The 1,075,366-nt window shown below is 39.8% G+C and overlaps 2 protein-coding genes across 2 annotated transcripts; both read left to right on the top strand.

The window, feature by feature from the left end:
• The first annotated feature begins 14,733 nt into the window (after positions 1 to 14,733).
• NCAPG2 (non-SMC condensin II complex subunit G2) lies at positions 14,734 to 41,600 on the top strand. The gene is made up of 27 exons (XM_063450804.1): positions 14,734 to 14,820; positions 15,200 to 15,388; positions 16,117 to 16,231; positions 16,963 to 17,117; positions 17,773 to 17,907; positions 20,091 to 20,185; positions 20,951 to 21,020; positions 21,687 to 21,773; positions 22,309 to 22,401; positions 22,967 to 23,092; positions 23,876 to 24,055; positions 26,036 to 26,188; positions 26,344 to 26,566; positions 26,665 to 26,777; positions 28,068 to 28,241; positions 28,705 to 28,775; positions 30,920 to 31,073; positions 31,169 to 31,342; positions 31,855 to 31,971; positions 34,401 to 34,538; positions 34,715 to 34,814; positions 36,103 to 36,293; positions 37,034 to 37,177; positions 37,728 to 37,831; positions 38,378 to 38,478; positions 39,522 to 39,624; positions 41,398 to 41,600. Exons 1-27 carry the CDS (start codon positions 14,743 to 14,745, stop codon positions 41,447 to 41,449), a joined length of 3,435 nt encoding a protein of 1,144 aa, XP_063306874.1. The 5' UTR covers positions 14,734 to 14,742; the 3' UTR covers positions 41,450 to 41,600.
• A 58,398-nt stretch (positions 41,601 to 99,998) lies between these two features.
• PTPRN2 (protein tyrosine phosphatase receptor type N2) lies at positions 99,999 to 908,681 on the top strand. The gene is made up of 23 exons (XM_063452665.1): positions 99,999 to 100,436; positions 212,818 to 212,868; positions 308,122 to 308,235; positions 352,699 to 352,816; positions 360,842 to 361,004; positions 369,868 to 370,339; positions 372,126 to 372,371; positions 376,329 to 376,369; positions 377,902 to 378,290; positions 401,275 to 401,361; positions 438,970 to 439,049; positions 643,915 to 643,979; positions 819,501 to 819,713; positions 851,938 to 852,132; positions 861,615 to 861,762; positions 863,060 to 863,133; positions 870,460 to 870,537; positions 871,612 to 871,731; positions 873,655 to 873,821; positions 891,188 to 891,241; positions 892,761 to 892,825; positions 898,219 to 898,292; positions 906,919 to 908,681. Exons 1-23 carry the CDS (start codon positions 100,352 to 100,354, stop codon positions 906,988 to 906,990), a joined length of 3,171 nt encoding a protein of 1,056 aa, XP_063308735.1. The 5' UTR covers positions 99,999 to 100,351; the 3' UTR covers positions 906,991 to 908,681.
• The last annotated feature ends 166,685 nt before the right edge of the window (positions 908,682 to 1,075,366 follow it).

Consider the following 1,075,366-nt stretch of genomic DNA (forward strand, 5'->3'; position numbering starts at 1 on the left):
CGGTTGGTTGCACGTGGCAAGATACGATCAGTAGTGTACGGAGCATGTGCGAGAATACAGGATGTAGTAATCCCCTCCTCCATTATGCTGGACAAGCCATGCGGTCGAACAGGAAGTTAATTCTTATTTGTTTTGATTGGTTAAGAGAATGTGCGGGTGGAGCTTAATATGGGAGGAGTTATGTGCCTATATAAGGAGCCTGCACTATTGTCCGGGGCTCAGAACTTGTTGTATTTTGGTGACATTAGTCCCTCTGAGTCCCGATTGGTGAACCGAATAAAGAATCTCTTCCTTCCTGAAGAAACCTGTGTCCATCTCTCTGTGCTTGGCTTCCGTCAGTTTCTCCGGTATCATTTGGTGCATTGGCCGGGAAGCTCATCGTTCAATGGTAGCTGAGAAGCAGAGGCGTGAGACGGTCTATCTTTGCCCACGTTCTCTACGGCTGCACCCCTGAACTTCTGCGTGGACCTCCCTTCGTCTCGGCGCCACTGGTCTGTTGTCCAGGAGATCATCGGCCTCTACGTAGTAAGTGCTGGGGTGTCCCCGTCGATGAGTGTGAACTCAGGTTCAGGAACGAGGAGGTAAGACGACCGCTGTTTTAGACGGCGGACCCACTAGGGGTATACCGATTGTGCAGTAGGCCCATAAGGGGTTAATCTGAGTATGGAATCTGCCCCCTCTGTCGGAGGGAAGGAGCGAAGGCGCACCGCTCAATCGAACGCTCTTTAGTAAGACCGTTTGATTTGGTTTGGAGTCAGGCGGGGTTCTGTGTAAATAGCCCTAGCCGGACACCGGTGTCTTGTCTAGACTAGCGTTCTAGGGTGTACAATTTGTTCGCTAGGTCGGAGGGACCGGGAGACTAAGCGGCGTCTGTGTAAATTCGGTCCGCTAGCTCTCAACCTATCTTGGCTAAGTGGGAAGGCGTGTAAATTTGGAACCCACTAGACTATTGATAGAGTAGAAAGACTAAAAGGGTTCTGTTGTAAATTACGCCCTCTAGTTCGCTATATGTGGTGCTTGGGCAGTGTGGCTAACCGAAACGGATGTAGATAGTTTTAGGTAGTCCATCAAGGTACTGGCCAATAGATTAGTTGGGATTGTATATGTGATAAAGATTGTTTAGTAACGTGTATATCTTGTTAGATAGCGTGAGCTCTGCCGTCTAGCAAGAGTGTTAATAGTGTGTTGCTGTATTATAGTGCACGGTACCATAACCCTGTATATTTACTGATACTGTATATAAGTACTAATAATTGTCGTCTATTGCATGTCTAACACCATAACCACTAATAATTGTATTGTGACCTTAAATTGTACTTTGACCTATGCTAACCGTACTGTAACTGCTGTTTGTAAAAGACGATGTTACTGGGGTGTGTTATAGACGGGTAATTCATATATAGAGAATTATAGCGTGGGTGACGGTATAGTTTCGCCAAAGGGCATAATTTCGATTACTTAGTGACTGGTGTAACAGCTGTGTGTGTAGGGAATTCCCTGAGTGTTTTTATTGTGTTACTGTGTACGTTTCACTTGGTAACTGTACCACGTGGTGCTGTTGCCGAAGGAACGGGTGTGACTGTTGCATAGTGTGTGTATAGCATTCGTTGTCAACGACGCTCCATTGATAAGTATGGGCGCGTCGGAGTCGACGATTTTCGATCCCTTAGGATGTATGGTAAAGAATTTTAAAAAGGGATTCACAGTATGTGATTTTGGGGTTAAAATGTCTCCTGCCCGTTAGATCACTTTGTGCACTAGGGAATGGCCTACTTTGGTTACGGCATGGTATCAGGTAGGCCTGAACTTTACGGACAGTTTCCATACATTGATTGTTGGAGGCAGGCCGTAAACGACTTGCCAAGATGGGTCCGAATATGCCACGAGGAGCAATGTCGCCTCATGGTGGCAAGGACTTGTTTGTCCACTAGGACCACGGTTAAGCCCATTTTGGACACGCCCCCTGAGTCCGAGATCCCTATGCCGCCCCCTTATTTCCCTGTAGGGGAGGTGATACAAGTACAGGAAGTTCTACACCCCCTCACCCGCTGTCCCCATCCACTTCCACTTCCTCCTCTAGTTCAGAATCCACCCCACGCCATAATAAACCTCCCCTTCCGACACCAGCCCCCGTTAAGTCCATCTATTCCGATTTGGCGCCATTTCAAGCTTCCGTTCAGGCTTCTTCTAGCCCGGCCCGGAATATTTTATTCACTGGCCTTCCCCATGATAAAGCTTCCCTATCCGCACGCCCCTCCACGAAGCCCTATACTAACCCGACAACTGACTGGAACCCAAAAACCTAAACATTACCAGATGCCTCTTCGTTTGAATCCTGGGTCAGCCTATCTTAATGATTTAGGTCAAATGGTGTATGATGACCCAGTCTTCGTATATGTCCCGTTCACGACTACCGATCTCTTGAATTGGAAGACCCACAATTCCTCGTATACTGAAAAGCCACAAGCCATGACCGACCTGTTCACCTCAATAGTCTAGACGCATAATCCAACTTGGGCTGATTGCCAGCAATTATTAATGACATTGTTTAACAACGAGGAGAGGACTAGGATAAATCAAGCGGCTATTAAAGCACTGGAGGAAGAAGCCCGCACTTTAAACCAAGCAAATCCAGGCATGGGCCGCAACTCATTATCCTAATGCTGATCCCGAATGGGATGTTAATGGCGCAGATATGGTTCAACTAAAAGCCTATAGAGACGCTATAATTGCTGGCATGAAAGCCGGAGGGAAGAAAGCCATAAATATGTCGAAGACGGTTGAGGTGATTCAGAAAAGTGATGAAGCGCCTAGTGTCTTTTATGACCGATTATTGGAGGCATACCGTTTGTATACCCCCTTTAATCCGGAAGACACTGAGAATTCCCGAATGGTAAACTCTGCCTTTGTCAGCCAAGCTTACGGAGATATCAAGCGCAAGCTACAGAAGTTAGAAGGGTTTGCAGGAATGTCCATCACCCAACTAATGGAGGTAGCAAATAAGGTGTATATGAATAGGGAATCAGAAAGTAAGAAAGAGGAAGAGCGCAAGATGCGTAAAAAGGCGGATATGCTAGCGGTAGCGATCGCAGGCGTAGATAGACGGGGCCCAGATAGAGGCGATAGTAGGTGGAATAGGGAACCCCTGAGTAGGAATCAGTGTGCATACTGCAGAGAAGAAGGGCATTGGAGAAGCGAGTGTCCAAAAAGAGAGCAATACGAGAGAGACCCACCCAGGGCAGGTTATGGAAACTTTAGAGGCAGAGCGAGAGGTAGAGGAGGTCCCGGAGGGAGTAATAGTGGTAACAGAGGAAGTGTAAGAGAAGATAGATACTATCCCGCAGCGCAAAGGTCCCGCGATAGAGAAGATAGGGACTTTGTAGGATTGGCTGACACGGTCATGGAGAGCTATTGATACCGACCGGGCTCCATCCCCCTTGGTCGAGCGGAGCCTATGGTCGATGTATCAATAGGGGGAAAAAGGAGTGCATTCATGATCGACACTGGTGCTGAACATTCGGTGGTGACTGATCTGGTTGCTCCTCCATCTGGAAGAACTATTACCGTAATAGGAGCAACTGGAAGGAGTGCTGCAAAACCGGTTCTTAAAAGTCGACTCTGTACATTGGGAGGCCATGTAGTAAAACATCAATTCCTTTACATGCCTGAATGTCCAGTCCAATTGCTGGGACGTGATATGCTATCCAAATTACAAGCGCAGATTACGTTCCTACCAAACAGAACAACATCTTTAAAGTTTAATGGACCTTCAGGCATTATGACATTATCCGTACCAAAGGAAGAAGAGTGGCGACTTTATACAGCGTTGACTAGCCAAAACCCTAAGAGTGATGAATCCTTATTCAACATACCAGGAGTTTGGGCAGAGAACAACCCACCAGGACTGGCCCGCAATATTCCACCCATTCGAATCGAAATAAAGCTTGGGGTTTATCCAGTGAGCCTACGGCAATATCACATCCCGCAGAAGGCTAAGAAAAATATTCAATCTTATCTGGATAAGTTCATACGGTATGGTATCCTAAAATTCTGTACTTCCTCCTGGAACACCCCATTGCTGCCTGTTCAAAAGCCCGGTACAGATGAGTATCGTCCTGTGCAGGACTTGAGAGCAGTCAATGATGCGGTTGTTAGTATACACCCAGTTGTGCCCAATCCGTATAACCTGCTTGCTTTAATTCCGGGCGGGGCTACCTATTTTACAGTCTTAGACCTCAAAGATGCCTTCTTTTGCCTTCGAATTGCCGCAGAAAGACAATGTATCTTCGCTTTCCAATGGGAAAATGCTGTAACGGGCCCGAAACGCCAGATGACTTGGACAAGACTACCCCAAGGGTTTAAAAACTCACCGACCCTATTTGATTCAGCTCTGAGTCAAGATCTACTGGATTTCAAGTCCATCCCAGGAGAGTGTGTATTATTACAATATGTAGACGACTTGTTGATAGCAGCAGTTACAAGAGAAGTATGTCAGCAAGCAACACACAATCTACTACACATTCTCTGGAAGGCAGGATACAAGGTGTCTAGGAAGAAGGCTCAGTTGTGTCTGCCAACTGTCAAATATCTGGGATTCCATATCTCTGAAGGTCAAAGAATAATGGGGCCAGAGAGAAAAGAAGCTGTGTGCCAAATACCAACACCCAAGAATAGAAGACAAGTGCGAGAGTTCTTGGGGGCAGCAGGCTTCTGTAGGATATGGATTCCCAGTTATGCGATATTGGCAAAACCTCTGTATACAGCTATCAAGGGTACAGAACACGACCCCTTCCTATGGACTCAAGAACAGAAAACGGCATTTGAAGATGTGAAGAGGGCTTTGATGAGTGCCCCAGCATTAGGTCTACCTGATCACACACGACCATTCTACCTGTATGTACACGAGCAAAGAAGAATGGCTGTGGGAGTATTGACACAGTACTTGGGATCATGGCAAAGACCTGTTGCCTACATGTCTAAGCAACTGGACGCAGTGGCCAGCGGTCTTCCACCTTGTCTAAGAGCCGTAGCTGCAGCTGCCCTGCTGGTAGCTGAAGCCGATAAACTCACTCTGGGTCAAGAACTTTATGTACGAGTTCCACATGCAGTACAGACGTTGTTGGATTACAAAGGAAATCATTGGTTTAGTAACAGCCGTATGACCAAGTATCAAGCAATGTTGTGTGAAAACCCAAGAGTGCATTTAGAGACTGTAAATACCTTAAATCCAGCTACCCTTCTGCCGTAACCTACTGAAAGTCAACACGATTGTTTGGAAGTGATGGATGAAGTATTTTCAAGTAGACCAGATCTTCGTGATTTTCCCATCCAGAACCCCGATGTCCAATATTATACAGACGGCAGTAGTTATGTGAAAGAAGGGATTCGCTATGCAGGATATGCAGTAACAACGATAGATAAGGTGATAGAAGCTCGGCCACTGTCAAAAGGAACATCAGCACAAAAGGCAGAATTGATAGCACTAACACGAGCGTTACAATTGGCTGAAGGTTTAAGAGTGAACATCTACACGGACTCCAAGTATGCGTTTTTAACCACTCATGCCCACGGAGCTTTGTATAAAGAAAGAGGACTATTGAATTCAGAGGGCAAAGAAATCAAGTACGCAGCTGAAATACTACAACTATTGGAAGCAGTATGGGAACCGAAAGAAGTCGGTATTATACATTGTCGAGCGCATCTGAGAGGAGATGGTGATGTAACCAAAGGAAATCGGATGGCAGATAGTGCAGCTAAGCGTGCCGCTGAATCAGGAAGACAGGAATATGTGGAACATATAGCTGCTCTTATTCCAACTCCACTGTCTCAATGGACTCAATGGACAGTTTATACAGCTCAAGAAGAGGAGTGGTTAAAGACTGAACCTGGAAAGTATTTGGAGAACAAATGGTATCAGTTAGAAGATGGGAGAATAGTCATTCCAGCATCACTAGCGGTAGAAATCGTCCAAAACTATCATAACGGGACGCATTCTGGAAGAGAGAGTACAGAAGAATCTCTCAGAAAACATTTCTACATACCAAGATTGTCCAACTTAACTCAAGCCATTGTACGATGTAACGTGTGCTAGAAATAATGCAAGGCAAGGACCAGTAAAGCCACCAGGAGTTCAGTATATGGGGGGACTCCCTATGTCCGATCTACAAATTGACTAAACAGTAATGCCTAAATCTGGTGGACATCGCTACCTACCAGTAGTTGTGTGCACCTATTCAGGCTTGGTAGAAGCATGTCCTACTCGTACAGCGAAAGCAGGAGAAGTTGTGAGATTCCTGCTACGAGAAATAATACCCCGATATGGACTACCCTGCTCTATAGGATCGGACAATGGTCCAGCTTTTGTTCATCAGTGCCTACAACAACTGACTCATATGCTTGGTATAAAGTGGAGACTTCATACGGCATATAGACCTCAGAGTTCTGGTAAAGTAGAGAGAATGAATAGAACTATTAAGAATCAGTTGGCAAAGATGTGTCAGGAAACCCAACTTAAGTGGAACGTCCTTTTGCCTATAGCTCTGTTGCGAATTCGCAGTACACCTACCAGAAGGATGGGTCTCTCTCCTTTTGAAATCATGTATGGGCGTCCACCTCCCGTACTTGGTAACTTAAGGGGGGATTTGAGTCAGTTGGGAGAAGGAATTACCCGGCAGCAGGTTGTAGAGTTGGGTAAGACTATGGAGGAGGTACAGAAATGGGTACAAGATAGATTACCTGTGAATATGTATCCCCCTGTTCATAGTTACCACCCAGGAGACCAAGTGTGGATTAAAGAGTGGAATAATGTACCGTTAGGGCCCAAGTGGAGAGGTCCTTATGTTGTTCTTTTGTCTACCCCTACAGCGATAAAAGTGGCTGAAGTGACTCCGTGGATTCATCACTCCAGGGTTAAACCAGCAGCGGTAGATTCTTGGCAAGCTACATCAGATCCAGAGAATCCCTGCAAGATCCGGTTAAAGCGCACGACTCAGTCGGAGTGACGAGGAAACTTGTGGATTACAAATTTTATTGTTTCAGAGATTGGTAAGTGAGTATTTAGACGGCCATAATAAAGCCTGTCTGCTCACCAACGTGTAATTAAAAAGCCAGGAAAGTCTCGAAGGGACCCCTGTGAAGATGAGCAGAACTCCATTCCCTGCAGCCCTTACATCCTGGAAGCTGAGGTGCCATCGCACGGACGAAGACTGAGGATGCAGCCGACGAAAGATGTATTTGTGATAATGTTTATTTATATGTATTTTTATATTCAGGAAGGTAGAGGTACCGACACTCCTAGCTGTGAGGTATGCATTAAGACTACAAGAACAGGTAACCATATCTCCCAGACCCTAATTTGGCATTCGCAATATGAATGTAAAGGTGATGTGTCCAGGTGTAGATACTTAAATGTAGAGTATAGTGAATGCCATTTAGGGATAGGAGAACCTAAGTGCTTAAATCCAGAGTATCAACCCCGTACAATTTGGTTGACTCTCAGGAATGGAGATCCTCAGGGGACCCTAATAAATAAAACAGTGTTAGAATCCGTACATTCTTCGGGTGTTATGCTATTTGATGCATGTAAAGCAATATCAAGTGGTAGAAAGCCGTGGAATGTATGTGGGGATCTTAGATGGGAGAGAACGTATGGGTCTAATGATAAATATATATGTCCCAGTAGTAAAAATAAGTATGTGAGTCCTAGATGCCCAAATAGGGATTATAATTTTTGCCCATATTGGTCTTGTGTGGGGTGGGCAACTTGGGGACAGACAGCAGACAAGGACATGATTGGGACTAAGTTGCCTACCAATCCATACTGTAAGTCTATGGAATGCAATCCAGTCCATATTCTTATAAACAATCCTGACCAATTCTTAGATAGATATGGTAACTTATTTGGGTTTCAAATATACGGGATGGGTTTAGACCCTGGGACAGTATTGTTTATAGGGATAGAGACCGATACGGTAACCTCCCAAACTCATCAGGTATTCCATTCGTTTTATGAAGAGATGAGTATAGATAATAAGATCCCCCATAACGCTAAAAACCTGTTCATAGATTTAGCTGAAAGTATTGCCGGTAGTCTTAATGTAACCAACTGCTATGTGTGTGGAGGTACTAACATGGGAGACCAATGGCCTTGGGAAGCAAAGGAGGTAATGTCCGGTTCTGAGGCAGTTGAACAATTAATATCCTCACAAGCCGATAATCAGATGAGTGTTTGAGGTAAATCTGAGTGGAGATTAAAGACCTCCATCATAGGTTATGTTTGCATAGCAAGGAAAGGAATGATGTTTAATACTTCTGTAGGAGAGTTAACTTGTCTAGGGCAAAAAGCTTATGATGATGATACAAAGAATACAACTTGGTGGTCGGCTTCAAATGTTTCAGAACCATCTAACCCGTTTGCAAGATATGCCAATTTAAAGGACGTATGGTTTGATTTATCTATCACATCTAGTTGGAAAGCCCCAGCAAATTTGTACTGGATCTGTGGTAAGAAGGCCTATTCGGAGTTGCCACAGGACTGGGAAGGGGCATGTGTGTTGGGTATGCTCAAACCATCCTTCTTCTTGTTACCTATTGAAACAGGTGAGACTTTGGGTGTTAAAGTGTATGATGTGAATCATAGGAAGAAAAGGGGACCCATAGAGATAGGCGTCTGGGAAGATGATGAATGGCCTCCCCAGCGTATTATAGATTATTATGGGCCAGCCACGTGGGCAGAGGATGGTACTTTCGGGTATAGGACCCCAATTTATATGCTCAACCGCATTATAAGATTACAGGCGGTGGTTGGGATAATTACTAATGAGACCTCACAAGCGCTCAATCTTCTAGCGAAACATAATACCAGGATGAGGACAGCAGTGTACCAAAATAGATTAGCCTTGGATTACCTATTGGCAGTAGAGGGAGGTGTATGTGGGAAGTTTAACCTGAGCAATTGCTGTCTTCAAATAGATGACGAAGGGTATGCAATAGCTGAGCTTACTAGCCATATGGTTAAACTAGCGCATGTGCCTACTCAGGTATGGAAAGGGTACAATCCAAGTAGTTGGTTTGGTAACTGGTATGAGCAGTTTGGAGGGCTTAAGGCATTGGTAGGCGGAGTCATACTGATTTTAATGTTGTGTCTGCTCCTGCCTTGTCTTATTCCCTTAGTAGTTAGGTCTGTGCAGAGCCTGATAGAAAATATAGCAGAAAGGAAGGCTGCAGCACAGATAATGGCTATATATAAATATGAGGCTCTAGATGAGGGAGAACCAATGCAGGAAGAGGAATGTTGAGGGATTCACATCATAGAAAAGTCTGGTCTGGTTCATGGTAACCTGAGGTGTATGCAAACCAAGGTTAAGTGATGCCTCAAGTAATTGTGAAATATCAAGAGGCATCAAAGGGGGGAATGTGGTGGAATCTCGGTAAAAATAAATTTAGTAGGCCGAGATTACCACGTGGCATGTGTACGTGCATATGCTGACATATCGGTCGGTTGGTTGCACGTGGCAAGATACGATCAGTAGTGTACGGAGCATGTGCGAGAATACAGGATGTAGTATTCCCCTCCTCCATTATGCTGGACAAGCCATGCGGTCGAACAGGAAGTTAATTCTTATTTGTTTTGATTGGTTAAGAGAATGTGCGGGTGGAGCTTAATATGGGAGGAGTTATGTGCCTATATAAGGAGCCTGCACTATTGTCCGGGGCTCAGAACTTGTTGTATTTTGGTGACATTAGTCCCTCTGAGTCCCGATTGGTGAACCGAATAAAGAATCTCTTCCTTCCTGAAGAAACCTGTGTCCATCTCTCTGTGCTTGGCTTCCGTCAGTTTCTCCGGTATCAACTTTAAATACCATGACTACTTCAGTGAGTTGAAGTGGTCATGGTGCCTGGAGTCTGTGTGCGCCGTATTACAGTTTGAAACGCGGCTCATACAGAGTTTAACCCCCTTTACTGCCTGAGATGTACCTCCACCTCCAGCATCATTGGGAAAGCATTAGCCAGCTTGGAATAAGCGTTCTGGGAGACTAATATCAGTTCTGCGCATATTGGACAGCATTGCAGGGTTAATCCAGACTCTACTGGGTGTCTTCCTGACAGCCGTTAGAGGCGCTTCTGTGAAGCTGGATGCGAAAATGCTTTCCTATGGACTGTTTGAATGCACGCGCGGCTCTTGCCGTGCATGCGCATTCCGCTCCACTCGGGAGCTGATGTTGGCGGGGGAGGAGAGGTCACCAGCGCCGAGGGAGCCCGGTGCTGGATTAAGTGGCTGATGGGGTTTTAACCCTTTAAATATCTTAAACAAGAATATTACTTTACTTTTTCCAGCACTGAGACTCCCTCCATGCTGCTGACCTGATGTCACTGTTCTAAAATACTGTATGTATTTTTAAGCCATTTCAAAGCCAGAATGTGGACAGTGACACTCTAAACATATTAATATCTCTCTATTTGAATATATAAAAATACAGAATTCCACACACAATCCCATGCACAGAGATCCCACTCACACTCCTTGTCTTGGTGGGCAGGTGAGCTTACACTTTAGTGGCCATTGTGATACAAAATAGTGCACAGGTAACTTGTATTGTTTATTTTGTGAGCCTCCTTGGAGGATATCAGACAGTTACTAATTATTAAGTTTTAGCTGATGGGTATGCGCCTTTCTGGGGTCTGCAGACAGTATTCAGAATGTATAGCATTTCTGAGCCTCTCCCCAGCTCCCACACAGCAGGAAGGCTGAGAGCACCGAGCTCTAAACACACGAGACTCAATACAGCCAGCCCGAGTGTGTCGCCCTCTCCTCCCCGCAGCCAGCGCGCGCTCTTAGGGGCTGGTTTAGAACACTCTGCTGGAGCCTGGCTTCCGGTCCGGTGACGCACTTCCTGTGTTGTCGATGGCGGGTTGACCTGGGATTTGAATTGGGGATCAGGCGGGAAGTGGGTTCCTGTTGTTTTGTGGAGTAAGAGGAATTTATCAGCCGGCAGGAAACGGTGAGTCCCTGGTGGGCACGTGTCGGCGCTACTGCTCAGTACCCATCACCATGGACTACCTCTCTAACAATGCTCAGCCTGCCGGGTTACTGTTACCTATTGCTATACATGGCTGAGCTTGGTGGGAGTGGCAGTCCACAGGAGGGGCACACTGTCTCCTATTGCTATACATGGCTGAGCTTGGTGGGAGTGGCAGTCCACAGGAGGGGCACACTGTCACCTATTGCTATACATGGCTGAGCTTGGTGGGAGTGGCAGTCCACAGGAGGGGCACACTGTCTCCTATTGCTATACATGGCTGAGCTTGGTGGGAGTGGCAGTCCACAGGAGGGGCACACTGTCTCCTATTGCTATACATGGCTGAGCTTGGTGGGAGTGGCAGTCCACAGGAGGGGCACACTGTCACTTATTGCTATACATGGCTGAGCTTGGTGGGAGTGGCAGTCCACAGGAGGGGCACACTGTCTCCTATTGCTATACATGGCTGAGCTTGGTGGGAGTGGCAGTCCACAGGAGGGGCACACAGTTACCTATTGCTATACATGGCTGAGCTTAGTGGGAGTCCACAGCAGTTGGAGCTTCACTAATGGAAAACATAAACCATCCCATCACTGCCAGAAGCTATCCAACACCGAGCTGTGGATATAGCTAACTGGCTGAGCACACTGGGAGTGGCAGTCCATACCAGCTGTGCCCAACAATAACCGGTTACTGTAGATGAGAATTAAAATGGAACTGTCATTGCTGAGAAGTCAGCTGTAGGGTGTAAAAATCCTAGTAGCTGTAACACATTTTGGATGGCATGGTATTCAAATGACGGTGTGCCCTGCAGTATGCAATATGAATAAAATGTTGAAACAGCTTTTATAACTCGAATTATCATTTTTTATTTTATTTATTTTTACAAATTTTTTACAAGTGATGCTAAATTCTTTTAACCGTGTATGAAAGGTTTATCATTTGATCTCACTACCTAGTTTGGACCTGGTACAGTCAAGACCCACCCTGGACAGGGCACCATTGATAGGCTGAAAGTGTCAACTAAACCAATATAAACATTTTAACCCCTTAACCCCTTCAGGACGGAGTCAATAGTGCACGTTCTGATCAAAACAAAACTGGAATTTGCGCTATATGTCTGTTCAACCGTAATTCACCTCTTTCATATTAAATGCGCCCACACTTATTATATATCATTTTGTTCAGGAGAAACAGGGCTTTCATTTCATATAAAATATTTATATATGAAACAATTTATTATGAATAAAATAAAAAAAACTGTGAGAAATTTGTTTTTTTTTTTTAAATTTGTAGTTCCGCCTCACATTTTAGCTGTAAATGTCATAATACTGTCATGTTTTACTGCAACAAAATGCACATATTTGTAATCAGTGATGTCTCATGGGTACAACAGTACCCCCCATTAACAGGTTTTATGGTGTTTTGGAAAGTTACAGGGTCAAATATAGAAAGTTCCATTTTCAAATTGAAATTTGCCAGATTAGTAATGTTACCTTTGAGACGGTGTGGTAGCCCAGGAATGAGAATTACCCCCATAATGGCATACCATTTGAAAAAGTAGACAACCCAAAGTATTGAACGTGGGGTATGTTTAGTCTTTTTTAGTAGCCACTTAGTCACAAACACTGGCCAAAGTTAGCGTTCATATTTGTTTTTGTGTGAAAAAAGCAAAAAACTAATATTTGGCCAGTGTTTGTGACTAAGTGGCTACTAAAAATGACTGGACATACCCCATTTGCAATACCTTGGGTTGTCTACTTTTGCAAATGGTATGCCATCATGGGGGTAATTCTTATTCCTGGGCTACCATACGGTCTCAAAGGCAACATAACTAATCTGGCAAATTTCAGTGTCCAAAAAATGAAATGCAAGCCTTATATGTGACTCTCTAACTTTCCAAAACACCATAAAACCTGTACATGGGGGGTACTGTTATTCTCGGGAGATTTCACTAAACACAAATATTAGTGTTTTAAAACAGTAAAACATATTACAACAATAATATAGTCCATAAAAGTGCCGTTTGTTTGTAAAAAATGCAAAAAACTTCACTTTTACTTAAACTATCATTGTTGTAATACAATTTACCAGTTTGAAACACTAATATTTGAGTTCAGCGAAGTCTCACGAGTAAAACAGTACCCCCTATATTACAGGTTTTATGGTGTCTTGGAGAGTTACAGGGTCAAATATAGTGCTTGCAAATTAAATTCTCTGCACTTTCTCCCTGTGTTATCAGGCATGTCAATCAAATTTTAATTAATCAAATGACATAATTATGTTAAAAAATTACTTAAATATACACGTAGAATTTTAATATATATGCATTTATAGGTATTTAAATTCTACGTGTATACTAATGTAATCTTTTATGTAATTATATGTATTTATCTATATATATATATATATATATATTTATTTGCGGTTATTTGTATTTTATATATAGATAGATATATATAGAATGTCATTCTAAGTGTATTCTGTTTCCAATATATATATATTAATAACAAAATACAGTTAGAATGAAATTACATATGAATATATAATTTATTTTAAATTTTGTTTCAATATTTTATTTATTTAATTATTTATCTTATTTATTTATTATTTTAATTATACGTATATATATTATATATATATGTAGATCTATTATATATATAATATATATACATATTATATATATGTAACGTCATTCCAAGTGTATTTTAATACTAATATATATATTAATATTAAAATACACTTTGTATGACGTTACATATATATAATATGTATATATATTATATATATAATATATACACATATATTATATATATATATAAATACTTGTATTTTATTTTAACATGTGTATTTATTTATTTTTTTATACTTTCCTACCAGCAGGGGGACTGTCTAATATTTTAGACACCCCCCTGCTGGCAGATCCATAGCCAGCTATAGGGGGCCATGTGATCGCTCTTTGAGAGCGATCACATGGCCCCCGGGGGCCTCATTTGCCGGAGGGGGGCTGCCTGGGCTCTCAGGCAGCCCCCCAGAAGAGGATCGCGGCGGAGGTGAGTACACAGTACCTCCTGGGGGCTTCAGCCGTTACGGCGTTCTATGCCGCCGCAACGGCTTTAAAGCCCTTTAAAGCCGCGACGGCATAGAACGCCGTAACGGCGTTAAGGGGTTAAAGAAAAACAGTGCCCAGGACCTACAGACCTACAGGCACCACAACAGTTTCATTGAGATGAGGTTGTTATGATGTCCGGAGTGTTTCTTATGGGGTATCTAAACAATAGTATATAAAAAAAAATAACTATGGTAGTGAAGGTTAGCCCCTAAAAAGGACACTATAGGCACCCAGATCACTTCAGCGCATTGAAGTGGTCTGTGTGCACTGTCTCAGGTCCCTTAACCATCAAAATTTAATTACTGCAGTTTTTAAGAAACTGCAATATATACCTTTCAGGGCTAACTCCACCTCTTTTTGGTACCATCTCTGTAGCTATCATTGATTAATATTCTGTGCACATCTTGCTAGTAGTCATTTTATTGTTGCACCTTGATGCCCCATATTTCGCTGTGATGTAAATACAATTCTGTCCAACTTCATAATCAATTAAAAGAGCAGTCTCTCCGTTTAGACAGTACTTTAAAATATTGTTTTAGTTACAGCCAAAGCTCAAATATGGTTCATACATTGTTGTTTTCTGTTTTTTCATTATTAGGATTGATTGTGGAAATGTCAAAACGGGTGGCATTTTTGCAAGCCACATCCAGGGAATCAGTGGAAACCTTCCTCAATTTCATTAATCTTCATGTAAGTATTGCAAATTTAAGATAGACATAAAGGCCGTCTGGCTAGTTTGTGGATATTTGCAACACTTCATTCACTGGTCATGGTCATGCTACAAAGCTTTATTATGAAAATATAATCTAAGCATCTCTTGTTCCTATTAGTGTATTGTGGTAAAATGTGCTGCATGCATAATATCTTAAAACATTGGTCTGGTTGTTGGATAATGTTAAAACATCTCTAACATTGTAAATGAATATATTTATAATATTAGTGTTCCCTTGCTTATTTAGATTGTTTTGCCCCTTTAAAAAATTAAAGAAGTAAAACTCACATTTTATCCACCTCTATCCTTGTCAGTCCAGCCAGTCCTTTTCATTAATGTATTTGCTTTGTATTACAGAAAAGTCCCTCTGATCCTTTTAATTTGGACGAACTACTTCAGGAGTTGCCAAGGAAACAGAAGGAGGAACTATGGGAGAAGCTCAAGATTCTGTTGACAGAGACCCTAGTGGCCCACCCGTTGGAAGAATGGCAAAAGTTAGATGCTGACAGTGATGATGACATGGAAGTGGAGTGTCCATCAGATCTGGTAACGTAACTCTACCATCTGCACTGCAACTATTTGAGCTCTACTTTATCTGTATCACAGTGTTCATTGTTGCTTCCTATAATGTTAATGTATCATACTTGCCATATAAACAAACAATCATGAATATAAAAACAAAAGAAATAAAAGGGGAAAAGGGTGTTGCTGGAAGCAAGCATTCAAACTTCGCAATGATATAATATAAAGTTTTGCATAAAGCAGGCTAATGCTTGACATTGCAAAATCTGTAATTGATACTGTTTTCCAAACACGTTTTATATGAAGTTTTAATTTTACAGTTTATTTGAAGTTCGAGGTGGACGAGACCAAAAATTGAAATAGCCACAATATTTTTCTCTTCTGTATTTTAAAATCTTACGAACCTTATAGATTTGATGGTGTTGACTAGTCTACCCTGCACTCTACCAATCAGACAGATAGAGACGCTCCATTTTTAAATGCCTTTTTTTTTAAAGGGAAGGGTCTTGTTTAAAAATGCATAATAAACTAAAAAACAATTCTATTTTTTCAAAAATTTCATAATTCCCTAAAATACTACTTCCAACACTGGGCTATTTATGTGCAAACTTATATTCTGCACATGCAGACTCCAAGCACCATGGCCACTTTAAATCACTAAAGTAGTTTTGGTGTTAAGACTGATCCTTTTGATTTTTTTTTTCCATGTAAAAATAAACAATACTGTTAATATACTGTGTTTTTCTTTGTAGAAACACACCCTATCTATCCTTTACGGTGTGACAGTTGTTGCAACAAAGTCTGTATCTGTTGTAGATGAAGATGTAAGCTATGGGGCGCTTCTGGAATGTGCAGCTATTCTGAATGGTATGATTTAAGGTTTTACTTTTATAGATGTGTTGATATGTTTAGTTTATGCCTCCTATACGGCAATTGTATTAAGGAGAAACTGTCATAACATTTTATTAATATTTAAAGATTAATTGTGTTTATAACTTTGTTATGAATACAGGTAAGTACATTCCCCCCTTTGGTACTTACTCTTATTGTTTCTCAATGTAATGGACCCTCAACATTTATACTAGAATAGACATGCTTCTCACTACCGCCCAATCCTCCTGTGAAATCCACAAACTGGATGACTTTTATCAAGTCAAATGTATGCTAAATTAAATTATTGAATCATCTCTTTGCCGGAAGAAAGGCGTGGGGATTGCAGTGCTTATTAATCGCAAGACTACAGGACCAGACCCTATGCCCCAAAATCACATATTTCACAAAATTATTTGTTGTCCTGGGTTTCGTTTGATTAGTGTGATCTGCATACAGAGCTCTTGCAAATCTTGAGTAGATCTTTTTATGTAACCCAAGGGATCCTCACAAGCTTGTTTTCCTGTCTCATAAACCTATATCTATCTGTTAAAAAAAAAAAAAAAAAAAAAAAAATATTTTAAAAACATTTAGAGAATCTTGGAAAATATTTCTGGTTCAGCTTCTTCCTCTTTGAATATTATTGCAAATGTGCAGGAACGTTATTTGAGGTTTTATAGTAAGCTTAGAAAATTGGGCGATTATATTGATATTTTGTTTTGGTGTAGGTATAATACATGCTGTCCCCCAATCTGAAAATGTGTGCCTTGCTATTCAACATCTTTGCGAAGCTTGGTGGCAGAAAGGGTTAGAGGGTAAAGAAGAATTTGGGAAAACAGCTTTTATTTTTCATCTGAGTAAATCACTTGAAGAAAAGGGCTTGGTAAGTGTTTTGTTGCATTTTTTTTATTATAAACCCAAACTCATTGTGCTTATCCAGTGATTAATTTACTGTTGGTAAAGGTGCTTCAAGATCAGCTTTTTAAAATGTATTTATTTTCTCTAGAATATTGTTTGAGATATATACTGGCAAATCGTGCATCAATGACTACATTTTGCAAAAGTCATGGCTTGTTTAAATGTGTCCGATTGAAAAGGTCTCTCAAAGCACCATATCCACTACATTTCATTGTAGTGATTATGGTGCTAATAGTCTGGACACTGTTTCCTGATTTTCTCTCAAACTGTTCAGAATTGGTTTCACGAAAACCTGAACTCTGTAAACTGCATTAAAGGGACACTATAGTCACCAGAATGACCACAGCTTAAAGGAACACTATAGTCACCTAAACAACTTTAGCTTACAAACTTTAATTACAGTGATTTTCGTATTGTAAGTAAATTCTTTCTTTTTTTTTTTTTTTTTTGGCTGTGTGTGTGTGTGTGTGTGTGTATATATTGCTTTTTTTAAATTTTTTATTAATATTAGCTTTACAGATTGCACATGTTTATTATGCTCCTGTGCCAGTTAGTTTTGCTTGATTTATGGTAGGTGTTTGTCATTTTGTAATTTTTTTTTTCAATATCTTGTTTACAAGGTTGCCAATATTGTTCGTTTGTGGAACCTACACCCCTGTCTTCTCAGTTTTGATTACAACTCTGCGGAGAGCAATGAAGTGAAGGAATTACTACTGCTATGTGCCAGAAGCGTAAAGTTCATTAAAAATGAAGAGGTAATGTATTTTCTGGGCTGCAGGTACCTCTCAGAGCCCAAATGGGAGCAATTCTTAAATGTGAAGCAAAAATTGCTCTCTAATACTTCTAGATAGGAAACCATTCATTTTAGCTGCTTAGTTCTTTACCACACAGTGAATAGTGATCGCGTGAGATCTGCATCCTGCATGGTCAGACACATAGTTCTGTTGCTTATTGGAAAATGTCTCATGCACACAGGAAAAATGTTTTCTTCCTCCATTTAAATGTGTTAGGTTGTCCTTTGTGTAGACATGACGGTGCAAGTGTGCGTTTTTATCCAAATTTCAGAAAGGAGCAAGGCTTTATATGCAGTTTTTCCTTTTGTTGGAATGTTTAGTAATGCCTTAAAAGTGTAGAAGACTTAATCATTCCTACAGTTGTTTGCTTTTGATTACTCCATGGCAGTCTGTTGCTGTCATTAAAGGAACACTATAGGGTCAGGAACACACATGTATTCCTGACACTATAGTATTAAAACCACCATCTGCCCCCTCTCCTCCCTAAATATAGTAAACCCTTACTTGTATTGAAGTGTGAAACTTCTGCCTGTGAACTGCCTCTGACGTCATCGGAAGTGGTGGTCTGAGCCAATCACAATGCCTTCCCATAGGATTGGCTGAGACTGTCAAGGAGATTAGGGGCAGAGCCAGCACAAGTTAAACACAGCCCTGGCCAATCAGCATCTCCTTATAGAGATGAATTGAATCAATGAATCTCTATGAGGAAAGTTCAGTGTCTGCATGCAGAGGGAGGAGATACTGAATGTTTAGATGCATTTTAGGCAGCCATGACCCAGGAAGGATATGTAACAGCTATCTGAGGAGTAGCCAGTGAAGTTATCACTAGGCTGTAATGTAAACACTGCAATTTCTCTGAAAAGACCGTGTTTACTGCAAAAAGCCTGAAGGTAGTGATTCTACTCACCAGAACAAATTCAATAAGCTGTAGTTGTTTTGGTGACTATAGTGTCCCTTTAACCCCTTAAGGACCAAACGTCTGGAATAAAAGGGAATCATGACATGTCACACATGTCATGTGTCCTTAAGGGGTTAAAGGCAACGTGCAATGCACCTGGATGTAAATGATTTTGCCTACCTTGCACAGTAATTATCTTAATGTGATCTTGTGTGGTTGAGTTAACATTCAGGTAAATATACATTCATTGTGTACTGTATGCTGGCAAAATCACCTGCAACCATGTATTAAAATCTGTTCTTACCTGACCCAATATGACATCTGTAAAGGCATGGTGCGTCCCAGTCGCAAAATGAAGGGCGGCTTCCGATTTAACATTTTTAGAATGTGTTTGCAGCTGCTCTAAAACTTTACTTTTATAGTCTTTCATTGCTCTGACAACAGTATAGCTGTAAAGCCCAAGAATGTCAGAATATAAATTTGAATATGTACATTAATAGTAATTTGGCTAGCATACTGGGGGTTAATCACTGAACTGATTCGAAAGCCAAATTACTAGTTTCTGTTGGAGTACGTTTCTGGATTGGATGTTTTTTTTTTGTTTTTATACATTTTGTGACTCTTGCTTTCATTTCAATTAAAATCATTGTTTAGTTCATAAGCCTGTACACATTTATTTTATTTTTACATGGAATCGTATTAATCCTTGCAGGTGTAATTAAAAAGGTGCTGTCACTTCTGAGATTTTACTACCACCAAATCACTGACTAAGTTTGCTATTGGATGTTACTCGTTTTTGACCAGATTTCTTTTTATGTTAATTTAAATTCTGTGCACACCAGGTAATACATGCAAATTTGTTAAACCGTGCAGTGCCATATGCACATTGCATGCACTTGTTCAGAATTTCTACATGGTTGACTGTGCTTAAGGCATCATACTGCAGTTTTGTCCAAGTGACAATTCTTCTTTAGTTATTCTCCAAAAGGACCATAAGGTTAAATTGCTGCATACCCAATAATTGCTTGAAAAGGGACATATTATAAAAAAAGAACCACAGAACAGGCAGGAATAGTATTACTTTATAAAGAGGAAAAAAATTACTCCCCTGGTTTAATGACAAAAAATTATATATATATATATATATATATATATATATATATATATATATATATATATATATATATATATTGTATATCTCTATCTATATATCTTTTTATTTGTAATTTGTTTTGTCTTTAAATAGGGCAGGAGATTTATAACCTTTCTGTTTAGCTGGGATGCCAAATTCGTCAAAGTGATCCATGCACGTATTAAAGGTTTTCTGCAATTTCTCCAAAAGTGAGTTATTACTAATTATCTTCCTGAAATAAAGGTTAATTGTGTGTGTGTGTTCATTCATTATAGGACAAACTGCAGCCTTGGAGAATTTCTTTCTGATTTTAGTCAACTAAATATGAGAAACCCAGTGCGATTGAACAGTTGTGTGGCCAATTCTGTGTACTTATGTTTCTCCTTTTAGATTAGAGGCAGTGCACTACAGCTGGGATATTCTCTAATCTGGAGGGAAGGCAGGCAGACACCTACAAAATAAAAACATTATAGGGTCCTCCCTCTAGCTCCTCCTCCAGCTGGTATAACAAGTCACACGATCCTGAGATTCCCAGTTCCTTGCCTGCCTTTGGCAGGTAAGGTGGCAGCACTTTTTGGAGGCATGGTGAGGCGGCCGCGGAGGGCTCTGCCTCGGGTATCTGTTTGTGGAGAGATTCAGTAAGACTGTTGCCTCTTCCCCTTGTTTTTTTATTGGTGGCACGCATGCCGGGGGTGCCTGTACCCTTCATATGCCGCCTTTCTTCTCAACCTGTGACGTTTCTGAGAGTCCGTGTTCCAACATTGAAATTGGACCTTTTATTTAAATTAAATGTCTGATATGCCCTGTTATAGTGTCCTTTTTAGCTTGAAAAGTTTTCTCATCTTGTTTCTGCACATAAAACACATCTATTAAATTACTCCAAAACAAAATGAATAAAAATGGACAACTAGTGAATAGTACACATTTGTGTCAAGCAACAGCTGTACTGATGATCTGTCTGCATTTTATTATAGATCCTTAATGAAGAACATTGCAGAAATATATTTCCGAGCTTGGAAGAAAGCATCTGGGGATTTCTTAAAGGTACATGCATGTCAATTTTACCTGAGCTTGCATTAATATAAAACCTACTAAATTTCTAAAGATAAGTTGCTAGTTTTTGAGATTTAAAAGTGATCTTAAAAGTCCAAGTGTAAGCTTTTTTTATTTTTAAATATAAATGCTATTTTCTCCTATTGCTACTGATACATTGGCTGCCTGCCCATCTGTCTAGCGGTGTCTGAGATGACCTTGCTGCAGTGCCCATTTTGATTTATAATTCTATATGTTTGTGTGTAATAAAACATTTTGTGTTTGTACACGCTGGCTTGCAGTGGTGAGTAACATTTCAGGACATAGTACTATCGGACTTTTAAGCTGTGAAAACTGGCACTTTGCCTTCAACTTTTAATACCTTGGTGCTTTCCAGCATTGGAAAATGACGTAAAGAATTGGCACACACTCACGATTTTGTGATCCTGGTCAGAAATGTAAATTTCACTTTTTGACACTAAAGAATGATAAACCTTGATACAAAGTCCTTTGAGTGCGCCAAGTCATGTTTTATATAAATGTGTGTGTTTTTTTTGTTTTTGTTTTAACAATCCCATCCCCTATGCAGCAAACATTAAGTACCAAATTGGATAGCAGCAATACATTCAAAGTATTTTATTTGGTTTTTTGACTCAACCTTTTTCTCTCATTTTTCAGACTATAGAAAATGACTGTATTCAGGATTTCATGCATCACGGTGTTCACCTGCCAAAGAGATCTCCTGTTTATTGCAGAGTGCGCGAGGTGTGTTCAAATCTTATACTGCTTTGTTTTCCTTTAATTTTTATAATCTACAATTTGCATGTAAAACTTATGTCTTTATGGGACTCCTACACTCAAAACATCATATCTTTTGTTTGAAAGTTTTGTTTTGTTTTACGGGACAAAGATTATTCCATTGAATTAAACAGATGAGTTATAAAGCACTTCTGCTGCAAATCTCAGGGTTTGGGTCCCCTTGAACCACGTGGACAGGTGTGTCCCAGCTTCTGTATAGCTCGATTGAAGACCTAGTGGCTGGTCACTAAATGACTTTTAAATAAAGGCATGACAAATTAAAAAGTAGTTGTTTTTAGTGGTTAAAAGGGTTGTCCTGTTTTGTTTTATGTTTATCCCTGTATACCTATATATATATTTCATATCCTATGAAAGTCCATGTTAATCTGCTTATTTGTGTGCGCTCGATAGTAAACATATGGGCCCTTCATAAAATAATGAGAAGATTGCTTTTGTGCAGGGTCCTATCTATTCTATACCATTTTGTTTTGCTTCTGTCTAGGTGCTCGCCTACTTTCACCAGAATAAATTGCGGCAAGGAGTAGATGAAATGCTCTGCAGACTTTACCAGCCAATTCTATGGAGAGGTATAAAGGTAATGTTTATGTGTATGTTGAGCTTCCAAACATAAATCCATTTTAGTTTTAGAGGTGTTGCTATCATTCTAATGGTGTTACATTTTATTTATTTATTTTTTTTTTATCCACAATTGAGTTAAAACAAAAATGAAATAAATCTGTTCTATGTATTCAATTTACTAAACCCAGTTTGTCACCAGCTGGAATCTTGCTATAATCTCTCTTGCGTTACGGATATATCACTTTAGTCGTTTTGTTCTTTTTAAGTCGTTATAAACATAGATCTGACCAATGCTAAAAATACATTCAATTCCATCTATACATTGTGCTAACGAATTGCCAGCATATAGATTGGAAAAAAAGTTTAACCATAATTCCTTCCTCCTCCAGGTAACCAGTTCTATGTTATAAGTAAGAAGAAGTGAGCGCCTTAAATCCTAATGAATGATTACGTTGTTTTTTTTGTTGTGTGTTTTTTGTTTTTGTTTTACTGAAACGTTGCTTTTATTAGCAGCGTTAAAGTGAAATGCGATCTCTTTAGTGGCAACGCAGGTAATGTGTTTTTCTGTTTCTTTCTAATAGGCCATAAATTCAGAAGTCAGGGCAAATTCTGCAGTGTTGTTCGTAGAAGTATTTCCATTTCGTTATCCCGGCCTAAATCACGAGGATATGGACAATGAAATACAGAAACAGTTTGATGAACTTTTTGTGAGTAATAACACATGCCTGCCAACATTGAGGGTAGGGGGGTGTAAAAGGATGAAACCACACAAAAAAAAGGGGGGATTGTAGGCTTGACTTGTGTACCTTGGTCGGCCCCACTTAAGACTGCACATGTGCAAAGCGTACTTGTATGGATTCTACTTTACGCAGCTTGAAAATGTCTAATGCTGTCCCACACTGCTCTCTGGTGCCCTTGATGCAGAATATCAGAAAGCAGTGTGGGACATGACCCAGAAATTCGAATAATCCAACGGAATCTGGGACTGTTGTTCAGAATGGTCATGTAATATTTTTTAGGGAAAAAACCCTTCTGTTTGCCTCCGTATCAATGTAACTGACCATTAATTGGAAGCTTTTAACTTCTCTATTCTTATCCTATAAACTCCAGTTTTATAGTCTATATCCACACACACACACACACACGACAGTTCTAAGCCACTCTCAAGGTGAAATGTGGGTACAGACCTTGTTATGGTGGACTTTTTAACAGGATATTCTCTCTTAATCAAAAACTGTATCTTACACATAACTACTCGCCTTCAATGTCTTTTTTTTTTTCTTTTTCTTTTTCTTTTTTTTCTTGAACACAAAAATACCAAAATGCCACAGTACAAATCCAATAAAGTGCTAATCTGGTAGAACAAAAAAATCAACACATGGTGCAAATACTGTTTCAAGTGGCACACTTGTACGGTATGTGTTTGTTACATGTAGTGCCCCTTCTATCCACAGTATTACATTTTGAAGTTGTCTAACTATATATTTTAGAGCCTTCTAGAGGACCCTCATCCAATTGTACGTTCTGCTGGAGTCTTGGGTGTCTGTAAAATATCAGCAAAGTATTGGGAGATGATGCCTGTAGCAATCCTGACTGATCTCTTGAAAAAAATACTTTGTGATTTGGCCTGTGATACAAGTTCAGCTGATGTCCGCTGCTCTGTGTTTAAGGTAAGGAGTGTACATAAAGTATTAAATCAAGAATGTTAAAGGACCACTATAGGCACCCAGACCACTTCAGCTCAATAAAGTGGTATAGGTGCCAGGTCCCGCTAGTTTTCAGAGAAACTGCAATGTTTACACTGCAGCACTAGAGGCCGCTTTTCCTCGATTCTCAGTGAGTAAATCGCAGTTATCTGACACTGGACGGCCTCGCGGAGTCAAGTGTCAAAAAGATCCCCATAGGAAAGCATTGAGTAATGCTTTCCTATGGGCAGGTTTGAATGCGAGCGCGCGCCCCTCTGGCTGCCCATTCGCCTCCACTCGGGAACTGACGTCGATGGAGGAGAGGTCACCAGTGCCGAGGGAGCCCGGCGCTGGATTAAGGTAAGCAAATAAATGGTTAACCATTTATTTGCCGCGGATCGGGGCCCTAGTCACCTAAATGGTGACTAGGGCTCTAGCGTTAGGAATACAAATATGTATTCCTAACGCTATAGTGTTCCTTTAAGAATATCTACTCTTTAAATGCTTGGAAGACATCAAAATACTAATGATTGTGGGGAACACATGAGCCCCTATTCCCTCAGCAGTAAATAATTATGCATCTTTTTTTTTTTTCGTTTCGTTTTGTCTTTTTTTATATATATATATATATATATATATATATTTATATAATAGAATTCTTAACCAAAATCTAGCTATATGTTTAAAGGGACTCTCCATTGCCAGGAAAACAATCAGGTTTCCTGGCACTGCAGGTCCCCTCTCCCTCCCACCATCCATCCCTGGTTGCTGAAGGGGCGAGAACCCCTTCAGTGACTTACCTGAGACCCTCGGCAGTGGTTTTCGGGTCGCCGCTGCTCCTCCCCTTCATCACATCAGCCGGCGGGGGAGGCTGATCCCGCCTGCCGGCTGAGGAGACCTAATGCTTTTCAGTGCTTTGCTATGGGGAATTGAGTGACGCTGGAGGTCCTCACGCAGCGTAAGAATGCTCTAGCACAGAAAACCTGTGCTATGAAGCAGGAAGTGCCCTCTAGTGGCTGTCTAGTAGACAACCAATAGAATTCTATTATATAAATATATATAAAAAAAGACAAAACAAAACAAGATTTCATATCCTATGCACATGCTCCAGATGCATAATTATTTGCTGCTGAGGAAATAGGGGCTATCTAGTAGACCGCCACTAGAGGAGGAGTTAACCCTGCAAGGTAATTATTGCAGTTTATGAAAACTGAAATAATTACAATTGCAGGGTTAAAGGGTAGTGGGAGTTGGCACCCAGACCACTCCAATGGGCAGAAGTGGTCTGGGTGCCTACAGTGTCCCTTTAATGTTTTCCAAATAGTAATTTATTAAACCGTACTTTGTGGATATTTGATAAAAGAATTGCAAATTCTTGCCCAAGCAGGAAATGTAAATGTATCACAGCACCTTTAAATTTTTTCCAAGTTAGGGAAAACAAAATCCTGATTTTTCTTGTCAATTTTCCTCAATTTTGCCAAAGTAAGTTTAAATGTGTATTGTTTAATGAATCTGTCCAGCCAACAGTAAACTTACACACAGGCTGACAAAAAGCAAAGGAGGCTTCTTTAATGGAAGGTTATTTTACTTTAGCTTGGAAGAGACCATTAGAGGTTATGGCCCCTTATAGAAAACATAACAGATCACTTCGTAGTGGAATATAAAGTTGTTTGTGTAGTTTCTAGCAATTCAATTAGCACCATTCATGTGAAAGCTGTATAAAAGTGCTACCTTGTCATGCTTGCTCCAGATTTTAATACCAGTGACCACTCCATATCTTCAGAGTTGTATTTTAATGTATTTATTCCTGTGTTTTATATAGATAATACATTTCTGCACTTATGAAGCACCGTGTTCAGATAACATGCACTGGTTGCTATGGCACGTAATAATCCTTTAATTCTGCACTGGCTGTTAATAGGTACTGCTTATATAATGTTAATATCTTCATTTTAATATGAACAGTGTTTGCCGATAATATTAGAAAACTCTTTAAGTCACCCATTACTGGAGAAGTTGTTGCCGGCTGTGAGGTTGAGTCTTCATGATAATTCGGAGAAAGTCCGCGTGGCCTTTGTGAACATGCTGTTGAAAATCAAAGCTGTTCGAGCTGCTAAGGTATAGTGATGTCAATTTATTATTACATTTCATTTACTAAAGCCTGGACTCGAGCATGTTTTGTATACAATGTCCCTCTGTTCTTTCTTATTTCTCGCCATGTCTGTTGAAATCTCAGAATATATGCAAAATGTCTATTATGATTTCCTTTTTAGTTCTGGAACATTTGCCCCATGGACCACCTTTTGGCTCGCCTCGAAGTAGATTCACGGCCTGTTTCCCGACGGATTGTAAATCTTCTGTTTAACTCCTTTTTTCCGGTCAATCAAGATGAAGAGCTTTGGTGTGAGCGATGTGTCTCCCTGGTACAAATGAACCCAGCGGCATCACGGAAATTCTATCAGTACGCCCATGAACACACCGCAGCTACCAATATTGGTAAGCCGTGAAAGCACTATTTTCAAACAAAACAGCAAAAATATAAGAACATTTAATATACAAGCCTATAACTGGTCATTGATTCTTTCTCTTTCCAGCAAAATTAATGTTTACCATACGGCGGTGTTTAAATGGATGTATTCAGCGTGCTGACCAAGATGAAGATGATGAAGACTGTGGCGAACAAGAGAGTGAAAAGGAGAATAAGAGTGTATGTATTCCCAGCTTGCTAACTTCCTGCTTGCTACATTTTGAGGTGGAAGAGCAAATGGTTGAATCGGCACTTAAATAGAATTGCAACAAATGGTAAAACAACAAATATTATTGGTTGCCACGGAAACAAGTGCAAGAAACTGCTCAGTGTGCACAAATTAGAGAAACATAACCAAAAATGCTTATTCACAGTCACTGTAATGATTGTGTTTACACTTTACTCCAGCATTTGGAATTATGTAGCAAACAATATAAACCAGTGCCATTTTACTATACAAAAGTTTTCTGTTGTCTCGGCTACCACGAAATCCACACAGATGCTTCCAACTGGATAATTGGGGTGGCAATTCCAACTTCTGGATGCAATGACACCATGGTAGTAAAGAATGCTTTAACGTCAAATTGTCTACTTTAATGCTCCCTCCTTAATCTTGATAGGAGTGCAGCATTGGGAGGAGAGGGAGAATTCAATTAACTTTTTTTTTTGTATAAAACTGGTGTTGTGTGTTAATGATTGTCTGAGAAAGTGTTGTGAGGTATATGTATTTTTAGTGTAAGTCTGAATGGCTAATTAGGTCTTTGTGAATGAGTAGGTGTGTGTGTGTGTGTGTCTTATGGGTGTACAATGAGATTATGAATAGAATGCTATGTGCATGAGAGTGTGGCTTGTTAGCGATGATTGTGAGCACATTTGTGTGAAATTTGTCAAGCTAACTGGGTACGCGAATTTCATCAGTCACACAATAAATATTAAACCTCATATTTTACATATGTGTCACATCAATTAGGTACTCGCATCCATCACCCCAAGCACATAGACATGCACATCTAGCAACCACAGACACATGGCCCAAAGAAACCAATATGCCTAAGATGTCTAAAGAATACAACTTTGAATAAAAAAGAATAACCAAATAGAAATTTGGTTAAGCCGTATCCTATTACGGAAGAGTGCTTGGTTGCATTGTTGTCTAAAGTGGAAAATACTGGGATCTATCTGCATCATATCATTTGTGTGAAGACCACGAGAAGATGATGACCTGCAAAGCGGCCAGAAAGGACATGGTTTAACAGGCAGGTGGCCTGTATTCTTTGCACTCTGTGTCCTGCATTAGTTTGTGCTGCCCATTTCGGTAACATGGACAATACAGGATTGCGCAATGTTCAATCGAGTGCCACTTTTTAACATAATCAATGGAGTTTGTAGCAAAGGACCATTTCACAAAAATGGTTTATATCGAATATACACGGTTTTCAAAACTTCTGATCATTATCATTGTGTTTTCAGGTATTGGACAATGTTTTATCCACAGAGGACTCTTCGTCTGTTGCCAGCTTGTTGGAAATTATTGTAATTCTGTGGAGGAGCATTCGAAAAACACTTGACGATAATAAAGAAGCTAAAGAATATACCATTACTAAATTTGCTAAGGTGCTACCTCAATATTTTCGGACTTTTAAGGTAAACTTATGTAGCAGTAAAAAGGCTTTAAACAAAACTCAACCTTTCAGTCTAAATGGGGAAAAAAAAGTTGGCAATGAAATACTAGCATGCCCTTAGGAGAGTGATGGTTGCCAAGCTTCAGCTGATAAACTGATATATAAACGAACATAAAAGTAAATGTTATAACAATATACATTGTACACATACTAACCAGCAGGCTAACAAACAACTCGGAGGTAAAAGGTTCTGCGTTAACATCCCTTCCCCTGGGTTTAACTACATTTGTCTTTTTATTTATTTAATATGGTTTCCATTTGACTTTGGATCCCTTATGGTGTCTTGGGTGGGTGGGTGTGTGTGTCGGGACAAACATGATGGTCAAATCATTTGCTGATCTCTCTGTCTCCTAAATTCAACCCCACCTGCAGACTTTGTATCTGTTTTATACATGCTATTGATGCTGACTTTCTTTTGATTTTAGGATGAGCGATGTGTTGCTCCATTGGTTATAATGGCTTCCTTTATGCCTGCAGAAGCTGTCCCAACATTCAGGTATCTACCTTTTTAATTTTTTTCCCCTCTCTCTTCTGGATTAGAGAAGCAAATCGTATTCCTATTCACTTGGCCTTTCTAGCTTTTTAGCTCAAAGTTTCACATAGATATTTATGATATTTTATCTTCTCCCCATTCATTCAGAAAAAGCAGTCTGTCAAAGTTCCATGAATCCTTAAAAATGTACATTGAAATAGTCCTTTAATTCCTCTTTCGTTATTTTTAAACATCACATTGTGTGTCACATCATGGTTTATGACTTAATGCTTGCATAAAATAGGGTAATATTTATCCAAGTGGAAGACCATTTGTATCAACACCTGAGCTACTTGTATTCAGGGTTCTGGATAAAGTTTGCTGCTTTGGACAAAGTTGCCTATCCCTATATTAGGGATCGACGATTATCGGTTTTACCGATATAATCGGCCGATATTCGGTATTTTCGGCAATATCGGTATCGGCCAATAGGGATACCGATATTGCCGATAATACCTCCCAGGACCGCCAGGCTCATTACAAGCCCGGCGGTCCTGGGGGGGGCGGGCAGCAAGCATTTACTCACCTTCCAGCTCCCCAGTGTAAATCTCGCGAGACCTGCGGCCAGCTCTGACGGCCACGGTTCTCGCGAGATTTACACTGGGGAGCTGGAGGAGCTGCTGGGAGGTGAGTAAACGCTTGCTGCCCACCCCACCCCCCCCCCCCCTCTCCCCTCCCGCTCCCCTCCCCCAGCTAAGCCAATGCCACTGGACCACCAGGGATTAACATATCCCCCCTCCCTGGCAAGGCAACAAGCAGGGAGGGGGGACAACAAAAAATAAATAATAATAATTAAATATATATATATATATATATATATATATATATATATATATAAAAAATAAAAAAAAGTTTTTTAATAAAAATGCCCCCTCACACATACACTATTATTATACACATACACAAACACACTGTGTATATAATGCAGTGTGTTTGTATAGCGTGTGTGTATATATAATGCAGTGTGTTTGTATAGTGTGTATATAATGCACACTACACAAACACACTGTATTATATACACACACACACACTATACAAACACACACTGCATTATATACACACACTATACAACCACACACACTCTGCATTATATAAACACACTACATTCACTATACACACAACACAAATACACACACTCTGCATTCCTTATATGCACACACTACACAAACACACACACTTTGCATTTAGTATATACAGCATTCACTTTACACACACTGCATTCACTTTACGCACATTACCCACACACTACACAAACACGCTGCTTTCATTATATACACACTAGACAAATACACACTGCATCCACTACACAAACACACACTGCATCCACACCACTCACACTACACAAACACACACTGCATCCACTACACGTGGCATGTATATTTTGTGCATTTACCTTTAGAAATTGTTTTTTATTTTCCAAAATGGTAAATGTACAGAATATCGGCAAATTATATCGGCTATCGGCCTGAAAGTTCACAGAATATCGGTATCGGCTCTAAAAAATCAATATCGGTCGATCCCTACCCTATATATGATGGACTGCTGTAATGCAATCCTTTCAGCCCGACTGTGTTGAAAAGTAACAGGGTTCTCTAAGCCTGTGAATGCAATAGTTACTCGAAAGATAAACTGTGCTAAAATAAACGTTTTAATGTTTTAGGTTAATACATTACTTTCCAAAGTTGTAATAGCCATAGCCCCCTTAGTACATAACATATCGTGGGGGAGTTGTTGTCCTGGTTAATTGTCCTTCTTTGCTAGTGAGCTGCTTTATTTTTTTGAGTATTCTACTGACCACAATTGGTCATTCTATGTGGAACAATGACAGTAGCCTGATACGCACTGCTTCAGTTCATTAGAGACCAGATGAAGAGGGAATAAACTCAAAATATAGTTAGACTTACTCATGGCTAATCTTGCAAAGTAGCAAATAGTGATATATGCTACTTTATATCTTAGGTTATGTTTTCCTCATGTTTCACTTTAACATTTCTATATGTGTAATCATACTTTAAATCTTGAGTTTAGGGGAGTTGTTTTTTTGTTTGTTTTTTAACTACGCTACTAGACTTTTCAACTGTATTAAAACAAAGTTTCTCCGCTTTTAGCCATTCTGTTTTGTCAAAATTGAGAAAGCTGGAGTGTGGTGTGGATGAAAAGAGATTTTCCTCTCTTATTGACTGCCTGTGCCGCTGGAACAGAGTTTGGGATGTACTGGAACTGATAACTGAATGGCTTTCGGAGTCATTACCAGAAAAAAAGGTGACCCTTCTACTTCCACCCCATTATTATCATGGTCCCATTAAAATGTCCTACAAATAATTAGTACCATTACTCTTTTGTTTGTTCCTCTTCAGAGTAGAAAGCATTCTGGACGTCAAGTGCGTATCCTAGAAACCAGCGAGCCTAAGCCGACACTGGCCCTTGATTATCTTGAGTATATTGTGAAGAACTCAGTGAATCGTGAATACCTCTTATCTCTTCAAAAAACTAAACTGAGTCAGCTTTTAAAAGTCTTGGGACTTGTCAAAGTACGTTTTTCTGAAGCAGAATCTATTTTCATTACTAGTTACAGACTTGTAGCCTGTTGCTCTCTGATTTTATTTTTATTAATAAATAGTTTTATTTTATTTTTTTATGAATCCCATCTTGACTTTACGATTTTATTTAAAACGTGGCAGAATGATTGGCTGTTGATGCACTACTTAATCTTTTCTGCACTTTATATTATACTCCTTTGCTGACATGGGAGGTTATGAAACCTGTAGATGAGATGTCTAAACACTCAAATTCTCTACATTCTCAATTGGCCAAACCATACCCCTATGCTGTTGTACCTTTGTCCACAGGGTTCAGTGCAGTGCGCTGAAGAACATTTAAGGGCACTGAAATTAATAGGTTTGCATATCCGTTTCTAAGAGGTCCTCTTATGCTGGGATGAAATGAAGTTCTGAAACATATGTACACTACCCCCAGTTTCATGTATATCAAATGAGCTAAAAAGATGCGTTCTCTTTACTCACTCTTATTCTATATCTTTTAGGAAGTGCTATGTTCATTTGTGAAGCCATCTCAAACAGTAACACACAAAATCGATGAAGCTGCAGCTCTGAGGATCTTCAGCCTATACTGTAGACTTAGTGTTCATCTCCAACACAAGGTAAACCAATAGAATTGTGTACTATGTTCCTTTAGTATGTTTTATATAACATTCCAGATAGACCTCTTAAAAAATATAGTCACTAGAATAATGTGACTTTATGGTTAAACCTGCTGCTTTGATGCCCCACGCAAATTCAACAAAATGTTCTAAAAACTTTGTTCCCAAAATCAGATTTTATTTTATTTATTTTTTAAATTCTTTATTTTTATTGTGCAAGTAGGTACATAATGTTGTCAATGTTGTCAAACAGCGTCAATATGGATACGTACAGATTTAACATTAGCATGACTGTTTGCACATTTTGTAGATTTAACATTAACAAGTAAAATTAAATACAGGCTTTACACACCTGACAAGTTACTGCTTTGTACTTTAGGTCGTTTTTGTTGCAAAATCAATGCTTTTTATTTTTCTATTTTGTGCTCGCTTAGACTAGCTGAAACATAAGGCTATGCTTAGTCTGGCCATAGCATATATGTTAAGCGTGAGGTGGCAGACATAGACCAGAGAATGCATATAATTAGGCAAAACATTAGAGAATAAAGCCAGAACAACATATTACTTAGCCCCCCCAAGCCTGCCCGTCTCCAGTGCCTGATTAGTTAAAGGGCAGTTGATAATTAGATGGCATTGTCACCCCTGCTGATGTAGTAATAGTAAGTGCAGTTGATCTGGACGTGAAATAAAAGTCTCTAGTACCAAGACAAGTACTCGGCAGGTGTTTGAGTCAGAGGTGATAGTCAGGCACCATGCTAGAGACAAAGTCCCGTTCTCCCTTCATCTGATGCCATGCATGGGCAGAGCAAGGTTTCCGGGTTGGTGGACTCCTCGTTAGGCTGGCAGGGTACCTTGGTTCCATGGGTGTTGCAGCTGGAGCCCCTCTGGATCTTCCCGGACCAACCCTCCTCGCTTGTTGTGAGCCTGAGCTGCGATGTAGCTGCGAGGACTGCATGCAATGTTTCCATGCTGTACCCGGCATGTCTCGCCGGACTTGCTTTGCGGGCTGTCGTCGAGGTGGATGGCGTTGATGGTGCATAGCTTGCCATTGCTGCCATCTAGTAAGGTAGGCCTTGGGGGTCTCGTGCCGCCTATTCTCCACTCTCTTGAGCTTTCCGCGGGGGGGGGGAGGGCTGCGATGACCCGTCCCACGGGGGAGGGGGGAGGGGGGGGAAACCGGCAAGCCTCTCAAAAAGCTGGTGTGTGGTAGTTGGGGAGGGAGGCAGGGCGGCGGCCGTCCACCCCGCTCTCCTCCCTAGTAGGCCGCAGCTCCCGAAGCCCTGTGCCTCCCCCCCCCCCCCTCAGGGGACCCAAAGCTCCCGATCTCGGGGTCCACCGCCTCTTCCACCACCGTGTGGATATCTTGTGGGCTCATGTCGAGTACCAGGGCTGCGAAGTTTGGCTTAACAGGCCAGATTTCTCCAGAGCCTTTCCTGCATGCGACCGGTCAGCATGGCGGTCCGGCCCCACCCCCCAAAATTTTATTTTATGGTACAGTTTATGTAAAAATAAGTTTCTTGATTATTTAATATTCATATGTTGGATTACATATAGAAATGTCCATAAGTTCAGCCATATTGGTCATTGGTCTCATGCTTGAAATGTCTATGCAGCTCCCTTAGAAAGCTGCATAGACCCTATGGTTGTCAAAGGGAACCTATAGTCCTGAAAATAACAATACTTTTTATGGGACTATGGGTTCTCTATCGATATGTGCACTGTCCATTACCCTTTTGTTAGTACAAATGTAAAGTTCACTGACCTTGTTCGCAGCCTTGAGGCTACTCTGATTCCAAAGATGTCCGCCTGCCTGCGGACATCTTCTTTCATCTTGACCAGCCCAATGCTTCTCCTAGAGAGAAGCATTGGATTGGAGATACGTATGCGTGGCCAATCTCCACACTCGTCCAATAAAATGCTGCTATGATCAGTATTTGATTGCAGGACCAAGTTTAACTCTATTCTAGAGAAGGAATCGCCTGTAGTGACTGTCTTCCACAAAACTGCACCCAGACCAATTAATTTGCTTTTATGTGGCCTGGGTGACTTAGTGGCCTGTAAATGTTTGGAACTGGAGATGACACAGATTTTACCCCCAGATGGTTCAGAGCTGTGTTACTGAGCAAGACATACCCTTTAAACCAATTGTCCCTTAAACTACATATAAAATTCTTTACCCTGTTCATTTTGCTGGATGTTTGCATGAAAGCAGAGCATTTGGTTACTGATGGTCTTGATTTGTCATGTCTTCATTTTCAGCTCCTTGAGTAGTTTTCCCCAATAATGTTCTCTATCTTCTCTATAATGGAAAATAAATTCATACCTACACTCTCTCTTTTAGTATTTTCAAAACTGATGCATCTAGTCTGATATGATATTGGCCTATGACAAGATATTGTGTTTTTCCTGATTAGTCTGTTTACCAGCAGTTTAACTCCGAAGGAAGCACATATCTGTCTGTCCTGGAAGATACCGGAGAATGGATCCACACCAATATTCTCACAAACCTTGAAAGTAATCCGAATGCTTCAGAGGAGGAAATCCGTATTTCCCAGGAAGTACTTAAGGTTCGAAATTATAGTAAAAGTGTAAATAATTACATTTTTCACCATGTTCTAGTGATTTTTTTTTTTCTTACGTTTGTTTTTTTTTTTTTTGCTTTGTGTACTCTGACTTTTTTAGTGCTATAGACATAAGGTTAAATAGTGATACTTAATACATATGTTTTATTTCCTGACATTAGGTTTATCTGACTGTTTGTAAAGATGTACTAATGGTCGGCCTTGGTGATTCAGAGTTTAAGGCACAACTTCTAGAAATAATAATGTTAATGCTACAAACAGGTATGTATTCATCCTTTCATAATACATCAAAACTGCACCGTACTCTGTCCTTAATAGTATACATAAATAAACTTATTTTTAGAACTAAATTTCTTACATTCCCCGCTTTCAAAGGATCCTCCGAATTAAGCACTCAAACCCTGCCATACTGCCTAGCATCACAGCTAATAACTTCGAGATGTGGTAAAGTTAGTGTCACTCTAATGACTGACTTCTCTTCCAAAAGCCCCAATTATACCTTAGATCTAACTTTAATTGACGATAATGATGTTTTCCCTTTGAAAAATCACTTTTGCATGTGGTCTAGAACAGTGTTCCCCAACCCAGTCCTCGTGGACCACCAACCGTGCAGGATTTATGTATTTCCCTGTTTTATTCCAATGGAGATACTGACAACCTGTACTGTTGCTGGTCCATGAGGACTGAGTTGGGGAACACTGGTCTAGATCAATGTGTGTCAGAGCTCTTGTTTGATGTTCTGGATTGGGGTGAGAGGTTGCAGCTGAAGACTTTGCAAAATTGCTATTGTTTGTTCATCCAAATCAAATTCCTTTTAATCCACACCGAATGTGTTATTTGTGCTGGATTTACCTGTGGCGTCTTATTCAATGAACGATTAATTTGGCTGTGGATTAAAAGGAATGTGATGTGGATAACTGACTGAAGCTAATTTATGCCCAAGTCTCGTACATACTACACTTGCCAAATAGTGGGAACTGTGGAAAGAGGAAGCAAGAAAAGTTAGTAAACGGAGGAGGATTCACATCTTTTATTTAAAAACTTAGTTTTTACACCTATAAATACTTGACTGCAGTGTTTTTAAAGGACCACTCCTGTCACTGCATTGCAATAAATGTATGGTGTGAGGTGGTCCAAAGCTCCATCTCCATCCAAGACCGCACGTAATCACTCTGCCCCTTCACTTCCTCTAAAGGTTTGAGGAAATTAGGAAGCCTTGGAACATGTGCCTCTTATAGGCTGAGTGCATCAGCCGATACTCTCAGCCTATCAGGAGCTCCCCGTTTAGAGAAGTGGGTGGAAAGAGTGCCTGTATGTGAATGTGGAGCTGCTGATAGGCTGAGAGCAATCGCTAGGTAATGTGGTACGGTACTCTACATAGGCATGCCAGTACATATTTTTGTTTTGGGAAAATGTGTGATTAGACCTAAAATTTACACCGTGGTTGTCTCTGGTGTGTAATCTAACGCCAGCTAGGTTTATTATGCTAAAGAAATTGGAATTAAACTTGGTGTAGCTATAGTAATATAATGGTTTATTTTTATTTTAGACAAGTTCCCTGATTGCGTGCCGATGCAGCTCTCCTTGATCAAAGAAACTACTGAAGTGTGTCTGGCTCACATTATGAGCGAGAAGAATGAGAACATTAACCAAATCCTGGACGCAGTGCAGAATGTGTTCCATAAAGTGTTGGAGACTATAGCTCGCAGACTTAAGAAACAACAAGAGGAAATTCTCCAGGTAGCCAAGTACTAAGGATAAGACACACTCAGTGGTCACATTTATAGATACTCCTGTCTAGTATTGGCTTTTGCACTAGACTTATTTATAGGCACTAGCTGCTGTAAGCATTTGCAGACACATGGAGTAATCTGAAATCACTGTCTGAGATGGGGCCTGCTTTGAGATATGGCACGTTAAATGGCAATTTAAGGTTTGTTTGTTTTTTGTAAACCTGAGGGTAAGGAGAAATAACAATGCTAGATACACTTTGGCATTCTAATAATACTTTTATGTCAAAGGAATACTTTAGACAAGTGGTTTCCAAACCAGTCCTAAAGGCACCCCCACCAGTCCAGGATTTAGGGATCACACAGTTGTGTCTAAGGTGCTTTTAGAAAGAAAAGAAAAAACACCTTACACACAACTTGGTAATACCTAAATCCTGACTGGTCGGGGTGCCTTGAGGACTGGTCTGGGAACCACTGCTTTAGACATCTTCACTACGCTCATCATAAACAATTTCATTTATTAACCTCTTAAAGACACAGCTTCAGTGTGTGTCCCCTCAAACTTACCTTTCTGCTATTGTTTCCTCTCTCAGATTCTGTTTGTTTGTTCATTTCTGATCTATTTCTCTTTACAATATAAGTCAAAGTAGGGGACTATTGGTGTATTTTTCCTACACTTGCCAATCTTGACAAAGGGTGAAGCTTAAGATTAATCTAATTTTTCTCTCTGTTGACCTTTTTCATTTGTAGCTGATTCGGTCTATTCAAGCTCCTCTTGGTGAATTCATAAACTGTGTTCAGTGCTGGCACATGGCTTGTCCAGAGCTTCATCGTGGGATCCTCTCCACCATAATGGCTGCAGTTGTTGTTGAAATAAGTCATCGTTTGCGCAAGGTAAGTTGCTTTTGTCCCTCCTCCACAATCTGTAGTTTAATGGCTAGAGCTGGTCACAGTTATTAACTTAAACCGTTATTAGTTTTAAACTAGAAAAATGTTAATGTATGCATCTGGATGTTCCCACAGTGTGCTGTGATTTTGCTAATCCAATATGTGGCTTATTGCTATTACTGACCTGGGGAAGACCTTCAGGAACAGGTTTCTGGATGGACAAGCACCCTTAAAGGGACACACTAAACACCTAAAGCATTTTAACTTGCTGTGAAGAATGTGTCTTTTTGTAAAAGGGGGAGTGGGAGGGCTTAACTCAATGGCAGCAATTGCTCACAGCACGTGTCTGTGATTAGACAATCAAACATTCTGGACTGGGTTAGAAGGGGGAGGGCTAGGCTGCAGCACTGCACCGCAGCTTTTTCCAGCTGTTTTTAGATCTACCCCCAATAAAAAAAGGCAGCAATGAATGCATTCATTGGGGATATATCTATTAAAATGCAAAAAATATACCAATTGGCGTGTTCTATTTTAATAAGATTGCTTCTTGTTTCAGGTCACAGATCTAAGTGAGCTTACTGCACCCGATACCATTTCAGACCTTCCTCCTCTGTCAAGGTGTTTAATGTCTGTTATGGTTAAATCCCACAGACTTTTAAAGTAAGTCTTCCATTTACCAGGTATAACCATATTTAGATATACCATACTAATGATTTGTCTGCCATATGAATCCCATATTAATCTGGCTGAATCGGGCAGATCCTCCACCATTTAAATCGTCACACAAATGTGTATGTGTCCTTGTTTATTGGATACAGATGTTCTCACAATATATTTACTAAAGTGAGGATTTTAGGGAATTCTAAATAATTTCTATTCTTAGACCAAAATAGGCAAACGGGAAGTCATTATGGCCTTAAATCTGGAATTCCTGGCAATTTCCACTTTAGTAAATAACCCTCAATGTTAATATGTAGAGAAACGCCATGTAATAAATAGGAGCTAAATTTGGTGTATGTTGAAGTCGGCTTCTCTATTAACTTTTGTTTTCAGAAGAATTTGCCAAAATAATGCAATCTCCTGTTGAACTAGACATAATTTTGAATGGTTTAGGATTACAGTAATTAAAGTTTACCTACTGATGGTGAGGCACGTATTCGCTTGCTCTTTTTACATATACCATTTTAATTTTTTTCTTTTCTCTAGTTCATTTTTAGGATCATTAACAGATTGCGTTGTATCAGAGGAAGTTGAAGGAGTTTTAGGCTTGTCTGCCTCATTATACATTGCTTTTGTAAGCCGAAAAGGTAATATGATTAGTTTCTGTTTATATCATTGTGTTTTGGTTGGTAGTGTAGTCTTTAATCATGTGTGTAGAGAAATTATGCAATAGTATGGTTGGAAATTAGAAACAATCTTACAAAGGTCAGGAATGGACTGTACAAGGAGTGGAATATAGAAATCTATATAAAGGTGTCTGGATGGTGGATTAAAATAAAATTGATGCTTTGTCTAAAACGATGCACATGCTGCTGGTATCTGGAATCCAGCTGTCCTGTGATAACTGCTGCTAACCATTCCAGATGCTTGTGAACTAAATTTGTCAGGAAGCACAGCTAGCATCATGAAGACTGATTGACCATCAAGAATAACATTTAATTCACAAACCTCTGGTTTTCCTAGGTGTGACCCTCATTGTACCATGAGACTATTCACCTTTTGGGCATTGGTCTTCTTGAATTCTCCATTAATTTCTCCATGTGAACACTGTAAAACACGTTTGCATTTAAGTGAATATATGTGATAGCCTTGCTCATTTATGCCAATATATAATCAGTAAAGCAAAACCTGCATGTGGAAATGTTGATGGTTTTTACCAGGCACACACGTTCCCTCTGATAATCCAGTCACTGCCTTGTTTGCTTCCATATTCCCATTTTACAATTTAATACTGATGATTTGACTAATAAAAAACAAAAAAAAGCTTACAGTGCTTTAGTTAAACAAACTGCTTCCAGATTAAGTTTCCTGTGTCTATACATTATATTTATTTACATTATATAACTTATGTTCATAATAAATACTTTAAGGGGACAGTCTATAAATGTAAACCCAATGTAATAATATTATAATTCTAGTATTCTAGATAATGCATTTTAAAATGGTTTGCTTGGAGGCTCTCCCTTCTCTCCAACTCTGCCCCGATCTATTCGTCAAGTGTCTGATTTATGTATGCGTTGTATGCTGTTCATTTTTACATGTATGATGTCACACGTGCACACACCCTCCCTGCCTGGAGTGATATGTTTAAATGAAAGCTATGATAACAGTTCTATTTGTGTTCAAATAGGTAATAGAATACCACCGGCAGTTAAAGATCTAGCTTCGGCAATCTATAGAAAACTGAAAAACTTTGGTGAAGTCACAATGGACGATGCTGAAAGCAAAGAAAGGTAAAAGGATCAGTGATTAGCAGTTTGCTGTTTAAAGTGTTCCTATCATGATACACACCACTTACGTGTGTTTTAAAACATATTTTGTTTTTCTTATTTCTTTATCCCTACCTTTTAACATAATTCAGGATCCATCAGCCATATACATACACCTTGGGTAGACAGTGTTTGAAAACTAGCAGTCTGATTCACTATAGAGAATGTTGGTTTTCCAACACTTTCTGACCTAAGCTTCATGTATGTAATATTTTCTTTCGAAACTTGATGAAAGGATTATTATACTAAAAATAATACTTTTAAGGTTTCAGTTGTCCTTTAAGTGTTTTTACAATTCATCTATGCATTGTGCTAGCTGAAATTTTTTATTTAAAGCTCTTTAAAGTCTTGGTACTTCTCCTACCTGTCAATCAATCCACACCACTGGATCTGTATTTAGAGGGCGAAATTGGTAGTTGTTTGGAGAAGCTTTCTTGCAAGTTTTGGACAAGCCTGGTCTCCTTTTAAGAAGAAATTTCCATTGAGTTCCCATTTGGGAAGCAGAGCCAGCTGCCATTAAGGGGAAGCATGCTATTGGCCCCTTTATTCAGCGTCCATCATTGACTCATAGCATCAGGGGTGGCATTACAGTGCCCGCATAGAGCATAGATGCTCCTGGTCTTTGCCAAATGTAAATATATGATTTTTGTCTACCCCCAAATTCACAAATAGCCCTAAGTAGGAGTTGGGCAACTATAGGCCAGTAAGCCTTACTTCAGTAGTGGGGAAAGTAATGGAAACCATGTTAAAGGATTGAACATCTAAAATCACATGGATTTTAAGATCAGAGACCACATGGGTTTACTTCAGGGAGATCATGCCAAACTAATCATATGTTTTTTTTTGATTGGGTAACTAAAATAATCAGGGTGGTGCATTGCTTACCTAGATTTAAGTAAGGCTTTGACACTTGCACATAGAAGGCTCATCAATAAACTGCAATCTTTGAGTTTGGATTCCAATATTGTTGAATGGGTAAGGCAGTGGCTGAGTGACAGGCAACAGTCACTGAAGTATATTTGAAGCATGGGCTTGTTACCAGTGGGGTACCTCATGCATCTGTACTTGGACCCATTCTCTTTAATATGTTTGTTAGTGATATTTTAGAAGGTCTTGATGGTAAGGTGTCTTTTTGCTGATGATACTAAGATATGTAACAGGGTTGATGTTCCAGGAGGGATAAGCCAACTGGCAAATGAATTAGGTAAACTAGAACAATGGTCAGAGCTGTGGCAGCTGACATTCAATGTGGATAAGTGCAAGATAATGCATCTTGGTCATAAAATCCCAAGGGCAGAGTAAAGCACATATCCACCATCTTCTTTAAAGTGCTCCGTCACTCTGCAGCTAAATCTTGAAACACTCAGGCTGTGGCTAGTTGAAAAGTTGTGAAGTTTCACACTGCAGGACTGCAGCTCTGACTCTGAGGACTGATTTTATTCTGATGTCCGTTTAAGTTGCTATGGAGATGGGAGTGCTCCTTTAACCTAATGTGGCCCACCTATACGTTGTTTCTAACTTTGTATTTTGGTCTCCAAATCGATTTTCTGAATCATCGCAATAGAAATATATTGTATATCAGACTTTGGTCTTTGATATGCTATTGAATTATTAGCTATTTGCAAGTCGAAAGGCAGATTGTATGCCAAGTAGGATTTGAAGCCCATTGTTAAGATTGCATGTGTAATGTCCCTCTGTTCTGTTCTATTTGTAATCCTTTTTTCCATGTCATTACAGAGCCGTGTATGAATTGTCAATGAAGATTTTAGATGAATTACAGATCCAGTAAACTCAAGGCACTGGCTTCCGACTTTTTTTTTTTTTTTTTTAATGTATATATTTATTGAGTTATTAAATATAAGCTACTTGCATTTAATATTTTTACATTACTATCGAGAAAAGACTGCTAAAAAACAAAATAATAATGCATTTTCAATCTATTTCCCATTCATATAAATATTTTTATACATTTTTTTTTTTTTTTTGCTACATGTGTAAACCAGTTTCTACTAATTTGGCTAACTGTGCAAACGTTACACATTTTTTGTAATTGTATTTTATATATAGGTATAATATGTTTTTTGCTTTCTTTAAATAAAAAAGAAAAGGGAAACTTTTTCTCTTCTTTAAACAGAATTATTTTTTTTTTTTTTAACGTATGTAAAATCATAGGGTCTGTTTTGCTCTTTTCTGTAAATACTTTATTTTATTTTATTTTTTTTAATATTACACCTCTCTTCTTTGTGTCCAAATGCATCATTACATTTCCATTTTGAGGTCATCAGAGCTTTTGAACTATATCTCCTCTTCCAGCAGTAGGAGGGATAATTTAATGGGCAGACATAATCAGACCAAAATGATTGTTTTTCTGTAAACAAAATGTTTGACAAAATTATTTAAACATTGCTTTGTTACATGGCAGCACGTCCCGAACAGACTTATTAAACACATTAAAATTCATTAAGTGGATGCACCCTTTTCCAGTTTTTTTTCATTTTGTATGAAGCTGATGCAGCGTGTGAAACGGCATTAAAAAAAAAAGTGTAGCTAGGGTCTTCAGCTTGTATCCCATTGACTTGTATTGTTTGTTTCCCAGGGGCTGTAACCCACAGTCCTAACACAGCATGCACGGCTTCCTATTCCCTCTCTACACGGTATTTCTGCCCTCTCACAGCTATATGAAACATTCCTACTGGCAGCTATGTCTATGTTAAAATGGCAGAAATGGAGTGATGTTGTGTGTGCGAATTCAAACAATGTACCAGCTTCAAGGCAAAGTCCTACACTAACAAGGCACCTTGTTGCTTTCAACCAAAACGTTAATTCTCTGAGGGGAAAATAAGGAGCCTTTTTTGTTTTTATAAATCCCTACACACAAATTAACAAAGTACTGGTGATGTAGATTAATTTAGAAATAAACAAATATGTTTTAAATGTCTATCTGTTCCTGTCCAAATCTGAGATGATCTTTTTGGGCAGTTAGTGATGTCAGACTCGTGGTCAGATTCAGGGTCCTTTTTATGAATAGAACATTTCATCTGGGCAGCTTTCTCATGGCCTTGGCTATACTTTGTTGCATGTTACAGGAGCTCAATAATTCCGGTTTGTTAGTCATGTCTTTCTAGAAAATACATTCTCTATTCAGTATTCTAAATGCTGTTAGGAAATCTTGTCATGTAATGAAGTTAAAATGGAGAATCTGTCATGAAATGTAGTTAAAATGGAGTTAGTACAACAATTCAATACAGGTTTAATAAAGGTTTTTAATAATTCTACATCAGTCCCCCCTATGAAATGTTAGATTCTAAAAAAAGCTAAACTTTATTGGTTAGTTCCAGAAGACATGTTAGCCCAAAGGCACAAAACCCTATGAAGTAACGGTTCTTAAAGTCTTCTTAGTTCTTCAGAGGGACATCATAAAATAGACAAGCTTACATTACCATATGGACCTGTGTTATCTGGAGTATAGGCACAACAAGTCATGGTGACAGGTAAACGTTGTTGGTTGCAATAGATATAATAAATGCAAATCAAAATATTATTATTATTAGCAGTGACGTTGGGAAAATGGACTCAAACTTTCCTTTAACTGTGAAATCATCTGGTACCCCCCCTTGGCACACCTATGGCATCAATATATATATATATATATATATATATATGTGTCAAACTTCCCTTTAGAGGGGTGCTCCTCTTTGTGTTCTGAAGCATGAATGTGGTGGGTCAAGAGTACCTTGTCATGTATTATGTGTATGGACATAATAACCTTGGCTAGGGCACATTTGCTTATTCATCATAGTATTAAACCTGTCCCACGCTACATCAGTGTAGGTGGACTCGGATCATTTAGTCAATATTAATATCACCACAAACTCAGGATGGGCAAATAATGCTGAGGAAGCTTTTGGCGTTTGGATCTCTTTTTAGCTTCACAAGGTCTCCTTTTGGGGTCCTCGGCTTTCCATCGATGGCAGGTGGTCAGGCATTATTATGGCCATCAAACACCTACTTGTTGGTATCTTTTAGTTTTTTTTTAACAAGTCATTTTTTCCTTTAGAGTCAAAAGTTTGTCAAAATCAACAAATGTTACTTCCCATGTTGCAGAGAGAGTCTTGGATCTGGAACAGTGAATCCACTGAGTGATCTCTGCAACTTTCACAATGCACTATTGGGTATATGGTCTTGGTTGTCACATTGATGACCGGCTAGGCTTCTGGCCATCCTGACAAAATGTCTATTATAACTAGTGCATATTTGACCCAGCAGCTCTTTGGCACCTGGATATAGTCACTTGGATTCTTGAAAGGGATAGTGAGAGTTGTGTGTTTTAGCTAGGTGCTTAGGATTCTCCTTATCTTCTGCCTGAGCTGTCCTTGGCACGAATGACACAGGATCGGCAGTAACTGATGATTAGAGGAGTAATTCTAGGTGGTAATACATGGGCCCACTGTCCAGTACATGTTTTTGGGTAAACAGAACTTGAGAGTGTTGGAGTACAGCCCGTCTTCAAGGGTTGCCCCTTTCTGTTTTTCAGTCCTGTATTTCTTCAGGGTCAGCAGCTGCTTGTCATTCTTTCAGAAGCTTGAGATCTGTGGATAGGATCTACATGGTGAGTATAGAAGTTTCTTCAGCGGACACCCTTCTGTCCACTTCCCTTGGTGCACTTGTGGCTTGGTTGGCAGCTTGGTCAGCTGAGTGGTGCTTCTTATCTTCCAGATTGATCCAAAATAATGTGCCGCACCCAGGGCATATCTTGAGTCAGTGTAGGTATTGGCATGTCTTCCTTCAGGCATTTTCCATGCCACTGAGAAGGCTGTCAATTCAGCGTCTTGAGCAGATGTGGGTGAGGAAAGTGAAGATGCTTGACGTACCTGATCTGTAGCAACAGCAAATCCAGTATGGTACCTTTCCTCTTTTATCTGCAAACAGAGTGGAGTCAGGATCTGGTAAAGCTACTGCATGCCTTGTTGAGAGGTGTCCTGTTTCTTCTTTCATCTGTTCAAAGCAACCATGAGGAGCAGTAGAAGAGGTTTCCTCACCTATTTCTGTGTGAGATTGGGGGTATTTGTCTTTCTATTTACAGTTCTCTTGCTGACCCCCCTCTGTAGAGAGCTGATATTGATCTTTAGTGTTTCATGTTTTTGTTCTAATGAGTCAGGTTCCTTTCATGAGATTTTTTTGGGGACTTAGTGAAGAAAACATGAGGGACAGCCACCTCCCAGTGATGATACAGGTGTCTTACTTCCATGGGAATCTGGGTCAGGACCGCACTATTTCCTTGAGAGTGCCCAAAACAGGTCTTTCATGATGAAGTGCACCTCCACCAGTCTGAATAATTTTTCGTTAGTGTGGTATTCCCCCCTGGGAAGTGGTGGAAGAGTGGCCAGAGCAACTTTTCTTCAAAATATAATGTTGTCAGGTAGAGGCAGAGTTGTCTATGGGCGGAGGAAATTGGTAAGGAATAAGAAGGGAGGAAGCATATAAAGGATTTAGATATGGTGGTGGGGAGATGGAGGAATGAGTAGTGGATAGAGCGAGAGGGGAAGAAGGTGGAGTAGGAAGGACAGGGGAAGTAGGAAGAGGAGGAGGTGGAGTAGAGGGAGGAGTAGGAAGAGGGGTAGAGGACAAGGTGGAGTAGAGAGAGGAGGAGGAGGAAGGAGGAGAAGGTGGAGTAGGAGGAGGAGTAGAGGAGAGAGGAGAAGGTGGAGTAGAGGGAGGAGTAGGAGGAGAAAGTGGAGTAGAAAGAGGAGGGAGGAGTAAGAGCAGGAAGAAGGAGTAGGAGAAGGTGGAGTAGAGGGAGGAGTAGGAGGAGAAAGTGGAGTAGAGGGAGGAGTAGAAAGAGGAGGGAGGAGTAAGAGCAGGAAGAAGGAGTAGGAGGAGGAGAAGGTGGAGTAGAGGGAGGAGGAGGAGGAGGGAGGAGTAAGAGCAGGAGGAAGGAGTAGGAGGAGGAGTAGAGGAGAAGTAGGAGGAGAGAAGAGAAGGTGGAGTAGAGGGAGGAGTAGGAGGAGAAGGTGGAGTAGAGGGAGGAGTAGAAAGAGGAGGGAGGAGTAAGAGCAGGAAGAAGGAGTAGGAGGAGGAGTAGAGGAGAAGTAGGAGGAGAGAGGAGAAGGTGGAGTAGAGGGAGGAGTAGGAGGAGAAAGTGGAGTAGAGGGAGGAGTAGAAAGAGGAGGGAGGAGTAAGAGCAGGAAGAAGGAGTAGGAAGAGGAGAAGGTGGAGTAGTAGGAGGAGTAGAGGAGAAGTAGGAGGAGAGAGGAGAAGGTGGAGTAGAGGGAGGAGTAGGAGGAGAAAGTGGGGGACTGTAGATGAAGGGGAGGGATCGGTGGAAGGAGTAAGCGGGGGTGGGCAGGTAAGGGAGCAGACAGGTGATGTAGCAATGGAGGATACATCAGAAATCAAGACTAGGTAGAAATGCAATGGAGACACAAAAAGAAATGAGATACGGCTGTGCATAATCTAGAACAGGAACAGAAAAAGAAACATAGTGTGATACAGCAAAGTGAGAGATAATGCGCTGATACAATATTGCACTCACGAGATCAAAATGAATAAATCGCCAGAATAAGAGCCGGCCCGAATTGATTTGGGTGGCTGTACGTCTCCACTCTCCACTGGAACTCCAAGCGGACCAAAGATGGAATGAGACTTCGATAGAGGTAGGTATGATAAATATGCAGATTTATTGTAATAAAAAGGCTATAAAATTGTAGCCGTTCTTTGAATGAAAATAAAAGCAAAAGCGAGGTCCTACGCGTTTCGTTCCTATGCAAAGGAACTTCCTCAGGGACCAAAATACAATTCAATAAAATCAATCAATACAAAAAATGCATACAACATTACCCCCCCAAATAAGTCTCTATAAATAGGCATAAGCCTTCAGTTCATTGGTGGATCCAGTGGGAGTTACCCTTGATTGATGACCCAGTTCAGATGTGGAATATCCATCAGATTAGTCCTGGTGTGGAGGAGATGTTCCGACGAGTAATTCTGGCGCCAACCGATGAAACCGGAAACCGGAAGTGACACTCCGTTTGTACTTCCGCGTTCCATTACCCTGTGCGTTCCAACTCATAAATGAAAAGCAATTAGACAGGTTGCCATCTAGAGGTCGCCCAGGATATAACAATCTTGATATTAGTAAACGGTGAAACATGTTTATAACAGGCAAACTCCTTTTGACAAGAGGTGATTACGATCAAAATGGTTAGATTTAAAGAGTACAGAACTTATAAATCAGATTGGAATCAGTATAATACCCTCCCATTACAATACAATGCTAGGAAATCTCAGTTTATCTTTTATCAATAAAGTATATTAGAAAAATAATCTGATTCCGTTTATATTGTCAATATTATGAAACTCTCTGATATATTATTAATATAAGACTAAATTAGTCCACCAAGTGAATAATCTTACAGTTTAATTATCAATAGCATGTAAGAAAAAATAATAATAATATTTAGTGACGTCGTGTTAATAAACGACTGGCAATTTAATAAGTGCTGTTCATAATTCATATTTCGCTAAACAAAAAAAATGAAAAATATATATTTACAAGGTATATACATCTGTGGAAACATCTTAATGTAAACGATATCATCAAATACAATTTAGGTGTCAACCCATATTGTGCGAATTTATTTAGTACTGTATATCTATATATTTAGTGTATTGGAGAAGTTTAAATCATAGTCTCCATAATACAAAGTGCTCCCTATGGTATATCCTGAAAATTCGGTAATAACCTTCTATTAGATAACTTCAGTGAACCTGTTCCTTAAATTGTGATAATGTGAGTTTGTCTCACGAGATACAAATTTCTTAGCCCCTATATGAAGGAAGGTAAGAAAATTGAAGACAAAAAGAAAAAGAAGAAGAAAAGGGGGGAAATAAGGGGGAAAAAAGAAGAGGAAGAGAATCCTTCCCATCAAGGCACCGCTGTGGGGTGATCCAAGAGTAAAAACTAGGTTTAATCAAGGAAACATATGAGATCTATGTCATGATTTAGTCCTTTAGGGTGAAGAGTCTGTAGTTTATGTATCCAGAAGGTTTCACGTTGTGATAGTTTCTTTAGTCTATCTCCTCCCCTCCAGTAAGGTAATACTCTCTCAATTCCCACACACTTAAAGTTGGAAAAAGAAAAGTGGGGACAAGCATTACAGTGGGTAGGCACCGAGTGAGTCTCAAGCTTCTTTTTAATATTATTAAGATGTTCCATGAACCTTATCTTGAGAACCCTCTTTGTACGGCCTACATACTGCTTGCCACACGGACACTGCAGTAAATAAACGACAAAGTCCGTGTGGCAACCAATATTACTTTTGATGTTAAACTCTTCTCCCGTACTGTAACTACAGAAAAGGTTGGTTCTGGATACAAGGCTGGTGGTACAAGCTTTACACGTGTTACATCCCCTAAAGGATCCCGATGTCTCAGAGGCCTTTTGATTTCTTAGTTTAAGGGCATAGCTGGGAGCTAACATGTTTTTAAAATTCCTATTCTTTTTATAGATGACTGTGGGTAATTGTGGTAAAGTAGTCCCCAACACTGGATCCTGTAACAAGATCGGCCAATGTTGTTGTAGACATCTTTTAATTTTATTATGATCAGTATTAAATTGAGTTAAAAAAGCTAAAGAAAATTTTCTCTCATCCTTAGACATATCAATCCGAGGTTTGTCCCCCAGTAGTTTGTTTCTATTAACCTGTTTTGCTATGCGAATCTCTCTCTCTAGAGTGTTCTTTTTGTAGCCTTTCTCTATTAATTTATTTTTAACGTGTGAAGATTGAATGTTAAAATCCTGGCTGTCGGAGCAGTTGCGCCTTAAGCGTGTAAATTGGCTTTTTGCAATGCCCCTAAGCCAGGGTTTATGATGGCAGCTACGCCGATGAACGAACCCGTTCCCGTCAGTGGGTTTGAAAAAGCACTTGGTTTTAATCTCTCCATTATCAAGGAACAAGGTGAGGTCCAAAAAATGGATCACATCTTTATTCCAGATAGGGGACAATACCAGGTTATAAGTATTAGAATTAAGAAAATTAACAAAATCCTGAAATGAAGAGGAACCTCGCCAAATAATAATAACGTCATCTATATACCGCCGCCAGAGCACCAGGTTCTCCCTCCAGTCATGACCAGACCATACGTATAGATCTTCCCAACGTCTCATGTAGGTATTGGCATAACTGGGGGCGAACCTGGTGCCCATGGCAGTCCCCGTGGTTTGTAAATAAAATTCACCATTAAAATAAAAATAATTGTGCTTCAAAATAAAATTCACCGCACTCAAAAGGAATTGCTGGAGATTCGCTGCTAAATTGGTGTCCTGTGTCATGAAGTGATTTAATGCCTCCACTCCCAGTTCATGGTTGATCACTGTGTAGAGAGAGGTCACGTCCAGCGTGGCCCAACTGTACTCAGCATGCCACTCAATGGACTCCAATTCTTGCAAAAAGGATTTAGTGTCCTTAATATAGGACAATGCTCCTTGAGCATATTTTTGCAAGAAGGAGTCCGCAAAAGCTGACAGATTTGCCGTGAGTGAGTTCACACCGCTGATTATTGGGCGTCCTGGAGGGTTAGGTAATCTTTTGTGTGTCTTGGGAAGAAAATAAAAAATAGGAATAACTGGATTTTTTCTAAACAAAAAATCAAAATTCTTTTGTGATATGATATCATTATTCTTGGCTTCCTCCAGAAAATTCTTTAGCTTTTGATTGAAAAGTAAGGTGGGATCATTATTGAGGATAACATATGTTTCTTTATCTCCCAAAATATTGGAGGCTTCCTCCAAATAGTAGGCAGTGGTCATAAGGACAATCCCCCCCCCCCCCTTTATCCGCCTCTTTTATGACAATGTCATCTCTTTCCATTATGTTTTTTAAAACACTATTTTCCCTATGTGTAAGGTTATAGTCACGTGGTTTCTGTTTGGTTGTAAGAGTATGGAACTTCTTTTCCACCATATGTTCAAATGTCTCCAAGTAGGGTCCTTTACTGGGAACTGGGAAGAAGTGTGATTTAGGTTTGAATTTATGGTGGATAGTACTCCTATCGTTTGTACCCACTTCGGTGCCTGGATGGGAAGGATTTAACAAAAAATGCCTTTTGACCGTCAAAGAACGTATGTATTTCTTGAGGTCAATGTATAAATTAAAATCATTAGCAGCCTGATTGGGAGCAAATTTCATTCGCCTGATTGGGAGCAAATTTCATTCCCTTCGAGAGTAAATTAATTTCCTCGTCGGACAGTGGTATATCCGTCAGATTAAAAATACCCTTTTCTTTTTCCCTGTCCCTTTGTCTGAGGTTATGGGATTTTTGGGAGATCTCACTTAGTCCTCCGTTCGTACCCTTTTTGAAGGAGTCTCTAGTTGGAGAGCGGAGAACCTGTTGGGATGTTCCCAAGAATTTGCTCTGGGTTGGAAGTAATTCATAATGGTTTTTTCTTTGGGACCTTTTAAACGTCCCTGACAATTTTGTTCCCTTTCATTGGGCTGTGAATGATTACCCCAATGGTTAGTGTAATTTCTAGTATTCTGTGTACAAGGTTTGACAATATCATTTCTTTCAGGAGATGTTCTCCCAGAGAGTTGTCGTGAGGATTTTTCCCTAGGGGGTGTTCTAAACCTTCTATTAGTGTTTCCCTGATGTGGGGGGTTAGGGTCTTTAGAGCCAATGTGTGCTCCTGTTGGTGTTCTAGACCTTCCCCTATTATAGGGGGCTCTGGGTCTAATACCTCTATTTAAGGTAGAACGTGTTTGTTTCCGAGATAATCGATTTAAAGTGGAAAACATGCCAGATTTCTTATCCTCCTTATCCCTCATATATTTTTTATTCTTAGTATCGGTTATACGTTCATCCAGCTTTTTTACATTGTTTTGTAAAGACTCCTCCCTTTCTTTATACTCTCTGCTTTCGGGGTCTATAGAGGGATTGGTTTCAAGGAGAATTAATTCATTTTCCAATTTTTGTTGGGATTCTCTGGAATGTTTAATGATTAATTGGATAAGTTGGAATGAGCAGTTAGTGAGAATCTCATCCCACTCTTGTAAAAATAGGGGATCATCCAATCCAAAGGCAGGTGTCTTGTCTAGTCTAAGGCCACGTGGTATTAGACCTTCCTTTAAATAATTATCTAAAAAGGCGACCTCCCACCATTTTTTTGTTTCCATACTCAATAATTTTTCTTTTTTTCTAAAGTACTCGTCTAGCCCTTTAAAGGGCTGGGTTTTTTCCCACTCTTGGAATAATGCTTCAAACTTTTTTTTCCTATTTTGATGTAAGTTTGATAGAAAATTAACATTGGTGGCCATCTCACAGGGAATATCCCTGTGCTAAAACTGGGCAAAATGCAAAAAAATACAAACAGTATATATGTATATGATACCTCCAAATAAGTAACAATAGTATCTGAATATACTTATACTTATCTCATATAGTTAAAACAGCCTCTCAAGGTCGTGGCCCAGTTCCCGACCTTTTACAGCATATATATAGAGACACAAAAAGAAATGAGATACGGCTGTGCATAATCTAGAACAGGAACAGAAAAAGAAACATAGTGTGATACAGCAAAGTGAGAGATAATGTGCTGATACAATATTGCACTCACGAGATCAAAATGAATAAATCACCAGAATAAGAGCCTGCCCGAATTGATTTGGGTGGCTGTACGTCTCCACTCTCCACTGGAACTCCAAGCGGACCAGGAGTAAGCGGGGGTGGGCAGGTAAGGGAGCAGACAGGTGATGTAGCAATGGAGGATACATCAGAAATCAAGACTAGGTAGAAATGCAATGGAGGCTGCAAATAGCCCATGTACAACAACTATTAACTGGCCCTATGCTTTCCCTAGAGAAAAATAATAAAAGGCTAACATGCTCATCTTGTCTGCACAGGCCTCGAACGCTTCACTCCGTGGGTGCCCCGCAGTGGCTAGCCCACTATTTCTCCCACACCAGACTTGTGCCCGTGGAGACAGACGCTATCCCTGACTCTCGTTCTTTATTTTATTTTATTTATATCTAACCTCTCAAAATGTAATTCCTACTTATATCACAAATATACATTATCACAATTTTATGTCTTGCAAATGGGATAAAATTTATTCTACTCTTCACTGATAATGTATTTTTAAAACATACAAAATAGACAAATAACATTGTCTTCTGCGAAATAAATGAAAAAGATATTGGAGATTTTGTTAGGCTTATAAATAGCTATACATTAATTCACATTTCTTGTTTTCCAGTTTCTGGCTGTTAATGACAATGTACAATGTAATAGAGCAGCAGGAAATGCTAGCAGAGTGCTTGGTTGTATAGGGAGAGGTATTAGCAGTAGGAAGAGGGAAATGCTCATGCCATTGTACAGAACACTGGTGAGACCTCACTTAGAGTACTGTATACAGTACTGGAGACCATATCTTGAGAAGGATATTGATACCTTAGAGAGAGTTCAAAGAAGGGCTACTAAACTGGTTCATGGATTGTAGGATAAAACTTACCAGGAAAGGTTAAAGGATCTTAACATGTATAGCTTGGTGGAAAGACGAGACAGGGGAAATATGATAAAAGCATTTTAAATACATAAAGGGAATCAACACAGTAAAAGTGGAGACTATATTTAAAAGAAGGAAAACTACCACAACAAGAGGACCTAGTCTTAAAAATAGAGGGACAAAGGTTTAAAAATAATATCAGGAAGTATTACATTACTGAGAGGGTAGTGGATGCATGGAATAGGCTTCCTACTGAAGCGGTAGAGGTTAACACAGTTAAAGAGTTTAAGCATGCGTGGGATAGGCATAAGGCTATCCTAACTATAAGATAATGCCAGGGACTAATGAAAGCATTTATAAAACGGGGCGGACTAGATGGGCCGAATGGTTCTCATCTGCCGTCACATTCCATGTTTCTATGTAAAGCACTTGCTGCTAGTAACAGATCTAGAATCAATACACTATAATGCCCAAAGTCTCAACTTCTATGCATATGCAATAATAAAATATCTGGGCTTACAACAAAAATTATGTTAGTCAGTCTTTAATCTTGGAGGCAATCATTATCCAATAAAGACAGATTGGAGCACACTCCCCCCTTATCCATTTGTTAATAGTTATGCTTATAATGTTTACTGGTTCTTTTTTCAATTAGATCAAAACATTTTGAGACCAATCCTTAATTGTATCACCATTTGTTCAAGAAATCTTTGTTTATTAGAAATTTCTTTTAGTAAATATTCTTAAAGATAACCCTTCTTCCAGCATGTTATCAATTTTTGTACACAAAGTTAAAACACATTTGTTACTTACACGTGAATCGATATATATATATATATTCTATCTACATATTAACCATCACCTGTCACAGACACTTTTCTGATATAGGGAAACTAATAGCAGGATTATTATAGTAATTGTAACTTTCTTGTTCATAATATGCGGGAATTTAAGGAAAACAGCATGTCTTAAGATAGGATGAGCATGACACGATATATGGGCGGATATGACCTCACTGATATGGTAAGGGCAGAGTGAGGGCAGGAGCCAGGACTGACATGTCACTTAAGGACAACCTTCTTTTGTTCTAGGGGCCATTTTCTTTTAGGGCATTTCAGCTTTACACTAAATTATAGCTTAATAAAATAAATCAGAGAAGCAACATTCTGTTCAGCAAAAATGAAATACCAAACTATGGACAGACTTGACGGATTAAATAAGACAAATTCCATTGCTAACACTGGAAAGACAAAAACTGAACCGCAAGAATGCCACCCCCCTCACCCCTCCCCCGAACCCCCGCACGGAAACCAGAAGCGAGAGAGAGAGAGAGCAAGCATGCCCGCCCCCCTCCCTCCCTCCCCCCCCGGCCAGAAGCCAGAGAGAGAGAGAGAGAGAAGGAGGGGGGAAAAGGGGAAGAGCGAGACAGGCAAGAGAATTTACAGGCATAAGATTTAACCATGTCACTGCTGGAAGGACAGTAACAAAACAGAAGGATAGATACATTACAATTATTGCAAAAGCAAAGAGACACAAAAACACAACATTTAGTAATACTCTCAGTGAAACTGGGCTTTTACCATCTAATGGCTAACACAAAATACAAAAACCCCACAGCATTTAAGATTGGGGACCAGGGATGGTGACCGTCATTACTGACGGGATGATGGGAGTGGTCACCTCCTGGACGCCATGACAGGGCTCTGGCTGGGAGAGCTTCCCAGTAACACAATTATTATGATATACATACATTCTTAACCCTTTGTGATCTAGTTCTTCCTCAACCCAACCTTCCTGCTGAATAGCTCTTGCTACTCTGTACCAGTAAAGCATTATCTGTAAGCTTGCTTTCTTCTCTGTCAGTAATCTACCACATGAAGGCACAGCAATTTTACACACTTTAGCAATCTTTTCAACTCCCTTAACCATCTCTTCACCCTCTCTGTCTTCAACTAGATCACACGCTAGCCAGCCCTTACCGGGCTTTCCCAATCCCTGTCCCATACCCCCTATAAAAGGCGTCCCAGATATAGGGGAAAGAAGATGAAACAGAGTGTCTACAATGGTCGACTGCCACTCAGAAGGGTGGGTCCCCCCAAGTGCGTCTTCCCAAAACGTAGACTAGTCACTAATTCCGTCTAGGAGCGAGGTGAGAAGTGTGTGACCAATCACTTCTATCACAAGAGAAATAGGAGTGGATAGTGTAAATAACACAGGAAGTAGAGTAAAAAGTAAAGTGAAAGTAGAGACAGACACAGGAGTTTGAATGACTCCTAATAAGAACAACAATTCAATTGAAATACAGTGCATGCATCACAGTTCAAATAAATTCAACAGTAATCCCTTTCCTTTACTCATGTGGCCAAAGCCACCTCCCTCAACCTCGTAGTGTCCCCGCTCGGAGAATGACTTCCTCAAGTCTCACTACCAGCGGCCAAGGATAACAGCTAACACCGGCCCGAAATCCATATGCCTCCCTCGTTACAGCGGTCCGATACTCGTGACCACCACTATCCTCACCCTCGTAGCGCCCCTATGAACCCACTCATAAGTCTCACTACCCCGTGGTGATGGAGACAGCAATGCCTGCCCGAATCCACGCACCACAAATAAAAATTGGAATGCCACCAGCCTCAGCGCTCGAAGCTGGAGGGTACCACCTCTCTGCAAGCAGAGCTATGTGCACAATGAGGCTAGCTAGGCTATCAAAGTGACACCATGGGGAATCCCCAGGAAGCAATGAGTCTACACCCCTCCACAGATTCCCCCAACCTCTTTTTCCTTACTGCTGCAGCTACCCAGCACCTAAAAGAGGTAAACAGGCAAAGAAGACCCAGGAAAACTTCCACAGGTCCACCCCCCTTTTTCCCTACAGCCACAGCCACGTGGCTCCTAAAAGGAGTAAACAGGCAACAGAGGACCCCCAGGCAAACACCCACAGGTCCACCCCCCTTTATCCCAAAAGGGGTAAACAGACAAACAGAGGACCCCCAGGCAAACTACCACAGGTCCACCCCCCCTTTATCCCAAAAGGGGTACACAGATAAACAATCTACCCGGGCACTTAAGCTAAAGACAGACCAATACAAACACACCCAGGCAACAGATAGACTAAATGCAGGTAAACAAGTGAGTAACAAGACACCGGGCAAGATATTACCTGTCTTTGATGTCCTCCCGGTAGCAGTCACAGACACCTGGACGGGTCAATCAAAGGGGCTGGAACATACCGGCTAGGCTCTGCAGAAGTCTCTACCGTGTACAGGGAGGTGATCAGTCTCCTTTCCTTCCCCCAGGATTCCCCCGTCCAACAGCATCTTCCTTAGGACGGCTTACCGGCCAGAGGCCATAGCCCGGTGCCCCACGTTCTGGGCGCCAAATTGATGTAGATTAATTTAGAAATAAACAAATATGTTTTAAATGTCTATCTGTTCCTGTCCAAATCTGAGATGATTAAATTGCGTATACGCAGAAGTAAGTTCACACTGACACACGGAGTTCAGGTTAAAAGCACTTCGAGAAAATTGAATGGCATCTGGTAAAAAACAGGCTTGCAAGCCCTTATAAGAGCAAAATTACATCATCATTGAATATCAAGATTACAGTAAATAAACATCATTAATTGGATTAAGTGTTAAGTGGTTAGTTAAATGCCCTCCCATCTGTATTAGTAATTGGCTTAGGGATTTGTGTGACTAGTGGGGCATCCTCCCATCATGGGATGTCGTAATTTCTGACCAGGATTCAGTCGCCATTGCTCTTTAGCACGAGGCTCTTCTCGATGGGAGGGGGAATCTGGCAGCTAGCCATTTTGAGTACTTGGCACCGTTTTTGGGCAGTTAGTGATGTCAGACTCGTGGTCAGATTCAGGGTCCTTTTTATGAATAGAACATTTCATCTGGGCAGCTTTCTCATGGCCTTGGCTATACTTTGTTGCATGTTACAGGAGCTCAATAATTCCGGTTTGTTAGTCATGTCTTTCTAGAAAATACATTCTCTATTCAGTATTCTAAATGCTGTTAGGAAATCTTGTCATGTAATGAAGTTAAAATGGAGAATCTGTCATGAAATGTAGTTAAAATGGAGTTAGTACAACAATTCAATACAGGTTTAATAAAGGTTTTTAATAATTCTACATCACTGGAGAACTGACAAGGCAACTGTGAAATGTTGGTAAAATTAATCCAATTTTGAAAAACCTGTGTTTTCGGCTTCTTTGTTCCAATATGTACAATTCTGTGGCAAATTCCCAATAATGCAGTTGGTGAATAACTCTGATTGCAGGTTAGAGAACTTATTAAGATTTCTCTGGTTATTCACTAAATTGTCAACTGTCGTCAGACACCAAGATTGTTCACTTGCTTTTGGAGGCTCGTTGAATGTTTGCCAGGATATTTCACTTTTCAGTCATTTTTCGACATTAAGAGAGGAGCATGCCTGTGCATTTTTGGTGCACACATCTCGCTAGAATAAGCCTTCCATATGGTGTGCTAACGAAATGCAAATAGTCCTAGGTAGTCAGCCATCTGATTACCTTGGAATATTCAGATACTGCTTAGAAAACAGGATGCTTTCATCACACACATTGCTCTAGAATTTCATGGTTTGAACAAATTGTGTTTCATTTATAGTTTCTGTCTTTCCTGCTTCCCCCTGAACACATGTTCAGTTGGAAAAACGCATTTAAAAGATGCGGACATCTGATTACATTTACTTAATTCAGCACTAGGTTAACTCTTCAAATGCAAAGCACATTGCCATATATTTCATGGGTCTTATCTTAAATAACTGCACAGACAGGGTTATTTACTTAACTGTGAATTGTCCGTAACCAACTGAAATGTTTTAGAATTCTGACTCTTCTCTCAAATAACTGTTAATATGGTCTTAAATGAATATAACCTGTAGAACAGGGGTGCCCAAAAGGTAGATCTCCAGATGTTGTAGAACTACAACTCCCTTGATGCTTTGCATGCCTTTAGCGTGACAAAGCATCATGGAAGCTGTAGTTTTACAACATCTGGAGGATCTATTTTTTGGGCACACATCCTATAGAAGAATCTGTGTTAATCATACAGGACGCAATTCAGGCCAATGTATGTATTCAGATTAGAATATCAATCAGCTCTGCAAGTTTGACATGACTGGCAACCCATGGCATTGTGATCATTCTCTCCGCCTTTACAAATTTACACTATCGGGTTTATTAACAGAAGTGCTACATTTTGGGAATTCAAAGTGAATATATTAAGGTCAAAGTAGCAGAACGGCCTAAATTGTCCTAGTCTGCTATGCTTCTAGTTACTCTGACCTTAAATTTGAAAATTACTTTGAATTTCCAGATATTCTCATTGTAAACAGCTTTGTTCTCAAAATCTTTGTTTGCAAATGCCACATTGCCTCTGAGCAAATTCAGTGCAATTTCCACACAATACTTTGTGGACAAACCTATCCAGAGACTTCTCATGGTAAAATCACGGACATGCGTGCATAAAATGCAAAGCTCATGAAAATCGCATGTACGTTACGAATCTAAATTAACACATATCTAAACCGCATAAACCTTCATCATCGGCACAGTATTTAAAACAAAAACACACATAACGCCTTTTCTGATCAATTCTAAATCCAGCCAGGAATTATCCGAAATGCATAAATACACTGATCGTTCAATCTATAATGTTCTATTGTATCTCAGTCACTGCTAAATAAAATGAATATAAACCAGCTGTAGTTAGATATCTCTCATAAACCGTATGAATTCTCCTTCAAAAGACAACATTGGTAAAAAAAATAACATACAGATCTCCAGCTTATTGCAGTTTCTGGTTGTACATGGAACACAAAAAGGGTATATTTATAAAAATATTGGGGAGATACAATAGAAAGACAGGTAATTATAAGGAACTAAATGTTTTATTCCCAAAGCATAGGCTTATTGAGCCATCAGTCTATTTAAAGAAGGTCCAGTACATTATTTGACATACTAAAAGCAGGTGGTTGTTGACTTTGATTTATTTTGATCCCCCTTGGAAGGTCTGTTTGTGATCGTACTGAGGGAGTGGATTGGAAAGCATCAAACAATGTCTGCATGATAACTCCCTGCTCTGCGTAATGATCACTCAATGCTCTGTGGAACAGTTTAGCACTTTGATACATTGCAAACGGCAGTCCTTTTTTTGTGTCTCTGGATGTAACTTTCTGCTGTGGTGCTTTTGTTAGATCTGATAATTTTTAACGTACAAGAAAAAAATTACACCTCATCATCTATTCATCTGTCCATTCAAACCATCATCTACACAGTTCCTTTGTAGAGGGCCTTTCATCCTCACTAATGATTTATCTGGTATGACTAGAGTGAGTTTAACATATTGTTGTCACGATAGAACACTTTAACCCTGTATGTTCCTCGAGCTTCCACAATCTTAATCCCATCGACTTGTCCATGTGCACAGCTTTGATGAGTGATAAACAAATTGTTTGCATCCTGCTTTCCACCTTGAGCTCCTCTAAACATGAAAGGCAACTGCAAGTGGGTTATTGCTAGTGAATAACTAAACTAAATAAAACCGAGAGATTCATTAAAGTGAGTGTGTCGGCAAGTAAAAATGAATTTTACATTTAAAGCCAATGTAGCTAAAACTGGAGTCATAGCCGATTTGGGGCGGTTGCTATTATTATTTATTTTTAAGATTCTTTATTGTTGCATTTTTAAGACACAATACTGAGAGGTAAACAGGTTTCAAAACTGAAGTATAACCAACAGTGACATAGTAAGAGTAGGTAACATTCGTGTCTTAAGGCACAATTAACTTGGAACAGAGTCAGCGTCTTGTACAGTCCTATTAATAGGGGTGTTGCTTTGCCCACTAGTCAGGGCTCAATCAAGGGGCATGATGCCTGGCCCTGACTTTGGGCTATTGTCGGTTTAAGGAAGAGTAGGGACTTCTAGGCACTGTGGCGCAGGGTCATATCGCTGTAAGCATAGTGGTAGAGGGTCTTTAAATGGAGGGTCCATATTCATAAAGCTGTTCCTATCAGGCTACTCATCTGGCTGATCCTGTAGCTACAGGTCACCTGTATGGGGGAAATATGTGGTGTTTTTAAACTATTTGTAAACCGGAGACATGTAAAGCATGACAAAGATGGAAAGGGAAGAGCGAGAAGAGGCAGAGGTTGTCCTGCAGCACCATGATTTGGGTTATTTTGTTCTTAAATTAGAAATTCACTTTGAATTACCAACAATTTCACTTTAGTAAATAACTCTGAGTGTTTTGGGTCCCAAAGACCACATAAAAATGAATGCTGTTCTATCATCAGACAGTGTAATAATGAATGGTTAAATAAAATAGAAATTGGAATTTGCAGTCAATAAGGTAGAGTCAGATTCCATACGGGGTGGTCTCCCAGACTGGTTGGGTGATAGTTTGGTTTGTACATACCCCCACCCACACTTCCTTTACTCTGGGAGCCCTTTGAATACACAGGTGTAATGTGTTATGTTCCACCACTCGATCTCCTGGTGATGAAGGATGACGAATGTTATAACGATGTATCAACAAGTTCTCGTGGTCCATAAAATGTTTCCTTAGAACAAATACAAAGACTTGAAGGTTGTTCAATAGTAAAAAAAAAAATTATTTAAAAAAACTCTTTATCTGTGTCCCAATACAACTCCATTTTAACAGAACAGAAACCCTTCAACTCAGCTATTACAAATAACTCGTAAATAATCCCAGTAAAACGAAGAAGTGCATAGGTTTTTGTTCAAATTGTTGAAATTCAATACATTTCCCATGTTAGTACATTCACTCTCTGGATTACAAGGGGAACCTATCAGTTTTAAGGTAATAAGGTGAAATGTCCTTGGCTTTTGACTGATTTATTGGAAGATCCTGAAACTTTCACTCGTTGTGTTTATAATTTACTCTTGAACTAAATGGGAAGGGAGATTCTTTCCATTGATATCAAAGGGAGAAAGGCTGTTCAGTTCTGAGAGACAACGTTATCTCTTGCTTGACGTGAATCCATAATCCAATGTGCATAAACAGATAAAGTGTGTACTCATTATCATTGAAAATATAGATAATTCTTATTCTGCACTTGTAAACGGCATATCAACACCTTTTCCCCTTTTTCGCCTCCGTTGATATAGAACCTTAAAACTCTTCTCTTCTTAGTAAATTAATACTGATATGTTGTACGAAGTTTCAGTGAGCCTGGGCAGATGTTATAACGATCTCTTTTCACCTGAACGTGATTGAAATCTTTCCTGGCAGATGGTAACAGCAGATTCACCGAATAATTCATCATTTAGGAGACACTTGGTCATAAAACATGTTTTTAAAAGCCTCCCTTGTATAAAAAGGCCCTGAGCAAACCTTTGCCATGATAATTGAACTGGGTTGTTGACGATTTATAATAAATGTATTTTGAATAGCCACTGGTTGAAAGACTACAAATCCCCAGACATCTAATAAAAGCTGTCATTCTAAACCGGGTGGTGATACATGTCAGTTGGTCATAGTTTGGGAAGTTAAGTCCAATACCTTTTTTTATTTATTTTTTTCATCTAGAACCTAATATATATATTTTTTATATGCCTATATCTCACATCGTCAAGAGAGAAGTACATGCCTCTGTCTCTTCTCCTGTGAACTTTTAACAGTTGTCACTCACACAGTTTACAATTTTCACTTTGACAATTTCATATACTTTTTCTTTCAACTTGATTGTCAAATATCAAATAGTGCCTTTCATCTCTCCCTAGATCATAGAGGGGCTAAAACCTCAGAAATAAATCTTCTGAGTTTCCTGACTAACCAAGGCAGCATATACAAATGGCTTAGCTCCTCTTCGAACGGCAGATGTGATAAGTAAAGGACACATGTCCATATAAAGGCTCCCTATTTATATGACCTCAGACCAAGTTTGAACTTTATGCTCACCAGGCCATTCTTGAAAAAGCCCAGCTGGGGAAGTTCAACCTTCCTGTTTCTGAAGACCCATTACTACAGCCCTTTTCATGGGTCTGACCTGGGTGTAATGTCAGGGATTCTGACCCACTCTTAGCTAAGGGAGTTGACAATGGTGATTGCAGCATACCTTCTCTGTCCCTACGTGTTAGGAAACGTACCTCTACTGACTCATCTGCATCAATCCAGCTCTGGTCAGAGGCTTCTGATCACAACTCTAGCACGTCTACATCAATTTCACCACAGCTCCAGTGTCTTCAGTCCAATGTAGACGCAGCCGCGTTAATTCATCAACTGCTCCAGGGTATTTCGTCCAGTGTAGATGGAGCCGCATTAATTCCTCCACGGACCCAGTGTCTTCAGTCCAAAGTAGCCGCATCCATGTCAATTCCAAAACAACGCCTACGTAGATTCGAACGCAGCATCATTAACTCAAAACTGATGCAAGGACCTAGGCCTTGTGGTCCAGTGTACTTCTATGGCCCTTAAGTGCAATTGACACTTTTCCTGACTCCTGTTTGTGATCTAGCTACGTATTGTAAATATGATTTGTTTCAGTCCTGTTTTCAGTTTTCCCTGTTATTGACCATGTATATTCCTGTGCTGTCCTTGTGTACCAAACCCAGCTACGTCACTGACCATGAGTTAGTCCTGTCTCCAGTACCAGACCATGCCCTGTCCTTGACTTTGGTTTTGCCAATTGCATTCTATTTATTTACTCATTCTGGTCTGAATTGGTATATAGGTCTAGTGCTGATTTTTCCCATTTCCATCTAGTGTTAAGTCCGGCCACTCAAAGTTCTGGTAATATGTCTGTCTAGCCTTTAACTCTGTTCCTTGGTAACATTGCCGACATATATCTTTCTGAGGATCTCGTATACCCTGGCATTAAGTTTGATATGCTGTTTGCTTGTTTAAAGCCTCAAAGTTCTGCAGACTGGGCATATATTTAGCAGATCGATCTCAGACCTGCAAAGCATACAATAGATATTTATTGTCCTATTCTTCTTATTGTGTCAAGTTTTAAGTTTGAGTAATTATGGTTTATTTTAGTATAAATGTGAAAGGCTTCTGTTACTTCAGTAGCCCTCTTGTTTATTAGGGATACTTCCATATAAAGGACACATTGTGGAGAATGTTGCAGAAAATTAAGGTAAATATTAAATGCCCTATGATGGAGTTTTATACATGAGTGTATACTAATACTTTACCCATGTGATGCCAGTAGCCCATAGCTTTGCCCTCTATGGCATTGACTGTCTACACTGGGATACCTGTAGACTATAGTGCAGTTATGACCTGGTGCGTCTTGTGATGGCACAATGTTTTCTGAATGGAGATATCTGTAGAGTTTAGTGTAAAGTTAAAGGCTATTGTCTGTCTACAAGAGAAGACGTATACTTCGATTCATACCATGTTCTCCTTCTCACCAATCTGGGTCATCTAACTGTTACTTTTCTGTTGTAGATTATTTGGTGTTCTCTGTTATCAAGAGAGGCCTCCCACATGAAAAAACCTTCCTAAATAATATGAAACTTAATTGGAAGCCACTGCCGAGCGAAGCTCCCAGAGACAGTCTCCACTTTGCTTCTGACATCAATCCTTCTCTTGCGTGGGCCAATCAAATGCTTTCTGAATTATTTGATTGGACTGTTTCACTTGCTCAGAGTACATGTGCGCTCTCTGAACCAGGGGGAGGTGGAAAGGAGAGAACAAAGCCGACCCCCCGACTAATTCAGCTAATAGAGGGAAATGGGGAGGCCTGTGAGGGAGGGGAGATTTCATCATCTCCCTTGCAAGCACGCTCCCAGTGCTACCTGCAACGCTAGAAACTCATCACATCTTTTGCTAGCGTGCAGTGCGCTCTAACGACAGACATAATTTTTGCTCAAAATTGACACTAGGCAGTCCAGACCAGAGTTAGAGTTGCCTAAGTCACACGTGCCAGGGGTATAACTAGCTCCTGGCACAAAGGTGAAGATATTTCTTTATGTGTAGGGTTAGACACATTAAAAATAGCCGGTCATGTTACTTCCTCGATGTTTTGATCAATGGAGCTAAACTCAAGATGCAGAGATTTCTCATTGAGCTGCATTTGGGAAGTCTGTGATTGGACAACAGAAAGCATAGGCGTGTTTCAAAGGGGAGGTCATGCAAAGGCTTCAGACAAGAAATCTGCAGCTTTTGCAGCTGCTTTTAGATATACCCACAATTAAAAAAAATGCATAATTAAATGCGTGCATTTTTCTATTGAGGTATATCTACTAATCAGTAATTCGATTTTTACAGTTTTTTGCAATTTGGCAACTGGGCGCATTTTAGAAAAAAAAAACTTATAACATCATCTACAGACAGATTTTGATCAATAATTTATTTACACAAAATTAACTATTTCACAACATGACGAGGTGAGCTTTGCATTTCATGGGTTCTTTGTTGCATTTAATTAGTTTAACCCCTTAAGGACACATGACATGTGTGACAGGTCTTGATTCCCTTTTATTCCAGAAGTTTGGTACTTAAGGGGTTAAATCTCCTTTATCCTGATTCCCCCCCCCCCAAATATTATGAAAACTTTCAAACTTTAAAGCATACTTTGTTTTTATGTCTGTTTTTATAAGTGCATTAACACATTTTTTGTTTCCATACGCCCACTCTGTCAATTTCCAGTGTATTAAAGTAGAATATCACAGTACCCATGTATTACTCATAAATGCAGACATAGAATTGTTCTCTAGCAAATCGTGCAGATTTTTCCCCTTAGAAAAATAAGCATATTCTGTCTTTACAATTGACAATAATTATTAATTACACTTACTCTTATCTTTATATTAAATGTTTGACAAATAGAGATGTCGCGAACATAAAATTTTCCGTTCGCGAATGGCGAACACGAACGTCCGCAAATGTTAGCGAACGGGCGAACCGGGCGAACCGCCATAGACTTCAATAGGCAGGCGAATTTTAAAACCCACAGGGACTCTTTCTGGCCACAATAGTGATGGAAAAGTTGTTTCAAGGGGACTAACACCTGGACTGTGGCATGCCGGACGGGGATCCATGGCAAAACTCCCATGGAAAATTACATAGTTGATGCAGAGTCTGGTTTTAATCCATAAAGGGCATAAATCACCTAACATTCCTAAATTGTTTGGAATAACGTGCTTTAAAACATTAGGTATGATGTTGTATCGATCAGGTAGTGTAAGGGTTACGCCCGCTTCACAGTGACAGACCAAACTCCCCGTTTAACGTTTAACGCACCGCAAACAACCGCAAACAGTCTTGTCTTCTATAAAGGTGCCTGTTTGTATAAAACTGCATGTTCACCTGGAATTGGTAGTATAATTCAGTTGGCAAAGGTGGTTCTTTTTAGTGAGGCCTTAAAGGGACACTAAAGTCACTAGAACTACTACAGCTTAATGAAGTTGTCCTCGTGAGTATAGCATGTCCCTGCAGGCTTTTTAATGTAGACACTGCCTTTTCAATCAGACGGACACTAGAGGTGCTTCCTGGGTCAGTGCTGCACACTGCGCAGCACAAGCAGTCGGCGTCTCCACGCACTGTATGGAGGCGCTGAACGTTCCTCATAGAGATGCATTGATTCAGTGCATCTCTATGAGGAGATGCTGATTGGTGCAGGGTGGAATTTTCATGTGAGAAAGCATTTGAAAGGATTGTCTGAGATCATCAAGTTTGATGAACTCAGACATGGAGGTGAAGGCTAAGGCTGAGGACCTATATAGTTAAACACCAGAGTGTCAGGAACACATTTTTATTCCTGACCCTATAGTCTTCTTTCATAGACACATTACTGGGAGAATTATTGCTGTGGAGCTCTATTAGACACATTACTATGAGTATTATTGCAATGGAGCTCTGCTATACACTCAGACACATTACTGGGAGTATTATTGCTGTGGAGCTCTGTTATACACTCAGACACATTACTGGGAGTATTATTGCTGTGGAGCTCTGTTATACACTCAGACACATTACTGGGAGTATTATTGATGTGCAGCTCTCTTATGCACTCAGATACATTACTGGGAGTATGATTGCTGTGGAGCTCTGTTATACACTCAGACACATTACTGGGAGTATGATTGCTGTGGAGCTCTGTTATACACTCAGACACATTACTGGGGGTATTATTACGGTGGAGCTCTGTTATACACTTGGACACATTACTGGGAGTATTATTGCTGTGTGAGCTCTGTTATACACTCAGACACATTACTGGGAGTATGATTGCTGTGGAGCTCTGTTATACACTCAGACACATTACTGGTAGTATTATTGCTGTGGAGCTCTGTTATACACTCATACACATTACTGGGAGTATTATTGCCGTGGAGCTCTGTTATACACTCAGACACATTACTGGGAGTATGATTGCTGTGGAGCTCTGTTATACACTCAGACACATTACTGGGGGTATATTACTGTGGAGCTCTGTTATACACTCATACACATTACTGGGAGTATTATTGCTGTGGAGCTCTGTTATACACTCAGACACATTACTGAGAGTATTATTGCTGTGGAGCTCAGTTATACACTCAGACACATTACTGGAAGTATTATTGCTGTGGAGCTCTGTTATACACTCAGACACATTACTGGGAGTATTATTGCTGTGAAGCTCTGTTATACATTCAGACACATTACTGGGAGTATTATTGCTGTGGAGCTCTGCTATGCATTCAGACACATTACTGGGAGTATTATTAGTGTGGAGCTCTGTTATACACTCAGACATACACTCAGACACATTACTGGGAGTATGATTGCTGTGGAGCTCTGTTATACACTCAGACACATTACTGGGAGTAGTATTGCTGTGGAGCTCTGTTATACACTCAGACACATTACTGGGAGTATTATTGCTGTGGAGCTCTGTTATACGCTCAGACACATTACTGGGAGTATTATTTGTGGCGAAACCGACCTCGCCACGTGTCCTTGGAGGGGGCTGCTTGCCTGCCTCTTGCCTTTGGACTATGGACCAGACTTTATGGGAATGTGATACCCCAGATAGCTATACCATGGAGCCTATTCATATAATGAAAGACTATGGGAAAGACTTTAGCTCCATGGCAATTGTACTGTGTGAGTAGGATCTGCGCGCTGTTCGGTAGTTTTGTGCGTGCAGATCCCAGCTATCTGGGGATGGGTGAAATGTCTGTGTGTTATGTGTAAATGTGACTTTATGTATTTTAAAGTGTTTTATGTTGTTTTGCAACCATGTGGTTAATGGAGTCTGCCTTTAGTCCTGGGTAATTTGATTACTTCTCCAATTAACTCCAGGGCAGAAGGGAGGAAACCAGGGTGCATTGTGGGGATGTTTTTCTGCCAGCCAGAAAGGAACAAAAGATACTTTTAGTAACTTTTGAACCCCTGGTCGGATTCATGCCATTTTTTAATATGTTGTTCCCCTGAATGGATTGATTGTGGATATGTATTTTTATGTGAATGTGATGTATGGTTTTAAAGTTATGAAAGTTGTGTAAAAGTATATTTTACACTGTATGCATAATGGGATTATGTGTCACACTAAGGGGAGGGGATGTGTGGGAGGTAACATCTATGTCATTGGTTCTTTTATGCCTCCCCCTGGGTGTGGCCTGTATGTGTGAGTTGGAAATAAAAGCCAGGCTGGATGAGCCAGTCCAGAGTTCCTGTTTAACCCTCAAAATGAAGTGTCGTCTCGTTCTTGGGGGGAATTGGATTGTAAGCTGACTGCCAGGAGTGTAAGCGGATTGTATGCTTTTCTTGTTCAGCTGTTCCAGTTCGGAGTGTTATCTTGTATCCAGTTCGGGAGTTTGGTGTTCTGCAGTAGCTGTGCCTGTCTCTCAAAAAGGGGATTATCGCCTAAACGGATTTTTCCCCTTTCATGCTGAAACGGTCCGTTACAATTGGTGGCAAGCGGCGGGATCGTTCCTACAGCCAGAAGGACAGCTACAGGAAACACCATTTCCGTGGATTACAAATTGAGGGCAACGCTAGTACCCGTACAGCGACCCTATCTACAAAAGAATCAACTTCAGCAGAGCAGGCATGGCATATGACTACACTCAGGAGGAGTTGGACAGAGAGGTCAATGAGGTGCTGTCTGGCTATGGACCCAACCCCCCGGAGAGAGCCGTGCAGCTCGCCAGGAAACTAGTAGGAGAGTACCTGCAATCCCTAGTAGCGGCAGTGTGTACCCCAGGGAGCTGATGGTGTCGTCCGTCCTCCCCAGCGGCAGTGTGTGTCCCAGGGAGCAGAAGGTATCGTCCTTCCTCCCCAGCGGCAGTGTGTACCCCAGGAAGCTGATGGTGTCGTCCGTCCTCCCCAGCGGCAGTGTGTACCCCAGGGAGCTGATGGTGTCGTCCGTCCTCCCCAGCAGCAGTGTGTGTCCCAGGGAGCAGAAGGTGCAGTCCTTCCTCCCCAGCGGCAGTGTGTACCCCAGGGAGCTGATGGTGTCGTCCGTCCTCCCCAGCGGCAGTGTGTGTCCCAGGGAGCAGAAGGTGCAGTCCTTCCTCCCCAGCGGCAGTGTGTACCCCAGGGAGCAGAAGGTGTAGTCCTTCCTCCCCAGCGGCAGTGTGTACCCCAGGGAGCAGAAGGTGTAGTCCTTCCTCCCCAGCGGCAGTGTGTACCCCAGGGAGCAGAAGGTGTAGTCCTTCCTCCCCAGCGGCAGTGTGCACCCCAGGGAGCAGAAGGTGTAGTCCTTCCTCCCCAGCGGCAGTGTGTACCCCAGGGAGCTGATGGTGTCGTCCGTCCTCCCCAGCGGCAGTGTGTGTCCCAGGGAGCAGAAGGTGCAGTCCTTCCTCCCCAGTGGCAGTGTGTACCCCAGGGAGCAGAAGGTGTAGTCCTTCCTCCCCAGCGGCAGTGTGTACCCCAGGGAGCAGAAGGTGTAGTCCTTCCTCCCCAGCGGCAGTGTGTACCCCAGGGAGCAGAAGGTGTAGTCCTTCCTCCCCAGCGGCAGTGTGTACCCCAGGGAGCAGAAGGTGTAGTCCTTCCTCCCCAGTGGCAGTGTGTACCCCAGGGAGCTGATGGTGTCGTCCGTCCTCCCCAGCGGCAGTGTGTGTCCCAGGGAGCAGAAGGTGCAGTCCTTCCTCCCCAGCGGCAGTGTGTAACCCAGGGAGCTGATGGTGTCGTCCGTCCTCCCCAGCGGCAGTGTGTAACCCAGGGAGCCGAAGGTGTCGTCCTTCCTCCCCAGCGGCAGTGTGTGTCCCAGGGAGCAGAAGGTGCAGTCCTTCCTCCCCAGCGGCAGTGTGTAACCCAGGGAGCAGAAGGTGCCGTCCTTCCTCCCAAGCGGCAGTGTGTACCCCAGGGAGCTGATGGTGTTGTCCATCCTCCCCAGCGGCAGTGTGTCCTGCAGGGAGCAGAGACAGTCAGTCTCGCACCCCAGCAGCAGGACAAGAGAATGAAAGGGGAGACAGCTGGTCTCCCTTTCCACCAGCAGAGAGAGTGGCAGGGAGAGGAGCCTGCTAACCCCTCTCCCCAGCGTCAGTTCACCGTCCAGAGAGAGGAGCTTGTTACACCCTCTCTCCAACGGCAGCCTAACCCACCAAGGGGAGATGTTAAGCCCCACAACTGTGCAGATGGGACCGTAGTCTCTGCACTTACAGCACAAGGGGTAGGGACGGTCGGTCCTGTCCCCCAGCCACAGAGCGGTGTATCCAAAGGGGAGACAGTCGGTCTCTCCCTCCGGCAGCCGAGCTATGCACCTAAAGGGGAGACAGTCAGTCTCCAGCAACCAGGCTCCAACCAGACTACTCCCGTGGTAGTGCGGGCACCAGGACAGAGTACCGCTGGTCTCTGCCCCCTCAGCAACCCACCAAGGCAGCCTACCAGTCCCCCACACAGCCGTGGTAAGGCACCTGGACATGGACCAGATTCTCCCTTACCCAGGTGTAGTAACCGTTTATTGTGGGTGGGCTGTACTGCTGTTTCTGTTTTGTGGGTGGGCTGCTGGACTAACCAGGGCACTGACCGGCAGGAGGTCAGATACCCTGTTGGTCTATTTGGAAAAGGGGAGAAGTGTGGCGAAACCGACCTCGCCACGTGTCCTTGGAGGGGGCTGCTTGCCTGCCTCTTGCCTTTGGACTATGGACCAGACTTTATGGGAATGTGATACCCCAGATAGCTATACCATGGAGCCTATTCATATAATGAAAGACTATGGGAAAGACTTTAGCTCCATGGCAATTGTACTGTGTGAGTAGGATCTGCGCGCTGTTCGGTAGTTTTGTGCGTGCAGATCCCAGCTATCTGGGGATGGGTGAAATGTCTGTGTGTTATGTGTAAATGTGACTTTATGTATTTTAAAGTGTTTTATGTTGTTTTGCAACCATGTGGTTAATGGAGTCTGCCTTTAGTCCTGGGTAATTTGATTACTTCTCCAATTAACTCCAGGGCAGAAGGGAGGAAACCAGGGTGCATTGTGGGGATGTTTTTCTGCCAGCCAGAAAGGAACAAAAGATACTTTTAGTAACTTTTGAACCCCTGGTCGGATTCATGCCATTTTTTAATATGTTGTTCCCCTGAATGGATTGATTGTGGATATGTATTTTTATGTGAATGTGATGTATGGTTTTAAAGTTATGAAAGTTGTGTAAAAGTATATTTTACACTGTATGCATAATGGGATTATGTGTCACACTAAGGGGAGGGGATGTGTGGGAGGTAACATCTATGTCATTGGTTCTTTTATGCCTCCCCCTGGGTGTGGCCTGTATGTGTGAGTTGGAAATAAAAGCCAGGCTGGATGAGCCAGTCCAGAGTTCCTGTTTAACCCTCAAAATGAAGTGTCGTCTCGTTCTTGGGGGGAATTGGATTGTAAGCTGACTGCCAGGAGTGTAAGCGGATTGTATGCTTTTCTTGTTCAGCTGTTCCAGTTCGGAGTGTTATCTTGTATCCAGTTCGGGAGTTTGGTGTTCTGCAGTAGCTGTGCCTGTCTCTCAAAAAGGGGATTATCGCCTAAACGGATTTTTCCCCTTTCATGCTGAAACGGTCCGTTACAATTGGTGGCAAGCGGCGGGATCGTTCCTACAGCCAGAAGGACAGCTACAGGAAACACCATTTCCGTGGATTACAAATTGAGGGCAACGCTAGTACCCGTACAGCGACCCTATCTACAAAAGAATCAACTTCAGCAGAGCAGGCATGGCATATGACTACACTCAGGAGGAGTTGGACAGAGAGGTCAATGAGGTGCTGTCTGGCTATGGACCCAACCCCCCGGAGAGAGCCGTGCAGCTCGCCAGGAAACTAGTAGGAGAGTACCTGCAATCCCTAGTAGCGGCAGTGTGTACCCCAGGGAGCTGATGGTGTCGTCCGTCCTCCCCAGCAGCAGTGTGTGTCCCAGGGAGCAGAAGGTATCGTCCTTCCTCCCCAGCGGCAGTGTGTACCCCAGGAAGCTGATGGTGTCGTCCGTCCTCCCCAGCGGCAGTGTGTACCCCAGGGAGCTGATGGTGTCGTCCGTCCTCCCCAGCAGCAGTGTGTGTCCCAGGGAGCAGAAGGTGCAGTCCTTCCTCCCCAGCGGCAGTGTGTACCCCAGGGAGCTGATGGTGTCGTCCGTCCTCCCCAGCGGCAGTGTGTGTCCCAGGGAGCAGAAGGTGCAGTCCTTCCTCCCCAGCGGCAGTGTGTACCCCAGGGAGCAGAAGGTGTAGTCCTTCCTCCCCAGCGGCAGTGTGTACCCCAGGGAGCAGAAGGTGTAGTCCTTCCTCCCCAGCGGCAGTGTGTACCCCAGGGAGCAGAAGGTGTAGTCCTTCCTCCCCAGCGGCAGTGTGCACCCCAGGGAGCAGAAGGTGTAGTCCTTCCTCCCCAGCGGCAGTGTGTACCCCAGGGAGCTGATGGTGTCGTCCGTCCTCCCCAGCGGCAGTGTGTGTCCCAGGGAGCAGAAGGTGCAGTCCTTCCTCCCCAGCGGCAGTGTGTACCCCAGGGAGCAGAAGGTGTAGTCCTTCCTCCCCAGCGGCAGTGTGTACCCCAGGGAGCAGAAGGTGTAGTCCTTCCTCCCCAGCGGCAGTGTGTACCCCAGGGAGCAGAAGGTGTAGTCCTTCCTCCCCAGCGGCAGTGTGTACCCCAGGGAGCAGAAGGTGTAGTCCTTCCTCCCCAGTGGCAGTGTGTACCCCAGGGAGCTGATGGTGTCGTCCGTCCTCCCCAGCGGCAGTGTGTGTCCCAGGGAGCAGAAGGTGCAGTCCTTCCTCCCCAGCGGCAGTGTGTAACCCAGGGAGCTGATGGTGTCGTCCGTCCTCCCCAGCGGCAGTGTGTAACCCAGGGAGCCGAAGGTGTCGTCCTTCCTCCCCAGCGGCAGTGTGTGTCCCAGGGAGCAGAAGGTGCAGTCCTTCCTCCCCAGCGGCAGTGTGTAACCCAGGGAGCAGAAGGTGCCGTCCTTCCTCCCAAGCGGCAGTGTGTACCCCAGGGAGCTGATGGTGTTGTCCATCCTCCCCAGCGGCAGTGTGTCCTGCAGGGAGCAGAGACAGTCAGTCTCGCACCCCAGCAGCAGGACAAGAGAATGAAAGGGGAGACAGCTGGTCTCCCTTTCCACCAGCAGAGAGAGTGGCAGGGAGAGGAGCCTGCTAACCCCTCTCCCCAGCGTCAGTTCACCGTCCAGAGAGAGGAGCTTGTTACACCCTCTCTCCAACGGCAGCCTAACCCACCAAGGGGAGATGTTAAGCCCCACAACTGTGCAGATGGGACCGTAGTCTCTGCACTTACAGCACAAGGGGTAGGGACGGTCGGTCCTGTCCCCCAGCCACAGAGCGGTGTATCCAAAGGGGAGACAGTCGGTCTCTCCCTCCGGCAGCCGAGCTATGCACCTAAAGGGGAGACAGTCAGTCTCCAGCAACCAGGCTCCAACCAGACTACTCCCGTGGTAGTGCGGGCACCAGGACAGAGTACCGCTGGTCTCTGCCCCCTCAGCAACCCACCAAGGCAGCCTACCAGTCCCCCACACAGCCGTGGTAAGGCACCTGGACATGGACCAGATTCTCCCTTACCCAGGTGTAGTAACCGTTTATTGTGGGTGGGCTGTACTGCTGTTTCTGTTTTGTGGGTGGGCTGCTGGACTAACCAGGGCACTGACCGGCAGGAGGTCAGATACCCTGTTGGTCTATTTGGAAAAGGGGAGAAGTGTGGCGAAACCGACCTCGCCACGTGTCCTTGGAGGGGGCTGCTTGCCTGCCTCTTGCCTTTGGACTATGGACCAGACTTTATGGGAATGTGATACCCCAGATAGCTATACCATGGAGCCTATTCATATAATGAAAGACTATGGGAAAGACTTTAGCTCCATGGCAATTGTACTGTGTGAGTAGGATCTGCGCGCTATTCGGTAGTTTTGTGCGTGCAGATCCCAGCTATCTGGGGATGGGTGAAATGTCTGTGTGTTATGTGTAAATGTGACTTTATGTATTTTAAAGTGTTTTATGTTGTTTTGCAACCATGTGGTTAATGGAGTCTGCCTTTAGTCCTGGGTAATTGGATTACTTCTCCAATTAACTCCAGGGCAGAAGGGAGGAAACCAGGGTGCATTGTGGGGATGTTTTTCTGCCAGCCAGAAAGGAACAAAAGATACTTTTAGTAACTTTTGAACCCCTGGTCGGATTCATGCCATTTTTTAATATGTTGTTCCCCTGAATGGATTGATTGTGGATATGTATTTTTATGTGAATGTGATGTATGGTTTTAAAGTTATGAAAGTTGTGTAAAAGTATATTTTACACTGTATGCATAATGGGATTATGTGTCACACTAAGGGGAGGGGATGTGTGGGAGGTAACATCTATGTCATTGGTTCTTTTATGCCTCCCCCTGGGTGTGGCCTGTATGTGTGAGTTGGAAATAAAAGCCAGGCTGGATGAGCCAGTCCAGAGTTCCTGTTTAACCCTCAAAATGAAGTGTCGTCTCGTTCTTGGGGGGATTGTAAGCTGACTGCCAGGAGTGTAAGCGGATTGTATGCTTTTCTTGTTCAGCTGTTCCAGTTCGGAGTGTTATCTTGTATCCAGTTCGGGAGTTTGGTGTTCTGCAGTAGCTGTGCCTGTCTCTCAAAAAGGGGATTATCGCCTAAACGGATTTTTCCCCTTTCATGCTGAAACGGTCCGTTACAATTGGTGGCAAGCGGCGGGATCGTTCCTACAGCCAGAAGGACAGCTACAGGAAACACCATTTCCGTGGATTACAAATTGAGGGCAACGCTAGTACCCGTACAGCGACCCTATCTACAAAAGAATCAACTTCAGCAGAGCAGGCATGGCATATGACTACACTCAGGAGGAGTTGGACAGAGAGGTCAATGAGGTGCTGTCTGGCTATGGACCCAACCCCCCGGAGAGAGCCGTGCAGCTCGCCAGGAAACTAGTAGGAGAGTACCTGCAATCCCTAGTAGCGGCAGTGTGTACCCCAGGGAGCTGATGGTGTCGTCCGTCCTCCCCAGCGGCAGTGTGTGTCCCAGGGAGCAGAAGGTATCGTCCTTCCTCCCCAGCGGCAGTGTGTACCCCAGGAAGCTGATGGTGTCGTCCGTCCTCCCCAGCGGCAGTGTGTACCCCAGGGAGCTGATGGTGTCGTCCGTCCTCCCCAGCAGCAGTGTGTGTCCCAGGGAGCAGAAGGTGCAGTCCTTCCTCCCCAGCGGCAGTGTGTACCCCAGGGAGCTGATGGTGTCGTCCGTCCTCCCCAGCGGCAGTGTGTGTCCCAGGGAGCAGAAGGTGCAGTCCTTCCTCCCCAGCGGCAGTGTGTACCCCAGGGAGCAGAAGGTGTAGTCCTTCCTCCCCAGCGGCAGTGTGTACCCCAGGGAGCAGAAGGTGTAGTCCTTCCTCCCCAGCGGCAGTGTGTACCCCAGGGAGCAGAAGGTGTAGTCCTTCCTCCCCAGCGGCAGTGTGTACCCCAGGGAGCAGAAGGTGTAGTCCTTCCTCCCCAGCGGCAGTGTGTACCCCAGGGAGCAGAAGGTGTAGTCCTTCCTCCCCAGTGGCAGTGTGTACCCCAGGGAGCTGATGGTGTCGTCCGTCCTCCCCAGCGGCAGTGTGTGTCCCAGGGAGCAGAAGGTGCAGTCCTTCCTCCCCAGCGGCAGTGTGTAACCCAGGGAGCTGATGGTGTCGTCCGTCCTCCCCAGCGGCAGTGTGTAACCCAGGGAGCCGAAGGTGTCGTCCTTCCTCCCCAGCGGCAGTGTGTGTCCCAGGGAGCAGAAGGTGCAGTCCTTCCTCCCCAGCGGCAGTGTGTAGCCCAGGGAGCAGAAGGTGCCGTCCTTCCTCCCAAGCGGCAGTGTCTACCCCAGGGAGCTGATGGTGTTGTCCATCCTCCCCAGCGGCAGTGTGTCCTGCAGGGAGCAGAGACAGTCAGTCTCGCACCCCAGCAGCAGGACAAGAGAATGAAAGGGGAGACAGCTGGTCTCCCTTTCCACCAGCAGAGAGAGTGGCAGGGAGAGGAGCCTGCTAACCCCTCTCCCCAGCGTCAGTTCACCGTCCAGAGAGAGGAGCTTGTTACACCCTCTCTCCAACGGCAGCCTAACCCACCAAGGGGAGATGTTAAGCCCCACAACTGTGCAGATGGGACCGTAGTCTCTGCACTTACAGCACAAGGGGTAGGGACGGTCGGTCCTGTCCCCCAGCCACAGAGCGGTGTATCCAAAGGGGAGACAGTCGGTCTCTCCCTCCGGCAGCCGAGCTATGCACCTAAAGGGGAGACAGTCAGTCTCCAGCAACCAGGCTCCAACCAGACTACTCCCGTGGTAGTGCGGGCACCAGGACAGAGTACCGCTGGTCTCTGCCCCCTCAGCAACCCACCAAGGCAGCCTACCAGTCCCCCACACAGCCGTGGTAAGGCACCTGGACATGGACCAGATTCTCCCTTACCCAGGTGTAGTAACCGTTTATTGTGGGTGGGCTGTACTGCTGTTTCTGTTTTGTGGGTGGGCTGCTGGACTAACCAGGGCACTGACCGGCAGGAGGTCAGATACCCTGTTGGTCTATTTGGAAAAGGGGAGAAGTGTGGCGAAACCGACCTCGCCACGTGTCCTTGGAGGGGGCTGCTTGCCTGCCTCTTGCCTTTGGACTATGGACCAGACTTTATGGGAATGTGATACCCCAGATAGCTATACCATGGAGCCTATTCATATAATGAAAGACTATGGGAAAGACTTTAGCTCCATGGCAATTGTACTGTGTGAGTAGGATCTGCGCGCTATTCGGTAGTTTTGTGCGTGCAGATCCCAGCTATCTGGGGATGGGTGAAATGTCTGTGTGTTATGTGTAAATGTGACTTTATGTATTTTAAAGTGTTTTATGTTGTTTTGCAACCATGTGGTTAATGGAGTCTGCCTTTAGTCCTGGGTAATTGGATTACTTCTCCAATTAACTCCAGGGCAGAAGGGAGGAAACCAGGGTGCATTGTGGGGATGTTTTTCTGCCAGCCAGAAAGGAACAAAAGATACTTTTAGTAACTTTTGAACCCCTGGTCGGATTCATGCCATTTTTAAATATGTTGTTCCCCTGAATGGATTGATTGAGGATATGTATTTTTATGTGAATGTGATGTATGGTTTTAAAGTTATGAAAGTTGTGTAAAAGTATATTTTACACTGTATGCATAATGGGATTATGTGTCACACTAAGGGGAGGGGATGTGTGGGAGGTAACATCTATGTCATTGGTTCTTTTATGCCTCCCCCTGGGTGTGGCCTGTATGTGTGAGTTGGAAATAAAAGCCAGGCTGGATGAGCCAGTCCAGAGTTCCTGTTTAACCCTCAAAATGAAGTGTCGTCTCGTTCTTGGGGGGAATTGGATTGTAAGCTGACTGCCAGGAGTGTAAGCGGATTGTATGCTTTTCTTGTTCAGCTGTTCCAGTTCGGAGTGTTATCTTGTATCCAGTTCGGGAGTTTGGTGTTCTGCAGTAGCTGTGCCTGTCTCTCAAAAAGGGGATTATCGCCTAAACGGATTTTTCCCCTTTCATGCTGAAACGGTCCGTTACATTATTGCTGTGGAGCTCTGCTATGCATTCAGACACATTACTGGGAGTATTATTAGTGTGGAGCTCTGTTATACACTCAGACATACACTCAGACACATTACTGGGAGTATGATTGCTGTGGAGCTCTGTTATACACTCAGACACATTACTAACTGGGAGTATTATTGCTGTGGAGCTTGGTTATACACTCAGACACATTACTGGGAGTATGATTGCTGTGGAGCTCTGTTATACACTCAGACACATTACTGGGAGTATGAATGCTGTGGAGCTCTGTTATACACTCAGACACATTACTGGGAGTATTATTGCTGTGGAGCTCTGTTATACACTCAGACACATTACTGGGAGTATGAATGCTGTGGAGCTCTGTTATACACTCAGACACATTACTGGGAGTATTATTGCTGTGGAGCTCTGTTATACACTCAGACACATTACTGGGAGTATTATTACTGTGGAGCTCTGTTATACAGTCAGACACATTACTGGGAGTATTATTGATGTGCAGCTCTCTTATACACTCAGATACATTACTGGGAGTATTATTAATGTGGAGCTCTGTTATACAGTCAGACACATTACTGGGAGTATTATTGCTGTGGAGCTCTGTTATACACTCAGACACATTACTGGGAGTATTATTGCTGTGGAGCTCGGTTACACACATAGACACATTACTGGGAGTATGATTGCTGTGGAGCTCTGTTATACACTCAGACACATTACTGGGAGTATGATTGCTGTGGAGCTCTGTTATACACTCAGACACATTACTGGGAGTATGATTGCTGTGGAGCTCTGTTATACACTCAGACACATTACTGGGGGTATTATTACTGTGGAGCTCTGTTATACACTCGGACACATTACTGGGAGTATTATTGCTGTGTGAGCTCTGTTATACACTCAGACACATTACTGGGAGTATGATTGCTGTGGAGCTCTGTTATACACTCAGACACATTACTGGTAGTATTATTGCTGTGGAGCTCTGTTATACACTCATACACATTACTGGGAGTATTATTGCCGTGAAGCTCTGTTATACACTCAGACACATTACTGGGAGTATGATTGCTGTGGAGCTCTGTTATACACTCAGACACATTACTGGGGGTATATTACTGTGGAGCTCTGTTATACACTCGGACACATTACTGGGAGTATTATTGATGTGTGAGCTCTGTTATACACTCAGACACATTACTGGGAGTATGATTGCTGTGGAGCTCTGTTATACACTCAGACACATTACTGGTAGTATTATTGCTGTGGAGCTCTGTTATACACTCATACACATTACTGGGAGTATTATTGCTGTGGAGCTCTGTTATACACTAAGACACATTACTGAGAGTATTATTGCTGTGGAGCTCAGTTATACACTCAGACACATTACTGGGAGTATTATTGCTGTGGAGCTCTGTTATACACTCAGACACATTACTGGGAGTATTATTGCTGTGAAGCTCTGTTATACATTCAGACACATTACTGGGAGTATTATTGCTGTGCAGATTTGTTATACACTCCGACACATTACTGGGAGTAGTATTGCTGTGGAGCTCTGTTATACACTCAGACACATTACTGGGAGTATTATTGCTGTGGAGCTCTGTTATACGCTCAGACACATTACTGGGAGTATTATTGCTGTGGAGCTCTGCTATGCATTCAGACACATTACTGGGAGTATTATTAGTGTGGAGCTCTGTTATACACTCAGACATACACTCAGACACATTACTGGGAGTATGATTGCTGTGGAGCTCTGTTATACACTCAGACACATTACTGGGAGTATTATTGCGGTGGAGCTCTGTTATACACGCATCCACATTACTAACTGGGAGTATTATTGCTGTGGAGCTTGGTTATACACTCAGACACATTACTGGGAGTATGATTGCTGTGGAGCTCTGTTATACACTCAGACACATTATTGGGAGTATGAATGCTGTGGAGCTCTGTTATACACTCAGACACATTACTGGGAGTATTATTGCTGTGGAGCTCTGTTATACACTTAGACACATTACTGGGAGTATTATTGCTGTGGAGCTCTGTTATACACTTAGACACATTACTGGGAGTATGATTGCTGTGGAGCTCTGTTATACACTCAGACACATTACTGGGAGAATGATTGCTGCGGAGCTCTGTTATACACTCAGACACATTACTGGGAGTATGATTGCTGTGGAGCTCTGTTATACACTCAGACACATTACTGGGAGTATGATTGCTGCGGAGCTCTGTTATACACTCAGACACATTACTGGGAGTATTATTGCTGTGGAGCTCTGTAATACACTCAGACACATTACTGGGAGTATTATTGCTTTGGAGCTCTGTTATACACTCGGACACATTACTGGTAGTATTATTGCTGTGGAGCTCTGTTATACACTCATACACATTACTGGGAGTATTATTGCTGTGGAGCTCTGTAATACACTCAGACACATTACTGCGAGTATTATTGCTGTGGAGCTCTTATATACGCTCAGACACATTACTGGGAGTATTATTGCTGTGGAGCTCTGTTATACGCTCAGACACATTACTGGGAGTATTATTGCTGTGGAGCTCTGCTATGCATTCAGACACATTACTGGGAGTATTATTAGTGTGGAGCTCTGTTATACACTCAGACATACACTCAGACACATTACTGGGAGTATGATTGCCGTGGAGCTCTGTTATACACTCAGACACATTACTGGGAGTATTATTGCTGTGGAGCTCTGTTATACACGCAGCCACATTACTAACTGGGAGTATTATTGCTGTGGAGCTTGGTTATACACTCAGACACATTACTGGGAGTATGATTGCTGTGGATCTCTGTTATACACTCAGACACATTACTGGGAGTATGAATGCTGTGGAGCTCTGTTATACACTCAGACACATTACTGGGAGTATTATTGCTGTGGAGCTCTGTTATACACTCAGACACATTACTGGGAGTATTATTGCTGTGGAGCTCTGTTATACACTTAGACACATTACTGGGAGTATTATTGCTGTGGAGCTCTGTTATACACTTAGACACATTACTAGGAGTATGATTGCTGTGGAGCTCTGTTATACACTCAGACACATTACTGGGAGTATGATTGCTGCGGAGCTCTGTTATACACTCAGACACATTACTGGGAGTATGATTGCTGTGGAGCTCTGTTATACACTCAGACACATTACTGGGAGTATGATTGCTGCGGGGCTCTGTTATACACTCAGACACATTACTGGGAGTATTATTGCTGTGGAGCTCTGTAATACACTCAGACACATTACTGGGAGTATTATTGCTGTGGAGCTCTGTTATACACTCAGACACATTACTGGTAGTATTATTGCTGTGGAGCTCTGTTATACACTCATACACATTACTGGGAGTATTATTGCTGTGGAGCTCTGTTATACACTCAGACACATTACTGGGAGTATTATTGCTGTGGAGCTGTTATATACGCTCAGACACATTACTGGGAGTATTATTGCTGTGGAGCTCTGTTATACGCTCAGACACATTACTGGGAGTATTATTGCTGTGGAGCTCTGCTATGCATTCAGACACATTACTGGGAGTATTATTAGTGTGGAGCTCTGTTATACACTCAGACATACACTCAGACACATTACTGGGAGTATGATTGCTGTGGAGCTCTGTTATACACTCAGACACATTACTGGGAGTATTATTGCTGTGGAGCTCTGTTATACACGCAGCCACATTACTAACGGGGAGTATTATTGCTGTGGAGCTTGGTTATACACTCAGACACATTACTGGGAGTATGATATCTGTGGATCTCTGTTATACGCTCAGACACATTATTGGGAGTATGAATGCTGTGGAGCTCTGTTATACACTCAGACACATTACTGGGAGTATTATTGCTGTGGAGCTCTGTTATACACTCAGACACATTACTGGGAGTATTATTGCTGTGGAGCTCTGTTATACACTTAGACACATTACTGGGAGTATTATTGCTGTGGAGCTCTGTTATACACTTAGACACATTACTGGGAGTATGATTGCTGTGGAGCTCTGTTATACACTCAGACACATTACTGGGAGTATGATTGCTGCGGAGCTCTGTTATACACTCAGACACATTACTGGGAGTATGATTGCTGTGGAGCTCTGTTATACACTCAGACACATTACTGGGAGTATGATTGCTGCGGAGCTCTGTTATACACTCAGACACATTACTGGGAGTATTATTGCTGTGGAGCTCTGTAATACACTCAGACACATTACTGGGAGTATTATTGCTGTGGAGCTCTGTTATGCACTCAGACACATTACTGGGAGTATTATTGCTGTGGAGCTCTGTTATACACTCAGACACATTACTGGGAGTATTATTGCTGTGGAGCTCTGTTATACACTCATACACATTACTGGGAGTATTATTGCTGTGGAGCTCTGTTATACACTCAGACACATTACTGCGAGTATTATTGCTGTGGAGCTCTTATATACGCTCAGACACATTACTGGGAGTATTATTGCTGTGGAGCTCTGTTATGCACTCAGACACATTACTGGGAGTATTATTGCTGTGGAGCTCTGTTATACACTCAGACACATTACTGGGAGTATTATTGCTGTGGAGCTCTGTTATACACTCAGACACATTACTGGGAGTATTATTGCTGTGGAGCTCTGTTATACACTCAGACACATTACTGGGAGTTTTATTGCTGTGGAGCTCTGTTATACACTCAGACACATTACTGGGAGTATTATTGCTGTGGAGCTCTGCTATGCATTCAGACACACCAACAATATGGAGCTCATAGGAAAGAGGGACATTATCCCCAAAATTGGGAGAAATTGGAGTTACGGTTTAGTAGTATCCATCATTACATGAGCTGGTCCCTACTGAACTGATACTGACTTTCCTTACCGCAACACCCCAGATACCCAGGAATAAACCAGGTGACATGTTTCCATAACAAGTCTCTTCTACTTGATTTCTTCCTGTATTACGTAATCTATAAATATAGGTTGAGGTATAGTTTGCTAATACAGCTAGCATTCACCTCTAGTAGTTCAATCGCGGAAGGACAGCAACTAAGTTTTCACTTTGAATTCACTCCTTGCCTTGTATTGAAGGTTATGATGTCACTCCCTGCCCTGCAGTGCAGCTTTTGATGTCACTCCTTGCCTTGCAGTATAAGTTATGTTGTCACTCATTGCCTTGCAGTGTAGGGTTATGATGTCACTCCTTGCCTTCCATTGTAGATTGTGATGTCACTCCTTGCCTTGCATTGAAGGTTATGATGTCACTCCTTGCATTGCAGTGTAGATCGTGATGTCACTCCTTGCCTTGCATTGAAGGTTATGATGTCACTCCTTGCTTTGCAGTGTAGATCGTGATGTCACTCCTTGCATTGAAGGTTATGATGTCACTCCTTGCTTTGCAGTGTAGATCGTGATGTCACTCCTTGCCTTGCATTGAAGGTTATGATGTCAATCCTTGCTTTGCAGTGTAGATTGTGATGTCACTCCTTGCCTTGCATTGAAGATTATGATGTCATGCCTTGCTTTGCAGTGTAGATCGTGATGTCACTCCTTGCCTTGCAGTGTAAATTATGATGTCACTCCTTTCTTTGCAGTGTAGGCTATGATGTCACTCCTTGATTTGCAGTGTAGATTGTGATGTCACTGCTTGCCTTGCAGTGTAGGTTATGATGTCACTCCTTGCCATGCAGTGTAGGTTATGATGTCACTCCTTAATTTGCAGTGTAGATTGTGATGTCACTCCTTGCTTTGCAGTGTAGATTGTGATGTCACTGCTTGCCTTGCAGTGTAGGTTATGATGTCACTCCTTGCCATGCAGTGTAGGTTCTGATGTCACTCCTTGCTTTGCAGTGTAGATTGTGATGTCACTCCTTGCCTTTCATTGAAGGTTATGGTGTCACTCCTTGCTTTGCAGTGTAGGTTGTGATGTTACTCCTTGCCTTGCATTGAAGGTTAAGATGTCACTCCTTAGTGTAGGTTATGTTGTCACTCCTTGCCTTGCAGTGTAGATTGTGATGTCACTCCTTGCCTTGCAGTGTAGGTTATGATGTCACTCCTTGCCTTGCATTGAAGGTTATGATGTCACTCCTTAGTGTAGGTTATGTTGTCACTCCTTGCCTTGCAGTGTAGATTGTGATGTCACTCCTTGCCTTGCAGTGTAGGTTATGATGTCACTCTTTGCGTTGCAGTGAAGGCTATGATGTCACTCCTTGCTTTGCATTGTAGGTTATGATGTCACTACTTGCATTGCATTAAAGGTTATGATATCACTCCTTGCCTTACAGTGTGGGTTATGATGTCACTCCTTGCCATGCAGTGTAGGTTATGATGTCACTCCTTGCCATGCAGTGTATGTTATGATATCCCTCCTTGCCTTGCAGTGTAGGTTATGATTTCACTCCTTGCCAGGCAGTGTAGATTGTGATGTCACTCCTTGCTTTGCAGTGTAGATTGTGATGTCACTCCTTGCCTTGCAGTGTAGGTTATGATGTCAGTCCTTGCCATGCAGTGTAGATTGTTATGTCACTCCTTGCCATGCAGTGTAGGTTATGACGTTACTCCTTGCCATGCAGTGTAGGTTATGATGTCACTCATTGCCATGCAGTGTAGGTTATGATGTCACTCCTTGCCTTGCAGTGTAGATTGTGATGTCATGCCTTGCCAGGCAGTGTAGGTTATGATGTCACTCCTTGCCATGCAGTGTAGATTGTGATGTCACTCCTTGCCATGCAGTGTAGGTTATGATGTCACTCCTTGCCATGCAGTGTAGATTGTGATGCCACTCCTTGCCATGCAGTGTAGGTTATGATGTCACTCCTTGATTTGCAGTGTAGATTGTGATTTCACTCATTGCCAGGCAGTGTAGGTTATGATGTCACTCCTTGCCATGCAGTGTAGATTGTGATGTCACTCCTTGCCATGCAGTGTAGATTGTGATGCCACTCCTTGCCATGCAGTGTAGGTTATGATGTCACTCCTTGCTTTGCAGTGTAGATTGTGATTTCACTCATTGCCAGGCAGTGTAGGTTATGATGTCACTCCTTGCCATGCAGTGTAGATTGTGATGTCACTCCTTGCATTGAAGGTTATGATGTCCCTCCTTGCCTTGCATTGAAGGTTATGATGTTAATCCTTGCTTTGCAGTGTAGATTGTGATGTCCCTCCTTGCCTTGCAGTGTAGGTTATGATGTCATGCCTTGCTTTGCAGTGTAGATCGTGATGTCACTCCTTGCCTTGCATTGAAGGTTATGATGTCAATCCTTGCTTTGCAGTGTAGATTGTGATATCACTCCTTGCCTTGCATTGAAGGTTATGATGTCAATCCTTGCTTTGCAGTGTAGATCGTGATGTCACTCCTTGCCTTGCAGTGTAAATTATGATGTCACTCCTTTCTTTGCAGTGTAGGTTATGATGTCACTCCTTGCCATGCAGTGTATGTTATGATATCCCTCCTTGCCTTGCAGTGTAGGTTATGATTTCACTCCTTGCCAGGGTGTGTAGATTGTGATGTCACTCCTTGCTTTGCAGTGTAGATTGTGATGTCACTCCTTGCCTTGCAGTGTAGGTTATGATGTCAGTCCTTGCCATGCAGTGTAGATTGTTATGTCACTCCTTGCCATGCAGTGTAGGTTATGACGTTACTCCTTGCCATGCAGTGTAGGTTATGATGTCACTCATTGCCATGCAGTGTAGGTTATGATGTCACTCCTTGCCTTGCAGTGTAGATTGTGATGTCATGCCTTGCCAGGCAGTGTAGGTTATGATGTCACTCCTTGCCATGCAGTGTAGATTGTGATGTCACTCCTTGCCATGCAGTGTAGGTTATGATGTCACTCCTTGCCATGCAGTGTAGATTGTGATGCCACTCCTTGCCATGCAGTGTAGGTTATGATGTCACTCCTTGATTTGCAGTGTAGATTGTGATTTCACTCATTGCCAGGCAGTGTAGGTTATGATGTCACTCCTTGCCATGCAGTGTAGATTGTGATGTCACTCCTTGCCATGCAGTGTAGATTGTGATGCCACTCCTTGCCATGCAGTGTAGGTTATGATGTCACTCCTTGCTTTGCAGTGTAGATTGTGATTTCACTCATTGCCGTGCAGTGTAGGTTATTATGTCACTCCTTGCCTTGCAGTGTAGATTGTGATGTCACTCCTTGCCAGGCAGTGTTGATTATGATGTCACTCCTTGCCATGCAGTGTAGATTGTGATGTCACTCCTTGCATTGAAGGTTATGATGTCCCTCCTTGCCTTGCATTGAAGGTTATGATGTTAATCCTTGCTTTGCAGTGTAGATTGTGATGTCCCTCCTTGCCTTGCAGTGTAGGTTATGATGTCATGCCTTGCTTTGCAGTGTAGATCGTGATGTCACTCCTTGCCTTGCATTTGAAGGTTATGATGTCAATCCTTGCTCTGCAGTGTAGATTGTGATATCACTCCTTGCCTTGCATTGAAGGTTATGATGTCAATCCTTGCTTTGCAGTGTAGATCGTGATGTCACTCCTTGCCTTGCAGTGTAAATTATGATGTCACTCCTTTCTTTGCAGTGTAGGCTATGATGTCACTCCTTGCTTTGCAGTGTAGATTGTGATGTCACTGCTTGCCTTGCAGTGTAGGTTATGATGTCACTCCTTGCCATGCAGTGTAGGTTATGATGTCACTCCTTACTTTGCAGTGTAGATTGTGATGTCACTCCTTGCTTTGCAGTGTAGATTGTGATGTCACTGCTTGCCTTGCAGTGTAGGTTATGATGTCACTCCTTGCCATGCAGTGTAGGTTATGATGTCACTCCTTGCTTTGCAGTGTAGATTGTGATGTCACTCCTTGCCTTTCATTGAAGGTTATGGTGTCACTCCTTGCTTTTCAGTGTAGGTTGTGATGTTACTCCTTGCCTTGCATTGAAGGTTATGATGTCACTCCTTGCTTTGCAGTGTAGATCGTGATGTCACTCCTTGCCTTGCATTGAAGATTAAGATGTCACTCCTTAGTGTAGGTTATGTTGTCACTCCTTGCCTTTCAGTGTAGATTGTGATGTCACTCCTTGCCTTGCAGTGTAGGTTATGATGTCACTCCTTGCCTTGCATTGAAGGTTATGATGTCACTCCTTAGTGTAGGTTATGTTGTCACTCCTTGCCTTGCAGTGTAGATTGTGATGTCACTCCTTGCCTTGCAGTGTAGGTTATGATGTCACTCATTGCCTTGCAGTGAAGGCTATGATGTCACTCCTTGCTTTGCATTGTAGGTTATGATGTCACTACTTGCCTTGCATTAAAGGTTATGATATCACTCATTGCCTTGCAGTGTGGGTTATGATGTCACTCCTTGCCATGCAGTGTAGGTTATGATGTCACTCTTTGCCATGCAGTGTATGTTATGATATCTCTCCGTGCCTTGCAGTGTAGGTTATGATTTCACTCCTTGCCAGGCAGTGTAGATTGTGATGTCACTCCTTGCCATGCAGTGTAGATTGTTATGTCACTCCTTGCCATGCAGTGTAGGTTATGATGTCACTCCTTGCCATGCAGTGTAGGTTATGATGTCACTCATTGCCGTGCAGTGTAGGTTATTATGTCACTCCTTGCCTTGCAGTGTAGATTGTGATGTCACTCCTTGCCAGGCAGTGTTGATTATGATGTCACTCCTTGCCATGCAGTGTAGATTGTGATGTCACTCCTTGCCATGCAGTGTAGGTTATGATGCCACTCCTTGTCATGCAGTGTAGGTTATGATGTCACTCCTTGCTTTGCAGTGTAGATTGTGATTTCACTCATTGCCAGGCAGTGTAGGTTATGATGTCACTCCTTGCCATGCAGTGTAGATTGTGATGCCACTCCTTGCCATGCAGTGTAGATTGTGATGCCACTGCTTGCCATGCAGTGTAGGTTATGATGTCACTCCTTGCTTTGCAGTGTAGATTGTGATTTCACTCATTGCCAGGCAGTGTAGGTTATGATGTCACTCCTTGCCATGCAGTGTAGATTGTGATGTCACTCCTTGCCATGCAGTGTAGGTTATGATGTCACTCCTTGCCAGGCAGTGTAGGTTATGATGTCACTCCTTGCTTTGCAGTGTAGATTGTGATGTCACTCCTTGCCAGGCAGTGTAGGTTATGATGTCACTCCTTGCCATGCAGTGTAGGTTATGCTGTCACTCCTTGCCTTGCAGTGTAGATTGTGATGTCACTCCTTGCCAGGCAGTGTAGGTTATGATGTCACTCCTTGCCATGCAGTGTAGGTTATGTTGTCACTCCTTGCCATGCAGTGTAGGTTATGATGTCACTCCTTGCCTTGCAGTGTAGATTGTCATGTCACTCCTTGCCATGCAGTGTAGGTTATGATGTCACTCCTTGCCAGGCAGTGTAGGTTATGATGTCACTCCTTGCCATGCAGTGTAGATTGTGATGTCACTCCTTGCCAGGCAGTGTAGGTTATGATGTCACTCCTTGCCATGCAGTGTAGGTTATGATGACACTCCTTGCCTTGCAGGGTAGATTGTGATGTCACTCCTTGTCAGGCAGTGTAGGTTATGATGTCACTCCTTGCCATGCAGTGTAGATTGTGTTGTCACTCCTTGCCATGCAGTGTAGGTTATGATGTCACTCCTTGCCAGGCAGTGTAGGTTATGATGGCACTCCTTGCCATGCGGTGTAGGTTATGATGTCACTCCTTGCCATGCAGTGTAGATTATGTTGTCACTCCTTGCCATGCAGTGTAGGTTATGATGTCACTCCTTGCCTTGCAGTGTAGATTGTGATGTCACTCCTTGCCATGCAGTGTAGGTTATGATGTCACTCCTTCCCATGCAGTGTAGATTGTGATGTCACTCCTTGCCATGCAGTGTAGGTTATGATGTCACTCCTTGCCATGCAGTGTAAATTATGTTGTCACTCTTTGCCATGCAGTGTAGGTTATGATGTCACTCCTTGCCATGCAGTGTAGGTTATGATGTCACTCCTTGCTTTGCAGTGTAGATTGTGATGTCACTCCTTGCCAGGCAGTGTAGGTTATGATGTCACTCCTTGCCATGCAGTGTAGGTTATGATGTCACTCCATGCCATGCAGTGTAGATTGTGATGTCACTCCTTGCCATGCAGTGTAGGTTATGATGTCACTCCCTGCCATGCAGTGTAGATTATGTTGTCACTTATTGTCATGCAGTGTAGGTTATGATGTCACTCCTTGCCATGCAGTGTAGGTTATGATGTCACTCCTTGCTTTGCAGTGTAGATTGTGATGTCACTCCTTGCCATGCAGTGTAGGTTATGATGTCACTCCTTGCTTTGCAGTGTAGATTGTGATGTCACTCCTTGCCTTGCAGTGTAGGTTGTTATGTCACTCCTTGCCAGGCAGTTTAGGTTACGATGTCACTCCTTGCCATGCAGTGTAGGATATGATGTCACTCCTTGCCATGCAGTGTAGATTGTGATGTCACTCCTTGCCAGGCAGTGTAGGTTATGATGTCACTCATTGCCACGCAGTGTAGGTTATGATGTCACTCCTTGCCTTGCAGTGTAGGTTGTTATGTCACTCCTTGCCAGGCAGTGTAGGTTATGATGTCACTCCTTGCCTTGCAGTGTAGGTTGTTATGTCACTCCTTGCCAGGCAGTGTAGGTTATGATGTCACTCCTTGCCATGCAGTGTAGGTTATGATGTCACTCCTTGCCATGCAGTGTAGATTGTGATGTCACTCCTTGCCAGGCAGTGTAGGTTATGATGTCACTCCTTGCCATGCAGTGTAGGTTATGATGTCACTCTTTGCCTTGCAGTGTAGGTTATGCTGTCACTCATTGCCTCGCATTGTAGGACATTTTCTCCTGATCTATGATTGAATGTTACATTGAATGTTTCCTCCTGCTCTGCAATTATCTGATATTAGCAATACAAATTAATTCTCAGTTCTGTATGAATGGCCAATGAAGGCCTTTTGGGCCACTCTGCTGTCCCGCATCTTTAACTCTGACAATGGTTTGCATCCCTGCATCCAGGATGAGTATTTAGACTGTAACTCTGTGTAGTTTGACTTCATGGAAAAACAAAATGCACTTAATTCAGACCCCTATGATGTCATATAACACTTGCTAATCTGTATAATCTATTCTCCAATCCAAATTCCAGCAGAGAAAATAGAAGTAAAAGCCTATATTGACTTTGATTAAGAGCAGAAAAAAAGATATTTGACAGGTAGAACTTTTAAAAGTTTCCCATGTTACTATATAACTCGTTATCATCAATTTATGCTTAAAATGCACGTGTTATGCAGAAAAGGTCAAAGTCAGCCTCAGGGAGGAAGACAAACCTAATGTGTACAGTGTGCTTGTGAAATTGTACATAAATCTATAGAATTAAAGGGAACCAAAGATTGTTCTGTCTTTCCTGGAATGGAGCCGTACGGGGTGTGAACAGATGAGGACATATCTCCACATGATAAAATGGGTTTCAACACAAGCTTGGTGAAGATTCAAGCTGGCTTACATAACATTTCCACTTTCTCCTCCCTTGTCCTAGCAGGGAGAAGAAATGTCACATCTTGTGTCCTCTGTGTCAGTGACTGAGGGTGCAAAGATTCAACAGAGCCCTAGACTGAGTTCTTAATTAGTTTGCAAGAAAACAAGGGTGTAATGCACACATTAAGACTTGAGACTTGATAAAGGCTCAGAGAGGAGCCGAAACGTTGTCTCCACTTTGTTGATCCTAATAAAAGACTGCCTTTTAGAATAAATTTCAGGTGTGCCTGGATATTTATCTTTTCTTCCATTAGACTTCTTAATTAGGACACACTACGTGCATGGAATTAATTCAAAACAAGAAGCATTCAATAGGATAAAATCAGGGCCCCTGTACATTATTTAGGCATATGGGAACTACTTATATTGCCATATTCTTTGTAATGAATAGTTCTAATTACCCTTAAAAACAAGGACATCATTAAAACTGCATCTCCTGGGACAATTCTTTTCTAATCCCAATATCATAAATACCTCTAACACAGATACTCAATTTTTCTCTCTTTATTCCAAATGTTTGGGGAGATTAGCTAAACTTCTTTTACTTTATTTCCCATTGTAATTGATCCACGCCTTTGCTTAGCCAGAATATTTATTCTCAATGTTTTATTCCGCCTCCTTAGTTGGTTTTCTGTTTGTACAGGTAAGTACACGTTGGCGTCTAGCCCCTAATTACATATTTGGTTTCGCAGATGTAGGCAACCTTTTGGCACTCCCAACATTTAGACTACATCTCTCAGTATTATGGCTGTTATATCATTTTGGGAGAAGTAGCCCACAACATCTGGAGTACCAAAACTTGCCTACCCCTGCGTGACGATACTATCTGTTTTTTTTTCTTTTTACTATCTTGAACATGAACAACCCCTCTGTATGATAGCAATGACATTCTCAGGGGTGACCTGGGGGGTATAATTGTGTCAAATCTCTGATACTTGAACACATTTTGTGTTTTTGTTTTATATTACAGATTCATAATAAATGCCTATTGACAGTGTTCAGAGAGGGCCAGGCTATTTAGATTTACAGTACCATTGTGCAGATATTGTACAGATGGCTCGGTTCATGCACAGGGGAGAGAACAAAAATGTATATCTTAATGGAGAATGATAATTGCGTTACAAAATAAAATAATTCAATTCTGCAGAAGCTGCATGTCTTTACCGGGAAGCAACCACAATTATCTGCCCGGTTTAATATACTGCAACCCTGTGCTGGTACGTAGAAATGATAGGCTATTACTATGACTCCAAAGGGCAAATAAAATACCTTTAGAAAGTCAGTAATCCCGATCTGGAGCTGACCCATGCTTTTCTATGTATTATTAAAAAAAAAAAAGGGCAAAAACGATTAATTAAATATAGTAAAAATAAATAATCTCATCTACACGAAATGCTGGCAGATGCCCACAAAGCCGAAATCTTTGCCACTGTGTTACCGTACCCTGCTGAACACTCTCATAGAGAAACCTTTCACCTTTGAGGAGCAATGGCAAACAGAATATACCCACACCCCCATGGGGTTTGATTGGCTGCATTCGATCAATGCACTTACAGGTATCACTAACTGCTACTCACACATAGAAGCACACAGGAAACCGGTGTACCGGTGGTACCTAACCCCTAGCAAACTCCACAAAATCTACCCTAATATACCGGCATTCTGATGGAGGTGTGGGAGGACAGAGGGCACGATGATACACATATGGTGGGACTGCTCCATCATTAAACCCTTGTGGGATGATGTGAGAGATGTTCTCAGCACCCTGAATGTCACATGTATGCAGCTTAATCCAACCACTTGTCTATGACTCCTGCTCCCTCACACCCTCACTAAAACCCACAGACAACTGGCAGCGCTAACCGTGCTTGCTACTAGAAATGTAATAGTGGCCAACTGGAGGCAGGCATCATGTCCTAACAAACTACCATTGCTGGACAAACTCCATCTATATTTCACATACGAACAAATGTCTCGGCTCTCACATGCCCAGATACAAATGTTTCAACCAACATGGGAAATGTGGTCTGCCTACTACTTACAACCAACCATCCCCACAACTTTGGGACAACCCGATCCACACTCCCCAAGACCCTCCCTGATGCCTAGCATGACACGAAGGCTGGACATCAGACAGCTGGCCCACACACACAGGTGTTTCTTTACACAGCAGGTATGAGATTGGCGAGTAAAGTAGTGAATGCAGAGTCTTGCGGATACTTCCACTTTGTATAAATAAAACAATATGAACAACGCATAGTACAAGGTTTAAGGTTTATGTTTCCCCCTCCCCTCCAATTTTCCTTTCTGTACCCCCCTTCCACACCTACGTACGTAATACTTGGAATGTATTGAGGTGCCCATTTTATATTGATATTACTGATCTACCTTATAATCCTCTAGCCATATTGCACAGAATGCTAAGTACAGGATCACCCTCCTTTGCAGGTTGATTCAAATTAACTAGGATGACCTACAAAGCCCAGTTCCTCAGTTCTGTCCCCATAAAGGTTTCAGGTGGACAGAATCGCTGCTACAAATGTCATGCAAATTGTGTCTGCTGCAAAAAATGTCATGCAAATTGTGTGTCGCCATCCTAAAGTTGAAATAATGAAAATGCTGTACATTTAGGGTGGAGACATGAAAATGTACGAATGTAAAACTTGATTTATTTGCTTCCCCCTCCCAATCCTCCCATCTCTTATTTTTGTACCCCACACCCTTGTTTTATAAAACAATAAAATATTAATTCTAAAAAAGTACTCTCACTTGCAGTTCATGCATTTGCTCTAAATCCCATTATTTTGGAGCTAAGACCGAGAATTCACCCGGTTTAACCCCTTAAGGACACATGCCATGTGTGACATATCATGATTCCCTTTTATTCCAGAAGTTTGATCCTTAAGGGGTTAATCATGATGCACTTTTACATTTCTGTAGCAGTGATGAACCTCTCCAACAATTCTCTGCAGCAAGGAGCCCATAAAGGGCACCACAAGGGGTAGTATCCTGTGCGTATTATTGGAGTAAACACAGCATGTTGTAAGGGATAAGCAGAAATGGCACTTCTGGGGCAGCACTATTGGTTCTAAAATAATAAAGAAGATCCAAGGGACACTCCAGAACCCTAAAGCTTGTCAGTTTGCTGAAGTGCTCTACGTGTGAAGATTGTGATCTATTTTTTTCATTTTACTAAAAGTGCAGATTTCATTAGAAATTGACACTTTTATAAAATAGCCTTATTACACCCCCTGACTGTCAATCAGACAACCGGTCCTGTTACTTCCTGGTTTGGTTAGCTCAGTGGAACTAAACTCAATAGGCAGCAATTGCCCAGAGCATCTGCCTTGTCATTGAGCTGCATTGGGAAGCCTGTGATTGGACAACCACAGAAGGTCTGGGCGGGGTTAGAAGGGGAGGACTTGAAAAGGCAGCAGACAAGAGATCTGCAGGTTTTACACGATGCTTTTAGATACACACCCAATGAAAATGCATAATTAAAGACATGTATGTTTTCATTGGGTGTATATCTACTAAACAGAGATTTTATTTTCTGTAAGCAGTGGAGTGTCCCTTTAATAAGAAAACCTATCCAACATAATTGTAACCTAATTTACAACAACTTGTAATTTTCTACAACTTCTCGTGAGTGTACCCAATAAAAGCGCAAGATTTCTTTGTGCATACTGTATCACACTATATTTTCTGTATGTTCTCTCTGTAGATTTCACAGCCGTATCCTGATTCTGTTTGTGGTTTTCTATAATCGTAACCTAATCTGCACAATCTGCCTGAAGAACCTGGTTAATGAAGATGTTTATTGTACAGAATCTGTCATTAACAAAATCACAGCAAACACTTTACGGAAGTAATTTCAGAAAATACCGGAAACATGCACAACCGTGGCTCCAATATGACAAACACACAATTTGTGATAGAATCCTAGCCATGTTTAGTGGTTATAAACACATCATATATTACATAGTGTATGACTGACTTAGCAGCTAACAAATTGTGATTTCTGCAAAAGACACAATATAACATTTAAATGTTACTGGAAACATTTTAGAACATGGTATGTTTTTATATAATATATATATATTTTTTTAATTCCTATAAAGTTTATTACTCATAATCCATAAAATCTTGGACACAATTTGGACCCATGGTATTTCAGATTCAGTTACATATTGAGTCAGGGTGGATATAAACATAAAAAATAAACTACTAGAGAAATAGAAGAAATGTCATAGCACATAGAGAGTATATTTCATTTACCTAATGGAAGCAATGATCATGTTGTTTAACATCAGGTTCTCATGGTTAATCCATTAATCTCAGTGTGATTCTGGCCTGTCTACCTGTCTGTATGTAGAGTCGTAGAGGGAATAGAGGGATGGCAATCAAAAAACGAGGACAGAACGCTGAAAGAGCAAGCCATCGTAAGGGGAAAGCATTACCCTTGTCATATCTCTGACATTGGGCAGAGTCTCACAAAACTGTGGTACACCAGACTAGTTGTACACTATAAAAATGAACTGTCCATTTCTTTGGGCAAGGATGCTACAGTAATATGTCTATGATGGGCACCATGTACATCAGTAATCAGTAATACAGTAATATGTCTATGATGTACCATGTACATCCGACTCACTGGCAAAGGCTTAGTGACCCAATGTTGGGTTATACTCCAGGGGTGAATGAAAAGTTATATCTGATCTGTCAACTACAGACATAGGAAAAGGCAAATGTTGGACTGCACTGCTCTACAATTGCAGCATGGCAGGGGGAGGGGGGTTTATCATACTATCTCCTTCCCCGGTTTTACCTAAGCCACATTGATGCCTATGGTTAGTCTTGGTGGGATTTGCAATCCAATCGCAATATAAAATGTCTTCGTGGGGAAAAGTCACTAACCAATTAGCCATGACCTGCACTGTATCTTTTCCCCAAAACCGATGTAACTCAGTAAAATATGACCTTTCTTTGTTCTGAGGTTATGCATGTAGTTCAATATGGGAGATGTGGATAATTACCTGTCTATGCTCTGTTAACACAACCGGGCTACTAAATCTGTCTGTAGCTTGAGGGGATCCGATAATTTACTGTTCCCAGCTAGCTATGAATATATAACAATTTAACAGTTTCATATAATATAACAGCTGTCCACCAAGCGGCTTGACTTGGGGAGGGAGGGGGGTCTGCATTAAATCCTCAGATAAACACATCTCATTATCAAATATAGGGAATAATGTGAATGTTCTGGGGAATGTGTAAATAGGACTTTAACCTCTTAAGGACCAAACTCCTGGAATAAAAGGGAATCATGCCATGTCACACATGTCATGTGTCCTTAAGGGGTTAAAATGGTGGCAGATATATGGAGAACCCTTGCAGTAAAATTTAAAATAACCAACACTGAAAACTATTGTATTGATTTTATCGATTAATAAATCAACTGTCAAAGCTGAACAATGGGGCAACAAGTAAAGTTTAAAGATATTGGGTTGCATCCCCTCCTGATTTGTTGGGCTTTGCCCACTTAACCCCATGAGATGTCATGCCTTATATATTTGTTTCTAACACACACTTATCTGTAGTCTTGACATTGGCAATCAGTTTTATTTATTTATTGGCAACAAAAACGGATGTACCTCCACTGGGGCAACAGAACTTTCAACTATTTAGTGAAAAAACAAGTTTGCCTATTCAGGAACAAAAAGGTGACTACAGTCTAAAGATGATGACAATAATGCATACAGTTGTATTAAACAGGTGAAGGTCCATTTGGGTATTATCAGCCATTGCATTATATTGGTTCTGTGTAGAGAGAAACAACGGGAAAAAGTAGAGAGGAGTCACATTGATAATGTTCCTCGTTTACAACATTCCTCCAAAATTGTTATTTGAACACAACTCGTTATCTATCTATACAGTATGGATGTAAGGGCGGATAATTGACCTTGTACTGCAGAGAGCCCCAGGTGGATTTTTTTCCCCAAGTAAGTGGGTTAATCTCATAAGAGCAGACATTAGGTTGTTAGAGTAGGACCTGCCAAAGATGGGGTACATTGAAGTTGTTGCAGACTTATGCAATGTATCATCATATAATGTAACTAAACCCCCATTATTTTTGCCTAGATTAGGTGTTTTTAAAAAAACTAATAAAATCTGTCAACATTGAAGTTGCTGTTTAGTGGATAGGTGAGTGCGCTGGATCTTGTGTATTGCATAACTTGGCCCCCAGCAGCACCCCATTTATGCATGTTCAGGTGAGTGCAGCCCACTGGTTTCATGTATATATATATATTTGGGAGTCTAACCAACTCCTTGGTTTTGCACCCCTCCCTGTTACAGGTGCCTCATCCCACGGCCCTATTTAGCCTTGTACTGCAGAGCCCCAGATGGATTTTCCCCCTCCAAGTAAGTGGGTTAATCTCATAAGAGCAGACATTAGACTGTTAGTGTAGGACCTGCCAAAGACGGGGTACATTGACGTTGTGTCAGGCTTATGCAATGTATGATCATATACTGTAACTAAACCCCCATTATTATTTTGCCTAGATTAGGTGTTTTAAAAAAAAAAAAAACGAATAAAATCCGTCAACATTGAAGTTGCTGTTTAGTGGATAAGTGAGTGCGCTGGATCTGGTGCATTACGTAATTGACCTGGGCACATTTTTGCCTAGACTGGTACTGACCAACCAGCCCCCAAAAGTCCCTTATCTTTGTTGGCGCTGTTTCCTCCACTAGCCTCTGTGGCTACATGTTGGCTACAATGTGAAGGAGTCCTATACTGCTTCCTGTATTGACCTTTAAAATTCCTCCATCATAACCAAGGTGTGGCAACAGGGGAAAATGGAGGAAACTTGGACAGAGAGCTCTACATAACACGTGGCCATCAGATTGTACTTGTCTGAGTCACGTTCTCTTTTGGAAAAATTGCCTGTTCTCCCTGATTAGCCCTACACCCATGACCCCTGCATTGCACCAGACATTTGCCAGCTTGCCCAGTATAAATATATCCCCAACACAGGTGTCGGTGGATTAGACAAACTCAAACTCACCTATTCTTCGTTTCACCTTCATTGCTTGTTTAGAGTGATAGACCAGAATATTTCTTCAGTTGATGCCAAATATAATGTTGATCATTATATGGGTTTGGGCTGATTATTGTTCGGAGACTGTAGTGTTCCGATGAGATAAAGGCTTCCATTGGTATAGAATACATCAATAGGATTTGATGCCATGAAGGCACAGTGGTACTAAAACAAACTCTCAATGATGCCACTACAATGCCAAGCTTGAGAAAGTACATAACACGTTTTCTCCAGCAATCACACATTGCTTCTATTTTAAACTATGTGTTCTCTCTCTCTTCTTTTTCATTGTAGGAAAAAAACAAAACAGAAATTCAGGCCCCGGTTTTATTTTTGATCTAAAACAGCTATTATCGGACTACATTTCTCAAACATACCGTATATACTCGAGTATAAGACGAGTTTTTCGGCACATTTTTTGTGCTGAAAAACCCCCACTCATCTTATACTCGAGTCAATGTCTGTATTATGGCAACTTACATTGCCCGGCGGTCCTGTTGGGGGATGGCAGAGAGCTGTAACTTACCTTTCCTGCAGCTCCTGTCAGCTCCCTTCTCTCTCCTCCGGTCCGGTCAGCTCCCCTGTCAGCTCCACTGCAAGTTTCGCAAGAGCCGCGGGTTCAGAGCGTTGCCACGGGTAACCGTGGCAACGCTCCGCCCGGCACTCACACCGTGAGACTTACAGTGGAGCTGACAGGGGAGATGACCGGAACGGAGGAGAGAGAAGGGAGCTGACAGGAGCTGCAGGAAAGGTAAGTTACAGCTCTCTGCCAGCCCCCCTCCTACACAGCCCATCCACTGGACTACCAGGGAATGAGAGCCCCCCTCCCTGGCCAGTTAACAAGCAGGGAGGGGGTACAAAAAAATATAAATAAAAAATTAAATAATATTAAAATAAAAAAATATTAATAATATAAAAAAAGAAAAATATTAAAATAATAATTACAAAATAATAATAAAAATTCCCACCCCCCACCAAGGCTCTGCATCACACACACAAACACACCTTGCACTCATACACACACACACACACTGCATTCATACACACACACACACACACACACACACTGTATTCATACACATTCATACACACACTGTATTCATACACATTCATACACACTGTATTCATACACACACACACTGCATTCATACACACACACATTGCATTCATACACACACACACTGCAATCATACACATTCATACACATACTGCATTCATACACACACACACTGCATTCATACACATTCATACACACACTGCATTCATATACACACACACTGCACTCATACACACACACACACACACTGCATTCATACACACACACACACACACACACACACACACACACACTGCATTCATACACACACACTGCATTCATACACACACTGCATTCATTATATACACACACTGTAAATAAATATTCAATTAATATAATTTTGGGGGATATAATTTTATTTAGAAATTTACCAGTAGCTGCTGCATTACCCACCCTAGTCTTATACTCGAGTCAATAAGTTTTCCCAATTTTTTTGGGTAAAATTAGGGGTCTCTACTTATATTCGGGTCGACTTATACTCGAGTATATACGGTACTTTTGAGACTGTAGGCAAGAGAGAGCTGAAATGTCAAAGGTTGGACACCCCAGATTTGAAATGTTTTTGACTACCTAAATGTGTGTTATTTTCTTATTTGGAATGAAAGGAAAAACTCGAAAATGTTCTAGATCAAGAATGTCAAACTCGTGGCACGTGAGCCACATGGGGCCCACAACGGACATCTTCGCAGCCCGGCGAGCCGCTAGTACATGCTGGTGTTATAGCAGAGTAGGCACTTGCTTTCCCCACATTGCAGGTGCCTACTCTATTAAAACTTACCTGGCCGGGGAGGAGGGCCAGCGAGGGAGCTCAGTGTTCCTGCTCCCTTGCGCACCATCTGTAGTGAAGCCGTGTGCCGGAATATGACGTCATATTCCGGAACCCGGCATCACTAAACCACGCGAGTGAGCAGTGAGGAGCAGATAGAAGGACCCCAGGGAGATGCCCCACATCAGCTCCAAAAGGTTAGGAGCAATAAAGTAAAGGATGTGTGTGCAAGAATGTGTAAGTGTGTGTGTGTGCGTGTGTGTCTGTCAGTGAGTGTGTGTGTATGTCAGTGAGTGTCTGTCTTTCTGTGAGTGTGTCTGTCTGTGAGTGAGTGTCTGTCAGTGAGTGTCTGTTTGTCAGTGAGTGTGTCCGTTTGTCAGTGAGTGTGTCTGTCTGTCTGTCTGTGAGTGTGTCTATCTGTCTGTGAATGTCTGTATGTCTGTCTGTGAGTGTCTGTATGTCTGTCTGTGAGTGTGTGTGTGTGAATGTGTGTGTGTATGTCAGTGTGTGTGTGTGTGTGTGTGTCAGTGAGTGTGTGTGTGGGGGTCAGAGTTCCTGAACTGAATTGTATTGGCCAGCAGCATCAGAGGGGCCCTGCCTGGTGGTAGTAAATTGTAGGGGCAGGGGGTATTTTTTGCTGGTTAATGTGGAGGGAATAGATTGGGAATCTGTGTTTGTAAGTGTCCGTGTGTATCTCTGGCTGTATTTCAGTTTAACAGTTTCTATGTATCTATTGTGCGTGAGTGTGTATATTTGTCTGTGTGTCTGTTTGACAGTGAGTCAGTATGTTTCTATTGTGTATGAATTTGTATGTCTGGCTGTGTGTATTATTGACAGTGTATGTGTTTATCTATTGTGTGGGACTGTGTATGTCTAGTTGTGTGTTTCTATTGTATGTGAGTGTGTATGTCTGCCGTGTATCACACTGACACATGTGTATTTATTGTGTGTCAGTGTGTATGTCTGGCTGTGCATCTGTTTGAGAAAGTGTGTGTGAGTCTCTGACTGTGTGTCTGACAATGTTTGAGAGTGTGTTTGACTGTGTGTACATGTCCATCTGTGTGTTTGATGCTGTGTATGCGCGTCTGTGTGTGTCATGTGTGTATGACAGAGGGAATCTGTCTGTGTTTCCAACGTTGTGTACCTGTGTATGTGACTCTGTGTGTGCATGACATGGTTTATTTGTGTCTGGCAATGTGTATGTGTGTTTTCCAAAAGAGTGTGTTTGTATGACACTTTATGTGTGTATCTTGTGTGTGTTACAAATATTTTTTGTAAGTGGCCCAGAGATTTCTGATGGCAGACCTGCCATCTACCCATGTCAATGGGTCACCTGGCAAAATAGCTAATTTCTCAACCAGAACTGTTAAGTGTGTCTGTCTTGTACTAAGGTCAGTCTGTTTGTATAGTACTAAGTGACTGGAAATGTCTACCCGCTCCCTATCAGATCTACTGTACAAGAGTTGATATGGCTCAAAATACATTGGCTGTATGTTTCAATAAGGGAGGGGGATAGGGGCTCTACTCACACAATCTGGACTTCGGAACGAATGGCCATCTGGTTTTAGCCAAGTAATTCTACATTTTGTATGTAAACATTATGTTCACATATAATCATTTAAACAACTAATTACATTTTGTAATGTGAATATTCCCGGCATGTTACTAAACTGTGAATTTATCAATCTGTATCTATGTTTGTCACACTTACTATATGTCACAAAAAAAAAAAAAGAATCATTGTGTGTCTATGCAAATGTTTCCAAATCTAAAATGTTTAATCCCCATTATCTCTGAAACAAAAAATAAACCTGCAGTTTTTAAATATATACATTTTTATTTTTAAGTATCTCTGAACTACAATCTTTATACAAATTTACTGTTTTGTTAAACAGAGCATTTCAAGAAAATGTTATACCATCATGTTAAAAGAAAACAAAACAAAACACAACAAGAACAACACAAAAACAACAACAACAACAATCTGTAGCAGTGAAAGGGGGTTAAGATATGGACTGTTTGTTTATAAATTCAGACATTATATTTCATGGATTACATAACAAGGATATTAACCCAAAACTTTGTTAAGCACAGAATCCTTGCTATGTTTTAACATGCGGATTAAATGGAGTTCCCAGATTACTGGAGATTAGACAGTGTATCTTTTTTTTATTTTATTTTTTATCTGTTTCCTATCATTTTATCCCATGCTGCCCAGAGCTCAGCATCAGTTGGTATTACAGCACCAAACAGAAATGGCACAGATTCATCTTTCTAACAGGCTCCCCCCATGTCAGTGATAAAAATAAACCAGGATTAACCCTTCTGCTGCTGCACCACTGACTGGCAGTCCTTTTGTTTAACAGGAATGCAAATCAGAGACAGGGAAAGGGCTCTCCAGATCCTCAGAGAGCGCTGAGCAGCCTGTAATGATCACACAGCCCCATTCATCTCTTGCAGAGGCTGAGCTCCAGCACATGTGACCAGGCAAGGAGAGGATGTGGCCTATGGGTGGGAGGGCCACTGATGGTTTCTGTCCTTGGTCCTGGAGCTGTTCAGGGAGGCTCTTAGAGCTTTAGGGAGATTGGGGACTGAGTACCTGGGCTGTGTGCTTTCATTCTCTCCCTCCACCCTCCTGCTCTCCCTTTTTGTTTTGCACTCTCTATTCTTTGCATGCATAGTTCTGTAAGCTTCCTCCCCCCCCCAATGGACTATTAAAAAGAAAAGGCTGAATAAACTGATGGATTAGACATGATGGGATCAATCACCATTGCTCTCCTTCTGCTATCTGCCTGTTATCATCATCATTTTGCTGCAAGTCTTGAAGCCAGATTCGGTGAGTGATTTGTTTGGTGGTTATGGTGGTTACAGTGTATTTAAAGGGGTGCTGGTACTAGGCACCCATTGCTTGGGTTCTCCCTCTCCAGATTGGGTCAGGACAGGAGGAGTGGCTACTGGGAGGCTGGGGGTAGTTCAGGGGTCAGGGGTAAAGGTGGGTGTAGCTGTTGGAGGCTACAGGTACAATGAGCTTGCCAAAGGCTACCAAGTTTGCTGGCAGATACACGTTGGATGTGACTGGCCAGTTTGGGCATCAGAGTAAATCCTGGAAAGATATTAGTGAAATATTCACATGCTGCTTTGGAGCTGTTTTCTAGACACAGTTATTATTATTATTATTATTATTATTATTATTAATTATTATTATTATTATTGCCCCAGTTAAAGGACCTGCAGATGGCAAACGATACATTGTATCTAAACCCACTAGTTCCATATAACCTCCTGGGATGTGGCTCTATGGACTGTTAAATGGAACCTTTCAGAGTGTTCGTTTAACCCTTTGAGGGTAAGTCCCCATTAGGGCACATTATATAACTCCCACCAAGTCATCTCAAGGGTTAATACACATTTCTGCTTTTTAGGACTCGAAGATTATCGTTTTAGATAAAAATCCCATCACAGTCTCAGCTACATCTGCCCATTAGAGTCTGGTCTGTGCTGCAAGCTACTGCAAATGCATTTTATCTTTAGAGGTTTTATATGATTTAACCCATGTCAGAGGTCACAATTTCCATACTTTAATGGGACAAGATGCAGACATGAAGAAGGGGGGACTATCCAGTTGAAATTACTTTTTGGGGGGCAATAGGAGCTGAGCATGGGGCGAGTGACTGTGAAAGGCCCAATGAGGAGACCTTGAGAAGGACCTTACAGTATGGTTTGCAGTACATATAGGGGATGAACAGCACAGGGTTCTACTGCACATGGCTGTGTGAGTGTCAATCAACACCCAATAAACACAGCTGCCTCTCACTGGACTCATTGATGAAGTCGTTTTACATAACTGACTGCAGATTATACATTAACATATTATCACTAAAGTCTACAAAGTAAAAGAGGGATTGTCTATAGAAAGAGGATCTGTCCTAAATTTGGGATGAGGGATGGCATAACATAAACTGGGGGGGGGGGGGGGGGGAGGGGGTAACATCAGAAAATACATATCTCACAGAAAGTGTTGTAGTAGCATGGAACAGTAATCCAGCAAAGGTGGTAGAGACCAATGTAATCGTGGTGTTAAAAGCAGCATGGGACACACTGTGTGAGCTGTAAACAATTACAAAAATAAAGTCAATTCATTTATGATAAGAAATGGGCACATCTGATTTATATGATTTACTTGCTATCAAAACAGAGAGAATAATTACATTTCTATTAGCAGAATACACTACAGAATTGGACTTTCTAGCACATCCATAGCCTCCTGTGGTCAGCATATTCAAATGGAATTTTAAAATATAAATGAAGCAATTTTTATTCTTGACGCACATGTTTGTCCATATCCCTTGAGTGCAGCACCAATCACATACAGAATCACATAGCCAGACCCATTCTATGATAATCTCATCCCACAAACAGGATCTAAACCTATGTTTTAAGAATGAAAGAAGGGATTAACTGCCTGTGATATTATGATGCTACGATTGCTCGTTTTCCTTATTATCCCACTGTTGTATTGATTGAAAGAAAGTTACTGTTGAGAAGAATTGTTTATGCTGATAACGTATTAATTACCAGGATCCTGAGTGTTAATTAGTAACTTCAGCCATGCCATGCATCCAGTGCTAATTATCATTAATATTCAATTCCACTAAATTGTTAATTCCACAGGTAGTTGTGGTGGCCGTTTTAGTGCAATTTCTTGAAGCAGTATGGAGTCCCATTCGATTATATAGACTTCCAATGAGTGAACCACATCGGGGCTTATTTACTAAGCAGTGAAATGACACCCGAATTGAAAACGTAGGCCAAAGTTATCAAGATGGAAAAGTAGCGTAGTCGAAAAAAATGATCCAACTTGACTTTTATGTATTTAAATCAGTCCACAACAATTCCCATTTTACTGAATGCACCTCTGTAGAATTTCAGTATTGTGCTATGTATGTGCTACGTATGTGCTATGTATGTGCTATGTATGTGCTACGTATGTGCTATGTATGTGCTATGTATTGTGCTATGTATGTGCTATGTATGGTCTATGCATTGTGCTATGTATGTGCTTTGTATGTGCTATGTATTGTGCTATGTATGTGCTATGTATTGTGCTATGTATGGTCTATGCATTGTGCTATGTATTGTGCTATGTATGTGCTATGTATTGTGCTATGTATGTGCTATGTATGTGCTATGTATGTGCTATGTATGTGCTATGTATTGTGCTATGTATTGTGCTATGTATGTGCTATGTATGTGCTATGTATGGTCTATGTATTGTGCTATGTATGTGCTATGTATGTGCTATGTATGGTCTATGTATTGTGCTATGTATGTGCTATGTATGTGCTATGTATGGTCTATGCATTGTGCTATGTATTGTGCTATGTATGTGCTATGTATGTGCTATGTATGGTCTATGCATTGTGCTATGTATGTGCTATGTATGTGCTATGTATGGTCTATGTATTGTGCTATGTATGTGCTATGTATTGTGCTATGTATGTGCTATGTATTGTGCTATGTATGTGCTATGTATGGTCTATGTATTGTGCTATGTATGTGCTATGTATTGTGCTATGTATGTGCTATGTATTGTGCTATGTATGTGCTATGTATGTGCTATGTATGTGCTATGTATGGTCTATGCATTGTGCTATGTATGTGCTATGTATGTGCTATGTATGCGCTATGTATGTGCTATGTATGACATGTTAGCTGTATTTGTTTTTTTGGCTTTCACTTGCTACTGTTATTTGTAATCATACGATGGGTTCTGTGTTCGTGGAATATGGGGTGCTCGATTTCTAATGAGACAGAATTATGTAATAGGTTCTGGCCAGCTTCTCTGTAACAGATGGCAAATATTATCTGCTCTAATTCAGTAAATGAGTGTCTGTGTGTTGTTACTATATAGAAGGATAACATTTAGAAATTCTCTATTTCAAATACAGAACAAGAGAAACTAAACTCAACCACTACCAGAGCTATTCTCTAAAAAATCAATTGGTCCACAAATTTCAAATTAGCTGAAAATAACTGATCTGGAAACATAGCTGCTGTGAATATTTTCTCCATTTTAACTATAGTGGCCTAAAACTTGGTATACACTTGGAATTCACTTAGATATGCATCCAATCCACTCTTTAGTAAATATCCCTGCGTTGCCATTTAGATGATAATTCATTAATGTGTAACTTTCTGCGTGTGCAATGAATTGATCAGTGATGCGTTGTACAGTCGTTCACTTGATTCTTGTTTTTTTATGATTGACTAGAATTACGACAGAACTTTTAAACACTGATGCTTTTTCAGTTTATTTTCTTAACCTTGCAATAATTCTGAATGTTACAACATATACGACCTCGACCTGTATCCATTCATTTCCCGTATGGCCCAGTTTATATTTTTGAAAATGTTTTTTTGAACGAATGATGGCTATTCTTGGCACCCCAGATGTTTGTTAGCTTCATTTCACAGAATGTTCACAGAATGTTGAGGCAGCTTGAAGTAGCGAGGTTGCTCAAAGCCTCATGCGCACAGTTTGTTCAAAGTTGGCTTTGGTTTATTGAGCGAATTGGTTCAAATAGAATTCAAGGTTGCTGAAAAAACTATTGTTGCAATACAGGCTGCTTAATCAGAGATAGTTATAAAACATGTATCTGTCAAAGAAGATAGAAAAATGAACAGTTCTAATAGCAGAACACACCATAGAACGGGGCTTTCCAGTAGATCCATGGCCTCTCTTGGTCAGCATGTTGAAATGTATTTTAGATCATCACTATAACAGAATAAATAACATCCTTAAAATAAACTACATGAGAAATAATGTCTTCATTTAACATATAAATTAAATACATTATTATCTTGATGAAAATGTTTGCCGGGGTTACAATCATTACGATTTAGGCCTACCATATACACCTACCATAAGCATACCTAGAGAAATGTCATATATGCTCACTCTATATATATACCACCGCTTGTTTTATTACTTCGCCCATTCTGAGATTTATAAACATTTTCCAAATTTGTATTCCAGCAATATCAAATCTAAAATTCTAAAGCAGTGGTTTCCAAACCAGTCCTCAAGCCATGTCTACCAGTCCAGGATTTAGAGATTACCCAGTTGTGTCAAGGCGTTTTATTTTTGTTTTTGTTTTTCCCTAAAACCCCTTAGACATAAATGGGTAATACCTCAATCCTGGACTGGTAGCATGCCTTGAGGACTGGTTTGAAAACCACTGTTCTAAGGGCTGGTATCCTAAATTTGAGGAATTCCAAAGCCTGGCCTCACCTAACATACGAGCTCCCATAACCATGGGGCAGTCCAGCCAGATAAACTGTCTACTTGCTTGTGTATGGGTAGAAAATCAAAGGATGTAGTGGGGAAAAAACTCGGGAAAAACTTAAGCCCTGTTCTGGGGACATCATTCAGTCCCAACATGATGCTCCATAACAAGCTACCTGATAAGTGGAAACTTGTTTACTATAAGGGATCCAAACTTGATTTTCACAAGGTTCTGTAAGGATAAACACTTAGGATAATGTCTGATTTTGTTACAATTGTTCAAGCAGGGAGTTACGACTCAAAAGTAGGAAAAGCACTAACTAGGATCAATACTCATATCGAAGTACAGGGGAAACAAAAATATATACTTTTACAGGGAAGAATAAACCTCACATTTTTTGTATGCTATTTTCCTCAAATTAGCAAAATCATAAAATACTTAAATGATGATGATGGCAAAATGACTGGTTTAAACAGGTACCACAGTTGGCACATTAACCAACCAAGCTACCAGTGTCTATATCTGAATAACACATAAAGCGTTTACGGGTTGGAAGATACCAAGAAGATGGCATAGTCTATATGAATGAATTATGAGTCGTGATATAAAATCATTTTTTTATTGAGATGGTACGTGAGTTTTTGTACAATTGGCAGATGAGTTTTGACACCGATGACCTAAGCTTCGCAGACTCACACACTGAGAGAGATATTAGCAAATGATTACTTCTATAAACGGCAATAAATGTCTTTCTATGATTTGATGATGTTAAGGCATCTACATTACATTCGACAGGGATAAAATGTATTGGTTTTTAAGAGTCTTCATCGTGGGAGAAAATACTGCAGATATTTGAAAATGTTTGAGAATGTTATTCCTCTTGCAGCTTGCAAAAAACATGTTCTAGAAACTGTCTCTAAATATAGAACAAATGATAAGCAGCGACTGCAACAAAAGGTGGCCTTATCTATTCTCCCAGAAGTTTGTCATGTGTTCTAGAGAGTAAGCAGTCAAGTCTGTAGCTGATAAACCTGGGATTCTAACTTCTAACTTCATCAAGTGGACCTATCCATGTTAAAGTATAATGAAATGTAAAGTGCTCTTTGAATTCTATGCTATTACATAGCAGGACATAATATTAATCATCTGTTCCATAGCAGGTCTTATAATTAGGTAAATACAGCCCATGGCTTCTCCATTTTGGTTTTATTTTCCATAAATAAATGATGACACGGTGTAATTTGTCATGTGTTGTTGTCCATCTGAGGTTGTATTTACCAGTACCTAATTTTAAGACTTGCTAAGGAACATATGATCAGGGGCGTACCTAGAGCTTTTGGCACCCGGGGCGGATCCTGTGTTTGGCACCCCCTTAACCCACCTTTTTAAAATTTAAAAAACGCTCACAAATTTTTAAAAATGTTTTCAAGAATATTTATTTCACAAATTTTTAAATTGTATATCAACTTGAAAACATTAGAACTATGAAAAATAAATGATTAACTTAGAAAAAGAACATTATCCTCCCCCATTATACAAAACCCCTGTCCTGCCCCCATTATACAAAACCCCTACCCTGACCCATTATATAAAAACCCTGTCCTTCCCCCTCATACGAAACCCCTGCACCCCTGTCCACAAATCCTCTGCTCCCCTTCTTCTTAAATAAAAAACACTTCCCCATCATACAAAACCCATGCCCTTCCCCATTCTACAAAAATCCTGTCCTGCCCCTTTATACAAAACTCCTGAACCTCTCCTTCACAAAAACCCTGCACCCCTTCCATAAAATTAATGCACCCACCCTTCACATAAAATCCATACACCTCCTTTCACATAGAAACACTGCACCCCTTCTATAAAATCCATACACCCCCTTCCATAAAATCCTTCACATAAAGTTAATCAAACCCCCCTCCTTCACAGAAAATGAATACACCCCTGACCTCCTTCACATAAATATCCTCTACTCACGATTGAGGATGACTTGCTCCGGCCTAAGGAAAAGCCCACTACTGCCGCTGCGGTGCCGCCCTCAAGTCAGCTCGCTGCTGTAGATCCGTGAAGTTGGACAGGCAGACAGGCTGCGGCGCACGGCGGCATCACGTTGCGCACCTCCGCACATCTCAACATTCCTCCTCCCCCTGCTCCTCCACATTACTGCAGTATAGTATGGGCCGACGGCCACGGCTCGCACTATAAGAATGTATGGGGGGGGGGGACTCGTGACACTGACAGTCATGGCCCCCCTCAAGTGAGTGGCACCCGGGGTGGACCATCCCCCCACCGCCTGCAGTACACCACTGCAGATGATTGTTATTATGTCCTGATATGTAAAATCATAGAATTCAAAGAGGGTGTACTTTCTTTTCCCATGACTGTAGTATATGAAACAATGTTGTTTGTAAAGTAGGACAGAACATTTTCTTTTCATAAGAATTGATGTGAGAGAAAGAAAAACCTAAAGGGGGATGGTAACACTTTCCTCCAGACTATTAAGGATAATAAGCTTTATTAACTGTGAGCTTTATTTAAAATCCAGAATCCATGGGTATCCAGGTTTTCAGAGGCCATAAGGACATTAGCCAGTCCAATAGCCAGTATAACGCATGTGTTGGCTTTTATACGGAATTACATTTTGTAGAATTGGATTCATGCTATGAGCAAAAGTTGAATAGATTTTATATCTATTGAACAATTTAAAAACCACAAAATAAAAACTAATTTCTCATTTGAATAGTAGACACCAGTGATTGCGGATGTTTGTGCATGTTTTGTTCTGCAGCGGATGAATTCGATAATCTGATGGAGGGCAATTGATGCGCAGTCCTCCAGCCTCAACAGTCCCGCAAAAACATTACAAAATGTAATTTAATAATTAAAAGAGAACTGATCCCTCAAAAGATTCCTGTTATCCATAAATAGATGCCTGGCACATTCCGTCCATGTAAGTCAGTGACGAATAACCTTGACATCCTTGATGTAGGTGATTCTTAGACAGATTGTAGGCTTTAGGCTGTTGAACATCATGGGGCATGTGGTTTCACAAAGTTTCAGCCAGATGGGTATAGGTAATACGATTTCTTCTGTATGTTGTTATTCTGTATGGTATTAAACATCAGTGTACATTCCTTTCTTGAAGTGCTACATGTGCACTTCTAGATATAACAACAGTGCGAACGGAAGTTCTTTCAATTTTTTGTAAGCATGATCTTCCAGCCTCACAAATCTAAAGTACCTTCAGGCTAGCACACGCTAATTACATACTGGCAGAAATCATGCTTGAAATCTATTTTGGCTGGGCAGCCTACTACACTGTCCTGGTTTCATCTGCACGTTCATGCCTTGGATCAATTCCTCTTTGCCCCATGTACATTTGTAATTTCTGGCACTTATAATGCAATTACAGCTGGGAGGCAAGTGATCTATGACCCAGGAGTAAGAGTGTTTGTTCCTAATCCCACGGTAACAAAATCTCATTATTATAATAGAAATTCCATACAATATTCATTTGTGTCTTTTCCTACCTCTAATAAAAATATAAGTGAAAAAGGTAAATATTAGATCATCATTGCCTGAAAATCAATTTTGAACGAGGCATATAGGGAAGAAAAAAATAATGCAATCAACAAACAACATTTTAATCTCAAAATGTAACAAATAATTAGGGCTATTTGTTGCCTTAATAAAATCTTCATTCTTCCTTTAAGCCCTGTCATACAAGTCCCGAGCTGAATGTAGTGAGATATTAAAACATTCTTCAAGAAAAAAAACCTTCCATGGCCCTTAGGGGAGAGAAATGAAAATATACTTCTCGTTTTTTTTAGTTTTTATTGTTATGTTGCACTACAATGACCTGAGAGGCCATGGAAGATGTTTCACTTTATCACAGTGTTCAAGAAACCATGAGTTTGTTTAGCATGATGAATGTAATCATTATCATTGTGGAATGGGGTCCATCTTGAAGGTTCAAGGTTAGCACCATATGGTTCTCCTGGTTCTTTAGAATGGCAAAATAGTGTTTGGCATTTATTCAACCAAGGCAGGGCCTTCCGACGTAAAAACCGCCACAAATACCTGCCCACAATTCATTCTCCACCCCATTTACAGACATTGTGATTTAACCCCTTAAGGACCAAACTTCTGGAATAAAAGGGAATCATGACATGTCACACATGTCATGTGTCCTTAAGGGGTTAAAGAAATCATGTGACTTTCTGTAGATGTAAATCTAAGTGTGAAAAATAGATGAAGGATGACTTATTAGACCAGATTTTGTCCAAACCGGTAACCAGTAAGGAGTCTTTGCAACCTTGTGAGCAGGTCACGGATCTTGTATGCATGTTTCCATATGCTGTGCCTGACAGAAATTCCAAGTTTGCGAAATTCACAAGGTTTTCTTGAGGGTGGGTCACAGAAATGCCAATTTGAGTCTGTTAATTAATAGGCTGTACTTTTTAATTATTTAATTTAGGCGTTTAAATTAGACCCATTGCCACAGCTGTGAAAATTCAAGCGCCTCAAATGTCAAATGGCATTAATATCAGCACAAAACTTTGCATTGGGACCTTCACGGAATGGGTTTCAATGGCTGAGCAGCTGCATACAAGCCTCACATCTCCAAGTACAATGCCAGACAACGAATCGAGTGAGGTAAAGCAAGCCACCACTGGACTCTGGAGCAGGTTCTCAGCATACCATGACATTTTGGACAATGCTATGCTTCCAACTTTATGGGAACAGTTTAGGGAAGGCCCTTTTCTACTCCACCATGACTGTGCCCCAGTGCACAAAGCAAGGTCCATAAACACATGGTTGGATGAGTTTGGGGTGGAAGAACCTGATTGACCCACATAGAGTCCTGACCTCAACCCCATCCACCTTTGGGATAAACTGGAACAGAGATTGCGAGCCAAGCCTTCTCGTTCAACATCTGTGTCTGACCTCAAATACTCTGCTGGATGAATGGGCAAAATTTCCCACAGAAACGTAAACATTTGTAGAAAGCCGTCCCAGAAGCGTGTAAGCAGGCTGCAAAAGGGGACCAACTTACATATTAATGTCTATGTATTTAGAATGTGACGTCAGAAAAGTCCGTGTTGGTGAAATGTTATCCCATATAGTGTATCCAGGGGTGTATCCTGGTTTTGTGCTGCCCTAGGCAGGACAAAACTCAGGCGCCCCCCTCACCCCCACCCCCCCCCCGCCACCCCCACCCAACCCTTCCCCCGCCTTCTAAATACACACACACTGACAGATACGCATCCATTAGCTAACTGTTAGCTAATGGATGCGTATCTGTCAGTGTGTGTGTGTGTGTGTGTGAGTGTGTCTGTTAGTGAGTGTGAGTGTGTCTGTTAGTGAGTGTGTCTGTTAGTGAGTGTGTCTGTTAGTGAGTGTGTCTGTTAGTGTGTGTGTCTGTTAGTGTGTGTGAGTGTGTCTGTTAGTGTGTGTCTGTTAGTGAGTGTGAGTGTGTCTGTTTGTCTGTTAGAGTGTGTGTGTGTGAGAGTGTGTCAGAGTGTGTGTGTGTCTGACTGTGTGTGTCTGTTAGTGTGTGTATGTCAGTGTTTGTGAGTGTCTGTTAGTGAGTGTGTGACTGTGTCTGTTAGCTGCTAACAGACACACTCACACACTCACTAACAGACACACTCACACACACTGACATACACACACTAACAGACACACACAGTCAGACACACACACACACACACTCTGACACACTCTCACACACACACACACACTCTAACAGACAAACAGACACACTCACACTCACTAACAGACACACACTAACAGACACACTCACACACACTAACAGACACACTCACACACACTAACAGACACACACAGTCAGACACACTCACACACACTCTCACACTCACTAACAGACACACACACACACACACTAACAGACACACTCACACACACTAACAGACACACACAGTCAAACACACTAACACACACTAACAGACACACACACACACTAACAGACACACACACTCACTAACAGACACACTCACTCACATTAACTCATTTTTTTTTTAATTTACCCCCCCAGCCTCCTTACCTTTGGGAATGCTGGGGGGGTTCTCCCTCTCCCTGGGGTCTAGTGGGGCTGCCGGTCGGGCTGCTGGGCTGGTTGCTGGGTGGGCGGCTGGCGAGGGAGCACTTCCTCTGAGCTGTCTGCTCAGCTCCCTCGCGTGCCGCAGAGTGAGGCTGGGAGGCGGAGCCGGAATATGACATCATATTCCGGCTCCCAGCCTCACTCTGCGGCGCACGAGGGAGCTGAGCAGACAGCTCAGAGGAAGTGCTCCCTCGCCAGCCGCCCGCCCAGCAACCAGCCCAGCAGCCACCAGCCCAGGATGTCTGTTAGCCGCAAGGCTAACAAGGCATTTGCCCTGGGCGTTTGGGGGCGGCTTTTTTTGCCGCCCCCTGGAAAATGCCGCCCAAGGCAAATGCCTTGTTTGCCTCGCGGCAAATACGCCCCTGAGTGTATGTATGTCCATTGCTAAGGGTATCTGCAATGCAGTATGAAGCCTGAATCACAATGTCAGTCTATGCTAATTTGCAAGTCTAGCTGGGAACTCTGGGATAGTTTTGGAAGCAAGATTTCTGTAGTATGAGGTATGCAGATGATGCTTGACAGTCACTTTTTTGTATATATTTATAGATAGATATAGATATGTGCACATTCTCATATGGTCACTGTATTTAATGGGTTAAACCTGAGTTTCCATGATTCCTGGGTTTACAAGTTAGTGACCATCTGTGCTGAGAGTAATATGTCCAAATCGTGACCTCTATATAATCAGGAAGGTTGAGATTAATAATCTGTTCTCTTCTGAAGGATTCTCCACTTGTTATCAGGAAGCAAGTGTAACATGCTAGAGAGCTTTTACAAAGTTTGAAGATTTTCAGCTATCCATTCCTGTTTAAATATCACACAGTGTGTATTGTAAATACCAAGGGTCACTCTGTAGGACAAAATGTCCCTAATGCTGTCCTTGGTGTCTCTTGGTTTGATTCACTGTTATACGATTTGTTTTAATAGAGAATCATATCTAGCTAAATTGAGTGCATGCAATTTATTGGTAAGCTTTAAAGGAACACTATAGTCACCAGAACAACTACGACTTATTGCATTTGTTCTGGTGAGTAGAATCCTTCCCTTCAGGTATTTTTGCAGTAAACACTGACTTTTCAGAAAATATGCAGTGTTTACATTACAGCCTAGTGATAACTCCACTGGCCACTCCTCAGATGACTACTAGAGGTGATTCCTGGGGCAGTGTTGCACAGTGAGCAGCACTGCCATTCAGTGTGTCAACCCTCTGCATGCAGACACTGAACTTTCCTCATAGAGATGCAGTGATCCAATGCATCCCCATGAGGAGATGCTGATTGGCCAGGGCTGTGTTTGAATCATGCTGGCTCTGCCCCTGATCTGTCTCCTTGACAATCTCAGCCAACCCTATTGGGAAGCATTGTGATTGGCTCAGATCTCCACTTCTGATTATATCAGTAGACAGCAGGCTGATCAGAGACAGACAGAGGAAGGCAGGCAGCTGCAGACTTGAATACAAGTAAGATTTTACTATATTTAGGGAGGCAAGAGTTGGCCAGGGGGGCTAGATAGTGGTTTTAACACTATAGGGTCAGTAATACATGTTTGTGTTCCTGACCCTATAGTGTTCCTTTAACTTTTACTCCCTAGCCAACCTTATTCTAAAATATTTCCTCTCCTAACCCCAGCATAACCTTCACCGGCGCTGCCTTATACCTTACCGTAACGCCAGTCTGTAATTATAACTCTCATTACCTCTAGCTAACTGTAACCCTACTTCCTGAATCCCATTTCCTAAACCCAATCTCTAGCCCTGATTTTCCTTACCCCTAGCCAATCCCCCTAATTTGTGAGAGATATGAAAACTTTGGGTTTAATATAACTCACATTTTGTGGTCTGCAAACAGTGTAAATCTTGGTCTGGGTGAGAATGATGTTAATTGCAGTCCATGGCTTTAAGTCTTGCAATTAAAAAATTGCTCAGATAAAGAGATTGCGGTGTGCTAAGCTGAAAGGAATGCAGTTCTATGTGAAAGTTGACATTTGAATCTGACACTCCAGTTATAGGCACTCAAAAAAAATTTTGTTTAACAATTCTTTATTTAAAGGAAGGAACTCTAATAAGAATATAGCGGTACTCGGCGGTTCTCAGAAGGCAAGTGCCTGCATTTAGAAGTAAATTAGAAAAACCGGGTCGAAACTACTCACAATATGTAACAATAAGGGAAAAGCTCCCAGCATCAAAAATGTATCTATGGTTACAAGTAACTTGCAGTAATATTACAGCAGATAGACAGCAGCATAAGGCAAAAGGTATGTCAGCGGAGTCTCTAGCAATAACATAGGTTCATGGCACCACTAATTGTAAGCCTCTTCCTGCTAGGAAACAATCCACGAAGGTCAAAACAAAGAAATGAGTGACAAAAGGAAACGTAAACAGACTTTTGACTCATATGAATGTGTTACAGTTCGGCTTTTTTTATCTTAAATTTTAAATTTAATTTGAATTAGCCTTACATTTTCACTTTGGTGAATAAGCCTGTATTGTAATGTGTGTGTTGTGTGTGGTTTTGCAATAAAATTCACAATAGCATGCAATTGCAAAATGCATTAGTATATCAAAGAATTCCATCAAAATAAACCTTGTACTAATGTGTAGTGTGTAATAGTGTATCCGAATGACCAGCAATAAAAGTCGCACTCACATATGTATGAGAGTATCACAGAGCTCCACAACCTGAAAACTCAAAGTAGTGTGAGCTCAAATAAGAGTAAATTATTCTGTAAATCAATGTAGAGAACACATGCACCAATACTCGCCAATCTCCTCAAATAAGCAAGTGCTCTATTTGTAATAACTAGGTTTAATAATGAACTCCTTCGTGAAATGCTGTAACGAGATTATACCCCAACACGCAGGATCCAGCTTAAACAGAAGACAACACAGAGGGAAGATACGTCTACCGGTCCTTAGAGTGGCCGGACTCGACGTATATAGGAGAAGTACAGAGTCAGGAACGATCCGAGGTCAAGGGCACTAAGAGACAGCGTAAACTAGGACTAGCCGGGGTCTGGTACACAGTAAACAGCAAGCCGGCAAACAGAACAGATAAGGATAAAGAGTAAACAAAGTCAGAATACAAAGCCAAGGACAAAACGAAGAAACACAACTGAACACCACAAGCGCTAAAGGGAGCTGTAGCAGAAACCACGATAGGGCAAGGAACAAAGGGAAAGAGGTAAGTATAAATAGCCAAACATCTATTATGATTGGTCCCTGTCATATCCACACCCCCAAAAGGTAACTGTATGGGGAGTGTGGCATGGCAGGGACCAATGGGAGACCTTTTCTAATTAGGCTCCCACTGTCCCTTTAAGAGCGCGCCCGAGACTCGCGGCGTGCTCTTAGTGTCAGGCGGGACATGTGACCGCTTCTCGCGGTCGCTGCCCGCCCTCCATTTCCAGCCGTCGGATGAGCCGCGCGGCTCGTGCAGCAGCTGAGCCGTGCGCGGCTTGAATAGAGGACCCCGGCCGGCACCCGGAAGGGTAAGTACCGTTACAAATGCGTGCTCCTTCGCCTCATTGGTTAAACTGAACCGTGCTCTTTGCTTTTTTTCCATAAGCGTCTCTTAATAAACAGGAGATATGGCAAGTCTATCTCAAACCTCTTTGCCAAGAACAGAGAAACAATTATTTAATCATTCTAAGAGGCACTTAACAGCTGTCCTTGTGTTATATAGATCTACTGGCCGGATGGTGCCAACACATTAGAAAACATTGACGTGCAAAGGGTTTGTTCACTATCATTGAGCTGTTTTGGCATAATAACACATTAACCCATTTGTTACAAAATAAGATTACAGTTTTAAGATTAAATAGAAATAAAACAATCCTATATAAAGGTAAAGATACATTCTAACTTTTCGAATTTGATTTTAAAGGGGAGTTGTCACTTCCCAATATTTTAATATTATGTTTATTTATCCTCGATATAGAACAAACATGTATTTGTAAGGCATGAAAAATAAATGAAATGTATAAATCCACACCTCTAAATTCTGCCAATAACTGGGTGCCTGTCAGTCATTGTTATTAAGCTTTGACCTTTTCACCTGGCAGTCAGCATAGAGAGAGAATACGGAGAAGAGGAGACATTAATCAATGGGGAGATTTATCAAAGTGTCGCCTGCAATTTTACATGAAATGTTTGGGGTAATTCATCATATCTATTGATTTTTTTCCATCAGTTGCTTCTTTTTGTGCCCTGTAATTTGTTTTATATTCAAAATTTGTTTTGGCTTTGCAATGTATTCATCAATCTTTCTGTCACTTTTCTCCCCAAAAAGTGTTTTGCGTCACGTCCCTTTTTTTTCCGCAGCTCAAAATTTGGAAGTTTTTGTAATGGAAATTTCTGTTAAAACTGGCGTAAAATAAGAAGAAAATTATCACTTTTTAGATACTTATAGAACACTGAATTGCATATAATTACAATTCTGATGTAATTTAACTGTCACTTTTCAGAACATTCAGATACATACAATGTTTCTGTTAACCCTCATTTGCATTACGTGCCCTGGTTGTGCCAGGACTGAACTAGATTTTGATTCCATTTGCTAAATATTTTGTGTTCATTTAAAACAAAATTGAGTATCGCATGGGATGAGGTTAATGTGAGTTATTGGTGATTTTCAGTGTTTGATTCTGTCACATAGTTTCCAGTGAAGTGACATTGCCCTTTCACTTTCCAGTGGGAAGAAATAGTGTAGAAAAGACTGCAGGGACGAGAAATGCTGAAAATGGCAATGCAAATGTCAACTTTTTGAAGAAAAAATAAAATGAATGCTCAGCTTTTTTTTTTTTTCTTGACAGTCCGGATTGGGCAGGACGACTAGTGTTTGAAATGAGGATGGTTTGCTTGAAATAGATGTAACTGGTGATATAATGCTATTCTGGTAGAACGTCTTAAAATATTTCTCTTATGTGATATATGACGTTCAGTGTATTCTAAAACATCAGAGTGGTTTTTGCAGTAAAATGCTTCCATCTTGTTAAAAGTGTGGGATGTGTTTACTGGCATTTTCACCTATCTAGGGAATTCTTAACATATTCTAATTTGAGGAAATTGTTGGCAAGTTGGCATGTGTGAACTAAAGTGCTTTAAAATCTATCATTATATCCACATATTTTAATAAAATAGTTTATTTTTACTTGTATGACCGTAGAGTGTAAACTTGCTAATGACACAAATTCACCAAAACAGGATTTTTTAACTCAGATTTTACACAGTTTTGCAGTTTACTTTCTACTAGATTTTATGTTTGATTTTTGCTCTGCGGCATTCGTTTGAAAGGCATACAATGATTAATAATTAATCTCCAGCAAGACTTCTTCCTCAATAGGATTTTATTAGAAAGGAAGGTCATATTAACATTGGCTATTTTTGACACAAACCAATGTACTCTATTTAGAGTTCTAAGTCAATAAAATAAGTTTCACTCTTTTGTCTCTATGTAACTTAAAGGTGGCGTTTTGTGGAGAACACGTTTAACATTACTTCTTGTGATTTAACCCTTTTGGTTAAAATAAAGAACAGATATACAGGTTTTATCAATGTTCCTTTTTTTCAATAAAAAAAAAAAATAGCTTTCTTCCAAATACAACAAAACCATTCATTCAACAACAATACGAAATTGTACGTACTTTTAGCGTGCATAAAAAGCATTATTTTTAATTTTGAATAGGCAAAAATTGCGCAACAGAATATTGTGTGCATAATTTGATTCACTGAAATAAAATATAAAATATGTGATGATACGATCTTGGCGTCTCTGGCCCTGAAGGTGGACCAGTTCAGGCCTACTATCGCCCGTAGGATTCTTTGCATTAGCCTGTACTTTTTCCGCTAGTGACCGCAACGTCTTTCCTCGCTGGAAATTTAGTTGGAAGAAATACGGTCCTGGAGTCTCTGTTACCGAAGGCGGAACAGTTCAGACCTTGTTTCGCTAATCCCCCGGCAAAGCAGGACACACTGCAGAGTTGCTCCGGCTATTAAAGGATATTCTATCTGACTAGAAACCACTAGCGGTTCCCCTATGAGCGATCGCACTATAGCAGTCCGTAGATAGTTACAACAAATATAGAGACAAGCAAGCTTCTTCTTGGTGTAAAAGCGAACTCTAATGAACTGATTTATTGTATGAGAACACAGTTTTTGTACTTTTACAGGCATGGTACACTTGTTTGCATACTAAAGGGAGGAGTATACAGGTACAGTAATTACAGTGGGGAAATGGCCAGAGCCAGCTCTTGTTATACCATGGGTTTCCTCGACCATCTTACTTTAAGCATACAATGGGCAGGATGTGACACTGTTGATATAGTCCCACCTGTCACTGTGATGACAAAACATCTTACAATGGCTTGTTGGGTACATTTCCTAATCCCATCAGACATCCTGGCAGCCAACTAAGTCTATCTGAGACCAAGAATAACTGAACACAGTACACATGCACTATTATTATTATTGGTAATTTTACTTCGCCAACTTATTACGCATTGCTTTACAATAACTAGCATAGCTGCTCCATATCCCTCTTGTAATCCTATATGTTACAATAAGGTAGAACACAGATATACAATGTAACACTGTCCTAAGATCATCATAAGTCTGCCCTGGTTCTGGGAGCCAGGATAGTGGTACACTCTAGTTATTTTCCTGCTTGCATTCCATCGCTAGCGATAGTAGCAAAATGGCGCTGTGTATTCTCAAATGGAGATAGGGAAATAGGGCATATGGGCCATTCATCACACGCCACGAGATTTCCACGAATAATCAATCACTGCCAAAATAATGAAATTGTAGATTTAACATTCATCGTCACTATTATTAGAACCAATATTTCAAATGCCTAAAACTTGTCTACCCTGTTGAAATTCTGCATACTGCCCTGTTGTCAATAACGTCTAAAAATGCTTCACTGGTTATCGAGGTGTGCCCTTAACCCCTTAAGGACCAAACATCTGGAATAAAAGGGAATCATGACATGTCACACATGCCATGTGTCCTCAAGGGGTTAAGGCAGCAATGTCAACCTCACCACACCTGCAAAGTTAGTTTTTCATAGAGATATAATCTTTATAAAATACCCATATTGACTAAAAATTTAATTCACATAAATTCCAACTCAGTCAAAACATATACTGAGAAAATGTAGGGACTTCCACTGCACTGATGTGATATACTATGCAGAACTAAGAATTCACTCAATATTCTTCACGTTGTGAGGCCATCAGGTCCAGCCTACTGAGCCCATAATTGTTGTATCGGCTGCTGTTGAGGTTGACCTATTAGTGCATCCCCTCTATTTCCTTTCTCTGTATTTTTCTTTGATAAATATGTTATAAAGTTCCGTCATTGACAGAGGGCGAGTGAGATAGAGGTCTTGTTGGAGGGAGAATCACTTTAAAATGCGCACAGGTGCCGGGGAGAGCCGAAGTGAGAGTGGGAGACTGAATTTGTGATTGTGTTGACACTTATGTACAAGATTACAGAAATGATATAAGATCCGTGACACAGCTTGCATTGCAGTTATTATCCTCCTTTTGTATTTTTAATGACTAATGCCAAGAAAACGAAATTGGTCTGCTAGAAACGACTTGCATCGTGATATAAACTGCACCCTTACCCACAAGCTGTTGTGGGACTTTATCTCCCTTATGTCTCTGCAGGTAATTTATTGGCAGAGGATACAATGAATTGTAGATTAACAAAAGCTGAGAAAGGGGTTGCACATTGACATGTTTGTGTAGTTATTTTTGAAAATGTTTGAAACATTTTTTTTTAAATTTTTTTACATTTATTTTATCCTCTGAAGTACCAATGATGAATTATGCCAATGTTTATTTTGATGATTTACTGAACTGTTGTGTTCCCTGCGTATTCTACAGACAGCAGTTGGTTCAATGGCTCTTACCTGAGATACACGGCTTGAATGATGAGCCCTGATAGTAATGTCAATAAGGGAATTAAACAAAAATAACTTTTTTTTTTTTTTAAACTAAAGGACTATGGTCATTACACCTTCACATAACATCACTTATATACCCTTCAACATAAACAAAAGAAAACATGAGTATATATATATCAGTGGAGTGTGATGAGATGTCCATCAGATAACTACCAATGGCCAAAGGCCTGTAACTGTGTGAGGGGATAAGCATCACATATAATCCCTTTTGTCCCTCTTACCTGGACCATGCCATGCTGGTCATCCCACCCACTTCACTACTTTTTAAAAGTTTTTACCCTGGTGGGCCCTCTTTTATTTACAGACCTATCGGAACGTATATTGCTCACTTAATCTGTGAAGATTATTATTATTATAATTGTATTATTTATATAGCGCCATCAGATTCCGTAGCGCTGTACAATGGGTGGACTCACAGACGTGTAATTGTTATCCGAAAACTGGACGTAGAGGAACAGAGAGGTGGAGGGCCCTTCTCAATGAGCTTACATTCTGGAGGGAGTGGGATGTCTCATAGCCATCAATCATCACTTTTCTTGGTGCCATGAGCAGAAATCAGAATATTGTCCCCCCTCCAATTTGCAATTGCATTTCGGCCAGAAAAAAGATATTTTCTTACCTTTCACATACACTATTAACTTTAAATGGTCGAATTTAATTCAAGAAAATCATTATGAGATCACCATTGAAGTGAGTATCTATCAACCAAATCTAGGCTTGAAGATACCCTGTCTTTCTACCCATTCCTTATTTTGTTATATTATTTTACATTGCCCTGTGCATTGTGACTATATGTGCATTCCATTTACCTGGCATCAAGCACACTTTTATATTTATTGTGAATTTATTGTGTGATACTTCTGGAGACTGTATCACAGCTTTGCCTTTATATTTATTTATATATATATATATATATATATATATATATATATATATATATATATATATATATATATATATATATATAATGTTTTTTTAAATAAATTTGTGTTTTATTTGTATTTGCACACAAAGTAGACACAGGGGCGTATTAGCCGCGAGGCAAACAAGGCATTTGCCTTGGGCGGCATTTTCCAGGGGGCGGCAAAAAACGCCGCCCCCAAATGCCCAAGGCAAATGTCTTGTTAGCCTTGTGGCTAACAGACATGCTGGGCTGGTTGCTGGGCGGCCGGCGAGGGAGCTCTTCCCCTGAGCTCTCTGCTCAGCTCCCTCGCGCGCCGCCCGCAGAGTGAGACTGGGAGCCGGAATATGACGTCATATTCCGGCTCCGCCTCCCAGCCTCACTCTGCGGGCGGCGCGCGAGGGAGCTGAGCAGAGAGCTCAGGGGAAGAGCTCCCTCGCCGGCCGCCCAGCCTGCCCGCCAGTGCCGTCCTGCAGCCACTGGACCACCAGGGAATGGGAGAACCCCCCCACCCCCAGCATTCCCAAAGGTAGGGAGGCGGGGGGGAGTAAATAAAAAAAAAATGTGTTAATGTGAGTGTGTGTGTGTGTCTCTGACTGTGTGTGTCTGATAGTGTGTGTGTGTGTGTGTTAGTGTGTGTGTGTGTCTGTTAGTGTGTGTGTGTGTGTCTGTTAGTGTGTGTGTCTGACTGTGTGTGTCTGACTGTGTGTCTGTTAGTGTGTGTGTGTCCGACTGTGTGTGTTTGTTAGTGTGTGTGTCTCACTGTGTGTGTCTGTTAGTGTGTGTGTCCGACTGTGTGTGTTTGTTAGTGTGTGTGTCTGACTGTGTGTGTTTGTTAGTGTGTGTGTGTGTCCGACTGTGTGTGTTTGTTAGTGTGTGTGTCCGACTGTGTGTGTTTGTTAGTGTGTGTGTCTCACTGTGTGTGTCTGTTAGTGTGTGTGTGTCCGACTGTGTGTGTTTGTTAGTGTGTGTGTCCGACTGTGTGTGTTTGTTAGTGTGTGTGTGTGTCCGACTGTGTGTGTCTGACTGTGTGTGTCTGTTAGCTAGTGTATGCGTATCTGTCAGTGAATGTGTGTGTATTTAGAAGGCGGGGCAGGGGGGAAGGGTTGGGTGGGGTTGGGTTGACGCGCGCGCGCGCGCGGGGGGGGGGTGTCTGAGTTTTGTCCTGCCTAGGGCAGCACAAAACCAAGATACACCACTGAGTAGACAACATGACCATTAAATGTTCAAGAGAAATTGAAAGTATCAACTGGTACTGAGCATGGAATACGCATTAGACAGTGTATGAAATAATAAGAAAAATATAAAGAAAGAAAGGGTAAATGAACTTCAACAATGATATTCGTATCTATCTCTACAAAATATAGTCACTGAAGAAAAATCAGGTATATTTTCTGACATGGTTTTTGAACTCTCTGTGCTCTGTCTGATAGGTGAACCTTGGACTCCAAAGTTTCAGCGGGGAAGGGATCCGGGACTCGGTAGTCCCAAGTCTAGATCACCACCGTGATGCTGCACATTCCAATGTCGACGGTGTCGGCTTGTCAGTCTCTTTGGGGTTACCTTTCTTTCCGGTTGAGGAAAGTGCATTCACTTGTGATTCAGCTAATAGGCTCAATCTCTGTAGAAAAGGTTCAGGATCTTCGGACAAAGTGAGAGCTATGGGTCCGGCTCCGGACGTTGCCAAGAGAGAACCATCGATTCCTCAGAGGTATTTCACTGAGCTGTCTCTCAACTTAATTATGGATAAAATAGCCAAGCTTTGACTATGGCATACCTGCCAAGTGCCCTTATTTGGGAAGAACAGTCCCTATTTTGGGCACAGATCCCTCTAGGAGCTCCATTTTGTTGGTGTTTCTGAGTGTATAACAAGACCTTGCTATTGGTGCAAGCTTCCTCCTTTCCACCAGTGCTGCAAATGGAAGATCACTGTATAGTGCCAGTGTGTTGCCTTCAAATTGTATGGTCTCCATTGTCCTTGATCAAGCCATGATCGCGGTTCTTACTGTGATGTCTCTCGTGAGTGCAGATTTTTTTTTACTCTGAATACTGAAGTTATTTGTGGGGGGTCTGCACAACCCTTAACTCCCATAGAGCCAATCGGGTTTCTTGTGAACCTCAGCAGCTGCTCACTCTATAGACTCTGGGTTGCCCTGGATGCATGCATTCCGGTGTCTATGCCGCGTCTATAATGTTGTCATTGCTACGTGCAGCTGTTGAACCTGTGCGGTGAGTCATGGCTTCTGGCTTCTTGTATTTGGCTATCTCTTGTAGTTTCTCTTGCCTCTACCTCCTTAACCTTTTGGTGTATGACACCCATTTCGCATCCAGCAGATCCCCTTTTCAGACCTTCCTTAGGTTTGTTAGTAGCCTCTTAATGTCCCCTTTAGTGGATAGGGACGAGTCTTCATCCGACTCAGAGGTTTGGAAAAGCATCTCCAGGTGCAGGTGAGGGAATAGATTCTTCTCCCTCCTGGGAGTCATCGGAGGTCTCTGGGTCATCGCGAGCCTCAGGCACCATCTTAGGCTGCGGCCGCGGTGCAAGCTTCTCAAAGGAAAGCCTGATAATCTTGGATACGGGGTATTTTGGACGCTGGATCTTTCTTTTTTTGAACGCCATCTTGTCATTTGTGTGTGTGTGGGGGGGGGTAATACTAGGATCAAGGGCTCTGATTTTCACAGTGTTTGGCTCTGGTTTGTGGGGCTCTAACGGAGCTCCACAGAAAGATGACTGGTGCACATCCTCTACTCATATATTTTTAAAGTACCACATACTGCCCTTATTCTCGAAACAAAACTATACTCCCTAATCACATGTTGAGGTGAATTGAAAACTTTGGCTAAAATTATTTGGCATGAACAGTCCCTATTTTGGGCACAGATCCTAGGAGCTCCATTTTGTTGGTGTTTCTGAGTGTATAACAGAGCTCCACACCAATAATACTCACATTAATGTGTCTTTAATCTACAATACATGTGTTTAGAACTCTGTCTGTGTAAATAAGATACATTGTTCTTGTTTTAAATCACATTTCAGTTCCATGAATTGTTATTAGTAAGTCACAGTCACCTAAAATTGACTCCAAATTTGGCTCACTCCAAATCACACCCCTAAAATTAAAGTGGCCCTCTTTGTCCTTTTAAAATCTTGGGAGGTATATAGAGGAGTTGGAGAATTATCCAAATCAGTTATCTTGGTATCATTTTTCAGTTCACAATTCACTGTTTAATGAATAAATCTGCTCCATTAAGAAATGCTTCCTGATTCTGATTGTATTGGGTGACATACACAAAACAACAAATACATTGGTCTAACTTGTGGCAGTATAATTTGATGTATACTCAGATATGTTAGCTTGAAACACTTTAATTGTGTAGTACCACAAAAAAGAGAGGCTGTAAATTTCAGAGCCAAATGCCATGTGCATACCAACTCTACCTCGGCCAAACACACATTGGTTATGACTAACGTTCCGCACTTCTATATAGCTTTTATATTGCCACAAACAGTAAAACAGAGTGAAATTATGTGTCTTTTCGTAACGCCAGTCAGCCACTTGACCCCACACGGATATATGGACCACCCTGTCTATAGTTAGCATGATTTTAGTTTACAATTGTGCAATTACTTCATACACTATATATATCTAACAAGCATTTACCCTACTTTATGTTCTGACATTAATCGGCCTGTAAAATGCCTAATAATTTTGCTTATTTTCATTTTCAGTTTCCTTTTAAAAATGTGCACAGCTATCTCCATGCCATGTTGAATACTGTTATCCAATGGTTTCCTACAGCTGTTGTGGTGTAGCAAGCCAAACTGTTATTTCATGCACTAACAAAAATAAAGAATTAAAAAATATCTAAAAAAAAAATCTAATGTTAGCGAGTTTACCCAAAACGTGCTTGTTTTCCAGATATACATTTTCACCTTAACTGTGCTAACATCTTGTGATGCAAGCAATGCATGAAAAAAATTAATAAATAATGTAGTATGCAGTGCAATGAATTGGATCAGACAAGATATAGGCCATAAGCCTTGTAGAATTAAGTTAACATTAGAAAAAAAACAAGAAAATGTCAAGCTCGGTAAGAGAGAACAAAAAGCTGTCATAGCTGTTTTAGATCCCAGTTACACCTAAACAATGACCCTTGAATGGCACGTAGTGTTAAATAGATAACCGTACTCATCAGACAGAGCTGCTGGTCTAATACGCTGAAGGGGCATCACTAAGAATCAATGTATCAGAACTTGCAAATGTAAAGTTCCACTAGGTTTCGGACAGTATGCTCAGAAACAGGTACATTTTAGTTTTTTTTCCAAAATTGGCCCTCGGTACATTCATTATTGGCTCTATATAATAGATGACCGCTGTGCAAAAAATAAATAAAAATGAAAGGTGTGCGTTATCCCGTTCTCGCTATATCCAGTTTGGTAGTATGTAATCTATGATAATCAGAAAAAGTTGTTAAAAAGTTTCAGGCATACCAGAATGTGATAATCTTTGTTTTTGGTTTCTAGTAACTCTGCTATGTCGTTGAAAGTGTAAAGAGCAGTGTATATATAGTATAGTAAATTCAGTGAGGCAACATGACGGTTATGAAAATAGGAAATCGAGAGTGCTATAATGTGAGCTGTTGTTGGGGAAACATATTTTGCAGATCTCTTGAGAGATAACCTTATGGAAAAATAGGAAAAGGTGCAGGGTAAACATCTGAGAATTCAAATAAAAATTATTTCTAAAATGAGTGCTGGTGCATCCCAGGAGCATGCGATAAGACAGAATAGTCCATTTCCCATCTGTGTTGGGATTTTTTTTAGTTTAAAAAGAGTTCTGAATAAAGTTAAGAATATGAAATAATGCTGGCTAATTAGTGCCTTCCCTCTGAGAAAGTAGCTTATATAAACAGAGTTTAGTTCCCATGAGGAATTCCCTGGCATGAGGCAAAAGGCCTCGAAGGAGCCTCGCAACCTTGCTGTGAGACTAAGAAAGTCAGGAGTCTGTTCTATTGTTGTCAAGACAAGAGGACATTGAGGAACACAATAGACTTCATAGAGAGAAAGGGGAGAGATATATTGTTGGTAGAAGACAGAAAGCCATGTAACTCCCATGTGACCAGTGGACCTCACGCTGCTGCGTTAATATGTTTTATATACCTGACAAAATGAATGTGTAAATGAAGTCATTGATTTTGGTTCAGAACATTCAGCACTCAGTGTTTGTTCATTCTGTTACATCAAACATTAAATGAAATACAGCAAATAACATGACGCCAACTGTCAAAGTTATGTCAAGTGCAAAACTGGGTTCTCAAATTGACTTTTTAAAGGATCACTCTGGTCACCATAAACAACTTCAACTATATTAAGTTGTTATGGTGCAAGGAGTCCCCGCGTGCTCTCTTAACTTATGGTGTTAATCGGTTCTCATGCATTTTAACCCCAAAGGCTATGTAGAGCTCTGGATCTCCAAGAACCGCCCGGCGGCATCCAGCTTCTGAAGCTGAGTTACAGGGAGCGTGGAGTGCTGACGGGCAGGGATGCCGCTTATTGGTTAGAGCGGTCAGCTGATACTGATGCTCTTTATGCCTATCAGAATCTTCCCATTTATAAAAAAAAGGTATATACATTTTAGATAATGTTGTCATGGTGACCAGAGTGTTTATTTAAAGGTGATTTTAACACTGCACCTGTTTGATGTTATCAAACATTCTCTTTAGTCGAGACGTTCTATGCATTGCAATGATATGTTTGTGCTAGGATGCTAGCCCAGCTAGGAGACCAGTGATTTTAAGCTATATTTACTCTCTCTGTAAACAAATTCTACAAAGATTGTTTTATTACATACAAAGCATCTTGGGTAACTGATCGATCTACATTAACCACAATATAATGCTGAAATGAGATTTTATATAAATTAGCGGTGCTTTTAAAAAGGTCTCTTTAACCCCTTAAGGACCAAACTTCTGGAATAAAATGGAATAATGACGTGTCACGCACGTCATGTGTCCTTAAGGGGTTAAAGCATTTTTCAAACTTTAAGTGAGAATTGAATCCACGAAAGGCTTATTATTTAGCAATATTCTTTTTTTTTTATCCAGTCAGCACTGTGAAAAATATTACTGGAAAGGTCAGTAATAAATTATACAATTACATCTTACCCCTGCTCGTCTGCACACTGTACACTTCCATCTTACAAATCAGGCAATTTGTATTCATATACAGTTTATCCAAGAAATCCCATCAGTTTCCAACGTACCTAAGCTACAGAATCAAAATTAGATGATTACTTGATTTTTAGCAAAAATACAAAATAGAAAAGCACTGGCATCATAAATACGTGAGTACGGTTAATACATTTAAATTGATATGCCCCTTGTGGTTGGAGTGAAACTAACTTGAGACACACAGAGAGATGGAAAACAAGATGAAAACGATTAAGGGGTCTAGCCAATTTCTATGACCTCTATAAAATACATTATTTTTACTTTTTTCATCTTTATATATTCTGACAATAGTCACCCACTGGGCCAAAACTATTAATATTATATAACAGTGTATAAAGTATAATAGAAGCATTTGATTTTATGCTTAATATTCTCTACTTTCACTTAATAAGATGGCAAAAGGACACTTAAACTTCAAGAATGTTAATTTCTACTGCTCATAGAATGGTACGCAAGTCCAGGTGCAGACTGACCTGTTGATCACTTGGTCACAGACAATCCACACAGACTAGCCAGAGGGAGGTAGCCTCTGGTCTGCATCTCCATTGAGTACAGACCAGGAGTGGCTTTCTCCAGATCTCTGGCCAATCAGATAATTCCTACAGGTGTCAGAGCTTGCAAGATATTAACTCATGGACTAGATACCAAGGCCACAGGACCACTAGGAACCACTGATCTTCAGCATTGCTGTACATACACATTTACACTGTGTGCATTGCACAACAATAGTTAAATAATTTACATACTTACTACCATGTCTTGGCCAACTACGCATGTAAGAGAAAATATAAGTAAAAAAAAGTAATATCTACTTTGCACTTCTGTGTTGTGGAGTTTCCACTGTCACATGATGCCTTGAGTGCGCATGTCGTTTGCCTGAGGAAGAGATGGCATCAGAATGTACTATGGGAAGAAGGCAGGCCAGCGGAGGCAGTGTTAAGCTCTGGGCAATGTTCTTCTGGGAAACTTTGGTCATTGCATTCATGTGGATGTTACTTTCACACATACTATCTACCTAGAGATTGTTGCAGACCATGTACATCCCTTCTTGGCAATGGTGTTCCCTGATGACAGTGGCCTCTTTCAGCAGATTAATGCACCCTGCCACACTGACAAAAATTGTTAAGGAATGGCTTGATGAACATGACAAAGCATTCAAGGTGTTGCCTTCGCCTCTAAAGTCCCAGATCTCAATCCATTAGAGCAGTGGTTCCCAACCCAGTCCTCAAGTACCCCCTACCAGTCCAGGATTTAGGGATTACCAAGTTCTGTCTACGGTGCTTTAAAAACACTGGGTTGGGAACCACTGCGCTAGAGCATCAGTTATATGTACTGGAACCACAAATCAAATCCATGGAGGCCCCACCTCGCAACTTGCAGGACTTAAAGAATTTGCTATTTATGTATTGTGCTCGATAACACAGGACAGGAGGTCTTGTGGAGTCCATGCCTCAACTCATCGGAACTGTTTTGGCAGCACGAGTGGTACCTACACGATATTAGGCAGCTGGTATTAATGTTGTGGCTTATCAGTGTATTTGAGAAAAAAATATAAGGAAAGAAACTTTATAATAAAACAATATTAGCACAACCGACAGCTACATTTTATCCAGTCAAATTCTATGATTTGCAGAGTAGTTCCCAGCATTAAACAGGAATTGGTTCTTGAAACTCTATATAATGCTCTGTGCCCAACATACTCACGGGTAGCTTTTATATGTTTATTGTTTTTCTAAATAGAAAAATTAAAACAGTTGAAAATGGTCAAAACTAGATTTAGACAGTTTTTCAAATGATCTATGGTAGCTCATTATCTGTCTCCAAATATATAATCACTTTAACCCCTTAATGACCAAACTTCTGGAATAAAAGGGAATCATGACGTGTCACACACGTCATGTGTCCTTAAGGGGTTAAATAAATACAGGAACTTTTCCCTGTCCGATTTATGAACATTAGTGTCTTTTATGTTTGAATGGGGGGCTGACATTTTAATCTGAGGCCTGTCGAGTCCACGTTTATTATGTAGCAACACCGGGATGCTATGCATATCAGTCTAAATCTATAGGTTAGATTATTTTGTCCGTTTAATTCAGTATATCATCGATTATCTGCCATTCATGTGGGCACATAGCCCTTTAGGCAGGGTATCTGGTAAAAAAAAAAAAAGATTGGTTGATGCATTGATGAGAGTTACAAATAGATCACAGAGAAATATAATATACACAGTGAATTGATATGTGTGATAGCGTAACCGCTACAAGCCACCTGAGTGGGAACTCCTTATACCACTCTAAAGAATTAACATAAAAAATACATACAATAGGTGGATCACACGTCTGATGTCTCTAAAATAAGACAAAATAATATGGTACAGTATTGCCAGTATAAACAATGCATAGGTGTATAGGGTATGAAGTACTCACAAGCCTGGAGCCAAATATAACCATATGGCTCTCATGGGTAGCGCAGAGGGACTCTTAATAGGATGTCCCCACCCTTCTTTCAGTTGTTCTCGGATGATCTTTCGAACTTTGGAGTAAAGGCAAATTGGACTTCTCAATTTCCAAAAAAAGACACTTTATTATATGGAGTAAAATCAATGAAGTGCAGCGGGTCGCGCAGCCTGTGCTAATAGGGCGCATGGTTGGCGTCACTGGAACACATGATGTATGACGCGTGCGTTTCACTGTGGGAATTTTGGTATCTCTGCTAAAGTTGCTGTTAACATTTGCAATACAATAGTATATATAATCAAAGATTATAGATCACACACTGGGAAAGAATGGAGTGTGTGTTGCTTTACACATTGAAGAATATTCCCCAATTCTTCCCAAACAAATACTTGCAATAAAAAAGTGTCAGCGCTTAGCCAATAATCCCCCATAGTCAATGCATAGGGGTAGTCTTAGTGGTATTAAATTCTTATAGTGCAGAGTTAAAAAATATGCTATCCACCTCCACAAAGGTGGATTTATGGGGTATCAGGTAATATATGTTCGTTCTGTGCTGTATTCAATTTGTGAGATACTTTCTATCCAGTAGACTTTTCAATGTTCCATGTACCCTGAAAGATACAAAGAGGCAAAATATAGTGTAACACAGTTTATTAACGAACGGAAAATCCTCAACCCCTTATTAAAAACTCTTACACAGTAGGGAAAGGTTTTTTTCGTTTCCAATAACCACTAAAAACGCATATGTCCAGTGATGTACAGACAAGCAGAATGTTCACGGGAATATTTTACCGCTCCATTGGAGCAGCTGAATCCATCGATATCCTAGATGTCAAACCGCAATGTCTGGATTCCAAACAGGAGGGACACTGTAATGCAACACTGCTGAAGTAGTCTGTGCTCACTGATGTGCATGCAGGCCAGTCTCCAATCTATGCGTTTTGCCCCTCAATCCTTGAAAATGCCTGCTGGGTTCGGGCGAAATGCGTAGATTAGAGACTGGCCTGCACGCACATCACTGAGCACAGTCTACTTCAGTGGTGTTGCATTACAGCGTCCCTCCTGTTTGGAATCCAGACATTGTGGTTTGACATCTAGGATATCGACGGATTCAGCTGTTCCAATGGAGCGGTAAAATATTCCCGTCAGTGAGCACAGACTACTTCAGCAGTGTTGCATTACGGCGTCCCTCCAGTTCAGCATCCACACATTGCGGCTTGACATCTACGATATCGATGTATCCAACTGCTCTGACGGAGCGGTAAAATATAAGTGAGCATTCTGCTTGTCTGTACATCACTGAACATATAAATTTTAATGGTTATTGGAAACTAAAGCAATATATGAATTTAATACCACTAAGACTACCCCTATGCATTGACTTTGGGGGATTATTGGCTAAGCGCTGACACTTTTTTATTGCGATTACTTGAAAAATATTTTGAAGGTAAGATTTGACTACAATTTTTTATTAATTCACAGAAAACAAGGTTACGGACAATGAATTAATAAAGAGAGAGGCAGTCACAACGGCATTGTCTTAGGAAATGTGGGCTGTCACATTGAAGAATTGTAACATTTATGTAAGGATCTAATTATGTTACATATATTCATGGGTCTCCGTAGGGATCATTTCATTCTATGCATTACAGAATGCATTAATCATGGGTTTCAAAGCCAGATATATTTAGAAGCTATAAAAAACAAGCTTTTATAGAAAGACAAAGAGACAGAAAGAAAGACAGATAGATAGATAGATCGATCGATCCAATGGTTAAATACAAATGTGGTCCAGGCACTCAAGGGTCACTTGTGTAGCAAATTTATCGAAAAAAAATAAATTAGAAAGTGCACTGAATGGAACCAGTTAAAGGTTGTATGCCAGAAAATGAACCAGGAAACAAGAAGAAAATGTTGTCTGTGATCACTAGGCTGCTTGCAACGACTGTCAGGACTTTGAGGGCAGTCTGTGTAGGCTATGGGAGGTTTGTGCACGGCACCAGTGGTCCTTCTCAGTGTGCAGGTCTCTGTGCCTAAGCTTTTGTCTTTATCTCTCCTTCTCTCAGTATTGGCGAGGCCCCAGTCAAACATCTATCTGACCTAACACTGAAGCCATCTCTGGCAATTGATTGTGTTCAGGGGTCAAGTCCTGGGTAAAAAAGTGCAGGAACTCACCCAAGATCCACTCCCCGCCCCCTCCCGCCCCTCCCCCCCCCCAAAAAAAAAATGATACGCTTGTATGCAGGGGCTGAGTAAGGGCACGGGGCTGAGGAAGAGGGACAGGGGCTGAGGAAGAGGGACAGGGGCTGAGGAAGAGGGACAGGGGCTGAGTAAGAGCACTGGGGCTGAGTAAGGTGGACAGGGGCTAAGTAAGTTGACAGTGCTGTGGAAAAGGGACAGGAGCTTAGGAGGGGGGGGGGGCATGGGCTGAGGAAGGGGGCATGGGCTGAGGAAGGGAGCAGGGGCTGAGGAAGGGAGCAGGGGCTGAGGAAGGGAGCAGGGGCTGAGGAAGGGAGCAGGGGCTGAGGAAGGGAGCAGGGGCTGAGGAAGGGAGCAGGGGCTGAGGAAGGGAGCAGGGGCTGAGTAAGGGAGCAGGGGCTGAGTAAGGGAGCAGGGGCTGAGTAAGGGAGCAGGGGCTGAGTAAGGGGACAGGACTTGAGGAGGGGGGCAGGGCTTGAGGAGGGGGGCAGGGCTTGAGGAGGGGGGCAGGGACTGGGTAAAGGGACTAAGGAGGGGGACAGGAACTGAGGAGGGGGACAGGGCCTTAAATAGGGGGACAGGGACTGAGGAGGGGGACAGGGACTGAGGAGGGGGACAGGGACTGAGGAGGGGGACAGGGACTGAGGAGGGGGACAGGGACTGAGGAGGGGGACAGGGACTGAGGAGGGGGACAGGGACTGAGGAGGGGGACAGGGACTGAGGAGGGGGACAGGGACTGAGGAGGGGGACAGGGCTTGAGGAGGGGGGCAGGGCTTGAGGAGGGGGGCAGGGACTGGGTAAAGGGACTAAGGAGGGGGACAGGAACTGAGGAGGGGGACAGGGCCTTAAATAGGGGGACAGGGACTGAGGAGGGGGACAGGGACTGAGGAGGGGGACAGGGACTGAGGAGGGGGACAGGGACTGAGGAGGGGGACAGGGACTCAGGAAAGGGATTAAAAACAAACAAAAAAAACTAAAGTGCCTTCCCCCCCTCCCTGAGGCTTACCTTGGGCCAGGAGGGGTGGGACAGGATCTGGAACCTGCAGCCTGCAGTCAGTGGAGTAAGCCAGCCTCTCCTGATGATGTCAGGAGGAGGGGGCGTGACTTCCTCTGCTCCCCAGCGGTCCTGTGAGAAGAGCAGAGAAAGTCACGCCCCCTCCTACTGACATCATCAGGAGAGGCCGGACGACTCCACTGACTGCAGGGGGAGAGGTGAGTTTAAAAATCCGAGTCCCCAGTCAGAGGCAGGGGATTCGGAGTTGTGCTCCCCCTGCTCTGGCAGCCGCTTGTGCCAGCCCTGGGTCCTGCAGGACTAGTAATGGGAACGGCGTTCCTGCTGTGGAAAAAGTGCAGGAACGCCGTTCCCACGCGTTCCTGCAGGACTCGAGCCCTGATTGTGTTATTGTGTAACTAAAGTGCCCTTTTTATGAGATAACTACCTTCTATGGGATATCTATCCTGTGTCACTCTTTGCAATCTAAGCCACCTCCTGTTACAACCAAAAAGGTGAACATGTTGAAGCAGAATTAACATTATTACGGTTACAGAAGGGAACATTGCTCACTCATCTGACACTCTAAGAGTTAACGCACTAATACTGTTTGACTTTTACTCTTCTCCATTTAAGGAGGATCTTTTACCACCTTCAAAGTCCTGTAGGGTTCTGCAAGTTAAGCTTTTTCTTTACATGGCAACTTCTGTATTTTATTTTACAGATATCCATTGAATTCACTAGCTTAGAGAACAAGAAATTTGAAGTCACAGAAAACCTGCCGAGATATGTGCTCACCTAGAAACAGCAGTGAAGATAAAATGAAATTTCCTTAAAGTGTTATCTTCTGAAGTGCATCAGCCAGATTACACCATACGAGACAAATCGTATTGCCTTGGGAGAGTAAACAAACAAAAAATTGCATTTGCATTATCTCAGGCAACGCGCTCAGCAAAGAAATTCTAGAACTCTAAAAGAAATAGGTTACAATGATGAAATATATCAAAACATTGTTACTTTCTTTTGAACACAAGCTTATTTTCTTCCTATTTTTTTTAGAAGTGAAATGGTTTCAGAGAGACATGTTATGCCATGTTGCAAATGACTGTCAAGTCGTAAACCCAGCATATAAACTATTACTTTTTGAAGACCACTTTATAGATAAAGGAGTACATGATTGAAAAGTAGACATGTGCAATTCATTTCGGGCTGAATATGAATTCGGACGAATTTCGGGAAATTCGGACATTCGGGTACTTCCGAATGTCCGAAGTGTCGAATTACCAAGATCCCGAAGTTCTGAAATGACCAAATTTCCAAAGTGTCGAAGTTCCGAAGTGTCGAAGTTCCGAAGTGCCGAAGTTCCGAAGTGCCAAATTGCCGAAGTTCCGAAGCACACTATTGCCTAAGTACTAATATACTTACCCAGTGGAAGAAGAAGAATGTTACACTGTATACTATTTTAAATAAAAAGTATACAAACATAGCCAGGATTCAGCTGTAAGCGTTTGCAACACTTACAACAATCAAGTAACATACATTCATATAAAATGTAAGTTACTTGGACAGTCAATGTAATGACAGGAATTAATAAGTAGATAACTCCCTTATTCCCACGGTATTAGGGAGCTATCTACTAAAAGGCTGAAAGACCTTTTAGTAGATAGCCAAATTTACTAATACTAAGTAAAGATTACTTAGTATTAGTAAATTATGCCCCTACTCGCTATTCCGCGAGTAGGGGCATGTCTATTAAACCTGTGGCTGCTCACCGTAAAAAAAACCCCCAAAAAACACGTCCCCCTTCCCCCTCCTAACCTGAAGGGGGGACCTATTGCCCACCCCTGAGCAGGGGGTGGGGGCCCTAAATTAGATTGAGGGGGACCTAATGTCCTCTCCGCTGGCCCCCACCCCTGAGCAGTGGGTGGGGGCCCTAAATACTAATTAGGGGGGGGACCTAATGTCCTCCCCCCTGGCCCCCACCCCTGAGCGGTGGGTGGGGGCCCTAAATACCAATTAGGGGGGGACATCCCCTCTGCCCCCCCACCCCTGAGCAGGGGGTGGGGGCCCTAAATTAGATTGAGGGGGACCTAATGTCCTCCCCGCTGGCCCCCACCCCTGAGCAGTGGGTGGGGGCCCTAAATACTAATTAGGGGGGGACCTAATGTCCTCCCCCCTGGCCCCCACCCCTGAGCGGTGGGTGGGGGCCCTAAATACTAATTAGGGGGGACCTAATGTCCTCCCCCCTGGCCCCCACCCCTGTGCGGTGGGTGGGGGACCTAAACACTAATTGGGGGGGACCTATTGTCCTCCCCCCTTGCCCCCACCCCTGAATGGTGGGTGAGGGACCTAAATACTAATTGGGGGGACCTAATGTCATCCCCCCTAGCCCCCACCCCTGAGCGGTGGGTGGGGGCCCTAAATACTAATTAGGGGGGGGACCTAATGTCCTCCCCCCTGGTGTTACGCTACTAGGGGTGATTTGGGTTGGAACTCAACTGCAGCTTGTAAACTCCCTAATTACAATAGTAAAGAAATGGAGAATCCTTAAGTATCAATACTGTAGCTTTAAGAAAAGAGAGAATCACTGGTAACTTGATTCAACCAAAGTTTTAATAAGTGTTAAACTTAAATGAATTGCATTTAGGCAATAATCCAATAATAAGAATTGCAAGTAATTCAACAACACAAAGTTCAGTATTAAGTATTTCTTCAGAGATGCATTAAGTAACATTAGTTCATGAGAATAATCTTCAATAGGAACAATAATCAATTAGCTGAGAATAGTTGCAAAGCAAGAACAGTTCATAGTGAATAATCATGATGGGAGTTGTCCTTCATGAGATTAGTAACTTGTAGCAATGAATATATTTGCAGAGCAAGAAACAGTTCATAGTGAATAATCATGATGGGAGTTGTCCTTCATGAGATTAGTAACTTGTAGCAATGAATATATTTGCAGAGCAAGAAACAGTTCATAGTGAATAAGCATGATAGGAGTTGTCCTTCATGAGATTAGTAACTTGTAGCAATGAATATATTTGCAGAGCAAGAAACAGTTCATAGAATAAATGATTTTGTAATCAATTAGCTGAAAGATATACTTAAGGTTTATATGGGTAGGCCTCCAATAGTCCAGACATATTGTCCACTTGTAAAGTAGCAACGTTTCCTTTCTCCAGTAATCCTTTATGGCTTGCAGCAATCCTTGCATTTGCTCAAAGGCTGGAAGGGTTTGTCTGGTGCCAGTTTCCCAGTAGCTGAACCTATGGAGCTCCAGCAGGCAGCTCACATGTTAGCTCAAACAATCAATCACCAAGCACCCTCCCTCTGGCCCAGTCTCCCTAAATACTGTCAGAGCTGTGTCAGAGGGGGGTGGAGTCAGGCTCCTCACTGCTGAGAACTTAACCCTGAAGTGTTACTCCATGATATCTGGCCACCGTGAGCGGTGGGTGAGGGCCCTAAATTAGAATGAGGGGGGAGTGCAAAAAAAAAATCCATCTTCACCAGGCGAGGGCTCCGCGCAGACTGAGCTCTGCAGGGCGGGGGAAGGCTTATAAAGCCTTGCCCCGCCCTGCAATTAGGCTTAGAGCACTCTGATTGGTGGATTTAAGCCAACCAATCAGAGTGATCTGACAGGTAAATGAAGAGACTGACAGGTAAGTCTCTACATTTACCTGTCACAGGGGTAAAATTTTGGAATTTTCCCACGCTGTGTAATTTGACTCATAACTCTCTGATTGGTTACTTAATCCACCAGAGAGTTATGAGTCAAATTACACAGCGTGGGAAAATTCCAAAGAACTTTCCCACGCTGTGTAAAATGACACAGAGTACTCTGATTGGTGGATTTCAAACCAACCAATCAGAGTGCTGTGACAGGTAAATGTAGAGACTTACCTGTCAGTCTCTTCATTTACCTGTCAGAGCACTCTGATTGGATGGCTTAAACCCACCAATCAGAGTGCTCTGAGCCTAATTGCAGGGCGGGTCAAGGCTTTATAATCCTTCCCCCGCCTTGCAGAGCTCAGTCTGTGCGGAGCCCACCATGGGTGAAGATGGTTTTTTTTTTTGGCGCTCAGATTTTTGTTTTTTTTTGCGTCGGTTATTATGGCTTTTTATTTGGCCTTTTTTGGGGCTGAAAAAAATAAGGTTTTAGAAGAAAGAAAACATCAAATGGTAATTTTTTTTTGTTTTTCAGGTACTTAGTTATATGGTCCCCCCTCATTATTTTTAGGGTGAGGGGGGTAGGTAGGGGATATTTTTTTTGGAGGAGGGGGTGATAGGGGTTTTGGGACCCCTAGTCACCCAGGGAAGGGGGGGTTAATTTTTTTATTTAGGTCCCTTCCCCGCCAGATTAGGTTCCCCCCAATTAGTATTTATGGCCCCCACCCACCGCTCAGGGGTGGGGGCCAGGGGGAGGACATTAGGTCCCCCCCATTCTAATTTAGGGCCCCCACCAGCCGCTCAGGGGTTGGGACCGGGGGGTGGGGGCCCTAAAGTAAAATAATGAGGGGGACCTATTGTCGTACCCCAGGCCCCTACCCCTGAGCGGTGGGTGGGGGCCCTAACTTAGAATGAGGGGGGAGGACCTAATGTCCTCCCCCTGGCCCCCACCCCTGAGCGGTGGGTGGGGGCCCTAAATACTAGATGGGGGGGACCTAATGTCCCCCCCCGGCTCCCACCTCTGAGGCTGCTCACATTTTAAAAGACATGCCCCTACTCGCGGTATAGCGAGTAGGGGCATAATTTACTAATACTAAGTCATCTTTACTGTGGGAAATAGGGAGTTATCTACCAAGCGGCTGCAAGAGAAGTTCCGAAATTCCAAAGTTCCGAAGTGTCAACGTGCCGAAGTTGCCGAAGTTCCGAAGTGTCGAAGTGTCAAAGTGTCAAAGTGTCAAAGTGTCAAAGTGTCAAAGTGTCAAAGTGTCAAAGTGTCAAAGTGTCAAAGTGTCAAAGTGTCAAAGTGCCGAAGTGCCGAAGTTCCGAAGTGTCGAAGTGCCGAAGTGCCGAAGTGCCGAAGTTACCGAAGTTACCGAAATTCCGAAGTGGTGAAGTTCCGAAGTGCCAAAGTTGCCGAAGATCCGAAGTGCCAAATTGCCGAAGTCCCGAATTTCGGAATTTTTCCCATGCACATGCCTATTAAAAAGACCTGTCAATTAATTTATTTAGGAAGAAATAACCCTGAACTGATTACAGTGCTAGTAAAGATAGTAAAGACCACATTATATTTAGGGTGAAGGGTAGTTAGTCAGCCCTAAACTCTGTACACATCAACCTAACCCTAACTTTCTAGTCCCTTTGCAATAAAACCTATAACTCAGAACCCTAACAATATCCATTTTGCCTTAAAAGATTTGCCCCTTTACTGCCCTAAACCCGTGATTCATAACCCTGAAAAGTAACGCCTATTTGGTTACACTCTACCCATGACTCTATTATTATCCCTTTACCCTGGTCTATGTTCCCAAATCAGTTACTGGTTCTTGCTAGACTTGTGCACAATGAGCAGGTTAGCTGAACCATTTTTAACTGAAAACAGAAAGTTGACCAATGTTGCCCTGTTTTGGCAGAATTTCGAAACACAAAAACTTAGTTGGAAACTGTATCAGACAAACCAAAAGGGTGTCAAAATAGACCAACCAGTGTTCTGCAGAGAATTAACTTTATATAACATTATGTATATGTTTTACAGTACACTGATGGGAACATTTTCTCACCATTTAGTTTACAAAACAAGTGGGAAAAGTAACCAATAAAGGGAAAAATAATCTATAAAGGGGGAAAAAAAACCCAATATTTATACATTATATATTTATTAAGCATGAATATATATTGTACTAATATATAAAGATAGATTTCTCACTTGATCTGTGAATAAAGACATTTAGTGACTGTCTCCTAACCATAAATCATCTTCTTTTTTTTTTTGCACCACCGACATTGTTCATAATTACGAACTGAAACAAATATGCTTTGCACGTTTCAGTTGGTTCGCAATTAGGTACTTTTGGCTCGGAGTTCAGGAATTTAACCTGTCACCTAATCAGCACAAATTTGTCCGAATTGCAGTTCAGACCGAAACTAATCGCAGGACTACTTATTGTGCATTAGCTTTGGAAGTGTATAAATACACAAAAACAAGTAATCCGCTCTTTCCCAAATCCCTATGCATATTGAAAAAAATGGAGGCTATTTAGTTACTCCAATGGCCATTGGAGGGAATGCCCACCTGCCACGTCAAAGCAAACCTCTCAGGTGGGTCCTACACTGACCATTCCCCTTGTTTCCTAGAGCTTCTGGCAAAGATATCTCTAATGAGACAGAGAGCGGTATTTTTTATATACACCCCTACATACTTATTAACCCCTAATAAGGAACACATGGGATGGGTGGCAGCATTGTAACATAGCTGTGTGATACAAAAGTGTATAAAATATACACAAAAACAAGTCCTGCCCTCAAACTCCAACTACTCTTGGGTGGAAGCAATGACCACAGTACACATCAGCCCCAATACATACAGTAAAAACTAAAGAAAAAAGTTACCTGCGCTCTTCCAAAATCCCTATGTGTATTTAAACAAATGGAGGTTATTAAGTAACTCCAATGGCCATGAGAGGGTAAGCCCACCTACCACGTCAAGGCAAACCTCTCAGGTGGGTCCTACACTGACTATTTACCTTGCTTCCTTGGGCTTCAGGCAAAGATATCTCTAATGAGACAGAGAGGGGAGTATGTCCATACTATTTTCTATTATACCAAGTCCAGTACAGAGTTTGTGATTGAGGGTTAAACGTGCAGTGCATTTAATTCACAATATCGGCACAAATAATTAAAACCGCTGACATATGAAATTGGGTAACTGCTGTGAATTTAATATGCTAAATACAAAGTTTGCAAGTTTGTTTGTCTTTTACAGGATAATGGAAGAAAGTTTAATTCTATTTCTGGAATAATGATGTTGTTTTATTTTTTATTTATTTTGGGGTGGGTGGCTTCAATTTATTTTAATTAAACAAAAACAAAATCAAATTAGATGAATCAGTAGGCACCAATTTATTTCTCCTGTTTCTTGGCTAATTCTATGAAGCTTGACCAGTAAATACTTTGAAAAAATATTTAACTGTGAGCCTCGTTTTAGGTTGACGCTATGATATATTGCGCAGTGGTTCAGTTGCTCGCAGACTGACAATTGTAAAATTGATTTCCTGCCTCGTTCTTAAAATATACTGCAACTAATTTAAAATGCATGAAGCACTGTGTTAATTGTGGCCAGATGGACAGGGGAACTGTAAATACTTATTAATGTTCTAGTAATTACTATAAGACTTTAGGGCTCCGGCTAACTTTCATTTATTACTGTACTCTTAAAGGGATAAAGGCCTACGCAGGTTAAGTGCAATATATTGGTCAGATTACCGTTCGTTATTAAGTGAGTGCTTTCTGAAATGTTTTTTTTCTACTATACTTTTTTGAGTAACACTTAACCTTTTAATTTGCGGTATGACCTTATGGCTTTATTGATACAGTTATACTGTGTTATCACTTTTAGATGGATTAACCTGAGCACAATACAATAACTAAAAGTCCTATAAACCTTCTATGGTAATGTGCTCGACACACACACAAAATTGTTAGAACTTAAATATAAAGGGAAATTTATTTTTTTCGTATATTGTTTTGATATTGGAGAATAGTCAATGATAGTATGAAATAACTGTCTTATTATTTGCTCTGAGTCATGATTATATGATTAAAAAAACGATTACAAGACTGCATGATTCTTCCAATTAACACACCACACACATATGAAAAGCACGCTGTTATAACAAGCACAAACGTATTTAAAACAAACTAATAACACTTACAGGTTAAATTCAATCATTGTAACTTGAAAAGAAAAAGTCAACAACAATAGCGCAATATGTCTTACGTATATTTTGTTATTATGATATGATGTTTATTCACTGAACTCTGAATTATAGCACTTTGAAACGAAAATGGAAAAATTTAGGCAACATTAACCTATCTTGAAAAATTCTCACAGTTTGGCTATTTTAAAATAAGCTATTAAAGGACCACTCTAGGCACCCAGACCACTTCAGCTTAATGAAATGGTCTGGGTACCAGGTCCAGCTAGGGTTAACCCATTTTTTTATAAACATAGCAGTTTCAGAGAAACTACTATGTTTATAAATGGGTTAAGCCTTCCCCCTAATCCTCTAGTGGCTGTCTCACTGACAGCCGCTAGAGGCGCTTGCGTGATTCTCACTGTGAAAATCACAGTGAGAGCACGCACGCGTCCATAGGAAAGCATTGTAAATGCTTTCCTATGCGACCGGCTGAATGCGCGCGCAGCTCTTGCCACGCGTGTGCATTCAGCCGACGGGGTGGAACGGAGGAGGATCGGAGGCAGAGATCTCCCCGCCCAGCGCTGGAAAAAGGTAAGTTTGACCCCTTTTCCCCTTTCCAGAGCCGGGCGGGAGGGGGACCCTGAGGGTGGGGGCACCCTCAGGGCACTATAGTGCCAGGAAAACGAGTATGTTTTCCTGGCACTAGAGTGGTCCTTTAACTATGTACTATTTTAGCCCGCATTTTGCATTTCAGATTGTAATTCTCTATTATTTAGAATAATGCCTAATTTGAATGGATACCTTGTATTCTAGAGCAGGGTTAGACAACCTTTGGCACTCCAGATTTTGCAGACTACACCCCCCATAATGCTCTTACAGCCATAACGACAGCAAAGCATCATGGCAGATTTAGTTCACAACATCTGGAGTGCCGAAGATTGACTAATAGCTCTGTAGATGTAATGATCTTAAATCTGTTCTAGAGCTTTAATTCATGTCTGTAGGTGCCTTCATGTCTATGTGGGGGATACCTTGCATATAGAGACAAAAGGGAGACACTGATAATTATTGGAGTGGCTGAGCAATTATGTGCTGAAGACAGATAAAAAGTAAATGCATAACATGCAGATGCTTGTATTTTGCTTTATGTTTTAATTATATTGTTCTTGTGTGCATGAATGCATCGTTTGCTTAATGCATCAATAAAACAGTGGGTCTATTCTAGCCTGGAGTGTCCCTTTAAGGTTTGGTAAAGGACATTTTACAACCTAAACTAACATAATTAGTAAGCAGATCTTGCCTTAAACGGGAATTATCACTTGTGAGATCTTTGAATTATTTACAAAGACTCCCAAAGGTGTGTTGTCTGCGTGTATGGTAGCATCTTAGCCACCCAATCACTGTGACAATGTATTTTCCATATCAAGTCCAGCCAAAGCAGGATTAACCATAAACTGACCTTAGCTGGCCATCTAGGGCCCACGGTTTAGACAAGGGCCTCAGAACCATGAAACAAAAGTTTAAAATCACTCTTTAGTAAACCCCAATGAAAACATGTGTTCATTAAAGTATGAATGGCAGCAAACAAGATCTTTTGCAAGCCCTCCCCTTCTAACCCCGCCCAGACTTTCTGTGGCTGTCCAATCACAGACTTCCCAATACAGCTCAATGAGAAGACTGTGCAAGGCAGGTGTTCTGAGCAATTGCTGTCTTTTGAATTTAGCTCCACTGAGCTAACCAAACCACTAAGTAATAGTATCTGTTGTTTTATTGTGGTTGTCAGGAGCGATCCCAAGCACCACCTTTTCCAGATTTTTCTATAAATCAGCTCTTTCGCAAGACAAAGTAGTCCTTTGATTGTGTTTGAATTTTATTGACAATACCAAAGAGTTTTTCATAGGGATTCCATCCTTGCAATGCCAAATGTTTTGCTAGTGAACAGGTTAAAACGAGATATTAAACCAGATCTTTCTTTTCTCAGTTTACTCTTTGTATCTTTGTTTGACATAATGTAGCAAAATTATTACCAAGCATGAAACTTGGGGAAACTCCCAGACAGAAGAAAACACAAGATAGTTATAGTCCTGCTAATTACACATAATGTAAATATTATTAAAAGTAAATCTGTGAGAAGAGAGTTAAAAAAAATCATCCTTATTTTTTTTTGTCTTTGCGCATGCTGTCAGGTGCATAGTTTCGAAAAAAAGAACAAAACCTCTTGCACTATATCGTCACCCGCTCTTATCTTGTTTTCAACATTTGATGTTGCATACCTTCCAACTGTCTCATAACTGGTGTGACAGTCCTGATTCCAAACCCATATTTTGCCACTTAGGATTAAATGCCAATGTTCTACTTCACGGGGACATAAGACAAAAAAGACTAAAATTGTGGGGGTGGAGGGAATCTCCAACACAAAATTAGCAAGGGTTTTATACCAGAGGCAACTTTCAGCTGCAATTAAAATGTAGCTCTCATTACTCTCAGCCATCACATTGTCAAGCAAACACAGGCAGGAGAGATACAGTTGAACAACTGGAGAGCACCAGTTAGGTGCCTGTTAATAGTCTGTTACTTGTCTGACAGTTTGACAATTTGTAACAGCTGTTAACAATGAACACAGTTTAGAAAAAAAAATAACAGAATATTCTAAACGTTAAATCTCATATGAAGGAGTAGAGAGACAATAGTACAATTGAAAGATACAAACGCGAAGAGAAATGTGAGGATATCTCCCAAATGTTTCCCAAAGCAGAGAGATGGGAGCTGAATTTCAAAATACTAATTAACGTTTATTAGTGATCATTAGTTTGGCTTTATGTTTCAACATGTGCCTGTCTGCCTTATTCCATCTGTTACCATTACGTTTATACACAGCACACATCCAGTCCCCCGGCGCATCAAGTAAAAAATAAAATATTTATGCTTAAAATTGCACTCTTGAAGATACTTTAATATCTGCTTTCTCACTTTTAATTTTATATCATATAGAAATAATCACTGTGGCGAATCACAGAAAAAGTTAGCAATGCATACCTGGAGCAAATGTGGGGACAATATGCTAAATACTAAATATCAAGAAATAGACAGAAACCTTATATTGGCTTCCATTGTGACCAGCCCAATTATCCTGTTTTTTTTTTTTTTATTTGTAATTTTTGTTCACATCGCACATGTACATAGTTTAGATTGCATTACAGTACCATTAGCAGTTGGAACAGATTTGAAGCAGGTTACAGATTACAGCAACAATCTTTAATGCGTAGCCACCTCACATTCAGGTTGGTATATGCGACATGAGGTTTTTTTAGGTGAAAAAGTTATGAGCTTGAGAACTGTCAACTTGAAAAAAAGAAGAGTTAAAAATAACTGTAAATGATGACACTACATCCTCTGCGTTTACTGCGCTATATGTTGTCGGGTTGCATCATGAGGATCTATGTTGCGCTATGCGTGCGCCAAAGCGCTTAAACCAAGGCTGAAATAAGCGTAGCATATGTGGCATTGCAATTTCACTGTTTTGACCTAGAATTACAACAGTTGTGTCTCAAACATATGGAAATACAATTGGTTGGAACACTGACGCCCTTGGCAAATCTTGTTTGTATTTGTTTTGTGCAGATATTATACAATTACCGTATATGTAAATACCATGATCCTGTGTAAATCCAGTTTGCTAACATATACCATGGCTACGATCGCATGGGATCACCTGACTATAAACTCAGTAGACTTGCATTCCTTGAAATGGTCAATTGGAAATTTTTAAACATTAGATTTACTCTGTTACATAGATACATACTTAGACCAGTGATGACAAACTATGGGTGGTGAGGAATAACAGAACTTATATGGGAACAGGACAAGGAGGATTCTTACATGAAACGTAGAGCCTAATGAATTTTGTTGCTAGTTAGAACTGGGAGATTTAGAGAATGGGTTAACATTAAAGGCCCAACCCTATAGGTTGGACTATAGGTTCCCTTCTGTTCAGCCCCCTTCATCCACCAAACTTTGGCTTAAAAAAACTAATTAAAATAAAGATTACTCACCTCATTTCCTGCGCCAGGACTCCGCAGCAGTTCTGCCTTTGAGAATGTCAGCAATGCCTACAAATGTTTTCTCGATCACTCCAATCTATTGATTCTTGAGAAACAATGGATTGAGGATATGCATGTACACTGCACTCATCCAATCAGATGTTGCTATCAGCAGTATTCGATTCCCACACCACATTTTACTCAGTCCGGAGGAGGAAGAAAGCCTCTCGAGGTGGATTTTACACTGAAATGTAAACATTGCCATTTTTGTGAAACTCCAATGTTTTACATTACAGAGTTAAATTTAAAGGAATACTGCACTCAGGCCACTTCATTGATGTAAAGGTGGAGCTGGTATGAAAATTGGAGACAGAGGAAGATGTGGGATAAAATGCGTGGGGACAGGGGGGTGGAGAAAGGTCTAGTCTGAAATGCAGAGGATGAGATAATATGGAGAGGGGAAAGTAGAAACAAAGGAGCCTTAAAGGGGCCTGACGAGGTGAAGAGTTCACACCAATTGGGAGACAAACTCAAACAAAAAGAGAATGTTAACAAATAACAAAAAGTTAAAACAGGGATGAGATAAGTAATGGTGGAATGAACGTAGAGTCCGGACACTCTCAGAGCTGTTTTCTGAACAAGATACATTTCTGAAGAAGATTGGGCACAGGGCCTTAAAATGTTTACCCTCACTGGCTCAGACCAGCAAACAAAAGCGGAAAATTGTTTTCTAAATACTATAGCTAACCGGAGCCTTAGTTTTTAAAAGCAAGGCAGTAGAATGTGATCCGTAAATATAAAAATGCTATATTTTCAAATTATACATTTTATTTAAACTCTTTCAGCAAATCACTAACCCTGTGTCTGCTCTATTGGCAGATAATTGACATTGTTGGTTATCTTTGCATTTTTACAATAATTCTGCATATTATATTGTATTTCCTCACAAATTCTTTGTCATAAAACTGTTAAAAAAAAATATAAACAAATGTTTACACGGTATTGAAACACCGTGTCTTAATAATTGTTGAATCACATGTTAATGTTTCTTTAAACAGTCTGATATTATTTCTTGAACACATGTTGGACGCTGTATATTTTTACTGCACAGACAGAAAACTAATGTGAGATCGTACCCATGTCGTGAATTAATAATGAATTGTTCAGTTCTACTGTTATATCAGATAAGGATACCGGTTTTAATGTATTATGCATTAGGGACACCGATCACAGTTTAATGCATAATGCATACGCGTTTATTTGTATTGGGTATGGGACATGCTCTGTACAACACCACCGATCCATGCTTGCAATTTATATTCTTGACTTCTACAATTAATGAACGCACCCAGAGTATTGATTGAACACAACATGATGTGTTTGGTTGAATCAGGTCGTGCGTAGTTTGTAAATTCAGGAAAGTTGCCTATGCCACGCACAAATGTTGTTCAGATATATATATATTTTTAAGTTAGAATTTCTTTTTCCTAAAAGATCTAGTAATTGGATGCGAGGGATGACTTGCTGTGCCTTATTTTACAAACACACAATTACAGAGAAGTGCGATCCCTAAATCTACATGTCAATACAATGTAGCACAGGCTGTAACTGCTGTAAATCAGGGTCAGTGTTAATCAGTTATCCAGTGATGGTCTATGACATCATAACAACTGATTATTAATGATCTTTTTTTAAGAATGGTAAGTATTATTCATCGAATCCCCTAAGAGCTGTATACAAGCCCGAGCTAAAGTTTGGAGAAAAGCTGAAAATCACTAAAGTAGAGGACTCACAATAGAGGAGCTCAGGGATATCTCTTGGTCCCAATCTCCTCAAGGGTAAAATTAAAAGAGAAAGAAAAACAATATAGTGCTCACTGAAATAAAACAATGGACATAGGATATGTAGAGGTAAAGTAATAAAATATGATGATATGTAATATATATATTTTTTTATTATATATCAAATTATATTAATATTTTCCCTCTATAATCTACCGGTATATATTAAGTCTCTCATGTGGTTTATTTTATATCGTTGAGTTCTTTTTCACTATCACCATTGTTATATTGTTTTAAATCTTTTTTTCCCTTAGAGAGCCCTCAAAAAAAGTGGCCCACATGAGTCGACTTGTGGCCTACTATCCAATCACGGCCCTTCTAATAAGTCGGACTTTTATTATGTTGTTTTGTACATTATTTTTTGTATTACTAAACTTGAGCCATTATAGGCTCTTGTTTTTATATGGTTTTATTATACCTTGTGCTTGTACCCTCTTTTTCCCATTACCTGCCCTTACTTAATATGGCCGATATTGGTCGACCTACTAATTCAATGCTGACTATTGATATCTAAAGGGGCTCTAATATTGTATTTTATCTTTAGAACTTCTGCTTTGGTAGCCTGAGTCTTTACAGACTCTTAACAATAATAGTACCCCTCTCACAATACTGAGATCTTATGTAAGACCTAGTCACGTGACGCACGGACTCGATCTGAGTCACGTGACCATCCAATCTAGTTATATTGCTGCTAGAACTTCATTCATTTAGTTTACATATATTTGTGCCTTTTATTCAATGTCCTCATGTAACAATGGATCTTTTGGATCATTTTGACACAGATTTCTAATTTGTCTTCCCCTATAAATTACTGTTTTCCAGGATACTTTTATTGTCATTATTATATTTTTGCAATCTAGACATCTATTGTTGTGGATTACCACCTACGCTAGAAGTACTGATCAATCTAACTGCTCAAAGAAGACTATACCCTCCCTATGTCCATTGTTTTATTTCCATGAAGCACTATATTGTTTTTATTTAGCTTTTAATTTCACCTTTCCCTTTGAGGATATTGAGATCAAGAGATACCCTTGAGCTTATGATGATAGGTTCTCTCTTCCATTTTTATTTATTACCACTCATTTCATTTTGGCAATATTACACTATTGGATTTCTCGTTTCTGTTATTGCATATCCATTGCAGAAAATGTCATACAACACCTGTATTCATTGTTGGGGAATATACTACTACATGCTTTAGTGACTGGAGCGTGTTTGAAACTCCGTACTATCTAAGTGGGTATCTTTCATCTACGTGTCGTGTGTCTTCCCCTACACAGAAATACTACATCATATGCATTTTTTTTGTTTACATGTACCCATTGATAAAGAATTAAAAGCCAAAGGTTTTTACCTTAAATCTTGGTCCCTTTGACTCTTTTATACTTAATAATATAATACAAAATAATATATATATATTTCTAGCATTAGGTGCAGCCTATTTTTTCTTGTTGTATTTTGGTTTCTACGCTTCAAGGGATTGAGGGAATACCTTGTGTTCGGTGTTTTATACCTTAAGTAATCTGCAGGTTTATTTATTAGAGCTTGTCCATCTTTGAGTATAACATGGTTAAGCTGCTAGCCATACATGTGTGCATTGTTAGCACAGCTTCTCTTTATATGCACAAGTTGGACAGATTTGGGTGGCCAAGAAGGAAGTAAAAAAACTCTTCCTATGACATAATTGACTAAAGTACCATTCTTGTAGTTTTTGTGTTTTTTGTAAGTTGCTGCAGTTCTAAGTCACTGTGTGACAGGTGACCTCATTGGACCATAACCGATGTAAAGAGTATTGCCCATTATGGTGCTTAGAGCCCATTTAAAGGGGAATTACACCCCTAAAATGGCACGGTTTGTGTAATGGATGACCATAGTCTCTCAACCCACTTTACCAATGAGCAATTGTCCTATCGCAATACCTCTAACGTTCATCTGGTGTATTAGGTCAATTAACTAGAAGACTTCTTAGATGGACAAGTCAGACTTTTGATTGAAATATCTTAGCCCTCTAAAAAATCTTGAGTTTAACAACAGGCAACTGGTTTGCTGCCTCAGGACCTGAGTGGTTTGTCATCATCGATACACAGTATTCTGCAGTGTATAAGAAGATTCTAGAGGATAACATAAAGATAACATGAAGTCACTTGTGATCTTAATTTGAATTGAGACTGGGTGAGGTAACAAGACAGTGATCTTAACCATACAGACAGATCTATGGCAGACTGACTACTAAAGAAGATACAGTTTTGCGTTTGAAATGTTCTAATCAGTGTCTAGACTTAAATTCCATCAAAATGCTTTAGCAGGATCTGAAGGTATCTGTCCATAAAGGGAGGCAATCCAATGACTCCCAGAGGTCGTCAGTCGTCACACATATTCTTACAGCAAGAAAAATAACACATGTTTATCTCCCCATAAGTTCATAAGTTGCCATCCTATCCCATGCTAATCAGTCCTCAGCGTGTCTCTATAAGGCTTAGTTACTAATGTGAGAATTGTCAGGAATTCACAATGAGTTCAAAGTGAATTTCACCTTTAAGGCCAATATAGCTGAACTGTTAATTTGGTCTAAAATGTAAAATTCACTTTGAACTCACATTGAATTACCAACAAATGCCACCTTAATGAATAACTGTCTCAGGTAAATGCATGCCAAACCTATAGAATGATTGGTCCAGTCATAGGGGGCAGTGCCACCTATACAATTATGGCCATTTAGACATCTCCAAAGAGATGCCAAATTATTATGTATTTTAATTACCTATACATACACAGAGCTCAGTAATTTTTTATTAGATACAAGATTGGACAGATTCTACATTATGTGAATGTTGCAGCAGACAAGAGGCCAGGCTATGGGTATGGGAGAGCTGGCAAGGTGGGCAGGAGGGCAATTGCTACTCAGGCCACTAGCATGGTAGGGCAGTCCATATGTTTTTGGATGCTTGTAAATAATAAGATAATAGAAGGTATATTGGAAAGTCTGTTTGCATAGTTCTGCAAGAGTGAGGCAGCAGACAGGGATTGTGCAGGGCTTTTGCTAGGCTGGCACTAGGTGGGTTTGCACATGGGCTGGTAACCTGTGCTTTCAATACTTTTCAGGCCTGGACTGGCCACTGGGATATTTCCTGGTGGTCTGCATTATCTGAGGCGGACCATGAATATGCGTGATGTGCCTGGAGGTCTTCATCCGTGACTTGAATTTAGTTTTTGGAGTTCACCTTACTGACAGGACCATGCGAAGAGCCCTCTCTACATGGTCTTAGTACGTGGTGCACAGCACAAGCATGCTTTTGCTACCCAGGGATTGTTCCCTGTGTCCCCAGAAGCAGACAGTTGCCTGGAGTCCCAGGATATGGACAGTTCCCTGGTGTCCCAGATGTGGGACACCAGAAAGCTAAAGTGGGACAGCAGGACAGGGACCAGAAACCGGGACTTTCCCATCCAAAAGCAGGACTGTTGGGAGGCATGTGACAAATCTTTCAACTCTAGTTGCCTCCATCTGTCAAATGTATTCATACTGCATACTCCACATTACAAGTTTTGACCATCCACCAGAGATCTGTGTGTTTCACTCACCAAAAAGTTCATACATTCACACTTGTCCCCCGGACAAAGGCAGCCAGCCTTCCCTGGGCTATGGGTAACTGAGATAATCCTGATTGTTGGCTAATTGCTTACACACAGTTTGCAGTTTCTGCAAAGAACACCAAAGGATACATGTCTTCTTGTATGGTGGTGGCCGGGGGGCAGTAGGTAGGGAGACATACTTACCTAAAGTTCTCCCTCCTTAGCCAGTCTTTTTTCTTGGGGGGGGAGGGGGGGAATGGAGGGGAGGTAGGGGGTTGGTAGCTTTTGGTGGTTTTTACATGAAAGGAGTCTCATCAATGGTCTACTCTTGATTTTCCGCTGATATACTAGTGCTTGTGGCATTGGCATTTATCCAAATTTCACAAGATGATGCCTATTTTCACAGCAATTGTGACTGACAGAAGGAAATGGCAGGATCTTGTAGAGATAGCTCAAAACACTGCCACATTTTGCAGTCTTACTGGAGACATCATCCCTGCTTCATGGCAAGGGTTTAGAATTTTCAATAAATTTCATTACACAGTCAAAAAGAGCTTAAGTGATCCTAGTCCAAAAACACGTCATGTACGTCCTAAAGTATAGTAGATAAAGTTACTTAAAAAAATAAAAAAATGCATATTTTCGTTGCAGTCGCAGTAGTAATATTCTGAAATACTGGATTCAGAAAGGGGTCCCAAAAGAATCCGAGAAAATACTACCCCAATATACATCATATAATGTGCCATTGATATAAAGAGAGATCTAGGGATTACTAGAAGTTTTCTTACAATACTAGATGACTGCACTTAGTTTAGTTTTATCTCTGAATTGGTACTGGAATTTCGAAGACTCCGAAGAAGCTTCTCAAGATTTTAAACATGGCAGGATAATTGTAATCACCCGCTAGTGCTAGATTTCTACTAGTCTCTGTAAGGCTTTTTCAGCCCCTTTATTTGTAAAAGTCTATCTTCACATGGCTATACATAACCCTGAGATGGCAATCCCCCCCGTATTACAGACTTCACCATTATGTAACTTTCTTATTGCATGATATATTGGATCATTGTTCCCCTTTAAAACCTTTGAAGCAGGTAACCTTATATAGGGTTACCATATCCACCACGTTTTCAGGGACACATATCACATTTACTTATTTAGGCAGCACATGAAAAGGGTTGCCTTGTAAGATGTAGAATTTAGGTGTAGAAGATTAAGTAACCAGGCAATGAAGACATATACATGATGCAGGGCAACTCTTCTCATGCATTTTCATAAACATGCCATTATATGTGTCCCTGAAAACATTGTGGATCTGGAAACCTTGCTCTTAATATTATGTGAAACAACACAGTACTAAAGGGAGCACTCCTCACTGAGATACATGCTCTTCGCCACACACAGATATGTACACACATAAACTGTCACACAAACACTCTTTCAGAATAAATACATACACATTGTCAGACACAAATACACAATGTCATGCACACACATGGTCACATACACAGGTACAACGTTTTAGAAACACAACACAGATTCCCGCTGTCAGGCACATGCCACACACACACAGTGTCAAACAGACACACAGTCAGATATCTACACACAGTCAAACACACTTACACACACAGCCAGAGACTCATGCACACCCTATCATACAGACACACAGCCGGATAAACACATTCACACACAATAGATGATACACAGACACTGTCAAACTGACAAACAGCCAGACACTTACAAACAAGGATCCCTAACCTCTTCCTTCCACAGTAACCAACATTAAGTGCTCCCTGCCTCTACCGTTTACTCCTGCAAGGCAGTCCTACCAGGCCGTGTATTACAACTTCCAATCCTGTGTAGCAGTGTAGTGTGAGAGAGACGGATGGCAGTGATATAACATGCCAGCCCCCACTCCCCTCTGCACAATGTCCCTTGTCTGAGCCTCTGTTAGAGCAGCACTATGGTAAAGCTGGGAGGAAGGGATGTCTATGATATTACTTAATTCAGTGCTTCCCCTGTAAGGTAGCTTTGCATGTTTCTATTTAACAAAGGGCCCAGCACAGTCTGGTTTAGAGAGATATAGTTTCTCAACCGGACCAATGAGTGCTACAGGGTCCCATGCGGATCCCTTATCTGGACCAGGTCCTTTTCATGGGTAGCGCCTGTACGCCCCTAATGGTGGCCCAGAGTGTGCTTTATACTTAGCTGTGCAGTACGCTTTTCACTTGCATTTACTCGTGTGGTTGAACAAGGAGCTGGAACTTCCAAAAAGTAGCATCACAGCTTTAAGCAAATCATCTATTTTGGGCACAGGTACATGGTCAATAGTTCATTCATAACTGTCAGGACTGTTAGTGTTCTGCTTTTTGTAACAGGGCTTTTTTTTTTAGAAACACCACCTACGTAGAATTGACTTGTATGAGTCATTCCCAAAATTGAATCTTTAAAACAATTCAGTGTAAGTCTGACTCATCCACAACAAAACGTACTCGACACTTCCTAATTAGCATGATTGTTTTTTATTGTATGTAATTGATGTATAATAACGCATAATATTTATGTATTTTGTTGTAAACTGCTAGGACTTGTTAATGATGGTTTTTCAAAATGGAGCTAATAATACACCCCCTCAAATAAAACACATAATATATATTTGTTACTTCAAAAAGCAAAAAAAAAATTTGCTTCAAGAACTGGCCAGGAGGCTTGTTTAGATTGCTTGAAATACATGGTCCTTTCTTCCCACTCCCTTTGCTCAACGGGAAATATTAAATGAGAATTAGATTTGTGCATTTGGTTTTAAATGAATCACGATCCATCCAAAGTAGGTGTATTCAGCGATACGTCTGAATCCCGCAACTCCAAGTCCTCATATTGCTGAATTACTAAACAAATTAAATGGAAAATAGGTAAGCCGTTTACATTGTTTCGTAAATCAGAGTTCCGTTTGTGGTGCCAGAGAAAGGAAGAGGGAATGTAGAAGAAGCTGATTTTTTTTTTTAAGTACAAGCCATTTTAGTTTGTCCAAATTGTATTCTTGAAACAATTTATGGGTAAAATTCATCCGATTTGAAACGCCAGATGGTCAAAATCCAGTTCAACTGAACAAAACATTTTTTTTACACGAATCGATATGGATGAACCAGTTTATTCTTCCATGCACAGATACCATAGGATATGTTAAGAGGTCTTGTGGAGTCCATGCCTAGACACATGAGAGCTGTTTTGGCAGCACACGTGGGGACCTACATGATATTAGGCAGGTGGTTTTAAAATGTTGTGACTGATCAGTGTAAGAGAAGTTAAGCATAAATGGTGAGCAATGTGGATAAGTGTGAGAAATTAAAAGTGATAAGGTTTGAGGGTTTAAAAGATAATATGAGGAATGATTTGGCCAACCAGTTATGTTATGGATTGGTATGCGTTGGAATCATACATGGCATTGATATCTTTAGAGGGGCAAATGTTTAAAAATAATATCAGGAAGTATTACTTTACTGAGAGGGTAGTGGATGCATGGAATAGTCTTCCAGCTGATGTGGTAGAGGTTAACACAGAGGGAGTTTAAGCATGCGTGCGATAGGCATAAGGCTATCCTAACTATCAGATAAGGTGATGGACTAATAAAAGTGTTTAGAAAATTGGGCAGACTAGATGGGCCGAATGGTTCTTATCTGCCGTCACATTCTATGTTTCTATAACTGAATAAACGAGCCCTGTGAAATGGCGGCCATTTTGTCTCCCGAACGCTGACAACGGTTCTTGGTCATCGACTCCGTGGAACTAATTTTGGCCACTTGACCACGCGGTTCCCGGGGAAATTGTCATGTTGTTTTTCCCCCCTTACAGACATGCCATGTGTGCACTAATTGGAGGGAAAGTACTATGGACTGTGGGGAGCCAGGGGGAGCATCCATTTAAACCCCTGTCTTTCCTGGCACTATTTTGGGCATCACCCACGTGTGTGGCCGGTCAGAACTCTATCCGATGGCGATTCCCCTATGCTGCATGGAGCTGAGCGCTATTTGGACAACTTGGGCGCTCAGATCAGGGCTGTTCGGGGTTCCTGTAATATTTGAATGTGTTTTGGGGTACTTTCTTTTTTTATTCTTTATTTTTGTTGTGCATGGTCGGTACATGACTGCATTGCATACCGTTAAGCGACATAAACAATTGTAAACATGTAGCTGGAAAACAAAACAGTAGAGCTTATTCTGCACATTTTATAATAATTATTTAGGCTAGAGAGACACAGTGCTAATGCTGGATCTTAGAAGGGTAACTGGTAAGAATTTGAGGCATAGGCACTGGTTGCATAAATTTAACTAGGTTGAGGGCGCTATGCCCATGAGTAGTATTAGGTTGATTCTAAAAGAAGAGTAATAAAACAAGATTAGCACAGTGCAACAAGGTACAAACATAAGAAAAAAACAATGATGCCTAACAATTGCACTGGACTTTTGGTCTGGAGTGGGTCTGGAGGAGGGGGATGAAAAAAACATCTAGGCGATTCCCATCAGAGGCAGTGTACAGTCCCAGTCAGTAGCAGAGGGCAAAGGAAGCACCAGCCCGTATCCAGTGCAGCATCCGGTTAGAAAGGAGTAGTAGGGGTGGTGTGTTTGCCGCTGTGACAACTGCTGGAGCTGCAAGGATCCGTTCGCTCTTATTGATCTCGGGTAGCTGTATGTCAGGGTCTTACCTGAGTTGGGAGTCTGTAGCGCAGATATGTTGCTCACCCTTGCAGATAGCCACAGGCCAAGGTGGTCAGGTAAGAATTCACCCGGCCTGTGGGTCTGTGCACGGGGGCTGTGCAGGATGCAGTACCAAATACGCAGGACAGGCAAGGACTGAACCAGCAGGAATGTCGAGGGATAGCCGAGGTCAAAGGACGCCAGAGGTCAGGAACAACGAGGAGTAGCCAAAGTCAAGGGATGCCAGAGGTCAGAATAAACGAGTCAGAAGCAAGGGTCAATAACACGAAGCAGATGAAACAGGAACACTGGTACGAAACAGGATCACAGGATCAAAGACTTGACACTGAGCACAGGGCGAGGCTGGGTTTAAATACCCTGCTGATGACCGATCAGAGTCAGGTGAGACACAGCCAAGTCAAGTCAAGGTGCAGCCCCCGGTGTAGTAGCCATGCCAGGATGAACAGGACCGGAATCAGTAGTCACTCTATAAAGCTGCTGTGGCTCAGAGGCAGAAAGCAGGACTAGGACTGAGAAGTTCCCTGGTTCAAGTCCCCTGTTGGGAACTCCAGGAGCGACCACGCCTGGCCGTCTGTCTATCTGGTGAGAACCGTGACACTGTAATGGCATGGTTCAGTTTTTGCCATTGCTTGAGGCAGCAAGTTGCGCGGCTTCCTGGACCTCTTACTGGAAGGCCTCCTGACATGCTTAGAGTGAGTCTCCACCTCCTGTGGTGTAGTAGAGGTAGGCTCTTGCCACAGAGTGGGGTGAGAGTTAGCCGCCGCCGGCGGCAGATCTTAGCCCAGAAGTTAGCAAATATCCGATCTAGCCCGGTCAGGGCTTGGGACGGTAGGCCGCGACTCTGTCCGTGCAAAACTGCCTTGAGCGGGATAAGTTACAGCTCCCACAGTTGATGTGAGTGCTGTAGATGCTGGGTAGACGATATTAGTCGCTGAAAGTATGAGAATAGGTTCAGTTTTCCCTGAGCTCTATCGAGATGCGTCCGGATAGCTCGGCAGTTAGGCTCCACCCCTTGGGTACTTTTTATATTTTTATGTTTGGTCCTCTGTATGTGGGAGATAATTAATTTATCGGTCTTTGACCTAATTATATCCCAGACACAAAGACGCCTGGGCGGGGATTGTATGTTACTGTATGGAGATCCCATGCTGGGGTTCTGGCTGTGAAATAACTTGTCCCTAAATAAAAAGTTGTACTCTTAGAAGTATGTGTTGTCCAGTTACTGGGAGGGGAGAGAGCTATTCACTTTTCAGTGCCTTGTTGCAGTTCGGGAAGGTTTCAGCAAAGAAAGTCCTTGTAAGGACTAGAGCTCCGCTACACAGTCTCTCTGTACATACACTGTTTTTCATTAGTCCTCCTGGTGGTCTGACAGACTGTCTCTTTCACCAATTGTTGGGAGGACTGAGGGGAGGTAATACAGTGCTCAGCAGTGATAAAGAGAGTTGCTTAAGCTTCTTCCTGGTCTAATTAGAGTTAAATAAGGAAAATACAAAGTTTGGGGATTTTTAGCAAATGTAGAACTTTAAATATGAATATTTTTTAAATTCCTCTAATTCTTAATTTGTTTTTGTAAGTGTATTCTCCCTCAGCCTAATCTTTCTTTACTGATATCACTCTCTCTCCCCGGAGGGGGAAGGAAGTCAGGGAGGACGGACCAAGGGGTGGCATGCAGGCGACGCAAAGAATTGATATTAGTGAGCTGTCTAATGAAGCCCAGAGATACTGCGGGAGGAGTTACACCCCCAGCAGCATAATGAAATGAACACTATAGTCACAATAGTTTTTGTGTATAGATCATGGCTCTGCAGTCTCACTACTCAATTCTCTGCTATTTAGAAGTTAAATCACGTTTGTTTCTGTTTATGCAGCCCTAACCACACCTCCCCTGACTGTGACTGACACAGCCTGCATAAACCAAAATAGCGTACTTTTCAGTCAGATGTTAACTTACTTTAGAAGTTGTTATCTCCTGCTCTGTAAATTGAACTTTAATTACATACATTATGCACCTGCAGGGTCTAGCAGGCTATTAACAAAGCAGGAGATAAGGAATTCTAAATGAAACCGAATTTGCACAAAAAAAGGAAGTGTAAACATTAGATTACTCTTTACAGGACGTGTTTAGGAAGGCTGAGTAAGCCACATGCAGGGAGGTGTGACTAGGGCTGTATAAACAAAGTGATTTGATTCCTAAATGACAGAGAATTGAGCAGTGAGACTTCAGGGGCATGATCTATACACCAACACTGCTTCATTAAGCTAAAGTTGTTTTGGAGACATATAGTGTCCCTTTAACATATATACTACACACATCATAACCACTTCATGTCACCCTTTAATATTAGTGCTAAGCATCATTAATGCACTTATATAATCACAGTTAAAAAATGCTAAGTTTACAGAAATAGTGGATAGGGGCATGGCCTGGCTACTGACTAAGATTACCACCTTGTGACTAAGCTCTGCTCACATCTGGGCAATAACTAAAAAAAAAGCTGACTTTTATACCATAATTTAAAAGAAACCTGCCTCATCTCATTATTATAACATGAAGCCATCCAGAAAACCTACCAAAAGGGTGAGTTTCCTTTCTCCTGGTCCTTCTGTAGTCCCTCATCGTGGCGCAAAAGTGGCGGCCGTGTGGCCTGTAAATCAGTCCCCAGCTCGTTCCCCTTCCTTCGATATGTGTTTTAACAAAATGGATTGGATGCCCGAGGCTGTTATGGATGAAGCACAACCTAATGCCCCCCCCCCCCACCCCCTACCCTGGGACTCCCTGTCAGCTGATGGCGGCAGTTTCGGGGGAACAAGTGAAAGTATTAATTGTGACCGCGATTGAAGGAGGCCCCTGAAGGTCCAAGACCCCGAGCTGGACGGTTGTAGGCAGAACAAGGTTGCTGATGCTAGCAATGGAGAAGCATTTGTTAATGCGAACGAACGCGGCACCGATTGGTTTGCGTCGCGTTCAAGCATACAGGATAATATGTCAGGTTTGCATGAAAGCGTTCATGTGGTCCCTGACCGTTTGGGCACATAAATACATGTGAACGCAAGTGATTTGGGAGTTTTCATTTCGGGACAGGAGGGCATTCAGGAAATACATATGCTGAAGCAGCTAATGATTCGGTTTGGCGAATGGAGACTGTTCCAAGCAATTTGGAGCAGCTAATGAACTGTTTCAAGACACAAGTTTTTATTTAAAAAGTAATTAAATTTGTAAAAGAGTTTTTGCATTCCGATTTATTACGTGAGATGGCATCTATTCGTAGGGAAGCTTCTTCCTTGGAAATTTGTATCTCTTAACTAGAGAAAATTAAGATGGAACAAGAGAAACAAACCAGTGAGTTGCAAAAGCAGGTGAAGTCTTTTGGTCCACAACTGCAGGCCCTTACGGATAAAAATACGGAATTAGAAGATCGCAGCAGAATGAAAAATGTTCATATAAGAGGAATCCCGGAGAAGATTTTGCCGCTTTCTCTTCCCATGTTGTCAATCTTGTCCAAACGGTTTTGCTGAGTATCTCTCAGACCGGGTTATTATTTGAAAAATGCCACAGAGTTCATAAACCGGTGTTGGTACCCTCAGATGCTCCCAGAGATGTCTTGGTAAGGTTCCACTATTCACATTTTAAACATCAGTTCCTGTCTCAAGTCAGAAAGAAAGCCGATCTACCTGCGGAATTTAACAATTTACAACTCTTTCAAGATTTGTCATCTACTACTTTGCTTTCAAGAAAAAGGTGTACTTCAGTCACGGCAGAATTGCGTTCTAAAAATGTGAGATACCGTCGGGGGTTTCCTGCAAAACATCAACTTCGATAGGAGGGGAAATACATTGTGCTGCATAATCCGATGGAAGGTCAGGACTTTATTAAGACATGGACTGTTTCGGGGTCCACATACTCAACAGATGCGGGGAAGCGGAGGAAGATTACTTGATTTTCTTATTTATCTTGTAATTTTAGTGTACGTGCTTCTAGAAATATGTACTGCTGGTAATCCAGCCATCATGATATTTTTCTGAATTGCTGCTGGTTGTGGCTTTCTTCCTTTTTTTCCTCTATTTTGTCGGCTGATTTTGTTAGATAGTGGCAGGACAATCTGACTGCTTCGGAAAGCTTGTTTTTCCATCAATTTTTTTTTGTTCTTTATTTTTTACATATACATCTTATGCCTAGATGTGATGACATTTTAATATTTTTATATATCGGCCTTTTTTGGAGAGAGGGGCATTAAGATTTTTAGATTTTGTCCTTTCTTCCTATGGCCAATTTTTTTTCTTGTTTTAAGACACCTCTTTACCAGTTGTTTTTCTTTTTAAATGGCAATAATGTGCGAAGATCGAGAGACGGAAATGTTATTTTTTGGTTTGTAGCTACTGGATGTCATGCGTATTATGCTTTTCATTATAATAGTTATTGAGTATGTTGCCATGTTATGCCTATATCTGTATGTCATTAGTTCTTTATGCATATCTGGAAGGGGTGTCTGTTTACCCCTGTTTTTTTTTTTTTTTTAACCATTATTGTCTTTTTGCCTATTCCCATGTTTTATCCTTATTGTAAAATGCAAAAACTTTTCAATAAAATATATTTGAAAAGAATTACTGTAGTGGATAAATAAATACAATAATATCTATCTCTAAATGACTCATCCACTTCCGTATAACAATGTAAATACGCGCATCCTGCTGTCCTGGGAGTTGTTTGCTACCTGTACAGAATTACAGATCACACAGTTTGTTACGTAAAACCCTTGCAATAAAAACAACACAATCTTTTTTTTCCTTCTCATTTAAATTGCAAATGTAAAAATAACAGCTCAGCAGCATAGTATCAATAGGCCTGTTTAAAGTGATTAAGCTCTTCAGATACCACTTCCTCCTTAGTGCATCTGCTAAGCATTTGAAAATAATTTGCTGTGAATTAATAATACAATATCTTCGGGGAATATATGTACTTTTTTCAAACTGCAGAATTTATGCGATCGGTAGTGTGGGGAAGGAGAGCCAGAGAGGCCAGTCATTCCAGGTATTTTAGAACCCTAATCAGATTATTTTTTATGATGAACATTGCAATGTAAAATTAGCTTTCTCAAACCACTTATTTTGCTCTATATTGTACAGGCACACTATATAGATTCAGATTTTCATCAGTGTGAGGGGATTCTTTCAGATATATATATGAAAACATTTTCATTCTTAAAATTTCCCGAGGTTCATTATTGAGCTTATACGGATATGTTTAAATAGCACGTTTTTCATTCAGCACTACAATGGGGATTGCAGAGAATTGACAAGGATAGAGTATTCCTAAAGCCGAAATAGACATTTCAAAAAATAAATAAAAAATCACATTCTTTTATTTTTCCAGACTAGTCACATTTTTCAAAAAATTGTAATCCCCTCGCCATTTCTCCACAGTCTCCATTGTAGTGAACGTACCTTACAGTCTCAGTGCAGAGTCCTGCTCAATAGTACATGCTGCGTCAATCAAACTATGTCAGTGATGTAAGTGATGATCTTGATGATGTAATACTCTGCCGACATTCTCTTCTCATTACACTGGAGAGACTCTGCAGAGCGGATATTTTTATTCTGTTCCCGTGTTACCGAGATATTGCATAAAAACAAACAAACAAAAAAACAACATAAAAATAAATATCTTGACTATAGATGTCTCACTTTTGAATGGTATTCCCAAAACATCCACAGACTGCATGAAGGTGTGAAGCCATTAGGACATGGCCAAGCTGTTATAGCTAATATTTGGTTTCCAATTCAAACTTGAAGGAAAACTATGCCAGATTCACGTTTGTTATTTTTTTGGGGTTAAAGAACTTAATAGGATTCTTCACACTGTCCGTTGTAGACGCTGCCATCCTGAAGATTCTATTTTTATGAAATACTTATTTTGGAGGAGTGGGTGACAGGGGCATTTTAACATTTTAAAGCCCTTAGCTCATGGTGTTGTTTTTGGTGTTTGTGGGTGGTGGTAGGGGAAGTAACATATATGGTGATCTTATTTACTGATCTCTCCGGCCGACTGTGTTCTGTCCTCGTCTCCTGCTTGTGGGTTTCTGACATAGTACCTGAAAGTACATGGTAACCTGATGCTTTGCCATCTGTAGGGCACAGGTTTCCATAAAGAATCAATTCAGATTCCCAAGGCCATTCCTACTGTCGAACCCTGCAGGACCTGATACATCTGCAGTAGATTTTCATATTACCATGCCAGCATCTAGTGCAGAGAGCAGGCAACCTTCGACACTACAGATTTTGTGGACTACATCTGCCTTGATGCTTTGTCAGCATTCTGGCTTTCAGCGAATCATGGGAGATGTAGTCCACAACATCTGGAGTGCCGAAGGTTGCCTAAACCTTGTCTCATGATAGCACCACTTCATTCATTGTATACCTTTTTAGATTGTTCACAGAACTTTTAGACATGCCGGGCATGTTAAACCAGAGTTTACATCTCCATTATTGAACAAATAATATTAAAAAAAAATTGATCGATTGTAGTGTCTGATTAATGAATCACAAAAATAGCTGTGAGAATTAAAAACAAAATAAGGTAAAAATAAAACAATAATGAAAGAACAATGTAAATGTACCAAATCAAGTAATGGCTATAAAGTTTCAAAACGATCATTAGAAATCATAAAATACATGAAAATAAGGCGACTCCTTTCAAAGACAAGACGAGTTGAGTTTGCCGCAAACAAAATGACTGTTAAAAAATGACTTTTCTCGTCCTACCAAAAAACATACATTATGTTTAATTCATAAATGTTTCAGTTTTAATTCCCAAGCAGGCTGTGACATTACAATGTATCTACATATTTATGTTTTTAATTTCCCTACAATCAGAATATTTGCATTAGTAACTGACAGTTTTTGCATCAGTTTTTTGTGCAGTTTTTCGTTACTAAAAGGAAATGATAATTTATAATTTGTAGTTTATTAGATTTTGTACACATAGCATACAACTGTGCCATTATATATTATAAAGGAATAAACAGGTCAAGATTATTTCAAGACTTCAAGCAATGCAACAATTTCAACTCAAATCAAATAATATCAGAAAAAACATAGTATAAGTACAATGAAATCTCAAGGGATATTTGCAATTTAAGCTTTAGCCCATAGCGCACTTCGAATGGTCGGCTGACTAATTCTCTCACAAGTGATAGTACAAAAAGCGCAGTCCCTTTAGCAAAATTAAAAACCAATTAAAAATGAAATAATAAAAAAAATATGATAACGATTCTGGTGTCTGAGATTGATTAGGGTCGGGAGGAACTCTGCTGAGTCGATTTGCATCATGGGTTTCTTCGGGCTGTTCCCATTTCAGTGAGGCCAATTCTTAAGCCCAATGTATGGAGTAACGTCTTTGGGTTATCGGAAGAGGACAGGGTAAGTGTCTCGGAGCCCTGAGTAACAGCCAGCGATCCCTCTGCATTCCAACGGTACTTAATGGAATGATCTCTAAGCTTTCTGGCGATTGGTGCCAACTGCCTGCGTTCTGCAAGAGCGGAGAAGGGGATGTCACTGTAGATAGACACATTGTAGCTCTCCTTCCCCAAGCTCACCTTCCCCAAGGATCTAGACTTGGCTATAATAGAGGCAATGCCTCTTGTAGTTGCAATAACGTCTCTGGGTGCTCCTGCCATGCAGCAGCTGATTTACATACTCTGAAAGTGGACAGAATAACTGGGACATCTGTTCCACATTGTATTCCCATAAATGTGACCAATCGTTGGACAAATGGCAAGACTGCACCTCTGTTGATCTCTTCGGGAACACATGGTAGGTGTATGTTCCGACGGCAGTAGCGGGATTCCAGGGAGGTCACCATCTTATGCAGCTGTTTGACCTGTACGCTAAGGCCCTCCATTTGATGTTTTGTGCCCTGTAGCTCACTATCTCACTGTCAGGATCGGGACAGGGATCCAACACGCAAAGTACAAACAGGAGGTAGGTACGTATACCGGACCTTAGAATGGCCTGACTAACGTAAGGAGTAAGCAAAGAATGGTCTAGAGACAAGCCGAGGTCGAGGGAACGAGAGAGCAGATAAGCGAGAGACAAGCCGAGTCAAAGGGTAATAAAGGTAAGCAGGGTAGAACAAACAAGCCGGGTCAAAACCAAAGAGACAAATAGATAACAAGACAAGCCAGAACCACGACAGGGCAATGAACAAATGCAGAAAGCCCTACTTTATACCCTGGTTCTAGATAGGTAATCACGCCCCCGACGAGTCCTGATTCGTGCTCGGGACTTGATTGACAGGTCGGAACGGATTGTCGTCATGACGTCGGCTACTGAGCGCCGCGTCATAAAAGGAAGCGGGTACCTCGCGGTCGGCGTGTAAACGACCGAGAGAACTGCGAGGAACGAGTGAGTCAGCCCCTCTGAGAGGATGAACGTCTAAGTGTCTCACCTCCTCTGAGGTAGAGACAACAGGTACCCTGACAGTACCCCCCCTCTCAGAAACGCCCACCGGGCGGAAGGAACCGGGGCGAGATGGAAAACGAGAGTGAAAAGCCCTGCGGAGGCGAGGAGCATGCACACCCTCCTGAGGTACCCAAGTCCTCTCCTCAGGACCATATCCCTTCCAGTCAACAAGATATTGTAACCTCCCCCGAGAGACTCGAGAATCGAGGATGGAGTTGATCTCATACTCCTCCTGACCCTCAACCTGAACAGCGCGAGGAGAGGATACAGTGGAGGAAAACTTGTTACATACTAGAGGCAGGGCCGGATTAAGAGCCCAGTGGGCCTGGTGCTGATAATTATGATGGGCCTAATTACAAAATCTTATTGACCAAAAACACTAAAACAGTCCTACCTCCTAAGCGTCATGTATCTGATGGAGATGATGCTGTAGGGAAACGCATAGGATGCAACTATGAGAAAACACATACCCTTTGCTAATCTCATGCTTTCATCTTTCAAGTAAACCCATACCCCCTAACAGCAGTGTCCAGTAAAGCAGGAAGTCTATGGATGCGGTAAAATGGTGGGCTACTGACACAAATCACCTAACCAGAACGGCTGAAAGGGCGAACATACACAAAAGGGGGAATGTCTGTGTCCCTATGTCTCCCAGTCCCTTAGTGTTTGTGTCCTCATGTCTCCCAGTGTCCCTATGTCACTAGGGAACATTGAGAGACATTGGGACACTGGGAGACATGGGGGCACAGATACTAGGGAACACTGGGAGACCTGGGAAATCTGAGACTCTTGGGGACACTGGGTGACAGACACGAGGGGACACGGGGAGACATGGGGCACTGAGCCACTGTGATATATAGGGGACACTGGAGACTTGATAAAAACCTGGGTACAGGTCAAAATGTTGCGGTGTCCAATAAACCTGCTTAAAGCTATCACAGTGAGTGCCTGAGATTTTTTTCTTTTATACTAGGGGACACAGACACTACGGGCACAGAGACACTACAGGCACAGAGACACTATGGGCACAGAGACACTACGGGCACAGAGACACTACGGGCACATAGAGACATGGGGCACTGAGACACTGACATAGGGGACACTGATACATAGGGGACATTGGAGACTTGATAAAGACCTGGGTACAGGTCGAAACGTTGCGGTGTCCAATAAACCTGCCTAAATCTATCACAGTGAGTGCCTGAGATTTTTTCTTTTATACTAGGGGACACTGAGACACTAGGAGACATGGGGACACAGAGACATTGGGAGACTAGGGGACTTTGGGAGTCTAGGGAACACTGAGACACTAGGGACACTGGCACACTACAGACACTGAGAGACACCAGGGACACATGGGGATACTGAGATACTAGGGACACTGGCTGGGAGACATGGGGACACTGCCATGTCTCCTATGTCTCAAAGTCGCCCAGTGTCCCCATGTCTCCCTGTGTCTCCATGCCTTTCAGTGTCCCCATGTCACCCAGTGTCCCCTAGTGTTTGTATCCCCATGTCTCCCAGTGTCCCTTAGAGTCTGTGTCCTCATGTTTCCCAGTGTCCTGATGTCACTAGGACACTAGGGGACACTTAGAGACATGGGGACACTGGGAGACATGGGGCCACTGAGCCACTAGGGACAGTGGCTGGGAGACATGGGGACACAGACTAGGGGCCACTGGGAGACATGGGGCCACTGTGTCCCTAGTGTCTCAGGGTCATGGGCGTCCGAATGGGGGGGGTAAAGGGGGGTACTTGCCCCCCCCCCCCGGATTTTTCAGCTTGTGCTGCTATTTTTCATTTTAGTGTGAGAATACAGTGCAATACCAGCGCTGGCCAGTAGGTGGCGCTGTGAATTGAGAAAGGCAGAAAGCTACAGCTAATCCCTGCCTCTCTCTCATGACTGAAACCGCAGGGGAGCAGCACAAAGGCAGCCTACAGAGCAGGTAAGTGAGGGATGGGGGGGTGGGGGAGACCGCATAGAGGAAGGTAAAGTAGAAGGAGCAGAAAGGTTCTGCAAGGGGCAGGAGGGGTCAGCAAGGAATAGAAAGGGGCAGCAAGAAGCAATAAGGGGTCGAAAGGTTTTCATGGAGCAGGAGGGTAAAGTAGAAGGAGCAGCAAGGAGCAGGAGGGGTCAGCAAGGAGCAGGAGGGGTCAGCAAGGAGTAGAAAGGGTCTGCAAGAGGCAGGAGTGGTCAGCAAGGAATAGGAAGGGGATGCAGGAAGGGGTAGGGACGGTCTGCAAGGAGCAGGAGGGGTCACCAAGGAGTAGGAAGAGGCAGCAAGGAGTAGGAAGAGGCAGCAAGGAGTAGGAAGAGGCAGCATGGAGCAGGAAGGGGCAGCAAGGAGCAGGAAGGGGCAGCAAGGAGTAGGAAGAGGCAGCAAGGAGTAGGAAGAGGGAACAGGAAACAATATCAGTGTTAATGTGTTCACTTTTATTTACTGAGTGTCAGGAAACACAGAGGGCCGCTGGGCAGGGGTGCCGCTGATTGGCTAAAACATTGTTGGCTAAAACATTTTTATGAATCGGGAACTAGCGATTGGCTTAGAGTGTCAGCTGACCACTCTAGCCAATCAGCGGCACCCATGCCCAACGTCAATCTGCACTTCCTGACACTCTGTTTCAGAAGTCGAATACCACTGAGCGGCCTGGAGATCTGGAGCTGAAGGAAGCCTTTGGGCGTAAACCATTTGAGAGCAGTTTCACCCCTTCAAAGAAAGAGCACGCAGGGGCCTCTTTGCATCACAGCATTTTCATTTAGATAAAGTTGTTATGGTGACCAGAATGTTCCTGTAATTTGATGAAAGGAACACTCTAGTGTCAGGAATACAAACATATATTTCTGACACCATAGTTGCGAAAACGCTATTCATCCTTGCTTTATGTGAAAATGACTATGCTCCTTCCCTTTCATGACACTGTCAAAAAGGGGCCAAGCATGGATGTCATTACAATTATGCCCCCCCCCCCCACGGAAATATTCCTGCGGACATCCATGCTCAGGGTCCCCATGTTCCCCAGTGTCCCAATGTATCAGCGTCCCCATGTCTCGGAGCTGCTGTCTGGACACTCTGTGCAGAGCTGCTCCCCCGCGGATCAGTGAGTAGAGAGAGGCAGGGAGGGAGATGCCGTAACTTCTTATCACTGCCTCTCCCCACACAAACAGCGACCCCTAATGGCCGGCGCTGGTATTGCAGAATAATCTATGTTTATACTGAGGCAGACATTTGTGTTGCCGGTATTACTGCAATACTGGCACCAGCTAGGCAGCCTCAAATACCTGAGAAATACTTCTGAGAAATACCTGGAAACCCTAAGAAATACATGAGAAATATCTGGCAACCCTAAGAGTAGTGTGTAAAAAAAAAAAAAAAAAAAATTTAAAAAAAAAAATTTTTTTTTTTTTTTTTTAAAACCAATGGGCCTTTTCCATGGGCCTGGGCCTGGAGCTGCAGCTCCATCAGCCCCTATGTTAATCCGGCCCTGACTAGAGGCTTCAACAAGGAAACATGAAAGGAGTTAGGAATGCGTAAGGCAGATGGAAGGGCCAGACGATACGCAACTGGGTTAATTCGAGTCAGAACCCTGTAAGGACCAATGTAACGAGGGGCGAATTTCATAGAAGGAACCTTCAAGCGAATGTTTCTGGTACTCAGCCATACCCTATCACCTGGAACAAAAACCGGAGCCGCCCTTCTACGCTTATCAGCGTGTTTCTTGAACAACGCGGAATTATGCAGGAGAATTAGTCGAGTTTGATCCCACAACTTCCTCAAATTGGCAACATGAACATCAACCGACGGTACCCCTTGGGAAGGAGAAACCGAGGGAAGAATGGAAGGATGAAAGCCATAATTCATGAAAAAGGGGCTAGAACGAGCAGAATCACAAACGAGATTGTTGTGTGCAAACTCCGCCCAAGGAATCAGACCGACCCAATCGTCCTGGTGTTCGGAAACAAAACAACGCAAATATTGTTCAATCTTTTGGTTGGTGCGTTCAGCAGCTCCGTTAGACTGGGGAGAGAAAGAGAAATTCAATTTGATGCCCAGTTGAGAACAGAAGGATTTCCAAAAACGGGAAACAAATTGGGAACCTCTATCAGAAACAATTTCAGAGGGTATCCCATGTAAACGAAAAATCTCTCTCGCGAATATTTCAGCCAATTCGGGAGAAGATGGAAGTTTAGGTAAGGGCACGAAATGAGCCATCTTAGTAAACCTGTCAACCACCGTGAGAATAACAGTCTGTTTTTTAGAAACAGGCAAATCGACAATGAAGTCCATAGCCAGACAGGACCACGGTCTCTCGGGAATCTCCAAGGGATGCAAAAACCCACATGGAAGCGTATGAGGTTGTTTAGTCTTCATACAGACCTCACATGCTCCGACGAAATATCCTTACGTAGTGAAGGCCACCAGAAATCTTTAGAAATCAAGGCACACGTCTTGCGAATGCCAGGATGCCCAGCCACCTTACTGTTGTGAAAGCACTGTAACAGTTCCAGTTGGAGTTCAGGAGGAACGAAATACCGTGCCCCAGGACCCTGTCTAGGAGCCAGATGCTGTAACTTCATGATCTTGGCAAGCAACGGAGAATGAATCCTGAGACTCGTGTTGGCGATAATATTGCACTTGGGAACTATAGAAGACAAAACCGCCTCAGATATAGTAGAAGGTTCATGTTGGCGAGACAAAGCATCGGCTTTAGAGTTCTTAGAACCAGGTCTATAAGTGAGCACGTAATTGAAATGAGTGAGGAACAAGGACCAACGAGCTTGCCTGGCGGACAAGCGCTTGGCCTCCCCAATATAGGACAAGTTCTTGTGATCCGTCAAAACAGTAACAGGATGCAAGGTCCCTTCCAATAAATGTCTCCACTCCTTTAAAGCCATGATAACCGCTAGTAGTTCCCTGTCACCAATGTCATATCTGCTTTCAGGCCCAGATAATTTCTTGGAAAAAAAAACACATGGATGTAACGGTTTATCCACACCTAACCTTTGAGACAAGATAGCGCCTATACCTGTCTCTGAGGCGTCTACCTCGAGTAGAAAAGGCAAAGTCGTATCAGGGTGAACTAAAATCGGTGCAGAAGCAAAAAGTTCCTTGAGTGTCTTGAAAGCAACGAGAGCTTCAGTAGACCAAGTCTTAGTGTCAGCCCCCTGTCTGGTCATATTGGTAATAGGAGCAATAATAGAAGAGTATCCTTTAATGAAACGCCTATAATAATTGGAGAATCCAATAAACCTCTGAATGGCCTTGAGACCCCTGGGTATGGCCAATCTAAAATAGACTGGAGTTTATCCGGATCCATTTTAAACCCGTCCCCAGAAATCACGTAACCAAGAAAGTTTATCTGAGATTGGTCAAAACCCTTCGCAATACCCTTCTGACTTGTCTGTGGTGGGTCTCAATTTCTCTAGAGTGTATTAGTATATCATCCAAATATACAATAACGCAATCATGTTGAAATTCCCTAAGAACTTCATTGATCAGGTCCTGAAATACTGCCGGTGCATTACAGAGCCCAAAAGGCATTACCGTGTACTCATAGTGCCCATAACGGGTATTGAACGCTGTTTTCCACTCGTCTCCCTGCTGAATTCTCACCAAGTTATATGCCCCTCTGAGATCTAACTTGGTGAAAATCTTGGAGCCTTTTAGACGATCAAAGAGCTCAGTAATCAAAGGAATCGGGTAGGCATTTCTAATAGTTATTTTATTCAAGCCTCGATAATCAATGCAAGGCCTTAACGTACCATCCTTCTTATTCACAAAAAAAAAACAGGCCCCGGCAGGAGAGGAGGATCTCCTAATGAATCCTTTGTCTAGGTTCTCACGAATATACTCCTCTAAGACTAAGTTCTCCTTAGTGGATAAAGGGTATACCGTACCCCTCGGAGGCATGGTCCCAGGCAGGAGTCTGATCTTGCAGTCAAAGGGCCTGTGTGAAGGTAAAGTGTCAGCATTCTTTTTGTCAAAGACTGCCTTTAAATCCAGGTACAGAGGCGGTATTTGTACGTCTGTAGACTGGGTAGAATTAGCCGGTGCGTTAACTACGCAAACCGGTGAGACTTTCTGTAAGCACCTGCTCTGGCAACCCTGGCCCCATGAGACTATCTCCCCTAGTTCCCAATCAATAATAGGGTTATGTTTAACCACGGATACCCCAGGACTAAGCATAAGAGATATACCTTCCTCGTGTAGGATACCAACAGTTAAGTTAACAGGTATGGTCTCACGAAAAATAACAGGTTCAGATAATGGTCTACCATCTATGGCCTCAACGGCCAAGGGTGTATCCCTTAGCTGGGATGGAATAGAGTGTTTAGTAACAAAAACTTGGTCAATAAAGCTCTCAGCAGCTCCGGAATCTACCAACGCCATAGTTTTTAGTACTCCCTTCTCCCAAGCTAAAGAAACAGGTAGCAGAAGCCTGTGATCTTTATAATTGTGTATAGAGGACAAAATAGAAACACCCAAGGCCTGTCCTCTAGAGAAACTTAGGTGCGAGCGTTTCCCGGGCGATTAGGACAATTTAGGCGTAGGTGCCCTCTCACTCCACAATACATACACAACCCCTCCCTTCTCCTGTACTGTCTCTCTTCTCCTGAGAGGCGAGTATTGCCTATCTGCATAGGTTCTGGAAAGGCTGAGGTTGTGGATTCAGGACTTTGAAATGAAGGAGCTAGTTTAAAGGAAGGTCTACGGGTTCTATCTCGAGTGTTCTGCCTCTCTCTTAAACGTTCATCAATACGAGAAATAAAAGAAATTAAATCCTCCAAATTTTCAGGAAGCTCTCTTGTAGCAACCTCGTCTAGAATTTCATCTGATAATCCGTTTAAAAATACGTCTATATAAGCCTGTTCATTCCACTTAACTTCTGCCGCCAAGGACCTGAACTCTAGTGCATAATCCACAAGGGTTCGGTTATCTTGTCTAAGGCGCAACAGTAATCTAGCTGCATTGACCTTTCAACCTGGAGGGTCAAAAGTTCTTCTAAAAGCAGCGACAAAGGCATTATAATTATAGACTAACGGGTTATCATTCTCCCACAATGGATTGGCCCATCTCAGAGCTTTATCAATGAGTAGTGTGATAATGAATCCAACCTTCGCCCTATCTGTAGGGTAGGAGCGGGGTTGTAATTCGAAATGAATACCTATCTGGTTTAAAAAACCACGACACTTATCCGGAGAGCCACCATAACGTACAGGGGGAGTAATACGGGAAGAAGCACCTACTGTGGCTACCTCTAGACCTGAACTTACAGGGGAGATGGATGTAGTACGCATCTCTTCTGGTTGATTACTAGAACGAGATAATAAAGCCTGCAGCGCTAGAGCCATCTGATCCATTCTATGATCCATGGCCTCAAATCTAGAGTCGGAAGAACCAACCTGAGTGTTTGTACCTGCAGGATCCATTGGCCCTGTCGTAATGTCAGGATCGGGACAGGGATCCAACACGCAAAGTACAAACAGGAGGTAGGTACGTATACCGGACCTTAGAATGGCTAACGTAAGGAGTAAGCAAAGAATGGTCTAGAGAAAAGCCGAGGTCGAGGGAACGAGAGAGCAGATAAGCGAGAGACAAGCCGAGTCAAAGGGTAATAGAGGTAAGCAGGGTAGAACAAACAAGCCGGGTCAAAACCAAAGAGACAAATAGATAACAAGAGCACTGAGTGACTAGACAAGCTAGAACCACGACAGGGCAATGAACAAATGCAGAAAGCCCTACTTTATACCCTGGTTCTAGATAGGTAATCACGCCCCCGACGAGTCCTGATTCGTGCTCGGGACTTGATTGACAGGTCGGAACGGATTGTCGTCATGACGTCGGCTACTGAGCGCCGCGTCATAAAAGGAAGCGGGTACCTGGCGGCCGGCGTGTAAACGACCGAGAGAACTGCGAGGAACGAGTGAGTCAGCCCCTCTGAGAGGATGAACGTCTAAGTGTCTCACCTCCTCTGAGGTAGAGACAACAGGTACCCTGACACTCACGTCCTCTTCCTCTCCTCCACAGCAGACATCTTCTTGTGTAATATGCCTATTTCAGCTTGAGTCTCTTGCAGGTCTGCCTTCCAGACCTGTCTAAGATCCACAAGCAGTCTCTTGTCCCCTTTTGTCGAGGATGAGGGATCATCTGAGTCATCTGAGACCCCATGCTTACTCTGGGGCACAGACACCCCTCTGTGAGGTAACTGCTGGGCTGGTCGTTCAAAGGACAGCCTGATATCTGGGAGTGCTGGCCTCTCTATGTGGTAAGGCTTCTTGTGCTTGCGTCCCATTGTAGCTTCTGGGGGATAGCAGGAGTATCGTGATTACCCTCACCTGTAAGGAGTGTGTGTGTGGGGGGTGGGGGAGGTTGGAGAAACTCTGGTGGTCTCCTGAGAGAGTCTAAGAGCAGCTAGATTGGCCGACTCCCTTCTGCCTGTGCGTAGTAGGCCTCAGTTCCGACCGTGACTAGGAGTGACGAGTGCCGGTATTTGTGCCCCAAGTCGATGGGTATAACAGCAGCCCGTGGTTCTCTGATTTATGGGGAGCGATCTGGGTTGTAAGCTCTAGGTTTTAGTGGCAAATTCCCCTATTATTATTAGGTATCTCCCAGAACTCTTAGTGCTTCTGGTCGGCTCAGCGGTTAAGCTCCGCCCCCAGGAAGTGATAATTTAAAGAGCTCTAGATCCCATTACAAAAATATGTAAAAAAAAGATTATTTTAAAACACTCATCATTCCCAATAGATCTTTCAATAAGGATTTTTTTGTACACATTTCTGTATATACCGTTAGTGAAAACATGCTATTATAAGATAGATTTCAACTAGAACATGATTTGGTTACAGGGGAACTGACACTTCTCTGGAACGAGCAAGTGTTTCTCCTCCTCCACACACTATGTTCAGACAGTTAAAGAAAAGGACAGAGCTTATAACAATGATTGACAGGTGTCAGAATCAGGTCCTGGATAGAAGTAAATACATTGGATTGTACATGTGATTTTTTTTAAACAGAACTCAGAAACACATTTCTTAAATAAAATGGACGACTAAACATAAGTCAAAAAGCCTGTGAAGTAATCGTTTACATTTAATTTGGAAAATTAACCAACTGCCCAGCTACTAGAGTTGTTAAAGGAACACAGTAATATAGTGAACACAAAGCACCAAGGATGTGCCACTACTGGTAGTCTGAGTGACAGCCATTAGAGGTGGCCCTAGGAACAAATGTAAATGTTGTCTTTTTTTCCTCATTTTTTTTATAAAAAAAATCTCTTTACACCAGAACAACTATATTAAGCTGAAGTGGTTTTGGTGCTTACAGTTTCCCTTTAAGCTTTGATGAGTATCGTTAGATTAAAAAATTAGGAATGGTTGGGATTATTCACTTTTTACTAAAGGCAAATGAGTTTGACATTCAGTTAATTCAGGTAGACAAGCACATCGTATTTAGTACAATCCACTGTCTGGTTTGCAATTAGTAATTCTCAGATTTTAATGTAATAAAAAGTGTAGGATTTACATAATTTGCCAAAATTATCATTTGCCAAATTAATTATTTGCAAAATAAATCTACCTACTTTATGCAGGTAAATTTGTTAAAATCCAGACTAATTTATAGTTAAAAAACATTGGCAGTGAGAGGTGATGTGATGTGGTGGCTAGCCTGCTCCCCCCTGCCAGTCATCACAGTAAAAAGTAAAAAAGGATATGACGGCGGAATTTGACAGCGATCTATAAATATCATAATAATAATAATAATAATAATAATAATAATATGAGGCTCCATATTCCACCCCGCCCCCCACCCCCATATAACTATTGGGAGGATAAAGTCTTCCCTTAATCCCCACCCAACAATGACTAGGGGGATGCCTGCTCAACCTAATCTTCAAATAGCTGGATGGGGTGTAAAGTGATGAGAATAAGAGGGGACAGGTCTCTTAGTTGGGAATTGGAAACCTATTGGAATTATAATTTATATATATATATATATATATTTATAATATATAATTTGAAGGTTATCGAAGACATCCCTCTACACCCTTATGGTTATTGGCACTAAGGGGAGAGTGGAATTTTCAGGTCAACTGGATAAAATTACATTATATTATTTATATTGTTTTATCTTGGATGAGATGATCATGGAAGGAATTGACATTGTCAGATATCAAATGTGAAACCTTAAGGCTTCAACAGGAGTGTGGCAGACCACCATATTATTGCCAGGGATTCCCTTTCCCGTAGCGTAAAAGCTCCTTCCAGACAAAGTAGTGATTATAGCTGGTGAAGCTTTTCCCCTATACATTGGTAGAGACGTAATGTTGGGAGTAGATCTGGTTTATTTAGGCAAGGCACACAGAATTTATACACAGACCCTCTGCATGGGGTCTCCATACAAAACAGCAAAAACTCCTACCAGGCGTCCCTGTGAATGGGAGTTAATTGAGATCAGTAGTTAAATTATCTCTCAGTTACATGGAACCATACAGAAAATATGCAAAACACATTCAAATACACAGGACCTCACATGTATTACAGTATATTACTGAATAGCCCGGATGTGAGCGCCCAAGTTGTCCAAATAGCGCTCAGATATGTTCGATGTAAGGGAATTGCCATCGGGGTAAAGTTCTGACCGGCCGACCATGACGTTGTAGCCCAAAATAGTTCCAGGGAGAAATAGGCAGCGGACGGTAAACTTTTGGGATTTCCTGTGCGAACACCACCGAATGCTCCCCCTGGCTCTTAGTGAGCGAATGCTCCCCCCAGTCGGGAGTGTCTTTCTCCTAAAGAGCGCTTTCCTTACTTGTCTGGGAGTGGAGCAGGGAGTGGTACCTTTTTCCTGGGGTTCGAGAGGTAGCATATCCGAAATGAGTTCCAGGCGTTCGACAACCAGGTACCTCTGCCTACGTTCGTAAGACAAAATTGCCGCTATTCACTAGAGCAGGTGGATTCAGTTATACGAATGGTGGCCATCCAGGGAAAACACGAGTTAATTAGTTCCTTTAAAGTTAACGAGCCAGGGGGTGGTCGGCGTTCGGTTGATATAAAAAGTGGAAACATGGTTACGTTCGGGAACCGAACAAGGTTGGTACGGGCCAGATAATTCTCAAACGGTGTAAGGTCCATCCTCTGCATGTTGAAACATAAATTAGTTCATAATATACACTTTGTCACAAGGAGTATTAACCAACTGAAGTATCCCATTAGTTGCAATATTACTTTGCGTATTACAAATAAATCAAATGACTGCAGACGTTTTACTAAATACTAACAAATAAATTAAGGCCTTTAGGATTTCTTCCACGAGCTCCTGGGGTTTTGTTTGATTAATACATAATTCATTTCACATCACATAAATGTGATTACACAAATAAAAACGCATACATGGGTAATATACGGATTAAGTACAATTGTTACAATACTATTATGTTATAGATATTGGGGTTCTATGCTCCAATAATAGAGAATCGTTGTTTGAACTGTAATGACATTCTGTCTTGAACAAACACAACTTAATTATTCTCATATTTGAAATTCACTGTGAATTTACTTTGAATTCTATCTTTAGGAGATAACCTTGAGAGTCTGTAAACTTTCGGTTACTTCATTACAAGCAGAAGTTGTCTGAAGCTGATGATAATGGCGGACAGCGAAAAAGCAGCTAAAATGTAACGCTTTATGTTTTGTTACCGTCTGCGTGAGCGATGCTTGTTCTTTGCAGATCAGTGGACTCTCTTTTTGCTAGAGTAGAACCTTTGCTTTTATCTAATTAATTTAATTTGCTATAACAAGTTATTATTATTAATAAACATCTGATGGATTTGAGGTTGCTTCTGCTTGCATAATCACAATATTATATCATCCTTATACATCACACAATAACATAAAGACTGAGCTGCAAACCATACTTTGGGGGTTATTCTCTGAACAGTAAATTGTACTGATTTGAAAACACCCGTGGAAAACTCAGGACAAAATTGCTGAGCTGGGGGAATTCTACAACTTATCTCTAGTCATAGATTGATTATTTTAGTCTGATTTTTAAAAACATTTTTTATTTTAAAGTCACGTTAACTCACAGGAAATTCACAGGAAGATCTCAACAATCCCACCTGTTCTGCAAGTGTTGTTGCTAAGTTGATCCACCCCTTGTTTGTCCAGTGATAACTGCCCTATTCGTGGTAAGCAGTATCTAACCACATACTGCTCACAGAGAAGCATTGGGGGTACAGTTAACTCATTTGGAAGCGATAGGAAAACATGATGAAACCGATATAAGCAAAGGTCAGGATATAACATTAATAATTAAATATGTGATCTTTTACAAATTATAGACATTAAATAAGATGTATAAAATGTATAAAATAAAATACTCACACTGTGCTGGAATAGGTCCAATAATGTGCTTCCCTGTGTTAAGGTATAAATGCGGACAAGATGGGGTAATGGTTGACAAGGGGTGTGATTATGTGATCCTGTGTGGAACTGCTTAAAAAGGGTGCTCCTACCCTGTAAATGGGGCTGTCAGTCGATCATGTATGCCGGTTGTTTCCAAAGAAAAAAATACAACAACAAAAAGTAATTCTCCTAATAAACATAACACTGAAAATGTAACTTTTAGTTGCACAATAACGTGAAGTCTAGGACAGCGGCATTGGCCCGCTCTATTTTTGGCTGCCCATGTGGATAGTGGTATAGAAACATTATTTTCTCATATGGATTCAGTTCGATGAGTTTACTTTGCACAAAATAAGCAAATCATATGATGTTATAGTGCTGTGCTTATTGGGGGAAAATTCTCTGTTAAACGACCAAAGGTGGCGGCCCAGGAGCCCCAAATCAGGACTTTCCCTGTAATAATGGTGGATCTGGCATTACTACGTAACACGGATGATGCTTGCATTAGTGTAATTTCCCAGAGGTGATGTGCATACCTTTTCCCCCAAAAACACAGATTTATTAGAACAAGGTGTTTAATGTTAAGCATATTGCAGGATTATATATAGTTTGTAGTTTGCTGTTTCCAGGCGTTTGTGGTCATTTTAGAACCAAAGAAAGCAGTGTTCAATCCCCATTTCAGGAGTAACAATATATTAGAAATACAGTATCTCTATAGCTAGGGTTACCAGATCCTTCAAGTTTTCAGGGACACGTATAATTTTGTCATAGCTATGAAAATGCATGAAAAGGGGTGCCTTGCAGTATGTATAATGCATATTCTGCAGGATTCTTCATTGCCCAATTACTTAACATTATACACCTTCTTCTAAATTCTACATACTACAGGGCAAAAGAGAAGAAGTAATTCAGCGCTTGTAGATACTGGCACAGTTCCCAGGGGCAGACTAACACCCAAATCTGGTGTTCCTCTTATCTTTTAGAGTCAAAGTCAGATATAGCAAAGGGGCTGGTGGAGCTTCTCTGTAATTCTTCGGGTATACATGCAATGGCCATTGGAGCAACTAGGTGACCTCCGTTTGTCTAAATATACATAGGGATTAAGGAGAAAGCGCAGGTAACATTTTTCTTTTCTTTGGTTTTTACTATATATTGAGGCTGATGTGTATTGTAGTCCTTGCTGCTTAAGCGCAGGACTTTTCTTTTTGTATTTGTATTTACTTTGTATCACACAGCCTGGTTACAATGCTGCTGCCCATCCCATGTGTTCCCTATTAAGGGTTAATAAGTATAGGGGTGTATATAAAAAATACCCCTTTCTGTCTCATTGGAGATGTCTTTGCCAGAAGCTCAAGGAGGCAGGCTGAAGGGTCAGTGTTAGGACCCGCTTAGGGGGGTCTGCCTTGACGTTGGCAGGCGGGCATTCCCTCCAATGGCCATTGGAGCAACTAGGTGACCTCCGTTTGTCTAAATATACATAGGGATTAAGGAGAAAGCGCAGGTAACATTTTTCTTTTCTTTGTTTTTTACTATATATTGGGGCTGATGTGAATTGTAGTCCTTGCTGCTTAAGCGCAGGACTTCTCTTTTTTGTATTTGTATTTACTTTGTATCACACAGCCTGGTTACAATGCTGCTGCCCATCCCATGTGTTCCCTATTAAGGGTTAATAAGTATAGGGGTGTATATAAAAAATACCCCTTTCTGTCTCATTGGAGATGTCTTTGCCAGAAGCTCAAGGAGGCAGGCTGAAGGGTCAGTGTTAGGACCCGCTTAGGGGGGTCTGCCTTGACGTTGGCAGGCGGGCATTCCCTCCAATGACCATTGGAGCAACTAGGTGACCTCCGTTTGTCTAAATATACATAGGGATTAAGGAGAAAGCGCAGGTAACATTTTTCTTTTCTTTGGTTTTTACTATATATTGGGGCTGATTTGTATTGTAGTCCTTGCTGCTTAAGCACAGGACTTCTCTTTTTGTATTTATATATGCAATAGAAGACAGACAAAAAAAACTAGTTACAGGAGATAGAGCAAATAACGGTTTGCTCAATCCTGAGGGCGTAGGTGGTATGTATACCCACCAAGGATATTTAAAGCAGGAATCAAGCAGCAGCAGGGTGTAGAGGTCCAATAAAAATTACTTTATTTATATAACTGTAGAAGAAAGCACAGTGCTAAGAAAATACAGCAAAAAGGTGAAGTCCCAGTTCTAGCGCCCTCAAAGCATTGTTCAGTGTGGACACTCCCTTTTCATGTGTTGTCCATCTATATGTATACGTGATATGTGTCCCTGAAAACCTGGTGGAGATGGCTGCCCTATCTCTAATGTATTAATGTCTAATGCTTGAAGCTAGTTGTTGCTTACATTGACAGCAAGTATTTGCTCCATGTGAGCTGTGCCTGCGTGTGCCTATAGTGACATCTTGTGGTAATATATCAAATGACAGGTGGTTCCAACTCATTTACGTTAATGTCCAGATTACTGGGTGGTCTGGGTTTCAGAGCTGTTCACTCACATTTATTTATAAAATGCAGACAAGACATAGCTTGGATATTTATTTTCTTTCAAAATTATGCGTAATTTAGGAATGCGACAATAAGTACATATGTTTTTTGGTTTTTATTTTTTTTTTATTTTACAGTTATGTTTTTTTATATTACCGTGTTTTTAATTTGACATTTTTTTCTGTAGCAGAAAATATAAGTTTGGTGTTATTTCTGTTTTAAAACCTCAGGTTCCATATCCTGCTTTTTATGATCTTAAAACCTCTGAACGAGGATCAGCATCCAATAAGCAGTTCCATTCACTCTGTTTTTCATCGTGGTCTCTTCAATTTCCATAAATGTTCCCACTGCAGACTTAGCATCAGTTTTCTGTGCATTCACCTAGACAGTGATGGACTAGTGGCCATGGGATGGCTTGACCATTCTTGGTGCCAGCACAGCTTGTAGTGAAGTCCAAGTGCAGAGGACTTTTTTAATTCTTTATTTGTAGCATTTTGTCAATTGGGGGTACAGAAGAGAAGAAAAGGGGGTAAGGAGGTATCATTCAAGTCAATGTTTCACAAGTTTGGTGCAAGTATTTATACAGAGGCAGTAAGGATGCACATCTCGTTGTCATAAGCATTTCTGTATATAGGACCTTTAAGTTGTCGAGTCGGTTTGGTCTTCGGGTGAGGGTGGTGTGGTCGTTTTGGTGGGGGTCAGGTCTAGGCCGTGCCTGCTGGCATATTTTTGTACCGCTCCTATCTTGTGCTGGGGTCCCAGTCTCCAATTGGCCTGTTGGTGTGCTGTCCGCGGTTGGTTTCACTCTGGGTTGTGCGAGTCGCTAGGTGCTGGCCTCGGTTCATTGTTGCTTTGGGACTTGTGGTTTGAATTGTCATTGTGACCAGGGGCTGGGGTGCCTAGGTCTGTTGTGACATGGTTTCAGTAGGGGCGGGTTGTAGGTATGGGCCCGATGTGGGGTAGTGGTGGGTAGTTGGGGCGTCTTTCAGTAGTCTGACTGGGGTAGGCCCAAGGGTGGGGGTCTTGTCAGGAGCGATGTCGGTAGTAAGGGGGAAGCCTCTGATCGCTGGGCCCTGGGCCCCTCCAAGGTTGTGGGGGAGGGGGAGGGGAGAAGGAGGGAGAGTGGGGTGGGAATGGGAGGGGAAAGGGTGCAGGAGAGTGGTGTGGGTATGGTGTGGGGAAGGGGAAGGGGGGTGAGCAGGTCAGCTTCTGTGGCCACGGTTTGAGTTGTCATGTCAATGGCCTGTGTTGTTTGGGTGGGTGTATATTACCAAGGGAGCGAAGTGTCGCCCATGAGCCATGGGTCCCAGACTTTGTGAAATGCTTTGGGGGTCTCGTGGATTTGGGCTGTTAGCCTGTCCATGTCAATGTGTTCTTGTATGTTCCTGAGTACTACCTGTGGTCCGGGTATTGTTAGGGAGGACCATACCTCTCCTATGGCTCTGCGGGTAGCTAGGGCGACCCGGGCCATGAGTTTATTTTCGACTCTGGTGAACGTTTCTAATGGTTTGGATAAGAGGAGAGCCCACGGGTAAGTGCAGAGTACTTTAATAGCAGCACGTGTTTGAATTCCTTTCCAGCCACATGTCAGATGTATGACATCATGGTTGCATCTCTGTGATCACTGGGGATATGCCTAGTTAGTTTAAATTACAGACTTACCTCTTCCTGGAAAGTTCCTTAAAACTTTTACCAACAGCCTGGCCTACAGTTATCAAGTAGGTCCATTGGTCCATTGGTCCCGAGCGCTACTTGAAGGTGGGGTGGCAATTTGCTACCCTCGCCCCCCTGAGTATTACAAGCTGCTCCTCCATGTTGCGTAGCCATACTGTATCAATTAGTCCCCTTTTTGTGGTGGGATAATGGGGTTCTACACTATGTGCCTGCTCTGGATAAATAGGGGAGCTTTTAAGGACAAAGGCAATTAACCAAGTTCTGAAACAAAACAAAACCTAGAAATTAAGAAATGTTATTTGCCAAGTTCTTCGTGGCATTTTAACTGTGACTATCATCATAATGTTAGCTTTTACTGCAATAAAATATACATATTTGTATGCTGTTATGTCTCATGAGTACAACGATGCTCCCATGTACATGGTTTCATGGTGTTTTGGAAAGTTACAGGGTCAAATAAAGAGCTTGTCAATTTCAGTTTAAACACTTTAAGTTTGAATTTTGACAGATTATGGATTATGTTGCTCTTGAGACCGTATGGTAGCCCAGGAATGAAAATGACCACCATCCGCAAAAGTAGACAACCCAGGGTATTCAAAATGGGCTATATCCAGTCTTTTTTAATAGCCACTTACAGTCACAAACGATGGTTAAAATTAGTGTTCATATTTTTTTTAGTATTTTTCACACAAAAACTGCACTTTCACTGATGATATCATTTTCACTATGTGTTTTACTGCTATAAAACACTAATATTTGTGTTCAGCGAAGTCTCACAAGTATAACAATACCCCCATGTACAGGTTTTATGGAGTTTTCGAAAGTTACGTGGTCAAAAATAGGGATATCATATTAAATGATGTTGGAACATTTTTGCCTAGATTGTCAGGCAGATCCCCCCAAAATATAGTTAGGGTGAGGGCGGGGCCTAACCGCCGAGCAGACTGGTCGCACCTAACCAGAGCTCCAGGCAAGCACCGGTAAATAAGCGACTCACCCTTAACAGATCACGCCTAAATTGCTGAACTAACGCGGCACAATAGCAGTGTGACCCCGGGGCTCCTTTAGCTGGTACAACGGACCCCGAGAAGCAATCTGAAGCGGAGATAGGGTTGCGGCCTACCAGCGAGTACAGGCGCGGGAAAGGCGGCCGACCTCCACGCCAGCGGCTCTGCTGGAAAACGCTGCCACACCCAAGACCCCGTTTACTCCCCCTGGCCGGTGAAGGATATCCCGGCACAACCAGGCGACTAATACCAGCGAAACGCACCTGATTCAAGCACAATACACCGCAACACAGTCATGGTCAAAATGGCAGTCATGGTCACTATGAACAGCGGCTGGACGCATTATTTGAAGAGCTCTGGCAGAAACTGTGGAGCAGAAGGCCACACGCTGAGGGGGTGACCGACAAGAAGCAGCACTCACCTCCCGACGGCGGGAAACGCAGAACAGGTAAACTACGGAAAACCCGACAAGCCCCTACACCTCGGAAGCAGGAGAAGCAGAGAGACAGCCAGAAGGCTACAACCCACTCAGTGCTGTCCACTGCTCACCGCGGCCCTCCAAGAACGAGACAACGTCCCACGGGAGGTTTGCGCCCAAAGGAACCGACCAAAGCCGTCAAGCGACTGCAACCCAAGCGCAGGCGACTGCAACCCAAGAGCCGCGGAGACCTCGGGGCACCTTACAGCTCGGAGAACCCAGCCAAGCCACCCTGGGGGCCTAAACAGACTGTTCAAGGGCCCCAGCCGTTTACAGACTGACCGACTCTCACCCAGCGACACAAAAGCAAAAATGATAGCAAGTTAAAAAAGTTTAAACTATTATGTTATTAATCCCACTTAAGATTAGCTGAGTCTTCTCCACTCCACACGTAATGCATAATAGTTTAGTCTTAATTAATACTATGTCAGAGACATCCCAGCTGCATGCATGTTAGTCCACATTATGAACACTAGACAGCACTAGGGCATGCTGTGAGCTACTAAACAGTGAATTAAAAAACAGTGTTATTTCTTTCCCGCCTGCCCTGCTGTGGTGGCGCCACAAGCGTATTTGTTTAACTTAACTACTCACAATTTATGCTTACCATGTCTTGCCTATCTAGTTAGACACATACGCAGTACCGTCACTCGACACCTGATTTAGCTCCCTTACTAATCAGACAGAACGACTAAGCTTGATCATTTAACCCCAGTAACTTTGTCCCTCTCTGTCATTTAACTACCAGGGATCATCATAACCCGTTACTGACAATACAGATTGCACAGTATGTGACCTAGTATTGGTAACCTGATGGATAGCAGAGACTAGCATGAAAAAGCCTGTCTGTTAACCAATGTTTTATTAATCTAGCTAATATAACCAAACACAATGAACATGATTACTATACCAAAAATGTGCAGTTTAATCTTATGCCATGACATTGTGTTGATTTAACATGCCTGCAGAGGCCTGATTTTGCTGTTGTGGCATTACAGGTCGGTTTGTACTCTCTTATATGCACCAAAAATAAAGAATTCAATACAAAATATAGTTAGTAAAATAATATAATTATTTATAATATAGAAAATACATTTAGAAGAAATTTAATTATAAATGTATTTATGTATTATTTATATTTAACGTGCTTATTTTATTTATTATAAATTGGGGGAGGGGGGGGGGGGTAACATCAGGAAAGGGTAAAGGACACTGTGTAATAGATACAGTACTGCCTTATAAGATAATGTATATGTGTGTAATAATTCTAGCATCTAGAATCCAGGACTTGCTTGAAAACTTATGAAAAGTCGTATGTACCTTTCCTGTCTATATACTTTGTTATGATTAATAATTACAATGTATATAATACTTACGGTTAATAAAAACATCCCTAACATGGATCATATAAAACTTTTAAGATAATGGTCGGAGGTGTAGTCCGTGCCAACTATGAGAGGGACACTGCTGTATCTCACTAATGATGCCAATAAGAGGTTAAAACGTATGTCAGCGTTTGTGTTTTTCTTACACAGAAGAACTTGCCTGGAATTTTCTTTGCCTGAATTGCCCCAACGGGTGGGATTAGTCTGCATGCAAAGTTAATTTCCCCCTTTCCAATGATAAAGATGAAAAATAAGCCAGAAAAACCTGAGAGTTGCTCCTTAGTGAGTATTTTGCCGTAAGACAAGTCATTAGCTGTGCCACTAACAGCTGTGCCTCACAGACAGTCTAGGAGAGACAGAAACATGTGTGTGATCGCTGTGTTTCCCACGCCGAGCAGTTTTCCTTCTGTTTTCTTTTAGTTTTTAACTTTATTTATGGCACATGTCCAGAAAAATGTGAAGCTTGTTCCAGAATAATTATATTTCACACCATTATTGTTATATATTTTATTCCAGTGTCAATAACCAATTGATAACATGTTCTGAATTTCGGTCAAAACCACTCAATTTTTAGAGCAAACAATACTTTAAAATGGGCATTTCGGGTATTGTGCTTATGTCCAATTGTTATGCTATTGCTTTTGTAATATAAAATTGTAGTTACAGATCTTTATTTGTTCTTCAGTTGATATAATTGGTTAACGATGAATTAACCTTGCTCGGACAGTTTATCGTCTCAGTGGAGATCTCTTTGGTTTTCATTCTGCTCAGTGCTAACACTCAGAAATATTGGTACAAAAATGTTTTGAAAAAATGTCCAACGGCCCTGTTAGGGTGCTAATAACGCTTCCTTGGTTGGATTGTGATCACTACCTGAGTTTGATAATCTTCTTGAGTGGGTTTAAGAGTACACTCTCACCCCCCAGATGCTCTCACATATCTACGCTAACTTGACTCCCAAGTGTTGGAGATGTGGGGACGAGTTAGGATCGATTAGTTTTGGTATTGCAAAACACTGCATCTTTCCTGGGCACAAGTCAAAGATATGATCCTCACTATGACAGGACAAGATCTACCACTACACATTGAATCCTACATCTTACATACAGGGAGTGCAGAATTATTAGGCAAGTTGTATTTTTGAGGATTAATTTTATTATTGAACAACAACCATGTTCTCAATGAACCCAAAAAACTCATTAATATCAAAGCTGAATATTTTTGGAAGTAGTTTTTAGTTTGTTTTTAGTTATAGCTATTTTAGGGGGATATCTGTGTGTGCAGGTGACTATGACTGTGCATAATTATTAGGCAACTTAACAAAAAACAAATATATACCCATTTCAATTATTTATTTTTACCAGTGAAACCAATATAACATCTCAACATTCACAAATATACATTTCTGACATTCAAAAACAAAACAAAAACAAATCAGTGACCAATATAGCCACCTTTCTTTGCAAGGACACTCAAAAGCCTGCCATCCATGGATTCTGTCAGTGTTTTGATCTGTTCACCATCAACATTGCGTGCAGCAGCAACCACAGCCTCCCAGACACTGTTCAAAGAGGTGTACTGTTTTCCCTCCTTGTAAATCTCACATTTGATGATGGACCACAGGTTCTCAATGGGGTTCAGATCAGGTGAACAAGGAGGCCATGTCATTAGATTTTCTTCTTTTATACCCTTTCTTGCCAGCCACGCTGTGGAGTACTTGGACGCGTGTGATGGAGCATTGTCCTGCATGAAAATCATGTTTTTCTTGAAGGATGCAGACTTCTTCCTGTACCACTGCTTGAAGAAGGTGTCTTCCAGAAACTGGGAGTTGAGCTTGACTCCATCCTCAACCCGAAAAGGTCCCACAAGCTCATCTTTGATGATACCAGCCCAAACCAGTACTCCACCTCCACCTTGCTGGTGTCTGAGTCGGACTGGAGCTCTCTGCCCTTTACCAATCCATCCATCTGGCCCATCAAGACTCACTCTCATTTCATCAGTCCATAAAACCTTAGAAAAATCAGTCTTGAGATATTTCTTGGCCCAGTCTAGACGTTTCAGCTTGTGTGTCTTGTTCAGTGGTGGTCGTCTTTCAGCCTTTCTTACCTTGGCCATGTCTCTGAGTATTGCACACCTTGTGCTTTCGGGCACTCCAGTGATGTTACAGCTCTGAAATATGGCCAAACTGGTGGCAAGTGGCATCTTGGCAGCTGCACGCTTGACTTTTCTCCGTTCATGGGCAGTTATTTTGCGCCTTGGTTTCTCCACACGCTTCTTGCGACCCTGTTGACTATTTTGAATGAAACGCTTGATTGTTCGATGATCACGCTTCAGAAGCTTTGCAATTTTAAGAGTGCTGCATCCCTCTGCAAGATATCTCACTATTTTTGACTTTTCTGAGCCTGTCAAGTCCTTCTTTTGACCCATTTTGCCAAAGGAAAGGAAGTTGCCTAATAATTATGCACACCTGATATAGGGTGTTGATGTCATTAGACCACACCCCTTCTCATTACAGAGATGCACATCACCTAATATGCTTAATTGGTAGTAGGCTTTCGAGCCTATACAGCTTGGAGTAAGACAACTTGCATAAAGAGGATGATGTGGTCAAAATACTCATTTGCCTAATAATTCTGCACACAGTGTATATTACCGAAAGTAGTACACAAAGCAGAAAGATCAGCAATCATACGTATAATGATAGCCACAAAAAGCAGCATTGCATTATTTTGGAAAATTAAGCATGCTCCACCAATGGCCTTGGTCCTGGAAAAAACTCAATAAGACTAGGATATATGAGGAAATGGCCCATAGACTGAATAACACAAACCATGTCTTATGGGCAAAGTGGAAATCAGTCATGGTAAATTATGGGGAAGCGGAGGGTGATGCATAATACCCACAAGTACAATATACGAGTACAATATACCTGGCTCAGATACCAACACTGAGAGCCAGAGCACACAAGGGGTAGCTCAGGGGGATGGACAGGTTTACCACATATACAAATGGTAGTGGGGAAAGTAGGGCAGCTCAGGGACAGTACATACAAGGGCAAAATACATCCTTTTGTTCAGTGCAATCATTGTTAATGGACACTTGATAGTTGTAATATTCTCTTTTACTTTAATGTTTAGTTTGTTTAGCTGTTAATGTCACTATATAACAGTCATGAGTTTCTCACTAAGATCAATGCACAGCATATGACTCTGTAAATTTGACATATAGACCCGTCAAGACCAATGGAGGCTTGGTTCATGAACAGTATGGAAACGATGAAGCGGCACATACTGTGTAACATCGCAATGCATGTTTTATTGCCACATTATTGTAACCCTTAATACATTCTGTACACTATCTCTGCTGTATTGTGAGCTATCAAAATATTGCTGTCAATATGTTTCTGTCAAACTTCTCGTCTCCATGTAAAGCGATTTTAAAAGCCAATAAAAACGATACAAAGAAAAAAAAAAGTACACTCTCATATTCCCGGTGGCTGGGGAGAGAAAGACACAAAGAGGTTCATAGAAATGGGAAAAAGAGACAGACAGAGGGGCTAAGGGGGGGAGAAAGAGACAAGATGCTGGGAAAAAAGAGACCCAGATTGGGCTGGGGGAGAATGAGACAAAGTGTTGGAGGGAACTCAGAAAGGGGCATAGAAAGGAGAAAAAGACATACACAATGGGGCTGAGAAGAGAAAAAGAAACAAAGGGACGGTGGGGAAAGAAACACACAGAGAGGCTGATCGTGAGAAAGACAAGGTGCTGGGGGGAAGAGAAAGACAATGGACTGGAGGCAGGGCCGGATTAAGAGCCCAGTGGGCCTGGTGCTGACAATTATGAGGGGCCTAATTACAGAATCTTATCGACCAAAAACACTAAAACAGTCATACCTCCCAGGCGTCATGTATCTGATGGAGATGGTGCTGGAGGGAAACTCAAAGGATGCAGCTGTATGAAAACACATACTTTATGCTAATCTCTCTAATTTATGCTTTCATCTTTCAAGTAAATCCATACCTCCTAACAGCAGTGTCCAGTGAAGCAGGAAGTCAATGTGCAGGGTAAAAAGGTGTGCCACTGGTGCGAATCACGTGATTAGACCTGCCAAAAGGGGAGAACATGCCCAAAATGGGGCATGTCTGTTCAAAGAATTTGAAGGACAGCCTGGCATGAATGCATGTCAGGCTGCCTGCCAATCATGCAGGCTGTCCAACTAAGGGGATACTATGCAGACAGCAGCCTGAGCTTGACATGAATGCGTCTAATGATGCGCTCACTCCATGCTTTCTAAGGACTGTCCCCTAGCACTCGCTGGTCCACTTGTCTCCTTACCTTCTTACTAGCAGGCAGAAGTTCGGGGTATATAGTCTGAGACAGAGAAAAGGTGTATGTAGTGAGTGTAGAAGAAAGGGGACATGCCACAGTGTTAGAGACCAACGTCTGCATTACCTAAACTAATTTTATTGTCAGCCAGTCCAAACAAGTTTTGTTCCCATACATGCCTCTTAAGCTTCCAAACTTAAAGGGACACTATAGTCACCAGAACAACTACAGCTTATTGTATTTGTTCTGGTAAGTAGAATCATTCAATTCAGGCCTTTTGCAGTAAACACTGTCTTTTCAGAGAAAATAACTCCACTGGCCACACCTTAGATGACTGCTAGAGGTGCTTCCTGGGGCAGTACTACCTAGTGTGCAGCACTGCCATTCAGTGTCTCCACCCTCGGCATGCAGACACTGAACTTTCCTCATAGAGATGCATTGATTCAATTTATCTTTATGAGGAGATGCTGATTGGCCAGGGCTATGACTTGTGCTGGCTCTGCCCCTGATCTGCCTAGTTGACAGTCTCAGCCAATCCTATGAGGAAGTATTGTAATTTGCTCAGACCACCACTTCTGATGATGCCAGCAGACAGTCAGTTCAGAGGCAGAGCCAGCAGTTGCAGACTTGAATACAAGTTATATTTTACTATACTTAGGGAGGCAAGAAGGGGCCAGGGTGGTGGTTTTAACATAATAGGGTCAGAAATACATGATTGTGTTCCTGACCCTATAGTGATACTTTAAGCAAGAGTATGTGAAGAGTAGTTAGGGTTGCCACCTCTCTTGGAAACAAATACCAGCCTTAATCATTTGTATAATCAAAAGGAGTGACATCAGAGAAAATTCAGTAAAATCACCAAAAAACTAATCACAGTTTGATTCTGCTGTATAGATGGATTGCTCCCAGTGTCTCAGTCTCGCAAGTCACCCAGTGTCTCAGTGTCCCTATGTATCACAGTGTCACTGTCCCCATGTCGCCCAGTCCCCTAGTCTCCCAGTGTCTCAGTGTCCCCATTTCTCCCAGTGTCTCATTGTGTCCCCATGTCACTAGGATACTGGGGACACTGAGAGACATGGGGACACTGAGACATGGGGACACTGAGACCCGGGGACACTGAGACATGGGGACACTGAGAGACCCGGGGACACTGGGAGACATGGGGACACTGAAACATTTGGGGACACTATGACACTAGGGACACAGAGACATGGGAACACAGACACTGGGAGACTAGGGGACAATGGCTGGGAGACAGACACTTGGGGACACTGGGAGACATGGGGACAGTTGTGGACATAGACATGGGGACACCGGGCCATATAGGGACACTGGGACACATGGGGACACTGGGACACATGGGGACACTAGGCACACTGAGAGACATGGGACACAGACACTGGGAGACTTGGGGACACTGAGACACTAGCGACACTGGATGAGGACATGGGGATACTGGGAGAAACAGCATCCCCATGTGTCTCAGTGTCCCCAAGTGTCTCAGTGTTCCTAGGTCTCCCAGTGTCTGTGTCCCCATGTGTCCTAGTGTCTTAGTGTCCCCTAGTGTCTGTGTCCCCATGTGTCCCCTAGTGTCTCAGTGTCCCCATATGCTCCCTAGTGTCTCAGTGTTCCCTAGTGTCTCAGTGTCCCCATGTGTCCCTGCTGCCTTTCCCCCTATTCCTCACTTACTTGAGCTGTAGAGCTGCTGTCTGGACTCTGTGCTGTGTTGCTGCTCCCCATGGATCAGTTAGTAGTAGAGAGAGGCAGGGATATGCATAGAAATATAATACCTAGACGCTGCATTGACCGCTACTTCCTATTGGCGCTGATGAGCCGCGGGGCCGCCATCTTGGATCGGTCACAGTGTGATCTCCAGCATAGACATTTATAGAATATATATGTCTATGATCTGCAGAGCAAGGTCCTCAAAGTAAACATGGTTAGTCTTAAAATCCACCTGGAGGGTGTATAGATCCAGTAGCATGATGTTTAATCCTGGGATATTTAATCAAATGAACTGACATTTGCTGCTTTAAGACCTCTGTGGTTATTTACGTTTTTGACTAAGTTTACTCAATACATTGAAATTATTTGAATTTCCAGATTGAAACTATGCGTTGCATTTGGATTTAGGTTTGCTAAAATTAAAAGTTTAGTGAACTAACACCACAATCTATCTTAATATACCTGTTTTAAACTGGGACTGGATCTTGTAATGTATTTACTTTTCAACTATTTTTAACTAATATGGATTTTGGAACTGTGCAAAGTAAAATGTAGATATCTACAACTCTTTATTATTGTGAGCTCTGTCTTTTGCACTTTGAAGTCCGCATGGAGATAGCATAAAGAGAATAGGAGAACTCAAACAATCACATCACTATTTACTAAAGTGAGATTTGTCACTAAGTCAAGTCCTAATATATAGACATATAATATCCTACCGGGTGACCGGCCCAAAATGGCGCCCGCATTTCATGGCCCCCCCGAGGTCAATACGGCATCTAGGTATTATATGTCTATGAGGGGTTTGCTGTAACTTCCTATCCCTTCCTCTCTCCACACACAGTGATCCCTACTGGCCGGTGCTGGTATTGCAGAGTAATCTCCACTTATTCTGAGAAAAATACCTGCATTTGTAATGCCGGTATTACTGCAATACCGGCACGGCCAGGCAGCCTCAAATACCGGCTGTGCCAGTAAAATACCAGTCAGGTGGCAAACCTAAGAACCTAAGCTGCAGCTCCATCAGCCCCTATGTTAATCCGGCCCTGACTGGAGGAAGTAATAGACACAATATTCACTAAAGGGACTGTAAGACTCAAAAGGGGATAAGAAAATGTAAAAGAAGAATTAAGAGACGCACAAATTGGGGTTGGCAAAATGCATCTTTGCCTGTGTAGCCAAAAATCCTTGCAGCAGCTATGATTGGGCTTCTACTGTCAGCACACATAGCATGCCGGTTGACAGATTACGAATAGTGGCAAGACCTTCCCCTCACCAGGCTCATCAGACCTGGCCTTAGTATTGGATGTAAGGATTTCTTGGTCATTTTATTATCTTTTTAGTGGGGGCAGGGTGGGAGGGGAAGCGGGTGAGGAGAGACTACATACCATTAAAACGTTGGTTTTGTAGAAGTTATCCTTTAAATCTATACAAGTTATATGTCTCTGTGGTCTACAGTTAAATATTTGGCATCCCCCTCCTTTTCTCCCCAGTTCTGTATTTTCCTCTCTGAAGTGAAATTATTTGAGCACCAAGTATTGCTGGCTGGAAAGAAACCCTGTTGGCAAACTCTTCACAAATTACTTAAATAAATAAAATAAAAACATAGGACAAAACAAATATTATCCCTTTTCACTGCATAGACTCAAGTAATGTTAAACAAGAGGGCAGTTTTCTTTTTATTATAGTTTCGCTAACCCTTTTTATATATTTTGGCTGTATAGGTTTTTATAGTAGTTAATTCCTGAGAGATCTCTGAAGTTTGTTTTCATGAAACTTTTCATGAACACATCGAACGTGCTTAGATAGCAGTTTTGTTTTCTGTACATTCCCAGTCGGAGTAGAAGAAGAAAAAAAGAAAAGATTCTCAAATGTAAACTCATGTATAGTTTTGCATTTATATTATTATGTTTATACAACAAAATAATGAACCCCCTCACTATTGAGTGTTCTTTTAAATAAAGAAAACATTTACCTTTTCTTTTCCTCTTTTCCCTTTATCCCCATATGTTTTTTTTGTCCCCTCAGGTTGGAGATAAAAGGTATTTTACTTTCCTTTTTTCCCTCGCCATTCCAGTCTCGCTGTTGCTGACCCCGCCTCCATGGTTGAGATCATCAACATTGATGATCTCAGCCAATCCAATGCTTTCCCATAGGAAAAAACTGGGAGGTTATTGCACGTTTGGCAAAATGCAGCGCTGCACTAATCAGGATCTCCTCAAAAAGATGCACTGAATCTTTGAATACTATGTAAATAAAGGCTCTTCAATTTGTGAGTAAGATATTTCAGCTGTTTACATATACATACATTTTTGTTACTGTACCATTGGCTTTTGTACTTTTATTTTTTCTATATACATTGGGAGTTTGCACCACCATCTATCCATATCTACAAATATGATATTCAAAACCAAGAATTGTACCGTCCATGCTTTTCACCCACATAGCTCGTTATAGCTCTGTATAATGTGAGTGAGCTTTTGGCTTATTAATTACTTCATTTTTAATATACATATACTACCCTATGATTTGTCTCTCTCTTTTCTACTTGTACATTTTATGTTACATTTTATGTTATGAGAACCTCAATTTCATAAAAGAATCTGTATGTATACATATTGACCACCCAGGTGTTGTTTTCGCACCTAACGCAGTTTTCACGTATTTTGTTTTTATTTTTGTTTGTGTGCTACGAGGTGTTGGGAATTCCTTGTTTTGAGCCTGCTGTTTTTGTCACCATCTACATAGTTTTCTGTGTGTAACACCAATTTTGTGTATAGGTTGCTGTCCAGGTACACCTAAAAATACATTTAGGCAATTTGACACAATTTTATGTATTTTTATTTTTATTTATGCATTTCTCCTTTTCAGAATTTTCAGGGGTAAAAAGAATTATACATTATACTATACCATGTGTCTTGCTATACCTCGGGGTAGTTATGATACATTTTCATAGAAACAAATAGAATATACGTTTTGTAAATGTGATATAATAGAAACCACGACAAAAACAAGATACATAAAAACGTAAAAGAAGTTAACATTACCTTGATTATGGGTATTTGTATGGAATCTAAGTAGATTGAGTATTTAGAGAAAGTAAAGTTGCCTGGGTAAAACCAAGCATATAGAACTCAATCTGCACATATCACTTTCTGTTTGCTAGAAAGTAATCCTGTACTTCTTACCAATAAAAGACAACATTTACAATCAATCTGGATCTTGTGGAGAAACAGAATGGAAACCTGGAAAAACACGTAGTTTCTCCACTGAGTGAAGATCAACTTTGGAGCATAGATGGACTGTAAGGGTGCACACAGGAATGAAAAAGAATGGGATCAAGTGACATTTTGATTTTTATTAAAACTAAGGGTTTTAGAAAAATGTAAAATAAATAAGAATGACTGATATTTTTTTTCTTTTGCTCTTATATACTATGTTCCTGTTGACAATATAGTAGGAAGTTATTTAGTGCACGTGGAGCATTGCATATTAAGTTATGTGGTCACAATTCTAGGAAAATCTGTTCGCTAAATTGCTCAAAGCTCAACAGAATTTAGTCTGGTAGCAAATCATTTAATTACAGAAAGACTGCAGTGTACAGCTCAACTGGAAATGCAAGTCCAATTTAATTTGAGCTAATTCTTGTGTAAAGGTAACATTTAAACTACGACAGTCCAGATTATCAGAAGATTTATGGCTTTGACCTCAAACTAGACAACTGTAATTGTGTGCCGACTAACAAATACAGCCAGAACATCAAAGACAGAGATACTAATCCTGCTAATACAGGGCTGGTAGTGTATGGTCTGCCCCATATCTGGATGGGCCCACCTCATCCTTTAGTAGGAGAATCCCATCTCTCGACTCGCAGGTCCACCACCTGTATAGTGCTCTGTGCAGCCTGCCCTATTCTCTGCCCACCTCCGTCCTGGCACTTAGTCCATATAATACATGCAAACATTGATGTAAAGTTGGGAACTGGTTTCTGGGATGAGGTCAGAGCCCACAGACCACAATGAAAGTAAACATTTTATTGCAACATAAACAATCAAAGTAAGTAGACCACAGGCCACTAATGGCAAAGAGGAAGCTGAGAACACTTAGCTTTGTTAAAACTTTGATTATACTAGGGACTCTGTAAAGTGTAATTGCAGAAGATCTAGTTAGTTGAAATGATACAAATTTGGTAAGATCCCATTGATGGGATTTGGATTTCTCATGCTCACTCCTAGTTGTTGCAAAAGGTTTTCGGTCTTTGTGGCCTTGACTCTGTATGTGACTACAAGCAGAGCTGGTTGAGGTTACTCAGGGCCTTAGACAGGGTGCCATATTGGTGCCCCCTCAGAGAGTCCTGGACGACTGTATTTGTGAGAGTATGTGTAGTGGCAGAGTGCTATGTGTGTTGAAGAGGATGAGAGCTGTATATAGAGGCGAGGCTGAGTGTGCCTGTTTGTATGTGGCTGAGTTTTGTGTGTGTGTGTAGTGTCTGAATGTGTGTTTTCTCCCCTCCTTCTTACTGTTCCCTGGTGGTTCAGTGCAGAGCCTCCACTGGTGGTCCGGTGGGGGAGCATTGTGGTCTATAAGATTATCGGCTCTCTTGTGTTTCTGGCACTCTGTCAATTGCTCAGCATGCCGGCTGTGTCTCTCTGAGCCATTGAGAGGTGCTAGGAAATAGTGAGGGAGCTTAAAACAACACTCCATAAAAAACAAAACAAAAAAAAAACAGGGGCCAGCTATGGCTAGAAGCAAACAACAAAGTGTTACTTTAATTAGTGTCAAATAATAGATATGGAAAACTGCAAGTACCTATATCATGTGTCAGGCAATTCCTCGCTTGTGGAAAATATATTGTACCAAGAAGAATACTATATCAGCTATCCTTGAGCATATTTTGTGTAAAGTTATCTAATAAAAAGTATTTTTCAGAAGAAAACAGACGTATAAATCATTCATATTGCTGCTCTCAGTAGGCTAGCACTTTGTAATCCATTACCAACATTCTAACATTTATACAGTATTGTCGCCTGGGAAAGGTCAGGAGCAAGGTAAATATGGAGATGATCTTATGTTTTCAATCCTTGGACACATTTAAATATCGTGGGGAAAAAGCGTTGATTGAAGGTCAAGTTGTCTTTCAGAATATCACTATTTATCTTGATTCTTCACGTTTTCTCTATTACATTATTGCTGCATATTTTAAATGTGGAATAAATGCATTTATTTAAAGAGCAACTGTCACCTTAAAACAATTTTAATTATAATAATCATTTTTTCAAGTTTTGAAAATAAATATATATATATATATCTATATTTTTTTTTAAATTAAGTATATGCAAAAAAAAAATAGACAAATGATTCTCTACCTTTAGTATATGATAGGACCCTTCAGCCATGTACATATACCTTGGGGCACACAGTGTTTAAAAGCTAGCAATTAGTCTCTATCATCCCCCTGTGTCTGTGCAGGGAGTTAAACAGGGAAGACCACAGGGACTGTTGGCTTTCTGGCATGGACTGCGGACGCTGTAAGCTATCAGTAACTCCACATTCATAATGCCAGATTGAAAAAAGGTTTGTAAATCCTATCATATGCTACTGGACTCTTATACTATTACCAACAACACGTTGGTGTCACTTCTTAAAGGAACTCTATAGTGTTAGGAATACAAAACTGTATTCCTAACATGATAGTGTCCATCTGATCTGATGGCCTCCAACCCGCTGGCAAATAAAGAATGAAAAGCCCTTTAATCACTTACCTGATACAAATGTCCTTCAGTACTGGATTGGCCTCCTCCTCCTCCTCCTCCAAGGTAACGACAATCTGGAAACCTAATGATCATTCGCACCGAGCACCACATGTGCATTAGGCCGTCTCCATAGAAAAGCATCAATGCTTTCCTATGGGATTTTTTAAGACAATGGGCACGAGGATGTCTAGAGTCAATTCACGGATTTAAACAACGTGAAACTGCAGGAAGTGCTTTTAGTGGCTGTCTGGGAGGCAGCCACTAGAGCAGGGTTCCTCAAACTCCGGCCCCCCAGATGTTGCTAAACTACATCTCCCATGATTCTTTGAATTACATAGATGGCCAGAGAATCATGGGAGTTGTAGTTCAGCAACATCTGGGGGGCCGGAGTTTGAGGACCCCTGCACTAGAGGCAGTCTTAACCCTGCAATGTAAACGTTACAGTTTCTGTAAATCTGCAGTGTTTTACATTGCAAGGTTAAGTGGTCAGGGACAGGGCACACAGACTCTTCGATGAGATGAGGTGGTCTGGCTGCCTATAGTGCCTATAGTGCCCCTTAAGGACAGACGACGGATATATTCCGTCATGATTCCCTTTTATTCCAGAAGTTGTGTCATTAAGGGGTTAAACCTGGACATACCCCATAAAAAAATAACAGGGTTTGTCACTTCACTGAAGTGAATTTAAAATGTAAGGCCAAAATAGTCAAACTGAAAACATAGATGACTTCTAATTTGACTATTTTGTCCTTAAATTTGAAATTTGCTTTAAATTCACTTTGAATTCTCCCTGTAAATAGTAATGTACCTGGTTGGTACAAAAATATTGACATTTTTCATTCATTGCTTTCAAACTTGATAGAATAAAATATGCAAAATAATGAATGTGGTTTATTTTTCCAAACAGGAAACTGATTAGTATAAGTAAGCGAGTCTTCACGAGGTCTCATTCTGTTGTCATGGAAGCAGCCAGCCTTTAAATCTTTCATAGCTAAATATTTCTTTATTGTACTGTATCTGTCAGAAGGTGTTAAACTCCAGGGTTCAAGTAAACATTCCGAGGTTCCTGGAACCATCACAAACGGCTGCTCCTGACTGCACACCACACGTACACTGTAATAACACCCGATTGTTTATTTACTAAACAGTTGTGGTGAGCTGATGGCCAACATGCAACATTTATAGCACGATAACAGAGCCGGCCAGATAGCGTTAAATCACATGAGTGCAGCCTGGCCTGGATTTTTCATGGAACGTTCTCTTCTTTCAAATTGCACCCACTGTAACCTGAATGAAATCACAATGATTTCTTAACAATCAGGGTTTTTACTAAAGTGAGAATTTCAAAGTAAATTCAGGTCCAAATAACGGATCTGAAAAAATTATCTAAGTCAGTCATGCATTCAGTTCAACCAGGGCCAGACTGGGACAAAAATTCAGCCCGGGCATTAAAGGCAGAGCAGCCCTAAGATGGCCACAGCCCGAGAGGGTGCATGTTGTATCATCACCAATGACATGATTGCCTCTCTAAAGTGGGCATATCTGTTTAATGCCCACTACATGTAGTGTGGGGGGAATAGGGGATGTGTGTGGGAGAGAGAATAGGGAATGTTATGTTAGGGGGATAGGAGCTCTAGAATGTGAGAGGGGAACATGGGGCTGCAGGGTGTAAGAAGGGGACATGGGTCTGCAGGGTGTGACAGGGGGACATGAGACCACAGGGTGTGACAGGGGGACATGGGGCTGCAGGGTGTGACAGGGGGACATGGGGCTGCAGAGTGTAAGAAGGGGACATGGGTCTGCAGGGTGACATGAGACCACAGGGTGTGACAGGGGGACATGGGGCTGCAGGGTCCCCCTGTCACATACATTTCTGACATTCAAAAACAAAACAAAAACAAATCAGTGACCAATATAGCCACCTTTCTTTGCAAGGACACTCAAAAGCCTGCCATCCATGGATTCTGTCAGTGTTTTGATCTGTTCACCATCAACATTGCGTGCAGCAGCAACCACAGCCTCCCAGACATGAGACCACAGGGTGTGACAGGGGGACATGGGGCTGCAGGGTGTAAGAAGGGGACATGGGTCTGCAGGGTGTGACAGGGGGACATGAGACCACAGGTTGTGACAGGGGGACATGGGGCTGCAGGGTGTGACAGGGAGACGTGGGGCTGCAGGGTGTGACAGGTGGACATGGGTCTGCAGGGTGTGACAGGGGGACATGAAACCACAGGGTGTGACAGGGGGACATGGGGCTGCAGGGTGTGACAGGGGGACGTGGGGCTGCTGGGTGTGAAAGGGAATGTGTGGCTGCTGGGTGTGAGAGGGGACGTGGGGCTGCACAGTGTGAGAGGGAACGTGGGGCTGCAGGGTGTGAGAGGGACGTGGGGCTGCAGGATGTGAGAGGGACGTGGGGCTGCATGGTGTGAAAAGGGGACTTGGGTCTGCAGGGTGTGAGAGGGGACGTGGGGCTGCAGGGTGTGAGAGGGACGTGAGGCTGCTGGCTGAGTGTGACATGGGGCTGCTGAGTGAAAGGGGACATGAAGCTGCTGGCTGTGTGAGAGGGGGCAGGGGGCTGCTGGCTGAGAGTAGCAGGGGGCTTCTGGCTGAGAGGGGGGGCAAAGGGCTGCTGGCTGAGTGGGGGGTCAGGGGACCACTGGCTGAGAGACTGGCTGAGACCACTGGCTTGGTCACAGCTGTATCAACAGAGTGATGAGTGCAGAATCCAGATTGAAGTGGGTCAAGCAGAGAGGTGGATTCCAGGAAGACTGTCAATCTCGCGTACACAGCTCTCTCAAGGATCTTGTAGGCAAACGGCAGTAGCGAGATAGGGCAGTAAATTAGGGTTAAGGTTGGGCTTTTTCAGAATCGGTGTTACGGTTGCATGTTTGAAGGGTAGAGGAAATATGCCAGAGGAGAGGGAGAGATTGAAAAATGTTTGTGAGAGGCAGAGCAAGAGAAGGAGACAAAGTGCGGATAAGAAATGAGAGAATAGGATTGAGGGAACAGGTGGTGGGGTGGGAGGAACGGAGCAGAGCAGAAACCTCTTCTGCTGTAGCGGGTGCAAATGAGCATAGGACAGCTGAGGGAGTATGGTTAGGGGAAAAGTTTTTAGGTGATGGAGAGAGATGAGAGATATCTTCCCTGATTGTAGAGATCTTCGCAGTGAAGTGAGTTGATAACACTTATGCACTTTTTCTAATGCCATAATATCATTCTTTATAACATGTGCCCAAAATTGCATAGCATGCTCAAGGTGTGAATCTTTTACATTATAGATTACACACCTGGCAATATCTCTTCCCTTCAGGTTCCACTTCACGTGATGGTTATAAAGAGGTTCCTATACCTCACTTCATCTAGGATCAGTAACCTCACTGGAGCATGCCCCATTGCATCTCTTGTTTCTCTTCCCTTAAACTGATTTGCTATATACAATTCACCTGATTATATATATATATATATATATATATATACAGGGAGTGCAGAATTATTAGGCAAGTTGTATTTTTGAGGATTAATTTTATTATTGAACAACAACCATGTTCTCAATGAACCCAAAAAACTCATTAATATCAAAGCTGAATATTTTTGGAAGTAGTTTTTAGTTTGTTTTTAGTTTTAGCTATTTTAGGGGGATATCTGTGTGTGCAGGTAACTATTACTGTGCATAATTATTAGGCAACTTAACAAAAAACAAATATATACCCATTTCAATTATTTATTTTTACCAGTGAAACCAATATAACATCTCAACATTCACAAATATACATTTCTGACATTCAAAAACAAAACAAAAACAAATCAGTGACCAATATAGCCACCTTTCTTTGCAAGGACACTCAAAAGCCTGCCATCCATGGATTCTGTCAGTGTTTTGATCTGTTCACCATCAACATTGCGTGCAGCAGCAACCACAGCCTCCCAGACACTGTTCAGAGAGGTGTACTGTTTTCCCTCCTTGTAAATCTCACATTTGATGATGGACCACAGGTTCTCAATTGGGTTCAGATCAGGTGAACAAGGAGGCCATGTCATTAGATTTTCTTCTTTTATACCCTTTCTTGCCAGCCACGCTGTGGAGTACTTGGACGCGTGTGATGGAGCATTGTCCTGCATGAAAATCATGTTTTTCTTGAAGGATGCAGACTTCTTCCTGTACCACTGCTTGAAGAAGGTGTCTTCCAGAAACTGGCAGTAGGACTGGGAGTTGAGCTTGACTCCATCCTCAACCCGAAAAGGCCCCACAAGCTCATCTTTGATGATACCAGCCCAAACCAGTACTCCACCTCCACCTTGCTGGCGTCTGAGTCGGACTGGAGCTCTCTGCCCTTTACCAATCCAGCCACGGGTCCATCCATCTGGCCCATCAAGACTCACTCTCATTTCATCAGTCCATAAAACCTTAGAAAAATCAGTCTTGAGATATTTCTTGGCCCAGTCTTGACATTTCAGCTTGTGTGTCTTGTTCAGTGGTGGTCGTCTTTCAGCCTTTCTTACCTTGGCCATGTCTCTGAGTATTGCACACCTTGTGCTTTTGGGCACTCCAGTGATGTTGCAGCTCTGAAATATGGCCAAACTGGTGGCAAGTGGCATCTTGGCAGCTGCACGCTTGACTTTTCTCAGTTCATGGGCAGTTATTTTGCGCCTTGGTTTTTCCACACGCTTCTTGCGACCCTGTTGACTATTTTGAATGAAACGCTTGATTGTTCAATGATCACGCTTCAGAAGCTTTGCCATTTTAAGAGTGCTGCATCCCTCTGCAAGATATCTAACTATTTTTGACTTTTCTGAGCCTGTCAAGTCCTTCTTTTGACCCATTTTGCCAAAGGAAAGGAAGTTGCCTAATAATTATGCACACCTGATATAGGGTGTTGATGTCATTAGACCACACCCCTTCTCATTACAGAGATGCACATCACCTAATATGCTTAATTGGTAGTAGGCTTTCGAGCCTATACAGCTTGGAGTAAGACAACATGCATAAAGAGGATGATGTGGTCAAAATACTAATTTGCCTAATAATTCTGCACTCCCTGTATACACATAGCCAAGAGCTGCAGAATTAGTTGCCATTCTATACATAACAACAATAATAATTTAATATCTGGAGGATTATAGCTTAATACATATTATTATTTATTTATTTTTATTGTTTTGAAAATTATCTTTATTTGATTTATCAAAGACTTAACATACATGAAAGGGAGTATGACAATCCTCCCAAAAACATACAATTACTAAACAGAAATATATCTTTTACTTTTGTAGAAAAATCTGCATAAACCTTCCAGATACTTTTGACAACACAGATAAGAAATAAACAAACAAGACAAGACAAACAGTATTGGTCATTCTCTATCACATCATAATACTAGGTCAGAGAGCTCGCCACTTACTACCAAAAAAAAAACCAAAGATACAAAAGCTTAATACATATTAAATGAACTCCACCAGACAGCTGTTTAACCCCTTAAGACCGCAGGACGTACTATGCCGTCCTTATTTTGGTGGCTCTAAACGCCGCAGGACGGCATAGTACGTCCTGGGCGGTCTTCAGCCCCACGTGGCCGGCGGAACATGGCCGCTGCAGATCGCGGTCGGGGGGCATGCCTGGCCCCCCAGGCAGCCCCCCTGTGCCTGGGGACCGCGGTCTGCAGCTTCCGATCGCAGTGACAGGCTGTCACTGCGATCGGTATTTACCATGTGTCAGCCGATTTTAAAATCGGCTGACACATGGAGCCGGCGGAATTCTCTGCAGCAGATCGCGGTCGGGGGACATGCCTGGCCCCCCAGGCAGTCCCCCTGCGGTCAGTGACCGCGATCTGCAGAGTATGATCGCAGGGAGAGGCTGTCTCTGCGATCTGAATGCAGAGACAGCCTCTCCCTGCGATCTGATCGCAGTGACAGCCTGTCACTGCGATCAGAGGTTACTATGTGTCAGCCTATTGGCTGACACATAGTAACTGCAGGCAGGATCCCCCTGCAGATCGCGGTGGGGGGCATGCCTGGCCACCCAGGCACTCCCCCTGTGGCCAATTACCGCGATCTGCAGGAGGTGATCACAGTGACAGCCTGTCACTGTGATCACTGATCCTGTGTGTCAGCCAGTGATGTAAAATCACTGGCTGACACTGTCTCTGCCCCTCTCCTCCCCTATTAACCCCTTAATGTAAAAAAATAAATAAATTAGAGTTAAAAATAAAATACACTTACATCATTTATATATATATTATATATATGATCTATATATAATATATATATATACGCACACATTTACACATACACTAAGTGTATTTTAATATTTATATATATAATTATATATATATATATATATATATATTAATATCAAAATACACGTAGAAGGATATTGATTAAATATATACATAATTATATATATATATATTATAATAAAAAAATATGTAAATACGTAAAAAAATTAAAATAAAAAAATAAATAATTAAAAATATATGTGTGTAATTTCGTTCTAACTGTATTTTGATAATATATATATATATATCTATCTATATATATATATATATATATAGATAGATAGATAGATAGATAGATATATATATATATATATATATATATATATATATATATAGATATCAAAATACACGTAGAACGAAATAATATACCCAAGTATATACGTATACATCACTATATGTATACCTATATATAAATAAAAATAATAGTAAAAAAATTATATACATATATATACATATATATATACACACACGTGTATATATAATAATTTTACATATATATTTATGTAATAATTTTACATAATTAGGTATCCTAATTAATTACAATTAGCGGGACCTGCCTAACAACCCAGGCCGAAAGTATAGGGAATTTAATTTGCTAGCACTATATTTAACCCTATAACTTTCCAAGACACTATAAAACCTGTACATGGGGGGTACTGTTTTACTCGGGAGACATCGCTGAATACAAATATTTGTGTTTCAAAACCGTAAAATTTATTACAACAATGATATCGTCAGGGAAAGTGAAATTTATTGCCTTTTTCGCACACAAACGGCACTTACACTGACGATATTTTTGCTGTCATACTTTTTACTGTTTTGAAACACAAATATTTGTGTTCAGCAAAGTCTCCTGAGTATAACAGTACCCCTCATGTACAGGTTTTATGGTGTTTTCAAAAGTTACAGAGTCAAATATAAGGCTTGCGTTTCAGTTTTTTCACAATGAAATTCGCCAGATTGGTTACGTTGGCTTTGAGACCGTATAGTAGCCCAGAAATAAGAATTACCTCCATAATGGCATACCATTTGCAAAAGTAGACAACCCAAGGTATTGCAAATGGGGTATGTTCAGTCTTTTTTAGTAGCCACTTAGTCACAAACACTGGCCAAAATTGGCTTTCAAATTAGTTTTTTGCATTTTTCACACACAAACAAATATTAACGTTAACTTTGGCTAGTGTTTGTGACCAAGTGGCTACTAAAAAAGACTGGACATACCCCATTTGCAATACCTTGGGTTGTCTACTTTTGCAAATGGTATGCCATCATGGGGGTAATTTTCATTCCTGGGCTACCATACAGTCTCAAAGGCAACATAACCAAACTGGCAAATTTCAATGTGAAAAAACTGAAAAGTGTAACATGCTATATTTGACCCTGTAACTTCCCAAAACACCATAAAACCTGTACATAGGGGGTACTGTTTTACACGTGAGACATCGCTGAATACAAATATGTGTATTTTATTGCAGTAAAAGCAAACAGTATTATGACATTCACAGTTAGAATGTCACATAGAACTAAGAAAATTTAAAAAAAATCATATTTTCTCTCATTTTTTTATATTTTATTCATATTACGTTATGTTCCATACCTAAATATTGGATGTTAAATGAAAGCCCTGTTTCCCCTGAACAAAATGATATATAATAAGTGTGGGTGCATTTAATATGAAAGAGGTAAATTATTGTTGAACAGACATATAGTCAAAATCTGTGGTTTGTTTACATTTTTTTTGGTTCACAACTTGTACATTTGGCTGCGGTCTTAAGGGGTTAACATGAATGAAGGCATTGGTTCCATGTTTACAAATAAACCTAACTACCCTCATCATTATAATAAGTTTATTCATTGTTGCAGGACCTGCCTTGATTGTGTTGTACAACCCTGCCTGACTAAATAGTTCACTCATTTGTTGATGATATTGATACATTGTTAATTTACATTAGTTATTCATTTAGATTGTTAATTTGCAAATGTTCAACATGTTAAAAAGTACAATAAAATAATCCACGTGATTAGTGATGTCCCGAACAGTTCGCCGGGAACCGTTCGCTGGCGAACATGCCGCGAACACGCGCGATGTTCGGTCAGCCCCCTATTCGTCATGGAGGTGGGAGAGTCTGGGAGGGAGGGTCTGCTGCTGATTGGCTGGAATGTGTCTGCTGACTGTGAGGTACAGGCTCAAAGTTTACTCAATGATGACGAATAGGGAGCGGACCGAACATCGCGCGTGTTCGCGACTGCGAACACGCTATGTTCGCCAGTGAACGGTTCCCGGCGAACTGTTCGGGACATCACTACACGTGATCCATGTACAGGATTACTTGTTGTATATAAGGAATTAAAAGTTTAATGTACTCATGACCTTTAACCCTTTGAGTGCCAAAGGTATGCCCAGCTATGCACACCACTAGTTCTTAAAGGGTTAAATAAAGGAAAAGCCACTGGTTTTGTGTTTACAAATGTCATATTATTCAGACAATAAATGAACATATTTGATGCGAGCATTAGACTTTGCTTTAGTCTGGAGCTGCATGAACAAATTTACAAGGAAAACACATTTTATGTTTATAAAATTTACATTTGTTATTGTGAGAATATGTCTTGAAAGTGTTATTTAGGAGAACTGCTATCGGTAATATGCAAAAATATCTGAATATATCAAAAGAATCTGCAAGAGCAACACGATAAAAAGCATTGACTAAAACATGATGCGTTCTCGCTAGGGATTAGGAATTGTGACAATACATATGCTATAAATAAGTCACATATAATAAACCTGACACAAAATTAAGTCGTAATGGTATATCTGTCTAAAAAAACAAAACTGAATAACAGTCTGCGCTGTACTGTAGATCAGAGGACTTTACAACTTAGAATCACTTCTTTCACAAGATACAAAATGAACCTTTCCTGATTACAGTATATTATGACTTGGTCATAGAAAACAAACAGAAATATGAAACATAAGCATAAATGTAAAAAACTGCATTGTACAGCGTATTGAAGTTAAACTAACAGTACGGCACTCTATGTCATATACAGTAAAGTGTAGGCAGGTGTCAGAGCGTACGCTGGAGTGGTTAACGGAAGGCATGATGCAACATGGGTGTAAGAAAAAACATAAGAATAATACAAATAGAGCAAAAGTGATAAGAAAAAACCTTTTTCAACATTAAATATATGCATCGTCAGTACTCCTTAAGTTAGCACAGTGAGTGTATAGCCTAGATAGGCATTACAATGACTTTTACTGCTATTGTACACTCATATACACCACACAGAAAGGTGAATTTATTTCTGAGGAGCTCTGTTATATAATTATACACACTTTGCAGAGGAGCTCTGTTATGCACTCATACATACATGAAAATAAAAAATATATTTATAAAAAAGTCTTACAAATGCAGGAAGCATGCGAACTAAGTAAAATATTCAAGGGAAAACTGAAAAAAACACTTTATATCACTGATATATGGGAAGGCGGAGCCTGGAGTTGTGGGAGGGGTTGCAACCGGCCTATATAAACCCACTACTTACCTCCATACCTTGCTGACAGCGCTTGGTTACTTCCGGTTCCGATCCAGACAGCGGGAATCACTAAATCAAACTCCAGTCCAGCCAGGTTATTCATCCTCCATGCCAGCAGGATCTCCAACCGTTAAACAGGCCTGCACAGACGGCGGTAGTCGGTAGCCATCGTTCGCGGCGGGCACGCAGATTTCCCATGGCACCACAGCTTCCGGAGCGGCGGGTCACACTTCCGGGTTCAACATACCGGTAATCATGAGTACGGGCATACGAACGACCTAAACACACGAATCGACGGCAAAACACAATACGCAAGAAAGGGGGGGAATACCAATTACAAGTATCGTACAGTCAGACGCATGAACAACTAGGTGAACGGGAATTATGCACGAAACACATAACAACCGAATGACGCAGACGGTGGGAGCACATATGGACAGTCTTAATCCACGAACACTTTATTTCGGTACTAACCCACACGGATCTAACAAGTCAAACTCACGAACACGGCATTAAACACACGAATCGCAGTACAGTTAAACCATTCATAAAAATTTAAAAAATGCAATACTGCCACCTATGGACGCATTCAACATATGACACGCTATGTATGGAACTGTTTATATTTTAGAGTGGTAGTTATCTGTAACATGTATTAGGGGAATTATATAATATGTTGTATATAGATCGGGTAACTTTGCCACTGGTACATATTAAAATGTTACGTCACAGGTTATAATTACTTAAGGGGCTATCCACAATATATATATATTTCTTTATGCATATCGGTTAAGAGATTCATATAAAATGTAGAGCATATAAATTTAAATTAATAAGGTGTGCGGATACATTAATTGCAGTCTGTTTACAACTGTTGGTAATTAAATAGATATAATCACGTATAGTCTCGGTGGAAGCAGCAGTTAAAGGGGGGCAGGTAAAGGGTATCGTAATATCAGCATACGGCATACGGGAAAAAGAAGGGATACGGGTAAACGAGGTAAGTTAAATTTGTATTGTCATGTCCTTGCAGGTGGGTTTATTCTCAATTGCAACACACGAGCATCCCAGCACAAGGGAGTGCCTGTAATATTACGGTACGTTCATGATGGATAACTTAAGTGGCACTTATACTCAAAGATGCCTTGAGGTAGAAACATCGTATTATCATCGTACATAGTGCAAACTGGTAAAGTGCATATTGTTACATCTTACCCTCGTAGGTCACAGATTCATCAAGACCAACGCTGGTCATAACAATTTGACAGAGACATAGACCGCACCTTACATCTTGTCAATAATAGGAATTAAATAGAATCAAACGCTTAGTTGCGGTACAGGTAAATAAAAAAAATTAAAAAATAATAATTTTTTGTTTAGGGGAAGGGGTACGCCTATTCCACATCTAGATCAGGTAATGCAGATCGCAACACTGACAAGGGAGCAGCCCTGGACCAGGTAGTAGAAGGGTTGATCTTTTTAAACAAAACATCCTAAGACTTAATAGTGACTTTGGTAGTCGGAAATATGTTCACCACCCGCGGAACGGAGGCAACCATAGCCCTTCTTTTATTAAATTAGGAAGACTTTTTGTAGCTTCCATCTCAAGCCACAGGGGGTGTCCATGATCACGATTACATTTAAGAGCATTGGCCGCATTAGTCTCAAAATTATAATGAATAAAGTTTGGCAAACCCATGCCTCCACTAACTCTGAGCTTTCGTAAGATGGCCAATTGAATTCTGCAAGGCTTCCCATTCCATATACATGTCAGAAGGGCAGAATGAACCTTCCTAAAAAAGGATAATGGTGTAGTGAGAGTAATCGCTCTAAGGAAATATAACATTTTGGGAAGCAGAGTCATTTTAACCAAATTAAATCTACTTAGCCATGAAATTTCAAGACCACACCACCTCTCAATGTCCTCCCTAAATGCGGTATTTCTATGCACAGAATATCATTCAGTTGATGAAAGTTTTTAGCTAATACTCTCAGACAATGAATGGCTGATTGGATCAGTACCCTCCTTCTACTGCTCTTTAGGAGCCTAATGCCATTCACCCAGCAGGAGAGGAGATCAGACACCCACTGGGACGCAGGTTAGAAAGAAAACCATTTTAAAACACTTGGCCCCATTATTAGGGACTGCCGTTAAGATACTCCTGTCACAATGACCACTACTGCAGGCTGTAGTATGATGCTTGGAGTAAAGATTAAGGTGTGCATACTGCAGGGCAGGATTGATGTAAATACAGCCCTACGGTACACATTTTCTGCAAAGACCTAGTGGGCACATTTGTAAACATTAACAATTTTAATGTGTCACTGACCCTCTGCTATTCAAGGGGTTAAAATGTTTACTGTACAACTTGCGACAATGTATTCCAGTTGATTAGCACTAGGTAGGAGGACTATTTATAAAGCACTTGCCTGGAGCATTCTCAGCACATTATAAACCCATTACACACCCACCTTTTTTGAATTTCGTTATGAGTGCAGCTCATTAAGGTAATTAGGGTTATGAAGACTGCACTATGTGTGCGCTGGTGTAATAAAAGCTAAATGTAAAGTGTGAACCCAGCAGGATCTAATAAATGAACATTTTAAAACTGAACAAAATATTCCTCTGAGCAGGCCGTGGGTGTACTGGGAAAGAAACATTGTATATTTTAGGATAAAGTTCTCACCATAGAATATATATATAATATATATATATATTTTTTATATTTTTTATTTTTGTTGTGCACAAAGAATGACAAACAGCCTTGAATCGCCACAACAGTGGTATTTGCTAGTCAGGCACATTTTAAATTTTGTGGTAGCTAACATTCAACTGATCATACATATAAAACTGCTGTGCCACCCTAGTGGGTAAGCGCTAGATTATTTGGGATCTATCCAACATTTGGTTGACATTTCGCTTAGATGATTAACGGCATGGTAGGTAGATTAACTAATTATCAATCAAGCAGAAGTTACATTAGCTGGTTGGTTAGATGCATGCCTACTGAGTATGTTAGGGGATTCAAATGATATTCAGACGATATGCTATGCCTAAGGGTTCAGTACAGTAACATGCTTGGGCTAAACATTTTTCAACATATAGAGTGATGAGAGATATGCAGTCTTGTGAAGCAACCTCGAATCTGAGCTAACAATGCACAGGTTAAGTTAAGCATCATAGTTTTAAATATGCTAACCCATTGCTTTGCTTGATGTGTATCTATGGCTCAATGCAGAACTGACTATATAATATAACAAATAGAGAGAAGAAATAAACAATGCTCAGGCTATGCAAGTGATTTTAACTGTGTCAGTTAGTACAGATTGTCATTGCTTGTCAGATAGGCTAGTATGGTGTAGCTTTTCACTGGTAGTCTTCCAGAACTAACCAAGCAAAGAAGAGCGATTGACCATGCATGCAAACAAGAGTCCCTACAGGCATAGTCACATATGCTGGAACCTCAGTAGTAAGCACCGCTGTTTTCCACTGGCTGTGGAGTGCTGTTTGATGATCAAAGGAGCGGGTCAGGAAGTCTGCTGGTTCGTGGCGGTGGGTTTTGCTTATGACTGGCTGCGGTACATCAGTCCTGAACTTGGGTTGGAACGTTCACCCCACTCCGGTAATTGGGAAAGGGTAGGTGTATGCCTGAGGGGATGCTGGACCAGCCTGCTTCATGGCGGCCTTCCCGCCCCAGGGCTTGTGAGGGGCCCGCTGTAAATGGCCACAGACTCGGGGGCTCTTGTCTGAGTCCCGGTCTTTTCCGTGTAGGGTGCGCCAGAGGCCCCCCGATGTGCTTGTGTCTCTTGTGGCGGGGGGCTTTCTAACGTGGTAGCTGGAGCGTGGGGTTTTTCCCCCTGTTGGCCCTCAGCCCGGGTGGGCCCTGTCTGTTGGTGGTCGTGACTCGTGGGTGTTGAGTGCCCAGAGGGCGTACCTGTGCCTGTTTGGTTCGGGCCTCAAGCTTTGCCCAGAAGCGGAGGAAAAGCTTGTTAAGTCGTTGTTCTAAGCTTGCTTGTGGGACTTGGATGCTTGGTGGCTCAGGCATGTTCAGTCCTGTGTGTCCGTCCGCCATTTTGTAGGAGCACATGGCGGTTCCAGGTCGCATCGCTGCTACCGCTCGCAGGAGTCGAGGGCAGGTGAGGCAGCCAGTGGGGACCGGGATAACCCCCACCGGTCCATGGTGGCGGGGGGAAGATGTCTGTACCCGTAGCAGCCCGTGGCAGTGAGGCAGGGCAGCGGCCGTCCACCCCGTCCTCCGCTCAGGTGGGCCGCCATCCACAGGGTGTCGCTGGATCGACCCGAGCTTCAGCTTGTCGGTTGTGGGGTCAGGCAGCCTCCTCTCCAGAGTGCTTTTACCCGTTTTTATTCTACTTGTTGAGTGGTTAGCGTTTGTTTTGTCCATTTCAGGCCTCAGGATTCAGGAGCCCAGTTAACTTGCGACTGATCAGCTCGGCGACTTAGCCCCGCCCCCATAGAATATATATTAACAATAAATAATATCCTTTCTTTGGCATGGATCTGGTAGCACTTAAGGTTTGCTGTTTTACACAAACGGTGAGGTTCTCTTGGGAATTAATAAACCAGTAGTGATGGAAATGTGTTGATGAATTTAATTCTCTGATAACTCTGAGGACTTATCAAAACCTATTAATGTTATTCAATTACTTGCAGATAATAAACAGTCAAATGCAAAGTCGTGTGATATGGAACCCTTAGAGGACTGGGACATTGACTTTGAAATGTGGAATCAATTTCTGATTATTAATTAGCATTATTTATCCAGTTTAATAATGTTAGGTGTTTATAGGTGGTTTATTCATCCAGCTAGTGTACATTCTGTAAGAAAACCACATGGTTTGCTTAGATAAACTACTGATATCACTTTAAGTTTCGAAGTATCAGTGCAGAATTGGCCCTTATTAGTTTACTTGCTTCAGACTTGCCATAAGGTGGTGTGTATGTGTATGTCGTTTCTACCTGATTTTAAAGAAGTTCTTGTGACAATTTGGTTTATTTGTGCTAACCTGTGGTATTGACAGGTTTCATTAACTCATTCTAGTTAGAGAGGAAGTTTAATAAAAATAACTTTTCATCAACCACTTATCGATCAATCTTTATTATAGATGTCCAGCTTGGAAGCTGTCATCAGAGCACAAAAAACACGATTAAAGGACCACTATAGGCACCCAGACCACTTCAGCTCAATGAAGTGGTCTAGGTGCCAGGTTCCTCTAGTGCTAGTGTTATCCCTGCACCTGAATACAAAGCAGTTTCATAGAAACTGCTATGTTCACATTGAGGGTTAATCCAGCCTCTAGTGGCTGTCTCCCTAGAGGCGCTTCCGCAATGCTCACTGTGAAAATCACAGTGAGAAGACGCTGGACGTCCATAGGAAAGCATTGAGTAATGCTTTCATATGGGCTGTTTGAATGCACGCACGGCTCTTGCCACGCAAGCTCATTCGGATCTGATGTCAGCAGGAGGAGGAGAGGTCACCAGCACAGAGGGAGCCCGGCGCTGGATAAAGGTAAGTGGCTGAAGGGGCTTTAACCCCTTCAGCCCAGCGGGATGGGGGCGGGACCTAATGACCCTATAGTGCCAGGAAAACAAGTTTGTTTTCCTGGCACTATAATGCTCCTTTAAGCCACTACAACTAGTTCAGGAAATGTGTTTTACAATAAAATGGTAAGAAGAAGAAGGAGAAAGAAAGTTTGAGTCCATCTTGCATGTCTCTCTGGACATATTTAGACGTGGGGTTCTAACATATTTGCAACAAGCAATAATATGCTGAAACCTAAGACTGCAAGCTGAGAATGCTGTCGCAAAATGTATACATTGTTTGTATACAGAAGTTGGTCAAGCTTTGTTGATAAAATTGAACTCAAGGAGGTTCTGTCACACTTTTAGAATAAAGTCAGGACCTATTCATGTTTGGAATGCGCTTGAACCAGTTAAGAGGCAAGCATGTGACACAATCTGGTAGACAGCTAGGTCAATTCAGCTTTAAAAGGACCCCTGGTCTGTGTGTTATTAGCAATTTGTGGAATGTCTGTGTTCTCAATGAATCCCATTTTTATAATCACAGTGGCCCCTTTAATGATACAAAAAAGCAAAGAACCTGGCACTCCCATTGCAGGAAGGTGAAACCAATGCTGTAATTAAAGGGACATACATCACTTTAAGACAACTGTCTCATTCAAAAGCTCTAACGTTCAAGGAAATATCAAATAAGCACTTTTTGTTACTATGAGGGAATTATATTAACAGCTTATATTATAAACTGCCTTACAAAAAAATACTACGTATTCCTGCTGGGAAGATTTATTTTCATTATTACCATCAATTTCTTGCAAACGAGGCCCAACGTGATCATTGTAATGTGAAAAGTCTTAGAATATAAAATATCATTCTTCTAAACAAACAATTAAAAAGTCATGTTTTTTCCTTCAGTTTTTTCTGAAAATATGCCTGTGAGAAATTTAAATAGACGGACAAATCAAACGTTGCACTAGTTTGAGCAATTTGTTAAAGATAGATTTTTTTTATGGCACTTGCAGAATAAAATAAATTCATTTACCTAATAAGCATCTTCTATAATATTTACTTCTTTTATAACACTGTCATTTTTTGGTACCAAGGGTCTTTTTGCTAACGGTCAGGTTTTGCCAAGTGCCATGCCCTCCCATGGAAGATATATAGCAGTTGTGAGTTTATGTCACTAGTAGGTGGTCACAAAAACCCCCATGACTGGCACGCACCTCTGCCTCTGCTCTGGTAATGGCAGGACAATAGAGAATTAGTGGATCAGCAAGTGGACTCTAATTCTTTCCTAAACTCAGCGACTGAAGGCACTTGGAAGTGAAATTATAACTTAAAGGGAAACTATAGTGCCAGGAAAAAAAACTTGTTTTCCTGGCATTATAGCTTCCCCCTCCCTCACAGCCCCCATTGAGGTGCAGAAGGGGTTAAAAAAAACTACTGTCACTTACCTGGGTCCAACCCTGATGTCCCTCAGCGCTAGCTCTGGTCCGCCTTTGCTCCTCCTCAGCCGGCATCCGGCAGAACAGACCTAACGTGAAGACGTCCAGCGTCAGGCAACCAAAAGTCGCCTTAAAGCCCAGAAGTCCGTCTAGTGGCTGTCAGGGGTCTGTTCGGGATGGGGTGCTGACCAGTACAGCAAACTCTATAGGGTGGAACCCAGAATGCAAAGAAACCAATATACACACAAATCAACATTTGACAAGAAACAAAAAGGATAAATGGCCATGTGTCCTTTTTGTTTCAGTGTGTTCCTGCTAGCAGTGGTCTCATTCCTCTGCTCCTTTCCTTGCAGATAACCAGAGGCATTCTATATGGTCCTCCTTGTTATAAGTATATTAGAGTGTGGGGTGGTGTTTCCTATTGCGCACCTTGTACTCTGTCCTTTTTGTTTTGCACTTTATGTAGTGTCTTTTGAGTGATTACAGACACTAAGGTTGCTGCATTATCATATTTTAACGAGCGCCAATCCACCCATATGCAATAGTTTTTTACTTTGGTTATTTGCAAAAAATTGATAGTTAAGGAAGACAGTTAAATAAAATACAAACACAGATAACTGAATGTAGCAGAAGGGAGACTGGGTACAGGAAAAGCAGGAAAGGCCTCTGGATACAGGGAACGCGGCCTTTGGACACAAGGAACGCAAGAAAGGCCTCTTGATACAAGGAACTCAGGTTGGGCCTCTGGATACAGGGAAGCAGTCAGCTCAGGAACACATGGAGACAGCCAGCTAGGGTTAGGCAGAACCAGACCAACAACATTAACATTAATGAACTGGCAAACAAGAAGGGGTGAGGCTCAACTAAATAGGGAGATGATAATCACAAAGTAAGGCCAGCTGGGAATTGAGAGAGATCTCAGTCTGGGTCTAGCAGGCTGGAATGGCGCCACAGACAGGTAGTGGCACTGTGAGGTACTGCACCAGACTGAGAATAAACCAAATTGTGACATTGGCTGTCTGGTAGAAACGCTGGTAGATGCTGACAGCCACTCGAGGTGGAGTTAACCCAGACAGGTAATTATTGCAGTTTATTAAAAACTGCAATAATTACCATTGGGTTACGGGACCTGGGACACTGCACTCAGACCACTTTAATAAGCTGATGTGGTCTGGGTGCCTATAGTGTCCCTTTAATTACCAACAAAGCCATGAGAGATCAGAAGAAGCTGGAGCTAATGGTTTGCACATCTCATATAGCAGTTTGCGGATACGTGACCATGTACAAACAATAGTGCAAATACATTGCCTTTTGGATCCATCCCAGACTCTTTGCAGCTTTGATGCTTGTAGTCTACATGAGATCACAAGGCACCAGACATCACAAGGCACTTTGTTTCCTAACATCAGGATCTATGGTCCAAAAAAGACCCCATGTTACTCTGGCCAACACGAATGATGTCATGCTGTTTTTAATTTTTTTTTCAAGGTTTTGAAGAATGAATATGCACTAAATATCCTAAATTGCTTGAATTCAGGGTACATTGTCATACAGTGTGTGTGTGTGTGACAGAGAGAGACGGAGAGAGAAAGAGAGAGAGGGACAGGGGTTTGTGCATTTATAAAGGTATAGGGAACAGAAGAGGGGCAAGTGTACTTTGTTATGATTTGTTTTTTTTCCCTTTTTTACGAGAGCTGTTTATTTAGGACCTTCCCCATGTGTGCAGCATGCTGTAAGATGTATACAGACACGGTACCAACTGTCCCAGAAAATGCTAAATTTTTACATAAACATAGGCTGAGATATTTTTAGACACATCAAACACTAATTTGCTGCCAAATGTTTCACTAGGTTTTACCCTGCAAACAGAATAATTCGTTTAGTTACTGCAATTTCAGCCATGAATCAATGCGTATCTGCGTACATCGATCATATGTGCTTTTCAAGCTGTAATAATTGCAGTGCCTTAAGCAAGCCAATTGGAAGAATAACAGAGCCTACATCTGTAGTAATCCCATTAAACTAATGGATACTAATTTATAACCCGTCCTTGCTTTCATCATTTCGCACAATATTCTTGTATTACGCTTAATAGAAGCAGCCTTTTTACAGGACATTATAATAGGGTTAGAGATTTGCGTAAATTCTCTCTTTCAAACAAATAGGTTAAAAAAACATAAGTTTTCCCTCTTCAGAGACATTCCTAAAATGAAACATAACACAAGTGCATACAAGATTACACAGGTGCAGCTCGTATCATGACATGCAATTTTTACAAATCCGTTGAAAATCTTTTTAGACAGCTAAGAAACGAAAAATGTAATTTTGTTTTCCCTGTACGGAGTCACATGTTGAAAGGAATATCTGTCTTCTCTCTTGTCAGGAGCTTTGTTGCTACAAGAACATTTTATAACCTCTTTATGTTTCAAGTCATTCCTGAGATACCACGGTGCATTAAAAATGTTAACAAAACAACATGTTTTTCAAAATTTTTCTAAAAGATAACAATTTTACTGTATTTTCTTGTTTTTGTAGGCTGCTTGTTTGAAGATGATCTCTGCAAACCATTTGAAATGTGCTTAAACGGTAAGAAATAATTCATATATATTTTGTTTATATATTTGCCTATTTCATATCATCTTTAATCACTTAACAGTAAACTGCATTACATTGAAAACTGAACTGCTTAACAGCCAAACTGTAAAAAAAAAAAAAAAAAAAAAAAAAAAGGTGAATTGGAGAAAAATCTGTTCATTTGGCATACATTTTTAATTTGCTTTATCATTTGCCTCTGTATATGGCATAAGCCCTATATGACTGTAACGTGAAGTCTGATTTTAAAGGAATGTGGTTAACGGTTTCTGCTGATACAATCCAATTACTGTCATTGAAAATTTCACAAGGCCGCTGATATACCTGTTTTTCTTCCCTTATGGATTGAACCTGTTAAAGGAACACTCCAAACACCATAACCAACGCAGTGTGCTGTAGTGGTTGTAGTGTCAGGAGGACCCCTCCCCCCAGTGCAGATAGAATCATTGTCTGCTAATGAGTTGATTTCTTACCTAGGGTGTGCTAAACGCTGCTCTCTGTTTAAGGCAGACACTAGAGGAGTTTCCCGTACAACGATTAAAGGGACACTGTAGGCGCCCAGACCACTTCAGCTCACTGAAATAGTCTGGGTACAGTGTCCATTTTGCACTTAGTGCGGCAATGTAAAACATTGCAGCTCTAAGTCTGCTCCCTGTGGCTGTCTACCAGACAGCCACTAGAAGGCTTCCAGAATCGAAACGGATCTTTGGTCCATTATCTGACGCTGGACATCCTCACGCTCTGCATGAGGACTTACAGCATTAGATTTTTCCCCATGGGGAAATCCTAATGCGAGCGCGGCCATTGGCTGACGTCGGCGTGGGAGGAAAGTGGGAGGAGTCTGATCCAGCACCGAGGGACATCGGTGCTCGATTCAGGTAAGTGCCACAGGAGAGGGAGTGCGAAAGAGTGCGAGGGAGTGCGAGGGAGGGGGGCACCTTAGAAACCTATAGTGCCAGGAAAATGGCTTTGTTTTCCTGGCACTATAAGATCCCTTTAAGACTCCATGTGATGCCGCAGAATTCAAATCTTTCTGCATATGAGAAGCATTGGATGCATGTGCGGCTCTTGCAGAGCATGTGCATCAGATCCCCAGTCACCTTTGTGAGGAGCATTGGATCAGACCATCACTGGAGGAGACCATGCCTCTTCGATGACATTGTGTGAGGCGTAGCAGAGAGCAGCGCAAAGGGAGCCTCAATGCTGTAAAAAATGTTTTCTTAATTTTTATTACACAAGGGGCTCTATAGTATTAAGAATGCAGGTGTGTATTCTGAAAGCTATAGTGTTTCTTTAAATTTAATTTAACAGAAATTGGTTGTATTGGATACAGAGATTTAACATTTGAAGTGCCTGACTGGCTTAAAAATGCTTAGGTTAGACTTGGGAACCTTTAACTTCCCAATTTTTTTTTGCAAAACCTGCTTTACTCAATCAGATTCAAGCAATGAGAGCATAAAAAAACAAAAACCTTCAAAGGTGCTAATTACTTTTAACTGAATTTGAAAGCAGTCATTATAGAGCTAATTAAGATACATTTGTGTGTAGCCTGGCAGGAGAGAAAACTGGACTGAATTTAAAGCATATGTCAGTCATCCTTCATTTTCATGAATATGGACCTGTAATTGGATAAAAGTAACATAAAAACACGTGAATTGTGGGTAAATCTTTATTCACTAGCTTGCAGTTGAGGAGTTAGAAAAAGTTGGAAAAATTACAATGTGGGTGTTTTACTTTAAGATGTGCAGTTCCAAATGTAAATTCTCCACAATCCATAATTGAATTAACAGAACGCATTTTTTTCCGGCAGTAGTGAATCTTTAACTTGTGGCTTATACATTAAACATTAAATTGTCGAAAACTTTAGATGTTGGTGATTTGGAAAATGCATCCATCTCTGCTTTACTCAAAGCTTGACTTTTATATCCTGCATATTGCAATTCAGTTTTCAAGCCTTGATATTCAGGGTTATTCTCTAAAGTGAGAATTCAAAGTGAGTTTCAATTTTAAGGTAAAAGTCAAAAAGGAAACAACTCTTTAAGCGAGCTATGCTGCCCCCACCCTGAACAATTTCCATGAGATTCCAACCCAGTCAAGAGATATACTTAGTCAAAGTAGGGACTACTTTGTCTCTATATATTTCCTATGCCTGACACATCTTGACACTGGGCGGAGCTACTGCTCTCTGGAAGTTTCAATCTCTCTAGCCATCACCAGTGAAAGCTGCAGGAAATTGGATGGTCTTTTGGGATCTTCCACACATCTCAATGCTGCACTCTCATGCCTGAGCTGACCAGATGACACACCAGAAAAAGATGGTGGCCCCCACGAGGGACAAGTTAAGGTAAGTATAACCTTTCCCTACCCCCGACCACCAGTGTCAATGTCACCGTTGGGGGTCTTGCAAATTCTGCAACGTCTCCAGCCGGTGACAAGGCCGCTTTTAAATTTTACATTCACTTTGAATTTGCTTTGAATTGTCACTTTATTGAATAAGCCTGTTGGTGTGCATCTGAGGTCTTGCCTGTGTTTAATTGACTTATACACACACTGCAAATGTGTTGCAAAATACTATTAGCTTGTAGCTCAGAAACTATTTGCAAATATTGCTGTTTGTATCCACAGTTTGTATGCATATTAATGAGTATTGCATTCCAAAAGTGGCAACAAGCCAAGTAAGATGTACTTAACACGCATTTGCATTTTTAGTATATTTTAGCAGTTCAAGGTTACACTTTTAACAGTTTATAGAAAAATTTGTTTCCACGTTAATGAGACCTGAAAAGATAAATGTTGCCAAATTGCTTTCTTAAGCTGTGTATATACAGGTTATGGCTTTGATTTAATAAGCTTTCCAAAGGATTCAGTACTGTTAGAAAAAAATCTCCAATTGATTTATCTACAAAAATTACCCATGGATTTTCTAACAGCATTGAATCATTTGGATGTCTTATTAAACGGAGACCTATATGCTGCACATAAGTAAATGAGGTGGAATTCATGTGATACACATTGGGTTATAGAGACACAAGGAGCGATCATCAAATGTGGTTAAAGTGACGCGTGTTTTGTAATCGTCATTGTTAGCATATTTATAACATGGTAAGACAACTGTGCTAGTCGTGGTAGAAAAGCATTAGTCTTGAAAAAGATGATTCAAAAAGCTGGTGCATAGCACAATAACGAGAGCAACATAATTAAATGTCATAATTATCCTCCACAATAACAAGGTCAGAAACGCTCTGCACTAGGAATTTTAAGACAATGTCTTCATTTTCTGTGTTGCAGTCTACAATCTCCAACAAAGATTATAAACGATTTTAGAATAGGTGTAGGCAGTAGTGTATTTTAAGGGTTATCTATTTAGTTTACAGAGGCTCTTAGACATGAAAACATACCTACATTTTGAAAAAAAAACAATAATAATAATAATACAAAAATAAATATATAAAATGTTTTTTGTTTTCTATCTTTTGTTTTAGCACGTTGTTTTGTTTTTTAATGAGCACTTTTGTCTCATGTAGGATATTTTATAGCATTGTGATAGGCGTCCTAGATGTTCCCAAGCCAAAACAAATTCACTGAAAATCAGTCTTCCGTGCATAAATTACTTTCAGCCCCATTTGTGGAGTGTACCACCGCTACTAGAAAAAAAAGACTTCAAATGAAAAATAACACCTCAATCCATTTAGACTGTAAAAGCACATGAATTATACCTTTATTTTTGTACATGGTATTGTTTGGACACAGGGGACGGGGGAGGCACTAAAACTACTTGCTAACATGTTTTGTACCTTAATGGCACTTCACCAGAGACTCAGAGAAAGTTCTGTTAAGGTATCAAACACCTTACATGGTATATTTAGTGCTCCCTCCTACTCCGAGTATCCAACCCATGGCATGTACACAAAAAAAAGTATGATTCATGTGCCCTGTATAGTTCAAATAGATTGAGGTGCTGTTTTTCATAGGAAGTCTATTTTTTCTTTCATTATGTTCTCAAAAAATGCTAATTTGTTACATGCAAACCAGACAGGCACACGTTTTCTCATTCTGATAGTTTTCTGGAATGCCACATGGAAATGCGTTGGGATGCATTAAGAAGTTGCAGTAATGTACATACGTGCCGTGTCTTTCTGTGGCAGAGGGCCAGATACTGTTATCAGTAAGAGAAGCTCTGTGCAATTCCCATAAACCACCACTGGAGTATGTTTACCCAAGCACTTTCCATTCTTTTTATTTCTCGCACCTTCTCTGCGAGCCAACAGAGGTTTTGGTGTGTACCATTAAACATAACCCTGATTGTTTTATAAAAAAAAAAAAAAGACTTTACAGTTCATTCACGACCGCAAAGCACCCCAGGACATACGCACCCCATTGTGCTATAGAATATCCAATACTACATGTCTATAAATGTGGCACAGTAGCAGTTATAAAACCTTATAAAAACCTTTTTAACTATACAGTCTTTAAAAATAATACTTTTATACACTCGTATGTTCCCACAGTTGACAGTGGAGGAGTGTGAGTAGGGATATAACACAAAGGTGGAGTTTAAAAAGGAAAAAACATGCAAAAGTCCCCATGATCTTGTACTGAACATGTTGCTTATATTCTAGGAATATTGTCACTTCAGCTGCAGCCTCCTCGTGCTCCCTCCTTGTGGTCTTCCATTTTAAGTGATGCTTCGGTAATAGTTAGGTTATCTCACTTCCCACCAACCTGTTCACATTGCAGTGACCTTGAGAGAAGGACGTAATGTTAGCGCTTTAGAAGCTATGGTATCAGAGAGTTAACTGACCCAGCTTCTAGTGCGTGTGTGCCATCACAAAGTGAACACACTGCCAGGCAGAGCACTGTGATCTTTGGTCGGGTAAGCGCTGCTACTGACCAAGGATCACGTATAATGATGGTGCTCAGGGAAGGACATTATGAGGTTGCCACTGAAGTGTCAGTATTCCATTAACTGAAAACCCAATTATTAATTCTAATAACAATTCATATGGCAGAAATAAAAATACGCGAAAATGTATGTCTTTGAAGTTACCTCCCTGTAAAATACCATGGTACCAATTTAGAAATGCCATTTGTGAACACTGTAAGTGCCGATAAGGCAGTAGGATAACATTTTCTGTAAGCTACAATGTATAGGAATCAGATACATTATACCACACGGTGTTAAAAGAAACGAATCTCACAGCTCTGTGATACCCTGGAAAGTGGACGTTTCCTTTACACCGAGACACATTCATCACAAAATAATTTGGCTCTGGGGATTTATTTCCACTCCCGTGAAGAATTATGAGAGCATGAGATTAATGTCTACATTTTGTTAACATAGTAAAATATGATGAAATAGAGTCGTTCATGACTCCAAGGTCATGTAGGTATAAAAACAATAAGGAAAATCGCGCTTTGTTCTCTCAATAAATAAATAAAGAGATAAATCATTTGTATACCATTCATTAAAATTATAATACCTTATACAATATAGCCAGATTCAATAAACAGGATGTAGAGGAAAATAACAACAGAGCCTTAGTTGTGCATATACTCATGTATATACAGTACACAAGCAACATATTGTTTGTAACATCACTCCATGACATCACATTTTGCCCTCTGACACTCCAGCGCAGAGACTGGACCACTATCAGGGTGCGACAGCCATGATGGTTGTCAAGGGCCTGGTGGGCCTTATATCTTCAGGGACCCGGTCAGCGCTGCGGCCGTGTAATAGTGCGGCCGGGCCCCTTTCAAAATGTCAGCCACCACGCAAGTAGTGCTGGGAGGAAGTGACGTCCTTGGGCTATTAGGCACCCTGTGAGAAAAGTCTTCATGGCGCCCCCCCAAGTGGTCACTTCCTCCCAGCTCACTCCGCGCGGGAAGAGCGCGCGCCTGTGAAGAGGGAGCCACGCCGACTCCCATCATCCCCAGCCACCCTCCTGCAAAGAAAAGGTAAGAGACAGGAGGGTGGCTGGAAAATGAGCTGTGTGTGTGCATGTATGTATGTCTGTCTGTGTATGTATGCATGTATGTGTATGTCTGTCTGTATGTCTGTCTGTCTGTCTTTATGCATGTATGTCTATGTATGTGTGTCTGTCTGTATGCGTGTGTCTGTCTGTCTGTGTATGTATGTTTGTCTCTATGTCTATGTCTGTCTGTCTGGATGCATGCATGTCTGTCTGTATGTCTGTGTGTATGTCTGTCTGTATGCATGTATGTGTATGTCTGTCTGTATGTCTATGTCTGTCTGTCTGCATGTATGTGTATGTCTGTCTGTGTATGTATCTATGTATGTCTGTGTGTCTGTATGCATGTATATGCATGTATGTGTATGTATGTCTGTCTGTGTATGTATGTATGTCTGTCCGTATGTCTATGTATGTATGTCTGTCCGTATGTCTATGTATGTATGAATGTCTGTCTGTATGTCTATGTCTGTCTGTATGCATGTATGTGTATGTCTGTCTGTGTATGTATCTATGTATGTCTGTGTGTCTGTATGCATGTATGTGTATGTATGTCTGTCTGTGTATGTATATATGTCTGTCTGTGTGTCTGTATGCATGTATGTGTATGTATGTCTGTCTGTGTATGTATGTATGTCTGTCCGTATGTCTATGTATGTATGTATGTATATGTCTGTATGTATGTATGTATGTATGTATGTCTGTCTGGATGCATGCATGTCTGTGTGTATGTCTGTATGTATGTCTGTGTGTATGTCTGTCTGTCTGACTGCATGCATGTATGTCTATGTATGTATGTCTGTCTATGTATGTTTGTGTATGTCTGGATGCAAACATGTCTGTCTGTATGTATGTCGATGTATGTATATATGTATGTCATTATATATGTATATATGTATGTCTGTATGTCAGTATGAATGTATGTCTGCATATCATTATGAACGTAGGTCTGTGTGTATGTGTGTATGGATGTCTGTATGCATGTATGTCTGTCAGTATGTCTGTATATATGCATGTATGTCAGTCTGTATGTATGTCTGTGTATGTCTGTATGCCATTATGAATGTATGTGTGTATGGAAGTCAGTGTCTGTATGTCTGTATGTATGAATGTGTGTGTGTGTGTGTGTGTATGTATGTATGTCGGTGTCTGTATGTATGTATGTATGTGTCTTTATGTCCTCATGCATGTGTGTCTGTATGTATGTTAGTATGTGTCTGTCTGTCACTATGTATGCCTGTGTGTATGTCTCAGTATGTGTGTCAGTATGTATGCCTGTATGCGTGTATGTCTGTTTCAGTATGTGTGTCTGTTAATATGTACCTGTGTCCTTCTGTATCTGTGTTTGTGTCTGTGTGTGGACCAAGTGGGCGGTATTTGGAGGCGGGCCCCAGAGGGCCCAGACCCTGAGCTGAGTTAGGGGCCCCAACATTTCTGGTGGCGGCCCTGTGTGTGTGTTAAAGTATGTGTGTATTTTTGTGTGTGTGTATCTGTGTCCTTTTGTATCAGTGCATGTGTTTGTGTCTGTGTGTTCATATGGGTGTGTATCTGTGTCAGTGTGTATACATGTGTGTCTGTGTATTTGCATGTGTGTATGTGTATGTGTCTGAGTATCAGTGTATGCGTAAATGTATACACTTCACACAAATGCACATCTGCATTCAAACACCAACATTCACACACTTATTCCTTACTATGCACACATTGCATCCACTACAAATGCACTAACTGCAACCAATACACAAACACACAATGCATCCACAAAACACACACCCTGTATCCACTCTACAAACACTTCTTCCTTGTGGGCAGATTTAGAGGCAGCTCCTGCGGGAGGGATTTGGAGGTGAGCCCTGTCGGTGGGTTTGGAGGCAGACCTTGAGCTGTGTTAGTGGCCCCAAAATCTCTTATGGCGACTAGTTAATGGGACATCCTGATAATCCTTAGTGATGCCTATAGAAAAAAAAAATACTTAGGGGCCGGATTATTTAAAAATACAAAACAAAAAAAAAACAGTCATGAAGTATATGTTTTTATCGGCTTCCCTAAATAAAATAATGACCTGTAAACTCACTGAGGTTTGTATCCGTGTGAGCATTTTGTAACAGATTATGCTTTGTAACTGAGAAGAGAAACACATTGGGTTTATTCTCCAAACACTGATTTGTAGTGAATTAAAAATAAATTTGCAAAATTTAGGCAACATTGGCTAATTTGTTAAAAATCTCCAATACAGCTAGTTACAGCTTCATCATTATTTGGATCTAAAATGTGCTGTTCTTTTTTCAGTGCACTTAGAGTTTAGATATTTATTGAATAAACCCCGTCAATGTCCAATAATGCTTGTGATCAAAACAAAGCTACAAAATGTGAAGAATATTCTACTCTGCAAAGTTGATCTATTTATTTAGCAATTTAAGACTATAATAGTGGCCTATTTTATCAGTGTTATTGGCACTCACACTGATATATCTGATTATCAGCACATGTATGGGTTCTTATAAAGATATTGTTATGAGAATTTACTATCTTATTTATGCTGTTTTTATGGGTATGTCATCCTGTTAGCTCTGTCAGAATGTTAATAGGCTACCCTGCTAGTAAACGTGATGGACAGCTAAGATCATCTTGATGCCAACAAACCGTTAAATTATCTGCCATCATTTGCAGAAAAATAGGAAAGGAATTAAACACAAGAAGCTAATTAATATTTTTTGACGACGCTTTTGCAATTACTTCTTCACCTTAACAGTAATTTTAAAACATGACACTTTTTTTAACATTCTTTTTTAAGTTTGTAGAGAAAGTATTACAATCAAAACCGTAGCAAAAAACAGAGATGAGGACTATTGCAAATAGAACATTTAGAAGAATACAGTGTATGGACCTTGTGGTGAAACATACCTGTGCGTTTCGCAATAATTATTCATTTGTTCCAATACCATTAGCAGTAGTATCAACAAAGAGGTGGTGTCCACATATTAATTTATCCATCAAATAATTTTTTTTGGAGAAACCGGTTATGTTAATCGTCAAGGGAATCTTTATTGCATTAAGAGTATTGTTTACGAATATACATAATAGCAAACGTCTTCGGTAAATACCTGATAGGATCTGGTGTGATCCCCTCGATGACCACCAACATGAAGAGTGAAGGGCCTCGTCAGAAAAATAAAGGTTACAAAAATGACACTTTTTAAGCACTAACAAATCTAACAACACACACTAGCCAAATACTCATAATAAATATGTTTTATAAAAATATTAGCATGACAAAGACATGGCTTAATGTTATTTTGCAACATCCATTTTGAGTGCAAATGTCAGACATGTTCTGACATTTCTTGTCATTTAATTTTTTTATACCTTTGGTTTTGTCAACGGAAAAGCCAATGACAGAACACGAACGACAGAAGTGAGAACTATGCTGACAAATACAGTTGCCATTCTTGTAAGGGGTGAATAAGGCAACAGTATCTCTTTCTATCTGTCAGTAGCCGCGAATGATACATTACCCGGCTCAGCAGAGAGAACAATTAAATCAACACAAGAGATCTGCTCCCTCCATGAGCTCTGCTCTGAGACTGTCATTAAAATGCACCGCAGTACATAGGTCTGTCAGATAATGCTGATATTACTACTTGTGACATCATAGTTGCATGTTCTTCACTCGGCCAAGTGACAGCAGTTACATTTCGCATTTAGAGCTCTGTACCACTAGACCCTGCTGGTAGAAATTACAGTATGCAAAGCAGTAAAAATTCATTACTGAATACTAAACTGTGTTAAATGGCTGTAAATATCCCAGGTTATTAATAATGTCTCCAGAATACAATGCTTGACAATATCTTATTATTAAAGCAGAACTGTCATGCATATAACAAGTTATGTTCTTTTTGAAGAGTATACAATTAAAACTATACATTGTGCTAACAGATTTGTCGTGAGATTTGACGTGAGATATCAGAGTGAATTCAAAGTGAATTTCAAATTTAAGGTAAAAATAGTCACAATGGAAATATTGGCCTTAAATTTTAAATTACTCTAACGATTAACCCTGTAAAGCTTGAATTGTTGGGAATTCCTAGTGACTTGAAAGTAAATTTAATATTCAAGCCAAACTAAAAATGTAATTAATTTAGAGATTTTTTCCAATAGGACTGTTTTAGCTCAAAAATTTAAATTCAATTTGAATTACTGACAATTTCCACTTTAGTGAAAACCCCATAAGAAATACATTTCTGAAGCCCTTTTTGGAGACACTGCCAAGGTTACCTCGTGGTGGCTACCATGTAGGCTTGGTAATTTGACATTGGTTCTGAAACGTATGTCTTGTTATCAGGAGGTGGCGGTCTTTCCCAACCGGAAAATAATGTCTTCACATATTTAGCTACAAGATCTTTGTATACACAACTGTGCTGGTACATCTGATCAACCAGAATACACTATTAGAAGAATTCCCGAGGTTCTGAGCCAAAATATACCAAAGTTCCATTAATGTACTAGTAATCCAGCCTGCCCTGGCATAAATGAATGTGCTTATCAACCATACTATAATAGAAACACAGAAACATAGAATGTGACGGCAGATAAGAACCATTCGGCCCATCTAGTCTGCCCAATTTTCTAAATACTTTCATTAGTCCCTGGCCTTATCTTATAGTTAGGATAGCCTTATGCCTATCCCACGCATGCTTAAACTCCTTCACTGTGTTAACCTCTACAACTTCAGCAGGAAGGCTATTCCATGCATCCACTACCCTCTCAGTAATGTAATACTTCCTGATATTATTTTTAAACCTTTGTCCCTCTAATTTAAGACTATGTCCTCTTGTTGTGGTAGTTTATCTTCTTTTAAATATAGTCTCATCCTTTACTGTGTTGATTCCCTTTATGTATTTAAATGTTTCTATCATATCCCCCCGTCTCATCTTTCCTCCAATCTATACGTGTTAAGTTCCTTTAACCTTTCCTGGTAAGTTTTATCCTGCAATCCATGAACCAGTTTAGCAGCCCTTCTCTGAACTCCCTCTAAGGTAACAATATCCTTCTGAAGATACGGTCTCCAGTACTGTGTACAATACTCCAAGTGAGGTCTCACCAGTGTTCTGTACAATGGCATGAGCACTTCCTTCTTTCTACTGCTAATACCTCTCCCTGTACAACGAAGCATTGTGCTAGCATTTCCTGCTGCTCTATTACATTGTCTGCCAACGTTTAAGTCGACTGAAATAATCACCCCTAAATCCCTTTCCTCAGATGCTGAGGTTAGGACTCTATCAAATATTCTGTACTCTGCCCTTGGGTTTTTATGTCCAAGATGCATTATCTTGCACTTATCCACATTAAATGTCAGCTGCCACAGTTCTGACCATTTTTATAGTTTACCTAAATCATTTGCCATTTGGCTTATCCCTCCTGGAACATCAACCCTGTTACATATCTTAGTATCATCAGCAATAAAACATACCTTACCTTCAAGCCCTTCTGCAATAGCACTAAAAAAAATATTAAAGAGAATGGGTCCAAGTACAGATCCCTGAGGTACCCCACTGGTGACAAGTTTAAGCTTCAAATATACTCCATTGACTACAACCCTCTGTTGCCTGTCACTCAGCCACTGCCTTACCCATTTAACAATATTGGAATCCAAACTTAAAGATTGCAGTTTATTGATAAGCCTTCTATGTGCAACAGTGTCAAAAGCCGTACTGAAATCTAGGTAAGCAATGTCTACTGCACCACCCTGATCTATAATTTTAGTTACCCAATCAAAAAAATCAATAAGATTAGTTTGGCATGACCTCCCTGAAGTAAACCCATGTTGTCTCTGATCTTGAAATCCATGTGATTTTAGATGTTCAACAATCCGATCCTTTAACATGGTTTCCATTACTTTCCCCACTATTGAAGTAAGGCTTACTGGCCTATAATTTCCTGATAATATTGAATCAATAAATGCTACCTGTAGGCAACTGCTGATGATCCAAATTGTTAACAGATAAAGCATGACCTTTGATTGTTCTTAGTTTGCTATACAATTCCAAGGTTTTTAGCTCTAGCAATACCCTGTGCCCAAACTAGAATGAAAATATATGTATTAGCAAGCCCTATATTTCCCAACATTTTTAACTGTAGCTTAGTGTATATAAACCCGCTCTTGGCAACAATTCTCCTCATCAGAAAAGATGAATGAAACAGCTTCCCCGGTTGCTAGTAGCTGTACCATTCACACAGTTGTAAAATGTAGCTGTACATGCCAGTGAATGACCAGACATGAGTGATGCTCGGGCACCTGCTCCATCACAATAATCAGAGAAAGGTCCTTTTACAGGAGTTTAGGAATTGTATAGTTTGTGCATACAGTACAAGTAGTTGTATGGGCAGAGAGAAGCATGCACTTCCTCCTGTGATGTCAGTGAGTACAGGGGCGGGGCATAGCTACATTTATAGACACTGTATGAAAATACAAATATCATAACTAAGGTGCTTAGATTGTCTCTTTAGACAGAATACTTGATCAATTAGTTCAACTAGTATAGAAGAGTGTACTAATAAATCATATTTAGACTAGTTAGCTGTCTATACACTACTACTATTAACTACTATGCACAATACTATCAAGCAACCTAAACTGTACTGGTAACCTAGACTGTGCTATTAAATTGGTTCCTACTGGTTTATCATGAAAAACTAGTAACTAGACCTGGCATAGGCAACCTTTGACAATCCAGATGTTTTGGACTACACCTCCCATGATGCTTTGCCAGTATTATGGGTATAAGAGCATTATGGGGGATGTAGTCCACAACGTCTGGAGTGACGAAGTTTGCCTATCCCTGAACTAGACTATAGCACTAATCTGGTCAATGCTATTTAAACCAAGTATACTAACCTATAACACACGCAATATGTATACTACTTGTGTGTCAGACAGCGCCACAATACCAGACTGCAAAAATACAAAGCGAAAAATAAAGAATAAAATAGCACCATTAATAATAGCACATTTAAATTCATGTATCTGGTGGGTTCTTCTTTTTCCAGTTTCAGAACTGTAATATAAATTATTTAAAAAAAAAAAAAAAGAAAAAAGTCCTACTCACGCCTGCAGGTAGGAAAGTAATTGTGTTAGAAATAACGTTGACAGATAGAGCAGCAATTTATGTTTTTCTAATAATACATAAAGCAAGGCAACACTTACTGCCAGACACCTGCTAAATCCTAACTGTGAATATATTTCCGCTGTGTAGAATGGCATCTCTGTTTGATACCGGCAAGTTAGAACAACAAGGTACGTGGAATTGTTCTTTGCAGTGTTATAGACTGCGGATAGATTTTCTGCCCTGATAATACCGGTGGCGAGAAAGTAAAATTACAGAGAATAGGCAGTAAAAGGATGAATTCAATGACAGATTTCACATTTTGTTTACGGGGGACGCAGGTAATTATTTCTGATGCTTGTGAATCAACCTTTGCTAGAGCAGAAAAGTAGAATTGTTTATCTCGTAAAATGTCGGACAGACTACCTCTTTCTTCTGGTTATGGTATGTATTCCCAACATATAGCGTTCTTTCTACAAACTACTATTTAGGTGTCTGCCCCCTCCCCCTTCCCGGTTTGCAATGAAATTATTTTTACTCACCTTGTAGCCAAAACTGTGCCGGCCTCCGCAATGCCAATCCCTCCTCCTTCAATCATCAGGAACTCAGCCAATCCAATGCTTTGCCAAAAGTAAAGTAAATATATCGGTACGCTTTCACATAAATGGTGGCGCTATGCAAAATTGTAGCTGTTTTGGGAATATATTCACCACTTAAACAAATAGATCATTTGTTACATTCTCTCCAGAGGTGGGTTTATTCAAAAATTCTGCTAAGACATGCAGTAAATTAGATAAAATCCTAGTAGGCCACATTCTTATTGCGGCCACATCGATTATATACCTTGTCATGGACGTCTATTACTTTACCATCAATTAAAGTAAAGTATAAGGTAAACTATTGATTTTAGTGCTCAATAACAAAAGGTATGAACCCTCACCTCAGTTTATTTCAGACGCTTAGGAAAGTGATAAGTAAAGAGTTTTTTCTGTAGGCAATTCAACGCCCCTGTTACATATTGATATACAATATATTTAGACATACAATTGGTTATATTACTCTCTGTATTATATTTTGACAGGGACAAATTCTCTATTTTGTAATTATACATTTGGATAGTAACCATCCCTTCCCTTTTATTTATTTATTTATTTTCTTTTTTACCTTCCATTCTTATTTCCCCTTATCTCTCTATTGTTAAATGTTGCTTTATTTATGTAGCAAAATAATGTGATTTTTTTTTTAAATACTGTTCAATTAAAATAGTTTGAAAAGGGAGCATTGGAAGGCTGGTGCGCATGCGTGCAAAACATCGGGCTGCGCCAATCTGATGGTTGCTATGGCACCATCTGAAAGGAATAGGAGTGTTGTACTGTGCAAATGCTTTCTAAATGTTCTCTAAGGAGCAGCCGAAGGCCCAAATCCACCCGTGGTCAGTTAGCATCTTGCCTTTGACTGCTCATGCTTTAATTCAGTCTGGACAGCATGTTTTGGGGACTTTAGAAACAACTTGGAAAACTAAAGGTGCCCTCCAAACACATCAAGCACACAAACTTGCTGAATTGCTTTATGCATGAAGAATGTGTCATTTTTCAATAGAAATGGTCACTTTTATAAATTAACCTTGTTACAATGAGACAACCGGTCCTTTTACTTCCTGGTTTGGTTAGCTCTGTGGAGGCAGCAATTGCCCAGAGCACCTGCCTTGCAAAGACTTCTTATTGAGTTGCATTGGGAAGTCTGTGATTGGACAGCCACAGAAAGTCTCGGCGGGGTTAGGAGGGGAGGGCTTGCAAAGGCTGCAGATGCTAGAGCTGCATCTTTTGCGATCCAATATTTAATATACCACCAAATAAGACAAATTACATGCATATTTACTTTAGGGGTATATCTACTTGTGAAGAAAATAGACTTATTTGGGATTTATTGGTTCGGTAGATTAAACTACCGAACACAAACCACCCTCCTGGCTCATGACCTTCAAAGGGAACCGTCTATCAAGCGCTCTCTGGGCGGCCGCTGTTCGTATATGCGAATGCCACGTGGAAGAGAAAATGACGGCCATCTTGTTTGCACGAAAGGAGGCAGCGGGACTTGGTCGTTGAGTGTCTGGAACTAAAATCGGACACTCGACTTCCCGAACCACCGCTGAAACATACGAACGCCTGCTTCCTTTTGTTGCCGAACAGCTAGGAGAGCGCCATTCGGTAGTTTGGTTCATGCGAACCCGGGGAACAATCGCTCCTATGAGCCAGGAGGCTCCATTCATGCTTTTATTCATTTTTATGCTTTTCCCTGAATTGACGAACCGCACACACTGAATTCGCGGAACTGTTTTGGGCAGGAGCCTCGTGTGCGGTCGGTGAACTAAGACTTCCATACTTTTTGTAAACCCCTGAACCGATCTGGGTGAAATTTGAATATGCTGGTCTCCCAGATCGGGGCTATCAGAGGACATTGTGGGGATACCTTGTGTGTAAACGGGTGTTCCAAGTTTTGGAGAAATTGTGTGTCCTCTGCCTGGAGATAACAGGGTTATTCCTTAACTTATCTCAGAATCTCCCAGGCAGAGGAGGGTCTTACTGTAAAACTGTATTATGATTGGTTGTTCCTTTTGTTTACTGTGGGAGGTCCTCTTGCAGTAGGATTTCCATAAAAGCCAGTGTGGCGTCAATAAAGATCATTCCTGTTGTACCCTTCATGAAGTCTAGGCTCATGCTTGGGGAATATTCTATTTGCTGGGGAGAATCATCTTGGAAGCTGCATTCATCTACACTATTCCTCTATGCCCTAACGGCAGTTATAATCACTTATGCTCAGCTATTGGGAAATGAATAGAAGACCTCAGTACCATAACCACTGAAGGTCATAACACTACTAAATGGTTATTTGAACGCTTTTAAAGATTATGGAGAGGGCTGAACCCATTGGTTGGTGTGTTATTTACTGCTGATAGACATCTATTTGGACAGCTCGAACCCATATTACTGAAACGTTAGCCGTGCATGGCTGACTATTCATATTATACTGTTTATAACATTTTACCCATAGATAAATAGCTTTTTTTTTTTTAATTAATCTTGTAAAATGGTCATTTACATGCCATCTGTAATCCATTATGTTTTGTTGGCAACCAGACAAGGTAGAAAACATATCCTTCCATTCTCTATATAATTTCTTTTCTTGGAACAGATGAGAACAAACGCATATTTATTTTTTTTGCAAAATAAGCAATTGGTGACAATCTATAATGACCGAATATTTCCCCGTTCCAAAGACTCTCAAATACTTAACACAATGCTGCTGTTGTTTAGTGTTTTTTTTTTTTTAATCTAATTAAATTCTCCCTGGAAAAAAATTAGACAAGCTTAACGAGAATTAAATTGCACCTTTTGCAATATTTCTACGGTATTAGTTATTAAATAGATACATTTAACACTGCAACATCTTCTGCTTAAAGGGGCACTATAATCACTAGAACTACTACAACTTAATATAGTGATTCTGGTATCTACATCATGTCCCTGCAGATATTTCCATGTAAACGCTGAAAAGGCAGTGTTTACATTGCTGCCCACTCAGACGGCCACTAAAGTTTTTTCCTAGTAGAGTGCTGCACTGCGTGAACAATTCCCGTAGAGATTCACTGATTCAGTGCATCCCTATGAGGAGATGCTGATTGGTGCTGCCGATGTACAATAGTCGCCCAATGCTTTCTCATGGCAGAGCATTTGATTGGTTGAGATTAACACAATTGATGATCTCAGCCATGGAGTCAGGGCCAGCCGCAGCGGAACCAGTGCGGCAATGGAGAAAAGGTAAGTAAAACTACCTTTAAACTCCATTCTGAAGGGGGCCGGTCACCTGCTCTTTGTCCTAAAGGCATTATAACGGCTGCACATGCTGACAATCCCCAAAGTCTTTTAACTTTACAGATGGAAGTCAATGAGTAAATGACTCTCTCAAAGACTTAAGAAGAAGTCCAGAAGCTCTCCAGTCGAAACAGACATATACAAAATAAAGAAGGAAAAAGGTTTCTGAGTCTTTAAAAAGAATATACTGACATTTTTAAAATCAATAATAGTACAGAATAAAAATATACAGTTTTTAAACTTGATAAAAAAAATGTTCTCTATACCGATAAATAGCTTCCCAGTGGTTAAAAAAGTAAATCGTGCAAAACTTTGCAGACCTTATTCAGTGCTTTGGCATCCCGATAGCTCTGGAGTAGGAAGTGAGAGTACTTCTAGGTAGTCCCTTGCTTTCGTGAACTTCTTAACACTGTAATATTCTATCCACTCATAGTATAATATCTTATAGGGATTTTTCTTGAATCATATGAAACAGTTCACAACCGGTGGGACAGGCTTAATGTTGCTAGCGGGCCACCTGAAACCGCCCCCCCACTTGCTCCACCACTGATACAGCATAACAATCTAGCCTTATGGCAATTAAAAAGTTAAAATGTAGCCCTGCAGAAATTATTTGAACAGAACAACCGTGTGTGCAGATGGCAGGTTATTTATTAACTTATGAAAAGCAAAGCTTGCCTGTTGTAGACCTTCACACCAATGATAAATAGGAGAACCACTTACTATTCTTCCATTAGGATTAGCCATGCACAGTGCACTGACTTTAAACAGGTGTTATGTGGTTATTAAGCAAACAACGTGAAGTTCTGAAACAACGTAATGCTGGATTCTATCCTCGCGTGCAGTTGTTTAGACACCTGTCCGAAGGCTGGCTAATATTGATCGTGTGGCATGGTGTTCAGTTCTGCCATCTGTATATGTGAAGGGCGTTATGGCAGTGATTGAGAAATACGTTGGGAGAGCTGCAGACTGGCACACATTATAACGGAGAGATCTGCATAATTAGTTATTGAGGTTTAATTTGTCTTTAGAAGTTAGAATGTGATGTATCCCACTCACATCCGAGAGAATATTCTCTGAAAGTGATTAACTTGGCCAGAGTCAGTGCTGAGGACTAGTTGATGCTCTGGGCCATGAATGTGGCTCCCTCTTATTACTGCTTAACCCTTAGACATTCCCGGAACAATCAAAGTAATTAAGAAACAGAAAAAACTTTAGCCAAATATTACCTTCTGAAATGAACTAGCGTAAAAATGCATTGTGGGCATACCACATGTGGACTACCCTTTCTTTCAACTTTATGTTCCTCAAAATGTTCCCCTGTTAATTATCAGTGCCACGTGTTCACCTATATAATACTTTGTGTTACTAAAGTCTATTCCACAAGAAAAAAATTATTAAATTTATCTACAAAAGTCAGTCCCTCATTTTTGTCTGTCTTTCCTACCTTTTGTCTCTCTTTTCTATGAGCTCAAAGTACATGGTGTGTATAAGTAGATAACCGAAATTCACAGTGATGAAAACTTCCAGTAATTTGTAGTGTAGAACCCACCTTAGAGGTTTGCCTTGACGTGACAGGTGGGCTAATGTCTCACATGGACATTGGAGAAACTAAATAACCTCCATTTGTTTAAATATGCATAGGGATGTGTGAAGAGCGCAGGTAACTTTTTTCTTTGGTTTTTACAATTTGTAGTATGTATCTCTGAATCTCGGAATTCCCCAGCAATAAGACTCCTAGTAATGTGCAAGTCACAGGGCTCGACAATCACATGTGTTTATAAAATGCATTGTGATAGTGTATCATCATGACAATTCTCTGCAAAACTTGCAACCATTCTTTAATAAATCAACAGAGACCCTAAGTACCTTTTTTAAAGTTATTCATATAATATTACCAGCTGTGGTTTCCAAAATGATCAAGTCACAGTCTACTAAAGCTGAAAGAATTCTATATAACCTATGTATGTCTCATTGTTCCCGCATCGCACATTATTGCGGAAGTTGAGATGAACAGAGTCCTGCTTGCCTAATCTCATTTTTTGGGGGGGTAAATTATATCTGCCCTTACACAGACCAATTCTTTGCATGTACAAGTTGATTAAAGGGACACTATAGTCACCTGAACAACTTTAGCTTAATGAAGCCGTTTTGGTGTATAGAACATGCCCCTGCAGCCTCACTGTTCAACCCTCTGCCATTTAGGAGTTAAATCCCTTTGTTTATGAACCCTAGTCACACCTCCCTGCATGTGACTTGCACAGCCTTCCATAAACACTTCCTGTAAAGAGAGCCCTATTTAGGCTTTCTTTATTGCAAGTTCTGTTTAATTAAGATTTTCTTATCCCCTGCTATGTTAAAAGCTTGCTAGACCCTGCGAGAGCCTCCTGTATGTGATTAAAGTTACATTTAGAGATTGAGATACAATTATTTAAGGTAAATTACATCTGTTTGAAAGTGAAACCAGTTTTATTTCCCATGCAGGCTGTGTCAATCATAGCCATAGGAGGTGTGGCTAGGGCTGCATAAACAGAAACAAAGTGGTTTAACTCCTAAATGACAGTGAATTAAGCAGTGCAATTGCAGGGGAATTATCTATACACTAAAACTGCTTTATTTAGCAAAAGTAATTTAGGTGACTATAGTGTTCCTTTTATACACAAGTATGTTCCGTCTAGGCCCCTACGCTCTGCTGAAGACCTGCTCGCCTTCAAGATTTCTCTAGAGCTGCACCGTTCCTGTGGAACTCCCTTCCCTTCTCCGTTAGATGCTCACCCAGTTTCTATTCCTTCAAAAAATCATTAAAAAATCATCTTTTCACAAAAGCATATCAATTAAACTGTTAATGGCTCCAAAAAAAACCCCACACTAAGTCTTTATTGAGTACTAGTCTACCAATCTACTTTCCTAATACTTTACTTTTTGTGTCACTTTACCCCACTCCCTCTAGCATGTAAGCTCACTGAGCAGGGCCCTCAACCCCTCTGTTCCTGTACGTCAAACTTGTCTGGTTGCAATTGCATGTTTGTTAGTCCACCCATTGTAAAGCATTACAGAATTTGTTGGTGCTATGTAAATATAATAATAATAATAATAATAATAATAATAATAATAATAATAATTAAGCAACCCAATGTGCAGTACAGCTGCTGCCTCAGTGACTCAGAACTGTTATAAGAGCTATGAAACTTGTACACAGGTGATCTACCATGTGATGAACACCTATTCCATATTTGGACTCACACTCATCCCAGGGTCAAGTCCTTGTGTCACCTTTTATCCAGTTAGTTCAGAAAGCTTTTCGTTATTGTATGTATGTCAGGGCACAAACTTTCTATTCCTACTATACTTGACAGGCCACTGCAAGTCCGGAGGGTCCTCGGCCCACTCATCATGGGTACATTTCTGTTTGAAGGCCTGAATTTTTAGTCACTAACAGCGAGAGGGCGAGTGGACATTTTGAGCTCTGCATAAATTATGTACTAATTGAATTTGTTCAAAAATGGAATCCAATAATTTTGCTATTTTGAGGTAGACGATTTTGTTGACTTTTTACTGCACAGTTACAGTGTTGTCAAGCAAGAATCTATGACTTTTATTTTTGATTCAATGCAAAATAACCTACACAGCTCACAGATGCTTACCCTGCATTTAATACCAACTGGTTCGAACACTTGAAACCTCATCACTAATTGCTTTAATTATTTGCAGCTTTTCAATGCTAAATGCACATAAACAAAATCCTACACTGTGGCACAGCACGCTCACATTACGAATATAGGAATGGCAAACGGAACTGGCGTTGATTTGCATGACCGAAGAGCTGGAATAACTCTGGAAGGAGAGTTTTACTAAAGAAAATAAAGAAAAGTTAAAGGACAGGAATTCATCCAAAAAACTAGAAAATAACTGCATTTACACAAATGATCGCCCTTCTTGTGGAATGATATTGTTTTATTTTATAATCACTGCAATGGCATGTAATGGTTATGTAGTTATGTTGTAGTTATGGTGCACAAACGGCTTCTTTAAGTCTAAACCACCCCTTTTCCGCTTCAGCCAGAAAACATATTGGGTTTGATCTATTTGCCAAGAATGCTGTATGGGCATTACGTTAGAGGACCAGCCAGCCCATTGGTTCTGCTCGAAGGTTTTAGGCTTTTATTAGCGGTCGAACATTTATTAAACATTATCCTTGAAATTACCAGAATAATTTCACTACTGTTTCAAGTCAAAGTACTTTAAATATATATTTTTTCACTCACTAAGAGAACGTGCAAGACATTTTCATCAGAAGTTTCATCTAATCATGGCAATAAATGTGTCCTGCGATAGGACAGAATGTTTGACTTGGGAACAATTATGTGCTTATACTGAGAGATCACTAAAAGAAAGTCTGCTTCTGTAATAACTTCCAAACCCTTATCCTGAGATATAATGTGCCAATATAATGTGCAATCTTTTGTGATTCGTGGCTGAACTGCACAATACAAAATAATGAACGGTTTTATACTTTCAGTAAAGCTGGAGTTCCGAGTGCTCTATAATGTCACGATAAAGAATATTCTTACACTGTTTGAAGTATTGTGTAAGATTGTCAGTAAATCATACGTGTTAATCTAGAACAGCTCGCTTGAGCCGAATTTTCATGCCTGCAAAACTTTTTTTTAGCAGTTTACTATAATTTGCTTAGATCAAATTAATACTTTTTGCAACAATTTTCAACTGATGTAGCTATAATTATTTCTTGTAATTAACATGCTTTTCATATGGAGCGCCAATACAATTGTTAAGTAGTGATATCGACATAAAGGCTGCTGTGAGAATGCGATACCAGCAACCTATCAGAATATGGAATCCCGGGGGCGGGTCCTGACAGACAAATTTTGAGAGCCCCTGCAGGCCCCGTGATTGTTTTATTTTTTTTTTAAAAATAAACCATTCACAGTGCATTTTACTCAAATCTCACTCTCACGAGACTTGCCTAGGAATGTCATTGGTTGGCAAACCAACCAATCACAGAGCACATGGTTCAAAGATGGCTGATGAAGAACTGTCGCAGTTGTAAGAAAATATTTTGTTACATAGCTATCCAGTGGAACCCAACAAAAGCTGACACAATACAGTTTCACTAAAGCTTGTGGTGTGCAAAGTTATATTTGTATATCCTTACAGTCTACTAGCAACCACACAACTGGAATGGGCAAATAGATTACCTGTAAAGCCAGCATACATTTGTAACCAACAATATAAGTGGGCTGGCCATTTGTTCTCTCTTTGCCTCGCTCATTTTTCTCCACCAGAAAGACGTGTCTGCAAATGGTCCTATTTTAAAGAATGTAACTTGTATTTGCAGAGCCTTCAGCTGACGACTCTGAAGCCGCTGTGTTTCTGTTGAGTCTAAACGCTATCCTTCTTTCATTTATTTATTTATTTGTGCAAGTCCCAATTTATCTGTAGCTTGGTGGTTGAGCTGGCTGTATAATGATTTCCCGAGGACAGACAAATTGGCAATTTATCCAAGGGATTAGACTGAGAAAGACTACATGGACAGCAGTGTTGCGGTATTAGAGTATTGATAAATAGTGAAAATAAAAAGAATAAGAATAGCATAAACATTGCTTAATTCTCTGCACTGTAAACTATAAAGAAATATTGTAAATAGCAACCAATAAAGAAAAAAGGTGCCCATCACGCAAATGTATGATGCTAAATAGTTCATGTCTGCAAGTATATTTCCTATATAATACCGGAGGAGAACTTAAACCTTGTAATTTGCTTCTGGGTAGAAACTATGTGTAGGACAATTTATTTGGGTGTTGTTTTTTCCTTGTATCTCTTATACCATGCTTTTTTTTCTGATTAGTGTCATATTGTTAGGTTGTCTAAATCTAAAGTATAATCGGATATAGATACCTATCTCATAGTATGTTGAGGTGTACAGCCATACATCACTGATGAGGCCCCAGGAAGTCTTAACAGAACAGTCTAACCTTAACCCCTTCAGGACGGAGTCAATAGTGCACGTTCTGATCAAAACAAAACGTAAACAAAAACTGGAATTTGCGCTACATGTCTGTTCACCCGTAGTTCCCCTCTTTCATATTATATGCACCCATACTTATTATATATCATTTTGTTCAGGAGAAACAGGGCTTTAATCTATCATTAACTATTCATATATGGCACATAATTTATTATGAATAAAATTAAAAAAATGTGAGAAAATAAGATTTTTTTTTAAATTTGCATTTCCGTCTGACATTTTAACTGTGAATGTCATAACACTGTTAGGTTTTACTGCAAAAAAATGCACATATTTGTAATCAGCGATGTCTCATGAGTACAACAGTACCCCCCATTAACAGGTTTTATGTTGTTTTGGAAAGTTACAGGGTCAAATATAGAAACAGGGTCAAATATAGAACATTCCATTTTCAAATTTAAATTTTCCAGATTAGTAATGTTACCTTTGAGACGGTGTGGTAGCCCAGGAATGAGAATTACCCCCATAATGGCATACCATTTGAAAAAGTAGACAAGCCAAGGTATTGAAAGTGGGGTATGTTAAGTCTTTTTTAGTAGCCACTTAGTCACAAACACTGGCCAAAGTAAGCGTTCATATTTGTTTTTGTGTGAAAAAAGCAAAAAACGAATATTTGGCCAGTGTTTGTGACTAAGTGGCTACTAAGAAAGACTGCACATACCCCACTTGCAATACCTCGGGTTGTCTACTTTTGCAAATGGTATGCCATCATGGGGGTAATTCTCATTCCTGGGCTACCATACGCTCTTAAAGGCAACATAACCAATCTGGCAAATTGAAATGCAAGCCTTATATGTGACTCTCTAACTTTCCAAAACACCATAAAACCTGTACATGGGTGGTACTGTTATTCTCGGGAGACTTCACTAAACACAAATATTAGTGTTTTAAAACAGTAAAACATATTACAGCAATAATATAGACCATAAAAGTGCAGTTCGCTTGTAAAAAAATGCGAAAAACGTCACTTTTACTTAAAATATCATCGTTGTAATACAATTTACCAGTTTGAAACACTAATATTTGAGTTCAGCGAAGTCTCCCGAGTAAAACAGTACCCCCTATGTACAGGTTTTATGGTGTCTTGGAGAGTTACAGGGTCAAATATAGTGCTTGCAAATTAAATTCTCTGCACTTTCTCCCTGTGTTGTCAGGCATGTCAATCAAATTTTAATTAATCAAATCACATAATTACGTTAAAAGATTATTTATATATACGTAAAATTTTAATATATATGCATTTATAGGTATTTAAATTCTCCGTGTATACTAATGTAATCTTTTATGTAATTATATGTATTTATCTATATATATATATATTTATTATTTGTATTTTATATATAGATAGATATATATAGAATGTCATTCTAAGTGTATTTTGTTACCGATATATATATATTAATAACAAAATAGAGTTAGAATGAAATTATATATTCATATATAATTTATATTAAATTTTGTTTCAATATTTTATTTATTTATTTTATTATTTTATTTATTTATTATTTTAATTATACGTATTTATATATAATATATATATGTACATCTATTATATATATAATATATATACATTTTATATATATGTAACGTCATTCTAAGTGTATTTTAATATTAATATATATACTTATATTAATATTAAAATACACTTTGTATGACGTTACATATATATAATATGTATATATATTATATATATAATATATATACATATTATATATATATATATATATATATATAAAAAAATATTTAATTTATTTTTACACATGTCTAATATATTTTTTTTATACTTCCCACCAGCAGGGGGACTGTCTGATATTCCAAACAGTTCCCCTGCTGGCAGATCCACAGCCAGCTATAGGGGGCCATGTGATCGCTCTTTCAGAGCGATCACATGGCCCCCGGGGGCCTCATTTGCTGGAAGGGGGCTGCCTGGACTGTCAGGCAGCCCCCCAGAAGAGGATCGCGGCGGAGGTGAGTACACCTCTCCTCCTGGGGCTGCAAGCCGTTACGGCGTTCCATGCCGTCGCAACGGCTTTAAAGCCCATTTAAAGCGCGACGGCATGGAACGTCGTAACGGCGTTAAGGGGTTAAAAATAAATATTTTTGCTAGTGTTTCTGTTACCACAATGTATAGATAAAATGTGCTGCTCTTTAAAAGAACACTATAGTCACCAAAACAACTTTAGATTAATGAAGTCATTTTTGTGTACAGATCATGCCTCTGTGGTCTCACTGCCATTTTGAAGTTAAATCACTTTTGTTTCTGTTCATGCAGCCCTAACCACAACTCCCTTGGCTGTGACTCGCTGTTTATTTTTTTTTATCAGATGTTAACTTGCTTTAGAAGTTTTTAGCTCCCGCTCTTTAAATATAAATGAAATCACACACGGGAAGCTACTGCAAAGTCCAGCAAGCTTTTAACAGAACAGGAGATAATTCATTCGAAATTAAACATAATTTGCGATAAAGGAAGTGTAAGCATTAGATGACTCTTTACAGGAAGTGTTTAGGAAGGCTGTGCAAGTCACATACAGGGAGGTGTGACTGTATAAACAAGACTGCAGGGACATGATCTATACACCAAAACCGGTTCATTAAGGTAAAGTTGTTTTGGATTTCAATAGCATCCCTTTAATTTAATTTGTGCTAAGAATGACATGTGTACCCTAATCTGTACCCAATTCTATTCATTTTTCTTGCTCATATACATGCATGGTTTATTGTAAAATCTAAAGAATCCATGAAAATAATACAAACTAATCAATAGAAAGAATACAGACTGTGCGCATTATATAGTCTAATATCTGCTTTTACATTAAGCCATATTAAGCAATTGCCTGGGTTTAGCCCACTTAGTGGCAAGGTTTTGTTTATAGAAAGTTGAAGTAACATTTAGTTGAAACATGGTATAAATTGCTAATGCATAAATGTAGGAAAGCCTTAGCTTTTTCAAAGGATACCAAAACATATAATTATGTAAATGATATGGTATCGTAATAAAGACATTTTTACAGAGAAGCAACCATGCAATTTCTGTCTTATACAATAGGTGTGAAAATATAGATCACTAAACATGATAATATACCTTGCTTATAGCTTATAAGGAACTTGTTAGCTTTTTGGGGGGAGTACACCTTCCTAAAATGTCTGCAGAATCAAAAAAAGAATGTCTGTATGTGGACCTAGTGCTCTTATTGATATTTAAAGGTACACCAAGTGCATTTACTGCACAAGGCACTGGTGACTTCCATTACTGAAAATAATTGATTTGCTTTAATCCCTCTCGCCCTTCCTTCCTCCCCCGGCCTCCCCCGGCTCCTAGAATACACTCGTGACATAGATGAAGGAAAAAAAGATGGAACACTTTACTATATTCCCCCCCTCCAAAAAATAGATTAAAAGGTCAGTCTAAGCTCTCAATCCATTTTGCATTGCTGCACGGTGAATGGTACTTAGAACACGATGAATGGTACTTAGAACACACTGAACACACTTAATTTGTGAGAGAGGCTTACTGGTTAAAATTCATGCCATTATAAGAGAGCCCACCAACACTGTCCGAATAGATACCTGAGATTTTTTTTATACTGTACCCCACAATGCTGAAGCAATTTTAGGAATTCTCACATATCATCAAATGGCTATAACATAGAAAAATATTATAACCAGGAAAAAATACAGCTCCCTTGAAATCCATTCTATCTAATTTATTCTTTGCTGCACTAACAAAGGGACAGGTGTCTAGTTACATCAAGCAATTTAATGAGCTGCAGATGTGCACATTGTGTCTTGCCGGGAGAACATACAAAAAACACAACATGATTTCATGTGTACACTCACTTTTCAATGAAAATATTTAATGTTGTTTCCCAAGTAATATATACAACACAGATCAGCAGGAAGGACAACATAATAATATTAAAAAAATGACTTGCAGCAGAATTAACAATAGGCAGTGTAACTATAGAAACAGCTATAACCTAAACAGGCACGAGAAGGCAATTAATGTTTATTGGATAGATATGTCAAAGAGAGAAAGCTGTTCTCTGATTTCTCAGGAGCCAGTAGCAATGCCTCGGAGCAGGCCAACTAAATAAAAAAATCTCTTTCCTACCTGTGAATGGTTTCCAGGTGTGAGGAGTGTATTTCTAAATGTTTTCTGGTGTGAAAATGTAAAACAAATAAAATAATAGTGTTATATTTAAAAGAAAAATCGAAATACAGTCGTGGGAAAAGAAAGCACATCCTCTTAGAATTCTATGGTCTTACATATCAGGAGATAATTATTATTATTATTGCCATTTCTATAGGTCCAACAGATTTCGTAGCGCTTTGCAATATTAGAAGAGGGGGGATTTAACTATAAATAGGACAATTACAAGGAAACTTACAGGAACGATAGGTTGGAGAGGACCCTGCTCAAATGAGCTTACAGTCTATAGTAAAAATCATCTCTTCCTTAGCAGGTCTTAAAATTAGATAAATACAACCTCATATGAACAACAACAACACATGACCTATTACACGTGTCATAATTTATTTAACTAAAATACTTGTGTGAAAAACTAAGTACACCGTTACTGCTTCCATAGGAATTAAGAGGCTAAGTAGCAGACAGGTGCTGCTATTCAAATGCCCTTGATTAATTGATCGTCAACAAGTGTGACCGCCTCTATAAAAACCAAAGTTTTCACAGTTTTTGCGTGCTTTCGCATGACACGGTGTAATTTGTCATGTGTAGTTGTTCATCGTTAATTTAAGACATGCTAAGGAAAATGTGATTGTTGTTATGTCCTGATATGTAAAACCGTAGAATAAAAATAAGGTGTACTTTATTATTCCCCTGACTGTATATATACCAACATTTTCAAGATTAAAGGACCACTCTAGTGCCAGGAAAACATACTCGTTTTCCTGGCACTAGAGTGCCCTGAGGGTGCCCCCACCCTCAGGGACCCACTCCCGCCGGGCTCTGGAAAGGGGAAAGTGTTTAAAACTTACCTTTTTCCAGCAGTGGGCAGAGAGCTCTCCTCCTCCGATCCTCCTCTTCTCCTCCCCGTCGGCTGAATGCGCACGCGCGGCACGAGCTGCGCGCGCATTCAGCCGGTCACATAGGAAAGCATTCATAATGCTTTCCTATGGACGCTTGCGTGCTCTCACTGTGAAAATCACAGTGAGAATCACGCAAGCGCCTCTAGCGGCTGTCAGTGAGACAGCCACTAGAGGAAATAGGGGAAGGCTTAACCCATTCAAAAACATAGCAGTTTCTCTGAAACTGCTATGTTTATGAAAAAATGGGTTAACCCTAGAAGGACCTGGCACCCAGACCACTTCATTAAGCTGAAGTGGTCTGGGTGCCTAGAGTGGTCCTTTAAAACTTTTTGTAACTTTGCTGTCAATTTATCACAACTCACACATTTAACAAATGCGTTTTGCCATGACTGTGGACAAGACTTGTCTCTACGTTTCTCTATACAAAATCAAATTTTGTATGCTTTTTCCTTTTCCACATCAGCATTTTTACTTGTTTATGTTTCACTGTATTCTGTGTTTGTTTTAATGATGGTACTATTTTTGTACTTCTTTTCGCTTCTGCGCCTAATCCTCTGCAGAGATTTTTCCTGTATTTATTTATGGCATTTTTACCAAAATCCGATCTTATTTAGAACCTTCTGTATCGACTTGGTTCTGTTATCTGATAACACGTTAACTGTTGTGAGAAAACTATTAGAGTCGCTACAATGCTGCCAATACGTGAGTCGGGTAACAACGCTTGAAGCTGCTGAGAAACATAATCTTAATAACAAAGATGTTGATTTTATGTGAACCTGCTCGGCTGAAATAACACTTTATTTATAGATGCAGGTATATTGAAAAAATGATGGCTCAAAATTCACAAATTCTTTCCTTCTGCTACAAACAAAACAAACAAATTGGCTATTTACTTTCAGAGTATTAGAGGAGAACCGTTACACTAGATGTATTTTTTCTTTCTTCATCATCTTGTTTAAGCTCCTATCTCCTGATTTTTGAGTTGATTTAACCAGATAGATATATAGGGCTGTTATAAGGAAAGGTCACGTTAATTTGGCTCTTGAAGAGATGAAACTCGGTAAAGGAGTAAAGTGCTAAATAATTTCACTGAAACTGTCTATTGACTTTTTATTCTTGGTAAAATACCTAATTATACCTTTTGCATGCATGACTGATCCCTGACTGGATCATTTGATGAAACGGGGATTGCAACCTCTCAACTGTGGGAGACAAATTAGAACAAGTCATTCCCTTAAAGAAAAAAAAGGCAACATAATTTCTCTTTTTTTCTTCGTATCCCTACTTACTTATTAATTTGCTTAAAATGGTTCAGATCCTAAAGACCAGTTGAATCTTTGAGCTGTAAACAAACCAGAATAGCATCTATTCTTGTCCATTATAACAGTATTTATGTCTAATGGCGGACTCAGTTCTAAATTTCGATTATCACTTGGCATTTTAAATTCTCTATGAATTCAAAAGTGGAAGAAAGAAAATTATATATATTTTTTTCTGACTAATTTATTACTTTGTTTAAGAAAAGTTGCTGCCAGTTATTGCACAAGACCTAGACAAAGAATAATGTTTCACTATTTTTTTTTTACTTGTTGGGAAGTGTGAATGCTGGACAGGAAAGTAGTGGAGGGCAAAGAGACGTGGCTACTCCTGTGTGCTCCTGAAGGTTGTTGCATGAGCAGAACATCCCTGATTTAGTTTTTGGATGTTCTTCTACTTTGCTTTGTGTGGTTTTTGCTTCTGGTATCCCTGGTAGAAGGACATGAAAGAAAACAAAAAACCTGGGATTGTAGGAAAGGAACCTAAAATTGTAATTAAGGACAATTGGGAGGCTTCGTTAGATGCCTAGATGAGTCATTTGGTGCACACTATTGGTCTTTACTTTACTCTCCATCGACTAATCAATGCTAAATGTTGGCTACATCTAATGTGGAATTATATTTTACCATTATATGACCCCAATGAAAATGTACAAAACATAAATCTTTTCACTCAGTAACCAAACTTGCAACAGAACAAGTGTAAATAGTATGAATCTAAGCATATGACACATATATTTCTGTTGAGGTATAACCAAATGGGAAGAATAAACAGCATGTAGTTCTCTTGTCAAAAAGGGATTGGAGTGTCAAAACTCCAATCTCTTTCAACATTTGTAAAAGAAAAGGCTGGAAGGTAAGGAAGTGGATAAAGTGGAGTCAGGTGAAATGAGGAGAAAGTATGCAAAAAGTGCTATATTTTAATGTCCAGTTGTAAAGGTGCCAAATCAGAAAGGTTAATTACTTAGGGGAATAAAAGGGATTTTTGATCATACAAGCTAGAAAAACTAATAACAGGCAGGGCTGGATTAAGAGCACAGTGGACCTGGTGCTGACAATTATGATGGGCCTAATTACGGAATCTTATCGACCAAAAACACAAAAACAGTCATACCTCCCAAACGTCATGTATCTGATGGAGATCGTGTTGGAGGGAAACTCATAGGATTCAGCTATAAGAAAACACATACTCCTATGCTAATCTCTTTATCTAATTTATGCTTTCATCTTTCAAGTAAATCCATAGCCCCTAACAGCTGTGTCCAGTGAAGCAGGAAGTCAATGGGTGGGGTAAAAGGGTGGGCCACTGGTGCGAATCACGTAACCAGACCTGCCAAAAGGGGAGAACAAGCCCAAAAAGGGGGCATGTCTGTCCAATGAATTTGAAGGACAGCCTGCCATGAATGCATGTCAGGCTGCCCGCCAATCATGCAGGCTGTCCAACTAAGGGCATACTATGCAGGCAGCACCCTGAGCTTGACATAAATGTGTCTAATGATGCACTCACTCCATGCTTTCTAAGGACTGTCCCCTAGCACTCGCTGGTCCACTTGTCTCCTTACCTTCTTACTAGCAGGCAGAAATTCCTGAGACAGAGAAAAGGTGTATGTAGTGAGTGTAGAAGAAAGGGACATGCCACAGTGTTAGAGAGACCAACGTCTGCATTACCTAAACTAATTTTATTGTCAGCCAGTCCACACAAGTTTTGTTCCCATACATCCCTCTTAAGCTTCCAAACTTAAAGGGACACTATAGTCACCAGAACAACTACAGCTTATTGTATTTTTTTTCTGCTAAGTAGAATAATTCCATTCAGGCCTTTTGCAGTAAACACTGTCTTTTCAGAGAAAATAACTCCACTGGTCACTCCTTAGATGGCTGCTAGAGGTGCTTCCGGGGGCAGTACTGCCTATTGTGCAGCACTGCCATTCAGTGTCTCCACCCTCTGCATGCAGACACTGAACTTTCCTCATAGAGATGCATTGATTCAATTTATCTTTATGAGGAGATGCTGATTGGCCAGGGCTATGTTGGACTTGTGCTGGCTCTGCCCCTGATCTGCCTAGTTGACAGTCTCAGCCAATCCTATGGGCAAGTATTGTAATTTGCTCAGACCACCACTTCTGATGATGTCAGCAGACAGTCAGTTCAGAGGCAGAGCCAGCAGCTGCAGACTTGACTACAAGTTATATTTTACTATACTTAGGGAGGCAAGAAGGGGCCAGGGTGGTGGTTTTAACATAATAGGGTCAGAAATACAGGATTATGTTCCTGACCCTATAGTGCTCCTTTAAGCAAGAGTATGTGAAGAGTAGTAGGGTTGCCACCTTTCTTGGGAAAAAATACCAGCCTTAATCATTTGTATAATCACAAGGAGTGACATCAGAGAAAATTCTGTAAAATCACCAACAAACTACTCACAGTTTGATTCTGCTGTATAGATGGATTGCTCCCAATGTCTCCCTGTCTCCCAGTGTCTCAGTCTCGCAAGTCACCCAGTGTCTCAGTATCCCTATGTATCACAGTGTTAGTGTCCCCATGTTGCCCAGTCCCCTAGTCTCCCAGTGTCTCAGTGTCCCCATTTCTCCCAATGTCTCAGTGTCCCTCCATGTCACTAGGATACTGGGGACACAGTGAGACCCGGGGACACTGAGAGACATGGGGACACTGGGAGACATGGGGACACTGAGAGACATGGGGACACTGAGAGACATGGGGACACTGAGAGACATGGGGACACTGAGAGACCCGGGAAGACACAGACATGGGGATACTGGGAGACATGGGGACACAGACATTTAGGGAAACTGGGAGAAATGGGGACACAGACACATGGGAACATTGAAACATTTGGGGACACTAAGACACTAGGGACACAGAGACATGGGAACACAGACCCTGGGAGACTAGGGGACACTGGGAGACTAGGGGACACTGGGAGACAGACACTTGGGGACACTAGGAGACATGGGGACAGTTGTGGACATAGATATGGGGACACTGGGACATATAGGGACACTGGGAGACATGGGGACACTAGGCACACTGAGACACTAGGGGACACTAAGATACTAGGGACACAGAGACATGGGAACACAGACACTGGGAGACTAGGGGACACTGGGAGACTAGGGGACACTGGCTGGGAGACAGACACTTGGGAACACTGGAAGACATGGACATAGACATGGGGACACTGGGACATATAGGGACACTGGGAGACATGGGGACACTAGGCACACTGAGACACTAGGAACACAAACACTGGGACACAGAAACATTTGGGGACACTAAGACACTAGGGACACAGAGACATGGGAACACAGACACTGGGAGACTAGGGGACACTGGGAGACATGGGGCAGTTGTGGACATAGACATGGGGACACTGGGACATATAGGGACACATGGGGACACTAGGCACACGGAGAGACATGGGACACAGACACTGGGAGACTTGGGGACATAGTGTCTCAGTGTCCCAATGTCTCAGTGTCTCCCAATGTGCCTATGTCTCACAGCGTCCCCACGTGTCTCAGCATCCTCATGTGTCCCAGTGTCCCTATGTTTTCCAGTGTCCCCAAGTGTCTCAGTGTTCCTATGTGTCCTAGTGTCTGTGTCCCCATGTGCCCTAGTGTCTGTGTCCCCTAGTGTCTCAGTGTCCCCATATGTCCCTTAGTGTCCCCTAGTGCCTCAGTTTCCCCATGTGTCCCCTAGTGTCTCCATGTGTCCCTGCTGCCTTTCCCCCATCCCTCACTTACTGTAGAGCTGCTGTCTGGACTCTGCTGTGTAGCTGCACCCCCACGGATCAGTGAGTAGTAGAGAGAGGCAGGGATATGCTGTAACTTCCTAACCCTGCCTCTCTCCACACACAGTGACCCCTACCGGCCGGTGCTGGTATTGCAGAGTAATCTCCATTTATTCTGAGAAAAATACCTGCATTTGTATTGCCGGTATTACTGCAATACCGGCACGGTCAGGCAGCCACAAATACCGGCTGTGCCAGTAAAATACCAGTCAGGTGGCAAACCTAAGAGCAGTGTGTAAAAAAAAAAAAAAAAAATTTTTTTTTTTTTTTTTAAATCAATGGGCCTATTCCATGGGCCTGGGCCTGGAGCTGCAGCTCCATCAGCCCCTATGTTAATCCGGCCCTGATAACAGGTTTACTTAGTATGGAGTCGAACTATTTGTCATGGTGCACATACAGATGTTACCTGTTTGCCCTCACTAGAGGAATTTGTATCCAAATTCCCATCCAGGTAGAAACATGCATTGTAAGAGGACTGACGAGAGTAACCACATTCGCATGACTTTTTCAGTGTTCTATCAACTTTATAACCAAAGGAGAACTAAAGACACATATTAAAAAGAAAACAAAACAAATATATTTACAAAACAGACAAATAATTTTGCAATTCTGTCTACTGCACCATTTATAGAATAGTAATACAATGATGAATGCCTAAATTTCGGGATTATCGTATGGCAGGCAATCCTCAGGGGGATTGCTAATTTCTCAACAGTCTACACTGTGGTAATAGGATAAAACAATCAGGCTTGTGGCTTGGAATCGCTTGTGGGCAGCAGTATGAGTTAACAAGAATTAGATTTTTGGTTGCTCTTGAGCACCCCGCTACCTTCTTCCAATGTTATAGGTATTATGTTCATTGAATTTAAGTTTAATTGGGGTATCCAATATTTGGGGTACATTGGTATGCTCGATATATGATAACATTATTAATAAATTGTAACTATTATGATTTTGCTCCATAATACGTGTTTGAAGATGTTGAGCTTTTTTTTTAAATGTTTTTTAAAGCTTACGACTTGATAGAGAGTTTTTCTTTACAGCCGCTGCAGGCGTTTTTTGGGGAAATGTTTCCAACAAATATAGTTTATTGTTTTAAATCTGGTATTCTAGAATCTAAAGAAACATAGCGGGAAAGTGCGTATTGATTAATACTCTGTGCACGTACTGTATCTCTAAGGAATGTGGGGGAGAATCTTAAACGGAGAGCAGCAGTGAGTGCCCTGAATGTTGCTGGCATGAAGTGTTAGTCTGCAGGGATTCGAAAAAAAGTATTCCGATCTTCTAGCAAGTTTTGTTTCTAACTAAAAAACACTACTTTTCTATAAAAGGCATTAGAATTCTTCTTTTTAGACTGCCACAACAAAATACTTAGTTACCATACCTCTTTCTCGATACTTTTTATTGCAACATTCTGCGCTACATTTAGAAGACAAAAAAGAAAACCATAAGAGTTTTGTAAGAAACTCACCTCCAAATTATCATACATTAAATATATAAATAAAAATATAAATGAAGTATCCATGCCGTTTCCTGTACTGTGGCAGGGCCATCATCTTCTTGGACTTGGTAGGTTTCCCCAAAATAAACGTTCCGTAGTCATGTCCAGTCTCGTGTTTAGCTTTCATTTATGTAACTTTCAGCGTGAACATGTTTAGACATTATGCTCTTAATCTAGAGCAAGAAAAACGGTCCAGGCACCCCAAAGCTCAGCAAGGCAAATTTATTGGAACCAAGTACTCACCAACGTTTTGACCCTACAATGGCTCTTTGCCAAAGCTAACATTGCAAATGAAAAGGCACGTATTTATAAGCAGTGTAATAAAACTATACTAGTTATACAGCAATCAAGCAATCAGTCAGAATATAATAATAGGATAATGATGTACCTACTCCAATGAGACTTTGTGCATGTGTGCCCTTGAGAAGACTGCAAGTCACCGGAATAAAACAGCAAAGGGAGATATTACCAACTCCCACCTCATGTCCAGAGTTTACTGGAAAGCCGTCTCTGGTTTGGTTGCACCCAATTCTTGCTCATTTGAATGAGTGCAGTTCCTTATTTTTTGTTGGTTTAATCTAGAGCAGGCTTCCCCAAACTCCGGCCCTCCAGATGTTGCTGAACTACAACTCCCATGATTCTATGAATGAAATAGATAGGCTGAGAATCATGGGAGTTGTAGTTCAGCAACATCTGGAGGGCCGGAGTTTGGGGAAGCCTGCTCTAGAGAAAGGGTATGCGTGACAATGATTGTTACTTGTTGGTATGCTATAGTGCGCTGGTGAACAGTTTTTGTTTGCTTGGTCCTAATGGTTGGGAAAATCATATTTAAAAATACTGAAAAATCCTGCATGCATTTGTAGGTAGATCATAAAAAAAATCTGCAGTTTTGATCTATACTATATTTATATTATATATTTCCCATATAATACATGTAAAATGGTTGATTTGACATATATCTTTATTGGAGTTGTGACATCATTTTGTATGTTTACTATTCAAACCATCACCTTGCTTTGTCAGTACACTACAGTGAGAAACAATGGAGAGATTTATTAAACGTATATATTACAGTTTTGGTGAAATGGATTTATTCTGTCGGATTGTTTCATCCGTTGCTCTTTTTGCGCCCTAACCGTCTTTTTTAATTTTGTTTTGCTGACGCAACTGCTTCATGAATATTTCTGCCTCTTTTTCCAACTGAAAAGTGGTTGTTGAACTCTTCCACCATTATACATTTGGCGGCCTTCTGGAATGGAAATGTCTTCTAAAACTAGTGGAATTCAATGTACTGTGAAGAAAATCCTCACTCTTTAGATCTCTTTAATAAATATTATTATAATAATGGCAGGATTTAATTAACTGCCACGTTTCAGAATAATATTATAGTTACATAGTTATATAGTTACATAGGCTGAAAAGAGACACGTGTCCATTAAGTTCAGCCTTCCTCACATCTGTTTTTTGCTGTTGATCCAAAAGAAGTAAAAAAAAAAACAGTTTGAAGTGCTTCCAATTTTGCAACAAACTAGGAAAAACATTCCTTCTTGACCCCAGAATGACAGGCCGATTTATCCTCGGATCAAGAAGCTATTTGAAAAATTATATCCTTGAATATTCTGTTTTTGCAAGTATGCATCTAGTTACTGTTTAAATATTTATACAGACTCTGATAAAACTACTTCTTCAGGCAGAGAATTCCACATCCTTATTGTCCTTACGGAAAAAAAAACGTTTCCTTTGCGTTGGACTAAATCTTCTTTCTTCCAGTCTAAACTGTGACTATGTGTCTTATGTATAGTCCTGTTTGTGAATAGATTTCTACACAACAGTTTGTAGTGGCCCCGGATATATTTGTATATCATATCATCTCTGAGGTGACGTTTTTCTAAACTTAAGAGGCTTAAATTTGTTGTAAATATTCCCCATGGTATGCATACACATGTGCAAACAGACACACAAACACGGACATCCACAAACACAGACACACATTTTATGGGTTCTGCATGGTAGAAAAAGAGAGATCTTGCGACCCCCTGGAATTCTTCTATTAGTATTTGATTGAACCCTTCATTGTTTTGTAATTAGCAAACATTTAGAAATTATGAGTGAACTGGCAGCATGGAGGAAACATAACATTTAGCGGATGTACATTTAGCCGATGTTTCGGATGGAAATACTACCTTGTACTTATCTCCTTGAGTACATCTTTGCCTCTGGAAAAAATTATAAAGACACCATGGTTCAAAATAAATGAAGGTTGTGTTTTGGCTACTATCCTGACAATTTGTCTCATTGTATAATGCCTATATATTTGCTTTGGGAAGCCACATTTATTTGTAGCTGCCAACGTTTCAACAAGGACTGGCAGCTCCATCCTCCAACTATAAAACTTTCTTGTTTTGTTTCACTATAGTGAATAATTTTCTGCGACATTCTCTAGCCAAGTATAAAGTCCAGTACATTGTAATTCCTTGTAGTTTGATCATCAAACAGCAAATGTATTTTTCTAAACTAGTTCGGTTGATAGCTTAATGTGTTTTGAATTACAAAGGCAATTTTAAAGACTTCACTGCAATGTTCCTTTAATCTCCTATTTCATCTCACAGAAGAAGAATTGGGGATGATATCTGAGGGCTATAATCCGGTAAAAAAACAACAAAAAAACGATGCAGTTAAATTTTCCAGAGAAGTTACCTATGTAGTGCAGCAAGTGTTACATTTTAGAATTGGATTTTAGTATTGCTGCTATGAAGTATGAATATTAATAAAACAATTGTAGAATAAATAAGAGCTGAGAGGTGGAGCCTAGCAGCCACGCGGATTCTCCCGCTCTCACTCGACGTTTTGGCCTCTTATACTGCTTTTTAGAGGGGCAGCATCAATGGGCAAAAGGGTGAAACGCAAATCAGGGGTATACACAGCCTTTCAGCCAGCCGGATTGGCGCTTCTAGCCACTGGTGTGTCCGTGGAAACATTGACCCTCTCACAGATTTCTTACAATTTCCCACGCATGAGACCCAGAGAAATATGTCAGTTTGTCCCCCAAAGTGGAGTGAGATGGGAGACAATAACCTGAACCGCCTCTGAGCTATGGCCATCACCTAATGTTATTTTGCTTTTAACCCCTTAAGGACACATGACATGTGTGACATGTCATGATTCCCTTTTATTCCAGAAGTTTGGTCCTTAAGGGGTTAAAGTGTACTCTTCTGTTGTATTCTCATGTTTTTATACATATTTAGTGCCTTATCTCTTATCAGTGAATAGGAGGACCTTGTAATGAGTTTCTGCTTGCTTGTGGGCTTTTTTCCCAGCCATGAGAGAGATATGTGCTCTGGTTTATTTCACTAACTGCCTCCCATACCCTATGACTCCCTTGGTAAGGGATCGTAACTTGACTAAAATTTTGCACACAAGTTCTTCCATACACACTCTCGACTTATAATGTAGCAGAGGAATGGGATATTTGTATAATGTACCTACCTGCCCGTCATTTTCCACAGTCTTGGCACAAATAGTCTAATTAACATGGAGTGCTCCTGGCACCTACTAGGCTTCCCAAGCCCATATCTCCCTTCACAACTTTGTGGTCATTGTGATTGAAGTAACCCTTTCACTGAATGTCAATTGTCTAAAATTCCAAGACATTTTCATATTGCAGGTAACAATAGAAAAACTGTTAAATGAACATGACACGGGCTTGCAGAACAATAGAATAGGTTTACACCCAGACAAGTCCATTCTTTGCTTTCAGACTAACAAAACATTCACGCACTATTACTTTGACCTTGATCTTATTACTGATTTGTCCTTTTGACCTGATTGTACATAGTTCAATAAACAAAAATCGGAGAAAACCAAAATGACAGTGTTTATAGGCAACGGGCTATACCTTCGTAAATATATTTTAATAATGCAACATTATTTCGCAAATTATTACGACAATGGGGCTGCTTCAGAAATTCCTTTTTTAAAATAAGTGTGCCATTCGTGCACTTGGAAATGACCTAATGATATTAAACTACTCAGCAGTGGCTAGATAACCTTGTTTAAGATTTACTACATTTATTTTTATTTGACAATGTTTTCTTTCTGTCAGCAGTAGGGATACGGCAGCTGCTTGCGGTGGGCAGATAATGCCATTAAGCACAAAACATGTTACTTCATTTAATTCAGATGACGGATAGGATCAGATAAGATCGTTTCCACACAGAATAAATGTCAACATCAAACCTATGTTTGTCCCTTCTATAAAATATCCGGGTGATGTCACAAACTTCTATCAATTTTTTTTTGTCAAACGTTTTTGGAATGGTCTCAAAAACCCAGAGACTCAGCTGCATTGTGAAATTAAGATTTCTGCAGTATCTACACTACAGTAATATAAACCTCGTCAAACAAACGTGATGGTAGAGATTGCTTGAGAGTGCTGATGACTTCCGTTGCAGGGCAGTTACTGGGTTTGTCAAACCATAACTAGCTGGTTTGAATTCAGACTCTAAGTGACATCATACCAAAACTGTAGTGGTTTTGTTGCTTAAAGTGTTGTTTCTGAGAGGGTCCCTGCTCTGGCCTTATATGGGTGCCCTTTACTCCCCCAATTCTTTTTGCCCTCAGGTTATTGGGTTAAATTGTAGCATGATGCTCCAAGTTGCTTTATGTCGTATTTTTTAATATTTCAATAGTCCTCTTATGCTCCATGAGAGCAGTAGTTTAAAAGTCATACAATCTTCATTGCTTCTGAGCTACACTAAGCTACTATCTCTCTCCTGTTTTATTTGTTTTATTTCCATTTAAGTTTTCACAGATTTAGTGCCGTGGCTTATGCGTATACTCGGCCAGCCTACTGGTTATTATCCCTCCAGATGACCGTATGATACCCAGCTATTTCGTGTCATGATAGGGCCCTACAGATATATTAAAAAATCCTTGTCCCAGTTCCTATGTAAAATGCTGTACGGCAACTGTATACAGTGGTGTATTTTGAATTTGTGCTGCCCTAGGCATGAAAAAACTCAGGCATCCCACGTAATTTAAAATGTCCCCACCCCTTCCTGTCAAGGCCGCATGCACTTTGACTAACAGACACTCCCTCACTCATGCATGCACTAACATACACACTGTTTACCCAACACACACTTTCACTGACAGACAATGACATACACACACACACTCACTGATTTGACACACTCTGACAGATGCACACTATTATGCAGACACACACACACACATACACACTCACTGGCAAACACACACTGACAGTCACACACTCATTGACAGACGCACATACTCACTGACAGACACACACACTCCCTGACGGACACACACTCCCTGACGGACACACACTCATTGACAGACACACACACTCACTGACAGACACACTCACACACACACACTGACAGACACACACTCACTGACAGACACACACTCACACACCACTCACTGACAGACACACATACACACACTGACAGACACACACTCTCACTGACAAACACTTAGTGACTGACAGACACACACACACACTCACAGAAACACAGTGACTGACAGACACACACACTCTCACAGACACACACACACTGAAAGACACACACACTCTTACAGACATACACACTGACATACATACACAAACACATTAACTGACAGACACATACTCAAACACATTTCCCCAAACACTCACAAATTATTATGTTTTTTAATTTTAATTTGAATCCACCCAGCCTTCCTCGGAGATCTGGAGTGGATTCCTCCCCTCGGGTCCAGTGGGGCTGCAGGGACACCTTGCAGATGAGCGTGCAGACAGGGGGCGAACTAGCAGAGTACTGTTCTGGTGATCTTTCTCTTTATGTCTGGTGAATGCCTTGAATAAAAATTAAAAACATAAGATCACATATCTTCTTCCCCTCCACTTCCTGTTGAGTAAGCTAAGGAGTTACATACCCCCCCCTCCCCCCCACCCAAGAAACGCCTATGTCGTGGAGTATTTTACCACTTTTTCTATGGATATACAATAGTTAAAAAATCTAATGCTAATTAAATGCCTCCTCTCCATTATACCTCTATGTATCTTGTGTGAGAATGATGTGATTTCCTGAAAATTACTTTGATCAAATATTCTAAAAGAACGTTCGTGGAATGGTGATTATTACCAAGTACCAAGTAAATGAAATCATAGTTTAAATAAAAAGAGTGTTTCTGTGTGTCCGATGTTTGTTTGAAATTCTTTGTGAACTCATTTAATTATACTCATCTTATACTTTTATGAAATGCTGAATTCAGCAGAAAATGCCACCAGATGGCAGTGTTACTGAGAGTCTGTGTTTGCTATTACACTGGAGTCCTGCACAAAACACGTTTTTGATCTCCAGTGTCACGTAAAGCAGAATATTCTGTCTCAGCCTGGATAGAGCTATGTTTCATAATTAAACCTCTGCAGCATCTGATTGTGTCATGAATGATGTTTACTCAAATCAGCTTAAAAGTCTTTGTTTACTGACAGATCCTTGGTATTCAAAATTCAGCATGGATAAATCCTTTTACTGAAAGGAGGTGGTTAGCACATTTTAAGGCTTCAAATTCTCAGTTACCGAAATAGATTGTTAAAGGAACATTCTAAGAACCATAACCACCACAGCCCACAGTAGTGGTAATGGTGTCGAGAGTGCCCTTGCTCCTTCCCTTGTCAAGATGTCAAGCTGTTTTTAGTATGGTTTGACAACTTACCTGGGTCCTTAAAGGATTACTATAGGGTCAGGAACACAAACATGTATCTAGTCCCCCTGGGCCCCTCATGCCTCCATAAATATAGTAAAATATTCCTGTATTCAAGCCTGAAGCTGTAACTCTGCATGCTGTTAGACTCAGAAAGACAAGCAGTCTGCTGACATCATCAGAAGTGGCAGCCTGATCCAATCACAATTCAGAGGCAGATCAGGGGCAGAGCCAGCATGATTCAAACACAACCCTGGCCAATCAGCATCTCCTCATAGAGATACATTGAATCAATGAATCTCTATTAGGAAAGTTCAGTGTCTGCATGCAGACGGAGGAGATACTGAATGTTTGGATGCATTTTAGGCAGTCATGACCCAGGAAGGATCTCTAACAACCATCTGAGGAGTGGCCAGTGAAGTTATCACTAGGGTGTAAAGTAAACACTGCATTTTCTCTGAAAAGACAGTGTTTACAGCAAAAAGCCTGAAGGTAATGATTCTACTGACCAGAACAAATTCATTAAGCTGTAGTTGTTCTGGTGACTATAGTGTCCCTTTAACTTTGTGCAAAATGACCAAATTAGAAATATTCTATTCTGTGTTTAGTTTGGCTAATTTGACCTAACATCTGAAATTTACTTAGAATTCACTTTGAATTTCCACCAATTTTCCCTTTAGTGAACAACCCCGCTATTTTTTTTTCCTCCAAGTTTAAGAACTCTAACTTTTGTAGTTAGAATTAAAATAGTTTCAGGTGTGCTGAATGAAAATGACAACCCGAGAACAAGTTGTTACGGATCATTTCTATGATCTAAGCAACCTTATAGCGAAAAACCCGGAAAAAAACGACCAGCTCTTTATGTGAAAATTCGGTGAGCTATTACAGATACTCAGGGCAAAATGGTGAACATGAAAGCTCTCTGACTTCAGTTCAAACAAAGAAAAGATATTTACGTGGCACAGCAGAGTAGTCTATTGATTATTACAGAAATGCATTATGGCTTTCTATCTGTGATACATGATGGGGAAATACAGTTTAACTAGCTCTATATTCAACTTTTCGTACAATGTATTTTAGTAACAAAAAATAAAAAAGTACAAAAGGAATGATTACCGTGTAAACAAACCAGGTCAGTGATATTAATATGTTTTATTGCGTGAGATTGGACAGGTAAATGAAGAACAACGGAAAACGTGTTGATAACATTTGCGTTGCATTCAGTAAACCAACAATTGAAAAAGGAATAAAAAATGTCGAGCCATAAACAGATGAAATGGAAATTCACTAACTCACCTATTTTTACAGTTTGCCTATTTTCACCTAATATTTGCAACTCTTTTATGAAAGGTAGGACATTGAACGTCATGTATAACTTTTTCTTGAGATGCTGTGTTTTCTCTTAAAGTGTTATTAAAGATTTAGGAAATGCCCACCTAGCTTTTCTGAGAACCATTTACCTGGACATTCTGAATTCCATTTGGGTATAGGATGCTTCACAATCAAAGTACTCTCTTGCTTCCTCTCTCTTGACTCCCATATTATGTAATTGGAACGTTTTTCCCGGTATGAGACTTTAGAGGAATTGAAAACATGATGTTGTTATACGATAACCAATGCATTTTTAGTTTCATGGGAACTACAGACTAAAACTAACCTCTCAGTGACAGTGAATGATGACTTCTGTTTGTGTTTGCAAATCAGAACTTCTGCAGCTCACTATGGCGTCTATACAGCAACAGCTACCCATCCTGCCCCATTTGAGAGACTCTGCATAGTAGAAACTCCACAGAAGAGTTCCAATAAACTATAATCACTTTAAAAAGTGTGGGGCAGGCTTATGTATACTTATCAATGGGAAGTTGACCTAGAAGAGACATTTGGAAAGCAGGTTCTAAAACCTATCTATGAGTTACCCTCCAAGAGCAATTATACAAGACACTATTCTAGGGTAGACAACACCTGTTAATGTTTGCCGCATACGTAGATCCACCACTGATTTCCTTCACTTACTCTGTCTGACTTTGTTATTTACTGCTACGATTGTTTAACAGCAATGGTAGTGTTGAGTTGCATGCCACATGTGACTTTTATTCACTGCGTTTGGGGGCAGCTTTTTCTGCTGTTCCCAGGAAAGTGCCGCCAGGGCACACATTGCACATGAGGAGGAGAAATGAAAACATTGTTTAATTCTCCTCTTATCTGTATGCTTTTTTGCTATGCTGACTGCCAGGTATGAATAGAAATAACATACATGGATCTAAGATGGAGGAGCCCGGTTGTAAGGATTAAAGGGACACTGTAGGCACCCAGACCACTTCAGCTTGGTACTGTGACCCTATTGCACTTAGTGCTGCAATGTTAAACATTGCAGTTCCAGAGAACTGCAATATTTACATTGCAGCTCTATGTCTGCCCTCAGTTGCTGTCTACCAGACAGCCACTGGGGGGTGCTTCCGGAATCGTAACGGTCTTTTGGCCTATTATCTGGACGTCCTCATGCTCTGCTTTTCATATGGGGAGGTCTAACGTGCATTCGCATTAGGTCTCCCCCGCCGGCTGATGTCGGCGAGGAGGAGCGTGGGCAGAGCCTGACCCAACGTGGAGGGACATCGGCGCTGGATTCAGGTAAGTGGCTGAAAGGGTTTTAATTCCATGGGGGGGGGGGGGGGAGGGGTGCGAGGGAAGGGGGTCCTTTAATAACCTATAGTGCCAGGAAAACAGTTTCCCTGGCACTATAGGATCCCTTTAAGAAATGTGGATTCTAATCTAATTTTATTTTTTCACACATCACACATTTTGGAAGTAGCATAGCCCAGGATCAGGCAACTTTTGGTACTCTAAATATTGTTGACTACATCTCCCATAATGCTCTTTCAGCCATTATGCTGGGGAATAATTTGAGTAATGTAGTCCACAACACCTGGTGTGCTGATGGTTGTCTAACCCTGGAATAGCTAGTTAACTCTATAATTGCAAGTAAGGGTCAAACATTTGTTACAAAAGTCATAATAACGAGATACTAGATCAGGCAGACAATGAAGACTTTCCAGCTGAAACAAATATATAAATGTAGCACTGAAATGATTAAATTAACAGATGGATACATTGGACTGTGGGGAAGTTTTCTTTGTTGAAATTTGATGCATCATAATTATGCATCATTCAGAAAACATTTTAGAGAAATGGTAAAAACTATTTTGCAGGATTAAATCATAATTTATTTTAGTATGTAACTAGAAAATCACTGGAGCGAGACGTTATTTTGTTTTTATTTTACTATTCAACTCAAATATAGGCTGCATTTTTTTTTGTTGTAGTTGCTGCCATCTTGTGGCAACTTTAAAATATAGCACAACAGTTACAGATGACCTACCTGACACATTTATTTTTACTCGTGGGATATAAATATAACATTTTTAGGGTGTGGGTGCATTTTGCCTTTACAAAAAGAGAGTAAAACTGTAATGCAAGATCCTCCTTACTAATATAAATCGCACATTTCTTTTAATATGTAATTTTGTAATCATTTCTTGATATATTATGCTAATTTATGTAAATATTGGAGTTGTCTTCTACCTATACTTACTAATTATGCTTACTTTAGTAAGTATGTTTTTATGACAAATGACTAATGGCAAGCACTGCCAGTTAATGATCATTAAGGGTAATAATACATTATCCTCTACATTTGACATAATTAAAATGTTCTCCAGAGTGTTTATCTGCATTAATCTATGCTTGTTTAATATATGATCATAGATTGTCTATGGGAAAGTTTAGATCCTGCAAACCTTTCTAATGCCATGCTAAGCACTTCAACAAAGTTTTTCAAGAAACTAGTGAATATTAAAACCATCAATTTTATTTAAATTATTTATTCTGTTAAATCGGAAGGATAGAATAAGAAATAATATTTTAACCTATTTTGTATATGTCAGACAGAAAAAGAAAAGAAACCGCACCCCAAATAATAATTACAAAATAGTATATGTACACAAAAACTTTTTAAATGATTTGCATTTAACCTCAAAGATAAAAACAGAGAGGGAATACAATAGTGCAATATGATTTGATATTGCACTATTGTATTCCCTCTCTTTTTTTATCTTTGAGGTTAAATGCAAATCATTTAAAAAGTTTTTGTGAACATATACTATTTTGTAATTATTATTTGGGGTGCGGTTTCTTTTCTTTTTATGTCTGACTCTCCTCTCACAAGGCTGGGAACCCTTGTACCAGTTACCGCTGCCTATCAATACTTTGCATTTAATATTGGAGTGAGCACCTATTACATCATTTTCTAGATTTTGTATATGTGTCTATTACCTGCTTACAGTTAGCAAGTTAACTTGGAACAAATGTTTGTTGAAATCAATGTAAGTGGGTTTTTAGTGTGTGTGGGGGTGGGGGAATTGACCTCAAGTCATGTGTTCTTAGGTGTAGAACCTATAGAATTAAACAGAATGGACATGGTTAGTTACTTTTGTAGAGACGTGGAAAATGAATAATGCCACAGTGGCAAAGGATAATGTTGCTGCAGGAGAGGAGTGGACACCTATGGCTAGGTGGGGGGGGGGGGGGGCAGAGGGGGGGGGGGGGGTTACAATATCTACAGATGTCATCAAGGATGTTCTAAGTCATGCAGATTATGCAAAATTTCGAGTTTACAGATAGAGGATGCTGGAATTGCAAGGTTTGGCATAGCATAGAATGAGTATCCACCAAGATCTGAGAATGCCTATTAAATGCAGACCATGTTTCCTTCTACTCCAGCAATGGCTAATGCCAATCGGCATGTGTCGTACATGCCATGATCACCGTCTCATTGCCTAGAGTGATGTCATTCATACCCATCATAGTCTTGTTGCCTGGCTAGCCCCAGAAAATCCCAGGACCTGGGGAACATTGAGCATCTGCTTCCTCACTCCTACCATGTTCTGGCCAAGGACATCCTAACATTCTCCAGCTATTTTATTTCAAACTAATAGTATGAGGCTGCGGCCCACCACCCCTGAATGATAGTGTCCTGGGGAAATTGCCCCTCTACCCTTGCAGGCCCTATTATGGATGTTTAGTATAGAATAGGAGGTTTTACATATATCACATGCAGACTGTATACATTTCTTGGACCATTCATTCTTCTGAAACAAAATATAACAGTACAGTTAGGTTTAATAAAATCTAGAACCCAGGCTTAACCCATGGAAGCTAATGATGCCTTTCTTTTAATATTTCTATTGAATGCACACTATATAACAATTCTCAGCTCCCCTTACAGACACGTTCAGACTTTACTGGACAGGAGCCGGGGCTGCAGTGGTAACACCTTGATCTGACATTTTCCTTTTACAAAGCAGTGAATGAATTTGTCAGTAAACTTGATTGCTGAATAACAAAATAGAAGGAAAGTCGAGGCACTCCAAGGTACAAATCAGGCAATTTTATTGAACCCACTCCATCGCAACGTTTCGACCTACACGGTCTTTGTCAAGCTACTAAGTGCATGTATACATTCATTTTTATAGGAATACAAGTGATTAACAATTAACAAGATCCCATCAAACAATAAGTTAAAATTACATCCATATAAAACCCCCAGAATGGCCACATTGATAGTAAAGGCTAACAGCTGTGTCACGAGTGTCAATTAACTCAATTGGAAGCTTTCTCAATCAGTACCATCCCCGGGATATGGAGACAAAATTAAAAAAAAATAAAATGTAAATATCACAGTAATAAACAATAAAATGAATCAAAGCCAGATCGAGTCCAATTTCTCTTCAAGCATTACTATTAATAACTTTAGTATGATAATATTTGATTCTCTGACATACATAATATAGAATATAGGTATATACACACCCTAATAATTTAATAAAAGCACAATATAAAGCTTTAATAATATTTCAACTAAAGCAGGATTTGGTCTTAAAACCAGCTGACAGGGGTGGTGTTATAGTGATGCTGGACAGGATTGATTACATCATAGAGTTAAACAGTCAATTAATGGGGACACACATAAGGCTATTATTCAGAGAAGCTCACTGGAAATAAGGGAATTTAAAACCCTGACTTCAATCGGCCCTAATTATTATGATCTCAATCCGTTATTATAGACATTGTCATATTGGTTTTAATTTTTGGATTTTTTTGTTTTTGCAGATTATTCTTAGTCTGTGATACTGGTGCTGGGGACATATCTACTAAATGCACATAAATGAATTCTGGACCAGTCAGGTCTTTATCTCTTAAAATGGAATGACTTTGATTACTTAATATAGATCTCTGATAGATTTATTGAATAAATTCTTTAATATGATCGTTTTTCACTTTATGCACTTTATCTTAGAATAATGGGTTTTACACCTGCTTTTTATATTTGGTTATATAGTTACTTTTTATTGTGATATTTCATATAATACACTTCAACACTTAAAATATAATTATGAATTAGAACTACTCACAGCTTTGGAATCTGTCTATTAACATGTACACTGTCTATCCAAATTCTGTAGACCTTTCTTATATACAACACGTCTCTTTATGTGTGTACATATAACTTTTGGAACACATATACTGATTGTTTATCTTTATCACTTTTATATATGTTCTTTTCTTTTTTTACATACGTATATATTCTATATTATATATGTCAGAGAATCAAATATTATCATACTAAAGTTATTAATAGTAATGCTTGAAGAGAAATTGGACTCGATCTGGCTTTGATTCATTTTATTGTTTATTACTGTGATATTTACATTTTAATTTTTTTTAATTTTGTCTCCATATCCCAGGGATGGTACTGATTGAGAAAGCTTCCAATTGAGTTAATTTGCACTCGTGACACAGCTGTTAGCCTTTACTATCAATGTGGCCATACTGGGGGTTGTATATGGATGTAATTTTAACTTATTGTTTGATGGGATCTTGTTAATTGTTAATCACTTGTATTCCTATAAAAATTAATGTATACATGCACTTAGTAGCTTGACAAAGACCGTGTAGGTCGAAACGTTGCGATGGAGTGGGTTCAATAAAATTGCCTGATTTGTACCTTGGAGTGCCTCGACTTTCCTTCTATTTTGTTATTCAGCATTTTGGTCTCTGGTACTGAGACTGTCTGAGTTGCACCCAGCTACATACTGCTTAAAGGGATAGAGTGCAGTTCCACACCCTACCATAAGTAAACTTGATTGCAGCTAAAGTGCAGCTTCGCTCAGCTTAGGCATCAGTTCCATTCAGCCTGTACGATAAATGGAATTGCTGCTTAGCGTTAAATAACATTACACAAACCTTTGTTACTCAGGGTTTTATGGAAAATATTTTGTCTCGATTCTGATTGGCTGAGTCCATTGTTAGTCTAGACTAGGGGTAGGAAGCCTTTCAGCAGTAATGTGCCAAAACAAGATCTTGCAATCCGTAAATTGAGGATTGTCCCTCACCACCTACAATCACTGCTCGGTTTGCACTAGCAAATAACTGAATCCCCACTGGGACACTTAATAGGCCATTGCCTATTTGGCTTTGGCAGCCTAGAGTGTTGTGCAAAGGTACCTCGAGTGCCATAATTTGCAGACCCTGGTCTAGACAGAGACTACCGCAAAAGCTGGAACCTTAGCAAGTGCAGAAACTGTAAAGGTATTATTCAAATTAGTTTCATATCTTTATGCATATTTTATTTCAACGTGTAATGACTTCAAACAGGGTTACTTTCGGCCTGGAATGTCCCTTTCACCTATTTCGGTGTATGCCAGTTCATATTGCCAGTTATGTATCATTTAGTCAGAGCATCACACTTAGATTTTACTTGGGTGTCAAACACTGACAACTCTCCCTGTAGGCAGATTGTTAAGTAGAACTTGCTATGAATCATTTAAATGATTTCTGCTGATATATTAATTGCAATATGTTTGGGGAACAGGAGATCAAAAGCATCTTAGAATTTCAAAGGTTATTGTCATGAAACGACAAGGGCAAACAGATTGAGAACAAGGAGGCAGGCTGAAGCTGCTTTCATGTTTTCAAAATTACTGTCATCCCTCTGCGCTATATCAGATTTTGGTGAGAAAAAAAATCCATTGTCGACTATTTTTCAAAAAAGAACTAGTGGCGCTTTATAGAGGATAAAAAGTCATATTTATAAAATGTGTAACCAAACAGATAGAACATGCATTGAAGGCATTTCATTCCCAAATTAATGTCTTCCTCTTTATTACCTTTTTAGCTTGTAAAACCCTACAAATATTATGAGCTGCTGAACAGGTAGTCATCATGGCCAAAAGACATTGCAAGGCACATAATACATAACGTGAAGTGGAACAATTATGAGATTTGTTGACTAAACTGAACTGGAGCTTAGGAGAATTAAAGGGATAATGTAGGCACTGTAACCACTTCATCTCATTTAATTTTTTATAGTGCATGGAGAAACCGGACATTGAACGCGTGTTCAATTTTAATACATTTTCAGTCAGTTTAACACTGAAAAATGGTCCCTGGTAACCGACAGACCTGCCCCCACTGGAGGAGTGGCTAAGGCAGAGATTACACACTTCCTTCTAGCCATATTAATTCATACCAGTAATTTGCATTGTGATAGGCTGTAAGTGGTCAGCTGACACTCTGAACCAATCACAGCTGCCCTTGCTGTTCATGCTAATACTTCCTCATTAGCTCAATAAGCACAGAGGGGATGGGTTGCTGGGCATTTTCATTTAGAATTCAAACATTAAAAATGGTTTAATACTAAATTGAAGGAAGGTGCCAGGGGACTCCAGGCACTACAAACACTGTAGTTAGGTGAAGCAGTTACCTTGCCTACTGTGTCCTTTTAACAAAGGGATTTCAATTTTAGACTAAAATATTTGAGCTGTAAAAATAGTTGTTTTTGATAAGTTTTCAAAGTTGGCTATTTTGGCGGATTTTGGCAGTCCCCTTCGTCTCAATGAAGTGGTTTGGGTGCCATGTACATGTAGTTTTATCCCTACAAGAAACAACATTGCTGGGTTTAAATGCCTCTAGTTGCAGGGGTTAGGAACCTATGGCACTCCAGCTTTTTTGGACTACATTTCCCATAATCCTCTTTCAGCCGCAACTCTGGCAAAGCATCGGGGGGGAGATGAAGTTCAGAACATCTGAAGTGCCGAACGTTGCCTACACCTGTTTCCAAAGAAAATGCAGTGTAACAGTCACTTATTTCTATCACATGATTTCACCGAGTTTTTCCGTAACAAAGCAGCCATTTCCAGTATTCTACAAGATTCCCAGTATCAAGAGAACACGAAATCCTATGTGCTTTATGAAACAGATTTGGGATTCAAAATCGACACAGACCACTAGGAGATGATTTTAGTGGCTTGAATAGTGGAGAAAGGAGAAGGGAGAATTGTTTTACAGGAACACCTCACACATATAAAGCACTTCAGCTTGATCATTATCTTGCCAGTGTACACAAGTGACAATTTCAATAGAAAGTGGCATATATATAATTGGGGGGAGAAACACCCCCTCGACTGTCACTCAGATAGCCAGGGAAGTGGCACAGAAGCGGCAGTTGTGCTAAGCTAGAATGCACCTGCACAACATTTTTGAGAAGATTTTACTTTTTTTTTTTTTTACCAGAAAACAGTATGCTGTTGAAATCCATTAAGTATAAAAACAGTGTGGTGAATACAATGCAGACTTGATGCTGCTGCTTTGTATACTAAGCTTGTAAAATGAATTAAATGAATTACATTAATAAAACGATGTGTGGTTATTTTTTTTATTTTTATTTTTATTTTGAAGGACATTCACTGTGAAATATTGGTCAGGAAGGCAATACTGTGTAACTTGACAATAATATATGGACTTTTATAATAAGCTTCCGTAGAAGCTTTGGTCAATTATTGAGTCCGCTGGACGCCCATCATAAGCCAACACAAAAAGATAAAAGCTTTTGAGTGCCTGTGCCAGTGAGTAGCTTGGTATTAAGCTTTGCAAATAATAGAAAGTAACAGCAACATTTTATTTTTTTTAAAGTTCTTAAAAGATGTAAAATTCACTCCTCGGTTTAGCTGAAACTCTTGTATGCTCCCATCGACACTCTCTTTTGGCTGTTTAGATTAAAGTTGCTTAAAGTTGAATACTGCAAGACAGTATTCAGGGGCATTCAGGGGACTGACACAATGGTTTGTGGGGATCTGGGAGAAACAAATGTTTTGTTATAAAACCCCTCAATCACAGGGCTGGATTAGACAATTTATAGGCCTATAATATTATGATGGCTCTAATTAAAGGAACAGTCCAAACACAAAAAACAAAACAGCGTGAGGTAGTTATTATGGTGCAAGAGTGCCCTGGCACCCCCAACAGTGTAAATAGTCAAACCATTTTAGAATGCTTTGACCACTTACCGAAGGTCAGCTGTGCCATAATCCCTGCCTCCTCCACTGAAAACCGCTATCTGTGAGAGAGCAATTACATGACATTAGCTAAGAGAGCAATCAACTGACACTCTCCACCAATGAGCTATCCCTACGGTCCCAAGCCAATAAGCTCATCTGGTAGATCCTATGTAGGAATCTACATAAAATGGTTACAAGTGGGTGGACGGGCAAGGCTATTTCTAGCACAGGAATAGTGTGCTGTAACATATTAATTAGATCAGATTATAATCCACAATAACAAAAACTAAACCTTACTTAGAATTGTTTTTCTTTTGCAAAGAATTCTCAGACTCTCTTCTTTACCCAAGGCGTCACTAACGCCAGGAACAGACTGAGATCTTCTGGCAAAGCCCATGTGAGACTTGTACGAGTAGATGGCAGCTGGGCCTTATTTATTTCAGTAAGTGGACATCATCTCCTGTACTTGACTTGGTTTCTCGATTTCTTTGATGACTCAAATTAAGGATTCATTGCAATCTAAATATATTTGGGTACATGCAGTGTTTTACTAGATCAGTCAAAATACTAGAGTGGTCCCTCCATCCATTTTGTAACTTTTTACTACATTTTTACAGTACTGCTCTTTAACTCCCACCAACTGATAACCCACTCATTAAATGAAGAACATGTTGGCTCTTTATTAAAGTTATTTTGTTTATTAAAGTAATAGTAGTAATAATAATAATAATGATAACAATATTGATTTGCTTTTTACCCTGGTAACTTTTTGGAGTTGGTTGACACGCAGTACTGGCATTTTACCAACAGAGGGATTCATTTGACCTATTCAGCAACTCTGAAACTAATTCCATGATCCGTTAGTCTGGATGGCTACATTTCCTCCTTAAAGGGAGGCACATATTAAAAGTTTGCTCTCCTTACTGGTTTTGATACAGCACTGTATACATATTTCATAGTCACCTCCCTTTTGAAGGAGTTCCTTTCTTCGTGGCTACTATAGGATTTGGAAACTTAATTTCCCTTTTCAAGCTAGACCTTTGAATTTCTGAATGGGTGGAGAATGCATTGGGAGATGGGTTACCAAGGGTTACAAAGATAACTTGACATTTATCTTGAAATACATGTTTTTTTACACGTCTAAACTGTTGTAGATACTGTCAGTGTATGGTAAAATATTCTGCTAGCAGGTGGGAATGGATGGCATCATCAGTCGAAAGGCAAAAAGTGTCCATGTGTCTGATGCTATCAAGGAAGATGACAGCTGATTTCTCCTGTGATTTACAGGGTTTTTTCTTCTTTTACTGATCTAGCCGCGCAGACCTAATGATAATCTGCGTGTCATCTTTCTCTCCTATTAAAGAGGAAAGCTCGCTGCTAGACTACTTAAATGGCATTGTTCCACCACGGAACAGTAATGTATGAGATCTTAACAAGACCTCCAGGTCCATTTTATTTTTATACTTGATTTTATTGAGTATTTATAGATAACAAGAAAGGAAAGGGTAGAGAAAGTCCTCTTTAATCGCAAGCACAGCTAACTGACCAAAAACCATTCAAGAATCCCGACAACCCACACCTTCAACCCATGCGTGGTCTTAGCAGATAAATCTTACTCTTGACCAAAGAGGGCTATCTCCAAGGAATAAGGGGAAGCCAGAAGATGTATGAGAGTTGTTAACTATTCATTACAAAATAATAATTAAAAAGCTCATAAAGATCACATTCAATATGTTATATTCAGTAATGAGAAAAAACAATGACAGTTTGCCTTTAATCAAAAGACATAACTTTTCAAGCTAAGTTCCTTAGGGAACATAGGTTTTTCCACCTGGGTTTCCACTTTGTGATTTTTAACTGCTCGGGAAATCTCTTAAAAAAAAACTTCCTAAATATCAAAATCTTACTTATTCTACCCTATTAAAATATCTGATACTTACTGTTTGTTTATGTGTCATGGGTTTATCTCGACTCCTCAGTTGATAAGCGTTAATCGTTTTGTCAATATTAAATGTTGCTTTATGGCCTGTCTTGTGTAAGTGTTTAAATAAAGTCTTTAGCAATCAGGCATGGTTTGAAAGCCATTAATGTAATGTAACAAATCCCCAGTTCTGAGCTATCCTGTCAGGTTGCCGTTACTTATAATTTGTAACTGTTGAATTAGAACAGTTAGAACACTCCTCTTTATTTGTGTTTTCTGAAAGGCAGCACAAGAGGCCTAAAACAACTTAAGATTTTTGTTTGTTGTTTTTTTTCCTAAGCAGTTAACTGAGGTAATGTGAAAACCAAGATGTAAAATTCTGACTAAAATATGGTGTGACCAATATCATTTTTAAAATCAGCTATTTTAGCCTCCGTTTTGAAATTTGATTTTAAATTCACTGTTGTATGAAAAAATCTTGATGTAAGTTCCATTCTCCTTCAGCATGATTTTAAACAGTTTCTTCCCTCCTGAAAAAGTTTACTGTAAGGTCTATTCACTAGCGAGGTTATTCAATAAGAAAATGTATTTTGGGAATTCAAATGCAAATATTTCAAATTCAAGTAATTCAGCTCTGCTTGACTTTTCTTGACACAGTGTCAATCCCTACATCCGTCACTGATGAATTGACTTTGTGTATGAAGGATCCTATGATCTCACAGGATCCTCCATATTCCTCAATGCTGTACTCTTGTGCTTATGCTAGAGTACAGCAGTAATTTCAGTGCCCAGGGGTATCACACCAGACCAAGGTGGCAGTGCTCGCAAAAAGCAAGTGAACTCACCTTTACCTGCCCCCCTCTCCCACTGGACCCCCTGCGGCAATGTCACCATCAGGGGACTTTGCAAATTCGTCAAAGTCCCCAAACGATGACAGTGCCGCTTTAAGTAGTTTCACTTTGAATTTTTTTTTTGGGGGGGAAACATAAACTGAGACTTAGAAGCTAATAAGAGATATAATTTCAGATCCTCTTAATTTATCATTCACAAAGCTGTACAAATTCACCTTGAAATCTCTCAAACGTCCCTGAATTTAAACCTCTCCAGAATGAATTACTTGGGAGTGAAGTTAAATTAAGCACATTTCAAGAACAAGACCATAAATAAATATAAATAAGTAGTCAAAGAATTAATACAAATGTAAATGAATTTTCCAATGACTAGATAGATATTATAAGAGAACTGGCCAGACCATTTGGTAGATTCCTGGTCTCTGGAACCTATAGTCTCAAAAGATAACAATCGTTATTTCAGGATTATAGATTCCCTTCTGTCCACCCCCCTTTGCATTAAAAAAGGTAAGTAAAATAAAGACTACTCACCTTGTTTCCAGGTTTGGGTCTCCTCTGCTGCAGCCGCCCACTTCATTCCATTGAATGTTAGCATGCCTGCTGACGTCTTTGCGATCTTCTCCAATCCATTGCTTCTCGTAGGGAAGCAATGAATTGAAGGTATGCATGTGCAGATAAATGCCACGCTCCTATCAGCAGCATTTGATTTTGTAGACCGAGTTTAGAGAAGGACACATCTCTAGTGACTGTCAGGAAGACAACCTGTATTGGATAGTTTCTAAAAATTTGCAATAATTTACTTCCAAGGTTAAAATGACACAACCACTGCACCCAGATCACTTCATTGAGCTGACATAGTCTGGCTGATTATTGTATTCCTTTACATTTTTTAAATAGTCTAATAAATGACTGTTTAGAAGATGCACATTAACTAGACTGAGTGTTACGAAAGGACCTTTCACAACTTCCTGGTGACCATTAGTGGGTACACCTGAATATCTGTGCCCAGTGGTACCTATTGGTCACCTGGGAGATACTAAACTAAAATAGTGCATCATGTAAGTTGCCTTTATAGAGAGGACAATCTATCTAATTTTTCTGTAGCATAACTAACAACACGCAAAATGATTAGAGAAAACAATGAGACTGATGAGTAATTACACAATGATATTGATAAGTTCTTGGACTGTCGACTTATCTAGCATTTTATCATGTTGTTACATTGTTGACTAGGTAAATATTAGGCATACAACACATGTTTTTAAGATTTCTTGACATCATTTCTCCTTGCATGGTAAACTTTCTTCATTTGAAAAATGAAAATTAAATCGATATAATGAATCTGACGGCTAGAGCACATATTGCCAGGGAGGTTATGCATCTAACGATTAATTTTTTTCCTTTTTTAATATACCAAAAATTAAATGCAAATCCGTATTCTATCTCCAGGCAGCTCACAAAGGTTTTTAAATATCCTGTTCAGGGAGCTAATGGACTTGCAGTAATTTAGCAGTGGGTTCTGCGCATCTCATTTTATATTGTGTTTCCACTTTCATCTGATTTCTGTGAGAATGTAGTTATCAGCTAGGATTTCATTAATGAGATACACTGTTCATCATCCGATCCAAATTATAATCCGTCACATAACCTTGATTTTTTTTCTGGGAGGCATTATGAATTTTACTTTATTTTTTTTTTTTACTAACTTTTGATGGTTTTTTTTGGAATGCTTATTGTTTGTTTGTTTGTTTGTTTTTTGCTTGTTATAAAACTAGATATTTTCAACGCTTCCAGTACTGAAATAAAGTTTATTGCAATGCCTTGCAAATACAGAATTGAGCAGTGATTTAAAGAACTGTGCTGTGCTGTTGAATAAATAGGTTATGACCCTCGTTTTGGCCCATATAAATGGAATAATCAAATGACATTGATAAATCATTACATTTATATGTAGTTGCTATAATTATGGACCCTTGTTTCAACATTTCAACAAACGTGTTGCTAATTAATAGGAATTCTTGTACTGAAGTAGAAAATGACTGGAATCCTTACTAGCTAGACTAGTCTGGTAGACATTCTCAGTCCCTCCCTCTGTAGGGTAGCTCTTTTCATTTAAAAAAAGAAAAAGATCCCATGAAGACCTGAGGAACTCCCTCCACTATGTAAGGTGTTCTGTACTTACCTTGGCGGACCGCTGATCAGCTCTTTCTCTGATTGGGTGGACCGCCTTCTTCCAATCAGGGCCGGTGCAAGGATTTTTGCCACCCTAGGCAAAAGAAAGATTTGCCAACCCCCCACCCCCCCAGTGACATCGCAATGCCCCATCCATATGATTTTCCATATGAACTAATACCAGTGCTGCACACAGTGTGTGTTTACATTTAAAAGCCTGCAGGAACAAACTATAGACACCAGAACCACTTTATTAAGCTGCAGTGGTTCTGGGGAATACAGTGTCCCTTTAATGTGAGGTAAATTAGAGATTAGTGTCACTAATAATATACTAGATTGCCTACTTACAATAAGATGAGGATAGTCATGGGCTCTGGCTGCAGTCTGGCTCCACTGGTCTGGTGTAGAACAGGATCTCTGGAGGCTGTTTGTAACTGTGGTCACAAAATTCAATGTTCTGGAAGAACGGGAAGCAGCTCCATTTTTTGGGGCCCTTTGCACAGCTCAAAGTCTGGGCCCCAGGGCCTGACGGTGAGTATGCCCATAAGGCCCACCCATAAGTCCACCTACATGTTCCACCCATGAGTTCGCTCACAGGGAGTGGAGTGTGTAGGGGATGTGTTATGTGTTATTGTAGAGGATCTAATATGTGTGCTTATGGTATGTAGTGTATAGGGATACCAGTTTGATGCAGTGATGCAGTGTGTTTGTTTGTAGTGGAAGCAGTGTGTTTTTGTGTAAGGGATAGAAAAAGGGATAGAAAGGTATGTTTGTGTACAAGGGATGTATTGTGTGTTTCTTGTTGTGTGTAAGGGACGCATTGTGTGAATCTGTGTTTGTATGCATAAGGGATGCAAAGTGTGTTTCTGTGCATGTAAGGGATGCGTTGAGTGTGTGTAAGAGATGCATTGTGTTTCTGTGTGTGTGTAAGAGAAGCAGTGTGTGTTTGCATGTGTGTGTAAGGGATGCATTGTGTGTTTATGTGTATATGTTCAAAGGATGCATTGTCTTTATGTGTAAGGGTTGCAATGTGTGTGTGTGTGTGTGTGTGTAATGGATGCATTGTGTGTTTCTCTGTGTGCAAGGGAAGCATGTTGTGTTTCTGTGTGTATAGGGATGTATTGTGTGTGTGCGTAGTGTGAAAGAGCTCCCTGCCCTGTCCCCTGTCCTATAGAGCTCTCCCTTCCATCCCTTAGAGATCTCCCCTGCCCCTTAGTGGTCTCTCCTCTCCCACCCACCTCCCTTAATGGTCTCCTTTTCTCCCCGATTTTCCATTAGTGGTCTCTCGTCTCCCCCTTAGTGGTCTCTGCTCTCCTCTGCCCCCCCTTTCCATTAGTGGTCTCTGCTCTCCTCTGACCCCCCTTTCCATTAGTGGTCTCTCCTCTCCCCCCTCCCTTAGTGGTCTCTCCTCACCCCCCTCCCCTAGTGGTCTCTCCACCACCCCCTCCCTCCTTTAGTGGTCTGTCCCTCCCCCACGTTCTCCTCAACCCCCCCTTCCCTGTGTTCTCATCTCCCCCGTGTTCTCCTCTTCTTCTTCCCATCCCTGTAATCTTCTCTTCTTCTCCCCCGTCCCTGTTATCTTCTCCTCTCCCCCCTGTAATTTTCTCTTTTCCCCCCTTCCCTCCCTGTAATCTTCTCTTCTCCCCCCCTCCAGGTAATAATCTCTTCTTCTCACACCCCCTGTAATCTTCTCCACTCCTCCCCTCCCTCCCTGTAATCTCCTCTTCTTCTCCCCCCTCCCTCCAATCTTCTCCACTCCCCCTCCCTCTCTGTTATCTTCTCCCCCCTCCCTCACTGTAATCTTCTCCCCCCTCACTGTAATCTTCTCTCCCCCTTCCTCCAATATTCTCCCCCCTCCCTCACTGTAATCTTCTCCCCCTCCCTCCAATCTTCACTCCCCCTCCCTTACTGTAATCTTCTACCCCCCTCCCTCACAGTAATCTTCTCCCCCTCCCTCCAATCTTCTCCCCCCTCCCTCACTGTAATCTTCTCCCCCCTCCCTCCAATCTTCACTCCCCCTCCCTCACTGTAATCTTCTACCCCCCTCCCTCACAGTAATCTTATCCCCCTCCCTCCAATCTTCTTCCCCCCTCCCTCACTGTAATCGTCTCCCTCCTCACTGTTATCTTCTCTCCCCCTTCCTCCAATCTTCTCCCCCCTCCCTCACTGTAATCTTCTCCCCCCTCCCTCCAATCTTCCCTCCCCCTCCCTCACTGTAATCTTCTACCCCCCTCCCTCACAGTAATCTTCTCCCCCTCCCTCCAATCTGCTTCCCCCCTCCCTCACTGTAATCTTCTCCCCCCTCACTGTTATCTTCTCCCCCCTCCCTCCAATCTTCTCTCCCTCCTCCCTCACTGTAATATTCTCCCCCCCTCCCTCCAACCCTCACTCCCCCTCCCTAACTGTAATCTTCCCCCATCCCTCACTGTAATCTTCTCCCCCCACTGTAATCTTCTCCCCCCTCCCTCCAATTTTCTCTCCCCCTCCCTTCCTGTAATCTTCTCCCCCCTCCAATCTTCTCCCCCCTCTCTCCCTGTAATCTTCTCTCCCCCCCCTCCCTCCCTGTAATCTTCTCTCCCCCCTCCCTCCCTGTAATAATAATGTCATTTTCTGGACTTTGGCTTAGAGTTGCAATATCATTCATCATAAACTGTGTAGTTAGTGTATTTGTAGAAGTAGGTGGTGCTGTAGCAACTATACATATAGTAATATAATAAAGTACAGTTTTTCCCCGTTTTCCTATTATTCTGTGAGTAAATGACTTTGTTGAGGTGAGAATACCCATTTATTTAAAGGGACACGATAGGCACTGTAACTTATTCATCTCACTGAAGTGGCTAAAGTGTCCACTGCACTGGTGCCATTCTTCCATTCAGTGTTAAATGTTTTAATTTTGAGTTTTTAATGTTTTAATTTGAGTTCCCGGGAGCCCACATCCCCTCTGCGCTGCTTGGGCTACCGAGGAAGCATTAATATGAGCAGCAATGGGCAGTTGTGATTTGCTGAGAGTATCAGCTGACTGGATTTAGCCTATCACAGCAGGCATTGCTGGTATGAATTAGTATGACTTGCAGGAAGTGTGTAATTTATGTCTTAGCCATACCTCCGGGGGGAGGGCTGTGCGTGACCTGGGATCCTTATTAAGTGTTAAATTGCATGAAAAGTGTCTCATACTGAATGGATACTGAGGGACTCCAGGTAATATAACCAATTCAGTGTCCATTTAGGGAAATTATGTTTTTTTATGGCTTAACTATGTTCAGATAAATTGTATGTATTTATTTCCATAGTGTCTTGGAATATTATTATTTTTTTCTGGACAATGCCCTGTAGTGAATTATTTAATAATGAAATGAATAAAATTGTCTGTAAAAATGTTCTTAGACACTGTGCCTCAGACCTATACTATGAGCTGAAATCTGTCTCGACCAGTATGCCCAGAAAGTCCCTGAATAAAACGAACACAACGTTTAACAAGAATCATTGAGAAAATAATTATCTGTCCCTTCCTAGAATCCCTACATGCAGCTTAAGTATTGTGAGCACTGAGGACATATGTACGAACCCAGGTCACCGACTCGTCCGCCAGATACAGTTGCACCTACCGAGGCTAACGTTATAGCGACAGTGATTTATTAATGTAAACAATTTAAACATGCAGGTAGTAACAATATCATCAGCTTCATTTGTACCCTTGTTTATGTGTCATTGTAGAACAGAATGACATTCACCCCTATAGACGGAACCGCCATTATCACCATAGCAACCTTCACTGCAGGCTCTTAATCGTTCTAGAAAGAGGTTTTCCATCGTACGAAATGGAAAAATCACCGGCATTATAGTCTTGAAATACAGATTAGGCAGCACATTAAAAACTAAACACAATGCTCTATTTGTCTGTCCATTTTAATGTATAATGGCTTTATACGTGTGATGGAAATGTAAAAGGTCCAACAGTATACGTGAAATCCGTTATTTCATTTTTTCATACCAAATAATAGTGTTATCATTTGTGTCATTTCACTATGGAGTCTGCGATACATGTATCTCCGCTAAGTGACAGATTTTATTCACATTGTCACCAACCCCCAAATGAAATAGCCTGGAATTATTATTAATACGGAATGCATTTTACAATAAATGTTTACATGCGGTAACCAACGGATACAATGGAGCGTATTGTGGCCTCGCAGCTGTAACTATGTCCCAGGAAGGCTGTATGGATAAATGCCCTGATTCTCTCCAGCTGTTATTACTGTCATGCACATTCATAATGTAGCAAACGTGGCTACTGTGACAAAAACGCCATGGGTAACCGTGCAGCATGGGAGGGTTTTACTAGAAAGAAAGGAAGAGGTAATATTTTAGCATTACTATACCTAAAGCAACAATGCCAATGATATATATATATATATTATTATTATTATTATTATTATTTATTTTTGCAAAATACTCCTAGGTGACACAACCACTTGCATTGTGTCATTTAGGAGATACATGCCTAAAGATTGGCCTTTTCTATTAAAAGTTCCCTTTCAGTAAAAGGTCGGTCATAGTTTTTTTTCATGAAACTTCTAGTTTTAGAGGAAGATTGTGCCAAATTGCAGTGTTAAGTTTGGAAAAATTCCTTTTAAATTTTACTTTTGAAGTTAATAAATAAATAAATCTTATACCTTTCTTTCTTTCTTTCTTTCTTTCTCTCTCTATCTCTCTCTTTCTTTCTCTCTCTCTCTCTTTCTTTCTCTCTCTCTTTCTCTCTCTTTCACTCTCTCTCTGTCTCTCTCTTTCTCTCTCTGTCTCTCTCTCTCTTTGTCTCTCTTTCTCTCTCTCTCTCTCTCTCTCTTTGTCTCTCTTTCTCTCTCTCTTTCTCTCTCTCTTTGTCTCTCTTTCTCTCTCTTTCTCTCTCTCTTTCTCTTTCTTTCTCTCTTTCGCTCTCTCTCTCTTTCTCTCTCTCTCTCTCTCTCTTTCGCTCTCATTTTCTCTTTCTTATCAAAGTTATGATCTTGCTAAGTTATAGAGAAAACATTTCAACTGAATTATTTGTCACCAGTATGTTTAACTATATCCCTCCAGAAAAAAAAATCCAAACACAAATAATTTTGGTAATATCTTTACCAAAAATGTGTTATTGTTTTTATTATTAGTTCTTAATAAGGATACATTGAGTTTTCTCTCATTTTCAAGTACTTTAGAATTAGAATCTGTTTAAAGATATAGTAATGATATATTACAATTAGGCAAAACATGATCTTAACCATAATTGAATTTCAGAGATAAAGATATTGATGTAACATGTAGATATTGTGTTATATACATAAAGTAAAAGTTAGGTAAGCTAGGTGTAAAAAAACATGTAATGGCCCACCATATATCAATCTAACCAATACTCGGACAGGTGGATGGCCTAATGTGGCTCACTCACCATTCCCACCTGCCAAAAAAATAATATTAAGTACTCCCAGCCACCGATCACTAAGCAGTAATGTCACCATCGAAGGTCTTTGCAAAATATATAAAGACCCCATAAGATGAAAGATCCACTTTAACTGTGCAGTATACTACAACACAGAATAAAAACAGAGGGGTTCTGAATATATGATATTCTGCGGCATAGTGAATGTTCAAAATGTAAAGAAAATGAATAAAATTTTAGTAATCAATTGCTAATAAAACAAAGTGTATACAAAGTACTCAAGTACTGGATTTCAGGGAAATATTTAATGCATTTATCTATTCTGTCATTAGAACTGTTTTGTCAGCCTTCACCTCTAAACAGACACACGTAAAAAATTACTATGCTGAAGGGCTGCTTTCAAATCTCGGATGCTTTGCGTGTAGACAATAGACTTACGCACAGTGGGAGTTTGGTCATTTTTTCCCAAAACTTAAATTTCCTTTGGTATGTCCAATGCTTGCTTCTGTGACCGAACGGTTTGGTCGAATATCGACACACAATCCAAAAAGGGTATTAAGAGGGAATAATCAGCCTTACTTCAAAATATATACAGAAGATACATATTATATATTTATATTGCAGTACATTGAATGGTGCGTTTTCTCACTATTTGGGTCACAGATCAAGAAAAATAACGAATAGAGCAAAAAACAAGAGAGGGGAGAAAGAAAGAGACAAATAGGGGGAGTAAGAGACACAAAAGAGGGTTAAATAATAGACACAAAAAGAGGGCTAAGAAAGAGATTCGAAAAGGTGGAGAGGACACAAGATTTAGAAGGTTCTCTGCCAAGTATTAAAGTTTCTTCTGGAAGTTATTGAAATAATACAGAATATATATTACAGAAATGAATTTCCACTTACTGATGAATGTTCTAGGAAACCGACTCTCTGTTTACATTTGCAATGCTAAGATTTTTGGCCAGGGCTCTGTTTTGCCCTCGTTTTTAACACCGGATAAAAGAAGTAGTTTTCTCTTACATATAAAAATCTTTTTTTGACAATGCAAGTAAAACCCGTCCCTTCTTTCCGGATAAATCTGCAGTGTGCCGTAGAATGTTGATGGCTAATTTTAGCTTCCTGGGCACTATGGATTATACACAAACATGTGCAATGCCAGGACTGACCATCACTGCTTTTTTAAATATGAATAAATACAGAAAAACACATTCCATGTTTCACTCTTACTTAACAGTTGTTTTGACACATCTATAAAGTACATTCTGTGCCTGGTCTGAAATGCACAAAAATGAATGGATTTGTATGCAGACGGTACAACCATGGCTTTAAACTCTTAGGAAATGTAATGAAAATTTACAGAACCATTTTCATGTCTGAATTCATCATCTTGCTAAACAGGCGAGGCCTTAAGTTCAAGCCGTCAATTTGCTTTTCCAATTATTAACACAATTTGTGGCCTCCCATTATGCTTACTTTCTTTTTTTTTTTTTAACAAATGGGTAATGCATTTTTTTTAAATACAAATAAACAGGCTGTAATTATTTTTCAGTAGATGTTTTGATACATAAAGTTGTTGTTTAGTGAATATCTATATATATATATATATATATATATATATATATATATATATATTTTTATTCATTAACCATAATTGAAATCAGCAAAGTGTCTTGTAACATTGGAAACATTGCAGTTTGCTGTGAAAAAGCAAAAATATTCTAAACGAGGGTGTCTATTCAATATCTCCATTAGAATTTGTACGATGAAGCTATGATTATATGGTCTTGATGAGACTCTATTTTTGTTTCCTTTCTCATGGAGGATATAAAGATTCATCAAGGATAACACTTCAGGGAGAATAAATCAAATAAATAATGATTTGATACACTTACAGGCGAGAACACGTGAATTGGAAATAAAATACATGTAGGCCACATAAAGCTAAAGGAAAAACATAAAATGAATGGCTACCAATAACACGAGCAGATGAACAATGTTATACAACAAAGTAATACGAGCCAATATTTCACAGGAAGGAGAAGGCACTGGTAATTAATTCTGCTAGGGCCTTTGTAATTATATCCAGCATTTGTTCTTAACAGGATTAATGAGTCCACATTGTCCAATGTGTGAACCGAAATTCAGTATTATTCCAATTTACTGACAGCTGAAAAGATTTGTAGCATTCTATAGGATAAACCCGCCCCCTTAGCCATGCCTCTGCTTTTCATAAAAAGGTCTTCCTGATTGGTCTGAACGTCATAGACGGCGCAGCCAATGACAGCTCAGTGTGAGTTCAGTAGTTGACATGGCTCAGCCCCACAGCCAATCACTGTCCGTTCATTATCTGTATATTATTTCAAAGCTTTTTCAAATGGGAACTAGGAAAATACAGAGATGTGAATGTGACCAAAAATATTATGTGAATATAAAGCATTTATCTATCAAATGCACTTATGTTTTGCTGGTATCAGAGTGTGTCCTGAGTGTCCCTTTAAGGACAGAACTTCTGGGATAAAAGGGAATCATGACGGAATATTTCCGTCATGTGTCCTTAAGGGGTTAAGTCAATTCTTATCAGCGAGAGTCCGTTACAATAACATCATAATATAAAGAGAATCTTTAAGAGCACACAAGAGATACACTAATGAACAATAACCCTGAAACTGACAATTTAGACCTTTGAGTGCAGGAAAGAGCATCCGTTTTTATCAAACTGCTCCAAAATAGTTGGGAAAATTGGCAGAACCCAAAGACCCATGGCACCTTATCCACTATGATGAGTTATAGTGACTATGTTACTTAGAGTAACGAGGACAGGGAAATTATAAGAGAGGAAAGAGCAAAAGAGGGTGAAAAAAAAGAGCTACACTACATCTAAAAAAAGGGGAAGAGAGATTTGTTCACAGTATGTTTTGCACATAGCACACATTGCGTTTGGATATACGTATACATAAATCACACATTTATCTTTTATTTTAGATTTTTTTAAATCTGTTAATGAAAAGCACTATCTTTAAAATCACTAGCGAGTCAAGTGAGTGCGAGATTGTGGGGGGAGTCAAGTGAGTGCGAGGGTGTAAAAGTGCTAAAATCAAATTACTCTGCAAATGTTTGTCGGAAACAACAAATTTTACAACTTATTGTTTTAATAAATTACTACAAGTGCTAAGAGTAAAAAAGTAACGATTGTTGTAGGACTTGCGGACCAGCCTGTACTTGTGCTCTTTTATTTTGTGTATCTTTGTTTTAATTTATTTTACCTGTCTTTACGTTTCTCATATACAAGCCAGTTGATAAGGCTGTAGTCTTAATGTGAAGACACATCCACATGCTCTACGATTTACATTTATTTAACAATTAAACTGACTTTGAAAATGCTAAATAAACATTTTTTTTTTTGACAATCAATTTTTATTGAAGGTTTTCTTTTTGTTATGTCAGCGTTTGGTTGGATACAAAAATATAAGAGGGGTAGGGTGCATAATACGGTACATGAGACAACATATGTCATGAAAAGACAATTTGGTGAAAAGAGTAATAAACAACAACCATACATTGACATTTTGACATGAGGGTAATATAGCTTAGGGAGAGCAGCGGCATAGTCCGTATCTACGGTTTTGTGAGTAAGGATCAAATGAGTGGTTCAGCTGCCTTCTAAATGTACCCCTAACCTACGGGGCAGCGGGGGGGAGAGCGGGGGATTTTTTAGTGTGGGAGTGCACTCCACCATATGGGTGGGCACTCTAGCTTCAGGGAGCCGGAGCTTCTCACTATGGGTGGGAGGGTGTTTAGGCACCTTTAAGCGTTCTGGACTGGGGTGGGCAATGGAGCTATTTCTGGTCAAACTATAGTCCAATAAAACTTGCTAGTAAAACATGGGAGACATACTGTGTGCGCTGTGGCACTAATCACAAAGAGTTCAGACTACATCATCGTGATTGACATTGTCCACTATATTCAAGTCCCCGATGAGGGGGTCTGAGGCCTCCTTGAGGTGGAGGGGTCGGTGTTCTGTGGGTCCCGTGCTTGAATGATTGATTGTTGAGCAGGAGTCGTCTTCGGGGCCGTTAAGCCCAGTTTCCGCAGGAATTGTGGTGCTTCTGCCAGAGTAGATATTTTATGTACCGTCCCTTCGTGAGATACCACCAGGAACCTAGGTGATCTCCAGTGATATTCCATCCCGGCTGTTCGCAGCTGGCTGGTAACAGGATTCAGAGATCTTCTCCACTGCAGAGTCGACCTGGTAAGGTCTTGATAAAAGGAGAGTGTGGCGCCTTCGAATGCTAGCGGTGTCTTTCCTCGTAGTGCTGTCAGCAGGCATTGCTTATCTTGCGCGGTTGAACAGCGGACTATGACATCCCTTGTCCCAGGCACGCGTGCGTTGCTCGGTAATGGCAGGCGATATGTTCCGTCAAGGGAAAACTTCTTTGCTTGGCTTGGTGGGAGCACCGAGGCTACCAGCCTCCGGAGATAATGTGGGAGTTCGTCGGGCGTGATTGGGTCGGGTATGCCCCGAATTTTAAGATGATTGCGCCTTGACCTATCATCTAATGCTGTGAAATGGAGTGCCAGGGCTTGTTGAGTCGCGTGCATGTTGGAAACCGTGTCCGATAGGGCCGACAGATCCCTACGGAGGTCGGTGATGTCGCCCTCTGACACTGCCACCCTGTCATTTACCGCTTGTAGGTCTTTCTTTATTCCTGCCACATCGGCTGCTAATAGGCCTTTTATCTCTGCGACCAAGTTACGGAAGTCGCGTTGTGTGACCGCGGCTGATCCCTCTGTGTCCCCTGCTGGGTGAAGTACCTGGTCAGGGGCCGGGTCGGCCTGTATCCCATCCGTTACAGCCTGCTCGACTTCAGGCTCCCTTGCTGCCATTTTTGTCAGTGGTTGCCGTTGGAGCATGGACCCAATGTCTCTGGACCCCATGGGTGCCTCTGGATTCTGCTTCTGCGTCCGACGCCCCATAGTCGGTGTCCGGGTAGGTGGCGGGGTGGGCAGGTAAGCTTCAGAGTCTGAGTCGGCCAGGGGTTCAAGGCCTTGGAGCAGCGCCGACAGGTCTAGGCCTGCGTGCGGTCTGTAGGCCCCAGATCTCCGCTTCTGGCGTTTCGGTTTGGCGGCTTGTAGAAATGGCATAGGTCGCCTCTTGGTGGGCTCCCCTGGTAGAGCCGGCGTTTCTATGCTCCAGTGTGGGGTGATTCCCCCGAGAATCGGCAGTTTTTCCGTGTCGGGAACGGAGCGTTGGGAGATGGCGACCGCTCCGGCTCGAGGTTAGGCTCCTCCCCCTAAATAAACTTTTATTATAAAAGTTAATATATATTTTTTTGTTTTTTTATTAGTTACTTGTTGTCTTTTTCTTATCGTGACGATATGTTCATACTGAACGTTTTAAGTTTATTATTGTCTCTCTTACAACAATAAACAAAAGCAATTGCGCATTCTGTATTTATACTTTTTACTTTACACCGCTTTCAAAGTTCAATGACATATTGTCTGTTTTGTGCCCTTGAATAGAGATGAAGTTGTTTTGGAATGGGTGTGTTCCTGTAATAATTAGGAATTTTCCAATTTTATGTGTGTTTATCAAAAAAATGATCATGTTGTTTTTAAGTTTCATGGTCATTGCAGAAGCTTTTGTGTCTCAATAAAACGTAATTGAAACCACATCAAATAAAATCTGTTTCTGAACTCTGTGAACTAAAGTTATTCATTTCTATAACAGATCCCTATGGAAATAACGTTGTTTGCAAGCACACTGTGTCTTTTTCATCATTGTAATACTTTAAGTGCCATAATAAAACAATTTGGAGGTAATAACTTGAAATGAAATGAGATTTTGAGCTTTATAAAAAAAACAAAATCTCTACCTCACAGTACATGCAATATTTACAGCACAATCATTATTATCCCTGCTTATATAATAGTGTTTCATTAAAGCTGAAACTAACATTTCTTTTTTGAGGTGTAATTAAATAGAGAATACAAGTGTTTTCAAACTATATATTTAAACGAGTATAATGTGCCTGTACAAAGACACAAAATAATGAATAAATATGATTAAACAATAATTGTGTTTTAAAATTGACGATCACAGATATAGGAAAAGCATTACAATGTAATTAAGTTGACTTTTTTTACATGGTCAGGTTTATGTTTTTATGTTTTTTATGTGTTGTTTTGATATCTTCTGAGTATTCTAGAATTGGCTCTGGAAATGTCCCTTAGAGGCTTAGAGGGTATATAATTTAGGGTTGTGATAGAGCAAATATTGTTCATTCCAAACATATTCTTTTTTTTAAATGGACAGTCCTAACGAAACTTTAAAAATAAACAATTTAAGAAAGTTTTACATTTTTACGACTGTCACCCAATTTTATGGAAGCTAGAAAGTGATTTTTTTTGTAACCTTTGCTTTTTGTTTTAACCTTTACTTCAAGCCAAGCCATTAGACATTTTACATGGCTCCTTCTTAGAAAAGTGTTTTTTATCCACATAAACACAATTTATGTAATAAATACACTTGTAGACATAATACTCATAATATAAAGCTGAAGACCAAATTCTTGACATAAAAATACATTGTCACAGTCTGATGAGGTATTCCAGGACTTGATTCTCGATGCCATGATTTTCACCTGTGACTTCTCTAACTTAATGGGTCAATCCCTTGTGTTAGGTGGCAGAGTCACCAAGAACTGCCAAGATTGGGAAACTATTGGAGTTTTCTAATTGGATACTCATCACGGCGTCATAGGTAATATGGAGGCCATGAAAATACAACAGTTTAGATGCAGAAAACAGGAAAGCAATTTGCAACAAATAACACATCCATCATGAGCCTTCAAGGCCTCACATTACACTCTACCAGAAACTTAGGTATCCAGAAAACGGAATGCACTCCACGGTCTTTGTAAAATAAAATATAACTTTTAATTCATATTCAAAATTAAAATAAAATTAACATCAACGTTTCGGCTCACATCTGGAGCCTTCTTCAGGATGGCAAATACCAGAAACTTAAATAGGGGAACTAAAACAGTGTCCTGTAGAAGGTGATACAAATATCACATATTGACCCTCATGCTCCATAAACTTGCCACTCAACTTTACCTTTGCAACCCATTCAGCAGTCTTTAAACAATACTGAATGCAGTATTTGTAGCTAAGAGGGTATTAGACATTATATATAGAGATATATTACACTTTCCAGGACTGCGTATAATTGGCTGATTTATTTTATTAGTAATTTTCACTGAATGAAAATTGTGTTGCATTTTCAAGATGGCAAATTATGAAGTATAAGAGTACCACCTTGATGAAAATCAGGAATCAGTCGTGGACAGTATATAAAAATGTCTCAATGACAAACGTCTATGCATCCATTATTTTATATATTACGTAAATCAACAAAACGTAATTAATGGTTGTATTTTTACATTTAATTTTATGTCGGACAATGCTTTTTTAGAAATCGGGCCTACCGAAAATTGCTATTTTATTTCTATGTATTAACCACAAAAGCCAAAACAGTAATGTGAATCGAAAAGCGATGTTGGCGTAGCTATCATTGACTCTCCAGGCAGAGATGAGGTTAATAAATACTGACATACTCCTTGGTTCATTTTAACATTCACTCTAGCCTGTTAATAGCACCGGTTAAACAAATGACTTTGTGCATTTACGAGCCTGGCTTGCCACAGCTCAGAAGGTTTGCTATCCCATCAGTTGTTTACCTACCAGGTGCAATAGCATTTTCAAATGGCATTATATATCAAGGTTTGAAAGATACAGCTCATTCTTTGTTGTCCGTCTGATGCTCTGATGATCGATTTACACAGTGCAATTTAAAGATACATCAAATGGCATCAAGCCAATTATAGATGAGGTCTATCTCCTTGTTAGGTGGCCGGGTCAGTCACAAATGAGCAGCCTTCCACAATTTGTCAGTGAATCATCCACTAATTTGATAGTTAATGCATGTCTCGTGATCATGCAAATGGATTTTCCAAGCCTTCATTCTTTGGTGTCCATTGTCTCTTTGTTTAATGGTGAAAGCCATTATTACAGCGTATTTAAAGAGAAACGCTTATTTTTCCTAGTTATTAAATGATTATTCTGGGAAACAGTCTTATAGGCTCGTCAAATGTGTGGATTCAGTTCTTTGCAGTAAGGAATTATAAGCACAAATTAGAATTCAAAGGAATATGTTGTGGGAACAGGACCAGTCTCTCTTTATTACTACTTACAAAGAATTACCATATTGCTAGGTATCCTAAAAACATTAACTATATAAGTTCCAGTGCGAGTAAAACAAATAATCGGAAATTCATATGGTTTCTTATTTCAGGGCAACTTCCTGGGTTAAATTAATACTCCATGCACCATAACCACTACAGTAGGATGTAGTGGTTATGGTGCCAGGATTGCTCCTGCCCCCCTATTGTAAGTAGTTTTAGAACCATCAGATGTACAGTATAAAAATACCCATCTCTGTGAGAAGCTATGGACTGAAAACTTGTCCTCAATGCACATCTCTAAAATACATTGGATTGGACAATTCCCAGCACTAACAAGGAAATCAGTGCTTGGTAAAAAGGGGAGGATCTTCATTAGCTATGGAGGTCAGGTCCATGACTAGGGAAAGGCAGAGTTTCAGGGCTTACAAAATATTTGTTAAAATGTTAGTAAATGCTGTTTTTTTTCTGGCAACTAATTATATACATTTAAAATATATGCAAATTTGGAGACAAAGTTTCCCTTTAAAGGGACACTCTAGTCACCTAGACCACTTCAGCTCAATGAAGTGGTCTGAGTGCCAGGTCCCTCAGGTGTTAACCCTTCAGATGTAAACATAGCAGTTTCAGAGAAACTGCTATGTTTACATTTGGGGTTAAGCCAGCCTCTAGAGGCTGTCTTCTGGACAGCCATTAGAGGCGCATCTGCGACGCTGGAGGCATATGATGCCTCCATCGCGCAGAGCGTCCATAGGAAAGCATTGAGAAATGCTTTCCTATTGACACTTTGAATGTGCGCCCGTGTGCATTCGGCTCCGCTGATGTCGGACGGGGGAGCTGACGTCGGCAGGGGAGGAGAGGTCACCAGCGCAGAGGGAGCCCGGCGCTGAAATAAGGTAAGCTTCTGAAGGTGTTCAGTGCCACGGGAGGTGGACCCTGAGGGTGAGGGCACCCTCAGAGCACTATAGTGTCAGGAAAACCACTTTGTTTTTCTGACACTATAGTGATCCTTTAAAGCCCGTTTTAATAACATATAAGAAAGGTTGGCGAATCTCACTGTCATTAGATTGTACGTTCTGCTCAGAAAGAAAAGCCTTTTTTTTTTTAAAGGTGATAGAGACATTGTAAATATTAGCACAAATATCCCTCGACGAATGAACTAATTTATGCACAATACACACTATTCGTTAAACTGGATTGCAGGGCATTTAAATTGAATTCAAAGTGAATTCAACTTTTAGGCTGAACTAGTCATATTGGAAACAATTCTCTTAGTCCGTTATGTTTTAATTTGGATATTTAGGCTAGAAATTTGAAATCCACTTTAAAATCATTTGAAATTGCAGACAATTCCCAATTTAGAGGATAACACTGAAAGTTAATTCTTATACAATATATCATAATTCATGGAAAGTACACACATTTCTAGAGATGTTCATGTACAGATTTTTGAATTATGTATAATTATCGCCATGTTTATCATCGGAGTAATTGTAGATGTTTGTGAAAATTTAAATGATGACAGTATAAAATATTTGGTCCTTATGTTATTTAATTACTGAAGACTTCATGGGAGAATCACTAGAAAGACAGCAGGCAGCATTTCCGTTCAAACAGCTGACACAGCGCACAGAATGAACTTTGGCATTGATATGACATACCCATTGGCAGAACTGTATCCATGAACCAACAAATGGCACCACTCAGCCAAGATATGCAGCTGCCAAAACAAGGATATCAGACATATTAGCTTTTTTCCGTCCTACTGCCGATCACTCATGGGGAGAAGCTGAAAGGAAGTGCAGAACATTCTGTTTTTGATAAGAGAGCAGGTGAAATAATTTAACCCTTTCCACACAGGGAGATTGCACTAATCACCGTTCTGCTGTTCAAAACAAAACAATAAGTGAGATGCGCATGCATAGGTGGTGCACACACACACACACATATATCCATATATAAACAATTTGTGTCTGTCCTTTTAGATTGTAAGCTTGTTTGTGCCTACTCTACCTGTATGTCAAAGGTGTTTTGTTAGAATTTACATTTTGTCTTGTTATAGTTATTGCGTCTGTCTGTCTGTCTGTCTGTCTTTCTCTTTATCTCTCTCTCTGTTTGTGTGTGCAAGACGTTTTATATTTAGTCCTGGGACAACTTTAAATCTTTCTTTAAAACAGAAACACATGACACCAAGGATTAGCACCCATGGTATCATCAAGTCAATACACAAAGTATATCGTTAAAATTGGCACCCACTCATGGGCCTGTGCATCCTATTTTACTCTCTACAGAACCTCTTATCAGGTCCTCTGTGACCGAAATGCTCATCACCCTGGCGACCATTTTGTCTCTTTTCTTTAATTTGTTGGAAACCAATAAAATATAATTCACAAAAAAAATGTCACTCTATACCTCATTATTGTGGTAATCGTGCAAAGATTGCAGATAGCACAATGTATCGATCACATGTACAGATTACAGGGTTAACAAAAGGTAAACTTGTTGTCCAGACATTTTGTGTATAATAGATAGCCTTTAAAGGATCACAATAGGGTCAAAACATGTATTCATGAACCTATAATGTTAAAACCACCATCTAGCCCTCCTGGGCCCTTCATAAAATAGAGTAAAAAATAGAGTAAAAATCTTACTTGTATTCAAACCTGAAGCTGTAACTCTGCATGCTGTTTGCCTATAAAAAAACAAGCAGTCTGCTGACATCATCTGAAGTTGTAGCCTGATCCAATCACAATGCATCTCCAGGATTGGCTGAGACTGACAGAGGCAGATCAGGGGCAGAGCCAGCATGATTCAAACACAGACCTGGCCAATCAGCATCTCCTCATAGAGATGAATTGAATCAATAAATCTCTATGAGGAAAGTTCAGTGTCTGCATGCAGAGGGAGGAGATACTGAGTGTTGGATGCATTTTAGGCAGCCATGACCCAGGAAGGATCTCTAACAGCTATCTGAGGAGTGGCCAGTGAAGTTATCACTAGGCTGTAATGTAAACACTGCATTTTCTCTGAAAAGACAGTGTTTACAGCAAAAAGCCTGAAGGTAATGATTCTACTCACCAGAACAAATTCAATAAGCTGTAGTTGTTCTGGTGACTATAGTGTCCCTTTAATAATGGTTAAATATGCAGTATTTGCAATTTCAAAATATACATTATCTGAGTGCGCTTAGTTTAAAATCAAAACATAATTTACTAAACATAGATGTAAAATTCATCAATAAAAAATATCTGTAAAAATAAGAAATAAAGGCTCATGGTATTGCAATCATGCAGGTAAGCAAACAGAGCACAATATGTAGGAAAAGCTAATATGTGCAAATAAGTACATCAACCAAACATGCAGATTCAGACCTGTTCCAATACAAACAGGACACTAGCTATAACAGCAATAATCCAATACATTTATTTCTTTATTTAGAAAAATATTTAACCAGGAAGGTTACATTGAGATCAGGGCCGCCACCAGAAATTTTGGGGCCCCTAACTGAGCTCAGGGTCTGGGGCCCCGCCTCCAAAACCGCCCACAGAGACCGCCTCCAAATCCCGCCCACAGGAATACACACACAGACACAAACACATTCACTGATACAAAAGGACACAGATACACACACACACACACACTGATACATACTAACAGACACACATACTGATACGCATATAGGCATACATACTGACACACACACTGAGACATACACACATATACAGACACACAGGCGTACATAGTGACAGACACATACTAACATACATACAGACACACATGCATAAGGACATACAGACACAGACACATTCATAATGACAGACAGACAGACATTCATACTGACATACACACATTCATACTGACATGCAGACATACATACACTGACATTCATACACACATAATGACATGCATACAGATAGACATACATGCATGCATACAGACATACATGCATACATACATGCATACAGACATACATACAGACATACATTCATACAGACACTGACATCCATACATACACACATTCATAATGACATACAGACATACATTCATACACACATTCATAATGACATACAGACATACATACACTGACATTCATACACACATAATGACATGCATACAGATAGACATACATGCATACAGACATACATTCATACACACATTCATAATGACATGCAGACATACATACACTGACATTCATACACACATAATGACATGCAGACATACACACAGACAGATATACATACATACATACATACACATACATACATACACACAGACATACACACAGACAGACAGACATACACACAGACAGACATACACACAGACAGACATACACACAGACAGACATACATACAGACATACACACACAGACAGACATACACACACACAGACAGACATACACACAGACAGACATACAGACACACAGACAGATAGACAAACATACATACATACAGACAGACATACACACAGACATACAGACATACATACATACACACAGCTCATTTTCCAGCCACCCTCCTGTTTCTTACCTTGTCTTTGCAGGAGGGTGGCTGGCTGGGCCGGATGGGACTGGCAGTCGGCTGGCTCTCCCTTTTCATGTCGGGCGCACGCTCCTCCCGCGCGGAGTGAGCTGGGAGGAAGTGACCACTTCCTCCCAGCAGCACTTGCGCTGCGGCGGCATTTTTTTTTTAAAGGGGCCCGGTCGCGCTATACCACGGCCGCAGCGCTGACCGGGCCCCTGAAGATATGTGGCCCATCGGGTGGCCCTGAGTGCATGGGCCATCCGATGGGCCCCATCAGCGTGCGGGCGCCGGTGCAACTGCACCGGCGGCAGTTCCGCCGCTACACGTGGGGCCCAGGCGGCCGGGCCCCCCAGGGCCGCCGGGCCCGTGACAACCGTTATGGTTGTCACCCCCTGATGGCGGCCCTGATTGAGATTGCTCTCATTTTCAAGTATGTCCTGGGCCCACAACTAACTTCACAGAAAATAATTTTAAACACAAGGCTGGAAAGATGGAGAATGCATCTGGATCCAGCGATAGCCAGTTTAGCTCTTTTATCATGTCACATGGTGGGTGCTGTAATTACATTGTAGCACAAATCAGCAGAATTAGTTTTACAATGTAGTAAGTTTATTAAGGTGGGTTTGCGGTGCGGGTGCATACACTACATCCCATGTTCAATGACTGGCATTAACATTTGTTGCACTATATGTTTCCTTACTGTAGGGCTGAAGCAGGATTTGTTTCTGTACAGGGCACCTAATTTTGGATAAAGTTTTGATGAGAGTTTTTCTGTTTGGAGGTCAGAAGATAGATTGGGGTCTAGCAACATACCTAGACATTTGAAGGAATGGACTTCGGACAATGCGTTATTTGTTTTTTTTCTGATGCATAAATGGGAATTTTGTCCTTTATGTACTCTTACGAAGATGATTGTGACAGTTTTGTCTGTGTTTTGGAAAAGTTTGTTTTTTTGCGATGCACTTTTCTATCTCTGTGAACTGGAGCACTGCTTCAAGCTGCGGTAGATTTGGTTTGCTAGCGTAGATTACCGTGTCGTCTGCGTACATGTGTACATTTGAGGATTTGCAGACATTAGGCAGGTTATTTATAAATAATTTGAATAGTAGGGGGTCGAGAATGGAACCTTGTGGAACACCACACGTGACTGGGAGAGGGAGGGAGTCGCTGTGAGAAATGGACACGTATTGTGATCGATCCTATACATATGATTGAAACCTGGTGAGCGGACGATCATCAATACTTGAGTTTTTAAGTTTGTGCAATAGAATGCCATGGTCTACTGTGTCAAAGGCCTTTGCAAAATCAAGTATATAGATTCAGTTAGGTCTCCTTGTTCTATGCCAGTTTGCATGGCTGGATTAAGAGCACACTGGGCCTGGTGCTGACAATTATGATGGGCCTAATTACGGAATCTTATTGACCAAAAACACTAAAACAGTCATACCTCCCAAAGGGTGCATGTCTGTCCAAAGAATTTGAAGGGCAGCCTGGCATGAATGCATATCAGGCTGCCAGCCAATACTGCAGGCTGTCCAACTAAGGGCATACTATGCAGGCAGCACTCTGAGCTTGACATAAATGCGTCCTAAAATGCACTCACTCCATGCTTTCTAAGGACTGTCCCCTAGCACTCACATGTCCACTTGTCTCCTTACCTTCTTACTAGCAGGCAGAAGTTCCTGGTATATAGTCTGAGACAGAGAAAAGGTGTATGTAGTGAGTGTAGAAGAAAGGGGACATGCCACAGTGTTAGAGAGACCAGTGTCTGCATTACCTAAACTAATTTTATTGTCAGCCAGTCCACACAAGTTTTGTTCCCATACATCCCTCTTAAGCTTCCAAACTTAAAGGGACACTATAGTCACCATAACAACTACAGCTTATTGTATTTGTTCTGGTAAGTAGAATCATTCCATTCAGGCCTTTTGCAGTAAACACTGTCTTTTCAGAGAAAATAACTCCACTGGCCACTCCTTAGATGGCTTCTAGAGGTGCTTCCTGGGGCAGTACTGCCTAGTGTGCAGCACTGCCATTCAGTGTCTCAACCCTCGGCATGCAGACACTGAACTTTCCTCATACAGATGCACTGATTCAATTTATCTTTATGAGGAGATGCTGATTGGACAGGGCTATGTTGGACTTGTGCTGGCTCTGTCCCTGATCTGCATAGTTGACAGTCTCAGCCAATCCTATGGGGAAGTATTGTAATTTGCTCAGACCACCACTTCTGATGATGTCAGCAGACAGTCAGTTCAGAGGCAGAGCCAGCAGCTGCAGACTTGAATACAAGTTATATTTTACTATACTTAAGGAGGCAAGAAGGGGCCAGGGTGGTAGTTTTAACATAATAGGGTCAGAAATACATGATTGTGTTCCTGACCCTATAGTGCTCCTTTAAACGAGAATATGTGAAGAGTAGTTAGGGTTGCCACCTTTCTTGGAAAAAAATACCAGCCTTAATCATTTGTATAATCACAAGGAGTAACATCAGTGAAAATTCTGTAAAATCACCAACAGACTACTCACAGTTTGATTCTGCTGTATAGATGGATTGCTCCCAGTGTCTCAGTCTCGCAAGTCACCAAGTGTCTCAGTGTCCCTATGTATCACAGTGTCAGTGTCCCCATATCGCCCAGTCCCCTAGTCTCTCAGTGTCCCAGTGTCCCCATTTCTCCCAGTGTCCCAATGTCTCAGTGTGTCCCCATGTCACTAGGATACTGGGGACACAGTGAGACACGGGGACACTGAGAGACCCGGGGACACTGAGAGACCGGGGGACACAGAGACATGGAGACACTGGGAGACATGGGGACATTGAGATATTTAGGGAAACTGGGAGAAATGGGGGCACTAAGACACTAGGGAGACATGGGGACACTGAAACATTTGTGGACACTTAGACACTAGGGACACAGAGACATGGGAACACAGACACTGGGAGACTAGGGGAAACTGGGAGACTAGGGGACACTGGGGACACTGGTTGGGAGACAGTGTCTCCCAATGTCCCTATGTTTCACAGCATCCCCATGTGTCTCAGCATCCCCATGTGTCCCAGTGTCCTCTAGTGTCTCAGTGTCCCCATGTTTTCCAGTGTTCCCAAGTGTCTCAGTGTTTCCAGGTCTCCCAGTGTCTGTGTCCCCATGTGTCCTAGTGTCTCAGTGTCCCCTTGTGTCTGTGTCCCAATTTGTCCCCTAGTGTCTGTTTCCCCTAGTGTCTCAGTGTCCCCATATGTCCCCTAGTATCTCAGTGTCCCCTAGTGTCTCAGTGTCCCCATGTGTCCCTGCTGCCTTTCCCCCCATCCCTCTCTTACCTGAGCTGTAGAGCTGCTGTCTGGACTCTGTGCTGTATTGCTGCTCCCCCATGGATCAGTAAGTAGTAGAGAGAGGCAGGGAAATGCTGTAACGTATCCATGCCTCTCTCCACACACAGTGACCCCCTACTGGCCGGTGCTGGTATTGCAGAGTAATCTCCATTTATTCTGAGAAAAATACCTGCATTTGTATTGCCGGTATTACTGCAATACTGGCACGGCCAGGCAGCCTCAAATACCAGTCAGGTGGCAAACCAGTAAAATACCAGTCAGATGGCAAACCTAAGAGTAATGTGTAAAAAAAAATAAAACATTTTTTTTTCTTTTTAAATGGGCCTATTCCATGGGCCTGGAGCTGCAGCTCCATCAGCCCCTATGTTAATCCGGCCCTGCCAATTTGGATATTATTGCAAACTTTTAAGAGGGCAGTTGTAGTTGAAACATGTGGACAAAAGCCTAATTGATCAGGGGTTAAATATTTTGAATGTTGATTATACTCACATAGTTGTGTGTACACATTTTTCTAAGATTTTTGACAAAACGGCAATATCAGACGATAGTTGGATACCAAAACATCGTCACCACTTTAAAGGATAGGTACTGCTCTTGCAGTCTTCCAAAGTTTGGGTATGTATCCAGACACTAAGGATTCAATGATTAGGATTGGCAATTGCTGGCGCGCTGATCAAAGTAAGGAAAGTCCTTCAGAAAACTGAAGCACAGGATAACAGTCTGGTTCTTGTCATAGTCACAATGGAAAATGCTTTGCCAAGCAAGAAGTTAAATTTAGAATGTTCTGATTTTTTTGATTTTTCGGTTCTGAAGAATTTCGGTCGAAAATGTTTTGGTTCGATTCTAAATTTCAGTTTGAATTGAAATGCTTCAAATTGATCTGAAAATTGCCGGGGAAGTCCTAAAATGAATGAGAAAAAAAAAGTGCCCATAGAGTCCCTTTAACAAAAAGAAAATTAAAGTTGATGTTAAAGGACCACTATAGGCACCCAGACCACTTCAGCTTAATGAAGTAGTATGGGTGCCAGGTCCATCTAGGATTAACCCTGCCTGCTGTAAACATAGCAGTTTCAGAGAAACTGCTATGTTTGCCTATGGGTTAATCCAGCCTCTAGTAGCTGTCTCATTGACAGCCGCTAGAGGCGCTTCTGCGCTTCTCACTGTGATTTTCACAGTGAGAAGATGCCAGCATCCATAGGAAAGCATTGAGAGTGCTTTCCTATGGACTGGCTGAATGTGCGCGTGGCTCCTGCCGTGCATGCGCATTCAGCCGAAGAGGGAGGAGAGTCCCCAGCGCCGAGGGAGCCCGGCGCTGGAGAAAGGTAAGGGATTAACCCCTTCCTCCACCTAGAGCCCGGCGGGAGGGGGGCCATGAGGGTGGGGGTACCCTCAGGGCACCATAGTGCCAGGAAAACAGGTTTGTTTTCCTGGCACTATAGTGGTCCTTTAAGTGAGAGAGGCTAAAATACTTGTGTGTGTCAAACATTTTTTTGTCCTTCTGAATTGATATCGGTTTGATTTCCAAAGTTTTATAGTTGTGAAGGGCTTCGGTTGAAGTTTGATTTGAAATTCTTAGATTAAAAACGACAACGAATCAGTCAACAATGTACTAATTTTTTTTGATTCTGATAGATCCACATCTCCAAGTCTACTGATACAGGATGAAAGATGGGTATTTTGTGGCTGCAAGACGCAACTGGGTAGCATCCAACAAACTCCATGGTTCTAAATGTGACTGCGTGAGCCTGGAGTGAAATGGGGAACTGTAGGTCTTACTCACACATTTGCATGAAATGCAACTTTGAAAGAATACAGTCTAATTCACTGATATCAAATTAATGGAAAATCCAATGGGACACATAAAAGGTTATTCACTAAATTTAGAACTGCTGGGAATTCAAAGTAGATTCATAGTGAATATCAAAATGTTGGCCAAAGTGGTCAAACTGGATACATTCTCAGGAACACTCTGCTATAGTATGCAGAAACCAGGAGCTAACCTATGATTTTGGCTGAGTATGGTAAACGGTACAAGTATAGAGATTGCAGGTTTATAAATGTGTACTGTGCCTTTAGGATATAAGAAATGTGTGCTGTGCCTTTAAAACTCACATAATATGCGTGGCAGGTCTATTAGCAAGAAATAAAATAAAATAAAGAGAACAAAGGAAAAATCCAATAAGTCACAGAAAAAAAACACAGAGAAAGAGAGATTGAAGAATAAAAATAGAAATAAAGATGAAAATGAAATAAAATAAAATGAAAATGAAAATAAGTAGATAAAAATAGGTAAATAGTGGATAACGCAGCCGATGATATGTGCAGTGCAGATATCTCTATCCCTGATATAGCATAGGGTAGTTGATATCTGCTCCAAATATTATACTTTGTATATTTCAAAGATGTGGTTCAAATGTTTAGAAGTATAATAGCAATACAGTATGAGGAACTGGATGCTAGGGTGGTACAAGAAATGTATCACTAGATATAGAAAGCAATGGTACAAACTGGATGTAAATAACATAAACCAGTTTATTGGTAAAATATAAAAATATAATTCAGGAACAGTTCATGCAGTGGTTACCAGTCTAATGAGGCTCAGAAAAGTGCAGAAACCCTTGGATTTGGCTGGGATTGATGTGGATTGACTTCGGCCGATGAGCTTCAGAAATCCTGCTGCCGGTGGGGACGGCGGGCTGTTCTGTGTGCGTCCCGATAAGGATCTCTCTCCAGGGGACGTGCTCTGTAAACGGCTCCACTCGGCAAATACACAAAAGGTCCTGTGCGAATGCTGTTCTCTGCTGGTAAACGCTCTGTATGCTGGAACTCAGTCCTGATGGATTACTGTGTCTTGTCTAACGCGTTTCGTAGGAGGGTGCCCTACTTCTTCAGAGACGGGATCTGAACACACACACACAGGCAGACAGTCATACACACACACACACACACACACACACAGAGTCAGACGGCCATACACACACACACAGGAAGATATCCACACACACACACACACACAGGCAGACAGTCATACACACACACACACACACACACACACACAGACACACAAAGGCAGACAGTCTCACACACACACACAGACACACACAGGCAGACAGTCAGTCATACACACAGACACAGACAGTAATACACACAGACACACACAGAGGCAGACAGTAATACACACAGACACACACAGTCATATACACAGACACACACAGAGGCAGACAGTCATACACACAGACACACACAGTCATACACACAGACACACACAGAGGCAGACAGTCATACACACAGACACACACAGTCATACACACAGACACACACAGAGGCAGACAGTCATACACACAGACAAACACGCAGACAGCCATACACACAGAGGCAGACAGCCATACACACAGAGGCAGTCATACACACAGAAGCAGTCATACACACAAACACACACACAGAGGCAGACAGTAATCACACAGACACACAGTGGCAGACAGTCATATGCACACACACACACACACACACAGGCAGACAGTCTCACACACACAGACACACACAGGCAGACAGTCAGTCATACACACAGACACAGACAGTAATACACACAGACACACACAGAGGCAGACAGTAATACACACAGACACACACACAGAGGCAGACAGTCATACACACACACACAGGCAGACAGTCATACACACACAGACAGTAATACACTCACCTGACAATCCCACAGTTACCTGTGGAGTTCATTGTGGAGGCAGTGCAGCTCCTGGTGACTGTTTGGTGGGGAAGCAGGGACTCCTTCCTGCTTCCCCTGCAGCAGTTTTCCGGCGCTTTTAGCTCCGCCCCCGCCGCACGGTAAGCTCCGCCCCCGCTGCAAATTTGAAAAAAAATAAAAACATTTTTTTTTTAAATCCCAGCCGGCTGTGCGGCCGCACGGCGCCCCCTGCTACATGGCGCCCTGTGCGGCCGCACAGCTCGCACACCCCTAAGGCCGGCCCTGGCAGTAGATAAGGAATTTGAAATTAGACACATCTGGCAATAAAGAAAGTTTAAACCTGTAAATCACAGCCAGAGGAGGTGTCACTAGGGCTGCGTAAACAAAGTGATTTAAGTCCTAGATGGCAGAGAATTGAGCAATGTGACTACAGGGGCATGATATATACACCAAAACTGCTTTATTCACTTAAATCTACTTTATAAACATATTGTTATAACAGAATTGAGAGCCATTGATCATTAAGGGGTTCAAGATATACAAGTAGGTAAAAACACTTATTTCTACTTATGTTTCCAATTTTACATAGCTAACACAAATATGACACCTCCTCTGTCTGTGATTTACAGGTTTAAACTTTCTTTATTGCAAGATGTGTCTAATTTAAAATTCCTTATCTACTGCTCTGTTAATATTCTGATAGAGGTTAACGTTCAATTAACGGAGCAGGCGATAACAGCTTCTGGAATAAACTTACTATGCTGTAAGATATGATTTCAAATGAAATCATTTTTTTTCCATGTTGGCTGTGTGAGTCACGGCCAGTAGAGGTGTGCCTAGGGCTACATAAACAGAAACAAAAGTAGATTAACGTCTAAATGGCAGTGAATTGAGCAGTGAGAATGCATGGGGCACGATCTATTAACCGAACCTGCTTCATTAGGATAAAGTTGTTTTGGTGTGTAGAGTGTCCCTTTAAAGGTAAACTGTCATTTTTCTGGAAACTTACTATAACCATAGGTATAAATCCTTTGTTATAATTACAGTCGGACTGTGTTAAGATGCCTCTATCAGCCTATTCATCAGCACTTGCCAAAGGTTAGAAAACAGCCTTTAAACTGTTCACTCCCCCACTCACATCGCTAACATTAAAGTGTCCCTCTTTGTCCATTAGAAATGTTGAGTCTTCTTATAAAATGCCCACGTTCATATATGCACCTTATATACAGCCCCCACTATCACACACACAAGGGCACATATACAAATCGCATGCCGTCACACACATTTGTAAGAAAAAAATGCCCCCTAAGGAAGTGTGTTCCATCAGAATCTACATTGGAAGTGTGTTCCATCAACATCTACATTGGTATGGTTAATCTCATAGATAGTAAGCTTATTTGAGTACTATGTTTCCTATAATACCCATTATTGAGAATAGGTTGCTGACTGTATAGAAATGGAGAAGAATGAGATGTGGTAAAATCTGAGCAATTTAGCTATATCCATACACAGTAGTGAAAATTCCTATACCCAGGGGGTCCATGACTCTTGGCTCAGCCCTGCAGTACAATATAGGGAGGGACTTTCCTGCAAGAGGTTTTTTTTGATAGTGAGTCGATCAATGTACCCTTTTCTCAGTCCTGAAAATAGCATTGTATTAGAATAGAAGGTCAATTCTCTTATCATTGACAATATTTTAATTGAGTTGTTAAGGTGGCATCCCTTTTAAAAGTCTCAGTATAGTGAATGTATATGGTATGCTAGAATTGGCACGGTGATGACTAATTTCACTTTACCGGAATCTGGATTTGGACATATCCCGACATTGCGTTCCACTTTTAGATTTCTCCAAGGGTCGGGAGCCGCTAGGAATACTTACGCTGCCTTTTAGTTTAGATACGTTATATTAAAACCCGTCAAACAAAGGAAACCAATTTCATAAGGTTTCCAAATTAATGAGAGTCTGGTTGCATGTTGGTCGCTCTCTTTATGCATCTGGACCTCGGTATAGCTTGCCATTCTTAATCAAAATTTAATTTTCAAATAAATTGCTTTCATTATCCCTTCATGTACAATACCATGTGTGCATTATTGCTCATTAATGTTTGTCATCCACTTTGCTGAAGCCAGTTTTGAACTAGATGCTGTTTAAAAGATGTGTTTAAAATTGATGAATATTATTTTTTAATTTTTTTTTTTAATTTTGCATATTAAAATCATACTAAAAAAGAATAGCTAATTTACATTGCTATGCCTGAGCCTAGCTACTTTACCACATAAGGGTGTACCTGTCCTAAATATACTCCAATCAATCTTTTAGCTCAAACCTGTACCGATAACCGTTATTGCTTTAATCTGTTATTAATGTACCTTGTTGTTATTCAGCGGTTCTTGAGATATAATTTGTTCCAGTATACATAAATATAAAATTGTGCAAGTTTCATCATGTACCTATGTGTTACAATTCACTGAAATGCATTGAAGGAATGCCGTTGGGGTACCTTCATATGTGAATGTTATATGTGCATGCACTGCAAAAATAAAGAATTAAAAAAAAAAAAAAATTACATTGCTATGAGCCTCTGTATAAATAACAAGTAAGTAAAGGACCTCAATCTAACAAGTCTACAAGTAAAAATAATAAATAATAAATGTTACTTTTAGGCATGTGTGTAAAGAGAAATAAAAGACCGACAGACCAACAGACAGACAGACAGACAGACAGATAGATGATAGTGAGGGATAGAGAGAAAGAGAGAGAGAGAGAGAGAGAGAGATAGATAGATAGATAGATAGATAGAAGGATAGATAGACAGACAGATAGATAGATAGATAGATAGAAGGATAGAGAGGGGGAGATAGATAGATAGATAGATAGAGAGGGATACATAGATAGATACATAGATAGATACATAGATAGATACATAGATAGATACATAAATAGATACATAGATACATAGACAGACAGACAGACAGACAGACAGATGATAGAGAGGGAGAGACAGATAGATAGACAGACAGACAGACAGATAGACAGATAGATAGACGGATAGACAGATAGATAGATAGAGAGATAGATAGATACTGGATAGATAGACAGATAGATAGACAGACAGATAGATAGATAGATAGATAGATAGACAGATAGATAGACAGATAGACAGATAGATAGACAGATAGACAGATAGACAGATAGATAGACAGATAGACAGATAGATAGATAGAGAGATAGACAGATAGATAGATAGACAGATAGATGATAGAGAGGGAGAGACAGATAGACAGATAGATAGATACTGGATAGATAGACAGATAGATAGATAGACAGATAGATAGATAGATAGATAGATAGATAGATAGATAGATAGATAGACAGACAGATAGACAGATAGACAGACAGATAGACAGATAGACAGATAGACAGATAGAGAGATAGATAGACAGATAGACAGATAGAGAGATAGATAGATAGATAGGTAGATAGGTAGATAAAAAGATAGATAGATAGACAGACAGATGATAGAGAGGGAGAGACAGATAGACAGATAGATAGATAGATAGATACTGGATAGATAGACAGATATATAGATAGATAGACAGATAGATAGACAGATATATAGATAGATAGACAGATAGATAGACAGATATATAGATAGATAGACAGATAGATAGACAGATAGATAGACAGATATATAGATAGATAGACAGATATATAGATAGATAGACAGACAGACAGACAGACAGATAGATAAATGATAGAGAGGGAGAGAGATAGATAGACAGACAGACAGATAGCTTGTGTTATCCTAACAATATATTCTAAAGAGAAAGGCCTACTCCATTAATGACTGTAGGACTGACTGCTTAAGAAGGGAATTTTCCATTCTCTGAAAATTACATCATTTGACAAAACATTGAAAATCACTTTTACTTGTGCTAACCTTTTCTGCCTGTGATGCTTTGTTGCTTTTAAATGTAGCTGAAAGATTTATCAAATTGCATCACTAACCAGATCAGTCGAGGCACAGCCAAGGCACACATTGCAAATGAGGAGGAGAAATGGAAACAGTGTGTCTTTTCCTCCTTTTCTCTGTCTGTTTTTTCCTGAACTGACTACTTGGGTGCAAAGGACAGAGCTAATAATAATGACTGACAGGGAGTACTCAGTTGAAGGACAAAGAGGTTTGGATTTCTACATTTAATGTTATTTTTACACCTCAGGAATACATATTCAGTATATATAGATACGTAGTATAATATTGAACATCTTTTAAAGTGATAGCTCCCCTTCTATAAGCAGGGCACTCTTATTTGGCTCTTAGGGGCTTAAAACATATTCTGTTATTATGTGTGGATGATAGTGTTCAGCCTTTTCAGGTCCACATTTAGCATCGACAATCTTGTGATCTGGAAGATGACACATGCAACCAATTTTTTTTTTTTTTCTATGATATCGGAAAAATATGATGAAACATGAAAACCTCTGAAAATCTTTGTACATGAAAGGCAACGCACAAACAAAACACACAATATCAAACGTTACATTTATACAATTGTGAACCCATTAACCCAGACGCTCTATCCACAGGGTCTATACCTCATCTGTATTGCCTAATGGAACCATGATGAACCATGATGTGGTTGATCCAAGTGCCCGGACCATTTCTGTGTTTTGAAGTGATCATGGTGGCCCGAGTCTGTATGTGCAGTGTTTCGCTGTGAATTTAACACTTTGGCTGTGGGAGGTGTAACTCCACCTATGTCAGCAACATGTAGCGTCAATGTCAATTCTGTGCAATTCATTGACGCTCTCAGCCAATAGCTTATAATCAGCTAGAGAGGAGAGTAGAAGCCCGACGGGGACCCTGGTAAGGAAGTGAACCGTTATTAACCAGTTTGATACTTGAAGTAAACCTTTGAGCTATTCAAAAGGGTATATCTTATAGATTGTATAGTAATTGATGTACTGTTCCTTTAAAAGAAATATATCTATATATTAAAAATAAACGTATAGTCTCTCTCTCCATATATATATATATATATATATATATATATATATATACACGCACAGCATTTCCTGCCTATAGAATATAAATAGCACTCTATAGATTGCTGCTGTAACAGATATATAAATATATGTATCAGAAGGTGGGCACAGTATGTTTCATTGTGTGATGTGACTTGCGGTAAATGTTCTTTCTGTAATGATAGAGGCATGTCATTTGAAAGTGATTTGAAAGTGTGTTGGGAACTTGGAATTGACGATGTTAAATTGAAGAAAATTACAGCTCTCTGAGACTAAAGAAAAAGGTAGATGCACAGGGTAAAATCATAAGGATTTCTGAATTGTTAGAACCATAAATGTGGTGTTTAAAAACCATGCGCAGGGGGGAATTGCTATGAAAAAATAAGATTCTTATATTATACTCTTCCTTTTTCTAAATTGCTATATTTTCTACTACACTTACTTATTTAATAATGTAGGTTTGTACAACCCACTAACACCTTAATTTGATATATTTGGACACGCTTTTAAAGTGGTTTAATATTTTTGACTACGCTTTTCAAATTAATATTTATTTTTGGATACATTTTTTAAATAATTTTTTCAAAATCCTAAAAAAATTAAATAAAAAAAAATCATATATAAAAAAAAATATCAATATATCAAAAATATCAAAATATTAAAATATTTTTCAAAATTATTAAATCATTTTGAAAGTATAAAAAATAAAATAAAAACATTAAAAAGCTCGTGCAAAATTATCAGATCGAGGCTTTAATCCAGGCTTCCCCAAACTCTGGCCTGCAGATGTTGCTGAACTAAAACTCCCATGATTCTATGAATGAAATAGGCTTAGAATCATGGGAGTAGTAGTTCGGCAACATCTGGAGGGCCGGAGTTTGGGGAAGCCTGCTTTAATCACTTAGAGCCACTTATAGAATTACTATGACTTTAATTATTCACCATGCAAGAATTTTAAACAACTGACAAGAGAAAAGCAAATTTTAAATTTTAGACCACCAGAGCTGAATTATTAAAACACCTTTAAATGATCTATATTCTTAGCCTTAAATTCACAGATAAACTTGGTTTACTAAATGAATCCCACAGTATTGGAATCTCAGGATATGTATTGATGGTTGTAAACTTGCTCAGCTTGGTAAAAATATTTTATTTCCCGTTAAAAACCTGTCTCTAGATCTTTGACTTAAATGACTGTCATTTATCAAAATATTTGCACTGTGAATGCAGAATATAAAAAATATTGTACGAACTGATGCATTCCAACTGCTATCAACTGTATAGATCTGACTATGGCAACATCAAACGTCTTCCCAGCTGTTACAAAACGTCGGCTGAATGAAAATTCTGTAACATTCTTTGCAGTCTTTGTCAGATTCTGGCAAAAAAAAAAAATCAAAGAAACTGTATTTCCAAAATATGGATAATATAGTCTATTTTGGAGTAGACTTCTCATCAAACCAGGAAAGTTTATCTAAAAATCCCATGGTTTTAGAGGGCAAAAAAGATGAGTCAATTAATTCTATTTTATCTGCCATAAGAATTGTCTATTTATGTCAAGTTATTTGTATAGGCATGCAGCTACTTTCTTCCCTTAGCCCAAGATAAGCTACCTATGCTTACTTCTGCCGCACTGTGGCGTTTAGGATTACATTTTCATCCCATAATGCTCCAGGTATGCTCATCTGTGCGCATCTGTCAGAAACTAATGTAATCTAAGTGCATGCTTGCACAGGCATCTAAGTCACTGCGTGGGTAAATGTAATTAACATGCCATACTTGGACAATCAGGCATTGCTTGTACATTAAAGGTGAAAACTACTGAGAATTTTACTTAATATTGTTACATACCAGGTTACTGTAGTGATAGTGCTCTGTTGTCATTTAGGTTATAGGCATTGATTAAAGGATTGGTAAAGGCAAACATTGTTAATACTTTAGAAAAAGTAAACAAAACGTGCTCACTGGCCAGTAATTCCAGGTCTACGGGAGCATCTTGTGTACAAATACGTGTTCACTTTATACTCCTTCCTGCGACATCACTGGTCCGGTAAGTGTGGTGACCTGTATTATACAAACCCTATAATGGCACAGCACTGAAACCAGGCGGGCCCACTTCAAAGGCACGTGGATGCCTTTCCCTTTAGACTGGCTATGGCATCAACTTTATAGCAGGAGGTAGAAACATCACATTTTATGGTGTACATGTCAGATGCTTTATACTGCAATAAAAATAATAGGTGTGAATAAAAAATATATATATTTTTATTCAATTATCAGTGATAAAAAAAAAAAAAAACCTTGGCATGAGTGTACGTTCAATTGACAGTTTCTTTAATGGACTAATAGGACTTTCAATAAGGAAGTTGAAAGACTGAATTCACTGTCCATTTTAATAAATCATGAATAAGTCATATTACCTCCCTGTCACTGTCACAGTTACATTGTTACAGTACGTCCCCCGTTCTTCTCCCCTAAAGGTTTAACTCTATTTCTAAATCCTTTTTAGACCTTCTTCATTGATTCATTCTTCTGCCATGACAAGCTGTCAGCTTTTGTACACCATATCATCATTAGGTAACTTTGTACGTGAATGAAAATGGTTTTATCTTATCATGAATTGGTAGTGCGAGCGAACGAGGAAACATAAATTAACATATATTGGGTGGACAAATAAATGTCCAGTCAGGGGCAAAATGGTTACTTGCTGCTTTGTAACTAATGTGTCATTTTAATTTAATTCTGCTCCAAACCCCATCCCTGTGCTTTTGCTGTTCTTGTCTGAATAGTCAATGAAACATTAAGGAGCCAATCATAGTAGCTGAACTCTGTTACTTGGCAACGGCTGCTGAGGAAAGTCGAGAGATGCTGATTGAAGAGATTAGCTGCCAAAGATAAACCTTTTAATTCTGCCCCGCCGCTTATCTTTCCACCCATAACAAGCTGCAATAAATATGACAGAAGTTACTGGTTTGGTTAGAAAAAGAACCTTGCACTAAATGAAGAATAACCGAAAAAGAATGAAAAGTGTATGAAATGACAGACTGATCTAATATTGATGTGTATTATTATCCCCCCTCCCTACTCATCCCTCTATGCATTTGATAAAAAATTTATATTTTAGGAAATGGTTACAAAATTCTGAACTTTACCTTTTTTTTTTCTCTATTTTTAAAATCTAACAAATGTGAGATGCGCAAAGATCGGTCAGCGTGCTTATTGTGGTCAAGAAGTCCCTGTCTCGAATTTACAGTGCCTCCTTCAGATATTTATTAATTTAACAGCCTAAGGATTTATTTCAGAAAGTCGTTTTAGAAAGTCAGTTTTGTCCAGGCCTCCTACCCCGCAGAACATTTTATAAGGAGTTTCCCTTTTCACACATTCAGGCATCAGAAGTTAAAGTCCCATAGACAACAAGGTAGGATGTATCTAGCATAATATTCAGGGATATAATATTTAATATGTAGTTTAACAGCTACTTAATCCAAGGAGAGATCTGACGACCATCCTTACGTTGAGAAGTAATTTACTTCCTAGTTAGCTACAAAATTAGAGGGTTTTTGCTTTCTTTTGAATCAACACCAGAATCAGCTGTGAAAATGGCTTAACTTGAATCTTTTTTTCAGCCTGTGTAACTATGTAATGTCACATATAGAACTTAGCATATGTATGGATAACTCATGGGGTGGCAATGCCCAAAACTGCAGTGTAGATTTTTTTTAAATACCATCAGTACCTCGACAATAAAAATGAACGTGCATTCGGCATACTTAGGATAGAGAAACGAGCTGCTATTTTCTATGTTTAATACTAATGCCTTTGAATTCACACATTGCTAAATCATTATTCAATTTTTTAGATGGTTTATTGTTTCATGCAATTTGTACTAAAATGGGTGCTAATATTTGTCCAACGGAACTAATGCATTTCGAGTTTATGGAATTTATTGTTATGGCTGATTAACACACATATGATGGGAGATAGCTACTCTTCACATACAATCAGAAATCAGAAAAGAAAAAATATATATAAACCAGTTGGGATAGACTGATAGTAAAACGTATTGACTATGTTTAGTCCAAAATGATAAAAAGGGAAATAATGAAACTAGTCTTTGCTTAAAAAATGGAAACATACTAATTGTATGAATTGGCCTATAGAGAATTACAGTGGAACCTCGGAACTCGATTGGTCCCGTTCTCGAACAATTTGGAAGTCGAACAAAAAAGTTGAGTTAAAAATGTCTCGTTACGCGAATGATATTCGGTACCCGAACATACAACAAAGAGCCATGTCTCATTTTCAAGTCAGAAAAGGGTGCATTTGCAAGTTTCATCTCTTTTTGTACTACTAATAGACCACTAATAGTGTCACAGGTCTGGAGTACGGTAGGGAGTTACCAGGGGTCAATTATAAACGGCAATATGTAAAGTAAATATAAAAATGTGGCTATCCGTAAAAAACGTAAAGAAAAGTATATCCCACGCTGTGGCTTTATGACTCCATAACATACATTGCTAAAATAATAATTTATTACTTTTATATCTTGAAATTGGAACTGCAACACTGTTGAATGCTGTATTCCATGTCTGCCCACATAAAATGCTGTAATTCTTTGAGGGTCTGGAATAATCAATTTTACATTAATTCCTGTGGGAAATGTTGATTCGGTTCTCGAACAAATTGGAACTCGAACAGCCTTCTGGAACGGATTAAGTTCGAGTTCCGAGGTTCCACTGTATGTGTAACACGAACCACAGATCAATAAGCTGCCACATAATGAACTTTAGCCAGTAAACCAGATTTGTAACTGTGGTTTTTTTTTTTTATAAGAAAATGTCTGATTAATACAGCGATGTTAAATTGGAAAGTCAAAAGAAAATATTAATTTATATTGTGGCAAGACATCATTCATTTGTAAACTTACCTTGACGAAGCATTACAATTAATTTTAACACCCTGTAACTGTTCTAATTGCAGATCTCAAGGTCCTTGATCAGTTTGTATTTAATTTCCTGCTTTGTGAAGCTTTGTCTGCATATATTACTTGATAACATTAATCCACTACTGTAGATACAACATTGATAATTGTATCAGTAGAGCTGCAGTGTAGAATATTGTTGAAGAGGGAAGATCTGATATCGCTAATAATCATTCCAATGCTAGAGTATCATACATGCACCATGACTTTTCATAACCATGGCTTTTCATGGCGTTAAGATACTTATATTCACCCTATTAATGGCAGCTAATACAGATTTACTCTCACCATCACAGTTTTAACCAGTTGAATACCAAGAGCATTGCAAAAAATAAATAAATGTGTGTTTATGAGAGTGACTGTGTATGTATAATGGTTACTGTGTGTGGTGTGACTAGGTGTATATGAGAGTGACTGTGTGTGAGTGGGGTGACTGTTTATATATGAGGGTAATTGTGTTTGGGTAGGTGACTGTGTGTATGTAGGGTGACTTTGTGTGTGTGTGTGTGTGTATGTGGATGGCTGATAGAGTGTGGCATGACTGTATATGTATGAGGGTAATTGTGTTTGGGGAGGTGACTGTGTTTGTAGGGTGTCTGTATGCGTGTGGGTGGCTGATACCACCTGGCAAAGGCGCACACCTGTAGCTCTTTTACTGTTGCATAAGGGCAGAGAGCTTGTAGGAGACCTTTAGGTCCCCTTACTGCCTGAACAGAGCTACTGCTCTAACAGTAGTGTCGAATTTGTCTATCGCAGGGGCTGCTTGCCCAATGTACTATGAAGACCAATTGCAAACAACATTGTTTTTCAAAAAAATAATTTCACTAGCAATTGGTAAAATTGTGCATACATGATTCTATGGTACGGAAACATACATATCGTATATATACACGAGGTGGACATCCATTGTGAATTATTATACATTTTATGCACAAGACACATAGTGGCAAATGTATGATATTTGCACTTAGAATCACAGTACCAACACATTTAAAATTGCATCCAGCCTTTAGGCCAAACTTATAACAAATATGCACAATGTGTATAACTGTGAGTATATGCACAAGAATCGTTGGAGCTGGAAGAAAAGATATTGGATGTTATCACCCAGTTTGTGCATTTGTGCTTTTATTTTTACATTTATTTTTAAATTTACTATGAAAAGGATTAAAGAACAGTTATAGGTAGAGTATTTCATACATATGTATTTGTGAAATCGTTTTATTTGCTAAGTGAAAATCCCAGTGGAAAACAACTAACACCACAAATTTAAAGACTCTAATAGCATAACTAGAAATGCCAAGATAATCTTTACATAAAGCATTCTAGCTGTGATAAAGCCAAGGTGTTTTTTTTTTGTCACCAAAGCCCTTTATCATTTATAAGAATGGAGGGGAAGTTTTAAAAAAGGGACTAAATCTTTTATTAAAGGTTGCGTCTATGCTGTTCTGACTTGGATATATGTAATGAAGGTTTCTAGAAAAGTCAGAAAATCTATTCAGAGTGAAAAAACAAAACATTCTAACAGATATTTCAGAAGCTGTTGCATTCCAAAATTATTTATTTTCATTAATTGCACAGAAACGTGTGTTCTGGAGTTTGAAAGGTCAACAGAAAGTTAAATGCCAGTTATTGCAACTTGACTTTTCAGTTTATCTTCTACTCATAACAAAAACTGTAGCAGACATTTTACATTATCTATGGATAGCGTACTAAGAATATATTATACATAGCTGAGTGCCGAGTTTTGTTTTCGTACGTTGCCTGACTCTACTGATTGGTGGAGGACGGATACATTTTTATTGTGTCAACTTCCTGCTGACCACTTCTGGGTTTTGAGGATGCTTCATATGATGTACTAAGCTTCCTTAACAGTGAGGTAATGTCACGTATCCTATCCATGTGGCAAAAACAGAGATAATAACCTTCCGAAGATCGAGGAGAGTGCCGCTCGGCGGTCTTCTACCATGATGCTTGGCTTGTGCGGCATGTCAGCTGCTGCGGACCCACGCAATTATATAGCCCCACGTCCGTCCATGGTAAAGACGACGTTAACGTGCGGGTGACGTCACGCAAAAGACGCACACGCATGTTTCGGGTTCAAGGGCTAAGTGCAGCCAATCGGATCAGCAAGAGGGTTATTTAAACTCACTTATTCCTTAGCTCATTGCCCTGTCATGGTTTCCCTAAGATGGTTATATGAGAGTGTGTTCCTGATCATGCTTTTCTGGTTTTTGACTTTGGCTTAGTTTTGACTTCCCTGATTTCTGGTACCCTTGACTTTTGACTTTTCCTTATCGCTGTGTCTCTTTCTGTATCCATGACCTCGGCTAGTTTTCTGACTATTCTCGGGTACGTTAAGTCCAGCCATTCTAAGGTCCGGTAAGACGTTACCCTTAGTCCTAGGTGTGATACTATTCTGTGTACTATGATGTATGTTAATATCTGCTTAAGAGAAAGAGTAAAGACAGTAAATACAAATTCCCAAAAATTACGCAAACCAGGGAGAAATATTTAATATAAGGAAACATTTCCAGGATACCTGAAATTATTGAAGCAACGTCTAAGGCTACTTCTCCACCTAGCACTCCGTACACCAAGGCCCCACAGGAAATACTTTTTTCCTCATATCAACTTAATGGGTTTATATATATATATATATATATATATATATATATATATATATATATATATATATATATATATAAAAAAATATATATAGCCAAGATCCAATATAGGTATATTGTTCAGGGCATTCTGTGAAACATCCTGCTGAAGACTTCAGAGCATATTATGAGGATAATACCACCTATGCTAAAAAACACTGAGCGGTTTAGCTGCTCTCACAAATGTGAGTCAAGGTCTTAAAACAGACTGGTGATCAAGTGCACACAATGTATATTAAATAAAAGAAACAATAAATCACATTTTATATAAATCAGTCTTTTCTTTGCAACACCGTATCTAAATGGAAAAAGTGATTTTTTTGTGATGAGTTTTCTTAATATAAAGTAAGCAGTAAAATCGAATTCTGGTGAGATTAGTATTAAAAGAAATAAAATAAAAAAATAAATTAACAATGCATACTACACACAGTGCTATAATACCAGACACCTCATCCTAATATAAAGAGTTAAATGGACTTAGAACATCATTATTCTTTTTTTTTGTATTATTTCAACTGAAATATGCTTCAATCATATTTTCAGGAGGCATTTGTTTGTGACTTGCATGTTTGATTACAAAACATCAACAGGTGTTTGGAAATACAGTCTGATAAATATGCAAACACAATAACAATCACTGTTATTTTATCTTTGAAATAGATGGAATATTTGGGAGGTGCCAGCGGCTTCCGGTGATAGACGTATTCAAGTACGAAGTTTCACCGCCCGTCGTACAGCGCCTAAGGGCCGTCCTTCAGAAACTGTCTCAAAGAGGTAACTCATTAAATGTTAATGTTCACGTTTGTAAGAATTCATTTTTTTTTTACATCCTATTGAAAAGGACTCAAATTACACTAGGTTTTCTTTTAAATTATTTAGGGATACAACGTCTGAATATTTTATAAATTAGAATGTTCTATATATTGCACTTTTTATTAACAGAACACGGCACGTGAGCGTATCAGTCTTGGTATAACTTGATGCAGAAATGTTATCTTTGAGAGTGTCGCCATTATGGAGACACTGACTGTGATGTTGTTATACATATGCAATACCTCATCAATAAGACAATAGAGCAAAGGGAAGGAGTCATAAATCTGTCTGCTGGTTCCACTGATTTCCACTGTGATTACCCCAGGCCCAGTGCAAGGATTTTTGGTTACACAAGAGAAGATGCATTTTGCTGCACCTCCTTCCCCCCAAAAATGCATCTTCACCTCTGTGTCCCTTAATCACCCTCTCAAATTTCTTATCCCTTTTGTGTTTCTTATCCCCTTTTTGTCTTACACTCCCCTTTAATATATATTTTTCCTTTGTGTCTCTTACACCTTTCTTTGTGTGTTGTTTTCTTCCCTCCAGCCCCTTTGTGTGTCTCTTACTCCCCTCCAGCCAGGGCTGCCATCAGAAATTTCAGGGCCTCTGACACAGTTCAAAGTGTGGGCCCCCTGGGCCCGCCCCCGAGGGCCTATTCTGAGTCCACCCACAAGGATGGCCTGTGTGGTGTGTAAAATGGATACAGATTGCACATTTGTATAATGAATGTAGTTTTGTGTGTTTTAGATAAAGTGTGTGTTTGTGTAGTGAATGCAGAGTGTTTGTGTTGTGGTTTTAGTGTGTGTATGGTGAATGCTGTGTGTGTTTGTGTTGTGGTTTTAGTGTGTGTATGGTGAATGCTGTGTGTGTTTGTGTTGTGGTTTAAGTGTATGTATGGTGAATGCAGTGTGTGTTTGTGTTGTGGTTTAAGTGTATGTATGGTGAATGCAGTGTGTGTTTGTGTTGTGGTTTTAGTGTGTGTATGGTGAATGCAGTGTTTGTTTTTGTTGTGGCCTTAGTGTGTGTAAAGTGAATGCAGTGTGTCTGTGTTGTGGCTTTAGTGTGCATATGGTGAATGCAGAGTGTGTGCTGTGGTTTTAGTGTGTGTATAGTGAATGCAGTGTATGTTTGTATTGTAGTTTTAGTGTGTGTATGGTGAACGCAGTGCGTGTTTGTGTTGTGGTTTTAGTGTGTGTATGGTGAACGCAGCGCATGTTTGTGTTGTGGTTTTAGTGTGTGTATGATGAACGCAGTGTGTGTTTGTGTTGTGGTTTTAGTGTGTGTATGGTGAATGCAGTGCGTGTTTGTGTTGTGGTTTTAGTGTGTGTATGGTGAATGCAGTGCGTGTTTGTGTTGTGGTTTTAGTGTGTGTATGGTGAATGCAGTGTGTGTTTGTGTTGTGGTTTTAGTGTGTGTATTGTGGTTTTAGTGTGTGTATGCAGTGGATGTTTGTGTTGTGGTTTTAGTGTGTGTATGCAGTGTTTGTGTTGTGGTTTTAGAGTGTGTATGCAGTGTGTGTTTGTGTTGTGGTTTTAGTGTGTGTATGTAGTGTGTGTGTTGTGGTTTTAGTGTGTGTATGCAGTGTGTGTGTTGTGGTTTTTAGTGTGTGTATGCAGTGTGTGTGTTGTGGTTTTAGGACCGCCGGGCCCATGACAACCATTATGGTTGTCATGCCCTGATGGCGGCCCTGCCTCCAGCCCATTTGTGTGTTTCTTTCTCCCTCAGCCACTTTATGTGTTTCTTTCTACCCCAGCCCCTGTGTGTGCCTCTTTCTACCCCAGCCCCTGTATGTGCCTCTTTCTACCCCAGCCCCTGTGTGTTTCTCTGTCTTCCTCCAGTCCCTTTGTGTGTCTTGTATTTCTCCCTTTCCCAATCCCTCTTTTCCCCTAGCACCTTGTCTCTTTCTCCCCAGAACCTGTCTGTCTCTTTTGCCCCTTCCTCAGAGCCTCTGTGTCTTTTTTGTGTCCCTCCAGTCCAGGGCTGGCCCGTCCAAATGCAAACAAATGTGCTTTGCAGGGTCCGGCCGCCTATCTGCATATATATATATATATATATATATATATATATCAAAGTTCCTTGCACTACATGCTTCAAAGGTGTGTATAGCTTAGATGCTGGGTGCTGGATCCAGGTCACAGATATCCAGAGAATTCAAAAGATGGTCCGCACTCCAGGCTCCGTTTAAAAAATAACTTTTATTCTTACATCAAAGTAAACGATTATGTGCCAAAAGGTTAACGTTTCAGTCCCAGTTCAGGACTTCCAATGCTGTCCTGATGAAAGTCCCGACCTGGGACTGAAACGTTGACCTTTTGGCACATAATCTTTTACTTTGATGTAAGAATAAAAGTTATTTTTTAACTGGAGCCTGGAGTGCGGATCATCTTTTGAATTCTCTCTCTCTCTCTCTCTCTCTCTATCTCTATCTCTATATATATGTATGTATGTATGTATGTATAAATATTACCACTATAGATATATATGCGATACTGGGTCCCCTGCTAGCTTACACAGTGAAGTGACAGTCAGGCAGTGTAAGCTCCCCCTCGAGCAGCAGATACTCCTCGAGGTGCGAGAGCGCGTCTATGGGTTGCCATGTCAACGCTCCGGCATGCAGTGCATGCAACCTGTACCCATTCTCTGCGGCTCCTGAGAGGACAGAGGAGTACCTGCTGCTGGAGGGTAACCTTACACTGCTGGACCTTCACTAATAGATGATTCACTAAAAACATGATTTGCCACCGGACCACCAGATAATCCATTGTCTTCCCTCCCTGACTACCGGTAAGAGGCAGGAAGAGGGGAATAAACAATTATACATATAAAAAACAAACATTCACTACATAAACACACACTACATAAAGACAGACGCTGCACCCACCACACACTACATGCACCACAAAGACACTGCACCCACCACACACTACATGCACTACACAGACACTGCACACACCATAAATACACTACGCAGACACTGCACCTACCACACACACACTACATGCACTACACAGACACTGCATCCGGTACAAAGACACTGCACCCACTGCACGCACTACTCAAAAACTGCACCCGCACACACACTACACGCACTACACACACTACTCAAAAACTGCATGCACAACAAACACCTTAGGCACTGCACACACTGTACCCACCACAAAGACACTGCACCCACTACACAGGCACTACACCCCTACATGCACTACACAGACACTGTGCCCACTACACGCACTACACAGAAACTGTGTCCACTACACGCACTACAAAGAAACTGCGCCCACTGCATGCACTACACAGACATTGCGCCCACTACACGCACTACACTGTCCACTGCACACATTGCTTCAACAGCACAAACACAGACACTATACACACTCAGGGTCAGCTACACCATAAGATGGCATAGAGGGCCACCTTAGGGTGCATCAGTCAGGGCTACAATAACCGGGCTCTGGGTGCCTGACAGGAGAAGAGCACACAGCGCTCCACCTCCTGCCGATCACTTCATGTAGTGTGACCGAGCGGACCCTTGTGGCCGTGGTTTTGGTGGTGCAGGGGCAGCATTTCATTCTTGGACCCAGGCAGCACAAAGCCAGTCCCTCTGGCTGTCTCTCCCCCAAGCCTGTGTCTGTCTGTTATGTCCCTTCCACAGCTCCTCTGTGACTCTTAGCCACCCCCCCCCCCCCCCACACACACACACACCAGAGGAAGGAGGGAAAAATTGGCCTGGGTACTGGATTGACGGTACGTTTTTGTTTTAAGTCTTTATTTAAATTTTTTGGTGGGAGCAAGAAAATGCACCAGCAGGGGTTATTCTCAGCAGAGGTTTACTAAAACACTGTATATTAGTTGGAGTAATCATATGAACTGTAATCAATGTAATTTTATTAAATCAATTATTTGAATAGTTCGAGAATTTGATGCAGCACTGAAATCATTATTTACGTTTGTGCAAATACATTAAGTCAGATGTGTTTTAGATCTGCAGATTTTTACGTTCCCTTTCATTATCCAGTTTGTGATTTATTCATTTCAGTTGTAGAACATTGGGCATATGATACTTTGTTACAGAGGAATGTGAATTAGAAGCAAATAAAATGGAGACGTTCATACAATATCTGAGGATGAGAATGAAACCCACACAGTATGCTAGCATGCCGATTCGCTTTTGTACCTTTGTAATAAAAGACACACGCTGCTAATTCTGTGATCCTCGCTGAGCTTTGCTTGTAACATTTTGTACATTTGCTTTCCTGTACTAACAATGAACATTGTTTTGTTACACAATGCTCTATTTAGAGTTTATTATTAGGGGGTTTGCATTAATATGTTAATTGGGTTCACACCCACATTGTATATCTCCTAATGGAACATTTCGACTAATAAACTAAATTGGACGTAATTATTTGAAGAAACTATAACGGGCTTTCTTTTAACAGTCTTTGTTTGATGTTTGCAGGAGTAATTAACATAAATACATACAAAATATCAGTAAAATTGGATATGTAAAAGCAGCCATTTTGTTTTTGTGCTTAACTGGATGGTTTTCATTTGCAATTTTTTTAGATGAATTCTGCATTTTGTTGGTCGGGGTTTGAAAGTGCTGCCCAGCAGTAGACATAATTCCAGTGTGAATTGAGATTCTTAGCCATGGTTGGAGAATGGGGTTCATGGACCCTTTTCAGAGAGAAGGCTTGATACAGACTTGTATAGGAAGAGAATAAATGTTTTTTTTTTTTTTTTTTAACATTACTTTGTTTTTCTCAGTTTAACTTTATAAAACAGGGCTTGTTTTCTTTCTAGATTTACTGGACAATGTCCGCCTTTTCGGTGTTTTATAGAAGCAAATTTAAACCAGTGGAGACAATTAAAAGTAAACAAGCACATACAGAACCCTGCACTTTGTAAAAAAAAACAAAAACAAAAAAAAAAACGGATAATAACCACAATATTGCTTGCTTTTTCATTAAGTTTTTATTAATTAAAAAATAAAAAAGGAGGAAGGGGCAGGTACAAGTGTGCACATTCTCAGTGGTAAAAAAAACATAAATTTATCTTTAAAACATAAGACAAAATATGGACTTCTTTGTCCTATGTGTTGTTCCTATACGACAATCTTGACAAAGGGTCAAAATAGTGAATCTTGCCTTAAGCTGAACCCTTTATCAGGATTGCCAGGTGTAGGAAAAATACGTAAGATAAAGTAGTCCATTGTCTTATGTTTTAAAGAGAACTAGATCAGAAATGAACGGAAGAACAGATTCTGAAAGAGGAAGAGGAGATTAAACAAGAGGAGATTAAACCATGTTTATGGTGACAGAGCCATGTTAAGTCCGGTATTTAGAGACAAAACGAAGATTGAAAGCACCTTACATAATATTTTCCTTTACATGTTTATTCAGTGCTTTTAATATGTCAAATACTATACTGTTTTAATTAGGAAATCAATCTGCTGATATCATTGCTGATATTAATAGCGAATTCCTTAGGGTTAGGGGTAAAATATAGGGTTACTTTTTTCTGTGACATCCCCCCGTGATTTTTTTTCCTGGATTCACAAGTCTCTCATTAAAAGGACTAGACCAGTGCAAAGCAACCTTAGGCACTCCAGATGTTGTGGACTATATATCCCCTGACACTTTGCCAGCATAATGACTGTAAGAGCATTATAGGAGATAAAGTCGGCAACAACTGGAATGCCGAAGGTTGCCTACCCCATGACTAGACCACGCACCTGACTTGTCTCTGTCTTTGTTTCCAAATGTCCCTCATTTTCCATTTATTTGTTACAAAGGTTTATATATACATAACACAGTTCAGGAGCTTCTTACTACCATAAGGAACTTTGTATCTCATCTTCAAACTCCTCAGCTGCTCCCCTGTCTCCTTGGATACTTTTTGCTTTAGTGCTGGTTAGCTAGTTCCACAATTGTTTGAGTAACTGTGTGCAGTTGGTTAGATGACCACTGCCATCTAAGTTTACCGGTACTCAGGTAACATGCACTGTCTGACAGAGTGAGCCATTTGTAATTGCACTTGCAAAGAATAGTCCATATCTGGCGAGCCACTGGCTTGCATCTCTCTATCCCCATGGTGGCCCTGAGTGATGATCCTTATATTTTTGTATGTTATTTGCCTTCATTTTAAAAAATATTAAAGCTCCAGTAGGATTATGTTTTGCAATATATGAAGTTATCCTGTGTTACTACTTTGCAGTGTTAATTAACTCACGGTATGGCATGAAATAAAATGTGTATAACAGTAGCAAAGTACAAGTAATGTTTTCCAGTGGATATCTTTTTCTGTCTTTGACGCTAAAAGAAACGTGATACCAAGTTTGTGTTTCCTCAATGGGACACATACAGAAAAATGTAGTTACCATGACGTGAACATGGTCAAAGATTAGTCTCATACACCATGGGAAATCAATAGATAGTCCATTGCATTAATGATGGCTGTTCTGTTTACCTTTTATGAGGCATATAAATTCCAGGCATGTGTTAGTACAATGATTTATAATACAATAAAACCCTCTTACAGTTCTTAAACAAGATAGTGGTAATAAAAAAGCCCCCAAGGGCCACATAGGGCATTCTCGCCTCCAATTCTGAGCGCGCTAAATTAGAAAAAAAATCTTTTAACCAATGGTTTTAGTGTTTTACAAAAATGGAATAATTGAAGAACTATATTAAAAGTGTATCTTTACAAAAAAAAGCCTGAAATAATAAATATAATAATTGATATAGAAGTTGATATTTGATGATCTGCTTGTTATTTCACTGGTCAGATCACATTTTCAAAACACTTATTGCATGGCGGTATTGCCTGCCTGAGATTGACAAGCGTTACACCACTGGCCTGTAGCTTTTGTTAGCCACCCTTTATGCCAGAGAGAGATTTGAGCTGAGAGAAACTAATAATAAACAGTGAATTGTCAGGAGTTCAATGTAGATGAGAACATTTAAAGGCAAACTAACTGGGTAGACATTGATATTGGAGGGATATCATTAGTCCACAGTTTGTTTGAGTAACTGAGTGAGAATTCACTTGAGTGAGAATTCAAAGTGAATGTCAAATTTAAGGCCAAAATACTAGATTTTCTAAGTCAGCTGTGCTGTCAGTGTGGCTACTCTGGCCTTGATTTTGAAATTCACCTTAAAAGTCTCACGTTAGTAAATGATTAATTGTGTGCTTGAGCAGGCCATACCATGCATCTTTCTCTAGGAATTTGGAGTAATATGAAATTATACACGTGGTTCACGTATATTTGTAACCAATATTTATTTATTTGCCATTGGGATTGAAGTACTTATTAAGCTAACAGGCCTTTGCACTTTTGTGCCATTTACTTTAAAGGGACAATATAGTCACCAGAACCACTACATCTTAATGTAGTTGTTCTGGTGTCTACAGTAATTCCCTGCTGGCTTTTCAATGTAAACACTGCCATTTCAGCTAAAAGGCAGTGTTTACATTTGCTGCCTATTAACACCTCTAGTAGCTGTCACTCAGATGGCCACTAGAGGTGCTCTGCATGGAGACGCTGAATGAACAACCATTGATTTTTTTTCTGCCACGCTTGCACAATAGCCTTCCAGTGCTTTCCTTTGGGAAAGCATTGGAATGGCTGAGATTATCAAAATTGATGATCTCTGCCATGGAGGCGGAGCAAGACCAGTGTGATGAGGGAGAAAAGGTAAGTAAACTCACCTTTTAAATCCACAGAGGGGGACAGGACACCTGAAAAGTTAGTGTTAGGAGTACGCATTTGTATTCCTGATACTATAGTGTTCCTTTAATTGGAATGCTTCACTTCAACCAATCAGAATAATTTTTTTTTCCTGCATAAACCTTTGCATTGCATATAATGATTGCTCAGCTACACTGCCCATTAAGTGATCCTAGGTCGTGAGTACACACTTACACCACCCAGTTGATCAGATGATGTCAGCAGTCATCAGCAGGTCTTTGGTTGGATGAGTACATGCTCCCACCTGAGGACCATGCTAAGGGGGCACTCCAGACCTCTACAGCACATTAGTTTGCTGAATAGATTTATTTATGATGAGTCCTATTTTTTCCAATAACATTTCAATAGAAATTTGCACTTTTCTAAATTAACCTTGTTACACCCCCCTGGCTGTCAATCAGACTACCGGTCTTATTACTTCCTGGTTGTTTAGGTCAGTGGAACTAAATTCAAGAGGCAGCAATTGCTCTGAGCACCTGCCTTGCAAAGACTTCCCATTGAGTTGCATTGGGACGTCTGTGATTGGACAGCAACAGAAAGTCTGGGCGGGGTTAAAAGGCTAGGGATTGCAAAGGCTGCAGACAAATTATCTGCAGTTTTTGCAAGCTGTTTTTAGATACCACTCTGATTATATAATTAAATTATTATCCACGCATAATGAAATGACTGCAAGGTTTCATTGGGAATATATCTACTAAATAGTGCGTTTTATTTAGTTTTGTATTTGGACAGTTAAATGTAACTTTAAATGGCAACTAACAGGAAGTGAAGACCAGAGGGATCTGCTATTGTGTCTCTAAACGGTTCATGCACATATACTTGTTATCAAAAATGATCAGAAGCTGTATAGTTACTCTGATATGTCACTAAACTGGCTATTATTTTAACTTTTAAAGATTCAGAGGGAAGGGGCTAACTAAGGGCTGCAGAGGTACTAGTAGATATATATATATATGCGTTATCGCAATTTTTGTGACAAATTTAGACCAACCTGCCACAAGTTTGACTTTTATTATTCCATAATCAACTCCTGCATTAATGCTTACTAGCTTCACTTCACCTCCCACTTTGACGAGCGTAACCTTTTACAGCAAAAACAACATCAAACACACTCGATAGCTGAGGGAATAATCAAAGAGCAAAAGTGGAGTAAGTGGATGTTTGTGGATGTTTGACAGCAGATGGTGAAGTATTCTGTAGAATTAGCCCGTGATAATATAGTTCATCAAATTTATCAAAGGAATACTGTGATACAGAACCATCAAGGATGTTAGAGCATTGCCATTTATAAGAATCATATCTAATGCACACAAGCAAATTATACTGCATTGGTTCACATGTGCTCAAAATGGAACTCTCTTTTTTTTTATAGTGATTGTCCCTTTTTCTCTTACAATATTTAATGCCATTAAAGGGTTTACTTTGGTGTGGGATGCAGTGAAGGTAAGTATAGAACAAACCTATCACTGCTGCAAATGACTCATTTCAGGCCTTGATTAATGAACGTCCACTGCCATGAATTTAACATTTATTTATTTTTATTTCATTCTAAATCCAATGGTTGGACACAAAAAAATATCAATAATATCTCACAATATGATCTCTGTTGTTATACCACTTACCCTCAGGATGACGGGCTCTAGTTAGTCTTTATTAACCACATATGATGCCCAACCAACATCTGTCCCCTTATGGATTAGGTCCTACATCTGTCCATTGTGGATATGGCGCAATAGACATCAGAGTGTATCGTACACGTTACACCTTAATATCTAAAGATATGCATGCTATTGTAGTTACTATAAGATCTCAATGATGTAAAGTCAATCTGAAAGTGTATGTATTGTTTAAGAACCGATTCAGTTAGCAACACAATTACACTTTGCCAGTCAAGACAGTATATTTTAATATTCTTTGAGGGTTTCGGTGAACTCAAAGCTCATTTGAATTTATGTAAATTATAATGCTTATATCTGTAGTAACCTTCCCTATAAGTATCCTGCTTTTCCCATACCCGTGTTACATTTCTGTTACATTTGGTTACATGTTCCCCTGCTATGCCATCTGTGAAGTCTCCATCTCGCCTGTGAATGCTATAACTGATGTATCCCTGTGTGTTAGCCTTCTATACGTTAATATACAGTACTAAAGGCTTCAATTATATTAAGAAGCAGTTTCAATGTATTCTAGAATAAACTTGTAAAGTACAAAGCAACCCCTAGACAGAGAATTTGTGGTAAATCGGCACCTGAAAAACCATCATTCTACCATCATTAACATTCCAAGTCCCTAACCTACCTGTAGAGGAAAACATACGCAAGATTCTTAACTCCAACAGTTCACTCAGGGATCTGCAAGACCTAACCCAAAAAATCTAAAGTTATAGAACTGCATTGCTTTCATGCACACTCGTACAAGACGACAAAGACCATTATCCAGCAGCATTGCCGGGTCCCGGTAGCTTTTATTTAACCGTCCAAAACACATTTTTGCAAAAGGCTACTCACTAAGTCACTTGTCACTCTTCACTTCTGGATCCATGGTACCCTGTCAACATAAGAAAGTGTTTTTATTTCCTGCCCTTGGGGGCTTTCAATTTTTTTTAAGACTTATGACCTTGAACATGTGTAGGCAACCTTCGACACTCCAGATGTTGTGGACTGCATCTCCCATAAAACTCTTACAACCATAATGCTGGAAAAGCATCAGGAGAGATGTAGTCCAAAACATCTGGAGTGCCAAAGGTTACTGACCTTTGTACTAGAAGACAACCGGGCATTTCAAAACTAGTTCGTGCAGACTTTCAATCAGCAGCACAAGCCTATGCTATTATCCATTATCACTCACAGAACAGAAATCAGATGGAAGATCTGTGACATTTCCTATCACATGTTGCTAGCACAAATTTACCTTGACAGCCAATCTATTTTCCTAGTACAATCGATGTGCAACCTCTGGACTAAAAGGCATACACAGGCAAGGCTGGGTTTACACGTCAGGTGCATGTAGGCACAGAATTCTATGGCACCATTGCCCCCCCTCAACCTCACAACCAACAAAAGAGCAGATCAAGTGAGTTTAAGGAATTTACTAAATTGATATTGCAGGCATAAAAAAAGTCTAAAAGAACACATTGAAATTTGACAACATCATAAGTATAGCTGTATTTATGTGCATATTTCTACTTGTAATATATTGTTGTTTAATTTATAAGGGTAAACCCAGGATTAAGTTGAAGAGTCCTGTTCCAGGTTTACACTTTGAGTGCCTACATTTGGGACTGGGGGAATTGTTTTTTTTTTTTAAATTGAGGGTTAGCTTAGGGGATGTTTAGGGTACAGGCATGTGGAGTTTAAAGGGTAAACGATTGATAGTAGACACTGGAGGAACACGTTACACATTATGTGACTGTCCCTACAGCTTTGCTATCAAGTATAGGAGGCTAACTGGACACAGAGGACACTGGCCAAAGCTCCTGGTCTTTATCTCTCCTCACTAGCCCACCTAAGCTGCAAAAGGCTCAATATAAGCACTGAAACAGGCACTCCCTACATGACAGATACCTGTACACAGATACCCACTCTATCTAATGATAGGTCTGACCCTCTGAGTGTGTGATTAAAGCTGGAAGCCACCCATCGTAGCTGTTTGCAGCTATGTCTGTGTAAAACGTGTTAAAACAATACACGGACATGCTGTTGCGTTAACCCTTTCTTTGGTAGAGAGCATTTGCTCACTCAAAGTGCAATCAATGCGTACTGAAGTCTGTCAGGTCCCAGCTATCAATCAGAGACAATATAGGAATAACGTGTTAATGTAGGAAAAGATATGGAAATCCAGACTTGCCTGTATGTAAAAGAAAGACAAAATGCTCTAATACACCCGTTTATTCACTCCTCAACATACACTAATATCGAGAAACAATAATAAATTATAAAAGAAAAGTTGTGCATGAATAAATGTCAAATGTACCTTTCCAATCAAAATATTTAAATATTATGAGCTTTAAAAAAAAAAAAAAAAAATAGAGAGAGACAATCAATTCACATTGAAGGAGACACATTGTCTCTCGCTTTTAAAATCATTATTAAAACAAACAAAATAGATGTGGTCAGGTGTTTTGCAGGGATTAACTCTGTAGGCTCCTTTAAAGAAGATCTAGCATTGCCCTTAAATTGCCACCCATTGAACATTTTCTTGTGGGTTTAAACTGTCCCACGTGGGTACTATTTCTGGCTTTACTAGGCGTAACAATTAATCTGAAAATGGGATATTCTTAATCTTGGGAAACTACAACACCAATTAGTAAATCGCCAAAGGAATCATGATTTCTGTTTCCCATTAAAAATGTAAATGCAGAACACGTTACTAACTGGACACAAATTAAAATAAGGGGCCGGCTTGATGTGAATATGCATAGTAACATTGTTATTGACAATGAAAGATAATGTTGCTTTAATAATAACATTTCAGGGTAACAGAGCTTAGTCATATTTAGTTACCTTGACTCATATAACATTTTCTATAACTCAATGTGAAACAAATGTATTTAACTTGAGTCTGTTTGGTTCAAACTAATGCAATTGTACACTTGATTCTTTTATATAAATGCACTCTATTCATTGTTTTCATACATTTTTTTATTATAACAAAAATACATTTTTTTGAAGCTAATACAATGTTAAATACCTAACTTTACAAAATCTTTCTTTGTTTAGCGTAGAAAAAGATGCATTTATGTAAGTCTCACTTGGCTACATATTTTCTTGTTCAGTGGTTTACAAACATTTTTGTCAAACACCCAAGTGCTGAACATGACATTAGGTTATTCCTTAGCCATGCATTCTTCAATTAAAAAATGTACTTGGCAAACTATCCTTCATTTGTAATACAATACACACCAAATTCTATTACAGGGGTAGTTAAGCTTCGGCACTCCAGATGTTGTGAACTACATCTCCCATAGTGCTCTTAAGCAATAGTGCTGGCAAAGTAACAAAAACATCTACAATAAAAATATCACAAATAGTGTAATACAATTAAAACACCATATGTACCCAAATGGACTATTGCACTCACAAATGTAAGTTGTTTGTAGGCAGAACAGATAATCACTGCATCAAGAATTCTACTGTAATCCAACTCCCAATGCTATCAGTTATATGTAAAAGAGAATAAAAGAGAAAATATAGTGTAACATTGTGAGGTATACAGCTAAAAAACGTTAATCCTTTTACACTCACAAATGTCGGTAGGTTACAAGGCACATCAAAAACACACCGGATCTACTGGTAACAGCATCGCCTTATTTCATAAAAGTATGCCAATTTGACAGAAGAAACTCAATAATATAACAAAACAAATTAAAACAATTACAATAACCCTACGCATTTCGTCCTCCGATGTGCGGACTTCCTCAGGAGCATCCAAGTCAGTCACTAGCAGATAACCACTTTCTTTTACACGTAACTGTGAGTATTGGGAGTTGGAGTACAGAATAATTCTTGATACAGTGATTATCTGCATACACACAACTTACTTTTGTGAGTGCAGTAGTCCATTTGGGTATATATGATGTTTTCATTGTATTACACTATTTGAGACATTTTTATTGTTGATTTTTTCCAACAAAATATCTAAGACCACAACAGAAATCCATAGAGGTAGGGGACATTAAGTCAAGGTAGAGTCTCACAGACTGGCTCCTGAGATGTAGGGATGATTGGTGGCAGCACTTGTCTCCAGTGGCTAGTCCTGGACCATGGGACTGAGGAAGTCCAGCTAGTGCTATAGTATGGCTGGAGATGACAATGTAAGTGTGTAGCAGAGAAATATAGATTACAGAAAATATAGAACACAACGTCGCAGCTTTCTATCCCTGGCAAAAAAGTATGCCCTAGAGCTCAGCCCCCAAATGAGCAGTGTTTATAGCTAGACTGTAACTTGTGCCCCCCAGACTCAGAGTGCTACAGCATTGAACTAGGGGTTCTCACCTGTTTGTGGCAAAGAGTCCATGTCACCTAATAACCCACACTCAGTGAGTAACACTTTGCCCCACAGTGGTCCTGTGGTCCAACCGAACTCTCTCTCTTGTTCAGGAGAACTGTATTGAAATGTTGACTATATTCCTAAAGAATTCCTTTCTCCAGAGCATGGTTGACCCCAAGGGATTAGTCCTGTCTTCTCTGGTCTGTATTTCCCCTATGTCATAATAATAGCACTGCAAAACTACAAATATCATCTAATTTTGAAGGGGAGAGGGATTGTGAAGAAGTTAAAAGAGGGAATGACGTAAATGTACACAATTTTCATATTTTCTTTATTTGTCCAATGTTTCCAAAATTATTGTGGAGATATAAAGGGTTGGAGATTACATGACAAACCTTTAATTTTTGCTACCTTCAGGTGGGCATAAATAAATGTAAAGAAAAATTAAACAATTACAAAATTTGAAGCTGATTAATCTGAATTATGATTAGAGAGAAACTTCCTAAAAATGCCTCCAAAATGTAAATGCAATGGATGTTCTTGGGTGTAATACCCACTTACAATAAGTACAATTGCAACATCATCTCCATGATGTGGGGCATTACACTGTGACATAGAGAAGTTTTAATGTGATGAACTTGAGTAAATTTGAGGCAAAATAAGGCTGTTACTATGCAACGTATATAACTACGGTCAACATATCCAAAACTTGGAGAAACACACCACTAAGGAAATTAGCCTTGAACGAGCAATAAATTCGAGTAGCAGCAATCAGTAAACTAAGCATATACTTTATCCTGATAATACTATGACTATTCCAGAATTCGAGAATTGCAGTATTAGTATTGTAGACTTGAAACCATATCTTCTAATGCAATTTTATTTTCAAGGGCAAAAGATAGCTCACAACATGATTATGGAAAAGATAGGACTTGTGAAATATAATGCATAACCAGATGTAACGACATAGAGCTCCAAGGACACCGGAGATAAATTACTCTGAATGTTGTTAGGCTTTGTATTGGTCTACAAATCCTCTATTCTGATGTAGGAAATGAATCCCAGGTGGTTACATTGGAATAAAACAGTCTGACAAGATAACAAGTGCCGTTACCGAGATTTGATATTTCTGGGAATTACAGTAGGGGTTACATGCCGTAATTTAACATACAATACAGAGACCTAGTTAGACTACAGGTCCTATTTATCTGTGACAAAAGGTCACGGTAATATCTACACTTAGTGGTAGGTGGTAGATATTCTATGATGCTCTGTGCAAATAGAAATATAGTGTTTCAGTAAAACCATGTTCCCCTCCCCCAAGGTCACCATCCCTCCCTTAGCCACTAACCCAACTATCACTATCTCTCACCTGCACCTCATGCCATTGTCACAATCTCCCCAAACCCTAGTGTACATGATTTAGATATGTATGGATACCCCCCCAAGTGTCCTTATTGAAGGAAGGACAGTCTCTATTTTGGCCCAAATCCCTCTGTCCTTCTTTACTCTCCTAATACTATCCTAATATCCTAATATTTCTCTTTTTCTGGGAGCTCCTTATTGTTGGTGTGTCTGAGCGTATAACAGAGCTCCACAGCAATAATACTCCCAGTAATGTGTCTGAGTGTATAACAGAGCTCCACAGCAATAATACTCCCAGTAATGTGTCTGCGTGTATAACAGAGCTCCACAGCAATAATACTCCCATTGACGTGTCTTTAAACTACAATAAATGTGTTTAGAAACTAGTCTGTGTAAATAAGATACATTGTTCTTATTCTAAATTACATTTTGGTTGCATACGTTGTAACTAGTAAGTCACCAAATATTTCACATGACAACCGCACCCCTGGCCACACATCTATTCGCACCCATAAAACTAAAGTGCTCCTCTTTGTCCATTTAGAATGTTGGGAAGTGTGTCTGTATATACTGTAGGTTAGATGTATGTAATCATGCCACATTTTTGACTATAACCACTGTAAAGTTATCTGGGAGTTGTAGCGAAAATCGTTTTGCATGCTGATGCCCCAGCGTTAAAGCAACAACATCAGAAAAGAAATACGTAACGTCAGGCATATACAAAAATACATAAATAAATTAAAGAGGTCTATTTATGGTCAAGCAGACTAATTGAGTAATTCGTCATATAATAATCACTGCACTGGACTAAAAAAATTGTTTAAAAAAATGACATTTCCAGTGGAATGAGTTTGCTCTTATCATGGTAAAGCAATATTTTATCAAACCAAATATTTTTAATTATATATTAGTCCTTGATACGGGGCAGCTTAGTGCTGAATATTCTAGGGCATAATGGTTACTGTTACAGGTGATTCACAGTCACTTTGTAAGGAGAAAATTGTTTAAATATTTTCTGCCTTAATTTTAGTTACTTAGTTTCCATCAGCATTGGGGTAACACCAAGAACAATACATTTGAGTAGCAAAATAACATGTTTTGTGATTATTTAAAAATCGTATTTACATTTATTTAAACAGTGAATATATTACAGGTTACACGGACAGATATTACTCCTCTTAAACATTTATTTTTTGTTCTTGCACTAAATGTTACTTCACATATAAGAAATATACTATAGCCAACAGGACTATTTACTCAAGTTTAAATATAGGAAGAAAAAATGTATTGAATGGAGCCAAACCATCCAGTTGCGCACAGGGCCAGATATTGTTCACACTCCTTAGGGGTTTACTCCAAGTACCATAGCCACTTCAGTATGCATGTGCAGCATTTCACTATGACAGGTTCCATGTACAAAGAAAATGCACTTTGCTGCTGGAAGTGTAACTCGGCATCGTCATTAGCCAGCAAGGAATGAGAGTCCAGGCCCATTCGTTGGCTTCTCAGCATTTAGTAGACATGCCCCATCTGCATCAAGTGGGTGGGGGCATATGGATGGTGTTAGACCTCCATATTGCAATAGGAAGGCCATATTAGTTAGTCAGTTTGTCACCGCTGAACTACTGAGCACAATAATAAGAACAGTAATGTATTTTATGAAAATCAATAATTACGGTTACATAAAAAAATCTGGGGGGATGTTTTTTCCTATATATAGGGGTACACATTGCTCTGCAACTCAGTTCACCAGAAAAATATACAGAGAACAGTATATTAACCACAGTGACATCTACTGGAAATATATCAAACTGCAGATTGCTGAAAACCGAAAGACTCCTAAAATACGCTGGGATCAATTATCTGGATTTGGAAAATGGTCCCCAGTAACATTATTATTATTATTATTATTATGATTATTATCATTATTGCCATAAATAGGACAATTACAAGAAAACTTACAGGAACAATAGGTTGAAGAGGACCCTGCTCAAACGAGCTTACAGTCTATAGGAGGTGGGGTATAAAACACATTAGGACAGGAAATATCAATCAAATAAGGTGGGAGTGAAGCAGAGCTGGAGGAGAGAGTAAAGTGCTGCCCTTTAGGAGAGAGCAAGAGACAGGTATGTAAGGTAGAGGTTACTCTGGGAGGCCATAAGCGGGGAGACCGAGAAGGGGCATACCTATCTATCTGTGAAGAGATATAAGAGGGGCTAGAATTGTGCAGTGCTTTATAGGTATGGGTTAGAACTTTAAATTGACTCCCATAGGATACATGTAAGGACTGACAGAGGGGTGAGGTATGAGAGGACCGACTAGAGAGGAAAATCAGTCTGGTGGCAGCATTCATTACAGACTGTAGCAGTGCAATACAGCTTTTGGGAAGACCAATTAGGAGAGGGTTACAATAATCCATGCGGGAAATTACTAGAGCATGGACAAGCTCCATGGTAGTATCTGGTGCAAAAAAGGTGGATGTGGGCTATGTTTTTAAGATGGAATCTGCAGGATTTGGCAACATACTGGATGTGAGACTCAAAGGTGAGGCCAGAATCAAGTATGATACCAAGACAGCGCGCTTGCAAGGGTGGACTTATGTGGGAGAGCGAAAGAGGAGGATCAGTATTAGAAGGAGGAAAGACAAGGAGCTCAGTTTTAGAGAGATTGAGTTTCAGAAAGAGGGATGACATCCAGTCAGAGATGGAAGAAAGGCAATTAGTGACACGTTGCAGGACGGCAGCAGAGAGGTCCGGGGAGGAGAGATCTATCTGGGTGTCATCAGCGTACAGGTGATATTGGAATCCAAATAGGGTAATAAGTTTACTAAAAGAGGCAATATAAAGAGAAAATAGAAGGGGACCAAGGACAGAGCCTTGGGGGACTCCAACCGAGACAGGAAGAGGGGAGGAGGTATCATTAGAAAAGGAGACACTGAATGAGTATTGGGAGAGATAAGAGAAAAACCATGAGAGGACAGAGTCACAGAGACCGAGTGATTGAAGAGTTTGAAGAAGGAGAGCATGATTAATGGTGTCAAAGGCGGCAGAGAGGTCAAGTAGAATTAGTATGGAGTAGTGGCCTTTGGATTTAGCTGCAATTAGGTCATTCGTAACTTTGATAAGAGCAGTCTCAGTAGAGTGGAGGGTGCGGAAGCCAGATTGAAGAGGGTCAAGGAGAGAGATGGAATTGAGGAAGTGAGACATACGGGTAAAGACAAGTCTTTCCAGAAAAGGAAAACAAGGAAAAAGGGAGCAGAGATATGGGTCGATAGTTAGAGGGGGAGGAACGGTCAAGAGCTGTTTTTTTTTAGGATAGGTACTACAGTGGTATGTTTAGTAACATGTTCTTTTCATGATAACAGATTTTCAGATACTAAAATTTTTAATCATACACAACAAAGATATTTCTTTTAGGGAACAGCCTCTGTTTGAGACCCAAATCCGTATTTTATTTCTACCTTGATGTCCAAATGTAAAGGGATCTTAAAATGTTGAATATTATAAGTATATCAGAAAGCACCACGGCATTAAATCACAAAATAATGTGTTGTATCACAAAGCCAAACATCAATTAAATTCACATTAATTTTGAGTAAATTACAGCTGTCACCAGCAATAGATCTGACAGTATTGTGCAATATGTTTCAGTGTATCAAAGATTTCCCCAAAAATAAAAGTAATAAAATTACAGCAAAGTGTGACATAAGTACCTTCCAACAGTTTGGTGGGACTGTCTCGGTTTGGGGTACTGTTCCCCTTAGAGTTAAGCAGAACTATTTCCTCTTTAATGTGCATGAAATATGTTTGTGTATTAGGAGTTTAATAATTAAATAGTGAAATGTAGAGAACTGACAACCAGATTGTAGCATTTAAGGCCAGATAGTTGAAATGGAATAAATCTTTAACTCAACCATAGTCAAGCTTGACTATTCTAGCCTGAATTTTGCATTTCCTGTTTTGAATTCGCTACAATTCGTTAATAAGTGAATAACATGAATGGCATCTAATTGCAATTTCACATTGGCTTGGTGTCTCTGCCAATTTATCTGACTTCAAAATGTTCAGTATCATTTTCTTTCATTTTCTTTCACGACTGACCGCATTATTTAAGTATTTAGCTATTGATCTAGGACCTCAGAGAAACAGGTCTGATTCCTGTGTGTCTGTTAAATGAATTTCTAGGTGAAATTATTATGCAAGATAACTGGGTGATATTATTATACAGAAGAATTTTGATGGTTGGATAGTTTAGTATCATTATCATTAGTTTAACCCCTTAAGCTCAGAAGATTTGCTTGCCACGCTCTTCCTATTTCCAACACCATTGGAGAGAGCTTCTTTGTTGGTATTGTGAGTTTTTAAGTGTGAATCTGTGTATCATGACACTGACAAAACCAGGAAGAGCAAGGAATCATTTAAACGGACAACTAACGTCACCCAGGGTAGATAAAGGACCACTAACGTCACCCAGGGTAGATAAAGGACCACTAACGTCACCCGGGGTACAGAAAGTACCACTAACGTCACCCAGGCGACAGAAAGGACCACTAACGTTCCCCATGGTACATCACCTCAATGAAGTGGTCTGGGTGCCATGGCCCTGTTCTTTTAAGCCTACAATGTAAAACAATGCAGTTTTTTTAGAAACAACAATGTTTGCATTGGGGGGTTAATTCCACTTCTAGTAGCTGTCTCCCTGACAGCCACTAGAGGCTCTTCTGCAGCATTGACTGAGTAAAACCCGGTCACGTGATGCGGAAGCCTCCATAGGAAAACTTTGATTCAATGATTTCATACGGGGAAACTTCCATTAGTATGTGACACTCACCACACATGCATATTAGGTCCCCAATTCCCCTCTATGAAGAGCATTTGATTGGAGGCATGATGTCACAGAAGGCCATGTCTCTTTAAACATTCAGACTATTGTGATCACATGGTTTAGAGACCAAACGAAGCCCATGTGTGAAATGACTACCTTTTCTCTCAAATGGGGTTTAGAAATAACAATTAAAAACAGTATTGTTTTGTTCTAAAAATTCACAGAAATTGGAAGAGAAACAATGGGCAGCACTATCATGGTTATTTACTAGAGTGAGAATTTAGAGTGACATTAAAGAGAATTTCATATTTAAGGTCAGAGCAACCAAACTACAAGTATAGCTGACTAGGATCATTTTGCCAACATAGAAACATAGAATGTGACGGCAGATAAGAACCATTTGGCCCATCTAGTCTGCCCAATATTTTGAAATACTTTTAATTAGTCCCTGACCTTATCTTATAGTTAGGATAGCCTTATGCCTATCCCACGCATGCTTAAACTCCTTCAATGTGTTAACCTCTACCACTCCAGCTGGAAGGCTATTCCATGCATCCACTACCCTCTCAGTAAAGTAATACTTCCTGATATTATTTTTATACCTTTGCCCCTCTTATTTAAGACTATGTCCTCTTGCTGTTTTATCTTCATCTCACATGTCACTGCTATGAAGAACAGCAATATGTAGCAATGCAGCAGAGAATAAATATACAATGATTAATAGAACAAACATCAATTAAGGATAGTTAATATGTTTTACAATGGTAGTAAACTGTATTAAGAACTGAATTACCCCATTATTCTCTCTACCAGATTTTATTAAGGTTTTCAAAAAAATTCACTGTATTTTAATAAAGATACAGATCCAACATTTTTATAGAAAATTCTGTAAATCAGTACCCAGCCTGTTCACCTATACAAATATAGAACCGTATTAATTAACAGTGTTCCTTTAAATTTGTATTTGAATTTCTACCCATAAGACCTTCACATTATCTCCATTAATACTCACATATCCATTGTCTTGTGCTATTATCTCTGCCCCTCCAAAAAGCCAATAATTGTTTAAATTACCCGCACGCCATGTTTCCCCTCCACCATGTTTCATTCGTGCCAATTACTGCTCATCATATGCCAATAACGCCAGCTCTCTTATTTGCTTGTCAAAAGGCTGGCATTTGCAAGCAGACATTTTAGGTTCCATCCAATCGTTCGATTTTCACACATGATTAAACAAATTGTATCACGTTTTTATTTTAGCTGTTTTTCTGACTGATGTGACTCAGTACTGTGGAGTTTTTGAGCATATTCACTGAGCCCTGTTTATTTGCTATTGCCCACAGGCAGATGACCAGGGCTTACACACACTTACAGAGATAGACATTTAAGTATGAAGTGTCAGGAATTAAAATTTAGGCCACTACAGCCGAATTGAAAATATTCTGCACGTTAACAATGCTTCTGTTCAGCTATTTCTGTCTAGAATGTAAATTTCACTTTGAAATCTTGACAATTCCTACTTTTGAGAATAACTGTTGGGCTTTTCTATAGGTTTCATATCGCCTCACAGTACTAATGACCTAAGAGAAGGTTGGTGCATTTTCAGATGTGCTGAGATTCACAGCATCTTTTTTATTTTTAACAAATATATATATAGATTTTTTTTTATTTGACTTAAAAATTCCCGCACAACATGAAAACATATTTACATTTTCGACGAACTTATTAGTCGCATTTCATTGCATCACAGTATCTTATGTTGATGAGATGGTAATTTGTTTTTGGAAAATATGCAGATACCCCACAAGGTTACTGTATATAAATATGGCTGTTCCTTCCACATGGGGCTGTAATTTGGATGTCTTCTTCAATGAAACTCCCTTGCCAAAACTTGGATTTGTTCCTCTGTTTTACCTGAGACAGGTGTCTTCCTTAGTCTCTCCTTAACTCAGTGGTATTTACAGAGATGACAATTTACCTTTTTTATAGGGGAACTGTAGGCACACAGACTGAGCGCATGTCCCTGTCATTTTAACCTTGCAACGTGAAACATTGTTGTTCTGCAGGAATGGAAATGTTTTCACAGCCTCTAGTGGCAGTCACTCAAACATCCTAATGACAGGAAGACACCTAGCACCTATTGAATGCCTATGCAATCACATACAGAAATAGTTGAGTGAAACTTGACTATATCTATCCGATGGTCATATAAAGACCATCTGATTGGTGCAGCACGGCATTTTGACACTTATGTGTACTGTGCTCCCAATCCTTTCCTTTGGGAAAGCATTGGATTGTCTGAGACGATCAAAGGATGCAAGATGGTAGCGTTGAGAACAGCACTGCAAGGGGAAAATATAAGTAAAATACCTTTTTTACTATGTACATGTGGGGGTCAGGGATTTAAATGACTATCAGGGCAATATAGTATTAGGCAAATACACTTGTATTCCTAATGCTATATGATTTCTTTACGTGTTCATCCCATTTTAGCAGTACAGCAAGTATTGGAGCATTGTCATGTACAATCCCTCCAACGGGGAGGATTCCTATCCTAATATACCCGCCGACCATATTTCAGTCTGGAAGCCAATCTTTGGTACCCAGAGGTTCAAGAGCTCCTAATTCCGATAGAATGTTTTGCATATATCTTTGCTATATCTCACATTTCATCCTCAGCCACACAAGATTCTGCAAAAAATCCCCAAACTTCAGTGTGTGTGAATATTACTATTAAGATCTCTTTTATGCAATTGCTAACGTCTGATGAAGGCACCACCAGCAGAGAAAATGTATCTGGAAAAACCGCATTAAAAACAATGTATCAATGTCACCTTACACATTCCATATTTCTCTCTCGCAAATTGATTTATTTCTTATATATGTAATGATGATCTTCATTGACGGAATGTGGAGGTTTAAATAATGTCTATAATTATAGTTGTGGGTCGATCATGTATATTCAAATCAGCATATCACTATACTAGTTTTTAAATTTGTGTCTTTGGTTCAATTATTATTTGACAAGTAAAGTAAACATAATTACTGCTTGCTTTGGTCATATCTGTTAACCCGTTGACGTGGGATGACTGGATGCTTGCTAAAAATATCACTGGTTAAATTCAAGTTAGTGGTTGGTTGACTTGTCATTTGATGGTTGTCATGGAATGAACAGTAAGGTGGCTAGTATTTATAATGTCACTTTATCAAATTTTTTTTTTTTTACCAGATACACAGTCATGCTAAATGCTTCAGGACTAGGATAATTTCTATATGTGAGCTTAACTGAGCCCAATTAAGGATGCCTAGTGCCTAAGGCTGGGTGCCAGATTGGGGCTGCCTCCTAGAGTGGCCATGGTGTTCTTCTGGGAGTAGTGTCTGAGTATTGTATGTGTGGAGGAGGCTGAGAGCTGTATGAGGGGGCTGAGTGTTTCTAACATTATGTACCTGTGTATGTGCCTGAGAGAGTGTTTGTGTGCACTTCTGACTTAGTGTGTCGGTGTTTCTGGTATTGTGTACTTGTGTATGTGCCTGAGCATCCCTGTGTGTGAACGTGTGTATCTGTCTCTGGAAGCATTTGTCTGTGAGGTAGTTGCTTGCATTGTGTTGGGTATAAGAGACTCTGCTAGTTGCCTTAGTGCGTGTTGTGTTTATGGAGAAACAAAAAATGATACCACTAAAAAACACTTCCTAAAAAAAATGTACCAGCACAGACACTTAAAATACAGTAAAGAAAAGAAAGGGGAGAAGAAAGTGTAAAAACTGCAAATAAAACACCCAAGTTATATAAAAATACATACTATTTATATTATTTGTATGTTGATGGTGAAGCTGTGAGAGTTGACTGTGGATCTCGATAACTATCTTCAGGGGGAAACTATAATAGGGTGAGTAGGGGGGTGACTGTGACAGGGTGAGGAGGTGAGTGTAACAGGGTTTGGTGTGTAGGTGTGACAGGCTGAGGAGGGGTGAGTGTGAAAAGATGAGCGGTGTGATAGGATGTGTGGCAGGTTGAGAGTTGTGTGTTACAGAATTAGTGTGGCAGGGTGGTGAGTGTGGCAGGTTTTGCGGGTTGAGTGTGAGAGAGTGTGATTGATTGTGGCAGGGTGAGTGAAGAGACCCAGAACCCCGAGTGAGTGAGGCTGCGCCATGAATCACCATGAGTTTCAAAGCAATCTTTTGATATCCCTTCTGGCTTATTTGGCTGGGGGCCCTATCAAAGCCACGGCTTCAGGCTCAGACAGGGACCCTCTAGACCCCAAGCTGAGCAGAGCCAGATTACCCTTAAGGAAGCTGTATTGGTCACCTTATGGGTAATCTAGCTCTGAAGCTAAATATGTGACAAAAATACTCAAACATTCTGCTTATATTTGAAATATTTTGAAGTATTTTGTCAGCCCTAAAGCCCACAGCCAGGTATCTGCATTTCTACAGGCACTGTAGACTGCTGCAATGGTCATGTTTTGTTACGAGTGATCGTGCCCTCTAATTCCCTTTGTAATTACTTTTATTTCTTGTAATCAACTGTTTTGTTGAGAATGATGTGTTCTACACAGTACAGTGGATGCTAGGGGCAATATGCATGTCTTAAACAGTGCACAAAGACACTGTGAGTGCTTTTTAAGACTTGTACGCAATGATCTGCAGAGGCTCCAATTGGGAGAAATGGGATGGGCATGGACTGCGTGGAATGGCGGTGAAAATATAGCTGTTCTACCAGTTGAGGACCACCATGGGATCAGAATAGAAACTTTGAGTGAAAATGCATACACCTTAAAGGGGTTAGCAGACTGCATCATTAAAAAGCACAATCAAGGGATGGTTAGTTAAAACCTAGAATTCTCATCATCTTTTTAACATAAACATGAGAATAACTGTCTTCGTTATTCTTGTTTACACATTGTAGAGGTCTTTTTAGGGGACTGAAAACCCCGTAAACTTGAAAGGAATAGAATGATGTCCTTGGCACATCAGTGTTTTTCTCGGGAGTGAAGGGAAACCACAACAGCTTCACCTTTGTTTTATATGCTTGATTGTCCTACAGCACATCTCATTAAAAGGCTTGGTGTAATGATAATAAACACAAAACACTGCTCATTAATTCTCCTAATCATATTAGTTTAAAGTAATTAATTATATCCATGGTGTAGAAAAATATTACTGTTCCTTGCTTTGTTTTAAAAATCTTTTATTATTTTTCATGATTCATGCTGAAAGAAAGAACTCATTAAAGCAATAACTCTGTAGCTGGATTTAATGATTTAATATTAATTTTAACTTCTACAGGAAAGATCTAAACTTACGTTTGTCATTTTTTTACAAGCTGTCCTAGACAAATTAAAAAATAAATGATTTATGGCTTCAAACAACATTGTCCCATTTTAAAGTTGTTGTTTTTTTTTTCTATTTTGTATGGGGAATGAAAACGACAGAACAAAAATGTTTACTTGTAATTATAGATATCATAAGCCTAATGCCAATATTGTCTTTATAAAAATCATTCTATAAACTATATCCTGATTATAATTGTTTCAGTTTCAGTGGCTCATGAATGTAAGACTGTATAGAGCTATAGTTACATTAATTAATGGAAATTTAATCATTCCGGGGTGTTGACTATACAGGGCAATGGTTTGTAACTAGTGATGTCCCGAACAGTTCGCCGGCGAACATAGCATGTTCGCGGTTGCGAACACGTGCGATGTTCGGTCCACCCCCTATTCGTCATGGAGGTGGGAGGGTCTGGGAGGGAGGGTCTGCTGCTGATTGGCTGGAATGTGTCTGCTGACTGTGAGGTACAGGGTCAAAGTTTACTCAATGATGACGAATAGGGGGCGGACCGAACATCGCGCGTGTTCGCGACCGCGAACACGCTATGTTCGCCAGCGAACGGTTCCCGGCGAACTGTTCGGGACATCACTATTTGTAACCATTTTATGGTAGGAACCTATATTAAGGACATAGCATTAGCCTGTAGGTCCATTCTTTAATTCTAAAATTACCTCAATGAGACATGTTTAAACATAACATTATTTATGCAAAATACATTCTTTCTGGGCTAGCCTAGGCATTATTAAAGAGTTGCCTCAAGCACAGTAACCACTTCAGTGATTTGAAGTGGTCATGGTGCCTTGAGTCTGTATGTGCAGCATTTTTCTATGAAATTCTACATATACAGAGTTTTGTCCATCTGCTGCCAGAGGTGTAACTCTGCCCACGTCAATGGGGAATAATTAGCCAATTGGCTAATGTCAATTCTGTGCACATTTTGCATCTGATGCATGCACACAACATGGTGGTGCCAGAAAAGCCAATAATGGCATGGCCTCCACTTTCAGTACTGTCCATGTCCTCCCCTCCCTTCACCCTCCCTTCATGATATATGCCCACCTCAAACAAGAGAGAGTGATATTAATGGATCAACTTGGTCTTGGCACTGGAACAGAGATAGGTTTTAGATATATTCTATCGGGAACCAGTATAGGAAATGTTACTCTGACCAAAAAAGCACTTTTTTGGTTCTAGCAACATTTTAAGGCAACACAGATACAGTGACCAATCTGGTGTGACCATTTACCTGCGCTGCGATGAATATAAAATGCTGCTTCCAACCATTTGGGACCCGCTCAAATAACATTGTGACCCAGTTTTGGGTCTTAATCAAGTGGTGTCAAACAACGATAGAGAGTTATGGTAGAGTTATGATTTCACATGTTAGGAGGGTTTGGTTAGTGAGCTACATCTACAGTAACAGAATTACAAACCATTGTAATAACTAATATGTAGGAACAGCGAGATTTAATCTAGACTCTTAAATTTAGAGACAATTGTTGGTGGAGTCTAAGTGCACATGACGAGACTTTGGGTTATATGACCTAGAGTTATCTTTCTCAAGTTGTATCTTGATTTCATACTACTGAGCTAAAGATGTATGTAAAGTACATGTCTAAACAGAAGCACCACTATCAGTTATAATTCTAATGCCATAGTCTAATATCCTCAAAGTCTAAAACTATGGGCATGTTTGAGATTTGTCTTGGTTAGGTCTGAAGAAGAAAGTGTTTTGAGTGAAAGGTACATTCTTGATGCATTATCCATGACTGAGATTGTGAGCGGACACTATGTTTTAAGGGAGACATGAGTCTTCCAATTCATATAGTTCGTTATCATTTTAATATGTCATATTTAAAATTCCTCCTTGCATACAGGTGGTTTGATTAATGATATGCAGACAAGGTAACAATTCTATAAGTAAGGATATTACAGTCATACATAATAGAATTACATAGAATCTTTGGAGTTAAGCTATCAAAGGTTTAATTAAAACATTATTTTAAAGAGTCGTTTGATTTTTTTTTTTTACTTCATGATTTATCGCTCTATGATGGGCATCAAACCTTTGAATTAATATTTTTAATTGTAGCCTTGATTGTCTTTAAGATTCCAGGCTTGAAAGTTCTTAATACAGAACTTTCTTAATTCTATAATAAAATGTTCCTCTTTTGAAGGTGTTTTCAAACTGCTGGATTATATTGCAAGCATGAGACTTTGAAATCTGCTCTTGGAAACGGGGGTTTTGATGAAGATAAAAACTAATTGGACAATTCCCTATCTAAAAAGAGCAGACATTATTCTATGTTATTGTTTCCTGCCCAAATTAGCATCCTAAACTTTCTTTAAATCTATTGTTTTATTTTATACCTGCTCTGCTGGAAGGCTATTCTGTGCATCTCCAACACTTGTAAACACTGCAATAAATCTTCATTGACATTAACTTTACTTTTTCCCTTTCTCCGATTTTGTGTTACTTTCCTCTTTTCTAGATCCTATTTTTTTTGTGTGTATAATGCAAGCTATCTCTGTCTACAATTAAACATGTCATGACTGCTAATTAACATTTGAATTTCATTGACCATGCTTCTAATGACAAATTTAACATACTGGTAAAACTGACATAATGTTTTTAATAATTAATATATCCATTATTGCCATTTTGACCACCTTTTGTGTTTGGTAACCTGTTAAACCCTTTATTGATCTTTACATTAGCTTACATTCATTGACCCACTTAAATACTGTAAGCCAGCTAAATAAAAATCTCTGGTTTTAAGAAAATCTAGAAGATCCAACATATTTTAAAGGTTTTGAAGATTTTAGGATGGTGACGTTTGTTGTTCCCGCAATGGCTGCATTCATTTTTACAATTCATATGCGATACTCGCCGGTCTGTAATTACCTTACCCCTCCTTGCAATTTCGCTTATAAAATGGCAGAACATTGCAATTCTCCAGCCATGCAGATCATCTCCACTTATTAAAGAATGGTTAAATAGGTCAGCTGGTGGTTTCTTAGTATCGGATACAAGCCATCTGGGGCTCTATGGACGTAGACTTTTAATTTAGAGAAGTCCCCAGCCATTTTATATTCAATGAATAGATTTGATCCATGCTCGTAAGTTTTTAAAGGTCACCTATTGCCTTAGGTTCTTTGCCATTTACATACAATGAAAACACAAAAACGATGCTTAAACAAACTCGTTATTTTTTATTTATTTTTTTTATAAAATCTGATCTATTTGATTTATAACATGAAATATGGAAAAACAGCGTTAGCGTCATATTTGCTGTAGCGATGAAGATGATGGACGATTTTCGTAGGCAATGATTTCCCCAGTGAGTTAGGTGCTTTGGTTGTCATCTGAAGTGTGGATTTGGGCTTGACTATCAACAGAGAGCATCTGTTCCACCGAAAACAATCTCCTTCCTGAATGGACGAGTCGTTTATTATTTTCTCCATCTGAAAGGTCATTAGAAACCCAAATAGTTTCCCTTTATTAACCCATTCCATGCCGTACAATACTATATCTTTTTAAAGGGACACACCAATCTATATATAACCATTGTTTAATGTATACCTATATAGAGTTAGATTTCTCTTTAAACACAAATTATATGGCAGAATATTGCACATGTCACGACTGATTGCTACATATAACTTAAAATCATTTATTGTTGTAGTGATTCCAGATGAGTTAGGGTTTGAGCTCTAAATACATTCTTTATTTTATTTTTTTAAACAATCATGCTTATTTTATATTAGGAAAGCTATGCTAGTCAGATACACCAAACATTTTGTAATGTTAAATCTAAAGTTAAAAAGGAAGAAATCTCAGAAGATACTTTTATGAGATGAATAAAGTAAGCCAGCATAATTTCTTTTAAACTTCACGGTTCATAATTATGGTATAAAAATTTTATGTTTCTTTAAATATAACAAACCCTATAGAGGAAGAAATGAAGTCGTAATATTAGGACTGTTTTGAACAAAGATTGTCTGGTTTATTAGAAAAAAATGAAATAATGTTATAGACAGATTTTTAGCGTTATGGTATTGTTTGCGTTATGGTCAAGAGATTTTTTTCACCAAATGTTACTATGTGACAACTTATATGTTTAAACAATCCACCTATTTTCTTAATTTTAGAACCTGGTTGTCCAATCATCATCACATCTCAAAATATTATTCACTAAACATCAAGTTTTGGTAACTTTTGGAATGCACTAAAATGTAAGCTAAAATATCTAGTCGTATATTTGAATATTTATACTTAAAATTGTTGGTAAAATGGTGGGAGAAATAAGTTAGCCCTAGGTTTTTTCGTCCCCCCACCAGTCTGTATTTTTTGTATTTTGATTCGATGAGTCTGACTAAGAACTTAGATTAATGTTATTAACAAATTCTAGAAATTAACTGTTAATATCTTATATGTATTATTTGTGGGGGAAAAAAAAAAACACTAAAAAATTTATATTAAAAAATAAAATAAAAATTGTGGGTAAATCAATTCAGCATTATAGAGACCATAACAGTACTAAAGTATTTTAAAATGTATTTTTTTTTATTAGTAAGCCTTTTCATGGATTGAATTCTGGTATATTTTAAAGTTGTCCTCTTTCTAACCTATGTGTTACAGTTTATGTAGATTTAGGAAACACAGCATTTCATGCTACCTGGGATATTTTCATTTAAATTTCTTTTTTATCTGTATTACCAGTTCCTCTTCACCATTGACTATTGTATACTCATTAACTGCAACGTGTATCCGCATCTAGGTGTCTAATGACCCTTCCCTGATGTCAGTCATACCACCAACGCACACGTTTGTGTGTTTGCAGAATTATTAGAACATATGGTGTTTTACATGCCTGAGAGTTATCAGACTTACATTATTGTGTGGACTTGCTTTGGCCAGGCATTTGTCATATGTTCCTGAGTCCTGTGGACTTGTTTACGGTTTACAAATATCGTAACCAACCATAAACTGGGAACTCTAGCAAGACTCAAATCCGAAAGATGAATTTTTCCTATTTAGTAATCTGGACTTAAACATAAAATGCTTTATTTTAACATTTACATTTAAGAGAAATTTCAAAAAGCACGGAGCTACCCCCAAAAATTCAAAAAACTAATCACAGTTGTAATATGTTAATTATAATTATAACAGATCATAATGTAAATATGCTTTATGATAACAATTCTAGATTCATGAAACCATCTACAAATAATTCCAGACATCGAGGATCTTTTTACACTTGAGATGTCACATTAGACTACACTCCCTGAATCTGCATTGCAAACTCAGCCAGGTTAATAGCTAGAGATGTCCCGAACAGTTCGCCGGGAACTATTCACCAGCAAACATAACTTGTTCGCGGTCGCCGCGGCGGGCGAACATATGCAATGATCGGTCCGCCCCCTATTCGTCATCATTGAGTAAACTTTGACCCTGTACCTCACAGTCCGCAGACACATTCCAGCCAATCAGCAGCAGACCCTCCCTCCCAGACCCTCCCACCTCCATGACGAATAGGGGGCGGACCGAACATTGCATATGTTCGACCGCTGCGGCGACTGCGAACAAGCTATGTTCGCCGGCGAACAGTTCCCGGCGAACTGTTTGGGACATCTCTATTAATAGCCTCCAGCAGACTCTAATGTGAAGCTGTTCTTTGCTTACCTAAACTATCTATCGAGCATTCAATAAACTTGTTACTAAACTCCTACCTTACCACAGCATACCACAGTACCAGAGGACCCAGTACCACAGGGACATTCCCTTAGGATGACATAGCATGTCCACCATGACTTGGTACAAATATACTATGTTTTGTTTTGGTTCTGAAGATGGACAGTTACCTTAGTTCTTGTAGAGTTAAACTTTACTTTGTTTTTTTGTTTTGTTTTTGTTTTTTAGAATTTCCCTGTAAAAAAACAAAACACAACCCCCCAAAAATGAAAAAAACAAAATGAAAAAACTCATAAATAGTAAAACCTTCATACTGAGCTCTATACAATCTGTGTAAATCATGTAATTGCATCCCATACTTGAGTCATTGCACTTCAATTTTACCTATAATTAGCTTATTTCTATATTCCTAACTATGGTTTATATATATAAATTGCTTGTATGTTTTGTTGATCCAGTGTTATTCACTGAAGTATGGCCAAAATAGTGCAAATTGGAGACATAGCTCACTTGGAGAATTTCTTCCATTTGGCTATCGTGACATACAATTTGAAATGCACTTTCAGTTGCAGACAGTTAACACTTAAAGGGACTCTACAGTCACCAAAACAACTACAGCTTATTGTATTTGTTCTGGTGAAAAGGCAGTGTTTCATTACAACCTAGGGATACCTCAACTGGCCACTCCTCAGATGGCTGCTAGAGGTGCTTCCTGGGACAGTGCTGCACAGGGTGACTGACATTCAGTGTCTCCACCCTCTGCATGGAGACACTGAACTTTGCTCATAGAGATTCATTGATTCAATTAATCTCTATGAGGAGATGCTGATTGGCCAGGAATGTGTTAGACTTATGCTGGCTTGTAAGAAAACCCAGCATTTCTGACACTTTTTCTAACAATATTTCGTATGTTTTACCCAGTTTTCGTTTGTTTGTTCGTTAGTTCAAAACTACCGAACCACCGACCACCCCCCTGGCTCATTATCTTCAAAGGAAACCATCCATTAACCTCTCTCCCTATGTGGCCGCTGTTCGTTAAGCCGAACACCACGTGCAAGAGAAAACGGCGGTCATCTTATTGCACAAAATGAGGCAGCAGGACTTGGTCGTCGAGTGTCTGGAACTAAAATTGGACACTCAACTTCCCGAACAGCGGTCAAACTATACGAACGCATGCTTTCTTTTCCCGAACAGCTAGGAAAGTGCTGTTCGGTAGTTTGGTTCCCACAAACCAGGGGAACAATCGCTACCATGAGCCAGGGGGCCCCATTCGTGCATTAGTTCGTTTTTGTGACTTGCTCTGGGCAGGAACCTCGTGTGTGGTCGGTCCAAATGGGACTTCCATAAAATTTGAAAACCCCTGAACTGATCTGGGTGATTTTTGGATATGTTGGTCACCCAGAGCAGGGCTATCAGGGGATAGGACATTTATAGGGATGCTTAGGGGTACTTTCTAAGTTTGGGGAAACATATGTTTTTTCTGCCTGGAGATAATTGAGTTATTTGTCTATCTGACTCAATTATCTCACAGGCAGAGAGGAGGGAATTATATGTTTGTATTGGGAGTGTCACACTTTGTCACTATATTGTCATTGGTTATAAACTTTATGTCCCAGTTTCCCACAAGGTCCTCCGTGGGAGTTCCCCTTGCATAGGGAATTGTATAAAAGCCAGTGTGGCACCAATAAAGATTCAGTCTTGTTACACCCTTCATCAAGTTTCGGCTGATGTTTGAGTACCTGTTCACTGTGTTGGGAGAATTTACTGGGAAAGCTGTATCTGATCGGGAGAAATATATGAACTGCGAGTTATAATCACTCATACTCATAGCAGTTCGGATGGAAACAAACGAGCCGAGAGCTACCACATCAGGGTTCGTTACATGGCTCTTCCCCTGATCATCCTCCTTGACAAACTCAGTCAATCCTATGTGAAAGCATTGTGATTGGCTCAGATCACATCTTCTGATCATGTCAGCCAACTAAGCAGATCAGGGGCAAAGCCAGCAGCACCAGACTGAAATAAAGTTAAGATTTTGCTCTATTTAGGGGGAGAAGGGAGGGGCAGGAGGTAGATCGTGGGGTAGACCCTTAAGTGTTCCTTTAAGTGAATGTAACTGTATAAACATTCACTGATTTTTGCTGCCATATCATGCTTTGAAAAATACACAAATTGGTCAAATAAGTTATTCCTGCAACCAAGTTCAGAATGAGTTTCGCAAAATCATAAAGGCAAAAATATTTTGAAACAAATTCTTTTGATTAAGTGTTTTTGTTTATTTCACTTTCAGCAAATTGTGAATGGAGGGCACCATTTTTGTGCAAAGCATTCTGGGAATTAGGACACAAAGCATATCATTTTTTTTCTTCTTTCAAATTGCAGATTCTTCTGAGTATCCTTGAGCTGCAGATCATGATTGACTGCAAAAGATAATAGTACTTGTGCGTATTGATTTGTAAGACATTTCAACCACGCTAAGAAAGATTATATTTTTTTTTACATTGTTTTGCTGCCGAATTCTCTATTTTTAACAGCTGGCACAGTTCTCCCTTGCTTTTAATCTTGTCTTTCCTTGGTTTACAGTAAAAAAACAAAAAAAAAAACTTGTCTCTTTGTAGAATCGCCTGCAAACTTATTAAAAAAAATAAAGTCTGTTTTTTTTTCGAGATTTCACTCATTTTCTAAAGCTGCTTTCAGCCTAGTGGGAGGAATGCAAAAATGTTGAAGGAAAAGTTAATAGGATATGTAACTTTTCTACTTCGGAAAAAGTTATGCACAGCGTAATGTATTATCAGAATTAAAAGAAACCCTTTATTTCCGGCAAGCTATCACTCACATACATTTCAAAAAAACAAGTCTAACTCAAATTGTGCAGTCAGGAAAATTGTTCATTTAAACAAGCTTGCTAAAGGAGAATTGTCCAAGCATTGAAGCCATGTGACCATACTTCCATTATACTAGTTATAAATAAATAAAAATGGAAAGAATGGTTAGTTTTATAAATATTAGCCCTGTCAAGTCATTTAAATTATTTTTGTGGGTGTAGAAGAGGGAGTAAAAAAAAAAAGTCAAAAAGACAATTTTCATTTTGAATCGAAAATCGAATGTAAGGTTGTTTAGTAGGAATGATTTAATAGGGATTATTATGGTTATTAATTAGATATTATTTATTGTAATAAATCTTTACATAAGAAAAGTACATGTGTTGTAGGCAGTGACACAGGCATATTTAGGAGCCAACAACTACAGTTTTTAGGAACTAAAGTAGAAGGTGAGTCAAGAGTTTGGAACATTACCAACTAAATTTTACTTACATAACCATATTTAAACAGAAATAGTCATAAAAAACTAACTAAACCTTGGCAGAAGATATGCTCATACAGACCCTAGCACACCCCTTGTGTACGCTTATTCAAACTACTCAAATACCTTAAAAATGCCTCTCTAGTTTACCTTTTTGAGATAAGAGAACTTTGAAAATCGGTTTATGTAAACTGAACCAATTAATAGATTTAAAGATTGACATATGTGAAACTCTTTGAAACTAACCCCCTGTCTTGCAGTCTTACTGCTATTTATTGAAACATTGACTGTTTACTGATGTCGAGAATGCTATACAGTAAACATACCAGTTACTTGTTTAAGGACCCCTGGACCCCAAACTGTTTTGTTTTGTTACATGGCTATTCATGGCTTATGGTTGTGCAACCTTTACCTCACTGTGGAATGATACAAATAAGATCTCATAACACTTTGTCCTAAGAATTGTCAGGTAGCGACTAAACATTGCTAAGCAGGACTGAATTTAACGAAAGAGAGTATGCGTTACACAGGATAAAAAGGGGCAATAAATGATGACTATGGGTATATTCCTTTTTTAATTTGTATTGTTTTTTTATCATAGTAGATTTCCTGTCTTGATATATAATTTTGTTTTCTTACCCCTGTTAAGGACCAGTGAATGATTCCACAAAGCATGCTTTAAAGATCCTGTTTTGAAATGGAGTGTTTCACTAATTTAACCATTGCAGTGCTGCATAGAACTTCAAATACAAAGTAAGAAGATTAAATACTGCATAAGGATTTTTAAAAACAAATTTAAGAGGGTCTTTTAATAGACTTCTGTTTGTTAAATGGCTGTGGTTCTTAAGGGGTTAAGATGCTGATTTAATAGAAACTATGTAACTACATTCTCTACAACTGGTGAAGTAAGTTGTAGATAGGATAGCTGTCCAGGTTCTGTCTACCCTGATGGTCCATAAAGCATTGCTAAGCTCTGATTGGTGGACCGGTGGGGAACAGTCTAGGAGTTTTGAGAAATGTCCTATAATTCCACTTACAATTTACAACTATCCTACAGTATGATTTAACAGTTACTATTCATTTAGAAATGCGAAGCCGGTTAATCTATTTTTCGAGATTTTTTTTTTTTTTTCTTCATACACTTTTATGGAGATATATGTTTACAATTTTATGAGTTTATGACTACTTTGAGAAATGATGCCTTTTTAGTACGTGAAATAATGCAGCTGCCGGCTGTGGGAATTTGCTGCCTTTTTTATTGTTTAATTATACACTCAAGTGTTTCGCTTAACAAATGTATTAATTAGGCATTGTTAAATACTTTTTGGTTGGGAGATTGTTGAAAGCAGCCTAGTACGGCTTGTGTACACATTGATGACAATAACAGTAGTCAGCTGTACGCAAACTTTTTACAATTATCCAGCTCACCTCTGACAAACCATCCTCTTTACAGATTGGCACATTAAAGTGTGTGGTACCCATTGTACATGTATGGAAATTCCTGGTTAGAAAAACACAATCTAGACAAATCTCCAGCAGTGATTGTTAGAGATTATCTAGGTGTCCCACTGTACAGGTCCACGTTAGTGACACACTAAGTAATCTGCTCACAACAGAAGCACTGTGATCCTGTTCAGCCAGCAAAACAAATTACTATAATTGAGTCGATAGCCATAACAGCCAGTAGGTGTGGAGGCAAAGACAAAAGAAGACAGGATGTTGCCATGTGCTTCCATTCAACCTTGATTTTCATATTCAACTGTCACGTCAAAACAAAAAACCTTGTCTAAACTTCTTTATTAAACACAGTATGTGGTAGAGAATTAAAAAAAAAACACCTTAGTAAATGGCATAACATTGGTTAAACATAGTACTTTGGTCCTTTGGTGACTTAAATGGAAATTGTCACTAATGATGGGAAAAATAAATGATTATATACAGAATTCTTAATTTAATACGGGATCTTACCAACATATGGAAGGTGTTTTAATAAACCACTGTGGAGATCTGACACATACTTTTGTTGATGATTTATTTTTAGAAGCCTTCTTCAAAACTCTTGTTCAAAAATGCTGATAGGTGATCCAAAATGTTTTTGGATATCTATTGAGCTCTAATGAATGCCCAGAGTTTTGTATTTAAGTGAAACTGTAATGTAAAAACTTTCCTTATTTAAATCGCCCCCATATACATTGAATGCATCATATATTACCAAGATACATGATGTATATAATAAACAAAAATATAGAGATATGCTCACCTTACTTCCTTTTCAGTGTAGCCATCTTCAGATCTTTGTAGGTGTTACTTATCATGTAACATTCCACCACTGGCCTGTCCTCTGCTCTTCCTCTGGTATCCTTTGATTTATACTGCTTAGGGATGCTCCCCTAAAGCACACACTCTGCCTTTATTGGCAACATGATGGCATCTCAACGTTGTGACATTGTCAGTGCTCTCCTATTATCTGTAGCTAGAGCTAGCAGCATCAGCTGGGGAGATTCCATAGCAACCACAGTGCGTGCACTCTTTCTGCTATGCTTAGGAGATCTTCATCTGTGGGAGGTCTTTTCTGCAGCCCAGTGTCAGTTTAATTGCGGGCAGAGAGTCCAAGAGGAAGATTTGACTGAGAAGTGGGAGAAAGACCTATTTTTAAAATAGGATTTCCTCCCAATCTATACATTTGCCAAAAAAAATGCTCATACAATGTTGAAATGAAATGTCATGATCTTTCTAAAAAGCATGAATGGTTTGGGGGCGGAGACAGGTATCCTTTAAAGGGACACTACAGTCACCAGAACAACTATAGCTTATTGAATTTGTTCTGGTGAGTAGACTCATTACCTTCAGGCTTCTTAATGTTTCTTTTCAGAGAAAATGCACAAGTTACTCCTCAGATGGCTGCTAGAGGTGCTTCCTGGGGCATTGCTGCTCAGTGTTAGTGCCATTCAGTGTCTCCACCCTCTGCACGGAGACACTGAACTTTCTTCATAGAGATGCATTGATTCAATTAATCACTTTGAGGAGATGCTGATTGGCCAGGGCTGTGTTTGACTTGTGCTGGCTCTGCCCCTGATCTGCCTTCTTGATAAGCTCAGCCAATCCAATGCTTTTCAATGTGAAAACATTGTGATTGGTCTAAACACCACTTCAGATGATGTTAGCCAAGCAAGCCGACCAGGCTCAGTGCCAGCAACAGCAGACTGGAGAAAATGTAAGATTATACTATATTTAGGGAGGGTAAGGGAGGGTATATTTAACAGTATAGGGTCAGGGATACATGTCTGTGTTCCTGACCCTATAGTGTTCTTTAAGTTCTTGTTATAGAGTTCAGGATTTTCACTTTTGTTTACTTTCAATCAATTGTTTACCCCTTTTATGTTCCCACTAGAGGATCTGAGACAATTGCCTGGTATATTTCTACTGAGTACTGTTAATTGTTTAAGGATCTCCATAAACTACTACAAGTTTGAAATAGACATGGCAAATATTTTTTGAGTGCATCTCAAATGTTTCAGATGATAATTCTTGTTCTTGGGTAGAACAGTGGCCAAAAAATAGAGTACAGAGAGTTGTCATTGATGGTACATTTTCAAGCTGGTCAGAGGTGGCAAGTGTTGTCCCTTTAGCGTTCGTTCACCCCTTTTATTTAACATATTTATAAATGATGTTGAAAAAAGCATTGAAAGTCATGTTCTACATATCATAGTTCTTTCATAACAATTCTTGTTTAAAAGGATGCATTATAATATTGTGTATGCAACATAAATAATAATTACTGTCTCTTTAGAAATATCAAAACATATTCAAAATATGGTTTCTTTTTAAGATTTTTGGATACGTTTTTCAAATTATCGCATTCTGTTAGAAAGACTTTTCAAATAATTTATCTACAGAAGTCACCATTAAAGTCTAAGGGTGTTTTTTTATATAAATATTTTTTTTTCTAACGAATTGGAATAATTACTGATGCCGATTCAAATTAATTAAATTGGGGCCTAGGTGTACAGTATATGGATGTTAAATGATATGGATCAATTTCAGACCAACAGGATTGTTCTAGGTTTATGTTTTATAGCGAATGAAAGTTGTTTCCTTTGGGGCCACTGCAGTAGAAACAAAATGTCCTGAAAGTCATAATCTAGTCCGCTTTATTTTTGCTCCTTAAAACCAAATCCCTTTTTGTCGAATGACTGTATGTGAATGAGCCATAATGATATAAAAATTGTTAGCAAGGAAAGTAAAATATAGATTACATTTGAAATCAAGTAATAGCATGTAAACAAGTCGTATAGCGTTATTTACTAAAGACAGAATTCAGAGTGAAATCAAAGTGAATTTCAAATTTAAGGTCAACATAGCAAAAGCGGCCTTAAATTTTAAATTCAATTTGAAATCATTTTAAATTCTCCCTTTAATAAAGCTGATCATTTGAAAACAGGGACTTTTTTCCTGGAAAAATCCATAGTTTTCTGAAACATAGACAAATGACATGATTGATGAAAAACTCATTTTTTAGAGCCATGAAATCTTTTACAGTTTTGTTTTTTAATTCTGTTTTGTAATAGTTTTGAATATGGTGATTTTATCATAGGGTATGTTTTTGTGAGCACATAAGCAATATTTACTCTACACGAATACATTATGTCGGAACGATGATATCTTTCCATGCAATTTTATTACATTTGGGAAATAATATTTAATGGCGTGATTTGTATTTAGGGAGGCGAGCAAAACAAACAGTGGCACAATCAATGTGATGTTCTTTTAGATTTTCTGCCAGATATTTAATGCGCTTTTCCAAATATCTGAACATTATGGCAGGTTACAATACTAAGACAAACATAACTATTTCAGAATGTAGATAAACCGCAAGTAAATGGCTCTGGTAATTTCTTGATAACCATGTTGTGCAACAAAATTACAAACACAGCAGGCACATCAAGGCATGGATGCAAACAAATGATACTTTAAACATTAGCTTTACACAAAATTATTGTATGACTGCCAGATGAATATGCCAATTTGCATAATATATGGGGTATAGCCTTAGAGATGGCGTTGTAAGATCTAATGCAATGAGTGCTGTAGAAATATGGTTCAGCTGCTAATAAGTCAGGACTCTGATGAATGTGTATTAAAATCTTCCCCTGATAAGGTGCATAATTAAGATTTAATTTTGTATACAAAAGCAACATAATACTATATTTATTGCATGAAGCTCATTTTCCTTCCATTTTGCTCCAGCGCTGTTTTTCAAACTGCAAATAAATGAATTTCCTTTCTAGGACCCTACTCTGCATCTCTACAGAGGAATCGAAAATGGCAGTCCTCTTTCCCCACATTCTATAGAAACTTTTGTTGGTCAACTGACATGGCCACATCATACCATCCAGGGAGAGAGGTGGAGGGATTTTGTGATCAGAGAAAACTGCTCACACAGCTGTAGTAGTTTTCAATATGGACATTCTCCCTACATACAGACACTGCTTAAAGTCATGACAAATACCTCTAATATATCTTGTCAATGTTTTTGTTTTTATCACATCTATATCATACCTGTGATATAAATTGTATTCCTGATTTTACCAATGTAGAATATCAATTTGATCACAACTTACTGTTAGTTGTTAGATGTACCAATAAATATTGAAACTCAGAGACCAGAAGAGGTCTTCCTACTATCAATGCAGTAATCAAAACCATACGAAACATAAAATGTCAACACACTATCTCAAGTGGTATTTAAGCAGAGATATAATTCTGCTAATCGATCTGAAAGCCGAAAATATACAGTTGTGTGTTTTTTTGTTTTGTTTTGTTTTTTTTAAATACATTTTTATTTAGGCTGAATGAGGAAGCAACAAACAAAGTAACAAATGTAAAAAATAAAAAAAATTAAAAAAAATTAAAAAAAATTAAAAAAAATGAATTCATATAATATGTTTGAACATAAAAACATTAAGCAAAAGGCAGTTAGTTGTGTGTTTTTGTAATAAGTAAATCAACGGAGGAGTATTCTGTATTTTTTTCCTCCTACAATCTAGTACAATTTTTTTTAGAAATAAGTGAGAATTAATAATGACACAAAGAAGTTGTTCTGAGATTGAGTGGAGAGGTAGGTAATTGTCATCCAGGCTCTTCTGTGAAATTCCTTTAGCAGGTTTAGTGTTACGAACATATTTTAAGGAAAAAGTTTTATTAACCCCTGCATGGCAGATGATGTGCAAGGACTGACATGATAACATAGAAATTGCCTAACCACTTGTTAAGAAAGGTTTAATGTATCATAAGAGGAAACGTCGAGATTTTACCATTAAAAATATGGCCTTTCCCACATTAACTCCCCCGGAGGTACCACATACACCACCCCAGACCAAATTGCCTCCGTCTTTGCCGAGTACTTCACAAACCTTTACGACCACAAATCACAATCGGGACATGACCACCCAATTGACCCTCAAGCCATAGAATCTTATCTCGGGCGCATCCCTCTCCCAGCGCTCTCAGACGACACGAGAGAACGACTCGCTATGCCCGTCACGGAGGAAGAAATTGCGCTAGTTATTAAATCACTTAAACCTCACAAATGCCCAGGTCCAGATGGATTCACTGGCCAATATTACAAATCATTCCCGGACGCCCTCCTACCCCACCTAACCACACTGTATAACTCGCTACTTCAGGGCGACGCACTACCGGAGGATATGCTGAGATCAAACATCACCCTAATCCTGAAACCGAACAAATCACTCTCTGACCCAGGCCACTACAGACCAATATCCCTCCTTAATGTAGATATCAAAATCTTTACCAAACTCTTAGCAAACCGCATTCAATACTCCCTACCTAAATTAATCCATCCTGACCAAGTGGGTTTCATCCCCTCAAGACAGGCCAGTGATAACACCAGGCGCATTCTGGACCTCATTTGGGTGGCAACGCACAAAAGGACCCCGACCCTCCTTCTTTCCATGGATGCCGAGAAGGCTTTTGATCGCCTCTTCTGGCCCTTCCTCTTTGCCACCCTCAGGAAATTCAGAATCCCCGACCCCATCATTGCGGCCCTCAAATCCCTTTACAATAATCCTACGGCCACCCTTCTTATACCCAATTCCAGACCTACCTCAATTAAAATGCATAATGGCACCAGGCAGGGCTGCCCTCTCTCTCCGCTCCTCTTCGCCCTCTCCTTAGAACCCCTTCTACAAAAGATACGAGACACCCCGCAAATCACTGGTCTCAAGGTGAGACACACCGAATATAAGATAGCGGCTTATGCCGACGATATCCTCCTCACACTCGCGAACCCAACCCAATCCATCCCTCCCCTACTGACACTCTTGAAAGAATACGCGGTACTTTCAGGATATAAATTGAACCTAGATAAAACACTCCAGACCCGACACTCCACATACATCCCCAGCCCTACGCACCTCATTCCAGATATGGGACAAAATCATACTGCACTCCCACCTTGTCAACTCCCCTTCTCCCTTGACCCAACTCTTAAGAAACAAACAGTTCCCTCCAGGAATGGCCCCTCGAGATTTCGCACATTTTGAGGACAACGAACTCTACCGCTTCTTCCACTTCTTTCGATCCAATCAAATGCTCCACTTCCCGGATTTACCCAGAAACACACCGCTAAACACCTCAGACCACTTCAGATTTCTCCAGATCCGTAGCTTCCTACAGAACCCCCAACACTCCGCCACGGCAACCGCTACCCTGACCCAATTCGAACGAGAATGCATATGCACCCCGGTACGCAAAGGGCAAATCTCCTCTATTTATGCCCAACTTAACTCCTCATCCCCAACAGATGCACTAGCTTACACCAAAATGTGGGAAAGAGACATCGGCCCCCCCAACGACCCTTCGGACTGGCCCGATATCTGGGAAGCGACGGCATCCCTTACCGTTTGCGTCAACCATAGGGAACAGGCCTACAAAACACTTCTCCGATGGTACCTGATGCCCCTGCGGATGAAGCAAATGAAATGCTCGACCACAGACGAATGTTGGAAAGCATGTGGGGCACAAGGTACCTATATACACGCCTGGTGGCACTGCCCACACATAGCGCAAATTTGGTCAGAGGTGGCGGACCTGGCATCAGCCCTCCTATATACAAAGATCCCTCTTGACCCATGGATCTGGTTATTATCTAAACCCCACGCCCCCCTATTTAGGTCACAGAACAAATTGCTCGCCAAAATAGCTCTGGCCACAAGGCGCACTATAGCTGAGCAATGGGGCAACAAAAACATACCCACCCTAGATACTGCACTCAAAAAAATAGAGGAAGCCAGGGAAATGGACAAGCTCTCAGCCTTACTCCATGACACAACCCACCACCACAACAAAGTTTGGGACCCCTGGGTCATATATAGGCTGACTCATCCCTACCCATAGAGGCCAGCCACCCCCGCACCCCTCCCCCACTACCTGCTCCGAAAACCACTGCCCGGTCCTACCCTAATCCCCAAACCTCTCACCACCCCGTACACACCCACCAGATCACTTCCGACCACTCCCCAGAGGTTTCCACCCAATTTGCCACCCTAACACGGACTACCCCTCGACCCCGAATCATTCAGCTAGGATAAGCCCATGACACTGAACCTACCCGGGGAGTAGATACAATGACCTGGAGTACACCTCAGTCTTCTACCCTCGCAATCGTATTTGATCACACAACAAAGACAACAACACGACCCCGACAGCTTCACCCACCCAACACAGGGACCCCACAAGGAACCAACACCCCCATACCCCCTTCCCCCGGTCCTAACCATCAGGCCCACACCTTCCAAAATACACCCCTTGACCACAGACCACCACTGGCGCACACTAGCACGTGCGACCCACACCCCACCCGACATGGCCTAACTCCTAACAGCATCGCACAAGCCTAGTTTCTGGGAGAACAAAAAGATCTCATTTGAATTACAGAGATGTACTTCACCCCTCCCCCCCTCCACAAACCCACCCCATCTCAGTACCCCTCTGGAAATACACACCACAAGACCACATAATGCTGTCAAAACTGAAACTCCTCTACTTAGAACACCTACCGACCCATATCTTTGGGAACGGGAATGACGACTGACCGCAACAATTAACACTTAAAGTAATGCTATTCCAACCTATGTGACCTAATTTCTGAAGAAATAATGTTTAACTCACTGTATTGAATGGTTCGCATTTGTACCCCACCCCTCTTTTACATTCTGTATCCCTCACATACGGTCGAAAGACTCAAAACACTGAAAATAAAGAATTTATAAAAAAAAAAAATATGGCCTTTCGCATTTAACATTTCAAAATATTTATTTTGTTATTTAACAATTCTTACATAGTGCCCTTGTCCTGAGCACTTTACATAGATTAACAAATAACACCATGAGTGAAAATAACATTTTGATAACTCATCGAGTTTCAATATACTTAGGTATAATACTTAGAGGATAAATCGTGTCTGACTTAAGAACAATTATGGTAAATCATTGACCGTACAAAGATAACAAGGTTACATAGACATATTACAGAGCAAGACAAATTTCACTGACTCCTGGTATATATTTTTATCAGCAAAACTGATTGGGTTATGGCTAGGTGAGGTAAGGATTGGGATGAAATATGTACAGAACTGGAGAGAAGATTATTTGGAAGGAATCATATAAGGTAAACTAAGGGGAGCCAACTAGAGGAATGAGTTATGTACTAGAATAATAACTATAGCAATGATATTAAAGTATTTAACCAGGAAACAGCATACAGCATTTAGCATACCACTTGTTTCTGTGTCTTTGGGTCTAAACGTTGTTATAACGTTGTTATTATATTAATCATTATATTGACCTTGGAAGGATGAAAAAATGAAAAGCTGAATTCAGGGATATTTAGGGATATTTTATATCTTATTTTGGAGAAATGGGCATTTGTGATGTTAATTTAATTGTATCCAGCTTCTGAAATAAACATAATAGATATATGGCAAATGTGAAGAATGTGTTTTAATAGATTTGTTTCTTGCCGAGATATTAAATCATTAAAGCAAAACTCTTCTTGGGTTTTTGCCAACTGAAGATGTAGGTTTATTCTATACTATAAGTATTGTATTTTGTTATTAATTGGTATTTTCTGTCATTGTTTTGATCAGGCTTAACTTGGAAAGATGATTACACCCAACGAATCATTGCTAATGAGTTACTAAACATTCGTAAAATCTACAACAGACAACCAAAACCTGTGCCTTCTGATGGTTCCGAAACATCAAGGTATTTTCCATCTGTGTGTCCTTTATAAACCATGGGCTTAGCTTTAAGGCTTTTTCATACAGTTAAGAGTTGGCTACGTCTACCTGAGATTGTTAATATTAGGATGGCTAACTTTTCAGTGGATCCAATTTAGGAGATACAGTTACATTGTTCTTGATGGTAGATGGGAATATATTAAAAAAAATACACTGGAATATAAAATTCTGCTAAAAACCTGCACTATGTATTGTCTATCTAAAGGCTTGTTTAGATGTAAGTATCTCAGTGTTCAACAATGTCTGAGGCCAGCTGTCAGATGAAATGCATCAGAAGTGTATCCATGTGTGGATTATATGCATCTCCATGTCCCTGTCTTCTTGCACACTGTTGATTATAACTGCAGTTATTTGCAGAAAGTGCTGTGGCTGTTAGACTGACACTTCTCCATCTGACTTCAAAGGAAGAATTTCCATTTCTTACTTTTTCATCCAAATATGTCATTTCAAATGGTGTGCACACATTGGGCAAGTCTCTACCTCCATTCTCTGGCCCTTGGAAAGAGCCAGATGTTATACAGAGCCCCATTAACATATCTATGAACAGAGCTGTCAATCAAGTGATAGCAGTCACGGTAACTATATTCAGCAGTTGTGCTAATCATATTTTATAAATGAAACTGCTATCAGTGGCTGAATTACATATCCCACAAACTACTGCTGGGCTGGACAAAAAACTAACAAATAACCTCCTATACAAGGAGGGGGTGTATACTCAAAAAGTACTTTACGTGATAAAAATAAATGAATAAAAATAGCAGCTCTACACAAAAGTGTGGGATACCCTCTTTGCCACACACCTCAACAAACATATACCTTCTGGTGGTATAAGAAAAAAACATATACCAGCAGTGGAGCACTAAAGTGCCATAACATATGGAGGTAACTTACCCCACGTATATAAACAGATATATCAGAGGATGTATCTAGTACATAAAAAAAGAAAAAGACACAATCTTTAGTGCAGATAGTTATTGCAATTGCAGAGTATTAACCCCTAAGTAGTTAAATCACTCACATGTAGTATTAATTGGTTCTGTAAAAATCTAAAATGTATGCTCTTAGGGCAGCATCACACCTCTCCGTCAAAGAACAATATCTTCCTTGAGAGAAAGATGAGCAGGGCCGCCAATGTGTAAAATAACCAATATAAAATTGATAAAATATAAAGGTAGGAATTGAGCTCACTTTTTTCAGAGCCTAAGGCCCAGCTCTGAGGTATGCAGGTATAGTACTGCTGGGCTGGAGTTCATGGAGTAAGATCAGACCATATGGAATGAGAGGCTTCTGATTAGTGGAGTCTTTTCATGGTCTGGGAGGAGGCTGTTATCTGCAGCAGGGACACTCCAAATGCCAAAATTATTCCATACTTATGTAGTGGTTTTGGAGGATAGATGTGGTCAATTCTCTTTGACATTGTAAAATTATTGCCATTTCAACAACAAAAAAATAGATCTTAACATTTGTCAGAGAACATTCAGCAAACAGTTAAAGGAATAGTGCAGAAATACAGCTTTACATTTAACAAGGCTACTTAGCAAATAAATATGGGGATTCAGTTCCACCATATGGCCATATTGTGTTAAGCCCACCACTATGTCACAGTACCCCAATATCAGTGGGTCCTACACTAATTTTAACGTGGGAGATTTACATGCTAACTTGCAATACTTACTTGCAGTATAAATTGCTTCAAGAGACTCCTCAATTTAAGCTTTCCTGTGGACCCCTCCAAAGGGGCACCCATAGTGGATTGGTGGGATGCTCAGCTCACTCGGAATCTGGAATGGAATCCCCATATTTATTTGCTAAGATAGGTTATTTTAAGCAGCCTTGTTAAATGTAAAGCTCTGTTTTTGCTTGTTTGAGTGCTGTTCCTTTTCCTGTATTTTGTATATGTTTTGGTCTTTAAGGCAACACCACTGCTTGTGTATGCATGTTCTGGGTGTGCCCCCAATTCCTATTTTTCTGTGTAGAGAACATTCAGCATGATTAACCTGAATCCATCCAAAGCTTATACTTCTTATAGAGAAATATTATATTCAGTGCTTCGCTGTGTAAAGCATAGGATTTGTGAAGTGTGTTGATCGCCGTGCCATACGCCCCCAATGCTTCTCTTTCAAAGCATCATATTGGTCCAAGATCATCAAAGATCTTGTAGAACAGTGGTTTAGAACCAAGTCCTCAAGTACCCCCCAACAGTCCAGGATTTAGGGATTACCCTGTTGTGTCTAAGGGAAAGAAAGAAAGATTGATTAAGACAAAAGAAGGTAATCCCTAAATCCTAAACTCGTAGAGGGGCTACTTGAGTATTGGGTTGGGAGCCCCTTTTGTAGAAGATTGAGAAGCTTTTGAGAGAATTACTCATAAGTTAAGGCTGTTTTATTTAGATTTTATTTAAATTGTAAGGGTGCTATCTATATTCGAAAGCACTAAAGGAACACTCTAATGTTACACATTAGCACTTTTAGATTTAACCTTGGTGTGCTCCTTGAAAAAAAGAGTGCCTTTTTCATTTACTTATTTATTTATTTAGTTGCATATCTATGTAATGAAAAAAATAATGGAAAAATCGCTTACTGCCTGGTGTGTCTTTATGTGTTGGAGAGAAACACAGTCTGATAATTTAGGGGTACCTTGCGTGCACCTATATCTGTTTTAAGAATAATTTGGGTATTGCCTTTTTTTAGATAAATAAAATAACACATGGAATGCATATCTCATGTTTCTATATATGCAATCATAATAATTGTTTCTATGTGTGTGCATTTATTGATGACCTTTGAGCTCTGAGATCAACATTAGTGTGTTGTACCAGAGCCCCGTGCCGAATATAACTTGGTTTTATTGTTGACTTATAATGCAAAAAAAAATACACGAATAGTAAACCCACTGTCCTTTAATCCCTTAAGGACAGAACTTCTGGAATAAAAGGGAATCATGACGGAATAATTCCGTCATGTGTCCTTCAGGGGTTAATCATGCATCAGCCATTTATATAGTTCCCTATTCTTTTTAGGTTTAAAATCCCGAATCTAAGATATGAAGCCCTGGATATTAATTCTCCAAAATTTCTTGAAGTTTGTTTCCAAAATGTTCCCTGCGTCTACGCTTGTCCTCTTCTCTAATTCCAATCCACTGCTCCAGCTTTACGTATGATGCCTCATTTTCCTGGAATTTACTTTGACGTTTTAGCAGATTATTTCCCAAGCTTTCATGGGCATGAATAGTCCATGAAAAATATATTATCCTATGAATACTTTCACCTAGCTCATAATAACAGCACGAACACTTCAACATCAATGCTAGTCTAATGCAAATACAAGGTTATTTCTACAACGCCTTCAACATATAACTATACAAGAATATCTTATGGTTGAAACACTGCTCATCATACACTTTAGATTGCAAGCTCTCGGGAGCAAAGCACTCTTCCTTCATATGAATTAGTGTGCATTATTATTTGTCACATGTGAATTTTTTTTTAAAAAAAGTTCAAGTTTATATCATGCTCATATTGTATACTATATCTCAAGTTAACTAACACAACACTAACAGGGTTATTTATGAGAATTGTGGAGAATTTAAAGTGAATTTAAAATTCAGCTCCAAAGTAGTCGAACTGAAAGCATAGCTGGTTCAGAGAATGATTCCAGTTCGGTTACCTTGACCCTAAATTTGAAATTAATTTCTTTAGTATCTCGGTCAGGGCTGCCATCAGAAATTTTGGGGCCCCTGACACAGCTCAAGGTCTGGGCCCCCCGGCGCCTGCACCCGAGTACCCCCCCCCCTCCCCCCCCGAGTCCGCCCACAGGGATGCAGTGTCTGCAGGGCCGGTGCAAGGATTTTTGCCGCCCTAGGCAAAAGTAAAGTTTGCCGCCCCCCCATGTGACATCACAGTGCCCCACCCATATGATCTGCCATGTTAACTAACACAGTGCTGCAGTGCCGCCGTGTTTACAATAAAAGGCCTGCAGGGACAGGCTATAGACACCAGAACCACTACATTAAGCTGCAGTGGTTCTGGGGACTATAGTGTTCCTTTAATGTGAGGTAAATTAAAGATTAGTGCCACGAATAATATACTAGATTGCCTACTTACAACCAGATGAGGATGATGATGGGCTTCAGCTGCCGTCTGGCTCCACTGGTCTGGTGTAGAACAGGCTCTCTGGAGGCGGTTTGTAACTGTGGTCACAAAAATCAATGTTCTGGGAGAACGAGAAGCAGCTCCATTTTTTGAGGGCCCTTTACACAGGGTCCACCTTCATGTTCCACCAATGAGTTTGCTCACAGGGGTGTGTGTGTGTGGGGGGGGGGGGGATGTCCTGATGTGTGTAAGGAATGCATTGTGTGAATCTGTGTTTGTATGTGTAAGGGCTGCAAGGTGAGTTTGTGTATGTATGGGATGCACTGAGTGTGTGGAAGGGGTGCATTGTGTGTTGCTGTGTGTAAGGGATGCATTGCTTGTGTATGTGTGTCTGTGTGTAATGCATTATGTTTTTCTGTGTGCAAGGGGTGCATTGTGTGTGTGTGATGGATGTCAATCTCTCCCCCTACCCCCGTCAATTTCCTTCTTCTCCCCCCTCCCTCTCATTTCCTTCTTCTCCCGCCTCCCTCTCATTTCCTTCTTCTCCTCCCTCCCTCTCATTTCCTTCTTCTCCCCCCTCCCTCTCATTTCCTTCTTCTCCCCCTCCCTCACATTTCCTTCTTCTCCCCCTCCCTCTCATTTCCTTCTTCTCCCCCTCCCTCTCATTTCCTTCTTCTCCCGCCTCCCTCTCATTTCCTTCTTCTCCCCCCTCCCTCTCATTTCCTTCTTCTCCCCCCTCCCTCTCATTTCCTTCTTCTTCCCCTCCCTCACATTTCCTTCTTCTCCCCCTCCCTCTCATTTCCTTCTTCTCCCCCTCCCTCTCATTTCCTTCTTCTCCCCCTCCCTCTCATTTCCTTCTTCTCCCCCTCCCTCTCATTTCCTTCTCCCCCTCCCTCATTTCCTTCTTCTCCCCTCCCTCATTTCCTTCTTCTCCCCCTCCCTCATTTCCTTCTTCTCCCCCTCCCTCTCATTTCCTTCTTCTCCCCCTCCCTCTCATTTCCTTCTTCTCCCCCTCCCTCTCATTTCCTTCTTCTCCCCCTCCCTCTCATTTCCTTCTTCTCCCCCTCCCTCTCATTTCCTTCTTCTCCCCCTCCCTCTCATTTCCTTCTTCTCCCCCTCCCTCTCATTGCCTTCTCCCCCCCTCTCATTGCCTTCTCCCCCTCTAATTTCCTTCCTTCTCCCCCCTTCAAATTTCCTTCCTCCCTCCCCCCTCAAATTTCCTTCCTCCCCCCTCAAATTTCCTCCCTCAAATTTCCTTCCTCCCCCCTCAAATTTCCTCCCTCAAATTTCCTATCTTCCTCTCCCCCCTCCCTCAAATTTCCTCCATTCCTCTCCCCCCTCCCACAAATTTCCGCCCTTCCTCTCCCCCTCAAATTCCTACCTCTCCCTCCCCTCCCTCAAATTTCCTTCCTCTCCCCCCCAAATTTCCTTCCTCTCCCCCCCCCAAAATGTCCTACCTTCCTCTCCCCCCCCCAAATTTCCTTCCTCTCCCCCCATCAAATGTCCTCCCTTCCTCTCCCCCCCAAATTTCCTCCCTCCCCCCCCCACTCCTCCAAATTTCCTCCCTTCCCTCCCTCTCCCCCCACTCATTCAAATTTCCTCCCTCTCCCCCCCACTCCCTCAAATTTCCTCCCTTCCCTCCCCCCCCCCACTCCCTCAAATTTCCTCCCTTCACTCCCCCCCCCACTCATTCATATTTCCTCCCTCCCCCCTCCCTCTCCCCCCCACTCATTCATATTTCCTCCCTCCCCCCTCCCTCAAATTTCCTGCCTTCCCTTTCCCCCCCACTCATTCAAATTCCCACCCCCACACCCCCACACCCCCACCCACTCAAATTTCCTGACACCCGGCGCCGGCGAGCGCGCGAGGGAGCACTCTCCTCTGAGTGCTTCCTCTTCAGCTCCCTCGCGCGCCGCGTACTGATGCCGGAGCCGGAAGATGACGTCATTTTCCGGCTCCGGCATCAGTACGGTGCGCGAGGGAGCTGAAGAGGAAGCACTCAGAGGAGAGTGCTCCCTCGCGCGCGCGCCGGGTGTCAGCAGGGCCAGCCTCTGGGGGGCCCTGAGGTGACCGGCTGCTGGGCCCCCCAGGAGAAGAGGCTGGCCCAGTGGGAACATACCGGGGTCGCAGGGCCCCCTGCGACCCGGTATGTTCCCACTGAATGTGGGGCCCGGACGACCTGAGCAGTCCGGGCCCCCCAGGACCGCCGGGCCCATGACAACCGTTGCGGTTGTCATGCCCTGATGGCGGCCCTGATCTCGGTCAAAGCAGCCCCTCCACTTCTCTAAAACAACCTTGCCATTCTGCATTGCTGTATAGACAGGAGTAGGTAACCTGTGTCACTCCGGATGCTGTGGATTACATCTCCCCTGATGCTTTGCCAGAATTACGACTGTAAGAGCGTTATGGTAAAGGTTGTCTACAACATCTGGAGTGCCAATGGTTGCCTATCCTTGATATAGATGATCTCTATGGCATGTGCATTATAACCAATGGTTTCTGTTTTATATAAACCAGTACTCTTTTGATAAGGCCGTATTATTTAGTGCAGTGTGCTACACATCTTCATTTTGTTAATAATCTTGATTAAATATTCCTATAGGGCCCCTAATCATTTATTTATATAAAAATGAGTTTTAAGTATTGTTCTTTCAGCTTACATATTTTTTTTCCAGGAACTAATCCAAAGTGCAACAGCAAAGTCTTATAGTGCACAAAGGAAAAAAATAATAAACAAAAATGATAATTACCATTTTGGGAACTTTGGTCTCACAATCCCTTGCACCTGCCGGCTATGCCAATTATTTGAGTACAGCTGATATGGTACCAAATGGTAATTTGATTCCAAATTAAATTTATACTTTACAATATAATAAAATATATATAAAAAAGTTAATTTAATGGTTTAATGTATTTGATAATACATTGATCATAAGAAATGTGCTTGAATTTATTTAGTGCCACCGACAGATATATCTATAAAGTAAGTTCTAAGTGTTCAACAGAAGCGGAAAAAAAGACAACCCAAAGCAAAACATACAAACAGAAAAACATACAAAAAAAATAAAATTAAAATTGTGCCCGTAAGGAATAATATGGATAGATGTGCAAGATTTGTTGTTATATAATTTTAATTGTATCTAACTATTAAAGTAAGTAATTATTCCCTCTTCATTCAACTTTAATTGGTAATATGTCTTCAGCGTTTCATATAAAATGTGTTTTGCAAATGGGAATTAGATTGCATTATAATGTTCATATCTGATAACTCTCTCATTGCCAGAAAATTGAGTCACATGTAACATTTTATTTATTCCTTGTATTTTCTAATCACATAATCTAACTTTAAAATATATAGTTAAACTGGAGAGGAGGCTGGACAGGAAGAAACAATTTTGTCCTGAATCAATATATGAAAGGCTAAAATAACAGTTGATAAGCAGTTAATTCTGAATTCTGCAAAAGGATTGCAAAGTTCTGTTTGACGTATAAAAAGAAATTCATTAATTTTAAGTAAAGGCACCTTTAAGTGATTTAATTCAGTTTAGTTTTTTTTGCTTTTAAGCAGTTTACAGTTAAAAACATCAAGCTTGCCATGAATTGGTAGCCTGGATTTCACTCCATGGGGTATACTGAGTAAATTTGAACAGCCATTATCACTCATTAATAGGTTCTGTGAAATGACTGTTAATAAGTGATAATGATTGTTTTGCATTAGTGAAAATTGGCTTATTGTTAACATGATTTAAATATAGAATGAAATGGACATATTCATTTTGTAAACCATTTGGCTATACACATACTTGCATGCACATATCAATGCTTGAAACGTAGAATGTCTATGAATTGTTTTAAAAAGTCTTAAAAAACATATTAATTTTTATTTTTTTTATTTTTCAGAGGTATGTCGATTAAAATGGACACAAATATGAATTATGATATTGACAAGAATAAGAATTTTGCCAAATCTTTTCATCAATACCTTCAGTCTATTGGAATTCTCCCACAATTGGCAGCACCAAATTTTTACCCAAAAACAAAGACCGAAACTCCTCCAGTTATGGTAACATGACATTAAATTATCCTACTGTACATCAAAGCATTCTAATAATTGTTGTATTTGAAGTTGGAAAACAAAGAAAGCTATACAGACTTAGTAATGTTCGTATTTTTATAGTAAGTCTGTAACCAATTGTATTTTTTAACCATTTTATACTATTTGCTCTTTAAAGGGACACTATAGTCACCAGAATAACAACAGCGTATTGTAATTGTTCTGGTGAGTATAATCATTCCCTTCAGGCTTTTTGCAGTAAACACTGCAGGGTTTACATTACAGCCTTGGGATACCTTCTCTGGCCACTCCTCATAAATTGCTTGTATGTTTTGTTGATCCAGTGTTATTCACTGAAGTATGGCCAAAATAGTGCAAATTGGAGACATAGCTCACTTGGAGAATTTCTTCCATTTGGCTATCGTGACATACAATTTTAAATGCACTTTCAGTTGCAGACAGTTAACACTTAAAGGGACTCTACAGTCACCAAAACAACTACAGTTTATTGTATTTGTTCTGGTGAAAAGGCAGTGTTTCATTACAACCTAGGGATACCTCAACTGGCCACTCCTCAGATGGCTGCTAGAGGTGCTTCCTGGGACAGTGCTGCACAGTGTGACTGACATTCAGTGTCTCCACCCTCTACAGGGAGACACTAAACTTTCCTCATAGAGATGCATTGATTCATTGCATCTCTATGAAGAGATGCTGATTGACCAGGGCTGTGTTTGGCTTGTGCTGACTCTGACCCTGATATGCCTCCTTAAGAAGCTCAGCCAATCCAATGCTTTCCTATCGGAAAACATTTTGATTGGCTCAGATAACCACTTACGATGATGTCAGCCAAGCAGGCAGATCAGGGACAGAGCCAGCAGCAGCAGACTGGACTAAAAGTAAGATTTTACTATATTTAGGGGTGCAAGGGGAGAGCAAGGGGGGCAAATGGTGTTCCTGACCCTATAGTGTTTTTTTAACTGTATAAATATAATTTCAGTAAAGGCAGCAGAAAATCCAATACTATACAATTGTCAAAGAAGATGAGGGGCAGTATTCAGAAGTTTGGCTTAAATTGTTTCCATAGTAATAATAATAATTAATTAACTCCTTCACACCACCAATCTTGTATACACATTTACCAGAGTATGCAGTTCTACCCCACAATCATGTGTACACTATTTAAAAAATTGAAATTAAATTAATTTATTGCAAATTTGTTTTGTTTGCAATTGCTGCCCCGACAGCAGAGCCGGTGATATATGCAGCTGCATGGACCGGTGGGAGATCTACGGATCTCCCTGCATGGCTCTGTATTTGCTGTCACTGCAAGTTGCACTTCCGAATGAGAGCAGCTCTCTGAGACTGGAAGGGGGCATTCAGAAGAGTCTGCACCTAGCCTTAAGTGCAGATCTGCCTGGCATTCCATCAGACCACTCTGGAACATCAGGGAATGAATATTAGCAGAAACAGAAAGTAGGAGGGGGCTTAACCAAACAAATAAATGAACAAAAAAACAAGCTACAGTTTGTGGGCAGGGTAGACAGAGAAATACAGCCTCCCCACACACATCTACCCCTCTACTCACCCTATAACATAACCCCCCACACACATAAACACAGCCACATTGTCACACTCACACCTGCACACTCACACCAGACTCACTTTTGAGTACTCAACCTCTGACACTCAGCTCTCACATGCAGTCACCATGTCATAGATATATTGCTACAGTCACCCTCATAAACACACAGTTACCCTCATACATATGCATGACCACTGCAGACAGCAACCCTCATACTTAGTCAGTCACCCCTCATGTACACAACACAGGGCTGTCTTTCCCAATGGGCATGCTGGGCAGTTGCGCGAGGGCCCCTTAGGAATGGGGGCCCCACCGCGCTGCTCAGCGTACCCAGGCCAATAAGGGAGATCCTTTGATCTCTTCTGCTGACCCATGGAGAGCTGGCACTGTTTTCTGGCTGTGGGCCCTCTCATTCCAGTGAGGAGATCAGAGATCTCCCTCACCAGCCCAAGGGCCCTTCGATCGGGGAGACAGGGCGGGAGGACCCAGAGAAAGGGAGGAGGGACCTGTAAGGCAGATCGCTCCTCCCGCAAGCAGGCTGTGTGGAGCGTTGCCATGTGTAACCATGGCAACACTCCACACAGAATTCTGCGCACGGGAGGACAGGCGACAGCCTGCAGCCAGATGAGCTGCAGGCTACACAGAACTCACCACCGGACCAACAGGGCTGGATGTGTCCCCCCTCCTTCACCATGAGGTAAGAAGAAGGGGGATGGATGACTATTTTATTAATGTATAGCATTATTAAAAAGAAAAAAAACTAATTTGCTACCTCCACCCCTCAAACTCTGCAACACCCCCCCCACACAGCACTACACACACACACACACACACACACACACACACACACACACACACACACACACACAGCAGCCCTCAGACACAGCACTCCTCACACACACAGCACACCCCACACACAGCACTCCTCACACACAGCACCCCCAACACACAGTACCCCCCACACACAGCACTTCCCACACACACAGCACCCCATCTCACAAACACATACAGCACCTCTCACTCACACACAGCACCCCACACACACAGCACCCCCCACACACAGCACTCCTCAAACACACAGCACCCCCCCACACACAGCACTCCCCACACACACACAGCACTCCCCCTACACACAGCACCCCCCACACACAGCACCCCCTCACACACAGCACTCATCACACGAAGCACCCCACCACACACAGCACTCCTCACACACACAGAAGGCATCCCTCACACACACAGCACTACCTCCCCCACTTAGCACCAGGCCCACATACAGCACTCCTCACACACACAGCACCCCCCTGACACACATCACTCTACACACACACACACACACACACAGGGACGTTTTAGCCGCGAGGCAAACAAGGCATTTGCCTTGGGCAGCATTTTCCAGGAGGCGGCAAAAAAAGCCGCCCTCAAATGCCAAGGGCAAATGTCTTGTTAGCCTTGCGGCTAACTGACAAGCCAGGCGGGCGGTCGGTCGGGCAGGCTGTCTGCTCAGCTCCCTCGTGCGCCGCAGAGTGATGCCGGGAGCCCAGAATATGACGTCATATGCCGGCTCCCGGCATCACTCTGCGGCGTGTGAGGGAGCTGAGCAGAGCGCTCAGGGGAAAGTGCTCCCTCGCCAGCGCCGCCCGTCCACCCGACCGCCCAGCAACCACTAGACCCCAGGGAAAGGGAGAACCCCCCCCCAGCATTCCCAAAGATAAGGAGGCTGGAGGGTTAAATTAAAAAAAGTGAGTGTGTTAACTTGAGTAGGTGTGTGTGTCTGTTAGTGTGTGTCTGTGTATGTCTGTTAGTGTGTGTGTCTGTTAGTGTGTGTGTCTGTTAGTGTGTGTGTGTGTGTGTGTGTCTGTTAGTGTGTGTGTGTGTGTGTGTCTGTTAGTGAGTGTTTTTGTCGGTTAGTGTGTGTCTGTTAGTGTGTGTGTGTGTCTGTTAGTGTGTGTGTGTCTGTTAGTGAGTGTGTCTGTTAGTGAGTGTGAGTGTGCTTGTCTGTTAGTGTATATGTCTGTTAGTGTGTGTGTATGTTAGTGTGTGTGTGTGTGTGTGTCTGTTAGTGTGTGTGTGTGTGTGTCTGTTAGTGAGTGTTTTTGTCGGTTAGTGTGTGTGTCTGTTAGTGTGTGTGTGTCTGTTAGTGTGTGTGTGTGTCTGTTAGTGAATGTGTCTGTTAGTGAGTGTGAGTGTGCTTGTCTGTTAGTGTGTGTGTTTGTTAGTGTGTGTGTGTGTGTGTCTGTTAGTGTGTGTGTGTGTCTGTTAGTGCGTGTGTCTGTTAGTGAGTGTTTCTGTTAGCTAGTGTGTGCGTATCTGTCAGTGAATGTGTGTGTGTGTGTGTATTTAGAAGGCAGGGCAGGGGTGAAGGGTTGGGTGGGAGTGGTGTGGAGGGGGGGTGCCTGATTTTTGTCCTGCCTAAGGCAGCACAAAGCCAGGATACACCACTGCACACACACACACTAAGAGGGTCCTTTGGGTCCACATGGCGAGAACTTGATTTATAAAACAGCGCTCCAGCATTTGGCCTTGATAATACTCTATTTCTTCAGACCATTCCATCAGACCACTCTGGAACATCAGGGAATGAATATTAGCAGAAACAGAAAGTAGGAGGGGGCTTAACCAAACAAATAAATGAACAAAAAAACAAGCTACAGTTTGTGGGCAGGGTAGACAGAGAAATACAGCCTCCCCACACACATCTACCCCTCTACTCACCCTATAACATAACCCCCCACACACATAAACACAGCCACATTGTCACACTCACACCTGCACACTCACACCAGACTCACTTTTGAGTACTCAACCTCTGACACTCAGCTCTCACATGCAGTCACCATGTCATAGATATATTGCTACAGTCACCCTCATAAACACACAGTTACCCTCATACATATGCATGACCACTGCAGACAGCAACCCTCATACTTAGTCAGTCACCCCTCATGTACACAACACAGGGCTGTCTTTCCCAATGGGCATGCTGGGCAGTTGCGCGAGGGCCCCTTAGGAATGGGGGCCCCACCGCGCTGCTCAGCGTACCCAGGCCAATAAGGGAGATCCTTTGATCTCTTCTGCTGACCCATGGAGAGCTGGCACTGTTTTCTGGCTGTGGGCCCTCTCATTCCAGTGAGGAGATCAGAGATCTCCCTCACCAGCCCAAGGGCCCTTCGATCGGGGAGACAGGGCGGGAGGACCCAGAGAAAGGGAGGAGGGACCTGTAAGGCAGATCGCTCCTCCCGCAAGCAGGCTGTGTGGAGCGTTGCCATGTGTAACCATGGCAACACTCCACACAGAATTCTGCGCACGGGAGGACAGGCGACAGCCTGCAGCCAGATGAGCTGCAGGCTACACAGAACTCACCACCGGACCAACAGGGCTGGATGTGTCCCCCCTCCTTCACCATGAGGTAAGAAGAAGGGGGATGGATGACTATTTTATTAATGTATAGCATTATTAAAAAGAAAAAAAACTAATTTGCTACCTCCACCCCTCAAACTCTGCAACACCCCCCCCACACAGCACTACACACACACACACACACACACACACACACAGCAGCCCTCAGACACAGCACTCCTCACACACACAGCACACCCCACACACAGCACTCCTCACACACAGCACCCCCAACACACAGTACCCCCCACATACAGCACTTCCCACACACACAGCACCCCATCTCACAAACACATACAGCACCTCTCACTCACACACAGCACCCCCCACACACAGCACTCCTCACACACAGCACCCCCCACACACAGCACCCCCCATACACAGCACTCCTCAAACACACAGCACCCCCCCACACACAGCACTCCCCACACACACACAGCACTCCCCCTACACACAGCACCCCCCACACACAGCACCCCCTCACACACAGCACTCCTCACACGAAGCACCCCACCACACACAGCACTCCTCACACACACAGAAGGCACCCCTCACACACACAGCACTACCTCCCCCACTTAGCACCAGGCCCACATACAGCACTCCTCACACACACAGCACCCCCCTGACACACATCACTCTACACACACACACACACACACAGGGACGTTTTAGCCGCGAGGCAAACAAGGCATTTGCCTTGGGCAGCATTTTCCAGGAGGCGGCAAAAAAAGCCGCCCCCAAATGCCAAGGGCAAATGTCTTGTTAGCCTTGCGGCTAACTGACAAGCCAGGCGGGCGGTCGGTCGGGCAGGCTGTCTGCTCAGCTCCCTCGTGCGCCGCAGAGTGATGCCGGGAGCCCAGAATATGACGTCATATGCCGGCTCCCGGCATCACTCTGCGGCGTGTGAGGGTGCTGAGCAGAGCGCTCAGGGGAAAGTGCTCCCTCGCCAGCGCCGCCCGTCCACCCGACCGCCCAGCAACCACTAGACCCCAGGGAAAGGGAGAACCCCCCCCCAGCATTCCCAAAGATAAGGAGGCTGGAGGGTTAAATTAAAAAAAGTGAGTGTGTTAACTTGAGTAGGTGTGTGTGTCTGTTAGTGTGTGTCTGTGTATGTCTGTTAGTGTGTATGTCTGTTAGTGTGTGTGTCTGTTAGTGTGTGTGTCTGTTAGTGTGTGTGTGTGTGTGTGTGTGTGTCTGTTAGTGTGTGTGTGTGTGTGTGTGTGTGTGTCTGTTAGTGTGTGTGTGTGTGTGTGTGTCTGTTAGTGAGTGTTTTTGTCGGTTAGTGTATGTCTGTTAGTGTGTGTGTGTGTGTGTCTGTTAGTGTGTGTGTGTCTGTTAGTGAGTGTGTCTGTTAGTGAGTGTGAGTGTGCTTGTCTGTTAGTGTATATGTCTGTTAGTGTGTGTGTATGTTAGTGTGTGTGTGTGTGTGTGTGTCTGTTAGTGTGTGTGTGTGTGTGTGTGTCTGTTAGTGAGTGTTGTTGTCGGTTAGTGTGTGTGTCTGTTAGTGTGTGTGTGTGTGTGTGTGTCTGTTTGTGTGTGTGTGTCTGTTAGTGAATGTGTCTGTTAGTGAGTGTGAGTGTGCTTGTCTGTTAGTGTGTGTGTGTGTTTGTTAGTGTGTGTGTGTGTGTCTGTTAGTGTGTGTGTGTGTCTGTTAGTGCGTGTGTCTGTTAGTGAGTGTTTCTGTTAGCTAGTGTGTGCGTATCTGTCAGTGAATGTGTGTGTGTGTGTGTGTGTATTTAGAAGGCAGGGCAGGGGTGAAGGGTTGGGTGGGAGTGGTGTGGAGGGGGGGTGCATGATTTTTGTCCTGCCTAAGGCAGCACAAAGCCAGGATACACCACTGCACACACACACACACACCCCACCCCACCACACACACACATCCCCTCTCACACACACACAGAGCAGATTCCTGATTGACTAAGGGCTCTGGAGTTTAACCCCTTAAGGACACATGACATGTGTGACATGTCATGATTCCCTTTTATTCCAGAAGTTTGGTCCTTAAGGGGTTAAAAGGCAGCTATCAAGACTATGGGACTTGTGTAAGCTAGGGACATTTGCTGACATGGAGCATAAAAGGACTACACCAGAAAATGAGAAGATAAAATATGAAATTATTAGATATGCCAAGTTAATTTTACCAGCTTGATTTTAAAGTTCACTGCAGGATACATGTTAGGTCACTCTCCCTTTTAGTAAGTGTACTAAAATCCGCTGCAGTTGGAAATCACTAACTCCTCCCTTAATTAAAGGAACACTATAGGCAACAAAACAACGTTAGCTTAATGAAGCTATTTTTGTGTACAGACCATGCCCCTGCACCCTCACTGCTCAATTCTCTGCCATTTAGGAGTTAAATCACATTGTTTATACAGCCCTAGTTACACCTCCCTGCATGTGACTTACAGAGCCTTCCTAAACACTTTCTGTAAAGATTCACACATACTTTATTGCACTGTGTGCTTAATTCAGAATGTATTATCTCCTATTCTGCTAGTTAATAACTTGCTAGAGGATGCAGGAGCCTCCTGCGTGTGATTAAAGTTCAATTCCCAGTTCAAGAAATAAACACTTTTAATGTAAACACACTTACTTTATAACTCTGATTGAAAATGAAACTATTTATTGTAATGCAGGTTGTGTGAGCCACAGACAGAGAAGGTGTGGCTAGGGCTGTATAAACAGAAACAAAAGTGATATAACTCCTAAATGAGAGAGAATTAAGCAGTGAGACTGTACGAGCATAATCTATACACAAAAGCTGCTTCATTAAGCTAAAGTTCTTCTGGTGTTTAGAGTATCCGTTTAATGTCATAGAAAAAATGACAAAAAGACAAAAAGTCAACTTCAAACTTGTTAACCTTCTTACAGGTTAAATACAAACTGAAATACAATTGAAAGTATCCTCAAGCAGAAATAACTAAACTCTCGGTGAATTAAAGAATGCAAAGGAAGAGGGAGACAAAAAATGAAATCTATATATTATCTTGGAAATGTTGCCAAGCTATGCAAGTTTTTGATTTGTGTCTTTATTTTGGAACCAGCAGCTATTTAATGCTCATTTGGTCAGCCTAAGCACCAATTATATGAAAAATCGTTGACTTGTTTTGCACACATCCTCCATATATCACTTTCATGTATATACTTCACTCGAATATATTGATTGTGAAATTCAGAGTGACATAAAAAACACACCATATTGTGCATCTAACCTTTCTTCACAGGTCTTTTTCTTTTTTCAAAAAGAGAACTGTCGGAAAAGAGTTCCTCAGTAAATGAAGACTTGATAGCTCATGCCAATCGACCATCATTTTAGCTTTCTATTACAATACCATCTTCTGCTCTACCCTTTATACATTATTGATCTTTTCTCAAAAGTAGCTCTGTTGAGTAAAACAGTCTAAGCCTTTCTAAAGGTTATATCTTGCATTATATATTTATAAACACCGCAAGACTCTTTTAAAGTCAAAGATTCACGCGGAATTAGTTTTATGCTATTTATACATGCATGCTTGGCTAGTTAATAGATTTTGTGCACCAATGGAAATGAAAAGGAACAAGAGTTTAATTGTTTTTAGCCAATACAGACTAATAGCTCTTGTGGGGTTTTTAAAAGGAGCACTTTAGTTTGGAATTGACCCTTTCCTATTGCCAGTGCATGATAACAAAATGCATTGAAAATATGCAAAAAGTTTAAAATTTATATTGCTATATAAATGATCCAGCAGCGTGATGAATGGTATTTTTAATAGAACAGTCAGTTACTAATCTACGCAACAATTACAATTTTCACATTGTTACACAGTTCTAGCTAGTCTCATATTTTTGCCCATTCTTTTGAAATGTGACATTTTGCATGCTAATAAAGATGTTCTTTTGCCTCTGTAGAATGAAAACATCAACTCTGACCTTCTCATCGACCGTGTGCTTCAAAAATCCCAAGGAAACCCACCCATGCTAACGTTTGCTTCAGTACCCCATCAAAAAGCTTCAGAAAATCTTCCTTTAAAGACGCTCGCTCAGTTTCCAAAGGAGTCGGAAATGGATCCAGAGAAAAAATCCTTACTAGCAGCATTAAAAGCTTACCTCGACCAGAAATCTCTCGCACAGACTCCCGATAATCTAAATTCAAATCCAAGGGCTAAATCGCCTTCACTTTTTTCTAATAGATTCCTTAACCCTCAGCTTAGTCAGACTGATGGAGTGCTTCCTAAAGATGATGAAGGTGGTAGTTTTAAAATAAAGCCTTACCTTCAGAGACCAAGAAATAGAGTATTATCAAGGCCAAATGCTGGAGCGCTGTTTTATAAATCAAGTTCTCGCCATGTGGACCCAAAGGACCCTCTTAGTGCTGTAGATGGTAATATATGTTTGCTTTCCACCATCTGTATTGCATATTATTTAACTGGCATCTTTTAAGAAGACAGCAAGATATAGAGATACATATACATTGTCATTTAGTTAATTCTGTGTGTATTCCTTTGTGGTGTAAGGAATATTTTAGAACTAGAGGCAAGGGGGAAAAAAGGCTGCCGGGTACGACATTGTTTATCCTTTGATGGCATGTTTATTTTATTCAGAATATCTGCTTTTCTTGCAATGGCTTAACAAAAAAAAAATCAATGGGTCTCTGGCAAGCCTTTAGTTACTGTCTACTGCTTATTCACATGCCAATGACATTTTATTCATATTTTTACAAAAACAGCCTTGACATTCTGCCACGAGAAACTGATTTAAAGAACACAATCAAAGACACTAGGACACAGGGAATCAAAAACTAAAAATGCAAAATAGCTGATCTGAAAACATTCTCAAACTCAAAAACTTTCACAACTTTGTCACTACATCCTAAAATGTTATATTTAGCTTTTAATCCACTACAATTCAGTTTTTAATTATTAATCTCCTGGTTCTAAGGCAAACACGAACCTTCCTTCCTATTTTTGCCTCTAGAGTAAATTACAATCTTATGTTCAATAATTATCGACATGCTAATGGCTGCCAATAAGCTGTTAACAATGTTGTAGGGATCATGACCCTACTGCTCTGATTTCAGATACATATTTACTGTTATTGGTCCTACAACTGGTCCTATAGCTTTTTTTAAACAGTCAAATTTCGACAATTAGAATACTTGTTATTGACACATTAACTGAACCATTGGACACTGTGGATTCAGCAACAAAGAGGACTTTGTGTCTTTGATTATGTTTCCAACAATCAACCATAATCCCAAACTACGTGGTTACGCACGAACAGAACTAACGCCTGAAAAACGACAGATTCCTTGTTAATCAATGAAAGGACAAAAACGTATCAGAACAACAAAATAACTTGATAGCACAAAATAATATACATATTTATTACACACAAAATATCTGATTTGAACAAGCTTAAAGAAACATGCACATTGTTGGTGAAGTATAACAGGTTAACGGTGCGCCTGTCTTCTATTATCATCAACATCGCGCTATAAAAGGGGTCAGAAAGGCAGGTTAGATCTTTCCAAGATGTTTCCATTGTGTTTCCTGTTAACCTTGTGATCTCAAAGTATCGATTGCTGTGGGATTAACTACAATGTCTGAAATTAAGCCCAATTTTAAGTCAATCACAATTTCTAATTCTGACACTTTAGCTATATTCGCCAGGAACTTTTCGTTAGCGAACCGTTCGGGACATCACTAATGATCATGTATACACATACATCTATACACGGAAATCTTCAGGGTATGTTGTTTTTGAGAAAGCAAAGACAGCACAATTTCTTAGGTCTGTCCTGGTGATACTTATTAATCTGATTGTGGTAATTCAATTCTTGTAGGTAAGAACAAAAACAAAAACAAACAAAAAAATAGGATATCTATTCACAAAACAAAAAGGATTTGCTTATTTTTAAATTGTCCGTTTTGTCGAATTAAAATTCATATATTAAAATGTACAACAAAATGATCAAGTTGAAAAAATATATGAATTAGAAATTTTGTATTTTTTTAAAAAAAATCTATAAATTCGCTATGTAGCTTATCAATCCAATTTCTGTATTTTAGGATAAAGGTGAAATGTACCAGAGATAAATATCATTAAGTGAACTGTACATTGTGCATCTTTACATTTTTCTTATCTACACTTTTTTTGTTCCTTTTAAGAATCTTTTATACAGAATGTTGTGAAGGAACTGGGCAGACACAAACTGAACATTGACACACTGAGCCCTAAAGAGCTGGATGAACTGGCTGACGTCATAGCAGACACTCTTCAGATTGTGGATGGAAATCAACTGAGCACCAGGAAGCTTGAAGGAAACAGAGCAGAACAAGAAATGAAAAGGGTGCAACCGTATGAATCTTTAGAAAGTGGAGATGAAAACAAAGAGTTCAATATCACTCTCAGAGGTATCAACAGTAACCACTGCAGTTTCCTCGGTCCAACAGACATGTCTTTGAATGTTCATTCCTAGATATGAGTCTGGTTGTAGAGGTTTGGAATGCATATAGTTAGCAGAGCGGGCAATCAGACAGGCTCACATATAGGCATCATTGTAGACACTCGAGAGTCTGACGGAATTACTCGTCTTTCATTTTATCTAGAAAGTGTACTGTTGTTCATGCCATAAATAGGAATGCCAGTTCAGAATTAGTCATAGTGTCCTCCTTTAGCGGGGAATGCCTACCTCAGGATTTAATCTACACCTCTCGTAAAAAAGGGACATTTGAAAATAAGGGCTCACGATGGAACAACTTGTATCCAAGTTATGTCCTAGAAATCCTTTTAATCTAGAGGCAAATAGGCACGCACATTTTACTTCAATGGGGCTTATCTCAGGGCTCGACTGGAACAATTCTCTAAGTTAGCTATATTTCCAAATTGGCTATTTTTACCTAAGGTTTGAAATTCACTTTAAATTTACTTTCAAATTCTTAGCAATTCTCTCTTTGTACACTTTTAATAAGTCCATAAAAGGTGAGAGATTCATACAGCAGTTGGATATAGCACCCTCAGCCATATGATGATTAGTGACTAGACATTGTGAATTTCAGTTGGATATTGCACCCTCAATAGTGGCAGAACTAAAGTAGAGAGGGCCCTGGTGCAAGTATGCCCCCTTCCTCCCATTGCAAGGATGGCCAAAAGATAGATGCCAGCTGGGGTCTAACATTTGCCAGAGTTTGAGCAGAGTTCGAAAAAGTGTTTGAAAGTAAGCACGTTTTTGCGTGAAGTATGTGTGTGAATGTACGGGTATATTTTTGTGTAGTGTTGTGTGTTTTTATGTACTGTTGCCATTTGAAAGCAGTGGTTTACTTGTGTGTAGTGTTTGCCTTTGAATGCAGGGGTGTGTCTGTATGTAGTGTTAACATTTGAATGCAGGGGTGTATTTGTGTGTAGGGTTGGAGTTTTAAAGCTGAGATGTAAGCACATATAAATATGCACTGCCACACACATTCAGATACTTATACACACACACACACACACATAAATACACAGACACACTGACATGCAGATACACAGACACACAGATACATACACTGACACCCATACAGAAACAAACACTGACACACATACAGATACACAGGTATAGACATGCAGATACACAGACACACAGACAGATACAAAGACACACAGATGCACACACTGACACTTATGCAGATACACAGACACATACGCTAACACACACATAGACACACAGATGCACACACTGACACACATGCAGAAATACAGATAAACACACAGACTCACAGATAGATACACATAAATGAAATGCACACATACAAACACACAGATAGAGGCACAGATACACATACACATAAACAGATAGATTCACAGTTACACATACAGACACACAGACACACATAGAGACACACAGATAAATACACAGATAGACAAAATCTGAATATTGATAAATCTGAGAAGCAATGTCTGGATTTTTCAGTCCAAGTACTACAGGATGGTGACAGAATATTTCTGAAGATCCAGACCAGTGGAATGACCGGGCTGATATTTAATGAGGCACAGCTGTGAATATCAGTTGAATACAGACATATTACATGTGAATACCGTGTTATTCATGAAAACATGAATTGCTGGGAAAAATTAATTACAATTTTTAGAACAAAATAATCTAATAATAAAAAACATAAAAAAAAAAACTCCAAGTCATTTGTGATTTCACTTTGGCAATAATGGCCCAAATTCAAATCTCCCTTTGAATTTACTTTCAATTTGTATCAATTAACATAATTTCCAATTACCTTGTGAGTGCTCCTTCATTTATTCTCAGAGTGCAGACTAAGTGCATTCTAATCTGTGATAGAGTGTGTGCCGAAGTGCATTCTGATCTGCTGTAGACGGTGCGCATTCTAAAATGTGGATATAGTTACCAGTAGACTCAAAACGTACTAAATCACTTAATAATCTTTCAGTAGAAAAACATACACCTATTAGCAAGTAAATTTACAACTCATGAGCTTACTGCGTGGCAGCAGCGACCTCGGATCGATAACTCCCAAGTGGGAATTCACAGAAACTAACCTTGGAAACCTCCCCATACTCGAGCTACTGATTTCTTCAAAATCTTCTGTTCTGTCAATTCTTAAGCGGTAGCGGTTTGTTTTATTTACATAATCTCCCTCCACAGGAGTCAATATATTGATTTCTTGGGCTTCAGGAAAGCAAAGACCTGTTTAATCTATTTATCTATATTGCATATTTCATTGTCACAAAAATACATATACCCCACCAACCCAAAATGTATTATGTTTGTAGAAGTGTGGCGATTGGGACTTGTAATATTTCAGTTTTTAAAATGATTAATTTCATTTGAACCAAAACATTCATTAATTTAGACCAAAACAGTCACGATGGAAAAAATAGCTAAACATTTTTCATATCTGTGATATCTTTGGTAATGTTTAATTCTGAATGCATTTCTTCAATCTTTGAGAACATGACCTGTTGGAAGGTCTGTATCTATGATTCCATTGGTGATTGGAAATTCCCTAGACATGTCCAGTTTCAGTATTAGTGCTTATTTACATTTAAAGATATACTTATTATATGGTGAAAGAAATGTGAAAATATGGCATCTATTTTTTGTTTTAGTATTAATTTTTTTTATTATATATATGATATATTTTTCATATATTAATATTCTGAAAAAATCATTTTAAAAGTTTATCCAAAAAGATTAAAACCTGTTAAAAAGCTTATCTACAAATATTAATTTGAGGTCCTTATTAGATGTCAATCAGAGAATATTTTAAGTTGGTTCTGTTTTTGACATCTTTCATGACTGCTATTGTTACGATGATTTGAGACAAAGTTTTGCGCACGTGTTGGGTGCTTTGGTAACAAGTTCTGCGTTTTTGTTTTGTTCTGTCATTTGGCCACTGACCTTTTCTAGCGTAGGACACAGGAAAGACATCCTCATAATTACCAACTCTGCAGCATAGTCTGTCTTCATTACATCGGAAATGTTATCGAAGTGCAAAACAAAGTAGCAACATATTACTTCTGCCTTCCAAATAGATGGGAAACTAATCGGCCACGTTGATGCAAAGTCATCCATTTAAGGTTGCATCTTGCATTGAAAGCTCTTGGTACTGTGAGAGAGGCTTGAATGATGAAAAAAATCTCTAGAACAAAAAAATAACTTTTAATTGAAATATAATTTAAGTTTGCCATTTGTAATAAATATGTATGTGTAAAGGGTTATTAGGACAATCATGTATATATTTTCTTCTATCAAATAGCTCACTGTAATATGCTTCTATAATATCACCCAAAAATATTAATACGCAATCTGATGTTCTTTATAAAAATATAAATTTATTCTACTCACGATGAAAACAGCGACACATATTTAAAAACCTAAAATGTTATAGAGATCTTCGAGGGAGAGTAAACGTCCAGAAAGTAAGGGGAACAGAAGAAACAGCATAGAATGTGGTCCTTTGTCTACTGTTCTTTTATAGACATGACTATAATGACGTCATAACATTTAGCTAAAACTCTGGAAAAAGTGTGTGAAGTCCCTCACTCCTCTTACTATACTATACACCCACCTTCCAGACTTCTTACTTTTTAGTCTAATAGACACCCATACCTAACATGAATATGAATAGAATCATAGATTGCGTAATATTCTGTACAAATTTATTGCTCGGATGAGCTTAATATTATCCAGGACCTACGAAGAACAAATAGTTCCATTTACATAGTTATTTTCAAAATATCTCTTAAATACATATATGTTTTTTTTTAAATAAATGTTGTCAGATATCTTTGAACAGAATCTTACAACGTTGAATAACAAATATCTTGTTAACTTTATTATTTCTTCTTTTTCTTTGTAGGTCGGGAACCTAGTGGAAAATATTCACAATTTGAAATGAAGGTACATGTTTATGTTTTAAATAGCATTACAAATAAATAACAACTGCATGAGTTATTTATTTAGCTATAGCTTATTCATATTGCAATACCAAACTTCCCAAATCAACTCAAATTCTATCTGTGAACAATATTTCTAAAAAAAGGAGTAATATTTACTATATACGTATATTACTTATTGCAATAATGTCATGCCTGTCATTAAAATGTTTATTTGAGGTATAATGAGTGGCAATTGTTATCAATGTTACCAGACTAGTGCAAAAATGATCTTTTTTAGTTAATTAACACTATTGTCTATGTAGATGTTAGCCAGATGTTAGTAGATCAGTATTTGATACATTTGTTAACATGTATTCATTTTTTTCCAAAATGAGATCAGGAGTATAGGAATCAGCATGGTGTTTAAAGCGACACTGTCACTGTCTGGGGACTCTGCAGAATTTGTGGCACCACCGCTAGGGGGTCGGGTGGCCAGGGGCAGGTAAAGGTGAGATTTAATTACCTTAACCTGTCCCTCGAGGACGCAGCCGTCTTGATCCAGTAGGTCCTTGTCAGTCGACGTCACTGCTGTACTCTTGTTGCATGCTCGAGACTACATCATTGAGATCTATGGAGGATCCTGCAAGACCAAGGCATCCTCCATAGACACAGCGAATTCCATGCAGCTGTCACTGGTGATGGCTGTTTAGGATTGACACTTTAAGTAAAAGTCCCTGAGTCTAAGAAAGTCAGGCAGCTGAGAAATACAGAGACAAAGAAGTCCCTACTTTGTCTCTGTATATCTCTTGACTGGGTTGGAATTTCAGTAAATTATAAACCATACTGCTCTTTAAAGGGGCATACTAAGTACCATAGCTACTACATGAAACTGTAGCGCTTATGTTATGAGTAGTTCATTGGTACAATTCCATGGATATTTGAAAGGTCTTCTCAATGCCCGGGGTCTAGTTCCTTCTTCTGAATTAGATAAGCAATTTGATTGTCTATTCTTATCTCATTTGATATAACAGTTTTGTCCCTATTTAGATGGAATTCATCAGTCAGCTGATTCTCTCAGTCAACAAATTCCATCCAAACATAGGTTTGAACTAGTATCATTATTATGAAAGTAGGAATGTCTGTTTTCTCAATTTGTGAGGTGGGGCAGACTGTGGATGTCTGCTTGACCTAGACATGTGTCAAAGTGTTCAAAAATGACTTGACTCTCTCTTGGAAGATAGTGCCAGTGGATTCTGACAACATTACCACTCCAGCTTACTGTAAAGAAAATAAATAAAAGAAAGATTATTAACTGTGGGTGTATGTCATTGAAGCAATCTGCAGTGGGCAAAAAGTGCCATTTTTTATGCATACCTCTGTGGGTATATCTTACTACTGCAGGGCAAAGGGATATTAAAGGAAAATTATGTTGTTTTAGATACAGAGTTACAGTTAAATGAAAACTGTTATCGTGCTTGAAAAAAGAACATATCTGTGGAATAAACATAATTTTATGTCAATTTCCTATATTAACGTAAAACTTATTTTCAATAGGATAAAGGAACGAGTTCAAGTAAAGAAGATGTTCACTATTTTACTGTAAACCCAAATGGACAAGAATTTATGCCTGAAGAACCTTTCAAAGCTGAAGTAAAGAAATACGGGGATAACCGTTATTTCTCAGATGATGACGGTGAGGTAAAGGTTGGAGTAGAAAATGTAAAAAGTGAGACATACACTAGAGAGCTAACAGCTCAGAAGAAAGCTGTCCAAGACTCAGATTCCAAAGAGATACTTGAGCTTCAGCATTGGATGTCAGAAAGTCTCACACAAGATGGAAGATCATATCAGGAAGAACCCAAAAATAAAGCAACAGAAGACTTGGAGCTACAAGTCAAGTCTTCGAGCAATGACCAATACGGTTACATTGTGACACAGAAAAAGTAAGTAAATATGAATTTTTTTGTAACATTTCTGTTTGGTAGTCTTACTCTTCCTTCTTCTTCCTCGCTTTTTTGGTCTTTCCCATAATTTCTTGCACACAGTCACTAAACAATGAACTACATGGAGTCTTAGTAAGAAGATCTAATTATTTAACCTGTAGATTCAGTTCATACCTCCTCATCCAGTGGAAGTTGGGGCAAGTGGGCAAAGTCATAAAGAGGCAGTGCCAGTGATGCCAGGAAATTCTTACAATGGGTGGGGTCACCTGGAAAATGGCGGTCTTGTGCAAAAATCAGACCAGAAAAGGGGCATGTCCGCCTCCTGACAAGCAGCCTCGCCAGCCCACAGCTTTGAGGACCATGAGAGAGTTAAAGCAGGATGGCAGGTCAGCACTACAAAAAGCGGGACAGTTTGGACGCATGTTAGTTTTCAAGACATTGGGTCTAAATGTTATTAGCTCCTAAATCAACAATACTACTTTTCTTATCTTCAAAAGTATAAAAGGCTGAGGTTGACCTTGCCCAAAATAAAATCTACAACCATTGGAAAGTGTAGTTGGTGTCCTACTTAGTTACCTCACCTTGGTAGCACTTCACTTGCAAAATGTAGGCCCAAATCCCATATACAATTGAAATATATTGTGAGAAAATCACAAGCAAAGCTACTTGCCACTCGGGCAATGCAGCTCTGCTGGGCATCACTCCTGTGACCATGAAAACAAACAAAGTATGGGGCACATAATCTTCCAAATACAGCAATTTTCTTTGGAACCGAATAGCAACACTTCTGCCCAATAATGACTTTCTCAAGCCTAACAGTAACTTGTATCAAACAGCAATTTAAAGAGTGAATTTCAATATATCTCTATTTTCTTTTACCATATATCCTGTGACCTTGAAGTCAACTTGTTTGAAAATTACTTCCCCGGTTTTAGTGTTTGTGTAGGTTGTATCTGTTATAATTTACCTAATACGAGCTATTTTATTGGCTTATTTTTACCGTGAATGACGCTTTAAGGTCTAAATGCTAAACTACTGCATAAATGAGACATTGCTGCCAAACGGATGTTTGTGTCTCAGTAAACTGTTAGCATTATAAAATACAATTCTGCTGTATGCTGTATGCATCAAATAATTCATTGGGTAAACAATCTGTAAGTCACATACTTTTGTAGAGACCCAGCTTGCCCTTGTACCTGCCAAATTTGAAGCAGTTGTCAATTTATCAAACAGTGACTGTCTACAATAACAATAGCTGTGTTATTAAAATGAATATGTGCATCTCTATACTAACAGACTATATAGGATCAATACTTGTGCTCATATCTTTTAACTAAATCCCATTATTACTTTTCAAAGCTTTTTCAAATGATTTGTTATTTTTAAATAAACTTTTTAAATTATTTGTTTTCAAAATATTAAAATAATATGTCATACATAAAATATATTCATTTAGCATAAAATATCAAGATATGAAAAGATTTTTCAAAATAATGAATAATTTTAAAAAAATGAATTCAAAAATATAAAATTATTTGAAATGCTTGTCCAAAAATATTAAATTGAGGTCATAATGTCAAACACACCACTACATCAAAGAACTTAATTATGGTTCATTCCAACTCCAATTTCAACATGGAAGATAAACGAGATAGCAACGAAGCTTACCGATTCAAAACGCTTTCCTAAAGGTGTTCATGAGTTAACATCAATGAGTATAGTAACATAGTTTAAAATAAGAGGACATTTAAATATAAAATAGTACAATTGATGATATATGATTCTGTATGCTTTTGATCAACATATTATAAAACATTTGACACACTTAAAATAACTGAAAACATGCATGTGCGCAATTATACAATTTTTATTGGGGCATATCTTAAAACAGATTGCAAAAGATGCAGACCTCTTGTCTGCAGCCTTTGCAAACCCTGCCCTTCTAACCCCGCCCAGACTTTCTGTGGCTGTCCAATCACAGACTTCCCAATGCATCTCAATGAGAAGTCTGTGCGAGGCAGGTGCTCTGGGCAATTGCTGCCTCTTGAGTTTAGCTCCACTGAGCTAAACAAACCAGGATGTAACAGGATTGGTTGTCTGACTGATATCTGGGGGGGGGGGGGAGAAGGGGGTGTAACAAGGTTTATTATAAAACTGTAATTTTCTATTTAAATACACGTGTTTTAAAAAATGAAAAAGAGTGGACACACTCTTCACACCTAAAGCACATAAGCAAGCTACGATGATTAAGGTGTTTGGAGTTTTCCTTTAATCCCATACCGACCTTGGACGTATCAGTTACGTCCGTGGCAAATTTTAAAATAATTAAAAAAAAATATATATATATGTAATTTTATACTAACTGCATTTTGATATTAACATATATTAATAGGAGACAGCAAAGGGCTACTTTTACATATTGCCCTATAACTTTAAAAAAAAAAAGCTAAGAACATGTTAACTTTGGGTATTTCTAAACTCAGGACAAAATTTTGAAACTATTTAGCACGGGTGTTTTTTGGCGGTTGTAGATGCGTAACAGATTTTGCAGGTTAAAGGTAAAAAAAGTGTGTTTTTTTACAGTTTTTCATGATATTTTATAATTGTTTTATAGTAAATTATATGATATGATGAAAATAATGGTATCGTTAGAAAGACCATTTAATGGTGAGAAAAACGGTATATAATATGTGTGGGTACAGTACATGAGTAAGAAGAAATTTACAGCTAAACACAAACACTGCAGAAATGTGAAAACAGCCCTGGTCCTTAACGGTAAGAAAATTGAATAGCGGTCTGGTCACTAAGGGGTTAATGTAACAACAAGAAGACAGCAACCCTATATTCCCTTTAAGTGCCTCAATAGAAAATGGACCATTTGAATTAACTGTGCCGAAGGTACATTCTTCTTTCATCATTCAAATCTAAATTGCAACTGGAAGTTAGGTAAACCATTTGCTTGGTCCACAAGTCCTAGTGTAGCTGGAACATGGTATTGTAAGGTCATGGATTCCCCAAGTACTACAAATATTGAAGAACTCGAGGCATCTCTTAGACAAGAGGTGATCCCCCTGGTATAAGTAAACAAAAAATACACAAAACTAATGTTCTTGGACATTGTCTGAACTATGATTACAAAACATAAGTGTCCCAGTAAAGGGACCAAGAATCTTAGGTATCCTTCACCAGGGACTCATGAACAATCAACAAATCTGAACTGACGTGGGCCGCAACAAAGAAACTGAGAGTACAAACTAAGGGCAACACTCAAGGAATAATAGGGAATTTAAAAATATTCTAAGAAATTTCGTCATAATGACTACTTGATACACCAGCACAAAAAAAAAGCAAATAAATCAAACAACATTATAGGGCACTGAGTCAGTGGATATGTATTTTAAGGCATGCTCCGACAATAGGTTAAGAGTCTCAATGCATTCAAAGTACACGCAAAGAGCAGAAATGGCAAGACATGAATTACTGGCTCAAATCAATGCCAAGAAAGCCAAATATGCAGAATGCGGGTATAGAACCAGTTAAGGTTAAAGTGAGGCCAAACCCTGGCCTTGATTTATTGTTGGATAAGCATTCTAAATGATTTAATATGCTTGGCTAAACATTTAAAACTATTTTTTTTAAACATATTACTATATAGGAAAATATATCATGTATAAAAATATATATCAATAAAGCAAATAAAAAAATCTAAATATTACAAAATTAAAACACTTTTCATAATGTTAAATAATTTTAAAACCTTATGCAAAAATATTAAATCGAGGCCCTTGTCAGCAAGAGTCACAGCTGACAAGTATCCCTACTCTCTCCTCCCATTGGTTCATACAGCTACATTCCTGACCAAATGTTCGCATTCCTTGAGTACCACCAATGCTATCATACTGTAGGCAGGCCCCTAATGTTCTGAGGTCACTGGGAACATGCCCTACTATTAGCACAGGTTCTCAGATGCTTTTGTTCTTGTGAGAACATAAACCAAGGGCATGGATAAATATATATTTATAGAAAATTGCTTTATAATTATATGTATAAAATATATTTATAGAAAATTGCTTATCAGATATTAATTCCTGCCCTTACCCTTAAACAATCAAAAAATGCTACTTATATCATTAAAGGATCAGTAGCAGAAGATAGTGATGTTTATAACATTACAACTTCATCACTTCTTATAAAGGAAATAATTGTTAAATACGTCAATCAGTCAATCTTTCTCAAAACTGGATTTTCGCTGTTTTACACCTGTTTACCTGTTGCCTCATAGATAGACGTGAAATTTATTGTCATTGGAGCATAAGATTCTATGGTCAGAATCTATGTACATCAAGGAATTGTAATGCGATACCAATATTATCACTATTTTATCCTCATTCAAAGAGACTCTAACTGGAAAATGACATGATATTCAAAATAAACTCGGTTATGATATAGTGCAAGCTTGATTGGAAATGTAAACCTAAATAAAAGCTGGATTTGAAAACAGAATTATCAATTCCAATGATATTTAACATTATATGCTTTGCTCAACCCCTGTTTGTTGATGTCTTCGTGCTTGTCTTCGACTGCAAATAATATCATTCAGGTTTCTATTAGATGCAGTCCATGAAACCTAGCCCTATAATTATTCTAACTGTGAAATATTGTGCTTGATAAAATCTAAATTGTAGAGAATTATTCACTAAAGTGTGAATTCAAAGTGAATTTCAATTTGAAAGTCAAAATATCTGAACACGAATAATTCTTTAGTACATACGATTTTTATTTGAAGAATTCTTTTGACCTACAGAGAAGGAGATAAATGGATAGCTTGAAAATATTTAAGCCAGCTATGCTTTCAATTAAGCTACTCTGGCCTTAAATTTAAAATTCAAACATTAGTAAATAACCCTGATAGTAACATTGCAGATGCAATCTCATTGGCCATCTATATGATTTATTCCCTAGATAAATACTACAGATTTCATTCTCAATTTTATTGCTTGCGTAGGACAATATGGCAGGTATTCTCGAACTCTAGCACAGAATTGTAGACCACCTCTTTTTCAAAGCTTCACATTATTGTTCTGTAAACTGGTTTTGTATGTGTTAGCTGTACAGAGCTTAGACCACGGACTTTAATGTCTAAACAGTTAATAGTGTGTAGTACTATCATTCGAAGTAGTCAATGATCGAAAACGTGTGTCATTCAAAACACTCTACGGATAAGGCAGAATTGATTTCCATTTTTTTGTGCCTACCAAAATCAATGTACCCTCAATCACTACCTATGTTCCTGTCAATACATTTATTCTCAATAACATTGGAGTTACTTACTAATTAGAGCCTGACAAAAACAACTGAATATCAGGATTAATAGCAAAAAAAATGCTTTCTTTAAAAAAACAAACCAAAAAACATACATCATTGAGGAATATTCATTGCACCTTCTTTCTTTTATTATGGTTATATACGCAGATTATAAGTTCCCATGGCCCTCATCTCCCCCTGTATTTATTTTTCAATGCTTGTATTGTCTATTAGATGCATTATACCTCTTTCTTTTTACTTGGAGCAATTGTACCCATGAACAGCTCTGAGAATTGTGTTGCCACTTTGTAAATAATAAAATTCACTAAACTTTCTATGCCAGAGAACAGGTATCTGAATTGAACCAGTTTCTGATGCTAAAAATCATCTTTACTCTAGTAATATGAAGAACACCAATGGAGACTTTACTAATTTGCAAAGTATATTTTGCAGTTACATTGAATGGACACTACATTCAAAGTTTTAGTCCTATAAAGTGAGGCACAGGTGAACAAATATACCCCTTTATTGGGTTTTATGAATTAAAAACAAAGATAAAAAATATTTGCTCAAGTGCATTAAAACTGATGCTAGCATTCACTCAGACGGGCAATATTTTTTTTTTTTTTTAGCAATGAAACAATACCTTGTACCTATTTTGGTTCTAGCATGGGAAATCTGAATATTTTTCATTGACAGGAGACTATAGGCAGCAAGACCACTTCCGCTCATTGAAGTGGTCTGGGTGCAGTGCCCCTGTCCCTTTAATCCTGCAATTGCATTATTGCAGTTATTGAAAAGGCAAAATAATTATTTTGCAGGGTTAACTCCACCTCTAGTGGCTGTCTACCAGGGTCCTAGTGTCGGGTACGGACGCTGGGCATCCTCATGCTCTAAACCTAATGATTCAATGTTTTGCTATGGGTAAGTCCTTACCACACATGAGCATTATGTCCCCCTGACATTGGTGGAGGTGGAGCAGAGGCGGAGCCTAACCCAGAGCCAGGGACATCGGCGTTGGAATCAGGTAAGGTTTTAACCCTTTTTTGACTGGGGGAGGTGGGCTGCGAGGTAGGGGGAGCAGCAGAGGTAATATAGTGCTAGGAATTTTGTATTCCTAGCACTAAGGTTTCCCTTCAATGAAAAACAAAAACAAAAAACACAACATTTTAGTAGATGTACCCCAAGGAAAATGTACATGGAATTGTTTTTCATTATTTCTTTGGGGTTAAAGGACATTTTGGCTTGCAATAGCTGCAGATCTAGTATCTGCAGCTACTGGAAGCCAGGGCCGGACTGGGGATACAAAGCAGCCCTGGAAAAAAAAATCTATGCCAGCCCCATAAGTCATTGCGCCATATATTGCCGTATGTAATATGTAAGGCAATGTCTTGCCACCCCAGATGGTTGAGTAATATATATATTTTCTAATATATAATATTGGTCCTTTTAATTTAATTATACATTAAGCATACTCACATGCAGTGTTTACATTGCTTCTAGTGACACCTCTAGTGACAGTTACTCAGACAGTCACTAGAGGTGCTTCCTGTGTCAGTGCTGCACAGCGTGATTGCACAGTGTGCAGCACCTACTATCAGGGCCTTTGCAGCCAATCCAATGGCAGAGCATTGGATTGGCTCAGATCATCATGCTTGATGATCTCAGCCATAGAGGCAGGGCCAGTCGAGGGGAGACCAGCACGGCGTGAGGAGAAAAAGAAAAGGTGAGTAAAACACTTTTTAAATACACACAGATACACCATGACACAGACACACAATGACACAGACACACAATGACACAGACACACACACAATGACACAGACACACACACAATGACACACACACACACACACACCATGACACACACACACACACACCATGACACAGACACACGCACCATGTCACAGACACACACACCATGACACAAACACACACACACCATGACACAAACACACATACAGACACACAATGACACATACACACACCATGACACAGACACACACACACAGACGCACACCATGACACACACACACACCATGACACACACACACACCATGACACAGACACACACACACAATGACAGACACACACCATGACACCATGACACCATGACATAAACACACCATGACACAAACACACCATGACACAAACACACCGGCCCCGGTCTCTTTCTAGCGCGCGAGGGCGGGGGAGCAGAGACAGAACAGCCTGCTCCCCCTGCGGCCGCCAGCAGACCTCCCCCAGCCAGCGGCCGCTGGCCAGCAGACGTCCCCAGCCAGCGGCCAGCAGACCTCCCCCAGCCAGCGGCCGCTGGCCAGCAGACCTCCCCAGCCAGCAGACCTCCCCAGCCAGCGGCCAGCTGACCTTCCCCAGCCAGCGGCCGCTGGCCAGCAGACCCAGCTATCTGCCCGGGCCCAGGTGCCGACGGCCCACTGGGAAATTTCCCGGTATCCCGGTGGGCCAGTCCGGCCCTGCCGGAAGCCCCACCTTCTTTCCCAGCACCGACTGTCTGTGGTTGTCCAATCACAGAATTCTTAATGAGCTATATTACTTCCTGGTGAAGGAAGGAGTCAAAGGCTTGGAGCAATGATAAAATTGAAATGTTATGCAATAAAATAATTTAGGAGATCATCATGAAAAACTAAAAACAATGAAATATGAACTGATATTTATGAAAAGTATGCAATTTAGATAGTGGATAGTTTAATAAAATAGGTTATGCAATAAAGTGCAAATATAATTTAAGAAATAATTCTTCTTTAGAAATCTGTTAATGGCTAAAAAACAGAGCTCTATATATTATATTGTACATTGAGTATTCTCAGTGGCAAGCTTGCCTTCCTGACACCGCCACTTAATGTGATTAATTAATCAATCAGTGAAAATTAATTAACTCGTTAGAGGTTGTGCACTCTTTATCTTTTCATAGCGCCAGACAGTATATTGCCCATTATTGCTGACAGTAATGTGGCAGTTTTATTATGTTACAAGATTACGGCTATGATTAAAACTTATAAATGTTTTACCTTGATTGATTAGTTTTGTGTCATTGTTATGTGTATTATTAAGGTAAAGCCAAATGTATTCCTAAAGTCTGATTGTATTTGTGAAGTAATGATGAATAAACGCACAAATTTAAGAGGGCCAGAAATAATATCTTGTGTACATTTTATGTGAAACAGCTCTTTCAGATAAATGAAATACATGCAATTAGCCTAATTTGCTTTGTCCTGCTGTGAGAAACACTCTTTTAGTAAGTGGCTACCGTGAGAGACAGGAAACATATTTGAAATAAAAGCTATACTGTGATTGCCTGCTGGATGGTCTCAGCCAATCAGAATACAGTTCCGTTTCAATTCTTTTCAGAGACAAGAGAATCCACCAATAAGTAAAAAGCGTCAGTGCCAGGTCCGTTAGTGTTAACAGTAGATTGAATGCATACTTTGACGCATTGACTGATACATTGTATAATGTGTTTTATCCTGTTAGCTAAGTTAATTGTGGTCGATTTTCACTGCCTTAGGCTGATGGGCATTGCAGACTCACAACAGGAAAAGGGCAACAATGGTTTAAACTATTTCTTACAAATGACTTATTGATTAAACAAGGCAGAAACTCAACAATACACTGACAAAATAACAAAACGAATAACAGAGAAACATAAAAAGAGAGATGTACTTATACATGATTTGAGGTAGGAAGATGAAAGACTGTGAAGTAATGGAGAAATTAGTATGTTACCGGGCTTGTGATCAATGCGTGAAATAGCCTGCCAATGGAAATTGTAAATACTCTCATATTTGAGGGATTCAAAAAATGTTGGGATATACTCAAGAAACACTACAGACACAACACAAGTTAAACAAATACTACAGGCACCAAAACAACTTTAACATACCATTGTTGCTTCTGTTGATGTAGCCTTACCTCCCCTGAGTCACACAGCCTGCATGAAAAAATGGTTTCTATCAAACCTTAAACTTATTTTAGAAGTTTTTAACTGTAAATTTAACTTTATTCACACAAAGGAGGGTTCTGCAATGTCTAGCAGGCTATAAACAGAGCATCAAATTATAATTTCTAAATTAAACATAACGTTCAATAAAAGAAGTTTAAACATTAGATCTCTATTTACAGGAAGTATTTGGGAAGGGTTTGTAAGCCACATGCAGGGAGGTGTGGCTAGGGCTGCAGAAACAAAGTGATTTAACTCCTAAATGGCAGAGAATTGAACAGTGAGACTGCAGGAGCACGATCTAAACACCAAAATGGCTTCATTAAGCTAAAGTTGTTTTGGTGCCTATAGTGTCCCTTTAACCCCTTAAGGACCAAACTTCTGGAATAAAAGGGAATCATGACATGTCACACATGTCATGTGTCCTTAAGGGGTTAAGGCCATTTTTGACTTCTAGGGTGCTGCAGAAAAGTTGAAACATTTTTTTTCTGCAAAACTAGAGTAACTGAGAAACACAGCATGAATAGGAGGCCAAAACAATCAGACAAACGTTGTATTAAGGCCTACAGAGTCTCTCTAAGTCTAAGGCTAGCCTGAAGGCGAAATAAACAAAATCAGTCCTGTATTTAATTATTATGGGTATTCTAGCCATAAGTAACAATCTGTTCTACGTCTACTGTCACAGCTTGTGTATGACAATCCATGCATTTAATGCAATGTTGGCTTAATTTAGGTAGTTTACACAGCATAGGATATAATAATTAACGTTTCATGCAGTAGTACTAACTCAAACGTGAATGTCTACAAATATAAAGAGAAAGTTGACTCCTATAAATGTTATTGTATCTCTCTTAAAAAATCCCAATATGAGACATAGCTCTCATTTAACTGCACTGATTTAATAGCAGTATGTCTGTACCGATACAATTTATATTGGACCAGAACCAGACTAATAAAATCCAAAAGACTCTTTCATAGAAAAACATCAAACTCAGAGGTTTTATCTGCCTTTTAGAAGCGTTCTCTTTGTTTAATTATTCCCATTGTTTGAATTTAAATGGCACTGCGACTTTCCCTGAGAGATTGCTTTGTGTATGTAAAGTAGCCCTTTTGAGTATATGAAAGTATTATTTTATCATTCCCCGACTTATCACGTTAAATGTCTGCTGCTGTACTTACTAATGGATCATTTTAGACAGCCCTGAACTTTTCCTGAAGGGAGACATCAGAGAGTTAGTCAGGTTTTAGTCAATGCATTGGGAACGTGTGAGCATATTATCAAGATATGAATATTGTTGAACAATAATTGGGTTTTGCAATGCTTTATTTTAAATATTAGAATCGAAAATGTGTGGAAAGGTAAGAATAATATAACAAAATAGAAAAATAAAAAGATGAAAAAAACAAAATGTAAGAGCATATCAGAGCAAGAAAATGATAGTAAGGTATATTATCAAATCAGAATTCTACCAATAAACTGTTTTAGATTCTGATGTTGTGTAAATATAGTGTAACTACAGAGTTCTATTGACATTATGGCCCTTCTCTAAGAAGGCAATATAAGGCTAAGTCAGATTACTAATTAGTTTTAATTATCCAAGTTCTCTTTTTTTCTTACAACTATATTTAACTTGACTATTGGCTGAACCCTGGTCAGGTCAATTATGAAGCAAGGATAAGGCAATTATCATTCTGAAGTTACAATCAGAAAGCAGAGTCTATGGATTTTAATACTCTTTACACATGGGCAAACCTAAATAAACTATCAGGGCTAAAAACAGGGGAGGTAGGTGCAATTTTTATTTTTATTTTTTTTTATCCAATTTTCTGATTGGAAAAGAGAGACTCCGTATTGGTGTTCCATCTGCTTCTGAACTATTATCACTTTGCTTCCGCGCTGAATTTTTTTTTGTGTGATTGTGAAACTATCAGGGCTGTTTACTAAAATTACTATTGTCAGGAATTCAAAGTTACATTTAAATTTGAGAACAAAGTAGTCAGACTGAAAGCATAGCTGGCTTAGAGAATGTATCCAGTTTGGCATTTTAAATTCACTTTTAATTAATTTCAAGTAGTTTTTCAAGCTTATTCTCAATTTTGTGAATCACCCTGCAGAACTACTCAAACCTAGAAAGATACGGTGTATTCGTGTTTGGGAGTATGTTGTCAGTGTTAGACTACAAAATGTTAAAGTGCAGATTTATGGGAATTCTGTGACCCTTGTGATTTAGATAAACAAGGTGAATAGCATCTCTGGTATTGTGGTAGGCCTCAAGTCTCAGAGTTTATACATTTAGGTGTGTTGAGTAACTGGTTAATTCTTCATTCTGGTCTGTAGCTCCCCCCTCTAGCATGCGCACGCATTTGACTCCTATCAGTGACATATATACATTGATATATCCTTGTTGCACGAGTTGCACGTCCTTCTTCCAAGTAGTAAAACTATTATTGGTCACACGTGTCTGTCTGTGGACCAAGGCGTATTATGATTGGTTCTTTGGTAACTAACTTTGTACATAAAACTCTGCTGTAATGCTGTTCGGGGCTTTTCGGTCTTTGTGACATGAGTCCACCGAAAATCTGCACCTGCAATAAATGGTTGATTGCTTCCTGAGAAGACCTGCGCCCAGTCTCTTATGTGCTTCTTAGTCTTCTATTCCTATAACAGTATGATGGTTTTAGAAACCCAATTTCTTGCTTCTAATTTTGCTGATACAAAAATAACATTTAATCATATAGAAAATGCTTGTTTATTCACTAAAGAGAGAATTGTCAGGAGTTCAGAGTGAATTTCAAATTTAAGACCAATGTAGATGAATTGGAAGCATAGCTGACTTTGATAATGTTTCTAGTCCAGCTATTCTGACCTAAACTTTAAAATTCCAAGCAATTCTCATTTTAGTGAATAACTCTGTGTATACTTTATATTTTGTCCTAAAATTTGTTCCCATTTTTTTTTTTTCGGTTGTGTTACTTAAAGGGAGACAATAGTCATCAAAACAACGGTAGCTTTTAATGATGCAGTTTGGTGTGTATATCATGCCCAGCAGTCTCACTGCTCAATTCTCTGACATTTAAGGGTTAAAACACTTTTATGCAGCCCTTTACACACCTCCCTTAGCTTTGACTCATGCAGCCTGCCTGAAAAAAATGGTTTAATTAGATGTTAACTTGCTTTAGAACTATTTATCTCCTGCTCTGTAATTGAAGCCTGTAATTACACTGGTGCAGACAGTGCGCCCAGGGCCGGCGCGTCCATAAGGCGGCACAGGCGGCCGCCTTAGGGCGCACCGGCCCGGGGGCGCAAATGTCGGGGTGACCGGCAGGAGGGAAGCGCACAGCTCCCCTCTCCTGCCGGTCACTCCTTGTAGCGTGGCCGAGCGGCAGCAGCATCCCCACAGACCAGCCTTCCTTCCTGCCGCGGACTGTGTGGAGGGGGCGGGGATATGAACACGTCATATCCCTGCTCCCTCTGTAGCACACAGCGCGCCCAGCATGGGCAGTGCTACCGCAGGGAACACCGGCCACCTTCATGTCAGCATGTGAGGACTTCCTCCCAAGAAGACTGCAGCTAGGAGGGGGGCTGGGCAGGCCTAGCTCCAACTCCCAACTACCTGAGCCAGCACTCCCCAGGTAAGCCACCCTCCTGTCTATGGCTAGAAAAGTGTCTTTTTTGATTAGCATGTGTGTGTGTGTATGTCTGTCTGTTAGTGTGTCTTTGTGTGTGTGTGTGTGTATGTCTGGCAGTGTGCCTGTATGTCTGTCAGTGTGTCTGTGTGTGTTTCTGTCTGTCAGTGTGTCTGTGTGTGTATATATCTGTCTGTCAGTGTGTCTGTGTGTGTTTCTGTCTGTCGGTGTCTTGTGTGTTTCTGTCTGTCAGTGTCCGTGTGTGTATGTCTGTCAGTGTGTCTGTGTGTGTATATATCTGTCTGTCAGTGTGTCTGTGTGTGTTTCTGTCTGTCAGTGTCCGTGTGTGTATGTCTGTCAGTGTGTCTGTGTGTGTATATATCTGTCTGTCAGTGTGTCGGTGTGTGTTTGTCTGTCAGTGTCTGTGTTTGTATGTCTGTCAGTGTGTCTGTGTGTGTATATATCTGTCTGTCAGTGTGTCTGTGTGTATCTACATGTCTGTCAGTGTGTCTGTGTATGTCTGTCTGTTACTGTGTCTTTGTGTGTGTATGTCTGTCAGTGTGTCTGTTTGTGTATTTGTATGTCTATCATTGTGTATGTGTGTATCTGTATGTCTGTCAGTGTGTCTGTATGTCAGTGTGTGTTTATCTGTATGTCTGTCAGTGTTTGTGTGTATCTGTATATGTATGTCTGTCTATCTGAATGTGTATCAGTTTGTGTATATGTGTATCTGCATATGTGTCAGTGTGTGTATCTTCGTGTATGTGTATCACAGTGTGTGCGTGTGTGGCAGTGTATGTGTATATGTGCATACATCTCAACATTCAAACACCAACACTACACACAAATAACCACCTGCATGCAAACTTCAACACTACATACAAACACACCCCTGCATTCAAATGTCAACACTACATACAAACACACGTCTGTATCAGACACCAAAATTATATATAAACACACACCTGCATTCAAAAACCCAACACTACACGCAAACACTACATACAAACTCACCCCTACATTCACACAAACATACTCTATACAAACACATGCTTACAGTCAAACACACAAATACTGCAACGTGCTAAATACAATCCTGCAAGCATGGGGAATCGGTAGAGCCCCAGCTTTCAAAGCATTGTTGAAGTTGCACGACAGATGGGGATCTATCTTTTAGCCATCCTGTGTTCATACACAGACCGTCAAACAGTCTGTATGTCTCTGTATGACGATCTGTGTATGTATTCAAAAGGAATAAAGCAGGCAACACTCTAATAGTAATAATGGTATATTTATTGATAGGTGAACCACCCCAAAGAAAGTGCAATGTTTTGGCTCAGCAGAGCATTATTGCATGATTAAGGCTCTGCTGAGCTGAAACGTCACACTTTCTATGGGGTGGTTCACCTATCAATAAATATACCATCCTTACTATTGGAGTATTGCCTGCGTTTATTCCTTTTGAAGACTTTACCGGTGGATCCAGCGATGTCTGCCTGGCACGGAGCATCTATCACTGTGGATGGCCGGAGCATTTACACGGAATCAGTGTGCCGGGTTCTTTGTTTGTCTGTGTATGTATGTCTCTGTATGCCTTGTCTGTATGTCTCTTTATGACTGTCTGCGTATGTATGTCTCTGTATCACTGTGTATATATTTCTCTATATGCCAATCTCTATGTTTCTTTATGTCTGTGTCTGTATTTTTGTGTGTGCCTGTGTCTGTATGCATGTATGTCTGTGTTTGTACGACAATGTACCTGTATGTGTAAATTGTATGACTGTGTTTGTTTGATTGTGGGCCTTTTATGACTGTGTGTCTGTATATCTTTGTGACTGTGTGCCTGAATAATTATGTCTGTGTGCTTGTATGGTTGTGTGTCTGTATGTTTGTGTATTTGTGCATGTATGTATTTTTGCCTGTATCTATGTCTATGTCTATATGGGAGAAAAAGAGGGGAATAAATGGGCTGAGGGGTTGTATGAGACACACTAAAGGGGGGTGTAAGGCACAAAGGGACCAGAGGGGTAAGAGAGTGGATATGCAACACTAATGGGGGTAAAATTCAAAAGGGGGGCTACGAGACACAGAGGTGAAGATGCATTGGGGTTTTTTGGGTGGGGGGGGGGCGTCAAAATGCATCTTCGCCTGTGTAGTCAAAAATCATAGCACCGGCCCTGAGTGCGCCTGCTCCGGGGCATGCACACTGAGAAGGCACGTCGGGTGGCCCATGCACTGAGAGCCACCCCATGGATAATATTTATTGCTGAAAAGGGGTCCGGTTGGGTGAAGAGGCCCTTTAACATCTTTCACATCGGCAGTATGGTAGGAAATCAGTTCAGATCACTTCCTTCCAACTACAAAAGCAGTTATGTGGGAGGGAGAGGAGACAAAGGAAGACCTGGATGAGGTAGCACCAAACTAGGGGGAGAAGCACTGAGAAATCCAAACCCACACTCAAATCAAACTGAGCCAGCAGTAGGGCTCCAGGCAAGCCACCCTCCTGCATATAATAGATATGTTAACAGGTGGGTGACTAAAAATTCTGACATATATATGGGTATGAAACTATGTGTCACTATATTGTATGTGCCAGTGTATGTATCTATGTGTCAGTGAGTGTATCTGTGTGTCAGGGTGTTTGTGTTGGTGTGTATCTGTGTTTCAGGGTGTTTGTATGTGTCAGTGTGTGTATCTGTATGTCAGGGTGTTCGTATGTGTCAGTGTGTTTGTATGTGTCAATGTGATTTATATGTCAATGTATATCTGTGTTTCAGTGTGTATCTGATTGTGTGTTTATGTGTCAGTGTGTCTATATGTGTGTATATGTGTGTGTAAATGTGTATATTTATCTGTGTACGTATGTATGTGTCAGAGTACGTGTGTATTTGCATACATCCAAGCAATGAAACACCAAAACAACATACAAAGATACCCCAGCAAAAACATACAATACATAAAAACACTGCCCTGCATTAAAACGCCAACATTTTATACAAACAACACTTCATTTACATACCAACACTACACACACATGTACACCTGCATTAAAAAGCCAATGCTGCAAAATGACACACCCCTGCATTAAAACGCAAGCACTGCACACCACCGAATTCCAATGGCAACAGTACATACAAATACACTACTCCATGGACACTATATACAAAAACATGCTTACATTAAAACGCACAAACACTGCTCACAAATAAAAACCTGCAAGGATGGGCATAAGAATAGCTAGATCTCCATCTGGCATAGCATCGTGGGAATCTATCTTTTGGTTATAGTTGCACTAGAAGGGGGCCCAAAATCAATTCTTGTACCTGGGCCCTCTCTACATTGGCCTAGCAAGCTATTTACAGATAAGGAATTCTAAATTAAACAGACTGTGCAATAAAGGAAGCATAAACATTAGATCTCACTTTACATTAAGTGTTAAGGAAATCTGTGCATGTTACATGCAGGGAGGTGTGACTGCATAAACAAAGTGATTTAACTCCTAAATGGCAGAGAATTGAGCAGTGAGACTGCAGGGGCATGGTCTATACACCAAAAACTGCTTTGTTATGGTCCCTGTTGCTAACTTGATTTTTAATTCCAATTAACTCTCTCATTGTTAGACGAATGTTTAAACGAAGACCAGCTACACCCAGTAGTTTTCTCAAATAGAGAGACTTTATTCAGGAACAGTGCGCAACAACTTTTCGGCCCTCAGATGGGCATTTGTCAAGCCTTCTAACAATGTGTACAAATATTACCATGATCAAGTGAATGTGTTACTCTCTGATTACTCTTCTGATTCACTCGATACCTCCAAAAATGCTCCAGAACTGCTGAACGCTGTTGGAGAAAGTGCATCTGACTTTCTCACTGTGCATCTGACTTTCTGCACTATAAATTTATGCTGAGCTCATACAGCTTGGCTCTTTCCTCTGCAAAAGTTAATTACTTCAATACCCTCATAACCACACTCTCCCGCGAACCCAAACGACTATTTCACACATTTAACTCTCTTCTTCGCCCTGCTGTACCTCCTCCACCTACTAACTTGACTGCCTCAGACTTTGCAACTCACTTCACTGACAAGATCTCTACAATCAGAGAAGAGATCTCTCATCTTTCTCCTCCCCCTTGCAATACTTCCCCTAACTTCACTCCCTCTGCTGTTCTATGTTCATTCGCACCCGCTACATTGGAAGAGGTTTCTGCTCTGCTCCAGTCCTCCTGCCCCACCACCTGCTCCCTAGATCCAATTCCCTCGCATCTCATCCGTACTCTGTCTTCTTCTCTTTCTCCACCTCTCACTAAAATTCTCAATCTCTCTCTCTCCTCTGGTATATTTCCATCGTCCTTCAAACATGCAACTGTAACCCCAATTCTAAAGAAGCCCAATCTTGACCCTAACTCCCCATCCAACTATCGTCCTTTCTCGCTACTAAAACTTCTGCCTTTTGCATCCAAGATCCTTGAAAGAATTGTGTATGCGAGATTGACAGACTTCCTCGAATCAAACTCTCTGCTAGACCCGCTTCAGTCTGGTTTCCGCGCTAAGCACTCTGTGGAAACGGCACTGACCAAAGTATCCAATGATCTACTCGCTGCAAAATCTCGTGGTCACTACTCTATCCTAATTCTCCTTGACCTGTCTGCGGCTTTTGACACTGTTGATCATCAACAGCTTCTTCTCATCCTTAGCAATATCGGTCTACAAGATATTGCTCTCTCCTGGGTCTCCTCCTACCTCTCCCAGTGCTCTTTCAGTGTTTCTTTCTCTGGCTCTGCTTCTTCTCCCCAACTCCTCTCTGTTGGTGTCCCTCAAGGTTCAGTCCTTGGTCCCCTACTGTTCTCCATCTATACTGCCTCCCTTGGTAAACTCATTAGCTCCTTTGGCTTCCAATATCATTTCTTTGCAGATGACATGCAAATCTACCTGTCCTCTCCTGATTTCTCCCCGTCCCTCTTGACTAGTGTCTCTGACTGCCTCTCTGCTGTTTCTAACTGGATGGCTGCCCACTTCCTTAAACTAAACTTGACCAAAACTGAAATTCTGGTCTTTCCTCCCTCAAGTGTTGTTACTCCTGTGTCTCCCTCCCTCCAAGTCAATGGTGCTACCATCAGCTCCACCACGCAGGCTCGCTGCCTAGGTGTTCTCTTTGACTCCGACCTCTCCTTCAAGCCTCATGTTCACTCTATCGCCAAATCCTGTCATTTCCATCTCAAAAACATTGCGCGCATCCGCCCCTACTTAACGCCAGATGCGACTACGGTGTTGGTCCATTCCACTGTACTTTCTCGCCTTGACTACTGTAATCCACTTCTCAGTGGTCTTACGTGCTCCCAACTTGCGCCGTTACAGTCCATAATGAATGCGGCGGCGAGGCTCATCTTCCTGTCCGCCCGCACCTCCCATGCCTCACCCTTCTGTCAGTCCCTACATTGGCTTCCTATAAAATATAGAGCTCAATTTAAAATTCTGGTTCTTGCTTTCAAATGTCTACATAATGCTGCTCCCACCTATCTATCCTCTCTTATACACAAGTATGTCCCGTCTAGGCCTTACGATCTGCTGAAGACTTATGTCTATCTTCTGTCCGTACTCCCACCTCTGATGCTCGCCTTCAAGACTTCTCGAGGGCTGCACTGTTCCTGTGTAACTCGCTTCCCTCCTCCGTTAGATGCTCACCCAGTCTCCACTCCTTCAAAAAATCATTAAAAACCCACTTCTTCATAAAAGCGTATCAATTAAACTCTTAATAGCTCCCAACTGATTCCTCTGCTGCAACTGTCACTAGTCTAATACTATCCTTACCTTTTGTGTCATTTTACCCCACTCCCTCTAGCATGTAAGCTCATTGAGCAGGGCCCTCAACCCCTCTGTTCCTGTGTGTCCAACTTGTCTGGTTACAATTACATGTCTGTTCGTCCACCCATTGTAAAACGCTGCGGAATTTGACGGCGCTCTATAAATAATATAATAATAAAAATAATAATAATTCTGGAGTCAGAGTATTATAGAATTGCCCAATTCCACTTCATTCTATTGTTATCTTGTTTCTTTGCAAAGCCTCACAGAATGAAATAAGGGTGTAGGTTTCCAAGAGAATTGTGTGCAGTTTGCCAAGATTCTGTCTTTACTAATAGCTGCAGAGAGTTAGGTAATTTCCATCCATTCCCCCTCAATTCTTTCTGTCTTGATACTGTTCCAAATTTCAGTAATCTTCAGTGACCTTCACAGCCTAATCACTGAAATTGATTTTTTTCTAAGTTATACCTTTGTTGTAAATTGGTCCAGACTGGCCTCTCTCTAAGTTAAGAGGTTAAATATCATGCCTATTGTAGAAACAAAACATATTTGGGGGATTTTCAGTACAACCAAAATCAGTAAATGTATTTTTATCTTTAAAGTGATACTCCGGGCACCTTAACAATTTATACTCCTAGTGCTTCTTGCACAGGTTATAGAGAATGAATGTCCCCAGTCTCTGTCTCACTGAACATAATTACTTTTAACAGCAGTGATTTGCAAAAAGTTTGGGATTGTATCCCTTTCTCATAACAGTCAGAGCCTTGCTGTAACTGATTATCCATCTTTATTGATCTCGTACTTGGTAAAGTATTAATTGGAGTAAAGTATTCTGATGTTAATGTTCTAGTGAATGTCTATGTGGAGATACACTTTTTTGTGGGTGTACATTAGTTTACTAATGAGTTCATTTGAAACCCTAAGTGTGAAATCTCCAAGCGCTCTCCAAATCTCAAATAGTAATTTATCCTTACTTTGCTGTATAATGGGATAATAGGAGAAAAGTCACAATATAATGTATGCCAGTAAGCAGTGTAGTGCTGTAACTCAAAACGTCTGACTATTAGTGTCACACACATTAACCTCTCAATTGATTTGTTGGCTAAGTGCAGCAGGCAAACTTATATTCTTAATAACAAACTAACAAAAAATAAATAAATATCTATACCAAACAGTATAATGCTGATTTCTCTATAAAAAGATTTTTTGTTTGCAAACATATACCTTATAACATCCCTGAACTTGATCTAAAATGTAAATTTTGATATTTATTAAAACAATCTAAACACCAAGTGTGGGATTTGCACCAAATGGGATCTACCAGTCTTGAGTAGTTTGGTGTCTCCAAAAAGAATTGCCCCTGAAAAAGTCATATATAAAGTGGAGAATTCAGATATTTATCAAATGCAAAAATTATCTAATTTAGTTTGTTCCAAATATTATCTAACCGTTTCTATCACAGAAAGGCTTGGACAAGCAAAACTCTTACAAAATTACTGCTGCCCAATTATTAGACATGTGCAATCCGTTTCATTCCGAATGCAAATTCGGACGAATTTCAGCAATTCAGACATTCAGATGCTTCCGAATGTCCGAAGTGCCAAAGTGTCGAATTGCCTAGGTGCCAAATGTTGGAATGCCGAACCGAACGGAATTGCCAAAGTGCCGAATTTTTAAAGTGCCGAAATGCTTTAGATTTCTGAAAAGTGGCAAAACAGGAGAGGGTTGGGGTTAGGGGTTGGGATAACGTTAGGGGTTGGGTTAGGGGTAGGGTTAGGGTAGAGTTGGGGTAGGGTTAGGTTTAAGGTAGGGTTAGTGGTTGGGTAGGGTTAGGGGTAGGGGTAGGGTTAGTGGTTGGGGAGGGGTAGGGGTTGGGGTAGGGTTAAGGTAAGTGGATGGAGTAGGGTTAGGGTTAGGGGTAGGGGTAGGGGTAGGGTAACCCTATCCCTATTCCTAACCCTACTCTTAACCCTACCTCTAACCTTACCCTAACCCTAACTGTACTCCTAGCCCTACACTAACCCTACCCCTAACCCTACCCCTAACCCTACCCCTAACCCTACCCTTAACCCTACCCTAACCCTACCCTAACCTGTGTCGAAGTGTCGAAGTTCCCAAGTGCCGAACTGAACCGAAGTGCCGAAGTCCCGAATTTCAGAATGCTGAACCGAAACGAATATTTTTCCCATGCACATCCCTACCAATTATACCAAGTTGAGTTTTGTAACATCCAGGGCAAAATCTGTCTAACTCATTTTTGCCCTGCCATAACCCATCATCACTACTTGTTTAAAGGGTTACGTTGAAGGAAAAATGCATCTAGTATTAGAACCTTTTACAAATAATAATTCATTTTGTGTGATGTCAGATGTACCATATGTTTGTTTAAACACCAAAAACAATAAATCCTGTTCCCTACCCCACCTGATATATCATGTCTTAAATTATGCTTGCTTGTTAAAACACATGTTCAGTTATTACAAAATATTTTATAAAGAGTCTGGATAGAACGTTCAGATAGGTCTCATTCATTTCAGTGGGGAATTATATAATAACTCATATAATACATTTGTGGTCACATTAGTAAGCATAACCCAGTCATTACCTAGTTTGAATACACTGCAGGACAGGGCAGCTGGTAGGTTGTTACAAACTTGCAAACAAAGTATTTTGCATGTATTGTGCAGAAAATGCATTAAAAATGTGTTGTATCTTCTGTCCTGGCATGTCTCTATAATGGGGTGGAATAATAATACATATCTTTTAAGATCACTTCAAATATTCCCAATTTATGATAATCATTCTCACCAGCAGACATCTTGCTGTTTTTTTTTCCACCTGGAAGAGGCATTGGGGCAAGGCTTGAAACATCTTCGTCTCTTCGATTACGTCTTTCGTGCAGCTTAGTCATGGCACAAAAATGGTGTCAAGAATAGCTTAATAGACAAAGAGACTGAAAGAGGTTGAAAATGACATAATTTCTTTGCTATAAATTGCCTGTTAGCTCTGTGCCTTTCAATTTAAAAATAATATTTAGCCTAACAATGGAGATAGACAGTGTTTGAACATAATGCAATGGTGGAGAGGCATTTTGTTCTTCCAGCAAAAACGGTTGTTTACCCAGTAATTACCCGTGGGCTGGTACTTACTGAGCATTCAACACAAAAGATCACAGTGTGGGTCACAGGAGTCAGAGTTTCTATATTTAAGACTGCTGGGGCTGTGGGTGAATAGAGTTGAATTTTCTAAACATTTCCATATATCCTTTCCATATAAATGTGACGTTAAACCATAAGCTATAAATGTCTTTTTAAGGTTTGTTCAATGTTTCAGTGACATATTCTGCTGGGATTCGACCCAACGCTTCTAGGCGCTGACTACCCACAGGTTCCTCTCCAGCTGCGATGCGAATTGAACTCGGCATTTCTACAACAGTGTCATAGAAATTCATTTAACCCCTGCTACACTGGATATTGGTGGAGAGTGTGTAAGCTGCTCTGTACTCTTCACTAATTATAATGCATCTTTCTAATGGCAAAGCCAATGCAGGGTGATCAGTAACCAGCAGAAACACATGGATAAGGGGTGGTTACAACTTGCAGATGCAATTCTGTAGCAGTTTGCACAGACATTTTAATCCACGCGCTGAGTGTCACGCGGAAATAGCCAAACTCAAATTCTGAACTGAAGAAGAGAGTAAACTCTCAAAAGCTTGTCTTTTAATGTGTTGATAGGCAAAATTTCAGTTATATCTGTCTGTCTATCTATCTATGGCTCTCTCTCTCACGCTCTCACTTGTCTGTCTGTCCATCTATCTATCTATGTCTCCCTCTCTCATCTGTCTGTCTGTCTATCAATGTCCCTCTCTCATCTATTTCTCTCTCTCATTTATCTGTCTGTCTGTCAGTCTGTTAGTCTGTCTGTCGGTCTGTCTGTCTGTCTGTCTGTCGGTCTATCTGTCTGTCATATAATACTGCTATGTATGTATATAATGCATTATATTGAAGCCTGCTGAAACTGCTTTGGGGGCCCATTAAGGATCCTAAGAATTCCATTTACACCTTATTGTTTGTCACATTGCTGGAAATTCTGGTGATTCATCACGGCTAGAGAGATGCACCTGATCCCAATTCTCTTGATATCCCACTCGCTCTGTGAGCAGAATATAGCCAGCAATGTCTTTCATATCCTGTCAGGCCAAGGTGATAACTCTTTTGGGACTTAAGTCTTTCGCCTGCTGATGAATTCCTTTTTTTCTTTCTTAATGCTTTTTCTCTGTTTTCTTTTAACAGCCACCTGACTGCGGAGAAGGGTGTGGAATTACTGAAGGAGGTAGCTGTGATCTTGAAACAGCAAATGAATGCATTTAGTGATATTAGGTAGGTAGAACTGCATTTTATTCTCTGTTTGCTTGCATATCAATTAATTTGGAATTCCATAAGCCTGTCTCTTTTAATTCGTATTTAGACTGCTGATGGTCCTATTCTTTGAAAAATAAGAAAGTAGCAGTAGCAAAAACACGAATAAAGTTAAATTAAATTAAATAAATCCATAGTGCTACCTAAAGTGAACAGAAAAGAAAAATCTAACTCGACGCGTGTTTCGGCATTCTAACACGCCGTCGTCAGGAGTAATGAATTTAATTTAACTTAATTTAACTTAATTTGTGTTTTTGCTACTTAGACAGGAAGGGCAGTAAGGTAATAGGTAGGCACTTGTGATTTCATTACAGTGCCGAGGTACATAGGGAAAGGTCTTTCTTTAAGTGTGGGGATCTGGGACTTTGAGAGGGTTACTGGAAGCTCTTATCCCTCGATTTAGGAGGTTTTGTTTTTCCTCCCTCCTTCCTTTCCTCCCCCTCCCCCTCACACCTTTACTAGACCACTCTTTCTACCTACTAGTCCTACTAGCCTTCCAACATACCTGATCCAGGCTTTAATGGTTTAACCTGGCTCTATATCCCTGTTCAAGCCCTCTCCTGTCTCTATTTTTTAACTACTTATACCCTTAGGATTATTAAAGGTAGGGAGCCCCTCCCTTTCCACCTACAACTCTTCTATCAGGGACCTTGGTCCCTTTATCTGTTGTTATACATACAAAGTATATGTTGCACTGAATGGTACAAAAAATGTCTTCAAATATTAAATATTGCACCAATACTACTAGGTATATGAAAGGGGTGGGTCCAGTTTGCTGAAATGATTTATGTGTGACGTGTGTGTCCTTTTACAAATTTTTTCACCTTTTTTTCATTTTACCAAAAGTGCATAGATATTGGCATTTTTATAAATTAACCTTGTTACACGCCCCCTGGCTTTCAATTAAACAACTGGTCCTGTTGCATCCTGGTTGTGTTGCTCACTAGAGCTTAACTCAAGAGGCAACAATTGCCCAGAGCACCTGTCTTGCAAAGACTTCTCATTGAGCTGTATTGGGAAGTCTGTGATTGGCCAGTCACAGAAAAAAAAAAACAACCTAAGTAAATTAGTGTGATATACAAACATTTCCAGCAGCACATTTACCCAGCACAGTCTGACTTTAAAAAAATATATCCTTAGATGCTTCATTGGGCACCAATTTAAAGGGCAGCACAATAAAATAAATAATAATTTCCCTCCCAATGTGAAGCCAGATTGGGCACAATACTGATTAAAGAAACAAAAATAGCTCAGCCTAAAAGAATGAGAGTCTCTTTGCGACCTTCCTATAGCAATACTCACAACCTACTGAGTGAGTCTAAAATGTCCGATAGCAGGCGGGAATAAGATTGCATTTCGCAATCTCTGTTGTTTCGGACTTCTGGGAACAGTGGGGAGAGGCAGCCATCTTGGATGGGGCAAGATCGCAGTAGAAGCCTTATTTTCTTCTCGCGGAACCCTGAAACACTAACTGGGAAACACTACCATACAGGAAACATTTAAAACATACCATAATAAATAATAGCGTCTTTGATGAATTTAATATTCATTGTGACTACATTTTTAGTAGTTTTATTAAAAAACTAAATAACTAATTTCTAGGATGCACACCCTAATGAGTGAATAATAAACACATACAGAGAATCACGGTTGCATTGATTAATGGATGCACAGGTTGCGTACTATGTCAGTCTTGTATTACAGATGTTTCTAAAGCCCTTGTAGTGTGTAGAGTATCGTTTGCTATTAGAAATAATTGTTTTTTCATTAAAGTCCAAATTAAGCTATTCTGAAAAATTCTGGAACCCAGTCACATTCACAACTATGTAACTATCATGTTTGTTCATATTGATTCAAAATTTATGAATACATTCTACTGTTGAATTTATACACCAAAATGAAGAGAGAATTGAAGATCTCTCTTCATTTTTTGTTCATATTGATTCAAAATTTATGAATACATTCTACTGTTGAATTTATACACCAAAATGAAGAGAGAATTGAAGATTCTATACAACACAAATTATATTAAGCGTGATAATCTTGTTGTGAGCATCAATAATATCCTTGAACCGATACTTAAATATGTCTTTGCCCATGGCCGAGAGAGAATCGTACTTTAACCTTGTTGCTCCAGCAATGCTGTCTTCGAATCTCTCACACACCCTGTAGGCATGTAAGATAAAACAAATGGTGTAATATTATGAGAGAGAGAAAAGGAACTCTTCATCTAAATGTTAGGTTGAAAAATCCAATGGGCAGTAATCATTCTCTGTAACCAAGTTACCGAGCTCCCTGGGCAAAGCCTTGTAATATTGTCTGCATTAATGAATTTAATGTGTGCGCATGAGATAATATCAACGTTTTGCACCTCGCATTTTCAACGAGGAAAAAAAGCAAGACATTGAATCTTTGATTCTAAATTATCTTTCACTTGCATGATTTCCTATTAATTGTTAACATGTACATGGAATGACCTTGGTAGAGAATTTGCCTTTAATTATTTTTTTTAATCAATCCAGAAGTGGTGTATGCAATATATGTAGCGGTAATTGGATTAAAGGGACACTCCAAACACCTAAAGCACATTAGCTTGCTGAAGTGCTTTATGTGTGAAGAGTGCATCCTCTGTTTTTCATTTTGCAAAAAGTGCAGATTTCAACAGGAATTGGCACATTTATAAATTAACCTTGTTTAACTTTCTGGCTGTCAATAAGACAACCAGTCCTGTTACTTCCTGGTTTGGTTAGCTCAGTGGAGCTAGACTCAATAGCTAGCAATTGCCCGGAGCACCTGCCTTGCAAAGACTTCTCATTGAGCTGCAATGGAAAGTCTGTGATTGGACAGTCACAGAAAGTCTGGGCGGGGTTAGAAGGGGAGGGCTTGCATAAGCTGCGGACAAGAGATGTTGACTGCAGTTTTAAAAAAAAAAAAGCATAATCAAATGCATTTGTGTTTTCATTGGGGATATACTAAAAGAGTGCTTTTAATTTTATTTAAATTGTGTGTGGGCAGTTGAGCGTCCCTTTAAGGTAATTCCAGTTTTAAGGAGCTTTAGGTGTTTTTTTCTGGTTATTTTCTTTATAAAACAATAAACTAATGGACAGACAAACTAACTGACAGACAGACAGTTAGAAGCTAGTTTTGGGGAAAATACAGCACAATGCCACGGCACGAAACAACTTCAGTGCAACAGTGTCATTTATATCAGTGCTATTGGCTCCATTTCAGAGCTCTCCATCACTTGGATAATAAATGCTGCGCATATGATTACAGTCGCAGCAGTCTGCTGACCCCCTGGCGTCTGGTGTAAAGGTTAAAACAAGTCTAATTACTGCCGGCCAAGAAAACTGATTACGTTCTCCTGGTGTAAAGGTGGGAAGCAAGATGAAAATAAAAAAAATCATGTTTTAGTTATAGCTTTTCTGATTAACCTTTAGACAAAACACATTTATATTAGATTTTGCTTGCTTTGTGAAAGCATTGCACATGTAATATAAATACTCAAAGCAAACATTCCAATAATATCTATGGAGATTTCAATCTCTCGGAGAAGCGATATATACATTTGCAGCTAATAAATAGCTGCAAAATTATACCATTAACCCTTTTAACTCCAATATTGTGAATGAAGCTAAAATATTGTAGAAAATGTAGCTCTCTTTGTTCCAGAGCAGGCTTCCTCAAACTCCGGCCCTCCAGATGTTGCTGAACTACAACTGCCATGATTCTCAGCCTATCTATTTCATTCATAGAATCATGGGAGTTGTAGTTCAGCAACATCTGGAGGGCCGGAGTTTGGGGACGCCTGTTCCAGAGTAATGTTTAACACTGTAGAGATACACGTTTTCCCGTCAGGGCTCCATTCTGTCCCTCTGCATCTCCTCAAGGTCCTGACAATTACACAGTAAGGTTTGAAGGAGAAACTTTACTGCTACAATGTAACAGTCAGGGAAAGAGGAGGCATGAGAGAAGGCCCTGATATCACTCAGTAGACAGCAAATCCCTACAGATGCTCGGAAAGACATATAGTTTGTGTAATGATACCTACAGTAGGTGTGCATTTTCCACACATATAGACATTTCTGGCATTGCTAAATTAATATATTTCCCGAAATGCTGAATGGATAATTTAAACAATGAAACATGAAAATTGTGAATTTATTCTACTAATATGTACAACTATATTAATATTATTTTTAATACTATTAATAAATTAGATTAATGTTATGTGCCAGTAGCCTGGAACAGATCCAGGATTATATCACAGAATTAACATGTTCTTTACAGAATTCTGATGCTGACTATGGCATTGACCTCATTCAGGAGGAGATATATCAACAGCCCTCTACCACTTAATGTACTCTAATAGCCATTAAAACAGCCAACCGAATGCCAAATAGAATTTTCCTACATTTAAAATAGCTTAAGATGAATTAATAAATACACAGTTTAGACTTGCCCTAAACCTCGCTGCACAGGTGCAATCACAAGCAGAAACATTAAAGCACAGTTCTCTGTTGTAACATGAAAAGGAAAAACATATACACAATTAAATACATTAAATAAATACAGACATGTATTCCTGACCCTATAGTGTTAAAAACACCATCTAGCCTCTCTGTGTCCCCTAAATATTGTATAATCTTACCTTTATTTCAGTCTTCTGCTGCTGGCTCTGCCCCTGATCTATATACATAGTCTATATACAAAGTTACATAGCTGAAAAGAGACTTGCGTCCATCAAGTTCAGCCTTCTACACATTTGTTTTTTGCTGTTGATCCAAAAGAAGGCAAACAAAAAAAACCCCAGTTTGAAGCACAATTTTGCAACAAGCTAGGGAAAAAATTCCTTCTTGACCCCAGAATGGCGGTCAGATTTATCCTTGGATCAAGCAGTTATTACCCTTCATTGAAAGATTATATCCTTGAATATTCTATTTTTGCAAGTATGCATCCAGTAGCTGTTTGAACATCTGTATGGACTCTGATAAAACCACTTCTTCAGGCAGAGAATTCCACATCCTTATTGTTCTTACAGTAAAAAACCTTTCCTTTGCCTTAGACGAAATCTTCTTTCTTCTAGTCTAAACGCATGGCCTCGTGTCCTATGTAAAGTTTGGTTTGTGAATAGATTTCAACACAATGGTTTGTATTGGCCCCGAATATATTTGTATAATGTTATCATATCCCCTCTCAGGCGACGTTTTTCCAAGCTAAATAGGTTTAAATTTGTTAACCTTTCTTCATAGCTGATCTGTTCCATTCCTTTTATTAATTTTGTAGCCCGCCTCTGCACTTTTTCTAGTGCCATAATATCTGTCTTTAGAACAGGTGCCCAAAATTGCACAGCATATTCAATATGTAGTCTTACCAGTAATTTATAAATTTATGCATGACAATACCTGACTGGCTTTGGCCACTGCTGATTGACATGGCACATTGTTGCATAGTTTGTTGTCTATAACAATTCCTAAGTCCTTTTCGTGTGTTGTTATCCGTAATTCGCTTCCATTAAGGGTATACGTTGCTTGTGTATTCTTTATGCCGAAGTGCATAACTTTGCATTTTTCAACATTAAATTCCATCTGCCATTTGAGTGCCCAGTCCCCCATTCTATCTAAATCCATCTGCAGCAAAGTAATATCTGTTTGGCTGAGATCATCAGAAGGGTCGATCTGAACCAATAACAATGCTTCCCCATAGGATTGGCTGAGACTCTCAAGAAGCCAGATCAGCGGCAGAGCCAGCACAATCCAAACATAGCCCTGGCCAATCATCATCACCTCATAGAGATGAATTGAATAAATGCATCTCTATGAGGAAAGCTCAGTGCCTGCATGCAGAGGGTGGAGACACTGAATGGCAGTGCTGCTCACTGTGCAGCACTGCTCCAGGAAGCACCTCTAGTAGCTTTCTGATGAGTGGCCAGTGAAGACAGTGCTTACTGCAAAAAGCCTGAAGGGAATGATTGTATTTACCAGAACAAATACAATAAGCTGTAGTTGTCCTGGCGACTATCGTGTCCCTTTACTAATAATTGTTGTGGGTATATAAAACTCCTAAGTGTCTGGTAGAGACCTTTAATTAGTTGCCCATTTGAAAACAGACAAAGGGCATGACCAGGCATCCTTTAAAACTAGGAAGGAGATCCAACCAGTAAATAATCTTTCCCATAAACCATGCACTTGGTTCTATACCAGCTATAGCTCCGTATCCCGGACGATGAGTGTGAGAGAGCTGTGTACATACCTGGAGTTATTCTTCTCAATAAAATTTAATTTATCTGAACCCTCAGTCTTTGCACAAGTAAAACAAAATGAAGGCTCAAGTGATAAATATCTATTCCTTTTGTGAGAACAAGTCTCCAGCTTTTTTGCTCTAGACCTCGCCAAAGACCCTACAAACATTATGGAGAAAGTGGATGATGGAGAAGTTAACAGCAGATGCGAGAGTTCGAAATATACTGATGAATAGATCTCCTCACTGCCGGCTTTGCTTGCAGACACATTCCGTATCCATTACACATCATTTCTCAGCTGGCTTAGTTTGTCATGCCTTTTATCCTTATTGTTTCAGTCCTTTTAGAATTCTATATGCTTCATCTCTTTATCGTACAGCACTTACATATATTGTTAATATATACGTTTTATTACTACTACTAAAAGACTACATGCCTTGTTTGATTAATTGATGTAAGTATGTATCGATCAGCATTTTTTGTGAGAATTCACAGTGGAGGTTCAGAGTAGCTGAATTTTTCCAGTTCAGCTATTTTGAAATTAAAGGGTTAATCTGATCACCATGACCACTTTGGTGATTTGAAGTGGTTATGGTGCCTGGAGTCTGTATGCATAGAGTTTCTCTATGAAACACTGCATATATGGAGTTTAACCTCTCTAATGCCGGAGGTGTAACTCCACCTTCAGCAGCGTCATCGGGGTGTCATCACCCCAAACAATGGGAGTGCCCTGGGAATTATTGGCACCATAACCACTACAACACAATGTAATGATTTTTGTGATTGTAGTGTTGTGGTGCTTGGAGCCAGAAGTGATCCTGGGATGTGGACTGCCCAGGTGCTCTGTAAAAAGGCGGAGTGCAGTGTTAGACTCTGCCCCTCAGGTAGTTCACACCCCTCTTATAGGGCCTGACCCCATATGATCAGCACCAGGTGGCAGATGGGGCAGAGCCTAATGAGAGGGAGCAGGATCTATCTGAGGGAGCGCAGCACACCCCGCCTATACACAGAGCACCAGGGCGGTCCTCACCCACCCAGGATGAGCTCTGCTTTGAGTGTTATTTTAAGGCCTGTTATATACATGATGTTTCCTGTTGATATTCTGTATATTGTTTGGAAGTGGTTGTTAGGGCGAGGGTGGCTTACCTTGTACCCTGTGTCCTTTCTGTTCCCCCAAAAAGTCAGTAATGGCAGTCAAGCTAGATTTCACAATTCAGTAAGAACGGATCTGGTCTGTGAATTTATATTAGCTTTTTTAAAACACAATTTGAAATATATAATTATTGTTAGCCGAGTATAGTTTAACCACATTTAAAAAAAATAAAAAAAATACAAATTCTTCTTAATATGTTTTGTTAATGGTTATGTAGCTGTCAAAAATATCCATTATTTCTTATTACATCATTAAAGACCATTAAAAGGATATTAACATACTGATGTAATTATGCGAGCTGACTTAATATGAGTACGGTCATGATTTGATCATCTAATTTTTAGTAGCCATATAGCCTGTTGTGATTGATAGTGTACAAGTATCCAATTCATGTAGGTGTTGGCATTCAGCTTAATGTCTATTAAAACAGAATGCTTTCTGAATCCCTTTTATGCTTTATGATTTTTGGACACGGTGGTCGAATGGCTTTTAAATCTCAATTAAATTCATTCACTGCTGCTGAGGTGACATACAAGGTAGTTTGCCACGTTCCAGAGAAATCAAATGGAAACGTGTCTTGTAGATATTTTGGATCGGATAGTTTCAAGATGATAAACTGTTGCACATAAAGGTAATCATGGGCCTTGAATACTTTTGTGGGGATGGACTGAAATTGATGTACTAAATCTGCCATTGAAAAGTAAATGGTTGTTCTAGGTCCAATAATAAAGTGTTTTTTTCTGAAAGATTCCAAACTTTTTATTGCTTCTCGTGGCTGTTCCAGCACATTCCACTGATACAATACAAGCTGAAGGCAGACAGAGTTAGTATAGGTAAACTGCATGTAACAATTGGTCTTACGTTATCACAAAATACAATCCACTATGGTGATTTGGCCATTATAAGCAAAAGGAATTGTCTGCTAATTTATAGAATATCTGAAACCGTCATCTCGAAAATATATTATTATTTTATTTTGTAATTCTTTATTTTATTTGTGTAAAACAGGTTAAACAAGCAGATTTGCACTGCCACAACAGCTGGTGCCAACAGATCTTTACACATTTGATAACATTAGTATGGCATCAAGAACATTGCACTTTTTTTTTTTTTTCTTAGAGAAGGAGTAAACAGGATTCAAATGTGAGCCTACATGTCACAACAATAAACAGTAAATACTTGTAGACATAGAGAGATAGCATGTAGGTGTAAGGATTTCAGGTCCCCTCTGCCCCCCGCTCCGAGTGCAGATGCGGCCCTATGGTGTGCCTCCATGTACAGGACTACAGGGACCCTTCGACTCATGCGGTAGGCCTCGCTGAGCAGGAACCCTCTAACCGCAAGATGTGTACTTGCATGGTTTGCGTCCTCTGGAGTGTCGGTCAGAGACATGATGGCAGTTTTGGTGTATAGATTATGCCCCTGCAGTCTAACTGTTCAATTCTATACAATTTAGGAGTTCAATCTCATTGTTTATGCTGCCCTAGTCACACCTTCCTGTATGTGACTTACACAGCCTTAATAAACACTTCCTTGAGTGAGATTTAATGTTTAAACTTCATTTATTGCACAGTGTGTTTAATTTAGAATTCCTTATGTCCTGCACTGTAAATAGCTTGCTAGACATTGCAAGGGACCCATGTGTGTGATTAAAGTTCAAGTTACAGACCAAGAGCTAAACCACTTCTAAAGTAAGTAAACATCTGATTGAAAGTAAAACATTTTTTTCATGTAGGCTGTGTCAGTCACATCCAGGGGAGATGTGTCTAGGGCTGCATGAACAGACACAAAAGTGATTTAACTCCTAAATGGCAGAGGACAGTGAGACTTCAGAATTATGATCTATGCATAAAAACTGCTTAATTAAAGTCTATTTGTGCTGTTGTCAAGACCTCTAAGCTGAGAATGAATGTCAGTGAGGGGTCTGGAAGGTTTAGAGGGCTTTATTAGAGTGTCTGTTGTCTATGCCAGTCACAGAGAGGTCAGAAATGTGAGTCTTCCCATCACCCTATCATTATATTCCAAAAGGCACAAATCTAACAATAAAGTGAGCCCAATGATTTATTTATGTATTTAAGCCATGATTTTGCAACCACACATACCGTGTTTCACCACATAATAGTCGCCTGCCTGGTTTTTCATTCCAAAAATTGGTTCAAATTCAATTAATCACATAATAGTCGCATAATTGACCATTGCTGTTTTTGTTGTTATTCTGGAAAACTGATGGCGAATATCCGACTGATCTTATACTGAAGAGAGGGTTTATTACCAATCAGTTTATTTTATTTAATGGCATATTATCTGTGTAATGATTTAAGAAAGGACAAGAGGACAGGGATCAGGGTTAGAGTTTCCGTAATGCATTAGAAAAAGTGTTACGTTATTAGCAACTACACTGCGTGCAGAATTATTAGGCAAATGAGTATTTTGACCACATCATCCTCTTTATGCATGTTGTCTTACTCCAAGCTGTATAGGCTCGAAAGCCTACTACCAATTAAGCATATTAGGTGATGTGCATCTCTGTAATGAGAAGGGGTGTGGTCTAATGACATCAACACTCTATATCAGGTGTGCATAATTATTAGGCAACTTCCTTTCCTTTGGCAAAATGGGTCAAAAGAAGGACTTGACAGGCTCAGAAAAGTAAAAAATAGTGAGATATCTTGCAGAGGGATGCAGCACTCTTAAAATTGCAAAGCTTCTGAAGCGTGATCATCGAACAATCAAGCGTTTCATTCAAAATAGTCAACAGGGTCGCAAGAAGCATGTGGAGAAACCAAGGCGCAAAATAACTGCCCATGAACTGAGAAAAGTCAAGCGTGCAGCTGCCAAGGTGCCACTTGCCACCAGTTTGGCCATATTTCAGAGCTGCAACATCACTGGAGTGCCCGAAAGCACAAGGTGTACAATACTCAGAGACATGGCCAAGGTAAGAAAGGCTGAAAGACGACCACCACTGAACAAGACACACAAGCTGAAACGTCAAGACTGGGCCAAGAAATATCTCAAGACTGATTTTTCTAAGGTTTTATGGACTGATGAAATGAGAGTGAGTCTTGATGGGCCAGATGGATGGATTGGTAAAGGGCAGAGAGCTCCAGTCCGACTCAGACGCCAGCAAGGTGGAGGTGGAGTACTGGTTTGGGCTGGTATCATCAAAGATGAGCTTGTGGGGCCTTTTCGGGTTGAGGATGGAGTCAAGCTCAACTCCCAGTTTCTGGAAGACACCTTCTTCAAGCAGTGGTACAGGAAGAAGTCTGCATCCTTCAAGAAAAACATGATTTTCATGCAGGACAATGCTCCATCACACGCGTCCAAGTACTACACAGCGTGGCTGGCAAGAAAGGGTATAAAAGAAAGAAAATCTAATGACATGGCCTCCTTGTTCACCTGATCTGAACCCCATTGAGAACCTGTGGTCCATCATCAAATGTGAGATTTACAAGGAGGGAAAACAGTACATCTCTCTGAACAGTGTCTGGGAGGCTGTGGTTGCTGCTGCACGCAATGTTGATGGTGAACAGATCAAAACACTGACAGAATCCATGGATGGCAGGCTTTTGAGTGTCCTTGCAAAGAAAGGTGGCTATATTGGTCACTGATTTGTTTTTGTTATGTTTTTGAATGTCAGAAATGTATATTTGTGAATGTTGAGATGTTATATTGGTTTCACTGGTAAAAATAAATAATTGAAATGGGTATATATTTGTTTTTTGTTAAGTTGCCTAATAATTATGCACAGCAATAGTCACCTGCACACACAGATATCCCCCTAAAATAGCTATAACTAAAAACAAACTAAAAACTACTTCCAAAAATATTCAGCTTTGATATTAATGAGTTTTTTGGGTTCATTGAGAACATGGTTGTTGTTCAATAATAAAATTATTCCTCAAAAATACAACTTGCCTAATAATTCTGCACTCCCTGTATAATGTTATCAGCAACTGTTACAAAACTGTAAAAAATAAACCCAAAGCTTTGCATGTATAATATTGCAAAAAATAAAGATTTGCGTAATGGTTGCACACCACATAATGGTCGCTACCCCATTTTTAAGGAAAGGAATTGGGAATAAAACCTGCGACCATTATTCGGTGATATACGGTATTTGCCTTTTGCAGAGACTCCACACTAGAATGATATTTATCTAGATAGCTTGTACCATGGCCTTTTGAAACATATTATTAAGTCTCTGCATATTCCGATATTTAAAAGGACAAAGCTGAGTCATAAGCGTTACAAATATGTCAAATGCAATAACTATTGCAAGAGTAGGGAGCACTGGGGAAAGTGTTCGGCATGTTTTGCTCTGAAGCTATGGAGGAATATAATGAGCTTTTTAGTTTGAATAACTTGTATTCCTATCCGAAAACTGCTTCTTACTGACGTATGTATATTTTGCATATGCAGCTGGTAAATTCAAAATAAACCATGTGCCTACAAAAGCTTTTAGTTCATGAGCTTTCCAACGGATTCAATACTGTTAGAAAAAAAACATATATTTATCTACAGACGTAACCATTAAAGTCTATGAGAATTTTAGTGCAAAAATCATTTAGAACACTTTGAACGTTAGTGAATCAGTTGGAAAGCTTATTAAACCATGGCCACAGTCTCATTAACATATTTGACAGCAATTGTATTTATTTATTTATTACTGGCATTTTTTTTAAAGCTCCAACATATTCCGCAGCGCTGTACAATTGGGAAAGGCAATGCAATAAGAACAGACCGATACAACAGGAAGAGTGCCCTGCCCGTGAGCTTACAATCTAAAGGTTAAACTGGGGGTATGAGACAAGAGGTAGCAGAGGGATTTGTATGTGATGGCGGAGAGAGTTAATGGTATAACTGCAGCAGCTGATAGCATGTGAAGGGAACGAGAAGGCAGGGCCGCCATCAGGGGGTGACAACCATGACGGTTGTCACGGGCCCGGCGGTCCTGGGGGGCCCGGAGTGCACAGGTAATCCTCTGCATGCCCGGGCCCCAGCCCTTTAATCTGCATATATACATAGCGAGTACTGCTGGCTTCCAAGCAGGGCCCAGGATATACTTACCTTCCCCTCCAGCACTCTCGCGAGCCACAGCAGTAAAGCGTTGCCGCGGGTTGTCATGACAACGCTCCGCGGCACGCAATGCATGCTGGGCTCGCATAGAGCAGTGGCTGGCAGGAGGGAGAACATGGAGGGAGTCTGCTGGGCTCCTCCTTGCTGCCCCAACAAGCGGAGCCACCGGACCACCAGGGAATCCAGTGTCTCCCCTCCCTGGTTACAGGTAAGGGAGGGGGGAATACATCTTTTTTAATTATGCAAAAACTAAAATAATCCCAGCAGCATTTGTCACACATCCAAAACACACACACATCAAACAGACAAACTGCATCCACTACACAAACATACACATCATCCACTACACAAGCATACACATCATCCAATACACAACCACACACATCATCCACTACACAACCATACACATCATCCACTACACAACCACACACATCATCCACTACACAACCACACAGATAATCCACTACACATCATCCACTACACAGCCACACACATCATCCACTACACAACCATACACATCATCCACTACACAACCACACACATCATCCACTACACAACCACACACATCATCCACTACACAACCACACACATCATCCACTACACAACCACATACATCATCCACTACACAACCATATACATCATCCACTACACAACCACACACATCATCCACTACACAACCATATACATCAACCATATACATCATCCACTACACAACCATACACATCATCCACTACACAACCACACACATCATCCACTACACAACCACACACATCATCCACTACACAACCATACACATCATCCACTACACAACCACACACATCATCCACTACACAACCATACACTTCATCCACTACACAACCACACACATCATCCACTACACAACCACACACATCATCCACTACACAACCACATACATCATCCACTACACAACCACACACATCATCCACTACACAACCACATACATCATCCACTACACAACCATATACATCATCCACTACACAACCACACACATCATCCACTACACAACCACACACATCAACCACTACACAACCATATACATCATCCACTACACAACCATATACATCATCCACTACACAACCATACACATCATCCACTACACAACCACACACATCATCCACTACACAACCACACACATCATCCACTACACAACCATACACATCATCCACTACACAACCATACACATCATCCACTACACAACCATACACATCATCCACTACACAACCACACACATCATCCACTACACAACCACACAGATAATCCACTACACATCATCCACTACACAGCCACACACATCATCCACTACACAACCATATACATCATCCACTACACAACCATACCCATCATCCACTACACAACCACACACATCATCCACTACACAACCACACACATCATCCACTACACAACCATACACATCATCCACTACACAACCATACACATCATCCACTACACAACCACACACATCATCCACTACACAACCACACACATCATCCACTACACAACCACACACATAATCCACTACACAACCATACACATCATCCACTACACAACCATACACATCATCCACTACACAACCACACACATCATCCACTACACAACCACACTAACTGCATCCACTACACAACCACACACATGATCCACTACATAAACACACAAACTGCATTCACTACACACATCATCCACTACACACACACAGCATCCACTACACAGATACACACTGCATTCACTATACACACACTACTTCCACTACACAAACACACACGCTGCATTAACTATACACACACACTACATCCACTATACACACACTACTTCCACTACACAAACACCCACTCTGCATTAACTATACACACACTACTTCCACTACACAAACACACACTCTGCATTCACTATTCACATACTACATCCAGTACACAAACACACACTCTGCATTAACTATACATACACACTCTGTCCACTACACAAACACAAACTCTGCATTAACTATACACACACTACTTCCACTACACAAACACACACTCTGCATTAACTATACATACACACTCTGTCCACTACACAACACACACACTCTGCATTAACTATACACACACTACTTCCACTACACAAACACACACTCTGCATTCACTGTTCACATACTACATCCAGTACACAAACACACACTCTGCATTAACTATACACACACTACTTCCACTACACAAACACACACTCTGCATTAACTATACATACACACTCTGTCCATTACACAAACACAAACTCTGCATTCACTATTCACATACTACATCCAGTACACAAACACACACTCTGCATTCACTGTACACACACACTCTATCCACTACACAAACATACAATCTGAATCCACTATAAACAGCGTATCCACTTTACTCACGCACTTTGTATCCACTACACACATTTTATAGCCACTATACACACACAAACAAATTCAGTACACAGACACTTCATCCTTGTGGGTGGACTTAAGATGGGCCCTGTGGGTGCATTTGGGGGCGGGTCATGTGGACTGACTTGGGGGCGGGCCCTGGGGGGCCCAGACCGTAGGCTGTGTCAGGTGGCAGCCCTGCGAGAAGGTGATTGGCTGTGGTTCCATAACAGCTGGAAGAGCATGCTATATAGTTAGAAGGAACCTGGGTAGGAGGGTGGGTATAGCCGAGTAAAAGTAAAAGGCTTTGTAGCAGGGATGGATGATGATTTTGGACTAAGGACGAGAGAGAGAGAGAGAAAACAGTTATTTAAAAGGAATTTACAGCTGGGAGTAAGTATTTGCCAACCAAAATTCTAACAGTCAGATTATTAATAACTACATGTCACATCAAGGGCAAAATATTACAGTAGTAAACTATATGTAACTATGGTAGTATAATTATAGTAAAGTAATAATCTAGTAACAAAATGAAAGAAATTTGGTTGAATATCTTCTCCATCTCAGTCCGTACCTTACAGCTGCAGAGTTCAAAATTAAAAGGCCTTTTAATTTTAACTTATTTCAATGTATGAGATAAATGCGGGTGAATATATTGTCATTTTTATATTAGGTGTCAATCCTGCAAGCAATGCATAGCTGGGTAACAAAAAGCAAAGGGCTTTATTCTTCAAATTGCATACTGTATACACTGTATACACTTTTGCATGGTGCACACTTTAAAAAAAAACAAACATTTTTTGTCTACAAGCACCTACGTAGTTCCACCTCCTTTTACTGGAGCACAGAGTTCTAGAGTTACTTTCAAAACATTTGGAAATTCCTCCATAGTCACAAGCACATAGGCTGGCATTTCAATAACGTGACACAGTAATTGTAAGACTTACTGAATTTTTAAAACTTTTTCTAACTTCACCATTATTTGTGAGTGGCTTTCTACTGCAACATTGTAACATTTTAGATATCAATGAAGGTTGTATTATAATGATGAGAATACAAGCAAGATTCCAAGTGAAGAAGTTTAAGCATGCGTGGGATAGGCATAAGGCTATCCTAACTATAAGATAAGGCCAGGGACTAATGAAAGTATTTAGAAAACTGGGCAGACTAGATGGGCCGAATGGTTCTCTGCCATCACATTCTATGTTTCTATGTTTAATATAAAAAGCACAGATACCCTTTTAAAATGAGACGGAAAGGGGTTGGGTTTGGGGGTGCTACCAACATATTCCCTGTGGGTAAGTACAAATGAATTGCTTGTATGTACACAAAGCTTGCAAATCTATATATAAAGCACACAATATATGGGTTTGATAGATTGGGGATGCTGGAATTTAGAGTTGTGACATCATATAACTCTGCAAAGTTCATCAGTGTGACCTACACAGCCTGATGGAACATTCACATTGATCGAGGCATTCTTTAGAGATCTCTGCAGAGTCTGATTTACTAAACTCCGCTGCCACCAATGAAAACAATCAAACCTTATAGTGTCATCATCACTAACCTTACCGTCACTTGTTATCACCTCCAAGGACATCATACATACATCATAACCTGGCTGCCTGGTCACACTACTAGCACTCACTGAGTCCTGGCTTTCCCCCTCTGATACCGCTTTTTTATGTTTCGGTGGACTACAATTCTCCCACACTCCCAGACTCAACTGTAAAGGCGGCGGTGTAGGCACATTCTATGTGTGTATGTTTCTAAGTTCTTTAGGTCGATCTGTCGCTTTTCATATGCATAGGGTTCATGTGATCACCGGCTTTTATCTGGTTGTGTTGGCATGTGAAATATGAGCTGGTGATTTTTTTATTTTAACGTTTATCTTTTATATTTTAAGATTGGATGTAGTTTTACATATACTGATATTTCAATGATCCTATCAGGTCAACACAATACAGAATTCCTTTAAATAAAATTTTGAACCCCACATCCATTGAGTGACCAAACAAAATGCCAAAGTGTTTACACACAATATCATATTTATTTAAGCCAGGATATTACGTAAAAAGGATAAATAAGCTTGTTCCAGGTCACTAATGTCAGGATTACTGTTTGATCCAGCACGTAGAACTGTATAGCACGGATGACAAATAAGTAACGTATTACCGGTCCTTAGAATGGCCGGATTTAACGTACATAGAACAGTCAAAATACTAGCCGAGGTCAGGGAACACAGAAAGGGACGCAGCGATGAGGAAAGCCAGGAGTCAGGATACCAGAATATAGAGAAGTCAATAAACAAAGCCAAAGTAAAAAAAACAGGTCGAAAACTAATAACAGGAACGCGCTCTCGGACAACCACAAGGGAAACCACGACAGGGCACTGAGCAGGATGAGAACTGGGCCTAAATACCCCTCCTTTAGTTCTGATAGGCTGTAACCGGCCTTTGACCCCAAAGTCAGTTACCAGGCTGAATTTGCATAATTGCCGCTCAGCATTAACCATTCTGTGGATTAGGTTGCTGCTCGGCACAACTTTTCCTGTGTGGACAGTAAATGTCATTAACCACATTTCTATAAGCGGATGCATACGTGACAACTAACACCCATGTGCGTTTCACTCTAAGTCAACATGTCAGATCAGCAGATGGTGGATTGTGCAGTGTTTGCTCTGTGTTTACCTTCATCACACCTCAAATAGCTAATCAGCCAGTGGATTAGACACACTCAGCCTCAATGCTAAACCAGTCTTCCGTCTTTCCACTTTATCATAGTGATTGGTTATGACATCTTTTGGTGCTGCAATAAATGTGAGCACATGAAAAAAATAAAAAAGATTGGAAGCCTTGGGGGATAACTCAAACTGGCTGTCAGGTTTATATATATGTTTATACTCTACCACATTCTCGGTAACTATACACATCTATCCTTAACCTTTATTTAATTAGACATCAATATGTTGTTTTACAGTGCATGAATAGCAGTGTCAATACAGAAGAGCTTTCAGAGAACGCAATATGAAATGCTACATTTATGAAATGCACCTTTTCTTTAGTTTATGTGTGTAGATGTTCAGTGCAAATGATCATATCTGCTTTTGTTCATGTGACGGAGTAGTATTGTATGATATAAACGATTCCCTGAAGTATTATGTAAGGAATATGTTTTTATGCTGCAGCCAACACAACTAATCAAAGACCATTGGATGTGACATCAATAATAAAACCAAGCAAAAATGAAATATTAATATGCAAGATGCTTATAGAGCACTTACACTGAAATGCTCTACATAAACACAGTTGCTCAACAATATATCTGATATATTCTGGTATTTAATATATTTGTTTATCTAACAGGATTGTGTCTGAGAGTTTAAATTTATTGCTTGCTGTTCTTCAGCGGACTTATATTGTCCACCAGGCAGAGGGCGTAAATGATAAGGGTTCACCTTCTTTCAACTGGATCAAACATGCCCTATTTAACCATTATACTCATATTGAACAGGGCCTAATTTACATCATGAACAACTGTAGGCACAGAATTCCGAGGATTACTGCAATCCATGGTCTACTAAACTGGCTAATAGATTGCTGGGCAAAACTTACAATGAAAGGCTAAAGGAACTTAACATGTATAGCTTGGAGGAAAGACGAGACAGGGGGGATATGATATATGAAAATTGGGCAGACTAGATGGGTCGAATGGTACTTTTCTGCCGTCACATTCTATGTTTCTATGTTTCAAATTTCCCCTTCCAAAAAACAAAAACGTGACTGTTTAAATATATAAATATTTGCATATCTATCAATCTATCTATCTATCTATCTATCTATCGATAGATATACAGTGGTACCTCGGTTTGCGAATTTAATGCGTTCTCCGGGAAGTTTTGTATTGCGAAAAATGTGTAAAACCGATATGTGGTTTCCCATAGGAATGCATTGAAAACCAATTAATCCATTCTTGAGGTCAGAATAAAGTCAAAATGAGCTGGCAAGGAAACCAACCCACCTAGCCGAACACTCAGTAAAAGGTATGCGAACAACGAAGCTCAGCTCCCTACCTTTCCACCACTTGAGAAATGCTCCAAAAAAGTTCAAAAAAGTCTCAAAACCACTGCAAACATTTCCAGAATGGCTCCAAAACTTGATGCTTAAACCGCTCCAACATCTTTACACGCAACGCGATGTGCTACCCACAGACTCCAGCAGGCACGGGGGAGGCGCTATAAACCTCCCAGGCAAATGCATCTTGGGGAAACTTGCTTTGTATTGCGAGAAAAAAAAAATCGTAATCCAAGGCATTATTTTCAATGGATTTTCATTTGTAAACTGAAAATGATGTTAACCGAGGCGTTTGTAAACCGAGGTCCCACTGTAGATATATACATACACATATGTAGAGTACATGTATGTATGTACATGCTTGTATAATGTGTGCTCATGTGTAGTAGTGTGTAAGTATGTATGCGTGTGTCCGCATGGTGATGTTCACATTCATAAAAAGAAAAAGTACACAGAATTAAAAAATTCTCCAATAGGTATAGTCATTTATGTTGGGCACCTCTTAATGTCCCTACATCTACCCTTGGATGCCCAAGAAACATCCTCTATCACACCATTGGGGTTCACCTACAAAGTCAAAAGGACATTATTCTTGTTTGGCTAAATGTCAGTGCACCCAGAGGATGGATTATATATATTATTTAGTAATGCACTCTTCTTATACTTGGACAGTTTACATTTTCTTTATTCAGACCTATGCTCCCTCGGATCTCACCACTGGATTATGGGATCAAATCACTCAGCAATATTCCACACACTGACACAGAGACTTAGAGTAGTACTATATCATTAGGAATACAAACTTGTACTCTGTAGTGTTAACCAACGCATTTAGATGTCCGCCGGTGTGAGGGTTTAAAAGGTAAGTTTAACGTACCTTCTATCCCGTGGTCTACTTGTCTCACTATGGCATCACTGCTTCTTTAGCTGAAGCATTTGGAGGCTAGTGCTCATGTCCTAAATTTTTCTTTTAGAAAAATATTAAATTTGTTAGTTTAGTTTGAATAATTGCCGAATATAAAATAATGTTTTAAAATGCTTGTATTAAAACATATTTGCAATTTACGTCTGTGCTAAAGGGAAACTCCAGTGCCAGAAAAACGATCCGTTTTTCTGGCACTGGAGGGTCCCTCTCCCTCCCACCCACCAATCCCGGTTACTGAAGGGGTGAAAACCCCTTCAGTCACTTACCTGGGACAGCGGCGATGTCCCTCGCCGCTGTCTCCGCCTCCGCGACGCTCCTCCTAATGATTACGTCGGCCGGTGGGCGAGACTAATCTCGCTCACCGGCCGAGGAGACCTAATGCGCATGCGCGGAAATGCCGCGCATGCGCAGTACGTCTCCCCATAGGAAAGCATTGAAAAATCATTTCAATGCTTTCCTATGGGGTTTTGAGCGACGCTGGAGGTCCTCACACAGCGTGAGGACGTCCAGCGACGCTCTAGCACAGGAAACCTGTGCTAGAACCCAGGAAGTGACCTCTAGTGGCTGTCTAATAGACAGCCACTAGAGGTGGAGTTAACCCTGCAATGTAAATATTGCAGTTTATGAAAAATTGCAATAATTACACTTGCAGGGTTAAGGGTAGTGGGAGTTGGCACCCAGACCACTCCAATGAGCAGAAGTGGTCTGGGTGCCTGGAGTGTCCCTTTAAGCCTACACACAATTTATCTTAGTTTGCATATGTATAATTACCAATATTATTGTAAAGTGCTCCGAATAAGGGTGCTACACATGCAAAATAATATCAGAAACACAGATACCCTTTTAAAATGAGATGCAAGGGGGCCGGCTAAGGGGTCAGGTTTGGGGGTCCTGCCAACATATTGCCTGTGGGTAAGTACAGATGAATTGCTTATATGTACACAAAGCTTGCAAATCTATATATAAAGCACACAATATATGGGTTTGATAGATTGTGGATGCTGGAGTTTAGAGGTGTGACATCATATATCTCTGCAAAGTTCATTAGTGTGACCTACACAGCCTGATGGAACATTCACATTGATCGAGGCATTCTTAAGAGATCTCTGCAGAGTCTGATTTACTAAACTCCGCTGCCACCAACGAAAACAAGCAACCTACACAGCCTGGTGGAACATTCACAAACAAATTCACTTTGGCTGAATTGATTTAAAAAAAATATATATATATATAATAATTTTCAGATTTGTAGAATTTCAGCTGGAAAAAATGTGGTTTGCGCTGAATAATTTCCTTTCAATCCGAAAATTTCGGAAAGCACAAAAATCAAGGAAAAGAGGTGCTTATAAGGTCCCTTTCATAAAAAACAAAAAACAAATCACCTCTCAAACTGTAAATTAGTGATTCAGAGTTGGTGTTGAGTGGCATAACTCCTGTATGTTAGTGAGCCGGGGTGGCAAATGCCCCCATTGCTTGTTCTCCCATGCAGGCTCTGTAGATTATCACTGGTCAACACAATCTATTTTTCTGACTATAGGGGTAATTCTTAAAACATAAAGTTTCCCTCCATTTCTAAGTATCTATGATAAGGAACACCTTAAATATATCATTTGTACTATTTAGTGAATGGCATTGCTGTGACTGTAATGTAACAGGGGAAGATGTTCATTTTAATTGTTCTTTGACATTGAAAAGATCTTTAAGGCTGTAAAAGGTAATACTTATCGGTAATTTGGTGTAAATGTTATGAACTACGTTTGTCTGAGTGTATGATTTGTACCTGCTGTTTTCTGTCTCCACATCTTCCTCTTTCTAGAAAGGGAGGTGGAAGATGGGACATGTTTAAGGGGGGTTCTGTATAAAGAATGATTGTGGGTCAAAGTTCTAAAAATGGAGCAATCATCGAGACTTTTTTCATTGCTCCATTTTTAGAGCTTTTGCAGCACAATTTGTCTTTATTCAGAGCCCGAATTAAACACATTTCTTAGTGTTTCCTTTTTTGAAGGTGCCAAAAAGATTGTGAGACCGAACGCATAAAATTCCCCACAGTACAAACAGAACACTTACTGTTGTACATCACCTGCGTAACTCAAGTTGGACTTTGGAAAGGTGCCCCAGCTCAGGGGTGCGGTGGAGGTGAGGTATACTTACCAGATACTGTCTCCGTGGGTGCAGCCATCTTCTTTCCTCAGCTCCTAACACTTCATCCATCAGCAACCCACCACAGTGCTATTGTCTCACGCATGCACAAGAGTGCAATATTGAGGTTTCTGGATGTTGCTGCAAGACCGTGGGAGCCTGCATAGACTATGCCTCCATAGACCATATGCCTGTTGATTCCTCTTGTTCATGAAGAATTACTATGTGTTTTCAATGTCCTCTGAGTTTTCCTAAAGTTATCAATAAATGTGTCTTAATATACAGATGTATATACTATTTTTTCTATAGTTTTCTCTTTCTGCTGGCAATTAAGAAATGTGCATTCCCAAAGCTAGATGCAGATCTACATAAATGCCCATGAGCAGGGTATTTGAGCATTGCTATTACACTATACTTCTAACTGTATGTCCAGAAAAATAAAATTTTGTTCTGTTTTTTGTATGTTTTGTTTTCTGTTTGTTGCACATCTCTAAAAGTGGAACAGTCGCTATGGAAGTCAATGGAACTATTCTAACATCTGCTCAGTGTTTTGAACTTGTCTAATGTCTGAAAACTTCTAGTAACAATTGTACATACCTCACTTGTTTTCCTAAATCAACAAAATAGAACTGGCATGCTTCAAGGTGCTCATTAAGAATATTTTAATATTTTTTCACTTTTTTCGCTTGCTGTGATCATCACCACTAAGCCTCTCTTTATTGAAAGAAGCACATGACTAAATGTTGATGTAGCGGTTGATAACTCTAAAACGTTGCTGGATTACTTTTTTAATTTTGATATGAAGCCCTTCCACATTGATATTGTAAGATATTATCATGGAAACCTCTCATGTTGCTTGGTTATCATACTAGCAATGCTCTAGCATTGAGGTAAGACTAGTGAGTCGGAACATTTGCAAAATATACAATACAGAAATCACATCAATCATAAATATACATTTATATGTTTCGAAACAGCTACAAATATCAGCATGTGGAGCAAAAAAAAAAAGAGTAGCCTTTCTTAACAAATATGTGCTCTTCCGGGAGCAGCTGTTAAACCATGAAGTCTTCTGTATGCAATGACTGTGGAGGTCATCATGTTGTATTGTACGTCTTTTTGTATTGTACGTCTCTTTTTATTGTTAGTAGAATTTGAGCTGTAGAAGATATTTTTTGAATGTTCTTGTTAATATGTAATTCTTTTACAAGCTATGCGGAGAAAAAAACTCCTATAAAATATATAAAAAAAAAATTCTTAAAAAGAAAAAAAAAATCTTATTTTTTATCTCGCTTTCTACTCCCATGGCTATGATGGCATTTGTTCTAGATAAGCTCTATTTTTTCTGTTTGTAGTTTTCATCATTTATGAGCTTCCATCAGCTAAGATCATAAAGGCTTTACCTTCTTCATGCCAAGGCTTCAAACAAATGCCATTATTTTATGCCAGTCCTTGTCTGATATCTGACTGTCATTAAGGGTTAATAGGTACATACATTGTGTAATGTTTTTTTTTTTTCACTATTCCTGCTTTTTGCTAACTAGGAAAGATTTATCATCATAATATATCTGAATATTGCAGTTAATCATTCACTTAAATAAATCTGTCATGCTTGACATACAATTTATTATATCGTTCGGTTTATGGTACATTGAAGGACAGTGTTTGGATAGGACAATGTTGCATGTGAGAGGTGGATAAAATCTTTGCATTCCTTGCAGTCCATTAAGAATGTTTTGTATTTTACACAAAAGTTGCTTGAAACGTTATGCTTCCCGGTGGGAAAAAAACGTCACTTGTCTCTAACCATATATTAAATATTGAAAACTTGAAGGGCAGAAATAAAATGAAAATAAATGCAGTAAATACATGAGTATCTTATGTTCATAATGAGTTCACAGGGCTGCCATCAGAAATTTTGGGGCCCCTGACACAGCTCAAGGTCTGGGCCCCCCGGCGCCTGCACCCGAGTTCCCCCCCCCTCCCCCCCTAGTCCGCCCACAGGGATGCAGTGTCTGCAGGGCCGGTGCAAGGATTTTTGCCGCCCTAGGCAAAAGTAAAGTTTGCCGCCACCCCATGTGACATCACAGTGCCCCACCCATATGATCTGCCATGTTAACTAACATAGTGCTGCAGTGCCGCCGTGTTTACAATAAAAGGCCTGCAGGGACAGGCTATAGACACCAGAACCACTACATTAAGCTGCAGTGGTTCTGGGGACTATAGTGTCCCTTTAATGTGAGGTAAATTAAAGATTAGTGCCACGAATAATATACTAGATTGCCTACTTACAACCAGATGAGGATGATGATGGGCTTCAGCTGCCGTCTGGCTCCACTGGTCTGGTGTAGAACAGGCTCTCTGGAGGCGGTTTGTAACTGTGGTCACAAAAATCAATGTTCTGGGAGAACGAGAAGCAGCTCCATTTTTTGAGGGCCCTTTACACAGCTCAAGGTCTGGGTCCCAGGGTCCACCTTCATGTTCCACCAATGAGTTTGTTCACAGGGGTGTGTGTGAGGGGGGTGTGTGTGAGGGGGATGTCCTGATGTGTGTAAGGAATGCATTGTGTGAATCTGTGTTTGTATGTGTAAGGGCTGCAAGGTGAGTTTGTGTATGTATGGGATGCAGTGTGTGTCTGTAAGGGATGCACTGAGTGTGTGGAAGGGGTGCATTGTGTGTTGCTGTGTGTAAGGGATGCATTGCTTGTGTATGTGTGTCTGTGTGTAATGCATTGTGTGTTTTTCTGTGTGCAAGGGGTGCATTGTGTGTGTGTGTGATGGATGTCAATCTCTCCCCCTACCCCCGTCAATTTCCTTCTTCTCCCCCCCTCCAATTTCCTTCTTCTCCCCCTCCCTCTCATTGCCTTCTCCCCCCCCTCCAATTTCCTTCCTTCTCCCCCCCTCCAATTTCCTTCCTTCTCCCCCCTCCAATTTCCTTCCTCCCTCCCCCCTCAAATTTCCTTCCTCCCTCCCCCCTCAAATTTCCTTCCTCCCTCCCCCTCAAATTTCCTTCCTCCCTCCCCCCTCAAATTTCCTTCCTCCCCCCTCCCTCAAATTTCTTTCCTCTCCCCCTCCCTCAAATTTCCTTCCTCTCCCCCTCCCTCAAATTTCCTTCCTCCCCCCTCAAATTTCCTCCCTTCCTCTCCCCCCTCAAATGTCCTCCCTTCCTCTCCCCCCCTCAAATGTCCTCCCTTCCTCTCCCCCCCTCAAATGTCCTCCCTTCCTCTCCCCCTCCCTCAAATGTCCTCCCTTCCTCTCCCCCCTCCCTCAAATTTCCTCCCTTCCTCTCCCCCCTCCCTCAAATTTCATCCCTTCCTCTCCCCCCTCCCTCAAATTTCCTCCCTTCCTCTCCCCCCCTCAAATGTCCTCCCTTCCTCTCCCCCTCCCTCAAATTTCCTCCCTTCCTCTCCCCCTCCCTCAAATTTCCTCCCTTCCTCTCCCCCCTCCCTCAAATTTCCTCCCTTCCTCTCCCCCCTCCCTCAAATTTCCTCCCTTCCTCTCCCCCCTCAAATTCCTACCTCTCCCTCCCCTCCCTCAAATTTCCTTCCTCTCCCCCCCCAAATTTCCTACCTTCCTCTCCCCCCCAAATTTCCTTCCTCTCCCCCCCATCAAATTTCCTCCCTTCCTCTCCCCCCAAATTCCCTCCCTCCCTCTCCCCCCCACTCCTCAAATTTCCTCCCTTCCCTCCCTCTCCCCCCACTCATTCAAATTTCCTCCCTCTCCCCCCCCCACTCCCTCAAATTTCCTCCCTTCCCTCCCTCTCCCTCAAATGTCCTGCCTTCCCTCTCCCCCCACTCATTCAAATTCCCCCCCACCCCCACCCACTCATTCAAATTCCCCCCCCCACCCCCACCCACTCATTCAAATTTTATTATTTTCTTTCTTTCTTCTCTCTTGTGTGTGAAGTACAAAATAAAAGGTGGTGAGTGAGACACAAATGTAAATAATTTTTTTTGTAACCATCTTGTGACATTTCAAGGAACTCTTCCTCTCGACCTCTCCCCGAGAACTGGATCATTTGTCTAACAAAGGGCATAGCTGCAGTTGTGAAAATCTTCCCTCCACCTTCTTCTATCCCTGCCAAAAATCCTAAGCACATTAGTGGTGTCTTACATTCCTTATGGTGAATATCCTCATGCTGGTGCGACTTTTTAACTTAGAAAAAAACCTGAAAAATAAAACACGCTAACATTTTCAACAAAACTCCTTAAAGAATTCTATTTAACATCATTTTCTAACTTAAACAACATGTCACCCACCTTGCCCACTCTTCAGATGCCCCTTTTAATGTATATTCCAATAATAATAACCATCTTTAATAAGAATTATTGCTTTCAGAATTTTTTTATAGCTCTTCTGATTTTCCTTTTTGAATTTAGGACTTTTCTATTCCCATTCTTAGAGAATACAATTGAAGTGATTATTCTCTCAGTCTCACACAGCAGGAGGCACTTCACAGCGGGAGGTCACAGCAGCACATCCCAGAGGTGCACAGGCAGATGTCAATTCTCCAATCTCCAGGGAACCCATTGATCACTCCATACATAAATACATACTAATTGTATTGCCTGATGCCATGTCTACTTTCTGTTCCTGCATTTTTTTTTTTTATAGCAATTCCACCTTTCTAACTGGCAATAGAAAGATTCTGATATAGGCAGCATCAAGTTACATTTTTTTTTTTCCTCTTGAGCCATCAAGTGAATTTTTATAAGTCGTATCGTATGCTCACCCATTTCAATTGATTTCTGACTTCACTCTCTAGATCCACATTAATATGTAACAGTTTGAAATGGTGGATTTATGTCATGGTGTAATTTAAGGCTGAGAGTTTAATTTCTGTCTGTTTGTCTTTCTATGTAACCATGAAGAAGGAAAAATTTTGCTGCATAACTGATTCTGGTATATAAAAATAGTGATTTCTCACATTATACTTTTTTATTTTTTATATTTCTGTTTTATATATGAACTTTGGATGAACAAGAGACTTTCGTCTACACCAGGGGTCCTCAGACTCCGGCCCCCCAGATGTTTCTGAACTACAACTCCCATGATTCTTTGAATTGCATAGATAGCCAGAGAATCAAGGGAGTTGTAGTTCAGCAACATCTGTAGGGCCGGAGTCTGAGGACCCCTGGTGTAGACGAAAGTCTCTTGTTCAAAGTTTGAGGACCCCTGATCTACACTAACACCAAAACATCTAGTTACACAGCGTTTGGACATTGTCAAGAGGAAGCTAGTGTCATAACTGGAATTAGATAGACTACACAAAACATCATACATGAGCCATGAGGAGGAAGAAATTCCCATACCCACACCTATACTTACAGAGGGTTTCCATTCCTGAATGTCTGCTCCGAGATGGCATACAATCAGACCACAGTCTTTGACCACCAGACTAGTTTACCAAAGTGTTACAAGAACCCTCCAAACTGTTATATAAGTAACCCCCTTTTGTTCATCTAATACTCTGTTTGGTATCCAGACTGTACAAACCCATTACACGAACAGTTATATCTATGCATTCGTGTATATGAACGATGGACCACCCTGCCCTTGGCGTGTGCCGCCACTTAACCCCGGTCACCTTTGAAAGTACCGAACAACCGACCACCCTACGAGTGGAGCGTGCCTCTAATTAACCACCAAAGAAGCTGTGGTCTGCGGTTAACCACAGCCTAATTGACGGTCTAAAGGGCATCCACGTTCGTGTACATTTCCCCAAACTAAAAACTACCGAAAGACTCATGAACGAGGACCACCTACATCCTGGCGTGTGGCCTCAATTAGAATGTTGATTTTGTGGTTAACCGCAGGTTAAGTACCCCCTTCCAGGCAGTCTCCGTTCGTTTCCCGATCGGCTGGAACAACCATACTGAGAGTGGAAGTTTGTGCAAATATGTAGCCGACACTCGCTCCATGAGTTTTAGGTCGAGGTCCCGCTGTCCATTGACCGACCTTAAAACATGTCCGCCATCCTGAGTTTGGGATAAAAGCAACGAATGAGACTTTGTATGACAGAAACCATCTGTTCTGTTCGTGGGATCTGTGCGCAATTTGTATTCCTGATGCACTCAGATCTGAGCTACCGAATGAATAGTCGAACAAGCTGTATTCTCATCAAAATGTTGAAGTTATATATTTTTATGCTGTTTTCTATGACAAAATAAAGCATGGCATTTTGGGCGCTTGGAGATAACTAGATTGTATAACCCTTGGACTCATTATCTCCAAGCTGGGCGGGTACTATTTTGAATGATACAGTGTAATGTGATTGGTTGAATCCTTGTGTTGTACCTGTGTTTCATCGGGTCCAGAGGGGGCTGTCCCTGGACCTGGGGACTTGCATAAATTGCCATGCCTGTGTGCCATTAAAGCCAGTTCGTTTTACCCTCAACTTGCAGCCTCGACTTGTGTTGTAGGGAACCGGGAATCCGAGTTTTACTATAGCTAGTGAGATATTCTACACTTACAGGTTTCTACAGTTTGAAGCAGCAATCGACTATCGAACTTCGGGAACCAGGACATCCAAGTGATCCAACCTTCTGCTAGACCGGAGGCAATCGTAACACAAAGATCACTGGAAAACTGCCACCAGACAGAATGCTAGCAGTGGTTGATGAGGCACAGTCCACAATCCCAAACTACGCTATCAAAGATACTAACAGGCTCATATATGCCACAGCATCATTGGTCCTTTAAATGCTTAACTACAAAATCAGGCTGAAGGAGAAGCAATGCCCAGCATGGAGACTACGACCGGAAGCCATGATTAAGGCAACATGTAAGGAAGTTAGTAAGCTGGACTAACTTCACAGAGGTGGAAAGATCAAGGATAGATCATGGCTACTTATGAAATACAAGGATATACCCATACCAGAAGCACTGAAAACAGCTTAGCAAAGGCTGACAGCACTGTCAACTGGACTGAGCAGATACATCAGAGAAGCATAGGCCAAGAGAATAAAAGCCATGTTTACCAAAGACTCATTCAAGGTGTATGCACAGCTGCAGGGAAACCATAGTATGTCCATCCAAGACCCACCCAGAGCAGAGACTGAACAGTACTGGAGGAACATCTTGGAGAAAGAAGCAACACATAACACCAAGGCCCAGTGGCCACCAGACCTGAAAGCAGACCACTGCGTGCTCCCAGAACAGGAACCAGTTACCATCACAGTGGGAGATATCCAACAAATCGTAGCCCACATGTAAAGTTGGTCAGCCCCAGGACCTGACATGATTCATTCCTGCTGGATAAAGAAATTAACAATGATGCATGAATACCTAGCAGCACAAATGGACCAGCAGCTAGTAACATACTTCCACCCTGACAGGCTAACACAAGGCATAACAATACTGGTCATGAAGGACCCTCACAAGGTAACAAAACCATCTAACTACCTACCTGCTTCCCTACTACATGGAAGGTTCTGTCAGACATCATAGCCTCCAAGATTGATGGGCACAGGGACTTGTGTCTAGAGTGTAATTTGTGATAGTATGTCTATGTATGCTAGTGTGACTTGTGACTTTTTCACTGTGTGTGAGGTGTGAGAAAATGTGTGAGATTGTCACTTGTAATATGTGTTTGGGCACGACTGGTGTCTAGCAGGCATGGATGAGTTAATTTTCAGATTAAAAACAGCCAGGTGAAAACAACAATAAATAGATATGAACACCTGTTTCCTTATCACCAGGGCATATTATATCCATTCAATTTACCATTCATTAGAGAACCCATTTTCCACAAGAATACCGTATTCCAAACTGTTTCATGAACGCTATTCAATTTTTCATGTGTTTGAATAGTGGAACATTTTTTTAAATTATATTTGTTATCATCATACAATCACTGAGATGAATTTCTATTTTTTTTTTAGCACTGGATGAACAGTTTATATATATATATATATATATATATATATATATATATATATATATATATATATATAAAGTACAGATCTTTTTTTAGCACAAAAGTAGTTATCCAAAACCAATCTCTCCACCCCCCGGAATGAAATTACTAAATAAATCTATATTATCAAATGATGTGCGTTTAAGATCACAATAATTTGGCATATCTGATTTTACCTGTTAAAAGCCTCATGGGATGATTAGTAGGCTATAAATAGGCATTTCGGTTTCTTTTATGTAACGCTTTAAAATAACTATACCTCTGACTGAGAAAATAGCAAGCTGTTGCTGAGTGATTTTATTTTCCAAATGGCGTGCAGCATTTTATATTAATGCTGCACGCTGTCATGTATTCAGTTTTCTAACTGGCTCAGGGCACTCACTGCTACTCAAAACTCAGATGATGCATGATAACATGTACTCAGTCATGGCCTCAACATAAATCCTTTTATTTTGAGACATTATCCTTAAGAGATCTTAAACATAATTTTTTTTTCTTCTTTAACCTGTTATCTGCCGACATCACGTATTTATGTGCTAGTGTTAATTTTATACAGCAGAAAAATGCAATATAAAGTTAACCTCATAAAGTCCCTGTTACCTTCCACTTTGCTCCAGAGCTGTTTGTAACCCTATAGAGAAACAGATTTTTCCTTCTGGGTTGCATTGTGTCCCTTGGCATCTCGGCAGAAAGTATATGTTATCTCTCCTTCTCCCACACTTTAGAGGGATGTTTGTGAGTTAAATGTTGTTGGCTACATTATTGCACACAGAGAGGGGTTGCTTTGGTACAGTTACTTGATAATATAGGCTGCAATGAACACACTCAAATCCACAAAGTTCAGCCTTTCACATAACTGTTTTATTGTTTTTGATCCAAAAGACATTGAAAAACTAAATTTTGAGCAATTTCCAATTTTGCCACAAATTAAGGAAAAAAATTCCTTCTTGACTGCAAACTGGTAGGTTGCCAGATTTCTCCATAGATCAACAAGCTGTTAGATCACATATTAAGTATTGTATTCTTTAATATTCCCCCAAAAATCCACATGTTGTTTGTCTGTCCAAAATCTAAAAAAAAGCCAATAATTATTGTTTTTACTGTAAAGAATAATTTCCGTTCTGTTACGTGAAATCTCTTCTCTTCAAATCTAATTATTTTACGTGGTTATTATATTATGCACACATAGGTACTTTATTTGTACATTCTGGTATCATTTTTAGGAATCTTCATTCCTATAAATGCAATCATGATCATTAAAATTACCCATAAGCAATAATGACCATTTTTTTTGTAATTCTTTATTTTTGTTGTGCTTGAAAGCAGTGGTTTATTCTGGTTTTGTGCTGCCCTGGGCATGACAAAACTCAGACACCACTCCCCCGCCCCCTTCTAAATGTTACTTCCTGTTAAAAACCAACACGCTCTATGCATGACAGACACACGCCTTCACCGATGCATACACTGACATACACTCACTGACAGATACACAGTCATTGCCACCAGACAGAATGCTAGCAGTGGTTGATGAGGCACAGTCCACAATCCCAAACAACGCTATCAAAGATACTAACAGGCTCATATATGCCACAGCATCATTGGTCCTTTAAATGCTTAACTACAAGATCAGGCTGAAACATACCCACTTGCTGACAGACAGACATGCATACTCACATTTACCGACAAACACACACATCCACCGACAGACATACTAAGTGACACACGCATTCACTGAGATACACATACACACTCACTGACAAGACACATACACACTCACTGATAGATAGATAGACACATACTCACTCAGTGTCAGACAAACACACTGTGACACACATATACTCATTGACAGACACACACTGACAAACACAAATACACACTCATACTAAGTGACACACGCATTCACTGACAGATACACATACACACTCACTGACAAGACACATACACACTCACTGATAGATAGATAGACACACACTCACTCAGTGTCAGACAAACACACTGTGACACATATACACTCAGTGTCACATACACACATTTGCTAACAGACGTACACATTGACTGACAGATACATACTCTCAGTGAAAGACACACATACACACACTGACAGACTTACACATCCACTAACAGACATACCCACTCTCACTGACACACACTCTTTGACACACATACTCACTAACAGACACAGACAAATAAACACACTCACTAACAGACACACACACACTCACCAACAGACACACTAGCACACTCACCAACAGACACACACACTCTCACTAACAGACACACACACACACGCATGCTCACTAACAGGAACACACACACTCTCACTAACAGTCACACACTCACTATCAGACACACACTAACAATCACTAACAGACACACTAACACACTCACTTTTTTATATGCTTACATTTATTAGGTATTTTAGTAGATTTTTCCCCTGGCGTCCAGTGGGGCTGGCAGGGCAATGCAGGTGGTCTAGCGGGTGGTCAGAAATGCAGACGAGCAAGTTCAGGCAGATGGCGAGGGAGCTCTGATCCTCCTGCTCAGCTCCCTCGTGCGCCTCTTAGTGATGCCGGAGCCGGAGTGACGTCATATTTCAGATCCTGCATCACTGCGGTGCACACAAGAGAGCTGAGCAGGGAAGAGCTCAGGGGAGAGTGCTCCCTCGCCAGCCCCAAAACATCAGCACATGCATGCCTCTGGGGGCTCTGAGGTGGCCAGCCGGCCATCTCCTGGGCCCCCCAGGACAAGAGGCTGATATGGTGTCCGCTGGGGCATTTGGTGGGCGGCTTTTTTTGCCGCCCCTCTGAAAGTTCGTCCAAGGCAAATGCCTTGTCAGCCTTGCGGTAAATACACCGCTGCATGGAAGTGTAACAGATTAGCGTGCAATGCCCTAACATCACAAGCAAGTACAAGATAAAACAGCATAATAGTTGGTCAGCATTGTAAAGAAACTGCACATTTTTGTATAAGAGATTTAATTACACCTGCCACCTCGAATATAGATAAGTAAGTTAGATCACAGTATTTGCATAGAGCTGGATTGCTTACATGTCAAGAGTATTAATATACCCTGAGGCCCCTGTAATGGGTCGTTGGACATACCTCAGGTATGTAGCCAAACATCAGGATATTAGCACAATATTACTTCAAATGAAAATTAGTTAAGACATAAGCGAGGAGAACTGCAGGCATAACTACAAATAATAAAAGAGAGCAAGGAAAGGCAATCTGCAACTTGAGACCAGCATGAGAGGTTTCAGTTCATCCTACACCCTCCAGTGGCAGTGTACAGTCCCACTTGTTCCAGGGATGCGGACCTAAGCCCCATCTGGGTAGTTGCCGGAGAGATGCCACTAGGAAGGAGAGGGTTAAGTACCTGTCCATCTGGTGCATTAGTGAGGAATGTCCCAAGAGTGGCCCTTCAGGACCCAGATCCAAGGAGGTACTGGAAGCTTTTCCTGTTGTAAGTGAGGTAATGGCATACGCTGCCTGATACAGGCTCCCATAGAGGTTGCAACCGGCCTTATTTCGGTGGGCCCAAGCGGTGTTGGCTGGTTATGCACATGGGAGTATAGTTGTCAGCGCAGCCTTGCCCAAAAATCTGCGAATATGCGATCTAGGGTATCATAGATTGTGATTTTTCTGTCCCTGGGGTTGGGATAGCACATGGTCTCCACCATCTTAGTAATGCGTTGGCTGTTTCAGGCTTTGTAGTGTCACCTCTGTGGCTCCCGAGAATAGTGATGAGGGCTCCAAAGGTGTGGACCGGGATCACCGGTCCAGAGAGGGGAGGAACAGGGCTGCAAGAGATGTCCAGCAACCGGCAATCCGGGAGAGCAGACGTCTCCCCCGTGCGGCACGCTGTCGCACAGTGACCTTTGCAAATTACCAAGGCAAGCTTAATTTTTAGGGGCACCATAAGTGAAACCACATGGAAGTATATCAGCAGGATTCAGCGTATACTCCTCAAGAGCTTCAAGAGGCGATTATTGCAGGATAATTGGTGGCGAAGTGTGGAGCCTCTGTAGAACGCGTCCTGCCGCTGTGGAGGTCCAGCCCCGCCCCCGTAATGACCATTTTTATTTATTTTTATGTCAAAAATGGTAATTCCATTTCAATGCTATATTTCCAACCCTACTTGTACTACTACAGGATACGGGAAACCATAGATTCTCCCAATAATTTTATCTTCATACTTATTCTGTATAGTATGAAAAATAAAGGTAGAATTAAAATAGTGTAAATTTACATAATTTTATTTCTTAAAGTATAATCCACGCAGAAATATCACTATGCTTTCCATGCTTCGAATAAATGTTCTGTTTTTTTATTTTGTAATGAAAATAGTTTGATAACCAAGGGATAAGTTGAATAAAAAGAAGAATAAACGCCCAATAAACTAATAAAGTTTCCAGCAGACACTGACTGTTTGCTTATTATTAGAAAATAATCAAGAGAGGGTACAAGATGCCCTGTATCACACTAAACAATGTTACTCCACTGGCAATGGGAGAATTGTGTACTCTAACAGAGCTTAAACAAACTCTCCAAACACCAAAACGACTTCTGTTTTCTGTAGTGGTTATGGTGCCAGCAGTGCCCTTACACCCCATAATTGTAAGGAGTCAAACTATTTTAGAACAGTTTTACTTCTTACCAGGATTCTGCCAGGTGTCGCTTGCCATTTCCACTTCTTCTAAAAGGACATTTTGTTTGATCTCATTGGCTGATCAGCTGCCGCTCTCATCCAATGAGCTAGCATTGCACTGCAAGGGTTTAGCCTAGTAGAACTATTAGAATCTCCTGGTTAGGAACTGTTGCCTCTCCATTGGTAGTAGTGGAGGTGGGGAGCGGCGCCTTAGTAATCCCAGGTAAGAAGTCAAACTGTTTTAGATGTTCTGGCAATGTAATCACTAGTGCTCTCAGTGATCCATAATATCATGCTAAACGTAGTTTAAAATACCTCTGAAGTACTTTACTAAGGAACCCCAATACATTTCAAAGATGTTTTATAATAAAAAGTAACATGCCTACATATAAACCAGTTATCCAATGGATCTTGTCATTTTGTCTAAATAGGTAGCACTGTCTTCCTTAACATAGAACAGTTTCAAAGTACTAATAAAACAAAAAGCATTGTATTACTGTACTGCAAACTAATGGGAATACGTTTAAACTCTTTATTTCTGAATTTGAAAGATAATCACCTGCCCTATTCTTTTCATGGATCAGTAATTTGGTCCATAGAGATATTTTTTCTTTGAGGATACATTTTAAATAAACAAATATTCTTTGAAGAACATGCAATCTGCAGAGATTTCTCTCACTTCCTTCGAATGCCCCTTGCCTGGTACTGTCTCGCTGATACATCGCCTAGTAATATAAATGTGTTGGCATCCGCAGTTTTTGTTGTCCAAACTAATCGCTAATTTGATTTTAAACATTAAGATGGTTTTTTTTTCCATTTACACTTGGATGCTTGATGTAGCGTGGTTTTGTTTAAATTACCTTTACACATTCTGAACAAGCTACAAAAAAGTGTTATTTGTATTAGAAAGAAAGTTAGACGTACTTCAGGGAATTAATTTAAAAATTATACACAGTTCTAATTTAAAGGAACACTCCAAGCACCATAACAATCATTTTAGAATGATTTTGAACTCTTCCCTGTAGTCTACCAGGCACTGCCCCTCGCCTCCACTACTAACAATGAACTGCTAGATGCTTCTAAGTAGGTTCTTCACGTATCTCACCTGAGCCAAGCCCTGCAGTGAGCTGTAGGTCAAATTGTTTTAACTACTTACAATGGAGGAGAAGGGGGCAGCTCTAGGACTCTTGTAAACACTACATGCTGTAGTGGTTATTGTGGTTGAAGTTTTCCTTTAACACAGGTAGAGCATTTTACCATTCAGTACGGATTGATACAGTTATGTCTTCCCCCGTCAGGGTTTGGTTAGGAAGGGGTGATGACAAGAGCAGCAACCACCATGATTAAGTACCATGAAGCAAAGAAACCACAAAATACAACAATGTAATAAGGGAAACGTGTATTAGAATTCAAATGGATAAAACAAATGCAAAACAAGAGAACAGGGAAACTGGACATTTACAAGGAAATGGACATGTCTCTGGGACTCATGCATTCTGGATACAAACCACATGGTCTCCAGGACTCGGAGATTTGGATACAGGCATCAGGGCCTCCAGGACTCGGAGTTTTGGATACAGGCATCAGGGCCTCCAGGACTCGGAGCTCTGATTACAGGCATCATGGCCTCCAGGACTAGAAGCATTGGATACAGGCATCAGGGCCTCCAGGACTCAGAGCTCTGGATACAGGCATCATGGCCTCCAGGAAACTGAGCTCTGGATACAGGCATCATGGCCTCCAGGAAACAGAGCTCTGGATACAGGCATCATGGCCTCCAGGACTCGAAGCACTGTATACAGGCATCATGGCCTCCAGGACTCGGAGCTCTGGATGCAGGCATCATGGCCTCCAGGACACGGAGCTCTGGGTACAGGCATCATGGCCTCCAAGACTCGGGGCACTGGATACAGGCATCAGGGCCTCCAGGATGCAGAGCTCTGGATACAGGCATCATGGCCTCAGGACTCGGAGCACTGGATACACGCATCAGGGCCTCCAGGACTCGGAGCTATGGATACAGGCATCATGGCCTCCAGGAAATGGAGCTCTGGATACAGGCATCATGGCCTTTAAGACTCAGAGCACTGGATACAGGCATCAGGGCCTCCAGTACTCGGAGCTCTGGATACAGGCATCATGGCCTCCAGGAAACGGAGCTCTGGATAGAGGCATCATGGCCTCCAGGAAACGGAGCACTGGATACAGGCATCAGGTCCTCCAGGACTCGGAGCTTTGGATACATGCATTAGGGCTTCCTGGACTCGGAGCTCTGGATACAGGCATCAGGGCCTCTGGCTATTGGTAAATAGTACTTCAGGGTACTATTAGATAGACCTCTGGGAGCAGGATACAGGGACCAAACAAGAAATTAATCCAATGAACTGGCAACCCAAAAAGTGGTTGACTAAATAGGGAGACCACAAGGTAGGGCAAGCTGGTGACATTCAGATCTTTATAGTAGGCGTGCAGTAGCCAGCAACAGCGCCACGGCCAGGTAGTGGCACTTTGAGGTACTGCACCAGAATGAGCTATTGGAAAACTAGTGCGCTTAGATGGAATCCTGACATCTCTCTCGGGTCTTCCAACCCCTGGAGTTTCCCTATTCCCTGTCTGTCAGTATACTCATATGTTTGTTGTCACTATATTGTGTACTTATAAATGCAGGAGTTTGTATATTAGTATTTATTAATAATAATACATCGATAGTTAATATCCAGTAATTATCTGAAGTCCATGAATCTTTGCACTTTTGAGAAACTGAAAAAGCTTTTAGGAAAAATAACTTTCTCAGGATTGTTCTTAATTCCATGGTGATAAAGTGATGGAGCAAGGATGTGAATGTTTCCTATGGGACTGACAAATTCCTATTTGCTCCTATACCTTTATTTTGCGAAGATCGGTTATTAACCATTGGTTAATATAGAATTACAATGTAACAGGCTCTACCCTGTATAATGACACACAGATTACAAATAATTGTTTTTTCTCTCCATCTCTTTCAGTGTTTCAGGCTCAACTGTCATCTTTCAAGTGCGTGCCAACGTGAGAAATCTGACAAATGAAGACGTAGTGACAACAGCAGGTACCGTACAAACATCTGATTATTTTAGCCTTTTATTTTATTTTTGCTAAATTATTATTTAAATGTATCAAATGTGTGTCTATATTTCATTATTCCAATATAATGTATAAAGGGGTCCGAGCAGTCTCTAATAGAAGTAGGTACCAAGAATAATGTGTCACAATTAGGGCCGGACTGGGGATACAAAGCAGCCCTGGAAAAAAAATGTATGCCAGTCCCATAAGTCATTGCGCCATATATTGTCACATGTAATACGTAAGGATATGTCTTGCCACCCCAGATGGTTGAGTAATATATAAAACATAAAAATATATTTCTTTTTCTAAAATATAAAATATTGGTCCTTTCAGAGTAAAACATTTAATTATACAGTAAGCATACTCACATGCAGACACAGACAATCTCACTGACACACACAAGCTCATTGATACACAGCCTCATAGACAAACAATCTCACTGATATACATAATCTTATTGACATAAAAACACACGCTCACAGATGCACACTCATAGGCTCACTGGCAGACAATCTCACTGACACACACAGACAAGCTTATTGGTATACACACAAACGTAGAACAGACAAACTCTGAAACACACAAGCTTACTACAGACAACTCACTGTCACACACACACACACAAGCTCACTACAGAAAAGCTCACTGATACACACATGCTTCTTACAGACAAGCTCTCCCACACACACAAGCTCACTACAGACAAGCTCCCTGTCACACAAATGTGCACTACAGACAAGTTCACTGACACACACATGCTCCATACAGAAAAGCTCACTGACACACACATGCTCCCTACAGAAAAGCTTGTTGACACATGCATGCTCCCTACAGAAAGGCTCACTGACACAAACATGCTCACTAAAGACAAGCTCATTGACACACACATGTTCCCTACAGAAAAGCTTACTAACACACATATGCTCACTGACACACACAAGCTCACTCAGTAGCAGGCACACACACACAAGCTCACTCAATAGCAGGACGCAAACACACAAGCTCACTCACTAGCAGACACACATTCACATACAAGCTCACTCACTAGCAGGCACACATACATACACAAGCTCACTCACTAGCAGGCACAACACACACACACACACAAGCTCAATCACTAGCAGGCACACACACACAAGCTCACTCACTAGCACGCACACACACACACAAGCTCACTCACTAGCACACACACACACACACACACACACACACACACACACACACACACACAAGCTCACTCACAAGCAGGCACAGACACAAGCTTACTCACTAGCAGGCATACACACACAAAGGCTCACTCACTAGCAGGCAAACACACGCACAAGCTCACTCAATAGCAGGCACACACACATACAAGCTCACTCACTAGCAGACACACACATAAGCTCACTCACTAGTAGACACACATACACATAAACTCACTCACTAGCAGACACACACACACAGGCTCACTCACTAGCATGCACACACACACACACACACACACACACAAGCTTACACACTAGCAGGCACACACACAAAAGCTCACTCACTAGCATCTTAAATTTCCAAGAAGTTTGTAATAAACATGGTGTAGATATTCTGTGGCCACCCTTTACTTTTCCCTGCGAACAAGTCATTGGCACAATGCCACACCTACAATGGAACAGATATGATGATATACTTCTAAAACCTAAATGCACCGATTAGTAGAGCTATAACCAATGACACGAGTACACAAACAAGCTCACTCACTCACTAGCAAGCACACACACACAAGCTCACTTACTAGCAGGCACACACACACACACACACACACACAGGCTTACTCACTAGCAGGCATATACACACACACAAGCTCAATCACTAGAAGGCACACACACACAAGCTCACTAAGTAGCAGGCACACAAACATGCAAGCTCACTTACTAGCAGGCACACACAGAAGCTCACTCACTAGCAGGCACACGCAAATACACACACGCTCTCTCACTAGCAGGCACACACACACACGCTCTCTCACTAGCAGGCACACACACAAGCTATCTCAGTAGCAGGCACACACACCAACAAGCTATCTGACTAAAAGGCACACACACACACACAAGCTCTCTCACTAGCAGGCACACACACACACACACACAAGCTCTCTCACTAGCAGGCACACACACACAAACTTTCTCACTAGCAGGCACACACACATACACACAAGCACTGTCACTAGCAGGCACACACACATACATACACACAAGCACTCTCACTAGCAGGCACACACACACATACATACATAAGCTCACCCTCAGCAGGCACACACACACACACAAGCGCAATCACTAGCAGGCACAGGCACACACAAGCTCAATAACTAGCAGACACACAAACATGCAAGCTCACTTACTAGCAGGCACACACACACAAGCTCACTCACTAGCAGGCACACACACACACACACAAGCTCACTTACTAGCAGGCACACAGACACACACATATAGACAAGCTCTCTCACTAGTAGGCACACACACAAACAAGCTATCTGACTAGCATGCACACACACAAGCTCTCTCACTAGCAGACACACACACAAGCTCTCTCACTAGCAGGCACACACACACACACACACACACAAGCACTCTCAATAGCAGGCACACACACACATAAGCTCTCTCACTAGCATCTATACACACAAGCTCTCTCACTAGCAAGCACACACACACACACACACACAAGCTCTCTCAGTAGCAAGCAGACAATAACTGTCATTGTTGAAGCTTACCTGGCACTGTCAGGTGAAGTTTCCATTTTGTGACCTCTTCCTTCCAGTGAGGTCAGCAATGTGCGTGGGGGAGGGGCTTGCATGCAGGGGCTGGGTTTGTGGACAAAATTGCTGTAAATTTTTAAAGGAGACTGACAGGTCTCCCTCCGGCTGCCAGCAGTCTAATTGCGGCCGCACCAGCCCCCAGCTCCTCCCTCTTTACTCCCTTCGGACTGACACAGGCTGGTACAGTCCGAGGGGAAAATACTCAAATTACTGGAGCATGATAATGAAGACCGTCGGTATGGCCTCAGGTGCCGCGGCCCACCGGGAAATTTCCTGGTATCCCGGTGGGCCAGTCTGGCCCTTTCACAATGTAGCCTTTGTTAAATATGTATTCTATTATTCAACTTTGGAACACATATTTCTGAGATCAAATCAAGTTATTAGATACAAATACGTTTTTTCAAACTTTACTTGAAACAAAGGTGAACAATATAAAATTAAAAGACACTAATTAATAGACATGTGCAATTCGTTTCGGTAGAATTTAAATTTGGATGAATTTCGCCAATTCGGACCTTCAGATGCTTCCGAATGTCCGAATTGCCGAAGTGCCAAATTGCCAAATTTCCAAAGTGCCGAAGTGCGAATTTTGGAAGTGCCGACCCGAATTGTCGAAGTGCCAATTGCTGAAGTCCCGAACTGCCGAATTTCGGATGTGCCGAACCTAACCGAATTGCAGAAGTGTCGTATTTTTGAAGTGCCAAACTGCTTCGGAGTTTTGAAAAGTGGCAAAACAGGAGAGGGAGGGAAAATTAAGGGAATGATGACAGAAATCTAACCCTAACCCTACGCCTAACCCTAGCCCTAACTCTTGCCCCAACCTTCCTCTAACCCTAACCCTACCCCTAATCCTAAACCTTACCCTAACCCTAGCCCTAACTCTTACCCCAGCCTTACTCTAACCCTAACCCTACCCCTAATCCTAAACCTTATCCTAACCCTAACCCTAACTCTTACCCCAACCTTACTCTAACACTAACACTAACCCTACCCCTAACCCTACCCCTAACTCTACCCCTAACCCCTAGGTCAGCTTATATACAATACATATTGTGGGGGGCCTTTCATAAAGCAGAGGTTCATTGTATCTGTTCTTCTATGGAAATAAGTACAATTAAGTATATTGATGTGTATATTATCTGCTTACTTTATATGTCGATTTGTTCAATGTAAATGTCATACCATGTTTGTCAGATTAAGGAAATTAAATGTTTTTGTCCTTTTTAAATTGTGGCTGCATCAGTTGTAGACCAGCTCTAGAGCTTTCGCTAAGCCATCACTCTAAATGCCATGAGCTTTAATTATTGGATATTTGAATGTAGATGTATTTCATGTCAAGAAAGCAAACTGAGTGTCCTGAAAAAGAACCCTTTTGGCAAAAGATACACAAAACACAACAAAACAAGACAAAAAACATATGGTGCACAAAAAAAAAAACATTTGTAATATATGCTTAAACTCTTTACGGAATACTTATTTTTATATATTCCTTCCTAAAAATAAAAGACACAAAATACATAGTGTAAACTGTGCAAAATAGTATTAATCAGAATAAATTGTCAAAAGAACACCACTTAAAAAGTGAAAGTGTTTTCTACTACGACTCACAACTCTAGGGCTTCAGGAGGATCAAACCCTTGTGTGTGATGAATCCATGTTCTCCTGGGCACATCCAGAGAAGAAATTCACCAGTTGCCAGAAGAAACTAACAATAATATATATTTTTAAATATTTTAAAATCAGCAGGGGCAAGCTGCAGGTATATACATGATACTCCTTAAAAGTCCCAAATTCACGTATCCATATAGCCATTCTCCCTACTTGCTTTCTCATTCTGGCTGTCCAGCATCAGCCACAGCTGTTAGGTACTCTCGACCATGTTCCAGTTTTTGAAATAACTGTTATGGGTGCTCATGACAGAAACTGAGCTATTTATATGTGAGACAGACAAGTAAAATAATGGGGAAGTTTGAGAATAATTTAGGATGAGTGGGAGAGAAGCAGATACTAAATAAGTGTTAAAGAGCGTGGTGCGGAATTTTTTGAGTTGGGCTTGAGTATAAAGTCTTCGGAAACTGCGAAGGTGCTTTTGGCTGCCCAGTATTGGTTAGAATAAGAATGTACAGATAAAAAAAAATCTGGATAATAGATCCAGACAGTCTGCTGATCAATATCCAGGACGTACCAATCATTTCACTAATATCTGTATGGTTGAAACCATCCCATTAAACTTGGCCTCAAATTGAACTATGTCTTAACTTAAACTTAATGCCATGTAATATACTATAATCTCAAACAATGTTCATTGTTCTCAATAAAAACCTTCCCTGTGATCTTCTCATACCTTACAGCAGCTGGTTGAGTTAACACGTCAGTTGATAACAAGAGGTCTTGTAAATACATTTTGCACCTGAATTAAGGGATATATGTAATATGTATAATATTATTTTTACAGGTGACAATCAGAATGCAGATCATACTTTTATTTTACTGAATGAGTCACTGGACATCCTTAAGAGGAGAGATATCCCTAATTAAATAGGACTTAACTGATTTAGCAATTCACATATCCCAGATGACAATGCTTCAAAAAATAGCTTAGTTTGATTAAATTATGGACTTATTTATCAACATGTGCCAGTGAATTGTGCTGCTTCACTTGGTTTGGCTAGGCTTGTTTGAATGCTCCTCTTAAATCCAGGCACGTGTAATAGTAAAACTGGTTTCAGACAGCTAAGAAGCTTAGCACACTAATAAGTTAGTATCTGTGTACACACTGGACTCTGGATAAAACATATGAAAGATGAAAATGTGATGCTGAAACAAACTTCCTTCGTTTTTCTGTGATTCAGGCAAAGTCGGAAAATTTGATATTTAGTGTTAAAACTACAATACTTAAATTGTCTTGATTTAAAGGTAGACTGTCATGATTCTTTAAGTTCAGAGCCATACGCAGGGATGGAGAGCTCTAGCACCGAATATGGGGCTCGAAAACCTTTGGCCCCACAGTCAGCAGTCAGCCCGTTGCCAAGAATCCCTAGTTATATGCTCAAACAGATTAGGGGACACATTTGGGCAGCACAGTTTAGATAGAGACACAGGAATATCACCTCTATCCATGAACTTACTGCCTTACACTACTTAGCAGAGAGAGCAGCATAAACTATTTAACTGGCTGCCGCTGCCTGCTGCCCGCCTATCCTTTATAGAAGTGAGTGTGTGTGTTTGTGACTGTGTCTATGTATATGTGTCTCTATCAGTGCATGTCTGTCCTGTGTATGTGTCTGTCTGTATGTCTCTTTATCAGTGCATGTCTTTCTGTATGTCCCCTTCTGTGTCAGTACATGACTGTGTAAGTGTATGCTTGTCTGCACCTGTAAATATTTGTGTGTGATTGTGTGTTTCTGTGTTCCTGTGTGTGCATGTTTATGTGTGCCTGTGTTGGAGTATGTGGCTGTATGTATGTATGTATGTATCTGTGAATGTGTATGGTGGTAAGTATGTAACTGTGAGTGTTTTTCTTTATGTATGTATGTGTGAATGCATGAAGATATGTATCTTGCAGGTGTTAAGGGTTGGAGTTAGGAAGGGGTCTGAGGTGGGGGTTTTGGGAGTTGGGAGGTGTAACTAAGTTTTGGGCATAAGCCCAAGGTCTATTTTGACCTAGCAATACCCCTGTTCAGAGTCAAGCATGGTAGAGAAAGGCTGCACAAATTCAGCATTCAGAAAACGCAGCACCAGTTTGTGTGCAGCCCTCAACAATATCCTGTGGGACTTCCAGATCCAGACAGACAAGCAAGTACTGGATAATTAACTCAAAATCATGGTGGTAGACAAGGAACGGAAGACTGCAGTGGTTGTGGATGTGGCAGTACCCGGTGACCAAAGCATCAAGAAGAATGAACACGGTAAGGTGGACACATACCAAGGACTAGAAAGGATGCGGACAGTGACGTTAGTTGTAGTTTCCAGTAGTGACAGAAGCATTCAGGGCTGTAATCCTCAAGACCCCAACTTGGGAATGTGGCTTCAGTATATTTTAGGTGGGACATCTGATATATTTGTCCAGAAGATGGTACTTCAAAAACAGCTAAGATACTGCACAAAACCGTCAGGTTCCGAGGCCTCTGGGAAGCAATATACAAAATATAGATTATTTTTCACAATTCAGTGAATACGATTGTTTGCAATGGCAGGGAGCATGTTCTGCTTTTTATTATAGTTATGTTACAGAGTAAATGCAATGTCTGGCAGTTTAAATAGAATGCTATAATAACCATTCCAGCTGCATTAAATAAATGAATAATTGGCATACAACTGCGACAATGGTTTGGCATTTATATAAGAATTTTTTACTGCTAACCTCTCTTGATTCTGAGGAAATTATGTTAAGAAAGAGATAATGAACATTCCACGGGACGTATGTAGCTCTTGTAGGTTTTTCAGTTGACTATAAATGAAATAGAACAGTCTCTCTCAAAATCCAGGACAATGTAACATAAATGAATATTGGAAATAGCTGTTATATGTGGGGATGAACATGAGCAGATACACCTCATTATCTCTTCCTAAGAAGCTAGGTAATGACTTTTTAACATTCTAACAAGTGTATTATTAAAAAAGGTCATAGCTGTCAGTATACATGATATATGCTAATCACCTCACCAGGGTGTGATGCAAGCAGACAATATAAAGTATCATACTCAGAGGTCTGTCTGTCTGATTGCCTGTCTATCTGTCTATCAGTTCCAAAGATCAAATTTTAGATTTCACCAACCGGCTATTTTTCAACATAAATATATCAGAGTATCTTGGCCTTATTTTCAATACATTATACTGTGGGTTGGCAGTGGGTTTTGACCCATTTAAGAGTGATGCAACTTGGGCTGTTTGGCTGTTTGACTGAACAACAAGAGGATGTCTTTGTATTTTTGGGTGCCTTGAAATTAGGGGTTCCAATCATGGCGCCCCAAAAAATAAAATACGATTTTGTGACGGCTCGTGGATAGTCGCTTAATGTTGATTTTATCCACAGATCAAGTGATTAGTGACTAATAAAGGTAAACATGAGAAGCATTAACAACATCTTTATTTGTATATTCATACATGACATATTTAATAAATATATGGAAGGTATATAAATATAGATTATTTATTTTTTTACCGCTCCTACTCTTTTTCCCCCTATTGGTTATTTTTTCTCACTTTATCTATGAAACAAATGGCATAAAAATTCACCTTTCAACGTACTGCAAAATATATTATACTAATATTTATATTATGTGTATATTTTGCAGTACGCTGACAGGCCCATTTTCCCGCTCTTTTTGTTTGTCCAAATGTTTCCCTGAATATTTTTTCATGATTTATATTTGGCTGATATTTGGCTGAGCTGAACTATTACATGAACTGGTGTCGGACGCCACAAACAAAATGATAGAATATTGTGTTTTTATTTGGAACCAATACATGTATCAGTTGTTCAATTTAAGTCCTTAAAGCCTACAGGAATTTTATTGGGGAGTGCCATCCCAAGAAACTGGCACAGTGCTGATCATCCTTAGAGCCAAGAACTCAAGGTTCTTAATAAGGAACATCATTGAGGAAGTGGTGTGTTGCTGCCCAAAGAGCAAAAAGGTTTCTTTTATGGAGCCAATACCACATAGGCTCCAGTCCATGTGAGTGGTTCTAGTTATTCACTCTTATCACCCATTCTCTTTATATGTGTCTCTAAGTGCATATTCCCAAGTGTGATATTGCATTAATGGGGTAAGTGGACCGCTCAACTATTTTATATTTATATAGCGCTCCACCAGTTGGTCTATATTTTATACCATATATTAAAAATATATATTTTTTTTCATTTTGCATAGACAGGGCGCAACGTCTCTTCGTGTAATAGTAAAACTGGGTTCAATCAGACAGCTAAGAAGCTTAGCACACTCATAAGTTAGTATCCGTGTACAGACTGGACTCTGGATAAAACATATGAAAGATGAAAATGTGATGCTGAAACAGCTGGGGGCATTGGCACTCCTTCTGCAGTATCTCTGCCCGGTATCTAGAAGTGTCAGGTGTAGGAAAAATACTGAGACAAAATAGCGGTCTACAGAAAATATGTACTGTTACACAGATTCCAATAGAGTGGGACACATACTTGTTGGTCTACTTTACTGTAAAGCACCCTACTATATCTTATTTTTCTTTTTATTTCTACCAGACATACAGAAGTGGCATAAATTACTCCATAAGTCTATCTCTAAATTTGCTGACTTCTCATGTATTTTTGTTACATTTCCTGTGTTGTGTGACAATTTTTGTTTATACTGCATTGCGTGTTCTACTTACTCATGCCAATGTCAATGACATATTTAACTTCTGTGTAAACTCCAATAAATAATGATTTACAATAATAATAATAATAATAATTTAATGTTGGGAAAAATAATAGCATGTTTTGTTGTTTTTTTGTGTGCAGATTTTAATGCATTATTTATACAATGCATTAAATAATATTGTGTGAACTCTATCCCTTTAAATGCTACATTGGGAATCACAGTTCCTCTCCAATAAACAACCACCCCCACGAAAATTAGGTTTACTCTAACTCTCGTCCCATTCTCAAGAATCCCAAAACTCTCAATGGTAATGATTCACTAGCTGTATCACTACCGCTGATACAATGATATACGCACTTACAATCCTTAGATATGATTTCATATTCACAACTTTAACTAAGCAAAATTATGCACAGAGTAAGGATCAGATATGAAACATTGGTTTTAATTTGAAAGAACAGATACTTTATTTGAACTCTTATTAAATAATAATACATTTGGAATGTAGCCAGTTAGAGGTGTTTGCCTCTTTATGTTTTAAATTTTTATATATCTTCAACAATGTCAGACAGATAATAACATTGTATTGTCATAAGATTGGAAATAAGAAAATAAAGGTTCCCTGCTTCATAATTAATTTAAATGTAATAAATTATGCAGCATTACCTTTGAAAAACATATGCAAATCCATCAGGAGATAGTGTGAACTAAGTTACAAAAAAGGGATCATTCTTTGACTCTTCAATTTTTATTAAAAATTTTATTTTGCACCCATGAATTCATTCTAGATACAACCCACTATTTATAGACAGTGTAAGTTTTTTTTACTAAAAAATGTTATCGAAATGTGAATTATGTCCAACTCTGATTTTGTTTCAGGAAAAAAAATATTTCTGTTCCAGTAAGATGACTTACAAACAGAATTAAGAGTGTGTTACCTCCTTTCTGCTGGTCATTTTCATAGTTATTTTAATCAGAACACCAATCAGAACACCAAGTTTCTAAAGAGGAAAATGTTCATGCTTTGCACATAATAATAGGCGTGCACGTTTGTTTTCAAATTAATTGAAATTCGGAAGAGTTTTGGGCAATCAGTGGGCCATTCGAATCTGAATTACCATACGAATGTATCACAAACAAACGGACAACGAACGAGTCGTTTAATTTGATTAGTGATATGGAGTACCGCACAGTGGTACCAAAAACAAAATGGTTAGTGTAAAAAAAATATATAATTGATGGCTAAGAGAGTCAGTAAATGTTTTTTTTATTTACAGATCAAGTGGGAAGTGACCAATAGAGGCACAAAAAAGACAAGCAGTAAATATATCTATGTGTATATATTATATATTTAATAAATATGTAATATATAAATGTATATATATATATACATATGACTGCTCCTCCTCTATTTTTATCTGTATTGCTCAATGCTTCTTACTTGATCTGCGAACCAAATGGCAAGAAACTGATTTTCCCACTTTCGTGCCCTTCTGTGTCATATGTGGACAGCTCTTTTCATGTGCTGGCCATCAACAAAAAGAAGTAACGTGTCTCCAGGACAGCAGGTTTTTCTGGCTATCCTACCTAGTTACATTTGTTTCGTGTCCCCAAGTCAAAGCAATTATTTTTCAGTAACTGATTTCCATAGTTTTCGTAGTTATAAATAAAATTATATCAGCCGGACAACAAAGATGATGGTGGTATAGTGCTGCCTTAAACGTGAATAAATAAAAATGCTAGTCATGATTCCCATTTTGAAAGCCAAGAGCCCAGGGTTTGTTTGGGATCATTCAATAATCACAGCAGTCCTGTACTGTTAACGCACCAGTAAGCAGGTAGCGAGAGCGAGAGAAAGAGGGGGAGAAAGTGGGATGGAGAGGCTTACTCTGTCGAAGTCGAAGCGCTGATTAAATGAGGATTTAATAATTGCACTTTTTGCAATGGCAGGCCATTTTGCAGTCTATCAGCGTCTTGCCTCATTATAACAGCAAAGTACAAAAAGGTGATTCCAATCTGAAAAATTGCTCTCAGTAATTAAAGCGTTTTACATTATTTTTAGTTTGTATAGGTCTTTGCTCTCATACATTTTTATATATTCACCTTCCCTGCTGCCGGATTGGCAAAAAAGGGATGCTTTGCTGTTAAAATCAGCGCAGACCTCGGTGACAGTGTTTTAAGAAAGTGTCTTTAATTGTGTGTAGGAGCATCTTATCTCCTATTAAAATAGTTACAGAGAAGTGGAAACAAACGTCCATTCTTACTTACTGCTAGAAATGTATGCAAACCTTTTCTCAGGTGCTGTTTGAACAGTAGGGCTGAGGAAGTTAATTAAAATGTAAATTTAAATATATTTGAAATACCTAACTATATTCTCAGCTGACAGTTTGATGCTCAACTATGGCAGGCAGCTATTTTCCTCTTGTGCTGTTTGGCTGGAAGGGACCAACTCTTTTTTAACACATCATGTAGATAATGTATTAAACACCTAACCAAAGACAGTGGTTTATAGATAATGGGTTAAGGCAGAGTCAAACAGAGCCAACCACATCGGTCCTGTGCTAGGAGGAAGTTAATAAACTAAACTTCACCCAGAGAGCAGTGCAGGGGTAACAAGACTAGAGGCAGGAGCGGTGGGAGCAAGAGGGACCTGCAGGCAGGAGGGAGGGACGATGGGGGAATTGAGGGACTGGTGGGGGACTCAGATCACGAGGGAGCAGAGAATGACATCAGTTCCCTCACATTAACCAGCATACTGCACAAGGCCACAGAAATGTGAGTGTTTGTTACTGTCTGTATGTGTAAAAGTGTGTGTATATGTGTGTAACAGTATGCGTGTGTACGTATGTGCAACACTGTGTGTGTATATTTGTGTAACAGTGTGTGTATATTGATATCTGTAACTGTGTATATGTATCTGTGTATGTGTGTGTGTGTAATAGAGTGTGTGTATGTATATATATATATATATATATATGTATGTGTGTGTGTAACTGTGTGTGTGCATGTTGGCACCACAAACACAGGAGTAGAAGAGAATCTAAAAATTATAGCAAAAACTGTTAAATATCAATTGTTACTTAAATGTGTGTATCTGTGTGTCTCTGTGTTTGAGTTTGTAAGTGTACCTGTGTCTGTATGTTACTAAATATGTGTGCATATCTGTGACAGTGTGTATATTTTATTCAAACACCAACAATGCACACAGACACACCAATGCATTGAAACACACAGCACGCACAAATACATCCCTGCATCTAAATGGCAACAGTACATACAAACACACAACTTCATTTAGATACCAACACTACAAACAAATTCACCTCTTTTGTTGTAAAAAAAGTAATAAATGACATTTATGACATTATGTGAAGTTCTTTGTGCCTGCTCTTTCTTGTTTGTGAGTGAGTGTGTGTGTGTGTGTGTGTGTGTGTGTGTATAAATTTGATGTATTTGGACTATTTCAGTGGACTATGTGGCTACAACAAATTAGTTTGACACCCCTGAGTTAAGGTAACATTACAAGCACCATAACTACTTCAGCTCTCTGCAGGGGTTTTTCTCCAAACATGCCTCCAATGTAATTAGGCAAACCTTTTTTGAGCAGCTTGATCTCTTACCTGGCTGTCCACCAGGTGTCTCTCTCCCACCTCCCCTACCAAAACCAAAGAGCCAAAAGTTCCAAATTAAGGACTTTTTTCCTGGATTATGCTCAGCACAGACAAGCGCCAAGCTTGCTGTGTTTAAGATGCTTGGAGTAATACTTTTAAAAAATAACCAAAGTCAATATATTAAATATAATAATAATAATATTAATAATAATAAAATAAAAAAATCTCACATTTGCCAAACTCTTTAGGTTCTAAACCCTCAATAAAATACTCTCTATAATACTGGCCAGCTTTCCTCATACATAGTGTTTTATGGTCACAACAAGGATTTTCGGAAGTTGTAGTTCAATTGACAGCTTTTTTTTTACTGTAGAATATTATGTGATGACACAACTTGCATCAGTATTTTTCAATCAAGAAGGGAGGTTTGGAGGGAGCATTAAAAATAGGTTGGTTCATGGTGCAAAACAAATAATTATAAAAAAAAAACTTGCACATTAAATAGTAACAATATTTAGAATTATAACATACATTAATGTTGGGAGAGGTGATTGGTAGGTTTACCAATGCTGTTACAGTGTATTTTCAGTTTGTGCTGTTTAGAACTACAAAAATGTTTTGTATGATTCACAACGGACAAAGAAAATTTCTGCCAATTTTGATAAAGTATTCTTGCCATGTAAGACCTCACTTTTTAGAAGTCTTATGTATGAGTTGATTTTTGATAAAATGTTGCAAAAGCCAAGTTTTCAAAGAGTTTCTACTCGGCACATCTTGTGCCTTGACTCATCTAATCGCCCAATTTGTAATAGATTTATATGTGCCATTTCATTGTGCATATGTGAGAAGATAAATTGAAATGTCTGTGGCTTTGTGGAAACTTCAAACAATTCCATTTCATACTCGCACACACTAACAAATCACAAAACTATTTGGGACAGTGCCTCTTTATCAACCAATGTACAATGCTTATCAATGAAGGAAATCTATTCCAAAAAGTTTGTTAATTTATCCTCTTTGCAATAAATTATGTGAAGCACGAGTGTATCATTATCATGCCAATTGTGCTTGATATTATTTTTTGCAGATGACTCATGGCTTGTACCACTAAGAGTGACCAGTACAGATTTTCCCTATTTATTAAAATTTTAAACTATGGTGACTTTTCTCATTCCCAAAACGATGATTATTTGAGGCTCCTTGTCCCACCAAAAGGATAATTTTCCCCCACACCGCAGACCATGGGATGTAGAAGAGATGAGATGCATGTGGCACTTCACCTACTCTGGGCCTCTCTCAAGCTGTCCCAAGTTTGTTTTGTGGTGCTTGCTTCTAAACACACCAGAGACAAGTACCTATGGTGTTCAGTGAAAAGTAAATAAAACATTTAATTGCAGTTTTGTGAGACATTAGTGAAAATAAGGGCGAAAATGCGAAATGAAAAGGCAATGCAAATGGTATAAGCATAAACAGAGTGTGACAGATGTTTTAGCATTGTGAAAGTCAAGCGTTAGATGATTAGAAGAATTGGATAAATAGGTTAACCTAGGCTATGTATTGATAAACCAACAATCGATTGCTACAGCAGTGTTGCAAAACTTAAACAGTGGAGGCTGATCTATAGGGACAAGAAAACTCCAATAGTAAGGACTATTGATAAGTTTATATTAGAAAACAATATTAGAAATAAAACAAGTGTACATATATTATTTCTAATATTGGTCACAATATTAGAAATAAAAGTGTCTGCTATGAGTATATCTGCAATATCCATTCTCTCCTTTATTGATGACTGGAGATGTTTGTTTTGAACAGTGTATGGCATCTAATGGGCTTAAAGGGTAGAACCCAACAAACCAGAATGGGGCTTCATCCCAACATATTTAAACTTCACCAGCCTCCACTGAATCCATATGTTAACGATATTGGATTGAGCACAGAGTCGTGTTCCTAATTCCATTTCATAATCCCATAGGTTTGTGAGATAATCATTTCTTAAGCTAATCATGTGTGCTAACCCAGGCTGGCATTTAATTAAGAGTTTCAAGCTAACAAGTGGGTCAAACGGACTAATTACTCTATTAATCAAGAGCAATTGCAGATGTAGATACTTCAAGTGAGTCTGTCAACTGATCTCGTTTGCGTAAATCAGTTTAAAGCAATATTAACCACAGAGTGTTCTAATTATTTTTATCTAACTAAACAATAGTAATTGAAACTCTAATTACCTTTAAAGATCGTTAAAGTAGTAGCAAGTCCCATAAGGGGTCCTAGGCTTCATACCTCTTTTGTATAATTGTAAGGTTCTGTAGAATATGTTGGCTTTATATAATTGAAAAGTGCTGTAGAATATGTTGGCCCCTATAGATAATAATAATTGCGGCAAATTACATAGGTGTAAGAAATTGGCAAATTGCATTATGGCATTTAGGGCAAATGGCATGGATGTGGGAATTGGGGAAAATTGTATGGGGTGGGAATTAGGTAGAAATTGCATCTATGTGGGAATTGGGGTAAATGGTATGGGGTTGGAATTGGGGTAAATGGTATTGAATGGGAATTGGGGTAAATGGTATGGGGTAGGATTTTGGGAAAATAACATGGTGCTTAGAAATGTAGGAAATTTGGTGCAGTAAATTGGGGAAATATGGAGGCTATATGAATACAGGGAAATTGATTAGGAGAGGGAAAATGAATAGAGGTTATGGCCAATGAGCAATTAATTTGGATCATATAACTGGTAGTATCTGTGTGGTGGATACCTTGTGTGAATGTAACTTCAGGAGTAGACATTTTGGTGCACGGAGCGGGAGGACAGAATTCAAATATCCCTGAGCTATTCCCAAATAAATGCTGCCACCAGTGGGTAAACTAAGTAAATAAATATGTGAATGAATGGTATGAAAGAATAAATGAAAAAATGATTGCATGATAGGGATGTGCATGGGGAAAATTCTCGGTTTGCTTCGGCATTCCGAAATTCTTTGGCACTTCGGTTCGGTTTGGCACTTCGGAACTTCGACACTTTGGCAATTTCGCAACTTCGACACTTCTGCAACTTCGACACTTCGACACTTCGACACTTCGGCAACTTCGCAACTTTGGCACTTCGGCACTTCGGCCCTTCGGCACTTCGGCACTTCGGCACTTCGGCACTTCGGCACTTCAGAATTTTGGAATTTCGGAACTTCAGCATTTCGGAATTTCAGGACTTCAGCACTTCGGGACTTCTCTTGCAGCCGCTTAGTAAATAACTCCCTAATTCCCATGGTATCAGGGAGTTATCTACCAAAAGGCTGAAAGACCTAAATTGGTCTTTCAGCCACATTTACTAATACTAAGTAGACATTACTTAGTATTAGTAAATTATGCCCCTACTCGCTATACCGCGAGTAAGGGCATGTCTATTAAAGAGATAAAAAAAAAATGGGACCCCCTTCCCGAACTGAGCGGCGGGTGGGGGCCCTAAATAAAAATATAATCCCCCCCCCCCAGATGACTAGGAGTCAGGGCAAAAGACAAAGAAATTCAGGGCATCAGTTGACAAGAGCATAATAAAAATATTTTTTTAACAGCAGGGGCAGCTTAATGATGGACCACAATCTGCATAACATTTTGATGCAACATATAAAAATATTTATTTTCAAAAGCTAAAGTCTTAAACTTTGCTGAAATAAAAAATTTGTTATGTATTTAAATTCCTGAAAAAATAATTTCAGGTCATATTACTTTCCATAAGATTGGGGTAGCATTCATTTAATCTAGACATGTGCAATTGATTACAAAATAAATCTAATTTCGTCTGAATTTGAACGATTCATCTGGATTCGGGATGTACCCAAATTTCTAAATTGACAGAAAAAGAAACAAAATAGAATGAATCCTTAATTAATTCAACTGAATTGTTTCGGATCCATTTGTTTTGATAGGGATAACAAATAAGGTTGTTATATACTAAACAACTGAAAGATCAAAATTTATTTAACTTTTAGCAGGTTAGCAGATAACCTCCTAAATTGGCACTTTGTGATTACGACCTTCATTCATTCCCTATAAGGACTAATAATGAATGTATGAATTGTGAAAATTAATGAAATTTGGTTTGTCTGAATCCATATTTTCTGAATTTTGGACTAACAGAAATGTGAAACGAAAGGCATTTTCATATAAATCCTGTGTTCATAAATTAGAAACGTAAATTAAATCTAATGAAATATGAACGTAATAGTCTGCATAACAGTTAGGTATAGTTAGGAGCAATTAAAGCTGCAAATACTTAATGTTATTTTTCTATTGTGTCTGTATTATTTATATTCTTATTCTACAATACAGCAGCAGGTGTTTTGTACTGAGCTTCGATTTCAGCAGAGTGAGGCGTTGCACAAACACATTTAGTCCAGATTTACCATTTGACTTGTACTCAATGTTAACAATACTTTAGTTTTCTTTTAATTAACTATTTTCTGAGTGAAAATCAGTTTGGTTTATGTTAAAATCTGCTTGGTTTAATATTTTATTTAATCACTTCATGCCGTGAACCTCTTGTTAAAATTTTTCCTTAATTATTCTAAAGAGTATTATGCTAAAGTTCCAAGCAGTATTGCATTTTTTTTATTTAGAATTAATGATTTTATGCTCTTTTTAATTGTGATAGTCGTGCTAAATTTAAACAACACACACACACATACACACACAAATCACACACACACACTGACACAAAAACACAATTACAGAGAAAGAAAAAAGAAAATATTTAACATTATTTAAAATAAAATGTACACAGTTTAATTCCTCTAGATTCTTCACAAATATATTTAAACACTTTGTGATTAAAATAGTTCTATAGCCCCCCAGACCACTATAGCTCATTGGAGTTGTGTGGGCACAGTGCCCCTGTTCCCCTTAGTCCTGCAATGTAAATCATTGCAGTTTTCGAGATTCTGCAATGCTTAAAATGCAGAACTAAGACTGCCTCTAGAGGCTGTCAATCAGACAGCCACTAGGGGCACTTCCTGGTGGTCAGGTAACTCTTGGTCGCCTAACTAATGTTGAACATCCTCACGCTCTGCATGAGGACATCCAGCATCAGTGAAATCCCCGTTGGGTGATGTTAGAGGAGGCAGAGCGAGAACCCAGTGCTGAGGGAGCTTGGTGCTGGAATTGGGTCTTTCAGCCCTTTCTGTGCTGGGGGGGTCAGAGGGGACTATAATGTAAGGAATTCAAAACTTTGTATTCCTTGCACTATAGAATCTATTTAATAGTCCTTCATTTTCTTGATATTTGCACTGTTAAAATTTAAATAAACCATTTTATAAAACAGCTTCCAGTTCAAAATCAATATGTGACCCCATTATGGATTGTGTATTTAGCACGCGAACCAGGCACAATTCAATTTTATGCTCAAGTCTCTCTCTATCTGACTCTCCAATTACATTTAATTGTTCTTAAATGTTCTACACCCTTATAGTTCTTGCTATTTAATTTGTTAAGTATCTGTTCTTTATTAAAATTGAACACTTCACCTAAATGGAAATAATCAATTCAACTTGAAAACTTAATTTCATGTTAATAAGGTATGTTAGTATATAATTTTTTTTTAAATTCTACTACTGGGTAAAATATATAGCAAATAGTGTATAATTCACAAGAGCAGTATACATGCAGGGTTATTTTCTAAAGTGAGAATTGTCAGGAATTTAAATCATCCTCTACAGTCCGAATGGTCCCGTACGGAATGGAGCAGAACCATCTGGCTATATATGGAGCCATTCATACTGCAAAGGGCTCATTTTGTTCACATAATTTAAAGGGACACTCTGGCACCAATACTACTTTAATGCATTTGATATATTTTTGCATCAATAACATGCTGCATTTTTTTTTTTACTTAAAAGTCTACAAATCTGTATTCCTGACCCTATTGTGTTAAAAACACGATTTTGCCCTGCTATTTTGGCCTGCCCTTGTCCTCTTTAAATACAATAAAAAAAGTACCTTTCTTCCAATGACAAGCTTTGCTGGCCCTGCCCCAATGCACCTCCTTGAATGACATTGTCAGAATTGATTACATCATCAGATTGATTAACAATCTCAGCCAATCCAATGCTTTCCTCTGGGAACACAGAACCCTTTTATATTTTCAAGTTGCATTCTTTAGATATTATTTTCCATAATGACCACCCACTACTAAATGATTCCCATCACCAGTGTGATACGACGTGGCTGGATTGCCAAATATTAGACATGCCACAATGTTTTGCTAAGTAATAATAAAATTATACAGTACTATAATATTATTATTTTTTAAATCATATTCAGCACTGTAGGCATTAGGTAAGTCTAATGCAGTTATTGCAGTCCTGACAGGTTTTTGGTCCAGAAAGGGTTACATTAAGTATTGGAGAAATGTTTTATTCTTATGTGTTAGGTAGTACCGTATTTAATGAAAGTGCAGTGACATCACCGTGACCCTAAATCACTGCACAGTAGAGGTGTTGGATTATGGCACCCAATATAATCCTTCTAATCCTATTCTATAATCCCAAATCCCAATTAATGACAGATTGCCGGCATGCTTGTAAAATACTGGAAAGTAAATTAGTGTGAGATATAACACCCGGCCAAGATAAGCCAATTAGCATAATTCATGGCCATCAATTCAAAATGGAAATACAGTAGATTTTAGCAGAAACCTCCGGTAGAAAATAAAAAAGCTGCCTATCCATTAGCACAACAGAGATCCAATATTGCGATCAATACTTGCGATCAGCTCTAAGCAATTAGTGGTCTCCTCTAGCTGAACATCTGGCTATAAAGTGCCCGGCTAGCATTATGACAAGACTAGCAGTGGTCGAACAACATGCACAATCCATATTCTAACAAAGTTATCTGTGAAAAATCGAAGGCTGCCACCAGTCTGAGTAGATGCTTAATTTTACTTGTGAACATTGTTTTTAGCCGAAAGATGATCTAATAAAAGCCGACTATGCTGGTCAAGAGTCACAGTTACTCTATGGATTAACTAATATTTACTGACTATGTATTGTTTACAATTATTTACTTTTGTGTTTTTTTTTTACTTTGGTTCTTTTCCAACACAGTCATATAACTCAGATGTAGAGATGATTTACCAGCTGACATCATTACCAGCAGAACGCTATACTCTATATGTATTTTTCCCATTGCATAAATCCTGGTTTGTTGTGTTGCTGAGGAAAACCAATAGTATAAGTGTTGACCTGAGGCTGCAAGCTATGTCCTATTTGAACACCATAACTCTGACTGACAGTTAAAAATAAATATGAAAAATCAAAAAATGCATGCCCCTCTTTATCTCCATTACTTGCCGGTGGGGTGTTGGAGGTCATTACATGCCATCTAGGGATCTGCCAAAGGCCATTACCTCCTAAACCAGCCTGTGTGAAGTGGTTTGGGTGAATGGATCTAATTGTGGTCTGTGGATCCAGGATATTAATCATAATAATGTGGGGCTAGGGGTCAATAAGTGGATCGGGGATGCCTACTCCCATTATCCAAATACCTATAGGACTGTAAAGAGAATTAAATCTCTGGCCCTTGAAATTTAAATTGCACTATGCTCCGCCATCATGGGACCCTCACCCTTCACGGCAAAGTAATTGGATTGCTTGTAAGCCAACCAATGTTATTAAATATGGATCTCCAGTCAAGCCAACCAATCTCATTCCAGTGAGGTTCTTCAAGCCTGTCCATCGCTCTGCCTGCTGAACATTTCATTCTTGCTACCGTACAACCAGTACGGATTCTTTTCTACTACAGTTTTTTAATATTTCAATCTTAATATTTTCTAATAGTTACACCAAGTTATTATTTTTTGTTTAACAGCATATTAGTTTGGATGAAGTAGTACTAAAGATCTTTTTTTTTTAACATTGACAAGTAAGTATGAAATCTATCCTTTTTGTACATTTTGGTAGGGAAGTTGGAATTTTTGGACAGATTTGGGGTTATAGGTTTTGGGGTAGATTTTGTTAAGGCTAGAGGGATTGGACACACTAAGTAGGATGGCTACTCCCAAGCTCTGTGTTATTATTATAATTATTATTATCTTCAACCCCAAAGGGTAGAGTTGGACGAAGATGTAGGGGACATTGTATGCCTTCTTATGTAATCTTGGTGTCTGGGAGACCCCAATTAAACTTTAATTAAGACCACCCACTCCCAAAAATACAAGGATGTAATTAATATTACAATAGTGTGATCTGTGTGCTTAGAATTTGTTATTAGTCTTGATATCTAAATTAAATAAAATTTGCCGTTTTAAACTTTTTCCTCTATCAGTGAAGAAACGTATGTCTTGTGATGGTTTTATTCAGAGCTCTTAATGCTGGCAGCGGGAGCTCATTAAATTAGCAACAAAGGTGAATTAACAGGAAAAAAAATAAAAGAAAAGCAAAAGAAAATTGTGTTTAAATCTGAATGCAGTTCATACTAAAAGTATCAAGCAGAGGATTTTTTTTGTGTGTGTGCGGAACAAGACTTTTAAAAGAAGATCCAAAGATAAAGAATTGATATAATAGAAAAATTATCATATTTTATTTGTATTTTTTATTTCCATTATTTCCAAGTTTTTTATAAGAGTTCCTGGTTTCGTCACCTAACATGATGTTACAATTCTTGACTCTCATACGTTCCTCCATGCAATGTCCAAGTACTTTACCCAACCGCTGTAACTAATGTCCATTCACTACGGACAAAAGGGTGTTTGAAGTCACTCAAAGCCTGATCTAAATTTATTGCTATTGTATCTTAGATATCTGAGCATTTTTGGGTTTTGGTAGATCTTTTGTAGAATCTTTTTTCATGAGCCAGTAGTGCTATTTTATTACATGTGATACTGCTGTGGTATCTTGTTGTTACTCTGCTTCCAGGAGAATAGATTTCACCCATGTTACATTTGTTACTCAATAACAATGTAGGGAGAAGGGCAGAAAAATAAAAACACAAAGAAAAAGTCAATGTCAATGGCAGCTTCCGTAAATGGGAGCGGTGGAGTTACCAGAATCAGATAAAAACCTATAACGGAACCCAGAGTCCAAAGAAGACCTACTTGCACCTACTTGTGAGCACTGATGAAAATACAAAAATATATGTACTGAGTCACATCCTTTTATTGTATGCGCTAGTAATAAATAAGAGCAAGGGTCAGATTATTTTTAACATTAGGATAGTTTGGAATCTATATCTTTTTATTACCCCAATTCAGCGCTGTATTTAGCGCAAGGCAAACAAGGCATTTGCCTTGGGTGGCACTTTCCAGGGGACGCTGCCCCCCCCCACCCCCCATGTCCCCTGGCAAATACCTTGTTAGCCTTGACTTATGGGGTCCCAAGAGTTGGCCTGGGCAGTTTATTTTACAGACAGGCGGTGAGGGAGCACTGATCTGAGCTCTTCTTGCTCATTTCCCTTGCGCGACCTGAAGTTATGCCAAGAGCTGGAATGTGACATCACGCTGGCGCCCGGCATCGCTAAGCAGCGAGTGAGGGAGGTGAGCAGGAAGATCACAACTCTCATAACACCTATTTTGCGCACCCACTCCCCCCCATGCCTGTCCGCCCTCCATCCTGCACGCCTGCCCGTCCAGCGATCAGCCCTCAGCCCCACTGGACCCCAGGCAAAAATCCACTCAGCTCTCCCAGGTAGGGATGCTGGGTGGATTTAAATTAAAATAAAAGTAAATAATGATTTGTAAATGTTGGGGGGAAATGTGTATGTGTGTATGTCAGTACATGTGTGTGTGTGTCAGTCTGTCAGTATGTGTGTGTGTGTGTGTTTGTCTGTCTGTCAGTGAATGTGTTGTTATATCTGTCAGTGTGTCTGAGTGAGTGTATCTGTCAGTGAGTTTGTTTGTCTGTCAATGAATGTGTGTGTATGTCTGTCTGTCAGTTTGTGTGTGTCTGTCTGGGTGTGTTTGTATGTCAGTGTGTGTGTCAGTAAGTGTGTGTTTATATCTGTGAGTGTGTCTGAAAGTGAGTTTGTTTGTCAGTGAATGTGTGTTTCTGTGAGTAGGTTTGTGTGTGTGTGTGTGTCTGTCAGTGAATGTGTGTGTACGTCTGTCAATGTGTGTGTCTGCCAGTGAATGTGTGTGTATGTCTATCAGTGTGTGTTTGTCAGTAAATGTGTGTCTGTCAGTGAGTGTGTGCGTGTCTTTCAGTGCGTGTGTCAGTGCGTGTCTGAGTGATTGTGTGTGTCTGACATTTTCGTATCTTCTTGTGAGAACTGAGGTCAAACTCACCCAGCAGGAAGGAGATAACAGAAACTTTTTAATTGACATTTTGTAGAAAGTGGAGGAGACAAGAATTGGCTGCATGAAAATATTATGTCTAAAGCAGCGATAAAACGGGCTGATAAGATCTCAGGAAGATTATGGTGTTTGATCTCTGAAAGGATGAAATGCATGTCTTAAAAGATTATAGAAGATTTACACTTTTTTTTTTTAACCTTTGTTGGCAATTCAGTTATTACGAAAATAAACCAGTCTAATCTTATTTTCTTTATAGTTATATATATTGTTTCAGTAGTCTGGAAAGGACACTGTAAGGCAGTCCATAAACCCTTGTAGGCTTTGCCTTATTTAGAGCCCGTATTGCGAATGAACCCTTTTACCACTATGAATAATGGAAGAGGTATGCAATGTACATCAACTGAATGGTGATATATAGTGAAGTATTATATAGCTGTAACTAATGAAGGAAATATCAGTCCCATTAACTGGTATATATCATATATATCAGATTATATATGTTTAATATATTTGATTGAACCCAAATATCAGACGATCAGGCCAAATCACCATTTAACCTCTTTATACTCTATTCTTGATCAATGGCCTTTTAACTAAGATTTTTTTTTTCAATGGCGGTTTAGCTAAAGGAACACTATAGGGTCACTCCATCTTTTTTTTCCTTTTTTTGGCTCAGTTCTCGCTTGATCTATAAATAAAATCAACAGTTTGTTCGTCATCTCCTCTTTATCCCATAGACCTATTTTTTATTTTTTTGCGCCATTAACCGTACTCTGAATCACAAAACAAACAAACCTCTTTGTCCATTGCCTGTTTTGTTTGGCTCGTGATTTGTCCACATAGCAACATTAGTAAACATCTGGCTAAACGACATGAGACAATCTAGTTCACAAACAACTTGGGTACCAAGGTTGGTCATCACTGGTATGGTCATCAAATCCTTAAATCCTCCCATTCCCAGCCAACATACCAACTTTTTTTGTCTGAATTTGTGCAGCACAAAGTAAGGCTAATGAAGGTTTTGCTGCCCTTTTGGCATTTTATGGGTTACACCAGCATGCCAAGGTAACTAAGCTATTGTTATGGAAAAACCTTTTAAACTGACAAGTAATCAAATTGTATCTGCCGTTTTGGTTCTAACAACTATAAATGCAACAAAGTGACTTAACCTTCAGTGTCTCCGAAAATTAGGCATTCGAAGGTGATGGATGCTTTGATAGTGAAGACAGCTCAAATGTGTCATGTTACCTTTGTGTAGTAAAGTCACAACACACCCTTTTTACTCTGCCTTGTATACACAGGACATCAATTAAATGGAAATCCAAACAAGCTATATTGTGGAAATGGCTATGCTTTAGATATGTCAAAAAAGAGGAATCAGGATTATTTACTGATCTTTAAATGTGTCAAAAAGATCAGATTGTTTGCTTAAGAAAAGCAAAAATATTGCACCTTGTATTTCTTTTTAGAAGTTTACCAAATGTCATATACACATTTGCGTTTATTGTTCTTCACTAGGAATTCATTTAACTGGGTAGAAATGAGATCATACAGATGTGGATATAAATGTAAAAAAATATGGACTATTCAATAACACAAAAAAGATTAAAAGCAAAACTAATGTTTTTTAACTATGACATCTTCTAGTACATAAGCAGTAAGACAATATTTCACTATAGAAGGAAATAAAAGGTTGCAAAAAAAAAAAACACCCCAAAACAAACCACAAAATGCATGCCTCCATAAAAGAATCAAATAATATTTTAACCCTTTCATACCCGATATTTTAAAATTCAAACGTTCTATCAAATCATCACCAGGTTGAGTGATCATTATGAAAATCCTAACCTACAGCATTTTTTAATTTTGTAGAATAACTATCCCTGAACAACAGAAAATAATGCACTAAAATGTCTTCCCGTAGAATTCCTTCCCTATGACTTTAATCCCGCTGTCTAAAATAATCTAATCGCTTTAAAACAGTCTCGGTGCTTGGAGCAAGGAGAGTTTTTCTGGATCACAGGCCAAATTCCCATCACCTGATAAGATAATCTACTGTGACAGCCTCATATGCATATGGCGAGCTTCTTGTCAATATTCCTTTCGATAGAGACAAAGAGAGACAAATGTCTATATTCACCCTCTCACTTCATGCATGATTAACATTACCTTTCTCATTCAGGTACATATTGACTATTTAAATATAGCCCTTTGTGATTGTTATCTTCGTTATGCATGAAAAAACAGTTTACCGAAGGCTTAGCTGTGGCAAGTCAACGTGTTTAAGTGCAGCGCCTATTGTGACATAGAAATTCACAAGAAACATATTTAATCAGTCATACTGTTATGCTAATTGTATCCATCTATGGAGCTGCATAGAGAAATGCATGTTGGAAATATAATGAGGGAAACCTATCACCAGCTGAGACACTTTGTAATCAGTATTATGTGTCATCAACTGCCAGAGAGAAGAAAGTAGCATTTATCCAGCTTATCTGTAAAACGAAAAGTTCACGGGATAAAAATAGCTGTGGTCATGCAAATTTAGCCACGTAAGTGAAGTCCACGGGCTTCATGACAGCCACTTGAAATTCACTCAGAGCGGCATGTTTAGATATCCATGAAAAAGCTGCAATTTTTTGATGAGTATATTGTTCTTGTGAAGGGCCAATATATCTCATTTCAAAAAAGCTTTTGTTCTCATTATTCTCTAAAATTCTGGTGTGAACTCTTTGCATATTCTTTCGGAACTCCCTAACTCTGAAAACACCTCTGTCATAGCTACGTTTCTTACATAGATTCCTCTTCTCTCACTCCCTCCGAATCAATCAATTTTCCTCATGGAAAATACATAAGACAAAGTAGGGACTACTTTGTGTTCTGCATTTTTCCTGCACTTGACAATGTCAAGATTAATATTCCCATAATGCTCGCATGTCCCTCCTGTCCTTTGGCTGTATTCTCGAAATTCCTACTCCACATGACCGTGGATGATGCAGGAAGTTGAATGCGGAGCACAGTGTGGGCAGACAAAGGCATCATTGCCAGTATCGTCAAGATGGCCGTACACTGGAAAAAGATCCAGTGCTGTGAAGACGCAAGAAAATTAAGTTAAAAACTGGGGACCTGAGTGATAATATACACATTGGGGGGACTGGGATAATTGGGGGGTAACATAAAAAAAAAATCAGGGCTAAAAAAATCAGGGCTGACCATGAAAGAGCCACTTTAAGAGTTATCTAGATAATACCCCTTCCTTTCTGTGCCTTGAATAATATTTGGTGTACCTCACTGACAAGAGCCATGAAGGCCAAAGTAATCATTTTGTGGTTGCGATTGTTGTACGTCTCATGCAGAACGGACCTACCTGAATAATGTTATAGTTTTCTGTAAGTGAGCTTAAATTGTGAGGCGTAGGTGAGCTTAAATTTGTTTGAGAACTGGTTGGTGATTTCCAAATTGCAAGCTTTTACGTTTTTGTTTATTCTTCTCATTCTCGTAGATTATTTTTTAGTTAGATAACTCAATTGCATACTTTATTATTTAATGTTATACCAAATGCCCTTATTCCAACCCAGTAATTAATTAAAGTCCACATGCTTATACAGGATAAACAAAACAAGATATTTGACATAAGAAAGTTGCCATTCACAATAAGTACAAAATCTGTCTCTAGATGACAAGTGATGGTCCTAGTACATCCAGCACACATGCCACAATCACTGGGTAAAGCTTGAGAGGGAGCCTTGGAGTTGAAAATGTGATAGGGTGTTTTAGAGGTGAGAGCTAAGCCTACCCACTATCTACCCCAGTGTTCAAATTCGACCCTCTCCTAATACAGAGTGACCAAGTGAACTACAAGTTTCAGTAGCAAAATGAGAAGCTCACAGGCATCCAGTACTCAAGATTTGGGATAATAATTTCTAATTTACAATTTCTTATTTTCAGTTAATACTTCTGTGTCATTGTAACTACCTCCAGTGGATTTACACAATCTCATCTAAACGAGAATTAAAAACACACAAGTTCGATTAAATGACTGGAATACAACAACAGCAAAATAATTTAACATGTTTCATGGCCCCACTATGGTTTGTCTTAGGCTATAGTCCCATGGGGGCAGTAAACATATCAAAGGGTTTCTCCAAACTCAAATATTTACTTTTACATTGGTTTTTACTCTTATCTCGTACCATCCTCCTCTGATGGCGCGCAACCGGCTTCTACATCTATATAGAACTCAGATTCCCAGGCCATCTCCATTCATTGGCTGAGAGTCAGTTGACTGCTCGTAGCCAACTAATACAATTTTGTAGATAGAAATTAGCACAGAAATTACATAAGCCAGCCTGGAAGTCCCGAGATGCCTCTGAGCCCTGATAAATAATGAATATAGGAACAGGGTTACCTGATTAATATAAAACAACACTTTGGTTGTGTTTCACCCTTATTATACTTTTACTTCTTAATTATCAAAGTCATGATGTGCATTTGTAATTTTCCTCCATTCCACTATTGGTTAAAATAGTTATAAATGCAAAATAAAGAGAAATGGAGAAGCACGTGTAGAAAAGATGTTGTTATGTAAATTGTATGACTTGCATATTATTTATATTTCAATTGCTATTTAAATACATATTTTACTAAATCTATCTATCTATCTACCTACCTATCTATCTATGTTGAAAATTGCAAAGTTATGCACTTCGGCGTAAAGAATACACAAGCAATGTATACCCTTAATGGAAGCGAATTAGGCATAACAACACACGAAAAGGACTTAGGAATTGTTATAGACAGCAAACTATGCAACAATGTGCAATGTCAATCAGCAGTGGCCAAGGCCAGTAAGGTATTGTCATGCATGAAGAAGGGCATTCATTCACGGGACGAGAATATAATTTTGCCTCTTTATAAATCACTGGTAAGACCACATATTGAATATGCTGTGCAATTTTGGGCAACTGTTCTATAGGAGGATATTATGGCACTAGAAAAAGTGTAGAGGCTGGCAACAAAATTAATAAAAGGAATGGAACATATCAGATATGCAAATTAAACCTTTTTAGTTTAGAAAAATGTTGCCTGAGAGGGGATATGATAACATTATACAAATATATTCGTGCCAATACAAACCATTGTGTGAAAATCTATTCACAAACCGGACTTTACATAGGACACGAGGTCATGCGTTTAGACTAGAAGAAAGAAGATTTTGTCTAAGGCAAAGGAAAGGTTTTTTTTTACTGTAAGAACAATAAGGATGTGGAATTCTCTGCCTGAAGAAGTGGTTTTATCAGAGTCCATACAGATGTTCAAACAGCTACTCGATGTATACTTGCAAAAACAGAATATTCAAGGATATAATCTTTCAATGTAGGGTAATGGCTGCTTGATCCAAGGATAATTCCGACTGCCATTCTGGGGTCAAGAAGGATTTTTTTTCCTAGCTTGTTGCAAAATTGGAAGTGCTTCAAACTGTTTTTTTTTTTTTTTGCCTTCTTTTGGATCAACAGCAAAAAACAAATGTGAGGAAGGCTGAACTTAATGGACGCAAGTCTCTTTTCAGCTATGTAACTATGTAACTATGAAATTATCTATTTATCTCTATACCTATCTATCCATCTATATATCCGTCTATCTGTCTATCTATCAATCTATCCATCTATCTATCTATCCATCTATCTGTCTATCTATCCATCTATCTGTAGTTTTTTGTTTAAATTGGTTTCCAATATTATATTTGGTTACATTTTATAAGAGCGTTAGTGTGATATTAGCCTAACCGTGCAGATTTAAATATGACCTTTGCTATAATATGATGCATTTTCATAGTCCCTTCCCTGCTTTGGTTAGACCTAATTGACTTGGTATTATGGGAGAAGAGAGGGAATTATCTTCTCTTTATTTGTCTACCTTCTCTCACTAATGATTGTCCAGTCTGTAATATGCAAATACAAAGCTTCTGTTTGCTTAGAATGTGTTATGTGACATCTAGAGCAATTAGAATATATTTATTTAATGCTTGAAAAATACAGTTGGCCCTTTTACGTCTAAGTGAGTTAATGACTTCTATAGATTTGTATCATAGGGTAAACCTCAGCCTGGAACTCTGAACTTTGATTGAAAAATGTATTTTATCTTTTTTATGTTTGATGTGTTCTCCAAAATACATAAAAATATAAAAATTTCAAGTATTAAAGGGGACCTATGACTTTTCTAATATTATTTTTATTTATTCCCTATGCGTAAATGAAAATGCATTTGTGAATTTATTTGTGAATTGAGAAAAAAACATGGCGTAAATGTAGAAATGCATGCCGCTTTATCCTGCAACTGGGCGCCTCCATCTTAACTCCCTGTCAATGATTGTTGTAAACTCTGTCCTTTGCACCTTGCAGTCAGCATAGAGAATGCATATAGAGAATAGGAAACATGAGACAATGTTTCTATATCTCCTGTGCATTTGCAATGTTTGTCCTGATTTTGCCTTTTTCCGAACTGGATTATAATGATGTTATTTGCAAGAATCTTTAACATAAATTTAAAATAAAATGGAGTATGTCATTAGAAAAGATATCAGCATAAGATATCAGAAATGTTTAATACAGTTTTATTGTGTAAATTCCATAGAAGTTACCGTTACTTTATTCCAGAAGTTTGGTCCTTAAGGGGTTAAGGGTGAAGCTTGCATTGCAAGTTAAAAAGCTTTCCTATAGAAAATTGCATTAAATGTGCATGTTTTTAAATGTAAAATATGTTCGATTGTGTTTTTTTTAATGGCTTTGTTAACTGTTAAGTATGGAGATCCTTAACAAACATTTGGAATTTTTTGTGGATATAACCAAGCATTTGTATTATGCAGGGCATTGCAGGAACCTATTGCAACCTACACGTGTACCTACATAATACTCTCTGAACGTTCTTCCCAACCCTCCTCCTCCCTGCTGCTCCATACTTATTAAGTACTCAGAAAAGGACCTTCACTGGAATGAAGGGATGCATAATGGACTTTTCTATTTATAATAATCCATTTTTCATTGCCAAGTAATATGCATAATATTTGCATCAAAAACATGATGGATTTCAAAAACAGTATTTATAATCTAGTTGTTTCCTTTTTTCTGATTTTCTCACCCTCCGAAAGATTTTTTTATTTAAAAAAAAAAAAACCATCTATCTCTTCTCTTTTAGTAATTCAATGCAAATAAATATTAGAAGATGCAAATAGAACCCTCTAATCCATCTTGAGCTCATTAAGTCATTTCTGACATTTTCTTTTTGCATTTACATCGTAGAAATCGCTTCTCTGCTCCACAAACCAATTATAATTGTTTGCTTGTCAGATGTAACTACTTTAGATTTTCAGACAATTCGATGATATCTTTTAAGAAAAGGCTTCCAGGTTTCACTACCTAAACTATGGCATATATTCAAGTTCACAGCTTTAAGTCTTAATTCAGTTTCTGTTTCAAATGGGCATTCTGAGCACCATCACCACTACAGATTGTAGTCCCCGACGCTGTTCAGTTGTTTTGAATCCATCCATTTTCGATTGATTTGACATTTGCCAGGGTCCCTCTGGCTCCCTGGGTCAGGTCTTTAATTAACATATGTCACTAATATCACAGATATCACTTATGCTAACTTCCTCTTCCGTATTACTGATAGCTATTCCATCCATCCATTTTGTTTTATTTAGTGCATGTTTGGGTGTATGTGTACATGCAAAATATCTGTTTCAGTGGACATTGTACATAAACATACCATCATACACTCACACTCTGTTAATTATTATAGAGATAGTAGCAAGTCATTTTATTCCTAAAAATGTCTATCAACATGGGGGTCCTGCCGTGTTCTGCATGGCTACCCAGTAATTTAAAGCAATATAGGGGTCTATACAGAACCAATAGTGAGATCAGCTGGATGACAGAGGCCTTATCATTTAAAAAGAATTGGACACTTGTGACATGGAAGAGGGGTTGAGGACAAATGGGATGCCAAGTGTTTGTGAATCACCAGAGCGCTACGTTAATGATAAGTATAATACACCCATCTTTGAGGGCACATTTCATGGGAAGACAAATAGAATTTTATCTCAGCCCACCACCTGCTGCATAATGATCGTGAACCTTAAGGGGGCCTGAGTCAGAGGATTTTGGGAATTCCTTAGCAGTTTTTCTGTTTATCATACTTTATTTTGTTTTGTTTTATTAACGTTGTTGGACTACATTGATGTCACCCCAACCAACAGTATCCTGTAGATAAAGTGACCCAAAGTATAAAAATATATCTTTTTTGTTTAATAATAAAAAAAATAGGCTACAAAAGTACTCATACAGTAGACGTTTTATATGCTTTATTATTTAATTTTTGCATGGAATGATGCTCTCATACATCTGCAAACACAAAAAAAAAGTAAAAAAAAGCTTGGAACAAAACATTATCTCCTGTATCTTAGATACAGCGTAACTAGTTTTAAAAATCCCCAAAGTCTTGGGACATAGGAATATTATGATCTAAACAACAGTGACTAATTTAATTTAAAAATAGCTTAAATTGTTCAAATTCCTCACATTGTTCAAAACCACATATTATATAAGGTGTAAGTCCTGATTGGTTAAGGCGCTGCACTTGCACGTTATGTTGTTAGGGGGAATATCACCCAAACATTTTCTCAGCTTCTATATACTATAATAACACAATATCACAAATTATCGCCTATAACACACTACCGTTTTTTGTTTGTTTTAGATTACAACTGCTATCATGTTTGATGAGAGCCTAGCTTGACTGGTGGGAATTAAAGGGATGCTGTAGTGCCACAAAGCTGTATTCCTGGCAATACTGATCCCTTTGCCTCTCCCCTCCCTCGCACCTCCTAGTTGGTAAATAAAGGGTTAGAATCCCTTTATTTACTTACCTAAACCCAGCGCCAATGTCCCTCGGTGCCGGGTTGAAGCTCTGCCCCGTCCTCCATCCCGCGACGAACAAGGTCTAATGAATCAATGCTTTCCTGTGGGGAAAAATCTGACGCTGGAGGTCCTGATGCAGAGCGTGAGGATGTCTATAAAGTCTGTTACGATTCTGTAAGCCCTCTAGTGACTGTCTGATAGACACCCACTGAGGGCAGACTTACAGCTGCATTGTAAACATTGCAGTTTCTCTGGAACTGCAATGTTCAACATAGCAGCACTTGGTGCAAAAGGGACACTGCACCCAGACCACTTCAATGAGCTGAAGTGGCCTGGGTGCCTACAGTGTCAATTTAAAATATATATTTGTTGTAATAGGATAGTGAAGCAACCACTTGCAAAACAGTTCATGTGGAACATAACTCCAACCTGTATTTTATTTTTTTCATGATTCAGGCAGGCGGAACAACAGCTGCATGTAATTGATTTATTGGGCAAAGGTGAAAGAATGATTAGTAGTTCAGATACGCCTCATTCAGAAATATAAAATTCATACTTACTCATGTTAATAACTGAATTAAATGTGTTTGTTATCAATGATATTGTGTATTTTAAGGCGCATCTGTCACCTTATAATGAATTCCATCCCAGTTTTTGCATCGTAGGAATATATATTTCCCCAAAGCTATTTTAGTAATGGTTATATTCATATCATTAACATCTGCCTGCATTTTAAAATCACATAAATAATCATACTTAATGAACAATGTTGGTTTTTTTTTGCATTGTGTTCAAAGCCGAATTTCCAGATGCCTCGCTTTTTCCACTCAATTATAGTACAAAAATTAGGCTGAATATTCTCATGTGCACTTTTGAGTTGAATACATCTAACCTGAAATTTCGTACGCTGAACTTACTTTTTTTTTTTTTTTTAATATTTTCAGTTTTATTGTTTGTATGTCTTTAAATATAGATTATTTACTAAACAGTGAGCTGGAAAATGGATTACAAAATTCAGAGTAAACTATTCAACCAGTGACAATAGCTTATTTGAAAACTTTCTCTAAATCAGTCATTTTGCCTAAACTGTGCAATTCTGCTGTCAAATCACTTCTCTTTCCTGTTTTGAAAATAAAAAAAACTAAAAAGTGAATGATGGAATCATCTATTTTGACCTAAATTTTTGTTTGACTCTGAATTCACTTTTATTGGGTGTTCAACAAATAAACTCTAATTATCAAAATTCTTTTTCCATTAGGGGAGCCATGTTATTAACTGGATCCACTCTAATTCCAGGATCCGGTATAAAAAGCTCCCGAGGACATAAGTCTGAAAGTGGGACAATCAGTAAAAAAAATTCTGTTTGCTCCCATGGCAATTGCTCCACATTCAGTATTTGGTGCATAATTTCTTTTTACATATAACCTGCATTGTAAAGTATATGGACACTCTCTCTGCTGACTATCCAAGGAGTTTGACATTATATAAGTAAATAAGTCATTAAGCAATGCCATATATCTGTGAGACAGAAAGCAACAGTGCTTAAAAGGAGACTATAGTCACCAAAACAACTTTAGTTTAATAAAGCCATTTTAGTGTATAGACAATGTCCCTGCAGTCTCACTGCTCAATGCTCTGTTAACTGGAGTTAAATCACTTCTGTTTATTCAGCCCTAGTCATGCCTCCTTCCATGTAACATGCACAGTCTTCCTAAACACTTCCTTTAAAGTGAGATCTAAGGTTTACACTTCCTTTATAACAAATTCCTTTTTCCTTTAGAATTTATTATCTCCTGCTCTGTTTATAGCTTGCTAGACTTTGCAGGAGCTTTCTTTATGTAATTAAAGTTCTATTTACAGAGCAGGATTTAAAAAGGGATGTTTAAACGGAAACAAAAGTGATTCAACTCCTAGATTATAGAAAATTGAGCAGTGAGACTTCACAGTCATGATCTTTACACCCAAACTGCTTCATTAAGCTAAGGTTGTTTTGGTGACTCTAGTGTCCCTTTAACAATATTTGAAAACATATCTGGCTTTTTCCTGGACCAAATAGCTGTAAACCTGTGAAGGCTTTCCTATCCTAAGCCAGTTCCTTTTAAATGGAAAGGTACCCAACCACATCTCCTATTAACAGCTAAGGAATTATGGGGATTTTATTTCAGCAGTAGCTGGGAATAATGGATAGCAGAGGTAGTTAATCTCTGGCACTCCAGATGCTGTGTCTGTCATGATTAGTCCTGCAGTTTAGTTTCCTTTCCCTTGTTGAAGGCTGGAAAGGCTAAGCACAATTATTTGATGTCACCACCCATTGATTTTGTTTTGGGTCGTTAGATCATGGATGTCCTAAAAGGCAGGTCTACATATTGTCATTGGTTAACAGCATAAAAAAGGGGAGCTAGGACTCTATAAAGTGTTTCTTGTTTGGTGTTTCTCTTATACATGCATCTATAGAAATACGGAACAGATGGGGGTACACATCTCATTGAATACATTTGGTGGAATAAGCAGAATCCAACAAGTCAGCAGCAAACTCAAATTCTGTGGGTAGAGCTTTTTGGAGCCCAATACTGGGTAATGTAGGGGGGTTTAAACCAGGCAAAAATAAATAAATATCTTGCAAATATATTTATATACATACACATACACACACACACACACACACACAAACACACACACAAATGATATATTATGATATACATCACCTGTATTTCTCATTTTGGACTCTGAGGAGACAGTGTGCACTGTGGGGAGCTGTATCATGTTTCACTTCTCCACAATCTTTTTGGTACCTATTTATATGCTCTCAGAGAGATTTCCAGACCAGAACGACGCAATGCTGTTGAGACCCACAAGGTGGAAATTGCAGTCCGTGGCTGGTTTCTGGTCACTGATCTTTTTGGAGCATGGTCCATGGCTTAGGTTTCAAAAAAGTTGCATGTCAAGGAACTCTGGGATAGTTGAGGAAACATGATTTCTCGAACTTCTGTACCCATGAAGGACTTCTCAAAGTCCAACTTGAGATATGCAGGTAATGCACAACATTATTTTTTTGTATTTGCACTGTAGGGATTTGTATTGTGTATGGCCTCACCATAATCTTTTGGTATTTAGACATATATACATATGAGCAATAAAATATACCACCCAGGTGGGAGAATTATATATATAATGCCAAAATGCCAGAGTATTGCAGTCTACTTGACAAATATGGCTAATCCAGTCTACACTACAATGTATATCTATATGTCACCAGTCTAATAGCAAGGTTTTATTACTGTATTTAATTTCTCGTGTTGCAGCTTCTATATTTTTTTTATTAATACTTACTCCTTCAGTTTTGCTTTTCCCCTTTTTGGTTTTCTTAGCCCCCTAAACATAATCTCCAATTTGTTTAATGTTTAAAAACATTATATTTTGTGTGTGTAAATGCCCCATTAGGTAAAAGAACAAACGTTGATCAGTGTCCCACCTGAATTAATGTCGGACTGCTAAATCATTCTTCAAGCAAAGCACATGCTATTGCTAAGTTGCTGCCTATAACTCCTTTTTTTTCTGTGCTAGAAAAAAAATAGGTTTTCGAGGTTGGCACAGAAATGCAGAATTGTATGAGAAACAAATGCTTCTGCTCCGCTCAGTAATGATCCTCTGCAAGAAGCCGCCCCCGTCAGATTGAGGTTAAGTCACATTGGAGACTGATAGAAAATACTGAAAATATACTATTAGGTGTCAAAGAGATTTCACAGTGTGCGCTTTAGTCAATACTTTATTTTAGCTTGGCTAATTATTAAGACATTTGTTTTGCCACAATTTACAGCAATGCATGGCAAGTTAAATTGCTCAATCCAAACATACATTTTTTTTCTTTTTGCAGCTCAGCTATTATGTAAAAGTGAGCTGTTCCTTTAAAATATAACTGTGACGTAATATTATTATGTAATATTGGAAATCACAAATAAATTTGATATGCAGGTTTTACCTTAGTCTGTCAATATTCTTCCCAAAGCCTCAATGCTTAGACAGGTGGGCTCATTCCCCTGGAAAGATTAACAATGAATGCAAAAAAGTCGTTTACGGATGACATATTATATAAACTATTGTCCGAAAAGTCCCTTGTTAACAGCTTTGCTAAAGATACATGGTATGTAAATGATATGCGTCACAAGGAAGGAGTGTCCAAAAAGATTTAAAAAAAAATTCCAATCAAATATCTCCCCTTTAACAAATAGAAAATAAGGAACAATTAATGTTTTGCAATCAACATCCGTTGTAAGCACCCATCGAGTTAAAAAAACGTTGAATAAAACTTTTCTGAGTGCTTGTAAAACATAAATTTGATTTGTAAAGAAAGCTTCACAGTTGATGAAAATAACCTTTCTGAAGAGGATGATAATAAGCACATATGTACATTTCCAAACAATTTCATTTTTTTACGCTGTAGTGGTTAGGGTGCCAGGTTGTCTTGGTGCCCCACAATGTAAGTAGACAAGACATTTAGTAATGGTTTGTCCTCTAACTTGCAATCCACCATGCGCCTGCTCCCACCTCATCTCTAACCATAAGCTTCCAGCTCAGATTTAAGCGCTGCAAGGCTGAACTTAGCTCAGTGGCTGAGGGAGATCAGTTGATGATATCAGCCAATGAGCTCGTCCTACGTTACAGGGGTAGTCCAGGAGAGCTTGTGGACTGAAGCATGCTGGACTGCCACCACAACTATTTACACATTTATAGGGCTCCTGCCTCCCAGTGTCCGGAATGCCACAACAACCACTTACACATCTATAGGGCACCCAGTGCCTGGACTGCCACCACAAACACTTACACATTAATAGGGCTCCCGCCTCCCAGTGCTAGGACAGCCACCCCAAGTTCTGAAGTGCCGAAGTTCTGAATTGCCGAAGCTCGGTAGTTCGGAAGTGCCAAACCGAACCGAATGCCATTGGTCCGAATTGCTGAAGCAGACACATTTTTTTTACTTACCCGAATTTTTTGCCCATGCACATCCCTAGTGATTATTAAATCCAATTATATTTTAAATTGTTAAACAGGCTCCCTTAATATGTTATGTATATTATGCTAGATATTATATAAATGTGTGAAGAAGGCTTGCGGCTACTGTGACAAAATGTGCCAAACCAATTTGTTACACAATTTCACAATATGTCTTCAAGATATTTAAAAATAAATAATTAACTGCCAACAGACTTTGTGATATGTTGAACTGAATTAAACATAATAAAAAAAATAGATTTTCATTTTACGTAAGACTACAGGTCATATAACAAGTGAAAATGTTGGTTTTGTATTCAAATCTTAAGACAATATGCTACTATGTGTATATATATATATTTATATTATATAATATTATATTATGTATATATTGCGCACTATTTTGGCTTGTCGAAAATTGTTTCCTGAAACGATTGCATGGACAAAATTTGTCCAAACTGAAACATGGGCAAAACCTGAATCACCTAAAACAATAACTTTTTATATTGACTAATTGAGTGGGATTAACTAAATGTATATTTATATATAAATTGTAGTCTAAAACTTTCAGTTTCCCTGCGTTTCTCCCCAATCCCCAGTGCAGTGAATAAACCCCACCAACAAAACAGTCTGAATAATTCAATGTGACCACATATGCTTTATATTTTTTATGTATTAGGTTTGGACAAGAGATCATCCATTTTCACTTTACACTAGCAAATGACTTTGATAATTGTCTTTGGCACAACCATGTGTTTATTTGTGATGTGTTATCTACCAAATCTTAATTTTTGTATTTGTTTGTGATCGGCATGTTTTAAATTACGTTTACATTTTATTTATTTTTTATGAGTATAAATTCTAGCACAGCCTTTTATTAACTGTTTTTGTTTCATTCTATATTGTCTGCCGTTCCCCTTCCACAGTGACCCTTGCCTTCTCTAACTCACCGCTCGATTCCTCAGCAGGCCTTTGCTACTTGATTTGCTGTGCCTGTTTGTGGAAGTGATGCTGAATACAGTATAAAACTCTGTTTCTCCGCCACTTATTGAGACACTGATTCAAGTTAGAGGACATTAATGTCAGGAGCAGCAGTTATAAGCCATCAAAGCACATGAATAATCACCTAATCTAAAATCAAAGTACAAAAATACAGAACAGTAAAAAGGATACTTTTACATGAGCGCATATCTCCACTAGAGGGAAACAATGAGCAAGCTGTGTTAAACTATATTAAAAGTCATTTGTATTTAAATATATATACATATACATTTTATTTAGTAATATTACATAAATAAACAATTAATGGAATTAAAAGGTGGTGATGGTCATGTTTCAGATGATTGCTCAATAACTCTTGTTTTTAAATTAAACATTAATGCTGCTTTCACTGGGTAATACATTCTACAGAAGATTAATTAAAATGTATAATCAGGACAATGCAATCACCTGCAGGCACCTATTTTACACGGCAAAAGACAATGCGAGCTGGTTTATAGACACACACACACACATATATATATCATACATATACATATATAATATAATATGATCATGGTAATAATGGTCTACTGGAAGGGTTTTAATGTTACAGATAGTGTTGGTAAAAAAAAAATTGTATGATGTTGAGACACTGCCAACATGCTTAATTCAGTGTGAAAAACTTATTTTATAGGCAAAACCAAACAATAAATACAAAAGGATATTTTGCAATATATGATTTACTCAAAAAAAGACAACAATTTTCGGCACCACATTCCCTCTAGACACACTACTGAAGAGCGAAACATAAGACAGATGGTGCAGGGGACAAAGTGGGGCATAGTGATTTTGCTTCATTTAGTGGGGGTCTCTAAGATTTGGCATGAGTTTTGCTTGCCACAATAACAGCTAGTGACTCTGACTCTGGCGGTGGTCTTATCCTCCATATAATTATTATATTGTTGACAGACTTTTTTGCCTTTTTTTCTTTTTTTGAATACATTTATAAATGTTTATCATCTGTAAACCTGCACACAAGCAATCAGCGCACAGAATTAGAAAAGTACAGTAAAATTGAATTGGATTAAATTGTAAATTATTATTATTATTATTATTGCCATTTATATAGCGCCAACAGATTCCGTAGCGCTTTACAATATTTTGAGAGGGGGGGATGTAACAATAAATAAGACAATTACAAGAAAACTTACAGGAATAATAGGTTGAAGAGGACCCTGCTCAAATGAGCTTACAGTCTATAGGAGGTGGGGTATTAGAAACATTAGGATAGGAAATATCAAGTAGGAGTGAAGCAGAGCTGGAGGAGAGAGCAAAGCACTATCCCATAGGAGAGCAAGAGACAGGTATGTAAGGGAGAGATTACTCTGGGAGGCCATACGCTTTCCTGAAGAGATGGGATTTAAGGCCCTTCTTAAATGATTGAAGACTAGGGGAGAGTCTGATGGCAGTAGGCAAGTTATTCCATAGGAGAGGAGCCGCCCGTGAGAGGTCCTGCAGCGTGAGTTGGCCGTACGGGTGCGAGCAGCGGTCAGGAGGTGGTCGCGGGCAGAGCGGAGGGTACGAGGAGGGGCATACCTCTGGATCAGTGAAGAGATATAAGAGGGGCTGGAATTGTTCAGTGCTTTAAATGTATGGGTTAGCACTTTGAATTGACTCCTATAGGATACAGGGAGCCAATGTAAGGACTGGCAGAGGGGCGAGGTGTGAGAGGACCGACTGGATAGGAAAATCAGTCTAGCTGCAGCATTCATTACAGACTGTAGCGGGGCAGTACGGCTTTTGGGGAGACCAATCAGGAGAGGGTTACAGTAATCCATGCGGGAAATTACTAGAGCATGGACAAGCTCCTTGGTAGCATCTTGCGTAAGAAAGGGGCGGATGCCGGCTATGTTTTTGAGTTGGAACCTACAGGACTTGGCAACAAACTGGATGTGAGACTCAAAGGTGAGACCAGAGTCAAGTATGACGCCAAGACAGCGCGCTTGTAGGGATGGACTTATGTGGATATCACTGACTTGAAGGGAGAGTGAGAGAGGAGGATCAGTATTAGGAGGAGGAAAGACAAGGAGTTCAGTTTTAGAGAGGTTAAGTTTGAGAAAGCGTGACGACATCCAGTCAGAGATGGAAGAGAGGCAAGCAGTGACACGTTGCAGGACGGCCGGGGAGAGGTCCGGTGAGGAGAGGTATATCTGAGTGTCATCAGCGTACAGGTGGTAGTTGAATCCAAAAGAGGCAATAAGTTTTCCAAGAGAGGCAGTATAAAGAGAAAATAGAAGGGGACCAAGGAAAGAGCCTTGGGGAACTCCAACCGAGACAGGGCGAGGGGAGGAGGTATCCTTGGAAAAGGAGACACTAAATGAGTGTTGGGAGAGATAGGAGGAAAACCAAGAGAGGACAGAGTCACAGAGACCGAGTGATTGAAGAGTTTGAAGGAGGAGAGCATGATCAACTGTGTCAAAGGCAGCAGAGAGGTCAATGAGAATTAATATGGAGTAGTGACCTTTGGATTTAGCGGAGATTAGGTAATTAGTCACTTTGATAAGAGAGGTCTCAGTAGAGTGGAGAGGGCGGAAGCCAGACTGAAGAGGGTCAAGGAGAGAGTTGGAATTAAGGAAGTGAGACACACGGGTAAAGACAAGTCTTTCCAAAAGCTTTGATGAGTAAGGGAGCAGGGATATGGGACGATAGTTAGAGGGGGAGGACGGGTCAAGAGATGTTTTTGTCAGGATAGGTATTACAGTGGCATGTTTAAGGTCAGCAGGAACAGTGCCAGAAGAGAGAGAGCAGTTAAAGATGTGTGTTAGGATAGGCACAAGACAAGGGGAGAGAGATCTGATGAGGTGAGATGGGACAGGATCAAGTGGGCAAGTGATGGGGCGAGAGGAATGGAGAAGTGCAGCCACCTCTTGTTCAGTAGCTGGGGAGAAAGTCTGAAGGGTAGGGAAAGCATGATTTATGTGTGGTTGAGAAAGAGAACGGCAAGGAGGGGAGAATTGTTTCCTTAGCTGTTCAATCTTGTCAGTAAAGTAATATGCAAAGCTATCAGCTGTAAGGTTAGTTTGGGGGGTGGCCACAGCAGGGCGGAGAAGGGAATTAAAAGTGTCAAAGAGACGTCTGGGATTGCGGGAGCATGAACTAATGAGAGAGGAAAAGTAGGACTGTTTGGCGAGGGCAAGGGCTGCGCTGTACGAAAGCAACATGAATCTATAATGAAGATAGTCTGCCTGGGTGCGGGACTTCCTCCAGGAGCGTTCAGCACAGCGGGAGCAACTCTGCAGATAGCGTGTTGATTTATTATGCCAAGGTTGGGGTCGTGTTCTCCTCGTGGTGCATGTTTGGAGTGGGGCTGCAGTGTTCAAGGCAGATGTGAGGGTAGTGTTATATGTGGAGATGGCCAGTGAGGGACAGGAGAGGGAAGGGATGGATAGCAGTTGTGAATCAATGTCAGCCGACAGCTGCTGGAGGTCAATAGAGTTAAGCTTCCTCCTGAGCTGAGGGGGGTTAGGCTGAGGTTGTTGGGTGAGGGGGTAATTGAGAGCAAACGATAAGAGGTGGTGATCAGAGAGAGGAAATGGAGTATTGCAGATATTAGATAATGTACATGAATAGGAGAAAATAAGGTCGAGGGTATTGCCAGCTACATGAGTGGGAGAATTAGCCCACTGTAATAGTCCAAGGGAGGAAGTAATTGAAAGTAGTTTAGAGGCTGCTGGGGTTAAAGGTGGGTTAATGGGAATATTGAAGTCTCCAAGAATTAGGCATGGAATGTTGGAAGAGAGGAAGTAGGGTAGCCAGGCAGCAAAGTGGTCAAGGAAGAGGAGAGGGGAACCAGGGGGGCGATAGATGACGGCAATGTTAGCAGAGAAGGGTTTGAAAAGGCGAATTGAATGAATTTCGAATGATGGGAAAGAGAGGGAAGGGGGGGTGGGCAGGGTTTTAAAGGAGCAGTGGGGTGAGAGAAGAAAACCTACACCGCCACCTTTAATCTCCGCTTGTCTTGGATTGTGGGTAAAGTGAAGACCACCAAAGGACAGTGAAGCAGGGGTAGCAGTATCCGAGGGAGAGAGCCATGTTTCTGTTAGTGCAAGTAGGTTTAGGGAGTGTGAGATAAATAGGTCATGGATGGAAGTAGATTTAAAGGTGCTGCACACAGAGCGTGCATTCCAGAGGGCAGCTTTAAAAGAGGAATTATAGTGAGAGTTACATGGAATGGGTATTAGGTTGTAGTGGTTTCTGGTGTTTGAACCAGGTGGCTGAGTAGTGGAGGGACCAGGGTTTGGAGAGACATTACCTGCTGCTAGGAGTAGTAGGATGGAAAGGGAGAGAAGGTGCGAGTAAGATTTAAATGTTGGGGATGAGAGCTTGTATTTAAGGGATTTAGGAGGGGTGTGTGGAGAAAGGCTGGATAAATATGAGTAAAGTGCATGTGATGAATACAGAGATGAGGGGAGCAGGGAGGGAGCAATGAAGATGGTGTTAGCAGGAACAGGTAAGTGAAATGATAGAGAGATTTTAATGATGAGGGAAGTGAGAGAGAAAGTGAAAAATAGAAGTGAGAACATTAGTAGGAGAGTAGGTGCTGTGTTTTTAAGAGCTGTGGTTAGGAGGGTTAAGGGTTAAAGAGGTATTGTGTGAGTATAGCTTTTTTGGGTGTGGAGGGCTTGGTGGACATAATTGGTTTAACAGGAAAGCTAGGTAATTTGAGCTATCTATAAATGTAATGATTACCATGGGGGGTTTGGGGTGTGGGGTAGGGTGGGTGTTAAGTGATCATCCAGAAATGCTACCTCTGCTTATGGCAAGTCCTGCAGGGTCATGTGTTTAAACATATCAATGTTTTTAATGATATGATAATCAATGTGTTTAAACATAAAATGTGGCAAATTCTATACGCTTTAGATTTCTTCTTTGCATTATCTCTTATTTCTATTCATCCTTAGTTTTCAATTTATTTTTTTAATCTGCCTTTTCAATATTTTCCTGTGTTCTGTCCCCCTTTTATCCCAAACCTTTATTGCTTCTCGTTCAACTTCTTGTACCTAATCATCCTTAGTGAAAGTTTTGTTTTTGTAATGAAATGCTCGGCAAAATATTAGTTTATCTGATGAAAAGTGTGAGTGCAAGTAACATAGAAACATAGAATGTGACGGCAGATAAGAACGATTCGGCCCATCTAGTCTGCCCAATATTTCTAAATACTTTTAATTAGTTCCTGGCCTTATCTTAAGTCTAGGATAGCCTTATGTCTAAACCCACGCATGCTTAAACTCCCTCACTGTGTTACCCTCTACCACTTCAGCTGGAAGGCCATTCCATGGGCTAGTCCAATTATATAATATTGGTGGCAATATTGTGTAATGTCTATTAATGATGGAATGATTATAATAGATGTTAGATGTATATTAGATATGATGGTATTAGATGTATTATGGCATTAGGTAATGACTAATGTACATTGTCCATCTATAGTATATTTTATTAATCGTTACTGTATTTCTGATCAGTGGCCAACTGTGTTTCATTGTTTTTGTATGTATATTGTACAGTGATAAAGTTGAATCTGAATCTGATTTGGGCTATTGTTTGCATGTCGGGTGTAAACCCTGTTTGAATTAATGATTAATTGATTGATTAATTGATTAAATTAATTTACAATTTTAATCCAAAATAGTTCAACTTGATGCAAAGCTGACTTAGAAATTTTTGTTTCCCATTTTGAATTACTGACAATTAACATTTCAAAGAATAACCCTGGCTGTTTAATGAATAAACTCTCGATAGTTTTTGGAATGTTGGAATTAACAGACTTGTTCATAATTATGCACTTTATCATAACTCAATCAGAGAATATTAAAGATGATATTAGGCAAAAGCAAATATGTCAAAATACATTCTCTTTTTAATGTGGTTTTAAAAGATGACACTCTTACAAAGTTTACCGAAATATGTATTTTCTCAGATTTCATACTGAATGGGGTAAAATGAAGAAAAAGGTCCCTTGAAAGTCACAGCTAATCTCCTCCATATTGCCCTTATGTATTATAAGTATAGAACTTGAGAAATGAGGGACATCAAAGCTTCCTGCAGCTTTCACAGCTTCCCAGCTTCAAAGCCTGTCGTTCTTTTGTAGTTGTAGTTTTGGTATAATTAATACACTTTAAATATTACAGCTGAAAAGATCATCTTTTTTTTAAAACTTTTGTGTTTTCATGGACACATACATATATATATATTTGTGTGTTTGTATATGTCTGTCGTCTGTCTGTCTATCTATCTATCTGTCTGTCTGTCTGTCTGTCATTATTATTTTGAAAATATTTTATCATGAAGGAGCCACCTCTAAAAAATACATATGCACATACACAATCACATTTTAGATTTACTTTTCCCTCAAAGTTTTTTTTTTTTTACCCTCAGTACAACATATGTTATCCTGCGTTACGTCAGTGTTCCAGAGCAAGCTAGTATCCACTGGTACCCTCAGTGTTCCAAAACTTGCTGCTTACCTGTATTATCCTCCATTTTCTCGGATATTCTAGATAAGTGTTCCCCAACCCAGTCCTCATGGACCACCAACAGTCCAGGTTTTGTCAGTATCTCCATTGGAATAAAACAGGGAAATACATAAATCCTGGACTGTTGGTGGTCCCTGAGGACAGGGTTGGGGAACACTGTTCTAGATGATTTGCGGGTGTCAGTGAGCCTCATTACAAATGTGGGAGTCTTACCGGGAGACTTGGGATGCCTGGCATACAGAGGTGCAGCCCTTTTTTATATTAAGGTTATCTGTGTTGCATTTGTTATTCTTTAGTGTTGCATTGCATATAGCAGTGTTTCCCAAACCAGTCCTCAAGGCACACCTACCAGTCCAGGATTTAGGGGTGACCCAGTTGTGTCCAAGGTGTTTTTTCTTTTTTTTTCTAAAAACACCTTAGCCACTGCTATGTAATCCCTAAATCCTGGACTGGTTGACGTGCCTTGAGGACTGGTTTGGGAAACACTGGCATATAGCAATACACTTGTTTTTTCTGTAAATTGGGTGTATTCTTGTTTTCTTGCCATACGGGTTTCTACCAATAGTGGTTACTGCTGTGGTCAGCACCCCTTTCCCGACCAAACCTTGACAGTTTTTTATGGACAATATTTTGCTAAACTAAATGATCACACAAAAAAAATCAGACATCCTGAACAAAGTTTCAATTTCGGGAGAATATTTTCAGCCAGACAAACACAGAGTGTGTTAGAACGGAACCTAGATTTTTTTTTTTCTTCTGACTTCATAAATGGATCTCCATTTTCTAAAATGGATTAGGGAACCTTGAATGTTAACACGGTTTGATAGAAGATGAAAACAGACATGCTGTATCTTACTTATTAAATACTATTTGCACACAAACCAAAATATTGAAAGTGGTTCTAATGCATGTACTATTTTAACACTTCTACAAATCCAGTGCTTTGGAAAGAAATGCACACATATCATTCAATTTTCATCTTGTACATCAAAGAAAAACAGCATATTCATTATGGCTGCATTATGGCTTACAGTAAACCTTTTACACTATAGCCATTACGGTTCTTCATCTAAGTGTAATATAGAGCTGGAGCCCTAAACATTGATGGAAAAGTCTGAAAATAGGTAAACATATTTGCTAGTCTGGAGTAAAGAGCTGTAAAGTAGACATGAGCACTCCGATTTCGACAAATTGAATTTCGTCTGATTTTTGGAATTTAGAAGCTTCCAAATTGCAGATTTGGCAGCATCCAAAATGGGTGAAAATTAAAAAAATCTAAATTGAATTTCAAAATTACTGAATCAAAATGAACATTTTTTTTCCCCATTGCACATGTCTACTGTAAAGTGTACAGTGTTGTATTTGGTTGAGTATTGGAAACATACAATTTGATTATTGGAAGAAAAGAGTGCTGTAATCAAGGGAATGTCTGCAGTAGAATGTTACAAGCAGGTGATTATTGAAAGAAAAGAGTGCTGTAATAAGGGGAGTGTCCGCAGTAGAATGTTATAATCAGGTGATTATTGGAAGAATAGAGTGCTGTAATCAAGGGAGTGTCTGCAGTAGAATGTTACAAACAGGTGATTATTGGAAGAAAAGAGTGCTGTAATAAGGGGAGTGTCCGCAGTAGAATGTTATAATCAGGTGATTATTGGAAGAATAGAGTGATGTAATCAAGGGAGTGTCTGCAGTAGAATGTTACAAACAGGTGATTATTGGAAGAAAAGAGTGCTGTATTAAGGGGAGTGTCCGCAGTAGAATGTTATAATCAAGTGATTATTGGAAGGTTAGAGTGCTGTAATCAAGGGAGTGTCTGCAGTAGAATGTTACAAACAGGTGATTATTGGAAGAATAGAGTGTTGTAATAAGGGGAGTGTCTGCAGTAGAATGTTATAATCAGGTGATTATTGGAAGAATAGAGTGCTGTAATAAGGGGAGTGTCTGCAGTAGAATGTTATAATCAGGTGATTATTGGAAGAATAGAGTTTTGTAATAAGGGGAGTGTCCGCAGTAGAATGTTATAATCAAGTGATTATTGGAAGATTAGAGTGCTGTAATAAGGGGAGTGTCCGCAGTAGAATGTTATAATCAGGTGATTATTGGAAGAATAGAGTGTTGTAATAAGGGGAGTGTCCGCAGTAGAATGGTATAATCAAATGATTTTTGGAAGAATAGAGTGTTGTAGTCAAGGGATTGTCTGCAGTAGAATGTTATAATCGGGTGATTATTGGAAGTATAGACTGCTGTAATAAGGGGAGTTTCCGCAGTAGAATGTTATAATCAAGTGATTATTGGAAGAATAGAGTGCTGTAATAAGGGGAGTGTTTGCAGTAGAATGTTATAATCAGGTGATTATTGGAAGAATAGAGTGCTGTAATCAAGGGAGTGTCTGCAGTAGAATGTTATAATCAAGTGATTATTGGAAGAATAGAGTGCTGTAATCAAGGGAGTGTCTGCAGTAGAATGTTATAATCAGGTGATTATTGGAAGATTAGAGTGCTGTAATAAGGGGAGTGTTCGCAGTAGAATGTTATAATCAAGTGATTATTGAAAGTATAGAGTGCTGTAATCAGGGGAGTGTCTGCAGCAGAATGTTATAATCAGGTGATTATTGAAAGTATAGAGTGCTGTAATAAGGGGAGTGTCTGCAGTAGAATGTTATAATCAAGTGATTTTTGGAAGAATAGAGTGCTGTAATCAAGGGAGTGTCTGCAGTAGAATGTTATAATCGGGTGATTATTGGAAGAATAGAGTGCTGTAATAAGGGGAGTGTCTGCAGTAGAATGGTATAATCAGGTGATTATTGGAAGATTAGAGTGCTGTAATAAGGGGAGTGTCCGCAGTAGAATGTTATAATCAAGTGATTATTGAAAGTATAGAGTGCTGTTACCAGGGGAGTGTCTGCAGCAGAATGTTATAATCAGGTGATTATTGAAAGTATAGAGTGCTGTAATAAGGGGAGTGTCTGCAGTAGAATGTTATAATCAAGTGATTTTTGGAAGAATAGAGTGCTGTAATCAAGGGAGTGTCTGCAGTAGATTGTTATAATTGGGTGATTATTGGAAGAATAGAGTGCTGTAATAAGGGGAGTGTCTGTAGTAGAATGTTATAATCAGGTGATTATTGGAAGATTAGAGTGCTGTAATAAGGGGAGTGTCTGCAGTAGAATGGTATAATCAGGTGATTATTGGAAGATTAGAGTGCTGTAATAAGGGGAGTGTCCGCAGTAGAATGTTATAATCAAGTGATTATTGAAAGTATAGAGTGCTGTTACCAGGGGAGTGTCTGCAGCAGAATGTTATAATCAGGTGATTATTGAAAGTATAGAGTGCTGTAATAAGGGGAGTGTCTGCAGTAGAATGTTATAATCAAGTGATTTTTGGAAGAATAGAGTGCTGTAATCAAGGGAGTGTCTGCAGTAGATTGTTATAATTGGGTGATTATTGGAAGAATAGAGTGCTGTAATAAGGGGAGTGTCTGTAGTAGAATGGTATAATCAGGTGATTATTGGAAGATTAGAGTGCTGTAATAAGGGGAGTGTCCGCAGTAGAATGTTATAATCAAGTGATTATTGGAAGATTAGAGTGCTGTAATAAGGGGAGTGTCCGCAGTAGAATGTTATAATCAGGTGATTATTGGAAGAATAGAGTGTTGTAATAAGGGGAGTGTCCGCAGTAGAATGGTATAATCAACTGATTTTTGGAAGAATAGAGTGTTGTAGTCAAGGGAGTGTCTGCAGTAGAATGTTATAATCGGGTGATTATTGGAAGTATAGAGTGCTGTAATCAGGGAAGTGTCCACAGTAGAATGTTACAATCAGGTGATTATTGGAAGAATAGAGTGCTGTAATAAGGGGAGTGTCTGCAGTAGAATGTTATAATCAAGTGATTATTGGAAGAATAGAGTGCTGTAATCAAGGGAGTGTCTGCAGTAGAATGTTATAATCAAGTGATTATTGGAAGAATAGAGTGCTGTAATCAAGGGAGTGTCTGCAGTAGAATGTTATATTCAGGTGATTATTGGAAGATTAGAGTGCTGTAATAAGGGGAGTGTCCGCAGTAGAATGTTATAATCAAGTGATTATTGAAAGTATAGAGTGCTGTAATCAGGGGAGTGTCTGCAGTAGAATGTTATAATCAGGTGATTATTGAAAGTATAGAGTGCTGTAATCAGGGGAGTGTCTGCAGTAGAATGTTATAATCAAGTGATTATTGAAAGTATAGAGTGCTGTAATCACGGGAGTGTCTGCAGTAGAATGTTATAATCAAGTGATTATTAAACGTATAGAGTGCTGTAATCAGGGGAGTGTCTGCAGTAGAATGTTATAATCAAGTGATTATTGAAAGTATAGAATGCTGTAATCAGGGGAGTGTCTGCAGTAAAACATTATCAAGCCATTGAGTATTAGATGTATAGTGTTGAAATTTAGAGTGCTGTAATCAGGACTCCGGAGAGAGTTTACAGAAGTGTGATGTAAATCAGGTGTGTATTGGAAATACAATGTGTAGTGAGGGCAATGCTTATAGTAGAATGTTTCAACCAGGTGAATATTGGAATTGTAGTCTGTGTCGTGAGGTAAATGTACATATTGAGAATGTACTCAACTTAAACCAGTCTAATATTTCCAGTGAAGAGTGTTGGGATTATCCCATTAATCTCTCCAGGTGTTCATGGGATATGTTAATTCAGCAACCAGCAGTAGTTCCATTAATTAGAAATAGTGAATTAAGGTCTCCAAGTTCAATGAGAGCTCTGTTACTGGTTTTGATTAAATGAAACTGCAATGGCAACCGCTTTGTCTATGTAGAAGCCTGAGAGATAAAGTTAGGAATTACATAACATACTCAGCTTCTCCTTACTATGCAGGGACTGAACATGCACAGGGATGCATACGATTCCCTTAAAATTGAACATAGGTGTTGCTAATGGGGACTTTGGGGAACTAATGTTTGACTCTTTCTATAGTTAGTGGAGGGGGCGAGAAGATGTTAGTGGGGGGGGGGGTTGCTTTTATTTTTTTTACTCATATCAACCACCTGATATAAAAGATCTACCTGGCTACTAAGGGGAAGGAGTGGTGCCCCCCACGGTTCCTTTTGGGAGAGGGTGCCGCACATCCCTTTATTTTTAGGCAGTGTGGCAGGATCACATTGAATAATTGAATTGAGATAGTTGTGGTAGGGACATAACATAGAGAGGCAAGGAAAATTTCATTATATCCCCTCACCTCTGTCAGTCTAGGGGTCAGTTTTAATTTGGGCCCAACAAGTTTTGATTTGGGCCCAACAAGTTTTGATTTGGGCCCAACAAGTTTTGATTTGGGCCCAACAAGTTTTGATTTGGGCCCAACAAGTTTTGATTTGGGCCCAACAAGTTTTGATTTGGGCCCAAGTCCATGATGGTTCTGGAACCCAGAAATATCTCTGTATTGGTGAGGGGCAAGCTTATAGCCGCAGTAAGTTCTGCAAGTCAATGGCAAAACATGATGTGGACGTCTTTGTACCATTACCTATATAGGAAGCAAATTCGTAAAGTGCGTGCAGTGACTCTTTAAAATGGATATACTGCGGCAAGAGTTAGTATTTTTAGGCAACATTTCAGCTGCCCTAGCTATAACATAAATTCTTTTTTTAATAAAAAGAACCACTGCTATTTCTTTTCACTGAATTGCTTGTTTGAAAACGTCTGATTGAGGGCAGCTCATTACACAGCTCAGATAACTCTCACAGCAGTTGCTGTTAATTTTATACAGCCGGGCTTCATTACTGGAGACTGTGGCAAATCCTCTTTCTTTGTAGCCGAGTCTTTTTCTTTCGATGAGATAATAGGGAACCTGATCACTAAGATAAGAAAAGTGGGTTATGAACATGGCTTCCCACTGAGCAGCAGCCACAGTGCTGAATACCTGGTCTGCAATTTAAACTTTGTGATGACTCTCTAAGCTACTTACCTAAGCAATTCAAAAGAAACACACAGCTCCACCGCTATGTAACTGTAACAAACAGACTGAAGCATGCATCCTTCATCTACACCCGATATCTGATACAAGAGTAGGTATTCGATTCTAAGAGGCCATATAGACTATTCTGCACAGCCAGAGATACAATACGACTGGAACCAAAAGAGAGGATGGAAACTCCAAAAGTCCAGAGTGAATTATAAAATCAGCCATATTTACTGTAAACAAATAAAATAAGAAAAGCAGATGGTAGCTTAATGACACCGTGAATCCATATCACCTAAAATATGCTGTATTCCAAATTCTAAAGGGAGGGCATTCGTGATTCTGTTAGTATTAAGATGCTACACGCATGTAGATGGTAATGGGATAAGGCAAAAAAAATATAAGGAAATATATCTGTCTATCCATTATTTTTAATATCCGTTATCTTATGAGTAGGGAACTTAGTATGTAAACAAATTATATAGAATGTTTTTTCTTGCAACTTGAACACACTTGAAGTGTTCCATCTGAGATCTGTGCATAATCTATCTATAATAGCTCACTGAAAGGTTGTTCTCTTTTTAATTCTAAATATATGTTCTAACTTACATTGTATATCTGGCTGTCTTGGTCTCCAAGACAAAGGTTGTGGTGATGGCAAAGAATGTTATTGGTCTTTAAAGTTTAGAGGGAAGTATATTCCTGAAATAGTCTTTTTTTTTTTTTCCGGGACTCTAATTTCTCTGCTGTTACAGTGCTTGGGAAAGTGATATTTTTTACTTACCTTGTTTTCATCACTGAGACACCACCGTTTGCAGGCATCTGCTCCACCTCAATGGATACAAACTGTTAAACCTGTAATATACAGAAAGCCTTCATAGGGCAGTATGTAGTCATAACATATAAGATAGAAATATAACTTGGAGCACTCACAATCTTTTGAGCCCTAAAAGTCAGCTCTGAACTGTAGTAGCGTGCCAGTAACTCCAAAGGGGTAGCTTTGGTGGAGATGATGGTCCCAGCATAGATATTTTTCTTTTAGATTAAAATTTCAGGAACCAAAATAAGTATAAAAATACCTCTTTATTAAGAAATAAAATTAAGAATAGCACAGTTTCCTTAGATCACATCTAATTATAAGTGAGATAATGTCTGAATCTCTCAGCCATAGCTTGCAACAGCTGCAGGAACAAGACAAAGGTTGGTGATGGAGCTGTGCCTTTTGTCAACATTTGTCAACCCCAGGCTTCCCTATAAGACAAAGTAGGCCCATTATTTGTCTTATGGATCTTTGTATTGACTGGAATTTCAATGAAATCCCAACGGAGTCAACATTAGTGTCTCATACATGTTATATATTTATGAAATTCTAACAAGTGACAGAGCTGCTTTACATTTAGGTGTGAGAGAGAAGGTGCACTGAGAATTGCTGTATCACTGACAACATGATGCCAAAAAATACATGTTTCTGGATAGATAGAAGCACACATATGATGATATCATCCAATGAATAAAATGATGTGCATAGGGATATGCAGAGTATTTACATTATCCAGCTTGGAATTCTTGTTCTGCACTGGCTGATGACGCTCCAGTGGTGCTTCGAGAGGTGGATTTACATCTCTGGCAGCAGTAAGGTTTTTCTCTGTACGTGCACTGTTACAAACAAAAACAATGCAAAAACAGACTATTGGCACCATATCCACTTAAAATCACTGAGGTTGTGATGGTGCTTGGAGAAGTCCATCAAATGATTCTGCTTTTATAATCAAGTTTTTGTATGCATTTTTAAGTTGAATCAATTAACTCGAAGGCTTGTCTATTAATGTAAAACTTTAAATTTCGAGCCCTGATAAATAATGAATATGGGAACAGGGTGAACTGATTAATATAGAAAAGAACTTTGGTGTGTTTCACCCTTATTGTACTTTTACTTATTAATCATCAAAGTAATTTAATGTGCATTATGACAGCAGAAAGCAGATGCAAAGCTAATTTCCATCTTTTCCACCCAACGCATGTTTAGTTAAAATAATTATAAATGAAGAATATCTATCTATCTATCTATCTATCTGTCTGTCTGTCTGTCTGTCTGTCTGTCTGTCTATCTATCTATCTATCTATCTGTCTGTCTGTCTGTCTGTCTGCCTGTCTGTCTATCTGTCTGTCTGTCTGTCTGTCTGTCTATATGTGTGCCTGTCTGTCTGTCTATATGTGTGCCTGTCTGTCTGTCTATATGTGTGCCTGTCTGTCTGTCTGTCTATATGTGTGCATGTCCGTCTGTTTGTCCATCTGTTTGTTTGATTGTCTGTTTGGCCATCTGTTGGATCGTCTGTTTGTCTATCAATGTATCTTAGTATGTATCTTACCTAAGGGTTAGTATATGTCTTGAAATCCCCAGTCTCCTTTAATCTCTTCTCTCGGTTGTCTGTAAAGGATTGGTGCCAATGTAAATTAGATCAAAGGATTAATGTGCATGTCACGTATTAACCCCGTCGCTACTGATGGCTCCCCATGAACAATACCGTAAAATTCAATACAGGTCAGCTGAAGTGTGTCACTCTGGTCGATACTCTCAACAATAACAAATTTGTTGACATAGCTTCTCTTTCCAGCTTGGTTATATAATACATGTAATTGTTTTATTCAGGCAGAACAGAACTGCAAGCAACACTTACTGTTGACTCATTCAGAGCCGGGGAACTTGCAGTGGGTGACAATAGATGTTATTCTAATTTTCTGCTGTCGATAATATCTAATATCTGTGAACTTATGGTTGTATCTGGAAAGAGATTTGATTTCCGATGTTTAACACATCATTTTACTCAATCGACGTATATTTAAGAAACACTGTTTACAAAAAATAATCTGCTTCCAGTAGCTATAGTTGTTTTGTGTTATTTTTAATTAATAACAGTGGGGTCTGGGGAAAATATAGGCACACAAGTGCTCTGCCCCTTTGATCTCTATTTGCACGCCAGTTGATGCCAATACATGGGAATGGTCTAGATCCCAAGGTATGGGAGTTTGGCAGTTGATCGAGGGGAATGTTTTGGTAGTTGATTATCTTTGGGTAGGTGGCATGGAATTTAGCTTCTGTAATAAATTACATATCATAACCTCGTTCTGATCCAGGACTCCAACTTTCTAGGTTATATCTACTTCCATTCTTCAAAATATAGAGAAAGAGAAAATCTTTGGGACAGTGAATCCCAATGTTTCCAAGTTCTCATGAAGCTGGGGCCATTCACAGCGCGTTGTTCTATATATATATATATATATATAGCACAGCATAAAAAAATAAAAAAACAACAGAGTTTATCTGCTCACATTGCAGCTGAACATTGCAGCTCAACAAGCACCAAATAACAAAGTACTAGGTAGCCATATAATTTACATTGAGATACAGTAATTGAAAGGGACACCATAAGCACCAAACCATGTTTAGCTTAATGTAACGGTTTTATAGTAATCTTACTGCTCAATTCTCTGCCACTGAGGAGTTAAATAATTTATTTAATGCAGCGCTACCTACACAGTCTACCTGCACATTTCCTGTAAAGAGAGATCTAATGTTTACACTTCATTTATTACACAAACTGTTTAATTTTTCATTTGTTATCTTCTTTTCTTTTAATAGACGGAACAGGAGATACAAACTTCTAAAGTAAACACACTTTGCTGTCACATCTGATTAAAAATGAAAAGGCCAGGGGAGGTGTGACTAGGGCTGCAAAAACAGAAACAAAAGTGATTTGAGTCTGAAATGGCATAGAATTGAGCAGCAAGCCTACATGATCTATACAAGAGCTATAAAACTGCTTCATTAAGCCAAAGTTGACTTGTTGCTTAGAGTATACCCTTTGAAGGGGAGATGCTGGTTCACTCACCACTCTTTACGCAGGTTACTCTTGATTAAAGTTGTGTAAGTCATCAACCACTCCAAATATATATTGACTCTTGATAAAATATACTGTAGAAAACTGTATATTTTGGAGAGGTTTAACAAAACTAGGTGCTCCTCCAGCTCCCACAGCCCGATCTGTGTGCTGTAGATCACCTAATACATTAACTATCCAGTTTTGCCCCAGTTATCTGAATGTACTTGAGTTGGGTTACTCCAGTGCTCTCACCCCATTACTACAATCCAAAATGTTTTTTGAAGCTTTCCTTTTAAAAAAATAAATAAAAAATTCCCTGCATGTACCTGACCTCCTCTTTTCAAAATGGCTGGCTAATCACCCATTTAAAATTCATGGAGCTCGTTTTCTGAAACAAGAAATAGATGGAGCTGAAAATGTTAGCTTTGTTTTTATACTATACCTGTGTAAAAAAAAATAGTAATAGATAAAATAGTTACTGTTAGAAGTGGATAAAAAACGTAAATGCTTTAAAAACTGAAACTGAGATAAAGGTACATACATGAAACCAACCCTCTGTATCTCATAGTCATTCAAATGTAACAAGAATAACATATATGTCAATCTAACGAATAGCCTTGGGCGATTTATTACCAAAAATGTGTATCTTGTACCACAGTGTTGATCCCAATGCTTTCCTAGTTCTTGATTGAAATTAGATACTTAATGTGAGAATACACTTATCAACCACAACATTAAAACCACAGACAGGTGAAGTGAATAAAATCGATTATATCGTTACAATGGCACCTTTCAAGGGGTGGGATATATTAGGCAGCAAGAGAGCAGTCGGTTCTTAAATTTCATGTGCTGGAATCTCTTGCTGTATGGTAATATATAGTGCAGACTCATGACACTTGGAAAGGTTAATTCAGCAATATGATGGTTAAGGTTTAAGTTAGGTCAAAGCCATATGTTGTCTGTCAATCAAGAACAGACTGGGCTAACTAATGTATGTGCTGACTACAGCTATAGAGCACATTTCCTAATATAGCAGGGGACAAGTGAAGAGCCACTGTAACCTTTTTGCATGAAAGTAAATTGTATGTTTCTCAGTAAAGGGTTTGCTGGAAGTTGTCATTCATCCATACACCCATTCATTCCACCACGCACACCATTCTCTTGCCATTCTTCGCCTTATTTCTGTGTTTAAGAATGCATACCTGCTACTTTTCTTTCTGTAATTTTCACTCTATACACACATACTTTATTTTTATCATTGTCTCATTTATCATATACTAGTTATGCAGTGCCATCTGGGTCCATGGACACTGAAGTATGTTAGGAATAATTAAAGGTTACGAGCTACAATACTTAATTAAAGCAGTTTCCAAAATAAACTTGCAACAAGATCTCTGACGACTGCACGCAATAAGTTATATTGTCATACCTAAAGGGAGCCATAGTCACCTATAAGGGCATGAAAACCAAAAAAATCAACTTTGGATCAACCACTGTGGCCTTAAATTTTAAAGGGACACTGTAGGCACCCAGACCACTTCAGCACATTGAGGTAGTCTGGGTGCAATATCCCATGTCCCTTAACCCTGTAATAGTAATTATTGCAGTTATTGAGAAAAAACAAACAGAATTAAATTATTTGGAAATCTTATCCAATAATATTAAATCAATACATTGACACCCTTAAATAAGCAATTCCACATAAGGGTACTAAATTAGGGGAGCTAACTACTAAACTGCCCCCTATAGGGAGTAAAACAATTTTTGGCCAAATGTTGTTTTGTTACAAATTGATAATTAACTAATTTTGCTGAAACGAATTTTGGAAATTACTGAAATGATACACAAACACATTTTGTTTCCCTGTGCAAATGTCTAATTGATAGAACAAGGCCAAATGTCTTTTTCTACCCCCAATCTGGGCCAACTATTTAAAAACTACAGGAAATTCATAGGGAATCTTGCTTCAAAGAAATGAATTTCTCAGGTCTGTCTGTACTAATTTTATAGGATTTTTAGATCGTTATATCTCAATCTTTAGAGGAAGCAACAGGCAGAAGAATGCATTGTTACAGTAAATGTGTAAATTACTTTTCATCTTTTCTCTTATGTGCTGAATCTGACAGTATTTGTTGGCATTGTTGTGGTTGAGAATCATATTTTATTATTTTTGTAGAAGAAACAATATTCAGATTTTTCCCTTTTTTTTTTTACATTAAAGTAACAATCTAATTCAGTTCGTTCCCCTGGCTGTCTCAGCACTATTTAAATCTGGGTTAAGTGCCGTCTGTCAACTGATAGGATCAAAATGTCTATTTTTTTTCTTTTTTCTTACTGTAGGGAGAAGCTTTGATTAACAGTATAGCTCAGAATAGAAAGCACTGTCTCTATTTTCTTGTTCTAGCCAGTGACATATTAATAGACCTTTTTTTCAGCATAGCAATCTTGGCATTGTAGCAGCGGTTACAGTGACCACTGATATTTGTGTTTAAAAAAGCCTTTTCCTTATTATATTATTTATGTAAAATCTCTATGTATTGAACTTTTAATTGAAGAGATAGATGGATGAATGGATGGATGGATAGATAGATAGATAGATAGACACATAAATAGATGCATCAATCTATCTATAAACATATTTTTTTGTGTCATGCTGTCAATGTTACAGCAATCTCAGTGTGCTCAACCATCTATTATTATTAGTATTTTTATATTTATATAGCGCCAGCAAATTCCATTATGTAATTCTATGTAATGTAATGTACATGTAATAGTAATCAGACAAGTAGATTGGTAGAATAGTATTCAATGAAGACTTAGTGTGGGGTTTTGGAGCCATTAACATTTTAATTAATATGCTTTTGTGAAAAAGGGAGTTTTTAATGTTTTTTTGAAGGAGTTGAGACTCGGTCAGCATCTAATGGAAAAGGGAAGGGAGTTCCACATGAACGATGCAGTGCTAGAGAAGTCTTGAAGGCGAGCATCATAGGTGGGAGTACGAACAGAGGATAGTTGCAGGTCTTCGGCAGAGTGTAGGGGCCTAGACGGGACATATTTGTGTATTAGGGAGGATAGATAGGTGGGAGTAGCATTATGTAGAGATTTTTATATTGAGCCCTATATCTTACGGGAAGCCAATGCTGGGACTGACAGAGGGATGAGGCGTGGGAGGTGCAGGCGGACAGGAAGATGAGCCTTGCCGCCGCATTCATTATAGACTGCAGTGGGGCAAGTTGGCAAGACTTGCAGTAGTCAAGGCGAGAGAAGACAGTGGCATGGTCCAGCACCTTAGGCTCATCTAGGGTTAAGTAGAGGCGGATGTGTGCAATGTTTTTAAGATGGAAGCGTCAGGATTTGGCAATCGACTGGACATCAGGGGTGAAGGAGAGGTGGGAGTCAAAGAGAACACCTAGGCAGTGAGCCTACATGGTGGAGCTGATGGTAGTACCATTAACGTGGAGGGAGACAGAAACGGGGGTAGCAACACTTGAGGGAGGAAAGACCAGAGGTTCTGTTTTAGTTGAACTTAAGGAAGTGGGCAGCCATCCAGTTAGAAATAGGAGAGAGGATTTTCATGGAAGTCTTCTTTTGACTGACCGCACATGAGGCTCCTGCCCAAAATAGTTCTATAGATTCAGGTTATGCGGTTGGTCTCTTTTGGGAGCTTGAAATATAACAAAATAACTAACACGAGACCATCTAGGAGAGAATGGTTTCAGAAAATTGAAACAATTCACAGAATGGAGGAACTGAGAATGTCTTCATTAGGCAAATCCAAAGTACATAAATCAATATGGTACACATGGAACTCCTTTTTGCTAGGCTCAAAATAAATCATAAACTTACCAGGACAAGTGTCAGGTCAGGAACACATATTGGTACATAAGGGTTACACCGAATAACAGACAGATATAATGACAATTACTATTCAACCTAAACAACCTATACATAGATATACAGGCTGGAGAATCTTGTCACTCCTTCAACAACAATGAGATATTATATGCATCTGTAATGTGAAAAGTGTAACCAAAGTTGTATTGTAAGCGAATTGTATGTAAGCCTTATGTAAAATGTTTTGTTCATATCTTTATACTTTATCTTTATATCTATGTCTAACCATAGTATGTAACTCGTAAAGCTTAAATTGCAAAAACGAAATAAAAATAAAATAAAGAAAAAAAAGAAATATAACAAAATAATAACAGTAGCAGTTCGTGGAAGAACTAGTCGTGTGTTTGGTTTCACCGAACGTCGCTTTCGTTGGATGAATATGCACAAACATAGGCAAGTATGGAAGTCTCAGCGGTGTTCGGGTCGCTGAGTGTCCGATAATAGTTTCATGCACTCAACAACCAAACACAGCTGGAAGCGTTCGCTTAAACAAGATGGCCACCCAGCCGACCAATCAGAATGTTCAAGTGTTTGCAGTTAGAGTAGGTGTTAGTGGGGTCAAGTGGGTCAACTAGTGGCACACAACTGTTCTGGGTGGTCCATGTATTCAGGGATTTGTTTGGTATACGAATCAGAATGGTAAATCTGTTTGGTTAGATCAGTATACCAAGCTAGTCAAGTAAAATTATCGTCCAGGAACAGGGGTATCTGTTACAGGCAGTATTATTATTATTATTATTATTATTATCGCCATTTATATACCGTTAACAGATTCTGTAGTGCTTTACAATATTATGAGAGGGGGGATTTAACTATAAATAGGACAATTACAAGAAAACTTACAGGAACAATAGGTTTAAGAGGACAGATCGAGAACAGTAGGGGACCAAGGACTGAACCTTGGGGGGCACCAACAGAGAGAGGTTGGGAGGAAGAGGTAGAGCCAGAGAAAGAGACACTAAAAGAGCGCTGGGTGAGGTAGGAGGAGCACCAGGAGAGAGCAATATCTCGTAGACTGAGATTACGGAGGATGAGAAGAAGCTGTTTATAATCAACAGTGTCAAAAGCAGTGGAAAGGTCAAGGAGAATTAGGATAGAGTAGTGACCATGAGATTTTGCAGCAAATAGATCATTTGATACTTTTGTCAGAGCCATTTCCACAGAGTGCTGAGTGTGGAAACCAGACTGAAGTGGGTCGAGCAGAGAATTGGACTCAAGGAAGTCTGTCAATCTCACATACACAAGTGTTTCAAGGATCTTGGAGGCAAAAGGCATTAGCGAGATAGGGCGGTAGTTGGACAGGGAGTTAGGGTCAAGGTTGGACTTTTTTAGACTCGGGGTTACAGTTTCATGTTTGAAGGGTACTGGAAATATGCCAGAGGAGAGGGAGAGATTGAGAATTTTAGTGAGAGGCAAAGCAAGAGAAGTAGACAGAGTACAGATGAGATGTGTGGGAATAGGATCAAGGCAGCAGGTTGTGGGACGGGAGGACTGGAGCAGATCAGAAATCTCTTCCGCTGTGAACATAGACCAGCAGAAGGAGTGAAGATGGGGGAAATATTGTAAGGGGAAGGAGAGAGATGAGAGATCTCTTCCCTGATTGTAGAGATCTTGTCAGTGAAGTAAGTTGCAAAGTTTGTGGCGGTTAAGGCGGTAGCAGGAGGAGGAGCAACAGGGCGAAGAAGAGAGTTAAAAGCGTGAAATAGTCATTTGGGTTGGCGGGAGAGTGTGGTTATGAGGGTATTGAAGTAATTTACTTTTGAAGAGGAAAGAGACAAGCTGTAAGAGCACAGCATAAATTTATAGTGGAGAAAGTCAGATGCGGAGTGAGACTTTCTCTAGCAGCGTTCAGCAGTTCTGGAGCATTTTTGGAGGTATCAGCTTTGTGTGCCAAGGTTGTAGTTGGGGGCACTTGCTGTGTTTTTGTGTAGGAGGTGCCATGATGTCTAGTTGAGAGGAGAGGGTTGAATTGTAGAAGATGATTGCAGAGCTAGGGCAGGTTAGGTTTAAGATAGGTAAAAGGAGAGTTTGGAGATTAGTGGAGAAGTTCTCTAGGTCAAGACATTGAAGTTTTCTGTGATATTGATGTGCAGATGGTGGTGTCAGTTGGGTCCTGGGTGTGCTGATGCCAAAAGTCAGCAGACAGTGGTCAGATAGAGGAAAAGGAATATTGTAGAGAGTAGAGACAGTACAGGGGTTGGTGGAGGCGAGATCAAGAGTGTTTCCCGCTGTATGGGGAATCTAGAACCTGGAGAAAATGACCAGAAGTCTGGTTTAGCCATAGACGGCAGTTTCGACCAGGTGGCTCTCTTCAGCCTGGCACCGGTTCTGGTCTGTAAGTTAAAGTCTCACTGAGACCATATAGAATAAAATGATCCATTTGGACCATTCCCATGCTTCAGTTTTAAAAAGTTGTTTAAAACAGTGTCCATAGAATATCTACAGAAATGCAGTGTGAAGTCTGAAACATGATGCCCGTCTGTGCTCATTTGCGTGTCAAGCTGGGAACTCTGGGCTAGTTATAGAAACTTGAAGTATATGCCCAGGAAGGACCCCACAAAGGCAAACTTGAGAATGGCAGGTGATGTATAACAGCCATTTTTTGTATTTGCACTGTGGGGAGTGATTTTGTGTTTGGCCTCACCACAATCTTTCTGGTACCTAGCTCTATGCTCTCAGAAAGACCGGTACCATTCTGATGTTACCTACAAGGTCATGGCTGGTTTTTGGTCACTGACCTTTTCGCAAAAGCTTTTGGTACTTAAGTTATTCTATCTAGAAAATCTTCAGGGAGTAGGTGTGTGGCACCGCTAGTCCAATAACAGGAGTCCTTCAATAAAGTGTACTACAGTGGCAAGAGGACAAAGACCAGAGCTCATCTAACAAAGAATCAACAATGAAACAAGATTACAAAGGCGAGAGAGATTCATTACCAAACTCAACTTTACTTTATTCAAAGCCCCTTCTCTATAAATAGATATGTTTAACTATTTTATCAAAGTTTACCTAAATGTTTCATAAACAGACTGAGGAAATTTCTTTCATTTCCAAATGTTATTTAAATTGAAGTTGAAGTCGGAATTATATAGAATAGTTAATGCCTTCTTTTATTTAATTTCTTTCTAAATTTAAAGATAAAGATTATGTATTTTTGACAGACTGACAAAGAAAACATGTTGTTTTCTAATGTGAAAAAACATTTTTTTATGGAGATGGATGACATAGCCAGTTAAAGATAGCCGAGAACAGAAAATTCTCTAAGAATAGATATTAAAACATGAATTCTTATCTATATTAATCATGGTTAACACTTCCCATAATGCTTAGCTCTCATCTGATGTGGAAAGTCAACAGCAAATTAGACAGACAAATATGGAGGTATGCACAAACACTGCTAAACAGCAAATTGTATTTCTTTAAGTTTGCTTCAGAAACCCATGAAGAAAATATATCAAATCATTCCTGGAAGGAGTATATATCATTAAAAAGGTTGATAAATGGGGAAAGGAACAATGCATCTAGAATGAGATTTTATATTAAAGGTAAAACATTTTTTATGGGAATCAAATATGAAGAAAAGGAAATTGCTGGTGCATCTCCTGAGTTTTGGATATATCATGATATCAATCATATTATTTAGGCGCACATTAATTATATTGAACACTATGTAGGGTGTGCTGTGGTCATGGCTCCTGTTATAAATGGTGTGACAAACAATTTATAAGGAAATAATGTAGCAATGATTGCATATTGCATTGTGGGATCAAACAGACGCACAAACCTCCCACAGGTAACATAAAAATAAATAACCAAAAATTAACATGAAAATACATAACCTAATGTTTTCAAACAGAAATGTATTTTATATACTTGCAGTCTGTCCACCGCCATATATAGATTATGTGTTTGCCTATAAAATGTCACCGTACGTTACAAATCATATTTACGTGACAAGTTCACATTAAAGTCACACTGATTTCACTGGGAGATGAAGTTCTCTGATTGATAAAAAATTGCCAGCTGTAACAACAACAAACAATGTAAGTCTGTCATTGCTGTTTTGACTCCCCTCGGGTTCTTTTTGGTTTGTTTCATATTCTGAAAATGGACTACCACATTCAGGATGTTTTTTCAGAATATTTTACTCTAGCACATTTGCTTATTTTGAGTAAATCTCGGCACCTGCAGGGTTCATTCACTAAACCAACTTTTTATGGCTCAATACTCTCACCTTGTGCTTGTTGAAATGCCTCTCTAAACACCATAACCACTACAGCTCATTGTAGTTGCTATGGTGCTAAGAGTCTTAAGATAGGGCAATTTGGGGGGCGTGGTTTAGGTGCCGACCAAGATGGACGCGTGAGAGAAGAGCTCCGCTCCACCATCCCTCGTAACAGCCCTTAACAGCGCTTACCAAGGCTAAATGGGTCGCACGAAGCGACCAGACAACCCCCAGACTCCAAGAAAACAACTCCAAAGACCCCTGGACACTTTTCTGCACCCGCATCCTACCACGAGCGGGGAGCCGAGCAGCCCCAAGATGGCGGCGCCGCCTGCCGCGGACTCTGACACCGCTCCCTTCGAGAGGATCGAAGAAAAACTGCAGACCCTAACAGCAGCAATGGTCACTAAAACCGACCTACAGGCCCTCACCACATCCATCCAAGAGGCGGTACGGGCGGAACTGGCGGGGCTCCGCACAGAAGTAACCGCACACACAGGCCGCATCACTGCCATGGAGGAGTCTGCTGCGGCCCTCCAAACGCGCCTCCAAACTACAGACACAGCCGTGGCACGCCAGGGAGGGATGCTCCTGTCCATGAGGAGGCACCTTGAGGATGTAGATAACAGGGGCAGGAGGTGTAATATCCGCATCCGTGGCATACCGGAATCGGAGGGCACCGAGAACGTGGAGGGGGTGCTGACGGAGTTATTCCACTCAATACTCCAGACCCCCACCTCGCACGTGATTGAATTTGAAAGGGCCCATAGAACACTACGACCGCGAACTGCGGAGGAAGGCCCGAGGGACATAATCTGTTGCCTACATTCCTTCCCAACGAAAGATGCTATCATGCAAAAAGCACGAGACCGACCGGCATGGCCCTACCGGGGGGCACAGGTATCGTTATTTAATGACCTGTCCCCGTTAACCTTAGAAGCACGCCGCGCACTCCGCCCGGTCACTACTGCCCTCAGGGACCGCCGCATCACGTATAAATGGGGATTCCCATTCGCCCTCATGGCACGACAAGGCAACCGCTGGATATCTCTTAGGGGGCCAGAAGACATACCGGGTTTCCTGGACGAACTCGGCCTCCCCCCGCTGTCAGTACCGAACTGGATATTGGGCCCCCCAGGCCTGCCTCCAAGACCGCAAAGAGGGAGCAGACGCAGGGAAGCCAGATCCCCACCACCTGAGCTCACCAGGCGGCGCAGAAACCCAACCTCACCTGAAGAATAAGACTCCTACCTGATGAAGACCACCAAGGATCAACCTGGATATTCTCGCTTTCCCCGACCTTCTCTTTGCCCCACCACAACGTCATTGCAGTTCCAGCCTACCTAAGACATACCTCACTTTCCTACCATGGGAAGAATGTTGCCTGTGTTCCACACGCCCGACGATGAGGACGGACTACTCACAGCTGTCACCCTCAGGTACATTGGGGTTATTTTTTCTAAATGGGGCCCCCTCCGAGACTATAGACTCCTGGCGCTATATCTGATACGGTGCCGCTCCCCCTACATTATCCTCTCCGCCCCCCTGCTCCCGCTGCTACTGGGGCTCTGGAAATATTTCTGGGGTGGGGGGTATCGGGTTGAGATCTTTGGGGGATTTTCTTTGGGGCCAGTTCCCGAGCTGCTTACCGATACCAGTCTTGGGACATCAGTCCAGACGGCAACATAGCAGGACACGTGAATATACAATCCCGATGTTACTTATATGGACTTTATACTACCTGATATAAGTTTACTTACTGTTTCTCGTTTATATGCTAACTAAATCTATCTCCGTTACATTACTGTTGGGTACTGGGTACGGGGTCTTTAGTATTTCACCCATACCATACGGGCCACCTGCTGCAAAATGGTTATTTGTAAATGAGCTTTGATAGTACACGGCAAGACACATACACCTCAGTCCTCTATGAGCCCCCCCGGTGATTGATGTCTAACCATAACTATGGGGTCCGCCACGCACACACTGCCCACTTAGTGATCTCAACGTGTCTGACAACCCATTAGCAATCCCGACATCGGGTGGGCAGGGGCGACGATGACACTGACCCTGAACTCGGGACCCACACAAACACAAACCCACACTCCTAAGGGGGAGAGATGGTTTTATTCCTGGGGTGAGAGGGCCGTACATATACTGCGAAGTTAACATAGCTCGGAGGGAAGCAGGAACACGGGGAAAGATGCACAGGAATTCAGCGGGGAAAGCATAATCTACGGGGATCTGCATCAAGACACAGGGTAGTCTTTATTTTATAACATTCTATGATTCATAATTAGTATTCCATGTTTTCTATCTTGTTTAGTATTTTACTTTAAAAGTTGATATGTCTGGCTGTGAAACAATATTGTGATGTTGAAGCTAATACGATATTGCATATAATGTCTGTACACGTTTGACACATGTGACCATTTACACACGATGCACAAGTAAGCCTAGCACTCAAAATAGATAAGAGGGAGGAGACGAGTAATCTCACATTCCCTACATTCCTGACACCTTTCGTTATCCCCTCCACTACTACATCAGGTGCGGACTCTGCACCACGCTACCCACACCTTCACTAGTGCTCAGGCTTCTCAGCCAGGCTGTAGGCTTTCCTGACCTCAGGGCAGGTCCCAGGTCTGGTGCTTATCGGCACTGGTTGCAGCACTTGTTCCTCCCCCCCTCCCCCACCCCCCCCCCCTCCCCCCACCCCCCTCCTGAGGGAAAGGACCTAATTCGAGAAATTCCCCTAGACTCAGGACGCACCCGATCATTACAGACACCCACTGTTAGTAGTCGGGATCTCTCCAACACCACTAGTTACATTCATTGACCGACTCAGCTCCCAGCCGTCTCAAACTCCTGAGGAGTCCCCCCCCTCTGGTGCCTCACAGGCTAACTCATCTCTTTCCTGCCCCCCTCCCCTTCTTCCACTCCCTGGCGCGGACCTTATTGGGGGCCCTGGACCTGACTGACGCTCGAACCGCATAGACCGCGATTTGGCCATGGCGTACCGTTGCGCCCCCCTGAGGGTCCTCACACAAAACTGCAGAGGCTTAAATGCCCCAGAACGCAGATCGCATTTACTTAGAGCGCTGAAGAAACAACAGATCTCGATTGCCATGCTACAGGAAACCCATTTCAAGGAAGGCTCGGCACCCAGATTGCACAATAGGCATTATCCAGACGCTTACTTCTGCAACCATCCATCGGCCCACAGGGCGGGAGTAGCTATCGTAGTGGCGGCCGAGCTATCGTTCCGGGAATTAGAGCGAGAAACTGACCCGCAAGGGCGATACCTCTTTTTAAAGGGCGTTATGACCGACAAAGTTTACACTTTAGCGACGATATACGCCCCCAATAAGAAACAGGCCCCCTTTCTACGTAATGTTCTACAAAAACTGGAAGATTTTACGGAAGGGATCCTCCTGGTAGGAGGCGATCTCAACGCTCCTTTAGATCCGACACTAGACTCATCGTCAGGGCACAGCTGCCTGCAACAACGCCACATTAAAAGCATCCGGGACTCTCTGAGCTCTATGAGGCTAGTCGACTGCTGGAGAACCCTAAATCCCACGACTAAGGACTACACGTATTACTCAGCCTTACATGACCGATACTCCCGCATCGATTTCCTCTTTATTACGCAGGAAGGCCTATCTAGGCTACGTAAAGCCGATATCGAACCAGCTGCATGGTCAGACCATAGTTCCGTTATAATGGAATTGGAGTCCCCTCTATTTCGGCCATCTAGGTGGACATGGCGACTTAACGAAACTCTCCTGTCAGACCCAGGGACCAGAACACAAATTGCTCAAGAGCTGGAACAATTTTTCAGGGATAATGATACTCCCGGGATATCCCCCATCACCATCTGGGAAGCCCATAAAAGTGTCATCCGGGGAGTACTCATACGCATAGCCACGATCAAGCGACGAGAAGCGATGCAAGCAATGACCGACCTCTACCAATCTATTGCGCTCCTGGAACGCCAACACAAAAGAACTCATCTTAACGCAGTATATGGCGAACTGATGGAAAAGAGAAGAAACCTTAGAGAACTTATCCTGAAAAAGCACCTCAGGACGCTGCAGCGCTCGAAAGGCTTCTACTACGCTCACGCGAATAAAGGGGGCAAATACCTGGCAAGGATTCTGAAGGGCCCTTCACCTCACAGACAGATACACAAAATACGACTCGCGACAGGAGAAGTGTCACCCCTACCACAAAAAATAGCTGAGGAATTTAGGGTATACTACCACAACCTGTACAACCTGCCTTCACCTGGAGACAGTGGATCTCCGACACGACAGGCTACGCGGACCCAGGAATACCTACGCAGCACTATTGCGAACACAATTACCCGGGACGAGGCCTTGATACTGGACTCCCCGGTTAGCACTGAAGAACTCGCAGCTGCTCTTAAATCTTCCAAAACTGGCAAGGCCCCGGGACCGGATGGCTTTTCGGTCGGGTACTACAAAAAATTCTCGGATACCCTGCTTCCATGGCTGACCAAGGCCATTAATGAAACTGGGGAAGGGGGAAACCTCGGTCTGGAATCACTGGCAGCCACCATCACGGTTCTATTAAAGCCAGGGAAAGACCCGCTAGCCTGCTCTAGTTACCGCCCAATCTCACTGCTCAATGTGGACGCTAAACTATTTACCAAGGTCCTGGCCACTAGATTGAAACAACTCCTTCCAGATTTGGTCCACGTCGACCAAACCGGTTTTATCCCGGGCAGGGAGGCTAGAGATAGCACTCTCCGACTCTTCTCCATTCAGCACCACGTCAGGCGATCGAAAACCCCCCTAATGCTGTTGTCGACGGACGCTGAAAAAGCGTTCGATCGCGTTAATTGGAACTTTATGATAGAGACCCTCCAACAGATGGGATGCGGACAAAGGCTACTCACCTGGATAGCGGCGTTATATAGCAGACCCCGGGCCACGATTAGAGTCAACGGAGCCACGACAACCGACTTCCCAATCAATAACGGCACCCGCCAGGGGTGCCCGTTGTCGCCCCTGCTGTTCGCAATGACATTGGAACCACTACTTCAATCGATCCGCTTGAACCCCGACATCCAGGGATACGAATGGAAGGAGAGGTGTCATAAGGTAGCCGCTTACGCGGATGATCTGCTTTTCTTTATACGCAACCCCAGAACCACCCTACCTTGCCTCCTCTCTGAAATTGAAAAATACGGGACACTATCTGGGTTCAAGCTCAACCTCGCGAAATGCGAAGCTTTGAATTTCACGCTACCCCCCTCAGAATACGATTCACTGAAACCACACTTCGCGTTCCGATGGTGTCGGGACAAAATGAAGTATCTTGGCCTCTGGATACCCACTGACCCGTCGGATATATACAGGTTCAACTTCCAACCCATGTCACAAAAAATAATCGCTGACCTGACCAAATGGTCATACCCGCACATCTCCTGGCATGGTCGTATTGCTGTTCTGAAAATGAACATACTCCCGAGACTCCTCTACCTAATGCAGACCATCCCAATTGCTCTGCCAACAACCTTCTTTTCTCCCCTGAAATCGACAGTTATCCGTTATGTGTGGCGAGGAACAAGATCCAGGCTGCGGTATGACATACTCACCCGACCCAGACAGCGAGGAGGCCTAGCGTTGCCGGACTTCAAGAAGTACTACCAAGCCACAGTATTACAACGTATCCTGGACTGGCACGCTAAAGCACCTTGGAAACAATGGGTGGAACTGGACAGAGGCCTTATAGGCCCTACGATCGAGGCTAAGATCTGGGGAGGCGATGGGCATACTGTGTCACAACACCGAGGGGAAGGGACAGTTCTACAAACGATTCAGGGATGGAGGACCATGAGAGACCAAACTCACATCTCTCCCATTCCTAGCCCGTTGACCCCTCTGACACATAACAAGTCTGTGGGTGGAGGGCTCCCGTCCGGCGCATGGCCTGTCCCAACCACTGGGTCATATATCCCAATATACAGAGTATTGGGAGCTGGGAAGCTTCGCACTCTAGACTCGCTGCTGGACGGTGAACCTCGGACCCCCATCATCGTCCTACGGTACATACAACTGACACACTACTACAACGACATGCCCCACAAGGATCGCTTACACCGGAACCTATCTTGGTTCGAAAACCTCTGCTACGAGGGCGACCCCCTGGACCACACAATCTCGGTACTTTACCAGAACCTTATTACAGCCGACATACCCACCACCGGTACATTCCAACGACAATGGGAAGAGCAACTGGGAATGACCTTCACAACCCCTCAATGGGATAAGGCACTCCTCTGGCAACAGAAGAGCTCTATGAGCTCGCATTATCAAGAGGTAAATTATAAGTTGATCTCATCGTGGTACAGAACACCGACAAGACTGCACCAGATCTTCCCATCCATCTCTCCTACCTGTTGGCGCTGCAATACGGACAGGGGCACTATGGCCCACATCTGGTGGTCGTGTAGAGTCATCACCGCATACTGGACAATGATAAGAGACGAGATAGCGTCTATCTTGGGGGACGTAGTAGACTGGAATGCAGGGCTAGCGTTACTCCATATCTCGACGCAACCAACCCCGGTATATAAGAAATCGATACTCCGGCACCTCCTGAACGCAGCTAAAGCCTCCATTCCGGTACACTGGAAGACTACTAAGATACCCACTAAGGAGGAATGGATACAACGAGTCGAGGATATACAAGCAGCTGAAGCGGCGTATGCCTCCCTAACGGACCGTGGAACTAAACACGCAGAGATGTGGTTCCCATGGTTCCAATATATATCGCGATACCGGTTAGACACTGGTACTGCCGGGGCAGTGGAGGGAACGTCTGCGGGGATGGGTCCCTCATAATAGACCGCGACCAACCCTAACCCTCTCCCCCCCCCTCTACCCCGCCTTCTCGCCTTGCCACTTTCCAATCGCAATGTAGTAAACATGCCTGTGGGGTGCCAGTATAGGGGGACTCGGGAGCGGAAGGGACGGTGGTGGAACACCTGCACAACAATGCACACTACCAGTTCTTAACTCATAGCACACGAGGCGTTACGCCACTACTACCTATCCCCAAAGCCTATTTACTAAAGTCTCAAGTTACACACTGATCGCTACACTGCATACCATAACACACAGAAATACCATGTCCAACCATGGTCCCTACACCTCCCTCCCCCCCCCCCCTCCCCTTGCCCACCCACCCCCCCCCCCCCTCCCCCCCGTTCTCCCTAATAACCCGAGCACGGGCACTGATGCTTATAATCTCGAACTACCTGCACCATAGCATAAAGAACATAACCTTCTCCATCACGACCTTAATATCACACACTGCGCAATTACGCAGTAGATAGGAAGGAGACTATCACCCACTTAACACGCACTATACCCCCTTAATCCGTACATGACCTCAGAATAGGGGGACTAAGTTACAGCAGAAAGATACGTCGACGAACCTACACCTCAAAATGCGACTGATCACATCCACGACCCATGCACCACTACACCCGAGCACTGACGGACCCGAGACTGGACCGCCTTGGGAGAGAAACCTGAATACCGACCTTAGACGGAAGGGTTACACCTGCTTTCTGCCGACAGGCCAGGGGAAATGGCATTCACTGCTCCCCCGTGGGGCGATCTTGTTGAGATCATCAGCGAGACCTAGGATAAGGCCACTTTCACAAACCCAATCGCTATAGCTCGGTCTCGTGGGCAATGGCGGGTAAAAAAAAAACAGGGCTACCTGATATACCCAAATTGTTAACTATAGAACACCAAGTGGACCCTCCTATACTGTATCCTTCATTTGAACGATGGAATTATTCTTAACTGCACTTGCAGGTATAAACAGACTGTGATTTATTGTTAACCATGTGCCATACCCTTACCTTTAAATTTCCGATCTTACTATTCATTGTGATATAAATACATAAAAAAATGTTCTTACATATATGAAGATAAATAATGACGAGAATACAAAAAAAAAAAAAAAAAAACGAGGCAAAGACCAATCATACATGCGAACTGTTAAGTTGTAATATTGATGTTAGCAAACTCATTGTTCAGATGCACTGTTGACTTATCCATGTTAAATTTTAAACATATTGATATTGTCGTTACAACATAAGTCATGTTACGCTGATATTCTTCCCTCAATAAAGATTTACAAAAAAAAAAAAAGATAGGGCAATTTGATGAAAACCTAGGCTCTCCAGGCACACAAAGACCAGCCCCTCTACTTCAGCTTGGCCATTGCAGACTACCACACAATAGTCCAAATTTGGTCCAGTGATAGGCTACGAGCACAGGAACACGGGGCACTAAACAGTGAGCCTGGGTGTGTTTAAGCCAATATGGCTGCTACGAATTTATTGAGAAGTTCCAATCATCTTATGTGAGGATTGGAACGACTTATCCCAGAATCTGCTGCAGGTCAGAGAATTACGGGATAAAATCAATAGACAAAAATCAGAATGAGTGCCCCGCAGCATCTTGTCCTGTTTGGTAGAGGTCTATCTATAACCTGCATAAAGTGACACTTTAGAATGTATGTAACCTTTTATCTTTATTATAATCTATATAATGCATTTAAAATATATAGTCAAATTTTACAAAAACAGCATCCTTTTAACTCATTTCTGCATAACTCCTATTTTTTTATAATTATATCTTTTTATTGGTTTTCAAACACATATACGTACAACAAAGGTATAAAGTCGTCATCTGTTATAAACATATCTTTACATTCGATAAAAGCATGATTTTGCTTTTATTTATTTTTTATAAAATCAGTGGCTTGTACAGAGAAGGTACTTGACATGAAAAATCTCTATCAAAATATTGTAGCTCATATAATAATTCCAGCTATGCCTATTTGAAGATTTAACCCCTTAAGGACCAAACTTCTGGAATAAAAGGGAATCATGACATGTCACACATGTCATGTGTCCTTAAGGGGTTAATGCCAGCTAAGTTGACTTAACAAAAAAAAAAACTCTGTATCAGCGGAATTGATATTATTTTAACCTTCATATATTGACTCTAATTTTGCAAACCACCAGTCACTGTTTAGTGAATTAATCCCTAAATGTTCAATAATATTTTACTATATCGGGAGGATTTATTTTTTATTCCAGAAATACAAAATACTCTTAAAAAGGCATTTTGATTGTACATATTTTTGGCATAATCTTTTTAACTAACCCACGTTTACTGTATCACAAAGTGTACTGTCATGCTGAAACGATTAATGGGGTATTTTAAAACAAACAGATTAGCATTGGTATTAAACCAAGTCTCCGTAGGTGGTAGAGCCTGGTCATCATTTGTCTGATTCGTCTCACATTGTAGCAGTGTCTCGGAAAATGCAATTAACAGTTTCATATTTAGCGATCCTAGTTTTTTTCCTCTTTCCCGCTGCATGGTGTGCAACATTTGCATCATAAAACAGAGCTAATTGGTAAACATATCCCTGCCAGATTCTCCACCATTCACCCCAGTCTACTAACGTTAATTGGCTCGGCTTCAACATCCCTTGGATGAGCTTTCAAAGACAGATTACAGGGAGCATGCGAACACTCGTATATTAGGACTGACTCCAAGGAGACTATTTTTTATTTTATTTTTCCCCCCCTTATTTTAAGTGAATGCTGTATTCAGGCGAGCTCTCACGTCCATCCGTTGCCATGGGAACTGTTTTGTCGTTTAATCTGATAGCGCTGTGTGTGTGTTTATTGGTTTACACATCACTAATGCCCTTGAAAGACTAAAGCAGTAGGGTGGCAAGTCTACGTGCACCCAGCTCAGATAGTGGTTAAGTGATCATTTCCATACCTCCACACTCCGAGGATCTGTTTTATAGAAAAGTTTGTTTCCTGCAACATTCACAGTTAGTACATTAGGGAAGTCATTGAAAAAAAAAAAAAAAAAAAAACGGTGTTTCATATTTGTTTAAAATCCCCAGGCAGTGAGACCCCACAGTTAAAGAAGATGTGTTGTGTATAAAAAATGACAGAGGCAATTAAATCTGCAAATAATTTAATTTGTGCATCGTGCTAGTGAAAAGGTTAGCATATAGATTTGCAGAAGTAAGAAATACAATCCCCAAGTGTACAATTTTGGATATTTTCTTATAAATCAATTAAAATGATCTTTGTTATTGCTAGCACATTTTGCCCAGTTGAATTCTAAGCGTTGATCATCAATTTCAGTGTATGTTATATCCTGGTGGAAGCATGAAAATAATTTGCATAAGCGAATGGTCATAGCTGCAAATAGCAGAATGTCTTTTTTGAGTTTTTAGAGTTTATACTGCATTTAGATTATTAGAGGTTATACTGTATCATGTGTCTTGTAAAACTTCCTATAGTTTCTGAAAAATAAGAGGAGAAGCACTAATTAATGGCCACTTAGTCATCAATGAGACCACAGAACAAATGGATTACGATGTTCATAAGTCAGAGTTGGCGTAATTCTCTTCTAACGCACTTTCCGTAATTTTGTTTTTTTATGTAAAGTTTTATGTCTTATGTCAAATGTTACGGTTTATGTTTAATTGTAAAACACACACATACACATATATATATATATATATATCCGTTTTTTTCTTGAACTACTAATTCCCGTACACATTAGAAGACACAGAAGTCACAAACACACAAAACACATGAGAAAATTCATGCACCCTGTGTTATTAATTAACCTCCACATTTTCGTCAATTAAAATCCAAACTACAAAATTGAGGCTTGAATAACAAAGTTTCGACGGTAGCTCAGTTGGAGATTTTTTACAGATCTGCTATTTTAGCCTCAGCTTTTCTGATTTTAATTTCACACAAATACACGTGTAACTCGACTTGATCCTCCCCACCCCCACTGGTAACTGCTGTTATTGAGGAAAGTGCTTTAATTTGGAGTGCTAAGCACGAGAGCATCTTTTTAAAGTGCATAAAGCACCCTGCACTTTTTATATCTCAGCAAAGTGACAGCTGAGTCATCACAGCCTTGCAGAGAGAAAGCAGGAGAGGGGGCAACTTTTCCATTCTTTTCTCTACTCAACAGACCTGGATAGAGTCTATTCAACATGAAGACCTTTTCAGACGCAGAAAAGGTGAAGAGGGTTCCCTTCTTCTCCTTGAGCCAGCAGCCTCACAAGTTCCTTAACCCCTTAAGGACACATGACATGTGTGACATGTCATGATTCCCTTTTATTCCAGAAGTTTGGTCCTTAAGGGGTTAAAGGGACAGACGGGATATTAAACCCTTTCAATCAAACACAATCTCCATACATTTTTATTTATTTCTCCAAAATATATCATATCTCAATATTAAAACATTGATGTACAAAGGCATTGTAATAGAAAGCACAGAGCAATGTTGACTAAAAATGAATAGTCGGAGTGATAAACGCTATTAAAGTTTGCAGTAAAGAGTTTTATTCAGAGTTCGACATGTCCAACATATGTGTACTTGCAATCTTCTTTTAATATCCTACCTGCCTTTCCTATTACTAACACCTCGTCCAGTATAGCTATACAATTAAGTGAATAGATTATTTGTAGTATTTATATTTAATGCCAAGCTGCATTTGTATGGTACAAAACAAGAATAGCTGTTTGAATTCCGTCTACCAGTTAAACAAAAATGAATGACAATGAAAAAAATTTCATAATGAGTTTCTAAACTGTAAATGTATTGTGGCAGTGAATATATAGAAGACACATTAGCAGCTCTTAACATTTTTGTTGTACAATGGACACTGCAGCCATGAATTGTCATTATGTCACCGTTAACATCCTCTATAGACATTAAAAATAACACATACAGGCGACGTTTAATAAAAAAAATTAAAAGCAATTATACATTGACTTGCATTGAAATTTAAAGACAAATGCTTAAATAATACAGTGTTTCAATAAAATTTATATTATAATCTAACTTAGCAAATTTCACAGAAAACTGACATCACTTGATTTTATCAGAAATTATTTTTTGTTATATCAATACTTGCTTCTCTATTAACGTAGCCCTGGCCTGGTTTGGGATTCCATAAGGACAGAGCAGGGTTAACGGTAAGGAAACTTTAGGTGGGGCTGAACTAATGTTGAGAGAGCAGTAGTGCAGGAGTGGCCAAAAGGTAGATTTACATCTGTCATCCATCTCCCACGATGCATTGACAGCTAAGAATCTACCATTTGCCCATCCTTTTAGAGTTGTATTTGTGGGCAGTGTTTGTATGTTTGTATGTAAGCATGTTTTTATAAGGAGTATGTGTGTGTGAACCTACGGTTCTATATGTGTGTAGTGCTGGCATTTGAATGCAGTTGTGTTTGTATGTATAGTTGTCACTTGAATGTAGTAGCGTAGTTGTGTGTAGTGTGTTTAAATGCAGGTGTGTGTTTGTATGTAGTGTTTGTATTTGAATGCAGTGTTGTTTTTGCATGTAATGTTGGTGTTTTCATGTAGTATTGGTGTTTGATTAGAGGGTTGTGTATGTATGGAGTGTTGATGTTTGAATGTGAATGCTGCAATCTCTGCACATATACACATATACACATATGTAGACACACACACACACTCACAGTAATACAGATAAACAATAGTGTTGTCGCGAACCCGAAATTTTCGGTTCGCGAACGGCGAACGCGAACTTCCTCAAATGTTCGCGAACCGGCGAACCGCCATTGACTTCAATGGGCAGGCGAATTTTAAAACCAACAGGGACTCTTTCTGGCCACAAAAGTGATGGAAAAGTTGTTTCAAGGGGACTAACACCTGGACTGTGGCATGCCGGAGGGGGATCCATGGCAAAACTCCCATGGAAAATTACACAGTTGATGCAGAGTCTGCTTTTAATCCATAAAGGGCAGAAATCACCTAACATTGACATCTGTCCTCACTGACTGTGCAAATGGGCAAGGCATCCAACCTGACACAGAAGCTGGCAGGCAGGCAACTGCTCTTCTATTACAGTGAAAACAAATTATTTATTTAAAATCTAAAGCTTAACCAATTGTTAAAACAGATATGAGTGGTGGCACTGACTGTGCAAATGGGCAAGGCATCCAACCTGACACAGAAGCTGGCAGGCAGGCAACTGCTCTTCTATTACAGTGAAAACAAATTATTTATTTTAAATCTAAAGCTTAACCAATTGTTAAAACAGATATGAGTGGTGGCACTGGGCAATAGGCACAGTATCCAATGTGAACCTCACACAGAAGCTGGCAGGCAGGCACCTGCAATTACATTACACAGGAAAAAAAAAAAAAGCAGCCTGATGTTATAGCCCTAAAAAAGGCTTTTTTGGGGTGCTGTCCTTACAGCAGAGATCAGATGAGTCCTTCAGGATTGTAGTGGACACTGAATACCCTAGCCTAGCTATCAATTTCCCTATCTAATCAGCAGCAGCTAAACTTTCCCTCCTCTCACTAAGCATGCAGCTTCAGAATGAATCGAAAATGGATGCTGGGAGGGAGGTTGGAGGGTGTGGAAGGGAGGGAGTGCTGCTGATTGGCTGGAATGTGTCTGCTGACTGAGAGGCACAGGGTCAAAGTTTGCCCAATGATGACGAATAGGGGGCGGATCGAACCGCCCATGTGTTCGCCCGCGGCGGCGAATGCGAACACGCTAAGTTCGCCGGGAACTGTTCGCCGGCGGACAGTTCGGTACATCACTAATAAACAATAAGACACAGATGCACACATTGACACACACACATATACTCACACTGACACACACATTTACACACATACAGATACACATATACAAGTCTTAATTTATTTTAGCCCCCTGCTTTCATACCTTTTGGGTGCAAGAGGCTTCCTGGACTGGCTGGGGCTATCCACGCTCTCTGTCTGCCATGTGCTCCTCCTTCCCTCTCTGTGCCTCCTCTGTTCTTCCAGCAACAGCACAGTTTTTAAGCTCGGAGGACGTCACAGGACATTAAATGGACCCAGTTGTGCTGCTCAAGGGCCGCAGCACCTGACGTGGTCCCTGATCAGACCTGTCCATCAGGTTTGCCCTAAGTGAATTGGCTACTAGATAGGCCCCCAATTAGTAGTTAAGCCACTGGGCCCATGAATTTGCATTAACCATCTCGATGTGAAGAATGAATAAGGGCCAAAACTGGTACCTTGCCTAGGGGTTCAGTTAAAAATACATTGTTTTCATTTATTCAGTCCAGTTGGCCAAAAATCCAATTACAGCTGACCGTTACTCTCTATGGCTTACTGAAAGCACAAGCAGCCAGCAGGCAAATGGTTAATAAGAGCTGACTGTGACGGTATTCAGTGAGCTGTATTCTATTAGAGCTGACTGTGGCGGTATTCCGTATCTGTATCCAATAAGAGCTGACTGTGGCGGTATTCAGTATCTGTACCTAATGAGAGCTGACTGTGGCGGTATTCAGTGAGCTGTATCCAGTGAGAACTGACTGTGGCGGTATTCAGTATCTCTAGTGAGAGCTGACTGTGGCGTTATTCAGTGAGCTGTATCCTATAAGTGCTGACTGTGGCGGTATTCAGTATCTGTATCCAATAAGAGCTGACTGTGGCGGTATTCAGTGAGCTGTATCCAGTGAGAACTGACTGTGGCGGTATTCAGTATCTCTAATGAGAGCTGAATGTGGCGTTATTCAGTGATCTGTATCCAATAAGAGCTGACTGTGGCGGTATTCAGTGAGCTGTATTCTATTAGAGCTGACTGTGGCGGTATTCAGTATCTGTATCCAATAAGAGCTGACTGTGGCGGTATTCAGTATCTGAACCTAATGAGAGCTGACTGTGGCGGTATTCAGTATCTGAACCTAATGAGAGCTGACTGTGGCGGTTTTCAGTGAGCTGTATCCAGTGAGAGCTGACTGTGGCGGTATTCAGTATCTCTAGTGAGAGCTGACTGTGGCGGTATTCAGTATCTCTAATGAGAGGTGACTGTGGCGTTATTCAGTGAGCTGTATCCTATAAGAGCTGACTGTAGTGGTATTCAGTGAGCTGTGTCCAGTGAGAGCTGACTGTGGCGGTATTCAGTATCTCTATCTAATTAGAGCAGACTGTGGCGGTATTCAGTGAGCTATATCCTATAAGAGTTGACTGTGGCAGTATTCAGTGAGCTGTATCCAGTGAGAGCTCACTGTAGCGGTATTCAGTATGTCTATCTAATGAGAGCTGACTGTAGCGGTATTCAGTATCTCTATCTAATTAGAGCAGACTGTGGCGGTATTCAGTGAGCTATATCCTATAAGAGCTGACTGTGGCAGTATTCAGTGAGCTGTATCCAGTGAGAGCTCACTGTAGCAGTATTCAGTGAGCTGTATCCTATAAGAGCTGACTGTGGTGGTATTCAGTGGGTTGTATCCAGTTAGAGCTTACTGTGGCGGTATTCAGTGAGCTGTATCCAGTTAGAGCTTACTGTGGCGGTATTCAGTATCTGTATTTAATGAGACCTGACTGTGGTGGTATTCAGTGAGCTGTATCCTATAAGTGCTGACTGTGGCGTTATTCAGCGATCTGTATCCAATAAGAGCTGACTGTGGCGGTATTCAGTATCTGAACCTAATGAGAGCTGACTGTGGCGGTTTTCAGTGAGCTGTATCCAGTGAGAACTGACTGTGGCGGTATTCAGTATCTCTAGTGAGAGCTGACTGTGGCGGTATTCAGTATCTCTAATAAGAGCTGACTGTAGCGGTATTCAGTATCTCTATCTAATTAGAGCAGACTGTGGCGGTATTCAGTGAGCTATATCCTATAAGAGTTGACTGTGGCAGTATTCAGTGAGCTGTATCCTATAAGTAGTGATGTACCGAACTGTCCGCCGGCGAACAGTTCCCGGCGAAATTAACGTGTTCGCGTTCACCGCGGCGGGCGGACACATGCGCAGTTCGATCCGCCCCCTATTCGTCATCATTGGGCAAACTTTGACCCTGTGCCTCTCGGTCAGCAGACACATTCCAGCCAATCAGCAGCACTCCCTCCCTTCCACACCCTCCAACCTCCCTCCCAGCATCCATTTTCGATTCATTCGGAAGATGCATGCTTAGTGAGAGGAGGGAAAGTTTAGCTGCTGCTGATTAGATAGGGAAATTGATAGCTAGGCTAGGGTATTCAGTGTCCACTACAATCCTGAAGGACTCATCTGATCTCTGCTGTAAGGACAGCACCCCAAAAAGCCCTTTTTAGGGCTATAACATCAGGCTGCTTTTTTTTTTCCCTGTGTAATGTAATTGCAGGTGCCTGCCTGCCAGCTTCTGTGTGAGGTTCACATTGGATACTGTGCCTACTTGCCCAGTGCCACCACTCATATCTGTTTTAACAATAGGTTAAGCTTTACATTTAAAATAAATATTTTTTTTTCACTGTAATAGAAGAGCAGTTGCCTGCCTGCCAGCTTCTGTGTGAGGTTCACATTGGATACTGTGCCCACTTGCCCAGTGCCACCACTCATATCTGTTTTAACAATTGGTTAAGCTTTAGATTTAAAATAAATAAAACATTTTCACTGTAATAGAAGAGCAGTTGCCTGCCTGCCAACTTCTGTGTCAGGTTGGATGCCTTGCCCATTTGCACAGTCAGTGCCACCACTCATATCTGTTTTAACAATTGGTTAAGCTTTAGATTTTAAATAAATAATTTTTTTCACTGTAATAGAAGAGCAGTTGCCTGCCTGCCAGCTTCTGTGTGAGGTTCACATTGGATACTGTGCCCACTAGCCCAGTGCCACCACTCATATCTGTTTTTTTTTTTTTAATTCTTTATTTTTCTTGTGCACATGAGATAACAAACAGCCTTGGTTCGCCACAACAGCGTAACAAGGTATATATGATGTCCATTTTCAATATACATTGTGACATATATTCTTCAGGCACATTTTTAACATTTTCAAAAAGAAAAGGGTAACAGAGAGGGTTACAAAATTCAAAAAGAAGTGGAAGGGGGGGGGGAGAGGGGCGATTTGACCAGTTCTTTTCCTCCTCGTGCTTATGAAACTATTTTGTACATAACATCTTATATGGTCAGTTAACAAGTGTTAAGCATCACACCACCACAGTATGAAGCTCCCGTGAACCTTGATTCAATATCTCATGTTAAATCCCGGGGGTGACTCAAGAATTATACGGTATACCCTTATAATGTTCGTATGCGATGCTTTGTTGAGCTCGCATTTTACACTTTAAAGGGGTCTAGTCGTTTAGTATGGGGAGCCAGGGTTTCCATATCAGTTCCGTCTGTGTTTTTTGTGTATAAGATTCCGAGGCGAATACCTCGTGTTTATAAAATTGGTGTATGGTGCTCATCAGTTCTTTGCGTGATGGGCATTTAGTGCTTTTCCAATTTTTGGCCACCAGGTGCCTTGCAGCTAATATGGTAAGGGAAGCAATTTTTTTTGCTTCCTTCTTCCAGTGTGCCGGGAATAGCAGCAGGAGGGTTAGTGAGGGGGTCAGAGGCGTTGTGTAATCAAGTGTTTTTTTTAGAAATTGTTGAACCAGTGACCATAAAGGTTTAATCTCATCACAGCTCCACCATATATGAGTCATGGTGCCTTCTCTCGCCCCGCACCTCCAGCACTCCGGGGTCACGGTGGGGTATATTTGATGGAGTCTCTGTGGAGTAAGGTACCATCTATAAATTACCTTTTTGTGGGCTTCCGAATGGGAAGAACAGGGCGTGAGGCCTTGGAGGGCATTGAGCGCTAGAAGCCATTGTTCCGCTGTGAGATGGGGTAGTCCCTCTTTTTCCCATTGTGTTACATATTTGAAAGAATGGGGTGGTATTTCCCCCATTATCGTTTTATAGCAGAGTGATAGCGATTTGGGTCTAGTCGGTGCCGAGTGGCAGCGGGAGATAATATTTAGTATATGGGTCGCCTTTTGCGGTGCGAGTTTGGGTTGTGTTGTCACCTTAGTTTGAATAATGCTTTTCAATTGTAGGTATTGAAAGATAAGAGAGTTAGGTAATTTATATTTTGCCTGTAGGTCTGGGAATGCTGTGATTTCTTTTTGTTGGCATAAGTCTTTGATGCGGTGAATATTGTGTGCAGACCAAGCTCTTAGTGATAACCATGGTGTAAGCCTTTCTAGCGCCTCTATTGGGGCTTGTGTGCTAAATTTTCCTTTCTCAGCTATGTTGGCAAGTAGTCTGTCCCAAAATTTAAGCGTTAGCATGGTGGTGGTATATAACGTCATCTTGGGAGGTCTGTACAATTTCGGGGACCACATTATATGAAGCATGGAGTGTGGGTGTGTTTTGTCATATTCCATGTCCACCCATTGGAGTGTGTGTCTGGGGGCATGTAGGCGAATGGCAGCTTCAAGGTTGGCGGCTTCATAGTAGGCGGCTAGTTTTGGGACACCCAGACCCCCTGATTGTTGTGTTTGTTGGAGTAGGGAGATAGGCAACCGTGGTCGTGCTTTGTTCCAGATAAATCTGGTTAAGGCAGATTGGAGGTTTTTGAGGAGCCGGGGTTCGATATGTATTGGCAACATTCGGAAGATGTATAAAATTTTGGGTAGTAGTGTCATTTTGATGGAATGGATGCGGCCTAGCCACGAGAGGTGGACACGTTTCCAGGTCTGAAAGTGGGATGTACATAGATGTTGCAGTGGGCCGTAATTAAGGGCTACTGTTTTGTGGGTATGAAGCGCTAGTTTTACTCCCAAGTATGTAATGTATGTCTGTCTCCAGTCAAATAGGTAGGTTTGGCGGAGAGTATTAACTCGCTGTGTGGTTAAGTGTAATGGAAGTGCTTGTGTTTTAGATTTGTTAAGCTTATAGTGTGAGATTTTACCATAATCTTGTAGAAGGCTTATGATGCGTGGTAGGGATGTCTCTGGATTGCTAATGGTGATTAGAATATCATCGGCAAACATCGATAATCGATAGTCGGTATTTCCTATAGGTATTCCTGTGATAAGTGGGTCGTGTCTAATCTTGTGGGCGAGGGGTTCTAGGGCAAGTATAAACAGGAGCGGAGAGAGAGGGCAGCCCTGTCTAGTGCCATTAGTAAGGCTAATAGGGGACGAAATGAAGCCTGATTGGTACACTTGGGCTGTGGGGTTATTATAAAGTGTCATTATTCCTCGAATCACCTCGTGCGGGAAGCCATATTTACTTAGGACTGATGTCATATATGCCCAATTAAGCCGATCGAAGGCTTTTTCTGCATCAAGAGCCAGCATGAGGCTCTCCGTCTTTTCTGATGTGATATGGGATATTATATTGAGAAGTTTTCTAGTATTATCAGAACCTTGTCTTCCCTTAACGAATCCTGATTGGTCATATTGTACAATGCGGGTTAAAATGGGGTTTATTCTATTCGCCAATAGTTTGGCGTAAATTTTGGTGTCGCAATTCAAGAGGGATATTGGGCGGAAATTAGGGCAATGGGTCGGGGGTTTCCCGGGTTTCGGCAGGGTTGTTATGTGGGCTTGAAGCATTGCAGCGGGCATAGTCCCGTTGCTAAAGCATTGATTAAACATTGTAGACATGTGTGGTGCCAGGATGTCTTTGTAGGTATAGTAGTACAGGTTTGTGAACCCATCGGGTCCAGGTGACTTATGTTTCGGTAATTGTTTGATAGTATCTACAATTTCCTGAGGTGTGAATGGTTGTGTTAGTTTATGGCATTCTTCTGGATTAAGGGTAGGTAGGTGAATGTCTTTCAAGAAGGCATCTATCTCCTCTTGTCTGGGTGTATGGCAGTCATTCGATTTTGTTAGATTGTATAACTCACTATAGTACTTGCCAAACTCTTCTGTTATCTCTTGCGGGTTGGTGAGTTTTTCCCCCTCTTTGGTATGAACAAATGCTATTTTGGAGGACAGAGTTCGTGTTTTAAGTTGGGCTGCTAATACTTTCCCCGCCCTATTTCCCTCTCTAAAAAATCTGTGTTTCATCTTAGTAAGCAAGTATGTGGTTTTGGCCAACTCCATATCTCTCAATTTGGACTGGAGTTGGAGGATTCGTTTTGTGGTATCATGCGATGGTGTTTTTTTGTTTGTACTGGAAAGTGCAGTTAACTCAGTGAGTGTGTCTATGTGTGTTTTCATGCGTTGTTTTCTGTTGTAGCTAGCATGTTTAATAAATTGTCCTCGAAGGACTGCTTTATGGGCTTGCCACAAAGACTCTACCCCTATATCTTTTGTGTTGTTTATGGAAAAGTATGTTTCCAACTCTTTGGATATTTGTGATACTAGTGTGTGATCAGTAAGCAGCGAATCGTTTAATCGCCAAGTACGGTTCCCATTCGTGGGATATTGTGTATTGATTGAGATTGTGATCGGAGCATGGTCGGACCATGAAATAATACCTATCTGAGTTTTAGCAATTGTGGAGAACTGTGATGAAGGGATTAAAAAGCGGTCAATTCGGGAGTAAGTGTTGTGTACTAGGGAATGGTAGGTATAGTCTCTTCCTAGGGGATAAAGGGCCCTCCAGATATCGATGTAGCCGTGCATTGTTAGGGTGTGTTCTATGAGTGAGGTTGTGCGCGCCCTTTGTTTCGTTGTCTGGTGTGATATCTTGGTTGAAGAGGTGATATCTGAGCCCGGATCGACAATAAAGTTAGTGTCACCTCCAACAATGACCTCTCCAAACTTATGGGCTTCCGTTAGAGTGAGAACGTGGTCCAAGAAGGTGTGGTGGTTACTATGTGGGCCGTAAATGTTAACCAGTGTGTAGTGAGTGTTGTTGATTATGCATTGCAAAAGGAGGTATCGGCCTGTTTTGTCGCTTATTTTTTTTATGAGTTGGAAGGATACTTCATTGCTAATTAATATCGTGACCCCTCTTTTTTTTTTCTTATATGTGCTGTGATAGCCTAGTGGGAAGTGTTTGGAGGAAAATTTAGGTTGGTGATTCGTTTGGAAGTGGGTTTCTTGGTAGAACGCTATGTGCGCCTTGTGTTGTTTTGCTTCCAGTAGGGCCATGCGGCGCTTATGAGGTGAATTAAGTCCTTTAGTGTTTAATGAGATAATATTAAGTGCCATGAGAAGGTATTATATGGGGGATATGCATCTCAAGGCTACTTTGGTAGACTGAGTCCATCTAGAGATAGAGATAGTGCCTTGCCTCTCAGTGGATGGCCAACACACTATATCGTATTGAAATATTAGTGTGTCATGTTGAATTAAGGTTGCCTTCTTGTCTGACTCTACAAGATACTTGTGTGGGTGGAGTAATGCCATGTCGTGGCGGTCTGTTGTCGCCCAGTAAGGGAAGGTGTCAAAAGGAGGGGGGTAACATAAAACATATAACCAACTATATACAAATGAAGGGTCTCCGAAATGAGACCTAAATATCTTAGTGCTCATTGGGCACTAAAGCCCTCGTGGGGGCAGGAAATCCCCTATGACCAGGGGGAGAATATTTGTTAATGTATTTGTTATGCAGAAGTGTTGCCGTTAGCCAGGGCTTCTAGCTAAGATCCCTGATTGAAGTCATTCCAACTTTCATGTCTGACTAATTACAGTATAAATCAATGTGTGTTTGTATGTTATTACTCAATTTCTAATTACATCACTTGTGGTAAATAGAACAATAGCCATCATCACGGAAAATACATTAAGCGTTATCCCAAAATCTTGGTAATGTTATTGAATTCGCCTCTTGTACTGCTCCCACATTTAAGGTAAAGACCTTTGAGCATACTCCTGTTAAAAGAGAGTGTGGTGTAGCCCACAAGTCTAAATATTGGTAAGCCAGGACATTGGGAGGATAGTATGAACTTGCTAATCTACGCGATCTGGGCATGAGGTTCTTCTCTATATCACCTAGACCCTGTGTGTATTCCGGCATTGTTTGACGGTGTCGGTGGATTATAGACATTAAGCTGTTTATGTATAGAGGTCTATTTTTAGACCGTCTTGTTGTTTCTATAGTAGGTGTAGCTGCTGTCATGCAGAACTTTGTGTTGGGTATTTTAACATGTATAATTTTCCTTTTTTTTTTTTTTTTTTTTATTATTATTTTTTTTTAATTAATTTTTTTTTTTTTTTTAATTTTTTTTTTTTTTCTTTTCTTTTTTTTTTTTTTTTTCTTAATATTTTGTTTCTGAGGGGATACCTATTGCGGGCATCGTACTATCAGTGATATTACTATTCAGATTGCTTGTGTGTTAGCATCTGTTACCTTAGCATGGCTACCCGGGCATGTGGGGGCATTACATATCTTATGCAAGGATATTAGAAGCAAGTGATGAGGCTTGTGAAACCTACACATCTATTGCTAGGGGTGGTTGTGGAAGCATTCTGGTATATTAGGTAATTTATAATAGCATGTAAAATACCAAAATGTCCATTAATCAGACTCAGTTTACACAAGGCTTAGAGGGCAGAGAGAGTCACTTAGCTGTGTCTTGACTTTCCCAGTCATGGGTAAGTTTCTGTGGCGATTTGATTGCAGCTTGTGCGAGGGGAAGTTCTGATGTGTCTTCGACTAGGGGCACTTTCCATTCTGATAGAACTTTCTTCCCATCTTCCACGTTGAGGAGGTGTTTTTCAATGCCATTCCGTTTGATAATAATACGTGCTGGGAACCCCCATTTATAGGGTATGTCCGCCGCACGTAATGCTTTGGTTATAGGCATGAAACTTTTCCTGGCAGTAAGAGTGGTTGCTGATAAGTCTGTGTACAGTTGGATCTTGTTATATGATTCAGGCAGTACTGGTCGTTTCCTTGAAGCCGTCATTATAGCTTCTTTGGTGGTATAGTAATGGATTCTCGTTATAGTATCCCTCGGGGTAGATGGCGGGAGGTGTTTAGGCCTAGGCAGCCTGTGGGTTCTATCTAGTAACAGTGCTGCGTCTGGGAGATCTGGGACCAGTAGGTGGAACAGGGTCCGGACATACTCGCCTAAATTGTTGGTGCTGATTTCTTCTGGTATGCCGCGTAAACGGACATTGTTCCGCCGATCCCGATCTTCATGGTCGGCAAGCTTAGCGATGATAGAGGCCATTTTTGTTTCTACCTTGTCATAGGCCGCTACCACGTTGTTATGTGCCGCAATGATCTCCTCTGTTTTATTTTCGAGGTAGTCGGTGCGGTCTCCCAATGCTTTAACGTCGGCTCTGATCTCTTTTGCAAGTTTAGCAAAGTCCGCTTGAATCGATGATTGTAAGCCATTCAGCATTCTCTGGATTGAGGAGTCTGTGGCCGGCAGATCTCTATTTGAGATATAGGTGACGTCGCTCCTGTCCGAACTCGAGGCCGGTGAAGTAGGCCTGTCGGCGCCATCTTGCGCACGACGCGGCGGAGATGACATAGCCGAGATTTGCAGGGACGATGCTTCTTTTAGCTTCTGTTTTTTTGTGGAACGCTGAGACATGTTGGTGGGGTGTCTCTCAGGTATCAATATTCGTTCTCGTTAACGGGTAGTCTCCCGATCAATGCTGCTATAATCGCTGTTTTAGGGGATTTCCTCTCGGAGCCGATCGCTCACACGTCCATCTCCTCGAGCAGTTAGGCCACGCCCCCCACTCATACCTGTTTTAACAATTGGTTAAGCTTTAGATTTAAAATAAATAATTTTTTTTCACTGTAATAGAAGAGCAGTTGCCTGCCTGCCAGCTTCTGTGTCAGGTTGGATGCCTTGCCCATTTGCACAGTCAGTGCCACCACTCATATCTGTTTTAACAATAGCTTAAGCTTTAGATTTTAAAGAAATCATTTTTTTCACTGTAATAGAAGATCAGTTAGTTGTCTGCAAGCATCTGGGTGTCAGGCCTACTTCAGCGTGTGCTCTGCAGACCTGTGCCAGCGTGCTTTGACAGTTGCCAATCATATCTGGTGTCTCTTTAGCGTGCTTTTACAAAGAAAAAAGGTTTCCAGTGTAAGCTAATAGCAGACAGTCAGTGTCCTTCAAGCGGCTCTGTCAGGCCTTCCTTCAGCGTGTGCCCTGCACAACCCTGCCAGCGTACTTTGACAGTTGCCACTCATATCTGGTGTCTCTATAGCGTGCTTTTACAACCAAAATTTTGTTTCCACTGTAATAGAAGAGCAGTTGCCTGCCTGCCAGCTTCTGTGTGAGGTTCACATTGGATACTGTGCCTACTTGCCCAGTGCCACCACTCATATCTGTTTTAACAATTGGTTAAGCTTTACATTTAAAATAAATATTTTTTTTTCACTGTAATAGAAGAGCATTTGCCTGCCTGCCAGCTTCTGTGTGAGGTTCACATTGGATACTGTGCCTACTTGCCCAGTGCCACCACTCATATCTGTTTTAACAATTGGTTAAGCTTTACATTTAAAATAATTTTTTTTTTTTCACTGTAATAGAAGAGCAGTTAGTTGTTTGCAAGCGTCTGGGTGTCAGGCCTACTTCAGCGTGTGCTCTGCAGACCTGTGCCAGCGTGCTTTGACAGTTGCCACTCATATCTTGTGTCTCTATAGCGTGCTTTTACAACCAAAATTTTGTTTCCACTGTAATAGAAGAGCAGTTGCCTGCCTGCCAGCTTCTGTGTGAGGTTCACATTGGATACTGTGCCTACTTGCCCAGTGCCACCACTCATATCTGTTTTAACAATTGGTTAAGCTTTACATTTAAAATAAATATTTTTTTTTCACTGTAATAGAAGAGCAGTTGCCTGCCTGCCAGCTTCTGTGTGAGGTTCACATTGGATACTGTGCCCACTTGCCCAGTGCCACCACTCATATCTGTTTTAACAATAGCTTAAGCTTTAGATTTTAAAGAAATCATTTTTTTTCACTGTAATAGAAGATCAGTTAGTTGTCTGCAAGCGTCTGGGTGTCAGGCCTACTTCAGCGTGTGCTCTGCAGACCTGTGCCAGCGTGCTTTGACAGTTGCCAATCATATCTGGTGTCTCTTTAGCGTGCTTTTACAAAGAAAAAAGGTTTCCAGTGTATGCTAATAGCAGACAGTCAGTGTCCTTCAAGCGGCTCTGTCAGGCCTTCCTTCAGCGTGTGCCCTGCACAACCCTGCCAGCGTACTTTGACAGTTGCCACTCATATCTGGTGTCTCTATAGCGTGCTTTTACAACCAAAATTTTGTTTCCACTGTAATAGAAGAGCAGTTGCCTGCCTGCCAGCTTCTGTGTGAGGTTCACATTGGATACTGTGCCTACTTGCCCAGTGCCACCACTCATATCTGTTTTAACAATTGGTTAAGCTTTACATTTAAAATAAATATATTTTTTTCACTGTAATAGAAGAGCAGTTAGTTGTCTGCAAGCGTCTGGGTGTCAGGCCTACTTCAGCGTGTGCTCTGCAGACCTGTGCCAGCGTGCTTTGACAGTTGCCACTCATATCTTGTGTCTCTATAGCGTGCTTTTACAACCAAAATTTTGTTTCCACTGTAATAGAAGAGCCGTTGCCTGCCTGCCAGCTTCTGTGTGAGGTTCACATTCAGTGGCGTACTGTCAGGATCGGGACAGGGATCCAACACGCAGGGTACAAAGAGTGGAAAGGTACGTATACCGGGCCTTAGAATGGCCGGACTAACGTACCGAGAGAGATAGAGAATAGTCAGAGACAAGCCGAGGTCGAGGGAACGAGAAGACAGATAAGCGAGAGACTAGCCGGGTCAAGGGATAACAGAGAAGCAGGGTAGTACAACAAGCCGAGTCAAAACCAAATAGAGCAAACTAGAATACCAGAGCACTGAGTGACTAGACAAGCTAGAACCACGACAGGGCAATGAGCTGAAGAGAGAAGCAAGCTTAAATACCCTGGCTCCGGATGGTAACCACGCCTCTGACAAGTGCCGATTGGATATCGGACACTTGAGTGACAGATCGCTCGTGATAGCGTCATGACGTCACGTATTGAGCGTCCTGCTAGAAAAGGATGTGGATTCCTCGCGGCCGGTGTTTAAGTGGCTGGATGAACCGCGAGGAACGGAGGAAACAGCTCGCCTGGATGGATAAACCACCAAGTCTCTACCTCCCTTAGAGGTAGAGGCCTCAGGTACCCTGACAGTACCCCCCCTCTCAGATACGCCCACCGGGCGGAAGGAACCGGGGCGAGATGGGAAGCGGAGGTGAAATGCTCTGCGAAGGCGAGAAGCATGAACGTCCTCCCGAGGTACCCAACTCCTCTCCTCAGGACCATATCCCCTCCAGTTGACCAGATATTGCAATTTTCCCCTTGAAATTCTGGAATCAACGATGGAGCTTACCTCGTACTCTTCCCGACCCTCCACCTGAACAGGACGAGGCGAGGAGACCTTAGAGGAGAATTTGTTGCAAATAAGGGGTTTCAACAAGGAGACATGAAAAGAGTTAGGAATGCGTAAGGCAGGTGGCAGAGCAAGGCGATACGCAACCGGATTGATACGAGTGAGAACCCTGTAAGGGCCTATGTAGCGAGGAGCAAATTTCATAGATGGAACTTTTAGTCGAATATTCTTAGTACTTAACCATACCCTATCCCCAGGAACAAAAACAGGAGCCGCTCTTCTATGCTTGTCAGCGTGTTTCTTGAACAACGAGGAACTATGTAACAGAATTTGCCGAGTCTGATCCCATAATTTCTTCAGGTTGGCGACATGATCATCAACCGACGGTATCCCCTGAGAAGAGGAAACCGAAGGAAAAATCGAAGGATGAAAGCCATAGTTCATGAAGAAAGGGCTAGAGCGAGTTGAATCGCAAACAAGGTTATTGTGTGCGAACTCCGCCCAAGGAATCAGACCGACCCAATCGTCCTGGTGTTCGGAAACAAAGCAACGCAGATACTGTTCGATTTTTTGATTGGTACGTTCAGCAGCTCCGTTAGACTGAGGGTGATAGGCCGAGGAGAAGTTCAATTTGACGCCCATTTGAGAACAAAAGGATCTCCAGAAACGTGAGACAAATTGAGAGCCTCTATCAGAAACAATCTCTGAAGGAATCCCATGTAGGCGAAAAACCTCTTTTGCAAAAATCTCCGCCAATTCAGGAGAAGTCGGAAGTTTAGGTAATGGCACGAAATGGGCCATCTTAGTAAATCTATCCACCACCGTGAGAATAACAGTCTGTCTCTTGGAAGCAGGCAAATCAACGATAAAGTCTATGGATAAACAGGACCAAGGTTTCTCAGGAATGTCCAAGGGGTGTAACAGGCCACATGGAGATGCATGAGGTAGTTTAGTTTTGGCACAAGTTTCACAAGCTGCGACGAACTCCTCAATATCTTTTCGAAGTGAAGGCCACCAGAAATCCTTGGATATCAAAGAGTATGTCTTGCGAATACCAGGATGACCAGCTACTTTACTTTCGTGAAAACATTGTAAGAGCTCCAGTTGAAGTTCAGGAGGAACAAAGTTTCTTCCCTCAGGAGTGTTTCCGGGAGCTAGATGTTGTGACTTCAAGATCTGGTCAAGTAGCGGAGAATGAATTTTGAGACTGGTATTAGCAATAATATTGCATTTGGGTACAATGGAGGACATAAGTGGTTCAACTGAAGCAGAGGGCTCATATTGGCGAGATAGCGCATCGGCTTTAGAATTCTTTGACCCAGGTCTGTAAGTCAGAACGTAATTGAAATGGGTAAGAAACAACGACCAACGAGCCTGCCTGGAGGACAACCGCTTAGCCTCTCCGATATAAGACAAATTTTTGTGGTCAGTTAGAATGGTAACAGGATGTAATGTACCTTCCAATAAATGTCTCCACTCTTTCAAAGCCTTGATAACCGCTAGTAATTCTCTGTCACCAATGTCATATCTGCTTTCAGTACCGGTCAATTTTTTAGAAAAAAATCCACATGGATGTAATGGTTTATCAACCCCCAACCTTTGAGATAGAACAGCACCTAAACCAGTCTCTGATGCGTCTACCTCAAGTAGAAAAGGCAGAGAAGTGTCGGGGTGAACTAAAATTGGAGCGGAAGCGAAAAGCTCCTTGAGAGTTTTGAACGCAAGGAGAGCTTCAGTAGTCCAATTCTTAGTATCAGCCCCCTGTTTGGTCATATTAGTGATAGGTGCGATAATGGAAGAATAGCCCTTAATAAAGCGCCTGTAATAATTAGAAAAACCAATAAATCTCTGTATGGCTTTAAGACCTGTGGGTAAAGGCCACTCTAGAATGGATTGGAGCTTATCCGGATCCATCTTAAATCCTTCCCCAGAGATCACATAGCCGAGAAAGGTTACCTGGGTTTGATCAAAGCTACATTTCTCCAACTTGCAGTACAAGCCATGCTGGAGAAGCTTGTGCAAAACCCTCCTGACTTGCTTGTGATGAGTCTCAATCTCACTAGAATGAATGAGTATATCATCTAGGTATACAATGACGCAATCTTGCTGAAATTCCCTAAGAACCTCATTTATCAGATCCTGGAATACAGCTGGCGCATTGCATAACCCAAAAGGCATAACAGTATATTCATAGTGACCATATCGAGTATTGAATGCCGTCATCCACTCATGTCCCTGCTGGATTCTCACCAAGTTATATGCCCCTCTGAGGTCTAACTTGGTGAAAATTGTAGAGCCCTTCAAACGATCGAAGAGTTCGGTGATCAAGGGAATCGGGTAGGCATTTTTAATGGTTATCTTATTCAAGCCTCGATAATCAATACAAGGTCTCAAAGAACCATCTTTCTTTTTAACAAAAAAAAATCCAGCCCCGGCAGGGGAGGAGGACCTCCTGATGAATCCCTTGTCTAAATTCTCGTGAATATACTCCTCTAGAACTGAGTTCTCTTTTATAGATAATGGGTATACATGACCTCTGGGAGGCATGGTACCAGGGAGTAGGTTAATTTTGCAATCAAAGGACCTGTGTGGGGGTAAGGTATCGGCTTTCTTTTTGTCAAATACTGCCTTTAAATCTAGATACTGAGGCGGAATTTGTGTCTCTGTAGGATTGTCAGAGGTATTCGATGTATTAGTTAATCCGAGAGGTAAGACCTTCCGCAAGCATTTTTCTTGACAATTCTCTCCCCACGAAACTATCTCCCCTGACTCCCAATTAATAATAGGGTTGTGTCTCCTCAACCAGGAGTACCCCAGGACTATGGGAATAGACGGAGAAGAAATGAGCATTAAGGATATCTCCTCTTTATGCAGGATGCCAACAGTTAAGTTAATCGGTATGGTCTCATGGAAAATAACAGGCTCAAGTAACGGTCTACCATCGATGGCCTCGACAGCCAGTGGTGTCTCTTTTAACTGGGATGGGATAGCATGCTTGGCAACAAAACCCTGATCTATAAAGCTCTCAGCAGCTCCAGAATCGATTAGTGCCATAGTCTTTACTACTCCCTTCTCCCACCTCAAAGAAACGGGTAACAGAAGCCTGAACTCTTTGTAATTGTGAATAGAGGACAAAGTAGAAACACCCAAGGCCTGTCCTCTAGAGAAACTTAGGTGCGAGCGTTTCCCGAACGATTAGGACAATTTAGGCGTAAATGTCCTCTGACTCCACAATACATACATAAACCCTCCCTCCTTCTGTACTGTCTCTCTCTCTCTGTGAGATGAGTACTGCCTATCTGCATAGGTTCAGAAATACGTAAGTCCTCGAACTCAGAATTTTGAAAGGTAGGCGCTAGTTTAAAGGAGGGTCTACGGGTGCTATCTCGAGTGTTCTGCCTCTCTCTTATGCGTTCATCAATACGAGATATAAAAGAAATTAAATCCTCCAAATTCTCAGGGAGTTCTCTAGTAGCGACTTCGTCAAGAATTACATCTGATAAGCCATTCAGAAACACATCTATATAAGCCTGTTCGTTCCACTTAACTTCTGCCGCCAAGGACCTGAACTCTAGTGCATAGTCCACAAGTGTTCGATTGTCCTGTCTAAGGCGCAACAGTAATCTAGCTGCATTGACCTTTCTACCAGGAGGGTCAAAAGTTCTTCTAAACGCAGCTACAAAGGCATTATAATTATAGACTAGTGGATTATCATTCTCCCATAAAGGATTGGCCCATCTCAGAGCTTTCTCAATGAGTAAAGTAATAACAAATCCAATCTTCGCTCTATCTGTAGGATAAGAGCGGGGTTGTAATTCGAAATGGATGCTAATCTGGTTCAGAAAACCACGGCACTTCTCCGGTGACCCGCCATAACGTACTGGTGGGGTAATACGGGAAGAAGCACCTACAGTGGCTACCTCTAGACCTGAGACTGCAGGAGAAATAGAAGGAGTACGTGTCTCCTCAGGTGGGTTACTAGCACGAGACAAAAGTGCCTGTAGTGCTAGAGCCATCTGATCCATCCTATGCTCCATGGCGTCAAACCTGGGATCAGAAGAACCAAGCTGACTGTTTGTACCTGCAGGATCCATTGGCCCTGTCGTAATGTCAGGATCGGGACAGGGATCCAATACGCAGGGTACAAAGAGTGGAAAGGTACGTATACCGGGCCTTAGAATGGCCGGACTAACGTACCGAGAGAGATAGAGAATAGTCAGAGACAAGCCGAGGTCGAGGGAACGAGAAGACAGATAAGCGAGAGACAAGCCGGGTCAAGGGATAACAGAGAAGCAGGGTAGTACAACAAGCCGAGTCAAAACCAAATAGAGCAAACTAGAATACCAGAGCACTGAGTGACTAGACAAGCTAGAACCACGACAGGGCAATGAGCTGAAGAGAGAAGCAAGCTTAAATACCCTGGCTCCGGATGGTAACCACGCCTCTGACAAGTGCCGATTGGATATCGGACACTTGAGTGACAGATCGCTCGTGATAGCGTCATGACGTCACGTATTGAGCGTCCTGCTAGAAAAGGATGTGGATTCCTCGCGGCCGGTGTTTAAGTGGCTGGATGAACCGCGAGGAACGGAGGAAACAGCTCGCCTGGATGGATAAACCACCAAGTCTCTACCTCCCTTAGAGGTAGAGGCCTCAGGTACCCTGACACGTACATACCAGGGTCGCAGGGGTCGCGGCTGCGACCGGGCCCGGCCCACCAGGGGGCCCGGCCGCCCCTGCGACCCGGTATGTACCCACAGGGCCAGCCTCTTCTGCTGGGGGGCCCAGGAGCCGGCCACCTCCGGGCCCCCCGAGGCTGGCCCTGCTGTCACCCGGCTGGCGGGCGCGCGAGGGAGCACTGTCCCCTGGGTGCTCCCTCTTCAGCTCCCTCGCGCGCCGCACTGAAACCGGAGCCGGAAGATGACGTCATCTTCCGGCTCCGGTATCAGTACGCGGCGCGCGAGGGAGCTGAAGAGGGAGCACCCAGGGGACAGTGCTCCCTCGCGCGCCCGCCAGCCGGGTGACCAGCAACACCACTGGACCCCAGGGAATCCCCCCAGCTCTCACACAGGTAAGGAGGCTGGGGGGATTAAATTAAAAAAAAAAACAGAAAAAACGTGTGTGTGTGTGAGTGTGTGAGTGTGTGTTAGTGAGTGTGTTAGTGTTAGTGAGTGTGTTAGTGAGTGTGTGTGTGTTAGTGTTAGTGAGTGTGTTAGTGAGAGTGGTAGTGAGTGAGTGTGTTAGTGAGAGTGTTAGTGAGTGTGTTAATGTGAGTGTGTTTGTGTTAGTGAGTGTGTTAATGTGAGTGTGAGTGAGTGTGTTAGTGAGTGTGTTAGTGTTAGTGAGTGTGTTAATGTGAGTGTGTGTGTTAGTGAGTGTGTTAATGTGAGTGTGTTAGTGTTAGTGAGTGCGTTAGTGTTAGTTTGTGTTGGTGTGTGTGTGTGTTAGTGTGTGTGTGTGTTAGTGAGAGAGTGTGTTAGTGAGTGTGTTAGTGAGTGTGTTAGTGTTAGTGAGTGTGTTAGTGTGAGTGTGTTAGTGGTAGTGTGTTAGTGTGAGTGTGTTAGTTTGAGTGTGTTAGTGTGAGTGTGTTAGTGTGAGTGTGTTAGTGAGTGTGTGAGTGATTGTGTTAGTGAGTGTGTTAGTGAGTGTGTTAGTGAGTGTGTTAGTGTTAGTGAGTGTGTTAGTGTGTGTGTTAGTGTTAGTGAGTGTGTTAGTGTTAGTTTGTGTTAGTTTGTGTGTGTGTTAGTGAGTGAGTGTGTTAGTGTGTGTTAGTGAGTGTGTGTTAGTGAGTGTGTGTTAGTGAGTGTGTTAGTGAGTGTGTTAGTGTGAGTGATTGTGTTAGTGAGTGTGTTAGTTTTAGAGTGTGTTAGTGTTAGTGTGTGTGTCTGTTACTGAGTATGTTTGTGTGCGTCTGTCACTGAGTGTGTGTCTGTCAGTAAATGTGTGCGTCTGTTCATGAGAGTGTGTGTGTGTGTGTCTAAAGCACTTACCTTTCTCCAGCGCCGGGCTCCCTTGGCGCTGGGGATCTCTCCGTCCCGAACCGCCTCTCAGCTCCGAATGCACATGCGTGGCAAGAGCCACGCGCGCATTCAAACCGCCCATATAGGAAAGCATTACTCAATGCTTTCCTATGGACGTTCAGCGTCTTCTCACTGTGATTTTCACAGTGAGAATCGCAGAAAATCCTCTAGCGGCTGTTAATGAGACAGCCACTAGAGATGGATTAACCCTCAGTGAAACATAGCAGTTTCTCTGAAACTGCTGTTTTCAGCTGCAGGGTTAAAACTAGAGAGACCTGGCACCCAGACCACTTCATTGAGCTGATTTACAGACACCCAGATTATTTGATCTGGGTGTCTGTAGTGGTCCTTTAAGTGTATGTGTTTATGCATGCACTGGCGTACATACCGCGGTCGCACGGGTCGCAGCCCTGCGACCAGGTGCCCGCCCGCCATGTGTTGCGGCCCCAGCCCGCGCAGAGTAAGCGGGGGGGGGGGTGGGGGGGGCCCACAGATCAGTTTTCGCACCGGGGCCCGATGGGTTGTGTGTACGCCACTGTTCACATTGGATACTGTGCCTACTTGCCCTGTGCCACCACTCATATGTGTTTTAACAATTGGTTAAGCTTTACATTTTAAAGAAATCATTTTTTTTCACTATAGAAGATCAGTTAGTTGTCTGCAAGCGTCTGGGTGTCAGGCCTACTTCAGCGTGTGCTCTGTAGACCTGTTCCAGCGTGCTTTGACAGTTGCCAATCATATTTGGTGTCTCTATAGCGTGCTTTTAAAACCAAAATTTGTTTTTCACTGTTATAGATTGAATAGCAGTTACTTGTCTTCAAGCGGGTGTCTCAGGCCTACAGTGTGTGCTCTGCAGAACTGTTCCAGTGCACATTGCCAATCATATCTGGTGTCTCTATAGCGTGCTTTTAAAACCAAAATTTGTTTTTCACTGTTATAGATTGAATAGCAGTTACTTGTCTTCAAGCGGCTCTGTCAGTCCTTCCTTCAGCGTGTGCTCTGCAGAACTGTTCCAGTGCACATTGCCAATTTACGTTGCACTCATTAGAACCAAACACTGTGGGGTGATTTCACCAAGGACCACACGACGGAACAGGATCTGATTTTTAGGGTCCTTCAAATTGAAAAGGAGGATCCGGTATTTATTCTTATATCTGCTGTCAGTACACAGGAAAAGTTTAAATATTTCTTGTTCTACGTTCTCTGCAACTCCACGCACCGACTCATCCAATACGTGAAGATCTGGGGTTTCTCTTACTCTCCTCAGTAGTGTATCAAACAGAGTCTGCACTGTGGTAACACGGACATCTTCAGGACATAACTCAACTATTTGCAGATAGGCAGTCTGCAGCTTCTCTTTTTCACATTTTCTCTTCTTTCTCTTATGCGTATTCTTGTCTATATGCAGGTGGTCTCTTGCCTTTCTTTTAACCAATTCGTTCCTTCCATATGGTTTCAAAAGATCTCTGGCATCATTACTTTCAACGCAAATAACGTCATCATAGTTAGTCTCCTCATTATTCACCGGGAAGAGAGTGTTTGCACTGACTACCCACAGCATGCTCTTGCCATTGCCTACTCCACCTTCAACGACAGGGTGCAAGTCCCAAGGAGAAGGATCATTCACTTTATTATCTGTCTTTATTTCACAAGTAGTGCCTGGAACATCCTCATGGGTCACAAGATGTAAATCTCGACTAATGTCAACCCCAGGGTCTGGAAAATCATCAATTTGAAATTTTTCGAATAATCCCAGTGGGCTGCCACATTCTTCCTCCTCTGATGGTATTAAAGTTTGCAGAGATTCACTATGGGGTGGTGTCAAGCATTTTGGAGAACAATTAAGCATCTCCATCCCAATACGTTTCAGATGTCCTATCAGCTCTTCCACCCTATGCGATACTATGGGCAGGCTACCCGTGACGTCATTACTCACGGCCCTATTTCACGCGGACACTCTGTGTCAGTGTGTATCATGGTCTCTGTGGACAGGGAACAGTCTCTATTCTGCTCTGTGTCAGTGTGTATCAGGGGTTTTGAGGACAGGTGTCAATCCATATCTGCCAAGTGACCCTATGTAGGGGGTACAGTCCCTATTCTGCTCTGTGTCAGTGTGTATCATGGTCTCTGTGGACGGTGAACAGTCTCTATTCTGCTCTGTGTCAGTGTGTATCATGGTCTCTGTGGACAGGGAACAGTCTCTATTCTGCTCTGTGTCAGTGTGTATCAGGGGTTTTGAGGACAGGTGTCAATCCATATCTGCCAAGTGACCCTATGTAGGGGGAACAGTCCCTATTCTGCTCTGTGTCAGTGTGTATCATGGTCTCTGTGGACGGTGAACAGTCTCTATTCTGCTCTATGTCAGTGTGTATCATGGTCTCTGTGGACAGGGAACAGTCTCTATTCTGCTCTGTGTTAGTGTGTATCAGGGGTTTTGAGGACAGGTGTCAATCCATATCTGCCAAGTGACCCTATGTAGGGGGAACAGTCCCTATTCTGCTCTGTGTCAGTGTGTATCATGGTCTCTGTGGACGGTGAACAGTCTCTATTCTGCTCTGTGTCAGTGTGTATCATGGTCTCTGTGGACAGGGAACAGTCTCTATTCTGCTCTGTGTCAGTGTGTATCAGGGGTTTTGAGGACAGGTGTCAATCCATATCTGCCAAGTGACCCTATGTAGGGGGAACAGTCCCTATTCTGCTCTGTGTCAGTGTGTATCAGGGGTTTTGAGGACAGGTGTCAATCCATATCTGCCAAGTGACCCTATGTAGGGGGAACAGTCTCTATTCTGCTCTGTGTCAGTGTGTATCAGGGCTGGGCTTTGAGGACAGGTGTCAATGTTAGGTGATTTCTGCCCTTTATGGATTAAAAGCAGACTCTGCATCAACTGTGCAATTTCCCATGGGAGTTTTGCCATGGATCCCCCTCTGGCATGCCACAGTCCAGGTGTTAGTCCCCTTGAAACAACTTTTCCATCACTATTGTGGGCAGAAAGAGTCCCTGTTGTTTTTAAAATTCGCCTGCCCATTGAAGTCAATGGCGGTTCGCGCGGTTCGCCGGTTCGCGAACATTTGCGGAAGTTCGCGTTCGCCGTTCGCGAACCGAAAATTCCGGGTTCGCGACAACACTACCTATAAGAGCTGACTGTGGTGGTATTCAGTGGGTTGTATCCAGTTAGAGCTTACTGTGGCGGTATTCAGTGAGCTGTATCCAGTTAGAGCTTACTGTGGCGGTATTCAGTATCTGTATTTAATGAGACCTGACTGTGGTGGTATTCAGTGAGCTGTATCCAGTTAGAGCTGTCTGTGGAGGTATTCAGTGAGCTGTATCCTATAAGAGCTGTCTGACTTTGGCAGTATTCAGTATCTGTATTTAATGAGAGCTGACTGTGGTGGTATTCAGTGAGCTGTATCGTATGAGAGCTGACTGTGGCGGTATTTAGTGAACTGTGTCCAGTTAGAATTGCTGAAATGCTCTCTGCCTGGTGCTAGTGCCCTCTGTTTAACACTAGTGTGTCTAATGTTGCCTGTGCTGGAGACAGTTCCTTGGTGTCCCCAGATGCAGAAAACTAGGAAACCAGTCTGGGATGGTGGGACAGGAGCCTAACATTGGAATAGTCCCACTGGATCTCGGACCATTGGGAGATCTGCTGCCAACAATATTTCTATACATTGTAGATGCCTAAGGTTTGCCAGTCAGCAACAGGGACTGTAACCATACATGAGGTCAATAGTTGGCCTTATTGACTGACACACATTATTTGAATTGGTGCAATTTTTCTTTCTATGTGTAACTGTTTGATTATCATGATATTTAATAGTCTAGAGACCCATTTGTCCTGCAAAGGCATCCCAACCATTCTGATTTTGGCAGGACGTCCCAATTTTCGAGTCTTGTACTACCGTCCTGATTTAGTTACCACTGACCTGCTTTTGGTGACCCAAGGGAACTGTCCCAAAGAAGCATAGTGTGTGTGCTTAGATGACCTTGTGCTAGGTTTAAGGCATTAGGACCCTGCAGGGAATAATGAAACAGTGCTCCCTGCAAGATCTACCCCCAGTGGGACAACCTTCATGACGGACAGGCAGGATGTCATGAATTCACACCAGGCCGACCTGTCAATTCTTTGGGTGGACCCACCCCCTTTCTGGATGAGTCCACCCTTTGGATTGCACCAGAATTGTTGTGAATCCAGTGAATCGGAGTTGGGAGGTATGTAACAATAGCCCTGCAGGAAGAGAAGAGAATTGTTTTGGGAATGTGTAGCCTAGAGAATAGTTACTGTGTGCATTATCAATCTACTTCACAGAAGGTTTTACAAATGGAACAGTTCTGTTGTTTATAAATACCACTTGCTTCTGGAGGCCTGCATGGAAAAGCAATGGTTAATTCTGGCATGTTAAATAAAATGTCATTAAAACCAGTGAGGGATCCAGATCCTTTGTTTGACTTCAAGGAGGGTTACACATCAATAAAACTTATTTATGTATTACAAGCCGAACTAACACAATCACTCTTATTCATTTCTGCACAGCCTGAAGCTATTGTTTAAATAGCTTCGTTAGGCCACTTCTTCATCTGATGTGCGCTTTAACTTGAGGCATGTTTCAGTCTTAGAGCAAAAATGAACCAACAACCAGGCAAGGCTTCTGCTGTGTTATGACGCTGGACAGTGACTCCAACTTCCTAAAACCCTCTGTAGACAAGAACCTTGCTAGTTCCTGCCAATCAGCCATTGCAATATTTTTATTTTTTTTTTTAAGTCAAACATTGTTGAAGTTGCTTGCTGTACTTAAAATAGAATCTTTAAATACGCAGTTGAATAAAATACTGAAACTTAAAGGGACACTATAGACACCCAGACCACTTCAGCTCATTGAAGTGGTCTGGGTGTGGTATACCTGACCTCCTTAGTCCTGCAATGTAAATCATTGCAGTTTTTTTTAGAAACTGCAATGATTACATTGCAGAACGAATGCTGCCTCACAATATATTGGTCAATTCTCACTTCATCTGTGAATAAAATCAACATTTAGCCACTGTCCCATAGCCATCAATCATCTCTATTTTCCCATCAGTCGTCTCTTTTTTTTGGTACCATGGATCTAATTCTTAGTTATGAATCAAAACGAACTTGCTTGACCATCGTTTGATTTGTAATTCAGTTACATTAATGCTCAGAATTCAAAATTGCGGAGAATTGGTTGTTCCAAATTTGTACAAATTGCAGTTTGGAATGAAACTTATCTCCAAGTCTAACATATACCTATTTTGTGAATTATAAGCTATATTATCGAAATAATAAATCCACAAAAAAAGGAATGGAGGAAAAAAATCTAGACGCTTTAGCTATCATGCCTTTTAAGATTGGTCTGACATCTATGTTCACACTTTGTAATGAGAATTACTGGTGTGATATTGCACACCATAGATGTCCAAATTATCTTACAAACGTGCAAAGGCACTATGTGTAGAAATACAGAGGATCCAATTATTATTATTATGTTACAGAGGAACCCATTATTTAAGGGAATGAAGAGAGAGATCGTCAGAACAGATAAAGGGGGGGGGGGGGGGACCTTCAGAATTGGTTGTTTCTTCACATCCACTAGCTGTGCAATTCTCGTACATCATGTGTAGCAGACTGATGTGTTCCTCTCCAGTGCACTCCATTTATCCCTAACTCTTAGGTCATTGAGAAGCTGAGAATTCTAACTCTAATGCAACACTTTGAACAGCAAGAGCAAATGTCTTTGTAGATGGACAGCAATAAGTGAATGAAATGGGTTCATTTAAATTCCCCCATACTGAATAAAAAAAAGAAGGGGTCCTGGCATTGTGACATTTAACAGTACAGGGACAATTCACACAATAAGACACTGGCAGTGCATTTTTTTTAATGCTTTTAAAACATTGGTATTACTGGACTGAAGCTACGCTAGAGCTCAATGGGCTACTCTTTTGTTTGACATGCCATTGGTACTAAACTTGACAACATTAAGAACCAACTAGGGTCTATGCCAGGTATAGGCAACCTTTATTACACGACTTGCTGTGGACTACATCTTTAATAATGCTCTTACAGCCGCAATGCTGGCAAAGCATCAGGGGAGATGTAGAAAGTAATAATCTGTTCTTCAAGATTGAATTATCCAAAATTAGTTTAATTAATTTAATGTCTGGACAGCTTTGCCAGTAAGTAAAATATTACATGCTAGCATAATGCTTTTATTGAACATAATGGAATGACAGCAAAGTGCAAGATTCGGTCCTGACGAGATTGGCTGAAACCACTGGTGTTTAATGTCCAGAGGGTTCTCAAAAGTATTTGCGGATCAGGGGGCTGAAAAGTCATTTAAAAGGGTGAGTTATAAACATCTTGGTTCTTCGAAAAGATTTAGAACTGTTGGTGATAAAACTGAATGTTCTCAATCCTAGAAAATAATCTAGAACTATTTGAAGAAGCAGAGAAGACAGTAGACCTAACATCAGAGTTTTTTCTTTGGTCATTGTGGGAGGGGGAAAGGGGTAAGTGGAAAGACATTAACCAATAATAACAAAGCCACAATAAGAAAATGAAGTCTAGATTATGCTCAGAACTGAAAAATATGTCCATGCTTTTCCAAGTTGTTTCTAAAATCAATCTACATGACTAGCTAACCATCTCGTAGTCTCTCAGAAGTGCTGCAAATTCCCTATACTTGCTTTAGAACAGGTTAATAAAATATCATAATTAAACAAATCAAAAACATCAGAGCCACGGCTTCCATTGTAATGATTCCACCAACACAGATTGCAGTTTTTTTTGTCTATTTATTATTGAGAGCTTGATACTTTCCATTGTGACCCCCATCATTATACTGCTGTTCCTCACTGCAGAGGTGTGAGTAGTTAGCATTCTAGATCTACTTAATGGTTTATCAGTCAATATGTTCTACTGGCTATTGTATTATTCTCAGAACCTGAATTCATTGTGTTATTCTCAGAAGCTGTACTTTATCCCACATTCAGAATGCTCATTTGATTCGTGCAGGTTGTATTTCAGCACGAACGCTTAGCATTTTCATTAGTCCCTAAAATTAATCAGTTCTATTCAACATATAAAGATAACAACATTGACTAGTGACTGTTTTTTTTTTCTCTAGCTAAGATTTGCATTTTAACCTCAATTCCATTTTATGAATGCAACAACAGAGCTCAAATTTTTTTATTTTATTTCATTATTTAAGACACTTAAGCAGGTTTTTAAATAGGATTGTAAATTCTGAAAAGCAGGTATCTTCTAAGTTTACATATTGTATCTTTGAACATAACAAGTAACTACTGCACTTTTTGTTATAAAATTTATTGCATTTACTAGTCTAAAGGTTCCAGGATAGTAGTCGACAATTCAAGGAGTCTTAGTCGAGCATTGCGTCAACTTGGGAAGGGTTTTTTAGATTCAAAATTAACATAAATAACCCTATGGTTTACTACAGTAGAACATTTTTTTTTTATACCAGAGGTGATCTATCAATGGGGATGGATGGAGAAATATCTTTTGGCCATCTATACTTTAAAGCGAGAGGCTGAGATGGAATTTAACTTTGTCTGATTATTGCTAAAACTTGCAACTGTGTCATGATCTCACTGGGCAATTTTGTAGATTTTCTGGACTGAAATTTGGAAACATTTCTAAATATTAAGTTTGGATACTGATTTTTTTGGGCGCAGTAGAGTTCTGCAACAGCTGACGACCTTTGTGAATTTATTAGTGTAACCAGCTACCCAGTGTGTCCACTGCTGAACTGTAGCTATGATCCATTCATATACCGTAGAAGTAGTATATAAACAAGTGCAAAACATAAAGGAGTATAACATCACACTCTGTTCTAACCTGGTTATTTATTTGAACTTAAAGGAACAATATAGAGTCAGGAACAAAAACGTGTATTCCTCATGCTATAATGTTAAACTAACTATTTAGCCCCCTGACCCCCCTTGCCCCCCTTGCCCCTTTTAAATCTAGTAAAAATGTAACATTATTTCAGCGCTACGTGGGTAGGCCCCCTTGAGGATTGATGATTTCAGGCAATCACAATGCTTTCCTATAGGAAAATATTAAATTGGCTGAGATTGTCAATTCCCATGACCTCAGCCAAGGAGAAGGGACTGGGGGTAGAGATAAATGCTGCCCTGGCCAATCAGCATCTCCTCATAGAGATGCATTGGATCTCACTGTGCAGCACTGCCCCATGAAGCACCTCTAATGGCCATCTGCGGAGTGGCCACTTTAGATGTTCCTTGGGAGCAATGTAAATACCGCCTTTTCACTGAAAAGGCAGTGTTTACTTTTAAAAGCATGCAGGGACTGACTATACTCACCAGAACAAATACATTAAGCTGTAGTTGTTCTGGTGACCATACTGTCCCTTTAATGATGCATTTCAGCCCGTATAGTATTATGTTAACACTGTTAACCTGTGCAGTTGAACAAAAAGCTATATTGTGCTGCTTACATCCTGTCTTTGAAGGATTACAGTGTATGCAATGAGAATAATTATATGCTCAAGTAATGGACCGATGACTGAACAGACTAGTAAAGCTCACATTTTAATTACTAATGTTCTGATCTGTGCTAATGTTCATTTTTATGCAGTAAACCTGATATCTGTTACACTCAAAAGCTCATGCAGGTCAAGAAAGAGGCAGAAGGCTTTAAATCCTGAATAGCAAATTAGATTATAAACTATTTAAGTACTTTTTAGAAGGGGACAAGCAGACTAGATAAGCCAATTCTTACCTCGCCTCTTTGTGGGATGTTTTATGAGAAGTCACAAAACCGAGATAAAATGTCACATTTATTTAGTAGAGTTCATTCATCAGCATGACAACAAGTCTCTGCAGAATGACACTGGGATATTCACATTATCCTTGTCATTATTAGGATTTTATGTAGTCCTGAAGAATAAGATGGTGTTACAATATATTGGAATATATTTAAATATGCAATGACCTATGGGAATGCTGAACAACATCCAGGTGAATCACAGGCTGAGTGTCTATACATATATGCACCTAATATCCTATATGAACACATATGAACCAATAAAGAAATATGAAAAGTAACTACTTGGAGGAAGTCTCAAGTTAACTGTGGTCTCTAAAGGTCAATAACATACCCCTAACAGTCCCAGATCCGATGGTACTGTCCTGATTTTGGGATCCTGTCGCATTATCCAAGGTTGATTTTCAACTGTCCCCACCATCAGAGTATACGTGAGTTTTAAACTCATAGCTCGGCTTAGTTGACCTATTCAGTGGTCTCATTGACTTCAACCAGCACTTAAGCCGGCAATCTAGTTGAACAGGCCTTCCTCACAGTGTAGCTGATGTATTGGACTAAGTTCTGCCCTTGTTCCATTAAATGAACTTAGGCACCCAGACGAATTCAGCTCATTGACATGGTCTGGTTACATTGTCCATAATACCCTTAGTCCTGCAATGTAACTTTCTCTAAAACTGCAATGTCATACATTGCAGCACTTAGACAGCCTCTAGTGACATCTTGCCAGACTTTAGGTTGACTAACTGATGAAATTAGTGAAAGCACCACAGGAAAGCACAGATCCAATGCTTTCCTACGTGGAGGGCCTAATGTGCTCGCAGCGTTCGCCACCCTTTTGCCCATGCCCATGCCCACCCCCGTCGGATGATGGCAGAGGAGGTGGAGCATTGACCCATCACCAAGCGACATTGGGTGAGTAAACAAAGGGTTTTTAACCCTTTATGAGCTGGGGGTGGGGGGTGGAGGGGAGAGCATGACGAGGGAGGGTAGAGGCAGAGGGAACTATAGTGTTCGGAATATATCTTGATATTTCTAACACTATAGTGTTTCTTTAAGCCCAAGGTAGCAGTCATCAATTATCCCATCTTCAGTGAATTGCCCTTTAGTGAATAACAGAATACCCCAGAATATTTTTAATTTTTTTATATATATTATCAATACTGCTTAATTGATACTTTTCTTTTATCATATTAACATTTTATTTGATATTAATTCTTTATAGATATATTGTAGTCTACTAATTGTTTATGATCGTGTTATGTAATTATAAAAATTTCAATCAAAAATATTTGAAAAGAATACCCCAGAATTGGAAATAAACAAGAATTATAAAGCAATTTAAGGCACAATTTAAGGAAATTAAGTTGACTCTTACATAGGTCTACTTTAATCCTAAATTCTGCAAACACACACGAAGCCTTGAAATAAATTATTGCTACGCTGAGTGAGAAGCGTGCTGCTAAGACATTTTCCAGGTGTCCAAACAGCGCCGTTTTCAAAACATGCTGTCAAGTGCTGGTTCCTGAGACACAAGATGATGAATGACTTGGAAATGACAAATGGAATGACTATGTAATTAGATGCATAATAAAGTTAAACTGAAACCTGCTAATGACATACATTTCTTCCCACTGCGCTAAACCAGCACACTGGAATTACAATATAAATTAACGGAAACCATCAATATGTAACTTTGCCTGCAAACAAGCCTGGTCATACACATCCAAAAACAATACACGTATGAAACATCAAATAGAAAAAGTGCACACTGCCGTTAGAAAAGCAAATAGGGAGCTTTAACAGCTTTGTAATAATACAGCGACAATCCACGTTAAAACAGTCCCTGCAAATCACATCAAGCTTTATAAAAATTAAATAAAAAGAGCATTTACAAAAATAGAAAAATAAAAAAAATAAAATAAATAAATAAATAAAAAACATAATAAATATTTTAGCAGTATGAGAATTGCAGTCGTGGGTGAAAATCTGGTGTAGCTTTTACAATCATGTTTCACTAAAACATAATAAAAACCCAATACGTTAAAAAAAAGTTGGTTATCCCTTTTTACAAATAGACTGAGAACTCCATATTATAAATACACCTTTGCACCTATAGAGAACGGCTTGGTTTAAAGTATATTCCTAAATTGAAGCTGAAAGCCACCCCTCAAGATTTCCTTTGGTTTCTATGCCAATGACTAAAGTGTCCAGAGTCCTCCTGCTTTATTCTGTTCAATTGTAATGCCTTACTCCTTTGCTACATATTTTGAAACAACGGTCACTTCATCAGCGTATCTCTGATGATAATGGTGCTTAACTCCTGGGACCACTCCAAACACCATAACCATTTCAACCCACTGTAGTGGTTATAGTGCCAGGAGTGTACATAAATCCTATGGTAAGTGGTCAAGTACATTTTGACAATTCACACGAGTCCCAGTGGGTGCCTAGAGTAATGTCCACTGCTTCTGGTCTTCTCCTTTAGGTGAATCTGGTTACAGAGCTAGGCAGGGCCTTGTAGCATCATACTCGCTAGCTGAAAGTCAGCTGGGCACTCTCGGACAATAAGCATGATAGTACTCACATACGACATCTGGCTTCTCTTGCAGGAGTGGTTGCCTGGGAGACTGGGAGGTAAGTTGTCAAAGCAGTATCAAAAACGTCTGACTACATTTTATGGGACAAAAAAGCAAAATAGAAGAAAAACAAATACCCAGGCACTTGATAAAGGCTCACAGATGAGCTGAAACATTGTCTCCACTTCCTTGTTATTTTAAATTTTAAAAAAACTGCATTTTAGAAGAAACCTCGGGTGTGCCTGGATATTTCTTCCTCTTCCATTTGATGTCTTCAGGGATTGGCCCAAACTTTTTGTAGAACCCTGCAGGAAGTATTCCCCCTTTGTTAGTGTGTGCATTACACTCTTGTTTTTTTTTTTTCATACATTTTATGGAATGGCAACAGGGCACTCAACCATAAACTTTATTTATCTCACATCAATTAATAAATCTGAGAGACAAACTTTTGTATTATTCTACAAGCCAGAAAGCTTATAAAACATTGCAATCTATTTGTTAGAGGGCGATATCAGTCTGACATTTATCTTGGATAAAACATATACAGTGTATCAGGCATTACGCAGCAATATTAAATAAAGATTTTTAGAGATTAAAACAGAAAAAATAGAACTGAAATATATAATACTAAGTAAGCACATGGTGTAATATGAATATATTGCATATCTTGAGTTAGCGGGCTAAATTAAAATGAACAAAAAAGAATAATAATTTCAGATATAAAAAGCATGACTATTTTTATTTAACTTGCTTATTGGCTGAATCCATTGCCCTATCCATTCCAATTTTTCTACAACATTTTTAACAAAAGAATCCAAATGATCTTCTATTGTACTAATCATGTGGTGAAAAAAAATGTCCATCGACTCATTCTGTAACATGCCCAAACCGTCTCGGTTCCCTAAGGAGGGTGCAATCCTTCATATACAGATCAAAGCAAATTTGTGCCACAGGCAGAGCGTGCACAGCTGTATTCAAGGGAATGCCAAGGAGTGTTATCTTTCATTATGGATATTTGCAACAAAATAGTGGGGAAAGATAGAACGTAAATAAAAAAAAAATCAATTTTATAGCAAATAGAAAAGGTATTAACGAAATGGTAATGTTGCCTTTGAAGCAATCAAGTCCAGTTTAAATTCTAAAACCGAGTAGTTGCAAACAAATCTCCTCTATTACCGTGGGCTTTATTTATCGGGGCCTTTTAAGAATGTCTCATGAATATACAGTATATATTTTATTTCCTTCTTCCTTTTGATAGATTAGTGCTTTCCAGGCAAGCTTATTCATACTCTGCCGAGTGACCTTTTTCACTGCGTTTTTGAAAAGAGGATCAACAAAAGACAATAGTAACCTTTCCAAATTCATTCTAATAAGCTGAACTGACCTTAAGAAACATCCACAAATGTGTACTGTTCATTTTCGTATTACCTGCTTAATAGTATGAGAAATTCTGCACTTTCCATTCGGATTAGGTGCATTTTACTGTAAGGTTTGCTGCATTTTGCTGCAATTTAAAATTACTGAAAAAAATTTATTTGTTTATATGGTGTATTCATATATAAATTGTATAGAATATATCTATTTATTAAATGTTATTTTAATGTATTTCTGGTTGTGTCTGTGGTGGATGTTTAAGTAGAGATGCAATGACGTGGAACGTTGACCCGTGCATTTATAGTCTTGGGGGACTATTGTTCTGTCCAAGAACATATATATACTTTTATCACATTTTCATCCCCAAGTTGCATACGTCTCATAGTAGTTAATAGTGAGCTAGTGAGTGGAATATTGATTGAGTAGGAAGTTAAAACCATGGAAGAACAGAGCTTTATAGATGCAACCTGCCAGTTTTTACAAACAATGCATTTTTCAGTTTTTTACGAACAGAGGGCAATGGAGAGTAATCCCAAACATGAAGAAATCCCCTTCTTAAAAAAGGGTATCCCAATCTTGCTAACACAAACCGGAGGGAAAGCAGTCTGAATGGCCATCGTGGGCCTACCACCCCGAAAGAGTGCTCTATTCCAGGCCAAAGTCAATAGTCAGTGGGAAGGAGGCTGACCTGCAGTCCTCTCCAATTACCAAGGTAATGGAAATTCTGATACATTTTGATGCTCCCTTCACCTGTCAATGCTTATAGCATAGAGATCTAAGCTGACATCTGAGTGACAGGGGAGTGCAGGAGAACCACCTCTCTCACAGATATATAGGAATATAGATGCCACTCCATTCAATCATAGATATACTGGCTAATTCATCATATGGAAAGATTGCCTGTTGGAGTAGTGTACCAAATGGTGTCAATCATATTGGAGTGAAGACAGGAGGAAAGAGAGGTGGCTGTACAATAGTACAACGGTCGTGAAGTTGCAGAGATAGCGTTACTGGCATAGTACAACGGTCGTGAAGCTGCAGAGATAGCGTTGCCGACACTCAGATAGGATGTATGCAACCTCTTAACAGCTTCTGAAGCAAATTAATATTTGATATCTTTTTATCATAAAAATATATATTTGTGGTTTGACAACTAGTTGTACATCGGGATGAACCTTTTGTGAGAAACTTTTATGAGAGGTCTACTTAATAGATAATTAAACATAAAAGTTATTTCACATTTGTTTTATTGGTGTGTCAGCGTGCTTTTCTAGATAGATTTATTTAGTCGTTTTGAAGCACCACTCTATAAGGATAACAGTTAACTGGATACCACACCACGTGTTCTAAAGACAAAGATAACCAATTGCAATTATCATCATCCTTTGCTAACCAAAGTGCAAAACAAATGTCCATATACATGTTTATGGTAGCTTTAGTCTTCTAAGACATGGAGGTTCATTTTTTGGCAACTCCTTGCTGTAATATTAAATGTGATTGTCTACAATGGGCAATGTATGTTAAGCTGAGTGAGTATTACACTGGAAATATATATTCAGTAATTAGAATCGAGTTGGAAGTGTGGGGCTGGGGGTCTATGAACCATTGACAGAATGTTCGGATATATCACGCTTTGTGAATGCTGTTAAGAAGGTTTTTTTGTACAGATCTGAATGTGTTACCATACGCCTTGTAACCTTGACTAAGAGACACCACTGCAATTTTAGAGCGTGCCCAATCTGCTATATTGTTAAATGCTATATTTGTGAAACTAGACAGGATTTGGCTAGACTCATCAGGAACTTGCTGTTACCCAGGTGCCAAAAAGTCCTAAAGACTTTTCAAGTTCCAACTGAACTGTCAGAGGTCACATTATGTGAAACAGAGATATTATACCAACTAGATGTAGCTAACTCAGGGTTAAGTGAATAAACTTCACGCAGTAATACCGATAACTAAAAATGCCAGAATTTATGAAAAGAGGAAGGCCTCATTAAATATTTAGTTTTACCACTTGCCTGAGATGTCTTCTTTGTACCTGCCCTTTTGACCCCGTTCTTTGTTGCCTCTTTCTCCCAGAGCCAATTAGTTCATGTCTTCAGCTCACAGCGAAATATACTTTTTATCTCAGCTCAGCCACATTCTTGTCCGTTCCTATGTTTCTAGATCGCTTGTATTATATGTGATCACTGAAATTAAATGTGACTGTGCCGAGAGGCCTCTCAGTCTCACCAAAAAAACAAAAAAAAAAACTAAAATAGAATAGAAATGGTTAAAACAAACAAGCAAACAAAAATATAAAATACAAAAAATTAACAAGGATGGTAGGAGAAGTTCCTGTTTGTTGTCGAATAAACTTTCTCCCACATTGTTCCCCGGTGTCCAAGGTTACTAGGATCCTGGGATAAAGCTGGAATGTATTACAGGATTCTGCTGGGCCAAATTACTTTTCTGAATCCACTATGTTGCTTTAAGCTTTGCAATTGTGCTATCAACTTACTGCAGCTTACTTTTTAGTGAGTATATCCATATATATTCTTACGAATATATCAGTGGTGGTTAGTGATGCAAGATGTCAATGTGCAAATAGTTAGAGTGATGGGGCTTTAGCAGCACGAATTTGGCCATCGCTGCCTGGGATGCTAATATGATCCTGGACTCATGGCTGGTGGGGTTAATAACTCAGTAGGAAAGGCCCGGCTTGACCAAGTCATCCAACTGTAGAACGGTAAACCTTTCAAATGGAAGGTTTGCTCAGAGCCTCCAGATAACATATATATTTTCGGTCGAATTTTTAACATAATTGAGAGCGTTAATAACATTTTGAAAATTGATCTAATAGACTTGAAAGCATATTAACAAAAATATCAGTTGTAATTATCTCTCTTTATGCTATTTTTTGATCTACAGAAAGAGGGTAAATATAAATGAGTGAAGAAAATTGAGGCAGTGAGAGAAAGTAAGTGTAATCTGTCGATATTCCAAGTGATTTATTTCTGTGGACTGAGTCATTTTCCAAACCAGTAGTTTCTCAGAGATTCATTAAGCGCATGTGGATAACGAAGCTGTACCTGACGCTGTATATTTTACAAGAATCGGCATAACAATGTTTAGAACCAGCATAACAAGTCTGGTGAAAATGCAACAAATGCATTACATTTATTCAGTGCTTATATGCCTCTGAAGATATAAATGTATGTATTCACTTTACCAAAGCAAAAATTCGTGGGAATTCAAAGTGAATTTTAAACCAAATTGGTGGACTGGAAGAATCGTGGACTCGAAGAACTTTTTCCAATTCAGTTGTTTTGACCTTGGATTTGAAATCAACTGTGAATTCCCACCGATTATCATTTTAGTAAATAACTCTGATAGTCATTCCATATGGTACAGGCGAGTGAAAGGAAGAGGTTAATGAAAGTCATTTAGCATCGGTAGACCAGTCATGATCATACAATTTGCATTATGTCACGAAATATATGTCCAGGGAATAACAGTTCTTTTTTAATTTTTTGTCTGCTGTACGAAGAGTGATGGGGCTTTTAGCAGCACGAATTTGGCCATCGCTGCCTGGGATGCTAATATGATCCTGGACTCATGGCTGGTGCCTGGTGGGGTTAATAACTCCGTAGGAAAGGCCCGGCTTGACCAAGTCATCCAACTGTAGAACGGTAAACCTTTCAAATGGAAGAGGTAAACTGAGATAAAATGAGAGCAAGGAAATGGCAGAACAGTCAAAAACATATTTTTTTTCTTTTTGTAAAATTGGATGCTGTTCCAAATCTAAAAAAAATATGAAAACCTCATTGTTATAGAGAAAGAAAGGTATGAAAGCTGAATCTGGAGAACACTCATATATAATGGGTGTAGACCGAATTTGCCTTCAAATATATATACCTCAGAATAATGAAAGTTACATGTACAGGGGAGGGAGGGGGGAAAACTAGGGTAAACCTTTATTGAAAAAGCAAACAAATACGATTTAAATAAAGTTAAAAAGGCCACAGAAAATGGCCATAGAAATGCCACTACACACTAGGATCCAGACGGTGGGCAAAAAAGGTATCGTAGAGTAGACTTTAATGAAGGAGCCACAAGCTCCAAAGTATAAGTATCTGAGATCTAATGGAGGGGATACCAAAACGGGGCAGGGGAGGAAAGATAAACAATATTCATATAAGTGCTATGGACCCCTAGGTCCGAGATATTGACACAAAAACTGTGTATATAGCACTATATACATGAGAGTCCTAGGGAGTAGAAGGGCTGTGGTTGCTGCCAAGGGCAGGTGTTATAGAGGGTAGGGTACACAGGAGTGAGGGAAATGCTCCAACAAAAGGAGACACACAGACTTGCTGCTACACAGCGCAGCTAGTATCCACACCTTAACCACATACCACACACACGTCTCAAAAACTTGCCCTGGGCTAGCTGTCTAGCTCACATCTGTGAGTGTCAGAGCTAACTGCTACTTCAAGGCAGCCTCAAGATGTCCCTAGCTCCCCAGACAATACAACATGCAAAATTCTATCAAACTACTATCCCACCCCTTAGTAGGTAAACCCCATAACAGAGATTCCAAATATTCAAAGTGTTAACCCATCCAAATAGGAAACCTAGTGATGTAGATAAAAATATTCGTCTCAATCTTAGGAATTAGCGTCGGCTCAGATCATTCCAAGTTGAGAATACAAAGTCTAGAGGTGAGCATCGGCTCAGAATGAACGCTCAACGCGCGTTTCGGCGTATCTACACGCCTTTGTCAAGAGCTGGAAAGTTAGTGGGCTCGTTGCCGGTTTTTGAAGGGGAGGACGTGCTCCTATTGGCTGAGAACCGCCAATCACATTACAAGGGGTGTTCCCAAACTGCCCCACGTGGATACTCTTACGAACGTCCTCCCAGTATCGGAACGCCACCCAACAGAATGTAGGGGGCGTTACAGGGTTAGATCCCGTTTATCATGTTCCCTCCTCTCTTAGATACCAGCCACTCCGAAAACGGGGGCGGGAGGGAGGGGAGGGAAAACAGAGGGATTCGCTTGAGTCCAGAATTACAAAGTTACAAGATATAAGTAATATTATAATATAATAATATAATATGAATCGGTATACCAATGGGTCCCAGTGTTATTGTTCATGCTCACATTAATTAATTAGACTCACATTTGAATGACCGTAAAGCCCGATATTCATAGGGGCCGTAAAAGAAAGTGTCGGTATACAGGTAATAGTCAAAAATTAATCAGGCAGTGAATAGCAGGAGATCGGCGAAAATCTCCTAAACAGTGCCAAACGAGCCAGACCTCAGACAAAGTATTAATAATTAACTTCTTAGTGGATTTAGTCTTTTGAGGTAAGGAGAAAAATGGCTCGGTATGATGCCTGATACCATTGGTCTAAAGATATATAGAATGGTGTTATAGGGCAATGTTTAATATACTGGGGCAACCATAGGTTATTGTGGACACTCATATAGCTTGCACTGGTGTGCAGCAATTTTATTTAAAAATTCATATAGCTTGCACTGGTGTGTAGCAATTTTATTTAAACATGTATGTACATAGAGTGGATGTTCCAGACCCATAGATACCGGATACATAGTAGTATTCCCATATTTGCTTATTATTTGTAAATTGGTAAACTAGTGATGGTGGTCATCAGAAAAAAAAGGTAAAAAGTGAGCCAAAGTTTACATGTTATATTGCCAGAACATACATATGGGAGGAGGGGACCAAATATATCTCGGTCAAACATAGTCCCACTGACTATAGTAAGAGGAGAGAGATCCCACCTCCTCCCCCGAGAAGAGAAAAAAATATATATAATGTGTACATAAATTCTTATAATCAGACACTACGGTTGCATTAAATTAAATTGACGGGTCCTCTATCCAAAGAGGTGTAACCGATAGGAAAATAGTGTTTCAGGAAATGGACATGAATCTGACAAATCATGTCATTCAATACGGCATTAATGTATTCATAGAGGATGAGTTGTCTTTAGACAAATACATAGGTGAGAGACAGAGTTTGTTCTCAAAATAGTGGTCAGGAGCGAGATATTCATCTTATTCAGATGAATGGAGAAAAGGAAAAACCCTCATTAAGCCCCTTGGGGTTTAGGGTCTTCAGTTTGAAAATCCACCTGCATTCCTTCTGGCGCAGGATTTTGTCGAAGTCCCCCCGTCTTTGTTCTCGCTTCACCAGTTCCAGCCCACAAAAACGTATGTCTTTGGAAGAACCCCCATGTTTGTCTTTGAGATGTCTGGAGATTGGTGTCTCCATACGGTTTTTTGTGCATCTTGCATGTTCTTTCATGCGTTCCTTAAAAGGGCGGAAGGTCTTACCAACGTACATAAGTTTACAGCTGCAAGTGAGGAGATAGACTACCCCCATAGAGTTGCAGTTGAAGAAATGCTTAATTTGGAAAGACTGTTTACCTTCGCTGTCCTGGACTCTCTTAGAGTCTCTCAGAATGAGTCTACAGGCTACACATCTGCCACATTTATAAGTACCAACTGGGATCGAACCACTTAACCAGGTGGTCTGGGGGTTCTGTTTGGCCACGTAATGGCTGGGAACCAAGATGTCACGTAGGTTCTTCCCCCTACGAGCAGTGATTGTAACCTGCGGCGTCAACACTGGTTTTAAGTGGGTGTCTTTAAGTAGGATGGGCCAGAATTTCCGGAGGGATTCTCTTACTGCGTTCCAGCCAGAGTCAAATGTACCAATCATTCGAATGATTTTATTCGGAGTGGTTTTGGAGTTAGATGGTTCTAATAGGAGGTCCTCCCTATTAGTGAGAAGGGCCCTTTTATATGCTTTTTTCAAGCATTTGTTTGGGTACCCCTTCTATTTGTTTGCTTTTTCAATAAAGGTTTACCCTAGTTTTCCCCCCTCCCTCCCCTGTACATGTAACTTTCATTATTCTGAGGTATATATATTTGAAGGCAAATTCGGTCTACACCCATTATATATGAGTGTTCTCCAGATTCAGCTTTCATACCTTTCTTTCTCTTTGACAATATCTGGGGTTAAGCCCCTTATATACCTCTAGTAACCCATTTGGAGTGTGTGGGAGTTGTCTAGTCCAACTACACTCACCTCTTTCTTCCTACCTCATTGTTATAGATAAGGAAATGCCTAGTTGTTGCGATTAAGTTCTGCAGTGAGAACTTACGATGAACAGATGCAAAATATAACCTTCCCACGGCAGAGCCAGACTAACTGGATTTGCTCTTGTCAAGGCCTAGAAGATCTGCTTTTTTATGAGCTCCTGGCATTGAAACGAGGCCCGCGTGTCTATCGTGCCTTTTTTGTTGCTTGACTTCACCAGGAAACGCCAGAACTGTTTGCTTTCAGCGCTCAGCTAAACTTTGCTCCTGCAAACAGCTTGGGATGTATTTCTAATGAGAACCCCTGCTAACTCCTGTCACATAGTTTCAGACTCATGTACAACACACTTATTCGATATTGCATGACGGAAAAGAAATGAGGCTTTAATTTTCGGAATTTGAATAAGCAATATTCTAATGCTGTGTACGTTGTTGCCACATAATGATCATTAACGGTGTTCATTTTTACGGAGAAACCAATTGTCTGTAAACATTCAATCAGTATATATGTGTATATAAGTTAACGTCTGAAATAGAGTACCTGCTAAAAATATGGCAGATAGTCATTCAGTACACTCTGAAAAATGGTCATGTTGGAGTTTTGATACTTTATTATTTTATGTTTGAGTTTAAATGAACACTATAGAATTTGGAATACAAACCTATATTCTGAATGCATTGCAGGGTTAAAATAACAGGACCACTGCACCCAGATCACTTCATTAAAATGAAGTGGTTTGGGCAACTAAAGTGGTCCTTTAACTCTAGCCAGGACCACAAACCAACACAGTGAAATTGTTTTATAGTATCTAGTCTAATAGAGCGTTCCTTTCTTAAAGGTACAGTGATTTAAGAATATGTAGGTTTTTTTTAGAAATCAGCATCCCCTATCAGTGGCACTCTAAACACCATAACAACTGTGGGTAACTGGGCTTTAGATGATATAGAGATCCAGTTTGTTTGTTGTTTTTGTTCCAAAACCACTACAATGAGATGGTGTTTTGAGGGCCACTCTAAATGGACTGTCTACATTGTTTGCAGTAGGTGACTTTATCACCTACTTTATCACCAACTGGCCCTTGGCAAAATGGTATTGTACTAGTTGATTGAAAAGTTATTACAATTTAACCTTTTTTGAATAGACCTCTTTGATTATGTAATAAAAAAATAAATGTATCAGTCATCCGGAAAGGTTTTAGTCATTATATTGTAGACATTTCTTTTATCTTGATTCCAAAATGTTTTTTCTATTTTTTAACCTTAGAAAAAGACAGTTTGTTATACATTTTGATAGTAGGTATGAGAATTTCCAGCAATCAGCACTTTCTGACTATAAATTAGAAGAACTCGTAAAAGCTTATTTAAGGTAGTTCAATAAACTGCAAATGAATAAAAAAAAAATACCAGATTAAAATGAAGTTAAACCACATAGCACTTGAAACAATGTTGAACTGACAAACTCTTAGTCTAAGCCTCAGATTTATCAAGTCTAGATAAATGTCTCCAGTGAGTGTATTTTTCCTTATTCCAAGTAACTGATTAATCAAGAGCAATAACATGTACCGAGGAATGAAATCCTTATAAAATGCATCTATACGCATTATATATAGAAAAATGCATTAGGGAACGCAGAGCACAACAAAAGTAAACAAATAATGTATACAACGAAAGCTGCAAAAAACCTTGGAAATAAAACCCTCACTAGGTGAAGAGGTTAGATCTCACTAAAGTCTATGTTCAAGGCAGCCGATGCGAGACATGGAGACAATTAAGGAGAGGGTCAGTCAGTGATGTAGACAGTCGTGCCAGCTAGGTTTGTATGTGCACCCATGCTTGCCGAATAGAGGTTTATGCTAGCCTTGTAAGAAGCAAGCTCTCAACTGAGGCTTGAAGATAAGATGCAAACCGGGAGGGAAAGTGGTCCAGAGGGAGAAAGCAGTGAGGCAAAACAATTTCACCTGAGCAATTGAAGAAAGGATGGTATAGAACTGTTAACTTGTAATGGTGTTTTTTAAAGAATACTGTTCCTATATATCCACCAGGCTTCAGTCACATCTGTTTTTTTTTTTGGTTTTTTTTTTTGTGAAAAAAGTGTCACCTACAAGGCTGTTTATCCAATTGAAATGAAGTACTAACATGCACCAGAGTTTCTGGAAGTAACGGAAGGAGGTTGTAACTGGCCAAATTTTGGGTAAAAAGTGTATCTAAGCCAACATTTAAGTGTGAATTCTGGTGATAGGGATGCAGGCTATTGATGGTGAAGTCTGGATCCCATATCTGCTCATGGGTTGGACATGTATTGGGCAGTTATGTCACACTACAACAGTTATATTACTTCCTAAATTCCCCAAGGTTTATTCCTTCCTTATCTGATTCTAGCCCATCTTCAAATTGCTGGGCTGTCTCAATTTACCGCTGTAATGAGTATGGTGATTAAAGTGAATTTAAACACTAAAAAAAATACAGTACATTTCATGTGTAACTGTAGCAATTTATTTTCTCGTGCAAGTTGAAATATATTCCTTACCCATGGCATGTGTGCGTTGGAAAAAAACTTCAAAGATCATCAAAGCTTTGGCATTTGCCCTTTAACGAGGAATATATGTCTTAACGGAACGCTGTCTTGTGTTCAGCTTTTAATATCTGTTACCAGAATTTAAATTATATTTAAATCATATATTTAAATCCACCTACTCATTTTGAATGTCATGACTTTGGCTATTTTATTGGTGTACCATTCAAACAATGTAATTATATACCATACATCGTAAATGTTAGTCAAGTATTTTACTCATTGGAAAAAAGAGTTAGGCTTTCATCTTTTAGCTGGAGGTATCTTTGAAAATTGTCTTGATCTTGGGTTGTGATCTTAGGAACAAACTTCTGAATTGGAATACAGCTCTCAATTTGTTACAGTTTCCTTGACACTGAGAATGTTAATATATCCAGTATACTCACGGGTTTACACAGGATCGTATTTGGCATTGAAAATAGTAAAACAAAAATTATGATCAGTCTTGTAAGGTGGATGAGGAGTTCTAAGTGGTCTTTTGGACCTCCACCTTAGCTCAACAAAGCTAAAACACATGACCAGTGTTTATAAGTGTCAGTTTTGCTTGTGCAAAAGTTATTTGACGGCTACTTTTCATAAACTGATTTGATTTATATTCACTTCAAAGAACATTTAATTTTCATCAAAATTGTAGTGGATCAAGGAACATTTTTTTGGATCAAGTAAGAGCCATCTACCGAGGAATATCAAGTTTTTTTTTTCATAATCCGGCATAACATGTTTTATATGAGCAACATGAAAAATACATGGACATAAAAAAACAACATCCCTTGCAAAATAATTACAAATGTATATGATACCCCCAGTAACAGGCATAACAGTCAAAACATGGTCTATGCGTAGACAGCACAGTTTTTAAGTTATGTTAAGAAGATGTATAGACAGTGGATAGGCATAACATATAAAATAAAATTTAGGCTTTCCTGTCTGTGGTGGCCATGTTAGATAATGGTCAACGTGTGTAGTGCATGTTAAGCGAGTCATGCGTTTAACATTTATATATACTGGGACGCTTATAGGGAAAGCTAGGCTAATTTCATGTGTCTCTTCTATATGTGGGCGCTCTAAGACATAGTTTATTGCTCGCAGGATCGTGTCTTAAGGTGATATAGTGCCAGTGTGTAAAGTGGGTTTCGATTAAACCTGCAACTAAAGAAAGTCACGCCAGTTTTAGTGCGAATATTCCCCTTAACAAGTCGGTGCGCGAAGAACAAAACAAAACAAACTAACAATAAGAAAACCAATATCTATAGAAAGTTTAAAACCATCCGGAATCCTGAATTCTAAAGGCACCGGTCGCCACCATGCACCTAGGTACAATAGTAAGTAGTGGTAGTAAATAGTAGGCGAGTTGGTTGGACTATGGCGTGTGTGCTTTTTTTTTTCCCTTTTTCCTCTGCCCCTGGCGCACGTCGGAGCCAGATGCCCATGGAGAGCCTGATTTTCTGTGTGTCCAGTATGTTTGCGGTACATGCATGTATGAGAGGGTCAAATGGCCGGTGGCCTGTTGTTTGGGTTACTATCCCCTGTTACCCTGGGGGGGGGGGGAATAAGCTCTTGTTTGTCTGTCTCTGTTGTGGGTCCAACCTGTGTTTTGTGCTCTGGTGTATGATTCTAAGAGTGCTGTGTGTTGTGGTCTCCCTGTGACCCTAGTGTGTGTGTCTATGTTGAGGGTAGGAGTTTAAAGGCAGGCCTAAGGAACACAAGATAAGAGTACAGGAAGCTAGTGCCTATTAACTTTTGTACAGTACTGTAGTCCGTGACCTTAAATATTTAGCCGTTTTTCTCCTTCGATTACCGGCGTACGTATAAGATAGTCACAATAAGTGTTCGGGCAGTCACTTCTGGATCCTGGTTGTGGCTGGTGGAGGTTCGGCAGGTAGGCAGCCTGGGGAGCCCCTCGCTTGGGGTGTTGGGTATTGTGTCTGATGTCCCAATTTTGGCACCAGTTGTTGATGTGAGTCCCGGGATGAGTGAGTGTGTCATGCGGTCCAGAGACCTCCTTGGTAGTGGGGAGTTTGTAGCTGGGCAGGGTAGTAGTGGCAGGGTGGTTCGGGCTTGTGTGAACGGCTTGTATGGTGAGGTGGTCTTGGCCTCTACTGTGCTCGGGCGGTGGTGGTTGCCGCTGTTGCTTTGCCCCTTCCCTGTGGGACAAATGGGGTGCTTCTGGCCGGGTCCCAGTTGTGTGTCTCCGGGTTCCCCGGTGCAGCCTGGAGTTCTGTCGGTGGCAGTCCCAGTGTGGGCATCAATGCCGTTGCGCCCTGGAGGTCTGAGACAAGGTGTACTGTGTTCTTGTGCAGTACCTGTAGTGTGCGTTGTGGACGCCAGCGGTATGTTATTTGGTGCGTCCTTAGCAGGGTGGTGAATGGTTGCATGGACTTGCGCCATTGTATGGTGGCCCCTGACAGGTCGGCATAGAAATATAAGTCCATATTTTCAAAGCTGTAAGTGGCTGTCCCCTTCAGGGCTGCAAGGAGTGCCATTTTGTCCGCGGCATTCTTAAATCTCACCACGAGGTCTCGGGGTGCCGCTTCTGGGTTTAGGAATTCGGAAAGCCTCCTCTATGCTGATAGTTTTGGCTTGTTTGGAGGGTATTAGGGTTCCCACAAGCCTCCTAACGAAGTGTGGTAGTTCTTCTGCAGGGACCTCTTCTGCTACACCGCGGACCTTTAAGTTATTACGGCGCCTGGAGTCTTCTAGTGCTGCAAAGCGATGTTCTGTTTTAGCGTGTTGTTGTTTAAGGGCACTTATCTCTTGCCTGAGCTCCGCTAGTTCTTGGGAGTGTTGAGTGGAGGTTTGTTCTGCTGCGTCAATGTGGCCTACCAGGCCCGTTAGGTCTGCCCGTAGTTGTGCTACATCCGCTTGCAAGGCCTTCTGTAGTTCTCCCAGCATCGTTTTCAGCAGGGATGCCGTTACCGGTTTCCGAGTCGACCGGATTCTTGTTTGGTTGTGGCGGTTTCGTCGTGGGTAAGCCGTTGAAGGCTTCCTCTGGGTAAAAGTCCCCAGAGGAGTCTGAGAACTCCTCGAGCTCGGTGGCCATATTGGGTCCATACGCGCTTTTTGCCTGCCGGAATAAGTCGCCTATCGTGGCCCCTGTTTTGGGTCGGTCCGGTTTCATTTTCTTTGTTTTTCTACCCATTGCTATTGTGGGGAGGTGGGTCTCTGGTTTAGAGGTTGGTGTCCCCCAAAACGGTTGGTTTTCGTTGTTTGGCCACGGAGCCTCTCTAGTATGTGACCGCTCTGTTCCACCATCAAGCTCCGCCCCCCCAGAATTAATCTCTTAATAGTTTATTTTAAAGGCCTTTTCTTTTTATAGCCCATAGGGTTTTTTTAGTACATATAGTTAATAAGCATATTGTAATATACAATTAAACAGTAATTATTATGTGGGTGAAGTCCAAGTCTAACAAAAATCACATATGGTTAATAGAGCTATTGTAACAGCTGTCGGTGCATAAAACACAACACATTTGTATATCACACACATAAGAAACATATATTACATGCCATACACTGTGCTTGCATGACAGATATCATGTATGCAGGCATACATGCATAGATACACGCATATATATGATACAGAACACTTAACATATAAAGCACACATAACGTATGTTTTTACCTTCATAAAACATCACTTATCGATATATTACACACATATATACACTTTGAAAAAGCCTTTACTAAGGTGGAAAGCGTTAGTGGTTATATTATAATTGTAAAATTACTCCTCTTCTATTCAGGAGCCTCTGTTAAATAAATGTTGCTAGAAGTATTTACAGTGTTTGGTATAAATAAATATAGTCTGTGAAAAAGGTTAAACTTCCTGTGAACTGTCAAGTGTAGTGGGTGCAATTTGGGTACAATGGAATATCCAACTATTTTCAAAATCATTGAAATTTAAATTAAATATTTGCATAGGCTGACAGGAGACCTTCTTCAATCAAGTTCAGCCTTTCTTACATTTGATCCAAAACAAGGCAAAAAAATAGTTTGAAACACTTGCAATTTTGCAACAAACTAGTAAAAATTCCCTTCTTGACCCCAGAACGACAGTCAGACTTCTCCTGGGATCAAAAAGCTGTTATCTCACATATTAAAAAGGATATTCGTGAATTTTATGTTTTTGCAAGTGTTCATCCAGTTGCTGTTTGATATGTTGGTTCACCTTCCCACTATGTCACATTTATTTCAATTTGTTTCTTTTATATTTATTACCCAATGGTACTTGTAATACTATATTATGAGAAATGTACAATATTAGCTTGACAAAATCCAGAGGTAATGCATTTATAGGTTGGGATGGTTATGGTGCTTAAACGTTTCCTTTAAAGACAAATAAAATATGATATACTGTGTGTGTAACTGTAGCAATTTATTTCTTATTCAAGCAGTGCTATATTTCTTACCCATGGCATGTGTACTTTGGAGAGAAACATCAAAGATCATCAAAGCTTTGGCATTTACCCTTTAATGAGGGATATGTGTCTTAGTGAAACTGTGTCTCACTGTTCAGCTTTTACAACATTTTGCCACAATTTAGATTTTTTTTGTATTAACCCCACAAATCCTAGATTGAGAGTTGTAAATGAACAGATATAGCCACAGCTTCTGTAATGTGTCAATAATAACAACTAACTGCAAGGTTAGAATCTTTGCAAACACATAATTAGCAAACTTGAAAACCATGTGTCACTTTATATGTAGTGTGACTATCATTGTCATCAGCCTATGGCTTAATGAGGCTATTAACTACCATAGCTTAACAATGGTGGTTGAGTACATATAGATGGCATTTGTCAAGGGGTGGGATATATTAGGCAGCAAGTGAAAAGTTCTTAAATTACATGTATTAGAAACAATAGAAATGGGCAAGAGAAAAGATCTGAGTGACTTTGACAAGAGACAAATGTTGATGACTAGACAACTGGGTCAGAGCATCTCCAAAACGGCAAGTCTTGTGGGGTGCTCCTGGTATGCAGTGTTTAGTAACTACCAAAAGTAATGCAAGGATGGACAACTGGTGGTGAGCATCAAGGTCATGGGCACCTGATGCTCACCACCAGGGGAGAAAAGGCTAACTTTTCTGGTCCAGTCACATAGAGGTCACATAGAGCTACTGTAGCTCAAATTGTCAAAAATATAATGCTGGCCATGATAGAAATATGTTAGAAGACACAGTGCATTGCACTGTGCTATGTAGGTGGCTGCGTAGCTGGAGACTGGTCAGACTGCCCATGATGACCTCTGTCCATTGCCAAAAGCACCTTTAATGGGGACATGACCATCAGAACTGGACCATGGAGCAATGGAAGAAGGTTGCCTGGTTTGGTGAATCATGATTTAATTTAGATCAGGTGGACAGCCAGGTGCATGTTCATCATTTACCTGGGGAAGATATGGCAGCAGGATACACTATGGAAAGAAGACAGGCTGGTTGAGTGTTATGCGCTGGGTAATGTTCTGCTGGGAAACCTTGGGTCATGGCATTCATGTGGATGTTACTTTTACACTTGCCACCTACCTAGAGAGTTTTGCAGACCATGTACACCCCTTTGCGGACATTGATGTTCCTTGGTGGCATTGGCCTCTTTCAGCAGGATAATGCACCCTGCCACACTGCACACATTTTAAGGAATGGTTTGAGGAACATGACAAAGAGTTCAAGGTGTTTCCTTGGCCTAATTGAGCATTTGTGGCAAGTGCTGGAAAACCAAAACAGATCCTTGGAGGCCTCACACCTTATAGGATTTAAAGGATCTGCTGCTAATGTCTTTGTGCCAGATACCACAGGACATGTTCAACAGTCTTGTGGAGTACATGCTTTCATGCATCATAACTGTTTTGGCAGCATGAGGGGGACCTACATAATATTAGGCATATGGCTGATCAGTGTATAATATGTGTTTAGATATAATAGCATAGCTTTCATATGATACAACACTATAACTCCTATTCTATATAATACATGCACAAATCAGTGACCAGGCTGAGCTGCATTGCAAATTTGAAAAGGCTCTAAAAAATGTGAGTGTAGACATATCTGTGAACTCACTAAAATTTTCTATCACATTTCTATCACAGTGTTTAACATACTGCACAAGTATTTGTATATATTTTTATTTTTGTTTTCTTTTGTATATTCATTACATTGGAGAATGTAAAGGATACCTGTCTCTGAACTACAGGTAATTTACTGTGATCCTACACCAAACATAGCGCTGCACTCTTAAAGGTAGAAGACCCAAGGGGTGGCAACACCCATTGGGCCTGAAACCTTTTTTGTATCTTGGTGATTAGCATTGCAAATTTGCTCCACAAAAATCTGAATGTCAGAGTGTACCATCACGGACTGGCGTTGTAGGGGATCAATGACAACATCTATGGAAATACAGAGGGGTGATTATCAACTCTAAACACTTCCAGCCAGTCTCTGAAGCTTTATAGCTATACTAAAGGCTAAACTTCATGCTGCTCTGGCACCTAAATGATTGGGAACCCCCTCCCCCCACACACACCCTTCCACCCCCTTCCTCCCACTGAGAATAAAATGCTGAGACTGATATGCTAACCAGATCCCATCTGCTGGCGCTCCAGCTATAGGTGAACGACAGCTCCCATGATCCCTAGCCTGTATGTAGTCAGACTAGCAGAGTGCCTGTGATATTTATAGTGCAGCGTAGCGTTAGTGGTACCTGTTGCTCACCATTGCTATATTTGAAATGAACACGGAAGCGGTTGTTTTATTCATCATATTGTTCATGTTTAAAAGTGTCAGCTTTTCTACTTATTAGGTTGTTAAAGAATCTTTTAGCGTTCACTTCCTTAGGGAATTGAATTTGTTTAGACTGTCAGCACGTAGAAAACAATTGGGACTGTGCTCGCCAGCGCAGAAGGTATATACTGCTCAAGGCAAAATGTAAATGAGCTAGTTTCCATGAACTCCCATAGCTTTTAATTTTACCGAAGAAAGCCCTGGCATTAAATAAGCTGGTGAATTGTAATTGCAGCGGACTTTTTGTGCTGCGTATTATTCTTTGTGTCATATTGTAACCATTCCACTGAAAACTAAGGTCCTCGTTAAAAGTGATAGCATATAGCAGGAAAACAGAGCTAGTCCATTTGTCGGACTACAACTACCATCTGGCTAAACCAACTCAAGGGAAAGACTCTTAGACAGGTAGACAGATGGATGGATGGATGGACAGATGGGTGGATGATCAACATACAGGTGGACAGATAGACAGATCTGTCTATGTCGACAGGCAAGATAGAACATAAAAAAACATAAAGTAATGAAATAAATTAAACAAACAAAGAGAAAACAACACTTAGAGGTTTTATTTCAGCAACAACTAAAGGGCTCCTCTTTATTGAACTCCTCCCATCAACGTCATTCGTGGTTTGCTCCATGCTAATTTTAGTTACTCTCCGATCTTTATAATAGTGTACAGTCCGTTTGATAGTGTACAGTCCGTATGATAGTGTACAGTCAGTATGATAGTGTACAGTCCGTATGATAGTGTACAGTCAGTATGATAGTGTACAGTCAGAATGATAGTGTACAGTCAGTATGATAGTGTACAGTCCGTATGATAGTGTACAGTCAGAATGATAGTGTACAGTCAGTATGATAGTGTACAGTCAGAATGATAGTGTACAGTCAGTATGATAGTGTACAGTCCGTATGATAGTGTACAGTCAGTATGATAGTGTACAGTCAGTATGATAGTGTACAGTCAGTGTTCTAACTATGATCTGGTGGTATGCTCATAGAAAGCAAAGGTTTCCTCATTTCTGACATCTTAGCTGGATAATATACCGGGAAAGATTGATTTTTATCAGATAATTTGATGCTAGTAATCTGTATGGACACAAGAATATTATCGCCATAGATAAAATCCCACCTCACATGCGCAGCTCACTCATTGGCGATGATATTGGGTATAGGAAGCCAAAAGCGTACTTGCTGTCACTGTGAAGAGGACATGTCACCTGACGTCTGTATAATCACATATGGAAAAGTCCTGTGTTACTTTTATTGAATTTATCCAAATAGTGCATTTCTGAGTAGATCACAGTTCTGTTTTTGTTTTGGGTTTTTTGCTGACATAGCAGAAAGGATTCAGTTTAGATCATAGAGGAATCATTTGTACTGAACACATCAGGGCATTCTGTCACCAGCAAACAAGACAAAGGTTTCACTAAAGTTATGTCAGTATTCCTGTGCATTGTGATACAATGAATTATCATACACATCTTTATTCTTCATGCTGTACGGATATTTGATTTGTTAGAATATCATCTTTTTTTCCTTAGTGCAATAAAAGTGTGTACTTTTATAAAATAATATTGTTACACCCCCACGACAAAAGGTCCTGTTACTTTGTGGTTTGGTTAGTCCAGTGGAGCTAAACTCAAGAGGCAGCAATTGACCAGAGCACCTGCCTTGCAAAAACCTCTCATTGAGCTGCTTTGGGATGTCTGTAATTGGACAGCCACAGAACGTCTGGGCGGAGTTAAAAGGGGAGGGCTCGGAAAAAGCTTTTTCAGGCTGTTTTAGAAATACCCCAATAGAAAAATGCATTATTAAAGGACCACTCTAGGCACCCAGACCACTTCAGCTTAATGAAGTGGTCTGGGTGCCAGGTCCAGCTAGGGTTAACTAATTGTTTTATAAACATAGCAGTTTCAGAGAAACTGCTATGTTTATCAATTAGTTAAGCCTTCCCCTTTTTCCTCTAGTGGCTCTCTCACTGACAGCCACTAGAGGCGCTTGCGTGATTCTCACTGTGAAAATCACAGTGAGAGCACGCAAGCGTCCATAGGAAAGCATTATGAATGCTTTCCTATGTGACCGGCTGAATGCGCGCGCAGCTCTTGCCGCGCGTGCGCATTCAGCCGACGGGGAGGAGAAGAGGCGGATCGGAGGAGGAGAGCAGGAGGAGATCTCTCCGCCCAGCGCTGGAAAAAGGTAAGATTTAACCCCTTTCCCCTTTCCAGATCCGGGCGGGAGGGGGTCCCTGAGGGTGGGGGCACCCTCAGGGCACTCTAGTGCCAGAAAAACGAGTATGCTTTCCTGGCACTAGAGTGGTCCTTTAAGTATATCCAAGTAGTCATTTTGGCTCAGTAAGATACGACATATTCTATCTTCATATTCATATTCACTTTAGGTATGGATTTCTAATGGGTTAAATATCTACTACATAGTAAATTTAGTTTTATTTTTCTGCTATTTGGGCAATACAAAGTTTTGTTTAAGTTGATAAAGGAGGGTAATAGGAAGAGGAAAGGAAGGGAAAGGGAAAAGAAAAAACAAATAAATAATATAAAATAGTTATACAGTCTGCTACTGCAGCTCCCCCTTGAACATATTTTACAATCACATATTATACACAAAACAGATTATGTTATTATGTTCTTAGTTTTTTTTTTTTTCCATATATAATTTTTATGTTTCACCAGTAATTTCAAAATCTTCTGTACATTTCTTACCCATCTAATTAACTGGAAAACATAATATTGCATGCGATCTGTCTTTCAAAATACTATCAATATTGAGCTCATGTAAACTTTATTATTATTAAGAATTCCCACCCAGTTGCTAGAAAGTCCCATCCCATATGCAGCAGATAGGAGCTGCTAAAAAAAAACCTCATGGGACTGTGAAATAACAGGTGGGTAACATAGTCGGTGGGAGACATTAAAAACATGATAGCCTCCACCCATGGCCAGATGGCCAATTAATTATGGGTGAAGGTCCTAATAATAATATTCAGGGGGAGGACCTAAAGTCCTTCCCTGAGCCCCACCATTCAGCAGCAGGCTGGGGCCGTAATAATAATATTCAGGGGGAGGACCTAAAGTCCTTCCCTGAGCCCCACCATTCAGCAGCAGGCTGGGGCCCTAATAATAATATTCAGGGGGAGGACCTAAAGTCCTTCCCTGAGCCCCACCATTCAGCAGCAGGCTGGGGCCCTAATAATAATATTCAAGGGGAGGACCTAAAGTCCTTCCCTGAGCCCCACCATTCAGCAGCAGGCTGGGGCCCTAATAATAATATTCAGGGGGAGGACCTAAGGTTCTTCCCTGAGCCCCACCATTCAGCAGCAGGCTGGGGTCCTAATAATAATATTCAGGGGGAGGACCTAAAGTTCTTCCCTGAGCCCCACCATTCAGCAGCAGGCTGGCCCTAATAATAATATTCAGGGGGAGGACCTAAAGTTCTTCCCTGAGCCCCACCATTCAGCAGCAGGCTTGGGCCCTAATAATGCTATTTAGGGGGGGGAACCTAATGTCATAATCCCAGCCCCCACTCATGGACAATGGGTGAGTGCTCTAAATAATTAAACAATCGGGGTGGACATGCCCACCCTCTCAAATAGTTACATAATCGCCCTTTCACTTTTTCAGGGTGACTAGGAACCCCCAGTTAGAAATAAATAATGAGGCCATTAAAGCGAATACCTGTAAAGAATTATATAATTACCATCTGAAGTCTTCTTTGTGCTAACAATTAGTTTGTTTAGCACCAAGAAGGGTCACATTAAAATTTATTAAAACCATTGCAACTAATGAAAATAAAAAAATAGCAACAAAAAAAAGTGAAAAAATACAAAAACATGACGCAATAAAATTAATCCATCTTTGCCCAGAGAGGGCTTGCCACAAGCTAAGCTCTCATAGCAGGGAGAGCCCTAATAGATGCTTGCCCACGCTATGTCAGCTATGACATAATGAGTGAATATTTCCCATGCTATGCAATATGAGTATTAAGTCAACCAATCAGAGTACTCTGACAGCCAAGTCTCGAGGGCAATGAGACTTGGGTTTATTTACTAATGTCTGAATGGCACTGTACCATTCAGTATGAGGCTATTGGGACTTTCGTAAATTTCACCATAAAGTGCAATTGAATTTGAAAATACAACGATAATTAGGGCCGGCTAGCAGCTGTCTGCCTGCAAATTCTATTGAACCAAATTTCCATAACTTGATTGATCGAAAGTTGCCAGTTGCAAATTTAATACAAGCTATAATTACAAAACAGCGTTTGTAATTAGAACTTGTATTAAAAGATACAAGTTATAATTTTGATAGCTATATACTTGGGAGAAAGAGGTAACTCGAGAGAGGGATCAGTTAAAAAATATTTAGTTTATTAAATGTAATTTGTTTTAATGTTTAATATTATTTTAAGCATTTGCCCTCTGGCTTCTTGCAAAACTGGTGGTCAAATATTGAAGACTTCTGTAGGGTACACCTAAAATTGGTGTGTGAAACTATTTTTCAAATTTGATTTCTACTTGATTTGTACTGGATGTGCAAATGTTATAATTTATTTATGATTTTCATGTGAGAATAACTGTTTTTACAACAGACACTGGACCAAACTGAGACGTGAGCTTTCTTAATCTCAAAATGATGCTTTTCAAAGGTCACAAACTGACTGCAGATGTACATACCTATATCACCAGTTTAACAACAACAACAAAAAAATGATATACACATCTTTTAAAAGGATGTGTGTTAATAAAAAAAAAAAACAATTAAAAAAACAGATTAGGTAAAGTAAAATTATGTTATATTTTCTCATGGTCGAAGATTCCCTTTCCCATGTATATGTGAGTACACAGTTAATATATGATTTTAAAGATAGATTTCTACAGTAACTAATGATGCTAGATTTATTTGTGTTAATTTTGCAGTTATTCTATGTGAGTTGCTATGTGATCGGTAGCCCTCAGGTCCATTAATTACCATGAAGATCTCAAAGAAGAATTGATTGCATTTTATTCTTTGTCTGTAGCTCCTTGAAACTTGATGGATGCAGCTAAATGTTTATTAATAACAGAGAATGAATGTGTCAGTGTTTTTTTTAAGCTACAAGTGGCGGCCTTTCATCTGTTTTAGGTGTTGAGTAATGTACTCAAGAGTTCCTGGTAAAAAGGACTTTGTTTGAAAATTCATTTAGAATCCATTTTGGGCCCATCTGATATTCAAATTTGTGTACTTAATTTCTGTCTTTAATTTCAATGATAAAATACTTTTCTTTCTCTCTTATATTCTTCATAAAATTGTTTTATTTACCAGTCTAAAAGCATTGAAACAAAAATATGTAATTACGTAGGGGTTCATCTGACAAACTTCTGACTTGAGCCAGAGTTTAGGCTGATAGGCTGATATGCTTGTAATTAGGTGATATAATTAGGTAGATTTAAATACACCCTGTACAACTGGCTTGCACTTCTCACATAGGTTCAAATCAGGCACACTTAGAAAAGCAGATAGCTTGTTATTACAAACAGAACAAGTCAGATGTCAAGTCAGGTCAGGTTAAAGGTTGGTCCCATCAACTTTGTGTTGTGATGGGGAGATAAAGTTACTGTATGGAGGACTCTCTAAAATTTTAGGGAATACTTGACAGCACCGATTTAGTTTTTATGTTTTGTTTTTTTTAATTTGACTCCTAATAGTGACTGTTTCTTTTATTCTCAATATGCATCAATAATGCTTTCATTTAATCAAAACAGAAAAGTTTGGCAATCGTTTTTTTTTTTTTTTCCCACCAACAAAGACACACTCCGAATTTCTGAGACTGGATGAGCGTATGATTACTTATTAATATCACTAAGGTGACCTTCAACATAGTAAAGAACTATCTTTTCACACTAGTTCCTATGGCAACAGGTTCTCTTGTGAAGTGGGTTAGAGCACTTTGGAGAGAGTATAACAGATTTACTCATTTGTTTCCATGGTGAATTCAGTGCAAGAGATATAAGCCATACCTCCCAGGTGAGTCTATTAATGCTGGGGAATTCTATGGGCTTTGTTAGTTATTGAGAGGCAGATAGTGTGTTACAGTCTTTACTTGCCCAGTACATTGTCCTATATGTCCAAAGCTGACAGTCCCCTTGGAATAATCATAGCGCTGCCGTGACAGTGATGTTTAATATTGTAAATAAAGAATGCACATTAAAAATTAAAATAAATATGATAAATTACTTCTTAACTCTTTCGTGGCAAAGGCTATGTTGTACCTTGTGAATTAAAACATTTGCCTGACATGTTTGCTATATCTTTCTTTGATGCTAATTGACTATCAACTTTTTTAAAGGTCACATTTTTGTTTGGTTTTGGTGGCAAATTTGTAAACTAAAGGACATATTTAAAAAAAAAAAAAAAAGATACCTGTTTATTTAAGGGCTTTTCATTCAGTCATTTTGTCACCTGACTTTTCCAAAATTTCAGGTCAAGCACATTGTTCAACTTTTACTGCAAATTTAATAAACCTGATTTATTCTGTTGTGGTAATATCCCTAAATGTGTGCTTAAATCATTTTAGTACAGAAATATCCCTCAGGTTTACTTTGAACAATTTCTGTGAAATTATGGGGTCAAATATGGAGCCTAGCAATTTTTTAGTTTAACATCTAAACTTTCTTTAAGACAAAACCCTTTTGTGTTTGTCCTGAAGAAAGTTCAGATGTTGAACGGAAACGTGGACCTACGTTGACACACTTTCAATGAAAGACACTTTGGAAAACCCTGGAGTGCTGATACCCCCTGCTTCGGCTGTATACAAGATTGTGCTATCAAGCACCGGGTGAAAAGATGATAGTAAGTAGGAGTGCAATATTGTCAGTATTTTTTGTGTAGATGAAGACAGTAGCTATATTTACCCCCAAGATGTATTGTCACTTAAAATGGCTGTGATAGTCAGATGTGGGTCTAATTCATTGCTTTATAATAGAAAATGAAGTGATTAAATATGTGGTTACTTACTTAAACAGGGGGTTGATAGCATTAGCCCATACAGGTTCTGTTGATATTCTTTCCCTTGCTAAATCCGTTTAAAATAACAGAATCCAGTTGCCCTGCCTCCTCTGGATTCAGTCTCTAAATCTTCTGCTATTTAAACCCCACTCAGAACCCTGGATAAAAAGAGAATTGGGATTCAGTTCAAGTTGTTTTCAGTTCTGCCATCGCTTTCCAGATCTTTCAAGATAACCTTGTCTCTTCTGTTAATAATTGTGTTCACAAGGCCATTAACTGCCTAAAACCATCAATATAACTGTTGTCCTTGGCGTGGCTTGTTTATCTTATGATGAGTCCTTCTGCATTTCAAAAATGTGATTTCTTCTTGACTGCTAAGAATGCTTTTCTTCTCCACGGCCTCCATAGGTATTTTTACCAATTATTTTATTACCTATTCATTCCATTTTCCTACCTAAGCTCTATTAGACTTTCTTTTATTTTATCTTACCCAGGGTTTGGTGTATCTGTCTTTCATCAGAACTATTAGTCAACGGCATAAATCATTCAACAATACCCCTGCAGTGTTGAGTTGTGCCCTGCCATCAGTGTGTCCTGCAATCCCGACCAAAAATAAGCAAACAGAAAGTAGCCTAAAATTGCAGCAACAGGTTATTACCATTTTAAAACAAATGTATCAGTTTATGCTAATTCACACTCCAAACCTAAAGTGGATGAGTATCGAGTGTACCAGTCCGTGTTCTTTGAACATTCCAATTACTTTTTTGTAGAAGAAATCTATTAGCAAATGTATTCATGCAAAGACTACCTATTCTGACCCAATCAAGGTCTGAAGGACATCAAAGATACTTTTCAATAGTCAGCAATATTTGTTTTCTTGTAATTACCTGCACAGTGAGTGTGGTCTGTGGATTTATTATCTGCATGATGGGTTTTGTGGAATATCAATACTATAACAGAGGGTCAAAGGATTTCAATCAATAAGAGATCTATTTTATCCCATGAAAATTTAATAAACTATATGCTAAACATATATTACTTTGCATTAACATACATTATTAAAAACAGCAACTGTTGTCTTTTTTACAGTAAGAGCAATAAGGATATGGAATTCTCTGCCTGAAGAGGTGGTTTTATCAGAGTCCGTACAGATGTTTAAACAGCAATTGGATAAATACTTGCAAAAATATAACATATAGGGATATAATTTCTAATCAGTGGGATAATAGCTGCTTGATCCAAGAAAATATCTGACTGTGATTTTGGGGTCAATAAGGAATTTTTTCCTAGTTTGTTGCAAAATTGGAAGCGCTTCAGACTGGTTTTTTTGCCTTCTTTTGGATCAACAGCAAAAGCATATGTGAGGAAGGCTGAACTTGATGGACACAAGTCTCTTTTCAGCTATGTAACTATGTAACTATTTTACTTTAGTATTTTGCTATCTGAAACTGAATAAGGGATTTATTTGCCCAAACAGACATAAGGAATGTCTTCTATTAACGAATTGTCTTTAGAGAGGTAGACATAGACCAAATATTTTAGAATATGTTTTAATACCTTGTGACACCATTCCTAGTTCAGTGTTAACAGGTGATGTTACCTACATTTTTTTTCTTTTCTGTCCTGTATATAAAAATAACATGTTAAGTTGTATGATTTATCTTTTTTGTATTTTTAAAATATATACTTATATTTTCAATATTTATTATCTAAATAAGAATACTTTCAATTAAATTTGTACAGACCATTTTAATTGTGGGCAACGAAAGGCTATTTACTTATTACAAAGGCTTTTGAGTAAAACTGCTGATTTGGTAAAATTTTCCATCATTGTTGTAGTCATAGCTATAATTATTTGCCTACATTTTACAAATCAGACTTAATTTTTTTGTTTTACCATTTGGAGTTTTTGTTAATGAATGATTAGCTGACGAAAATCAAATAAATGCCTAAAATAGTGTTTGCCTGATTTTGTGACTCCCTTTTTACCAAAAAAAAAAATGATCTAAGATAATATAAGTGGCACAAATCTGGTAAGTTGGTGTGTTTTTTTTTTTTCTTAATATAGTTAGAATAATTCATTATTTAGATAATGTTTTAAAAACAATAAAATCTTAGAACCTCAGATCCATCCAGATTCCGAATACTTTTTTTTCCCGAATTCATATGAGTTTTGTGCAAAATTACTCATTACAACAGTTCTCACAGTTTAATGTATAAACCCCAATGGGCTTTATTCAACACGTTGAAATGTGAAAGAATTGAATGCTCTTGTTAACTGTGCATTAACCGGCTTCTTTCCAAATTGAATAGGGACCTGAGGAGACAGAATAATGGCTAGTTGTTAGTCCTGACATAATCTTTCTCCCTGGAAACAATCCACTATAGTGTATTTTTGTGGAGCATATAGGAAGTTTGACAAGTGTGTCTCATGTGCAATTGCAATGTGTTACGATCAATGCAAGGAAAGAGCTTTCAGATACTTTCACTCAAATTGCATCAAGAAGAGCTCTCATGTTGTTTCATTGAATGAGCTTAGAAAACTCTTGCTTCACACAGAGAACAATAACCAACATACTTGCTACCTAGAATAAGCTTTAATCACACAGTGCTGCCCACATATTCCCTCTAAATTCCTGTTAAATTGTTTTCCGTCTACGTAGTTTAGGGATGCAAGGATTTTTCTTGTTGCCACCAAGCTAGTGTAGTTGTCCAGTCTTCAAAGGTTCTTTTGACAAATAATGTGAAGTTTAGTTTATTCTATGTTTGTGTCATGTTTTATTTGTTTGTCTAATGGATTCAACTCATAATTCAGAAATGTATTTAATTATATTATTGAATACCTTTTTTTGTGAATTAGAGAATAAAAGAATATAGGAAATACAGAAGTATAACCTTTGACCTTAAAGGTCCTTCAAATGTGTAATGTCCTTAGTCCCCTGAGTCAGTTGTAGGATGTCTTTTCTATAACAATATTATTAAAGAAACCATTACAACATTGATGCTATTGTGGTGTTAAGGCCTTGGCAATCTGCTACCTGATGGCTGTTTTTCGAGTACTTTACCATTTACCAAACGCAGGCATGTTTCAATTTGATTGGCCTTGAACTAAATGACCAACTGGAGTTTCCTGGATTAGGCAAGTCTCATCCAACTGTAACCTGAACTACAGGTTCACTAAACTAGACCATTAATCTACTATATAGGTGTTAACAAAAAAACTCAATTGATTATTATTAAATTATGAACTATGTGTTATGACATAGACCGATTTGGTGACCCATAACCTAAGCACTCAAGTGGTAAGGTGGTCTGAAAAATATTATTAAAATTTGCACTCAATTTTTGTGTTTGGAATTTGAGTAAGCCGACGATAAAACATAACAAGGAGGATGTTCTTGGAACTTATCAGTCCACGTCTTATTCTATGCTCCTTAGTAGAAGAGAAAAAAAAGGATCCACCATACTTATCTTCTTAAAAATACATACTTTCTCTGTGAACTACCCTAGCAATTCACTGCTTTCTCTTCTCCAATGTAGTTTCTATCTTAGTCATGCATATTTTAATTCCATTCATCTCCAACAACAATCGAAAGGAAGTTAGATGGATTTTACTTCTGTTGAATACTTTACATAATGATTAGTGATGCATTCGTATAGCAGGTATGGAGTGCAGAACCCATTAACATTCTATTGAGAAATGGTTTGCACTCTACAGAGCCAAATACAAAGATTTATGTACCTTGATTAACAGAGACAGTTTCCACACATTTTTCACAAACTGCCCATCAATTTTACCTCAAACAGCTATGAAATGCAGCACAGATTGCTGCCATAGTCAAAAATGCTAATTCATTTGCTAAGTCTGAGATTGTCCCCGAACTGTAATTGTGTTTTAGAATTGAATTAGAGGCTTCATGCTGATGTTATAGAGTTCAAAATATTTTTATAACTTCAGACGTTGTCAGATTGGTTCTCTTGCGAAGGCTGATTCAAAAATGTCTATGAATAAAAATGAGATGTGCACTAAAAAGTTGAATTTAAAATGTAGAATTAAAATGTATCAGGTCTCTGAAACAAAGACCATTTCTTGAGTAATTTAAAAAGGGAGAGATAATTTTATATTGAATACAGGCCTTCTTTTAAGACAACATTTGCTATTAGTAAAATACGCGTTAGGAGATTAATTTTGGGGGGGGGGGGCAATTTTGTATGGAATTCCAAGAATGTGTCAGTAAAGATTTGTTGTACAAATATATAAGCCAGAAATAATGTAATAATAGTTTTTTGTACATTTTAATTATGTGCAACTTAAACAAGTTTAGTTTTATTTATTTTTTCTATAATAATAATAATACAAATATTATTAAATGAAACACAAATCTGTAGTTAACATACTATACATTTGCTATTGCAAGGTCTATGAATTTGTGATTGTCCAATAAAAATGCTAATTTAAATTTATCTTACAGATTATTGGCACATGCCGGCAGTATTTGCCAATATAGCAAACGTACTGAATACCATTATATTACTATAAAATATAACTATAAAAAAATGAACATTTCAAAAGTACCTGAACTTGAATATGCAATTGGTCTTCTCTGCTGGATAAAGTACACATAAACAGGGTTATTTACTAAACTCAGAGATGTTGTAAATTAATATGTGAATAACAACATTTTGGCTTAAATAGCCAAAATGTGATTATAGCTACTCGAGAATTTGAAGCAAAAACTTTGCTATTCAGATTTTAACTCACTAGAATTCAGAGTTTAGTGAAACAAAATGTTTGATACTGACAAAACAAGAATATTTTTGGAAACCAATGTTGCAGCCATTGATACATCATTAAAGGTTAAATTAAAAGACAAACAAAAAACTTAAATTATTAATAATGTGGTATATGATTTACCTGCCAGGTATGAACATGTAGAGTTCTTGAAACCCAGTAGAGATCTGTAGAAAAAATATGTATTATATGATATTTTACCTTGCTAAATACGAGAGCATGTATTGATTGAGATAATTGAATTGTAGTTAGATATTTTGCCATAAAAGTTGTCACCCAATGTATTGATTAGATTAAATTAACAATTATGACCTATAGTTTGCTTTGTGGACTGCACTGTCCTACAATACATGTCAATCATTCTCAAAATTTCTACCACAATATGGTAGCAACCAACCAACCGTACCAGAATATGCACTTGACATCAAGGTTTATTATATTGTCTGTAGTTACTTGCGATTTGATTAGAACAATTTAAAGCTACATTTATAAGTTTTACCCTCTGCATCTAGTAAGTAAGTGTTTCCTCATAAAGATTAACCATTATATATGGCAATAGCAAAATTAACAACAGTGTATACATACAATATGACGAGACTTACACAATTAGAAGGACATCAGAATGGAAGAGTGAAAAAGAATGGTACAAAATAATACAATGATCATATAGTTCAGTACTCCCTATTTAACCTCCAAAGAGACTTTATGGTATGAAAAATAAACGTTAGTCTCCACAGGATCCATCAGTGCAAACATTAATTGTACTATCTTCCCTTGAACGCCTGATCTGCATGTGACCTTCAACAACAGCATTAGTCCACAAATATTTACAAACTAATATGTGCTTCAGGATACAGTACAAATCAAGGGGGTAAAAGACACAATGGTCCCATTAATTATCTCCTCATGGGCCACTTGATCAAAACAGAAGAGCAAGAAGTCCTAGGAAGGCATTACTTGATATGAAGAGCAGGAATGCTTCTTCTTTGTCCATGATATGTGTCTTCGAGTGGACAATGCTGACACACCATTCAAGGAACTCCATGATGTGGATAGCGGGGAATGTGTGGAATGCATTTAGTGTTTTCTTACGTAGGTTGCATGAGCTGCATCACTGATGTGGCTAGCATATCAAACATTGTACAATGTAATTCATCGTATGTGAACAGTGTAAGCAAGCAATATTCATGATCATTCTATTGGTGAATACACCATTTCCTCTTTCCACCTCCGCAATTAAATTCTCTCTAAGCAGATTTTTTTTTTTCAGTTTGTTTAAGAATAATAACCAGTAGGAAAGGAATTCTGGTTCAATTTTTATTTTCTTTGCCATGTCATTTCTGGGTCACTTGTAAAACAGAATGTAGGATAAACCTTGTTTAAAACAGCTATGTGTGTTTACTTATTTATAAAGTGCCTCTTCTAGCACATTAACGATGTTTACTAGACTGTTTGCTCAAAGTCTCAACTCATCAAAACACACCATAAAAATTAGTTTAATTACTTGAAATAAAAAAACAAACACATTACTGCAAGTAAGCTGTTTTTTTTTTGGAAAATATATATTTTTTAATAATGGAAATTTCCTCATCTCTCCTCCATGTAATAAATTCTTCAAACAATCCCAGTTTAGCCTTTTGACTCCCAACCCCGTGTATATACAGAGTGTCTTTTCTTGTGCATTGCTTTTAATTCTGTTTACAATATACACTAGTTACCTCCTTCTCTTCTTTGAGTTTGGATTTACCCAGCTGAGAAAGAAAATTCTAGTTTATAGTTCAGTTTAGTTATAGTTTATCTGGTATTGCACAGAGGGAATAGGAAATAGGTTAAGTACCCAGAGGACAGAAGCCAGAAACAGCTGAGGATCAAGGTTTAGTTTTAGGCAGACACAACATAACATATTTGCAGTCTGCAGTTAAGAGACAGTTTGTGGTATACTCACATATAATAATATTTACATTCTGCTGCATGTTTGGGAATCTGAATTCCGCAAAACTCCAGCAGATCCCTTGCAATGTTGCATGCTATTTCAACATTCTTATCTACTTTATGTTAAAACATAAATACTATATATACTTTTCTAAGCAAATTTTTCGACCTTTGGGTATTTTCGTATACCTTCATATTTCTACAAATAATGTTTTAGGAAATAACAGTCTGTAAATGTACAACTTTTGACAGATGTTACGTACAAATTAAAATGCGGTTTCAGGATACAGGGGAGAAAAGTCACTCTACCTCGGTTAATTATCTCTTCATGGACCACTTGATTAAAATAGAAAAACAAGAAGTCCTTCTGAAAGGCGTAATTTGGCATAGAGCAGGAATGTTTCTTTCTTTGTTTCTGATATGTCGAGTGGACAATGTCATTCCAGGAACTGCATGATGTGGATAGCGGAGTATGCATGGAATGCATTTTGTGTTTGTCACACATGTTGCATGAGCTGCATTACTGATGTGAAAGTATCTATAGTGTTATAGAATTTGTTTCTGGTAGGCCGTTCATAGTGAGTGTTTTGACCCGGAATTATTGCTGGAAATGTAAACACTACTACTTGAGTGAGTGAGATAAGAGATGGCACATAATCTTTACATCTCAATCTATATGGAAAAATGGTGTTTTATCCTTCTTTTATGTTTCAAATAATACCTTTTTTTTTTCTCAAAAAGCCTCTTTAGTTTCTTCAGATAAGGCCCTTCTGCTGGCTGTCATAAAAACTCACAGTCAAAGGAAAGTGACTACAAATACTGGTATATTGTGGGCATAAACAGCTTTACAATAAAGCCTCATCCATGGTAGTCACAGTGCCATTGTCGGTAGATATCACGTTACCTGTTAGCTAACTATCATATTGTCATTAGTTTGTAGCTTACATAGGCTTCTGGTACCATACCATCCACCAAGCAATATAGTCCATGCTCTCGGCTGTTTGAGATGCTCCAATCAGAATCAATCTGACACACTCACATCTTTTGAAGATGCTTAGCAACTAGCACTATAAATAATATCATCAACACTAAAAAAAAGTGGATAATTTGTATTTCTGACATCTCGACATTGGCTAGTTTCTCGTTAAATGTTAGCTAGTACATAGGCTTAATTTTTTTGCATTTTCTTGAAGGTATTTCCCTGAGTCCACCCATTCAAAGAACCAGTAATATTGTTTTCTATCCCAGTCCTGCTGTCTTATCCCCTTCTAACTAGCATTTCAGCTGTAACCATGAGTTAAGGTCTTACCGTATTCTGACAGTAAGCTTGCAAAGAATTATAGATTCTTTCCAGAAAGGATGTACATCACACCATGCAGTGGAGAAATTTGTATCCGAATAGTTTTAGAAATATTAACTGCCTCCTATCTTGTTAAATGTATTTTTGCAACAAACACAGAGGCATGTATCTACATTTATTCGAGTCATATAGATTTTCTATGAATTACAAATATATATTTTTGCTGCTAATAGCTGCCAGTCAATCATAAGTAGTACCTGATTTAAAGTGAATTTTAGAATAATGAGTAATACATATGTTCCAACTAGCTGGCAATCCACTTGGAAAAACAAAATTAATAAGTTATAAAAATTGAGCCATGACGGTAATGTTGACATTTCAGTTGATGGTTCTACCAAGGCTCTGTACATATTCATTTTACACAAAGGGATTCTTATGGTGCAAAAGTATTTTTCATCTCTAATCACTGGTACATGGTGTCAGTAGCTTTTTTTCTTCCCTCGTTTGAATGGCACAGTGTGATATGTCTAATGACAGCTAGAACAAATTTCATTAATGAGGTCACCTTGGTCCTGTATTACGCATTTGACTGCTGTTTTCCATAGAAATTATTTGTGAAAGCAGACCTCGTGCTTGGAATAACTTTCTCGGCTTTGCCAGGAAACATGAACAAGAAAGCATGTTAGAACTTGCAATGTTGAGATTGCCTCCAAAGTTGGACACTTATTTAATTCGACCTGGAAAGAGTTTTGTAAAGTTAAAAAAAAAATAATCTCACATAATAATCTAATAATTGTTATAATAATTTATATATGTATGTGTGTGAGAGAGAGAGAAAGAGAGTGTGTGTGTGTAAATGTGTGGTGTGTGTGTGTGTATATGTGTGGTGTGTGTGTGTGTGTATATGTACAAATACAATTAATTATGTATAAAAGTTTGATACCAAACTTGAAACTTTGAGAATTGTGATTGTAATAAGTAATACAGATTGAAGATTAGAACAGGAGAACAGCAGTAGTGCTGGTGCCATATATTGTCTATACCTTGAGGCCAAGCTAAGCACTGGGTACAATTATTGTGGAAGTCCTGGATTTGCACTTTGCATTAATACATATGTAAATGCAGGAGGTAGGCTTAGTTGCTCTGTGTTCAGGGGCCTATAAGAAGCCTAAAATTCCTGAAATGCATTCTTTAGAATGTACTCTTACTTTACTAACTGGAGATATATAACGGGTGTTATCAATGCAAAAACAGATGCTTTTTTAGAGCCATGTGCTTAATATGTGCTTAATATTGGCCATGAATTACTATGGAAACATATAGAATGTTGCTAAACATTCAGCACTTTGCATCCAGAACCACACTTGTTTTGGCTTGATACTTCTCTCCACAATAGCATTTAATTAATATGTCAGTCTTCAGTATCTGTAAAGTCGATCTGATCATCACGTTCTCCTACTTCTTGCCTCCTTGGTATTAATAAGTGTTCCTTAATCTCTTAATTTCCTATTAGGTGCAAATTCTGCTACCTTGGTCCTCTTCAACTTTTCATGGTGCTACCTCCATTTCACTCATGACTCACTGTACCCAGATATGTCCTTTCCACTCCCCTCCCTCACAACCCCTAGGACATCCACTACCTCCAAGAACCCCTACAACGTATGCCTTAGTATAGTTCTTAGTCAAAAATACTGGATCAATCTCCAATAAATATCCAATCAACTCTTTTATGCACTTTCCAAACTCAAAACCCACCTTTTCTTAAATGCCTTCTTTGGCCATATTTTGCTACTCATGACCACTCATCTGACCACATCATTAGACTACCTTAACCTAAACTCCTGACCTCACTTGTCCTCCCATATTCTTCTTATTTTTTTTTTATTATTTTTTTTATTTTTTTTATTGAGGTAGTGATATAACATCACAGAAAGAAAAAAAGATTCATAATTTGAAGCACAAATATGACATGGTAATTCACAACCGTTTAGTAATACCTCATTTTTGTATGATAATAACAGGATAAATATAATTTTTTATGGTTTGTTATGATCAAGATTGGTACAGGCTAGGTATATGCATCCAGGTTGTGGAACTGCCTAAAAGGCTCAATACTAGGTATACCTTCTGAACATATTATATGTGATGACTAGATTATACAGATTGTTAGGCTATGAAACTGCTATTGCAAGAACATTATTAGACATTTTCCAAGCGGTGCATGAACAGGCTAGGCAAATAATAACGCAGGCATATTTAGCCTAATCAAAGAAAGATAGCGTGGGTACTACTTGCCCACTCTGCCGCTGAGGAATAACCACAGAAGTTAATAATGGGAAACTTTTTAAACATTTATCGAGATGTAGCAAACTTGTGGTGTGTGAAAGTTTATTGGTTAAAGCATATAAAATAACAGGTTGTGCCCACTGGTTTTGTGGAGATGGAAGCTCTATACAGCTTCCTTATAACTTTGGTGTTTAGATAGCTTGCAGCCCATGGACAGGCACTGAGCGGGTGTTGCGGGCCAGGTGTGCGCTTTACAGACATTGCTACCTTAAAGCAGGGTAGCCATAGATTTAGGTATGGGGTTTCACGCCTCTCTTGTCTATATAGTGGACAGAGGTCTTCATTGAATTGCCTTATGGTGAGGGGGGTTGGAATCTTTGCTGGAGCTATACCTGTCAGTATGCATGTAGTGCAGTAGAAAAACATAAGAAGTGAGAACATAAATAGTGGTATCAAGTAAATGGTCATAAACATAGCCTTGCCGGTCTGGATTCCAGCAGTATCCTAGGGCCTCTCGGGGCTTCACGTAGTGGCAGCCGCGTACGATTCCATCGTGGGTCGGCGTGGGGTGAATGGAGTCAGGGCTGGCCTTAGGCCTTTAGACGCCTTGTGCGAAAAATCTTCACAGCGCCCCCCCCCCCCCGTCATCCATGTATGATGTAATGTTTGTGTTGTCTGTGTATGTGATAGTAGGTGTGATGACTGTGTGTGATATGTATGCTATGTGTTGGCTGTGTGTGATATTTGTAATGTGTGTATTAACAGTGTGTGATATGCGTGTATTGGTTGTATGTGATATACACACACACACGCACACACACACAGAGTCAGACAGCCATACACACACAGGAAGACATCCACACACACAGAGGCATACAGTCACGCACACAGGCAGACAGTCACACACACACACAGGCAGACAGTCACACACACACACACAGGCAGACAGTCATACACACATACACACAGACACACACACACACACACACACACAGAGGCAGACAGTCATACACACAGACACACACACAGTCATACACACAGACACACACAGGCAGACAGTCACACTCACACTGACAATCACACAGTTACCTGTGGAGGCAGTGCAGCTCCTGGAGACTGTCTTCCCCTGCAGCAGTTTTCCGGCGCTTTTAGCTCCGTCCCCGCCGCACGGGAAGCTCCGTCCCCACCGCCAAATTTTTTTTTTTTCATTCCGGCCGGCCATGTGTGAGCTGTGTCGGCCGCAGGACGCCCCCTGCTCCATGGCGCCCCCAAGGCCAGCCCTGAATGGAGTGACTCTGGCTTGGTCCCAATTGTGCGGGGGCCCAGAAGCGGCTTGCGGCTGGGTCCTTGTTAGATAGTCCTGTGGTAGATCTAAGTCCGTTAGAAGCGCTGTTGCATCTTGCAGGTCCTGGAGAGGATATGTAGTGTCCCCATGTGTCACAAGGAGTGTGCAGGACATGCGCCAGCGGTATCCGATGTTTCGCTGTTGTAGAAGTGTGGTAAGAGGCTTGAGTGACTGCCACCAGGTCAGTGTGCTGCCAGAAATGCTAGGGACATGTTTTCAAATTGATAGTGGGGTTTTCCCCTAAGTGCCATCAGGACTGCTGTCTTGTCTGCCCCGTTCTGAAAGTGGATTATCAAGTCCCTTGGGACAGTAGCTGGTGCCTTGTCTGTTTTGGGGGATACAGAAAAGTCCATCTAGGGGCACTGCTTTGGCCTGCCTAGGTGGCAGCAAGTCTCCCAGCATTCTTCTCATTAGGTCAGAAGTTCCGCTTTGGGGACCTCTTCAGGGATCCCCCTAATTTTCAGATTGTTCCAGCGAAGGAGGTCTTCCTGAGCAGCGAAGCGGCATTCATGCATTTGATTTTGCCGCTGTAGGTCTCGCACAGCCGTTTCCAGCATCTCTATTTGTTGGGAGCCCTTGTGAGTGGTTTCCTCGAGTGCTCCAATGCGGCCTGTCAGGCCCTGCAGACCCCTGCGTATTGTAGCAATGTCTGCTTGTAGGGTGGTCTGCAGTTCCGCCAGGAGCCCCTTCAGGACAGAGGTAGTGACCGGAGATGTGTCCAGTTCCATGGGGTTTGGCGGTGGCCTCACGGGTGTTGGTAAGTGATCTTTTTCCCCTCCAAAGGATAGGTCGTCCGAGAAATTAGAGCAACCTCCCATGTGCTTGTCTCCACAAGTCACCGATATGCCGATATGCATCCCCAGGTTGGGTCGATCGGGTTTGGATTTTTTAGACTTGCATCCCATGTTGTTTGGGTATTCAGGTGAGGTCTCTGAGGGCCAGTCAGGGGAGGGTAAAAGCAACTAAAAGTTGTAATTTAATCGCTTCTTGCCCGGATCTCCGCCCACTTCTCGCATATTCTTTACTCCAGAAAAAGATTACTAACAAAGGCCTCAATTTAATAAGCTTTCCAAATGATTTAATACTGTTTAGAAAATTTCTAAATGACCTATCTACAAAATGTTCCATAGACTTTAAGGATGAAATGTGTAGATAAATCATTTGGAAAGGTTTTTTTTCAAACAGTATTGAATCATTTGGAAAGCTCACTAAATTGGAGCCATAATTGCACCTGACCCAACTTTTTTTTTTATTTCCATGCTCACTGAACTGTATTACAAATCTATGTAAAGGTCCCTGGGTAAAAGTGCAGGATAACAAATAGACAATAGTTAAATATTATATTTTCCTTCAAAGGCTAGGAAAAATATATACTCAGCATATTCCAAAGCCCTCCGTCAAATAAAATATTTACATCTCACTTTATGCTTCTGATGCCAAACTATTTAAGATGTGACAGCTACAAAAGAGGATACTCCATACCCATATAGGTAAATACCTGCAAAGTCCAAAAATATATTTAAGTTGTATTAACACAAACATAAAACAATTTGAAAACAGCAAGCACAGTCATGCAACTATGTAGTAATAAAATAAATAAATACTTTTAAAATTTGTTTTCTGCATTTAGGTCTTAATTCGCTTAAAAAACTAACAACCAATTTGGAAAATTCAAACCAAAGCAGTAACATACAGGGGAGGAAAATCTCAATCAAGTCATAGATTTCTCAAAAAAATCACTTCTTATTACCTAACACATAGCACACTGGGTATTTCTGTATATCTGGTTTTAATGCATGTGCATTTTTAAAATTCTCCTTGTGTGTGTAAGATTGTGTTCTTTTCACAGTTTGATGTCACATGGTTGTTTGAAGTCATTGGGGGGAAGGTATTTAGAGGTGACACTGTTGTATGGTTCCAGCAGGAAAACAAGGCAATGATATAATGATTCATCTCTGAGTTACATATGTACCAATCTGTGAGTGTGTCTGGCAATTTGTGACGATAAAGGCTATTATTTTTGTGACCTGTTTTTTTTTTTTACAGATGTAGAATAAATGCATGTTACAAAGTGTTCTTCAGATGTTTGATGCTTTACTTGAAAACGTGTAGCAAAATGTATATATATATATATATATATATATAGAGAGAGAGAGAGAGAGAGAGAGAGAGAGAGAGAAAGATAGAAAGATACACAGAGAGACAGGGAGATACGGAGACAGGTAGATAGACAGGTAGATAGACAGACACAGACAGACAGACAGATATGGGAACTGGGCTCTACACTTGCCGTCTCTGCTTTTATGCCATTCTTGCCTTGGTGCTACCTCCATCCAGGCCTGGACTGGCCATGAGGCATACCGGACAAATGCCTGGTGGGCCGCAATGGCCATGAGCCGAGGCCAGCAGGGGAGATCACAGGATCTCCCATGTATGCCCATGCAGAGCCGGCACTACCCGAACGCCGGCCCTGCTGCGTGCCTTTATTCCAAACAAATGTAGAAGGACATGAAGCAGCTCTTGGTTGAAGAAATCCACATAATGCTTTATATCTTAAGCAGAAATTCTATAATAATAGTTATATATTGATGTATCAGTCCTGACTTGGGAGTTTTATCAAAATCATTAAAACTCCCAAGTGAGGACTGAGACCTTGATATATGTTAACTATTATGTGAATATCTGCCTAAAAATAATAAAACAGAGTGAAATTCTTAAACCACGACCTTTAAATGGTGCTCCTTCATCTTTGTATATATATATATATATTCATACATGTATCAATATCTTGTTTTCTTATTAACTTGCTGCAGACAAACACAAATATGTGTTACTCTATAGGTAATTAAAATCATAGTGAAATTGCAACTGGAACCTAGTACCAAGCAAGGGATTGTGGGCAATCAGCCTTGCTAGTGTTACCTGGCACCGAATGAAAAATTTGTTACAACGAATATGGTAACCAAGTGGATAACGATGTGCCTTGTATAAACTATATTTTAATAATCCTTTGAATATGGACTTAGTTGATTAGCCAAAACAAAGGCAGAGAATTATGGGATTGTAGTGGCGCTCTTCATTAGACAGTGAGAACTGATTTTATTCTAAATTGCTTGAAAAACATTAAAGAATGTTTAAATATCCATTTGTGAACAGACCTAAACTGCTTTATTACATATGTTACAATGTTACTTAATCTCTTCTGGGCATATTTTGCACAGTTCATAATCACTTTTTTGTCATTATTTATTGAAAATAATGCTTTGTACAGTGTATAAGCATAAGTTACTAGAATATTATCATACATAAAAATAGGGCAATGAAATAATTTATTGGAGAGAAATAAGATGTAGCTGGAGACACTGAAGGATCTAGATCAGGCAATGAGGAGTCTAAATCAGTACAAATGGCATGTTGCATTAAAAACAGAATATTAAATAGGAACACTAGCAAAACAAAAAAACAAACAAAAAAATATACGGCAGGAGGCTCTTGGTATTCCGTGGGAGCAAATAATGTATGGAGCCTCCTTTGTAGGCAACGGGTAATAAACTGGTACAGAGTATGTAAGGTACAGCAAATTAAGGGCTTAGGATCGGTGAGTGCAAAATATAGAACATCGAGATAGAATGTTGAATTGATTCTAAAGAGAGATGGCAACCGATACCAGTAACAATTAGAGCTGGGTTGGGAAGATCTGTCCTTTTAGGGCATCACTAGTGATACAAACACTGGCTAACAGATGCATCCCTCTATAGTCCTACCCACCTGTGTCCTGACTTTATACATGCTATTTATATATGATACTGCAAGAAAGGGGTAAATCTGTTTTCTCACACACTGTCCTGCAATTAGCTGCAAGAGACCACCAACAGCGTCATAATTCATTAAAGTAAGAATTCAAAGTGAATCACAAATTCTGGAAAAATAAATCTCTCTTCATCTTCAATCAAAAACTGTGTAACAACTGCAATTTCTTAACTGCTTTGTAGGTTTAAATAGATTTTCATTATATATGCTGCATGAAAATGCTAAAAAAATTACTAACAGACCATTTCACGTCGATATAAAATCAATTAACTAATCGACTGGAACTTGGAAAATGCTGGCTCATATAAAGGCCCCATTGAGATCAATCAAGTATTTATTGCAAATGAAAGATTTTTCTAAAACACTATCTGTAACAAACCATTGATGTATATTTTGGGGATATTGCGCTTTTATGTTAGAAACAGAAACATGCAATTTGCATTTTGACTTTGTTTCAAGGTGATGTTACATAATTATACCAATAGTGAAAGTTAAGAGTTTACCTTTCATGACTTTAGCAAACAAACAATGAAAAACCTTGTCAATACCTGAATTTTATTTATAATATTGCGTAGTATTGGAAATTTGGGGCACACAATAAAAGAAAGTGTGAAACGACAGTATAGATTCTGCTTCATTGACTCCTCATTTTAGCAGGGTTTTGAGTTGGGAAAATATTTGCCAAAACAATGCTGATATTTCGCCATGAGTTGCTACAATGAAGCAAATCCGCAATGCTTTTTGATTTTGTGTTGCCACCTCAGCACTTTTACATAATGAACAAACTGCTGGAAGTGATGGGTTTCGATCAGAAGTCAAAGCAGAACTTATTTAATGCTTCATGACAAACCCTTTGATCTACTACCACCAGTATATCTAGGCCTGTATATTATAGGATTATTTTTGCTGTTTTTTATTTTTATTTTTTATAACTTAATTGTTCAAGTCCATACTTAAAGGGGCACTATAGTGTTGGGCACACAAACGTGTATTCCTGACAGTATAGATCTAAAACCACCATTTAGGTGGTCAGCCACCCTTACCTCGGGTTAGAAATGTGATTTATTCATCTTTTTCACGTCTGGCCACACCTCTGATCTGCCTCCTTGGCTGACATCATCAGATTTGATCATTTCAGCCAATCCAATGATTTCCCATAGGAAAACATTAGGAGGCAAAATGCTGCACTGTGCCAGTCAGCATCTTATCATAGAGATGCATTGTTTCATTATAGCTTTGTTTGTTAAATTAGTAGTGGAAACATAAAATAAAATAAAATGTTTTACCTAGACTTGATCTATGGAAAAATATTACCTTTAACCCCTTAAGGACACATGACATGTGTGACATGTCACGATTCCCTTTTATTCCAGAAGTTTGGTCCTTAAGGGGTTAAAAATGAATTGTCACATAAATATGTTCCTTAAAGTAGATTGTGCTAAGGACTACTCCTGAATAATTAGGCCACAAAACTGTTATATTTGTCCAAAACCTGTCTTACCTTGTTTCAGGTGTGTGAATGCTAATTTGTTAATACTCTCCAGAACAAAAATATATTTATTTAAGTTTTATGTAACTAGCATGAAAATAACACATATTCGACCTTCATCACGTCTCTTCAATCTTTAACATGATTTATCTGACAATTTATGTTGTATGATGAACCTAGTATTAGCTAATTCATTTTTTACAGTCATCTTTGAAGACAATAAAGGTAAAATTTGATTGTTTTAGACAACTAATCATGAAACAATCTCGTGAAAAATGGTAGGAATTTATTTTCTTACCTTCACGTGTATCTAGATTGCAAACTCAATATATATTGTGCTCTGACTTTTATAAACGTGGGTCATTAATGTGTATAGAGCTTCTGAAATTAATAGTCACAGGGCAAAGCTTTGTGTTTGTATTTTTTTTTATCTTTTGTATCTGCTCTGCTCCTTGTAAAGTGCTTATATATTAACAAGAATCAAAGCTCCCTTTCAGACTTGTGAGATTCAAATAAAACAATGATAACAACACATCTTTTGCAAGATTGTGTTTAAATTAGATAGGAATAGGAAAATTGACTAGAAAGGGGCAATGTGCCAAGATTCTTCTTTTTCATGTATTTTGGGGATTTGTTTAACTGTTTTTGTCATGTTGATTGACACAAGCATCTAAGCTCTGTGAGTGCATAAATGATCACACATTAAAGCGTTTTTGATGTGCATGCACTATTAATCACAGGGTGGCTGTACATATGTGTCTCGGTACTCTGTGCACATGCCCTAATAAATAATACATGTGGTAGACATATTTGGAAACCTGTCATGGTTCACACTGGGTTTGATGGCTGGTGAAACAGCTCATTTTTTTGACCAGGAGAGTGCATTTTAGATCTGACTATGCCATGGGGAACTCTCCGCATTTTAAAACCATATTCCTTTCTGGATGGCTATAATTCCTTGTTTGAAACACTGTCCACTTTTTTACAGTATTGACCCCTTCCTATCTCCTTAGGGACAGAAGACCAACATGAACTAAATAAACCCGTGTACATACACAGAAACACTATCCCTGCTAATACAGTTTCAGTACGAAAATGGATGATAGATCCTATTCCTTAAAGGAAAACTAAAAATGTATTCCTGACCCTATAGTGTTAAAACCAGCATATAGCCACCCTGCCCCCCCCTTGCCTCCCTAAATATAGTAAAATCTTACCTGTGTTCAAGTCTGCAGCTACTGTCTCTGCCCCTGATCTGCCTGCTGGATGACAATATCAGAAGTGATTCTGTGAGCCAATCGCAATGCTTTCCATTAGGATTTGCTGAGGCTGTCAAGGAGGCAGATCAGGGTCAAAGCCAGCACAAGTCAAACACAGTCCTGGCCAATCAGTATCTCCTCATAGAGATGAATTAAATCAATGCATCTCATAGAAACATAGAAACATAGAATGTGACGGCAGATAAGAACCATTCGGCCCATCTAGTCTGCCCAAATTTCGAAATACTTTTTAGGTCCCAGGCCTTATCATAAGTCTTATGCCTATCCCATGCATGCTTAAACTCCCTCACTGTCGGAAAGGATCTCTATGAGGAACGTTCAGTGTCTGCATGCAGAGGGTGGAAACACTGGATGGCAGTACTGCACAGTGTGCATCACTGCCCCAGGAAGTAATGCAGTGTATGTAAACACTGCATTTTCTCTAAAAAAACAGTGTTTACTGCAAAAAGCCTGAATGGAATGATTCTACTCACCAGAACAAATGCAATAAGCTGTAGTTGTGTTGGTGTCTATAGTGTCCCTTTAATGTGTTTCCATATGGATGGATAACATTTAGTAAGCAGATCAGATATATCTAGAATAACATTTGAAAATATGGTAAGATTTAGCAAAATGAAGGATTACTTAAAGGCACATATTCCAAGTCACATATAGATCTTATTCCTGACAGCATCATTTGGACACATTGTCTTTTACTCTTACACCTGTCGACTGAGTAGAAGACATTTTTTACCCTAAGGGTGCCATTTTTGTTAAAGATTGATTGAGGATTAGCTGTAGAAAAATATAGTCCTTGAACGCTTTCTGGGGTACAATATAATAAAAACCATACTGAAATCATTTCATAAAATATCACTACTCCCATATTGATATAATTTTAAAATGTAATCCAACATATATAGATTTTATACTTAGACTAGGAATCAGAGTTTATAATTTTTTTTTGATGTTCGACTTGATTTGTCTTACTCATCAATAGATTGTATCAATGTTTAACAAGCCTCTCTCCTCAATCTTCAAGACTTCATTTCCATTTATTCTGCATTTTCTGTTAAATAATATTCCTTCTTCTATAGAGAAGGCAAAAGATATCTCCTGGGCATTCACGATTTTATGGTGTCCTGTCAAATACACATGCTGAAACATAATTAGTGTTATAAATGCGTGCATCTCTCTTCTGACAGATCTGTCTGGACAAGAATGTGCGTTTGCAATTCACGAAATGCGATTTTCTCTCTCAGCTATCCATTCGTTCTCCATTGACATGTAACCTCTGTGCAATATTGGTTTCAACATCTTACATTGTGCTCATTATCTGGCCAGATCTACGGCTTGCAGATACTTGTTGTAAAACTACTACTATTTGAAAATGGAGGCCATTCCCCGTTTTTATTCATTCCAATCTTATAATTATCAACTATTGATAGTTGAGCTTTGAAACGTGGAACTAGTATTGTCAGCACACATCAAGACAACTGCACAGGCTTTTGCTGAAAGCCGGATTATATTGTTGCAAAATGTGTGGATCTCCAAAACTATAATTTTTTTCCCCCAAGCCTAGCTCTGCAAACTACATTGTGAAACCAGGTTAACTAGTTCAGTTCCAAAGAATGAGCACAGAAAATATCAAATTCAAAATAACTTCTAATTCTTCTTTGTGTGTTTTGGCTTCATGTTCCTGTTTTCCAACCAAATTCTATCAGCCAGATTATTAATAACTACGTGTAACTGCAAATATAAAATATTACAGTAGTGAACTAAAGGCAAAACTTGTAACATTGTTATAGTAAATCAATAATGTAGTAACAAAGGGGGAAGGAATCTGTGAAATTAAAGGCATGGCATCAGATTAGGGTTGACGTTAGACTTTGTCAATGTGGGGTAAGGTTGGTTTTTACTTTAGGCTTAGTGTAGGCTTAGGGTAGAGATTAGTGTTGGTTTTAGAATTCTGGTTAGTTAGAATTAACTAGTGTTAAATTTAGTTAGGGTTAGCAATGATAATGGTTAGCTAGCAATAGTTAGGGTTAGATAGGGTTAGTCAGTGTGTTGATTCAGATATTGTCTGGGAAGTAAACAAAAATGGTTGTCAATAGTAGGGCACATCCGAGTTTTGACCCTATAGTTTCCCCCAAAAATATCAAAAAGTGTACGTGTAAAGAACACAGAAGATGTAACAGAATATAAATATGGGGTGTTTGAAGTAGTAAAACAAACAAGGCAATCAAAACTCACTATTGAAATGTAATATGTATGTGAAACAATAAAACAAACAAAAAAATTGTGAAATTCTCCATTAAAATGAAAAGTTTGAAAAAATATATATATAACCAGCAGAAATGGCAAAAATCAATTGTGCTAAAATGCTGTTATTATAATATCCTTGGGGTCTACTGTCTATAAATATATCATTTTGCACGGGTGTTTTTGAATTCTGTGGTTGCTATTTAACTTATAGTCCCACCAGATAACATTTTGCAAAGATTTAGCTTTAACATTTAGTTCTCTCCTTGCAATACATGTCTTATATCTGCCGAAAATTATTTGAAATCCACTTGACATCTTTAAACAAGCAGAACTAAAAAGTTAATATATTTTTAGTTATTTTTCTTAATTTGCACTATCGTGTACAAATAATTTCATGTAAAATTGGGAAATAAATGTGTTGTTTTTTTGGGGGGGGGGGAGTTCACAGTTTTGAATGTTTTACTCATGCACATACATATAGGGAGCAGGAAAAACTGTATCTTCTCTCTAAAGCATTATATATATAACACGCATATTACTGTGAAATGAACACATAGTAAAAGTGGCAAAAAGCTTTGTTCGCTAAGGGGTTAACATATGTTCAGAAATATTTTGCGTAATTATGTGATGATAACTTTGCCATCCCTAAGTTTTACAATTAACTGATCTGGCTTACATTTGGGTGCACCTTTGATTAGGATTTAGCCTTGGCTTTACTTTTGAGACTAAGGCTAGTTTAATCATTATACATTATAATTTGGAGCAGGTTTCAGCCAGATGGCACTCATCGACTGTAAGAGAGTAGCTCAGCACAGCCTGTCAGCCAATCTCAAGTTTTTCATAACCTGTAGAAAAATAAAGAAGGATTTACAAATTCAAAATGTGGTAGAAACAAGTAACCGATTGATCAGTAAATGCATTTAGAATATTGTGACATGTTCAGATTTTTTATCTATATTCCATGAAACAAACGCAAATTCATGGCTATTGTTTTTTTGGCATGCTTAGTATATGTGTAATAAGACTTTGTAGCTAGTGCTTACATTTCCTTTTTTTTACTTGTATAGGGGACAAAAGCAGAAAAGGGCATTGTTAGGTTTTTTGGAGGATTCTGGTAGAGCTAGAAAAATGGATATTACTTACCTCCCTAGGAGAGCTTAACCCCTTAGGGACAATATGATGGCCTATGCCAGGCATAGGCAACCTTCGGCACTCCAGATGTTTTGAACTACACCTCTGATGATGCTTTGCCAGCATTATGGGTGTAAGAGCATTATGGGGGATGTAGTCAACAACATCTGGAGTGCCGAAGGTTGCGTATCCCTGGCCTATGTGCCATCGTGCAGTGTAGGGCTTTAACGCCCATAGACCATCATGCAGTAAAGGTACCAGCTGGAGTTAAATCTCATCTGGTACCAAGAAACGTCAGGTCCCCTCTGTCAGCTAACAGATAGTATATTGTGCATCACTCAAATCTAGCTCAGCCATTGTATTTCATTCATTGCCCCCAGCCTACTGCCTTCAAAAATCAGGAACCCCCAGGCATATTTTCGTACCTGGGAAACCACTCTGGCAAATTGGTTGCATTAGAGTGTGCCAATAACCTCTTTTAAAGTTTCCATAATGTAGACTTACTTAGAGTGGGCAGCTGATACTCTAAGCCGAACAGTAGCTCTCCATACATAAAGTGGGCGGCTTTTTTTGAATGGAGAGCTACTGATTGGCTTCCAGCGTCAGCTGACTGCTCTAAGTCCATCATCGGTACCCCTATCCAATGCTACCTGAGCATCTGTTATTATAGGATTTCAAATAGTGTAAGGATAGGGGCGCCAGGGGCCAGGGCGTTCAAGCACTGGAAAACAGATTTCAGTCAGAATGTGTTATGTGTCACAGAGCGCCAAAACAATAAAGCTCACAGTAATGTAAGGTAAGGTGATAATAAATGTATCTCATAGCTCCACAGGAATAAGACACAACAATAAGGAATATGACTGTATCACAGAGCTCTGCAACAGATAAAATGCTCATGGGTACTCAAGAATGCATCACAGAGCACCACAATAATGTGATTGATTAATGTGTCTCTAAATAGCAAAAAAAAGTGTTTAGAATTAATTTTTCACTGCCCCTCAAAAACCATCTTACAAGTCAGATTTGTCCACGACAACAAACTCCCAAAGAATGGGTTTTATGATTCATTGTCTGTGTCTCTCTCAAAATGGAATCCATTCTGTTTCTCAGTCTTTCATTTTCACTATAGAATGTGAAGGCAGATAAGAACCATTCGGCCCATCTAGTCTGCCCAACATTCTAAATACTTTCATTAGTCCTTGGCCTTATCGTATAGTTAGGATAGCCTTATGCCTATCCCACGCATGCTCAAACTCCACTATGTTTTTTTTAAATCTTATTTAGAGCTGATTTTTTTTTTCATCTTCTTTTTTTTTTGTATTCTTTATTTTTGAGTGCAGAGTTAAATATACGGTTCAGTAATATCACATGGCTTTAGAAAGAGATAAACAATATTCCGTTTAGCGTAATCATGGTGTGCTGCACTTTTTTTTCTTTTTAGAACACGAGTGACAGCAAACTATGAAATAGGCTTATCAACAATCAAAGATCAAGATCCTCGTGTCTAGTGGTAGCAGGGGTTATGTGTCTAACTATGTGGGCTTGCCAGGCATGTGAATAATAACTGAAAACAACGATTAGTGTACATGAGCAAGCTTTACAGTGTGAATACGTTTCCATGGTGAAATTTAGCATGTATGTGGCAGAGGAATGTGTTGCATGAAAGTTTTGTAATTTGGTTCAGGTTATTAACAAGATGTTGGTAAGTAGCATGATGTTCTATTTTCCACTTAGGCAACAATGAATTGTGTGAGATGTAAAACTGTACTTGGGTTGTGCATATTGTATGCATGTAAGGAGTGTGTCATCCAGTCGGTTGGATAAATGTGCCTGTGTAGTGTGACCTCTGTCTTCCTCAGCAACTGTCGCTTGCCGGTCTGCGGGTCCGCATTTTTCTCAGCCAATTCCCTGGGTTGGCAAGTCCACTGAGCAGGTTTGGGAATTGATGCGATTGTCGGTGGGGAATGCCGCAGGGAGGCAGGTTTTGCGTGGGTGATTCAAGCTGCTTTGCGGCGGTGGGTTGCACCTCCTGTCGGCGGTCTGTTCCGTGTCTGCTTCACGTTGCCGTGTACCCACTGTGATTCTGCAGTTACCATCTGTGGGATGGCAGGTAGCTCTATCAGGCCTGTGTTTATGTTGGTGGTCCTTTCTCTTCCGTTTGAGTGGTCGGTGCGCCTTGGGTATCGCTCGTCTCCTCCGCGGCTCATGGTGTCGTGTATAGGCCTTTCGGCGGTTAAAGCTTGGTGAGCATTGGGGAGCATGAGGTGAGTAAAGTTGCTGGTTTGCTGTTCCCGGTTTTTCCACCGGCAAGCTCGGTTTACTCTCGAGCCTCTCCCAGAATTCCGTAAACAGTTTGTCGATTCGGACCTCGAGTGGCTCCAGTAGGCCTTGTGAGGTGTAGGCCTGCATGGTGTCCGCCATCTTGTCTGAGGCTGCACGGTGGGCCACACGTTGTCGGGTTGACCCTTCGTCGCTAGGTAGAATGCAGTGGGTGAGTGCCAGGATATCCTTCACCAACAGAGGGGGGAGGGGGATCCCTTCCGTCTCTAGGTGCTCCAGCAGTGCTGTCCGACGGGGAATCGTCCGCTTCCCCCGCCGGCACTCACATGAAGGCCGCAAAGAGGTTTTGGGGTGTAGACTACAAATTTTTTTTCTGGAACACACCAAAATGTGTCCCCAAGGTGTTCAGAGTTGTCTCTGCTATCACAAGTTTGGGATTATTCCAGTTTAACACTCGTTTAGCACGTTATTTCAGTGGTTGTCTATGGAGCCCGCTCCAAGTGCTTCCATTCAGCTTGGCAGTCAGGACCCGCCCACTTCATCTTTTTATTTGAGGTAAAGTTAGATAGTTTCAACGAAGAGAAAAGCTTTGAAATATAGTCTGGTCTTTTCAAGTATTGTTTAGGGACCAAAAAACGACAAAGTGGAACCCACATCCAATAAGCATTCAACATATGTATACAACCTGGAAATTAGACCAGAGTAGAAATATTCTATATACAATTGTAGTAGAATCTAGAAAAACAAAATATATAGATCATAGCATAACACTGTGATATATAATAAGTGAATAGGTGGTAGTGATATTAAACTCCCAAACAAAGGTGAAAATCAGGCCTCTCACCCCCCTTGGGGTATATGAAGTATGAACCTTGATAGTAGCTTCAAATGCACAGTTCAAGTAGGTATATGTCTTTAAAGAAATGGATAAAGAAAGCCATACATGGTGAAGTATGTAATAAAAATACAAAAGAGATTTATTGGATGCACTTACAAACAGAAGAAAGTTCTGAGCATATCTCCACTCTCTGTGGAACTCCAAAGCAGCATGGATTCCAAATTCCAAATTGGAGTAACAAGACCAGAAGAGATCAAAACACAATAAAAATAGAATAAAATAAATTAAGAACAATATGAGTCCATATATCCAACGCGTTTCGTCCAAAGTAATGTATAAGGGACTTCTTCAGGGATATGTATCACATATCCCTGAAGAAGTCCCTTATACATTACTTTGGACGAAACGTGTTGGATATATGGACTCATATTGTTCTTAATTTATTTTATTCTATTTTTATTGTGTTTTGATCTCTTCTGGTCTTGTTACTCCAATTTGGAATTGTGCTGTTCTTTCCATGCTGCTTTGGAGTTCCACAGAGAGTGGAGATATGCTCAGAACTTTCAGAATACTCTTGCGACCCGTTTTTTGTTTTCACTAAGTTTAAACGGTAATCCAGAAGTGGCCCCTTGCTCACGGTGCCTAGAGAGATATCAGCTTGCCTCACAGATGATGCCTAACAAGGCCGAAATGATCGTCTGGGGTTTGCTGTATCTCTCTGTCCGTTCTCAGAATACTCTTGTGACATGTTTTTTGCTTTAAAAAATAAATAAAAAAATTCTGTTATTATTATAAGTCGCTTTACAATATTGTCCTTTATGGACAAATTTAAAGTATATGTTTTCCATATTTATCCTCACCCTCTACTAAGCTCTCATTTGCCTACCCCTTCTATTTTGCATCTGTTGTGCCCCAACACAGCATATTTTTCTATTAAATATTTTTTTCCCCATTAAATACTTTGGTCTCATCTGTTATCTTTCTTTCTACTTACCTCTTGCTGCAGATTGTCCTCTGTAAAACCTATGGTCTTCACCTAACTCTCAAGCCTGCGAGCAATGCTTAAATTTAAAACAACTAGAATGATTCAGCCAATGTGAGGGTGATCTCTGGACACCAAGTGTTTCCATGTGTTAACTCAGATATAATCTAATATTGTATATTGTATTTATGTATTTAGTTTGCTTGTTACTCTCTTGCAAGCAAGAAATTAAGCTCGATTTGCAGTGGGAAAAAAAACGTTGTCAACTAATATTGAATTTTTTTTTTTATAGGTTTCAAACCGTGAAAAGAAATACATAGATTTGCTTTATGTATATTTTTTGTAAGTGGTTAGTAAAGATTATCTTTTTGATACCTGTACAAAATAAGGATTTACTAGTTTTGTACGATGGACGGCCATTATTCCAAACATTTTCAAAATATATAACCCTTTAAAGAGGAGCTGTAATTCCCCTGGATTTTAAATATTAAGTATATACTTATACCTATATTTAAAGGACCACTATAGTGCCAGGAAAACATACTCATTTTCCTGGCACTATAGTGCCCTGAGGGTGCCCCCACCCTCAGGGTCCCCCTCCCGCCAGGCTCTGGGGGGAGGAAGCGGTTAAACTTACCTCTTTCTCCAGCGCCGGGCGGGGGACTCTCCTCCTCCTCTCCGCCTCATCTCCTCCTCTTCGGCTGAATGCGCAAGAGCCGCACGTGCATTCAGCCAGTCCATAGGAAAGAATTCTCAATGCTTTCCTATGGACGCTGGCGTCTTCTCACTGTGAAAATCACAGTGAGAAGCGCGGAAGCCCTCTAGCGGCTGTCAATGAGACAGCCACTAGAGGCTGGATTAACCCTAATGTAAACATAGCAGTTTCTCTGAAACTGCTATGTTTACAGCAAAAAGGGTTAAACCTAGCTGGACCAGGCACCCAGACCACTTCATTAAGCTGAAGGGGTCTGGGTGCCTATAGTGGTCCTTTAACAAATATGTATTTGTGAGGCTTGATAGATAAAATTAAATGCTGAGTTCTATATTTTTTTTTTACCTTAAAGGAACACTATAGGGTAAGGAACACAAACATGTATTCCTAACCCTAAAGTGCAAAACCCACCATTTATTTGGCTTGTCCCCCCCCCCCCCCCTTAGCCTCCTCATAATAGGTTAAAACTCACCTTATTTTCAGCTCTCCTCTGGTCTGCTGGTGCTGGCCCCGCCCCCTTGGTGACATAATCAGAATTGCTGATATTTTCTGCAAATCCAATACATTCCCATGAGGAAAGCATTGGATTGGCTACAATTGGCAAGTGGGTGGGGCCAACTGTTTTGGCCAATCAGCACCTCCTCAAAGAAATGCATTGAATCAATGCATCTCTAAGAGGAAAATTCAGAGTCACACTGACTGGCATGGCTGCTTACTGTGCAGCACTGAGCCAGGAAGTGGCCATCTAAGGAGTGGCCACTTGGAGGTGTCCCTAGGGCAGTGTTTGCATAAAAATGATTGAAGGCAATGATTATACTCACCAGAACAACTACATTAAGCTGTAGTTGTTCTAGTGACTATAGTGTCCCTTTAACAAACGTTATAGGTGATTTTAAATGTTTTATTTAATTGTGCACATTTTAGAGTAGAGGCACCAGAATTTAGGAAAAGTCTGTTTAAATCACGACATGTTTGTTGCGCCAATGGTCAAGAAAGGGTTAATTTATTACCTTATGTTTTATTAAGCATGCAAGTCAAGGGTATAAGAAATACCTAATGTGCAAGAGGAAGCAAAGGAGGGATATAAAGTTTAATATGCACCAAAACAAGCAATTCTCAACTACTGCCAAGTCAGTACTGTTCAAAGAATTGATAGCAATCGTGTGTTTCCTGGAAAATTTAAAATAATATTTTATTATTGAACATAAAAAGATTTCTTCAATGTATCGTACAGAAAGAATGCTTGAGAGAGTAGGCTTTAGTCAAAGAACAAACCAGTTTTGATTGAATCAGCATTCTCTATCCCTTTCAGAGACTTTGTGCATCTGATTATCCCGGACTGACAGGTCCCCTGAAAATAGGTCCTTCATATGCATTAGATTTTGAGAATCCTTTCATCTTCCTTCCCTTCTGAAATCTATTACGGCTTACCTGAATACACACATTTTTATTTTTTATTATTCATTTTGGAATTATAAAAAAATATATATAATCCTGTAAAAATATATATATTTAAAAATAACAATGAACTTTGAACGTCAAGGACAACATAGATCTCTTGTCAACCCCTCAATTATCTTTTCAAGGACAATTTATTAGATTTGTATATATAATATTTTTTTATCTATTTTTTTTTTATTTGTACAAAACAAAAACATATGCTGCATTAGAAGCTTAGTTTCAGCAATTGTATAGCTTTTCACCATTTATCCTTCTGAAGTATTTTTAGTTGCTATCATAATTCTATAATAAAATGAAGAAGAATCCAGAATTGATGGCTTCTTATATTGTACAAATCTTTAAAAAATAATAATTTTCCCCTCCCCCAATCGTCTCGGTATTGGCAGTAACTCTAGTAACAATTATAACTCTTGTTTTCCTGTTTTCCAGAGGCAACTGAATAGGTAGATATTTCATTAGGTACCTTTCTAATATGTATGCTATGTTCTTTGCAATATTGTCTTTGTATCATGCAGGGAATCTTCATATAATGGGTTATATGGACATTTACTGTCATTTGCTGCCATGGTGAAAAAGGGTTATGAATGAAAGGCAAAAAGAAAAACGGTGGTTGTATGCTCCTAAGACTGACGCACATGGGATGGGCAGCAGATCTTGATATGTTGCATAAATCAGCGGACTTGTCTCCATGGACCTACCTCTTGTTGAAGCTGGTAGAGAGCTATCCTTCTTTTGAAAACAAAGTATAGCTCAATACATCCTTGCTGCTCAGAGGACATTGGCTGTGGAATGGTGGAATCGGGAGCATTCCCCATTGCTGGTCGTACTTTGTAAGATGAGAGATCAATGTTTAATGGACAATCTCACAGCTAGTCTTCTAGGCTCAATGTCCTCCACCGTAGGACTGACAAGATGGGCCCAGTGGAAAATGAGGACTTTACAGTCCAATTTCCTTCACCAATTTATGTCAGGGAATCTCCATCAAAACACCAAAGTACCTTCAGATGTTTGTAAATGTCTGATCTGGTGGTTAAAGAAGGGCACTCTCTCCAGAAGTTTTCCATTGGGAGAAGTAACATGGGCAGTGATAACAACAAATGCCATCCAGTGGGGCTGGGAGCAGAAGCAGCTCTAGACTTTGCGAGGCCTTAGGCGAAAGTCAAACATGAGTAAATGGCACTACCGCATATTTCTAAAAAGTTTGGTCACCCCAATTAGAGTACGACCTGAGCTGACAAGGTTCAGAGGGAGCATGTGGAATAGGTTGGGGATATGGAGAGTTACTTTATTATTTCTTTATTTTTTTCCTTCTACTTTTTTTCTTTAATTTTGTGTACTTGATTTAAAAAGCCTGAGCTATATGTAACTCTATTTGTTGATGCCCCGGGACTTGTGCCCTGCTGGTACCTAACAGTCTACTTCAATTGAGTTTAAAAAAAAATATTCCTTTGGCTGGAGAAACATCAAACTAAGTCAGGCCCAGACTGGCCATCGGGCACACCGGGCAAATGCCCGGTGGGCCGCGGTGGCCTTGGGCCGAGGCCGGCAGGGAGATCACAGGATCTCCCCTGCCGGTCTTTGCAGGGCCAGCTCTATCCGAGCGCCGGCCCTGCAGTAGTCCCTGGCGGGCCGGTGAGGAGATCAAAGATCTCCCTCACCGGCCCACATGCAGGATATTCCGTCCGCCGGCGGGGGAGAGAGGGAGGGAGGGAGCCAGCCTGCCAGCAGAGGAACCCAGCGGAGCTCTAACTTGCAGCTCCGCCGGGTTCCTCTCGCGAGATTAGGACTGTTGCCATGGCAACGCTCCGGGTCTCGCGAGAGTGAACTCTAGCCCCACAGGCTAGAGTTCACTCACCACTAAGACCACGAGGGATGGATGCCAGCAACAGGATCCCCCCTCCCAGGCATAAGGTAAGCAGAGACGGGGGAAATAATCATACAGGTCACAGCAGCCTCACAGACCCCTAACACACAAACACACTCACAGCATCCTTGACACTCACACTGCACTCCTATCTGCTTCAAATATCAATGTGCACTCAGAAAAGTCCATCTGTATACTATCAAATGCTGTTTGATAAATATCTGTTAATTGATATAATGAACAAGCCTGGCCATTCTCCTCTCTCATTAAAAAGTGCACTTACCCCGAGCTGACACTCAGTGGATGCTTGTTTATTGCGCACCAATCTTTGGACTGTATGAGGATATGCAATAAACTAAATCCAAAAGCCTCATTAATCTTTGCCAGCATTTAGACCAGTGTAACTCAATCGGCAGCTAAACTTCTTAAACTGGTCTGCATCCTTTACATTAAAGCAATATTAATTTTTTGTTATGAAACAAGCGTACTTTATAAAGAAGCCAGTGAATGTCTATCAGTGTACACAAAGATACAATTAAAGGTAACATATTTGTTAATTAAATAAAATAAATGTAGAAAACTAGGCCATTTTACAACCCATGGTTGAAGAACACAGCAGACATCATATTGTATTACTGTGCCTTCAATAAACATGGATGAAAAACACTCACACTACACACACACTGCACCCCTAACACTCACAGCACACACACACACACTGCACCCCTAATACTCACAGCACACACACTGCACCCCTAACACTCACAACACACACACACACACACACACACTGCACCCCTAACACTCACAGCACACACACACACACACTGCACCCCTGACACTCACAGCACACGCACACACACTGCACCCCTAACACACAGCACACACACAAACACTGCACCCCTAACACTCACACACACACACACACAGACACTGCACCACTGACACTTACAGCACACACACACTGAACCCCTGACACTCACAGCACACACACACACACACACACACACACTGTTCCCCTGACACTCACCCACTGACACTTACAGCACACACTGCACCCCTGACACTCACAGCACACACACACACTGCACCCGTGACACTCACACCACTCACACACACACACACACTGCACCCCTGACACTCACAGCACACACACACACTGCACCCCTGACATGCACTGCACCCCTGACACTCACAGCACCCTCACACGCACATAGCACCCTAATGAAAACACAGCACCCGCTCACACACAGCACACACACACATAGCACCCTGATGCAAACACAGCACCCGCTCACACACAGCACACACACACTGCACCGATCACACACACAGAACCCTTACCCACATAGCACCCTCACGCAAACACAGCACCCATCACTCACACACACACTACACCCCTTACACACACCCTCACACACACTGCACAATATGCTTTCCTAGCATTTTTGTCTCCTGGTATCCCAACTATGGAGACACCAGAGACAAATTTCAAGCAAACACGGTGCAAGCATGTTCTTAAATTTGCTTGCGCTGTGCAGAACAAATACAGGGTCTTTTTCTCATGCCAGAGCTCTTCAGCAGAGCTCTGCGCATGGTCTACCCTGGAAGAGCATTGAACCAACATGCTCACTTTGTGATGGGGCGTGCTTGTCATTGATGATGACAAAACACACCCTATCTGGCCCCGCCCCCTTTTTAGTGGGCCGCTGTAATTAAAAAATGCCCGGGCCGAATTTTCTTCCCAGTCCGGCCCTGAACTAAGTAGTACAGGAAGACAGAGCAGAAAAATGGCTATGGGACACAGTATACCTTCCAATGTTGGGATGGGTATCACTATTAAATGTTTTACTCAAAGTCCACCGTTGCTTTATGTTGATACTGGTGTCTTCTATATGCATGATGTTGGAACATGTCCTTGGGGATCACCAGAATTCTCCTGCCATGGACTTATAGTTCTATACAGCTGAAGTTATCCGCCCGAGGTTTCGGGGTACACGGTGAACAGAGATTCAGACACTAGACAAGATGGAAGTTCAATGTGTACCAGTTTATTAGAACAAAGCAAGGGTTTTTAAATGCTTGCAAATAGAAGACACCAGAATAAAAGAGGGTGTACATAATTAGGCAATAAGGGGTGTGCGCGATTAAGTAATAATGGGTGTACATAATTAAGCAAACAGGTTAAGACATTTTGCAGACTGCATGTTCACATTATCTTCAAATCCTACGTAATGCTAAGCTGGCCAGAACTAGCTTTAGCTAGGAACAAATTGATCTTCTGGGGGGTATTTACACAAAGAAAGATTTTTTAACCCTTTCACTGGGTTTATACAATCATTTTTAGAAAGACACTCTTGTAGCATCCCGTATTTATAGCTGGCAAATATTTACTAAATGCTATAGCATGCATAGGGGACATGAGCAAATTGAGAACACATTCATAATACTGTCTTTGACTACCCAGAATACTACTCCAAGTCACCTGCCTTTCAGCTACTTTGTCCTCAAACATACAATTCACTTTAATTTCCCAGCAATTTACACTTTAGGGGTTTATCCCCTAAATAAAACTTAGTATTCTGTAGTGAGCCAAAATCCAAACTGCACAAATTAGACTTAAATCGATGACTAGGAAAAAATATCAAATAGTGTGGAATTTCTAAATCCTAGAGCAAATTGGTAGCAGGAGTAACATAGTAACAACATTTTTTGCTGTTTGCTGTTGATACCAATACTGCTTGTCCTCGTTTTGAGACCTACCTGCTTTACGACGGCTCGCACATACGACCAGCTCTCTCGCGGGTGGTAAGTGCGAGCCGTCGTAGGAATTAGAGGGATTCCTTGCTCTGCTGCGTTCTTCTATGTTTGGGGATATTTCCCGGAACATAGACGAACACAACAGAACAGGGAATCCCTTAAATCTATGTTCGGGGAAATTTTCCCGAACATAGATTAGAGGGATTCCCTGCTCTGTTGCATTCGTCTATGTACAGGGACATTATAGGTGACTAGGTGACTAATAATAATTTATGCAACAAAAATTGTAATTTAGAACAACACACATTTCTAAACACATTTGTTGTAATTTAGACACATTACTGTGAATATTATTGCTGTGAAGTTCTGTTGTACACTCAGACACACCAACAATGTAGAGTATAAAAGAGAGCTATTGGAATAGAAAAGAGGGACAGATGGATTTGCGCCAAAACACGGACTGACCCTCCTAATTAGGGACACTTGGGGGGTATGTAGTTACCTTCATAAGCAAGAAAATACATGTGGGCAAGCAATGCAGCCAACGGATTGCAAAGCATTACTCTACAATGTGATAGTAATCTCTCTCGCACTTAAAGTGTTAACAGCCAGGTAAAGCAGTTTTGGAAGACTCCAAATAAAAACATCTAAATGCAATTTATTCACAAGGGATCGCAGAATTGTTTAGCGATATTTCTTAAACGTCCGATATTGCAAGAGATTTTATTGGCATTTTTTTAATCACTGCAGGAAAGGTTTGATTGAATGAAATTTGCAATCCAGCAACAGAAGGGTTACAAAAAATGCCAGTAATTCCTTGGTCTGTCTGAAAGCCCCAGGTTGATAGCTTCAAGATTCTGTAATTGGTCAGAATTCAGACCCTTGCAACACGCTGTGGCCACTGACAAGGGAAGTGGGCATTGAATCAGCGCTGCAGTTCAATAGGTTTTCCCACATTAGAATCCCGCTGTGGTGGGCTATTGTACGTACCCTACCTTTTGTATTGCTGTTTTATTTATTTTTTTATAAGTGACAGTCCTGCAACAAAAATAATTATGCCTCATCAAGTTAGCGCTGCAGATATAGAATTTGAAATGCCCTGTGTTCACTTTTATATATTTTGTTTTGTCTCTTTAGAAGAAAATAGTTCTATGTACATCTGTTCATTTAAAGGGGGCCTATCTGAAGCCCATGGCGTTTATTCTCTACAATGTATGTTGTGGAGAACGGACACGTAATTCTGGCAAAAATACCTAAATATTGTCCAGCTCAATTATATGCCCAAATTATCTTTTATAGCCTAAATGTGCAATCCCTTGATTATATATGCTAACTCGTGGTTTTCTTTTTCTTACCTCTAAAAGTGATGTGCGAAAAGGCAGGGGTTTATTCTCTGACCTCGCAATGGTAGGAAATTAACAAGGAAACTCCAAATGTTAGATATAAAAGCAAAACAAGAAAAATGGCAATTTTTTTTTTGTTCATGTTATTATTTCTTTGTTAATTCCTAAATAGATCTTAATGTGTGTTTAAGGAAGTTACGCAAAGATAAAATGGTTCTGCTTATCCTTGCCATATTCCTCAACAAACACCTCACTCCAGCAAAATGGGGACAATTCCTCTTTTAACATAAAATTGTTACATACTCCGTACTTTTAATTCACTTGAAAATAACAAAACAACTAAATAAAATTTGGAGCGCACTTACTTCTTCCACTTGGGTGCATGGAATAACTAATTAAGGACACCTATACTATTTGCATAAAACAGAAATTGTTATGATAATTTAAATAAGATTAAGATTTTATGTGTCAAAAATGGCAAGTCAGAAAAAAAACACCTTTTTTTTCACAATTTCAGAAAAAAATAGTTTATTTAGATCAGCGATGTTTCACCTTTTTGATTGGATCTCTGATTAAACACAAGACATTTGGGTGGTGATCCAGTCTTCAATTGTCTTATATGTTTTAAAATATATTATTTTAGATTGTAAGCTTGTTTGGACAAGGCCCCCTTTACCTACTCTTCCCATATTTCAAATGCGATTTGTTAGCATTAATTGTCTTGTTTTTGCACCTATTGTACATTGCTGCGGAATATGTTGGCACTATGTAAAGAATTGTAATTGGAAAACATCCTCATTGGACCTTTCCAAGTGTCAGCAAGGTCTTCACAACTCTGATGAAGGCAGTGCTGCTAACATAACCAATTTAGAAATACAGTTAATTCTGAAACTTTTCCAGATGTTCTTATCTTACGAAAAAAAAGCTCCGAAATAACTCTGACACGAATTGAAAAGTTTCAAGTCTTTTTTTCATCCACTTTTTTTCCCTTTTTGCTGCTAGGCAGCAGATGCGTGTCAGACGAGTACAGTAGGCAGCAGTTGGATTGTGGCATGAGTAGGAAGAATGGGAGTAAAAAATCTCAGCATGGAGATAATCTAAAATAGAACACATAGAATTATTGTAAAGCCTACCAATTAAACTTTACATCAAAGGGACTTTGTCATCAACAAATATGGGAATAAGATGTTCCCTTTTCATGCAGGTATGCATATAATCTGCATACTGTGCTGGGGAGATTGCCAGCAAATGAATGGATGGAAAAATATATACTTACCGGAGGTTATCAGATCGCTCTTTCAAGATAGCCACCCTTGTGGATATAATTGGAAAAATGATACTCTGCCAATGAGTTCTATCCAAATAGGGACAAAATTATTTATCTAACCCCTTAAGGACACATGACGGAAATATTCCGTCACGATTCCCTTTTATTCCAGAAGTTGTGTCCTTAAAGGGCTAATGAGGCAGGGGGACATCTGTTTTCACTGTATCTGAAGGGACAGGAGGGGGGCAAACCATGTCAAACTATTTGAAAACTGTTGGGCTGCTTGCCATATATTAGCACCTGGGGACTCCTGGCACCAAAACCACTACAGTGCATTGTAGTAGTTATGGTGGTTATATTACCCCTTTAATTCTCATAGCCCCTCTTTAGCATATATATAAAATAATTGTTGGATAATAACCCAGGGCAGATTGTATAGGAGAAAACAAAGTAAATATTTTGTTGAGGCTGAGATCAATTCAGTAATCATACTTCAATACCTTTAATAGCATATCAAAATGTAGTTTACAAAGATCTGCAGTGCCACGGTCAGTCATGACTGAGTTAGACCAGTTAAAATGCATAGCTTGACATCGGCAAGTGCAGGCTCAATAAGATTGTCAAGTGTCTGCACATCAACCTCTGAGAAATCGGAGAGAATGTTAAAATCCAAAGATTGGAAATTGAAATTGTATGGTTCACAGCTTTTCACATTGGAGGAATTTAAAGGTCTCTGTGTCTGTTTTTTTTAATTTTCTTCTGCCCATTATCACTTGCCCTTCTGTTAACTTAAAGACGTTTCAGGCTTACAAAATAAAATATTCAGACAAGTAAGGATACCATGCATAATATTGGATTTCTATCTTATAAAATATATTAAAGAAACTGGGGACAGATTTTACCAGCTAGCCATTTGCTGCTTTTTTGCCATTTAATGCATCCCATCGGAATGCTACTTTGAAGCCGAATAAAACGATTACCAGTCGCTTTATTTTTCTTTGATCACTGATTTTTAAACACACTTGAAGAACATCTGTTTTTGCAGTAAGTAAAAATCCTCATAAATATCCACATTGATTGGTACTCCAGTAAACATTTCTGTATACCGATATTTCTTGTTTACTGCCCCTTCTGGATTGCTACCCATCCTGCTTTCACCAAACTTCAATTCTAGACAACTTACAACTGTGGCTAAAAGCAAGCATTGAGATTTCTAAGAGCATTGTGGGCTTATCTCTCTCTCTAACATGTTTCCTGAGCTCTGTCACACTGCCGTTTATCTTGGGAAGTTGGGTTGTTGGTGACATCATATACAATCTTATACCTTCCCAACATCGGGAGCTATGAAATTGGGACCAAAGTGAGTGGTCCAAGAGGGGACATGTTATATTTCGTAAGGGGTTCCACATGCCCTGAAAAGAGGCAGCTCTGCCTAAAAGGAGATGTATCAACCTGTTTTGAATGCATGCTAGGGTGACTATCTGGTGTTCTGCATCCTGCAGCATAAATGCCTCTAATTAGTCCAAATTAATGACAGTCCCACCTGATTTTGGACAGTTGCAAAGCATGCAGTCCTACTGCATTCGTTAGAAGGTCTGGTCAAAATGGGAAACCAGAGCTACAGAATTTTCTGGCACTAAATAAATAATATAATAATAATAATAATGATACATAATTTTTTTAAAAAAAATTATACAGTGTATGTAAGGGTATAGTAGGATTAATATTCTTGATGGCATCTTATCATGATCTTTAACATATAGTTAATCTACATCATTGGTGTGAGCAACACATATCAGGGTAGAGTAATTGCCCATAAAAAGTCAAGTACAAGATGTAACCTGATCATTAAAAGAAGTCTATGCTGGAACTGAGCAGAAACAGTTTGTGAGATTGAGACTAAACCCTAGCAGTCTAGTCATTTCTAATCATGCACTCTCATTGCAGAGCCAGCAGATTGGCCAGAGATAGCCTGTCTAACTGGGGCATTAGACCTCTTCTACCCATACTACACCGTATATCCCATGAGATTAGTGTGAGTGGTAAATATTGAACAAGTTAGAGACATTAAATTAAAATCAGGTTTCAAAATGGAAATATTTAATGTGTATTTACAGTATTATCATTTATTTATGTAACATAATTGTTCATAGGTCACTGTAGCAGTAGGAAACCAAACCACAAATACATTATAATAACTGAGATTACTTTTTCTGTTTCCAGTGTGTCTACATTGGCCTTAAATTTGAAATACACTTTCAATTCCCAACAATTCTCACTTTAGTGAATAACCCTCCAAATAGTGAAAAATGAACTATGCAGACATTGTAGCTCATATTTCTTATCATATACTAATAAACAAAAAGCCTGTACACCGTCAGACAGTCTTCTGCTTTGGAAAAATATGATTAAGACCAAGTTGCAACACGTTGTAACCTCTGCATATCGAGGGCAGCAATTGTCAGCTCATGGGAACACAATGTAACTGTTTTCTACAGCAAGATGATCTGTAGGTTAAACTTGTACTTCAATTTCTTCCTAATTGATCAGACTGTCAAAGTGAAGAACCTTAATGTGGCAACGGTTTTTCTATGTGTAACACAAAACTACTACATGTCTGACCGATAGGCCACAGAAAGAGAAAATCTGTCTATCTCTTGGGAAGATTTGCTGTGATGTTAAGATATTTTCCAATATACACTAACCCGATCATAAAAGGGTACAAGAATAGTTTAATAGAAAGAGGCGGTAATGGGAAAATACAAGAACCACTTGTTTTTGTTTTCTAATTATTGACATACATGTATTTACTAAAAATACTAAATATGTTAGAATAAGACAAATCAAGAATTCAGATTATTGCGTTTTAAATGTTTTTTTTTTTTTTTTTTTTTTTTTAAGTATTCAAGCATGTTGTTTAAAATGAGAAGCATGTTGTATAAAATGAGAAGTAAATATAGTGTAAATTTGCTAACTTTTTAAAGTGGATCTGTCCTCTTTATATCTTTGTTAGCATGTTACAAATACTCCATTTGGTGCAGCTCCTTATTTTTATTTATTTTTTTTTAAATATGCTTAATTTCAAAAGTTATACAAGAAAACATAGGGACTACTTTTCATTATGTATAGTTCGAAGGTTAACAAAAGTTGACATAGGGTGGATCTTTATCCAAGCTGCACTGCCTTTGTCAATTTTGTCATTGGCCCTGGATCCTCAATGCTGACTCTCATGCGATCTCGAGAGTCAGTTGAGGTTAGTGATAGTAAATCAAAATAACCAAGAAATATCTGGGCACACGTAGATCCAATTGGAGACTTGTAATGGAAAGGAACAGGCAATTTTTCAGCTCAAACATTAAAAGTCTACAATTGGATCTATGATTGCCCAGATATTTATTTGTTATGTTGATTAACTATTGGGGTCTTGTAGTCACCCTAGTCTGTGTAACACCATAGTTTTAAAATCATCTTTATGTTGGTGAGAGCCGGTCCTGTTACCTATATTTAGGTCAGCGGTACTGTCTGATCCTCTATATGCACACTTAAGTATGGGGAAAATATAACATTTCCAGGCAAGCTATCTTAGAAAATTAAAGATGGCAGTGCCTAGCAAAAAGACTTGGAGGGACCAGTAATCCATAAATAACAGTAAGTAAAGTCACTCTCAAGGTCCAAAAATGGCCTGATGGGGCATCAGGGGGAACTCATGCATGGATCCCTCAATTTTCAGCAATGGATCTGTGTGATGACAGATCCACTTAAGTATAATTTTGAAATAAAATTGAGCATTGCATGCAAAAAGGTTAATACATGCAAATATGCAAAGAGATTCCGTTTCTTAAATTATTTAATAATGTTATTTTTTTTTTCATCAAATTTCCATGTATGATTTTATATAGCATGCTCATGTGTGCACTGTATAAGTAATGATTCTCTACCATTTCATTGGACATTGTCTAGCTTGAATAAGAAAGTTAGTGTTGGGCAATAAGGGGGTGGGTCTGCATCGCTGCAGAATTTGCAGATGAGGTAGAATTTAAGGGAATTTGGAAAATAGCTTTGAAAAACTGATTTTAGAAAAAATACATATTTTTAGTTTAACTGCATTTTATTGTAAGTAAAAATATAAATTTCAACCTAGACTTTTCCTTTAAAGAGACAGAGCTTATATTGACATAGGCGCTTACTAAATATGTACGTACTGGACATTTCTGAAAAGATGTGAAATGACTACTTTTTTACCTCTATATTGACATGTATTTTCTTTTGTTCTGTTTTATATATATTTTTTTCTACTTGTATATAAGATATTTGTGCACAAAATTTCAAAATGTTCAGTGATCTTTTCCGTAGACACCTTCCCAACATCAGAAGGCCTTTTTTTTTAATAAGAAATGGGTCCATGAACTAAGTGAAGCTGTATTAAGCATCTAATTTTCTTATTGTTCCTTATAATTTGCACATGATTCATGCCATATAGTACAACGATCTATTATATTAAAATTATGTAGAAAATATTGTTTTTTTATGACCTCATACATATGTATCGAGGTCATCTTTACTTTCCATGACCCACGTGGATTACTTTTTGTTAACACACGAACGGTATATTGTAAAAAAGAACAAAAACCATATATAAGTAAATATATCTGAAGCCTCCACAGCCTCCACAGCGTTTGTTTATGTTTTATCTGTTTTTTGTGTTTCACATCTATAATGTTGTAAAGCCCTCGAGAAGAAAAGTAGTCTACTCCTTCTGCAGTCAGGGATTCCATCAACTATTGTTACAGTGAAAGGTCATAAGAGTCTCTATAGACATATAAGGCATTTGTTACTTGGAAAATATTTCAGAACAGTGAATAACAGGAAAGGTAAGAGAAGAAAAGAAAGTAATGGTAAATATTGTTGCAACTGATATTGTTGCATTCTCTATCAGTAACTGCCATATAATTCATACCTGAAAACAGCTAGAAAATCTGAAAAGGCAATAGTACTGCTTTAAAATATGTTTATGTGTATATTTTTTCCTCTACAGTATTGTCCTTTGTAATAATTAAACAGATACATGTTTTCATGTAAAAAAAAAATCATGGACAAGTCAGTTGCTCACCTGTATCTGCTATCAAATTGCGAAAATAATTTCAATTTAATGGGACACTATAGGGTCAGGAACACAAACATGTATACCTGACCCTATAGTGTGAAACCCACCATTTAGGTGGCTTGCCCCCTCTTGGCCCCCTTAAAAAGAATTTAAACTCACCTTATTGCCAGAGCCGCGCGGGTCCGCCGGCACTCGCCCTGCCCCCTTGGTGACATAATCAGAATTGCCGATTTTTAACCAATCCAATGCTTTCCCAATTCCCACAGGGAAAGCATTAGATCAGCTAAATCGGCAAGGAGGCAGAGCCAAATGCATTTTGGCCAATCAGCACCTCCTCACAGAGATGCATTGAATTAATGCATCTCTATAAGGAACATTCAGTGTCCCCATGCAGAGTGTGGAGACACTGAACAGCACTGCTGCATACCGTGCAACACTGAACCAGGTAACAGCTCCAGTAGCCATCTGAGGAGTGGCCACTTGGAAGTGTCCCTAGGGGCAATGTAGACACTGCATTTTCTCTGAAAATGCAGTGTTTGCATTAAAATGCCTAAAGGCAATGATTATACTCACCAGAACAACTGCATTAAGCTGTAGTTGTTCTGGTGACTATAGTGTCCCTTTAATACATTTTCAGAAATTATTTTTCAAATATTAATTTATTAGTGACTACTTGGTTAATACTTAGATTTTATAAATATTTTTGTAAATCAGGCATTCATTAAACAATTCAGGGCAAACAAGTTATATTTTTAACAAGTGTTTTTTTTTTATAACGCAGCTTTGCGAGCAACATTCTATCATTCTCTCATATGCAATAGCTATATCAGCGATTAAGTAGTTTATACCTTTAATGATTTAATGTATAGATACTCCCTTTGTTATGTTTTTCCTGCAATAGTTTTTTTTCTTATAATTGTTTAATTATGAGTGTATTGTTAAAATTATGAATTATTGGATATTGGATATTTTCCCCTACTTTTATACCCTTTTTTTTTTTTTCTGTTTTTAACTTTTTATTTAATTGATGATGTTTGTTATAGTAATTTTTAGAAATTTTTCAATAAAAACATTTGACTAGAAAACACAATAGAAGCATATTTGAACTATAATATAAAACAAGATGCAGATACAAACAATGAGATTGCATTTTATAGGCTTATATGAGAATAAAGAAGTCGCTGTCCATTACCTTCTGTCACAATCATATAACTGAACCTCCTTGGGCAATAATGCAAGTCTATCTGTCACGATTCGGGAACCTAACACGCTAACAGGTCACAGAGAGGAAAAGGTGCAATACCGGTCCTTAGAATGGCCGGGTTAAGCACACTAAGAATAGTCAGGAGACAAGCCAAGTAAAGGGAGCCAGAAAACAGGAGAACGAGAAACAAGCCGAGGTCAAAGGAATGGTAGCCAAATAATCGGTAACCAGAGAGAGACACACGAACAGACTGCAATACAGGTATCACAAGACCACAACAGGGCACTGAGAGACAGGAGAGGTAAGTATATAAATCCTATGGTTAATTCTGGTTGGATAACTTCCAATCAGAATTAGCAATCACACGTGGGAGATATTTACACCTCCCACTGTGATTATTGAACTGTGACTTTAACGTTAGGTCACGTGACCGACCCTGGCGTTCGTAAAAGCATGCAGGCTCCCAGCGTGCAGCGTTATACATGCTGCCGCTGGGAGGCGAGGAGGAGGACGCAAGCGGTGCCTGGGGCTGAGAGGACGCCGCTCGCTGACAGGTAGGGGAAGGGGAGGCCGCCCCTTACAGCCGCCCGTGGTGCCCTGACACTATCATGTCAACCATAACAGTAATGTTCTGGAAGAGGTTACTGCAAAAATTTTTGAAAAAAGTATTATACTTACAAATTGTAAGGGTGGAGAAAGTCCATTACTCTGAGACACGTAACAAAAACCTCCAATAAACATTGCCTAATATAACCTTTACAACCCACTGTTGTGTGCTCAGATTTGTTACATTTTACGAGCTACCCAGTATAAACACTGCCTAATTAGCCTATATTGGAATGCTGCAAATATTAAGCTGAAATTCCATTTTCCATCTGTTGTTATAAAACCAATGCACATCTACAGTGTACTCGTATCCAAACATGTTTTAAAGCTGCTTACAGGACACAGTGTGCACGTTGACTGTACAATTTCACTTCTGGTTAATCAAGTATAAATACCCAAATCGACTATAAACATTCGTATTTTCATGTATTTTTCAGTATAAAATCTTGTCCATAAAGCCTCATTCACCCTCATTGATACTTGTGTTATAATTATCAGCTTGTAGCGGGACACATTTCTCTGACAGAAGCCACTAGTCACTGATATAAGCCTGTAAATGACTTGAAAGTGTAAACTAACTGCCTGCTTTCAATCAGTAAAGGACGTTTCAATGGGTCATAGTATTCCTACAGTCAGGAAGGGTGAGTGAATTAGCAGTCCAGAGTTTGATAAAGATTGCTATAGTAAGTTTTTTTTTTAAATTCTTTATGTATGTTGTGCAAAGAGGAACAAGCAGGCTTGTGATGCCACAACAACATTCACAGGCGTTTCTCATACCTACATGCAGATACATTGCCTTGGCATATGTTAATAACAAACAAGGTAAACAATAGGTTTGAACACTATTCAGACTTGTCAGGTTGTAGATATAACTAGTGACATGCGCTCAAATGAGTGAAGATTAATTGGCATGCATAAAATATAGCAGAATAAAATATGCCGCATGGCATAAGCTAGGCATGGAGTATACAAAACTAATGATGCAAGTTAGATAAATGGCTGAATAGGGTACTCTAAGTCTATGAGCTGGCTACACACATTTTGTGCTAAGTCTGCATGCTAAAAAATACACACATTGCTAGTGCTGGCTTGAGAAGGATTAAAAGGGTAAAACAAAAGGTATGATCACTAATTGCATAGGCCAAATTAGACCAAGAGCCCTATGGCCATGAGTTAACAATGCCAGCGTATGCTGAGAAGTAAGGCCACCCAGCTATGTAAATATTGGGTTTATATTCAAACCTCAAAGTGTGGCCGTGCCGTGCAGCATCACAGCAGTCCCATCCATTTTCAGGGCCCAGTTCCCCATGTCTGTGAGCTTCTCTCCCCATCCCTCGAAGGGGGCTTCGGAGTTTTGGGTGACAGTGTCATTTCCCGGTGAGTGGGCTTCTGGTAGTTTTGTGATCCTTCTGGGTTCCCGGCCAGGAGGGGGCCTCGAACCGCAGCTTTGTCTGGAGGTTGCGCCATGGGTGCAGGCTTCTTGAGTGTCTTTCGCCGCTCCTCACAGCTTCTCCAATACTGAAGGCACATGTTCTCAAACCTTTGCTGCAGGAATTCCGCTTCCCAGCTGCTGATTTGCAGGTGAACTTGTGCAGCGTTGCCTCCGGCAATTTTGGGAAGGCCACGTGTAGGCCGCCTTCACTGGTGTCACCCAGGAGCATTGTAGGGGTAACTACTTGCTTGGTGGGGGCTCAGACTGTCCGCAAGTGTAAAGGCCTGGGTCTCCCCAGACGTAGAGACCGACCGCTTCTCCCGCCAGGGCAGCACCAGGCCTCAAGAGGATGGAGGCCGCAGCTGCTGGATTGCGAGGATGGTGTGTTTGTTATCCACTCCAAAGTCCCTCCAGCAATGCAGGATGAGGTTGTTTGTGTGGGGCTTGTCTGTATCGGGGTATTTGCCCCATTTAGGACACTTTTACTTTCGATTTTGGGCAGGAGCTCATTCTGCCTGTGACCTTCCAGGATGGCATCTAAGCCCCGCCCCCCGCTATGGTAGTTTTAAATCGCTTTATCTTAGAAATATATGATTTAACAGTATTTACTGTATTTTGGCATTATGCTCAAATGTTGACATTACTTTTATATTCTTTGGCCATTTTTAATATGTTGTACTGCTTGCTATGCCTTCGGGGACCTTGCAAGTACTTATAAGCAAGGTATTTGACCATTGTCTGTATCTATTTTTGTAACCTTTAGAGTATGTGAGAAAAAATGTTTTTTTTCTTTTTAAACTAACATTTTAGATACTGAGTGTAGTATTGCAAGATAAAGGTCTCTGTACACTGTACACAATTTTATCTGCAAATAAATCTGTGCACAAAATTGCTATTATTTTATTATTTATATAGCACCATCAGATTCCGTACAATGGGGCTATGTTACTGTATGTTTATATGCCAGGTATCGATCCCTTGCTTAAAATAAATGTTGTGCTAATATTAAAACACCATGAAAATATTTTTTAAAAACAAAAAATAAAATACAAAATGAAAGAGGAAGCATTCAAACACATATTAAACAAATAGAAGGGCTAAATTAGAGCATCGATTATCACTATTATTTTAATTGCTATTTATTGCATCATTCAGGTTATCATGACGACAAATGGATTTAAAAAAAATTCTAATAAATATAACTTGGCAATAGTGTGAAGAGACCGTTATAAGAAATACATTTTCTGTTGCTGTTTGTGTGTTGATGCTCTGTAAAAATAGATGAATGATTATGGTACAAAGATACTGACAATAAATGTACAGCAGATGACATTTTAGATTCAACAGCGTTCGTTCTTCTCATCCTAATTACAGAGGAGCTGCAGTCAGCCCGGAAGCATAGTAAATATCAGGTGTTAATGTTTAATAAACAGAATCTTCAAAGGCACATAAAATAGAATATATGTCTTTAGACTTAGAGAACCTTGTTTTTCTTCTTTCCTTTGTAGATAGTTCAGCCCCATGCAATATATGCAATATTTCCACCGTGTGTCTTAGCCAAGACCTTTAAGCAAAGTTTGACTTTGGTGATCAAAGAGTTCTTTAACATATAGCTACTTCAAGAACACTCAAGGACAAATATTTAAAGGGATATCATATAAAAAGTAAACAATTTATAGAGATATACTGTAAACCTAGTCAGTACATCAAAATACATTTTGATTGGATTAATATCAGTGTTGGTCCTCTGGTTTGTATCACCCTATCATATAATTTTCTTCTTGGCAGGTAGAAAAATATAAACAAAAATTATGAAACATTTTTGAAAAAAAGTCCTATATCGGACTGAAACGACACGATTCTGGTCTATTTATTTACACAATAAAAGCTTGAAATTCTAATTACAGAGTCCTGTGAGTACACTTTCCTTCAAATATATATTTTGGCCGAAGTAAGCACCCAGGAAAATACAAGACTGCCAGTGTTCTGGACCCACGTGGAAATATTTTGAAAATTTATAATTTTGAATTTATTTCTTTTTTATATATATATATATATATATATATATATATATATATATATATATATATATATATATATACACTTTTCTTTACATATATATAACTAGGAGCTTTCATCAGGATGACAAAATGTTTCCTAGTTGGAGTCGAAACGTCGATTTGTTTTTATGCTATTAAATAAAAGTTACGTTTTATTTTTTGGATTAAGGTCTTGGAGTGTGGTCATTCACTGTATTACTATCGCTTTCTGCCTGACCAGCACCGGGCATCATTTGCAATTACCCCTGGAGTGCAAGCCTAGCATATTTATATAAATATATGTATGTATATATATTTATTTTTAATGTGTTTAAAAAATAATATTAAAATGTTATCCAAAAAAAGTATCCAAAAATGTGATTTTGTAAATTCATGAAAAAGTTATAAAAAATATAAAATTATATAAAATTGTGAAATATTCTATTCTATTGTCCTTAATGATAGCCCAGAATCTGGAACATTCTAGACACTAACACTAATTATCCACTATATACCTCTAACTATCCCCAAGAGACATGTAACTTAATTATACCATTGTGTTATAATGAAGCTGTCATATCTTTGCGCACTGTTAGGTTTCTCATCACCAAGATTCGAAAATTCACTCAATTTAAATAACAATTATCACTATAGGTAATCACAATTATTTTTAAAACAGCCATTAATTCAAGGTGCTTTGATGACGGATAAAACATTTTAGTCTTCCTACGTTGCATAGATCACAAATGTCAAACCGAACACCATTTTCGTGTCCAGCCTACATATTGTTTACAAGACACAACGAAAGTTGAATCTTGCTGAGGCTGCTACTCAAAAATACCCCATTTAAAAAAAACAATTAAAATAATAAAAAATAAATCAATATATACATAACAAAACAGCACAAATAATAGTAAAATATATGAATGATAATGCAAGGTCCATCTAAAGGAATCAATGAAGTTTATTAGAAAAAGGGTTAAATAATATACAGTATATGTCTGGACTTGATATGTAAGGATATGACGACCCTAGGAAGCTCCTGAAAGGGGTCCTGACACTTTCCAGAATTTGTAATATTGTGTCTATCCCTATATTAACAATCGTGCATTTGAGACGGGAATAAGAAAATTACATGTAGAAATCCACACCTCTCTGGGGGGCCTCCATCTCATCTTGTCAATCATTATCATAAGCTCTGTCCTTTGCTCCTGGCAGTTAGCGTAGAGAAAGCATAGAGAGAAGAATGAAACAGTGTTACCTATTTTACAGGTGTGAAAAACAGTATCATTATACAATAAAAATATTTTGGAAGTTTTATTCAGTTTTTTATTTTCAGAATTTTTACCCATTGGGGATTGTTTCCAACCCCAAGTCAATGTATCCACACACTACAAATATACATTAAATGTAATCAGGTGGACATGATTCCATTACACACAGTGAGGCTGATATGTAAATCCTAAGGGGTCCAAAATCAGATTCAGGTGATTCTATTAAACAGAGGGACAGTGGTATACAAAACTGTGTGTGGAATCAAACATCAAGTATTATCACACAATCATATATTTTCATGCACAATACAATTTACAAACAAAAATGATATACTACATGATATCAAGTGCCTTATACATTAAACATGAAGCATGGCATTCTAACTAATAGTCCCTTCATGTTCCCCACCTTCATATATAGATAGAAACTTTATGAAATACTCAACTTGACTGTGTTGGAATTTCACTGAAATTTCAGTCAAGAGATATACTTAGACAACGTAGGGACTACATTGTCTCTGTATATATTTTCTATGGCTGACACTTCTAGATACTGGGTGGAGCTACCTCCATCTAGAAGTGTAAATCCCCCCAGCCATCATCGGTGATGGCTGCAGGGAATTGGCTCTGTCTATGGAGGACCCCGCAAGTCCAGCAGAGTCCAGCAGTGGCGTTGGCTACTGGTGCTGAAGTGCCAGAAGCTGAAGAGTACCCACTGGAGGTGGATGGTGGCGCCCACAAGAGACCGGTTCAGATAAGTAGAACTCACCTTTACCTGCTCCCGCCGGCCACTGGACCCCAGCAGCAAAGTCACCATTAGGGGTCTTTGCAAATTCTGAAAAGTCCTCAGATGGTGACATGGTGGCTTTAAGTACTTGAAAGAGGTCAGCTAAAAAAGGGTCAGCGATAAAAGGGGTCAGCTCCAACACTATATGTCCCTTTAACTACCCACCAAAAGATTATTATGATTTTCCTCCCTTTTACCCATAGTCCTTGCAGGATGTAAACTTTAAGATCGTGTAATTCTTGGTATGCAGTTGCAATATATCAAGTAGTCAAGGTTTTAGAGCACATTGCCCCATTGGACTGTAATGCTCTTTTTCGTCTGCCATACTCATTATAATAATAATTGTTATTATTTGCTGCTTGCAAAAAGTGGAATGAATTTAAATAGGCAATTTAAGAACCATTACATGGCTGGAGTGAAGACAATGGCTATGTCTGGGTCTTGCATTAGTCATCGAATAAGCAGCTAATGCCTTATCTTAACATGACCATCCTAACATGAAACTTATATTAAAAAGAGATTGATCAGGTGAAAGGTTCAATCATCTCTGATAGTGACTGAATAGACAAGGTCATACCATGAGAGCAAGCAATAGAACTGTTTACATTGGTTTTAAATGCTCTTGTAATGGAATTGGTTGACAGGGTGCATCAGGCTCCTGTTCTAAGGCCGTGCTTGTTCTTGACAGCAATTTGGTTCATGAGACGATGTTGGAGAGAACTATTATTCAGGGTTTGTGCAGATCCTGGATTTCTAACTAACTCTAAAGGGATTAAACCATTTACATTTGGTTGTTAAACTTTGTAATAATTGCAGATAACATCTGATAAACCCATCGCCCTCACCTACAGAGCAAGACACCTAATGTTATGCATTACATTTCCATAGGGTTGATCAACGTATAACTTTGTAAAGTATCCTACTAAAAGGTTAAATGTAAAATATCAAAGTCGGAACAGCTACAGCGGTATGATCTGGTTGCACTAGCAATTCAGAATGTATATTGCATATGTTGACCTTTCATATGGTTTATTGTTACTCCCACAAGTTGGTTCATTGTCACCGACACCCCCACCACCCCAATATGGTCTCCCCATTTTGTTTCTTTAGAGTAGCCATTGGCCTGTTCTAAGTAATGGGGGGAAAAATTAAGTGGGATTTTTAGATGTTGAATCATCCTCCACAGTTACACATCTCCCCCCCCCCCCCCCCCCCCCAATCTTTTGACAAATTAATTTTTCTAGAATAGAAAAGCAGTACGCTAAAAGCATGGTTCGAGAAGAGGCCTACAGAAGAATCAAGTTGAACTGAGTATCAAATGGGAAAATGTACTTTTTTAGTTTTTTAAAGGTAAAATATAACTTTTTTTTACAGACATTGCATGTTTATAAAAACAGTGTCTTCACTCTTCGTGACATTCATGCAATCTTGATGTGTTCCACTCTCAATTTTTCAATAAATATTATATTTTGGACCACTAGAGCTTACAGTCGGATATTACCATGCAGGCTGCTGGCTTTCAAAGTCTTACAATCTAAAAGAGATTTCGCTCTTCAGAAGCCATGTGAGATATGCAATGTACCATCAAACACTTTTTGTCATCGGCCTGTATATTTTTTCTATCGCCTTTCCTATAGAGCAGGTTTCTCACCTCTGTCTCTCACTAGTGAGTCTAGAAATTGGATGTTTCTTGGAATCCAGAGAGCTAAGAAATGATATAATCTGTACATCAAATAGTGTAAATTAAACATGCCTGAGAGTATGGACTCGTGCTATGCTGCTGAATTAAAATTGTGCGTGCCAGTACAACAAACTTTAAAACAAAATAAACTTGCAAAACGAGTGACCCTTGCAGCTTCAGGGATTTTCTGGGGACATAAAAGCCAGGATGTGGGAGTGGAGTCCTTGAACATTTCTATAAGCTGCAAAAACACACACATCATTCTGCAACTTTTGAGAAAGATAAAAATAAATACAAATCTGTAGGATACTCACTGGACATTGCTATGTTATAAAGTCACCCACTTAGAGGCATTTTTCGGTGCAGTTAGTATCCGGCGAGAGGTGTACTTTGCCTTCAAGGGAATAAAGTTTCTTTTATTTATCGATATGTCCTGGGCATGAGATGCTCACAGTCCCTAAATTATAAATGGGAAGGAAAACAAGTCTTCAGAAGTTGAAAACAATGTGGATGGTAACCTATGTTTTCCCTCTTTTTTTCTGTTTTCAAAAGACTTCTTAGCGATGTTGTTGTGGGTAGCAATAAACTAATAGGCAGTCTGTTGTTGCCAGGGGCAGCAGAATGTTAAAGTCCATTGTATCAAAGTTTTGGCAGAGCTCATAGCTGCCTTATTCACCCCCCAGCACGATGGCTTGAAACAAATAAAGAAGCTTGTTGCTTAAAATGACTTTCCCTTTAATTCCAGCACCTCGGCTTGATATTAAACCAGCATTCAATATCAAAATGTGTTTCTTATACTCCACTTGTAAAATAGGTAGCCAATTTTCAACAAAACTCATTTCACATCTTATTTTGTATGAATTGGGGCAAAGTACTTTTCTGGCACATTTTCTACTAAGCTGGACTTGTGAAATTGTCCTCACATGATAGAGCTTTGGATGTCACACTTCTAGACCTTCTAAATTTCATGCATCAGTGCTTATCATATGCAACCATTTTCAATTGAATTCCTGGTAAATGCCAATGGACAAGTGAAGTGGAATTTTTTGTGGCCGACCCCTACATTTGCACTTTGATACGTTTTATTTCAGACAAGAAGCATGTAGTTTTCTTGTGCCTGTTAAGCTGAAGAAAAGCTTCTTAGGTGCTTATGCTTAATATGGATCTCACACAGCTTTATCTTAGAAGTGAAAGGAGCTCTGTGATATATCTGCTTATTTAATTTTACACACAGTGTTATAGGAGCAAAGCTTAACCCAAACTCTTAATGCCCAACTAAGATATAAATAAAATGGGCTCCAGATTGTTCCTTCCCCTAAATAGGATGACTTCATTTTTAATTTTCTGATTTAGAAAGCAATGAATAATTAGAAGCAATTGATACTCATTCTTGGCATTTTCACTGGGGTTTTGGGGGCGCTGTTGGGTATCCTTACAGTGTAATTGGCATATGTTGCATGGAAATATCTCGAAAATTCTACCTAAGTTTCAATGCTTTTAATTTTGAGGATCTTTCCGAATACAGACTACTCACAACTGTATCACAAAAATCACAAAAGGAGAGAATAGACCCTTTTTACCTAAATATAACCGAGAAAATAAAAATCAAATGTAAATCAGTAACATTCACTTATGTATCAATTAGATAGTTTCTTTTTGTATGTTGAAAATTGGCAATGAGTGTAACTGCATTAATGAGAGAAACTGCAATGTGTTTATTTTTTACAATATATAATAAAAAAGATGCAAACTGCACTAACTCCAAACCGAATGATATGCAGACGATAAATATTAAACAGTAGTAAAGGTCCTGATTTGGAATGTTTGATATAACAGACATCAAAACAATGATATGCATTTTTTTAGGGTATGTGTGCGTTTCTCCAATTCAGTGTTTTTCAAGTTGTCTTTGTCTAGCAACAATGCTTGAGAATTGCATGGTCTGTACTCATTTCACAAAATCTCCAGGATTTGTGGTGCTTTTGTTCAATTGCAGTGCCTTTCATTAAACACTACATCTATAAAACCCAGCAGGGCGTTGCAGGAGGCTTACTGCTACTGAGATTTGTTTGCTGTGATTATGTCATTCCAAATTTAATATTCTCAAGTTAAAATATTTACAGAATAATGTATTTTGTATCTCTCTCTCTAAGGCAATAATAATTTACCTTTTATTGGTAAGTGTTTCAGAACTAGATCTGAATTTATTTGAAATTTCTCCAAAAATCTAATCTTCGGACTCGTTTATATTTGTCCTAGATTTGATCAATTCCAACTGACATTTGTCAGCAGCCTTTTCTTGGATATATTCCTTCATATTTTTATTTATTAATTTACTGTACTATAATATTAGCCTAATTGTGTAAACAATGCTGATTAATATAAATGTCCATACTCTGTTATAGCAATATACATTTAAATAAAGTACAGCAGTCTATGTAATTCTCAAATTATATGGTTTAAGGACAGGGGCCCCCTATAAAACTATATCCGTAATTAATGTCTGTATAACTACTGCACTTATTGTACTTCCACTCATAGAATGTTAAGAATAGTATTAATGTAAATAAAATATACCTATACTGTATACCTACAATATTTTTTTCCGTACCTCTTACTACTGTAATGTACCATGTCAAGTGCTGAGTACACCTGTTACATATATAAAATATACCTATACTGTATGCCTAGAATACTTGCAGTATCTCTCACTACAGTAATGTACCATGTCAAGTTCTAAGTACACCTGTTAGCGCTACATAAATAAAATATACATGGACTGTATATCTACAGCACATACTGTATGTTCCTCTAATGCAATGTAGCCTGTACAATGCTAAGAACACGTGTTAGAGCTATATAAATAAAATATACATACTTTGTATAAAGTATGTAAAAGCACAGAATGCTTAAATATAATAACATACTTGCCAAAGGTTTCACCTTTTGAACATCTAAGTATGAATGATTGGAAAACCTTTAAGAAATCTTTGTGTAGAAGTGTATGCACTTTATAAATCATTGTGCTCCTTTGCCAAATCTCTTTAGGCATTTAGAACCTTTGTGTAATCGAAATGGCTGGAGTTACTGGATGCGAAATGTATGCTAGCAATAGAAAATCCTGTCTAGATATTTTTGTTCTCAAGACAAGGATATTTTTCTTATAAATTAGGAAAGTTTCACTAATCTCTATAACTAATCTCTATAGATGAAGTGATCAGATTTAAAAAAAAAAAACACAACATAACTTTATATTGAGCTTCTCAGTTACTGGATAATGGTTATATTATAATCCAGAGTCGGATCAGTGGCTTTGTTTAAAATGACACTCTAAGCAACAGAATAACTTCAAGCAGTGTTGTTGTGTAGATCACACCCCTGCAGTCTCTGTAATCAATTTTGTTTCTGTTTATGCAGCCTTACTCACACCTCCCCTGGCTATGATCTACACAGCCAACATTTTCAATCAGATATGACAGCACAGTGGGTTAACTTTAGAAGTTTGTAATTAATTAAACTTTAATCACACGCAGGATGCGTCTGTAGGCCCAAGTAGGATATTAACAGAGCAGAAGACTGCACAATAAAGTAAGTTTAAACATTAGATTCTCTTTACAGGAAATGTGTAGGGAGAGTGAGTCACCATCATTTTACCCTAGTTAGGATTACCAGCCTATAAATGAACACCATAAGACACTAGTCAGTTTTATAATGAGCGTAAAGTTGCTGAAAATGTAAGCCCACCTCCTGCTTTAAAATAGTACAGGAAGTTTCAGTGGGTCATATCATTCCTACAGTCTGGTAGGGTTTGGGTGAATGTACTCTACCATTTCACTGTCACCATTACATTACCAGTCTAGAGATTAATAAAGATTGTTATATTATTTAAATACCTTTATTTGAAAAATATATGAGTTAATTGTACTTTCGGTATGTGGGCGTTAAGCTCAGTTTGGGGCTTATAGTATCCATTAAACAACATTTCTATTGGTATTGTTCCGAGTAATACCTCCATCCTGCAATGTTGAGTGCTCATCAGGACTTAAAGGACCACTCTAGTGCCAGGAAAACATACTCGTTTTCCTGGCACTAGAGTGCCCTGAGGGTGCCCCCACCCTCAGGGACCCACTCCCGCCGGGCTCTGGGGGGAGGAAGGGGTTAAACTTACCTCTTTCTCCAGCGCCGGGCGGGGAGCTCTACTCCTCCTCCTCTTCTTCCTCGCGACGTCATCGGCTGAATGCGCATGCGCGGCAGGAGCCGCGCTCGCATTCAGCCGGTCGCATAGGAAAGCATTCATAATGCTTTCCTATGGACGCTTGCGTGCTCTCACTGTGATTTTCACAGTGAGAAGCACGCAAGCGCCTCTAGCGGCTGTCAGTGAGACAGCCACTAGAGGCTCTGGAGGCTGGCTTAACCCTCAGAATAAACATAGCAGTTTCTCTGAAACTGCTATGTTTATAAAAAAAAGGGTAAAAGCTAGCTGGACCTGGCACCCAGACCACTTCATTAAGCTGAAGTGGTCTGGGTGCCTAGAGTGGTCCTTTAATGTGGTCCACGAGTTTCTTATTCACAGCAAGGCAGTTGCAGTACTATTCAGTGCAGATTATCATTGACATGGCAACCTAGACAATCTGTAACCCCAAAAGCAATATTATATTAATGTTTACTGTCTCGGATAATAAATGACACTGAAAGTAAAGTTGCTGAAAATATAAGCCCACCTCCTTCTTTAAAATAGTACAGGAAGTTTCAGTGGGTCATATCATTCCTACAGTCTGGCAGGGTTTGGGTGAATGTACTCTACCATTTCACTGTTACCATTACATTACCAGTCTAGAGATTAATAAAGATTGTTATATTATTTAAATACCTTTATTTGAAAAATATATGAGTTAATTGTACTTTCGGTATGTGGGCGTTAAGCTCAGTTTGGGGCTTATAGTATCCATTAAACAACATTTCTATTGGTATTGTTCCGAGTAATACCTCCATCCTGCAATGTTGAGTGTTCATCAGGACTTGATGTGGTCCACGAGTTTCTTATTCACAGCAAGGCAGTTGCAGTACTATTCAGTGCAGATTATCATTGACATGGCAACCTAGACAATCTGTAACCCCCAAAGCAATATTATATTAATGTTTACTGTCTCGGATAATAAATGACACTGAAAATAGATTCGACACCTGTAGACATTATGAAGATCTAAAACTTTATTTTATTTGTAGAATTTTATGGCTTGTTTTGCTCAAAGCTCTAAGAAATTAGAGAAAATAATGATGAAAAATGCTGACTGTGAGTGTACTCAGTTTTTTTTATTAACTAACAACACATTACTTTAAGCACCATGACCACTTCAGTGTTAAGAAGTGGTCATGGTTCAAGGACCCAGTATGTGCAGAATTTCACTATGAAGCTCCATCTCCAGTGGCCGTCATAAGCAAGCCCCGAACAAGAGTTCTTATTTGGCTTTCAAGCTATTTATCACTTCAGTTGTAAATTTAGTTTGTTTCAGAAAAAAATATGTAATTTCTTTTATAAACCTGCTAGAGATAGCTAACACATGAACTTGCCCGTGATGTGCTGTGATTGGGTGCTTTACAGCCCAGTGCTCAATCCCAGTGCACAAAATAAATTGCCCTGAAGGTTTGCTCGCTAAAGAGTGAATTGTTTGGAATTCAAATAAAATAAAAATAGCTAATGATAAAAATAACTAAAATAGTCAAATTAAAACATTTACTTATTTATTTTAATTTTAAATTTATTTTGTATTCCCAACTGATTTGATGGTTTCTGTTATCTAGCAATCATTTTTTTTGGACCTCTCAACCATGAGTCTGAAAAGTCAAAAATGCCTTTTATTGTTGTGCTCGGGGTTTTTTGAGTGTTTATGTGGACAGGTATTGTTTTTATTTAAAATATTTTGACATCATTGTTTTTAACCCCTTAAGGACCAAACTTCTGGAATAAAAGGGAATCATGACATGTCACACATGTCATGTGTCCTTAAGGGGTTCATATAAATGTTTTTTTATACATAGCCAGTTCCTGGATAGTTTATTTTATTTTATTCTTTTATTTAAAATTATTTTATTCTTTTATATAGTTTATTTTATTTTATTTATTATATAAAAATATAAATATAGACATATAAAATCCATTATAGCAGAGTTTATAAGATGAAATTAAATGCTTGCAAATATCATTAATAGGTTAACATACCCTTCTGAACATGTCATCAAGTCAGCCTCTCAGTCATTTAAAGATGGAGCAGCGTCTGTCTCCAAGTCTCTCCTCTGTTTGTTAACATTTAAAAGTACACCTAATTATACCTTAGGTGTCGTCATTTTAGGGTCACCATAGTTCATATATGAAAAAGTAACTTGTCTACTTTAAATCAATTTAGGACCTCCCTTTAGATACAAGGCCATAACTAAAAGCAAGTGCACACGTCATGGGAAACTCCCGGACCTGGGGAACTTCCACCAACTTGGGACAAGATGGCTTCCCAAAGTCTGAATAGCTTATCTGTTGTTTATATTAAGACGTAAGTGCACAGTCGTGGGAGATTCCCGGATTTGGGGAAGTTCCATTAACTTGGGGTTACCACAGTATATTGTGTACTGAAAGAGTCGTAGTATAGCCTTGAAGCTTGTTTATGCATTATTGTTATTGTAATTCGTCTGGGACAAAATGGCGCAAACATATTATGCACTGAGGTTATTGCTTAAAGAAACATCTATGAAAACCAATATGTTCCATTTCTGACACCTTGTCAATTTGCAATATCTCTTAAAGACAAAGTACACAGTTTAAGAAATACAACATTTCATTCTAAAACTTGTAATTGCATTTGCCCATAGCAATACCACTAGAGCAAGTCTTTTCTTCCATATATTCCACCACCATTCGATGTTGAGACTACTGCCCCCTATTGTCTACACCCCATATCCATACACAGGGAGTGTACCGACCACGATAAATACAGCAGAACTCTTTCTAGCTCTTTGAATTGTGGGTGTTCTTTTGGCAGTAATTATTTTCAGTATTTATTTTCGATTTTATATTGCACTATTATTTGTCTCTCTTCCGTTTTGTTAAGATACACTCTTCCTACATACTGGCATTATCGTATGTATGTATATTTATATACTTATATGTCTACCCGTTGATATACTCCAACATTTTCACCACCATTTGTTTTTTCCATACTAAATATATACAACAACTGCAGGATCCATAGTATCACAAGGAAGCAGAATCAATGTATGCAGAGCAAAAAAATCAATATTTGGGGCAATTAGACAATATTTGAATCAACTTGGCAACATGGGAAATTATATAGATCCAATGTGATCTTTGGTATATTCAAGGGAGCACAAATTATTTCAAATGCACTTGGAGAAGCGTGAATTCAAACACCAGACACCTGTTGGTATTCAAAACAAGCCTCGCTCGTTTATTTTTCAGTATGTGTTTTTATACATTAAAAAGTACCTGCTTACGTGCAAATACTCTTTGGGCAGTAGTAGGAAGGGAGTGAAAGGGTAAAAGGGGTACAGATAAGACATAGGGATGAATGTCATGTACATACAACGAATAAGTTCAGAGAAAGAGAAAAAGCAAATTGATTTAGGAGAGACAGCTCAGGTGGGGGCTATCTGCTCCCGGAACTAGACATATATGGTCTTAAGTGTCGATTTAAGCATAAAGAATTTCCTGAGTCCAAGTTAGCCAATTTTAATATAGGATATCTAATATGACACCTATAAGCTTGAACCTTGGAATCAAAGTAAATTATTTCACAGAAATGTATTTTGGGCAATACGAATGCATATGGAGCAAAAAATTTTGAGCAATATGGCAACACGGGGAATGTGCAATTATGAAATCAGTGATGTCGTTTCAGAAACGGTCAATGGCACATGTGAGTAAAATGTCTCTCTGTTGTATGAATAAAAAAATAAGGAAAAATGGTCAGTTGTTACATATCTAAACACGTTTTTTATTTTAAAATACAATGTTTTGGCAATAGTATCTTTATTAACTGTTCTACTAAGTATTGAATTCTGTTTCTGACTATGAAGGAGAATCAGCAAAGCATGTGTTATTAATAAATGTGCTATCTGTATCTCACACACTGACAAAGAAAATACATTTACACTTTACTTTCGAAAACATTGCTGGCTAGAATAGGGTCCTAATTTGATACTAATTTGCCTTTATCTAATTTTGACAATATGTCATGTATTAAAGATTACAGGTTTATTTGTATCTTTTTTTTTTTCAACACCCTTAACGCTTTGTATGCTAGAGGCTAGAAGAAGGCGAGCTTCTCTTTATATAATATCTTATAATTGACTAGGAACATAAGGCTAGAAAAAATCCAAAAATAGGTTAAACAAATTAAACCTTGCATTTGTCTTTATTAAATTACCAGGTTCCTTTTTAATGCAAATATTGCTTCTATCCAGAGTACATTTTGTTCCACATTGGAGAAGGTACTTTTCTTTGAACAGCTGGCAGTCGTACTTTGAGTAAAAAAAAAAAAATATTAAGAAAGTTTTTGAGTACATTTCCATTTGAACAAGCTTTGTTTGCTCTTTTATAATACTTTTTTAAAGGTCTTAAATAGGTTAAAAGACAAAATAAATGTTCAGGGAAATTATAAAGTGTGTATAATTTTTTTTTGTAAAGTATTTTGTCATTTACCCACAGAGCCGGAGAAGGGGATACTCAGTGTACCTTAGGATTTTTATATGTACATGCATTATCTTCAAGAAGGGATATTTAGTAATTTATTGTATGGACAAAGCTGAAAAGAGGATTTGAAACATAGGCTTAGAATTGAACTATAAAGGGCTTTTATTGGACAGAAAAAACGAGGAAGATCATGCTTTTAAGGCAAACAATGTAACTGATAATTGCTCTTAATAAGGCATTTGAGATGTAACAATGTTACACAATAGGGGACCGCATTATGCAGCTTTGGTTACCAGTAAAATAATATTGATGCATGCTTTTGTGAAACACTATGCCAAAATAAAAGTTCTAAAGAAACCCTTCACCTTGTATAAAAGATAAACAAATGATGAAACTGAAACAAATGAAAGTGTATTTTTTTTTCTTTTGAGAAAAAATGAACCCGAAACATAAAATGCTTTAATTTCTAAAGATTCAGTAACAATAAAGAGTTTTAAGGCAGAAGTGTTAATGGTATTTTCCTTTTCACTCTAGAAATTAAATTGTTAAAATAATTGCTTTTAGATTAGGTTGATAGGGTAAATGTTAGAACTTCGATTACGGTGCTAAAGTATATTTATGTCAAATAAACTTTATAAAGATTGGGGGAAAATTTTTAGCAGGTTTTGACATTACTTGCCTCAAGGTTAGAGCATACATTTCAGACAGTAATAATCATAACCAGTGCCACTGATACTCTTACTGTCTGAATCAATGGACCTGGATGTGATTGTTACTGTCTGAAACAATTGACTTGGCTGTGATTGTTACTGTTTGGATCATCAGACCTGGCTGTGATTGTTCCCGTTGAATCAATGGACTTGGTTATGATTGTTCCTGTCTGAATAAATGGACCTGGATGTGATTGTTACTGTCTGAATCAATTGACTTGGCTGTGATTGTTACTGTTTGGATCAATAGACCTGGCTGTGATTGTTCCCGTTGAATCAATGGACTTGGTTATGATTGTTCTTGTCTGAATAAATGGACCTGGATGTGATTGTTACTGTCTGAAACAATTGCCTTGGCTGTGATTGTTACTGTTTGGATCATCAGACCTGGCTGTGATTGTTCCCGTTGAATCAATGGACTTGGTTATGATTGTTCTTGTCTGAATAAATGGACCTGGATGTGATTGTTACTGTCTGAAACAATTGCCTTGGCTGTGATTGTTACTGTTTGGATCATCAGACCTGGCTGTGATTGTTCCCGTTGAATCAATGGACTTGGTTATGATTGTTCCTGTCTGAATAAATGGACCTGGATGTGATTGTTACTGTCTGAATCAATTGACTTGGCTGTGATTGTTACTGTTTGGATCAATAGACCTGGCTGTGATTGTTCCTGTTGAATCAATGGACTTGGTTATGATTGTTCTTGTCTGAATAAATGGACCTGGATGTGATTGTTACTGTCTGAAACAATTGACTTGGCTGTGATTGTTACTGTTTGGATCATCAGACCTGGCTGTGATTGTTCCCGTTGAATCAATGGACTTGGTTATGATTGTTCCTGTCTGAATAAATGGACCTGGATGTGATTGTTACTGTCTGAATCAATTGACTTGGCTGTGATTGTTACTGTTTGGATCAATAGACCTGGCTGTGATTGTTCCCGTTGAATCAATGGACTTGGTTATGATTGTTCTTGTCTGAATAAATGGACCTGGATGTGATTGTTACTGTCTGAAACAATTGCCTTGGCTGTGATTGTTACTGTTTGGATCATCAGACCTGGCTGTGATTGTTCCCGTTGAATCAATGGACTTAGTTATGATTGTTCCTGTCTGAATAAATGGACCTGGATGTGATTGTTACTGTCTGAATCAATTGACTTGGCTGTGATTGTTACTGTTTGGATCAATAGACCTGGCTGTGATTGTTCCTGTTGAATCAATGGACTTGGTTATGATTGTTCTTGTCTGAATAAATGGACCTGGATGTGATTGTTACTGTCTGAAACAATTGCCTTGGCTGTGATTGTTACTGTTTGGATCATCAGACCTGGCTGTGATTGTTCCCGTTGAATCAATGGACTTGGTTATGATTGTTCCTGTCTGAATAAATGGACCTGGATGTGATTGTTACTGTCTGAATCAATTGACTTGGCTGTGATTGTTACTGTTTGGATCAATAGACCTGGCTGTGATTGTTCCCGTTGAATCAATGGACTTGGTTATGATTGTTCCTGTCTGAATAAATGGACCTGGATGTGATTGTTACTGTTTGGATCATCAGACCTGGCTGTGATTGTTCCCGTTGAATCAATGGACTTGGTTATGATTGTTCCTGTCTGAATAAATGGACCTGGATGTGATTGTTACTGTCTGAAACAATTGCCTTGGCTGTGATTGTTACTGTTTGGATCAATAGACCTGGCTGTGATTGTTCCCGTTGAATCAATGGACTTGGTTATGATTGTTCCTGTCTGAATAAATGGACCTGGATGTGATTGTTACTGTCTGAATCAATTGACTTGGCTGTGATTGTTACTGTTTGGATCAATAGACCTGGCTGTGATTGTTCCCGTTGAATCAATGGACTTGGTTATGATTGTTCCTGTCTGAATAAATGGACCTGGATGTGATTGTTACTGTCTGAATCAATTGCCTTGGCTGTGATTGTTACTGTTTGGATCAATAGACCTGGCTGTGATTGTTCCCGTTGAATCAATGGACTTGGTTATGATTGTTCCTGTCTGAATAAATGGACCTGGATGTGATTGTTACTGTCTGAATCAATTGACTTGGCTGTGATTGTTACTGTTTGGATCAATAGACCTGGCTGTGATTGTTCCCGTTGAATCAATGGACTTGGTTATGATTGTTCCTGTCTGAATAAATGGACCTGGATGTGATTGTTACTGTCTGAATCAATTGCCTTGGCTGTGATTGTTACTGTTTGGATCAATAGACCTGGCTGTGATTGTTCCCGTTGAATCAATGGACTTGGTTATGATTGTTCCTGTCTGAATAAATGGACCTGGATGTGATTGTTACTGTCTGAAACAATTGCCTTGGCTGTGATTGTTACTGTTTGGATCAATAGACCTGGCTATGATTGTTCCCGTTGAATCAATGGACTTGGTTATGATTGTTCCTGTCTGAATAAATGGACCTGGATGTGATTGTTACTGTCTGAATCAATTGACTTGGCTGTGATTGTTCCTGTCTGAGCCAGTGGACCTGGCTATGTTTGTTACTGTCTGACTTACTGACCCTGGCTATGATTGCTAATGTCTGAATCAAAATTACACTTTGGGTCAAGTTTTTCAGAAAAATCTTCGATAGGTAGCACAGAAAGATAAATAAAATAAAGAATAATGAGCTAACATTATAACAAATGCCATACAGACTGATGATGAGATAAAGTATGGGATAATGTGGAAGTATCAGCAAGAACCGTTGGTTTCCACAGTAACTACTCCACTTTTAGTATTCTGTCCTTTGTTTAGGCCTTTGTACCTAATCCCAATAGTATACTTCAACATTTCATCCGACCCCTGTCCAAACAGTAGGACGACGAACTATTGATCTGATATTGAAATGGGATATTACCTTGAAATGGGATATTAACTTATTGTATATTTTTGCCAGTGTCTTTCATTTCGCAATAATTGTCAGCCATACATAGCCTCTATTGCAGTGCCAGGCACTGTGTGAAGCATATGGTTCGGATTGTATGAGTATTTGCTTAAAAAGGTTAGATGATATTTCCCAGAGGAGTGTTGGTTCAGTTCAGAGATGTGAAAATTCTATTGACGGAAGTACATCTATGCCCATATTTTACTTGGATATTAAAGCTCAGTTTATGATAAGGTTTATAGGAAGTATTATTATGCCACATGAGTCTCTTTCGTTGGCAGCAACATTGTTACTAGTTTAGTAAAATATTCTTAAATAGTTCAATGGTAGAAATTTATATTAAATATGTTTGGAGTTTACATAAAATCAAAACAGCGTAGTACTCTAATTCTAAAGCTCGCCCATTTTAGTGGCTACCCCAATGTTTGGGAGAGGCACATTTAATTTATTAGGTCCCCTGCAACTCCCCACAATACAAAGATTACTGCAGCAGCTTATTACAGTGCAACAGGGACCCCCATAATAAAAAGGAAGAAAGGCAATGAATGTGATTTGCAGAATTTGGGTTTAAAACATTTAATATTACGAGGGAAAAATGGGTCATTAAACTAATATTACAATTGAAGAATAGTTTATCAAATTATTGTAGGGATATTAAATGGAATTTACAATATTGTGACAATACAAGTTTAAAGAACGCAGGATAATGTAAAAATGATTGAATATGTAATTACTCTACCAAAATGGTTTACAATATATTTGTAATGAAAGGATCAAAGGAAAGTTTATCGCTACTGACTGTTATAGGTGTTTCTTATATTAAGATAAAATAACGAAAATGAAAAAAAAAAGCATAATGTGGTACTTACTAACGAATCGAAAGTGTCATTTCCTTTTGGGTGAAAAAGTCCAAATTTAATCCAAAGTTTAGGAAATGAAATGGTTAACCAGCACCAACAGATGCTACTTCTGAAGTAGTGAATTGGATTAAAAAAATCAGCATTGTGTATAGGGTTATTGACTTAAATGGGAATTTGACATTTAAGGCCAAATTGGCTGAATTTACTGTGAATGGTGCTAGAAGCCAGCAGATAGAATGGCCAAAGTAGCAAAGGGGGCCAGCTCTCCTGGGGTCTTCAAATTAAAACTTAACTTTTATTTCAATGTATCAGCTTAAAATCGAAACCTTTGCTCGAGTGAAAATTTAGGTTTGAAACTGAAATGTTGACTTATTTGACCAATAAAATCTAAGTTTTATTCTGTAGACCTTGGAGTGCGTGCCCTCTTTGACTCACATTTATATATATATATATATATTTCTATATACATATATATCCTCATTCTTTATTTTAAAATCTATCAAAATGTTGTGTATAGTGCGTTATTTATAAGCACTAGGAAAAACTACATTTTTATTGACAGACAGAATGTGAAGTGATATATCCATATAATATATACATTTAGATGTCAGTTTAAATAAATCATGTTATTTTTACATGTGACCCTTGCAGAGTTATTACATCAAGCCATTGGACTAGTGGGACATGCTGGTCAAGGTTTACTATTAAGAAACTGACTGGTTTGTACTAGCATATCCTGTTCATTAAATGTAACTATAACATTTTATCTTGGGCCCATGATATATGGTGGCTGCATTGGTGCTAGTTGTGTTTAATTATGTTTTCTGACATCATTACATGTACAGGTAGAACATAATATAAAAAAGAAGCCATTAGATGCCAAACAGGTGGCAGCATGGATAACAAACCCAGACATAACATGACTATCTGTCTATCTATCTATCTATCTATCTATCTGTAACGAACCCTGAAGGGGTAGCTAGGGGTTTGTCAGTTTTTAACCGAATGGCAGAGAGCAAGAGTGATTATAGCTCGCCGTTCGGTCTCATTATAACAAATAAAAATACAGAGCAGAACAGTGACACTCCCAGTACAAGCAGTAAACCCCCTCCTCTCTGCCTGGAGATAATTGGGTCAGATAAAGGAGTAACCCAATTATCTCTGGGCAGAGGGAACACAATTTTTACAATATCTGGAAAACACCCCAAAACTTACAGGACCCCCCACAAATGTCACACCCCCTGATAGCCCCAATCTGGGTGACCAACATATTAGAAAATCACCCAGATCAGTTCAGGGGTTTTTGATTTTCATGGAAGTCCCAGTTGACCGACTGCACACGAGGCTCCTGCCCAGAACAGTTCCATGATTTCAGGCTGTGCGGTCGGTCTATTTCGTTAAGTCCTAAAAACCAAACCAATGCACGAATGGATCCCTCTGGCTCATAGCAGCGCTTGTTCCCCTCGTTCGTGGGAACCAAACTGCCAAGCAGTGCTCTCCTAGCTGTTCGGGAAAAGGAAGCAGGTGTTCGTCAGTTTGACCGGTGTTTCGGTAAGTCGAGTGTCCGATTTTAATTCCAGACACACAACGACCAAGTCCTGCTGCCTCCTTTCGTGTAAACAAGATGCCCGCTGTTTTCTCTGCCACGTGGCGTTCGGCTATACAAACGGCGACCACACATAGAGAGCGCTTAATTCAACATTTCCTTTATCAATAATGAGCCAGAGGGGTGGTCGGTCGTTTGGTAGTTTGAAAACTATCGAACAAATAAACGAAAATGTGAAAAATATCCAAACTATTATGCAAACAAGGATAGAGAAAGCTGGTTTTCTCACACTATCTATCTATCTATCTATCTATCTATATTCAATCTATCTATTTTCAATCTATCTATCTATTATCTATCTATTATTTATCTATCTATCTATCTATTATCTATCTATCTATCATCATTTATCTATGTATCTATATATTATCTATCTATCTATCTGTCTGTCTGTCCATCTATCTTCTATTTGACTTTGTGTCCTTTGTGTATTTCATCTTTCTATTATTTATATAACTAGGCTCTTGAAAAAAAACAAAGCAACATATTAAAGGGACACTATAGTCACCAGAACTAGTACAGCTTATTGTATTTTTTCTGGTGAGTATAATCGTTCCCTTCAGGCTTTTTGCTGTAAACACAGTCATTTCGGAGAAAAGGCAGTGTTTACATTACAGTCTAGGATACATGCAGTGGCCACTTCTCAGATGGCTACTAGTGTGCAGCACTGCCATTCAGTGTCTCCACCCTCTGCATGGAGATACTGAATTTTCCTTATAGAGATGCATTGATTCAATTAATCTCTATGAGGAGATGCTGATTGGCCAGGGCTGTGTTTGGCTTGTGCCTGCTCTGCCCCTGATCTGCCTCCTTGACAGTCTCAGCCAATCTTATGATTTCCTATGTAAAAGCATTGTGATTGGATTTAATCAACCCTCCTTATGATGTCAGCCAAGCAGGCAGATCAGGGCCAGAGCCAGCAGTAGCAGACTGAAATAAAGGTACGATTTTGCTATATTGAAGGGGAAAGGCAGGGCCAGGGGGGCTAGATGGTGGTTCTAACACTGTAGAGTAAGTAATACATGTTTGTGTTCCTGATCCTTTAAGTCTTTGTTTAATTTTTTGCATTGTTCTTAAAGGGACACATACATTGCAATAAACTATAGCAGTTAGGGTGCTTTCAACTTTAAAAGTTGTTACACATAAAATGTAAATATTTTAGACTTCAACTACCCCATATCTTCTATAAGAAGCTGTAGTAATAATACTTTTTAAATTAGACCTTTAACCCCTTAAGGACCAAACTTCTGGAATAAAAGGGAATTATGACATGTCACACATGTCATGTGTCCTTAAGGGGTTAAATAATCATTTAACATAGGCCTGCAAGCATTTACCTCATGTTTTCTCTTACTTATTTGACTTTAAATAAATAATAAATAAATAAATAAAATAAGTATTCTTTTTGGTATATATTTGTATGTTCATAAATATTATTATTTGCCTCTAAATTGTTCAGTAGTGATTAACAAGTAGCAGACAACAAAACCGACAAATTAAAGCCTATAATTCTCTAAATTGTGGTCTTGAAGAAAAGAAAAACAAAGAAAATTCCTACCTTTTTCCAGTTTCTTAAAATTATTTAGTAGGTTTTTTTCAGCTGTGCTAAAAAATATTTTAATATGTGATGTAAAGCATGAATATCTCGTATAAATCCGATTATATACATTATATGCACAGTCTTAATTGAATGTTAAGACTGTGCATTTATGTTCATATGTTTCTATGTTTCTATGTTTATATGTTTCTATGTTTCTATGTCTACACCTTTCTGCAAAAATAATTTGTTTCAATCCACATGTTCAAGTTCTTTTTTCAAGGGTGCTGACAGCTTTTTAGAGTATACCTGTCTTAGTATACACAACCCGTTTTATTTTAACAGTGTATTAAATCCCATCTATACATTGTGCTAGCAGGATAGATTTGGGGAAAATGCTATTTAAAAATCCCACACTTGTCAATCAATTCTTTGGGCTTAGATTTGGCACGTAACTCTATGCTGATGATCGATTGACAGGGTAGAGCAGGAGATCCCCGCCCCTAAAGATGGTTCTCCTGCTCTTTGGCACAACAACCACAACATGCTAGCTTAAGAGAAATAGGAATGGAGTGACTGATGTCTTTCTTTTCAGAAGGATAGCAAACCTTCTATTAAGTCAGTGTGCTAAATTACAAATTTGCATTATAAATGGTAAGCATACATCATACGGTACTATCTGTCACGATCTCTTACCTTATTCCATCGCGCCCGCATCCAGGGCAGACTCCTCTTCTAAAAGTTTAGCATGCCCCACACCAGCCGGTGGAGTCACTCCCCTTTTTATGACTCGGCGCATGTGGGCTGATGTCATGACGTCATTGACATAGCACTGCGTCATCAATACCGGGCCACAACCTTTTGGAGGCGTGGGCGTAAAGCAAACCACGCTCCCTTATAAAAGGGGCGCCTTTTGCCTTGTTCCTTGCCCTTTTTGTGGTTCCATGTGTTCCCCTTTGTGCTCTTTGATTCTTCTTGCATATTTACTGTTGTTTTTGCGTACCGACCCGCCTTGGCTTTTGACGTTCCTGTTTTCTGGTTCCCTGACTCGACTTGTATTTTGACCTCCTGATTTCTGGTATCCTGACCCGGCTGTTCTTGTATCGTTCTCCTGATATCTGGTATTCTGATTTTTTGGCTATCCTCTGACTACTCTTTTTCCCCTACGTTAAATCAGACCATTCTATGGTTCGGTAATACGTGCTTGGGTTTTCAGTGGGTTTACATACTGCGTGTTGGGTTATGACACAACCATGATACTGTCATTCTCCAATATCCCCTTCTTCCACTACAGCACAAACTGACTCACTTATAATGAATTATGGATGTTTGGATAAGCTGTTGAGAGCATGTGAGCATGTGTAGAATTTAGATCGTTTGTGAAATCTGTCCAGTTTGAGAGCCCTTTAGACATGGTTAGTATGCTCTTAAAGGTGATTTTTGAAGTGTCCCATTTAATATCTAGTATAGCACCTGAATTGGATGCCCAGTGTATAATAGTAAAGATTTCAAAAATTAAATTAAAATAAATGAATTAATTAATTAATTAAATGTTTTAGATAGTAGGCTTGAGGTAGTGCTCATAACTTGTAATGTAATGGTTGTGAGTTTAATTTCCACAGGGGGACATGTTCTTTTTTGCTGCTTCTGTACACATCAGATTCAAGGAGGTTGTGAATTTAATCCCTGCATTGTGATGGGCTTTTTGTTTCTACTCATTCTTGTGCAAGTGTGTCATGTAGTTAAAATTACATGTTCTTAATATATTTAGTGAATGCCCTTAATTAAACTTGGACAAATTACATTAATTTCACTTGTCAAGTGTGAATAGTTTTCTTATATTTTTGGTTCATATAAAATGATATATTAATTCAATGTGACATGTAAGACAATGTCTTTATATGATTTAACAAAAATCATAATCAAAATAAAATATTATATGCCCTTACAAAAATTGAACCCTGGCTGCCAAATCGAAAAGCAAAGTCATTGACCACTAGGCTATAGGGAAACACAACTGATATCAAAGTTCAGTTTTTCCCTCTGCTGGCTTCTTTTTGTCTCTTGATCTGTGAACCAAATGACGGAAAAGGTTCCTATCAGTGTACTGGAAAGTTTTAACATTATATCACATTACATGTATATTTTGCAGCACACCGACTGATTAATTTTCACACCCTTTTTTTTGCTCTTCTGATTTGGATTCCCGTTGAACCAAACCGAAATTCGGTCGGATTTAGGGTTTCTTGAAAAAAAAAAATTTTGTTGGGAAAAATGGTTTAGCAAAGCAGAATTTTCTCACCAGACAACAGTCAAGTATCTAGGTTAGAGATAATTTGGTAAAAGAGATCTTTATTATGTACATGGTCTTCCACATGAATGTCTAACAAGCCAGGTTTTGAAGTACACTCCACCTAAAATACCTGATATGTAAATTTGTAAAAAAGTTTTCATATTTGATGGGTTTTGGCCTCTTGAAATTTTTGTAGCACACATGAATTATCTTGAATCTACATTAGTACGCATTGATTGTGTTTTTTATTTAATTTGCATTAGTTTAGATTATAAATTACATTGCAAGCCTGGCTGTCCTGGCACATCCATGGCAAGTCATGTAAATTAGTTAAACCCCCAGAATGCTGCATGCGCAGGCACTTGTGTGTTTACAACACTATCCATGAAATGCCTGAGTGGGCATTGTTCTTAAATAACATTTCTCTCTATGCCCATAGGCCGTTCTGGAGCATTCTGGGTCAATGAAGAAGTGTCCAAGAGGCTCTGAAAGGCTCAATAACAATATCAATTAGTTTCTATTGTCGACGCTCTCAATTTTTTAGCTTTCACTGTATGCAACTAGAGTGTTGCCCGACCTCAGATATAAATCAGTTTACCTAAAACCTAAAACCTAAAATATATTCTGATGTTGCAGTAAGATAAAGCTTACATTTACACAAGATTAAGATTAAGCAGAACTACTTATCGTGTTAAAATAAATCTGCTTTTTTTTCTTCCTAAAATATTTTATTTAATGTCTTTAGCACATTGTTGCCAAGACTAACCTATGACTTTGTCTTTCGTTGTGTCGATCGATTGTGTGTACACATTGTTTTTAGAACGTTAATGAAGCAGGAGAGATTACTCTATTTTTCTTTTTTCTTTTCAACTTTTTTTCTATACAAGTACCACCATCAAACTGGCGACCCCCCTCTGTGATTTTATCAGTCATCTTGACTCCTTCCTTGCCCTTAAAATTGGGACCACTGAATATAGCAGAAAGGACAAAGGTCGTCTGAAGAAGTTAGAAAACACTAGCAAAAAATCCCAGAGGTTACAATTCAGGGTGCAGGCTAAATTATTCCACTGTTGAAACGTGGTTAATTATATGGATTAGTGAATAAATTGTCAAGTGTAAGGAATGATTCTGATAAATTAAAATACTAATTAAACAGGCTGTTGCAAAATTTTGAGAACATTATAGAGTTCTGCTTCTTCAATAAATTTGCATATCCTTCATCTATGAATTTAATTTTGAAGGACTTTTATATATTTCTAAACCCTCTGTTTCACACGTTCGCAAAAAAAAAAAAAAGAGGTCTCTTGCTGCCCATTACATTTATTGTTCAAGTCGAGTCTCTCTTTTATTAGTCGAATGAAAGAAAATTTTATTAACGTGTCCTCTTCACTTCAAGACAGATTGTGGCATTAGAAATATGGAACAAATGTATTGAAAAAAATCCATTTAGTAATAATGAACAAGGCTGCGGTTTTGTATTTTTCACTAATGCTTAATATTAAAAAAAAAATTGCTTTTTGAAATGAGTTTAAGTTATTGTTATAGTTTAATATCTACATTATATGCGCAACTGATTCAAAAAGTGTTACTGGAATCATGCAAGTCATGTCAGAAAGTTCAAACATTACAAATAAAAACATTTATTTAAAAAAACTTGATGGGTTGTACTAAATGATACATTGATATGACCCCAAATGTTCAGTTTTGGCAAAATGTTAACTTCAAAGGAGCACTAGGTGTTGGGAATGCAAAAAGGTAATCTTAGCGCCACAGTGTTCCATTTACCTATACGTGGCTGCCCCCATATGAGTATTTAAAAGGGGATTTTACTTACCTTACATTCCAAGACACACCAAACCCCATGCCAAAACTCCATCTCCTTGGCTGAGATCCTCAGTCTTGTTGATCTTGGAAGGCTACTGTGCATGCACCACAAAAACGCCACACTGCACCAATCAAACCACTTAGTTGAGATGAATTAACAAAATAAGTTTAGTAAATATATACTATGTGTCACAGTAGCAGCTAGTGATGTTTAAAGATGGAAGGGTGCTGGATTCTTCCCATGGACGTTGACTCTGTCCACTGACTTGTTGGACCCTGCACATTTAACTCTCAATGAGAGTTCATGCTAAAGTTTGTTTGGTAAACAACGACCACTCTATGAAGGTCTTAGTCCATCCTACGATGCTGTTACTTAATGACTGCCTTAGAAGACAGGATAATGCAGGTCTGTTTTTTCGACATCCAGCATATGATGACCTTATGCAAAGTCAATGGGTGATGCCAGAAATCATGTTAGAGCAGGCTAAGCATGTCTGAGTGGTCAATACCCAGAGAATGGACGCTTTCTTCCTATACTACCTCTAAATCTTAACATAACGTGTGGCTTAGCTCCTGAGCATTGTTAATGACAGGGCAGAGATTAATAAACCAATTAAAATATAACACAGCACCAAACCATCATTGTGTGCTCCACATGTGCCTTGTAACCCCAATCACCCCCTAATGCATGGTCAAACTGCCACCCGTTCCAAGTTGTTCAGTCCCTAGTGCTCTATTTCTGACAGTTTAATGAAACTCATTACATATTTAAAGGTAAAAGTCATAGAAATCATCTATTAAGTTTCTGTTGTCATAAGTTGGCATTTTAAATATAACTTTCCTTGAAGAAAGAAAACAAATATCTATTGCGACTAAACTTTCAATAGCCTTTGACCATTTATTTAAAAATGTAAAACCCAGGGTGCACACCTTAATGAAATGGGCTGCACGCACTTATGCCCATCATATTGATTGTGTGTTGCAAATTGCGTCTTGTTTTAATTCAGCTGTCAAACATGCATTCAAAGAACGACTGGACTTTAAAGAACAAGTATTTTAACAAGAGTAAATGAATTGTAGCCCGGTGTAAAGCTGAGTGATTTCGATTGACTTGCTTGTTTTTAATCAGGATTATTCCTCTTTGCTTTTTGGCTACTAAAAGCATCACACTGTGACCTTTTTAAGGTCAGGGTATTCCGCGGGGAAATTATAATCACTGCATAAGTGTAACTGTACTTATTTAAGGTTATAATACACATTCCAAGACAATCAACAGTGTTGTTTGTTCCTGTGTTCTTTCATTGGGTAGAGGGCTATAAATTGAAGTTACTGAAAAACATAGGTGTTGATGGGGTGGCTTTGAGAGCGGAAGCCCCAGATGTGGGGCCCTATAGCCCAGTGGGTGGAGGAGGTCAGAAGCAAATTTTTATTTTTATATCCATCAGCCTCTTCTCAAAGTAGCAGCCCTTAATAAAAATGTAAGATTGAGTAGCGTAACCCACTCACGGGGGAGGGCGAGTGGGGGGGAGGGGGGGGGGGGGGTTAGTCATGACCTGCATATGCGACATTGGCGTTTGGCATGATGATGCATGCATGTCCGCATCATTAACCTGGCCTGAGGAGGAAGAGATATAAAAAGTCTCCAATATGCAGCGTCCGGCATCGGACAGGATACCAGAAGGAGGAGCGGTTGCATAGGAGAAGGATGGAGGTGGTGCTTGCGGTAAATATACCGAGCGTATAGGGGGACACCTCCAATACTTGCGCCAAGTGTCGTGACAATAACATAAGGAGGTGGGGCTATGTCAATGCATGTCTCCACCTCCGTGTTAGTGCAGGGGTCATCACATTTTCCATTGTGCAAAACCTAGCAACGCCCCTGACTAAAACCTCAGATGTAACAATAAGAATTAAGGTGTAACAGTGCTACTATGTGCCAAATTGCCTCCTGTGGACCCTACAGAGGGGTTCAACAGATTAATGATGGGGAAAAGTAGAATATGCCTACAGGAGGTTCTCCTTATGGAATCACAACAACTACAGAACATGTGCTGCAGCTGCTGTGATATCTCTCTGGCAAAGAACTCTTCTACTTTCATATAGAATAACCATTAATTAAAATATGGCTATAAAATATATAATCGTTTATAAAATGCAGGGCCACCATCAGAAATGTTGGGGCCCCTAACACAGCTGAAGGTCTGGGGCCCACCTCCAAATCCCGCCCACAGGAATACACAGACACAAACATATGAACTAATACAAAAGGACACAGATACACACACACATACTGACACACATACTGAAACAGACATACCCACATATACAGACACACAGACATACATAGTGACACACAGACACATATTAACATGCAGACACACAAACAAACACATACATACATACATACACACACAGATACATACTGACATACTGACATACATGCAGATACATACAAACATACATACAGACACATACATACATGCATACATACATACTGAAATATATACACATACATACAGACACATACTGACATACATGCTGACATACTTACAGACATACATACTGACAGACATACTGACAGACATACAGACAGACATACAGACAGACCTTCTGACAGAACTACTGACAGACATACAAACATACTGACAGACAGACATACAGACATTCAGACATACAGACATACAGAAACACCGACATACAGACGTACAGACCTTCTGACAGACATACTGACATACATACAAACATAATGACAGACATACATACTGACATACATACCTACATACATACATACATACATGCTGACATACTTACTGACATACGTACGTACGTACATACATATATTCATACTGACATACATACATACACAGTGACATACATACATACACACTGACATACATACACTTAGCAAATTTTTCAGCCACCCTCCTGTTTCTTACCTTTTCGTTTGCAGAAGGGTGGCTGTGGCTGATGGCAGTCGACTGGCTCTCCAACTTTACGGCCTCTACGCTGTCTCGCTTCCCTCCCGCGGGGATTTTGTAATTGCATTTTTTTTAAATGGCAACGGTTATTACACTGCCGTAGTGCTGACTGGGCCCCTGAAGATATAGGGCCCATCGGGTGTCCCTAAATGCTTGGCCCTATCAGCGTGTGGGCCCCGGTGCAGCTTCTGGGCCCATGACAACAGTTATAGTTGTCACCCCTTTATGGCGGCCCTGATAAAATGTATAAATAAAATCAAAGGCAAGAGGCAATTGAACAATGCCGGTCCTCACACTTTGTGGTATGAATGCAAAATCTCACGGCATCAAGTCATACTGCAATTCAATTCAATAATCAAACTTTGTAGCCAATAATTTGCCAGGTTCTGGATTCGTCATTGAACGGCTAGGCAAATTGATTCTTGTGGTTCCCTCATGAGATCTAAGACTCGCCAAGATAATAATTATGGTCCTTGCTACTTTGTATTAGATACTTGTTTTTTTGCAATTTTTTTTATCAAAAGTTGTTCAGTATAAAAAAATAATATGCAATAATTTATGACGCAATCAAAGCTTAATTCTGTGATGTCAGTACCAAGGCATTTAGTAGCATCAATACACACTTGGGGTCTTCATTCTAAAGAGCAGACTGAATTGCATTTGCCAAATTTGGATTCTTACTTTTAAAAGAAGCATCTCAAACTATGACCCCATAAATGTTAATGTCTTACAACTCCCAGAATTCTTTGAATCCAGCTGATGGCCAACAAATTATGGAAGTTGCAGTTCAGCAACACCTGGGGGCAAGCTTTCTGGTTTGTGATTGGTAACTTTTGATGCCATTCACAAATAAAAAAAAAAAAAAAAAAAATTAGAAAAAAAGAAAAGAGAAGGTTTTACTGACCTAGTAGATTTGGTAATCACATTTGACTTTGTTTTACTGAAGGTATTGTTTAGGTAAATCATTATTTAGGCCATGTGAATAATTTCATCATTTTTGTGGCATTAAACCCATAGACCGCCATAGTGTAAACTGCATTGTGCATTTGTACAAAGTACCCTTATAGCCTGACATTGATGCCATGAATTTGCTAGGTCAAAAATAGCTTGGAAACCAAGTTTACATCCGACATGCTAATCATATTGAATTGTTATTGAAAAACCTTTTCTCACAAAGCATGTAGAAAAGTAATATTTTAGTATGTCAACATATTGGCCTGAAAATGGAGTATAATTGAAATAATGGCATTCAGAGTTGCTAAACATGCTTTTGAAGGATTCTTATTACAACATTGACTGGTTTACTATTAAAACAAACACAAACATGCAGAGCTGACGTCTAAAATCTCTGCTTTAAGTTAACCTTACAGTCTTTGTATTTCTTTGAACAGATGCAAACAAGGTCAGGATTGAGAACGCCACTGAACTGAAAATCCTTCAGACAGGGGTTGGGGAGGTAAGATCTAAATATATACATATATATGAACAAATGTATTAATCGCATCATTGATCTAATGAAATGACGTCTTGCTCTTGGGTAACCAATTTTGAGTTAATCAAATTAAAAGTTTTTTTCCAAATATGGGCCTGAACTTCATATTGTTAGACACGCTTTTCAAATGTTTCAATGTTATTTTGGATAGAATTTTTTAATGTTTTTTTTTACCATATTGAAACTTAAAAATATATATATAATACATACAAATATATAGTATTAGTATATCAACATATTATAAAATTAAAATATGTTTCATAATAATTTTAAAAGTTTGCAAAAATGTTAAATCATATGAAAAGGTTATCTAACAATATTAAATAAAGGCCAAGGTGTATTGCTTATATTCATTTACTTGTGCCTGGTAAATGTCAGTTTGCGAATGTGATGTTTTTGTTATTTTTGTGATACTTTAAATGTTCAATTTTTTAAAAAGGTTCAAACAGAAACCTCTACTTTAACTCTTTTCCAATGTTAGAATGCGCTATTCCGTTCTACAAAAAGGAGGCGTTAGGGCTGCATAGCGCAACCCTACCGATCTGGCTCTCCTTCCATGATACGTATTGGTGCAGTTAATATGAAAGAGATAAATTATGGTTGAAAAGACAAATTCTAGGTTTTGTTTTGGTTTAGAATTTGGAGAATTGCCTCTGTCTTTCAGGATTTAGATCCCCCATAAAAAGAAAAAACATATATAGTAAATTACGCTATTTGCTTTCAAAGTTTGCACTTGGTTGATGATATGCCAACCAGAATGAGTAGGCTTTTGGCGTTGTGGAATACTAAGCTCACTGCTTAGAACAATTTAGGAAAAAACTATTAGGCACCCACCCAGAGCTTTTTTGCATTATGACCACTCTAACAAAGGTTAAGGTCATACTGTTTAGAGAGTTCCTTTAAGGGGGTCCCAATGGCAGCGTGAGCACCCTTGCAGAGCCGAATGCATGTACGCAGCTTGCAGTCTGTCTAGAAAATGCCTAAATGCCTCTTCTGTATGTGCTGCTCAATAAAAGGAGATAATTATACATATATTTCAGAGTTCTAGTTCATAGAACAGTAAGTAAATTAAGGTACTGTTGACCTTGTAAGGTTCACTGCATAGTAAATCTACGAATTGGAATTAATCGATAGAGGAAGCAGATTTTTCCATTCTATTAATAAAGTCAGTGAAGCACAAGTAAAAATAGATTTATTTTCTTGTTTTTTTATTCATTAACCAAAAAAAAAAAAAAGACATTTCACAAAAAGCAATTGTTATGTCAATATATTCCATTTTTTTTTTTTTTATTTTTTTTTTATTATACTTGTATGGCTAAGGTGGGATACTTGGAGCTAGTTATTTGGTTGTCAGATGTTTGAACGACTTCTCTACCAAAATCGCATTTTCAAAGCAATGCCCAATAAATCTAGCCCCGCAAAGCCCCTCTTACCTTCCTTTATAGGAATCATTTCCCATAGAGAGAAATAAATGTCACTGCGAGGGCATCATTGTCTCCCTCCAAATTTCTGCAAATCGGCTGAAAATGACAGCCTCAACCTGCATAATAAGGGAAGCATCAAAAAGCAAAAAATTTATTGCTGCATTCTAGAGGACAGATAAGGGTTCTGAAGACATTTATAAACCACACGACCTTCAAATTTGTGGTTTATTGTGATGTATCCAGAACACCTCATTAATGCCTCAATAGTACTCTTTTCATATACTGCATGGTTTATTGTTATGTACCATATATGTACATGCATGTACATGCGAGTGTGTGTGTGTGAGGTCTTGTGTATATGACACTGCAGGTGGAACGCCAGTAGATAATTGTTGCTATACAAAAAGCTAATAATTTCTTTAAAAATGGTAAACATTTAAAGGGACGTTATAGTCACCAAAACAACATAAGCTTAATGAAGCAGTTTTGGTGTATAGATAACGCCCCTGCAGTCTTGCTGTTCAATTTTCTGCCATTTAGGAGTTAAATCACTTTTGTTTCTGTTTATGCAGTCCCAGCCACACCTCCCCTTGCTGTCACTCACACAGCCTGCATGAAAACAAAATGGTTTCATTTTCAATCAGATGTAACTTACTTTAAATGTTTTTATCTTCTGCTCTGTAAATTGATCTTTAATCACACACAGAAGATTCCTGCAAAGTCTAGCAAGCTTTTAACAGACAAGGAGGTAAGAAATTCTAAACTAAAGATAATTAGTAATAAAGGAAGTGTAAACATTAGATGACTCTTTACAGGAAGTTTTGAGGAAGGCTGTGTAGGTCACATGTAGGGAGGTGTGACTGAGGCTGTATATACAAAGTGATTTAACTCCTAAATGGCAGAGAATTGAGCAGTGAGGCTGCAGGGGCATGATATATACTCCAAAACTGATTTAGTACGCTAAAGTTGTTTTGGTATGATCGCTAGAAAAAACAAAAACAACAAAAAACAGGTAAGTGTATTAACGCATAATGATGCTTCACACAAATACACCACGGCATTAACACACATCGACACTAAACACAAATGGCTATCTGCACCTTCATTAACTTACATAACAGAAAAATACTTCTCGGCATCAACACGCATTGACACTACAAACAAACAAAGCTCAGCATCTCTTGATACAACATAAAATAATACACATTGAGGCTACACACAAATACTACTCTGCATTAACACATCATGTATATAGGGGAGGGTTTCATATGAAAAACCATCTTTAATAGGTGGAGGATTTGGTGTTGAGTCTTCCGACCCACCATCAAAATACAGTCGCCACTGTGCGTAGTTTAAAGCAAATGTGAAAAATGGACACATGCATTCTGACATGTTGTGGTTATACAGCTCTCTGGGAATGGTAGGCAAAAGTTTGTAAATAGTAGCAGACAGTATACAACATCTTGCTGTCTCTCTCTTTCTCAGAATGTCTCTCTCCTTCTCTCTCTCTATCAATGTGTCCATTTAATTTCAAGGCACAATCCAACGCAAAATAATTTGAAAGAGTTACCGTGATAACAATGGAGCTATAGATTTATTGGTATTTGAGTCTTCCTGGGTAAAGTACAAAAATGTCACAAAATCTGCTACAACTGGTGTGAGCACCTGATTCATCATTCATTATGTTATGTAAAGCAAAACGACACACACGTCCTTGGTGTGAAAAACGGCCTGCGTGATACAACATCTACTAAAAAACAGTATATATTAAAACCAAGAAATCTTGTAGACGGAAATAGGAACTGGTTTAGTTGAATGAAGGTCACTAGGTGCAGGTTATGTATCTGTATTTATTGTGTGTGCATTGTTACGAAGGTACTGATTTAATGAAAAATGGCATCGAAAACAACATGCTCACAAACACACCCACCTTGTAATGTGTTTGCCCTTAGGAGATGTTTTGTTTTTATTTTATTTATTTTTGTATTTTTTTTTTTTTGCAAACTGAGTTAAACATAGTATTTATTGACATGTTGGCTCGAGATAAAATGATGATAATAATAAAATTGTAGCACAAACAAAGCAATGCAAAATAGATAAGAAAATGTATTAATTTTTTTCAGTGTTGCACATAGGAAGAGGCAACATGTTTATTATGGTACATGCAGGGTAATCATAAGTTTTCTTTAATAATTTGCAAGCTGAATGTTAGGTTTGGTTTACAGAAAAAAAATATCAGGTAGCACAGGTACTATAATATTATACATGTGCATATTTGTATATGATCACAACGTTTTGTAGCAGCGCTAGGGCATATATAGCGCAGGCCTTAGACTGATGGGAGTTACTGTGAGCAGCATCGTAATTTATTTTGTTCCCTTTCTACTCATATGCCAGAAAAGGGCCAGGGAAAAAAAGACACTCTGTCTCTCTAAAGCAACTCTTGCATAACATTGATAATGGGAAGAACGGACAGAGATTGAGTCTGCTGCCCAAAAAATGGATCCCATCAATCTCAGCCAGCCTGGGTCTTGTATGTATGTCCCAGTACTGCACTAAGCAATTCTGAATGTGAGTAGTGAGTATATGTCTGTGAGTGTATCTGAGTGTAGTGGTGTGTGTGTGTGTGTCTGTGTCTGTATCTGTATGTATATATTCTGTATGTTACATTTCACAATAGCTAGGCTGGCAGGGCACAGTCTATTGTACTGCAACGCTGGCTGCTGTGGGTAAAAATACATCAAGGTATGCAATACGAATATTGAAATATAGAACATGAATAATGATAGGTGATCGATAGACAGATGGACAGATAGACAGACAGACAATTAGATAAACGTTAAACATTTATTTTAATTTTTTTTATTTTTTTAATTCTTTATTTTAGTAGTGCATGGAAGGAAACATAAGTAGATAGCGACATGACATTGATAAGTAATATGACAAAGTATATTGCAGGTATACAACAGGTCATGTCTAAAGACTTTTTTTTTGTTTTATAAACATTCAAAAAGGTGAGAAAGCTCGTCATGCACAAAACAACATCGAGTAGAGGAAATTGCAAGCTTGTATTATGCATGTCAAGAAGTTTAATCAGTTATCAGTATACTAAATTAAGGTATGTTACTGCTTATACTAGGGCCACTGTAAGGAAGTTACAAGAGACTTTGAGAGATGCTGTATGATTACCAGTGGCCTGGTTAGAAATACCGCCAGCACATCTTTATAGTGACATATATGCTAGGCCTGCTTGATAGACAAGGTATGTTGGAATTATGTCTAGGCAATCAGCTCATAAACCAGCAAGATCATACACAGTTAGAAAACAAACAAAAACAAAAAACAAACAGCAACATTAGTAATAAACAAGAGTAAACAGTATGGAGGCTGTTGGGAGCTGAGTAACTTAGTGTGGTAATAAAAAAAAAAAAAAGAGTTCAGCCTGTGCCCAGACTGGGTGTACTGAGTGGGCTGTGAGAGTTCTCCTGACCCAGGCTCGAAGAGATGCTGATTGTGGCAAGTTGGAATTCCCCATTTTCGTACTCCCATCCCCAGATATGCTCAGGGGGCAGCACGCCAGATTTTGGGGCCTCTTCACGCTGTTTTCGCATGGCTTTAGCTACTCCCCAGATCGGAGCCAGTGTGTTGTCATCTGGGATCTCTCCCTTCACATCTCGCTGCTCAGGCTGATGATGGCTGATCGGGAGGCATGGACGCAGGTACCTTTCAGGATGTTGAGGCGCCGGGTCGGCGATTGGTAAGCCGAGCTGCATGATTCTATCTCCCAGCTCTCTCCAGTGGCGTGTGCAGGGCTCCCCATAAGGCAGCATAGAGACCTTCTTCCACATCTTGTGTGCCTCTGCTGCCTCGTGTTGTTCAGGAACATGAGGTGCCGCCATCTTAGGTGTGTTTAGCGGTCGGTGCTGATCGCCTTTGTGGTTTAGCAGGTCCGGCAGAAAAGTGTGCTGGTGGGGACCGGGATGACCCCCACCGGTCCAGAGGGGGGGAACGGGACCAGTCAGTTGCTCCATGGGTGAGCCAGTGTGGGGCAGCGAACAAGGAAGCAAGGAGGCGGCCGTCCACCCCGCTCCTCGCTCGACTAGGCCTCAAATTCCGGAGTCTCGATTGTTTGTTTCATGCTTTAGTATTCCCGGATCTGGGACCAGCACCAGCACCAGCTGTCAAGCAAGTAGCAGATTATTGCTTCTGGGCTCCGAGTTGGTAAAGGCTCTGCCAAAATTCAGCTCTTTAAGATAAAGCCCTCGGGAGCTGCTCAGACATGCGACCTGCCGGCATGGCGGTCCGGCCCCGCCCAAACGTTAAACATTTAAACACATAAACTTGCATATTTTATACATATATTATACACACACAACACATACACACACAGACACTTGATACATAATATATACATCTAGGATATTGTGTATTATGGGAAATGACGATATAATACCATTGAGAGATCCTTTTAAATCTCAATAAAAATATAAATACATGCCCTTTATATTTACATGTTCGATAACTGTAGGCAGAGAATTGTAAGTGTCCCCCTGCACCACCTCCCCAAAAATTAAATGGCAGCTAAAGTGACTTTAATACATTTATTAATTGGACATTGCAAGCACAAAAAACATATATTGGCATTGGAAAACTGTTCTGCTTGTAATGTATTGTGTTCGAATCTGTGAGTATACTGCCTGAATTCAGCTGTGTAAATGCATTCAGGGTTAAAGATAATGTTAGATGTGGATAGAGTAAAGGGGTGTCTGAGAGGGGTTAACGTCACCGTTAATTTACCTGCAGTGTGTAGTGTTAAAAGGATTACAAGTTTAAGAGGAGTTATCGTTGTAGTATTAGAATGTTTACAATGATTAAGTTTAGGATAAGAGTTGGGTTACATGTATTATTGGGGTACATGGAGCGTTTAGTGTGTAAAAGGAGTTAAATTTGGGATTAAGGTAAAGGGTTTTCTGAGGGATTAGGTTTTGAGTGTTTAAATATGCTATTAAGGAAAGGGTTTGTTTAGGATTTAGGAGGGGTTAATTGGGGGTAAAGGAAAAAGGTGTGTTTAGGACATGCGGAGTTGCACAGAGATGCAGGAGCTGTTACGCAGTATCTCTCAATGCTACATTTCCTTAGTGTGTTATACACTCTCTATAACTGACCCTGCAGCTCTCTTATCAAGCATATACACAGGCTTCTGGTACTTATTGTCCCACACCAGCCCACCTACCTTTAGAAAAGGCACATTAGTAGTGCTGAAAACCGAGTCCTCCTAGTGGTAAGTAGGTGCCTCCTCTATCTAATGGAAAATTTGACTCTTTGTTTAGGTAAAATAGAGGTTAGGAAGATGACTTTACTTTTAGATTGATGGTTTGTCACATATTTATCTGCTTATAAAAATGTGATTAATGACATTTACTGTTCTGACAGGAAAAGTTGTGCCGAGCAGCAACCAAATCCACAGGAGGGTTTGTGCTGAGCAACAATTATGCAAATGCAAACCTGGTAACTGCTTTGGGGTCAAAGGCCGCTTACAGCCTATCAGATCTAGAGGAGGGGTATTTAGGCCCAGTTCTCATCCTGCTCAGTGCCCTGTCGTGGTTTCCCTTGTGGTTGTCCGAGAGTGTGTTATTGATTCTGGTATTTCTGGTTATTTTACTTTGACATTGTTTTTGACTTCCCTGTTTTCTGGCATTCCTGACCCCTGGCCTTTCCTTATCGTTGTGTCTCTTTCTGTATCCCTTGACCTCGGCTATTCCTGACTATTCTTTGGTACGTTAGTCCGGCCATTCTAAGGTCCAGTATACGTTACCTATCAGTCCTTTGTGTTACACAATTCTACGTGCTGGATCAAACTGTAATCCTGATACGGTTCCACTAACCTCAGGAAGACAGGGACATATATGTCCCAGTTCTACATCGGATTAGAGCCCCAGACTAAATAAAGGTTTACTATGTGGAGTAATTGTGTAGATAACTTCACCATCTAGTTAATTCAAGATTCTAAAAAAAAAATGCCTGTCGAAATAAAATTATATATATATATAAATACATATATATATAAAATGTATTTTATGTACACACGGTATACATTTACATAATGGATATATGTGTGTGTATGCAGTGCACAAAATGTTTAGCATATTTAACTGTTGGATGTAATGTTTTATTCAGAACAAGTAATTAATAACACACGTGTTTAACCTAATAAAATAGCCTACTTGCTTAATATTTAATGATGACTTGCTTCTAGAAACAGCAGTACGTCTCTCTCTGCAGTTAATTTCTCTTTTTCTTACCAGGACTCTCGTCTGCACATCTATTTAAAAAGGCAAAGGGGCAGGAGGGTAATTGCACATGCATAGGGGTTTGTGTAGCAGGAATAATTAACTAGAGCCTCCTCTTTAAATAATGCTGTAAGTCAGTCTTAGTTGAAACAATTGTACTAGTTGCTTAATTGTATAAGAGCCTTTGCAGACGTGAGCAGGTTATTTGCTACAAAGAGACATGGATTCTGTGTAACCGTGTAACCAACCAGATGGTGACGAATGGCAAGCTTTGGAACTCTAGGACATGCTAAGGATATAAAAGGGCAAAATGCATGTGATTGAAGTGTTTTTTTTGGTATAGACATAGCTCAGATGGGTTTGCAAAGGTGGTGAAGATTTTTTTTTCAATGTCATTGTCCTCAGAGAGACCATTTGAGCCATCTGTCACGACTCAGTTGCTTTCTAGTGAGCGTGCCTATTACCCAACATTTCATGCGAATGGACCTCAAATTCTAAATTACAGAAATACTAATGACAGGGGCGAATGATGCACGTTTTATTATATAATTATATAATTTGGTGTATATATAATATAAGGCAGCAAAATAAAATACAAAAAGTTATTATAACACGGGGTAACCTATGGGTTTGCTCGCCATCCTAGATTGGTAAGATTAGTGACACTTATCCAAAATCATGATACAGAAAAAATTGCTGAAATTGAGAAAACTGGATAACATTTGCCCCCACCCAGATCATCGTATTAATCGCCATTGGTTATTTAACCCCTTAAGACACATGACGGAAATATTCTATTATGATTCCCTTTTATTCCAGAAGGTGTATCCTTAAGGGGTTAAAGGACAGCAGTCACCTTAAAAATACTTTTTGATTATAACGATCTTTTCATCAAGTTTTGAAAGAAAATAGGTTTTATTCTTAAAGTATTTGACAGGATCCTTTAGCCATAATCATACACCTTGGGTCAGACCGTGTTTGAAAACTGACAGTGAGTCTCTGTGGTCTTCTCTGCTTTACTCTCTGCACAGAAGCAGGGCAGACCATAGAGGCACAAGGTTTGTATTCCTAACCAGTGGTGTATCCTGGTGTTGTGCTGCCCTAGGCAGTCCTGTATATATACTACACAACTAATAAACCTCTAATTTTTAGAAAAACAAAGGCGCCGCCTTGTATGCAAATTATATTTCAATTTCACACAAAGGGGTTACATTTTGGATCAGACACCGTTTATTTCAAGCTCAGCTCCTTAGCCAATGGAGGAAAATGGGAAATTAGAAATCTAGAACTGGTTCCTAAACAGTTAATGCACGCAACACTCTTCCTGAAGGTTAATTAGGAGAAAACCCTATAGAATTGTAAACAGCGTTGAAGTGGGTTTTCTCACAAGAGCAAAGGCTACACTCTTACTTAGCATTGCACAGCTCTTACAGTATTTCTCCAAAATTATTATGACTTATTAGTTGTTTAGATCAAAACAGCATTACACATGCATCGTGATGAGAATTTCTGCTCTTACATAAAACAAGCCCGTTACTGTCAGACTACTAATTTGCTAAATGAATTCAATCCACTCTAGTCTTCAAAGCTTTAGCTAATATGAAACGTCCACATTTTAATTTCCAGTCCATCTTAGATTATAGCGATGAAAAACAATATTTAATCCTTCGTTAACACATGAATAAATGGAAACTGTCATTTGCTAACAAACAATAACAGGATTATCTTGAGAGCTGTCAGTTTATGTGAAAACATTATGTTGCCCAAATTTTCATAAAAATTAGCAGTGAAGAGAATTCAGGATCAGAGCAATAGGAAGAGGGGAGGAAAAAAAATATCTGCATTCACGGTAATAAATATTCATATTTGTCTGCTCAGGAGATGAGAATCTAATCAAGGGGCTATTGATGCATTAGCTTTTTTTTTCTTTCTTTCTTTCTATCTTTTTTTTTTTTAAGCAAGGCTTTTCATCTAAATTGGGTTTGATATGGAAATTAGTCTATCTCCGAGTCCTCTAGGCCATGAGCATGCTGGGAAACTAGGAGAAGTGGCCAGGCTATCAGATGCTGCCATTGGATTTTGGAGTCATAGCCAAATAAAAGCTTTGAGAATAACACAATTATTAAGAGACTCCTAATGGCCATTCTAGGGATATGCGGTCTGCAGTCTGTCCGTTTAACTCTTTGTATCTCAGCTCTGTACAATTGAATATGTGCATGCGGATATATTTTATTCTATACATATATGATATATATGATTTTTTGATATTTTATACTATTTAATATAATATGTATTTCATTTTAAGATAAATTTAAGATATATATATATATCTATATATATATCTATATGCAGTGGTGTACGTACCGCAGTTGCAGGGGTCTCAGCTGCGACCGGGCCCGGCACTCCAGGGGGCCCGGCCACCCTGCGGACCCCCCCAACCGGGTATCACTTACCACGTTTTGCGGCCCTGGCCCGTGCGAAAAAAAACGCCGGGGCCGCATGTTAAGGGGTCCATCGGGTGGCCCATGCTGTCAGGGCCACTCGATGGAGATGGATCATCAGGGGACCTGGTCAGCGCTGGGTGCTTTAACAGCGCGACTGTGCCCCCTGTGATTACATCACTGCTGGGAGGAAATTACTCCCTGGTCACTCCTCCCAGCTAACAGAGCCCGTGCGGGAGGAAACAGGAAGGAGGAGGGAGTCAGAGATTTATAATTTCTGTCTGAATGGGGATCTTATAAATAGATTAATATTCTTGTAGTAGTTATAGCAAAACAGATCTCTTGATAATTAGTGTTGATTATTTTCACGACATACACACAAAGTTAGATAGATAGATAGACAGACAGACAGACAGTCAGATTTTTTTTTTACTACCCTAGCTTTTTTTTTACAATAGGTATGTGTTTAGCTCTCTCGTTTGCTTATATCTATTTTACAAATGCATAACCTTGAATTTATCAGTATCGAAGCTCATCTATTATTGAAGTTCCAAGTTCAGTCAAAACCCAACTCAATTTAAAGACCTTGCCAAATATAGATTTAATTCTTTCTATACCAATTTCAATGTAATTTAAAAAGCAGTCAACCCATAAATAAACCTTAAAGTCTGGGCACAGTTTAATAAATGCTAATACCATATACATGGGGGATATTGCATAATGTAACTGAAATATACAGGTTTATCTGAATTATCATATTTACACCCTGCAGGCACTGAGTGTTTTTTGTGATTTAACCAGCGGATCGCTTGAACCGACAAATATAGAATTAAATACAGGGCAGTGAAGAATGCAGAGATTTTTGAAAAGGTCAGATTTTTGCATATAATGTTTTTTTTTTTATATAAAAGATTGTGAGGGAATTTGGTGTGAACGTTATGATGCAACTTGGCTAGGAATTCATCCTTCTGATATTTTTGTTGTTGTTATATATATTTATAAAATAAAAATGCAGAGTTACTTTAGCAGCACGGTTATCCAGTCATTGTTTCTTTGCTCACTATCCCGTTAGGGGTATCAGCTACACCTCACCGACGTGGCTCAAAGAAGGCCAAGCCAATCATCAGAGTTTCTTGTATCTCTGGTGGGGAAGGAAACTTGATAGTACTTCTGTTTTCATCTGCAGATTGGTTGGGATCGGTCTGATATACATAGTATAGGTTCTCACTCTAATCACATCTGTGAGGTCAAACTTGTTGCATGGACATATCGAACAAGCCAATTCAATCTTGGCCCATTCTTACAGTTTTCATATCTTTTGTTTTGGATAGGCTGGATATTCTTTGATACTCTCTGATTTAAGAAAGCATCATAACAGGAAACACTGGGAGGACCAATGATCTATGAAGATTTGTCGCCTGGTCAATTGTTATGATGTACAATACGTCTTACTTATTTTTATGTCATACACGAGTCGTTCAAATAAGTGTACAGATTTTAGTTCCTCAGGCTACAATACTATTCTTTGCCGCAAAGATATGTGTTTACAACTCATTAAATGAAAGGGTCACACTTAGCAATAGCCTTAGACTGAGCGTTAAAAGTATCTACTAGCAGAAATGCAAATAAAATTAATTGTCCCTGCCTGGTAGTAACATCATAGATACATTGAAACTGCGGAACAAACATTTAGCATAAAAATAGATACATTTTATTCCCTAAGTTCTAGAAGGACCATACAAATATCCCAGTCGCGTGGAATTTAAGGACCTTGAGCCCTGCATAGAGTACACACAATCAAGAAAATCAAGTATTTACCTACTCAGCTGGACAGTGCTAGATAACCATTATGTGTCATGGGAAATGTATTGCCAGGTTTGTGATCACATCAATGGGGCCCTTAAAGGGAAGATCCAAGCATAATTACAACTACAGGGGGTTTCTCTGGCACCCAAAGTATTATGTAGTTGGATGATAATGAGGATTAAGTCTCACATTTTCCTTATCGATAAAGAAATTGGATGGAAAGAGTATGGATTACATTCACATATTTATCAACATGTCTGCAGCAGAAGAGTGGACTTTTGATATTCATGAAAATCCCAGGTTTTATTTTAAACCTTTTGAAAATTATTACCCCCCAAAAAAGAGATTGCACACAAGCTCTTTGCATCCTAACCAGTACAATAGGCCATAGTCGTGATGGCACCTTAAGAGTCATTTTAAGACTTTACAACTATTGCTTTTTGATGTGATATATAAATATGAAGCGCATACACAGATATTGTCACTGGATCTTTCCTGTTCTTGATTAGTCTACTGGACATGTTCTAACAGGGAGAAAAGGATAATGCAAGTAGAAGTGCAATAAAAACTAACTACACTGATGTATGTAGTGATTTAATGCTTGTTATTTCACTGGATGATATTGAAATGAATGTTCCTTTTAGGGAATTCATAATTAAAGGTAATTATGCTTTCAATTTTAAGTTGTTGCATATCTGGCATGCTGTCCTTTAATTAATTCCATATTGATAAGACCATAAGGAGATGAAGGACTCGATTTTTGGAATTTTAATAATATAAACAACATGGGAGATCTATAAAAGTGTCGCTGAGACAAAAGAGAAAATTACTGTCTATCTGCACATGTGAAGTGTATAAAATAATTAGCACCACACAAAAAAGCACCAATATGTCGACTGCGCCAAAACAGCAAAGCTATCTAATTGTTATTATTAATAAATTGTGTTGTAAAAATGTAATTAAACATATCCGGGCCTGATTAATGCTGCTTAATTACCCCTTCTTGCAAATGCATATATATTGTATGACACACAGAGACACACACACACACACACAGACACACACACTCTTTCTCTATAAACACATATTATAACTAACCACACTATCTAATGCACACAGCTAGGCAACCACACTGGACACATATATTTACCTCACTAGCCAAACTCAGAAGCCTTCATGCATACCTACTATCCACACAATGACACAGACATACCTCATTACACACCTCTGTTGACAGAAAGAAGGGACGCAGCGAAAAGAGATACAGTCCCTTGGGTCAACAATTTTGTTATTTTAGATTATTGTTACTGTTTATTAAAAAAGATTTAGTAGTTACCGTTTTATTTCCATATATATCAATTGGGTCATAGATATGATTTTAGGATTTTCTGTTGCTTTACATTAGAATTCTGTAATTTTTGGCATTTGATGCATATTGCGGTTTAACAAAGAACGGCTCATGTAATTTCTGCGTTATTAGAATGTGAGTAATGTCATATTTGGGCTTGCATTCCTTTTACTGTATTATTGTGTTGCGAGGTCGATTATTGTGATTGTGACCTTGTTTTCTTCACTCCATGTATATTTATCTTCTATATTTAGATTAATCGAATGACACACAAGGCTGTAAGTATGGCCAATGACACTGGATTGTAGATATGTGGAAGAACACACATATGTGCATGTTTCTTAATTCACCTTAACATGTCTTTTTTATTAGGATTTAAGTTAATCACATCAGTTTAATGTTTCAATTATGCACATAGCAGGACAAACAGGTATTAAAGGGACAGAAGACAAGCTCCAGTCTGAGCAGGGCTGTCTTAATGCATGGGCATGCTGGGCAGTTGCCCCGGGGAACCCACGAGCATAGGTGCCCCCTAAGCTTGCCAATCTTTCAGTATATTATTCTGGGAGATTTATTTAGGACCTTCAAACCCTCTTCATGAAAATGTTTAGATAGACTAATCACCTCCGTATCAGCTCTTATCTGTACATGCGAGTTTGCTGTTATGAATACATATTTTGACCTTGATGAAAACAATGTACACGTACTAACTGTAGAAAAGCAAGACAAAATCAACACACAGAATTCTTTCAAGCTGTTAAGCTATAATAAAGTTCTTCCAATATTTTTAACAGTCCATGTCAGCTACCTCCCCCTGCTACCTACTTAACATATGTGTGGATTAATCTCTGCTGTACAGCATGTTTTTTAATGTCTAAACACTGATTTTAATGGAGGTACCAATAAATATAAGCTTCATTTTATCTATAATTTACATTTTCATTGCTTTAAGTTGATGTATAGCTAGGGCCCCAGTGCACTGCTTTGCCCGAGGGACTATAATGCTGTTAAGATGGCCATGAGTCTGAGACAAGAAACACTTAGTACAGAGTCTGGCTTTGGTCTCCACTAGAAGTCCATTTTCAGAGAGTTGGTGAGAGGAGAGGCAGTGATTTGAAGCATAGTATGATGGCAACCTATTGACAGAGACACTGTGGGTAGATAGCTGGTGTAAAGATCAGAGCAAGCTATTGATTTAGTGAGAAACGTATGCCTTGTAGGTTGGTTCTTTTTAGAAACCACAAAATGTGTAATATGAAGGTGACGCATTGGTAGAGATAGACAAACTTGGCTTCAAGAACTGTCCCAACTACTAATCACAGAGAGGAGTGAAGCCTCTTCTCCAACTGCACCATCTGGCTTTCCTAAAACAGCACATAACAAGTCTCCTGTCAACATTAAAAAAAAGTATTTTCCCCAGAATATTAGTACTTGAAGAATATGTATCCTTTGATATCACTCCAATACATGCAAAGCTCAGCACCACAATAAGTGAATTAATCCACACTACCAGACAGGTTAGTATAAAAACCAAAATATCTAGACATAAAAGTTGACATTTGTATTTCCTTCACCTACCCCTACAAGGAAAGAGTCCACCACCCCCTAATGTGTCTGCTCTACCTGCTAATTTATGTATTTATTTAGAATTAAAGTCAATGGAACTATATTCATGTCTCTCTTGTCACTCCAGTGCTCACTACTGTTTACTTTTTTCAGACAAACCACATTTTTTCCCTCCAGTCTAAGATTTTATTCTGTAACCGTATTATATTCTTCAGGTGTCTAAGGACATATGTGAAAATGAGAGACGTCTCAATATTCTATTCCTAACAAAACACAAACTGAGAGCACAAACTTGTATGTAATAAAATATGCAACAGTCAGCACGATTTGTCTGCATGCAAATATCAAGAAACTAGTTTTAACAGCAATAACGCCTTGTTTACGTTTTCATCTCATATGTAATCTACTAGTACAATCACGTATGAGAATGCATAAATCCCTAATGTAATCTAAATACATACGAAGCATTGAAGTTCCTTGTAAAACTAATTATAGTTGCTGTAATCACCATTTTTCTATATAATATTGTTGATGATCAGCGCAGATTTTGTAAATGGAAATTGTACTATTAATTGAATTATGTACTTTTGTTTTTATTTACTCTTTTTATAGTTACACTTCAATTTAGAATTTTCACTTTATAAAATTAGATAATGTAGCATGTCTCATTACGTACATTTTCCATAGCTCTGGTCACTGTGTTATGAAGAATACAGTATTACACCAGCTGAGATTGCAGTATGCTACCACCTTGCAAGAACCAGGATGATGGAATTCAGAATATAATTGCCCTCCCACTTGTTCTCTTTAGGATAATGTCCAAAATTCCTTCCTTCCACTGGGATCAATCAAAATTAACATTTTAATGAGGCATGTATTTTAGGGCATGGTACCAAGAAATCTGGTGGCCTAGACGTTTATGGGAACGAATCCAAATGCCATTGATTAGTTTGGCTCGTAGAGAGAAGAGTCTTTCATGGTACGACTCACACGCCAAATGTTGCAAGCTTCCAGTTGTCAATAATGTAGCCAAGTATATAAAACACATGGTGGTCACTTATTGAGACTGTCTTTCATTCACCACTGAAAGGATGGTTCGCATTGCTGAAACTGTTTTTCATATCTATTCCTGGACCAAAGCCATTTCAGGAAGACACATGTGGCCGGATGTAATCCTGAGAGGAAATAAAATCTAATTGTAGCCTTATTTAGCGTTCTGGATTCTGTTGAAGAAATGTTATTCACTACTTGCTACCTACCTGCCTGTGCAATGCACTGGATGCCTTTTGGAATATTTTGAATATTTATACCACGTGGTAAATAGAGAACTCTCTACTAAGTAGCTTTAGTGGTTGGTTGTTTGTGCTCTTTCTTTTATCAGAGCTATCAAATATAGACCTTTGCCCAAATCATGTTGTTATTGTAATAATTATGTTTATTATTCCCCTTCCCATCTTTTTATGTGAAACCTACAATGTTTATTGCCCAACAAGTATAGGATTTTTGTACTTTACTATATTGATTAATACCTTGCTTTGTCTAATGTTCTTTTAATTCAGCTCTGCAAAAAAAAGAATCATTTGCTATATAATTCATTATTTTATTCACAAATCATTTTTTACCTTACTGTAACAGTCAAAATGGTTATGGCACCCCAATATAATTGCCTTACAGAGATTTATTGTCATTTCAATGATTAATGGTTTAAATCTTTACTGTTTGACATGTAAGTTCCAGAATGAACAGTAGAAACATCTGTACTATAGTTTTTTTTTATTTTATTTTTTTGGGGGGGCAGGGGGGGTTTACCAACAAACTTTTGTTTTTTGTTACCAGTGCCCATTATCGAATTCATTCGCCCATGAAATAACTGAGATTTTGTTAAATGTTAAAAGGAAAACACTATATATTTATGGCTCTCAAACATTTAGGAAAAAGTAAACATAACATATATGTTATGTTTATGAGCTTATAGATTATAAAGCATAATCTATAAAGACAGTCAACCTGTTATTCATTGCCTGGGACAGTAAGAGTGTGAAAGAGATAGAGGGCTATACATCACAGTAGGAGGACAGGAGATTGAGTTGAGAACACTAAGTTTCAATAATTCTCTTCTTTACTATCTATGCCTTTACTATCTATGAACTTCTATGCCTAGACCGCTCATACTGAAGGATAACACTCTGTTCCATGTACTATACACCCCATCAGATATAGCTAAGTGACACTGCAGCCTTCACAAGTTCCACCTCATATAACTCCATGAATAACTTCACCGGAATCACACATATCTATGCTGGTCTCCCCACCCAGTTTCAGACATCAGTCAACACTCCACCCCCCCTCCCCTCTGCTGGAATTTCCTAAAACACCTGATAACTGTTCTTGAGAATGGGCATGGGAATGGGGCCTCTGTGTCCAACAACTACCCATAAACCCTTTCCTCACAAACCGTCCCAACAACTAATCAGAGAGACGAGTGAAGACCCTTCTCCAACTGCACCATCTGGCTTTCCTAAATCAGCATATAACAAGTCTCCTGTCAATATTAAAAATATCTTTCAAATATCTTAATTTGAAGAAGATTTTTTTTCCCCCCACAATGTCACAAAATACTTGAGGAATATGTATCCTTTGATATCCCTTCAATCCATGAAAACTCCACAATAACAAGAGTTAATCCACACTACCTGTAGTGTGTATAAAAAAAAAACACAAAATAACCTGAAGATAAAAAAGTTGGTATATGTAACTTCTGCACATATCCCTACAAGCAAAGAGCCCACCACTCACTAATCTCTTTGCTCTATCTCCCTACTTTACCGTTTTTTAATTAAAGGCAATGGAACTATATTTCTCTTATTTTTTGTTACTCAAGTGATCACAACTCTAGTTTCAACTGTTTCCAAACAGCTAACTAACTAATTTTTCTTGATTCCATTTCTCATTGATTTATGGTATCGGCGGTCATAAGTGTAGCCTTTCTGAGCTAGATGAGAGTTGTGAGTTATCTTGAGAGCTGTCTGTTCTTGAGCCGGGGGTAGGGAGGAGGGGGAGAGGTGGTAGGCAAAGTCAATTACTTGATGACACAGGAGTCAGAGTCTACTAACCAAGATCCAAGACCAATTTATAGCCTATCCTTGGCATCAGTTGTTGATGACGCACATGTCCAATGCCTCTGATCCGAGAACGTTCATGAGCTAAATATAGCAAAACAACACATGATGAATCAAACATTGAATGTGTGGAGAACATATTTAGTGGCTGGCCAATTTTTATTGGCAGGATTTATTTCCAAGCAAAAAATAGAATGTATAAGTTTGTAGTATCTGATGGCTTGTCACAGCAGGGTATATAATTTATGAGCAATAAATGTAGAAAATTAGCATAATGTCCATGTACAAATGTCCCCTGATGGATTTATCTCTGGATAAGGTATAAAGAGGGTAATTACCCTGATATAGAGGCATTGCCTTGCTTTTCTCTGTTAAGTATGGGCTTATCAAACATATTAATAACCTTGTGAATCCTTTTTTATGAGGTTTTCATCGGGAAGTTGTAAATTCACCGTCCGAATTATTTCAAATCTACATTGATGGTAGACTTATTTTAGCAATCAGACAATGCATTGTGCTGCATTCTAAAATACACTTTGAATAAAGAGATCTATTATTAAGATTGTGTAGATGTATTTCACATTTAAATATGGCTTTTGTTAATAGAAGATAACTTTTATCAGAAATGTGTATCTATGCTTTCCTATAGCAGTAATTTTTAGATTAAATATGGATAATATTGACGGATAGATCATGGATGGACAGATAGATGGACTGATGGATGGATGAATGAATAGATGGATGGATGGATGGATGAATAAATGGATGGATTAATGAATAGATGGATGGATGGATGAATGAATGGATAAATGGATGGATGGATGGATGGATCGTGAAGATGTTCAAAGAAATCAAAGTAAAGATATATGTAGGATTATATTTATGCTGCCATTGTATTTGTTTGGGAAGGAAGAGGTTGCAGGAATTTGAAGAACATAGTTAAGTTCAAAGTTTACCGTTTATTATCATCTCTTTTACAATGAGAACTGCAGTTTGTTTATTAAGTCAACATTATATTTTTTGCCAGTCTTTGCTAAATATTCTTTTATGATATTTCTGTAGTTTTGTTTTTTTAAGCATTCCGATTTATGACTCATATTCTTCCAACAAAAGTTGTCCTAAAAGTCAGTTCTAGATTCTTCTTGTAAGAGAAAACCCTAATTAGTTCTTGTTTCAAATCACCCCAGCATCATTTCTGGTAATTATGCTAACCTATTATTCTGCCGGTATAAAGCATTAATTGCATGATTAGTTTTATGATTTCTTCTGATTACAAATTAAACTTTTTTGTCTGTTTCACATATACCATTAGACGATCTTTTAACACATTTCTTCATTTCTCACCTAGCAGGGTTCCCAGACATTTGAAGAGAATATTATCTTTTCAATAAATAGAAAGAGTTTAATTTCCATCATAAAATCTTGCTTTGGTTTTAAAAACATTATTCCATTCTATGGATGATGTGTTGCAGACAAAATAAAAAGAAAAAAAAGAATGAATGTGAAACCTTGTTAGATTTATTTTTCTACTGTCATATGATTTATTTTTTTTACGACGGGTTTTAAGGACACCTAAAAACGAAATCAACATATCCTCGATTCTGGATTTGTATCTTTGCAGTTGTCAGAGTCTCTTTTAAAATGTCTTGCGCATGCTGTGTCCTTCTCATTATAAACTGCTAATTCGTTTGTAGGAGCTGCATGCAACTTCAAAAAGTGTAGCTGGCAGCTAACCAAATGCTTTTTTAGAGGATTTTGTTTCACAGGGTGTCACCACTTTAACCCTTTGCCTTCCAGCCAAGAGCAATACCTTGTTATAGAGTAGCAATTTACCACTCTAACTGTCATTTATGTCCATGGAGATTGTGTTCTCTTGGACTTGAGGGTGAAGACCCAACATTCCAAGAAAGCAAAAGGATTAAAAAAAAAATGATCGATTGTCAAACATCTACATTTTCAAATGTAGAAATATCTGATTTATATCCAAAGTCAGTGAATCAAATAAACAAACTGTTTTCTCCTGTCCCCACATTCTATTTCCTGCACACATTGTGTGTATCAAGGCATGCTCTCCCTTACTTTTGTCTGGTACCTCAAGGGCTACCTCAAGGGGATAGGAAGACCACTGATGGTGTGCACAGCACAGCCAGAGAACCAATACTTTATGATATATTTGCTATTGACTTTGTTGATTATTCGTTAAACATAATTATCTCCCATGGAAACAGGAGAAAGCAGAAAACAAAAGCGTATTAGGAGCTCAGGAGAAAGCCAGTTTGCATATAGCCCAATAGCAGTTTTGGTAGTCTTTTGTGCGCTATACTATGTATTTATTAGCAATACCGCCTTGTATGAGCACAGCTCTATGTACTTTGACCATAGGGAAGATCAACCATAACCTTTAGCTTAATCTACGTGAACACTGTAATTAACAAGGAAAAAAAAGTCAGTTTGATTTATATATGTATTGATGTTCTTGTCGTAGATAACATATTATGTAATTGAAAACTGGATTGCAGAATTCCTGATTTGTGAAATTTCGATCATGCAGCATTATGATTGCCCTAGTGTTAGTTTTGCAGGCTATCTAGAGCATTTCCAAACTTTAGTTTTCTGTCATTTTAACATCAAGGAAACTGCTAATTTGGTTATAGAATTCTATAGCTGGATAAAAAAGGAGGGAGTAATTTAGGCAACATTAAAGACTGGTCCTATGTAGGAATACGTTGGTGAAAATGGTTGTAATAGGGGCATGATTGTGCTAAGATATTCCTTAGATGGGGGCTTCCACAAGTGAATCTATCTGTGATTGAGATAGAAATGTATAATTGATACATGAGTATCGGATTTGTAGTTTTGAGTAAAATGCATAATTGCAATCAGAGGATCCTCCAAGTGTCACATAAGAATGCGGAGAGATGATTGTTTAGGTGGGATGAGAAAGGCTTTGACAAAGCAGATTGGCCTATTGTCTACTATCGTACCAAAACTACTTGGGATTATCATGGTTGGTGACCTCTACCTTTTCACAGTGGTGCTTAATTGTTTAGAGTGGGCTGTACTGATTAGGGGCATAGACATTCAAGACGTACATTGCATTGCTGACACCACGAGGTTAACTAAAGAGGGTTAGTAAACTGCTGCCCCTAGACATGTGCAATTCGTTTCGGTCCAAATAGGAATTCGGACGAATTTCGGACAATTCGGACATTCGGGTACTTCCGAATGTCCGAATTGCAGAAGTCCCGAATTGCCGAGGTCCCAAAGTTCAGAAATTACCGAATTTCTGAAGTGTCGAAGTGCCGAAGTTCCGAAGCATTTGCAACACTTACAACAATCAAGTAACATACATTCATATAAAATGTAAGTTACTTAGCCAGTCATGTAATGACAGGAATGAATAAGTAGATAACTCCCCAATTCCCACGGTATTAGGGAGCTATCTACTAAGAGGCTGAAAGACCTAAATTGGTCTTTCAGCCAAATTTACTGATACTAAGTAAAGACTACTTAGTATTAGTAAATTATGCCCCTACTCGCTATACTGCGAGTAGGGGCATGTAAAAAAAATAAGGTCCCCCCTCCTGAGCCCCCACTCGCGCGTCAAACTAAGGGCCCCTTAGGTCCCCCCCTTATTAGTATTTAGGGCCCCCACCCGCCGCTCAGGGGTGGGGGCCAGGGGGAGGACATTAGTTCCCCCATTAGTATTTAGGGCCCCCACCCGCCGCTGAGGGGTAGGGGCCAGGGGGGAGGACACTAGGTCCCCACCCACAGCTCAGGGGTGGGGGTCAGAGGGGAGGACATTAGGTCCCCCCTTATTAGTTTTTAGGGCCCCCACCCACCGCTCAGGGGTGGGGGCCAAGGGGGAGGACATTAGGTCACCCCCTTATTAGTATTTAGGGCCACCACCCGCCACTCAGGGGTGGGGGCCGGGGGGGCACTATTTTTTTAATTTTTTTTTAAACAGTGAGCAGTCACAGGCTGCTTACTGTTTACTAGACATGCCCCTACTCACGGTATAGCGAGTAGGGGCAAAATGTACTAATATTAAGTAATTTTTACTTAGTATTAGTAAATTTGGCTGAAAGACCAATTTAGGTCTTTCAGCCTTTTGGTAGATAACTCCCTGATACCGTGGGAATTAGGGAGTTATCTACCAAGCGGCTGCAAGTGAAGTTCCGAGGTGCCGAAGTCCCGAAATTCCGAAATGCCGAAGTTCCGAAGTGTCGAAGTGCCGAAGTTCCGAAGTTGCCAAATTGCGAAAATCCCGAATTTCGGAAAGTCGAACCGAACCGAAATTTTTTCCCATGCACATGCCTAGCTGCCCCTCATGTTGTTGAGGTTCCTATTCCCATAATGTACATTGTTAAGTTTGATCATTCTGAGGAGATCTGTTAATATGCTAAAAAGCATTGCAATATTTATGTTGATACATTTTATCTGGGGTGACTGTGATTGCTTAGCCTTAATGGCTTAGCGTAACGTATACAGCCTTTTTGCCAAATTGATAAAGCTAAAAATAGCATAAACAACATCATTAGCATCAATAAACCAGAATTATAATGAGAAAAATGAACTATACATCAGTTACAAATCATGGTAACATGAAACCATACTGAATACTCAACATTATTTACAGTGCAATTGCAGGGTACTCTCCAACCTTATCAATTAGCTATGCTTTCTTTCAATAAACATTTCTAAGAAGTCTTTGATGGTTCAAACGACATGTAAATCTACACCTGGATAAGATTCTGTTCATATACACGAATCACACTTTCCGTCTATTCTCAGCATAATAGCGCTGTATCGGTAGATTAGAGACACTGAGGTCCTTCAGTTAATCGTTTAAGAAACAAAAATCTAGAATATGGAAGATTGACTGTTGAGGGGACAATGTAGAGATGGTAAGATGGTTATAGCGAGGTGATACGAAGATGAGAGAACCATAATAAGGAAGAGCCGAATGATTAGAGAAGTATCCAAAATAAACCTTTCCTAAAATACTGTCTGCAAAATTGTCATCAATAACGATTGGTCTACTCTGCTTTTGCGCTTGGTTGTACTAGGCTTGACACAGTGAATAATGTAGTGGAAGAGCAGAGGATAAGGACATAGAGTATTCATATTACAGGTTAAAATGATTTGGCCTGTTTAGCTATGGAAAGAATCACTACATATCTACAGGAATATACCGGGCAGTCATAAACATTAATATTCTTCTTTTTAGGTCTTCATTATCTTCTTTCGTTCCCTTCTTTCTATAGCTCCTATATTGTTCATCATTCTTCCTCGTTGTTATTTTTCTTGTATCTTACTATTTTTCTTTTCTTTTGTTTTCTATTGATTTCATTGCAGTACAAACAAAGCAGCACTGAGATGTAATGCTGTGAACATGATATAGCACTATGACCTGTGTCCTCGAGCACTTTAACACATGACCGCACATATGGCATGTGCGGTCAATGAATTAATGTGTAATAGAAACAAACAAAAATAATAAATAGCTTATGAAGTAACTGGATCAAAATACAAACACAGCATTCATTAATGCAATCTCTATTAAGGTTAATATATATGTGACAGATCCGCACAGCGTTATTTAAGACGTATTTATCTGACGTTTTACATGCTAATTATGCCAATTTACATGACTATGAGTAGAACACATCAGTTATAGCGTGAGTGGCCTCAAGAGCTTACAATTAAAGATTCATGTCTGACTGTTCAAGGTGAGAACAATAGTTATGACTTGGTTTCCAGATGTGTTTGAAAGGCAGTGATACATCAAGGTAAGTATTTCAGTTTAGAGGTATGAGTAAAACTCTCATGTACGGTATCAAAGAGCCATCTGTGCTATTCACAAGAAAAGTGTGAATTTACTGCAAAGTTCAATAAAATAATCTGACCTAGTTACAGAATCCAATGCCATGCCACAGTATTCAGATTTGGGGAACAATTATCTCTTATCACAGGACTTTGGTTTGGTGTGATAAAATACTATTTGAATTTAAGAACAAACCAAAACTCAAAATAATGTATTGTATTTATTTTAGCACGGGTAACATCAAGGTTTGAATTGGACATTAGTTTTACGTCGGAAATTTTTTAAAGAAAACAAACAACAATAATTTATGTTATTTAAATAAGTATTTAAACCCCAATTATAAATTCCTTAATGTGTGGTAGCTATAACAGCTTTAAGTTGTTTTGGGTAAAATTGCATTAGAGAGGAGAAGAGGTGTGTGCCCGTTGGCAGATTTGTTCCAGGTTGGTTATGTCAGAGCAGTTGGCTAGTTTTGTAATCGTTATCCATTTTTCAAAAAAAAAAAAAAAAATTATATTCTTTATTTTTGCTGTGCAAAAGAGAAATACAAGCAGGCATGAGGTGCCCCAAAGGCAGTCCTCAGGCAATCATTTTGTTTGACATTTGAGGCAAATGATTAACTTGCACACATTTTTTATAAGATATCCATGTGTACGTAGTTGTGTCGTAAAAGCTGAGTTAGGAGTGAAACGTGCGCCTGTAATGCAAGCATCTATTTTTAAAAGCGTGTCATGAAGAATAGTCGAGTAGATGTTGTTTGTCTGAGTCTGGTGCGATTAGTGGAGTCAGTGCTTGAGTTTATCACCCCCGGCCACGAGAGACAAGAGCCCCCTGTGAGTGCAATGAGTGGTCAGGGCTTGTGTTGTGTCGTGTGCCTGTGTAGGACCTTGTGTAGGCATTTTGGTGCTAACGTGTCCCCCCCAAGTTGTGTGCATGTGAAAAGACATGTTTGTTGCATGTGAGTAAGGCATAGGTTGTCAGAAGCCAGCGATATCAGTCCTCGAGTGCTCCGTAACCCGAACCCTGCACGGGAGACCTGAACACTGTAGCGATGAGATTGCGGATAGTGTCTCTTAGCCAGCCCATGGCCGCTGGCATTGGTGGATGTGGCCTCAGGGTCTCGGTCGGGCATGGTGAAGTCCTTAAGATTGGGCCGGTATGCAGTCATAACCTGGGTATGCTTTGAGTGGTTGGTATGCAGATGTGTTGTAGTGCTCTGATGTTCATTCTTGCAGTGGCAGTTGTTTGTGTGAGTGGGGCAAGTCTGCCCAATGTCCGTTTGAGCTGCAGCTCGTTGTACTTCTTTTGTGGGCTTTTCTTGCTGTTCATTCTGCTGTGTGACGTGTGGCTGGTCTTGGGTTGCTGCTGGGCAAGAGGTATTGGTTGGCAGAGTGTTTGGGGGGGGGAACGCAGCGTTTTGACTAGGGCTCAAGCCCCACGGCTGTGGCAGGCAGGGTTGGTAGCTTGGCGCATGGTGCCGGTATTTGTGGTGCCGCCGTTCGCTGTGAATCTCCTCCACCCCCTTCCTCGCGTCTGCCTCTTGGGGTAGGTGTCTCTCGAGGGAAACTCACTGTTAGGTGCTTGGCATGCCTGTCCGGCGGGGATCTGTGGTCTCCGTGAGTTGACGCCTTCACACACTGCCTCCGCCATCTTAGATTCAGGCTTCGGGCCTTCTGGGTACAGCGTGGTCTCAGAGTGCGGCCCTGGGGTGAGGGCCGGGATCACCCCACCGGCCCACAGGGAGGGGGACCGAGGCCGGGTCCACACTAGTGTAGCGTGTCAATCAGGCATCGGAAAGCGGGATAGCGGAGCGGCGGCCGTCCACTCCACTCACCGCCAAGAGAGTTCCCACCAGTTGTAGCTGAGATCTCCCCTCCGGGGGACTAAAACTCAGGGAGCAAGCCTCTCCCCGGTCCTGGAAGCCTTCTGCCATCGAGGGTCGCAGTGATTGGTAAGTTAGGTGGGCAAAATCTAGTTTGGCAGGCTTACAGGGTCTTTGTTTGCGGGAGCTGATCTTCCCTGCGACCGCTCTGCTCGGCGGCCCGGCCCCGCCCCCCCATTTTTCAAATTTTCAAACAGAGCTCCAGATCTGAGAACATCCTCACTGGCAAACCAGAGACTGCTTTCAGATGCTTCTTTCTTAATAATAGATTATCTTTTGTTACTATTCCTTCCAGGCCAATTTTATGCAGAGAGGTCTTGATCTGATCCAGGGCAGACTTGGCAGACCTGCAGACGTGTTAGTACTGGATTACCTGTGTAGGTGGGATCGGTCTGATATTTGAATGGCAAGGCCTAAATAAAACGAATTAAGATTTCATCCATTCTCAGTCCTCTGTTACTTTCTGTCTTGACTAATTTGTATATGACTAGTGTGCACCTAAGTCTGATCCCAATGCCTAGAGGAGTATCTGACACCAAAATGATTGTCTGGGGGTTGCTGTATCTCCCAAATAGAGGGAATCTGGATGGCTTCTCCATACTTTGTGCCATTGTAGTATTAGTCTGATATTCCAACGTGATAGGTCCCCTCGGTAATCGCACACATGAGACAAACCAGGAGAAGACAACTCTAGATGTTGTGAAGGAAATGTGCACAACACTATATATCCATGCCTTGACACACAACCCAGAAATTTGGACCTATACCCTGACCAAGAAAGATCAGGAAGAGAATATAGCTCTTATTATTAATTATTAAATCAATAATAAGGATTAAAGAATACAAGTACTAATAAAGTAGGACCCACCATCCCCCATCCCCTAACACAGGGGGAAATGCCAGAGCCTGTGTAGTGGTGCATGAATATTCATTCCCAAACAGAGGCTTTTTTTTGTAAAATCTGATAACGACTGCACTTGAAATTACTCATAAAAGACTTGGTAAAAAAATGTTTATTCCAAAATAAATTAACAGACAAAATATACATGGAAAATATAGAGAAAGAGAGTAGGAAAGAACAGAAAACAAAGAGCAAAAAGTTGAGCTGGGTACCTTTTGCATCCCCACCGAACACTTACTGAAATGACCACAAAAGTCATCCAAACCACTTCATCTCAAAGTAGCTCTGTAACTTTAACCCTGCAATGGAAAGCACTGCAGTTGTCTACAAGAGAGCCACTAGAGGTGCTTCTTCTACAACAAACAAGTGAAACTCAGTCGTGTGGCAAAATGCAGCTCCCCCTTCTTAATATTGTAAAGCGCCATGGAATAAGTTGGAGCTATATAAATGACAATAATATTAATAATAGGAAAGCCCATGCGCCTTAGTGAGCAATGCTCATCACAGACCGTCGGATTGAGAGTGATGCCTGCTGAGTGACGTTGCAGGTGGTAGAGCAGGCAGCAGCACCAAAGGAGTTTCACCGCTGGAGAAACGGAAAGTGAAATTGCTTTTTTTCAATTATTTTTGTCGCCGTTGGGAAGATTCACTATGGACTAGGGCACTACAGCGTTAGGAATACAGGTTTATATTTCTAATTCTGTAGTGTTCCTTTAGCATCATAAATAAATGTAACTGTTGAGGATACATCCTGGAGAGACGCACAATATTTTCAGTTTCCTTTTTCCTCTCTGTATTCCCCCCCCCCCTCCACCCTCGGTTTATATATTGTTGCCTCGTATATTGCATACGTTCTATTGGAATAAAGCTCAGATTTTTTACTAAGTCTTTTATAAGTAGTTTAATGGCTTTGGTTATCTGATGTTCCTAAAAGAATATTGCCATCTCAAATCTGGGACTGCCGTGAAGTATTCTAACTTATTTTTACTGATATGTTCACCTCTTTTATTATACAATTGCTGTACTTGTAACATTAATACTAAGTGTCGTATACATTTGTGGAGACGTATGTATGGTATATATAGGTTTAGCAGCCTTGGGAGATATAATACGTTTGCTATTATTAGTTCATACCCTTTAGCAATATATGTGTAATTTGCAGCTTGTTAAATGTTCGGAGTAGTCAACAAGACACAAGCTAGTTTTTTTGTTGTGTGCTCTGTTGGCTAAGACCCAAGTGAGCTGTATTTTAACAATACCTGTACAGCTTCCTCAGTTAGAAATGCTAGTGTTAAAATAACAAGAAATGTATTCTCCCCAAACTTTCCATTGAATATTATGTTCAATTCATTTATGACCCTGGAATCGTCCTGACGAACCTTTAAACATATTGTTGCCTAGCACCAAGGACAGACTATCTTCCATAATTGCAGCAAACGGATGCAACGCTATTGGAGATGCTGTGTGTCACTTGTAATTGGAGTCCGTCATTTAACCAGAGTTTTACAGTGTTTGAAGATTTTGCCTATTATTTTAAGATCGCTGTGTCTCACACCGACCAGTCTGCCTTTCAAAGATGTGTCAAGAACGCCAACGTACTTTTCTACCGATAAATAAATAAACAATGTTTTAAGTGAAGTCGTAAGGAATCGTTCCTTTTTATTTTATCTTATTTTATTTTATTTTTTGTTTTAAGTTGAAAACAGTTTCTAAAGGCCGTTTATCAATAAAAAAAAAAAAACCATAAGGCCAAAAGCACAAACTATTTGTAAATACATTACCTATTCTATCTGCGTGGTGTGAATAATTCAGAGACAAAAAAAAAATGAACATCAAATAAACAGGAAAATTTGCATTTCCCGTGGACTGGCATAAAAATATACAAAATAATTAAGTGTCAGCATAAGGTTGTGTTAATTGATGCACAACTTACATGTTGGGGGGAAAAAAAGCAAGGCAGTTTAGTTTACTGTGAATATAAATTTCTGTTTTGTTTTTTTCCTCCAAAGCAACAAACTTCGTGCTCTAAATTTCACTTGGACACGGGCCACTCCATCTGTTATGTCTGGAATGGAGGAAGTCATTTTTGTGTTATGTGTTTTCCAGATTTCAACTCCTTATGTAATGTAAGAATGAATATGCTACGGGCAACATAGAAAGTTTATTCTATTATCAAAATGATTGGGATATTTTGTTGTTGTTTTTTTTGCCATAGAAAGCTTAAAGGAACACTATAGTGTCGGGAATACAAACATGAATTTCTGACACTATAGGGATGGTGTGTTTTTACTCACCTTTTCTCCCGCACCGCGCTGGTCTTGCCACCGCTGGCCCTGCCTGGTCCCACATCCATGGCTGAGATCATCAATCTTGATAATCTCAGCTAATCCAATGTTTTCCCATAGGAAAGCATTGGGAGGCTACTGTGCATGCGCAGAATAACACAACGCCGCACCAATCAGCACCTTTTCATAGAGATGCATTGAGTTAATCCTCTCTATGGGAGACGTTCAACACCTACATGCAGAGCATGGAGACGTGGAACGTAGGTGCTGCACATTGTCTAAGTGACACTGTCTAAGTGACTGCTACTAAAGGTGTAACTAGGCAGCAGTGTAAACACTGCCTTTTCTCTGAATCAATGCATCTCTATGCTAAGCTAATTACACTAATTAAAAAGATGTGTTGTGTTTGGGAATATTCTTGTGTTTCATTTTTATATTGTTGCAAACCATTGGTTTTTCCTTAGTAATGTTGATGACACAAACACAGAATGTTTTCCTTCCTGACCCGTGTACGCTGGGAGCTACTTAGCAATCCAGGAAACTCAGAACCTGAATGGTTTCTGACAACAATCACACTTTTTCAATAAATGCAGTTCCAAGATGGCAACCTCCCTAATAAGGTTCGAACGGCAATTTGAGAAAAGTGTGGATGATGTTTTGATGACCCATAGCTGGGAAGCATTCTTGCAAACACATAAACTAAATGCCATCACTACCCTATCAAGAACACAAAATGGAAATATAAAAGGCAGTTTTGAAAAGGCGTGTGGGCAGGGACATTAGTTAACCAGGCTGGATTACAATTCAGAAGATTGCGTAGAGGACAGATTAAAAAAATAAACCTTTTATATGTCCGACTCTACAGATCCTTCTACTTTAAACCTATTGTAAGGATTCACCAACAGATGACAAATCACAAGCTCAGTCATTTCTATTGAGACACCTTTTTACCATTTCAGATATCTTCTAAATTGGTTATGGCCAAAAAGTACATCCACAGCTATTGCAGAATGTCCGATGAACGTATGCCAAAGCAAAATAAAAGTTTACGTTTTTAAAATAAATAGATCTACTTTCTGGGTACTCCTGCTCTGAAAACGAGTTAACAAAGTCTTCACAAACACAGTTCAGTGGAAGAGATATGTACAGGATCCAGAATGAGAGCCCCTAGCAGGCTGGAAATACCTTTAATGGGGAAAGATTTTGAAGAAATTGACCAGTTTAGTGATACATTGTATCACTTTTGTAGAATTTTTGTGGCAGGAAATGTTTTAAAAACCTTCAGTTTCACTCTTGTTCTCAATGTCATCTTCAGACTATCTACACAGACTATATGGGAGAGAAATCAGATTTAAATACTTGTGTTTAACCTGCCTTACACGTCATCGCACTGACTATTAAAGGCTTGAAGATGGTATTGTTTATATATTGAGTGCAAAATATCTAGTGCTACATGACAGCTTAACAAGTCTATTGCCTGGAAATCGAAACAAAAATAATCCCATTCCCAAGTCTAATTAACCGGAGCTAAGATTTTGCACGCTGTTTGAAAACATGTCCAGAAAGCATGTCTGTTGAGTTTATTTAATGTGTTACTTAATGTGTTCTTACAGGACTCTATATGTGTGCATTGTCTTGACCACACAATGTTCAGGTCAAGGCACACAGGAACCCGGAAAAAGGACATAAGTCAGGTTAGCGTACTCATAAGAAATATAAACAATGTGACAAACACAGCATAAATTTGAATAAAGTAAGGGAAAAACACCAAGACTTCCTCTGGTATTCAAGGATTAATACAAATATCATTTGGAATAGTGCTATAACAACAAAACAGAATACCAAAAAATAGTATATAGCATTGATTGTCTTCAATTGGCTCCTATTTGTGCTCCTCTTCTCCAGGTTAATTGGATTATTTCGCTGATCATCTTGTTCCTCACAGAATGACGTCATCATGTCCAATAAGCGATGCGTCTTGTGTTCCACAATGTGCTCCATTCATGGAGGCACATCACGATGTTCTCTATGCATCTTCTGGAACTTGGAAATTGTGCATTTCACAGTGCGTTCTAATGTTACTAATGATTGCTTTTGTTCAGTGGTATATGTTATACTTAAACCTGGTGATTCAAATTCCTGTCTTTCAATGGTACATATAAAATGGCAAGAAAAGAGTGTAAACATATTGTCATCATTAATGACAAAATAATTATATGTATAGTGATGCATCTTAATGAATGGAATGCATGTTGGAAGGCAAGACGTTGAATGCAATGACATCATCCCATCTGGAGCAAGATGATTGGAGGAAAATAATCTGATTCACCTGGAGAAAAGCAGCACCAATAGGAGTCGATTGGAGACAATCAATGGGGTTTAAAAGAAAGATTGGGTGGGGAGGGCAACTGTACTTGTTATTTTGTCTGTAATTCATAAATTGTCCCTGAGGAAGTCCTAAAAGGGCGAAATGCGTTGGATGACTTTTGGTGACTTTTTTTTAATACACTTTGTGTTTTTAACCCAGGTGTAAGTTCATAAATTATTTCTGGATATATTTCTAAGTATTTGTTTTATCCATCTGTCCATCTTTTCCCTGTCTATGGTTCCAAATTGCTGGAGTAAATACCGATCCTGGAAATCTGGTTTATTAAAGGCACATCAGCACTGACACCATATAGGAGAATATTTTCAATGCACAATTTTACATACTAAGTGTGAGTGGCCAGTTGGAATCATTTGAGCCTTTTTTTTTGGACCTCATCAGCGAGGTGTAGCTGATACCCCTCTAAGCAAAGGGAGCACTGGGTCCACATCTGGATTATCCTTCTAATTTAGGGGGATAGAAACAAATATATTGCAACAAAAACACAGAATATGAAAACTCTGAGAAGAGGCAAAAGCTTAGAGAAACCTCAAAGCTTGCCCTTCGGTTAGTCCCCGCTCAAACTAAAATTATTTTTTTGGGGGGCCAATTTAAATTTTTGGTGTAAGTAGTGAAAGTGGGTGTTGCAGAAATCAGAGTGTGTGAACTAATCTTTGGTTGCACTTTATGTTAGATAGGGGTAAATAAGGACTATATATAAAGGCAGCTGGATTAGGAAGTAACCTGGATTTGAAGAGCAAAATAATGTCATCAATAATTGTGCCAAAATGTTACTTGCTTTTACCTGGCTATTAGGGACAATATAACTCTGTCAATCAGTCATTATTTGCTCAAGTAGTTGGAACCTTATTGAAGAATAGTTTATGCAATAGAAGACAGTTACTGGGAATAAGGGAACAAGTACATCATAATATCAGTATTTTATTCTCATACTGTGTAAATTATAGGTTAGTATATCAAAGATGTGGCGTGCTATGTCCAAATTTAAAATCAACTATAACTGATTTAAAATATCTTTATTAAATATTGTTTTTGCTTTAACCCCTTAAGGACCGGACTGTTTTTGCGATGTTGTACATTTGCGACCAGGCATCTTTTTACACTTTTGTGGTGTTTGTGTTTAGCTGTAATTTTCCGCTCTCTCATTTACTGTTCCCATACAAATTATATATTGTTTTATTCAGGACAAAAGGGACTTTCTTTACATACCATTATTTATATAATCTCATGTAATTTAATTTTTAAAAAAATGAAAAAATATGCTGAAAAATTGAAAAAAATACATGTTTTTTTACTTTTATGTGAAAAATCTTTTACTCATCTACAAAAGCGAATGAAAAAAACTGCTAAATAGATTCAAAAAGTTTGTCCTGAGTTTAAAAATACCCAGTGTTTACATGCTTTTTGCTATTTTTTTGCATGTTATAGGGCTATAAGTACAAGTAGGATATTGCGGTTTCAAAACATACATTTTTAAAATGTATCAATAGTGACATTGTAACACTATTATCTGTCATAAATCGCTAAATAACACCCCACATGTACATATTTTTTTTAAAAGTAGACAACCCAGGGTATTCAATATGGGGTATGTCCAGACTTTTTTAGTAGCCACTTAGTCGCAAACACTGGCCAAAGTTAGCGTTCATATTTGTTTGTGTGTGAAAAAAGTAAAAAACTAAATTGAACGCTAATTTTGGCCAGTGTTTGTGACGAAGTGGTTACTAAAAAAGACTGGACATACCCCATTTGCAATACCTTGGGTTGTCTTCTTTTGCAAATGGTATGCCATCATGGGGGTAATTCTCATTCCTGGGCTACCATACGCTCTCAAAGGCAACGTAACCAACCTGGCCATTTTCAATGTAAAAATATTTGACCCATATATTTGACCCTGTAACTTTCAAAAACGCGATAAAACCTGTACATGGGGGGTACTGTTATACTCAGGAGACTTTGCTGAACACAAATATTAGTGTTTCAAAACTGGAAAATGTATCACAACAATTATATCATCAGTAAAAGTGCTGTTTGTGTGTAAAAATGCAAAAAAGGTCACTTTCACTGACAATATCATCGCTGTGATATGTTTTACTGTTTTGAATCACTAATATTTGTGTTCAGTGAAGTCTCCCGAGTAAAACAGTACCCCCCCATGTACAGGTTTTACGGTGTCGTAGAACGTTACAGGGTAAAATACAGTGATAGCAAATTAAATTCTCTGCACTTTCGGCCTGGGTTGGCAGGCAGGTCCCTTAAATTGCAATCAATAAAATAATTTAATTATGTAAAAATATTACATAAATATGCACGTAGAATTTAAATCTATATGCATATTTATATATTTGAAGTCTACGTGTATATTTATATAATTATTTATGTAATTTTGTATATGGACATATGAATAGTTTGTATTCTTTTTATTTATTTATATATACATAGATATATATACAATTTCATTCTAAGTGTATTTTGATATAAATATATATATATATATATATATATATATATTAATATCAAAATACAGTTAGAATAAAATTTCGTATAGATATATAATTTTTTTTAAAATTTTTATTATTATTTTTACATGTTTAATTTAAATTACTTATTATTTGTATTTGATAATAATATATATATACAATATATATAGTTATTATATATATTATATATATTCGTGTGTAATTTAATTATAAGTGTATTTTTATATTAATATATGTACATAAAAAATAAAAAATACACTTAGCATGACATTATATATATGATATATAGACATATATTATATAGGTATAATATATGTCTATATATCATATATATATACACATATATAATAATAATTTTTTTTATTAACTTTAACTTAATTTTTTTTTCTGATTTTACACTAGCAGGGAGAGTGCCTGTCAGGCAGACACATGGACACCTAATGTGACCATGTGGTCGCCCTGTTGAGCGATCACATGGCCCCAGGGGTCCTAATCTGCCATGGGGAGACTGTCTGGGCTGCAGGCAGTCTCCCCACACCGGGAGCACCGCCGATCGCCGCCGGTGGAACGACGGCGATCGGGTAAGTACATTGGACCGTTAGGACGGTTCAGGACTATCACCGGTCGCAACGCAAAAATTACGATGACGGTCCTGAACCGTCCTCCGTCCTTAAGGGGTTAATGTAACAAATTGACTATCTATTGCCTTGTAGTATTATTGGGCAAACAAGAGCATGTTATTTTCTTTATTTATCAACGCACGATGCCCTAAAGTAGGGTCATACTTCTAGAATTAAACTGGTCACACTATAACACAGTCTGTATCTAGAGAGTCAACCTGAGGTCTCGGGATGTCTAATCTTTGAACATTTTTGAAGAATGCAAGATGCTGAATTTATCTTAAAATCTTTTTATATTTCTCTTCTTTAAACCTTTTCAAAGATTGTAGTTGGACACCCCTGGTCTCCATTAGTAGTTCTCAAGCCAGCTTTTCAAATCAGAATAGCTATAAAACTTAAATGGTGTGTGCTCTTTGAAGACTGAACTTGAACGTAAGCATCTTCTTCAGTAATGGCTAATTTTGGCATTCCAAGTGTCTATGAAATAAATGATGCGCAACAAGTCTTGCAAAAAATAATTCACAAGCATTTGGACTGTCGAGTTTAGCCATCACAGATCTATATCATTGTTATCCAATTTTTCATAGTGTTGTTTTATGGATAAAAAAAAATCCACATATTGACTATGGTTATCTTGGGTAAGTATAGGTCTACGGAATACCCAATAATACGCAAAAGAAATACTTCGCATCATTTATTAATCTGAATGAATTTTCAATATTTAAATAAATTGTGATTTTAGTTTACTTTATGGCAAACCATATTGTGAAATATTCTATTTCATTACCCTAAAATTAATTTCCTTCTAAGTATACATATATTTATGTTTCTGTTTTTAGTTAATTATTCCTTCTGTGGAACCTTTATTAAGACAATGACATAATTTAATGAATTATTAAAACATGAAAGAAAAATAATACATTGTGTAAGTTTAATGAGAATAAATATCCAGTGGATAGAATTTTCTTCAGTATTTTAATGAGGAAACGCTATGGCTAATCTGTCTTATGATATACTACTGTTTTATTTTTAAGAAACAGTATAATTATATTATAATGTAAGCGCGTAACAAGGAACACATGTGGAGCCTCCTGACAAATCTAAAAGAGGTTGACAAAAGTACTTACATACAAAATGTAGATTTTTTTATTGAAATAATCATTCTATTCCCTAGTTACTTAAAGGAACACTATAGAGTGAGGAATGCAAACAGGTATCCCTAATACTATAGTGACCTGCTTGCTGTTTAGTTAACCCCCCCCCCCTCCATGTAAATTAAAAAGGTAGTTTTACTTTACCTTTTCTCCATTGGCATGGTGCACTCTTTGAAGCTGGCCCTGCCTTAATGACTGAGATCATAAATCCTGATGATTTCAGCCAATCCAATCTCATAGGGAAGTATTGGGAGGCTAATGCACATACATGGCTGCTCTAAGAGAATCGTTTAAATGAGAACAGAGTATGACTTGGTTCTCCACACAGAAGGGCCTCAACAATTTGAAATAATAGCCAATTATGACACAAAAGGTGGGGAGTTGCTTCATGGCTCCATAATGCAATAAGATTTAGCATTTGATCAATAATCCACCTACATGTTAATTACATTCTGTTTTTGCAAAAAATGTATCCAGGCCTCTTTGAAATATCTACAGAATTTGATTAGACAAGCTCTTTGGGTGGAGAATTCCACATCATTATTGTTCTTACTGATAAGAACCCGTCAGGTCCCTGCTCTACCTCAGACTTACCTTCAGGGCCGGATTGGGAATGAAAAGCAGCCCTGAAAAAAAATTCTATACCAGCCCCATAATGCATTGCGCCAGCATAGTGTGCAGATATGAAAGCGGGGAAAAAAAAACCTTAATACTGAAAACTATCACTCAAACGTGAAAGAAAGCACTCATATTGCTTCAAAATAAACAAAAGAGCGGATTTATTGTAAGCAGACGTGCATTTGCATATAATCAATGTTTCAGTCCAACTAACTTGACATATTAAGGAAAGTTTCGTAATTGGACTGAAATTGTGAATGTATGTTAATGACGTTATCTTCTTAATTTTGAAGTAACAAGAGTGCTCTTCACTTTGGCTGACAACTGGATGATCTCAATCAATGCCAATTTAATTCCTATAGGAAAGCATTGGGAGGCTATAACGCATGTGTGGCAAAATGCTGCACACCAATCAGAATCTCATGCTACTGTAGTACCCATCTTAAAAAAAAAAAATCTCTTGACCCGTCCTCCCCTTCTAACTATCGTCCCATATCCCTGCTCCCTTTTTCCTCAAAGCTTCAGGAAAGACTTGTCTTTACCCGTCTGACTTGCTTGCTCAAGTCCAACTCTCTCCTTGACCCTCTTCGGTCTGGCTTCTGCCCCCTCTACTCTACTGAGACTGCTCTTATTAAAGTCACTAACGACCTAATCACAGCTAAATCCAAAGGGCACTACTCTATACTAATTCTTCTTGACCTCTCGGCTTCCTTTGATACTGTTGACCATGTTCTCCTTCTCCAAACTCTTCAATCACTCGGTCTCTGTGACACTGTCCTCTCTTGGTTTTCCTCCTATCTCTCCCAATGCTCATTCAGTGTCTCCTTTTCTAATGATACCTCCTCCCTTCGTCCTGTCTCTGTTGGAGTCCCCCAAGGCTCTGTACTTGGTCCCCTTCTATTTTCTCTTTATACTGCCCCTCTTGGCAAACTTATTACCTCTTTTGGATTCCACTACCACCTGTACGCTGATGACACTCAGATATACCTCTTCTCCCCGCACCTCTCCCCTGCCGTCCTGCAACGTGTCACTGCTTGCCTTTCTTCCATCTCTGATTGGATGTCCTCCCGCTTTTTGAAACTCAAGCTCTCTAAAACTGAACTCCTTGTCTTTCCTCCTCCTATAAATGATCCCCCTCTTTCGTTCTCCCTTTAAGTGAGTGAGTGGTACCAACATCAGTCCATCCCTGCAAGCGTGCTGTTTTAGCATTATACTTGATTCAGGCCTCACATTTGAGCCTCACATCCAGTCTGTTGCCAAATCCTGTAGATTCCACCTTGAAAACATAGCCTGCATTTACCCCTTTCTTACACATGAGGCTACTAAGGAACTTGTCCATGCTCTAGTAATCCCTCACATGGATTATTGAAACTCTCTCCTAATAGGTCTTCCCACAAGTCGTATTACTACAGTCTGTAATGAATGCTGCTGCTAGACTGGTTTTCCTCTCCTGTCACTCTTCCTACACCTCTCCACTCATTCAGTCCTTCCTGTATCCTATATGAGTCAATTCAAGGTATTAATCCACACCTATAAAGCACTGACCAATTCTAGCCCCTCCTATATTTCTTCACTGATCCGCAGATATGCCCATTCTGCCCATGACCTTCTCCAGTCTGCTGCTCACACCCGTACAGCCAAATCACACTTGCAGGACTTCTTGCGGGTGGCTCCTTTCCTTTGGAATAAGCCTTCCTACGACCATCCAGCTCTCCCCTAGTCTTCAGTCATTTAAAAAGTGCCTCAGTTCATCTCTTGAAGAAAGCTTATGGCCTCCCAGAGTAACCTCTACCTCACATAACGGTCCCTTGCTCTCTCCTAAAGGGCAGCACTCTATTCTCTCTTCCAGCTTTGCTTCACTCCACCTTGTTTGATTACTACCTCCTGTCCTGTTGGGTTTTACGCCCCACCTCCTATAAACTGTAAGCTCGTTTGAGCAGAGCCCTCTTCAACCTATTGTTCCTGTAAGTTTTTGTAATTGTCTCATTTATTGTTAAATCTCCCCCTTTGATAATATTGTAAAGGGCTACAGAATATGCTGGTGCTATATAAATACCAGTAATAATAATAATAGTAATAATAATAATAAAAATAATAACAATAGGTGCTGCACACTGGACTAGGAAGCTCTAGTGGCCATCTGAGTGTTTGTCACTAGAGATGTTCCTTGTCACTAGAGATGTTCCTAGGTAGCATTTACAGTGCTCAGCATACAGGGACAGGCTATAGACACCAGAACTACTACATTAAACTGTAGAAGTTCTGGTGACTATAGTGTCCCTTTAATACGAAGTCTTTCTCTCAACGGTCGACTCTAAATAACAGGGAGAGCAGGAGACACAAGTGAAGATACATTTTGTTTGTGTCTTTCTCACACAAGCCCCTTTCATGCGTCTCTTAGCCCCAGACCCTTTGTCTCTTTCTCCTCTTCCCAAGCCCTTCTGTTAGTCTCTTTCCCAGGCCATAGCACCTCTGTGTGTCTCTTTCCCCACAGCTCCTCTGTGTGTCTCATTCTTCTCTTCCCAGCCCCTCTATGTGTCTCCTGTTCCCCTTTCCCAGCCCCTCTGTCTCTTTCTCACCAGACCCCTCTGTGTCTTTTTTCTCCCCAGCCACTCCATGTGTCTTTTTAGTCCCCTGCCCCTCCATGTGTGTCATTCCACCCCCTCCAGCCTTACATGTGTATCATTACCCCCGCCACCCCTCCATGCTTCTCAATCCATCCCCCCAGAAATTCAACTGTCACAATCCATCCCCCCCAGACCTCTGTGAGTCTCATTAGCTCCCTCAGCCCTCCATGTGCCTCATTAGCCCCCATGTGTCCCTAAAGCCCCCTCCCAGCCCTCCATGTGTCTCATTCCACCCCCTATAGCCTTACATGTGTCTCATTAGCCCCCATCCCTCCATGTTTTTCAATACATTCCCCCAGCCCTCTGTTTCTCTATCCATTCCCCCAACCCTCCATGTGTCTCATTACCTCCCCCAGTCCTCCATGTGCCTTATTATCTCCCTCAGTCCCTCCATTGGTCCCTGTAGCCTCTCCCAGCCCTCCATGCTTTCCTATACCTCCTCCCAGCCCTTCATGTGTCCCTATAGCGCCTCCCAGCCCTTCATGTGTCCCTCGAGCGCCTCCCAGCCCTTCATGTGTCCCTATAGCGCCTTCCAGCCCTTCATGTGTACCTATAGCCCCCCCCAGTCCCCATGTGTCCCATTAGTTACCCCCCAGCTCCCATGTGTCCTATTAGTTCCCCCCCCTCCAGCTCTCCCTGTACCTTGCTGTAGCGTGGCTGAGCAGGCAGACTGCTGTAGAGGAGCTTCTGCTCCCCTACCCGGTCTGACAGGAAGTGCTCTCCGTGCACTGGCCTGATAGTATACCGGCCCACCAGGAAATTTCACGGTATCCCGCTGGGCCACTCTGGTCCTGCTTACCTTATACTCTCTTGTCGCATCTCCTCCTCTTCTTATGGTGGCTCGCTTTGGGATTCGGGCCGGCATGTTCATTCATTGCTGCAGTTTGTCAGAAAACCTTGCTTAAGAAGTCTGAGTCACTGCCGGATCTGGCCTCTTTAGGTGCACATGTGTCAGAGCTGCATCATTTTAAAGTGGAAGAGGGCAGTACCAGTCTAGAGAGGGGTTTTCAAGGCTCGATTATGACATGGTGGGGGCATGTCTCTTCTTTCCTATATAGCAACCAGTCAGCTAGTCCTCTTCACTCAGTTGTACTGTGACCCTAATGTTTACTTTTGTTCCCCTTTCCTGCATTATTGTCTGTTTAACCATTTATGAACCTGTGCCTCCATGACCTGACCTTTGGCTTTGTTGACAACATCTTTGCTTGATCCCCATCTGTACCATAATTTTGGTGTTCTGTCCCAGCTTTCTGCTGAAATTTGGGCTCTTTCCACTAAACCTTACAGAACCCTTTCCTCGGCTGTAAGAGAAAATGCCAGTCTCAATGGGTGACGTCTTGTCTGTTGTATATTTCTACTAAAGAACAGGTTAGCACATAGTAGTTTGTACTGACCAAGTATATATTTGTATGGTCCAATCATATCCAATCTGAGACTCTTTTTTTCTAAAGAATCCAAATTATAGTTTTCTAGCCATTCTTCATAATTAATGTTTTCCATCCTCTTTATTACTTGTGTAGCATGTCTCTGCACTTTTTCTAGTTCTGCAATATCTTTCTTTAAAATCTGTTCTCAAAACTGCACTGTCTCTTCAAGGTGCGGTCACGGTGACATTGTATGTTCTGGTTAAGCTCCTTGCGTTTGACATAAATTGTATAGTATTTTTCAAAATAAAAAGAGCTTAATAGTGAAGGTGTTAAAGAAGAATCAGTAACACTGGGTAAGGTGAGATCAGGATAAAATTCTGCTCCAGGCAATGGTAGGTAGGTAACATCACCCATGAAGGTTACCATGCTGATAAGATAAGCATCTTTGCTAATGCCTATTCCCAAACCAAACTTAACCTTTCATCTATGTTTAACATCTAACTCTAATGGCTAACCTAACCTCTAATATTAATGCCTTATCCGGAACCCATTGGTTAACCCCAAAATTGCCTGGAGAAATAATTTCTATTGTGTGGATCTTTATTTGCATTTAAAGCCTTGCTGGTTTCAAATACCCAAATATGTCTATTTATTTTTTAATTAAGATAATTACATTTACCATTAGGCCAAAACTTGTGAAGTAAACTTTGATAGATGTTTTGGAATAAAGTTCTCTGTTGTATTTGAAAATCTTATCCTAGTCAAACAGACTTACTTCTGCTGAAGCCCAATGGTTACAAAGTGTGCGCTCCTCGTTCCTGGTGATATGGGAGGGAAGGTAAAGCTCTGACACAGAGAGCTTCAGGTGTTTAATTAATTTGTTGTTAATTAGGACTAGGTTTAGTTGTGCCATGTGGGTAAATGGTTCTCTATTTATATATTACTAACCCAGTCCTGTTGTCCTGGCTCAGAAAGTGTCAGTAATCATCGAAGCACATGCTTGAATGTCAATGACAGAACAAGGTTTTGATTAGGTTCCAATGTAGGAATATGTCATGGGCCCCTAGAATTTTTTTTCCTCCTAACTCTCCATCCCTTCCTATTTTTAATCTTTAGATTCCATTCCATTTATCTCCATCCAACAATTAGCTCACCCACCTCCCCTCACATCTTGTCTCACCTATCACTCATAAAATCTGTTTTTGCCATTTATCTTTCTTTTAGATTTTCCCTCAACATTTTTCCTCTTTATATATTTTCCATTAATACACTTAGTTATTGCAGGAACACATTTCCAGGTATTCATACTTAGCAACCCAGTGGCATCTCGAGAATGCAAACCTAGCACCAAGTCATTAAACTTCATGATCCAAAGGCAAATCTCCTGCCCAAATCACATAGACTATATATTTTAAATGCACAGTCCATGTCTGTTCAGAATCCCTGAGTGAGACCTGAGTGCAGCCAGTTCAGTAGTTTGGTCATTGGCTGATTAGTGACATAATGGTTCAAAGTTTAAAATTCCAAGTGTGTTCTAATATTCCAGTGACATATTGTAATGACTACCTACATTGGATCATGCTTCCTAAAATTTACAGATCTCACTCAGCTGTCAGACCACAAGCTTGCCAATTGTCATAAATTGTTTGCTGGTAAATTGTCTCTTGCTTTTCTGACAGCTAGGGTGGGTGGTAGTCACCATCAATAGGGTATTGATGACAGACACTTTATGTACTCTTATGCTTTAGTCACCCTGTGCCAATTATAAGTGCGGGGTATGTTTAATGTATATGTTTGTTATTTTCCTCCCCCCTTTCCATGTTGATTTTCCACAAGGGTGTTATCCCATTGTCCCAGAGACACTTCCATTCTAGTATAAACTGGCTGCTCTGCCATGGCCTTAAATCTCAAATGTGGTCCTTAGCCCTGCTATTGTCTGTCCGCATCCTGCCTTGTAAACACAGTACTGAATTTACACTACTGTAATTAAGCTTTGTAATGTAATTGGTTACTAGCTTAAGTCCATGCTGCTATTGGTTGGCTTGGGATATGCAGTGTAATTGGTTACTGCCCAAGTCCATACTGCTATTGGTTGGCTTGGGCTCACTGTGCTGTTTGGGAGAGGGTTACTGGGGAGAACCTGGTGTGCACCACTTTAACCCTATTGTATGTAAACGAGGCTGTGGAGTTATATATAGATGTGCTGTTTGCAATAAAGCTGTGTGTGCTAGTTACTTTTGGAACTGTGTGTCTTGTGTGGATTCGTCCAGAGATCCCACTAACAGAATCTTCAGACCTGGTGGCTGGCTGCATGGTCCCTGTAGTACGCAACCATTCAAAGCGAGATAGGCCCGAGAGAGATAGGCAAGTGTCTTTGTGAAGACAAGAGCTATCACAGTGCAGGCAGAGGTGGATACCTGCTTGGAAGGAGGGCTGCAGGAAGAATAGGCTGAGGGGACGATACCTGCCTGAAAGGAGAGAGAGAGCACCAGAGAGATCCCAGTCAAGCTTCGGCAACTGTATCTGAAGTGGTCCAGGTTGCAAGCTCCCTCCCCAGGACGCAGACTTTCCAGGTCCAGGTTGCAAGCTCCCTAGGACGCAGACTTTGCTGAGGTACTTGTTCGAAGTACAGGAGCTCAGTCACAGTGGCCCTGTGTCAAGTTAGTGGAAAGTGAAAAGAGTACCATTATTATTTGGGAAGCAATACTTGCACCTTCCCTACAAGCACCAGAAATAAATATACTGCATGGGTAAGACTGCCTCTAGTGGCTTACTCATATTCAGCCACTAGAGGCACTTCCTTCCCTTTCATGGGCCAGTTTAACTCCATGAAACAACGCTTAACGTCCTAATGCATTGCATGAAAATGTCCAGTGTCAATGCTTTTCTCATGGGAAAAGCCTAATGCGTGCACAGTGCTTGTCACATATGCCCATTAGGTTACTCCCATTCAGGTAAGTGTTAAAAGGGTTATTTAACCCTTAACTCACCGGGGGGAGGGGTGGCAGAGGAACACTGTAGTGTTAGGAATACAGTTTTAGTTTCCTAACACTACAGTGTCCTTTAACACTCCATTGGACATTATCTCGACATACAAGGTTGTCTTTCTCTCAGTGAAGATGTGGACATGCTAGAACAACTGATAAACCAGAGAAGAATATTAGATGTGGCACTTAATTAGAAATTAAGGGGAGGGGAAGGGAATTTATACACTCGTAACTGAGAGTAAATCTATTTTTGCTAATGTGAAGTAATTGCATTGAAATGGGAACTCAATTTGTTTAAACATTTAATAACAGCCTAGAGAGTTTACGGCCTCTGAGAATTATGTAACAATACATTTTTAATCTGTAATGTCTCGAAATATAGCCCAAAATGAAGGAGTCCGGTATTTCAGGGACTACATTTCACATTAATCATTTAACAGACCTATACTGAATTTCCATCCTTTTTTATTGATTTTCAAATACAGGTTGCAGAACTAAAAGGAGATAATAGAGAATGTGTATGATATATGGTTAAAAGAACACTCCTGTACAGATTCAATACGTGCAGTGATATAAAATATCTCTACATAAACCTTGTTTTACATATCACAGAACCTTCTTCATCCAGTACTTTGCATTTCGTAAGGCAGGATCTCATTGTTGAGTTGATTCCTCTGGGAACGTGCTCTAGCTAGACAGATAGAAGATGAAGATCAGTAGATGGCATTGTAAATTGGAGTGAACAGAAAGAAATTAAGTAAGTTTTACTTACAACACAGAGCACTAAAGTTCGATAGTAAAGGCAACCATAAAGTGTGCCATTCCAGAGTGGTGTCATATCTAGTGGCGCCAATTGGATTAAGAATGGATACTACTCAGATTAAAATCTGTCTCTAAATGTGTTTTCAGCTCTTTCTCCACTACTATCTAAAACAAAGAATGCCCATCCTAAACTTTCTGAACAAAGAACACAGCCACAGGGGAATAATTGCGTTATTTGTTGGTTCCTGCAATAAACCCTTTAAGATTTCCCATAACACTAATCATAACCATAAAGTTAAGTCCAGTCCTTAAGGCTTTTCTGTCCAGGTTAAGACCCGTTGGCTAGGTGTTAACAATACAGCCATTAAGGCTCTGCTGTACGGGTTAAGACCCTTTGGCTAGGTTTTAACGAAAGAGCCTTTAAGACTCTGTTGTCCAGGGTAAGATCCTTTAGCTAGGTGTTCCTAGTAAGTAAATTTCATTCATTCAACACATAAATGTCTCGGGAGAAAAAGAGTTAGCAGAACTATGGTTGAAATTTATTGAGCAATATACACAAAACATTTCGTCGTCTAAAGCAACTGCTAACATTTTGCATTCATACAATGTTACACAAGCATGAGCAAACCCCCCAGCTCCTGCCTTCTGGGAACTCAGTAGAAATCTGGCTGAGGGCAAAATTAATCCTGGGGACTTTTAAGTCAATCCTTCAAGCTGGTTGTTCAAAAGCCACAATCATATATCCTGTTTAATGTTGTATGAATAATATAATATGGATCATATTTTTTATTTTTTTTAAAGTGTCAGCCAGTAATATTGATGAGAGGTAGAATTGTACGCATCTTGTTGTGTTATTAACAGATGCACAGGTGAACTGTAACTATTGCTTTGCTAACAAGGCATTGCTAACCGTGCTGCATTATGACTGTAGACAGTAGATGCATGAGTGATAGAGTGGAGCTGACTGACTGCTGGGGCACGCGTGACAGGACTCTGGATTAGATCGAGTCTGTCCTCCGAGAATCGCACCACCTTAAACTGCAAGGAATTAATGTACAGAGCACAGAACCACTCGGCTCCCAAAACAAATGCAGCTGTAGCTTGTGCTACACTATACAAATGTCTGTAGGTTTTTGTTTTTTATAGATCCTTAAAAAACAAAAAACGCACTTATATTAAATAAGGAAATGTTAACACATTACTCATCAGAAATTAAAATACTGTTTAGCATTACTTTTTTTCTGTACAAATAAATATAAATATTTTTCGTTAATTTAGTTTAGTGAATTTAGAAGAAATTTTCGACAAGTGTAGGTGATCTGTTTGACAACCCTCTTCGTGGGTTTTTGTAGAGTTTGTTAATGTACTTGAGCTTTTATAGTGCTAGCACCATTGAGTTATTAGTATAAGTGGCCGGGTCTTTGAGCACTGTGCAACTAATGTAATGTAGTACAATAATGTGTCATGTGTCATTCACATATTCAGTTTTCCTATCATCACTGGGTATTAAATGGCTGATCAAAGACTAATATTATGTCTGAAACCTTTGAAAACAAAATAAATACCAAACATATCCCAACATAACAGTATTTGCTAAATCTCATGACTCAAGGGTTAATAATTGTGTAGTTCAAGTTTATTTAAGGACTGAAATATTTTGTTTGGTGTAGTTAACTCCAACTGGTTAAAGGGTAAGAAACTTTTTCTGATGCGTGTGTGGCCACCCCTGTCAGAAAGCGAAGGCCATAAATAATTTGGAACCATCCTTCCTTTCGAATGATTCTCAAAAGTTTATTTTCCCTGCTAGAACCTGCTCAGTTTCAGAAAAAAAAACATTTATGAGTTATCCAATATTTTAGCACATGTTTATTCTGAAAACCACACTTTAGGAGGATGTCAATTATGATTTCGGGACACTTTTTATATAGTCACACCATGCATTTCCAGTGTCCAATTTGTTCCTGACCACCAGAATTCTAAAGGATTCTATTAATGCCTCGACTGAGCATGCATGATAATCAGTGACTGAAACGGGGCTGTACAAGCTCCAGAAGAGAAGGTTCGGAGTCTTTAGTAGTCAAATTCGAAGGACCCTGAATACTGTTCCGCCTACACTGGCACTCAAAGGGTTAATGATACTTGTGCTTAGTAAGTACCGAGCGCTCAAATCTGCATTTGAGGTTTTCTTTGTGAGCAGACCGAAATCGTTAAATGTTTATCTGCATAAAATGTAGGCTGTCAATAAAACCATTGATGGAAAAAATATCTAGAGGGAAAAAAAAAGTGTGAAAGCAAATCTATGAGAGTCATACATTGAGAGTCATAATAGTTGTATTAGATTTCAATAGAGACGGAACAAAACAAAACAAAACAAAAAAAAACCTCAATGGCGTCAAACAGCTGGTCCAGGCTGCCATCTTTTCATGCCGTTGTCTGTGATTGACAGTTAGAGTCTTGGAGAGCCATTCATTGATTTTATACCATGATGTTCTCTCTCAGTCAGCTTCCATAAATGTTTCTCTATTTCCCTTGGTATAATGCCATATTTGTTTTGTTACTGGATTATCAACAAATATATTTTTTAAAGCTCTCCACTCTTCTGGTTACTAAAAGGGGACACCCCCACCCCCCTCCATCCAAATTTCTGGAAATAGTTACCCTTATCAATCTTCCACACTGGATTTATAAATTGTAAGCTCTGGAGGTATTGCTGATAAGCAGTAAGCAATTAATCAAGTCACGGTTCCTAGGTAGATTTTCAGCTGAAATAACAGATACCTGTATAGTTTAATCAAATTACTTGTGAAAAATGGGTTGCGATGTATAGGCGATATAGTGTGAAGGGCAATGAAGGATTGTGTAATCATAGACGACCTTACGAAAATTATATCTGTCTCAGGCATTAATTAAAGTAAGATCTTATTAAAAACGCAAAAGGCTTGATGCAGAAATAGAACAGGACAATTTACGTATTAACAGCATCCCACGTATGTCTTCAACCTGACGGTTTAAGTGGAGAATCAAAAGACTAATCATAATTTTGCTCTTTTGAAACAGGAAAGTTAAAGTATCTTGTCTAGAAGTTTGGAGTTACATTAATGAGAATAAAATAGTTTTCTCCTACTTAGTATAGCCTTCAGATTTCATATCCTGAGCCTGCAGTTATCAGCTATTTTAATTTCATCAACGGTTTCAGTGCATTTCATACATCACTAACCATGAAAGGTTCAGTGTTAATAAAGTTGGCAATATAATAATATTTCCCAAAATGTACTTCTATGGAACTGGGAGAGGGGATATAGGCCTCAATGGGGCATGCATGGGGGAATAAATCCAAGTGAAACCTGCACATGCATAGAATGTTGTTAAAGCACCCTATGCATAGGCTGAATGCCCGCTATATACGTTTACATTGGCTGAGCTTTTTACAACTTGATCTTTGTTGACTCCTGGTGAAGGACACCAGATAGTAAACTTAGGACTGGACCCTAGGTCAGGATGGGCCGGCAAACTCTGCACTGTTTGGAGGTATGTTTAATGGCTTAGATGTGAAATGTGTTATAGATTCTAGACATTGTGGCAATTTAACTATGAGGATGACTTGCCCACCTTTTGATAGGTTTATATATAAACCACATAGTGCATTACCAGAATCACCCCTAAATGTGTGTGTGTCTCTCTAGAAATGTTCACCCCAAATACCACCTGGTTTTCACTAATAAATTCCCCTCCTTTCTTGAATTATTTACCTCTATTCCATCGATAGAGAAGAAAAGTCAACAGAGATAAAAAATATTGTTAAAAAAAAACCTAAATCTAGTAATGTGCTAGTAAATTGTCTTGGCTGACTGATTTCATTCTTCATCCTTTTATCTTTCTAAAACAATTTTCTGACACTATACAAATTGCATTACGCACACTATAGGGTATAAAGTAACTTATGTAGTTGAAAATGTACGTTATTAAATACACTGCCTTGTTTTATGTGTACAGCGCTAAAGATCAGAAAATGTACATACGTTTAGTAGAAATACTGGCCAGCGGAGTAACTTAAAAAAAGAGAAACAAAAATACAAATAATGGTACAGTATGTATGAACGATATAATTCCACAAGAACAAAGGTGTTATATTCACACTCACACTTTGAGGAGCTATATCAGCTCGGTGTTAAGAGCCTGGATGGAATAATCCCCGTCTATGGATTTCTTGAGGTTCAAGACCGTTGGTGAATTTATAGGTGTAAGTATTCGTTATATGAAAAACAAGAGTAAAATACGCCACATGGTATAGTACGTAAATATAAAATATTGTAGTAAAAGTAGATGATCCTACTTACATATACTAGAGCAACGACCTGCTCTAGTTTGGAGAATTTCAGGTGGAATAATCCCCACCTCGGGATATAGTGGACCCAGGTATAGCAGCAAAGCAGTATTAGATAGGAAGGAGGACAAGAGAAATGACTGAATAGTTAAAAAATATATATACTTTAATACAATAAGTAAAAAGTGAATAATAAACTATAAAACCAGTCCTGTATAAAAGTCCAAAATTCTTCCTCACTTGACGCGTTTCGCCGAAGCTTTCTCAAAAGTGAGAGAAAAGCTTGCTATTTCTGTGCACAACTAAAATAAAGAATTTAAAAAAAAAAAAAAGTGAGAGAAAAGTGAGGAAGAATTTTGGACTTTTATACAGGACTGGTTTTATAGTTTATTATTCACTTTTTACTTATTGTTCACCTTTCTATTTTATCTGTCCATTTATCACAAGGTAGAGGGAACACCTTGTTGGTGAACTGCTGCTCACCCTTGAGAAGAGAGCGCTTATTACTCTTTTGCATTTGTTTTATCTGTATCTGTCAGGTTTGCCATATTTAAATCAGAAAAACATCATATATTTTATTGTGTGAAACCCACTATTATTATTATTATTATTATTATTTTATTATTTATATAGCGCCAACAAATTCCGTAGCGCTGTACAATGGGTGGACTAACAGACACATAATTGAGATCAGACCACTGGACGTACAGGAACAGAGGGGGTTGGGGGCCCTGCTCAATGAGCTTACATGCTAGAGGGAGTGGGGTATAGTGACACAAAGGGTTAAAGTAGGGGAATTAAATAGTTTGTTAGAGAAGGGTTTATTGAGTGCTTGGTATGTCATTTTTGACTGTTACAGGAAAGGAGTCATGGGGTGGGGGATGAGAATGCTGACAGTGTAATTGATACGCTTTAATGAAGAAGTGAGTTTTCAAAGATTTTTTGAAGGAGTGGAGGCTGGGTGAAAGTCTGATTGAGGATTGAGTTCCACAGAATAGGTGCAGCCCTGGAGAAATCTTGAAGGCGAGCATCAGAGGTGGGGATCCGGGCAGAGGATATGCGTAGGTCTTGGGCTGAGTGCAGGGGTCTCGATGGTACATACTTGTGTATGAGGGAGGATAAGTATGTTGGAGCAGCATTATGTAGGGATTTGTAAGCAAGCGCCAGAATTTTGAATTGGGCCCTATATCTAACTGGAAGCCAATGCAGGGACTGACAGAGCGTGGAGGCATGGGAGGTGCGACCGGACAGGAAAATAAGCCTTGCAGCCGCATTCATTATAGATTGCAGCGGTGCAAGCTGGGAACATGTAAGACCGGTGAGAAGGGGATTGCAATAGTCAAGGCGAGAGAGAACAACAGCATGAACCAGTACCTTAGCCGCGTCCGGCATTAGATATGGGCGGATGCGCGCTATGTTCTTGAGTTGGAAGCCACAGGATTTGGCTATCGATTGGACATGGGGAGTAAAAGAGAGGTCAGAATCAAGAAGAACCCCTAGGCAGCGAGCTTGCGAGGTAGAAGTGATAGTAGCGCCGTTGACTTGGATGGAGAAAGACACAGGAGTAGCAGCACTTGAGGGAGGAAAAACTAGAAGTTCTGTTTTGGACAGGTTGAGTTTAAGGAAGTGAGCAGTCATCCAGTTGGAAATAGCAGAGAGGCAGTCAGAAACACGAGTCAAGGTGGGTGGAGAGAGATCAGGGGAGGACAGGTAGATTTGTGTGTCATCTGCATATAAATTATATTTACCAAGGGAGGCAGTATAGATAGAGTAGGGGGGCCGAGGACAGAACCTTGGGGGACGCCGACAGAGAGGGGTTGAGGAGAAGAGGCAGTGCCAGAGAAAGAAACACTGAAAGAGCGCTGGGAGAGGTAGGAGGAGCACCAGGATAAAGCAGTATCCTGTAGACCAAAGTTACGGAGAATGTGAAGAAGCTGTTGATGATCAACAGTGTCAAAGGCAGCAGAAAGATCAAGGAGGATTAGGATAGAGTATTGGCCGCGAGATTTAGCAGCAATTAAGTCATTGGATACTTTGGTCACAGCAGTTTCGACAGAGTGACCAGCGCGGAATCCAGACTGAAGGGGGTCAAGCAGAGAGTTGGATTCAAGAAAGTCTTTCAATCTGGCGTACACAACTCTCTCGAAGATCTTGGAGGCAAATGGCAGTAGCGAGATAGGGCGGTAGTTGGATGGGGAGTTGGGATCAAGGTTGGGCTTTTTCAGAATCGGGGTTACAGTTGCATGTTTGAAGGGTGAGGGAAATGTGCCAGAGGAAAGGGAGAGATTGAAGATGTTAGCGAGAGGTAGAGCAAGAGAGGGAGACAAAGTGCGGATGAGATGCGAGGGAATAGGATCGAGGTAGCAGGTGGTGGGGCGGGAGGACAGAAGCAGAGCAGAAACCTCTTGTGCTGTAGCAGGTGTAAATGAGCATAGGATGGCAGGGGGAGTGGGGTTTGGTGTTGTATTGATAGGGGTAGGAGAGAGATTAGAGATCTCGTTCCTGATTGTAGAGATCTTCTCAGTGAAATGAGATGCAAAGTTTGTGGCGGACAAGGTGGTGGAAGGAGGGGGAGTTACAGGACGAAGAAGAGCATCAAAAGTGTGAAACAGGTGTTTGGGTTGATGGAACAGTGTGCTTATGAGGGTGTTGAAGTAGTTTACTTTTGCAGAGGAAAGAGCCATGCTGTAAGAGCGCAGCATAAATTTATAGTGGACAAAGTCAGATGCAAAGTGAGACTTTTCCAGCAGCGTTCAGCAGTTCTGGAACATTTTTGGAGGTAACGGGTCAGCTTGGTGTGCCAGGGTTGTAATTGGGGGCGCTTGCTGCGTTTAACTGTAGGAGGTGCCATGATGTCAAGTTGAGAGGAGAGAGTGGAGTTGTAGAGTGTGGTTGCAGAGTTAGGGGAGTTGAGATTTGAGATGGGTAAAAGGAGTGTTTGGAGTTTGGTGGAGAAGTGCTGGAGATCGAGGGAGTTGAGGTTTCTGTGAGGTTGGAGAGTTGATGGTGAAATTTTGGTATGGGGTATGCAGATGTTAAATGTTAGCAGATGGTGGTCAGACAAAGGAAATGGAACAGTGGAGAGATCAGAGGTGGTACAGAGATTGGTGAAGATGAGGTCAATAGTGTTTCCTGCGGTGTGAGTTGCTGAGGTAGAAATCTGTGTGAGTCCAAAGGAGGAGGTTACAGAGAGCAGACGGGAGGCATCAGGGCAGTTGAGCTTGTTGATAGGGATATTGAAGTCCCCAAGTATGAGGGAGGGAGTGCTAGAGGAAAGAAAGTGGGGAAACCAGGAGGAAAAGTGTTCAATAAATAGTTTAGGGTGAACGTGGGGGGAGATAGATGATGGCAATTCTTAAAGGAGTGGGCTTAAAAAGGCGTACAGTGTGAACTTCAAAGGAATTAAAGGATAGGGCAGGGGCAGGGAGGATAGGCTGAAAGGTACATTGAGGGGACAGAAAGATGCCTACACCACCTCCTTTACAGTCGAGTCTGGGAGTATGGGAGAACTGTAGACCACCGAAACATAAAGAAGCAGGAGTAGCAGTATCGGATGGGGACAGCCAAGTCTCAGTGAGTGCCAGTATTGTGAGTGAGTTAGAGATGATGAGGTCATGTATAGCTGTAGATTTGATATTACTACAAATGGAGCGAGCATTCCAGAGTGCACACTGAATTTTGGTAGAGGAGGATAAACTGCAGGGTATTTGGAGGAGGTTTGCATGGTTTCTGGTTATTTTAGTGTGAGCAGATGAGATGAGGGGCCCTGGGTTGGGAGAGACGTCCCTAGCTGCCAGAAGTAGGAGGAGAGATAGTGACAGGAGGTGTGAATGGGTTTTATATGGGCAGCGACTAGGGTGAGATTGGGTTAGAGCAGGAGAGAGAGAATAGAGAAATGAGTGCAGGGCTTGAGATGAGAGAAGGGGGGAGTGTAGCAAAGAGGAATTAATGTAAATGTGAGTGTGTTGTTGAGGGAAGTGGGTGGAAAGGGATATTTTGATCCTGAGGGAGATGAGAGAGAAGGAGAGGAGGAGAATATAGAGCATTGCTCTGATGGGTAAGTAATTAGAGGAAAGAAGAATGAGCAGAAGTATGGAGAAGGACTGGGTTTTAGGGTTTAAGAAGGTGGATCATGCTCATTACTGGTAGTGTTTGCAGCTGCTATTTGAAATTATCTAAAGGTGTGTGTGGGATTCTATCTATAAATGTAGTAAGAAACTTGGGGTGGGGTGGTGAGGGGTGGACGGGAATCTGAGCACTGTTCAGGTTTGCTAGAAGGGGTCTTTTAAAACTCAGACTGTGGAAGACAGAGATGAGGGTCAAAACAGGACTGCAATAAAAGCTATGGAATGGAGATGCACAGAGGAGGTGAGGATTGGTCAAGCAAGACATTCAGGTGGGTATCAATAAAATAAGGGGGGGGAGCAGAAATAACAGAGAAAGTCTTTAGAGATAAGCAGAATGTTGAACAACATTTAAGTTAACAAACCAATGATGAGCAGGGCATGGAGCAACTAGCTTTAGAATGCAGGACAAGACAAACTGCAGAATATATGGATGTATGAACAAACAGTCATACACACATACAGGGCCGGCCTTAGGTGTGTGCGAGCTGTGCGGCCGCACAGGGCGCCATGGAGCAGGGGGCGCCCTGTGGCCGCACAGCTCACACATGGCTGGCCGGGATTAAAAAAAAAGAAAATTTGTGGCGGGGGCGGAGCTACCGTGCAACGGGGGCGGAGCTTACTGTGCGGCAGGGGCGGAGCTAAAATACCATCTAACTGCTGTAGGGGAAGCAGGAAGGAGTCCCTGCTTCCCCCAACAACCAGAATCCAGGAGCTGCACTGTCTGTCTGCCTCCACAAGGAACAGAGGTAACTATGTGATTGTCTACTTGTGTGTGTGTCTGTGTGTTTGTCTGTCTGTGTGTGTGGCTGTCTGTGTGTGTGTGTGGCTGTCTGCCTATGTGTGTGTGTGGCTGTCTGCCTTTGTGTATGGCTGTCTGTCTGTGTGTGTGACTGTCTGTCTGTGTGTGTGACTGTCTGTCTGTGTGTGTGACTGTCTGTGTGACTGTGTGTGTGTGTGTGGCTGTCTGTCTGTGTGTGTGACTGTCTGTGTGACTGTGTGTGTATGTGTGTGTGTATGTGACTGTCTGCCAGTGTGTGTGTCACTGTCTGTTTGTTTGACTGTGTGTGTGTGACTGTGTGTGTGTGGCTGTCTGCCTGTGTGTGTGTGACTGTGTGTGTGACTGTCTGTGTGTGGCTGTCTGCCTGTGTGTGTGTGTGTGTGTGTGTGTGTGTGACTGTCTACCTGTGTGTGTGTGTGTTACTGTGTGTGTGTGTGTGTGTGTGTGTGTGTGTGTCTGTCTGTCTGTGTGTGTGACTGTCTGTGTGTGTGACTGTGTGTGTGTGTGTGTGTGTGTGGCTGTCTGTCAGTGTGTGTGTCACTGTATGTGTGTTTGACTGTGTGTGTTTGACTGTGTGTGTGACTGTGTGTGTGTGTGTGTGTGTGTGTGTGTGTGACTGTGTGTGTGTGTGACTGTGTGTGTGTGTGGCTGTCTGTGTGTGTGACTGTCTGTGTGTGTGTGTGTGTGTGTGTGACTGCCTGTGTGTGTAAATGTATGTGTGTGTGTGTGTGGCTGTCTGCGAGTGTGTGTGTCACTGTCTGTGTGTTTGACTGTGTGTGTGTGTGTGTGACTGTGTGTGTGTGTGTGTGACTGTGTGTGTGTGTGTGTGGCTGTTTGCCTCTGTGTGTTTGGCTGTCTGTGTGTGACTGCCTGCCTGTGTGTGTGTGTGTGTGACTGCCTATGTGTGACTGTATGGGCCGAATGGTTCTTATCTGCCGTCACATTCTATGTCTGTGTGTGTGTGTGTGTGTGTTTGTGTGTGGCTGTCTGTGTGTGACTGCCTGCCTGTGTGTGTTTGTGTGTGTGTGTGTGTGTGTTGCTGTCTGCCTGCCTGTGTGTGTGTGTGTGTGTGTGTGTGTGTGTGTGTGTGACTGCCTATGTGTGACTGTCTGGGCAGACTAGTTGGGCCGAATGGTTCTCATCTGCCGTCACATTCTATGTCTGTGTGCGTGTTTGTGTGTGGCTGTCTGTGTGTGACTGCCTGCGTGTGTTTGTGTGTGTGTGTGTGTATGGCTGTCTGCCTGTGTGTGTGTGTGTGTGTGTGTGTGTGTGACAGGGTGTGTGGGAAGGGGGAAGGAGGAGTGGGGGATGGGGGAATGGGAAGGGGGGGAGCTGTGAAGATTTTTCGCACAGAGCACACAAAGGCCTAAGGCCGGCCCTGCACACATATATATATAAATATATACACACACACATATATTAAAGAACACGCACACCCAGTTAAGATACAATGACAAAGAAATGGTGGTTAGAGATACATAGTTTAAAAAATATGCAAGTGGTTAAAATTCAATAAAATTATAGTGTCCAGTATTAAGGGTAGATAGTTTCCTAGACATTAAGGGATAGGATGTTAAATTTACAAGTTTCATCCATACAAAAACTATTACTCTAGGAAGCTATTATACTACTGGTTTAAATAGCAAAATACTAAAATTGTCCATTCAAGTCATTCTGGCGCTTGTAAAGAAAATGCTTATTTGCATATGTATTGAATTACGAACATGTGATAGCCCTTTAAACTGAATTTGTTACTCTTAAAACGTGTCGATCATTTCAGTCCAGTGATAAAAGTGAATTTATATGGTCAAGTAACAAAGTAGCCAGCCAAAGTAAAGATTAATACTATACTTGTCTGAAGTTATGAGCTGATAGAATTTTGCTAAATTATTCCAGTACCATCCAAAGGTATTAGGACTTTAAAATCTGGACATTTATCACAAGATTCATCAGTGTGTGATCACATTCACCATCTGAACAGAAATGAATGTCCGCTAAATTTTCGTCTGTCTGACTGGTTTACAAAATTAAAAAAAAAAAAAATCAAATGGTTCAAAGCAAACAAAAGTAATTTGTGGGTCAGTATGACTGACAGATACCTATTAGAAGGATAAATATCATCAGTACCCTCCACCCATCATACGGCAGGTGGGAGCATGTCAGATGTGCAATGACATGGGGTATTACAATAATGAAAATAAGGGCGACCTCTGGTGGCTGGTTTGCTCTTAGCTCTCTCTACTGAAGAATTGATTGACACGTAGGAGAAGGACCATAAATCAAAATAGACTTTTGTTTAAAATCTTTATATATCCTAGAAATTCTATGCATAGATTTTTTTCTCTATTGTTATGTGAATTACATTTGTGTGTAACATCCATCCTCGAGGTATGAAATCAAACGGTGGGGATTATTTAGATGATATTCAAAATCTAAAATCTCAGACCCTAGTAATGCAATCAACAGCCTAGTTTGTCTGTTGAAAAAAGCAAGCTCTGATCATATTATTGTATCTGTGTTAAACTGTTCTGCATCAAATTCTCAGATACAGTACGTATTATGATTGTGATACAGGTACTGTGACTAAAATGAAATCTAGCAAAGTAAACCATAGAATGTGGTAAAAACAGCACTTCCTTCCAATTACTTATATTTTGAAATCATATGAGACTTTTTTTTTTCCAAACTGATTTTTGTTGAATTATATTTCTTCTATCAACAGTGAAAAGCACACAGACTGCTGAGCGCGATTTATTTTTTGTTTTATTACGTTTTTTCTTTTTTCTTTTACTTTTATCTCAATCTTTTATCCAGAGGTTTTCGAAGTTCTTGTGGAATTATTATCTCTGATGTAATCATAAGGCAGGCAATCGTCAATTTCATTCTAGAAACGCACGTGGTGTAGATCACTCAAAATATTTTTTACATTTTGGACTCTTTCCTGTTACCTTATATCAGGAAATTTATCGGTGGATTGCATTGAATGCCTATTTGGCTCTCGACAACCAACACTGACTAAATTTGACAGACTCTTTTAAATGTCTGAAATGTGGGGAAAAGGTGGTTGAATAAGTCGATTGTTTTTAGGGCCATTCTCCGAAAAAGTAATTCTGGATTAAAAAAAAAACGTATTTATTCTATTTTACATTTGCCAGTGCCGCTGTTCATTTTCTGCATTTTTTCGGGTTATATTTATGAAACATAGGAACATAGAACGTGACGGCTGATAAGAACCGTTTGGCCCATCTAGTCTGCCCAATTTTATAAATACTTTAATTAGTCCCTGGCTTTATCTCTGGCTTTAACCTCTACCACTTCAACTGGAAGGCTATTACATGTGTCCATTACCCTCTCAGTAAAGTAATACTTCCTGAAATTATTTTAAAACATGTGCCCCTCTAATTTAAGACCATGTCCTCTTGTTGTGGTAGCTTTTCGTCTTTTAAATATGGTCTCCTCCATTACTGTGTTGATTCCCATTATGTATTTAATTGTTTCTATCATATCCCCCCATCTCGTCTTTCCTCCAAGCTATACATATGAAGATCCTTTAGCCTTTCCTGGTAAGTTTTATCCTGCAATCCATGAACCAGTTTAGTAGCCCTTCTCTGAACTGTCGCAAAAGTATCAATATCCTTCTGCAGATACGGTCTCCAGTACTGCGTACAATACTGTGAAAATTACTGAATTCTGACCGCCATGACTATGACTTGCAAGTTTTAAACTTCTAGCTGACACTTAGTAGACCTCCCGTACAGTAACATTGGGGTCTTATGGACCACATTAGGCTTTTGATTTATAATGTATTTATTATTTTACTTTTTAATGTGGTAGCTGGCTAACAAGTTATTCAACTGCTTGCCTGTGACTGCTAATGCTGGTGTTGAGCAAATATTACTCAAAGGCATTATTTGCTTACATGAATTTGCAAACATTTGGTCCCTATTCAGTTATTATATTCAGGTATTTTCTGAATCATATACTTAGTATAGGATCCGGACATCAAATGCATCTGGGAGATTGCTGCGGATTCGATCGTGCCGACCAAATTCTGACCATATCTGGCTTTACGGAGGCATGAGTGAGGAAACAAATGGGGACAATGGTGGCCTCAAGTTTACTTAAAGGACCACTCTAGGCACCCAGACCACTTCAGCTTAATGAAGTGGTCTGGGTGCCAGGTCCTTCTAGGGTTAACCCATTTTTTCATAAACATAGCAGTTTCAGAGAAACTGCTATGTTTGTGAATGGGTTAAGCCTTCCCCTATTTCCTCTAGTGGCTGTCTCATTGACAGCCGCTAGAGGCGCTTGCGTGATTCTCACTGTGAAAATCACAGTGAGAGCATGCAAGCGTCCATAGGAAAGCATTATGAATGCTTTCCTATGTGACCGGCTGAATGCGCGCGCAGCTCTTGCCGCTCGTGCGCATTCAGCCTACGGGGAGGAGAAGAGGAGGATCGGAGGAGGAGAGCTCTCCGCCCACCGCTGGAAAAAGGTAAGTTTTAAACACTTTCCCCTTTCCAGAGCCGGGCGGGAGGGGGACCCTGAGGGTGGGGGCACCCTCAGGGCACTCTAGTGCCAGGAAAACGAGTATGTTTTCCTGGCACTAGAGTGGTCCTTTAAGCCAGGAGACCCAAATACCTGTAACAAAGCGTGGAGTTTTGGACTTTGAAGCCATTTAATTTTAAACCCCCTTGGCTTTAAATATGGCAAAAATGCCATAATAATACGGCCGGTGGAGCATTCTTCAACTGGAATGTGGACAATTGTGTGAATTTGGAACCAGCCTGCACTACGGGTTTGATCTCCCAGAGCAATGTAGTTTTGATTCTTAAAGAAATATTGATGTTAAGTAAAGTGATTCTGGATCTAAAAACCTCTCGGGCCCCAGCATAACAAGAGACTTTCTAGTACTTTGTATTGGGTTCTGGGGTGCATCTTGAGGTTCAAAATGTTTATGTTTTTGCTCATGAAAATTCTTCAAGTAGTTCAATTTATTTTTAATTTCCAATATGTCATGTTTGTTTTGTAACTATAGGGGCTAGTTAACATTGTGACTCTTCTGTCTGAAGGGCTTCTTGTTTAGTCCGCCTCGTATGACTGTTGGCTAAGGTCATCCACATAAACAGATGAAGAACAAGTATTTTATGCAGAAATAAATATCTTTTTTAAGCTACAGAGATGGGCTTATGGGACCAAATACACCATTCCGCTTATTATTATGTATTATTATTAGGACATGGTTGGTTATTGGCCCTTGCTATAGCATTTTTGACACAAAGTAGTTATTTTAGTCTAAAAGGAAAATAATAGAGTATTATCTCAAGTAAATGTGCATTATTTCACATGGCCACATGGTAGTTAATCCACTTTCTATTCTTGGGAAAAGAGTTTTGCATTCTACATACTGTACACGCTAAGTCTTGGCTCATTGACGAACTGCAATCTCAATCATTTCCTTTTAATTAACAGTCATTATTGTATCACCGCCAAACCTTTGACTTTTGTGACTTTGAGTTAGTAAGACTTGGCAATGTTTAGATAATCGAGACATTTATATTGTTGATGGATATATCTCACTCGTAAATTATTTCAGTTGTCTCTATGATGAAGAGTTTTGCTGCGAGAAGGAATTACAATGTTCATAACTTTTTAAAGTACACTTTTCTTCCACATTTGTAATGAATACATTAAACCATCAATAATTAATTACCAAACTGACCACACTTGGTTTTCAGTGGAATGTCCTATTTTAATTTCCAGCCAGTTTCTTTACTTATCAAAAACTCCCCAGAATCCAAATTCCATTCTCCTGTGTGTTTGTGTATTTTTTTCTAGTAGCATAACTTCATCATTTGGCCTTTCAAACAACAGAAACTAATTTACTGTAAAAAAGCATCAGGAATTAAATGGTTGGACCCTATGAGCAGCTTCATTGTACAATATACTACAAAAAAAAAACCTCTATTCGTTATGGTGCTTGTATAGTCTTTTCAAGGCATTGACAGAAGCCCTAGCAGAACCAGCCTTACATCAAATGGTAAGCAGTGAAAGTCATGTGATGTCATATGGCCAGTGTGATGTAATCTGCAAGTTAAATTCAGGCTTTCATTCACCCCTTCTTGGCATCCTTATTTATGTAGAACGCTATCCCTTTGTAGCCGTAAGTAACATTCCTAATGTGTTACATTTTCCAAGCATCCAGACATTGGCACTGTATGAGTGTCAATGAGTGAACACATTCTGGGCTCTCAGGAATGAGACTGGTCAGTACTTAGAAGCCACATATGATACTTATCTCACGGTCACTTAAGTGCCCCTTGCAGTTTGTTGGAAATTCTGTTGCATATCCTTCTCATTTGTCTGATTTAGTATTTAGACCCAGGATTGTCCTCCATTTATCCTGTCTTCAGTAATCATGTTTTCCATGTTCCTAATTACTCCTTTCCTAGACATATTATTTGTATGTTCTCTCTTAGTGTGTATATTCTACATGGAAGCATCCCATTAAGTCCAGCCATGCTAGTGGCTGATACTGCGGGCTAACCTGTGTCAATTTCTGCATGCTGGGTGTACTAACCTGTCATGATAGCCAGGTGATCACCAGCAACATATTCCTGATTTCTCAATAGTAGGCTATTTGAAGAGAGAAATGGTCATAATATTGCAGAAGAGTTGCACCCACCATGAGGAAGAGCAGCACACAAGATAATTACAATATCTATTACATGATAAGAAGACAGGCAGGTGCCGAGCAGATAAATATCATTTGTTCCTGAGTAAAAACATGGGATACTTGACACAAACCTTGTCATTGGCAGAGAAAATTAGAAAATGAAACTGCTAGTTTTATGTTTTCTTAAGGGTGCATTTAAACAAAAAATATAATTTAAAATAAATATGGACTTACATCTTTTTTTTGTACTCCAGATAACAGAAAATCAATATAGTCAATATAGAAAATCAATATTATCAGAAGGCAAAGATTTTAGAATAAAATTAAATAAGCTCATATGTTTCTGAATATCTCTCCTTGCTGTCGTTTAAGCATGTGTGGGATAGGCATAAGGCTGTAAGATAAGGCCAGGGACTAATGAAAGTATTTAGTCAACTGGGCAGACTAGATGGGCCGAATGGTTCTCATCTGCCGTCACATTATAAGTTTCTATGTGTCTCTCTTCTTACTTGGGAAGTGATTCTATAAATGTTTACTTACATCCTAATTGCAGCAGAACTCTGGAGACACAGAAAGCAAAGGGCTACACTTTAGCATTCAGTAAAAGAAGCCATCTTATCAGCCAGTAAGAGAAGTCGTCTTATCAACCAATAAGATAAGCCATCGTATCAGCCAGTAAAATATACCCTCTTATCAACCAGTAAGAGAAGCCATCTTATGATCCAGTAAGAGAAGCCATCTTGTCAGCCAGTAAGAGATGCCATCATATCAACCAGTAAGAGATGACATCTTGTCAGCCAGTAAGATAAGCCATAGTATCAGCCAGTAAGAGAAGCCATCTTGTCAGCCAGTAAGAGAAGTCATAGTATCAGCCAGTAAGAGAAGCCATCTTGTCAGCCAGTATGAGAAGCCATAGTATCAGCCAGTAAGATATGCCATCTTATCAACCAGTAAGAGAAGCCATCTTATGAGCCAGTAAGAGAAGCCATCTTGTCAGCCAGTAATAGATGCCATCATATCAAGCAGTAAGACAAGCCATCATGTAAACCAGGAAGAGAAGCCATCGTATCAGCCAGTAAGAGAAACCACCTTATCAGCCAGTAAGATAAGCCATCGTATCAACTAGTAAGAGAAGCCATCATGTAAACCAGTGAGAGAAGCCATCTTGTCAGCCAGTAAGAGATGCCATCGTATCAGCCAGTAAGAGATGCAATCTTATCAACTAGTAAGAGAAGCCATCTTGTCAGCCAGTAAGAGAAGCAATTTTATCACCCAGTAAGAGATGCCATTTTATCAGCCAGTAAGAGAAGCCATCTTGTGAGCCAGTAAGAGACGGATCAAAGTGTATTGTAGGACATATTTTCATGCTGCACTAGCAGACTGGAATGACATGTATATACTTAAATAAAAGCATCAATGAGAATTGTTTTAAAAATATTATTATTATTATAAAAAGGATAAAAACGTTATAAACCTTAAACTTTTATAGGTATGCAAATATAAAGTCATAGGAAAGATTGGGCAGGGAAGAATAATTAGAACTCAACATTTAGAGTGAATTGTCACTAATAGCATAGCTACAGATAGTATTTATCATAAACAGTAGAACCTTGGTGGGAAATCAGGAGGGGGAGATACAATCACACCAAGGGCTTCCTTTTAAGCCATACCATCTCCCTTTCTTATGCCAGGAGCCACGCAACATTCTGCTCTGACACAGACATAGAAACATAGGATAGGTAGATGGATTGACAGACAGATGGAGAGGTAGAAAGACACTTGACCAAGTTGTACAGTTACGAGATTGGGCGATTGAAAACGTTCTTATCTAAGGAATTAAACTGTAAAATGTTGTATTCAATGCCAGCTTTCCTTTTAGTTACCGGAGGAAAATATTTAATTAAGTTGCATCCCCTACCTAATTGCTCAGCTGCTCACCTTTCCCACTGTGAAACCACTGTTGTTAGTCAGTCTTTAATTAAATAGGCTTGATGATTATCATAAAAGAATAATTTGAACCTTATCAGAAGATGCTGGGTAATTAATTCATTTGGGGGGGGGGGGGGTATATTCTGTTGTTCAGATTGCACACCTGGATTAGAACACCTGCCTTCCAGTACCACAATCAGAGGGAACAAATTTAGATATTATTAAAAAAAAATATATATATATATATATATATATATTAATGCTTTCCCACAAGGTCTTTAACATTTGAATGTACATGTGCCAGATATTGACATATGCAGCTTTCACTGTACTATATTCTGATATATTGTTATATAAACCTTATGTAATTGATGTAATTAAACGACATTGTATACACTTTCATGTATAAAACTCTAGCTTTGGAAAGTGCGATACATTGAAGATACGATATATCCATCGCCTTAGAAGAAGATGACTTTCAGGTGCGAACATGGCCTCTGCTTTTCAACTGTAGTGATCTCAACAACTTCCACTCTATTGCTAGATCCCTGTGTGTATGAAGAACCACTCTGCCAGTTCTCAATACGTGACTCACATTAAAAAGTGTAAGTGGTTCATCGTGACTTTGACGTATCACTCAAGAAAAGATATTGAGTGTTGCCTCTCATCGAACAGTATTTCAAATACTTCCTCGAACTTTTTTCATTTTTTTTTTTAGAAGACGTGTGAAAAGGTTTTAATCCTCCTGGGTTGTTTTCAATATTCACACATCTGCATAAATTATTCATAAAGGAATCTAATAACATTTTAAGTAAGACTATCTGCAGTCGGCACTACAAATGAATGGTAAGTCGGGTTTTATCATTAGTTCCTTGTATGAAGGGTCCTGAAAGGTGTTGCAAAAAAAAAAAAAAATCCAACTGGAAAATTAAATTTACCCTTCGAGTCGCTTGTACGCTTGCAGATCGTTGAAGATGGAAGAGCGAACTAGAATTATTCACCAATCAGAATGAATGAAACGGTGTGTAGTGTAGATGGAAAATTGAAATTTCCACTTTTTTTATGCAGAAACAACATTTGATTTAGCTGTTTCTGTTAAATATTTTTCCCGTATTATCATTCTATTTATTTTATTTTTCTGTATTAGTTATTTTGCGTCATTGTACTTCACCGCGCACATGACTTAAAAGTAATGTGTTTGAAGTACATGAGTGACGTAGAGAGGAAACCCCAGGACACACGTACTTTATTGCTGTCCAGTAATTAAAATCTTTTTTTTTATATATAAATAACCTTCATAATTGTAAAGAGAGTGATGGTGTAATTATTTTATTCATAAGTTACAATACCAAAATTGCCATGGCCTTTAGATTCTTAACTTAACAAATATTATTAATTTTTTTTAAATTTAATAACAGGATAAAAAAAAATGGCATAAAAAAAATGTAAATTACCTTTTAAGCAAATAGTCACCCATGTAAGTGGGTTATATATTAAATATTATCTTACGTAATTATTTAATATTTCATTTTTACTTGTTTCCAAATAAAACGTAATTTTTTATAATTATTGTTTTTCATCATATTAGTACTAATTTTCTCTACACTGTTGGCGGTAAAGGGATACAATTTAGAACAGGTACATTACTTTATAAAACTGTATACTTTGAAATGTTATGTTTTTTTACTTTAAAGAATGCAGTCCTAAAGATAAAATATCCACGTTCTGAATTTTCTGATCAGTTTTTGTATTTGTTTGTTACTGAAGTGAAACCAAAGATGCATTGAAGGAATGTTTCTGCAGTCAGAAGTTGAGCAACTAATTTGCCCTCATTAGATCGAAGCTTAAACAATAAAACAAAGAGTTAAGCTATTGTTCCTTTGATTGCTTTTGGCTCATTAGCACTGGCTATGCTCCCTGAGATTAGCTATAATTAAACTGTGAAATCAGGCCGATTGCCTTTAAGTTGAGACACCATGCGAGCCTGTCACAGGAAACAACAATGGATAAATCAGAAGCCCTGTGTATCTTGGCTCACTCCTGGCATGGGTACGGCAGAGCATACGGATAATAGGGGCATTGAATATAGTGTGTCATATGGACACTTGGCAGGCAAGCGTTGCTAGCGTTGCCATGACAATGACAGCAGTAAGGATAAACTCCAACTCCTACTAGCTGTGGTTAACGAGAATGGTAATGGAAAATTTGTAGAAACATTACTGCATTTTTTTTATAATTCCAACTGACATTTGCAACCTTAAACCTAGTGACACAATGTAACAGTGACAGTAATTGTGTGCTGATAAATGGAGTACAGAAGGTACAACCCAATCAGAAAAAAAGTAGAATAACAGCCAAGTTTGGTTCATTGTGCAATGTCTCCCAAAAATGATTCGCATTCCTCTTTGAATTCTAACTGGATAGTTTTGGGTTGATGTTGCCAAAAATACTGTTCTAATTGGGTTTCCTTTGTTTATGAAAGAATCAGCTTCCAAATTTATTTTTTAAAAAAATGTAATATTGGAGTTCATGGACCAACTGAGATGACATTGTTTGGTGTAAAATACTTGGGGTTGTGGTTTAGCACATCACCCTCAGCCAATCAGTATTATCCATGTTGTCAATGGGAGTGATACCTCTATGTCAGTAACAAAGCTTATTCATTTCGAATTGCTCCTAAATTATTTGATATGAAACCAGCTCACAGTGCCACTTCAGGCAACAAAATGGTTAAAGTGATTGAAGTGTTAAGTCTGAAAAAATCAGCTTCAACTACGTTGTTTGTGTTTGCTGTCCTTTAAACACACACACACACACACACACACACAACCACACACACACACACACACAACCACACACACACAACCACACACACACAACCACACACACAACCACACACACACAACCACACACACATTTATAATTATGGTTTAAAGGGTCTATGATAACTTGAAATAATGTGGTATTTTCAGTCAATTGTATGAATAATCACAAATATTTGTATAATTAATCACAAGTATACAATATAACACAACAAATGTGAATTTACAATGCAGGAAAGAATTCTTTATTATTTATATTAGCAATCATAACTGGCTCTGTTCTTGCATATCTATTGACCCATATTACTAAGTACATACATTACTGCTGTGTCCACAGTGCTGTCATCTGTCTAATGTTACAATATGTTCCTCTGCAGTTATGTTCTAAGGCAAGATGGACGTTTGGCATTAACCATTATGGTCTCAAACCAATGTATCACTGACACGATAACTCCTGATCTGGTTTACCAACCTACAAATTGCACTTTATATAATTGTGTTTATATTAGATTAACTTGAGGGGTAATTCCTTCTTTGGTCTGGTGAAACAGTCAACATGGTAGAGTATCGGTAAATGGAATGGTAATATAGCAAGAATAGAAATAGGGACAAGTATCAGGGAGAAGGATTGAAATATAATTTCCACTAATAAAGCCTTTGTATTCTGTCTTGTTCTCCATAAATAAAATAAAAAAAAAATATGTATATTTAACATGTAATGATATTCATTGACAATGACTAGGAAATCTTAATATTCTTAAAGGGACAGTCTGGTCACCAATACAACTTTAATGCATATGATAGATTTTGGCCTCATTAATATGCTGTATTTTTTACATGCTCAAATCTTTGTAGTTTTTGCAGATTGCTGCACTATTATCCTGCCTCTTTAGTCACTCCCCCTCATATCAGAAACACTACCTTATCAAATGTATGTACACAGTCTCAGCCCCAACAGCACTGAGTGAGAAGTTTTTAGTTCACAACCTGGCTGCAGATGGTCAGAGAAACTACAAACAAGTAGTGATATTCTTACTATATACCTCACTGGGTGTCCTTTCCTTCTAGGTTGTTGTGTAGTTCAAATCACTCGATACTGTCAGGGGCTGAGCTGTGTACATACATTTAATAAGGAAGTATTTTTCTGGAGTGATGGGGCGTGGCTAAAGAGGCAGTCTTATTGTGCAAAATTCTGCAAAACATTTTTTTTTTTGTTGTTTAAAAACTATAAAAAAAAATTGAGCACACACTGCCTTAGAATTTTTTGGTTTCCAAACATTTTAGGGAATCTTCAACCTAGTACTAACGATATTTACCTAGTCAAGTGATATTTACAAATTTGAAAAGGAGGCCATTCACAATTTATTATGCATTAGAATATATCTACGATATGGATTATTGGTTTTTGTTTGCCGAAATGCGAAAAACACAGATCTAGATAATCTGAATGCAGATATATATTTTTACAGAAGAAAGAAATACTTGTTTGAAAGTTTTTTTTCCAAATCGATTTCTAACTGGTCTATTCTGGAACAGAACAGAAGTTATTGAAAATGATTACAGATAACACCTAATGATTGTCACGTGGATAGTTTTACTGAGCAGGTGATTTTGTTTGATTGCTAAAAGGTGAATTTGTAGAGAGATGTGAAAGTTTAAACAGGGGTAAACTAGCTGTGGATTGAAGTTGGTCATGATTATTGATTTAATCTGTCCATCATTAGGTATGATTGCACAGCAGGCGTGTGTGATACATCAGTCTGATTTGTACATTTGGCAGCCAGGTAACTGACATTGACACTTTATTGAAAAGTGAATTATGATTCACAAATAATAGGGTACATGTAAACCCTAGTACAAACAATTCCTAAAAATGCTTATATACCGTCACATTCGTAAAAATGAATACACAATAGACTTATTCATTCGGTTATAAACGAATAGAGATTCATTTGAATTTTGATTAATCAGCAAGTCGTCCAAAATCCAAATAGCCATATGACCAAATCACTGAACAAATAAATCAAGGAATGAACGAGCCATATTGTTTGTTTCAAGATTGGAAATTCCATCCGTAATGCCAAAATAAGATGGTTAATGGAAAAAGATGATTGCTGGCTAGGGGAGAGCCACTAAATGTCAATTGTATTCACAGATCAAGTGAGCATTGACTAATAGAAGGAAAAAGGAGGAGCATTAACCCCTTAATGATCGTTGACGGTTCAGGACCATCATCGGAAAAATCCCCTTAAGGACCAGTGACGGTCCTGAACTGTCATAACGGTATTATGTGCTTACCTGATCGCCGCCGTTCCGGTGTGGGGAGACTGTGGAACAGCCCAGGCAGTATCCCCTTGGCGAATTAGGACCCTGCGGCCATGTGATCGCTGCTGACAGGCAGTCTCCCTGCATGTGTAAAATAAAAATAAAAATGTTAGAAATACAAATATAATTAGATATGTGTGTGTTTATATATATATTTATCAAAATGCACTCATAATGAAATTATATATTTCTATGTATATATAAATAAATCAAAATAATACAATATATATATATATCCATATACAAAATTACATAAATAATTTCATAAGTATACACGTAGACCTAAAATATATAAATATGTATATATATTTAAATTCTGTGTGTGTATTTATGTAATGTTTTTACATATTTAAGTACTTTTATTGATTGCAATTTGAGGGACCTGTCTGACAACCCAGGCCGAAAGTCCAGAGAATTTAATTAGCTAGCACTGTATTTAACCCTGTAACCTTCTATGACACCCTAAAACCTGTACATGGGAGGTACTGTTTTACTCAGGAGACTTCGCTGAACACACATATTAGTGTTTCAAAGCAGTAAAACATATCACAGTGATGATATTGTCAGTGAAAGTGAAGTTTTTTGCAGTTTTCACACACAAACGGCACTTTCACTTATGATATTGTTGAGATACGTTTTACTGTTTAGAAACACTAATATTTGTGTTTGGCAAAGTCTCCCGAGCATAACAGTACCCCCCATGTACAGGTTTTATAGTGTTTTTGAAAGTTACAGGGTCAAATATAAGGGTCACATTTTTTTACATTGAAAATTGTCAGGTTGGTTATGTTCCCTTTGAGAGCATATGGTAGCCGAGGAATGAGAATTACTCCCATGATGGCATATCATTTGCATAAGAAGACAACCCAAGGTATTACAAATGGAGTATGTTCAATCACCCTCTAATAATGTAATTTGTATCAATATCAGCATTGGGCTAAGTTAATGAGAGGGGCTCATCCTCTAATAATGTAATTATTCTCAATATCAGCATTGGGCTGAGTTTATGAGAGGTGCTTACCCTCTACTAGTGTAATTAGTATCAATATCAGCATTGGGATGAGTTTTTGAGAGGGGCTCACCCTCTAATAGATTAATTAGTATTAATATCAGCGTTGGGCTGAGTTTATTAGAGGGACTCACCCTCTAATAATGTAATTTGTATCAATATCAGCATCGGGCAGAGTTTATGAGAGGTGCTCACCCTCTACTAGTGTAATTAGTATCAATATCAGCATTGGGCTAAGTGTATGAGAGGGGCTCACCCTCTAATCGAGTAATTAGTATCAATATTAGCGTTGGGCTGAGTTTATGAGAGGGACTCACCCTCTAGCATTGAACTGAGAATCAATATCAGCATCGGGCTGAATTCACAAGAGGGGATCACCCTCTAAGCAAGTGGTTATAATCAATATCAGCGTTGGGCTGAGTAGATGAGAGGGACTCGCCCTCTAATAATGAAATTAGTATCAGAATCAGCATCGAGCTGAGTGAATGAGAGGGGCTCACCCTCCAAAAATGAAGTCAGTATCATGTGCTAACCTAAACTGAGGATAAACAAAAACTGACAGGAGTTGGTATAAAATTCAGCCTTGTGCTATGTATATGAGTCTAATAAGGAAGTCAGTATTATGAGCTGCAATAACCTGTAACACAAGAAATATAAAAATGGCTGCCACGATCTTGTGCAAGTGCGCGGGACCCAAGATGGCCGCCGGTTGTCTGAGGAAGCGCTGGAGATGTTCTCCGCGGTCCTCTAAAGCCCGCGAAGTCTGAGGAGACCAAAGGTGAGGCCTCTCGACGTCCCGAGCAGGAGAGAGAACCGAAAAGACACAAAACAAAGTAATAGGCAGAAACTAAAATACAAATCGAATAAAAGAAAAACATACACATAAAAGGAAAGGTAATATGATGGAAAGGAAATAAAAAAAGGTGAAGCCAAATAGGAAATAATAAATAAGTATACACAACTATAGATAATATAGAGATATAGGATATGCAGCTAAAGCAGAAGAAAATACATAGAAAAACAAAGAAAAGGACAACAAAGGCAAGTATGCCGAGAACCCTGAATACCAAAGGAAAAAACATAAAAAAGGAAACCAGACAAAACTGTGCCAGGTTGGCATGCCTAGGCATCGAGCAGAATACAGGCTGTATGAGTAGGCACTAACCTGACAGGGCCGGCAAGAATCCTGTGTCCCTGGGATTTATCCCCAGGCTGAGTATATCATCTACCGATGGGGCTCATCATGTTCAACAACATATCTCACAGTGTGTTAATATAGATACTCAATAAGACAGACCATGATGAACCACATACACCCAGTATCTAAGATATGCAACCTAATGCTAAATAGGCCACAATACCATAGGGCACACATGGAAGCTGTGCACAGAGAAAGAGGGGTAGAGGGTTGGAAGGAAGCCCGTGCCCCACGAGGAGTCCCTGGCACCAGAGGGGAAAACCAGGGAGCTGCACCTCCCACGATAAGAGCTCTAAAGCTGGGGAAGGGGCAGCAGTCACCCACACTCTACTCCACCCTATGGACAGACGTGGGCCACGGCAAAACACCGGCTGTGGTTCGATGGTGCAGTGAAGAGCAGATGCGGTGAGGGAGGGGGGTTCCAGATGCAGGGATCATGCGCAATAGCACGAGGTCCAAGGAGGCCGCGGGGAAAACATGGGTTCGCCGGAAAAGGTACTCCGCGGTCTCTGCATTGCTAGGCAGAAGCCCCCGAGACTCCCGAACAAAACCAATACAAAGCAAAAACAGTAGATAAATAGGCCCATATACCATAGAGTAAATAGATAAATCAGAGGGAAACAGAATAAGGCTAGAGAGGCCTAAAGGAAAGAATAGATAGAAAGCTAGGTAAAAATTATGAAATAAACAGGGGGAGAGAAAAGCAAAACAATCCCTAAAGTCAATCCACAAATAAAGTATAAAAAAAGTAAAATTCCACCGCCACCCACAAGAGCAGGAGGCAGTGGTACTCTGACCTGTACTGATGCGGAGCAGCAAAGAAAGAGGAAGTTATGTGTGGGGAGGGGAGTTTTATTGTACCTAACTTTTCTCTGATTGGTTGTTCTTCTCTGTGTTATTGTGCTACTGTGGAGTTCTAGTAAAGAGAGACTTAAGCAAATATGAAGCCTCCTGTCATGTTATAAAATTGTAGAGACACGTGCAGCGTTTAGTAGTTTTATTTTATATGGTTACTTTTGTTGTACCTTTGCTCTACACGTAAATAAAGAATAAAAAAAAAGTCAAATTAACTTTTCATTAACATTTGAGCTTGCCTCAGTGATTTGTTTGATAATGTTTGGTTTAATGTCATGAAAAAATATTTAAAGTAATAAATACATGTATTACGGGAAATGAATAAAACGTTATCGGTACACCTGACATATTGTGCCTAATGATAGTTTTAGAATGACACATTCTGAGTTTCAAAAGGAATTGGATTCCCTGCTCTAACCAATTTCATAAAACAGCTCAAGATCATTAGTGATGGAAATGACTAACTCAAAGACCAAGTCCCAGATCTGCATTTGTACCCTTATGATAGTTTTTGAATGGATTCCTTTTAAAGGGACACTGTATATCCCCAGACACCTGTCCACTTAACCCTGCAATTTAAAACATTGCAGTTTCAGAGAACCACTCGAGGCCCTTCCTGGATTCTAACACAGTTTAACTCGGTAAAATAATGTTGGGTATCCTCTTGCTTTGCATGAGATATAACGTCTTCAAAATCCTCTAGGAAAGCTTTGATTCAGTGCTTTCCTATAGAGACACTCTAATGCGCGTGCAGAGCTCACAGCGCATGCACTTTAGGTTTCCCCATTGGTGTAATGTTACGGGAGGAGAAGACCAGCCACCGGCAAGAGACCTCAACACTGGAAAGAGGGAAGAGATAAATGGGCTTTTAACCCTTTAGCCAGACATAAAATAATAGTGACAGGAACACTATAGCGTTAAGAATACAGTTTTGTATTCCTAACGCCATAAAGTTCCTTTAAGGGTGTAATTTTAATAAATATGTTTCTTACAAAATTTCATAGCATAACTTCACCTTTCACTTTCCACCCATTGATTATCAAAGTCTTAAAAATAAGAGGCTTAAAAGTAATTTCTGAAAAGTGGAAGGTCCATTTAACGTTTTTTTGGGACAAGCAGTTTTGAAGAAAATTATGGAAGGAGATTGGAATATACTATATGATTGGCAATAATTAGCGAGAATATTGAAAAAAAAACAAGACTTGTGTAGCATTAACAAGAAGATTGTAATCCAAAACATAAGAATTCAAATATTTTTCAGCTCTACTTCGTTGGCTTGAAATGATCAATTCCCACGTCTTTTTTCTATAACTCTGTGTCAATAAGAACCAATATCTCACGTTGGATCCTAGTTTAGAACAATAATATGCAGATGGAGATTTTTTAGATACTGGACTTGTTTTGCAAGATTTTTCTTATTATGAATCAATTAGTCTTTTCACATCTCACAATGTATTATCTTCTTCTAATTAGCAAGTTTAAGAATAAGGTATAATTTGAACTATTAAAATGCTGTGTTTGCCCTATGTCCATTTTCTTATGACCTGTGGCAGGTCACAATCCTTTCTGTGCCTACAACGGCAAGATAATAGCTTATAAACTCATTATAATAAATTAATTGCGCATCTAATGCTCGGTGGTGTGTCTAAATCATCTATGTTAAAAAATGAAAGGGATATTATTGAAATTAATAACATTTCTAGCACTTCAAGACAGCTGATTTATTTTATTTAGAACTTTCAATCATACTGTTAGTTTAAATCCACCCATACGTTAAATGTAAAACAATAATAGCAATAAATCGTTGACAGGTTCTGAATTTAGAACGTCACAATTGTCTTGATATTGGAACTATCTAGATCGATACACTTTAGTAAGTCAACAGCTGTTTGGAATACGTCATCAAGATCGGCTGGAATTAAGATTGACAAAGCAGATGTGAATTATATTTCACATGGTTCTTTTTTCGTATACAGAATTCTATGCATGCCACAATAAACTTGCCTTACAGTTAGAATTTACGGTGCTACAATTGACAGTGCTACATCCTTTACTCCTGTCTATCTATCTAGTGCATTTATATCATAACAATAACATAGAAAATTGACTGGCATTCTGGATTTACTACCTACAGTCTTCATTCTATGTATTACAAAAACAGACCCAATGTGGAAGTGTCTCCAACGATTGGCAGTCTGACATCCACTATAGGTGCAGACTGATCAACTTAATAAAGTGCCGGGTGCATGGATAGCCATAGCCACAATATAACACATGTGTTGATCCTGAGAAAAGCCCCGAAAGAGGGCTGAAACGTTGATAATTTTTATGGAATATTACCAACAAAGAAACATTTTTTATCTTCAAAGACCTTGAGTGCAAGCCGTTTTTTGCATTGTTATATATATATATATATATATATATATATATATATTTATATACACCATAAGCACTTCTTTAAGATACAATAGTTTGGAGCTTTCATGTTTGTATCGTATCATATCTTATTCTTTAAAGTACTATGAACCTTTCAAACTTCACATTATTTTTTTTTCAAAACGATTGCATCCCATGGTATTATACAAATGAATTTTAAATACAGCTGATTCCTACTGATCACATGGCCGCTATCAGGGGTGTAAAGCCCGTACTGTGGGAATACAGGGTTAAAATCTATTCCTAATGTGTGTATAGATATATGAAACCAGAGAGGTGCATTCACCTGAACCTGCATACGTTATAAGGGTGCTGCTGGGGCCAATTCATACAACATACAAAAGCAGACTCACTCATTCAATAAACAGCAACTTCAAAGCTCAGTTACAGTATATGATCATACATTGCACATGCCTGCCACAACTTTAATGTATCCCATTTTTGGCAGGTCCAATCCTAGTAACCTAATGCCTGCTCGAATGAGATTAATCCTTTTACTTGGGAAATCCTAGGGAAGACTATAGCGAATGTCTATTTTTAAACACTGACTGACCCAAGGTGCATGTATATGGCTGAAGGATCCTGTCCCCAGAAACCTTCACAGCTATTCAGACTGTCCAGCAACAGTATTATCTAGATATTCCTAGGATGAAATGTTGTAACTCAATAGAAATATCAAAACCCAATGGCAGTATTTGTAAAATATGTGACTGTGACGAAACCAATCTCGCCACATTGTTTTGGAGGAGCCTGGTTGCCCGCCTCCTGCCCTGCGACTACGGCCCCTGGAAATATTGCTCTATAAAAACTATATTTGGGCATGTAATAATGTATATGGCTGCTACTGGCCATTTAAAATCATCTATGAACAGATTGGGACTTTTGGGACTACTGTCCCTTTAAGACTGTGAAGCATATTCTAGTGTACTGCCTGTAATATTGTATATGTATTCATGTGTTAAGTTTAACCTGGGTGATATGTATGCAGCATTCACCTGATTGTTCGGTAGAATCACTCCATTCATTATATTGAGTGAAACTACCGAACAACCAGACCACCCAGGAATAAGTGTGCCTCCAATTACAGTTTGCAACAATGTTGCAAATGGGTAATTGGCAATCAGTGTAATGTATTCTTTGTCCTCTGGGGGGCCGCCATTCGGGAAACAAACACGTGGCGGCGGCCATCTTAAACTACCGAACAGCGGTGTTTTGCCGTCGAGTGTCTGGAACTAAAATCGGACACTTGACTAGGCAAACACCGCTGAGACCTCCATACTTCCAGAAATTCGTATGGAAACTACCGAATGACCCGCCGTTCGGTAGAAAGAACCCCACAAACAAGGGAATTCATTCAAACCCTCTCCAGGCTCTATAACACAGGCAATTCGTCTGTTTTCATTCCCTTGTTTGTGACCGACCGCAGGGCCAAAATGCATGGAACTGTTTTCGGACACTTTACCCATGCGGTCGGTCAAATCTTTGGAAACCCATATCTGCCGAACTGTTCATCCGAATGACTTGAATTTTGGATATGTTTCCCCCCTGAATAAGGGCTATCCAGCGATGCTGGATTTAAAGGTGTACCCCCTGTTTTTGGGGTACATCCAGAACTTGGCTGGAAAAGTGTACCGGATAATTGGGTTTAATGTTATCTGAGGGGAGGGGATGTGTGGGCTGAACCATGTATGTGATTGGTTATTTTATGCCTCCCCCTGGGTGTGGCCTGTATGTGTACTCATGTAATAAAAACCAGGCTGGGTGCCCAGCACCTCAGACCACTGCTTGACCTTCAACACGGAGCCTTGTCTCGTTCTTGGGGGGATTCACTGTATGCTGTTGGAGATTTGACTGCTAGGAGTGTAAGCTGATGTCTGCTTTTCCTATTCATCTGCTAGCAGCTATTTGTGAGGTTCCAGCTGGAGTGCTACCTTATTCACCTATATCCAGTTCGTGAGTTCTGATGTTCTGCAGTAGCTGTGCCTTTCTGAGAAAAGGGGATTATCGCCTAAACTGGGTTTTATCCTCTTGTAAGTGAAACGGTCCGTTACAGTGACAATATAAAGTACTGGAAAAAACGTGTTTTCTTGGTACAACTGTAAAAATGAATTGCACAGCGTAATCAATAAAATACCATCATCTAACTTTAAAACCTTTCAAATTCAGAGCATTGCTGTGTATTTTGTATTATTTAATAATATATAGGTTTATTCACAGTGAATTTCACTAAATGTCAAAGGCACATCCTGAATAGCTGATCAGGGCTCAGACTCAGTTGTACCGGCAGTCGAGCTGTTTCAACCACAATTTTGGAAATCACTCTTTGGTGAAAAATAAATAAATAAAAGGGTAATTTACTAAAGTGAAAATTCAAAATGAATTTAAAATTCAAGGAAAAAATATCCAAAGTGGAAAAATTTAAAGTCGGCTATGCTTCCAAACAACTTTGGCTTAATTAAGTAGTTTTGATGTATAGATCATGGCTCTGCAGTCTCACCGCTCAATTCTCTGCCATTGAGTTAAATCACTTTGTTTATACAGCCCTAGTCACACCTCCTGCATGCGATTCACACGCCCTTCCTAAACACTTCCTGTAAAGAGAAATCTAATGTTTAAACTTCCTTTATTGCAAATTATTTTTTTAATTTAGAATGTCTCATCTCCTGCTCTGTTAATAGCTTGCTAGACCCTACAGGAGTCTACTGTATGTAATTACAGTTCAATTTACAGTGTAGGAGATAAAAACTTTTACATCTGAAACCATTTTGTTTTCATGCAGGCTGTGTCAGTCACAGCCATGAGAGGTGTGGCTAGGGCTGCATAAACAGAAACAAAAGTGATTTAACTCCTAAATGGCAGAAAATTGAGCAGTGAAACTTCAGAGGCATGATCTATACACTAAAACTGCTTCATTAAGCTAAAGTTGTTTTAGTGACTATTTTTTCCCTTTAAACGTGTTATAGAGTTTAAACAGAAGAGGGAGAAATGCATTATTCAATGCTCCACATACTCATATAGATTAATCATTTATTAAATCACCAATTTTATGGAATGGACAGTGGCTAGTAAACTGGCTATTTATATATGTGTGTATATACAGCAATTGCCAGAAATGATCCCTATATCTGTATATGACACTGTCAGCCTGTTGGCCCGGCCACAAGATATAATTATACTGAATACAGAAATATCTTAATTCCCCATATGTCAATTTCGGAGAAAGCTGATTATTTAACCCTTTAAATGCTTTTTTAACCCTTTAAATGCTTTGAGCTTTAGATTGCACAACCCCCCAGCATTCAAAGAATTAACAAGAAAGCGTGTTCTTCTTAACTATAATCAGAACATTTTCCTTTTTTTTTTTTTTAATTAAGGCAGCGTGGGTTTTAAATTAAATGTCAAATATAATTTAACATTTAAAACATGAAGGGGCTGACTGTGTTCCTGGAATAAGTGACAGATCCTCTACAGAGCAGATAATTGGTATGCACCTAGTAATGTGTACAATGGGGGAAGAATACGTTATAACAACATTTCAGTGAACGCATCCACTCCGGTTATTGTTAGAACAACCAAGAATGGTTTAGATTTTTTTGGTTGTTTTTTTTTTACACTTCCCAAAAGACATTTAACCCCTTAAGGACCAAACTTCTGGAATAAAAGGGAATCATGACATGTCACACATGTCATGGGTCCTTAAGGGGTTAAAGGAACAGTTTAACCATATACATATATATATTATTTATCATTTCCGTGTGTGTCCCTAAAGACTTTTAGTTTATGGGCCCCCTCCTGTTAGATTATTGGACCCCTTCGTTTAAAATAAAATAAAAGAAATACTGTATCGAGCAGTTTCTTACTCTTCTGAAGTGATCCAGAGGGGTGATTGCTGGGCCAATCCAGTTCATCTCATAGAGACGTTTTGGTGGCTGGCTGTGTATTTGTGGCAATCACTACTTTCAGCTAATCAAATGCTTCTCATAGAAAAACCCTGAATTCAAAGCATTTCTTTAAGAAGTGGCCACAGCAAAGCAATGAGAATTTTCCAAAAACTTTGCAGTTTCTCCAAAAATCGCATTTGTTTACATTACCAGACAGCAGAGACAGGTTTTATGTACCATAACCACTTCACATAGATCATGTGGTTTTAGCACTTAGAGTGTCCCTTTAAGTTGGAATGCATGAACCAGTAAGATAGCATTACTCTACATCAAGCATATCATTTATTGTTTTAAACCAGGTTTTAACCGATTCACTACTAGTTTTCATTAAGAATAATAATAGAATAATATATAACTGTAGTCCATGAAGTCACAGTTTGGAATCAAAACTAATATATGTATATTATATGACTATTAGGTTGACATTGTGTAAATATTTTGGAATATTCTGGCACTGGCTCCCTGCATGACCCGGGCATGGAGTACTAAACGGCCCGTTTTCAATGTCAGCAACACTCATCTCCACTACTTTAGGCTGCGCTATCTAGGGGTCGACACATTCCTCTCTGCAGGCATCGGCTAAGTGGCCCTGTCGACAGACTGCAGGTCCTCCACAGTCATGGTGGTCTTACTGGATAATATCTTATCAGCACTCTGTTTTGGGCCTGACTCCTACTCCTATCACTACTATTCAGCATTTGGTCTCTGGTACTGAGACTGTCTGAGTTGCACCCTGGTACATACTACTTAAAGGGACCGAGTGCAGTTCCACACCCTACCATAAATACTATCCAGTATCTAACACCCAGTGGAATTGCTTTTTCTATGTTTCCCACATGCTGTGTTTACCTCAGTGTATCCCCCTCCCCGCCCCCCCCCCCTCCATCTTGCTTGCCTAGCTACTGTTTAGCTATATAAATTAGCATGTTATTTTGTAAGCTCTGCCTATAAGCATTGTGTCTACTTCACCTAACATGCAGCAACGTAACCTCACGAATCTCGGCCACACCTGATATACCTGGTCTAAGATATTTATGCTAACACAATCTTGAATGTTGAGACATACCCCTGTTCATAGGCTTGAAGCAACAGTTAAGCTTGTATATGACTTTAATGTATTAACAGGTATCTCAGCACTAGCGAGTTTCACATTTCTTATATAGACATTGACTTTAATGTAGTAACAGGTATCTCAGCACTAGCGAGTTTCACATTACTTATATAGGCTATGAAAGACCATGGTTAAATAACTCTTGCAAACAAAATCATGATTGATTCAACTCTACATATGTTCACGCAAAAGTTCAACATGTTTCTTATATTTACACATCTTTATTATAATATAAAATTGTGCATGTTCACTCTACTACCCCAATATGTACTTATGCACAGCAAAAACATAAAATATTTTTTTTTAAGTAATATACCACAGAATATACTTAGCAACACAGTAACATAACAAAGTATAGATTGAGACATCATAGAAAAACGTGCCTGCCAAGTTTCATCTCAGACCTGTTTTGTTTCTTACCTGTATTTCAGGAAAGTTGCAACATCTATTCCCAAGCAATCCTTTTTACTGTGCTAGCCTTTACGATGTCCAATGCAAAGCTAATCATTTTGATTGACAGCTGTACGATAACATCTGAAAACCATGAAATATTCCAATCTTCTATATTCCGTATGACAGTTTTACAGCAGGCTTGCTTTAGCACTTTCAAAGTATTTTTATTTTTTTAAATTATGGAACACGGTTGCCCTGTTTGTTAGGATTGTCACTCAGCGACCATTTTTACATCAAGCCATCTACATCTTGTGGGCTATCACATGAAAAGCACTGCCCAACTGTAAACAAAATCCATGTTAGCATGGGGAAATAAAAGAAAAACTACAGGGTGCACTTAGCATTTATTTATTTAAAACAGCAGCTTTAGCAAAATACAATGGAACGTAAAAGCGGAATTAAAGATACGTCTGGATATTCCACTTTTGTAGCAAGTTTCTGAACTCAATCCTCTTACCATAACATTGAATGTTTAGTTCAGCAAAGCAAAGGATGAGCTGAGCTTTTACCATTTCTTTATTTGAGAACATGAGCGAGGCTGTTTACTAAATCAGCATAGAAATTTACGTGCTCTACCTGCTCACTTGAATATAATGCGGCTAATGTGCAATGTAGCTAAAGGAGTAACCAAGTTAGTTTACAAATGATGTGCTCAGTGCACCATGCTCAAGGCCGGTGCAAGGATTTTTGCCGCCCTAGGCAAAAAAAAAAAATTAGTTAAACTTAATGGCAACTTTGTTAAACATTTACAAACAGTAGTCGCTTTCATTGCTTACACTCTGCAAAGCAGGCTCCAGATTAGCTGAGCATCACTTTAGAAGTCTGAAGTATCAAGTCTATCCCCAATCTTTTTCACATGAACAATTTACAAGTAGTTTTATAAAAAATCGTATGCCGGTACACTACAAATTCATTTATAGAACATCTTAATTACATGAAGGATAGTGTCTCAAATTATTATAATTAGCTACATTCCTTCATCCAATTAGTACCCTCTGTATAAGCCTCGGACCACCAGACATGAGATGATTCTAAAAACAGAAAGAGAAAAAAAAAACTGTATATAGCTCAGTGTAGATACAGCTCTAAATGCCACCAATCTTTTTATTTGTGACTCAAATACTCATGATTTAGCTACCTTTGAATGAATAGGATGCTGAGTGGAGCATTACTGAATCACATTCACTTATAGGTTTTTACAGGAATGTTCATACCTTCTCGTGCTACCAACCACAAAGTGGACTGAAAAGCTAAATTGTACCTATAGTTGAACGCTCTATTAGCCCACCATCTCATTGCTAAATGGGATGCCCTCCCATTGCATGATACTGACCCATACAGAACATATTATCAGTCACTCACGGCTCAAAATCCATAATGTGTTCTTCTACGAGACAGTGTTTGATAGAAATCCTGAAAACCACTTATCCCTATTGACCATAAAAACCAAGACATTTCTCTGCAGAATGGAAGTTTCCCATCAGTTGAAAATATAGAAATTTAAAGGGACAGTTATGTACGCATGCTATATGTTGATCTTAAAATAACACAGTTAGAGAAATTTAAAAACATGTTTAGAATATATAACCTATTGTATACTTTTACTTTTATTTGCCCAGAAAGTGTGTATTTTATAGCAAACTGGAGGCTACCATTAGATTATTCTTGTTATTTTCTGGCCTCTACACAGGATTTAAATTTCAACCGTATTCTGATTGGTAGAAAACATCAAGCACCCAATCAAAATCCAACTTTAATTCATGTTTTTTCTTTAAGACATTACTCATCCTTTTTTTTTTTTTCATTAAGTGCCAGAGATATTCGAAATGCATTAAACAGCTATACAGTCAACATATACCTAGCGAATAACTGTAGGGTTTGAAAGATCGTAGGTGTTGCACAAACTGGGAAAGTTGTTCTAAGAGCAAGAGGCATGCATATTAGTCATCCAGATATCTACAGAATAAATGTTTGCTTTATGCGATTATCAAAGTGATATAGATCCCTTATTTTAATATTTTCCCCTATAGAGAAAAATTTGATGAACTTGTAAATTATGTGCCAAAACATTCCTTTAAGCTGCACGGAACGATTATCTTAAAATAGTAAATACCGTAGGATCTGCTAAATGAATAGACATGATTTGTTAATGTATTTAATAATGAATGCTTTTCTCTGCCTTATACTGATTTACATTCATAAAACGTGCCAATCCGTCTCTGATATCCCTGACAAACATCTTCCCGACTGCCACACAAGGTTTCCACTGCAGATGACGATGGTATCTGTTTTCTTAATATAAAGGAATTAATTTGACCCTTGCGACCATCCTTAAGACCCTGAGCAATTGTTTAATTTGCTGATGCACCGCCATTGCGAGATACACCATATGGGCAGCTTCATATGTAAATCACAACCAGTCACCAGAAGGCAATCCCTTCAACTTTTCATTGAAGAAAATAAACAATAGGAAAATTGTAACCGCATGTAATAAAACATTTTCAACAAAATAGTCATCATAATAATAATAATAGAAATTAACAATATATAAATGGAATAAAAAATAACTGGAGATTTTCTCATTTAACGCTGTAGAAAATCTATTTCTTTCATGTGTTTTTATATTTAATCTCTGTCGTGGAAAATGCATTAGAAATTTTACGAAAAGAAAACAAACTTAATGAAGAATTTTCTAAAACAAAAATTGCCTTTGTATCAGCTTCATGTATTCCGTAGGGGCGCTATGTGTTTGTCTATTCCTCTACAATTTGACAGTTCTAAAACAAAATCGCACTTTTTGCATATGAAAACAAACACAAAATAAACATACCTGCATTTTCTGTGTCTGTGTATTAACTGACTTTAACATTACTATATGGGCTTAATTAACTAAACAAGGAATCCTGCTGATGCTGCCAAGGAATGGCACGTTTTAGGCTAAAGTCGCTAAACTAAGTAAATTCTCCCCAAAAATCCCCAGCTCTGTTTTTCCATTTGAGCTAGTTTGAGCTACGTTTTGCAACCCCCTTGCTAATTTTCCATATTCTGATTTAGCGAATAAACCTTACAGAGTGTCTATAGTGAACACTGTGCCGTTAGTAGCAGGACTCACTGGCAGAGTAAAGGTTAACATATTTGACTAATATGAAGCATAAAGCATAGTCTGAGGCTCCTGACGGTGCTTTTGTCATTTATATTGAGATTGATTGCTACAGAATTATATGGGAAGTCATCTGCTGCTTGTTGTTTGACCTGTCAAATTTAATGTGTCACTTGATTAACCCTCACCTGCTGGGGATAGCCTTAGTGATACTGTCTCGGAGTGTCTACTGCATTGACAGAGTGCAGGAAAATTAATCATACTTACAAGGCAGTCGGAGAGACAAAGAGTATTGGGGTCAGAAAGACCATTAGAAAATGTCTAGATGGGAGTATCTTCAGGGGAGCAGATGTTTCAAAGGATATGTGAAATGTTATATATATCTATATCTCTATATGTATCTATCTATTTATTTTTATTATTATTATTTTTCAACCTTCTGTTAAATCCAGTATTTAATATACTCTTACTAGAACATCTCATTGGCATCTTCACAGCCAAAAACAAGGTTGATCACATTGCTAATCTAATATTTGTTATCTATGTTTGGCTCAGAAACATGAATCACTTGTATTCCCATGATCCTGTTTCTGTTTTTTTTTTTTTATTATTTATTTTATTTTGTTGTTGTTGTTGTTGTTGTTGTTGTTGTTTTTTAAGTACAGTCCAACAGTTTTTATCTTTAAAGACAACCAAGATAAATGCAATGAATCTCAATGATACCCATTTTGTAGTAAGATTTAATTATATAAACAAGAACATCTACAGTGATGTAGACAAATACAATATGTGGACCTTGGCATGAAAAACTGGGTGACACTCCTGCATGGAATTCACTGAGGCTGAATTACTAAGCAGCACATTGGGTGCTGGTCAGTAACTTACATATGGAAAAATACATAGTCTAAATCAAGCATGTCAAACTCAAAGGCTAAGACGGGCCAAATAAACAAGGTTTACGTTTATGTGGGCCGCAAAAAACAAACTTCACTTTTCATAGAAACTTAGGTTTATTTAGAAAAGTACATTATAAAAAAGGTTGCCTAACTGACACTGGACATCCTCGCGCTCGTAGAGCTTCAAAATAAACAAAAGAGCAAATTTATTTTAAGAAATGCGATTGCATATAAACAACGTTTCATTCCAACTACCTTGACATATTAACAAATGTTTGGTAATGGAACTGAAATGGTGAACGTATGATGTTGCACCGCTGTAAAAAAACAAATTACGTTATCTTGTTGATTTTGAAGTTCTATGAGTGTGTTCTTCACTTTGGCTGAGATCATTAAACTTGATGATCTCAGCCAACCAAATGCTTTCCCGTAGGAAAGCATTGGGAGGCTATTGTGCATGTGTGGCAAAAAGCTGCGCAGCCAAACAGCATCTCCATGGGGAGCATTCAGCGCTTCCATGCAGACCCAATCTTACACACTGTCCCCTCCACCCAATCTAACACACTGCCCCTCCACACATCCACTCCACCATACACTGCCCTCTTCACCCAATCTAATGCATTGCTCCTTCATCTAATACACTGCCCCTCCTCCCACCACTCTACTTTAATACACCTCCCTCCCTCCATCCAATTTAACACACTGCCCCCACCACTCTAATACATTGACCACCTCTCTCCCTCAAATAAAAACACTGCCCCCCCCTTCCCCAATTTAATACAATGGCCCCTGACTTCCCCCAAATGAATACACTGCACACTCCCTCCCATTAATACACTGCTACCATTCCCCAATTTATTACACTGCCCCCTCCCTCCCCCAGGTAAATACACTGCCCCTTCCCTCTCTTAAATTAATAGTGCCCCCTCCCACCCTCAAATTAATACAGTGTCCCCTCCTTCAAATTAATACACTGCCCTCCCTCCTCCAAATTGATACAGTGCCCCCTCCTTCATATTAATACACTGCCCTCCCTCCTTTAAATCAATACACTGCCCTCCCTCCTCCAAATTGATACAGTGCCCCTCCTTCATATTAATACACTGCCCTCCCTCCTCCAAATTGATACAGTGCCCCTCCTTCATATTAATACACTGCCCTCCCTCCTCCAAATGAATACAGTGCCCCCTTCCTCCCTCAAATTAATACACTGCCCTCCCTCACTCCCCCAAATATTACACTGGCTCTCTCCCTTCCTCAAACTAATACAGTGCCCCCTCCCTCCCTCAAACTAATAGAGTGTCCCATTCCTCAAATTAATAGAGTGCCCCCTCCCTCAAATTAATAGAGTGGCCCCCTTAAATTAATACACTGACTCCCTCACTCCCTCCAACTAATGCAGTGCCCCCTCCTTCCCTCAAACTAATAGAGTGCCCCATCCCTCAAATTAATAGAGTGCCCCCCTTAAATTAATACACTGACTCCCTCCCTCCAACTAATACAGTGCCCCCTCCTTCCCTCAAACTAATAGAGTGCCCCATCCCTCAAATTAATAGAGTGCCCCCTCCCTCAAATTAATACACTGCCCCTCCCCCAGCCCCTCTTTTCTTTCCTTGCAATTTGCTGTCTGTCCTTCAGTTCCAGCTCCAGCCCTCCTAAAGCAGGCCAGGCGCTCCTCTGGCACTGCGAGCAGGAGGGAAGGGGGAGTGGCTGGCTTGCAGGAGCACACGATCTGCTGTGGGAGGGAAGGGGGAGTGGCTAGGATATGTCTCATTTTAGTTTATGTCTAACTTACAAATAATAAAACTAGATTGTTTGCAGAACGTATATATCTTTGTATGTCTGTACTCTATCTCGTCATCATTGTAATTTCTTCCATTAATCCAATTTAAATACTTGAAGAATCTAAGAACCAAGGATACCATGTACAATGTGTTTCATGTACAATGCTAGATATGAATAGTGGTGTATCCTGGTTTTGTGCTGCCCTAGGCAGGACAAAACTCAGGCGCCCCCCATCACGCCACCCCTTCCCCCCGCCCCGCCTTCTAAATACACACACACACACATTCACTGACAGATACACATACACTAACAGAAACACACACACACTAACAGACACACACACACTAATAGACACACACTAACAGACACACACACACACACTAACAGACACACACACACTAACAGACACACTAACAGACACACACGCACACACACTAACAGACACACACACACACACTAACAGACACACACACACTAACAGACACACACACTCACACTCACTAACAGCCACACACACACTCACACTCACTAACAGTCACACACACACTCACACTCACTAACAGTCACACACACACTCACACTCACTAACAGACACACACACACTCACACTCACTAACAGACACACACACACACACACACTCACTCACATTAACACTTTTTTTTTACTTTAACCCCCCCAGCCTCCTTACCTCTGGGAATGCTGGGGGGAGGGGTCATCTTTCTCCCTGGTGGTCCAGTGGCTTCAGGCCAGTCGGGCGGCGCGGGCGGGCGGCAGGTGAGGGAGCACTTCCTCTGAGCTGTCTGCTCATCTTCCTTGCGCGCCGCAGAGTGAGGCTGGGAGGCGGAGCCGGAATATGATGTCATATTCCGGCTCCCAGTCTCACTCTGCGGCACACGAGGGAGCTGAGCAGACAGCTCAGAGGAAGTGCTCCCTCGCCAGCCGCCCGCCCGCCCAGCAGCCCGCCGGCATGTCTGTTAGGCTAACAAGACATTTGCCTTGGGCATTTGGGGGTGGCTTTTTATGCCGCCCCCTGGAAAATGCCGCCCAAGGCAAGTGCCTTGTTTGCCTCGTGGCTAAAACGTCCCTGGATATGAAGGGGGTTGTATTATATCTTGGCTCCACCCCTTGTCTTCCTCTTCGGGAAGGAAGTGACAAACTCCTAGAAAAGGTACAGCTGTACGTTAACCAGATGTTACTAATTTCCTTTAGAAGTTTGTTAAAAATATTAATGATGCTCAGTGAACATGCACAGTTTTTTGTTCCTTTTCAAAGGTTTTTATTGTTATAATTGTAGAACAAAGATTATAGAACAAATCACACAAGAAATTAGAAGCTTCCAGAAACATGGATGATAGCATTAATGAGCAAGTTTGACACATTCAGTAATTTAGGAAAAACAAATAGGGATTTCATTAACTAATCGGAGGCCATCACTTACTTGCAAAAGTTGCTTTGTCAATAAAATACCATATATCAGTAGACAGTCACCAGTGGAGGATGGAGAAAAAAAACTAAAGTAAGGGACATTCATAATTAAATATATTTGTTACAAAAAGACAACAACAACTTTGATAACTATGGTCTCAATTTAATAAGCTTTCCAATGATTGAATACTGTTAGAAAAACGTTCCAAATAATTGCTCTACAGAAGTTACAATTAAGTTATATAATGGAAAGGACAAGTTGTCCTCCATAGTCAACCCCATGATTATTTTGTCATCGTGCAGATCCAAATTTATATCCATTCAAAGGCTGACATTTTGAATTTTTTTTGTAGGAATGTTCCACACTTTGTGGTGGATTGATGTGTTGGCACGAATACTGCATAAAACATTGCCAATAGCTTTTGTTATTTATCAAAATAAAAATAGGGGTAATCTGCAGTTTAACTAATATATAATTTTTCCTGAAGCTTCTTGTTTTGTTGCTGTTAAATACTCATACGTGTTTTTTTTTTTAGGATTTTTAGGTATCTGGCTCTGCTGTAGGCAAAGGCAACTTCTTAGATCCTTATAGTAAACAGATTCTGCTTACTTGCACTGATTAAAATCTGTAAAAATTAACTTTCCTCAAAAATATTTTAAGCTTTATTTTATAATTTTTTTGCATGAAATAAAGGTTTCGACAGATATTTTATTTTGTATGTACCTGGTCAAATGCAGAATTTTGCCATTGAAGATGAATGTCCTTTATTTCCCATGATCCTCAGCCATACAAATGTAAAAATATATAAATTTCTAAATAGTTGAACACAGAAAACAAATTCAACCCTTCAGAATTTTCTCCGATACATGTTGGAGAAAAATAAGAATTCCCACCAAAACAATAGTGCAATAAAGGTCCTCTACAGAAAAAAAGCAAAAAGTGAGAAAATCGAAATATAGAGACAAACATACAAAACTAAGACAGCAAACTGGGAAAGAAAGATCAATAAAATAACAACGAGCCAGGAGAACACAATACCGGGTGATTGGGTAAGTAGAGGGTCACAATGGGATAATTTTGGTAAGGAAGTATTCTAAAGGGGCAGGGAAAGAAATACAAGGATAAGAGAAGCTTCAGCAGATATATTAGGGGTGAGAAAACCCCAAACCCAAGAAAAGACATACAACTGGGTAAATAGACACTCACAAGGAGTTAATTTGGGTAAGGTCACAAACGGGGGGATAGGGGGGTCATTTGGGTAGGGTTACAAACAAGGGGCTAACTTGATTGAGGTCACAAACAACGGAGTAATTTGGGTAAGGTCACAAACAAGGGGGTAATTTGAGAAGGGTTGCATACAAGGAGGTAATTCGGGTAGAGAGGGACACACTATGGGTAAAAGGGTACAGAGAGTCTTGAGTGAGGGAGCAATGGCCAAATTTAAAACCGGTATCCAGATGCTTTTTGAATAAAATAAAGGATAATCACAATTTATTTTGTGTTCTGCGAGGTCATTTCCTGTTTAGGGAATTCTCATTATTATTATTATTATTATTTTATTATTTATATAGCGCCAGCAAATTCTGTAGTGTTGTACAATGGGTGGACTAACAGACACGTAATTGTAACCAGACAAATGGACGCACAGGAACAGAGGGGTTGAGGGTCTTGCTCAATGAGCTTACATGCTAGAGATCATTAAACATCCTTCTTGTTTGGGTTTTGTTAAGCACAGAAATTCTAGATAATAACAGGTGTTAGTAACAACATTTGTTAGTCCTCTTCCAGAAGTGTTAAAATCTGGAAGAAAGTGGTAACGGAAAACTGTGAACAGTGCGTAATGTCAACGTGTCTGTCTGAGATAGTGTTTTTCCAATTCAGCTATTTTAGCAGCTTCTCCTAATAAATACAGACATTTACCATATTTTCCTATCTTTGTCAAACACTTTTATTTAATATAAGGAGAAAAATACTATATTAATAATAGATTATCAATATAAACAATGGGTTGTTTCATATATTAGCCTTTCACCTGCCAATATAGGTATGTGTGTTTAAAAGTGTAATTTCATATTTAAACTCAATAAATAGAACCAAATATAAAAACATAGAATTTCCCTTTCAACAGCACATGTGTACAGCAAACACGGTTTGAAAAACTGTTAAGGAGAATGAAAATGTTTTTTTCCAAACATTTTTGGGAAAAATGGAGATACTTGCATATCTCATCAGAATTATCAAACTCCAATATGTGAGAGAGTGTTACGTAAAAAGAGATATTTTCTTTAATTTTAAGATAATTTATGGTAAATGTAATACTTTTGCCATAATATGCTGCCATCTCATCTGTGTCTGTGAATATCTAAAAGGGTTTGCATTTTAGAAATATGTTCTTTTATAGCTTTCTATAGAATGTTTAAGAAGTGACTCAAGCTTATTGGAAATGCTTACATAAAAATTGTCAAAGTGGAAGGTTGGTAGACTTGGAAACCTGAACCTGAATATTTGAAATCAGTGCATTCATGAAAAATGGTGGTAGTATTTTATTTTCCTCTCTTCTAAACTCTTATGCATTGCCCTACTAAGTCTCTCATCCATCTCCACTTTCGCCACCACTTCCTGTCACATTGTCCTCCACAATCGAGGTTCTTCACCCATGCAACTCTTCGTATTTTATCTATATCAACCCTTCCCTCCTGGAAAATGTTATGCTCAAAAAAGCAGTGCCCTTACACTTTTTGTTCCTGTATTTAGCTATATGTGTTATGTTAAACATTCTGTATTATCTTTTAAACATAATTATGTAAACCCGTTACGTCCTACAGAGGTAAAATATCTACTGATGCTGTATAAAAAGAATAATATTACTAATTATTTTACGTATATTGTTTATGGTCATGCACTGATAATCTAATTATTTTGTCATCATGTACTGCTAACTCATTTAGCAGTAGAGTGATTTGTTCTAGAACCATATAATTTGTACATGTTATTTTGCTACCATTGGACATGTCTGGTTTCTAAACCATCTCTTGCTTGACTTTCAACCAACCTCTTGCTTATTTTGTGAAAAATGACATATGACATCTGTTATGTACTCTTGCTAATATAGCGTATATAGAGGTCATAGCAGCGCTGTATCTAGCGCGAGGCTGGCAAGGCATTTGCCTTGGGCGGCTCTTTCAGGGGACTTTAAGGGCTGGTCAACTTGGGGCTAGCATCTCCTGATGTTGCAGGTGGCGAGGGAGCACTCTCCCCAGAATATGACATCACTACGGCTCCGGCATCACTAAGAGGCGAGCAAGGGAGATCAGAGCTCCCTCGCCGCCTGCCTCCACTCTGCGCCTGCCTGCCTGCTGAGCTGCAGCTAGCCCCATGGACCACAGGGAAGAATCCACTCCAGCACTCCCAAAGGTAGGAAGGCTGGGTGGATTGTTTTTGATTTTTTTTTCTATTATTTTTCTATTATTGTGAGTGTGTGTGTCTGTTAGTGAGTGTGTTAGTGTGTGTGTCTGTTAGTAAGTGTGATAGTGTGTGTCTGTTAGTGAGTGTGTTAGTGTGTGTGTGTCTGTTAGTGTGTGTGTGTGTCTGTTAGTGTGTGAGTGTGTGTGTGTGTCTGTTAGTGTGTGTGTGTGTGTGTGTCTGTTAGTGAGAGTGTGTGTGTGTGTCTGTTAGTGAGAGTGTGTGTGTGTGTGTGTCTGTTAGTGAGAGTGTGTGTGTGTGTCTGTTAGTGAGTGTGTTAGTGTGTGTGTCTGTTAGTGTGTGTGTGTGTCTGTTAGTGTGTGTGTGTGTGTGTGTCTGTTAGTGTGTGTGTGTGTCTGTTAGTGTGTGTGTGTGTGTGTGTCTGTTAGTGTGTGTGTGTGTGTGTGTGTGTCTGTTAGTGAGAGTGTGTGTGTGTGTCTGTTAGTGAGAGTGTGTGTGTGTCTGTTAGTGAGAGTGTGTGTGTGTCTGTTAGTGAGAGTGTTAGTGTATATGTGTGTGTGTGTGTGTGTGTGTGTGAGTGTATATGTGTGTGTGTTAGTGAGTGTTAGTGTGTGTCTGTTAGTGAGAGAGTGTGTTACTGAGTGTCTGTCATCGAGAGTGTGTATGTGTTTGTCAGTGAGTGTGTATGTGTGTATCTGTCACTAAGAGTGTGTCTGTCAGTGTATGTATGCGTGTTTTAGCGTGTGTCAGTGTGTGTATGCGTGTCTGTCAGTGTGTGTATGCGTGTCTTTCACTGAGAGTGTGTGTTTGTCAGTGAATGTGTATGCCTATCAGTATGTGTCTGTCAGCTAGTGTATATGTGTATGTCAGTCAATGTGTGTGTCTGTCAGCTAGTGTATGTGTGTATGTCAGTGAGTATCTGTCAGTGAGTGTATCCCAGTGTGCGTGTGTGTGTGTGTGTGTGTCTGAGCTTAAGTGAGTGTGTATGCACTTCTGTCAGTGAGTGTGTGTGTAACTGTGAATGAGTGAGTGCGTATGTCTGTGAAAGTGTGTGTTGATTAAACAGTGTGTATGACAATGGCTGTGTATCTGTAAGTGAGTGTCATGGGCATGAAGGGGTGCTGCCCAGAGACAGCACTATCCCTTTAAATGTAGGAACCAATTTAGCAAAGAATAAATGCAAACGACACAATGAATAGTGCAAATAAAGAAATATATATTATAGAGAATCAAAGTACAAAAAGATAACAAAAAACATAATAAATATATACAAAGTCACAGAACAAAATGTATATAACAATATAGGATAAGCATGAATAGTGCTGGCAGTGAATACTTAAATAGTCCTTTGGTATGAAGGCAGGATTGTGCAGGCACCACTAGTAATAGGTAGGACACAGATCCAAAGATCACAAGGCAGATATACCAGGAAGCAAGACCAAAGGCAAAATAAATGAACCAGACTGCAGGGTCAGGATCACTGGAAATAAAGCAGAGATCACGGAACCAGAACACAGGATCGGAGGGCACAGCAACGAAGGACCAGGAGGACACAGGACGAAGACCAGGAGAACACAGGAACAAAGAACAGTATGCAGGAGGCAGGAGCCAGAATCACGGGAAACAAGGAACCAGGGAAACAGGAGACAAGAAACAATGATCTGGCCAGGAGTGAGGGGAGAACCCAAACTAAATAGGTGCTAAACAAGGACCAGGTGAAGTGCTAAATGAAAAGAAATGATGAACAGTGCCAAACAGAAACAGTGGTGAGTATGAGTACTGCACGAGGGCAAATCAGCTAAGGAGTGGCGTGACAGTGAGTGTATGTCAGTGCATGCATCAGTGAAGGCGTGTATCTGTCAGGAAGAGAAATTTGGGGAGACTTCACAAAAGCCAACAATGTTCTTAGTGAATGTACCAACAAAATGTAGGTTAAAATGGAGGGCGGTGTCCTCCCATAACTCTCTAATTCATTGACCTACGGTTTTAGTTAGACACCATGTAGAGTTTCAATACAAATGTGCTGATCTCAAAGATAGGGTAAGGCACAAAAACTTGTGAATCAGAAGGATCTTAGAATCTCCAACAAGGATCTGAAAGTCTCCTTTAAAAGATATATTAGGGACCTGGTACCTGACCTCAAACCAAACATGGTCATTATTGACCACATCCACAGATTGTCAATAGGTAGCTCAGGTATCAGTTTTCTATGTGAGCAACCAAATACCATTTTTATTTCTTTTCATAGAAAATTCAAATCTTACTGACTACATGTAACAAGCAATCACCACAGTTATCCTTTGCAGGCATACAGCCGTTTCCCAACCAGACAGATTTTTCTATGCAGTTTGCAGGAATTTTTTTACCAATCACCCAAGCCCTGAAGAATAATCACATTGTGTATAGGTGGGGTTTCACACCTAAATTGATTATAGAGAACCAGACAATGCACAAAACTGGATCAAATTCAAGACACATTTATTGAAACATACAGTGCTTCATTAAATTTGACTTGGATTTTGTTTCTGGCAGTAGAGTGGAGCAGCTCTGGACTAGTGGCACTTGGATTACCCTATTATTGATGTGGGCCTTCTCAAACTTCTGTAACTAAATTGATTATTACCAGTAATGGGTCCACTAAAATCACCTGTACCCTGGAAAGCAGGCCTGGGACATCCTGGGCTTCTGCCTTGTCAAGGGATAAACAACTACTTCAAGCCTTCTATCTAAGAAGCTACTTTTAGGGCATCAACCTTAACACCTCTGACCTAAAGAGAAATATTTGTTGGTATCTTATTCCGCATGTAGACTCATTCTTGCTATAGATAGATATTTATTTTTACTGTGGCAGCACCAGTTGCATGTTGCCCATTGCTGTATATATTGTGTTCCCTTTTGTTTTGTTTTTTTGTTTTTTTTATGACAAATGAGATTAACTCTTGACTCGTTACACCAAACATAACCTACATCATATTAAGAAAACAAAAAAAAATTTCCTTACATCCCAGAATTTGAGTATTACGGAATGTGTCACCTTCTATGAGTAAGTTCCTTCATACAGAAATATTATGTCCTCCAGAACGAGAGGAACCCTGTTGCTCAACCAACAATTTAAAATCCCAAACTTACAATTGGTCAGCTGGTATATTGCTGTCATTACCACAACTGATTCATTATCAGACACTCTTAGCCTACTTTTATTTGAACAACTATGTGACAAATGTGATACTAGAGACATTTACCAAGTATCTACAAATAGACTTAACCTCTTTCTGGAAATTAAATTGTTGCATGATAGTAAAAATTCCAAAAGAGAAAGGGATGGTGTCTGTTACCAGGTAATACAAGATTCAACCTACACATTATCTAGGTGGTACAAGCTAACTAGACTATGCCACATTCACCCATAAAATCCTAGAAAATGTAGTTCTGCGGTGATAGAACTTTTCTACATGTAGGACACAAGAGAACTGATCACTTGTGGACAACTTTATTTGATTCCCTAGTTTTGGATTTTCAAATAAACATCCCAGTCTCTCAACGAGAGACCCAGTTAGACATTTATCTGAAATACCTTGCGACTCATCAGGCAACTCTAGTGAGTCGTTTCTTTCTCTCCCTTAAGATTTGAATCGTAAGACATTGGGAGGGAATGTATATTTCTTCTCTACCTCAAATCGAAGACCTTTTGAACCAAAATAAATCTACGAAGGTCGTGGAATTTCAGCAGTGACAAATTCAGATATGATTTTGTCTTCCATAGATATTAAACTTATTTCAGAAAGTCACATAACTGCTGAACTGGTCCATATCTCTCTCTGTATCTCTGGTGTATAAACCTATTATGTCTGATTTTTTTTTATGTATTGTATGTACTAATATCATTATAACTCATTAAACAAGTCCTGATTTAAAAGAAAAAAAAAATCAGAATGAAAAAATCCACATGGAAAAAAAATATTAAAATAAGAAAACTCTATATTTTACCGTTTCACATTCAGTGGGGTAGATTTACTGAACAGTGAATGCCGGTGACTTGACAGCCAATTTACAAAGTAAGATCAAAATAACCGTGTGCAAAAAATGATTTAGCTCTGCCAAATAAACCCCCAGGATTTCGATTCTATCTTTATCGTATCAGAAAGCATTTGTTCTCTATGTCTATTAAGATAGAATAAATTGAGAAAGAACTGCCACCAGAAATAGTGAGTCATTTAAGTTCTGTATTAAGGTGTCTTTTAGGAGCCGAGGAGTTTAAACACTGTGTAACTGAAGATGTCAATCACATCATTCCTTCTATTTTCCATTATTGGGCAGCTCATTCTTATGCCATTGCTCATTCACATACAGCCTGGTTCGGTCTTTTGTTTAAATGGCAGTGGGGGCGGCAGCTTCCATTCTGCCGCACAGATGCATCCTCAATGTAATGCATACGTACATTGTGATAATTTTTTTGTATTGTTTTGGCATTTGAATTAATGCATCACTCAATGTCATCACCAATGATTTGTGAAAATGCACTGGAGAATTCTGCCATTTCCCACAAATATTTGTTAGAATAAAGGTCATTGGTAGTTTCAAAATGGTCATTCTTAATTTAGCAAAGTTTAACACAGTATATATTTTTCCTTCAAATTTGTATAAATCTTTCCATATTTTAGGAACCTGGTTTAATTGTTAAGGGGACATTATGCATCTCTGGAGGATGTATTGAACCCCAAACCAATGGAATATTGAATCCTCAAATATCCTTACATTTGTGCAAAAATTGAATTTTAGTGTTTTGGAAAAACATAGAAATTTGTCATCTTTTCGCCAGGTAAGTGGACAGCTAGAAAGAAACTTGTGCACACTTTATTACCACGGGTTAGAAAAATAACTGATGTATAAAAGCCACTCTGAACTAGACTTAATGCCATCAAGATCATGGGAGTGTTGGCATAGGGGCAGAGAGATCATTTCAATCCAGATCGCTAGCATCCAGAGGTTGTGAGCTTTGGAGCCTTGACCCTATTTCTTCAGATTAAAATAGTAGGAGGAGTGCTGGAATGTCTATTGGCCAAGTACCACAGAAGTGAGGCAGCAGACGAGACCTGAGCAGGGCAAAAGATAGCCCAGTACTGCGTGGGTTTGTTCATAGAATGGTGGGCCACAATCTCATGGTTCTCCAGGCCCAGAATAGAAGACTAATTTTGGTGTAGGTTGCAGTATCTGTATAGTCATCCTGGAGTTGTTCACAAGTGAACTCAGGTTGGGATGAGTCAGTATTCCTGATAACAAGCATTGGATATTATGGGTGGCATTAGAGTTTCAGAAAAGGGTTATAGGTCATTCTTTGCAGGTAGTGTAAGATGGGAATTTGTATATCCACAGTTTGCTAGTTGACCATATGTGCGATCAGTTTAGTTTTCACTGTGAAAGTCTTCAGCATATGCCAAATATGTGTCTTGATTACTTAAATGTATCTGCACTTAAGTCTACATCTAACTAAGCTACCTAGCATCTCTTCCACAAAATTCTAAGTTCTAGAAGTGGAAAAACCACTATGGAAACTATTGGAATGTCACTTTATCTTTAGAACTTTGCACTAGGATTGCTCTGTATGTAGTAGTAACAGTAGTCCTTCTAAAAAGGTTGCTGAAAGGGTTTCATTATTTGTCCTCCTTTAGGACATCTCATCTCAGAGGGAACAGTGGATATCCTAGTGAGAGTGTGATCAGACGCCTTAAAATATAGTTGAGAATGCGATGCTGGTAGTTCTTCTGTCCAGAAATTAAGTAACACGTTGAACTTTCAACAAGAAGCAATCAAGTCAGAAGAAAACAGACGCAGCAATGATAAATACATGGTAAAAAAAGAGATCATACAATGGAGGTGTTAAAGCCTCTGCTATCAGCGATTCTAGAAAAGCCTGTCCCCAGGCGACTGACAGCTAAGGTATTATGCAAAACATCAAACTTCCCACACAGGAATATATGAAGGTTTAATGTAATTACTATTCAGCAATAAAGCAAAAAAACACTGAATAACTTAAGTCATGAAATCCCGCCGGAGGTTTCTTATGCCAGAGGCAACGAAGAGGGTGCATAATGTTACTTGGTTATAAACGGAAATGGTGTAAATGTTCTGCTATTCATACTGAACAATTCTAGACATATTTCCATTGAATCAAACTGGTTTATTTCTGTGTATCATTTTAATCTCCAATGTTACATAATGTTTCCAAAGATAGACCTTTTTGAGTTTAAGTAGAAAAAAATAAAAATCAATGTGCATTACAATGTGTTCTATTGGTAAAACTATGGCTTCTACGTGTTTTTTTTTTCATGACCCAAACAAGACATAATAAAAGGAGGTAAAAATAGGTAATCTACAGTTCTCGATGGATGTTCTCTACTGTATGCCTTCTTCTATGGGCAGATTGCTAAATTCAAATAATTGAAACAAAATCAGGTACCTCATTGGACATAGTGAGTATGTGATAAGATAAAGCCTTTATCTAGAACACAACCAGCTTTGAAGTTTAAGCTTGCAAGGTTACTATGATAGCTATGACTTTGAAAAGAAACCCGTTTTTTTGCCTTGAGATCTGGTTGAAGAGTAGTTGAGGCTAACAGTGGTTGAAGCTCAAAAACAGGAGAATATTGCTTAACAAAATACAGAGGAACAAGGCAGGAGCATACCCCAGGAAAACAGGGACCAAAGCATGGCTAATCTAGAATGGTATCGGCATAAAATCTTTTGTAACATAGCTAGCCTACAAGGGTCTCTTTGCATGGACAATACAGCAGGAACATTACTGGATTTATGTAGGACAATAACTATGCTCCATTTCTTGCCACAATTGAAGACATTATTATAAAATTAAATATGATTTGCTGAGTGAAGTTTGCAAGGGTAATTTGCTATTAGTACTGTATTGTATGTTCATCACTATAATGCAACCAATTTGGGTTATTGGAATACATGGCTTGCTGTCTGAGTTAACCCGAGTATAGGTCTCTGGAAAGGTTACATTTCTGCCGACATAGACGAAACCCCTTTATTCAAAAACCCTCTTTTCTAAATCTTCTTATTCCATAGACAAAATCTTATATTTAGGAGGAGATATGTATGGCCCCCATTAGCCCTAAAGTAACCAATAGCATTGTTAAAGATATAACTATTTCACTATCTGTGGAATTTTCAGTGTTCAAAATTTTACAGGAAAAGTTTAAATCAACTGGAATCAACCTGTGATCCGAAGGACATTTAAAGGTAGTCCTCATTCAGGATAATACAAGTAGCCTGAAAGTATTCTGAAAGAAAAAAGAAAAATTCTAAAGCAAAAGCTAAATCATGTGCATTCTGTTTGCATTGTATTGAATCCTAATATGATTACTTCAACAGTACCACTTTTCTGATAGCTGCTCTAATTTTGATTTTCAACATATGTACTAAGGAGTGTCATGTATTCAGTATGTGATTACGGAAATGCTAAGTGCGCACTCTAGGTCGAAAAGGACAACATAATATTTTATTGAATATTTTATACTTGGCATAAGGTGACATTTAAAAAAAAAAAACCTGGAGAAGTTGCACAATAAATGTGTTGACTTAATTATTACCGTATTGTGAAAGCATTGTAGTGGATCACGTACACACAAATAATTAAACAATAAATTAATGAAACAACAACAAATTCATTCCCATCATTTACTTGTTTCATTATATTATCTGTCCATTGAATATTGCTTCTCCAGAAACTATCCCTTAAAGTCCTTTATATAGAGAAAATACAAAAAAAAAACAATAAGATGATTCAGCAAACCTTACACTATAGGCACCCAGGCCACTTCATCACAGTAAGTCGTCTGGGTGCAGTGTTCCTATTGCCCTTAACCCTGCAACTGTAATTATTGCAGTTATTGATAAACTTCACTACTGTAATTACTTTGCAGGGTTACCTCTCCCTCTAGTGGCTGTCTGCCAGACAGCCACTAGAGACACTTCCGGGTTCTTAGTTGACTTCAGGTCCGCTAAATAATGTTGGATGTCCTCATGCTCTGCATGAGGACATCAAGCATCAGCCAAAAAAAAAAATCCCATAGGAAAACATTGATTTAATGTCTGCTGATGTCGGAGGAGGAGCAGTGGTGGAGACTGACCCAGAACTTAGGTAAGGTTGTAACCCTTTATCGATTGTGGGGGAGGCACAAGGGAAGGGGGGAGAGGGTACTATAATGCTATAAATACAACTTTGTTTTCCCAGCTTTATAGTTTCCCTTTAAAATTGAAAACTACACACAATAATAAGGGCCAGGATTAGTGTTGTCGCGAACCCGAAATTTTCGGTTCACGAACGGCGAACGCGAACTTCCTCAAATGTTCGCGAACCGGCGAACCGCGCGAACCGCCATTTACTTCAATGGGCAGGCGAATTTTAAAACCAACAGGGACTCTTTCTGGCCACAAAAGTGATGGAAAAGTTGTTTCAAGGGGACTGTGGCATGCCGGAGGAGGATCCATGGCAAAACTCCCATGGAAAATTACACAGTTGATGCAGAGTCTGCTTTTAATCCATAAAGGGCATAAATCACCTAACATTCCTAAATTGTTTGGAATAACGTGCTTTAAAACATCAGGTATGATGTTGTATCGATCAGGTAGTGTAAGGGTTACGCCCGCTTCACAGTGACAGACCAAACTCCCCGTTTAACGCACCGCAAACAGTCCTCTATATACAGAGTAAACATGGCTCCCTCTATATACAGAGTAACATGGCTCCCTCTGTATACTGTGTAAACATGGCTCCCCTCTATATACAGTGTAAACATGGCTCCCTCTATATACAGAGTAACATGGCTCCCTCTATATACAGTGTAACATGGCTCCCCTCTATATACAGAGTAACATGGCTCCCCTCTATATACAGTGTAAACATGGCTCCTCTCTATATACAGAGTAGCATGGCTCCCCTCTATATACAGTCTAAACACGGCTCCCCTCTATATACAGAGTAACATGGCTCCCCTCTATATACAGTGTAAACATGGCTCCTCTCTATATACAGAGTAACATGGCTCCCCTCTATATACAGTCTAAACACGGCTCCTATCTATATACAGAGTAACATGGCTCCCTCTATATACAGTGTAACATGGCTCCCCTCTATATACAGAGTAACATGGCTTCCCTCTATATACCGTGTAAACATGGCTCCCTCTATATACAGAATAACATGGCTTCCCTCTATATACCGTGTAAACATGGCTCCCCTCTGTATATAGAGGGAGCCATGTTACTCTGTATATAGAGGGAGCCATGTTTCCACTGTATATAGTGTAACATGGCTCCCCTCTATATACAGAGTAACATGGCTCCCCTCTATATACAGTGTAAACATGGCTCCTCTCTATATACAGAGTAACATGGCTCCCCTCTATACAGGGGCGTACCTGGAGCATTTGGCACCCGGGGCGGATCCTTTATTTGGCACCCCCCTCCCCAACTTTGAAATGTAAAAAACAGCTGCAATTTTTTTTTTAAATGTATGTTTATGCAGTGTGTGTATAGTGTGTAAAGTGTGTGTATATTGTGTGTATAGTGAGTGTGTATAGTGTGTACAGTGTGTGTATATTGTGTGTATAGTGAGTGTGTATAGTGTGTGTGTATAGTGTGTATAGTGTGTGCAGTGTGTGTATAGAGTGTGTATAGTGTGTGTATGCAGTGTGTGTAGTGTGTGTGTATAGTGTGTGCATAGTGTATGCAGTGTGTGCAGTGTGTGCATAGTGTGTACAGTGTGTGTGTATATTGTGTGTATAGTGTGTGTAGTGTGTGTATAATGTGTGCAGTGTGTGCAGTGTGTATGTAGTGTGTGTATAGTGTGTGCATAGTGTATGCAGTGTGTGCATAGTGTGTGTGTGTGTGTGTGTGTGTGTAGTGTGTGTAGTGTGTGTATAGTGTGTATAGTGTGTGCAGTGTGTGTATAGTGTGTATGCAGTGTGTGTATAGTGTGTGCAGTGTGCGTATAGTTAGTGCAGTGTGTGTATAGTGTATGCAGTGTGTGTAGAGTGTGTATAGTGTATGCAGTGTGTGTATAGTGTGTGTATAGAGTGTGCAGTGTGTGTATAGTGTGTGCAGTGTGTATGCAGTGTGTGTAGTGTGTGTATGCAGTGTGTATAGTGTGTGTGTGCATAGTGTGTACAGTGTGTGTATAGTGTGTGTATAGAGTGTGCAGTGTGTGTATAGTGTGTGCAGTGTGTATAGTGTGTGTAGTGTGTGTGTGCATAGTGTGTACAGTGTGTGTATAGTGTGTACAGTGTGTGTGTATAGTGTGTGTATATTGTGTGTAGTGTGTGTATAGTGTGTGCAGTGTGTGTATAGTGTATGCAGTGTGTGTCCCCAAGCCCCTAGTCACACAGCCAAATAAAAAAGCCCCTACCTACCCCCCTCACCCTAAAAAATAGTGAAGGGGGAATAAAATTACTACCCTGTAAAGTAAAATTCAACTTACTATTCAACGTCTTCTTCTTCTAAAATCTTCATTTTTTTAGCCCCAAAAAGGCCAAATAAAAAGCCATCATACCCGTCGAACTTAAAAATAAAATAAAAAACCCGAGCACAAAAAAAAATTAATCCATCTTCACCCATGGAGGGCTCCGTGTCAGTGTTTATCAGGGATCCTTAGGATAGGTGTCAATCCATATCTGCCAAGTGACCCTATGTAGGGGGAACAGTCCCTATTCTGCTCTGTGTCAGTGTCTGGAGGGAGTATCTGCAGTAACACAGAGTGTCTGGGGGGAGTATCTGCAGTAACACAGGGTGTCTGGAGGGAGTATCTGCAGTAACACAGAGTGTCTGGGGGTAGTATCTACTTGTAACATTTATATGCACAAAAAAAAAAATTGAAAAAAAAAAAAATGGTTGCAGCTTCCGAATTAATCTAAAATGGATGCTGTCCAGTAGGTGGGAGGGTCTGCTAGGGAGGGTGTGCTGCTGATTGGCTGTAATGTGTCTGCTGACTGTGAGGTACAGGGTCAAAGTTTACTCAATGATGACGAATAGGGGACGGACCGAACACCGCATGTGTTCGCCCGCGGTGGCGGACGCGAACATGCTATGTTCGCCGGGAACTATTCGCCAGCGAACAGTTCGGTACATCACTAGCCAGGATATAAGTGGGTGACTGTAAACCTAATTGACCACACAGAATTGTTGATTACAAGAGTAGTACTTTGTATCTCCACTCTGTATCTCGTTGAGTATTAAATTACAGACAATATAATGAAAAATACCATACACTAACATCCCAATAGCCTGTAATTACAGAGTGCAATGGCCATCATTGTACTGCTGCTTTGGATCATCTGCTTCTCTTGGCCAATTCCTTGCACATTTCAACATCGTCACTTCCCATTATCATCACGTGCATGCAAACATGTCGAAATCTGGTCGTTGAATGGTTAGGAATTAAAAAAAAAAAAAAAAGAACACAAAAATAACAGCTTGTGGGATAAGGAAATTTCAAGAAGAAGCCTGAATCAAGAGATTAGTGCTGATAGAATAAGATGGTCCTTAGTCATTCTGATGTCTAGGGTAGGGATATGCAACCTTCAGCTCTCAGATGTTGTGGACTACATCTCCCTTGGTGCTTTGTCAGCATTATGGATGTAAGAGCATTATGGGATATGTAGGCCACAGCATCTGGAGTGCCAAAGGTTGTTGTGCATCATACACTAATGGGAAAAAACAGCTTGAGAACTGAGTGGGGAGCCACCGAAGGGCAGGCTATTTCAGCTGCTGCCTGTTCTCAGTATTCTCTTGTGCCCCGTTTTTTGCTCTCCATAAGTTTAAAGGGTAATCCAGACGTGGACCCCTTGCTCACGATGCCTAGAGAGATATCAGCTATGCTTCACTGATAATGCCTAACAAGGCTGAAACGATCGTCTGGGGTTGCTCTGTCTCTCGTGTAGAGGGAACTTGCTGGCATTTCGGATCTGGACTGCCCATATGGGTGGGACCAGTCTGATGTGTTTCAGAGATGTTCTCTCTGTAATGGCACAAAATGAGCTAAAACCAGCTTGAGAACTGAGCGGAGAGCCACCAAAGGGCAGGCTATTTCAGCTGCTGCCTGTTCTCAGTATTCTCTTGCGCCCCGTTTTTTGCTCTACACTAATGGGAATCATCCTGCTCTTCTTCTCTTATTGAAATGCTTGGTCTGATATATAGTACTATGCTGGACCTAAGGAACAATGAATGAATGCACAGATATGTTTGCTACTTGATGGATTTTTTTGTGGTGGAATGCTCTAGGGATCTGCAGTAGACTTTCTGGTATTGCAAAAAATTTCAGTTCTGCCGAATCATTTATTCCAAAGATAGGAAATATTTCTTGACACGTGAAATTCAGTGGGATGTCGATTTGGCTTAGCTGAATGTCAATTCAAGTAAAAAGGTATGAAAATGGGCCAATCAGTGTGCTGCAAAAAATATATACATTATATTTTAAATACATTTTGCAGTACACTGACAGGAGCATTTTCTAGCTATTTGGCTCACAGATAAAGTGAGAAAAGCTAACAGATAGAGGGGAAAATGGGGAACAGTAAAAAAAATCTATATTTAGATATTTATTAGATATATATATAATATATAAATATATTTTTGTCTACTGCTCTTCCTTTTATCCATCTATTGGTCACTTTTTACTTGACCTGTAAAAAAAATAAACATTGAGTGACTATCCCCTAACCAGCATTCATAATATTTTCCCAATCATTCATCTACTTTTTGGTGTTAGGGGTGAAATTTAGAAGATTGACACTCCCCTTCCCCAAGAACATGTGGAGCATTGTGCATTTTAGTTAGTCAATAATTTAGGTACAATTCAGCTCGGAATTTAGGAATTGTGCCGAATACCGAACGGCACAAATGTGATCTCTAAGTATAATGTTAACAGTTTAATGGGGAGCCAGTATCTTAATGTATCACTATTAGAGGGCTGCAGAAACTGATCGGTAGACCTCAGGTTGTCCACCAGTTGACATCTTCCACTGATGCACATTGAATTGAAGGTGTGAAATTATAAAATGTTTTTTTCTTACATGTACGCTACAAAAAACATGACAATCCGTATTCTGCTATCTAAGTTAATAAGCTCGTGATGAAAAAGCTACCATCTAGTTTCTGGTACTCTCAATGTTCTTTTATAAGAAAGCAATCTTTATTCGTATTGAATTAATCTTCGAGTACACTACAGGTGGATTAAACATATTAAAGAACACATAAAAATCAGTGTCAATAAGAAATGCAGTGAGCACGGTAGCAATACATTACCTGTTTAACTATCCTTGCCTTCCTTAATGTATTTTTAAATTTAAAGTATAAGAAATAAATGCTAGCTTCTGGTTGTTATACGTCTGTAAAACGTTCACAGTCATTATTATATATTTTTTTTAGAAGCTGAAGAAAATAAATGGGTTCATTGCTTAGCATTAATATTATGGGACAGCAATCAAAACATGCGTTTTTTCCCCAGTGCACTTGACAGTTGTAGTGTAATTAGGAGCTAAACATGCGTGATGTTAAATACACTCTCGAGTTACTCAGAAAATGCACGGCTATAAAGACGGTTTTATGGGCTGGCTAAATCACACAGCTGAGCTGTTTTATGGTAGCAGAATGGTGATTTAAGATGGGAATTGACAAAAAGTGCATTCAAAGGAGTATTTTAACACAATATTCATTTGTGTCTCTTAGATGTAAAATCCACACTAAATGCCCTGACAAGGTGATTTCAAATTTAGATTAGATAAGCTACTAATATGGGATGTGCGGACAGCGTTTATCAAAGGAGTCTAGCTGAAGCCTAACCTAAATTTCACGTCATCAAAATAAATGGGCTTTTAAAGTGATTTAATACTTTGTTGGTAAACGACCTGTTAATTAAGTTGAATTACCGGAATTCAGAATTGGGGTGATGACTATCTAACCCAATTTGTCCATTGTATCGGAGGCTCAGGTTAGATATCTCTTTATATTAACCTTTTGAAAGATGGAAAAACATAAAAATAATGTATTTTTAAAGTGTTGAAACAATACAGCAAGCAAACATATAAAACATATTTCATTTCATTTAACAACGTCTAAAAAAAAATCCTCTATGTTTACATACATAACAGTATAAAAAAAAAAAACAGATCCATTTCTAGGTTACTAATGTCAAACCAGCTGCCAAATTATTGGCATTTTGCTGCCTCCCTAAGTAGTTAAATCATTGCTCTGGGTATTGTGATTTGGCATTGCCTCACATTTTTTGGATTAGTCACTACCTCCATGCCCAGGGCCAAATCACTGCTTCGGGAGTTGTAATTTAGAATTTGTCTTTAATTCCTGGGTAAGTTACTAAATCTATGCCAGTTTCTTACTCATTGCTCTGGATATTTTGAGTTGGCAAATGTCGAACCAATTTTGTTTAAATCCAGCTGCTTCCTCTGTCTGTACTTTAATCTCTCCGTATTTTTGAAATGGAGATATATTACGCCACTTTTGATTACTGAAGGCAGAAAGGTCCTTCATCTACAACTATCTCTCGCAATTTGCCATTATCTTGACTGATTGCACTTGTGGAACATTAAACCCTCATTTTGGATAACTTTTGGGTTTTACATTTTGTTGGGTGTAATATTTTATTATTGAAGGCAGCACTATTTGCTTCATGAATTGTTATTTTGGGAATTGAAATGCAAATGGTTGTTTGCTTTACATTATAATCTTATAGTTTGTTGATTTGCATGCTATCATTATCATTGTGCTGTGGTAGTCGTTGCCTACACTGACCAGTCACAACATTAAAACCACTAACAGCTGAAGTGAATAATGTTGATAATATCCTTACAATGGCTCCTGTCAAGGCAACAAGTGAACAGTCAGTTCTTAAATTTCATGTGTTGGAAGCAGGAAAAATGAACAAGCAAAAATATATGAGTGCCAAATAGTGATGGGTAGATGATTGGATCGGAGCATCTCCAAAAACAGTGTTTTTGTGGGGTGTTGTGGGGTGTTCCCAGTACGCAGTGATTAAGGAAAGTGATGCATGGAAAGAAACCGGTGAAATAACGTCAGGGTCATGGGCTCCCAATGATCATTAATGAAGGTGGGGGGAGGAACAAACAGAAGAACTACGGTAGCTCAAATAGCTGAAAAACCTAATACTGGCCATAATAGAAAGGTGTCTGAACACACAGTATATCTGTCACGATTCTGGGAACCAAACACGCTAACACACACACACAGAAAAGGTGCTGTACCGGAACTTAGAGTGGATGGGCTAAGCTCACAAAGAATAGTCAGGAGACAAGCCGAGTAAGGGGAACCAGAAGACAGAATAAAGAGAAACAAGCCGAGGTCAAAGGGTAGGAGAAAGTCACATAGTCAGATTAACAAGCCAGAGAGTACGTAACCAGAAACACAAGTTCAGTAGCAATACTAGCAAGCAAAGACCACAACAGGGCAGGGAGAGACAGGAAAGGTAAGTATTTAAACCTATTGATTAATTCTGATTGGATAATTTCCAATCAGAATTAACAATCACACGTGGGAGATATCTAGACCTCCCACTGTAATTGAGGCACTGTGCCTTTAACGCCGGGTCAGGTGACTGACCCCGGCGTTTATGAAAATGGGCGGTCTCCCAGCGTGCAGAGTCATGCATGCTGCCGCTGGGGGACGTGGAGGAAGACGCGGGCGGCATCCGTGGCTGGGAGGATGCCGCCCACCGAGCGCATGGCAGGAAGGGGACCGCGGACGGCTGGAGGGTGAGTGCCGCGAGCGGACTGCAGCCTCCCCTCACAGCCACCCGTGGGATCCTGACATTACCCCCCCTCGAAGACCGCCCAGAGGGCAGGAAGCAGAAGGCTTCAAAGGAAACCGGGCATGAAAGAAGCGGACCAAAGAGGGAGCATTCAAATCAGAGCTCGAAACCCAAGACCGCTCCTCAGGGCCGTAACCCTTCCAATCCACCAGATATTGCAGCCGACCCCTAGAAACACGAGAGTTGAGAAGGGCAGCCACTTCGTACACGTCACTAGGGACAGTGCGAGGGGAAACGGGCCGTCCGAGGGGACGAGAGAACCAGTTACACAGCAAGGGCTTCAAAAGCGAGACGTGAAACGTGTTCGGAATTCGCATGGAAGGAGGCAAGTCCAGGGAGTAGGAAATGGGGTTAATCCTACGTAACACCTTGTAGGGGCCAAGAAACCTGGGAGCGAACTTCATCGAGGGAACCTTGAGACGGAGGTTCCTGGAGGACAACCATACCCTATCACCCGGAACATAAGAAGGGGCCGCACCCCTACGGTGATCAGCAAACTTCTTCTGAGCAGCTGCTGAACGAGACAGCGCAATATGGACCTGATCCCACATCTTCCGCAAAGAGGCGAGGTGCTGGTCCAAGGCAGGCATTCCCTTGTCGGAGAACGCACCGGGAAGGACAGAAGGCCGAAACCCATAAGCAACCTCAAAAGGACTTAAGCCAGTAGACGAATGAGACACCGTATTCCTGGCAAATTCAGCCCACGGAAGGAGACGAGACCAGTCGTCCTGGTGCGCATTAGTGAAGCAGCGCAAATACAATTCCACAGACTGATTAGCATGTTCGGCTGCACCATTAGATTGCGGGTGATAGGAAGAAGTGAACGACAAGGAGACCCCCATCTCAGCACAAAAGCCCCTCCAAAACCGAGAGACAAATTGAGGGCCCCTGTCAGATACTATATCTCGAGGTACCCCATGCAAACGGAACACTTCCTTGGCGAACACCTGAGCAAGCTGAATCGCAGAAGGCAGTTTCTTAAGCGGAATAAAGTGCGCCATTTTAGAGAACCTATCCGTCACAGTCAATATCACTGTCTGACCATCGGAAGAAGGAAGGTCTACAAGAAAATCCATGGATAAGTGGGTCCATGGTTTCTTGGGTACAGATAGAGGCATCAGTAGACCCTGGGGTCTCACATTAGGAGACTTACACTGCGTACAGACCCGACAAGCCTGTACAAAATCCACTACGTCTCGCTTAAGTGAAGGCCACCAGAACTGTTGAAGGAGACCCTTATAAGTCTTGGTAACCCCCGGATGACCAGCAGTTTTGGCGGTGTGAAATAAAGTTAACAACTTTTTTTCTGTCATTTACTTTAACATATAGTTTACCAACAGGCGTCTCATGGGGTGCTTGGGTTTGGTATGTCTTAATATTATCAAGAAAAAGAGACGAAATAACGGGTAGCAGCTATTATCTGAGACGCAGGTACAATAGGTTCAGGAGTCGGGTTAACAAATTCTAAAGGTTCATACTGTCGAGAGATAGCGTCAGCTTTGGCATTACGGCAACCAGGTCTATAGGTAATAACATATTGGTAGCGCGAAAGAAATAGAGACCATCTAGCCTGCCGGGCGGACAACCTTCTAGCATCAGCTATATAGGAGAGGTTCTTATGATCTGTTATAACCATAATTTTGTGTCTAGAACCCTCTAATAAGTACCTCCATTTCTTAAAAGCTAACAAAATAGCTAATAGTTCCCTGTTCCCAACATCGTAATTCTTTTCTGGATCAGACAACCTTTTTGAAAAGTAACAACAGGGATGGAGGGGTTCGTCATACGACAACCTCTGTGACAGTACTTCTCCCACACCCGATTCAGAAGCTTCTACTTCCATAACAAAGGGAAGAGAAGGATTAGGGTGGTTTAGCACTGGAGCAGAAGCAAATGCTTTCTTGAGAGTTTCGAAGGCCTTAAGGGCTTCATGAGTCCAAACCCTAGGGTGTAGACCTTTTTTAGTCAGCTTCGTTATAGGAGAGATAAGTGGTGAAAAGTTTTTTTATAAATTTCCTATAATAGTTGGCAAATCTTATAAAACTCTGGATAGCCTTAAGTCCTTAGGAAAGTGGCGAGGACAGTATGGCTTCCAATTTAGCAGGATCCATACTGAAACCCTGTTCAGTGATTATATATCCTAGGAATTGCACAGAGGTCTAATCGAACAAACATTTTTCTAACTTACAATAAAGTCCGTTCTATAATAAATTTTTAGGCACCATCCTAACATGATTATGGTGTGACTTCAGATCAGGAGAATACACAAGAATGTCCTCAAGGTACACCATGGCACAGACATGCAATAGATCCATAAGGACATCATTTATGAGGTCCTGAAACACAGCAGGAGCAGTATACAATCCAAAAGGCATGACCAGATATTCGTAATGCCCACTACGCGTATTGAACGCTGTCTTCCACTCGTCATTCTCCTTTATATGGACAAGGTTATAAGCCCCCCTGAGGTCTAATTTAGTGAAGTACTTAGAACCTTTAACACGATCAAACAACTCAGTGATGAGGGGGATAGGGTAGGCGTTTTTAATCGTTATATTGTTCAGACCCCTGTAGTCTATACATGGCCTCAAATCGCCCTCCTTCTTTGCCACAAAAAAGAAACCAGCACCAGCAGGAGAGGAGGACTCTCTAATAAAACCTTTACTTAAGGATTCCCGTATGTACTCCTCCATGATCTGGTTTTCTTTCTCAGAAAGAGGGTAGACCTTACCCCTAGGAGGCATAGTACCCGGTAACAGGTTTATGGCACAGTCATACTCACGATGTAGAGGTAGCTTATCTGCCTCCCTTTTTTCAAAAACCAATGCAAGGTCTGCATACACAGAAGGGACAGAAACAGAAAGTGGTTTAGCCATGGGCACGTTGAGTGAACAAACAGGACGTACATGAGCCATACAGTCTCATTGACAAGATTCCCCCCAGGAGAGTATATCTAAACAACCCCAATGAAGTGCAGGGTTGTGAAGTATTGTGGTTAGCACTGTAAGTCCAGTGTAGTGGATCCAGGAGCTGGTTCACTTGAAAAAGGCTTTGTTAGAATTCAGGATAAAAACACTGTATTTGTATATATGGTGTGTATACCTTTAAATCTGTTAAAAACAGAGTGGGATTAGGTACATACCAAATACTATACTTTGTGCAAAAAAATATATAAATTGGGATCACTTTCATGCATAGGGAATCAGTATAGGGAACTGTTTCCTATGATGTGATAAATCAGTATAACCTTGATACGTAATAACACGAAAGTATATAGTGTATACGTCTTTAAATTTGTGGACACAGAGTGAGCAGAGTATATACCAGATAATATACTTTGTTATACAAAGGTATGTTTCTTATAAAGTGGAAATACAGTATAGATGACTGTATTCCATAATATAGTAGAAAAAATTAAAAGCAGTAAAATCCAATAAAATCCAAATGAAGTTAAAAATAATTAAAAATTTATTAGAAAAAACGCCTATGTCGAGGCATTCAAAGTGAAAAAATATAAAAATATAAAACTGCATATAAACAAATAAATATAAGTCAGGGACGTTTTGCAAGATTATTACCAGCACATCTGTGTATGTTGTTCCGTTTTTGTTATAGGGACCGATCAGGATGGATATGGATAGTGTGTTACACTCCCTGCCGGCTATTCGTGAGGTTGGCGTGCGTCCCAGACCTCACTCTGGGTGATGCACGCTGTTGGCCGGCGGGTCCCCAGGTCTCGGAACACTCTTCGTTGGATGGAAAAACACTGCAGCTGGATCCTTATTCTGCGTCCGTACCCTGCTTGTTTCTTTGTGGTCTGTAGTCTAACGCGTTTCGTGGGTGTCAGCCCCACTTCCTCAGAGACGAGATCCAACGAAGAGTGTTCCGAGACCTGGGGACCCGCCAGCCAACAGCGTGCATCACCCAGAGTGAGGTCTGGGACGCACGCCAACCTCACGAATAGCCGGCAGGGAGTGTAACACACTATCCATATCCATCCTGATCGGTCCCTATAACAAAAACGGAACAACATACACAGATGTGCTGGTAATAATCTTGCAAAACGTCCCTGACTTATATTTATTTGTTTATATGCAGTTTTATATTTTTATATTTTTCGACTTTGAATGCCTCGACATAGGCGTTTTTTCTAATAAATTTTGAATTATTTTTAACTTCATTTGGATTTTATTGGATTTTACTGATTTTTATTTTTTCTACTATATTATGGAATACAGTCATCTATACTGTATTTCCACTTTATAAGAAACATACCTTTGTATAACAAAGTATATTATCTGGTATATACTCTGCTCACTCTGTGTCCACAAATTTAAAGACGTATACACCATATACTTTCGTGTTATTACGTATCAAGGTTATACTTATTTATCACATCATAGGAAACAGTTCCCTATACTGATTCCCTATGCATGAAAGTGATCCCAATTTATATATTTTTTTGCACAAAGTATAGTATTTGGTATGTACCTAATCCCACTCTGTTTTTAACAGATTTAAAGGTATACACACCATATATACAAATATTGTGTTTTTATCCTGAATTCTAACAAAGCCTTTTTCAAGTGAACCAGCTCCTGGATCCACTACACTGGACTTACAGTGCTAACCACAATACTTCACATTTCAGACTGATTTTTTGTGAAATCTCTGCCCATATCCAGTTTTGAGCACTTCATTTTAAGTCAGACTCCCTCATCCCTGTGTGTTGCACTAGGCATACCAGACCAACCTGATTTTAAGTGCAGGGTTGTGTTTAACTAACCAGGGAAAACCCAGAACGATGGAGGCAGTAGGGGAGTCGATTATTTGGAAGGTTAACCTTTCCTTGTGCAAAGCACCCACAGACATAACTATTTCTTGGGTTTCATGGGTTACCAGAGATTTCTCAAGCGGTCTACCATCTATGGCCTCAACGGCCAAGGGTGTGGCTTTTTGGATCAAAGTCAAGGCTGCGGTTTTGGCAAAGTTCTCATCCATAAGGTTGTCTGCCGCACCTGAATCGATCAAGGCTTTGGTTGTTATAGAGGTTTTATTGACCAAAAGAGAAACCGTAATAAACGGTCTGGAGAGGGACACATGAGGGGACAAAGTCATAACACCCAAGGCCGACCCCTCTCTAGGCCTTAGGTGCTGTAGTTTCCCCTGTACTTTAGGGCAGGTATTACAGTGGTGCCCCCTCTTTCCACAATAAAGGCATAACCCCTCCCTTCTACGATACGCTTTTTCAGCCTCAGTTAACCCCGTAGCACCCAATTGCATGGGTTCAGGGGATGGTTGCCTTGGAGTGGGTAATGCTATAAATGCAGTACTGGGTAGAGCAGGCCGTGTATCCAGCCGTCTTTGACTACGCCTCTCTCTAATACGGTTATCAATAAGAATCATATAGTCTATAACATCATCCAGAAGAACAGGCAATTCCCTGGATGCTATTTCATCCAGTATGTAAGCGGCCAAACCCTCCTGAAAGGCTGTTACGAGGGCGTCATTATTCCAAACCACTTCAGCTGCTAGAGTGCGGAATTCGATAGTATAATCCGCTACAGATCTGTTACCCTGTCGGACCCTAAGCAGAGCTTTGCCAGCAGAAGCAACCCTACCGGGTTGATCAAACGTGCATTTGAAAGCTGTCAAAAAATCTGCAAAGGACATAGGAGACGTATTTTCCCACATGGGGTTGGCCCATGCTAAAGCCCTCCCGGACAAGTGGTTTATCAAAAAGGCAATTTTGGATCTGTTAGTGGGATAGGAACGTGGATTCATCACCAAATGGTTATCAATTTGGTTGAGGAAACCACGGCACAATGCTGGGTCACCGCTGTAGTGCTGTGGCAGCGTCATATGAACTACATGAGCAGGAACGGGTACCGGAGTAGGAATGGGTTCGGGCAAAGCAGCAGCAGCCTCCTGAACGGCAGGTTGCAAGTGTGCAGTACGAGCCAGTATGGTTTGCAAAGCTTGAGCAAACTGATCCATACGGTGGTCTAAACCATCCATTCTAGCCTCCTGATTAACTAGGAGCTGTGGTATGTCAGCAGGTTCCATTATGGCCCTGTTGTAATGTCACGATTCTGGGAACCAAACACGCTAACACACACACACAGAAAAGGTGCTGTACCGGACCTTAGAGTGGCCGGGCTAAGCACACAAAGAATATTCAGGAGACAAGCCAAGTAAGGGGAACCAGAAGACAGAATAACGAGAAACAAGCTGAGGTCAAAGGGTAGGAGAAAGTCACAGAGTCAGATTAGCAAGCCAGAGAGTACGTAACCAGAAACACAAGTTCAGTAGCAATACTAGCAAGCAAAGACCACAACAGGGCAGGGAGAGACAGGAAAGGTAAGTATTTAAACCTATTGATTAATTCTGATTGGATAATTTCCAATCAGAATTAACAATCACACGTGGGAGATATCTAGACCTCCCACTGTGATTGAGGCACTGGGCCTTTAACGCCGGGTCAGGTGGCTGACCCCGGCGTTTATGAAAATGGGCGGTCTCCCAGCGTGCAGCGGCATGCATGCTGCCGCTGGGGGACGTGGAGGAAGACGCGGGTGGAATCCGTGGCTGGGAGGATGCCGCCCGCCAAGCGCATGGCAGGAAGGGGACCGCGGACGGCTGGAGGGTGAGTGCCGCGAGCGGACTGCAGCCTCCCCTTGCAGCCGCCCGCGGGATCCTGACAATATCTCAGTTTCCTGTGTATGGGGCTGCGTAGCCACAGACTGGTCAGAGTGCCCATGATGACCCCTGTCAATCGGGGAAACTGCCTTCAATGGGGACGTGAACAGCAGAACTGGAACATGGCACAATGGAAGAAGGTTGCCTCATCTGATGAATCACATCTTCTTGTAGATCAGGTGCATGGCTGGGTGCGTGTGCATCATTTACGTGGGGAAGAGATGGCAGCAGGATACACTATGAGAAGAAGACGGGCTGGCAGTGTTATGCTCTGGGCAATGTTCTGCTGGGAAGCCTTGAGTCCTGGCATTCATGTCAATATTACTTTCACATGTACCACCTACCTAGAGATTGTTGCAGACCATGTACACCCCTTCATGACAATGGTGTTCCATGGTGGCAGTAACCTCTTTAAGCAGGATAATGCATCCTGCCACGCTGCAAGAATTGTTCAGAAATGGTTTGAGGAACATGACAAGGAGTTCAAAATGTTGCCATGGACTCCAAGTTGCCCAGTTCTCAACCCAATTAAGCATCTGTGGATTGTGCTGGAACAACAAATCCGATCCCGCCTCGCAACTTTGAGGAAGTAAAGGATCTTCTACTAATGTGCCTGATACGACAGGCACATTAGTAGGAGTCCATGCCTCAATACATCAACTGTTGTGGCAGCATGAGAAGGACCCACACAATATGAGGAAGGTGGTTTTGGCTGATCAGTGTATCTTATTAAAACATCTATAAAAAGCTGAGCCGATACAAGAAAATATGCTTTTGTTTGATTCTGATTATAAAAGACTCATTTTGTTTTTGGAAAGTGTTTTATTTTAAAGGCATCTTTGTTTTTAAACTGTTAATAACAAGGGTAAAGCAAATCCCATTAAATCACAAAGGTTCGGGCACACTATCTGTCTTCAGGGGATACAATTAAATATTTATTTTAACATTTTCTGTGTTTTAACAGACTTCTTGTTCTTCCATCTCTGAAAAAAAACAAATTTTCAAATGATACAGAACTCAATCTTGGCGTTATCTTAATGCATTGCCTCGATTTTATGACCCTAGAATCCTACATAAACTGTGACATCAAAGTACATTAGATCGCTGAGGTCACTTGTTATATTGACCGTGAAGCCCGGACATAAGCAGGAACACAATATATCTCTGTCTGCCCCAAAGGCATTCTGTAAAAAAATGAAAACGCTCTGTCTTAATTTTTCAGTCATTATTTAACGGAAACAGTCTGTTTCATAAAATATGTTAGTGGTTTTGCTAGATATCCAATAATGGAGATGCGTTCATTTGTTTTCTATGCTTAATATTCTCTTGCCTTTGAGGAAGTATGTCCAAGAGGTTCACGAATCTGTCTTCAAGCTGTGTGCTCTCTGTCTAGGAGCTGTTTGATGCCTGTCTAGAAATTGTGTTCTGGTACGTTTTGTGAGTAGAGGTGTCAGTGGCAGCCAAGGACAGATCCAAAACTAGATTTGGAGGTTTGGTTTGGTCCAAACTGCAATTAGGTTATATTTGGGTCAAGCGCATGTTCAACATAAACCCAAATCATGGAAGAACAGAATAATGTGATAGGCAAGCAGGTTCAGTTGATTCAGAATTACGATTGCTGTTACTACTGCTAGTATCCACTGTCACTAAACACCAACTCTGAATCACTCATTTACAGTCTGAGAGTTGTTGTATTTTGTAAATAATACCTAACTAAGGGTTTTTTGTAAGGTTATTTTCTTGTGAACTAGAGCTTGGTACTCGCAGGTACCGGTATTGGTGCATAAACTGTAATTCCATGCATGCAGGCACCATCAGTTTTATAAAGACATTGGCCTGGGAGTAGAAAATAAGATGGGATGCGCAAATCTCTTAGAACAGGTAGACAGTGTTTAAAACATATACAAAAATAAAAAGGGAATAATTCTCTATGCAGAGACCTTAAAAGTGCATTGGGATTTTGGGTCATATTTCCATACTGCAATGGACCCAAGTAGGGCATACCGGTCGGTCCCTTCTTGCTATTCGTTATGTTATTTGATGGCAGGTAAGTTGTCATTGGAATAAAATTGGTCTGCGCCCCCGTCTTGGGTGTCCTGCGGCCCGGACCCAATGGGGGAGGTCAGGAGGAAAGCTTCGAGGAGGAGAGAAGAAAGGGGTAAAAAAGGGGGGAGATGAAGGGGGAGGGAAAAAAAGCAGAGGGGGGAGGGAAAGTCCCGTATTGGTACCTGTCCGGGCTCCTGATAACATGGTTTATAATAAGGCTATGATTTGTGTTACGTTTACTGTCTCCACTGTAGGTTTCCCTGTTAGTTATAGCTTTGGTCTTGTATGAGGTGTTTGGAAGTGTGACTATACAAGTTGTCGCTACGGTTTGCCCCCTGGGTCTCCATATCTCTATCATTCATTGCCATAAGGTTCGGGAGTCGTCTTTGTCAAAATCCACTGGGTCCAGATTGCCATATACGTCTGTGTTTTGAGAGTTATTTTTTGTTAAATGGATACTATAGGCCGCACTGACACCTTTTCTCCTGCATTTCCTCATGCCCACATTTTTTTTCGGGGGCTGCCAAAATTTTGCATGCAAAACTAAATATTTCAGCATAAGCTTAATTATGACAGCTGACGTTTTCCCGATTCTTCATCTATACTGCCTCCCTTGGTAAACTCAGCAGCTCTTTTGGCTTCCATTATCATTTATATGCAGATGACACGCATATCTACCTGTCCTCTCCATATCTCTCTCCACCCATCTTGACTCATGTCTCTGACTGCCTCTCCGTGATTTCCAACTGGATGGCTGCTCACATCCCTAAACTGAATGTGTCCAAAACAGAACTTCTGGTCTTTCCTCCCTCAAGTGTAGCTTCTCCCTATCTGTCTCCCTCCAGGTTAACGGCGCCACCATCACCTCTACCTCACAAGCTCGCTGCCTAGGTGTTCTCTTTGACTCTGACCTCTCCTTCACCCCTCATGTCCAGTCGATCGCCAAATACTGCCGCTTCCATCTCAAAAACATAGCTTGCCTCGCCTCCAAGACTTCTCTTGGCTGCACCGTTTCTGTGGAACTCATTGAGCAGGGCCCTCAACCTGTGCGTCCATGTCTTGTTACAATTACATGTTTGTCAGTCCACCCATTGTACAGCGCTACGGAATTTGCTGGTGCTATATAAATAATAAAATAATAATTACAATAATAGCAATAAACTCACCTCCCAAAATGCAGAGCCTAATATCCTCGCTCTGGGAGAAATCCCAGTCATTCATTTCAATGTGGTGCTTTCCCTTTAAAGTTCCAGATATTGCAAAAATCTGTTCTTTCATAGATTGCATTTTGAATGTAAATGAAGAGCTATTGTGTCCCAACTTTATTTTATTTTGAATGCCGAGGTTTAGCATGCATGGCACACACATTTTGGAGCTTTAAAGGTTAAAAGGGAAATATCTTAGAGCCACACATACTGACAAATTAAGAGATTTATCGCCTCTGAGGCTTTCATTATTATTAAGTAAGCATTCTTGTCTTTGTGGCAAAAGGTGACAGCAAGTTCAGATCTCAGTAGGGAAACAGGAGATCTATCCTTACATACGCAATGTAAGTATGCTGTCACAGAAATGAGAAATGTAACTATATTGCAGTTTATATTGTATGAATAAACAAGTCAGAAAGTGTAATTATCTCTCTGGAAGAGTCAATTAAGCATTAGATCGTTTAGGAGACACTAGACTCACCAAACGCCATTGGGCTAATTTTCCCAGTGTGTTGATTTTCTATTAGAAATTCACAGGAATGGCAACAAATATAACACATTTAATTAAAACATGCCATGTGTGATGACCAAGGAATATCCACCAAAAATCAGCCTCGATTCATTGAATTCTGTGCTGCCAAGACACAAAGGTCAACAATTCTGCAGTTATTTGGTGGTGTGAACAGTGAAGAATTTAATTTCCTATGTTTTCCTGTGTATAAAATGCAGAGATGTTGTCACATTTTGATAACTGCACTCCGTAGAATATTAAACGGAATGCCGAATATCCGGTCAGTGCAGCCAGCAGAACCCATCATTTCCTAAAAATAATTCAGTTCTACTATATTAAATCACCGACAGAAAATAATTAAATTCTCATCATACTCCAATAAGTACAACCCCCGCTTGATGGAGGTGGAGTACAAGTGGTAAACGGTGGTTGGAGTGCAACTCCAGACATGAACAGTTTCATCAAACTGCACAAGGACCTTATCCAAACTTTCTTCCATGTATGATGGAAGGTGCAGAGACCCCAACCTCACAATAAGTGTCAATAAAGGGCAGAAATGGTCCCACATGCCTACAATGTGGTTGAAAAAAAAATACTGGCTTTTAACAGCACTATTTCAATTGAGGTTTGACAAAGACCATCGATCAGTAGATACATTGTTGTGTAAAAGCACTAAATAAAATATGTTCTGCAACACAATGGGGGAGTGCTTGGCCATTTATGACAATTTACAAGGCATGGTGATTATTTTGTATAATTAACAATAAAAAATTGTAATGCTTTGAAAAAGACTCACTTCTGGTAACCTGAAAAAGTTCCAAAAGTTTGTTGGAGAACGTTTTGAACCTAGTATAGCAAAAGGGTTGCCTGGTAAAATTTTATTTAGGGACATCCATAAATTAGGGAAAATTCAAATGGAGATCTTGCAATACTAAATAGAATTAAAGTAACACATGTTACTTTATGTCAGGAATACAAACCTGTTAAACTAACCATGTAGGTGACCATGTAGGCAATCTCCCATGGGAAAAGTGAGTTTATTTACAATTTTGTGATGATTTCAGCCAATCCAGTGCTTTCCCATAGGAAAGCATTGGGAGGCTACTGAGCATTTGCTGCAAAATGCAGTGCTGCGCCAATCGGCATCTCCTCATAGAGATACTTTGAATCAATGCATTTCTATGGGAAGCGTTCAGTGTCTCCATGTAGAATGTGAAGACGCTGAATGTAGGCACTATGCACACTATGCAGCACTGGACTAGGAAGCACTTCTAGTGGCCATTTGAGTGACTGTCATTAGAGGTGTTACTTGGTAGTAATGTAAACACTGCTTTTTTTTTTTTTTGCTTTTTTGTTAACATTTACAGTGCTCAGTCTGCAGGGACAGGCTATAGACAAAGAAACCACTACATTAAGCTGTGATGTTTGTGTTAACTATAGTGTCCCCTTGTTATGGAGATGCTATAACTTTAACCATGCATTCCATGACTGCCACTTGTCAAAATCCACGTTGGTTACATCATATTGTTGAGAACTTTGTCTATAGCATATTCAGTCTATTACACTCTGTTAGTTAATCATAGAATCAGTAACGTGTACTAGGGACTCTGTTGGTTAGTTTGTAGATCATTCTAATATCATAAAGAACAGAACATGCTTTCTGTTTGAAGATGTGTATGTTCTGTCTGTGTTGTCATCTGTTTCTAGGCTGGAGGTAGCAATATATTTATATTTGTGACTCTGTTCGTGATGCTTTTCCCTTTTTTATTTGATAGATGTTATAAGGTGTGTTATGTTGTCTATTTCTAGATATCAAATCTTTACAACAACATCCTCTGTCATGGCAGTGTGATCAAGGTCTCTGTACGTTCTATCATATTTTCTGTTAAATTATTGTAGTTTTCCTCAAGGAAAGAAATGCGTAATATATTGTGGTTTGCCGGGGGAGAGGGAGGGGGAATATTACCTGAATAACAACAAGAAGAAAAAAAACTATATAAAAAAATGTTATAAATTGCTTCTGTATTCATGAAACTTGCTACAAAGGTAAGCTTTGTAAGCTTTCAAGTAATCTGCAAATCAATTTCAATCCATATGGATGAAGAAAAGGAATAATCTTTAATTGGCTTTGGTTTGCTTCTCTGAAGTTGAAGTGGTTCCATGTAGTGATCTTTGACATGTTGGGAAACGATGGAAAAATTCTCTGCATGGTCTTGATTCCACCAAATTATGTTTTTTATATTTTTAGTATTTTTTTTTCTTTTCCTAAAACTAGTTCTATTAATGCAAAAAAAAAAAAAACTCAACATTTAATGGAAATGGCAAAAAAAGAAAAAGGTTCTGAAACAAAAAACGGAGTAAATCCGATCCGTAATCAGAGAGTGAGTCCCTGATGTATCAGTGGGCTTAACCAAGGTGAGATAAATAAATAGAGGTATGATCATTCAAGGTATGATTAATACTTGAGGTAATCTTAGTGGGGTTGTATCCTACATATTCTAGTTAGGTTGCGTCCCCTTCCCGTCTATTTATTTTATGGAAATGGCAACTTTAAAAAAAAATTTTTAGGGTCCTCAGCAAAGGAAATGTCTCTCTATAAATAGATTACTAGGAGAGAGGAGGTTGACCGTATAAAGTCTCCAGGCTATTTGCACCTTCCTCCTCTTGGGGATCGTCAACAGAGCAGAAACAAAATAAAACAGAAAAGGAAGAACAAAAAAAAGAACTTAAAGAAAACACAGAAACAAATAAAAGAAAACGAAGGAGAGACATTCCTCAGAAATCGTATCAAAACCTTCCCACGGTGGAAAACCTACCAAAATGAAGTTATTATGATGGTAAAAGAGGGGAAAACTCTATAGAAAGAATGTGTCCACTTGTTACTGTATTTCATACATGATGCTAGTTGCTCTGCATGTCCGGAAGAACCTTCTGCTGTGACATACCAATGGAATAAAATCATATTATTTCATACATTTCATGATGCTAGTTGCTCTGCATGTCCGGAAGAACCTTCTGCTGTGACATACCAATGGAACAAAATCATATTATTTCATACATTTCATGATGCTAGTTGCTCTGCATGTCCCGAAGAACCTTCTGCTGTGACATAACAATAGTATAAAATCATATTATTTCATACATTTCATGATGCTAGTTGCTCTGCATGTCCGGAAGAACCTTCTGCTGTGACATACCAATGGAATAAAATCATATTATTTCATACATTTCATGATGCTAGTTGCTCTGCATGTCCGGAAGAACCTTCTGCTGTGACATACCAATGGAACAAAATCATATTATTTCATACATTTCATGATGCTAGTTGCTCTGCATGTCCCGAAGAACCTTCTGCTGTGACATAACAATAGTATAAAATCATATTATTTCATACATTTCATGATGCTAGTTGCTCTGCATGTCCGGAAGAACCTTCTGCTGTGACATACCAATGGAATAAAATCATATTATTTCATACATTTCATGATGCTAGTTGCTCTGCATGTCCCGAAGAACCTTCTGCTGTGACATACCAATGGAATAAAATCATATATGAATGCCAAATAAATAATTCAACGATATAACAAGGAAAATAATAAAATTAAATCTTTTAAAAAAAAAAAAAAAATAACAAGCAGAAGGAAAAACAGCCTGATGGGACTTAATGATCGTATCAAATTAAATTTGACACAGATTTTTAATTGTAGTAGAATATCAGATTTAGAGACACGTGTTTAGCTATACCGTGTTAAATATATCCTCCTGGAAATATTTCAAACTGTTCAATGCACCTGTCAAACACTCAGTAGACAGTACCAATTAGGTTTGTAAATGTGACTTTTAATGTCATGTCTTCCGTACGGATCCTCTAGGATGATTTGACACGCACACAACATCGATGAATATGTGTAAAATGTTTTCCAGCTTCTTAAATGATATAGTGATGCTTCAGTGGGGGAGTTTGCTTTACTGTCACCATATGCGCAAGCATAAGTCCTTGACTTGGGTACTTGATAGACTGAAATTATTCATGCCCAGTATGAATTGTGACTTTATTTACCTTGACTTGTTTGTAATGGGATTATTTTTCATCTAGCGATTGTTACGTATGGAATTTGTATGGTATTACATAAATACCGTATATACTCGAGTATAAGCCAACCCAAATATAAGCCGAGGCCCCTAATTTTACCTCAAAAAACTGGGAAAACTTATTGACTCGAGTATAAGACTAGGGTGGGAAATGCAGCAGCTACTGGTAAATTTCTAAATAAAATTAAATCCTATAAAAATTATATTAATTGAATATTTATTTCCAGTGTGTGTATATAATGAATGCAGTGTGTGTGTATGAATGCTGTGTGTGTGTATGCATGTTGTGTGTGTGTATGAATGCAGTGTGTGTATGAGTGCAGTGTGTGTATGAATGCAGTGTGTGTGTGTGTATGAGTGCAGTGTGTGTGTGTATGAATGCAGTGTGTGTGTGTGTATGAATGCAGTGTGTGTGTGTGTGTATGAGTGCAGTGTGTGTGTGTGTGTGTGTGTGTGTGTTGCAGAGCCTTGGTGGGGGGTGGGCAATTGTATTATTATTTTTGTTAATTATTTTAATAATTTTTTTATTATTTTTTATTATATTTAATTATTATTTTTTATTTTATTTTATTTCTTTTTTTATTTTATTATTATTTAATTTTTTTTCGTCCCCCCTCCCTGCTTGATACATGGCAGGGAGGGGGGCTCTCACTCCCTGGTGGTCCAGTGGATGGGCACTGTGTAGGAGGGGGGCTGGCAGGAAGCACTTACCTCTCCTGCAGCTCCTGTCAGCTCCCTCCTCCTCCGCACCGGTCAGTGCAGCTCCCTCTGCCAGCTCACAGTGTAAGTCTCGCGAGAGCCGCACTATGACCCCGCGGCTCTCGCGAGACTTACACTGGTAGCTGACAGAGGGAGCTGCACTGACCGGCGCGGAGGAGAAGGGAGCTGACAGGAGCTGCAGGAGAGGTAAGTAAGAGCTCTGCAGCCCCCACAGCCCCCTGTCTGTATTATGGCAATGTAAATTGCCATAATACAGACAATTGACTCGAGTATAAGCCGAGTTGGGGTTTTTCAGCACAAAAAATTTTATACTCGAGTATATACGGTAACAATAATAATAAACTGAAACGTTCTTTAAAAATTCAATAATTTCAATAACATGTAAGGCAATAGAATATTCAGTGCGGAGTAAATTTAGGTTATATAATAGACTTGTGCAAGGGGGAAGAATTGTATCAGCCAAATAATTTCTGCCGAAAATAAGACAATATTTATGATAGCAGAATTTCGCCCAGACAGCGATTCGTGTCAGACAATTTCCATTCATGAAAATTAATTTGATGAACTAAAAGGTGCAAAATGGGCAATGCAGTGTAAATAAAATCTATATTTATATATTATTTATCTAATAAATATATCATATATACATTTAAAATGTTTTTTTTCCCCCTCTATTACTTAATTCTCACCTGATCCGTAAATAAATTCAAAATTTAGTGTCTATTCCCTAATCATCAATCAACATTTTTTTCCCTCAATCATTTTAAAATTCGGAATCATAAATCAAGAAGAAAATATTTGGCCATTGCGCTTTTCATTTGTTTTGTGATTCGGCTACATTTCAACTCAACGTTTGGGCATTGCAATGATCACCTGATTGGCCCAGATTCTGATGAATTGCAATTCATAACAAAACAAATCTCCGAGTTTAGTGTGTAAGTATGTTTAGGATTGATTTTGTGAGTCTCCAAAAGAGCTAGTCAGTAAGGCTTGCCTTGCTACGAGATTAGTATTAACCAATCAGAACACTTCATTCACTTACCTATTTCATACAAAATGGAGACAATGTGCAGGTATAGCATCTAGAACTCCAGTGGACCAGGCAGCTGACACACAAGAATTTAGAATAATGATTTTAAAACTAGGAGAGCCTAAGTGGAAATCGACATTAATAAATGTGCGACTGAGAGGTTTGCCTTTCAAATGTCATTACTTTTGAGTAAGTCCATATAAAGAGATCTTTGGAGACACTTTTGCTCCTTTAACACTTGGACTTTAATGTTTTTGGAATGCTGTTGTGCAACATATACAAAAATGCATTACCTAGAGTCTAATATCTCCTCTTACAATCACAGCCTAGATGGTCAAAGCAGCTTATTGGAATATCACTTTTATTACAGTTTTAATTAATAAAAAGACTAATATAACCCTCGAGTAACACTAATGGATTTTTGGGTATATTTTTCATAAACACCACTGGTTAAATGGGAGCTGGAGTAACTCAATCTGACTACCAATAAGCTATTTTATTTATGATGATAAGATATTTTACGCTAACTACACAGCGGTTGTAATTATCTGCCACTCTCCATATTTCAGCTAATTTCTACACACATAACGTTTTATTTAATGTATATGAATTAGATAAGAGACATTGACACGTGTTCCGTGATACCCTTGCAAGATCTGGATTAACGCTACGCCATGATATATTACATGAGCATGTTTATCTTCATCTGGTGCCCAACATCTGTTCCTGTCTACGGAGTCTGTGAAAAGTGAGAGTTCATTATAATGCCATGTACAGACAGGTAGCATCATGGAATCCCGTGGGTGGTCTGTAACACTTGGCAATGCGTATGTTGAGTTCTTAAGTAAAAACCTAATGTGGGCTTTAACCCCTTAAGGACACATGACATGTGTGACATATCATGATTCCCTTTTATTCCAGAAGTTTGGTCCTTAAGGGGTTAATAAGAAACGGTTTAAGTCATTCATTAGTAAGGGAAAGTTTAATTTTAAGGCTTGTGCACCTATTAAAAGTTTCTTGTAGCCAGCGAATGCTACAACTATCATGCTTACCCTTAGATTATTTATTATTAAGCAGTGCTCTAGAACCTCCACCATGACAAATTAACACTGGTATGTAACTGGGTGGGGAGAACCACTAGATTACTCTATCCAGTATGGAAAGTGGATGCTATCATTAAAACATCTTAAAAGTTGGGCTTTCCGCTCATCTTTTCTAATAAAGTATAAAAAAAGTATATTTATTTAAAAATATTTAATAGAATTGATAGCTCATCTTTGAATGAGTGTCATGGGATATCCTGCAGTTACCTCTGTGATACTGTGTCCAGACATTCTCTCGTTCATCCCAAAAGAAAACAGTGATGGGTCCTTCTGCAGTACACCTGTTGTGGCATCCATCGTGTGTGGTGGAGGTCACTCATGTACACACCTGTCTGTACTTATATGGACTTGGTGGTCAGATTATTGGTAGGAGCAACAGAGGGAAGTTAATTTAATTTCATAATTGTCTACTTGAGACACAAGAATACTTGATATAGCAACACAAATCCTGCTATTCACTGTACTCCATTGTATCCTTTTACCTATGGCCTTCTACTATGGTAGCAAGGTTTGTAATCAGTATAATCAGTTTTGCTGCCTTCAGAAAGCACACTCATGAGCCTCTGCAAGTGTTTTTCTGATTGATGACATGTAACCTTGTAAGTCAAGGACAAAACATCAAAATACATGTTGCGTTTGCGCTCTAATTCTACATCTACCTTTCACATCAATAGGCAGATCGTGTTTTCAAATTGTGCTCTGGATGATGTCACACCATGCAATAATAACTGTATTGAATAGAAAAAGTAAGAACTCTTATTAGAAGAGTTAGCTGAGCAAAAATGCTATGCTGTTCTAACTGCTTGTAGGATAATGAAAATTACAGATTCCTATCTCACCAGCACAAAAGGGCTGGCCTGTTACTATCGATTAAATCATTTGTGCAAACCACTAGTTAGTTTCCATGCCAGATACCGGGCTTAGCCTGCGTTTATGAATACCTGTAAAGACATTGATAAATTATTCAGCTGTACACATTAATAGGCATTATATACCTCCAGGAATATTCAGTGACTGTCATCACAGTTTTAAAGGGACTGTGTTTACACAGTTCTGCCATTGCTACATACTTCAATTACTGATGGAATAGTGGCAAAGCTCCAATTTATTTTTTTGTATCCTTCATCAATGTTCTGAAATTGCCTGGGGTAGCGTTAGATCAGATTTTGCAACTACATTGTGCGTAAATTCTTCCTCGTACAGATCATTTTTAGGATTCGCTTGGCTCGCACATTTCATTGACTTCTTTTCCTGATTTCTTTTTGAAATGATCTGAAGAAATGGTATATTCTGAAGGAGAAGCTAGTAATAATGTTACTTTTCCAATGTCGGCGTAACTCTTTCTGATCTAGTCATATGTTAGTGGACCGTAAAAGGCACATCACATTTTTGCTCACAGACGAAAGGTAGAAGGAAAATGAGCAGCTATTTTGGACAGGATGTCTTATCAAACTACTCATGTAATTGGTGATGGAGGAAATGAACACTTTTGCCACTTGTGGACTATGATAGAAGATGAATTTCCTACTCTTATCTAAACAGTGATTGCTACAGGAAATCGTTATATGACCTAAAAAAGTATCAAGCCCTTTTCTTAAAAGGTATTTATTAAGTTTGATAGTTCAACCTCTCTATGTGGCAAAATCTAGATCTTCATTGTTCTGACAGCAAAAAAAACCTTTCTGTTTCTGTAGGTCAGTGTTTTATAACTTTTTATACATGGACCCATTTAAGGTATATAGAACGTATTATTTAGATTTATTAACATTAGAATTTTTAGGCACTTATGTTGGGGGACACATCTATCTTTTTATTTTTATCCATTTGTTTATCCATTTTTTGAGATGTACACTTTATAAGTTTATATTCATGGCCATGTGTTCTTAAATGTTATAGAATTTATAGGAATAATCCTTATCCTTGCTCTAATTTTTTTCCTTCATCTTTTCCTTCATTTTCTGTGTAATACCCTGGATTTTAGGACTTATACTCTGGACAATTTGGTTTGTATATATTTTACGTTGGTGTATTTATGTGGGAGAACTTTGGAGGAATGCATTTTGAAATGCACGAGAGCTGCGCTTGCACTCTCTTTCGAACTAGAAGTAATCTGACCTTGCGTCAATATGAAAACGAGGTTTGGAACGTACAAAACCCGGAAATAATCAAAAGACATTTTTGAAAGGTATGATTCATTAAAGGACACTCCAGATTGGCTTATTAGCTATCCGGGGTGGTGCCAAAAGGAGCTTTAAAGATGGACATGATCTACACTTGGTATATAGATGCTGGGATCCCCCTGATGAAGTCCAATGATGGACAAAACGCGTAGGGTGGAGAGAAGTACCAGGTGATAGTAGAACTTTTATAATTTTCTGGCCTATTATTTGATTCTGCAGATATCCCTTTGGACCGAACAGGAGTTGGATATTGATGGGCTCATGTCTTTATTTTATGTAGTAAATGTAACCTTGTGTATTTTATTGTATTTTATGTCTTTTTGCAACCATGTGCTCAATGGAGTCTGCCTCTATCCCTGGATATAATTGGATTATTTTCCCATTGTCTCCAGGAAAGAGGGCTCTGTAAAACCGGTCTGAGCCAGATAGCCATGTGCCAGCCAGGGCCCAAAATATATTTTGCTAACTTTTGAACCCCTGGTGTGATTCATGCCATTTTTTAATATGTTGTTCCCCTGAATGGATTGATTGTGAATATGTATTTTTTATGTGAATGTGATGTATGGTTTTAGAGTTATGAAAGTTGGGTAGAAAGTATGTTTTAACTGTATGTGTAATTGAGTTTCCTCTCAGGATAAGGGGAGGGAATCTGTGGGATGTAACTGTGATGTGATTGGTTGTTTTATCCCTCCCTGTGGGCAGTCCTGTATTTGCAACAACTGTAATAAAAACCAGGCTGGGTGTGCCAGCACCTGAGACCACTGCTTGATCCTCAACACGGAGCCTTGTCTCGTTATTGGGGGGATTCCCTGTATGCTGTTAGAGACTGATTGCCAGGATGTATGCTGATTGTATGCTTTTCCTGTTCGTCTGCTAGCAGCTATTTGTAAGGGTCCAGTTTGGAGTGCTATTTTGTATCCAGTTCAGGAGTTTGGTGTTCTGCAGTAGCTGTGCCTGTCTCTCAGAAAGGGGCATATCGCCTAAACGGATTTTAACCCCTTGTCTGTTGAGATGGTCCGTAACAGCCAGTACTGCACTATGTCCTTTCTTCTCTCCTTATTTCCCTGTATGTATACCTGGATAAAAAGGAGATAGAGAGATTCCACATATACATTATTTTCTGCCTACTTGTCATCTGCGTTTGTGAGTGCATTTTATGGTTACACCCTATTTGGTGTTCATAAATACTACACCATTGTGGTTTTGTTTGTATTTTATATTGCAGATTATAATAATAATAGAATAATAATAGAATTTGTCAACTGTCCTCCCCCCTCAGGCCCCATCCATTGGAGGCAGGTTAGGTCCCTAATTATAATATTCAGGGGGAGGACCACACTATAATATCAGTCAGAGTGCCTTGATTAAACTTACTGTCATGGCACCCAGCAGTCTCGCTCCTACACAAGAGCAGTATCGGACCTGGCAGGTGCGTCTCCTCACAGCGCATTCCCATGTGGCTGTGTTAACTCCGCTTGTCACCTCACCTCACCTCTTTCACAGCGCTGCCCAGATCATGGTGCCTGTTGGTTACGCTCCTGTCCGAGCACAGTCTCCGACTTAGTGACGCCCACAGGTCCTACTCTTTTAGACAGAGGGCAGGTGTCAAAGGATTAGAGGTACTGGTGGCTGTGAGTTAGAGCCTTTTAATATCCCACGTGGCTATGATGATCAGGAACATGTGTATGACGCCAGACACACAAGTTCCGACATCACATGACCTGTAGTAACCAATTAGAGAGGTTCTCATGGTATTAAAACAGAAATTTATTCATTTTCTCAGTGCCCTATTGTGGCTATCTTCTTAAAAGGGCATTCTCCACTATGCTAGCTCAGTCTGCGCCGATCACTTGCATGATTTCTTTATTTATTTGTACTTTGCATTGGCCAGCTACCATAAAATGAATCCTTACGCCACCAAATAGTACTTGAAATTATCAAATTACTTGCAAATGAACATCAAGTTGTGAACGTGCATCCTGCCAGCTGCATTTGGTTCTGAATTGTATTACTATTGGTACTTTGTGAATCTTCTGCATGCTTTACCTAAGAACATCAATAGATTATACCCTGTGGCTATCTAAATCCAACTTCCTATGATTAAAAGAAGAGGGCAGTTCTGGGCAAAAGAGTTAGACATAAAGGTATGGGACTTTGTTGGCTAGTCAGCAAAGTGAGGTCTGACCCAGCATTCCAAACTCTGGTTCAAATTCAATAGACAGTAGGAGACTGGGAGAGAAAATAAGGTAGGCAAATATTCTTTCAGAATTAATTTTTGTCTAAAATGTATAAAATGCCTTTAATTACATCAGAGCCATTAGCTTGGAGGTGTATAATAGAAATATCTTTCATAATGCTTCTTTTTACTTGCAAGGAAAAAAAAAACAATCTATAAATCTAAATGGCTTATGATTTGGCATTTTTTCTAATGGAACATCACTAATGCATTGAAACTTTATTTACATTATATTCCAAAAAAATAATTTTCTTATACTTTCAAGTTATTTTGTTTAAGGTTATTTCTCTCTGTTGGTCTAATGTCTGAATGTAAAAAAAAAAAAATTTAACCCAGAACAGTTTTTCACTTTTTGTCTTATATATAATTTCCTCTAAAAAAAAATAGATTTACTTTTGGAAACTAAGCAGTTTTCTTTAAGACTTTTTTTTTTCCTTCCAAATTTTCTTTCTAGTGCTGCTTGTTATTATTGAACATATTTCTCAGGAAGAAAGAAAGAAATATAATGTGTATTATTGATGAAAAGATTGCTTTCCTGACAAGTATTTAAAGCCTCAAAGATCCTTGCCTGAATAGGTTTCTTTTCTGCTATTAACGAGTGTGATTTGCCGAACTATCTCTCACTTCTCCTCAATGTCAATATTCCACGAACGAGTAAGAAGGCGTAACAGTGTTAGATTTGTTCCATGAAAAATAATAGAAGTGGAAGGAGCACGTTTTGTTATATTTAACATTTTCAATACCGTTTCAGTTGAGCTCTAAATTGTCTGGCATTTTAAAACAATGGGAAGTGGATCATTCACTACCAAAGATGACAAAGTTAAGCAAAGACACCAGAATTAGAAAAAAAAATTAAAATTCAATTGCAGTTAGTCAAAATTGTGGAAGTAGAATATTTGAAATATACTCTATATACTATTGTGTTTTCAAATGTATTAAGTGTTTTCAAGAATGTGAGCCAATAGAATATACTTTTAGAAGACATGAAGCACTTAAAGGGTACCTGTTATGACAAGTACAACTTAATATTAAATGATAGAGAATAAAATGTCTCTAACTCTACATTATGCTAACAGAATTGCTAGTAAATATCTAGATTACTCTAAAATCGAGATTAAAAAACAAACTTTTGCCCTCTTGTCAGTCAGTTCAGTCTGTGCCGATCAGCCCAGAGATAAGAAGGCTGTGCTCTGGGTGACTGTTACCAGGAAAACCCTCCACTGGATGTCTCCATTGCTTGAATTCAGCCCTAAAATTCCTGCAAGGGTGTAGCGGCTCCCGGCATGGAAGAACACGTGACCTTAGGTACGGTGTTTCACAGCCTGATCCACCTGTGCTGCACTCCCTTGCGAGTGCGGCGTTCTAATGGACACCTGCCTCTTTTTTCCCCGGGGTTAAGTAACCCCACCCACGGCCAGGTTAAAGGCCATGCGAACGTTCATGCATCGTCGCGCCATCGATGCGCACGCACGTTTTGGAATCACATGACCCATACTAGTCAATTACAGTTTAGGGCTATTTAAACCACCTGTTACTGTTTTTCATTCCCTGTTGTGGTTTCCACTTGATGGTTATCCGAGAGCACGTTATTTGAATTTTCCTTCTGGCTTTTGATCTTGGCTTGTTCCTGACTACCATTTTTCTGTTATACTTGATCTCTTGACTTTGTCTATTCGTTTATGCTGCTGTCTGTGTTCCTGACTTCGGCTAGTTACTGACTATTCACTATTAACTATACCTACATTAAATCTGGCCATTCTAAGGCCCAGCAATACGTTTATTTATATTTTATATGATATCTGTGTTTTACTAAGTTCGGCGTGTTGGGACACAGTATCGTCCCGACAAAGGGGAAGTAGGGAGGAGGGGCACAATCTGTGTGAGAGGAATACCAGCAGCAGCATGGAGAGAAGAGAAAAACAACCATCATGTTTATTGCAACAGCTTTGGACAGGCAATCTGAGAATGGAGAGAGAGAGATCAGCTATGTTTTATTTACACAAAGCTTACATAAAGTGTTGGAGACTTTTAAGCTGTTATGGAAAGCAAGTGTGTGCTTCCCAAACATGCAGGACGCAGGAGAGGTGTGTAACACCCATTGAAATCATGCCTGATGCTCTCAGCTGGAGACAGGGATAATTGAATTAATTATAATATGAGCTTTTAATAGTATTGAGGTAAGAAGCATTTATTGTTATAACATGAGTCAAGCCAGACAGCTAGAAAACTGCAAACCTATATCTGTCAAGACAGGTTCACTTAAAGACTTAAGGAACACTCCAAGCACCATAGTCATTGTAGTGGAGCTAGTCCTAGTAGGGACTCTCCTCTGCTGGGTATTCCAATATATACTCAGGAACAAGCAACACAATCCAATGGAACAGCCAAACACAGTAAAATAATCCAGGAATCTCCCACCTCATCCCTAGCAACTGGACGACACTCAGCACTTGGGGTATAACTGATTTGTATTGTCACATACATGGCTTTTATGCCATCTCCCATGCAAGGGGTTTCACAGGCAAAAAATGCAAGGGTTTCAATCCCAGGATCCTTTGTGTCTAAGAGATAATTGCCTGAGTAAACTCCTCCAATTTTATTATCTCTCATGCACAAAAAATTCCAAAAGTATCCTGTATGCCAAAAGTCCCCCAACCATACATAGAAACCCCACTTTCCCTGATAGCCCTGATCTGAGTGACCAACATATCCAAGAACCACTTAGATTGGTTAGATAGAATGGGAACACCCTCGTGTGGAAGATTTGACACGAGGTGGTAGCCGAAATTAGTTCCTGGAGAATAGGTGCCCTGGCCAGTCTCGTGAGCTTCCTGTGCGAAAACCATACTAGGAAATCTATTACTTTCATGATACGAATGCTCCCCCTGTTCGGTACTTTATATCTCCCGAACGCCGTTCATGTAGGTGGTCGTGAAACGGAATGGGCAGCGGTCGTCAGTTTACCGGTGTTCGCGCAAGTACCAAGCCGAACATAGTTCCAGGCCCTTTACTTATTTACTTACTTAGTTATTTTTGACAGCTGCAGGAGAGGAGTCATGGGGGAGGTGAAAACCTGCTAACAGTTTAAATTATATGCTTTCCCGAAGAAGTATGTTTTCAAAGATTTTTTTGAAGGAGTGGAGACTGGGTGAAAGTCTAATAGAGAAATGAAAGGGAGTTCCACAGAAGAGGTGCAGCCCTGGAGACGTCTTGGAGGTGAGCATCAGATGTAGGAGTACAGACAGAGGATAGATGTAGGTCTTCGACAGAGCGCAGGAGCCTCAACGGGACATACTTGTGTTTTAGGGAGGATCGGTAGGTTGGAGCAGCATTATATAGGGACTTGTAAGCAAGCACCAGAATCTTAAATTAAGCCCTATATCTAACTGGAAGCCAATGTAGGGACTGACAGAGGGGGGAGGCATGGTAGGTGCGGGCAGACAGGAAAATGAGCATTCATTATAGATTGCAGCGGTACAATCTGGGAACACGTAAGACCACTGAGAAGGAGATTGCAGTAGTCAAGGTGAGAAAGAACAACGGCATGGACCAGCACTATAGTCGCGTCTGGTGTTAAATAGAGGCGGATCTGAGCTATGTTTTTGAGATGGAGGCGGCAGGATTTGGCGATCGACTGGACATGAGGGGTGAAGGAGAGGTCAGAGTCAAAGAGAACACCTAGGCAGCAAGCCTGCGAGGTAGAGGTGATGGGGGCGGCGTTGACTTGCAGGGAGACAGACACGGGAGTAGCAACACTTGAGGGAGGAAAGACCAGAAGTTCTGTTTTGGACAGGTTGGGTTTAAGGATGTGAGCAGCCATCCAGTTGGAAATCACGGAGAGGCAGTCAGAGACATGAGTCAAGATGGGTGGAGAGAGATATAGAGAGGACAGGTAGATTTGCGTGTCATCTGCAAATAAATGATAAGCAAAAAGAGCTGATGAGTTTACCAAGGGAGGCAGTATAAAAGAAGAACAGTAGGGGACCAAGGACAGAACCTTGGGGAACACCAACAGAGAGGGGTTGGGGAGAAGAAGCAGAGCCAGAGAAAGTAACACTGAAAAAGCGCTGGGAGAGGTATGAGAAGAACCAGGAGAGAGCAGTATCTTGTAGACCGAGATTACAGAGAATGAGTAGAAGCTGTTGATGATCAACAGTGTCAAAGGCAGCAGAAAGATCAAGGAGAATTAGGATAGAATAATGGTTGCGAGATTTAGCTGCGATTAAATCGTTGGATACTTACAACCTGCTGTAGTGGTTATAGTGCCCTGGTGCCCTCCACTGTTATGTATTCAAATAATCTGTGAGCAGTGTTGCTGTGCTAAGAGCACTCAACTGATGTTTCCATCCACTGAGCCCCCAACAAGGATTTCCCAGGGCATGCACAAGATTAAAGGAACACTATGTATACAAAGGCGTATTTCTAAAACGAAGTTGTTTCTCTGCTCTCCTATCTCTTGCAGCCCTCCCACCCCAGCACTCTAAGGTTTAAATAAACCTTTATTTTATTCACCTTATTCCAGCACTGAGGCCCCTTGGTGTCGTCTCCGCCTCCTCCTACATCAATGCTGATGGAAAACCTAAAGCGCAGTTTGGTCATCTGGTCAAATACGCATCCCCCACCTAGTGCTAGGGGTTACTGGGTGCAGTTATTGTATGCTAGCTTTACCAGCTTAGTACTCATATCACACCTAGTTTTATGTTTTAAATTTTTCTAAGCCATACTCAGCTGCTAATACATCCAAATATACCGGCCTGTTTCTTATCTTGTTCTTTGATTTCTATTGTAGTTAATCTTCTAAATGTGGCTACTAACAGTTTCATAATCACTCCATCACCATATGTCTATCTACGTAGCTTTTTATCTCCGGTGTAGTTATTTCTTAGGCGACATCTTACAACGCAAAATGCTCGTAGATATTATTGTACCTGCATTCTCTTATCAGACATATGTTGACATGTGTATCGTTATTTATACTACATTATTTAAAAATGAGTTACAGTTAAATACATTTGATTTGCTTTTTAACTTGTACAAGGTTCCGCATCTTTCATATGACGTATTATTGATTTGTAAATGACGAAACAGCCAAATTTGGTCCAAATCTCTTCAGTCATTTATGAGATGCAATTATATGTTTATAACTCACAAAACCCTAAAAATTCAATATCTCAACCACTATCCTGTCAGTATGTTACCGTAGAAACAGTCACGCGGACAGATGTGATCAAACTGTACTCACTATGGGCGAATGGATGGTGAAATTTTACCTATTACAAAAAATAAAATGTGTTAAAATAGACACTCATTCCTTCACAAGGTTTGTACTACAAATTTGTTTGTACAGAATTATAAGTCTAATTTTCTTTTTTAATGTATAATCTTGTTTGTTGATGTGCATTCGGAAATTGAAAAATAATAAATATTACATTTGACCTCCTTGTAACTGCATTAAAAAAAAGTGTCACCCTGTATCTAATTATGTCAAGTGTTTATTTCAACCAATATAGAAATGTTTATCTTATCTTTCAATATTTATCTCGCAACTACCAAAAACTGATGAAAATCCTACTCATAAAAGAGGATCGCAAAACCCGTCAAATAATTTGTTTTCTTTAACGTTCAATAACGGTGTATAAATTATACTAAGCAGAAATGTTTAAAATATTTTTCTTCCTTTTCCCGTTTTTATGTATAGAACATTTGCTCTAAATCATGACATTTGTAAATATGTGTATAAGGTATAATTTAGTCCATATTTATCATTTAGTCCATTCACTAACATCTTACCTCTTGTATTTGTCTGTGTATATTGTACGTTTCTCCACTAATTGTACAGCGCCGCGGAATCTGTTGGCGCTTTATAAATAGCAATAATAATAATAATAATAATGATCATGTCATTAAAAAGCTAAGCATAACTTTGATTTGAACCTGAAATACCTAGCCCGGGGGTAGGTAACCTTCGTCCATCTGGATGTTGCAGACTACTTCTCCCTTAATGCTCTTAAAGCATCATGGGAGGTGTCGTCCATAATATCTCAAGTGTCAAAGGTTACCTACCCCTAGCCTACACAAAACAGCAATTACGAGTATAGATTGCTGTTTATGGACACAATTTGAATGTTTAATTTATTTGTTACTACTTTTCACTTGATGTGGGAACCAAATGGGGTCAAGATGCACCTATCAATGTACTGCACAATATATACATAATATATCTACTATATAATATATCTTTTATTTATGTATTTTGCAGTAAGCTAATAGATGTATTTTCATGCCATTTTGGTTCGTCCAAAAGATTTCTGGTAAAACGATCGCATAGTTAAAATTGGTCCAAACCAAAATGCCACATGAATGAAACCCATATCGTTTGGGAGAACTGGACGTTTGGGCTGTACACAAGTCTGCTGACCAGTGTAGCACAATCAGTGAACAAGTAAGCCTTCTCGCTCACTCAGTTTAGCCCTGTTTGTGACTGTACTAAGTACGTACTTCCCTAAGCTGGCTCAAGTTCTTACTCCAGTTATTTTTTTGTAGAGGGACTTTTTTGAGCAACCAAAATTCTATGGGAGGGGGTGGGTATTCTGTTGCCCAGAATACCTATGAGTAAAAGATTAACTATAAGTCAACTGTACGCTGTTTTGCCTAGAGCTGGTCTATAGCTCTACTAAATGTGAGTGCTAGCCCAATATCTCTGTTGAGTATATTTAACTAAGCACCAGACAATCTGCACTATTATTGGTCATTTTTTTTTATTTTATATATCTACAAGCATTTTAAAGACATTACCAATTAAGTATATCTGAAGCATATATTGAACTTTTTGGACTAAATTTCGGTTTCTCTTCTGCATAAGGGGTTGATGGTATCCCTTATCCTCAGTGTTTGCAGCCTGCACGTTTTCTTATTCTAAGTTGACATTTTTTTGTGTATTAAGTTTATCTAGTTTTGAGCCTTGTGTAAAAATTCCATTAAGAGTCCATGTTCCTTTTCTATATTCATCTCTTGTCGGTGTGGTAAATACCAGCACACATTGGACAGCTAAGTCTCGCAAATGTGCGGTAGAGGCATGCCCTTTTGTGTGTGAAAGATAGATCTAGAACACATATAATAGAATGAAGAAGGCTCAGTGGAAATGTGGCTACACACGAGGCAGGCAGCTTGGCATGGTTGCTTTATGATGCGATCAATAATTTGGAAGGGGTTAAAGCCCAAATTTATTTGTCTAAACATAAGCATTCTCTGTAACCCCCATTTAGCATTGCTGCGGAATAAGTCCACAAACTGTAAATAAAATATAACATTGGCCATTAACCTTTTTTTTACCATTCTATCAAATATGCTTCTCTGCATCGTTTACCATATGTACAGCGCTGCAGACATTTTTGGCGCTATATAAAAATAATAACGTTATTGTATTGAATCTTTTATTTTGTGTTATTTGATGTTTTGTTTGTATGTTTGTTTGTTTTTTCTATCCATTGCCATTAAGGAGCAATTGATGCATTGCATTAACTGTCCTAGTATTCTGCTAGCAGTTAGATAAGGACGTCCTGGGAGGGTGTCACTCTGCATGAACTCTCTTTGTAACAGCAGTGAGTTATAGCGAGCTGAATAGACAGAGAGTAATTCAATTATATGAACCTTGAAGCCATAAATCCTGGTAGCACACAAGGTATATATTTATCTTAGTGTCCAAACTGGTTATAAACTTTGATTTAGTTGATGCCTCCACTCAAACCATAAACATCCAGCAGATTCCCATAGAAAGCTACAAATGGCTATTGCGATGACAAGGGTTTGGCAACAAGTGGGTTAATCGTGACGATATGAGATTATTTTGAACTGGAAATTGGAAGGATATGACAAGACAATTTTAAATTTAATTTTCAAAAGAGATGAACTGGGAAAAAGCTGAGTTGTAGAATTTTGTATAGTTTTGTGTTTGTTTGTTTTTGTCGTTTTTGTTTTTTTCTTTGTTTGTTTTTTTCTGTATGTTGGCATAAACTTTGCATATCCCTTTTCGGTTCTATATAATTTGGAGTTTAGTTCACAAATCTCAGAGGAACACCCACAAGTATATTTCTTAAATTCCAAATTATAGCAAATTATAATCTGAATTTTAAAAGTAATGCTAAAATATCTAAACTGCGACTATAGTTTTTTGGGGATTTTTTCCAAATCAGATATTTTAGCGTAATTTTTTCCATTTTAAGTTTCAAATTGCTACAAATATGAGTTTAGTAAATTCCCTGCTAGTCTGCCATTTTGTTGTTAGTTGTAAGAACTGTATTTGCCATTGCAGTCTCTGTATTATGTGATCACACATGTTCCTTCTAATAACTTTTTGTGCACAGATTGACTTTGAAACTGGGAATCTTTTAGCCAGACCCTGCACTTCTGCGGGGAAGAAAAGAACTCGGTCTGGTAATATTGTGCTGCAAATAAATGTCCGTCAGTCCACCCATTGTACAGCACTGTGGAATTGTTTGTCGCTTTATAAATAATAATAAAATTAATAATAATAATAATAAAGCAATGTGGAGTACTGTATGACAAGCCTGTGATTGGACCATGTGTGGTCCCAGTGACGTCGGAGGGGGTGCGGAAGAGCTTCATCTGGCTCTGGATTCCAGGGGCACGTCTGAATTTTTTTTACAGATGTTACTGCAAATTGAGAGCACTGAAGTATTTACCACAAGGCTAACAAGGCATTTGCTTTATCCAGCCCTTTCTATGGGGTTGGCAAAAAACACTGCCCCAAATGCGCAGGCAAATGCCTTGTTGGCCTCATTTTAGGCTGGCCACCTTTGGGACCCCAGGGGCGGGCAGCCAGTTGTGTACCATGTAGGTGGCGAGGGAGTACTGTTCTGTGAACTCTTCCTTTTAAGCTCCCTCGCTCGCCCTGCAATGATGCCAGAATATGACTTCAGTCCATCTCCCAGGATCACTAAGCGGCGTGCGAGGGATCTGAGCAAGATGATCACAGATCCCTCACTGCCTACTTTGTTCACCGGTCTGCCTTCCTGCAAGCCTGCTTGCCCGCCGAGCAGCCCCACTGAACCCCAGAAGTAGGGAGGCTGGGTGGATTTAAATAAAAGAAATAACACTATTTTGTGAGTGTTGGGGGAAAATGTGTATGTCTGTCAGTGAGTGTGTGAGTGAGTGATTGAGTGTGTCTGTCAGTGGATGTGTGTGTCTGAGTGATTGTGCGTGTCTTTCAGTGACTGTGCGTGTCTGTCAGTGCATGTGTCCATCTGTCAGTGTGGGTCTTTCAGTGTGTCTGAATGATTGTGTGTGTGTGTCAGATTCTGTCAAATCAGTTAGTTTGTGTGTATGTCAGTGTATCTAAGAATGTGTGCCTGTCCGTGAGTGTGTGTCTCAGTGTGTGTTTGTCAGTCAAAATGTGTGCTAGTCTTCAACAGGAAAAGGTGTGGCCTTGGCAGGAAGGGGTTGGGCAAAGTTAAAGTAGGGGGTGCCCGAGTTCCATCATTCTTATGGTAGCACAAATCCAAAATACATCTCTGATTGAGAGGGGGGACCTTCTCCACAGATGCTAGTTGAGCATATTACACCAGAATGATCCCCCTCCCCTCAAATTAGTTAAAGTAACCCTTTAACTCCTAAGTACTACTAGTAACAAGTACGTATCTTCTAATCATCATCAAGTTCCCATTAACTTCTGAAAGAAAACTCCTAACCCGTGCATTTATCACACACACGGTCATGGGGTTATTCCGAGACAATGGGCCCCTGTGAAGAACTGAAGAGGGAATTGACCAAACTAGCCAAGTTGTAAACTTAGTTGAATTGGAGAATTTTTCAAACTTGACTATTTTGGCCTAAAATTTGAATTCCCCAAAGTTCCCAATTCAGTAAATAACACTGTCAGGGCTAAATGTATCTATCTATTAGTTCTGAAGCAGGGTTCTAAAATCAACAACACAAATTGGTCAGCATGGATTTTTCTGTGTGCCCAGATTCTAATGTGTGCCAACAGTTTTTTTACATAGTAAGCTCACATGCCTAGACCCTCATTACCGTATATTTTGTGCATCTGTCTATCTTTCTGTCTCGTTGTATAAGGCTGTGTGGGCAAGCACTACCAAATAATTACCTTTTTTCAGTTTAGTATTTTTTTCCCTTTGTTACATAATCTTTTCTGGAGTCTGTGCACCTGTTAGTAGCTACTTACTTATATAATAGTTCTCTTGTAAAATGTATGCTTCTTTTTCTTTTCTCTTCGATGTGTTCGGTTACAAATGATTTTACATTTATAGTAACTGCTTTATTGATTCTCTATGCATCATTCTCCCCCACCTTCATAGTTTTGGGATGAACCTGATTGTGCTCCGTTTTAATTAATGTGTGCATTTTGAAGACTCGGATGTCATTCACGGTAATATAGCAGGGCACGTCTGAATGTAGGGATGTTATATAAGAAGTAGAGGGAATGAAAGAAAGCCATACTGTAATTAAAGAATAATTGGCTCTTCGTCTAAATGAATCAGGGATGCTGTAACACAAAGATTACAGTTAGACATAAGATGGAGGATATCATGCATCCACGTTATTCATGAAGCCCTATTAAAGGCCACGTGTTTTGTAAAAAAATAATATATATTATTCTACAACTGGGTGTTCTCTTATTGACAGAACGAGATAAAAAAAAGAGAGAAAGATATAGCAAGTGAGTGAAAGAGAGAGAAAAGGATAGGACGAAAGAGAGATAATGTTAAGGAGAGAGAGAGGTAAGGAGAGAGAAAATGAGATGAAAACAGAGCAGGAGAGAGAAAGTGAAATGAAAGCAAGAAAAAGATAGAAAGATAAATACAGTGCAATGAAGAGAGAGAACATGAGAAAGAGGGAAAGACTGAGCGAGAGAGAGAGAGACACACAGAGAGACACAGAGAGACAGAGAGATAACATGGGAGAGAGAGAGAGAGACACACACACACAGAGATATAGCGTGAGAGTAATGGAGTGAGAGAGAGACACACACAGAGAGACAGAGAGAGAGAGACAGAGAGAGAGAGACACACACAGATAAAGAGACATAGAGAGAAAGAGTGAGAGAGACATAGAGTGAGAGACAGAGAGATATAGTGAGAGAGAGACACACACACAGAGACAGAGAGATAGAGACATAGAGTGAAAGAGAGAGAGTGAGAGACAGGGCCGGCGCGTCCATAAGGCGGCACAGGCGGCCGCCTTAGGGCGCACCGGCCCGGGGGCGCAAATGTCGGGGTGACCGGCAGGAGGGAAGCGCACAGCTCCCCTCTCCTGCCGGTCACTCCTTGTAGCGTGGCCGAGCGGCAGCAGCATCCCCACAGACCAGCCTTCCTTCCTGCCGCGGACTGTGTGGAGGGGGCGGGGATATGAACACGTCATATCCCTGCTCCCTCTGTAGCACACAGCGCGCCCAGCATGGGCAGTGCTACCGCAGGGAACACCGGCCACCTTCATGTCAGCATGTGAGGACTTCCTCCCAAGAAGACTGCAGCTAGGAGGGGGGCTGGGCAGGCCTAGCTCCAACTCCCAACTACCTGAGCCAGCACTCCCCAGGTAAGCCACCCTCCTGTCTATGGCTAGAAAAGTGTCTTTTTTGATTAGCATGTGTGTGTGTGTATGTCTGTCTGTTAGTGTGTCTTTGTGTGTGTGTGTGTGTGTGTATGTCTGGCAGTGTGCCTGTATGTCTGTCAGTGTGTCTGTGTGTGTTTCTGTCTGTCAGTGTGTCTGTGTGTGTATATATCTGTCTGTCAGTGTGTCTGTGTGTGTTTCTGTCTGTCGGTGTCTTGTGTGTTTCTGTCTGTCAGTGTCCGTGTGTGTATGTCTGTCAGTGTGTCTGTGTGTGTATATATCTGTCTGTCAGTGTGTCTGTGTGTGTTTCTGTCTGTCAGTGTCCGTGTGTGTATGTCTGTCAGTGTGTCTGTGTGTGTATATATCTGTCTGTCAGTGTGTCGGTGTGTGTTTGTCTGTCAGTGTCTGTGTTTGTATGTCTGTCAGTGTGTCTGTGTGTGTATATATCTGTCTGTCAGTGTGTCTGTGTGTATCTACATGTCTGTCAGTGTGTCTGTGTATGTCTGTCTGTTACTGTGTCTTTGTGTGTGTATGTCTGTCAGTGTGTCTGTTTGTGTATTTGTATGTCTATCATTGTGTATGTGTGTATCTGTATGTCTGTCAGTGTGTCTGTATGTCAGTGTGTGTTTATCTGTATGTCTGTCAGTGTTTGTGTGTATCTGTATATGTATGTCTGTCTATCTGAATGTGTATCAGTTTGTGTATATGTGTATCTGCATATGTGTCAGTGTGTGTATCTTCGTGTATGTGTATCACAGTGTGTGCGTGTGTGGCAGTGTATGTGTATATGTGCATACATCTCAACATTCAAACACCAACACTACACACAAATAACCACCTGCATGCAAACTTCAACACTACATACAAACACACCCCTGCATTCAAATGTCAACACTACATACAAACACACGTCTGTATCAGACACCAAAATTATATATAAACACACACCTGCATTCAAAAACCCAACACTACACGCAAACACTACATACAAACTCACCCCTACATTCACACAAACATACTCTATACAAACACATGCTTACAGTCAAACACACAAATACTGCAACGTGCTAAATACAATCCTGCAAGCATGGGGAATCGGTAGAGCCCCAGCTTTCAAAGCATTGTTGAAGTTGCACGACAGATGGGGATCTATCTTTTAGCCATCCTGTGTTCATACACAGACCGTCAAACAGTCTGTATGTCTCTGTATGACGATCTGTGTATGTATTCAAAAGGAATAAAGCAGGCAACACTCTAATAGTAATAATGGTATATTTATTGATAGGTGAACCACCCCAAAGAAAGTGCAATGTTTTGGCTCAGCAGAGCATTATTGCATGATTAAGGCTCTGCTGAGCTGAAACGTCACACTTTCTATGGGGTGGTTCACCTATCAATAAATATACCATCCTTACTATTGGAGTATTGCCTGCGTTTATTCCTTTTGAAGACTTTACCGGTGGATCCAGCGATGTCTGCCTGGCACGGAGCATCTATCACTGTGGATGGCCGGAGCATTTACACGGAATCAGTGTGCCGGGTTCTTTGTTTGTCTGTGTATGTATGTCTCTGTATGCCTTGTCTGTATGTCTCTTTATGACTGTCTGCGTATGTATGTCTCTGTATCACTGTGTATATATTTCTCTATATGCCAATCTCTATGTTTCTTTATGTCTGTGTCTGTATTTTTGTGTGTGCCTGTGTCTGTATGCATGTATGTCTGTGTTTGTACGACAATGTACCTGTATGTGTAAATTGTATGACTGTGTTTGTTTGATTGTGGGCCTTTTATGACTGTGTGTCTGTATATCTTTGTGACTGTGTGCCTGAATAATTATGTCTGTGTGCTTGTATGGTTGTGTGTCTGTATGTTTGTGTATTTGTGCATGTATGTATTTTTGCCTGTATCTATGTCTATGTCTATATGGGAGAAAAAGAGGGGAAGAAATGGGCTGAGGGGTTGTATGAGACACACTAAAGGGGGGTGTAAGGCACAAAGGGACCAGAGGGGTAAGAGAGTGGATATGCAACACTAATGGGGGTAAAATTCAAAAGGGGGGCTACGAGACACAGAGGTGAAGATGCATTGGGGTTTTTTGGGTGGGGGGGGGGCGTCAAAATGCATCTTCGCCTGTGTAGTCAAAAATCATAGCACCGGCCCTGGTGAGAGAAACACAGTGAGAGAGAGACACAGAGAGAGAGTGACAAAGATAGAGACAGAGAGACATAGTGTTAGAGATAGATACATAGAGTGAGCGAGAGAAACATACAGTGTGAGAGAGAGAGTGTGAGAGAGAGTGTGTGTGTGAGAGAGACAGTGTGAGAGAAAGAGAGAGACATAGAGTTTGAGAAAGACATATAGTGTGTGAGAGAGAAAGAGAGACATATAGTGAGAGAGAGAAACATACAGTGTGAGAGAGAGAGAGTGTGTGAGAGAGAGAGAGACGGAGTGTGAGAGAAAGAGAGAGACATAGAGTGTGAGAGAGAGACACATAGTGTGAGAGAGAGAAAGAGAGACATATAGTGAAAGAGAGAGGACAGTGTGAGAGAGTGAGACATAGAGATAGTGAAAGAGAAAGTTAGAGAGAGACATAGAGTGAGAGAGAGAGACATAGAGTTAGTGAAAGAGAGAGTGAGAGAGAGACGTAGAGTGAGAGAGAGAGAGAGAGAGAGGTAGAGAGGGACAGAGAGATATAGAGTGAGAGAGAGACATGGAGATAGAGTGAGAGAGACAGATATATATAGAGTGGGAGAGGGACAGAGATAGAGACAGAGAGACAGAGTGAGGGAGAGACAGAGAGATATAGAGTGAGAGAGACAGACAGGGAGACAGTGAGAGAGACACAGAATGAGGCATAGAGTGAGAGAGACAGAGAGAGATATAGAGTGAGAGAGAGACACAGATAGAGACATAGAGTAAGAGAGAGAGACGGAGATATAGAGAAAGAGACAAATAGATATAATGAGAGAGACAGAGAGATATAGAATGAGAGAGACAATGAGAGAGACAGGGAGACAGAGTGAGTGAGTGAGTGAGTGAGTGAGAGACAGACAGAGAGAAATAGAGACATAGAATGAGATATAGAGTGAGAGAGAGACAGAGAGATAGTGACAGAGAGACAGAGAGATATAGAGTGAGAAAGACGGAGAGATTGACAGAGAGACAGAGTGAGAGAAAGAGAGAGAAAATGAGACATAGTGTGTGAGAGAGAGACAGAGAGACAGAGTGAGAGAGAGACAGACTCTAAATTGTAAAAGTGAGTCTCTAGAATGGCCAAGCTATGATTGTAACTGGATTCGAGATTTTTTCCAGATCAGTAATTTCTGCCTCAAATTTGTAATTCAGAATGTAACTCACTACAATACGGAGTTCAGAGAAAAAAAAACAAAAAGAGACAAACAGATTTCATTAGACTGTCTCATCCTTCATATCTTTTCTGTCTCTTTACCTACACTTACACAGAACCGCTATAATATATATCGTTTATTAGGTAAGAAATTTACAGCTAAGGTGGATGTTCTGCAGGCCCTGTTTAAGCAAAATACTTGTAACAATAATGTAACAAACAGGGTTAAAAACAAGCCTTTCAATATTCGATAATCTAATTAAGTGAACTACCTATTGATTTCCTCTCCCTGTACCAACGCACAGAGGATGCTGCTCAGAAATCTCTTTCTCTGGATAAAGGGGGAGAGAGGCTTATAGAGAGCTCGGCAGGGAGGCAGATAACTGGTGGAGGCTCCTGCAGAGTCTGTGCATGGAATAGCACACGGTTTATTGTACATCTGGAGATGCAAGATCAATTTTGAGACTCTTCTTCCTGAACCATGCAGGAACAAAGGTGGTTTCACCTCCCAACCCTTTCTGCGTCTTCCATCTACAAGCAGTCTTCGCTTTTTTTTTTTTCATATTAATTTATTTTTCATCCTGAAGAATAGACCTTTGTTTCTTGCAATCTCTTCTTTGTTATAAACTTTATGGAACTGGGTTATTTACGTTTATTTTATCATTCCGAATGTATTCAATACTAACCCTGACTGATAGTGTTTTACCCAGAACCAGGTAATAACCAACTCATTAATATGAGATGAGTCTAAATAAAATTATTAATAAATTAGACACAAAAGCAATTTTTTGTTTTTTTATTTTTTTATGGGGCTTTTCATGATTAGAGATGCAAATCACTATTTGCTTCCCCACCTAATATCATTGCATTCAGTGCATCCTTACCAATGGATCACCAGAAGATGTACTGCGCTACACTTTCTGTCAGATGAAATCATCTTCACTGCACAAGTCCACAAGCTCCTATGTGCAATCCTCATAACAGCTGGGTTTAGGGTTGAACTCATGAGGACCCCTATCTATAGAGATGATATGAAGGCCTCTTAAACAGACTTATATGTCAGAGATTATATTGTGTTATTCTCTGACTTGCATTGCTTTGTCATACATGACATAACACTGTCCCAATTTTAAAAAATCACATGTTGATATTGTATTATCTAAGCAGCTGCGTTTAAACTTTTACAATCTAATCCAAGAGCAAACATATTCAGAACAGGTTATTGAAGGTGCCAGGTGAGAGAAGAAACCCATACTGAACTTCCATTGGGCAAATTTGCAGTTACATACTGGAACCATAAGAGACTATCCTATTTTTTTATTATATCCTAATCAATACATTTGTCTGTCATTTAGCCAATGCGAATGAGTTTATTGTCTATGCCACATGTTGGAGCAAATTCAGACCTCGGGTGTCTTGATGGGTGTGGGGACTCTCTGCGTTGGCTGGGTGAATAGGCCCATTTTCTGCATGAAGAGCTCCGGGTCTTCTTCTGAAGTCAGTGTCAGGCCTTCTCCCCCTCTTTCTGTTTGGAGTGAGCCCTCCACTTCCCAGCGGTATCTTATGCCTGCTTCTCGCATTCTCCTGGCTATAGGTGCCAGTTTTCTTTTCTCTGTAAGGACGGTGACCAGTATGTCAGGGTATATTGTCACCCTGTGGCCTTCGCTTGAAATTATCCCCATTACTCTGGATCGTGTCATAATAGCAGACCTTGCAGATATGTCTTGGGTCATCATGATGACGTCTCTGGGTGCCTCACTGGGGGCTGCCGCCGACTTCCGCAAGCAGGAGACCCGTGGCCTGTCTTCTCTGCCCCAATGCCCTTGGTTGTTAGGAGTCTGTGGATATAGGGCAGGAGCTGCTCATTGGTCACTGTTTTGGGGACCCCCTGAGGCGGAGGTTTTTACTCCGGTGTCGTGCCACGATCATGGTTACCGTGTGTCTCAGCTGATGCACCAGAGAGGTAAGCCCTTCTAGGTGAGAGTCCTTAGTCCGTTGTTTGTGGTCTCTGGCTGCTTCCCACTCTTTGAGGTCTTGAACTCTTAGGCGCACCTCCTCCACTTCTGTCTGGACTTTTTTTTCTGTCTCCCCAGATTTTCCTCAGTTCTTCTAGGAGTCTTTTAATGTCCCCCTTTGTGGAGGGTGTCTCATCCTCCTCCAACTCCGATGGGCTAGATAGGGTCTCTGATCGAGTAGAGGGTAAGGAGTCCCCTTTGTCTAGTGAGGCCTCAGATGCCGCGTGTGTGCAGCGGGCCTCAGGCGCCATCTTTGTGGTCTCTGAGTGCACTGGTTGCTCGAAGGAGAGTCATATATCTGACTGGCGGGGTTCAGTTGGGCCTTGAGCCTTTTTATTTTTTCGCCCCATTGTCTCTGTTGGGGGGATGTCTGTGTCTGTGTCTCTCTCGGGCTGTCTCTCTCGTGGTAATATTGCTGATGCTTTTTTGCTCTACATTATAGAAGTGCACCTTTAGGTGTCTTGTGGTATTTAACTCCCTCATACCATTGGAGCACTAGGAGGGTTAATAAAGATTCTCACAACACCTGGATAAGCAGCAAATGGTATTCATTAACACATCAGTACATCAAAAGGGCTAAGTGACATTGTATCTCGTCAGAGCCTTAATCGTGCAGTTTTTTCTATTTTGTTTTTATTAACTCTTACACTACTGCTGATTATGGTTTAGAAAAAAAGTCGTTCTGCCTGGTTCTTTCTGGGTAACAGTTGGTCTGGGGGAGCCCTTGATTCATTTACAAAAAAATCCAGGTGAAACGATCCAGCAGATTTTATAAAGCGCAACTAAATCTTCACGGAAATTAGATGGAAACTGTCTGTGAAACTTTGATAAATCGCCCCTCAAGGTTTCATCTTTCCCAGGATATTACTAATAGGAGAGGGACAGAATGAATGGTTACACGCCAAAATCATTGAAGCCAAGAAAAAGGTAACTCCTATTAATTTCAGGCAGCTCAGGCCATAAGGTTAGACCCCTAGTTTTATTTAATTTATTAAAATAGATGTATACAACAGCCATACATTAGTACTTAATTATAGTTTCTAATGAGCTCAGTGAGAGAAAAATCTGAACACTACATTACAATAGAGAACTATATGCCTTATTAGAGGGAGGATAGTTATAAAACACATGAACATCATGGCTGAATTAATGTCAGAGCTAACCTATAAAGCACACCCCATCTTGGTCTGAAAGGTTTCTGTTTGAATTAGAGATGACTTTTTGAAGCAGTATAGATTTTATAATAGGTGTCTCTTAATAAATCATGATCTCACCATCCAAGTCCGCTCTTGAAATGGGAATATGGTCACTTTAAACCAGTGGTTCTCAAACCTTTTAGGTTCAAGACGCCCTTAATATTTTACTATTTTTCCCAAATGCCCAAGTAAAAAAAAAATTTAGGTTGTATATATGTACAGCGCACTGGCATAGACTGGGCTCCAGTTCAGCAGAAATGCTTGCCGTACAAGCACAGATCCAGAACCTAATCTTGGGAGAGCACTGGTAGATTATTTAAAGAAACAATCCAGGCACAATAACCATTACAGCACTTTGTAGTGGTTATGGTGCCAGTAGTGTGGTAGTGCCTTCCCAGACTAAGCAGTAAAACTGTTTAAGAACAGTTTGACAACTTACCTGGGATCTGCCGGGATGGGGGCTGTAGATGAGGATAGGGGCAGTAGTGTGTGTGAGGTGTGCAATATGTGTGTGTGTGCGTGGTGGAGTGTGTGTGTGAGGGGTGCGTGTGTGAGTGGTGGAGTGTGTGTTGAGGAGTGCGTGTGTGAGGGGTGCAGCTTGTGCATGAGGGCTACAGTGTGTGTGGGGGGGTAATGTGTGTGTGGGGACAGGTTGCATGAGGGGTACAGTGTGTGTGGGGCAGGTTGTGTGAGGGGTACAATGTGTGTGGGGCAGTGTGTGAGGGGTTCAGTGTGTGTGAGTGTTACAGTTTGTGTGTATAGAGGGGCAGTGTGTGGTTGTATGGGGGGCAATTGTGTGTATGGGGGTAATTATGTGTATAGGGTTAATTGTGTGTATGGGGGTAATGTGTTTGTGTATGGGGGCACTGTGTGTGTGGGGGAGGCAGTGTGTGTGTATGGGGGGAGTTATTGTGTGATGTGGGGTCTGTGGGAGTGAACTCTAGAAAGCCTCAGGAGTTTACTCTCACGAGATTCAGAGCGTTGTCGTGGTAACCGTGGCAACGCCTCAAGCTCGCGAGAGGAGAAACCGGCGGAGATGCAGGTTAGAGCTCCCCCGGTTCCTCTTTCCCTCCCTCCCCTGCCAGCTGCCAGCATTACACTGCTAGCGGGCCAGAGATCCTGCAGAACTGGCCGGGGAGAGGGAGGCAGAGTTCCCAGTGCTATGATTATAGCACCGGGAAAATATTTTGCGATACACAGTTTGGGAACTGATGCTTTAAACGACATTGGTCATATCATATGTTTTAATCTATGAATATGTTGGTGATTTTTTTTTTACCCCAATGTATAGATAAAAAGATATTGTAACAAGAGATGTACAGTTTTTGTATTCATCCGAAATGATTTGAATATCTTCTCACTTTGAATTCTCGCTTTAGTAAATATATAACCATTTAAGGATGTGCTAATCCATCATGTTTTTCTACATACTTATCTCTTGTACAAGTCAATTGAACTATTGATGTATTTCAATTTCAAAAAGGAAATCAATTTTATGATTTAGAAAATAATTCTACAGCATATATATGACACATTCGTAGGGGTGGCACTTTCTCAATATGAACACATTTTATTGGTCCTGGATATAAAACGGTGGTTCTGCAAACCTAGATTTTCTACAAGTCTTACCGGGTTATTTACTAAACTGAGAGTTCAAATTGAATTTTACATTTCAGGACAGAGTAGCCATACTTGAAGTATTATTATAATTATTATTGGCATTTATACAGTCCCAACTTATTCTGAAGCGTTTTGCAATATTATAAATGTACCAATAAATAAGACAATCACAAAATGTTATGGGAACAATAGGTTGATGAGGATTCTTCTCAAACAAACTTACAGTCCAGAGAAGGTGGAGCATAAAAAAATAGATGGGCATCGAGGGGGATAGCAACCAAGCAACAAGGTGAGAAAGTAGCAGAATTGGAAGGTGAGAGTACATAGTGGACCCTTCAAGACAGAGTAAGAGAAAGATTTGGGAAATAACAGTTACCCAGGTGGGACTTAGACTCTTATGAAGAGATGGATTTTGAGGAACTTCTTAAATGATTGAAGACTAGGGGAAAGTTTGATGGGGTAGGCAGGATGTCCAAAAAGAAGTGGAGCTGCCCGCAAGAATCCCTGCAAGTGCGAGTTAGCCGTAGGAGTGTGAACAGGCGGATAGGAGAAGGTCACCAGCAGAGTGGAGAGTCCGAGAAGGGGTGTACCTACGAATTAGTGAAGAAATGTAACAAGGGCTAGAGTTGTTTGGAGGTTAATAGGTAACAGTTAATATTTGTAATTGAATCCTATAGGGTACAGGAAGCCAACATAAGGATTCACATTGAATTGTCACTTCAGTGAAGAACCCGGTCATTGTCCTCAGGTATCCGCTAAGAAAGAGCTTTACCCTGCATGGCAATATTGATTTCAAGGCAGGCTTGTCATACATTCTAGCCTTAATCATTAATATACAGTATCTCTCATACACATTCACAATAGAGGATTGGGCTGCACTTCTGAAAGGAATACGTCCCTCGGATCCCTTCATTGACCCACCATCTGTATTTCACAATATGCCGTGTCTTTTCTTTCTCACTATCCCTGTTTAATATCTTTCCTCTGCAGCTGGGATCTTGCAGTCACGAAATTATGCACACACTTGCTTATTTTGTAGGCTGCAGATAATCTTACCCTATTAAGAGGTGTCTATTGTAGTTGAACTAATTAAGCTGTTTTCCTCCATCCTTTTTCTCTACAACAACAAAAAAAAAACCAGTCTAAAACATCCAACTCAGCATCAATTGAGGGAACATGGGGGATTTGACATTTGAGCAACTGTATCAAGTTAGCAGTAGTTACCGGTAGCAGTCAGATTTCCTATTGAGCTAGATCGTTGCTTTTTATCTATAGTAAGGGTGCCAGGATTGCCATGCTTTCTTGGACACATATTATTTCTACATTCTGAGGAACAGTTTCCATATGCTACAGGAAGGAAATGTAATCCTAAATCAAGGATGATGTCTACAGGAATTGCTTAGTTAGTAAATTATTTTTCTCCCCACAACATTTAAATACTGCATCCTACAGGACTGCATTGTTACATGTTGCCCATCAGCATGTAGAAATTACATTGTGAAGAAGACTTGGAGGACCTCTTTTGAATTTTGGACTAGCCGTGGGACATCTGAATAATATAACTCTGAACCGTTGTATAACCAAATTAAGGAACAACTGATAAGTCAGTTGGTAGTGATTCAGATTTCCATCCGTGGCATAAAAAAAAAAAAAGATATGATTTATAGGAAAAAAAGATGATTGGGGACAGAAGCTAAAAGTCACACAGATCAAGTAAGAAGTAAGTATTAGAGGGGAAAAGAGGTGGAGCAGTAAAATATACATACTTATATATTTAATAAATATGTATAATATATAAATACAGATTTTCCTCCTCTTTTTACTCCCTATTGGTTAGTTTTCTCACTTGATCTGTGAGCCAAATGGTGCTAACATGTGCCTATCGGACTTCGGGAAAATGTTTAAATACATTTAAATTCTGTAGGACACTGATTGGCCCATTTTAGCGCCCTCTCTGATTCATTCAAATTGTTTTTTCAATTCATTTGCATGGCCAAATTCAGACAATAAAAACCGTCATCAAAGATGATATTTGGTCGACCAAACAAGAAAAGCATTTCTAACCAAGACAGAAAAAGATATGGCGTATACTGCGCCCAAAATTATACGTACATAGGACTTCAGAGGGTACAATGCTGTGAACCTCAGGGTAACAAAAAAAGGAGCAATAATGGTACAGTACAGTATGATAAAGTGCAAATTGTGTAAATAGTAGCTATAAGAGAACCACTCACATTTGAGAACCACTCGCTATATTAGAGCTCTGCTGTATTAGCACGTGAACGGTACAATCCCCGTCTAAGGATATATGATGGTATAAGTAGTGCTGGTCCTCCAGGTGCAAATGCAGATATGCGTGGTATATATGGAAGTAGAAGAGCAAAAATACTCTTAGTGTAGTAGGTACTATAATTTGGAATTAAAAAGAAGTAATGTACTTACATTTTTGAGAGCAAGGCGTGCTCTAGCTATCAGAGCATGGGTGGTATAATGGTATCAGGTAGCAAACAGGAGACAAATAGTGATGTCCCGAACCTGTGTTTATTATATATTATCCCTCCCATAGCCAGTAACCTGTGTTTATTATACATTATCCCCCCCCATAGCCAGTAACCTGTGTTTATTATACATTATCCCCCCCATAGCCAGTAACCTGTGTTTATTATACATTATCCCCCATAGCCAGTAACCTGTGTTTATTATACATTATCCCCCCATAGACAGTAACCTGTGTTTATTATACATTATCCCCCATGGTCATTTATCGTTGGATCTAGGCAGCATGATGTCTTAGGCCGGCCCAGAGAGTGAGTGAGTGAGTGAGTGAATAATAATATAATATATATGTTCAGAAACATATTAGTAATATATGTAAATCGGGTTCATGCAAAGAGGGTGAAAAGGTATTAAAGTAAAACACACTTATTGCATCAAATTTACAAAGCCAAACTTTTAAAAGCTTTCCTCATTTCTTTCTCGGGATGAGGAATATATCGGTTGTAGACTGAGGATTTCCATCTGCCCAATCTTTTAATAATATGCACTGGAGTGTCAGTGTTGAAGGAAACCGAAGCTGCCCCTATTCTAAATGAAAGACCCGAGACATGGATACAACCCAATCTTAGGAGTAGTGTTCTGATGTAGAAAATGAATTTAGCCGTAGTCAGAGGGATTCAGTGAGAGTAGTGGTGAAATGTGTGTGGCATGACTGAGTGTGGGTAAGTAAGAGTCAAGTATTTTAACTGGGCACTAGTTCTAGGTGGGATAAAGTGGTATAGCGGATGGATGAGTAGTTTGGTTCGTTTTAGAGGTTTGTAGAGAAAGTATATAGTGATCATGATTTTTAGCGATATCCAATATTTTTAAGGTGGTCTCAAACAAACATGAAATGCTATATAAAATTTGTGGGAATATCGAATAGTCGTGTACAGTAAATCAGAGAGGGCTCAGAATATCGAACCATTGATCGGTAACCTGGATGAAGTAGGGGGTCTATCTGTTTTATTAAATACGCGGTAATATGCTTTTAATGGGATAGGACGTTAGGAAAGGTGTTTGATTGGGATAAGTGGTTGTGGCTGTATTTACCTTATCCTGGGACCGATCTGGCTCCTAAGCTTGAGCCGCGCGTGGCTGGACCACTCCTGCCTCCACACGAGCCGCATGCGGCTTGATCTCCTCTTCTGACTTAGCCGCGTGCACTGACCGCAGTGATCGGTCACGTGGCCCGCCTGGCACTAGGAGCACGGCTCGAGTCACGAGCTCGCTCTTAAAGGGGCAGTGGGAGCCAAAAGTTGATTCAGGCTCCCATTGGCCCACGTCATTCCAGCACCCCCACACACGAACGTTTTGGGGGCGTAGGCATGACGTGGGCCAATCAAATGTTAAAGGATATTTAAACTTCCCTAAACCTATCCACTTTGTCCTATCGTGGTTTCTGTGTCAGTATCCTTTAGTGCGTTCCTTGATCTATTTTGTTTATTTTGGTATTGACCATGGCTTTGTTCTTGACTCTGAATTTATCTTTAACCCTTTCCTGTCTTGTTTGCCTGTGTGACTGATTACCATCTACCTGACCGCTATTAAGCATGTCGGGTCGGTCAGGTAGGAGCAACATTGCTGGGTCATCCCCTTCTGGGGTGAAATTCGCTTGTTGATAGCTGCTTAAAGTGAGATATTGAGGGAGCTCACACGAAGTGCGTCTTTCCTCCATGACAGCTAGGCCCCGCCCCACGGAAGCTGCATTCTTAGTGAGAGGAGGGACAGTGTAGCTGCTGCTGATTTTATAGGGAAATCAATATCTAGGCTAGTGTATTCAGTGTCCACTACAGTCCTGAAGGACTCATCTCATCTCTGCTGTAAGGACAGCACCCCAAAAAGCCCTTTTTAGGGCTAGAACATCAGTCTGCTTTTTTTTTTCTGTGTAATCTAATTGCAGTTGCCTGCCTGCCAGCGTGTGTGTTAGGCTCACAGCGTATACTGTGCCCACTTGCCCAGTGCCACCACTCATATCTGGTGTCACAATAGCTTGCATTTAAAAAAAAAAAAAACTTTTTTGACTGTGATATAATAGCAGTCAGTTTCCTTCACACGTGTGCGTTTCAGGGCCTGCCAGGGCACAGTGTCACACCAGTGCAACTCATATCTGGTGTAACAGTAGGGCACATTTAAAAAAAAAATACAGGGGGCTTGTTGTCACCTTTCGGGGACCCTTGATGTTGTACGTGGCTGGGTGGAGGAAGAGACCTTCAATGACATCAGTGAGGACAAGGAACGGGACATGGCTAGCTTTGTATCCAACCTTGTGCAAATGGGGAGTTTGCGGTTGTGCAAATGGACTGTTTGCGGTTGTTTGCAGTGCGTTAAACGGGGAGTTGGGTCTGTCACTGTGAAGCGGGCGTAACCCTTACATTACCTGATCGATACAACATCATACCTGATGTTTTAAAGCACGTTATTCCAAACAATTTAGGAATGTTAGGTGATTTATGCCCTTCATGGATTAAAACCAGACTCTGCATCAACTATGTAATTTTCCATGGGAGTTTTGCCATGGATCCCCCTCCAGCATGCCACAGTCCAGGTGTTAGTCCCCTTGAAACAACTTTTCCATCACTATTGTGGCCAGAAAGAGTCCCTGTGGGTTTTAAAATTCGCCTGCCTATTGAAGTCTATGGCGGTTCGCCGGGTTCGCCCGTTTGCGAACATTTGCGGAAGTTCGCGTTCGCCGTTCGCGAACGGAAAATTTGATGTTCGCGACATCACTAGAGACAAATAGTTGTATGTAAAAAATAACAATTTATTCTTAAAAAAACATAAAAACATAGGAACAATAAAGGTGTCCTAAAATTGAGTATACTATAGAGAGCACCTATAACTTGTATTTTCTTTATTTCTAATCAAGAGGTTCGGCCAAACCAAATGTTTCCACCGTACACAAGTCTACTCTCAACCAAACTCCAGACCTTGCATCTTCTCCTTTCTAGGAAAACTCTTTCTGTTGGTTAGCCCATCGCTGCTCTCGTCCATGTAAGAGGCCGCATGTTTTATTAATTTAAGATACTTAATAAAAATACAGATATTTTCATGCCAATTACATTTTATTGATTCTAACCCACTTTGGCAGCTTAGCATCATGGGATATATAGTTTACCAATCTCTGCAATGCCGGCGTTAGCTACTTCTAACATAAATTGTCACTGATTACAGAACGTATTTCATCAGCTTATGATAGCAGAAATATTAGATGCACAAAAATATAGAAATTTGACAAGAAAATGCGCAAAAATAGGTAATTTTCTTATCAAAGCAATTGCTCTCAAAGTGTAAATCTTTCTTTTGCCGTAAACACAAATTAAAGCAATCCTTTCTTCTTTGGACAAAGAATATATGAAAAGCTATGCTGTAGGGACTGAATTCCTCTGAAACCACTTAAAAAAAAAAGCTGCACTTCAGAAGCAGAGTTTTGGCACAAATAAAATCCTGTTGTTTTCTGTGCATTTTGTCATTAAACCAAGCACTTCCTAAGGGTGTGTGAGTAGCCATCCGAAGAATAGGACGGATTTTATTTTGCATATAGATGTATATTTATTTCATGATTAAATATATTATTGTCTAAGTTGTACAAGTTGCTGTGTCTGAAAATGGAATCTAAACAATCTATATTCTTTTGTTTTGTTTTTGTTTTTTAAATGTAGTGGTGTCTTGTTTAATGTTTTTTGTTTTGTTTTTTTTACTGCAAAGAGAACATCTTAAAGGGACACTCCACTGCCAAAGTACAGAATAAGTAAAAATCCCTCTGCAGTAGATATACATAAAATGAAAACTTGCATGCATTTAATTATGCATTTTTTCAACAGCTTGCAAAACCTGCAGATCTCTTGTCTGCTGCCTTTGCAAGCTCTCACACTCTAACCCCACCCAGACTTTCTTTGGCTGTCCAATCACAGACTTCCCAATGCAGCTCAGTGCAAAGTCGTTGTAAGTCAGGCGATCGGTGCTATTTTGGCCTCTTGAGTTCAGCTGTATTGAGCTAAAGAAACCAGGAAGTAACCTTACCTGCTGTCTGCTTGAAAGCCAAGGGGGTGTAACTTGGTTAATTTATAAAAGTGTTAATTTCTGTTGAAATCTGAACTTTTTGCAAAATTAAAAAAGAGGACACACTTTTCAAACATAAAGCTTGACCTAACTTAAAGGGACACTGAAAGCACAACTATAAACAATTGATGGCTGAACTTGATGGACACGGGTCTCTTTTCAGCTATGTAACTATGTAATCTCAATGAAATGGTTATAGAGCCTGGAGTTCCCTGGCACTGTCCTTCTGTGCAGTGTTAAACCATTTTTGAACAGTTTTAACCTGAGTGAGGGTCCCTGGCCATCCACAGCCCCGCCCTTACTGGATGTATGACTAAGGCAGAGATTACACACTTCCTTCTAGCCGTACCAATTCATACCAGCAATAGGTGCAGTGATAGGCTGAAAGCAGTCAGCTTACATTCTTAGCCAATCACAGTCACTCATGGCTGCTCAGGCAAATGCTTCCTCATTAGCCCAAGCAGCACAGAGGGGATGGACTACTGAGGGCTCTAGTTTAGCATTAAAACATTAAAAATGGTTTAGCACTGAATGGAAGGACAATGCCAGGGGACTCCAGACACTATAACCACTGCAATGAGATGAAGCAGTTACAGTATCTACAGTGTTCTTGCCAATTAATTAAAAACTTTGTCAGGGTTATTGGGGATTGAAAGTGAGTTCAAAGGGAATTTAAAATGTAACACCCAAAATAGCCAAACCTGGAAAAAATCTCTACTTCAGCTATGCTTCCAGTTTGGCAATTTTGGCCTTAAATTTGAAATTCAGTTTGAATTCACTTAGAATAACCTACAACACTCAGTTTAGTGAAATAACCACGAGTGTAGTTCTTAGTGTTCAACGTCCATATCTTCTCATGGCCTAGGAGCATGTCCCAGGAAGCATCGGACCTATCCACAATTGTTTGCTAACTTTGTGGGCTATTAACCAAACAGGCCTTTATCTCCACTGTCCAAGGACAAGCAAAGACCTGAACCATGCCACCATCAGTCATTTCTCTGGGACCCTGAAAACACCATCTCTAAACACAACATCACAACACCTGCCGAAATTTATTTATTGTCTCCTGTCCCTTATTTGGTTGCCGACCATAATTTCAATGTTATCTTGTTGTGATTGACTGATAACACCAATAACCTCGCCAGGAAGAAGATGTTATTTCCGTTATCATGAGCATTGTTTCGTTATTTTGGTTTATTTTACTTTCTTTACTATCAGTTTATTCACTAAAGTGAGAATCATTGGGAATTCAAATTGAATTTAAACATTGAAGCCAAAATTGCCAAAACAGAGAATTTCTCCAAATCAGTTGTGTTCTCAGTTTGGATACTGTGGCCTTCCCGGCCTGGTAATGCTGGCTTTAGTGTGGCTCTCTGTAGTTTTATTTACTTGTTTATTCTGAAAGGTATTGATTTCTTACATTTTATTTGAAACAGTGTAGTAGTTGTGTAAATCCTGCCCTCCCGTAATTTTTTTTTTTTCAAAGACTTACTAATTAATATTTTACCTGTAGATGAATTTAGTTTCCTTCTTTTTTTTTTATCCTATTCTTGAAGTTTAAAAAGGGTTTATCCTCTTCCACCAAACGAATTAGAGGAATAATCACGAAACTGTGAGCTGGCTTCCATTCTGTAATGCAAGCATGTGAGACCCATAAAGGAACCCAGTAATCTGAACACTACGATAGTTCTCTCAATACATCATCTATGGCGCTTGAGTTGCTTTGTGAAATGAAGCTGGACCTTGTCAAGGCCAACAGAAGCAATTAATAAAACTCATATTCATTAGCTCCCAAGCACCAGGTAGCAACTTATTTGATGGCCAATCCTGTCGGGCTTATTCGCTAAACACGAAATGGTCAGAAATTAACAACAAAAAATTGCAAGTTTTAGGCTAAACAGATCATTTGGGGGGAGAGGGGGAATGCAAATTTTATAGTGCCAGCATGTTTAAAGGACCACTATAGTGCCAGGAAAACATACTCATTTTCCTTGCACTAAAGTGCCCTGAGGGTGCCCCCACCCTCAGGGACCCCCTCCTGCCGGGCTCTGGAGAGAGGAAAGGGTTAAACACTTACCTTTCTCCAGCGCTGGGCAGGGAGCTCTTCTCCTCCGATCCTCCTCCTCTCCTCCCATTCGGCTGAATGCGCACGTGCAGCAAGAGCTGCGCGCGCATTCAGCCGGTGTCATAGGAAAGCATTATCAATGCTTTCCTATGGACGCTTGCGTGCTCTCACTGGGATTTTCACAGAGACAATCACGCAAGCGCCTCTAGCGGCTGTCAGTGAGACAGCCACTAGAGGATTTGAGGGCTGGATTAACCCATTTATAAACATAGCAGTTTCTCTGAAACTTCTATGTTTATAAAAAAAATGGGTTAACCCTAGCTGGACCTGGCACCCAGACCACTTCATTAAGCTGAAGTGGTCTGGGTGCCTACAGTGGTCCTTTAAGCAAGACCTCTTCACCTACTGTTCGCATATGTCAAAGGTCTTTTGTTAGAATTATTTTTCTTGGCTTACCCTTTGTACAGCGCTGCAGAATATGTTGGCACTATAAAGATCATTGTAATTGTACACCTCTGCTATTTTGGAATTAAATATATAATTCCTTCTTCCATACTTGATAGTCTGCAGTTTAACAAATAGCCCTGTGCATGTACAGGTTTATTACCTATGGTTGGAAACATTATTCAGATATATTTGGTTTTGAACAAACTAAACATAATGCTCATTAGTTTTCAGAGATTACCTTTTGAATGTTTTGCGTTTTTTCGTTTTGTTCAATTTTGTGTTTTTTTGTTTTTTTTCTTATCACTCACTGTAAGGAAATATGATTTTTTTTTTTTTTAAGCTATATTAGAGCGTTGATGACGAGCTTATTTTAGGTTAAACATATTTTTTTGTACAGCAACTAATTGTGGCAATAGGGAAATAAAGCTGGTCAGAATATCAAGATACACAAATCCCTCGTGGTTGGTAAAACAAGGATTGGAAAAAACATTAGCTACTTGGCAAATGACAGCTGGAAGCAGTTACCGTGGCTACCGAATCACCTCTTGAAAAGCAGAGTTCCCATTTGCTGTTCCAGATTTTGACCCTCAAGCAGGCTTGGGATCGCTTCTCCAGAGAGCCTTCAGTAGCTTCAGACCTCAGGCCTTTAGCATGTCTCAAGGACTACTTTAGAGGCCATAACACTACAATTCAGACTTCCAACCCTTGAACTGGGCCGCTCCACTTAATCCTGACTTACAAATACAGTATCCTCATAAAACCAGCTGCATCTTCAAACATAAAGTAACAAGTAATATTGGAAGGGACCTCAGCCCTGAAAAAGCAGCAACATTAAAAGAGGCAAGACTAGGCGAAATAATGTGACCTGAATTGGGTTATTATTAAACCCTTAAAAGCCACATGGCGAGTTCAGTTATTGGGGGAGAAAACACCCACCATACTCAGCCAGCACCTGACAGGGCAGCACCATCACAGGGTTAGGGAGACAGCCTTGATTCTACAGGGGTAGAAGACATGTCAGTGTCATATTTTACTAAGCCTCCTGTACTCACACATAGCATCTGGACCTAACAATGTATCAGTAAGAGGGCCTGGAGAACTGCTGGATGAAGTCGGAAACGTGATACCTGTATGTGCTCATTTGCATATCTAGCAGGGTTTTCTGGGAGAATTTTGGAAACTTGATTTCCCTGAATTACTGTGCCCAAGCTCTGCCTCTGATATGTAGGTGATCAGCAGGGAGTTTAATGATGTCTTGTTCTCATCACAATCTTGTTTATATATATCATCCCACGAATATATATTTACTGGCTGGAGGTGCACCTTAGCGTTAAAGTCTGTGGATTTTATATATATATATATATATATATATATATATATATATACATATATATATATACATATATATATATATACACACACTCTTTCATTTATTTATTTCTGCAAATTAAATCTGAATGGCAAAACTGAAGCAAAAATATTGTGTCTTTGGCTGAGCTGGAGAATTTCTCCAATTTAGATTAGTTTGTCTCCATTTTTCTATTTGGAAATCATTCGCAAAAATTTGGAGTTTACTAAATAAACCTGCTTCTGTCTTTAAATGACTTTGTGCACGTGTGTCGCATTCTAAATAAGAGTAAAATATGTGACAACCCATTTTTTGTGGCACAGAAATAATAATATTAATAAAGAATTAAAAATAAATAACATTTAAAAATTATAAATTTAAAAAAATCTAAATTAAACCCTCTGCTCTATTGACTTGGGGCCTTTGAAAATAAACAATTAAGGGTGAGGCTATATATCCTGTGGCCAGACTGTGATAGCATTACTTATCTGGGATTTTTACAGGATATAGATAAAATATGTAAAAAAAAATTATTGGAGGAGAAGATGTCAGGCTCTGCTTAGAGGATCTATAGTCTTACCTTTTAATGTTTTTTTTTTTTTGTTGTTTTTTTCAAGGGCCTGAAGGCAGGCAGTGCACAGGGTGTATTTTTCATGCAACTGATCTATTATGCTCAATGTATAAACTGCCATCTTGCACAAGGCCACTAAATGCTAAATAAAAAAATAAAAAAAGAGATTGAAATGGGGGGAGAGGAGGTGAGCAAGGCTCTCTGTGCTTTCACCAGGGGCAAGGCAGATGTCCATTCAGAGTCCCCCACTCAAGCTAAGGTCTATTAAAGGAGACCCTCCACAGCCAATTGCTGTCAGCAACATGTGGAGGGATTACTATAGCAACCAGTGGATGGGACATGTGCAGCAGACAGGGGGCTCCAATATAAGGAGGGGGGCTCAGCCTTGCATGCACTCTCCTTGTCACTTGGCTTAACAATGAGCAGAGGTAGCAGAAACAGCAGCTTCATCGGGCCCCAAGGCACCAGGCGCTCTCCAGGGTTCTGAAAACACCTGCCCCACCATCCACGCTGCGACACACCTGCTAGGCTGTCTTCAGACTCTGATCTCCAGGTTAGAGAACTAGTTGATCAGCAGCTGCAAAGCCTTCCCTGGATCTGCCTTGTGAGTTTCTTTGTCTACCTTCTTCTTCCCCCCCCTCTCTCTTCCTAACCATGATTCCCCAAACTGAAGTGGAAGGGGGTAAAGATCTCCAGAACTTACTGAAAGAAGAAGGATTTAGCCCAGATTATGAAGGGGAGGGGGTCAACCCTTTCCTCACCCCCCAAAAAACAGCTTTTCTGCCCAAAGGGGACACACTAACTCGCTTTATCACCTCAGTGGGATCAGGTAAAAAATGCAAGTTTTATTTTATTTTAATTGAAATGTATTTAATGTGATTCTACTATGTATTATTTTCACACCCCATTTGTATGAGACAAATACAAATAGTTCAGCAGTGACTATATACTATGAACTGATTTTATTTAGCATTTTATTTATCTGATATAAAAAATGAATAGAGCACTTAAATGAAGAAAAAAAAACAAGAAACAACCTAAAAAATGTCATCTCGTTTCTCATTTAGATTAACGAAGAGAGAGAGAGAGAGAGAGAGAGAGAGAGTGTGTGTGTGTGTGTGTGTGTGTGTGTGTGTGTGTGTGTGTGTGTGTGTGTTTGTGTGTTTTCTACCATCTTCTATTTTTTGGGACTGATACAATTGTATACACATGATCAGATTGTTAAAATTTCTATTCAAAAGAAGCCAGCAGAGACAGGGTTAACCACGTGCTATTCCTTTAAACATATAATCAATCGACACACTAAAGGTTAGCAATTTCTTTTTTTCAACTGATAATATTTAAAACAGGAATTAAATGGAGGACGTTAAAATTATTTACCTAAAACGAATTCGTTTAGTTGTTTGTTTTTTAATTGCATATCTCACTTTGATGTCCTTGTTTTAGTGTTGGTTGTATTTAAATTTAATATTTATTTTTTTGTTATTATTATTAACTATAATTTAATAGTTTTTTTTTTTTTTAAATATCCCATTGAAAGTTTCTGGTAAAGAAAGTCTATTAGCGAAGGATAAGTCTAGGTAGATAGTGTTTGAATGGTGTTTGTATAAAATAAGAATTGATATAAAAATGATATCTGTATGATCACATCTCCAGATATAACTAATATAAAGTCATTTCTAGTCTGTGTTAAAAAAAAAAATAATGTTAGGCGTTATTTTTTCGTCTTTAATAATGGCCAAACTGGTAATTCTAAAATAATTCTACCCATGATTCATTTATTAATTTTATGATGTGATATTCAAACTAAAGATTTTTACTCCTCCTGCTAAGGTAGAGAGGCCCTCGTCTTATTCCCAACATTATGTTAACATTATATTAAACATATTAAATATTCATTTTTATGTAGACGTTTCAAATAAAGAACTTTAATTTCCTATAAATGGAAAAATACAGAATATCTTACAACAGAGCTCAGATTTTACACAGCACATTAAAATATACAAACTATTTCTCCTACCACAGATGAGAGATCCTGACATTAACGACCAATTAAATATGCTATTTTTTAATTTTTTTTTCCTTTTACGAGGAGATCGTTCTATGGCCTGTTTGCAACTGAGTCTACCTGAATTTTTCATGTTTTTTCAAGTCTTATATCTTAAAATCGGATGCAGTTTTTTTAAATTAGTAATGGCTGGCAAAATACTTTTAAAGTACCTTTTAAAGAAATCTGTGAAGGTTTCAGAATACATACATATACAAATTCATAACCATATCATTTTATATGTGTACATATCTGTGGGCTTGTATTAGATGCAATTACACTATGCTTATTTTTTATTTTATTTTTTTTATTATTATTTTTTACACTATTTTGATCTCGTTATCTTCTTTTGCTTTCAATATGCTTTTGTTTGTTTTTTGTTTTTGTTTATTTCCACCTCCACCGGTTTACATGAACACACTATTACTGATATATATATATATATATATATATTTTTTTTTTTTTCTTTTTTTCCTGGAATCTGTGATATCTTGTAACGTTCTCCTGACACGGTGTAAAGGCTCCAAATGAATCTTCTCTTGTGAAGTCTCCGAATTCCTGGCGTATTTAGCCATTATTTGGGGAATAGTAATCCCTCTGAGTGCACCCTCTGAGCCCTGTGTGGGGCTGGGAGTAGGGAGTCTCTAACAGGAGGACAACATTGTGTCCCCTTGTTCTGACCTTCCTCAGATCTCTGGATAAATTGGGCATTTTCGATGGACCCTTCTTGCCCTGTGTCACTAGAAATCTCCTAATCTCTCGACTGATTCAATCCAGTGAAGCAGGCGATTTAGCCCTTTGATTGCTGGAGTGGAGAGAGGAACACATTGTAACTGGTTCCCTCTTTTAGGGAGTTATTGGATACCGAGAATTCTGATCCATTCAGACCAAGGTAACAGCAAATTAGCAAATGTTTTAAATGTGTCATTTTAGAATTTAGTTCTCCTGGAGTTCACATCCTGAGGATGTTAGATTTCAGAGCCCAAGCTATGAGGGGAACAGGTTGGTACCTCCCTGTCAGGCCTGGATTCATGCTGGGCGTTCACCACATTTGGACCTTCTGGAGTTTTCAACAACCGGATTTCTCTCGATTTGAGCATCTACCTCAAACATCACATCTACCGGCTTATCCACTTAATAGCGAATTATTGAGAATTCACAACCGAATTTCAAGCTTTAAGCAGAAAGAACTGTTTTGGAAAAAAACGAATCAATCTCCCCCTCAGTATTATTCACAGCTTGTCTGTTGTAGCTTAAAAAGATAATTCTAGTTTAAATTCACAACAATTTGTTATTTCGTGAATCGTGAATAAACTCATTGTAAAAAAATAAATAAATAATACATTTAAAAAAAACCCAACCAATTACAAAACAAAACAAAAAAAAGTCTTGATTCCCCTCCCCCTGTTCATGAAGGACTGGTGTGATCTTCTCAACAGCGTGTGCGTCATATTTATCAAGACGCAATTTGGAGAATTGAGGCAGCGCTAACATTGGGACAGATCATGGAAACTCTGGTAACTGTTCCGCATTCAGAGTTATATCCAGAGCTCTTCCGGGCCATAGTGCGAAGTGTGGTGCAGTTACCATGGAAACCCATGGAATGTTTGTCTTGCCAAACATGGTTTATTGAAGAGGGGAAAACCCAAACCCAAATCTTCTCAGATAGCCTGCCTATTTTATTGTCAGTTACCCCACATCCTTAGTGGTTCCATCAACCCCTAAATATATTACATTATTATATGACATTATAATTTTATTACATTACTAACTATATGACACTGTACATATACTATATAACTATATCACATAGTGCATGCTATATCACACTGTACATGTACTATATAACTATATCACATAGTGCATACTCTATCACTCTGTATACATACTATATAACTGTATCACATAGTGCATGCTATATCACACTGTATACATATTATATAACTGTATTACATACTGCATACCATATTACACTGTACATATACTATATAACTGAATCACATATTGCATGCTATATCACTCTGTATACATACTATATAACTGTATTACATACTGCATATCATATTACACTATACACATACTACATAACTATCACATGCATACTATATTACACTGTACATATACTATATAACTATATCACATAGAGCATGCTATATCACTCTGTATACATACTATATAACTATATCACATAGTGCATACTATATTACACTTTACATATACTATATAACTATATCACATAGTGCATACAAACTATATTACTGTATTACATACTGCATAACATATAACACTGTACAAATATTATATAACTGTATCACATACTGCATACTATATCACACTGTACATGTACTATATCAGATGCATACTATATCACACTGTACATATACCATATAACTATATCACACAGTGCATACAAACTATATAACTGTATTACATACTGCATACCATATTACACTATACACATACTATATAACTATATCACATGCATGCTATAATCACACTGTACACATAATATATAACTGTATCACATAATGCATACTATATCACACTGTACACATATTATATAACTGTATCACATAATGCATACTATATCACACTGTACACATATTATATAACTGTATCACATAATGCATACTATATCACACTGTACACATATTATATAACTGTATCACATAATGCATACTATATCACACTGTACACATATTATATAACTATATCACATGCATGCTATAATCACACTGTACACATATTATATAACTGTATCACATAATGCATACTATATCACACTGTACACATATTATATAACTGTATCACATACTGCATACTATATCACACTGTACATGCACTAAATCACATAGTGTATACTATATTACTCGGTATACATACGATATAACTATCACATGCATACTATATCACTCTGTATACATACTATATAACTGTATTACATACTGCATACCATAGTACACCGTAAACACATTTTATAACTTTATCACTTACTGTATACCATATTACACTGTGCACATACTATATAACTGTATCACATATTGCATACCATATTACACCGTACATAATATGTTATATTACACTTTGCATACTATATAACCATATTACACTGTCTATACTATATTACTATAATACACTCTACACTGTATACCTGCATTACACTGTACATATTACACATTGTATCATTATCTCACATTATATATGTTACATTACACTTTGCATACTATATAATCATATTAGACTGTCTATATAATATATTACTATAATATGCTCTTCACTGTATACCTGCATTACACTGTACATGCTATATAACCAAGTGCACTGTACTGAAATGTAACAATATTACCCTGTGCACACTGTAAATCTGTATTAAAGTGTAGATAGTATATGGATAGATTACACTGTGCAGAATGTAAAAATGTATAACACTGGACACACTACACACATACATGTATTGCACACTGTATTCTACATAAATATAATACACTGTATCTATATTACAGCTAATACTATACAAATATATGTATGTATGTATTGTATATGCATCACACTGTACATACTATATAACGTGTGTGTGTGTGTGTGTGTGTGTGTGTGTGTGTGTGTGTCTTACAGTGCACTGTGTTACCTAGTGTGGGGTGGGCTTGGAAGGGCTGTAAATGGGAGATTTGCAAGTACAATTTGTTCTGCACAGAGGAACAATGAGTCCTCAGCACAAAAGACCCTTCTACCCTGTATCCAGAATCCCCCTCTGCTCCCAAAGCAAGCTTCAGCCCTCCACTGCCATATGGAAAACAACTCCCTGCATTTTATTTATTTTATCAACATATTCTAACTTCAATGCATGTGCCTATACCCCTGGGAGGGAGTATATGTGTGGGAGGGGGAGGGAGACTGTAGGGGGTGGGGGGCCTTTACTAGTATAGCATATGCATTAAAGGGATCAATTCAGAAAACAGGCTTGTGGTGAGCAATGATGGGAATAATCTACACTCCTACAGCAATAAGTATCAGTTTTATATTAGTGAGAAAGAGTTACAGTTATAGCAGTCTGACAAATATTTATCTGTTTTGTCACTGGGTGTATTGCAATCTATCCCCCAGTCATTGTTCCAGCAGTGTGTCCCTTTAATAACAGAGATACATTGTACAGTGTAATAAATGGGCTTTCATCTGCTGGGAATAATTATGACATTAGTCCACTAGCAGGTCCTACTAACTCCTACCAACATGTTATCTCTGGAATATAATTCTAATTACTTTTATTATGCCAGTTACCCTGGGGCAGCATGACCCGGCACTGCACAGCAGTTTCACTAGCTGCAAACATCTTATTGGAACTGTCAGCTTCATACATATTTAAAGAGACCCTTCCCATTCTGGCTGGATCCTGCCAAGGTGCCAGTAATTAATAATAGGTGCCCTCTGTCACAATGCCAGGTAGCTGGCACCTCCCCTACCCCAAAATTAAATCAGGGGGGTTATTCTTATAGGAAAATGGGAATTAGAAACTGAAAGTAATTGTGTGTCTAGAATGGTACTCCAAAAAAATAATCAAAAAGACTTCTCTGTCTGTCTGTCTGTCTGTATGTGTTTGTATGTGTTTGTAAGAGCAGAGCTGTGTTTGTATTTGTTTATATTGCTTGCAGTATAGACATTAATATTTAGTTTTATAGCCATGCATTACACATGTTGAGACTTTGGAGTTTGGAAGCTGCTGAGGCTGAAAAGGAAGGTCAATAAAGTTCAATCCGTGTAAAATAAAATAATACCTTTGTCCCCTCTCCTATCGAAATGTGAAATGAAGACATTCTCCTGGTTGTATATTGGTAGAATAAACCTGATACTCAGTTAATGTGCAGACAGATCACTGCTAATAATTAGACTAACATATTTTACTTCCCAGCTAACAGACAGTTAAAAAAACAAAGATTAAAAACAACACCCTTATATGCAGAGATACCTAATTGCTAACATACACAAACTACAGAGTCGGTGTACTTTTATCACAACTAGTACACACACTCTCACACACTACATTCACAGCCTCTCTCATTCATACACAATCTACTTACTATACATTCACACACACACACACACACATCTTCCCATTAGTTACAAACAAAAAAAGTACAAGTTTTGTTAATAAACATATAATTAAATACATAGTTAAACATAAATACAAGTTAGCACAAGTATTAATAATGCCATCAACTCTCGAAGAGTTAACCCTTTAAGTGACAGGTATATGACTAGAACATTGAAATTGCATCATATTAACACTGTCTCACGCAGATTTAATGCACAGTTAACAGTCACATATTAATTACAGAGTAATGTCTGCTTTTTGGAGAACCCAAAGTGTCTCTAATGAAGGCAGTGACATGGAAGCATGTGCTCTATACTTCTGATACCCCAATTATCCAGGTATTAGCAGGGGCAAGCCTTGGTAGCAGGTACAGGGCAAAGGATTACTAACACCCAGGGCCGGATTAAGAGCCCAGTGGGCCTGGTGCTGATAATTATGATGGGCCTAATTACAAAATCTTATTGACCAAAAACACTAAAACAGTCCTACCTCCTAAGCGTCATGTATCTGATGAGATGATGCTGTAGGGAAACTTATAGGATGCAACTATGAGAAAACACATACCCTTTGCTAATCTCATGCCTTCATCTTTCAAGTAAACCCATATCCCCTAACAGCAGTGTCCAGTAAAGCAGGAAGTCTATGGATGCGGTAAAAGGGTGGGCTACTGACACAAATCACATAACCAGAACGGCCGAAAGGGCGAACATACACAAAAAGGGGGAATGTCCCTATGTCTCCCAGTCCCTTAGTGTTTGTGTCCTCATGTCTCCCAGTGTCCCCATGTCACTAGGGGACATTGAGAGACATTGGGACACTGGGAGACATGGGGACACAGATACTAGGAAACACTGGGAGACCTGGGAAATATGAGACTCTTGGGGACACTGGGTGACAGACACGTGGGGACACGGGGAGACATGGGGCACTGAGACACTGATATATAGGGGACACTGGAGACTTGATAAAAACCTGGGTACAGGTCAAAATGTTGCGGTGTCCAATAAACCTGCTTAAAGCTATCACAGTGAGTGCCTGAGATTTTTTTCTTTTATACTAGGGGACACAGAGACACTACGGTCACAGAGACACTACGGTCACAGAGACACTACGGGCACAGAGACACTATGGGCACTGAGAGACATGGGGCGCTGAGACACTGATACATAGGGGACACTGATACATAGGGGACACTGATACATAGGGGACATTGGAGACTTGATAAAGACCTGGGTACAGGTTGAAACGTTGCGGTGTCCAATAAACCTGCCTTAATCTATCACAGTGAGTGCCTGAGATTTTTACTTTTATACTAGGGGACACTGAGACACTAGGAGACATGGGGACACAGAGACATTGGGAGACTAGGGGACTTTGGGAGTCTAGGGAACACTGAGACACTAGGGACACTGGCACACTACAGACACTGAGAGACACCAGGGACACATGGGGATACTGAAATACTAGGGACACTGGCTGGGAGACATGGGGACACTGCCATGTCTCCTATGTCTCAAAGTTGCCCAGTGTCCCCATGTCTCCCTGTGTCTCCATGCCTCTCAGTGTCCCCATGTCGCTCAGTGTCCCCTAGTGTTTGTATCCCTGTGTGTTTGTAGTGTTTGTATCGCCCAGTGTCCCTTAGAGTCTGTGTCCTCATGTCTCCCAGTGTCCTGATGTCACTAGGACACTAGGGGACACTTAGAGACATGGGGACACTGGGAGACATGGGGCCACTGAGACACTAGGGATAGTGGCTGGGAGACATGGGGACACAGACTAGGGGCCACTGGGAGACATGGGGCCACTGTGTCCCTAGTGTCTCAGGGTCATGGGCATCTGAATGGGGGGGTAAAGGGGGGTACTTGCCCCCCCCCACCCCCTGGATTTTTCAGCTTGTGCTGCTATTTTTCGTTTCAGTGTGAGAATACAGTACAATACCAGCGCTGGCCAGTAGGTGTGAATGGGCTGTGAATGGAGAAAGGCAGGAAGCTACAGCGTATCCCTGCCTCTCTCTCATGACTGAAACCGCAGGGGAGCAGCACAGAGGCAGCCTACAGAGCAGGTAAGTGAGGGATGGGGGGTGGGGGAGACCGCATAGAGGAAGGTAAAGTAGAAGGAGTAGAAAGGTTCTGCAAGGGGCAGGAGGGGTCAGCAAAGAATAGAAAGGGGCAGCAAGAAGCAGGAAGGGGTCAGCAAGGAGTAGAAAGGGTCTGCAAGAGGCAGGAGGGGTCAGCAAGGAATAGGAAGGGGCAGCAGGAAGGGGTAGGGATGGTCTGCAAGGAGCAGGAGGGGTCACCAAGGAGTAGGAAGGGTCTGCAAGGAGCAAGAGGGGTCAGCAAGGAGTAGGAAGAGGCAGCAAGGAGCAGGAAGGGGCAGCAAGGAGCAGGAAGAGGCAGCAAGGAGTAGGAAGAGGGAGCAGGAAGGGTCTGCAAGGAGCAGGAAGGGTCTGCAAGGAGCAGGAAGGGTCTGCAAGGAGCAGGAAGGGGCAGCATGGAGTAGGAAGGGGCAGCATGGAGTAGGAAGGGGCAGCATGGTGTAGGAAGGGGCAGCATGGAGTAGGAAGAGGCAGCAAGGAGCAGGAGGGGTCAGCAAGGAGTAGAAAGGGTCTGCAAGGGGCAGGAGGGGTCAGCAAGGAGTAGTAAGGGTCTGCTAGGAGTAGGAAGGGGCAGCAAGGATAAAGAAGGGTCAGCAAGGATAAATAAGGGGCAGGAAGAATCAGAAGGAACAGAGTGTCAGGAAACACAGAGGGCCGCTGGGTAGGGGTGCCGCTGATTGGCTAGATGGGTCAGCTAGCACACTAAGCCAATCAGTAGCTCCCCATTCATAAAAACGTAAAACATTTTTATGAATCGGGAACTAGCGATTGGCTTAGAGTGTCAGCTGACCACTCTAGCCAATCAGCGGCACCCATGCCCAACGTCAATCTGCACTTCCTGACACTCTGTTTCAGAAGTCGAATACCACTGAGCGACCTGGAGATCTGGAGCTGAAGGAAGCCTTTGGGGGTAAACCATTTGAGAGCGGTTTCACCACTTCAAAGAAAGAGCACCCAGGGGCCTCCTTGCATCACAGCATTTTAATTTAGATAAAGTTGTTATGGTGACCAGAATGTTCCTGTAATTTGATGAAAGGAACACTATAGTGTCAGGAATACAAACATATATTCCTGACACCATAGTTGTGAAAACGCTATTCATCCATGCTTTGGGAAAATGTGAAAATGTGAAAATGACTATGCTCCTTCCCTTTCATGACACTGTCAAAAAGGGGCCAAGCATGGGTGTCATTACAATTATGCCCCCCCCCCTCCCCCCAGAAAAATTCCTGCGGACGTCCATGCTCAGGGTCCCCATGTTCCCCAGTGTCCCAATGTCTCAGCGTCCCCATGTCTCGGAGCTGCTGTCTGGACTCTCTGTGCAGAGCTGCTCCCCGCGGATCAGTGAGTAGAGAGAGGCAGGGAGGGAGATGCCGTAACTTCTTATCACTGCCTCTCTCCACACAAACAGCGACCACTACTGGCCGGCGCTGGAATTGCAGAATAATCTATGTTTATACTGAGACAATACTGCAATTACTGCAATACCGGCACCGGCTAGGCAGCCTCAAATACCTGAGAAATACTTCTGAGAAATACCTGGCAACCCTAAGAAATACATGAGAAATACCTGGCAACCCTAAGAGTAGTGTGTGAAAAAAAAAAAAAATGTAAAAATTTTTTTTTTTTTTTTTTTTTTAAAACCAATGGGCCTATTCCATGGGCCTGGGCCTGGAGCTGCAGCTCCATCAGCCCCTATGTTAATCCGGCCCTGCTAACACCTGTCACATTTCCCAATTGCCATTCTGAAGGAGATTCCAGGATCAAATGTTTCTTTAAATATAGAATTTACTAACTGCCTTAGGAGAAGTACTGCAGATTTTTTTTTAATAAGTATGTTTTGGCCAAGTGCCTAGACTGTGAGCAGAGAATTGCAAAGTGTTCATCAGCTGTCCAATGGTTTGAGTGGAGATGTGACTCACCCATCGAAATGGTTAACGTAATACTAGTAAAATGTGGGATGTATTTAACACATGTCTGTTAGTCCACCCATTGTACAGCGCTACGAAATCTGAAGGCGCTATATAAATAATAATAATAATAATAATAATAATAATAATAATAATAATAATAACAACAACAACCAGGATGAAAAAACAGTTAATGAAAGCTTTCTGATCTAATCTCATTTTTAAACGTTAGCTTTAGGAATAAAATAAAGCTTTAACCATTTAATGTCACAATATGCAACTTATAGCCTTTGTCATATTCCTAACCCGGACCACATAATAAATATGAGACATGCACCTCTACAACATATGTTGGCGCTTTAGAATTATAGAATGGTAAAACAGCCGTTCTTTCACCTGCTGCAGGCCATTGTCCTAGTTATTAAAGAGGTCTTTTTTGGTACAATGCCTTGCAAAGGGCCTGGTGCTCCACACACTGACTGGCTAATGACATTTTAGCCCCTTTAGTCCCATATCTATGGACATCTGCTGGTAAGGGCTTACAAAGCTGTACTTCTCCTGGCAGGGAAGGGGTTAAACCTGATAATAACTCGTTTGGTGCATCTGATTAGTGTCACAGCCCTTTATTAGAGAGGCCTGGTGACACACGGGCACAATCATTTCTTAGAGAGAAAAAAAATCTTGTCTATTTAAATGCAGATTGTGACCTTTCACCCCAGGTTTTGGCTCTGCAGAGCAGGGTTCATCAGGGGAATAATAAGCGAAGTCTGGCACCTGATTCCTGGAGCAGGGCTTGCTGGAGGTGAACTCTATAGGGGATTAACTCTTTGTGGGGCTGGGTGTCCTATAGAAGGAGCTGAGTGACTTAGTGACAGCAACGTGTGTGGTTAACCATTACATGTAAAATAGGTTAGATATAGAAAACTATATAGAAAACTAGAATACACTAATAAAAATGATAAATGCATGAATGAAGAGAGAGAGATGGAGGGATAGAGCAATGCTAGAGAGTGATGGAGGGATAGAGCAATGGGAGAGAGAGATGGAGGGATAGAGCAATGGGAGAGAGAGGTGGAGGGATAGAGCAAAGGGAAAGAGAGATGGAGGGATAGAGCAATGGGAGAGAGAGATGGAGAGAGTGATAGAGGAATAGATCAGTTGGAGAGAGAGATGGAGGGATAGATCAGTTGGAGAGAGAGAGATGAAGGGATAGATTGATGGGAAAGAGAGATGGAGGTATAGAGCAATGTGAGAGAGAGATGGAGGGATAGAGCAATGGGAGAGAGAGATGGAGGGATAGAGCAATGGGAGAGAGAGATGGAGGGATAGAGCAAAGAGAAAGAGAGTGATGGAGGGATAGAGCAATGGGAGAGAGAGATGGAGGGATAGAGCAATGGGAGAGAGAGGTGGAGGGATAGAGCAAAGGGAAAGAGAGATGGAGGGATAGAGCAATGGGAGAGAGAGATGGAGGGATAGAGCAAAGGGAAAGATAGATGGAGGGATAGATCAGTGGGAGAGAGTGATGGAGGAATAGATCAGTTGGAGAGAGAGATGGAGGGATAGATCAGTTGGAGAGAGAGAGATGAAGGGATAGATTGATGGGAGAGAGTGATGGAGGGATAGAGCAATGGGAAAGGGAGATGGAGGGATAGAGCAATGGGAGAGAGAGATGGAAGGATAGAGCAATGGGAAAGAGATATGGAGGGATAGATCAGTGGGAAAGAGAGATGGAGGGATAGATCAGTTGGAGAGAGTAATGGAGGGATAGATTGATGGGAGAGAGTGATGGAGGGATAGATCAGTGGGAGAGAGTGATGGAGGGATAGATTGATGGGAGAGAGAGATGGAGGGATAGATTGATGGGAGAGAGTGATGGAGGGATAGAGCAATAGGAGAGAGTGATGGAGGGATAGATGAGTGGGAGAGAGTGATGGAGGGATAGACCAGTGGGAGAGAGTGATGGAGGGATAGATCAGTGGGAGAGAGTGATGGAGGAATAGATCAGTGGGAGAGAGAGATGGAGGGATAGAGCAATGGGAGAGAGTGATGGAGGGATAGATCAGTGGGAGAGAGTGATGGAGGGATAGATCAGTGGGAGAGAGTGATGGAGGGATAGATCAGTGGGAGAGAGAAATGGCGGGATAGATCAGTGGGAGAGAGTGATGGAGGAATAGATCAGTGGGAGAGAGAGATGGAGGGATAGAGAAATGGGAGATAGTGATGGAGGGATAGGTTAATGGGAGAGAGAGATGGAGGGATAGATCAGTGGGAGAGAGAGATGGAGGGAGAGATTAATGGGAGAGAGAGATGGAGGGATAGATAAGTGGCAGAGAGGGAGGGATAGATCAGTGGGAGAGAGAGATGGAGGGATAGATCAGTTGGAGAGAGAGATGGAGGGATAGATCAGTGGGAGAGAGAGATGGAGGGATAGATCAGTGGGAGAGAGAGATGGAGGGATAGATTGATGGGAGAGAGTGATGGAGGGATAGATTGATGGGAGAGAGTGATGGAGGCATAGATCAGTGGGAGAGAGAGATGGAGGGATAGATCAGTTGGAGAGAGAGATGGAGGGATAGATTGATGGGAGAGAGTGATGGAGAGATAGATCAGTGGGAGAGAGTGATGGAGGGATAGAGCGATGGGAAATGGAGATGGAGGGATAGAGCAATGGGAAAGAGATATGGAGGGATAGATCAGTGGGAAAGAGAGATGGGGGGATAGATCAGTTGGAGAGAGAGATGGAGGGATAGATTGATGGGAGAGAGATGGAGGGATAGATCAGTGGGAGAAAGAGATGGAGGGATAGATTATTGGGAGAGAGAGTGATGGAGGGATAGATTAATGGGAGAGAGAGTGATGGAGGGATAGATTGATGGGAGAGAGTGATGGAGGGGTAGATTGGTGAGGGGAAGGCTTATGGGGAACATGTGATAAAAAAAAGTAATGGACAAAGTGTGAAGCAGTCAGAAGGATGAGAAGAGGCAGTCATGGGGAGAGAGCGATGTGAGAGACGTTCATGGGGAGAGAGTGATGTGAGAAACGGTCATGGGGAGAGTGATGAGGAAAGAGAGTGATGGGAGAAACAGTCATGGGGAGAGTGATGAGGAAAGAGAGTGATGGGAGAGAGTGGTGGGATACAATGTGATGAAGAGAAAGGTAGTGAGGGGGAGAGAGAGGATGAGACAGTAGATAAGAGAAGGGTGGATGAAGGATCAGAGAATTGATCATTATAAACACACACACACAGACACACACACACATGAAAATTGAAAAAAAATTATGAAAAATAAATCTATATGAATAGAATGATAGACCCACTCAGGGGAGCCCCCATCCAAAGAAAGTACCCCCAGTGATTCTGTAACCTGTGACACGAACACTGAGTAAATTCTATCCAAGGTACAAACTGCCCACTACACAGACAGGGTCATTATACATGGGGGGGTAAATGGAATTCTAGGCATCGGACACATTGTATCATGCTTTAGGAGCAATCCCGGCAGCAAAGTAGAGCAGTCGCCATGGCAACCAGTGGCACGTGCTTTGCGGACGCACCGCTTTCATACATATCCCCGATTTTGCCTCTTAATCATTATACTCTAATGAGGCGCGGTTTGCCTGGGTCTTCACCTGCGTGACAGTGGGGGCTTTATTCACTAAACATCGAATTATTTCCACAGGAAAAAAAAACTAAAAAAAACTGAGGTTTTGATAAAATTCTCCAATCCAGCTTTCTATAGTTTTATCCTCAATTTTACCGTTCGAATTGTAATTCCCTGCACTTCGGTGTTTAGTAAATAATCTCAGTAAATAATGTGGTGTCAGCAAGCTATATATAATATCCCAGTCTACAAATATAATCAAATAAACCTCATCCACCAGCAATGAGCTCAGCACAATATAAAAGATATTATAGTATCAGTGGATTTTCTATTTTTCTGTGTGTATTTTATTTATTTGGAGGTAATTGATGCCATCATAATATGTTACAAAATTCCAAAGAATTCTAAAATCTCCCCTCCCATCCAAAGCAAGCAAGGAAACAAATGCATCTTTTAGCAGATGTGTGTGATGGACAGCAGTCAGAGAGAAGAGGGGGGTAGAGGGTGGGGGGGGGGGTGGGGGGGGGGGGGGGGGGGGGAATATGTGCAAAAAAAATAAAAAATAAAAAAATCCCTTTTAACCATTAACTGTTTAACTGCCAGAGAGGGTGTTCAATGAGGCTTTACTTATATGACATAATATTCCAAGCAGTGTTGATGTTTTAACCTGTTAATTACAGTGTTGATTTTTAGGGATCAGATTTTGAAAAACAGTGAATAAATGTGACTTATTTATTCCGAAGTTATTTTGGTGACAGTTTTCTTTTATGTCATTTAAACAGATATATTTAATTTCTGCAAGAGAGAGCCTGATTTACATTCTTTTTTTTTTTTTTTATCCAGTGCATTAAATCTCCTATTATTTAACAACAGAAACCATTATTTTGCAGTTTGTTTTTTAAATTAGAAGGTAAAAAAAAAAAAAAAACAGAAACGGTAGCATATCTAACACTATCATTAGTCTATCTATAAAAGAATTAATAACAACAATGTATTATATACATGATCTGAAAGCACTATCATGATTTAATAAATCGCAATGGGGTGTATTCACTGAACAGTAAATTATTGTGAATCGAATGTGGAATCTGCAAATCTTAAGAATATATGGGAATGAATGAAATATATTAATTCGTTTAAAAGGCGTATTCACTAAAGTCCGACCACTAGTGATTTGAAGTCGAAAATACCCTAGCTGTGACTATAGGTCAGATTGAGAGTTTTTTTGTTTTTGTTTTTTGCAAAATCAGCTATTTTTGTCTGCATTTTATCATGCCTGTTTCTGTTCACTTCAATGCTTTCTTTGGTGGGTAAACCCTTAAATGTGTAATTGAGGAGGCATTCCAGGCCATGGTGATCACCTACAGCAGGCATAGGCAACCTTCGGCACTCCAGATGTTTTTGACTACACCTTCCACGATGCTTCACCAGCATTATGGGTGTAAGAGCATTATGGGGGATGTAGTCCACAACATCTGGAGTGCCGAAGGTTGCCTATCCCTGACCTACAGTCTATTAATTAAACATGGTGGTGCGATGGATTGGAAATCGAATTACAAAAAATAGGCAAAATTTTTTTTTTTTTTAAATCTTTAACTCTGTATAGTCACTGCTCGATTATTTTAGTCTAAGTTTCTCATTTCGGTTCAAAATTCAGTGAATTCAGAGAATCAACCCTTACATTGTTATACTTAGTATAGTATAGAATTGGACAGAGATATTTTGCAATTCTGAGGTTTTCACTTTTCAGTGAATTAATAATTAAAGGCTTTCAGGGTTATTTACCAAGCTGCGAGTTATTGGGAATTGACCTGGGGATCTGGCTGGATATATAACTGAGCTTTGACCATGACTGTAATTTAACCCATTCATTGATAACCTGTCCATTTGCAATGCAAACCCCATATTCCCTCCATATTAGGGATAATATTAGGAGTCCTCCTTTTACACCCCTCATGTGCTTCTCCACAAGATGTTCTGCAGCTTCTGAGACACCCAAAATAGGTCAAACACTATAAATATTAGAAAAGGGCTGGTCACTGGGATCCACTGTGCAACATAATTGCAAATCTTATAGCTTAACCCCCCTCCCCCCCACTCCCCCCCCCCCCCCCCCATGCTTAACAGGGACAAGGTGGCAGTTTAACTTCTTCAGTACCAAAGGGTGGTGAAGGCTGATGAAGTAGGCAGTTAGTTTCATTGTTTCAAGCAGGAGGGAAAATGGGGTGTCAATGCCAGTTACCAGTAGCACCCAAGGGTGGGGGACACAGGAGACCTGTGCTGTGCATATGATTTGACAATGAGATTTGGCTAGCAGAGCAGGATTCAATGCAAATCCATTCTACACAGCTCTGAGTGGGCTCTTTTCTCCTCACTGTCTTTCTTTCCTCCTCCTCCCCTCCTCCCCCCATCTCTCTTTCTATCCACCTCCTGGGGCTTGCCAAGCCTAACAGTCCTCCTCCATCTCAACCAGGCAAGTAAAGCTTTGAGAAGTCTCATTGAAGCTCTCGATCCATTAACTCAGCGCCTGCAATGGCTAATCCACTGCACTAAAGGCAAGGAGGCTAATTAATGGCCAGCTTTTACAGCCAAGCCAGCCTGGTGATAATTGATTTGGTGGCCCTTTTATGATGCTAAGATAAAATGGACCGGTTCTCCTGTAAGAAGTGCTGTGTACACTGCAAGACAGGGGGATAGTGAGGATTGAACAGCTGAACATGGATCAGAGAATTACTAACAGTCAAGAGATAATGAATAGGCCAGCCAGGCATTCATGGGGAAAAATCCATTTTGTTAGCACTCTAATATGAGGTGCTGGAAAAGAGTTCGCTAATTGTCCCCATCTTGTATCCTATGGGGCCAAGGGAGGGCTATAGTGGCCCCACATCCCCCTCCAAATTCATTTTCCTGCTAATTGTGAGCAGGGGAAGCTGACCCAATCTCCCTGTCCAATCTTTTCAATTTTTTCCCCTCCTTATTCTGGGGGGATTTTTTTTTTTTTTTTTTTTTTTTTTTAATTGTTGCTAATGTACCTTTCGAATGAAACTATTGAGAGACAATTATTGGACGAGTTTTGCCCATGGATGGGATGTTAAAGAAACAGAACGTTGAGGATTATAAACTACAGATCATCTTATCTGCAGGATTCTAATAGAGGGTCTGCTTGCTCACACAGAGTGCACGTGAGTTCATTAAATATCTTATTTCTTTATTTAATTTAAAAAAGGTATTCTATCACTCTAGTTACAATGGGCTGAATCGCAGATTATTTTTTTTGGTTTTTTTTAAAATAATCTGTGGTTTTATTTTTTTATCATATTTTTTTTTTTTCTTTCACGATTGTCCTTTAACTCTAATACATATCTGAGGGCACAAGTACCTGACACTGGGTGACATGAACTAAATGGTTATCTGTTATGAAAAACAAGATTTTTTTTTGTTATGAAAAAATGATTTTTTTCCTTGATTCACAAATACAAGTGTCATTTTGTGTTTCAATGTTTTCAGTTGACTTTTAATGTCTGATGTCACAGTATTTCATAAGAAGTATTATTTTTAATGTATTATGTTAATAATATAATAATGGTTTATTTTCCTGTAATTGTGTTGCATAATTAGCATATTGTTATTTTTTATTATTATTTTATTAGAAGTAAAAAAAAAATTTTTTTTTTTTTTAAAAAAGATCTGATTGTTTGATTATTGCATCTAACTCTGGGGACAATCTGAATTACTAACAAGATCTCTCAATATCTTTTTTATTTCCACAGAAAAACAAATTTAAATTTTTGACTCACCACTTAGAGGATGAAGATTCTACAAAATTTATCATTTTGACTCTAATCTCCATCGCTTGTATTATTGGGGTCCTCACTGGTTCTGGGGTGCTGTACTGTCTGAGACACAGGTCTCATCACAAGCTCAAGGAGAAGCTATCAGCTTTGGGATCTGACCATACTTCAGATGCCACCACCACTTACCAAGTAAGCAGACTCCACTACTCCTTCTAAAACTCACCTACATCCTGATTTAACATGCTACATTGTTCCACCTACTTATTATATGTATTTATCTCTGTATCACTGGTTATTCGACTAAAAACATATTGACCTACATTTTGTAAGTTAGATGGTAAATTATTTTGAATATATCAATTTAAAAAGCATATATTTATTTTATCCCAACCCAGCCTGGTTATTTTGGAATGAATCCTTTTAGTATATTTTAAGAGTAGTATTTGCTAATATCCACATCCCATCCAATTCATAGAGCATTGCTTTGTATTTAGTGAGAGCCATTATACAGAATGCCCATCTAAAAGCGTCCTCTAACTTGCACACTATCCAATCGGCTGCTGTGATTAATGAGGGGGTTTCGGTCCCTGCTTTGGAAATATATAGAGGCTTAACCACCCATCGCCACTTCTTGTCATCTCCTAAACATTACAGGGAGACTCTGAATGATGTATAACTTGCATTCACAGAGCACAGCCATGGTTTATATAGAGAGAGTAGGGGCTCAGCAATCAACCTTCATTTAGCAGTAGCTTTCTAAATGGAGATTTTAGTTTATTTTAAGCATGCCATTGTGTTATATACTTGCTATGTATCATAATGTATCATTATACCTAGGAATCTTATATAAAGTGTATTTTTATTTCATGTTTCCCCCTTTTATAGCCCAAAATCAATGCCTATTTAAATCTGTCTAATGCAGCTATGTACATAAAATCATTTAGCATTCATTCAGCAATTGTTTGCTATATGTATATTTATAAGCACTAATTATTTGGGTCAAAACAAATACTACATAATATGACACTGCGCCTGTTTGTGTAAAATAAATACATTGTATACAATTTAGCATGCAATAAATAATATATAATAATAATGGCAGGTGTACATTTTAACTATATTATTTATAAAGATGAGTTAATTACATTGTTATCATTGAACATATTCCTAGTATTTTATAACCGAGTTAACTGTGCAATTTATAGTTTTTTGCATGTGATATTTGTGTATCTCTCTCTGAGATTATTGATCCCATTGTTTAAACAATGCCTTATTCTGACCATCAGTTATGACAAATCAGCCCATTGCTTACATTTCCTAAGAAAATAAAGGATTTGTCACAATTATCTTTTGCAAAGGTCATAAGAGTACTGTATAAATGAGGAATACCAAGAGTTAAACAGCTCGCTGGTAGACCTGGGGTTAAAATTCACAGCAAAGTGCACTGGGTGTCTGAGTTTATAATGTTATTAATAAGAAATAATAAAAAAAAAATGTAATCAATATCATATTCTATCTTACAATTCTAATATTGATATTAAATCACTAGTATACACTGCATACTAGTATACATAGTATACATTGTGCTAAAGTAGAATATGTGGGCTTCTTTTTTTAAGTTTATGTTGTGATTATTAATAGGAATAAAACCGCCAACGTGTTATTTCTATTTAACAAGACCGATCATTCAGGTTAGAGATCTGAGAGGTCGAATCGCCGCTGGGAGCCTGGATCATGTAACTAATAGTTTTATTCTGACCAGCGGTTTGTCTAATAGTGTTCTATTTAGAGCCAGGGATAATCATTGTCAGATCAATAATATTATCGAAACTAATTAATACATCTTAGAAATTCTAAAACATATTGTAAAAGTTAATTCTAACATGTCCTTTAATAGCAAAAAATAAATTAATTAAAAAGAAATCCGTGTTTTATTTTTTTATTTTTTCACCATATAATAGGAGTTAAAGGAAGGCACTGATGTCATGTATTACAGGGACAATAGAAACATGTATAATCTTTCTTTGCTAATAAAGAAACCGTTAGGTTTTTTAAAACGTTATCAAAGTTTTTGTTTTTTTTGTTTGCTTTTTTATCAAACAATTACATTATTTTGTTTAATATTATATTGGCAGCATTTAGGTTTTTTTTTTTTGTTTGTTTGTTTTGTTTTTTGATTTAGAATCCAAATCGTCTACTCGCTTGAAATTATTTAAAGTCGGTTACCAACCCTGTAACTCGCTGTTTAGTGAATATACTCCTTAGAAATATGTTCTCTTCCTTTAAAATATCAAACCGCATGTATTTCCTTAATCAGTGTAAGCTCCCAGAATGCCGAAACGTTGTTTCTTTGTACCGTATACAATGTATCAGCTGGAAAGGTAAACATTCTAAAGTTCTTTTGATAATATTTGACAGAGCAAAAAACATCAAATAACGCATATGGCTTCAAATAATGTGACGGTTTAAACAAATTCTATTTTGGTGGGAGTGGGTTTCTAAGGTGTTGTAGACATAATCAGCCTAGGTATCTAGTGTATTTGTGCTATATTGGCATTTTATTTTAAAATCATTGATTAAAATAGATTCCCATCACTACTAGGTGGGTTCCTTTCGTTTTTCTGATTTTTATTAATTTTAATATTTTTTTTTTCTCCCTTTTCTCGGCCGTATTTTTCTTGCAAGCTAGTAACGGCAGTGCAGCTCCTATCACGCTGAGCCACCGTCCGCTCATGTGTCCTTTTTGCACATTTGGGCAAGATGACTAAATGACTATAAGTAGCCCCTTAGTCGCTATTTATCAGACCGTTTGCGATGCCAGTGGCTGAGAGTGATGGCAGTTGTAGTTCAGACCAGCTACCATGCTGTTGAATGCTGTCATTGTGAATAATCTCCAAACAGAAGCCCCCAAGAGTAACCGGTTTTTGTCACTGGTCCCATTAGAAGGTGATTAGCGGTGGATGGTAACCTCCTTCAGTGATCACAAAGTATTAGTTCTGCTCTGCTGGTCCAGACTGATCCATCCACATTGCAATCACCTGACTTGTCACCCTCACTAACCCTTTCCTGCTTTGTCATTCCCTCCGTGGTAAGAATGCGGTGACCCTTGCTCTAAAAATGACAGGCAGCTAGTAAAATCTACTAACAAAAAAAACTGCACCACTTTGTAAAGGACTCTGCCCCCCCCCCCCCCCCCCACTCACTCCATTTGACTGTTTCCTATTTTTGGGCTCTGTTTTCACCTTTGATCTAAAACAGGGTTGCCCAAAAGGTAGATGCCCAGATGTTTTAAAACCACAGCTTCCATGATGGGTTGTCATTCTAAAGCAGGGGTCCTCAAACTCCGGCCCCTCAGATGTTGCTGAACTACATACAACTCCCTTGATTCTCTATGGCTATCAAAGAATCATGGGAGTTGTAGTTCAGCAACATCTGGGGGGGCCTGAGTTTGAGGACCCCTGTTCTAAAGGCTTGCACAGCATCATGGGAGTTGTAGTTATTCAACATTTGGGGATCTTACCTTTTAGGCACCCCTGATCTAGATGAATATGTGCCCCTCCTGCAATCAGAGGATTAATAGATAAGCCATTCTCAAGTCTTTGTTTTACAATGTTACTGATTTAAATTCATTCATACACATAAAATCTGTTTCATCTGGTCACCTGAATTCCTCCTAAGGATTTATGGGGATAACAGCAGTCTTGGCAAGCTGTGAGTTATACTCCTTAATCTTTTTATATTAATGGGGATCCTAGGAATTCTGCTCGTCCCAAAAAGGCCGCTGAAAGGTTAATTATAATAATATTTGTCTATTTGCCCAGATTTTCTCTCTTTTCCTCTCTTACCCCAAAGGGGTTAAGCAGCACCAACCTTCACCCCACACCCACCCACCCAGTCCTGTGAGCAGCTCTCCGTCTGGGCTTTAAGCCTTGCATGTGAGCACTGTTATTAATTATCCTTCACTTAGAAAATGTAAATAGCTCAGTCTATAGTGTATATGTCATTTATTTAGTTGTGAAAGCTGCATAAACCACCTTGTCACCGTTCGCCTTCTAAATGCCAGTAACTAATTGCCCAGACCCTGTATTCACTATTATGTGTGCAGCTACTGGTTCCCCCAAACTATTGGTTTCTTTAAACAAATGCAACCTGTTTAGAACAAAATTCAGCATAAAACTCTGTCTGTCTATCTATAGTATAAATTTCAATTTTTAAATGTTAAGACCTACCTTCTTACTAACCGTATTGCCTCATTCTTCATAGGCAACATAGACAGTGTATTACAGAGACATAGACAGTGTATTACAGAGTCTTGTTTTGCATAATAATTTTTGGAAGTTTTTCATCTGTATCTGTTTAGAAAATCAAAATGTTTACATTTACCAAATTAAACAATAATTTTGAAGGGGAAAAAAAAAGTGTCCCGGAAGCTGATAGTACGGGCCACTATTACCAGTAGTAGATGTAAATGTTAACTAGTAGTGAGATAGGTTTCTAAAAAGAGAAATACATTGCACCCTAATGAAACACAACCCTGAGTCAATTGAGCCATATTTTATATCATGGTAAAATTCGTAAAGAAATATCAAAAATTAGATATTTTTTTGTTGTTGTCATGAAATATACCAGGTCATTCTCGAGTTATGATAAGTCAATATTTAGTGAATAGATCTTAATATTTGTGGGATCGACAAGTAGAAGCAAAGTCCACCATCAGCTCTTGATGATCTTCCACCTGAGCCGAATGTAGGATCTAAGACCAGGTCACCCAATTCCAGGTCTCCCCTATTTCACAGTAGTAATGGGCTGTGGCACATGCTGAGAGTCTTCTGGTCATTATATTACCATATAGACTTCACATAATAACTAGGATGTGCATAATGAGTAACCATGAAACCAGCTGAACTCATCTTCTCAAACAAAAATTTAGATGATGAGGTCATACAACAGGCTGTCCCATCATAGGCCAAATTCTTAAATGTACACAATGTCTTGTTTTTTTATTTATTTTTAAATAGAAAATTTCACAAGGCTATACCAAGGCCAACATGGCAGACAAGGCGATCAATCTGCTCATTTCCTCAAAGGTTAAGTCTATTGGATTATTCTTTTGGGGGAAAATACATTTGGTAGATCGATGTTTCAGTCTGAAGTGTGAGTCTTGGTATACACTTATGGAACTTTGAATTATTAAATGGATTTAAAAAAAAATAAAAAATACTGTAGTGACGATTACAGAGTCTCTATAAATATGGCCTATTTTATTCTAATTACATAATTTAATTGAATAGTGAACATCATTTCCAAGTGCCCTCTCTCCTTTTAAGGTCCATTTCTTGTAGGCAACCTTTGGCACTCCAGATGTTGTGGACTACATATCCCCTGAGGCTTTGCCCGCATTATGACTCTAAGTGGATTATGGGAGACGTACTCCCCAAAAACTGGAGTGCTGAAGGTTGCCTACCCTTGCTCTATTCTGTCCTTCAAGGTTTATTTACTAAACGAGGAACTGGGGGAATTGAACAGGGAATTTTCAAACTTTATTTCAAAATAGCCCAACCGGATTCATGATCCAATATCAACATGTTGACATATAATTAAAACATTCCTCCTTCTACTAAATCCTGGTTATTCTTCTTCTTCTTTCAAAGTTCAATCATTAACATCAAAAGGTCTGAGCTGCTCGGAGCTTGGACATCCTTCTATGAGATATATTGCTCATTAGTGAGACTATTTATTGTTGCAGCCTGCTGTAATCCTAATGGTTTTATTGCAAGTGATATCATCTAGCATCGAGCTTTTTAAAGAAACTTTTATAGGCGTTCTAGTCCAATAAGGGCTTGGTAGGCCATATTTATCTTGCTACTAATAACTGTACATAGTGTTTGGGCCCGAATCCTGTTTACACACCATATATTGCGATGCTTTGTATATTAAGACATGAGGAAGGGCTCGAGCTTTGCATTATCTGCCACATTTATGAATGAAATTGTTGTCTTGTTTATTACGAGCCTTGAATCAGGCGTTTTTGTTCTCTTGTTGTTGAGAAGCCAAATGGGCGTACAATGTTCTGGATTAACAATCTCTCGTTCTTCTATTGTGCTAGACCAAATCCTGGAAATGCTGCTTGCTGATAGATCTATTATATTTTTTGTATAATGGCCAACTCTTCAAAAGCATATATTGTAATTATTTTTGGAGAGAATTCTTTTTGATACCATTTTATGTGCCATCTGTTTGGGAATGATGGGTACATAAATATCTAATGAATTAGTTCTAAACATGTATATATCGTTGCCTGATACTTAGCTGGTAATATCCTGCAGTGATATTGAAGATAATAAGGAAGGGGTGGAGGGGGGGGGGGGAGAAGCATGGAAAAAGTTTTGTGTCTGAACATCTATTGTTCTGTCCACAGAGAGTGTCAGGAGAACAGAGGACAGAGCAGCCTCAAATGCTTTTATGTATAGAAAGCTGCTAACACATTTTCGCTCTTTTATTTTAATTCTTCGTGCATATTTGATGCTTGCTTCTTGCATGAATCTGTTGTCATTTTTTGTCATCTCTAAAAAAAATTTTTTTTTAAATGAACTTTAAAACTCAATTCTTAAAGCAACCACATTTTTTTGTTACTATTATAATATTTATCTCATCACCGCTTATAATTTCTATTATGCAATGTTCACGCACACACACACACACTAGCATGTCGATCCACTTTCTGCATTCCCAATTTTGTGCCCATTTAAACATATCAGTATAGAAAGTTCTCTCCTGCTGTCATCAGATATGAAATCCCAGCTTAGTTCTTTCACTTCATCTTCATGTTTCGCTGCTGAATTCTAATGTGTATCATGCTGTGCCAAAGCCAGACTCGAATGCTGCATGTGACCAAATGTGTTTCCTTTCAATTCATTAACATCCTGACCGTGGCTGACTTGTTTCCCTGTGCTGTCACTGAAGGCATCACAGTTGTAGTGTCTGCCAAAGTATGCCACGTAAAGACAAGTCATGCGTTCAATACAGTGAGACAAATGTTCCCAGATAAGAGGTGATGGCAAAATCTGACAGCTTGCCTTAACCCTTATGAGATGGCCTCTGTATTAGTAAGTAAAAGGGGGCTTTTTAGGTTGTGATAGCGGTAATGCTAATGCAGTAGTGAACCTATTGGTAGATGATGTCAGCAACAATCGATCAATTAAAAAGTAATACAATTGGTGCATTACCAGTGTTTTAGGCTTGGGAGATGTCTACCGCTACCACTTGATGAGAGTGGTAGATCTTTCTAAGCATGATGGGAGTGGCAGTCCAGAGCTGCATCGGGGTGCAGGCATACTCTGCAGAACTACATTACCGTAAAAACATCTAAGTTCAGAAACAGGCCCTAGGTAGCTTACCAGTTTGGCCCCCGCTCTTCATTCATTACAAAAAGGAAATTCTAGGTTCCAGGGCCCCTGTCTAAACCCTGGGATCTAGGCAGCTGCCTAAGGTCACATTATGTTTAATCATGCTCTGGTTAACATAGTTACTGAAGCCAGTGCAGTTAATGACCCCCATGCTCTTGGTTTTTGCTATGTAGAGAAGCAGGTCTTAAATAACCACATTTATATTTCAGGAAAAACCCAGTAATGTCCAATGTGGATATTTAATGTGGCCTCTTAGTACTGCTGATTTTCTAATGCCAAAAGGTAAAAAGATTAGTCAAATAATTCAGAAAATACATAATGGCGAGCCAGCCAGTGTTACCTGCTATTCATTCACTGGCAGATCTCTTCAATGACCTATTCCACCCCTTGCAGTACTACAACCACTGCTATTGAGCACATGATTCGAAAATCTGCTTAGAGATGTTTGAAGCCAGATATCTGCTGCCAATATTAATATAAAGCTTGCTTACTTTTAAGAAGGAAAAAAAAAAGTCAACAAATCAGTGAGACTTATTCAAAAGCTAAGGCTAATTTTTCAAAAGCTAAAGCTAATTTTTGATCCCAAATTATTTTTGCTTTTTTCTAAAGATTTATTTTAATCCAAGTTAAAATGAAATCTTTTTGTATTATGCGAGCCCCTCCTTCCAGCGATAAGAGGAGAGAGCCGCTCGTTATTGTACACTGTGACAATCACAGTAGTCTGTAGAGTTCAGCCTGTTTAGAGTGAGACGGTTGTTACAAACCCACGCCTCCAGACTCTTAAATAGCCTAGAATTTAAAGTGACAACCACAGCATGAAAATAATTGTCCAGAACTGACCAAGTACGCCAGCCTGCTGGCTTCACAAGTAACCAATCCACAAATAATTAAAAGTACATATAAACCATTTTAACCCCATTTACGACAGATGATGTGTCAGCACTGATGGAATATTAGAGGATTTGTGTAATCCATTGTCCTGGTTATATTAACAGAATCAGAGTTATTCATAAACTCTGAATTTTTTACATTTAAATTCAAATAGAATTTTTCTGTCCGCTGTTTTTTGCCTCAGTATTTCCAGACCTAATTTGCAAAAAGTTGAAAGAATAACACCAATTGAATCAGAGGTTCCTTACTGACGGTATTATGTCCTCTTTTTTTTTGGCTTCAGAAGAGCATTATGGGAGATTGCTGGACAAACACTCCAATATCGGGAGTACCAAAGGTTGTGTACCCTAGATTCCTATCCTTCGGATCAAGGCATGTGGGCTAAATAATACAACCAGGCATGTAGTAGACCCTTTAAACCTAGAGAGGCCTGTTTAGTCCCTCACACCCTCACCTAATTTCTGGTGTTTTATTAATGGGTTCTACTAGACCTCCTCTGTATCAGGAGGATCTACTTACAGTTGTAATAAAAAGTATTCAACCCCCATTGGAGATCAAGGTTTACAGACTTTCATCTGTTTGCAGTGAACAAATCAAACAAAAGCAATTGAAATAGCTCATCACAGTGAATTCATCAAGTGGTTCCCCAAATGCAACTTATAATGACTTCTCCAGTATCCGAATTATTCAACCCCTTCCTGGCAAGCATCTTTAGTACTTAGCAGAGCACCGTTTAGCTGTTCTGACCTGCTGCAAATTAGTTTTTTGTTTTTTTTAATTTTGATTTGTTCGTTGCTAACAGTTGAAAGCCTGTCCATTTTAGCAATAAACCTGCTTTTCAATGGGGGTTAAATAATTTTGACTACAACTGTATGGTTCGTTTATCCTTTTATCCGAATACAGTAAGTATCCTGCGGGATACATGTCTACCAAAGCATTATTCTGCAGAGAAAATCTTTTTAATTAATGTACCAAATCCAGCATAGTACAACACACACACATACACTGATCTCTCTTTCTGATAGTCTAACCTCTCTGCTTTTTAATAACGACAACAGATACTAAACTAAAAAAAAAATATTAATTTTAAAAAGAATGGACAAAAAGTTATGGTAGTCCAATTGCTGCTTTAAAATGTCATTACAGTTGTAACTCTGAGGCTGTCTGCTTTTGCATGATATTTGTATTCCAATTTTGATTTGCTAGAACAATCCAGCCAATCACACTGCTCTGCATTTGGGTTGTTACAATTCTCATCCCCCATATTACATTCATTTAAAATACATGGACTTGATACATTTATATATTGATGCACAGGCAGAGAAATCCCTCCCCATTCATTATTTTAACTCCTCCTCCTCCGCACGTGAGTCTGGCACTCCCTCCTTGGTATACAGAATCCCAATCTTTCTTAACACCACTTCCACCCCAATGGGAGAATTGATGAGGAGATTTTCTTATTTTCCAACTCCCATCCTCTTCTCCATAGATGGAGAGTAAGGAAACCAGTGACGTTGTCTTTGACTAGAGAGGTCCATTGGATTCCATGATTTTTATAACTTTGCCTGATCAATGGGCTGGTGAGCAGCTACCAGCACACATGCTGTGTTTATTAACTCCAAAACTAGTGCAGATCATAAATTAACGGTGAGGGTCAAACCATCCAACTTAACTGTTTATTTTTGTTTTGTTTTTTATTGGTATCATGCCACTTGCAGAAAGCAGATGGGAAAACACAAATTGCTATTTAGAGGCAAAGTGGTAAATAAAACCTTACAGAAATTAGACTTGTGCATGGCGAGAATTTGGCTCTGCCTTTTTTCCTTTTGAATAGAAAATTTTTTGGGATGCCAAGGTTTTGACACAATGCCAATTTGGCTTGGCAGGAATGTCCGTACTAAAAAACAGATCTGGGTCTGAATCGGGTGAACCAAAATGGAGCGAAAATCTAATATGTATATACTGCAAGTTGGTACACAGGTCAAGTGAGAAAAAGTAACAAATAAACGGGGGGAAAAAACAGAAGGAGCAATAAAAAAATAAAAATAATTATATATATATATATATTATGCCCTTGCTTTGTTCCCTCTATTGCTCACTTCTCACAAGATGTCTAAATTGAATCAACATTTTAGTGACTGCCCCCTAGCCATTAATCAATTATTTATTTATTTATTTTTGGGCCATAGGTGGAATTCAGAATCCTGACCCCAATCCCCTAATCGAACATGCTCAGCCATTACATGCTCATGATTCGGGTACATTTCAGCTCAGGAATTCGACCAATCACCCAGTCGGCCAAAAATTCAGACAAATTACAGTTTAGACTGAAACGATTCTCAAAGTCTACCTGAAACCAACAGACCTTTTTTTTTTTTTTTTTTTTTTATACTCACAGGGTTATTAACTAACGTGAGAATTCAAAGAGAATTTCAAATTTAAGGTCAAAGTATCTGAACTGAAAGCATAGCTGGCTTGGAGACTTTTTTCCAATTTGGTTAATGTTGACCTTAAATTTGAGATGTATTTTGGTAGATAAACCTGGTCGCACTTTGCCCTAAAAGAGCATTTTGGCCGCTTAATAAATCTCTGTCTTAGTGTTTAGTAAATGCCCCAATCATTGTTTTGTTTAGTCTGCATTTTGTTTAAGACACACAGTTACTTTAAATTAAACTGGCACATTCAAGGTTAATCTCTTGTATTTGTTTGTATCAGAATTGCCTTTGGTAAAAACTCAAATAGAACCTTCAAGAGATATTAACAAATGATCCTTGAATTTTGACATTTGGATTCAAATTTAAAATTTAGTTAATGATTTTCTTTATCCCTAGCTGTTAATACTGTAATTTGATGTGGCTCTGCATGTAGTTATCGTACCAGTGTGCTGATTGATGGTAATCATAGCTCAATAAAATCCATATCGGCTTGCTGAAATCCAGAGATCAATAAACTACCTCTCCAATGCTGTTAGCAGTTTAACGTGATGAAATGCCCTCCCGGTTGTCTCAACCACAATAAATCGACTCTTTAAAAAAAAAAAAAAAAAACAGACCATACATTCATAAGAGCTTTGAAAATTGACAGCAAGATGTATTTTGTCTTTCATCAAACTATACAGTTATGCAAACTAGCCATAATATAAAGCTAGCTTCTATAGGCCTATAAACTGCAATGTCTGAAAGATAATTTACACTCTGGTGAGCTTTCACAATTAAGCCTCCAATACTAAATTTAGATCCCAATCAGCCCCTTTCACTGAAGAGATTTTTTTTTTTTCCAGCCGTTTATTAACAGTGAAATTTAAATCAGCTTAATGTTTAAACAATAGGATTATATATATTGAAAAGAGGACTGCTAATTAAGGACAGTACTGGAAGGAAGCCAAGGATAGTCCCAATGGATTCCTCTCTAGCATCTACAGCCGATATTTGATTTTAGGGAACCTCGTTTAACCCCTTCATTGTTTTTACAGCTCTATAAAATGTTGTAAATAATAACAAATGCTGGATTAAAGGAATACTGTGGGCACCATAACAACTTCATCAAAATTAAGTTGTGATGGTGCCACGAGGCTCCTGGTGCTGGCTTACCTATACGGGTTAACTGTTCACAAACTCCCCATTCATAAAAATGGCTTGAAAAAAGTACCTATACCTTTTATTAAACCCTTTTTATGAATGGGGAGTTACTGATCTAACATAGCACTGTCATTCGTTATGCAAGTATTTTTTTTATTATTATTTTTTAAATATTGACATTTTACTTTCACTCACGGAACCCTTTTTTCTAATTTCTCATTCTAATATGTTTAAACGTTAAACTTAAAATGTTACCTTCCCACACTCCGGCAACTAACAAAATTGAAGTGAATTTAATATGCTTTGACCTCATCATTTTTTATTTTTGGTAATCTTAAAAAAAAAAAAAAAAAAAAAAAATGCTGATTAGAAGTACACAGTTCAGCCAATGACCGTGATTGGCAGTGGACATCTGGACATCAGTCAGCTGTTGAGCTCACGCTGAGCTGATCTCTCAGTGGCTGAGCTGTGTATGTACACAGAAGTTGAGGCCAATCAGGAAGATGTTTTGTGAAGAGGGTATGCATTGCCAAAGGGGTGGAGTTATGCTGCAGAAAGCTGCAACTTTTGGTTTTCTTAAAAAAAAATAAAAAAATCAACAGAAAAGCACAGCATTCATTGAAGGACTAAACCTGTAAAATAAGCTTGTATTAGTCCCTGCAGTGTCCCTTTATGTAATAAGCTACTTTTTTGGCAAATCCATGCATTATGTAGGGGAACATGTGTTCAAGGGCCTGTATCCCACTTTGTGTTTCACAATTTTGGAATACCAATAGAAGTACAGACTAATTGTATTCATTCCATATATCCTGTATAACCAAACTAGTGTAAATACACAGATGGTACATAAACAGCCGTCTCTATGTATATACACACCCAGCAGCAAATGTGACTGGCTGCAACGACCTCATTGCAGTTTGCACTCTAGTGGCTTTCCACCTCAGATATTCTAAATATTGGCAGACCTATTTTAGCATTTTATGAAGTACTATGGACTATGTCTACTTAAATGTATCTTTGGGAAAATGTGGACTGTGTACAGTTAAATATTTTCTTGGGAGAAAAAAGTACAGGCTTACTAATTTATTTATAAACAAATAATGTGAAGAATTATTTGTTGAACATATAGCATTTTACCATTCTTGAGTCCTCTATGATGTGATAGGGTGCCATGTCACCGACCCCCTGTCTACATATACCATCTTCAATGCATACTGGTCTTACCACACTGACCGCCTACGTCACATCTGACAAGTAGGTCCCCTCTGTACGAGAGATACGGCAACCTTATGAATTATTTTGGTATTTTTTGACCTTGTTTGGCCTCACCATTGATATATTTTTCTATTTTCACGTTATCCCCTATCATCTTTGTGAAAGTGGTGCCCTACACTGTATATGTTTTTGAACTATACAGACCTTGCTTTTGTCACCATTGATATGTGCCTGATCCCGTTCTCTCAAGCCTCCATTTACTGTCTTGCGAGCACCCACACATTCTCTAAAGATACATTGCCATTCAACATCTTGAATGTATAATGTTTTGTTTAGAAGTGCTTGATATACATCCCTATTTACTCTATTACACTCCTTATATCATCCTGATGACCACTTTAAATTTCCTGTGGAACACGACTGATTCACAGACCGCAGTGTAAGAAACACTGATCTATAGTATCTCGTTCTTTCTTTAGATTTATATTGTCGATAAACACGGTATCAGAAGCTCAATATTTCACCAGCCTGGTTTTATGTGATATGATCTCTTGTAGAAAACCTGATTTGGCAGAGAAGCCATTTATAATCCTGACAATGTGAGAATATAATGGTGTGGTGGGGGAAGTTGCAAGCCTATTGATGCATATTAACTGATCATCTTAGCAGATACAAAGAAATTCAGGAAGGCGTTTTGGACATTGTGAATTTGTTGATGAGGTCACCAAATGTGCACCTTAGTTGTTACCTATATCTAACTTTCTAAAGTCGGCCTTGGTTTTAATATGTTTGGATAAGATTTTTCAAACTATTTTAATATTTTTGGATGAATTCTTGAAATTATTATTTCAAAATATAAAAATATATAAAAAAATAGATATAAAAAAAATTATTTGAAAAGAATACCCAACAATATTAAATTAAGGCCTTTTTGTAAGGACGTCAATTGAGCAAAGTTTTACAGGTAGAAAGTTCCCGCTATATTTGTAGGACAATGGATTTCTGTATATTCACAGTGTAGAAATGACTTGGTGGTAAATTACTTTTTAAAATAAATATAATCAGTTTATGCTTCCGTGATAATTTTCATTGTCTTGCGTATATGACACAAGAAGGGTAGGTGTCCTTCTATGTTATCATATGGTGTTATATACAGATGGATAGTATGACTTTAGTTCATTTTAAAAACCATAGTAAAATGCTTGTTTTGACGAAATGCAATTATTTGCTATTTTTGTTCCAATGAATATGAAACCAAACGCATCTTTGATGTTTATAATTGGCATTACAAATGCCCTCCAGGCAACTATTTTATTTAATTAATATCTCGATAATTTACACGAAATATGTTGCACATGGAAATGCAGAGTTTTGTAATTTTAAATTAACTATTTGTGGAGATATTTATTAAACGAGACTAATCATATGCAAAACAATTGATTTAAATCAGAACAAGCAAATTAACACATTTCAATATGCATTTTCTGTTTCATCATTCGCACATTGATCATTACAGGACCACGTATATATTGCTCGGGATGTTGCCAGTAATGTCCTATATTGGTAAAGCATTTCACAAATGTCTAGAATGGAACATTACCCCAAAATATCCCACTGTTACAGCCCAGCAACTGTTGCTGCACTGCAATCTGCTTAGGTTTACTAATAGCATATTATACAGTCAGAATAATGTAGGAAAATTATACCTCTAAACAAACATGTATAAGGGATATTGGTAGTGATGGGTTTATTCACCACGAAAAGCAAATATTGGTAGTGATGGGTTATTCACAACGAAAGCAAATCGTTGTCCTTTTTTTATCATTCATAATTCACTCTAGATCCTTTGGGAGAGCTAGAACTTCGAAAAACACTTGCATTTATATTGGATTTATAGAGGACATGGAAATACTGTAGAAGAAGCAAGTGAACATAATGCAGGAAATAGTGGAATTTTGATGAACAAGAAAGTGTGACACATGTGGAACCTCTTTACAAGTGTCAGGGTTATTATAATCTATCATTGCTGGCAACATGGGTGATGCCTGAAACTCAGTTCTTGTGTCCTTTCTTGATGCACTCAGTCCTTGCGTCCTTTCTTGATGCACTCAGTCCTTGTGTCCTTTCTTGATGCACTCAGTCCTTGCGTCCTTTTTCGATGCACTTAGTCTTTGCGTCCTTTTTGATGCATTTACTCCTTGTGTCCTTTCTTGATGCACTCAGTCCTTCCGTCCTTTCTTGATGCACTCAGTCCTTGTGTCCTTTTTTGATGCACTTAGTCGTTGCGTCCTTTTTTGATGCATTTACTCCTTGTGTCCTTTCTTGATGCACTCAGTCCTTGTGTCCTTTCTTGATGCACTCAGTCCTTGCGTCCTTTTTCGATGCACTTAGTCTTTGCATCCTTTTTTGATGCATTTACTCCTTGTGTCCTTTCTTGATGCACTCAGTCCTTGCGTCCTTTCTTGATGCACTCAGTCCATGCGTCCTTTTTTGATGCACTTAGTCTTTGAGTCCTTTTTTGATGCATTTACTCCTTGCGTCCTTTTTTGATGCACTTACTCCTTGCGTCCTTTCTTGATGCACTCAGTCCTTGCGTCCTTTCTTGATGCACTCAGTCCTTGCGTCCCTTTTTGATACACTCAGTCCTTGTGTCCTTTTTTTGATGCACTTAGTCTTTGCGTCCTTTTTTGATGCAATTACTCCTTGTGTCCTTTCTTGATGCACTCAGTCCTTGCGTCCTTTCTTGATGCACTCAGTCCTTGCGTCCTTTTTTTATGCACTCAGTCCTTGCGTCCTTTTTTGATGCACTTAGTCTTTGCGTCCTTTTTTGATGCATTTACTCCTTGCGTCCTTTCTTGATGCACTCAGTCCTTGCGTCCTTTTTTGATGCACTCAGTCCTTGTGTCCTTTTTTGATGCACTCAGTCCTTGTGTCCTTTTTTTGATGCACTTAGTCCTTGCGTAGTTTTTTTTGATGCGATCTCTCATGAAGCTGAGTGACAACTGACTTCTTCCACTCATACACCATGCACTAAATGATGCATGCAACCTTCCGTGTTTTTCCATAGGCATCTATTAGGTACACATAAGAAATTCTCTTTGCAAAGTGAGTGATTTCTCTAGCGTGCATAGAATTTGGATAATTTTGTCATTGATCCATTGTACTGTTTGCTACGTTACCATTGTCTGTCTGCCCATACCAATCTCTGGTGGGTTTTGTTGACCGTCCCAACTTGTGGGCTCCTAACTTTGGCTTGTGCCTGTTATTGTTGCCAATTTTAGTAGGTGTCTGTCTTTCGTTCTGTTGAGCTCAACCTTTTGATGACTGGAAATATGTCTTCCTAAAACTTTCCTATATCTACCATTAGGGACTCAACATTGGCCAACATTTAATAAGCTTTCCAAATCACTTCTCTACAGAAGTCCCCATTAAAGTCTATGGAACTAAGATAAATAATGTGGTAAGTTGTTGTTAGGGAATAAGAAAATAGAAAACCCTATCAGTACAGAATCATGTGGAAAGCTTATTAAATCAAGGCCAGTGTCAGACTAGTCTGAACCTTACCAGGAGTCCCCGACAATAACAATATAAACCATTCCACATCATGACCATTGAGTATGGTGATTACATTTCCCATAATATGTATTATGGGTTTGATCATGATGCGGTTGCATGGTAAAATCTATAGAAGTTGTTTTATAATTGATTGGGCATTAAAATGTTCACTGTGTATTATAGGGAGATTGCTGGTCTACACAGGTTATATATTGCTCAAAATCCCTTTTTGCGACACTAAGAAATCAAAACCGCTCATTATGGCAGTACTAGGTTTTGATGATTTTGTGTTACCTGGTAACCAAACCCTTGTTTGCGGATTGGAGGATTGTTGGGGTGTTTTTTTTGTTTGTTTGTTTTTTTAATTTAAATTCAATAAAATACAAATAGAATCCTAGCATTTTCCCTATTTGACAAATGGCAATCAAGTAATATATAGAATAGCGAGAGCTTAAAATTCTGATTATTTTTTTGTAAACTTGTATTATTTTCACCTAAAGGAGAATAAATCTCCATCCATTGCTAACTATAGGTGCCGTGCATCTGATAAAACAAATATCACAGCACTATACTGTCTTTAAATTTAATTGCAGAATTTATTCACGTTCCTTATAAAACATTCTGGTCTTTTCTTTAAAAGTATGTGAATCTTTATCATAGTTTGCCCTATTTAGAAGGTAATTTGACATAAGACATCCCAATCAGTGAGATGGCTAGAGGTGTGTGTTTTACGCACAGAACCATACTTTGGTTGTGTCCACAGCAACTGCTTAATGTAGGATTTTCAGCATCTGTTGCAAGGTCATAACTAGACAAATTAAATGGAAGCAGATGTGGGGACGGAACTTAACTTACTCCATTTACAACTTTTAACCATCTTTTCCATTAAAACATCTCTTTGATAATATATTTAACTTTTGATTCAAGTGCACACATTTTCCAATAAACCTACGTTCAATCATTCTACACTGTACCCAATAGAACCATGTCTAATGCATCACGGACATCCAGCATCAGATTTTCCCCGTAGTAAAGCATTGAATAATGCATTCCTATGGGGAGCTTTAATGCGGACGTGCGGCCATTGCCGCACATGCGCTGTAGGTCTCCCCCGCCGGCTGATGTTGGAGGAGCAGAAGCATTACCCAGTGCCGAGTGACATCGCCGCTGGATTCAGGTATGTAGCTGAAGGGGATCTAACCCCTTCAGCGACATGGGATGGGGGGGAAGGAAGGGGGCACTCCAGGATCCTGCAGTGCCAGGAGAACTGGATTGTTTTCATGGCACTGGAGAGTCCCTTTAACTTTTTTTTTTTTCAAATACAATTAAGTTTGATTTGATCTGTTTCCCCAAACAGGTTTATTCATTCTAATTGTGTTACACATTCTTCATTAATAGATTAAATCCTGCCTTTATATATAATTCACTGATACTTAAATTGTACAATTTACAGATATCAACATTGAACATATAACATGTAAAGTTGATACTGGAATGTTAATACAATCATTGTAACAATTTTTATGACAAATGTTACTGGTGTGTCGTGCAATCAATGATGACCTAAACTTGCATAAATTGTTAGTATGTTTAATATGTGAAGATGCTGTTTGTTACAATGTTGCTGTTTTAGCTAATTTGGCTGTTAAAATGTAAAGTTATTATTTCAACAGAATTATAACTTCCATTCATCTGCAGTTCAGTTGTCTGTTATTTGTTGAAATCAGCTGAACGTATATACAACTTAGGTGATTTGGTTATTTACAAGCACCCGAACTACAGCCAAATGGCTTTTAATTGTTCCAATTTACCCTGATACAGATCAGGAGCTTGACCCTAAAAAAATCAGCCTACATAATCCCAAGTCCTCTTAGTGCTACCAGAAAAACACCCATAACCCTATAACTTGGGTAGGTAACCTTCAGCACTGCAGATGTTGTGCACAACATCTCCCTTTAAAGCTTTAGAGCAGTATGGGATATGTAGTCCACAACATATGGAGTTCCAAAGGTCTCCTAACCCCACCCCCATTAAACAGGTCCCAGGCTGCAAATGCCCGGTGGGCCGCAATGGCCATGAGCTGAGGATGACGGGAGATGAGAGGCCAATGTATAAGATACTTATACAGAATACGGTACCTAGCCAAATTGCATTGGTCACCTATGTAATGAAATACTGTACCGTGCACCTGCCTACTACTATGGTAAAAAACGGACTGCCATATTACTGAATCTTTGTGATAAAACCTAGACAAAGGACCGCATGAACAACAATTCTAAGATGGGTTTTTCCTGAAACCCCTACATGCACCTTAGAACATTTCACCAACTATGTTTTTTTTTTCAAACCACCAAATCAACCAGTCAGTCATTGTGATCCTTCTTGGAGAACCTTCCCCTCTAGCTTCAGACAAAAAGAAAAGTAGTTTAAAATGTGAGATTTGACCACATAACACAGATAGGCTATTAAATAAAATGAGATCCGAAGCCTGTCCAATGAAGCGTCTATACACACATTGAAGAAACTTCAATTACAAAGAGACTGCTTAACTAGAATAAACAATTCACTTGTTGGGGATATGAAAGACAAACAAGGCCCTCTTCAGTATGTTGATATTGTCAGTGATGAGTACAGATAGATATACATTAATTAAATATTGAAGAATGGGAACTGCAGAGAGAATAGGACATGTGTATTAACGTGCATGATAACCAGGAAAGAAGGGCAATGCATTGAATAGCTGGTCCTGGAACCAAGGTCACATTAAATCACAAGAAGTCCTCTGCAGGATACCAGATTATCCTTTTTAAACCTTTTTCACTTGTTCTATTCACTCTAGTCCAGTGATAATTAACTGTTCCACTCTAAATATCTGGATGAACATATGGATATGTAATTTTAAAGTACCTTGGGTTTCTCCTTGCTTTTTAATGAACGAACATCCGTCTTTAGCCAAACTGAACAGCTTTCTATGTTAAAAACAAAATCTAAATATTTAAACTTGGTTTCAGTAAGATGAAGATATGGTTTGTCCATAATAATCTGCTGAATGTATCAATTGCTACGTAGGGTGGAGATATTTCTTCTGATGCATCCCCTTTAGCTCTTATTATGCCAGAGGGTGAGCAATGAATGGAGAGGTGTTAAATCACAGATATAAATTTGTTATTGGAGTAGTCTCTGTATTGGCATGGCTGGGCCCTGCAAATTTGGCAGGCGTACGTCTCTGAGCTTTAGGCATTAAAATAATGAATTAATCATCTGGTATGAGTTGCATACTTCAATCATAAGCACTTCTCTTCCAAAAACCACAGATTCACAGAAAAGACTTCAAGGCGGATTCTGTGTGCTCTAAAGCCAGGAAAAAAAACCTATCCAGATAGAAGGAGAAAAAAAAATCCTTTTGAAGAATTAATTTTTTATTTATTAATTTATGTCCTCCTTTAACATATTTTTGTAATGCTTAAAGCGGCTCTGTCCCGGACGCTCGGAAAGGAATGACAGATAATGTTGTGAGGCTATGGAGGAAGGACTGGATGGGAAGGTCCCTATTGTGGGAATAATTTTCTCGACAAAAAAAGTGGAATTACTTAAGCACCACCCTTTGTCAAAAATTGACAAGCGTAGGACAAATACATAAGACAAAGTAGATTAGCTTCATATTTTGGACTATTTCGATAAATCAGATTTCATTTTTTTAATAATTATTTTTTTTTGTCTGATTTGTTCGGTCAAAGAGGTATAAAACACATTTTGGGATAAGTAAATACAATACTGCTTGCTTCTTTACCTGAACAATTCTCTTTTGCAATATCTCACCTCATAATTCTACCAGAATGGCACTAAGTCAGTTCTTTAACATACTCCGTGATGGGACTCCATTTTCCTTTAGCACCACAAATTTTACTTCTTGACGTACTTCTCAAAAAAACGACCTATTTTACAGGGGAGCATGATTATGCATGTGTTGGTAGCAGCCAGAAGTACCTGTGGCTGGTGCTTGGAATGCCCCGATACCCCTCAATGTCAGGAAAACGAGAGAGGTTGGCAAACAGAATATATGTGATGTACCACACCCTGTCTGGGCCTCTCCTATAGTTTAACAAAGCCTGGTCTCAGTGGTATAAAGTTGTGATTTAACTGCGGCAGGCAGTTTCTATGTCCTAGATGTCTGAGTGGGTTTTACAAGCCAAAATGTTGTAATTTGTAAGCTATGTTTCCTTGATCAACATCCCTCAATGTTGTACACGTTGTATAGTCTGTACCTGTACCTGAAGGTTATTTAGGGTTTTTTTTCTTTCTTTAAAACTTTCAATAAAGTTTAAATACATTTAGGGCAAGGGGGGGGACAAACTATGCTGCCAGAACCGTTCACCTGCTCCAGATTTCCACAATGCCAAAGGTTTCCCAAACAAACCCTCTCAGAGAGTAACGGTGTACAGAGTGCACAGTGGGTATCACCAATGTACACAGAGGGCTGACAACCTTTGTCTTGGGGGGTTCATACAAACTAATAGCCTTTTCTTGCACATAAATTTCACAGATCTCTGTTACGATGATCCTCTTCACACTACACAAACAATAGATCATTTGACATACTGAGGCCCCTGGAGTTGTGAGGTGTGACCTCGTATATCCCTGTGACCTCCATCAGTATGACCTGCACAGCATGATGGGAAATTCACACAATTCTTTTTATTCCATTGACACCAACCTTTCATCTTATCCCACAGTCCCTTGCAAACACCTGCATAATATATATATTGCATGTTCTGACAGCCTGGTTGGACTCCAATACTGCAGGCTCCCAGGAAATTTTCCAGCGAGCCAGATCAGTAGTTCTGGAGAGCATTGAGTATACGAACCAACAGGGCAAGCACGAAGCCACGCAGTGCTGAGCTAGCAAAGCTCCTGCTCTGTTCCTTCCGGCAGCCTCGCTCCTGCTGTTTTCTGACAACTGGCATCTCAACACACCTTCGGTTCCTTTTAAATAGTAGAAAGACCGTGCCCACACTCCCTGTATGTTAGCAGCCTGGGGGGGAGGGGGGTTAATTTGTCCCCCGTCCACCTTGCCAGCCCAAATAATGTATTACTTATAATTCATATAAAAAATATATCTAGTTCAGGGAGAGGTTGAATATGTATACATCTTTGTGTTTATATTTAATAGTGCAAGCTACATTATGGTTTTATACATATATGTTTAGTTGTCAACAAATGGATTGAATGAAAGCTCTATCTAACATTCTTGTCAGAAATTCCATGCAGTGTCTTAGAAATTCTGAACATTAATATCTCGACAATGCTGCATCTTTACTTAGAAGCTTAGAAGAGATACCCAATGTATGGTAGCAATTATTTTTATAAGATACTTACATCATACATTTCCCATAAGTCAAATTTGAGTATAAGAAAACAAAGTATAGATTAAAAGCTCAGAATTCTGTCCCTTCTCCAACTTCCAGCAAGTTGTATCTCACGTGTGTCCGTGCGGGGGGGGGGGGGGGGGGGAGGGTCCATCCATTTGCATAACAGTGTGATCCCACACGCAGATCTAAATCAAAACGCCATGCACTTTCCCCTCTGAACGAGAAATATAGCAGCTACAGATGGTTCTTTTTTTTTTTTTTTTTCAACCTGCTTTTGAGCCTCATTGATAAAGTGTAACTGCTCTTGGGGCCCAGTGAGCAAGGGGTGCACATCTGCCTTTAGGGATAACGTAGTCATATGCAAATAAGCTAAAACAGGGCATAAGGGAGCACAGAGTATGGACATAAACTCATGCAAGTGAAGGGCAAACAAATTAAATGTCCCTGAATAAACATATGGTCTTCCTTCACATAACTGGAGAAATAATTTTGGCTCGAGGATTCCTTCCAAATAGCCTGACTTTGTTTAATACGTTAAACGTACGGACAACATGTCCATTGCACAATTTTATTTTCTAGTTGATTACTGTGCTAACTTTCATGGGTTTTCTTAAATCTATTTAAGCCACACAGCCTATACTAATTTTTTATTTTTATTTTATTTTATATATTTTTTTAATGCTCATTTAATTAGCAGTATTTATATTGGCTGTCCGGGTCTACCAAAGCAAAACTATATTTTGATAGTAACATAGTAGCTATTTTTTTTTTATATATTTGCCAATACTCTACGTATATAAAGACAAATAAACACAAATTCTCTTTAAGTCAGTTATGTGAAGACATCTGCTACACTATCATTCAGTTTAAAGTAATTGTTTTATGTCTTCTAAGATCACGTGTTTTTTTTATTGCTCCCGTTATGTAACTGGGTGTCATGTATTTGCATATACCAGGCTGCAGTGCCAGCAAACGACAAAGGGTCTGCATGCTTCATGACATGTGCCAACCCATCTCAAGCTAGTGACCAATTGTAGAATTCTGATTTAATGTCCCGAGGAGTTGAACCACAATTTATTATGTTTGGCTAATTGATTCTTTGGCATAATTCTGCAGGACTTCTGCATACAATTAAACATTAAATAAATCAGAAAGCCAAAAGGCATAAACCAGGATAAATGTAAAGATAGTTAATCGTGAGAACCCAATTAGTGGAGATTTTACCATAGGCGACCTAATGGCATGGCAGATAGGTAGGTCATGCAAGCTGTGGGCTCTTTTGTAATAGTGGGTAACATTTTCTTTAAAATTGTGGTGTGTACGGAAAAGGTGTTTCCTTGCAACTGTAGGGACAGTTTTAAATGATACAACTAGCTTATTTTATTCCCAGTGATATTAGGGTCATTATATCAAGCAAAGCTGGCAAATCACATTAGCGAAGTAATATACATTTCCCCTGGTCCATACATTTATTGCTAAGTGATATAATTTATAGATGATAAGTGAACGTTCTTATGTTAAGGTATTTAAAGACAATATACTGTTTGTATATAGGTTTAATGTAAACCTGTAGGCTGTAATGCTAAACAAGACATGTCATCTATGCATTATCAAACACTTATTTAAAATTCCAAAATCCAGCCCTGTGCTCACACTGTTAGCTATACACTAACCATTCACCTTGCTGCTTTTAGTTTAGAGGCAAAATCTTTAGACATGAGACAGAAGAGAGTAATCTTATGAATCTCCACAAACTAATTACATCCCCATTTCAAGTTCGTGTCCTGCTTGTGGGGACACTAGGGAACTTACTTTGGAAGCACAACGCAAGCACTGTAAGGTGGGAACGAGTACCATGCAGGGAGCTCTTTAGCAGTGCTCTCTACATAGTCCTGAAGGCTGGGGGCCCGCTGGGAGGCTGCCAGTAAGGGGGATTGCCCTTTTTTTTCTGGTGGACCTGCCCTTTTTCTGGTTGCATCATTGGGGATTCCCCCACATAGCTCCGCCCATCCTTTTCTGATTCCATACCTCCCTTTGTTGGGAGGTGTGCAATTCTCCATGTATAGGGAGCGCATGGGACTGGTAGTAGCATTGTAACAAGGTTGGGTAATACAAAGGGATATATGAACAAACATAAATCCTGTGGCAGCAATCGTTTAGTATCCATTCTAATCTATGAATAAACCCAAATCACAGGTACCTGTACAATATGCCAAATCTCAATGAGGTGATCTGGGTGCAGTGACTCTGTCCATTTAACCCTGCAATGTCAACCATTGTGGAATTTTAGAAACTGCAAAGTGTACATTGCCGGGTTAAGTCCCTCTTTAGTGACTGTCAGACTGTCCTCTGCTAGATGTGACTACAGTGCACTGGCAGAGTAAAACACTGAATACAATGCTTTGCTACGTGGAAGCTTGGATGTGTGCCTAGCACTTGCAGTACATGCATATCAGGTCCCCGATGCTTCCTTCTGCGGCCATCTCTGCTCGATGACGTTGTGTGAGGTTAGCAGCGCTGAGCTGGGTATGGGGGAGTGAAACCCTCTATTTTCTTAATTTTATTTCAAAAAGATGAGGAAAACCAGTAACTAACCAGATTTGTATTCCTAACATGTTTATAGTTCCTTTAAAAAACATGTGCCACTGAAATTGCCATGAAAGTGTAAGTTCGTCTGACCAAAAAGGTAAAATATTTGTTATTTAAGTTACCTTTATGCTACGTGGATCAGTGCGATAAATCCGCACCTGAAAATATCCTACAATACTTGCAGTTGAATTCTACATAGAATTTGGGTTTGGATTATGAACGTTGAGTAATATGGCAGTAGTTTGTGTCTGTGTTGCACCTAGTGAGCTCAGAGACAAACTAGGTAAATTTATAATTTAGTTAATATTCAATCTATAATTTCAGTGGATTTAATTGTAAAGCTTACCCCTGAAGAGGACCTTCTTTTTAAAAGTATTGTGTATGATGGATCCCCATTAAACATGCATCAGCAATCAGTCTATTAGGTAAAAATAGATCTGTGCATAAACTAACTTAAAAGAACAAGCTATTATCTGAGTTAACGATTGTCACTGTATCTATTCCATAGAAAGAAACCATCAATCATTACAACCTCCCCTAATTAAATCATCTATCTAACCTACTCCAATTCATTCAAAGCTCTAGAATAATAAACACCTGGAAGATTGTAGAAATCGCTCTATTGTAATATAATGTATAACTTTTTTTTTTAAATTATATGTTTTATACGAGTATGTTTTCCTGGCACTATAGTGGTCCTTTAAGGCTAAGTATTATATATATTTTTTCTGTGGGGTATTTTGGATTTTTTTTTTTTTTTAGATGCGCCCATTTCTACCTTACGTCAAAGTTCAGTTTTTATTTTGAATGCATTAAGAAGTTTTAATATGGAGGAAGTCACTTTATTTACGGAGGTTAAATTGAATTTTATTGGAGCCTGGGTATCCCCAACCCACTTATTATTTTGTGACAGAATATTAACTGGATACCCTAATCCCAATTTAGAGTGGGGTTTAGAATGTGTGATGGAATGTGCACAGCCTTATTTAGTGTTATGGCAGTTGGAGGCTGATTGCGTCTTGTGTGTCATCTGCGGTTGAGAAACTATACAATAAAATGACTTATAATTTTTTTTTAACAGATTGCATAGCTAGCACATAAAGACCTGATAAAAATGATGTTTTGTTTAGATTGCTGTTCTATGATAAACAATTAAAATTTCAAACCATCCACTCATCCAATACAGACATACTAAGAGGATAATGTTTAGACACCATATGGTATCCCTTACCATTAAATATTTCAGGCAGGGTAAGTAGACAAACAATTATTTGTTACATACAGCTGTTTTAGTTAGTTCCCTTTTAACCAATAAGCAGGTGGAGAGACTAGACAAACTGTAACAATACACAAACACAACATTTAAACCTTTGGTTGCCATAAGCGGCAATTCTAGTTTTTTTTGCAATATTCTAATTTTCGGAGTTAGAAGAATTTGCGCAGCATTAGAATTATGCGATTTAACATTTTATCATATGTTTGGTCAACTTGTTCCATTGTCCTTCTCACGTAATGTTTAAAAGACAATTAAAAAATTATTTACTTTGTTCTATAGCATAAAAATAATGAAATAAAACAAACTCGCCAGATTTTATGCAGCTTTTAATAAAAACTTTGTGCATCGCACAGTTTGTCCCTTTTGTTGTATTTTGCTAAAAGTACATTGCAGTCTGTTCCTATTGATTTTGAGATTTAGATGCTGTTTATTGGTCTTTTGTGGTGAAGGGATTAAGCTTTAAAATCTCATTTTGTTGTCCTGTAGTGTAGAGATTCTTTGGTATTATGAGTAACAATCATCGATTTGTTTCTGTAGCAATACAAACAATAAATGTCTGTCTCTAGTGCTTGTTTTTCTTTTAATAAAATTGTTGTGAGGACATCTAGCAGGGATATATAGAAGCTAGATCCACCATTTTCATGTCCCATAGATATTCTGATGTTGATAAACATATATAACATGCGTAATGTATCAGCAATTAGAAGGGTATACTGTATGGAGTATTGTCTACGTGCACTGAATATTGACTATTGTCTATGTGCACTAAATATTCTGCAATACTCCGTATCCTTGTTTTGCTTAAAAACACATTGTTCTAGAACTTAATTTCTTCTGGTGCATGTATGTAAATTGTGATAAAATATAGGAATTAAATCAGGGCTTGACAAATCCCAGGTAGCCATGGCGACTAGGAATTTTGTCCACGTGCCTGGGTGTTTCAACTTGGCTTACTCCAATGCCTGCTGATACACGTAACGTGCAGTGGTAGAAGTACAGGGATCGCTATGGTCACAAGTGTGACCGAGCACTCTGTGTTCTGCCTTTCCTGGGTGGCCCACCTTGGGGCTCTCTCAAGGCATGCAGCAGTGAGCAATAGAGACGGGCAGCGATGGAGCTGTAATACCCCTGCTCCCCCGCATGCCCTATTGAGCTGGGATATGACATCACTCCAGCTCTGTCTTCATTAAATGGCAGACAATGAAGCAGAGCAGGAAGAGCTTGCAGATTACAGGATCATTGCAGTTCTGCTGGACCCCAGGGAAAGGATCCACCCCAACTCTCCCAATGGTAGGGCTGCTAGGTGGACATAAATTTAAAATAAAACAAAAAATAATAACTTGCGAGTGTGTGTGAAATAAGTGAGTGTGTTTGTCTATCACTGTGTATGTGTGTATCTATCAGTGGGTGTGTGTGAGTATTGGTACTGTCCTTCAAAAAAAGAAAAGCCATGTTTATGGCCCAAAAAAGCCAAGTATCATAAACTGATACTTTGCATAAAACATCTGGTATGTCACATCAGAATATATTGATTATCTGTAATAGTTAAATACCATTTGGGTTTAGTCTTATTTGTGTGTAAATTAAAGCTCTGTTATTTTTGTTGTTGAAAATAAAGCTTTGTTAATTAAAAAAAAAACTGGCTCCTAACTTTTTTATCTGGCTCCTAGATTCAAAGCAAATTTGTTTAAACCCTGAATTAAATAATTTACCCGTCTGATAAGTTCATTATAAAACCCACTTTTGTTCTTTGCCTTTGGGGGAACCAAATTCCAAACTTTTCTCAATAAATTGAATGTGTTACCCTACAATATTCCCACTGATCGGCTATTCCAGGTATTTTATTTTTATATCTAGGTTTTGTCTTGTTCTCTCCACTGAAGGCAGTTCTGTATTATTAAATCTGCATGGCACCAACAAATTCTCACTTGCTGAATAGCACAGCTCAAAATTTCCACTCACCACTAGCCTTTGACAAGTAAAAATTTAGACCTGGTAATAGAAATTGACGCCTGGCGAATGTGCCATGAGCTCTCTAGACTTGCCGTAGCAATTAACATTTTAGAATTGGCTACTAGCAAAGGACTTTAAATGGGAAGCCCTACTGTATGGATTACGTGATGAGAATATTAAAATAGAGAAGGCACAACGCCCAGTAAAAGACAAAAAAAAATCCTACACTGGAGTTGGTAAGGTTGCAGGGTATAAGGGCATAACCCAAAGAATATAATATGAAAAAGACTGAAAAGGGATTACAGAGAGGTCCTCCCAATTATCAGTCCCTATATAAATATATATTTCTTACCTTTATGTACATGTTTTATTTCAACATCTGTAAACTTTTATTAGGGTGTTCAGCACTGTTGCCCCGTCATCCATCATGATCTTCTTCATTTAAAAAAAGTGTTTTGGGGAAAAATATAATAAGGTAAATTAAGGTAAATTTTAAGGGTCAAATGCACATATATAGGGGATCTAAGAGTCAGCGTTTAGTAGTGAATTATCATAAACGTGAAAAGGCATAAGATAATTTGTCTACGTTGTAGCAATAGCAAGTATTTATTGCATGAAAGAAAAGATCAAAGAGCGTGTTGGCGTGGATCCCAAATTCTGTAAAAGCTTTGAGAAATCAGGGTCATGTAAGTTACTCTTCCCGCTCCCCTTAAATCCCTTAATATTACTGAAAACTTTATGCTGCAGCTTTCCCATGGATGCAAATATAGACAAAGGCCGACCACACAGCTCCAACAGGGGAAATGAAGCCATGAGATATTTTCTGTATTGTTCCCTCTAAATCCATCTCTGCAAACATTCTGACCAGTTACACCATCAGCAGACCATAGCTTGACAAATTAAAAACCCACAATTCCAAAATTAATTGTTTCCTTCTTGTTCACTAGACAATATGTATAGTTTGAAAAGAAACCAAGTTTCCATGCAGTTCCTAATTAATAAACAGTGGAGCGTGAAAGCCTAAACAGCGGCTTTTTTTTATGTTGCACACATCTAATGATGGCAGGAGATGCTACTCATTTCATAACATGAATTATGAATCTGCCTTTTATATTTTGTTTAAGACGAGATGCCAAAAAAAACAATGGGAGAGACATATTATTAAATGAAAAGTTGGAGATTGGAAACTGATCTACTGCATCTAATTTTTTAAGCTTTTAATGACTCTGTATGGAAAAGTACAAGATGCAAGGTCATCCACTGAGACTTGAGGAAAGGAGATTTTACCCACAGCAACAAAGTTATTTACCGTATATAAGAAAAATGCTGGAGATTAATGATATGTTAATTGTATTGTATATGCTCTTCAGTATATGTGGGTTGGTTATGCCACATATGTTATAGGTTATGCCACACTGTTATAGGTTAATTTTATTGCATATAGGTTGATCACGCCACTGTTTAGTAGACTTATCCACAGCAAGAATATTTAATTTTGCTGAGCCATTTTTCCGCACATAGAACATTTCAGGACATTCAAATTTGGGCGAATCAATGTGCTGCACAATGTATACATAATATAATTTTATGTATATTTTGCGGTATGATGGGAACATTTTCCTGCCATTTGGTTCACCGATCGGATCATCTGAGATAAAATAACCAACATAGGAAAATAACAGGAGGAAAAATAAATATCTGTTTTATATATTAAATGTTTGGAAAGTATAGAAGATATAATTATAGGTTTTTGTGTTTTTTCGTTTTTTCTTGCTGTTTGTTTGCTTTTCATCATAGTCCACGAGTAAGACTTTGAATTTCCAGTCTACTTCAGCAATGGCTCGTCTTGATACTGCACGCTATACTATGTCACTGGACATACAGTGTGTGTATGAATATCTGCAGTGCCAGTGGTACTCATTAATAGTCTATACATTTAATTTAGAATTTACACAATGTAAATGGTTTATTTGATTACAATATAATCACTGTTATTCACCATGCACCTCGTACCATGCAATGTGTTTCTTTTCTCGTACAGAAGTCGATATAGAAATGTGAGTGTGTATTGTGCCTTAAAGCACATGACAAAAATAGTGGATTAGAGAATCTGCATTGGAACTTCAGTTTTCACTTCTTAGAATTTAATTAGGGAAGCCATAGAAACAGATTCATTAAAAAGTAAGTAGGCAATCGCCTTTCAAAATATAATGCAAAACAGTTGGGAAAACAAAATCAATTTTGACATTTGTTTTCACCTTAGTTACTATGGTTTCAGCTTACAGTATCAGAAGTCATGGTTTATTGAATAGAAACTGGTGTTCCTTTAGCAGTTGTGAGTTCCATCATAGCAAAGATGCTCGCAGCAATCTATAGACTTTGCATTGGTGTCAGCAAGGGCCAAATATCCATGAAATCCCATCGGGGGAGACCTACTTGGTGTATATTTGGACTCCCAGAAGTTATTAACTGAACGGACTATCAGAATCATAGTCATGCAGTAATCATCATAAGGAGAGAATGTGGACATTAAATTCCATTTGTATGGACCTGGTAAACGTAAAAAAGCACCTTCCCATTGGAAGGATTATTATTATTATTATTAAAGATGGTGTTAATCATTTAAATAAGTGGGTGTTCATTTTAAAAAGCTATTCTGTTCTAAATTTGTAACAATCACTTTTTATCGAGTGAAACGTTTCTGGACATTGGACTTTAGAATTCTCAATGTGTGGTTTTGTTTTTGTTTGTTTTTCTGTCCTCTAGCAAAGAAACTTTGAGTGTCTGTATATCCGTAAATATTATGTCATTGCTTTTCTTTTTCTTATTTCTACTCTCGTTCTGGGCCATAATAAAAATAGGTTCTGATAATTGTATCCATCTTTAAAGGGCGACTGTCACTGCTCAGAGTTTAAATAATGCACGTTTACTGATCCCCTGTATTTAACCAATATGTGTTTGTGAGATCTAAAAATATAAAGTAAATGGAGAAGCTCAATCTGCATATTTAGCTTTATCCTAGAAATGGGTGCCTCCATCTTGGCTCCTTGTCAGTCTATCCGCTCTGCCCATTTTAGAAATCAGCCTTTGTACCAGTCAGCCTAGAGATATTGTTTTAATTTGTTTCAAACCTCTTCAAAAATGGGGAGATAAACCGTGGTCCCCCCGACCACTATGTACCCCCCAGCCCCTCTGTACATAGTGAATGGTACTGCTGTATCTCTAGTGCTCCTTCAAACCTTATGGTTGCAAGTGTGATTCCTAGAAGAGGTATTCTCATTAAACAGGATATTCTCAAATATAACAGAATGCCTCAATATATAAATCACTACTTTTTACTATTTGATTATTTCTAAAGTTACCTTTACCATAGGTAGAATTGTTTTTTTTTTTTTTTTTTTTTTCTTATGATGAGCCCAAATCTTCTCTCTTCTATTTGAAAATTCCAGCAGTTAGACTTGGGATTTGCTAGGTTCCATTACAGTAGAAGGGAGATACAGTCATTATAAAATAAAGCACAATACATAGGGTTATATTTCATCATGGCTTCCTCCTGCCCTGTAGCACATGCAATCTATGGGGATGGTAAAGGATGATTCTCTTAATGTGGGATTTGGGTCTTAATATCTATATGCTGACTATCCGCACCCTACAGAATATATGATATAATGTAGCAATGCTTATAAAGTTCTCCAGTCAGACTAATGGTCACTGCACCTGGCCAGCCTTTTTTTTCGATACACTCTTCGAGGTCTAGTAAACTCTTATGAACTAGACGCTCATCATGTTTATTGTGTCATTGCACCTCATGTTAAGATTTTAGTATCATTGGTGGTTTTAGAGTTCAAGTTTCACCTAAACCAAACTTTAATCCTTTTTGTGTACATAGGTTTTACCCTAAACCTAAACTTACATATATAATGAAATGGCATGCGCCAAAACGTCAATTTCTGTGTATAGGTAGGTATGTTTTTCGTTGCCAGACCATTTTTGGTTTTCAGTTCAAACTATACATCTTAGAGGAACCCTGCTTGGACTAGCAGGTACCTCTTCTCAATGCTCAGTTTTTTTGTTTTTTTGAAGAATATTAGTATGATCAGATGATTAGAATTGGGATTACAGTTTTCTATGTCTGTAATAAAGCACATTAGAAGAAGGAATCAGAGAAGTAATCTGTGCCATTGCTCCTGGTCGAAACTTAAGATCACTGTAGTTGACGTTCCCCCAAAATAACAAAGTATGTAACCAGAGTGGGGAGTTGTGGAAGAATCCAGAGTGTAACCAGAGTGGGGAGTTGTGGAAGAATCCAGAGTGTAACCAGAGTGGGGAGTTGTGGAAGAATTCAGAGTGTAACCAGAGTGGGGAGTTGTGGAAGAATCAGGTCTTGAACTGAACTTTTTCATACTTTGGTAGCACTTACTCAACAGAAGTAGTCTCTGATTTATACAATTCAAATTGTATCCAACTTGTCAATGATAAACTAAGCAGAGTGGAAACTGTTAACAGGATCTCTTTTGTGTATGTCATATTTCAGTTCACTTTAAATTTGAGATTATTAATGGTGTCCTTCTCTTCTTGCAGGAGCTATGCCGACAGCGGATGGCTGTCAAGACTTCTGATCGCCCAGAACCATTGCACAGCTCTCGTATCAATAGCATCTCATCGCAGTTCAGTGATGGACCGATGCCCAGTCCCACTGCCCGGAGCAGTACCTCATCATGGAGTGAAGAACCAGTGCAATCCAATATGGACATCTCCACCGGTCACATGATTCTGGTAAGGCAAACTCTACCATTTCAATGACATACAGCTGGATGGATTTAAAGTTTTACTGCATTTGGTATTACCAGTGTTTTGTCTTACACATACCAGTCTGTAGTCATGGTGTTGATTTATATTTAATAAAATAGCTGGTACTTAGTATCTATATGAACATCTTTTAGGAAATGAAAGTTATGAGCAAAGACTTCTGTAAATGAAGCAATCACCATGGAAACAAACGGAATGTTGCTGCTAATAATTCCACTTTTGGAACTTTTTTCCACAACTGTGATTTTAATATAACCCAGTGTGCTTGACAGATGGAGAATTATTTTCCAGTTACTCTTTATTTTGAATGTGTGCTCTGACCTCTTTGTGGCAACATTTTCGAATGATGCTCCATATGCAAATAAAGACCTGAGCTGTGAAGAAGTGTGATGTTACAAATGGGCTATAATTTTTTTTTTTTTTTTTTTGCTTTTCCTAGAGATTTATCTACTTAACCCCTTAAGGGCACATGACATGTGTGACATGTCATGATTCCCTTTTATTCCAGAAGTTTGGTCCTTAAGGGGTTAAAGCTGAGATACAGTGACTTGCAACTTATGATGTCAGTGTTAAACAAAACCAAACCATAACTGTCTTATTATTGCAAGAATAGCACATTGGGCTTTGTATGTAGACCACTCCTTTAGGGTTTCAGTCTTATGTTCTTGATGTCTCAACTTGAATGGTATAAAAACCCACTTGGAGAATCGATCTGTTAGAAGAAATGTATGTATGGATGCATTTTTCCGTTTGTTTTATATCAATAAATGCTATCAATTATTTGTGTTAAATCCAGCAGATTATCCAGCAAATAAAATGCTACAATGCATTCCTGAATCCTACCCTGGAGTTATTCCCAATAAATCTGGCAATTCACATCTTTAAAAAGAATGGTCCAAAGCTCATTTTCCAAACTTAAAAAAAAAATATTCTGAAATCTGCCTCATTTTTTCTTTTTTACAAGACTGTAGTGAAGGAGAAATTTGTTGGTGCTAAGCAGCATTTCTCGAGATAATAAACCAAAAAATGAAATTATTCATCACAATCATTTAAATCTCACGCCTGTGCTGGGGTCTTGGAAATAAAGTTCTGAGCATTTTAATAATACGAAGCAAAAGAAAATTGGAAGGTCCAAACCCGAATATTATTTCTAACCTTGTTTTTAATGTTTAATAACATTAAGCGCTGTATAGTATGGAGAATGGACAAGGAAATCAGGGCAAAGTAACCAAAATGGAAAACGTCTTCAAATTGGCCATTTTCAGTTTAGTAATTGTATTGGTGTCCTTTCCCATAATAAATGACTGCAGTCATTTTTATATTGGCTAATCTGGCTGAATCAATTTTGACCTTGACCAAGTGCCCAGAGAAGGCATTGTGGAGGTATGGTTCTGTTTGCTGGAGTAAAGAATCTTTCCATCTGGAGAGCTCATGGTTTTGGTTTGTTGGATGATGGCTTTGGTGGTTCTTATTTACAGGAGCACGGTAGCATTCAGCAACACCAAGGCTATAATGTCCTGCTATCTATGTAGGTGCCCGCTCCTGCAGAGTGAGGGTTTGACAGTTGAGTATTCCTTACCTTCTCGTCCCATGTCGCACTGCTCTCCTTGCTGCTGATTCGCCTCCTTGGCTGAGCTCATCAATGTTGATGACCTAATGGGATGCATTGAGAAGCTAGTGCGCATGCAGAGGAAGTGCCCCTAGTGGATGTCAGGAAGACGGCCACTAGAGGCTTGTTAAACCTGCAATGTATATAATGAAAGAGCGGCACTGTTATAAATTGCACTCTTTAACAGACTGGAGCACTGCACCCAGACCACTTCAATTGGGGCAAAAAAAATAGAATCTTCTATTTGAAATTGGCACTTTTTTAAATCACTGCAGAAATGCCTGCTATAATAAATGAATGCATCTTTCCCTGCTTCTTAATCCTTTTTCCTATTACCATTCATCCTAACTGCTTTGTTTGGAACCTGCCAGTGATCAATTTGGCTAGGGTCAGATTAAATTGTTGATTACAGGCTACATTGGCATAAAATCCATTTTCCACATCCCCCAAACCGCTTCAATCAAAACATGACATTCTAAATCTAACATCGAGCTTCTTTTATTTTATTCCAAAATAACAGAGATCCTTGTTTTAGGAATGATCTAGAAATCTGTCTCCTTGAGAGAAAATCGTGCATAATTTTCTTTTTTTTTTTCTCCAAATTGACATCTTAGCAGAAAAAAATAATGAGTTATTTTTCATAATCAGGGCAGCATTATAAATTTATTAGCAGGGAAATGTACTTAAAATGTTAATGACATGCAAATAATTTATCTGAGAGGTTTGTATAGGAAGAGAGATTTTTAATTAATGACAGAATTTGCATTTTTGTTTTAAAATATACCCATAAAAGGGCCTTTTTTTGTATGCCGGCAGAATAGTGAGGGATGTTAGATCTGCCAGGATTCCATGCACAGCACGGCTGTCTCATATCTCAACAGCAGGATAAGAATATTTTTTGTCTAAAGGAATTCATATTTCATGCATTTAGGGTTGTTTATTTGTAGGAACTTGCAGGTTTTTGCTGTGCACGTTTTAAAAATTTGTAAAAAAAAATAATTCATTACAATATTAACTGTTTAACTCTTTCAATTATTTTTAACATCCTTATTCTTTCAACACTTAAGGACCAACAATGTTTTATGCAGTAAAACAGTCTATTAGGGGTCATGTTCCAAAATCGAATGATGGAATGGCCCATGAAGTTTTGCTAAATAAGCAGAACATTCAGGACATGCTGATCCCAAGGCTTTAGGGGCCCAGTTGTGATGTGTAACATTTGGTCTTTAAGGGGCTAATGGACAAACAGGGGCCTAGCAAGACAGCGTGGAGACCCCTGGAATCCCTGCTTCTAATGCTACTACTAACGTTCATGCTCTCTGTTACTTACCTTAAACCGGAATAGGTAAAAGGTAAAAGGTAGACCTCCAGTTGTTGTAAAACTAAAACTCCTATGATGCTTTGCTAGACTTAATGATGGATCTACAACAATTGGGTTAAACCCTTTGACCACCACAGCCTTAAAAAGAAGGGTGAGCAACTCCTAAATAGATAAAATAATAAGCAGACTTTATTTGTTAGAGCAACGTTTCAGCTTTGCAGTCGAACCTTTATCAAGATTATAGTTGGTAATATTAAGAATGTAAGGTAATATTAACTGAACTAGAAATATTATCTAATTCCGCTTCGCTTTCAGTTGGGCTACTCTGACCTTGAATTTGAAATTCACTTTGAAGTCTCGCTTTAATAAACGGCTAGACTTGGGAGCTTACAGAGCAAAGTTTTAACTATAGCTAAGTTGGAGAATTTTCGCAAAAAAATTTTCACCTACATTTTGATATTAGATTTTCAATCCACTACAATTTAGTGTTAATTAATAAACCTCTTTTTATTTGGACATGTAACATTTGGTAGTAGATTCTAAATGTAAATCCAGTTTTAGGTGTCAACCGCTGAATGTAATAAGGAGAGCAACGAATATTGTAGCAAAACTCCAACTAAAGGGTTACGCCAACCACCATGACTATTTCTGCTTTTTTAAGTGGTCATGATGGTAGGAGTCTGGATGTCTGATGTTTCCGCTTGTAACATTGCACATCCAGATATTTGTTTTTAATTGTGTGTTGGGGGCAAGTTGCACCAGGACATCTGACGTAGACAGCCTGGAACTCTGTTCTGGCTTGCCCAATGACAAATCTGTACATAATTGCGTCTGTTGTCAGTGTGCGGTGCACGCTGCTGACAGACTTAACAACCTCTTGTGTTCCCTCCCAGTCACCCACCCACACAGAGTTAAGCCCTCCCTACTTCCAATTCCACACCAGGGTCCCAGCCCCAGGGTATATTTGTATATGTATGCATTTGTCAGTGTATTTGCGCATGTGTGTCAGTGTGTACCTCTTAGAGTGTTTCTGAGTGGCAGTGTGTGTGTATCTTTGTGAGGCATTGTCTGTGTGTTTGTGGCAATGTGAACATGTGCCTGCATGCAAACACTAACACCACACACACACAAATGCACCCCTGCATTCAAACAATAACACTACACTTAAACATACAGATGTAATCAAACACTGACACTACAATAAACTCGCCCTTGCATTCAAATGCCAACACTGTACACAAAAACAATCTTGTCTGCAAAGACCAACGCTACACACAAACACACACTGGAATTCAAATACTAGCACTGCAAAAAACACACCTCTTGTATTCAAACCCCAACTAAACACATAAATACAAACCTGCAGTCTGACTTCAGCTACATAAACATATACACAAACATTCACATACTCCATACAAAAACACTCATACTTTCACAAATAGGCACTGCACACACATACAACCAGCAAAGATGGCCAAATTACCAATCTACAGTTGACAAAGCGCAGGCAGTATTATAGGACCCTTAAAAAAAAATTCTCCCCCATAGTGCAAGGGTAGCCAAAATGTAGATTTTATTTTTTTTTCCATGAGGACCATCTTGATATTAATTCCCCCACTGCATTGACATATGCACGCTTTCACACACATACATACTCCCAAATATACATTCAGAAATACATTATCAGTACATACAGATTCACTGCCAAATACATACACACAGACACACACACACACACACTCACACATACACACACGTACACCAACCGATACAGCTATGCACGCATATACACATTCACAAACATATTAAAATACAAGCAGGATGGCTTTCCTGGGGTCTGATGGGAGCTGGCTGCTTCTGTGCTACAGGCTGCTCTTTTCATCACGGCCTCTATAATGCATTTAAGAGGAAGTGATATGACCTCACTTCCTCCCAGCACAGCGGCCCTGTAGTGCGAAGTGAGCTTTCAGTACAACCCAGAAAGACCCACACCCCATTGCAGTTCTGTACAAAGATCTGGTGTATTTCTTTTCACCTAGGCCCCTTACCAACTGTACCCCTGGTAGAAGCCCGGCACAACACGATTGATATGGATTTGGCGCCCTCCAGCGCAATATCTAAAAGAGTGGTCCAAATTTACACATGAATTCATGCACAAGTCTTGAATAAGACATACCTATTTTTTAATTTTTTTATTTGGTGTTGTTAGACTAGCTAGCTTTTTATTAAAAACTAAATCTGCTATTCTTACAGTCAAATAGATAAACTCAATTGCCTGGTCAAAGGTAGATACAGAAAAAATATTACCTTTTTTTGTTTCTCTTTCATCTTCATTTTCCCCAATATTTTTTTTAATTGGTTTGGTACTAACCTCTACCTTCCCACCTTCAACCAGGGAGCAATTCATTCAGTAGTCAATTAGGGAAATTGTATTTTACCAGAATTAACAAAATACAGTCAAACAATTCCTTAGACTGGCAAGGGTGGAATAGACGTTAAATATTTAGTTGCAATCATATGACCCAAGAAAAGGGAACTGAAGAGTTGCAAGGTTTGTTCCATGTCATTAATATTCTTATTAAAATGTTTTAAACTGTTTCTATTTAAAGATCCTACAGAAATGTTTAAAACATTTTCCTTCCGAGGTTGATAAAACCGAATTTACACAATGCCGATTACATGTCTGCCATTCTACTTAAATCTTTAAAGGTCTCTCTTATCATGTACAATTCTCTTTTGGCGCTGAAATAATTTTGCTGCTCTATTACATCTTCGTTACCGTAGTTTTGTTTGTACGTTTAAGGATCGTCCTTTTAAAAAAATCGCCATTTTTCTGTAGCCTCAATAAGGATTAAGAAAGCATGCAATTCTTCAAGATTTAAAGCGTTTAAACATTTTTTTATTTTTTTTTAAGCTTTAGTCGGTCCTCTCTAAGCGTACGGCCTGCCATTTCATATAGATTTCACCAGGCACCTTTGGCAGACGGACGGAGACTGCGAGAAAAGGGATTAGAGAGTGTTTCTTTGACACAAGCTGATCCCAGCACCTGCTGATTGGATTGAAATAATCCTTTTACACATTACAAAACTCCATTATCACAGTATTAAAAGGAAGGTAGCTATATTATTGAAGGCATTTTTGGCTTTGTTAATCTAAGCACAAATTATACTGGTGTCTATTCAATGGACTATATACAGTCATGTAGCAAATAGCCTCTATTACTTTTAAAGTGTTGTTTCTTTGTGTACAATTCTAAAAAAAAAAAAAACACGATGTTCTCTTGAAACATGTAGTTGGTTATAACTTCTTCTTTTGGCAGGGTAAACTTGTGGATAGATTTTTGTGATGTAAAACTCGTCTGTCTCATTGGAGATCAAGGTATTTACAATTTTGCTGCCAATATTATCTATAAGTTAGATAATGAAGTTAAATCAAAACCCAGTTTGAAAGGCATATTAAGGCATTCGATGCAAATTTAAGAATGCCTTGGTTTTTTCCCAGGATTCCTCACTCTTGCAAAATGAATGTAAATTGCTAGGAGTTGTGCTCATTGGGAAAAATATATTTTTACATTGCATGAATGGTTACCTTAACCAAGCTGAACCCTGTGATAGTGCTCACTGGGATATAAAAAAAAAAAAAGGAAATATATATATTTTTTTTAAAATCCATAATACTTTAGTTAGTGAAAATTCATTAAATGAAGCAAAACTCCCTAGTTTATCCAGTGCAAATTTCATTCAATTGGTAACACTAATGGCATAGAGTGAATGAGAATTCATTTGTTTTACTTAGCTTCTCTACTGATATGTCTCAATGCTGTCACTTATTTACTAAAGATAGAATTCAAACAGAAATCCAAACAGCATTCAAAGTGAATTTCAAATCTTGGACCAAAATTTACTTTAAATTCACTTTGGATTCATGACTCCAAGGTAAGCCATGGAAGACTTGACTCTTTTAACAGAAGAGCATACGTCTAGCTTTTCTGACCAACCAGGATAAATTGGGGTCACAAGTGTGCAAAGTGTGCTTACTAGCCAATTTATATTTACTAGCATTGCAATTTCCCCAAGTCAATACACCGATTAGAATTATAGGAGTTTAACAAGAACAGCTGGAATGTAGCTCTTTTCCCAACACACATGATATACAAATATTTAATTTGATGCACTCGTGACTTAAAACCTTTGTATGTAAAATGTAATGTTTCTAAAATGCCAGTTTGCAATTCATTTATTACGAGTAGAAACAAATGTGTTAAAGCCACAAAATGGAAACATCTGGTCTGAGTCTGCAGACAATATTTCCAGAACAATGTAGGTGACTCACTCGACTGACAGTGCCACATATGCGATTTGTGATTGTCATGAGTCATTCTCTGCCAGCTGATGTAACCGAAATCAGTACTCTGTCTTTCTCACAATTTAATTGAAACATAATTAAAATTAGTTCTGTAAGTGGCATTCAAGGGTACTATGAATGTATTTACCAATCAAATATTCTAATTAAGTTTTTCTCCTAGTTTAATTTATTTTTTTCTTTCTTGCTTTTAGTTAATAGAAAGGGCACGGTGTTCAACAGCCACTGACACAATCTCATGCTGTGGACACAAATTATCAAACAGCAGGTTAGATGAAGAGGTATAGAGGATGCCAATTGGCACTCACCCATGATTGCCATACACTTCTTTCCCCCGAGGCCTCTTTGGAGTATTGTGTAACTAATACTGTGCTGATCGTATTACACTTTTAAGCAGCCTGTACTTCACAAACCAAAGCCGTAGTGTAGTGTTTTTACCTGGGGAATATCTCTGTGAACCCGTCCCCACCGTGTAATTCAATTCCTATAAATGTATTGTTATTAGTAGTAGTAATAGTGTTATATTTTTAGGTGCCATTTTTCCATTCCTTGTTTCTTTTTTCTCTTTTCTAATAGGCTACCAAGTAACTTGTAAATGCACTCGTGACATCCCATATCATTTACCGTACTCCATTGTGCCTCATTTTCTCATGCAGTTCATAATTAAGGTTGCGTCAGACAGACATATTTTCCTTACCCGCAACTCTCTTCTCACCACTTCCTCAGTTCTCACTCTGGCTCCCTTTATTTTTAGGATTACAATCAAAGTCCTAGTCCTCACCTACAAACCTCTTAACTGTAACCTAATCAACATATCGCTAATTAGCATTAAATATTCAGTCATGGTCTCCCAGCTTTGCCAGAAACGTGTCCGTCCTTTGTCTTAATGTGTGCTCCTATTTCTCTCCTACATGATTCCTGTGGAATGCCTTGTCTTACCCAATCAGATGTTGCCCTAGTCCTTTTGAAATTACACAAAAGCTATTTAGGGAAGTATATCTACTTAACAAATGCTAAATATCCTTACAGCAACGTGGATCTACCATTTTGTACTGTATACCGTGATTTCTTAAAAGAATACTGATCACAACCACTTCAATGGATTAAGGAGGTTATGGGGCCTGGAGTCTGTGGGCACCAGGTCCCCTATCACTACTTAGCAGTTAACTCATTCTGTTTACTAGAGATTCTGTCATTGGAGACCTGGAGCTTGGCTTCCAACGACAAAATATGGAAGGCGGAGCTATTTAATTTTACATTAATTTGTCTAGCTTTATTGAAAACGCCCAAGGCTTTGGCTACTGGGTTAGGCAGGTAGAATTAGGGTTGAACTTACCATGTTAGATTGTTCAAGGTAAGATGGCATCAGTGAAGATAGGCGTACAGGGGTAGGCAACATAACATACAGGGATATCATTTCTAATTAGTGGGGTAATAGCTGCTTGATCCAAGGAGACATCTGACTGCTATTTTGGGGTCAAGAAGGATTTTTTTCCTAGTTTGTTGCAAAATTGGAAGCCTTTTTTTTTTTTTGCCTTATTTTGGATCAACAGCAAAAACATATGTGAGGAAGGCTGAACTTGATGGATGCAAGTCTCTTTTCAGCTATGTAACTATGTAACTATGTAACCTGTGGGACTCCAGTTGTTTTGGACTGCATCTCCTCTAATGATCTTACAGCCATATCACTGTAATAGTATCTCATGTTTCTCATAACATGCAATGTTTACTTAATGCCTATTCCAATCATCAGGTGTGTGCTGCTCTATAATTTGGCTTACAAAACAGTTTATTAAAACACAACCACTTATTGGACAGAGAATAAAGTTGCTAAACTAAAACCCAAAATAATGGCATTGTAAAAATATGTTTTCTTTCCAAAATGGCTATGTTGCACCTCAGATATCACATCATTCACTTAAATCCACTGTTAAGTAAATAAACTGTGGGTAATACTCAGAAACAAATATATTCAATAGTGTAAATAATCAAAAATAAAAATAGCTGTTTAAACGCGAGCAGGGTTGTGTGAACCAGTTTGGACAGAGCTTGATGGATCTGACCTACTATCTGATTTGTAGTACAGATATTTTGGAGGGTATGCACATTGATCTTGTTAATTTATGGCATATATTGTGTATTTTCTTCTTTACATAGTCGTACATGGAAGATCACTTGAAAAATAAGAATCGCCTAGAAAAGGAATGGGAGGCACTGTGCGCCTATCAAGCAGAGCCAAATGCAACGGTCATCGCACACAACGAGGAAAACGCAAAGAAGAACCGCTCGATGGCTGTTGTACCATGTAGGTGATATTAGATTCATTTACTCCTTTAGATTAATTTAAGGAACTGAAGTTAACCTAAAATGAAGAGCAATGAGATCTAGTGATTTTATATCATATTATTGTAAGTGGTCACAAATACCCAAGATCCCATGATGGCTAGACTTCCTTAGCAGCTGTCTAAGTCCGAGCCGTAGGCAACCGTCTATGTCTTCTAATGCGTGATCCGGCTCCATTAGACTGTGAATTTCAAGAAAAAGCTAGAAAAGGTTTCTTACTATATTCATTTCGTTGAGATATCTTGCATGCCTGCTTTTCTCCAAATATTTAGAATTTGGCAATTGTGCACACCTTTTTGGAATCTCAAAAGTAAGATTGACTTACTCTTCTGTAATGATGGAATATTCTCTTTGGCTGAACTTCCATGTACTAAGAGTTGAACTTAAATTGGCAAGAATGCCAATGGTTGTTTTAGATTGTAAAGATTGCTAAATAGATCACTTGTTAAATCTGACAAATGAACACTTGCAAAGTGGATAGGCCGAGAACACTGAACACTATGGAAATAATGGTCTTAACCCTTTAAGAACAAAATGTTACAATATGTCATGATCCTCATATTCCGGTCCGGAAAGACCTCATTCCAGATTGCCTACTAATATAGCTTTGGCAGCATGTTGCAGTCATTACATGAGCAAATCTTTCAAACTATAATTATGATCCTTACAAATAGATTATGTATTTGCTATGATTTATGCTTAAGGGTTAAATTTTAAAGTTATTGCTTTTGGGCAAAATACTGCATTCTTCTGTGTGATATTTAAACTCAAATATTGACACTGTATTACCACTGCTTACGATGTCAACGCAGATACATTATCTTCACCTTAATATCAAGTGGTAATTATCGCACTCTGGTGATCTCCAAATTTAATTCAGAACCTTATGCCCCAGCAGATAAGGCAGTATATATCTTACTACTTGTTGAATTACAACATCCTCTGCTAATCGGCTCTAAAACCCTTCCATCAAATACAAATCTCACTTGAACTTAACCCTCTGATTGGTTATTCATTATGGAGAATTAAGGAAGATTTCAACTAATGTTATCATTAAAAATATATAATTTCACTTTCAAAGAACACATTGTAAATAATTGCTCATTTGCCTAAATACACACCATGTACACACAATGTGTAAACACAAACCATAAAATTACCATAAAATGCTAAAGGGTTCACTTGCAGATACGATTAATTTTGATTATAATGTTTAAAAAAATTATATAATATTTTTCTGTGTATATATATTTTTTTAGATGACCACAACAGAATCTTTTTAAAGGCAGACAACAGTCATGATAATTCTGACTACATCAATGCTAGTCCAATTGTAAGTAACCATTCTATTTTCGTGCTTTGATTAATATTTTGTTTTAGGTAAACAGTTTTCGAAGCCTTTTTGTTGTGTACGTTTTTGTTTTGTTCTGATTCATAGCCTCCAAACCCATTTGATTGAATATTGCCCTATTGCACTGTGACGGGTGCTGTTGCTGTTTAAAAATTATGCTTTTCAAATGTGGAAATGTGGCATATAAATAGTGTGTAATCTTGTGCCAGATTGTTTTAAAACATTGTAGATCCAGCAAGCCTGCCTTAAAGGACAATTGTAATCACAATTTTTATACATATTATTTATTTATTTATTTTCAATTCTTGTTTATCTAGCTGTTATCTGACCAATCGCTGCTCAACCTAACTTACAGGTTCACACAGAGCAATTGCATCAGCAGGAAGTTAGGTTGAGCAGCAGCTGGTTAGATAACAGTAGAGTGTGACCCAACATGGCCGCTCTGCCAGATAAAAAGATAAAAAAAATTCTCAAAAAGATCAACATACATTATTTTAAATATATCATTAGTTATATCATTAAATATAACATTACATTTTATTAAATGTAACAAACTTAACAAATAAATAAAAAAGAGAGGTGAAAATTTGATGACCATTGTCCTTTAACCCCTTCAGGACACATGACATGTGTGACATGTCATGATTCCATTTTATTCCAGAAGTTTGGTCCTTAAGGGGTTAAGCAGCAATGTCACTCTTAGGCGATTTATTTATTTTTAAAAGACCTACCGAGGTGACATTCGTAATTTATACTGTGGCACCTATGGGGAGAGGGGAAAGTTATATATATATATTTTATGTATATATATATATAGAGAGAGAGAGAGAGAGAGATGTCCCGAACGGTTAGCTGGCGAATAGTTCCTGGTAAACATAGCTTGTTTGTGTTCACCACGGGTAGCGAATATATGCGATGTTCGGTTCGCCCCCTATTCGTTATCATTGAGTAAACTTTGACCCTGTACCTCACAGTCAGCAGACACATTCCAGCCAATCAGCAGCAGACACTCCCTCCCAGACCCTCCCACCTCCTGGACAGCATCCATTTTAGATTCATTCGGAAGCTGCATTCTTTTTTTTTTCTGTTTTTTTTTAATTCTTTATTTTTATTTTGGTTGTGCATAAAATAACATTGGGCTTGCACAGCTCCAACAGCTGTTGCAAGCACTTCTTTGACAGGCATTACAAACATAACATGGTATAGTGGGTACTCACAGCATTTATATGTATATTTGCTTTGTTATCTGGTGCCGCACTCTAGCAGCCCATGAGGGCGTAAGATTAACCAGCTAGTGTCCTGTATGGGCATAAGACAGACAGTACAGTATAGCTCGCTAGTTGCCCATTCGGGTGTAGGGAACAAACAGTAAGATATATCACTCTGGTAACTCATGTGACGTTAAAGGTAAGGCACAGTGATAATGCTCTCTGGTAACTAATGTGATGTTAAAGGGACACTCCAGGCACCCAGACCACTTCTGCTCATTGGATTGGTCTGGGTGCCAACTCCCACTACTCCTAAACCTGTAAGTGTAATTATTGCAGTTTTTTATAAACTGCAATAATTACCTTGCAGGGTTAACTCCACCTCTAGTGGCTGTCTACTAGACAGCCACTAGAGGTCTCTTCCTGGTCCATAGGACAGGAAACCTGTGCTAGAGCGTCGTTGGACGTCCTCACGCTGTGTGAGGACCTCCAGCGTCACTCAAATCCCCATAGGAAAGCATTGAAATTCGTTTTCAATGCTTTCCTATGGGGAGACCTAATGCGCATGCGCGGGATTGCCGCGCATGCGCATTAGGTCTCCTCGGCCAGTGGGCGGGATCAGTCTCGCCCGCCGGCCGACGGAGCCAGTAATAGGAGCGGCGCGGAGGAGGAGACAGCGGCGAGGGACATCGCCGCTGCCTCAAGTAAGTGACTGAAGGGGTTTTCACCCCTTCAGTAACTGGGGATTGGTGGGTGGGAGGGAGAGGGGCCCTCCAGTTCCAGGAAAACGGATCGTTTTCCTGGCACTGGAGTTTCCCTTTAATGATAAAGCACAGTGATAATGCTCTCTGGTAACTAATGTGAAGTTAAAGGTAAAGCACAGTGATAATGCTCTCTGGTAACTCATGTGAAGTTAAAGGTAAAGCACAGTGATAATGCTCTCTGGTAACTCATGTGAAGTTAAAGGTGAAGCACTGTGATAATGCTCTCTGGTAACTCATGTGGGGTTAAAAGTAGAACACAGTGACAATGCTCTCTGGTAACTCATGTGGGGTTAAAAGTAAAGCACAGTGATAATGCTCTCTGGTAAATTATGTGGGGTGAAAAGTAAAGCACAGTGACAATGCTCTCTGGTAACTCATGTGGAGTTAAAAGTAGAGCACAGTGGGAATGCTCCCTGGTAACTCCTGTGGTGATAGGATATACACATTGTTAGTAACTCTTGTGAGTTTAGGTTATGCCCAGTGGTAGCGTACGTTAGCGGTTGATACATGGTTCCAGTAAACACATCTATAGTACATATTAGAGACTCAATTAAAATTAGTGTAGGCACTCTGGGGTGACATGTAGGCAGTTCTTGTTGAGATGTATTAAACACTTTGGTAGCACACTGTAGCGTGTCATGGAAAGTCAAAACAACGTAAGCACTTTAGTGGTGTGCGTTAGCCCCTTAACTGAGTTGTTTTTTATGCGCAGGGCTCGCGGGCTGCACTCATGGGGTAGTGGCTGGCTGCTCATTGGAACATGTGATCAGTTTATACGAATATAATATTATATATTATAACTATATATTATAGGAATAGTACTACTTAACACACCTTATAATAACACAGAGAGAGGCAATGCAGACAGAGGAGTCTGAAGAAGAGGAGTCAGAGGAGGAAGGTGGCTTTGAGGAGGTGGAAGACCAAACACAGCAGGCGTCCCAGGGGGCTTGTTGTCACCTTTCGGGGACCCTTGGTGTTGTACGTGGCTGGGTGGAGGAAGAGACCTTCAATGACATTAGTGAGGACAAGGAACGGGACATGGCTAGCTTGGTATCCAACCTTGTGCAAATGGGGAGTTTGCGGTTGTGCAAATGGACTGTTTACGGTTGTTTGCGGTGCGTTAAACGGGGAGTTTGGTCTGTCACTGTGAAGCGGGCGTAACCCTTACACTACCTAATCGATACAACATCATACCTGATGTTTTAAAGCAGGTTATTCCAAACAATTTAGGAATGTTAGGTGATTTATGCCCTTTATGGATTAAAACCAGACTCTGCATCAACTATGTAGTTTTCCATGGGAGTTTTGCCATGGATCCCCCTCCGGCATGCCACAGTCCAGGTGTTAGTCCCCTTGAAACAACATTTCCATCACTATTGTGGCCAGAAAGAGTCCCTGTGGGTTTTAAAATTTGCCTGCCTATTGAAGTCTATGGCGGTTTGCCCGGTTTGCTCGTTCGCGAACATTTGCGGAAGTTCGCGTTCGCGAACGGAAAATTTTATGTTCGCGACATCTCTCTCTCTCTATATATATATAGATATATATATATATATGCAGTATATTGCATTTGAGATGCCATCCCACAAGATGATGTCTCTTTCCATCAGCTATTGTGGCTGATGGAAACTGGCAGAATGTGGTGGAGAAATTTCTACCAATTGAAAAATGTTTGCCAAAAATGTAGTCCTACGTGAGACAATTATATTATGCATATCTTTTTTTTTCACTCTGTTGAAATTTTTGTGAAATATATATTTCCTGTCTACTTTAGCCGTGGCAAATTTCAGATGTGAGTCTATTAGTAACCACAATTTCCTATATCTGCATACATTTTTGCAAACTGTTTTATTTAATCATTAATGAGCTTGCAATATAGACAACCTATTAAATATATATTCCTTTTGGCAAAAGTGCTGACGGTTTAAAGTGCAGTGTAATTAATTTCTACCTGAGTAGCGAGGCTTGATTGACAGCCAAACATTCTGCCAGTTAATCAGAATTCTGGGATCTGAAGCACATCATTAGCAAGAGATATTAACCTCACATCGTTCAAAGATTCGGAGGTATTCTCAGTTAGATGATATACCAAACTGGTGCCTAGCCTTGTTACTGATTGGCATCACATATCATTAAAATCCAATTTAGCAATCTTGATTGGTTCTTCACTATCAGTGTGGACTAACCGTTTCGAATGTGTAGCATATATCCCTATTTCAAGGGTCAGACTATTCATTTTAGGAATTTATGTTACATTATAAGGACGTCCGGTTCTTTAGAAGAGGAAAAATTAAACAATGTATCTATTTCTCCTCATTTGTACGGTTTGCCTGGACTGAACTAAATTATGACATAATTTGCCAAATTTTTTACATGAATTTAAAAGAAAATTGAACATGTTGTGAAAAAAGTCACAAGTTATTTTCAATGTTTTATTCAGTTGTGTGAATTATAAAGTAGTGACAGTTCCACTTTAAAGTGATGATTTCTATGGAGATGATGGCTAGCTCCAACCTTTTTGAGGACATCCTTGATCATGTTGGGCTTGGGGGAAGGAGTAATCTAATTACCCGAACCTCTCCATCTTCTGTACCATCTTCTTACCCTTCTTAGCTCTTGAAATACTTTTTTTGCCCCTCACACAAGAAGTTGGTAAGGCTATCGGAAGTTCATCAAAGTTCCACCTTGTGCCATGTTTTGTTACAATCCAATGGAAACCATCCCTACTTTATGATGGTGTCTTATTTACACAATCTATAGGTCCTGTCAGAGGGAAGAAGTTCTAATGGCACCACATACAAATGGGTTAGCTTTGCCACACAACACTTAGGACAGAAAAAAGAACAATAATTCCACAAGAAGACTACCTCATCATGTGAACCTTAGTCTATATTTCAAAGCCCTCAAAAGTAGGGATTAGACTACTAAAGAAAGGAAACTATATGCTACCACGGATAATAGCTAGGAAAATAAAGTATTGTGTAAAAATATATGAACACATTTTTTCAAATTACATGAAGATATGATATCACTGAGTCCGACGCATATCCTTATGCGATAAAAGAGAAATTATAATATCAAAATATCTTCTGAATACAATCACTCACTATTTAGGGAAACCCAAATAACAACTTGTGTTATTTTGAAGATTGAGCCCACCATATACACATTCTCTGTGAAAACAAAGGCCTTTTTACAAATCAATGTCAAACTAATAGAGATAAGTCTGTAAGCAACAATCCACCAATTAATCCATCCAGTAATTCCAAGGTATTTGAGATGTTTTCTGGTTATTGTAATCACCCTGGGTAAACCCTGGAGTTTAAATGTGTCTTAACCATGTTAAGAATAAACATTGCCACAACTGCACTCTTGAGTGTTGAATGAGAACACAGAAAAGTGTGCATGTGGATATGTGCTGGAAAAAGGACCTCTGCCCAGTATGACTGTAGCCAATTTAAAGGGACACTCTGCACACAGACCACTTCCTTGAGCTGAAGCGGTCTGGTGACTAGTGTCCCTCTCCTTTAACCCTGCAAAGTAACCAAATCCCATTTATCAATATCAATATCTCCTCTATCATTCATTAAATTGGACTATCTCGGAGGAGGCCAATACCTCTGCTGTTTATATGGCAGGAAAAAACCTGAGGTTACATAGGGAGGGACCTTTCTTATAGCAATTTGTTCTTTTTCTGTCCTATTTGCTGTGTGGGTTGGAGCTAACTCATTTGTGTATGCTGCCATGATTGATCAGAGAAAGTAAATCTCACATGTGCTTTTTTTTATGAGAATTTTTTTATTTAAATAATACATCTCGCTGTCCAATCTAGCTCAATCCTCTGTAAATGTTTTCAACTTAAAAAAACAAACAAAAGCATGGAAATAGAAACTACAGGGTGTATATATAAAATATTACTGCAAAGGCATTCTATAAAAAAAAAATGTCTATTTTCTGCCAACTCAAGTGTGTAGATCAACAAGCAGCAATGGTTCTTTGTGATTTGTAACGTACAGAAAGCCTTTGTTTACTTCACGGCTAGAACCGAATAAATCAAGGTATTTCTTTTTTTTAACTAGGCTATGAGAGCGGCACAGAACCAGCAATCTTTTACATAAAGGAGTATGATTGCTGGGATCTATAAGGACTGGGAGTCCCCACCGTGCAATTCTATAGATATACATCACATATTTCCATGTTAGAATTAGACATCAGGATATTCAAATACTGTGAATTGAAATATGGGGTTTTCCTAAAGGATATATTATTTTTCGTTCCTGTATTGAAACTGAAGAGAAAACATGTTCAACTTTGCAATACGAAGGCAATATTTCATGTGTAGTGTGAGCACAATATTTGCAGAAAGCAAGCCATTTCTAAGTAATTCTATTTTCTTTTATTCCCTTGTCTCTGTGATAAATTTTTAAAAAGTTTCTGTTATGTGAGGCATTTCAAAAAAACTAATTTTAAGTCCCTCTAACACATAAGTGTTCTTAACATAATCTGATATAAAGTCTGCTACATTCTCAAGCCGAGATATAAAGCATGAACTAAAACATTAAAGGGACACTCCAATGCCCAATATATACTTGCATGCCTTTAAGTATGCATTTTATTCATTGGGGTATATCAAAAACTGTTTGCAAAAGTGACAAATCTCTTGTCTGCAGACTTTGCAAGCCCTCCCCTTCTAGCCCCGCCCAGACTTTCTGTGGCTGTCCAATCACAGACTTCAGAATGCAGCACTATGAAAAGTCTTTTGCAAGGCAGGTGCTCTGGGCAATTGCTGCCTCTTGAGTTCAGCTCTGCTGAACTAAACAAACCAGGAAATAACAGGACCGGTGGTCTGATTTTGAGCTACTTTTCTCTTTATTTCACATATTAAGTCTGAGGAATACCATCTCCAGATCCAGATCTCAAATCATTCCTTAACTTATTTCTAGGAATTGTTGGAATTTCCCACTAATAACAGTGTGGGAATGTGGTTCATTCCCTGCAAGAATTCAATCAGTCATTGCTTCAGTCCTTAAGAAAGGAATTCACACATGCTTATTCAAGGTGAAAATTGTTTGGGATTCAGGTGGAGTTTCAAATGTTAGGCAAACTAGACAGACAGTGTTGATGCACGATAATTTTAATTGTGATTGAATGAGTACTTGTAATGTCTTGAATGAGTAATTGCAATGTCTTGTCTAAAAGGCCTATGGGTTCCATACTAAGTAACATAACATGCATTATTTAAAGAGAATTTGCTGTTTTATAGCCTTGTTATGTATTACCATGTATTATTCAGATTGGAGTATATTTGTTAATTATATTGTATCAATCCCTTGCAGATGGACCATGACCCAAGAAACCCAGCCTATATAGCATCCCAAGGACCACTGCCTTCTACTGTCGGGGACTTCTGGCAGGTAAACAAAGAGTATTTATGAATTTGTGCCGTCTTTAGAAAAATACCTGTGCAGGCACATATCCTGGCAGATATTTGCCAGGGTTAAAGGAGAAATAAGCATAAATATAATAACGCCGCCCACAATGACGTCACTAGCGACGTGAACGTGCGTGCAGCAGCATGTTTTCGCTGTGCACGCACATTCTGGGGTCATGGGACCCAAAACAGCCAATAGCAGGATTTACTGGGTTATTTAAACCCAAACCTGCAATGGTTCAGTTCTCTGTCATGGTTTCCATCCTGTTGGTTATCTGAGAAAGCGTTCCTGATACTGTTTATTGGTTATTGATCTTGTCTTGGCTTGACTTCCCATATTTCTAGTATTCCTGACCCTTTGGCTTTGTTCTTATCGTATTTGTTCCTTTCTGTATTCCTGACCTTGGCACGTTACTGTTTATTCTATTACGTTAAATCCGGCCATTCTAAGGCCCTGTAATACGTTGTTACTGTTTGTTATTTGTTACGTGTTTTAGTTAATTCTGTGTGTTGGGTCACTGGTTCATCCTGACAATATCTAACAGTTCTACAGAGTGATCTTGTTAGAATGCATTAAATTATAATATTTTCAATGAAATTATGTTTAATTTTATTTTTTTTAAATAGATGTTTAGTGGCCTGATTTTCATTTTACGTTTTAATTTTTTTCCCCTGCCTTTTATTAATCTTAGAATTATATTTTTTTAGGATTTTGGTCGTTTTCTGGCCCTCTTAAGTGATCAACAAAACAAACATGAAAGCAGTATGCAAACCTGGCATTCACATGTATTTCCCTTTTGTGTCATTTGGATTTTATTTTTGTTCTTTTTACCAAAGACACAATATTTAAATGTAATACTTTATAAATGCTGCACAGTGCTTGGGTACTTGGGGATTTGCAAGCAGCTGCTGAATAAAAGTGTCTAATGAAAATGAAATTTAAATTTGCTGTGAATGGAATGAATTTTGATTGTGTGTCTGAGTGCTGTAATTATACGTGTCATGCAGTAATTAAGCAGTTGCAATGTGGCCACGGTGTATCTTCCTTTGTCTGCAGATGGTCTGGGAGAACGGCTGCGTGGTTATAGTGATGCTTACATCCCTTGCCGAAAATGGAGTCAAACAGTGCTACCACTATTGGCCTGATGAAGGATCTAACCTCTATCATATCTACGAGGTATGGGAATAAACTTTAAATGTTGTGGTGTTTTTGATTTTTTTTTTTCGTATTGCATTATACTTTTCATACAGGTGTTATTTTTTTACAATATATAAGTTGATGTTTATGCTATAGACTGGTGCCTTTCTGTAGAGAAACATCTACAGCCAAGAGTGAAGTTCTAGGAATAGCTAAGATACTGCAAAGAACCCTAATTCGAAAATGAAAAGTCAGCAAAAGTAACCAATAGACGGGAAAAGAAGAGGGGCAGTGAAACAAATCTATTTGTATATATTTATTAAATAATATAATATATGTAAATATAGATTTTTATTTATTGTTTTTATTGTCCCTCATTTTTTTCCCTATTGATTCATGATTAAAATCAGTGGATGTCCCCTAACAATCAATTATCTTTTTCCATCAACATGCCAAGGATGAAACTAGGAATCCTGAAGCAAATGAACATGATTGTTTATCGTGTCAGTAGTTTGCATGGCCATGCATCAGCATGACGCTTTGGAGATCAGGACTTCCTTACAAACCGCCGATCAGCCTAAATTCTGACTAATTGCAATTCAGCGGAAACTGAATGCACAAGTCTAGCAGATATAGACTTTGCTTATAAAGTTTAATTTATATAGACACAATTTTTCTGTCAATTTTCTTCCATCTGTCATTCTGAATATTTCCGAGAGTTTTAGTTTCAGCTACTCTATTTTTTTTTATGTTCTACAGAAACATTTGTAGGTGTCAATTCTCAGCTGAATTTTAGCACCCTGGAAAAAAAAAGTAGGGAGAACCCCAGATCAGAAACAATACATGGATTCTTTACAGGCTTTACTCAAAATATGTGGGAATTCTGCTAATGCAAAAATTATATTTGCATTTAGATAAACATTTTAGAAAGTTGCATTGCAGGAATACCATCAGGATTATTAGAAACACTCACATGTTCCCAAATGGTCTTTCTGCTTCTATGAAAATATCTTAGGTCCTGTCATTGCAAATAAGGGGTTCTGTATTGTGTCAAAAACTCTAACCCCATAATATTCGCATTGTGCATTAATAAATAAAATATTATATTTGTATAGATTTGCATAAGCTAATAATTTTTAAGGGATCACCAAACATAATCATTACCCAAAATTTCTGTAACCTATGTTTAAGTGCTCGCTGTGTATCCTTTCTCATATTTCAAATAATTTATATACTGATTTTTTTTTTTTCAAATACAAAAAATATGGTAGTAATGCATAATCTGTATAGCTTTGTCTATCACATCTTAGAATTAAGGAGAGTACCAGGAAAACCTTCCTAAAAAAAAATAATTCATATTAATTATTCTTAAATGGTCCATTGAGATATATAAAGGTATATGTCGGATTTTACAGATCCCTTGAAAGGCAAACTTGATTTCTGATTGGCTACTTAACATTTTCAGTACTCAGAATTCAAATACAATTGAAATCATGGTCTCTGATCAGAAAACTTCAAGATCAAGAAAGTTGACATTACTGTATTTTCAAAGAAATTATACAGAAAGCTAGGGTTTCACTGGCACAATTTCTACAGCTTCCTCTGTTGTCACCAGAAGTGTAAGGGTTTATTATGGATAATGGGTTATGTTCAAACATTGCCAAGCCTATACACTCTAATTTGTAAATGATGGTTTATCCCAATGTACCTCTGTAACCACTTAGAACAAATGTTATTGCAGTAAGAGGCAAAAGTTGATACAAAACGTGACCGTGGGAAATGGTCGATATTAAGTACGATCTCACCAGTGAAACATAAGGAATGCTTATACATAAACCCTTCATTGTGATTAGCACAGAGCTGACATGACTGTGTCAGTTCTCTAGAGAAGCCAGATTCATGTAAAGTAATTTCAAACAGCTGTTGGAAAATGTACTCAAATCATGTCCTTTAACTCTCCAGGTAAATCTTGTCTCTGAGCATATCTGGTGCGATGATTTTCTCGTAAGGAGCTTCTACCTGAAGAACCTGCAAACCAACGAAACTCGTACAGTTACTCAATTTAATTTCCTCAACTGGAATGATCATGGAGTTCCGACTTCCACCAGGTCACTTCTTGATTTCCGCAGGTAAAATATTTAACTTTACATCACAAATATTTATTTTACTGCATCTAAAAAAATGAGTATGGTTTCTAAATCTGTACAGACCTGACCCAATGTATGGTGGCATGTTGGTCACAAAAGTATGCTGCTTGGCTTCATCGTTGTCCTTCTTGGGAGATCTTTCTACTAATTAAAGATTTGTGTTGAGTTAATATCAGCATTACAATATTTGCACTCAAAAAAGCTGGGTAGCCAAAAATCTTCAGTTACGGACAGCTGGCAACATTTTGCAAATTTTTTTGGTCTAGATATTAAAGATCCTTCTCCAACTCATTGTAAATCACTGCATATTAAATGATACACTAAGGGTCGTATTTATCAAGGAAAACTAGAGGGCAAAGTGCTAAATGTTTTGAGCATTCAGTGATGTTGATGTTTCCATGGTGATTTATGATTTATTTGTGATTTATGCAGCTATTAAATCAGAATAGTATGTTTTTACCTTGATAGATCTGGTCATAAGTATCTAACTGCCTATTCATTTAGACTTACATCAAAGACTTGGCGTTGAGGATAAGTATTATGGTGTATACGGGCCTGCTTTGTTCCTTATTATTTATTTAAGAATGGTTGTAGAGAAGCTATAATTGCGTGGGGAACTTTTTTTTTAAGCCTTCTTGTCTCCGCTCACCAATGAACCTGCATCCTGAGACACTGATAAAATTGTTCATGACTGCAATATAAGATGCTCTGAGACGGAAGGAGCTAGTCACTAATTTCATAACAAAGAAGTCAATAAGCGCTCATCATAGATCCATCCTCCAAATTGCATGTTCCTCACAAGCTGACCCGAGTTTTATCTTAAAGGGGAACTCTAAGCACCATACCAATTACAACCCTATGTAGTAGTTATGGTGCCAGCATGGCCCTGGCACCATCCTCTGGTTCTGCATCAAGCAGTTTTCACTGGTTTCACACAAACCAGCCCCATTCAAACATTGTCCCAGCCCCATTTTGCGTTGCACTTTAGCGTTCGCAGTATAACATCCATCCATATTTGGATGTTATTTATTGGCGAAGCATGTCAGCTGACACATGTAGGAGCTAGATTTTGGCTTCCAGCTCCACAATCTATTCATTAACTCTTTTTATTTGATGGTTAATTTATTGATTTAATGTATGCCATTTGTTTTGAGTGGGATACAAATAAGAATAATAAAATATGCTAATTAATTGTAGATAAACATATGGACTTTTTTTATTGTTACATAGCTTTAAAAAAAAAAATAATTATGATAATAATCCATAGGGCTGTATACTAGGCCAACAATAGTGTATTTAGGCTTTGAATGTGCAAATGTAACATTGAATACAAGCAGAATTGTTAATTTAATACCATTAAAATGTACTACACATATACCACCTCTTCAGTATATTATAATAACTAGAAATTTATCAGTGTAGGCGTAATGATGACTATTAACCTATAATACAAACCACATATGAGTAATACAAATACACACAGTTAGAAATATCAAGAGGTCTTTGCCCCCATGCATTTCACCTGAAGTTTCACCTGATTAAACCAACATTCTGTGAAATGCATGGCTGCAACGGTACCTTTATTAAATGTGTCAATTCTGAGGTCTTGAATACATGTGACACAAACCCAAGAGTGATATTGAATACTGAATGAATTAATATTATTGATGTGCTTTTTATGGATTACACCCCTCATATTAGGTCCCGCCCCCTTGTGATTGGCACCGAGTGGCAAAGCTGGAAGTAAAAGGTTACAAGCCTTTCTGTCCTCAAGCTTGTAATCTTTTCCTTCCAGCTCTAAACCCCGTTGCTGATCATGAGGGGGTGGAGCCTAAAAGAGTGGGTGGTGCCTAGCGCTGCAATCTTGCTGATGTGCCACTTTGTATCCACCCAGGATCGGCCCTGTCCTGGTGCCATAGGCATTACAGCATGCTACAATTTAATTTAAACACATTTAATGTTTTATGTTACACCATCTGTGTATTTTTTGAAGAAATCAATTGCATTCCTATCTCACCCCTCATTTTTGACCGCCATATTTGTGCATAATCTCGCAACTGGGCATTTCAAAATTGTGTGCTTTCTATGCCTACAGCATTTTATTTCTGGCGATTTTAGAAAAGCAATGAACACTTGCAAAATAGTACTATTGGCTCTGATATCTTACAATCTGATTTAAAGTGCATAAAGATGGCTGTCAGAGGAAAGGTAGGCAAGATAATTCTTTAAAAAATTCAATATACATGATTAAAATAATGATAATGGTATATTATGACATAAAGAATGTATTCAGATATTTAAACATTTTGATGACAGTCTGAGACTATGCCTTAGATATAGAAAAGCAGATGGATATTGCAGATCACCTGAATCTATTGGATACAAAGCCTAATCTTACTTAGCAGTATACATGCACATATTCTAAATAATCACTTTAATTACTGATTTTTTTTCTTTTTCTATTATTTGCATGAACCTGTTGGTTTGACACATGGATAAAGATTTTTTTTTTGTCACTCATAAAATATGTGACCTATAAACCCTTATTTAGCATTTTCATCTAATTTGCAATGTTTTTATGTGTTTTCATCTGGTGCTCAGGTAGTGATACAGAAAGGGATTTTTTTTTTGCTAATTGGGTTCCACTAAAAATATTTCTGTTTATAACAGAATATAGAGTTTTAAACAAAAATCATTAATCCTATAATGCGATCTATATATTTTCTTAAAATAAAGTCACATAGGTCAGATCAATATCTTTTTATAGTGGAGATTTGCATAATAATTGCACTTTAATAGGGACATTTAATCAATACATATTACTAAAGACTGCCTGAACACAAAAAAATCAGATGGCAACATCTGGAACATTGATTCTTTCACTAAACAGTGCTTTGTGGTGACTTGACAGTCACTACCAAATTTAAGCCAAATTTAAGTCAAAAAGCCAAAATGGAAATAACGTAAAATTATACAGAGCTGCAGATATTTTTTCCCAATGGAGTTGATTATCAGCTCAAAATTACTGACTATATTATGGACGGTCACTCTTGGGGTTATTTTAAATACCTTGGATTCATCTTCACCACAATTCCAAAAATAGAACCTGCGTAGGGTTATTCCAAGCCCTTCATTGCTTCTCCCCACCCACCTTCTCACAGGTATGTGGACCACAGGTATGTGGATTTAGGACTTTGGATGTTTTTGAACTTTTGTTGTACTTTTTGTTAACTTATTGAGGATTTCATCTAGTTTACATGTTGCTTATGAGGCCTGTGAGTATTTTCTGTTCCATGTTGCACATTTTTCAATAAATTGCGTACTTTTAAGCATCCACCTTGTAAAAATGCTTTTGAGCTTACTGAATCTAAATTGTGATTATAAAGTTCTTTTTTGGAATTGTGGTGAAGATGGTATTTGGAATTATGAACCAGCACCAGAAGCCCAGCAGTGAATCTGTCAGCTACAGTAAGTAACCACTGTGTACTTAATTATTTTTCTTTTTATTTATCGGAGTTGCGGAATAAAGACTATGCACAGAGGAGATTTTCTACTTTTTTTTTTTTGTTTGGTTTTATGCCTCGGATTCATGTTTATGAGGTTAAAAAGAAATAAAAATAGAAAACTTGTTTTATTTTCTGGTTACATTGTGAAGACATTTCCTCCTCTATATGGCACTTCCCACTTTCTAGATGGTTCATAAAAGCATATAATTACGGTGTAGAATGGCACTTGACATATAATCAGCTCTTTCACTTAGTGCTTTCTACGCAGCTTTTATGTTCTGCCACCGTTCATCATATCACGAAAATAATATGGGTTACTGAGAGACAACGATGACCTTTTGTTTCTCAGGGTTTGTCATATCGTAGGTTTGTAAAAGCTTTTTTGAGAAGATGTGACACATTGGTTAAGGGACCGTTCTCAGAGACAGAAGGTCACCAGATTCAAATCCTGTCTGTCACATGCTCGCACTGTGGTCCTGGCCAAATCCATTTATCTTTTAGTGTCAACGGTTTACCTCATTGTGAGTGACTTATAACAATGACTTGAATCCATCCTTCCTGACTCCATGCAAAATTGTGGGGAAGAAACTGCGAGTTGCATGATTCTGTCAAGTACATCTCTGAATCATGCATGTTTATACAATGTGGGTAGTGAATTATATTGTCCCACAGCTTGGATGAGATTTTGTACGTGTTTGGTATCCAGAAATGTGTTTGTTTGCATATGTTAGGTTACTATGGTTTGCATTTGGCAGGTTACTACGTGGAATATTTTAACACTATACATTTTTCTTCTGCGATCTTAATTTCTTGTTTGTTTTATTCATTTATTTTTTATTTGTGAATGGTTAGTAGACACTTGGGCAATGTTTTAATTTCAAACACATCAATACAAACTAATTATTTCGCATCACAACACAAGATCCATGCAGTGTCTTCACTGTTTAAAGAGCTGAATATGAAAAATAAGCAATTAGTGTACTGTTTACATATAGGATCTGATGTGTATATTGTACATCATTATCAGATTTTGGTTGGAATTTTAAGTTTAATTACACTAGTGAATATAAAGTTTTGAGGTTTTCTACGCAAGTCATAAAAGAATCTGACACATTTCCTGTTATGACACCAATGGGTTGTTTTCATCTACTAGATTTATACATTTATTAACTGTGAATAAGATTAAAGCAGCCTTTTCAAGGCTCAATGTGTTATGTGCGTTCAAAATCATATTATTTAACAAGAAAGATTAATTTAGCTTTTACAAGTTTTTTTTTTTTTTTTTTTTTTTTATAAATCTCTTTATTAAAGGATTAATAAGGAAGACATGTCGAACTGATAGGACACGCAGGTCCAGCATTGTGAATGAAACAACAAAGTAGAACAGGTAGATAACGGCATTGAACATTCACTAGGTAATCATTAACGGTCTAAACAATAAAATATCTACGACGATTGAGCCTGGTCCTTCATAAGCGTAATTTCAACATGTGAAAAGATATAAGCGGAAGTGGATAAATCTTTCTTGCGCCTACAAATCTTTTAACTGCATCAAGAAGCAAGCAAACCATCCTCACAATGCCTCAGGCCGAAGTGGTGGGCTTTAGGTACCCGAAAACACTTCAACAAAAAAGTGTACCCACTTTACTGCATTATAATCATACAATAAGTTACTGTAGTGCTTGATCTAGCTCTGCCAAGTTTTTTTTAAATCTTCTTTTTTTTTTTTTTAATTCTTTATTTTTGTTGTGCACGATAGGTTACAAGCAAGCCTGTTATGCCACGACAGCAGTCACAGGTATATCAACGTTAACATCGTCATGGCAGGTTTGATCTGCACATTTTTTGTGAGTAGGTATGCGTACTAGTACATGCAATCAACATTAACAGTGTGCAAATTTTGAAAGTTATGCGTATTAAAACGTACATATCACGGAAAAGTTGGTAGAAGAGAGACAAAGGAGGAGAACAAGGTTTGAGCATACAATCTATGTTCAAGATTATACTAGGTAGCTCTCGCTAAGCTGAGGAACGGGTGGTGATACATCTCACTTGTCTGCCCAAATGGGTAAATGGTTTCGCATCATGTTAGCACTCAGACGTGTGTAGCTTGAGCACATAAAGCTTAATATGAGAGCAGTATCAACATTAAGAAGTTACTTCGTTTGTTTTTGTCAGAATATATAGTAGTTAGGCTTTTTCTTTTCATCTGTGGTATTGGTACATTGTGCATTATTCGCTGAAATCTCACACTAAACAAATTGCCCGCTAAACAGATTGCCCGCTTAACAAATTGCCCGCTTAACAAATTGCCCGCTTAACAAATTGCCCGCTTAACAAATTGCCCGCTAAACAAATTGCCCGCTAAACAAATTGCCCGCTAAACAAATTGCCCGCTAAACAAATTAACTTTTCTATATAAAGGCTTATAAAAACAATAAGTAATCTGTTGCAACAAGAAAATAAAGTATGGTGGGCATCATTAAGTATCGGCCTAGGTCCTAGGTTCAGTATGTATAAAGCTCAGTTAACGGTGTAGTGAAGTTATAGCTAACATGAAATACACTCTATAGCTGTATGACCTATCCGGGCACCATTCTAGTGATTCAAGACATATGCTGTGATTCGAGTCTCTGGGTGATTACCAGCAGTAACAATGTCCCTTCAGGTGCAGACTGTAGAGGCTGGAGCCCAGCACTGCATTCTTTTCAAAACGACTCCTTCAGCCGATGCCCACTGGGTGTGCAGATCTGTCCGGCATGGGGGTGACCTGTCTAAGGGCGGCATGCTCGCCTGGTGAGGTGGTGGAGAGGTTGCTTGCGCGGCAGGACAGATGTCTCCCCAGGGCCCCTTCCTCGGTTGACGGCCCTGCTGCATCATGAACGGTGTCGCAGTAGTTAAGCCTTTCTTTGTGCTGGGCTGCGCTGAGGTGGTCGACCGTTGCTGGGAACGCGGAGCGGTAGGCAGGTCGGGGATGCTGGCGGGTCCTACCTTGATGGGTGATGGCGTGAGTGCTGCCGTCCAGGGAACTTGGTGCAGTTTCCCGCCTCACCGATCTCCGTCGAGGGTGCCGTCGTGAGGTTGCTCTGGAGACATGAGGGGGGTTTCCCCGCAGGTAGCGCCGGGTAGCCGGGCGGATCCACGCCGCCGCCTGTTTCACGGCCTTGTTGTAGGACCGTCTCTGAGCTTGGAACTTCATCCAGAGGTAGGAGCAAAGCCGGTCGAAAAACTCCACCGTATGCTTGGGTGGCTGAGTGAGTGTGTGCTTCGGGGACCGGGATGACCCCCGCCGGTCCAGAGGGGGGGGTAGCAGAGCTGTGTCAGGCTTGTGAGCGTGCCCTCCGCCGGGAGATCGGCCGCCTCCCCCAGGCTTCTGGCTCCGCTCTGGCTTAGGCCGCATGGCCGGTTCAGGCGATTTCGTCACGTTTTGGGCCGGGACAGGTATCATCCTGCTCCCCGGTGCTTCCTTAGTCGCTTTCTGGTCACCGTGGGTCGGTCTCGTCTGTAGTTTGGCCAGCATTGGCGTTTATTAGCCCACCGGTGCTGGAGCTCTTAAAAGACTCGACCGGCCATCTTGGCTGTCAGGCTCCGCCCCCCTAGCTTTTACAAGTTTTAAATAAATAAAAAGCCAGTTAAAGAATAAAGTGTTATAAACATTTTGAAAAATCTGAGAAACTGTAATTTATATTCATTATTTTTTTTTCTGTGTTAGATTAAGTAGCACTCAACTTCTATCATACCTAGACAACAAATGAAAAAAAAAAGTTAGGTATTTCAAAAAATACCAATTATAAGTAATTGTAGGTATTACAAAATACTTAATAACATGAGTATCTTACTTATCTTTTATTCTCAATCAAACACACACAAAAAAAAAAAAAAAATACAAAACAAAACCTCGAGTGGTTCTCTGTATATTAATCTGATTCTATATTGCCTCGTAAAGGTCTGTTTTCATTTGAATCAAACTCTCCATTTTTCCATTATTTTTGTGTTAATCGCCCCATTGCTGATTTCTTGTAATGTAGGTATTTTAATAGATTTCTATTTACACACTAGCACTGATTTTACTAATAATAAAGTACAAGATATAAATGTTGATTTTGTTGAGGAAATGTTTATTGGCTAAATAATTAAATCCTGATGCATTACAACTTCCAGATATGAGTCAGTGAGCCCACTTCCGCACAATTCAACTCAAATTTATTGGGAGAGGAATTATACTGTATATATGAGACACATTGTATTTTACAATCACAGCACAGCAATTACATTTTAGTACCAGTAGATAAAGACAATACCTCAAATGTTCTTGAATGGTAGCATCAGCTTAGAAAAAAGCAATACAAACTTATGAGGAATATATCTCCCAATCATCCTAAATTGTTCTTAATATTGTATGTTTACCTAGATAAATGGCTACGAACAAGTCCCTCCCTTAGCACTCCTCCAGCCACACCCCTAAAACAGCACCCCTCTCTGGCCAGTTAACATTTTTAAATGTTTGATTCAATAAAATTAGAGAAACAGTTGCTTACAGGGACACTACAAGCACCAATATAACCTTAATGCATTTGATAGCCTTTGGCCTCATTTTTTTTGCATGCTCAAATCTTTATAGTTTTAGCATACAAAAAAAATAATGTTTGGCTGAATACTGCAGCATAAGCCTGCCTCCTTGGCCACTCCCACTGACTCCAGAGAAATACTTCCTTGTCAAAGGTATGCGCACAGCTCAGCCACTGACAGGACATTTAATGTTTGTGCAAAAACGATACAGAATTGAGAATGCATTTAGAGCATATTATTGAGGATAAAACCTATCAAATGTATGAAAGTTTCATTGGTGCCCGGAGTGTCCCTTTTAAAGTCTTTGACTAAATCAGGTGTCAAACTTGCCAAAAAGCTTGTATTTTTCACATACAAATATAAAAATCGAAAGAATTTCACAGAGACAAAAATAAAGATAAACTCACAAACCCTTACTAAAACAGAGAGACCAGATGGAATTCTAAAATAATGGGGCTTGGTGTGGTTATGATTTAAAAATAAAAAAAAAAAACCTCCAGCGTATTCCACAATGCTGACTAATTTGGACATAAGCCCTAGTCTCTGCAGGAATACTGCAATCTTCCGTTAAATTATATAAATTGCTTTTTTTGTCATGTATTTAAATTTGGCAGGACATTGTGATTTAGATGGAACATGAAATATTACTTCTGTTTGTTTTTTATTTATTTATTTTGCTTGTTTGCCATTTGTTAGTATGATTTTATAGAGCTACCAAATTATAAATCTCCGTTACTAAGCGTTTGCTCCCGTATTGTATGTAGTTACCTGCTTTGATGCTCCACACCAGGTTATTAGCAGATTGTGCTGGCTCCCCATCTCTTCATACAGCTGTGCACATCTGCATTCCGTCTGTTCAGTCTACAGAACTATTGTCATAGTGGCAAACTGCATTTTCAGGTATCTAGATCACTCACTGCATTCCAATGTCTACTTTAGTTGAGATAGCAACAAATATACCAAAGATATGGAACAATAAAAGATAAGATACAATGTATAATACTCCTGTTTCCTGAAAGTCAAAAGTCCGAAACCTCTAAAAACACTGGAAGACTCTTAAAGTGGATCTGTGACTTTCGGGGGTATTTGCATATTTTGCAAAGGTGACATTTCCGATTAGGGACAGATGCAGGGATACAATAAATTAGAGTCTTACTTACCTGAAGCCATCAATTGCGTCCGCCTCAATCTTAGTTCTGCTCCTGGAACTTTATATCTCGCATGCGCGAGAGCACAACACTGAGGTTCCCACAAGCTCCTCCTATTATCAAACTCAAGCATTACCATAAGACTAAGTAGTCCCTAGTGATGTCCTTGGACTGCGTTGGAATTTCAATGAATTTTCAGCAAAGTCAGAATCTGTATTTCCTAAAGACGATATTTTTATGAACTACTGAGAAGTGACAGGGCCACTAATGGTAGATTAATGGTGGCCTCTGGATTTTGACTCATCGTTATTATTTTGATTCTTCATTTTTGTACTTCTGCGGGACTGGCCGCTATCTAATACATATCCAGCTGTTTTTATAGTCACATAATCCTAGGCTTAATGCTGACCTGGCTTAGGAACTGTAGCTCTGCATTCCTTAAAGCACCATCTGTTGACTGTCTTTGCTATAACATTGATAGTGTATCTGCAGCAAAATAATGCATGGTTGGGGTATTCTTGAAATTTGGAGAGAGGGGTAATCTAGATGTGGACCAAAATTCCCATCATGCACGTTGTCTGTAGTTTCCCCATAGGAATTATTGCTAGGCAAATGTAAGCATGTTTTAATTAGGAAATATAATATTAACTAGATTATTTGTATCTAAATATCTACATTGTTAACACTTCATTATTGTGCTTTGTTCTGTGCTCATGAGATTCTTTAATGCTGGGCGTTGAAATGTGAGTGTTAAATGTATATGATGTGTTGACCGCCCTTGTAAAATGTAAAGGTTAACCCAAACGCATTTTTTGTTTAACTGGAATAAATTGTGCTCTTCTATTTTCCATAAAGCTTTGTTAAAATCTTTGAATTTATTTGCAAAATGTTTGAGTGTTTCTCAATCTGAATGGTTACAGAAGGCAAACGTTAATTACTGAAAGTGAAAAATATTGTTCTTGAGAAAGCGTGTATTATTCAGCATATATTAGCAAAATCTATTTAAAATAACCAATTATAGGATTGTATTGTCGCAGCTGTTTGCTATCTGCCTTTTTAATAGACTTTTGTGTCCAATAGAATATATTTTTTTAAGATGTTCTCTATTGATTGTACTCTTGCTGTGTATTAGTAGTTTAATTTAATTTAGGAACATGCATAACTTGGGCCGTGATCATCTTAGTACGTAGTGCGTATTGTGTTTTTGGTTGTTTTCTTTTTATTTATTTATTTATTTTTTTGCACTTTGTTTTTCTTCAAACAATCGCATTGTTTATTCGCTGTACACTAAATAGAAGATTGTGGAAAACTGACAAGAAAATTGCAAAGTTTTGTGCCAAAACAGCCAAGCTTGGGGGAAAAAAATCTATAAATATTTTTTTACAGCTTGGATAGTTTGTCCTAAATTTTGCAATGTATTTAGAATTCCTTCTCATCACCTAGTTGGATGTATAATTTTCTGTGAATAATATAAAATCTCTGGAAGTGATTGTATTGCTTTCCACCTGAGGTAACGGCTCAAAACCAAAAAAATAATAAACAAATTAGAAAACCAATATCCTATGGCAGATTCTCACGAGATTCTCATCCTCTATTAAGATCTAGTCATCATAAGTGTTTTAGGATTTTTTGTCAATGGTATATTATCTCCCAACTTAATCATCAATGGATTCTAAAACATTTCAATATACTTGGTGTCTTGTTTTGGCAATTCAATAAAATGAGTATCAGTGAATTATCTGTTATAATTATCCCTTGAATTTTCACAAGACACCTTTGCATATATCTTCATGATCAAGGGAGACAGATAGATGGGCAAGACTGGGCAAATGTCAATTTGCCCAGCTACAAATGTGGGGAGTCCTCAACCATAAACAAACACTATTTTGGTGGCAGTCAACTATTAATGGGAAGAGCAAAGACCATATATTGAAGGATTAGCTCAGTTTTGAGCTGTTAAATCCAGGAGACAGGCAATTTTCAAGGTATGAGTAAAGTGTAGACAAGGCATGGTAATGAATGAAGTAATGTATTGTTAAAAAATTTGCAACTTTCCTCCTAGGACCGTAAAGTGACCTGACTTTTCAAACAGAATGAGTATGGAATATGGGAAATGTACTTTTAAGGATTGATTTAAATCAATGGTACCTTAGAGGATTTCTTTATTCATATGCTTTTCCACAAGGGGCAGTCTTGGTCAGCCTTAAAAGAAAAGGTTAAAGGGTATTTAGACCCACTACATTTAGATTAATTAATTTGTTTTTAACATGATGAATGCGATTTGTAAAAAAAGCAGGCGTAGACCTGGTGTTTGATCAACTGCAAGGAACAATTTGGTCAGTATCCGATGCTCCAATGTTAACCTCAGAACAAAGGTCACAAGGAATCTGCAATGTGCTGCTTTGTAGCCAAGTATACACCATATCTGCTTTTTAACCACTTCAATCCCATGTTTTTCCACAAATGTGTGCAGCACGTTCATGATTACGTTAAGACCACTTTTTATTCAATCAGGCAATGCCTACATATCAACATTCTGGTTACTTCGTGATGTATGCATTGTCGTTAACTAACACCGCTCACTTGAAAATTGTTAAAAAATTCTTATTTTGCCAGCTAATTAGCAGTGGCCAGTGTCATTTTTGTGATGTTGCAGCTAGTAATATAAGCCCAGTTGCATAGTCACAAAAGTGATCATTGGAAACTGTAACTCCGCTGCAGGGACAAAATGGGAATCCCCTATTCTGTGCCTTTAACAACCTCTGACCTTTGCTTGCTGATGGGTTTGCATGTTAATTTGCCTTTCGCTCATTGAACCAATTATTTTGTTTGTATTACTAATCATTCTTTCTCTTGTGCGTCTACACATTAATAAAACATGTTCTGTGTGAGCTGCTCGCTGTGATTTATAAATGTGCCTTTATAGAATGTGTGATCGCATAGTATAGATTGATTAACGGTCACTAAAATTAACCTTTATTCTGCAACAGACTTTAAGATACATTTGTATACAACAAACTGAGATATCTCTGGTGGTTCAGGAATTAATTATGTGAAGTTAAAGGTTGTGTTGCCAAGGCATGCTTTTTTAAGATGTACAATATTAAATCTGTGGGGTAGGGGAAGAAAGTGGGTAAAAATTATGTCAAAAATTGCATCAACGATTTTACAAGCGCTGTTTAAAGAACAACCAGCATTTCCGGATGACCAAATTCTGTTCAGATGGGTTATCAATACAATATGGGTTGCTGGTAGTCCTTGACATTTGGTTGCAGAACCTCTGGTTGAAATAAAAAAATAGATGGAAGGTTTCTCACTAAATTAAGTATTCTGGAGAACTGGCAAGAAAATTGCAAATTATCATCCAAAACTAACTGAACTGAATGACCTATTGATCTCTGCTATTATTCCTGCTTGGCTATATTGGCTTAAAATGTATAACTTTCTGGTCAGTTGTCTATCATTCCCAGTTTAGTAAAATAAAATAAAATAAAAACCTCAGGATTTTGTCTGTTGTGTGTCCCAAAATCTGTCTTCAACACGCACAATTGGAGCATGGTTTGGAGACATCACTACATTCGGACAGATGGATACCTAAAACATGCTTTGTTGTGTGTCTTGCCGGAAAGAGGACGAAAAACCTTTTCTCTAAATAAAGCCTGTTTGTTTTAATGTGGAAAAAATAATATAGTGAGCATACAACCCCCTTTAATTAGGACCCTTATGAAGTATGCATCCTGCCAAGGCAATTTTAATCCATGTAGAAGTATAATAGAATTGAAAAGATAAAAGAGACCGTGCACGCGTACTTTGTGTTCTAAAAAGATTCAGAATTACAAGTCCTTCCCTTCTACTCTGATAACAAAAGACTTCCATTATACCAGGTTTTAAGAAGTACTTGGTCTTGGCATGACTTCATATAGACTCTTGGATGGATCGAGCAGATGTCCCCATTAACCGGGGTTGCTTATAATCAATGTACATAGTAGGGCTGCATTAACATAATGTCATCCCTGTAGGATGCATATTTTTCTAAGCGTCCCTGTTTAAAGGAGAAATATGGTCACACTACTTTTGAAGTCCAGATGCTTGGACAAAGAAAAACAATAGACCCAACAAAGAAAAACGCACAAAATGTAAATTGTGTGACCCCGTGAAATTACTGGTCAGTGTCGAACATCAGTGATACTTCTTGGTACCAAAAAGGCTCAAAGGTTTGAAAGCCAAGCTATGTTACGCACCCATAGCTAACAACAGCTGCACAGTGGTAATGCTAATTTTGAATTGTATCCTTTAGCGTACTGGGTGTGTTCTATTGATGGCTGATAAATATCTTCCTTAGGGGTTAAAGCAGGTGGAGGAGACTGTGTATGATGAAATATGGGAATACATACATTTTTATACTGGTTACATCATAGTGAACATGAAGCTTCCTTAATGTAGGGAAAATATTTTAAGAAAACAGTATTCAATTTTTCTGAAGAATTCCTCATTAAAGGAGACATCTGGTCATGTAAATTTGGATATTCAGTGGTACGTTCACCAAAAAGTTAATTATGATCCGTAGAAAATCAGCCTCCAAAATTCAAGTTGATGTAGCGGAGTTGACGAAATAAAATTGACCTAAATTGTACAGGTTAATTCTCACGTAACCAAAAGTAACTGATTAATAATACACCAACTGAAATATTTTATTTAAAAAAGTGTAAGAGCCTGATAATGCATTTTGATTGCAAATTATTTCAAATAACATTGTTCTCTGCATGTTTTTCACTGTATTTTATTTATCTACAAAGCACCTGCATAGTCTGTAGCACTGTACAATCAAGCAACATGACACATAGAGACAAAAGTTTAGAAAATCGAGAATGTAGGAGACAGATTTCATTATAAAGTCAGAAGCCGCAGGGAATTACAATTTATATGTCTCACAAATGGGTATCATTATATACAGTATTTTAAATCATAAATGTGTCCAGTTCATGAACAAATAGAGAAAGACAGATAACTTTTTAAAATCAAAGTAGGGTAGATAAATTAATTGGTGTAATTCAGAATTCCACTGACTTTAAATGAGCTAGAATTTAAAAAAATACATATTATTATCCTTTCTGCCTGCGCTTTGGGTCTTACTCCGCAACCTATCAAAGGCTGCAACATTAGCGGTGTGTGTCTGACACACTGAGCCACACAGCTGACCACCTTCGGCTCAGTACAGTCATCTGTTACAGTTCCTGCAGAGATTACAAATAATAGCTTCACCAAAGATAAACTTCATTTCTGTGTGTTGGTAATCTCTCTTCCCTCAATTATCTTCAAAATCCAACATCATTTTACCATCGACCTGAACATCACCGCATACTTCTAAAAGTAACTTAGTAAATAAGTTGAAAACTGGATACAAATTGTATTCCGGCTAATAAATAAGGCACTATTACTGATGGGCTAAAAACAATAGCAACCTTTAAAAATAACTCTGCTGTAATAAACCGTTCTACCTGCAAAACAGCCTTCCTAAGGCTGCTCACGATTTCACATAATGGCTGTGTAAAAGTGTTCTCTCCCCTTTTTGTAATGTTGCAACTTGGAATCCAAAGGAAATTTATTGGGAAATGTAAGATTTTTATTTTTTTTAACAAGATGGCTAACTCTTTGGAATGATGCATATTTTTTACATGTTGGTGGAAACAGATATTTATAGCGACTCAATTAATAAATAGTAAAAGTTATTTGTTGGTTGCATAAGTATTCACACCCCGAGTCAATACTTGTAGGGTGATTCACTAAACTGTGAAATGTACCAAATCAAAATCTGCATTGCTAAATTGTGGAAAATTCCAACTTTGCCAGATTCAAAATTTTGGCTAGTTTTGCCTTAATTTTGCAATTCAGATTATAAAAGGAATGGTGAATAATCTGGTTGGTAGAACCCACTTTGGAAGAAATTACAGCTGTTGTTTTTTTATTGGGGGGGGGAGGGGAGGGATAAATCTCTATCACCTTTGTATGTGTTGATCCTGCAACTGCTGACCATTTTTCAAAACGGATTTGCTCAAACTCTGTCAAGTCGGATGGCAACCATTGGTGAACAGCAATTTTCTTAGTCTTCCTACAGATTCTCAATTGGATTAAGGTCCGTGCTTTGACTTGGACATTCCTTGTTTTTAAACTACTCCAGTGTAGTTAAAGCTGCATGTTTTGTTGAAGATGAGCCTCTGCCCCTTTTTCTATAGAATCAACATTGCTTCATAGAATTCACCATCGTGATTTTTTTTTATGGCGATGTTGTATAGAGGGTAACAGGTTTGGCTTTATGCCAAAAAAGTTTTTTTGATCTGAGACCAAACAACTTTTTTTCATTTTCTTTTCTTTTCTTTGATATTTATCCAAATCACAGTTGTTTGACTTTGTCATTCTAAGCAGAATCCAGATTGTGCCATATCCTAAGCAGAATTAAGGTTGTGCCAGATTCTTTCCATTTCCTGTTAAGGGATGTAACAGTTTGAGATGGTTTGAGATGGTTTTTAATAGCCTACTCCAACTGGTCCTTCTCCAGTTCCTTAAAATGTAAAAAATGAAAAACATACACGGAGAAGTCCAAGTTCTGTAACTAGGTTTGTGAACTAAGATGCGTCCGTACTGTCAAGTCCGAAGATATAAATAACAAAAAAGCAGGACCACCATTGGCAAATCAGAATAAAATCCACAAAATTAATTAATTCCATATGGACTTAAAATCTTCATAAATAACAAATAATGCTTCAACGTATCTTAAAGACTATAAGAATACATCTATGTGTTTTGCTACAAACATTATTATGACAATGACAAAGGCATTGTTGCACAAATCCTAATAAAATGCATTTTAACTCCAGGTCGTAACTCTACAAACTGAGGGTGAACACTTATACTGAACAAAATTATAAACGCAACACTTTTGTTTTTACCCCCTTTTTCATGAGCTGAACTCAAAGATCTAAGACTTTTTATATGTACACAACAGACCTATTTCTCTCAGTCTATGTAGGGTGTTTTTTACAGGATACAAACTTCATCTGATTTAAATAGCTTGTATATTTTGTTACATGTATGGCTTCACTTGCGTATTAAAATGTTGATCTTATGATCACACTGAGACCCATCAAGGACGCCATGTCATGTCAATATATTAATATAATTTTAGATGTTACATTTTCAAATTAGCAAATAATTAACCATATCCAATAATGAATAGATACCAATGTGATCGATCACCTTTTCATAAAACATAGTTTAGCTTTTCTAATTTTAAGAGAGTGATACTAGACCAGGGTGACAAGATGTCTCCTTTATCTTTGTATTTCTACAGAAAAAAATATTTTGCAGGGCAGCCATAAGATAGGAGCCTGTAAGATGTTAGTAAGGTATTTATAGCACTGTTGGTTGCCATAGTGTCTGGGTTCTTTTTTTATTTTATTTTTATTCAGTGTTCAAGCAGAGACTTCACATGATGCCTAGCATGCTTCTTAGCAGCTGTTTAAACTGCCAGGTTGTTAATTGATTTTTTTATGTCAAACTTCACTTGTCATTTGCTTCTAAATCCCATCCACACAGTAAGTACTCCTGGGTTCCACTGAAATAGTTCCTGCCCTGCATGATGCATTTTCCATAAGTGTTATAATTAAAAGGCAATTTTCCTTATAGAACAAATCATTAACCTGTAGTTCACACCTGTTGTTCCACACTTTCCAATCTTCTCAGTCAATGCTACAAGGGGTATTGTACATAAAGTGTGTTAAGAGAAGAAAAAAAAGAACATTTTATAAATGTTGCTTGTTATAGAACTTTGTTTGCATTCCTCATCGTGGTACAGAATATAATATATACATACATTGTTTATCTGTAGATTCTGTGTGTCCACCTTTTAAAAAATTTTTTTGCCAATATCTACTAAAGAATGGACTATAAGTGAGCTACCTATTTGACAATTCTAGAACTCGGATTTCTGTAAATATGCTAAAATCTGTTAATATTGTTTTTCCCTAAATGCAATCTCCATTCAATGTATGCACCAGCTACTAGTAATTCTTTAACTGATTTTTCCAAGGATTGATGAATTCCTTGTGTTTTTTTTTTTTTATCGTAGGAAAGTTAACAAGTGCTACAAGGGCCGGTCCTGTCCTGTAATAGTGCACTGCAGGCAAGTATGGTTTCTGTAACTGCTCCCCCTTTCTGTGAAAATTAGAATTGCACTGTCTGTATTTTGAGAATAAAATTTTCCCTTTCAGCCCAAGTGAGGTAAGTATGGCTCTTTTAACATGGGTGATGATTCTCAATTATGTTTTTAATTTTAGATTATGAGTGAGCTATTTCATATATTACATAATGATTAGTGACATTGTCTTACTTAATGGTCTAGAATATTGAACAGAAAAGTGTGTGTATATATTTATATATCTCCACAGACACTTTTCTATGCAATATTCTATATTCAATGTTGACCATATATATATTAAATATAATATACTTGTTTTTAATGTCTATAACTCATGGCTTTATAGCAGGACTAAATTGAATTTCTCATTCATCTGCCAACACATTTATGTGGAATTTGTGACAGACTGTGACACGCTTTGTGTTAAATAAATGTAACTGTCATTGTCCTCCTTTTCATGAGTTGTATGTGACAATACAATTAATTTTATAGCAGTTTGCATTTAATATTTTTTTAGGCATATTTTTTTTAATTATATGTATTGCAACATAATATACAGAGCTTTATATTTTTACTGGGGGGGGGGAGGTAAGTAATTTAAACATTAATGTGAACAGAAACACATATTATTAAGGTCTCTGTTCAGATAAGCTTACAATCTCAATGACTTTATTTACCAAATTTCTTCACCACCCATATTTACCCATATAGAATGTTCAGATACTTTTATAAAACAAAATGGAACACAAACAACAATAAACCAAATAAAATGAAAGAGGTAATGTTTAGTGTAAACATTGTGTTATTTTTAGACACAGACCTTGTAATCGGGTTTGAAATTATCGGAACAAATTAACACTTTAGTTGAAAGAACGGCTTGATTTTAAAGTCGAGGAAGAATGAAGTTCTTGCTCTCATTTATTTACTCTCCTCGAAGACTTTTAATACGTCATGCTTGCGTTGCTGTTGAAGTTGCCTAGAGGAGAAACTATTCGGCATCTACTTATCTTGAATTCATATGAATGCAGGCCAAGTGTTTGAGAGTCACACAATTTATTACTATTCAAAGATGTTAAGCCTTTGAAAAGCTTGTCTTCTCGCTATTGTCTTCCAAAGGACTGTTTATTGCCTTTTTATTACGCTTTCTCTTGTAGTTTGTTTATTTTATGCAATTTGTGCCCATTAAATCTGTGTTCATTTTGTCAATTACCTTTTTTATGATTTTTTTCTTTTTCTTTTTTTTGTTACTTACTTACAAAACTAGCACTATAGAGCAATGGCTAATCCTAACCGAACAGCTTGTGTTGATTAAAGGCTTTTTTTTTTTTTAGCTCTTTGTGTCTTTATGCTTTGGGTTCCCGCCCCCTCCTTTATAGCTCCTTCCGTTTAGTTTCTCCCATATGACATTAACAATAAAATTAATAGTTAAGAGAGAAAAAAAAAATCGTTGACTTCTTTTCTGCTCACCAGTGGAGTGCTAACCGAATTCTCTTATTATTCACAGTGATGGTGCCGGGAGAAGCGGAACATATATTCTGATTGACATGGTACTCAATAAGATGTCTAAAGGTGATCTTAAAAAGATGCTTTATTTCTGATATATGTATGTAGTTGCTATAGTAACAGTCAGCCTTTGAATGTAGTCAAGTAGATTTCCCTAGTGTGTTGTTCTCTACCCACCGTCCTCCCCCCTCCCTGTTATTTGGTGGACTGTACTTAGGAGGAGCAGTTGAATGGAAACCTAGTAATTGAAGGATATCTAGAATGGAATGAAATTATTAATTCCAAGGATATTGCTTTTTCTAGATGAATTATTTCAGCATAATCCCAACACTATTTTATCTCCAAATAGAACTATTCACATGTAAACATTTTTTATATATTCATTGATGTAGGTATAAATGTTACATTTTTTTTACAGTAATTTATGCAGAATGTGTGTTTTCTAAAACTGGTTTATCATTATTTACCTTCAATCATTTGTTTCTGTATATTTGTTAGTTTTAATTTGCGGTTTGTTACTTTTCCGTTAGTGAATTCTAAGTACGAGATTGTCCCTAAAGAGCTGTTTTCTCTCTTGCTGTTTAATATAGGTGTAAAATAAACATTTATTCAATTTTTTTTTTATTATTATTATTTTTTTTTTTTTTAAAGAATGTAAAATAAATAATAAATCTAAAAGTAATTAACAGAAAACCTTGATAAATTCTGAATTATGCTTGGCCTTTTTAGAGTGGCAGCCAGTGTTGTCGTCCCGTTCGAAGAGAAATAGCATTGTTGACTATGGAGGGTGTAATAGGTCTTAACAATGAGTTTTGCAACATCTTTTAAACATTAGTTAAATTAGTTTCAGCTCCTTTGTAACAAGTTGTGATGAAAGAGGACTCGGCTTACAATATATACTATTTATATGCATACAAAAGTAAATGAGAAGGATTCTGGCTTCAGTCATTCAGCCACTTAGATTGACTTTTTTGCATGAACACTAAAGAATTTCATTTATTGAGTCCATTGTAGCATGTAATGTCAAATTCCATTTTAAGTGTGTGCTTAGTCTCGCACAATAGAAGACAAGTCATGTGAAGCTGGCCAAAGAATGGAGTCACAGAGCTTTTTTAGATTGGTGACCGCCATTTTGTGTTTGACCTGCTCCCCTCTGCCAATGGGGTGTACAATTTGAAATCCGCTGACCTGGTGCTTAGGCTGTAGTTTAACTGAAAGATCAAAGGGCAACGCGGGCATTTCAACCCTGCTGAGGTGGGCCTTTCCCAGGCTGTCACACTGTGAGGCAGCCAAAGTTTTTGTTCTGACAGGAATCTAGGCCCGTTCTGTGAGGCCTACGTTGCCTTTGTCCGGCCTGAGAAGTTTGAGGCCCGGGTTCAGAATCTAGTGTTCATCAAAATGATCAAAGGCTTTGAAGCCTTGGACGTAAAATCTTTCTCTCCATTTCCTTTTCTTAAAGGATGAATTGTACAAGTACCAAAGAATGCCATTTCCAAAGCTTTTATACCGAGTGCGAGTTCTAACTTCAGACTTCTTAAGTTGTACGCAGAAAAATATAAGTGCACTTTCAGTATGGACCCAGCTGCAAGGCCTTCTTCTATGAGTATTTCTTTCTCCTATTTCTTTTTTTTTTTTTTTAAGGCTTTTAAAGATTAAGGTTTCCAATGTTTAAAAGCACTTTCAAGAAAAAAAAATAGAATCATTTGATTTTTTTTTTCTTCGATTCATTGGTTTTAGTCAACAATAATGTATTTTCTAATCAAAGTGATGTCAAAGAGAGAAATCCATTTCTTCACTTGGAAAGCGGAACATTTATAAGAGGTCCTTTGCTTTCTTTGTGCCATGGCATTAAAAGAAAATGTTTTAAACAAAAAGCATTAAAGAATTTAATTCTGCATGTTACTTTAAATCTACCATTTGTCCGTATTGTGTAGTGGGGAACATAGTTAGAAAAGAAAGACCCAATAGAATGAATGATTTATGTGTACACTATATATTTTTAAAAGCAAATGTCCCGTATGTTCTTTTGATAAATATGATTGGGTAACTGTAATATATATTTCTCATATGCTCAGAAGATATTAGTGTAGCATAAGTGAATTAATCTGAATTATTATAATAAGAATTATTAATATGGACAATGTTTGCCCTGCTCTTTTGACTTTTAATTTTTTAATTTTTATTTATTTTTTTAAACATGTAGCTTGTAGCATTTTGGTATTGAAAACATACATAATGTCACAGAAGATGAAGTAGGCCTTATACTTCTTCAAATGCGTGGGGGAACCCCTGGTATTAATAAAATCCCATGAAAATGGTTTGATTTGGAACCTGTGGGTACTTCATGCAGGCTAGTAGCACCATAACCACTATTACGAGAAGTACCAAAACTCTAATGGGAACACAATCTTTCTTTTATAGCATATTCCCTTAGAAGTAGATATTTAGAATTGGTTTTGTTGATGGCATTGCTTGTATTACTTTGTAGATGGATTTCATGATGCCCAATAAGGATTGCTAAGGAAATTTGCAGAGAACTTTTAAGTTCCCATGGGACCCTCAGCTGGCTACCAGCTCTTCACATATAGATGGTTATAGGGGCCAAGCAAGTTCATGGTTCCAGCTCCCCTGTCTGACCCATAGACATCTGCCTACGGTCACATTAAAGTTAATACTGCTCTGGAAATGTGTGTTTTTTATTTGTTATAAATGGCTATATTTTCATTGGCGCAAGAAAAAGGCAGTGCCCTCTACCATCTAGGTAGAAAGTAAAAAAAAAAAAAAATCAGTGTAAAGAGGTGAAAATGAATGTTGACCAAGTTATTAGTTCGGGTTTATAGATTTTATTTTCTGTGTCTGCTTCCTCATTGTAAAAACTACAACTTACTCTCTCCCAGACTCTGCATTCCCTCGGAGCACTCATATTTAGAGAAACCTACCAGCTCTCCTCTTGACACTTTAACCCTGATAACCCTCATCTGTCTCCCATCTACTGTGCCCCCAATCCTGAACACTCCTCCCATTCTTTGGGTACATGCGAATCACTTAATTCCCTTTGTGAACTTGTCCCTTGTCCCGTTAGATTGTAAGTTCTTTGGGGCAGGGCCCTCTTCACCTAATGTTCCCATGTGTCAAGCTTGTTTTGTTTTGTTGAATTGAATGTTTGTCTTGTTTAATAAAGAGGTTGTGTTATCAGATTCTATAGATGCATTTAAAAACAGGCTTAAGTGGTTATTTGCATAAACAGAATATTGAAGGATATAATTGATATGAATGTAAACAGGTTGTTGTTGATCCAAGGAAAAATATGATTGCCATTATGGTAATGGAAGGAAGTCAAGAAGGATTTTTTGTGACATAATTGGAGATTGCAACAATTTGTTTTGCATAAATAAAAGATCAACCGCATAAAAGAATGTCCTTCAAGGTTGAACTTGATGGGCTTTAGTCTTTGTTCAGCCTAGACAACTATGTAACTATGTAACGAGGTCATTTTCCTGGCACTATAGGGTTAATAGGTCCCCCCTGTTAGCCACTTACCTGAATCCAGCGCTGATGTCCCTCGTCGCTGGATCAGGCTCTGCCCATGCAATGGCCGCGCTCGCATTAGACCTCCCCATAGGAAAGCACTATTCAATGCTTTCCTATAGGGAAAATCTGACGCTGGAGGTCCATGAGGACGTCCAGCGTCAGATAACGGACCAAAAGTCTGTTTGAATTCCAGAAGCCCTCTTGTGGCTGTCTGTTAGACAGACACAGAGGGCAGACTTAGAGCTGCAAGGTAAACATTGGAGTTCTCTGGAACTGCAATGCTTAACATTGCAGCACTAAGTGCAAAAGGGTCACAGCACCCAGACCACTTCAATGAGCTGAAGTAGTCTGGGTGCCTACAGTGTCCCTTTAAGGGTTGACTCTGCTTATTGAATAGCCATATTCCCTTAGACATCAACAGAGGAAATGTAACCCATACTCTGCCAAAGGATTGAGCTCGGTATTGGGGACTCAAGTCCTAGCTCCTTCCTGCTCTATTAACAAACTGCCAGGAGGCGGGTAAGGGGCCCCCTGGCAGTTTGATCTCCCCACCGGCCTAAAAAAGGCAGACAGACGGCCGGACTAAATGATTTTGCGAGCCTTATATGGCCCGCGGGCCGTACGTTCCCCACCCCTGCTATAATCTGGAAAAGTGGCCCTCCCAGATATCTCTGTAAAATGCGTACAAATAAATAAATATGTAAAAATAAATAATAAAATAATAAATAAATAAAATAAAATTGCGTGCAACATAATACTTATTTTTTTTTTAGGTTTAGTTGATTATATAATCTATAGATCATAAATTGCGGTTTTATCAAACGTTAGCTCATACTATCTATTCTAGTCATTAATTGTGCATATCGTGAGCACACTGTGGGACCAGTCAAAGTCCCTGCACCAGGTGAGCACAGCATATAGGAGTGCTGTTAACCCCTGTTTATATAGTGCTACACCATTGGAAGATATATGTGATTTATCCCTTAGACATGGATCATAAAGATACCTACCTGGATTGAATATATAGGATATTTAACTAGGTGAAAGCTCTATTTAGGGTGTGTTAGGTGGAGGTTTTTGTCTAGGTTATCCCCATAGGGTGAAACCCTTGGGGTGCTGGAGGATCGAGAAGAAGCTTATTACAGTGCATAATGCAACAACTTGGACATATAAAAATTCAATATACACACTGGGACATTGTTTCAATTTAATAAGTTCTATAAACATTTTTTAAACAAGTTCTATTTTATATTTTGTTCTCTCAAATTTGAGAGATATTACCATTTTGTGCGCTAACTCATTGTTGTAAAGATCTATTCTAGACTTCAATCACATTTTCGCTATTAGAAATTAAGGGGTTACAGTCAATTAGTAAATACAAAACCATTTTATGACTCTCCCCCACATGAAAAACCCATGTGGCAAGGTAATTCATAAAGATAATTATAACTACATGACTTTTGGCGCTGCGGTAATAACAATTACAATGCTGCATATAGATCATATAGATCACAGTAATGTGTTTTTCCCTCTATAGATGCATCAGATTAATATTAATGATTGAATATAATGATGCTGATCTCAATTTGCAGCCCATTTATCCACCTCAAAATCGTAGCAATTGTGCTGTAGTTCTAGAAAACCCATAATCGTCTGAACGTAAAAGATTGTTCTCTTGCAACACACAATAGACCCATATCTCCCTGAGCATGTCTTTTTTCAGAAGCCGATAATGATCAAAGCTACATTCTTCTTTTTCTATACGAACATCACAATTGCATCTGTCTGCCACATCCGCCGAGGCCTGAATTAATATTTCTCAACTGGACTGTGGTCCGATGGGAACCTGTTGGTAAAAAATGATTGACAGATGCTGTGCGGGTTATCTTGTGTTTTGAACTCTCCAATTTGTGTTTTGTTTTTTATAGGTGCTAAGGAGATTGATATTGCAGCTACCTTAGAGCACTTGAGAGACCAACGACCAGCCATGGTCCAAACAAAGGTATTGTCAATATATTCAAGAAGATATATTAATTTATTTTTTTCCGCTGTAATTGTTTTTGTGGTAAATGGGGAAATGGCTGATAACTGTGCCTGGGTTTCAAATAAAGAGGATTGAAGATTTATCTGTCCAATATATTTCATTTTTCATTGGTGTTAAGTCTCCTGGGGACATGGTAGAATTCCATAACAATTAACAAAAGATGAAATACGGAAGGAAGTGATAATATTCTCACCGCTAATCAGAAATCACAGATTAAGCTCTGATACTCGGGATGTATTCATAATTAAAAATTTCCATCTTTGCTTTTCTTTGTTTTATTTTTGCATTTATTTATATATATATTTCTAATTCTAAATATTGGACTGGGTTCATGCTGTTATGTTAACCCTTGAAGACGAGTCACTGTCCTACATCTTTCATATATTATTAGATTTTACCCGTTTCCTTTTTAAATATATGAAATACTCTGTTATTTTATGTTACAGTTTTTATTTTGGGCATAAGTTAAAATTTCTGAATCATAATAAAGATCAATGACTCTGGGAGTGCTTTGTTCTCATGTTCTAATATCTGAGAGAGAATGAAAAATTATAATGAAGTTTATTACCTTCTTCAGAATGAAGTGGTTTAGGTTTAATGTCCCTCTCAATTTAACCCTGCGTGAATGGCAGTGTTTATATTACAAAGTTTAAATGATTTTAGAGGCTGACACACTGACAGCCACTAGAGGCAACTCTGCAGAAAAAGTCAAGTGAAACTCTGTTATTTCAATCAGATCGTCTCATAGACACCAACTGATTGGCTCAGCGTGGTGTTTGTCTGCGCATGCACATAATTAAACAGAAAAATAAAAAAAAAAGTGCTGCACTTCAAATCGTGTGTGCTAAATCCCAAACGTAGTGATATAGTTACTATTCCATTAGCAAGTCTCTGTGTTCCTAAAAAAACACAATATCACATAGTGCAAAACCAACTATGAAAAAAACCCTTGGTGAATACACACCCCAGAGGAATCCACTCACATAGACCAGATCCTCCAAACATGGCTCTGGGTATTAGTGTATGAAATGAGAAGGGAGACCCCACAATATACACTTTCTTCACTTAAGGTATAAGTATAAGGTATAAAAGAGAACGGCAGGGAGATTCCTAATAATATCCCAAAAACATGCTATTACACACTGTTAAGGACTCTAATTAAATTTAAATCCACTTTGGGTGCAAGGTTTCAAATAGTTCAGTGATCCTATCTATTGTGGCATTCTCAGCCTGAATTTTGTTGTACATCAAGCTCCACTGCTTCAGCCGTCTGTCTATGACACACACAGTCCTCTGACGCATTTCATCCCAAATCACATGAGCTTCCTCCAAAAACATTTAGCTTCATACTTCCTCATTAAACAAGCCTCATCAAAATGAATGATCACAGCCAAAGAACAAAGTCCAACCGCTGAGAGAGCAGTGCGGCGTGGGATAAAAAGTAAGTAAAATACTTTTTGGGGTGGGGGGCTATAAAGTTAGGAATAATTTAGTTCGGAAAAAATAGAAAAGCAGACCTGGTGGGTCAGAAAAAATTGGGCGCCCCCTTGTGGGGATCTATGCATATGTACAGAGGGTAAAGCGTAACCTTTAATAAATGCTGTATAAAAAGGTATAGTAACCTATAATAGGATCGCAAATAAGCGATAAACAAAAAGTAAAAAATAAAACAAACATATAGGAGGTTATAATAGAGACACACACACGTTGGATGGGGTGAAGTGTACCCGAAATGGGTTTCCTGGAGGACACTTCAATGATTCCCCCAACGTGAAAAAATTGTTCTCAAGTGCACTAGTAACTCAGATTCAGTAATATTCTATAGCGCTCTCCAGTCAGTACCCAAAAGTCGAACCCACCACACCGGGGTCAATGAGGGTAGATGGAGTAGCAAAAACCTGCATACTCAGGAGAGGGCTGTAGCAATAGGAAATAACAAAACGAGGTATGTATACTAATGTAATAACACACTGTCCAGGATTAATACAATGTAGCTGAGACAGTGATCTGGTTGTTGGAGCCTAACCTCCAGTGGCCAGGGGAACAGGACTTGTGGGAGAGAGAGAATCAGACTGTACTGAACAGAATTCCCCAACCCCAACCCCCTGCGTCCCTTCCCTCTTGCTGCCTCTGGGGTGACTATCTCACAATCCGGATTGTTAGTATATCTCGTGGAGTCAGACCTGGATTGCTAGCTAAAACTTTGCCTCAAACAAGGTAATAGGAAATGACAAAGTAGGGTATGTTTACTAATGTGACAACTCACTGTCCAGGATATATACAATGTTGCTGTGACAGTGATCTGGTAATAAGAGCCCAGCCTCCAGCAGTATAGGGAACAGAACTGTGGGAGAGAGAGAATCAACTGTGCTGAACAGAGTTCCCCACCCCAACCCCAAACGTCCTTTCCCTCTTGCCGTCTCTGTGCTGACTGTCTCGTAAACCAGCTTGCTAGTATCACTCGTAGTAAACACCCTTGATTGCTAACTGAATCTTTGCCGAGAGTAATGGCACCAAATAACCTCTCTGCCTGCCTGACACGTGTTTCGGCGCCGCTATCTGCGCCTTCTTCGGAGGCTTAACCAAAAAAAATTGCAACGACTTTTGGGTACTGACTGGAGAGCGCTATAGAATATTACTGAATCTGAGTTACTAGTGCACTTGAGAACAATTTTTTCACGTTGGGGGAATCATTGAAGTGTCCTCCAGGAAACCCATTTCGGGTACACTTCACCCCATCCAACGTGTGTGTGTCTCTATTATAACCTCCTATATGTTTGTTTTATTTTTTCCTTTTTGTTTATCGCTTATTTGCGATCCTATTATAGGTTACTATACCTTTTTATACAGCATTTATTAAAGGTTACGCTTTACCCTCTGTACATATGCATAGATCCCCACAAGGGGGCGCCCAATTTTTTCTGACCCACCAGGTCTGCTTTTCTATTTTTTCATACAATTGTGTAAGGGTTACCCCCTAGTCTGGTCGCCCCCGGACACACATGAGGTCTTTTCCCCTTGCTGGGAATCGAACTCATTTCTTTCTTATCGATAATTTAGTTCGGTATCCAGTGTAAAGCAGTTAGTTTATACTCAAAAGCAACTAACCAACTAACTTCCTAATTCCGTATTAAATTATTTTGGCTTTTACTGTATTTGTGAAAACTAGCAGGATTCATATTGGTGAAATTCACTATACACATTATCACAGTAGTATTTTTACCCAATCAGCAAGTAGTCATAGCACTCCCATTTGATTGCAGTGTCTTTATATGGATGGGCTGTGACTTGCCAGCTCACAGAGGAGTTGATGGGTGTTTTAGACAGAATTCTATTGCTTCAATCTCAGTAATATTTGATACTGCTGATGGTGACATGTAAAAATGTCACATTTTCAGTGGAGAAACAGTAGATTCCTTCCTTTCAAGCTTTGTCATAATGATACAACCCACAGAATAACATCAGGGTTACTGAGGTAGGAATTCAAACTGAGTTTAAAACATAAGGCCAAAGTAGCAAAACGGGGATGTATTGCTGATTTTTACCTTAAACTTGTAATTCACTTAGAATTCCCTTTGAATTCTCACCTCCGTGAATAATTCTGCATGAGGCGTATTCACTAAACACCAACTTGTGCTAAAGTGAAATTCAAATTGAAATTCTAGACCAATATAGTCAGGCTGTGGCTATAGCTGAGTTGGCAAATGTTTATGTAGCACAATTAGTGTATTTTAGTTATGGTCTCAGCTGCACTAGTAGACACCCACTAGAGGTGGAGTTAACCCTGCAAGGTAATTATTGCAGTTTATAAAAAAACTGCAATAATTACACTTGCAGGATTAAGAGTACTGGGAGTTGGCACCCAGACCACTCCAATGGGCAGAAGTGGTCTGGGTGCCTGGAGTGTCCCTTTAAGTAATGCTAAGGAATTCCTTGAAGTGTATTGCCAGTGGAACAGGCTAGTTTTTATCCTTTGTAACCGTTGGAACATACAACCCCAGTATATCTTGGGGAGACAGTATGTCTGCTACCAAGCAGTTAGTGGTACAGGTTAGGCAAAGAAACCCATGGATAATAGCAGGCCTGAACTGGTACACCTTTAGTGCTAGAGACGCCAAGGCCATATCGTCACAGATTCCAAATCAGATTTTGACCAAATCTGTAAACCAATGTAGCTTTTAATTATTTACAATTCAGTGTTTAAGCGATTAACCCCTAATATACACTATATGGACAAAAATATTGTGACACGCCTCTTAATTATTGTTAAATTTATTGGTTAATTTAGGTGTTTCAATCAGATCCATTGCCACAAATGTATAAAATCAAGCACCTAGCCATACAGTCTGCACTTACAAACATTTACATAAATGGGTCGTTCTGAAGAGCTCAGTGAATTCAAGCATGGTACTGCGATAGGCGGCCAAAGGGATGACATTTCATGAACGGACTTATTGTAAAGGCACCCTATTGCAGTACCATGCTTGAATTCCCAAAGCTATTCAGAATGATCAATTTTTTTCACAAATGTTTTTAATGCAGACTGCGTGGCTAGGTGCTTGATTTTATACACCCGTGGCAATGGGTCTGATTGAAACACCTAAATTAAATTTGTAAGAGGTGGGTCCCGATACTTTTGTCCATATAGTGTATGTATTTGACCCATCGAATAATACTACAACCAACAATACATAGTTTAGATCTTTATTTTTATTCATTTATTTATACACTTACTCAAGTTTATGTCCCTTTAAAGGAGCACTTCAAATCACATAGGGCACTTTAGCATGCTGAATTGCTTTGTGTGTAATGTAGCTGTCCCCTTTCTCCTACCTTATAAGTTTCAAGAGAAACGTTTATAAATGTCCTAAGTTGCACCTTCCTGGCTGTCAGTCAATCAGCCAGGAGGGCACTCTTCCTTACTCACGTTGTGCTATCTATGAGAAGCATTTTATGGGCGCAGCGTGGTGATTTCTCATGCACCGTAGGACCCTTCCTATAGAGAAGCAGTGGATTAGTTCAAGAGATATTCTGTAGCGAGAATCCCACCCGGGTCGGACTTTAGTCACTGGATTAGAGATATGTAACATATTTATTTTAAAGGGACAGGCTATGTAACACTCTAGTAAATCTAAAAAGACGTTGCAACACCCCAGTATTAAAAATAAATGTATTCATTTAAAATGCTGGAGTGTTGCTTTAATGCAAGCCCAAATATTTATAAATTCATTCTAAATTGAAAGTATCTAATTCCTTGCTTGTGCTGTCTGCTCTCGAGAGAAATCGACTTGATGGCTTTTAAAAAGTGCAATTTAATAGCAGATTACAAATAAGACATTGTATGCCTTTCCATTAATTTAAGTCTTAGGATTAAAAATCTGGTTACAAATGCCAGCTAGATTGAGTCCCCAGGCAAATAGCCACCTAAATGACTTCACCAATGTCTTTCCGTTCATCGTCAGCATAAACCAAGCTCTTAAATGTCCTTTGGAAGATTTTATGGAAATTTTGCTTAATCCAATTATCGCAGCTCAGTTGTACATTGCTGATGGACATCATAGAGAGAAGGTTTAATTAAAAAATATGGGGAGGCGGGTGCTTAACAATTAGAATCAAAAAGTGTGTTAAAGACAAATATAATGCATCTGCCAGTTGGATAAATATCGTAATTCACAGCCAAACAGCTAAAGAAGCTATGCTTAGTATCAATATGTATGTGTATTTGTGTGTATGTATATATGTGTGTGTATGTATGTATATGTATGTATATATATATATATGTGTGTGTGTGTGTATATATATGCATACATATATACACATAGTTAGTATATTGTATGTAACTGCAATAAATAGGAACCAATTTGCATGACATTTTTACAATTATTTTCAAAGACAATATTATTGGTTTTGTGGTGGGTTCATCACTGTAAGGCTTAATTGTTCCCCTTTCTCAGCATGTAAAAAATTGTTTATATCACAATGGAAACTAAGATTTACTGTGCACTGCCAAACATGTTGACAAATGTGAGTTCCAGTCCACAGAACCTTGAGTGCAGGTATCCCGAATCTTTGATACACATTAAATTGCAGTTATTTTGGTAATTACAGTGTCCCTTTTAACAGCTGTTTAGAATGTTGCTTGCTATAACCTAGGCTGTGTGGTGGTTTAGTATTGTGTGTGTTGAGGAGTCTGAGAATGGTATGTATAGAGGCTAAGTGTACCTGTGTGCTGGTTGAGTGTTTATATATGTAGTGGCTGACTCTTATGTGTGAAGGGGAGTTTGAGTGTGTTGTGGGAAAGCATCCCCACACTTCTTTACGCATTTTTTCCCCCATATTTCCATTCATGCTCCTGTTTTGGCACTGGTGGTACAGGGGAATGCATTATTAGGAGTGTTATACCTGGCGGTCCGTTGTGGGTGCGTTTTGGTTTGCACCTCTCACAATAACTCAGAGCACTGGCTGTGACACTCTGTGTCAATGAGAAGCATTGGGAGACCGCAAGGGAGCTTTTAGCGTAATCTGCACTTGATTGAGGTGCAGATCACAATGCTCCATCAAAAAGGTTGGGGACACAGGGAGATCTCCTGCTTTCCCTGCTTGCTTAGACAGGGCTTCCTCATGGGCTGAGCCAAAGCTCCAGACAAGCTCCCAACGGGGTGTTTATGATACTTAGTGGGTAATCCAGTTCTGATCTCATCCTTTAGTGAACATAGAGATGTATGTAGCTAACTCTGTTCTAGTGCAAACTGTCCGTCACATTTTGCAAAACATACATAACAGATGAAAGTAGGAATTAAATCATGCAAATATGTAATATTTTTTTTAAGAAGCTTTAAAAGATTTTTAATAGTTATTATATTTAAACTATGCCTCATGATTGTGACCTACAGAGAGCTCACTTGGGAACATTAGTGTCTATAAATTATTTCCTGATCCACCTGTGCTAAAAAATCATTTTAATTAATAGCTGACTTGGTTAGAACTCTTAATTGGAATTGAAAGTCAAGTATAAGAATTATTAAACGTGCACCTGGTACAGTTTCATGGCTATAGTAACCATGGCAACACATTATCATTGCATTAGGTTTGCCTCGATGCGTAATTATATTTTTTTGTATAAGCACCAACCACAATTCTGTGTGTAGTGAAATGTAAAGTATTTATTGTAAGGATTACTCCTACTTTGAATAGTGATGAGGCATATAATTTATCTAATTATGCTTTAAAAAGTAAAATATATCATATCTATATATTTAACATTTATCATTTCACTTGTTTCTAAGTATGTCCTAGGGTCTATATGTTATTACCCAATGTTATGCTACTCCGTTTTTCAAACTTGAAAGGATGAAGAGCTGGGTTCAGCTGAGACTGCAGCTGGAGCTATATCCACCAAGACATGTCACCAGCTAACCTGTTCATATTTGTGGCCCACATTAAAAACATTTATATGTAGACTGGCTAGTTCATCTAAAAGTCAAATGTCCTAAGTAATCCGAAATCAACACTTTGTGCATTTAACATGTTCCAAAACACAAACTGACGTATTCATGTAAGGGTCATTTACTTAAATTAATTCAAAGAAATTTCACATAGCCATACTGAAAATGTAATGAACTTGCATAGTTTTTTTTTAATGTAACTGACTTTACTTAAATTCAATTGGAATTCACTTTTGGGTTCCCTAACATTACACACTTTAGTGATGCACTCTGTTTAGTTTAAACCAGGCTTCCTCAAACTCTGGCCCTCCAGATGTTGCTGAACTTAGACTCCCATGATTCTATGAATGAAACAGATAGGCTGAGAATCATGGGAGTTGTAGTTCAGCAACATCTGGAGGGCCTGGAGTTTGAGGAAGCCTGGTTTAAACTGAAATTCAAAATAAATTGAACATTTTAATCTACGAAGGCCGAGTTGGAAAAAATTCTCAGCTGTGTTTTCAGTTTTTTTTTCAAATTAGCCTTGAATTTAAAATTCATTTTGATTTTCTGTCAATTCATACTCAAGTTAAATAACCACTTAAGTCACCCACACCTCTTCATCTCGATGAGGTGGTCTGTGTGCAGTGATCTTGTCATTTTAACCCTGCAATATAATACATTTCTGGTTGTCTTGAAACTGCAATGTTTTTATGTCCTGACAGCTACGAGTGGAGCCTTGCTTTCATAACAGTCAAACTTGGTTAATCAATCAGATGGTCTCATAGAGACCATTTGATTGGAACAGCTCTTCATTATGCTGTGCATGCGCACTGGTCTCCCGATGCTCTCATACCTGGAAACATTGGAATGGCTGCGATCATCAAGTGTGATCTCAGTCGAGGACACTGAGCGAGTATAAAAAAAATTCTGCATTAAGTATTACATCCCTTTTCCACTGTTAACTTTGTTAATTGTTTGATTAGATGTTAACTGGAAAAAATAAAAAAACTGTGGCCAACCCTTTGCCTTGGCTCCATTGTAAGCATCATTGTCTAAGCTGCACAGTCACGATATGATTTACTTTCACTTTGTGACCTGAGAAGGGTCTTTGCAGAATCTGAAATGATTATATATATATATCTTTTTTATTTCATTAGGAGCAGTTTGAGTTTGCCTTGACAGCGGTAGCAGAGGAGGTGAATGCAATACTAAAGGCGCTTCCACAATAGAAGCCTCACTCCAGCAAGACTCCCACCGGATAACTCTCTCATTCCCTCTTCCTATCAGTATCTGTAAATGTTGTTGGAGTTTGTAACCTGGTGTGACCATGTATTATAACCACATAGGCGAGTGGAGATTCTGATCTTCTGGAAACATGCGCCACTCACTGCAATGCAGTGCAGTGATGTGGTGAAACGTACACTCAACTTTTATTTGGCTGCCAGTTTATAAAATGATGTTCTCTATTATTTTTAATTCTGATTAATCATTTGGAAAAAGGTGTGTGTGATTCATTTTATGTCAATTTAAGAATTTTATACTCTTTTTCCCAACCCTCCCTTGAATAGAAACCATTTGATCGTTGATCATTAGTGACCGTTGATTTAGTGTCTGAGCTTTCACTGAGAAACAAGTTTTTAACATCACACAGAACACTAAGGGGTGATTTGAGGCAGAAATCAATCTTAGCATTGTAATTGGCGCCTGCAGTTTATTGGTTGCACAGTTTCGTTTCAATGTAAAGGGAACATCAATATAATTGCATTGTAATTCATCTTCAATATTTACAGAGAACAATATATTGTTTAAAGTGCTGCCTAGTCCTTTCCTCTACCATTTTAAGTGAGTTTTCGATGTTCTAAGCATGGAGTCTACATCCCCCCTAGCTCTAATAGAGAACATGTTGGGTAGCTTTCGAAGCACCACTCCTCCAGTTCTCCTCAATAACTCGTAAACGAGTGATGCTGTTTGAAGGACATGATGTACGTGGTCTGCTAGTGTTTCTGTGACATATACTGCAAATTAGAGGAATCTGACACCAAAATTGGGGCGGAAAATGACTTTTTTTCATTTAAGCCTCTTTATTTACATTTTATATTTTTTTTATTTTAATTTACAATTGGCATTCTGTCACCTCTTGCAATGAATGTAGGCAGGGTAATCTCAACAGTGTGGAGTACGATGTATGGAAAATCTCAAACTCCATTTGGTGAATCTATGATTAGTGCATAGTGTTTAAATAAAAGGCAAACTCTCCTATTTCCTGCTAGTGGCTATTGTACTGCCGTCAGGCAATGTGAGTCCCTTTTTAATCACTTAAATTGATCTCTGGAAATTTATCTCAGAAAGCACAATAATAAAACGCTAAGGAAGGTATGTACATAACACAACAAAAGGAAATAAGTACAAAAAGGACATGCACACACAAAAAATGTATATAATAATCCCTTCTTTTTTTATTTTTTTTTACGTTTTACTATTTTAACAGGAAAATTCCAAATAGTGAAAATAGAATTGTACTGCTAGTGATTAAATTTCTCGCTGATAATGTAGTTTGTGACAAAAAGAGATAGATATATATATGCTGTATTTATGGACAAGATCTGCCCCAAGTAAAGGAGCTCAATTTTGTGGCTCTTTTTGTACGTTTATTAACTATATCTATTTTTTTGCGATGAATGAGTACATGCCCCCTCCTCCATGAATTGTAACTATTTATCAGAAATACACTCCCTTATTCACTATACGACACTGCCAGCATTGGACCAAACAGATTTAAGGTGTTACGATTGCTTTCTGCATTGAACCATACCTCCTTTTTAACAAATGAACCAAAATGTTATGTTAATTGATTATTTTTTTTTCTCGAATCGTGTTGATATCGTGGGAATACAAATAAACATGAGCACTGCCGTTTTAATTAAGTCTTGACGTAAAATTTTTAAAGTGTCATTAGCTATCCTCTCATTTTAACAGCGAGTAGATTAAGGAGTAGATTATTGTTGTAATATTGCATAAAAATCTATTTTTGTTTGTGTTTCAGTTTTTCCTATAAACATATATCATCTTGTATAAATAGGAGTCAGTCTAATCTGTCTTTACACAAATATACATGTACATATTCACGGGCAAACAGACAACTCTTAAAAAAGAATGTAATTATAGGCAGGATCTCTAATTGCACCTCACATCTGACCTCTCATAGTTAAGGAAAAAGACCACTCAAACACACATTACATTCCGGATTTGTCAAGGCAAAAGATGTATTATTCTCGGACGCTAAATATCTAGATACATTCTGTTTGTTTCCATGACGATTATTTATGACTTTGACAAGGCTGAAGGAACACAAAAAAAGTGTGTTCGGGGTGATCAAGCTTTTATCAAGAAAATCTGATGCCCCTTACGAAGAGGGAATATATCAAACCACCCAGTTCTGCACTGGTAAAAATAGTTCACCATCGCTGGAGAGGATGTAGGCAGCATTCTAAGTGCTAGTTTAATATGGAAATATTTTGTGTTTTTGCTCTAGGTTCAACATGTGCTGTATATTTTCATGTACATATATATATATAATTTTTAATTTTATTTATTTATTTTTATCCTTCTAAAGTGGTCGAAAGTTTCTACCATTGAACAATTTCTTCGAAACTGCTCATGCCGTGTTTTCATTCTGATAGCTCCCTTGCTTTTTAAGGTTTTTGGTATTTGTAGCAGCATAGTCTTGAGCTAATTCACTAAACCGTGGGATGTATGAGAGTTGTGTGTAAGCAAAAAGACACTCTTGTCTTCTTCTTACAGCACAGATAATGCGATATGATATTTCGATTAAACTCGGCCATATGTCATGACTTTTTTTTTTAAATAAAGCATCAACACTGAAACATATGCAGAAGACATCGAATGTATGCACCATAAACCATCAAGAGGATAACCGAATGGTCCTTTTCCAAATCTTCCGAAAAAAATTATCTGGAGCTCCATAATTTGTTCTTGCCCTCATTCACTTTGTCCCCGGATAGAATCCTTTTTTCTTGATTAATATTATTAATATTGTGTGTTCTAACAACACCCTGATTGCGGAAGTCCAAATTTATCAGCAACATAAATCTACCATGAACCACAGAAGGTGTATAGCTACATTAGAAATGCTGCATGAAGGTTTTTGAGCATGGTATATATTAAACTGGCTAGAGGTGATGGTAATCTATGCTTGTAAAACACAAAAATAGTAGAACTTTATGGGCACTTCCATACATGCCTTATGATCCCACTTCCATCTAGTTTTGCTTTTTTGTAACTTAAATCCTCTCATTTTAGATGCTAGCTAGCTTATATTCCCAAAGATTACTCTTTCCCAAATGTGTGAGGACCACACATACTACAGAAATTGGAGCCTTTGTAAATCTGAGCCTCCGGGATAATAAATAAAATCAGTTTGGATTGTTTGCTCAATGACAAAAGTCATTAGATATATTGTCCTATAATGACCAATTGGAATGTGCTGAACACTTCTGATTAAACAGAGCCTCAGTTTGCTCACTTCCCATAAAGGACAAATTAAATGTCAAGATTAAATCAAATGTACATATTGATGTCCCCACCCTTCACTATCACGTGAAGAAGACATATCTAGGACATCTGAAGCAGGTGGACTAGAAGACAAATGGTTAAAGAAACATTCCATCATGTTCCACTTCTAACTTATGTACTTCAATAATACTGTTGGACCAAGGTATATTCTTTACTTGCATTTCACGGAAAACTTCCATTGAGTGAGTGCACGTGCTTTTGCGTGGAAAGAAATTTGAACAAAATTGATGCTTAATTTTTTGTTTAAATAAAACAAACAAAAAACAGAAGAATAAAAAAAAAAACATAGTACTTCTCATGGCATCATTTCTACCCATTAGGACCACCATTTTTCTCAGTCCATTGGTTTTCAGAGTGCACGATTGAAGGGGTACTTATACAAGGTTAGATTGCAACATTACCCATGCAGATTTTTAAGACATATCATGCTTACGACTTTATTCTTCCTAAGAAATGTACTGTTGAACCTCAAAATTTTGTTACATCTAGTTCCAATATAAGTTGACATTCACAATTGAGTTGTTGGATTTGTAAACTGCGAGAAGTAAAATTGTAAAAATAGAATTTAAGGCCAGCTCCTAAAGCAAAATGTGTAGGAAAAAATTCACTGCAGGGGTTTCTAAACTCATTTCTGTAAACCACAGTCTCCACACTTTAATTATATCCACAAACTGTTACAGTGTGATGGGTTGCCATCCCTGAATTTTAAGGACCCGTTCTTAAATTTCAGGGATGGGACTTGCTTTTAACCCAAGTATTGACACGACATTTCTACAATAACTTAACTGAACCTGTATGTGTGTTTCCCGCTGCTTAAAAATAAAAAATACATTTTACATCTAGCCCCACTTTTTGTTGTTCTCTGAGGCAAATATCCATAACCTTCAATGCCCTACGTGAAATCCTGCTTAATGAGATGCACTTCACATACACACTGGCAATATTATTAATTGAAATATAATTGAATAACACTGCCACCATGAATGGAAACGGACGTTCATGAGCAAAATGTATTTCAATGAATGCCAATTAATTCCGTATAAGGCTACACTACAGTCCATGGTGTGTTGGGCTTCAGCGCTGATAGCCCTTTTTTCTGTTAACACTGAGAATTGTATATATATTTTATATTTCGTCCATATTACCTGTTGCAACAAGACAATGCATTATAATGTGATAAGCATGGAACATCCCTTGAAAAACTAAAGGTTAATATTTCCCCCCAAGAATAATTAGGACATCCAAGAAGTTCTGTTTCATCTGTTATTATAAACACTACCTAGCAACTTTGGTGCTTCACTGGCTCAATAGCCACAGGGCTAACAACCATTTATCCTTCCCAGGTCAATAACATGAGAATCATATTTCTATCAGATGCTAAATGTTTTAACTTAGACAGTGTCGCAGTTATTCACTAAAGTAAGAATTCAACGGAACTTTCAAATTGAAAGGCAAAAACAGCTGAAATTGAAAACGTTTCAGTCCGTAATGATTCCAGTTTGTCAGAGAGAGTGAGTGGCTGTGTGTGTGGTTTTTTTTTTCCATGGTAATTTACTGAAGAGAGTATTGTCTGGAATTCAAATTTAATTCAAGGTGAATTTCACATTTAAATAAATTTTACATTTAAATGTCATAAAGATAAAGCATTTGTGAAATATTCACATTGACGGTGTTGAAATTTCACAGAAATTTCAATGTAGTCAAAGATCTACTGAGGCAAGTTAGGGATTACTTTGTTTTAGTATATTCCCTGCCCTTGACAAAAGGCAGAGCTGTCAAATGTCCACTTTTGTTATTTCCCCCAGCTGTTACTAGTCTAGGGTAAAAGGCATTGTCTATCAAGGCTCTGGCAGTCTTGTGGGATCCTCCATCAGTGCTGTACAGAGTGGAACACTAATGTGGTCTCCTGGCAGATGAGCTGGAGCTGGTGAAGACCATGACAGCCCCTACGATAGGTTCTAGTAAGTAAAACTTCCTTTCCTCTGCACCCCACAACCACCAGACACCAAGCAGAGCAGTCACCATTGGGGGGGGGGAGGGGGGGAGGGGGGGGAGTCTTTGCAAAATATGCAAAGACGGTGGTAGAGCCACTCTAAGGCCAAAGTAGACAAAGTTAAAACATAACTGATTTGGAGAATTTTTCCAATTCAGCAATTTTGGCTTTAAATTTGAAATTCATATTAATTTCCCTTTGAATTCCCAATAATTCTCAGTAAATAATCCTGTTAGTGTCGGATAAAACAGGCGACAGGGAAAAGTCTAAATGTGACTCAAAACTAATGGAATGTATTCAATGTTTCAAACGTTTTGCTTTGCAAATGTTCTTTTTGTCTTACTTTTGTTTATTTAGATGGGTCATAAAATTCTTTAATAATTATCGCAATCATCATATAAATGCTGCATTTAATTTTTTATGCCCCTTGTGGTTATGTTGAAAACTGCAAAAAATAAATTGTCTATTGCGCATTTTTTCAAACAAGTGCTGTACCCCGATATCCTATTCCCAGTCAATGGGTGGAAATGGTGGGAACGTTATTGAACTCACCACATAGGTACTATTTTCCAATGTGTCATTATAAATATCATCTTTTTTTTAAACTTTTGTATTTTCTGCAGTTTTGTTTTGTCTGAACATTTGCGGTTGTGGTAAACTTCTTGTAAATGGAAATTATTCTTATTTTTTTATTTTTTTATAGGTTTAAATAGTTACTGATTTCCTGATCGTCATGGCAGTTGAAAAATACAAACCGGGTTAAAGTCTAGGTTGTTGGATGTGCAAGATGTTGAAATTTTAGACCAAAATAAATTAATTGGAAAAAATCTTCAAGTCTGTTATTTTAATTTCAGTTAATTTGGCCTAAAAATTTAATTCACTGGATTTTCACAGCAATTCACACCTAGAATGACCCAGAATGTTTCAACTGAGAAGAAAATACTTGTGTTTTAGATATTGTAATATGTTAGGAAGAATGTCTTATGAACTAGGTATTTATTCTCTGGTCTTCTTCTAAACATATCAGATTTAAAATCTTAATACCTAGTGTTACACCAGCAAAATGAAAGAAACATACTCTGTAAGTGTGTAGGCATGATCATTGTATTGTTACACATCACAATCACAATCTTTTCAGATTTCTTTGTGTCCTCTTTAATTTCCAGATCATTTTAGAATCTTCATGTGTGTGTATATATATATTAAACAAATATACAAAGTATTTTGTTCTACCTCTGTAAAGAAAGTGTGAATAAAGTCACATTGTCTGTGAAGTATTGTGAATATTGCAAAATGTGGTCTCTGTTTTTATTTCTAATTGCACACGAAATGATATACACGTGATATTTATCCAATATTTTAAAGGACACTGTAGGTACTATAACTTCTTAATTTCAATATAGCATCTGACGTCCCCTGGTGCAATGTTAATTTTGACGGCAAATTTAAAGGACCACTATAGGCACCCAGCTCAAAGTGCCAGGTCCCCCTAGTTTTAACCCTACAGCTGAAAACATTTACATTGCAGAGTTAATCCAGCCTCTAGTGGCTGTCTCCCTGAAAGCCACAAGAGGCTGCTTCCGCGATTTACACGGAATAAATCGCACTTATTTGATGCTGAACATCCTCACGGAGTCCAGCGTTAAAAAAGACCCCCATGCAGTAAGTAATGCTTTCCTATTGGCGGGTTTAAATGTACGCACTCCTCTGGCCGCGCATGCGCATTCGGCTCCACTCGGGAGCTGATGTCGGCAGGGGAGGAGAGGTCACCAGCACCAAGGGGGTCCGGCGTTGGATTAAGGTAAGTGGCTGGAGGGGTTTTAACCCCTTCAGCCCAGTGGGAGGGGTATCCCGAGAGAGGGGGGGACCTATTAACCCTATAGTGACTGGAAAACTGGTTTATTTTCCTGGCACCATAGGATCCCTTTAAATTTAGTTTTAGTCGTATTTTAGTCATCTGAATTTTTTTAGTCCAGTTTTAGTTGACTAAATCTCTAGTAGATTTTGGTCGACCTGACTAAAATCTAATGGGTTTAGTTAGAGCCTCTACCTGTCTCTTTTGCCCTTTCCCCAGCACCTCTGTGTCTCTTTGTGTCCTCCCAAGCCCTGATCTGTCTCTTTGCCCCTTCCATAGCCCCTCTGTGTAGTGTTCATTTTGGCTACACAATTTTATTTAATTTCAATTTAGTTTTAGTCATAGTCTTTTGACCAAAAAGTCATTTTAGTTTTAGTTGTATTTTAGTCATGTGAATTGTTTTAGTTTTAGGCTAGTTTTAAATGACTAAATCTCAAAAATGGTAGTCGACTAAAATTTGACTAAAATTGTTAGTCAACAAAATTAAAACTGCCCTGGTGCCATTTTTCCATTCAGAATTAAAACAGTTTTAATGCTAGACAAGAGTCCCCAGCAACCCAGCAACCCCTTTGTACTGCTCGGGCTAATGAGGAAGCAAGACCCGAACAACAATGGCCAGCTGTGATTGGCTGCTAGTGATGTCGCAAACATAAAATTTTCCGTTCGCGAACGGCGAACCTGAACTTCCGCAAATGTTCGCGAACGGGCGAACCCGGCGAACCGCCATAGACTTCAATAGGCAGGTGAATTTTAAAACCCACAGGAACTCTTTCTGGCCACAATAGTGATGGAAAAGTTTTTTCAAGGGGACTAACACTTGGACTGTGGCATGCCGGAGGGGGATCCATGGCAAAACTCCCATGGAAAATTACATAGTTGATGCAGAGTCTGGTTTTAATCCATAAAGGGCATAAATCACCTAACATTCCTAAATTGTTTGGAATAACGTGCTTTAAAACATCAGGTATGATGTTGTATCGATCAGGTAGTGCCCGCTTCACAGTGACAGACCAAACTCCCCGTTTAATGCACCGCAAACAACCGCAAACAGTCCATTTGCACAACCGCAAACTCCCCATTTGCACAAGGTTGGATACCAAGCTAGCCATGTCCCGTTCCTTGTCCTCACTGATGTCATTGAAGGTCTCTTCCTCCACCCAGCCACGTACAACACCAAGGGTCCCCGAAAGGTGACAACAAGTTCCCTGTATTTTTTTTTTTTTTTTTTATGTACACTACTGTTACACCAGATATGAGTTGCACTGGTGTGACACTGTGCTCTGGCAGGCCCTGAAATGCACACGTGTGAAGAAAACTGACTGCTATTATATTACAGTCAAAACATTTTTTTTTTTTAAATGCAAGCTATTGTGCCCCCAAAACATTCGTGTGTGGGGGTGCTGGAATGACGTGGGCCAATGGGAGCCTGAATCAACTTTTGGCTCCCACTGCCCCTTTAAGAGCGAGCTCGTGACTCGAGCCGTGCTCCTAGTGCCAGGCGGGCCACGTGACCGATCACTGCGGTCAGTGCACGCAGCTAAGTCAGAAGAGGAGATCAAGCCGCATGCGGCTCGTGTGGAGGCTGGAGTGATCCAGCCACGCGCGGCTTAAGCTTAGGAGCCAGGTCGGTCCCAGGATAAGGTAAGTACAGCCACAACCACTTATCCCAATCACACACCTTTCCTAACATCCTATCCCATTAAAAGCATATTACCGCGTATTTAATAAAACAGATAGACCCCCTACTTCATCCAGGTTACCGATCGATGGTTCGATATTCTGAGCCCTCTCTGATTTACTGTACATGACTATTCGATATTCCCACAAATTTTATATAGCATTTTATGTTTGTTTGAGACCACCTTAAAAATATTGGATATCGCTAAAAATCGTGATCACTATATACTTTCTCTACAAACCTCTAAAACGAACCAAACTACTCATCCATCCACTATACCACTTTATCCCACCTAGAACTAGTGCCGAGTTAAAATACTTGACTCTTACTTACCCACACTCAGTCATGCCACACACATTTCACCACTACTCTCACTGAATCCCTCTGACTACGGCTAAATTCATCTTCTACATCAGAACACTACTCCTAAGATTGGGTTGTATCCATGTCTCGGGTCTTTCATTTAGAATAGGGGCAGCTTCGGTCTCCTTACTGGCACTCCAGTGCATATTATTAAAAGATTGGGCAGATGGAAATCCTCAGTCTACAACCGATATATTCCTCATCCCGAGAAAGAAATGAGGAAAGCTTTTAAAACTTTGGCTTTGTAAATTTGATGCAATACGTGTGTTTTTCTTTAATACCTTTTCACCCTCTTTGCATGAACCCGATTTACATATATTACTAATATGTTTCTGAACATATATGTTATATTATTCACTCACTCACTCTCTGGGCCGGCCTAAGACATCATGCTGCCTAGGTCCAACGATAAATGACTATGGGGATAATGTATAATAAACACAGGTTACTGGCTATGGGGGGGATAATGTATAATAAACACAGGTTACTGGCTATGGGGGGGATAATGTATAATAAACATAGGTTACTGGCTATGGGGGGATAATGTATAATAAACACAGGTTACTGGCTATGAAGGGATAATGTATAATAAACACAGGTTACTGGCTATGGGGGATAATGTATAATAAACACAGGTTACTGGCTATGGGGAGGATAATGTATAATAAACACAGGTTACTGGTTGTGTGGGGATAATGTATAATAAACACATGTTACTGGCTATGGGGAGGATAATGTATAATAAACAAAGGTTACTGGTTGTGGGGGGATAATGTATAATAAACACAGGTTACTGGTTGTGGGGGGATAATGTATAATAAACACAGGTTACTGGTTGTGGGGGGATAATGTATAATAAACACAAGGTACTGGCTATGGGGGAGATAATGTATAATAAGCACAGGTTACTGGGTATGGGAGGATAATGTATAATACACACATGTTACTGGCTATGGGAGGATAATGTATAATAAGCACAGGTTACTGGCTATGGGGAGGATAATGTATAATAAACACAGGTTACTGGCAATGGGCGGGATAATGTATAATAAACACAGGTTACTGGCTATGGAGGGATAATGTATAATACACACAGGTTACTGGCTATGGAGGATAATGTATAATGAACTAAAAAAAAAAAAAGAATGCAGCTTCAGAATTAATCTAAATTGTATGCTGTCTAGGAGGTGGGATGGTCTGGGAGGGAGGGTCTGCTGCTGATTGGCTGGAATGTGTCTGCTGACTGTGAGGTACAGGGTCAAAGTTTACTCAATGATGACGAATAGGGGGCGGACCGAACATCGCATATGTTCGCCATCCGTGGCGAACGCGAACACGCGATGTTCACCAGGAACTATTCGCCAGCGAACCGTTCGGGACATCACTATTGGCTGCATGTATGAATCGTTATGGCTACAAGGAAGTGTGTAATCTCTTATTTAGCCATACCTCCATTGAAAGCAGAGCTGTGGGCAGCCAGGGACCCTAATTCAGTATAAACTGCTCAAAAATTATTTAACACTAAATGGAGGAAAAGGAAGAGTTCCAGGGGACTGTGGACACTAAATTTGGTGAGATGAAGTGATTATAGTGCCTACAGTGTCCCTTTAATGTAATACAAAAATTAGGTTTCACAGAAAAACAGGTTAAACAACTACAATAGTGTTGCTTTATTGCGTGGTTACACAAGAGGAACCTATTGTACATGCAGTAAGAGTACTCAACAGGTAGGGGGCAACTATAACTTCAAAGGATTGCTATAACGTGTTCATATAAGAATTATGGGAAGATGGGGGGAACAAATACTCACGACTCAACATTCATTGATTTTTTTGTTTTTTGGCAACTATTATTTTAACCCCTTCAGGACCGCTGACGGTTCAGGACCGTCAGCGGTAAAATGTGCGTTTGGACCGCTGACGGTCCTGAACCGTCATAACGGTCTGGGGCTACTTACCTGATCGCCGTCAGTCCCCCGGCGGCGATCAGCTCTCCTCCCGGTCCAGGGGGACTGCCTGTCTGCCCGGGCAGTCTCCCCTCGGCAGATCAGGACCCCACGGCCATGTGATCACTCGATCACATGACCGCAATAGGGGTCCATGTGTTTGCCTGCAGGGGGACTGTCTGTGCTGACAGGCAGTCTCCCTGCATCTGTAAAATCATAAAATAAAGTTAAAAAATAAAGCAATCAGTTTAAAAAAATAATAATATGTATATATATATATATGATATATATACATGTATTGTATATATATATATATATATATATATATATATATTGTATTGTATATATATACAATATATATATTGTATATATATATTATATATATGTATCATATATATAATGTCATACTAACTGTATTTTTACATTTAGATTTACGTATATTAATATAAAAATACACTTATATTTAAATTACACACGAATATATACAATATATATAATTACTATATATGTGGTATATATATATATTATTATAAAATACAAATAATATGTTAATAAAAATAAATAACAATTTATTATGATATATATATATATCTATGTATAAATAAATAAATAAAAACAATACGAAATATACATATGTCCATATACATAATTACATAAATAATTTCATAAATATACACGTAGACGTCAAATATATAAATATGTATATATATTAAAATTCTACGTGCGTATTTATGTAATATTTTTGCCTAATTAAGTAATTTTAATGATTGCAATTTGAGGGACCTGCCTGCCAACCCAGGCCGAAATTCCAGATAATTTAATTTGCTAGCACTGTGTTTAACCCTGTAACTTTCTATGACACCCTAAAACCTGTACATGGGGTACTGTTTTACTCGGGAGACTTCGCTGAATACAAATATTAGTGTTTCAAAACAGTAAAACATATCACAGCGATGATATTGTCAGTGAAAGTGAAGTTTTTTGCATTTTTCACACACAAACAGCACTTTCACTGAGGATATTATTGCTGTGATACATTTTACTGTTCTGATACACTAATATTTGTTTTCAGCGAAGTCCCCTGAGTATAACAGTACCCCACATGTAGAGGTTTTATAGTGTTTGTGAAAGTTACAGGGTCAAATATAAGCAGTGGTGTATTTTGGATTTGTGCTACCCTAGGCACGACTAAATTTGGGCACCCTCAAAATCTAAATTTGCCCCCCCAATTTGTGTCAAGGCCATTTTTTTGACTGACAGAGACATGCCCTCATTGATACCTGCACTGATATACACTCACTGACGGATACACAGTCATTGGCACACACATACAGTCACTGGCACACACTGTTTAACCAACACACACTTTCACTGACAGACACACACTGACACACCCACTCACTGACAGGCATACACTCTCAGATACACATAAAATGACATACACACTCACAAGCACACCCATTCTCACTCACAGACACACACTGACATCTGCACTCACTCACTCACTCACTCACAATAAGGTGGACAGCCCCAAAACACGAGGCAAAAAAGGCATTTGTCTGGGAGCTTAGGGTGGCATTTTTTGGCACCCCCCCTGAAAGTGCCGCCCTAGGCAAATGCCTTGTTTGCCTTGTGGTAAATATATCCCTGAATATAAGGCTTGATTTTACTTTTTTTTTTTTTTTTTTATTGAAATTTGTCGGATCGGTTAGGTTGCCTTTGAGAGCGTATGGTAGCCAAGGAATGAGAATTAGCCCCATGATGGCATACCATTTGCAAAAGAAGACAACCCAAGGTATTGCAAATGGGGTATGTTCAGCCTTTTTTAGTAGCCACTTAGTCACAAACACCGGGCAAAGTTAGCGTTTTTTGCATTTTTAACACACAAACAAATATAAATGCTAACTTTGGCCAGTGTTTGTGACTAGGTGGCTACTAAAGAAAACTGGACATACCCAATTTTGAATACCCTGGGTTGTCTACTTTAAAAAAATATGTACATGTTAGGTGTGTTTCGGGGATTTATGACAGATAACGGTGTTACAATGTCACTATTGATACATTTAAAATATATATATATTGAAACAGCAATTTCCTACTTGTATTTATAGGCCTATAACTTGCAAAAAAAAGCAATAAAGCACGTAAACACTGGGTGTTTTTAAACTCGGGACAAAATTTTGAATCTATTTAGCAGTTTTTTTCATTAGCTTTTGTAGATAAGTAAAAGATTTTTCAAGTAAAAGTCCAAAAACATGTTTTTTTTTTTTAATTTTTCACCATATTTTATTTTTTTTTTTAAATACAATATATGACATAATACAAATAATGGTAGGTAAAGAAAGCCCCTTTTGTCCTGAAAAAAACAATATATAACTTGTATGGGAACCGTAAATGAGAGACGGAAAATTACAGCTAAACACAAACACCACAAAAGTGTTAAAACTGCTCTGGTCCTTAACGTACAAACATCGCAAAAACAGGCCGGTCCTTAAGGGGTTAAAAATATATATATAATTTAATGGTGTCATCCATTATTTAAAGTCAGAGATAAGGATGTTAACTCATTGGTGGTGACCATGAGTGAGCAGTGATTGATCTCTGCTTATTTTGGCACATATTTCGGTTACTTCACCATGATACGGTATTAATTGTGTTATGATGGTCCCGCCATCAACTGTCCTTCATGTAGTATGGCACATGAAGAAAGAGTAATGATTGAGGACTTTACCTGAGTTGGAGTTTGTCAGGTTTTACCATATAGGATATGTACAGCTCATCATACATTTATACAATTATATTCTAAGCACAAAAAGACCTTCAACTTAATGAAGCAGTTTTGGGTATGAATCATGCCCCTGCAATCTCACTGCCTAGTTCTCTCACTATAGAGCACTAACCATACCTGAATGAATCACAGCCAACATTAACAAAAAATAAATAAACATTTTCAATTTTAGTTCATAGCACAATGTGTTTACTTTTAAAAGTTATTATCTCCTGCTCTGTTAATTGAACTTTAATCACACACAGGAGGCTCCTGTAGGTTAAGAGCAGGATATAAAAAAACTCTCAATTAAACAGACTGTGTAACAAAGTAAGTTTAAACATTATATCTATCTTTTCAAGAAGTGTGTCGATAGATTGTGTAGGTCACATGCAATGGAGGTGGGGCAAGGGCAAAAAAGTGCTTTAATACCTAGATGGCCGAGAATTGAGCAGCAAGACTTCGGGGGAATGATCTAGATACCAAAACCACTTCAAGAAGCTAAAGTTTCTCTGGTGCTTATAGTATCCCTTTAATAATTCAAATAAAAGAATATATTTCTGTGTGTGTACATGTGCTCTCATCTTTGGAATTCTACTGACCACATTAACAAAAAGTTTCTGAATCACAGAAACACACCTGTATTGATTCATATCTCTTCATCTCAAACACACTGAGATTTCACACACAATCTGTCTTACATACTTGGTTATGTGCTCCGAACTACTGTCTCTGAAATCATGCAGATTTCTTGAAAAACCCTGAATTTTGCCACAGGAAGGAGGCTTCATATTATGCTACCTTTTTTATTGCCACTCCACAGCCGCAAAGAACAATCATTTCTTATCATTTGCTCTAGAGTACCCCCTCATCCAACAACCTAAGCCTAACCTCCCTCAACCTTAATTCTATTGACCTCCAGCAGCTGTCAGCTGATACGGATTCACAACTCGTATCCATCCCTTCCCTATCCTCACTGGCCTAACCACATATAACACTACCCTGACCTCTGCCTTGAACGCTGCAGCTACGCTCCAAACAAGCACCTCGAGAAGGACACGCCCCCAGCAGTGGCATACTAAATCAACACGCTACCTGCAAAGATGCTCCCATTGTGCTGATTGCTCCTGGAAGAAGTCTCGCACCCAGTCGGACTTTCTCCATTATAGATTCATATTATGTTCATACATTGCAGCCCTTTTCCTCTCTCATTAGTTCATGCTCCCGCAATCCCAGGCGTCTCTTTGACACCTTTAACTCTCTTCCTGGCCCTGCTGTGGCCACCCCTCAAACTAACAGCTCTTTGCATGCTACTTTACAGACAAGATTTAACAGCTATGGAAATAATTCTCCCCACCCTGCCTGCCTTTCTCTTTCTCAACCACACATAGATAATGCATTTCCTACCCTTCAGACTTTCTCCCCAGTTACAGAACAAGAGGTGGCAGCTCTTCTCCGTTCCTCTCGCCCCACCACTTCCCCGCTTGATCCTGTCCCATCTCACCTTATCAGATCTCTCTCCCCTTGTCTTGTGCCTTGCTTAACACACATCATCAACTGCTATCTCTCTTCTGGCATTGTCTCTGCTGACCTTAAACATGCAAAAAAAACATCCCTCGATCTGTCCACCCCCTCTAACTATCGTCCCATATCCCTGCTCCCTTTTTCCTCAAAGCTTCTGGAAAGACTTCTCATTACTAGAGTTGAGCGAACCTGAACTGTAAAAGTGGGGGCCCTAAATACCAATAAGGTACTCCCTCCCGGCCCCCACCCCTGAGTGGTGGGTGGGGGCCATAAATAAAAATGTAATCCCCCCAGGTGACTAGTGGTTCCCAAACCCCTAGTCACCACCCTCCCCCCTAAAAAATAACCCCTACATAACCCCCTCATCCTAAAAATAAGAGAGGGGACCCTTATCTAAATACCTGTAAAAAAAAAAAAAAATAGACTTACCATTTGATGTCTTCTTTCTTCTAAACTCTTCTTTTTTCAGCCCCCAAAAAAGGCCAAATAAAAATCCATCATAACCGACGCACAAAAAAAACGAGCGCAAAAAAAAAAGAATCAATTTTCACCCATGGAGGGCTCCGCACAGACTGAGCTCTGCATGGCAGGGGAAGGCTTATAAAGCCTTGTCCCGCCCTGCAATTAGGCTCAGAGCACTCTGATTGGTGAGTTTAAGCCATCCAATCAGAGTGCTCTGACAGGTAAATGAAGAGACTGACAGGTAAGTCTCTACATTTACCTGTCACAGCACTCTGATTGGTTGGTTTGAAATCCACCAATCAGGGTGCTCTGTGTCATTTTACACAGCGTGGGAACGTTCTTTGAAATTTTCCCACGCTGTGTAAAATGACACAGAGCACGTATAGCGGTATAGCGGTATAGCGGTATAGCGAGTAGGGGCGGAATTTACTAATACTAAGTAATCTTTACTTGTTATTAGTAATTTGGGCTGAAAGACCAATATAGGTCTTACAGCCTTTTGGTAGATAGCTCCCTGATAACGTGGGAATTAGGGAGTTATCTACTAAGCGGCTGTTATTTTAAGTGATTTCCCTATCCACATTTGTTTGCAGGGCACTTGTCCTACTCTTACCCCCATTTAATTCCTTTTGCAGCCATCTAGCCCTTTCCAGGACTTTTTTAGAGCCATTTCTGTGCCCACAAGTTCGGGTCCCCATTGACTTCAAGGGGGTTTGGGTTCGGGGTCAAGTTCGATCCCAAACCCGGACTTTTTTTCGAAGTTCAGCCGAACCCGCCGAACCCAACCCGAACATCCAGGTGTCCGCTCAACTCTAGTCATTACCCGCATGTCTCACTTCCTCAATTCCAACTATCTCCTTGACCCTCTTCAATCTGGCTTTCGCCCCTCCACTCTACTGAGACTGCTCTTATTAAAGTTTCTAATGACCTTATCGCAGCTAAATCCATACTAATTCTTCTTGACCTCTCTGCTGCCCTTCATCCTGTCTCAGTTGGAGTCCCCCAAGGCTCTGTCATTGGTCCCCTTCTAATTTCTCTTTATACTGCCTCTCTTGGCAAACGTATTGCATCATTTGGATTCCACTACTACCTGTACACTGATGACACCCAGTTATACCTCTCCTTCCCAGACCTCTCCCCTGCCGTCCTGCAACGTGTCACTGCTTGCCTTTCCTCCACCTCCATTCTCCCGCTTTCTAAAACTAAATCTCTCTAAAACTGAACTCCTTGTCTTTTCCCCTCCTAATACTGATCCTCCTCTTTTGCTCTCCCTTGAAGTCAGTGGTATTCACATCAGTCCATCTTTGCAAGCACGCAGTCTTGGTGTCATATTTGACTCTGGCCTCACCTTTGAGCCTCACATCAAGCATGTTACCAAATCCTGTAGATTCCATCTTAAAAACATATCCCGCATCTGCCCCTTTCTTACCCAAGATGCTACTAAAGAGCTTGCTCTAGTAATTTCCCGCATGGACTATTGTAACCCTCTCCTAATTGGTCTTCCCAAAAACCATATTCCCCTGCTACAGTCTGTAATGAATGCTGCCGCCAGCCGATTTTCCTCTCGATGGGGGTTTGGTGTTGCACTACACGGTACCCAATACCTTCACACATGTTTTGTCACTTATTTGTCTTAGGTTTATGTTTATGAACTATTATACACTGTTCTATTGTTGTTAATTGGGCTCTTGGGGAAGGATCTACTTAATTCCCAGATAGGTTCCTGATCACTAGGGCCTTGAGTGTCCTGGTGCTCAGGGATTTGTAGGATACATTTTTTCCCCTCCAGCATACTCCCTCAGTGGCAGCATTTTTTAGCCGCGCACTCACTCTCCAGCCGGATAACAGTGAGAACTGCAGTCCTCAGACTTTGGGGCTGTGCCTTGCCTCATCTTCCAAGAAAAGCACCCATAATTTTGCCAGAGATCACGCAAATCGAGAGATCGTAACTGGCTTTTTCAGCAGTTTTATTGGAGCAATAAACAGCAACGTTTCGACCGAACAGGGTTTTTGTCAAGCTTGATAAAGACCCTGTTGGGTAGAAACGTTGCTGTTTCTTTTATCAATAAACCTGCTACTTTGGTTTTCACCTTAAGTGCCTGGACCATTGCTTATTCCTTATATCTGGAAAGTGAGGCTTGACCAACCTTAGGCCCGGTTACACCTAGGGAACCAGGAGAGTGCAGGAATCCTCTATTTTATTGGAGCAATTACTCACAGCCTATAATTATTCAAATTTAAAACATGACTATTTCTGTTAAACTGCCTATAATTTCTCATTTGCCACACACTGTGAGATTACAAATCTACTTTAGAGACTAATTTTGTCTGGTTCTCTAAAATTACATAAAATGATTAAACAACGTGTCACGATAACACACTATGATACCAATAGTAAAATAATTTCCACTGCTCTGCACATCTAATATCTTTAAATCTTAGTCATTAGTCAGGAGGACATATTAACTCCTTAAGGACACATGACGGAAATATTCCGTCATGATTCCCTTTTATTGCAGAAGTTATGTCCTTAAGGGGTTAAAAAATATGGATTGCCAAAGTAAACAAACGTATCTACAAAATATGAGCAAACCTTTAATTTGTCACTTTCTATATAAAAAGACATACGTTGACAAAGGCTTAGCCAACTCTAAAAACCATAGTATTACTTCTTATTTAATCAAATGTATTTTTCTTTTTTAACTTTCACTTTCTGGGATCAGAAACCTTGAAATCAATGTCTAGCTACAATACCCTTAAGTAGTTCAAGTAACAGCTGGGCAAATTCAATGAATTCTATTGAACGTCAGAAGAAGAAAAAAAAGCAGATCCAAATCTTCCCTCTTATTGGCAGAAAGTCACCAGTTTCCTTCACATCTCCCAGAGAATCACAGCGGGAAATAATAGTTTTATCTTGCAGCAGAATTCATGTTTGCAATTGGTTTTATCCTGACAGGTGGTAATATTGACCTTGCCATTTTTACACCATGATTTCATATTGCTTCTCAAGATTCGAGCTTTGCAGTTCTTCCTGACCTTAGTCTGACCTTCTGTATACATACTCATTTTAGTAGTATATGCGGATAAATCTCAATTCACTACTGTATACCTCCCATCACGTCAAGGAACCAAGTTGGGACATCTTTTATGGAATGGGTGGTTTGGCTGCAGATAGAACTTTAATTATATTTTTGAATCCAAAATTCACATCATACACCTTAATGTTGATGTGAATATTTAACCTAGGACTATGTCATTGAATAGTGCATATCGTTTTATTTTTTATTTTTTTATTATCTGGCGGTGACTTTTGGTGCTATTATTGGTGCTATTTATTTTTATTTTTTATTTTTACTGTGCATAGTGTTACAACAAGCTGGCAATGCCCTAGCAGCTATTGCCAGCAGACATAAGACATAGGGCATTTCTAGAATACTGCACTTTTAAAATATTATTTCAAAAGTCTGGACACACATCTAGGTACTATGTTAGACTGTTGCTGTGACTCAGAGAAGGGTAACGAGACATGGAGAGTAGTGTATGTTATTTTAGGCATGCTTGAGAACTTTGGACTACCCAGAGTGGGCCACCCTATACTGCTCCCTGGGTATTATGGAATCAGGCTCACAATAGATTTAAAAAGAAATGATGATAAAGTATAGAAAAAAACAATATTTTCATAAAGATGAAGTAGAATGATGTAGGGTGTCTGGCAAGCCGTTCAGACTATGCCCTTAGCAGATTGGTTACAGTTTCTTGATTTGTGGAGTGCCTTAGGTTTGGTGCTGCATGTGCAGGAAGTCGACCTTTAGGGGTTCTAGTTGTCTGATCCATACCTCATCTTGCTGTGCTGACCCTGCGCTCACTGCAGGGTAGTGCAGGCACTGTGCTGGTCGGGCAGCTTGCTTCCTAGAGGCCTGTTTGTTTTATCTCTGCCGCCTCTCGTGGGTGGGGGGTGGGTCGTGCAGTGGTAGGTGCAGGCCGGCAGCGGGTGCATCACAGAAAGCCCGGGGGGGGGGCTGAACTACCTGCAGGTTATGCTCGGCCCATCTGTCCCCCAGCCTCTTCCAGAAGTTGGCAAACACTTTGTCCAGATGGCGTGAGATAGTAGACATATCTCCTAGGCAAGTCGGGGGAACACATTTCGTCCGCCATTTTAAGTGTACCTCCATCTGCATGGTCAGTGATTGCGGCTCCACTACAGGGCACAGATGGGTCCAGGGAGCTTCCAGGGTGGGGACTGGGATCACTCCCACCGGTCCAAAGGGGGGGTTGTGGGGTATCAGCGAGGCGGAGTCCTGTCTTCACCGGGCCGAGAATCGGCTGCTTCTCCCTTCCCGAGCGCTCACCAGGCTCCACTATTGGCGGTAACAGGCTTTGACCATACAGCAGCAAGTGACCGCGGGAAGTGTGCCCAGGCTGGTCAGCCGATTGGGGGGTACAAGAGTTTGCTGTTGGCACCAGTTTGAGGGCTACAACAGCTGGTTGATGATCTTTAGGTAGGGTTTTGGTACGAACTCTTGTGAAATGAGACCTCTCGCCATGACAGTCAAGCCCCGCCCCCTTTTTGGTGTTATTTTTAATGGACCTTCCTATTTAAGTATTTTTTTTTTTTTTAACCTTTAAGGCATTGGTATTAGGTTTTTTTTTTTTTTTTACTTACCTACCATAGCACTCTAATGCATAAACATGCCCACTATTGAATAAAGCAATAAAGTCATACTAAAAGGGGCTAAAAGAGAAAAACAAGTCAAAAATCCTGAGGCTGAAGAGCTGCTCCTCAATCCTTTTCTTCTAGAAAGTTGTTTATGAAGGAATAGTTTCTGTTATAATAAATATGTAACACTCTCTACAATCGTGATTTCGACAGGAGAGTCCCAATTTTCGGGTCTACTCCTGCCATTCTGATCTTGCTCCCGTACATCCCCCTTTTGGGGACACCAGGGAACTGTCACCAAAAAGCACAGTTTTTGCCTTTGTATTGAACCGACTCTGGAGGAGATCATGCCTCCTCTGTAAGGCAGTGGTACGATGTGAGGTAAGCAAAGCCGAGGGAGTCTCCGAACTGAAAAAAGTTAAGTAAAAAGCAATTTTTTTTTTATTTTTTTTATGGTGAACCGGGGGGGGGGGGGGTGGAGTTACATAGATAGGAACAGAAACACTAAAGTTTAGAGGTACACGTTTGGTGTTCCTTTCACTTTTGTTCCCCTTCTGACGGTTCACGCATCCCTTGTCCCTATCATTGGTCATCAGCCTTTACTTGTGCCTTTGGATTTTAAAGAGACGAAGTACTCCAAGTGCAATGTTTACAGTATTGCACTGTATATGCCAGTTAAATGTAGTTCTTTATTATGTACTCTTTTAAACTTTTTCGTTCAATCATTTTTTTTTAGTTCAAACCTTAATGCTATTTTGATTTTACTTGAAATCTTATGCACATATTTAATCAATGCCTCGTCCACATCACTAAATACATTAGACATAAACTGCATCTTAACTATGTTTGTTTTTTATATTAAAGAAAAAAAAAAAGATTTTAAGGAACAAAGTCCCTTCTGTTGCTTATGTATAGCAAAACCAGCTCACAGTTCTCAACATGCAATAATAAGCCTAAAAAAAATATTTTTGAAAAGAAACACAGGATTTCAATAAATCTAAAAAAAAAAAATATACATATATATACAGTAAGAATGATGCATAGATTATATTATTAGATCGGAGAAATTGTTCCGCGTCGAAAAGTGACTTTTTAAGAAACCCGCACATGTACGTTGTTTGAACAGAAACAGATGTAGTTATTACTGGCTCCACGCAGAGTGTAATAGTGGAATAAAAAATAAGCATGTTTTGTGAATGCAAGAAAACCACAGGTTTTAAGCTTTTGTGAATTTTGTTTTCTGTGAAATAAATATATTCGTGCTTTTAGAACGGCAATAGACTTTGATCATTTCCGCTGCCTTTTTGTCCCACCAATCCACAATCAAGAAAGTATAAAAATTAAAACAATACAGTGTGCAGCAGTTATTAACAAAGAGTTGGGCGACGTTGTGCTGAAAGAAAAAAAAATGTGAAAAAAAAACTAATAACAATGTCAGTTTTATTTATATCTAATTCTTTATCTTTTCTTTTAATTAGCATTTTTACCTCCAGCAGTATATCTCAGTAAACTAGAGCAAGCTTTTCCCAAAGGTTAAAGTAATTTCTCAAACAAAAAAGGACATTGGGTAGACTTTTTAAAAACAAACACAATGTGAAAGTGTGCAGTAAAGGTGCATTTGCTACTTTTTATCACTTCTTTGCATTTGCAATGGTTTTGTGAAATATCAAACATAAATACCTTTTTATTCTCTAGTGTTTTTTTCAGACTAGCAGCGTCTCAGCTACTAGTGTGACATTTACTCTTTAGATGTAAACCATTTTCCATTTTGTAGCCATGCATCTTTATTATCACTATGGGAATCTTTAGTTCTAGCAGAATAAGCAGATAATCTATATACAAGCAGAACTTTACCTTTAGCCATACAGCTCTCTTTTTTTCACACTACAGAAGCTGCTGGAGTTAAACCTGCAGGTTGAACGTATGCTTGTGATACCTAGGGTCATGGTTTGGCTCTGGAGGGAATTACCCATCTTTAGTATGAACATACTAAGCAAACAACATTTATTATAATATTTAATTTGCAAATATGAATATCAATTATACACAATGACATCTGAAATAATTCTAAGTTAGGAGTCAAATAGACCTATGGGCTTGGACCAAGGCCAGATTAAGACCCTGTTGGGCCTGGTGCTCACAATTCTGATGGGCCTAATTACAGAATCTTATAGACAGAAAACACAAAAGCAGCTATTCCTCCCAAGCGTCATGTATCTGGTGGAGGTGTTGCCAGATGTTCTCATCCAAATCCATACCTCCCAGGGTAAAAGGAGGTGGGTCAGTGATGTAAATCATGTCACTGGCATTAACCAATGGGGTAGGCCTGCCTGGAAAGAGGGAGCAGGGCTTCAAGAATTGGAAGGTCAACCTATAGTGCATGCATGTCAGGCTGTATACAATTCACACAGGTCAGTTAACTAAGTGCAGACTATGCACTAAGTTTCAGCACTCTGACTTGGCGCATTTAGGTCTAATGATGCACTCGCTCTACGTTTTCTGACACAATTCCTTGGTATCCTCCAGCACTCGCTTGTCTACTCCTCTTCTTACCTTCTTTCTAGCAGGCAGAAGCTCCTGGTATACAGTCTGAGATAGAGAACAAGTTGGGTGAAGTTAGTGTAAAAGAAATAGGGACTTGCCACGCTGTTAGAGACACCGAAGCAGGATGAGCATTTGCACAGTCAGCTTAATTGTAACTAATTTATGGTCAGCCAGTCCACACATCACACATGTTTGTTCCTGGGGTCTGCAAGGCACCAGTTACAGCCTTACAGAAATCTTCTGTTAGCTCAAGGAGCTAAAACCTGTAGTGTACTGCCCTCTCAGCCGGACTTGCACAATGTAGAGAGCTTCCAACTCCAAGAGCTTCTAGTGACAGGAGGCAAGTATTTGCTTAAGTCTCTCTTTACTAGAACTCCACAGCAGCACAGAAAAACAACCAATCAGAAAAAAGTTAGGTACTATAAAACTCTCCTCCCCATGCATCATTTCCTCTTTCAAGCTGCGACAAAAACAGAATAAAAGGCAGAGAAACATCATGGGGAAGAAACGAAGTCCTAGATACGATGAAAATAACGATGTCCATCATCCGAGAGTAACCGTCCTACTAGATAGTGTTGATGGACTGTAAACTGAAACGAGAGAAAAACAGAATCGAACAGACTGATTATCCAATGAAATGTACTCTGAATAAACATGTAGGTACCCACTGTAGCAACCAAAATTAACTCTAATATATCCCAACCCTACTTATGAAAAAACACAGACATAAGGAAAAAGCGACAGGTAGCAGAGACAACAAACAGAGTTGCATACGTACCTGACAATCCAAACTATAACATTAACAAGGGAGGGACAAGAATGGGTGGGAAATACTCGCCTCCTGTCATTAATAAAATTAAGATTATAGGTACACTAAAGCTAGCATAATCTACAATTTTATAACATGACAGGAGGCTTCGTATTTGCTGTTTCAACGCTCAGTTCACCAATCCAACGCTGTTTGTGTCGCTGGTATCTATTCCAGGAAATTTCAGAGTAATCCTAATCGGACATTCCAAGAACGATAAAGGACAGCCGACGGATCAAAGAAGATGCCAGCCGACGAAGCATCTCAAATACAGAAAAAAGCACCATCCGCCGGTAAATCCATTGTACGTGGTGTTGCGACCTGTTTCCTAGCAGTTGGTCCCTGAGCTGGCAAGTTGACCTGTTAGCCATATTCCTGTAGTTGTATAATATTGAAGGTCAATCTCGGACTTAGGGTCGCGAGGAGAAACTGCCACCCTGTCTCAACCCACGATCCGTAAGGCGGCTCCTCCGATCGTGCCAGGGTCCTTCGGCGATGCGGCCTTGCAGGTAGATCTCCAATCTCAAGGAATGCGCCTAAGTCCCCCACCAAAATTGCAATAGAGAAACCGAGGAAGATCTTCCGTTCCTTCCTGTCCTACCTGGTGAGATGTCTCATCCGACGATAAATACATAATGCAGGCAAGAGTGTAGCCAAACCAGCCCTACTCTAAGTGATACCAATATTCCAAATGGACTGAGTAATCCTCGGACGCAGTAGAGAAAAGACTCCAAAGGACGTCCATGCAGGGTTCCGAACTGAACTTGTGTGGATGAAACGGTGGTCGACTACTCTGGGAATAGTGAATCCCAGAAATCTGGGAATGGGAAAAGCGAACTGGAGCGCAGATTTCCATCCAGAAATGCCCTCGTCCAAGAGTGAAAGATGTCTGTGTAGGAATCGGGGCACACCAGGTACCTCCATGAAGTCTCGTAGGTCTCCTCGACGGTAGTTGAAAAGTAGGTTAGCACGAATCCAACAAAATGGCTCTCGTGGGGGATAAATAGAGCATAGACGGAGGGCCCTAGATACTCACCTTAAACTGTGAATTGGGATGCACAAGCTCACACAGATCTGTTTGATGTCTCAATCGCAAATATAGATACCATCATCATCATATCTGAAAATATTGAATAGAATCAGTGTAGACTGGTATTCCAGATCCAGGTCTGTTAACACTATATGTATGCCATGGACAGTGAGTTCATACCAGAGTAGTCTCCTCAGAGACCCCATAGCTGGACCCGAAAAGCTATATACTGCGAGGCACACTAATCCAAGCTCACAATACCTGTAACTCACAGGAATCCGTGATATACACTGTCAGCAAAACTACAGTATCCTGAGATATATACAGCAGTCAAACTCACCGCAATATGTGATATACACTGTCCGTAAAAACACGCAGCAATCTGCGATATACACTGTCAGAAAACACATAGTAATCTGATATACACTGACAGAAAAACATATAATAATCTCACATACCCAGTCAGAAAAACACACAGTAGTCACATATATACTGTCAGAAAAACACTTAATAATCTCATATACCCAGTCAGAAAAACACACAGTAATCTCGTATACACAGTGAGAAAAACACCTAGCAACCTCATATACACAGTGAGAAAAGCACATAATAATCTGATATACATAATCAGAAAAACACACAGCTATCACATATACACTGTCAGAAAAACACATAGTAATCTGATATACACTGTCAGAAAAACGCATAGTAATCTCATATAAACTGAGAGAAAAACGCATAGTAATCTCATATACACTGTGAGACAAATACACAGCCAGAAAATAAAAACTGTCATAGAAAACCAGAAGTCTGACCTATAAAAAGCCCTAAAGCTCACAGCAAGCTGTGAGATCTACACTAAATAAACTATAGTGATATATGTGGAAATGTGGTAAACCTGCTGAGACCCGCCGGAGAATCTCAGCAGGGCAACAAACGCCCGTGGAAGGAGGAGGGGCCGTGAGCAGGCACCCCTTTCTCCAGCCGGTCGGATCCACGAGGCTGAGAGAAAACCCAGCCGCGGCGAGGCGGCCACGTGCGTGAGCAGACCCGGTCGCGGGGTGCTCGCGTCTGACCGCGAGGAACCCCGGGCGCCGGCAGTCTCACACCAGAGCTCGGGGAGTCAGAGGAGGCAGTCAAGTGGCTAGTCTCCTGACACCCCGAGCAGAGCGCCCGCATCCCCACAGGGGAGGGAAACTAATAGAATGGCGCCAGGGAGTGGAGAGGAGGGGGAAACAAACAACAGGAATCCCCAGGGGCCCCCCCAATACCACAAACATCCCCAATGACACAGGGGAAACGAGCAAAAAAACATGCAGAAATCACGAAGCAGAAATAAAAGTAAAAACGGAAAATAATATAAAAACAATATGTATAATCAATATAATATGGATTCAAAATAATAATTATGATCAAACAATGTACATAACATAGGTATAACTAAATGCTATAACATAAAATATATACATGAAAATACAATATATATATAAGCAAAACAACATGACTAAAATAACAAATATACACCCTAAATAAATCATAATAAAACCCAAAGCCACCAACTAATATTAGCAGGAGGCATTGGTACTCTGACCTGTACTGATGCGGAGCAGCAAAGAAAGAGGAAATGATGCATGGGGAGGGGAGTTTTATAGTACCTAACTTTTTTCTGATTGGTTGTTTTTCTGTGCTGCTGTGGAGTTCTAGTAAAGAGAGACTTAAGCAAATACGAAGCCTCCTGTCATGTTATAAAATTAGACTATTTTAGAAAGAAAAAACTAGAAAGCAGTGTAACTCTCTTCTTTAAATCCAGGGAAAGGTGTATCAGATCAGTAGATATAATTTTGCCACCTTTTGGCTCAGATATGCATGTTCAATGAGCTGAATTTGTGAATGTTTAACCGTCCTGAATCTTGTAAATTTGCCTAATGGCTCAGCCTCAGGGTGTTTATAGCAATTTTTATTGACTGATGTAAACGGACAACTGGATACAAGATTTCTAAGAGGGTACAGAATTCCAGGAGTCACATTTTGAACCATAAATCAGACAATGAATACTCAGTTCTCGGTGAGACAAATAAAAATGATTTATTTAAACTAAATGTTAGATGCTCCAAGTGAAGAAACCCAAAACACTAAGCATATCATACCAGTAAATAATGTTTATTCCTTTCGTGGGGAGATAATTGAGTTAGCAGTTCTGGTAATGCAATATTCAGACTTTATAGAAACCACAGCTGTTGCAGTTCTAGAACTTTTGCAGCATTATCATTTTGTCCACCTTGCCCTACACCAATGATGGTTAACCTTGTCAGATGTTTTATATCTAACATTATTATAGGCCAGCTTATAACATTTATAGCGCCAAGGTTAAAGAAACACTAAAAATATGCATTCCTGTTCCTAGAGTGGTAATATCACTGTCCCCCTGTCCCCCTCCCCCATACCCCTCTTAAATAGGGTGAAATCTCACTTTATTTCCAGCGTCACGCAGGTCTGCTGCAGGTCTGGTGCTAACTTCGCCTCAGATCTGCCTGTTTGGCTGATATAATAAGAAATTGATGATCTCAGCCAATCCAATGCTTTTTCATAGGAAAAGCATTGTATTGGCATGAATTGGGGCGGGGGCAGGGCCAAACATCTGCTTGGCCAATCAGCATCTCCTTAAAGAGATACGTTGAATCAATGCATCTCTATGGGAAAAGTTCAGCAATTAAATTAAGGTTTGGAGATGAGGTTACATTATTTTAAAATAATTTCAGGAAGTATTATTTTACTGAGAGGGTAGTGAATGCATGGAATAGCCATCCAGCTGAAGTGGTAGAGGTTAACACAGTAAAGGAGTTTAAGCATGCGTGGGGTAGGCACAAGGCTATCCTAACTATAAGATAAGGCCAGGGACTAATGAAAGTATTTATAAAACTGGGCAGACTAGATGGGCCGAATGGTTCTTATCTGCCGTCACATTCTATGTTTCTATGTAAAAGCGATTGCCAAATATTGCCTACCTCTACCCTAATTATTTTATAAATGGAACTTAAACTGCATGGCATATGAGTTTGAATTTATCCTGAGGATTTGGCCCTGAAATAGATAGAATAGATTAGTAAATTACTGTAAGCATTTTGCCAATTTGCCTATTCAGTTTTCAATTTACTACGATTTGTGTTTAGGGAATAAACCCCATATATGTTTTTACTTAAGTAAAAAAAATCAAATCAGGGATATTGCAATTATCACTGAAATATAAACTGAATAGCTCATTAAGCATTTAAAGTTTAAAATTAACACTTTCTTATTTTTTTTTTTAAACAAATGACATACTTTGAGTTTGAGAAACACCATGCAATTTTTAATACGCATAATTTCTCATGAAATGCACACAGGGATCCAGTACACAGCATTCTCAATCCGTCTTAAAATCAACAAAGGAGATGTAGCAAGGACGATCATGTATAGGATTCTTTATTTTTTATTTTTTATTTTGCCAAATAACGTAAGACTCATTTTATCATGAATCCATGACTGTCAATAAGCATATCGCCTGTCTTAATTGGAGCTCTGAAAAAGATTGCTCATTTTTAAGCATTTTAAAAAAAAAGCCAGTTTGACTTAAATTAAATGTTTAAGCGTGAAAGGAAATCAAGCGTACAAAAAACTAATGTTATCTTATCCAATCCATCAAGACAGCTTGTAGATAACAATAACAGGCAGGCACCATTATAATATCCCAGTTGACTCTATTTGAACAAGGTTTTTTTTAAAGATGTAGACAATCCACATTGTTGAATACAGCAGAATAAGTGGAAGAACATGGGGGTCAACTGACCTGGTATGCAACAATTATCAGGAAATAAGATCATTCTAAATAATGGATCTAATAGAATCTAGAGTTGTAAGGTTTTAAAATAAATTTGTACTGATTGTTCTATTTTAGAATGTTGTAGGCTTGATCCCAGGTCTTCTGGACCAATCTTTGAGGAATCTCTGTGAGTTATTAGAAAACAGCTACTCTTATAAAAACTCATAAAGGTATTATTAAAATAGCAACGGAAAAGTCATTCACAATATAAAAGACAAATCTACGTATGAAAAATATTTTGCTCTTGGTACCTGCTACAGTTACTTGGAAATATTTCAATAAAATATATTTGATTGGATATGTACAGCCGTAGTAACAAAGCACCAATTTCATGTTCTCCTTTCACCAGAGGTCCTTAGTAATGATTTAGGTTTTTAAGGAGATGAAAATTCTTCAATTAAAGTTCATCACAAGTAAAGAAAGGGAATTACAGATAAATGTACATTTATAAGATCTCTGCAGACATAAATGTACCTGTACTGATTATATGTATACGTGGTACATAAATAGTAATTGTAAAAAGCCTTTGCCTAGGAAATATTAAAAGTAAAAGCCTTTTTCCTAACTCGTATTAAAGCAAAACCATTTGCACTTACTAAGGATAGCAGTGGCCACTTTCCCAGGTTACTTGTGTTTGTTTTGGAGAACAGGGGCCCCTTTTCTGGGTTAGCCTGGGCACCTGTTAACCAACCAATGCCAATTTATTGGTGTGTCTGGGAGCCAATTGACAAGTAAGAGCAACTTTCCTTGCCGGAGATCCTATTGATTGGCAGGGATCACATTCCTTGAAGGATCCAAGATGATTCCTTTCCAGGGGGCACTAGCCTGGGTGCCCAAGCAACTATTGGCAAGCATGGGCCACTTTCCTGGGGGTATCTGGAAGTGTATTGATGATCAGGAGACTTTTCCTGTAGAGCCCGGTCATCTATTGGCAAGCAGGGGCCACTTTCCCCATCCCCACCTATTAGCAAGCAGGGTCCACTTCCCCCACTTTCCTGAGGTTCCTGGTCACTTACTTGCGAGCAGGGGACATTGTCTTTGAGGAGTTCCTAGGTTTAATGGCAATCAAGGGGTCACTTTCCAGGGATGCCTCAGTGTTTATTGCTGAGCAAGGGCCTATTTATGTGCTTGCCTGCGTGGCTCTTGGTGAGAAGGGGCCACTTTCTCAGGTTGCCTGAATGCCTGCTTGGCAAATAGTTTTGAAATTTGGAAAGAAAAGAAACTGTAAGAAACTTGAATACTAGTCAGGCAAGAGACTAGTGCCCTGGCAAATGGTATTTTAATGTTAAAATAATGACTAGTGTGCCTACACCATCCATACACTTCTAACTTTTAGAAGCACTGTAAGTGGGTTCACCAAGCTGTGTAACGAATAGTGGGATAACTAGTCCTAAAAGAAATTACTAAATAACTTTTCTTTTCAATTATTTAAAAATGTGTCAAGCCCACCATGGTATCAAACTGTCCGACTTTGGAATTCCTATACTCGTTACCATGAAAAATAAACATAGTAGCTAAACGCTGCAATTTTTTTATACTTTCACCAGAATTTCTCTCCCATATTATTTCAGTTTGTGGACATTGAGAGTATAGCTGAACTTTTATTTAAATGAGTGGTACATTATTATTATTATTGCTTGTAGTTTCCCATAATAATTTTAATTTTTGCACAATACAAAACCTAGCGTCATGGAGAATATAAAGATAAATATATCTATTTACACAGGAGTATAAATGTAGTATTAATAGATTTAGAAGATGCGTCGTGTAATTTAAGACATTTTCCTGCTTATTTAAGGATTTTTATATCGATACATATTCAATTTGTGCATTGCTGGGATATGCGATGAATTGCCCAGAATAGGTTCAAGCGGGTGACAGGCGCTCGTTATCAGGAGTCAAATAGTCTACTTGCATTACACCAGCGGGATCTAGCAGGTCACTTCAAAGAAAATATTTTTGTGCCTTCAGCATTTGGATAATGAACTGAGAGCAGGAGGACAGCACGCATACTCGCATTGACCTTTACAGATTGTTTGAAGTTGACTACTACGCTGTCGCTTGATCCATAAGGTCATTATAGAAAGTGAGGCATCGTAAGCTTGGAATTTGAGAAAACACTGTATCAGGATGTATACAGCAAGTGGCAGCTGAAATGTGGAGATTCTGCAAAGAATGGTATAAAGCTATCGAGTTAGATTTTCTATTTGAACCAAATCGCTATAGTGGATTAAAAGAATAAACAGGGCTAATGGCTTGTGTGTTCCGTGACTCTGCATGTAAAGTAAAAATTTCTATCCATCTTTTATCAACAAATGGAATGAAATAAGAAGACATGGGGCAACAAATACAAAAAATTCCCATAGTCACATTATTTGTGAAATATATACTAAATGCAGGGCTTACAATTTGAAGTTATATGCTATTAGCCAGGCCTTCAAATGTACTTGCCACTGTAAGGCATAGCTGTAAGGACATGAAGGGGTGCTGCCCTGCGACAGCACTGTCCCTTTAAGTGTGGGAACCAACTTAGCAGAGAAATAATGCAAGGACACGATGAATGGAACAATTAAGAAAATGTATTAAAGAAAACCAAAGGATATAGATAGATAGATTATATATATATATATATATATATACACACACACACACACACACACACACACACAAACAAAATATGTACAATGCCACAAATATATAAATATATACAAGAAATCAATATAAATACAATAGAGCAGGCAGAGTACACGTTATAGTCCTTAGGCAAAAGTAAAGGCCTTAGGCAGGATAGTGCAGCAACCACAGAATATAAGTGGGGCACAGATCCTAAGCCACCAAGCACTAAATAAAAGACACCAAGGAGCAAAGCCCAAAGCAGGTCACACGAAAATAAGGCAGCAAGGTCAGAATCACTGGAAATGGAGTATAGGCAGGAACACTGCAAGCGAACACTGGAACGGGAGGCACAGGACACAGGACCAGGCAGAGACGAGAACGCAGGACCATAAGGACATCGGAACAGTAACACAGGATCAGGATACACAGGATACAAGACACAGGAGCAAGGAGTCAGAATCACGGGAACCAGGAGACAGCAGGTACAGGATGAAGGATAATGATCTGACCGGGAGTGAGGGGAGAAACCAGAATATATAGGTGCTAAACAAGGACCAGGTGTAGTGCTTAACGAAAAGAAATGAGAAACAGTGCCAAACAGAAACAGTGGTGAGTGTGAGTACTGCACGAGGGCATATTAACTAAGGAGTGCCGTGACAATAGCATACTCACAAGGGGTGAATGTTTACTCACCAATGGCTAGTGGGAATTTTGAGCCCTGCTATATGTATAGGATTAGAAAAGACATCCATTTCCTTTTTTATTTTTTTTTAGGTTTACTGCCCAGAGTTTTAATTCTATGGGCTCTAGCCTACATGTATCTACAAGGTAATTCTGTTACTGTAAGTAACAACTGAGTACTGATTGTCCCTTCCAAATCACACATTCTTTTTGTTCCATGAGTCTCAAATCCATCCACAAAGCAAACAGCATTTCAAACGAAGTCCTCAAATAACACATTGGGGAATTCACCCAACCTTAAAAATAATTATAAATAGACACCGTGTCCAGCAGGCCCTATTACCATCCTATATTTTATAAAATAAAATTAAAACATTAATGTCCGTTTGTACGTGTCTATAGAAAGATAAATCTGAAGCGAAGCAATTTCAAACCTTTATACCTGGAAGAATATTTTGGAACATTTTAGTTGTAAACTCTTAAAGGAACACTAAAGCATTTGGAATACAAGCCTTACTGCTTTAGTGCCCCTTGTTTCTTTATAACACAGATGATTTACTTACCTTTTACAAGTGCCAAGGCTTCTTCGGCGCTGCTTAACTCTCCACCCCCGTGACTTCATGAAGAAGGCATGGACTCATCCATTGTTGGTCTAATCCAATGCTCCTCCTAGAGCAGCATTAGGGACCTGATGTACATGTACGACAAGAGTCACGGCGCATCCAAGCTTCCCCACAATAAATCATTGAATCAATGCTTTCCTATAGAAAATTTCACTTCACGTTACCGAGTTTTACTGGTTAGTGCCGTGAAAGCGCCTCTAGTGGCTGTCGATACTAATAGCCAGTAGAGGTGGAATTAACCCTACAATGTAAACATTGGTGGAATTAACCCTACAATTCTTGACATTGCAGGGTTACCATTAAAGGATCAATGCACCCACACCACTTTATTGAGATGAAATTGCCTGGGAAACTTTAGTTGTCCATTAAAAACAAAGTATCAAGGCCCCTCATTAATCAACCTTGACCATTCAGATCTTCCCTGACCCAATTAAATATTAGGAATCATGTTGGTGGGTCCAAACCAGCCATATTCTCATTTTACCCGGCCATATTGATCGGTGCCACTCGTCATGTTAACCAGCAGTTGGAGTCTGCCAGTATCCCGGGGGTGGATAAGCTTCATTAATATGGGAGATTCAACACTCCAAAAGCATTTGTAAAGGTTTGATTAGCATGGGCCCCCTAGCAACTGCTTTAAATCCCCTTGATATCTACTCTATTCTTTTTTTTTTTCTCACCAGTCTTCTTTTTTCATTTTCATTACTTTTATCTTTTTTTTTTTTTAACTAGAACAAAAAAAGAAGAAATATCACTAGATATGATGTGGGTTATCTTAAAATATTATCTGTTTTTCCAATTTAATTTGTATTAAAGTGTCTGGAAATTAGCTCTTAAAAAAAAAAAAAAATCTACATGGCTTATTCATTAAAATTCTTTAGCTTTTATATATTCTGCCGCTTTGTACTAGACTGTAATTACTTTACCCAACTCTGTGACGTGTTAAAAGAGCTAAACTGTCTATCTCTGGAATCCCGACGCACTCTTCTTCATCTTTCCAGCCTTGTGCATGAGAGCATTTCTGGGAAGCTTCCACCCTACCTGAGTAGAATGCTCTCCCTAGCTGTTCCCACCTCCTATAACTTCGATCCAGTACTAGCATGATATTTAGCATACCGCAATACAAAAATAAAGTGTCGCGATCCTCATTTTCCTACAGACCACCGCAATTATGGAATAACCTCAGGGACACAGTGAAATTTTCATTCAATCTAAACATTTTAAGAGATCTATGGCAATATACCTCAGCACAGAATGCACCTGTCATGGTTGAATATATTTATTACCTGTTATGTATTAAATTTATATATGTTCGTATGTGTATATATATAATATATATATATATTGCTTGTATATTGTATATTTGTAATATTGCATCCTATTGTAACAATGCAATCTTTAGTGGACTCAGGACATACTTGAAAATTTGAGAAATCTCAATGTATCCATCCTGGTAAAATATTTCATAAATGAATAAATATATAATTTACAAGATAGCAGGTTTAATAAGTCAACACTAATTTTGTTTTAAATCGTTTTTATTGTCATCACATTGTATTTGTGGAATTCAAACATAGTATTGTAAAAGCATGGTCGCCTACGCAGAGGCGTAAACATTGAAACAGGTAAATTGAACATGTGTAGTTAGTTTAATTGGACAGGTGTGTACTCTGCGTACTTTAAGATACATTGTCTAGGCGGGTATAACCTGGTGTGATTTGGGTTTGTGTGGTTGTCCTGTTTTAGTTGGTTTGCGTAGTTTTTTTGTGTTAGTTGGTTTGTGTAGTTGCCTTGTGTTAACTGGTTTGTGTAGATACTTTTTGTTATCTGCTTTGTGTAGTCGCCTCACGTTGGCTGGTTTGTGTAGGTGCTTTGTGGTAGCTAGCTTGCGTAGTTGCTTTATGCTAGTTGGTATTTGTAGTAGTCTTGTGTTGGCTAGTTTGTTGTGATTGTGTTTTCTTTTCACCTATGTAGTCACAGCATATACATCACATTTAGTTCTTTTGGTGCCTGCGCAGAGGCACTGCATATTGTACATCTGGTAAGAAATTGTACCCGGTTAGTCATCGGGTGCGACCATTGCATTAGTATATTGTTTCCTGTGTCTAGGTGGTTAATGCCTATATTTGTTCTGGTATTGGCGGTGTCACCTGTTCATATTTGCTTGGGATAGTAAGAGCGTTTTTGTGACTCGGTCTGTAGCATCTGTCCTGAGTCTTGGTGTGCTAGTAGGTAGTGTATAGGGTTGTGCTTTGATCGAAATTGTAGGTTATGTCATCAGTTGGGGTATGGTTTATGTTCATACGTCTGTGTGCATGTGTGTCACCCTCTAGGGGTTGTGCTTGTGTGAGGTGCGATTCTGGTACTTGTGTGGGGCGAAAGAGAGGGAGAGGAAGAGGGAAAAAAAGGGGGGGGGAGGCGGCTTGGGGGCAGGTGGGTATCTTAGTCATCCGTTCACTCTCTCTCTCCCGTCCCTGTTCCGGGGAGCTCTACTCCGCCGTTGCCCCAGGTGGTCTCCCCCTATATGCTGCCCGTGTGCTCCTCTCGGCGTTCAGATGCATTCAAGAGCGTCACAAAGTCATCCGAGGCGATGTGTCTTAGCCAGTATCAACGCTTATTTTGGAACAAATTAAAATTGAAGTTTCACTCAATGTAACATATGAAAAAAACTTACCAGACAAAGCAACAACACTTAAAATCCAACACTAAGTACTTTGATGATTATTATAATTAAATATTTACAAATCACCAACAAATTTTGCTGCGGGACCTGATTAACATAGCTGTAGGAGCTTCTGCTCCAGGCTCACGTCCTACAATAGGCCCATCGCTATTCTTGTTTTTTCCTGTCTGGCCTCGCCAAATGTACTGACCACCATGAAGGAAGGGTGCTGTCAGGCACAAACCTGTTTGGATTACCTAATGAAGCTCTACCATGTGCTGCCAGAGCTCCCAAAATAGTTGAAATAGTGGCCCCACTTAAGCTCTAGTGTTACTCTTGGCCTCCACAATTTTCATTATCTTTGGTGGTCGGCTGGGAGTACTGGAGTTAGTAGCAGTTTATATACTGCTCCAATTATCTTAGGTAAGAATGCAAATCATTCTGAAACAGTTTGACTCATTACAATATAGGAGTGGTAGGCAACAGGGCACTTCTAGCACCATAACCAATGCATGGTTATGGAGTTTGGAGTGCTCTAAAATTTAAATTACCTGTGATTCAAAGACAATTATCCTTTATATTCTCCAATGTAATGTACATACAAAAGAAAACAGAAATATATACAGATAATTGTGCAGTATGTTAAATACTATAGTGAATAATTAAGTGAGTAACAGATATATCTACACTCACATTTTATAGAGCCTTTTCAAGTAAATTAGGCTCTAAACTTCCACATGTCTGTGTCTTTAAGGGTAGATCACCCGACCCCTCTCTCCAAGGTAAAGTGTGTGTTTTCCTCTCCACAGCGTATATAGAAGACACAGAATTTTCAAACTAAGTGTAGCATCCTTTGTAATATTTCCATACACTTAAAAATAGGTTAAAGTGCTCACCTTGTTTAGAGCCTTTTGGTAACTGGCTCTAAGTATATAGGACTAGTGTCAATTTGTGGGGTGACACTGCCCCTTCCCTGGAATCACTTGTGCTGGATACAGTGGATTGTATAAAATAAGGGAATTTATTACAGAGTATATAAAATCAATATAAAAGTATTTCTAGAAAATAAAAAATAAATAAGAACAAAATATTGCAAGTATTAGTGGTTTGTGAAAAAATGATGAGTCCACTTTAAAAGCCAAAACGCGTTTCGCCGGTAAAAACGGCTTCCTCAGTCAGCTTGTGGTGTCCTCTTGGTATTCTGTGTTTTAAGCGTCCAAACTCCCGCCCAAAATGCCTTCCTCCAATCAGCAGGGTCCTTTGTGTCACGTGACGCGGCTAAAAAGCCGCCGCGTCACTTCCGGTTTTTCGGCACTACAAGATCCATAGTGCTTTGCGCTCAGCGCGTCACTTCCGGTTTTCGTCTGGTTATTTGTGGGAAATATAGTCCGCAAGGGGAGATTATTAAGTCCTTATTAGAGCCTACTTAGGCTCATAAACAATTAAAATGGAAATAAAAGAAAGAAGTTTGTAGTTAAATGGTATTATATGTGGCTTATATTTAAAATGTACATCTTTATAAAATCCTACTTATACATTCATATTTCACCATATATATATACTAATTTATTCTGGAAACAACAACTGCTATTTATTCAAGTTAATAAAAATGTGTTAATTATACATAAATTAATAAATAAGTGTATCTAATTGCTTACTATTAAAAACAGTGGTGTCCCATATATAAAAAACATGCAAATATTAGACCCAGTGGAAAAAAGGTGCTGGTGACTGCTATATTGTGAATATATACATATAGTCTGATTTATAGAAAATCACATAACTCAAAGTCCGCATTTAGACCTGTAGGGGCTAGAGTATTGAGATTGAAAATCCATGTTGTTTCAATTACTACCTAATTTTCTAATTTCATCTTCCCCTCGCCAGTTAAGTGTGATCTTTTGGATTGCCATGAATTCTAAAAATTGGGGGTCTTTATTATGTACTAAACTAAAGTGTTCTGAAACACTGTGTTTATCGTACCCTTTTTTAATCTTTCTGATATGTTCATTTATTTGTGTTTGTAAGGGACGTTTTGTTCTGCCTACATAGAATAAATTACAAGAACACTTTAGAACGTATATAACCCTTTTTGAGAAACAAGTAAGTAATCATTTGGCGTATTTTGTATTTCTTTTCCCCTTTCGGGTCATAGAATTCTGTAATGTGCCTTTTTGTGCTTTTTTAAAAAAAAACTATTTTTAAGTGTATGGAAATATTACAAAGGATGCTACACTTAGTTTGAAAATTCTGTGTCTTCTATATACGCTGTGGAGAGGAAAACACACACTTTACCTTGGAGAGAGGGGTCGTGTGATCTACCCTTAAAGACACAGACATGTGGAAGTTTACAGCCTAATTTACTTGAAAAGGCTCTATAAAATGTGAGTGTAGATATATCTGTTACTCACTTAATTCTTCACTATAGTATTTAACATACTGCACAATTATCTGTATATATTTCTGTTTTCTTTTGTATGTACATTACAGTGGAGAATATAAAGGATAATTGTCTTTGAATCACAGGTAATTTACTGTGCTCTCACATAATATACAACGCTGCACTCTTAAAGACAGAAGACCTAAGGGGTGGCAACACCTATTAGACCTGAAGTCTTTTCTGTTTCTTGGTGATTATCTTTGTATGGTGGGTTTTGAGGAGTACCCATAGAGTGTATACAGCAGCTAGAATTTACTGTTCAATTTATTATATAGCACCACGTAATCCACACCTATTGTAAATATATTCATTTTTTATTTTATGCATTTCCATGGAAAGTCCCACCAAACTTCTCAGTACCATGCTCATGAAGTCCTTAATTGGGCCCTGTTCAGCAGTGCTATAGACTTGGATGTGCTAGAACACAAGACGACGAGGCAACAAGGACATTGAGAGGATTAACAGTCTATAAGTAGTAGTGTAGGTCGGCTAGCTAAAGTAGTACATGTGAGATAAATGTCATAATATGACATAATGTGAGATCTATATAGAACTAAACTTTGCACATTGGAGGTTACAGCGTATCCTTTTCCAATCAAAACCAATGCGCAATAAATTTATGTACACAATCAAGTGTTGCTTTTTTAAGTTTTGTAAGTGGACAAGATTAGTTCTTCAGCTTTAACCACGAGGAGCTATCTGATTGGCTGGAATCGTATTTTATTGGTACAGAATAGCTCATTCCTTTTTGCAGGTAAAGAAGTTAAAGAAGAGAAGATATGCAAATGTGTCTTGGGTATTCCGAAGAGAAGATAGATTAAACACACAGAATAAAAGCACAAAGAACTGAAACACATCAACTAAAAAAGCTAAACAGGAAAATAATATATCCAGTTATTCTGGCCTAATTTTTGCAAATTGGATGTCAATTCAACCCAAAATCATTGTTTAAAGAACACAAGAGGACGCAGACAACCCGCGGTGCAGATACTACACCAAAGACTGTTTAAATGTGAATTAAAGGATACATTAAAGGATTATGAAAAAAGAAATGCATTTTTACTTTAGCAAAGGGTAAGGGAATTATTATATTAAAGCACCAATGAAATGGTTAGATTTAGAAACTTAACTATACTTTACACCATATATTTTTCATGTAGATAAATGAAAGTGATGTGTCTGCAAACTAAGCTTTTTCAAGTATAAAATACAAAGATATTGCAGAACAGTGAACAAAGGAATTGCCATAATTGGTGTCAATTTGTAGACAAAAGACATATGAAATGTACTTTTGCTAATACTCTGTTAAGTGGCAGAGATAATGCTACCTTATTCAAGCATTGACCTTAAAATAGGGTTCTTGGGAAAGTTTTGAGGCAAGTAACTTCCCCCAATGAATCAAGTGATTTTTATTTTATTTTTGAATAACTTTTTTCCCTTCAGTTTGTTTATATATTTTAAGTTTTCTACTTATTTCCCTTACAAAAATAGTCCAGATTCTAATAATTCAATGATAGAAACATAGAAACATAGAATGTGACAGCAGATAAGAACCATTCGGCCCATCTAGTCTGCCCCATTTTCTAAATACTTTCATAAGTCTCTTTTATCTAGAATAACCTTATGCTAGAATAACTGTATGCTTAAGCTTCGTCACTGTGTTAACCTCTACCACTTTAGCTATAGAAACATTGAATGTTTGATGTTAAGGCTTGACTAAGTGTCCCATGATGCCCAACCATCGATTTTGTGTCCCCAAGCAACAATGAAAAATAAAAATGGTAGAGTGGTAAAGTGTATATACGGGATGTATTTCTACACTGGAAGCACTGCCATGGGAACCAATGAAATGTTCTACTGGGATGTCTACCTTCGGAACTTTACCCCTGAACTGCAAACTGTTACATAATTCTGTGTGCCTTTTTATTTTTTCACATTCTACGGAGTCATGAGACATTATTTAATCGGTAGCTTCCATGTGCTACTTTTAAGGCACCTTCCAGATAACCTCTGTTACGGTTACCCTTAGGCTAGCTGAGAGCTGGACCGTTTAGTCGTCTGGACTCCTAGTTGCTGAAGAGGGGAGAGCCGATTTCCATAGTATTCCATACGAGTCCTGTAAGTGTAGAATCATCCCACTAGCTATAGCATAGCTAGGATACCTTTCTACCCACAAAACGAGTCAAAGCAGCGATTTGAGGGTCAAGTAAGAACTGAGGACTGGGCTGCCCAGCCTGCTTTTTATTGTGGTTACATGCAAACAGGATACTCCCAGGGGGAGGCATAAAATCACCAATCACATATTGGGTACCTCCCACACATCTCCTCCCCTCAGATAAACAGTTAACCCAATTATACAGTACATATTTTTAACCAAGTTCTGGATGTACCCCAAAACCAGGGGGTACCCCTTTAAATCCTACACCGCTGTACAGATCTTGTTCAGGGGAGCAACATATCCGAAAACCAACCCGTTCGGATGAACGGTTCGGGAGTTAGGGGTTTTCAAAGTTTTGACCGACCGCACAGACTTTCTGGCCGAAAATAGTTCCACACGTTTAGGCCTTGCGGTCGGTCTCCGTCCGTACGGTAAAACTCCACGAACCCATTGCCATCCATAGTTATCCTGGGGGTCGCTGTACTCCCCATGCGAAGAGTAATCGTCCTACCGAACGGTGGGCCGTTCGGTAGGTCCAGCACGAAGTTATGCTATCCTGGAGGTCTCAGCGGTGTTCGCCTGTGTGCGTCTCCGTTTTTAGTTCCAGACGATTGCTGGCAAACACCGCTGTTCGTACGTAAGATGGCCGCGAACACGTGCAAAGTCCCGAAATGGCGGCCACCTATACGTTTACACAAAGGATTCGTGCTGAACCATACCAACGACTGCAAATAAGTCAGAAAGGCGAAAATAGCATTTAAAGGCACACAGTGCAATAAGGTTTTTTGTAACAGTTTTTGTAACAGTGCTCCCTTTTTGTGGAACACTCTGGCAGACACCGTCTGACCCCTTTTCGGGGCAGACTAAGGCTGTCCAGACCGCTGGTTATGCTGGGCTGAGGTCCGTTTGTCTGGACAACCCGTCCGCATTGCCATTCTGTTTCCCGGGTCGGTAGGAAATGGTGAAATTGAAGGGTTGCAATGATAAGCTCCAACGTAATAACCTGCCGTTATCTCCAGAGACCCGGTTTAGCCACACCAACGGGTTATGGTCGGTGACCAGAGTGAACTCTTGTCCATATAAATAGGGAGTCAATTTCTTTAATGCCCATACCAAGGCCAAACACTCCTTTTCGATCGCTGCATAACTGACTTCACGGGGCAGGAGCTTCCGGCTGATGTAGGCCACTGGATGCTCCCCTCCATCTTCACCTACTTGGCTAAGGACGGCTCCCAGCCCGAACATGGAAGCGTCTGTATGGACGATAAAACGTTTATTAAGGGCTAGGGCCGCCAAGACAGGAGCATTAACCAAAGCATTTTTGAGGGCCTGAAAAGCCGTTTCACAGTGGGGAGACCACAGGACCTGTCGAGGTAAGTTTTTCTTGGTCAAGTCAGTCAGGGGTTTGGCAAGTGTGCTGTAGTCGGGTACAAATCGTCTGTAGTACCCTGCCGTGCCCAGAAAGGCTAAAACCTGGGTTTTAGTGATGGGGGTGGGCCAGTTGGCAACAGCTTCTATCTTGGCCGGCTCTGGTCGCTGTTTTCCGCACCCCACCCGATGACCCAGGTACTGTACCTCGGCCATCCCAAAGTGACATTTTTCTGGTTTCAGAGTCAGGCCAGCCGCCCGGATCTGATCCAGAACCATTCCTACATGAGCCAAGTGATCCTCCCAGGACTCACTGTGAATCGCTATGTCGTCCAGGCATGCACAGGCAAAACTCTGGAAGCCATCCAGGAGTCTATCCACCAAGCGCTGGAATGTAGCTGGGGCGTTCTTCATCCCAAACGGCATTACCTTAAACTGGTATAGGCCGAATGGGGTGACGAATGCCGACTTGGGGATAGCCTCCGGGGCCAGGGGAATCTGCCAGTAACCCTTACAGAGGTCGATAGTGGTCAGGTAATTTCCCCTGGCTATGCGATCAAGTAGCTCGTCTACCCTGGGCATAGGGTATGCGTCTGTCACTGTTTTTTCATTGAGTCTCCGATAGTCTACACAGAACCGGGTTGTCCCATCTTTCTTGGGTACCAGGACAACTGGGGAGGCCCAGGGACTATCGGAGGGCTCAATCACCCTGAGTTGGAGCATCTCATCTATCTCCTTCTTCATTCCGGTTCTAACTGCCTCGGGGATGCGATACGGGGGTTGGCGTAAGGGTGTTTGTCCGGGGGTATCGACCTGGTGGGTAGTTAAGGTGGTGTACCCTGGTTTCTGAGAGAACGTGAGGTGCTTGGACTGGAGGAGGGTATTGAGCTGCTCCCTTTCAGTGGGGCTAAGTCGGTCTCCTATCTGAACCTGGGTCACTACCCCTGTGGGTGGACTCTTTTCCAGTAAGTCGGGAATGGGTAGACTGTCGGGGTCTTCCTGGGGAGGACAACATACGGCGGTCACGTTCTCGGGTCGCTCCAAGTATTCCTTGAGCATGTTTACATGGAATGTCTTCCTAAGGTTGTTGTCGTGACAACTGGCTATAACATAAGTGGTGTCGCCCCTTTTTTCTACGATCTGGTATGGGCCCTGCCATGATGCTTGTAATTTGTCTGTCTTCACCGGCTTAAGTACTAACACCTTTTGTCCTACGGTAAAGATTCTCCTTCGGGCCCCCCTATCGTACCATACCTTCTGTCTTCTCTGGGCCGACTGGAGGTTAGCCTGCACTGATTTGGCTAGCTGCTCCATGCGGTCTCTGAGTTCCAATACGTATGGCACGATGGGGACACCGTCCGTTTCCGTCTCTCCTTCCCAGTGCTCCCGGATCAGGTTAAGGGGGCCCCGTACCTTTCGTCCGTAGAGCAACTCAAAGGGAGAGAACCCTGTCGTTTCCTGGGGCACCTCCCGATACGCAAATAGGAGATGCGGCAGGCAACGTTCCCAATCTCGGTACTCCTGTGTGAACGTTTTGAGCATTTGTTTGAGGGTTCCGTTAAACCTCTCACAAAGTCCGTTCGTTTGGGGGTGGTAGGGTGAGCTCAGGAGGGATTTAATTTTGCAAACCTGCCAGAGTTGTTGGGTCAATTCTGCTGTGAATTGGGTGCCTCGGTCGGATAGAATTTCTTTTGGAAATCCTACCCGGGAGAACACTTGTACTAGGGCATTCGCTACCGTATCCGCTTGGATGTTGGATAGGGCGACTGCCTCGGGGTACCTGGTAGCGTAGTCTACTACGGTAAGGATGTAGCGCTTACCGGAGGGACTAGGGGTGGCCAGTGGTCCTACTAGGTCAATAGCAACCCTGCTAAAGGGTTCCTCTACAATGGGCATATTGACTAGATGGGCTTTAGGGTGATCGCCTCGCCTTCCCACTCGTTGACATACATCGCAAGTATTACAGTAATTCTTAACATCAGCGTGTACTCCTGGCCAAAAGAATGTGTGGGTAATGCGGTGTAGCGTACATGTTATAGCTAAGTGACCTGCCAAGGGAATGTCGTGTCCTATTTTGAGGATTTCCCGATGGTATTTGTGGGGTACTACCAGCTGTCGCCTACGTTGTCCCTTTTTCTCTGTCAAGCGGTATAGTTTCCCTTTTTCCCATAGAAAAGTTTCGTTATCTGCCCCGCTCCTCCCGGTCTCTGCTCGTTCCCGGTATTTTTGTAATGTCGGGTCAGTCCTAGACTCGGTCTCGAAAGTAACTGGGGTGTCCCAGGGTATGGGGCCTAACAGGTCAAGAGAAGTCGGGGTTGGTCTTACCTGGGTCTCCCGCACTGGTGAGGGTTCTCGGTCCGTCCGGGCTTGTGCTCGGGTAGTCACTGGGTTTGCTTCGTTGTTATATGCTGGCGCATAGGCAGAAGTCATGGGGCCCAAATCGTTGCCCAGTAGTACTTCAGCAGGTAAATGGTCCATTATACCCACGTTCACAGCTCCTTTCCCCGCTCCCCAATCAAGATGTACTTTGGCGGTCGGAACTTTGTACACATCCCCTCCCGCCACTCTAACGGCTACGGTCTGCCCTGACCGCTTGTGTTCTGGCACCAAATGACTCTGTACCAGTGTTATGGTAGCCCCTGTGTCTCTCAACCCCTCGGTAGATCGCCCTTCGAGCCATACCTTCTGCCGATGGTGCTGTCGGTTATCCGAAGCCGCATATACCGGGTCTGCCTCGTGAAGCGGCCCCAAATATTCCTCCATAGGGGCCTCCTGGTTAACACAGAGGGCTCGGGCAGGACGGTATGGCCCAGAGGGGTAATTGTAATTCCTGGGCGTCTGGTGCGGGCCAAGAGGGCAGTTAGCCATGAAATGCCCTGGTTGCTTGCATCGGTGGCAAGTGGGCCTAGAACGATCAAAATTGTTATTGGGTGACCCTGAGTGTCTGGGGGGCCCGGCGGGTACCGGGGCCCGGAACTCTGTACGAGGAGGTGCACGGTAAACCTCTCTGGGCTCAACCCGTGCTGGAGCCCGGTAGTTTGTTGACTCGTGAAGACGTGAATCATAGTGTTCATCAGCTAATTTGGCCGCTTCTTCTAGGGTGGAAGGTCGCCTGTCTCGCAGCCACTCCCTCCCTTTTTGTTCCATGCCATCGTAAAAATGTTCTAAGAGGAATAATTGTAAAATTTCCTCACCAGTCACAGCTTTACTTCCGTTCATCCAGTGATTTACCGCTCTCCGCATTCGGTGTGCCCATTCCATATGTGTATCGTTAGGCTTCTTTTTCGTGCCCCGAAACTGCCGGCGATACGTGTCTGGAGTTACCGCGTATCGTCTTAGCAGAGTCTCTTTAACTCGTTCATACTGTGTCACTTCCTCAGCACCCAAGGTACGAAAAGCTTCCAGGGCTCGCCCGGATAGTTTCCCAGACAAGATCGTGGGCCACTCTCTGGTGGGAATCTGGTGCAGGGCGCATTGCCTTTCGAAGTCTGCCAAGTACTCATCAATTCCTGTCTCGCTCTCCAGGAAGGATCGGAATGCCGCAAAGGGTATTTTGGGCTTCCCAGCAGTTTCAACAGGAACGATTACTTGTGGGGCTTCAGCAGTGCGCTGTGCGTTGGCCATTTCAATGTTGTAGGCTCGGGTCTTTTGTAAATCCGTGTCTGCCTCCACCATCAATTGCTGTATCAGTTCTATAGATGGGTTTGGCCCGTATAAGGGAAGCCTCCCCCGAACAATTCTTGCCTTTGCATCATCATCCGTGATTGGTGTTTCCACCATTGTGGAGCTTTGATCCAGTTCTGTCAATTCTGCGATCAGTTCCCTCTTTGGCCGGTTGCTGGCGTGCCTTCCTCTGCTTTCCAATAAATCTTTCAGGGTTGTACGTTTCAATTTCGTGTAGATGCTCTCCATCCGTTCCGTGCCTCTCCTAGGATATCCAGAATCATCCCACCGCTGCCACCAAATGTTACGGTTAACCTTAGGCTAGCTGAGAGCTGGACCGTTTAGTCGTCTGGACTCCTAGTTGCTGAAGAGGGGAGAGCCGATTTCCATAGTATTCCATACGAGTCCTGTAAGTGTAGAATCATCCCACTAGCTATAGCATAGCTAGGATACCTTTCTACCCACAAAACGAGTCAAATCAGCGATTTGAGGGTCAAGTAAGAACTGAGGACTGGGCTGCCCAGCCTGCTTTTTATTGTGGTTACATGCAAACAGGATACTCCCAGGGGGAGGCATAAAATCACCAATCACATATTGGGTACCTCCCACACATCTCCTCCCCTCAGATAAACAGTTAACCCAATTATACAGTACATATTTTTAACCAAGTTCTGGATGTACCCCAAAACCAGGGGGTACCCCTTTAAATCCTACACCACTGTACAGATCTTGTTCAGGGGAGCAACATATCCGAAAACCAACCCGTTCGGATGAACGGTTCGGGAGTTAGGGGTTTTCAAAGTTTTGACCGACCGCACAGACTTTCTGGCCGAAAATAGTTCCACACGTTTAGGCCTTGCGGTCGGTCTCCGTCCGTACGGTAAAACTCCACGAACCCATTGCCATCCATAGTTATCCTGGGGGTCGCTGTACTCCCCATGCGAAGAGTAATCGTCCTACCGAACGGTGGGCCGTTCGGTAGGTCCAGCACGAAGTTATGCTATCCTGGAGGTCTCAGCGGTGTTCGCCTGTGTGCGTCTCCGTTTTTAGTTCCAGACGATTGCTGGCAAACACCGCTGTTCGTACGTAAGATGGCCGCGAACACGTGCAAAGTCCCGAAATGGCGGCCACCTATACGTTTACACAAAGGATTCGTGCTGAACCATACCAACGACTGCAAATAAGTCAGAAAGGCGAAAATAGCATTTAAAGGCACACAGTGCAATAAGGTTTTTTGTAACAGTTTTTGTAACAACCTCACTGTAGGGTTTTATTTATTACAATAATAACAAAGGCTCTGTTACAGGTCTGCAGGTTTTGCTTTTAAATTCATCCTTTATTTCTCCTTGGTTTTATTTTGTTTAAATATACCTCAGTTATTTTAGTTATACATAATAAAAAGTAGGGAATACATTTTGGGGAGGACAATCTTTGGCGAATGTTGGTAATAAGCAGAGCTTAAGCAAAGTTCCATTTCAGTTGCTGATTTACCCACAATCCATCAGTTACAATAGTCCAACAGAAGGGCAATCAACATACGTCATGGACAGAGGAGAACAAAATGAAAGCTACCAGGTATTAAGTCCAAGAATATATAATAAATATAAATAAAGGCAAGTGGCAAAGAGGGGAGTATAATCATTAAGATGTAAAGGGCATAAGGAAAGGAAAAATGAAAGAAAAAAAATAACATGACAGATCTTATAACATACTGTATATAAAAACTAGTGAAAAGTTAATTTTACCTTTCCTAAGGTACAACTAAATAGTTTGATAGTACTATTGATATAAAGTCAAGGATCAGAACCAAAATAAATAGTTAAAAGAAATATTAAAAAAAAATTCAAAAAAATACTCTGCATGTTTAAAAAAAAGAGGAAAAGATTACTTGACATAATGTCCCATTAAACAGTAAACCTGCATTCGTATTTGGAAGAATGAAAAAATGATCCAAAAATTTAGGCCAGCAGGTAGTGGATTTAAAATAAGTATTGTGGGTGGAGGGGGTGGACATGACTGTCAACTATCCTGCCCTCAACTGTAGCCAGTGGGTGGAGGCTATTAATGAAAAAAATTAATAACCTCCTCCCCAACTTGCACATGTCTGAGCCTTGAATAACATAGAATCATAGAGATTGCACATTAGATGCATTTTTGTCCCAAAGATTGCACGTTAGATACAATCTTGCTCCAGAGATTGCACGTTAGATACAATTTGCTCCAGAGATTGCACGTTAGATACAATCTTGCTCCAGAGATTGCACGTTAGATACAATTTTGCTTGCGAGATTTCACGTTAGATACAATTTGCTCCAGCGATCGCACGTTAGATACAATTTTGCTCGCAAGATTGCACGTTAGATACAATTTGCTCCAGAGATTGCACGTTAGATACAATTTTGCTTGAAACTATACTTACATAGACCACCACTCATAAGCAATGCCATCTACATGTGCTCATCCCTTATCGGTTCATGACCCCCTTCATGAACTTTGATGTATGGTAAAGTCATAAAAATCTGACCTCCAGGGTTCTGATGTTCGCACAGTGATCACTACTGAATGCTGATTTTATTGTTCTAGGACCGGAGCACTTGTAATCAATCCCTCTTTGCATTCAGTCGCTCTGACAGGGAAGCTAGATACAGACAGCATTAGTAACACTGTGTATCTGTATTCCAAGCATTCCTTCTCACTCACAACAATCGATCCTTTGATTGTGAGTGTGTGATTGACAAGGAAATTGGGGAACGGAGGCAAATCCTGCTCCCACCTCCATAACAAACCAGAAACAAATAAATACTCTGAAATATTTTTATTTATCAGTACATTTTTCTAATAATTTATTATAGGTAAAACAGCAAATAAAGGTTTTTCCTTTTTTCAATTTTATATTCATGATAAATAATAATTTCTATGCCAGAAGGTGCCTTACTTGTCTTGTAAAAAAAGATAAAATACATATGATATGAGTGACTGGGATGAATTTAAGATCCTATTCCAAAATTGGAATGCCCTACTCGTTTCACTAATTTATCTAATGCAGGACTGTGTGGAGCTGATTCTGTTAAATAAATTAAGCTGGATGTTCCATATGGCACAATGTCTATAGGAGCTGTGTTTAATGTCAGCAAAGAATTACATTGGTCCTAAAGTGGCTATATTAACCCATTTGGTATGGAAAAACAGCTTGTTTATGCCTTGATTATTTCATTTACCCAAATTATTTTTCCTATCTAAAATAGATAGAATATGAGGTTTTGGTTAGTCTCTGCATGAACAGCTGGGTTGAGAAATGAATCAAGCAGTTAAGTAATTCATATTTAGTGTGTTAAGAACCACAAACATGCATAAATACATACAAACTCAAAATCCAGCGCACTCACCTATCCACTAAACAGCAACTTCAATGTTGACAGATTTTATTGATATTGGTCCTGATGAAAGTCCTTTATAGGGACTGAAACGTTGATCTTATGTTTTAACCTTGCAAATAAAGAAGATTTTTATTGAAGACCATCAGTGCTGCCATTTCTACTATTGTCTGGATAACCAAAGTCCCAGGCTGAGCACCCGGCAAGTATACAACATTATAGCCTGTGTGCAAGGATTTTTCCTAGTATATATGTGTGTGTACAGGTACATCTGGAGGGAGCTAATATAGCATCAACATATGCACTATATACACAAAAACATAAACAAGATAGTAAATTAAACAAAAATAGGAAAATTAATTCAGATTTCCACACCCTCCCCTCCACCCCCTGAAGTTCCCATGATCCTAATTATATTAATTATCTTGCAGACTAATCGTATTATTTACTAAAGTGAGAATTGGAAAGAATTCAAAATTTTGTAATTTACTATCAGTGTGAATCCATACTCGAAATCATTGGGCATTGCCCCACATCTCCTCTCTGATGGAAGGTGAACCAGAAGCTCTCGCAAGCTAAGCCCTACAGTGCAGAGCTAGCTTATTGGCTGATAGCATCAGCTGATCACTGTCAGCAAGCGACCTACGGCATGCAACACTGGGCTTAGCACTCACAGCACCATAGTACGATGTAGTGGTTGTGGTGCTTGTAGTGTTCCTTTAAACAGATATGCCGTATCTGGAACTCTCCAGTCAGTCCATAGATTTTAACTGCCATCTTGCACAGAGAGCTTTGGGCACAGCTGGGCTATGCAGCACAGAGGAACCACTCAGACGCCACGTTTTAATCACAAATAGCAACATAGGGTCACCTTGAAAGACTTAAATAATTGGTACTTGAAGAAAGCAATGGTGGGACCCACCATAAAAAAAAAAAGAAATGAAAAAAACAAACAAAGGAAAGAGAAATATATTTGTCCTGAATATACACTTATCTGTGATAGCAACAGACAGAAATAATAGTTTCTTCTTCCCCTGCTGAGATTCAAGTAGTGAACAGTATTGCTACGGCAGAGTTACATTTCGGATTAAATTATAGATTTCCTACTGGTCTTTAGCTACCGGAGGAGAGGTCTTCACGGGTGGAACACGAGTCCCGGTTACAATAATTAATATGTTGAGGAGAGGAAAATAATGTTTTTGTTGGTTTTGGACATATAAATAAATTGTCACATCCCATATACACGTGAGCGAAACTTGTGCTATTGTGCTGTAGAAATAAAATTGCTAGTTACGTTTTCTATTACACACTTCATCTGACCAACTTCTTTTTTTATTAATCATCTATTCTCTACATTCTTGCTTTTTCCAAAAATCTTGATTCTGGAGAACAGTTCTACATTAGAACCCTATCACAAACATTCATTGCTAGGCTAGACTGCAAACAGAGTCGAAGAACCAACTTAATTACCCTATAATCATCCTCTCTACATCTGTCTTAGCCACTGGAACAGTGAATATCTCTTTGTCTATATGTCTGTATAGATCTGTTGTTTTTTTATTTTGTGTCTCTATTTTATCTTTAGAGTTATCTGGTACTTTTTGGAGCCATACCACTGTTTGTTTGTTTGTTGTTTTTTGGGGTTTTTTTTTTTGTTTGTTTTGTGTATAGCTATAATAAAATAATAAAATAAATTAAATTAAATTAAAACAAATAAAAACATTAGAGTCTATGTCATGATATACAGCAGTACAATTGAACTCTCTTGTTTTTTTTTTTAAAAAAAAACCTATTCGGGTCCTTAATAAAGATTGTGCAAAAGGACAAACAAGTCCTTCTTTACTAATTTAAAACAGTCTAAGAAATGGTTCTCTCAGTTAGTGATTCCCTTTTCGGGTGTATAGGATGACAATATCGGCTGACATAACTTCACCTGCTGTATCTTACCTTAGCTGTCACTAAGATGCTCTGTGTGAGCAGGTTGCAATATACATAGTAACTAGTAATACATGTTGAAAAGGTCTACGGAAGATCTCCAAAGATGCATTTAACAAAAATTTTATTTTTCAATCTGATACAGAAAAGAACCAAGTCTAACAGGGATCAAGTCCCCATACTCATAGGCTTTTAGTAAAAGGAGCGGAAGTTTAGTATACCCAGGTAAGAGAGAAAAGAAGAAAATTTTTACTCCGTTATTTATAGTTAATCATTTTGGGGTTAATTAAACTCACAAGAAATAATTCAAACTGACCTTTCATATCTCCAGCAATGATTTCTACGTTTCATAACTTAAAATAAAATTTATTGTAGAAATAAACAACTGCCATTACTATAAATGTCCACCCTCTGATTGTCAATCAATTCCCGTGTTTGATTGCTGCAATTTTTTCCTTCCTTTGCAGTCATCCCATCTCCTCCCATAAATGTCTTATACATGACTTTATACAAGAATTTCTTTTATATTCTTACAGTTTTTTATGGATCACAGTAGTTCCCAGCTACTATTGCACGATGCTCTATTTTTACGAGATGAAGAATATTAAATCTAATGTTTTAATCGAATGCTGATTCACGTTATTCCGACATACGTTTTTTATATATATTCTTGAATGTGGAGTTTTTTCCTGTTTTCCTCAAACTTTCTTTGGTTTTGCTTTAGACCAGGTGATTTTTTTTACTAAACAGAGTACATCTGAAAATATGATCCAAATTAAGAACTCAGGCAGTGATATTGGTGTTTGGAAGTACATATATATTCTATAAATAATAAAAACTGTGTTATGGATCCTCTGTATCTGCTACTAATAAAGGCTCTATATGAATCACCAGTACCCAGTGAATTATCTTGAAATTTAGGGGCTATATAATGGGCATTCAGTGGTCTGGTCTAGAAAAAAGTCATACCATGAGCACAGTTGTAAAATATTTTTGGCCAACCCAACCTCACTATGAAATCCATCAGGAGGACAGTGGAAAGCCTGATAGTCATTGGTGAAAGTCCTTAGATGGTCTCCCTCATTGGTAAGTATGTGTCGAACTTGGTACTGCCCCTTTGATGGGTATGCTAGAGGCCAGTCATCTTACACCCTTTAACAGTGCCTCTGCAACTCTAATTATGCAGTGGAGCAGTTGGCTTTAGAAGACACTTGAGTGAGTGGAGTACAAAGGGGGAACAATGGGAGGGCAATTGATGGAGAGATCAAATTAAATAGAAAGAAGCAGTAGGAGAGGGGCAACTATGGAAGGAATAGGGAAAATGTGACTGAAAAAAAATATAGAACTATGGATGAGAGTGCAGGGTCAACATAAATAGCAAGAATATTGATGAGATGGGTAGAGATGGTGACGTGCACTGATTTGGGAAGATGGCGCAGTACTGGGGGTGATATAAGAGGAGAGAGGACATCATATGCCAGAATGCACTTTGTCAGAAGTTAGTACTGAACTGAATTGTCTCCCTTTTTGCTATGCAACTGCTTCAGACATCTTTGATATTTTATAGTGAAATGAATAAACCATATAAACTTAGAATCACATAGCTACCAAGAAGCACTATGTATAAAATGTGTTTACATATGAATGTTTTACTATGTCTTTTGCTATATATTTAGCACAGAGTAATACTCCTTAGTAAATATGAGTTGTATAAAAAGAGCATGTTGTCCCCGATGGCTAAAAAAGGTTCTGACACCAACAAGTCATGTGATCTGAGCGACCAATCACTGCCATACATTGCCACCTGTTATTATGTGCAGCAGAGCAATCATATCGCGTATTATCAATTTAATTAAGGTTTCTGCATATTTGAATCTAATGAAGAAAACCGCAGCTTCTTAATCATGCTTTTTTTTTTTTAAAGAAAAATATGATCCATTTTACAGAAAGGTAATTATGTCTTCCGTGTTAGTAAACAGAAGCTGGTTGTGAGCTATTTTCCCATAAAGTTGACAGATTTTTTTTTTCTCCTTGTGAAACAGTTTAAACAAAATAAATCATGGAAAAATAGTAGATTCTCTCTTTCGTTTTAAATAATTTATAGCTTCTCATTAGTTGCAACTGAGAGTGTGTTATGCTTCTGGGACTTAAATCCTCAGAACAAAATGTTCATTCACTTGTCTCTTCCTCATTAAACCACAGAGAGTCTTACATACAAAATAGTCTTTTATTTTTAAATTGGAAAAATCTTCATCAGTGCGGCTGACTTTCCCATACTGCTTGTGTGCCTGATTGCTATCCAGTGGGGTCATGTACATGTTTGTGACGGCAACATATTATATGCACGGGGTTTTAGAGGCACTGAAAGGCTATAAAGATGGCTGCTGTCTGAGCACGCGTTTTGAAAACACTAAAAGGAAAAATAGGAAATTAAAGGCTGACAACTAATTAGAACCGTCTGTAACACATCTACATCCTAATTAAGAACCTGGCTCAAATGAAACTCCCTCCGTTAGTTTAGATTTTGTTACACCTTGTTAGACGGATCTTCTCCCGGTGGAACGGTGTGGAACAAAGTGAGGAATACATACGACACTTCGCACTAATCCGAAAAGACAAATACTAACTAGCAGCAATAAAAAAAAAAAATAATCATAAACATAAATAGTATGTGAGAATAAAAATCTCGGTTAATAAACTTTTGTTTAATGTTTCTTATCTGCACTTTACCCTCAACCAGTCAGTACAGTATAACTTCAATACACTGGTTTGTAGCGAAGAACATGCACACAGAATTTATTGGCAAGAAATGGCACATTAAAAATGTATTACTACATACCATCTGAAAGAATGTTTCTGTGTAATTCTATACAAGTAGTGATGTACCGAACTGTCCGCCGGCGAACAGTTCCCGGCGAAATTAGCGTGTTCGCGTTCGCCACGGCGGGCGGACACATGCGCATTGGGCAAACTTTGACCCTGTGCCTCTCGGTCAGCAGACACATTCCAGCCAATCAGCAGCACTCCCTCCCTTCCACACCCTCCAACCTCCCTCCCAGAATCCATTTTCGATTCATTCGGAAGATGAATGCTTAGTGAGAGGAGGGAAAGTTTAGCTGCTGCTGATTAGATAGGGAAATTGATAGCTAGGCTAGGGAATTCAGTGTCCACTACAATCCTGAAGGACTCATCTGATCTCTGCTGTAAGGACAGCACCCCAAAAAGCCCTTTTTAGGGCTATAACATCAGGCTGCTTTTTTTTCCTGTGTAATGTAATTGCAGGTGCCTGCCTGCCAGCTTCTGTGTGAGGTTCACATTGGATACTGTGCCTACTTGCCCAGTGCCACCACTCATATCTGTTTTAACAATAGGTTAAGCTTTACATTTAAAATAAATAATTTTTTTTCACTGTAATAGAAGAGCAGTTGCCTGCCTGCCAGCTTCTGTGTGAGGTTCACATTGGATACTGTGCCCACTTGCCCAGTGCCACCACTCATATCTGTTTTAACAATTGGTTAAGCTTTAGATTTAAAATAAATAAAAAAATTTCACTGTAATAGAAGAGCAGTTGCCTGCCTGCCAGCTTCTGTGTCAGGTTGGATGCCTTGCCCCTTTGCACAGTCAGTGCCACCACTCATATCTGTTTTAACAATTGGTTAAGCTTTAGATTTTAAATAAATCATTTTTTTCACTGTAATAGAAGAGCAGTTGCCTGCCTGCCAGCTTCTGTGTGAGGTTCACATTGGATACTGTGCCCACTTGCCCAGTGCCACCACTCATATCTGTTTTAACAATTGGTTAAACTTTAGATTTAAAATAAATATTTTTTTTCACTGTAATAGAAGAGCAGTTAGTTGTCTGCAAGCATCTGGGTGTCAGGCCTACTTCAGCGTGTGCTCTGCAGACCTGTGCCAGCGTGCTTTGACAGTTGCCAATCATATCTGGTGTCTCTTTAGCGTGCTTTTACAAAGAAAAAAGGTTTCCAGTGTAAGCTAATAGCAGACAGTCAGTGTCCTTCAAGCGGCTCTGTCAGGCCTTCCTTCAGCGTGTGCCCTGCACAACCCTGCCAGCGTACTTTGACAGTTGCCACTCATATCTGGTGTCTCTATAGCGTGCTTTTACAACCAAATTTTTTTTCCACTGTAATAGAAGAGCAGTTGCCTGCCTGCCAGCTTCTGTGTGAGGTTCACATTGGATACTGTGCCTACTTGCCCAGTGCCACCACTCATATCTGTTTTAACAATTGGTTAAGCTTTACATTTAAAATAAATATTTTTTTTTCACTGTAATAGAAGAGCAGTTAGTTGTCTGCAAGCGTCTGGGTGTCAGGCCTACTTCAGCGTGTGCTCTGCAGACCTGTGCCAGCGTGCTTTGACAGTTGCCAATCATATCTGGTGTCTCTTTAGCGTGCTTTTACAAAGAAAAAAGGTTTCCAGTGTAAGCTAATAGCAGACAGTCAGTGTCCTCCAAGCGGCTCTGTCAGGCCTTCCTTCAGCGTGTGCCCTGCACAACCCTGCCAGCGTACTTTGACAGTTGCCACTCATATCTGGTGTCTCTATTGCGTGCTTTTACAACCAAAATTTTGTTTCCACTGTAATAGAAGAGCAGTTGCCTGCCTGCCAGCTTCTGTGTGAGGTTCACATTGGATACTGTGCCTACTTGCCCAGTGCCACCACTCATATCTGTTTTAACAATTGGTTAAGCTTTACATTTAAAATAAATATTTTTTTTTCACTGTAATAGAAGAGCAGTTAGTTGTCTGCAAGCGTCTGGGTGTCAGGCCTACTTCAGCGTGTGCTCTGCAGACCTGTGCCAGCGTGCTTTGACAGTTGCCAATCATATCTGGTGTCTCTTTAGCGTGCTTTTACAAAGAAAAAAGGTTTCCAGTGTAAGCTAATAGCAGACAGTCAGTGTCCTTCAAGCGGCTCTGTCAGGCCTTCCTTCAGCGTGTGCCCTGCACAACCCTGCCAGCGTACTTTGACAGTTGCCACTCATATCTGGTGTCTCTATAGCGTGCTTTTACAACCAAAATTTTGTTTCCACTGTAATAGAAGAGCAGTTGCCTGCCTGCCAGCTTCTGTGTGAGGTTCACATTGGATACTGTGCCTACTTGCCCAGTGCCACCACTCATATCTGTTTTAACAATTGGTTAAGCTTTACATTTAAAATAAATATTTTTTTTTCACTGTAATAGAAGAGCAGTTAGTTGTCTGCAAGCGTCTGGGTGTCAGGCCTACTTCAGCGTGTGCTCTGCAGACCTGTGCCAGCGTGCTTTGACAGTTGCCAATCATATCTGGCGTCTCTTTAGCATGCTTTTACAAAGAAAAAAGGTTTCCAGTGTAAGCTAATAGCAGACAGTCAGTGTCCTTCAAGCGGCTCTGTCAGGCCTTCCTTCAGCGTGTGCCCTGCACAACCCTGCCAGCATACTTTGACAGTTGCCACTCATATCTGGTGTCTCTATAGCGTGCTTTTACAACCAAAATTTTGTTTCCACTGTAATAGAAGAGCAGTTGCCTGCCTGCCAGCTTCTGTGTGAGGTTCACATTGGATACTGTGCCTACTTGCCCAGTGCCACCACTCATATCTGTTTTAACAATTGGTTAAGCTTTACATTTAAAATAAATATTTTTTTTTCACTGTAATAGAAGAGCAGTTAGTTGTCTGCAAGCGTCTGGGTGTCAGGCCTACTTCAGCGTGTGCTCTGCAGACCTGTGCCAGCGTGCTTTGACAGTTGCCAATCATATCTGGTGTCTCTTTAGCGTGCTTTTACAAAGAAAAAAGGTTTCCAGTGTAAGCTAATAGCAGACAGTCAGTGTCCTCCAAGCGGCTCTGTCAGGCCTTCCTTCAGCGTGTGCCCTGCACAACCCTGCCAGCGTACTTTGACAGTTGCCACTCATATCTGGTGTCTCTATTGCGTGCTTTTACAACCAAAATTTTGTTTCCACTGTAATAGAAGAGCAGTTGCCTGCCTGCCAGCTTCTGTGTGAGGTTCACATTGGATACTGTGCCTACTTGCCCAGTGCCACCACTCATATCTGTTTTAACAATTGGTTAAGCTTTACATTTAAAATAAATATTTTTTTTTCACTGTAATAGAAGAGCAGTTAGTTGTCTGCAAGCGTCTGGGTGTCAGGCCTACTTCAGCGTGTGCTCTGCAGACCTGTGCCAGCGTGCTTTGACAGTTGCCAATCATATCTGGTGTCTCTTTAGCGTGCTTTTACAAAGAAAAAAGGTTTCCAGTGTAAGCTAATAGCAGACAGTCAGTGTCCTTCAAGCGGCTCTGTCAGGCCTTCCTTCAGCGTGTGCCCTGCACAACCCTGCCAGCGTACTTTGACAGTTGCCACTCATATCTGGTGTCTCTATAGCGTGCTTTTACAACCAAAATTTTGTTTCCACTGTAATAGAAGAGCAGTTGCCTGCCTGCCAGCTTCTGTGTGAGGTTCACATTGGATACTGTGCCTACTTGCCCAGTGCCACCACTCATATCTGTTTTAACAATTGGTTAAGCTTTACATTTAAAATAAATATTTTTTTTTCACTGTAATAGAAGAGCAGTTAGTTGTCTGCAAGCGTCTGGGTGTCAGGCCTACTTCAGCGTGTGCTCTGCAGACCTGTGCCAGCGTGCTTTGACAGTTGCCAATCATATCTGGCGTCTCTTTAGCATGCTTTTACAAAGAAAAAAGGTTTCCAGTGTAAGCTAATAGCAGACAGTCAGTGTCCTTCAAGCGGCTCTGTCAGGCCTTCCTTCAGCGTGTGCCCTGCACAACCCTGCCAGCATACTTTGACAGTTGCCACTCATATCTGGTGTCTCTATAGCGTGCTTTTACAACCAAAATTTTGTTTCCACTGTAATAGAAGAGCAGTTGCCTGCCTGCCAGCTTCTGTGTGAGGTTCACATTGGATACTGTGCCTACTTGCCCAGTGCCACCACTCATATCTGTTTTAACAATTGGTTAAGCTTTACATTTAAAATAAATATTTTTTTTTCACTGTAATAGAAGAGCAGTTAGTTGTCTGCAAGCGTCTGGGTGTCAGGCCTACTTCAGCGTGTGCTCTGCAGACCTGTGCCAGCGTGCTTTGACAGTTGCCAATCATATCTGGTGTCTCTTTAGCGTGCTTTTACAAAGAAAAAAGGTTTCCAGTGTAAGCTAATAGCAGACAGTCAGTGTCCTTCAAGCGGCTCTGTCAGGCCTTCCTTCAGCGTGTGCCCTGCACAACCCTGCCAGCATACTTTGACAGTTGCCACTCATATCTGGTGTCTCTATAGCGTGCTTTTACAACCAAAATTTAGTTTCCACTGTAATAGAAGAGCAGTTGCCTGCCTGCCAGCTTCTGTGTGAGGTTCACATTGGATACTGTGCCTACTTGCCCAGTGCCACCACTCATATCTGTTTTAACAATTGGTTAAGCTTTACATTTAAAATAAATATTTTTTTTCACTGTAATAGAAGAGCAGTTAGTTGTCTGCAAGTGTCTGGGTGTCAGGCCTACTTCAGCGTGTGCTCTGTAGACCTGTTCCAGCGTGCTTTGACAGTTGCCAATCATATTTGGTGTCTCTATAGCGTGCTTTTAAAACCAAAATTTGTTTTTCACTGTTATAGATTGAATAGCAGTTACTTGTCTTCAAGCGGGTGTCTCAGGCCTACAGTGTGTGCTCTGCAGAACTGTTCCAGTGCACATTGCCAATCATATCTGGTGTCTCTATAGCGTGCTTTTAAAACCAAAATTTGTTTTTCACTGTTATAGATTGAATAGCAGTTACTTGTCTTCAAGCGGCTCTGTCAGTCCTTCCTTCAGCGTGTGCTCTGCAGAACTGTTCCAGTGCACATTGCCAATCATATCTGGTGTCTCTATAGCGTGCTTTTAAAACCAAAATTTATTTTTCACTGTTATAGATTGAATAGCAGTTACTTGTCTTCAAGCGGGTGTCTCAGGCCTACAGTGTGTGCTCTGCAGAACTGTTACAGTTCACATTGCCAATCATATCTGGTCTCACAGTAGCTTGCACGCATAGTACCACTAATCCCCAAAAAAATGACAGGCAGAGGCAGGCCACCCCGCAGGGGCCGTCGTGGTCGTGGTGCTGTGATTCCCTTTTGCCCTAGAATAATGCCCAGTTTTCAGAAGCCACGTACCCTGAACTTGAAAAGTTCTGAGGACTTAGTTGACTGGCTAACACAGGACACCCAATCTTGTACAGCCTCCGCTCGGAACCTTGACGCACCATCCTCCTCCAGCTTAGCTTCAGGCACCTCTCAAGATAGCACTCACCCGCCTGCCACCACCACCAAAACTAGCACCACAGCCGCTTTACTTGGTATGTCAGAGGAGTTATTCACACACCCGTTTGAAGAAATGAGTGATGCGCAACCATTATTGCTAGAGGATGTAGATAACAGGGATATGTCTCAGGCAGGCAGCATTAAACACATGGAGGTACGGTGTGATGATGATGATGTTGTACCCGCTGCTGCTTCCTTTTCTGAGTTGTCAGATACAAGCGAAGCGGTTGATGATGACGATGCGTCCATGGATGTCACGTGGGTGCCCGCTCGGCAAGAAGAAGAACAGGGCGAAAGTTCAGATGGGGAGACAGAGAGGAGGAGGAGACGAGTTGGAAGCAGGGGGGGGTCGTCGCAAGGAGCTAGTGGCACAGTCAGACAGCATGCATCGGCACCCGGGGTCAGCCCGACAGCATGCCAATCAACGCATGCTGTGTCCACCACCAGAATGCCGTCATTGCAGAGCTCAGCAGTGTGGCATTTTTTTTGTGTGTCTGCCTCTGACCACAGCGATGCCATTTGCAACCTGTGCCAAAGGAAACTGAGTCGTGGGAGGTCCAACACCCACCTAGGTACAAATACAAAAAGAGAAGTCCTGCGCTTAAGCAGCAAGGACTACAACACACATCAGCCCCAATATATAGTAAAAACCAAAGAAAAGAAAATGTTACTTGCGCTTTCTCCTTAATCCCTATGTATATTTAGACAAATGGAGGTCATTTAGTTGCTCCAATGGCCATTGGAGGGAATGCCCGCCTGCCAACGTCAAGGCAGACCCCCCTAAGCGGGTCCTAACACTGACCCTTCAGCCTGCTTCCTTGAGCTTCTGGCAAAGATATCTCTAATGAGACAGAAAGGGGTATTTTTTATATACACCCCTTTACTTACCCTTAATAGGGAACACATGGGATGGGTAGCAGCATTGTAACCAGGCTGTGTGATACAAAGTAAATACAAATACAAAAAGAGAAGTCCTGCGCTAAAGCAGCAAGGACTAAAACACACAACAGCCACAATATATAGTAAAAACCAAAGAAAAGAAAATGTTACTTGCGCTTTCTCCTTAATCCCTATGTATATTTAGACAAATGGAGGTCATTTAGTTGCTCCAATGGCCATTGGAGGGAATGCCCGCCTGCCAACGTCAAGGCAGACCCCCCTAAGCGGGTCCTAACACTGACCCTTCAGCCTGCTTCTTTGAGCTTCTGGCAAAGATATCTCTAATGAGACAGAAAGGGGTATTTTTTATATACACCCCTTTACTTATTAACCCTTAATAGGGAACACATGGGATGGGTAGCAGCATTGTAACCAGGCTGTGTGATACAAAGTAAATACAAATACAAAAAGAGAAGTCCTGCGCTTAAGCAGCAAGGACTACAACACACATCAGCCCCAATATATAGTAAAAACCAAAGAAAAGAAAATGTTACTTGCGCTTTCTCCTTAATCCCTATGTATATTTAGACAAATGGAGGTCATTTAGTTGCTCCAATGGCCATTGGAGGGAATGCCCGCCTGCCAACGTCAAGGCAGACCCCCCTAAGCGGGTCCTAACACTGACCCTTCAGCCTGCTTCCTTGAGCTTCTGGCAAAGATATCTCTAATGAGACAGAAAGGGGTATTTTTTATATACACCCCTTTACTTATTAACCCTTAATAGGGAACACATGGGATGGGTAGCAGCATTGCAACCAGGCTGTGTGATACAAAGTAAATACAAATACAAAAAGAGAAGTCCTGCGCTTAAGCAGCAAGGACTACAACACACATCAGCCCCAATATATAGTAAAAACCAAAGAAAAGAAAATGTTACTTGCGCTTTCTCCTTAATCCCTATGTATATTTAGACAAATGGAGGTCATTTAGTTGCTCCAATGGCCATTGGAGGGAATGCCCGCCTTCCAACGTCAAGGCAGACCCCCCTAAGCGGGTCCTAACACTGACCCTTCAGCCTGCTTCCTTGAGCTTCTGGCAAAGATATCTCTAATGAGACAGAAAGGGGTATTTTTTATATACACCCCTTTACTTATTAACCCTTAATAGGGAACACATGGGATGGGTAGCAGCATTGTAACCAGGCTGTGTGATACAAAGTAAATACAAATACAAAAAGAGAAGTCCTGCGCTTAAGCAGCAAGGACTACAACACACATCAGCCCCAATATATAGTAAAAACCAAAGAAATGAAAATGTTACTTGCGCTTTCTCCTTAATACCTATGTATATTTAGACAAATGGAGGTCATTTAGTTGCTCCAATGGCCATTGGAGGGAATGCCCGCCTGCCAACGTCAAGGCAGACCCCCCTAAGCGGGTCCTAACACTGACCCTTCAGCCTGCTTCCTTGAGCTTCTGGCAAAGATATCTCTAATGAGACAGAAAGGGGTATTTTTTATATACACCCCTTTACTTATTAACCCTTAATAGGGAACACATGGGATGGGTAGCAGCATTGTAACCAGGCTGTGTGATACAAAGTAAATACAAATACAAAAAGAGAAGTCCTGCGCTTAAGCAGCAAGGACTACAACACACATCAGCCCCAATATATAGTAAAAACCAAAGAAAAGAAAATGTTACTTGCGCTTTCTCCTTAATCCCTATGTATATTTAGACAAATGGAGGTCATTTAGTTGCTCCAATGGCCATTGGAGGGAATGCCCGCCTGCCAACGTCATTGGAGCAACTGGATATCGGCAAAGTGGTGTGTGACAACGGAAAAAATTTGATAGCGGCATTGATCGTACAACGCTTTGTGCATAAGTACACAGGCTTACAGGACGTCCTGAAGCAGGCCAGGAAGGTGTGTGGCCATTTCAGGCGTTCCTACACGGCCATGGCTCACTTTGCCGATATCCAGCGGCGAAACAACATGCCAGTGAGGCGCTTGATTTGCGACAGCCCTACACGTTGGAATTCAACACTCCTAATGTTCGACCGCCTGCTCCAACAAGAAAAAGCTGTTAATGAATATTTGTATGACCGGGGTGCTAGGACAGCCTCTGGGGAGCTGGGATTTTTTTTGCCACGTTACTGGACGCTCATGCGCAATGCCTGTAGGCTCATGCGTCCTTTTGAGGAGGTGACAAACCTAGTCAGTCGCAACGAAGGCACCATCAGCGACATCATACCATTTGTTTTCTTCATGGAGCGTGCCCTGCGAAGAGTGCTGGATCAGGCTGTAGATGAGCGTGAAGAGGAAGAGGAAGAGTTGTGGTCACCATCACCACCAGAAACAGCCTTATCAGCATCGCTTGCTGGACCGGCGGCAACGCTGGAAGAGGATTGTGAGGAAGAGGAGTCAGAGGAGGATTGTAGCTTTGAGGAGGAGGAGGAGGAGCAAGACCAAACACAACAGGCATCCCAGGGTGCTCGTTGTCACCTATCTGGTACCCGTGGTGTTGTACGTGGCTGGGGGGAAGAACATACCTTCAATGACATCAGTGAGGAGGAGGAACGGGAAATGAGTAGCTCGGCATCCAACCTTGTGCAAATGGGGTCTTTCATGCTGTCCTGCCTGTTGAGGGACCCTCGTATAAAAGGCTGAAGGAGAACGACCTGTACTGGGTGTCCACGCTACTAGACCCCCGGTATAAGCAGAAAGTGGCGGAAATGTTACCGAATTACAAGTCGGAAAGGATGCAGCATTTGCAAAATAAATTAAAAAGTATGCTTTACACAGCGTATAAGGGTGATGTCACAGCACAACGGGAATCTAACGGGGGAGAGGTGGAAGTCATCCTCCTCCTCCAACGACCACGCCGGCAAGGACAGGACGCTTTAAAGACGTGTTGTTGATGGAGGACATGCGGACCTTTTTAAGTCCTATGCATCGCCACAGCCCTTCGGGATCCACCCTCAGAGAGCGACTCGACCGACAGGTAGCAGACTACCTCGCCTTAACTGCAGATATCGACACTCTGAGGAGCGATGAACCCCTTGACTACTGGGTGTGCAGGCTTGACCTGTGGCCTGAGCTATCCCAATTTGCGATAGAACTTCTGGCCTGCCCCGCTTCAAGTGTCCTGTCAGAAAGGACCTTCAGTGCAGCAGGAGGTATTGTCACTGAGAGGAGAAGTCGCCTAGGTCAAAAAAGTCTAGATTGCCTCACCTTTATTAAGATGAATGAGGGATGGATCCCGAAGGGACTGACACTGGGCGATACATTCGCTTAAAAAAGGCCTGATGAGATGAGCTGCCTTGGGCTAAAAATGGTCCACACGCTGCTGTATTTTAGCTCTGAATGACGTTTGACTTGCGTGACTTATCCGCCACCAACTAGGGTTCAAGCCGCCATGTTTTAGGGCACTTTCTGCCTGTGAAACAAACAATACCACATTGGCTGCAACAATACCACATTTTTCAGGCATGTGTACATGCCTAATTTTTATGCCCACTGGTGCAGCACTGTGGCTTCAAAAACCAAACCAAAAATTAAAATCCTCCAAGATGGCACCAATATACCAGTGGTCTAAGCATCTTCCCACCTTGGCCTAAAAAGGGGAGGTGATTCAACAATTAAAAATCTCTGCCATTTACACGTCCACTGATAGGAGACGCAGAAGGTATTAAACTGATATGAACAATACTCCACTCCTATCAGTAGGTCCGTCCCATTGTGATTTATGCCCCCCACCCACCCCGCGCAGGGATGGGGGCCGGGGGGGAGGAAAGTAGGCCCCCCCATTGTGATTTATGCCCCCCACCCACCGCGCAGGGGTGGGGGCCGAGGGGGGGAGGAGAGTAGGTCACCCCATTGTGATTTATGGCCCCCACCCACCGCGCAGGGGTTGGGGAGGACAGTAGCTCCCCCCAGTGTGTATCAGGGGCTTTGAGGACAGGTGTCAATCCATACCTGCCAAGTGACCCTATGTAGGGGGAACAGTCTCTATTCTGCTCTGTGTCAGTGTGTATCATGGTCTCTGTGGACGGGGAACAGTCTCTATTCTGCTCTGTGTCAGTGTGTATCATGGTCTCTGTGGACAGGGAACAGTCCCTATTCTGCTCTGTGTCAGTGTGTATCATGGTCTCTGTGGACGGGGAACAGTCTCTATTCTGCTCTGTGTCAGTGTGTATCATGGACTCTGTGGACAGGGAACAGTCCCTATTCTGCTCTGTGTCAGTGTGTATCAGGGGTTTTGAGGACAGGTGTCAATCCATATCTGCCAAGTGACCCTATGTAGGGGGAACAGTCCCTATTCTGCTCTGTGTCAGTGTGTATCATGGTCTCTGTGGACAGGGAACAGTCTCTATTCTGCTCTGTGTCAGTGTGTATCAGGGGTTTTGAGGACAGGTGTCAATCCATATCTGCCAAGTGACCCTATGTAGGGGGAAGAGTCCCTATTCTGCTCTGTGTCAGTGTGTATCAGGGGTTTTGAGGACAGGTGTCAATCCATATCTGCCAAGTGACCCTATGTAGGGGGAACAGTCCCTATTCTGCTCTGTGTCAGTGTGTATCAGGGGTTTTGAGGACAGGTGTCAATCCATATCTGCCAAGTGACCCTATGTAGGGGGAACAGTCCCTATTCTGCTCTGTGTCAGTGTGTATCATGGTCTCTGTGGACAGGGAACAGTCTCTATTCTGCTCTGTGTCAGTGTGTATCAGGGGTTTTGAGGACAGGTGTCAATCCATATCTGCCAAGTGACCCTATGTAGGAGGAACAGTCCCTATTCTGCTCTGTGTCAGTGTGTATCAGGGGTTTTGAGGACAGGTGTCAATCCATATCTGCCAAGTGACCCTATGTAGGGGGAACAGTCCCTACTCTGCTCTGTGTCAGTGTGTATCATGGTCTCTGTGGACGGTGAACAGTCTCTATTCTGCTCTGTGTCAGTGTGTATCATGGTCTCTGTGGACGGGGAACAGTCTCTATTCTGCTCTGTGTCAGTGTGTATCATGGTCTCTGTGGACAGGGAACAGTCCCTATTCTGCTCTGTGTCAGTGTGTATCATGGTCTCTGTGGACGGGGAACAGTCTCTATTCTGCTCTGTGTCAGTGTGTATCATGGACTCTGTGGACAGGGAACAGTCCCTATTCTGCTCTGTGTCAGTGTGTATCAGGAGTTTTGAGGACAGGTGTCAATCCATATCTGCCAAGTGACCCTATGTAGGGGGAACAGTCCCTATTCTGCTCTGTGTCAGTGTGTATCATGGTCTCTGTGGACAGGGAACAGTCTCTATTCTGCTCTGTGTCAGTGTGTATCAGGGGTTTTGAGGACAGGTGTCAATCCATATCTGCCAAGTGACCCTATGTAGGGGGAACAGTCCCTATTCTTGCTCTGTGTCAGTGTGTATCAGGGGTTTTGAGGACAGGTGTCAATCCATATCTGCCAAGTGACCCTATGTAGGGGGAACAGTCCCTATTCTGCTCTGTGTCAGTGTGTATCAGGGGTTTTGAGGACAGGTGTCAATCCATATCTGCCAAGTGACCCTATGTAGGGGGAACAGTCCCTATTCTGCTCTGTGTCAGTGTGTATCATGGTCTCTGTGGACAGGGAACAGTCTCTATTCTGCTCTGTGTCAGTGTGTATCAGGGGTTTTGAGGACAGGTGTCAATCCATATCTGCCAAGTGACCCTATGTAGGAGGAACAGTCCCTATTCTGCTCTGTGTCAGTGTGTATCAGGGGTTTTGAGGACAGGTGTCAATCCATATCTGCCAAGTGACCCTATGTAGGGGGAACAGTCCCTACTCTGCTCTGTGTCAGTGTGTATCATGGTCTCTGTGGACGGTGAACAGTCTCTATTCTGCTCTGTGTCAGTGTGTATCATGGTCTCTGTGGACGGGGAACAGTCTCTATTCTGCTCTGTGTCAGTGTGTATCATGGTCTCTGTGGACAGGGAACAGTCCCTATTCTGCTCTGTGTCAGTGTGTATCATGGTCTCTGTGGACGGGGAACAGTCTCTATTCTGCTCTGTGTCAGTGTGTATCATGGACTCTGTGGACAGGGAACAGTCCCTATTCTGCTCTGTGTCAGTGTGTATCAGGGGTTTTGAGGACAGGTGTCAATCCATATCTGCCAAGTGACCCTATGTAGGGGGAACAGTCCCTATTCTGCTCTGTGTCAGTGTGTATCATGGTCTCTGTGGACAGGGAACAGTCTCTATTCTGCTCTGTGTCAGTGTGTATCAGGGGTTTTGAGGACAGGTGTCAATCCATATCTGCCAAGTAAACCCTATGTAGGGGGAACAGTCCCTATTCTGCTCTGTGTCAGTGTGTATCAGGGGTTTTGAGGACAGGTGTCAATCCATATCTGCCAAGTGACCCTATGTAGGGGGAACAGTCCCTATTCTGCTCTGTGTCAGTGTGTATCAGGGGTTTTGAGGACAGGTGTCAATCCATATCTGCCAAGTGACCCTGTGTAGGGGGAACAGTCCCTATTCTGCTCTGTGTCAGTGTGTATCATGGTCTCTGTGGACAGGGAACAGTCTCTATTCTGCTCTGTGTCAGTGTGTATCAGGGGTTTTGAGGACAGGTGTCAATCCATATCTGCCAAGTGACCCTATGTAGGAGGAACAGTCCCTATTCTGCTCTGTGTCAGTGTGTATCAGGGGTTTTGAGGACAGGTGTCAATCCATATCTGCCAAGTGACCCTATGTAGGGGGAACAGTCCCTATTCTGCTCTGTGTCAGTGTGTATCATGGTCTCTGTGGACGGTGAACAGTCTCTATTCTGCTCTGTGTCAGTGTGTATCATGGTCTCTGTGGACGGGGAACAGTCTCTATTCTGCTCTGTGTCAGTGTGTATCATGGTCTCTGTGGACGGGGAACAGTCTCTATTCTGCTCTGTGTCAGTGTGTATCATGGACTCTGTGGACAGGGAACAGTCCCTATTCTGCTCTGTGTCAGTGTGTATCAGGGGTTTTGAGGACAGGTGTCAATCCATATCTGCCAAGTGACCCTATGTAGGGGGAACAGTCCCTATTCTGCTCTGTGTCAGTGTGTATCATGGTCTCTGTGGACAGGGAACAGTCTCTATTCTGCTCTGTGTCAGTGTGTATCAGGGGTTTTGAGGGCAGGTGTCAATCCATATCTGCCAAGTGACCCTATGTAGGGGGAACAGTCCCTATTCTGCTCTGTGTCAGTGTGTATCAGGGGTTTTGAGGACAGGTGTCAATCCATATCTGCCAAGTGACCCTATGTAGGGGGAACAGTCCCTATTCTGCTCTGTGTCAGTGTGTATCAGGGGTTTTGAGGACAGGTGTCAATCCATATCTGCCAAGTGACCCTATGTAGGGGGAACAGTCCCTATTCTGCTCTGTGTCAGTGTGTATCATGGTCTCTGTGGACAGGGAACAGTCTCTATTCTGCTCTGTGTCAGTGTGTATCAGGGGTTTTGAGGACAGGTGTCAATCCATATCTGCCAAGTGACCCTATGTAGGAGGAACAGTCCCTATTCTGCTCTGTGTCAGTGTGTATCAGGGGTTTTGAGGACAGGTGTCAATCCATATCTGCCAAGTGACCCTATGTAGGGGGAACAGTCCCTATTCTGCTCTGTGTCAGTGTGTATCATGGTCTCTGTGGACGGTGAACAGTCTCTATTCTGCTCTGTGTCAGTGTGTATCATGGTCTCTGTGGACGGGGAACAGTCTCTATTCTGCTCTGTGTCAGTGTGTATCATGGTCTCTGTGGACAGGGAACAGTCCCTATTCTGCTCTGTGTCAGTGTGTATCATGGGTTTTGAGGACAGGTGTCAATCCATATCTGCCAAGTGACCCTATGTAGGGGGAACAGTCCCTATTCTGCTCTGTGTCAGTGTGTATCATGGTCTCTGTGGACAGGGAACAGTCTCTATTCTGCTCTGTGTCAGTGTGTATCAGGGGTTTTGAGGGCAGGTGTCAATCCATATCTGCCAAGTGACCCTATGTAGGGGGAACAGTCCCTATTCTGCTCTGTGTCAGTGTGTATCAGGGGTTTTGAGGACAGGTGTCAATCCATATCTGCCAAGTGACCCTATGTAGGGGGAACAGTCCCTATTCTGCTCTGTGTCAGTGTGTATCAGGGGTTTTGAGGACAGGTGTCAATCCATATCTGCCAAGTGACCCTATGTAGGGGGAACAGTCCCTATTCTGCTCTGTGTCAGTGTGTATCATGGTCTCTGTGGACAGGGAACAGTCTCTATTCTGCTCTGTGTCAGTGTGTATCAGGGGTTTTGAGGACAGGTGTCAATCCATATCTGCCAAGTGACCCTATGTAGGAGGAACAGTCCCTATTCTGCTCTGTGTCAGTGTGTATCAGGGGTTTTGAGGACAGGTGTCAATCCATATCTGCCAAGTGACCCTATGTAGGGGGAACAGTCCCTATTCTGCTCTGTGTCAGTGTGTATCATGGTCTCTGTGGACGGTGAACAGTCTCTATTCTGCTCTGTGTCAGTGTGTATCATGGTCTCTGTGGACGGGGAACAGTCTCTATTCTGCTCTGTGTCAGTGTGTATCATGGTCTCTGTGGACAGGGAACAGTCCCTATTCTGCTCTGTGTCAGTGTGTATCATGGTCTCTGTGGACGGGGAACAGTCTCTATTCTGCTCTGTGTCAGTGTGTATCATGGACTCTGTGGACAGGGAACAGTCCCTATTTTGCTCTGTGTCAGTGTGTATCAGGGGTTTTGAGGACAGGTGTCAATCCATGTCTGCCAAGTGACCATATGTAGGGGGAACAGTCCCTATTCTGCTCTGTGTCAGTGTGTATCATGGTCTCTGTGGACAGGGAACAGTCTCTATTCTGCTCTGTTTCAGTGTGTATCAGGGGTTTTGAGGACAGGTGTCAATCCATATCTGCCAAGTGACCCTATGTAGGGGGAACAGTCCCTATTCTGCTCTGTGTCAGTGTGTATCAGGGGTTTTGAGGACAGGTGTCAATCCATATCTGCCAAGTGACCCTATGTAGGGGGAACAGTCCCTATTCTGCTCTGTGTCAGTGTGTATCAGGGGTTTTGAGGACAGGTGTCAATCCATATCTGCCAAGTGACCCTATGTAGGGGGAACAGTCCCTATTCTGCTCTGTGTCAGTGTGTATCATGGTCTCTGTGGACAGGGAACAGTCTCTATTCTGCTCTGTGTCAGTGTGTATCAGGGGTTTTGAGGACAGGTGTCAATCCATATCTGCCAAGTGACCCTATGTAGGAGGAACAGTCCCTATTCTGCTCTGTGTCAGTGTGTATCAGGGGTTTTGAGGACAGGTGTCAATCCATATCTGCCAAGTGACCCTATGTAGGGGGAACAGTCCCTATTCTGCTCTGTGTCAGTGTGTATCATGGTCTCTGTGGACGGTGAACAGTCTCTATTCTGCTCTGTGTCAGTGTGTATCATGGTCTCTGTGGACGGGGAACAGTCTCTATTCTGCTCTGTGTCAGTGTGTATCATGGTCTCTGTGGACAGGGAACAGTCCCTATTCTGCTCTGTGTCAGTGTGTATCATGGTCTCTGTGGACGGGGAACAGTCTCTATTCTGCTCTGTGTCAGTGTGTATCATGGACTCTGTGGACAGGGAACAGTCCCTATTCTGCTCTGTGTCAGTGTGTATCAGGGGTTTTGAGGACAGGTGTCAATCCATATCTGCCAAGTGACCCTATGTAGGGGGAACAGTCCCTATTCTGCTCTGTGTCAGTGTGTATCATGGTCTCTGTGGACGGTGAACAGTCTCTATTCTGCTCTGTGTCAGTGTGTATCATGGTCTCTGTGGACGGGGAACAGTCTCTATTCTGCTCTGTGTCAGTGTGTATCATGGTCTCTGTGGACAGGGAACAGTCCCTATTCTGCTCTGTGTCAGTGTGTATCATGGTCTCTGTGGACGGGGAACAGTCTCTATTCTGCTCTGTGTCAGTGTGTATCATGGACTCTGTGGACAGGGAACAGTCCCTATTCTGCTCTGTGTCAGTGTGTATCAGGGGTTTTGAGGACAGGTGTCAATCCATATCTGCCAAGTGACCCTATATAAGGGGAACAGTCCCTATTCTGCTCTGTGTCAGTGTGTATCAGGGGTTTTGAGGACAGGTGTCAATCCATATCTGCCAAGTGACCCTATGTAGGGGGAACAGTCCCTATTCTGCTCTGTGTCAGTGTGTATCAGGAGTTTTGAGGACAGGTGTCAATCCATATCTGCCAAGTGACCCTATGTAGGGGGAACAGTCCCTATTCTGCTCTGTGTCAGTGTGTATCAGGGGTTTTGAGGACAGGTGTCAATCCATATCTGCCAAGTGACCCTATGTAGGGGGAACAGTCCCTATTCTGCTCTGTGTCAGTGTGTATCATGGTCTCTGTGGACAGGGAACAGTCTCTATTCTGCTCTGTGTCAGTGTGTATCAGGGGTTTTGAGGACAGGTGTCAATCCATATCTGCCAAGTGACCCTATGTAGGGGGAACAGTCCCTATTCTGCTCTGTGTCAGTGTGTATCAGGGGTTTTGAGGACAGATGTCAATCCATATCTGCCAAGTGACCCTATGTAGGGGGAACAGTCCCTATTCTGCTCTGTGTCAGTGTGTATCAGGGGTTTTGAGGACAGGTGTCAATCCATATCTGCCAAGTGACCCTATGTAGGGGGAACAGTCTCTATTCTGCTCTGTGTCAGTGTGTATCAGGGCTGGGCTTTGAGGACAGGTGTCAATGTTAGGTGATATCTGCCCTTTATGGATTAAAAGCAGACTCTGCATCAACTGTGCAATTTTCCATGGGAGTTTTGCCATGGATCCCCCTCTGGCATGCCACAGTCCAGGTGTTAGTCCCCTTGAAACAACTTTTCCATCACTATTGTGGCCAGAAAGAGTCCCTGTTGTTTTTAAAATTCGCCTGCCCATTGAAGTCAATGGCGGTTCGCGCGGTTCGCGCGGTTCGCCGGTTCGCGAACATTTGCGGAAGTTCGCGTTCGCCGTTCGCGAACCGAAAATTTCGGGTTCGCGACAACACTATATACAAGTTTAAAAACAAGAGATCTACTGGTGTAATAAAATTAGTTTTCACTGGTACTGTGTGAAAGTGAGACATTGCTTCCTTCCCCAAAAATCTACAAATGCCCGGGGGCGGAGCTTGGAGCCGGAACGAAGCAGCCGCCATCTTCCAGAGCTCCGGAGCAAAACTAACCAAATCCTGTAAAAATCAACAGCATCCTGCAACGCACACGGCCCCCGACTAGTGGGTCGGCTCCAGGGTATCACACAGAACACGCTGATGCCCTTCTTTTCTACCCCGGGCAGAAAAACACGAAAACGAGGCCCCAGGGCCTACCTCGCGGGCGGACAGCCGACGGAGTTCGCCTGGGGACTTGATCCGCGGTACACGCCGGAATATTTCGCCCAGACAGAGGCAAGTAAAGGAAAAACTTGAAAATACGGGGGGTCCCAGAAAATATACCACTTGAAGAACTGCCCCATTTCATCAGGCGCCTAGTAGCAACGGTCCTACCGTCGAAAGGGGCCAGACAATTTATGTTTGACGGCATATACAGGATAGCTAAGTCACCACGGGCTCCAGAATCAGCGTTACGGGACCTAATCTTGCGCTGCTGCACCATGACTGATAAACTGGGAATCATGGCAGCGTTTCAAGGGAAGACCCCATATACTTTCGAGACTTATCAACTCTCCTTATTTCAAGACCTCAGCAGGGAAACACTCCTTTGGCGTAAAACGCTGAAACCAATCACTGCCACCCTTCAAGAAGCAGGCATCACCTACAGATGGGCGACCCCGAAGACCTTGTGGGTAACTAAGGAGGGAAAACACTACAAAATCTCGGATCCAACAGAGGGACCGGCGCTACTCACAACACTGGGGCTAAAGACACAAGATAAGAACGCAACCTCAAGCCTCGAGCATAGACCAGCGGGAAACAGAGCAGTAACCGAACCCAGAGGACCACACGAAGCCAAGACCTGACTTAAGAACATATCACATCAACCCCAGTTGAGGGGCACTGAGACTTTTCCAGATTTCCAGTTTGCCCGTTACATTGGTTAATCTGTCCTACTTACCACCGTTACAGGAGCACACATACTCCGGAGTTTAATTAACACCCTCCTCCCTCTCCCCCCCCCATCCCCAGGGTAACAAGGGAACTATGCACAAAGGGGCCAACACACGACCTCTACGACACCACTCGGCCAGCGACCCACCCTAACTAAGACATAGCTAAGCAGGACTGACAGTCCAACATCAGACAACACATAAGTGTCACCCATAGCCGCACCATAGCAGTCATTCTCTAAGAGGGGACCTGAGCCACGCAACTAGATCACACGCAACATAAACCCACTAGGAAATACTGTGGACACATACAAATAGTCTAACGATTCACAAGGAGCCTCTCCTAGAACCTCCTCATAATAGAAGACATGGACGAATTCTGACTATCAAGCCCCTAGACATGACATCCACTACCGGGTTATACAAAACAGGCAATGTTGGTGGGGATGGCACCTACACAGCGACAAACTCATACTCACTTACACACGAACCACACTCCGCTACAACCCAACAGCCCTCATAAAGCAAAAATGTGCATGATGTTTCTTGCAGTTGTCTTGTTGTACCAAATTTAAAATGTCGATACTTTACTTTACTATTTCCATAACAACACATGTTTGTGTACTTTTTCACATTATGCGCTGAAAAATAAAGAATTAAAAAAAAAAAAAAAAAAAAGATATGTGATGATACAAGGAATCCCTGCATCCCAAAGCAGCTGCATGCTGAGCACCACTAAGCAAATGGTAGTCAGAAAGTGACAAACACGAGCAGTAACAGTTTTTGAGCTAGTACAAGAGAATTGATGATCATGTGAAATAAATATTTAGTGTGGAGATCTAAGTATTTACTCATCATAATGTCAGACAGATCCTCAAAGTTCTAATGGCGGAACATAATCTGAATGAGAAGGTCCAGCCTCTGTGACACAGATCATGGCTGCAATATGGACATTCTAAGAAACATGAAATACCAGGTCTTGTGTGACAATGCTGGAGCCACCAAAATGACATAAGTTGATTTGTATTTCATTAACACTGTCACCCAAGGTAACATTACCTCTGGAGAAAAGAGGTACAGGGAATTAACAGTGTATACTGACACTTGAACTTAAAACCGTGATCAATCATCAGGGATTTTAGACATGAATGTCCGCTAGTGGCATTCCTAATTAGTGATTGAGACCAAGAATTGAATGTTGAAGGTGATAGACCTTGTACTGATGACACTGATGGCAGAGAAAGTCCGCTTTTCAGTTTACAAAATGTACATATTGATAGCGGTACATGCAAGGAGTCCAAATAATTATTTGTGAGGGATGGGCCTTGACAGCCAAGATGGCCAGACGCACTTGCTAATAGCTCCGGCAGCAATGGGCACAATCTAAACCCCAACAGTGACTTACCACACCAGGTAACTTATCTGATCCGGGGGGCTGATCTGCAATCGAAACGGCACAAAACGGTACCCGAATCTTGAAGTTCGTCCGCAGAAACTGAAGTGCGGCAAGCAGGGAAGCCGCGGGAGAGATGGCCGCTCTCTCACGGCCACACCAGGCCACACACTTTAGTGCAAACCTCAAAACAAGGCCCGGCTACAGCCTGAGCGACATGGCCAGCAGGCCACTCAAGATTGTGCCCATATCCCAGTGGCAGAAGCCCACGCTAACACCACATGGCGGCCAGGGCAATAACCCGGTGGAGCACTACATCGAGCAACTGGACAGAATCTTCCAAAGGTTTTGGGAGCATTTTGAGCACTGCAGCAGACAGGAGCAGCCTAATCCTGAGAGAGTGGTGAAGGGGGTCGAGGAATGGAATTGGGAGAGGCCTCCATCGGGCGAACCCCACAGAGCTGCTAACACTGTCCATCCTAAACACCTTCCTAGGCCGAAAGCCACTCGGAGAAAGCCTCTACGGCATGACCACACCGCAGGAAGCCTGACCTTCGCTGGTGACAGCAGAACATCCAAGCTCTCTATGGCGCCCAACAGATGGAAGACCCGGCCTCAACGAGATACCGAGTCTGTGGACCGCAGATCCCGGCCTTCATACCGGCCTGGGGCTAGAGGACGGCCTCAAACTCACTGTACTCCTGTGGACTCCCCCGGCTCAAGGTGCCATCCTACCCAGCAGTGGCATCGGCTGACTGTTGATTCTTTAGCCCACAGTCCCGCTAGACAACGCTCCCAGCCGAGAGCCTTCTGGGACTCAACCTCAACTGTTCAAGCTGATACTCTCTTTTAGCCTCCCACCTAGCAGACACGCTCATTTTGTTGAATTTTTGCATAGTTTTATTTTGACTGGCTCCAGGGGGTTGGTGGTTAACCTAGCATGTTTATTAACCTGATTTTTAGATTCTCTTTTAAAAAAACATGACATGCTTGATGTCTCCATGGCCATGACTGCTAGAACACTTGCATTCTATATAAGCATGTTCCATTGCATCTATACAAAGTTATATACCTAGTTCATCCTGACTGACCAAGCAGCGTTTCTGACATACATTCACTATGTAATCCCCAGCACTGTCCAAGTCCGTAGACACGCGTATCTAACCTGACATCCTATTGTTCAATAATGTGCAGTTTAGCATGTCGCCCTAGGCCACCGAACTAATCTTGTCTTATCATACTATTTCTCACTAGTTATTAATCACTATGCCTAACGTACCTCTTGTATCTATCCGCCTAGTTTAAACCAATGTTTTAGACATATTTTCCTAGCTTGATTTCATTAAAATAAATTGTGCCGATATTAAAAAAAAAAAAAAAAAAATCTACAAATGTACATTCTTTGAGCAAGTTGACTTCTTGCATTGATATAAAATATTGATATTTGTCTTTTATTTTGCATTTTTCCCATATGTATTTGGTCCGATTATAGGTGTTATATTTGTTTGGGTCAGTAGCTCATGAAAAAATATTTTTGTAAAAACAAAGACATTTCTAGATAGCTAAAGAATAAAGTGTTAGGAAGGTTGTAAGACCTTTGTAAACAGGCCAAAATTAACTGGCTGGCGGGGCCGGGCCGCTGAGCCGAGCGGCAGCAAGCCATGTCAGCTCTGGCTCTGAGACGCCTAAAAACGCCAAAATACTGCACCAAAGCCCATCCGGAGAAGTGGCAAAAACAAGCTCTAAGAGGGGAGAGGCACAGGAGCAAAATACAGTGACACCCGCTAAGCCACCGCCGCGCAACCTGCACAACCGGAGCGAGTTGAGCCCATGGGGCTTACTCGCACACTGTCACGACTAGTAATGTGGTCCAGCACGCAGAAACTATGTATACATATACATAAGTCAGAAAAGGAAAAATAACAGGACCTTAGAATGGCCGGACTAATACGCTAGAGACAGAGAATGGTCAAAGGGAAAGCCGAGGTCAAGGAAGCCAGAGAATACTCAATACCGATAAGACAAGCCAAGTCAGGGAAACCAGAGATCAGAATAACCAGAGAAACGCCAAGGATCAGGATACCAGGAAATCAGAAACACGAAACTAGCACTTTCAGGAAACCAGGAAACTGAAACCACGACATGGCAAAGTACTAGGGTGAATTAGGGGTTTAAATACCCCTCTCTAAGCTATGATTGGCCGGGGGGCGACCTCTGACCCCAGAACGTGCGTGTGCGTTGACGTCGTGACGTCACGCACACGTTAGTATAATTCTTGGGGGCGGGGCTATCCATAGACGCGACCACGTGGTCGGCGCCATATTGGATTCGGGCGTGATGCCCGGAAGAACTACATGCGCGGTTCCCGGCTCGCCGACGAGCAGGTAAGCTCGTGTAGTCGGAGCAGTCGTGCCGGTCGGGCACGACCGTGAGGCTCGGCGGGCCGGTGACCGCAACAGTACCCCCCACTCGAAGACCGCGCACCGGGCGGGAAGGACCCGGCTTAAGAGGAAAGCGGTTGTGAAATGACCGGATAAGACGGGGCGCATGGACCCGGTCAGCAGGAACCCAACAACGTTCCTCGGGACCATAACCCTTCCAGTCAACGAGATAGGACAAGACACCTCTGGATAGTTTGGAGTCCATGATAGAACGGACTTCGTATTCTTCTTGATCACCCACTACCAAGGGCGGAGGAGGAGTGGATACCCTGGTGTAGCGATTGCAAGTAAGGGGCTTGAGCAGAGACACATGGAAAGTATTCGCTATTCTCATATGAGCCGGTAGTGCCAAAGTATAGGTCACTGGATTAATACGTTGGGTAACTCGAAAGGGACCAATGTACCGAGGGGCAAATTTCATGGACGGGACCTTAAGCTTGATATGTCTTGTGGAGAGCCACACCCTGTCACCTGGAAGATAGACAGGATTAGCGCCCCGTTTCTTGTCAGCTTGGACCTTTGCTCGTAATGAGGCTTTTTGCAGAGCTGAATGGACGGAATCCCAGGTATCATGAATCGATTCTAAACGGGTGTTCAAAGCGGGGATTTCTGTGTCTGAGAATGCAGACGGAAAAACAGTGGGGTGATAACCCTGATTAACAAAGAATGGACTGTGATTAGAAGATTCATGAGTGGCGTTGTTTCTGGCGAACTCAGCCATGGGTAAGAGCTCGTACCAGTTAGATTGATTGGCATTTATAAAGCAACGTAAATAGGCTTCTAAAGACTGATTCGCCCTCTCTGCTGCTCCATTTGTTTGAGGGTGATATGCTGACGAAAAGGAGAGTTCGACGCCCAATTGTTTGCAAAAGGAACGCCAAAACCTAGAAACAAACTGGGTACCTCTGTCAGATACTATGCTTTTGGGTACACCGTGCAACCGAAAGATCTCTCTCAAGAATATTTGAACTAGATCTTGGGCAGATGGTAATTTTTTAAGTGGGACGAAATGTGCCATCTTCGTGAATCTATCAATAACCATAAGGACTGTATTAAACCCGTTTGAACTAGGTAGATCCACAATGAAATCCATGGCCAAGTGGGTCCATGGAGCACTAGGTATGGGCAGTGGTTGTAACAGTCCAGGAGGTGACCTAGGAGGAACTTTAGAAACGGCACATATTTGACATGCCCCAACATAATCTTTGATATCGTTTCTAAGAGCAGGCCACCAACATCTCCTGGAGATGGCAGAGAGAGTTTTATGGACTCCAGGATGGCCCGCTGTGAGGCTGTCATGGAACAAATCTAGTACCTTCTTTCGAAACTGAGGTGACACATACAGTTTGTCCGGAGGTTTTCCCACAGGTGCCTGAGTTTGATCTGCTATTATGGCACAGAAGAGTGGAGAAGACACTTCGGAAACTGTAGTGGCAATGAGGCATTCAGGAGGTACAATGGGATATATCACCTGTTCCGGAACTTCATCTGTCTCAAACTGCCGAGAAAGTGCATCTGCCTTGGTGTTTTTAGTACCCGGTCTGTATGTAATTACGAAATTGAATCGGGAGAGGAACAATGACCACCTAGCCTGACGAGAGGACAGTCTCTTAGCGTCCCCAATATAAGCCAAATTCTTATGATCAGTAAAGATCAAAAGTGGCTCTTTGGAACCTTCCAAGAGATGCCTCCATTCCTTAAGGGCAAGAACAATGGCCAAAAGTTCCCTATTCCCTATGTCGTAATTCCTCTCTGCAGGTGTGAGTTTGCGAGAGTAAAATCCACAGGGATGTAAAGGCGTATCAGGACTTTCTCTTTGAGACAGAATGGCTCCAACTCCTGTCTCTGATGCATCCACCTCTAGGATAAATGGTTTGGATGGATCAGGATGGGTCAGGACAGGTGCTGAGGAAAATAAAGATTTTAATCGTTCAAATGCCTCTCTTGCTTCTTTGGGCCAAGATATACAATTTGCTCCTTTTTTAGTTAAATTGGTTATAGGGGAAATCACGGAGGAAAATCCCCTTATGAATTTGCGGTAGTAATTCGCAAAACCTATAAAGCATTGAGTAGCTTTAAGGCCCTTGGGTAATGGCCACTGTAAGACTGCCTCCAGTTTGCGAGGATCCATCTGGAAACCAGACGGAGATATAACGTATCCAAGGAATTGTATCTCCGTTTGGTCAAACTGGCATTTCTCCAGTTTACAGTAAAGGCCGTTCTGTAACAGGGTTTTCAGAACAATTCTCACATGTTCGTGATGTGTCTCTAGGTCTGGGGAATAGATGAGAATATCGTCCAGATACACTAGAACGAACATGTGAAGGTACTCTCTTAGGACATCGTTAATAAAATCCTGGAATACCGCTGGAGCGTTACATAATCCAAACGGCATAACCAGGTATTCGTAATGTCCCATTCTGGTGTTAAATGCGGTCTTCCATTCGTGACCGTCCTTAATCCTGACTAGATTGTATGCACTTCGGAGATCGAGCTTGGTAAAGACTCGAGCTCCCTTCAATCTGTCAAATAGCTCTGATATAAGGGGAATAGGGTAGGCATTTTTTATTGTAATCCTATTCAAACCCCTATAATCAATACAAGGGCGTAGGTCTCCTTCTTTTTTAGAGACAAAGAAGAATCCAGCCCCGGCTGGTGAGGAGGACCTACGGATATGACCCTTTCTGAGAGCATCCTTAATATATTCCTCCAAACAAAGATTTTCCTGGGGGGACAAGGCATAGACTCCTCCCTTGGGAGGCATTGTCCCTGGTAATAAGTTTATAGTACAGTCATAAGGTCTATGAGGAGGTAACCCTTCTGACTGGACCTTGTTAAATACCTCTTTCAAATCCATATACTGCTGTGGAATTTGTGTGGTCAAGGGAGGTGTAACAGGAACATTAATGGTGCCAATAGGTTGTGGGATTTGCTTAAAGCAAACACCTTTGCATCTCTCACCCCAACTCACAATCTCTCCTTCAATCCAATCCAAACGTGGATTGTGTTTCAGGAGCCAAGGGAAACCGAGTATTATCGGAACTGTAGGTGAAGATATGATTTGAAAGGTCATTTCTTCAGAGTGGAGAATACCCACTGAAACAGTGATTGGCAGAGTTTCGTGTGTGATGAAAGGCTGGGTAAGAGGCCTTCCATCAATGGCCTCGACTGCTATAGGTTTCTCTTTATGTCTTAAGGGCAGGAGATGTTTTGCAGAGAATTCTTTGTCTAGGAAATTCTCCGCTGCCCCAGAGTCAATCATAGCCTCACACTGAACAGTAGTGTTCTCGAAAGATAAGGTTACTTTGACAAGGAAACGGTTCTTAGTCAATTTAGGGGACATATACATCACACCTAAGGTCGGTCCCCGTGCGTGCCTTAGGTGTGCAAGTTTTCCGGCCGAACCGGGCATGACGATCTTAGATGTCCCTTCTTGCCACAATACATACATAACCCCTCGTTACGTCTGTGTTGTCTCTCTGCCTCAGTGAGTTTAGCACTACCCAATTGCATGGGTTCAGGTTCTGGAAGAGGCGTTTGGCTACTCACCACTGGGTTAGAGAAACGAGGAGCTATGGACAAATTAGAACGTCTGTTACGTTGTTTGTTTTTCTCTCTCTCTCTGAGCCGGTTATCAATGTCTATCATGTAGGCAATAAACTCATTAAGATTAACCGGAAGGTCTCTAGCTGCAGTCTCATCTTGTATATTCTCAGCTAAACCTTCAGAGAAAGCAGCCACCAGACCGCTATTGGTCCAATCAACCTCAGATGCTAATGTCCTGAACTCTATTGCATAATCGGCTACAGAACGACTGCCTTGCTTGATTCTCATAAGGGCTTTGGCAGCGTTCTTCTCCCTGCCTTTAGGTTCAAATGTAGCCTTAAAGGCCGTAAGAAAGGTACTGTAATCACGGGCTATTGCGTCACCACTTTCCCATAAGGGGTTAGCCCAAGTCAAGGCTTTTCCAGTTAATTGGTTCATCAGATAGCCTATTTTAGATCTATCTGTTGGGAATTAACCTGGGGAGGCCTCAAAGTGGCATTCTATTTGGTTTAAAAAACCTCTAAATTCCTTAGAATCACCTCCATAACGAGGGGGCGGTGACAAGGTTATGGACGGTGGTTTATGTGGTACGGGAACCACTACAGGAGGCGGAACCACAGGTGGTACCAGAGGCGGCTCTAGACTTTATGAGGCCTTAGGCGAAACACAAACATGAGGCCCCACTAACAAAAAAGTGTCACATATACACATTGATGCACTGTCTACCTGTGTATGTGCCTGAGAGTGTGTCTGACAGAGAGTATCCTTGTGTGTGCGAATGTATGTCTCTGTGAGCATGTTTGCGTTTTTGTCTGAGACCCTATGTGTATGGGGTAGCTGATGGTAAGAGGGAGCGGGGGGTGTGATGGTGAGAGGGAGCGGGGGGTGTGATGGTGAGAGGGAGCGGGGGGTGTGATGGTGAGAGGGAGCGGGGGGTGTGATGGTGAGAGGGAGCGGGGGGTGTGATGGTGAGAGGGAGCGGGGGGTGTGATGGTGAGAGGGAGCGGGGGGTGTGATGGTGAGAGGGAGCGGGGGGTGTGATGGTGAGAGGGAGCGGGGGTGTGATGGTGAGAGGGAGCGGGGGGTGATGGTGAAAGGGAGCAGGGGGTGATGGTGAAAGGGAGCAGGGGGTGATGGTAATGTGAGAGGGAGCAATGTGAGAGTGAGAGGGGGTAATGTGAGAGTGAGAGGGGGTAATGCGAGAGTGAGAGGGGGTAATGCGAGAGTGAGAGGGGGTAATGCGAGAGTGGGGGGTAATGTGAGAGTGGGGGGCTAATGTGAGAGTGGGGGGCTAATGTGAGAGTGGGGGGGCTAATGTGAGAGTGGGGGGCTAATGTGAGAGTGGGGGGGCTAATGTGAGAGTGGGGGGGCTAATGTGAGAGTGGGGGGGCTAATGTGAGAGTGGGGGGGCTAATGTGAGAGTGGGGGGCTAATGTGAGAGTGGGGGGGTAATGTGAGAGTGGGGGGTAATGTGAGAGTGGGGGGTAATGTGAGAGTGGGGGGGTAATGTGAGAGTGGGGGGGTAATGTGAGAGTGGGGGGTAATGTGAGTGGGGGAGGCTGAGGGTGGTGATGATGAGGGTGGTGGGGGGTAATGCTGAGGGTGGTGAGGGGCGATGCTGAGGGTGGTGAGGGGCGATGCTGAGGGTGGTGAGGGGCGATGCTGAGGGTGGTGATGCTGAGGGTGGTGGGGGGTGAGGCTGAGGGGGGTGAGGGGGGTGATGTTGAGGGTGGTGGTGGGTGGTGAAGCTGAGGGTGGTGAGGGGTGATGCTGAGGGTGGTGGGAGGTGAGGCTGAGGGTGGTGGGGGTTTATGGGGGATGGTGAGGCTGAGGGTGGTGGGGGTGAGGGTGAAGGGGTAATGGTGAGGGTGGTGGGGGTGAGGCTGAGGGTGGGGAGGGGTGATGGTGGTGGGGGTGAAGCTGAGGGTGGTGGGGGGTGATGGTGGTGAGGCTGAGGGTGGTGATGGTGGGTGATGGTGGTGGGGGGTGATGGTGAGGGTGGTGGGGGGTGATGGTGAGGGTGGGGAGGGGTGATGGTGGTGGGGGTGAGGCTGAGGAGGGGTGATATTGGTGGAAGTGAGGCTGAGGGTGGTGGGGGTGATGGGGGTGGGGAGTGAGGCTGAGGGTGGTGGGGGGTGATGGTGGTGGTGGGTGGTGAGGCTGAGGATGGTGGGGGTGATGGTGAGGGTGGGGAGGGGTGGTGGGGGTGAGGCTGAGGGTGGTGGGGGTGATGGTGGTGGGGGGTGAGGCTGAGGGTGGTGGGGGTGATGGTGGTGGGGGGTGAAGCTGAGGGTGGTGGGGGTGGGGGGTGAGGCTGAGGGTGGTGGGGGTGATGGTGAGGGTGGGGAGGGGTGGTGGGGGTGAGGCTGAGGGTGGTGGGGGTGATGGTGGTGGTGGGGGGTGAGCCTGAGGGTGGTGGGGGTGATGGTGGGGAGGGGTGGTGGGGGTGAGGCTGAGGGTGGTGGGGGTGATGGTGGTGGGGGGTGATGGTGGTAGTGGGGGTGAGGCTGAGGGTGGTGGGTGGGGGTGAGCCTGAGGGGGGTTGGGGGTGATGGGGAGGGAGAGCCTACCTTTCCCTGGTGGTCCAGTGGGCTCCCTGGTGGTCCGGTGGCCACTGCTCACGGTCTGCAGCTCCTCAGAGCTGCAGACTGTGTAATCTCGCGAGATTTCAGAGCGTTGCCGTGGTAACCCGCGGCAACGCTCTGATTGGCCAATTCTCGCGAATCACATGGTCTGCAGCTCTGCACACTGCGGAGCTGCAGACCAGTGTCTGCGGTGGCTGGCCGGGCAGCCAGTAGGGGCCTCGCACCCGGCGGCATACCGGGCAAGCCACCGGGCCCCCTCCTGGTGTCAGGTCCTCGGTCACTGACCGAGGACCTGACACACTCTGCCAACAGGCGGTTTAGGCGGCCGCGAGGCCCCCGCCAGCGCGAGGCCTTAGGCGGCCGCCTAAACCGCCTAATTAGAGAGCCGCCTCTGGGTGGTACAGGAGGAACCTCTAAATAGGCAGTCCTCTGGAGCAAGGTCTGAAATGCCTGGGCAAATTGGTCTAACCTGTGGTCCATATCCTCCACCCTATTTTCACAGGCGATCATATGTTTGCATAGTTCTGCAGGATCCATGACCATGTCGTAATGTCACGACTAGTAATGTGGTCCAGCACGCAGAAACTATGTATACATATACATAAGTCAGAAAAGGAAAAATAACAGGACAGAGCGTAAACCGGACCTTAGAATGGCCGGACTAATACGCTAGAGACAGAGAATGGTCAAAGGGAAAGCCGAGGTCAAGGAAGCCAGAGAATACTCAATACCGATAAGACAAGCCAAGTCAGGGAAACCAGAGATCAGAATAACCAGAGAAACGCCAAGGATCAGGATACCAGGAAATCAGAAACACGAAACTAGCACTTTCAGGAAACCAGGAAACTGAAACCACGACATGGCAAAGTACTAGGGTGAATTAGGGGTTTAAATACCCCTCTCTAAGCTATGATTGGTCAGAGGGCGACCTCTGACCCCAGAACGTGCGTGTGCGTTGACGTCGTGACGTCACGCACACGTTAGTATAATTCTCGGGGGCGGGGCTATCCATAGACGCGACCACGTGGTCGGCGCCATATTGGATTCGGGCATGATGCCCGGAAGAACTACATGCGCGGTTCCCGGCTCGCCGACGAGCAGGTAAGCTCGTGTAGTCGGAGCGGTCGTGCCGGTCGGGCACGACCGTGAGGCTCGGCGGGCCGGTGACCGCAACACACACGGAGATGGCAGGAGCCACGAGATCAGGTGGCTGAGGAAGAGAAGGAGGTCCGGCCCCGCTCCCCCCCCCCCTCGGGCCGGCGGGTGTGATCCCAGCCTACAAGTCAAATCTCCGGAGACTGGAGGCGGAAGGCCTGCACATTGGGGAGCCCTTTCCCACGTGGAGCCAAGATGGCTGCTCTACGCACACACTACTGGGAGTCATGCGGGGTCACCCTGGCCTACCGGGAGGACTGATCCCACTGATGAACCCCTCCGGGCAGCAGAAAGGTCGACGCGGAGCCGGCTCTAACCCCTGGATTTGGTGGTGGTCCAGGGAGGCCTGTTGAACCGGGGTAAGCTGGACCCCCGGCGGACCGTGGCCATGGAGGCGAACACTGGCGACAAGTATGTGACCGGAGAGGGGTGAGGCACAACGGAGCTGGAGCTTCACCGCAGGCGATGGGGAGGTGCAGGGGACGAGGGGCCCGAGGACTTTTCAGGGGTGGGAGTCTGCCGGACTGCTGCTGTCCTTGAGTGCCCACAGCACTGCTAATCTCCGGGCTGACCGGCCAGAGCAGACCTGGAGTGGAACACAGAGGGGGTTGGTCGCACCGGGGGAGCTGGAGGGACCCTGCACTGAATAACCAGCTAGGCAAAAATATGCACCCCGGGCACAAGCCTGCAAGAGGCCACGGCACAGATATACCAGATGGGTCCATTGACCCCGTGCTGGACAGTACTTCCCATCAGGCATTACAACGCCACCTCCAGTGGAGAGACTCTTAATCTAGTTCCGCGGAACGATAACTGGTGAAACACCTTAATGACCGAGCAACAGGACACTACACTGTCATTTAGTTTTTACTTACTTTGATTATTTGATACTAATTTGCCATTACCATGTTAACTTAAAATGCCAAAAGAAAACACAGTCTATGCTATAATGCCCCTAGGGGCCAAAGATTGATGCTGACTATTGCTGCGTAGATAATAGCTGCCAGCTACATGATAAGCTGTAAAGTCGCTTATTTCTGCATACTGGACAACCAGATAGCTTCACTATACATTATGACAGGCAATTCCCAATAATTACAATGCGTTTTAAATGTTTGTAGCACTAGCTGTACTGCTTATATACTGTCTGACCACGCACTGATTTTATTTTTTTTTTTAAACTGCATGACCTGTATGCACCAGCCCTCAAAAATCCGATAGATCGGGACGCCTCAACATCTGAGACCAAGTTACCTATATAATTTTTATAAATGTTATTAATAGCTCTTATTCTGCTATAACTGTTGGAACACAGCGCTTAAACGCCGCTTTCTCACGTTTGATTTAAATCCAGATATATACATTCTCGTAAAGTAGCTTAATTAAATGACATTGCCTCTATATGCCCCCTTACTGCCACATTGCTTTTTCATGAGGGTCCAGTCAGAACCATCCTACACTGTTATTAGCAATACTCAATTTGGACCTGTTAATGTAACAGCAAACATACGCCGTTTAACCCCTTAAGGACCGGACTGTTTTTGCGATGTTGTACATTTGCGACCAGGTCTTTTTTTACACTTTTGTGGTGTCTGTGTTTAGCTGTAATTTTCCGCTCTCTCATTTACTGTTCCCATACAAATTATATATTGTTTTTTTCAGGACAAAAAGGGCTTTCTTTATTTACATACCATTATTTATATAATCTCATGTAATTTAATTAAAATAAAATAAAAAAATATGATAAAAAATTGAAAAAAATACATGTTTTTTGACTTTTACTTGAAAAATCATTTACTCATCTACAAAAGCGAATGAAAAAAACTACTAAATAGATTCAAAATTTTGTCCTGAGTTTAAAAATACCCAGTGTTTACATGCTTTTTTGCTTTTTTTTGCAAGTTATAGGGCAATAAGTACAAGTGGGATATAGCGGTTTCAAAACATACAATTTTTAAATTTATCAATAGTGACATTGTAACACTATTATCTGTCATAAATCTCTGAAAAACACCCCACATGTACATATTTTTTTTAAAGTAGACAACCCAGGGTATTCAATATGGGGTATGTCCAGTGTTTTTTAGTAGCCACTTAGTCACAAACACTGGCCAAAGTTAGCGTTCATATTTGTTTGTGTGTGAAAAAAGTAAAAAACTAAATTGAACTCTAATTTTGGCCAGTGTTTGTGACTAAGTGGCTACTAAAAAAGACTGGACATACCCCATTTGCAATACCTTGGGTTGTCTTCTTTTGCAAATGGTATGCCATCATGGGAGTAATTCTCATTCCTGGGCTACCATACGCTCTCAAAGGCAACCTAACCAACCTGGCCATTTTCAACGTAAAAATATGTGACCCATATATTTGACCCTGTAACTTTCAAAAACGCTATAAAACCTGTACATGGGGGGTACTGTGATACTCGGGAGACTTTTCTGAACACAAATATTAATGTTTCAAAACAGGAAAGCGTATCACAACAATTATATCATCAGTAGAAGTGCTGTTTGGGTGTAAAAAATGCAAAAAAAGTCACTTTCACTGACAATATCATGGCTGTGATATTTTTTACTGTTTTGAATCATTAATATTTGTGTTCAGCGAAGTCTCCTAAATAAAACAGTACCCTTCATGTACAGGTTTTAGGGCGTCATAGAAAGTTACAGGGTAAAATACAGTGCTAGCACATTAAATTCTCCGGTCTTTCGTCCTGGGTTGGCAGCCAGGTCCCTCAAATTGCAATCAATAAAATTACTTAATTATGTAAAAATATTACATAAATACGCATGTAGAATTTAAATATATATGCATATTTATATATTTGAAGTCTACGTGTATATTTATATAATTATTTTTGTAATTTTGTATATGGACATATGTATATTTTGTATTATTATTATTTATTTATATATACATAGATATATATACAATTTTGTTCTAAGTGTATTTTGATATAAATATATATATATATATTAATATCAAAATACAATTAGAATAAAATTTCATATAGATATATAATTATTTTTTAATTTTTTTATTATTATTTTTTAATTTTTTAATTTAATTTAAATTACTTATTATTTGTATTTTATAATAATATATATATACAATATATATGGTTATTATATATATATTATATATATATACGTGTGTAGTTTAATTATACGTGTATTTTTATATTAATATATGTACATATTAATATAAAAATACACTTGGCATGACATTATATATATGATATATAGACATATATTATATAGATATAATATGCCTATATGTCATATATATATACAAATATATAATATATATATTTTTTAATTAACATTAACTTTAATTTTATTTTTTATTTTACAGTTGCAGGGAGACTGCCTGTCAGCACAGACAGTCCCCCTGCAGGCAGAGACTAGGACACCTATTGTGACCATGTGGTCGCCCTATTGGGCGATCACATGGCCACAGGGGTCCTAATCCGCCATGGGGAGACTGTCTGGGCTGCAGGCAGTCTCCCCAGACCGGGACCAACGTCGATCGCCGCCGGGGGAACGCCGGCGATCGGGTAAGTACATAAGACCGCTGTGATGGTTCAGGACCGTCCGTGGTCGGCAATGGTAAAATGCCGATGACGGTCCTGAACCGTCACCGGTCCTTAAGGGGTTAAGCAATGGCCTAAGATCAAAATTTAGTCGCACGCAGACCGATATACGTGATCGGCTAATGATATGAACGTACGCAGCAGCTTCCATAACTGAGTAATTAGCCGGACACAGGTCGTCATTTGTTTTTCTTAGGGACGTGAATGTTGAAACGTTATATCAGAATACTCTGGTCATGTGATAGTTTTAAGCTTAGACATGTGCATCCCTGCAAAGTTTATGTACGTTTATATGATCTGATCAATTCGCCTCTGCGCAGGTGACAATCTGCAACTATTCTTAAAATACCGATAGTTAAGCCTCTGCGTAGGCGACTGTTCGCTCTCATGAAAATCTGTTTGATGTAAGAATTCAAGACATGATAACAATAAACATATTCCAAAAAAAAAATTAACTGGCTGCCTACGTGGTAGAAGTCAGGTGTGACAGGGTGGCGTTCAACTTCGTACGTGGCGTACAAGTTCAGTATGTAAGATTGCACAGCTATGTAAGTTCAAATGTATTATTTGATGAATAAATTACTATTAGTGGTAAAAGAAAAAAATATATATTTTTAATGTATTTTTTTTTAATATATGACTTTAATGTATTTTTTTTTTATAAAGAATAAATGTAAGACAAAGTAGTTAATGTAGAGAAATCACCATGGAAACCAAAAGAATGTCAATCCACTGCTAATTCCCCTTTTAAAATTATAGCCAACTTCTGCTATGGATAAAAACCCTTAAGTAGATCACAACTTTATTAAAGGATTACTATAGCCCTAGAAATACAAATATGTATTCCTAACATTACAGAAAACTTTTTGTTTTTTTGCTGTTTTTTTTTTTACTTACCTTCTTTCACTGCCGAGGGCTCCTTTGGTGCTGTTTAGCTCTCCTCCCCCAGCAACGTCACAGAGGAGGTATGGTGCAATCTAATGTTCCTCACAGAAGAAAACATTTGGGACCAAATGCCCATGTGCGGAATTGAATCAATGCTCTCCTATGGGGGGTTATACGTCACGTGAGTACGTTTTACTCAGTGCAGTGGAAGCACCTGTCATGCAGTGGCTGTCATACAGTTTTTCAAAAACTGCAATGTTTTCAACTGCAGGGTAAAAAGGACAGGGACAATGCACCCACAGCAGCTGATTGAGATTATGGCTTCAAATTAAATAATTTTGGTTATGCTTTTCAAATGATAATATTTTTGGATAAACGTTTAAGACTATTTTTATTTCAAAATAAAATATAAAAAATATATCAAATATAAAAAATATATCAATGTATAGAAAAAAAGTCAAAATATTTCCAAAAATAATAAAATTAGGCCTGTGTACATGACATTAGCGTGACGACTCATTCTTCAATTGTAGTATTTCCTCAGTGACACCTTTTATTGCAATGTCATAAAAAAAACATAATAATTCTGGAAAACACCTTCACTCTTTCAGTGTCAGAGGGTCTCCATGTTGCCATTGAAGGCAATTAAGCTACAGTAAATAATTTATTGTCAGTAGTTGACTGGGGCTTATTGGAATCATCAGTTGTCTTGACCAGGTCTTGAATTAAAATGTCCCCATTTATTAATGTTAAACAACCTGGATTAATATACAGTATTTTCTCACAAGCCAGTTTCATTAATTTCAAAACCTGGAAATACAACGATTCTCAAAATCTTGACAAATGTATTTTACTCATAAAACATTCTTAAAATCAATCAAAGATAGTGAAGATCCCGCCATGGTAGACTTTGACTGCATTGTTGTATTCTTCTTTTTTATCAGGAAGATCCAATGGTCCAAGCAGCAATTTGAGACCAGCAGACCACAAACGCAGCACAAAACAAGCAATGGCTGAGCAGCTATATCTACACCCACTCTCCCATTGCTTGCAGGGAAATGTAGATATTCTGCAAGAACATTTTAGATGGCATATGAGATGCGTGTAAATGAACCATATTACTAATATCTGTTTGATCAATTTAATTCTACAAAATTACTATTTGGGCCTGTTTATTAGAAACTAAATGAACCACGAGAGATTACATTTTTATTGCACAGTTGGTGCTGTGATGTATTATATATCATCTAATGTATTCGTGTTCATTATGTTGATAATATCTGTACGGATTTGCAGACCTCTCTAATATTTAGACAGTGATGGGTTAGGTTGTCTATAGCAGTGTTCCCCAACCCAGTCCTCATGGACCACCAACAATGCAGGTTTGGTCAGTATCTCTATTGGAATAAAACAGGGATACACATAAACCCTGGACTGTTGGTGGTCTCTGAGGACTGGGTTGGGGAACACTGGTCTATAGTACATGGGGCTGCTTTGTATTGGCACTTTCCAAGGCAACAGTATTTTACTGAGAAACTTCATAACTCAAAGATTGACACATCGGGAATCTTTGCCTCATATGGTTGACAGACCAAGAATTCTATGAGCATTCCACAGTTTTTGGAACCAACCAATCACTGGGCTTTGTTGGGTGGTTCAAAATGTATTTTGCCTTCTGGTTCTTTCTGTTCTTTGCCTTACTGTCTTCACCCCATCCTTTCAGTGGTATTTCTTATCTTCTCTCTTTTTTTCTTGTTTTCCCAAATACTCTCTGTTTTGCTTATTCTGGATATCTTCTATCACTGCTTAGTCTCACCACATGTAGATCAGACATATAATCACTTTCCGTTAGTGATTGATGTTCATTAGTAGTAGCGATCTGAGCAATGATCCTAAAGAATATAAACACCTGCCCCTGGTCCATGATTCTCCATTGGTTAATGGTCTAGTTCTATTACATGTGACTATATCACATGAATTTTTTTACCAGTTGATTTATGTGTTTACATATATGTTAACTCTTTCAAAATGCTTATCTTTATTGATAAACTGTTTAATAAAAATATATGTTTTAATATTGAAAAATTGTGTTGTTTGATGGAACACTGGCTTAAAGACAGAGGGCAGTAAATAGTTTAAAATGGAAAAAAAATATTGGGCAAAAGTGGTAAGTGGAGTGCATCAGAGTTTTTTCCACTAATCTGAATCTACTCATCTTAAAGTGGGCATTGCAATTCATGTGTCAGTGTTTGCAGATTAAAGAACACTAGGTAAGATAATACAATCAGAGCATGAAATATAACTTTTCTACAGAGGGATTTGGATAAATTAGGGGACTGGGCATACAAGGGGCAGATAAGTTTCAACACAGATAAATGCAAAGTTATGCATTTTGGTATCAGGAACCCACAAATCAATTCTATTTTAAATATGGTTGAGTTAGTGATAACATTAAATGATAAAGATTTTGGAACAATTATAGATAACAAACTAGGCAACAGTATGAACAGCCCATTACCTTAGATAAACTGTTTCTATTAGATTGAAACTTTTAAAATTAAACTAAAACATTTAAAGGAGTTCCACACAAAAGTCTATTGTGCAAACTCCTAGATATGCAAGAGGGAAATCTTTGTAGATAAAATTATATTTAGGGAACACCCAGAACATTTCTCAGCAGTGGTGCTGATGTAAAGACCAACATATATATGTATTACAGATTAACCCCTTAGTGACCAGACTGCTTTTTTTCAATTTTTTTACCGTTTGGGACAAGGGTTGTTTTTACATTTCTGCGGTGTTTGTGTTTAGCTGTAATTTTCCTCTTACTCATTTACTGTATTATATACTGTTTTTCTAGCCATTAAATGTTCTTTCTAAAGATACCATTATTTTCATCATATCATATAATTTACTATAAAAAGAATTATAAAATGATGAAAAAATAAAAAAAAACACTTTTTCTAAGTTTGACCCCCAAAATCTGTTACGCATCGACAACCGCCATAAAACATCCGTACTAAATAGTTTATAAATTTTGTCCTGAGTTGAGAAATATTAACATGTTCTTAGCTTTTTTTGGAAAGTTATAGGGCAATAAGTACAAGGAGCACTTTGCTATTTCCAAACAATCTTTTTTTTTTAAATTAACAAAAGTTACATTGTAACACTGATATCTGTCAGGAATCCCTGAATAACCCTTCACATGTATATATTTTTTAAAAGAAGACAACCTAAGGTAATAAACTTGGGGTATTTTGAATCTTTTCATACAGCCATTTTACCACCAATCTATGCCAAATTTAAAAGAAAAGAAAATAATTGGTGATTTTTTGACACACATAGCAATTTAAGAATGCATGTACTGAGAACTTTAAGGGTTACTGCCAAAGAACACCCCAATATGTGTTCAGCAACATCTCCTGAGTAAAGTAATACCCCCCATGTATAGGTGTGTTGGGTTCTCTGGGGACTAAAAGACCTTATTTGGAGGCTGTGCATTCCAGTTTTCCAACTTGGGATTTTCACAGCTGGTCATCATGCACCCATGTCCAATTTGGGACATTTTTGAAGCTGGCCAGTGTAATTTACCCCCATCAAACCATATATTTTTGACATGTAGACAACTCAGGATATTCAATATGGTGTGTGTCCAGTCTTTTTAAGTAGTCACAGACTCACAAACACTAGCGAAAGTTAGCATTTACATTTGTTTGTGTATTAAAAATGCAAAAAACTATTATAAATGCTAACTTTGGTCAGTGTTTGGTCTAAGTGGTTACTAAAAAAGACTGAATATACCCTATTTGCAATACCTTGGGTTGTCTTCTTTTGCAAATGGTATGCCACCAAGGGGGTAATTCTCATTCCTGGGCTACCATACGCTCTCAAAGGCAACATAACCAACCTGGAAAATGTTAATGTGAAACAAAGGCCTTATATTTGACCCTGTAACGTTCAAAAATACTATAAAACCTGTACATGGGGGGTACTGTTATACTCGGGAGACTTTGCTGAACACAAATATTAGTGTTTCAAAACAGTAAAACGTATCACAACAATGAAATCCTCAGTGAAAGTGCTGTTTGATTGTGAAAAATGCAAAAAACTTCACTTTCACTGACTGTGATATGTTTTCCTATTTTGAAACACTAATATTTGTGTTCAGCGAAGTCTCCCGAGTAAAAAAGTACCTCCCAATTTGCAGGTTTTAAGGTGTCATGGAAAGTTACAGGGTTAAATACAGTGCTAGCAAATTAAATTCTCTGGGCTTTTGGCCTGGGTTGTCAGGCAGGTCTCTCAAATTGCAATCAATGAAATTACTTAATTAGGTAAAAATATGACATAAATCTGCACAAACAATTTACATATATATACATATTTATATATTTGAAGTCTACGTGTATATTTATTAATTTATTTACATAATTATGTATATGGACATATGTATATTTTGTATTATTTTTATTTTTATATATATATATATATATATATATATAATTTCATTCTAAGTGTATTTTGGTATTAATATCAAAATACAGTAAGAATAAAATACATATATAAAAATAATTTTTTAAAATTTTACATTTTTTTATTTATTTTTAATTAATTATTATTTCTTTTTGTTTCAGTTTGACCTGTATAGGTCCGCTACCTGGCAGAAGTTTTCCAGGGTTCCTCACATTGAGTATCCCGGGACATTTGGGGACACTGCACGACTGGTGAGTTTCTATCTTAATGATGTTTTTTTTGTGTTCGCAATAGTTCCTTTTATATTTTTTATATATACTTTTGACAATTTGGGTTATAATTTTTCTATAATATCATTAATCTATATAACAGTATAGCCCTTTCTTTCATTTTTTATGTAACCCTTGTAACTCGGCTACAGGTGACAACCAGTGACTACCATCAATTTTATTATAAGTTATTTTATTAACTCTAATTTGAACTTACACAATATAGAGTTATAACTACAGTGAACATTTGTGTATTCCCAGGGTTAGTCTTTTTGGGACACACTCGATTTTTGCTAAGATGTTTTGTACCATTTATGGTGAATGGTGATTCACTCATAAATCATGAATTAATGTGCATCATGGGATATTACCTTTTTTAGTGCCACACATTACAGTAGGCAGCTCCTTCAAACTCTGTTATTACCTTTTTTCATCCCATTAGGTTTTAAGATAACCAGTTGTATATAGAACCCCTAGTCACAGCAAGGACTTGGTTAGTTTGGGAATTTCAAGATAATATTTTTCCTATATAAGGTAATCTGGAGTTCCAACATATATTCTAATTAGGTGCAGTTCCCTCCTTTTTATTTTTATTTTTATTTATATAATCTTTATATTTCTTATTGCCTATTTTCTCTCTTCAGTGAAGTCTCCAAATTCATTATAATCGATACCTGGATAATATCAGTTTTTTTTCTATATTATGAATGAAAATTGTGTCGAGTGTAGTACTGTTGTTAGGTATAACAGTGTTGATAAAGTTTATTTTAATGATGTCATTACGCATGACGTTCCGATATCGGATTACGTCATGACGCCAACACGTAAGTGGACGGTTTTGCCGCCAGGACTGGTATTTATATACAGCAGTTTCTATCTTGTGCTCAGGGGCCATTGAAGGGACAGTCCGTCCCGAGCGCGCTGCCTGATATAATCGTACATAGCCTAGGATGTGTATATATATGAGCGTTTTGTACCATAGATGAATTATTAAGGAGTTTATTATTTATTTCTATCTGTGTACCATACATGTAGTGACTTATAATTTGAGTGATTTACCTACTTTGATGAATTGGTTCAGATAACCAGTAAATTATGAAGGAAATCATCAGAATACAATAGTGTTTATATGTTGTTGATGAATTAATTTAGACAACTAGTGTATAATAAATCAATTTCACTTTTTTTGCATATCAAATAGAGACTCTCTTATAATTTTTTTCATGCATATGGTTATGTATATGAGTGCGGTATTTAATTGATGTTTTGTATAATGTATATAGTTATTATATATATTATATATACACTTGTGTAATTGTACTATATTAGTATATATTAATAAAAAAAGATACACTTAGCATGACATTATAAATAACATGTATATATATATATATATATATATATATATACGTATCATATATAGATATAATATATGTATAAATATCTCATATACATATTTTTTTTTTTATTTATTAACTTTTTTATTTATTTTTACTTTTTTTTTACCAGCAGGGGGACTGCCTGTCAGTTCAGGCAGTCCCACCGCTGGCAGCACTATGGACACCTATTGCGGCCATATGACCGCTCTTTTAGTCCTAATTTGCAGAGTGGGGACTGTCTGGGTTGTCAGACGGTCACCCCAGTGAAGAAGAACACCAATCACCGGCAGGGGAATGGCAGCGATCGGGTAAGTACATGAGAGAGGGAGAGGTAGGGAAGGAGAGGGAGGGAAGGGGTTCATTTAAAAAAAGGTACTCTGCACAGGCAGAGAATCGAAAAACCTGCCTGATGGATTCTGATGCTCTGCCTCACTGCCTGGCTCCATGTGGAGCAATCTGGAAGTGATCGCTCCTGGGGGAGCGATCACTCGGGAACCCGGCAGTTAGGGGGGATATTGCACGATGCTCAACATCGAGGCATTGCTGCAATACCACTAGAGCAGCTGGAAGCAATCATGATTGCTTCCAGTGCTCTAATTAGCCGTGGACGTACCTTAAGGACTGTTTTTTGTCGGACAGAACTGATACTGACATCACAGTACCCCAATATCCGTGGGTTTAACATAAGATAAAAGATAGAAATTGAAGATAAACATACTAACTGCAATGATTAACTAGTGTCTGTGTAGTGGATGTAGTGGATGTGCATGTAGTAGTGTATGTGTAGTGCATTTAGTGTTGGATAAGTGCTGGGGTGTGAGTGGTTTAAACTAAATTTGGCTTATCCCCCCTCCCTGCCTCTTACTTATGTGCTGGAAGGGGAAGGACAGTGTGTAGGAAGGTGACAGTATAGCAGGGCAGTGTGTAGAAAGGTTATAGTAAATGATGTAGTGTGTAGGAAGGTGACAGTGCAGGGGGCAGGGTGTAGGAAGGTGACAGTGTGGTGGCAGGATGTGGGGATGACAGTGTGGATAGGCAGACTAACATACAACATGTTTCACACACTGTTTAACTAACACACATGTTCACTAACAGACCCACACTGACACGAACACTCTCAGAGACACATGCACTCACTGACATACACACACTCACTAACAAACACACACACACATTCTCTGACACACTTGCTGGCAGACACACACAGACACACACCTACTGGCAGATACACACTGACGGTCACATACACATTCAATGACAAACACACAGACGTCACTAACAGACACAGACTCTCACTGATGTGACAGACACTCACAGACAGACACATACAAATTCACTGACAGACACACACACAAACGAACACATTCACTGGCAGACATACACAAACTCACACATTCACTGGCAGACACACACATTCTCTCACACACACACTCACAAATTACACACAATTTCAAATACACACACAAACACACATACAGTTAGTCACACAGAGGCAGACTGACACACATAGGCACACAGCCACACACACAAACAGAGGTAGACAGTCAATCACACACAGAGGCAGACAGTCACACACACACACACACACACAGTTACAGCCACACGCAGGCAGACAGTCAAACCCACAGAGACGGACATTCTCACACACATACACACACACACACACAGTTACTGTCACACACAGGCAGTGAGGTCAGACAGTCACACATAGAGGCAGACACAGTCACACACACACACTTACCTCTGTCCATTATGGGCTGGAAGGGAAGCAGTGCAGCTTCTGGAGTCTGGATGTTGGGGAAGCAGGGACTCCTTCTGGCCTCCCCCTTCCTGTGCAGTAGTTACCCTGACCGATGTCTTCTGGGCCCCATCATCATTTGCCCCCTCCCCCACCACAATGTGTTTGTTTTTTTAATAATCCTGGGTGGAGGATTCATTATTCTCCACCAGGGATTATTAAAGAGCAAACACATTGCCCTTGATACAGTGCCTACATTTGGGAGTCACAAGGGGAGGCCCCAGCATGATGTAGGGGGGGGCATGGCCTCCTCTAACCCCCCCTAGCGACCCCACTGATCCTGCTCTCTGTCTCCTGGAGGCCTTGCTCCCTGTATCCTGCACGCTGTCTCATGGACACCCTGCTCCCTTTATCCTGCTCTCTGTCTCCTGGAAGCCTTGCTCCCTGTATCTTGCTTTCTCTCTACTGGAGGCCTCGCTCCTGGTGTCCTGCTCTCTGTCTCCCGGAGGCCTTGCTCCCTGTATCCTGCTCTCTGTCTCCTGGAAGCCTTGCTCCCTGTATCCTGCTCTCTGTCTCCTGGAGGCCTTGCTTCCTGTATCCTGCTCTCTGTCTCCTGGAGGCCTTGCTTCCTGTATCCTGCTCTCTGTCTCCCGGAGGCCTTGCTCCCTGTATCCTGCTCTCTGTCTCCTGGAAGCCTTGCTCCCTGTATCCTGCTCTCTGTCTCCTGGAGGCCTTGCTTCCTGTATCCTGCTCTCCGTCTCCTGGAAGCCTTGCTCCCTGTATCCTGCTCCCTGTATCCTGGAGGCCTTGCTTCCTGTATCCTGCTCTCTGTCTCCTGGAGGCCTTGCTCCCTGTATCCTGCTCTCTGTCTCCTGGAAGCCTTGCTCCCTGTATCTTGCTTTCTCTCTACTGGAGGCCTCGCTCCTGGTGTCCTGCTCTCTGTCTCCCGGAGGCCTTGCTCCCTGTATCCTGTTCTCTGTCTCCCGGAGGCCTTGCTCCCTGTATCCTGTTCTCTGTCTCCTGGAGGCCTTGCTCCCTGTATCCTGCTCTCTGTCTCCTGGAAGCCTGCCTCCCTGTATCCTGCTCCCTGTATCCTGGATTCCTTGCTCGCTCTATTATACTTGCTGTCTCCTAGAGGCCTTGCTCCTTCAATCCTGCTCAGTATCTCCCGGCCTTGCTTGCTTTTTGTCTCCTAGAGACCTGAGTCCAAGAGACATGCTGGCTGCCTTGTATTCTACCTTTCCCTGTTTTGTTTGTTTTGCATTCATGTTATCTTAATTTATTATCTTGCAGTTAATGTACTTGTTTTTCCCTTTTACCTTGTTGTGTATTGTGCTTTTTTTCTCAGCATTTTGGGTTGTCATATTTAAAGGTGGTTGTTACTGGTGTCAGCACCCCTCCCCTAAATCTAAATACAAATCTACATTTTAGATTTATTTTTGGATTCATATGCTTTTATACTTTTTTTTTTTACATGTAACAAACATGGTTTTATAGCATGTTATTCCCACTTTTAATGTAGAATGCTGGATAGTTTTTTTCATTTAATTATAACATATGAAGAACCCCCTGCATGCTGGTGTGTGCAACATAATAATAATTTCTATAATTTTATATGTTTTGTCCCTTTAGGGATATTAAAGTATGTCACAAAAAAATAACACCAAAATTGTATTACCCAACTGATTTTCTGCTCATTTCACTACCACTGACAATAGATGGATGAGGGTCAAAGACTCAACAAGTTTTAAATGTTCCAAACCTGTATTTTTCCAGCTAAGTATAGAATAGAAATACAGACACAGGTGAACCAACGAACAATCACGAGTGCAAGAGTTTTCTTTTTTTTAAACAAATGCTTAAACATAATCTTGTCAATGCATGTTAAAGATCAGATACACCAGCAAGTTTTTACACCAGTCAACTTTTTACATGAAAATAAATGAATGGACACCTATTTATTATATTCATCTTAATACAATACCCCTCTGACTAGAATCTCATGATACAAATATTAATCCACTAGACTGGTAGGTACACATAGAATGCGTTAAAAGATGTCAAACCATGCTCTAACATCATTTTCCTGAATATATTTCCTCTATAAAATTGCATGTGGATAAAATCACAGGTGGCCCTTGGGGTCTTATATTGAATGACACCACCATCTCCTCTCCCTCCCCCACACACTAAGGCTTGTGACTCTAGAGACCAGCTTAAGACATAGAATATGCTCCTATTTGACAGGAAGATTTAATCTCATCTGTCCTAAATTGTAGGTTATGGAGCATTCAAAATAGCCTACGGAAAAGTGACAAAATGGCAACTCAGTTGTCGTAAAGGTTAAAAAAGTATATCTACTTAATTTACAGCTTTTAGCTACTTTTGCTCCAACAGCAGTCAAATAATATGCAGACTCTTTGGCCAAACTCCTAATACCCTGTCTATTTAGTTCCAAAAATATGCAACAAATAAGAAACAAAATAGGATCCAAAGTATTCTAAACAAAATAAACAATGCTAAGCCGAACTTACCTTTTCAAATAATGGTGTTTGATCAGTAAGGAGAAAAAAAAAACCTTACATTTTTAACATTAACAGAATAAATTGAATTTGAAAGCAGCCACATCTGAGAGATCAAAAGGAATCATATTTCAATCTCGAAGAAGCTCACTGCTCATTATACACCATCATATCTTGTTATTAACAGTCAGAGTTGGATGCTGACATTTTGCTTGTTTTATCCCATGATGCACTGCAGAGGCGTCTGGCATTTATTTTATCATTTTCATCAGTGTCATTCTTGGGGTGACCGCTGTGACCCAGAAATCTTATACTGTCATTCAAAGGAAGTGAATTCATCAGCACAAACATATGACAAAAACACAGGAGGGACTTTTAACTGTTTGCATGCCCAATGGTTTTGATTGAAATGGTTCAAAATAAAATGACATTTTGCATATAAAAATTACCATTTATACAACAGGCTGAAATGAAGAATTTGCAATGCGTTGGTGACTGGAAGGGAGATCTACTGTGGGAACGTGTCTCGAGAGTTCTGATGTATTGTGCATCTTCAGCAGAAAATCAAACCAGGCTATCAGCTATCACAATGACTTCTGTACTCGTTTAAAGCACAATTTTTACATGAGCTCTATGATGACAAATCCAACAGATTTTTTTTTTCCCCGTCTGCAATTTTAGCAGACTTTTTTTATTTTTTTTAAGGAAAGTAGAAAAAATGGTGTTAAATGGATTTTAGTGTTATGTTAATAAAACATTTAAAAGAGTTACCTTGAATCAAAGCTAAAGTCAAAAAATGTCTATTAAAAACATCAACTGATAGCTGATATATTAAGTGCAGATCTAGGGAGAGAAAAGAGAGAAAATAGTTTTAATTGAGTTTTCCATCCTCCTCCTCACTATAATCTTTAGATCGCAGTTTGATATAGACCAGCAAATATTTTTGAGTCAGAGTGCCCAAACTGCTACAATAAATAGGTGTCAAATCTAAGAACGTTGATGTAAATTAAATTTACAAATTGCTGAATAACGTAAATAGCAATACATACCAATATATACCAGCACAGCTCGCGGGCTGACTTCTGAGTGTAACACGTTACTTTCAGCATATGGTTTCTTTCCCCCAGCATGGAGGGTTTGCAAGACACCAAGAGAAAACATATTTTAAGTGGTTATTCATAGCTACAAATGGCAGGAATCCTTAGCAATTTGCTTCCGCACTGGCATCATATATCTAGTCGGACCCTTACATCTGGTCCCATTAGGCGTAGGATTTATGCTATTAAAAATGGTCTTGTTTCTTCAGCGGGAGACTGCAACCCATTGGGTAAATAGCTAATAGATGGATAGTTTGCATGGTTTCCTCTAGAGCCATTTTGCTCCGGCTGCAAGTCTTTTTTTATTTCAGATAGCATGCAGCTACTAAATATAATTTTGGCATCAATTTTTCCGGACTCCAGAAAAGAAAAATCTGAAACTATGAATTTCACAGGTTAAAAAAAAAAAAGACTACACAATGATATGAACCAATGGACATAATGGGTCACTTTTTTTTTTCACAACACCCGGTTGTCTGTTTATCATTATTACCGTATTGTTCGCTGTTGAATTATGCACCTTCACTGCCAAACTATTACCAAATCACCAGCTAGCTTTTCTTTTCCTTGCTACATTGCCTTCTGCTGGGTTTCACCCCTTACTGCTTCACTTGATCTTCCTGGGTCTCTAATTACATAATTACATTGTTCTCTGCTTGAGTTATTTCCATTTATTAACAAACTGCCCTCTGCTAATCCCCGCACTGCCCCATGATACCCAGCTTTCTTTCCCTGCCATCTCTCCACAACGGCTTGCATTCAAACACAGTTCTTGTCTGTAGTCATGTTCCTGTGATGCAATTTAGGAGATGGAGCACAAACATGTATATCGAAGTGTCTCCAGGCTTAGACATTCCAAAAAGGGAGATGGAGATACACATTCTGCATCCTAGAACAAAAAAGTTTTTTTTAGAATTTCTTCTATTCTTAGGCAACTTACGACATTATCACTTGACTATCACCGGTCTGGATCAATAAGAATACAATGAAAAACACAATAAAAAGAAGACACTTATAGTATATAAAATGTTATACAAAGGGCAATATTATATATATGTCTGGAGTGTGTGGATTTTATAGCTGTATAAAATGAGGACAACACAGAATATGTCCATTTTAGTACATTAGGTAGGGAAGTAAAATTGCCAAATATCCTATTTATTAAGGTTATATTTAAGGAATCTGCTGCCATTTTTGGGAGTGCCGATTCCCAACATTACAGCAAATTGTATACATTTAGACAGGAAGAAGTTAAAAAAAACAAAACAGATGGATTTACTAACGAACTAATGACATTAAACAACAGACTTTATATGTTCTTCCCTCTGCACTCTCTGTTTGTTTATGCCATTCATTTATTGTATAAATATAATACTGTGTAATAATCTTTGTTAAATTAAAAACAGAGCTAGATAAATTACTCACTTGTGCAAGTAAAGACTCAACGTTGTTGATTATGGCCTCGACATTTTTTAAAAATTATTTAAAAAAATAAATAAAATGTTAATAAAAAAAATATCATGTAGATAGCAAAATAGAAAAAAACTGTTTTTTTTTTTAAATATAAGATTATTTTAAAAGATTTTCCAAAAATATTAAACCGCAGCAAATATTGGGTGCTAATTCTATGTGAGTCACACTGCAAACCTCAAAGGATAATTGGTTACCGTGATGTTATTCAGCAGCAATAAAGAGCCAATCATTCTTCTAGCAAAAGCCCTGGTTCATCAGTCACTTTATCAGATTATCAAAGACATTGAGCTTAAGTCACTACGCCGTGATTTGTGTTAAATCAAAGAGTTAGTTATTATGCAACAGCCGAATTGCAAAAATAAAACTTCTAACTAGTCTACATGTCTACCAGAATTCCAAAAAAGAACCGCACTCTGTAATCAGTAAGCTCCAAATAGTTTCCACAACGCGGATCCTTCAAAGTACTCCATTTATTGGAAATATATGCAGCAAAATGGTGCAAAAATACTCACAGACCTCATAAGTAACAATACAATCTTGAAGAAATCCTAAACATGTTAACAAAAAGTACGAACAAAGTAAAACAAATATGTCAAAGTCCTAGATCCAAGTACCTGTGAGAATGTGGGGGGGGAGATTAGGAATTATCCTGAGCAGGTTCTGAGTATGTTTTGCGTTTACCAGAATGCTTTCTCATTCTTTCTTTTTTTTTTAAGGAAAGTAGTATATAAAGTTGGTCCATTTTTCCATGTGGCTCAATATCCATGAAAAATTAAAACCAATTTTTTCTCCTCAAAGTTTTTACAAAGAAACAGATTACTTGTACATTGTGATGGCTACATTGTAATAAAAAAACCCTCAATGAGGTTGATACGTTTCAGTAATAGAAGAGCAGTTGAGTTTATTATAATACGTATAACTCCTAAAGTGCCAACGAGTTAAGCTATATTGGCACTACAAAGATTAAAGGAACATACCACTGGGTAAAGAAAAATGCATATTTAAAAGATATACCCCCCAAATGAATGCATGTATGCATTTGATTATACATTTTTTTATTTTTTTTTCCTCTGTGGGTATATCTAAAAACAGCTTGAAAAAAGCTGCAAACCTGCTCTATGCAGCCTTTGCAAGCCCTGGTCCCTCTACGCAGCCCATACTTTCACTCGTGTAGGGGAATACTCCAATCAGAGGTTTCTCAATGAGAAGTCTCCGCGCTGAAGCCATAAGAATGTGCGAGCAAGATCGCAGCTTTGCTATGCTTCTCAATGAGCTACTGAGAAGCATAGGAATCGTCACTTTTATAAACTGTCCCAAATGTGACAGACTCCGGACACATAAACACTTCAACAAGCAGTTGTGCTTTATCTGTGTGGAGTGTTTCTTTAACAATAGTCTGCATAGCATTTATATATATATATACAGTGGCTTATTTTGGTTTTGTGCTGACCCTAGGCATAAGTTAACCTGGGCAACCCCAATCTAAATTTACCCTATCCCTTCCGGTCAAGACCACATCTCTTCCTGATTAAGACGCACCCCTTCCTCTTTAGGCTCTATCTTTTCCTCTTAATAATCCACCTCTTCGTATCTAATCCTTTTAAGCACACACACTTTCACTACTCCATACACGCACTTATTGGCACACACACTGTTTAACCAACACACACTTTCACTGCCCTATACATGCACTTATTGGCACACACACTGTTTAACCAACACACACTTTCACTGACAGACAACATGCCCTCACTGATACACATACACTCACTGAAAGGCAGTCATTGTCTCACGCACTGTTTAACCAACACACACGTTCAGTGAAAGACACACACTGACAACACACTCTCAGATACACATACAGTCACTGACATACACACACTGGTAGATACACACTGACAGTCACATGCACTCAATGACAAACACACAGACTTCACTGACACACACATACTCTCACTGATTTGACAAACACACATCCACTGACACACTGACAGACACACAAACACTGGCAGACACAGTGTCACGCATACACTTAATGACAAATAGACTCTCATTGATTTGCCACACTCACAGACACACAAACACACTCACAGACACACACACATACACTCACATACACACTCACATACACTCACAATTTGTTAATAATATTATCATTAATATTTTTCCACCCAGCCTCCCTACCTTTAGGAGAGTTGGAGTGGATCTGTTGTTGGCAGGCAGCTCTTCCTGATGTTCCTGCTCTGCTCCTTCATGGCTTGTGGGCCATCTACTGATGCTGGGAGCTGGAATTACATCATATTCCAGCTCCCGCGGCATCAGCACAAGGCATGCAAGGGAGCAGAGCAGGAAGATCATAGCTCCCTCGCCGGCTCTAATGCGAACACAGCAGCCCCCTGGAGGGGTCCATAATGGGGACTTTCGGCCAGCTCTTAGACATCCCATAACAGGAGAGAACACTGGGGATGTCCGAGTGGGCGTTTGGAGGCGGCATTTTTTTACGCCTGCTGGATAATACCGCCCAAGGCAAATGCCTAGTTTGCCTTGGGCTAAATACAGCACTGTATATATATATTATATAAAGTATGTGCACTAGTTGCTACCTTAAAATATTATGGAAGTAAGGATTTTCATGAACTGTCACAAATATGTCAGACTCTAGAAATAAATATGTCACAAATAAGACCCAGCAAGCTGAAGTGCTTTCAGTGTGAGAAGTGTTCCTTTAAAAAAAAAAATACATTTGAAAATGAAAGCGCAAATCGTTTTTTTCGGCACCGTGGATTGGTCTCATTAAGGCAGTAGGAAAGCAAGTAAAAGCAGCAGGCATTTGCAGAAATTTCATGGCATTGCGACATAAAACGAGGCATTAAACATTTACCATAAAGGCAGCGAGCTCAGGGCCGGACAAGTAGATCAAATTAAATCAGGCACTGTAAAACCTTAATTGTCGTCTAAAATCTGTTAATTACACACAAAGTTCCTCGGCATTCATGCAATTGTTTGTTATGAAGTGGTTACTGTAGACTTCTTTCCAAAATTATCCCATGCTGTATATCATGGAGCAGGATTCATGTCAGGAGAAGAAATGAAGAAATGAGGGAGAAAATAATGAAAATGTGTGGAAAAGCCAGAATGTAACCATTGTCAAGTCCATTAACTCATTAACGTAAGTGACAAGTCCATTAACATCCAATGTGCAATGGGTCTGATATAACCATAAAGAAAATATGCTTGTAATTTGTTTTGCATTTTTGAATTGGGGGTACATGAAATCGTAGCTTGCAAAAATCTGCAAACCCTCCCCTTCTAACCCCGCCCAGACTTTCTGTGGCTGTCCAATCACAGGCTTCCCAATGCAGCTCAATGAGAAGTCATTGCAAGGCAGGATGCTCTGAGCAATTACTGCCTCTTGAGTTTTAGCTGCACTGAGCTAACAAACCAGGAAGTAACAGGAAGTGTCACATGCACACAGTCCCACAGTCAGACATACAGTCAGATACACAGTCAGATACACAGGGTTATACACATATACTGTCAAATAAAGCCACATGCACACAGTCCCAGCCAGGCACATGGTCTCTCACCTACTGTCACAGTCAGTCACATACAGAGTTACAAGCAGGCCGTTACACACACAGTTACAGACAATCAAACACACACAGTTACAGGCAGAAAGTAACACAGTCACAGGCAGACAATCTCACACATAGTCACACACACATTTACAGGCAATAACAGACACACACACAGTTACAGGCAGACAGTCTCACACACACACACACACACACACATACACGGCTATAGGTTTTTACAAAGAGACATTTACAGGCAAACATGCACAAACACAGTTATAGGCTTTTACACACAGTTACAGACAGACAGTCACACACACAGTTAGAGGCAGACAATCACACACAGTTACAGGCAGTCAGTCACATACATTTTCAGGCAGACAGTCACACACACAGTTACAGACATTGTGAGGACTCATGCTAAGCATCATGAACTTCTGTCTATTTTTGGCAGGAGACGTCTCACCAGGTAGAGCATTTGTATTAGAGAGTAAGAGGTAAAGTCTATGTGTGTATGCGTGTTTCGGTGAGAGTGTATATGTGTGTGTTTATGGGATGTCTAATTGGTGGAACAAGGAAAGGCAGTTCCCAGCAGCAAGATCCCTCTTAATGTGATATATATAAATCGTGTGTCATGTTTATGTCTGACACATTGTGACAGCTCACGTTATAACAAGTGGATATATAAATAGAGGGATGTCTATACCGGTTTAACTAAAATCAGTACATTTTAATTCACTATCTTCTTTAAAGGGACACAATAGTCACCAGAACAACTACAGTTTAATGTAGTTGTTCTGGTGAGTATAGTCAATCCGTGCAGGCTTATACATGTAAACACTGTCTTTTCAGAGAAGAGGCAGTATTTAAATGGGTGCCTAGGAACACCTCTAGTGGCCACTCCTCAGACAGCCACTAGCGATGCTTCCTGGGTCAGTGCTGCCCAATTGGCATTCAGCGTCTCCACGCTTTGCATGGAGACATTGAACTATCCCCTTAGAGATACATTGACTCAATGCATCTCTGTGAGGTGATGTTGAGTGTGGGGTGGTGTTTGGTACCACCTCGCCCCTCCTCCTTGATGATCTCAGCCAATCCAATGCTTTCCCTACGGGAAAGCATTGGATTGGCTGAGATCATCATTTCAAATGATGTCAGCCAAAGAGATGGATCAGAGGTTGGGCCACTACTGCTGGAGCTATGCGACGCTGGAAATAAAGGAAGTTTTCTTACCTTTTAAGGGCAAAGGGGGGGGGGGATGGGCAAACAGCCTAAATCATGGTTTTAACATTATAGGTTCAGGAATATACGTTTGTGCTCCTGAACGTATAGTGTTCCTTTAATCTAACTGGTGAAGGATAGTTACAAGGGATACATTGGAAACCAACACAACTTAAACCCCTTAGTGACTGATGCTATAACAACATTTGTGATTGAGAGGTTTGTTCCACTACACTTTTCTGCTTCCCCATTAAGCAAACCAATAGGTTTTTCTTCTAATACTCGCATGCATAGCATAATGTTATGTATAAATAAAATGGGAAATAGGAATAAAAACATCACAGTTTTGTTTAAAATTCATAGTGACATAACTAATGCAATTAAAAAAAGATCAATTCAACTCATATGTTCACTATTTAGTCCTGATTGTTAAAATGCCTCATATATCTAGGACAGGGGTAGGCAACCTTTTAGCAGCACTGTGCCGATATAGGATTGTGATGTCCCGTAGCGTGCCGATCCTATTTTTGTAAATTGAGGTGTGTATGCTGCCGTATTCTGCTTGTTATTTTTACTGTAATTGCTTTGTATCGTGGTATTTGTGCATATGTGAGCTATTATATTGTATATGTTCATTAGCAGTTTATGGTATCGTGTATGATACATATGAATGTGGGCTGTGTATGAGGGCTGCTTGTGGAATTGTGTGTTGATGGATATGTCACATTGTGTGTTTAGTAGTGTCTGGGGGCTGTTTGGGGTATTGCATGTGAGAGGCTGCATGTGGGGTTGTGTGCATGTGTGTGGATTGTTTGTGGTGTTGCGTTTGTGGGGGTTGTGTGTATGTTTGTGTGTGGGCTGTTATTCTGCATTTCTGTGTATATCTAGCAGTGTGGGTGACTTCCCTGGGTTCCAGTGGGGACCAGGCTGGCCAGGTACAGGTCAAGGACAGGAGCTGCAACACCAGCTGCGGGCTGCTCTACTACAGTGTGGATTCCCATTCACAAGTGCTGGGAGGAAGTGATCTCAGATGTGCTGTGAAGTGATCTCTATGTGCTGCCATGCATAAATTGAGGATTGTCCTTCACCACCTCTTCGTATTAGCAGATATCTGAAGTTTTACTGGGACTCCTGATAGGCCAGAGCGTGTGTGGTTCTAGCAGCCTCGAGTGCCGTGCAAAGACACCTCGAGTGCCGTGCATGGCACTAGTGCCGTAGGTTGCCTACCCCTGATCTAGGATTTCAGTTATTTATTTGGAGCTGCAGGAGAGAATTATGGTTCTAAAGTTAAACATTTGCAAAAGTTGGCATACTAAGACCATAACTATAAGAAGTCACAGTATCCAAAACCACAACAGAAAAGTACATATTTATAGAAAGTTAACCTCCACATGCTGTGCAACTACGAGCATTTGTACACTTTTCCTTTAAGCATTTTATCAGAATCTGCCGATTCTGCTGATTATATTCTTTTGCTTTCTGTTTTTCATACACATGCTTAATTTTCATGGGGAATATTAAAGACCTTGTATACCCCACCACTGTCAAAACCTCACATTTGTATTCTGCTACATGTTTGAGACATCTAGTAAAAGCCGACTACATGCCAACAACAGCACATGGCAACTGCTGTGGCATGCTACAGAGAAACAGCTGGCATACACTTTTTTTTTTTAATTCAGGCTTTTTTGACTAAACTCACCTGACTATTTCCTGACAATTTTAAGTTTGATAATATAGTAAGCAGGGAATTAGTTTGAATAGGCAAACGTTTGCAAATGTAGTGTCAATAAAGTCTTGAAGTTGGACATTTTCCAGCTCAGCTACTCTATCCTAAAATATCGAATTCCTCTGTCGGTCTTTCATAATTCCCAATATAGCGAATAAATCTCACAATTTGAGCAATATATGGAGTCTACATTTTTACTGTAAGAGATGTATAGAGTGTTGATAGTTATGGAGAATGGGATGGCAATTCATAGTGTTAGCCTGGGAGAAATGTGCTCCTGCTAAAATATTAAAAGAATACTATATAAATTTCTTATCGAGCTGCATAAATCAGCATCAAGCAATGTCAAATACTGATCCATGCCCAGAGAACATACGTAGGTACTGCCACTCACACACACATATATACGCTCTTAAATCTAGCTTCATTATAAGGTAGCTCTTGCAATGGTTCGTGTAACATAATAAAAAGAGAACTCTGTGTTATGTTCTGTGCTATTTATAATGCCCTTACAGGTTAAAGATTAAATTTTTATAGGGTGTATTCACAATCTAAAAAAATAAATAGCTTATACCCAGGATAATATTTAAGCTCCAGGCCCATCCGACCTTTTTTTTATCAGACTGTGTCTTCCAACCATTTCTTCTTGCTTGTCAAAGTTTCAATTTTCTTCGTGATACAGTCACAGAACTGGAGCATAGAATGGCTACAGCATGAGTGTAGTGACTCACGCCTGTCTTCGCACCTCAAGCTATTTCTCTCAATGCAGAAGGATGTCAGGGCGCCAAGAAAACAGAAGCTCCACATCTTAAACATTTATATACAGCTGAGTGACTCTGTTGAATGCATTGCAAGCCTCCAGGGTGGCAAAGCGAAAATATCTTAGTAAGATGTGAGCAGTGCGGCTTTAACGTAACATTGTGTCATTAACATTATCTTTTATGTATTTTGTATTAAGTGTAATGCTTTGTTTTATTAAATTAGAAACTGACATTTGCTAGGATGGAGGGCACACCAAAAAATGAATAAAACTAAAAAAAATAACTCTTAATAGTGCTAAACCATTATATACTACATATCCAAATATTTAAAAAGGAGCACACCAGTATTTTAAATTCTTTATTTTTCATGCAGAGGTTAAACAAGCAGATTTGCACTGCCACACCAGCTGGTGCAAACAAATTTCAGACATTTGGTAACAGTGGTATGACATCATAAAGGGAATAAACAGGTTTCAACTATTGTTGTATAAAAGCAAGCTGAATGTGTCAGATAGAAACTAAAGTTGATAAGAATGCTGAGAGCATTAACTGACAGTAGTAATAACTAGGAGAAGAGAGATACCACTGGTTGCTGGAAGGTAAACTACAGTTGCTTGCCAACGTAAGCAGAGGAATAGAGTAGAACAATATAAGCATAACAATCATGTATATAGTGATAGAGGCTGTGAAGATAACAGCATCACTTTAGGGAGAGTCTGCGGTGTGTTCAGCTGATACCCTCACTGGGAGCTACACGATGAAGCCGGGTTCCAATTGTATGAAAGAGGTCGCCCCTCTGGGTCCGCGCTTCAGGACATTCAGCACAAGGCTCTCCGGCTTCAAGCTGCGCTCGACGGCTGGGTGCTGTGCTTGTTAGCCATCTGCCCTTCGCCTCCTGCTTCGCTTGTCGGGGGCCCTACATCCGAGAGAATAATGTTTGCCGTGCCAGCCAGTTGAACGGAAGCAGACGTGAGTGTTTCATTTTCGGCGCCTATGCACCAGCCACTTGTTTCTTATTGTAGTGTCGTCACCCAGGGAAACCCAGCTCTGCCGCCTTGGTCAGACCGGATTGGAAGGGCCCTGATCCAGGTCCCGAGGTTGGTAGGCACAGTAGGGGTATGAGCAGAGAGCATTGCCCAAAATCGGGTGAACAGGCAGTCCAAAGCCCTAAGGAGTGGGTCATCCTGGGCTAGTGGACGTGGGCAAACCCGTGGTGCTCCAAGCCACGTTGTATCGGCCATTTTGAGTAGTAGGCTGCAACCTTCCAGCTCACCCTCAACACCGTTGTTCCACTGTTAGGCACAAGAGAGTACCAGTAGGGACTGGGATGTCCCCCCCCCCCGGTCCAGACGGGCGGAACAGGGCTTGTAAGCAAGCTGTCTCCTAGACAAGGCCGAGGAACGGCCGCCACCCACCTCGAGTATGTTTGAAGGCTATCGAGACATACCAGTATTTTAAATTAAAGAATTAAAAAACACAATACTGCATTATAAAATATATATTTATTAAAGTACAGCTACGTTATTGTAGGTTTTGTGTAGTTTTTTCTATTAAAATGCCATATTGATATATGCTTGCAGATTTTAATTATATGTAGTAAAGCCTTTATTTTTCTTTAACAATAACTTTTGTACTCCAGTGGAAACTTTTTTTTTCTTTTAATTTTAAAAATAAGTGTACTAACCAGTTTTATTTTGATACTAATATACAAGCTTTATATATGCACAAGGTACTAGGCATTATATCTTCGAAATTAAGTTGGTTCAGTTTTTGAACAGTTTTCAAAACTAACAGGGGTATCATTAAATAGAGCAATCCAATGCTATTTGTGAATAGAGCAACCTTGTACATTTCAGCTGCCCTGAAACCAAGCAACACTAAACACCTTGCACACATGGGGCAGGGGATCGTTAAACATCCTACTGCCCTAGAAAAGAAGATTCTGTTTTTTCCATCCTGCAAAAATGTGACTCTAACATCCATTCAGTCTTTGAACAGAGCAAACCTAAAATTTGGGCTGAATTCCAAGCTGTAATGTACCCAAATTGCGTACAAACTGAAAAGTGCAATGCCAAATATGTTCGTAGGAGGTCAATATTATGAATTACCCCCATAAAATAGATGATTGATGGGCAAAAAAAGATGATTGATGGTTAGGGGATAGTCACTAAATGATGATTTAATTCACAGATCAAGTGAGAAACCACAGAGGGAAAAACAGGAGGAACAGCAACACAAAACTATATTTATATAAAAATCTGATCAATCATCTCTTTTTTTGGCGCAACGGGTGGAATTCAGAACATTGACCTTCCCTAAACATGTTTGGTATTGCTCCATAATTCTGGTACATTCCAATTTGGAATTTAGAGAATCAGACGAACTCCCAATCGGCCTAAATACAGCAAAATTACAGATCGAAACTAGTTTCAGAATGTTATGTTAAGGTTTGTTCTGTTGGTTACTTTTTTACACTTGATCTGTAAACCAAATGGTGGTAAAATGCACCTATACGTGTACTGTAACTTATATTATGTACAGAATTTGCAGCACAGTCATTGGCCTTTGTTTTTTTGGTTTCTTCTCTTGATCAGGTTCTCGAATCAACATTCAGCCAAGCTCGACGAACATCTGGCTGAAAGTAGGGTATTGTTAGGGACCAGGAACCAGACAGAGACAGAACGTAGATGCAAAACACCTTTATTGAAAAATAGCAAAAAATTAAATAAACCAAAAGCAAAGTCCAGCAGGCACGCAGGGGTCAGGCACCAAAGTAGTCAGACGAGCCGGGATCAGGAGAACAGAGAGCAGCAGAGTCAGGAACAAGGCCAGATTTCAGGAACTAGGAATATACAGGAAACAGGAAGTCTACTGGGAAACAGGAAACTATGCAAGAGCAAGGAGTTACTGGGACTTGCTGTTTAAATAGGTTGCACTGATTAGCAACAGGGCTGGGTACTAACAACCAGGTGAGTAACCATGGAAACGGTAATGAAGGAGCTATTCGTTAAAAGCAGCTGAATAGCTCAGACACAGAGAGAGGAAGGGTTGCTGTTTAAAACAGCAGAGAAATCCTGACAGGTGTCCCGAAACATTTTCTTTCTTTCAAAGAAATTATTCACCAGATGCCAGTCTGCCATGCACAAGACTACTAAACATGTTTTCACACTGGAAACCCAGAAATCCCTGTTATCCAATGCCAGGCAACCTTAAATTGTCTACCTGCCTACCATCCTGGGGCAGAGCAACTTTAAACTCACTGCAATCCACACACAAAGTAGCCCTTACTGACTGCTACCCTGGAAAAGAACAACCTCAAACTCCCTCTCATCATGGTGCATGACAAACAGCATTCAATCACGGAACAGAGCACCCCAAAATCCCTGCGACATTGTAACAGAGTAACACTAAACTCACTGCCACATTGCAACAGAGTAACGCTAAACTCACTGCCACATTGCAACAGAATAATGCTAAACTCACTGCCACCATGCAACAGAGTAACACTAAACTCAGTGCCACATTGCAACAGAGTAATGCTAAACTCACTGCCACATTGTAACAGAGTAATGCTAAACTCACTGCCACCATGCAACAGAGTAATGCTAAACTCACTGCCACCATGCAACAGAGTAATGCTAAACTCACTGCCACCGCGCAACAGAGTAACGCTAAACTTACTGCCGCATTGCAACAGAGTAACATTAAACTCACTGCCACCGTGCAACAGAGTAACGCTAAACTCACTGCCGCATTGCAACAGAGTAACATTAAACTCACTGCCACCATGCAACAGAGTAATGCTAAACTCACTGCAACCATGCAACAGAGTAAGGCTAAACTCACTGCCACCACGGGCACAGAGTAAAGCTAAACTCACTGCCACCGTGGCTCAGAGTAACGCTAAACTCACTGCCACCGTGCAACAGAGTAACGCTAAACTCACTGCCACCGTGCAACAGAGTAACGCTAAACTTACTGCCGCATTGCAACAGAGTAACATTAAACTCACTGCCACCGTGCAACAGAGTAACGCTAAACTCACTGCCACATTGCAACAGAGTAACGCTAAACTCACTGCCACATTGCAACAGAGTAACGTTAAACTCACTGCCACATTGCAACAGAGTAACGCTAAACTCACTGCCACATTGCAACAGAGTAACGTTAAACTCACTGCCACATTGCAACAGAGTAACGCTAAACTCACTGCCACATTGCAACAGAGTAACGTTAAACTCACTGCCACATTGCAACAGAGTAATGCTAAACTCACTGCCGCATTGCAACAGAGTAACGTTAAACTCACTGCCGCATTGCAACAGAGTAACGCTAAACTCACTGCCACATTGCAACAGAGTAACGTTACACTCACTGCCACATTGCAACAGAGTAACGTTAAACTCACTGCCACATTGCAACAGAGTAACGCTAAACTCACTGCCACATTGCAACCGAGTAACGTTAAACTCACTGCCACATTGCAACAGAGTAACGTTACACTCACTGCCACATTGCAACAGAGTAACGCTAAACTCACTGCCACATTGCAACCGAGTAACGTTAAACTCACTGCCACATTGCAACAGAGTAACGTTAAACTCACTGCCACATTGCAACAGAGTAACGCTAAACTCACTGCCACCATGAAACTCACTTCTTTCCAATCCAGAACAAGGGTATGTCTCCTGCTATATTGGAACAGAACACCCATAAACGCTTTGCCCAAAAAGAGAGCAACACCAAACTCACGGCTGCCATGAAACAGGGCTTCCCAAAACTCAATGACACCCCAATAGAGAATAACCCTAAACATAGAATGAAGAAAAAAAAAACTATGCACTGTGGAACAGAGCAGCCAGACCAGTGTTAGCATGTGTTATGTAGACTAAATAAAGAATAATCATGTCCTAATTGGGTCAGTTCTACTAGGCATTTTTGGACCCAATAAGGCCACTGCATGCAGGCTCAGTCATGAAATAATAGCATCTAATATTAGTTATAAAATGATAGCACCTGTTCTAGCAGTTCATACTGGGTTGCCAATAGACGTGTTATAATTTGTGTCTTGCAGCACTGAAGCAGATCTGATACAGTGAAAGAGTTAACAAAAGCAGGGGATAGGCAGAGAGTGAGCTGAGTAAATGAGCAACTCGGCTTTTATCAAAATAATTGATTCTATAATCTATCGGCTCCAATCTGTGTTATACTATGTTTACAGCATTTTTGGTAATAGTTTTGGACAAAATACAAATGTAAAAAAATGCTAAAATCCCTGTAATTCCTTTTTACTATATCATAGTCAGCTTGTTGGGTGACAGTGAGCTAGCAGAATCATTTCTAAGAAAATTAGGACAGGGAGCAGTCAGCAGCGAACCCTTTGCCAGTGGGAATGTATTTTATAAAACAATAGCCACCGTCTACTAATGAAGGGATTAACTCACCTGCTGCTTACTGTGTGTATATTTAGACCCTCCAGATATAAAATAGAAATTAACTTTGCCAATTTTGCAAAGAATTTCACAAGAAATGCAGCAATATATCACCATCAATCACTAAATTCCTCAATTTAAATTGCAAAGAAAGTAAATCTGGATTGTACTTGTAAACATTTTTTATTTAAAATGAAAATCCTTACATTTTAGCCGAGTCATAATTCACTTTTTTTTTTTTAATTCAGTCTAAAATATTTCTGCTGGTTAGTATTTAATTACACCAAAACAAATTATAATAATTCTCAACGGTCACACAGTTCAAAAAAAAAAAAAAAATCTGCAAGTTTCCCCAGGTCATATAAGAGAAAGTGACCCATCGGCACCTCTCTTTACATGAGAATTAACATTGAGTATTTAAGCGTGACGTGCTGACCATTGGGAGCTTGCAAAAGCCAGCTTCTGATTTAAAACCAATTTCTCTCTTTCTTTCTTTTTTTTTTTTTTTGAAGAGCCCAAAAGAATAAAAAAAAAAAAAAAAAAACCTTGGATCTCATCTGCATTACAGATCAGGCCTCTTTGAGAAAATCAAGCATCCATAATTCATGGCATTTTCCCCGCAGGGCAAGAAGACACAAGTGATCCTAGCAACAGAATCATAGCAACCACAGATAATCCCAACCAATCCATTTCCCGGCTCTCTGATCACATTTAGCCAATCAAGGTATAGAAAGCAGAATCTCAAATGTTGTCAACGGACTTATAACAGTGACACGCACCCAATTTACACTAATCTTCTGTTAGATCTCTCTTTTGAGAATTTGCATAGGGTTTGCAAAAAAAAAAAAACGACGGCTATAGCATGTGCCATCTTTTTAGCGACGGGAGTCTGATGAATGCCCCTGTTTAAAGACGATGAGAGAAAATAAATAGGAAAATGAGGATTTGACACATGTCAATTTCGAAAAGAGGATACAATCTTTTGTTTGTCCTTGACGTAGATACAGGATAATCAAGTGCTGCATCGCTGAGCTAAGACTTGGTTTTATTCCAAAAAAATATATGTGTATTCGCAATCTTTTCTTAGTTTTCATGAATACTCCTTGCTGGAAAATTATTGGTCTTGGCTTTTACGTTTAAATTTTTCAGTGTGCAATAAACACCAGTTTGTATGATATGTGCATAAAACATATAAAAGAAATGGTTAAAATAAAATGAATGCACACACACAAACCTGTTTGAACTGGTGAGTGCAGAACACACCTAATTATTGTGCTTGCAAATATCCTTTTATTTTCATGTTTGGTATGAGCATTGATATATAAAAAAAAGAAACACGACCATAACAATATATTTTGATTTTTAAATTTTTTGATGCTGGAGAAAAATAAAAATGATCATGTGTGCAGGGGGGAAAATCAGCTTTAAAAGATGCCGCAAAAAAAAAAAAAAAAAAAAAAAACCCCACTGGAAAGTTAATTATTAGTGTTAAATAGGCAAAAAGCATGAAAACTATAACTGAAACTATTTGAAAGTTAACTGAGGCTGCTGTGATTATTCTGTCAGTATTCAATAAGTAGTTTAGTTTATGGCTTTTCATAAGTGAAGTCACTTACAATTATTGACGTACACAATCCATAAACCACTGCCTCGAATTGTGATAATACTGTCACAGTTCTCTTCTCTCTGGGTCTGTGTGAAGGGCAGCTACTGGCTATGACATCATACATGACTAGCCCCGCTAAATTGTGCACACAGCGGAACTACGAGGTAGCATTAGAAAAGATCTAAACCGTTACTTTTAGATCAGTAAAGTAGCCCTTGCAGGATCCCTTCTATGCTGCTGAAACTGATGGAATATCTTGCATTTGAATTATTTATATTTTTTTCCATTTTGTTAATCATTACCAGAACTGTACAGTAGAACAATCACAGACCTGCACCGGTTTTGTGCCTTCGGACATCATGTCCTTGTGCGTGTGCGCCAGCTTCGAAACACAGATATCTGACATCTCCTTGTGTGTCTTAATATTGCTTAAGAAATCATCATATGAAGGGAAAATCAATGTCCATCAGCAGCCGGGAAACAGCATAAATTATTTTCAGACACTAAGCAGAGGTTCGAAAAATCAAAAATGACAAACCTTGTGAGTTAAATGAGGATGTCATAGACTTGTAAGCAGTGCATGTTTCTGATTAAATGCCTGTTTTTTGGCGGTGTGGACCAAGTGAATTGGATCTATTTTTAGTTACACTGTGGACAGCCAGCGCAGTGTCTTGTTGGCTATTTCTGTTCTACTCAATTGTAGAATACAATGTAAAAAAACACCTCTGACATTCTTGCATGTTACTCTGTTGTGGTTATTTCCTAGAAATAGGGATCAAATGTGATAAAAGGGGTTAAATGGGGGCTGCGCAACTGGGCCCGGGGCAGCTGCGGCCCTGTCTACCAAACATGGTGTGGCGAAAGGGACCTCAACACTGGTTTTTGGAGAGGCCTGCTTGCCAGCCTCTTGCCTTGTAACTATGGCCCCTGGGAAGTATTGCCATTTAAAAAGTCTGTTTGGGCTTATTGGAATTTGGAAAACTTTTTCTGCCTCTTTGAATCCATGGGAAGGTGTGCATCTTCCCCTCCCCCGTTTCCTGTCCCATTGTTCTCCAGCAGGGCGTTATCCCAGGGACACTGCCAGACCAGTTGGAACTGGCTACTTTGTTCCTCCTAGGTCTCTCATCAGCCCTTGCTATTGTTTAACCACATGATGATTTGACTGTGTTCGTGGGATCTGAGCGCTGTTCGGCTATATTGAGCGCTCAGATCCAAGCTATCTGGGGATAGGTCAAATGTGGGGGTTCAGTTCTTTAGAATATTAGTTATTTATTTTAATGTGTTTTGTTGCAGTTGTGACTTAGTGATATTTTCTGTACCTGGAGATAATTAAGTTTACTACAGTTACTTAAGCCAATTATCTCCAGGATAGAGGAGAAAATTGACCGGCTCCACAGCCTATATCTATGGAACTGTTTTGGGCAGGAAAGTCATGCTTGCAGTCGGTCAAATAGGACCCCAACCTAACTTTCTGAGAATTTCTGAGAATTGTATGTATGGTTTGGAAGTAATGAATATTGTATGAAACTGTATATTTTCCTGCCTTTGATAATTAAGTTAACCCATTGTGTACAGTAATTATATCACAGGCAGAGGGGAGGGTTTGTGTGTCCTAGCTGGGAGTGTCTGACTGTATTGTATTGTGTTTGATTGGCTGTTCCACAAGACCATGTGGGTGGTAACTTTGTGTAAGAACTTGCATAAAAGAAAGACCTTTGAGGCTTATTAAAACAGTTCTACTTCACCCTCAATTTAGAGTTCGGTCTCTTGGGATTGCTGTGCTCGTCATACTCTCTTGCTATAATCACTAAGCTCTTATAAGAGCTTGTTCCTGTTTTGCTACCTGAAGGAGTCTACAGTGGTTATGGTGTCTGCTGGAGTGCTTGGAGTCCTCAGGAAGCGCTAGGAGCATCCTTCAATGGAGGTACCTAGTCCGTTACACATGGCAAGTCTTTTACAGGGTTAAGAATTCTCAAGAATTTCACGTAAATTTCAGATCTAAGGTCAAAGTTGCCAAACTGAAAGCATATCTGACTTGGAGACTTTTTCCAGTTCAGTTATTTGGGCGGTAAATTTGAAACCCAAAAAATGTATTAACAATTAATTTTTAAAATGTAAATATTTTCTTTTTAAATTCTTTTAAAACTAAATGAAATAGCAGAACTGATTTGTAAAGACATATTCCTTAAAAAGACTGCATATACACTGAAGTTTTGTTGCTTCTCTGAAACACTCTTTTTAGATTTGTGGAGATGTACGTATGTATTTTTTAAATCATTTAGAACAAGCTGGGCAATAACATCTGTGGACCTTACAGGGGAAACACAAAATAACTCAAAATATCAAAGTTTTGTTGGCATAGCTTCCTACTCAGCTTCTAGTAAGCGCAAGCAGAGAAATAATTGTCCTGAATTCTTGAATTCTTGGAATATATTTTGCCACACAGCAAGATCTGTACTTCTTCTCACTTATTCCCTTATTAATTTGTCCCTATTTGGAATTACTGTACTTTGGTGTGAAATAAGTTATGACATATTTAATTGAGTCATAGTGTTGGGTACATTTATATTAAAACGTAGGTGCTGATGTGACTCATACTCTGCTTAAAAAAAACAAGCTTGCAATTCTATGACTAGTACGGCATATAATAAAATATAATAATATAGAGGTGTGTTACCTTTATTGAAACAAAATATGTCTTTTAAAATAGCAATATTAAAAAGAAGTAGATGCAAACTCTGACCTATGGCCTGCTCCTATCAGAGATTTCTTATACTGTATAAAATCTAATAGACCCACAGCACACCATTTCATGCAAAAATATTTATTCAATTAGATACAATATAGCATGTCATAAGTGTACAATCAAAAGTGCAATAAAGATAAAGTCCAAAGTATCCACACCTTAATCCACACAAATAAAGTGCAACAAGGTTAGCTTCAGAAACCTTAGAAAACACACTAGTATTTTAGTTTGGCCCCAGCAGAGCACTAGTTTTAGGAACATAGGTGGGCACTTGTGTATGTAGTTTGGTACATAAGGTACCTGAGACCATTAGTTATTTGAGACTCCTGTGATCAAGGTGGTGGCTGCAACGTATACAGTTTCTGAAGGTAACCTTTTGTCTCCAGCCGTAGGTCAGTATACAGTTTCTGAAGGTAACCTTTTGTCTCCAGCCGTAGGTCAGTATACAGTTTCTGAAGGTAGCCTTTTGTCTCCAGCCGTAGGTCAGTATACAGTTTCTGAAGGTAGCCTTTTGTCTCCAGCCGTAGGTCAGTATACAGTTTCTGAAGGTAACCTTTTGTCTCCAGCCGTAGGTCAGTATACAGTTTCTGAAGGTAACCTTTTGTCTCCAGCCGTAGGTCAGTATACAGTTTCTGAAGGTAACCTTTTGTCTCCAGCCGTAGGTCAGTATACAGTTTCTGAAGGTAGCCTTTTGTCTCCAGCCGTAGGTCAGTATACAGTTTCTGAAGGTAACCTTTTGTCTCCAGCCGTAGGTCAGTATACAGTTTCTGAAGGTAACCTTTTGTCTCCAGCTGTAGGTCAGTATACAGTTTCTGAAGGTAACCTTTTGTCTCCAGCCGTAGGTCAGTATACAGTTTCTGAAGGTAGCCTTTTGTCTCCAGCCGTAGGTCAGTATACAGTTTCTGAAGGTAACCTTTTGTCTCCAGCCGTAGGTCAGTATACAGTTTCTGAAGGTAACCTTTTGTCTCCAGCCGTAGGTCAGTATACAGTTTCTGAAGGTAGCCTTTTGTCTCCAGCCATAGGTCAGTATACAGTTTCTGAAGGTAACCTTTTGTCTCCAGCCATAGGTCAGTATACAGTTTCTGAAGGTAACCTTTTGTCTCCAGCCGTAGGTCAGTATACAGTTTCTGAAGGTAGCCTTTTGTCTCCAGCCGTAGGTCAGTATACAGTTTCTGAAGGTAGCCTTTTGTCTCCAGCCGTAGGTCAGTATACAGTTTCTGAAGGTAACCTTTTGTCTCCAGCCGTAGGTCAGTATACAGTTTCTGAAGGTAACCTTTTGTTTCCAGCTGTAGGTCAGTATACAGTTTCTGAAGGTAACCTTTTGTCTCCAGCTGTAGGTCAGTATACAGTTTCTGAAGGTAACCTTTTGTCTCCAGCCGTAGGTCAGTATACAGTTTGTGAAGGTAACCTTTTGTCTCCAGCCGTAGGTCAGTATACAGTTTCTGAAGGTAACCTTTTGTCTCCAGCCGTAGGTCAGTATACAGTTTCTGAAGGTAACCTTTTGTCTCCAGCCGTAGGTCAGTATACAGTTTCTGAAGGTAACCTTTTGTCTCCAGCCGTAGGTCAGTATACAGTTTCTGAAGGTAACCTTTTGTCTCCAGCCGTAGGTCAGTATACAGTTTCTGAAGGTAACCTTTTGTCTCCAGCCGTAGGTCAGTATACAGTTTCTGAAGGTAACCTTTTGTCTCCAGCCGTAGGTCAGTATACAGTTTCTGAAGGTAGCCTTTTGTCTCCAGCCATAGGTCAGTATACAGTTTCTGAAGGTAACCTTTTGTCTCCAGCCGTAGGTCAGTATACAGTTTCTGAAGGTAGCCTTTTGTCTCCAGCCGTAGGTCAGTATACAGTTTCTGAAGGTAACCTTTTGTCTCCAGCCGTAGGTCAGTATACAGTTTCTGAAGGTAACCTTTTGTCTCCAGCCGTAGGTCAGTATACAGTTTCTGAAGGTAGCCTTTTGTCTCCAGCCGTAGGTCAGTATACAGTTTCTGAAGGTAGCCTTTTGTCTCCAGCCGTAGGTCAGTATACAGTTTCTGAAGGTAACCTTTTGTCTCCAGCCGTAGGTCAGTATACAGTTTCTGAAGGTAACCTTTTGTCTCCAGCCGTAGGTCAGTATACAGTTTCTGAAGGTAGCCTTTTGTCTCCAGCCGTAGGTCAGTATACAGTTTCTGAAGGTAACCTTTTGTCTCCAGCCGTAGGTCAGTATACAGTTTCTGAAGGTAGCCTTTTGTCTCCAGCCGTAGGTCAGTATACAGTTTCTGAAGGTAACCTTTTGTCTCCAGCCGTAGGTCAGTATACAGTTTCTGAAGGTAGCCTTTTGTCTACAGCCGTAGGTCAGTATACAATTTCTGAAGGTAACCTTGTTACACTTTATTTATGTGGATTAAGGTGTGGATACTTTGCACTTTATCTTTATTGCACTTTTGATTGTACACTTATGACATGATATATTGTATCTAATTGAATAAATATTTTTTGCATGATATGGGGTGCTGTGGGTTTCTTCTATTTGTATGTATAATCTTGATATGGTAACAAGGTTTTTAACCCATTCTAGCACCCTTCTATAAATAGTGCATGTTGATAACACAGGGGATTACTTACTGGAGTTGAGTGCTTACTATATTTCTTATAACTATATAAAATCTACACTGATCAGCCACAACATTAAAGCCACCTGCCTGCTATCATGTAGGTTCCCCTTATGCTGCCAAAACAGCTCATATGGGTTGAGGCATGGACTCCACAAGTTTTTCAGTCATTTGAGTTTCAGTAGCTTATTCCAAGTGCATTAATGAACCTTAGGCACTCATGACCCTGTTGCTGGTTCACTGGTTATTCACCTCGGAACACCCCACAAGCCTTTCCGTTCTGGAGATGCTCTGACCCAGTCATCTAGCTAATACTATTTGGCCCTTGTCAAAGTCACTCTGATCTTTTCGCCTGCCCATTTTTCCTGCTTCAACACACGGACCGTTCACTTGCTGCCTAACATAGCCCACCATTTGATTTGCATCACCTGTCAGTGATTTTAATGTTGTGGCTGATCAGTGTATATGGGAACGTAGATTTTATATACATACGGTAACTATAAATTCACCACAATGGTCAGCTCCATCTAGGAAAAGATAAACCTTATACAAGATGTCTGTATTGCATACTGTCAACTCTCAACTCATATTTGATTAAAACAGAACTTATAATATGTACAACTGCAGCACCTTGGACAGCTCCAGTCGGAGATTTCGTATACTACATAATGTATGTACAGCGTTCCACTTACAATGTTTAATAAAAAGTCTTTATCTTTGAACCACTCTTTTATCTTACACCAACTAACAACAGCTAACGGCTTAGGATAGGTTACAGATACATATGATTGTTCGATCAGGAAATTTTGAAATGATTAAAAAGTAGCACTTTTGATGATTAAAAGAACACTGTATATATAGTAGTAGTGTTAAATAAATTTTACTCACATTTTTTTCCCGTGCCAGGTCAGTCTCGGCGTGGCTTGCTCCACCTCTGTGGCTGAGATATTTTCCATGGGAAAGGCAGTAGAGCATCAATGTATCCTCATAGAGATGCATTGAATCAGTGCAGAGAGTGGAGACACTAAATGTCCACCGCACAACAATGCAAGCGGGCACCCCATTTGTTGGGGTCGGCAGGGCGTCCGGGCCCCTGGAGTGACGGGATCGGATGCAGTTGCGACCCCTGAGACTGCGGTAGTTCCACCAGTGCATGAGCTGATCACTCTCAGCCAATGAGTTAAGACCTGCACTGCGCAGTAAGCTTCCAGCTGCGAGAAACAAACTATTAGTAAAAAGTTTGACTTCTTACTTTGGTTGGACACCAGGGCACTTGTGACTCCATAACAACTACTGTATGATGTAGTAATCATGGTCCTTGGAGCGTTCCTTTAAATGTGGCATGAACATGCAGAAATACATTTATCATGACAGGATAAAAAATTGAACTTGGCAGGGAGATAACTATTGTGGCACAGGAGATCAGAAAAGGTCAGTGATTCTGCTGTTGTTGTGTACATTGTGACAATGGTTAGTTATCATAATCAGCCATTAATCATTTACAACAATTAGACAATTGTTTTAAGCTCCCCCCATGAATAGAGCAGCCCCTATTTCCCCCGATGCAAACAACAACCCTTATCTCCCCCTCAACACACACAACAACCGCATTGTCTCCCAACATTCACAACAGTTCCGCTCACACTTACACTACAGTCTCTATTCCCTCCCCACACACATATATTCCAGAACCAATCCCCCCATGACACAGATTACAGCTCCAATTCCCCCCACACACACACACATTACATCCCTAATACACCAGACACAACCCTACAAGCAGCACCCCCAGATACAGGCAACATCACAGGTAGCTTTCCTTCTAACATGCAACATATCAATATGTGACAATTGTACAAAAACAATCACTTATCGTAGTAATGAAAGCAGCTTCCTCTCAGGATATTCCAGACTTTATCCCTTACAAAATGGAAAATATATATAGATGGCAGAGGAGTATAGCTGATAATCTACAGAAACAAAACACAACACAATAGTGTGATATTGAAAACAAACATAAGAACTGTGCAAATATAAGAGGAACTCACAAGATGTAGATAGTAAAATCGCCTTAGGGTGCCTCCGCTTGGATATATGGGGGGTATTTCCAGAACTCCCTCTCAGCTGGTTGATGGTATCACCACAATATGGACGTCTGGACTCAGGAAATGGTTAAGAAATCAGCTTTATTTAGTATGTATAAAAAGTAAAAAAAACAAATATGGTCCAACATGTTACGATACCATCAACCAGCTAAGAGGGAGTTCTGGAAATACCCCGATATATCCAAGGGGAGGCACCCTAAGGCGATTTTTCTTTCTACATCTTGTGAGTTCCTCTTATATTTGCGCAGTTCTTATGTTTGTTTTCAATATCACACTATTGTGTTGTGTTTTGTTTCTGTAGATTATCAGCTATACTCCTCTGCCATCTATATACATCATGCAGCATGTCAAGCAGCCAACCACACATGTGCAACCCCACAAACATACACCACAAGCAGCCTCACCATACACAGAGCACCACAAGCAGCCTCCTCCCCCCCCCACACACACACAGCACCACAAGAAGCCTCCCCCCACACACACACACAAACAACACCACAAGCAGCCCCCTCACACGCACACAGCACCACAAGCAGCGTCCTATCCCATACTCCAAACTACTCACATTCAATCATCCAATCACATACACTAAACTTATCGTATACATGTACATGTACATATACATATACATATACATTAAGGGACGGGAGGGTGGGTGCATTGAGGAAACTGACCTTGGGGCAGCAATAATGGTGAATCCAGCCCTGGTCACTTCTTTCAGTTTCCATCCATTTTGCTAATTTTGGGGAGTAGAACTCTGCAGTTAAAGGAGAAGCTCTGCGTGATTTTTTTGTGGTTCCCACTGTGCATTGAGTGCAGTTGAAGATAATTTACTACACATCTTGGGAATCGCGGCCAGAAGACGTCCATCTAGAAATTTGAGTAAAGCATTAAATCTCAGAGGCAAGCATTAAATCTTACCTCGACGATGTACCACTACCAACCCTAACAGAGCCCCAAAAACACAATCTAATGACCCCATTCACAGAACTTGAAATCATAGACGGCATTGATTCCCTACCCAAAGGGAAAGCCCCAGGCCCAGATGGATACACCAACGAATACTATGAAAAATTAGTACCCTAGCCCCCCACCTCGCAGCTGCGTTCAATCATGCGCTCCGCACAGGGACATTCCCTGCAGAATTCCTAACAGCCAGAGTAATAACCCTTCCTAAACCAGGCAAACCTCCTACACATTGCCAAAACTTCCGCCCAATATCTTTATTAAACGCAGACACCAAACTTTACGCCAAAATACTAGCCACCCGACTCCAACCCATACTCCCTACCATCATCTCAGAAGATCGAGTAGGATTCGTACAGGGGAGACAGGGGTCAGACAACACCCGAAAAGTAGTAGACATTCTCCAGACGATTCACATGGACCGGACACATGGCCTTATAATCTCACTGGATGCGGAAAAAGCCTTTGATAGCCTGAATTGGCAATTCATGGAGGCCGTCCTCACAAAATTTGACTTCCCCCCTCATACCTAACAGCCATCAAAGCCCTATACAGTCTTCCGAACGCAGTGGTGGCGGCCTCGGGATCCCAATCAGCCCCATTTGCCATCACCAACGGTACTAGGCAAGGCTGCCCCCTGTCACCACTTCTATATGTAATGGCCTTGGAACCATTAGCTGAAGCGATCAGGCGAAACCCTAATATACATGGGATAGACATTGGTGACCAGGAATATAAAATCAATCTATTTGCTGACACTTACTCAACCGACGATATCCCTCCCCAACCTCCAAAAAGAACTAGAAACTTATAGCGCACAATCGTACTACAAACTAAACACTACCAAGACCCAAGCGATGGGTATAGGAATAGAGGGCGACCTTATGGACAGACTCAAAGCAGCATTTAAATACGACTGGAGACAGGATTACCTCACATTTCTCGGAATTAAACTTACAAGGACACACAACACACTCTTCACAACAAACTACCAGCAACTACATAAAGAAATAGAAACCACTCTCAAAAAATGGGAACACAGCTACATGTCATGGGTGGGCCGCTGTGCGGCAATCAAAATGATGATACTACCGAAAATCCTATACTTGTTTTGATCACTACAGATAACCGTTCTGGCAAAATTCCTAAAGTCGCTGCAGACAACCCTCCTCAAATTTGGATGGCAAAATAAGAAACCTAGGGTTCCCTGGAGGCTACTATCCCAAACAGTAAGTAAAGGAGGGTTGGGCTTCCCCAATGTCAGAGAATACCACAGGGCCACACAACTAGCCAATGTACTAGGCTGCCACTCACATACACTAACCCCTCAATGGGTAGCCCTAGCATCCAATAGAATAATAGGGAGATCTTTAAAACACCTTCTGTGGGAAAAAACAGACACAGAGTGTGCTCACAGCCCAAATGGTCCCCCGCGACCCCACTGAAAACCCTACACATCCTAAACCCCTCATTTAACTACAAAATATGGGCAACCCACAATGTAACACATCTATAGCAGGTATGCCATCAAGGGTCCCTTAAAAGTTTCACGGACTTGAAGGCACAACTCAACCTACCTCAAACAGCCCAATTCTCATACATGCAATTATACCACGCAGTCCATGGGGACAGTCGGCACTCAAAGCAAACGAGGGAAGATACCCAAATGACACAATATGAATATAAGTGTATAAATATGAAACAACAGAAAAAAATCTCATTCTGCTACAACATGCTCATAGATGATCCCCCACCACACCCGTGGGGATTTCAAACAGAATGGCACAAAGACATAGGAAGGGAATTAACATCCCAAGAATGGCACAAGGCTTTCACAGCCCACAAGGGCACCTCATTATGTTCATCACACCTAGAAATCTCCAGAAAAATTATGTACAGATGGTACCTAACGCCTAACAAAATAGCAAAAATTTACAAAACCATAGATAATAAATGCAGGAGGTGCCCAGAATCAGTAGGGGACACTCTCCACATTTGGTGGTCGTGCCCCCGCATACGACCAATATGGGAAATGGTGGAGGGCATAATCAAAGACAGCACGGGGAAACAAATTCCGCTATCAATAGAATCATATCTACTCCACATGGTACCAAGCAACTTACCGAAACTCACCCGTAAACTGATGTTTCTCATCACCGTGGCAGCGACTACGGCCATTGCCCAAAACTGGAGATCAAAATCAGTCCCATCCAGAACTTAAATAATAAACACAAATGTGAATTATGAAAGATTTGCAGGAACACAAGGTCGTACGGGCCTTTCAAACATACAAACACACGCCATATGGCAAAAAAAAGAGACAGCACCCAGACAAACGAAAATACTCAAATGTATGACCCACCTTGAGGTCCGAAAGGAAGATAGAGGAATATCTACAAATTTGTCCTACCTTACAACATAGTGGGACACTTCAACCCTTACAAAATTAGCAGATCTAGCCGAACCTGAAAAGGTCACATGCCCTACCGACAAGCCCTGACGGGGCTACTAAACAACCCACAGCACAACGTAAGCAATGCCATAGGCAGTTCTTTTGTTTTTGTTTTTTGTTTATGTATCATGTTCATGTATATAGTTTTTACCTGTATAATATTTAAGGATCTGATGTAACATCACAGATGCAAGAACAACCACAGAAACGACTTACCATCAGTAACAGGACATAGACTAAGGGTTATACAGGCGAATATATGAATATCATTAACATGTCATCTATATCTTGTGTACAATGTGATCCTCTTCCATCCCCCTTTTCTTTTCTGTAGCCCCCATTGTTTCTTGCAAGAAAATAAAAATTGTCAATTTAAAAAAAAAGAAAAGGGGAAACTGAACAATAAATGAGACAACAACTAATTGTTACAGGAGCAATAGGTTTATGAGGACCTTGCTCAAAAGAGCTTACAATCTAGAGGAAAATTCCCCATGGTAAACAACAGAATGTCCTGCTTTTTGCTTTGCTTTTAAAATGTTCTACAAGATCTGTTCTTTATACCTAATGGGACACTCCACCGTCTAAATAATCATTGTTTAATAGATATTCCCCCAATAAAAGGCTACTTTGAAATTCACCTTGAAATCTTATGTTAGTGAAAAAAACGGAAATTAATGATGTCATGATTTAAATATATAAGAGGAACCTTTTTGAATAGCAAACACATATAGGGTGAAGGGCAAAACCTCTTACGTGAGTCCTACACTAACCTACCTTGATGTGGCAGATGAGCTTACACTTCAATGGCCATTGGATTAATACTAAAAAAAACTCCAGTTATTTAAATGTGCACAGGGATTATGGAATAGTACGCAGTAACTTTTCTCTTTGATATTTATCGTATTTATAGGGGCCGATGTGTACTATAGCTATTGCTGCTGCCCAGGAGTAGTGGGAGTTTGAGCGCAGGGCTTAGCTTTGTATGTTTGTATTTGATTTTAGCATTGTTACATTGTTAACGAATCTCCTGGAAATCTGCAAATGAAAGTGTTTTTTCCTCTCTCACAGGGTTAGTTAATAAAGTGAGGATTCTAAGTGAATTTCAAATTTAAGGCCAGAGTAGCCGAACTTAGAGTATGTTTTCCAGTTTGGCTAGTTTTACCTTAAATACCTAGTGAATACCCCAGGAAGTAATTATGTAATTAGTTACCATACGAGAGGCGGAGTTTTGAATAGCAAACACATATAGGATAAAGGGGGAGCTGTAAAATCACAGCAGGCTTGAACATAAGCTGAACCATGAATTTGTTTAACCCCTGCGGTCTGTGCTCACTTTACTTGTCCAATAATGTTTGTTTTAATGCAATGCGGTCATACTGTGTATTGACTGCCCACGATGTTAGTTTTGTTACAAGTGAAAGCCAAACACGTTGCAAAATCGTATTTTCTTTTTTATCACATTAGTTTTTTTATTTTTAGTGAAAAGCAATAAATGTATTTAGTGTGAAACAGGAGTGGAAGCGTTGAGAAAAGCCATGTAATTCAAAACAGGTTGCTCTCGTAGCCTGCAGCCACCCAACTAAAAACGCACAAACACATGCATTTTACAACAGCTTCTTACATGAAAGGATCCAGAAAATCAATTATTAAAGGGACTGAGTATTTGAAATAAATCGGCAATGACGATGTACAGTGGTGGGTCTTTTTCAAATTACTTTCTATATACAATTTCTAAATTATATGCTTCAGCAAAATTTGGATAATTATTTAAAAAAAATACTTACAAATCCTCGACATTGAAGTAAGTTGGCTTCAACACACCATTTCACATCAATAAGTACTGTTTCTTTATCTGTGTAATTTTTTTTAGCTATGTGTGTACTGACGTTTGCAGAGGACATTGTCCCAGTGACAATGTAATTCTATTAAAGGGACACTATAGGCGCCCAGCCCACTTCAGCTCATTAAAGTGGTCTGGGTGCAGTGTCCCTGTCCGTTAAACCCTGCAATTGTAATTATTGCAATTAGTGATAAACTGCAATAATTACATTGCAGGGTTAACTCCACCTCTACCAGACAGAAACTAGAGGCAGATTAACATAGGGGCTGATGGAGCTGCAGCTCCAGGCCCATGGAATAGGCCCATTTAAAAAAAAAAAAAAGCACTTTTTTTTTTTACCACACTTCTCTTAGGTTTGCCACCTGACTGGTATTTTAAGGCACAGCCGGTATTTGAGGCTGCCTGGCCGTGACGGTATTGCAGTAATACCGACAATGCAAATATTTTTCTAAGTATAAACAGAGATTTTTTGGCAATACCAGCACCGGCCAGTAGGGGTCACTGTGTATGGAGAGAGGCAGGGATAGGAAGTTACAGCATTTCCCTGCCTCTCTCTACTCACTGATCCGCAGGGGAGCAGCTACACAGCACAGAGAGTCCAGACAGAAGCTCCCAGCCTGCAGAGACAGACTACAGCTCAGGTATGTGAAGGATGGGGGGAAAGGCAGCAGGGAGACATGGGGACACTGAGACACTAGGGGACACTGGGAGATGTGGGGACACTGAGACACTTGGGGACACTGGGAAACATGGGGACACTGAGGTACTAGGGGACACTGTGAGACATGGGGACGCTGAGACACATGGGGAGCTTTGAAACATAGGGAGACACATTGGGACACGGAGACACTAGGGACACAGTGTCTCCATGTCTCCCAGTGTCCCCATGTCTCCCAGCCAGTGCCCCCATGTCTCTCAGTGTCCCCATGTCTCCCATGGTCCCCAAATGTCTGTGTCCCCATGTCTCCCAGTGTCCCCATGTCTTTGTCCACAACTGCCCCCATGTCTCCCAGTGTCCCCGAGTGTTTGTGTCCCCATGCCTCCCAGCCAGTGTCCATAGTATCTCAGTGCCCCCATGTCTCCCAGTGTCCCCTAGTCTCCCAGTGTCTGTGTTACCATGTGTCTCAGTGTCCCTAGTGTCTTAGTTTCCCCAAATGTCTGTGTCCCCATGTCTCTGTGTCCCTAGTGTCTGTGACTTCATTTCCCCCAGTGTCCCCAAATGTCTCAGTGTCCTCATGTCTCCCAGTGTCTTCATGTCTCTCAGTGTTCCCATGTCTGTATCCACAAGTACCCCTATGTCTCACAGTGTCCCCAAGTGTCTGCGTCCCCAGGTCTCTCAGTGTCCCCATGTCTCACTGTGTCCCCATGTCTCTGTGTCCCCTAGTATCCTAGTGACACTGCACACACTGAGACATGGTGACACTGGGAGAAATGGGGACACAGACACTGGGAGAATAGGGGACTGGACGACATGGGGACACTGACACTGTGATACATAGGGACACTGATGCCAGGCTGGACTTCCAATTCTTTAGACAGACATGCCCCCTTTTTGGCAATGTTCGCACCTTTTGGCAGTCTGGTAACGTGATTCATGCCAGTGGCCCACCCTTTTATCCCGCCCATTGACTTCCTGCTTCACTGGACACTGCTGTTAGGGGGTATGGATTTACTTGAAAGATGAAAGCATAAATTAGATAAAGAGATTAGCATAGAGTATGTGTTTTCGTATAGCTGTTTCCCTCCAACACCAACTCCATCAGATACATGACGCTTGAGAGGTATGACTGTTTTAGTGTTTTTGATCGATAAGATTCTGTAATTAGGCCCATCATAATTGTCAGCACAAGGCCCACTGGGCTCTTAATCTGGCCCTGCTTCCAGGTGCTTTGCATGAGGACATCCTGCATCAGCTTAAAACCCATAGGAAAGCATTGATTCAATACTTTCCTATGGGGTAGTCCTAACGTGAGCGCATTAGGTCACCCCTGCCTGCTGACATCGACAGAGGAGCAGAGGCAGAGCCTGACCCAGCACAGAGGGGCATCGACGCTGGATTCAGGTAAGTGACAAAAGGGTTTTTAACCCCTTCACCACTCCCATGTGGGGTGTGAGCGAAGAGGGCACTATAGTGCAACTTTTTATCCCTAGCACTATAGTTTCCCTTTAATGCACAACTTCCCTTATCTTCATCTCTGCTCAGAGGAGGCATGGCTGAGAGGGATGGGAGGTCTCCGTAATGTAAAGAATAGGTGAAAATAACGTTGGGCTCAGGTCTACCAATAATAAAACAGCAGACTGTTGCCAGGGTGATGTGTGAAAATATGGTTAGACCTATAGGGTGATAGCATTGTGTGTGTTCATTTGCATATAGTGCACAGCATGCTGGGAGGGCACTAAAAACAGTATTTTATTTATTTTTTGTTATTTTTTATTATTATTATTCTCATAACATTTAAAGGCTTTTTAACATCTTCAGGATCGGGGTTCGACAAAGGTCTATATTTAATTGTAGCTATTTCTTTATTCGAATTACAGGTGAGCATTACCTCTGTAAATTAATGTATCTCCATTGCAATGGTGGAGCTCTCTCTAATGCTGTGTGTGATTAGGGTAGCACACCCAATAGTTTAAGTTGTAATATGCCCTTGAAATGCATGGGAAATAAGGCCAAGCTAATGTTACACTGCATGTATTTTCATAATGATCTTTTTGGCTTTTTTCTTTTGAATAAAGAGGCCCCTGTGTATTCCTTCAAATTGCACAATGATCCCTTTGCTAACATTCATACACATTAAACTGGCCTGTAAAATTAGAAATATAGAGTCGCTCTCGGTAGAACTGATTTTATCTAGTGCGAGAGGCGCAAGTGCAAAGTTTAAAAGTAATATACTCAAAGTGTTTATTAGCTGCAGTGGTAAAATGGGTAAATGTGTGCTGGACTGTTTAAATAAAACATGAACATAATTATTAAAGAATTCACTGTACTGTGAAGAGTGGTAAACTGACCGGGGCCTTGTAAAAATTTAGGTCAAAATATTTTAAAATTGCTTTGGCAATTCAGCATAAATTCACAGTTTTGTGAGTGAACTTCAATTTTCTTTCTTTATATTTTTGCATCTTCAGATTCGATTTCTCATGGTTTCACATTAAAGGAAATAAGAATTTATAATTATTATTAATATTTGTAATCAAGTGGCTAGGTCACGTTCTGGGGTTTTGTATATTCTGCAAATACCCCAATGTTGACATTGCCGCTTGGTGTGCAGTGGGCTGGGGGTGCAGTGGACGTAAGTTATACTTACCTGACACTGTCCCCCCTGGGTGCCACCATCTTCTTTCTTTAGCTGCCCATGTCAGTGCTGTACCCTTGTGCATGCTCAACACAGGATTCTTCATAGATATTGAAGGATTAAGGTTGATAGGCCTGAATAAAATTGATATGCAAGTGTTAAACTATTTCACTCCGTTTGACGTCTTTTTGACCCTAGCAAAGAAGAAAAGATGACAGGCACTCCAAATTTTAAGCCGTATGCAGCCTTAATGTAACAAAATGCAACGCAACGTTTCGACCAACAAAGGTCTTTCTCAAGCTTGAAAAATACCTTTTTTGGTCGAAAAGTTGCGTTGCATTTTGTTACATTAAAGCTGCATACGGCTTAAAAGTTGGAGTGCCTGTCATCTTTTCTTCTTTGCTATTGTCCTGGGATTGCTGGTCCTGATCTGGCCGTTTGGATTGAGTGCGGTTCCCACTATCTACTCTGCTCAATGTCTTTTTGACCCTTCTTAAGTTGTTACATGCAGTTTAACCACAGCCTCATGTTTCCTGCTTTAAACTACCCACGTCTCTATTCCACTTCTTCCACAGAAATATTGCAGTTATTTCTTATTTTATGTACGTGTACTAATTGCTATTGGTTGATAATGATGTTAATGTATACACCCCTAGACAACTGTGAAGCAGAATGGATGCTCTAGCTACACTTTCATTCCCTTTACATGGGCTGTGCGTACGGCCCCGTTCGTTTACCGAATCAACTCTGTGTGGTCCCCTTGTTCACACCTTTTAATTACCGACCGCCCCTGGCTGTTAACCACAAATTGGTTATTAGTTCAACTGTTCCCCTGTGTGGCTGCCGTTCGTACAACCTAACACACGTGTTAAACCAATTGGCGGCCATTTTGTCTCCCAAACGCAGGCATGTTTTCAGATACGCGACCCCGCGAACACCCTTCCAACTTCCTGAACAGTTAGGAGAACAGCGTTCAGGAGGAATAAACTACCGAACAGGGGGAGCATTCATACCCTAACAGCCAGGGCATAGATTCATCGGTGTTCGTGTGAGAATCCCTGAAAGATGACCAGTCGTTGCCTTGTTTCTGGAACTGTTTTGGGGCATCACCTTGTGGCTGACTGGTCAAAACTTCATTCGAATAGCGTTTCTGAACCACAGTAGGGATCTGAGTGATATTTTGGCAAAGTGTGCGCTCAGATCCAAGCTATTCGGTGATAAACTTTCGTGGGGTTCTGAACTTATTAAAATGGATTTTTGGGATGTTTTCAAATATTGTAGATTTTTCTTTTGTAGCAGAGAGATAATTAAGTTATAGATTTTTCCCACGCAATTTTCGCTCAGGCACAGAGGATATTGGGAAGATCCTGTTGTGACCCCATGCTAGGAGCAATGTATAAAAGGAATGTGTGGCAGGAATAAAAGGAGTTGTACTCGTCCAGTTGCTGGGGAGGAGGTGGGATATTTACTTGGTGTTTACTTGTTCCTGATTTTACTCCTTGATCAAGTAGAGAGAAAGTCCCTGCTAGGACCAGGGCTCTGCTACAAACTGTGCCCTATATATAATGTTCCAGAAATAGACACATACAGATACACAGATACATACATACATATGCACTGATAGATACACAGAAACACATACAGACACACAGATATACAGACACAAATACAGACACACAAATAGATGCACAGACACACATATAAAACATACAGTTTGACACACAGACACATTTTAGCCAGCCTCCTGTTTCCTATCTTTTGGGTGCAGGAGCGTGGTTTCTATGGGTCCATTCTGCTGGCTGATGCTGTTGGGAGTCAGAGACTTTCCCAGACCACGCCCCTTCCTCTCTGCCTGTTTCTCCCGCGCGGCTTGACCTGTGAGCTGGAAGGAAATAACAGGCTCTCACTTCCTCCTGTCATTGTTAAAGGGGCCCTGTCGCTCTGTTAAAGGGCCGCAGTGCCCCTGGGGACACATGCCCACCAGGTTCATGGGTTCCCTAAGCGTGCAAGCCCCAATGCAGCTGCTACGACTGGTGGTAGTTCCACCGCTGCTTCAATTCTATTCCCTGTGTATATTTGAGATTTTTTAATTAATTTAAAGAAATCTCAAGTTTGTTATCTTTTATCTCTAAGGCCTGCTTAGAAAGACTGTAAATCTACACCTGTACTACCTTGCATGCTGACTTCATGAATTCATAGTTAACCTCTCATAGATCTGCATGCTACCTTAATAACACATTTATCTCTGGTTAATCAAAAGAAATAGACAGAAATAGAAAAGCTGCTTTTTAAATTACTAACATATTTCTTCTAATAGATTCCAGTTCGCAGGGTTTAATATGTGGACATGGGACACAATCATTACGAGTAATGCATACAGTTTATATAGGACATAAATTGACCCATTATAGGTCCAAGAAAGAGATTTTTCCTCAATGTTCCAAATTGAAAAAAAAAAAAAACATCCAGAGCACGTTAGTAAATTGGTGAGAATTTGAATTGGCTAATAACATATCATTATTCAGCAGTATGTCAGAGATCTCTGCAGGCTTTGATGAAACCCAAAGTTTCAAACTGTATCATTTTATCAGCTTGTAAATTTCCCTAATTAGGAAGCTGTAGCTATGTTCTCTCTAAGACTGATCGACAAAGGTACAGTATATCGGCCAAGATCAAACCACGGTGACAAGCACAGATATTGCTGTGGGGTTTTATATAATAACCTACTTGAAACTCTTTTTTCCAGACAAGGTGAAACGTATATGTCCAAATATTCAGCAAAAGGGAGACTTTCTGAACTATTTATTAATGACTTGAGAATGTAAAAATCAATGTCAATAAATTGTGTTCAGTCAGAACGACCTCTGCAAGACAGACACTTACAACACAGACCACACGCACAGCGGAATTTGCTAATAGAATGCTCTAAGAAAAATATATATTTTCTGTCAATGATTGTGAATGTCAAAAGGTATTTACTTGCTTTATGCAGTAAGAAAACTGTCAGCATTGACCACAGCAGGCATTACAAGCTCTTTAAGCCAACCGAAAAATGTCTACCCATTCTGTAATTGTGTTTGTGTTTGCGAGTTTTGATACTGTAATGTTACTGTCTGAAGAACTGCTAAGAGCTTCAGTATTTTAAGAATATGTGTTTACGTTGTTGATGCCCCAGATGAGCCTTGTTTGAGTGTAAATATAGAAGTACAATCCTATAATTCAAGATTTTTCTAATTCACAATTTTATGAAAGGCAGGAGGCTAGTATTATGCTTTTACTTTATTTATTACTCCCTCAGCATCAAAGTAAATTTAACCAAACTTGACGAAGATGTTTTAAAAATATATGGAACCAAATATATATTTATAAACCAAATATATGTGGTTCAAATAGAATGTAACATCAACCCACCACATTCAACCAGAGTCTATGAAAGTGTTCATGTCCCATACTATTCCTCTTCTTTGCTTGCGATGTCTTCTCCAAATTAAATTATATAAATATATATGTATATATACATTATCATAGGAAAAAACATCCTCAATCCTTCACTGGAACTTCTCCCATCTGAACATCCATGTAATGGAGAAGATATTTCGTTTAACACCCGGAACATGCCTTTAAACCGTAAAAAAGCAGAATCATAATCAATAAATAAATAAATGTGGTGGGAACAATAAAAGGACGGGCTAATACTTACCTCCTGTCTTTTGAAAAATTGTGACTTTATGTCACTATTGTTAGAAAAGTCTAGAATTTCATCTTAGACAGGAGGCTCATATTATGCTCATTTAAAACGTAGCCTGCCTACTATATTAAGCAACTGTTTTCTAGACATTCACACGGTTTAAAATAAAAGTATTTAAAAGTCGATTCTGATGACCAATCTGATCCTTTAAGAATATCACGTAAGCTACCTGCTGACTGAAAAATGCTTGTGGCCATAACTGCTCAAGATGAATGCACTCCAAACTTGGAAACATCGACACCAGACCATAATATTTCATACTTTTTTTGGTAGCTGGATAAAGGCCCGGTAGGGTCGAAACCTTGATGCTTTTGCCCCAATAAAGCTACTATTTCTGCTATCCCTGAGTGCTTAAACTTTTATTTATTTTCAAAATATTTCTTCCAAACCTTTCTTAGAGTAGCAGAAGAAACGGGTTATTAAGAAGAAAAATAGTTTCTGAGACTCTGAATTCCAATACTCATACATGTTTAAATAACATACTAAACTTGGGTTTTTCCAAAAAAAATGTGTCTAAAAAAAGTTATCACAGTTTTCATTCTACCTACCACATGAAGATTGAGAATTTTTTTTTATTATTTGACGATTCAGTCGGGATACAACAAACAGATATAATTCCAATGGTTCCTACATTTTTCTTAATTTCTGAAATATTCATTTTTTTAACATCCAATCGCTTCAATCCATAAAACTTGTAATGGAAATATAAAATAAATCATTTGATAACTAAAGACCAATAAAGATCACTTAAACTGTATTAAAATTAATGCTGGATTTTATATGTTGCATTGACTGGTCAGCAGAAGTAACCTTATTAAATATATATATATATATTTTGGTGAGTCCAGCCTTTTACCTTGTTCTTGTTTAAATATGTAGGTGTGCACATAAAGTACTTTTAAAAAAAATGAATTTACACATTATTTTAGGAAGATATTTGAATTATAGTTAAAAAGTACTGATGCTTCAGACCTCACTTGGACTGAATATACATTAAGTCAATCATACATCATTGCACTTTTGTAGAAATTACAATGTTTACACAGGGGTTAAACACACCTCTAGATGCCATCTTCCAGACAGCCACTAGAGGCGCTTACTCTTTCAGAACCAAGTGAAACTTGGTCCTGGATTGGACTAGAAGATCACAGAAGACATCAGCAGGCATTCTGTCATCTTCAGATGTTGAGCAGGCTGCTGCAGTGGAAGATTCTTGGCGATGGAAGCCAAGTGAGTAACATTTATTGAACTTTAATTTTGTTACTACCAAAAGAATGTGGGGTGGATAATGCTTACAGATATAAAAAGGAACCCATAGTCTCAAAAAAAGCAGCTATTATTTTCAGTACTATATGTGACCTTTTTTTAATTATTAAGAGACACTCCAGACCCCCTAAAGTACTTTAGCTTGCTGATTAGATTTTTGTATGAGGAGTTTGTCCTCTTAATTTCATTTTGCAAAAAGTGCAAATTTCAATAGAAATTGACAGTTTGATAAATTTTATACTGGTTACACCCCCGGGCTGTCAATCAGACACCAGGTCCTGCTACTTCTTGGTTTGGCTATCTCAGTGTAGCTAAATTCAACAGGCAGCAGTTGCCCAGAGCACCTGTCTTGCATTGAGCTGCATTGGGAAGCCTGTGATTGGACAGCCACATAACGTCTGGGCGGGGTTAGAAAGGGAGGGCTTGCAAAGGCAGAAATGCAACTTTTGCAAGCTGTTTTTAGATATAACCTCAATGAAAAAAAAAAAAAATTAAATGCAAGCAATTTTTCATTTGGGGTATATCTACTAAACAGTGATTTATAATTATGTTGTATTTGGGCAGTAGAGTATCCCTTTAAAAGTAGATTCTATCCCAGCTATTGAGATACACTATATGTATACATAAAACATTGTTTTGCAAGCTTTCCTTAGTGGGATGAAACTTCTTTTGCACTATATATACACTTTGATCTTCATTCTTCATCTTTTCTGTTCTCGTCATCAACATCATCCAGCTCTGAGTGCCAGTAAACAGAGATTGTAAATATTTTAAAGGCGTCCTTTTATTAAATGGGTTCATGGTCCTGCCTTAAAAATTGCTTTTCTCCCATGAAATCTGTCATTATGAAAATAAATACAATTCATCAAATTCAGTTTCCTGTCTTGCATTATTTTTTTTCCGTCGCCCCTTTCTGTATCATTGCTGATTAAAGATATGCATACAATCATTGTAATCATTTTCTCAGCGCTGTTGAATTATTTTAGAATTCAATGTTTACGACACTGGAATAAGTTCAATGATGATGAATGGTTATGCCACTGACATGAAATGAGTAAAGTGAAAGATTCGGAAAGTGAGGATATAAAACTGTATTAGTTTTATTATATTAACCTTTTCATCACCAGGGCTGCAAAATAAAATTCTTTACAATTCTTTGCCTCGTAAAAGTGATCAGCATACGGTAGGAAAGACACATTTCCAATAAAACTTGCCTAAACTAAAAGAAATTGTATTTATTTAATTTACCTAGAGCTTTACTTTGATTTAGGGGTACTGGAGACAGAAAACAATTGGGATTCACTTGTGACATTTATAGTATTTTGTGTGTTATTATTATTGGTATTTATATAGCTCCAGCATATTCCGTAGCGCTTATTATAGGAGAGGGAGATTTAACAATAAATTAGACAATTACAAAAACTTACGGGAACAATAGGTTGAAGAGAACCCTGTTTAAATGAGCTTACAGTCTATATGTGTATAGTATATATGTGTAGTCTTATGGGTATATGAAATGGGTACCTAGTTATGAAAGTCAAGGGCTTTAAATTTAAAGGTTCTCGCCAGTACTAGACACAGCTCCTTAGAAATCTCAATATGTTATATATACTATTAGCACCGTTTATACAAAATCATGTAAAAACACATATTAAATAAAAAAATAAAATAAAAACTTAAAGATAAAGTATTATCACAAAATAGTTAATAATACATATAAACACAAAATAATCAATGTTGAAATGTTTTTGTGGCAGTCATGGTTTATGGGCTTTGTCATTTCCACAAATAATTTTAAATATTTCAACTTTTCTGAAGCCAAATTCAGGAATCTTATCTCACACATTGATGCACTGGGGTGGATGAAGGCATGTGCCTGGATGGGTAGCAGGCTGGGTAGGTGAATGAGACTGGGTTGGTTTAAATTGCGGGATTTGGGTGAGAGGCGAGCTGAGGCCATGCCATGTGATTGTAGGTTTGGTAGAGGTTGGTGACTGTTTGGGTAGGACTATGGGAGGTAAGCTGGATGGCTAAATGTGACAATGTAGGTAATTGTGGCTGGGTGTAGGTGACTTGGTTTGTTACAGGGTATATGGTTGTTCGGGTTGTACAACTGGGTATTGGGGTAGATGACATAGTGCAGTGGTAGGCAACCTTTGGCACTCCAGATATCATGGACTACATCTCCTTTGATGGTTTGTCAGCATTATGGCTGTCAGAGCATTATGGGATATGTCGTCCACAACATCTGGAGTGCGAAAGGTTGCCTAACCCTGACTTACTATGTGATTGGATGAGTACATTTGACTGGATGAATTATTATATGTGGCTGGGTAGGTAGGTTTGATTGTGATTGTGTGTGGATACATGGGTTATACGCCAAGAGGATGGTGCATGATGATCTACAGGATGGAGGAACACAGTGGGACCTGGCTGCCTTTAAACCCCCAGGCAAAATCAATATGATTGTTGTTGTTAAAGCCTTTGAATTGCCCAGTCTCTTTATCATCAAGTGCTTGTTCCCTCGTGCCATATTAATCGTCTTGTCTAGGGGTGCCACCTTTCTGTCTAGGTCATAACTGGCTACCCGAACACCCCCCTGTTCTATATCTAGCAAATAATGCGTTAAACACTTCCTTGTCTCTAGATAGTGTTATAGGGAAGGGGACACTGAGAGTACCTAACTTTTTTTGTTAATTAACTTGTAAGACAATAACATTTATAATTATGTTGGTGGTCTAGCGTTACAGGTTCACTGCTCTGTTGAAGGTGAAGGCACCTTCTAAAACAGTCTGCATCTTAGATAAAGTCCTAAAAATGTGCAAGACATTGATGCCAGTCTGGAATGACTGGTGGTGATCTCCAAAAAACCTATCCCAAAAGGATTCTATCTAGGATCCTACATTACCAGGAAACTGTATAACATAGAGAATACACAACATGTGCATTACCTTAACCCCTTAAGGACACATGACATGTGTGACATGTCATGATTCCCTTTTATTCCAGAAGTTTGGTCCTTAAGGGGTTAAAGTATGATAAAGTATGATAATGTAAAAGTTACATGTTTTTTTAAATATAGAATTAAGTTTGAAGCACACCCTATGTCATACCATGGCACTTCAACTACTCCATGAAAATACCCCAGTAACGGTGGGTCTAATTTTAAAATGGGGACGTGCAAGCGGCAAAACATACAACTTAAGCTACATCAAGAGGTTTTACTCAATTGTGTCATTCAGAAGTAATTGATCTTCTCCAGCTGTACAGCATCTCTCTGTAAATTAATTAACACTATTGGTTCCTATATTGGGGTTCCCAATATTCTTTATTCCTTCCTCTAATGATACCATCTGTCTCTCATCCTTGCCCATCTTACTCACAGCCCAACATCCTCTTGTATGAAGCCCTTTTATGACTCTGCTAAACCTATCTCCTTCTAGATAATACGTTTATCAGAATAAATACTTCTAATGTTCTGTACCATTATGATATTTATGTCATGTTATGTTTTCCTTGTTATCTGTTAAACATCATCTTGTCTGTAAACCCGCCTGCCTGTATTTAACATAGTGTTGCTCTGAAAAATACGCATTAGCGTGATAAAAGTCAAATAGTAATTAAACGTGCATTAGTTTTCAGACAAATCCAAAACATTTACGAAAATGTATTTTGATTTTCTCCGAACACAAATAATGTTCAAAATATTAATGAATAGCTGAATCTGTCTTACAATTACCATAATACTTTGCCAGCTAATGATCTACCAATTACCCATCCTTGCTATATTTAGCACTAAGTAATGTTTCTGTGCTTAAATTTAAGTTTGTTTTTGCGTGTGTGTGTGTGTGTGTGTGTGTAAATGTAGGAATATATTTGTATGTACTGTGGGTATTTGGATGCAGTTGTGTGTTTGTGTATACCATTGCCATTTGAAAGTAGTGGTGTACGTGTGTAGAGTATGCTTTTGAATGTAGAGAAGTGTTTGAATGTAGTGTTGGTGTTCCAATGCAGATATGCATTTGTGTGTAGTTATTTTTTAATGCAGGGGTGTGTTTATATATAATGCTGGTGTTTTTGTGTTTGTATTTAGTGTTGGCGGATAAGATGTATAAACATATAGACATACATAGACATACACACCTTGATACACATACACAAACTTCTATACACACTGACACACATGTAGATACACAGACACACACACTGACATACATGCAGATACACAGACACACACACTGACACACATGCAGATGCACAGATATAAACACTGACACACATGCAGATACAAAGATACAAACACTGACATACATGCAGATGCACAGCTATAAACACTGACACACATCCAGATACACAGACACACAGATACAAATACTGACACACATATACAAATACTCCCACACATGCAGATACACAGACACATAGATACAAACACTGACACATGTACAGATACATAGACACACATAATGACCCACATTCAGATACAGACACACAGATGCAAATACTGCCACACATGCAGATACACAGACACACATAGACACACAATAACACATGCTGATACACAGACACACGGAAACACACAATGACACACATGCAGATACACAGACACAGAGAAAGAAACACTGACACATATGAAGATACACAGACACATGCAATGACCCACATACAGGCACAAATACTGGTCGTTTTTTAGCCTAATTTTTCCTACCTTTTTGGCACAGGATGGTGGCTTCTGGTGGCTGGGGCTATAAAGAGTCAGAGTCTGGCTCTCTCAGTTCTCTCTCCGCCTCTTCTTCTCCCCTCCCACGCGGTTCAGTGTGTATTGCTTAGGAAGAAGTGACCGGATTTTACTTCCTTCAAGGATAGCAAGATTATACGGGATAGGTTGCACTGTTAAAGAGCCGCAGCACCTGACCTGGCTCATGAAGACACATGCCCATCGGGTGTCCCTAACTGCATTGATCCCCTGATTGGCCCCCTTTGTGTGCGGACCCCAGTGATTGGCCCCTGGTTTGTGTGACTGCTACCTTTAAGATTCTTAATCTTCCATAGATATTAATGGTCCTCCAAAATTTGTTTATAACCAAAGCTTTTATCACCTTTTGGACAAGCCAAATAGATATGCAAACAAATTTCGAACAACGCAAAGCCAAGAATTTTCAGAACACCAAAACGAACTGAAATAAAATTTGATCTAAAAGAAGAAATGAATAAAGGTTACCGAGATAAATAAGAGGCTTTATACTATTAGGGATTTGTAATACAAAATAGGTGTGGTAGATGTTGGCGCTGCCTCTTTTAATGGTCTTATACATAGTTGTATTTTAGCTGCTGAAAACACTCAGTGGGTACTCCTAATACCCCACCACAAATAGAAATCACCAAGAACAAAAAACGTTAAGTCTAGTTGGTGTTTGTACCTTCCAGACTTCTAGTTTGAGTGCAGCGCTATATAAGTGTGTAAGGTGGATATTTCCTCCAATGAATATATAAATCACTTACTCCTCTTTGTAAACTTTTTTAGGGGACTCCATAAAAAAAAAAAAGAGATACAGATAATGGTGCAATACTGTATATATGGGAAAATATAATTTGTGAGTTGTGAGTGGAAATAAACTCACATTTCTTAGAGCCGTTTCCAGATTTTAGGCTCTAAACTTCAAAACTTCTGTGTCTTTAGGGTAGATGACAACACCCTTTGAGGGTACAACTTTACGGTTCTTCCCGGACCTTACAAGGAACACTCTCGCATGGCGCAAGACCCTGAAAGCCCTCCTGCACTCCTTACACGCAAGAAAAGTCCAATACCGGTGAGGGACTCCACATTCACTCTTGTTTACTCACCAAGGGACTACCCATAGGGAAAAAAAACTATGAGGAGCTGGAGATCTTCCTGAATAAGCTGGGACTGCTTCAATCACCTGCCACTACTGCACTGAACCTATCCCACCTGGACCCCACAAAGATCGCGGTCAGCCCGAGCCTCAGCAAACAACCCGAGCAGAGACCTGAACGGCTTCCTCATGGGTACACCCTGTGCCCGCAACCTCCTTTGAGGACACTGCCTCTTGCCCAGAGGTCCACTAAAATCACCGTTATTACTTATGGTTCCTATGTTTTTATAATTTTACAACATTTATGTTCTTTGCTTTAATGAACTATACTGTTACTGCAGTTCTGCTAACCCGATATGTATATGTCTCGATGTTTTAGCTGACTGGAGTCTTAACAGTTATATAGCCCTCCTAATACCCCACAAAAAACCCGGTCATATTCCATAGCTTGAAAATGCCCCACCCCCACACTTCCCCCCTTATGCCAAACCATGTCTGTGCGATAGTGCTGTACAACTATATAGAAGGGCTGCCTCTTCCTAAGGGCATTGAACCCCTCTCGAATGTCTCAAGTGTTCCATACTCCAGCCCGGGACCTTCTAGTTAATTCATAGTGTAGATCTCTCTTGTTTATAAAATGTAAAATCGCTGTTCTGCATGTCTTTTGCCTATGATGTATAATAAATCTGACATGTATTCTACCTGTGTTTTGTCATCAACTGCTTACAGTATTTCTTGCATGCATGCAGAATGAGCAAAAAATAAAGGGTTTTTTTTTAAATACCAATAAGATCGCTGTATAAATATTTTCCTTGAGCAAAGGCACAGAATTAATCATTTTTGTGAGATCTGTATATATTCTGGGGGGGAAAAAAGAATGTTACCGTTATTGGATTATGGATATGAGAGCATTTATTCAGTTTTTCCTTTTCTTTACCTGGGATGGAACCGGTGATTTCAGATTATTTTAAGCCAATAAAATGGGGGGTGTTAGGAAATTATTTTAATGCAAAGTCTTAGATACGAGTAAATGTGAATATTTGTGGCATTACTGGAAGATAACATTATTCATAGTTATCATAAGGCAGATGTGTAAAAGGTTTTTTTATATACTCTTTTTGTTGTACTAAATACTGTGGTCAATTCATACAAATCTGAATTAAATGATACAGAGTGTAGATCTTCCCATAATGAGACAATGATTAATGTCAAGACTAGGGGACAGAAGTTCTTTACAGTGAAATCGGTCCATAACACCTTGTCCATGACACTTACTGGCAGCTACAAATCCCTTCTTTTCAATCTGATCACACATTATAAATCTATCCATAATGTAATGCCTATTAATGCTGCCTATTCAACATAATCTCTAGTGGCACATGATAAATCTAGGGTTGAAAAACAAATCTTTTTTAAAAAAAAAGTAAAGATAAAGAAATTGCAATTAAAATATGTGTTTGTGTTTGCACTCGTGTGTGTGTTTTCTCATCAACAAAGGAAATGTTAAACGTTAAGCGCCACTTCTCTGATTGATAAATGATAGGTAACTGAGGGTGAGAAAAATACAGGTTATTGAAGAACATGAAGGAATTACACGTGGAATTGAATTTAAAATGTTTTTTATCAAGTCAGGAAGTAGTAAAAAAGTTTTTGATCCTTCAATATAGATACAGATTTATTATTATTATTGATAGATTGGTGATGATAGACGGATAGATAAAAATACAGGCTGACTGATGTCCCCATCGACAAACCCATTAAACCCATTTAGATATGACGTGATCTCACATCAGTGTGCAACTGAAGCTGAATCCTAATTGTAATTCTTTATCTGTCTCTTGTTCTTCCATTTTTCTGACATTAATGTGATTTCAATCTGTTTCTTCATCTTCATTCCATGTGCCCCTGTTGCTACCCATACATCCTCTCGTACCAGCCGCCACTCTCATGCAAAATCCACTTCCCATCGTTGCCAGCTCACATCCGTCTTCTCATGGTATCTTTCCTACACATTGCTTACAATTCCACCAGTATTTTTTTTCAGTTCCACATTCATTAATGTTTGTGGAAGCAGTTCCAAATGACATGTGCTTTATAACACGAACCGCTTGGAAGTATCAATTTTAAAATGTGCAGACTGTAGTCTTTAACAGATCTGCGATCATTCATAGACGCAATAGTTCATGGGCATCGTCAGATCAGCAATAATTCTGAGGTATAGTGTGGGGTTTAAATTATGCTACGTTGGGAATTAAAGGGCCTCATAGGTGCCAAGAAGAAATCACCGCACTCTTTAACCATCACCACCAGACTGTCCTGTAGAAACAAGGTATCTGGGTCCATGGATTTGTGCAATTTATGTCAACATCTGACCTTACCATCTGAATCGCACAGCAAAAATCCAGATTCACTAGAACCGCCAAACGTTTTATGAATGTCTAGTACTCCCGTATTCGTGATCATGTCCCCACGGTAGCCTAATCTTTCTCTAAATGATTTAATCCATACCTCTTCAATGTTCAATATATTATCGATTTAGAAATACCTTTCTGCATACATCTATTTTTATATTTAATATATTTCATGTTTTTGGTTTTACTTATTATATATTTTATGTTTATGGTTCTTCTGCAATACCATTCTCCTTCTTTAATGAAGTGTTCAAATACTCAAGGAGGACCATGTCTATTTGCTTTATATACTGCGTTAAGTCCAATGATTCTCTGCTAACAAGTAGACATACTGAATTCTGAGTGATAATAGGGAGCAGGAGACTAGTGTGGGTGTATTCTGTTCTGGGGAATAGTATAGGCCAGGGGATAGGTAACCTTCGGCACTCCGAATGAGGTGGACTACATCTCACCTGATGCTTTGCCAGCAATATATATGTAAGAGCATCATCGAAGATATAGTCCAAAACATCTGAAGTGCTGAAGGTTGCCTACCGCTGGCTTAGGCCAAGCTAGTGGGGATGGAAAAACCCACCTGAATAAACCAAATCTGACCTCCAAGACATTGCGTTAATTTTGGTGTTAATGCACCGAGTGAATAACTCTGCACGAATATGTTGGCACTTTATCACAATGATTTAAAATAATTATAATAACACTGTCTCTATTTGAGCTCCCATACATTTTAGATCATTTTTAAAGATTATGTGTAAGTCGATGTAACAGACTGTAACAGTACACCCCCAATGTCTGCCCCATGTTAAACGAGGCAAGTCATGGGGTCTTTGAACCAACTAATGCAATTTAAATGCAGAGGACGAGCTATAACCCTTAGCGTTATCTGGGTGCTTTTGTAACCAAGTGGGCCCCACTTAGCACAGATGTTACACATGGACATCTTTGAAACTAAAATACAAAGATACCCATTATTCTAGTCCCAGGAGCCTTTGACAGGCCAGATGTCAAAACAATCCACTCTTGAGCAAAGGTGGCTCAGAAAATGGTTCTGTATTGACCTGACTCTGTGTAATTATAATATGCCTATTTGTAGGCTTAGAGGGGTGCAGTCTCCGACCCTGCCTGAATATATATATATATATATATATATACATACTTACATACATACATAAGAGAACAAGAGACAGTGGCAAAGAGAGCGATCTATATATCTATATGTATGTATCATTTTGTTACACAGTGTGTGTATGTGTTCGAGAATGTATTTGTCTGTAAATGTGATCCATTGGGTTGTGTTCACTAAATGATGAATTATGGTTAATGGAAAAAGTATTACAAATATAAAATTTGGGCCAAAATAGCCTAAAAACTGGCCAGCTTGTCTATAGTGGTGTTTTGGATATTTTATTTTTCAATTCTCCATGATACACTAGTTTAGTGAATAAACCCTGAAATGTATATTATAAAAGAGGCAAGAAATATTCCATATCCTTGGTTATTCTCCTGCGACTACTTGTGTGCTGTACCAAATAGCATCCCCTGAATTCATCTTCCAGCCTTTTATTATTTTAGACATTTTATCATCTTTTTATTTCTAAACACGGGAGTGCTGGAGAGCGAGTTCCTTTGATAATTCCTATATATTTAAAGGAATATTGTATGTACAAACATGAGAACATTATTATGTAGGTGATATTACAGTTAGTATTCCGAGCACAGCTCTCCCCACGGGGAAACCTTCCAGTTCTGTATGAATACCAATAACTACGCAAAGTATAGAGGAAGAACGTGTCAGCAGGAAAAATCATTAGATACCGAGTTGCTGGTTACAGCATGGAACCCTAAATTCTGCACTATGCAAATTATTGTGTTTTATCATGCTGTACAAGAGGTTCTCATTATAAATACATAGACAGACAGACAGAAGAGAGAGACAGACAGACAGATGGAGAGATAAACAGAGAGAGAGAGACAGGCAGACAGACGTAGAGAGATAAACAGAGAGAGAGACAGACAGATAAATAGTTGTTTTTTATAGCCGAATAATACTATTGGAGAAAGCTTACAGTATTAAGAAATGACCTCTGGAAACGCTGTAACAACAAATAAATTAACTGTAATTAATTGAGAAAGTGTTACATAGAAGACAGCATTGACTATACATTCATTAATACATGAATACACTGTGATGTGGTGGAGATAAAAGCTCCAAGGCAAGTCTCCAAGCTGAAAGTAATTGGAACTCAATTATTATACATTAAGATATAAAGTGTTTATAAACATGTAAATCATGAGATAAACATGGTATCATAACATATGGAAAATGCATGTCCCAAACAGGGCAAAACTAGTATTAATATACCATAATATCTCATTACTAACTCATTAGACGGCAGGTCAAGTAACAAGGTAAAGGGTTGGTTTTTTTTTTTTTTGTTTTGTTTTCTTGAGGGGTTTATTTTACGGGTTTATTTTACATCTTTTAAACGTATCCAAGATCTGCATCAAAAACTCCTCTCCCTCTTCCCTTGTCTCATCACCTTCCTGTCTGCCTACAGATGTAGCATTTTAAAAGAGTTTTCATACACGGTTTCTATGGAGGCAAAGTTTGTAGGCTGTCTGTATGTCCTCTAATTTTTTTATTCTTATCGATCTTATAGTAAGATACATTTAACCACACGGACATTCGATGCGATAATCTCGATGCGATATATCTAAATTGGCAGTAATACCCCAAACGAGCTGATGTGGCCTTCACAACAGGATACTTAATCTGATAAATACATTCAAAAATATCCCTCAAATTGGACTTTCTTTCATAGCTAATAAACAAAGGTCGAAGAGAAATCTCAGGAACTTTGGAGTCTTTTTGCGGCATCTGCTATTTTTTCTGAATACCATTAACAATGTTGTAGGAGGTCATGATAAATGTGTGCGTGAGACCAATCTATTTTCTTATGTGTCTCATTGCATCCCTGTGCTCGGAACCTTGGTGTAATCTTCCTCAAGTCCCAAGATAAGGTGTCTTGGCTGTAGCCCATGTCTAGGAATTTCTCCTTCGTGGCCTCAATATGTACATCACATTAGACGGGTTCACGGTTATTGTGTAATACCCATAATAACCAAGATATTGGTTGGCTGAGAGTGTCAACAGACTGTTTTCAGCTTATCACATTGCCCATTGCTGGTATGAATTGGTATGGCTACAAGGAAATCTGTAATATTTGCCTTAGCCAGGAAATCTGTAATATTTGCCTTAGCCAGACCTCCAGTACGGGCACTGGGTGGCCAAGGACCATCATTCAGTGTTAAACTACTCAAAAATGGTTTAACACTCAATGGAGGAACAGTGCCAGAGCACTCCAGGCACTATAACTAATTTAGTTATATGAAATGGTTACAGTTTGATACAGTGTCTCTTTAATCAAGATGCAAGGATACAATATCTGCAGCACTATATTTGAAGGTGAATTTCATGGGGCTTTATAAGTTGAGTCTGTCAAACATTATTATTATTATTATTATAATTATGATATTTAAAGAGCGCCGTCAAATTCCGCAGCGCTTTACAATGGGTGGACGAACAGACATGTAGTTGTAACCAGACAAGTTGGACACACAGGAACAGAGGAGTTGAGGGCCCTGCTCAATGAGCTTACATGCTTCTGAGTCAGACCAGACAAGGAAGATGCTTGTCTACCCGGAGAATATGCTACATCTGACCTTCACACAGCTAGTAAGGGCTTGTGCAGGACCTTTGAACAACTGGACTAACCAAATCACAATTTGTTAAATGAATACTCCTTTGGTCAGTACAATTGGCCTCAAAGGTGGGCTTAGATGATTCTCCTGAAAGGGTGAATATATTTGGGCACTGTGGGTATTGTTCTCACAAATATGATGTGTGATGCAGTTGTAGAACTTGATTTAGGGATGCCATGATGGTTCTACTGTAACTATCAATATCAGTGCTTCGGTAGGTTTCTCTATCATTCAGCTGTTACATAATCCATAATAAGGATATACTCTCCCTTGCTTGCCAGCTAGATCGTGATGCTTTATGTCTTTAGCAAGTTCATCCAGAGCTGTCCTCCCTTATGGTACTTAGTGATGGCTTGGTTACAATCAACTTTTAAGTTTGTAGAAAATGTATTCAAGGATTGATTACGGGTGATGGATTAAAAATGTTTTTCTTTACACAATGAGTTTGCTTTGTCTCCTGCTGTTTTTGCTGCTAAAAAAAAAAGTCTAACAGATGCAGATTTTGAGAAAAATGTAATTGCTCCACTTTTGTAAGAAAGTTATTAAGGCTGCTCGGATATACTAAAGAGAGCCCCTTAGTCAGGATATCTTCCTCTGTTTTACCCAGGTTTCTAGAAGAGAGATTCTCTTCAGGTGGCATACTCTGTGCCCTGAAGAGATGCCCCTCTTGCCAATGTGTCACCTTGGTGATTGTAGATTGGTAAAGTCTCACTTTTGCATGTCTCTGAATACAGGATCCTTTTTTATACATAAATGATGTACTGATATTTTGCAGTCATTCATTTGATATATTTACATCCTTATAAGGCAGGTGTCATTACTACCTTCGAGCCTGGAATTCGGGTAGTATTCTTGCAGCGTTTATGGGAGACATTATGGGAGACAATATGAGAAACATTAACCCTTTCAGCAGCCGCTAATTACCAGACACGGCACATAACAATTTCTAGTACTGAAACTGGCGGTATTGATGTGTCATTACATTATTGCGACTAGCATGCAAACAACACAATACAATTTTAACATTACACAATTATAAACTTAACTCTTCTGGTCTCACAATTTTTTATTTTTTCAACTCATCTAATTTCACTGTTTAGTAATAGAATAATGGTGTTTATTTTCTCTCCAAAAAGAGATCACATGGGGGCATTGTAGGAAAATTTGCATTTTATTTAATTGTTTATAAGTAGTAGAGAGGAGACAATACCCAAATAATCTGTAAAAAAAAAAATACAAAATACTAAAAAAATAAATTACTTACTATTACCAGTTACTATATTTACTAAATATATTTAGTGTTATATTAACACTTCCAAAATACAGTTTTTTTCTGTTTGGATTTGTGTCTACTTGAACGTCTTTTAATGTATTGCAGTGAATGGGGGCCCCCATGTGGTTAATTATGATAATGCAAGTTGTTATTTTTTTAATAAAATTTTAGGATGTAAAAATTCTAAACTATACTTGTACAATCTTTTGGGTTTTTTCACTGTAATGTCACCTACACTGTTGTTTTTGTTTTTAACTTTTTGCTGCTACTGTAACTGTTTTCTTGCTGGCAAAATATTTCAGGGAAACAATGGTCAGTTTATTTAACTTAACTACAAATATATATATAACATATAGACCTATCTGTCTGTCCATCTGTCAGTCAGTCCACCCACCCAGCTATTGACCGTCCGTCCATCCATTATCTATCTATCTATCTATCTATCTATCTCTTCACAAAGTTTTGTAGCCAATCTCCCACTCTTCTGTCGTCTAAATCTTCATTTCTTATCCTGTCTGTTGGTAGTATCCCTGAATTAGTTTTGTCCCTGGGCTGCTTGCGAAATTTCCGATGTATGTATTGATATCAAAATTACCTCTATCCTCAAAATTCAGAATATCTATTGTCTTGTGCAAGGACTTTTTTTAATGTGAGACATTTGTTATTATTTCTACTAATGGAGTACCACTTGACTGTCTTCTAAAGACTGTAGCCACAGGTTCTGAGCTTTCACCACGGACACTTTTGAAATCACTCCTTTACGGTCACAAGACAGGCCTGGGGCGGTCACATACCCGTACCCGACCATCGCGACTGGCCACCTGCGTCCCGTAAGGACCCGCGCCCAGCCGGCATGATCGCGTATCCGCGCCCAAACAGCACGGACATATAGAAGATAAACATACTTCTTGCCGGGTCTCCCTCCACTCTCCACGCTACACAGCTGTAAGTCGCGCTGGCGTTTCCATGGACGCCGGCCACTTCCAAAGGCCGCGATTTAAAGGTACAGGCAGAGAAGGCAATGCTGGTGATGCGGACATGTGTGCATCGTTACATCATTAACGTGCACGCACATTTTGGCGTCACCAGGTGGGACGAGACCAATCTTGCCACTGTGCATTGGAGAAGCCTGGTTGCCCACCTGTTGCCTTTAGACTATGGCCCCATGTTGAAATGCTTGATTTTCCCCTGCAAAGACATGAAAGCCGGGTCATTCGGTGCTTGCCCTGTTTGAGCAGTGATACCCCAGATAGCTATGCCATGGAGCCCACTCATATAATGAAAGACTATGGGAAAGACTTTGGCTCCATGGCAATTGAACTGTATGTGTATGGTCTGAGCGCCATTCAGTAATAATGTGTGCTCAGACCTAAGCTCAGACCTAAGCTATCTGTTGCATGTCTGTATTTTATGTAATAAATGTAACCTTGTGTATTTTATTGTATTTTACTGTCTTTTTACTGCCATGTGCTTAATGGAGTTTTGCCTCTGTCCTTGGAGATAATTGGATTACTTCCCAATTATCTCCAGGATAGAAGACTCTGTGGAACTGATTTGGGGCAGAAAAGCCATGCTTCATTTGGTCTCAAAGGACTACAATCTATCTTTTGAACCACTGGGCCAATTTGTATGATTTTGACGTATGTTTGTATTTGGAGTATGCTGATACAGAAAATGTAAAATGAAAATTTTATGTGAATGTGATGCATTCTGTTAAAGTTATGAATAATGTGGAAAAACTGTATTTCTCTGCTTGTGATAATTACATTACCCATTGTGTAAGGTAATTGTATCACGGGCAGGAGGGGAGGATGTTGTGTGGGAGTGTCTGAGTGTATTGTACGTGTTTATTGGTTGTTTTCCAAAACCCTGTGGGTGGTACTAATGTGTATATAAGAGCAATAAACCCACAGCTCTGTCTGTTCACTGCTTGACCCTCAAAACAGAGCTTTGTCTCATTCTTGGGGGGATTTACTGTATGCTGTTCCAGTTTGACTGCTAGGAGTGTAAACCTATTCATATGGTTTTTCCTATTCGGCTGTTTACAGCATTCGTATGGTTCCGGTTAAGCTGTTTACGGCATTCATATGCTTCTCTGGTTTGCTGCATTGGTGTCTACAGTAGCTGTGCCAATATCTCTGGAAGGGGAAGATCTACTAAACGGTGGTTTAACCCTTTTATGCCTGGGGGTGCCGTTACACCAGGTCCCAGCAACCAGCTGTGAATCAGCTCTAGTATTAAACCATTAGTTTAAAACTCTTTATACAAAAGAGTAACAAAATAACAAAACTTACTGTGTTTACCCACGTGTTTCTCCTATGTAATAGGTGTATTCTAAATAGATTTGTGCAATTCGTTTTGGTTCGAATTTAAATTCGGACGAATTTCGGCAATTCGGATGATTCAGAATTTCCGAAGTGCCGAAGTGGCAAATTTTGGAAGTTCCGAATCGAAGTGCCGAAGTCCTGAATTTCGGAATGCCGAACCAAATTTTTTTGCCCATGCAGATCCCTAATTCTAACAGATATAACGGCTAATATCAAATGTGAAAAAACTTTGTGTCCCCCTAATTCCATTCTGATCACAAATATCACCATATTGCAAAATAAATCATCACCTACCGCTCAAGGAGACCATTTCTTCTCTATTGATTTGATTAATCTACTTCTGCTCATTAGAAACTTAGTGATTAATTGACTAGGGATTGTTATATAATAATTCCAGTCATGTATTAGAAATGATTTTCATGTTTATGCATGAATACAGTTACCTTACAAAAGAAAACTCTATTCCAAAATCAAAGGACAACAGTCATCAAATTTTCACTTCTCGTTTTTTAAAAGTCTATTACATTAACCCCTTAAGAACACATGACATGTGTGACATGACATGATTCCCATTTTTTCCAGAAGTTTGGTCCTTAAGGGTTTAAGGAAACTTTTTTTTTTAAATTATGTATATTTATTTTTAGCTTAATTTAAAAAGCTTAAATATTAAAGTGACACTTTGAATACCAACACAATATAAGTGAATTTGATTGGTTTTGACATTATAAATATGCTGAGTTTTTCACCACATTAAAATTTAATTCGTATGACCAAAAACAAAAATGTTTTTCTGCTTTTGGTAGCATAACCCAACACCATTCGCCACACCTCCCCTAATCACAAAACATCTTCCTGATTGCAATGTAAATAGTGTAGAGATCAGCGTGAGCTGCTATAGGTGTAGGATTTCAAAGTGCAAAGAGGAACAGAAGAGGACAATTGGAGAGTGATTGTCTGTGCGTTGGTCATACGGCAGCAGCGAAACTCACACTGATCTCTAATTGGCTGAGCTAAGTACGTATTCATAGTACTACTAATAAGATTGGTGCTTTCTTAAGGAAGTGGAGGCATGGCTAAGAAGGTATTGTTATGCTACTGAAAGCTGCAAAACGTGTTTTAAGTAAACCTTAAAAATATGGAGAAAAATCTCATGCATATAAGTTATGTTGGTACCCAGAGTATGACTGGAATGTTTAGGGTTTTTTCCTAACCCTTTAAGGTACAGAATCTCTTAATGATCACAAACTGATCTCTGAAAACATATGCCAGTATGGCATATTTTAAAGTTCCAGCTCTATATTGCTCTGCAATTGTTAAGTGAGTGGGGTATTATATAACGAAATCGAACTTTTAAAAGGAGTTTTCTGTAGAGGTAGTACTACAGCACTTTCCCGCAAGGGGTTGAAGTAAGTAATACACTCCTTTTTGTACCAAAATGATAATGGCAAAAAATGGAGAGATGTAATTGTGTCAACACTGTTACCAGTTCATCGCCATCCATTAGCATGTGGTTATGTTATATTTAAATTTTATATTCAAGATATCCCCTATTTCCCTTCCTGTGGAAACAAGACATTATTGTACTTTGTGGACTTCATATTACTTCATATATCTACATTAATCCAAATATGTTTTCCTTATCAAAGGGACAGTAATGGGTGCCAGCTTCAACCCATCCTCTGCTATCGCATATTTGGGCTAGCGGAGAAACTATATATATATTTGGACCATAACTCATGGAGGGCAAAGTTGGACTTCTGCTATCACAATATTAGTGAAATTTTGATTTTATGGATATAGTATAAAATATTTTTTTCACAATTGATATATTGTTAATTACTTGAAGCTTAGCTTTCATTTATTAAACTAATCCTTACTTATAAATGAGGGGATGCCTATGGTAACATCCACCTATCAGCAAAGTGTCATTGTCATTGGTTATTTACAGTGTTTGAGCAGTTATCAACTTTCTGTGGATTAATAACTTACTGTAACAGAGCTCCCTGTACCCCTGGCTGGGTACTTCCACCAAGGACCGCTTCCTAGTTGGATTAGGGGACAAACCTCAGCACTCTAGCCCTCAGTCACTGTGGCTTGACTGAAGTCCTGGAATCGCTCCCTCCTGGAGCCGAATGGGGAATTCGCTCTAGACACCCCCAGGTACTGGACGACACTCAGTCCTGGGAGCTCTAGTCCTTACAAGGACTTTTCCCGCTGAATCCTCCATGCTGGAACAAGCTGGAACAAGCTGGAACAGTGATTAGCCCTTTCCACTCCCAGTAACCAGACGACACGTAGTTCTGGGAGTACAAGCTGGAATGCGTTTATTGGCAGCCACAACTGAACTTATATGCAGATCCCCATGCAAGGGGCACTCCCCCGTGGACCTGAGAGTAGACTACAGTAAAAACATACACACAATTACATTGGCTCTCGGGTCCAGGACACTCCCATACAAAACAACATAATCCCTCCCCTGTGCCTGGGAGATAATTGAGTCAAGCACTGTATTAAACTCAATTATCTCAAAGTACAAAAAACACATTTCACAAGCACCCCAGAAGTACCTTAAAAATAAATAAAACCCCAAAAGTTACATCCCCTGATAACCGATCTGGGTGATTTTGGGATATGTTGGTCACCCAGATCGGTTCAGGGGTTCAGGAATTTCCTGGAAGTCATAATTTGACTGACCGCACGCATGGTCCCCTGGTCGGAAATAGTTCCCTAGAATCGCGGCTAAGTCCCGCTGGGGACCGACCAGGAACCGCAAAGTCTTCATGTCGAAAATAGTTCCATGGAATCTCGGCTAAGTGCCGCTGGGGACCGACCGGGAACCGACCGGGAACGGACCGGGAACCAACCGGGAACCGCGAAGTCTTCATGCTGAAAATAGTTCCAGGGCTTTCGCAGCTAAGTCCCCCTGAAGTCTATTCGCGATTTTGGTCCGTGCGAATGGTCGCCAGGGAGCTAGCGTTCGGTTCTATGCGCACTAATGGAAAGTGAACCAGGGGGAATAAAATATGGGTCTTTACAGTCGCTGACCTGGCCTATAGTCGGTGGGCAGGAGGCTGGCAAGTAGGCTTCTCCAGGAGCTCGTGGCAAACTCACGGGAACAGGGGAGTTTGTCACACTTACAATATGAAATAATCAGATAATGAGGGATTTTCACTACCCTATGACCCATTCAAATCCATATGAGCTATGGGTTCACTGTTCCAATGAACTCAATGGGATCCCTTTTCAGACCAGTCCTGTCACTGTCCATATTTAGAGACAACTGTCAAAATCTTAAATATGTATGTTAATGATTTTGTTTTACTTGAAAATTTTAAATATATATATATCATACTAAAGGAGAGCAAAAAACATGTCGCTAAAACCAGATTGAGAACTAAGCGTGGACCCACTGAAAGGCAGGCTAATTGAGCTGTTCGTTCTCAGCACTCTCTTGCGACTTGTTTTTTGCTCTCCTTAAGATTAAAAGATAATCCAGGCGTGGACCCCTTGCTCACGGTGCCTAGAGAGATATTGGCTATACCTCACTGATGATGCCAACAGGGTTGAAATTAGGGATGCACCAAAATAAAAATTCTGGGTCGAAACCAAAACCAAAAATTCAGGATGCCCTTAGCCGAAAACCGAATATGACTTTTTCAACCTAAATGATTTTAAAAAAGTTTTTTCCCTATAATTTTATTAATATTAGATTTTTTAATTAATTTAATTAATCTAATATGAAAAACTTACCTTCTCCTTTCTCTTTTAGTGGTCCCACTTAATGTTCATCTCTCTCCCCCTCTAGTTTTCCTGTCCCCTCCCTCTTTTTTAGTGCTCTTTCCTCCCTCCTCCCCCAGTCCCAAATTGTTCTTTTCTCCCCTCCCCTGTCCCATAGTGTTCTTTTCTCCCCTCCTCTGTCCCATAGTGTTCTTTTCTCCCCTCCTCTGTCCCATAGTGTTCTTTCTCCCCTCCCTTGTTAAACTATGCACTGCAAAAAAAAATGGAAAAAAAATATATATTTTTTTAATTTCTGCTAATTTGGCCCGTTTTCGGCCGAAAATTTCGGTAGCCGAAATGTTGGTGCATCCCTAGTTGAAACGATCGTCTGGGGTTGCTGTATCTCTCGTGCAGAGAGAGCCGGCCTGTATTTCGGATCTGTTCTGCCCTTTTGGGTGGAATCAGTCTGAGATGCATTGCCTGGTTCTCTCTGTAATGGCACAAGATGAGCTAAAACCAGCTTGAGAACTGAGCGGGGACCCACCGAAGGGCAGGCTAATTGAGCAGTTGTCCGTTCTCAGCACTCTTGTGCTGAAAAAAAACAGACTTGTTTTTTGCTCTCCTATATGTCATACTAACCACTTTACATTGTGTAAGAATAACCTAATACATTTTTCACAATGCTCCATTTAACTTTGCTTATAATTCATCAAAATTCTCAAAAACATTTTTAAACTAGAGTCGGAAACATGCAAGAAATGAAATGTTCCTTTACGCTAACATTTACATGGATTTGCAGGTTTTCCTTAACTGTGTAAAAAAGAAAAGTAGAAATGTATTATTTTCGATGGTCTTCTTAATTATTCCCAAGTCTAGCCAAGGGCTGAATTATTCTAAATGTTTTATTTTTGGTGGAAAACATTGTTGACTCCAAGTTATAAGTTATAGTAAATACACCCTGTTCCAAATTATTATGCAAATGATAAATAGGATTGAGGTCAGAGGAGAATGGAGGCCACACCATGACTTTCTCTCCTTTTATCCCCATAGCAGCCATTGATGCAGAGGTATTCTTTGCAGCATGAGATGGTGCATTGTCATGCATGAAGGTGATTTTATTACGGAAAGCATAGTTCTTCCTTCTGTACCAGGGAAGAAAGTGGTCAGTCAAAAACTCCACATACTTTGCAGAGGTCATCTTTATACCTTCGGGGACCCTAAAGGGGACAGCCAGCTCTCTTCCCATGATTCCGGCCCAAAACATGACTCCACCACCGCCTTGCTGACGTCCTAGCCTTGTTGGAACAGGGTGGCCGTCCACCAGCCATCCACTACTCCATCCATCTGGACCATCCAGGATTGCACGGCACTCATCAGTGAACAGGACTGTTTGAAAATTAGTCTTCATGTATTTTTCTGCCCAATGCAGCCGTTTTTGCTTGTGAGCATTGGTTAGTGGTGGCCGAATAGAAGGTTTATGCACAGTTGCAAGACTTTGGAGGACTCTACACCTTGATGTCCTTGGGACTTCAGAGGCACCAGCAGCTTCAAATATCTGTTTGCTGCTATTTAATGGTATTTTAGCAGCTGCTCTCTTGATCCGATGCATGGGTCTGGCAGAAATCTTCCTCAATGTGCCTTTATCTGCACGAACCCGTCTGTGCTCTGAATCAGCCACAAATCTCTTAACAGTGCGATGATCACACTTAAGTTTTCGTGAAATATCTAATGTTTTCATACCTCGTCCAAGGCATTGAACTATTTCACTCTTTTCGGCAGCAGAGAGATCCTTTTTCTTCCCCATATTGCATGAAAATGGTGCTCTGCTTAATAATGTGGAACACCCTCCTTTAGTAAGTTTTCCTTAACCCCTTAAGGACCAAACTTCTGGAATAAAAGGGAATCATGACATGTCACACACGTCATGTGTCCTTAAGGGGTTAAATTGGGCTCACCTGGCAATCTAATTATCACGAGGTTGTTTTCAGTGATCAAAAGAGCCCTAAAAAACAATGCCATCCATGAGTTAAACTGAAAAACAAAATATTTAAACTTTGTGACACTTAAATAGAATTTGCATAATAATTTGGAACAGGGTGTAAATGCATAAACAAACATATCATGACAAAGTTAGCATTTGATTTAAAAAATGGTAAATTACATCTGCTTGCAGTTTCTTCTATGCCGGTGTCCATTGCAGTCGATTGGAAAAGGTGCTCCCAATTGAGCAGGACATACTTGAAAACTAGAGAATTCTCAATGTATCCTTCCTGGTAAAATATTTTATAAATGAATAATAAAAATACAGACAATAAAAAAACTATACAAGATCCAATTAAGAAAATCACTGATTTTGTTGCAATTTAAGTAACTGAAAAATATATATATATTTTAAGAAACCATGGCTCAGCGGCTCATTTTAAAATCACTTTTTCTTAGGCTCTTTGTTGATGAAATTCAAAAAGAACATTTGGTTAGATTTTGAGAAGCAAATATTGTATTTTCTGTTACAATCCATATACCATATATACTCCAGTATAAGACGAGTTTTTCAGCACATTTTTTGTGCTGAAAAACCCCCACTCATCTTATACTCGAGTGAGTGTCTGTATTATGGCAACTTACATTGCCATAATACAGACCAGGACTGCCGCCGGGCTCATTACAAGCCCGGCGGTCCTGTTGGGGGCTGGCAGAGAGCTGTAACTTACCTTCACAGCAGCTCCTGTCAGCTCCCTTCTCTCTCCTCTGGTCCGGTCAGCTCCCCACTGCAAGTCTCGCGAGACTTACAGAGGGAGCCGACCGGAGGAGAAAAGGGAGCTGACAGGAGCTGCTATGAAGGTAAGTTACAGCTTCTTGCCAGCCCCCCTCCTACAGCCCATCCACTGGACCACCAGGGAATAGGAGCCCCCCTCCCTGGCCAACTAACAAACAGGGAGGGGGGGCGAATAAAACATAAATAAAAAAATTACATTAAATAATAATAATAATTTTAAATAATTATATAATAATAATAGTAAAAATAATAATAATATAGAAATAAAATATAATGTATAAAAAAAATATTTTAATAATATTAATAATTTTAAAAAAATTATAAAAATGCCCACCCCCCACCAAGGCTCTGCATCAGACACACAAACACACTCTGCATCACACACACACACATACTACATTCATACATAGACACACTGCATTCATACACACACACACACTGCATTCATACACACACACACACTGCATTCATACACACACTACACACACTGCATAATATACACACACCGCATTCATACAAACACACACACACTGCATTCATTATATACACACACTGTAAATAAATATTCAATTAATATAATTTGGGGGGGATAATTTTATTTAGAAATTTACCAGTAGCTGCTGCATTTCCCACCCTAGTCTTATACTCGAGTCAATACGTTTTCCCAGTTTTTGGGGGGTAAAATTAGGGGTCTCGACTTATATTCGAGTCGACTTATACTCGAGTATATACGGTAAATTCATCTTTGGCACAAGATCGTTCTTAAAAATGTTGCATGGCTGCTTTATATTATTTTGGGCCTGGGTAAACCTGAGAGTTCATAGATAAGTTGCAGATAGAATAGGCAACCTAGCTTGAAATTGTGGTCGAAATGTTTGAAATGCAACAAAATGAACTCATTCAAAATTATTCAAGTTCCATGGGCTGAGAAAAATTGGTAAATGGAGTGGGATATTGGCAGTTTAAATTTCTAATTTCCGACAGCAAGAGAATAGCAAACAAAACGATAATCAATAAAACATAATTTCAAACCCTGAACTTCACAGATCACAAAGAAAAAAATGGACTCCCCTATCTTTCCGTGTAAAAAAAAAATGAAAGAAACACTTTTTTTCACGTATGAAATAAGCATCAAGCCAGCGGCTGTCCAAACTAAATTACTTACTAGTTTATCATTGTAATAAGTCAGTATTAGACGTAGCATAATAACTAAAATAATGTTGGCTTCTTTTTCTCTACTCACTAACTAAAGACATTAGGTGGCAGCCTCTGTACACTCTGTTATCTTTCCAACCCATCATTCTTCTAGTTGATTCACTTTGCAAAGTCCTTGGTTATTTGCTCAGTCAATCATACAATTTCTTCGTATTATTATTATTTATAAAAGGTCAACATAAAGCCAACAGTTGGCTTTTCAGTGAGCGGTTCTCCATCTCGGAATTGGTGGAACAGATGAGTCTCTTCTTCATATGCCAACGAAGAACAGGAGTAGGGATTTTGATGTAGGAAATGAAATATTCACAAATATCTTTATTCTATATTGAGAGGAGAGGCCTTAAGTGACAACTTTTGGATAAATTGTGTTATTTCCAGCTGAACCATTTTTTAAAAGTTCAAATAGTACCCCTATGGAAATTAAGAGATGTTACATCTTTTGAAAAGTCATGAAGAATAGTTAACAAAACACGTAGACCTTTATCGTATATTTACTCTCTTATTCAATTTGGCTCAGCTTATTTCAAGTCAAACGGTGTTCAATACTCCATGCACAAATAACCGATAAAAAAAACTGGGCATATATATTGCGAAGAGTTATGACGATTTCGCTTAGTCTTACCAGAAGGGAAACATTTTATAAGAGGATATCAATGCAGTTTAAGTCACCTTTAATTTTACATGCATGTATACCGGGAATCAGTAATGTGTGCTGGAGATGCCTTGAGGAGGACGAATCTCTTTATCACATGTGGTGGCAATGTAAAGGAATTTGTCAGTTTTGGACACAAGTAATTAAGATCATTAAATGTGTCCTTTCTAATACTCACACTTTGACTCGTGCTCAGGCCTTGCTGGATTGGCCCAATTCTTTTCAAGATCTTAAAAAATAAACACCTTTATGGTTACTATTAGAGAACGCAAATGCCTTAATACCAACTCTCTGGAAACCAATCAAAATCCCCTCATTGGGAGATGAGCGGCCTGTGGACCCTGGGGGGGTTGGACTGTTTCACTCACCGAGTGCCCACTGTGCCACAGATCACTCTGCTCGAGGGAAGGAACGGAGGGGGGAATCAGGAAAGAGGCCAAAGACCCTCTGGGAGCCAAAGCTACCATGTTGCAGGCAGCCTACCAAGGCTTACCTTTCCAGACTATGGACTGCCATAACTAAACGAGAGGGGGGGGGGGGGGGGAAGCCTGTGTACTGTGTACTGTCTGCATTCCCCATGTGTTCTCCTTAAATTTACTTAAATTGTTTCTTATGTTTCTTATCTCCCTTTATTAATTTCATTCAGGGTGTTCTGATATGCCCGGCTGCGCGTGCATGGCACAAGGCCCCTTGAGGCACAGGGAAAATATTCCACTGGCGCCTAACAGGGGACCTCACGTAGGCCCTTTTCCCTAACCCATGTTCCCCCTTCCTAGAAGACTGAAACAATTTTTTTTTTTTGTGTTGCTGTTTTCATATATACACATACATGTATATAATCTGCTGCAACTCACAATACGCCTAACCCAGTTGTATGCCAAATAAGCTCCGCTATATATCGCACCAGTGTGCAAGTAGTGTCTTACCCAACGGTTTAACTAACACTGGCAACCTGTATACGCTCCCAGGGACCGTTCTCTGCTATGATTTCCATTTTACTTATCTTCTCATTTTTAGCAGACACAGGATTTAAGTCAATACGCCTAACTATGAAGTTTTATCAACCTGTGCTACTACCCACCTTCCAACTTAAACTACCAAGGCTTTAGCTCGTACCATTACAGTGTGAAGGAATACATAGCCACACTATAACTTTACTAGTTTAGGCACGCATGGCTAACATCACTTACATACAGCCTTATTATCATCAGGGCATTTATATAGTTAGGCAACGGCTCAGGAAGATTGCTTATACTACCCCCCCCCCCCTTTTTTTTTTTTTTTTTTTTCTTTTCCCCAATACATGCAGAAACTAGACAGACACAGTAGCGCTTACGTACATTGCTTTCTCACCGTAGTCACCACTTTGGACACGCATACATGGATGTGAATACCATGTAGACTGTTATCTATACCTTACATTTAACCAGTTTTGACATACCAACTATAAGTAATTATTACTGTCCATTTCTTGTTGTCTATGTGTATACATTAATAATAGGATTTTAGGTTTAATAGGTTTTATGACATTATAATTGAACATTTATTGTAAGCATAAATTTTGTTTTACTTTAGGCACCAACTTATGCCATGCTACACGGTATCTGCTACTCAAATCTAGTCCATATGTTAAAAAATGTTTATAGCTTGTACCAAACGATAACAAAAAAGAAAAAATGTGCAGTTCTTTAGTGCCACCTTGCGAATCTTGATGGATAAAATATGCGTGCTGTTGTGGCACATTACGAATGCTTGTTATTTTCATGCACAGAAAAATAAAGAATTATAAAAAAAAAAAAAAATCCCCTCATTGGAACAAACATATTAAATCAAGGTCATAGAAAGTAAATGTTCTGTGAGACTTGAAATTGCTGTTTATCGAATGAGCGAGTGCGCTGGATTTTGTATGTTTATATATGTATAATCACTTTTAAAGACATGCATCGCTGAAAGTTCTGAGCACATATTTAAATTTAACATGGTAAGTTTTCAAAAAAATGAATGAAACGTGAATTACCAAGTTAATTTTAAGTATGTGCTCAGATCTTTCAGTGATGCATGTCTTTAAAAGTTCAACTCTCAGAGGTTCACACAATAATCAAATCCATGCTTATAATGTATTATCAAATAAAATCTAGAAATAAAAAAAAAATACGACTGGGCTATGTTGGATGTTACATGCACATGGTGTCTAAGCCTAGAGATTGGTTTTCCGAGCTATGAATGTGAGATCAATCTTTCTCGGCTGCGAACGTCGTTCTTTACAGCCTATTTCTCAGAGCCCTATTCATACTCTCGGAATGGTGTTGTGCTTTCCGAAGAATCTGCCGAAACATCACAAATGTTGTATCTGGCTTTGGGATATAAATCTTCTAAACGATCTCTTATCCTAGTCTTTTGGGGAAGAAGGAATTTGCTGCATGACTTGATAACTCAATCTTGTGACCAGAACGTACATTTTAAATCCAGACCGTGACACAGAGGGGCTGAAGAAATAAGAGCAGAAATGCAGATAAAATAATGAAAACAAGAAATTTTATGTACGATTTCATGTTACCCTTGTGCGGGGGTCTCTAAAACTCTTTGCTGGAATTAGACAGAGGAGATTAAACTGGTGTAAGCTGAAATTGTCTGCTATGATTCACATATTGTGAGTATACATACTGTCTGAGTGGTGGTTAAATCGTACGTGCATTGTGTCTGGTTCGTATCCCTTGGGGCTGACTATTAGATTGTTTGGATCAACAGCAGTTATAGGTGTGTGAAAAGCTGAATTCGAATTAGAATTTTTTTTCTCCACTTGGAATGTTATGTAATTGTACAACAAGACTACATTTTGCCAAGTACTGATCTATTTATTTTTATAAATACTCTAGCAAATTCTGGTTCCAGCATCACAATAACAACTGATGCTACAATGGGTACACTGTACATTGCAATGTTTCTTTAACCCCTTAAGGACCAAACTTCTGGAATAAAAGGGAATCATGACATGTCACATATGTCATGTGTCCTTAAGGGGTTAAGAATGTTAATACTTAAAGGAACACTCCAAGTACGAAAACAGCTTATGGTTAGCAAAGCAGTTTTGGTGTATAGATAATGCATTCTCACTGCTCAATTCTCTGCTATTTAAGAGTTATATCACGTTTATGCAGCTCTAGTGACCTCCTCCCCCCTCTCCCCACTGCATGTGACCTACATAGTATCCTCACACATTTCCTGTAAAGAGAGATCTGATGTTTAAACTTCCTTTATTGTACTGTCTGTCTGTTTAATTTTTTTTATTATTTCCTGCTCTGGTAATAGCCTGCTAGAGACTGCCCCCGGTGTGTGATTAAAGTTAAATTTAAATGGCAGGAGATTAAAAACTTCTAGAATAAACACAGTATGCTATAAGATCTGATTTTAAAAACCCACACATTTCATGTTGGCTGTGCGAGCCAGGGGAGGTGTGACTAGCGCTGCAAAATAAAATAGAGAATTGAGCAGTGAGACTGCAGGGGCATGATCTATACACCAAAACTACTAAATTAAAGGGGTATGCCAACGTCCATTACCTCTACTGCTTTTAGAAGTGGTCCTGGAGGAAGGATTCTGCATGTGCAGTGTTGCTGCTTAAAACGCTGTATATACAGAGATATTTGCAATTTTGTGCTGGTGGCTATATGCAACATGTGGCTTAGGCACTCTGTAGGGACTTTGTAGGTTTTATCTTTAATTTACAGCCTTTGGCAGTTAAAATAATTGGGTGGACAAAGTCACTAATTCCCTATAGGTCATTAAAACATAATAAAGATATTGATAAAGGATTAGAGTAACCATTCAAGCTAAAGTTGTTTTGGTGCTGTAGGTAACCCTTTAAATGGAATACAAAAGCTAATGTACAGCTGAGTACCTATATTCAATTATTTGCACGTATTGTGGTTCTAGCCATTTGTATAAACACTGTATTAAAATTCTGGTATTTTTTTGGGAGTTGTTTTATTCGATAAAAGCTTCTACATAAAGAGGGGACCTATTCACAGAGCTCCCACTGGGTGATTGGGGATCCTAGCTAGAGAGGGCTTGCCTGCATGGATTAGGGTTTTATTGTGCTAGCTATGGACCTTAGTCAGACAGAGCTGAGACGGTTACTTCGTGTGGACTTATTGCGACTATGATGCTAACACAAAGCATTGAACAGGAGTTGTTGTTTTCTCACTGTTGTCTATGGACATTACTGTAGCGGCTAATATGTGCTATTAATCCTCAGTGACGTATCTTATCGGGTGGGATAGCAATGTCCTGATAACTCCAATGATGACTGCTTAGAAAATAAAATAAATTAAAGGTTACTCCCTGATCAAGGAAAAACACTCCTTGGAAATGGGATGCCCCTGCTGGACTACAACTCCTGTTATTCTCAGTGAGATGCTGGCTGAGGCTGGTGGGAGTTAAAATTGAAATCTGATTTAAAAAAAAAGGCATGGTGAGGCAACCACTTGCTAAACTATTAAGTGGAATAGAACTCCAATCAACCTCATCCAGGGACTAGTTGAGCCTGATTAGTTTTATAGTCCAGAATAGCTTTACATAGCAAGTCACAATTTTAGTAAATGCTGATATTAATACTTCAGGTGTTGAAAACAGAAGTTCTGTAATATAGACTGGAAGAATTACTGGCATAGAGTGCGGTATCTTTAATAGATTATACAATCCGCACATTATTTATAGAAAGTATTTTGGAATGATTTTTACACTCCCATTGTATTTTTATAGAGTTCACACTTGCAAATCTACTCAATCAGGTATATAAACCTAAAAATATTAAAGGGGGATGGCTGAGGATCATGGGAAATGTAAATGACAAGCAACTTGGGCTGAGAAAATATTGGAGTATATATACACCACTCATCCACCAGGGGGCAGAATTACATTTTTAACTCCAGATCCAAACATTACTGGGTTACCAATAATGCAGGAAACGAGATCTGGGACATATTATGCAACAGCCCCTACAAAAATAGCTTTGTCAGTAGGTGTGCCAGATCAGAGGCTTCCTTCCATGCCAAGCTGACACTGCATATCTGACATCTTGGCACACGTGTGCCAGACCTCAAGATAAGCTTGTTTGAGCAGGGAATTCCTCGCCTTACCTCTCTGTTATTAATCTGTATGTCAATGACTTGTTGCCAGATATCCACGTTCCATAAATAATGCGCTGCAGACTATGTTGGCGCTATATAAATGCCAATAATAATAATACCAATATTTTGAGACGAGCTTTTCATACAGTTCAATACATCCCCATCAGATTGCCTATTTAGACAGATACCTCAAGGATCAGCAACTCAGTGCTAAAAAAAAATAACCAAATTTGCTAAAGGAACAATCCATTGAAAATGTATAATTAGTTTTAACAATTTAGTAGATTTACCACCAAAGAAAACATCCATGTATTTTTTTTCCTGCATGTTTTATTGGGTTTATTACAAAAAAAAGATAAAAAAAAGAAAACAGCAAAAAATTGCAGACCTGCTTTCTGCGGTCATTGCAAGCCCTCCCCTTTCTCTTTCCCCGGGGAATACACCAATCAGAAGCTTCTCATTTGGAGCTGTGCATGCGCACACCCATGCAATTGCAGATTTTCTATGCTTCTCAATGAGCTGTAATGCAGAGAGGGTAGGCCCCCTCCAACTTAACTCGCCAGTAACAGGAGAGAACAAAAACTTTGAGAGACAGCCAGGGAGGTGTTTCGTTGCCCAATTATGGAAGGGCTTATTTCTAATGAATCACTTTTCACAGGACAGACTCCAGGCATAAATGTGTCACAAATAAGACAGGTCCATGAAGGGACGGGGCTGTGAGACTTTCAATAAAAGGAAAAGTGAGGAAGGAGACAGTGACAATTAGATAAAGGAGAGACAGTGACAAGGAGGAAGGGAGCAGTGAGGGGTTACAGCAACAGTTGTAGAAAGGGGACAGACAATTTTGATAAAAGGGACAAAGATGTATCACTAACTTATTCCTCCAGATGCCACTTTGCACATGAAGGAAGGGATTAGTGACGTGAGAATGGACAGACAAAACACACCCATTCAGTGACACACACACAAACGCTCCATTCACGCACTCACACTGACTCTTCATACATGAACTCATGCACACTCACACTGACTCTTCATACATGAACTCATGCACACTCACAGCGACTCTTCATACATGAACTCATGCACACTCACAGCGACTCTTCATACATGAACTCATGCACACTCACACCGACTCTTCATACATGAACTCATGCACACTCACACCGACTCTTCATACATGAACGCACACACACACTGACTCTTCATACATGAACTCATGCACACTCACACCGACTCTTCATACATGAACTCATGCACACTCACACTGACATGCCACACAGATATACTCCTTCATGCGCTCACATTGACATGTACATAAATCCACCTCAGCATTCACTCACACACTGACACTCCACATTGTGAATTAAAATGCTTGTCACTTACTTTTGTGAGGCAAGTGAGCTTCAGAGCTTATTTATTAACCTTAATTCTGAGTCTTGATTTTATTTCTTTACCAGTACGTTTGCTTTTTTTTGTTTAAATCTTCCACCTTTTTTCTACAACTTGATAAAGACACAATTCCTTGCTTGCTTGCAGGGGAGGAATATCAGGGAAGGCGGGCTGAAGTTAAGTAATGGGCGGCTGTGTGTGCTGCTGGCAGACGCTAAACAAGCAGAAATTCAACATTAGCCACCTAGAATTCTTGTTCAGAAATGGCTAATAACACCCCAATTACGCTGCCAGAGGTGGAGTTAAAACTCCGATTACAGATGGGTTAAACTCTGTGTGTTCAGGGTTCCAAAGCAAAACGCACCAAACAAAATTACTGAAGTGGTCATGGGGCTAGTAATCCTTTTTAACACAAGCACCTAAACGCAAGAACTTTGTATTTATTGATTATTTTCTAAGTACACAGGAGTGCAAGGCAGACGCTAAGCAGTCCATAGCTGTGTTCTACAAGTCACAACCTCTGAGTGATGAGAGTTGCAATCAATGTCCACCCAGTCCCCAGAGTGACAATGAGTATAAGATGGCAGGGTTAACAGGAGTTGGCAGGTGGGCTCATCCTCTCATGGCCATTGGAGGTAACTAAAAAACCTCCATTTGTTTAAATATACATAGGGATTAAGGAGAGAGCGCAGGTAACTTGATTTTCTTTGGTTTTTACTATATATTGGGGCTGATGTGTACTGTAGTCATTTGCTGCCGCCCAGTGATGGGAGTGAGCGCAGGACTTTTCTTTCTGCAGGGTTAACAGGAGTGTCAGACAATGACGACAAAAGCGGAGTTTGTTTGAATTCTGTATTTTTATTACCAATGTGTATTAGTCACACTGCATTAACAATTAATAAAGGTAATTCTATGTGTAAACATGAAAAGCATACATTTCATTTAAATACAATAATTTTATTTCATATACTTCATTGACGTTACACACGGCGAGTGTAAAGCCAAGTACCAAACTTCATTCACAAAACAGAGCCATTTGCACAATGTCAGTAGTTGTTTGGAAACTGGAAAAATGGTATAAAAAGATATAATCACATAGCTGTGCGAGATCTACCTAATATCACTGCTTGGCATAACCCAGTAGTCATGGGCTGTCAGTGGGGCAAGTCGTACCGAAATTCTAATTAGAGAATTTTAATTCAGCTGACGACCCATCTTCTTTTAGTTAAGGATGGGCAAACATTGTCTTCTACTAATTCGAATTGATAAGCTCTACTATCGTTAGCAGACTTTGCACCTCCACACTTACTTTTCACATTTATTTCGTTTATTATACCCCCAACATACTCCTGGCCTAACCCGGTCATTTTATTTGATCCATTGATTAATGAACCAGACAATAGAGGCGTTTCTTAGCTTATAACTGTGGATTTTAGTAATCACTGCTACAATCAAACTAACCTACTCAGCCCAGTCCGCATTATAGGGACTCTACAGGCAATAAGCATAAATTTGCTGAGATATCGCAGTGAAATGTCTCATTATGGTGGCAGCAGCCTTTGGGTGCCTGGGCTGGGAGGATCCTCAGTTTTTCAGAAAACAATCACAAAAATGGTTTCACAGACACTAAAGGAACCATCCTTAAACCCTCCTTTCAACGACTACAATAAGCTGTAAGGGAGATGGTACTTGGACTGTCCCTTTAAAGACACCCTTTAATACCCTGCTTGTCTCTAATTATTACAAAAGTGGGCAAACAGCAGCCCCCTAACTACTGAATAACCACAACTACCGTGGTACTTTGCCAGCTTTTAGGTAAGTTGTTAGGAGTAATTCCTTAATTAATATATAGCAGTAATGGATGACTTTAACTTTGTAGATATTTGCAAACTTCCTTACCTATGTAGCAACAAGATTAGCCACTTGTACACTATTCATTTGTTAAGTAAGGAAATATCTCAGAACTCACAAGCTGGTCGTAACCAACGACCAGACGGACATCGGTCTAGGCCAGTGTAACGATAATTGGAAGATTCCACACTTTAATATACTGTATAATAGCTCAGAGAAGGTAATAGGGCACATATTCCACTCCTGCAATGCAAAACAAACTTTTATTTACTATTTAATACTGGAAGTCATCTAACTCCAGCTAACACAAATTCCTTTGGGAATCCAGTTAAATAATAATTTGCTGCTTAAACCGTGCAGCTCTCCTAATTGAGGATTTTACCTGGTGTCTCAGTAATATATAACACAGCCAGCTTGTGTGTGCCCACTTGTTAGAAAAACTCATCTGGCTCAATTAATCTGGGAGCCACTACAGCATGATACAGCTCCCCAAGTGCCCTTTTCAGCAAAGACTAAATATTTTGTTGATGAGTGTAAGTTACACTAAGAGGGAAGCCAACGGATGTCA

This window comes from Pelobates fuscus, chromosome 4 (assembly GCF_036172605.1).
Source record: "Pelobates fuscus isolate aPelFus1 chromosome 4, aPelFus1.pri, whole genome shotgun sequence".
Classification (NCBI taxonomy): Eukaryota; Metazoa; Chordata; class Amphibia; order Anura; family Pelobatidae; genus Pelobates; species Pelobates fuscus.

Coding starts and splice junctions, on each gene's coding strand:
- NCAPG2 (XM_063450804.1), top strand. CDS start 14,743: ATGTCAAAACGGGTGGCATTTTTGCAAGCCACATCCAGGGAATCAGTG. Junction 24,056..26,035: donor TCCGCTGCTCTGTGTTTAAG/GTAAGGAGTGTA, acceptor TAATATGAACAG/TGTTTGCCGATAATATTAGA. Junction 26,567..26,664: donor CACCGCAGCTACCAATATTG/GTAAGCCGTGAA, acceptor TTCTCTTTCCAG/CAAAATTAATGTTTACCATA.
- PTPRN2 (XM_063452665.1), top strand. CDS start 100,352: ATGATGGGATCAATCACCATTGCTCTCCTTCTGCTATCTGCCTGTTAT. Junction 212,869..308,121: donor ATTTGAAATGTGCTTAAACG/GTAAGAAATAAT, acceptor TCTTTGAAATAG/ATGGAATATTTGGGAGGTGC. Junction 870,538..871,611: donor CTGTCGGGGACTTCTGGCAG/GTAAACAAAGAG, acceptor CTTTGTCTGCAG/ATGGTCTGGGAGAACGGCTG.